Here is a 1,134,315-nt window from a genome sequence, read left to right on the forward strand (position 1 = left end):
AGGGCCCCCTCACTCACTCGCCTGGTCCAGCACACGGGTAGGAGCCCACCAGCGTCGCAGGAGGACGCGGATGGGGCTTCCCCACCTTTCCCATCCACTGCGCTGGGCGAAGGCCAAGCAGGGGTTTGTCCCCAGGGGAACGGGCTGCCCGGGGACAGCTGCTGGGAAAAGCGTTTCACCGAGAGGGTGGGAGCCGGGTCGGGGCCAGAGGAGCGGGGCTGTGGCACCTCTCTGTGCGTGCCGGGGTGCTTTCCTCGCCGGGAGCCGCTGGGGCTGCACATAAATCCGCCACCAGCTGCAACTGTGTCACAGATGTCCCAGGACATGAATTTTTTTCTCCAGTTTTAGTGCTGGTGTAAAGCTAAATTATGGTGGTTGTCAGCATTAGCAAAAGCTGTCATCTCCGTCCTGCCTGTAAAAAGCGCGGCGGTGGGGCCTGGGAGCTGGAAGGGACGGAGGAGAGTTGGGTCAGCTCCCATTTTCTGGAAATTATAAGGACCAGGTTATTGTGCTGTGGAGCTGGGACTGGTGTTGGTGGGTTGGCTGAGGTCACCAACACCGCAGCAAAAGCCACGGCAGGGCGGCAGCGCAGGCGCCTCGGGAAGCTCTGCTCCATCCCACCACCTCCCTCTGCAATGTCGGCAAGGGCCGGCAGCACGCTCGGACCCTCTCGGGGCCCATGGCTGCTCCGTCCCGCGGTGAGGATGGTGGAAGCCACACTGGAGCTAAATCCAACCCAGAAATTCCTACAGTGCCTGCCAGGGCTTGAACACCGACCCCTTGGGAAGCGCCGGAGGGCTGCAGAGCCCTGGCCCCTCATTTCCCGGACACGCCGACGCTGTTAAGCACCGACGTAGGAAAAGAGGGAGTGGAAGAGTTTTACACCTTCGCAAAACAATGTTCAAGAAGGAAATGAGGAGCCAGCAATTGTAATTGAGATGGATGAAAGGGCGGCCGGCTTCCCCTAAAGCGTTTCAGGCAACGTACTTGAGAAGAATATGAAGTGCTGCTGCTCTCTAAAGATCGCCACGCTGCGGCTAAATTATTAATGACTAGGAATGATTTCATATTTAATCTAAAGACTATTAATTACACTGCAGAAGAGCAACACACCATCCTGAGAGCCCCTCTCACCGACTGAATAATTTAGCAATGCCCCATATTTTACCTCAATGTCACGGCGGGCGGCGACACGCCTCCTGCCCGTGCAGCCCGGTGGCATTTGGGGACGTCCCAAGGGGCTGAGGATTAACCCCGACCTCCGAGCCCCCCGGCCCGATGAAGGGTGCAGGGTGGGACCCGTGGGGCTCCCGCGGGGCTGGGGGCACGGCTGTCCTCCCGCCCCAGCCGGGCTCGGAGCCCCGCGGCAGCCCCAGCTGTGAAAATGCTGAAGACAGATGTTTATTTGTCCAGGATTATTTGCTGATCGCTGTTACAGTGATCCAAGATGATCATTAAAAAGTGAAATGGGCTGTTTAATAATAACGCTGAGAGCACGCAGTGTGCCTCGCATTACGAGGATGTTTAAGCATGAGCCCAATTAAGTCCCTTGCATCCCTACAGAATTACCCCAGTTGTGCAAACTATTAAGCAAACTCCAGGCTCCTCGTACTCACAGGCAATCCCGGAGCCTGGCACTCTGCTAGAGACCCATTTCTATCCCGAAGCTAAATTAAAATCCTATTGTGCCAGTGCTGCTAATATTTCCTGCTCTTGTTTCCGACAATTAAATTGTGACATTCTGCCAAAACGTGCGAGGAAGCTGGAAAACGCTCTCGAGCAGCTGGAAGGGGAAGGCAGATCCTCCCGGCTGCCTCCTGCCACCCAGACGCAGCGGTGACGGTCGCGGGGAAAACGGCACCTGACGGACGAGGCAGCGGCGGGCGGACGTGGGCATTCGGCGTTCGCTGCCGGCGGGCGTGGGAAGCGGGAGTTTAAATAGGAAGTTGAAAGGTTTTTCTTCTCCCTTTAGGGAAGGAATCTGTGGGATGGATCCATGCGGTACCAACAAGCCAAACGCTGGTTGTACGGAAGGACGGGAAGGATGATTTCCACCACTGCCGCCCCAGCACCACCAGTGCCCGATTCTGCTGCCCTTCCCACACAGGTACTGCTGCGTCCTTTTAAACTTCTCCCTGATTTCTAATTCCCTTTTCCCCCCTTGTCTCTGCTCCCCTGGCCGCTGCCCACCCTGGGGTTCCTTGGGGAGGGCTCGGGTGGTCCCCTGCCCTGGGTGATGTGGGCAGAGCTGCTCCCCAGGAGAAAAGGGCTGGCGGGGACCCGGAGGGTGTCGGGACCCGTGGGGTGGGACGGGCAGGGGCTGGCAGCCGGAGAGCTGCGGGTCCCGCAGAGCTGGCGAGAGCAAATTCACCGGGGGGTGGGGGGAAGAGCAGAGAATAAAAGGCTGTTTAAGAAAGAAATGACTATTTGGTCATGGCTTAGAAGTTGGTACTTAGAAATTCCATGAATTTTAAAATAAAGACATCGTGCGATTTGAACTTTCTTTTGAATACTCACAAACTGCAGTGCCTAATACCTTCCCTGGCCATTAAGGAGCTGTGCTGGAAAGCAGAGAGCGCTAAGTACTACACTGATAGAGCAGTTAAACACGGTAATAGAATTGTGTTTGGAGAGGCTGCAAAGCCAGGTATAGAGCCCATACATAAACAAGGCCATTACCAGCCAGGGTAAGCGGTGATAGAATTTCATGAATATCCCCACAAAAAGCTTTCTATATTTATAACAACTCACAGAGTCGTTTGGAGCACAGTCAGGGGCCTTTCAGAGTGATTCCAGAGTTAAATTGTACAACAGATCTGCGCACTGGGGTATCAGCCACAGCCGCTGCGGATGGGGCAGCGAGGTCCTGGGGAGCAGCAAGGGGGGAGCGAGGCAGTCCCGGGCTGGGCACCCTCCTGCCCGACCACGGCCCCGGGGTGCTGCGGGTCCTCAGCCACAGCCGGCAGGTACAGCCTGACCAATACTGCCCACATGTTTTTCCAGTCTTCAACCTAAGACACCCTTCTTGGGAAGTTTTTTAAGATGATCCTCTCTTTGCAGGGAAGGGGATGGAGAAGGGCATTGCTTCCCCGGCTGGAATGGAGAGCGGAGCAGGAGCAGGGCTTGCTCCTCCTCCATCAGCCTGGGGAAGTTCCTAAGGGGCAAGAGACAGAAGTTTCCTTGTCTCAGAAAAAGAGAAATAAATCTGGGATCCATCAGCCTCGAAGCATCAGGACGGGGCTCCCTGATCGGGACGGGAGCAGCAGGAACTTCACGAACACGCAATCCCATCCTGATCAGGACGGGAGCATCAGGACACGAGCCAGCACCCCAAGAAGCCTCCGCAAGAAATCCAGGCTCTCAAACTCTGCAGCTTGAAAACAGGAAAGCAGCCTCCTGAGCATACTTATTGCTCTAATTTAAATAAACAGGTACTTTAAACTTACAAAAACTTTGCTCTGCAACTCTTGCAAAACCTGAACCCAAGCGATAGCTACGCAGCTCCAGCACGAGCCATAATAAAATGCTAATTGCGATTCATAAATTATATTGGGATGCCTGGGACTATTGAAGATCCTGGATGAAGTGTAGTGTTCAATTTATCCTGTGCATGTTGCCGACAGCGCTGCCAGCCTCCTCCTTGTCCCCCTGTGTTGTTTTGTCATCTCTGCACCATCACCAATTCATCACAAAGGCAACTGAACTCTCCGATGTCCACCCACTGGGTGACTTTGTCTTTGCTACTCTATGACTTCTAAATTAAATTGTCAAAACACATTACGGAGAAAAATATCGCGAAGGGAAAGTTCTTTACCCTTGTATCCCATCTTAAGAGAGAATCGGTTTGATCTGAAGAAAACACGTCTGCTTCATTATCCCTCCCGCACTCGTATTTCTTCACTCGGCAGCAGCAGGAAAAGAGAGTCGATACACAGGTCTTGGATGACATGATGTAGCATCCCACAGGAGTTGTCTCCATAAATTCTGAGATTGCCCAGGAAAAGCTGCGGGGGGGTGGGGTAATTTTCACTCTCTTTTATTCCTCCCACTCTCAGACAATTTGAAAGAGATTACGGGTTTGCTGGTGTGGATTTTCCTGAGCTGGATGTCCCCGCTCCGCCAGCACTGGAGGTCTGGAATGAGCTCCTTGGAGCCCCTACAAGTGAAGAAACCAGCCCAGGAGCGGCACAGCCAGCGCCCCGTGCATGCCGAGGGGTCCCCGGACCTGCCACCTCCCGAAGAGGGCCACCGACCACTTGCAGATGGTAGAGCAGTCCCCAAACCACTCCAATTCACACCAAAGGAGACCCCGGGCAGCCGCGCCTGCTCCCACCCCCCTCCCCTGGTTCCTGCAGGAGTCAGCACTAAGGGTGCTTGGCTCCCCACGCACAGCCCAGCGAGCCCTACCGCGGGGTGTTCGACTGGGGGTGGGCTCGGTGCCCCCTCCTCTGCTCTTCTCTCCCCCCCATAACACGGGGCAGCCCCCAGGCCAACACCTGCAGCCATCACATCAGCGGAGCTCTGCAGCCGGCTTCGCTGGGACTTGTATCACCCTCAGTAACGCAGGAGGCTCCTGCTGCTCGGTGCAGTCATGGAAAATAATTCACCTGGAGAGAGAAAACAAAAAGGAGTCGTTTCCCAGAGGAAAAGAGTGGCTGATTCCCCCGTTTCCTCACTCACACGTCGGTCTCCGGCCAAACCGGCTCAGTCATAAAACGCAAGTAACACACTGCGCACTCCTTCTTTTGGCTTTGGACAATATTAACATAATACACACATATTGTTTATTTATTCTGCCATAGTGCAAGTAAAGGAGGTGATACCCGACGCTCAAATGGGGTGTTTTTAAATGCTCGCGTTTCCTTAGCCGTTCTGATGCATTAGCCATCAGTAGCCAAATTGCCTTGTATTTGCAATTTTATGGGTACATTTCATCAAGCACACAGGAGCCGCATTCAAAGCATGAAAATAAAGTATTCCACTTGTGTTAGGCAAGCACTGTTTCGACGCAAGATATGGCCAAAAGGCAGAAATCTCCTTTTTTCCTGCCTCAGTTCCAGATTCATCTCCAAATATTGCTTCTGCTTGCAGCGGCGACTGCTGAGAGCCCCCTTTATGGCTGTGTGACATCCACGCGTCCTCCCCACCCCGACAGCTCGCAACCGAATTTAGCCTGCCGTGAAATCACCCGGCGTTTCTTCGCTGTTTTAAAATACCTCCCAGCAAAACATTATTGTTGCTTTCCCCCGCAGAGAGGGAGAGAGCAGCTGCCGGGGTTGTCGAGAGTCGCCTTCCCGAGCCAGCGCCCGGACTCCCAGCTCCCCTCGTGAAGCCGGAGAAGTTGCAGCGAGCAAATAACACCGGTAATCAGCAGGAAAAAGCGATTCTCCCTGGGCAGGGCACCCACCACCGTCTGGACACATTTATTATTTATTTACATATAATTTACAGCTGCTGCGCACACGTAGGGTGGCTTCGGTGGCCAGGACGCATCGGGCAGCCGGTGCTCGGCCTCGAGCATGGCTGGCCGGGGCCAGGGCTTCCCGCTCGGCCCTTGGCGAGGGGTTACCCCAGCGCTGCCCACAGGCCCCGGCAGATGCCCCACGGTGCCAGGGCTGCGCTCGTGGAGGGGGGCAACTCGTGCAGGTTGTCCCCAAAAGGAGCTGCTGGCGGCAGGGAATTTGCTGAGGAGGAATTTGCTCCCTCTCGCGGGCTCTGGGAGCCCGGTGTGTGAGCCCCGCACGGTGGCTGCGCAATGGGACCGGATTCCTTCGTGTCTTGGAGAAAAAGGAAAGAAAATCTCCCGTCCGAGCCCTGGGAGCTGCCAGCACAGGGCGATACAGGCGTAAAGACCCCCAGCGACGCGCTCCTGGGTCGGGGCTTCAGCAGGACCTGCAGCTTTTGGCAGCCCAAAACTAAAACTGCTTTTTGCTGGGATGGAATTTTGGCTCTGCAAAGCTCTCGGCTCCTTCTCACATAACACTTTATTGCCTTTATTGTTCCCTGGGTCTGCTAATTCTGTCCGGATTTATTTCTTCCAGACAGCTTTAGCTGCCGTTCAACCAACTCCAGGCTGAGTGTGTAACATCAATATTGCAGCGCTCACTCTCAGAGATGAAACGATGATACTCCTCATATTTTCTAGACAAGTACAGCTCCATTTAACCCACACGTGAAAACCCAGCAGCTAAGCTGCAGTGCCCTTTTTTCATTCCAAGCTCCCTTTAACAGCGTATTTAATACCAAAAAACCCCGAAGCCTGTCAGCCTGCCGGCAACGACCCGGGCAGGGGAAACAAGGCAAAGCGGCCGAGCGTGCGGAAAGCGCGCGGCCGGCGTCCTGCTGCAGGTTGGTGTGAAACGGTGCCTGCTCCTCGGGAAATGAATCGCCACGCCCTGCGGCACCCATGGGCACGTGAAAGGGTGGGAGGCGGCAGCTAGCTGCACAGCTGGACAGGGCGGGCCCAGACGGACAGGCCCTGGATAGAGGGACAGGCTTGGACAGATGGACACACCCTGGACAGATGGACAGGCTTGGACAGACAGGTCTTGTGTAGACAGGCAGGCCCGGGACAGATGGACAGGCCTGGATAAACGGACAGGCCCTGACCAGACGGACAGGCCTGGACAGATGGACAGGCTCTGGATGGAGGGACAGGCCTGGACAGACAGACATGCCCTGGACAGAGGGACGAGCCCAGGACAGACGGACACGCCCTGGACAGACGGACAAGCCCTGGATAGAGGGACAGGCCTGGACAGACAGATAGACCCTGGATAGAAGGACAGGCCCAGGACAGACGGACTCGGCCTGGATAGGTGGACAGGCTTGGACAGATAGGCCCAGGACAGACGGGCAGGCTCTGGACAGACGGACAGGCTTGGATGGAGGGACAGGCCCTCGACAGAGGGACAGGACCGGGACAGGCCCCGGTGCAACATCCACTGTCCCGTCGCCCGTGCGCGGCCCCCCCCATCGCCCGTGCGCAGAGGCCCCGCAGGCAGCTCGCGGTCCCCCTCTAACGGCGGCAGGGAGGGAGGGAGGCAGCAAGCCGTGTGCCGCCGGCCGGCCCGGCCCGCTCGGGCAGGCTCCCGCCGGTTCCTCCGGTGCCCCCCCGTGCCGTCCGCGGGGCCGCCCGCTGCCCCAGCGCTGCCCGAGGCCGCAGCGGCCTGGCCGGGCCCGGCGGGGGACGCCCCGGCGCCGCGGACTACAGCTCCCAGCGTGCACCGCGGGAGCGGGACCACATTTCCCACAGTGCTCCGGGGCGGAGGGAGGGCCTACGATTCCCACAATGCACTGGGAAAACAAATTTTGAAAAAAAAATTAATTTTTTATAAACCTATCCGCCCCGACCCCCGAGGAGCCGTTAATAAATGTTTAAAAAAATTCTCCAGCGCACGCAGGGGTAGGGGGTCCCACCCCTGTGCTCTCGCGGCCCTCACTTCCGGTGCCGCCCTAGAGAACTACATTTCCCAGCGTTCTCTGCGGTGCCGCGCCTTTCCGCTTCCGGCCGCCGTGGGAGCGCCCCCGTCCCCTGTGAGGGCCCGCCGGGCCGCGGCCGTGACAGGAGCGGCGGCGGGGCCGGTGTACGGCGGGCGGGCGGGCGGCGGGGCAGGGCCGAGGCCCCACCGAGCTCCCCCCTCCCTCTCCCAGCGCGGCCCGGCCGGGCTGGCCGCTCCCCTCGGGCCTGGCGGGGTCACCTTCATGGGCGGGCGGGGGCCCGGGGCCTGGTGAGGCGTCACCGGGGCAGAGAGGGGACCGGGAACGGCGGCGGGACCCGGGGCGATGTTCGTGCAGGAGGAGAAGATCTTCGCGGGGAAGGTGCTGAGGCTCCATGTGTGCACCATGGAGGGCGCGGAGTGGCTGGAGGAGGTCCCCGAGGACACCACGGTGGAGAAGCTGAAGGAGCGGTGCCTGAAGCACGTAAGGAGAGCGGGCCCCTCCCGGCCCCGGGGCTGGCGGCTCCCCGGCGGGCTCCCGGGGCGGGTGTCAGGCGCAGATAGCGCCGAAATCTCAGCGTTCCGGGCTGGGAGTGAAAATCGTGGGCGGAGGGGGGAGGGCAGGCGGGTCCCCGTGTGAAGAAAACAGATTTTTCCAACGCTCTGTGAATGTGTTTTCTTCTTTCTTTTATTTTTTTTTTTTTTAATAGCTTAAGTAAACAAATGTTTCTGTGTTCTGGTTTCCTGGTTTGCAGCGTCTGCCACCCCCCCTCTCCCGATTATCACAGAATCACAGAGTGTTCTGGGTTGGAAGGGATCTCTGTGGGTCACCCAGCCCAACCCCTGCCCAAGCAGGGTCACCCACAGCAGGCTGCACAGCACCGCGTCCAGGCGGGGCTGGAATATCTCCAGAGAAGGAGACTCCACAGCCTCTCTGGGCAGCCTGGGCCAGGGCTCCGTCACCCTCAGAGGGAAGAAGTTCTTCCTCGGGTTCAGCTGGAGCTTGCTCTGCTTCAGTTTGTGCCCGTTGCCCCTTGTCCTGTCGCTGGGCACCACTGGAGATTATGTGAAAGTGTTCCACAGAGAAAGAAAATGCCCATTTTGAGAGGTTTGTCTGTTGGGAAAGGAGGATTTGGGGGGCAATTCCTTTGCCAGCTTGAGTTACAGAATTTGATGAGGGTTTTGCGGTAGTGCTGGAAACCACCAGCTCCTGTGTGCACTTTGTGAACTGGTGACCGTGCATTGCAAGAGACTGGTGAACCGGCTTCTGATGATTTCCCCTCAGAAGTTATAGCCTGGTTTGTTTCTTGTTTCTGTTTAAGAATAGACAGAGAAAGTAGTAACTGTGGAGGAGAACTTCGCTTTTTTGGGAAAGTCTTGCTGCAGCCTTGCCCTGTGTTGGCACTGTCACTAGTGAGGTGAGAGGCTCGTCTGGTGCTCGCCGTTAAGCAGTAAGGTCTTAATGGATGCGTCCAAAGGGTAAATTACTAATTGGTGTCTGGAAGAGAAAACGTGTGAAAATGCGCAGGCTGCAGAAGCTGAGCTGGAAAACACAGGCTCTTTGTGCTCTCATGTTTGATTACCGTTGGTGCGTTTGTGAGTGTTAGATATTAAAACCAGTGGTTACAGAGCTACTGGGCTGAATTTTGAAGATCTGCCATGACAGTGTTTTACACTAAAGCCAAACCTGATTGACAGCGGCAGCGTGTAAAGTTGTGACCGATGACCAGGACTGTCCGAAAGTCCGTCGTTCTGGAACCAACACAACGTGGCCTGGCAGCCTGAGTCACAACCTGCTGGAGTTCTTAGAGAGCCTTGCTGAGGGATGTGTAAATTCTCAGTGGCAAAAGCAAGAGCCTCTACTCTCATCTCTGGGAGCACATTTTACTAAACCGTGTTTAACAGTGTTTTTTGTCTTCAAAGTCTTACAAAGACTTTTTTTTTCATAAAACACAGTTGCAATAGGAGAGCATACCTGTAATACATAATTACTGAACCCCCGTTTGAAGGGTAAAGGGTTTTCTGTTCTGAATGAGCATGCTGTGAAGAAAGGGTGGCCGGCAGCCCCGGTGCCCTCTGCCACAGGCCCGTGAGCTGTTTGCTTTCAGCTGGAAACTACAGGGCATAGTGCATGCTGGTTTTCCTTGTCCTGTAATCTTGGTAAGTGCTTGCTGAAGTAGGGACGAGCAGGGCTCCGTCTGGCTTTGCTTCGCCTGAAGCAGGTGTGATCCTTCTTGAGGGGAAAAAAGGGGTGCCTTGCTGAAAGCTGTGGGGTTCAGGGCCCCCCCCACTGTTGTGGAAGAAGTTTAGTGCTCCCCTGTTGTCCCACTTCACTGCAGCTGAGTGATTAAGCAGAAGAGTGGTGCAAAGACTGCCAAAACAGGGTGGGGTAATGATTACATGCATATGTGCAGAGCTGAAAGGCCTTTAATTATCAGGAAGCTTAATTAAATAGATGCTCATGTTGCAGTGCGGGTTGGGACAGAAGTGGTTGATAACTTGGCACGATGTTTGACTTGGTTCTCTCTGCTGCTTTGCGCTAATAGCGTGGATTTGCATAACCAGTGTGGATAATGTGTAGTTTTATGGAGGGGAAAAGTAGAAATGGAAAAATCATGGCTTCTGGTAGTGGGTGTGTTGCAATGAATCTTCATAGCACCTTGAGATAATTTATGCAGCCATCTCTTGTAAGATGCTGGTTATTGTGTTCCCTGAAGTCTTTGAAATCACCCCTTCAGGAAGCAGAGGATGATAATATTTGTAAGAGATTTGAACTAGGAAGGTGGCCACTTCTCTCTCTGCAACATTTAGATGCTTACTGATCTCTGAAGTGTCACTCTTGATGTCTTTTTTTTCCTGAATTTTATGGGGGTTTTTTTGTTACAGATGAAGAAAAAAAACCACCAAAAAACCTCCCCTTAGTTCTGTCCCTTGACCTGTAACAATTTGGTGATGATTGCTGGTGAACTGTTGCCTTTAGTAATGCTGTCTGTATAGTCAGTGAACAAATAACTGCTAAAAAGTTGTTTCCCTTCCTAGTTATTTTTTAACTCAAGTTTCACCATCAAAGTGTTCTCTTGGACCAGTCGCAAGGCCCCACCGCCTCAGCAGGAGCAGGCCCTGAGCTCTGCTGTGGTTTCCTTAAAAACCAGCTCTTCATTTCGGAACAAGAATTGAGAAGGGTCAGCTTGACCACAGAAACTCAGGCTCAACTTAAATATTTCTCTGATTCATAATTCTTGTGGCCAGCGTCGACAGTCCAAGTACAGGACTGCGGTGCTGCCGACAGTCCTGTTCTGATGCTCTGATCGCAAGAGACCATTGCTCCTGGCGAGGCTCAGCAGCATTCCTGAAATGCCGAGGTAAATCGTGGCCATGCACTCGGGATGCACAGATGTGGGCTGCGTGCGTGCGTAAGCTCTACCTGGAATTTTCCTGGCAGCGTGGGGCAAGCTTTTAATACTTCTGTTCCTTTTTCTTGAGCTGCCTCAGTGATACTCGCCTGGGTTTTAAGGTATGATAAGGAGTATCTGTGGAACCGAGATGCAAGGTGCTGGTTCTCAGAGTACAAAGATAAGGTAGGTTCATGCCCCTGGGCGTGTTTTGGATACTTTGTGAGGGATGCAGATACCTCAAGCTTAGCAGTAAGGAGTGTCAGTACTATTCTCAAATGTTTCTGTTGCTGAAAGCAAACAAAAAAATGCTTTTTTGTATTTCTAAAAACAAACAGAAAGCCTTGTGGTTTATCAGGATTCCAAGCTTCACACATAACATTTGGCATCACCACGGCTTACAATTTCAGCAGTTGCTCAGGCACCTGTGAACAAAGGTTTCTCACCTGCCTGGCAAAGCAGCCTGTCTTAAACTCCAGGATTAAAAAGAAATGCAAATATTTATGCTGGAAGCGAAGTGTTGAAACAGCAGATCCTCTCCTTACAATCCTTTTGTACAAAAAGATGAGAAAGATCTTGTCTTCCCCGGCATGCTGCACCTCTGATTGCCAGGGGAGCAATGCTCCTTAACCCCGGCCGTGCCCTGGGGCTTCAGGGTGCACCCCGATTTCCGGGCTTCCTTTCGCTTCTGCACAGGGAATTCCTCTCCCCCTCACCGCTGTTCCTGTGCGTTAGCAGTGCTCTCCTCTCTCTGGGCGGGAAGATGTTTTCAGGTACACCTCAGAGGGTTGGGTTTGATACAAACCCACTGTATTTTGGCAGATTATGGTACTCATGAAGCAAGATTCCACAGTGAGATCTGATGTTTAGTGGGGGTAGTTCCTGGAGGGCTGTTGAGAGCTAGTAGAGGTGTTGCTTGTTAGGATGGCCTTTCTCTGTCCAGGCTATGTTAAAATGTTAAAATAAGCCAAGTGTTTCTGCGAGCATTCACTTTGATATATGTGCTGTCTATACATGCCTTACTGTTCTAGGCAGTGGTTAATAAAGTGGTTAGAGGAACAGGAACTAAGAATAGCTGTCCACAGGATTTTCTTTTAAAACAGCAATTTTTTTTTCACTTTTACTTTCTCCTTATTAGTAAATATTATGATTGCACGCACACCCACTGCTTTTTATGTGCTAGGGAAAAAAACAGGTCTGTGTCATGTCCTGTCCTGTCCCACCCAGACATGCACCTCCCAGCTCCCGTTTTCAAGTTCTTCCTTTTGGGGTCTGACTCTAAGGATCTGCAACAGCAACATTTTGAGCTTGTTCAGAGAGGAGATGTTCCACTGATGTGCTCTTAGGCATTTTGGGTAGCTTACGAGATCAATTGCAGGAGGTACTCCGAGCTGCTTCTGGGCTTTAATGCGTTTTTTTGACGTTTGTTCAGCAGTTAATATGCTGAAGGATTAGTGAGATGCTGCTGTTATACAAAGCAGGACTCAAACGTTCTCGCCTCAATCTTATCGAGGCATCAGAACCATACAGAAGTTCAGAAGAGGAACTGAAGATCCGTGTTAAGAACAAGGGCGTTGTGTTTGGAAAAAGAGCAGGTAGCGGAGTTTCCCAGCAGTTGCAGTCACTGTGGAAAAGGTTATGATGGACTAAAAGGATTCCTTTGGAGGAGGCTGGTGGCGCATGTTGTGATGAACAGGACTAAACGTTACATCAAAGTGCAGCACTGATTTCAGTGGGGTTTCTGGAAATGGCTCTGTTAGGTGAAGTGTGACCGCGCTCTTCTGCAGACGTGGTGCAAGTGGCTTGGTAGAAACTTGTCTTCAAGTGTCATTAAAAGCTGTTTTCTGTGAGCAGAGGTCAGTATGAAGTGTCTTATTTTGTGGCAAGAACAGCAGCATCAGTTTCATAGGTTTGCTAGGCTGTTATTTTTAATTTTGCCTTTCTGGAACTGCAACCACTATGCTTTCTTCTTCCACTCAAGCAAGTTATAGAAGCCTTTAGGTGCCCTGATGTAATGTTCTTGAAATCTATCGCTGTGGATCTGGGAGCCCCTCTGGTGTGAAGATGGAGTCAGTTCGAGGCCTGTGTGTGCACGCGTTCTTTGTTCAGGATTTGACCTGGATTTCCTAGTGAATTAATTGACATACACTTTAGAATGGCAATAAGGAGTTGAGCACAACTTTCATATATGAAATAATATATAGCTGTGAAGAACCGTTGTGAATGTAACTTTTGTTCAGCACTTTCAGCAGGAGCTCAGGTTATTAGGGCTCCAGCAGCCAAGTCGGTTGATTTCAGCTTGTAACAAGGTGCAGAAGCTTCTGTTTTCTTCCCAGTTTAAGGTCAAGCATACCAAAATCACTGCTGGCAGCTCCTTGTTTAGTCTGACTGTGTGTAAATAATGATTAGATGAAACGGAGAGTCCCTCCTCTATTTTGACACTAGTTACAAATGAGAAATGTACTGCATTATTATAGCCTTCCCTCTGTGAAAACACTGGATGCTTTTTGTAGATTTGCATTCTTCGTTCATGATACTAATTGCTACCCCCAGACTTCTCACTAAGAGCTGGTGACCTTAGCGATCTTTTGCAGAATTAACGTAGCTGTGGGTCCTAGAGCATCCTTGCTTTCCCCAAGTCTCTGTAGGCCTGACTGTGGGACCAAGCACTCAGAATTAAGTGTGATGGAGATGTACTGTGCTGCGAAAGTGTAAATCCCCTCACGCAGCCTGGTGCCCTTGAAGGGCTCATCGGGGGTGATTTGGCTGTGATGTTAGGTCTTTGAAACTCTGTTTAAAGAACTTTTTTAGAGCATCAGTTGGAACTTAAGTCGTAGGATATCTCAAGTTGGAAGGGACCCATAAAGATTATCAAGTCTAACTCCCTGACATAGCTATTAATTTAACAATATCAAGGAAGACAGGCTATAATCCTTCCTTCTGTTGATTGTTCTTCCCAGCCAGGACCTAGGATATGCAGGTAGAAACCTACAACACTCAGTATTGTTACAGCACGAATCGAGTTTCTTTAACAAAATACATTCTTTGCACTGGCCTTTGGCACACTGTGCTGTTACTTAAGCTGTTAAGAAGCTAGTAAATGATGGCACAGTTTGTATATGGAGCAAATCTTCAGTGTCAAGTGCGGTGATTCATGCAGTAGGCTTATTTGTCTTCTCATCTTCAATATTTATTGTCTTCTGCAGTGTGTACCTGGGAGCTTGGAGGATCCAAAAACCGTGACACATCATAAGTTGATACATGCTACTTCAGAGAAGGTGCTGACAGACACAAAAACAGTGTTGGAGGAGAACATTCAAGACAGGGGTAAGATTGTCTGGTTTTTAATCCTGTCAGCCTGGAAACAGGAGACTGTGTTTAACTGTTTGGCGAGTTCCAAACAGTAACCTTTTTAGTATCTACTCTCTGCTTTGACATAGGAAGCTAGGAAGGCAGCAAAAAAGGAAGGAGCAAAAAGACTTTTTTCCCCCAGAGAAAGCACCTTGAGCAGTTTGCTTTTCTTCACTCTTCCTTATAAGAGCTGAAAAGGAATTAGGAGTGTTACATTAAGTCAATAAGTTAAACAGATTATTTCTATCTCCTTTTAAAGGATTTTTATTTAAACCTTCAGGGCAGCATTTATCCTTCAGAATGATTCAAAAATGGTTATAGTGGCTGAGTATTGAAAGACAGACAACCCTTTGCTTTTGGGGGGCGTTTCTTGAGGTCTCCAGGTCAAGCAAAAGGATGGTTGCTGAAGTGTATCTGAGTGTCTGCGGTTTAGATCTCATTCTGTCCTCTGCAAACTTTGGTCAGAATCCATCACACTATAGTATCACTGACTACAGTACAGTATGCGAGGTATGTATTTGCTCCTGAGCTTTAAAGGTGTAAAGGATTAATGTGAAACAAAAGAAGATCTAAAGATGAGAGCTGGAGTCAGTTTTTACTAGACAGCTTAAGCTAATGGCCCCTTCTGGAGATAAAGGGCAGTGGTGCAGAAAGTGAGAGAAGGAGGACTGCTGTAGACTGAAATATTGTCTGAACCAGAAACTCCGCAGGAGTGGAGTTCCTGGGTCTTTGCGGTTTGGTCGCTTTTCCTAGGCAGTGTCACCTATTGCCTGTAGAGCTGAGCAGTGTCATCTTGGGCAAAGGCGAGGGACAGCATTTTTGCTGATGGGTGGTGTATTATTTCTAGGCAACGTGCCAGCTCCTACAGAGTTTTGAATTGCAGCTTGCAGCAGCTAAGCAGTATTAACGGTGCAGTCGTAGTAAGGTGTCACACGAATGCCTCTTGGCTCCTTTTCCCTCCGCAGTGTGTTCTGCCTTTCTTGCGCCTTGCTTGTCAGGGAGACGAGATCGCAGCCGACAGCTGATGGCCACCGGCTGACTGCACAGGGCAGCCCAGAGTCAGCGCGTGGATCCTTTTCCGTTCCGATCAGCTGGACAAAGGAGGGTTAACAGCCTTCACCAGCTGTTGCTCTTGGCTGTTACGTGCTGAGCCAGACCAAGGAAACTTGTGCAAAGCATGCTTTGCTTGCTCGTCACCTGCTTAATGCAGTGGACTAAAAACTGCGTGTCAGGCCGTATCCGGCTGAAAGGCTGCAGGTGCTGCGCAGGCCCGTGTTGGGCTCCAGGCAGTGTGTTCACATCTTTCCACCCTTAGACTGTATGTGGTAGTAACTGAGGTGCTAGAAACCTGTAAAACATCACGTGATCTCTAGAAACAGGGTGCCTTGTGAGGGGAAACTGTTTGTCTTAAAAGCCCAAATCAAGTTCGTGCCAGGTCGTGTGGGGTAGCTGAGACTGAAGACTTGTTTGCACTCGAGACTTGCCCTGGTGGGCTGCCAGTGATGCATCCCTGCTGTAGACTGTGCATCGCTCTCCTGCCATTCACACCCAAAGGTGAGCTTCAGCCTGATACTGGAAGTTCTTGCCGAAGCTTGGCACTTGCCTTGCTGCAGTTGAAGGAAGGCCCCAGCTTAGACCAAAAACCATCTGTAGCCTGTCTGTATACTGCTTCCTTCTCAGGAAAGTGAGATGTTTTCCTCACTGAAAGTCCTGATGCTTGCTCGTTATGATGAGCCAATTGCTCTGCTATTAATGTACAAGACAACTGGATCCTGTAATACCCCTTGTTTAATGGTGCAGTGTGAGGAGAAGAAACCAGTAACCGTCAGAGTGAATTACTGTGCGCTAAGGAGTTGCAAACACTGAAGGGGAGTGTGTAAAGTCATACAGGTTTTAAAATGTGAAAAAGGTTTGATGCTACAGTGGAATTAATACAAAATTCATCTCCAGGAGAAATTGAACTTGTGAGGTATCTTACAAGAACTGTTTTCACATTACTTTCTAATGTGTTTTGGTATCATTCTCTTTCTAGATGTCTTGCTTTTAATAAAGAAGCGTGCGCCACCTCCACTCCCCAAAATGGCAGACGTGTCAGCAGAGGACAAAGTGAGTTTGAAAGACTTCTTGACTTGGCCAATTTGATTAACTGCGTTATTACTGAGCTGCAGAAGGGTTAGTGTGGTGTATTCTTTATTTATGGAGGCAAATGCTGCCAGTTAAATTCTAGGGAAATTATTTCATATTTCTTCCAAACTTTGAGGAAGCTGATTTCCATTTTTAACTTTGATTGTGAGAACGTTTGCCTTAGAATAAGACATGCAGATACACCCTGTGGAAGTTGTATAGATTTGATCTTTGAACAAATGTCTAATGACTGTATAAACATATTTCAGCAAGTGCCTTGCTTTTCTCTGGTTGAAAAACTAGAGGAAATAGGGACTTGCTGTCAGGCTGTCTTCTGTCTGTATCTGTGTGTGGCTTATCGCCTGCTAACCAGGTCTCTAGAGCTGAACTGTTAGCCCCCTACTATTCTTTTTGGTTTTTTGTTTTTATCTTATTGGAATGTGATTGTTACTGAGGGTCAGTGATACCCAGGATGATGCTTATGCACGAGTGGTACTGCGGTTGATATTATCACATAAACGCTTTCAGCCATGCTAGTGCTTGACATTGAATTCCTCGGTCTCTCTACTTCGTCTTTGCACAGCTTTGTTTCTTCTTGCTTCCCGTAGGTATTGGTGTTTGTCTCTGTATCCCTTCCTGTAGGTATTGCTGTATGTCTCTCTCTTCAGTATGGTCTTGCTGTGCAGAATGTCACTGTAAGAGCACAAGTTATGAGACTGGGAAGTATTTATAGTTTGTACCCTGCTATGTTTTGTCCTGGGCTATAAGCATGTACTGAAAATCCAAGGCACCGTGTATCTCTGCATGAGACTTGCAAGTGGCGAAGCACTTCTAGTGTTAAGCGGTTAAGTGTTTGTCTGTGCACAGTATTGGCACATCTCTCGACAAGCCATGGGTTTGAAAAGAGCGTGCTGTGAGCAGACCACGTGGAGCAGGATATGGTCCTGGGCACTGAAACCTCCGAGTTCTCTCTGTGTTTGATACATCACTGTCCCTCTCTTTGCTGGAATTTCCCTGCGTGTTTAGATAACAGAAATAGGTACAAGGACTGAAAGTGGGGCAACCCAGCAGGTCCAGTTTTGCTCTGTAATTGCAAAATATTACCAGTGCTATTAATCCATTGTACTGCTAGACTGCTGTTTCTTTTAGTTGCAAGTTACAGAGCACTGCTTGATGCCTTGGTGGAGAATATGAAACTGCTCTCTGCTATGCTGTGTTCTCTGTTCTGTGGATAATGGGTTATGAAACCTGACCCTGTTTCCTGTCCTGCAGAGGAAACAAGAGCAGAAAGCTCCTGATAAAGATGCTATTCTCAAAGCAACTGCAAATCTGCCCTCTCGCAATGTAGATCGCACTGTGGCCCATCACAACATGAGGGATGTAAGTATTAGACTTGACTTTTTAAACCCTCACACTAACATCCAGATAGGTGTTTATCTTGTATAACCTTTTCTCTTACATGGGAATGTGATTCTCTTTTCTCTGTGAGAAAAATTCAGATGTATATAATGAATGTATATTAAAGTAGATAGTTTAAGATTTAGACACAGGTCGTACTATTTAATGATGATAAAAAAAAAATCTGTTCTAAATTACGATTTTAAATGTTTTAATTGTCTGTGGGAATGCCTCAGTAAATATGTTCAAGATCTGGCAAATGTGAAGTCGCAGGTTTTTATTTCTTCAGTCTTAAATAGTTCAGGTGTTTGCAGTGGTTTTTCTCTTCCCTGGTTTTGAATAGAGAAATCGGGCATAAATTTTGACTTCAATAATTGGATGCTGATAGTCTGTAATGCTTCTAACCGTGTCTTCAGCAGTGTGGGGACTGGTCTGACCCTTCTGTACTAGCAGGGGTGTGAAGCAACGAATCCGCCTGCGTATGGCATGCTGTCAGAGTGCCCCAGTAACCTCAAGGGGACAAGTGGCATTTAAGCTGCTTAGTGGCCAACATGACCTACTGAGCGTGGCGTTTTTAAAAAACAAATGTCCGCCTGAAAGGAATTTGTGATGCTTCAGTTTAGAAAGCAGCTTTGGTCTATGTTGTTCAAATTTAGATTACTAGAAAGCAAGCTGTAGAGCAGGAAGGCTCGGTGGTTCGCAGGAGCAAGTGGTGCTGGCACGGAGCTACTGTGACTGTCTTCTAGCAGCACTTCTGCAAGAGGAGAGTGAAGATGTTCCTGTGAAGCAGTGAGCTTTCTTGAACACTGCACATCTTGTGGTGGTATTGGGTGGCAAGCTGTGGTAAAAATAAAAGGACCTTTCTGCCCAGTAGCTTTTCCTTACATGTAGCACTTCACAGGAAAGGCCCAGCTCTTCTTGAGAGACTAAACAATGATAATAGAGCCCTAATAAAGCAACCTTCTGTACAGGGGGCCAGACTGCTGCTGAGATACGAACAATAGCTGTATTAAGATTTAATGATGTCTGGTAACTTGCTGTCTAAATGTCTTGACAGTTTCCTTTCTTGCAGTTCCAGACAGAACTCCGGAAGATCCTAGTGTCTCTCATAGAAGTTGCACAGAAATTGCTAGCACTGAACCCCGATGCAGTTGAGCTATTTAAGAAGGCAAATGGTATGAACGTAGCTTATAGTTACTTGTTCAATACTGGGAACTTGTTTGCTTCCATTGCAGCAGAGTGAAGTCCAGACCCTGATGTAATAGTAAAGCTACTGCAAACTTTGTGGCAAAGATTTCACGCTGTGGGTGTACGTTATATAAAATTTGCGAATATATAAGGTCCCTTTGGGATGGATGAGAAGTTCTATTTTAAAAATAAAATCATTAGCAGTGAAAAAATTGGAAAACTTCACCAGAATTGCGCTTTAGGAATGGTAAAGAGTAGTTGAAAATGCAGAAGGAGGTAGTAAAATGAGCAGAAAGCATAGCTGTTGATTCAGTTTGTGGGAAATGCTTGCCCTTGATCTGCTAGGACCAGATCCAACTTCCTTTCACTGCAGATCTGTTTTTTCAAGGATCTAGAATCTCCTGTGTATATCTACTTATGTGGAAATAACATGGTAATGTGAGAGTTAGCTGTCTTTTGTTTGAGATCTTGAACACATCTGGACAAAGTCTCTGTCCGGGAAGGATCTATTGGCCTGATTAAGCTGAGTGCAGCAAAGTAAATGATGAGATCACAAATTCGGGGCAGAAACAAAAGTAGGGATGGAAAAGAAGAATGGGGTTTGAACTTAACACATGCCATTCCATTGAGAAAGGGGCTCATTTTAGTTTGAAGTCAATCTGAACATTGTGTTGTTTGTGTGTGTGTAGCCATGCTGGATGAGGATGAGGAAGACAGAGTGGATGAGATAGCTCTGCGGCAGCTTACAGAAATGGGATTTCCAGAAAGCAGAGCTGTCAAAGCCCTTCGATTAAATCAGTAAGTGTACTCAGCACGCTGCCTGTATATTACTTGATATGGTTTAAAAAAAATAAAATAAAATTTGCATTTTTTTCTAAAGTCTGCTTATGTGGGTCACCCAAAACTAGGTTGAAAAAAAGTTTTAACTCGAAGAACAGCGCTGCCTCGGCAGTGTGCAGGTGCAGAAGGCACAGGGAAGGGAAACAGTGCCATACTTGCTCTGGAAAGAGTAGCTGGTCTGTGCTTCACAAGGCTACCAGGCTGGTGCTGTTTTGAAGTATTAAACTCAAATTTTCTTCCACTTTAGAATCCATATTTGACAGAGAAAAAAGAAAACCTAGCCCATCTGGATTGGTCTTTCAGCGGTAGAAAAATACTTTGTGCTGATCTTTTTAAAACTTTCCAAGAATATTGTAAAGTCCAGATAGCAACTGTAGGAAAATAGGAGGTCATGTAGTCCCTTCTCGTGCCCTGAGAAGAATCCGCTGTACTGCCCCACTCCTGAGAGGGGTTTGTTAGGCCATTCTGGAAAATTTCTAATGGCGGATAATCCACAACGCATTCCAGTCCCTCTTTTCCAGTATCTCTCTCTTTGGGCTCAGAAAGACTTTCTCCACTGATGTCCTCCATCTTTCATGTAGTGACTGAAAAGCCAACTAGGCAAAGGCTTTCCTCTCCTTTCTATGAACATGTAATATTTCCCGTGTGTCAAGTAAAATTACATGTTCAGTTGCCCTATCGTTGTCTTTCCTTCCTCTGTGTTCGTTGGGAAGAGATTTGTTGGGGTGCTCTCGAGATCCCTTAGCTTGAGCACTTGCACTGCCTTGCAAGTGGCCGCGTTACGATGGTGATGTTCTGTTCCTTGGGCTGGCCTCTCCTTTGAGGGATCACAGATTTCTTCTTAAATCAGAGCGGAGGAGGAACAGAGTGGTACATGTCCGAGTGCAATCGCCTGTGAATTTTGCTCTTGTTCAAGGCGTATTGTGCATGTGTAATCTTTTTCACCCTCTTTTTCTTTCTTATGTTGTTAATGGCATTCCTTGATCAGTGGATAGGTGTCTGAGAGAGCTGCTTAAGAAACAACAAAGCAGCTTGCGTCTTAGATGTGATTCCATGTAAATTTGGAACATGCTTTGTTTGCAGTTTTGTCAACAGTTGCAAATAGTCAGTGTTTGTCTGTTGTGAAATAAAGCAGATGATGTGAGGAATAAGGTGACTCCCTCAAAAATGCTTCTTAAAAATCTGGGTTGCAGCTGTCCAAGTTGGACTTCATTCCTCTGCCTTCAGATAAGATTGTGGTGCCCTGGATGCACAGAGAGTTAAGGTGCTCTGAGATTTGCTCCAGAACTTTATTTATGACTTTTCAGATATTAATTAACCTGCAAGTCAGTATGCCATGGGAATAAATGCAAAGACAAATGTATGTGGAACACCACTGTACATCTGGAGCGTGTCTCATCCCTGTGTTTTGATTTACTTCGCAGCATGTCAGTGACACAGGCCATGGAGTGGTTGATAGAACACGCAGATGACCCTGCAGTGGATGCTCCGCTTCCAGGTCAGACTCAGCCAGAAGCCACAGCTGAAGCTGGTGCATCCTCTGCTGAAGCGACTGCGGGTTCTAGCTCGGAAGCGGGTGGGGAAGAGGCCAAGGATGAGCTGACAGAAATATTCAAGAAGATCCGGAGGAAAAGAGAATTTCGTCCAGACCCACGAGTACGTGCTGTTTGTCTCACTATTTATGTAACTGTTAGGATTAGAAGGGACTGTGTGGACACAATGGAATCCAAATAAATGTTTAGTTAATCAATGAAGTGGCACGTCTGGGTAGATGTATATTATGCTGCCTTGACAGTATTTTAGTGGAAGTCTGTAGGGACTGTTTAAATTCAGATTGCTGAAAGGGATATTACTGAATTAATGCATCGCTGACTCAGATAACAGTATCTAGATTACTGGCACTGTTGTTTCTGTACCTGAAAATTAACTGATGGGACCGAAATGAACTGCCAGACTCCTGACATTGCTTTTTAAGACTGCTTTCTGGGTAGGTAGTGTTGTAGGACAGCAGTAGGTCCTTTTTGCGTAGCAAAGGACAGAAGAGTGTTATTGTATTTAGGGGGCAAGGATAAGTATCACCAGCAGGTGTAAGTCTTGCAGCAAATGCAGAAGTTAGCCTTTTTTCAGAACACACTATCACCTGAAGTGAAAAATATGTGTTGTTATCACACTGTGAACTCACCAGGAGGTGCTCTTTAGAATCTAGCACTTTGCTTTTACAAGTAACTGGTTTTCGTAATTTTGGTCAAAGGTATTTGATGACCTAGGTACAATTTCTAAATGATGAAACATTCTCATAACAGTATCTAGGTACGCTTGTCTAAATATGTAATGCTCACTAGCAATATAATTATCCAGGAAGTAAAATTAAATTGAGTGAATAGAATTACAAATGAATATGGAGCTTGCTGTGTTGGTGAGATGTGAACAAAAGCTTTGTAAAATGAGAGAAGTTCTAGAATAAAGTGTTTCTGTCCCACTCTTCTCCTTTCTACCCCAGGTATACTTGCTCTTTGGCTTGCATTCATCTTTCAATGCTGAGGGTAGGAACGACCTTTGCTCTTAGGATTTACTTTTCTTCCATAATAAAGGCACTTTTGATATGGGGTATTCGAAAATCTTTGTAGATAAGATTACTTAGTGGTCTACAAATGGAAACAATGGGGCTTTTTACCCCACAGAACACTTGAACAGAAAATGAAAGAATGTGATTGTTCTCATTTCTGTTTTAACTGTTATATTTATTAAGCTGTGCAAATCTGGTATAGGCTGTCATTGCCCTGATGGAGATGGGATTTGACGAAAAAGAAGTGGTAGACGCACTCAGAGTAAACAACAACCAGCAAAATGCGGCCGTGAGTACAATGTCATTTCTGTTCCTTATTGCCGTAATAGTCTGTTCAGTTGATTCTTCTCGTCATTGAATTGGTTGATGTTTTGATCTGTCATAAGGCCCAACTGTTACTGGAGATGAAATGAGCACTATATATTCTGTGCCTCTTTCAAATTAGATACACAACTGGAATACAAAGGTTTTGGAGTGCTTGGAGGAACTCGGCATGTGTGAGGTTGAGGCTGATCTGGTTGGAATACTATGTGTGGATTTTCAAAAACCTTTTGAGAAACTCCCTCACTAGAGCCTGCAAAAGAGATAATGCTATCGTGAGAAAGGAAAAGGTATTCCCAACAATTAATAACTGATTAAAGGAATAAACGATCAAGCAAGAGATTCAAGCCATGCAGTGTGTAAATCACTATTCTGCAGCAATGCATTCCAAAGTTTATTGAATAAAAAATATGAAGGCTTTCAAAGATTGATTAGTTCCCTGCTAGTGGATGATATGTTAAGGAAAATTATGTGGACATAGCTGACAGCTGAGGAATCACCCGTCTGAAGCATCCAGTGCTGGCTACTGCCAGAGAGCGGTTACCGGGCTGGATGGTGCTTCAGGCTGACGCGTTGTTACCATGCTGATGGGGTTCCTTTGAGGCAGTATGTATGTAGGATAACACACGTCTTCTGAGCTTTGAAACATCCAAAGTTGGTATAACTTTATTACCGTACCAGGCACTTCTGCTGTTCCCATTGAAATAAATGTTGATTTCTGTGGGAGCAGCACACAAATGAACAGTAATCTAGTGTGAAAAGAAATATATAGCTCGGTTATTAACTGGGAGAGGAAAAAGTATTTCTAACGTGCCACATGGTCAAAACTTCTGAGACACTTTCATTCTAATGGAACCAATCATGATATCTGTTGTGCCTGGTGATTTCTTTCAGTGTGAATGGCTGCTGGGAGACAGAAAGCCTTCTCCAGAGGACTTAGATAAGGGCATCGACACCAATAGCCCTCTCTTCCAAGCCATCTTAGAAAACCCAGTGGTACAGTTAGGGCTAACCAACCCTAAAACTCTACTAGGTAAGTCCTACTTGAGTTCCTGATATGTGTAAACTGTCACTGTAGTTGCTGGCATGTTAGAGACTGGGTGATGACAGCACACTCTGTGGGACAGCTGCAGCTCTGTCCCCTTTTCCTCACTTTCAGCAGCTGTATTGTTTGTTTGCTTCATACTCAGCTAAACCCAGAAAAGAACTTGGGGCTGTCCCAGAAATGATACTAATTCCCCAGGCTACTGGATTACACTTACTGAACTCCGAACTGTAGTAGCTGCTGGCTGCAATGCTTCTGTGGATTTAGGAGACCTTCTGTGCTTTCCCTTTGGCCATGAGGGGAAACATCAGGAATGTCTGTCTAGAACTCTGATTATTTCACAGAATAAACAAGGCTGTCTCCTGCTGTACAGCTTGCTGTGTCTTGAGGCCTGGTCATAGAGGTGGAAGATAACTTGTGTAAGAGTAACCAAACAAGAAGTCTGCGCTAAGGCCTTGCCTATCAAAGCTGACATAACGTATGTGAAAACAGACTTCGCCTTGCTTGGGTTTCAGCTCGGTGGTGAAGTCTGTGTGCTCGCAGTCAGAAAGGCTGTGAGCACAGCAAGTACCCAGCTGATGAGCCTGACAGGGAAACATAGATCTCTGATTAATTTGTCCCTCTGACGATGGAGGACGATACAGAAGAATGACACTGGCTCTGTGATGTATATAAAAAGTTTTGCATTTAATCTTTGGCTTCAAAATTTATTTGATGCAATGCTTTTAAATAAAGGGTGTATGTGCAGCTCTTTTAGGAGAGCTTTTTAAAATACTGCTTTAAATGTAATTAGGAGAGTTTGCAAGCCTTTAAATAACTCGAGAGCAGAAACTTCCCACTGATTTCGGAACAAATGGTCTCTTCGTTTCCAGTGAGGGTGCCTCGCTGCAGCTCAGTATAAATAGAAAATGAAATGCCGTTATATGCACTTGTAAAGCTTGGATGAACATCAGAGAATGTATTCCTAATGACACAACTGCAAATTGCTTATGTCACAGATTTTATTAATGGATGTTTGCAGTTAATTAGATACTTACAGAATGTTGATAAATCTTTAGTTTTAAGCTTTTGAGTCTGTGTAAAAGAATATAGTGAGAGGTGAGATCTGTAGTTTATTCTGGGCTTTTCTGTAGGCATGCTGCATGACCTTGAGCAAGGTATTAAGGATGAGGCTTTCGGAGGTGCTGGGTACTTACAGCTCCCACTAATGTCAGCTGGAGCTTCGTACACCAGCGCTCCTGGGAACATTAAGTCTCTGACCTTGGTGCTGCTCTGCCAGGCTCTGACCACGCTGATGTTTTGGCGACTTCTGAATAGGTCAGATGTGCAACTGCTTTTTTAGTCCAGTTCCATAATGACTGCTCCAAATGTCCAGTAGTCTGGCTCGGTGTCTGTCATAAGGCTTATAAATAATTGCCTGGACTGTTCTTCTGCCAGATTTGCAGCTTAGCCCTTGCAGTGGCTGTCTGGTTCCTTCAGCATAAGTAGACTAAAAGTCAGCACACTTAAAAAATTAAACAAAACAACAAAGCTTTTTGTAAAGACCGCTGTGTATAGAAATAAAAATGCTCCTGAATATTGGGATTGCTGTCACTGTTCAGAAATGGAGGTAATTGTTCTGCACAGCAGCCTTTCCCAGTGCCTAGCAGGTGGAACTGGCTGCCTTCCTGACACCCTCTGCACTCCCGACACCAGGAAGGAGAGGGCTCGTGCTGCTCGGAGAGAAGGTGCCGCTTCCCTCCTGGCTCCAGGGGCCTCTGTGAAAAGATAGAACTCTGAGATTTGGGGGCTTGAGGGGCTACACTTTTGCTGGCTCCTTTGCAGCCTTTCCTTGGCAGCCTTTGGCATACCTTCTTATTTTGCTGGCTTAGTTTTCTGTTGGGAGACATCATGAGAGAGTAGCCAGAGGACAGCCGAAGTGCAGCATAGGCCAGCAAAGGTAACAGGCAAGGGGGTGACAGGGCTTTCTGTGAACTGCCTTGGTTAAGTACCAGGGAGTAAAAAGATACTGGTGCAAGAGCTAGCTGTTAAGGAATCTAGGCTGGGATGGGAAAAAATCTTTGATCAGAAGAGTGGAGTTGCAGAAGAGTCTTCCCACAGGAGTACTGGCAGCCAATGGCCCAGTTCTAGGATGGGCATTCATAAATGGATGAGTTGCATAGCAGGTTCCCTGCTACTGCATGTAGACATTTGCTCAGGCTTTAGCTCTTCAGACCCGTGTCCTTGAGGTTTTCTAAGGTGGACTGTAATCCAGGCTGAGTATTTAATCACCCTCTGTCTGCAGTAAATTTGATGCTGAGGAATGGGGAAGCATAACAGCCTGCAGCATCCCAGTCTGTGGAGACCTTGGAGCGCGAATGGTCCATGCACGATGTGTCTTCCCACCATTTCTGGGCGATGCTTGCCCTCTGCCTTTGGGCTGCAGCTATTTCTAACTGTCCTGTTGTTGGAGCATCCCAAACATGGAAGCCTTTGCTGGCTAAAGGACTGAGTGTTGCAATTTCCATCTCTTGGCAGCCTTCGAGGATATGCTTGAAAACCCCTTGAACAGCACTCAGTGGATGAATGATCCAGAAACTGGGCCTGTCATGCTACAGATCTCCCGAATCTTCCAGACGCTGAATCGCACGTAGAGGCGAATGCCAGTCCACTGTGCCACTTCCTGCTGTCCCTCGCTTCACCTTCTCCACAGCGGGAGGATGCACGGGTTGTCTGGGGAGGGGGGCGGATGGAAGGGGAGGGGGGCAGATCCTGTCTGGATGGGTCTCTTGTGCGAGAGCTTCTGTAGTTATGGCCAACTGAAGTTAATTGCCTTGTGGATTTAGTGTTAGTGGAAGAGGTTTGAAGACTTGTTTTTGTTTTCAGGTATTAGGTTTAAAATAAAGTATATCAAAAAATAGGAAAAGGTTTTGTGAAAACAGTTAAGAATCTGATTGTTGGAAAGAAATATGAAATACTTCTTAAAAAGGCCTGTGACGGTAGTTTTCTAGCCGGTTTTGCTAGCATCTGGCTAGTGTTTACAAAAGGTCACTGACCACTAGCATAGGATATTAATCATCTTCATACAGTATTAATTTATGGCTATATCAAATTATGAAATGCTTTTTAAAATTGACTCTTAGGAAATGTTTTTTAAAAATCCAAATATTGGGAGAGCAAGCACATTTCTATCCAAACTTGTTTATCTTGCATTATAATTTAAGCAGAATAATTGAGAGGTGGAATTTTTTAATAAATAGCATTACTTTTTCCTATTTATTTTCTGCGTTAGTGGTGTTCCAGTCCCCCAGTGGTTATACTTGTAGGAGATTCTCGGTCAGCTACATTAAAGGTGCAGTATCTCTTTCACAACAGAACTCGCTACTCCAAGACTTGGAATCTCAAGTAGGCTGCAGTCCACAGGTCCATACCCTGCCATACCCTAGCACAAGGAGGGCTGTAGTGACGCGGTGGGTTTGTTCTGTTTGTACGTGCGCGGTTTTGGAAAGGGACACTTGTGGGTTTTGATTTTGTTTCAAACTGTTTACAAAAAAGCAACTAGTTTGCATGGTTTTTTCATTGGTGATCTGTAAAGAAGCGGAATTGCTTAGGTTTTATCTTGTTTAACGTATTTGAAAGCACGCTTGAAATTATTAGCTTCTTTGAGATAGAGGTGGTTTTTCTTGACACTTATTTTTACCTTGGATATCCCAAGAATGTCAGGCTGTGTCTTTCCCGTTTTGTCAGAAGACCGAGTTGAGATTTCAGACAGGAGTTGTGAGCTTTGAAGAATAGAACTCACTGGTAAATACCCAGCTAGTTTTTATGATTGGGCTCTGCAGGTGTTACTTTAACAGTCTGAACAAAAAAGGTTTTTATTTTCAAATTGGTGGAAAATGATTGACATCTGTTGTGATCCCTGCCATGTCTTGTGTTTCACAGCCCTTTCTTTGGAGAGGCAGCCTAGGCAGGACCTGCCTCGGCAAGACGCAGAGTCATCAGGTGGAGACCTGATCCTTAAGTAGCACAAAGGTGGCCTGTCAAATGGGGACATCCGGAGTAGCTCTGCAAGCCACCTTTCTAACTGTGGGTTGGGTTTGTTTTTTTGTGCAATTGGGTTTTTTAAACAAAAATGCAACAAGATGCAACCTGAAACCCTACGACAAGTTTTGGCCTGAACCTGGCGTCTGATCTGTGCTGTGCTGCAGTCAAGGCACTGAAGCTGCCAGTTTCACATAATTAATATGAAGGGTGGGGAAATCAAAACAGCATGAGATTTTATCTTGACTTACTATCCCAGCATTTTTTTTTTGTTACTTGTAATTTCGTATTAAGCTTTGCAGTTCGTGACTGCTGAAATATTTGCTTGTACACTTAGTAATTCCAGGCTTTACAGAGATGCTGCTTCTGTTCAGATTGGACGGTAAAACCATTTTCCTGGACTCTTGCTGAGAACAGATTGACAGCGTGACATTAAATTGGAACCTTGTCCATAACTCTGAAAACTAGGAACCTGTTCCTGCAACTCAGTGAGTTCAGTGCAATGACTCGTGAGTAGCTGTGACTGAATGTTGCAGTGTCATGAAAGGTTTTGATTATTTTGTCCGTTTTTTTTCTTACTCCCTGAAGCTTATTGCCTGTAATGCTACCAGAAGACACTATTACTTGAAGCTCTGAATGTTAGAGGCACATGTCCTTCTCTACCAGTCAGGATTCTTGTAAATACTCCTTTTAAGGAGTGTTTTTAGAAGACAAACCTGGGAAAAGTCACCCTGTAGTTTGGGGGTTTTTTGGCTTCTGAATGAACAAGTACAGGTTCAGACTTATCGAGCAGATACTTTGGTAGCAGTTTTGGTCTTTGAAGAATGTGAAGGCTTGTTGAAATGCTTCTTTTGATTTCGATAACACATGCTCAGACTCTGGAGTGGCTGTTGAGCTTCCAGACGGACCATGCAAGGGTCACCTGTCAACTTGAGAGTCATCTGGAAGTTTGGCATCTGGCTTGCTGGCAGAACCTAGGGACTGGCCGTATGGCGAGAGCGAGCGACCTATCCTGCCAGCACTGGCATGGGAGGAGCTGCCCCCAGGCCTGTCTGTGGCCGCTACCAGGGCGGTGTGGATGATGAACCCCAACCAGCTCCCCAGATTTTAGGAGATTGAAGCTGGGCGCATTCCTGACCTGCTTCGGAGGAGCAAGGTTGTGCGCTTCGAAGGGTGAAGGTTCTGCTGCTTGTGTGTCTCTGCATCAGCCCCACAGCAACGGGATCAAGAGTGTGAGACTGCCAGGAGCTGCTGCTGAACTGTGCGTGTTCTTCAGTGCCAGTTTGATCAGGGTGATAAAAGTTAACAGAGTTGCCTCTCTTCGTGTGCCAGAGCAGAATCGGTGCCACTGAACCTTTTGTAAAGTAAGAAAAAAGCATTAGTAAAACAAATCATGCTTATGTAGTAGAAGGAGGTAAGAATGCCCAGGTTCAGTGGCATAACCTAATGTTGCAGCAGCATTTAGAGACCTTAGGGATAAAGGAATCTTTAAAATGCTTGAAGGCTTGAGAATGTGTGGTTATTTCTGGGTTTCGTTATTCCAGAGCTCAGCACTTTCACAGCTGAGGTGCTGGAGAGCGTTCTTCCTGATCTGCCAGTCTTGGTGCTTGTTACGGCTTTAACGTAGTCCTGCTTGGCTTTTGAGAGCTGAAGTTTCCAGTGGCCAATAGCTGAGAGAGGCCAGAACTTCGGCGGTGTGATGTTTGCAGCAAGGCACAGGAGTTGAGTCAAAACAAAGAAAAAAACACCCTGGAGGTTAAACGAACACTTGAGGAGCAGATGAAGACATCGGTGGTGTTGTTAGGGTGTGGATTAGTAGCAGACCAAGGAGCTGTGTGATCCATCACACCTGGGTGTATTGCTACTTCATCACAGTAAATGGAGGGGGGAGTAGAGTCCGCTGTGCTTGCAAAGGCGTCAATTATCCCAGTTTTTAGAAAACCTGCAAGAAACTGGAAGATGACTGCTGTTGAGTCAGATTGTGCAGACAGGTCTCCAGGCACAAGGAGCGTGTGTTGTAAGAGCTCTGCCTGGTGATGCACTGTCCTGTTGCGTGGCCCAAGGGTGGAGGGCTGGTGGATCTGGTCTGGAGGCCAGTGGGAGGCCCCTGAGCAAGTGGGAATAGAAGGGGGTTTTGCCTAAAAAGAAGTTTTTGTGGGGTGGTGCTAATCACAGGAGTAAGGATTTACAGGTTCGGGTGCTGTGCTTGCACCTCTGGTGTTCAAGTTACAACTAGCGAAGACCTGTCGCGCTGAAGTGTCTCATAGCGTGGCCAGGGGAGTGTTTGGAAGCCTGTGGAGTCAAGGAGCAGTAAGGAAATGGGGTGGTAGGTGGCTCGTGCCGTGCAGGGAATATTTCCTACACTTGTAGCTCTTTGCCCCATCAGTTGATACAGACAATCTTCTGCCTTTTGATACTACGTGACTCTCGAAAGCTAGCTAGCTATTTATTTACATATATATAACTTACAATTTGTCATCAGAACACTGATATTTTTAATAGGAATGTACTATATGGAAGTTTGTTCTCAGGGCTTCATATTTATACTCTCTTGATGGGGGGGGGTGCATTTAGAGGGATGTATTTGGGAAAAATGTCAGTGGCCACTTTACAACTTGGACCTCGATTGTCTTGACCTGTGAGCCCGAGCGAGCCTCACTCTCCTGGTAAACCCCTCGTGTCTGGTCCGGTCCCAAGGATCTGCCACTCCTTCTTTCCCTCCTTGTGGGCAGTGGCACGAGTCTGCCTTTAAGATTGCTGCATCGCCCTGTGGAAATGGTCTTTATGCCATTTCAAGGACAATTCTGTTCTCCATGCAGCTGGGAAATGAACTTGCGCGGTTTCTAAAGCAGTCATCAGTGCACTCTGCTGGGATGGGGCAACGTTTGCTCCGGCAAGAGCTCTGAAGCCTCCAGTGAATTGCTGCTTGTTGGCTGCTCGCAGCCTCTGTTGTGGCCATGCCCCAGAACCGTGACCCCCATTTCTTTCCTCGCTCTCCTGGAACCAAACGTCTTCTGGAGATTGATCTCCATACCCAAGAAACACTGAAGTGGTCATTTTAGTTGGGACTGTTATGATTTTTTTTTTTTAGGCATTATTATTCATGGGCTGAGGATCTCTTTTAATATATTTTGAAAGCTGTTTAAATAAGCGTTGCACCAAACGAATGTACAGTAACACTGTCAGCAAGTCCTGCCTGCGGAGGAGATCCGGAGCTTCCCAGTGAGCTCTGCTTCAGTGGCAGTTTTCTGCAAGTTGCATGCACGGGACGGTGTGTGTTTCATCCAAAGGAAATGCCCAGGTTTTCTACTTTTAATAAATAATATTTTTATTAACTAGCAGAATAGCAGCACTTGCAGCTGGGTGTTTCCATCTGATCATAAGTCCCTGCGCTCTGAGGCATAAGCAAACCTCTGACCATATCCTCCGCTCCGGGCCGGTCCTTCGGCAGGATTCGTGCTGGAGCTCGGCTGGGGTGGCAGTCCCCGTGCTCCCGTGGGGACTGGGCTGTGTCTGTGCGGGTGTGCTGTCACGGTGGTGGTGCTCACCTGCACCCCGACATCTAGGTGTAACGAAAGGGGGGGTTTTAAGGACCTCTTGCCCTGGATTTGAAGATCTTTAATGCAGATCCTGTTTGCAGCTTGTGAACTTCAGTAAATGTAGATGCATTAAATTCTTACTGAATTTGGGCGTAGTTTTATATCCTGCTCTGGGGAGAGGGAAGAAATTGGATCACGTTTTAAACTAAGCCCCACAAAACAAAGTGTCTTTGTTGCAGCAGGTAAGAGGCCTGTAGAGATTTTATTTGCGTATTTTTATCATAGCTTAATGAACTGTACAAGAATGTGATTTGCTACCTGGCACTTACCACAAGGCAGCACCGGTAAAATTATATTGCAAGGTACTGAATTTCCATTTTTCATTTCACTTGTGTGTAAAATAATTAGGTACAGCATATGATAATTTTTATATGGCACCGACAGCGGTGCGTGGCATGCGCGGCCGTTTCTCAGACGTAACATTACTTTTATGCAGCTTCACTGGGGCGGGCGTCGCTGAGCCTGTGGAGCTCGGGGTTCGTTCTGGCCCTGCTGGCGTGGGTCACCGGCCGCTCCCCGGGTGGGAAAGGCAGCAGGCTTTGCTCCCATACAGCAGCCCTCTTGGCAAACAGCAAGAAAGGCTGTGAATGTTTAGCCTTGCAAACGGTCGCTGTTGTCTACCCAGATATTCCTGGAGGTTGTCGGGGTTGTTGGCAAAGCCAGAGCTGTGCAGACTGAAACGACTGCGTGGCGTGAGCGTGCGGAGAAGTCGTACCCGCGAGCGAGACCGGAATGAACGCCGAGTCTCTCGGCCTGCTCGCACATACACACTGAAGACACTGATGTTATGTGTGTTGTAAATTTATAATATATCTTAAAAATAAAGGTTTTTGTTTTATTACAAGGTGTTCTGAAACGTCATTTTCAGGAGCAGCGGAGGTTTGTGAATCCACATCGTTCGATGTTCCTTGTATCTGCAGACTGCTGGAATTGTTTCTCAGAAAAAAAGGTATTTTGGTAGCTGGCCAACAAACCTGTAACCAAATTTGGGCAGAAAATCCTGGTTCGGTAGCTTGGTCTGCACCTGGAAGTTACCTCTCCATTTCCCAGGAAAAAGTTGCGTTGGTGAGATTCGTTGCGAGGGCTGGGTGAAACAAGATGTGGTGATCCTCCGGGATGGGCTGATGCTGTCTGGGAGGGACTCATCTGGGTGGTGGTGAACTGCGACGTTGGAAGCCTGTCCCCCAACAACAAGGGAACCCTCGTTAAGGAAAGCAAAGATGCGGTGGGGTGCAGCAGCGTGCCCGTGACGAAGCCACGGTGCCCTCCTGGCTCCGGCCGTGCCAGCGCTGCTGCCGGCTCCTGGGCGATGAGCTGGGGAGCACTGCCCAGCCTTGCCCCCATGTGTGTGTGTGTGTGTGTGTGGTTGCCTTGGAGGCAACTGATTAAGAGTGCGAATGTGTGAGGTTATTTCTCTAACGAAGAGGTGGGGTGATTAGCATTTTCACACAGCGTTCAGGGCAAGGAAGAGCACCTGCCAGCAGGGTGTTTACTTACCACACGTTGCAGCAACCGATGGAGGAGTTCAGGGTAATTTTTGTTGCATTGCATGAAAGGTGGAGGGTGAGCGTGTGAGACGTGTTCAGTGCGGGTTTTTAAATGTGGTGGTGATAAATGCAGGTAATCTCTTGGTGCCACGTGGCCCTGAACCCCGATTGCCTTTCATGCAGAGTTTAGCAGTAGGCTGCAGGACAGTTCAAAGGTCCAGCTCTCCACTAATTTAAAATGAAAGCAAACGAGTAAAAAAAACCCTTAAAGGAGCTTGTGGTGTGTCGGTAGATAATGGTACTTCTGAACCTAAACTGGTACAGCAGGTCTAGGCAGAAATCCACACCTTAAAAATTAAAAAGTCCTGCTATCGGAGTGACAGGACGGTGTGTAATTGGCGTGGTGTTTGTCAGCTCTCGGTGAGAAGCGCGCGTTCGGCGCGGAGCCGTGTTGCTGGCGTCCTCCAGCAGTGACAAGGGGAGAGGCTGCCGGTCCTGCAGCCCGGAGCCGGCTCCGGCAGAGCCGAAGGCCCTGCTGCAGGGTGGGGACGATGAGTACAGCTTGCACGTGGCTGTGGAAATGCAGCTTGGCGGTGGCAAGGCGAGGCATCACTAATGACACAAAAGGTGTGGCGAGAGCCCTTCCCATCCCGTCAGCGGGCGACTCGCCATCGCCTCTCCCAGCGAGCTGGGCCGTGGTCGGGCGTGCTTCTTCCACGCGCTCGCTGTTCTCCCATCGGTTGGAGACCGCTGGTCGCGCTAGCCCACGAGGAGGAGTAGAATATCGTACGGTCACCTGGCCGGCTCCTCGAACATCTCTGCCTGGAGTGGGTTCCAGTGAAACCAGGAGGAAAGAGCAGCTGCTGCCCCTGGGAGCTCCCACACCCTGGCAGCACGAGGCTGCAGCCCCCCCTGACAGCCCCATCGTTCACTCGATGCTTGAGCTTGCTTTTTTTAAAAAAAAAAAAAAAAAAACCAAAACAAAAAATGTGATTTTACTACAAGAGAGGCAGTGGCCAAAGGAAGCAGCAGCTCTGGACGCTGCTGGGGCTGCTTTGCCGTAGGGGAAGGGGGTTTGGGGCAGAATTAACAGAGCAAATTCTTTTTTCTTGCTATTCAAAAGCCTTCATTTCAAATGTGAGACCTGTGCTTGTGAGCTGGACCATCGCTCCAGCGGTTTGCTCCTGGAAAATGGCTTGAAAGCAGGCAGGGCTGTAGCGTACGTGTGCGAACAGCGTTGGTTCTCCTGCCGGGGAGCACGGCCTGAGACACGGGAGGGCAGTGCCCGAGCCCCGGTATCCAGTGTCAGCAGGAATCCGGTCACTGGTGGAGCTGGGGGAGGGACAGCAGTAACTCGAGATGTGCTGGACCAGACCGCGCCGGACCAAAATAAACCTGGAGAACTGACCGGTGCTCTCAGACCTGGGGGTGTAAGTGAGAAGCCTGGCCCAAAGAGCCGGAGTTCAGAGCCTGCGAGGACCCGGGCTCCTGGGCGGTCACCGGTGGCTCCGGCAACGCTGCCTCGCTGTGCAGGGCGCTTGGCTGCGGGGGGTGAACGCGGCAGACGGTGGGATGCAAACCCCGCGTCTTGGGGTCCTGCACCCATCCTGCACCCCGGGGTGCCATGTCCCCGCGGCTGCCGCGGGGAAGAGTTGCGGCTCTCAAACAGGTTTCATTTGCGATGCCATCAGCAGTTGCCTAACGAGCTCTCCCGCTCTGGGAAGCAGCGGGGAGCTGGTTGAGCTGGTTCCATGCCAAGGCTCTGCGTGCGCGGTGCAAGCGGTGGCTTCGCGCTTCATTCTTGGCCAGGGCTCTCTGAGCGTCTCGGTGCTGCGCTGGGCAGGTGTGAGCGGCTGCCGGTAACCCCGCGAAAAAATTATTCATGGAAGACTTGTAGCACTTATGCATGATGTGGTTACTTGGCTTTTATGAGCCGTAGCTTGGGCATAAACCACACTTCTGTTGAAGCGAACCTCTATTTGTCCTCCACCAGGAATCTGTGCCCGGGAGTCCCAGACCCGTGGCAGCTCCCACGTGCCCAGAGTTTGGTGGAATTATTCAGCTGCTGTGCAGGGCAGCCCTCGGAATAGGGCAGCTCCCGCTGCCGCGCTGACCCTGCTGCCTCCGGCCACGCTGCCACCTCGACCCCTTCCCGGTGCACGAGGGTTGGGGGACTGGGATGTCTCTCGGGGTTTCTTGGCACATTTTTTGCTCCGTTCTCGCGTGGTTCCGGCAGCCGGGGTGAGCCGGGCGGTGCGGGCTGCTGGACCCCCACACCCCGCACGGCTCCTCAGTGCAGTGTGCAAGAAAAAGAAAATAGTTCAGCCTCTTCTAAATCATCCTTAAAAGGACACCAGCCTCCTGTTTCCGCGCTGCTGGCTCGCCGTTGCAGCAGCCCTCCTCCATCTGTGTTTTCCTCCACACAGGAGCTCGTTGCCAGGCTGCGTGCGATGAATCACGGGGTGCTCTCCGCGTTTACCCCCGTGCGCCTGCCTGCCGCGCCGACGGGCGCCTTCCTCCCCAGCTCACCAAGAAAAGCAAAAAACGCACAATCCTCCGTGAAATCTGCGCTCAGACCCCGGCGTGATCCTTCCCCATCCTTCTCTCCCCTCTCCTGCCAGCGCGGGCAGGAGACGGCAGCAGCCCGCTCCTCCTGCCAGCCCCTCTCCCCCTGCCCGGAGCATCCTGCGGAGCGCGGCCGAGCCCATGAGCGCTCTGAAGTGCCTTCTCTTCTCATCCAGCCCCGGTGTCTGGAAGCGGGACGGTGCCTTTCCCACCGGAGACCCGGCAGTGCCGCGCTGGCCTGGCAGCTCTGGCTGCCGTGGGCTTCCCCGCTGCCGTCACTTCCCGGGCTGAGCAGTCGCTCAGATTTCCACGGGTCACTGTGGGCTGTATTTATAGTTTGTTGGGCTAAAAATAAAAGCCCCGAGTGCTGGGTTCGCTGACCCCAGCCTCACGTAAGGAGGGATGCCCAGAAGCCCCCGGGAGCGCGGGTTGAGCGATGCCCCTGGGGCTGCTCCCACGGAGGGCTAAGGTTTATTTCTCGGAGATGCTGTAGCTGCGGCATCGCTCTCTGACCCAGCCCTGCTCTTGCTCGGTGCAGAGCCTCGTGCAGGACTCTCATCCTGCTAAAAATATTCTGTTCTGTCTCGTCGGGCTCGATCTAATGGAGCCTGTGAGCGAGAGGGGATGGAGTGGCGGTGCCGCTGGCTGCGGCTATCGGATGGTGCGTGAGGAAGCCCTGCACCGCACAGCTCACAGAATCCCAGCATGGTGGGGGTTGGAAGGGACCTCTGTGGGTCACCCAGCCCAACCCCCTGCCCAAGCAGGGTCACCCAGAGCAGGCTGCACAGCACCACATCCAGGCGGGGCTGGAATATCTCCAGAGAAGGAGACTCCACAGCCTCCCTGGGCAGCCTGGGCCAGGGCTCCATCACCCTCAGAGGGAAGAAGTTCTTCCTCGGGTTCAGCTGGAGCTTCCTCTGCTCCAGTTTGTGCCCGTTGCCCCTTGTCCTGTCGCTGGGCACCACTGGAAAGACATTATGTGAAAGCCACAAGCAAATGAGCTACGGGACTGCTCTGAAAAACGCCTGCACGCAGCATGTTTGCTGGTGGTGGTCCCTAGGCCCGCTGTGCCCAGGTAACGCTGCTCCCTCTGCTTGCCCCATTTCCAGCAAGGTCCCTTTCCAGCTGCCGGCGCTGGGGAGCTGCGGGGGCCTCTCAGCTGCGGCGATGATGGCGCAGGAGCAGCGGGGCTGAAGGCGAGGGGCCCCGCGTGCCCCGCTGAAGGCGACCTCCCCCTGTTCGCGTGCCCAGCGCGGTGGGGAAGCCAGGCAAGGCAAGCAATTTCTAAACCACTTTCCTTCATCTGGTTGTGTTTTGAAGAGGACGGAGGCCCGAGGGCAGTGAGGGGGTCCAGGGGGTCCGTCTAGGGGGTTCCTCCCACTCTGCCCCAAGCCCCTCGTGCCCAGCTGCCAGCGCCGGGCAGAGAGCAGAGCTGACCCATGGAGGGGTCCGGCATCTCCTCCCCTCCCCACTCCACGGGTCTCCTGCCAAACAACACCAGGGGCCCGCTGGGACACTGCTGGAGGGGCTGAGTCTGGGTGTTTTCCCTGCACAAAACCTTCCAGCTTCAACCAGCAAAACCGAACCGGGAATATCTGCTCCCAGCATCGCCCCCCGGCCCCCTCCTCCGCATCTCTGATGTCACTCATCACGGAGCGTGACTCATTCGGCAGTTGCCGTGGCAACGCCAGTGATGCTGGGGAGCTCGGCGTTGCCCCGCTCCCCCCGGCCCTTCCTGGGGAGCGGAGGGGACCGAGCGCCCCGGCGCTGAGCCCCCGGGACGTGCCATGGGCTCCCATGTCACGGGCTGCTGACCCCGGCCCCCTGCGACCTGCGAGGCTGCGAGGACGTCGACGGCTGCCACCGGTAAGTCAGTGCTGTCGGGGATTTACCCATCCGGGGGGCTTCTGCCAGGGGTCCTGTAGCTTCTGCGTGCCTGGCCAAGCAGGACAGGCAGTGGCACCCAACAGCCCTGCCCCATGCGGACGGGTGGCCTTTGCAGTGTCCCCCTCTCCGTGTGCTCCTGGCAGCCCCAGGGAGCGGGGTCTCATCACCCCAGTCCCCCCAGGGCCAGCCAGGGGAGTACGGGCTGCTCTGAGCGCTGGGGAGCGAGGGCAGAGCGGCGCTGGGCAGGCGTCAGCCCCAGCACGCGTGGGGACCGGGGCTGTGCAGCCCCACACGCGTGGGCAGCATCCGCGCCTGATGGTCTGAGTCACCGGGACAGGGGGTCAGCGGGATGGGACCCTCGGCAGCCGCGTTTCAGCCCCGGGTTCTGCTGATGGTGTTGAGGCCTCTCTCCTCGCTCGGACCCGTCCCGGCGCAGGGCAGCCTCTGCCAGCCCGGCCGTGTTCCGAAGCCTTTGGCAAGGATTGTGGGTGACCCTGTGCTCCGGGCACCCCGGGGACCCCCTCCATGCCGAGCTCGGCAGCCAGGGGTGACAGGACGCACGCCCCAGGCCATTAGCATCCCTGCCGGGGAGCGTGGGGACCCGCTGGCCCCTGCCCACCCCCCTGCCCACTTCCACTCTGAGGTGCCGCAGCCAGAGCTCGCTGCCGGTGGCTCGGGGGTGCTGGCATGGCTTGGTCCCGCTCGGTGTCTGAGCGTTGCCGTCACCAAGTTCTCGTTGGAAGTAGGACCCGGGTAAGCAGGCTCGAGGTGTTTCAGCTACTCTAATTTGTACGTTAACACACGGCTCTGGCTGCGGATTTCGGAGCGTTGAAGCGCAGCCCGTGTGAGCTGGCGGGGCCCCGAGGCAGGGAGGAAGGCACAGCTTGCGTTGGCACCTCGCTAGAGGCAGGGCGAGAGGGGCCAGGGCTGCCAGGTGAAGGGCTCAGCCGCGGCACGGGGCCGGCAGCAAGACGAACCGGGAGCTGCAGCCCACCGGCACGGCAGGCGCTGACAACGCCGACCGCGAACGAGGGGAAATGCAGCGGGAAGCCACCGTCTGCCCCTCGCCAGACCCTGCTGCGTGGAATTAGAGCAGCTTTAATTTGCTGCTGAGGCAGGTTCTGCTCTGAAGAAGCTCTCTGGGATGAAGCCTTGCACAGCAAACTCACCTGGAGCGAGTTGCGGTGCTGTGCCCACAGCCCAGGGCCACCTGGTTTATATTTATAGATGGGAAAGCCTTAAAATCCAGGAATGACGGCCCTTTCCTCCAAATCCCCCCTGTATCTCGAGACCGTAACGCAAACCTGCCGCGGGGAAAGGGGAACGCCCGGGTCAGGTCCGTCCCTCCAGTGCTTGGGCTGGAAGAGGCGATTTTCCAGGACCCGGCTTTTGCCTTTGTGCATCCCCAGGGGACCTGGAACAAGGCGGCCCCGGTTTTGTTCCCATGCGAACACCTCCCTCTGTGCAACGAACGTCAAGCGTTCCGGTGAAAGAGCGATGTTGCAACACCTTTTTGGAAAAAGGTTGGCTGGCGTCCGCTGTGACCTGCCAAAGGGAGCGCTGAGAAGTGGTGCAGGGCGGTGTTTTTGAGCGTAACCACGCGCCGGCCCACGGGGAGAGCGGGGGGTTCTGCGTGGTCTCGCTGGAAGTCGGGTTATCGGGGCGCCGAGGCTTTGTGCTGCTCTGGCCGCAAACCCCATGGCGTTTGTCGGGATGAAGATGCTTGCTCTGGGCTACTGCACCTCGCCAAGCGCAGCCAGGAGCAGGTGTTGCATTTTGGAAATCAGTTAGAATTTTTTTTTTCTTATTAATTTATTCTGCCTCTCAATTATTCATGGCTTTACAGTAATGTTTAAGTAGCGGTGGAAAAGTTGGAGAGAAGTCATTCTCTCTTTGCATAGTTATACTTTTGTGGTAAATATGGTTTTACTTTCCAAAGTGTCCTTAGGAAAAAAAGTGCGTTTTAAAAAGAAATCGTCTGGGTAAAGCAAATCACCAGTTCCCATCAAAATTGATTTCTGCCTGAGCACTACCCAAATATGACTGCTAAAAAGGGTTTAATGAATATAAAGATACATGGAAATACGGCAATATCTTATCTGCTTATTAATTAGATGATGGCAACGCTCAAAAACCTTTCACCGCTTGCCCAGCCAGTCCCTGAGGTCTCTCTGGATGGGGTTGCTCGAGGAAGGAGAAGGCAGAAGGCAGGCACGCTGGGCTCAGACCGCTTGGTAGGGGAGTCTCCCTGGAAAACCCGGTGGGCTGTGAATGCTATCGACCCATTCTCCTCCTAAACATAGTCCAGGGACTTGAAAGATAAATAATCTTAGAGATAAAAATATCTTACACGCTAAAACCCCCTCCTGTTATTAATGCAGGCACTTAAAACCCACCGCCCGCGCCTCCAGAGCGGAGCTTGCTGCAGATAACCGCGGGCCGGGCGAGGGAGCAGAGGAAGGTCTGGCTCGCAGCGAGCCAGGCGGGCAGGGCGAGCTGTCACCCCTCCCTCTGCCAGCTCTTCCCCCAAGCCATAACAAGAGTCATTAATTAATGTTTGTACAGCGCTTTGAAGATAAGTGCTGAACAGAAGTATTGTTTTACAGGCGGTGGGGATCGCCCTCGCATCGTGCACGCCAGCGGGGGGAAGCCCCTCTCGGCAAGGACCAGAGCTGCTGGGTCCCGACCCGGCTCGCGTGCCCCCCGGAGCAGCCCCGGGGTTCGGAGGGGCAGGAGCAGCGGGGGAAGGCCAGGCAAGGCCCGAACGGCAGGCGGAGGTGTGAAGCGGGACTTCCCCCGGCGCCATTTGATACACATCAAACATTATCAGCAAGGGGAAAAGAAATTAATCTGAATAACTGGTTGCACTCATCAGCGTAACGGCTGAACCGCGTGCACATTGCCTTCAAGATAATACAAATGCATGAATGAAGTTGAGTGCTACTATCTGTACTTCATTTGCTTTCTTTATTTACATGAAAAACATTGCCTGTTGCATGTGGTTCCGCGGCGCACACGGCCACGCCGCTGCGTATTCCTCCTGACTTGCAGAACTGGGTAGAAGTAATTACTGACAACGGCGTTACGCTGCAGAAACTGCTCCCGTGGTGTTGGTAGTCGCGCTGAAGTGCCTGTTCTGTTCCCAAGAGTAATATTCTGCTCTCCCCTCCTTACGGCTGGCTGCCTGCTGAACTGTCACAGGAAAGAGGAGTGTGGGCAGCAGGTCGAGGGAGGTTCTCCTGCCCCTCTGCTCTGCCCTGGTGAGGCCCCATCTGCAGTGCTGTGTCCAGTGCTGGGCTCCCCAGTTCAAGAAAGATGAGGAGCTACTGGAGAGAGTCCAGCGGAGGGCTACGAGGATGAGGAGGGGACTGGAACATCTCTCCTACGAGGAGAGGCTGAGGGAGCTGGGCTTGTTCAGCCTGGAGAAGAGAAGGCTGAGAGGGGACCTTAGAAATGCCTCTAAATATCTGCAGGGGGGGGTCAGGAGGACGGGGCCAGACTCTGTTCAGTGGTGCCCAGCAACAGGACAAGGGGCAATGGGCACAAACTGAAGCAGAGGAAGCTCCAGCTGAACACGAAGAAGAACTTCTTCCCTCTGAGGGTGACAGAGCCCTGGCCCAGGCTGCCCAGGGAGGCTGTGGAGTCTCCTTCTCTGGAGATATTCCAGACCTGCCTGGACGCGGTGCTGTGCAGCCTGCTGTGGGTGACCCTGCTTGGGCAGGGGGTTGGACTGGGTGACCCACAGAGGGCCCTGCCAACCCCCGCCATGCTGGGATTCTGTGATTCTATGAAAAGGACATTTTGAAGTGGTCAGAGCAGCAGTCGAATGAGGGGTCTGCCAGGCCCCCTCTCACCCCCAGGTCACAGTACCCCGGCTCCATTCTTTCAGGTGATATTTCTAATTTTTTTGACCACATCTCTTTTTCCCTAGTGAATTTCTAGTAAGACAGAACGTTGTCTGAACTCTGTGGCATGTGCTGGGGGCTGCTAACGCCTACCGGCACAGAGCAAGCAGGCTTCTCCTCCTCCCAGGCAGCCGGCGGCAGCGATGCCCGCGTTCGCCCCGTGCAGTGACCTCCAGCAGTGCCCAGGCTCTAAGTCGATCCCAGCCGGGGTTATTAAGTGCTCAGCACCGGGGCAAGCGAGGCCCTGCAGAACTAAGCACAGGGAAGGAGATACAGCGGCGTTCACAATTAGTCCAGGGTCAAAAATCGAGCCGTGAGGAGGGGGCTGCAGGCAGCCTGGGCTGCAAGTGTGTGAGCTGCTCCTCACGGCTCTGCCGGGGCCATCCTCAGCACTTTTGACCACTGTAGAAATTTTGCAAGGATAAGAGGAAAAAAATGCTGTTGATTCATTTGACCTCCCACTCCCGCTGCTCCTGAGAGCGCAGCCGGGAGCTGCTGAGCAAGGCTGAAGGCAAAGAACCTCTTCCCAGGTAGAGCCACGCACCCTTACCCCCGCCGAAGAGGAGGGATGGATGAGCAAGCGCTCCCCCAGCAATGCCAACGAGCGGTGCTGCCAGCTCGGCCCCAACGGGTCGGGTTGTAAACCAGCCGGAGGGGAGAGGAGCGCGGCGTGGACCAGACCAGAGCGCTTGCTCCTTGTTTGCTCCGTGGCGGTGCTGCCTGGAGCGATCCCGCTGTGCCGTGTCTGTGCAGCGGGACCGGGGTACGGTAAACCCGACCTGGTCGCGAGCGATGTCCGAGGAGCTGGTGGAGGGGAAGGCACTCTCTGTTCTTGTCCTGTGGAGAGGAAGCGAGGAGGTGAAGGATGGGAAATCACCGCTTTGGAAAGTGCGGTGAGTCCTAATGGAGGGCAGCAACCGAAGCAGAAATCGAGATACTCAGGGCGCCAAAATTCCCAAGTCACGGGCTCTTGCCCTGCTTTTTTTGTCCATTTTAGCACCACGAGCATTATGTGACAGGTAGAGTCACGGCAGGGAGACCTCCCCCTCTGCACACAGCTGCAGGGAGACAGTGCGGCACGGGCTCCGCGCCGTCCCCGGCAGACGCGCGCTGTGCTTCGTCTGAAAGTGCCTTTTGTAAGGCAGGGGGGGATCCCAGTTCCCTGCCGGCCTGTCTAACTGGGAGGTGCCGCGGACGGGTCAGCTCTCGCTTTCTCTGCGTGCCCGGGAAGTGTCTCCACCCTACACGATCCCAGTGCACCACATGTTTATGTCTCTACAGACTCTACATGTTTTTTACAGCATAGATTTAGCTCGATGCCCTCGGGATGGCCCGGGACGGATATTCCTATCCTACACGTGGTCTCCCATGTTGGTAAATGAAACATGGTGGCAGAAACTGAAATCCCAGGCGTTCTTCCAGTACAGCAGAAGACAGACTCTTTCCAGTGGTGCCCAGCGACAGGACAAGGGGCAACGGGCACAAACTGAAGTGGAGGAAGTTCCAGCTGAAGATGAGGAAGAACTTCTTCACTCTGAGGGTGACAGAGCCCTGGCCCAGGCTGCCCAGGGAGGCTGTGGAGTCTCCTTCTCTGGAGATATTCCAGCCCCACCTGGACGTGGTCCTGTGCAGCCTGCTCTGGGTGACCCTGCTTGGGCAGGGGGTTGGACTGGGTGACCCACAGAGGTCCCTGCCAACCCCCACCATGCTGGGATTCTGTGACAAGCGCCTGGGCTGAGCTTTGTTACGTGCAATAGGTGTCATGTTTGAATATGGCAATTTCTCCAGTGTGTTACCTCCTAGTAATTAGTCTCAGAGTTCTGCCGGAAGACGAGTTGCGCAGTGTTTGTCAGCTCACCTCTGCACCCGCTCTGAATGGTTAACGAACGCAGGAGACTCAACAGGGAAATGATTTTGCATAGAAAAGCACGGTATTAACATTCTCCAGAAGAAAAGCCTTGAAGCGTGTTTAGCAGTGGAGTGCAGGAAAGAAACAAGTGGTACACAAATGAAAGGTGAATTTGCTGCTGCTGAATAAAGGAGAGTCATTTATCTCCTCGCGGAAAAAGCAAACACGTTCAGCAATCCGCTGATGACCCCGCTATTTTAAATGCAGCCTTTTTATCTCCGGGACAATTCCGAGCGCGCCGGTGTGGGACGATGCCGAGTGTGATCCTGTGCAGCCTACTGTAGGTGACCCTGCTTCGGCAGGGGGGTTGGACTAGATGACCCACAGAGGTCCCTTCCAACCCCTACTATTCTGTGATTCTGTGATTCTTGACAAACCACTTCAGCAGCAGCTACAAAGTCTCCCTGAACACCAATTCCAGCTTCCTCTTCAGGACAGGCGAACGCCCCAAGTCACGGAATTTCAGGGCATCACCGCCCAGGAAGCAGCGGCTGCAGATTCCGTGTTGGGTTGGGAGACGGCGATACACGGGCACGGAGCTGGAGGATGGTGCCGGGGAAGCGCAGGGGGTAGAACTTCGGTCATAAGGGCAGAACCTGAAGCATGGCAGGAGCCCGTCAAAGCAGAGCGTTCTCCGCAGCACCAAACTGCCCCCCCTACGCTTTTTCGCCACAATGTTTGTTTTTTTGAGCCTAACTTTTTAATTCTGAGGGTTTCAGTGGTCAGGTAGCGGCTTGGCTTTGCAGGGGCAGTCTGCCATGCTCTTAAAACATATTTCTAAGTGATTCTGAGAAGCTTAACAACTGGATCTGTTCCTCACCTCTAGCAAAAATACGTCAGAGGAAAAAGTAGGTCAGTTTTCTCCCGGTTGCACCTTCACCCTCGCAGCCAGGTCAGCTGCTCTGAGAGTCAAAGGGCCACTCTGTTCCTGCCGTCCATTTAATGCCCGATCCACCACGGAGAGGAAAACATTCTTCTCGAATTTAAAGGGATTTGGACTGGGCCTTAATGCTTAATCTAGAAACAAGAGTAGCTTGTTATAACAACAACGTCACGAAACGCCAGCCTGTAAAAACTGTACTGAAACCCAAACTCTTCGAGCGGAGATTGGAAAACAGCTAGCAGGTTGTCTGCGAGGGAGAGCTCCTTCAGCTGCGCACAGCCCCGCGGAACGGAGGAGCGGCAGCGGCTGGGATGACCTTTGGACGCCGGATGGTGTTTCCCGGTGACACGGAGCGGAGTGCCCTCCGCTTGCACTTTGAAAAGACATCAGGAAATAAACATTGGATCTTAAGACAGACCCAAATTAATCTTTAATGATTTTTAAAGGTTTGTATAATCTACTAGTTACAGGCAGCAAAAAATTATTTACGAGGATCATAACAAAATCAGGTAGAACAAGGCCAGTCTGCTATCACTGTTGGGCAGCTAAGCTTATAAACACATTTTGCGTAGATGGATGTGAGGAGAATTCATCTACCCAGCACAGGCATTAAAGGCTCGAACCTCTACTCGACCGTGTAGCTTCGCTGTCCAGATGAGCCCTGGAACCCGCTCGTCAGGCGAGTCGCTGCCCGCCGAGGCGGTGCGCAGCCCGGGGAGGGATGAACCCGCGAGGCTCTTGGGGCGGGCGGTGGAATGGCCCGGGGGTGGCTTTGGTGATCGGACTGCGCCCAGCAGAGAAGAGCCATCCCCAGATTGTACCTGGGAAACGTTGCTCGCTGTTATCTACGGATCAGGGCATAACCCAGGTGAAGAAATCCTCCGTCTGCTAAGGAACACACAAGACGCACGAGGGGAGCGGGGGCCGGTGGTGGCGGGGCTCGGCAGCCCTCCAGGCCCCGCAGAACCCCCGGTCCCAGTTCCCCCAGCCCCGCGGGTGCCAGGCCCTGACGGAGGCGAAGCCGCTCCCGGGGCTCCGCCACCGCCACGGCTCCCCCACGTCGGACACCGAGGGCAGGGCCGGGAAGCCGCCCGGTCACCCCCCGGGGGGGGCGGCTGGACTCCCTCCGCCCCGAGCGGGAAGGCTCTGCGGCCTGAGCGGGCCCGGGGTCGCTGTGCCTCCCGCGGGGCCTGGCGGGGCGGTGAGGGCTGACCGCGGGCCGGGGCCGGGCCGGGAGGGACGCGGGGCTCCCCGCGCCGCCCGCTCCCCGTTCCCCCGGCAACGGTTGCCTAGCGACGGCCGCAGGCGGCCGGGCCCCGCGCCTGCGCAGTGCTGCCCCCGCCTGGCGGCCCGGGCTTGGCGGCGCGCGCGGGAGAGGGCCCCGCCTCCTTCCTCCGCCGAGCGCGCGCCGCCCCGGCCGGCCGGGAGAGGAGGAGGACACGGAGGGGAGGGGGGGGGAGAGGGCGCGCGCGCGCGAGGCGGGCGCATGCGCGCGCGCGCGGCCCCGAGCGCTGGCAGCCCCGGCCCGGCGGCGGCGGCTCCTTCCCGCCCTCCCGCAGCGGCGCCGGCCCCGGCCCGCCCAGCCCCCGCCCGCCCCTCCGCCCGCTGCCGGGGCCCCGGGCGCGCCCGCCGTGCCCCCCCCCCCCCCCCCCCCCCCCCGGGGATGAGGCAGCGCTAGGGCGGAAAGGTGAGGCGGCGGGGCCTGTAGGCCGCGGCGGGCGGGCGTGAGGGGGGAGCGGCGGGCGGCGGGGGCTCGGCGGCTCCCCGCGCGGAGCAGCCTCCCGGCGGCGGGTGGGCTGCGCCCCTCTCCCTCCTCCTCTTCCTCCTCCTCCCGGGTGGGGGCGGGGATGCGGGCAGGGCCGCGGCGGGGAGGGGGAGCGGGAGCCGCCGCCCCCCCCCCCCCCCTTTGCCCTCCTCCGGCGGTGCGGGGCGGCGCGGGGATGGGCGTGCGGGCCAGGAATCTCTGCTGCTTCTCCCGGCCGAGGCGAGGGAGGGAGCCGCAGGTGCTGCCCCGGGCCCGGCCCTGCCGCCGTGCGGGCGGGGGCCGCCGTACCTGGGCGCATTGTTCGGCGGCGGGGAGGGGGCGGGCGCCGTGCGGGCTCTGTGCGGGCGGGCAGGTGCCGGGCCGCTCCTTTCTCCTGCCCTCGGCGCCAGCCGCGGCACCGGGCGGGGAGAGGGGGGGATGCTCGCCCTGGGTTGGGGCGTCCGCCGGTTTCCGAGTGGGTTTTCAAATCGCTAAATAAACCCTTCCCGTGGAGGTGCCGGCGGGTGGCGGGCCCGTGGGCTCCGGCCCGCTGCGCTGTGCCCGGTGCGGTGCCCGCCGGCCAGCCCTGCCGCCAGCTCCCGGGCGGCTTCGGAAAGGCGGTGGGAGCGATGGCTGAGGTAAAAAGTCCGCTGTCTTTTGTTGTTGTTTCAGATGGTGGATGTTGATGTTTGTGCGGGTGGGGATAGTACCAGAAGAAAAATGGATGCCCTGACAGATAGCGCGGTCGAGATTGTCCCTTTGGAGCTCTATGATTCAGCCAGAGCAAAAATAGCTGCTAATCTACAATGGATCTGTGCTAAAGCCTACGGAATAGGTAAGAGCACTTTTATCCGGAAGTCGTTCTTTTGTTCTTGCTTTTTCTGTCGCCCCTGCCATTCCAGAAGGAATTAAATTGGGCCTAAACCACCTTTGTTTTAAATATCAATAACACAACGGTCTGTTCTCTTGTAATATTATATGTTTCCTGGTACCTGTGACAGGAATGATGGAACTCTGTGAGATGCCCTGAATCAGCAAGCCTGAGGGTGAACGCTCGCAGATTGTGCTTGTGAAGAATGCTTAAATCCTCATTTTAGCTAACTAGACTTGCCTCCCCGGAACCGTATGTCACTGCTCGCAGGCCCCAAGTCCCTCCATGCTGCGAAGGCTTTAGTGCACTTCCGTGTCTGGTCACCTTGGCCAACGGCTGCTGGCACCTTGATACCCTTCGTATGCTCACTTAGGTCTTTTTTTTGTGTGTCACGTTGTGGGTTTGGTTTCAAAATGACCTAAAAAGCAATCCGTTTATGATCAGCAGCGTTCTTTTATGTAAAAGAAATATTGAATGAATAGATACCATTTATCTGTGTTCTGTGACATTAAACAGCAAGTTGTGGGTGATAGAGGAGCTCTTCTTTCCATTATATTGTCATAAACCTTTACAGTCAAACATGGAAGAATAAAGACTCTTGGAGCATCATTTGTACAGTATTTTCCTGGCATCTGTTGAAATTTGCTTTTTTGTTTTGAACTAGATCTGTCTATTCTGCATTACCGTTCCTAGATACATCTTGAGTTTAAGTAGCTTCATTATGAAGAAATATGGGGAAATACTTAAATATAAGAAAAACATGTACAGAATCTTGTTTTGGAAAATGAGGTAGCCCTGTTAATCTAAGTCTAATTCGCCAAACTCATAATATGCTTAATGGCTTAGCAGTAGCTTACTTTGTGACAAGGCTGTAGGAAAAGCAGTCCATTCCTGCAGTTAAATATTAATCCTTGTTGGAATATTTTTCTAAATTATTTTTCTTTTTTTAATGTTTCCAGCTCTGTCAGTGTTCTCACCATCTTAATGACTGTGGGGAAAATAGCGAGTCTTGGGTTTATAATGTTTAATATCAGTGAAGGTATCTCGTTACAAGTAACAAGAGACAAAAAGATCCCCATTTATTAGATGACATTTAAAAAATGTGGGAATTTTGGGAAGGTGTTAGTAAAACACTGAGGAGTTAAAAGAACATTTCTTCATGTAAATTTTTTTTCAGTTGCTGGAGTTGTTTGTAATGTTTCCTGAAGACTTTTCAGTGATCAGAGATAAAATGGATATTCCAGACGTGGAGATGCACTATTTATATTATGACTTTGTTTCGAAAGAAAGCTAATCCTAAATTAGAATGGACTGGCGTGGCTCCTACGCTGCAGAGAGCTTTATGGCCTCGTGTTCCTTGCTAGCGTCTCCTGCGGCTCCAGAACTCAGGGCTGTGTCTGTACGTCTTGGACCAGCTAACGGGTTAACAGCAAGTCTGCTTATGCACTTGACAACGTGCACTTACGTTGAATAAGTATTTGGCTTTCTTTTGACTAAAAATTTTGGAAAAGGAACCCACCTTTCATAATGACAATGATAATGATGTGATCTCTAGTGTAGAGGAGGCTGTAGCCGCGTTTGCCAGTTTTTCCGCCTGTATTTAGGCTTGTTCAGATTACATTTTAATAGAAGTTAAACGCCATGACCAGTAGGAAGAGATGTTTTTGCTGGGGCTTTTGGTGTTGCGTTGTTGGTTAGCTCCAGTGAGTAAGATTTTTTTGGTGTGTGTCTTTGCAGGACCATGGTCCACGGAAATTTAGTCTGATTTTTGAAATGGCTCCTGCAAGGTGTTGTCACATAGTAACCATTACTTCTGGAGTAGCATTGCAAAATACTGAGTAATTTATAAGCCTCTTTAATTCGTATAGAGATGGGTTTAGAAAGGTTTCCTATGTGATTATAGTTTTGAATAATATTTCAGCTTAATACATTACTTGTCGTCTCTCAGGGTTTTCTTTTTGTGTTAAGATGTTGGATGTTGTTCAGTGGGTCTTGGGCAGCTACCAAGCAATTGTGAATTCGTTATATAAAATCTCACTAGGCAGATGAAAGTTTTGGGGGGCTTTTTTTGTTATTTTAGACTTAGTTCTGGTCAATTTGATGAAAAAAAAATGCTCCTCTGTTTGTAATATTAAAACACTGTCTGTTATGTTCTGAAGTAATTCTTACCTGATAGAGTTTGCATAAGTGCCTTCAAGTGGCTAAGTAAAGAGTGTTTTTCTGAAATGCTAGATTTGGAATTGACATATAGGAATTGCCTTAATTTTGTGCCTTAATCTTTCAAATGCTGGTGCCATATCCTGGTTTTCGTTTTCATCAGAGCTAAGCTCGTGCTGAAGTGTAGGAATGGTCAAGAACAGGCCTTTGATTCTAGTGGGGACTGTTACGAGAAGTCATTCATTGCTGCAGATTTTACCGGAAACTGTATTTTCTGTTTACTGTTACGAGATATTTGAATTCTCCACATCTAAGATGGCATCTAAGTAGAAAAATTCTTCATACTTTCTTTTTTTTCGTCAAGGACAAACTACTGAGAGCATGCATGACACATAACTTGGAGCTGAAGTCCTAGTTTGGGCTTTGTTTCGTTTGATGATGCATTCATTCCTCTGTTTTTCCCTGCTGGCCATGAAAAGAGACAATTTTGGTAGCCAAACAGCTGAGCACAGCTACCTTCTCTTTTCAACACAACCGCTGCTAGAGACAGCCCCTCTTCTTGCATAGGGTTTGAGCAGAATGGTTTGTTTCTGGAAGCCTGTGGCTGCTCCTGTCTGTCTGTAGTGGCTGCCTGGTTGTCACAGGTGGGGTCCAGAGGGAGCTCTTAGAACTGTTTGTCCGAATCCCAGAAGACGGAGGGGAAGGATGTTGTGAAGGAAGGTGTTTCCCCATTCGGTGTTCCCCCTCTCCCCAAATAAATCTGGGAGTGCTGTCGTGGATCACTCTAAAAGCCTGTGCACAAACATCTGGAAACCTTCTACACACTGGTGAGATTATAAAGTCCGTTTAGCTGAGACAGTAGTTTGAGGGAATGGAATTTGATTAGAACAGAATTATCTTTTTCATCAGCTAACTTTGATTAGAACCAAATGTGCACTTGAAGGAATTCCACTGGCAGTGTGAAAATACAGTTCATAACATTTAAGTGGCCGCAGAGCAAGGGTGCCACTGGGTTTGTGGAAGTTCAGCTCACAGGAGGCGAGCGTGGGAGGCTCGCAGAGGCTTGGCAAGCCGTCCGTGGGAGAGATCGCTGTTCTGCAGTCGGTGGAATGAACCAGATTGCCAGGCAGTAACAGGGCCACGCGCTGCACAAAGCTGGGCAGGGGGAGGTGGACCTGGGCCTTCGGCACCGCTCGGCCTCTGAGCAGCAGCAGGCAGAACAACCATATCCACTTTGTTTTCATTTGGTACAACCTAGAAAAACAGACAATGACAAATTTCAGTTTCTCAGCAGATTTAGTTAGTACAGCAATAATTTGTGTGTAGAAATGATGTTTTCCATCATCATAGTTATGTTAAAATTTAGGTAAGGAAGGAGTATACACAGGTTTGTCAGTGTCGCAGCTTACTGTGAGCAAGTGGGTTGTTTGCAACCCTGTCCATAATAAAAGTGGTTGCTTCTGTTGGGGACCTTAGAAATGCCTATAAATATCTGCAGGGTGGGTGTCAGGAGAACAGGGCCAGACTCTTTCCAGTGGTGCCCAGCGACAGGACAAGGGGCAGTGGGCACAAACTGAAGCAGAGGAAGCTCCAGCTGAACAGGAGGAAGAACTTCTTCCCTCTGAGGGTGACGGAGCCCTGGCCCAGGGTGCCCAGGGAGGCTGTGGAGTCTCCTTCTCTGGAGATATTCAAACCCTGCCTGGATGTGGTGCTGTGCAGCCTGCTCTGGGTGACCCTGCTTCGGCAGGGGTTGGGCTGGGGGATCCCCAGAGGGCCCTGCCAACCCTCATCATCCTGTGATTCTTTAAAACAATTTGTAAAATTTGGGTTTTCAAAATGAATTTGGTGTGGTTTACTTATTTATTCGGGCTAGGAGTTGTACATAGTTTCCAGACTTAACACTGGCATTAGCCCGAGACCTTTGGCAAGATACAGGCAGGAAAGCCAAGGGCTCCTGTAATGCACTGTAGGGAAATGCAAGTTGTGGCTTTTTTTCTTTTCTTTGAAGTAATTAATACTTACCTGTTGACTAAGGTTTTACAGTACCGTTATAGCTTCTCACGGTTACCGGTTGGTAGGGGCAGTGTGAACATGTTTCGTGGGCTTAATTGCCCTAAATCCCTGGGTTCCCCACTTCTGTTCTTTGCCAGCATTCTTCTCAGGCCCATAGTAAAAATATTTCTAAGCAAGTTGTTCTGTTATGCAAATATTCAACAGTTAAATATTTGTTTCTTTAATAATGCCTGTTTCATGAACATTGACTGTTACTTGTGTGAAGTTTACAGTGGTGAAGAATTCTGTAATTACTATTTTGTCTCGTCTGCTTCATCCAGGTTTGTGGCTGTATGCTTGATCAAAAGATATGATAATGAGTGCGGTCACTCTCACCAGCAGTATACAAAGTCTTTAGCTTGCTTTTTTTCCTGCCTGTTGTATGTAAATTTTCATGTGTAATATTATAAATCACTTCCAGAGTTTATATGTTGTGTAATGAGAACCAGCAAAGAATGTTTTTATTATAATGCAGGTGGTCTTAGTTGCTGAGAAGGTGTAGCTTCTGTTCATGATCTGCAGCTTAGAGGACAGCCATACACTACTAAATAATTCTGTGAACAGATACTGATACTAATGAAATCCTACTCAGAATTAGAATAAGCTTCGTTCTGTTTACCATGATGCTTTGGCTCTCTTTCCATGTGAAACCAGTTCTTCGTGCTTCTGGAAGGAAAATAAGATCTGGGGTGTATCCACTTCATCTGTTCAAGGGCTAAGCCACATTTGTTCAGATTGCTGTATTTTACTTTCTCAAATCATCATCAGGTAATCGTCTTTGAACAGATTTTGTGAGATGGTGAAGACACAGGAGAGGAGAGTCTGGCGATAATTGTCTCTGATGGTTGTTCCAAGCAGAGCTATTTTTGTAATCCTGTAAATTATGTTGTACACAATGATTTATACTTGGAACTGACAGTTTTTTGAGAGATTAGAACTCATTGATACGATGGAACAGACCAAAAGAATTGCTTCATGAGAAATGATGATGTTTTGCGTTTGAGTCCTTATAAAAATAGCTGGTAGAGGTATCTCTCCAGTAGATTCAGTGGGGCAGGAACACTTAAAGAGTTTATGCTGCTGAAACTTGGGAAAAATATTATTACTTTGTTTTTATAAGCATGGGAGACAGCAAAAATGAGCATTTTTTGCTCTGTAATAAGCTGACTGCATGCAACTAAGTAACATGATATAAAATTCACATGAAATCCGTGTGTGGAAGAAGAGATCCAGTCAACTCTGATATTGAGTGTATTGTGGTAAATTCTTCAACAACTCTTGATACAAAACTTTGGAGAAATTGAATTAATGATGTATGCCTTCGCAGAACTGATTAGCAGGTTAGGTGCCATTGTTTTTAAGTTACTATGAAAACACTGGTAGTTTTTAACCTTTATGTCTTTTGAACACTTCGTTTTGTGTAGAACTGGCAACTGAAACGCTTGCGTTGAAGTTGATGCTGACATTTTGCTGCGGTAACTGTGCAGAAAGCACATTAGGACAACCAGAAGGTGTTTGCAAGCTTTTCAATAACACGCAATAGTAACATAAAAGGGACTTCCTTTTTGGAATGAAGATGGTATTGGAGACCTTTTTATAAGCAAAAAAAGGACATGATTTAATTGGTTTTGGCTTGCTTTGGTATGATTTGTTAAACTGCTCGAGCAGAAATTTTTGTAGCTATTGCTTAGAAGTTAATTGCTCAGAAGTTATTTTTTCGTGTTGATGTTTTCCAAATTCTAAAGCATTAATGTGTAAAACCAGAAGTTTTAAGGAATGGAATTTTTCCACTGAACGTCTAAGTTCAGTTATAGGTCGTGAAAGTAAGGTGTTGAGAACGATACTTATAGAAACTGGGCCTTGGAAAGACTGGAACATTTTCTTCAAAAAGAGGAGTGACACATCCTGGAGTGAGGCAAGCAAAAAGCCTACGATGCATTTGGAGCCTGCCGAATCTGTAAAAACTGGGGAGAAAGGCTATCCATAATTCCGGTGGCTACGTGTGTATCCGTAGAGTGTTATTTAAATCAGCGTTAGGTTGCCTCTGACGGTGTATAACCGGTCTATAACTGACAGCGTATTTCTGAGGATTTTGGCAGTGTGGCAGTTTTGATGTTTTTAAGGGGGTTTTGGGGAATGAGCAGACCTGGGTGCTGTGGGTAGTTTGCATGGCATTATGCTACAGGCAAGAATAATTAGCAGAGATGTGAAAGGTGAGATAAGTCTCTTACGTTGCACTTTCGGATGCGGAGTTCAAATATTGAAGATATCTCACAATTAGAGCACGTTTTTTTTTGTCTGTGGCTGGCTGGGAGGGCTGTGTTACCCTGTCTGAGGTAATTGCATTGTGTACAGCACATCTGCAGCTATGGTGTTTGGAAGTTTCTCAGCTCGGAGTTACATACTTCTGTAGCATCTTTTTTGCATCACAGTTTTTCCTGCCATTTATTTCTCATTTATTTGTGTCTGCCATGTGTATAGTACGATTATGTCCAGTAGGAAATGAAACTGAATTAAATAGTAAAGGTAACATTACTGCTCTTGAGCTTTGATGTGGTTTTTGTATCTTAAAATTTCCATGGGCCTTTTGCCAGGACATCAAACTGGTTACAGAACTGTTCCTTTTTGTCACCGATAGGCAAATTTAGCTGGCGGAAGTGTTGTGTACACTGATGTAGAAAACAAAACTGGGTGTTTACAGTGAAAGAAGTTGCAATTATCGGAGGATTAATGTATATGAATAACTTTTTATGATAGTATTCAAATTATTAATCGTGGTACTAGAAATCATCCCCACCCATCTTTAATCCTGGTCAATCCAAATCCATTCAGTCCTTAAGCAATTTTATGGAGATCAGAAACATGAAGTTGGGGGGTTCTTCAATAGAGAAGAAAAAGATTTCAGATCTCTTGACCGGACATCCAGACTAAAGAACAGTAGCCAAGATACAAGGTGTGTTTATTTTTTGTAATATATTGATTTCTGTGACATGGAATCTCATCAGTAAGAACTAGATCCATTTATTGCTAGAAAAGGCTTTTAAAAATCATTAAAATATTGCTAGTTTAAACAAAAAATTAATGTGGGAGGTCTTGCTGCCCCTGTCACGCAGGAAGCTGAGCATCGTGTTCCAGTCGTCGCTTCTGTTTTAATAATTTGTGTGAAGACCCCAGTACAATAGGTTATATCCCTTGTGCGTTAGTTGTTAGTGTTGAAGAGAACACTTTGTGCTTTCTGTAGTTACCGTCTATAAAATAATCGTGGCCTGCCTTGTGGAAAAGGGACCTGAGGAAACTGCGAAGGGAGCCGCTGTTCGTGGGTGCCGCGTCTGCGTGGGTCGCCGGGCAGCCGCTGTGCTGCAGGAGCCGCGGGATCGCTTTGTCCAGCCGGTCCTCCAGCGAGTTGCAGGCAGTCACCTCGGTTCCCCTGCTCGGCAGGGGGCTGCGGAGCTGGTGGAGGGCAGATGTTAGTGCTAAAACCCTGCTCTAAGGACTCCAGCTTTCAGACATTCTGAATTTGCATTTTTTTTTTTTCTTTTAAAAAAGCCTTCAAAACTTGGAGTGGTGCTAATGCTCTTACCAGAAATGTACTTATTCAGGGATATTTTATGAGCTAGTATTCTATTCTTCCCTTTCACAAATAATTTTAGTAAAAAGCAATGTGTATTTGGATGGCAAAGGTGCAGCTGCTTGTAATGAAGCTAAAATGTTGAATTATATTAGCTGCTTCACGTTTTGATTTTTGGATCTTTCCCCAGCCTTTAGAAATGGAGGGTCTAGTTCTCTTTCTGGAAATGGCAATGACCATTAAATGGAATTAGCTTTCAACAGCCTTTGATTTTAGGTCAGGTTGACTAATGTTAAGAAGATTAAAAATATTTGAATTTATTACCTGTTTCACTAAAAAAGGACACCCACATTAACAAATGCTACTTAAGTAGTGCTGGTGGGCTTTTATTGTGTCTCTTCCAACCGTCTTCAGTGTGTAGTCTGTATATCGCAGCATTCAATGTCACATAAAGGAAAAATAGCGATCTTAATTTTTAAAAACTTCAAAAAACTTTCCATTTTGAAAAATAGGGGCAGTACTGTATGACTGAGTAGCTGTTAGAGCTGTTACGACAGCTCTGGTTTACTACATATTTTTATTTAAGTGAGATGTACTTCTGGCTTATGTAATTGATAACATTCTGTCTCAGCTTCTCCTCTTCATGAACTTTCAGTGCTCTGCAGTATACAAATACTGCGTGGCTTATTTTGCAGTTCAAAGATACGCTATGGGTAGGAGCTCTTTTGAATGAGGAAATCTAATTATTCTGGAAATGAGCTGAATGAAAAGTAAATATGCTGCCAAGTTAATAATTCCTATAACTGTAGATGTACGTATTTAAAATGAACTATTGAAGTGACTTCGGGGAAGATCTTCAGAGTGGCTGGATAGCAAAAGATAGAATTTTATGCTTGAAAATTATGAAATGTTGGGCTTCTATTAAGACAACACACTTGAGACTAGGAAGTATTTTCTCTGGAGTTGAAGACTCATTATTTCTGCTAGGCTGTTATAAAGATCAATACCTTCTAGTCTGATTACTGAAAGTGAGTAGAAGTATTTATTTTTACAGTATTTTACAGTATTTCACACTGAGGGTGATGAAACCCTGGCACAGGAGGTGGGAGATGCCCCATCCCTGGGAACCATTCCAGGCCAGGCTGGATGAGGATCTGAGCAACTTGATCCAGCTTCGAAGGTGTCCCTGCTCTCTGCAGGGCGTTGAACTGGATGGCCTTCAAAGGTCCCTTCCAACCCAAACCATTCTCTGATTTTGGGATATATCTATTTTTAACTTGGCTTATGTCTTTTCAATAATATCAAGAAACTATTGGTAGCAGCAGCGTCCCCTTCCACTTTCAACTGCTGTGATCGTTTGACACGTGCCTTGTATTGTGGTGTTACAACCTTTAACGTTGATTTGAAATGTCTTACACGCGTTTAGAGTGATCAGAATATTAGTTGTTTTTAGTGCCTTTCTTTCCTGCCAGCTATGAAGCTGTGCTGATTTATAGTGAAAGTGTAAGTCTTTGAGGCTTGGGAGCTGGTGGGGAGGAAGTGGTGTGTGAGGATGAAGTCTTCTGTGGTGTGAAGTTTAACTTGCATGTCAGTTACTACACTCAGGATCTGTGTTCGGTTTGATAAACTCCTAAGACAACTTGCGGAAATGGTGCCATTCCGAAAGAAGCTAATTTTAGACTTGGTTTAAAATTCATGTTGAATCCAAATCCAAGTGGAGTGGTTTCTTTAATTTTTATTTGAAGGCTGAGAAACTGCAGTAGTTCGCTTCAGTGCTCTGGTCTTCAGAAAAACAGACAATCAGCTCACTGGAGACTTCATTGTTTTGCAAACCGTTTGTAAAATGCTCAAGGTTTTACTCAGCTATTTCGGTCTTTCTATGCACTTTGGCAGTTTAGAACCAAGAAATAGGTGGCATAGTTTTCTTTTTCAGTTTGAGAATGTACAGCTGGTCCCTCTTAGTGGCTGAGCATTGCACTTATTTAATTGCTGCACACAGATGTTTTGGGGTATTGCTTGAAGATGCTGTAACTTTCGCTTTGAAGATCTGTAAACTTTGCCCATCTGATACACAGAGCATTTTAGCCTGTGATCCAATTGAATGATTTAAAATTCCAAATAAAATGAAAATACTAATAATATGCACTGGTCAGTAGAGGTGCTACTGTATCATTCTGATTAAGCTGGGTCTTATTCAAGGTAAGAGCTAGAGATATGTAGAGGACAGTGGGACTTTGGACCATGCTGAAGTGCTTTCTCGAAAGGGGTGCCAGTATCTTGAGAAAGCTAGCTGGTAACGTAGAGGACTTTTACTGAAGTGTGTTTATGGTGGGAGCCAATTATATATGCTTTACTTAATTAAAATTGAAGCACGAAGACCTATTGAAAACCATTTGCAATATGAAACTGCAGACTTAAGCACAAAAAATACTGAGTGTAATTTTTTTGTTGTTCTTTCATATGCTGTCTTTGACTTAAACAAAGCAAATGTTTTTACTTTATAACTGATGCCACTTACTGGTGCCACTTGTTGAAACTTTTCTTCGTTGTTTCAGATAACGTCCCAGAGGAGCTGAAGGACCCTTTTTACATAGATCAATATGAGCAAGAACATATTAAACCGCCGGTCATCAAGCTGCTGCTGTCCAGCGAGCTGTACTGCCGCGTCTGCAGCCTGATTCTGAAGGGGGATCAGGTGGCTGCTCTGCAGGGACACCAGTCCGTGATCCAGGCTCTGTCTCGAAAAGGGATTTACGTCATGGAGACTGATGATACACCTGTGTCTGAATCTGATCTGGGCTGTGCACCAATCAAAATGGTTAGCTTAATTAAATCCACCTAATGATCTTTTTATTTAACACTATTCAAAATAGTTAGTGGAATGAAGAGCTCTTCATTTCTAGGTCACTAACATCAGCATTTTTTAATTTAAAATACAATTAGAATAGATTTTTTTTTTTTTTCTTAAATGATTTTATTTTTCAATACTCATTGTTTTCCTCTTTTAGAGTTCTCATATGGCAATGATCGATGCTCTTATGATGGCCTATACTGTAGAAATGATCAGCATTGAAAAGGTGGTTGCTAGCGTCAAGCGTTTCTCTACATTCAGTGCCTCGAAAGAACTGCCCTATGATTTGGAGGATGCAATGGTTTTCTGGATTAACAAGGTACAATTTACTTTGAGAAAAGCGCGCCTGTTTCTTACTGTCACTTTTCAGATGGTTTAAACGTTTCTGATGAGTGTGTTGCTTCGATCTTTTACCTCTGCATTTCTATCATCTTTTCCACTTCAGATGAAGAGACCTGCTTTAATTAGTGTTGTTACTTGCTACCCCAAGCCCAATGGTACTTGGATATTATAACCTCCTAATACAGATTATTATTAATGGTATTTGATTCCCTTATTGTTGCAATGTATTCTAATTTCATCTTTGTGCTTGGCTTCCCAAGGTTTCCATTGGGAAAGAGAATCAGACTAGCAGGGAAATGCGATTTCTCATTCTTAGGGATGCTGTAATAAAGATGGTAAATTTTTGAAGGCAAATTTTAAAATAAGATGATAAGTAAGAACTAAATTAGGAAAACTGTAGAAATTGGGTTCTTTATTTTCAGACAAGCTGCTGTGAGGGGTGTGGGGTTTTTATTAGGTGAAGCATTGGTTCACGTTAAATAACAGGATAGACTTAAATCTGACTACTTTGAATAGAGTTAACAGAAATACTGAAACTTTTCAAAGGGTGGAGGTGAAGTTACTGAAACCCTTTTGAGTGACAACAGCGTCACACTCCAAAGAGAATGTCTCCTTTGCAAAGCCAGGATTCCATTGTGATTGTGGCTGCTGCTAAGACAACAGTTGTTCTTGAAAACTGTTATAACACATTATTCACTGGACTTTTTTATGTTTGTAGAAAGTATTGGTCATTAAGCTGAGGGGAGGAAGAAAAAAACTCGACTTGTGAAAACATATGTTCAAATATATTTTAATATTTTGTCTGTGCCATGCCCTCTTAGGTGAACCTGAAAATGAGAGAGATAACAGAGAAAGAGATTAAATTAAAACAGCAACTAATGGAAAGTCCAGGGCACCAAAAGGTAAACCAAATCTGTCTTCAGTTGTGATTTTGTGTATTGCTGATTAATGGGTTAAATACAAACATCTCAGTATTTTCTTTGTCAGAGAAACCTGAGGCATCCAGTCCTCGAAACTCCTGAGATTTTGTGCATGCCGTTTGTTTTGTGTCTATCATCAGTGCCCTTCCTTACCTTTCAAGCCCACTGGTATCTTCTGACTTCCCTTTAAGTTTCACTTGGACTAAAATGACTTGCTTAAAATAACCTGTATCAACTTTACATGGGTAAATATGACTCAGCTTTCACAGCACGAAATGTATGTTTTGAAAGCTCTTGGGGCATATTCATTTTGCATGGGTTAATTGGCTAATGTATATTCAGAGGCTTATTCAAGTTCTATCTAGTAAGCATACTCTTGGCATTCAAATGTTACATGTTTGTGTGTTCGTAGTTTTTTCCACCTTTTTTCCCTTGAAATTATATCACAATGCACTAACATTGCAAAATATAGTACACTTTCATTTCTGGAGAATGTAAAATAGACCTTTCTCAAACATAATGGGTGTCAGCTGCCTGAGCACCCAGTTTATGATTTGATAAAGCCTGAAGAAAACCTGCTATGTTCTTCCCTCAAATTGGCATTGCTGTGCAAAGGGGATAAAAGTGACGTACGAACAAGATGCAATTGTTTAACTTTCATGTTAGTGACAAAGTGTTTTTATGTCCTTTTTATGTAAAATAATATGTTTCAATGATAAGGGGTTAAAGAGCTGTTTAATTTACAAGTTGATGTGTGGTCTGAAGGATCTGTTTAGCTATTTGACTCTCTATTGACTTTTGGGTCTCATTTTAATATTTTTAAATCTAAATTTCTAGGCTACAACCCCTCTAAAATATGAAAGTGTTTATTGCTGAAGTGCATTTAAGTATTACTGCTTTTAACTTGCATTGCTGATGTTCCTTTCCTATTCCTGCGTTCCTTTCCTTGCTTCCTGAGCAGTCTCCTTCCAAATGGTATTGGAAATTAGTACCTGTAAGTGAACTACTTTTACACCAGTTGTCATCCACAAAATCATGGCTTTTTAAATTTTTTCAGAGTGTTCGCCTCCATTATGATGCTTCTTTGATGGTCTTTGAAAAAAAAACTGTGTAAGCTTTGGGTCATCAGGCTTAGTTTCCATAACGTGATTTTTGCGTACTGTACAGCATATAGCATAATCACTTTACAGCATTTCAGAGTTGTTTCCACAGTGCAGGAGTGAGGGATATGGAGTAGCAGCAAAAAAATAGAAAATTAGCAGCAGCCGAAAGGGTTGCATTTACTATTTTTGTTGTAAGTAGGCAATTCATCACAGCACTAAGGTGATGTAAAAGCTGGTCGGTTTAAATGGTTGCTGAATCTTTGAATCTATAGTTCAGATACCCAGATGTTTGCAGTCATTCATTAAATAATGTTCTTGTACTGCTCTTGCACAGGTTTGTAAATCAGTCAAAACCAGAACACCGTTATTCATTGAGATGGGGTTAGAAGATTTGAGAAACCGGTTTGGACCCGTTATGACAGTTGCTGGAATTGTATGCTAAATTAGTGAGAGTTAAGCTGGCATAATGGGAGGAAAGACAGAATTAACATTTCACAGATCAGAACAAAATACTTATTTTCTTTATGGTGAAGTGCGAAAATGGAATATCAATTCCACTGTATATAAAAAAAATAGTAAAATAATACTTCTGCTATACAAGCCTGCTAGCTTTTGGTTGAGTTTCCTTTTTTTATTTCAACTTGCAGAGATTCTTCTTTATTCCTTTGCTTTCCTTAGCTTTGATACCCTTTCCTCCTGCACTTGCTGAATCTGGGGTTTTTCTTTTTCTCTCTGGGAAGATGAGAGCTGTTGTCTCGGTTGCAAATTCTGCAGAGCAGCGCACTTGGAAAAGGCAGGCGTGACAGGGCAGTCACCTGCCCCTGCGATCTCTCTGCCTTTCCACAGAGAGCTCAGTCCCACTCCTCTGCCTCATACGCTTTTATTTGTTTGAACCAATTGTACGGACCGCAGTAGAAACTTCAAATATCTGCAGTGAAGGAAATTCGAGTGGGGACTAGCAGGCTAATAGAATCTGTGACAGAGCCCTGTCGTCCAGCCGCATTTAATGACGTGCGACAGCACGTGACGAAGTATTGACCTTAGCCCTTACCACTCACGTTCTGGTGTGCTTACAGATCGCCTCTGTATTTGAGGCACACACTTGATAGCCTTTCCAGGAAGCAGGTTTACGTTTTGTTTAAAGAGACAACTCGGTGAGAGTAGAAGAAACTACAGGAATGGGACTGATTTGCAGGAGATCGTTGAGCAAGTTGGTGGTAAAGGAAGGAGTAAACAGAGGATGTCTCGCTGCTAGTCCAGTACCGCTTAGATTATACTGGTTTACTGACAGATTTTGCAGTCTCCATAGTAGTTGTCACACTGTGTCACTTTTCTATTTCTTTTTTCTTTTGTGATTTTTTTTTAATATAGTTACCTCTATTTCAGTAGCACCCATTTCTGCACTTTAATGCATACAGATGTCATTAATTGTATGAGTGGGGGACAAACCACAAAACTCGGTTTATATTCTAAGAAAGAATTCAGAATTTTTCAGTATGAAAGACTGAGTGGTTAAGAGAATAATAGTTGAGCAAAAAATAAGGAAGTAAATTAAGTCCACAAAAAACCTCCTCAATGATAAATCTGTTTTTTCACCAAAGCTAAAATAAACAAGGAATTCTTGTAGATTTTAGTTCTCAGTATTGACTGCAGTTGGTTTAAATTCCGTTTAAGCCTATTGGAAAGGAAATAATTTGTATCTACTTTACATACAGGAGGAATTAAAGTTTAAAAAGAAGTTTCTGAAGTTTGTCTCTAATATGTTACTTTGACGAAGTGGATAGATGGTGAACCTTCTAAGCTAGCCAGTTCACCTCAGTGTGCAGACTTCTTTTATCAGACTTAATGACCACATTTCCAGTGCACAATGGATGTTGCTAATGCATTTGATTTGATTTTCGTGTTTGAATAACCACCATCGTGTATCTCGCTATTTCTTTTTGTGTAAGCCTGATCTGATGCATGCCATATCGCACTGCATGCTGGAACCAGTGGAATATGCTCGTGTGGTACAGTATGATTCCCATTCCATTACATATTTGTGGAGTGCTCCAGGCTGCGGGAAAAAAAATAATTTGCACCTGGTAAAAGGACAGGAAGAATAGCATTAGCATATAGACATAGCTTTTACAGTTACTTGCCTTTGCCAGGGAAACTTAACATAGCACGTTTATATTTGTGCAAAAGAAATGAAATAGGTTCTTATTACTCTGATTGTAAACGATCTTCGTTCCTTTGAACAGATTTTTTCTCAGCCTGTGCCATCCTAAATTGACACGTATGAGTATGCGTGTGTTTGTGTAGGGAGCTTTCCCGGGTTGTCTTGGAGAGTGTACGATACCGTTGGTAAAATCCAGCTTTCCTCTGGTGATTCAATACGTTCTCTGCATAGCTGTGTGTTAGGCCAGCACATCAGTCAGGGTAGTTTGTTAGATGCTGAGTGATAGTAATGCACTAAAGTGGAAAAGGGGTCTTCTTCCAGCACTGAAAGGTATTTCTGCTAGGCTCCGTAGTGTGTGCTGCTTTTGCTTGCCCAGTTGCTTTGCTGCTCAAACTTAGCTTCAGCCTTCTAGTCTAGCTAGCGCGGGGCTGCTCAGTAAATAGCGACACTGAAACTTTTCTTGCAAAAATGGCAAGAAGCAATGCCAAGATTTGTTCTTTAGTTGACCGGCTTTAGCTACTCTTTGGCTATGCTCCAAATGCATGAGGGCTAGGGGGTGGTTTGCAGAAGAGTTTGATACTGATCTGTAGTGCAACCCAGGGGAGTTTTGCTGTTGATTGAAAAGGCCTGCTTGCTCCGCTGGCTGACCATTGTTGGAAAAAAACATGGTTTTTTTTCTTTCACACAACATTAGTGTTGTCTACTGGCTTGCCAGACAGACTATGTTCTGAATCTCTCAGAGGACTTTGCTGTCTGTGGACATGATGGCAAGTCTGTGGATGTTGGTAACGTATGAGAAATCGCTAGCTCATCTGAATTATTTTTTGCTCTGTATTGGTTTTGGTTTTTTTCCTGAGCTTTAAGTGTTTTCATGTAGTTATCTGTGTCTCTTTCTTTGGATCTGCTGCATTCATGCACCTATGTGGAAGGATTTTGACTTAAATTGCTTGTAATAAGTTAAAACGTGTGAGCGAAGCTAGAAATTCAGCAGCACAGGTTGCTTCCAGACGTGAGGAGAATGATTGAAAGGGAAGCACCGTATTCTTCACAATTGGCTTCCACTGAGGGAAAAGTATAACCTTGTAAATTGTTTTTGACTTGGAGCAGAATGCTATAAAGGATCCACTGTAAAGAGTTTTCAGTGCTTAACAAAAATTCCTCTTTTATTTTCTTTTTTTTTTTCCTTTTTGTTATCATTATATGAACACTTGTTTTCTGTTGTTAGGTGCGTTACCGAAGAGACCATCTTTCGAGCAGACAGTTGCCTTACTTTCCTTTGCTTGAAGATTTGATGAAGGATGGTAGCGATGGTGCTGCTCTTCTAGCTGTGATACACTACTATTGTCCAGAGCACATGAAACTGGACGGTATGTAATAAAGGTTTCTAAAAAATAAAACAAGTTCTTCAAACTTTGAAAAATGAACTAAAAATACATTATAAAATAAAAATGCGACACATCTAACAAGTGGTGGACTACAGCAAGTTAGAATCGGGTCACATATGGAATCTGCATAAAAGCAGTCTGTTTAAAAAGTAACCTCTCTTTGATTTTGTTTTTTTACTTAGTGTATTTAAAAGGCTCTGCTCTGTATATTATGAGCTACAATATAATCCTTTCTTTTATAGATCCAGATGATACAGCTTTATTTGTTCAAATAACTGAGCTGGGTTTCAGCAGACCATAACAAAGGAATACACATCCACTACTGTTAGTTGAGAATTCTCATGTTCTTCTGTAGAAGCACAGAATTTGACATTTTAAAATCTAGATTTTAAGTAGTTTCTCCCAGTCTTCAGCAATTGTCTCTCTTCAGTATATCAAACATGAATTCTCTTACCCAGCAATTGTTTTTCTTAATAATTCAATTTCCTTGTTGCATGTAACTTCTACAAATCAACATTTTGTATTGGTTTCTAAATTCTCAGATATGTTGTACCTTGCAGAGCTCCTGAATGTTTTCAGAAGGGACCAGCACTGTGAATCCTAGGAGTAACCTTTTATTATTTGCAAATCAAGATGTCTGTTTTTAATTGCTTTTGTATTTTGTTGTTATGTGTGGTCTTTGTAGCCTGCTTACATTTCTGTCTCCGTGATAGACAGAATCCTATACGGATTCTAAAATAAGTGCAAAATTGGTTCTGTTTTATCTGTGTTTTTCTTCCTCCTTTTCCTACTCTTCGGGTGCTTAACAGGTAGAGAAATGTCACTAGTAGCCAATAAATATTAAATGATGGTGTATAAGCAGTGTGTGAAGTTCCTGTGTGTAGTGTTTCTGTTAATTGTGGATGGAAGTTGAATTCACTGGGATAGTGTCGTAATTTACTGCTTTTCTCACCTTTCCAGATATTTGTTTGAAGGAGGTAACGTCCATTGCAGACAGCCTCTATAATATTCAACTTCTGAGAGAATTCTCCAATGAATATCTAAACAAATGCTTTTACCTCACATTGGAGGACATGTTATATGCTCCTTTGGTTTTAAAGGTAAGAAACATGATGGAGGATATATTTTTGAATAAAATGTGGGTAAACTGTGTTTTGTTATTGTGAGGTGTGTCTTGTCTTTTTTTCTATTTTAGCCTAACGTGATGGTATTCATTGCGGAACTCTTCTGGTGGTTTGAGAATGTCAAACCAGACTTTGTACAACCAAGAGATATTCAGGAAATAAAAGATGGTGAGTTTTTAAATTTTGATAAATATTATTTAAAAAATACTTAATTACAATGAAACTGTTGCACAGCGGTGTTTCCTTCAGAGTTTTGGTTCTGCCCCAGCTTTCTGCTTTTTGGGATCTTTGACAGCAGTAAAAATGGAAGTAAAGTTAGTCCTAGATCCACTTGAGTTCTAAGTTTTGGAGTGAGATGGGCAGGTAGGTTTTTTTTTTTGTCCCTAGACTGACTAATTATTTACTTATAACTTCCTTTCCATTAAGGTCACTATAAGATACATCTATTTTAAGTACAGACTGTTACTTCAGCTTTTATTTTAGTGTTGTGTCTTAAAGTTTTCATTCTAATGTGCTGCAATCTTAAAACGTCCTGTTCTGTTTTGTTGTTTTAATGGCTACTAGAAGTTGTGTTAATGTTATCAATGTGTGCACAGTTAAAACAGTGTTGCAGCAGAAGAGCAGCCGTCCGCCTGTTCCTATTTCTAATGCGACGAAGCGCAGTTTCATGGCCAGCCCCGCTGGTACAGGCCCGGCAGACATGCAGCCCTCGGCTCAGACAGGCCCCGAAGCTTGCAGTAGGTACTACCTGCACCCCGAGGAACCCGACTATCTGTAAGTCTGGTTGCATGTTGCTTAGACGAATCTTCGATTTATGCTTCCTTTTGGATAACCTGGGAATTTCTGCTGCTAAAAGTTCTGATTTTGCTGCAGATTGAGTGAATTTGAGCTGTGTGCAATCATTCTCTAAAACATTCTCAGTTCTCAGGTTCAGAGAAATGCTTTGCACTGGTATGTTTGATCTTTGTTCGGCAAATGCCGTTAAGCCCCTCAAGTAAATGTCACCATTGTGTTATAGAAGTTATCCTAATTTCTGTTTTGAAGAAATTGTGAAACGTGAGAACTGTTCAAGCAGCTCGTCTTTACTAGCCGTATTCTATAAATGGTGATGTGAAGACAAGCTTAAATTGGATCTAATGTGCAGGAAAGTTAATGACAAGATTTTTCAGCTGGCCTAAGTCTTGGTGGCAACCAACAAGTTATTTCAGCCTTTACTTTGTCTCTACTGTACTGTTTACGTAAGCTACATCTTAAATCTGCTGTATTTAAAAATTTAAACAGTTTGATTTCAGGTAGTAGGCTGACTTTGGTGGTGTTACATGTGAAAAACTTTTCTTCTGTTGAAGTATCTTCTTTAACATTAAAATTAATGATTTATTATTGTGTTTTAAAGAGGGAGGGGGTAACTATTACCAGCGTAACTTCACAACTGTATAATTTCTCTCATTATAGAAAAAAAAACTCTTGTAGTAATGAATTTTTGCTTTCTTGAATTAGTGGCAAAGGAGGAGGCCCTGCCTTTAGCCCTTCCCATCCACTGCTCCCTTTGAGACAAAAGCAACAAAAGTCTTTGCAGGGAGAAGACAGCCCTGGTAAGTCTACCTTGAATTTGCATTTCAGCAGGCAATGACCATCAGTGTCAATACAGTAATGAATAAAAATGTACGTTCACAAATGTGAATTATCTAAAATTGAGTTAAACTGCAGTCCGCCAAGTGGTAAGCGTGTTTACTTTGGGTAAATCATCTTTCTTTGCATCCGAAGATTTTAAAGATCTTAAAGAAAATTACTGGATTTAAAATAAAAGTTTTCTCTCACAGTTGAGCTTATTCTCAGCATCGCAAGTGCAAGAAACTAAGACTAATAATGTCAATTCTGTGAAAAGTAAGGGAGAAGCTATTTGCCAAATGTTCATAAGACGAGCAAAAGTCTTAGGAAGCAAGATTGTCATCCAGAATGACAAACTCACTCTAGTACTTGACATATTTTTTGCCTAAACATTTTTTTTTTTTTTATTACTGAAAACCTAAGTTTTACACGTACACAGAGATGCTCAGAATTTCTTTTCTTTTATCAGCTAAGGTACCAACCAAAGCATTCCAGCTGCTTAGGCTCTAACAACGTGCAGTGAGGACTTTTTCTTTCTTCTCTTTTTTCTTTTTTTCTTTTTTTTCAAGCTTGGGGGCTGACAGGGAAAGCAAATTGAGCAGTTTCATGTTTGGAAATCCAAAAGTCAGATATGTCTATGTGATCACTTTTAATTGTATTTTTTCAAGCTTTGTCTGTCTGTGGTTAACATTTTAGCAAATCTGTTTTCTGCTGCCATCTCTTGGTAAAACAGTTGATTGTGTTTGCTATGAAATAAAGTAAAAGTGCTAGTTTAAAGACCATTTCTAAACCATTAACCATTTAAAAAATATTTCAGGTCATCGGCATCGTTCTAATTCTCTGACCCGTGTTGATGGGCAGCCACGAGGTTCAGTTCTTGCATGGCCAGAGAGGAAACCCAGGTAACAGATATATTTAAGTATTACAATACAGCTTAATGAAAGGATGCTCAGTCCTGTGACAATTTCATTGTCGTAATGTGGTGTCACTTCCTTAGAACTGAACTGAGAGTTGCTTGATTTGGTTTTTCCGTTAATGTGCATTTTCAGAGATGACTGATTTTAGGGTTGCAGTTGAAAGTACTTTAAATATGAGTTTCAGAAAGCATTGCTGAAAATTGAGGTATCTGAAGTTGCTAATTTTTGGTATTGCTGGTCATTCTTATACAGGTTACATTTTTCAAATGGAGCAAAAATTTTAACTGTGTATATCATGTTCCTTAGTTCAGTGAATTGTAACTTTTTGTGCTTAAGCATCAGTAGACTGCTCTTATCTTTTCTAGGCCTCTGTCTCAGCCAACACCATTTGCTCTTCATCATTCTGCCAGCAGTGATGTGGACCCCGGGTCTAGTGACAGCATTAGTCTGGCTAGATCGATCAGCAAAGACAGTCTTGCTTCAAACATTGTTAACGTAACTCCAAAAAATCAGCCCCATCCTCCATCAGTGAAAACCAGCGGGAAGAGCTTACTGAACAATGTTGAAATTGAGGATGAAGATGAAGAGCTTATTGCAATAATCAGATCTGAAGAAAGGCCAAACCGTGGTGATCTTGAATTGCAGAATGCATCAGCCAGGGTACCCAGCATAGTTGCGGCTGCATGGTCTCCAAAAACGAATAGCGAGACTTCAGAAAGCAAACCAGATAGTTTTTACTTGGAACCCTTAATGCCCGCGGTTCTAAAACCAGCAAAGGAAAAACAAATAATCAATAAAGAGGAGGAATGTGGGGAGGGAAAACAAAGGAGTTTTGTAACAAAGAGGTTAAATGAGGGACACCTGCCTTTGATCCGCAAGAAAACAAATAGTAGTCATGGTGAGCATGACCTCAATAGGACTTTTACTCCAATTTCTAGTTCTGATTTCACTCCAGTTGCAGATCCTGGTACTGCAGACTCGGTGACACTGGTGGAGGCAGGCTTAGAGGCTTCCAGACCTTTGGCTAGTAGCAGTTTAGATCCTTCTACTCAGGAGCTATCCACTGGAGGATTTTTTCTTCATGCTACTAAATCTGATGATGACATAGCAAGTAAAGTCAATGTAAGTTATATGAAAAGCCTGAATTTGCATGTTCCGGATACTACATGGACTATGGTGAGACAGGACTCTGATTCAGATCTTTTAGACATAGAAGATGCGGAACAGGATTTGGTAGTCATAGATGACCATCCTATAGTCACTAAATACATTGGTGAGGAAGAATCTGCAAAATTGCAAGAAGATATGAAGGTAAAAGAGCATGAAGATAAGGATGATGCTAGTGGACGTTCCAGCCCATGTTTGAGTACAATTTCTCAAGTTAGCAGTGTGTCAGTGGCTAGTGGGAGTGTCCGAATGACTAATTTCGCGGAACGGAAGCTTCAGAGACTTAATAGTTATGAAACAAAGTCTAGCACAAGTAGTTCACAAAAGACCACACCAGATGGATCAGAAAGCTGCCCAGCACCACTGACCACATGGAAGCAAAAGCGAGAACAAAGCCCCAACAGACAAAATAAAGATAACGCTAATCTTTTAGCTTCTGAATTGGTGCAGCTTCATATGCAGTTGGAAGAGAAACGAAGGGCAATAGAAGCTCAGAAGAAGAAGATGGAAGCCTTATCAGCAAGGCAGCGACTAAAATTGGGCAAGGCAGCTTTCTTGCATGTTGTTAAAAAAGGGAAATCTCCTGATGTTCCACAACCACTTAAACCAGAACATTTTGCAAAAGAATATTCTCGGCACAATGGTGAAGACTTAGATGAAGTTTCTTTGGGTTCCAGATCCGAGGAGTTTCTTGTGAAAGAGGAGGAGAGAGAAGAAGTGCTTAATGACTCTCAAGAAGTAACAAAAGTAAAAATGCAAGAAAGCATAGCTTTTGCTGAGCAACATAAACTAAAAGACTCTGCTGCTATACATGATTTGGAAAAAAGTAAAATTATTTCTGCTGCCCTTCTAGAAGACAACGTTACTGAAGTGGATATAAATGAATGTGATCTTTCTATTGAAAAACTAAATGAAACAATCAGTACGCTTCAGCAGGCTATATTAAAGATTTCTCAGCAACAGGAACTACTTATGAAATCTCCATCAGTGCCATCACCAGGAACCAGAAGTAACTCTCAGGACCAAAAGGTAAAACCATCAATTCATTTTGTTGAGCCTCTGTCTCCAACTGGAATGAACAGTCTTCGTAAACCACCTCGATTTGGTCAAGGAAGGGGTCCTCGATCGGGAAGACCTGCTGATCTGAAAGTCACTAAAGACAGACAACAAAATTCAGCACGTGTTAAAACCCCAACACAAAGTCTAGAAACCTTACCACATTTAAGACCATTTCCATCCAATAGCTTGTCAAAGACACCAACAGAAATTGGCTTGGAAAATAGTCCCGATCATGGAAGTGGTTCTCAAGAGAAGTGTTTCTTTGATACCTATAGACTTCATGATGAGAGCAATCAACGGGCACTTGTTCTCTCCACCTCCAAAGATGCAAATATTATTTCTGAAATGAGCAAAGAGGTGGATTACAGCTTCAAGGAAACAGGCTTGAATTCTTCCGACGGCTCAGGAAAAGAAAATGTCCCAGTGGACGAGCCACTGAGAAGCAAGGCTAATCTCATTGAAGTAGACTTGTCTGACTTAAAAGCTCCAGATGAAGGAGAACTTGAAAACCAGGATAGCTCTGCAGACATAATTAGTGAAGGTGATCAGAAGTCTGGTGTGGGTTTTTTCTTCAAGGTAAATATATTACCTTTGTGTATTTGGTTATTGTTACATGTTTGCCCAGCATTAGAACTTGGTTTTTTTCCACTTCATTCTTTAGTCTACTGGTGGAAAGCAGTGCATTCTGGTTGCAATATTAGGACTTTTTAGAACTGCATTGGAAAATAATTGCTTGTGGAGAAAATAGTTTTTGACTCAATGTATGAAATCTTGGCTCTTGTTAACTTTACTAGGAACCAGGATTAACCTTGCTTTTCTTCTCTTTCCCTTAGATTTTTTCTGTCTGAGGAACAGACACACATGCTATAAATACTTAGCACAAAAGAATCACAGAGTGCAATGGGAAGAATTTACTGTTCTGAAATCCCAGCTTTCTGTGAATCTTAATCAACTGATTGAAAAAATTCCAATGGAACATGGGTATCTAGTAAAAGCCTGCTGAATGGGTTTTAAACTTGTCAGGGAGAAGAGAGTCTGAACGTTTTTTTGGGGAATTTGCACCCAGATTTCTCTGGTTTTGAGCAGCCTAACAGCCTAAAAGCCAAGAGCTCTGATGGAGAATTTAGTCGTATGTCTGTAGATGCAAGTGAAAAATATGCATCTGCTCCTTCTAGTGAAGTTCAGAACTGCTGTTGGAACATTTAGTATCTTCATTTGTGCTGAACAATGATTATTGTAAAGAAGTTAAATGTGCTGACATGACAATACTTTTTTTCAATTTCTGTTTCAAGAATGTCGAGCTAGGCTGTCTCAGTGTCAGTGAATTGGACCTCTGCTTTTGTGTAGTATGATTAATTTTGACTGAAAGGTTATCATTATGCTGGGGTTATTTGTTCTGTCCATTCTAGCCCACATGATAGTTGCATTGTACTTTGCAGTTCTAGAAGGTTTTGTGCTGGTTAGCTGTACTTAAAAACAAGTTAGATGAGACCCTTCCTCCCCCTGGCCCCCACCCCAACTTAAGAGAGCACTAAGACTCTCTCTTAAACTGTTCTTGATGACAATCGTGATTTACACTCATCAATTCTAAAAATGTAAAGATTTCCAAAAGTAATAGCTTATGTTTTCCTAAAATCTTCCTGGAATCCTCAGCAATCTTGTGATGTCCAGCTTAATAGATTTTCCTTCATTCTTTAAAACTCTCTATCCCTATGTATTTTCCAGGATGAACAGAAAGCAGAAGATGAGCTTGCGAAAAAACGTGCAGCATTCCTTTTAAAACAGCAGCGCAAAGCTGAGGAGGCTCGGATTCGGAAACAACAGTTGGAGGCTGAAGTTGAACAAAAAAGAGATGAAGCTCGGTAATAACATGTGGAAAAGAATACTCTTTATCTTTAAGGTGAGGAAGATTATTATATGTTGAATATAATGTTGGGTTTGCTTTTCAGTCGCAAAGCTGAGGAGGACCGAATACGGAAAGAGGAGGAGAAGGCTCGAAGAGAGCTTATCAAGCAAGAATATCTAAGGAAAAAGCAGCAGCAAATTTTGGAGGAGCAAGGGCTTGGAAAGCCCAAGTCAAAGCCCAAAAAACCCAGGCCAAAGTCGGTCCATCGTGAAGAATCTTACAGTGATTCAGGGACAAAGTGTTCTTCCACACGTAAGAATTTTACTTCGTTTGCTCTCACCGAGTCTGCAAATCTGCTTTAACAAGATGTGTTTCACATTTTGTCTTTTATTTTGTAGCTGATAATTTGAGCAGTGCTCAGTCTGGTTCCAGTCTTTCTTTGGCCTCAGCAGCAACAACCGAACCTGAAAGCGTACACTCTGGTGGCACACCATCCCAGAGGTAAAGAGAGAGTGAAAAATAAAAAATTAAAATTAAGGCTATGTTATGAAATAGCGTTGGGATTCAGTGGTATTTGCTTCAGTTCACTGGCGTAGAGGCACAATAGCGATTAGTGAATACATCGTCTTATTTTATGTGGCTACCAACTCCAGTGTTCTGTACAAACTTGCAATTTTGTTTTGTTTTCTCCCAAAGGAAGAATAGAATTTTGCTTTGATAACCTAGTGGGAAGAATCTGATGGCTTGGGGGAGGAAAAGGGACAGTAGCCTGTCCCATTCAGGGACAGTGACTGGTGAATTTACTGAAGATTGGGAGGGGGAAAAATCAAAACCTTGGCATACAATTTTTATGCAGTTCTGTTTTGTTTTGTTTTCCCCTCCAACAGAGTTGAGTCAATGGAGTCCTTGCCAATACTGAGCAGAAATCCTAGCAGAAACACAGAGAGAGATTGGGAGAACGCGTCCACAGCATCTTCTATCGCTTCAGTGGCAGAATACACAGGTGACCATTTTAGGTTTACTGTGAGCATTTGTTATGAACAGCAGGTCATAAAAAGCTGGGGTATAGTTGATGTGACATATCGTTATTTTTGAGAAGTTGTTGGTGGGGATTTTTTTCACTTTTGATGAATGAAAATTTTAATGTTCGTAACTGTAGTAAGTAAAATGTTTTTTACTTGTTTATCTTCCTTAGGTCCGAAATTATTTAAGGAACCCAGCAGCAAATCAAACAAACCTATTATTCACAATGCCATATCTCATTGCTGTCTTGCTGGAAAAGTGAATGAGCCTCATAAGAACTCAATATTAGAGGTAAACATTAAAATACAAAATTGTTAATCCACTCAGAATAAAATGTATGTGTAACGCTCATTTCATAATCCCACTGATGCGTTCACTGTAGTGAACGCCATTTCCTAAAGTGTGCCTGTACTGAGCATCCTTTACTTCCCATGGCCGTATGGACTTGTGGAAAACATGATCCCGTGTTAAGAGTTCAACGCGGAGGTTTAGAGGACTGAAGATCATAGTTACTGATCTAGTGCTTCAGAAAACATTGAACACTTTTTTAGCCATATGTGAAGGCTCAAAGCTTGGCATAATATGAGAATTTTGACCATGAACAATCTATGTGTATGTTTGTTTATTTTTTAATGCAGGAACTAGAAAAATGTGATGCCAACCACTATATCATTTTGTTCCGTGATGCTGGCTGCCAGTTTAGAGCACTTTATTGCTACTATCCTGACACTGAAGAAATCTACAAGCTGACTGGAACAGGGCCAAAGAGCATCACCAAGAAAATGATTGACAAACTTTATAAGTACAGTTCGGACAGAAAACAGTTCAACGTGATTCCCGCCAAAACCATGTCTGTCAGCGTGGATGCTCTTACGATCCATAACCACTTGTGGCAAGCCAAGCGACCTGCAGTGCCAAAGAAGACTCAGACTCGTAAATGACACTGAGTTCTTGGGGAGAAGATTGCTGAATGGGATTGCATCGAAAGAAGACGTGTTTACCATTTTCCTGCAGTTCGGTATGAAATGTGCAGAACCATAAACACTTTTTAAGAAGCTTCTAAACAGAAACCATGGATACAGGTTATTAAGAATGAAGGAACATCGCCAGTGTTTTTTTATGAATGGTAAATCTGCTGTTACACCCAATGCTGACTACTGTGGCTTTCAACTGATGAGGGACTGTGCATGTAGCAAGATCTTTAACAAGTGGATTTCCTTTTACTTGAAGCTTTTCATCGGTACAAATTGGGAATAACTTAGTTCTGTTTCCTCTCCGCCTCATTCCCTTCCTTTTCCTGTCATTCTTAAAGTTGGCAAGCTCTGAACTTCAGTAGAAGGATTGAACAGATCTTGGGTGAAGTGCTTTGGGTTGGGTTTGGTTTGGTTTTTTAAACAGTCTTTAGGGAAATCTTCCTTTCAGACTTTTTTGAGGAACTGTTTAATACATCCAGTTGTTGTACTGTATCTACTGCCAACGCAAGTCCAGCTCTCAGATTTCTGAAAAAAGCCCCAACTTGTGCTGCTCAGAACAGAGTTTACTTGCAGTATCTGTTTAGGATAAGCTTTGCAAGGATTGCAAAAGCCAGTCTTTTTTAAAAAAAAAAAATTTGCTCGCAAATGTAACGATTTCTGGAATACAATCATGAAGAGGCATACAGGTGCTACTGGCTGCAATATGCCTGGCTGAAACTTCAGGCGAGCCGAATGGAGCACAGTTATACTGGTTTCAGTTTCAGGTAGTGTCCTAAAGGTTTGTCTGCTTAAATAAAGGTGGATTCTGGTAGGTATAGAACATTTCCACTCTGAGCACGCTACTCCTGTACGATGGTGCACTTAATGATCACAAATTTTAATGTTTTTATTACATCATGAAATGTAATTCTACTTTCTTTGTCCTGTCTTTATTCTGAATGAGCAGCATGCTCTAAAATGAAGAGTGTGTTATGTTTTTTATTTTGGGTGATATATTAATATATATTGATTTGTTTTTCTCATTTAAAAACAATTTTTAAACAGAGACATTTGCATTTGTTTCAAAAGCCCAAATAAGTCGAATGGCTTGGATTTCTTTTCATGTTGAAATATTAAATCTTGAGTTATGACCTTAAAAGTCTTTGTGTTTCGGCAGATTAAATTTTTGTCTGTTGTAACAGGGTATATTTGCAGTTCAGTTCTATATATTTTTTTTTTATATGCCCATTTCTCAGTTTTGGCCTCAGCTAGGCTTCCGAGTCGGTTTCTGTAGCTATTAGTGATTTAATCTGCTAACGTGCGCCTGCTACATCTGGTTTGACACTACTACCTGGGGGTCGTCATGTAGGCTAATTACTTTGGTTTGCACATGTTTACTTTTATTTGAAGTGTTACTTGAATATGTATCCCGTAAGTGCAAGAGGCACTGCACCATCCGAGAGATGAATGGAGCTCTGAGATACAATACAGTGTAATTATTAAACTTTGAGAATAATGAAAGTTAGAGTTATGTACATACGGGGAAAATAGGGTACGTAATAAAGTGCTGACTAGGTAGAGCAGAGTGAAGGTCTTCCATTGCGGTCTCTCCATTTTTTTCCCCTTCCAGTACTCCTTGACTAGGCTGCTGCAACTTTGTAAATTATGTTAGATAGTTTGCTGCTTGTAAATAATTAAAGGCTTTATGGTTTCTAAAGTGCTGAGTATTGAACACCATCATGAGTGTAACTTTTGTTACCATGCTTTTCATGCTTGTGCTTTGTTTCTCACTGTTTGATATTATATACCATATTTATTTTATGAAACACTGAAATTTAATAAAAATCATTAACTGATTTCCTTTTTATTTCATGTGTGCTTCTGTTGTGACACTCATCCCCTCAGAGAACTAATATGCTTTAAAGATGTGCTATTCTATGTTTAGTTGTGCTCTTAGAAATCTTCACCTGTAAGTAGCTGTAATAACTTTATGACAAGAGCTTCGTTCTCCTGACCGCATGGCAGGGTGCAAGAATTTGACCAAAAGGCTTTCAGAAAATCGGGAAGGAATTGAACAGTCTCCTTAAGGATTTAGTTCACCCGTCTTCAGACTCCTGAATCTGGCCGGTGCGTTTGCTTTGTTCTGTGTGTTCAGTTAGCGATAGGATTTTGGGAGCACCGAGAGAATTTCTTTTGTTGGGCTCTTCAGCGTTAGCTTGCTTGTGATTTGTAAAGACGAGTTGCCTCTAGAGTTTAGAAATATGCTGGTTGTTCAAGCTTCATAATGAATCCATCTTCGTTGCACAGATGTGAAATTTGCACTCTCAGAACTGTAGACTTTTCCAATGTGGAAATAGTTATCTGTGACTGTACAATAAATTTTTCAAAGGTAGTCCTTATTTGTAGAGATTAAAAAAAAAAAATCAGTGATTCCAGCGATGTATACTTTCCTGTATTTCGTTCAGGCTGCCCGTAGAAAGGACTGGAGTGAAAGAAGGTGATGGCACCTTCAGTGTCCTCATGGATCTCGGCACTAGATCGGGTCCTTGCTGTTGCTCCTGCTGCAGTGTGGCTTCATTTACTGCTGGAAACAACAGGAGGTGGCATCCGCGTGGGGAGGGAGAGGAGGCCAGGAGGGCTTCGGCTGTAGGCAGCCGGTAGCCCCAAGCCCCAGGCTGAGGATCACAGAGGAAATTAGAGGAGCGAGTCACTTTCCGGGAGATAAATTATCTGGAAAACTAATGGTCTTGAGTTTTAGTCACTGAAAAAACACATTTGTCTCAAATACCTTGGCAAGGAATATGGTGTATTAATTTTGTCTGGAAAAGCAGGAAGAGAAGCTTGTTTGTAAGGAACAGAACATAGAGTTTGGGGGTGAACGTGCAGAGGAACGTAGGAAAACCGTAGATGTGTGTGGGCAAACGCAGACAGTCGTTTGAAGAAGGGAGAATGATTCATGTTCTGAAACGGGTTTTGTATTATCCAAAATGTCAACTGAAACATGTTCACTGGTGTCAGCCCAGGGCGAAACGTGGTTGTAGGACCATGACTGTGCATCTTTGTTAGCGTTGGGCTTGGTGTGAAGTTTATCGAATTCTGAGTGCACAGGACTTCTGTGTTCTCAGTGACATCACGCTTAATGCTTCGCTTGAAACGACTGCAGTTCGTTAGGTGTGGCAACAGTTAGGTGGTGTGTGTGCTCAGAACAGCCACGGTGCCACGGCTGTTACGTTGGTGATGTCGCTTCTAAAAATCGCTGCTTAAAATACAGAATTCCGTCCTTTGCTCAGCCCCTTGAGAGCGCGGGGTGAATGCCCCTGCGTGGAGAGGCGAGGGAAGTGCCCGCTTCTGCCAGCGCTCCGCTGCGCCCTGGGTGCCTCCTGCAGACAGACAGAGGTGATTTGTCAGCCCGCAGCTGGAGCCCTTGGCCGAGTTTGGTTTTCACCAGGATTAGCTGGAGCCGGGGCTGCTCCCTCTCGGCCGCGTAAAAGCAAGCTGAACGGGCTTTGGCTGAGCAAACCCTCCCGGCTCTCAGGACAGCGACAGGGCCAGCCTTTCCTGCTGACTGCGGAAGGGAAATCAGCTGTAGTAGCTGTCTAAAAACAAGTGATAATTTTATTTTTTTCCCACCGAATTTTCGGCAGATGTGCCTGAGCCAGACAATCTGAAGGCCTTTTGAACTGCTCCCTGGAAGTGGACCCCGGCGCTCTCGCTGTGTTCGCTCTCAGCTGGAGAATTATTTTCCCGTATAGAGCAGCATGAAAGGAGATCTGTCTTTGCCCTCTCGATTTCTCAGTGGTTGCTTACACATAATAAATACAAGAATGTACATCTTTAAAGTGATTTTAAATGCAATTTCTTTTTCTCAAACTTTCATACATAGTCTGTGGTGCATTTACGTGTGCTGTTTGCGTTTCTAGTTAATGTGTCTGTGTCTCATTTTCATCGCTCTTTCTGGTAGAGTAAGCAAGAATAATGTGAGTTTGGAAAGTACTGACTCTGACTTATTTTGAAAACCTTAATCTGCTTCAACACTATATGCTGGGCGGCTGGAGCAGCTGAGTGTGCAAAAAAAAATAAATCTGACTTTTCTCTCCCCTCCACTGGAGGTTGAAGAGCACAGAAACCGACGATCTCTGGAGCATGCGCTTACTGCGACCACTGGTTTGGGGCTGTGGTATAAAGCGAGAGTAACGCGAATGAGCTCTCTGGGCTTGAGTTTTCCATTCCTTCTGCTTCTTTCCCCGCGAGCCGTCAGGACCGATGACTGGAGGCGGTGCTGGAACGCTCAAAGCTGCCTCACGTCAGGGTTTGGTTTTGTTGATGACTGAAGGCAGTGTCGGAAAGCTGAAGGCCGCCTCACGTTGGGGTTTGGTTTTGTTTTTTGAATTCGGCAACAACCGAGGTGGGGGCAGCGTCGCTGGGAACTGGCTCTCCCCAGAATGTGGTGTCTGTCGCGATTCTGACAGCGGGGTCGCACCCGGGGTGGTTCTGCAGTCCTGCGTTAGCGCAGCCAGTCTGTGGTTGTGCATCCAGCTATGATCCAGGCTATGCTTCTCCAATTAAACAGCTCTCAGTTAATTAGGGTTTGACACTCCTTTTAAGCAGCTTAGCGAGGCGCAGGTGGCTGCGGGTGGCGGGGACGAGGCGCAGGGTAGGGTTTCTGCGGCGGGGCTGTGGCTGGGATGCCAGACGGGAGCGGAGTTGCGAGGCTGGAGAGGAGGCTGGCTCTGCTGTGACGCCCCGAGGACACCGCGCCAGACAGTGACCCGCAGGGAGGATTTCTGGGAGATCGGTTTTGTACCCATTTGTGTGACCTACGCAGAGCTGGAGAAACCTGGGAAGTGTTTTGTGGGGGAGGTGTTTTTGTGTGCTTCTGAGAAGTGAAAACTTTTATATAGTGTTCTTCAGGACAGTTTTGAGATATTCATGTGGTTGATGAGTGTAGTTTTGGATGTCTAAAATACATCTTTCAACACATCAAAGCAAAGAAAATTGAATTCTTGTCCTCACATTGGTCAGATGTTCTGTTGTTTAATTATATCGATGAAGACCGAGTATTAAAAGTGAGAGAGTTGACTTCATCTTACCGCTGTAAGTTTTTTTTGGGTGTTGCATGTATGTTATGACTCACTTAAAAGCTGCGTGGATGGCGAGTCTGATCACAGACTTAGCTTTACTAAGTTACTGCCATGGCCACGGACCATGGACGTGGCGCAGCCTAAGGGATTCTCCCCAGGTAACCGTGAGCAGGCACAACACGGAGACACGTCTGACCCGCCTCTGTCGCACGCTTCAGGAACCAAGAGAAGAGAACGGTGAATCTCGACTTGTTTTTTGGCAGAAGGGTACAGCGTGCGTTGTACGTTGTCCTTCATCTCACGCAAATTGTCAGGACAAAAGAGACCAGAATTATGGGAGGAACTTTCATGTCATGAAACGCAAGTTATGTTGCTCACATCACATTTAAAATTTTGCAATGAACTTGAGGTCACGTTCAGACGATGGACTATGACGATCATGTAGTAAGTCAAAAATATTCAGGGTTTTTTGAAGTGAAGTTTTGCTATATTATCCGTATAAAATTATTATATAAGCAAAATATTTCCCTTACGGTTCTGAGCTTTCTGTCTGCAGCTATAGTTGGGCTTCTTTTGGTTCTAGGAGGTTTGAAGATCTCCCGATTCCAGTGCGCATCTGGAAAGGTGTAGATTTGCTCTTCTGTTCCAAGTGGTAAGTTCAACTCTTCTTTTAAAAATCAAACCGAAGTTTTATGAAAAATGCCATTCCTACCACTTCAACTTTCTGAAATAGGAATATGCTGTTTGTTTAATCTTGCTTTGGTCTCTTGGGGTCACCATTAGTTATTTGTCAGAAATTTGGGGATTTTTGTGTGTGTGCAGAAAGGAATTGAAGACTGTAACTACAGCGTTCTGCAGTTAGCCAGTGTCCAGGTTCTTTGCAGCAGAGTATATTAATCCATGTTAATATAACAGTATTTTAAAGACCTTTCTTTGAATTCTGGTCTGTATTTAACAAGTTATTTAGTACTTATGTTAGAATTGGGAAAATTTTGCTAAGAAAATAAGCTTATGTCTCAGGAACAGGAGCTTAATTTTTCACATTCGTGTTCACATTCCCCAGTCTAGCTAGAATGTCTTCAATCTTTTGTCTTCAAAACTGTGAGGAGATTAAATCCTGATACATGAAAAGAAATTCTCTGTCCGTATCCACGCAAACACTCGTCTGCCTTGTTCCCTAGAGGGAAGCCTGGCCCTGGTTATGCTCCTTGCAGCCGAGACCGGCGTTACCGATCCCGCCGCCCCCGGCAGCCTCTCTGCAGCCTGTCCCGAGCCCCCTCGAGCAAACAGCAGCGTCCGGAGAACGGAGCCCGGAGCCTGCGTCCCTCCAGAACCCCGCGGAGCTCCGCTCGCCTCAAAACGGACCAACCCCAGTTGCTGCTTCGTCGCTTTCCAAACCTCGAGAGTCGGAAAATCGTTGGGTATCTCCAAATATTGTTCAGGAAATAAGTCCCAATGTGTTGCCCACTACCCACTACCCTGACCACGCTGGATTTAGCAGGCAATAAAATGAATAAGATTAGAGGTGAATGTCTGAAACGTTTATCGAAGCGAACTGCGATTTGTCTGTCTGGTAGCAGCTCCTCGGTGAAGAGATGTGTTCGGTGGGTTATCTCCGACAGCGAAACCACCACCCGAGGAACTCTTCATCTCATCCGCAGGGCTTGGCATGCCTCCTGCTAGGCAGCACCTAGTGCAAGTCCGGTTTTCTAAACTAAGTAAGAAACACGAAGTAACTCCAGATAATAAAAATTCACAAAACAAAGAGTGAAGTGCTGCTATAAAATGTCCTGTGTGACGCGAACACTGAAGGTTTGGGGTGTTACGGAGATTCTGACTTCGTTTCTAATGTTGTGTGTTAATGCCTCCTATCATTTTAAGTGATTTCTGCTAATGTTACTGCGTACAGTGCTGAGCATTAAAGGTGACGGTATGTATTCCGGGTACCGCATTGTAGATCTGTTCCGTACTGCGCGTGTCGCCTGGGGTACGCTGCAGAGGGAGGGAGGAGGTGACGGAGCGCGGGCTGCAAAAGGCGCAAGAGACTCTTCTCTTCTGTCTCACATTGGCAGTTTGACTGGCCAAGGTACTGTGAAGCCATCCAAAGAACTGCTGCTGTGGATCTTCAGATGAAGGACGTGGACTGTCCCTGCTGCAGGACGGTCACATCAGCTGAAAAGATTGCCTAGTTAAAATGCTGGGGGCTTTTTGCAGTTCAGAAATGATCCCAAATCTGATGATGAGCTATTCTTGTCCCCCAGACTGCAGACAGAAAATTATTCAGTTTGCATAGAATAAATGACAAAGATAAGCCAGTATTTCAGCCATTGAACTGTATTAAATACAGTCTGTGTGGCAAAAGGATGAATTCCAGAAGTGGCAAGAGTCATGATGCTAGAAATGTGAGATGAAAATGGAGTTACCTTCAGGCTACTCCCCTTTTGCTTTGCAGGACTGATTCTTTCCGCACACGTCACGTTGCAAGATTACACGGTGTTACTTACCTAAAGGGCATGGATGTGCTGGAGCGGGGCCAGAGGAGGCCATGAAGATGATCCGAGGGCTGGAGCCCCTCTCCTACAAGGGCAGGCTGAGGGAGTCAGGGCTGTTCAGCCTGGAGAAGGGAAGGCTCCGGGGTGACCTTAGAGCAGCTGCCAGTGCCTGAAGGGGCCGACAGGAAGGATGGAGAGGGGCTTTGCACAAGGGTGTGCAGTGATAGGACAAGGGGCAACGGCTGTAAACTAAAAGAGGGCAGATTTAGGTTAGATATTAGGAAGAAATTCTTCCCCATGAGGGTGGTGAGGCCCTGGCCCAGGCTGCCCAGAGAAGCTGTGGCTGCCCCCTCCCTGGCAGGGTTCAAGGCCAGGTTGGATGGAGCTCTGAGCAACCTGGGCTGGTGGAAGATGTCCCTTGCTCACGGCAGGGAGGGTGGAACCAGATGGTCTTCAAGGTCCCTTCCAACCCAAACCATTCCATGATTCTGTGGTTTACGGGGCAGATTGTTCTGCTTTCCCAGAGCTGCTGAACACTTTCCCCTGGCAAAGGCAGCAGCTGCAACGTCTCCAAGCCCCCGAGCAGCGAGAGGAAGCGGCTCTGGGGAGCACCTCTCACTTCCAGCTGTCCTGCGTGAGATGCCACCTGCTCGGGCACGTTTCCTTGCGGGTTTAGAACGCTATTTCACATTGTGTGGTTCAAAACACCTTTGGGGACAGCACGGACAGCTGTGATATTTTATGCACCTTCCTTCCCCAGCCTGCCTTCCCCGCGGCACGCAGGTGTGCACAAGGAAGGCTGAGCACAGCCATGTTTCTGTTGCAAAATTATAGGATGGATTTACTTGCTTGTCTGTGCTAAATATAAAGTCACTTTCAAGTTATGTCTTGGTACTGAAATACCATCATAGTTTTCTGATCCATCCCTCTGAACTTGTTCAGAAATAACATATTTATTATAGCGGGGGGAAAAAGCTCTGGGGAAAGCATCTTAACCTGCTGTGTGCAGCAGGGATGATGAAATATTCAATATACAACATTTGTTAAAATTCAAATGAGGCAGTTGAAAGAATAGTTTGAAGCACACAAAACTCCCAGAATTGCCATGGAGTTGCATGGAAAGCTTGCCAAAGTAAAAACTTGCTTCTTTTGAATGTATGTCTGTTAGGGAGTAACGACAAAAGCTGAATTTACAGTAAAATAAAAAAACCTTCATGGTTTTGGTTTCCTTTTTGTTTCCCAGCTGTGTTAGTACCATTCTTTTTTTCTCCTGCTAATGTATATTTTAGTGCTCTAGATTTTTCTCCTCTAAAAGAAGTTTTCAGTGTTGGAAGCTAAGTTTTCTCAACGGGGTAAAGTTTTAACTGCATCTGGATTCATTTTGCAGTATTTTTTTCCTCCTCTTTATTGCTTCTGTTGCTGTGGAAGGTGAGAAGCGAGATAAAAAGCAGATGTAGACGAGTAAAGAACCTGCTGCTGGGAAGCAATGGCGTCCTCTTGCCATGGTGACAAAGCAGCTGAGAAACAGCGTCTGGTGGCAACGACACGAGCGATGGCAGAGCAAGACACGGCCCTGGAAAGGTCAGCGCAGCGGGCTCGGGGTTGGTTGTGACGGGAGGTCTCACCGCCACGGATCTGCCAGTGGAAACCGGAGCCAAGCCAACCCAAGCCCGATTAAGAAATGAAGACCACCATCAGTAACAACAACTTCTTTTTTTTTTTGAGAATTACGGCAAATGCGACGATGTTGAAAAAGCCGCTGAGTTTGGTGTTGTAGGAAATGCACCCCGTGACTAGAAATGCTTGTTCAGAACGAGCCGCTGCCTGTGGCTGCTCGTACGGAGCGTTCAGTCCCGGTCCGCAGTCTTTGATGGGATTTCATACTGGTGAGGGCTGGTGTTGGTGGTGTGGAAATTACCTTCTCTTGGTTGTAAGCCTTGTAATTCAGCTGTGCTGGAAAATTAAAAGCAATTCGTTCTCCATGCATAGATTTGTCTTCTTTAAAGACAATAATTAAAAAACCCATAATTTTAACAAGGACCTGGCTTCCTGCTGTCCCCTTTGACTTGGGTGAGTTTACAGCAAAATGACTTGACGGCTTCCACATTTCTCACTCGTACGTGTCCCTTAATCCTAGAATTATCTTCCCTGCTTAAGGCATGGTGTTTGTGTCCTTCTGTATGGTTTTAAATAAATATTTTCTAATTTTTTACAATATTTTCTTAAAATGCCTAATAAAAACAGTCTCTAGTTGCCTGCTGTTTGCATTTGATCTCAAAAATCCGTGTGTGTGTGTGTGTGTGTGTGTGTGTGCGTGCGTGCGTGCGTGCGTGCGTGCGTGTGTGTGTGTGTGTGTGTGTGTGTGTGTGTGTGTGCGCGCGCGCGCCAGTGAGAAATTTTGAGGTGGTAGAAGACCATGGAGGTAGAAGACCATGTAGTCAATCCTGGCTCAAGACTAGTTAAAAAAAACCTTCAGTTAAATAGCCACAAAATTGAATGCATTTGTTGAATCATAGAAAATAAGAATTAAATACGCGAGTTAAATGACCTTTAAAGACAGTGTTGGCATTGTGCTGGTGCTGTAACTCAACAGCCAGTCCAGCGTGCCCTTTCCACAATCATGCACAAAGGCTTTGGAAAGCTGAGGTTAAAAAAAACAGTTGTCCTGTGTGCCAGTTTTGGAAGGGATGACTTGAAACGTGGGCTCGTAAGCCTTAGGACCTTGGCACTCTGAAGCCACACCTTGCCATGGATTTTGAAATAAAACTTTGTGCCCAGAACAGAGTGAGCCGGCAGTCTCCAGCCTTGCTGCATGCAGCTCGTTTATTTTCATTTGTCTTTACAGAGAAGCGAAGCATCTTCACAGTAATTGTACAAAACCGTCTCCGCCGGCCGGCCGCAGCGCTGCCCGCGGGACGTGTCGCGGTCGGGCCTTGGCGAGGGGACAGGGGACGGTCACCCCCTGCTGCCGCGCGAATCCAGGCACCAGCTGGCCGGGAGAGCTGACAGGTCTCTCCAGGGAAATAAAAACCTGGTGTTCTATAGAGATTGAAGTAAAAAGGGGTACAACAGGAAATAAATATACTCTAACATTTGTTTTAATACTTGTTTTTAATTCATGACATATGGATTTAGGCCGTATTTAGTGTATGAAACCGTTAGTGGGCACGGAACATGCGATGGAGCTGTTTGCCGGTGAACCTGAAAATACCGCGGCCGCCCTTGTTTCTGCCTTCCCCCAGCTCCTGTCATGTCTCCGCATCGGAACACAGCTGTTTCCTTCAAAAAAACCCCATATTTTTCTAAGTTTATTGTCAGCAGTCGGGAGCAGCAGCACTGGTTCTCCTGTCCCCGCGGAGGTGCAGGGCAGGGCTGTGCCAGGCTGGCCCCAGCCCCAGCAGCTCGGTGCCCCGCTCCGGGACAGCCCCAGCGCAGCGACGCTGCCAGCACCATTACAAAAATAAAATACTTCTGTTTTTACATTAGTATTGTAACTGAGTTCTAAAGAATTAGAAAAATTAAATGTTTGTTCTTAGACTTGCGTTGCCCACAGGTAAGTATCTACAGTATTTATTCCAACATCCCGTCAGAATGTCTGCGAGAAATTTACACCATAGAAAGAACGTCTGCAAAACGCGTATGGATTATACACGTAGCTTTCATTTTAAATATATATATTTATACATTTAACAAACAGAAGCATTGTCAAAGTACAGTAATATGGAGGGTTGTTATTTTCATAGTCTCACAAACCACGTACAGGCTACACTTCTTTTGGTATGTGGGTTTCCCCCGATGCCCACCCTCTCCTGGAATTCAGGGTCGGTAAGAACTGGGAGCGCCCGGGGAGGAGGGAGAGGGACCCAACGCCGAGCTCCTGCCCGGCACTCGGTGCCCGCAGCCTGCGGGGCTCGGGACGCGGAGCCTTCCTCGCCGCCGCAGCGCTGGGAGGGGCCAGCCCAGAGACACTCGGTGCCTGCGGAGCCCCTTACCCAGCAGCCAATGTCATGCCAAAAACACACTAAAACTTGGTCTGTTCTGAGCAAAGACGTGCAGGTAGCGCATCACCCACACTGCCTGGGCTTTGGTGTCCTGTCACGCTGCTTGGTTCCACTCTCCCTTGAAAGCTAAACGGGGACTGGAAAATCAGCTGTCTAAAATCTAGACAATTAATTATATTAACAGTTGAAGAGACATTTCTGGCGTTATCTGAGCATCTTGAGGCTTTAAAGTGACCCAGACGCGACGTGTGCTTTTGTCCTTTAACTGCGCTCACTCTTTTGCCTGCAAACTTCTTTCTTTCTTTCTTTTTAAAGGACATTTTGGCATGCTAAGTTACAAATGGAAATAAATAAAACATGTATCTGCCTTAACCAAATAGATAAAAAAATTAATAATTGAAAAAAACCCCAAACACATCAGAGACAGTTCTGTTTGTGGCCGCATCTGAGCGTAGCGGAGGGGTCAGGCTCATCGCTTCTACCTGCGGTACCGTCGGCTGGCAGGGCCCGTGCCAGGTCACCCAGGGCCTCGTAGACAGCACATCAGGAAAAAATAACAATTAAAACAAAAAAAAAACCCCACCCACCTGATGCCAAGCCCCATCCAGGCACAGAAAATCTTTCTCAACAACTCCTCGAGGTGACGCCAGCCCTGGGACGGGTCCTGCCCCTTCCCTGGGCATCCTCGTGCCCCCAACGTGCGTTTCCCCATGGCTGCTCTTCCCATGGGGCAGGCAGGACCGGCAGCGCGTCCCTGCAGGCTGGGGCTGCCCCGGGACATCCCACCAACTCTTTAAAACTCTCATTTTAAACAGGTCTTTATTTTTTTTTTCCTTTTTTTTGTAAACAACTTTTATTGGGGGTGTCATGGGGAACGAATGGCGAACGCTAATGGCAACGGACCGTTCAGCAGCAGCGAGTCCGGGATGGCTGACGGGGTTTCATGGCGACATTGTGCTTTACAGGCTTCTTGTTAAAAAAAAAAAATCACATTGGAGTTTGAATATATGCATGTAAAATTATATAAAGTTAACAACTCGGTTATTTACTTGGCAGTCAAATAAAACCTTTACACATCAATGTGGTAAAGTGTGCAAAAATAGATGGAAAATACATCTCGTGTTTCTGCTACCGAGAGGTCCCTACGGGCCGGCCGCCGCAGCCCGAAAGCGGCCGGGCAGCGTATGCAGGGCGGCGGCGGCCGGGTTGACGCTGCTCCGTACCTTCCTGCACCTCTGCTGCGGGAGAAGCCGCGCGGACGCCTGGGTTTGCGGGGCTGTAACAGCGGAGCGAGGACGGACGGAGCTGCCAGGGCCCGCGACGGGCAGCGGGGAGCGGGCAGAACCCGCTGCCTTTAATGGTGCCACTGGTCCGTGAGGCAGGGACGGGAAGGAGGGACAGGCGGGTCCAGGCTGCGCAGCTGCGGGGATGTCGGGCCCCAAAGTGTCCCTGGGAGGAGGGGAAGGGGCTGAGCGGAGACGCTGACCCACAACACCCAACGGCGCGTGTCCCCAGCCAGCCCACCCCGTCCCACCCCCCAGGATGGGACCCATGAGTCCCCCCGACAGCAGGAGTGACAGGGGACGAGCTCGGTGGGGGACACAAACGCAGGGCACCGTGTGAGGAGAGGCATTGCTGCCAGGATGGGACAGCTTTTGGTCAGCTGGGTTTGGTGGGTTTTGGTTTGCGAGATGCCAAGATGCCCCGGAGGCAGCGCGGTCCCTGCACCGGCGGGGGCTGCACCACCCTGTCCCGTCCCATCCCATTGCACTGGCCCAGGCTGCCCAGGGAGGCTGTGGAGTCTCCTTCTCTGGAGATATTCAAGCCCCGCCTGGACGTGGTGCTGTGCAGCCTGCTCTGGGTGACCCTGCTTGGGCAGGGGGTTGGGCTGGGTGACCCACAGAGGTCCCTTCCAATCCCTGCCATGCTGGGATTCCGTGATTCTGTGATCCCGTCCCGTCCATCCCACGGCCGCCGGTGAGTCCTTCCCTGGCTCCCAGCGTGGCTCCTCGCATCAATGCCCGCAACAGAAAACCAACAGCGGATGAAGAACACGAGTAGGGTGAAAGAGCGGAAGTTTGGGTACCCTGGGGGATACCTGGCAAAGGAGGAGAAAGAGCAGGAGGAGGAGGAGGAGGAGGGTTTCGGTGCAGTTTTGCTCTTGCATTGACGAGCCCCATCAAACGCAAACGACCTGCATCATCCAGGGACTGTACTCAACGCAGTCCTCCTGCTCACGCAGGGCCGGTTGTCATCTGGCTTCAGCCACGTCCCACCAGCACCAGCAAAGACTTTCTCACTAGTTGCGGTATTCGTATAAAAAGTTAAAAGCCTCGGGGCATACGACCGCCGGCTGTCAGTCTGTCCGGCCGTCCCGTCCCTCCCGGGGCTCCGGGCATCCCTTCCGCGCTGCAAAGCCAGACTGGGCATCGCCTTCCCCGGGGCAGCGGGCACCGCGGGCGGCAGCAGCCTTCCCCTCCGGCTGGCCATCCTCTTCTTCACCGCCTCTCCCCGGAGCTCACAGCTGGGTCTCGTCGCGCGTTTCGGGGTTGCAGGGGCCCAGCTTGTTGCTGCAGCTGCTCTTGCGGCTGTGGCCATCGTTGGCCACGTGGGCCAGCGGGTCAGAGCGGATCAGGTACCTGCGGGGCAGAGCCCAGTTACGAGGCTGGGACCCCCCCCTCCTCGGTTCCCCGATGGCAGGAGGGAGCTGTGCGACCCTCGAGGCCGGGACACGCGGGGATGCCCCAGGGCGCTGCGCTGGGAGCTGCTGCTCGCGGCGGCGTGGCAGATGTTAAAAAAATTCGGAGTTATTATTTCTCCTGGTGCTGCACGGCAGCAAAAGGCAAGGGAGAAGCTTCACGCTGCCGGTCGGAGCAGAGCTGGGGCGATGTGGGCACTGCTCGGGAACGGGAACAGCTTGGGAATGAGACAAAAACCACTGGTCTGTGTGAGAAATTACGGAAAGCAATGGGACAGGGACAGCCCGGGGCTCTGGGGCAGGGCTGGGGGCACGGGCAGCGCTCCTGGCCGGGGGGGAACCCAAGGGTGGAGGGGGCTGCACCTACACGATGTCGTTGAGCTCCAGCCGCGTGTCTGGGGGGGGATTTATCAGGACGTAGGACAAGGTGTTCTGGTGGTCGTTCATCTCATCTGCGAGAGGGGGGGAAAGGGCTGGTGAGGGACGCCCCGACAGACCCCCAGATAGACCCCCCCGACAGACCCCCCGACGGCCCTGACTCCCGCAGCCCTGCCGCAGCGTCCCCGAGCACCCGGCTCCGAGGGGTCACGGCTCGTCCCCACGGACAGCAAACGAGTCCCTTTGGGGAAGGAGGCCATGGGCGATGGCGTTGTCCCTTTGGGGAAGGAGGCCATGGGCGATGGCGTTGTCCCTTTGGGGAAGGAGGCCATGGGCAATGGCGTTGTCCCTTTGGGGAAGGAGGCCATGGGCAATGGCGTTGCCACCAGGAGAGCGCCAAGAGCATCGCTGCCACCTCCCTCCGCGCCCCCCCAGCCGCTCCCCCACCACGGCACGGCCCTGGGGACCGGCAGACAGAAGGCTCCCAAGTGTCCGCTCCCCATTCCCCCCCCCCCAGAGTAAGATGTCTTACCTTGGTTTAGCACAAAAAAGGGAACAGGTTAGTCTTGCTGCGGTGGGTATAGCACAACAACTCCAACCACTGGGTCAGGGCAGCCAAACCCCCCCCGGGCCGCTCGAACGCTCTGCCCACTTCTCCCCTTCTGAAATCACGTAATTTAGCATTATCCAGCAAAAGGATTTAGGTCAACGATTGCTTCGTTCTCCTGCCCACGGGAAATCACCTCCGTGGAGTTTCAGAGCCATCGAAGCCATTTGGGGATGGCTCTAAACTACGGTGACGTCCCGGGGGGCTCGGGGCCACTGAGGGCTGCACCCATGGGTGCTGTGCGGGGCGAACGGGCGGCCCCGAGGCCAGGGGGGCCCTGTGCTTTCTGAAATAGCCGAGAACAAGATCATGGGTGAAATGAATGGGGGGGTGCAAGGCTGCGGGCGACCGGGGAGGGGGTGGAAGCTGCGACAAAGAAGACAATTTACAGACTGAGTGACCGGGCGCAGATGGACAGGATGGAGAGGGGACAGACAGACGGACGCGAGGGGCAGCGGGATGAGCGCGGCGGGACACCAGCTCGCTGCAAGGCTTGTCACTGGGACGCCTCTCCAGGCTGTCAGAAAGGGTCCTCTGAGCAGCATCGGTGCACACCAGATGGTTGCTGCTCTCGGACAAATGGAGCTCGGTTTGGTGGGCAGCGGGACCAGGGACCGGCTGCCAGGACGGGCGTCAGCTCCGGGCTGGGGGCTGCTCGCTGTGACCTGTCCTGCTGCTCCCACCACCCCGTCCCTGCTGTCCCCCTGCCCCTACCGTGATCCGGAGCGGATCCCCTGGTCAAAGGCTGCCCTGCCACACGGTGGGACACAGGCTGAGTCTCCCGCCACAGAAACCACGCATGGGTGCGTGATCACCCCAGGCATGGTGCGGTGGCCAAGCCAGCCCGCGGGCGAGGAGTACTGCGGCTCTTCGGCCTCGGGACTGGGGTGAAACATCTGAAGGAGGGCTTTTCTCCAGCCGTGAGATGAACTGGACGCGGTCCTGTGCAGCCTGCTCTGGGTGATCCTGCTTTGGCAGGGGGTTGGACTGGGTGACCCACAGAGGTCCCTTCCAACCCCCACCATTCTGTGAGCCACAGCAGCTCAAGCCACCACAGCCACCTGGCCTGGCACCCTGCGCAGGGATGCAAACAGGTCCCCCTGGGGCTGCCTTCACCACGCGTCTGGATGGTGCACGTGCAGACGGGCTCCAGGGCATACCCATGGCTGGACCACACCGGTACCGCACACAGAGGCGCTTGCAAGGGGACAGGAGACCTTTGTTTTGTGGCTCAGACCCCTCCCTGGCACCTCTGAGGCCACTGAAGATGCTGCAGCCGGCGGAGGACCGGGACCCCCTGACCCACGGCAGGGTGCCCAGCCCCAGGCGCCGGCCGGTCCCTCGAGCTGCCGGAGAGCTTTGGCCATCCCAGTGCTCAGCCTTACAGCGAGGCGGGGACAGGGGGTGGCAATGCTGGGGCACGGGTGGCACACGGACCCTGGGACCCGACGGGAGACACGGGGTTTGCCATGACGGGGGAGGCGGGGAAGGGCCCTGGCTCACGGCAGGTTCTCCTGCCCCATGGAAGCACCTTTTCCTGACCCCCATGCAGCCGAGCCAGGCACTGCTAAACCCACCAAGTATATTGCCATGCCGTCCCTGCTCGGCCCAGCAGCACCCTCCCCCAGTTTGGGGTTATTTTTTTTGGGGGGGGGGGAGGGAAGGCAGCACTGAGCTCCAGCTCCCGCACCCACGCATCCCCCGGCAGGGATGCCACCACCTCGGACCTTCACCCGTGGGGTCTCCTGGCTTAGCAGGGAGTGAAGTGGTGATGCTGGGCCCCTCTGCGGCAGGACACGGGGTCTCGCTCAGCCCCAGCTCTTCTGCGGGAGGGGGAGGTCCCAGCGGGGTCTGAGCTCTGCCCAGCAATATACTTTGCTGGCGTGGGGCTTCCATGAGCCGCTTCTCTGATGAAGGACACAGCTTATAGGAAAAATGCCAACTTTTCACCTTAAGTGTGGGCTAGTGAAGCCTAAAGTCCAGCTAGGTCGGGCTATCGCTAAGCTCCAAGCTGCTGCAGGTAAAAGGGGCCTTTCCAGGGCACTTTACACCACTGCGTAACGGTGTAAGCGATGCAACAAGTCCCACAGACTCCAACAAGGCGCCGAGCCCAACACCCCCGGTGGGAAAACAGGGGCTGCCGATGCCGCAGAGCTGTCGGGAACGCAAACCACGGCTTGCGCAGGGCTCTGCCAGCGCTGCCTTGCCCCGGAGCCGTGGCTGACCCAGGCGTGGTCGAGAGGCGAGGGGGCCGGCGCAGGAGCTCCAACATCTCCTCGTGGCCCACACCAGCAGCTCCGCTGCGCTCGTCCCCTCGCGGGGTCCCCTCCTCGAACGGCCACCGGCTTCACAGACCAAAACCAACTGGCAGAGCAATGGAGGGACGGTTCAACGCCAGCCAAGGGCTGTGATTGCTCTGGGAGAATTCAACTAGAAGAGGGTCCCTGAGGGTTTTGTCTCCATGACTTTGCGGAGCACTGCGTTTGCACCGCTGCTGCAGGGTGGTCTCTTGTTTTCCACTGCCACCCAACAAATTAGTGCTTGAAAGGCTCGGGTAGCTAAGGTGAAAACCGGCAAGGGTGTGGGTTGGGCTTAGCTGGCATGATCTTGTTGTACGCTGCACGCCGTGAGTCACGCGGGACTCCCAGGGAAAGGGAATTACCTTGCAAATATCCCAGGTTTACCCGATTCATCACATCACTGGCTGTTAAATTTGCTACATCCTCTACAGAACATACAGGGAAAGGCACAGACATAAACAGAGAGAGAGAGAGAGGTCAGCAAGCCATGGTTCGGCAAATATCAGAGACGAGCTCCTGCACTGCAGCAATAAAATGAGCAAAACAAAAAGGAAAGGGGGGAGAAGGCAGAGCAACGTGGTCTTCCAAAACGCCATGGGTGTCCAGACACTGACGGTGACACACGGTGACAACGCACGGTTCCAGCACAACCGGCCGCAGCGGCCAGGGAGCTGCTGGTCCCCCCGCCGCGCCCAGCGCCCCGGTCCCGGCCAGGCATTGCCCTCCCGCCCTGACGGGAGACGGCTCCCTCACCACTCGCTGCCTCTTCGCTTCCCGGAGCTCCCCCGCTTCGCTCCAGCCAAAACCTGCCGGATGGGCCAGGAGAAGGATGCAAACTCCAACGCTACCCCAGCCAACGGTGCCCGAGCATCCCGGTGGGGCTGGCTGCAGGGCAGCCCCTCGGGACCCTCTGCCTGCGCGCGCAGGGGATGCCTCGCCGCGGCCGGCCCTCCGCCGCGGCTCTTGCTTCGGGTGTGGGGGCTGTGCTTTGGGTGCACCCCGTTTCCCAGGTTCCCGTGCCCAGCAGCTGTGTAAAACCGCTGCTTTTCAGGCGGTGAATGGCACCAGCCATGCTCCGGGCTCTGCAACGGAGCTGCTGGGAGCTGGAAGCCCCCCAGAAAAAGCAGCAGAAATTTCTGGGATTAGTTATGTAGGAAAAAAAACGGAGCGGGGGGACGCATCGCTGCAAGCCCTTGCCTGGCGCGCCCTGTGCCCGCTCGGTCCTGCCGCAAGCCGGCTCTCCTGCCTCCCTCCCCGGGGACGCTGCCGCTGCCCGCCCGTCTCCCTCCACTCCAAACTCTCTCCTGCACTGCATTTCTTTACATTTTCTCCTCCTCCTTCACATGCCTGAAGGGCTGCGAGGGAGAAGCCAAGATGGTAGAAGAGGAATACCCCCCCTCCCTCCCAAAATCCCGTCCCAGCCAGGGCACGATGCCAGCCCGCTTGCAGGCAGGGACCACGCGGGGCAGACGGACGCTCTTCGAGGATGGAGCAAACAGGCAGCAGCACAGGATGGCTTAAAAGAAAGAAAAGAAAAAAAAACCAAAAACAAACCACCAAACCAAACCAAAGCAACCAAGGAAGCCGTGGGCTACAGACTTTGTCGTAACCAAGGGGTGGGGATCGTCCGGGGGGGACACAGACGCCAGCACCAACGGGTGGGTGAGAAGCTTCACGAGAAACGCGGCTGCACGGAGGGACCCTGAGCGCTGCGGCCGTCCCGGGGCCACGCGGGCTCGTCACGGCGGGAGACACCAGTTTCACACGCAACGAAGCAAACCGCTCAGCCCTGTAGCTACCGAAGTGTGGAGGAGCTTTATGAAGGATTAAAGTCTATAATGAGCGGGGTCTGCGCCCACTGACGGGGCTTCACCTCTCCCTGCCGCACTGGGGGGGCTCTTGGGCAGAAGGGTTTTGCTGACTTGGGGTCAGCGTGTCCTGAACCACCGTTCCTGCACGGCCGGGAATGGGGGGCAAGCAGGGCATCGTGCCCCACGGCACTCGGTCCAGCTGCAGGCAGGAGGGCAAGAGTTACTCTGCCGCTGCAAACTCCTGCCTGGACCCATCGCAGAGCCCAGAAACGGGGGTGGCTGCCAGCAGCCGGCCCCGGGGAGGGGACTCTACGCTGCGGGACCCCAGCCTTGACCGCGCTCGTCTGCAGAAGCACAAGCAAGCCGGGGAATGAGGCACCGCTCGGAGCCGGGTCCGGCAGCGCCGGCGGGGTTAGGCTTGGCACGGGGTTAGGCTTGGGCTCGGCGTGGGGTTAGGCTCGGCGTGGGGTTAGGCTCAGCTTGGGGTTACCTGAGGAGCCCGCAAGCGGGATGCACCACCGCAGAGAAGTGCAACCGCACGGCACTTACCGTACCCGGTGGTGGGCAAGCCCAGGTGCTTCATACGGTTTTTGACGAGCTCGGAAAGCTCCTGCCTCTCGGAGCGCCGGTACAAGCTGAGGCGCTGCTGGCTGATCCACTCGGCCGTCTTGCTGGCGTGCTTGTTGCCCTTCCTGCTCAGCCGGCGCGCCCACTGCATGCTCTTGCGCCGCAGCAGCGGGTGCTCGGACTGGTCGCTGGAGCACGAGTTCCTGTGGTGGCTGGTCTTGATGCCCCAGTGCTCCTTGACGTCCTTCGTGTCCTCGCAGTCCTCGACATTGATAGAGATCTGTGACTGGAAGCCCAGCAGGTCACGGGAGGGCAGGGGGGGAGCTGCAAAGAGCCTGTCCTGTCTCTGGTGGGGTGGGCTGGGCACCTGCTGACCCACACGTGCTCTCCCAGGACGTCATCCCTGTCCTGCTCCAGCCGCCTGGCCGGCAGACGTGGGATGAGCGCCGTCGAGCGGAGGTTAACGGGCGCCTGACACCTCCTCTCACAGGGTTCTCCCCGAGCTGCCCCAGGGACAGCCCTGCCCTGGTCTCCCTCTCACCTCACAGCAGACGTGCTGCCACGCCGCCCATACAGCAACACCCACTGGTGAGCTGGGATTTATTAATAAAGCAGTTTATAGCATCTCTTAAGAAAGTGGTGGATTGCATTTAATTAAATGTCAACTTTTGCCTCCATGTAACTGCCTCCTGCACAGCCGACAACTGGAGGTACTGAAAACGGAGCCTGGCGCGCTCCCCTGCCCCTCATCCCAGTTAATTACTAATCACACTTCAGGGCACCGAGGACTTTCATCTTCCCGGACTGCCGAGGCTCAGCCAGCATCGCCCTTCCGCGGGGACGGGCAGTGCTGTGCCGGCACCGGGGGTGACACCCGGCACGAGGCTCTCGGTGGCCCAGCACCACCCGAGCGCCTGGCACTCACCTGCGCTCTGATGTCGTGGGGCTGCAGCGGGGGAGAAGGAAGGAAAAATAAAGTGTCAGCCTAGCAAACAGGCAGCCGTGCCGCGCCACGTCCCTCCCCGCTCCCAGGGACTCGGTGCCACGTGGCACTGTGCCGAGAAAATGGCCCCTCCTGCCCGCAGCCACGGGCATTCACACGGCCGCGGCTGGGAAGCCACCACACCACAGCCATAATGGAGACGCCGGGCTGCTAACGAAGCGAAGGCAGAGCTTCCCCTCCCCTCGCTCCTCCTCACCGCTGCTGCAACCAGGTCCGAGGGGCCTCATGGACCTGGCCAGCCTCATGGACCGCATCTCGGCAGCCCAGCGGTGATGCTCTGCTGGGACCACCAGCATACGCCACCGCCGTGCCCCTACCTCGGAGGTTGCAAACATGTGTGACTCTGTCCTGTAAATCCCTATGGGAATCTCCGCACTGGAGGAGCAAAGCTTCTGGAAGAGGCGGCCATACGTCCGGATCCACAGGTCATCTTCAGTGATCTTCATCTAAGCAGCAGAGGACAAACATCAACTGCCCTGCACCGTGCAGAGCCTGAGGAGCACCTCGGGGCTGCTCCTGAGCTTCATCCAGCTCAGCCATGTCAATCCCAAAAGCAAGATGGACTCCACAGAAAAGACCGGGGGCAATTTCTGATCCCAGCCATCCGAATGGGGACTTTGTTCCTTGGTGTCTCTTGGGCTTTTGGGCTCGTGGTAGTGCTGATGTTCCCCACTGGCCCAGGCTGCCCAGGGAGGCTGTGGAGTCTCCTTCTCTATTCAAGACCCGCCTGGACGCGGTGCTGTGCAGCCTGCTCTGGGTGACCCTGCTTCGGCAGGAGGGTTGGACTAGATGACCCACAGAGGTCCCTTCCAACCCCTGCCATTCTGTGATTATGTGATTCTGTGATTCTGTAATGACCTATGATGTTCTGCCTAATGTTGTCTCCCCACCTGTCCCCCAGAAGAAGAAAATCCTCCACCCCCACGTGCTGAGTGACAGATCCCACCCAATCCACAATGACATGGCCCGATGATTTCAACCCAAGGGGACTTGGCACCTACCGCACAGAGGTAGCCAGAGCCCGGCGTGGTGTCAAGACCCAGCAGCAACCGAGTGATGGTGATCATGTAGTCCTTCACGAACGACTGCAGGGAGACATTTGGGCAGGAAGCCGGAGAAAAGGTTTGCTCGGTTATTCACTGGGAGACACGAAGGGGCGGCCGCAGCTGCAAGGTGCATTACCCTGAGCCCGTCGGGCTCTCACCTGGTAGAGCAGCGTGTCCAGCATGCTGATGCTGAAGACCCTCCCGGCTGCAAAGGGCAGCCGGAACATGAAGGCCAGGTTGGAGCCGTTCTCTCGCTCTTTCTGGAAAAGGAAGGGGACACATGAGCACTCATAGGCAAACACTGTTGGCAGGGGCTTGTTCCTGTCCTTCCAGGGCATTTACCAAAAAAACCCCAAAAATGCAGCCTGCCCACGCATAGGTTGCAGAAAAACTAGAAAACTTGTGAAAATGGGAGGACACCAGCATCGCATTTCTGGTGGGTGTGCCAGGAGGGAACCAGGGCAGCATCCTTACACTGGGCAAAAGAGGGATTTTTCTCCACAGAAATGTGTGAGACACGGCTGGGTTTTTTTGACATGGGCTGGATGTGGCCCTTTCACTTGCCCCAGTGTCTGGTTCAGGGGTATTTTCTCCCTTGTCAGAAGATCTGTCTCCGCACAGTGACCCCACTGCATTAAACCCGACTCAGAGGGCCAGTGTGCCCAGCACCGCAGTGGGCAAAGCAGCACAAACTCCAGCCACCGAATAAATACATAAATGCGTAGAAGGAGGTAGCTAGTCCAGAAATCAGCTCCCCTTTTATTTCTCTGCTGCAGGGTATCTCGGGTAGATGCACACTAGCTATGGTAGCTGCAGCATGCAGAAGAGCACAGGACCTTGAGAAGCTCAGATGTAATCACTCTCAGCATCGACTTCCCAGGCCCCGCGTGCAGGGAAGACCTGCTCTTACCTTTTCTAGCTTGGAAAGGGCAAGAGAGTAACTGTCCTTTGCTCTGAACTGCATGAACCTCATGTTGGAGGGGTGGGTCAGCTCTGTGATAATGCTGAGGCTGGGGAAGAGCCTGCAATGGAAAGAGACCCGTTGTCCTGCAGCTCGCTCAGAAGTGAGAGCACTCCCTGCTTTCAAAGCCTGAGGAAGACCAAAACCATCCCTGTGCCTGTCTGTGGTCAGAACTGGCCAACTAGACGCTGTTTTCTAGAGCAAGCTCAACCACAGATGTGTCCCACTGCCCACAGCCACCACCACAGCCAGCAGCACCCTTCCTGGTCTTGTCTCCAGCAAAGTTAGGTGGCTGTGAGGGAGCCAGGGCAGCGGTCACCCCTCACCTGAACATGGTCTGGACGTTGACAATCGTCTTTGCATCTGCCATGTAGTCCTCCTCGGCACTCATTGTGCTCTCCTTGTCCACCACCACCAGGTTGTCGGCATAGATGATGCCGCACTGCAGCAAGCTGTCCAAGCTGGGCAGTTCCCAAAGAGAAGAGCGCAGGGTCAGCCCTTGGAAACGACACAGGGAAGCAGCACGCTGCGACGCTACAGCAAGCCCAGGTTGCTCCCAACCACCAGCTCTTCACCTGCTCCCATCTACCGATGGGGGTTTGACAACCCGGGAAGCCAAAGGTGGGCTCAGCTCTATTGTACCAACCCTGGGGCTCTTATGGGATGACCCAAAAGTATGGGCTGGGGTAAATGCAACACGTTCAGGCATCAGTGTGAGTAACAACAGCCTCACGCGGGAACACCTACTTGTCGATCGTGCCCTCCATGTAGTAAACCATGGGGAAACAACAGATGGCTTCCAGAAAGTGGTGCTCAGGTCTGGAGGAAGAGCAACAGAGAGCAAGGTGGTTCAGCAAGTCCGTGGGGCAAAGACAGACAAAACCCACACAGGAGTCCCCAGGGTCAACATCAGCCAAGGTACCCAGCAGTGGCACTGCCATCCCCCCACACTCCCACCCCCACGGTATGAGATGCCCAGGAAAACACAGGGGAGGGCTCGGTGAGATGGAAAACATCCGTGGAAAAGTACTTGCTTGTTGTCCAGCAGCAACACAATTGGGTTCAACTCTTTGCGGGACCGATAGTACGCACGAAGCGGGACAATGAAGTTGTACAGGCCGTTCCCAGCCGTCTCCGCCGAAACGATGATCAGTTTGTTCTTAAAACCGTAGGCTTTGGCATCTTCAAAGCTGTTGTGCTTGCAGCCCTGCGCGGCGGAAGGCAGCGCAGGGACTCAGCGCGGGGCTCTCGGCCGCCCACCCACCACGCATGGAGCCAACCCCCTGCATCCCCATCATACCTTGTCCAGCCTCAGGCAGCAGAAAGGGGCTTTTTCGGGTAAAAGGTGGCACAGAGTTGGGGAGCTCCCAATGTAGGGGGAGTTTGGCGGGTAGCCCTTCACGTACCTGCAGCAGAGAGAACGTCCAGCAGTGTGAGGACACGGGGAGAGCTTCCCACACATGCAACACTCAGACGCTGGAAAAACGTTTAAAAGCAGCAGGCCCGGGGCTCAAGCACATCACTGACTTTGTAAAACTCTCCCACAGCAGCTGGAAATTTTACAAAATACACGTATTTAGGAATCTCTTTTGCTAGGCAAAGGGTCATGAGATTGTAAATATGCAGTGTTCCCAGCACGGGTGGAGAAGGCAGCAGATAGGACCATCGAGTGCCGTTGGGAGACAGGGTAAAGAGCTCCAGGAGAGGGGGGCAATGCCGGGCCATATAAAGAAGCCAAAAAAAAAAAAAAAAAAAAATCACTGTCCATTTTTGGAGTTCATTTTCATCAACAGATTTTTTTTTTTTTTTTAAAATTGCCATTTGTGCTTTTGATAGAACCAGAAACAGGAATTTCATTTAAAGAGCAGCTAAAAGCGGACACGAATTAGAAGCCAGTTGGTGAGTTTGCAGAGACTTGGTAGATTCCCCACATCACTGTGACAGCATCCAAACTGGTAACCAGTAAAGCAAGTGCTTATCTGGCGGTCATAAACTAACAGTTTAAAGCTGGAGTAAGTATTTATGCCGTATTTTTTATTTATATGCAATGGAGAACAGGATCCTCTTCACGTCGGTGAGTGAAGGGAGGCAAGAGGACTGATGGAACAACCTGCCCAGTCCCAGCAGTGTCTGCCTTGGGACAACTTCACCGATAGTTGAACTATTGGTGAAGTTGCCCCAAGAAGTAGAATTTCACTTCTTCCCTCTGAGGGTGACGGAGCCCTGGCCCAGGCTGCCCAGGGAGGTTGTGGAGTCTCCTTCTCTGGAGATATTCAAGACCCGCCTGGACAAGGTCCTCTACAGCCTACTGTAGGTGACCCTGCTTCGGCAGGGGGTTGGACTGGGTGACCCACAGAGGTCCCTTCCAACCCCTACCATTCTGTGATTCTATGATACCCAGAGGAGACTTCTCCAAAGCAGCCCAAATGGCCAAGCAGCAACTGCCCGTGCTGCAGACACTTGTGTGCTCGTGCAACAGCCGTGAGAGGCTCAGTCTGAGCATCCCTCATGCACCACTGAACGCCCGTCGTTCACAATGGTCCCCGTCTCTCTGAAACCAGGGATGGCTCAACCGAGGGCGGGCGACTCACTCCACAACTGCTGACCCCTCCTCATCCGACTGCGTCATCTCGTCTTCCGACTGGTCACTGAGCAGGTCACAGGGCAGCAGGGACGAGGTGTCGGCCAGCTCCAGGACGGGCGCGATGCTGGGCCGGCGGTTGCCCGAGCCGTTCTCTGCCGGCAGTGCCAGCTTGCTGCTGTTAGCGGGGCGGCACTCCGTGTTTTGCAGGTCCATGGCTACTGTACCTGGACACGGCGGGGAAGGAAGCACAGCAAACACGCTATAAGGAGGTGAAGAGAGCTGCATCGGTGAAGCATCATGGAGAAGCATCATGCCCAGGTGGTCCTGCACAGGGATGAGGTGGAGCCTGCGGGACCATGCATTGTGCCTGTTAAATACAACCTGGATGGAGCTAACCCGGGCGTGGGCACGGGGAGTGCTGGCACAGCACCCACCAGCGAGCTCTGCCTGGGCATTGCTGTGTGGAGCATCTCCTCGGGGGCACAGCTCAGGTGCTCCTGTGGCAGGGGCAGGCTGCTGGCCCTGGGGAGCATCACCCTCCCCATCCCCGACCCGTGGTGGATGGGGCCAGACTCTTTCCAGCAGTGCCCAGCGACAGGACAAGGGGCAACGGGCACAAACTGAAGCAGAGGAAGTTCCAGCTGAACAGGAGGAAGAACTTCTTCCCTCTGAGGGTGACGGAGCCCTGGAACAGGCTGCCCAGGGAGGCTGTGGAGTCTCCTTCTCTGGAGATATTCAAGACCCACCTGGATGCGGTGCTGTGCAGCCTGCTCTGGGTGACCCTGCTTGGGCAGGGGGTTGGGCTGGGTGACCCCCAGAGGGCCCTGCCAACCCCTGCCATGCTGGGATTCTGTGGTCACCTCCTGCCGAAGCTCTCACCTGAGTCTTGGCCAAACAGTGATTTTTAGATGGTCAGGAAAGCGGGGAGCCTCCCAGCAAGCAAAGCGCAGGCGCTGGGCTCGTCGGGTACTGCTGCCCCGCTCGCACTCACACGATTCCTCTCCCCCTCACTACTTTTTGCCAAAGGTCCCTCTGCGAATGAGCCATGGAATGAGAACACTGATAAACGCCGTTCAGCAAAGCACTTTGCAGCTTGCTGGAGGATAATCTATGCAAATTGCTGCTCATGAGTACAAAAGCATAAATTGTTTTCCTGAAATACAATCTGCTCATGTAGCGCAGCCTCTCCGGGCAGCCCCAAAACTCGCTCTCCCCAGACACAAGCTGGAAGCAATGACTCACGGTATTTTTTATTTGCGAAAATGCACCACGCGCTGCAGAGCAAACTACGCCCTTTGCTGGGCTGTGAATAATCAACGCGATTTAGGATGTGGCCAATGGCATTTATGCTTCCAACCAGGGCTTGGAGGATTTATGCAAATACCGTTAATAATGGACATCACGAGCTTTAATAATGATCTTTCAGCTTGCTGAGAGCACCCAGGGTGCAAGGAGCAGTGTGTATTTTACTGGTGAGGTGACTGGGACAGTGGATGGAAAGGGATTTTTCAGTGGCTGCCCCCCGCCCCGCTGAGGCCCCCCCGACTCACCCATGCTGGCGATGATGCTGTGCACAGGCAGGCGGGACGGGCCGTCGTAGGTGCCTCTCCCCGCAAAGCCCTTCTTCTTCTGCTTCTCCTCCTGCTTGAAGATGAAGGCAGAGTTCTCTTCCTTGGTGATGTTGATGTAGAAGCAGGTGTCGGACGCTGCCATGATGTGCCGTGGGCCAGGGTTCAGCAGGATGCTCTTGTTCTCCTCCCTCCGGATGCCGATCAGGCAGACGCCGTACCTGTGCCGGGAGCATGATGTGGGCATTCACAGCTGGAGGAAAACCCCTTTGGAGCTTTGTCCCTGCCCAAACGTCCTCGCAGCACGCTCCAGTCCCAGCCCCGACCCTCCAGAGATGCAGATGGGCGGATACACCCTGCCCACCCCTGCCCGTCACCCCCCTGCCCTCACTTCTTGTGCGCATGGAAGGCGGCGTAGGTGAAGCTCTTCCCCTCATACTCCATGAAGAACTTGCTGTCGCCCATCCGGATGTGGTAGACCTCGTTGCCCGAGCAGCGCCCGTACATCCGCTGCCACTGCTCCGGGGACTCCTGGCCCTCCCTGCAACGACAGGAGCAGCGTGCCGGGATGGACTCCCTGGTGCTGGGATAGGACCTCCCACTGTGCCAGGCTGGGACCCCCTCGTGGTGCCGGGACAGGACCCCCTGGTGCCGGCACAGACCCCAGCACACCAGCCAGCTCCCAGGGCAGAGCCGCACGGCTGCCAATAACGGCTGAAGCTGCCATTTAGACCAACAGTGGTGAGATTACAGCCACGTGGCTCCACAAGCTGTCAGCATTGGCAGGCTGAGGACAAGCCCCTTCTCATTTCTGATTTTAAGTGCCTTTCAACCTAACGAGGACTCCCGGGGGCGCGCAGAAGCAGGGTTCAGAGCCCAGGGTTGCAAACAGCTCTAAGCATGGGGCAAGAGTCATCGGGCAATGATATTTCGTAACTGTTTTGATGTTGCATTACCCAAAATTCAGATATTTCTGGCTGGCCAAGGCACACAGGACCCACACCACCGCTTTACCAGGCTGGCAGAGCTCCTGCCAGCTGTGCTGTATAGAAACCTGCCAAACAGTCTGCAGCGTCCGGGTTTGCAGGGGCTGTGAATTCACCTTCCTGCCAGCGGGACCATGCCAGTAGAAAGAGGACAATTTCATTCCCAGTCTCTGGAAAGGTGCTGTTGGTCAGCCCTCTACAACATTGGCTTTTGCTTCTGACCTGGCTGGGGGTCCCAGGTCCCACTGTGCTCCCCCAGACCCCCGCTCTCTCCCCCCTGGGCACAGAGCCCCTGGCTCTGCTGTCCCTCCATGCCCAGGCTGGGGCAGCGGCCGGGCAGGGCAGGCAGGACTCACTGGCCGCGGGAGGTGTGCACCAGCAGCGTGATGAGGGTGGAGGTGGCAGGGCAGACGCAGTTCAGTGCCAGCATGGCGTATTTGCACTCCTCTTCGCAGACGACGTGATCTGAAAGGCAGAGGGGATCGTCATGGTGGGGAGGGAGACGGAGGGGTTCTTTGGCCAGCAATGCTCGGGGACGCGGTAACTTTGGGGTGGTGGTGTTGGAGGCTGGGTGCTTCCTCCTCCTGCCAGTCCAGGAGGGCTTTCAGCCGATCAACAGCCCATAGGGAACACCACGAATAGGATCAACGCAGACAGGAAAACAGGGATGCAGGCTGGAAACCAGCCAGGTGGACACCAGCCCACCAAGGCCACCACCGCCGTGTCCACAGGGATGCACAGCCAAGCACACATGGGACTGGTGTGCCCACACACAGCCCATCCCGGCGGACCCCGGAGCCAGTTCTTCCCCAGCCCCAGGCACGTCGCTGCAGGCTTTAGTGTACATCGTGATATAGGGACTGACAGCCCTAAAATATCTTCCAGCAGTCAGGAGGAGTCTCAGCACCAGGTCACGGACCCCTCCAAGATGGAAACACTGATGGAAACAGCCCAGACCAGCAAAGTGAAGAGTGCTGCCCGCTGCCGCGCAGCCCCTCCAACTCACCGGCAAACTTGACGTGAAACTTGTTTTCAGGCTTTAAGATCTGAACGTAGAGTGGACAGTTCGGAGCAAAATCTTTCACAGCCCAGGCTCTCAGGATGGTCTGGTGGTCCTAGCCGAGGAGAAGAGCAAGAGCTACTTGGCTGGTGGCTTATTTTCCCCAACGCTTCTACACCCGGGATGAATTGCAAAGCACCCGGCCACCTGGGAGACGCAGAGCAAGGGCTCCTCCAACACCCGCTACTAACGGGGGATACCTGCCCTCTCCCGCTCCCCAAAACCCAGCACTGAGGGGGAACTGGGACAGCAGAAGGGAGGTGAGCCCGCAGGGTCTCCTCCAGCGGCGTGCTGCTGCATATCCCCGTGCCATCCCTGCGTTTCTCCACGGTCACTGCCTGCCCGCGGGGACCCTTCAGCAGCTTTGCTACGAGCAGGACTTCCAAGCGCCAAAGGAGGGCAGGGCCAGGCAGTGCCTCGGCAGCAGCGAGGGACCGTGGTACCCCTTGCTCTGCACATTAGCACCTGCAGAACAGACCCCTCCGGCAGGGCCGCACAGGCTCAGGACAGCACGGGCAGGCAGGACCCACCACCACGGCACAGGCAGCATCGCTGGCACCAGCCGGCAGCGTGAGCTGTCACCGCTGCCACCCCCTCCCTCTCCCAGGGCTCCAAAACAAAGATCATCCCAGCAAAGTCCCTACCCGGGTTGGGATAAGATTGCATTAGGCACGGAGGTTTTGGGGTGAGCTGCCCAAGGGAGCGCAGGGTGCAGAGCCTGTGCGGTGCCCAGGGGACAGGGCTCAGCACTCAACCCCACGCTCTCGCCCTCGCTACCCTCCTGCACGGCCCTGTGCCGGGCAGAGGTGAGATGCAGTGATCACCCAGGTCCCTTCCAGCCTGAGAAATTAATAACCTCCGACCGTGCCATCCCCCAGGCCTGGCTTACCGCTGCGGTGCGGTCCACCTCATTTCGGCTGCTGAGGATGAAGCAGGCTTCTCCGTTGTCCATCCTGCAAATGGAGAGCAGTGACCCCATGAATTGCATGGGCCAGCAAAGCCAGGCATCTGCCTGTACCAGTCAGGGTGCTGCCAGCCCCCTCTGAGACCCCAGTGCAGGCACGCAGGGACACCCATCATCATGCATCTGGGCTGACATTGCCGGGGACCCCGCTCTGCAGCTCCAAAGTCCATGGGCAGCTTGGCAGCGCAGTAGAACCAGCCTTGCTGTGCGTTTGTGGTGCATCCCTCCACTCACTTGGCTCTCATGAGGTCCTGGTCCTTCAGCGCAGAGCCCTGGAGGTAGATCACTCGCTGTGACCACAGTGGGATCTGCAGGACTCGTCGCACCTGGATGTCCATCTCTGTCGGGCAAAGTATCACCACGTAGTAATCCTGAAAGAGAGCGGCTGGCGTGGGTCTGCAGGCTGGCATTCCCGCACATGCCTGCCGCAGCGAGCCAGGACACAGGGTTTTGCTGCCTGAGCAAACAGCTCCTTTGGGGATATTGATATTTGCTCCCGAAGTATAACACTCCCTGCCTCTGCTCTAGGGTCTTGGGAAACATGTAAGCATCGTCACCACCCCATTCTGCATAACAAAGCCAGGCAGATCTGACCACGGAACTAGGAAAGAGCTGCATGCCCACAGCCAAGCGGAGCCTCTTGCAGTTGCTGTAATGAGCAGGCTTTGAAAGCTTCAATGTATGGAACCAAGGCTGGGCGATGGTAATGAAGTGTATGTGAGTGCTGGAACGAAATGCAAATCCAAAACACTTCTGTGATGCTTATGCCCTGGGGAGCAGGAAAGGTGCAGTGATTTGCAAGATCATTTATAATGTGGGGATACGCCAGTAAGAGCTGGGTAAATCCCACTGAGGTTTAGCAACCACATGTTCTGTTTCTGTCTGAGATCTTTCACTCAGCAAATACATCCTCACATTTAGAAAAGTCCCTCTGGTCCCTCCCCATGTGCTTACACAGTGCTCTAACAGGCCTGGCCAGCACACGGGGTAGACCAGGCAGAGAGAGCCCCACCACTGAGATGGCGAAGGGAGGTGGCCCTGGGGTACCACTTGCCACCTCTCCTTGGCCAGCCCAGCACACACTTTCCGGTGCTGTACTGGATGGTTTCTACCTTATTCTTTGCCACATCCACTGTGCTGGGTAGGGCACTCACCACCAGCAGCGACCCAGCCATGCCCAGCAAGGCTGAGAGCCTGGCAAGGGCAAGTGTTGACCAAGCACATGACAACATGCCTGGTCCTCACCTGCAGGCGCGGGTGGGCATAAAACTCGTTGAGGAAGTCCATGAGGAGATCAATCTTGAGGGAGCTGACACAAAGGACAACATGTTTCTCCGTCTGGGCACGGTGACGGCTGTAATTGCCTCCTGACTTCTGTCGCTCCATCCACAGGTAGACGAGCTCCTCAAACTGCAAACAAAGGCAGAGAGCTGATGTTCCCATCGGCGAGGCTGCCCGGGTGCAGGCTCTGCATCCCTCTCCACCCTCAGCCACATTGGTCTAACCTGGAGCGGCAGGACAACCAGGGCGACGCAAATCATTATCACGACGAGGAGCTGGGAAGGCCAGATCTTTGGTGTCACGTCTCCATAGCCCACAGTGGAAAAGGTGACGATGCAGAAATAGAAGGACTTAAAGAGGGAGAGCTTCTCACCTGCCCTTTCTAGATGCTGGATGCCACAGGTCCTGAAGGGAGCAAGCACACATCACAGCGAGCGCTTCCCTGCACGGGAGACAGGCAGTGCCCGTGGCGCCTGCTGAAGCCTGTGCAGAACCCTAGAAGGAGACTTACACCCACGTCCATGGAGGAAATTTGTCTCTAACATGCTGTCAGCATCAGCAGTGGATTTATGTCACCAACAGAAATGATTCAGCGAATGGCGCTTACAGATGCGGGCGTTAGTTCGATGTGGTTGCTCACCAAAGCAGCACGGGGAAGCCCAGGTACCAGGTGATGGGTCACAATAAGACCATGCTGTGGACAGCATGTCGAACATCACCCAGGGGCTGCCTTTCCATTGCAAAAAAACCAAAAAGTGGAAGCAAGCAGCTGTCGTGGTAAGGCTCTTGGGGGGGCTCAGCCCACGGGAAGGGCTCTCGGTTATCGGGGGGATGCGCTCTGGCAGGCAGGAGGAAGGTCCCACCACCAACTCCCAGCCCGGGGCTGCTGCCTTTGCAAAGCCGTGCCGCAGAGCTGCCTCGCTCCCTGCCGACAGGCAGGCAGGGTAACTCCACAAACCTGCGGTTTCAAAGTCACCTTGCTGAACACAAGCGTCACCTAAGTCATCCTGGACCCGAATTGTAGCCCTGCCATGTCCGCCAAGAGCCACGTCCACAGCCCCAACAGGCAGGAGGTGCCACGGGCCGGGAGCGCTGACGAGCTCCAAAATTGCATCAGTCTTTCACATCAGAGGATCATCGTTATTGCCAAAGACTCCTGAGCCTAAAAGCTTCATTTCCTGTCTGCTCAGCAACTTAATGGTATTACACGCTTCAAATCCAGACCAAGGGAGCCAGCGGAAGATTCAAGAAGCCTAATTCAAAGCTAAGCACCCAGCGATGAGAGCTGGCTCCTTTATAAAGTGATGCCCTTGCTGATGGCAATGTGCAGGGTAAAGCGACCAGTTAATTAGCAGAAGCCCCTGCAGCCTATTACACAAACGAGCTCAGCAGCAATAGTAACTTGGTGGGGAGGAAGAGCAGGGTCGGAGCCAGCGGGTGCGATGGGTCCTGGTGAATGAGCCGACACCCGTCCGAGCCCATGTCCCAGCGGGAAGCTGCTGGCCCTGCCCTGGGCTCTGCAGCACTCACAGCCCTGCTCCGAGACTGGTGCCCGCATCACCCGTCTCCCTCCGACAACGCTCCCATCCTCACACGCGCCCGTTAAAAAGTTTATGTTAAAATCATATAATTAAGGAGGATAATTAGTTTCTAAAATAGGAATTGATGTTCCCACTGTTCAGTGTGCTGGGGAATGAAGCAAGGCGAGGAGGATCCCGGCGCTGGGGGCTGGCAGTGCAGAGGTTCCTCCCAAAGCTCCAAGCCAAAGCCCACGGCCAGGAGTGGAAACATGGGGCACACTCCTCGCCATGGCTCCCCCAGTCCCAAAACTCAGCCTGAGGAACTGGGACTTGTCCCATCAGCAAAGGAAGGATCTCGGAGACTTGGGAGTTCAATCCAATCAGCAGCCCTGAACAGTTGTGCTTTCCTCAGTGTGCACAAACCTCTCAGGCTGAAAACCCAGGCTAGAAGACACTGCCTAAGGGCAGAACTCCTCTGGCTGCCCAAACCACCACGTTAGGTCCTGGCAACGCCATCCCACCACAGCTGGGAAGGTCCCACCCCCCCTCCCTCTCCTATAAGCCCTGGGACCTGCAAAGCTGGTTTCCCTGGGTGAAGAAGGCGGTTTAGCGAAACGGAAAGCAACACTCACCCCGTGAAAACCAGACACAGGAGGGTGCAGATCAGAATGAGCACCTGGTTAAACATGGCAGACTGGGTCCTTTGTATGGCTCGGTGCAGGTCGTTCTGGAAAGAAAGGAGAGGACTCACCAGCTCGGGGAGGCTGAGGGTGAAGTACTCCTCCGAGTACCGACTGCTGCCTTGCTGGCTGCAGCAATGCCCCCCCAAGAGCCAGCGGCATCCCCAGGGCGGAGGGGCCCGGGGCAGAGGGGTGGGATGTGTCCGGTCACTCACAATCATGTTCTCCAGGGCGTACTTGGCAAGCCAGCAGTTCAGAAACACAGGAATGAACAAATTCCGCAAAGGAGGCCAGAATATCTACGAAAGCAAGAGTTACTCGCAGAAAAATCCACGCTTTTCATCCAAAAAAGCTATAAACAGCCAGTTTGAGCCCTGTCGGGAAGGATCCATCCCCAAACTAAGCTCCAGCCTCTGCAGAGGCTGCCGCCGCAAGCGGTCCCGCTCCCCCCGCTGCAGCAGAGCCGCTGAGAAGGGAGGACAGTTTTGGGGATAATGCTCCAGAGAAAGTCATTCTGTTGAAAAATACTCAAAAAAAAAAAAAAAAAATTCCTGCCACCTTTAAGTACTACTTGGCCAGACATCCATTTTTCTTTATTTCACCACCAAAATACAGTACTTATTAAACTTAAAGCTGCTTTGAAATGTCACCGGGAAACACTCACTGTGATAATAAAGGGCACCGTGTTGATCATCTCCAGGATGAACGAAATGCGAAAAATCTGTTCCCAGATGTTCCCCTGAGGAATTAAAACCAAATAATAATTAAATAAGCTTAAAAGTCTGCCAAATGATAATTGAAAAACTCCCCCTCTGCCAGAGACCCTGCGAGACGGGGGCAGGATGCCAGAGCAGCTGGGGAGATGCTTGGGTTTGTCCGCAGGAGAGAGATGCGGTGCTGGTGGCAGGCACGCTGGAGACAGTAACACCTTCCCCAACTGCCCAGCCCTCTCCGCAGCCACCACGTCCCTCTGTCCGTCCCTGCCGCTGCCCAAAGCCGGGGGACAACAACGGTTCGTGCAAGGATGGAGAATGAGAGGGACTGATATGGATCGCTGGCACCCAAACCAGGCGGGTGACACCGGGTCTGAGTCTCTCTGCCAGCTGTCCCAGGGACCCCGAGAAGGCACCATTTGTTAAGGTCACTTTTCCCGGCTGTTTTAAGGGGCTTTGGTCCAAAGGAGTCAGCCTGTGCCTCTCGCTGTCTGGCTTCGAGCAGTGCCTGCTACCTCCGGAGGCAACAGACCTCGGCAGCAGCAGGGACCAGGCTGCCGAGCTCAGCTCCAGGTCCTCAGCCTTGGGAAACCCACTGTGCGCCAACCCAGCCCCTCATAAAAACCTTGGTAAAACAGCTCTGAGTGTAAAAAAAGGTGGAAAAAGAAGAGATCCCTGCGCTCTGCTCTGCCAAACACTTCTCAAGCAGCCTGAAGTGGAGCGAGAAAGGAAAACAGCCGTAGCCCGCTGAGACATCACCGAGACCAGCGTCCTCTCGGGACGCTTCGGGCTTCAGACAGCTCAGAGAAGGAGAAATGACTTCACGCCGGGGGGTCAGACCCAGACCACGCATCACTGTCCACCGCCCGCCGCGGGGAACTTACCTTGTAGCTGAGATAGATGAGCAGCATGGTCTCCAGAAAGCTGATTAAAGCTATGCTGACCTGCGGAGACAGACAGGCACAGGCTGCTGCGGGCTCGTCCGACGCGGCGCCAGTCGATCAGAGCTCTGCCGAGCCCTGTGCGATGAGGAGCCCGTGGGTGTCACGGACACCGACAGCCCTGTTCGTTTGATTTCTCTGCACCCGTTCGTGCCAAGGTTTGCAGCCCTGAGCAGAAGCCGACGGGCACTCGACCTCCCGCAAGCGATTCCCCAGGCAGCTGCGCAGCCTGAAAATCGCCTGTTGCTGGTACAGCTGCATCCAGGCTGGGCAGGAGCTCAGCCAGCCGCACGATTCTATCTTCCCACAGCTTGTCCTCTCCTATCCGCCCCAGGATTTCCACCCAGGGCCGTGTTGTTGCTCCCAACAGAAGCCCCAGCCCATTTTCTGCTCACCCAAGAGAACCCGTTGCCCCTCGCTGTTGCGGGCAGAGGATGCCCAGTGACCGGCTGGCAGCAGAGCTCCAACGCCAGCTCCTGCTGTGCTTCTGCACGACCACGCCCCAGGTCTGGGCACTCACCTGCACAGCCCACAGCGGCATTTTTCTATCCACCCAGAAGATGTGAGACCTGCAAAGAAAATTCAAAATGGATCTAAACTGTAGCCCCAGCAGTGCCTTTACCCCCCACCAAATGCAAATCTGAGGCCATCACTGATGCAGGATCCAGCACAGGACTGGTACTGGTGTTCCTTACTGAACAAGCAAGTTCCTTACTGGTTCCAGCAGCCTCTGCACTGGGAATAAACCATTCCCAAGGGTGCAGCCACACGCACTTGTCAATTGATTTGATCCTGCGATGCTGTGCCACATCCCTTGAGCAGCCCCGTGACCAAGAAATCACAGAATCATGGGATGGTGGGGATTGGCAGGGACCTCTGGGGATCCCCCAGCCCACCCCCTGCCCAAGCAGGGTCACCCAGAGCAGGCTGCACAGCACCGCGTCCGGGCGGGGCTGGAATATCTCCAGAGAAGGAGACTCCACAGCCTCCCTGGGCAGCCTGGGCCAGGGCTCCGTCACCCTCAGAGGGAAGAAGTTCTTCCTCATCTTCAGCTGGAACTTCCTCTGCTTCAGTTTGTGCCCGTTGCCCCTTGTCCTGTCGCTGGGCACCACTGGAAAGAGTCTGGCCCCGTCCTCCTGACCCCCACCCTGAAGATATTTAGAGGCATTTCTAAGGTCCCCTCTCAGCCTTCTCTTCTCCAGGCTGAACAAGCCCAGCTCCCTCAGCCTTTCCTCGTAGGAGAGACGCTCCAGTCCCCTCCTCATCCTCGTAGCCCTCCGCTGGGCTCTCCAGTAGCTCCTCAAGCTGCCAGCACCAGTCGTGTCCATCACTGCATCCCCACATCCCAGCAGAGCTGGAGCCCAGCACTGGAGCAACTCTCGACTCACCAGTTTATCTTCGTGGACTGGTTGAATGCCGTGTAATTCTGCTTTTCGCATTCCCAGCTAGGAGAAGAGAAAGACAAAGCAGGGGAAAGCCATCAGTGGGGGGGAGGAAGGTTTTTAACCTTTTATTACTGAAGAGTGAGACCTGTTGGGTACTTCAGCCCATACCAGAGATGCCGCAAAATGCTGATACTCGCCAGGCACGGGGCTGGCCTGGGCAGAGTGCTCCAGCACGGGGCTGCAGCTGGGAATTACCAGGTTCCAGTTAGCAAAATCTGCTCAGCTGCAGCTTCTGGGACAAGGCTAGCCGGGCCCCGGGCAGCCGGGCAGGCAGCACCCAAGCCCAGCCCTCCCCGTGCCTTGCGGCAAGGGATGCGTTCCCACCGGCCGTGTTTCTTTTGCTACACATCCCCCTCCTAAAGCTGTCGATATCTTCTGGACGTGGAGTGGACTTTTCTGAACTGCAGCTGAGCTAAAACCTTTCCAGGATGCGTGTCTGCGTCATGCTGAATTCCGACAGGTTGGAAACCACTTTTGGACCACGCGGATGTACTTAGTACTTGCAACCTTTACAAAGAGAAAATCAGATTGCTAATTCTCCTAGCTCTTCAAAAAAGCCCGCACTGTATGTGAGCTAAACAAAGCAAGGACATATTAAAAATAGGTTTATACTGAAACCCAGAGCGAAGCTGATGTGTGTAATCATCTGTCACCTCGGGGATCTAAATGGCACAACGTATTTCCTTCCTAAACACTTCAACGGGATTTAGCATGAGTGTCTTCAAGGGCATCAGCGCTCAGAAAATACTTGCACGGCGATGCGCTGAAGTCCTGAGCTCTTGCCTGTGTCTGAAGACTCCACTGCACCCCTGACCGATGGACCCAGCCAGCATCTGGCAGTGGACGTGACCTTGAGTTTTTCCACCACCTTTCCCCCGTGTGCCGTGCAGGGCCAGCAGATGCCCACACGCCTGTCCACGGGGCTTTAGCAGGGAGCAAAGCCCACCAGGACCAGCAAGTTTTACTAAACTACCAATTCAAAGAGCTGGAGTGAGAAGAACCATCCGTCGGTGCTCTCCGCTGCGCGGGGCGGTGTGGGCAGCCAGTGGCACTCACCAGCCGATGCCCTCCTCCGGGTTGTCGAGCAGGACACGGACGATGTACAGGAGGCAGGTGAGCAGCTTCAGCGAGAAGTTGAAGAGCCGGATCCTCAGGCCTGTGGCAGAGGGGAGCACGGTGTGGGCAAAGCAGCGTGCCCCGGGCACCCCATGCACCCCAAGAACCCCAAGCACCCTGCGGCACAGGTTCTTTCGTTTCCCACAAGCTTTGCAGGGCCCCACTGAGGCCCAGGGGAGCTGCAGGAGCCCCAGGGCAGCACGCAAACGTTGGTCACGCTTTGCCCGGGGCTCTACGCATCCTACCCCGTGTCAGCTATATCGGAGACTAACACAGAAATAAATAACGATGAGTCAGCTCCTTGCTGGCCCCAATAGATGTGAGACAAATGAGGGAGCTGCTGGAGTGTATCCCCCTCATTAGCAGGCATCCATTTAAAAGCATCAGACAGGCAGGGCCAGGGCTCTGCTCCGCTCGCCACGCTGCAAACAGCTTGCAGGAGGAGGGATGGCAAGCAAAAGCTGCTGCTTTATCTGGTCTCCCTCTCCAGCCAGTTTATCGGGTTATTTCTCAAATTACAAGTGAGAAATTCATCACATTTTCATTAAAAACTTCCCCGTGGGCACCCTGTTGTGCTGTGCTTCAGCTTCTTAACAAGACGACAAGATGTGGGGAGGAAAAGAAAATGTGAATTTAAAATTAACAAGCGGACTCTCTCCAGACAGCTAATGACATCTCAGAAAAAGAAAATAAAAACACCATTAGTCAAGCGTAGGCTAATCCAGACGGCTGAGGTGGGAGCAGGTCACTCCCAGCCTGCCTCAGCCGTGCCCACAGCCGCTGACCTCCCTGCAGTCACGGGCAGCATTGCCAGCTCCGTGACGTGGACATTTGCTCCCTGACCCCCCCGGCAGCTCCTGACGCCCATCCTGCTCCCGGCCACTTTGTCCCAGCTGGTTCCCGTGCTATGTTTGTCCCCAGCAAGCAGCAGTGGCAGGCAGCATCCCCTCCTCCCCCTGCAACCACGTCCCCCCAAACCAAGTTGGCCAACACCCAACAGAAAGGCCAAGAGGCAGCAGCCACGGGCTGGGGACACACGGGGAAGCAGCCACGAGCAGATGGCAGTGGCTTCGCGTCCTGCAGGGACGGAGCACAGCCCTTGAGCTCGGGCAGGGTTTGGTTTCTCCCGACAGGTACTCAGGCTGCACGCATGGAGCACTCACTCGATCGCTGGTTTTTGATGAAGAAGAGCTTCAGCCGCTCCTTGAAGGTGTTTTCATTCACGTAGAACTCGACCTGCACCCTGCGGGGAAAGCACCCAGAGGAGCCCGTCAGTGGGGCAGGAGGTTGGACCCGGAGCCCCCCAGGAGCCCAGTCACCCCGTCCCAGCTGGGTCACCCCCAAGAGCAACCCAGAGCAGACGCTGGGCTCAGCCCACTGTGCCAAATCACCAGTACCACCAGCCGCGAGCACCACGAGGTGGCACAGCGATGACCACCAAAGCAGCCAACGCGACGCACAGGGCCAGGTCTGCTTTGGGTTAAGGGCTTTGCTTTCATTCACGTACAACCAGCTGACACCGGACTTGCAAACTTCTCCCTTCCCGCACGCTTTACGATGTTTTAAGCCTCTCAGAAAAGCGTTGGCCTTGGAGCAGTCTCCCCCAGCAATGTTTTATCCGCTCCAACCCCCGTGGCTGCAGCACAGCAGGAGCTGGTGAGGGCGATGTCCCCAGAACGCCCATGCCCTGGCTCCGCGGGGGTAGGAGTGGCATTCAGCATCGAAGCTGTTAAAAAACAAATTTGATCTAAAAGGAGAAAAATTCCCATTGTTGCTAAGATACCGCTTTTGGCCATTCCAGAGAAACCCAGGAGCTGCCAACCAACTCCTGACGTCACTTGGCACTCGGAGCCGCCGGTGGCTTGTGGCACGGGGACAAGGCACCGCGGCAGAGAGCCGCCCGCCGGGGCACTTTGCGGAAGCTGGCAGGCAGGAGCCGCAGGTGAAACCGAAAATGGCCCGTCCACCACTGTGACCACCACAGGCACTTCTTTGTCTGCCGCTGCTCTAGTGTCCACCACCAGCCCCCACGGGCAGCTCTCCTGCCGGTCCCCACTTGCCGGGCGGATGCCCACAACCGTGCGGCCAGGGGAAAGCCTCCCCAAGGCTGGAGCTTCCTCCCCACGGACATCAGCAGGGTCTGGGATCAAGCACAGCTGGATTAAAGGTTTGCAGGGAAAACCGGCCCCTGCTCAGCTCATCCGCTCCCCACCTCTCCTCTTACTTTATAAACGCCTGCAGCCCTTTGCAAACTCACTCACTCACCCCAGCAGGGTTATAAATCCCCTGCATGCGGAGTGCAGGCTAAAAGGGATTGCTTCCCGACGCCCCAGCTTCAGGCTCGGAGCAAGACAAAGTCTGTTCATTACTGTTACAGCTGATAATGGAGCTAAGCGCAATGAATTAGCCATTTCTCCTATTTCACTGTATTTCAACAAGTCTCTTAAGTAACTGCTACTATTATTACTATGTTTTTAACTGCTTGGAAGAGGTCAAGATCTCCCTAATCAGGCATATTACCAAGCCAAGGCACCAACCAAGGTGAGCAAACGCACACTGACAGTCACTAAACCTACCACCCCGTTTTGTTTCTCCCGTGCAATGCCCGTGCACACGTGGTGCCGGCTCCAGCTGAGCTGCCTGACACATGCCACCAAATCGTGATTTATCGGAAAGCAGCTGCCTCTCGCTCTGACAGCAGCGGGGTAAACAAATCTTCGCTGAGTGTCAGTGCGGAGCTGATCGGGCAGCAAACTGGGAAGGGGTTTTACAAGACCCTCCTTGCTCGGGAGTCCCTCGTCCTGGTACCCACCGGCACCCGCTGGCATTTCACAGCCAGCCTGACTGCTTGGGGGGAAACTGCCCAGCATCTGAAAACCATGGCACACCCCTGAGAGCTCCTCGGGGCTTCTCGTGGACTCCTGTGTCGGGCTGTCAGATTTTTAATTTGCAAGGTTCTTGTGTAGAAAAAGCAACTGCGCAGAGAGGAAACCCATCACCTCAGGCACAATAGCTGTGATAAAATTGTGCACGGGCTATCAAACTGTGCAGGCTTCCGCCAGTAGCTGCTTTCTGGCTTAACCTCCCTTGGAGCGACACAGTGGGAACCCGCTGGCAGCTGGCAGGGATGGATGGGGTGACAGGCTCGGGTGGCTGCTCCACTGTGAGAGCCCATCCTCCCAAACGCTGCTGGAGCGGCACAGCCCGGACCAGAGGCAGCGCTGGGAGGTGGGTGAGATGCACCCATCTGAGCCCTTCCAGCTGCGGAGCTGCTGCGGGCAACGCCGACGGGCTCCACGCTGCGGGCTCATCCCGTCCCCATCGATGTAGGCAGAGAGGAAAGAAATCAAGAGCCTTAACTGGGAAGCAAACGCAGAGCTCTTGTTAGCCACCCGCAGGCACATCCCCTGCAGACCCTGTGCCCTGCCTGGGTGCCTCAGAGGGACGTCACGCACCGAGCAGCTCTGTAACAGAGGTGACAATAACCAGCAGGCTCGGTGGGGCAGTCACCGATCTCTGTGAAGACATTTGGCGTCTGTGCTGGTCACAGTGCCAAGGGGAGGGATGCCCAGGTACAGCTGGCAGCGCTCAGCAGACCCACCGGCAGCGACAGAAACGCGTCGCTCCTCTCCAGGACCTTGAATAGCATCAAGTGAGGAAAATGCTGAAACACACCCGCACCTGAGGCGACAGCAGTGGGGTTTCACCAAGAACACACCCAGCCAGCAGTGGCAGGGACGGAGCTGAGCCTGCATCTCCTCTGGGGTCCCGTGCACCCCAGGAGCAGCCACCCTAAGGGGCAGGGAGGGTGGCCGGGGGGCCTTGCACTGAACCCCCCAAGCTCGCTGGCAGGAGAAGGGAGGGGGTAGGCGGGCTGGCGACCAAGGACCCTGCTGCGGGGACCACCAGCACCGGGGAGCGAGCAGGAGAATTTACGAGCGCCGGCTCAGCCAGCACGATGCCTTGGGAGCAAGCAGCCATAAGCGCAGAGCTTCGTAACCACAGCTTTAACATGTCTTAAAATTAATTGCTTCTAAAGCCACACCTGGCAAATAATTTATCCCCATCAGGGCATAAATCAGCTGCCACAACTGCTCGCGACACTGCGCACAAAAGCTAATTGCTCCTTCTCCCTATTAAAAATTCTCAGGAAATGCTAGGAGCTGGCCGTCAGCTCCGTCGTGGGCGTTGGGCACCCTGTCCATCAGAGTCCCTGAGGATTGAGCACATCGGGGAGAGGGAGGCTTCAGGGAGCACGATTCGTCTCCCAGACGTTCGCTTCCGTACAGAAGAAGCAAACAGCAACATAAATCTCTGTCGCCAGACAGATGGTTCGCTGATCTACAGCGTTGCAGCCCACCTCGAGACTATGAATATAAACGCTGACGGACAGAAGAACTGAGTGATTAGAAGAGATGCAACTTTTTATGACAAAGTAGCCCATGTATTCATCCGTCATAAGGACCGCAGGAAGAAGCAACACTCGGAAAGCAACTGAAGCGAATCACGAGGGGGAAAGGAGGGTGTTCGTCACTGCAAAGAGATGAAGGAATAAAAGCACGTAGAAAGAACGTGTCCCTGTGCAGACAACCTGCCCTCACCGCCTTCTGGGCTGAGCCCCCGGCGCCGTAGGGGACCCTGCAGCCACGGCCCCGCCGATGCCCGGCCGAGCCCCGGCAGTGTCCACGGGGTGACCATCACCTGGGGTTTCCGTCTGCAGGAGCAGGGAGGGCAGAGCGAGGGCTCGGCGTGGCGGGGAGCAGGGTGCTGCCGTGCTCCGACAGCCCGCTCCAGCACCGGCCCCGCTCCGCCGACGCCAGGTTAACCCAGCAGCCCACAGCCAGCCCACGGCTGAACGGGTGATGGCTCTTACCAGGCAGCAGCAACACATCCACAAGTAGCAAAGCTCCTACTCCATTTCCAGCTGAGGGAAGGAGATTATCTCATCTAAAATGTACCCTTTAATTTTGTTGTCAAGAAGTTAGCTTCAAATAAAAATCAAGCTAAACTCCGACTGCATTAACCACCCCTAAACACACCCCAAAAGGCTCTGCCTTCACAGCAGCTCAGCCAAGCTGATCCATTCGAACCACCCCCTCGCTGCTGCCATGGCCGGGCATCCCTCCCGCCAACCCAGCATCCCTCCCGCTGGCCAAGCATCCCTCCCGCCAGCTGGGCATCCCTCCCATTGCCTGAGCATCCCTCCCACTGCCTGAACATCCCTCCTGCTGTCTCAGCATCCCTCCCGCCAGCCAAGCATCCCTCCTGCTGTCCGAGCACCCCTCCTGCCAGCTGAGCACCCTTTCCGCCGCCCGAGCATCCATCCTGTCGGCCGACCATCTACCCTGCCGGTCAGACATCCCTCCCACTGGGCGAGCATCCATCCTGCTGGCTGAGCATCCACCCTGCTGGCCAGGCATCCCTCCTGCCGGCCGGGCAGCACGGTGCCAGCCCAGCCCGGGCAGCCCCGAGGGCCCGGCAGCGGCACGCTCTGCGGGCAGGGCGCAGGCAGCACGCCACTCCTCCCGCCTCACCCCGGCTGAACCTCCCCGGGTCGCGCAGATAATCATCGCAGTACAAGTTTAGTTACGAGCCCTCTGCTTGAAAGTGTAATTACCGCTATTATGCACTTCATAATGCCTGAGCAATTTCATTTTCTTCGCTCGGTTATTTATTGTACTTTACTAATCTAAGATTAGAGGCAATTTGTTCTAAGATGATGAGCTCCCAAAAAAGACACAATAGTTTGTTCAGAAAAGTGCAGGATGTGAGACCACGATGAGCACAGCCCGGCTCGCAGGCGTTAAAATAGACACGGAGGAGCACAACCCCAGCTCCATACTTGTACCTTCCCCAGAGAGCTGGCGATAAACACGCTCCCCTTAAAGCCAAGTAAACCACGAGAAACAGCAACCTACGTGCAGCCCCACGCCGGGGCAAACCCGCACGGGCAGCGCAGGCAGGGACACGGGACGGAGACGTACCCCTGAGCTCTGCGTCGCCGGGAGACTTACACGGGCGGTCGGGCGCAGGCAGCTCCCCTCCGGTCCTCCCGGCGTGTGACAGCTGCCCGGCATGGCCTGAAAACTGAGACGGCTCCCAAATCCACCGGCTAGCCAAGGGAGCGAGCTGCCACCCCCTGCGCCGGGATGCTGCCCAAAGCCTCCCTGCTGCCCCACTGCTTTCCAAAAGAAGGGCTTAGGTGCCCAGGATGCTTTTGTTCTATTTCACAATCAAGACTTCTTGCCAGGAGAGAAGTGAATCTTCAAATAAATATGGCTCTTGAAAGACAAGAAGAAACCTCCACATCTCTCTGCAGCTCCAGTCCTTGCTCTCGTTCTGGCTGGGTGGGAAATGCCACTCTTGTCCCAGGAAATTTCTCGAGAAACTTTGCCCATCATGTAGCGGGATGCAAACAAGACCCTTCAGAGATCTTGGGGGGGGGAACACAATAAAACCTCAGAAATCTCTGCAATCTGCTGGCTGCCAACAGTCAGCTCTGCCAAGGCAGCGCAGTCCCAGGTGAGACCCCGCTTCATCCCCCTGCTCCGGCTCAGCCCAGAGGACAACTCTGCATCCTCCTTGCAAAACCACATGGGTTAAACACACAACAACGCGGCTACGGCAAAGTCTGGAACTAAAGCAGTGCGCTGGTGGCCCCGGTGGGCTCACTGGGGACAGGCTGTGGGCACCAGATGCAGCCCCGGGCAGAGGATGGTGAGGAGCAGCGTTGGACACACGGGTCTGCAGCATTTCCCCTCGCAGCATCCCGCAAGGATCGGCAGCGGGTACAGTGCAAAAGGCAGGGTGCTGCTACAGCGGCCGGTCCCTCGCTCAGCCGCCGGCCCGGCACCGGGGGCATCCGCTGCTGGCAGAGCCCCGCGGGGCATCACGGGGAGCCGAGCGGAGGCCAAAGTCCTCCCCAAACAAATCACAGAATCACAGAATGGTCGGGGTTGGCAGGGACCTCTGTGGGTCATCTAGTCCAACCCCCCTGCCGAAGCAGGGTCACCTGCAGTAGGCTGTAGAGGACCTTGTCCAGGCGGGTCTGGAATATCTCCAGAGAAGGAGACTCCACAGCCTCCCTGGGCAGCCTGGGCCAGGGCTCCGTCACCCTCAGAGGGAAGAAGTTCTTCCTCATCTTCAGCTGGAACTTCCTCTGCTTCAGTTTGTGCCCGTTGCCCCCTGTCCTGTCGCTGGGCACCACTGAAAAGAGTCTGGCCCCCTCCTCCTGACACCCACCCTGCAGATATTTATAAGCATTTCTAAGGTCCCCTCTCAGCCTTCTCTTCTCCAGGCTGAACAAGCCCAGCTCCCTCAGCCTCTCCTTGTAGGAGAGATGCTCCAGTCCCCTCATCATCCTCGTAGCCCTCCGCTGGACTCTCTCCAGTAGCTCTTTATCTTTCTTGAACTGGGGAGCCCAGAACTGGACACAGTGCTGCAGATGGGGCCTCACTAGGGCAGAGCAGAGGGGAAGGAGAACCTCCCTCGTCCTGCTGCCCACACTCCTCCTAATGCACCCCAGGATCCCGTTGGCCTTCTTGGCAGCCAGGGCACGCTGCTGGCTCATGGTTAACCTGTCGTCCACCAGGACACCCAGGTCCCTCTCCACAGAGCTGCTCTCCAGCATCCAGTGAACCAGCCAGCCTGAGGCTCAGATACCTGCTGGTGGCAACCACCCCAACTACCCAGACACACCTCCAGCAGCTGCCAGCCCTCCTGGTTCCCTTTGGAGCTGCTCTTTCCTTTTTTCCACCATTTTCTTGCTGGTAACAGGCATTTGAGTACAGAAGCTACCACAAGACGGATGGCACCGAAGGAGCTTTGTGTTCTGAACGCTGTGATCTATGCCTTTGCCATCCTCCATCTATCCCGGCGTCATCGGAGGACGGGGGGCAGCTACAGCCCTTCCCACCAGAGCTCCTGGCTCGCCGGCACGACGAGCCGCTCCCAGCACGCGGCTGTGAGATGGAAAGGGGGAATAGATGTGTGTATGGAAAACCTGGGCGCCTGCCAAAGCGAGAAACAGGGAACAGGCTGCCCCCACGCTCAATAAGCAGTAATTGAACAATTACTCAAAGGAGGAGGGCTGTGGGTTTCAGCAAGGCTGTACTGGCTCAGCACCAGCGAGTGTGCAAGAAAACACCTTCAAAATCGCACGGGGGGCTGCACAGCTCCGGGGGGGACATCTCCCACCACAGCCCCGTTGTCCCCTGCGTCCCTGCAGCCCCGCCGTGCACCGGGCAGCTGTGTGGGGACCAGCACGCAACCGGCGCTGTGGAAAATCTACCGCTGCCTGGTTTTGCTTCACTGCCTCTTCCGCAAGCTCCGGGCTTGGCTGGCAGCCTGCGGTGGCCTGGGCCGCGGTGCTGGCAGGGCAGGGGCAGCGTGCTGCGCTGTGCCCCTCGCCGGGCAGGGCTCACCCCTCCTGCCGAGGAGCTGGGCAGGACCGACGCCGGGCTGCGAGCCGGACGCGGCCGGACACCCGGCTGCTCTCCCACCGAGCTGTGCAACGCTCGTCGGCACCGCAGCCGGGAGCTTTCCTCCGTGAACATCTTGGCTTCTCCAGGGGCTCAGCAAACAGCCCCAGCAGCTCTTGCTGCAGCAGCCTCCGGCACGTTTTTAAACAAGAAAGCACAAAGCAACCAGAGAGGGACTGGGAGCCGGGGCATCGCCTGCCTCTCCCACCTTTGGGGGCCAGAGCCCCCCTGGCCAACGCTGCCGAACCGCGGAGGGAAGGGGAGAGGGGAGACCTGTCCCAGGGCGGAGGGCTGGGACCGGGAGGAAAAGGTTTCAGCGCCTGGGAGGCACACGAGAGCACCTGGGAGACCAGTGGGCGAGTCTGCACGGTCCAAAAGGCCAAATACTGCAAACAGGTGGAACCTGCCCATCTTCTGTGAATCACTCTTGTTCCCCGTCCCTTAGCAGGTGCGAAGCCACCGTCCCCTTGTTCCGCAGAGCCCCAGCTGATCCCCACAGATCCTGGCCCTGGCCAGCCCCAAGGAACTCAGCAGCCCCGCATCAGCCCCTTGCAGGCACCATCGTAGCCACCATGGAGTCCCACACCTAGAGACGCACTGCACTGGGAACCACCATGCCGTGGCACACACTGCCCGGCGACCAGCTCAAAAACTACTTTCTTCAAGATTTCATGCATTTACCATGAGGATAAATCAGAAAAAAAGGTTCTCCTGTTTTATTATGGCGTGTGATTTTTGCCCAAGGGAAAGGAGCCATATTGCCATCCACTCTACAGCAAATTAAACACAGCTGGATGCAGGTAATGTCATCCTGGCTCCAGCAGGAACACTGCAATTTTATTTTTTGTGGATGAAAAGCAAGCTCCAAGCAGCCACTTCTGGAAAAACCCTGCCCAAAACCAAGGTTGGCTTCAAAAGCCAGTCCTCAGAGCCACTCATCTTGCACCGTGAGCTGAACGATGCCCTGAACTCATCCGCCCAAGCCCTTCTGTGCCGGCAGGACAAGGGCAGGGCAGGAGGCACCGCACCGAGGGCACACGGGCTCCGCTGAGCCGGGGGTCGGCCAGCCCTGAAACACACTACTGGAAAGAATTCACGAATCTGCAGCCATAAAAAAAGGAACCTGCGGCTGGGTTCCTTTTTCCTGTTTTTTTCATTTGGGAGGACACTGCAATGAACATGGGATTACTATGTCTCAAGAGTTCATCAACTCCCCGTTCCCCGAAGGCAGCAATAACCTCTCTCCAACCGTCTTCAGCAGTTGCAGAGCTCATTTTCAGGCACCAGACAAAGCACGGGAGGCAGCCGGGACGCACTCAGGGGTTGGTGTTGAAGATCCCTCCATGCAAGCGCCCTCAGTACCAACGAGCAAGTGACAACGCACGGTGGGGCCACCGGCACGGCACTGACCTGGCAGCACCCCGCGCTCCCGAAAACAGGAGTTCAGCTCCGGGGTGAAGCGGGACTTGCTTCTTCATCCCAGGGCTGCTCCAGTGCCTGCCCAGGCTGGGAGCTCCTGCTCAGGGCTGTCCCTGGGGGACAGCACTGCTCTGGGTAAGGTGCATGTGTGCGCCATGGGAAGGTGTCACAGGGTGAGCATGGCTGAGAGGAGCCCGGCGAGCAGCAAGGGGCTGCATGCCGTGCCCACGTGCAACCCTACCAACACACCGGCAGCAAGCGGGGCAGTGGGCCCTGGCCCCCAGCCTGCTCCCGAAGCGGGGTGCTGAGCCAGGCAGGATGGGGAGCCTCTGCCAGCAGCACCGTGCTACGTGGGGGCCTGATCCGGGCCTCCCCCCACACGGGCAGAGGGCTCTCGCTCGGCACTGCCCAAGGACACGCGTCCTCAACCGTGGGCCCTGGGCAAGGACATGCTCAACCCCAAGTCATCTTCCCACTGCGTGCCCCATCCAAGGTCTCAGCAGCCTCACGGCTGCACGGAGCAGCCCCAGCCCTGGCCTCACGCTGCTCATGGCCGGGCAGCAGCATCACTTGCTCTTAATAAAATAATAACAATAAAAAAGATTAAAACCCAGAAAGAGAAGAAGCAACGGAATAACACGCTGTGTTTTGTTTGGCTTATTTGTTTTGTAACATTGGAGATTGACACTCATGAGTCTGCTCCTATAATTGCTTCTGCTGATGAATCTGGATTGTTTAATTAGAGTCTGCGCATGGAGCTCATCACTAATGGGTAATCATCAATTTGATGCCAAGGCTATCACTTCTTCCCCAAGAAAGTTGTCCCTCTCCAAGCGCAGCTAGTCCTCCCCATGGTGGGAGCCATTGCTCTTTCAGAAGGGTTTGCTGGTCCCGTACGCAACTCCTTGGTGCCAAGAGCAGCAAAGGACCAACCTCGTGCTCACCAGCTCCCTCAAAAGCAGAAGAACCTACCTCTAACCTGAAGTCAAGGCTAACCACCGCTCTTGGCAGCAGGTACTGCACGGAATACTTGGCTCACGGGACACCATGCACACCCGCGCCGCGCAAACGCCCCGGATTGCAAGGGGTTTTTGCTCCCTGGACAACGTGGTTGGCTTTTCCCCGGTGGAAGAGGGATGGTCCCCGGGGCCACGGCAGCCCTCACCCCCTCCCCGCAGCGCCGGCGCGGGGAAGTGTACGCGGTGCACTTACTGCGAGAAGGAGGAATCCACGCTGAAGTCCTCGGCGTGAGGCCTACAGAGCGAGAGCATCACAGGAGGTGAGGGAAACGCGCTGGTGCCGGGCAGAAACCAGAGCGGCAGCCGGAGCCGTGCCACGGGAACGCCAACGCCGGAGGGACAAGCAGCGCTCGGCCGGGGGCTGCGCCTGGGAGGTGTCCCTGCGGAGGTCCCCAGGCTGGGGACGCTGGGCACCTGGCGATGCTCGGTGGCTTTGCCAGTGTGCAGCCCCTTTAAGGACTCAGCTCCACAGATAAAACTGGTTTTTATGCGTTTTTTTTTTTTTTTTTAAATGAGTCTCACAAACTGTTATCGCTGCTCTGTCTCAAATCAGTGTCACACTTTCTGCAGAGAAATTAGATTTCAAGAGATGCTGGTTGGGGTGTTTTTAGGAGCCTGACATTGTGTTTCTGCTACCCACACCTTCACAGAGCTGATTTTACAGACACAGGCGATGACCAGGGAGGGAAAACCAACACAAAAAAAAGAATAACAGAAAGGAACAACGGGGTAACACAGGGGGTCATGGCAGGGGGAGAAAGCAGAACATGAAGATGTATGAGAGCGAGTGGGAGGCGAAGGGACCGTGCTTGTGTACTGCTCATCCCGCAGCAGCTCAGTGCTGCGAAACAAAGTCACTGCAGCTGCAAAGGAAAAAACTCCCTTTGCAAAAATTGCATTCTTTTCAAGACATCTCCATCCCCGCGGACGGCCCCGGATCCCTGTCGCCACCAGGCGTTGGATGAGACTGCTTGAGCCTGAGCTGGAGCCCTTCCCACCTCCCAGTCCCCACCAGTGCCCTCTTTCCTCTCCTGACTGAACAGGAGTCTGGGCAGTCGAGGAATATAACCAAAGCTGCAGCTTGTACAGGTTTTTCTTTTGTTTCACTTTGTGTTTTATGAGTCCACAGCACTCCAGTATAGTTCATACTAAATAAAAGCAATAAATTTATATTTCAATTAAAACAGGAGTCCATAGGAAAGCTAATTCATCCCTCAGCTGCAAGGCACACGGAGCAGCCTCCCTGCGACATGATTTAGTTTGCAGCTACCGTTCTTATATTATCTGTGGGAAGGCTGCAGGGAGGAGCTCATCGCCCCGGAGCCGAAACGCCTGCGGAGAAAGCAGGCTGAGCCGAGCAGAGCCACCGTCCCGGGTGACACCGACAGCCACGTCCCCCCGCCCCGCAGCCAGGAGACCCGCGGGAGATGCTGGGGGCCTTGCCGGAGGAGCTGCTCTGTCTAGACGAGTGGCTCCCACGCAGCCCCGCTTCCCGCGAGTGGGCGGCTCTGCACCAAGCCCGGTCCTGAGCCCTCCTCGGGGAGCTGCTCGGGGGGCCGCGGGCAGGAGGAGCTGGGGGCTCCCACCCAGGAGGCTCAGCCCTGGAATCTGAGGAGCCCAAGGGGACTCCTGTGGGCAGCCCAGCACCCCCAGCCTGGGGCCGCACACCCAGCCTTGCTTGCAAATAGTCCGCTTGCGAAAAAAAAGCCCTCGACCTGCCATCTTCTCCTTCGCCTTCATGGAATCACGGGATGGTGGGGGTTGGAAGGGCCCTCTGGGGATCCCCCAGCCCAACCCCTGCCGAAGCAGGGTCACCCAGAGCAGGCTGCACAGCACCGCGTCCAGGCGGGGCTGGAATATCTCCAGAGAAGGAGACTCCACAGCCTCCCTGGGCAGCCTGAGCCAGGGCTCTGTCACCCTCAGAGGGAAGAAGTTCTTCCTCATCTTCAGCTGGAACTTCCTCTGCTTCAGTTTGTGCCCGTTGCCCCTTGTCCTGTCACTGGGCACCGCTGGAAAGAGTCTGGCCCCGTCCTCCTGACACCCACCCTGCAGATATTTAGAGGCATTAGTCTTCCCAATTTCTGGCTTGCTGGTGTGCCCGTCACAAGCAGTGAGCCAGCTCACACCCAAGCAGTCTCTCGTGCCGTCCCTCCCAGCGATATCAAGCCCTGGGGTGGGTCCATCAGCTACGCTGTCCCTCGGAGCAGCCCTGGCATTTAAGGACAGACAGCCCAGCCTTTCTCCAGCTGCAAACCAGGGGCAAGCGCAGCCCCGGGAAGGAGCCCCGCCAGCTCAGCCGCCTTCCTGCTAAATTGGATTATCCCACATTAGCGGCAGGGGCTGTTCAAGCCCCTCCGCTCACATTTGGCTTTGCGCAGGAGCCTTTTATGCCTCGCAGAGCCGTTTATGGGAAAGAAACAGCAAATGATTTGGTTTTCACTTAATATACTGCCAGCTGGCAACCGGCAAGGCTGTGCGAACAGAGCCCTACTTCAGACGCAGCTCCCCAAGGCGGAACAACGTTCCTGAAAACCATTGGTACATTTAATCACCCAGCTCGGTGGGTTCCTGCAGACCCCAAAGTCACCGTGGGTCCCAGAGCACCGGGATGAGCCAGTAGGGTTCCCAGGAGACCTTCCCCAGGCAGACAAGCCATGGGCTCGTGAGGCAAATCAGCATCTCGCTCATAAACCGGCACCATGAATAAAAGGGACTCCGAAGGGACGGACAGACCACAAACCTCCCCAGCAGTGGCTTTGGCCACTCTGTGCTGTGGTTAAAGCACGTGCGATAAAATAATACCGAAAAGGTGCTCTTGGCTTCCAAAGGAATGAACTGCTTCGTGCCGATCACAGCGGGAAGAAGTGACCCTGAGATGTCACACTGGAACCTCTCCTTCCCACCAGGCACCCGAGTTCTCATAAACAGTCTAACTGCTCGGAAAATATGGAAATCTTCTTAAGAAAACTAAAAACCACTTCAGTTCTCATCTGAAAAGGGTTGTTTCCCAGACCCCCAAAAGTTTATATAAGTTTCAACTTGGAGAGTTTGGTTTACCACAGAAAGGCCACGGTTTCTGCAGGGAGAAGGAAGGACGGACGGGCGCAGGGGATGCCCAGCACTGCCCCGTGGCCGAGCCGGCCCCGCTCCCCCCCCAGAGCGCCCTGCCAGGCCCCAGCCCCAAACCCGGGTTTCGTGCCCAGCTCCGGTGAGCAGCCCCGACCCGAGCAGAGCTGCTGACCCAGCTCGAGGAGGGCTGCGCGAGCAAACCCCCGTGCTGCCCCTCACGAACTGCCCCGGCCATCGCGGACTCTGAACATTAACCCAAGGTAGCTGCTGGAGGGGATCAGCGAGCGGCAGGAACGCTTTTGTGCACAGTCTGACTTAAGGAAAGATCAGATTTATAACAGACAGAATTAAAGCCATTTAACTGAGTCAGCAAGGTTACACTGGGCTTTAATGTGTTTTAGATAATCTACTTTAAATTCACTCTTTTACTTCATCCAGATCTGTCTCCCTGAGTATCCCTGTGCAGACAAACCTGGACTGGTCTCATTCCTACCACGGAAGGTGACCACGGCACCAGGGGTGAGCCCGACCCGCGCTCCCCTCCGCAGTCCAGGTTCTGGGGCAGAAGTGCTGTACCCGGCCAGGTGAAGCCAAGGCCCCTCATCCTGGCACTGCCAACCCTTAAATCCCAACACTGAGCTCCCAGCTGGCACAAGCAGCATCCCCCAGAGAGAGGGGCAGAGCAGGGAAGGGCGAGAGAAAGGAGAGGAGCAGAGGGGGAAGAAACTTTGCTGCTACAGAGACAAGTCTGTCACGGCGTTTCGAGCTGCAGCCCTCTGCTAGCTGGAAGGGTTTTATTAGAAGCTGAAGAGACAACGGTGTGTTTATCATTAGAACAAAAGGCAGCTAATAAACCTTGCTTATGTACATTTAGCTCATATGTCTCATGCAGAAAATTTGAGGCTAAAGACTTTGTGTTTCAAGTGTTCGAAGATGCTGAGATGGAGGAGAGCAGCAAAGCACGGCAGCAGCTCCGCTGAGCTCGCACAGAGATCCGCTCCCTCCCAGGAAACTCCCTTGCAGCTCTGCGCCTTCGCCACTGCCTCCTAATTTTTCTGGGAGGTATTTTGGTAAATGAAGGGTATTAAAAATTCCCTTCTGGTTCTGCAGTTTCTATTACTTTCAAGTAAAAAAAAAAAGAAATGATCCTGCCTTGACTAAAAGCCCCTGGAAGTTGTGAAGACACAAGTCATGACCTGCCAACGTCACGCTCAGCTTCAGGCTGCTTAATAACCACTTGCAAGGCTCAGAGGTGCTTTGAGACCGGGAGCTAAAGGGCACGAAATCTGACAGCTCTCTCCTCCGGCTCTGAGACGAAGTCCTCAGATTGAGCCATCAGATTTCATGCCCTTTAGCTCCTGGTCTCAAAATGCCTCCAAGATAGGGGCAAGGTACGGGGGATTAAGATGAACCAAGCAAGGTAACCGCTTGGGAAGGCTTCCCGAAGCGGTGTTCATCCTCTAAGACATGAGCTGCACCACGGTTCCTACCATATTGACAGTGAGAAACTCATCCCCTAAAATAGCCTGATGTGAGAAGGACAGATGGGAGGAGACGAAAAAAGAAAGTAAAGAGGGGGAGAAGGAACGAGCAAGAGGAAGGGGAAAGGGAGAGGAAGATGCATGCGTCCTGTTCGCAAACACGGGGGGCCCGCCCACCTGCCCGGCTGCGGGATGGAGCAGGGATGACCCCAGGGAAGGGACTTCAGCCCCCCGCAGCCCGGGTCCGGAGGAAGCTCATCAAGCTGATGGCACAGACAAAGCCACCGACTGCTCCAGGCACACGATGGCAGCTGCCCAACGGCTGGAAAAATGCCCCGGGCACAAACCCTCCTGCCACCCGCAGCAAAGCATGCCACGAGCACAGCTGCCTCCTCCCCACCGAGCAGCTTGTTTAATCACAGAGGCAGGTTTTTTTTTTCTGGCATTTCTCTGCAAAACCTACACTGCAACTAAAATACATAAAGTTTGGAAAGAAACAAGGCACGGTGCCAAAAAAAGCAGCATCGCCCACCGCAGCCAGACGAGCCCTTTCCCGCCTGCTGCCTGGCAGCTCCCGGCACTGCCTGCAATTACCTTCCAGAACGATTTGGCTCTCCCAGACGGGTGGGTGCTGCCAAGCCTGGGCACTGGGCTCTGCTCACCTGGCCAAAAAAAGGCCCCACAGATGCTGAGGCTGCTCTAACGCACATCTCCCTGCCTTTCCTAATGAGCCAAATGAGTCCCTGCGGTCCCGTCCAGTGGCTGAGCCTTGTGGAGGAAGGGCTGTGCACGAGCTTGGAGGTGGGCTGCGAAACACCGCTCCGGTGCAGTCCCGCATGACCCCGACGGCCGGGCTGGCAGCGCTGGCAGCCGGTGCCCGCTCAGAGCAATGGCCATGCCTGGCACCCTGCTCCCCCCATACGCAGGAAAGCCCCCACGGGAGGAGGAACCTGCTAATCCCCATGTCCCGATGGGACCTGATCGGGAACGAGGGACCTAAAATAAACAGAGCAAAAGCCCAAGTGCGTGCTTCGAGTGTAGGCATCCTTAGGTTAGGCGTCTCGTCTGCATGTCAGCGCCTATCTAGGGCGCCGAGATTTTCAGCGGCGCTGGCATCTCACCAGCAGCCGTGGGAGGAGCGCTCGGCGCTTCCAAAACTCAGCCTGCTCCCCCTGGGCAGCCGGCTCGGGGTCAGCATCGCCCCGCGCCCAGGGGTTGCAAACAGCTTCTGCTGGAGCGTGCCTGGGGACAGGGACAGGGATTTGAGGGCCAGGGACAACAACCACGGGACCAGCCACCAAAACACATCCGAAACCCGCAGGAGGGAGCTCACAGCTGAGCCCTGACTGGGACACGGTGATGTGAGTCTTGTCCCCACACAGAGGAGTGGGACACAAAACGGGGAGGATGAGCAGAGCTCGGGGGCCATTCCAGCGCAGCTCCGGGCCAAGCACAAGAAACAGCCGGGCGCAAGCCCCCGCGCCACAGCCCAGGCTGAAATCACTGGCTGTGTTTACAAATGGCTCTGTGTGGTGTGAAGGACGCCAGCTGTCAGCTCGCTGTGCTGGCAGCCAGGATCTGGGGTCCTTTCCTGTTCATCAGGATCAAGCAGTGCATTTGCATATTGCCCTTCTAACGGAGTTCAGCAATCGAGCACTCTGCCCACTGTTTGCAGTGGTCCTGCACTGAAAACATGCTCAGCATCACACAGCATCGCCCAGTGCCACCCCCCCAGAGCCGCACCACGATGTCTGGAAGAACAACCCAAGGGAACTACACCCGAGGCTGCGAGGAGAGGCGATGCTCAGCAGGCTCCCTCCCACGGGACCCCCGCTCCGAGACCAGCCAGCGCTTCAGTTACCGTCAGGGGAACGCTCGGAGACGCCACGCTCCAGTCTGGGCAACCGTCGCAGAGCATCAACACCCTGTCAGCAAACAGCCGCGCGGCACAGCGAACCCTGAAGCGGACTCAGCGCTATCCGAACAGAGATACCCACCACCAGAAACACATCCCTGCGAGGGGCTGCCCAGCCCAGCCAGGGGAAAGCGGGTCAAGGCTCAAGCACTTCGTAAGCGAAGCCCTCTGGACCCCTCGGGTCTCTTTCAGGTCTTCTCCGTGAAGGCTCCCGCAGGGACCCTGCCCGCAGCGATGCGGTTCCTGCCTGCCCCGGGGACACGTGGCAGTGCCGCCTTCGCAAAGTGCCACAGACAGTCCTGGCTTGGAGAAGTGCAAGGGCTGGGTCTGGCACAGAAACAGAAATCTCCCATAATCAAACCATCCCAATACCCCTGGCCTCAGCATTTCTCAATTTTCTGCTAGAAACCCTCAGCGGGCAGCCAAGAGAGTAGCAGCAGAAGAACCAAGGCTGGACCATGCTTGTTTCCAGGGGCAGGGGTGGGCAAACCCCGCTCGGGGCAGTCCCTTGCCCACCCTGCCATGGCCCTCCTCCTGCATAATAACACCTCACCAAAAGTTGAAGTGGCAAACCAGCATATGCTATTCATTGAAGACAGAAATACATCTCCAAAAGCTCTTTTTTGGAAGAAGATTTTGTTAAAGAAATGCTAAAAAAAAAAAAATTAGCTGTTGACTTATTGCCCCCCAGGGAGGGGATTCAACAACACAGCAACACTTCGACTGCAGAGGAGCTGCACCCAGGCAGCTGCTGCTGTGACCTGCTACGGAGACCACCACCGGGAAACCTGGCTGCAAGGACAGAGTGGTTGTACTGGTTTCAATGGCCAGGCTGGACCTTTCTGCTGGTCTGCTTGTGTGCGAGTGCCAGGCGATGAAAAAACATTTAGCGAGATCTGTTTGTTAACGCCTGGCTGCCCCTTGGGGGAACAAACAGCAATTAGTCAGAAATTACATTTTCAGACACATTTGGGTGACTTCCTCGCTCCTCGAAGTGCTTTACCTCCAAGAAACGTTGCCTTAGACTCGCCCTAGCAGAGTGCTGCTATTTCTCACCGAGCAGACTCCAGTCACCTTGTTGACTGTAACATGGCTGAAGCAAAGTCCCATTTATTCCTGCCAAAAATATCTCGAACTGAGAGACGCGGCGAGGCTGCAGGAGGTGGGATTGCACAGCCTGAAGGAGAGAAAGGGAGGGAAGGATCTAATTGCTGCCCTTGGCTACCTGACGGGTGCATGCAGGAAAAGGACAAGAGAGAACAGGCACAAGATGAAGCAAGGGAAAACTTCACTCGCCCTGAGTGACCAAGCCCTGAACCAGGCACCCAGAGAGGCTGAGAAATCTCCAGCCTGGGAGGTGTTCAAAACTCAGCAGGACTGGTCCTGAGCCAACTCAGCCAACTTTAAAGTTAGTCCAGCTTTGAGCAGGGGTTGAGCCACAGCCGTCCAGAGGTCCCTTCCAACCCCAACGCTTCTGCAATGCTGATTTTCTTCCCCAGACTTCAGCAGTTCATATTTTGGCCATCAGCAGCTCAGCACACACAACTCAAAGAGCTGAGGGTGGAAATGCAGGGTGGGGAGGGGACACGCAGCACTGCCAGCCTCTGGCCCTCCCAGGGTTTAGGGCAGAGCTTTGAAACCAGGTACCTCCGGGGCATGTTTGCAGGCCCTTAAGAGCACCAGTGTGCCCCAGGACAGGTAGTGGTCAGAGTTTCCTCTACTTCCAGCAGTCCTGCATAAACAGGACACAATTATCTTGTAAAAATGTTCATTTGTGTTTTCAAACCCACATCTCCGGTATTACAGCCATGAAATGGGGTCCAAACACAGGCATTTACATCTCCTCACGCCTGCCAGCAGCTTCCTCCCAAACACGGGGCCGCTCGATGGAGAGCACAGTGCAGCATTTGGCCTTTCTGGGACTTTGCTCCCTATCAGACCTTTCTCTTTCAAATTCCCCTCCAGCGCACAGGACCAACCTGCCTCAGGAAAAGCCCAGCTCATAGGGGAAAGACTCAACCTTTCATGGCTTGCTCCAGCCACGTGATTGCCGTGTGCCGGGACAGTTTCAGTGCCCAGGCGGCAGGTCCGGCGGCAGAGCCTGCCCTCCCCGGAGTGGCTGGGAGGCGACCCTGGTTGCTTCCGCTCCTCAGAGCAGCCCCTGATGCACAGAAGTAGCTCCAAGCATCTTCAGCGGAAGCCACTTCCACACAAGCAGTCTGGGCCAGTCGCATTCCACCCACAGCTCTCCACCCGCAGAATCACACCCGCAGTTTGGGGTTGGCAGGGCCCTCTGGGGATCCCCCAGCCCAACCCCTGCCCAAGCAGGGTCACCCAGAGCAGGCTGCACAGGACCGCATCCAGGCAGGTCTTGAGTATCTCCAGAGAAGGAGACTCCACAGCCTCCTTGGGCAGCTGAACCCGAGGAAGAATTTCTTCCCTCTGAGGGTGACGGAGCCCTGGCCCAGGCTGCCCAGAGGGGCTGTGGAGTCTCCTTCTCTGGAGATATTCAAGCCCCGCCTGGACGCAGTCCTGTTCAGCTGGAACTTCCTCTGCTTCAGTTTGTGCCCGTTGCCCCTTGTCCTGTCGCTGGGCACCACTGAACAGAATCTGGCCCCATCCTCCTGACACCCACCCTGAAGATATTTAGAGGCATTTCTAAGGTCCCCTCTCAGCCTTCTCTTCTCCAGGCCAAAGCAGCCCAGCTCCCTCAGCCTTTCCTCATAGGAGAGATGCTCCAGTCCCCTCATCATCTTTGTAGCCCCCACAGGAAAGCGTCCCCATCCTGCATGCTTAGAGCCAGCCCCAAACTCCCCTTTTTGCCTCCAACTGGGGAATATTACACGGCTGTAGAGTGGTTTCTCTTCAGATGAATTCAAACCCTTCCTATTTTAACTGGGAACCCCTAAAAGCTTTGAGATGCTGCAGTGACTAAGAGACAGGGTAAAGAGGTAAATAAAGTAGGTGAGAATAAACTTCACTGGCTTCAGTTGTCCACAGAATTCATCTGCATCCCTGAGAACATTCTGTAACACAGCACCTTCTTCCACCATCACCTGGTAATTTCACTCCCAAGTCTCAGCGAGAATTGTCCCTGCTAACTTGATAGTGCCTGGCTTTGGAGGAGATGAAGCATCTCAAACGCGCTATTCGTCATTTCTGAAGCAATCTTCCTGCCTTCGTTGCTTGCACACACAGCGAAGACAAGTGCACAAACTCAGTCTTAGTTGCCAACTCAACTGTCGGGAAGCAGCACGCAGCGAAGGAAAGCCTGGCAGCCAGGAATTCAGCCACTGCAAACGGCAGCTTGCAGGGCTCTACCCACTGCCAGAGGGGTGTAAAAGTGTTGCCATCAACTTCTCTACCTTTCAGCAGCATCAGCTCCTTACAGCAAGGCTGCAGCTAAACACTTGAAATTCCAGTGAAACCCAGGGAACTGGATTCTTTTATAAAGCCTGGAGGCACCCTGGCGTGCTCTGCATGCTTGGCTTTCTGGCAAGGGTCCACTAAAACGCCATAGCTATGTGATTTTTGGAACTGTTGTACCCTGTCCCCCCCCAGATCCAATGATGTTTTGCAGCAAACCCTCTTGTGTGCCACGCTCCCCCCAAGAGACAAGGGGGGTCAGCACTGGAATGAAGGTTTGGCTCCCTGGTCCTGAGCAGGAACCCACCTCAGCGCAGGAGAGAAGCTCCTCTTGCATGTTTAACCACAGCTGATTAGTGGTGGTTGGGATGAGCTTGTAAGAGTCCCCGAGTTACAAGTATGAGTCTTTTTCTAGCTTCAGTGCATCTGGATTTGAACCCTGGCACTGTTATGAGGGGTACACCAACAGTAGCTGAAAGGCACATCGAGGAAGCAAGCTCACTCCAAAGGCTTTGCCAACTGTAGGGTTCAGGATGTGCCTGCAGAGATGTAGGTACCCCCAGAACAGCTCCAACTTTGACACCTTTTTGAAGCAATGAAAGCAAGACAAGAAAACAGAGTGAAAGCAGTCTGATCAGCCCTGGGATTGCTTGTCAAAACGTGCTGAGACCGCACAAGCTTCAGGGATTTAGTTCCAACGTGTCCATGTGATGCCCATTTGCAGCTCTCCACACATGTAAGCCCTTGCCTCACACAGGCAGCAGGCAACGACCCACAAGACCCAAGAGTCTCCTCACCAGAGGACCGGCATCGGTGCCATCTGGAGAGTTGACACACCACACGTCAGACCAAGACATGCACTCTCAGTCCTGCCAGTACGCCAGGACTCTGCCTCCCAGACCTGGAGACTGAAGCGAGTGCCCGGCACAGCTCGGCAGTGGGGGAATGACCCCATCGATGTCCCTGCCTTGCTCCCATGGCACACACCTCCCTCCTCGGCTTCCCCAGTGGGGACCACATCTGCTAATCCTGGCTCGTTGACATCTTCCCCCAGCCCACCAGTGAGATACACCAAAATGCTGAAGCTGAGGCGTGAATTCCAATCTAAAGCCAAACAAGTAAAATTCACCGTGAGCAGAAGCTTTCCTACAGTGCTCATTTGCACTGGAAGCCAGAGCTAGAAACAGCACCAAATTGTGTCCTAGAAGATACAGTACACAATCAGAGGTGAGGCAATCTTTGCTGAGAAGGAAGGCAGCATGGATGGGCTGGAAGGCTGAATAGATGGGGAAAAAACGAAACAGAAAATGGAATGAACAGATCAAGAACTGAATTACTGAGATATGCATCCTCACCATAACTAGGGGACCTGGTTTCTTCTGAAACACTGTGTTTCAAGTGCAGTGTAAAGCAATTTTCACCTCCTGAAAAACGGCTTGTTTCTTTCTGTACCCATCAGCTGTGCGCTTGCAGAAAGATTCTGCAGCATTTTGTATGGTGGCTTTTTTTTTTTTTTTTTTTTGCAGTTACAAATAAATTATTCCTCAGATGGGGAACTGAGCATCTCTTCTTCCATGCAGACATGGTGCTTATGTACAGTGCATACTGTGGCGTTCGCAGTGTAAATAAGCTTCAGTCTTACACTGCACAGACAAGGCGCAGAGCAAGTTAGCAGTGCTGGGGGGCAGCCCCACAGTCTCAGGGCTGCCACTCAGACATGCTTTTGGCGTATAAAAAAACCAAGAAGCACTTATAAAAAATTTAAAGGAACTGGCTTTCTTCTGCTCCAGCTACCTATTTCATAATACTACTTTGGAGCTGGGGTGGCTCTTTAACATAGCTATCAGAAGGATTTGATCCACCACCCCTCCAGCCCGTGGAGGCACTAATCCTTTCCTTCTCATTTAAAAGATAAAAGGTGCTGCCTCCCCCACCCACAAAGCCCCACGCACCACTGCAGTCCTGCAATACCTTTGTCCGACATCACTCGCCAAGGATCCCATCCGCCGAGCCGGTAACAAGGGGCTCACCCCATGGACATCTTCTGTCATCGCCGGTGGGACAGTTTTTACGTGGGAATTGCTCTCTGAAGGGGAATTCTTCAGCTTGGCTCTCGCCATCCTGCGAGCTTTGGCTGCCTCTGTGACTTCCTCCTCTTCCCCCCCTGAACTCTCTCATACATAGCAATCCTCACCGCATTCAGTTTAGAGCTGTCGGCACGTACCATCTCCTTCCTTCTTCTCTCTCCCCACGCACGGCTGCTCAGTGGAACAATCCTGCCCTGCACATTTATTTTGGTAGTGAGGGGAGTCAAGGCAAACTCTCTGGCCTTGCTGCTGCAACGAATTTGGTGCAAGTGACCGAGAAAACATCCACAATGCAGAAATCTCTGAAATGGCTTTGTTTAGTAAATAACGTAATTGCCTTGGCTGTCTCCTTAAAAAAACGATTGCACTGCTGTTATCTCCACAAGCAGGGCAGAGGCTGAGGGATTATTTTTTCCCCATCCCTGTTTTGCAGTAGCAACGTGAGGGGGAGGAAGCTATTTTATCTTTTTCCTCTGTGTAAAGAGCAGTGTGTGGACTGCGTTCCAGTGGAGAGGCTCAGCGTGCTTGGCTCGCAGACACAAAGCAGTGGAGCAAGGTCCCCTCCTAAACCCAACCTCTGTGAGCTGAGCAGAGAGGAACCCGCTGCAGCTTCCCTCTGAGCTGCCAGCGGCCCCGGGGGCTCAATCACGGCTAAAACACCACCTGGAAAGGTGCACGCTCCCTGTCCCAGAACAACCCAGCCTTCCCTCTTCAGGTGAGTGCAAAAGCTGCTGCTCCTTGAACATGCTCAGCACTGATTTCTCAAGAAACCGAACAGGGAATTCACTGTTGCCAGGGGGAGTCCCGCCAGGAGCCAAACCCCTGAGTCCCCCCGTGCGCAGGTGGGACTGGAGAGAGGGAACACGGGCTTCTCGCCCTTTTTTTGGGGGTGCCACCAGTCCATAGCTGCTCCTGCTCGTGCTTGTGGCAGCCCTCAGCACAGAGCCCCTTCCAGAAGAGCACGAGGGAGCCGCAGCCGCTCCCCGCGGCCTGGGGCTCAGCACCATGGACAGCCCGGGCTCAGCACCACGGACAGCGGCAGCGTGGCACCACCCCACAGAGCGCCCGGTGCCGCCCACCAGCACTGCCCCACGGCACGCCAGTGTCACCCCACGGCAAACCAACATCACCCCACGGCACACCAACATTACCCTATGGCATGCCAACACCGCCCCACAGCACACCAATGTCACCCCACAGCATGTCAACACCACCCCATGGCATGCCAACATCACCCCACGGCATGACAATATCACCCCACGGCATGACAACATCACCCCATGGCACACCAACATCACCCTATGGCAGGCCAGCATTGCCCCACGGCACGCCAACACCGCCCCATGGCATGCCAACATCGCCCCATGGCACGCCAACATTGCCCCACGGCACACCACCACCACTCCACAGCACGCCAACACCACTCCACAGCACGCCAACACCACTCCACAGCACGCCAACATCGCCCCACGGCATGCCAACACCGCCCCACGGCACGCCAACACCGCCCCACGGCACGCCAACACCGCCCCACGGCACGCCAACACTGCGTGCCGACGCTACCTCATGGCACACTGATCCTGCCCCATGGTTTGCCAGTGCTGCTCCACCACACACCACTGTTGCATGGCAATGCTGCCCCACTGCATACTTTAAATAAAGACTAAATTCACTGACTGATCACCAGTGAGACATCACGACACAAAAAGCCAATGCAAATAATTAAGCTCCTTGACAGGATTTCCTTAAAAGGAACATTATGTACAAAGACTCCACATATTGACAGCTGGGAGGGTCTTCCCAGAGTCTGAGAAAGGACGGCTGTCTTTGAATGAAGGGAAAAAGCCGACTGAAATGGGAAATCTGGGATCCAAAGTGCTTCACTTTCAGAATGAAAAGCTGACATGGCACCAGCTGTGTGCCCTGACCAAACTGCACACTTCCATATCCCCGCGAGGCTATCGGAGCACCCAGCATCACTGTCCTGTGCCAAACTCTGGCAAGAAAAGGTCAATCCTTTTCTTCCTCTCTCTTATCAGTGAACTGTCAAGCACGAGCTCTGCTGGCTGTTCTTCTCCCGAAGATCGGTACCTAACGATGACTTACCCCACGACGCAGAAGCAGTCCCTGGCTGCTCTGAGAAGAGAACCCAAGTCCCCGTTTCCTGTTAACCAAACCCTTGTTTCCCTACTCAGAGCATTATTTCTTAATGGGATTTCACCATAAGACATACTTTATTTCAGCGTTCTGAAATGTAAAATGGATAAAAACCCACAGCCCATTTACTAATGTGCCAGCTTCCAGCATACATTTAATTTCTCCTTTTGCCTCAAAATGATTCATTAGCTCAATGCATTCATTTTCTAACAGAGCCATTCCTTTCTGCTTCACGGTTTGCTTCAGCCTCATCTGCAACTTATTGCTCAATATTGTTTACTTCAGGGTGTTTTTCTCGAGCCCTCTGGATCGGACTGTGCCAGCTCAGGGCCTGATGAATCCTCCCGGGCAACAGGAGTCACTGGGACTGGGTCAATCAGGTCTGTCTTTTAGGGACCTATTTGCAAATTCTGCTTTGTATTGTAATCCTAATTCCAGAAGAACATTAATTTCAGGATTGAGATTTGATGTGAAAAGTGGCTTATGCTTAAATTATAACCATCTCAGCACTAACGCCATCAAGCAGCAGGACTGAACAGAAGAGGTATTAGGGAAAGTCCTGAGGAATTCTAACAGAAAATGGAAACTCTCCTGTCATACATTTGCTGTATAGAAGGTAACAAAAATGACATCAAAGAACACTTTGGGAAACTCAGTTCACGCCTGTGGGAGCCTCTACATGAAGACGTCTTTTCTGTTAAGCACTTACATACAAACCAAGACACGAAAACCAGAAGAGATGGGAGCAATCCAACACAGGGTCATGAGAAACTGCAAACAATCCTGCTGGTTTGAGTGGCCATTTCCCTTCCAAGGGAGAAAAGGGGTTGTCTGACGCTGAGGACAACCTCTCTGAGGCTGGATAATCCCACAGAGCTACTCAGGGTTGGAAGGGACCTTTAAAGCTCATCTAGTCCAACCCCCTGCAATGTGCAGGGACACCAGCCCAAACTATTCTACGATTCTATGACTGCTCAGATCCACGTTGGGATGCTGAAACAATTCCTTTGCTGTAGATCTGTCAGAAAAAAAGTCCTCCCTCAGGCAACGCAATGTGTTCCACTCTTCACCTAAAGACCTACAGCCCTGGCAGTGTCTCTCCTCCCAAGCCACCTCCCAGACAGGCCCCGGGCGCTGTCGTGACAGTAAGAGCAATTGAAGGAGGAGGAGTAAAGAAGGAACTCGGAGCAAAGGCAACCCGGAGTGGTCTGGGTCACTGAGCCACTAGCAATGCAGGAAAAGCACCCTGGTCCTCTCGGCTGGGAGATGAGAATCCAAGTCACTGATGAGAAAAAAGGAAAAATAAAAGCACTGGAGTGCCGGGCTGTTGGTGGAGCACACTGCTGCCTGTCAAAGGGTGAAGGATCACACCGAGTGGATGAAGCCACTTTCCCGTAACTCAGAAAGTGAAGGGCTGTCACTTAGGAGAGGACATTTAATTGCAGGTCCCCTGTGCTGGTGATGCCCATTCATGGCTGCTGGACACAGAACTCAAATAATGCAACAGGCAAAATGCATCACTCAGCACACCCAGAACGCTCGTTCTTGCTGGGAAACCGCACGTTCCTAGAAAGAGCCACAGCTGCAAATGTAACCTGGAGCACAGCTCGGTGTGTCTGCCCTGCAGGCACACGTTGGCCGTGTTCCCACCACGGCACAGGAGGGTAAGCTACACATCAAACACCTTGTTTCTACACCACGTTCTCCAAGGGAATCCAGGAATTAAAATCAACAAAACACAACCTCGGTGACATCAATATCGGAATAAGAATTGCTCTGGTCCAGAAATCTTTGCCCAGCTAACTGAATGCCAACCATCTGACTGTAAGCCAGGAAATCAATGTTTAATTTTAGTTTGAGAGCCCCTCACGAACTGCTGATTTCTCATTTCAGTGTCTGCATTATGCAGAGACCAGTGCTGTGCCGGGGGCTGGAGAGATGGCTGGGAACTGCTGAGCAGCAGTTGCAGCGGTAACAGTATTTCTGAAAATAAGCTTTAGAAAGAAGCGTATTTTTCATTAGTCTTAATTGAATCTGCAGCAACTCCATTGTTAAATATTCTCCTTTTATCTAGGTAGTTTTCATTCACAACTGCCAAAACTCCTTTTACGCGCCTGTTCAACTCATTATTAATAAAGCCTGACCTAGCCCATTATACCTAATTGATAACACAGGAAGGGGTTGGGGGTTTTTTCCGTATTCCTCTGGCAAACAACCTGTTGTGTTGAGATACAACCCCAAAGTGTCAGTGTGCAAAGCCGTCTGTAAGAAAAGCCAGTTTAATATATTTAAAAATCTTGAAAAGTCACCCTGAAAGACATTGACTATACAAAGATAATTCCAGAACCACAAAAGGTAACTTGTGTAGGAGAGCACGTTTTGCTAGAAAACATCTGTGCTCACGACCACATCAGCATCTCACGAGAGAGTTTACCAGCCACGGCAGAGCTGCTACTCTACAGGAGGGGCTGCCTTCACACAAAATACAGCCATAATTCGAGGGACCCTGAACTGAAAAGTCATTAAGGCTCATTATTATCTCTCTAGGGAACGCCCTGGTTCTACAGACCCACAGGCAAGCCACTCGGAAAATCACCTGTCCGTTGGGGCTATCATCCGGCTCCCGAGGATCAGGGCCCTGCACGGCCCCTCCAGCTGCCCCTCGCCAGGCTGCTTTGTGTTTGTGCTGCCTTGCAGGGCAGCCCTGACCTCCTTTTATTTAACAACTCCAAGGAAAAGCAAGGTCCCGCATAACTTTATTACCACCACAAACACCTCCTATACTTCAAGACCCCAACAAATGCAACACCGTGACTTCAATGGCTTCATGAACTTCAAGAGCACTACGAATACTTTGATAAAGGCTACAAACCGCTCTGACTCGGCCTCGTGCTGAAGTGTTTTTCGAGAAGGGCACGCGTGCCAGTTTTGCCCTTTAGTCTCCGGGAAATGCCCTACACTGTCACCATGCATTTTGCAAAACAGCTTTTCAAACGCTGCCAATGCTTTGAGGTTGCCAAGGCTCACGCGCAGCCCTGCAAAGCAACCCCACGCCCCACCACGAGGCTCCTGCAACCAGGCTAGCACCGAGCAGCATAAAGCAGCACTGTTTAAGCACCAGCAGAACCATCCCTTTTCAACAGAGTTGCCTGGAAATGTTGCTATTTTGGAGGAAATGTAAAGATTTTTTTTTCTGTTTACTAATTGTTCTTTTTTCCCATTGGAAGTTAAAATCACAGAAAGCAGAGCTTCTGCTTATTCACTGGAATATTTTTTCCTCTGACATTTGTTTCAATTAAAATAACAAATTTGCCAAAAACAAAAAAATGCAAAAACCAAAAAATGCTCCATCCTCCTTCTTTGCATAGGACTTGGCCGTTCCATCCCCATAGGGTGCCAGCATTGTCCCCCCGCACAGCGATGTGGCTGGAGCACAGACACACTGAGAGACCCCCAGGAGCCCCTTGCCTGCTCCCCTGAACAGCACACAGCGCACAAGAGTGGCCCAAGGAACTCCTTTCCTAACAAGATGGATCCTCCTGCCCATATTCTTGACTATCCATCAGCAGGTGGAGTCGCTGTTAACAAGAGGGTTGAATCCAAAGAGTTTCTGTTCCTTTTGCAGTCAAAAATACGATCCAAATACATTGACTACTTCAGATTGCAGAGACATTAGAATATATAGGAGATGCTTGGGAGTCCTCTGGACAGCAAGGATGTATGTATTAATAAAAACGCTCAGAAAATACTGTTTGTATTGATCCAGAGTCAATTTTAAAACTTCTCTCCATCTTCTCTCCATTAGGCTGGAGAGAAAGGTCCTCTCTGGCACACAGCCACTGGCATGGGAGCAGGACCTCAGCACTCAGCTGCTGCGGTGAGCCAGCAGATCTTTCTCGGAGATGAGTTGTGCAACAAAAATCAGGGTTTAAAAGACACAGACGATCAAATCCTTCCTGTAGGGGCTGGGGGAAAACCAGGGCTGGGTGGTGACTCCTACCTGCTGTTCAGAGAGACGCGCATCCAGGTGACCTGGGGCTTCCCAGAGGCTGCTCCCAGCGAGAGAGACGTGGGTCCCCGCAAGCAGCTGGGAGCCCGGTGCTGCCCGAGCGCTGCTCCACACCAGGTTAGGGCCAGGCAAGCCCATAGCAGCACTTTGCAATTCAAAGTACTTGCAAACGTGGTCTGCACTGAAGTTCCTGTAGAGCTCTGCATCTGACGGATCGCAGCTCCTGCCTTCCCCTCCCCTGCGGTGCCTGCGAGCAGTGGCCTTTGGCAGCAGATTGCCAAAGATAACGGGAGGATTTCCCAGGACTTCAGTTTTCTTTGAGGTGAATCCATGTCTCGGCATCTCCACAAACAGAACCAGTAACGGGCTGCAAGCAGCAGGGCAGCGGCACGAGAAAGCATCTCAGTGACTCTCCCACCTGCGTTCGCGGTGCACAGAGGCGTTATCATTCACCATGTGAACTACCATCACACCAAGAGGTTCCAGTCAAAACAAGCCTCTTTTCCCGGGCTCAGGTAAAGAGCTCTTTTCCCTGCAAGCCTGCAGTCTGAAGAGGGCCAAGACGCAAGGGGATGTAGGGCAGGACAGAGCAGGAGGCAAAAAACCCCAACCCTCAGCGACTTCGCAGGAGCTTGTAAGAGGTTACGGCCTCTCAGCCCTCCAGCTAAGAAAACAGAAACAGCAATTACTTCAGTGTCATTTGTCCATGCACTGTGTGGAGCGCCCCAAGACCCAGGGGACATTCGGGAGCTGGGAGAGTCTTCCCGAGCAGCAGGACTCTGAGAGGCTGGAGAGGCGAAGCGCAGCCGGAGCAATACACACTGGGGGGAGGGCAACAGCAGCTCTCCGCAGCGCCTGCTCACCGAGATCTAGGGCACCAGCAAGTAAACACTGTGCCCTGTCTTGCATTTCTTTTCCCCGGTTTCTGCTTTGGCAGGGTTAATGCCTTTGCACCACAGGCACTGACGAGTTCCCCGAGAAGCCGTCAGATGGATCTACACCACTGTGAGTTCTCCTTTGTAGCTGGGACTCTTTCCTGACATTTGTCTTTAAAAAGCAACACCATTCATATGAAAAGTTGATTAATTCCACTTGTTATAATTATCCTCACAAATAAAATCCAGCTATTTCCCCCCTGTGAACATGGGGGATAATGGTCCTTACCCTTCTCAGTAAAGCATTTCAGTTCCAGGGGTGAGAAGCTCTGTACCAAGTGCTAAGTGTTATTATTAAACTGTCATTAAAAGCATTTCAGCAAAAGTTCACAAACTGCAGGGATTTCTGTCATCACAGCTGCTGACTAGGATGGCAATCGGGCTGAGCGGTTACTGCCAAAACCACAACGGCACTGAAGACCTGTCTCGGTGCCGGAGTCCCCACTGGAACACGCTTTCCGCAGTCAGTGCCACCCCTGCAGCCACGTCCACCTTCCGAAGGGTGTCACCTCCGCGGATCTCCCTGCTGCGCTGCCCTGTGGGGCCATGTCCCACCACGGTGGGCTTGGGGGGCTGCTCCATCCCCGCTGCACTTCTGCAGGGTGCTCAGCACCAAGGCAAACCAAAGGACCCCAACAGGAGAGAGCCTGGAGCCGGGGAACACCAATATTCACTGGCACCATCACACAGCTGCAGAGATCTTCGGCCAACTGGTGCCACGCCAGACACCAGGCACTCACAGGCGCCTGAAAGATTTGCATGACACAGGCAGAAGTGAACTGGCTGTTTTGTTCCCTCCCTTCCCCTGTTTAGTGTTGGCAGCCGAATCAGGCAATGGCACCTGGCAGCAGCTCACTGCCTCGCCCAGCATCTCTTCCACAGAGTTTGGGAGACTCCTCTAATAAACCCCAGCACTGGAGATTCAGGGAAGATGGAATATTTTAGAAAACATGGAGAGGAGCATATTTAGCAGCAGCAAGAGAGCTGGAAACAGAAGGAAGCCTTTGAAGAGCTGGGCTGATGGGGAGAGATGGAAAAATTATGCAAAGTAAGAAAATACATACAGAGCTTGCAGGCAGGCTGCAAGCCCAGAGGGGGACGGTGCGTCTGATAGTAGAAGAGCCTTTGATTTCTCTCCTCTTCCCTGAGTTCTCTGCATTAACATATCAAGTGTAAACAATTTCAAAATGTTAGCGTTTAGAAGAGGGGAGAGCATCTCCCTTACAGACCCAGGACTTCAGAAGCTGCCCCGTAACAGGCAGTCATGCCCTGCGGCTTCCCCCTGCCCAGTGCACCGAGCAGTGCCCACGCCAGCCCCAGCACCCCGCTGCTCTGATAGCCGGGGGGCTCAGCTGGTCCCCCCCGGCTGCGCCCCGGCCCCTGCGGATGTAGGGGACGCACAAACAAGTGCCCCCCTGGCTAACCCGGAGGGGGGCCGGCAGCTCCCCTTCGCCAAGAAACTCCCCAACGACCCGGCGAGCTGGCTAGAGCCATTATATAACTGCGACGCAAGAGCCTCGCACGCTGAATCCCAGAACTGTCATCGCAGCCTTTGCAAATCCATTTTTACTTCTCTAAGTGTGGCTCATCAGCGACGAACACGAAAGCTGCAAACCCAGTATGTTAACTTGGGACTGCTTAGCAGGGAGAAGAAGAAATAGAGCAGATCCAAGCAGATGCTGAACAAATATCCCTACAAAGCCACGGGACCTCCAGTAACTATTTCTATGGTGCATTTTACATGCTCACAAGCAGAGCAATGAGACCCTGAAGCCTGACAGTGACTCGTAATCTCTTCCCACTTCTTAACAAAGCTGAGGACAGGTTAAAATGGTTGGAGGAGAAAGGGAAGGTATCTGTGTACCTGTCACAGCTGCTCAAGCCAACAAGGAAATGAAAAGCCCTTGGGTTAAATCTAAATATATATCTGCAAGGGAAGCACGAAAAGTTTCCAGGGAGAGCACAGTAATCAGACACGGCCCAGTCACTTTTCCAGGTGAGTACCTAACAGGGTCACTAGCTGCTTCCCCAGATTTAACGAGCCCAGCGCCGGGGTTCTCACACGGGCAGAGCTGGCAGCCTGCGCCGGCGGGGACGGGCAGCGCCTTCCAGAGCGTGAGTCAGCCCCGACTCTGCACAGGCAGGCAGAGCAATGCTGGGAGCAGGGAGGCAGGCAGCGATGCTCGGAGCAGGCGGCTGGGCAGCACCCAAGCCCAGCCAGGAGGAGCAGGGAGCTACCCGGGGCACGGGGCTCGGGGCTGGCAGAGCTGCATGCCAGGGACGACCAGGCTGGGTCACTGCCCTCCACTGCCATTAGCTGCAATTTCTTGCCTCCCAGCTGTAACTGTCTTTGCACTATAAATGTTTATTACTCTAAGCGTTTGTGCAGTACTTTTCCCCTACGAATCTGAAAAGACCCATGGGTACCACTTGCGATACTCGCAGCAGGAGCAGGGCAGGAGAGGTCCCCGTGCCCAAGCCGTCGGTTGGGAGCAGGCAGTAAACCCACGACTGTGGCAATTCTCTGACTTCCCTCGAGCCTTTCCAAGGGATGCAGCCCTGTGGCTTCACTCCCAGGCCAGGACCTTCCCCTTGCTGCCCTCCTTCTGCAGGTGGCCGAGCCAAGACCTGCAGAAAGGAGAGGGATGCTCTGAGCAGCCTCGGCCAGCGGCTGAGGGCAGGACGGACATCGGCAGCGCGCTCACCCCCAGCTCCTGCGGCACACTGCCCAATAACGCCCCGCGCCGGGGGACACCCTGCTCCCCTGGGACTCATCCCAGCTTTTCCCAGGGGATGCAACAGGCTGTGCCTCCCCACGCAGCCTCTTGCCAGCCCTTCGAGCCCCAGCTATTCCCAGCCCAGCAGCAAAGCGCCTGCAGGAGCTGGAGCCGCTCCGGATGGAGACACCCGACAGCGTTCGATGAGCCGGCAGCACAGGCGGCTCGCTCGCTGCTGCAGAACACCTCGCACAGCTTCCCGGCAGAGCTTGCCAGGAAGCAATTTCACAGAGACTCTCAAAATGCCAAAGTGATTCCTACTTTGCAGTTTTAAAGGACTCTGAGCCTTTTTTGTGTGACGTTTTTGTGGCACCTTTGTTACTAAAGTATTAAAATTCCAGCGAAATGCTCTGTTACACTGCAAAACAGTGTTTAGTTATTAAATGGCTCTAAGAGTTTCTGCTTAAAATGTGCAGAATTTTAGCATCTAAAAATCTTCTTAAAACTTTCATTTGTGGGTGGGTTTGTTTTATTTGTTTTTTAAAAAGATGAATCTTCAAAGGAGAAACTTAGGCTTTGGGACTCTCCAGCAACTCTGCCAACTGTGTCCCACAGTAATGAAATATTCTTCCCTCCCCGGGGTTGCAGGATCATGCTAGGTACCCTTTGCCATACATTTTCCATTTCTGACACCATTCATTTTGTAATACATTATATAAGACAGAGAAAATGGCAAGTCCGTATAAAGAGAAATTCACAATGTGCTGCAGAAATGAGGCATGAACTCCCCGGAATCTGTGACAGCCGCATCATGGTGTGTGGGAAGGACTAGAACAAGGGGTTGTACCAGACCATTGATCTTCATGTACGTTTCTTATTATAACTCCAATGAGAAAAATTTGCTTACCGATCATTAGCGTGCTGCACCTGAAAGTTCTGCAGTGAGAGGGGAGTCCCTGCCAGCCGGGTGATGTGCGACGCCCGAGCCGAAGCTCACGCTGCGCCCAGACGCCGTCAGGGATCTGACAAACAGGGTCTCCGCGTTCACACACAGCGCAGGGCTCAGAACCAAGACATTAAGAGGAAAAGAAAGGTTTCTTGTGTACTGCTCGGGCCACGCAAACCACCACCACCAGCGGGTACCATGTTCCTAAACCCCTTCACACGGCATTTACATGACGGCGAAGGTCGTTTACAACGTCGGGTATCTACACACTTTGTGTACTCCGAAATAAATGAGTAAAGGGTGCAGATAACTTTGCACTGATGTAAGAGGTTCCAAGGGCCTCTTCTGCACAAAAACACCCTTGAAATTCTCCCCAAAGGATATGAGCCCTGCTGTACGTGCGTAAGAGCTGTGCTGCCTTCTGCCAAGCACGCCTGGTCAAGAGCAGAGGTTGAACTAAAGCCATGGAAAAGGATTTTAAGTCAGGTTATTATACACCGTTCGTCTTATCTGCTCTTCAGCTTCTGATTCAACTCCCGTGACCAAATCATCTGTCGGGAAGGGAATATCCTCTCCAGGAGTCGGTCTGACAGCAGATGCTATTTCACGGATGCCGGGTCTCGACTGCCTCATACATTTAAAGTAAAAAGCACACTTCAAAAAAAATTAATGTCTTGGCCTGTTCTCATCTCTAGTACAGAGACACAAAAATAAAAAGGAATAGGCCCCAATTTTTTACACAGTGTCTCCTTAAAGACTGAACTGCAGACACCATCCTCTCCATTAATATTCATTCTGGCCTGGCAGAAGCTTTTAGGAAAAGATTGTTTAATAAACAGACATTTACAAGAAGTGTCTGATCTTGCAGCCTCATCATCTGGAAAAGAGTCCATTAAACCAAGTGAGAAACTCTCTGATCATTAAGGGTGTTTAATGGGATCATGATTAAATTTTATCATGATTGCGTTAATATCTGCACCAGCAGGTTCAGTTGTTCTCCCTTCTCTCCCTAAGATCTGGTGGCAAACAGGGCACCTTAGAGAAGAAAAAGGCTTTGAAAGGTGGGATAATTGTTCCAGTTCTCAAAAGTTGCTCAAGAAAAGCAGCCATCGGGCCCCAAAGCAGGTTTCAGTGCTCTCCTGTGCTTAGTAATACACGCCGGCTTAGCAGCACCTGCTGTGCCTCTGTGAATCATCCTCCTTCGAAAGCAAACAGGGGATCACCAAAAAAGCACCCACAATGCTGGAAAAGGGCATGGGACTCATCTGGACACGCGTTTCTTCTCAGTCTTTCATAGTTCTCAAGATTCCCCTGCCACAGAGATGAACATCCCTCCTTTGCCTTCTCCCTCCCGCCGAAAGCCCGGTCCACGTCCCCTGACGTGCTCCCTCTGAGGCCGCGCAGTCCCTCGGCAGCTCGGTAACACACCCGACGATGGCGAAGCAATCCCTGGGGGTGCGAATGCCAACTCCATTCAGCAGGGCACAGCCATGCCCGGCACAGTGCCATCGGCTTCGGCACACTAACATGACAAACCGACTTTGCCCCTTAGCTCCAGAGCTGGGTGCCTTCCTGGGGCACAGTGCATCACCGGCTTCTCTTGGAAAAACCTGCACGTCACAGAGCAGAAAACACCTTCCCTCCTCTGCATATCAGCGCAGGGCTTCCTTCAGCAGCATAGCCTTGCTATGCAAGCGATGGCTTTGGATTTATTTAATTAACCTTTTGGCCTTAATCGGAACCCACTGCACAGCTCTGCCAGCCTGGACTCCTTCACAAAGCTCTGCGAAGCATGTCCGTGGGCGATGGGGAGCAAGTTTTGGGGTTGATAGCTGGGCTTTGGTCTTTTTCATAGTTGCTTGGGGTTTTTTAACTCACACTGCTGGGAAGGCATTCATCCTTCTTACATGTGATGCGCAACATATTTTGCGCCTGTCTGTGAGTAGAAATATTTGTACTGCTGAACCCTGGAAGGCTGAACATTTCTTAGCCACAGAGCACTGCATCCGGCATTAAAATGCATTTACAAGTTCTCAGCAAGAAAGAAATATCTCCCATTAGAGACCATAACAAGAGCTGACTAGAAATTGTTTTTCCACTCAATTTTAGCACAACACTTGCTGGCAATAAACCTCTCCATCAGCACTGGGCAGTTCTAAGTGCAGATACTGCGTGGGAAGAATCCAAAGTGACAATATCGAGCTGTAAAAGCACTTTGTAGAAAGCTGAAAAGGAACAACTGTTGAACATCAGCTCTGGAAGAGGCTAGTGAGATGTAATGGCTCTTTGTGTCACCATCTCTGCACCATGTAACAATTTCAGTGACCCGACAGATTACTAACTCTGGCAGCATAGCCTTCCAGCTCATGGCAATCCCCGTACAACAGCTCTGAGATGGCAACATGAGAGAGCTCCACTCTGGAATGAGACTATTGAGTCTTTCTCCACATGGGAGAACCTCATGGTGACGATTCACTGAGCTGGAACTGATGCCACGCGTACGGGTCTTGAGGAACTTCAGACAAACGGGGGTGAAAGGGTGTATAGAGAAGATGAACGTCGCCTTCCTTGTTCACGTGCCGGTACGTGGGTGAGCACACTCATGCATGTATGTGTGTGTGTGAGCGCCTCAGGAAGGGTATGTCCCTGTGCCAGGGAGGTGGAGCTGCTCCGGATGACTAGAAAGACCAATCTCAAGTCACCCGAAGTGGGAACCAAAGTGTCAGAGAAGGCCCTCACTCTTAGCAGCGTGGGTGTAATTACATCGAACCGCAATGAAGCAAATCCACCTTCAAAATCCAAGCTCAAGAACAGTGACTACATAGCCTCCGTGAGTAAATGTCTTTCCAAAGACCAGCTGTAACTTCTTGCTGAGAAATCTGGGCACCACCTAATACCCACTTCTGTCCTTGAACAAACACCATGACTGTGCATTATAAATACCAAGCTAAATTAGCACACTAGTGTCCATGCCAATTATTTCAATTAAACTCTCTTCTAATAACCAATTACTACCCATTTTATTAAATTAGAAGTTTTTCAAACAATACTCCCATATGGAGCTATTAGCCCAGATGTAATTATCCACTTCGCACATCGACAGGCGGACACTGGGCGAATGAGTTTCTTTTGGTCTCTGCAGCTCTCCCCACTCCCAGTCACGCAATCACATCTGTAGCTGGTCTCAAAGGAAAAGTTTTAGACAGTGTTTTAGCTTTGAAAAACTGTATTTAGCACCTGTCTGCAGGAAACTTTTCTGTTTAAGCTTTTTTGCTCGCATACAAACAAGGACACTGCATGCAGTGAGAAGGCCACTTTCAAATTCAGTAGCTCTCGGGGATTGATTAAGGCATTCAGAAATAATGCATCATGGCTTGGCCAGATGCTTGGGTCCTAACGGTATAGTTATAAGACCAACTCAGCTGAACTGGCAGCAGAAGACTTGAGACAATTCCTAAACCGAGAGCATTCGCTCTCTCTCTGCCTGCAGCGGGGCACAAGCTGCCTGATCTCTCCAGTAAAAACAGAGATATCGCGTCAGGCTCAGCGATAAACGGCAGCACTGGCTGAGCCGCAGCCACCCAAGCTCTGTCAGAACCCAAGTTACAGGATTTGCAAGGCCAAGCTTCACTCCTCAGACGGAGGCATCTGCGTCTCGCCAGAGCCGCTCGCCTGGCATCGCCCCTGGCTGGTCCCCGCTCAGTGCAGAAGGGGAAGGAGGCGAGATCCTCCCACCGTCCCCGCAGAGCGACGCTCCGGGCTCCCGCGCAGAGGCAGGGATAGCTCAGAGGTTGCTTCTTGCCAAAACACAGAGAGGAGCCAAGGGAGCAAGAAAAAACCCTGAAGAGAAGGCAGGAGCCGTGGCTTGGGGTCAGCAGAGGCTGGCAGCCTTCGCCCAGGAGGGATGGCGATGCCCTGCCCGCCCGGTGCCAACGGCTCCTGCCTCCGGCATCCGTGTGGGCAAGAGCAGGATTCCCGCTGCTCCGAGGAACTCTCCCTTCACGAGTCTCAGAGGTGGAAAAACACCCACTGTTGGCAAAGGCCTGCCTCGCTCGTAAACATTTAACTGGTGGATTTTTTGCTGCTTCCTGACAGGATAACACATTTCTGAGCGATGTCACTTCTGCCCACCGGATGGCAAGGTCTCAAGCTGACATTTGCTAAACATCTTCACCACCTGCTCCCCAGAAACATTCCTCTCTCCTAGACAGAGGAGACATTTTTCTTGACAGCTCCTGCCATCGGGGAGCTAGCAGGTACTCTGTCACCGAGCCACGGCGCTTGTGCTTCATGCTCTAACTGCTGCTTGGCACCCCAGCAATGGGTGCTGGATTCACAGGGGCGCTGACCCATGGCCAAGGCTCACAGAGGGCTGGCCGGGCCAAAGCTACAAGGGCTACAAGGATGGTGAGGGGACTGGAACATCTCTCCTACAAGGACAGGCTGAGGGAGCTGGGCTTGTTCAGCCTGGAGAAGAGAAGGCTGAGAGGGGACCTTAGAAATGCTTACAAATATCTGAAGGGTGGGTGTCAGGAGGATGGGGCCAAGCTCTTTTCAGTAGTGCCCAGCGACAGGACAAGGGGCAATGGGCACAAACTGAAGCACAGGAAGCTCCGGCTGAACACAAGGAAGAACTTCTTCCCTCTGAGGGTGACGGAGCCCTGGAAAAGGCTGCCCAGGGATGCGGTGGAGTCTCCTTCTCCGGAGATATTCAAGACCCGCCTGGACAAGGTCCTCTACAACCTACTGTAGGTGACCCTGCTTGGGCAGGAGGGTTGGACTAGATGACCCACAGAGGTCCCTTCCAACCCCTACCATTCTGTGATTCTGTGAAAGCAGCAGCATGGCATTTGGAAAGGCCAATTCCCAAACAAATCTGCTTGTATCCATCTGAAGTTAGAAACTGACTGCAGCAAAGTTCAACCAAAGCAATGGCTTTGGTAATAGTCACCACTGGCATACTGGGAACGGATATGAGACATGCAGAAAAGCTCGATGACTCTACCCACAGCCCAAAAAGTAATTGCTCCCTGCCTAAAGGTAGCTGCTAAATTTGCAGAGCAACACTCCCGCTCCTGCGGGATCCTGCGTGGGTGGCAGGAAGCGCGGCAGAGTCACTAATCCAAACACAGCCGCGGTAGTACCGGCACTCGCTCCGCAGCCTCCCCGCCGCACGCCCCCACGGTTCCTTCCCGAAGGCGCCGCAGACCTCCTGGATGGCGGCTACGCGAGCCCGTCGGCGGCAGACACGCCGGGTCGGAGCAGCGCAGAGCCCCAACAAGCTGCGAAAGGCCCCCGGGAGCCACCGCCTGCAAAGCGGAGAGCACGGGTGTTCGCCACGCAGCACCAGTCACCAGCCAAACTTGATAAAATCCAGCCCATCAATCCCAGATCAATCACAGAAGATGTCATGGGTTTCGCCCAACCTTAAAATGAAAATTTTTAAAAAATCCTGCTATCGTACCAGACAGCAGAGGCTGAAAAACAGACAAACAGACAGTGTCCATGTCTGTGCTCCGTGCCGCAGGTGAGCAACCAGCCCCAGCCCCGAGCGAGGAACTCGTCACAGCCCTCTGCAAAGCAGGACCGGAAAACATCCAGCGTGTGAAGCAGAGCAAGCAGCACACAAAGAAGGAGGGGTACAACACGCAGATCCACTTTTCACCCCAAGAGTTTCAGGACGTGCAGACAGGAGGATGGCAGCACCTTCCTCAGGACCCTTGCACGTCCCCAGGCAGGATCGGGCCAGGTAGACAATCTCAGCCTCCAGCCTCGGCCGAGCTGCTGTTGCAGGGGGAGCACAAGGACTGCTGCCCGGACAGGACTCATGGACGCACCCCTTCCATGTCCCCCTGCACCACACAGAGTGCATCCACCATCTCACATGCAAACGCACCAGACCAGTCAGCTTACTGCAAAGCTACAACCAAAAGAGAGAAGACAGGTGAGAGTGAAGAGTCCTGCAGAGAATAATAAATTCACAATTTTGCCCTGGGTTTGGGGAGTTCAGCTGGTTGGGAGTCATGTTTGTGTTGTCCTCAAGAGGGCTCTACCACAGCGTTACGAACGAGCAGCAGCAGCAAAAATCATCTGTGACAAAGAAACTGTTGACAAGAAAAGACATGACATCGGGCTCGGTAAACCGACCGCAGCAGAGCACAGAGCGAGGGTCAGACACTGGGCAGCCCCACGCGGGTCAGGGGAGCGATGCCACGTGCGTCAGAAAGCAGCTCGTGTCACAGAATCACAGAATCACAGAATAGTAGGGGTTGGAAGGGACCTCTGTGGGTCATCTAGTCCAACCCCCCTGCCGAAGCAGGGTCACCCAGAGCAGGCTGCACAGGATCTTGTCCAGGCGGGTCTTGAATATCTCCAGAGAAGGAGACTCCACAACCTCCCTGGGCAGCCTGTTCCAGTGCTCCGTCACCCTCAGAGGGAAGAAGTTCTTCCTCATGTTCAGACGGAACTTCCTGTGCCTCAGTTTGTGCCCATTGCCCCTTGTCCTGTCACTGGGCACCACTGAAAAGAGCTTGGCCCCATCCTCCTGACACCCACCCTTCAGATATTTGTAGGCATTTATAAGGTCCCCTCGCAGCCTTCTCTTCTTCAGGCTGAACAAGCCCAGTTCCCTCAACCTCTCCTCGTAGGGGAGATGCTCCAGTCCCCTCACCATCCTTGTAGCCCTCCGCTGGACTCTCTCCAGTAGCTCTTCATCTTTCTTGAACTGGGGAGCACAGAACTGTCCAGGACGGACACCCCATGCAAGAGAACGGCATTTGCACCGGCCACTCCGAACACCCGCACTCGTCTCCATCAGTTCCTGGCAACACCCAGCACCCTGTCTGGGGACCCAAACCTCTCCCTGGGCAGCGGAAGGTGGCTCTGCTGCTCCTCACACTGCAGCTGGGAGCAGCCAGGGAGCCAGGGGAGCTTCAGTTCCAGCCTGCTGGAGCGTGCTGAGGCGCCGAGCGGCACAGCCGCACACCAGCACCTCACTAGTACCCAGCTTTGCCAGCAGCGTTGCACACTGAGCAGAGGTGGGTTACTACCAACCTAACCCATTCAGGTAGAAGACCAGCCCTCATGGAGTTCTTTAGCTCATACCAGTCAAGACTTTAGTACATCAAAACAGTAATTCTACAGACGGAAGAGGTGAATGAATCTCCTGGCTTCACCGAGGTGACACCTCACTGCTTGTGTGTGTCCCCCCTCGTCACACTTCCTTCTTCGAAGGGTCCTTTGCCCTTGAAGCAAATCACTTACCTCACCCATTTAATTCATTGCCACTTCACTATTTACATCACCCAGCCAACCCCACGAGCTACCCACCTCCGGATAACGGGCTCGTGCCGCGTATGCTGTTAGCCTCAGCCTTCAACACAATTCCTCCTTCCTTCCTTCCTTCCCTCCGGCTGCGCCCACGTCCTGGCCCGGCTCTGAACTCTCAAAGGCTGCGGCCATGGCTACTTGTACATCGTGCTACGCGTATCTGCACACCCACACAACTGCTGCAGAAAAGCAGGCAGGGGAAAACAAGGATGGCATTGGATTGGAGAGAGCATGAGCAAGCTGCACCCTCTCCATTGCAAGAGGATCCTATTCAACAGGGAAAATATCACAGAAAAACAGAGGGGAAAACGTGCCTGTGTACAGGTACCCTCGCACGCAGCAAACACCCTCTGACTGCAGAAATTTCCATCCCCAAAATAGAGGGCTTGCACTCAGCACGTTGGAACTGACCACAGAGCGATTGCTTTGGAGATGTCATGATCCCGACGTGGCGTTTCTGCTGTCTGTGGACTTCACTTTGCAGCTTCCACTCGCAAAACACCGCTTCTGTGTCCCTTCTGACTGTCAGCAAACAGCACAGCCCCAGACTGTCTCTTGAAGAAAGCTGATCAGAAGAGAACCAGATGGTCTATCTTTAGGACGAAGGCACAAGCAAGACCATGCAATTGTGGCCCCGGTGCAAGCCCAAAGAGGCAAAGCCGACTCCGCACTCCTGGAGTTCTTCCAGCAAGCTGTGGATGGCCCTTGCAGAGCACACCTGCCCCCCGCAACAAATGTCTGATGTAGTCTTGGAAGAGAAAATAACTCTTTACCATGCTTGCAAGCTAACATAACTGCTGCGAAACATTGCTTCACCCACTACTACAGGCTCCCTGCTTGAAGGGACAAGTTTTCTGAGCTTGAGGGATTTGGAAAACATGCTTTTTTTTTTACTTTAATCTGCAAGTAAAGTGCTAATGTCCACAACCTATCTGTCGCACTAAGCCCCGTATTTCAACTCTATCACCATGAACCTTTTCATTATCAACTATTTATGGTCTAGAATAATTGAAGGGGCGATGTTGAAGCCTACCCAGGGGACCCACAGCCCTGGAAACCTCCTCCCAGCCCCCTGGCTCTGCAGGGGAGATTTTAAGACATCCACAAGGAGGTTGCTGGGACAGGAGAACAGAGACTGCAGCTCCCTGCAGACCTTCACCCCCAGGGACCCACGTCCCCCAGCAGGTTGGACTTCAGTCCTCTCCCTGCAGTAAAAGAGCCAGCCGCAAATTTGCTAAAATGGCAACTAAATGCTCCACAAAGAAAGGAAATAAGGTCATGACAGCAGATGAAATTCAACATTATCGTTTTATACAGCGTGATGTAGCAATGTAATCTAAACTCTGAGCTCTCTGAAAGATAAGAAAGAATGGATGATAAAACTATTTTCACTGCAGCAATACAGTAAATCAATAGACTGATAATAGAAGAAATTCCCAGATTTTGGGACTTGGAGGCTGGTGCTGCCTGGCCTTGCACTACCCAGCAGCTTGCCCTGCCAACCCTTCGTGGGCAAACTGCGGTCAGCACAGTTCTGTAGGCAGCTGGCAAGAGATTTGTACAGTGCCTATACGATCCATTCCCCAAGCTGTCAGACAGGAGGAATACAAGGTATTTTCTTTGCAAATTAATACCTACATCTTTGCCACGGATCCAATTTAGTGCCAGTGGAGCAGAGGCAAATGCAGCATGGCAAGGAAGTCTGCACTAGCTGCAGGGCTTCAGCAGGCAATGTGTTCACGTCTCTCTTAATAAGCAGAGCTGAAAATAGGAGACAATAAAGAATTAATCCTCTCTATTGCTGAAACTTCTTGGGAACAGAGATGTTTTGATTCAAATTTCAGGCCTTTTATTCCTCTCTAAACCCCTCTGCTGCGTAGTCTACCACAAAATGAAGTCTCTGAGATGCTGTGCCTTAACAAGAGGATGTATAGGGGGGATTTACTAGCCAATTTATTTAGGCTCCGCATGTGATCTGTTTTACCATGGCCACGCAGGGATCTGAGAGCAGCTCATGCCCAAGCAGAGCCAGCATTAGGACAAGGCTGGCTGCAGAAGACAGCGATGGTGCACAGGAGTCGAGTCCCTGTCTCCCCTGAGGCAGCGAGCGGGGGAAGCCAGAGCTCTGACGCTCCCTACACGCCGTCAGTCACCGAACAGGTTGTGCAGAGGCAATGGAATGAGCACCACCTTCAGAACAGCAATAAATTATTTCCCTTGGGAACAAAGATGCAAGTGTGACGAGATAAAGCGGTGGGAAAACATAGCAGAAAAATTTAATGCATTCTCTGCAATTACAGCCACAGCTGCCAAGTTGTTTCTCATCCTGTCACTACGGCAGCGGTGACAGCTTCAGTCTCAGCCTGACCTTCCACCCTCATCCAAGCCAACAGCAACACTCCCATCGATTTCTGGAGCCGGGGTTTTGCTGCGATGACAAACATCACAGTTTCTTCCCCAGATCTGTGGACACAGACTCACGTTCATGATAATCCACTGGTGCAAAAGGCTCCGTCCTCCCTTGCAGATCTGTGCCAAGAGCTTACATGCAACCAAGCTTCTTCCACTGGCTCGCATGTGATTTCTGCTCTCTCCTCTTTACCAGCTAGTTTATGCATCTGTCCATCTGAGGAAGGAACTCCAAGAAGCCCAAGGCAGAAAAGCACACCAGGCCCATGCACAGCTGGTGCAGCCAGAGATGTCCCCAGTGGGCTTCAGCCTCGCGCCGCGGACACGAGGAAGGAGATTTGCCCTAATTAACCATGGCAGGACCCAAGACTCCAAAATTTTTCATGCCAGTCTGCATTCTGTTTCTTCAGTTTCACTGCAGGAAACTTCAATTAAGATATTCTGTGTCCTGTACAACTGGTCAAGAGGAGCAAATATGTTCATTTTGCCAGCGTGTGCATTTTTCCTTCAGTAAAGCCAACATTTGCCACCCAGCTGCTCCCCTGACAGCGTGCCCCCCTCGCAGAGCGCCTGGAGAGCAAGCGCTCACCGCCAGATTGCGAGGGCTGTCGCTCCTCCCCACGGCCCTGCCTATCCCCTTCACCCTTGCACACAACAAGAGCCGAAAACCAGCTCCTCACTGGTGTAACTCTGCTGGGACTACACCTCTGCCACCCTTGCTCACACTTTCCCCTTCCCTTGGACAAGTAACTTGAGCCACTACGTTTTTCCCTTTCAAACCCATCCTCCCAATAAATCAAATAGAAACCAAAGTGAAAGTAAATAAACTGAGAAAATACACCAGGGAGGGATGGAAATTTGAGCCCACAGTGTTAAATTGTGCTAAATAACTGAAAATCAATGCTGTTCTTCCTTTTCATCAGGGCACAGCTGTACGTAGTCCAGCACTCCAGGGATGCCTCCACTCATTCCACCAGACTGCGACGTGCGCTTACTTTTATTGCTAGCAAGGGTCTGTTACTGACAGTAAAAGCAATATCCCTGAAAAGAGTCATGACTTTTTTTTTTTTAAATAATAGATATAATTATAAGAGAAATGTATTTCTTCTCTTACTCTATTACTTTCATAACTTTCCTAATATCCCTGCTGATGTCCAGGGATTCCTGCCTTAAGATGAATACTCAAAGGCACACCGATAGCTACAAGCAAATATCCATTTAAAAAACTCCAAACAGCACTGCAATTAAGACGCTGCATTAGTAATCATCACTGCAGCCTTTCAGAAGAACTGAAAAAGCAAGCTGCAATGAAGAATGCTATCATTAAAAGAAAAAAATCTACAAATACAAGAAAACCCAAATCCTTTTTTACAAAGCTGCCCCAGGCTTCCAACATATTCTTCACCTCGGTGTATCCCATCTGGAGCCGAGCTGAGGAACGCGGTGGCGATATATGTTGATTTTGTCTGTGTGAAGGGAGAGGACCTGCTGCAGCCATCCTCGCTGGAAAGGACCTGGTCTGCCAGGACTGCAGACTCCTTGCTTATTCTTCCACGCAAGGTGGCGAATGGGACCAGCAGCAGATCTAAGTACACTGACACCCTGCCCCAGGTGCTTTGTCCCTACATTACTATAAGCTCTGCTAGTCTAGACCTGAGGGACCGTGCTGCAGAGCTGTGCCTGGTGGCCTAGGATGCCCCTGCCCACTCATTCAGAGAGCAGGAACAAGTCCCATTGGAGGAGTGCAGCATGTCCACACCCCACCCAGCAGCACTGGCAGCTGGCATCTTCTCCAACAACTTAGATGGCACCTGGGGGCTGAACTTAGCCTTGTCCACAGCCTTGGCTGACACAGCAGAGCTGTAGGCATCTCCTGTGGAAAGACCTACACCAGTATGTGCCACCTGCCCAACACACCGTGCTGCCTGGCCCAGGAGCAGGAGCCCACGCAGAGCAGCCATCGCTCCAGCCAGGACTAGAGTTACTGCTGCAGGCTGGCTGAGCATTCAGGAGCAGCCACGTGCTTGTGTACTGTCAGACAGGAAATTTCTGACAAAGTGTTGACTCAGGAAAACAGCCTAATCCAATTAATAAATGTTTTGATTTTGCTTTGCCAGGTGGCAAAAGCAGAGGAGAAGCAATTCAATCCCAGTGGTCACACAGGCACTCCTAAGTTTCTGTTTCAGATCACACCATGTCCACCAGCGTTATTTATTACTTGGTTTGGAGCTGGGCTCAGGCGTTGCAACTGAGCCCGAGTCACTCCTTGAGAGATTTGGCACACGAGGCTGGTGGGAGACTGGGGTTAACACTCTTATTGAGGGAACGGGCACTAGACAATAAATACCTTCATCCTGCTTTCACAAGCAAGGCATCGAACTGCTGGGAGATGAAGAGCCTTCGCCAGAGGAATTTTGTGGCACACAGGCATCGGAGCTGGACCTCCTAAATCCATGTATAAACCTTCACAAGCGCAGATGGTACAGCCTGAACAGACATGCAGTCCAGAACCTAAAATATTGGACATTACCTCACCATCACAGCAATAAATGTCTCTAACTTCTGGATACAAACTGGAATTTTCAAATTAGCATCTGCATCTTCCAAACAAAATGAGGGAAATTGCCCATTAAATCAAGTGACAATGAAATGGGGATTGAGCCGCAGACACATTCAAGGAACCTGACAGAGGGACACAAAACTGCTCGCATCCATTAATGTAATGATGCATCTGATGAGGAAGTCACTTGGGGCATGTTAGCATGATAACTGCAAGGACAAGATCCAACAAGCCTGATGTTTCAGTACTCAAGTCTGCTTGTGGCAAGTATAACCCGGCCCGTGATTTAGAGCCACCACCTAGTGACAAATTTAAGAGATAAAGACCAGCCATCAGTTACCAAATAAAGAAGTTTTCAAAACCTGTCTAACCTGGAAGCAGAAACTTAAAAGAACTCGCCCCAGTTGTTAAAAGCCTCTTCTCTTGGTTATGCAACATCTGAAAATATCTTTGATTTGAAACAGGAGATGTTAAATTTTTTATAGAGACGTTGGTGAATTCTTCTGCACAAACAGCTTTTCCAAACATCTTCATCCATCAAAATGATTCTTTACTGATAATTAGCCTCAGAAAAATGCACTTAATCAAAGTGACATCCATTACTTCTTGCTACTGTAAATAGGACTGTGGCTTCTGATGACGATTTTCTGGAAAGTATTCAGACTATTTAAATTAGGCAACAAATAAGCTCCTAGTGGCACTTCTCCGAGATACAGTTTAATTTTATTTATGGGCTTTTTTTATACATGCCCCAACCCAGTTGTCAGCACTGCCCAAGGAAAGAGAATGCAGGAGATCAAAAACTGCCATAGTCAGGACAGCAAAGATCAAAGGGATGCCACAGCTTGTGGTATAAAACAATATTTATCAATTCAGCAGATGTGCTTTCTCAGCTGCCTTTAATCAGCAAACACCAGTCTCACTTCAGAACAGAAGCCTTCCTTCCAGAGCCCAAACTGGCAGCACCGATGGGATGCTGCGTTCAACTCCTCCCTCCCAGCAGCACCCCTTGGCCTTGCTCCTGCACACACTGGTATCATTGCACAGAGGCTTCCCAGGACCAGAGTCATGGGCCAAGCGTGCGAAAGGGTAGCCAGGCATAAGCAGTATTTGTGCCCCCAGTTCTTCACCTTCTTTTTGTTACAGGCTCAACATCTTAAACTCCGCCTTCACTGTTATAATCCAGTGGCTCTGAATACTTTCATAACAACAAAACATCAGCGAGATAAGAAATGCAATACCACCATAAGAGAGCAGAACAGATCTCTTTTTCTTCCAGTATTGACATTGACAGAACCTTCCAAAAAGAGGGAAAGAAACTTCTGAACCAGACAGGACTTACGCCAGACAGCTGAGGCAACTGCAAGGTTCCCACAGAGAATTTCCTCTCCCCAAAGGAGAAATTACCTCCCAGTCCCCATCAGTCAGATTTACGCCCTGAGACAGCAGCTTGTATCCTCTGGAAATCTGGAGTTGAATGACAGCTAATCTTGTTTTTAGAACGTAAAGACCTGCCCTGCAAAAATGTCAAGCACGGTATTTAAGTACAGCTGCACTGCACTCAAAGACAGCTAAGCCTAAAGCCTTCCCGATGCCTCGTGGTAGTGAGTTCCAGAGATGAATAAGAAGATGTTGGAAGGAGCACTTCCATTTGACAACTCTAGATTTGCTTGTCACTAGGCTTTTCTCTCTCTGCTGCACAAATCCATTTACCTCCCCCATTCCTCTTCTAGTCGGTCTTTTCCTATTTGCTTCCTGGCTGATTTATTGCCATCCTCCACACAACATTCAAACTATTATTTTAATCCTCATGTCAATCAGTCTACCTGCCAAAGAGTAAGCCCTGCTTACTTCGACTGACTGCCTTCACCTTTCACATTCTAAAAACAAAAGTAGGAGCAGCCTGTTTTACCTATTCCACCTCATATTCACTGATCAGTTCTTTCAGTTCCATGGGTTATCTGGACATGCTCTCTCCTCCTGTCATACCACAGCTCTCTAATTAACTGCTTGTTCCAGCAAGCTCTCGTCTCCTCAAGCTCCAGCATTACCTCATTCTCTTACTTCAGTCCAGTGTTGGTGTCTCCTCTGCATCCTCTGTGACGAGGATGGATTAATACTTCTCTAACAGAAGCGGTTCTAATTCCCCAGAAGCAGTGAAACCTGGATTCCTCTACAGTCTCCCATCCTTTCAGTCTTCTGCTAACCCCAGAAACCTCCTCGCTTTCGTCAGCACACTGTCATTCTAGGGGAGTTTTTCAAAAGCAGATATTTGAGACGCTAGTGTTTTTAGCATTGCTTTTATAAATAAATGAGACATTTCGTGCTATGGGTGTTTTCCTTCAGTGTTACATCTGCAAGTCCAGTCAGCTCTAATTGAGCATTCACAGTTCCCCATACCATTTACTTGGAGGAATTCTCCTCAGCACACCCCTGACAGTACTGTAACAAAGCACATCTCTGAGCTGCTGAGTATTTATAAGCACAGCAAAGCCAAAAAGGGTTTCTGCTTTTCTTCTGCTAGCCTAAATCAGCTCCTATTCAGTTGGTGTGGAGCAGACTAATCTACCAGTCATAATTACTCCAGCAAGCTTGCTTCATCTGTAAGGTCGCCATATCATTAACGACTTGGACTGAAACTAAGGCCTAACAGTGTCATTTCGAAAAGCTTGCGGCAGTGGCTCACCTCAACTCCCACTGAAGCCAAGAGGACTACATGTGAATAGCGAACGTGTGCTCATAGATTTGCACTCCCAAACACACCATGAAGTTTTCAATATTTTCTGGGTGAAAGGGAAAGTCAAACAACTAAAGATAACAGCACGTAAAGCCAGCGAAACAAAGATATCTTGAGAAACAAGGCTAATGAATTTACCAAAATAATCCAGAGTATCTCCACACTAAAATTAGAGAGTTTCTGAATCAGAAACTCTCAAGTTGAGATGAAAATGAAGACTAAGTGGTATACCAGTGCAGGAAAAAACCACAATCTGCAATTGTCATCTTCTGTATTTCAGATTCATTCAAATATTTAAATACAAAAACTATTAAAACTCTAAACTCCAAACTTCTGCAAATATCATAACCATGCTGAAATCCAGAAATTTTCTGCATTGGAATTTCCAATCAGCCTCTCATGTGATACCATAATATTATATTCAGGTTTAAGTGCCTGTTAAGGAAATCCAGGCTTTAAAATCTTGAGGATCACAGACTCATTTTGAAGCAAGCTTTCTTATGCAGCTATAAAAGCTAGGAACACTTAATTAGAACATTTGTAAATCCCACATTCTCAAACCCAAATTCACTTTTTTTTTTCTGTATGATACTGGTACACATAAAAAAAATGTAACTACCTTTTAACACAGATTCACAAAAGCCTTGATGCAGGTGTACCAAATACACAGCAGCTACCCAAAGGCTAACTCACCAGCAACTGAAGGGTTTTCTTCAACAAGAGTTACATCTCTCTCTGTTTACGTCATGCAATCAACTGGTGAGAAAAGATGACAATCTTATTGACTCCCCATTAGCACTGTAGCTCCTCAATTTTTATGACAGAAACAGAGTTGAAGGGAGGGTTGTTATTGTTCCTCTTCATTTAACTGCTCTGCTCACGGAATTTACTTGCCACTCGTGGCATCCCTCCTTTCGCGTTAGCTAGCTTAATCTGGTAACAAATCCCTGCCAGCCAGCCAGCCAGGAACAGCAGGCTTAGCGCTCAACCCATAAAGACCATTTCTTCAGACAGCCCAAGACAGGGAGAGTTGTGCCACATCCACAGCAGCTCCTAAGAGTCACTCTGCTCCCATCAGCAGCCCCTGCTGCAAATACAGCCGCTGAGAACAGCCTGGATGAGCCTTACAACCTAAATAAATGCATGCGCTTGGCCCAAACTCCGCATATGGCTGAACAGGGAGTTTCACCAACCCCTCACCTCACCAACTGTATCCCATGCGTCTCCCGGACAGCAATCCCTTTTCCTCCTTGCCACTCCCTGATGGGACTCCTAGACACCTCAAACTGCCCAGCATACCCACACATCTCAACATCTGCCGGCCCAGCATACCCACAACTCCAATGTCCAGCAGATCCAGCATGCCCACCAGCCCCGGAACACCCACACATTCCCGGCCATACCCCTACACATCCCCACGGGCTCCATCCCCAGCACGCCCGCAGGCAACCCAGTGCCCCCTCGCCCAGTCATGCCCATTGGTTCCTACGAACACACCCCAGCGCCCGCGGACTCCGACACACTCCCGCACCCCAACGGCCGCCAGCCGTTGCGTGCCCGCACCCACCCCCGCCCGCCGAGGCCGTCAGCACCGCGGAGAGCTCCTCGCCCTGCGGGATCAGCACCGCGGAGAGCTCCGCACACCCCCCCTCCCACCACCCCCCCCGCTGCGTGGCTGCCCCACCCGGGGCGGGGGTGCCCGTGTGTCCCAGGGATGCGGCCCCAACCCCAGGGATGAGTCCCCCTCCCGGGGGGTGGGTGTGTGTCCCCGTGCCCCCCCCCCCCCCCGGTACGCCCCGAACCTGTCGTCGCTCTGGAAGGACTGGTCCCCCAGCAGCAGATCGCGGAAGCGGTACCGGGGCGGCAGGGGCAGCACCTCGGACTCCAGCTCCGTCATCTTCAGGGCGGCGATGTCCAGAATGACCCCGCTCTTGCGGCTCCCGCCGCCGTCCCCGCTGCCGCAGCCGCCGGGCGACGAGAGCCTGCGGGAGAGAAGGGGGACAGCGGCGATGGGGGAGGGGAGGGGGGGACGCCCTGCCTTGCCCTGCCCGCCCCCGCCGCCCGCCCCCGCCCCGGCACCTCCTCCGGGGCCGGCCCCGCGCCACCCGCACCCCGGCACTGCCCCGCACCGCGGCCCCCGCGCCGGGCGAGGCTGGCAGCCCGTCGGCTGCAATTACATTGCGGGGCAGGCGGCGGTGCCCCCCCTGCAGAGCGCTCCCCCCGGGGGCATGGGTGGCCGGGGGCTCGGCCGGCCTCAGGCGAGGGGTCGGCGGGGTGGGCACGGCGCGGAGCCCGGTCCCCCGGAGCGCCCCGCAGCCCGCTGCGCAGGGCACAGCTGTGCACAGGACATTTGCTCCTCAGCAGGGAAAAAACAGAGAGCAAGAGGAGCCAATGGAAAAGCCCAATCGGCAGAAGGAAATAAAAACGCTCGCAAGATAGATCTACAGCTGACAACCAAACCCAGATCCACCCCCAGCCTCCCCCTGCGAGGAAAAGTATGGATGGGAGGCAGACAAGGCGATGGCTGCACAACCGTGCTGGAAGCAGAAGCACAACCTCCCCTCCGGGCTGCCGGCACTTAAATCATCAGAACAGCCCCAGTATTAAACGAGAAACCGCGAACACTGATGAGTCAGTCATCTGTCCAGCTGCCAAGTGTCGTGGCCGGGAGGATACATCACCCATCCCTTGGCGTGCTGATGCCTCTGACCAAGGGTGGGGGGGATCACAACGCTGGGAGAGACCCAGGGGGATCGCTCAGACACAGACAGCTGTGCACGGACAGCTACACGCAGCCTGCCCTGCCACACAGAAAGGAGATCAAACTCATCCAGCTCTCAAACTATCATTTCAGAGGGTTAAGAGCTTGTCTTTGCTCTCCTTTTTCAAGCTGCATTTACCACCCAGAATACAAGTAAGACACTGCTCACTGCTCCCTGTGTCAGCTAGAGCTACTAATTATAACCAGTCAAGGTTAAGCTGAAACTTCCTTTCACAGGGCAACAAAGCCATCCGGTGCTGTAAAGCCAGTGTACAGACACAAAAGGCAAGATCACAGGTCTTGATCCCTTGGGTTCTGGCTTCACCAGTGAAATTTATCCGTACCATGACAGGAACTCCAATTTCACAGACCCTTTGTGGAAGGGACAGGGAGAGCTTGGAAGAGGAGACGTGGTGCCTCTGCAGTGAGCTGGTTCTTTGTCCCTCACATGTAACTTCGGAGTGTGAGGCAGGTAAAGAGCTGAAAGGCTCCAACTCCTGCCAGATGTACTTGCAAGGTTCTCACCCAAAGCCTCTCCAACCCACTCTTATCACCTTCCCACAGCTTTGCCTCCAGTGCCTACTGCGTAAGCTCTGTACAGGCAAAAGAGCTTCAAACAGCTGAATACTAAACTGGCAATAAGCAGACATCTAGGGCTTTTGCTGCTGGCTGCAGCGATGTGATCTGAGGCTCCTCAGACCGTCTTTTACCTTCAACAACTCAAACGCTTGTAAATAAGTTCCCAGCTGACCAGGTTCCAAAGTCCTGATCCGCTGCTGTTCCCGAGTTTCTGGAAGAGCAACCAGCATGAGAAATTTCTGCTGAACACAGCCCCAGAAGATAACACAGCTCACTCTCAGCGCTTTGGATGATTTTCACTGATGTTATTTGCCGCTTAATTCTATACCCCCAGAGCTTTTCAATTCCTTTTAGCTGCCATATGCACAGTGCAGCCAAAGCTCTGCACTGAGTAACTCATCTGTGCAGAGCCTTGGGCATCAGGGAGGTTATTCGATTATAGACATCGATCCAAACTTGGTCTTTAAGAGAAAGCAAGTCAAACTCCTGTCAACTCAAGGACTCCCTCTGGATTGACTGATACAAGCACAGAAGTTAGCTGACCATCTCTAGCTCACATTGCAAAGGAGGATCTAATGTTATTCTAATCACAAAAAAAGCCACAATTAAGTCTTTCCTCTTAAAGCTTAACTGTGATAAATCATGCCAAAAGCGTACTTTCATCAGGCCACCCCCAGCAAAGTTCTAGACCAGCTGAGATTTCTTATTGCTGTGAGGCAGGACAGCATCCTAAAAGCTGGCCTTTCAGGGAGAGAAAAAGTAAATTTTAAAAATCATCCATCCTCTTATCGTAATGCATACGTTAAAGTGGGGAGCCAGGTGGCTGACTCCAAATGTAAGCGACTATAATCGTATTTGCAGGAGACTGTCACACACAGTAACCTCCATTGACTATTAAGTGCCTGTTTGAAGGACCATGTTGTTTCCTTTCCCGGAGGAAAGGCCGAGTGTTACGGCTGCACAGCCACAGTCGCACCGACTGCCATGTGGAAAGGGCACCTTCACCCAGAGCTACCACCCTGTCGTACGCTCCCCATGGCTCCCACCGCCTGAGACCCAGGCAGGGAGGTCCCCTGTCACCCTGCACCTGCTGAACGCTCTTCTCTATGCACAGCCATCCTCTCCCAGTGTCAAGGACTTGTCTTTTGGGGTTTGGGTGTGGGGTTTTTTTAAATTCCACCTGATTCTTCTCAAATCCAATTAATCCCTCTCCCTTGGCCTCACATCATATGTCAGATTCAAGAAACAAAGCAAATATTTACCACTGTCCCTTATCAGTGTTAAGAAATTGTAGTAAAATCCAATTATGTCAGTATCTCTGGAAACACAATTTCTGCTGCATATTTGCATCCGAGTTTCTTCTCCCCTCCGCAGCAGCAGCTACATTTTGAATATATTTTCTCTTATTCTCACATACGAAATCATTCAGAATTCTACGATTTGGCACACTGTTTATTCTAGATGAAGGTTCCGTAAGACAAATATTGCATGCACCTATTTGATAACAATGTCTTAATCAATTACACAGAGACTTTACGATACGTTGCACGTCAGTGTCCGAGAAGAAAGTGCTCCTGCACTGCACACAGATCTCCTGACATCGGCACAGAGAATTTGCAACCCTTCTCTCTGCCCAAACGTAGGGATTCTGAGCTATAGAAATGCCACAGCAACCCGGCTACTTCTTCAAAGCAGTAGTGGTATAAAATAAAAAATTCATGAACAAGCTTGTTTATTGCATAGTCTTCAAATACTACTGGAAAAAAAAAATCCCGAAGTGGTTTATAGCTAAATACAGGACAGCAGCTTTATTTTTATCTTCCCTTTCCTTCCTTCCTCCAGAACCATGTACCACTAAAAATGCACGCTGTAATCAGCATATGGAAACCTCAACACTATTCCACTTTCTCGCTACGACACCGTCTCTCCCCCAGCTTGGCCAGCTCCCCAGCAGCGATCGGCACGCCGGGAGGGGGACACCCTACTGCTCAGCCTCTTGGGAACACGGGAACTGGGATCAAGCCGAGTGTGATCCAAACCAGATCTCCCCATTGATCTCTCCTACTGTTAAACTGCAGCCAGACACGGCCACCATCCCAGTTTAGCAAACACAGCTGCCCCGCGGAGCACACTCCAGTTGGAGCCTCGGAGCTGCACCAACCTTGGGTTTCTTCAATCAGCTTTCTCACACGTGGGCTGGTCACAGTCCCGTTCTTCCCTTGCTGCATTTCCACTCAGGGCACACGGGAAAGCTACGCTGCTGACAGCACCATCCCCTGGGACTGGAAACACAGGCAGAAGCCCAGTGAGAGCCCACACATCTGCCTGTGCCGGCTGGGGCTGTGCGTGGCCGCGGGGGCTCGGCAACGTGCGTGCCCTGCGGAGCTCGTCAGAGGCTGCTCAGGTCGCCAGCACCCACCAGACAGCTTCGCCTCAGAGGAAACGCCACGGGGGCTGGGAGCTTGTTGCAATGTATTTTAGGATTTTTGTGATTTTTCACTACCTATGCCAAAGAGGAGGAAGGACACAACCCAAGTTCCTCTTCTGCTTCCTTGCCTGCTATGCACCACAGAAACCACAGAGCATCCTCCTGCTTCCCACCATGATCCGACCCCAAATCACCCAGGGTCATCAACAGATCCCATAATCCCACGTCCTGGTACCTGCGTGATGTGACTGCCCAAACCTGCCACGCATTCTCAGGAGCTCCAAAGCTCTCAGTGACACCCCCTGCTCTGTCGGCACCAAAAGTTATTGAAGACCCTCCCAGAATGCCCTTCCTCTCCTCTTTCTAGGGGCTGGGGTCCACAAACAGAAGAAATGGCTGAACCTATATTTGGAGAAAATTCTTGCATAACCTATGGTCTAAATCTCTCCTCTCCCACTACTCCACGTTGTAAAAAGAGCCAGAGGCACGAGCTCCTGTTGGCAGCCGTTCACCCCAACTCCATCCTTCCCCAGGGAGGATCCCCAGGGAGTCTGGATGTGTAGCCAGCAAAGCCAGTACCTGGTGTCCAATCTCAACACCCCTCTCCAGGCAAAGCCACTTTTCCTCAAGCTTCGGTACCCGGCACACACTGCAATACCACAGCCAGCTGTCACCTCTAACGGGATGGAATGACAACCCCTGGCTGAGAGCAACGGTGGAGCAAGAGTCACACGCAGGGTCTCACCTTTCTCTTGCTGTTGGCAGAGACGTGGGGCTGCGGCACAGCCTGGTGCTAGAGAGGCAAAGCCAGCCTGTCCAGGACCATAGCTAGGCTAAACCCTGCCTTTTGGGCAGCAAACGGGCACTGGTGGGGCAGGAGCCTCCGGCTGCTCTCTGCTGGCCCGGACCTGTTGTAGGGCAATGGTGTCTGGATCATGCTCAGGTGATGGGACACTTCTCACGAGGGCTCTCAGAGCCAGGCTGTCCCAGGACAGCAAGGACCCTGCTGCGTCCTCTCCTCCCTGCCACAGCGTCTCACCACACGTGGCTGCAGAGTCCGGCCCTGCATCCCTGCTCTGTCGGTGAAGGGAAGCTCAGCTGCTGCCAGGCTCTGAGAGCCCCTCCGATGAACAAAGCCATACAGGAAATTTTGCCCTTTCTATATTTATTAAAATATATACAATCATCTTCTATTTGCTTTTCCTCCCACGGCTCTTATGGTTACCGGGTTACAGTTGTTCCCCCCTCTCTTTTTGTTTTTTTTCTTCTGAGTGACATCCCTGTGGGGTCTCCTAATGGCTCGAGCGCGTGGAGAGACGCATGCTCGGTCTCCAGAGCCGGGCTGGAAGGCAGGACCCCCCTCCCGCGCTGGCCACACGCCACTGCCGCAGGCGTTGGCACCGCTCTCCTGGCACGGAGCGGCAGCGGGCTGGCACGGCCGCACAACACCGGCCCAGCCGGAGGAGAGGGCAAAGACCACGCAGGGAAGGAAAGCTGCAGACCCGCACGCGCGTGGGCAAACACGGCTGTAAGGCTGGGTCCCACGACAGGCGTGCCTCGCACCCCGGCTCGGCATCGCCCTTCCCCGGACACCAGCCTCAGCCGCCTTCAGGGTGGATTTCCCTGCAGGGACGTCCCCGAGGAGGGGCTGGGGTGCTCATTTCGGGCACAGAGCCACTTCCTCTGCTACCGCCTCAGCAACGCGTGGTCCTTACCTCCCTGTGAGCACCAGTCAACACCGCTGTCAGTAAGGTCTCAGCTTATTGGAGGGAGAGCCCCAGACTGTTATCCCACCGACCCCTCTCCCTTCCCAGAGGTCATACGGTGCCTCACCGATGTCGTTCACAGAGATCAGCAGCCCTGGAATCCAGACGATGTGTCCAGAGCCATGGGAGGATCTTCTACACCAAGCTGTGGCCTGAATGGCCTTCTGAGAGTGGCCGTGCTGGGGAGGAGCACAAGCACAGGCCAGGTGGTAGGGTTCTTTCTCAAAAAAAAACCACATTAAAAACATCTCTTCCATTTTCTAAGCACAAGCCCCACAACCAAGTGAGAAGTCGTTGCAATCAGAATGACTCCCAACCTTAAAGATAACCAACAGGCAGCACAAACGCTGCTGGCTGCATGAGCAGAGCCTGCCCCGGCCATGCCCGCGTGGGACAGCCATCTGCAAGGAGCATTTATCGTGGGCAACCCCACGGATCAAACCAGAGGGACAGGAATAACGAACCGACGAACTTACATTATCAGACAGTAACTCTGCATGAGCAAGAACTAAAAAGGCCAGCACTGCAGCCCCAGGCAACAACGCTCTGAGCTGGGAACACAAAAGGGGAATCAGGGAAAGATGGTGGGTCTATTTCCTTTGATAAGATGATTTTCTCTACTTCACAAACATTTCTGTGTCCACAAGCAACTGCCTCCCATTTCATTTAATCATTTTGTCAGCTTCTTGATACTTGTACAACGGTTGTGGATTTAATCCTTTCTGATTCAAAGAGTTTAGAGTGCTCCGAGGGATCTGAACAGGCCCATCACAACAGACACATCGTGATTTCCCGATACGCTGAGCAGCTTTGGCCCAAGTCACGCATTGTGGGTACAAGAGCTGCAGAACACACACACACACACACATGTATACACGCAATCTATGAAGCACTCGGACTCCCAGACTGAACTCCTGCATCCAGATTTGCTCCTCCGCGGACAGCGGGACCATCCACGTCAGGGGCTGCTGTTGCTCAAAACTTCCACAGAACCGCTGAGCCCGGTGACAAATCCATCCACCGCTTCACTTTCAACGTGCGGAGGCAATTTAGCACCACAGGCCGCATGGAAAAATTAGCATTTTGTGTATTTCACGTTGAAAATGAACAGGAAGAGTGAGTCAGTGCAAAGCTCCACAAGCCTTCCCCCCGCTGGCAATGCTATTTTCTAGAAGATAAAAGTAGAAATTGTACCTTCCAGGTCCGGAGCTGTTCTTCTTATTAGACAACCCCGTATTAGCCATTCAGCCCCATGTCTCCCCATTCCCTTCTGGCCTGATGCACACGGATGCCTTGTGCAACAGGGCAAAACTCGGGGAAGGCAAAGCCCCTCTGAGAAGTCTTTTCACTCTGCTTTGATCCCAACGGCAGCACACCGAGCACCCGAGGGGCACAGGCAGGCAGCTCAGCTCCTCCAGCCCTGACGGCTGGGAGGCTGGTGAAGCTATCATCCATCGGTAGCTCTGCCGAGGGTGAGGGAGCCGGGAGGAGCGAGCCACAGCCAGCCCCTTCCTCAAGAGCATCCTGCTGGGAGGGCCAAGGCTGTGCTGGGGGCGATTCCAACAGAGGCAAAGGCAAACAAGTCATGCTGATGTCCCTGGGGACTGCAAAGCCCACATAACACTGGGAGAAAGGAGGGAGGGCAAGCAGATCCTGCACACCCTTGACACGGTTCCTGGCCCGTGAGGGGACCGGATCCCTCTCCCCAGGCCTGGGCTGGGGCTGCCACAGCGGTGAAGCGAGACAGCGGCGCACGGCCAGGTTCCGCCTCTCGACGTGCACCTCGGTCTGCAGAGCACCAACTTGAGCCCAGAACCTTCCTGAGCACCCAGCCCCTGCGCTCCCGCAGTTCCTCTGCCCGAGGCATGGGTATGTTCCTCCACGGTGGGGAGGTGACAGAAGGGACACCTGCAGCCCTGGGAGCCCTTTCCACATGTGCACCAAGTTTCCAGTTTAATCGTCACTACTTTATTTTTGGCATTGCATGTCCCATCCTTCCCTTCTGCAGAAGTTTGTGAGACAGCTGCAGCCGCGTGGGACACAGAACAGGCTGGAGATGGCAGGGAAGGGCTGATGGGGAGAGGATGAAGAGCACAGGAGAAGGCATGCACCGAGGGTCATCCACAGCAACCCCAACCCCCCATCCTTTAGCACGAGTGCATTGCAGACATTGCTGCAATTCAAAAAACGTCCCCCAACTTCTGGCAGCAAACAGGCTTCAGCCTCTCTCAGAGAGCCTCCTGGAAGGAAAAGGCACTCATCTCCTCATCTTTGCTTGGCAATATCAAGTAGTAGCAAAAGAAAAAGCTGAAGAAAGCATTTGCGGTGTCTAGTGCAGGGAACCAGCCTGGGCTCCAGCTCCCAAGCCCAGAAGCTTCCAGGCATCACTGAATTCTCAAGGTTTTTGGTTTCGTGAGCAGTGTCTGTCACCTGCGGGTCCCTGCTGTGCCAAGCACCAGGGACGTGAGCGCACCATCTGCCTGGGCGAGCCACCAACACAGCACCAGAAAGAGGAATCCACGGAGCGCACGAACAGAGCGGTGCCAGGAATGGGCCCTTGGTCGGTGCCCAGGGTGGAGCAGAGCAGGACCCACCTGACCAGACATCTCCTAACCGGGTGCTGACTCGCTGCCAGAGCCGCATCTCCACAGCAACAGTAATGGCAGCACCCAGCCAGGCTTCCTACTCCCCATCAGAGCCAGAAAACAGACCATAATGGCCCATTTGCAACTGGTTTAGTCTATTGTATAAATATGCAAATAGAGTGCAAATTAGCTTGGATGATCACTTACAGCACAACGTACCAACCCCTGCTTTCCTAAGGCCAAGCTCTGCTCCCCATCCCGGCGTCCCTGAGCGAGGGTCTCCAAGGGTCTCGCTCCTGCCGCAGGAGGACTGGCAGGACCTCACTCGCTTGCCTTCCTCCAGAAGTGAAGATTCAGCTCCCCACTGGAACCAAACCACTTGCACCAGCAATCTGCTCGCAAGGACAGACAGGCGCGACACTCCTGCCAAGCTCTGCCTGCAGCCACCCACCCAGCGTGACCCTTCCCACCGGGGACAGGATCCGGAGCACCCACCGTGCTCTTCCCAGCATCTCGGCCATCTACAGCCTCGGAGGGAGGGGCAAATCCAAAACACTCAGCCTGCTGAGCCAAGGTCACTAGCCCTGATGGCAAATTCCTGACCCAGCGATCTCCAGGGCTTTTATGGATTACAACATTAAACTACATCTTCCTTGTAGGAGCTATACGCTGAGATGCAGGCTTCCCGGAGCACCCGGCCCTGCCCCAGCAAGGACATGACCCCTTTTTTCCTTATCACGGTGCTGGGTTTGCAAGGCAGCCTTTAAAAGCAGAATCATCCCCAGTGCTCAAGCAATCAAGCAGCCAGGCCTCACGCTGCTGGAAGTGAGAAACGGTCCCTGGCGGCGGGGCTGCGTCAGTCCCGCTGGGGGTTTCGGAGGCTGTGCACACCAGACTCCCGCGGGAAATCACCCGGCCTTTAACGGCAGGGTGCTGTTGCTCACAGGGATAACACCAGGCTCACGATTCATGCCAGCCAGCCACAGAAAATCGTAAACCTAAACAGATTATTAAACTAAAAAAAAAGCAATTCACTCGTCACAGCCTCCAGCTCTGTTCCTGGAGCCAACAGCCAACCCTCTACTATTACCTGCTTAAAAAGGGGAATATAATTCCTGTTGACACTACCAGTACCTCAGCCACTCCTCTGTTCACAGCCATCAGTATCGCTTACCCCAGCGCAGCTACGCTCAGCGCCCAGCCCCACCCCTCGGCTGTCCCACGGGTCCCTGCTCCAGCACCGTGAGGAAGGCCAGAAAGCCAAGTGGGTCTTGGCCAGTTACAGTTCTCCCACAAGGACCCTTCGTGGTCCCCAGAAATCCTAATGCTCCATCACAGTCTCACTCCCTCCAGTGCACCCTTCCGCAGGCAACGGCAGCCCTCCTTCCTCCAGCCTGGCAGACAGAAAAGCTCACCTCTAGCTAAAGCAAGGCTGAAAAGTCCTTTGCCTTCTTGCTGTTGCCCAATCTGGTTTTTTCCTGGGGGTTCCCCTCCCACATGGAGCTTACCTGGGACCAAAGTCACCCTCTCCACCCTGGGAACCAGCCAAAACCCTCGTCTTGGTGGGTGACCGGTTGCACGCAGGACAATGCTGTCTGTTCCCAGCTCTCATCAGGATGAGCAAGGAGATGCTCTCAAGGCAGAGCTCATTACACTCCTGTGAATAACGATTCTGGAGAGTATCTCATATCCCACAGCACACGATCCTGGCGGTGTCTCACTCCTCCCTCACCCCAAGCTGTTGCACCCTCTGCCAAATTTGCCAGTGCCCAGTATTTTTCAGGCTCATGTCAAGAAAATGAAGGCTGCAAAGTCAGGAAAGTGCTAATTCTTGCTAACGATCTGCTGGGAAAATTCTCTCTTCTGCAGACCCCCAAACTGCTATAACGAGCTAGGGATGAAGCCTGGAGAAGAAACTTCTCTGCGCTCCAGACCCCTGCAGAACACTCACTGCTATTGAAAGCAGAAGATAATAGAGAGACGTGGGAGGAGGAAGTCTTCTCACACTGCTCAAGGACACAAAGACTTACAAAACTAAACCCTGAGAGGCAGGCTCGTCAACCCACCTGCCAGACCAGGATGCAATGGGAGGAAGCGGGAGATGTCTCCTGGATTGGAAGGCAGGAGACAAACAGAAGGGGAACGCTGCAGCCGTGTTCTGTGGGGTCCCACATGGCCCTCTGCTATTCCGTGGATTCAGAAGTGATGGTGAGGACTGCAAATTACCCAGCACAGTCAAACCTAAACCTGACTGCAAACAGTTGCAGGAGGATCTTGCAGCACTGAGCGACCCGGTGATAAAATACCAGATAAAAATTAGCATCAACAAATGCCAACTAATCCAAAAGGGAGGGGAAAATATCACCCTCCTGCACAGGCATTAGAAAGTCTGCAAATTAGCACTCAGAAAAGAGCCAGAGTCACGTAGATAATACAACAAAGCCAACAGTGGACTGTCAGAGGTGGCCAAAACCCAGAACGTTAGGAGAGGCTGTGACACTACAGCTAAACCCACCGTGGAGCCACGCACCATACTGGTTCCCCTGCTCAGAGACGATGCAGCACAGAGAAGGGCAACAGAGATAGCTACGGGCTTACAAATCATTTTGTTCGAGGAAAGACTGAATAGATCAGGAGTCCTTCGCCTGGTGAGAGACGGGATGAAAGGCAGGCGAACTCGGAGCAGATGATCAGGGAGAAGCACAGCACAAGAGCTGTGGGAACCCAGGGAAATCACAGGGCAGCAGGCTCCCAGGAAAAGCAGCGTGTTTTCACGCATAGCAGCTGCACTGGAGAAGTCACATCCTCCTGCGGAGGCAGAAATGTACCGGTGGGGTCAGGAAGGACCAGGCAAATCCTAGGGGAGGCATCCAGCCACGTCTTCTAAGCACAACCCCCGGGTACCCCCTCCAGTTCAGGATCCTGGTCCAAGAGGCTGCAGCCCTGGGAAGGGTCGCTCCGTACCTGCCTTCTGCCCCTGTCATCGGCCACTGCCAAAGGACACCGGGCTCTGACACCTGTGCTCAGACCTAGCATGGCTCTTTGCCTGTTTTTATTCATAAGAAGGATGAATGAGATGATCCACACTCCAGCACAGTTTGACATGGAGGCAAGAGAAACACTAACAGGCTCCAAAACAAATTGTGTGCAGCACTTGGGATCCAGGCGTGGAGGTCAGGAAGAGGTCGCTGATGGAGAATTGGGAGGATTCAAATAGATGCTGTAAATATTTTTGCAGAGCAGAAAGAGCCTTGAGCACAGGCAATGACCCACTTTGCTGTCCTCCAGCAAAGGGTGACACAGCCGTGCCAGGACCCAACGGCACTTTCTAAGGAGGACATTCAGCGTGTCAGGAGTCCTTCGTTAAACGGAACAGCAAGAGGTTCCCGAAACCTCTTCCCACTGACCCGGGGCGCTGGCGGGCTCTCTCCTGCGGCAGTCTTCGCAGCACAACCTGCTGACAGCCCTGTCAAGCCCCGGATTTCAGACTCCTGCCAGGGCCACATGCTTCCCTTTCCCAATCAGCTGAGGAAAACAAGAGCAGAATTCCTGCTTATCTCTGCTGCATAAACATTCTGAAAACACGGGGTGTTTGGCCCTGTAGCTTTATGGCTCCCTATTGCCATTTATCCTGGAACAGTGAGGCCAGGATCCCCATGGGCAGCCAGAGCAACAGTTGGCACAGTCCACAAGGCTGACATTTTGGGAGCTAAGAAACGTCTAAGCTAGTCACCTCGCCTGGAGGAACTGGTTATTAATTAGCTAGAGCGTCTGGTTCAGTGCAAGCCCTGCCAAAGAAGCATCTTCCCATTCATTTCCAGAAAACGGAAGACTGAAGTGACAACAACAAGCTTTCAGCTGCAGGGACCATCCTCGTGCCAAACTGAGACGGTCCATCTGATGCATCTGAAGTGTAGCAGGGGAAGGCATGGGAGAGTCAACCCAAGTCTGGATGAACGTGTTCACACAGAGCAAGAATCCACTGTAATCAATGCTTTTTTACTTTTCTTTTCTTTTTTTTTTTTTTTGCATTCATATCCTTCATGGATTCAGCTCAACTCTCCCAGGTTCTCTCATAGAAACACAGCCCTGGGAACTCACTGATCACCTGGAGTTCAGTGAGGACAGCAGGCAAACACTTGCCTTTGGACTCAGAGGCTTTGACCAGAGCAGCAGAAGGTGCCTACAGGTATTTTCTACCTTGCTGCTACTGCTCCGTATTTTGCTGTAACTTCTAAGGCCAGAAAATACCATCTGCCCTGGCTGCCCCGCCGGGTGGGACTGAGGACAGACCCCACCTTCGCACAGCCCCTGTGAAGCCAAGCCCTCTCTAGCTGGCACTCCATCAGCATGTCCAGAGCTGCCAAGCCAGCGGCACTTACGGGTCTCTCCGGTCGCTGCTCTCCAGCCCCCAACCTCAGCTTCTCAAGCCCTTGCGCTGGAGCCGCCGCTCCAGCTGGGACCCACCTTCCCTCCACGCTCCCAGATCCACGGCAAGGCACCCGAACCCACCCCTGTTTACTCCACGCATGAACAGCAGCACTGAACCTAAGCAGAGCAGTGCGGTCTAGCAGAGAGACGGATCTCCTGTAAGAGACGTTAAAACCAGAGATGAGAAAAGCCACATACGTCTAACGCACAGACGCGATCTTCCTAAACAGCTTCTCCAGGTATCACCGTGCACGCCGCCTTCTTTCACCTGTTTCTTCTTAAATAAGCCATAGTCGAGGGAGGCAGCGGAGGGAAAAAACGAGTCTCCTCTCGCACGCCCCTGCTTCTCCCGCAGGCCCCCTTACTTGCGCAGGGTATTTTTGCTTGAGTCCTTCCATACGGCCGCTCGTCCACCGCTGCTTCTCACCAGAGTGCCCTTACATGGGCAAGGCAGAGGAAGCAGAGCTGCTGGCCGGAGGAAATCCTCTCTGCCCCTAAATGACGGACTAGCTCCTTGTACAAACATTTACCCAGATTTCCCACGAGGCAGGAAAGTAAAATTTAGGCTGTTTGTACCCTCTGGGTGCCAGAAATGTGTATTTGCTCTCCAAACATACTTTCAAGCACTTTTACAGTTAACCCCTCGCTCTCCGACTGGAAGGGACTTTCAGGACTGTTGTCCCCCTGTGAAGGGAGCCAGAAGAAAGCACACAGACATCTACACCCATGCCTCCACACTCAGGCAACTGAGAAGATGGAATTTCTCCTCAACAGCTTTTAAGCTGTCTCTAGATTTGATTTGCTAAGCCAGGGGAGAACAGAGGCTTCCATTTATTTTAACGGGGCCGGCCCAGCTGAAGGCCCTCGAACATTTCGCAGCAGGTACATCACAGGTGTTACGCATCTCAGACACCTTCTGGCTCTCACATCCTCTGCACACACCTCTGGTGACAGGTCTGCTTGTCTGCCATCCCACCTACCGCCACGAGCATACGCCTGGAAGCGGTGACAACTCAAGAAGCCTGTGTCGGACTCCCGAGCCCCGAGCTCCCCCATCAGACGCAGACCCCAGCCAGGCACGGGCAGGGTGCCGCCTGCACGGCCCTTTCAGCTGAACAGAGGTAAAACCCACGGGAGGTGAGGAAGAAACTCTTGTACCTGGCAGAGCCTGAGCGACAGCAGGTCGTTAAACGTGGACGATCATCCCCTGCAAGGGGACGCGCACCCCCAGTCCAAGCTGGGAACCAAACAGCAGATTAGCCAGCGGGCCCCTGGGGTCATCTAACGGGGGAGAGGGTGCTTATTGCTCTGCCTGCTCCTGCACGTTCCTCTTTAGCCATTTTACAGCAATCATTTTCTGCTTCTTCAGCTGAACAGCACTGAAATAGTACTTTAGAGATTGAGGCTGCTCCGAGCGGGAGCTGGGGAAAGAGGCAGCTACGGGCAAAGCTGCCGAGCCCTGAGGGCTCCAACCAGCTTGTTCAATACCTCTGGAGGGACAGCAAAGGGGCTGAACGCAGAGGCAGGCAAGACAAGCCACGGAAAGCAAAGGCATTTCAACCTCGCCAGAGCCGGAGGGGGTTAGAAACACACTGAGCTGCATAATAATAATTAGAAAACAAAGCCCTTCTATTCGGATTGAAAGAGGCAGAGGGGAAGACCTTCGGACAGGGATTTTGTTGTTGCGAGTTAGATGAGGATAAATGACCCCGAGCAGTGCTGCAGTGCAGGTAACAAGGAGCAACGACTCTGTCTGAGCCGAGCAACCCGTCTTTTTCCAGAAGCGGTGGAGTCCGAACCCGCTGCAAGCTGCCGTCGCCAGCCTGACCTCCGATCACACGCGTTCGATAACCTCCTCCAGGACATCATTTCTGCAAACACACCGAGCGCAGCTGCAAAGCGAGGGCGCTGGGTTTGGTGACGGCTCTGCGGCCCCGCAGCCGCCCTGGCAATGCCCAAGGCGACGGAACGGTGCCCGCCGGAGGTAGGCGGGCCTGGTTCGCCAGGCACCACGATGCCTCGGCCACGTCGGACGGTGCCTCTGGCCGAGAGCACAGCGGGGGGAAACGATGCGGGACGTGATCCCAAGAACCAATATTTGAGGGTTTTACCAATTAGTCAGTGGCAACGTACTGAAAGCTAAAGAGTTCGCTGAACAGACTGTTCCTGCTTTTCCCATCTAGGCTTTTAGGGATAAAAGACGGTCTCCCTAACTCACAGCCAGCAGATGTCAACATAAAAAACCCCAGCTGACCAGCCCAGGGCACAAACCCAGCCAAGGTCGTTAGCTGCCAAGAATTAATTGACACCCACACCTAATTTGCTCATTTAAGCTAACATTTGACGAGTGTGACAGTCAGAGGAGCCACACTAATAAATACAATCAGCTTAATGATAACATCAAGGAGATATGAGGAGAAGCTGGGGGTACTTCAGCAACAAGCACTCGTCCCCTGGTGAGACACGTCTGCTGCCACCCGGCCCAGCAGGACCGTGCCATCGGGTCCCTGCCACCCCCTTCCAGCGGCTCTTCCCTGCTGCCCCCAGCCCCTCCCTCCCACTGGGCATTACAACTTTGGCACAAAACCAGCCCCAAGCTGGAGGAGGGGGCTGCGATGCGCCTACGGGTACAAAGCCTCAGGCTTCGGGGTGGCTTCAGGGCTCAGCTAAAGCAGCTCCCCCAGAACACCCCCTGATCTGCGTAGCGTCGGGCTGCACCCACCCTTCCCCCGTGAAGGACGTGGCTGGGACCCCCCCGGGGATCTCTGAGCACCCCTGTACCCAGGCAGCCTCCAACTTCTCCCTTCCCAAGGCGACGTCGCCCAGAGGGGGGGTTCGCAGGGGACCCCGGCCAGGCCGGGAAGCGTGGTGGAAACTTTGTCCCAGGCTCAGGGCGTGGGAAGCGCGGTGGGGATGCGGGGCGAGGGTCCCGTGGGCTCCCCCCCGCGGGGTCCCGACGGCTGCGGGGGAAAGGGACTCCCCTCAGCTCTGCACGGCGGCTCCGCGGTCCCCACGACGGAGGCACCCCCCCACCCCGGCCCCCCCGGCCCCCTCCCCGTACCTGTGGGCGCTGCCATCGTCGTAGACGAAGGAGCGGTTGGTGTAGCCCCGGGTGCCGCCGGCCGCCCTGCCCTCCGCCGGCCCCGCCGGTTTGTAGATCCCCTGCAGGCTCCGCTCCTCGCCCGAGAACGGCATCGGCGCGGCGGCGCGGGGGCCCGGAGGGGCGAGGCGGAGGAGCAGAGCCCGGGCGGCCCGCGCTGCCGGTGCCACCGCCGCCGGTCCCGCTCCCGGCCGCCCATCACGGCGCGCCCCGCCGCCGCCGCAGCAGCCCGCCGGCCGGCCGGCCGCTCCGCATCCCGGGGGAAGGCGCGGGAGCAGCAACAGGTGCCGCAAAGTTGCGGAGGAGCGGGCTGGGGGGGGGGAGGGAAGGAGGGAGGGAAGAGGGGGGTCCTGCCCTAGGCGCACCGGCGGAGCGGAGCCGCCCGCCCCTGCCCCATGGCGCGGAGCGGCGGGGCCGGAGCCGACACCGCGAGGCTGCTGCGGGCGCCCCCCACCCCGCGCCGCCGCTGCACCGCGGCGCCCCCTGCCGCCCGCAACGGCCCCTCCCGCCGCCCCCCGCGCCGGCCCCGGCCCCCGAGCCCCCCCGGGCGCGTCCCCCGCCCCCGGCCCCTGCCCGCACCCCTCCCCAGGAGCGGCGGGGGTGGCTTCGCTGGCTTGATTTTTTTCTCTTTTAAATTTTTTTTTCTGTTTTTTTTCTCCTTCCCCCCCCCCCATTATTTTTCCCTTTTTTTCCCCCTTTTTTCCCCCTTTTGTCCCCCTTTTTTCTTTTTTCCCTTTTTTTCCCTTTTTCCCCTTTTTTTCCCTTTTTTCTTTCCCTTTTTTCCCTTTATCCCTTTTTTCCTCTTTTTTCCCCTTTTTTCCTCTTTTTCTCCTTTTTTCCTCTTTTTCCCCTTTTCTCTTGTCCCCTTTTTTCTCCTTTTTTCCTTTTTCCCCCTTTTTCTTTTCCTTTTTTCCTTTTTTCCCGTTTTTCCTCTTTTTCCCTCGATTTTCCCCTTTTTCCCTCTTTTTTCCCCTTTTTTCCCTCCTTTTTCCCCTTTTTTCCCCTTCCCCCCTCTCTTTTCCCCCCTCTTTTTTCCTTTATCCTTTTTTCCCCTTTTTTCTTTTTTTCCCTTTTTTTCCCTTTTTCATTTCTTTAAGTCTTCTTTAAAATATTTTATTTTATTTTCCCTGAGCCGTATAAATATTTGCGCTGAGCCGGGCCGCGCCGCGGGGCCGTGCCGAGAGCAAACAGCCGGCCCAGCCCCGGCGCGCCGGGACGTTCCTGCGCCGTGCTGGGCGGCCGGGCCGGGAGCGCTGCCCTGCCCTGCCCGGGGGTCCCCGCTGCGACAGCACGGCCCCGCCCGGGGGCAGCGAGCCCGGGAAGGGGTTAACGGGAGGGAGCTCCAGGTGCCCTCGTAGCCCGGTGCCGGGAGGTGCCACCCGTAATGGTCTGGCCAAGCCCGAAGCTCCCCAAAGCTCTGTCCCCTGGATGCCAGCCGCTGCCACCAGCGCAGCCCCCCAGGGCCACGGAGGGGAGCGAGCCGACCCCGCGGCAGGGCGGCCGTGCACCCACCGGGCAGCAGAGCCCCGGGGAGCCGTGCTGCCCCAGCGCTGGCACGCTCCTCGCCTCCTTCCCTTCTATTTTCACTGGTCTTCCAGAGACCACGCTGTTGCACAGGGGGTTCACCGTGGGGTCCCGGGCTGCGCGGGTGAGCGGAGAGCCCCGAGAACCATTTATGGCAAAGGAAACGCTCCTACAGAAGTATGGTGGCCGGACAGCCACTGCGCCTTGCGCAATGCTCCTCAGCCACCCAAAACGCTCAGAGCCCAGGGCATGGTGACGCCGTCCGGGCCTGGAGCTCGCTGCTTCCAAAGCGCTGGTGTCTCTACAACAGCTCCAGGCAGCCCCCGGCCCCCACTCCCCCCCCCACTGCTCCAGGGAGTGATGCTTCGGCACACGGTGCCGGTTCGCTGCCGCAGCCTCCATGCTGGGGTCTACGCTTCTCTCTAGGACCGGAGACTTTGTTTCTCCCGCAGCATCTCTTCCTCCTTCCTCTCTCTCCATATGGACTCTCCTACACTAGGAGTCATTTGAGAGAAAAGCAATTAATACTCCCCGTGCGAGCCATGTGACGCTTCCCGACCCATCATGCTTTCAAGCAGGAGAGTTATTCTTCATTCACTAATTGCCTCACATTGTCTGGTGCAAAATGTTAACGCGCAGCGCTGTGCGGGGAGGGGTGGGTGGCACAGCAGCGTATTGACATGCGAGGTGATAACACAGGCGTGGAGGAGGAATTATTTAAAACAGTTGGGGGGGATGGGGACGGTGAGAAAAGAGAAATGAAAAATGAAAGAGCCAGAAGAAGAGAACATTCCCATCCAAATGCTGCAGCTCGAGTGGCGAGGTGGGCCCGAGCCCACCCGCCCTCCGCCCTGGCACAGCCGCCGGCGATGGACCAGCTGTGGAACTGTGGGTCCTGGTGGCCTCTAGGCCCACTGCGGAGCAGGGGGATGCCGATGCCTGGCCACAAGGCACAGGGACAAGCTGTCCCGGTGATGGCACGTGGCGGGATCCTACCTGGGAGAGGAGAGCCCCTGCCCGGGCACCACACCCAGCTCCAGCACCGAGCAGCCATTTGTGGCCTCTGCTCCTCTTCGCTGAACGGCTACAAGAGCATCCTCCGGGATGAACCGCTTCACAACCTGTAGTTAACAGAACAAAAACCAAAACACTTTCCTTCCTTCCCCGTTGGTTACTTTTTTCTTGTCCTGCTGTTATTTAACTCGAGGAAGTATATCAGGGCAGAGCGTGTGCTGTAAAACAGAACCACCACAGGACGGGGGTTGATTCGCGCTCTGACATTGACTGTCGGGAGAGCAGCGACAGCCGCCGGGCTTGACCTTCCTCATTTTTTCTCTGCTGCTCGGCAAAGCCGTTCGATTTTATCCTGAACTCAAGGTAGGAGCCATACAGCTGGATGTATTTGGGTGCCTTTGGGAATGGTGGACGTTCCGGCCAGGGTCCGTGTTGGATTCCCACTCCTTCACAGTGCCACATTTGAGCAGTTCGCTCTCCCTACCTCACTTCTCTCCCTGGCAGGGGAAAACCGGCTGTGCCGGAGCCCAGAGGGGCTGCTGCGACCCTCCCGTCCCTTCCCCGGCAAATGGAGGTGGTGGCATCCCACCCCAGGACCCTCTGACCTCCAGGGAGGCATTTGGGGATGCTGAGATCACCCCATCACCCTCCTTCGGTACTTCTTTCCCGTGGCTTCCCCGCTCGCCACCTCGCTCGTTAGTCAGCCGCACCCCCTCCTCCTAACGAGGATTCATCTGATTGCAGCTTCCAGCCGCGGCACAGCCTGCCTCTTCCCACTAGATCGACTTTGCCTTTATCCTGCATTTTCTCCCCGTGAAAACATATTGCAACACAGAACACCTCTTCCTTTTCTTCATGGAAAGCTGAGTGCTCCCCCTCCTCCCTGAGGCATTTTCTCCAGACTTGGGGTAATTCTGGGGGCTCTCTTCACCCTCTCCCCTTTCCACCTGCTCGCCTGAGCACTGCCCAGAGATGCTGCCCTTCCCCCCTGCCCTTACTCTTCCAAGATCAATAGAAATAAAATTCACTTCTCTTTGGAAGCTCTTTTAGGTCTTTCAGGCACCACCCAGCACTACCCTGGGATAGACTTTTTCTTCCCAGCTGCCATCATTTGACACCATCTTTAATTGTTAATATATTGCAGGTGCTCGGTCCCTCGGCCCCAGAGATGCCACAGGGACCGGGTGGGATGCTGGGGGCACCTGCCTTGGGGCTGTCCCTCCTGCCCCACGCTCCCAAAGCCAGGGAAGGCAGGGGCAAGGCAGGGCAGCACTCCGGGGAGTCAAAGGTATCATTTGGCATCTCAGGGGCATGGGGCTGGCTGAGCCGGCCCTCCCTGCCTTCAGCTTCAGCGCTCGACAAAATGCCATCGATGCTACAAGTCCTCGTTTCCCAACAGTCATCTAATTAATAAAAATTAACCAGGATTTCACATACCAACCACAACACTGCATCTCCTCCTCTCGACTCCCTCAGCCCCCGCGGCTGTGCTGGGGAGCCCCTCAGCACCCCGGCGTTCCCCTCTGCACCCTGGAGCAAGAGAGCACGTGGCCCACGGGGCTGTGTCCCACCTGGGCAGGGAGCGTGGGGTGCCAGGATCGGGGCCATCCAGGGACGCCCAGTGCCACCCGCACAGCCACGCGCTCAATGTGCACGCACGGGAGTTCTCCGTTAGCAGAGCCAGGCTTGGGGAGCGGGGTGGGGGGAGTCATGCGGGTCTCCTGGGGGTGGCAAACCCCAGTCTGTGACCCCCCGAGGGCTGAGCATGGGGACGGCATGGCCGCCCCCGGCAGATCATGGCCCCAGCTGCCCGAGGAGGGGCCTGGCACGGGGCAACGGAGACTCAACTCTGCTGTTTCTGTGTCTGGGAGAGCAATAAATAAATCTGTGGGAGGCAACGGTGGGGATGAGTCAGAGGCAACCAGGAGAGAAAGTCATCTTCAGAGGAACACGTTACCCAAGTCCAGCACGCCGCCGCGCTCCGGAGCCAAGGGAGGATTCGTGTCGGAGGGTGTCCTCGTCCTGCTCGAGCTCCCCGACAACCCCCTGCCGGGAGAGCGATGGGGGACAGCCCTGCCGGCAGCAGCCTTGGCCACGGCTGGGGGCTGCAGCCCCCTCCCCATCCCCGGGGCACCCCCAGCTCCACGCAGCTGGGTCCATCCAGCACCGTGGGACAGGGTGGGCTGGGGCATCGCACCAGCCCCAGGAGCCGCACTCCGCTCCCGTTTCCCTCCACGACCCGGGGCAAACTTTGCGTTTTGGGGTGCAGCACGCCCACAGCCCCAGGGCGAGGGGCTCCCCAGCAGAAAGCAACGCCCCGGTTTGCTGCCCAGGATCGCTGCCCAGCAGCCGTGGAGTCAGGCACGGCCCCACCTGCTCTGCTCCCCATCGCAGATATTGTCAAAGCGTGGACGGCTTTTAATCAACGCGGAGCTGAGTTCGAGACTCCAGTGCTGCCGATGTTGTCTGTGTTGAATGAATTTCACGTGAAATCTAGATTTGCCAGGCACAAATACAGCCTGCGCCTGACTTCAGGGATTGAAAGGCAAAGGCGAAGTAACCTGCGCGGCTCACTGTGAAAATGGGAAAGCTTCTGGTCGACTGCAAAATCGGGAAATTTTCTGTCAAGTTGACATCTGGGCAGGGAAGCAACGTTTCAGGAACGAGCTCGGCCCAGGGGCCGGAGCCCTGCGGCCTCGCAACTCAACACGTTTCGCAAGCTCGTGCTCTCCCCGCTCTGCTCCCCTTTAGCTCGGTGTTCCCGAGTGCAGCACCCGCAGAATGCACTGAGGGTTTAAGCTGTCTTTATCAAGAAATAAAGATTAGTTCGTTGTCAAAGCTGCCGTTAAACTCAGGAAGTAATAATCAAACATACCCATACAAAAAGATAGAGCTCTGTAACTCCAAGACTGGTGCATGCAAAGAAAAAAATGAATGCTCGGAGCTTGGCTATGAAAATGTGTTTTTAAGCTAGCCAACTGAGCCATTAAATAGGAGGAAAAGACACCCTCATTTGTATACCAGGAGTGGCTAATCTATCTGTCTCCTGTGTCAGCACGCTGGTTGCTTGGTTTGTTTTCAAGCTTTCTACTTGCATTTAACCCTCTAAGGGATGTTAAATACCAAAACCCAGATGAAATGCACTCTGTCTCTCTCTCATAAAACCTTCTCCGCCAGCATCTCCCAAGCCTCAGAGGACTTCAGGTGAAGAATTGTCTGTGAGAGCTGAATCATATCTTTAAGCAAAAGCATTGCTATTAGGTGACTAAGACCAAAACAATTGTCTCCCATTATTTATTGCAACTGATGCTGTTATTAAAAACCAGACAAATCCCTTCCCAGCCCGTCCCGCTATCACCTCTGCGTGCGCTGGCGAAACACTGCAAAAGCAGGTTGTAAATAGAGGGGACCCCTTGGGCAGGGTCCGGAACATGGGGAAAGCGGTTTGTGCTCCCCGGAGCATCCCGGCAGGGCTGCCAGCGGGTGCCTAGGGACACGGGCTGTCTCCAACCCTGAAAATAAGACACGCAGCCACGCGAGGGCACAGGGAATGCCTTGTGGAAAGAGGCTGTTGTGCCCACGGGCAGGCTACACGAGCAGGTTCTGGCACATCCCTGGAGCAGGAGGAGCTGAGTGAAGATCTGAAAGCCTGCCTGCAGGAATCAACCCGGCTTTTGGGAAGAGCCTGGGAGCGGAGGGATGGTGGTGGGGATGGGGAGGGGTGTCCACCCTGCAGGGAAGGGCAGCACATGGCACAGAGCAACTGCACGGACACCTGGGGCAGGCAGAGCCCAGGCTGCTCGTCTGAACAAATTCATGCCGGAAAAAAAAAACAATTTTCCTTGGCTTTCCCCAGAAAATCCCATCCGCCCGCCCTCGCTTGCACCGTCGCCTGAGAACGGTGCGTCATCCAAAGCCTTCGCGTTTTCATGAAGCGGAGTCGAGCAGAACTGAAACAAGCCGGGCTCTACTCCCCCCTTCCAAATGTTCGCAGCGCTGGGAGGGAAGCCAGGAGACTTTAAAAGACATTTTAGGAAGCTGCAGGTTCAGCTGCTCCCCTGCGGCACATTGCCCCGCAGCGCCGGCCCTGGGCTCGCCCTGCCCAACAGCATCTCCCACCGCCCTGCGGGCAGCTCTGCTTTTTATCTTTGGATGTCATGGGAGTTCAGGGCCCCGTCCTCTCCAGAAAATCAAACCCAAACTCCAAACATCCCTTAGTCTAAACACTCACTGTTCGTATGGTAGGTCAAGTTGTCTGCCGTGTCACTGGTACGTCCCTGCTCCCGTAATGGGGTTTGCTTGGACATAAAATATAAGGAAAACACGCAAACATCTCACCTAAAGCAAATTATAGCCCCGTGGCTCAGGAAAACCTGCTTTCCTGGTTGTTTCCCTAATTTACACCCACAAGCTTTTTCAGTGCTGAAGCGCAGCTGTAGGAACAGCACTCCTTTCCCCAGACTGACCTGGCTTCGGCCACTCCGGCATCCTGAGTTCACTCCTCTTCTGGAAACTCTTGGATGTCACCAGGAGCGAGGTTCTCCCCGAATGTGTTTGGCTTCACCTGTCTGAAAGAGAGCTCAGGTCACACAGGAGCTGCTGGGCATTGCGCTTGCCTGAAGCCTGGGTTTCTCAAGGAGATGGAGGGATCACCCGGGCAAACACCCTGCAGCCGAGGGGATCTGTGGCACTCCAGACAGTTATTTCACCCTTCAGCAGTCATTTCGTGTCTATTCCTCCTCAGCTTTCCCCGGCAGGACTCAGCCAGGGTCTTTGGCTAAAGAAAACCCCACGGCTGTGGTTGGAGAGAGTTAAACTCCTACACGCGATATCGGCAACCGTTTGAAGTTCCTGCTGCCACCACCAAGCAGTGCTGAAGAAATGACTTCAGAGGTTCTGCAAGCACCACGCTGTGCCTAATTGCAACACGGATGATACACATGTGGGTTTTATTATTATTCTAAAAAAGCACAATTGGGAAAGCCAATATTTTTAATGGAAGTGGTTTCAAATGCTAGTATTTATTTGCTTATTAAATGGTTTAGCTGGAGACAGAGCATCTTCAAAGGAGGAATTTTTTTTTTCCCCGAGAATGGGTATCTGGGGCTATAGAGCTATATTGTTATACATGAGAAATATTTCCTTCTTCGCTTTTTATTTCAGACAACACGTTTCACTGACACTTCCCGTGCTGACAGCTTGCCAAGCTTCAAAGCACAACTTCTGCAAGGGTTACAAAGATTGTGAGGCCGGTCCGGACGAAGCTGCAGCCCAGCTGACACACGAGCTCTGCGAAAGGAGTTTTTCTGGTTTTTGGAGAGCCTAAAGCCAAGGTCCGCGTTGGGACCCGCGTGCTGTGTGCACCTGGGCTGCCTCTTAGGTGGGTACAACAGCATTTCCAAGCCGTCACCACATTTTGGGGACCTGGTTTCTTCTGTAATTCCAGCTGCTTCCCACAGCAAAGCTGATTTCCCAGCACGTGTGGGAAGATCTCCCCACACTGCTGTGGACCCAGGGGCAGGTGCTGGGAGAGCTGAGGAGCCCAGCCAGAGCTGGGGGATTAACCCATGGCCACCCCAAGCCAGAAATCAAACCTCTTCTCCACCTCCTTGGGTCCTCTGGCTGATGCGGGGTCCCCAGAGGACGCTTCAGGGAGGGTTGCAACGGTCAGAGCATCACACCCTGAGCCCTCGCAAGGCACGTGGCTAAGGCAAACCACAGCAACGCTGCATCCCCCTTGCACCCTGTCACTCAAGGATGCAGTAACAGAAACACACCCTCACCTACAAAAAAAATCTTTTCAAAATTAAAAAAAAAAAAAATGACCCCCTCTCTGCTCTTGCGCAGGGGCTGGAGTTCCCACACTTGTGCTGGTGAAGGCTGACTCCTCCCACCACCATTCACCCATCAAACAGCGTCGTTGCCGCCATCTGTCCCCCCCTGCCCCTCCTGGGGGCTGCAGGGGACCTGCAACCCCTGTCCCCCCTCGGTGCTCCATAGGCCCCACGGCTCGCGGACCTGCTGCCAACCCCAGCTCTCACCCCTGCGGACACTCTGTCCTGTTCGTGGTGTCTTTGGCACTTCCCCCTCCAGCACTTCCAGGCCCCCGCGGCTCCCCAGCCCAGTCAGCTCCAGCGCAGCCCGCGGCTCTGCCAACACCAACACGCAGAGGCTCCGGCGCAGCCGAGGCCACCGCCGAAGGCAGGAGCCTGGCCAGGGGTGCATCACTGCAGCTCTTCACCAGGACACGCAGCCACCAGAAAAGCAGAAATCCATACAGTCATTTAAAACCACAGAATGACTTTGTGCAGAGAGAAAGCAAAGGACCACCCAATGCAGCTCGTTTGGGTTCATGTCCCCACTCCAGTAAATGGATGCTGGAGGGGCAAGAGGCAGGGGGACACCCCAAAACACCCCCAGCCTCCCGGCCATGGGCCCTGTGGCCGAGCACCGCCAGCCCCCGCTGCAGAGCCCCTTCATCGTGCCTGTTCCAAGGGGCTCACTGGAACGGTGCCCTGCACTTCCCTGGCTCCAGGAGCAATCAAGAGAGCCAAGCGAGGTGCCTCACCTGGGCTGGGGTCACAGCTCTGGCACAGGGAAAGCCTCCTCACACCCCTCTCCCTGCTCAGCTCGCTCCCTGCGTGCTAGAGACAGCCCGGCCCGGCAGCGCCCAGGGCATTAGGGCATCCTCCACGACCACCAGGACCCCACGCACGGCAAAGCCACCAGTTCACGCACCAAACCTCCATCTCAGGAGATGCAGAGTGCTCGGCGCAGGGGTGAACTGCCCTGGAGGTAGGAACCAATGCCAAAATGGCTCAGCTGTGAAAAACCAACAAGCAGACATAGCACAGCAGCACCAGGGCACCCCTTTGACCAGGTTAGCCCTAGCAGTTGCTTCATTTCTTTATTTCTCAGACACCCAACCCCAAGTCTCAGAAATTAATAAAGAAAAAGGCTAGAGTTTTGTTTGTGTTATACGCAGCTGCAACACGATCGGCCCCTGGGATCACCTTTCCTCCCCGCAGGCAGGTGAGGTGGAAGCCACCGTCTCCAGGTATCGGGCAGTAACTCAACCCCGCAGACCCAGATACAGACGCTGCCCCGTGAGCCTCCGCCAGGGAGAAACCGCCTCCGCCGCGAACGCAGACCCCGCTGCGGGGAGAACTCCCACCGGCATGCAGGTAGGTGCTGGGGTGCGTGGCTCAGCCGCGGCAGGGAGGCTGATCCCTCGGGGACAGCGGGGTAACAGCTTTCCCTGCGGTGTCCTACCCTGCCAGCTTTCACATGGCGTCGTAAGGCCAGCTACCAGAGGGTCTTCTTTGAGGACACATATTAATGTCACAGGTCCTCATCAGCATCTCAGGCCTTCAGCAACAGCTGAAAGTCAGGAGATATTCATAGTGAGCTACCCTCCAGTATTTCCACGCACGGACGTACAGAAGGGAGCCTTCTAAACTACAGCATGGCAACATCCCTCTCAGCTTGGGATCTCACCGTGCCACAAGAAGTGGGGTTGAGGGAGGAAACGAGCCTCACACTAAGAATACAAAGACCATGGTCTAAAAGTTGTAATTCTGTTTTGCATTAATATATCACAAAATGAAGGAAAGCCTTTCTGTTCCAGCAGCAAGACAATTGTGTCTGTCTTCTCTCCCCCAGCTGACGCTCTGCAGGCTCCGGACGCACCAGTGGTGCTTCATTTTCTTTAACGTCTTCCTTTTCCACGTGCTGCTTTTTGGGGCAGATTTACTGGAGGAATACTTCCTGCGGTCATTACCTCTTTCCTACACCGACGCCAAGACTCTGGAAATCCGGGAGAGGGCCAGGAAGCTAGATGTGGATGCTCTAAAGGCCAATCTCTCTTACACTGTCAGCAGCACAGCAACATGCTCCGATCAAGAGATATTTTTGCTTGTTCTTGTCTGCAGTAGCCCAGAAAACAGGACAAGGCGCAACGTGATCAGGCAGACATGGGGCAACGTGACAGACGCCAGAGGTTACTCTGTCCTTACTCTGTTTGCTTTAGGAAAGCCAGCCTCGGTGACAGCCCAGCTGGAGATCAACGAAGAGTCGCAAACACACAGAGACATCATTGAAGGCAGTTTCATTGATTCTCCTGAGACACAGACACAGAAGATGCTGATGAGCATTGAGTGGACAGTGACGTTCTGCCCTCACGCAAGGTACATTCTTAAAGCAGACGAAGACGTGTTTGTCGGTATCCCAAGTCTGGCTGGATACTTGCTTAGCTTAACGCAACTAGAGGACGTTTACATTGGGAAGGTCATCCACCAAGGAGTGCCCAGCAGAGACCCTGAGAGCCCTGGCTTTGTTCCCATCCATCAGTACTCACAAGAGTTCTACCCCGATTACTGCGACGGGAGCGCTTTCGTCCTGTCCCAGGACGTCGCTCGCAAGGTGTACGTGGCCGCCGAGGAGGTGCCAGTTTCAGTGCCCCCTGATATCTTTGTCGGAATCTGTGCGAAAAAAGCTGGCATCACTCCCGTTCACAGCTCTCGATTTTCTGGGGAGAAGCACATCAGCTACAATCGATGCTGCTATAAATTCATTTTCACCTCTTCCAACATGAAAGAGGACGAGTTATTTCAAGACTGGAAGCAAACAAGCGATGGGAAAGATTGCTCATTACTGGAAACCTACTACGGTCTGCTGTCCTGCAAGGTTTCCACCTATATTGATAAGTTCAAAGTTTAACTTAGAATAAAAAATGAGGTTCTTCATTTCGCCAATTAAGATTTAACTGAATAAAGTCTGAACTCTCTTTTACCAGCTGTTTCATCTCATTAACATTCAGTAACAACGATCTCTCAAAGTTTGCTCTCTTCCCTTCAACAGCAAACGAATTCTCAATGCTACAGCGTGTTACCGCAGCAAGAGAACGAGATGTACTCCCGCTACGCAAGTCCCTGCAAGTGCATGCATGCAAGCTAACGAGTATTCCAAGAAACTTTGTCTGTATCCAGTGTTTTCCAGACATTTGAAGTCCTCTGCCTCACGCTGAAACTCCGTCTGCATTTTTATCTGAGTGAGGCATCCCCTGCTTCCAAAGCGCTCTGTAACAAAGGGAGCTGTTTCCTAGCAGCCTGTTCACCGCACCAGTGAAACTACAGAACAGCTCGGAGTGGGCACAGACATCGAGCCATCCTGGGAACTGCTTCTGTAAACAGCCCGGGGGGATCCCAGGCGAGAAATGTAACTTCCCTGCTACAGAACCTTGTATCCGTCAGTCCTGGTGTCAGAAACACGCCGACACAAGCGGCTCAACGCCGTGCCGTTACGCTGGAGAACTGCGCCAGCAGTGAAGTCAGAACAAATTCCCCAGAGCACTGGTAACACCAACCGTACTCAAAACGTAAAAACTCCCCAAACGAGGAACCAGCCCCAGACCACAGCCCCACCCAAGCCTGCAGCCTCCGATCACCTCTGCCGCATCGGCTCTTCCAGCAGCACACAGAGGAGCTGGACAGATTCGTTCCGCACTTGTGACGGACGCACACGGGAAGAGACACACCCGTGCCTTGGAGGGCCCCGTCCACTCTTCCCGCTGCGACCGAAGGAATTGGAGGTGTGCTCCGAATTCTTATGTACCAAGTTATGCTGCTTGTTAACCAGGGACAAATGATAAGTTCTGGGTCTGGCTTTTTTTTTTGTTTGCTTTTGGTTGGGATTGGTTTGGTGGTTGGTTGTTTTTTTTTTTTCAAACCAAGTTCATCAAGGTTAGCATGTTACCTCAAATCTCCTTCTCCATCCCTGCAATTCTCTTTTTCCTCAATTATCTCTACCTGCTACATTACAGGGACAACAGGCTCACGTTTTTCCACTGTATTTAAGATACACCAGTAGCAAAATGTAAACCGTGTGGCAATACACAGAATGGGCAGGGAACTAGCTGTGAATAATACAGGATAACCATTTGATCAATTAATCAGAATGTTGATCTCAAAGCTCAACAAAATAAAGCATATGTGCATATATAAAAAAATCCCCTTGTTTGGCATCTCTGTGTATTCTAAAATATTGTATTTGGCAAATGTACTACGCAAAGCAGATGCTAAAGACTTAGCACACAGAGTAGCCTTGAAAAGCAACATCTGAAAACACACATGGAAGAGACACACGAATTGCAGAAGAGGTTTCATTTACATATTGATTTCTTTTACTGAGATTTTAGTATACAGCTCATACAGAGCTACCAGCACGCAAAGCCACCTACAATAACAAAGCTGAACCATCCAATACAAGTGCAAACTAAGGAATTCTATACTCTTTCCATTTCCTTTTTACTGCTTCCACGCTTTTTTCTGGATGGAGGATTCATGAAGCTTCCCCACTCTCTGCCTTCACAAACGAGACACTGTGTACTGCATTTCTCACTAGCAGATGTTTATTATGCACATCCAGGATGAAAGCGTCAGCAGCAGTATGATGTGGGATGACAACTTTTGCACATATTAGATCATAAGCAACAAGGCAGATCACCTGCGTTCAGCCAGCCTATTGAACATCAAGGGATCCTCCCCAACCACCTTGCTCCTCTCAGCCCGCTCCGACTCCTTGCCAGCAATGTTTCGCAGGCCATACCATCACCTCTGCTGCAGTTCAGCGCTACCACAAGCAAGAAAAGTTACTGCATTGACTAGGTCATCCTGCTTCACTCGGCAGAGTAGGGACACAGGGCGAGTACTTTCCACAGAGGTATACCCGACTTGACACACTACTAAAATAAGCCCAGAAGCAGTAATTTCCTGTTTTATTATGCTCCTTCCAGCTTGTCCTCAGATTTGTTTCTTATGTCCTCACCAAAAATAATACAAACATTTTGTATAAAGTACATTGTGGTCTTTGTTTCTGGACCGAGACACGCCACGTGTCACTAGAGCGCCCAGCCAGTCGCGCATCTCACCCGCAGCTCGCTGACCATCTTCAGAGGAAGACACACAACCACGTAAGGTACTGCACACCCCTCCTCCTAACTCAGCTCACGCCCTTAAACATGAAAGCTTTATCTTCTTACCCCTTTAACTCAGGCAACTAAAATCATATATTTTTTTAAATAACACTTAAAATTAAAAAATTTCATTTCTGTTAAAAAATAGTGTAAACAATTGAAGATTTGGTTCTGAAGCAGACCTGTAGTGCTATAGCTCACGCTCCTTTTGAGCAAGAAAACTGAGCTGCCGTACAAAGTCACAATCAACAAGGAAGACAAAGCTCCCAATTTGGTTTTATACACTAGAGCTTGCATTCATTTGTTTTCAAAAGGGCTAAAAGCTTTTTTTATCCTCAGCATAAAATGCAAACAATATTTAGGATTACGTATTCAAGCAAGACTTACATCCAGCAAGTCGAAAATAGAAAAGAATCCAGTTCGTACTCCCTCGTGTGGACAGAATGTCACTAAGTTATTCTTACCAACAGGGTTTCTGACAGAATACGAATGCCTAAGAGTCTGTTCCACGCAAGTGCCAACTTCGGCAGATATAAAAAAATATATAAAAAAAAAGAGAAAGTACGGCAGCATCTGAGGTTACACACCTCGAGGTGTTTTGGTGTTTGTTTTTTTAATTGAACTGTGATCTACTGAGAAAACACGATAGGAACTCCAAAACCCCCAAACAATTGAACGAAACACTGGTAATTTCTGCAGAATACAAACACAGCCAGTAGTCGACAGAGTGCTTACCTTGGTTGCTTGTCTCACGACAGTACAGAGAACTTCTGTCGTGACATTCTATGGGAAATTTTGCTGTGCCCTGTAGGTTTTGATTTGCTCTCCTGACTCTCAGAGTCAAAAGGCTTCACATTCCTTTAAAGAGACAATCTAGGGACTCCAGTGAGGGGAGTCTTCACACACCTTATACCTTAACCCCTATTTCAGTAACGTGGCTTGCAGGAAGGGGAACAGAGACACCAATGACATTATTCCGCTCCTTCCACAGCTGTAGTAGACACTGCCTTAACATAATAAGGGCCTTCACGCAAGTAAGCCCTAAGCCTCAAGTAATACTGATTTCCAAAGATTTCCGCGATTGTTTTAGAGTTTACGAGGGCTTTAACCAGTTCATATTTGGCATCCTTCGAAGCTTTGTCAGGCTCCACAGATCTGTCTACAACATACTCCACGAACCCTGGACTGTCAAGCATCAACTTCTGGGCCCATGGTTGACTTGCAATAGCCTAAACGTGAAGACAAAAAAGAGGGGGGAAGGGGGAAACACGTCATTTTAAAAACCCCCAAACCAGTGACACAGTAGCCTGTCATGCAGATAGCCAAGGAACAGAAAAAGTGAAATGGGACATTCACTCTACACAGCAGCTGCACAACCACCACGCAAATCAAGCGGCAGGGTTTAGCACCGGAAAGCAAGTACAGCTCAGTGCTTATCTTTAAAGTTTTAAGTGAATTATCACAGCAGTGCCTCTGAGCACCCTAGAGCATAGCTGTTGCTTTTTTTTTCCCCCCTCTCCAATTTATAAGAAAATAAACATTACAGACATGACACGTTTGCTACATTATTTAAATGCTGAATGCCAACAGGGCCCAATGAAAACAGCCTCATTTCTGACCACTTCAGGGCTTCAACAAGAAGTTTCTTGCATTCACTTAAAAAAAAAATCTGAGACCAAATGGCAATACAATTCACTACCCGACCTTTAAAAAGAAAGAGCACTTACAGTAAACACCCGTAAGGCCCCACAGTGGAGATCAGGGAATGGCTGAGTACTGATGCTCCTGAAGAGTTCCAACGGCTGGCTAGACAAGGACGCGAACCACGATTCAGTCATTCTTAAAAGGTCTTCTGTCTGCTGCTCTGCCTACACACACCAGAGAAATGCACAGAAACGAAAGAGTTTGATTCAGATTATGTAAACGTTTCAAGTTTTGAGTATATGTTCAATAGTTAAGGAAGTTCTTTAAAACAAACCACTACATTAAACTGAAATAGCTTCTATTTTCAACTTATTTTCAGGAATGAAGAAATGGCCTTCTATATTTCATTCAGCTTGGAGGACAGACTTAAATTGATCATGACACACAAGATAGTGCTGTGCTGGAGTGCAATCCCGCAAGACAAATGAAAATGCCCATTTAGAGCTACACCATTAAAACCAGATTACTGGATCTAAACAACATATACAGGGATTAGAGCAGTGTGCCACTATTCCTTTAAAACATAAGATTATTAAACTGTTTACTCTCATTCCCTTGCCTATAATGTCTTGACTTCATGTTTTATAAATGTATTTGAGAACACCTGGCTTCTTACAAACTCTAACTTTAAGCAAACAAATCAGAGCATTTCAAAACAGTAAAGTTAACGACTCTAAATACTAGAAAGCTACCACTTCTACCTAAGCTACATGCCGCAAAAGGTCTTCATACAGTTAGGCAGACACACGATAATTTCATTCTTGCAGATTATAAAACAAAAAGACAAACCAAACCACAAACTTACAGGCAAGTAAAGAAGAGATGAAATTGCATCCAAGCATCGAAGTCGCAACTCCGTGGGGGCATTCTTCGCCTGGTGCCCTATTCTGTTTAACAGATTTTGAAATCTACTTCCTTTAAAAATAAAAACAAAGTGCTTTTACTTAATTCAGGTAGACCTCTACAGGAGAACAGAGTTACCCGTCAGCCACATTATACTACATTAATTGGTACAAGAACTGTTGCACATTGAATCTGAGAAAGGCAACCTCTTGCTCTACTGTAATAAAAGCAGTGTAAGATTCTGCTCACTGCATATGGATCCAAGACAGATAAATCCAAAGCTTTTATGTTAATTCCCCACATTATCCAAACATTTACAAAAAGGAAGTTGTGTGTCACAGATAATTGAGTTATCCAAGGAAGCGTGGACCCTAGTACACTTGTAATTAGAAATCTTCAATCCCCTTCTACAACGCTCCACTAGCTATCTGCTAATACAGATTTTCACTTAAAAAACAACATTCAGACTAGCACCAAGAAGTCTAGCACCTACTTTCATTCCTCTGAACAGTTTCATATTAAGAGAAACAATGCAGTGTTTACAGAAAACATCAATACGTGATAGTTCATATTTTTCCAGTCCTGGTGAGAAGGTCATGACATCAACAGAAACAGAGAAATCTAAAGTAACACGACTCCTGACGATTTGCATGATGCAGCTCACTAGAAAATAATGATTCAAATCATGCTTGCAGTACCAGAATTCTAGCTGCCAGACATTTCACACTGCCACGCCTGATAAGACAGTTAAAAAGCACCTTATCTGCTATACCACAGCTATTCAGACACCCTTAATTATTAAACACATTCTTCAATTCCTTTCTCTGTTATACCAAACCAATTCATTCTTGTATATTACGACATACTGAGAAAGTTTTATTAAAAAAAATACTAACTAGTTTTCTGCAAAACCTGTTTGCCTTCCACATTTGATCCCAGGATTCCTAGTGTGTCCACAGCCACTCCAATCATGGTTGGATCATGACTTTCTGCCATTTCAAAGACTTTTTCCATAAAGACAGGGTATCGTTCACAGATCTGCTGCGGACTGTCTACAACAGCCAGATTCCCAAAAAATTTTACAAATCCTGAGAAAACAGAGACAAAAAAAAAGCATTCAGAGTGGAGAAACAGTAACTTCAGCAATGTCAAAATTAAACACATTAATGTAAGATTGTTTCACTGTTGAACTAGTGTAATGAAGTCCAAATACTGTTTGTGAAAGGCAGGAGAATAAGGACAGAACTAAGGAACAAGCCAGTATTTTGGAAGTTATGTAATCCGTGATCTAACAGCTTTCTTCTTGATTAAAAAAAAAAAAAAGACTACAATAACACAAACTTCAAACTTACAGTACAGTCTTTCCAGATCTTCCCTGTACTACTACTGTTCATGAGTAACAGTATTTATGTGTTAAACTGTCCTTCAGCACTTTTGTGTACATCCAACATATATGTTCTAATATTCAAAAATTCACACGAGCTTTCAAAACAGAGGCTTAACAGCCCTCTCAGTTTAACTCATCAATAAAAGCAAGCAGTAATCACAAAACGCATGCTGTAACCTGGTAAATAGAAGCCTGAGAAAGGATCAGACTCTGCACCAAGGATGATGTTTGAAATTTTGTCGATAACTCCTTGTTGAGCAAGATACTGACGCCCATGTGGAGTATGGGCCAGCGAGGTCACCATCTCTATACACGTAGCTCTGCAAGATACAAACACTTATTTTGACCTATCTCAGATGGGTTTTGAAGTACTCTGTGATTCAGAAAAAACAGGTTTTCTACCCTCAAGACAAAAACGACCATACAAAAAAACAAAAACCAAACTACCATAACTGTCCAACACTCCCCCAAGCTCACTGAGCTATCTTACTGTAGGTGTACTATCAGAAAGGATTCTAAAGCCTTTATACGGCAGCCCAGCATCACAAGTACCACAGCATACCGGGGAAACTTCATCTCAGTTCTCAAATCTAAGTATGCAGTATTTTACACCCAAGGCTACTCAAGAAGAGGCAGACAAAACGCTTTCCTGAACAGAGTTTCAGAGAAACACACACAATGTGTTTGAAGAGTGTTATTCTAAGACTGAACATCAGAGTTTTAACAATGGGGGAAATCTCATCGGTAAACTCACTGCCAACATACCTGACCAGCACATCATCTCCAGTCAGCTCTCCAATTAACTCTGATATTAATCCACTGTTTGCACAGTAATTTAGTGAATCTGCTGACACCGAAGAAATCTCAACAATTAACTAAATAAAAGCACATGAAAAACAATGCTGGATGGTTTATAAAAACATTATAATGTTCACAATTCACAGTAATGGCCAAATACATCTTATAGTGCTGACTAACCCTATATGTACATTAAATATAGAATTTCATGATGTTTTCATAATTAAGCTAAATGCTTGCTCGAAACAAGTTCATAAGGAGTTCCAAGTTTACAGCACATGCATTCAGTTTCTATTCACAGTCATCTTTCCTTCAGAGGATCATCACTGCTATCCACATTAAGCTCTACAATGGCTAAATTGTATTGTTTCTCCTTGTACATATCTAGACTGACGTGCTTGGCATCTCTCTCTCGGTCTCTTTGCCCCTCCAGAAGTTTCAATAGCACTTCACATCCAAATGCTGAGAGACCACAGCAGCTATTTTACTTTTACTTTCAGAGAGGCAAACATTTTATTGTATCTTTACTTAACTCTCTGTAGCCCTTCCAATGCTCTAGGGACCACAAGTTATAAAATAACAGACATAAACAGTACTTCAACACCTGTGTACCACAAACTGAAAAGTTATGACATTATTTGAGGACCAACACTACTGTACTCTTCCTGCTCCTTTCTTCTCTCGACAAAACACACACATGAAGAAAAGTCTGTAAAGCAGTGATGAACACTAGCTTACAGGCAAGCCACAAAATCCAGACTGTAATTCAGAACTACAGTCCAAAAGAACGCCAGTATCATGTCATTCAAATGTTAACATTGGCTACACTCCTACCTCATATACTCTGTATCGAACGGTATCATTCGTTGCCATGACATTTTTCAAGTCACTCAACAAACTGCTCACAAATAAAGCCTCTAAGCCATCTCGTGTCTGCGCTATCCTTGAGAGAGATTTGATGGCCTGGAAACAAAAACAGCAACTTAGTATAAGAGAAACACAAAGAGAAGAAAGTCCAGGACGCCAGTTTCACTATTCTTTACTAACACATTAAATCATCTTAGGCACCTAAAATTTTAATTGCAATTCACTTTTTAATGAGAATTACCGTATCGTTGACAAGAGCTAGTTATGATTACTGTGATCCACGACATCTCTGACATTAAATTCAGGTCTATGAGTTCACTTTAGCATCAATAGCTACTGGAAGATAACAGTTCTAGGCATATTTTCTACCACGTCTAAGTAACTTCTGGGCTTAGGGCACCTACGTGCTTATAACATAAGCTCTCTTTTCTTCAAAGAGGAGCAGAGGCTGTCATCTCAGACACAGCAGGAAAAGGTGTTTTGTGCAGTGTCTACATCACTTTGTAGAGGAAGAAAAGAAGAAAGCCATGCTTACCTCTTTAGCCACTGCTATTTTCTCTCCACCAATGCAATTTATTATTTGCCGTAATAGTTCAGGACTGTTGAGAACTTCCGTAACAGCATCTGAATTTTCAACAATCCTCCCAATCTAAATACATGATTAAACAATTATAGAAAATGACATTAAAACAAACTTTTTTCCACTACAAGGGCATTCAAGCATTGGAACAGCTACCTAGACAGAACCACGATTTTCAGCGATACTCGAAATTCAACTGAGCAACGCCCTGAGCAGCCTGCTGCAAGCTGGCCCCACTTTTAGCTGGGGGCTGGACTTGAAACTTCCAGAATTCCATTCCAAACTACAGGGTTCCACAATTCTGTTCTTTCAAATTAATGCAACACGCATCAAGTTACTACAACCTAGTCTTCTTCAGCGTTTCCACAATATTGTTCAAAGTATGCTGAATATCAAAACGTTGCTGCACTTCATTCTTACGGTACCTGCTGTCAGTGCTGGCTTAGGAAGCTTTATCCAGAACACCTGACAGGAGATGCATTTACAAGTTACTTCTGTCAAGACACAGTTTTAGACGTGAAGTTTAACAGATACATCATAAAGCATTACGTACAAACATATGGCACAGTATTTATCCAAAATTGCATGAGCGCGTAAGAGCACAATTCCTGCAGGTAACACTTGATGCAGTGCTTTTGTCACAAACTAGGCCATGAAACACCAGTAACAGATTGGGACTAAACTAATCCAGCCCAGCTCAAGACACAGCTCTGTCCCCTCCTCCTGGAGGGAAACCCTGTACCTGAGATATGGTGAGGATTTTCACGGAGTCGTCGGAGTGAAAGAGCCCTTTCTGAAGCTCTTCCCTGAGGTTCTGGATCACATAGAGCGGGTCCAGGGCCTGCAGGAGCATCTCCAGGATGGAAACACAGGCAGACACCTGCTCCCTGGGCGGGCCAGAGAGAAACCCAAGCCCGTCAGGAGGGGGACGCCGCCGGCTGCTCCCACAGACTCCGCTGCGCCAGCCCCCGCCCTGAAGGAGGGCGGGGAAGGAGACGGGGTAGCAGCAGGAACCCCCGCGCTCCGGGGAAAAGGGAGAGGGAAGGCGGCGGGGCCGGCTCAGGCTAGCAAGGCCGGGTCAGGCCCGCAAGGCCGGGCCGCTGCTCACCGGTCGTTGACGCTGAGGAGGGCGAAGAGCGCTCCCAGGTGGTCGTCGCTGAGGCGGGCGCGGAGGGCTGCGGGCGGCACGGCCTGCACGGCGAGCCGCAGGGCCCGCAGCTCCTCCAGCGGCAAGTCCCGCCGGGCCGCCCGCTCCAGCAGCTCCACCACCGCCTCCGCCATCTTGACGCCGCCGCAACGCTTCGCGCGCGCCCGCCGCCCCTAGCAACGGCCGCCCCTAGCAACCGCCTCGCCGTCGCCACGGGGCCCCCTGTGCTCCGCCACGCCGTGAACAAAATGGCGGCCGCGCGCCCGCCCCTTTATTAGCTCCGCCCGCCTGGCGCTCTGATTGGGCAGGAGCGCGAGGGGCGGTGCTAGAGCGGGGTGGAGCCGGGGCGGGGCCGCGGCGGGGGGATGACGATGATGGCGTCCGTGAGGCGACGGGGCCCGGTGTGGGCCCGGCGCGGGCCTGGAGGCTCAGCGCCGCGTCGCGGGTGTGGAGCGGGGCCCGGGAGGCGGGAGGCGGGAGGCGGGAGGCGGGACCCGGAGGCGGGACCCGGAGGCGCTGAGGGGCAGAGCTGCACCCCGCGGCCGGTCCCGCTGGCTGAGAGGGGGCTGCGGGGCTGGGACCCCCCGCGCTGCCTCATGGCGACGGAGAGAGCTCGGGGCGCGCCACGGCAAGGCCCGGGGTTTGCTTCAGACGTTGGGTTTCCAGCCCAGGGACAACAGGGAGACAGCGGAGCGTGGCAGATACACGGCTGCTGCCACCTCGGGGTGCTTCACACCCCCCCAAGGCCTCCGGCCTGCGGCGCGGCTGAGGCTTCGTCCGGTGCCAGAGAGGGCGGCCATGCCATGCGGCGCTCGAGCAGGCCCAGGCGCCAGCGGCAGCACCAGAAGTGCTGCGCTCCGCGGGCTGACGATGGGTGTGTTTTCCTGAAAGCTTACCAGAACTGATTGGAACATAATAAATAAAGTCGCAGTGTGAGACAGAACACAGCTCTCCGTTCCTCTGCACTGGGTTGCCGGCAGCGTTTTGGGCCCAGACACCACAATGGGACTTAGCAGCTTCTGAGCGGTTTTCTGTCCAACAAGGAGAGAGCCCAAACGATATCAAACCTGAGAAACTCGCCCAGAGGAGCCGTGGCTGCCCCCTCCCTGGCAGTGTTCAAGGCCAGGTTGGATGGGGCTTGGAGCACCCTGGGCTGGTGGAAGATGTCCCTGCTCATGGCAGGGGGTTGGAACCAGATGAGCTATGTGGTCCCACCCAACCCAAACCATCCTACGAGTCTATGACTCTACGCAAATAACTAATTAAAGCAGAAATGCCAAATGGCATCGGCAAGTGTCTCAGGGCACCTAACAGCACTGGTACTCCTGGGGTGTTGATTCACTGATACCCCTGGGGTATTCGTTTGTCCCTGCTGTGGCTTTCGCCCCGCTCCTGGGGTGCTGGGCCCCAGCATCCATCCTCCGCAGCGCGGCGGGTCGGGCAGCTGGCTCTGCACGGGGCTGCCTGTGGGCAGACGGGGTTGTCCGAAAAGCAGATTCTTTACCGGGTGTGCGGTAAGGCAATCCTCACACGCTCAGGAGAGAGAGTGTTTTATTCAGGCCTGGCTGCTCGGTTGATTTTCCACAGATCAAGCACACCTAAGGCCAGCTTCTTCATTAAATTTATACATTGAATTATACATTCTAATCAGTATGAGTTGTGCAATTACATGGCATTGTTATTCTTGGCTTCTTTTCAGACCCTTCTGCGCATGTCTTCCTCCTTTTGGGGGTCTCCGGTGGTCCTCGGTGGTCTTCCCTGATGAAGCACCCTAATTCCTTTTATCCATATATGGTCAAGTGTCATCTACGGACAACTGAAGGCCATTTTCCTCTGCCAACTTTCCTCTGTTCCTTCAAGAGGGAGTATTTGTCTTTGATTAAATGGACAGTGTAGGTGGCCAAGATGTTCTGTTTCTAAGCTTAGGTTAAACGTTAACATCATGCACCGCTTGATCAAAGGAACGCTACTTAAACACAAACAATACCCCTTCTTCCCAAGGGAGGAACGTGTTCTGCTTCAGCGGGGCTGGATGCCAGGGCCGGGGGTGGCAGGGGAGGGTCTGTGGGGAGGCAGGAGGGCTGTGGGGACTCCGCGCTGGCCCACGCTGGGGCAGGCAGGCGGGCACCAGCCTGCAGGCAGCCGGGGAGGAAGAGGAGGAGGAGGAGGAGTTAGTGCTGGCTGCGGGCAGCCTTCCCGGGCAGCCTTCCCAACGCGGGGCTGAGCAGGTGGAGGGACGGAGGGGAGATGGAGTGGCTGAGCCAGCGTTGCCCGCTGCTGCCCGCTGCCCAGGGCTGTCCCCGGCCGGGCCGTGGCACCTTGCTGCTGGTAAGTGGGAGCCCTCCGGCGCTGCCAGGGCTGGCTCCGTGCTGGGGACGGGGGACGGGTTTGACACCCTGGGGAGCGTGGCGGGGGCAAACGGGGCAGCCGTGGAAATGCCTCCGTCTGTACCTTTATAACGGAACCTCTGCAAAAAAAAACAACCCAGGACAAAACAAAGATCATGCAGGAGGAATGTATTCTCAGTCTCTGCAGAGAGCAAAGCACATTGCTGAGGAGTTTTTTTCCGCTTGCGCTGAGGAAGCTCGCAGCCTGCTCGGGGTTGCCACAAGTTGTGCTTGCTTGGGGTTTTTTTATACAGAACCTCATCAAAACTAGGCAAAAAGTCCGAACCTGGTAATTTTAAACCCCAAAGCTATTTTTAGTTCACCAAAGGCAAAACAAATCTTGCAGAAGTCTTAGTCTCTCTAAACACGACTGTCATTTTGCTGGTCGGTGCTTTACAGTGAAACAGTTAAAATCAGACAGCAGGTTTTTCAGTTTTGTTCACCTCAGCATTTTGGCAGTCAGGAGTTTATTCGGTTTATCAGGTAGGAATGCTGGAGTCTCACTCCTTCACTTTTGCACCATCACTCAGCAAATAACAATTATTCTGGGGAAAAAAAAAAGGAGGCTTTTATCTTTCAGGAATAAAAATAGAGGGAAAAGACTGAAAAAAACGAGAGGATGGTCACTCTTGTGCTAATATTCAGTCACAAGTGTTTGTGGGGATTTCCTCGTCACATGCACATACATCTTCCAAGAGGATTAATCATTGCCGTGCTGAACAGGTTGGATTTTTTTTTCCTGAGCAGGGAGCATGATTACGTTCTAATCTGGAAAAATAGATACACCAGCATATCTCTGTTTGGCTTGTAACTATCTGAGTAGCTTGTGGGATTTGTTGCGTAATATTTGCTAAATGGCTTAGTGGAAAAAAGAGCACAAAAGAAGCTCTAAAAATTATTAGAGAAACCTTGTGTTAGCGAAGAATATTTCCTCAAATGGATTGGAAAAGAGGAGACAACCAATACGGCACATCAGTCATTTTTCAAACAGAAAGGAGCTCCTGCCTTTGTGGTGACAAGAGAGATTTTTTTATTTCAATCTTTTTAAAAAAAAACCTTTAACATTGGCCCTGTGGCCCTGTAGCCCTGTAGTGGGAGGTTTTTCAGAGGACAAAGGAGGGTGGAAATAAGAGGGAAAAAGGAATATATTCTTAGTCTATAAGCATTTTTTACCACTGTAGCTGAATAAGGGCCAGATGCTGTTTATTTCAAAAACAAGACAAAAGACAAAGGGAAGAGCAGCCGTGCGGAGATGGCGAGCGCTGCTGCCCCGGCGACGAGCACCATCCTCCAGCTCTTACTCAGCGCACCAAATTAACCTTGCTATTCCCGCAGCGGCCCTGCTGAGATAATTATATATTTTTACGTGACTGTGTTTATGGCATGTGAGCACAAAGAGCAGCTAAGGGGCTTGCCAGGAATAGCAGCTGATGTACAGCAAAACCAACTTGTTGCCGCTGCGCTGCCGGGCCACAGAGAGCGGGTTAGAGCCCAGCAGGACCCAGACAGCCCTGCAGACCTGGGCTGTGTCCGTTAGGATTTCTGTGCCTGAAAGGATCCGGTTTCACCACCCTGTTAGTATCAGATAATTAAGATGAAATGAACTTAAAACCTGCATTGAAGTCTTATTCCCCCTTGCCTGCTGTGCGAGCCCGTATCGTAGCCTGAGTGGGCTGCACAACATCTGTCAGCAGAAGACAGCGATCGTCCTGGGCTGGCAGGGCAGCTGACGGTCCCAGCACAGACTGTATTACCCCAGGCTTCCTGGGGCTCTGTCCCGCACCAGGCTCCAGCCTAAATCTGTTTTCCATGGCCAGATCCCTACCCTGCCCGGAACACTGCTCTCCTCCCTTCCCCGTCCCCGGGGAGGCAGAGGGTCCCGTCCCGGAGGGGTGGGCATGCCTCACCCAGGGCCCACAGCCCAAGGGTGGCTGCAGGATGCCTCCGCAGCAGGGAAGAAGATGTGCTCGGTGTGGGAGCCACGCCTGGTGCTTCCATTCTCTCCCCTTTTTGCAACAGAAATTTGTTTTAACAGAGACAATCGGTGACTTCGCCTCCTTATTCTTCTTTGGAAAACCAGTCCTGGCTGCTGAAGCTGTGCAGTGGGGTCTGCAGCCCTCGGTGGTCCGGGGTGTGAGCTCCCGCAGCACAGGTCTGGGCACCTCTGGGCAGGTACAGCCTCGAAAATGGACCCTTCCCTGCCCCGAGCGCTTGCCACAGTACGCGGTTGGCCCTGTTGGAGGGGAATGAATCTCCCTATGAACATGTTTTCACTTAAATTACAATTAGCTTTACTGTGAAAGAAAGCAGACTGGAGACTTCCCCCGAGCCACAGATCATGTAAATGCTTAGTTTTACAAACTGTAATATTTCACCTAACATCATCACTCATATATTTTGCATTTGAGGTGGTGACTCTGTCTTTGCTGATGTACCCGGTACTGAGGGGTCTCGCTCTGCAGCTGCACTCCGCCGTCACCGGCAGCTACGTCTCGGGGACCCACTCCATTGCCTTCGTCAACTGTCTCAACGAGCAGATTGCCAAAGATATTGCAAGGTACAGAGACACTTCCCCTGCTTGTCTGCTTCAACTGTCTGAAAGCAGCTTCTTGTAGAAGAAAGCCTTTCCCTGTCCCTCGAGAGGAGCTGTGCTTCTCTCTACTCTGCTCTTCTATCCAAGCGGTGCTCCTTTCCTCTCAAACGCTCTCTCTCGCTCGGTCTCACATATCTGCTTACCAAGAGCTGCGCTTTCTCAAAGAGCGCTGACATTTGCCCCTGGAGCCAATGCCATGGTAACATCAAGCCAATTCTCAGTTTACCGCCTTTTGTTTTCAAGACCCATTTTAAAGCCATGGCCCTAAACCTCTGAGTCTTCAGGTGGGTTAAGCCCCAGCCCCGTGTTCTTGGGTCTGCCACAGTCCTTCTTCTTCTCTGGAACAACACAGATAAATTCCAGGAGAAGCGTTTATGGAGAGGGACAAAGCACAGTACGCTGACATGAAAATAAATAAAAGACAAAAGTGGTGCACAGCAAATACAGAGCAGGCGCTTGTGAGGGGCCTGCCCTCTGCTCGCCGAACGTCAGGGAATGAGGGCTTTACCTTGAGGATTTTTTCCTCTTTTAATATGCGAGATACTTTGCATGATATTTTGCATGCAGTTTTTTTCACATACCCGCCAGTCCCTGCCTCAATAGATGGTTTGTTCAAAGCGCTGAAACCGTGTTGACGGGGGAAATGTTTATGATGGACCATGAAGTTTCCTGCAACGCCTCCTGCGCTGTTTTCCCTGCTGCCCTGCTGCTTGCCAAAAACTCTCCCCATCCCCTGAAAAGTGTTCCCAAACAGTCGCTCAGGAGCTGACAGGCTACTGAAAGGGATTCTGTGTCACCTTAAATACTGCAACTGTATTAAGAAATTCAAACAGAATAATATCTGTGCTGCCTGATGTCTTCTGAAAAAAAGGAGTAACTGTGCACGGCTGGTGAAAAGAGCCTCAGTTTCTGAAAATGCTGCACCTTCACAGCTTTGCAAATGTTTTCCACTCTTGGTTCCTTATCTTGCAGGGAAGGGAGAGGAAATAAATTACTCCCCATTGCTGAGACATATGTAATTTGGTTGCATTTTTACTGGTGGAGTAATTATTCCTTTGCTTGGGAATTTGGATGAAGGAGCCATGGCTGTAGAGGATGACACAGGGCTTCTCTCATTTTCCCACACACCTTTCTCCTGTGCTGTCGTGTTTATTCTTCCTTTACGTCGCTCAGTGGAGCGCTCACTCTGATGGATCAGTCTGCAAGGAAGTTTTCCACTGGTTTTAAGGAAAAGGAGTTCAGGGTTTGCGAAAGCAGATTAGCTGCAGGTAGAAGTCAGCATCTGACGTGTTTGTTGCATCGGTTCTAACCCAGTTCATCTGGATTACTATTAACTGTAAATCCTCAGAAGAAACCCTCGACTTGGCACAGGAGACCTGGCCTCTCCCCTGTGCCTGCTGCGAGAAGTTGACCCCTTTGGGCTGGACGGTGTGGCCGCTGCCCCTCACATAACCTGGCTAACACCTTAGATCTGTGCATCTCACATTATTTGCTTCTCTGCTTATTAATATTTCATCTGTCTCAATTCAGAGCCTGTTGTGAGGCAGGGACAAAGAAACACACATGAAGTACCCAAACCAAAGATACCATGTATTATGCAGATGTTTTCCACAGATCACGTTCAGCTTCTCGTAACCTTTCCCCTTCCCATGATGGGTGTTTGTTTCCGCTCCGCTTGCGAGAACAAAGTTCAGGATCTCAGTTCAGATCAGAGTTTATAGGGACAGAGCAGAAGCAATTAGGAGGTACTCACCCAAATCAAAAGGTTCCTGCGCTAAAGTGACTGGGAAGTTGCAGGCAGCAACAACAAAATGATTTGTGCCATGTGTTCGACATGACAAACGCAGCGGGGGTACCTCCGCTCGCACTGCTGGAGTTTGTTGGTCTACAGATTAGCTCAAGATGCTCTACAAGCATTAAACGCCTTGAACTGGCTACGCATGGTGAGAGCAAACAACCCAGAGCCTCCTCGGATGGCTGTCCTCGCCGGCCGTGGTTCCTCTGAGCCGCCGGCAGAGAGAAGCCCACCTCCATCCCCTTGCTGTGCTTAAACATTAAACCCGATCCCAGGAGTCAGCTGGGTCCAAGCACTGGTTCTCCAGTGCGCTGCTGGAGTGGCGAGACGTGGTAGGGTCGTCGGGAAGGGCTGCTTTCCTCCCAGCGCCCGGGCTGCTCCCCGTCCTCCCTGCCCCGAGCAGAGCCTGTGCAGCCCCGCGAGGGCACCTCTGCCTTGTGCTCGTAGTTGCAAAGTATAAATTTCTACAAACAGACAGAGAAAGCGGGGGTGAAAATAAAGATGTGCAAAGGAGCTCATGCACATTCAAACACGAGCGCAGCTTTCGTTGCGGCTCAGCGGCCGGGTTGCAAGGCACGATGCAGTTGCACGTGAGCACCCTGGCCGGGTTGTCTTCAGGTCGCTGCCCTGGGGCCGGCACCTCTCGTGCTCCTGCTGCTCGTCCTCGGGGGCACGCTGGCCAGATGGTTGTGTAGTTGCCTGCACTCTGTACCATACCCTGGACACAAGGACAGTACATCTTTAACTTGCTCTGGGCCAGAAACATCCTGGAGAGCTCTTTGGATTGGAAAGCAGAAGTTAATCGGAATGGTTTTGATTCTTTAGCTCACTAAGAGTTAATTTTTACAGGTCGCTGAATCAAGCCTTCCAGTATCTAGTATCTCCTGCCTTCTCTGCAGTTCAAGGTCATCTAGAAGTTAACTGGTTGCGTTGTCAAAGCGCTTGGTGCAAAGCAGTGCCTGGCAACGCAAGTGTTAAAGAGAACCGAAGGTGAAGTCACTAGCGCAGCGCCTGGAGCAGAGCTGCCTGCAAGAGGGACGGGGCTGCCATCTCTGTGAGAAGGGCCCAGGCATTGCTGTGGTCAGAAAACACGACATTTGACCTAGTTCTTCTAAAAATCCACCCTGAGATTGCTTCAGTGCTCTTTAATCACTTAAATATCACTTCTGCTGGCAGACCCAAGCGGCTCTGCAATAACAAACTGAAGAACAACTAAAGCAGGCAGCCGGAGGGAAGGAATTTATTTGGGCTTCGGATTTCTAGGACATTTTGGGTAGAAAAACCTTGGTGTTGTTAATTTAACAAGATCCACATTTAGTCAGCTATGCGAGGAAGCAGCACAGTTAGACAGCACGAATGGAGAACTGGGAGACAAACCCCTCGGCGTCCGCCCCAGCCCCGGTGCTTGTGGCTCAGCCCTTGCCCTGGTGTCCCTGCAGCGAGGTGGGCACAGGGCTGGCACTGGGCAGGATCCTTGCTCTGGGCCAGGAGCAACACCAAACCTTCCTGCTCGGCAGGGAGGGACGCTGGGGAAGGTCCCAGAGCCGCGCCGGGAGGTCCTAGGCTGAAGCAGCTCCAGAGGTCACCTTTGCCTCTGCTTTCCCAGGGTAATAATTAACCCCAAATCCAAATCTCCAGTGTCAGTGCTGGTGCTGGCAGTCAGGGGCAGCACAAGGGAATGGCCACAGTGAGCTGGGGGCTGGCACTAACTCCCCTCCTGTCTCTCCCAGGGCCATCATGGACAAGAAGCTGGCTGCCTACGTGAACATCCTGCCCAAGAGCTCGGCCTTGTAAGTTGGGCTGAACATTCCCCAGCGGAGGAGGGAAACCCGGGCTCCGCAGGGAGAGGAGGAGGAGATGGACACCCCCCGGCCCCGGGGAGAGGAGGCAGCTTCCAGAAGGCTGCTGGGTCTGTTGTTGTTGCAGATGGTGGAGGTGATCCTCAGCCATGCAAAGTGCACTGAGCTGATGAAGGAGCGCAGATGCTCCGACTGCCAGTGGGGACCATTTATCGGTTACTTGGCTACACAGAGATCTAGCAAAGAGCAAGGTGATTTATGGTGCTGAGGACATAATGCCTGTTTTTAGAGGATCTAAAAAGAAGCTAAGATAGGGACCAGAAAAGCCCTTTACCATATTAGGGAGGAAGAACAGGATCTTTGACCTTGAAACAAGACCAGCCATGCTCTGCGGGTACCCTCAGCCATCCATGCAAAGGGATTGCAAAACAGCCGTTTGCTCGTAGGAGCACCCCAACCTGGCCCCGCTGGAAGAGGGGAGCGGGTCCCCACATCGCAGCCTCCCCGCAGGAGGGGTTCCTCCCAGCGCACCCCGTAGCCCAGATGAGGCTGCTGAAATAGGGCAAGCCCAGTGGCATCCTTCTTCCCCGTATCCTTCGTTCCCTACGAGCCACAACGGCCGGCGCCGAGCTGCTCACGCGCAGCCCTGCCTGCTTCAGCTGGCTCCTCCACCGTGCCCCACGCGGGAGACCCCACACCGCTTCCAAATTCCTCCTCCTGCCGGAGCCCAGCACGCAGATGAAATCACGATGGCCTCCTGTCAACATAAATGTTTCGAAAGGTCACATCTGACTCATGAGAAGCGCAGCTCCTCTCCCACAGGGAAAGGGAGGAGAAAAGCGTGGTGCTGCAGCCCTGCCGCAGTGCCTGCAGGCGCCGTCCCCCACACAGCCCCCACCGCCACCCCAGTCCCAGCCCCTTTGCCCTGCTGTCCCCCCCGGGCAGCTCTCTCGAGGCTGGCACAGCCGAGGAGGCTCTGCTCCGTAAATCCTGGGTGCCCAGGCAAATGCACAGCAGAATTTGGGGCCAGCGATGCCTCGTGAGCACCGCTTTGTAAAGGAACGGCCACGTGCAGAAAGCACCAAGCAGGGAAACGAAACCCCCCAGGAGAATCGGCACGGTTGCAGCCAGAGCTGTGTTTGCTGATGCTTCTTTTCTTTTAAATCTAGGTATTTCTGGAAAGGGGAGCTAGAAGAATCCACTGAAATACTGCTGGTAAGTGACAATTCCCTGTGTCATGAAAAACCCTGTCCCAGGGAGCCCCAGCCAAAAGGGGCTGCAGAGTGGTACTGACCTGCCCGAGATTTGGGACAGTACCCAGGGACCCCCAGCCCCTGCCTGCAGGCATGGCATTGGGGGTGGCAGCCTGGCTTGGCCCCTCACCCTGCCACCGCAGGGGATAGCCCCCAGGGAAGAGCCCAGGAAGGGCTCCTGTCACACCCTGGCCATGCTGGATGGGTGCAGTGGAACTGTGTGTGCGGGATTGCTCCGTCCCCTTTGCTTCTCCCTTGATTTTTGTTCTGTTTTGGTTTTTTTACTCTCCACAGTTAGTGAAAACAAGGACATCCAAAATAGGCGAATTGTCCGACTACGTCAGGTGAGGCTCTGGCTCCGCGGGAGCACTGGGTTTCCAGTCCAAGGTAGGCTGCCATCCCCTGCTCAGGCTTGGGAGTCAGGTTCCTTTGAGCCCCTTCCCACCCCGGGGGGGTTGAAGTGCTCCTGAGGTACCTGGTGAGCCAGAAAAACCCAGAGATGGCATCAGCAAGAAAGAAAAGGTTGGTGGGAATATTAACTGTCGGGCTTCAACCAGCCCCTCCACAGTGGGTACGAGGAGGGATTCTGCTTCTCCTTACACAGGTTACTCCCTGGCAGGATTTCCTGCGTTCCCCCAGCACTGGGTGGTGAGCAGAGCCAGCGCTGGGCCAGGGGCCCTGGCAGTCAGCTGCTGGCTGTGGTAAACCCCAAACTCCAAGCAAAATTCTCGCACGGCCAAAAGAAGATGTGGGTGCTTTGAAGTCCGCAGGGAGCGTGGGGAGGGCTGGTGTGCGCAGCAGGGAGCGGAGCCCTCCGCTTCCCACGCCTGCCAGTGGGTCTGTTCTGTGGCGGGGCTGGCGGTGACGCTGTTCCTCTGCCTCTGCTTCCACTTTAGATCCATCCATCCCTTTGAAATTCCCGAAATCATCAGCCTGCCGATCGACCAAGGAAACCCTCTCTACCTCAAATCGATAGAGGAAAGCGTCCCACGGGACTGACTGGAAAGTGCAGCAAGCACCTCGCTGCTGGGGGCACCGGGTGGGACGTGCTGAGCCACGCCAGTCTCCCGGTGCGGGCAGGAGTCACGCACGCGCTGGGAGGCAGCTTCTGTCTTCACGGGTTTGCTGTGACACAGAAGCTTGGCATTGGGAATTTCCATCTCACTGCAGACATCCCCTCCTCGGCCTGACCCTGTGCTCCACAGCCCGGAGACGGCGGAGCCCAGACCAAGGGCTGTTGCAGCACTGCAGAGGAGGACGCACAGAGATGCTCACGTCAGGAGCTGCAGCGTTTGGGGGCTGTCTCAGGCCCCCAGCAGCAGGTGCCAGCTGGTAGCCACGGCCTGGCAGCCCCAGCAGCCCCTCTAGCACCGTGGGCCCCGTAGCCAGTGCCCGAAACCCTGCCTGGCCCCCCTGGTCCCCCACAGCGGCTGTCGCGGCATCCTGCCCCGCTCTGCCTCCCAATTCCCCAGCCCGGAGCCAGCAGGACGTGGCTGGGCACCCTGCGATGTGCCAGCTCACACCCGCTCCTGCTGGTGTGCAACGTGCTGGTTCGAGTCGTGTAAAATCCAAGGAAACAGCAAACTTGAGCAGATGCTGCAAGCGTTTACCAGGAGCCGCAAGCGGCACACGCACCGAGCCTGCCAAGCTGAGCAGAGCCAGGCTGAGCTGGGCCACATCCACGGCCAGTTCAGAGAAACCACGAGCCAGCAGGACCAGGGCATCGCCCGGCTGCGGGGCAGCACGGCCCCAGCCCCGCATCCCCTACCTGTGCCTGAACCATGGCTTTCTACCAAGTTTAACCTTGTAAAATGGTGCTCGTGTTAATAGTTTAATGGGACATAACTTATTGAACAGTATCAAGTTACTTATGTGATTGGGAAGGGAATAAACAGGAGCGTTTCTCACCCGGGCAGGCTTGGTGCTGTCGCAGCTTGCGGGCGCAGCGTCCGCAGTGAGCTGGGCAGGAGGAAGGGCCGGCGCGTCGTGGGTTGGCAGCGGCTCCCTGCGGCCCGACGCCGAGCGATGCTCCGCTGGCTCCCACCCGCTCGGCTCAGGCTGGCGCAGAAGCGGCGCGGGGCACTTGGCAGGCACTGGGAGCTGTGCCCGCAGGCTCGAGCGGCCCCATCAGAGGTAGCACAGGGAAGGCTCGCGGGTGCAGGAGAGAGAAAAGAGAAAAGAGAGAGAAGAGAGAAGAGAGAAGAGAGAGAAGAGAGAAGAGAGAAGAGAGAAGAGAGAAGAGAGAAGAGAGAAGAGAGAAGAGAGAAGAGAGAAGAGAGAAGAGAGAAGAAGAGAAGAGAAGAGAAGAGAAGAGAAGAGAAGAGAAGAGAAGAGAAGAGAAGAGAAGAGAAGAGAAGAGAAGAGAAGAGAAGAGAAGAGAAGAGAAGAGAAGAGAAGAGAAGAGAAGAGAAGAGAAGAGAAGAGAAGAGAAGAGAAGAGAAGAGAAGAGAAGAGAAGGAAAATAGTCTGAGCTCAGAGCAGGAAACTTTTCAGTGCTAATTCCGAAGGAGCAAGATCCCAGCTCCACACCTGGTCTGGCAGAAAGGAGCAAAGCAGACGAAGAAGCAAGCACCGGCAGCCCCAGGCCAGGTCTGCACGCACCCAGGGGTCAGCGCTGTTCAGTCCCCTTGGGCGATGTGCGAGGTGCAAGTTTCAGGGGGCCATTTGGGACCTCAGAGTCAGTAGGACTGTGAGTGAGGGCAGCCCCTTGTGACAAAACCCATCGCTGCCAGGGCCATCCCTGTCCCCCGCTGTCCCCACACCTCGCTGTCCCTGCACCCCACTCACCCCTTCCCATCTTTCTCCCGTTCTCACGCTTCAGAGCAGCATCTCAGCCCACCGGCATCAGCTGCGTCGTGATGGGCTCTGGGCGCCCACACCGACCCCCAGTGCCCAAACTCAATAATCCTGATACTACAAAGAACCAGTGAATGTTAAAAAAAAAAAAAAAAAAAGACTTTTTAATTGTACATCAGACATATTAATTACAACTTGGGTATAACAGGAGTTGGTTATTACAAGCAGCAACCTGAACTCATCAATCTTTCGAAGGTGCACAGAGTCATTATAATATCTATTACAGCTAACGCAAAATATACTCTGCAACAAAAATACTTTTAAGGGCTCCACATTCAGTTCTCTGCAACAGGCCAGGAGGAGAAGAGAAGGAAATGAGAGGGAGAGGAGAGGAACCAGGGCCACGCATTGCAGGTGCTCCCGTGAGTGCAACGTCCATTGGCACATCCCACGGGAATAACCCCGCTCGGCCCTGGCACGGCTCTTGGCAGCCCCCAGCAGCCCCCCGGGCAACACCAAGGGCTCCGTAGGCACTCGGGAAAGACTTTAAGCGATCCCTTGGTGACAAGCCGGGGCAGGACGGGGAGCAGACCCAGCTGGCTACGGGAGCTGCACCCACCCCTGCCAGGGATGGGGGTCCCCGCAGCAACACCTCCCAAAAGGACGGGGCCCCCCCGGAGATGCTCCCCTCCGGACGAGCTGAGCTGCAGACCCTCAGGGTGCCAAGCACCTCTCCCCGAGGCACTTCGGACCCCGCTCGGCTCAAACCATCTCGCGCCTGGGGCTGGACGGAGCCTCCTCTCCCGGACCTCGCGTCGCACAAGCGGCCGACAGCTTCTCCACCGAGCACGCCACCGGCTGCACGACACCGGGCACGGCGTCGGAAAGGAGGAAAAGCGCTTCTACCTGCCGAGCCAAATATCCACGCTCCTGGTCCGGGCACCTGAGCAGCTCCCGCCCGGCCCAAACCACGCGGGCACATCCCGGGGCTGCAGAGAAGCTGCTGCTCCGCACCGCAGCCCTGCGAGAGGCACCGGCGTCGGCACGTCGCAGCCGCACAAAGGCCTGCTGCCTGCGAGGTGAATTGAACCCCCCCGGCATGGGGGTCCCACCACGTTATTTTAGCGGTAGCTGAAATCACCCGCTCCCTTGTGCTGATCATGCTGACGAATTTTCTGAAGTACTTTTTCAATAAAACAACTTTTTCAACCCACCCCCGCCCCCGTCGGCAGATCCCGCAAGCACACGTACGAACAACGACGGGGCTACAGCGACGGGGCGCGCGGGCAGAGCCCCCCCGGCATCGCCCACCCTCCGTCCTCACGCGGCAGCCACGGCGGTGACGGGGGAGAGACGAGGAGGACAACGTTAAAAATATATATATCTCTCTCTTAGGAAAAATATCTAACAAATACGTCTGATGCTATTAGAAATTTTTAAAAAAGACAACTGCTTTGCTCCCGAACGACCTGGCAGTATTGCTTGTGTTCAAGAAGGGGGCTGCTCCTTCTCTCCCGCAGACAAACCGACCCAACGCGCTCACGGGCAGCGGCGTCACCCCAGTGACAGCACGCGTGGCTGCCCTCCGGCAGAGGCACAGCCACGAGGCCACAGGGATGGCCACGGGGACCCCGGCACAGCCCCCTCCCCACGCCCCTGCTGTCCTCTTCAGCCGTTTTGGTTTGTCTGCTTGTTTGGCACATTCAGGGTGAGGATTCCGGCGGGAATCAAGGCCTCGGGCTCCAGTCTGCGCAGCGCCCACGGTGGTTTTAAGGCAAGGGCGTTATCTTTTGGCTGATTTCTTCCAAGACCGCGATTGTCAGAAGAACAGGGAAATGAAGCTGGTGCATCACCACACGCCGTCCAGGTCACGGGACGAGAGCAACCACGTAGCTCTGCCCCACGGCCGGCTGCGCGTGGGCTGCCTGCAGGGCATTTTCCCCTCGTTTAAAACGAACCACATCCCTTTAATGAATGGATTGAGGAGGAGGAGGAGGAAAACGCTGCACACCGGCTCTGGCGAGTCTCCTACAGGCGCAGGGACAGGTGGTGACAGCAGCAGGACGCCCTCGCGCCTGCTCTGTGAGGCGTGGGGATGAGCGAGGGTGCGCCAGGCACCGGCACAGCACCCGTCGGCACGAGCAGGGTGTGGGGTGCCCCAAGGGGTGCCCAGCTGTGCCAGGGGGGACCTGTCTGCAAAGGTGAGAGCTCACTGCTCTCGCCGCCACCGCGACGCTGCCTTGGGCTTGGCCAAAGGCTCCATCAGGAAAGCGCGGCTGGGCCACGCTCTTTGCATATACATGGTCAGCAAAATAACAAGTGTTAAAATAAAAAAAGCACAGCGGCCAGGCTGCGGGTTTCGTGCCTGGGCAGCGGCGCTGGTGATGCTGCGGCCATCCGTGGCGGTTCCCGGGGAGCCGGCCCCAGCTGGGACCCCCCAAGCACAGAGGGGTCCCAGCCCTCCCCTCTGCTTTGCGGCGAGGGTTTCCCCCGTCATCCCGATCTCCTCCGCTTCGGCTCCGGGAGAGGTTTAGGGGTGGCGGGGCTCAGTAGGGGGTCGTGCCTTCCCACTCCACCAGGTACTGCACCTTGCCCTCCAGCGTCACGCGCCGCGCCAGCACCTGGTACTTCTCGCCGCAGACCAGCCTGCCCGCCGCCCCGAAGTAGCTGCTGATGGACGACTTGAGGTGGGAGAGCGAGGAGTCGTCCTCGCTGATGCTCTCGAAGGTGTGGCTGTCGATGCCGTCATCCGGGCGGTCGGGGCCGCAGGCCGCCTCGCTGCCCTCGGGGGTGCCCCCCGGGGTCCCCCCGGCCGGGCGCCCGCCCGCCTCCCCGCCTCTCCTCTTCGCCCCAGCCGAGGCGTAGGCTGGAGCTGCCAGCTTGCGCTTGCGGCTGCCCAGCATCCTCCAGCTGCGAGGGAGGGGGCAGAGGAGGGGTGAGGGCAGCAGCCAGAAGGGGACCCCCACCGCGCCGGCTGTGCCCACCGCCACGCACGCCGGGAACCGGGGCGAGCCCAGCACGGATCGACGGCTCCGACCCCGCACGCCCAGCGAGGAAGCGCCGCTTCACAGAATCGGAGTGTTCAGGGTTGGCAGGGCCCTCTGTGGGTCACCCAGCCCAACCCCCTGCCCAAGCAGGGTCACCCAGAGCAGGCTGCACAGCACCGCGTCCAGGCGGGGCTTGAATATCTCCAGAGAAGGAGACTCCACAGCCTCCCTGGGCAGCAGGGAGGAAAGGCTCCCCGATGCGGGACATCCCAGGACACGCGGGTGCTGCACGGGGAGAGGGGCACCCCTGGCCGTGCCGCCGGGACCCCTCTGGGAGGGGGCGAGGGGCACAGCCCTCACCTGGACTCGTAGGAGAGGCTCGTGGTGGCCGAGCCCGAGGTGCTGGCAGCATCTGTGGAGTCCACGTCCGATAGGAAAGTCTGTCCCGAGCTGGCGCTGCGGACGGGAGGCAGCGTCGGCCCCGGCCCAGCCGAGGGGCATGGTGGTCCCCCGCCGCCTCCCCAGCCTTCCCTCTGCACCTGGGCGTTCAAACCACCCCCCTTGCTGCCCACGGCCCTCGGCCCGGCCGCACGGACCTTTTCAGGCTCTGAATCTCGTCCAGCGTGAAGTCGAAGATGCTGGCCAGGTGGTGGTTGGTGCTCCAGGCGGAGGTGAAGTCGCTCTGTGCCGCGAGAACAAGCGCGCTCGTCGCTGCCGAGCGGAGCGGTGCTGCCCGCGGCCCCGGCATCGGCACCCTCCGCCCCGGCACCACCACGCTCCCTCCCACCGCCCGACACACAACATTTCCAAACCCCAGGGCGAGTGACAGGGGCTCTCACTGCCCGCAGGAGCCGGGGAGCCCCAAGGATGGGGCCCGGGGGCTCCCACCCAGCTGCCGGAGCCCATGGTGGTCGTGCAGAGGAGGGGGTGAAGGACTCACGCTGGGAATGGCGTCCTCCAGCAGGAACTTGGCCCTCTTGCGCCGCGCCGCTCGCCGCTTCTGCTGCTGGAGCTGCCGCGGCAGCAGCCTGCAGGGCACGGGGGGTGAGGCTGCCGGGCCACCCCAAGGGAGCGCGGCAGTGGGGGGGTGCCCGGGTGAATGTGGCCACTCACCCGTCTTGATGGAGGTCTTTGCTTTTTCCCCTCTTTTTCAGCTCGCAGGAGCCGCTCTCGCCCACGCCGGGGGCCTTCTCTGGCAGCACCTTGCTGGGGGGGTTCGGCGGGACGCGGATCCGCAGGCGAAAGATGCATTTCTTCTTTTTGATCTCCTTCCCGCACAGAAACCTGGGCGGGAGACGGGAGGAAAAACCCCTCAGCCGGGCGGGGGTCGTAGGAGCATCCCGTGCCCGGCCCTCGCCCCGCGCTCACCTGCTCTTGTAGCTGTTGAGCGCGTTGAGGAGGTGGGGGCCCCGCTCGGACACGGGGGTGCCCGTCAGCTGCGGAGAGACGGCGCAGGTCGTTAGGCAGAAACGAAACAGACGGCGGAACCCAAACCCCGGGTTTCGGCTCCTGCCCAAGGTCAGGGAGTGAGGGACACCCGGGTTTGGCACCGGTCACCCTCGGGCCAGGTCTGCCAGGAGCCCACCCGTCCCGGCGCAGTGACCGGTTGCCAGCACACCTTGGTTTTCGCACTTCTTCTCGACCGGGGAACTTGTCAGGTGCAACACCCGGACAAAGGGAAACCCCAGCTGGGAGGAAGGGGATCAAGAGGATTTTGAGCAGGAGTCACCCCCACCAAGCACTGCAGGCACCGGGGCTTTGCCGAGACAACCCAGCCCATCGGAGTGGGGCTGCCAGCACCGCGGCACTGCCGACACGTGGGCACGTCCCCTCCCACCCTTCACCCCCCCGCCCCAGGAAAGGTCCCTCGGCTCTGCCTGGGGCCCAACACCATTCCCGGCTCAGGGAGCAGCATCCTCCACCGCCGCTGCCACCCACTCCGGGGGCCGGTGAGCAGCACACTGGAGCTGCAGCCTGTTCCCAGCGGGTGCAGACGCCCCAGGCTGGGTGCTCCTGCCCACCCAGAGGAACCGGGAAGGTGCTTTAAAGCTCCTTCCCCGCAGGGGACCCGCCGAGGACCAGCTGGCTCTGGCCATGGTGAGTGGGCACTCCCAAAGCTCCGACCCTTCCTCAACCAGCAACACACCAACGCACCCCGGGGTCGGCAACCGCTGAGAGGAGAAGCCAACCCCGCCACGGGGCAGAGCTCACTGCCCCACCGTTTCACTGCACCACCCTTTGCCAGCCAACCTGCCCCAGCCAGCACTGGGAAGGAGGGTCCGGACCCTCCAGCCCGAGGCTTTGGGGACAGCCGGCCATGACGTACGTCCGTGGCAGCACCTCTCCCACCCGCCACTGCTCCCCAGCCCGAGCCTGGCCTGGGCATTTTTACCTTCCCAAGCTGCAGCGGATCCCAGTGGTGGTTCACGAAGGCCAAGATCTCCTCGAAGTCGAAATACTTCTTCTTGCTCTGCACGCCCAGGTTGTAGAGGGCGAGATGGACGACATCCACCCTGCGGGAGCAAAGGGGCTAAGAGGGTCAGCATCCCAACCTTCTTGCCGGCACAACGGTACCCACCACGATGCTCCGCTCTGCCAGCGCCACTCGAGCACAGCCCCCAGCACGGTCCTCCCAAAACCCACCTGCTGGAAGCTGGGACCATTCCCACACCTCACAGGGGAAGCAACCCAGCCCAGGGGTGCGTCCCGGGGGATGCCGCAGCGGGGACAGCATCCGTTGAGCTTTGGGGAGCGGTGGGATGCTGCTCACAGCTGGAGGGAACCCCAAACGCCGAGACCCCCGAGCCCAGGAGCTGGAGGACATGTTGCTCCCAGGACAAATGCCCAGTTTTCCAGCTTTACAGCAAGCCCCAGCCGTGTGCTCTTGCTGCGGTTAGGTACGGGATGGGACAGCTCTTCTCCATGTGAAGATACACTGTCTGTTTTAACAACCCGACCTGTCCCGTGGGATTTCACACTTGTGCCTCTGAAAATGCAAGCCAAGCAACTGATCCCGCAGGATTTCCCTTATTCTTCTCCCAGCCTGCTGCACTGCACTGCTCGGTGCAACGTCCCCGAGGCAGCCGTGTCCCAGCAGCCCATTAGCACCAGTAACACACCCGACGTGACTGAGCACAAGGAGAACAGCAGGGGAAAGCCGGGCTGCTGGCACTGTTAATACACTTTATAAAGTGCTTTCAGACCATCAACGTACGCTGGACGGTACCACTTGTGAACTTGCACTTAATCGCAGAATTTGGTGGCTTGTCACCCGACTGCTTTTTGCGGTGATCTCCTGGCAAACGCGCACCTTGGCTCGCCGACAAACAGCAGGTTTGGGGCACACAGAGAAACAGCTTCCCCGGGAAACAGCCCCGTGGGGCCAGGCAGCAGGAGCTGCGCACCGGGACCCCGCTGAGCACAGCCCGCAGCTCAGGGTCAGGCTGGGGTGAGCGGGAGATGCTCCACAAACTCACACCACCGAAACCCAGCTCTGGGGCTGGCCCCATGGCAAGGGCTCGGCAGCACCAGGCACTGGGCAGCCCGGTGCCCCGCAGCCACCCCGGCACGTCCCAAAGGAGCCGGGGCTGTCTCTTACCATCTCAAGGGCAGGCGCTTGATGTATTCAGGTCCCTGGTTGCAGACGGAGCAGAAAAACACATAGAACCTGGAAAACAGCAGGGAGGGAGAGCGCTGGGATGAGGGTCATCCCCACAGCCCTGCAGGGCCCGGGGACGGGGACGGGTTGGGGCGAGGACAGTGCTCTCGGTGCCGACGGTGACAGCACGGCCGGGGGGAGTGGGGCTCTGCAGGATGGGACCACCCGCTTGCCCCCGGGGCCGGACAGGGGAGATACGGACTGGGGACGTGTCCACGCACGAGCTCCGCTGGGAAGCCGGCTCTGACATCCAACACCAGCCCAGCAAAGTCTGGCGGGGACGTACCGGTCTCCGAACATCATGGGGTCACTGAGGCACTGGGTGCAGGCTTCGTGGAACCACTGCCGGCAGCGGTAGCACTGCAGCATCTTCAGGTACCACCTGGGGAGGGAGAGGAGGGCGGTGACGGCGAGGGCCCCCTCCCAGGCACGGACATCCCAGCCAGGGAGAGAAAGCCAGACTCAAACTTGTCTCTTCCATGGCCACGGAGGTGGGTGCAAACGGTGCCTCTGGGAGCGAGCAGAGACCCGGATGGCAGAAGCAGCGCGGGCGGCAAAGCCACCAGCCCCGGGGCAGTGCCCTGCAAGCTGGGGACATCTCCCTTGGCGGGGGGACAACTCCCCACCCTGATCGCCCCTGCCTTTGGCAAATGCTTTTCCCCACGGAACCGACCGCGAGAGCCCCCCCGGGCAGGCAGGGGCTTACTCGCCAGGGCCCCCGCAGTAGCAGTAACACTGCTGCTGGTTGGTCCGGTGCGGGGAGTCCCACTCGAGCAGGTCGGGGTTGTAGGACAGCACCATCTTGACGGCTTGCAGCGTCTTGGCGATGGCTCCTTTCTTCAGGGCGCCCCCCTTCTGTGGGAGCGAGCCGAGGGGAGGGGGTGGGGGGTCAGCACAGCCGCCCCGGGGGGCCGCATCCCGCACCGCCGTGCCGAGGACGGGCGGCACACGGAGCCGGTGACGCCGGGCAGCCCCACTCACCCGCACGGCCAGGGCAAATATGCAGCGGCGGCAGAACCACGGCGTCCCCAGCGGGCTCTCGCCACTGCTCGCCACCGGGATGTGGCACTGCTGGTGATAACCTGCGGGGAGGGCTCGGCGTCAGCACGGCCAGGCTGGCCAGAACCCCCATCCCCGCGGCGACACGCCCGCACTCACCCAGCCCGCACTTCCCGCAGATGAGGATTTCGTTCCGGGGTCCCGACGTCTTTCCCAGGCAGACGTTGCATTTGGGCTCTTCCCCAGGGACGCCGGCTGCGGGACGGGGAGGGCAGAGTCGGAGACGTGCAAGGCACAGCCACCTCTCCACGGCGCCAGGAGGGAGGGAGGATGGGGCAGAACTCACCATGCTGGATGTCCTTCCAGAGGACCCAGTACTTGGAGTTGTCCTCAAACGTGACGAGGCAGCTCTGCTTGGAGCCACTCACCTGCGGGGAGAGAGCGGGAGGAACCGCCGAGCATCAGCTCCCATTCCCAGTGCTTCCCTGGTGTCCGGCGCTGGGGGAAGTCGGGTTTGGGGTGTGACACCCAGGGCCAGGACGTCGACCCAGGAAGCCCCGGTGACCGAAGACACGTTGTGGCCCAGGCCAGCACGCCTCTGAGCTGCGAGTCAACCCAGGGAACGCCGCTAGCTACACTCTAGGTGCCCACCTCACCCTTCTGGGTGCCCACCTCACCCTTTTGATCTTTCCAAGGTAATAGAGCCCGTCGGTCCAGCGGCACAGCACGTACTGCCCCTCTGTCAGCTTGACCATGAGCTCTCGGCAGCCGCTGCCCCTCCGCACCGAGGCGGCGGCCGGCGCTTGCTGGACACGGCCAGCGGCCGCGTAGACGTCGCGGATGATGGGGTTGAGCTTGGCGGTCTCCATCAGCAGAGCCTGGAGGGGAGGCACGCGCTCGTCACCCTGCCCTCCCGCTGCAACACGACGCGCCCATCGGCCAAGCGCGGCGTCCCGGCGGGTTTTGGCTGCGAGCGCCGAGCTCACGGCGGGTTCATCCCCACCGGTGGGTGCTCAGCCCCCGCAAAACGAGCGCTGGCGAGCTGGGTTCATCCACGGGTGATTTACGTGAAACCAGATGGAGCAGCCACAACCTTTGCCGCCATTGAGCAAGAGCGAACCGAACCCCCGCGACCGCCTCGGCTGCCACGGAGCCGCCCCACCGCCAGGCACGGGACACGCCACAGCCCTGCCCGCGCCGAGCCTCGGCGAGGGGCACGCGAGGGAGGCCAGCCAAAATTTCACATGATTTTTAATTCACCGTTTCCTAGGAGTTTCGCAGGCTCCCAACCCAAGGGGGACGCGGCGCGGGCGGCGCAGCGGCAGCACCACGCGCAGCGAGCGGGACCCAGCGGCCGAGCTCCATCGACGTGCCGCGGGCGGACTGACCGCGCTCCGCCGGGCAGCGCGACGACGACAACGACGCCATCCCCGCCACACCTCGCTGCAACCACCCCGAGGTCGCCGCTCCTCGCCCTCCTTCGCGCTCCCGCCGCGGCCACGCCGCCCATCGACCACGCGACGCCGACTCCCGCGACGCCCGCGGTGAAACTTACGGTAAACCGGGTGCGAAGGGGGGGGAAACAAACAAACAAAAAGTTTTTAAAAAAAAGAAATAAAAGGGAGCTCCCGCGGGGGGGGGACCGGGGGTGGCGGGAGCGCGCTGCGACATGTCCCCCGGGGCCGCCCGCCAGCACCGGGGGCTGAGGGGACGGGACAGCGCCCGCCGCTCCCCACCGCCCCGGGTGGGCGCTCCCACGGAGCGAAGCGGAGGGGGCGCCGGCACCTGCCGGGGGTGCGGGGGGAGCTCCGGGGGCAGCCCCGGGAGCGGCGGCCGCTCCCCCCGCCGCCATTGGCTCATTCAAAGGCGCCGCGGCTCCGTCCCGCCCGGCCCCGGCCCCCGGCCCCGCCGCCCCGGCAGCGCTCCCCGCCGCTCCCCCCCCCGCCGCCTCCCCCCTTACCGCCGCTCCGCCGCCGCGCTGCCGCCGCGCGCGCCGCCTCAGCGCCCGCCCGCCCGGGGGCCGCGGCGGGGAGCGGCGGGGCGCGGCGGCGGGGAGCGGGCCGCCATCTTCCCGCGCTTCCCCCCCCCCCCCCCCCCCGCATTGACGTCCCGCTTATGCAATTAGCGCGGGGCCGCCCCCGCCGCCTCCCGCGGCTCGGAGCGCGGCGGGCTGGCACGGGGCAGCCGTGGGGTGCCCGCTACCCCCCCAATGCGCTGCCAGCCGGTACCGACACCCCTCCCCACCCCGGGGGCAGCGCCTCTGCCCGCACCCCCGCACCTGGGGGTCCCCGGGGCCGGCCCCGCACCCACGGAGCGTGGAGAGGGAGCGGGGACGCCCCCCCGCCTGCCCCCCCCAATCCCAAAGTGGAGGGGGGGGGTGCGGGGGAACGAGCCCGATCGCTGCGAGAGCCCCTCGGGCCGTGCCGAGGAGAAATCTCCCGGATTTTTGCCGTTGGGTGGGAAGCGCTGCCGAAAAATGGGATGTTTGTGACGAGCCGGCTCCGGGTGCGGGAGCAGAGCCGGTACCGGGCTTACTGCCCGCGAGCGACGAGCTCCGCGCAGCCCCGCGGGGCCGCTGACCCTGCCAAACGCCTCGGTGGAATTCTGTCAGCTTCGAAATAATTCCTTTTTTAACGAAACTCGCCCATAAAACGCCGGTGGTGGCTGTTCCTCGCACTGCCGCCGGCCCGCGGCAGCCTGCGGGCGATGGGAACCTGACGGGAGATGCGGTTCTGCGGGCGATGGGCACCGGCCGGCCGCTCTCCTCTCGGCTTCGCCATTCTCTGTCTAAGGCAAAGCCCAGCGCGGCGTGGAGATGGTGGCAGGCGGGAGCCCAACGTGCCATGCCAGGCCGTGCCATGCCATGCCGTGCTGTGCCAGGCTGTGCCATGCCAGGCTGTGCTATGCCAGGCCATGCTGTGCCTGCGCTCAGCTGCTGGGCCCACGTTCATAGCGGTTTGGGCAGCCAAAAAAAATGGCAGCTCATCCCCCCGGCGTGAAAAACCGTCCCGTCCGTCGCCTGCGTGGGGAACCTGACGCATCTCCAGAGCAGCCACGGGCCCCGGCTCCGCGGTGAGTCACGGTGCGTCAGCCCTGAGTCACTGCCGGATTGACACCGCTCCTGCGCCGTACCTCTCCCCCCAGATGAACGCCGCGGCTCACTCCGCTGCGACTGCTGGTGGTGCTGGGCTTGACCGAACGCAAGGCGCTCACTGCGCTGGCGGAGCGGCATGGCTGTCCCAGCCCATCCCAGTCCCTCCCAGTCCGTCCCCGCGGAGCAGCAAACTGGGACATTCTTACACCCTCCTCCCCCCCACTGTGGTTTGTGTTTGCAGCACACGCAGTGTGTGAACGCGGGCGATGTCAGATGTAAATCAAACGCTGGAGCCAGTTCACTGCGGGTGTGAGCACCCTCCGGCACGGAGAGGGCACCCCGATCCCAGCGCCTGCCTGTGGAGAGAGCACGGTAACGTTGCCCTGGAACAAAAGTCCCAAACAAAAAGAAAAAAAGAAAAAGGAATTGGAGATGCATCCTCCGTTTCCTCACACGAGCGCAGCCACGCAGCCACGCTGAACTCAGGTTTCTGCGCAGGTGCTCCTGCCACACCGTCCCCGGCTGAAGGGGCCGCGGTGGCCCGGCATGCAGAGCCGGCAGAAGGTGCCAGCCCGCTCTCTGTGCCAGAGCAGCAAGGGAGGCCCTGCTTAAATGAAGCCATTAGAAGCAGACCATTCCGTAAGCAAATGAGCAGGAATGAAGGAGACCCCAAGTGAGGGTGCGAAGCCGAGTGCCGGCGACCCTCCGCCCTCCTGGGCTGGTGCCAGGGCCAGCGCAGGCTCCCGGGGCAGGTCGCTGCGGCCCCTTCCCCAATATGGAGTTCCCAAACCACACCAGCGTTTGCCAAGCCATCCCAACGGAGCCCCACGTAGTTAACTACTCCAACACCCCCATTTTGTCCTTAAAAACTTCTCGTCACTCCTCCGCACCCCACACTTGCAAAGGTGGGGCAGGCGCTTTCCCGCTCGCAGGATGGAGCAGCTGGCGAGCCAGGAGCCGGCGGGAGCCCTGACCGGAGCAGAGCCTGCGGCGCGCGCGGGGCGAGGAGCTCCCAGCGCTGCCTTTCTTTCTGCTTTGAAAACTGCCCAGAAATCGGGTAGCTGCTTTTCAAAGTGTTTTTCTTTCTTTGAAAACAGGAGCGGGAGGAGGGGTTGTGTGTTGGCTTGTAGTCTTGGAAACCGAAGCCGCGGAATATTGAATGGAAACCCAGACACGAAGCTGCCTCCGAAGCGCAGGCCTGATGCGGAGATGGGATCTGCAGCCGCTCTGGGAGGCTCCTGCGGCCGAGGGACGCGGGGCTGCGGCGCAGAGACCACGAGACCCGGCGCAGCTCTCGCACGCTGCTCAAAACAGCTTGGCGAGTGCCATTTCCACCTGGAGATTCAGCTGGAAAATATGGCACGTTCACGCCAATAAAAGCAGCTGCGACCAGAACTCGGGGCTGTTGCCGTGACTGTCTCTCCCCCGGCCAACCCTTCCCTCCCCTCCACGGGTCTCAACCATCTTTTCTCTGAAATCACCTGATGGACCAACACCACCAAGTTAAGCTCAAAGCAGCTGCGTGTGAGCTTAGGAGTTCTTTTCCTGTCCTGAAGGAGGGCTTATAAGCCTAAAAGTTTGCTTGTTTTTTTTCAGCTCTATTAGTCGATTCAAAAAAAATGTTATCTTTCCCTACAAACCTTGTCCTTGATTATTTTAGGCCATCGTAGCTACAGAAGCCCTACGACTCTTTGCCAAGCCAGCCATTAAACGCAGAGCAACCGGTCCTGATTTAACTCACTAAAACTCTCTTTGATTTTTCTGCACCATTTGATTTGGTCCCGACCCAAAAAAAATCACTTTGGCTGCTCATTTCCTCAGCAGAAGTGATTTTCTGGATTAAAGAGCTCCCGACATGGCTCTGATTCCGGGTTCTTTCCCAGTAAGCGTCACCCCTTTCCTTATCAAGGCCATTTTGCGGCTGCAGGCCGTGGAGATGACACTCCAGAGCCGGTTCCAGGAACACCCGGGCCCGGAGCAGAGCCCCGTGTTTGGAAAGCGCCGCGGCTCGCATTCCAGATGGACGTGGTAATGCTCCGGCGGTGCCTCCTGCGCCGCGGCACGGGGCGGGGGTTCGCTCTTGCTCGAGCCCTCTCGGAGAAAAGTGATGCAGCAAAGGGCAGATCCGGACAAAGGTGCGGCTGTAACTGCACCAGAGCAGTGAAATCTGACATGCAGCAGGTCTATGCCTGCTGTGCCTTTAAAAGGGAGAGCATTTAGGCATTGGGTTTCATGACTTTTTATTGTTTATTTAGCATGAATTTAATCCATATCCTTTTTTTTTTTTAACTTCACTTACTTTGCGTGCTTCTATGCAATTGCACAAGACACACAGAGCTTGTGAGTGTTCTTACAGCTGTGCAAGGTTTGTATTAATGGAGCCCTTACAGCGTGTTACACAGATATGTTGTGTACATGTCTGCAGCTCCTCAGCACGGCTCAGAAAAGACATCAGCCCTCGAGAGAGACAGAGAGAGAGAGAGAGAGAAGGGAAAGGAAAGAGGAAAGGAAAGGAAAGGAAAGGAAAGGAAAGGAAAGGAAAGGAAAGGAAAGGAAAGGAAAGGAAAGGAAAGGAAAGGAAAGGAAAGGAAAGGAAAGGAAAGGAAAGGAAAGGAAAGGAAAGGAAAGGGAAAAAGGGAAAGGGAAAAAGGGAAAGGGAAAAAGGGAAAGGGAAAAAGGGAAAGGGAAAAAGGGAAAAAGGGAAAGGGAAAAAGGGAAAGGGAAAAAGGGAAAGGGAAAGGAGCTCACAATAAACGTCCCGCTTTAGCAGCGCAGCTCGCTCTGCTTCCTGCAAGGCTGGCTCTTACCTGCTGTCACTGAGCAACGCTTCATCCACGTCCTGTCCCGGAGACAGCACAGCCGGTAACGAATTTCCTCCATTTGCAGACATTTGTCATCCAGGCCTGAGCCATCCCAAAAGCTGGCTCCAGCCGATGCTGCTCCGGTGATCTCGTACCAAAAAGGCCAGAGGCACCTCCAACCCGGCCCTGCGCTGCAGGACGATGAGCACGGCGTCCTGCAAACTGGTTGTAGCTTTCCTCACACTTTACTTCGAGGGATTTCTCCATTGGGATTCTCTGGTCAGAAAGAAAACTGCAATGAGAGAGGACTTCCAATAAACTTCTACAATTGATTTTTACCAAGCAGGTCCCTTCTCCCACCGCCAGCCCTGTCGTTCTTCTTGGAGGACGCCTCCGGAGGGCTGTGCGGGCTCCCCCCACCCCCCCTCGCAGAGGAAGGTGCCAAGCGAGGGTTCCAGCCCACCCCATCCCACCCCGCTCTCGGGTCAGGGTGTCTGGGGCAGGTCAGGCACAGACTGGGATGGACAGAGCCCCGCTGCACCGCGTCCTTTCTCCAGGGTGTTTACTGGGCTGCGTGGATGCTGCTGCTTCCCTGCAGCTTGTGCCGCTCCCGGGTGATGCGACCTCCTGCCTGCAGCGACACCGGGCTCCTACCGTCGGTCAGATCCTGGCCCTGCATGGGATTTGAAGAAATTCACTGTAGTTGTTCCTGGTGGAATCACCCTAGAGAAAGGCACGGAGGCGTCAGGACACTCGCTTTCCGCTGGATCCATCTCTCCACCTGCACACACGCGCACACACAGACATTTTTGCTTGCCTCGCTGCAGACGCACAGAAACACTCTCTCGCGTGCACTCATTCACATCTTCTCTCCCCCACACTTTCTCTCTTTCCCCAGCTCTCACCCACACGGGGATTTACTCATTTTCCCCGACCTTCTCTCTCTGACTCTCACACACAGGGAAACCCTTCCTAATTATTTTGAAGAATTAACAGCTCTACGTGGAAAAGGATTTTGCACAAAAAAGTAACAGTGGAGCAGAGGCAGCCGAGCCGCCCTGGGAAGTCAATGCCCGCTACGATAAAAGCAGCTGATTGAAAACCCCTGATGGAAAAGCAGCTCCCGGGGCCAGCAAGGGCCAAGGAAAGCTCGCGCGGGTGGGAGCAACTGCAGCTCCCCTGGCACCGCCGGCCGCTGCCTTCATCCGCAGCGACGCTTGTCGGGCAAGCTGCCGCCTCCCTGCCTCCCGCTCCGGCTGCAGCAGCCGGAGGCGGCTCTGGGAGCAAACGGGCTGTGCTGGGTCGTGCCATCGCCACCCGCGCCCAGACCCCTCTCGGCACTGGGCCCGGCTGGCAGGGGCGCAGCGCCGCGGGGGTCGCAGCCGTACGGCGCTTTGTTCGATTTCCCAGGTCAGAACCCCCCATATTGGGCTCCACATCCTCCGTACGAACACACCAACTGCCAGGGGCAACAAAAAGGTGACCCCGTCGCCGTGGCACTGACATCAGAGGCGCTTTGGGGTTCATTCCCACAATTTCCACCCATTCCCCGCAGGACCACAGGCAGGGCACTTCGTCCCGAGCCTCGGCTGACGGCGGGCATCGGCAGCTCGTCGGGCTGGGGGCTGGTTACTGCTGGGTCAGTGGGCAGTGGCCGGCACAGCCGGGCCCCGCGCTGGGTAAACCCACCTGGTGCTGCTACAGCAGAAATGAGTGAGCTTTGCAGCACTGCTCAGCTGTTTCCATAGCAAAGCGCCATCACCCTACCGCCAAGTCCCTCAATTCCCTATTTTACAGGGAAAATAACACACAAACCTTTGTTAAGTTAGTGAGCTTTATTTAGGAAATAAATACAATTGTATGAAAATGAGTGATTGTAATAAATACAGCACTTGTGAAAAAATACACAGCCACGAAAAGCATAATATTTTTAGGCATATTACTCCAGTGTGGTTACAGGGTCTGGCACACTACTGGAAAAAATAACTTTCTGTCCCTGAAAGAGCGTTTTAGACATGGAAGAGCGAAAAAGACAGAGAGAGAGCGAGAGAGAGACTGTGTGTGCGTGATGGCAAAGAATATCCAGTTCCTTCCCAAGCAAGCTTTGATAGATATTTGTTTATTATAGAGTGGGTTTTTTTGAAATTTGATACTTCATCACAACTAATTATTTTAAAGGATGCTGCCGAGATAGAAATGAGAGATTTGAGAAATCCCTTCATGCGCCAGCAGTGAGGCTGGAGGTCACTCACAGCACGTGGCAGAGTCTCACCAGCTCTGCTAGACGGCTGCGGTTTCCATCGTTTGCAAAATGTAAGCGGACAAACAGTTTCTCCTCTCCCTCCTCACGCAGCGAGCACAATATTGTCCATCGGCTTTGTGTTTTCAATTGAGACACGGCAAATATCACACAGGAAAAATGCATAAAGTGCTTGCGTAAAGGCCGTTCACTCACACATCCACACCGGCCACATCCACAGCTCAACTCCACCGTTCTGCCAAACACTGGCCAAGCAGGCGAGGCTTGCTGCTCTTTGGGAATAAGGTGTAACCCTGGAACTTCGCACGCCGCCAGACATTTCCAAGCTTGACTTGCTTATAAAAAAAAAAAATTAATTCCATACCTCTATTAAAAAAAAAAAAAAGACAAAAACATTTCCAGTAGTTACCTCTGTTTCAGTGTGTGGAAAGAGTTAAACATCAGAGCACATAAAAAGAATTAAGCAAGAAAAAGAAGATCAATACTTTCTAACAAGTCCCATGCCTTGAAGGTTCAGGAAGCGACCGAACACTTTAAAACAAAGCTACGGAGGGGGTCCTTCCCACTGCTCAGACTGGCAGCTCTGGACTTCCCGGGGGTTAACAACCCTCAGAGCTCCAGGTCTGAAATGGGAAAAGTCAGGCGGCCCCTTTGGAAACACAAGAGGTGATTTCCCCAAGGCACGGTGTAATCTGCTCACCGACTGCTGATGCAAGAGAACATCTCTTTACAAAGCACATAAATACAGGTCTAAAATAAATAGCAAGAAATAAATCATCCGGTATAAGGAATTCAAGCTACCAATGCTATTCACAGCCCGCTGCTTTCAAGGCCATCAATAAGCACAGGCAGAGACACCGGATCGGTGCCTCAGGGGACGGAATCTGCCCTTGTTCCTGGTGGGGGACCAGCCAAACCGCCCCCGGGGCTGCTCGCTCCGAACCTCCCGGGAAAGGCAGCTGCACAGCCGCGGCGCTGCCGGAGCGTGGGGGAAGCTCAGCTTCCCCCCTTGCACCCCAGAAAGCTGTCAGCCCGCGGGTGCTAGCAGGGAGCTGGGGCCGCGCTCCCTGATGGAGATCCAGGCAGAGCCAGCCCCACAGCCGGACCGGGCGGGGAAAGGCCAGCGCCTGCTTCCAGCTGAGCATCTGCAGCGGGGTGACCGTAACCACGGCTAAACCAGGGGTGTTTCGATGAAATAATCACAGATCTCCTTTGCAACAGCACAGCGCGTGGGGCACTGGCAAAGCGCTCGGCACACTCGGCAGCAGCTAACTCTAGATCTAGGGCAGATCTTCAGCTGAGGGGAACTGATTCAGCAGAGCACAGGCTCAGGCTCTTGGGATTTTGTGTGCATGCGAAAACTAATACAAGGTCTCAAGCTGATGGTTTTTTTCCTTGTAAACTAATGAAATTCAGTGGGTGATTTACCAGACACCCATATTTCAAGATTTACTAATTTGTTTCTATAATGCATTTAAGGAAAAGCGTGTCTTCTTTCACATAAGCATATTTAGGTGACTGTAACTTGGACAAAGGGAGGAACATGGGACAGCCGCTTGCAACATTCATGTCATTCACCGGTCTCTGAAATGAAGCAGAGGTCAAGTCCGGCCGAAATGCATCAATAATGTGTTCCCTATTGTTTTGGTCGAGCAACATAAATGTAACCTGAAAAACAGAATGTGGCAATGATGAGTTATTGAACTGAAAAATAAACCAGGAAATATCAGAGACAGAAGTGCAAACATGCTGCAAAAGCAGCTGGATGCTCTATTGATACTTAAATACAGAATATAATTAATGTTTTGCAACCTGCAAGGTCAGTTAATGTTAACAAGGGAGATTGTAATGGTTCCCTGATGAAGTATTTAAAACCTCGCCACCCGTAAAATAAAGTTAAATAAAATAAAGTAAGGATTTATTACTTGGTAGAGAACTGCACAGTCAAAGACTTTTTCCCCTCTCTCCTGACAACTTCAACAAACCCCAGGTTTGGCTACAGTCATTACATTCATTCTGTTATTCGGTTTGGAATCAAAAAAAACAGCTCAGTTGCCTGTACACAAATATATGAAAGACACAACCTAAATATCTGCACAGAATCTCCCCATATCACTACCACTCTTATTAACCCACTGTTCTTTAGCTTGAATGTGAAATGTAGGTAATAATTTTTTAATACAATGAGGATTGGGAACTTTGACTTCTGTTTTCTTTGGCTGCTAAATGGTAGCAAAGCTATTTATGTGAAAGGCTTACAGAATTACTACCGCATGAAGGGAAGTGCTAGAACAGAGACCAGAACCTTGTGCACACTTTCACTGCTTTTCTAACCATTGTTGCCATTATCAGATTGCACTTATCAAATGAGAAAAAATAAGATCAGGATCACAGAAAACATCCATGACACATTTGTAAGATCTCTAACCTCCCAGTTCTAACATCTGTGCCTCAGGTAGCAAATCATAATTGCCTCATAAATTGTTATTATCTGTGTATCGCAAGAGCCAGGAAAACACGTGTCTCTGGCTTTCGCCCAGGTGGACACAGGCTGGGATACACCAACACCAGTACGCTGGTGTCTGCAAATCCTGCCAGGCACAGTATAGAACCTCGGTGAGAGCAGCTTTCCCTGTGTGTAAATCACTCCGTGCAGAGATAAATTATTACCCAAGATTACAGTACGACTAATAGCTGTCAGAGAGGCAAATGGGAAAATGCTCCAACTTCCAGTAAACTTCAAAGTCCCCGTGTGTTCACTGGGAGTGGTGGGGTTATGCCAGGATGAGAGAAGAAAAGGTTGCTCTTCTTACCTTGTGTCTGAACGGCCATGGGAGCAGAGCATCGTAGTCTCCTTTCATGACAACAAAGAACAGGGACACGTGGGTTCCTTTTCCTGTCCCATCCCCGTTCAGATAAACCCTCAGACAGACCTTGTAGCCATACTTCGCAGTGTAGAAAGCTGAAAATCAGAACTTATCATTAGTAAAGCCTCCTTTGAAAAAGAAAAAAGACATAATGAGTGTTCTGACATATGGGAAAAGATAGTGTATGACGTGTTTTGCTATCACAGAGATGAGAACAGACAGATTAGTACACCCTGGGGATTATAAGCAATGAAAACCCAGTGGCTGGAATCCTTTAGTGCCTCATGCCTCAGTGAAAATTACCTGTTATTAGCCACACAACCATATTTTACCTAATGAAGTTACTTCTCACATGGGAGGTAACTGCAGCAGAAAGGCCCTCGGTACCTTCAGGCACCAAGCTGTGGGTTAGGGGAGGCGGATCCTGCAGATGTCACTGCACGTAGCTGCGGCAGAGGGCAAACTGCAAAATGAAAGCTCAGAACAGAACACAACTCTGTGGAAGAGCACATCGCAGCTGCCCCTAGTTACAAGCAGGAGAGCACGAAGTCTTCCCATAAGCAGCATCTTCTTTCTGAGGAGCTATTTTAAAGGACCTCCTGTCCACTGAGCAGAAAGAAGCACGGTTCTAGGGAAACCAGTCCGTTTTCTAAAGGGCTGGGTTTTGCTAACACACACGTGTGTTGTGTTTTACCTGGTGAATACAAACTGACTGTTCTTCCCGTCACCGAGTCTTGTAACTTCCTGCCAACATCTGTTATTTTCCACAGAAAGACCCCATCATAGGAAGCTTGCTCAGAGAACAGAAGACTCTTATGAAGACTGCTCAGGCCTGCGTCCTTCTGCGTCAGGCACCGGTGCAACTCTGCAATCTAGAAAAAAACCAACCAGTTCTCCATCAACCCCACCTCTCCAGTCTGTTGTGCTGCAGAAGTAGGAGAATCGTTCTGGAGTCCTCATGTTCTGGAGGATCTCCTCTGATTTCTTTTTAAGTGACAGTTACGTGCCAACACATAAGGCAAACAACTGGATAGCTGGTTGTTTGGTCCTCCAGGCATAACGCTGCTTTAAGAGGATCAGTCAATTAAACAACTGTCTCGCTTGCTCGCAGTCTGATAATGGCAAATTCTTAACATTCAAAACTCTTAGGAATATCTAGATACCTAAGCACAAATTTAGATAATATGAGATGCCCATTTGAAAATTTATCCACAACCAAAGGATCCTGTAGATGTGTCCAGAAGTCAACACTTCACGCAGCTCAAATTGCTGTGCCCATCTCTGTCCCAAACCCTACACCACCTCTCTCTGATACCTGTAAATAGCTGTTATCAATACAACAAGCAGAGAGACAATGCTTGTAACTATTCACCTTCAGCTCGAGGCCTCGTATTATATTTTGATCGAGTTCGCTCTGTCTCCGAAAGGCTGTGATTTCCACATTAGAGGTCTCCACCTCTTTATTGAGCACTGCCACAATATTCTCAAACACATGTAGCTTATTTTCTAGCTCAGAAATCACTTTCTCCTTCACAAGTTGTTGCAGAACAGATCCATCTTCAGGAACAGAAGATCCAGGAAAACAGTCTACTTCCACATCCCCGTTGATTTCCAGCCCCGTTGGGATGTGCAGATCAGAGATGCTTTTTCCTGCATCGTTCACGTTCAGCTCTGACTGCGGGATGGAGCCGTTTGCAGCTTTGGCAGCAGTGCACAAGTTTGCCTTCAACTGCTTTATGTGCTGCAGCAGAAGCAGCATGTGGGCGCCGACTGCAGTTTTTTCATGCTCCTTTATCTTCTCTTTGCTTCCCTGCAAGAAGATGACGCTGTCAATACACTCTCCGTACAACTACCACAGCTGGCCTGGGGCCAAATCAAGCAATGTTCCCTTGAACTTCTTGGGAGAGACAGAGATGGAAAAACTGCAAGACACAGGTCCAACTACATAGCAGCCAACTGTCAGAGGAGACACGGAGAGAGGAAAACCAAGAAGCCCTCCAATGGTCAGTTTAGGCTGTACGTTCACATGTGTACACATACTACATAAAAAGAAAAAAATGGTCTACGTTTCTGTATTAAACAGGATGCCAGGCAGAGTCCCAGCAAGATTCTCAAATAAGCCAATATTTAGCACATATACTGCGCATAAAGGATGAGACAAGGCAACAGATGCAAACCAAAATGCAAAGACTGTTACTGTTTTAAGAGGCATCTCCCTGAAGGGAACATCCAAACCAGCGTAGAACAGCGTATCTGATAAATCAGCGGAACTGTAATAAACATCTGTTTTTACCTGAAGTGCATGCACAGTGCAGGACACTGAGTATCACCGGCTGAACTGCTCCTCACACACACTGTGTAACCGTGGCAGTTCCAACATAACCTCTGCTGGACTACTAAAAGTGGGTAGACTTTCTCGCTTTTCTTAAAGGTATATTTAAATCAGGGCCTACCACCTTGAACACAAAGTCTGGCTAGACCAAAGGCACGGTGCTGAGCTGTACACAGTCTGAGACCTTCCTGAAGGCATCATTTGACTCACCCTAAATGAACAGCCAACTTCTGAAAAACGACATCCATCCTTGTTGATTAAGGGTGTAGACTGGTTCTGTTGGGGGAAAAAAAAAAAAAGGAAGAAAATAATCCAATACCAGTTGAAATGGATTCGTTTATTTAGCTACAAACAACTAGGCTACAATCCCAGCAGCTATAAATCAGGCTAATTCAAGCATTACTGCAGCTTACAGTGTCCAACTAACTGTGAAAATTCTTTGAAAATCAATCCAGTGTGGTCGATTGCAAGTTTCTTGCACGAAGCTTGGCAGTTAAGTGTCCATCGAACAGACTCCATAATTCAACAAACCACAGCCATCCCCTAGTAACAACTATCTCGTAAATAAGATGCCAGTAAGCAAAGTGGCCCACCACGGTGGATACCACCACACACACAGCCCCCCCAGCCCTCTTCCTGAGACTGCATGGAAGTGCTGTGTCGCGCAGCACGTCCTGGGAATGAACAGCTCTGTCAGACCAAAAGCTCCGACTGACGTTCAGACTCAGTCCCCTTCACAACCAAGAGCACGTCTCTCTAAACATGCTGCTGTACAGCACACTGCTCTTTTGCTCATGTGGGTGTCCCTAAATATTTGAAAGGAAACAAACATTTCCCCATTTTTGTAAGATCAATTGAGAAGATAATAAAGTCAACTGTGGGAGCAGGGGAGTGAAGCTAGTCAGCAGAGCTATGCTGGGATGTAAAAAGTGCCCAGGTACAACTGCCATATCTGCAGATGATCTCAGACGTCTGTTTAATCTAAACGAACAAGTGATACTTTTGTGAACTGAAATAAAGCTGGATTGCATTCACTCATCTTTTACCTACCTTTTCCTTTGATGGTGTTTCTGTTTGCACACATTTTTGTTCCTTACATAAATTGCCTTCACATGAATGTTCCTGTCATTAAAAATACGAGAAAAGAATTCAGTGCGTTATTAAAACTGTTGAGCATCTTTATTTAGGTGTCTTTCAAACCAAGCTTGTGTTTAGGAAGGCTGTTCCCATTTTACAGAAACTTGGGGATTTGGGAGGCTTTTCTACATGTAAATCTCTGTTACGGAAGAAAAAGTTTACAATCAGTTTCTTGCTTTCTTCCTGGAAGGTATGGATTTGAGGAAGAGTAAAGGAAAGCAGGGTAACTTCCCCAGCAGCACGAGGAGCTCCACAACACACGGTGCAAAATCCGGTACCCCTGCCCAGAGAGTGCCCGCTCTGGGCCTCACTGCGCAGCAGGCTGCCGAGTTCTCTGGCTTCTTTTTAGAGGGAACAACGTGCAGAAATTCGGGACTAAAGCACATCTGCTAAAAGCGGGTGCTGCAGTCCCCTGCACAACGAATTGCAGGCCCGCAGGTTTCTCAGGCTAAGCCCCTAAGCCGATTACTCTTCACACCTAGCAGGCGCGTTCAGTGACCGATCTCCAGAAGCAATAGCTGTTGCGTGAGGGTACAAAGTGTGACCTTTCGCTTACGGGGCCTAGAGCTTTTGGAAACCACTAACAGATGCTTTGCAAGGTCACCCTGGGAAATTTGATACAGGATTGGCAATGTACAAGTCTTGCCCAGTTCAAACACACTTATGCACACTCATGTACACACACACGTGTATATGCAATGACATGGAGGTGGATTACAAAACAGAAAGCAAATATACAGGAAACCCAGATATAAACTCTACTTGCATTGACTTCCTATAGTTTGCTTAACATGCAGACCCTTCTTGCATCTTTCTTATTAACATTGTGAAGGCTGGAATCCAAATTTTCCATCATGATGTGCTAATGCAAAATACATTACTGCTAACATGAGACTTCCTGCCATTTCTGGCTCCAAGCAGGGTAAAGTAATCCTCCTGCCATTGGTTCATACAACTGTAATAGCTGTATTTAACACACATGAACATGCTGTTCAGGGGGGCTGCCTTTAATCTTTATAAACGCCTTTGCATGCTGGTACATTTCCTATAGCAGTCTAGAAATGTTTTGATAAAGCCATTCCAGCAACCCTCAAGTCTCGCCTGCAAAGTCCTGAGGTTTCTCTGTTGATCCTCAGAAATACAGCCATGGGTATTTCTCACTCTCTAACTCATTCATTAATACTCTCTATCTGAGCTATTGCACAAAGTATGTCTTTATTTTGTTCCTGTCTGCTATTTGACTCCCTCTGATTGCTGATTTCCTGAGGGGGAGAGAGGCTGGTGAGAAGTTTCTTTAAATAATGGAAATGCAAAAATCACAAGACCAATAACTGGCTTGAAAGAAAGACTGGCTAAGATGGAGAGAGCAAGAGCAGTGCACAAAACTTACGATCTGCTCCCAGAGGATTGTGGATACATGGAATACACACAAATAATCAAAATGCATATGCCACGTAACTGCAAATTTAATAAAGCAGATGATGTAACCAGCAAAATTCCAATTTTACAAATACTGACGAAGGCAGGCAGAGAAAAATCAACATCTCAAGGCCAATCCCCTGCTTGGTTGCCAGGGTTTCCTAACCAAAAAATTAATTAGATGATAGCTAACCAGAACGAGTGGGAGAAAAACAGTTCTTCGTTGAAGGAAAACGCAGCTGGCTGAGGTGGATCTGCGGTATCACAGACCTTTGAAATGAGAAAGGTGCTCAGGGAACACACACAGCTCAGGTTTCCTCCTCCAGCCTTCCTACGGCACTTACAGAAGGCTGAAAGGGATTAAGTGTTGCCACCTTCTGGTATTTACATTTTCTCCGAAACATACACTGGATTTAGCTCTGGTAGAACCTGCCTGGGTCCAGATATTCTTCTCTCCCTGTAAGAGTTAGTCGGATATGAAAAGCACATGCAACAGCTTCCCAAGAAGCATGTTTTACCACGAGCGCCTTATTCTGACCCCAGAGGGAATGTTACCCCCATGCTGAGCAAATCTTACAGCTCTGTATTTGGAAAGGCATCAGTTTGTGGCAGTTATGGCATGCAAAGCTACCCACTCCTGCTTACTTAAAGCTATATTTTTGAGATATTCACAACAACCCTCCTGCCATGGAGGTCTTGTATCACTATGACCCCACTCCTGGACAAAAGTCCAAGGCTGGCAAGTATTCTCTTTAAATCATCTGGAGGGATCAATATTCATTACGCTACACCTCAAAAGAGTGTTGTCTAACATTTTCTGTGACAACAGAGCCCACGGGGTCCCAAGTTAGGTGGGGCTGGGATGAGAACGTTTTCAGAGCTTTCACATCGAAGCACACCTAGCAGAGTTAGCAGGCATGTGGCATCTCTCACTCATGCTGTGATTGCTTTGCTCCAGGGGGTTTTGGTCACAAAATGTCCTCAACAACAGATGATGCGCTTCCATCAGGAGGCTGAGAAGTGTGCCACTGAGACTGCCACCTTCGGCAACCTCTTCGTTTATGAACCGACAATTTTCTATCACTTTTCATCAGCAGCACCACACCAATTTCCTTCTTCAGCAAGACAGAATGGTTTCTATCAGCTCACTTTACGCCCTCAGACCACTCCCAGAATTTGTACCCTGCTGCATCTACAAAAATGGGTAAAAATAAAGAGCACCTTTTATTTAACTTAAAATTAATGTATAAAGGCACTTCAAATCTGCCATCATAATTTTGAGCACTAAGTAATTTCTTTTTAAAAATAATTCAATAGGTTTAGTAATGTAAACTTAAAAGTTTGAAGATCAACTACAATCTTGTGGGGGGAAAAAAAAGTTTGTTTTAAAAGGATTTTGAGCAAATGCTGGGGACAGACTAGTGTTACCCTGTATGTGTGTATATATATATATACAGGGTATATATACATTCATTTTACAAGTCCCTGTCACAACAGCGGGAAACACAATTAAAACATAAAAAATATAAAGTAAATATATTTAAATAGTCACTAAAAATTGCAGCAGAATCAGAGTACGCTCTTACTGGTCTATGTGGACACTGCTGTTAATTTAGAGAGTTATACCTGATCACATCTAGTAGAAACACTACCTGACAAAAGCCTGCCTTACAAATTTGTGAGCAGTTTTAGTTTAAATAGAACTCCAGCCACTTTCAAGACCTCTTCCCTGCCACGTTCTGCATTCTTCTGCTTCTTACCTACCTCATACTGGGCCACACGCTTTGAGACAGGACCTAAAACACGGGCTGCCCCAGGCCCTGGATGAGCTCAGGTATTTCCCTCTGTTGTAACATCACATGCAGGCTATCAAACACAGCTCATTATTCCCTCCAACATGTGCATGGAAAAATTAGCAAGCTCCGGAAAATTAAATATTCTCCAATAGCATTCATGAAATCAGGATGAAAAATGTCATGGCAGATTATCTAAGACATTAACACAAAGCCCTCAACTGAAACAGAGAAACATTCTTACTTGGTATTCACTACTGGATAAGCTCCGCTTACACTTCTGACACATCGTCACATTATTAACACATCCATTTTCCAAATGATCCGCAAGTTTCTTTCTCATCACCATGTGTCCACAACCAGTGTGGCAAGGGATTAAAGCATATTCACATAAGCTCTGATGCTCCTGGAAGTAAAAAAGTTATAAACCAAAATGTAAACTGCAGATACACACTTATCTATAAATAGTCTCCATGCTGCCAGCCTCGATCTCTGCTTTGCATTTCTTCTAAGCTTGGGTAAAGTCCCACTCCACAATGTTACCGAGATTACTGGTGAAAAATTCACCAACTTTACTGGGGCTTTTCTGTTAATTCTTCAATAAAAAAACCCACCAAACAACTTCTGATAAATTCAAACATGAGGTCTCCCTTGAACTGTCTCTCTCTACCGCTTTTGTTTGAAAATAACATGACCCTGGTCCCAGCTTTTTTCCTCGTGCTGGAGGATCCCTAACTTTTAGCCTGGGGTTTTTCAGGCTGGGTTTTTTTTTTGTTTTTCTGGGGTTTTGGGTGGGTTTTTTGAGCACTGAAACCATCCTGCTCTGGCTGGTAGGATGAACACGGTTACTCTGCTGACATCTCTGCACAGTGTAAAAGAATGGACATCTGACACCTTCTGTGCAACAATTAGGACACAACCCTTACCCATATTCAAAATAACATCTAAAACTTTTCCTTTTCACTATTTGCATCCTCTCATCTCAACAAGGAAAAATGACAGCATTATTTCTTTCATAACGACATCCACCAGGTCTACTTTCAGATTCTTAAAACCACAATGTTTCAGTAAAAACTATTTACTGTGACCTCTTTTACTGAAGCTTCTGTAGGGGCTGTGTCACAACTGATTTTGTCTTTAAAGGGAGATGGCTGTCCCCTGCAGAACAGGCTCAGAAATGCCAATTTCAATCACACGCCCAACTCGCAAATCAATTTTGCCATGTATTCATGCTGAGAGGGGCTCCAATTCTCAAAACTATGAAGCTACGCAAACTGGGTAGATTTCTCCTTAAAGAAGAATACACTCAAATAGAAAATTTGTGCAAAATTAGCAAAGAAAAGGCAGCTGAGCCTCAGATGCTGATCAGATACACAGTCATGCAAGGTACACAGCAGGCTCCCCTGTCGTAAGTGGAGCAATACTCTCTGTTCCTACACCAGGGGACTGAAATACAGCTGCTTTAGTATCAGAATTATCTGCATTTTTTCTTTATTGTAATCTACACGGCAGATTCACAAATCTTGCCCATTTCAGTATTTTACCTGGGGCATTTCACATCCACCTGAAAAGAACGATGAACGCATTCAATCAACAGGGGTCCTTTACGCAGGAGGAAATTATTTCTCTTATAAAAACCTATTAAGGACATTGCCCATAAGAATGTCCTGGAGACTGAAGTATTCTGATCTGTCAAAACCTGCTTGTAGCATCCTTGCATTTAAATTTGTGCAACATGAATTTCACAATCATTCAGGATGTTCTGGGTTTGGTCAAAGCCCCACTACAGTTAATGGCATGTTTCTAGATACTCAGCTGGTATAAATCGTGATACCTTGGCTGGTTCTAATGACACTGCATTAATCTGTGTTTGCTGAGAACCTAGTTTCACTGTCTTTCTGTCCCCATCCAAGTAAGAGCGCACGTTCATTTAAATAAACTGCCTTTAAACGTACTTCAAAATTTTTCATGATACCAGACCAACTGCATCCAAGGGTCACACAGTGTACTTTGAGTTCAGAAATCTCTTTATTAATGGCAGCATCACCAAAAGCCTGGAAAGTAAACACAGTAAGCAAAAAAACACTCGTCAGAAAGTACTCCAGCATTTTTGACATAGAATTAAGGTGACTGTGCCAAAATTTCAGATCTTTATAAATCCCTTATTTTTTTTAAACATACTGTACTGCCGTAAGACTCTCTAACCTAGCAAGTTAAACTTAGTGTAGTAGAAGCCCAAATAATTATGAAATAATTTCTTTCTTATGGCTCAAAAATAAACTGTTCGATGTGATATAAATTTACTGAAAATATGCCCAGCCAACTACAGCTATTATTTTAAGTTTCTTTTCACAGAAGCGTGAAATGTGTCACACGCAATGAATGCGCTGACAGGACCGTAACTACAGGGTGCTGCCATGTGCCACTCTTAACGAATGCATTTCATTATTGGGGTCATTAACACCTCCTAAACGTGCTGCAGAAAGGACTTGAGACTGTTCTGCAGCCAGAGCACATTTCTCAGACCATGGCTGTTTCCATTTAGTATGGCACTGTCTACTACAGAAATGTAAACCATGTGTGAGTGGGGGTTTTTTGCACTATGTAGATTTTTTTATTATGTTAACCAAGAAAAATTGCACCATTATTATGTAAATTATGAAACACTACACACTTTTAATATTACGTCTTGCACAATCAAAATAGGTACACTGACATGAGAACAAGCCCTACTAAAGTTAATGGTGTGTTTGTAGAGACTGTTGGGGAGTACACAGTACAGGACTGCGGATTGCCCGTGTAACAGCAGAGAGTGAGACAAGAACGGGGGAGGGGGCAGCTCTACAGAGGGAGGAAAGTATTTACAAATGATGCCCACATTTCAAGAAAGCTACTGAAATTCTACACAACCAGCTAAAAAACATAAGCAAACAAAATTACCAGAATCAACATTCCTGATTGTGTTTTTTTAACCTAGATACAAGATGTTTGTACTTACCTACATTTGTCATTTCACATCACACAAAGGAAGCACAGCCAACTCTACTAATGGCAACATTGAGATACATTTCTATATGCAGAGCCTCGTAGAAGCTCATTTCCTAATCTTAACCTGCAAGTCCAGAACTTTGTACACAAACTGCAAACAACTCGACAAACAAAGAATTAAAAAATAATCACGTAGGTTGCACAAAAACACGTATGGCTCCATCTGTGTATATGGAAGAGTTTATGTAATAAGCTAGCAATTGATGTACAATTAGTGAAAGCATACCAGCCCCATCCTCTAAAACATTCTAGTCTAATTTATGAGCAAAATCAAAGAAAATAAATCCAAGTTACCAGGCACATGGTGGCTTTTCCCCCCTGTGTCGTAAGAGAAAAACTCGAGGAATTTCCTGGCATTACAAAATAGATCATTTCAAATATATTTAACTACAGGGACAGTCCCAGCAGTGCATGGGTTTCTTACTGCCGTGTGCTTTCCCTGGGCTTTTTGTTTCACACTCGCAGTTGCTAAATCATTATGGACACTACTCAGGTGAAAAACCAGGCAGGAAATCCTCATCTCTTCTTTTTGCTGCACAGGTCACTGCTTTGACCTATTCACCTGAGAGCCTGAGTTTGCACAGAACTTCTTTAAGGGCCCGAGTCGAACCCTCATACAGTAAATGAGATGACTCTCACTGACATAAAACTGCTCTGGGCCAGGGAGAAGGAAACGGGAAATATTTCTCTCTGATTTGATATCTTGCAGTTGCACGTCTCCCCTCTTTCATTTTAGCTATTTCAAAGGAAGACGTTGGTGCAGGGGCTGCTGATGTTGATCACGGGTGGCTGTTGTGGCACACACACCTGCCCAGAGCTGGCTGTGACACAGTGGAGGTCCCCTGCCATGGCCCACCCAAGAACCGCTGCCAGACGCACTCCTCCTCGGCACTCTGACCCACTCAGTGTGTATCCCACGGCTTCAGGCTAAGGGAGGACTGGTCTACAGCTCATGTGGTCAGGAAGACCAGCTAGCAACGCGTTTAACAAGCAGATCGATCTGGCCAAAAGCTTTCCAGGATAAATCCAGCTGGTTTTTTTTCTCTCCAGCTGAAGCAGGATCTTCAGTTGCTCTCACACAGCCAGAGAGGGGAGAGCCACAAAGCAGTCTGTGTTCAGTTTAGAGCCCACAACTGTCCCCTACGCCAGACCTACGAATGACAGCAGACAGGGCGTGAGCAGAGGCTTGGGAGGATGTCCCTCCTCCTCTAAACTGACAGATGCAGACGCTCAGTAACTGACACTGATGAACAGCACCATGATAAGACTTGAAGCACAGGTTATATAGGAAGGGATCATAAATTAAAAGTGTAACAGGGAACGGATGGGACTTATCACAGAAAGATCCTGGGATAAGCTAAGGCAAACACACATCCTGACGGGACCTTTCTTTCCCTTGTGTAGGTATCTTGCTTAAAATATAAGCACATAAACAGATAGCATAGGAAATAAACATTAAGCAAAACCACAGCAAAGTTAAAGCAGAGATTATAAGGAACAGATATAAAGAATAAACCTGCTAAATGATCTTCATTACTCATATTGTTTACAAACACCGACCATTTGTTGCAAGTAGATCCCTACAGGCAGATCCTCACGCCCTCGTGGTGACTGACTTCATCTGGACTCTCAACAGGCAGAAGAATCTGCCCCGGCACATCGGCTTGCAAGACTGGGGCCCTGTTTACAACAACCCACCCACAGACTTTGCAGAAAGCCCCAGCAGACTTCATGAGAATCCCACAGCAGAGAAATCCCAAAGTTGTAAGAGAACTGACAGTCAACACAGAATAAAAAGTTCATAAGGGTTTAGCTGTACCTATTTGTGGTTACATGATGCATGAAATTCTGTTACTGAGAAATTTATTGCAGAATTGAGGATTTTTTCTGAGATATTACCAAGCTCAGCATTAACTGCAGATTCATTATTTTGCTGCAGTCGCTTCCTAAACTTCACCTTTGTCCTCACTGCCAGCTGCTGGTTTCAGTTTTCCCCAAAAAATTTAGACAGAATGTGTGTCTCTTGGTATTCCTGTAAGTAATCGGAACAGAGGGAAAAAGACAAGCTAGGACTGAGCCCTATGGCCCAGTTTGTATTTACGGTATAGAACAGTGAAGCAGTCTTCCTGCAAAATCACACAACAGCAAAAGAAATCTGCACTGTTAAATTACAGATGAAACTTTTGCCAGTGCATAGTTTTTATCAATTATTATGTTCAGCTCTAAGTTTTCTACTATTTTCTCCAGATACCCTGGCTGTCAGAATACTTCCTAGGCAATTCAGCTGGCTAGCCTACACTCTAGCTTTTTTTTCATAGGGCAGCTCCACCTATAAGCCTGGTAACATGTTTGAAGGGAACCATGAAAATCCAGGTAGGATACTTACTAAGGATAGTAAGTAACAGCTAAGACATATTATTACAAGTAGGAAAGTACTGATTACTTTGAGACAACAAAAAGTTAATTACATGGAAGAGTGTGGGATTTTATGTTGCAGAACCTGACAGATTTGGAAAGCCCTAAGGCTGCCATTACACTTCTTAAAATCCAAACCTGCAGGAAATCCAAATGACTAAAGCATAAGTTAAAATGTGTAAATATCAGTCGCTATCACATTTTATATTATTCCCTCCTAAACTGCAGTCCAATGATGACTATAGAGTAGCCCACAGAATGGTCGATGATAAATTAATGAACTGTGAACTACACCTTACCCTTTCTTCTGCCAACAGGCTTCCCTCGCTTAAAGTGCTGGGATCTTCCTCTTTACATTTCTGGCAAATCGGATTTTTATTGTTTCTGGCAAAAAGAAAGAAGGAGGAAATAACAATCAGTTGCTGTACTTTAGTTTAGGAGGTCTTTGTATAGACACTGACACAAATAAAGGCACAGAAATTGTCATTTCCACTCAGAATCCATAGTCCTTGTTCATTAAAGGGACAATTCTTGAACACACTGACATCAAAAAAACCCTGCTCAAGACTAGGACTAGGCCCACACATCTGATCTGTACTGCAGCAAAATAAGAGCAGCCTGGATCATAAAAAAACAGTAAAGCCGGGAACCTATTTATGTCATGAAATATGCAAAAAAAAACATGTAAGAAAGGTAACATGAAAACTAAAGTCTTTTAAAACACTGAAAATGCCCCTTTTCCCAAGATAGATACATGGACTTCAAATCACAAAGATCTACTAGAACCAGTGCAGAATGAAGTTCCAGAGAGTTAACATCCTACTGCACCTTAAAAAAGGTTTTGATCTACTCTCAAAGTATTTAGCATAGAGTTTTATATAAGACAAGTGAAAAAGAAAACTTTAGTAGAGGTGTATTTCATTGCCAATGCTGTCTAGCATCAAGGCAAACAATGAACTAACACAGAGCGAGCAGCTCATCAGGAAAGCATCCACCCGACCAGAGCATAACTGCTTTCAAACTGTACTAATTAGCTTGTTTGAGCCAGCATCCCATTTGTGCTGTAAGACTCTGGTGGGAAGATACAGCAATTCCAGTTACGTTCTGCTGCCAGTTTTCCCAGTTAATGGTTTATGTTGCTTCATTAAGCCGCTTTGTTCTAGATTTACAGTAACGGATTTATGTAAGTCGGTCAAATGTATTCACTTCAATACATTTTAACATTATTATACATTGATCTTCAAATCACAAGTGGCCAGTGCATTGACTCAGCCTTTCAGGTGCCCCACACTGCCACCACAGCTGGCGTACACAAACTAGCTTACTAGTAACACCCATCAGGAAGCGCAGCAACGGGCTTTCGGCTTAGTTAGCCAGTACTAACGCCCAGTCACGGAATCTCGACAGCTGCTCTTTTCCAAAACATCAAAGCTAAAGTCAGCTCATGTACATGGAATTGTACTGCAATCTCACCTCCCACCTCCAGGGCAGACAGACCCTTTTCCAAAGGCTCTGCATAAAGGCGCAATTGTCACAAGAAAAGGCAGGATAGAAGCAGCTAATCAGTCAAAGCAAATCCCCACGCAGCTGCTGCTTTTCAGGTTCTCCACTGCAACGGCTGCCATTGTTTGTCACTAATTGCAGCAGCACCTTAACATGTAAGAACCCAGCTATTATTAAAAATAAAACTCTAAGATCATGTTTATTAAAATCCTATAACTTGTCAAAGGACTGTAAGGTCCCACGCAAGTACGAAGTCAGCCTTACACTAGCTCTTCAAGGCTAAATCAGCACCATTATCTCACACCTACAGAGAAAAAACTGGACATCTGCCAAGCCCAGTAAGCCAGCCTTCCCCACCCTGTAGACTTCCACATTGGAAACAAGGAGGAGGTAGAGAGCAGCCTGCAGTCCCCCGCAGGTAAGGACTTCCAGACCACAAAGTGACTGGTCCAGTGGGCCAGGTGCCCACAGACTCATCTACCAAGCCCGGTGGCACGACGCAGCTCTCGGGAGCGCTTGCAGCCACAGAATCGGCCACGGCGGTGTGACCCTCTGCAGCAAGGACCTACCGTACGATCCAGGAGAGGCAGGCTGAGCAGTACCTATGCCCACAGAGCGTCTGCAGCGCTTTCTTCAGAACGTTATTGCAGTTGCTGCACAGGTACTTCTGATCGGGCACGTCCTCACAAATGTTACTGGGATATCCGAAAGGAAATTCATTTTCATCAGGAGAAGAGCTGGAGACATCCTGCGGGCCTCTGGTTGTTGTCTCAGCCATCTGAAGTAAGCTACTGCCAGAGACAAGGAAAAAAAGAAATAGGTGCTCAAACCAGCAGACAGTCGCTTACTTTGATGTGAGAGAATGTATCGGGCAAAGTCCACAAGCAGCTCCAAACCTCTGCAGCAATCTAGTGATCTGTTTAACTGAGTCTGTGGCTGACATGCGTGACTAAATGTCACAGTGGGGTTTGCCTAGGTACCAGCAGGAAATTACTGTACAAATATAAAATTTCCCTCAAACGCAACATGAAAATGGACAGTATATTAAAGTGAGGGGTTGGGGTTTTCTTTCCAGAGTTTTTTAGCTTGTAGAAAGATGAAGTAAACATTGCCATCATCTTAGAGCTACAATCCCATTGGCCCACATCACACAGAATTATTTCCTGGAGAGTAAATCCCCAACCACCTTCAATTCCCAGCAGTCAAAATTCGTGATGACATTTTATAGATGCAGAAACCGAGCAACCGATGTGTTCACAGTGACTTTCCCAAAGTCAAAAAGCTAGTGGTCAAATGAAAACAGAAATCTCAAGTCCACAAAAGGCCCCACGGTTCTGCTCTAACCACATGCACCTCGAGCCACACACGTCACGGTGTCATCCAAGGTCAGTATCGGTTTTGGTTAACAAGAGCTGTGCAGATTAATATTTTTGGAAATACAACTAAAACTGGTTCCAGTGTCTCCCACAGTTGCTTGGAAAGCTCCAGAAAGGTTCTCACCCAGGGACCTGGCACAGCTCAATCAGAAAAACACCTTCATAAATCTGCTTTTTCCCATAACTTTTCACAAGGGTGTGTAATGATAGGACGAGGGGGAACGGCTGTAAACTAAAAGAGGGCAGATTTAGGTTAGATATTAGGAAGAAATTCTTCCCCATGAGGGTGGTGAGGCCCTAGCCCAGGCTGCCCAGAGAAGCTGTGGCTGCCCCCTCCCTGGCAGGGTTCAAGGCCAGGTTGGACGGAGCTCTGAGCACCCTGGGCTGGTGGAAGATGTTCCTGCTCATGGCAGGGGGGTTGGAACCAGATGGTCTTCAAGGTCCCTTCCAACCCAAACCATTCTATGATTCTATGATAACAGCACTGACACCCAACAACCCATCTCAGTGACCAGGTAACGACGACTAACCAGTCTCTGAAAAACCCAAGCCGGGACTGGCGGGCCCGGCCGGGGCAGCAGCAGCGGTGCGGCTGCCATGCCGCGGTCGGGCATCCCCTGCGCTGCCAACGCTCCCCTTGGAGCAAGCAGCGCTTCTGCTGCCCGGTTCGCAGCTCCCTCGGCCCCTCCAGACACTCCACCGGCAGCTGCGCGATGCGCCAAGAGCCGTGAATTAGAACCGGCAGCAGTGACTGCGGCCGGCGCCGGGCGCGGAGCGGGCAGACGGGCAGCTGGGGCCCGCCGTTTCCAGGGGCTGGGAGCCCACCCCCGCCCCGGGGCAGGGAGCGGGGCCGGCGGGCCCCGGCTCGGCTGGCACCCCCGGTCCCCATCCCCGGCTCGGCGGCAGCGAGGGCGGCCGGGATGCCGGGGCTGCCTCAGGGGCCGGGCAGTGTGTGTGTGTCCCTGCCCCCCCCGGCCGCCCTCGGGGAGCTCCCCGGGCCGCGCTGCCGGACCAGGCCCGTTGGCCCGGGGGGCCGCGGCCGGTTCCCCCTCAGCGGGGCCGGGAAGCGCAGGCCGCGGGCGGCTGAGGCGGGGCCCGCTTTCCCCCCCACCCTCCTCCTCCCCGGTCCCCTTACCTGAGCCCGCCGCTCCCGGAGTCGGGCCAGGCCACGCCGGGCCCCGCAGCGCGGAGCCGGGGGAGCGGTGCCGGCCCCGGGGCGAGGAGCGCGGCGGCCGCGCCGCTGGCAGAGGAAAGGCGGCCGGGCGGCTTCGGCTGGATCTCGGCGGCGGCTGCTGCCTCGCCCCGGCCGGGAGGAGCGCGAGCCCCGCCGAGCGGGCCCTCCCCGGCGCCGCGCCAAGGGCCGCCGCGGGCTCTGCCCGGCCCGCGGGGACGGGGATGGGGAACTAAAGAAAGGCCCGAGGGAACAGATTCCCTCCGGAGAGCCGAAACGGAGAATCTGTTTGCGGAGCTCGTTCCTGAAACCGGTGCGACCGGGGCTCCCACACGGGGGGAGCGGCCCTGCAGCTCAGACAAACCCCGGGCACGGTTAGGGGAGAAGTGCCCTCTCCCACCCCTCTGCTCGGGGGAGCCCACCGCCCCCGGAGACCCGCTTTTCCCTCCGAACCATACAGGGAATATTTACAACACAAAGCTAACACGAGGCAAGTGAAGTCACGTATGCAAACCCTTCTAAGATGCTCGCAGCGCAGTGAAGATTTCTATACAGAAAAGTTTCACCATCATCATCAGAAGGTCCTCTTTCCCCCTGACAAAGTTCACTACGAAATCACATGCTGCAACCCCATCTACCGCGACTGGGGCAGGAGAGAGAAAGTCGCAGATGCAAATCTGTTGGCTCTTCCATGGGAAAGAAACTTGGGGAATACCACTGGGAGCGAGTCCCAGCTGAACACTAAAAATAAGACGCGGAGGTGGTTCTCTAGACGCTTCGCTTGGCTTGTTACTCTGCTGCGTTTACAAGCGTTCACATCCCCGTACCTTGACAAGGAGGTTATTATTCATCAGTGAGCTTCTGCCCCAGTCGGACTCCTTCCTATGCTCTGTGTGCACAGGTAACAGGTCCACACCTGGAATAGGTGTCCTGGGCCACTGCGCCCCCAACACAACTACAGATCAGCAAATACAGTATCAGACTACAGCTATACTGAATAACGGAGGGGAAGGAGGGCAGCTTCGGGGATCAAGACGTAGCCCTTCCTCAGGCAAGTGAAGTACATGCTGTAGTGCTATGCTGCATGGCTAAGAGAAATATTGTAATTAAGTCCAGAACTTTTTGCTCCTCACATTGTCATGAACAGCTGTGGTCATGTTTCCATAAAGAAGCAAAGAATATTCATAAACTCTGCTCACACGGCTGTTTGGGTGACTCAGCCCTTTTGTTGGCCTGTATAACAACACTATTCCTTTCCATGCATCCCTCTGCTACACACATACTGTGTTTATTAACGTTTTCCCAGAAAAAAAATTACCATTAAACTTCTTTTTATCTCAAAAGGAGACAAAAGTGTCAAACAAAGCAAGAATAAATAAAGCATCTTTCTAGACTTCAAAAGGGCAAAGCGCAAAAATACATAAGAAAAAAAACCTCTGAAAAGATAGCTAGGTCCATGGGCAGGATATGTATTTATCTTTATAGAGCCAATATACTGGAAGTCTATGCACACACAGGAAAAATAAATCTTGTAAGTATACAGCACTGTGTGGATAATACAAGCACCGAACCTGGCGCTGTTTGCAGAAGAGAGGCTAGAGAAACATGGAATACTACCAAAAAACAGGATGAAAAATGTTTATACAAAACAATTGAGCTTGCAAATTTCCATCACCTTTGCAGTAGATTGAAAATAACAGGAAGTATTAAAAAATATACCCAGGACACAGTAGGAAGGTACACGGTCTCTTTAAGGCAGCCAGCCAAGCAGTTTTCTCTCCCTTTTCAGGCTCTGCTGTCTGCACCAGAAGACACTTCACCCGTTTGCTGCATGGGCAATGTCTTTCCACAGCTAGTTCATTCACGGGACTTGGAGACAAAAAACGACCACCTTCTGGTGGCTAGCATTTTTAACAATAAAAGTCCTATTCTTGCAAGCAAGAATCCCAAAAGTTTCCCACATTTGTGTCCACAATTACTTTAACTTTTATTAAAAATTCACCTATGGGCCAAATGCTATTTTCAGTTCTACCCTGCAGTCCCACAGGAATCAGGAGGCAAGACTGCTTCCAAGAGAAGGATTTGATCCTTCACATTGCCAGAAGATCCTGTATTTACTTTCCCTTGAATTAGACAGGCCTTTGACAAGTGACATGATTTTTCTCTGAAGGCTTTAACAGTTTAAGAATGACCATGCAAAGGAAGCTGTCATTATAGAGAGGAGTACGCAGAAGCCTGATGGAGCCACCTGCAGAGTCTGTTTTAGGGTACCCACGCAGCTTAGAGCCACACATCACTGAAGTGCTACTGGATAAACCACTCCCTAGTAAACGCTTCCACCTTCCTCTGTAAAGAGGGAGTGACATTTGCTTCCTTCTGTAAAACACTTCAATCGCACCAGATGAAAAGCATCACGTGCAGTTCCATAATGCTGTCACAGCCAAGAAAATGACTAAATTAGCAAGGTGGGTGTGCAATTATCTGATCGTATACAGCCACAGTACCTGCACGTGTAACATTTTTTAAGAGCCAGGATGTTAGCAACATTTGGCAATGAAATTGTGGAAGGAGAAAACGATGTCAGTTTTATGAAAGTTATTCCCAGGGCTTCCAGCTGAAATGCCAACATCCACCTATGCGAGTGGGAAGCCTTTCCCTAGTAACACCTGCAGAACCACACGGAATCTCTCTTCATTTCTACTTCCTTCTCTCCTCTGTGCTGTGAATGTATTTGTAGATCCTCTGAGCGCAGAGTTATCAGGGCCACATATTAACTAAAGTTAGAAGTCTATGGGGAAAGTGTGATACAGTCTTAGTCCTTATGGCCTGAAACATTTGCTTTCATTGTTTTATGGTTTAGGGTTGTTAAAAGTCACGGCAAGTTAATCTGGCACAGTTCCTGCCAGGATGTGAGTTAATTTCTTAAATAAGTTTTAGAAATATTTCTGGATGTGGCTTTTAAGCTTTCGGAATATAAAGAGATGTAAATTAACAATTTCAGAAAGATCGATGTTACACCAGTGGGTCAGTTTCTGTTTCGGGATGAAAAGCCAGCTATATGCCTCCTTTCTGTCCTGTCAGATTGCTCCTTTTTTTTTTTTTTGCCATAGACTTCTCGAAACTATTACATCTCTGTCTTAAAAGGTGCTGAATTACACAAAGAAACTAAAGATAAGTTTTTGGTACTTTCCAAACTAGACATATTTCCTCTGGTAAATTTCCCCCATATGAGATCAGTTAACCGAAAACAGGATGTGGCTCAGAGAGAGATTAAAATTTGAAGTTAGCTTCATTGCAGAGCCATTCCACCAATTGCAGGGCACTGTGTTACTGTTTCAGGTGAATGACAAATTTTCGCATCCAAGAAAAAAAGCTCATGAGGGAATATATTTGAGTATTATCTTTTTAAGATAACCCAAGGGCTTAAGATTTTTAATGAAACAGATTTCTTAGTACCTTTAAAAATGGAATTTAGGCTCAGATGCTAAGTGTATTTCCAGGGCTGAGAGTCTCATTTCAGAGAGATACTTGAGGTAGGGATGTCTCATTTTATAAAAACATAATTTTCATTTAGTATAAATTATCTGGAAATATACAAATGTTCCAGGAAACCCTGAAAGATTGGTAAAACACAGGAAGGAAACTTGTTGGTAGAAGATCCAGTCCCCAGGAGATGCAGTACTTCTAGGAACTGGAGCCAAGTGCTCCAAGTCCAGATTTCTCCCTGTTCATAGCTCTGATACGAAGTAGTTCTTTAACTTCTATGCTACTACTTCTTTTCTGACTTAAGCTACTCACAAAATAGGAGTACAACACAGTAGCTGTGAGATTTCATCAATTCATTTTCAAGATTAAAAAAAATATGAAGCATTATGAGATTTGATATATCGTCATCCTCAGAAAACTTGACACCTTTGCCACAATTCAATCTCTAGTTTACAATAAAATCTTTTAAAAGGTTTTTGTTATATTTGCCTGCACCTAGTACCAGTTGTAGCTCTGCTTTGTTATGGTGATATCCTGAGGACCCAGCCCAACTCATATTACAGGAGATGGAAAGTTTCCCACTAACTTCCATAAAAGAGTTGGACTGTAATCTTCAGAGACATCAGGAACCAATTTTTTTTTCTTCATCCCCGCTCTGCCTCAAGATTTTTTCCAGATCATATTCTCTGTAACATAGTATTAGCCTCAGCTTCCCACTAAATTTTAAATTTTTTTTTCTACAAATAATAGATATTCTGGAACACCTTTTTAGCATTCGTCAGGGGAAAAAAAAAAGCATCCACAAAATGGACCCTGTGTACCTTCTGTCTTATTTCAGTCACTCACTAAAGCAGTTTCCACAATACAAGCCAAGGAATCACCCTGAAGAGAAGAGGCTAGACAAAACTAAAGTGTTTCTCTCTGTCATAGTGGCCTTGATATTTTCCTAGAAGCAATACTACTTCAGAGCAGAACATCATTAAGAGATTTCTGAGCCTGCCTCAGGTTTCAGGCAACCTTACTAGGCAGACCTTCTTTACTTTAAGAAACTCCGTGGTGGTATACCTGTCTCTCTCACGATGTCTCCATATCAGGACAAACAAGGGGTACAGACCTGTGAAGCTGGCATGAACCAGTTTATGACAGTTTCACCAGATTAAGCTCTGCTTTCTGTTGCAGCCTGTCTGCATTAAGGGCTTATGCTGGTACTTGTGGTTATGCTTCTGTTTCTCTTAATGTACACAGAGCCTGATCTAAACTGGAAAATTCTTAGCTGCCTATTTCCATTCTTAATGCTTTGTAGAGAACTCTGGGAATGGGAGCTGTGCCCACCAGGAAGCCTGCCAAAACACTCTTCCAAAGCTCTGGATGTAACATGAAAAAACAAGATTCAACATCTTTTGACTATAAACCAGCTGACAAAATACGGGTATTCTATCGACAGCTCAGGTCAATTGTACGGTGTACTATAGAAACCTACACAATTATCAGAAAACTCAGTATATTTGAGTAGGACTAATTAGTGGAAACAGAAAAAGGAAATAGGTTTCTTTACTAATGTCTTCATTAATTCTCATTAATGACAAGAATAGAGGGGACATTGAACGTTATGGTAAATCTCCACTAACCCGTTCAGAAGTTATTAATTTTGCTAATAAGAGCAAAAGAAAGAGAAGCTTAGAAGATGATCGTTTACATGTGACAGAAGCAAAAAAGAGACTGACTATGCACTAACTTGCATCTCTCTCCCACCAAGACAATAACTCACTTTGCTGTTGTAGAGTGACTAACACCACTGGGGTTATCTTTCCAATAGTATCTTTCAGCAGGGTTCATGAACCTGAATAATTTCCACACCATCACCACCAATGTCTCTCTGTGCCTGTATTTTATGGGCGTGCAGAAGTCCACAGGAGGAAAATGGTAAAGTGAACCAAAGTCCCCATCAAAACATTGCTACACAAAGAAAACTCAGGAGTGTTCACAAACCAGGATGTCTTAAAAGAGGAATTTGAAGGAGAAAGAAAAATCTATCTTAAGCACAGGAGAAGCCTGAATGAAAAAGTCAAGTTGGAAGTGGGAGAAAGCAGACATAGAGAACGACAGGTCTATATTCTGCACAGAGGCAAGCAGACTTAGTGTTTAAATTCCTGCATAGAGAGAGTCCTCTCACAAGGCCAAGTACCTTGGCAGCTTTGCCAGTGAGGGGACTCCAAAAGCACATCATCACATACAAGTTCCCAGCAGCATCCCTGGAATTCAGCCAAGAAAGCAAACCTTGTAACTCCATGCTGAACATCTGCATCACAAATTGGATGTCGAAACCCCAAAGCAAGTGAATGGGGCACAAAGTGCTCAGGAAATGAATGCTCCCATCTGTTCAGGTTCAGTAACCATGGGTCATCCTGGAAGAAATCAGAATACAGATTGGCTTCATCGTACAACAGTTCAGAATTGTGGCAAGTTTTCACAAGGTAAGGTTGTACTTTCTTTGTGTCAAGATAAGGGCAGGAAGGAAATTCAGCATTTTTTAATCTGGTTATTTAAATCACATGTAAACTCTTTTTCTTACAATGAATATTTTGCTTCACAGCCCAGGACTGGCAGGCAGGGCCCTGGGGAGCATTGCTGGGCTGCCCTCTGCCAGGACTCGCCCCGGAGCTGCTCAGAACCAGGCATGGAGATCAGCCAGACCACCGCAGACATGGGGCCCGTGGACACAGATACAGGATACACAGGAACGTGGCTTTCTAAGAATTTGATTTGAACTCATGTGGGTTTAGAAACGTTCCCCCAATTTCTGGTATCAATCCATGGAATCCTATTAAATTATGTCAGAGATTACTTCAACCAGGCATGTTTCCATGGGAAGTTCTTGATCGTAGCTTGTTTTTGAGATTCCTGACCAAAACAGAAGCTTAGCTGATCCTGCCAGGCTTCTTCAGTGTCATATGGAAACTGAAATGGTGAAATTGTTTAGCTTTGATAGGAAGCCACAAATGACACAAGGGACATGAAAAAGATTCCCCCATCAGCCTGGGTTGAGTAATTGTTCATAACCACAAGCTGGGCAAGTTTCATGGAGTTCGAAGTTTTAGCGTGAAGATACATCTCTGACTATGTAGGTACTTGGTACGGAAAAAAACATGTGCTGCCTTTTCAGTCACTAAGCACAACGAGATTCATCCCGGGAATTGACGTCTCTGCCACAAATTTATCTCCAGAGTTCTCTTGTCGATGGGAGTACCGGCCTTCACAAGAGCCTGTGCCCCCTGCACTAAATTTCACCAAGCTAATGCTTTTTATTGGCAGCTTTGAAAGCTCTTATCTGAAAGCAAACCCTCAACTCTGAGGGTTAATGCTGTGATTATAACCCAACATGGTTCTCCCAAAACCACTCTTTAACATGGCATGAAGGATGTGTGGTGAAAATTTAGTGAAAACTGGAACCAAAACAGGCCTCTTGACTTCCAGTTCCATCTTATAACCATATCTCCAGATCACCCTCCTTCCAGCAAAAGCAACTGCAAACATTGCTTCAAACGACTGTTCCGTACATACTGTTCTAACACATCCCAGCTAACTGGGGCTAGAAACGAAATACCTTTTAATATTGCACAGACTGGTGACTCCAAACTTTCAGAATTACAGCAATGGTGGAAACTCATATCTATTTCTACCTAGCTGTCAGAGCCTGGGGCTGAATGTTCTCTAGGACCTTACAGCAGTAGGCTGTTACGGAAAATTTTATGATTTGGGAAGTGAAAATGAGATTTTTATGGCATATTGCTTTTTATAAATAATGAAGGAAAACTGACAGACACGGAGGCATGGAGCAAGTGCAAGTCTTCAGTTACAGCTGCAGTTTATGCCCAGTCTGTCACCAACACTAGAATTTACGTCTATATATTGTAAATCACATTTCAGCAGGTATAAACTGGCACAGTGAAATGTGAATCTCCTTGTGTGTGGATGTGCGACATCTTTATAAAATATTTTCTCTTTTGAAAGAAATTTTCACTTTTACTTTTTGCGATTCAGTTAAAGCAATACTGCATCTACAGATCTAGATATCAAGTATAAAAAGTATGGCTCCTCCAAAATAACTGAACAGCATGAGCTGGGGATGTGCTCCACAGCCTCTCAGTATAAATTGCAGAGAACATATAATAGCCAGTGGAAACAACGCACTGCTGAGGTTACTTTTGTAAAGCCAAATTAGACAATGGAAGTCCATGACAGGGTTCCTTGAAACCAGCTTGCAGTGTGCTAAACCCAGACTCTGAACCTCTCTCTGTTTCTTTTGGAGTACTTTTAACCGGCGCCAGTTAGGCTGCTGTCATTAAGAGAAAATTGAGTTTCCATTATAAACCCCAATTTTTGTGGTTTAATATCTCAGCTGATTCAAAGTGCATCAACTATAAATTTTTGTTTGGTTTACTTGCAAAAGAAATTGCCTTTTTAGTTGTCAAGTAGCAAATAAAGGAGATACAGTCTGAACCGCGGCACCTTAAGAATAATCTGCATTTCATGACTTCTAGCTATGGAGCATGGGTAAATGTAACTATTTTTTAATAACCACCTGTGTGTAACAATTATTTCTTGGCTTAGAAAATAAAGAGTGGAATATAGCAATCTTTACTCAAGATTTCTCTGCTATTGTTTTCTAAACTTGCATGTTCTTTTTATGACAGTTGCGGTGTTTAATTCAGTTTGGTATTTTCCAGGAAATCAGTTGCTGCTTAAACATGTTTCCAAATTCCAAGTTCATTCAGAACTTGAAAAGCAAAATTTAACATGAAGAATGGAATTTTGTAATGACCCTGCAATTGGCAAAACCAAACTCTTCGTTCCCAGGAGAATGAAAGAGCCAAACCCAGATATTTCTCCTAATTAGAGAGGAAAACATTATTAAATATCTTAAAAATTGAAGGCATATGTAAATCCTATAAGGCGGTTTTTTACTGGAAAATAACTGATGGCCATGCCAAATTTCAGTGTGTTCTGATGTAAGAATTCAGCAGGAGATTAAAAACACATTTTGCTAGGAGACATGCATAAACATTAACATTTACATAGCCTGAAAATAAGCTTGTGTAGGCAGGGTCAAGTGAGACAACTCGTGATGGATGAACACCAAATTTGCAGTCCTCAGAGAGAGAGTGATTTTTTTAAATTACAAAATAATACTCACTCAAAAGAAAAAATGGATTTCCTTAGTGTGTTTTCACTCATCTTTTCCACACCCCTACTATAAATGAATTTACTGACCCCTGTCAGTAGATTCCACAACTCTTTGTTCGTGGAAAAAGGAGTTTGAGATTATTAATGAAAAAGATTTTTGAACTTGAAAGAAATCTTATTAAGGATTCAACTCTAGGATTTTGTATTGCTCTACCCAATGCAGGATCCCACCTGCTGACTCAGAAGAGGGGCTGTGTATGTTGAACATTTTCATTACTATAGAAAGACAGAAAATAATTTTGCTGTGATATGCTGACTTTACATTGCCCAACTGCATTGAACAAACAACTCGGTGTGATGAAGTGAGTATTTCTCCTCTTCCAGATGATTTCAGATTCTGAGTGTACCATCATAACAAAATAAAAATTACATGGTAACTTGGACTTGCATCCTACTAGCTCATGTACTCAATTTTCTCTTTCACCTGGTATTTAATATGATATGTTTTCAAGTCAGCCAGGAAAGAATTATGACAATCACTTCAAGGTACTGAGGGATTTAGCGTTCCTCTTCTAAAACTGTAGGTATTTCTAATAAAAAAAAAAATATATATGACAGAGCACTTGTCTGGCTAAGGCTACTTAGAGCTTGTGGCATATTCTGAAAGATTATATACACAAAATAAGTTCTGCACTACTAATAAAGCAGTGGCCAGAGAATGGCACCATTTGGCTCTCTTCCTAAATTAGTCACAGTAGTTAAACGCAGCACAGCAGCATTCATGACCAGACCAAAAGAGCGCGAGTTTCACGTGTCACTCTGCATAATAGGGTGGAATTTGGTCTATTCAAGTTACTTGCTAGCTTGGATCAATAGATTTAATTTCTGGTTGCAATGAAGCGAAGAGAGAAATCAGTTCATTTCGTGACACTTCGCTGTCTAAAGATCAGTAAAATACAATGGACACTTACAGAAATAGATATTTTTAAAAAGAACTAAAAGGCTTACATAGTATTAACCCTTAGAATTGTTGTTATCTCAGGAATCAAACCAATTCAGCTTTTACATATCAAGAATATTCAGGGAAAATCACATTAGAATGGCATCTCATGAATTTTGTTCTTCAAAGGCTGATCATAGAACGATAGAATGGTTTGGGTTGGAAGGGACCTTTAAAGCCCATCTAGTCCAACTCCCCTGCCATGAGCAGGGACATCTTCAACCAGATCAGGTTGCTCAGAGCCCCATCCAACCTGACCTTGAATGTTTCCAGGGATGGGGCATTGACCACCTCTGAGCAACTCGTGCCAGGGTTTCACCACCCTCAGTGTAAAAAAATTCTTCCTTATAATCTGGAAAATACATTACAAATCAATTAAGGTATAATGAACAAACTCATTTAATTTACTTTAGTGGGCCTAGCTTTCAGAGATTATCTGTGCATATCACTAGAAGCAACTCTGAAGTTCACTTTGGAGGGTATGTCGACTATGATATGCTATTATGTCAATAAATTACAATAAAAATCCTGTTTATGCATGATCCTTGGCATCTCACCAGAATCGACAGCCATTCTAGGAGATGTGAGAATAAACTTGGACTGAAGTACACAGCTTTCTAGGTAAGTGAAGTGTAGGCAGACCAGTAATCCCACATACAGAGCCTGGCTGGCCTTTTGGTAGCCTACAGAAGTGTAGCAGTTGAATGTATGTTTTTCTGGAACCACTAAAGCTATTAACCTGTGATTCAAAGCCTGGAACATTTGGAAACTTGCACAGCATGTATATAAACAACGAAGGAATAGAAAAACACTGTGTACAATTCAGATATAAAAGGACTTTTCTGATGTCCAGAATTCCCAGTAAGAACGGAAGTACAGAACGTGTTTTGAACTAATTTCCATTTCATAATACAGATGAGTCATCTAAGCAGTGATTATTCCAAGAATTTCCATTTTTGCTGGGATTAATCCTGTAAGTTGCTTAATACCTCAGAACTCTCCGACTACAAGTCACTACAGTTAGCATGGCAGCAGATTCTAAAATCAATCCCATGTTATTTCCTTCTTCTCTGTCTTACTAACTAATAAAATACACTTCTGAATAAGCTAACAGGACCTAAGGTTCGTTTTGCACAACCCACAAAGACCATATCTGTCTTTGTGATTTCATCTGGTTTTATGACTGCTTGATAGTCAACACTCTTTCAGATGTCTTTTTTTTGCCATTGGCAGTTAATAGGAAAATGTATTTTGGTGTCTGATATTAAAAAAATTACTCAAGACTCATTGAAGCCTCTTTGACACAGAGAGGAAACAGGAGAATATGTTTGTTTTGCTTATGTAGCCATCTCCTTTGTTGTATTCTCTTTCTTTTCTTTCTGAGGTCACTGCGGTCTGATAAACTCACACTGAATGCCAGAATACTTCAGTCGATGTTCCAGTGCTGCGGCCGGCCTTGTCTGCAGCCTCAAGAAAGTCATTTGACTGCCCTTTGGAATACAGTTTCCTCATCTATAACTCACTGCTTTGAGTCCATCAAATGAATCCACTGCAAGTTCTTTTTAGTATTTTTTTTGTTCTAGTTCTGTATTTTTAAGTACTATATGCATCACAGTACCGACAATTCTTTTTCAGTCTTTGCAAAGCCCTTTGAGATTTACAGATGTTGAAAAAAACAGACATTCCAACGCTGGAATATTTTAAGGTTTTTATCAGGTTGAAAGTCGCTTATGCAAAAAAAAAAAATCCAACCCTTCTGTGTAGAAGAGAGAGAAAATGCTGTCCTTTTATGCAGTGTTATACTGTGTACAAGTTTGATATTCAGCATATATGATATTCAGGGTACTCTAGAATGTCAGCTGGAGAACGCAAAGAAGATCCTTGAAGCCTTAAGTTGCAACAGAAACCATTAACAGCCTTGTGGGATGATTTAGTCCCACCAGTCTTAGGAAATTCTCGCATGCAATGCAGAATTGGCCCTCCTATACATACATTGATTAAGGGATACGGCTGTAACAGAGTTATTTCCCTGGAAATTAATTACTTATAACCCATACATATTAAATATTATTTCTTACATTGTCCTTCTCTATGTTAACTATGACTTACCTCATATGGATCAGATTGACCCGAATGAAGAAAATTCTTGTTCATTCCCTTGGCTATAATCTTGACAATCTCCTTGCTCATAGTTTCATCTGGTTTTATCTAGCACACAATGTGAATACAAAATTGGTAAACAGATTGATACAAATCTCATAAATACTAGTAACCACAAGCCAGAGCAAAGGTATACTAATGATATAGGCAGAGTTTAAATTAAGCCTCTTAAAGGCCATCTTAGCTACACCGTGCAAGAAGAATGGGAATTATTTTAACTAATATCTTAGTGTGACCCATGGCTATGATATCTGAATACAATTTGATCTTTTTCATACAATGACATCATTGTGCTTTAAAGAAATCTTCGGGGTCCACCTTAGCAGGGATAGCTGAGTCAATATCTGCATTTATTACCAGATGCAAGAAACAGGGGTTTATGAGAAGATGTATCGCTCTGGAGAGACAATTAGATCTCATAATACACAGTTACTCTCATAACAATACTGTATGGTTCAGAAGTAGAAATGTTTACAAGTGGACTGCCTAGACATCCCCACTAAGCATTTGAGTATACTTCTCCCTGCAATTTGAGTTTATATCCAGTTATTATTGGATACAGTGTTACCTTCTTACACTTCTTAGAAAATTTGGAGGATTAAAAAAAAAAAAATACTCACAGAGCCAAAATTAAAAATTGCATTATCTGTGACTATCTTCGTTCCACACATTAAACACTCTGGATCAAGGATATTCCTAAGACAGAGGGAAAACAGTAATATTAAAGTTCTTGGATGTGCTGCTTTCAGGCAACTATTCAATAAAAACGTGTGCAACTGTACTTTGTATGAAACTTCTCAGTTTTACGGGGAACCAAGCTGATATGTGCCAGGATCTGTGAAAAGTCTGGCCCTTCATCTGCCACTTTCCTGGAGGCAAGGCAGCAGGCTTTTTAACTGTCAAATTCAGTTATCAAATGCCAAGGTAACATTTTTTGTAAATCTACCTAAGTTGCAGTAGACGTTGATTCAGTTTAATGTGTCTTAAAATACAAATAATGAATAGCACGCATATTATTTAGGAATTTTGGATTTTGGGGGTTTTCTTTAAAAAAAAAAAGAAAGTCGAGCATAAAAATAGCATCAGCTAGTGTCAGGAATGGAAATGCAGAAATTAGAAAAGAGTACAAAAGGAAAACCTCAGGAATAAAATAGTTTCTTTCACAGAGAGGATATGAAGTGGCTGCATATATTTACAGAGCTGTACAAACATAATTTTATACCAGCAGGCAAAGGTTATCCATACTAGCAGAAGATGATGACTCTCTCCACACCTGCTTAGCCTCCGGATCCTCCACCAGCACTGAGCATGAGGTGGCCACTGCAATGCAGAATAGCCACTAGCAATAAGGGCACAGCCCCTTCAACAAGTTTTACAAATGCTGCGTGAACATCCCATCTAGGCATAGTACAGTTTTGTTCGCAGTGACTGATGAATACTGAAAATATTTAATATCATTGTTTTGTATGATAGAATTACCTTAATAACCAGATGACACAGGACATACAGTAACTGTGTCCACACGGTATCTGTGCTGGATTCTGCAGAAACATTTTGCACAGAGGACAAATGTATATGGAAGAAGCATTACTCGTGTACTTTTCCATAGGTTCTTCAGAAGCACGGGAGCTACTCATGGCTTACGCATGCTTGACACCAGAGCTTCCGAATACAGAGGTGCTGTAGTATGTTCTCTTACGAAGAGAAACCAAAAACTTTAGCCTAAAGCCATCACTGTTTTTTGGTGTTGTAGTTAAACTGCAGATGTTAATATAATCCTGAAGAAAAAAAAAACAAGAAAAAGATTTAGCATTGGGCACACACTAAAATAAACTGCCAGCCAATCAACATGCAGTAATAGCGTACTTAAACGTAGACCAAAAATTTAAGGACTGCGGTAAGAATTTACCTAACCAAACCAATGAGGAGGCTGGAAAAATGAGTCGGTAATTCCCAAACCACACAAATTTGAATTGTGAAGACACGAACCAAATTAAGAGGAAAGATGAAAAAAGCGGTAATTGGTATTCTCTAATAGGCATCATCCCGTATGCTGCCCTAAAAATAGAGCCTCAGGGGAGCTGCCTCAGAAACCTTGTTCTGGTAAAACCTCCTCCAGTGCTACAGGTTTACAGGAGTGGAGATTTCAAGACAGAAGAGAGAGGCTGAAGGAGTGTAAGAGTGACAAGGCAGCACTACAATCCAAAGACTGCTATCGTTAGCTCTTACGAATTTAGAAACAGGTTGCCCTTCTATGGTTCTAGATTTTATTCTATCGTTTTTAATGTCTCTAATTTCTGTTCCCAATATCTATTTCACACAGGTTTTATTTAGTTTATACGTCATTTCTCTGGGCTGCTACTGCACGTATTTTGCTACCAATACTTTTCAGCATTGCAAGATTCGCTCATGCAAAGGAACCACCTTAAGCATCCCTACTCGTGCTTCCAGATCAATGCCTTTTATTGCACGACTAACAGTTTTGAGAAACTCACAATGCCATTATCAGCACAATGCACACAGTGGTAAGAAACTTTTGAAATAAGCTGACCATATAAAATTAAACCACTGAGTAACCTAGTCTGCTGAAATATCATCAAGCGTCTATGCTAAAAACACAAGCTCCAGAAAATTCTAAAATTAAAACATCTCCTGTTTCATGTAACACGTTTTAAGTTGTAGCTTAAGTGTTACTCACTACATGCTACCAAGTAGGTGGTGCACTTGCCAGAAAAGCCCAGGTTAATTCAAGAAAAGGAGGGCTTTGTTAGGCTGAATTTCCTCGTTTGTGTGGTTTTAAGCTGCATTTAGACTACATGATCTCTGTAAAAGGCAGGAAGCAGCACCGAAGTACCTTTCCCATTCTGCGTTCTCAAACATCACATTTTTCCATGGGCCGAAATGGGGTAATTATACGATTCTTGAAATGAGTACTGCACCCTGACCTATCGGTTGTGTTGCCGCTTGCAGCCTCTCTTACGCTCAGAACTCTCAGCTGATCAGAAAGGACTTTGCATCCTCTGCCCATGCTTTATCCCACAGCCCTGACTATGATACCATCTCTGGTAAATCTAAAATTTGTCCAAGAATCTCAGAGATTGTGGGGTGGTTACTGTCTTGCAGGTGAACTACTTTGACAAATAATTTGGGTGTTATGAAGGGAAAAAAAATGTTGCCAGTAGATATGTAATTACTATTATGGCACTACAGGTGAGAATGCATCTCTTTTCCATCCACTAGGAAACATGTACAGCATTTTCAGTATCTGAACTTTTGAAAAATGTCTTTTAAAAGTTTTTTTGTTGGGGGGGAGGACACGGGGGAAAAGTAAAATACTAATAGGACCTATATGAAAACGATGTTCTTGTGCTCCCTCTGCTGTTTCTGCCACAGCAGAAAACTGGGAGTGTTTCAAGAGCTGTGTATATTCCTTCATATACAGTAAGAAATCCTCATGCCTACACAAAAAGGGGAGTCATTTCTCTTGGCAAAAGAATTTTCGAAAATAAAGAAGCATGGTGTAAAAATTAACGATAAACAGCATTATCTATCTGGAAAGCAAGCTTCTATGCGTGATACAACACCGTGGACCTACCTGGGCTTTCTTTAAATTAACATTAAATTATCTTTCATTAAGAATACTAAGAAAATATAATTCCATATGAGTTCTGAATAATACTGTAATTTAAGTTACACTATGGTTATTTACTATTATAATTGTTCAAACAATTCTTAGCAAGACTGCAGGGTTAATATCCAAAATACGGTCTTTCTAAAATACAAGCAGTGAGAAACATACTACTAGTTTTAAAATAGTCTGTTTTCTCTACACAGATGGATGACATACAAACACCATCTATCAGAAGAAACCAAATACAAGAACATCAAACGTATTTAAAATTGGTTGAAATATCCCATATAATAAACAACAATTAAAAATGTCTGGAAAGAGGACTTACCAAACTGGTTAACAACTGAAATTCTTAGCACATCATCAGCAAGGGGAAGCTCTAGAACTAATCTCTCTCAAAGTGGGATTCCCCTGAATCACATGCTTGGTTTTTCATTGTAGGAGCACAACTATATTCTTTTTAATACTTGGTTTAACACTGCCTTCTCTTAACCTTAGACTAACAACATTTACATTAGTGTAAGGTGATTTTTATCATTTTATTAAGAGCCTGAATCAGCTGCAAGAGGGTATAATTTCTTCTTTTGAAATCTAAAAATCAAGGAAAGATGAAATTTTCTTGATAACAGTTTTGCAGAGAAATACATCATACGCAGTTCCACTTTTGTGAACATGCAAATTGCAAAACAGTAATTGTGTTCTGAATATTGGTACTAATTAAAAAATACCACTTAAAAAGCAGAAGCATGTTAATTTTTTTCATCATAACAGGCCTGATCTGAAGATGACATATAAGCAAAATAATTAGCACTCTGCTATCTAACATAAATAATGAAGACAAGGTAGCAGGCTGCTCAACTTGTTTTAACATACGTACCAGACTCTGCAAAAATATTTGTAAGTAAACTAACACGCCTCTTAAGATCTTTCTAAGTCTGAGATGAGCGCAAAGTTATTGTGTGACTTCACTATTTGTAAAATACCAAGTTTTTAACAAAAAATAGCTTTGCTTTTGCAGCAGACCTATGCAGCACTTCAGAAAAACACTTTTTGTCTCATCAGACAAACTGTCATGGCATGTCCAAAACATTCCATTCACTCTTCTCTAAAAAATTCCTTAGAAAACACTATTAATCCTCTCAATATACTACTGCCACTTTGCAAATTGCAACTGCCAGTGCAGATTTAACAAACCTGGAATGAAAGTTCTCTCTTTCATACACAACTACAATTTTAAAAAGCTTCTTAGTGAATGTTTTACTTATCTGAAGAACTTTCCATGCCAAAACGCTCTGCAAATGAGAGTATCTTCCACACATATAAGCATCAGTTCATAACTAAAGTCACCAAGTATACTTATGGTCTTCCTGGCTGCTTTTTAACATCATAATTTCAGTTCATTTATTTATAAAAAGTAAAGTTGACCATAACAGTTTCAAACTGTAAGTTTCCAATATGTCTCATTTCCATTGCAGGGACTGGGGGTTGTTTGTTTGAGCCATATCTCAGTGTTTCAGTACACTGTTAAAGTAAATTTTTTCATTTCAGACATGGACTGGAAGAAAATAATTTATTAAAACTTTGTAAATCTTCAGGACTGTTTAATTTAAAAATCTATTACTCAAACCATGAGTTGAATGAAAAATATCACTCAACATGTTAAGATGAATGCCTGAATACTAGCTTAGGTAAAAAGAGCAAGACTTTGTCACCTGCAGGTATAAGTGAACTAAAATGCACAACGGGATCAGGAGTACCTGACTTCAGTATGGCTCTTGGCATAATCTAAAATAGCTTTAGGAGGTCTCTTCCATCATTATTCAGTACAGCACTTTAACGAAGAAAGAAAGTGAACATTTAAAATAGTCACTGTAAAGGAACTGGGACTGAGTAAGGTTTTTGTCCTGAATATGTGGATGCTATTGTGCTAGGTTAGATAGATTTTTTTTTTTTTTTTAATTTGCTTGGAAATTAAAGTTGTAACAAAATTATTTGCTAAACAATTTTATTTTTCCTTTTTTTTTTATATGAAGGAAGGGTTATATTTAATAAGATATCAGATTTTAATGCCTCTAAGTGTTACTCTGGCACAAGACAATACTTCCCGTGTTTGTCCGTTTTACAGTCAACCCACTTCACTTCACCTGACTTCAAATGTCTTTGCAGTATTCTGCGTTATTCTCCCATCCAAGCTTAAATATCATACCTTGAACATTACTATGTTAGAAGAACATGGCTATAAAATACAAGCAAAGACCATTTTTCAAGGTGAACTATTAATGAATGTTAAGTTCAGAAAGAATTACTAAACAGCTGAGGATTTTTTTTTTTAAATGAGATTTCATCTGTATTTTTCATGTAAAAATTCTCCAAGTAAATCAACAGCCACTGATGATGAGATCTTCTGCAAAATCTTCCATTGTATTTACAAACTCCTGACAAAATGTACATGCTGTATTTGAAGGCCACCACTCAATCCAAGTGCTGGAGTCCAAAGGGTACTGGAATCTATGATGACAAAAAAAATGATCACTCGCTGCTAAGATTTGGGAAGGAAAATGTCAAACCGAAAAAAATTACACTATAAAATTGCTTGCTTTGTGTTCATTATCCTGTTTTAGAGGTACACATCTGAAAACACATTTGTCACTATTGGTCCAACTAATACTTAAAAAATTAAATCAATTATATATTCCCCAAGAATTATTACATACAAACACTTGTCATTTCACCGCACATTTTAAGATTAAATCTCTAAATATTCTGATTGTTAAGTTACATACTTGAAATTGTAACCAACGCTTATCTTTAAGGCTTCTTTTCCCATGATCAAATACTGCTCTCCTGGGCTCAGTTCAACATCTGTACAGGTCTTCTTTTTAATAAAGGTTATTTCATTATTCTTCTGAGCAAAAGCCTGCCCTGAAGTAGAATGTCAAGAATTGAAAATTTCATTAAGAGAATTTCCAGTCACTCATATATTAGACAGAAGACACCAAACTGTTCTACAGTACGGCACAGCCAAGGGATCTATTTGCCACTAGTCATAGAACAGGAAAATCTGATGATATAAAGCATGTTTCTTGTAAAATATTTAAAAAATTAAATATGAATGGTAAATAAGCCTTGTGCACACTAATTAATTTTATAATATAGTAATTATAAGGACATACTGGATGCTTAAACTCAGAGGAAAAATGACTGAATATCAGCTTCAGTTCCACAGGACCTATGAGCAGCTACCTCTCCCAAACCTAAGGCAGTGAGTGCCCAAGAACCTTCGAAAGCCCTTTCTCCCAGGAGCAGAAACATGCCCAACCTATGAAAATCGGAGAAAAGTTAAGGCACGGTATATCCGTGTATACGACCCCACTTCAATCATTGCATATACAGTAAGGGAGGGCATTCTGTGGAATCAATGAGACATTTGAATAACAGCTCACAACTGTATTAACTGATTATGGAATATGTTCGCCTTGTTTTGTCACATAAAAGGCATTTGACTGATTATAGTTTTGGTTTGTTAACAACAGCTATAATACAGAAAAGCTGTTTGAAAACATCAGCCAAAGACTGCCTTTCTCAGGGCACAAAAGAATTCTCAAAGGTTGTATTTGAGACTACGGTTTTCTGTTCTCATGGAATGACTAGGTTTGACTGCAGATTTTTTCCAGCTGCTTCAGTGGTCTCAAACAGACAGCTTTTACTCTAAATAAATTGTTAAACAGGACACTCACCTCTTTTATAGAGATCCAGAAGAGCTGCAGAATACTTTACAAAATAACCTTCCTCGCTGCGAGATAAGACGTTCACTTTATAAACTGCAGAACAACACAAAACAAACTTTTTGTAATTTCTTGTTCCTGCAATACATACTAAATGTCTTACAGATACTCAGATGGAGAATGTAATGTCCCTTTACAATACTCATTCCTGGGAAAATGATGGCTACAGCTGTACACTGTAGGGCTAAGAAACATTAACACGTTCTACCCGTGCTCTAAGCTGATAGAAGCTCTACCCATGCTCTCATCTGATGCCCCAAAGCTGCCTCTGACCCCACAGCCACATGATCATGTTAGAACGGTACCAAGCAAGAGAGACACAGTGCTTATTAGCAGAACTCATCATCAGATCAAGCTCCCGGGTGCACTAACCCTGGTTATGTGTCTTTTATTCAGCAGAGGGTATGAGCAGGACTTGCTCTTCTCTGCTCCAGTATGTCGCCTTCATATACTGTATGCCACTTTCAAGCCTACTGAATTTTAATCACGAAAGATCTTATTGGAACAAAATGTTTTGCAGTAGTAGTAAACAAGTAAACATTTCAGTCAGAGCATGTGAAATAGGTAATGACAATTCAAATATTACCATATGCAATATCGTTCTTGCATGCAGCTTCTCTCCTGCTATCAGCAGTTATTGACCGATCTAGTCTCTCTTGTACTTTACTACACTCAGCTACATTAAGAGAGAAAAAAAGGCAGTGTTAAGACAACGTCATCATATGTCCTCAAATAAAACATCATGAACCTCCACCTGTCTGGGATAATCTACTGTAACTGAGAAACACTGTACTTAGGGGATTACATGTTGGAACAAGAATATTTAACATACAAAATAACACCCTCAATCCCCTGAACTTGATCCAGTCAGGCATCCATGATCTTACTGCACACACTGTAAAATTTTTATTTTTTTAATGCAAAATTTGGAGAGGACAACAGCAGTGTTCTTACGAGGATTTTTTTCCTTGCGTTTAGTGTGGTTTTGTCCAAAGCACTACACTGCATTTTCTCACCAAGTGAAACGGGAAAACATCTTAAAAACAGTTTATATTAAAAACAGTTTACCTTCCATGCATTTGCATTCATCTCCTTCACACAATCTCACAAGTTTTTCATTTCCATAGGGGTTATAAAATATAGTGCACCTTTTATCTAGAAGATCCAAAAAGAAATAATAAATACATATATAAAATTAAACTCCAAGAAGTTGGCACTGAAACTTTGAGAGTCAAAAGTTAGCTGAGCTTAAAATAACAAGGATTAAAAAGCTGTTGAAGATGGAAAAATACCATTTTTAATGAGGAATAAAGAGTTAAAAGACAAACATGAATTTGAAGACATGGAACACATACCTGGTGTATGATATTCATACACAGTGAATGTGGCAGGATTTAGCATTCCAACCTGGAAAAGCTCACTTATTCGAAACCCAACACAGAGAAAATTGTCAGCTGGCACCTATTTGAAAGGCACATGAATTAAAGAGCTCTAAAGGAAAATTATTCCAAAGAGTTAAAGTAGTGCTTACAGTTATGAAAAGGGTAACATACAGAGTCTATCTGCAGAATAACATGCCCATCTTTTATCTCATAATCTGCTATCAACTGATCAACTCCACTTGCAAGCTGTAGGGGAGAAAAACAGAGAAAAATCTTTTAAACAAGTTAAACGTTTTTGGATGGTCTTGAAGGCTTTGTAATCAGTAGCTTTAACATAATTTTGAGATGTAAAAAATCCTTATTTTACAGTTGCCTCTTTATAATGCTCATACTCTCACTTTTCTTTTTGTTTTCTTTTAAGGAAATGATCCTTTTACTCATTACGTGAATATAATAAAGAATTAAAGAGCTAATTATTCTTAAAAGAATACCTGAGTCCACGTATAGCATCCTATTTAAATCTTACAACTCTAACTCTGATTGCCTTTAACTAAAACTCACATGCTTGTCAATAGGAGCTGGGTGAATACAAGCACTACAGTTAAGATTCAGTTCAGAAACTTTAGCCAACTTATCGTTAGGTGTCTATACTAACAGTGTCCCCTTTATCGTTAGCAGATACAGCATCTCCAGAGGCTGTCACACTACCCTAACACAGATGACAACCAATCTCTGTCCACTCTTGTCTTTTCCCTAACAACACAGGGAGCCTAGATGTCAAATTTTAACTAGCTGTCTAGCTTCTGACTCTATCAAAAATCCATAATCTAGACTCAGGTAGATTATTCTCATTATATTAGAAGTGTTTAGAAGCAATGAGGATATGATGATCTAAATCTGCACTATTACGCTAACAGAAAAAGATGAAGAACAGTAAATATTACAGTTCTGTCAACAAAGCTTCAGTAAAAGAACATAGTTCTCTATACTTACAGTAGACAAGTCTTCTGTATTTGCTACCAATCCACTAACCAAACCTATGTCCATCACAGCATGAGCAGACCCTGACTGCGGCTCTCTTGCACTGGGCCTGTACCTAAAATATATTAAAAATAGTATTAGTTAAACACCACTGAATTTAAAAAGAAATCCTCAAAAGTGATCCCAGAAAATCCTAAGGAAACTTCTACCAACATTTAGACCATGGTAAACCCATAATGAAGCAAAATAGCCCAGATGAATCATTTCAGATTTATGCCGATATCATGCATAAAGAAGCTTTTCTTAATACTTACGTTCCAGGAGAACCCATATTTAAATTAAAGAAAAACTTCCTCCCAAAGAGATCATGACCTTTGCCCTAATTCTGTTTACAAACATACATAAAAGTGAAGAAACACTTCACTTCTGAAAAGAAATCAGAAGACCAGGTGCAATTATTAACAAAAACATTTTAATCTCTTAAAAAAAATCAAATAAATTTAATATAAGTGTCAGCTAATGTAATATTAAAACCATAACTAAGAAAAAACAAAAGACCAGAAAGCCTTTGTAACATTCTTAGATTAATTTCATAATGCATACATAGACACACAGTGCATTTGCTTTGCACTGCCCTAATTCCTCAGCACGTTAGCTGGGAGTTCCGCCTCTGCAAGGAGAGGCGTTGACCATTAGGAAACCCAGGACATTTAGAACCAGCATTTAGTTCAATGAAATCTTTAAATGCAAAACATTGGCTGAATCACCGGGGAAAGAAAAACAACCAACCAACCAACCATCTAAAAACCTCATCAGCTGTACTTACTTTGCACAAGCCTCCAAGCGTCCAAGTGGATCACCATCTTCTTTTCTGTAACCTTTTCATATCAAGTAGAGTCAAATAAGTAATTTTATAACTCTTCAGAAGCAGCAATCCAAAATTTTCATAAAGCATTTTCATAATTGAAAGACAATTCTTTAAATTGTTTTGGTGGCTATTTTAATAGAACTCATTGTCTGGCCACAAACAAGTCACATTATACTTTTATAATTCAGGTGAAATTACAGCTTTAATGCTTAATGTACTTTATTGCGTGCTTATGTTACTAAAGCTACTTCACGACAAAAGCTTAGAATGTGGTTATATACCGTGTTGTAACTGGACTAAAACTCCCACTACCTTGTAGAGCTCACTGCAAGCTCTCCACCCCCCATGATATTGCTTTCTTCTGGAAGTTTCTATTCCTCCCTTCCCCAGGTGCAAAAACTCTTCCACAAATGACAAAAAGGCACCTAACTAAGTGATTAAAAATTAATTCTATTCACCAAAAGGCAGTATTTTCAAGAAGGGCTTAAAAGGCTTCTACCAATTTCTTTTCCCGTTTTGCATTTAGAAAGCAGCAGAATTTATTACAGTTTCATTCTTAATAAGAAACACTCTGTTAAACAAAGCAAGGCTTTTTTACCCACCCTCCCTTGCACTGACCTGAGCAGTAATATCTAAAACCATATTAACCCTTTACCATCATCTCTCTTTGGAACAATCTTCAATTCAAAGTTACACAACTCTTCAGAAGTACCGATTGTATTATATACTGTCCTCACCTACACAAGTACAAATAAATTAGACAAAACAGAAGCAGTAAACAATCCTCAAAACTGGCATAAAACTGTGAAAACTCATAGTATGGAGAATATAATACCAGTACAAACAAGTCTATACAGCGTGATTAGTTCTGATGGATGCAAAGCAGAGTAAGTGATCAGCACAGAACAAAACAGGGAATCCTTGAGCAAAACCACAACACTTGCTATTTGTATTTACAAGACTAAAAATATTATCCAAACAACTCCTGATATTTTATGAATATAAATACTAGTACACAAGAATGTGTACATTTCAGATGTTATTAAGTTTGATACTAGAAGAGGCTATGAAAGATTAGCAGAAAATATAGTATGGCCACAGCTTAATATTTAGGCACACAAAAATGATGTCTTCAAACATTGCAGGAAAATAGTTTCTCAATGACATTACTTAATAAACTAGGAGTAAACGCCAGAATAACAGAGAACTGAGCAATTTCTCAAAACTGATCACTAAGTTGAGTCTTCCCTGTCTGGCTGTCTAAGCAGAGGCAGGAACAATTGATAAGCACTGATCATCTATTTAGATTTACAGAACAGAAAACCTCTGATGGAAAGGAGGAAACTTCACAGCCTCTCTCATTAGCCGGAAGTCATACAATGGCTTGTCCTTCATCTAAAACATAGCCTTAACGACATCCATCACTTCAGTCTGAAGGTAAGGGCAACAAATGGAATAGTTTATGAGAAATTTCAGGGGTTATTTTCAACGTTGACAGTAACAAACCAGAGATTCCATTTAAAAAAAAATGGTTGCGTGCTTACATTTACTGTAGCTATGCCAGTGCTGCTTCCAGTGCTTACATATATGTCATCATCCACAGGTACCTAAAGGATTAATGTTAAACAAAAAGTTGTAAGTTAATAATAAAGATAGCACTATTAACAACAATTCAGGTTAGACGGTCTGCTTGTCTTGTCTACTTTCTAAGTACATATTAAAGCCTGATGCTACACGCAGATTCTACAAAAAAACCCTTCATCAGAACAAGCAGATATACTAAATTTAAATGAATATTCAAATACATTAAACTGAGCAGATAAGCAAAGTCCTTAAACATTTGATATACCAAATTACTATCTGTTTATTAAAAGAAAAAGCTACTTTAATGATTTGAACTTTGAAATTGCTACTATTTAACAAGTTGCTAAGAATTCTGTTCAAAAGCAATACTATTCACTTACTGTCACAGTTCTTCCCACGAAATTATCTTCTGTCAGTTTAAATAGATGAAGGTCTCCATAGTTTTTGTATGCTACCTTAACATTCATGTCCAAATTCAGCCGTTTGACAAGAAGGGAATATTCAGTCAAGGCCTCAAGGGCATTAATTGTGTCCTGCCAGAAATTTAAAGAAGTGAAAATGTATTAACAAAGTAATTGATTTTCGGCCACTTAAACACGATCACAAATAATGGTAAGCATTACCAGCTAAACAGCTTAGCAGTGTCTCGGCAGTACGCTTAACGCAGTGGTAACACATCTAACACTATGCTCATACACATATTTGTGCAATTTAAAGAAATGCATGCAAGTACTAAAAAGGCAGCAAGGAAACAGCAACAAACATACACAGCACTCCTCAGTTTCTTCATAGATTATTAATAATTAAAAAAAGGGAGGCTGCAGGAATTGGAATATTTTATACAGTATGACTAGTTGATAGTGTATTAGAAAACTGGCAACCTTCACTTGACTTTTAGTATATTTATCCATATTAACAGTTTTTGTCATGCAAAAATGCATACTTTCTTACACTGCGTTCCATTTTCATGTCATGAAATGAATTACTCTGTTTTACAAAGAACTTGGGAAAACAGTTTTCCTCCTATGACTTTTTGCCTTCAGCAAATCTGAATCTAGTGGAATCAGCTTGCAAATTTCTATTTATAACAGACTTCATGAAAAGAAGTCGTATTTCACAGAGACAAAGAATATCATGGCAACAGAGTCACTTGATACTAATCCCGTACATAGGACATCGACACTGTCAGTGTCGTCTTCTAATGATATTACCCTCTTCAGACGTCTCAGATTTTGGTACTTGAAGAATGAGCAAAATATTTAAAAGCTCACCTGAGTTGAATAAAATCCTCCACCATATCTTTGCTCTTCAGACAACCATTTGATGATTGGATTAGCATAGTTTTGGTCCCCCCTTAGCAAAGTAGTAAGCAAGGCATATGCTGTAGTTTCAACCATTTGTGCAGTAACAGAGCTGGGAGTGTGTTGGTCTAGTGCTTTGAAAGTATCTTTCCAAAAACGATAAATGGGAGGGTCACCTACAAAAGTGTAAGAGGAAGGTTTCAGATTGAAACACAGCAACAGCTCTCTCCAGACTACACAAGGTGAAGTATTACCTATGCAGGTCAAGGAGAAAAGGAGAAACTCACTCTGCATTTAACAGGAGATGAAGATATACTTCTCTTACACTAGTAAGTCTGATGTTTATAGGAGAAATTGATGATGAACAGACCTGATGCAAAACATCTGATGCATATCCGACCACTGCTGGTCCTGAACAGCGATAGAGTGGCCAAACAAACAGAATACAGATTTTAATTTTTTTGTTGTTTAAAGCCACTTTCAGCAGACAGGACAAAGCTTTTCTATTCCAGTAGAATTCGTTACTTGGCAGAGACCAGTCTGAGTCCCCTGCCTGTGACAAAATACACTAAGAAGCAACAGTGTTCACAAGAGACTACAAAGTCCCGCATCAATCGGTGAGAAATTAAGAAGAAAATCCAACAAAACAAAAGAGGGCAGTGGCAGATACTGTGAAAAAATCCACTCTGAACCAAGGAAGACAGTGGATACATCATAAGGATGAGCCGGCAGACAAAAGTAAACCACTACGGACACCTGCATAAAAGGGAAGCCTACAGCTAGAACAAACGTGACACAATGGGGAATGATAGATGCCTAGCTGACTTCCATACTCCTAATGACCTTGTATTGTTGAAAAGCTGAAAGCAAAATTTAGCAAAAACACTAGGCCACACAGGACTAAAAATTCACTTATGCCAAAGCAAGCATCACTGAAATTCATTCTCCCAAGTAGTGCCATCACATTAGAGAATCTAAAAATACTAAAAGAACTGCCTACCTGAGAGGCAGCTACAATACAAACTCTGAGAGAATTTAATAATACCTATGACAGATGCTTCCTTCTTCAGTGCAGAGAACGCCGATCGTGTGGAGTGGTGGTCTAAATCCACAAGCGCTAAAGCATACGAAGCTATCGCCATAGTAAATGGGCTTTGAGCAGACTGCACATTTTTCATCAAATAATCTCCTGCTTTATTTTTAGCATCATGGATTTTCTGAAAAGATGAACAGGCTACAGCTTACATCTATTAGACTTATTTTTAAAGAAATGCATCTATCAAGACAATATAGGTATATGTAGTATGTTCTACAATACATCTTACAATGAAGTGATCCAGAATTTCATTATTGTTCTGTAACTGATTTTGAAAGACAAATCTAACAAAAACAAATAAATAGTAATCTTTGACATTGAAAAAAGCCTCTTAATTTCTTTGAACAAATGTTAAGGAAAATGGAAGAAATCAGAATCCCAGAACATGACTGCTGGCAGAATTAAAAATATTATTTACCTGAGTAGGACATATTTTAATTGACTTTTCAATTCCAATAACAGAAAATGCTGTGAGATACAAAGATTTTTCTTTAGCTTCTCTAGGTAATGTACCCTAAAAAAATCAAATACGTAAGTATAATTAAACAGAAACAACAGTTAATTTAAGTAAACAGAACTTTTTACAATTTAGGTGAGGAAACAAATAGAAATTCATGCAAGAAATATCACTTTGGTTTAGCATGAAAATATGTTGAGTCTTTTGAAAGTAATAGCTTATTTGTAAAAAAGAAACAAAATCATATAAAGTTATTGGCAAGTCAGGACTATTACACTTTAAAATCAACCTACCTTTTTTTTTCTAAATATTAAGAAGTGGCAAGCAGCCACTTTTACTGGGAAAAAGAAAAGTTTGCAAGATTGTGCTGTTCTTTAATTTAGAAAAATGCAAATTTAGCACAATTATTTTGAATAGGCGTTCTGGTGAAATGCAGCTTAAAATATCTCGCATTCCTAAAACACAGTACCTCCTGTTGACTTTAGCTTTTACTGTATATGCACAGAAAATATTTGGTTTTCATACCTTTAGTTTCACTGGCTGGTAATTTGAAAATTCACTGAATGACCCATCTGGCATTTGACAATTATCAATGAACCACAAAAGTGAATTACAAACAGAAATTTCATCAAGATCTATATATTGATTAACTTGTCCAAGAATCCTTAAAGCAAAAGCTGTCAACCTGCCAAGGAAATCAGACAGATCGTATTTGTTTTGATTAGCAGATACTACCACACTGCTAGAGACTAGACACAAATCTGTGCTATTTATGATTTAGGTAGGCTATACACTCCCACAGTTCAAAGAAATATTGCAGATGAATCTTCAATTTAACTTCACAAATGGGCAAAAATTACTCCATTTTAAACTAGGATCAAATTCCACATTTCAGGATATGAACTCACTACAGCCCCCAAAGATTATTTTTTCTTATGCACAGAATTTAAAGATGCTTTTGAAGCATCTTATTCCTTCCTTCTATAAGCCAACTGTATTTACTATTGTGAAAGGCGAGACAGTGACTATGTATTTTACCAAATTTGCAACTGCAGATTCTGTTTTCCATAAAAAGTACTACCCCTCCTGTCTGATAGCCTTCAAATATCATATTTGTGTGAACAAAACATATGACTATCGTGCCCTTGCTCACGTCCCTTTACTTAGCTTTCCTTCTTCAAAGTTCAGGTGTAACCTTTGCCTGAGCTTATGATTCTGCAGGGAACCAAGGTCTACACAGTCCTTTTGTAGAATCCCAAGCCCAAAGAGGCTTCAGAAGTGAGGAAAGTCCTACAGATTATCTCAGTTATGCCTGCTCCTAACCATTGGCCCAACTTGGTTGTAATGGTGTGAACTATGGGCACAAAAACAAGATGAACAACGCAAGTGAAAATATCAAAAGACATTATTCAAAGTTGTAAGCACCTTTTAAATCCACCATCAAGCTCACCTCTCATGCTCGCTGGAAAGTATCACCCTTTAAAAATTTGTTATAATATGAAAGCAAAGGAGGCAGACAAGCCTTTTCCATCCATTCTCATCAAAAGAGCTTTTTAACTCACCATGTGCTAGCTTGCCCATTCTTCCACATGCTATAGGAGAAGTCAGAATTTCTGAATGACAAGATGCTCACAATTCCTAAGGCATATATTAGACAAAAAATTAGGTATGAAAAGAGATTTGACAGTAAATTTGTATTTGCTCACTCAGATATATTGTCTTTCTCATTCAGCAAAGTTTATGCACCTCTACAACTGAAGCAAGAGAAGCTATATTTTTCTACCTTCTTTCATCTTCCTCCTCATTTGAGTTCTTGAAGTCAAGGTTTCAGGACCCAGCAAATGCCAGTTATTTGACTCTTCCAAGTAGCGAAACACATAAAATACTGGGACAATACTCATAAACTCTGCCTCCGCACTGCCCTTTGGCAGATCAGTAAGAATACTAAGACCACTAGGACTGACGACTGTGGCAATCACTTCACCCATAAGATGCCCTGTGGAACGAAAAAAACAGAAATTATTTAAATGAGAGATCATAAAAATGAATCCAAGGGTTGAATCTGGCTGACACTTATAAGCAATCACTATACATGAATTACTTAAAATTCTACACAAAAAGGTGATATGCAAAGCCTTTTCTCAAAAGAAGGAGAACCTAGGAATAAATTCAGGCAAACAAAGGAAAAAGAAATAGGAGAAAAAGAACATATACATGGAAAGCACTTATGCAGTAGACTAAAAGTTTCAACTCAATTTACCTTTTACACTGACATTTCTATCAATTTTTGTTTTAGGGACCAGATTTAGTGGGATTTTGTATCGAAATTCTTGTCGTCTCTTGATTGAACCTGTAATTGAAAATGTATGCATATGTATCATACTGCACAATCTAAATCAATAGATTATTCAGATATAATAGCCAGATTTAAAGGTCACAACTATCTGAGAAATCAGCAATAAAAATAACTACGGTAACATGAAAACTAGAAAAAAGCCCAAATGCACATGCAAACGATATAAAACTTTGAAAAAGAACAGTTGCAAAAATTCTTTTTTTTTTTTTTTGCCTTTTTTGTTAAGAAAAAAAATCTTATCTGGACCTAAACATTGTAGTTTCAGATTCATCTCTGGTTTAATAAGAACATATTCTATTTTCATTCACAAAATACCCGCTAACTGGTTTTCAAGCACACTGAGAAAAGCTTAGTATTATATCATAGTAAAAGATACATAAAAAGGTTTCTTTAAGAAACTAATCCAAGTATTTTTTTTAAAGACTAGCTATTGTGAGATGGATTTGTTAGTCAATGATAGAACAGGAAATCCTTGGAAGGGACTTATGAGGAATATTTCAGCGAGGAGAAATGTCAGGTTTTCCACATTACAGAAAACTTGATCATCATGAATCAAGAATATGAAAAAATAAACAAAATAAAGACATATATGATCAATTCCCTTACCATAAACACCTTGTGGATCCAAAGTGAAACCTGCATGAAGCTCTCTCTTAATGCCCTCTGGCTGAAATCATTAAGAGGAAAGAAGCAGAAAATGAAAACACTTCTCCTTAATCAAATATATTTTCTGAAACAACAGCTTAAAACCATAGTATTTTTGACGTCTACACCCTTCTCTGTAGTTGAGTTTTACTTAACTGTTCTACAGCTATTCTACATACATTTAAGCTAGTGATCTGTCTCCCAAAATTGAGAAAATTTAACAAAAGATTTAAATAAAAGCTTAGAAAGCACAAAATTGCAAAAAAAGTCTTTCAATGAAGCATGCTTAAGGAGGTGAAAATACGAACCAAGTAACTTAGAATACAGTATTCTCCTTGCTTACTAAGTGATTATCTATCTATCCATCTAATCTTTCTGACAATTCTTATAGGCAAGGTTTAAAAATGTGCACACTCAAATACTGTCATGCATTTTTCCACTGCATACACCTCAGTGAATTCAATGATACCATGTGGTACTCTGAATTCTGATAAAGTTAAAATAAAGCTATATTTGTATGTTGATTTAATATAATAATATTTCTTGGGACTGAATCAATCTGAAATTAAAAAACACTACAAACATTTTGATTTTTTTCCTTACCATCACGCGTAACGTTTTCACTACAGTTTCACTGTTCCTGGCTGTCAGCAATGTAAAGTTGACAGTGTGAAGACCTAATTCCAAAGGAAGTATTCTGAATGTAACTGGTGATGAAGAACCGCCATCTAAATTCTTGAAATTACAACCACGTATCCTCGATCCAGTAGTAGCAGAATCTCCAAAAGAACAGATTCCGTTTCCAGCTGCTATTTTAACACAGAACTGAAACGTTGAAAGATTTTTAAATGTTTCACCTCCATGACAGGCACAACATCAGAAAAATATTCAAGCCACCAAAACAGTATAATAAGCATTCTGTTACTGTAGTACTACTTTTCTGTTTACACTGAGCAAGTGTTACTAACTTTGGAAATACTATTACTTGCACAAGAGGCACACTAACAAATGCTCATTAAGGACCCACTGTACTACGCTTCATACACATACCTGCTTCATACACATAGCTTTGCATACGACACTCAAATTTTTCAGTAATAATTTTGCACTTCTGTTTGAAGGTATTGCCTTAAAAATACTCCTTTTATATTAAATCCCTAGACAATGTAATCTGTGAGCTCTGGAACAGGTTATTCAAAAAGTGCTGTCACTTTCTGACACACCCCCCCCCGTTTGCCCAAACAACTGGAACAGACAAAGTTGGTAGGCAAGACCATGACTACATCGTAATTCATGGAATGGCTGGAAATTAAACAACGATTGGATTTCACTGTTACACAGTTATGCCAAGAACACATAACACTAGCTGAAGGACTGGAGAAATCTGATCCAAAGATCTGTTTATATGGGATACTCGCAGGGGAAATGCTTTTTTAGTTTATTACATTAATCTTTGCGTAGAACCCACAAAGTCCACAAATTACCTTAATTGCAGAAGCTTTATGGTTATAAACTGAACCTTTTAACTCAATTTGTTCTCCTCGCACCACAGAATAAGGAACATAAATGCTCAGGAAGATATCTTTTACAACTTGCACTTCCAATGGCGCAGCAACACATATACCTAAGAAAATTGAAAACATAAAAGCAGACTATCTTATCCACTCTTCTGATAAGCAAGTTTGAAAAAGTCTTCACTTACTTGCCACCTGTACTGATGACTTAGCATTTTTCAAAATGTACTCTGAAATTGGCCAAGCTTTTTTAAAAGTGACCAGGCTCTTGCTTGCTGTTCCAGGCTGCTGTCTTCTGCTCTTCACACATACTTGCTGACATATCAGTCCTCTGGGCTTCTCGTCCTTCCTCCCAAAGTGAGAAACAAATCTTCTGTTTGGACTACCATATCTATTGGAAAATTTGTTTCTTCCTCTCCTCAAGTCCCTGAGCTACTGATAGCAGGACACTGTAAAGCTGTGCCAGGGAAGAGTCACTCACTATTTGTTCTTATACTCTCCTCAGCCATTTATTATGGGCCACCGTCAAACACAAGATAGGCTTTGTTTTCCCAGCCACTTACATTCAGAACAAGAAATGCAGTAATTTCCTTTCCCTAAAATATATTTTTATGCTTTCTTTTCCTGTTTATCAACCAGAAAATGAACATTTTAGACCTATGTGCCAACTGCAATGAGAGGTTCCACAAAATCCAAACAGAAAAGCTCCCTAATTCTTTAGCTACAATCTAATTCTATTGCAGTACCTACCTTTATCAGAAATACCAACACCTTGTAATTCCCAGGTAGTCAGCGAATCAGGCAAGGTGATAGACAGTGTCTTTGACCTGTGTTTAGAAGCATTTATACATTATCAATAGCCATCTGTTAAACACCAACAGCTAACCAACACAAAGACAGTACATGTCCAGAGCAACCCATGTATCTAAGAGAGACTTCGGTAAGACAAGATATGAGAGCACATTTAGAAAACAGGACTTCTGGATTTTCGTTTGAATAAACTTGGTTGCAGCTGACTTCACAGAAGCTGGTGTTTAGCAAGGTCGAAAGTGAAAGGAAAAGAGACAGGGCACCAGACAGCATATCCTGCATGGAACAAAACATGGCAGGAGTAGTTTGTTTGTACACGACTGCTTTTTAGCACACATTTCAGGTACAACTATGCCTACCCAGCTTACCTCAGTTTTAGCATTTACTTTCTAGAAAACTGATGACTAAGTCAAATGTTGGTAACTGATTTGAGAAAAGTAATACCTTGGAGAAACTTGGTGAACTTCCCATAACCAGCTTTCCGGGAAGTAGCTACGAACTTCTGCCTCATCCAGTTCCAAGATAGCCTCAAAATCTGAAGAACAAAAATAAAGCAAGTAAAAACCCCAACCAAACCACCTGCCAATGGCCTTCCACCAAAGGCTTCAAAATCAGTATCAGTATCCTTCCAAACTGATCCAAAATCAGTATCCTTCTCTTTTCTGATACTGTATCCTGCTTACTTGCCTCAGGTTAGTCCCGATCCAAGAAAAAAGGTACCTGAACACTCTCAATCAAAAGTCTGTGTTAATCCCATCTATTGACACATGTGAACACCTGTCGGATATCCAGACAGATTAACTTGTTAATAAGCAATTATAGGGAGAGGAGACAAGAAATGTGATGCTCCCACTAATCTTTCCTGAGATGTTACCCACTGGCTGTTTTGGGCCTGCGCAAAGGATTCACATTTAGCATTCAAGTTTAGCATTGCCTTCACAGGCAATGATGCTCTCTTATCGCAGTTCTGTTTGTTCTAAACATGGGTGATTAGAATACAGCTCTTAGCAGAGCAAAGAACTGCTCTCCTACCGCTCTTTAGGGACATACAACCAAGGTCTTTGGAGACTGGTAAAATTCTTTCTGGAATAACCCTGACAGGTAATAGGGAGGAGTTAACAGATTAACAAAGCTATCACCTCCATATTTACCTGTATTCTGCTAGAAGAGTTTCACCACATGTCTACGCAAGAGTTAAAGCTCTCGTACTTACGCATTCTCGCCAATATTAGAAGCTTATTAGGCTCTTCCTCCCGCAGTCTGTTTGCAAATTCACAGCAATCTCTGAAGGCAGAAACACACTTTTCACTACGCCGAATTCGCTGAGCTCTGTCGTGGCAAGTCTCAGTGACTGGATATGCTTTTACTCCAGCCATGCAGCATTTTCGAATTTCTGGATGTACGTATTTGGATGCTGAAATAATAATATAATTCCCGTCCTTCAGATTAAGTTTTTATTTCCAAATGCATCTTAACTCATTATACTGAATGTAGTTTTAAGATCTGCAGAATTTCAGTGAAGGTATAGATTTGAGGATGAACATAAACTTGTTATCTTTCGAAAGCTAGTGACAAACACTTAATCATTACTATTCTGAATGAAAAATGTAAATTAGGTAAGAAGAGTTGTATTACATTTTAAGATTTAACAGTCAAAGGTTCTTCTGACAGGCTTGTTGCCTGGCAGGTGGTCACTGGAAAAGACTGCCATATGGTAGCATTGGGAGTTTTCAGGCTATGTCTCTTTAGAAAAAGAAAAGATCTTAAACATATGCTGTATTTTCAATGTGTACTTTAATCTTGCTGACTTCAAATTCAGCATACAGCTAAGAGGCTTTATAAATGGGGTCCTCTCTAAAGTCATCTTCCATATTTGTCAGTTCTCCACTACCTTACGTTAATAACAAAAATTAAAGGTAGCAAGCAAACACCCAGATTCCTGATTTCTAATGGATGTGATTTCTTTTTCATAATTCTATACTTTAAAAGATATTGTAAACACCTTCTTTGAGTATCCGCTCCTCGAAGTCAGATCGTTTCGTTCTTAAAACTTCATTGCAAGTTTCACCTGCTTAAAAAATACAGAAGTACAAAAGACACGATCTTTTATGTAACAGATAGTTCACTTAAGAATAATTCCATAAAATTACATTCCAAATTTGGGAGACTTTTTCTGTTTACTATTTTAATTACATAAAAGCATTTTTATTTCAATTACACTAACTGATCCACAAGCCATAATGTTTTCCTCTCTCAAAAATCATTAGTATATGCATTCCCTATTAATTTCCAACATAATAGCTGAGATGCACAACAAAATATTTCAGAAAATCAGATCCACAATTTCATGCTTCAAACAAAGGAATAATACCTCCTTCATTTGAATCATCAGCATTTGCATTAGTTAAAAATGTAAGCCCAGCCATTCGGAATACATCAACGTTGTTCTGTCCTCCTCCAGCACCACACCCAAGGTCACTCTTTTCCACATGTAGCATTATCTGAGGAAAAAACACATCAGCAGCTAACTAAAATGTGGAATATATCATATGATGAATGAGAGAGTTAGACTTGCAGACAGGCCACTTTAGTCTGGAAGATGTCCTCACAACACACTGAAGAATACCATTTAGCGATATGTGAGCTAATTCAAGCACGAGCACCAGCACAGCCACTTTCTTGTAGCCCACATCAGAGTTAGAGAGTCATGCAGACAAATCAAGGTGGGACGCTTCACTAAGGTGTTTGTAACAGTTCTGACTCAGACTAGCTTGTTTAAAACCAATTCAATAGTGGTATAAAACATATTCAAATGATTTAAGTTTGGTACAAAAGCATTCTCCTGTTCTTCTCCTATGCATTTTATAGCTGACTGTTCTGAAGTATTAAAATACCACCACATTTTATCGTAGGAATGCAATTCTTTCAGTGACAGATGATATGTAGGTTTTACTGACATACACACATATCTAAAATTCTACAAGGACTGAAAACCTCTATTACCCACTGAACATAACAGCATCTGGCATACTATTCTACCAGTATGCCGTAAAAATGTAACTTGAAAACATTATAGGAAGAACTACAAAGGAGAATGTAGTCCCCATGCCTCTTTGATTGAGGAGCTCTCAAACAGTGCACCTAATTTTTGGCCAAGTCTGAAGGGTTCTGATGAGACAGTTCAGATCTGCCTTTAAAACCACAATTTACTTTTACTGGAAATCAAATTATTGTAAAAAAATTCTTTTTATAACTTTGAACTGTCAGATTTAAACCACTGATTTTTATTCTGGATTGAATTGCTCTTCTGCCTATTTTCAGGCTTACTGAATGCATAACACATACCAGTTATCTGAATATGAACATGAAACAAATAGCAACCTGCTCTACTTTTGTGGCTACTACTTAACTTTTTCCATTGCTTTCTTTCCTCTTCCTGTGACTCCATATACTGCCTTGTCAATAGATGACAAAGCAACAAATGAATTGAATTGTGTTTTTATGTTAAGCGATACAACTTCTGCTGGATTCAGTATCTCTTTGCTTGATTGCAGCTTAATCTACAAATTGAAAACAAATACTGGTAATTTTGAGAGGACATTGTTCCAAAATAAATGCATCTGAAGGCAGACAGCTTAGTAAATCCAGGAAGTGTTACAGAACTTGGGTAATTCCAAGTTAAAATCTGACCATAAAATGAATGCACATCCACAAATTTTAGCACATCCACAAATTTTAGCACCTATTCTACTACTCACATCAAGACTATTCCCACATTTCTGTTCCACATTCAGCCAAACTGAATCAGCTACTAACTCAGCAGTTTCTTCTCCCATGACTATGTAGTAAACAATAAGACGTGCTGAAGGAACCATTTCTTGGGTTATCTGAAAAGTTAGATGTTCATATTCCAAATCCTTAATTCTCTTCTGAGTTCCAAAGCTTACTATCTTCCCTTTTGATGTGATCTGTAATAGAAAAGTGACGGAGAATTTAAAAAGTCGAATTTTACATTTAATATGTTTCTTACATGCAGTAATTACTTGCATTTAGATATAATCCAAGACACACAAAAATGCGTTTGGGACCAGTGGGTCTAGTTCAAGGAATGCAGCTCTTTCCCTCATCCGCTAAAAAGAAGTGCTGTCTGCGCATCTTTCTCTTCCTCTCTATTTCAACTCCTGAAATAGCTCTTGAGACTAGCACTACTTAATCCCAGTCTATGTCAGATGAGAATTCAAAACAATGGAGATTTAATATATAATTTAAACATGAAACTGTTAACAATTTTTTACTGTAAGACTGACAGATTGTATCTGGCAGGAGCAGCTGTATGAGCTACATGTATTCTATGCTGAGGAGAGTTCTTAATTGTTGAGGTTTTTCATCTAGGACCATATATTAAATCACAATTCAGTATTTTATGTGGAAACATTTGTTACTTACCAAATAGTTGTAGTGATGTATTTTATGAACATACCGACTACGTGGGTATACATTAATATTTATGAAATCCCCTACTTCCACTATTTTGTGGTTTGAAGCCCAGTCGATATATAGATAACTCTGACTTAATGATGAATAAGCTTTTGCTTCATAGGTTTTACTTGCTTGGTTTTCATCTGAAAGATGTGGATCTGCAGTTCTTACCTGAAAAGACAATAAAACATCAAAAAAATTTTTTAGTAAAGGAGGAAACAAAAATTGTGTCTTGACCGCTGAATAGTTTAAGTACAAAATTATACTTAAGAAAACAAAAAATTACAATATTAAAAGCATTCTGTAACAAATTATTCAGAGCCATTAATAAAATAAAAGTCAACTCAAGACTTTCATGTTTTCTTTAATAAGAAGTTCTATAAATATCAGGTCAAATATAAAATGGTAGTGTATAAGCATGTACATAAATAAATAAAGCATAAAAAGTTAATGATATGCCTCCCTACACAGTGAGGGAAGCATTCCGAGAGACTTGTTTTCACACAATTCATTTAGATTTTTATTTAATAATTATTATTAAATAAATGTGACAACTTTCGATATTTTGTTTCAGAACAATCTAATATAGAATTTAATAAAGGCAGTAATGTTTCATTATCGTATTTACTTTTCAGAACTGATTATTTGCAACAGTCTCTAAGTTTATAAACTAGTAACTTTTCAGTGTAAAATCTTCCCATCAGTGTTGTACATTCACAACAGTACGGAATTAAACCATTAAAGAGATAAATCAATGGAACGATTTAACTCACTTGAAACTCCAATATTTTGCTATCAGATGGGATATTAACAACAAACAAAGCAGTTCCATCACTCATGCTTGTTTTTCTTTGTCCAGATTCCGAACCCTCTGATATCAACTCAGTCACATCCATTTGCTCACTAGATGATTTTGCAGTGACGGTTAAAGGGATATTTCCAACAAAGTGACCTACTGTATCTTTCACCTGCACCTGTTCATCAGAATAGATAACATTTCTTCTATGAATGGTGGCATTTTTCGAGGAGAAAACTTTCAAGCTGCTAAGCTTCTACAATACCAAGTGAAAAAAATATAAACTGATGATGGCAATTAAAAGTGTGTTAAGATCTATCGTAATATATATACAAAAAAATAAGGCTTCTGCATTACGGGTTTTATGTTATGTGCAACAACACTGCTTATGTTAACTAACCTTAATGAAGAATGGAAGTCCAGGCTTCACAAAGAGAGGAGTAGCAATCAAACTCAATTTGTAAGGAGATACAGCAAATCTGACTCCAGCAAATTCTGCTTCACCACTGAGGCCACCTAACAAAACATTATGCCCCTTTTAATAATCACATCCTAGGGCCTATGTTTTCTCCACTTGCCTTCAAAGGGTAGCACAACCTGACTGTTACAGGAAAGTCCTTGCATCTAAAGAGTCAAGTCCTAACACTGTTGTGAAAACCAATAGAAAAAAAATAAAAAAAGAAAGTTTAATCCCTAAACATTTTTACAGTGACAGACTGTCCTACCTTGTAAGTTTTTGGAAGAAGGCTTTCAGAATACTAAAGGAAGTCTGACACTAGGAAAGTTAACTATATAATTTTGTTTTCTAGTTCTGTTTACATTTGCAGATATGTTTAAAAAAATCAATTAAAAAGCAACTTGCCTGTAGACTCCAACACTGATGCCACAATATATAAATATGATCCATCCAATTCTTCTAGACTTTGAAACCCTATAAAACTGGCTGCTTTCTTACTGTTAAAATTGATCTCAGCAACTCCATTTTCAATCTGGAAATGAAATAATAAATCATTACTTAACAGTCAATAATTTAGAAATAATATATAGATACACTATACACAAATTCTAACTTCAGCATGTTTCTGTTCATTGTCTATTCTCAGAGGAAGTCAAAGGTGGAGATGTTTTAATGAAGAATTCTTTATTCCCTAAAATTACTGATAATTAATCAACCGATGGCCAATATTGTAAAGTCTGCACGCAGCCCCAACAAGAGGTACCAATAACACAGAGGTATCTTCACTAAATGAGGAAAGATAATGCCTTTTTTCATTTCTCAATAACCCAACCAAAAAGGCCAGACGAAATGAGGGAGAGATAATCGCTGGAGAACAGACTCCCCATAATAAATCAATGTAATTTGGATCTGTTTGTCTGTCATCATGATTTAGGACTAATACATCGATCCTGTATTTTATTTCATTTATTCTGTAATAGATAGCATAAAAAGTTATTTCATAGAAATTTCAATCACACAGTTTGCTCAAGTGAGTAACTGAACCAGAGTGAAATTACATTCTGCCTCAGATGCTGCCTCCGAGTTTCATTTTGAAGTGCATTTCTATGACCCCGATAATAGGATTACACAGGAAAAGTTGACACTGAATAGCTCTTGATGCAGACTAGGAGCTGGAACCCATTCTCATCAAATTTAATGGGAAAACTTCAGTGGAACTAGATCAGTTCTGAACTAAGCATATGAAATGTACACAGACTAGGCTTGCTTCTTCTTACCCTAGTTACATGCATTGCACGAGGCATCATTCTTTTTCCAGTTTCTTCAATTATCCCAAAACGAAGAAAAACATCAGCACTTGCAAGCTTTTTATTATAAAAATAGCTGAGAACAAAACAACAGTATAAATGCTTTTAAGATCACATTAATGGCTGCAACAAAGCATTTGTTTCTGAAGAAGAGTAATTTCCTAGGCAAGAGAGAAAACAAATATCTCTGTAGCTTTAAACACTTCTTTTGAAAAATAATTACTTTGTAAGAATTTTAAAAAGGGTCAGTTGTCTTGCAGAGCACGAAGGACTGTGATGATAGGGCTTCTTGAGGAAGTAAAACAAGAAACTTCCACACACGGCAGAATCATTCTTCATGTAAAAGAAGAGGAGATACACACATATTTAGAAATCAAAGCCAAATTTCCTTACCTAGCTTTCACAACAATCCTGAAGTTCTCAAATTTATCAGAACTAATAAAGTTACTTTCTGGCTCTATGATGATGGAAAAGCTTGGCATTGCTGAAAATTGAGTAGAAAAGAAAGCCACTTAGATGTGTTTTTATACATGAAGCCACAAGTACTCAGAAAGATGCCTCTGTATAGTCATCAAAGAATCATGTTGTTTTCGAGTGATTTGAATTACAGCATTATAGCCCCAAAATACAGCTGTCAGCTTGTCCACAGTGAAGCACGAGTTACAAAGCCCTAAGCTATCTGCAGTTGCCCTGGCTCCACATTTTGCACCAATGTAACTATGCCAAGATGGCCCAGTATAGAAAAGAATACCTCTATTTAGAGACACGTTGAATTAATACAGTCTTACACTGATGTGACTGATTAGCTTGAACCGGCATTGCCACTTGGCATTACACTGCGTCCCGTTGCTGTGTATAAGCAGGCCAACGTTACCTCAAGCATTTCTGTTTTCTTCCTCTGTGTTGCATACCTATCCTCTATAAAATTCACTGAAAAAGCATATAAAAATGAAGGTTCACAGTAGGGGCACACCTTACCATATTCCTTAACTTCAAATGTGGCAACAGCTGAGGTTACAAAATTCTTCTTATACTTGGCTTCGATCTTCCAAATTCCATATCTACGAAATGTCAACAATAAAACATTTTTTAAGATTAAAATTAATGTTAAAGACAAAAAGTAATTACTACTTAACAGTATTTCATGTTAATAATTAGAAAGAAAATTTCTGCACCAAGTTTTTGCTCATGTTCAATGCCTACTTTGAAAAGATTCTGCTTTGATATTTTAATAATTGTTTGAAACGTATTTTAAAGCATTGAAATACATTAGAAAAGACTATCCTATTATTTATAGTATGACTATCGTCAGAATTTTTTGTTTTATACTTACAAGCAGAGACACATTTTGAAGACTGCAAATGTAAACAGGGTCATTAAGATGTTATTTGCTACCTTCTTTCACTTGCCAATTATCATCCTGAGGTTAGACAAATGCCTGTCGGTGGCTACAAGTCTGTTTCAAAGCAGTCAGCCATAATTTGGATACTTTTTCTTTGTACTAGAATCACTCAAAACACATTTGCTTCATTTCAAATTGCTTTACTTAAGCCCACAGAAGTGCTGTGTGCACAGCATATCTAAATGCGTCTGTCTTCCTACCTTACTCTTCAAAGAAACTTGATCCAGTTTGCTTTAATTTACACACTACGCCCATTTCATCTTTGCCAGTTTTGTAACATAGCTAAATTTGCTCAATCTAAGTGAAAAATGCAGTCTTTTTCCCCAAAAATAAAAATATGGTTGGAAGGTATGACCAATTATCAATTCTTTGGTTAAATAAAGGCAAACTCAATAGACTTAGCCCATTTATAAGGTTATAAAGCACAGTAATAAGGAATTCAGAAATTCCACAAACAAGCAAGTAAGTTTGTTTTAAGGAAACATTTAGAGTTCAAGCAGGATCAATAAATGAGTAATAATTTGGCATATACATACTATAAAAAAAGATTAAGTGTGTTAGTGAACTTCTTCCATAGACAATCTAATTTGTAGTAACATGCAGTATCTTATACTTAAAATAAGAGGAGGTCCTCCCGCACATCATCATCTTAAATGATGTAAAATAAACCAACAAAGCTCTACTAACAAAACTTTGTACTATAGCCAAAAGCAAGTGGTTCACAGTGATTGGATCTATCAGAAAGGTCATCTGGAATGAAGACCATGTTAATCTACAAGCAATCAGATCTTAACTGAGAACAGATACACGTATCTACACCAAAAAACGTCTTTATAAGATATATTAGCCAAGAAAAGGCTCCAAAGGACTCATGCAGACTTCTACCAGGGTCCTTCTCTCTCCGAATACAGCACTGAGGCACAACTGCAACATCAGTTCCTACAATCTTTTGGCTGTATAGCACCGTGATAAAAATTATGCAAGTCTACTGTTAACGGATACTCATTTTCAAGAAGGATACAAAATTCATTTTTACTCAGACTGAAATTATTGCTAATTTCCTAATGAAAAGTAAATCAGTCAAAAATAATTTTTTCAAGCACCTGCTAGCATTCTTCTGCCAACTCTGTGTATGTTCAGCACCCTCTCAAGATTAAAAGGAGAACTGAAGAGGCATTTATTTTGTATGCTGCTCAAACTGTAAAAATGCTGATGATTTGTGCGACTATATGTATGAAATATGAATGTTTCCTCTCCTTGAAATCAATACATCTTTGACACCGTTTCTATCTCTGCTGTAGAAAGCTTTAGTTTTTACTAATCTTCCTTTTCAATTGAGCACAACAAACCTACCACTAACTGTTAACTCCAGTTTTATCACCAGTATTTTCACTCACTACATCTCCTCACTTTCATTACAGTGAGCATATTCCATCTATTTGAAAATGCAGAGAGTAAGCTTCCCACTTGCCTTCAAGAAGACAAATGTTAGTTTGGAAGTCAACTGAAAATGAGAATACTTGGTTGTAAGTTCTTTATATATACCATGGTTACACACTATGTGAAATGATAGAAATTGCCAAGTTTTAAGTCATGCATAAAGCAAAGACAAGCAAAAGACACTTCGACAGTCTTAAGAAAAGGCAGTATTATGTTCGTAATTCTCAAAAAGCATTAAATAAATCTACTTAGGATTAGGAGGAATCTTGAAGTCAGGAAAAGAAACTATTCCAGTAAAATCTTCTTCTTCTACAATATCCACTTTTACTCCTTCAGGATCCTTTAAATAACAGGAAAGAATCAGCAGTTACAGATCATTCTTATCCAAAGGAAAATCTTCATCCTGTGATTTCAGTGGGAGCCTGGCTGTAACATACTTTTCTGAGAGCTTTGCCCATTTCACAGCATGAAAATACAAACATTTTTAGAAAAAACTCAGACTGAAATTCTGATAAAACATTTTACTGTGGTTCCAACAACTAAAAGCTGTTACTACACAATGCTTAAAATTGCTAAAAATTTACTGTAATAATAATCCTATTGTTAAAGGCTAAAGAATACAGTAAATAGTGATTATTTTTATATCTTAAATGAAATAAACAACAGTAAGAAAACCATATATTATTAAAATTCCCTCAAAAACCCTTTCCCCAGATATCAAAGATAATTGGTATTTTTTCTTTTTTCCCATTCTGTAAAAACTTCAGATCTAGGACTTTAAAACCCCTATTCAACTGTGCAAAGTCATTTTTAGATCTTTTAAAAGATGTCTGGCTATCTGCAAACACATCTAACAGTTTTATCAAATATCGATTGCAATATTGATTTATCACCTAACTACATTTATTGGTTTTGTGATCTACAGAATGTTAATATTAAACTCAGCTACAACTTACCACAAATGTTAGGACAGTTTCTTGCCGAGCTGGCTGCAGTTCTTCATTCAGAGAGTAAACCCTCACTTTCACTGTAAGAATTATTACAATAAATCTCAAAGTCATAACATTACAGAGATATAAAAAACAAGCAAAGAAACACCTCCAAACCCCAATCGTTTATTCTTACTAATTTTTTAAGTTTTAGTAGTTATAGAATGCTCTAAAACTTTTGTCAGTATGGTGTCCAAACAGTATTTACTCATGCTAGCAACAAGAGACCGTGCACCACCACTCTTTCACATTGAATCCTCACAGTGCAATATCATTTTTTACCATCATAATCCTACCCTATCACTTTTGTAGGAAAAGAACTCAATCTACATGAAACCAATGATTCAGTCATCGTTTCTTCACAAATATTTGTAATATATTCGCAGGAAAATGTTTCACTCTTTCAGCCACAGGTAAGTCACTTAGAGTGTAGAGGGCAGGGACTGAGAGGATATTGGGAGAAGTGATTAATTTCTAGAGTATGATCAAATAGTTCAAAATATTATTCTGCTCATTAAAAAATTAAATAGCAGCCGATGGCAATACAACATGATCAAGAAATTAAATGACATTTAAATCCTAATTCCTTGGCAAAGTCAACAGACTTTAAAAATTAAATAAGAGCCAAGAGAAATAAACATTATTTACCTGACTGATCAGGAGTATAAATTGGTTTGTCTGTATTAATAAAAAGAAACCCATTCTCATAGGAAACAGGAATTTTTTTTAATCTTGTAAAATTTGGAGAAACAGCTTCCAAATACACATACTTGACTGAATTATCTGTTCTTGGTAAATCTGTTGGCTGAATCTGGTGGAGATGAAATAAAAATTTTTAAAGAATAGTAAAATATATTTCAAGTATTTTTTCCCTACAGTATTTTCTGTTAAGAAAAGTATCTGAATAGCAATTACTATCCTGTTCTTAATTATTATCAAATAAAAACATCAACACCCACAAGCATTTATTGTGGCTTATCTCATAGATGATGAAGTATTAAGCTACAAACATACAATTTGAAATTTTGCATTTTATTTATGTCCAGAACTGAAATAGCAAAGTGCAAAGCCCAGTTACGAGGTTACGAGAGCACAAATTATCAGACTTCCATTTATACACATGATGAATCCTGGCCGCACCAAAGTTGCTGTTGAGGTTGGTAGCTTGGTGAAACAGCTATTTTGGCTGAAAAGGAAAACTGGGTGAGAAGCATCTCCTGGGAGGCACCACCCCAATTAAAACCTTCTTGGTCATCAGCTTTCAGTAAAAATCTGTTCAGCTTCCTGCACTCTCTTCTTCAAGCAAATTAGTTAAATAAAGCTTTATGGTGAAATGTAGGCCTCTTTGGAACTTGTCACTGACAAACAAGACCAAGTCTTGAACCTCAGTTTAGTTACCATTTTGGCTCACTGTGAACACTCCATTGACATATCTTGTCCACATTCAACACTTCTTCATTCTCTCCCTGTTTGTTTTTTAAAGTTACGCAACGATGATGATCTTTCTAAAATAGTTTGATTATATGTTTAACACTGGTGTCACTCCTTTACACTAATTTGTCCAATGTAATTTCAATTTCAGACAAACTAAAATGAAATTAATTATGTGGCAAACTGAGAAATTGGGGTGCTAGGCTTCCCTTCCCAGTTTAAACAACTGAAAACTTACCATAATCTTTTTTAACACTTATAATTAAATTTGAGTATAAGAACAGTGCAAGAAAAGTCTGAATTCCTTACTCTTAAAGTTACAGCATCTTGGAATTTGTTGGCTGGAGTTAAAGAAATATGTCCAGAAGAGTAAATAGCAAGCTTATCTGGAAAGCTTCTTATGGCAATATTGACCGGAAATTCTTCTTCATAACCAAAAGCCTGAACTACGACTTTCTCAGATGCCCCAACTCGCAAAACCTTTGGTGCTGCAAGGACATACCTGTATGGAACATAAAACAATGAAAGGGAAATGGAACTACGTTTCTTTTGGATTTCTGACTTCTGTTTGTAACTCACTTATGTACACACCGTTAAAGCAAGTAAGACATTCAGGCCAAGTTATTCTAAGACACTATTTCAAAACAGCAGAGCCCCAGTCAGAATATTTTTTACAAAAACTGTAATGTAACACTACCGAATAACAGCTTAGGTAATGTTTATGGGTTTGATTTTGCAGACACACAAAAGCATGTCTACTAAAACACGCTATTTACATGGAAATAATTATTCCTTTTGCCAGATTAAACCCTGAAACACTAATCTTCCAAAGAGCACACCTCTGTAGTCTTCCCACCGGTAAAGTTCTTACTGGGGCAACTTACAGTAAAGGCCAATGTGAATAGGTTTTTTTGCAGGATTACTCTAATTTCTTCAGTGCTTTATAAACATCATTCCACAAAAGCACAAGCCGGGCCTTAGTACCTGACCACATAATGCATCTAAAATACATATGAAGGGCCATTGAACAAAACATTTGATATATGTGCACCTTCTTTCTCTGAAATGCCAAAAGCATTTAGGTTGGCTGCTTTCTATACACCATTGTTAAGATTTAAGAATCAAAAAAGCACTGCTAAGTACAATTGCAAATTACACATTAAAGAGATTTCATCAAACCAGTAGCAGTGTCTGACTCCAGGCACTTCAGAAAAGCTAATGAGCACTAGCTTTATCTCTTAACTTTTTTGCGTGTTTATCTTGTGGCACAGAAGGAGATGACTCTACCTCTTTCTTTGGCAGCAAACACAGTAATTCCAGAACCATTGGTCCTTCTTCCAGCATTACTCCCACACACACTACTGAGAATTTTGCTTGTGAAAACACATGAATTTGGATAGTGCCTTTTGTATTGGCTCTACTTAAATCTTACTATCTATTTACCTAAAATAGCAGATAACAATCGAGTAACATTTCCAGTAAACGCTATACATGCTTTACTTACGTTTTCTCTTGGCTAAAAGTTGTTCCAGAATATAGCAAAACAAAAAAACATATTAAAATAATCATAGTGTCTAAGGCAACAAACAGCAAAGCACAGACGCTAATGATTCTGGACTAAACTGTGTTTGGCTTCTGCTGTAGATGAACAGTAATACCACCAACACATTTCACTCATAGTTAATAATTAATTGCAGATCATGTTTTACTAAAATGTTACTGCCCCCTCCCAAGGAAGCCAGAACAGCTAAACTCCGGAATCTTTTCATATAGGATTTCAATTTTTGAGTATGTCCAGAGCAATACTACATCAGTCCTAACTTTCTCTCTGTTTGATAGCTACATTTAAAAAAACATGGTTTTCAGATGTAGCAAAAATTACCCCAACAAACAAAATACTAGAGTGTTTGTCCTTCAGAAAATAATTGTTTAAATCAAACTGATTTAAAATTTGCATCTGAAGAAAAAAAAGGGATTTGAATTATATCAAACCTAATGCGTTGACATGTTTAGACCAGAAGTTTCCATTCTTTTGTTTTGAAATAACTCTTCACTTGCAAATTTCTTTCAGTCATTTGTATTCCTTATTATGCCAACTTCGAGTACTTCCATTAGAAACTGAAACTGCAATATGAAAATATTAGGGCACAATACATCTACACGTGCTATTTTAAACAGCATTTGCAAAAAAAACCATTGGTGACAAAACCTTTGCAAGCCTGATATCTAAACATCAGGCCTCAACAAACAAGCTTAGGAAAAGTTCAACTAAAGTTGTGCAAGACTTCTGAAGTTTAAACAAATACTGTAGCCAGCCTTTACGGGAAAGATATTCACAAAACAATTTCTGATCAATAGAAAATTAAACCATGAGAAGGCCAACTTGGGCTTCTCAACAGATGTAATAAACTACAAGGAAAGCAACAATATATAAACTAAAATCTTACAAAATGTAAGGTGCTCAATATTGTTAAAAATAATGACCCAAATACCTATTACTAAATAGCAAACCATGAGACTCCATACAGCAAGTTTACATGGGTGGTATGTAAACAATAAGGAACAAATAGTAAAGAACACTGGAAAACACTTTAAAAGTCTAACAATATTCAGATATAAAGTGTTTTTTTAACTCAGAAATCAAGTTTTAAAAACTAATTATGTCCCTTTCTTACATCTTTTTCAGACATGGCCTACTGGTTTTTCAGCCCTACATTTCACACCTCGTTGTATGGATTCCAAGCCAACACTGCCCAAAACTGTTACAGGAAATTTAATAAAACAGCTCTGTGAAAACTGTGCTTTATTATTATCAGCCCTTGAATATATTCCCAGTGCCACAGAGAATGTCCCAGGGTAAAACCCACCAAAATACCATCTTACACTGACGCTAATATGCAATACATAGACAGAAATAAAGCATGGACCAAAAAAACCCCAACTATCACCAGAGCCGGCTTTCTTATGCTGCGACTTGTGCTTTAACTAGAACAAAACCTCTCAGAACGCACCCTCCGGCAGCTGAAGGCCGAGCACAACACCAGCAGCAACGGCCTCCTCCCCGAGCTCAGGTAAACCCGCCATTGGCCGAGGGAACCGGAGCCAAGGCAGCACGCGCGCCGTGGGCGCCACCAGCGGCGGGAAAGCCGCGCTGCAGGGGGGCGTGGCTTCGCGAGGGCGTGCCCCGCTCCTTCCCCAGGCCCATTGACCCGTCGCCGCCTAGCAACGAGACAAGATGGCGTCAGCTTGGTTCCTCACGCTGGGCTGTTAAAGGAGCCGCATCATCTCAGGCTCAGCGGCCGGTGGAGACGATGAACGGTCGGTAGAGGAAGGGAGGTGAGAGAAAGGTGCGTTCAGAGCCGGTACCTTCCCTCGGCATCGCCCAGAAGCCGCCCTACCTGCCACAGCCCCGGCGGCGGCGAGCGGGCAGCGGTGGAACAGCGTTACCATGTCAACGCAGACAATCAAAGGCGAGGCCTGAGGGGAACCGCCCTCGGCGGCAGCCGCGATTCCCATTCCGCGAGCATCGCCGGACGCCTCGCTGCGGGCTGGGGCCGCGGCGCTGTCCCGCAGCCCGGCACCGCGGAGGGGAGCTCTGCCCCGGGCTCAGCCGGCAGCCCTGCTGGGTGGTCGCCATCGCGTCAGGTACGGGCCGACTGCGGCGGGAGGGCGGGGAGGAGCCGGCGGCTCGGCTGCGGCTTTAACCGGGGAAGGAAAGAGGGAGGGAGGGAGGCAGGGAAGGAAGGAAGGAGCGAGCGAGCGAGCTGGGCGCACTCAGAGCCCCTTTGCTCCCTGTGGGGCCGGGGTACACCCAGGGCACACTTCAGCTCTCCCCCCTTCCCCGCCTGTTCTAACGTGAGGGTTTTGTCGTAGTTTTTATTGTAAAAGCACAATCTGCTCTCAAGAAACCGCATTAAAATGCCGAACTGCTCTCCTTAAAGCATGAGGTAACTTCCCAAAGTAGCTTCTCGCTAGCTCACCACCATCTCTCCCCCTCTCATGCCCCTTCCAGTCTCCTGGCCCAGAATGAGTCGTGCCTCCAAGTGTTGAAGAGCGGCTCCTTCTTTCTTTCTTTCTTTCTTTCTTTCTTTTTGAAGATTCAGGAAAAAAAACTCCAAACATTTTAATGAAGAAAATCTTCTCAAGACACGATGTAATCACTCATAGTTTAAAGTTCCCGTAAAAGCATATGTTTCTATCTTAAAGAATATCTTGGAATGTGCTTTTTGTTTACTGGCTCTAGATTTTAGCAAAAACCTGTTCCTGGAAGGTTACTGCAAGGACTTTCACGCACAGGACTCGTACATGACTGTTTCTATGCCTATCCCTAGGGAAATTTATTCCTCACTGGGAGAAGCTGCTGTTAACATTCTCTAGAATTTCCCAGGCAGTCACCAAATAACTTGTTTGCAGAAAGGAGAATACTGAAGGAATGCCAGTGCTGAACTGATTTAAATTTTTGTTTGTTTGTTTTTCTCTGTTGCCTTGTTTTGCTTATATTTGCTCTTCTAGCTGCAAAGTGGGTGATTTCTAGCTTTGGTAAAAACAACCGGGATCCTAGTCCTCTGTTTCTATCCTCTGTCAAGTATGTTAGTCTGAGTTGAGAGTATCTCCAGATCTGACAGACTTCATATAAACCATAAATTGCAGGACAGTTACCAAGATGAGGTGTGAAACAGAAAGCAGTTCAGCCAGCTCCTGGTAGTGTGCTGTAGAATGGTGCGAGTAAGCAGCACACCGTTCCTCCAAATATGTGTGAGCCCATGAAAACTGGAAGCTGTCGCCCATTGGCGAATTGGCTTAGATGTGGCTTCTCTGGCACCATAACTTTTCTGGAAATATTTTCTTACACTCAAAAGACAATTTTGTTGGTGTGCAAACCATGAAGATTTGGAGTTTTGTACAGAATGATGTTGATTTCTGTTCTTCCAGATATCAGCCATAAGATATTCTGTATTTTTGGCAGTGAAGAAGGGCTCCACGAGAAAAGCATTTTGTGGAAAGGCACAGATGTCAGCTTCTTGGACACCTGGTCCGATGTCTGCTGTCAGTTCAAGTACCAGACCACCATCTCCTCGTAGCCAAGAGACACCTCCGTCTGCTTGCAAAAGCACGGAGCGGAGGCACCAACAACTTGACATCACAGCAGAAAACGCAGAGGCTGCTTCGGAGTATAAGTTTCGTAAAGGTAATGTATAAATAACTGCTGGTGTAAAAGTACATACTAAAAGCATAAATAGCCAGTGTTCTGTGAACTCTGTGATAAAAGATGCATGGTCTGTTGGAAAGAACCCTGAAAAATTTGCTTTTGTCTCTTGGTACTCAAATGTGGAAAAAATAGTAATGAAAGGTACTTAGGATAACGAGAGTTTCAGTCCTTACACTCTGTGCGGGGGCCAAGACTAGCAAAGGGAGATGTATACTGTGCCTTTTTCAAAAGGCTGTATGTACTCACTCTGACATGTCATTTCCTGTAAATGCTTGTGGTGTGCTGTTTCTTCTCATCCCCTGTGGGGGGGAAGAAGGAAGACTAAGGTAAAAATCATCAGTTCTTTCACTACTGAAGGTAGTTTCTCTGTTTAATTTCAGATGAAAATGGTGTTAGTGCAGGAGTTGGGTACATTACTGAAGCTCTTATAAAAGGTCTGTCAAAACAGAAAAATTTGGCATGTATAAGCTCGCTGAATCTTTCTTCCCCAAAGGATGCGAACAAGAAATTTAAGGTAAGTTGTTGAAAATAACTGGTAATTAAACAAAGTTAAAATTAATTTTTATGTATCTTTTAGTAAAGCTCGATTTTTAAGTGGATGTTAAGAGCTATATTCTGATTATGTTAGCCTAGTTGTACAAGCAGCTTCAGTGGAGACCTGTGCAAAAGAAAAAATTTTGGATCGGTTAGAAGGAAGTTTAGAACACCATCCATTTGTGTAATTTTTTAGCTTTTGGGATGTGCTGTTTTGTTTTATTTAATGGCAAGTTCCCTTTAGTGTAGGTGAGACTGGTCCACTGTAAATTTTAAATCTAGTTTTCCAACACTATAGAACACTGAACAAGGTTTTAGAATGCAACAGTGAAACTGTGATTGATAAAATGTTAGAATACTTTGTGGTTTGTAATGAATAGGTGGTGGTTAAAAATAGAAATCTGCCTTTCTCTTAAAAAAAGTAAAATAAAGCTGCAATGCTAAGGGATTAATTTTCTGTTCTTTAGTACATAAAAAATTTGGAAAAGTGCTCTAACCTAGAGACACTAAATCTTAGTAACAACCAAATAGAGAAGATTGAGAAGTTGGATAAAGTGATGAAGTTGCGTGAACTCAATTTGTCTTGTAACAAAATCAGGTAAGCAGAAACACTAATGATTTGGTGATACCTTCTTAAAAAGCAAAAGCTGTTAATTGTTAGAAGGATAAATAGTTCTGGGAGGTGCTGTTAGTGCACCAAGGCTGCAGTTAAACTTATTTTCCTAGGAAACCAAGCCAGAAATGCAAATTTCCAGATACCATAATGAAGAGTGTACAATAACCCAATTAAATGCATTAAAAATTTAATTACACTTTTACTGCATATTGTTACAGGTAGTACAAGAAGTTCTCTTTTAGAAGAGGAAGCTGAATGGGCTTGATCAGGCAGGCCATAAACTCACTAAATTGCTTTTTCACTGTTTTGAGATCAGTATCTTTTCTGAGTGGTATAAAAATGTTGAAGGGTAATGGTTCAGGCAATAGCAAAATTCTTTGTTTAATTTTTCTGTTAGTGAATTACAATCTTTACATGAGACTGTGCAGTAGAGAAGCTGTGATTTCAGTAGAGAAGTTAACGATAGGAAGTAAGCAAGAGACTAGCATTTCTACGCATTGCATTCACACAACTTCCTCTCTCAACAGGAACTGAGAAGGTCTGAGTAGCTTTTAGCTACTGCTGTATCTTTTCAGACTTTAGTAGTAAACAGTTGGTTCCTACTCAAAAAATAGCACGGTCACAAGAGCACATTCTACTGTACTTTGTTATAATACTCATGTCTTTAGATAAATGCCCAAGTAAACTAAAACAGTGTGTGTTTTTCTCATTAGCTATATAGTATTTTAATGAAAACGCTAAAAAATGCAATTCTGCACGCTGTCACAGTTGATCCTTCCTTTGTATGGAAACACGTATGTAGACGTGGTGCTTGGAGGCGTGGTTTAGTGTGGACTTGGTAGTGTTAGGTTCATGGTTGGACTCGCTGATCTTAAGGGTCTTTTCCAACCTAAGTGATTCTATTCTATGGAAAAAAAACACAACACCTTTATTTTAGTTCATCTGTGTCCCATAGCATTCTGGGGAGAAAAAGAACATCTTTTCAGTATTAAAATGGAATTGACACAGATTAAAATCATTTTAATATTAAAATTAAAGAGATGTAGAAGTAAAGGTTTTTCCACAGTGAGCAACAAAGTCTTGCTGTGAAAAAAAAAATTTTTTTTGTCTTCATGTAGTACTTTGAAGTGAGCTGGTGTACTTTAATTTGAATTGTGAGTCCATGGCAGTAAACAACTGTTTTTGCTGATTTCTTGGATGATAATTATTTGAGACAGACTTTGCTGTAGTTCATCCATAATGCCTCAGTTACACTGTAAATTTGGTATGCTTCCTGATAAGTTATGTTTTTCTTCTTATTTTCAGTGAAATTGAAGGTATAGAGCATATGCAGAAGCTACAAAAGCTGAACCTTGCCGGGAATGAGATTGAGCATATTCCTGTGTGGGTAGGGAAGAAACTGACATCCCTGCGCATCCTTAATTTGAAACAGAATAAAGTATCATCAGTAAGTGATTATAGTTAGGAACAATAATTGTTCAGAATCTTTTCATGAAGTGAACCGGTCCATTTACATTGATTGATTTACCCTGAATAATGGCTGAGTGTCTTTAACCACAGAATCTGTTGTGAAATACAGCTGTTGCAAGCCTAATAGTTATTTATCAGAAAAAAAAACCCCTCCTTCTTTGCCAGGTATTCAAAGCATAAACCTATGTTACGTTGTTCAGGAAATTAGAAGTTTTTGGAAACTTAGGAAAAACTTTGTGAAAATGTGAAGACTTTTGTGTGTTATAAGTGATGTCCCTTATCATAAGTTAATTATATGGTTTTGGGGACCTATAAATAACAAATAATCTATTTGCTTATATTTTGTATTTAGGACACGGCCATATTTACTTCTCTGGTCCAGGTTAATTTCCAATTTTTGCAGCTACAAAAGGGTGTCTATGAAATGAAGTCACTTAATACAGTTCCTGAAGTGGTCATGCTCCTTAGGAGGAGAGATGAACCAGCTTTGTTTGAATACTCCTCAGGCCAAAAGCTCCCGTTTCTTATGAATAGGTCTAGGGGAGTGGAAGGTTGTAAATATCCACAGGCTTTGTTCTCTAGAAATTTGCAAGGTCAAGCTTGATGAAATTTGCCCTCTTTGCAGTGGAAGAACGTTTGATTTTAGGAAGTTACTTTAGTCATAGTACTATGTATTTTGGTAGTTTTTTAGAGATTCCACTTTAGCATACACATTAAAATAGATCCTATGAGATGGACCTAATATAAAACATGTATAAAACCAGAAATTCAGTACTGGGCATTTAATTGTTCTTGGACAGACGTCTAATCATTGTTCCATTTGTCTTTGGTTTAGCTCCATGACATAGCTAAACTAAAGCCTCTGCAAGATCTGACCTCTCTATTCCTTGATGATAATCCAGTTGTAAGTCTGCCTCACTACCGCTTGTACACCATATTCCACTTGCGAGCACTGGAGAACTTGGATGGACAGCCAGTGACAAATCATGACAGGCAGGAAGCTCTAGAGAGGTTTAATTCAGGTAATCGTAATATGTTAGAACTATAGTGAATGACACAAAATATAACTTCAGGAGGAAAAGGTTTTCCATTTGAATTTTTCTATTTTGTTTCTCAGAAGAGAGAGAAAAATTAGAAAGAGAATTGGAAAACACAGTAAAAGAGATGGAGAACCTTAAACTTAACCAGTCGAAAGTGCTTGAGCAACTTCACCGTCAAGATGAGGTCAACACATCATTACAAGAAAAGACTTTGCAACAGAAGCAAATCTGTGAAGACCTACGAAGGGACCTGGCCAGCAAAAATGAATTGGTAAGATAATCACTTGCACTAAGTAAATATTTTGAGTAGTTTTGTTGTCAGAAACAGAGTTGTCAATGTGAGAGTTCAGATGGCTGGAGATTTATGTTTAAAATGCAGAGACAAAACTTAGGCACTTCCAACTCTTAGAGAGTGACCATAGTTCTTCAGTATTCTTTCTGTGGAGAAAAGTAAGTATATTGAACCAGCAATCAGCATCGGTCTTGTAATTTATGGTTGATAGTAACTTATTTGTTTGTCTCTAGTAACTTTTTTTATTGTTTAAAATTTTGTCAGTTGATGAAAGGTTAAGTTTCCTCTAGCTGCTAAATTGCTGATGTACTGAATCTCTTGCATTGTCCAGACTTTAAAGTGCTGCTGCAAGAACAGGGAAGATTAAATACTTTTACAAAAACAAGCTGTGCATATACACTGTATGTCAGTAATGCTCCTTGATTATTATTTTGGGTAATGTCCATTAGTTTACTTGTACTTTATTCACATCGTCCTAAAACCTGAGGTTTGATAAGTATCTTTCATTGGGAGCTATAAAATGCAAGAAATGTCCTATTGACTTGAGAGTGCTCGGTTGTGAATGACCTGATGGGAACTTACTATATGGCTCTTATCTTACTTGTTAGACTTGTCCTCTAAAATTTTATCCTTCAGAATCTCTATAGCTAATATTTCTATACCTGTTTCTTCTGTGAACACACACACTAACTGGCAGCCTATTTCTAAAATGTACTTTTCAGTATAGTGAGATTTAGCAGCGTATATTTTGCAACTTAACCCACTCTTATGCTTTGGATGACAAACTGCTTGCTTCTTTCTTCCTTTAGCTGGTGTATTGGTTTGTCACAGTTCCCTTTCCGCAGAGCCTTTATTCCTCACTAAAGGTAGCCCTGCTGTGCTCCTGGGTTGCATGGTTATTTTTAGTTCTAGGATTTATTTGCATGTTTACTGAAGTAGGAATATCTGTATAAAGTGTTCCAGTGAGACTTTATATTTGCTGCAGGTTTTGTGACACAAAATCACAATTCTCTTGAATTACTTTTTTCTTTTTCTTCTGAAACACAGTTAATTTTTGCATGTCCTATATTGTTTTTTAAAGTCTGTCTTTAAAGCCTTTCCTTTATTCCAGTCTATTCTATTTCTTTTCCTCCATTAGTCCTGCTTTCCACTGTCTATTGGAGTTTTGCTGCATGTTCTCCCTCAGGTACTCAGCGTGAAGAGTTGATTTAAAAAGAAATCACATGATGGACCTTTTTATTTAAAGAAAAAAAAAAAAAAAGAAAACAAACAAAACCCAAACTTGAAACCTAACTAGCACAAAGTTAAGCTAAAATGAAATGCATAGGCTCTATACACTTGATAATTGAGATATTTTGTTTCTTTTACAGACAATGAGTGTTAATAGCTCTTACTGCTCGCTAGTAGCAGTAAATACATTAGTTATTTGGTGTAAATTTTGTTGAAGGACTGTACCCAAATTATTTTTTATCCTAAGTTAGTGACAAATTTATTTTCAAACTCTCGATGCGTGTAAACTTAAAAGGCCCTTCATGTGATCATTTGTGTTGCATTAATTGTGGGGTTCTTGTCTGAGTCGTCATCCTGTATCTTGCAATGAAGTTGCACTTTGCGATATTCTTGATTCAAAATACACCTTCTGAACTTTTTCTGATGTAAGCTTTGTTTGAAAGTTAATGTCTTTGCCCTGCTCTCTACTGAATTGAAACCTATGTGATAATGATGACACTTAAATGAATGCAACTTACTTTGTTTACTGGTTTATTAGTTAAAGCAGAAGACAATGGAGCTAACCCAAGCTTGCCAGAAGCAGTATGAATTGGAGCAGGATCTGGCGTTGTACAAGATTGATGCAAAATTTGAGCCATTAAATTATTTTCCATCACAGGTAATGATTTTAAAATAATCGATCTTTTCATTGCTGTTTCTCTTGCTTTTGAGCTTGGAAAATAGAACACAACAGTTTTTCTAGAATTCTGATAGATACTGCTTTAGTAAGAGTTATTAGATAGGACATATAACATTTCATTTTAAAACCATAAGTCTCACTCAGATTCAGTGTAGTTCAAATCTTGTAATTTAATGTGTTGAATGTTAGTACGCATACCTATACGCATATATTTTAGCTAAGTAGAGTCAGTGAACAAACATTTCATTCTTAGTATTAACCAAACAAACGGTAGTTCTTGCTTCTAGCTTAATTTTGGAGGCCCTTTCACTTGGAGAAATTTCACAAGCCGAAATGTTCTTGAGTTAGATCGTGTTAGAATTTCCGTCCTTTTTCTGTTGTTTTTTTCTCCTTGTAGAGCTAATCTGTCATACTTGTTTAAAAAACCAAAATTGTAGAGATGCGTGAATTAGAGGAGTCTGTGTGAGAAATGTAAAGATCAGTAGTCATTAGCTACAAATGATGTTTTCAAGTTATGTTTGAGTGCAACAATGTAATTGACTGGCAGCAAGAATTAATTTAAAAACGTGTATCAGCATTAAAGTAAAGTTGTATCTTCTGTTTCTTCAAAAACTGTCAGAAATTATTGCTGTTTTTAGTCTTTAAACTTGCCTTAAAATCAATGACCAGGATCTTCCATATTTTAACTTAAGAAGTCATAACTGGGGGAGAGGGGAAGACATTCTAGATAGTTGTCTTTAGACTGCAGGAAGGAATTATACAAGAGACGTTTGAAGTCCTGTTTGAAAACAAAACACTCTAAGATGATTGTCAAAATCTGGCCTTTCTTGGTATGGTAGACGAACGTTATGAAATTTCTAGGTACCACAAGCAAATTGTTTCTTTTTGAGAAAATTGTAGGAGTTTTTGCTATCTTAAGAATATAAAGGAGATTCAAAACAATAAATAGATCATTTTCAGGCAGCCTGTTAGACTAAACTAGCAGTCGGATTTAACTTCTAAAAATGTTGTTGATCGGCTGTGTATTTCCAGTTAAACTATTTTACCCAACCTGCAATTACTGTCTCCAGATATCACAGGCCCAGAAGGAAGATCTTCAACAGCAATTGAGTGAAAAGATACAAACCGTGCATCAGCTACACGAGGCAGCTTTAGAACTGCAAAAGCAAATGGAGAAACAGCAAAGAGAAGCAGCCGAAATCCAGAAAGAGCTTGCAGACGTGCAGAGTTATCTTGCTTCTGTAAATCCTGAAGACCCAAGACATGTGAGTAAAACTGGAATCTGAAGTTTTTATGTGCTGCACGGTTCATGCACTGAGCAATGTAGTAAAGGCTACTTTAACAGATTACCATTCAGTTGTGCCTGTTTCATGGATTATATATTCTTTCACTGTGTATTAATTTCTTTAGCTGTTACCATTTTGAAAAACAGACAATTCCTGACAGTTGAAAGAAAAAAACCACCACTGGACAAAAAAACCAGCTTTGGTAAAACACTTAGGCACCTAATTTTCAATGCGGTTGTTGTACAGCGTGTTGAGAACTAGATCTTGATGCTTTGAGAGCACATGCTGCACAGAGCCTCGGAGATGATTTCTGTGGAAGAAATCCTTAATGCGTCTTTTGTTAGAATCTGGCCTTAAAGAGTTGTAAAGGTCGATGTCACTGCTACAGGCCTATGCTGAAGTCCTGCTTTGTCAGAGAGCTCTTGCATTGGCACAGAAGTCTGTTTGCAAGAGGTTGGCCTAGAAAAACTGGCTGGAGTAGCAGATGTCGCTGACCTGGGCACAGAGGTGACAGCTTCTACTGGTACTCGAGCGTGGAACCGCAGGCAGCCGAAGGCAGCGGCAGCTTTGGCTTTACACCATCATCCAGCATCCTAAAACTGGAATCGACTTTCAATAAGTAGTTCTAATTCTGAAAAGATTCATGCTGCCTTTTGGTGGGCCCGGTGCCGGTCCGCCGCCGCGTGCGGTGCTGCCGTTACCGACAGGCCCGGCGAGGGCGGAGGGACCCGGCCCTGGGCCGGGGCAAAGCCCGGTGCGCCGCTGGCTCTGGCTTTCGTCTCTTCCATCTCCAGGGAAGCAAGACTTTAGATTTCGGAGTGAAGTGTGCTCAGGTACAGCAAATGCTTGTAGAACTTTTAAATTAGAATGAAATTGAATTACTTTATTAACAGTGTTTTAAAAAAGCTTCTGTCTTTTTAAAGGACAGCTTTCCAGGCCAGCTCGATACTTTTAAGTGTGCCAAGAAAGAATTTTTCTGCTTGGCTCCTGTCTTCAGCCGAGGCCTGCAAACGGTTTTAAAACGCGCATATTTGTGTTTCAACAAACTTCCCGCTCGGCTGTTGAGCAGCGGCCGGGCGCTGAGGTGCGGCCGGGCCCTGCCCGCGCGCCGCCCCTGGCTGCCAATCGCGGCTCGGGGAGCGCCGCCGGCGCCGCCCAGCGCAGCCCAGCCGGGAGCGGGAGCGGCCCGGGGCGGCGGGAGGCTCGGCCCGGCTCGGCCCGGCCCGGCCCGGCCCGCGCTGAGGGTACCGGCTCCTTACCCCCATGAGCTCTGGGCCGGGCGTGGGGCGCTTTGCCAGCGGGACCGCAGGAACCAAGGACAAAGGCGGGTCTGTAAGTGTGGGCGGGCGGGTTCGAGCAGCGCTCCTGGTCCGTTCGGCGGCTGCAGCGAAATGACTCAGCGGCAGCGGCTTGGCTTTTACTGGCGGAGATTTCGCCTGTTGGAAGGCGAACGGTAGTTTGGCTTTGACAGGGTGACGGGTAGAGCTGTACTAATGCGAATGGTAAAAATAACTTCCGGTTTAATGCATTAAAATACAGAAACTATGTTTTTACTCTTGTTACAGAAGCAGCTTCGTAAGTGACTTTTTCCGAGAACTTGTATTTAAAATTTCTACTGCTAGCTTGTTTTTGAGCAGTAAGGAAAAGGTGCTGTTTATCATGGCAGTATAATTCTTGATGTTTTTAAGTTTTCTGGCATTTGGTTTGTTTGTGAGTAATTCCATACCAGTGAGAAGCAGCGCTGTGCTGTGTCGATAGCCAGGTTTTGTGTACAGCTGAACCAATCAGCTAAATTCGTGCTAAATGCATGAAGTCCTGACCAAAGTCTGTGTGAGCTGCAGGTAAGGTGTATTTTCCGGAAACTTTTGAAGTGCTTGAAGTAAGTCTTAGCTGTAAAGTTGGCCTGACTTGCTGGTTGTTGAGAGTATTTTCCTTCGGGTGGTGACCTGACATGTTCTAAAGGATCATCTGCTGTGCAAGCAACGCAGGATGACAGGATTAACGCTTCTGGAGAAAATCGTGTTTGTTCTTGACTGAAAGAGGAAATAGTACAACAAAAAGTAAAGGCAGGAAGAAAGGTAGTAGCTGTGAGTAAGAATTTATAAATGCAGGCCTTATTCATCGTGCCTGGGCAAGGGGGAGACAACTAACGATGCTGTTAGTCACACAGATTGCTTGCCAGTCTGGGATTTTTTTGTGGGGCATTAATGAAGAAGAACAACAAACACCCCCCAAGCACCGCAATGTATGCTGCACTTGTGACTTTTACTGCTAGTAGTGAGACACTGCAGAACTCGCCTAAAATACGGATTTGGCTTTTGTAATCTGTATTGACGTTGTCCTACTGTAACTTTTGAACTGTTAATTTACAGGCTCACATGAAAGCTCAAAAAGCGAGTAAAGAACAGCAGTTTGATGTAATGAACAAACATTATAAAAAGCTTGAGAGTCGCCTGGAGGAAATGCTCTCTAGGATTGCTAAGGAAACTGAGGAAATCAAGGACTTGGAGTGGCAGCTCACTGATGGTAAGTTTTTCTTTTTGTCTTAGAGTATTGCTTGTGTTCAGGATAACATGACAATTGAATTGAGGATTCAGTTTTGTTTATCTTTGCTTAAATCAAATACAGAATGTACAGGAAAAGGTTGAAAAACTATTCTTAACTGATCTAAAAAGAGACTGAGTAATTTTTTTGTAGTGTGTTCACCTCGCTTGTGTATGGTTGAGGAAGGCATTTTGCAGGGGCTTTTCTCTTTCTTTTTTTTTTTCCTTCCTTGGCAGGGAAGTTTTGGAAACTGACTTTATTAAGTCAGTGAACTACATTTATGTATGTATTTACTGTATACCTGGTGTATGTGACAGTAAATATCCCAGAAAATAATATGACTATAAAACCTGAAACAAAATTGATTTAGGTGTGAAGGTAGCAGATGTCACTGTAGATGGGGGGCAGGAATGCACAGAGAACTGCAGTTTCTTTTTCACTCTTCCAGTGGTCAGGTTAATATGGTAATACGGGACCCTGTAGCCTCTGAAACACAGCACAGGCATTTTCTGGTTGAGTTCCTTTTACTACGTATTCCAGCAGGTGAAAATCTGAAAGACTTAAGAAAGGCAGGTTTTTTTGTTTTGTAAATGAGTGTGGTGTCTTAACTATCTCAATTTTGTTTTGCATTTCTGCAGGTCAAATAGCAACAAATGAAGCACTGAAACGGGATTTAGAAAGTATTATCATTGGATTACAGCAATACCTGGAAAGCATTAAGTGTCAGGCAAAACAGGCCAATGATGAATGTAAGGAGTTGCAGAAGGATAAAGAATCTTTGCTACAAAGATTGGCAGATCTAGAGGAGGAAAGAAACAACCTGGAAATAGTTGCCATGGATGCAGAATGTATGAGAAATGTAAGGCTTAATACTATGTTTCTTCCCCAATTCAGACACCTGAGAATAAACTTAAAAAAAACCAACCAAAACAAACAAACAAAAAAAGCAAATGACCAAATTGGGAATAGCAAAGCACAGTTTCTTGGATAAAATAACTTTTTGATGTGGTAACTTCAATTAGATGTGCCCGCGTACATTAAGAACAGAATTTGGCCTTTAAAACCAGTTGCAAGAGCCATACAGTAACTCTGTATTTTATGGAAGATGTCTCAAAACTTCAGTCTGTACCTTTCAGATGTTGGTAAAAATGTCTTTGCAGTCGATATGATAGTGAATTGCATTAGTGAAAACTGTCTGGACACGAGCTGAGGATGTGCGTGTTACTAGCTTGCGTCTGTCCTATCAGCCAATTACTTAATAAGCTCTCTTAGTATCCTGGTAAGTTTTATGTAAACCTTCATGCCAGGGGCAAATGCGTATCACTTTAAGCTACACCTTTCTAATTTGAGTGTAGATTTTTGTCGTCTGTCACAGCAGTAGCAATGACCTGACCTTGTCAGGCAGTAGTAGTGCCACCTAGCTCTAATGTTCTGTGCTTAGGGTCGGTGTCTCCATTTTGATCTGTCTGCTCTCACATTGAAAATGAGTTCCTGAGTAGCAGAGGAAGAAAGGCAATGTCCTGTAAGAAATCCTGGCTCTCCTGTGTACGTATTTCTAAAATGAATGTAAAATTCCAGGAAATTGCAATTCTAGAGAGTGCACTCCAAGAGCAGCGAGAAATAAATGAATCACTTAAAGATGCACAAGGGGAGATCACTGCCCATGAGGCTGAACTGGAAACCCAGCTAAGAGAGAGAGACGCTGAAGCCAGTCAGCAAAAAGAAGAATTGGAAAGACTGAAACAACTGAGCCAGGTAAGAACAGAGCTCTTGTGCTGCCAAAGGGATAATACAACCCTGGACAAGGGACAACCAAACTTTCCTTCATACCACATCTCCAGTGTTGCCTTGCAAATAATTGTTGGTTTAGGTGTGCCCCTAAATGGAAGGTGATATCGGTTAGCTAGGATTTAGTGCTCCGCACTTGAAGCAAGGCACAGATCATGTGGGGACCCTGTAGAGAATATTCACCATATTTAAAGAGAAAATAATACTCTGCATCTTCTTGGAAAGGGATAACTGCGCACACATCAAGGAAATGACACTACAGCAGTCCTGTGAAAAGTAGCAGGTGGAAGACAAAGTTTGCCTTTGCTGTTTATAGTAGAAATTGAGTTTTATAGCAAATACTTTTTTTTTTTTTTTTTAATTTTGTAATGTATTAGAAAGCAGTAGCTTTCTGCGGGGAAAGAACGATGTGTGCTTTAATTTGCACAGTCCATTTTATCTTAGTGTTGGGGATCCTCATTTGGATTTGTGGATGATGATGATGTGCGGTAACTAGTATCTTCGTTCAGTTTCCATTCTTCAGAAATCAACGTGGTGGGTTTTTTGCACGATGTATTCCAAGTGCACGTTCCAGATTGCAGGCAGAAATGAAAATGCAAAACAGTAAAGCATGGTGTTCTGTCCCCAACCCCTCTCTTAGTTTTGATGTTTCAGGAAAAACTTGAAAGCTGTCTGTAGAACACTGATAAATCTGTCAGTTACCTGGTGGGTAGGACATGCTCATGCCAGGTCTAGATCAGAATTTACAGGACCAGCCATGATGATGATGTTTTAGGAAATACACCTGTTGCGTGTGTATGGTGATGGGTTGATCTGGGATGGTTGGGGTTGTTTTGTTGGGGTTTTTTGAGGAGGTGTTGCCATATTGTTACTGTTCTAAGAAATACAGCTGTTGCGTATTTGGGTGACAGGTTGGGCTTGGGAGTGGGGATATTAATCTGAAGGTTTTTTGTGTTTGTAGATTAAACTGTCAGCCCTGCAAGCCGCACTTGAAAAAGACAGGCAAGCACTAGAGAATGCTCTAACCAAAGCACAATTAGCAGAAGAGAAAGAACAACAAAATTACAAGCTTCTTTCTCAGTTGGAACAATTGCAGGTGAAGTACTTGTTGCCTTTAAAAAGCTACCTGATAAGCAGTATCTTTCCCTACTCCCCCAACGGAAAGTGATAAGAATTTTAAAGGATTCTGTATGTATCTTGTTTTGAAGTTAAGTTGTATTTATGACTTTGACTGACTTTTGTTTTCTTGTCCAGAAGCATTACACCATGGTCTGTTATCTGACTATTTTAGATATTTAGATTGACCTTTGAAATATTTTCAGAGCTGCTTGGATAATAGTGGTCATTGTGAGAAGGCTGGGTTCAGTCCGTCTTTGTATCCATCAGATCCGTTTTTCCTATCTCACTTACTCCTCAGAGGATACAATGACCACCAGAATAGAATAGAGTAGTTCATTTGGAAGGGACCTACAACAAACATCTAGTCCATTTGCCTGACCACTTCAGGAGGAGTTTATAAATGATCCTCACCAGACATTAGCACTATCATTTTTGCTGCAGCTTGCCAATGTGCAGAGAAGAGTTCAGGACCGTTGGGGCCAGGACAAGTGTGACTCCATGGTCTGGTGGCTGGGACAGTGTCTGCAAGTGTTCTGTCCTCTGTTACGGACAGATAGAGTGACAGGCTTCTGTAGGCTAGTGGGCTTTGCTTATGTAAAGACAGTACTTAGTTGAAGGAAAGGATAGGATCACTTTTGATCTAGCTTTAAAATACGCTTTTCAACATAAAGGAAACTGAAAGGCAAAGATTGATTGGGGTGTTCTTGGTTTGTTGTTGATACTGGTTCAGGCCACACTGAAAAAAATGTTTGGACTCTTTATTTAAGAAACAAAAAATGCCCAATGCCCCCAAAAAACCAACAACAAAAGCCCCAAAACATATCTCAGTATTAAAATTCTAGCTTCTGTCATTTGTGCATTTGTTTGCTTATGGTTGTGCAGGTGGTTTTTTTATCTGTTTGGTTTGGGTTTTTTAGGGAGACAATAATCTCCTGAAACGACAGCTTGAAGGTCATCAGAATCAGCTAAAGAGAGTGGTTGATAACTTAATTCATCCTGAGGAAGTCTTAGTTCGTGTAAATGAACTCAAGCAAAACCTTCAGACAGGAGCTGGAGAGATTAAGTGAGTAAAATAAAAGCACAAGCAGTGTTAGATTTGTGCATGTGTGATTGGTAAGCACGTGAGAGCAACAAGATATATGTGCTGCATCCTACTGAGCGCAACTTGGGGCAGTTCAGACATGAAGTTCAGCACCCTGTGGTTGTTAAGAGGGACCCTCGCCTGAGCTCAGTGATTATATTACTGAGGGATTCACTGCAAGGGACAGGACAAACTCTTTCCCGCTCTTTGTCCCCAGCAGAGGAGTGGTAATAACGACAGAATGGTATAGGTAAAGTCAGGGCGAAGGTCGGTCTGTGCAGTGTAACGTGTTCAGTGCTGCACCTGAATTCATTTATGTTGGATGTCTTAAACTTGAATTATTGTATTAGGCTTCATTATTTCAGTATCTGGTATCACAATTAAAAAATCACTGTTTTTCTGTCTTGGAACCTGGATTGTTTCTCTTTCAGATGTCAGAATTCAGCTGATGTTTTAGGGAAAAGCCTTGCAAATCTGCAGAAAGAATTTAATGACATCCTTGCTGATGCTAAGAGAGAAAAAGAGGAAGCGTGGGCTAGACAGAGACAATTGCAGGAAGAAATGGTATCCCAGCAGGAAAAACTGGAAGAAGTAGAGGAGAATTATAGACAGGCATGTATCAAAACAACAAAAGCAAGAGTAAGACAATTTCAGCTTAGTCTAAAACACTGTAACTTGCAGCTGGAAGATCAAGTTTCACTAGGATGTGGCTCTCCTACCCTCCATTTCCAGAGAAGTATAATCTTACTGAAAGTAGACAAATTGAATTCATTTGCTTGTCAGAAACACATTTGACAACTTGCATTAGAGCAGGATGCTGTTACTCGCGATGAGGAATACTAACCAGTATTAGAGTTTTGATTTTCCTGTTGTGCGCAAGTGTATGTCATGTAGTAATTTTCATTATAAAGCAACTGTATAAGTAGGCAAAAGCTTCTGAAGAGGGAAAACTCTTCTGATACAAAGTATGCTGGTAACTGCATTTCCTAAAGAGTTATTTGTATAAATCACTAAAATAGGGTGGCTTTTGGTTGAAAAATTATCTATTTCTGGCTGCTCATTGTAACTTATTTCACTTATAGGTTAAAGCTGAAAACAGGCAGAATAAGAACAAGGTCGATCAGTTAGAGAATGAAATTCAACATTTACATGAAAAAATAAAGAGCATGGAAGAAATTCAGGGCCTTGCTGATCAACAGCTCCAAGAGGCAAATGAAGAGAAAAAGACTATTCTTGCTCAACTGGAAGATTTAGAGAAAAGGGTAGGAATGAGTGAGGACAAGTCCTCGCACTGTGTTTGCTCATGAAAAGATGTAAAAACGTCTGATTTTTTTGGCTTTCTAAGATAGATCAAATACAGGAAGGAACGCAGAGGTTAAATATAACATTTTTATTTTCCTTAAATTTAATTGGTCATCCTTGCTGTAGGTTTTTTTCCCCTGTGTCCTGGGTTTGGCCAGGACAGGGTTAATTTTCACCGGACTCCAGGAAGGGGGACTCCAGGAAGGGGCACAGCCGGGGGTGGGGGCTGACCCCACCTGGCCAAACAAAGCCCGGTATTCCATACCATGTGACGTCACACTGGGTTCTGGTGGGGGGGGGGCGCGGTGTGGCGCGGCGCCAGTGCTGTTCGGGAGAGCGGCTGTCTGGGTCGTACGGTTCGTTGTTGTGTTTTCTCCTTATCTGTATCGTTGTTGTTCCTGTTTCCCTCTGTTTGCTGTTTTGTTAAACTGCCCTTATCCCGACCCACCAGTTTCTGCCTGTTTCTTTTCATTCTCCTCCGCACGCCGGCGGGGGGAGGGGCGGCCGCGTGGCGCTTTTGTTGCCGGCGGCAGCCGAAACCAAAACATTAATTTGGCGCCCAAGCGTGGGGCAGGGATAACGGCAGGGCTGAGCAGCGGGTGTTAAAACTGCTTTCTTAGATTTTGTTAAATTTTGTTATAGGCATTTTTCTGCGTTAGTTAAATAGTCGCCGGTAAAAATGTTGCTGACTTTGTTCAGATGGCTGTGGTTTTTGAACCCTTATTTGCAGTATGTGTTTACTGCCATGCTGTTCATCATCACTGGAAAAAGGATTAAGATGATGATTTTGCTGTACTGTATGATATCGACTTATGATATGGTAACATCACTGTGCATGAAATTAGTCTTGTATTTGCATGCGGCACTGCGGTCATTTCTGTACCTCGGATCCTATGTCTTAGATTTTGTTAATAATCAAACCCAGTCTGTGGGGAAAGCCGAAGGGGATACCTTCCCCCACTCTTTCGCCCCCCCTGTCTTCCTCAGGCTGGTCCTAACTGCTTTTGAGAATTTGGAGTACCCGTGGGATGCTCAGGGCAGCACTCTCCTTTTGTTATGCCTCCTGAACGGGTTCTGGGTTTTGTTTAGGGTTAAGCAAGTCGTTAAGAACATCGTGCAGAGACCTGCCCCGGGGCTGGATAGCTGTGAGTGGCTGGGTGTGTGGGACAGCATGGGCAGATGTCTAGAGCAGTGGGCTCCTGCGGTGTGTTTTAAACTCACCCCTGAACAAATACAGAATCCGGACAATCTGGTAAAATATCTGAAAAAAGTGTGCTGCCACCCTGGGAACTCCAGAGAGACACAGATCACCACAATGTGCTGGGGTCTGGCCCATGCCTACTGAGCCATGTTCAACACTGTTCAGTGCCTTAGAGGGGAAAGGGGGGGAAGCGAAGCGGCAGGCGCTGCAACTGGCGCTGCCCCCCCAGCCGGCCCTGCAGCCCCTCCAGCCCAGCAGGCAGTCGCAGCCCCCCAGACCGGCACCGCTGCTGCCACAGCTGCAGGGTCTGCCTCGGTTTCCCTGGCAGGCACAGCAGCTGCTCCAGCCCCAGCTCCAGCTGCAGGCAGCGTGGCTGAGCCCAATGACCAACCTGTGCCGGTAGCAGTCGCCCCTGTAAAACTAAAGAAAGACGCAAAGAGAGCAGATCGCTCCGGGAGGGATGACGATGAGCCAGGGTCATCGCGGGAGATAGAGACAGAGATCATCACCCGGTCCCTGTCCCTGGGCGAGCTGCGAGACACGCGGAAAGATTTCAGCCGCCACCCTGGCGAGCACATTGTCACCTGGCTGCTGCGGTGCTGGGATAACGGGGCCAGCAGCTTGGAGTTAGAGGGCAAGGAAGCCAAGCAGCTGGGATCCCTGGCCAGGGACGGGGGCATTGACAAGGCCATTGGGAAAAAGGAACAAGTCCTCAGCCTCTGGAGGAGACTTCTCTCAGGGGTGAGGGAGAGATACCCCTTCAGTGATGATTTTGTATGCTATCCTGGCAAGTGGACCAATATGGAAAGGGGTATTCAGTACTTGAGGGAATTAGCTGTGCGGGAGCTGGTTTCTAACGAACCAGATGATGACCAGTTACCCACAGACCCAGATGAAGTCCAGTGCACAGCATCTATGTGGAGGAAGTTTGTGCGGAGCGCACCATCCTCATATGCCAACTCACTGGCAGTAGTAAACTGGAAAGGTAAAGAGGCAGGTAAACTTAAAAGGCCCTTCATGTGATCATTTGTGTTGCATTAATTGTGGGGTTCTTGTCTGAGTCGTCATCCTGTATCTTGCAATGAAGTTGCACTTTGCGATATTCTTGATTCAAAATACACCTTCTGAACTTTTTCTGATGTAAGCTTTGTTTGAAAGTTAATGTCTTTGCCCTGCTCTCTACTGAATTGAAACCTATGTGATAATGATGACACTTAAATGAATGCAACTTACTTTGTTTACTGGTTTATTAGTTAAAGCAGAAGACAATGGAGCTAACCCAAGCTTGCCAGAAGCAGTATGAATTGGAGCAGGATCTGGCGTTGTACAAGATTGATGCAAAATTTGAGCCATTAAATTATTTTCCATCACAGGTAATGATTTTAAAATAATCGATCTTTTCATTGCTGTTTCTCTTGCTTTTGAGCTTGGAAAATAGAACACAACAGTTTTTCTAGAATTCTGATAGATACTGCTTTAGTAAGAGTTATTAGATAGGACATATAACATTTCATTTTAAAACCATAAATCTCACTCAGATTCAGTGTAGTTCAAATCTTGTAATTTAATGTGTTGAATGTTAGTACGCATACCTATACGCATATATTTTAGCTAAGTAGAGTCAGTGAACAAACATTTCATTCTTAGTATTAACCAAACAAACGGTAGTTCTTGCTTCTAGCTTAATTTTGGAGGCCCTTTCACTTGGAGAAATTTCACAAGCCGAAATGTTCTTGAGTTAGATCGTGTTAGAATTTCCGTCCTTTTTCTGTTGTTTTTTTCTCCTTGTAGAGCTAATCTGTCATACTTGTTTAAAAAACCAAAATTGTAGAGATGCGTGAATTAGAGGAGTCTGTGTGAGAAATGTAAAGATCAGTAGTCATTAGCTACAAATGATGTTTTCAAGTTATGTTTGAGTGCAACAATGTAATTGACTGGCAGCAAGAATTAATTTAAAAACGTGTATCAGCATTAAAGTAAAGTTGTATCTTCTGTTTCTTCAAAAACTGTCAGAAATTATTGCTGTTTTTAGTCTTTAAACTTGCCTTAAAATCAATGACCAGGATCTTCCATATTTTAACTTAAGAAGTCATAACTGGGGGAGAGGGGAAGACATTCTAGATAGTTGTCTTTAGACTGCAGGAAGGAATTATACAAGAGACGTTTGAAGTCCTGTTTGAAAACAAAACACTCTAAGATGATTGTCAAAATCTGGCCTTTCTTGGTATGGTAGACGAACGTTATGAAATTTCTAGGTACCACAAGCAAATTGTTTCTTTTTGAGAAAATTGTAGGAGTTTTTGCTATCTTAAGAATATAAAGGAGATTCAAAACAATAAATAGATCATTTTCAGGCAGCCTGTTAGACTAAACTAGCAGTCGGATTTAACTTCTAAAAATGTTGTTGATCGGCTGTGTATTTCCAGTTAAACTATTTTACCCAACCTGCAATTACTGTCTCCAGATATCACAGGCCCAGAAGGAAGATCTTCAACAGCAATTGAGTGAAAAGATACAAACCGTGCATCAGCTACACGAGGCAGCTTTAGAACTGCAAAAGCAAATGGAGAAACAGCAAAGAGAAGCAGCCGAAATCCAGAAAGAGCTTGCAGACGTGCAGAGTTATCTTGCTTCTGTAAATCCTGAAGACCCAAGACATGTGAGTAAAACTGGAATCTGAAGTTTTTATGTGCTGCACGGTTCATGCACTGAGCAATGTAGTAAAGGCTACTTTAACAGATTACCATTCAGTTGTGCCTGTTTCATGGATTATATATTCTTTCACTGTGTATTAATTTCTTTAGCTGTTACCATTTTGAAAAACAGACAATTCCTGACAGTTGAAAGAAAAAAACCACCACTGGACAAAAAAACCAGCTTTGGTAAAACACTTAGGCACCTAATTTTCAATGCGGTTGTTGTACAGCGTGTTGAGAACTAGATCTTGATGCTTTGAGAGCACATGCTGCACAGAGCCTCGGAGATGATTTCTGTGGAAGAAATCCTTAATGCGTCTTTTGTTAGAATCTGGCCTTAAAGAGTTGTAAAGGTCGATGTCACTGCTACAGGCCTATGCTGAAGTCCTGCTTTGTCAGAGAGCTCTTGCATTGGCACAGAAGTCTGTTTGCAAGAGGTTGGCCTAGAAAAACTGGCTGGAGTAGCAGATGTCGCTGACCTGGGCACAGAGGTGACAGCTTCTACTGGTACTCGAGCGTGGAACCGCAGGCAGCCGAAGGCAGCGGCAGCTTTGGCTTTACACCATCATCCAGCATCCTAAAACTGGAATCGACTTTCAATAAGTAGTTCTAATTCTGAAAAGATTCATGCTGCCTTTTGGGGGGCCCGGTGCCGGTCCGCCGCCGCGTGCGGTGCTGCCGTTACCGACAGGCCCGGCGAGGGCGGAGGGACCCGGCCCTGGGCCGGGGCAAAGCCCGGTGCGCCGCTGGCTCTGGCTTTCGTCTCTTCCATCTCCAGGGAAGCAAGACTTTAGATTTCGGAGTGAAGTGTGCTCAGGTACAGCAAATGCTTGTAGAACTTTTAAATTAGAATGAAATTGAATTACTTTATTAACAGTGTTTTAAAAAAGCTTCTGTCTTTTTAAAGGACAGCTTTCCAGGCCAGCTCGATACTTTTAAGTGTGCCAAGAAAGAATTTTTCTGCTTGGCTCCTGTCTTCAGCCGAGGCCTGCAAACGGTTTTAAAACGCGCATATTTGTGTTTCAACAAACTTCCCGCTCGGCTGTTGAGCAGCGGCCGGGCGCTGAGGTGCGGCCGGGCCCTGCCCGCGCGCCGCCCCTGGCTGCCAATCGCGGCTCGGGGAGCGCCGCCGGCGCCGCCCAGCGCAGCCCAGCCGGGAGCGGGAGCGGCCCGGGGCGGCGGGAGGCTCGGCCCGGCTCGGCCCGGCCCGGCCCGGCCCGCGCTGAGGGTACCGGCTCCTTACCCCCCTGAGCTCTGGGCCGGGCGTGGGGCGCTTTGCCAGCGGGACCGCAGGAACCAAGGACAAAGGCGGGTCTGTAAGTGTGGGCGGGCGGGTTCGAGCAGCGCTCCTGGTCCGTTCGGCGGCTGCAGCGAAATGACTCAGCGGCAGCGGCTTGGCTTTTACTGGCGGAGATTTCGCCTGTTGGAAGGCGAACGGTAGTTTGGCTTTGACAGGGTGACAGGTAGAGCTGTACTAATGCGAATGGTAAAAATAACTTCCGGTTTAATGCATTAAAATACAGAAACTATGTTTTTACTCTTGTTACAGAAGCAGCTTCGTAAGTGACTTTTTCCGAGAACTTGTATTTAAAATTTCTACTGCTAGCTTGTTTTTGAGCAGTAAGGAAAAGGTGCTGTTTATCATGGCAGTATAATTCTTGATGTTTTTAAGTTTTCTGGCATTTGGTTTGTTTGTGAGTAATTCCATACCAGTGAGAAGCAGCGCTGTGCTGTGTCGATAGCCAGGTTTTGTGTACAGCTGAACCAATCAGCTAAATTCGTGCTAAATGCATGAAGTCCTGACCAAAGTCTGTGTGAGCTGCAGGTAAGGTGTATTTTCCGGAAACTTTTGAAGTGCTTGAAGTAAGTCTTAGCTGTAAAGTTGGCCTGACTTGCTGGTTGTTGAGAGTATTATCCTTCGGGTGGTGACCTGACATGTTCTAAAGGATCATCTGCTGTGCAAGCAACGCAGGATGACAGGATTAACGCTTCTGGAGAAAATCGTGTTTGTTCTTGACTGAAAGAGGAAATAGTACAACAAAAAGTAAAGGCAGGAAGAAAGGTAGTAGCTGTGAGTAAGAATTTATAAATGCAGGCCTTATTCATCGTGCCTGGGCAAGGGGGAGACAACTAACGATGCTGTTAGTCACACAGATTGCTTGCCAGTCTGGGATTTTTTTGTGGGGCATTAATGAAGAAGAACAACAAACACCCCCCAAGCACCGCAATGTATGCTGCACTTGTGACTTTTACTGCTAGTAGTGAGACACTGCAGAACTCGCCTAAAATACGGATTTGGCTTTTGTAATCTGTATTGACGTTGTCCTACTGTAACTTTTGAACTGTTAATTTACAGGCTCACATGAAAGCTCAAAAAGCGAGTAAAGAACAGCAGTTTGATGTAATGAACAAACATTATAAAAAGCTTGAGAGTCGCCTGGAGGAAATGCTCTCTAGGATTGCTAAGGAAACTGAGGAAATCAAGGACTTGGAGTGGCAGCTCACTGATGGTAAGTTTTTCTTTTTGTCTTAGAGTATTGCTTGTGTTCAGGATAACATGACAATTGAATTGAGGATTCAGTTTTGTTTATCTTTGCTTAAATCAAATACAGAATGTACAGGAAAAGGTTGAAAAACTATTCTTAACTGATCTAAAAAGAGACTGAGTAATTTTTTTGTAGTGTGTTCACCTCGCTTGTGTATGGTTGAGGAAGGCATTTTGCAGGGGCTTTTCTCTTTCTTTTTTTTTTTCCTTCCTTGGCAGGGAAGTTTTGGAAACTGACTTTATTAAGTCAGTGAACTACATTTATGTATGTATTTACTGTATACCTGGTGTATGTGACAGTAAATATCCCAGAAAATAATATGACTATAAAACCTGAAACAAAATTGATTTAGGTGTGAAGGTAGCAGATGTCACTGTAGATGGGGGGCAGGAATGCACAGAGAACTGCAGTTTCTTTTTCACTCTTCCAGTGGTCAGGTTAATATGGTAATACGGGACCCTGTAGCCTCTGAAACACAGCACAGGCATTTTCTGGTTGAGTTCCTTTTACTACGTATTCCAGCAGGTGAAAATCTGAAAGACTTAAGAAAGGCAGGTTTTTTTGTTTTGTAAATGAGTGTGGTGTCTTAACTATCTCAATTTTGTTTTGCATTTCTGCAGGTCAAATAGCAACAAATGAAGCACTGAAACGGGATTTAGAAAGTATTATCATTGGATTACAGCAATACCTGGAAAGCATTAAGTGTCAGGCAAAACAGGCCAATGATGAATGTAAGGAGTTGCAGAAGGATAAAGAATCTTTGCTACAAAGATTGGCAGATCTAGAGGAGGAAAGAAACAACCTGGACATAGTTGCCATGGATGCAGAATGTATGAGAAATGTAAGGCTTAATACTATGTTTCTTCCCCAATTCAGACACCTGAGAATAAACTTAAAAAAAACCAACCAAAACAAACAAACAAAAAAAGCAAATGACCAAATTGGGAATAGCAAAGCACAGTTTCTTGGATAAAATAACTTTTTGATGTGGTAACTTCAATTAGATGTGCCCGCGTACATTAAGAACAGAATTTGGCCTTTAAAACCAGTTGCAAGAGCCATACAGTAACTCTGTATTTTATGGAAGATGTCTCAAAACTTCAGGCTGTACCTTTCAGATGTTGCTAAAAATGTCTTTGCAGTCGATATGATAGTGAATTGCATTAGTGAAAACTGTCTGGACACGAGCTGAGGATGTGCGTGTTACTAGCTTGCGTCTGTCCTATCAGCCAATTACTTAATAAGCTCTCTTAGTATCCTGGTAAGTTTTATGTAAACCTTCATGCCAGGGACAAATGCGTATCACTTTAAGCTACACCTTTCTAATTTGAGTGTAGATTTTTGTCGTCTGTCACAGCAGTAGCAATGACCTGACCTTGTCAGGCAGTAGTAGTGCCACCTAGCTCTAATGTTCTGTGCTTAGGGTCGGTGTCTCCATTTTGATCTGTCTGCTCTCACATTGATAATGAGTTCCTGAGTAGCAGAGGAAGAAAGGCAATGTCCTGTAAGAAATCCTGGCTCTCCTGTGTACGTATTTCTAAAATGAATGTAAAATTCCAGGAAATTGCAATTCTAGAGAGTGCACTCCAAGAGCAGCGAGAAATAAATGAATCACTTAAAGATGCACAAGGGGAGATCACTGCCTATGAGGCTGAACTGGAAACCCAGCTAAGAGAGAGAGACGCTGAAGCCAGTCAGCAGAAAGAAGAATTGGAAAGACTGAAACTGAGCCAGGTAAGAACAGAGCTCTTGTGCTGCCAAAGGGATAATACACCCCTGGACAAGGGACAACCAAACTTTCCTTCATACCACATCTCCAGTGTTGCCTTGCAAATAATTGTTGGTTTAGGTGTGCCCCCAAATGGAAGGTGATATCGGTTAGCTAGGATTTAGCGCTCCGCACTTGAAGCAAGGCACAGATCATGTGGGGACCCTGTAGAGAATATTCACCATATTTAAAGAGAAAATAATACTCTGCATCTTCTTGGAAAGGGATAACTGCGCACACATCAAGGAAATGACACTACAGCAGTCCTGTGAAAAGTAGCAGGTGGAAGACAAAGTTTGCCTTTGCTGTTTATAGTAGAAATTGAGTTTTATAGCAAATACTTTTTTTTTTTTTTTTTTTAATTTTGTAATGTATTAGAAAGCAGTAGCTTTCTGCGGGGAAAGAACGATGTGTGCTTTAATTTGCACAGTCCATTTTATCTTAGTGTTGGGGATCCTCATTTGGATTTGTGGATGATGATGATGTGCGGTAACTAGTATCTTCGTTCAGTTTCCATTCTTCAGAAATCAACGTGGTGGGTTTTTTGCACGATGTATTCCAAGTGCACGTTCCAGATTGCAGGCAGAAATGAAAATGCAAAACAGTAAAGCATGGTGTTCTGTCCCCAACCCCTCTCTTAGTTTTGATGTTTCAGGAAAAACTTGAAAGCTGTCTGTAGAACACTGATAAATCTGTCAGTTACCTGGTGGGTAGGACATGCTCATGCCAGGTCTAGATCAGAATTTACAGGACCAGCCATGATGATGATGTTTTAGGAAATACACCTGTTGCGTGTGTATGGTGATGGGTTGATCTGGGATGGCTGGGGTTGTTTTGTTGGGGTTTTTTGAGGAGGTGTTGCCATATTGTTACTGTTCTAAGAAATACAGCTGTTGCGTATTTGGGTGACAGGTTGGGCTTGGGAGTGGGGATATTAATCTGAAGGTTTTTTGTGTTTGTAGATTAAACTGTCAGCCCTGCAAGCTGCACTTGAAAAAGACAGGCAAGCACTAGAGAATGCTCTAACCAAAGCACAATTAGCAGAAGAGAAAGAACAACAAAATTACAAGCTTCTTTCTCAGTTGGAACAATTGCAGGTGAAGTACTTGTTGCCTTTAAAAAGCTACCTGATAAGCAGTATCTTTCCCTACTCCCCCAACGGAAAGTGATAAGAATTTTAAAGGATTCTGTATGTATCTTGTTTTGAAGTTAAGTTGTATTTATGACTTTGACTGACTTTTGTTTTCTTGTCCAGAAGCATTACACCATGGTCTGTTATCTGACTATTTTAGATATTTAGATTGACCTTTGAAATATTTTCAGAGCTGCTTGGATAATAGTGGTCATTGTGAGAAGGCTGGGTTCAGTCCGTCTTTGTATCCATCAGATCCGTTTTTCCTATCTCACTTACTCCTCAGAGGATACAATGACCACCAGAATAGAATAGAGTAGTTCATTTGGAAGGGACCTACAACAAACATCTAGTCCATTTGCCTGACCACTTCAGGAGGAGTTTATAAATGATCCTCACCAGACATTAGCACTATCATTTTTGCTGCAGCTTGCCAATGTGCAGAGAAGAGTTCAGGACCGTTGGGGCCAGGACAAGTGTGACTCCATGGTCTGGTGGCTGGGACAGTGTCTGCAAGTGTTCTGTCCTCTGTTACGGACAGATAGAGTGACAGGCTTCTGTAGGCTAGTGGGCTTTGCTTATGTAAAGACAGTACTTAGTTGAAGGAAAGGATAGGATCACTTTTGATCTAGCTTTAAAATACGCTTTTCAACATAAAGGAAACTGAAAGGCAAAGATTGATTGGGGTGTTCTTGGTTTGTTGTTGATACTGGTTCAGGCCACACTGAAAAAAATGTTTGGACTCTTTATTTAAGAAACAAAAAATGCCCAATGCCCCCAAAAAACCAACAACAAAAGCCCCAAAACATATCTCAGTATTAAAATTCTAGCTTCTGTCATTTGTGCATTTGTTTGCTTATGGTTGTGCAGGTGGTTTTTTTATCTGTTTGGTTTGGGTTTTTTAGGGAGACAATAATCTCCTGAAACGACAGCTTGAAGGTCATCAGAATCAGCTAAAGAGAGTGGTTGATAACTTAATTCATCCTGAGGAAGTCTTAGTTCGTGTAAATGAACTCAAGCAAAACCTTCAGACAGGAGCTGGAGAGATTAAGTGAGTAAAATAAAAGCACAAGCAGTGTTAGATTTGTGCACGTGTGATTGGTAAGCACGTGAGAGCAACAAGATATATGTGCTGCATCCTACTGAGCGCAACTTGGGGCAGTTCAGACATGAAGTTCAGCACCCTGTGGTTGTTAAGAGGGACCCTCGCCTGAGCTCAGTGATTATATTACTGAGGGATTCACTGCAAGGGACAGGACAAACTCTTTCCCGCTCTTTGTCCCCAGCAGAGGAGTGGTAATAACGACAGAATGGTATAGGTAAAGTCAGGGCGAAGGTCGGTCTGTGCAGTGTAACGTGTTCAGTGCTGCACCTGAATTCATTTATGTTGGATGTCTTAAACTTGAATTATTGTATTAGGCTTCATTATTTCAGTATCTGGTATCACAATTAAAAAATCACTGTTTTTCTGTCTTGGAACCTGGATTGTTTCTCTTTCAGATGTCAGAATTCAGCTGATGTTTTAGGGAAAAGCCTTGCAAATCTGCAGAAAGAATTTAATGACATCCTTGCTGATGCTAAGAGAGAAAAAGAGGAAGCGTGGGCTAGACAGAGACAATTGCAGGAAGAAATGGTATCCCAGCAGGAAAAACTGGAAGAAGTAGAGGAGAATTATAGACAGGCATGTATCAAAACAACAAAAGCAAGAGTAAGACAATTTCAGCTTAGTCTAAAACACTGTAACTTGCAGCTGGAAGATCAAGTTTCACTAGGATGTGGCTCTCCTACCCTCCATTTCCAGAGAAGTATAATCTTACTGAAAGTAGACAAATTGAATTCATTTGCTTGTCAGAAACACATTTGACAACTTGCATTAGAGCAGGGTGCTGTTACTCGCGATGAGGAATACTAACCAGTATTAGAGTTTTGATTTTCCTGTTGTGCGCAAGTGTATGTCATGTAGTAATTTTCATTATAAAGCAACTGTATAAGTAGGTAAAAGCTTCTGAAGAGGGAAAACTCTTCTGATACAAAGTATGCTGGTAACTGCATTTCCTAAAGAGTTATTTGTATAAATCACTAAAATAGGGTGGCTTTTGGTTGAAAAATTATCTATTTCTGGCTGCTCATTGTAACTTATTTCACTTATAGGTTAAAGCTGAAAACAGGCAGAATAAGAACAAGGTCGATCAGTTAGAGAATGAAATTCAACATTTACATGAAAAAATAAAGAGCATGGAAGAAATTCAGGGCCTTGCTGATCAACAGCTCCAAGAGGCAAATGAAGAGAAAAAGACTATTCTTGCTCAACTGGAAGATTTAGAGAAAAGGGTAGGAATGAGTGAGGACAAGTCCTCGCACTGTGTTTGCTCATGAAAAGATGTAAAAACGTCTGATTTTTTTGGCTTTCTAAGATAGATCAAATACAGGAAGGAACGCAGAGGTTAAATATAACATTTTTATTTTCCTTAAATTTAATTGGTCGTCCTTGCTGTAGGTTTTTTTCCCCTGTGTCCTGGGTTTGGCCAGGACAGGGTTAATTTTCACCGGACTCCAGGAAGGGGGACTCCAGGAAGGGGCACAGCCGGGGGTGGGGGCTGACCCCACCTGGCCAAACAAAGCCCGGTATTCCATACCATGTGACGTCACACTGCTGGGGCACAGCCGGGGGGTGGGGGCTGACCCCACCTGGCCAAACAAAGCCCGGTATTCCATACCATGTGACGTCACACTGGGTTCTGGTGGGGGGGGGGGGGCGGTGTGGCGCGGCGCCAGTGCTGTTCGGGAGAGCGGCTGTCTGGGTCGTACGGTTCGTTGTTGTGTTTTCTCCTTATCTGTATCGTTGTTGTTCCTGTTTCCCTCTGTTTGCTGTTTTGTTAAACTGCCCTTATCCCGACCCACCAGTTTCTGCCTGTTTCTTTTCATTCTCCTCCGCACGCCGGCGGGGGGAGGGGCGGCCGCGTGGCGCTTTTGTTGCCGGCGGCAGCCGAAACCAAAACATTAATTTGGCGCCCAAGCGTGGGGCAGGGATAACGGCAGGGCTGAGCAGCGGGTGTTAAAACTGCTTTCTTAGATTTTGTTAAATTTTGTTATAGGCATTTTTCTGCGTTAGTTAAATAGTCGCCGGTAAAAATGTTGCTGACTTTGTTCAGATGGCTGTGGTTTTTGAACCCTTATTTGCAGTATGTGTTTACTGCCATGCTGTTCATCATCACTGGAAAAAGGATTAAGATGATGATTTTGCTGTACTGTATGATATCGACTTATGATATGATAACATCACTGTGCATGAAATTAGTCTTGTATTTGCATGCGGCACTGCGGTCATTTCTGTACCTCGGATCCTATGTCTTAGATTTTGTTAATAATCAAACCCAGTCTGTGGGGAAAGCCGAAGGGGATACCTTCCCCCACTCTTTCGCCCCCCCTGTCTTCCTCAGGCTGGTCCTAACTGCTTTTGAGAATTTGGAGTACCCGTGGGATGCTCAGGGCAGCACTCTCCTTTTGTTATGCCTCCTGAACGGGTTCTGGGTTTTGTTTAGGGTTAAGCAAGTCGTTAAGAACATCGTGCAGAGACCTGCCCCGGGGCTGGATAGCTGTGAGTGGCTGGGTGTGTGGGACAGCATGGGCAGATGTCTAGAGCAGTGGGCTCCTGCGGTGTGTTTTAAACTCACCCCTGAACAAATACAGAATCCGGACAATCTGGTAAAATATCTGAAAAAAGCGTGCTGCCACCCTGGGAACTCCAGAGAGACACAGATCACCACAATGTGCTGGGGTCTGGCCCATGCCTACCGAGCCATGTTCAACACTGTTCAGTGCCTTAGAGGGGAAAGGGGGGGAAGCGAAGCGGCAGGCGCTGCAACTGGCGCTGCCCCCCCAGCCGGCCCTGCAGCCCCTCCAGCCCAGCAGGCAGTCGCAGCCCCCCAGACCGGCACCGCTGCTGCCACAGCTGCAGGGTCTGCCTCGGTTTCCCTGGCAGGCACAGCAGCTGCTCCAGCCCCAGCTCCAGCTGCAGGCAGCGTGGCTGAGCCCAATGACCAACCTGTGCCGGTAGCAGTCGCCCCTGTAAAACTAAAGAAAGACGCAAAGAGAGCAGATCGCTCCGGGAGGGATGACGATGAGCCAGGGTCATCGCGGGAGATAGAGACAGAGATCATCACCCGGTCCCTGTCCCTGGGCGAGCTGCGAGACACGCGGAAAGATTTCAGCCGCCACCCTGGCGAGCACATTGTCACCTGGCTGCTGCGGTGCTGGGATAACGGGGCCAGCAGCTTGGAGTTAGAGGGCAAGGAAGCCAAGCAGCTGGGATCCCTGGCCAGGGACGGGGGCATTGACAAGGCCATTGGGAAAAAGGAACAAGTCCTCAGCCTCTGGAGGAGACTTCTCTCAGGGGTGAGGGAGAGATACCCCTTCAGTGATGATTTTGTATGCTATCCTGGCAAGTGGACCAATATGGAAAGGGGTATTCAGTACTTGAGGGAATTAGCTGTGCGGGAGCTGGTTTCTAACGAACCAGATGATGACCAGTTACCCACAGACCCAGATGAAGTCCAGTGCACAGCATCTATGTGGAGGAAGTTTGTGCGGAGCGCACCATCCTCATGTGCCAACTCACTGGCAGTAGTAAACTGGAAAGGTAAAGAGGCAGGTAAACTTAAAAGGCCCTTCATGTGATCATTTGTGTTGCATTAATTGTGGGGTTCTTGTCTGAGTCGTCATCCTGTATCTTGCAATGAAGTTGCACTTTGCGATATTCTTGATTCAAAATACACCTTCTGAACTTTTTCTGATGTAAGCTTTGTTTGAAAGTTAATGTCTTTGCCCTGCTCTCTACTGAATTGAAACCTATGTGATAATGATGACACTTAAATGAATGCAACTTACTTTGTTTACTGGTTTATTAGTTAAAGCAGAAGACAATGGAGCTAACCCAAGCTTGCCAGAAGCAGTATGAATTGGAGCAGGATCTGGCGTTGTACAAGATTGATGCAAAATTTGAGCCATTAAATTATTTTCCATCACAGGTAATGATTTTAAAATAATCGATCTTTTCATTGCTGTTTCTCTTGCTTTTGAGCTTGGAAAATAGAACACAACAGTTTTTCTAGAATTCTGATAGATACTGCTTTAGTAAGAGTTATTAGATAGGACATATAACATTTCATTTTAAAACCATAAGTCTCACTCAGATTCAGTGTAGTTCAAATCTTGTAATTTAATGTGTTGAATGTTAGTACGCATACCTATACGCATATATTTTAGCTAAGTAGAGTCAGTGAACAAACATTTCATTCTTAGTATTAACCAAACAAACGGTAGTTCTTGCTTCTAGCTTAATTTTGGAGGCCCTTTCACTTGGAGAAATTTCACAAGCCGAAATGTTCTTGAGTTAGATCGTGTTAGAATTTCCGTCCTTTTTCTGTTGTTTTTTTCTCCTTGTAGAGCTAATCTGTCATACTTGTTTAAAAAACCAAAATTGTAGAGATGCGTGAATTAGAGGAGTCTGTGTGAGAAATGTAAAGATCAGTAGTCATTAGCTACAAATGATGTTTTCAAGTTATGTTTGAGTGCAACAATGTAATTGACTGGCAGCAAGAATTAATTTAAAAACGTGTATCAGCATTAAAGTAAAGTTGTATCTTCTGTTTCTTCAAAAACTGTCAGAAATTATTGCTGTTTTTAGTCTTTAAACTTGCCTTAAAATCAATGACCAGGATCTTCCATATTTTAACTTAAGAAGTCATAACTGGGGGAGAGGGGAAGACATTCTAGATAGTTGTCTTTAGACTGCAGGAAGGAATTATACAAGAGACGTTTGAAGTCCTGTTTGAAAACAAAACACTCTAAGATGATTGTCAAAATCTGGCCTTTCTTGGTATGGTAGACGAACGTTATGAAATTTCTAGGTACCACAAGCAAATTGTTTCTTTTTGAGAAAATTGTAGGAGTTTTTGCTATCTTAAGAATATAAAGGAGATTCAAAACAATAAATAGATCATTTTCAGGCAGCCTGTTAGACTAAACTAGCAGTCGGATTTAACTTCTAAAAATGTTGTTGATCGGCTGTGTATTTCCAGTTAAACTATTTTACCCAACCTGCAATTACTGTCTCCAGATATCACAGGCCCAGAAGGAAGATCTTCAACAGCAATTGAGTGAAAAGATACAAACCGTGCATCAGCTACACGAGGCAGCTTTAGAACTGCAAAAGCAAATGGAGAAACAGCAAAGAGAAGCAGCCGAAATCCAGAAAGAGCTTGCAGACGTGCAGAGTTATCTTGCTTCTGTAAATCCTGAAGACCCAAGACATGTGAGTAAAACTGGAATCTGAAGTTTTTATGTGCTGCACGGTTCATGCACTGAGCAATGTAGTAAAGGCTACTTTAACAGATTACCATTCAGTTGTGCCTATTTCGTGGATTATATATTCTTTCACTGTGTATTAATTTCTTTAGCTGTTACCATTTTGAAAAACAGACAATTCCTGACAGTTGAAAGAAAAAAACCACCACTGAACAAAAAAACCAGCTTTGGTAAAACACTTAGGCACCTAATTTTCAATGCGGTTGTTGTACAGCGTGTTGAGAACTAGATCTTGATGCTTTGAGAGCACATGCTGCACAGAGCCTCGGAGATGATTTCTGTGGAAGAAATCCTTAATGCGTCTTTTGTTAGAATCTGGCCTTAAAGAGTTGTAAAGGTCGATGTCACTGCTACAGGCCTATGCTGAAGTCCTGCTTTGTCAGAGAGCTCTTGCATTGGCACAGAAGTCTGTTTGCAAGAGGTTGGCCTAGAAAAACTGGCTGGAGTAGCAGATGTCGCTGACCTGGGCACAGAGGTGACAGCTTCTACTGGTACTCGAGCGTGGAACCGCAGGCAGCCGAAGGCAGCGGCAGCTTTGGCTTTACACCATCATCCAGCATCCTAAAACTGGAATCGACTTTCAATAAGTAGTTCTAATTCTGAAAAGATTCATGCTGCCTTTTGGTGGGCCCGGTGCCGGTCCGCCGCCGCGTGCGGTGCTGCCGTTACCGACAGGCCCGGCGAGGGCGGAGGGACCCGGCCCTGGGCCGGGGCAAAGCCCGGTGCGCCGCTGGCTCTGGCTTTCGTCTCTTCCATCTCCAGGGAAGCAAGACTTTAGATTTCGGAGTGAAGTGTGCTCAGGTACAGCAAATGCTTGTAGAACTTTTAAATTAGAATGAAATTGAATTACTTTATTAACAGTGTTTTAAAAAAGCTTCTGTCTTTTTAAAGGACAGCTTTCCAGGCCAGCTCGATACTTTTAAGTGTGCCAAGAAAGAATTTTTCTGCTTGGCTCCTGTCTTCAGCCGAGGCCTGCAAACGGTTTTAAAACGCGCATATTTGTGTTTCAACAAACTTCCCGCTCGGCTGTTGAGCAGCGGCCGGGCGCTGAGGTGCGGCCGGGCCCTGCCCGCGCGCCGCCCCTGGCTGCCAATCGCGGCTCGGGGAGCGCCGCCGGCGCCGCCCAGCGCAGCCCAGCCGGGAGCGGGAGCGGCCCGGGGCGGCGGGAGGCTCGGCCCGGCCCGGCCCGGCCCGGCCCGCGCTGAGGGTACCGGCTCCTTACCCCCCTGAGCTCTGGGCCGGGCGTGGGGCGCTTTGCCAGCGGGACCGCAGGAACCAAGGACAAAGGCGGGTCTGTAAGTGTGGGCGGGCGGGTTCGAGCAGCGCTCCTGGTCCGTTCGGCGGCTGCAGCGAAATGACTCAGCGGCAGCGGCTTGGCTTTTACTGGCGGAGATTTCGCCTGTTGGAAGGCGAACGGTAGTTTGGCTTTGACAGGGTGACAGGTAGAGCTGTACTAATGCGAATGGTAAAAATAACTTCCGGTTTAATGCATTAAAATACAGAAACTATGTTTTTACTCTTGTTACAGAAGCAGCTTCGTAAGTGACTTTTTCCGAGAACTTGTATTTAAAATTTCTACTGCTAGCTTGTTTTTGAGCAGTAAGGAAAAGGTGCTGTTTATCATGGCAGTATAATTCTTGATGTTTTTAAGTTTTCTGGCATTTGGTTTGTTTGTGAGTAATTCCATACCAGTGAGAAGCAGCGCTGTGCTGTGTCGATAGCCAGGTTTTGTGTACAGCTGAACCAATCAGCTAAATTCGTGCTAAATGCATGAAGTCCTGACCAAAGTCTGTGTGAGCTGCAGGTAAGGTGTATTTTCCGGAAACTTTTGAAGTGCTTGAAGTAAGTCTTAGCTGTAAAGTTGGCCTGACTTGCTGGTTGTTGAGAGTATTTTCCTTCGGGTGGTGACCTGACATGTTCTAAAGGATCATCTGCTGTGCAAGCAACGCAGGATGACAGGATTAACGCTTCTGGAGAAAATCGTGTTTGTTCTTGACTGAAAGAGGAAATAGTACAACAAAAAGTAAAGGCAGGAAGAAAGGTAGTAGCTGTGAGTAAGAATTTATAAATGCAGGCCTTATTCATCGTGCCTGGGCAAGGGGGAGACAACTAACGATGCTGTTAGTCACACAGATTGCTTGCCAGTCTGGGATTTTTTTGTGGGGCATTAATGAAGAAGAACAACAAACACCCCCCAAGCACCGCAATGTATGCTGCACTTGTGACTTTTACTGCTAGTAGTGAGACACTGCAGAACTCGCCTAAAATACGGATTTGGCTTTTGTAATCTGTATTGACGTTGTCCTACTGTAACTTTTGAACTGTTAATTTACAGGCTCACATGAAAGCTCAAAAAGCGAGTAAAGAACAGCAGTTTGATGTAATGAACAAACATTATAAAAAGCTTGAGAGTCGCCTGGAGGAAATGCTCTCTAGGATTGCTAAGGAAACTGAGGAAATCAAGGACTTGGAGCGGCAGCTCACTGATGGTAAGTTTTTCTTTTTGTCTTAGAGTATTGCTTGTGTTCAGGATAACATGACAATTGAATTGAGGATTCAGTTTTGTTTATCTTTGCTTAAATCAAATACAGAATGTACAGGAAAAGGTTGAAAAACTATTCTTAACTGATCTAAAAAGAGACTGAGTAATTTTTTTGTAGTGTGTTCACCTCGCTTGTGTATGGTTGAGGAAGGCATTTTGCAGGGGCTTTTCTCTTTCTTTTTTTTTTTCCTTCCTTGGCAGGGAAGTTTTGGAAACTGACTTTATTAAGTCAGTGAACTACATTTATGTATGTATTTACTGTATACCTGGTGTATGTGACAGTAAATATCCCAGAAAATAATATGACTATAAAACCTGAAACAAAATTGATTTAGGTGTGAAGGTAGCAGATGTCACTGTAGATGGGGGGCAGGAATGCACAGAGAACTGCAGTTTCTTTTTCACTCTTCCAGTGGTCAGGTTAATATGGTAATACGGGACCCTGTAGCCTCTGAAACACAGCACAGGCATTTTCTGGTTGAGTTCCTTTTACTACGTATTCCAGCAGGTGAAAATCTGAAAGACTTAAGAAAGGCAGGTTTTTTTGTTTTGTAAATGAGTGTGGTGTCTTAACTATCTCAATTTTGTTTTGCATTTCTGCAGGTCAAATAGCAACAAATGAAGCACTGAAACGGGATTTAGAAAGTATTATCATTGGATTACAGCAATACCTGGAAAGCATTAAGTGTCAGGCAAAACAGGCCAATGATGAATGTAAGGAGTTGCAGAAGGATAAAGAATCTTTGCTACAAAGATTGGCAGATCTAGAGGAGGAAAGAAACAACCTGGAAATAGTTGCCATGGATGCAGAATGTATGAGAAATGTAAGGCTTAATACTATGTTTCTTCCCCAATTCAGACACCTGAGAATAAACTTAAAAAAAACCAACCAAAACAAACAAACAAAAAAAGCAAATGACCAAATTGGGAATAGCAAAGCACAGTTTCTTGGATAAAATAACTTTTTGATGTGGTAACTTCAATTAGATGTGCCCACGTACATTAAGAACAGAGTTTGGCCTTTAAAACCAGTTGCAAGAGCCATACAGTAACTCTGTATTTTATGGAAGATGTCTCAAAACTTCAGTCTGTACCTTTCAGATGTTGCTAAAAATGTCTTTGCAGTCGATATGATAGTGAATTGCATTAGTGAAAACTGTCTGGACACGAGCTGAGGATGTGCGTGTTACTAGCTTGCGTCTGTCCTATCAGCCAATTACTTAATAAGCTCTCTTAGTATCCTGGTAAGTTTTATGTAAACCTTCATGCCAGGGACAAATGCGTATCACTTTAAGCTACACCTTTCTAATTTGAGTGTAGATTTTTGTCGTCTGTCACAGCAGTAGCAATGACCTGACCTTGTCAGGCAGTAGTAGTGCCACCTAGCTCTAATGTTCTGTGCTTAGGGTCGGTGTCTCCATTTTGATCTGTCTGCTCTCACATTGATAATGAGTTCCTGAGTAGCAGAGGAAGAAAGGCAATGTCCTGTAAGAAATCCTGGCTCTCCTGTGTACGTATTTCTAAAATGAATGTAAAATTCCAGGAAATTGCAATTCTAGAGAGTGCACTCCAAGAGCAGCGAGAAATAAATGAATCACTTAAAGATGCACAAGGGGAGATCACTGCCTATGAGGCTGAACTGGAAACCCAGCTAAGAGAGAGAGACGCTGAAGCCAGTCAGCAAAAAGAAGAATTGGAAAGACTGAAACAACTGAGCCAGGTAAGAACAGAGCTCTTGTGCTGCCAAAGGGATAATACACCCCTGGACAAGGGACAACCAAACTTTCCTTCATACCACATCTCCAGTGTTGCCTTGCAAATAATTGTTGGTTTAGGTGTGCCCCCAAATGGAAGGTGATATCGGTTAGCTAGGATTTAGCGCTCCGCACTTGAAGCAAGGCACAGATCATGTGGGGACCCTGTAGAGAATATTCACCATATTTAAAGAGAAAATAATACTCTGCATCTTCTTGGAAAGGGATAACTGCGCACACATCAAGGAAATGACACTACAGCAGTCCTGTGAAAAGTAGCAGGTGGAAGACAAAGTTTGCCTTTGCTGTTTATAGTAGAAATTGAGTTTTATAGCAAATACTTTTTTTTTTTTTTTTTTAATTTTGTAATGTATTAGAAAGCAGTAGCTTTCTGCGGGGAAAGAACGATGTGTGCTTTAATTTGCACAGTCCATTTTATCTTAGTGTTGGGGATCCTCATTTGGATTTGTGGATGATGATGATGTGCGGTAACTAGTATCTTCGTTCAGTTTCCATTCTTCAGAAATCAACGTGGTGGGTTTTTTGCACGATGTATTCCAAGTGCACGTTCCAGATTGCAGGCAGAAATGAAAATGCAAAACAGTAAAGCATGGTGTTCTGTCCCCAACCCCTCTCTTAGTTTTGATGTTTCAGGAAAAACTTGAAAGCTGTCTGTAGAACACTGATAAATCTGTCAGTTACCTGGTGGGTAGGACATGCTCATGCCAGGTCTAGATCAGAATTTACAGGACCAGCCATGATGATGATGTTTTAGGAAATACACCTGTTGCGTGTGTATGGTGATGGGTTGATCTGGGATGGTTGGGGTTGTTTTGTTGGGGTTTTTTGAGGAGGTGTTGCCATATTGTTACTGTTCTAAGAAATACAGCTGTTGCGTATTTGGGTGACAGGTTGGGCTTGGGAGTGGGGATATTAATCTGAAGGTTTTTTGTGTTTGTAGATTAAACTGTCAGCCCTGCAAGCCGCACTTGAAAAAGACAGGCAAGCACTAGAGAATGCTCTAACCAAAGCACAATTAGCAGAAGAGAAAGAACAACAAAATTACAAGCTTCTTTCTCAGTTGGAACAATTGCAGGTGAAGTATTTGTTGCCTTTAAAAAGCTACCTGATAAGCAGTATCTTTCCCTACTCCCCCAACGGAAAGTGATAAGAATTTTAAAGGATTCTGTATGTATCTTGTTTTGAAGTTAAGTTGTATTTATGACTTTGACTTTTGTTTTCTTGTCCAGAAGCATTACACCATGGTCTGTTATCTGACTATTTTAGATATTTAGATTGACCTTTGAAATATTTTCAGAGCTGCTTGGATAATAGTGGTCATTGTGAGAAGGCTGGGTTCAGTCCGTCTTTGTATCCATCAGATCCATTTTTCCTATCTCACTCACTCCTCAGAGGATACAATGACCACCAGAATAGAATAGAGTAGTTCATTTGGAAGGGACCTACAACAAACATCTAGTCCATTTGCCTGACCACTTCAGGAGGAGTTTATAAATGATCCTCACCAGACATTAGCACGATCATTTTTGCTGCAGCTTGCCAATGTGCAGAGAAGAGTTCAGGACCGTTGGGGCCAGGACAAGTGTGACTCCATGGTCTGGTGGCTGGGACAGTGTCTGCAAGTGTTCTGTCCTCTGTTACGGACAGATAGAGTGACAGGCTTCTGTAGGCTAGTGGGCTTTGCTTATGTAAAGACAGTACTTAGTTGAAGGAAAGGATAGGATCACTTTTGATCTAGCTTTAAAATACGCTTTTCAACATAAAGGAAACTGAAAGGCAAAGATTGATTGGGGTGTTCTTGGTTTGTTGTTGATACTGGTTCAGGCCACACTGAAAAAAATGTTTGGACTCTTTATTTAAGAAACAAAAAATGCCCAATGCCCCCAAAAAACCAACAACAAAAGCCCCAAAACATATCTCAGTATTAAAATTCTAGCTTCTGTCATTTGTGCATTTGTTTGCTTATGGTTGTGCAGGTGGTTTTTTTATCTGTTTGGTTTGGGTTTTTTAGGGAGACAATAATCTCCTGAAACGACACCTTGAATATCTTCAGAATCAGCTAAAGAGAGTGGTTGATAACTTAATTCATCCTGAGGAAGTCTTAGTTCGTGTAAATGAAATCAAGGAAAAGCTTCAGACAGGAGCTGGAGAGATTAAGTGAGTAAAATAAAAGCACAAGCAGTGTTAGATTTGTGCATGTGTGATTGGTAAGCACGTGAGAGCAACAAGATATATGTGCTGCATCCTACTGAGCGCAACTTGGGGCAGTTCAGACATGAAGTTCAGCACCCTGTGGTTGTTAAGAGGGACCCTCGCCTGAGCTCAGTGATTATATTACTGAGGGATTCACTGCAAGGGACAGGACAAACTCTTTCCCGCTCTTTGTCCCCAGCAGAGGAGTGGTAATAACGACAGAATGGTATAGGTAAAGTCAGGGCGAAGGTCGGTCTGTGCAGTGTAACGTGTTCAGTGCTGCACCTGAATTCATTTATGTTGGATGTCTTAAACTTGAATTATTGTATTAGGCTTCATTATTTCAGTATCTGGTATCACAATTAAAAAATCACTGTTTTTCTGTCTTGGAACCTGGATTGTTTCTCTTTCAGATGTCAGAATTCAGCTGATGTTTTAGGGAAAAGCCTTGCATATCTGCAGAAAGAATTTAATGACATCCTTGCTGATGCTAAGAGAGAAAAAGAGGAAGCGTGGGCTAGACAGAGACAATTGCAGGAAGAAATGGTATCCCAGCAGGAAAAACTGGAAGAAGTAGAGGAGAATTATAGACAGGCATGTATCAAAACAACAAAAGCAAGAGTAAGACAATTTCAGCTTAGTCTAAAACACTGTAACTTGCAGCTGGAAGATCAAGTTTCACTAGGATGTGGCTCTCCTACCCTCCATCTTCCAGAGAAGTATAATCTTACTGAAAGTAGACAAATTGAATTCATTTGCTTGTCAGAAACACATTTGACAACTTGCATTAGAGCAGGGTGCTGTTACTCGCGATGAGGAATACTAACCAGTATTAGAGTTTTGATTTTCCTGTTGTGCGCAAGTGTATGTCATGTAGTAATTTTCATTATAAAGCAACTGTATAAGTAGGTAAAAGCTTCTGAAGAGGGAAAACTCTTCTGATACAAAGTATGCTGGTAACTGCATTTCCTAAAGAGTTATTTGTATAAATCACTAAAATAGGGTGGCTTTTGGTTGAAAAATTATCTATTTCTGGCTGCTCATTGTAACTTATTTCACTTATAGGTTAAAGCTGAAAACAGGCAGAATAAGAACAAGGTCGATCAGTTAGAGAATGAAATTCAACATTTACATGAAAAAATAAAGAGCATGGAAGAAATTCAGGGCCTTGCTGATCAACAGCTCCAAGAGGCAAATGAAGAGAAAAAGACTATTCTTGCTCAACTGGAAGATTTAGAGAAAAGGGTAGGAATGAGTGAGGACAAGTCCTCGCACTGTGTTTGCTCATGAAAAGATGTAAAAACGTCTGATTTTTTTGGCTTTCTAAGATAGATCAAATACAGGAAGGAACGCAGAGGTTAAATATAACATTTTTATTTTCCTTAAATGTAATTGGTCGTCCTTGCTGTAGGTTTTTTTCCCCTGTTACTTCTATGCATACAATACAAAATGGGCCACGTGTGGGGAAGAAGTCACACCAACAGAAAGCCTTTCTTCCTTGCTGCTTTTTACTTCAAACTTATAAAACCTATTGTTTTCCTGGTTTCGGAAAAAAACAGAAGATGCCATAGCACAAATGCAGTTTGTCAGTCTAGAAAAAGAGCTGAAGGAATTAAAGAGAGCAAGCATCACTTCGGATAGACTGGCAGCCACAGAGCTCTCCACTGCTAAAAATGAGCTAAAGGCTCTTCATGGGACTGTTCTCAGAAGTAATCAAGAGCGAGCTGAGATAAATCAACATTGATAATGAATTGCTTGTATATTAGTGCTTTCCAATGCCATCATAATAAGAGCAGTCGTGGTGTTGTCTTTCGAATTCAGTTTCAAAGCTTTATTCTGAATTGTCCCGCTGTACAAGGAGCTCTTGCTTCAGACATTGTCTCACATTGAAATACAGTAGATGAGTGCCTTAGTACATTTGGGTATGGACAGGCATTCTTGCTGTGTGTTAGAAGGTGAGGGAGAGGCAAGTTTAATCTCTCATTAACTGAAAGTCAAACAATAGATAATACATTGTTATGTAAGGCAGAAAAGCAAAAGAAGCGACTATGGAAGCTTGGTCTTAGGCTTCAAATTTTTAAAACTAGAAACCATTTCTGGCTGTATACTAAGATGTCCTCTGTAGAAATACTGTAAAATTAAAGGAGAAACATTAGTTTACATAAACTTTGCCAGTTCCTGGAATTCCAGAACAGACAAGTGCTGATACTTCTTATTAGTTAGCTTTTCACAAAGCTGCATGAGACATCTGCAAGCTTGTGAAGTATTTTGCAAACTAAAGCTCAAACTAAAATTTCAATTTTAGGAGACTGAGGAAGCCGAAGAGTTTTGCGCTGAGGCAGCTCGTGCAGCTCAGGATCTTGCCAGAGCAGAAGCAGAAATAGAGTTGTTACAACAGCTCCTCAAAGAGAAGGAAGAACAAGTAGGTCGCAGATCTGTTTGCTCTGTATTATGTGAGGAGGATAAAATCCTTAGATGTGTTCAGTTCAGTGACTTTCTGAAAATGCGTTATGCAGAAGTGTCTGCCCTGCTCTTTTTGCTCAGGTTTTCCATACTCGGAATGCTCTTTCCTCCACTGACGTCTGCCAAAGAACAAAATGAAAACCTCGCTGACAAAAGTAGCTGACTTTTAAGGAAAACTATCACTTGTTCGCTAAAATGCCTTAGTGTGGCTATGTCTGTCAGCCTCGGTCATGTGAGGGGATGAGAGGAACAGTTTTGTTGCATCAAAGTGGTACAGGCGCTTTGCTGAATTAGCATTTTAGTAGGGATGGATAGGCATGTTTGAAAAAGTTTTAGCACAGTCGAATTTAAACTGAAGTGCTTTGCTTTGATTTAAACTTATGTTTTCAATAGTTTCAGCATGAAATGGAGAAAGCTGGGGAGAACGCTGGTGCGTCAAGCTCTCGGAAGTTTGAAATTGATAAACTAAATGAAGTAATAGAACAACAAAAAGCAGAAATTGACCGATTAAGATGGTTGTTGGATAGCATTGGGACAGGTAATCTCTCTTTTCTCTTCATTTCTTGCGGATAAGCATGGATGCAGAAGACTTCACTTTCTCTTCCGTATTTCTCGCTGTTTGATCTAAGAAGCTGTTCAGAGCTCTGGAAGTTTATTCTGGGAGAAGAAACTGTTCAGGATGCCTTCGGGTACAGTTCCTATACAGGATACACTCAGTCCTTAAATCCCTGTGCTTCAGTGGATTCTCTGTATCCTTGTAGATGAAGCAAACAGTGAGACAGAATGCAGTTACGTGGAGTGCGTGGGTCGTTCCTTCTCCAAATACGAAGAATGGAGAAAATGGCTGGTTAAGGGCCAGCAGCGGCACGAGCTCTTTGGGGTTTCTAGCTTTGCCAGCTGACGTGCCATGTGACTTTTGGAAACGTAGTGAAGTTCTGCCTGAGGCTGAAAATCAGACTGACAGTGTGTTAGTTTTCATTAGCTGGTACTACCAGCACTTTTTACAGCTATTCAGAAAACACTAATTGTGTTATGCATTCAGTTTATACTGCTCTAGAACACTGTCAGAGACCTATATGTAAGGAAAACCAAGCATCAGTTACCTGTATATGAACTTGTATTTCTGCAGTCTTAAAATGACAAACTTGCAAGGGCCAGCGTCTATCTACATCACTACATAATCACATGTATTTTGTTTCTCTTGGCAGTTCATGTTTTAAATATGGTTTCAGATTAACAGGATAACAATGAGGGAAAAGCTTTAAACTGTTACTTTAATTAAAGCTGAATGCAGTATTTATGACTTAATTATTTGCCCTGTATGCCTGTAAAACTGTGATTACTTTACAGGTAACCAAGATGAAATGGACAACTTACAGGAAGAAACTGCAGCACTCGAAAATGTACTTTCATACCAGAATGATTACATCACCAGTTTAGCAGATCCGTTGAAAAGAAGGGGATACTGGTATTACATGCCATCATCGCAGGTCAGAAAAATAAAAATCCTATTATGTGTAAAGCAATTTGATATGGGAAAGTCCATTATAAACTTGCTAAGTCTGGGAGGACCTTAAAAAAAATTACTGGCTGACATATAAGAGAAATACTGAAACAACATACACAAATATTCCCTGATAGAGCTTATCACTGTGTAGTAACAGGAATCCAGTGTAAGTAAAATCTGTAGACAGCTATTCAAAATGTCGTACTGGAAATTAATTTAGGTCCAGATTTAAAAGGGGACATTACAGACAAGCATTTGTTGTAAAACAGCGTTTGTCTGCATTTAAGAGAAATTCTGTTAAAATATATTTAGTGTTCTCTTTAAAGCAGCGTCATGCTTTGAAGTGCAAGAAAGCAGAGTATGTGTAGCCTGTTCTTGAAAAATCAGTGCTTTTATCTGTCTACAACAAATACAGTATTTTACATGACTTGTTATTTCTAGATTAACGCATACCGTTTTTTTTTTTTTAGGTTTCCACTCCTGCTTCCCGCAGCACAAAAAATTCTGGAGTTTCTTTACTGTGTTCTGGCACATCCCCACTCAGAAGAGGGTGTGGCCAGGACAGGCAGTGCAGGAAGGAAGATTTGTGCAGTCAAGGAGGATGCTGCGTTTATTCACCAATCGGAAATAGGTTGTACAGAACTAATTCTGGTAAAGGTAAGTCAGTCTCGTGGTCTCAGAATGCTTAGGAGCATCCAAAAGATGGACTGGCTTAGAGTTCATAGTGAATTTTTATGTGCCTGAGTGAACTACAAATGTTTATTACTGTTGAACTCATTATTCAGTTTAGGCAGCATTTGTTACGTTTTTGTACATGATCTAGAATTCAAAATGTGCATTTGAAGAATATCTTTTACTGAAAAAGTGATTAAAAATAACTTTTTTTTTTTTTTTTTTTAAAGATAGAAGAGTGAAAGAAGATAGTGAAGAAAACAAAGAAACTCGTGTTCCCAAAGACCCTCCCTTTGTACCACCACCTGGTACAGTTATTTACACAGTCCTTCCAGATGGTGCCCCTGTACCTCAGGGAACTGTGCTTTATGGCCCTCCTCCTCCTGCAGCAAGCGGAGTTCCGATTGCTCCTGGATCTGTTATCTATGGCCCACCTCCGGTGGGAGCCCAGGTTGTTTATGGCCCTCTTCCTCCAAACTTCACGGTCCCGCTCGTTCCTGTTGGAGTGCTTCACTGCAATGTGCCTGAACATCATGATTTGGTAAGACACAGAGCTGTAAGCTGCAGGTTTAACCAGAGGCAACTGACTTGTGAATGGATTAGGAGCATCTTTGAACCTACCCTTTCTGAAACAAAAAACCACCCAAAACCTCATTGTCACAGATTAGATTAGGCTGGTGTTTTGTGGGGGCGCGGGGGAAAGTCTATGCTAGTAAGGTTCTGGATCTGAGAGAGTTTGCCAATAAGAACGCTCTGTCTTAGTGCTAATAGTGTGGTCTTTGCTATCTGTAGCTGCTCCCGTGTCTCAAGAGGACTGAAATGGAAAATAGGTCTTGATTTTGTTGTTCTATTTCCTGTATGTAGGAGAGTGAAGTCTCAAGGCTAGAAGACACTGTGTATTATTTAAAGTCTCAGAAATACAAAGATAAAGAGTCAGAGGCAGCTGAGCAGAAATGCAAAAAAGAGGTGGAAAAATTGCATCAAAACTTTGAAGAACTCCTGCATGAAAGAGAAGAGTTGGAACACAAAATAGCAGAGCTACGAAGAGCAGCTGAGAAACATAACAAACGCAAGTAAGAATACTGCACTAGAATGCATTTAAAGTAAGCATGTGGAAATACTGAACCTTTTTTCCAATAAAAGTCACTTTTGACTTGTTTACAATCAATGTAAATGGACTAGAACTTCAAGAGGCTCTGGGCCTCTGGCATTTTGTATTTTAATTCCGTGTCTTCTGACCTTTTAGGGACTTTACTGAAGGGTATACTGGCAACCTTATTGCAGAACTGCAGTTAGAAAAGTCTCTTAAACATCATGAAGATATTGCAGATAAAATTGAATGTCTAGAGAAGACTCTGCTGAAGCGACGAGCAGAGCTTAGAGAGGCAGATAGGCTACTTTCAGAAGCTGAAGTGGAACTTGAGAGCACACGGGGGAAAGTAAGTAAAGCCATAACTCTTAAGTGCAGAAGAAGTTGTGTGTTGGGTTAAGATTGTTTTAAGCAGAGGATTTTTGTTTGTCTAAGCAGTTTATTTTCACTTGGATAACCTGAAGCCTCTTAAAATAATTCTGTTCAAAAATAAGTTGTGGTATAACCTGTGCTAAAAGAAAATGTTTCAGTCCTTGCCAGAGAGGAGGAAGCTTTTCTGCTCTGGACAAGAGAGGAGAAAAGGTTCTATTTCATAGTACACAGAGAGAGAAGGCTTAGGTGGAATATTCAAGCCAGGAGGTCATCTTTAGACAATTAACCTGCAGATTATCTATGTGGAAAGCATAAGCTGGGAATGTATTGTCTCAATAATCTTCAATTTTTGCTCTAGACTAAAGACACTGTTCAAAAGTACAATCGTGCCAAACAGCGTTTGTCCCGTACTGAAACCGAGGCAAAGGAGCTAGAGCGAAGGGCTCGGGAAATGGCCGTTGAACTTGTGAAAGCAGAACGGCAATTAAGGTACACTTAATTTGTATCAAATTTGTATCAAATGGGGATCAAGAGAAGAACAAGGTTCTTTCAAATACAGAAATAGTGCTTTTGGAGAGGGAGAGCTGTTAAAATGTTAATATGAAAAGGCATACGTGCCTCTTTAGGTTATTACAGACAGATACAAGGGACTTGGAACAGTGTAAGAGGGAACAAGAAGGTGTTTTGGAGGAAATCAACAAAATGGTGGCTGCAAGGGACTCTGAGTTCCAGTCGTTAAACCAGAAGGTAGAAGTGCTAACTGAAAGGTAAGTCTTCTTAATTTACCATAAACCATATTAGATAAAGATGTCTTCCTCAAAGTTACTGGCTAAGGCATTTGTGTTTCTTCTGAGTCATGTTTTTAATCCTCACTGTCAGTCTTCAGAAGCTTCAAGGAGATATTAAAGTTGCAGAAGGTAATAAAGAACATCACCTCCAGATCCTTAGAGAAGCAGAAAACCTTCTTCAAGGCAAGAAAGCTGAACTGGAAAGATTAAAAGATCAGGTAAGAGCTATTAACTCTGCGTTATCAGTTTTGTTGGTTTTGAGATAACTGAAAGCTGAGAAGAGTCTTAAGTTCTGAACTGCCTTGTCTGAAGAATTAGGTTCTTCAGTTTATTTTAATATTGGTGACTTGAATTCTCCTTGGTTTGTCTCCTAATAAGTATGATCCCAATCCTGCTGGCGTTTCTGCATAATAAGTATTACTGCAGAGTTCTCTGTGGCAATTCTTACTGCATTTCAGAATAACAGACTGAACTCTCTGAGGTGCGGGACTGCACTGTCCAGATCAGAACTTAGCCTTTAGTATTGGCTATATGCAGGTTTAGCAAGTGAAGCTCATTGCTCTGATGGGATCCTTGTGTGTTACGCAGTTCAGATAAATCTCTGGCAGGGAACAGTGTACTGTGCTTGTTCGTGTACATGTGTGTAGCTACAAAAATAAAACCCTTAGATGCTTCTTCTGTTAAACTTCTACATTGTAGATAATTGCTCAGCAACAAGAGTTCCTGTTTCTGGAGCAACAGTTAAATCAAAGGAAGGAAGATCTCCGTGTCCTTCAAGACTCTATTTCTCAAAAGAAGGGTGAATTTGAAGAAGCTCTTCGAGATGGAGAGACTGAAGCAAATGAAAAACTACGCCAAATCAGAGTAACTTTTCCGAATGAGTTTTCAATTAATTATAGCTACGAAGAACAGCAAAAGAACAGAAGTATCAAAAACATCCCATAAAGTGTCCACAAAATCAGTTTTGCTTTCTACAACCACCTACAACCCACTGAAAAACAGAACAAGCGAGTTTACAGTTTTGTGTGACTGAGAGCTTGTTCCAGATGCACAAATAATGAGTAGAACTGCTTAGTTCAATAATACTTAGAGAATTGGTCCCTTGAGAATGAAATTATATTAAATAGAAGACTCTGAACGACTTACTGTTGCTGAGACAAGCAGCTGCTAGAGCAAATCGGTCTGCTCAGTGTGGGTAAAACACGAGAAAGCTGGCGTGAGTCAGCTGTCTGTCTCCATCCCCATTCACTTAGGAAGGATTCTGTACTTCCTTCCTTTCTTTCTGAGATAAAAACAACGTATCAGGGTTTTATTTTTTCTGGGGGCTTTTTGTCTGACTTCTGTTTTAAGGCCTACCTGTTGTTCACTTGAGTGAGTGTTCTGGTGAGACTTGTAGATCAAAATATTGGCAAGATTACTACTTCAAATTGTAAACACGGCTTTAAATATGACATAATTTTTGTTTGTTTACACCATTAACTGTAACTGTAAACTCTGGAATTAAATTGACCAGAATATTGGTGACAGAGTTTTGAAATTTTAGAAATATTTAGAACTTCTATTTAAAGGAGAACTTTTTTTAAAATGGCAAATAGTGGCATTCCTTGTGACACTGATGTATTTCCACAGGAAATAAAACTACTTCTGGAAGAGCTTAATGCTGAGAGGAAAGAACTGGATGTCCAGATTAATGAGAAAAGAGCACAGCTTTCCTTCATAAAGAAGGATATTGGAAAAGGGGAAGAAAATCTCCACGAAATACTTGGGCAAATTACCAAGCACAAGATAGGTTTGTCCCTGGCTTTACCAGATCGTATTTTGTGCAGGTTGGAAAGAAACACACTCTGGCTCTTGGTTGTACATCGCTGCAGTCTTCTGTTCCTCAGTCCTTTTGAAATACTGTGAACGACTGCAGAGGAAGAGTTCCCTGTAATTCTGGTAGTTCCTACAGAGCTGACAGATACCCTTTGCTTAAGTTGAGACAGTGCTTCGTGCTGCTTTGTATTTGAGGTGGCAGTTTTTTGTGCCAGAGGGAAAAGTGAACAAACCTTCTGTCGGGACTGGTCAGTTAAGCTCACACTCGAGCACTGTGTGGTTAGGAGACATTAGCTAATGGTGCTGCTTTCACAGAAGAAGAATTACACACTGGGGTATGTGGGGAAATGGAAGAATCTCCTTCCAAGCAGTTATGTTGTGGCAGCTTGTGGAAAGTATAGCAGCAGCAGTCTGCAACTTCTGTACTTTTTCTGAAATACTTCCTTTCATGGTTTGTCAGTCAGATACTCTGTCCCGCAGTAACTCCCTAGGGAGCAGGAAGAGCAGGAGACCTAGGGACCTGCAGCTTGCTGGTCAGACGGCATCAGGTACAACACCTGGGGTGTCTGACACAGCAATAGAAAACGTGAGGAGTTTTTACAGGGATGATACCAATATAGTAACTCTTAATTTTTCCTTGGTGCCTTTTTTTTGCAAATAGAATGCACTTGATGTGCTTGTAATAACCTCTTATTTCTTTATCTTACCAGAACTGAAACATGCACTGGAAATGCTGGAGCTTGAAAATAAGGATCTTCAAGGTCTGAAAGTACAACATGACCGAAAGGTCAATGAGCTAGAAAAGACTCAGGTTGCAGTTCTAGAAGTAAGTATTTTTTTCTACAGCTAATACAGTAACTGGAAGAAGAGATCTGCATATTCTGTGCTTCTGTTAAAATCTGGGTAACAGGGTCTCTACAGTCTTAAATCAATTGGTTTCTAGTCTGATTTCAGCTTATCATAGAGAAGTCTTAAGTCGGCGTAGGGCCTTTAAAATAACGGGGTTTTTTGGTGCATATGAGGGAGAGCGGGCAAAAAGACAGAACGCTCTTCTGTGGCTGTAGAATGACGAACACTGTTTCCTTAGCATTAGCTTCCAGAGTCTTTTTATCTGGATTCTGTCTGTGTCCTCACTTGCAAAGAGTAAGTATGGAAAACAGTTTACTAACTCAGCTGGATGATCTTCTCTACCATTTAAAAAGGTATTCTAGCTCAGCTAGTCTCTTGTGGTTTTGATGAATACAGACAGACGTTCAATTTCACTACCAGTAGGCAGGAGACCAGCAGCAGTCTCATAGTAGCTACAGCATTATTAGGTCGGAGTATGGGATAGCCTTTGTTTACTCAGTTGTGCAATTCTAGAAAATTTAACATGCGTTTGCTAAGAGAGTGTTTATTATCATATATAAGCAGTCATTACCGGCTACTTACTTTTAAAAAGACTCTCCCTCTTTGCTCTGTACTGCTTCTGCGAAGGACAGGGAAAAGAAGGGACTAGTCAATATGCTTGGTACCTTTAAACGTGGTAATAGAAAGTGGTCACCTTGCTGCAGTACCTGAGCACCTCGCAGCCCTTAGGGTGGTCATTCTCTCAAAATCCCTGCCGTGAAGGGATGTGCTGCTCGCATGGATGGGGGGAAAATGGTGGCTGAACTCTGATGTAACAAAGAATTGCACCCCTGTCTTCCAGTCCTCGTGCTTGTATTCTTCAAAACCTTCATCATAAAATACACTCAAATTAGTCTGGCACTTGAAGCAGTTATCCCTGTTACAATGCAGTAGCTATCGAGGGTACTCTAGCCTGCATATGAGCTCTCCAAAGGAAAACTGTTTAAACTGCTGCAGCTAAAGATTTTAATAGCTTGTTCTGCTCCTTGACTGTACATATTTGTTGTTCACCATGTCTTCTTTTGTAGGAGAAGTTAAAATTGGAGAATACTGAGAGATTATTCCAGTGTCAGCAACGGGAAGTAGATTGGCAGGAACAACTACTTCAGAAAGGCCGTCAAGAAAATGAACATCTGGTTTCTCAAATGCGCACTCTGCAAAACAATATTGAGTCTTTGAATAAAGAAAAGGAAAAGCTTGAAGACGACTGTCAGAGTTTGGAAAAGAAGTTGTCACAAACCAGAAGGTGGGGGGGAATATTTTTTTCTGTAAAGATCACAAGTGATGGGACGTGTCTTGAATGTCTGTCTGTCATAATTAACAACAGAGCTATACTTTTGAGGTGCCCAATTACACAGAATGTGCTGTTTCTTACATCCCGTGGAGGCTTTAGTTTAAGCATGTCTACAGCAGACTTACAGAAAATACTCAGCAATGAAGCTGATGAATGCAACAGCATTTGTTATATCACGGCAGTGCGATCAGAAATGTTAAGAAAAGCAAAATGCTCAGTCTTGGAACAGGACAGCTGTCTTGCTCTCATGACTACTAGCTAGCATCCCCTTGAGCTGAGAAAACTTGCTGAAGTGCAGCTGTTCTTTAGAGTCCTCACCAAGTACCTCCAACAAACCGAGAATACGTATTCACATTTTACAGAGACTTAACTGCTGCTGAAGACAGCAGCAGAACTGCATTGTCCAATGTGGAAAAAATGGAATTGGATGTTACAAACCTGCAGCAGGAGGTAGATCTACTGAACAAACAGAAAAAATCACTGGATGGAGACATTATCGTTGTGCAGAAGGATCTTCAAGGTAAAGATCAATTTTTGGTTTTAAACTGTAATACATTTTAAGGAGATTGTGTTAAAAGACACGCTGTAACTGTACTGTATGGTATTAAATATCCAACATGCTCAGATACCTACAGGCAGAAAGTATTTACCATGTAGAAAAGATGGAAATTGTAGAACCTGTTTTTCTATTATTTAGTCTTCATTTATGAGAAGAGATAATTGATTTGTATAGGTATTTCAGATTGCTGATTGAAAATCTCTGTTGCCAAATATTTTTCTAGAAAAAAAGGAAGAACTAGAAACACTGAAAGGAGAACTAAATGACTCCAGGCAACAACTTCAGCTGGTAGAACAGGTTAGTTTTGGTGAAATATGTATTTACTGTCCTGGAGTGAGTAGACTGCTGCACCGAAACGAGGGGAGTCACTTCTCGCAACAACTGCCGGCCCATCACCTGCTTTTCATCGGGGCACGCTGGCTCAAAATCGGGCACTTGCAGAGCTAATAAGCAATGCCTAGTTTACTGCCTTGTCCCTTGCTGGGTTTGGAGGATTTGGGCTGTGCTACGTCTGTACCTAACCGAATGAGATTTCTGGTTTGGGTTTGCTGTTCAAGTGGCAACTGTGATGGCTGATGACTCTCCTGGTCAGACTGCTACTAAAACGTTGGAGTATGTGGCTTGGTTTGGTTTGGGGTTGTTTGGTTTGGTGGGGGGTTCGGGTTTTCTTTGTGGATTTGTTTCGGATTGAATTTCTCTTCTCTCTAGAAAACAATCCAGACACAGAGGCAAAATCACCCTGATTTATTGTTTTCTATGAAGAAGATAGTGGGTTGGGTTTTCTTCTATTTTTTTTTTTTTTTAAAAAACAGCATCTTCCAGCTTTTTGTCTTGTGGTTCCTGTTGTGTTAATTCACCCAGTGGCTGGTTTCAACAGAAGGTAATCTTTGCTGTGGTTAGGGGTGATCAGTTCTGTTCTTTCAAATCCAGGCCTTTCGTCCAGAGACCTGTTTCTCTTACCAGCTAGTTATGTCACTTGATTTTATGTTTTATATTGCAGGATTTGGAAAATCATAAAAGGCATCAGGATGAGTTGCTTAGAGAGCAGGCAGCCCTGAGAGAAGATATCCTAGAGTATTTAAAGAAACATGAGGATTGTCAAGAGAGACAGAAAAAGAGAGAGAACCAATTGCAGCAGCTCGAGAAAGAGATTGAAGAGAGAGAAACAGAAGTAGCCAAACAAGAAGCGGTAATGAGCCTGCTGACTTGCCTCCTCACTTTTGCCTGACCCTGAAAAGTAACGCAGGCCAAAACGTTTTGGGTGCAAGTTTACAAATAATCTACTAGTGCTTTAAGAACCAGGAACCCTCATTTTTAGAGGAATAGCAGTCAACACAAAGCTTCAACAGTCAGTTATGTTTTAGTGAAAACTAGCGTGTCACAACAAAACTAGTGTGTCTTCCTTCGTGGCAGGGTCACCTTGCACTGAACTGGTAACAGCACTGGAGTGAAACCAGCAGTGACCCCCGAGGGCGGGAAGGGCTGGCGTGGAGGGAGGCACTGTGCGGTGCTGTGGCCTGGCTGCTGCTGGAGCCCAGCCGGGCCAGGGGATGGGCCAGCGCGGATTATTCTCTGTCACTCTGATTTGTCAGCCGCCAAGATACAGCTGCTGGGCATAGTTCAGAGAACTTCTTCCCGTGCTGTTGATTTCTCTTGGGAGACCAGCAAACTATGTAGAGTACCTGAAACGGATTTCAAGTGAAACTAATCAAAACTTCACTCCAGCTACAGTCCATAATTCTAAAACTACGCAGAAAAAATGCCAGGGCTTTTCTTACCCTGAAGTTTCTTTGTGATTTTGAGTGGATCACTGTTGGCAGCTAGCTTTTGTTCTTCTCTTCTGCAGTATTTCTGTGCAAAGCCCATCAGCCGTTAAAGAAAATTAGTGTTTAATCTTGTATTCTTGTAGTAAAATTAACTTACGTTGGCTGAGCAGTTTCAACAAAGTATTAACCAAAAGAAAAACTGAGGGAGCTGTACTGAAAATGAGGGGCAAGAAAAATTGATGAACGTTTTTTGTCCATAGGGAGTATTAGACTACAGTTCTTTCCAACTTGGGCTGCTTTAACTTCTGTAATGTCTTTTGGTGATGGTGTTTGTTCTCACTGAGTTGGTACCAGTTAAAGCTTGAAGTGGTGGGTTTTTGCAGATTCTTCATCACCTCAAGGAAAATTCAGAGCGTGAAGGAAAAAAACTGGAAGAATGTACTGCCAAAGTGAAAGATCAGAAAATACTATTGGAAAAGGAGCTAACAGATCAACAGAAGAAACAGGAGCAGGCAGTAGCAAAAGTAAGGCTGGCAGAAGAAAACCTCAGGAAGCTGGAAAAGGAGTCCCGATATGCAGCACTTGAAGAAGCTGTCAGACAAAGCAGTAAGATGCCTTGCACAAATAAATTGTTACAATTTATGGGTTCTAAGACTAATGCAACCAACAAATATTTCTGTTAATCTCACTTGGTTTCTAATGCAGCACCTGGATTAACTCGCAGTCCTTAAATTGACTTGTTCAAAGAACGGAAATTGTAAAGCCAGCTAGGGTTCTGTCCCCTCTCACCTTGTGTCAGTGTTTTTACAAACCATTGCTTAACACATTAGTGTGTTTGAAAAATATCTGATGTGTAGGAAATATGCCAAAATACTTAGATTTCTGCTAATCAGGATTATTTTTAAACAATGTTAATTACAGAACGTCAGCTCTCAGAAAAAGAATTGCACTTAAACCAGAAAAACAGAGAAACACAGTCGCTTCAGAAAGAACTGGAAGTCTCCAAGTCTGAGCTAAGCCGTCTCCAAGATCAGATAGCATCGGAGAGGAAAGAAGCAGAAAAACAGATGTTGAGTCTGAAAGAAGCAATGACAGTGCAGAGGATGCAGCTTGAAAGAAAACTCCTTGTAAGCGCTGGCTGAGGGGGGAATGTTTGGGGAATTGGGTTATTTTTAAACAGCAAAATGATAGAACACCCATTGTTATTGTAGGAGGAACAGAGTAATGCATTAACTTCACGACTAGGCAGAGCTTGAGGCAACCAGACTGGTATTTCTCGATTGTGCTGCAGAACACCTCCTAGTTACTCCTATTTAATGCTGTTTCTGCCTTTTTAATTTGAAGAAATTGTGGTTTTTGGGTTCTCTTGATCCATTTTTCTCCAGTGGGTGCTCACAGTAAAAGCCAATCTTTCTGCATTTTCCTAGGAGCAAAAGCATGAGAATAACTGTTTGCAGAGTGATACAGCAGCTGCTGAAGCAGCAGCACACAGAAACCATGAACAAGCCAAGCGCCTTGCTAAGGACCTGGGCCAGATCCAGCAGGACTACATGGACCTCCACAGCCAGGTATAACCGAGTGGCCAAACACAGGCAGGTTCGGAAGCTCTGGCTTCCAGACGAGTTCATACTGTGTTGGTTTTGAATCTCCTCCTGTCTGCTGTATCACAGCTAGGAGTAGACCTACTTAATGCCGTGCGATTTTTCCCAAATCTGGGAGAAGTTACTCTTTGTTAACAATCAGTGGGATCAGGCAGCTCAGTAATCCCGGTTTAAAAATGAACAAAGCAACTCTGTGAACTCCAGCCAGTCGGTCACGCGCGGAGTTCTGCGTGTAGCCAAGCTCCAGTGCAGCACCTCGTTCCTCACATCCCGCAGGCCACGGCAGCGTGGCACAGCTGCGCGTTGCCTTCCCGCCCCGTGGCTGGAGAACGGCAGGCGCTGTGCGGGCCGGTTCCAATGGATCGCCCCTCACCCGGTGAAACGATGCCTGAAAGAGAGACGGTGTTCGTTGGGGGTGGCTGAGGGTGGAGGGGGCCAGTCCTCGCTACTCAGTAATTGTATCTTGGGAGCACCCAAATCCCCAGCAAACTCACCCTAACACTTGCTGTCAGCTCAGCTTAGGCAGCGCTTCAGCTGAGAATCAGGTCTCTGGCTGCTGTTTACATTAAGGCTTGGTAGTAGGAACTTGCCATAACTTGTGCAAATCACTAGATGTTGTTAACATTCAAAGCTGCTCACTAGGCACAACTTGTTAGTGCTAACCTGGGCCGGCACTTTCTTCTTTTCATACTCACTCTAAAAGGTGATTCCACGCTGTCTGACTCCTTCTAGTCCTATAATAAATCCTTTATAAATTGTTTCCAAGTCCTTTAAAAATAGGGCCCTTCAGAGGAGAATGTTGTTAGCAGCTAGAAAGCACTCAAGCAAGGCTGTGCAAGGTCTGACTATGAACAGGTTTAAGTTAACAACTTGTGTCCTGGTAACTCTAGTTGCCTCTGTCACCACCCGAGGGGCTTGATGGGCAAAGCCAACGGCAGCGTTAGGGCTGCCTCTGATCAGAGGGTTTGTGATCGCAGCAGTCAAAACGTACCTATTTCAGAAATGAGCCTTGTTCAGTTAGACGGGAAGATCCCTCTGGCTTGATGCAGCTGTAACACGAGAGCAATACGGTGAGACTGTTCTGTGATGTAGGTCAGAACTCAAGGAGACCCGGAAAAGAGACAAAAGGAAATGGAGAACGCAGCAACGTTGCTTAAACTGGAGGCTGAAAGTGAAGTTAGGATGGGGTTTAAATATTCACGCCCATCTTCTCTGGAACCGTTGGGACGCTTGGAAGCATCTTCTGAGGGAAGTCTGCAGTGTGGATCTGGTAACTTCAAGGAGACGGGACTGTTTGCTGCTGCTGACAAAGGACTCCTCTCGCTGGAAGGAAAGTTGAATTTTTCTCAAGTCTTCTCAAAGGTAAAATGCTTTCAGAAAGCGCTGCAGCTGGGCACGTCGGGGGGGTACCTTCAGCTGCAACGCTCCATTGCTGAATGTGCTTTTGTTTCCAGAAGGATGAACAGTGGCGTGGAGAGGTGCTCCGAGAAAAACTGCAGCGTCACGAAGACCAGCTAAAGGTGGCCCACCTCTTCCCCCTCACGCGAACGGGTCGTCGGGTCCCCTCTCGCGGGAGCTCTGAACTAGCTGTGGGGTCTCTGGGTGGGAACAGCAGAGGACAGCGTAACAGCTGCACGCTGTATCAAGATGAGTGATTTTAATTACCAGTTAATTGGATTGTTGAATATTCCAACACGATTCCCTCACTGACACCATGCTGTGGCATACTGGCAACGTGGCAGAGGGCAGTTCAGGAGCACCCACGGTTTGGTGCAGGCGGTGGCCCGTTTGTGGCGCCTGGCTGTTGTGCTCTCTTCAGGCAGTTCATGGTAAAGGCCATCAAAATAGAGCTTATTTATGACTTGGGAGGAGGTGAACTGTTTAAAAATAATTCACAAACCCGCTGCCATCTGCTTGTGGTTTGAGACTCGTAACATCACGCCCCTTATGGCTTGACTGCGAGGGCGTCAGACTTTTAAATACCGTCTTGAAAATCACACTAGCCGAATATAAACGGAACTGCTGACTTACTTAGGTTCGGCTCGAGCTGCGCATGTCCAAGCAGGCAGAGGTATTGATGAGAGGAAAACGGCAAATGGAAGGCACCCTGCAGAGCCTGAAGCGGCAGGTGGATGTGCTGGATGACCTGGTCAGCAGCATGTCTGCAGAGCCGCTGTTCCTAGGCTAAAGCACCAGTCTAGGGTCTCTTCACAATGCTGTGAATCTAACTCAGGTAATGCTCTGCTGTGCACAGGAGTTCTGGCTTGGGGGTTTTAAAATGCCTTTTAGCTGACTGCTAGTCTGTTACAGCCCTGCGCTCGCCACCTTGGAGGCACTGGAGGGGTTTCCTGAGGGTGGGGTGATCGTACTGTACGCTTAATTACTCAGGCAGTAGCTAACTTGTTTGAAAAGGGCAGGTTTCCCTCAAAGCTGTTTGGTTTGCTGTTCTTGTTTTTTACTTTGTCTTATAGTTTTTAAAATCTAGATTAATATGGCTCTACTAATGGAAGACGCTAATTTATTACTCATACTTTCACTGCTTTTCCAGGGTGCTCTGACGGGCCTGGCCGGCGGCCCCAGCAGGCTGGCAGGTATTTCAGTGAGGCCTCAGATGCTGCGCTCCTGCTCCCGGGGAACTTCTTGGTGAAGCCCAGAGGCGAGACGTGCTGTCAGGCCTGCCAGGTCTCCGGGCCGGGTCCTCGGCCTCCCCAGGGAGGTGGCAGCCCAGGGGCAGGGTGGGTTCTCGGATTGTGTTGTCCCCTCCCAGCGAAAGCGTTCCCGTGGTTGGGATCCCGGCACTCTGCTGGTTTGGCTCTGGAATGTTGTTTCAAGCAAACGGCTGACAAGAGCTGCTTGTAAACTCCTGCAGGACGTGGAGAAATTACTGCTGCGTTGACCAACTTGATTCATCTTCCAGTAATGTTTTTCCAGTTTGAATACACATACAGCCTTGCCTCTAAATTTCAGTTACAGCTAGTTACAGTACCACAGAATCACAGAATAGTAGGGGTTGGAAGGGACCTCTGTGGGTCATCTAGTCCAACCCCCCTGCCGAAGCAGGGTCACCTACAGTAGGCTGCACAGGACCTTGTCCAGGCGGGTCTTGAATATCTCCAGAGAAGGAGACTCCACAACCTCCCTGGGCAGCCTGTTCCAGTGCTCCATCACCCTCAGAGGGAAGAAGTTTTTCCTCATGTTCAGACGGAACTTCCTGTGCCTCAGTTTGTGCCCATTGCCCCTTGTCCTGTCACTGGGCACCACTGAAAAGAGCTTGGCCCCATCCTCCTGACACCCACCCTTCAGATATTTGTAGGCATTTATAAGGTCCCCTCGCATCCTTCTCTTCTTCAGGCTGAACAAGCCCAGTTCCCTCAACCTCTCCTCGTAGGGGAGATGCTCCAGTCCCCTCTCCATCCTTGTAGCCCTCCGCTGGACTCTCTCCAGTAGCTCCTCATCTTTCTTGAACTGGGGAGCCCAGAACTGGACAGTTCCAGTACCAGCCTGGTACTTAATTGTTCTTTGGTAATGATTTAACTTGAAAATGTGTTACTTCGAGAGACGCCATACACATTAGCAGAGCAGCTGAAGCAGAGCTGCAGCTGCCTGGGGCCTGGCACAGCCTCGGTGCAGCAGTGAGCGCTGGGCTGGGGGACAGCCCCCAGGCGCTGCTGGTGACCCTCCCGAGGCAGCTCTCTCCTAGGCACGACTGGCTCCTCACCTTTGCCGACTCCTACCTCACCGTTTGGCGAGTCTTCTCCGGAGAGGTGTTTCCCCTGGTACCTAACAACTGCGCTGCACTGTGAAGCTGAGTTTGTATATAAAAACGGGTTTTTGAAAAAAAAGTATTTTCACTGTGGATTTAAAGCCATATCTAAAACAACTCCTATTTAAGTGTCAGTGTTTGTCCGTTTCTACTTTGAAGAAAACTTCTACCAGGGCCAGAGTTGTCAATTTACCTGTTGTCAAATGCATGGATGTTTTACATACAATCGAGTACTTCCTTAAGCTAAACTTCAGTGACTGATGCTTACTGTTACCCGGGGTTGGTTTGGGGTTTTTCTCAGAGCTGCTCTCTGGGGTCCGCACAGCAGCAGCACGCTCCAGCCCTGCAGCTCCTGCTTGCAGGAAGTGAACCTTGTTCCCTACGGCTGCTGGCTGCAAGTGCCCACTGCCCTTCCTCCTGTCACTGCTCAGCTGCAGCCCCTCGCTGGGTCCTGGGTCCCCAAACAATGCTCCAAGCAGCCTGCTCTTACCTGGCAGTGGAAAAACCACTCTGAAGCCCTCAGGTGCCCCAGGCCCCACTGCTCTGCTTTGCCTCCTCCCAGCCCCCTCCCCCCCTAGCCAGGCTCTGGCACCCCCCTCAAGGTCACCCCTTCTCATCCACATTGTTAATACACATCTTTTCTATGCCCCCAGTGTCGCCTACACCCCCCATTTCACTGGTAGCAAAGAGCCTGGGCCTGTCACATCTTCAGGAACACTTTTTGGGCACTGGAAGAGAGCAGCAGCCTCCGCTGCAGCCTTAAGGTCCCACATCAGAGCACCAACACCACCCGCTGCAAGGAATTCTTGCATAATCTCGGGGAGTGCTCGCATTCCTCCTCCTCCACCAGTTCAAGGAGATGCTTTTCTCAAGCACCTGACTGCAGCAAGCAGCAGCGCCTGCTCGGCAGCTTCGTGGTGGAGGGAAAGCCGGGCTCAGTCCTTGGGAGCGAGCGCAGCCGCCCCTACAGCCAGCTCCAGGCAGAGGCCCCCTCAAACACCAGCGAACACCACAAGCCACTGCAGTTTATCTAGATACAGGTACTTTATTTACAAATATTTAGATTAATAGCATTGTTACATCACATGAGGAGTACAGCAGTCCAAACAAATCCTTTCTGTGACAGAAACAGTAAGAGCCACTGTAACTTACTCTGGAGTACAGGTATTGCACCTCACCAAGCTGCAGCCATTGGAACATTAACTTCACCCCAGCAGCAGGTCCTGGTCCCTGGGCAACCCCTTTGCAGTGTAGCCTCGGTTGAAGCAGGATGCATTAGCTGTAGATCTTGAACACACCCATCTACTGCAGAGTAGTAGTTAAAAAAAAAAAAAAAAAAAAAAAAAAAAGGACTAACCAGACAAAACAAAGGGACAGTGCACAAGTTACCCAAAGCCTATTGTCTGCACATTCCAGTTTTGGCTTTTATTTAACATTGACTGTACAATACTCTGGTACCACTGGTTACTTACAAGTCTGAAATAGTTTTAGTGTCTAGAGAGGGATTTTAAGACTACTTTGTACTTCAAATGCCACAGTGAGACTGAAGTTGGACACCTGATCACGGTTAAGCACTCACCCCTCCCCTTCCCACACCCTCTGTGGGGTTGCCAAGTGAGCAGAGCCACCCCAACCATCCACCTACCCTTCGTGCAAATGTTATGGGTTGTGCCACCCAACGAAGGCTTCAAAGCAACCCTCACAGGGGACTGGTAAAAAATACCACAGTAGCTAAAAATCCCTAGAGAGCAGAGGGGGTGTTCTGACTGTCCAGTCCGGCCTCTGAGCATTCAGAAAGTTAAAGGTACAAAAGCGTAAGATGTGCAAGAGACCCAGCCTTCGTATACGACACGAGGCAGGCGATGAAGCCCAGTAATGCAAAACGCTGACAGAAGAGAAGCAGGTTTAATAACAGGATTAATAACACGGCCTCGGTATACCAGAGCGCGAGGATGAGAGACAGATCCCACTAGTGTTAACTTCGGCACGGGGAGCGGCCCTCCCCCGGCACAACGCCCATGGTCGACACCACCGCGTCACGCCTCTGGTAGTGAGCTGCGGTTACATCGATTTCGGTACTAACGGGGCAATACATACAGGTCACACTGTACAAACTGGTATTTTCTTATATACTGTTCTAATGCCAGTAATCATTTTCTTCATTAAAATCATATACACAGGATGTATTTAACTGTTAGCTCAGTTCCTTCAGATTTTATACATATTTACGTTCTGTTAACAAATGTAAAGGATAAAAGTGGCAAAAAAACGATGCAAAGCTATGAGCACAAGAATGAATGGATCGCGTCCCTGTGCGAGTTGTACGCTCCTGCGCCAGCCCGCCCCGACACACACCACAGGGAATCCTTCCAACAAGAAAAAGCACATTGTTACAGAGCCCCTTGCTACCATCGGAATTCATTTCACAGCAAAAAATTTATCCTTTACTATGGACAGCTCTAAACAGTTACAGGTGGGGAAGAAAGGCCAAAGAACCATAAAATTAAACCGTACAAGACAAAAGCCCTGCGAAAGTGTAAAATCATGAGTCCGGCATCAGTGCTCAGTTGAAATTATGTATCGGTGACACTATCACAAGGACAATCAAGGAAAGAAAAACTTCTAGATTTACCATGCAGGAGAGGTTTTATTACTCTACTTGCCTTTGATAACCTGATTACATCTAAAGTTGTTTAGCAGTTTAGTACTGTGTTAAACTTGTCTCAGAGTTTCAGTTAAACCCAGTAAGATGTACAGAAGACAGGGAAGCGGTCAAAAGCACCGCTTCCAGCAGACAGAGGCGGAAGGTCGGAAATGGAGCCGTGGAAGGGGGGTCACTAGCAGCCGCAGCCTTCTCTCTGGGGCTGGGGTTCGCTGGTTAGCCGCCCTCCCTGCGGAGCTGATGGTTTGTGCTGTACACCCGACTCTGCAGCGTTCAGATCCAGGCTTCCATCTTGGATGTTCTGGTAGATTTTCTTGGCAGCCTCCAGGAATGCATCCTCAACGTTCTCTCCGCTACGAGGAGAGCGGCAGGAGTTACTGAGGTTACCCTTCAGCAAGGCAATGCAGGTCACGGGGGCCGCTGGCTAGACACGCTTGCTGGGGTCTGACAGGGCACACGTGGAAGCAGTGGCTGCCCTGCCCTCCCAACTGCAAGAGGAGCTGGCAGTACGTAGGGCAGACGTATCACAGTCTGACACCCTGTCCTCGGGACAGCCTTTGATACGGCAGCTCACCCCCTAGCCACTAAACCCGTCAGGACTAGCCAGGAATAAAAAACACACACTCCAAAGCACCGAGTAGCAGAAATAAGCTAAGGCATTGATCCACGTGCACAGTGCAGTTTTGAAAGAGGCTAAAGGACAGGGAGTTACTATGAGTCAAAATTTTTTTGTTACAAAGGTCCATGAAGCCAGGTGACCACAGGTACAGCGTGGTGACTCCTCCCAGCGACCGAAGGGACAGGCTGGTCACTGCAGAACTTGGTCCGAGGGAAGGAACACCTAACTGGGAACCCCTCTGACCCACATGTACGCATCCTACGCTCAAACCATCTCCTAAAACCACCTCAGTTCATTGAAATTCAACAAGTCTTTGCCTGAAATGTAGCGAGAGGTCTCACTTCCAAGTCACCTTCAAGTCAAAGCCGGCAAGGCCGAAACTGCTACACATACCTTATCCTCTAAGAGAGCTCAAAAATAGTTTGCTCAGGGTTTGTTTTCCACTGTAAAACCCTACAGCTGTACTTAGTCATAACCAACACATTCCTCTTAAACAGATCACATCTGAATCAGAACTCCAGACAAAAGTGACTTACGTTTTTGCACTTGCTTCAAGGAACAATAAACCTGTTCAGAAACAGAGGTTTAATAGTCAATGCATAATGTATTTCAACAGCGCTCCGTCAGTCGCATTACCACCTTCCGATCACATGCAAGACACTATTTTAGTACTAAACAGTATTTTATGACCAAGTTAAGGCATCAGTACACAAGCTGATTTCTAGAACTAAGCCCAGTTAGAGTTAAGCCAGACTGAGGCACAGCAGAAGTCTGCACATATAATTCCATTACTCTGGAAGTGTAAGCTTGCAGCTACCAATGCTGAGGATTCACTTTAACACCACTATCTTGTACGAAACGTTAACAGCTCAAGAGAAAACACACACCATTTTCTTCAGCAAATTGTTTGGCTTCTTCATATGTAACATCCCTCTGTGCTTCCAGATCTGCTTTATTTCCTATGAGGATTATCACCTAGTTCAGGAGAGAGAAAATTAGTCTGGAAAGAGCTTATTAGCTTTTCTCTACCACCATCTTTACTAAAAAGATGAAAAAACAAAGGAAATCTGCAGAGAAGTTTAGCCGCGAGCCCCGTGCATCTTCAGGAACACGCTGCTTTGGCAGTGCCCCCTCCGCACAGCCGGCGCGGCGTCCAGCACGGCGTCGCCAGCAGTCCCGCTCAAACGCCTTGGGCTGTTCTCGTGAGACAGGTCCTGCAAAGCAGCAGGCCTGCTCTGTCTGCAAGGAGGTTGTACTCGGAACCACTTCTTGTGTTTGATTAATCCTCTGCTAATCCAGCCAGAATCTTTAAGAGTTTGCTTTCATCACAACACAGAGTCTTCCCATGAGCTTGGTGCTAAAGTATTTTAGGGGCATGCAGAAAAAGACGGAAGGACAACAGTTTTGTGGTATGGCCAAAGAGACTCAGAAGAACCACCTTCCCCATCCCTCCAAAAGACCTGGGCAGCTTTTGCTGGAAATGCAATTTATTGTCCAGTCTAAGATCAGATAGCATTCACCCCACTACTACCACAAGGCAAGAAGCAATGTTAACAAAAGTTCAGGTTTGTTCCGGGTTAATCACCGTTTTGCCTCCAACTGCTGAAAATGGGCCCCCGGAAGGCGAGCAGCACAAGACAGCTTTTAGCAGCAAGCCCTGCTCCCCTGCCCAGGAGCCCACGCCTTTCCTCCATTGCAGTAAGGGCAGAGTCACTGGCATACTGCAAAACGGGGACACAAGCATAACTCAGAGCTGAGCAGGTGAGAAAACACAGGCAGCGTATTTAAGAGAACACCGCTACCACCACAGACGCCTTGGCCAAAGCCCTCCACCTCTTGCTCAGAGATCAGCAGCCTTGCTTTCAAGCTACGTGAAGTCCAACTTACAGTATTTGGATTGGTGAGGTTCCTTGCATCTGTCAGCCAGCTGCTTAAGTGATTATACGTACTTCTTCTGCAAAGAGTCAAGGGAGGACAGTTTTAGCTACAGTGTTTGTTAAAATACCCAAGTGCCAACAGCATAGTCGGCATCCAAACAACACACCGACACCCGTTGCCCCCATTCTTCTCCCCGGCCTGAAGACAGACGAAGCAGCAGCATCTCGTCTGGCCTCAGACCAAGGTTTCAGCAGGGCAGCTTCAAGCCCACAGAGCAACTCTTACAGCACAGGCGGAGAGACAGAACAATTCACCCTTCCGCATGCAGCAGTGTTACCGTCTTCACAAGTATAACGTGTTGTTTCGTTTAGAACACGTTAAATGATTTTCTGTCAAATACTCTCACAGAACACTGGACAGTAGAATAGCACTTTGGTAACAAACACTGCATAAGATTATTTATGCTTTACTCCAGATTTAAACAAACAGGAGATACGCCTACATACACAGAGAAAGAGGTGCGTAAGGAAGATCAAGAACAGCCCCAGAGGAAGATGGGAGACATGAGAAAGCAAAAGTATTTCATGTTGCACATCTGATTATTCCTTCTTTTAGCAGCATCTTTAGTTTTCATCTATAAAAGGAAGGCAGGACAGCCTCTACACAGTCTCAATCTGTTGAAGGCCCAGCCCATGAAGCGGCCCAGAAGTCAGACTCGTCCAGTGCTCTCATTTGTAGAGTCCGTTAAGCATGTTTACACAGCCCACTGCCACAGAGATAATAGTCTGTCCTGTGCCTACTCTAACTGAACACTCCTACCAGGTAAGCAGCAGTATTCCCTTGCCTCCCAGGAAGGGAAAAATCCGTGTACCGAAGAGTAGATTTTCAGGGTAAAGCCAGTTCTCTAAACTTCAACACATGCAGTCAAGACCTCAAAAGGCAAGATCCTCAGGCCTGGTGGCAGTGAAATTCTCCAAGAAAAGCAGCTCGCATAACTCCTTATGTTTCTTTTTCAGCTCTTGAAATAATCAAAGTATTTAGACAAAGAAGTATGGTAAGCGTCACACAAGAGGACACAAACCCACCCAGAGTCCTTCAGATCCAAGTCTGGGGGACAGACAGGACAGCATGGACAAGGCTGTGGCATCCGAACAGCCTGTCAGGCACAGAGCTACGACCCAAGATGCAACAGCACCTTACCTGGTGATGTCGTAGACCATGAGAGCTCCTGCTGCTCCTCTGTAGTAGCTTCGTGTCACAGCCCTGAATCTCTCCTGTCCTGCTGTGTCCCATATCTGTAGTTTAATTTTTTGGCCACTAACTTCAATTATTCTTGTGCCAAATTCAACACCAATTGTGTGGGGACAGTCTGCCATAACTGTCATGAAAAACAAAAGTAAAGATCAAATCTTTTTAGTGCAAGGTCTCCTTGCCACAAAGATTACTATCACCAGTTTTCAGTTATCTTTACTAGATTTTCAGTCTCTAAGAAAACATTTTTACAGCTACAGTACCCCAACTGTATCAATTCACCAATTCACCAGAAATGAAGTCTTTCCTGAACTGCTGTTTGTTTTAAGAGCAGTTATAAAATCCCTTGTCTTCTGACACACGTGCCCTGATGCTGTTTGGCCATGTATGTCAGAAGGCATCAAGCCATTTGATAGTTAGTCTGTCCTTGCGGAAATGGTTAACTGTTTGAATGCAGTAGGAAAAGATAACTTTTAGGGACTTACAAAGATACAGTTAAAAGTCCGTAACACAGCTTCAAAAACAAACATCCAAGTTATTTCAGACAGGGTAATTGGACGAGTGTCCACAGGAGAAAGCCAGTTTCCTAAGTAGATTATCAACACAGCAAATCAAAACCAAAAAGGCATCTTTCTAGTTAAAAGCAGCTAATCTTCAAGAAAGATCAAGAAAACACAGAAAGGACGAGTACCTATTCCAGCTACCTACAGTTAGTGACAGTCTTGTAGCAGAGGTGTTTGGCACGTTGGTTTGTTCAGTTGTACCGCTTCGGCTTAATGCTGACAGACTAAGAAAAAGCCATAGCCTCATAAAGAATCTGACCATATGCAAAGTGGCATTTAAACAATTTGCTGATACTGGATTTTAATTAAAAGCAACACTTTAAAATCCTATCTCTGCTAGAAAACAGAAATATTTTAAACTGTAGCTCGTACCCATTTATTGCCACATCTCGAGTAGTACATGGTAAAGACTGATTTTGTACCAATAAATACCAACGGTCTTATCCATTGAATGTGAGCTACATGGAAAGTCACAGGGCTAACAGCTGCTCCAAACTCCAATGCAACACACATTATTAAGAAGAACTGAAGGTAATTCTTAATTAGTCATGATAGCATACACAAAAACGCACTACAGTTGAGACAGATTGCAGTAAGCCTGAAACACAATCACACAGGGCAGTGCAAGTGTCATGAGTCACAGCAGCCACAGAGAATGACGGTGCTACTTTAGAAACGAAGGGTCAAAGAAAATCAAATCTTTTTTTACTTTTTGAAGTGCTTAAAAGCACTAAAAAAACTCCATCTGCTTGCGTTCAAGTTACACCAACATGAGAACATGCAAGATTGAGACAGGAAATTTCACTTTGTTCCCTATCAAACCCAGGCATGGTCTTCCCACTCGTCACAGGCAGGACTGACTGCAGCAGCAGTTTTGCCATTACCACATCAACATTTTGTTTCTACATCTGCAGGAGTCAAAACAAAAATCTGACCAAGTACAACACAAACCCATACAGATTAAGACAGAAACCACATCAAGCTCATGCACGATGGAAGCAAAAAAGGTAGGAAAGAGGGGTGAAGCATACCAGTTAGAATAAACATTGTGAATTGAAATACTCACACTTCTTTTCTGTAAATTGATGAAGCAAACAGGACTTTCCTACACCCATGTCCCCTGTTACAGAAAGAATAGTTAAGGCTGACACTACATCATTGTTGCAACAAGCACATTTTCTTCATCCCACACAAGTGGTACAGAGAGTTGCAGCCACTCCTTCCTCAGGTCCAGCGGGCAAAGCTCTCTACCTCACTACGGTCCTTAGGTGTATCAACTTTCACACTATAGTTTTGGTTACAGGTACAGGGTTGCAAGCAAGGGTGGAGCAGAAAACTCAGAAGTTAATCTCTGTGACTAATTTTACAACTATATTTCACAAGGTGATGAGAAGTAGACCTGTAAGAATTTGAAATGTAAAATATGCCTTTTGAGTGTTTGCCCTGCTCCTGTCTTACTTGATATTACTGGTGGGGACATCAAAACCACTGACAACCAACCCAAACACACCAAGAAATTGCTTCACTTCCACAATGCGAACAGTGAGGAACAGCAAGATCTTTTAAGAACAAACTTGTCCACAGGCTGAGGCTCTCCCAGCAGCCTGACTTACAAACCATTACGCTAAGATTGCAGATCACTTACACCTACACAAGATCATTAAGAATTAAACAATTAACAGCAAGACCAGTACTTCCAGGATAGTTAATAAATGCAATCAAGTCCCTGACTCTAAACAGGCAAGGAATCTGCAGCTAAAAGCAACCCTTAACACAAAAATACAGCCTGACAGAGGTTTAAAAGCCTGCCTAAAGCAATGGATTCCAATTAGTACTTGTGTCTTCAACACAGATTCTAAAACTTTTGAGACTAATGATGCAGAGGCAGTCCAAGTGCTACAGCAAACCACAAACATCCCAGCTGTGTTGATTATCACCAACATTTTTTTCCCCATTTCCAATGGATATAGCAATTTTTGTAAATATAAACTTGATTTACAGAGAAATGGACCACATGCACCTGTTTCTAAAAAGCTTTTTTTTTTCCTCTAGTGCTGCGCAAAGGGCTAAGCTTTATGGCCCTAATATCAAAGATGTTCAAGAATACCAAAGTGTGTACATCAAGAAGAACAGCCATTTTTAACAGTAACTCATCAATAAAGTGAGCTCAGTGCAGGCAGTGGTGCTTGTCCCCACCCCAGTTCACCTGCCACCAGCTACACAGCTGTAAGTCTGTGGCACACAGAATTACCAAGTGGCACACAAAGGCACCTGCCTTGATATTATTGTCAGCTGCTGCAGCTTCAGAGCAAGCGTGGCTGGTCATCTAGGAGGGGCTGAGGCTGGACAAGTAACTGCTGAAAGCTACTCCACAGCAAGTAGCATGCAACAGGAGGCAACAGCAGCACAGCCTGGGGATTGCAGGCAGGCTGTCCTGCACGCGCACAGTGACACGAACAGGTATGTGCCCAGCAATACTTACCAATAATGATGTACTTAAAGATGTAGGAATAGTTGTAAGGTGCAGTTGCCATTGTGGCACTAAAAAAAAAAAATAGAACACATCAGAACTGCTACTCATTCATCAAACAACCCAATTCATCAGTTCAGTTCACATAAGCAAACAAAACCCCTTCCCCCACCTATCCTTTCATTCACAGCTGAAGTTTGTGTACTTCCCCACAGTCACTGAATTAACGCCAGCCACACTCAGCAGAACTCCCACATCATTCGCCCTGGACCCATCAGTAAGACCTCCAAGTAGAAACATGCTCTGCATAGTACTGATACTCATTCAATTTTATGCAGAAGGACTTAAAGCTGTTGAAAAGCTCCAGTAGCTTCTTGCTTCATCCAGAGTCACCGAGTGGACCAGCACTCACTCGCCAAACAGCTGATACACAAACCGAAAATAAAATCTGACTCCAAAAGAAAAATCCGAAGAGCTTTAATAAAACCAGCAATTTGGACCTATTACCTCATACTTCCGAGACTTGCAACAGGAACAAAAGAAAGAGCACAGCTTGCATCAAACTGCTAAGAATTACTTAAAAGAAAGCTGTAGTAGCCTTAACTGGGGCCTGGACTGCTACATGTTGATGTCAGAAGAGTGGTACAAGCCACAAATCAGATGTCCAGGAAGTTAGTTAACATCTCTGTGGCTTTGTCAGCACAGCAGCATTACAGCAAGGCTTCACAGTTTCTCTTTTTTAAGTGATCATCAAAATTAGGTTGGGGTAAGTACTTTCACTATTCCAGAGTTCTCCTGGGCTTTCCTAGATGTAGGAGGAATTGGAACTGGCTTCAGCTGTGTAAACCTGCAAGCAGCAATAGCTGACTTACCAACCAATAGATCAGTTAACCAGGATTACAAGTCTATACAGGCCAGATATTGGCAGTTAACATAAAGGATGCAAAACGCCCAGTTTTTGTCCCAGGCTTTGTGTTAAACCAGCTATAATGCGATCAGTTAAGAAAGTGGAAAATTTCTACTAGGAATTCACCATTTCCTCTCCTGGATGGCAGATAGCCAGCTGTTAGAAAAACATGGTACTTCTTAAAAAGAACAGTGCTTTGGCCTAGAAAGATTTTCATTCGGTCATGTGTCATTCACATGACAAATGAAACCAGTACTGTAAAGAAATAAAAACGCAGGAAAGCTTACAAGCCTGCAGCTTTTTTAAAAGCAAAGTATTGTTTCCTCAACCACCATTAATCCATAACAGTGAATTACAGTCATAAGAAAGGTGACTGACAACAAATCTCATTCACAAACAGCCACTGCTTCACATAGCAGAGGTTTAAAGCAAACACTCTTATCTAGACCTTGGAGGGGGCACAACTCCGACATGCAGTTAAGAAGGGCTTACTGTGTGCCAGTCACTGCTCTGCGTCTTGCCTTTCCTTCATGCTCCGCTCACAATATGGAAACTCTCAAGTCCTTCTATCCCATGCAGTATGCAAAGCATCTATGCTTACTCCTACACACACACAGTTCTATTAAACCAAGTTTAATCCAAGATAGCAGACAAAAGACAATTTTGGACAGTAATTCTTACATGTGCTGGCAAGACAGAATTCCACCAAGTGCTGCAGATGCTCCCAGAACAGTCATTTCAATCAAGAAAGTTTCAGAGGAAACTCTTCTCCGTAGTAGAGGGAAATCCCATGCAGCCATCCCACACCACCCCTGTCCTCCCCCTTCTCTGGCAAACAACCGCTCCGCGGACAGACCACTTCCCACCGCTGCACTGGATAAGAATTCACATCCATGACTGGAAACGCACTGCTCCTTACCAAGGAAGCCAGCAACTTTACTGCCTTATTTCCTGGAATCCTCCAGAGTTACAGTATCAGCTTCAGTATGTGCACTGATTATTTTCAGCACTAGCAAATAAAGACAAGCAACTGCTCCATACAGAGTGCAAAATTAATGTGTCACTGTGGAACATCCAATACTTCAAATTTTCCAAACACGTCTTCACATGTTCTGTTCTTCCTCTTCTTCAGCACATCCCAACGGCAGCCACATTCAAACTGAGCATCTTCTGACCCAATCCACTTGTTCTCACAGGATACTGACTTGTCACTTGCTTTCTAACTAAACCTAGGAGGACTACGTTCACAGCTCAATTCAGTTTGATAGCAGACAAGGCTAAACTGGAGCATTATGAGGTATGCAAGTCAGAGTACAAAATAAAAACTTGAAAAGGCCAGTTTATACGCACAAGTACTTCAGGCAGACAGCACGAACTCTGCTATTTTCCACAGAAAACAGGTGGGTGCTACAGTCACAACACAGAAAGACAGAGAGACACACCAAGAGCACCAACATCTATCTATTTTGGAAGATCTACAGTGCATTCTGAGGATGGTAGCATCTACTAACTTACACAGTTTAAAGAAAAAAATCAGCGCCATAAACTCCAAGACGGGGAAGCACTCACGTGGCCATGAAATCCATCCTGCAGAGACCTAGGTGACCCTGTCTTCCTTCACAATGCTGGCTGGCTAAGGAATGCTAAGTATTCAGAAATACTCAAAGAAGTTACACGTTTCTGAGTGCCTGACTATAACGCTGTATGTAACAAGTGAGGGAAACACCTCTCACTATCCAAGCTTCTAAGCAGCATCAGAGGAAGGTGAGAAAAGATTTTTTTTTTTTAAGAACGGACAAACTGGGAACCCTGTGCAGGCTGTTCACCAAGTGAATTTGAAATGAGTCTCTCTTAACTAGAATGTTTACTGCTAAATATACATCTGTTTATTTGACAGACTGTTTGCTTGCTAAGATGTCAATTTTTATTATACTCTTCAATTAAAGTCTAACTAGGCTGTTTCAGTATACACGAAACAGTCACTGCTTTGTGGCATATGCATCAAAATTAGTTCCTACTTCAAAGCAAGAACAACAAATTCTGTGCTTGGCAACAAAGTCTGTTAATAAAGGGGTGGGAAGGGAGGACTGATTTAGAGACATGCCTCACTGCTAAAGCTTCACCCTCCTTCTCACAGTGATATTAGGCCCGTAAAGGAGGTGAGATACGCCACACACCCCACTGCGTACAGCCAGACCCAGCACGTGCTCTCCACAGCTTAAAGAAACTTATTAATAGCAATCCTGATAGAGAAACTCACTCATACAATGAGTCTAGACCTTCTCTCACACCCTAGAGAGCTACTGGAGAAGTTACTGTGCCTGACAGACATACGTACTGAACGCTTGCAGAAACACAGACATTAAGATTAAACACAGTTTCTGGAGTTAAACTGAGAAATAAAGCAACATTTTGGTATTATATTATTCCAAGGGTCATGTTACAGAAAAGATTCTGAAATGCTCCAATTTACTACTGAAAGTCAGGAATCTTCTCTGGAAAACAGATAACAAAAAAAAAAACCACAAACAACAAAAAACCAACGAAACAAACAACAAATTTTTAGACATTCAAATTCCAATAAGGATAAGCAGGAATCCAAGCCGTACTCAGATCTTAGAAGAAAGAAAAAGTCCAGAAAGACTCTGTGCTGAAGGGGAAAAACAAATGCAACAAACTAAGCACAGAAGTCACAGTGAGAATTCAGCCTTAGAAAACTCACAGTATCAGCATATAGTACATATGAAAGAAGGAAGTCTAGACAAGAATAGTGCACAACACGATTCAGTAAACACAAAAGTATTAGCAACACGTTAATGCAAGGAGTTAATATATGTTGACTGCAACAGCCATCTGTAGAAATTGGAGTTCTGCCTCCACTTCCCAGCCCTCTGTTCCAAACACATCAGTCTTGATAATCCCATTATGGGGGTTTGGCGTTTTCCCCTTGGAAGAGCAAAGGGGCAAGAACTGCAGGACTGAGGAAGTTGTACGTAAGTATACGCAGCTTCCCTTCAGCCACTCTGACATTATACAATACCATACCAAAGTTAACCACCCAGGAATTTACTGTTAACAGAAAGTAAAAGAAGTTTAGTCTGGAAGCTTGGTCTACCTGCCATTGCGGCTCAAGGCAAGTCTGCCAACTTAGACCAAGTTTTGGCTCCCTTTTTAGAGCTAACACTTGCCCAGAGTTCAGAGCATTATTTCCAGATGGCAACTAGCCAGAGGATCATGCTTCACCACACACAGATTTCCACAAGTTTCAAAGCCTGTACAATTCATTTTGGCATTACAGTTAGGACTAGAAGTTTTACAGTCAACAGTGTCATCATAATCCATTTTCCATGTATCGACTTCTCCCTTAGAGGCTTCTTTTATTTATAAAAAGTTAAATATGACCTTAATGAGATACTAGTGACACTATATTTCCTCCTCTAATCAACAAGCACTACACAGGTATTTTGACATCTCACTGGAGCCTTATTTCACATATCAGAATACATCTGTACAAACTGTTCCAGGTGCACTGCCGTAAAGTTCTTCATCAGAATAACATAACTGTAAATATCACATCCATACCAGCTTTTGCGAGCCCCATGCAGTTCCTTCTAGCTCAAGGACATAGTCAATTTTAACTCTTCACTGGATATCATCTGCATGGAGAAATTTCATAGCATTATGCTCAGCAAGAAGCAGGTATGTTATCAGAAGAGACTAGAGCCTATGCGTACAGGTTATATTAGACAATGCATGTGGTTAATACCATCAGCTAGCCAGCCAACACAGAGATGACACCCCTTGAAGACAGCCACCAGCTTCAAACTCTGGATTGTCTGACTGTTACGGGCTCCCCTTAAAAAACATACCACTGCAGCCAGAGGATCAGTGTTTAGTTAGTCTGAAGCAAGGAGCATTTTGTATTTCATCTGGACATCCTGGTGTTCTTTCGGTCATTCTTCAAGGATATGCAACAGGAATGGATCTCACAGTTGAAGTCCAGTTCCCTTCTATAAAAGGTAATGCCATCATATCATTACCTTCATAAACTGAAACAACTTTCAAAGAGCTGTTAGCTTTTTCACGTGGAAGAAGATATTTGCTGCATATAATGGGAATTGTATGCAAACAATAACAACTTATTTAGAACAGTTTCTAGATCTCCACACAAAATGAAAAGGTAGTTATCCTCTTTCCCAGGGCATAATCTTCCTTCTCTTCCCTGCATATTTACTTAGATGTTAATTAACAGTAACTCCAAGAAGAGACCAGTAAGGGGGAAAGAGCTGGGGAGAGGTAGAATTGTTTCAATCTGTAACTGCACTATTGCCCTGATGAAGACTTTTGTCAAGCACACACAATGCCACAGTCTAACTGCTACCTTACTTTAGAAGGCAGCTAGAAATACAGTCTGTAATTGCTTCAGTTGTGGTCTTCTGTAAAAGTCACACCACACTGGAAGGTAGTAACAGTTTTGTTATCAATTAATACACTCAGGCAGTGAATCCCCATAAGTCTGTTGTCCATAACTAGTTGTGAGGTCTACTACTATTAAATTTCATGGTGGCTCTATGGCTTCCACACAACAAGGAGGTTTAGGTTCTTCCTAAAACATGTAAATATCTTGGCCCTCTTTAAGATAATGGCCCCGCAGCCTCTCTGGTCTGTTTGTTTATTTATTTATTTTTGCAGGCTTGTCTTTAAAAAGCCCTGAGACTGACCCCTGAGGAGTCTCATTAGCAGCCCGCTAGCAGCCCACATGTTCCCTTTCACATGTATCCCGACAATATTACTTGTTGCTGGCCAGTTCCTCGCTCATTCTTCAGCTCTTCTGGAGTCATCCTCCCTAGCTTTCCCCATCTGGATTTCACTAAAGCATCTCATTAGCACAAGACAGTAGATTTGGCTGAACTGATCTTTGATCAGACAGCAACCCAGCAAGCTTCTTCTGATCTGTTGTTGAAGATCACTCTGCATTTCCTTATTATTTCCCTGTCCAGTTACTCCTTCTCTGCAAGCACACAAGGCCTGCAAGCTACTGGGCTCAGATTAACAAGCTTCAGCTGTGCAGAGCCCTGTTTCAAGATGTTCTTGAAGAAATGCATTTGCTATATTCTTTAATCATGTAGAACACCTTAACTCAGCCTGGAGGCCAAGTATTTCTAAAGACTTCACAGGCCTTTACTTCCCTGCCTATATGAGAACCTTGACTTTATGTATTTTTAAAATCAAGGCTATGTACCACGCTGCCTTCACTTTTTGATTTTCCTCCACAGCTATGCAGTCATACACACAGCATACTGGTTATCCTTTCAATGGTTTCACATCCTGCTCCATTAAGTTCCTCCATTTTGTTTCCTAAACTTCCTGCATTTATATGCACACACCTCATTTCTCACTAACCACACCCAAGCACCATAGCTGAATTAGATATTGCATACCTGTCCTCATCAGTAAGAGCACTTTCTGCAATGTCCATTCTCTCAGTCACAGTTCTTTATATGTTTGTATATCTGAATTTATCCTACTTTCCTCTTCCTATAAGAGTCCAACCCGTAGCACATGTCTGTGTTCACTAGCAGGAGAACCAAAATCCAGAGACATCGGATAAGTTTAGGGACAGTATATACAGAAACCAGAAGAGTTTTGTTGTCAGTCTAACAGATCAGAACAACATGCAACCGTCTGGAGTCATCACCTTAAAAAACACAAGAAGTCACAAATACATTTTAGACCAAAATTAAGTAAGGCCCACTGCCTTCGTTTCAGAAAGATACAGCAAAATGAGAACCAATCATAAGCAGGATCCATTATGTGCACAGGAGTAAGCAAGTAATTTTAAAAGATCTATTTACATTTTAAAACCTGGTACCTCCAGTATAACAGGTTTGTTTTCAACCTGCTGTCCTTTATAACAACTTTTATTTTTGTTTTTCATAAACTAGAAGAGGAAAACAGGAGCTTCTTCCTTCTACTCACATTTATGACACTTTCAAGTCCCTACAGGAAGCTATCAAATTCCTTTTAAATCCATCTTAGACTATATGATATCTAGTTATTAAGACCCCCAGGGTTGGGATTTTCTTCCCATTCTTGAGTAACGCCCAAGCACAAGAAGCCCTCAGTCCAAACCATGACAGAAATCAATCCCCAAAACAATGCATTCCAGATGTTAAGGAGATCTGGCTACTGGAAAAGTTAGACTTCTGACTTGGGCCTTGAAATGATTTAGGGTATAGACAACCCACGCAAATCTTGTTCACAAAGGGGCGCTTCTATCTCTGTGAAAAAGTGTCATACAACAACATATAACCACTCTGTTTCAGAAGCCTAGAAAGCAAAGTCCACACCAAGCAACCTCCAGAGGAACAGAGCCGTTGCCAGAGAGACCCCACCGCAGGCAGACACCTTTTCCTGGCTTTACTACAACGCTAGTTCAGCACAATTCTAATTCAAGGCAAAGCTGCCCACAGATGTTATAGGAACCTTAGCAGTGTACTGCCAACAGGCAACAAACTGGGTTAAAGACCAGAACTTCACTCCTCTGTTTAGCCCGAATAAGCACTGACAAAAGACAACAGAGAACAAGTCTAGAATACTTGTGTCGCTTTCTCACCTGGGAAGCGGCACTCCCCTCAGAAGTTGTTTTTCTGTCGAAGTTCACGACAGCACGGGTCAACCTAAGCAACGCTGCACATCGCCCACATACACAGCACAGTATACCCAAGCAGCGAACACCCTACGAGCGCTGCAGCGATCAGCAAGGGGCACGAACACCTCCCCACCCACAGCGTGTGCCCGAGAGCTGGGCCGCGGCTGTCACACCGCGAGCGTGCAGCGCAGGGGGGAAATGGGAGGCGACAAGCAGCGCAGCAGCGGCCTAGCTCCTACCCAGCCAGCCTCACCCTCCCCAGCCGGGGTGCCGGCCCCCTCCGCTTCCCGCCCGCCGCCGGCACCGAGGGCGGCCAGCCCCGCCGAGCCCGGCCCGCACCGCCCGCGGAGGTGGGCAACGAAACCCGGAGGGGAGCGCGGCCCCGACCAGGCCCCGGCTCCGAACAGCGGCAAGAGGAGGAGGAAGCGTCGTCACCCGGGCCGGGTGGCGGTCGGGAGACTGCCCCAGCCTGCCGGGGAGAGGGCCGCCCGCCCCCACGAGTGGAGCCCGCCGGCGGCCGAGCACCGGCGCGGGGCCTAAGCGCTCTAGGCCCGGCCGGGCGGAGGGGGGCCCCTCCCCGGTTCCTCCATACCTGGGCTCGGGGAGCTGGTGGCTGTGCAGCGTGGCTCTGCGGCGGCGGCCCGGTCCCCCCTGCGGGCACTGCAGCGCTCTGCTTCGGGCTGGGCACGGCCGGGCCGGGTCTCCGCCTCTCGCCGGGGCTCCCTCAGGCTCGGCTCCGCTGGCTCCACTGCGCCCCCATCACCCCCCTTATCCAAGATGGCGGCGCCCCTCGCACGGGGTTTCCCCTCCCACTCTCGACGGGCGCCGGGGCTGCACAAAGGTGGGCGCGAGAGGCCGCGCCGGAACCAATCGCGGAGGCCGCGCGCCGGAATCGTCCCGCCTCCCCGCCGGCGAGCGGGGCGGGGCGGGCCGGGCCGGGCCGGGCGGGGCGGGGCGGAGCGGAGCGGGAAGGGTGCGCGCGCACTCGCGTTGCCAGGCGCGCGCCGAGGGGCGGGCGGGAAAACGTCGGGTGGGGCGAGCGCGAAAGCGTCGGGTGGGGCGGGCGCGCGCGCCCCCTCAGGCGGCGTCTCGTGCGCGGGTGCGCACTCTTCAGGGCGAGCGCGGGGCCGTTGGCGGGCTCGAGTGGCAGCGGCGGCGGCGCGGCGCGGGGCGGGGCGGGGTGGGGTGGGGCGGGGTGGGGTGGGGTGCGGTGCGGGCTCTCGGCGGCGGGAAGGCGCGGTGACTTGCCAGAAACCCGCCCGGCCCCTCGGCCCGCCATCTTCCCGCCCAGCCGCCTTCCGATGTCTGTTCTTAGATAATCCCTAGAACCCAGAACATTGGTAAAGGGCAAAGAGGAAGGCTCAGGATGTCTCACACGCTACCTGGAAGGATGACGTCTGCCTTTCCTGCCCTGCCTCAGACTGCCGACAAAGCCAGCATCGCCTGAACGCCGCAATCTCTCCCGTCATGAAGCAGACACCGTCACTCGTTCTGGGGGAGACAGAAGCAGGAGCAGCCTGGCGAGGTACAGGTAGTCCAATATCCAAAATCTGTAAGGAACTGTAGAGAGCTCTCTTTCTGTTTCCAGTTTCCAGTAAAATCAATATTATATCTTGGTCCTTTTACAAGTCCTGTGAAACTCTCTAACCCGTTTGTTAATTTTGGCTTTGATTTTTTTAAATAGGTTTTTTAAACACTTCTGGCAGGCAATACTTAAGACAGAATCACGGGATGGTGGGGGGTTGGAAGGGACCTCTGTGGGTCACCCAGCCCAACCCCCTGCCCAAGCAGGGTCACCCACAGCAGGGGGCACAGCACCGCGTCCAGGCGGGGCTGGAATATCTCCAGAGAAGGAGACTCCACAGCCTCCCTGGGCAGCCTGGGCCAGGGTTCCGTCACCCTCAGAGGGAAGAAGTTCTTCCTCGGGTTCAGCTGGAGCTTCCTCTGCTTCAGTTTGTGCCCGTTGCCCCTTGTCCTGTCGCTGGGCACCACTGGAAAGAGTCTGGCCCCGTCCTCCTGACACCCACCCTGCAGATATTTAGAGGCATTTCTAAGATCCTCTCTCAGCCTTCTCTTCTTCAGGCTGAACAAGCCCAGCTCCCTCAGCCTTTCCTCATAGGAGAGATGCTCCCGTCCCCTCATCATCCTCGTAGCCCTCCGCTGAGCTCTCTCCAGTAGCTCCTCATCTTTCTTGAACTGGGGAGCCCGGCACTGCACGCAGCACTGCAGATGGGGCCCCCATAGAGCAGAGCAGAGGGGGAGGAGAACTTCCCTCTACCTCCTGCCCACACCCTTCTCCATGAGAGACCATTGGCCATCTTGGCAACCAGGGCACGCTGCTGGCTCATGGTCACCCTGTCATCCCCCAGCACTCCCAGTCCCTCTCCGCAGAGCTGCCCTCCAGCAGGTCAGCCCTGAGCCTGTACTGTGCATTGGGTTGTTCCTCTCCAGCTGCAGGACCCTGCATTTGCCCTTGTTGAAAAACTCAAGATGCTGCCCAAATATCACAGCTCATGGGATTAAAAAAACATTCAGTGATTCAGGAGATGAAAAATTTTAATAAAAGTAACTATGAAGGACTCTGTATATCTCCAGTCCAACAAATTTACCCAGACTCTCAGCTCCACGTACAAACTTTCCTTACATGAACACAGAAACTACAGAAACAGATAATGAGTCCAGACATTCACAATTAAGACTCCTGATATTCCAGATTAATATTCAGATTTTCAGTTTTACGTTGTGTTTAACCGAACTCCTTCGAGATTGTCTTTTTGGAGAGCCGTGGGGCCTACAGACCTGTTAAAAGTAGTTACATCTCTATTTAAAGCAAAATTACCACCGGAGCTGCTAGAGGGCAGCCACACAGCGCGTTTGCAGAGGATGATTTATGCTTTTGAGAAGGAACAGGATGCTTCATTAGCTTTAGGCCCCAAAAGCAAAGAGCTTCAATTCAAGCAAGTGGAGGGATTCTACTTATTTTAGAATTGAGAGCTGATTAAGGCTTAAGTGTGATTGAAAAGAGCTAATGGTTCTTCCTGCCCAAATACATACTAGACACTGAATCTAAGTAACATGATTTCCTCTCCTAACAGACTGCTAGAGGATTTTATTTCAGTCCCACACATTAAGGAAAGCATGAAATTCTGTTGTGTATCAGTGCCCAAGATTCAAATTGCACCTTCCGATGAGGCAGCACGCCACGGGTATTAATATTCCTATGGAAATCTCTTTCCAGAACGGGCATTTTCCATCTCCATTACTATGACATTACTAATTCCTTTTTCTTAATGTAGCAATGTACAGGGAATCCTCTGCTTTCTGCAGTGACTGCTTTCCATGAATCACCCACCCCCTAATTATTACTCGGCCCCTACCAGGAAGGCACTGGATGCTACACTCCACGTCATCTGGGCACAAGCCTCTTATACAGGGTGAAAAACACAGACGAAAAACAATTTGAGTGGTTTTTTTTATCTACATAATAAATCAATAAATAAATCTCTTGAGTAATAAAAAGCAAGGACTCACTAGAAAGCTATAAAGTCTGGTAGCAATCTACTACAGTTGTACGGCTAGTCTCGGTTATTGTCAGAGTCCTAACTTTTAAACAGATAGCACTGTGAAACAGAACCATTTCCAAGTTTTGCAATACCTTATATGGAGTGACTTTTACTAGAAAAATAGGTCAAAACAAGTCAGTAAGAATTATTTCCACAAGAGGGAGACTTTAGATGGAAAATGATCTGACTGTTTTGACCCAGTTACAGTCTGGTTTACTGTCTTTTATAAAATACAGTTCCCCCGAGCACTTGGTATTTCCCCAAATACTATTCTGTTAACACAGACACTAGAACATTCGCCTAACACGTTTTAAAATTCAAAATTGTTAAAATATCACACAAAAATCTACTGACTACTTTTCTATTTATGGCTCAGTCCTGGCAGAATTAGTCAAAAGGTGTTAGCTTTCGTGTTTTTACAAGATGGAAGTCATGACAGGTAATCATCACCGCTATCTGTGATGCCTGGAAAGGACGACAGACTGCACAGCCTGCAAAGGGTGTAAGCAGCCAATTTGAGTCAGATCTCCTTTTCCAGTGAAGATTCCAAGCTGTCCTGGCCCCCTCGATCCGCAGGCACACACACCGCGGCCCTTTCCCATGCGGTTTCGTAACACCACCGCCCTGCTCAGAGCTGCTTCCCTGATCCCGAAGCAGAACATGGCACCTCTTCGGTGACGCTCACATGACAGCACTTCTCCCCTCCAGTGGCCACAGACACATCTTCAGGATCACTCAACAATTCTCAGAATCACTTTAATGGTTGTGGAGAACGTATTTTAATCCTCAACAGAAATGAAAAGCAGTTCTGGCATATAATTACTGTTATTTCTTATCTGCAACAAAGAAAATGAGAAGCCATTACCTAACTATGAATAAGATTGGTCTTTTTAAACTGAAACTCATGTTGCTGTGATTTACTCCAAAACATATTTTGTATAAAACTGTCTGCGTTTGTCAGATGAGGTAAAAGGCAATACAGATTTGCTTTAAAGGTTCTGGTTTTGAATCGTTTTGTGTGCTTTTATCAAACGTTCCTATAAAGTTTAAAGTACACGAAAGATGTGAGCAAGGCAGAAGATTGGGTAATGGCATCTATATTTCTTTGATTCTTTTATTCTTGTGAGTGCTTGAAAGCCTGCAGCAGTGTTTCAACAACAGTTACTGAGAAAAGGCTGACTTCAGCCTATTCATTCTGAACATCTGGACAGAAACTAACAACAGTAATTAAAACCCACTAAATTGGTAACAATACTAAATTGCTAGAGATGGAATACTGCCTATCGTCCCACCCTTCTTTGTGGATTTCTGCTAGGTCAATACAGCCTGCTCTTGAAAAGCCTTTTCTACGTGTCTCTTTCTGAAGTCTCTGTCAAGAAAGAATGGCATCCAAATTTTCTGGTCACATGAGCATTGCTCTTGGATTTATCTCTTTACCACAAACCCCAGGAAAAGTAAAGACTCTGAGTTAATACAGTTGATAGAAGGTTTGAGGATTCTGTTCTTTTCAAATAAATTACATACAATGATCTATAATACCTGCTTCCTTGTTTTAGAATGCATCCTTGTAAAATACTTTTTAAATAATGATTAAATTACATGTTAGCATCGTGAAGAACGTAGAATTGAGCAGTACAGAAAGTTACAGACATTTTTATACAAAACACTTTCTTTTTACTGAGGACAGCAATAAGAAGGCTTGTTTTAACCACTCCACTTGGACAGAGACATCTCCAGGCCAGGAAGTTTTGGTCCTCACCCAATCTATTCAATCCTTGCCAAGTCTGCCGTCAGTGACCTCAGTATGATCCTGCTCCCTGCAAAGTCACTGGGGGCAAAATACAGCTCTTTCAATTCCTGGCCCCAGGAAATGCAGCCCAGAGGTGTATATCGCACAGAGCACACTGAGACTGGAGGAGAAGAGTCACTGTACTTTTGTTTGGGCCTTTAACGCTCCTTTTTAGCAGAGCTCAGCCCAAGGACCCACAGACAATGAAAAAAGCAGAAAGCATGTCATAAGCTTTCAGAGCAGAAGGGGACTAGTATCTGCTTTATAGCTGTTCCTGAGAGGAACACTCAGTGACCGCTTTGCAACAGGCTGCTTTAAAATGCTCTAAACAACCAATTTAGTTTTGCAAGACTCTTCTGCATTTCGTATCCCTACTGGTAAAAACTGCCAACATTTTAATCCTACAATGGGCTCCTTTCCTAGTATTGTTCCAGACACTCTCTGAAAACATAATGTTACTTCTTAGAGTTTCAAAACTCTCCACCTTTGATATAAGAAAATGTATTGGATCTACCTATTGCAGTATAATTAATAGTTTTGCCAGTAGTAGGTTTTATTATTATATAACTCCAAGTAAGTGCTTTCAAAACAAAACAAAACATAATCCTCACAACATTCCTATCAAGGGAAGTATTCTAATCCTCATGCAACAAATATAAAACTGAAGATCAGTGTGATTGAGGGCCTTGCCTTAGGGCACAAACACACAAAAAGACAGAAATAGGAGCCAGTCTTTCTGACTCCGAACTCCCTGTTCAAACCATGGCTACGCTCCCAGTTTGGTGAGACTGTTGCTTTAAACAAATCCTTGCATCTCAGTCAGTTTTTAGTTTCCTTATTTAAAAAGGGTTTCTCAAAGAAACGTCTAGAACACTGTTTACACAAGAAGCTTGAGAAGCTCCACGACACAGATCTTAATGCCCCGGTGAGGTGGTTGGTTTACTCAGCTGCTTTGTGGATCTATAGACCTACAATTCCTTCATGGCTCAAAGTGCACATGCACAGGTGTAACAGCAAGGCTCCATTAAACTAGGAGCATTCGTGTTTCCATTGCAACCCAGAAATTTTCAGATTCATCAGCATCTGTATTAAGAGGTGACAGTAACACAAATGCAGAAAGCAACAATGTAGACAAATACATTTGAAGTCACAGAGGAAGTCGGCCTTCCACCGTTCTGCGTGCATGGAAAAACTCGGGAACGTTGTGCGTGGCAGACAAGCTCAGCAACTTGGAGTAAAAGGAAATGTCAAAGAATTGTTCACTAGTTCCTTATTTGCAGTCACAACAGCTGCTGTGAAGTCATAACACAGTTTCTCAATATTGCTGTCGCTAACACAAGTTTGCTTACCCTACAGGGAATATGACTTTGTACAGTGCAGTAGAAACCTTATTATAATAGAAATAATCCACAGAGTGCAGCTACAGAAAACAACCACTGCTGGCACTTACAGGGCAACGTGGAAGCAGTAATTAACAACAGTTAGGAAAATCTGTTACCCAGCAGCAACAATGCCAGACTGTCAGAATTTAAACTGTCACATCACAAACACAGTCAATAAAACGGTAGCTAAAGTAAGGTATCTTTGTTCAGATTTGGTTTGTCTGTCTGTCTTCTTCCCCGGAACCCCAACTTCTTTTTCTGGCTTTGTTCAAGTTTATGTAGGCAAATACAAAAAGAAGCAGCATGGGCTTTTTCAGGAACTATTTTGAAATGTATGTCTGTGAGAGTGGATCACATAACACTGGATTGGTCTGAAATGACTAACTGGTCTTCACTTCTGTTTTAATTTTGAGTTGCTAGGTTCTTCTTTCATATCTTACCATTTCAGTTTTGTGGTGTCTGTAGAAATGTCCCTGTGGTAAATTTTTTCTTTTTAGTTCCTTCTTTATATTTTTTTAGTTCCTTCATCTCATGTAAAATAGGTAGCCCAAAATCATGTTTTCATTGGCACTTACACATTCTCAAAGCTTCAATTTAAACTCTTAATAATATAAGAAAATCTGAGCCAACAGTACTTCTGGCATTAGATGCGGATCAGCTGGATTCTCTCTGCTAATGTTAGATTTCATTGAAGGCAGGGAATGGAAGTACAAAATGGAAGTGCACGCCTTTGCCTGCCTGCCTTTCAACACTGACTTTCAAGCATGGCTCTCAAGTACTTACGGCAGCGACTCCAGCTGACGGGGCTGGTGCTCAGCATGACTCCTTTTATCCTGACTAAAGATAAATCTGAGCTGCATTGGCTTTATTTGACTTACTTTGGAGATCACATTTACATTCTCATGTCTGGTTCACTTCTTTAGCTTAATCCTCAACGCTGCATTCAGGCTTGAATGTGTCATTTAGCAAGTAGTTTATATCTTAGCACCACAAAAGAATTGTTACAGCAATAGAACTGTTGTCCCAAAACCCGGGGTTCATTTACCCAGTAGGCAATACGCCAGTGTACACACAGAGCAGAGGTACTTTATTGCGTCTTTGCACAGATGTGGGTGTCTGACCCAAGACAGCACACCTCGTTCACAAATCAATAGTCATGTATACACTTAACATTAGCATATTCATCTTCCTAATACACATGCATTGTTATTCTATTAAATGATTGGTGAAAGTATCTTTGTCCAGCATGTAAATTAGTACGCACGCTCAGTTTCTTCATCTTTTGAGTCTGGGGTTTAACCAGGGTAGGCAGTCCGTGAGTTGGTGGTCGTGATCTCCCCTGCCAGAATTACCTTTCCGCTAGTTACCTGTTTCTTCTGGCAATCTCAGCAGCTTTTCATAGCTCGTTAGCTATTCTTACGATTCATCACTCTCTGATTCTGCTTTGGACAGGTACATCCTTCTTATGAAACAGTAACATTATTCAAAATCCTGTTTCTTAGTTTCTCTAGTTAATTTTAAACTTACAAGGTTACAAAACTTTTAACTATAATAAGGGTAGGGCTGTACAAAAATACCTACAGCAGCAATAGTCTGGTTAACTTCAATTACCATTTCACATTTTGATTCCCTTTTTTATCTTAGTATAACGGAACTGCCTGCAAAATACCAGCATCAGCCTGTCAAAGACATGCACGTTGTGTGGTGTTCCTGGTTTGTATGACAACATACCCATAGACCAAGTCTTAAAGTGGTGAAAGAATGTATCAGTCAGTCGTCTTCTACAAATCAAGATTAGATCCATGCAGCACTTATCGTGAACAGAAAGCAATGATTGAAGCTAACAACAAATACCTTTAGATATCTGTGCACAATTTCAAGGTATTTTCTTGCTGAAGGGCAATTATGTACCAATACTTTGCAGGTGCGGAATGTAAGGCTGGCACAGCACAATAATTTGCCTCAAAAAGTTTCTGCCTTTCTCACTCATAGTGAATCCTGAGGCTCCTCCTGACATCAGTACACTATCTTGATTCTACTTTAGATCTGGACGTAATTCCACATCCCACTCTTTCTGTAGTGAGAGAGTTTTCTTCCCGAAAAGCAACTCTCAACTGTTTCAGCATGCCAGGCTCACTTTTTTATATGGTCTACAACACAGCTGTAGCTGCATTTCCAGTTGGATAGGTTGTGGAAACTGGGACCTAAAATTTCCATGGAAACATTACAATTTTAACAATACCTTAAAAAAAAAATTGAATAGTGTTTTTAAAGGGTTGAATCATTTTACATTAATCATATTTGACTGACAGTTAAAGAATTTTTGATTTAGCTGTTTGATATTTATGTTCTAAATGCAATTCGTATTATGCATTTGTGGTGGTGCAGCCCCCCCTGACACCTGGCAATCCCAGAACCAGCCAACATTGTATTCTTGCTTACGCTGCTAGACTGGTTAGCTGGGGCGACTAAGCCGTTTTTCCGGCCTTCAGTGAATTGGGACGACTCGGCACCTTCCTCGTCTCTGTACGAGAGCAGGGAGCTGGGCCGATCAGGCACTTCCTGACCGCACCTGAAACTCCTGATGCCTGGAGTCGCACCTGCCTGGTAAATGCCAGAACTGTACAGTCTGGGTAGCACTGGATTTGTATAGTTGCTGTCTAAATATCAGGATTGCATCATATGGATTGTGACCAGGAGAATGACTGATGCCTAAAGTCAATCATCTGGAGACTCTATAATAAACAGTGGTACCAAGGAAGGCCTTTTGAGCTCTTCTGGTCTGCAGCGGGCTGCGCCCAGTATCTCCCTCTGAGTGGGACACTTCTCAGAGTAACTCACGGACCAGGGCTGATCTGCTTGAGACTCAGCCTTCGCCCATTGAGAAATCATTTGATTTGAAGTGAGTATCTCACTGAACTGGAGGGGAATTTTTATGATTGTGTGTGTGTGAATCAATTCAAAGCACAATATTCTGTTACTGGGATTGTAATAGCATCTTCTTTTTAATCATTCTGTAAATGTTAAGATAACCCATGATTAATAGCTGCTAAATTCCTGTGAATTCACTCTTGTGAATTCCTTCCTCTTTCTTTAAACTGTGAACACACCATGAATTGCTGCTATACATATCCTTTAGACATAAACTGTTGTGGTCTAAGGCCGGTTCTGGATCCAGCCTCACCCAGGCTCCTCTCTGAGAAGGAGTTTAGAGAGCAAGGGGGTCCAGTCTGAACCTGGTGACTCAGCGGGAGGGTCTCCTTACCCCCTTACACTTTTCTTTTACTCTGTACTAATAATTATCTACTCAAAATCCCTTTTTTATTTTGTATTCCATGCATTTAATAAGTAATAGAGTGAACCTTGCCAACAAACTTTGTAAAATCACACTTTCTAAATTTTTAGTAAAATCTTTTCTTGCAAAACCTTTGAGTGATCATTTAAGCGACCTAACCACTCATTCATGACAGCATTATAATATCTCTATTTTTAATTAAGAACAGAATTAAACATTTGCATTTGGAATGAAAATACATTTTGAAAGAGCAGAACTTCCCCTAATTATTCATTCTAATGAGAAGCCTGTCCCTTTGTAGCTCTACATAGTACCTTTGCTTGATATGAACATGATGCAGAACATCAAGTAGATAATTTATGAAAATAGAATCCGTGTGACTGTGTAACAGTGTTAGTACCTCTTTGTAATGTATGTTCCTGATTTAATGAAAGGCTTACTATTGCCTGGTTACACACAGTTCTACCAGATCGTAGAATCAAAATGGCAGATAGTTTTTAGCCCTTCTAAAATATTCTGGATAATAATGTTCTCATAAAACAAAAGGACAACAGCAATCTTCTTCAGTTACAGCGATGACAAAGGAGAAATATTGACCATTGGCTTTTGTCATTAACCATGTCATTGTTACATTTCCATGCAATTCCAGCAGCAGCTGAAGGCATTGTTGATGGCATAGAAACTGTTTTTGTAAAAACCCATTCCAGGGTGGCACTGTCTCGGTACAATGCTTCTCTCAAGAACACAAGACAGTTCTCTGATTACATGATATAGAGACAGAAAGAAAAACAACAGCTGTTTGTGGCTGCCTGCCTGTCTCAGATTTACCACAACTCACTTGTAATATCTAGGAAAAACTACATTAAAATGCAAGAAGTTCGAAATTTCAGTTGTTTCTGAGTAATGTTGAAAATATATTACCAGCTCTCAGATGTGTTACCGCATACAGCGTTTCACAAAAAATGGTGAATAGTAAATTGATTTTCAGGATCATGTTCCTTTCTAGAGCTTCAAATGTAACCACAGGAGGAATGAATCTGCTCTGTATGATATACACCAAGTGCATGAGCCATGAAGTCCATGTCTTCATGTGTGTACTAACTCATCTGCTGCTGATAGACTTTGGAAATTAAACATTATGTTAAATTTCTTAGGAGCTTAAATGGGTTATCCAATCAATAATTATAACTTCTGTTACCCATGTCATCACAATTTGTTTACCAGATTCGTATACACACTATGGAGCGGAGCCAGAGGAGGCCCCAGCAATGGTCCGAGGGCTGGAGCCCCTCTGCTGGGAGGAAAGGCTGGAAGAGCTGGAGCTGCTCAGCCTGGGGAAGAGAAGGCTCCGGGAAGACCTTACTGCGGCCTGCCAGTGCTTAAAGGGGCTTACAAGAAAGATGGGGACAGGCTTTTTAGCAGGGCCTGTAGCGCCAGGACAAGGGGTAATGGCTTTAAACTGAAAGAGGGGAGATTCAGACTGGATAGAAGGAAGAAATGTTTTTCACTGAGAGTGCTGAAACCCCAGTTGCCCAGAGAGGTGGTCAATGCCCCATCCCTGGAAACGTTCAAGGTCAGGCTGGACAGGGCTCTGAGGGACCTGGTCCAGTTGAAGATGTCCCTGCTCATGGCAGGGGGCTGGACTGGATGGCCTTCAAAGGTCCCTTCCAACCCCAACTCTGCTATGATTCCATGGTTCTGTTCTATGCCCAGGGGTGCTCACTCTTGCGAAGATGTTCTGGGGTACGTTGTAGCTGGCAAGCATCAGACATTATCTTCACATGGCTCAGGGCCAAAGAGACTTCTGTGTGTACACACACACCTGTCTGTGCATACCAACCCGCCGTATCGCAGAGAACCGGCTGGAGGGAGCGGGTTTCTCTGAATCAGTGACGGGAAGGAAGCGGTCGCTGGCCTCTGAGGCAGTCGCCGGTGCTGGTCCTGCCTCCCGCCGGTGCAGACAGCGGGGATCACAGGCCATGCACATGTACTAAAGCCTCCCAGAGCACACGACTGGTTCGTTATGACATTAAACGTCTGTATTGTAGAATGATGTTTGATTAATGACTATACAAGCAGACTGTACGACAGGCTTCTTGTACATGTGCTTTGGTATGGTCATACCAATACTTGCATGAAAGTATGTAAAAACCAACAAGAAAACTCGTACAACAAATGAAATCGTTAAAACAATATCTGGAATTGAAGAGGTGGAAAGATGTGGCAGAAGCAAACTCATCGAAAACAGCTGAGGGTAATATATCAAGAAACAGGGAAATATTTGCCAGTTAGTGCAAAGTTTTCCACACCACAAGCAAAACCCCAGCATCTGACTTGGATGCATCTCACGAGACACGGATAAAGCCAGGAAAAAGCCAGTAACATTCAGAGAAGAGGACAAACCTCAGCATATCCTAACACGCTCCAGTCAAAGGTATGACAGGAACATGGAGCAGGCTGAGCTGGGCAGAGAGGCTGCGGCCGTGCAGAGCCGGAGCGGGGTGAACCGGAGTTCAGAGACGAAGCTGCTCATCGCCCTGCAACAGCCCTGCGAAGAGGCCCTGACCCCGCGCGCTCGCGACCCGAACGCCGCAGACACGGCTTCGAGTGGCCGCGCGGGAGCCGCCCGCAAGGCGAGAGCCGCGGCCTCACAGTGCTCACTTTGCCTTCGTCTCCCGCTTCGTCGCCCGGTTTCGGGTGGAGAATGAGGCCACCCAGCACCGCTGCCTCGCCGCAGGGTGACACCGCTGCCAAGCCTCCCACGGCAGCGGGACGAAGGGCCGCCATGTCGGGCAGCCTCAACGCACGCCTTGTTCCTTCGGGAGGCGAGGAGAGGCTGTGGGAGCACCGAGCGTTCCCCGCGCCTGCCGGTGCCCGTCTCCCCCGGTCACCCCTCTCCCTCCGGCCGCCCCGGCGCGGTACCCGGCTCCGGCGCAGCCCGGCGGGCGGGGGCGGCGGGGCCCTGCGGGGCGCTGAGGTAGCGCGCGCGCGCGGCCACGCGCTGGCCGAGCCCCTGGGCAGGCTGTAGGCGCGCAGCGGCCCCGGCCCCGCCGCCCGTTACCGCCCGTCACCGGCGGCCGCGCCCCCTGGCGGCGGGCGGCGGGGCTGGGGCGGGGGCGCGCCGCGGGCCGCCTCCGGGGCTGCGCGGCCCCGCCCGTCCCAGCCCCGCCCGGTGCCGCTCCCGGCCGCTGCCTCTGCCCCGCCGGCGCCAGCAGCAGGTAGGGCCGGGCCGCGGGGAGCCCGCCGGGGCGCTGAGGGGGCCGCGAGCGGGAGCCTCCTCCCGCCGCCCCTCCGGCTGCCGCGCCCGGGCTGAGGGGAGAGCCGCGAGACGCCCGGCTGAGGGGGCGCGGGGCGGCTCCGGGGGGGGCGGGCGCCGAGGCTCCCGGCTCGGTGCGTTTTGCTGCGGCGTCGGCGAGGGACGGCGGCCGGGCTGCGCGATCGCTCCCCGTGAGTTCCCGTCGCACGAAGCCTCGCGGTTCGCGGTGCCTCCGGCGTAGCGGCGGCCGTCCTGCCGGGAGCGGGGCTCGGCGCGCTCGGCCGGGGCGGGAAGGGGCAGAGCTCCGCGGGGCCGGGCCGGGGGGGTCGGCTGCCGGTGCCCGCGGAGCCCCGGGGAGGGGAGCGCGGGGGTGCGGTGTGCCGGGCCTGCGGGAAGGATGGCTGGAAGCGCTGTGCGAGTAGAAATTCAAAACATGCGGACGCTTAAAACGTGTTTAAAATGTTTCCTAGGAAGAGTGTTTAAAAAAAAAAAAGTTATGGGGATGACTTGTTTCAAGGAGGCCTCATTAGTAAGTAGATCCTCTCTGAATAAAACTGCTTTGAATGTTACTTGCTTTTGGATGTAAAAAACCCGACTTTGCTAACAAGGATGATACTAGCATTGTTTCCCCTTAAGTCTCTGATTTTTCTTACTGATTGTGACAATTTCCATTTTCCACTACCACCTTTCTGCATGATGCAAGTTTATCAGCAAAAAACATTTCCTCTGCTGGGGAATGGCATGGTTCAGCTGAGGGTGTCCTGCTCCGGAGCCCAGCTGGGGGGGGGCAGTTCCTTAAACGTCCCTCATCCCTGAGGTTTCTCAGCCTGTTTTACAGAACTCTGCCTGACATCCGTCGGGGCAAGCGAAGGGAGACCCCCGTACCGAGGAGCGGGTCTCGCACAACCTTGGCTGTTGCAACCGGTTTCTCTCATCTTGTCCATCAGGCAGTTTATTCCCTAGTCTCCACTGCGGAGAGGTGAGAGATCGAGGTTTAACCCATACCGCTAGCAGGGAGAAGCAGAAGTCAGCCCCGGTTGAGGTCTGCTCGGCGCGACGGCTGCTGCGGGTGTTGCAGCCGCCCCCCCTGCCCGCCGCTCTCCGTACGCCCGGGGAGTGTGGTTCCAGGCTCCGGGTTGAGCTCGGCTGTTCGCCTCCGGAGTGGGTAACAAGAACACTGGCCTCGCGCATACGCATCAACCCTGGGCGTCAGCCTCAGTTTGTCTGCACCAGCGACGGGGCCCGTCGCAGGACTGCCTTGCTGCGAAGTCCAGCTCCGTGGAATTCAGCATGGCGGTAGGGCAGCGATGGTAGTTACACCTCGTCCGTGATGTAGGTGGATGGTGAACTTCCTAAGTGTTGTTTAAATACAGGGAGGGATTTTCCAGTGGCCGAGTGTTTAGCAAACCGTTCGTTTTAGTGCGAGCTGAGTACCTGCGGTGTCCCCAGGAGAATGTCTCCTGTTCTCAGCAGGGCGGAGGCTTTCTCCAGCTGGATGAAATTCCAGTGCTGTGGGGAAAACTGGGGAAATGGACCCAGCTGTCAATCTGTATCTGCTTCTGAATGTCTAAAGGGTGACAAAGAAAAATGCTACTGCTGCTTTCAGCTGTGATTTTACAGGCACAAATCCAACACGTTTGTGAATTTGTTCCTTTCATCACCAACGCAGGGACCTGAGATAGCGTTGCACAATGGAATTTCATGGCGCTGGTAACATTACCAAGGGGGATTGCTGCCAGCTCCGGCTCAGAGACTGGCTGCCTCACATGTTCCATTACAAGGCTGGTTTTGTAGATACTTTATATTCTTTTGTGAGTGCTTCAGCCACTTACTGCATTTGTAGTGTAGTCAGCAGCATCTCTAAGGGGGAGTGCTGCTTCTGTGGAAGAGGGGAGGGAAGAGCCTTCCTACAGGACAAGAAGCAGCAGCCAGCTGTTTTCCGAGACCCAAACTGAACCAATGCTTCCCCCCACCCCAAGTTCAGATAAAATTACTTTTTGTTGTAGGTTGGTAGTTTTACAGAGTCCCAGTGGGAACAAACTGTTCTTAAAATAGCACTGTGACGTATTTTATTACTCAGGATTTATATCAGCTTTCAACTCGCTTTACAAATACAAGCTTTCCATTTTAATTCCAGTCTCAGACATTAGCGTTGTTACTGACTAGCATGTGTGGGAAAGAGGGTGTTGGACCGGAATACACAGCTTCACAAACCAGCCATTTCCCAGTTTTGCTGTGGAATCCTGACACCAGAAGAAACTGTGGGTTTTTTGCTTTTTCTTTTTTTTTTAAATACGAGCTGAAGTGATCGAGTTGCAGATTGGTTGCAGTAAGGCAAAACATGGTTAAACACAGATATAAAGTAGCTTGGGCACAGTAACTGATTACTGTCTAGGAAGAAGCAGCTGCTCTTGGTTTTTGTTTGCTTTCACAGCGCTTACAAATTGCCCTGCAAGTAATCTACTGAGTATGTCTCTGCCTGATTGGTATCAAATGCTTTTCATGAAAAGGCAGACAATTCTGATATGGGCAATTTGTCAGTAACAAGTTGTGCGTTACTTCTGTTGATTAGTGGTTGTCTGATTCTCCAAACCAGGTATTTGATATCCCTTCTAAAAGTTTAAACTGAAAAAAAAAAAAGTGTATATTGTTATATTATGCGTCCCCTTGTAATCTCTTTTGAATCCTTTCAAACTCAGGACTCAGAAGATGGCCTGCGCAGTGGCTTTCAAAGGTCACTGAGGTTTTACATTAAGAAGAAAACCTCAGGTTATCTTTTTTTGTGCAGCTTACCGCTTTGTGAACCTCTGTCATTTGTTCTGCTTCTCACAGCATTAGTTCAAGTCCCTGTCTTTTCAGTCTCTTAATCATTCATTAATCACTTCAGACACTAAGAAGACTAAGGGAACTGGAGAGAAATGATCTGGATGGTTAATTCTTTTCCCATGAAGCAATAAACTTGACAGAGTTCTTGGCAATGAGCCATGCTGGAACTGTTTTTCCCAGATCAGACACAAACTCCCTAGGTGGGGATAGTGCACAGCTATTGAGCCTAAACCCATGTTTTTTTAGTTTGTGAAGTACTTTTCTGCAGGAGGCTCGGTGAAGCAATGGTGATTTGAAAAGGCAATGCAGTCAGGCACGGTCCTCAGGGCACAGGAGCAGAGAAGCTGTCACGCTGGCTCAGCAGCGTCTTGTCTCTGAGGGCAGCTCGCAGATGTTTAGGTAAAGGAAGAGAATGGAAAAATGCATGGGCAGTTTTTCTCGGGTCTGTCCTCCTTGTGACTTTTGGCAGTCAAGAACTGTCGTGACTAGGGATTTCCTGAACTGAAGGTTGCATTCAGATTTTTTTTTTTTGTTAAAGTAAGGAGAACAAAAGTAAATGAACTGGTGGTAGGAGTGTCTGAACAGACTTTATATGCCTCAGGCCTGGATTTCAGAGGATACGCTTCTGCCTCAGCTCTGCTTCCCAAGAAGTCACAGACATTGGCACATTTCCAATATTTACACTACATCTTACAGTCTTCAACTCCCTGATAGCAAAAGTGCACTGACTGCCAGAGTAGATTCATCAGGCCTCTTATCAGCTGTCTGGCACACTGCTAGGTGACTCTCTCTTCTGTACACGTACCAATATGCTCCTACCCTCCCGAAACAGCTCCACTGCTGGTGCTTGCCTGAGCAGAGCAGTGAATGCTTCTCTTGCAGTTGCACCAGTCCTGTTATGGCCATCACTGCACAGAGACGCTCGGAGCGCGTCGTCTGCTGCTCCGGGTGTGTAGCCAGGGCACTGGGAGAGAGCTGCCTGGTAGTATGTCACCGTTAAATCCCGTCATAGGTGAAATTGGATCAGACAGTGTTCATAAGATGTCAACTTCCCGGACTTCACACCTGCTCAGTGAAGGAAAGCATGGTCAGAAAAATCAGGAAAGGAAGTAGCAGCCTTTAACAGTAAGCGTTAACTCGCAGTAGGATTGCCAAGTATTTATCTCCGATTATCCGCTGATGATGCGTTTGCAAGGTTAAATAGAGCTCTGACATTAGTGGAGTTAAATAGAGCTCCAGCAGCTTTTTCCTGGGGTGCTTTGCGGTGCTTGGCAACCTGAAAATGCCAGACGGGAATAGCCGTGCCGGATCACGGACACTCAGCCGAGGGAGCGCGGTGGTGCCGCTGACTCTGGAGTGCTTGATTCGGTATTCTGGGGGTTTCTGCCTGTTCCCACTTCCCGCTGGAGAATGACCTTTATTTTAGTTTGTCCGTTTGTCTTTCCCCACTTCAGGGTGGACTGGGACTTTGCTAGTGACTGCATCCTCAGTCAAGATATTCAGGTTATCAGGCTTTTTGATGAAAATTTGGGCTATGATGGTGACTGGGTGGAAGGATTAGATGGTATAGACTCTGAAGTTCTTTGATTTTCTTTTTTTTCTTTTACCCATTTCAAAGTGTTCTTTTCTGACTACAGGCTATGTTTTTGGTCTTTCCCTTCCTCTTCTCTTTTGTCCCTCATTCACCTCTCACTGAGAACCTGAAGCGCTGGAACTGGTCTCAGCTGATGTCCCAGCACAACTGCGAGAGGAAGAAACAACTGTTTGTCTGTATTAGGAGCTAGTTCAGTCAGTGGGACACCACCCAAAAGCAAAGTTTAAACATATGTTATTTACTGAATGTTTCCACACACAGCTACAGTTCAGAGCAGTGTCTTTAAAGCACTGGAGGAAATGAATCATCCCGGGACCTTTCAGGATGGATGGAGGCTGCTGCGCTGAGAGCTATCACCACTAGGACTTTCCCTTCTTCCAGGCTGTCTGCTTAGAGAATGCTTGTGGTTCCTTAACACTGAAGTCTGAATCCTGCTAAAAATAAAATAAAATAACCCCCCTCTGTTAATCACCAGAGGCAGAGCCGCCAGCGCTTTGCTCTGGGGACGCAGGGAGTACTGTGGCATGGCTGTTGATAGCATTGCCCCCGTCGGGCTGTGCGCTGCGGGGATGGGAGCCGGAACAGCCTTCGCTGTCTCTTCAAGCCAGAGCCACTAAAGCAGTGGCCACACCTGCGCAGTTCGGAGAACTGAGAGCAAAGTGGAACGGGGAACTCTGATACCTCTGTCCGTCTCCACACTGTTTTACTTGGAAGTGGGTGTTTGTGAAGAAAACTACTGCATGTGAAATGGAGGGTCCTGTCTCTTGTGGGTGTGGAGCTGTGCTTGTGTGTGCTGGGTGCCGGGCGGGAGGAGGCTTTCAATCATGGGTCCGTCTTTGTTGCCATCAGCAGGTAAACGCAGGTACCAAACCCTGCAGCGGCTGTGACTCTCAGCTGTGCTTCATGTTCTGACCGTTGTCCCCGATCTGGAAGCAGCACTTCGATTTTGAATGCATTCGTTAAGTGAACTGATTCTTGTTACTTCTGAGTCGCTTCATGCCTCGCGCGGAAGTTTTTGAGGTGGAAAGATGAATGCTGAGTGGAGCTGGGATGGAAGGCGGGTGCTCGCTGCAGCGGTTTCTCTGCAGTCACCCCGGGCTGCTGCTGCGGCGGAGCAAGGCCAGGCCCATGGTGGGCTTGCTGTAGGACTCGCATGTGCTGTGCTGCATCAGTGTGGCTTCAGATAAAATACCATACCATCGACGTGCTTTTTACTCACAGACCATTTATACTCAACCCTAATATTTGCATGTACTTCTCCTTGTCAAATGTGCAACAGCTTGTAGTGAGTCCCCCACTTGGTCGTCTGTGTCTGAGGCTACTCTCGCAGTGCAAGGCCATGTCTCATGCCTCCCTTCTGGACTCGTTTTAGGCCGTCTCTTCTGGTTTCCAGCCCTTGTTCTCCAGTAATAATGTATTACTCTGTTGTTCTTTGGTTTATGGATAATGGATTGAACAGGCTTCTCTGTGCTACAGAGGAATGTATTGGCTAGTTCGCAGGAGAAAAACAGTTTGCGCAAAGTTGCAGATCATTTCCCCTGTCCACAGTCAGGACCTGGTGACTGGCAGAAGAACATCTGTGTCATTTCCCTGCAGCTGACCACAGGCATGTCTTCACTGCCTTCATGAACGGGTTTTGGCTGTCACCACCAGATCTCTCTGTGGGACATAACACGGGATGCTAGTCATCTTTTAATGTACTGGATCATGTCTTATGGGTTACATAAGCACTCCTTTGACATGTTTTCAGCACTGAACAATGATTTGTGTTTAAGTCAGGATTCATTTCTGCTCACAGCTGAATGAAAGCAGTCAGTGGTTTCCACTGATCCGTACTTATCTGTGCTGTGTGTATGCAAGTGCATGATTCAGCTCCCGTTTATGCTCTGAAGGTAGGGCTTTTAAACAGCTGATTGTATCAGCAGGTTTTGTCTGTGTGTGTCTCAGGTGGGAGACCTATGTATTCTCCAGAAGTTTCTCCCATGTAAGTAATAACCTTCCTGATTTACATCAGTGCAACTGAGAAGAAACTCAGGCTGTTTTGTTGAAGTTTTTCGCCTTGGTGCATTGGGCTGAACCCTCTGTGTTTACCAAGTGGAGCATATTCCAAAGGTAGAGAGACCAGCATAGAGCTGACATGACTCATAATGCAAACAAACAGCTGGAAAAAGTGAACAATACCCAAATCATCTGGGTGTTCTAATTTGCTAAAGTGGTTTAGTAGGAATTTTAACTTCTGAATGCAAAAACCTGCTTGCCAGTTGTACAGATAATGCTGTACTTTGTGTCCAGGACTGTTGATCCGAGTTCTTCTTGGAATCAGATGCGTATTTCAAATGAAGGGGGAAGCTGCTGAAGGGACAGTGCCAGTTTGAATTTTTTTGGTTTGTGGCTGTTAAGTTGTAGCTCCTAGGAGTACCATTAACTGTGCTGCTCCTCATATAGAGAACAAAAATAGTTTATGGAGTCACCATGGCTAGAGTAGGAGGCAGATCTTCCATGCCCGTTTTTCTTATCCCAAACAAGCTTTGTTTACTAGTTTCTTCAAGGGGCAGAGAGAAAGGGGTTGCTCTTAGTTTTATGTGTATATGAATTTAGAGCTGTCTGGAGACTGAAAACCGATCTAATCTATTAATTTTTGGTATTTTTCAATGCCTGTTACCTTAGCAACAAAGCCGAAGAGCCACCAGATTTATTTTCATTAGCTTACTGAAGAGTTACTCATAACATACACTCTTTTGGCAAGGAGGCTGTAGGGAATAGAGAAGTATTTCCGTTTCCAGTACGCGCTGTCATCAGCTGTTAATGCTGCGCTGGACTGTCGTCCCTTCTCTGCTTTGTGCAGCATCATGGCTTGGGTTTTATTGTCAGATCTTGAATGATTCTGTAGTGTTCTCTCTCACAATCTATGTAAATCCATCCGAGTTTTTATGGTTCGGCAAAGGGTCAGAGAAAAAAGAAATGGCTCCGTGGGTAGTCAGAAAGTATAGATTCTCTCAAAGCGTAGAAATAAGTAAACCTGAAGCAAGCAAATAAGTTGATTTGTGGCAAGTTTGATCTCTTCAGTGGTGTTGTTTCAGACGCTGAGCTGGAGAATGCAGCCCTTGCTCTGGGAGCATTACTGCTGCACGTGCAGCCCGTTGGTTTCGTTGGCATTGATCACGCTAGTGGGTCTGTACGAGTTTGCTGCGTACAAAACACCGTGACTTACGGTTTTCCTGTTGTTGCCGCAGAAATACAGTGGCGACTTACTTCTTCTGGTGCTTGATATAGGAGGTCGGGAATGCTGTGAGAGAAGGGAGTCTCTCTGTTCCTGAGGAGATTTATTATTATTGCTTTGGAGCAGTCCATATTCTCCAGGCAATTTTTGGCAAATTAATAGAGGGAAAGAGAGAATTAGCTGGGTTGGAAGCGCAACTGTTTGCCCCCAAGGTACAATAAGGATTGGTGCACAAGAAGCATTTTTGCAGCATGAGTGTTGTGTGGATACAGACTCCACTAAGATTTACCGTTCTCCCCATATTTTAGAAATTCAGTCTGTATTTGCAAGTTATTTTGATGCTCGGTATTATCCATTAAAATAAAAAAGACAGCCTTTGCCATCTAGAAATGCAGAAATTGTTCCAGAAGTAAGCAGCAGGTGGTTTAGATACTCTGTGGTGTAATACTGTGTTGGCTGCGGACCTTCGTGTGTGGGCTTTGTTTATGCAGCGAGTTTAGCCAAATTAAGTGAACCCATGATGACCGAGGCACTGGAGCTGCGATGAGAGCGGCCGCAGGGTGTTCTGGCCTACCACCGCCTATTTCACAGCCTCACTTAATTCAGCCAAGCCCTCCCGAGCAGCCCTGCGCAGGTTAAGTCCTGACTATATTTGTGGGTATGTGCATGTGTGAATTGCCACAACTTAACTGTAGCTCCAAAAATTTGTTATGCTCATTTTTCTCTTGTAAGTAGCCAATTACTGAATTAAAAGCTGCAAAGAGAGTAAACTATTGAACAGTGGTTTTTCAAATGTGAGGGAGATGGAATTCTCTCTCTGATGCATTGTGAGGCAAAGGAGGATAAGCCCCCTCGCCCCCACAAACACTGTTTCTTTTAAACCAGGGTGCTGTAAACATAGTGATCAGACTTTGGGGTCTCTGTAAATACTCACTGAAGACGTCTCTGTCCTTTGCGAGATGTAGGCCTCTCTACAGCTGAGTCTTTTTAAATGACTCCACTTATTTCTTTTTTCACTTGCTATTTTTCCCCGTGATTTTCCATCTCTTCTTTTGCAATTGACCATGTTCAGTAAATATCCAGAAAAAAAGCCATCCAGAAGCATCATTGAATGGCTTTAAAATATATGTGCTTTTTACAGTCTTAGAAACATCAGAGTACAAAGTGTTGTGAGGAAAGCCCCGTAAGCTAATATTTGCTGTGTCATAGAGGGAAATCGGCTGCTAAATATTTATACCCATTCCATTGTACTTAATCTTGCTTTAATAATTATTTGATTTAAAAACTGTTAAAATATTATCATTACTGTCTTGTGCATTTTGTGTTCTGCAATCCTCTGGCAATACCAGCAGTCAGAGGGTGTTGTGGCTGAGTGTGTGCATTCCTTCAGCTTTGGTAAAGCTGCTCTGAATGTTTGAGGTTGAGTCAGGATCAGACCGGAGCCTAGCAGAATGAAGGTTTTTCTCCTCTTCTTTCCCCCCTGTCATACTGTCTCATAGAAAGATACTTTAGATAGCATCATCAGACGCTTTTGAGGGTGCTAGATGTGAAGACGTGACAGTATATTTGATGTGGAGGAAGTAGGCATTAATTATTCCCTCTAATGGACTTTGCAGTGTGATGAGCCAGACTGGGAGATCCTGGCTTCTCTGTCCAGGTTGTTCTTGACAGGAGCAGCACGTCCCTTTCGGTGTAGTTGTGCTGGGCCACATCTGAGCAGTGCAGAACTGGGCGCCTGCTTGGCCAAAATGCATTCAGAGGAGAGTAAAGACAAGTGGCAGAAGTGCTGATGGCATCAATTAATGAGGGCGTAGAGTGACTCTGTGACAGCTGAGTGGGAGGCACAGCCACAGAGGTGAATGCAAGGAGCATAAATGGAAGTACTGAGGGAGGGAGGCAGAGGGAACTGCTTATTACAAGTCGAAGGGTGGAAATAAGAAAGGTGTTCTGGATTGGATACCAGGAGAGAAAACTACCGAGTCCTGGGTGGGAGGTGATGGAAGCGTCAGCTGTCAGGGCTTCCAACAGCAACGTCAGGTGAGCTGAGCAGAGAGACTGCAGTGTCTCTCTGACTTTTCTGGCTTTCCTCTGAAGCAAGAAGCTTCCAGCCTCAGGAAAATCATTTAGCACTTTCCTGAAGAAGCAATCTCTAAATCTTGCCCTTGGCGAGACGCAGACTTTTGCACAGCGTTGGCTTCCCTCACATTCCAAGTCTCGCGTTCTGTGTTTGGTGAATAGGGAGTATATCCCTGTAATTACTTCTATAGGCCAGTCTCCATCGTATGGCATTCCCTGCTAGGCCTGTCGTGACTGCACATCTGGATACCATAATAAGTTGTTGTCTTCCACTGTTTGCTCAAATCACTGGATTTCTTTTCTTGAGTTCTTGTTTATATCATTATGCAGCCAAGTGTCGTTTAGATGATCCATCTGCGCTGAAATCCTGTATTCCAAGCCCTTTCCTTGTTTTCCTTAAATAACTTTCCTTTGCATAAGATGTTGGCTCTGCACAGCACCCTTTCTGGGACTAAGCTGGACAGTTTTATTAACAACAGCTTGACATTTACCTTTTCCCCATGTCTCCAACAGGACATCCTTTTCGGCAGGGTCCTGCCAGTCTCATCTGGCACATGCCCTCAATAAAAGGTCCAAAGCACAGATTTCTGTGGCTTGATTTAACAATGCAACATTTGCTGACAGCAGTCATAAGCCGTGGCAGCTATTGGAGTATATTACACTTATTCCCTTCAGACATGCTTCAGATTAATTTTTACCAAAGAGCACTATAATATACACTTTATTCATTGTAGCCCTCTTTCCCTCTTTTGCCTGTACTTACATTCAGCAAGTAGCTGGCAATGCAAGCTTGGACCGAGGGTAAAACTTACAAAATGGCAAGTTAATTAGAAGACCAGACAAATTGTTTTTTCAAAATATCATACACGCTTATGAGCATATATCTGCAGATTACAATGTATCCTAAGATGGGATGCTAACAAAGCAGATTATCCTAGGTCTTTTTGCCTTCAGTCTGTGAAGTTTCCCCAAGTGTGGCACTTCACAGGTAGTTATTAATAGAAAGTCCAAAGTATTTTTCCATTTGGAAGGGACCCATCTCTTTCTAATGTTATGCAGTCCGATCGTCTTGGTTTGGGTCTGCTGCAGCTGCAGAGGCCTTTCGCAGCTGGCTTCCTTGGAGTCAGGGTTCCAACATCATTTTCACTGGGTCTGAGACCTCTGACACACTGAACTTCCTTCATGGAGATCATAAATACCAGTGAGATGAAGACATTTGTTTTTATTATCTATTTCAGTTTGAGAATTTCCAGTGAAATGTTCAAAGGTACATTAACTAAATCAGAGTTTGCCAAGGTGACATTTCAAAACAAAATGCATCAGCTTGGACAACAGAGAAGCCGAGTGTTCTAACGTGAGAGAAAGAAAGTGTTATGGAGAGCAGCGAAAGCACTGACAAAGTGAGGTCTGATCTTTGCCTCATGGAAGTTTCGTTGTGGATTTTTGTGCGTGGAGGATTCGGCCCCTTGTTTAAGCATCTTGTGAGAGACTCTGACAGTGGGAACCTCAGAATGTCAGTAACTCATCCCTGGGTTCGTTAAGAGCAAGAGAGTAACCAGCAGCACAGCCACACGTAGGCATTAACGACGTTCCTCCTGGCATTCCTGTCTGGCCTTCCAGGATGTTCATAGCCGCGTAGCAGAGCGCGTGTCCGAGGCAGGTCCCTGCGCACCCCTTGGGCACTGTTTGGTGGGCGCTGTGTCGCAGACACTACTGCTGGCACCTCCAGGAGCCATCCTGCCTGCTGGTGGGAGCATCGGGCTGCTCCGCTCACGGGGCGCTGCAATGGAAAGCGGGATACCACTCTTTCTGCACAGTTTACTTACGGCCAACACTTGTAAAATGTGATAGATCGGCTTGCTGAAGCGGGAGACGGTTGGAAGAACGAGCTCTTTACTGGCTTGCTACGATCAGCCATACTATGTTGTAATTCCACTGAACTGAATGTTCCTGTCACAGGGTCTTGCTGCACCCTCAGTAACACCTGGCTGTGAAATTACTGAATGAGCTCGTGTTCTGTCACCCACCAGACTGCTGATGCCCTTTAGCTAACCCAGGAGCTGAAATACGCTGGTGGGCCTCAAACCCTCCAGAGTATTGCTCTGATGGTAGCCTGGGGGGAGATTGCATTCGGGCACAAGCCACACAAAGCCCATGCTGAATTTTGCATCTTGCTCCTCTGGCAAGTTCAGAGAGCTGAGGGCGTGTTCCATCCATCCGTGGGCTCAGCTGTATCCTCTCAGTGCTGCTCTGTTCTTCTCATCTCCAAAATCTCTTTCTCTGCAGCCCTTGCCATCTGGAACAGCCTTTCTGTTCCTCTGCGTCTCATCAACTTTCCATCTATTTGCAGTTCTCAGCTGACAAAATGTTGCCTCTGTTGCTGATGTCTCTTCATTTCTTCCTCTCTTAATGGTCTTATGACTAGATACTTGGCTTGTGTGCAGGCAGTTGCCCTGTGGGCTGTAATGGATAGCACATTGTCCTGGGTTATTGCCTGCTGGGACTGAGCGTCTGTGAATGGCTGAAGGAGTCTCTGAGACTTCCAAGAGTTCTGCTTGCACAAATACGCTACGCCCCTGTGTTACAGACGGGGTGGGTGTGTTCGGCCCTGATAAAAGATTGGCTTCTGCGCTTCGTCTTCACTAGCAGCAGCAGGAGGAAGAGGAGGGAGCTGGGACTCCCTCCAGTGTCTGCAGAGGCAGGGAGAAGCCCGTTTGCTGTTAGAAATGGGCAAACAGGGCTTCAATTATCTTTTTCTCACCGTTTTTTGCACGATGGCTCTGAAGCTGAACTGTGTTAGCTCCATGTCTGTTGCAGGGCTTGGATATGTTGTGACAGCAGCTGTGGTGCTTTCAGCTGTGGTAAGTGATTAACATCACAATTAAGCATTGAAAACCTTCTGTTTTTCAATTACTTGTAAGAGTCACACTCCTTAACTCTTTGTAAGGAGTTTGTCCAATTTTATAGTGGGAATTTGGCAGAAAGGAAGTCAGACTGACTGGAATCATGATGATAAAGTTAGTTGTTTTCCGTCCTTGATATCTGATTTCAGCTTAGGAATAGCTTTGGTAGCTAACTTGCTGTTTTGCTTTCTAGTTTGTAACATTCTTTATTTCTGCCTTGAAAGCTGAGCATATTGTACTTTTGTCCATCAGCTACTGTGAACTGTCTTCTTTGTCAAAATACTGGATGCTTCTACTATAACATTTTTAATCTTTTCTTCCCTTTTATCTGATACCACTCAAAGGCATGCTGTAATATGCGGACAAACTTCCTTTGCCAATACGACAGAAATGTTTTATTTCCTTTCAGTATTATCAAGGTGAATTCTTTTATAATAGAGTTATAGAAAAATGTTCGGTATGCTTGTTAAAAGAATGGTATGCATATTGTTAATACATTGCATAAGTATGACAATACACATATTAACCAAAACTGCAAAGTCCTTAGGACGGGATGTTGTGTATATTGGTGTGATTCCCGTAAGGGAGCAGTTACGCAGCAGTACTGAAGTAACATGTCAGAACAGAAGAGATACAGGAAACCTGTGAACTATCTGACTCTTTGGTGATACTTACAACATTTTCCAGAAGAGCTGGGTAAGATCACACAGGTTTTAGGAAAACTGTAAATAATGTTTGTGCAAGCTGCACATCGGAAATAGTGAAAAGGGGGTTATTTTCAGCAGTCTTGAACGTCATGCAGCGTTTATAGAAACAAATAGTCAGCAAGGGGATTAGCCATTCACTTATGCACCATATTGAAAAGCTATAAATTAGTAAAGAAAATATGTAGAGTAAAATCAGGAGAGGTAGACAGAAAACAGAAAAGAGAGAGTCTAGGAAAGAGTAAGTCAGGAATTAGCCAGGAAGCAGAGTTGATTGGAAATGAAAATTAGCAGTGATTGACTGAAAGGCATTTCCCCCCTTGCCCCTTTTTTTTTTTATTGCTGTTTTTCCCTTCAAAATTCGGTGCAAGAGAAAAAAGGAAACTTTGCACTTGTTGCCTGGAACAGTAGTTAAGAGATCAGAAGCAACATAATTTAAACATGCGCTTCCTTGTGCTATGTGTGTTGAACAACGTTCTCTGTCTCCCCTAGCCTGTCAGCATGGTGGAACACGCTGAGTTTTCGAAGGCTGGGAAGGAACCTGGCCTTCAGATTTGGAGGATTGAGAAATTTGATTTGGTGCCAGTGCCAAAAAATCTGTATGGAGACTTCTTCACAGGAGATTCTTATCTGGTGCTGAACACCATCAAACAGCGGAGCGGGAACCTCCAGTACGACTTGCATTTCTGGTTAGGTAAGTCTGATGGGAGTGCCCCTGCTGCACTGGGAGCCCACAGTGCGAACGCAGTTCCTCTCACTACACCAGCCTTGTCCAGCACGTGTTACCCAGTGACATGAAAAGCAGAACTGGCAGTGCAGCGAGAAGGCAATTTTGGGTGCATATAGTGCTACTCACCTTAAATATTTGAGATGGTTTCTGCAATAGTGTGTGCAGCCATCTCTGTACCTGGAACCAGCTTCTTTCTGATCAAGGTGACAGAGTAAGTCCCTATTCTCCAGAGGCCCACAGAGGAGACAAGATCTCAGATGACAGGGGTGTGGCTGAAATCCTTTCTGTTTGAAGGGATGGAGGTCGGTTGTTATCTTCCTGACTCGGTGAGTGGGATTTTTCCCCTTGAGGTTCAGACCTCCTGCCTGCCCTTCTGTGGTACATGTCACCGAGTGACACGGCAAGGCCTTCTCCACATCCTGTGAACCCGAGACTCTTGGACAATACCATAGTTAAAGCTATGTAAGATACTTGCACGGTGGCTGGTCGTATCTGCCATCTGTCCATAGGTTTTCCACACCAAAGAGCTCCGGAGAGGCAAACTGCTGTGGCACTGGTGCCCCATTAGTAGCTACAGCCTTCGTAAAGCCTGATAATGTCTTCCTGCAGATTCGTCTGTCTGTGTGGTTGCTCCATTGCACGTTTCCTTCCAGGACAGGGTGAAATGGCTAAAGAATGATACCTATCAGAGACAGCTGTGAAGCAGTGGGGCTGCAGCAGTTACTATGGTGTAAACCTGCCAGAAAAATGCACAGTTTGTACTGCTGCTTGGGTCGTTATTAGAAAAGTGTGGAAATGGCTGTTCCGCAAACCTTCCTGAAAACTGAACTTCCCAGTAATCTGCTTTCTCCGTGGTGTTTTTGCACAGTTGAATGCAGAGGCAGAAGCCCTGCATTCCCTCCAAGCTGTTGCCTTTTCATTTCTTAGGAGATGAAAGCTCTCAAGATGAGCGTGGGGCAGCTGCCATATTCACTGTCCAGATGGATGACTACCTTCACGGGAAGGCTGTTCAGCATCGCGAAGTGCAAGGCCATGAGTCCCCTACTTTCCTGGGGTACTTCAAATCTGGCATCAAGTACAAGGTGGGTGATGACTGGGGCTTTATACTAACAGGCTGAATCGAGTTTGCAAGAGATGGCACCCTGCCCACTGCCCAGTTCTCAGGAGAATGAGGATTTTCCTTTTTCCAGTTGCTTAAAACCCATTCTCAACCAGATGTTTTCAATGAGTTGGAACTGACAGGGTGGAGAACAGCAGATCCCTGTGGGAGATCTTTGGCTGAATTAATAATACACCAGCAAAGCTCCAGGAAATTTTAGGAATCGAGGCTTTGTTTTTCTTTGAGAAGCAGAGGAAAGAACAGTCCCAAGACGTCTGGCATGGATTTAAGAAACAGCAATCTGAGTTAATGGGAAACGCCTACCCAGGAGATTTAATTTCTCCCCGCTTACATAACAGAGTTTGACCCTTCCAGTCTTTTTCTGTGCTTAGCCCACCTCCTTAGCATGTGTAATGTTTTGGTAAAGCAGATGAATAGTAGTGGGAGTTACTCTTCCCTGCCATTGCAGTAAAGTGGAATAGAAGAAGTAAAAACATACAGTGAAGAATGGTTATGTTTGTTAGGAATCCAGTGCCACAAGGGAGGTGATATCGGGTCAAATGCTTGCAAAGTACTTACATTTCCTCATGCCTAAGACTTTCCTAGTCTCTCTCTTTTGCTTATTTCCCACTCATTTGTTATTTTCATTCATTTGAATTTGCTTATGCTTTTTTGAGGATAACTGACATTAGTCCTGTTGCCTACATTGACAAGTAATTCCAGGTCTCTCTCTATGAGCAGAGAAGGTGAATCCTGAGGTTGGGATAATTTTTGGTAGTCAGGACATACAATGCACATGGAAATACACTCTTCACTCTGCCAGTCAAAATTAATACCTCAGCTTATCATGATCTTCAGATTTGGAGATCTCCAACTGTATTGTATCGGTGTCCCTGAGACGCTATGGGAACAGATAGCTGGGATGCATCAATAGATACGTGCTATATGACAGCCCAGCCTGGGCCAGCCAGCGCTCTCTGCAAGCTGCAGCTGACCCTCTGTCATGTGAGAGGCAAAAGCTGCTCACTGGTAGCAAATCAGTAGGATTGTCATTTTTTCTGAAGCAACACCACAAGCGTGAATTGTTGTTTCTTCGTTTTCCCTTAGGCTGGTGGCGTGGCTTCTGGCTTCAGGCACGTGGTTCCCAACGAAGTGACTGTGCAGAGGCTTCTGCAGGTCAAAGGCAGGCGAACAGTCCGCGCAACTGAGGTCCCTGTGACCTGGGAGAGCTTCAACACAGGCGACTGTTTCATCCTTGACCTCGGCAGTGTAAGTACCATGTAAAAGACAGGCTGAGCAGACTTCCAGGAGCAGGAGATGTCTGATTAGTCCACTTAAGGATTTTTTTTCCCCGCTCTGTTGAAGCTATCTCAAGCACTGCGCAGTATAAAACACCATTTAGCCAGTCTTTTAACATCTTTCAGTCCCAGCCATACTGCTGTCTCGTCTAGAGGGGGTTACGCTCAGACAGCTGCATAGTGTTTCTCTTCCTTCTCCCCCAGAACATCTTTCAGTGGTGTGGCTCCCAGAGCAACCGCCAAGAACGGCTGAAGGCCACAGTGCTGGCCAAGGGGATTCGGGACAACGAGCGGAATGGTCGCGCCAAGGTCTATGTGTCGGAGGAAGGATCCGAGCGGGAGGAAATGCTTCAGGTTACTCACTCCGTCCATTTCTCTGTGCTGCAGTGGGAAGGGCGGCGTGTGGAAGAACGGGGGCGATGGGTAGATAGGCTCCGTACTCTGTGTCTTCACCCATGAAGTGTTAGTGGTATAAACGCTCAACTCTATGCAGACTTGGTCCTCTGCATCGCTGGGACATCAGAGTCTGTTTTCACTGTTATTGATCTAGAAGTTTCTTCTGCTTGTTCCTGTGGCTGGAGCATCTGGGGAACAGAGATTCTCTTGGAGTGGCTGGTAATTTTTTTCTTTCTCTCTCACAGGTCCTGGGACCGAAGCCCGCTTTGCCACCGGGAGCTTCTGATGAGACCAAAACTGATACGGCCAACAGAAAGCTGGCTAAGCTCTATAAGGTAACAAGAAACAGATGGACACTGAGAAATAACTTTGTGGAGAGTGGCGTGATCTTTACGCAATTAGATGGCACTGGAATAGCAGAGAGGAGCTGATCTGATCCGAGTCCTGCTTCTGCCTCATGCTGCTGTTAGCTTTTTATGAACCTTGGTTGCTTACCCTGCATACTCACATGCTTTTTGTCATCTTTATCACCACTTTTGGCTGTAGGGAGACAGCTGGAACTTTCCAGGAATTGTTGAGGGAAAGGCAGAGTGTCAAACGAATAGAGGAAAAAAGGGATTTTTCCTTTGTGTTATCAGACATTGTATTAGGAAGGACAGGAAAGAACTAGAAATAGCCTGAGAACCAGGATCTACCCCTTTCTGCATCCAGTGAGCATGATGCAGCAATGATTTGGAAGGTAACGTTTGCCATCAGCTAGCGTAACTGTAGAAGAATGCCCAACACTTTTGGGGAGGAATCTTCGCTACAGCAGTCTCTGGTAATGATGTGGTGGATAGCTGCCAGGATGGTTTGTAATGTGGACCTTTATCCATTAGCAAGTGCAGGAACTCAGACTATTAAACCCACTTGACGCAGGGAGGCCTGTTCACAGTGGCCAGGACTGTCCCCTCCAGTTCCTGAGTGCAGTTGGTTTGCTGTGGAAGGTTTTTCTTGGCTGCTTGTGCACCAAGGGTATTTACCCTTTTGGATCAATCTTTCTTTGGTCCCAGCAGTATCTGCTTTGCTAGAAGTACTTGAAATCTTCAGAGTAAGTGTTATGTTTTTGTCATACTTTTGCTGTGTCAAAGGTATCCTGTTTGAAAAACAATAGTGCCTGAAGCAGCCAATGCATTCAAACGTATTTCCCTTCTGCTCCCTGGGTTTTGGGCTATTGCCATGAGGCCGGAGGGGAACGGACGATGCCTTGTCTCATCTCCGTGCTGTGTTACCACAGGTCTCCAATGGGGCTGGGAACATGGCGGTTTCCCTGGTGGCAGATGAGAACCCCTTCTCCCAGGCAGCCCTGAGCACCGATGACTGCTTCATTCTGGACCATGGCACAGATGGAAAGATCTTTGTTTGGAAAGGTACCACAGAGATACGGCATCATCCAGCTACCAATCCCTGTTTCTTTCCAGCCGGGTAGGGGAGCATACACTTGATGGTGGTGCTGTTTTTCAGGGCAAGTTTGGGTGGCATTAACAATCTCAGCAAAGGACTCTCATCTGAAACGTCAGGTGCTGAGGTGCAGGGTCTTTAGTGTGGAGAATTAAAGGGAGAGTCCGGGGAACGAGGAAGGAAAAGTTAAATTAATATCATAAGTAGAAAGGCAAGTGTGCTCTCTCATCCATCACGAAAGGCACAAAAGAGATCGAACAATTGTCATTTGCTGTTTGGCAGCATCTAGCTGGACTCTGCTGCTGCTGCAAAAGGTCGAAGTACCTGAGACAGTTTCTTCTCTGGGTATGCAGAACTTTTTAAAAGTTGACCTCTTTTCTCTCTATTTTCATTAAAGGCAGGAGTGCCAACTCTGAAGAGAAGAAGGCGGCACTGAAAACAGCTTCTGACTTCATTGATAAGATGGGTTACCCGAAACATACCCAGGTAAGGACGTGCAGCCCAGCAGTGCCAACCCCCAGACACCGCGGGGGTCACTTTTCTGCCACCCAGCCCACTGACTCCAGAGCATGGCTCATGGGAAGTGCCACCAGCAGTCTTCACGTAGCTCCTGTTTCGAGTGATCTGCTCTTCTGCAGGGAGATAATGCGGTGTTGCTCCTGGGCTAACACTGTCCTGAAAATGGCATTTACCCCAACACAACTAATATTTAACATTTCCTCCTCTCAGATATCTTTTTACCTTTTCCATGACCTTCTCTAAAGAGTGAAAAAGACAAGGCATAGGTAAACCTGTCCTTCTTGTTCTTAGAGAGATGATTCTAGAGGCTTAACATCCCTTCAGCCTTCCTTAGCACTCACCGGAGACTGACTCTGCATCCCATAACGTACCGAGACCCGCATTGTTGGCTGTGACAGTGTGGACCTGGCAGGTGTAGTTAGACTGAGGCTTAAGGATTGAGTAACACTGCCTTGAAAGAAACAGATCCCTTCAAACTAGCGGTCACAAGCAGCAAATGGATCGTTTGTCATCTGTCTTTCCTCTTGGTGAGGATCTGCCCAGCATGGCAATAGCGGGGGGTTCGGCTGATCGCTGCGTCTCTGACGTTGCTCTGAGTACGGCGTCTGGGCACCAGGCGTTTCCCTGCTGCAATCTCAGCAGAGTTGGACCAGGGAATTCTCTGTCAGCCTGAAGCCGGGAGCAGCCAGAGCTGGAGCTGTGCGGGGTGGGGGGCAAGGCTGCTCCTGAGGGGCCGGCTCATCCGTTTCAGGTCCAAGTCCTCCCTGAGAGTGGTGAGACACCTCTGTTTAAGCAATTCTTCAAGAACTGGCGGGACAAGGACCAGACGGAAGGACTGGGGCAGGCTTACGTTTCTGGTCACGTTGCCAAGATCGAGAAGGTGCCTTTTGATGCTGCCACTCTGCACACCTCCAAGGCCATGGCTGCCCAGCATGGGATGGAGGATGACGGCTCTGGCAGGAAACAGGTGAGCAGTGGCAGAATCCCTTTGGGAAGGTGTCCAGAATCTTCGTTGCTACTTCATGGCATTCCTGCAAGAGGAGGGAGACAAATGGAGGCCTGAGAATCATCAACACTGCAGTTTTGTGAATGCTGGGGGAGTTTTTAACACCAGAAATACCAGCAGGGTCTTGAGATCCCTGCAGCTGTTAATGACGAGCTGCTAATTTTGATCCCAGAGTTTCCCTGGGGTCAATGCTTCACCCAACAGTGTGGACCCAGACTTCTTCCTTGTTCTTCCTCCTCGTTATTCTAGCTGTTGCCATCACACGTCTGATGGGTGATTGTCTCAGAGCACCTGTCTCATGCACCTGGAGGCATGCATTTGCACATAGAAGCAGTGGCGGAGGTGGGCTTGAAAGGGCCGGGTCCTGTCCAAAAGCCCCCAGGGGTCCTAGCCAACATTCGACTTCTCGAAAGTCCCCAGTAAAGCCTAAAACCCCCATTCCTGAGGGTCCAGCTGAGAGAAACTGAAGCGATCGTGTCAGGTACAACGTGGGCTTCAGTGCTGGCAGTGCTGGTAGTCTGACTGGCATTTCTCCTGCGGTTCTGGTGGGATCCAGTCGAGGTTCGGGAGCTCGCCGCAGGCTGCGGCCTGTGCCCGGCGATGGCGGCCGTTCCCAGCAGGCAGGGCTGCAGGGCTGCGCGTTCCAGAATTCGGGAAGAAGATTCTGCTGTCACGCTGAACTTGGAATTCTCTGCTCCTCTCCTTTTCTAGATTTGGAGAATAGAAGGCTCAGAGAAAGTGCCAGTGGATGCTTTGACGTATGGCCAGTTCTACGGAGGGGACAGCTATATTATCTTGTACAATTACCAGCACGCTGGAAAACAGGGACAGATCATTTACACTTGGTAAGGAAGTCTTCCTGATGCAAGTCAGGAAACACTGGGGCTACGTGGGGCTGAGTCCCCTTCTTCGGCAATGGGTCACTGCTGGTTCCCACTTACAGAGGATCCTCAGGGGATAAGATTTCACCCTGGATAACCTTCCCTTACAAACAAACCAACACCGGAGCTCTGGAATGTTTTGTCTGAAGTGGGACAATGGGGGGGAATTACTGTGCTAGTATTGTTTTTTTCTTTTTTCCCCCAGTAGTAGTTACTCCCTTCTTTGGATCAAGCTCTGCTTCTTTTTACGGAGTTCCTAGGTCTTTTGAGACCACTGTAACTAGTTTTTGATACTCTGCCACCTCGGCTGTGGCTGTTACAGTGCCCAGACCATGACCATAAACGGAGTTTCTCGGCAGCAGTCTCCCTGTGGCCGCCTTCCTGCTCGTCAGCGAGCAGGGAGGGCGCAGGCGAGCTGTCTGACCAGAACCAGAAGGGATGTGGTCTGTGCGGGGGCTGCGCGTGCAGTTCCTGGTAACAGCACCAACAGGCTTGTTTGTAAACTGGCTGCTAGAAAGAGAAGGGGAGATAGATTCTTTCCTATCTTCGTGCCTGTGCTGGTTGTCTAGAACACGTCCTTATCTCCCTCTAATCCCTGTGTTGCAGTACGGGCTAATAAATTTCTCCTTCATGTTGAATGACGTGCTGCAGAAGTTTGGCATCAAAGGTTTTTCTCGCCTCTTTTTGACCTCTGTAAGGGGGGTGTGTGTGGGGAAAAGGGCTGAAAGTAAAAATCTGAGTTTTGGCCTTGTCTTTCAGGCAGGGTGCTGATTCCACTCAAGATGAAATTGCGACCTCTGCCTTCCTCACAGTACAGCTGGATGAGGAGCTGGGAGGCAGCCCCGTGCAGGTAAAAAGCCCAAAAGCAAGCAAGCAAACAACTAAAAAAACCCAACACTGTGGGAATAAATAATATATTTTTATATAAAGTACAGTTTTTATAAAAAAACTATATATATTTTTACAAGTGGCCTGTATGAGGTTTTTTACGGCTGTTACTTGTTAGCTCTGTGCCAGTGGATCCCTCGCCAATTAAAATGAAACGGCGACTGTGAGAGCTCGGTTACCCGCTGGCCTGGGTTTGCACGGGAGGCACTCGCTAAGCTCCCGTGACGCGCTAGGTGCTACGCGCTAGGAAGGATGGCTGTGAAGGCCATTTCTCGTATTTCTCACGCTACTCTTCAGCAGCAGCTTAAAACTGACAGCACGTTTCTTCTTCTCTAGAAACGAGTAGTGCAAGGCAAAGAGCCGCCTCATCTGATGAGTATGTTTGGTGGAAAGCCCTTGATTGTGTACAAGGGTGGAACCTCGAGGGAAGGCGGCCAGACAGCGCCGGCAGCGACGCGGCTGTTCCAGGTCCGGTCCAGCACCTCGGGAGCTACCAGAGCAGTGGAGGTATGCGGGGAGAGTCAGCTTCCGTGCTGTGGTGGGAACACCGTCCCTCGGAACAGCGCAAGGGGCGAGTTGAGCTTGCTGGTGCACACTGAAGCACACTTTGAAAACGTTACAAACTGCTAAAAGGTTCCTCTTTTGCCATGGATAAGTAGTGATACTCATTATTTTCTAATTAGTTTATAAATATCACCTTGAATACATTTAAGCCATTTTCTCGTAAGTCCTTACTAGACGCTGCACCCTGCATACCATGAGACTTTCCAAACTGTTGAAAACCATTCAGATCTGGCCATTGTGACTTCTTCCAAGCCTGTGTGAGAGCAATGCTGCAGACAGAAAGTGCTGACTGCCCTGTACACAGATACAGCTTGTGCCAGGACATAGGTTGAGAGCCTCACTCCTCTGAAAGAAAACGCGCACAGCCCCCGCCCTTTGCCAAGCCAAAAGAGAGACTGAATCCTGGGCAGTAGCTAGAGGTGGGGCAAGGCCACTGGTTTATGTCTGCAGCAAGTTCCGAAGTTTCTAGCCTGAAGATGGCATGTCCTTGCTGACCTAGAGGAGATTGCAGTTAATGACTGAGCAGCCTCAGCAGCAGGGATACTGCTCTGCGGCGGTCTCCTCGGCACCTTCTTCGATCTCCTGTCATAACCACAAAGACTGGCAAAATGACAGACCCGAGCCTTCCGGCCACAGCTCGTACCTGTCTGTAGATTACGCACAAACACACATTTATTTACTCTTCTCGTATGACTAAGTCTAACTCATCACTCAGATACAGGCAAATGCACAACACGTCTTGTAACCTTGCATGCTTGTATGGAACACCTTGTTTGCACTTTATTCAACGACAGCTACTGGTTTTTATTTTGAAATAATGGGCTCTGTGTAGAGGACGATTACATCCCACATGCGCAATGTTCGTTCTTTTCAGCTGGATGCTGCTGCCAGCCAGCTGAACTCCAACGATGCCTTTGTCCTGAAAACTCCCTCCGCTGCTTACCTTTGGGTTGGCCAAGGAGCCAGCGATGCTGAGAAATCAGGAGCGCAGGAGCTGCTGAAGACACTGGGAGTTCGCCCAGTACAGGTTTCGGAGGGCGGAGAGCCAGGTGAGGGAGGCACTATGGGGCCTGGGATCATTTCTGTGTAGCTGCATGTTCTCAGCAATTATTTAATGGATATTTCCTTTCATCTCCCTGAGGGGCTTCTCCAAAGCATCTTCATTATGTTTAACAGCACACTCATGTTTGTAGGCCTTTGGGACTTTACGACATAGAAGCATGCTTCAAGTCCTGCCAAAACCATACTGCTACTGTGGTTTCCATGAACAGTTGAAGCATCAGTATCTCTTTCTCTTTTTCAGATAATTTCTGGGCAGCTTTGGGTGGAAAAGCTCCTTACCGTACCTCTCCCCGCCTGAAGGACAAGAAGATGGATGCTCACCCCCCTCGTCTTTTTGCTTGCTCCAACAAGAGTGGACGCTTCACTGTGAGTATCTGAGAAGACTGTCGATTAATTCAACGTCGGTCTGGCAAACTTGGGAGAAACTCAGTCCCAGTCTGCTCCGAGCCGGGCTGTGACACCTTATCTTCCTTTGTGGCCTCGCCTCCAGAAGCGAAGCATCAGCACCATTTTTCTGCAGACACGGCAGCTCGTTCTGTTGCGCTGTTGTGTCAGCACAGCAGCTTTCTGAAGCATCAAACTGGTCCTGCCCTGGTTAGCAATTAGCATTCAGACTCCTCAAATTTTAACTCATCAATCTTTCAAGTAAAAAGAGGCAGCATTCCAAGTCCTGGGCACGAGTGAAAGACATTTTCTCTAGGTACAAAGAGATTGATTTTGTGTTCTGTGGTCTCGGAGCACTTCTGTGACACAGCCTGAGCTGCATGGTCAAATACCTTGGTGTTGAGGTCTAGTTTCATGCCTCTCACCAACGGGAGGTGAAACCAAAACCTCTGTCAGCCGGATTTCTCCTGTGAAGGCGAGATGGCGTTTGGCGTAGGCCCTCATCTTAACCTCGTGTTTTCCAGATTGAAGAAGTCCCTGGAGATCTGACTCAGGATGACCTTGCTACAGATGATGTTATGCTCCTTGACACGTGGGATCAGGTATGTCACATCTACCTGGGGAAGAGGGAAGCAAAGAATAGGCACAGGTGGGCTGCAGGTGGAGACCCAAACTGCAGTAGCTGGAAGAGCTGTTGGATTAAAGGACCCTTTCATCTTCAGGCCTGAGAGCAAATCGCCTCACTGGTAGCACCGAAGAGAACTCACACCCCAAAGCTGGGGGAGGAGGTGGTGTCCTGCCACCTCAGGCCTGCAGAGCAGGGGCTGCCGTGTGTCGTACGGGCTGCCCCAGCCTGTCCGCCTCTCGCAGGCAGTGTCCCTGGCCTGGCTGGAGGGCACTGGGCCATTGGTAGGAGTCAGCAGGTGAAGATACTGACATGTTCTGTTATTTTTCAGTAACAGACTGTGCATAAATCAGCCAAAAGGCAACTTAGAGATGAATTTTGTATGTTTTGTGTAAAAATGTTCAATCATCTGCTAGTTTTTCCTGAGGTTAAGCTAGTGTATAATTTGTTCATGTATCTGGAATCTATGCAGCTAAAACGCAATTAAAAAGCTCCTTGTTATCTACCAGTAGCTTTAGCCATGTAGGTCAACAACCCAGGCACCCCAAGACGAGTATGTTCTTGTTCTGTCATAGTCTGCTCACTGAGGCTTGGTCTAAATTGTCCTGGCTTTCATAAAGGGATCGATTGTTGCTGAAATAATTCATATGGGCTTTTTTATCTATAGGTCTTTGTATGGATTGGGAAAGATGCCCAAGAAGAAGAAAAGACTGAGGCTTTGAAATCTGGTAATGTCACGCTTTCCTCTCTGAACTACCCCTTTTTTATCTTCCCGCTATCCAATCATAAGGCAGGCAATTTAATATACTGAGAAACATATCTGAATCACAACCTAAGATTCAGTGTTGTGATCCGTCAAAGCGATCACGTCTCTCAAGAACAGAGGATCCCCAAGATCAGCATAAAGAGGTGTCACATCCAGCCCCGCTGCGCTCAGCCCCTAACAGCGCAGAAGTGTCCGTGGGGGGGTAACCGGGCGAGGGCTGCCACGGTATTGCAGCATTTTATAATCCCAAGGGCAGTTTTCTACAAACAAGTGCCAGTCTGCCAACAGGAGTAGATAAACCATAGAGTGAAAACTTTTGGGTTTGTTTTTGTTAAATGAGCAATCTGAAAATGTCTCTGTAGCATCCACTTAGCAGGCATGGTGGTGTTGGGTTGATGGTTGGACTTGATCTTAGAGGTCTTGTCCAACCTATGATTCCATGGTTTAGCTGCAATTAAGCTGTTTCAGCTGTTCCTCCAGCAGATTTGTACTCTATGAGATTCCTTCTACCTGTGTGTTTTCAGCTAAACGGTACATTGAAACCGACCCGGCCAGCCGAGACAAGAGAACTCCTGTCACCGTCGTTAAGCAAGGGTTTGAGCCGCCAACCTTCTCCGGCTGGTTCCTGGGCTGGGACGATGACTACTGGGCAGTTGATCCGCTAGAGAGAGCGATGGCAGATGTGGATATCTAAGTAACAAGTTCGTTCTTTTTTTACATGGAGCAAGGTTAGTGCCTTCAATGCCTTCAAGAGCTACTTCCTCCTGCAGGACGCATCTCAACAAGGCAATGATGTTAATAGCCAATTAGCTGTGCAATAACGAAAACAATCATGACCAGTCATTGACCCTCCTCCTTGCTTTGATTATATTTAATACAATAAAGCTTGTATGGAATATGTGAGCAACGCGAGTGGTGGGGATTGTTACTAAGAAGAAACCATTAAACAGAACCTGCAGGTCTCACATTTGAACTTGCTTGACACAAACACACCTTAGAAAGCGAAACCTTCTTTCTGCCATCTTTTGCATGTGCAGTTTTTACTAAGTGGTTACAGAAATAATGTTGGGGGTTTTGGGATTGTTTTGCTTTCCCCTTGACAGAATTACTAGTATTTAAGACCCTGATACGTTAACAGTAGTCTACTCTTTCAGAAAGTCACTCATTAGTAAACAATGTTTTTTTATTCAAGCTGAGAGCAAAATGCGTGCTTCTGGTGTCAACAAGAATTCACAGGGGTGCCCATCTACAGCAACAACAGCGGGAGCTGCAGCTTCACGCGTCTTCCCCTGGGAGTAACGTCAGGCTGTGCAGTTACTGTTTCCCTCTTCAAATGCATGAGCACAGCAGCACTAATTATTACATCTTTGTTCACCATATTTCTCCTCCCCCTCCCAGCAAAAAGCCGAGCTCGGCTTACATTAACTGAAGTACTGACAAACGCGTACAGACTGGTGTATTGCTTTTATGATGCAGAGGGAAAATAAGCTCACAGCGACCAGGCAGAAGAGAAACAGCACCCCTCAGCTCACGCCCTCACAGCGCTCAGGCATCATTTCCTAACAGTGACAGAGGCACAAACATCACCGCCCCCGCTGACTACAGAGATCTCGCTTCCTAGAGAAGCGGGTTTTAGACCTGGATAAAATGCAGGAGTCGGTACTTTAGCTTTTTTACATCATTTTTAAGAGAGACAGATAAAATCAAACCCAACAACTTTTCAACGCGTTAAGGCAGCATAAATCGATACAGGCACACCACCCTAACAGAACAGCCCATCAGCGACCGCAAGCGGCTTGTATCCGTACCTCCGGCGTGCTCACGCCATCGCTGTGTGCCGCAACAGAGGTGGAAAGTTCTGCTTCAGGAACATCAGCTAACAACTGCTTCCCCTGCGCGGGGACTGTTCTAGGGAGTCTGAGCCTGCTTTTCAGGAGTACCCAGTACAGCAGTCTCGCCCCCGTATCAACTCCCATTACTCCTCCCTGTGAATGCTAGAGAACCAGTCCCCGTCACAGCCATCCAGTGCCTGGGCTGTTCCTCTTCCCTTGCAGGGCTACAGACCCATTTATTCAAAGGAATAATTCTCTTTCCAAATGTTGGATCACCTCATCTTCACCACAGATGGTTTTATAGACTGTTTGAAAATGGGAGGTTATAGATTAAAAGCATCCCATCCAGGACAGATAGGTGCTTGTTTCAGATCACAATCTGCTGTGCTCATTTGTAAGGTTTTCAATTTCAAAGAGTTTGGTTACCTGTATTCACAAACATTACATGTAAGTTTTGTTAACACACTTTGTATAACAAAAGAGGTTCCTCAGCAAATGCACTTTGTTAACACCGCCATAAGCTACAACACACAGGGAATTCAGGGTTGCAAACATTCGCAGCAGCAAAAAGCCCCACCCCGAGCGCTCTCCTCCCGCTCTACCTAGCGATTGGCGCCTATGATGCCCTGCAGCATATTGATGGGCAGTGGGAAGACGATGGTGGAGTTCTTTTCTGCAGCAATGGTGGTCAAGGTCTGCAAATAACGAAGCTGAAGAGCAGCAGGGGACTCCGTAATAACCATGGATGCCTCTTTCAGGGCCCTGGAAGCATTCATTTCACCCTCAGCCGCAATTACCTGGGGAAGCAAAGTGAATGAAATTCAATTAATTCTGGCACAGTAATAAACTAGAAATGTGTAGAACGACTTGAGCCTTCAGTCATAAACCAAAGACACCGCTCATCGCTTTGGTCGAGTGACTGCTCCTTCCCATGTTTTTTGACTGGTTCTGCCTTTTCTCTCGCTCGCACACAAGCGGCTCCCGGCTGGTTCCAGGGCCCCGTGTGCCCGCTTCCCTCCCGTGCAGGATCAGGACATCGCATCACAACAGCTGGTGCCACGTCTGGAAAACGCAATGCGTGATTTTGGTCTATTCTCAAAAACTTCCTTTGCGCTTCTTTCAGCTCTGCGTCTCAAAACCAGAAGGCACTCCCCTTACAGACCTGAAAATACTTTTTACTTAAAGCTGTATTTTTCTGTCTCTACAAGGGCTTGGCAGGTGAACAGCATGTTTCTTACTGCGGAAATACCTTTTTATTCACTCATTCCTTTTAATTCTGAACTCATTAGGGACAGATTTGTGGTCATGCGTTTGTTTAGAAGCAGGGCCCTTCTGCATTGGGACAATATCAATATTTTCTGAGTATTTGTAAAGGCCGGCTGGATTGGAGGATGGCACTGTTTTAGCAGCTAAGTTACTGGTGAGGCAATTTACAGGCCTGTCAGTGCAGGCAAGTGCATATTCCCCTACAGAGTTCTACTGCAAGGGCACAGTATTCTTTGAGATGTCAGAATAAATAATAATAATTAAAAAATAATCACAAAGTAATTAAGCTTAAGAAAAAAAAGTATGTAGGAGTTAATACTTGGAGCAATAATGTAGGCTTAAAGATCTTTTCCTAGGTGCATCACCAACTTCACATTCAATAATTGCTAGCCCCAAAGTCTAATGAAATGCAGTTTAGCATTTATTTCCCAGGAAAATAAACCCCAAATTTTTTAATTAGAACCTAAAGATACTTTAAAGGTAATGAAACTCATAAAGTGGTGGATATGAAATTCAGTCATATATATGTGCATAAAAATCACTCACACGTGTGTGTGTGAAATGAACGTCGTAAGACTAGATGCCATTTTCATGGCATTAGATGAACTCTAGTAAACTTCCCTTTGTGCAGACAAATTTTTAGTATTCAGAATGCCAGTTCCATTTTTCTATGGGCAGGCAGCTCAACAGACCACTAATATCTACCAGAAACCCTCATCCATCAGCTCAGTCTACCAAAAAGGGTTTTTTGGACAGCTAGCGGGTTGGTTGGTTGGTTTGTTAAAAACAGACTCCACAGTTGCATCTGTGGAGGTCAAAGGAAGTTTTCAAGACAGGAGGAACAAACCACCAGAGGAGACAAGCTGCAGGGCAGAGAATGCTGAAGGACGAACCAACTTGCCTGGTCCCAGAAAAAGGCAGCTCTAACTGCCCCTGGGGATTCGTACTCTGTATTTGAATCTTCAGTTCCCTTCTCCCACCTCAGAAGGGAGCAAGATGTCAGGACCCAACTGATCATGGGTCAGCTTACAGGTGACACAACTACGTACTACACCTGCTTTATACATCATATGAGGTAACAATCAGAAAACAAAGGACGCCTAAAATCAGGGCTAGTCAGGAAAAAAACGGAAGCAAGTCTGGCTTCTAATTCACTGCAGGCTCCAGCTAATAACCTCAAAATTCCCCTGTTTATGGTTTGTTCTTGGAGTGTGGTAAAAAACTGAGATTCTGCATTTTGGAAGGAAATCTCACCTGCATGATCCGAGATGAAACAGAGCAAGCACCCAGACACAAATTCACAAAACCCCTGCCCGCATTCCTATGTGAAACAACACAGTCTGGACAAGAACCTTCATCCTCTACATCACCACATGAAATCAGTCATGAAGAAAAAGTCAATAAATAAACGCCAAACCCACACGTTGATGTTATTACCTTGGCTCTCGCCTCCCGGGCAGCTTCTGCTTCTGCAGCCATTGCTCTCTGCAGCTGGATGGGTAATTTCACATCCTTGATCTCCACACGCTCCACCTTAATGCCCCAGTTGTCTGTTGCCTCGTCAAGGGTGGCCTACAGAAGGCAGGACAGTTACGTTAAGCCATCCACCTGGCTGCAAACAAATGTCCAGAATTGAAGAATGACCAATAACCAAATCAATTCTCTTACAATTCTTGGACTTTAAGGGCTTTTGTATTTATATTATGATTTGATAACTATCAAAACGTAACTGTTGTAAACTAACAAAAACCCCTCAAAGCTTGATTAATATACCAAAGGAATTCTGTGGCACAATTTCCTTCAACAGCAGAGTACTGCCATCATCATCCGGGGAAGCCCTCCTCTCCTGTATCCCTCAGTCCCTCGTGCTGGCCCCCCTGGCCCATTTCTGGTGTCGTCACTCATGTTCACTACACAGAATGCCATCCCGACAGCCCTCGATAGGGTTGTGCCTAAAGCTCCAAATCACTTGGAAGGTACAATACATCCTGACCTGTACGTTATCCACGGGATTGCTGCTCAACCGATTGTTTGATGGATTGCTCAGGTAAAGCTGCTCATACCTGCATGCTGTGTGCAATTTCTTCACGATCAGAGAGAATCTGAGACAGGTTTTTGGTCCCCAGAACATTCCTCAAAGTGGTCTGTGCTAACAGACGGGTGGCCGAGTCAGCATTGGTGATATTCGCTACAGCGAGGGTGGCGTTCTGAACTCTGTAATAAACCACTCCGTCTACATTAATTGTCACAGAGTCCTTGGTCAAGATCTAAAAAGAAATGGGGAAAGCATACAATAATTAAGCACATATTTATTGAATATAAATAATATTACGTAATTACATATGTTTTACTAGATAAACTCCTAGTTTTTCCAGGGTAAAGCAACTGTCTTGAAAACAAAAGGTCTTCTACGCATAGCCGCACGTGAACATGTCTACGTACAGACGCACAAACCTTCCAGTATAGCTCTGCAAAGCTAAGGCCAAATATGGGATTAGAACACTTTTCACTGAAAAAGAAATTCCGTTACCTTTCCCAGAATGTTATTTCTGACTCACTTCTTCAAACTGACAGAGGGATCGGGATCTGCACTTCATACAAGTGACAGACAAAAAAATCTGAAATTGTTTACACCAAAATACATAGGCTTTTCACCTGGGAAACTTTAACCTGTTACTCTGAAGCGAGCAACATCTCACAACCAGGTAGGTCCCCCCCGTGTTTCAGTGAGGCTTATAACAAGACGCGCAAGCGGCTGACGGCTGCGCAGGCGTGCAGGAGGTGCGCGTACGGAAGGACGGGGGCAACAGAAAGGGCTCCAAGACCATCAGCACTCCATGTGGTTTTGTTTTAATGCAGAGATGGGGATATGGGACCACAACACTCCGAATGGGTTCAAGCGCTCCAGTTAAGAGCACGCGCTGGAAACGTTTATGAGAGGGGCTCATCTGATGTTTCTGTATAGAGAAAAAAGGCTGATAATGAGTATCACTGCTAATATAGGACACATCAGAGATTCACTGGAATTTAACTTCAGTCACAAGACTGAAGCAAGATGTATCTCTGCAGGTGTGTCAGTTTATAAAACAAGGGAAAAACAGGCAACCTATTTAAAAAGCAGGTGAGGGAAGAGGGAGTGTATCTCAGCTGCGCTTTCAAAGAAACATCCAATAGGAGAGTTCCTGGTCCTACAGGTGTGAGGGCAGCTGGAGGCCGTTCCCAGTTACTGCTCATTGCCCAGCACAGGACGGGCCAATGCCAGAGACTCCAGCACAGCAGTGGCTGTGTGAGTTACTTCACTGAATTGCAGAAACTTTGTAAAGAAAGATGTCACTGTATAATGAAGCTTAGAGGAACAGAGAGCCATGCCCTTGAGGTATTCTAGAACAGACCAGAAGGTTTCAGCTATTACAAAACTGGGTTTGCCTGTCCCAGCGGCCTGATGTATTTCAGCTTCATGGGTGTCAGCCTGACTTCAACATTTAACGAGAAATCTCTCTGTTACTACCCTAGCAGTTCGTTGTCCTGCTTGGAGGTACTTCTGATTGAAAGGCCGCCCTGTGCAACTAAATGAGTATGTGGTGATTTCTAGACAAGCTGCAGAGGAAATCCAATTTGTGAACATCCTCAGAGCTAGATTCAAGCAACGCACTGCATTTAACACTTGTATGTTAAGCAAAGCATGTACTTGCAAAGATAAAGACAGATGTTCTTGAAGGTTTAGAAGAGAGTACACCAAAAAGAAACATTAATATTAATTATGTTTTAAAGTTGAAAAGAGATTGAAGTATGCCGCATGACCATGAGGTGTCCTAATTTCATGTTAGACAATTCCTATTACGTTATCTGACAAGAGAGAGCGACATTACTTAACCTTCAAGACTTACCTGTTCTGTCCTTCCCCAAACTACCCATTTTAGCAGGCTTTTCATAATACCATAAGATAAACAAAGAATCAGCAGCATGCACAGAACTCGTGTTGTACAAATAAAAATTTCTGCTTTTACCTACAGAACACAAACAAACCTAAATCCATAAGCATAATTTAATCAAGTCAAAAGCAAGACTGTAGAACCGATGTCTTCACTAATGGCCCATCAGCAGCTGCAAGCACATCTTGCCTGCCAGTGATTAGGTTTCTACCAATTACCCTTTTGAGTGTACCCTGACAGCTGCCATTTGTCTGAATCTACAACTAATGAGGAGCAATAACCTAGCCAGCAAACATGGACAGGAAACAGATGCACCGGACAGGTTGCGTCAAGCATCTTTGTCTTGCAAAATACAGCAGAAACATGAGGGATAAGGTTATAATCATCAACGTACGATTGTTTGCTAACTTCTTTTGAGAGGGCTAGTAGTTTTTCATTCTTTTGTTACCCATCAAGTTGGCATCACTGACTTCAGCGAGCTTAATGCTGTGGAGAGATTCTGCTAAAAAATTAAGATGTCCAAGGAAAAACAGACTAGAAATGAAAGTAATTTTTTTGTTCTTTAGGACCTTCAAACTGAAAGATGTCGGATGGCACTGGGTGTGGTCACCTTCACCGTGTTCCTGCGCACAGCAGGACGCAGAAGCAACGTGCACATAAAACGCACGTGAGAGTGGCGCATTACCCTGAGTTGCTATTAATAGCATTCGATGTATGTAATAATTGCATCCCATTATTTTAGCTGCTTCATACATCTAGATAAATTGCCATAAGAAAGATCACTGCTGCTTCTGGAAAGCTTCCAGATTTCACAGAGACAATTAGAGGATGCTGCATGAAGCCCAGCAGTCTCCGTTCGAAACCCCTCCCATTCTGGCTCTTAGGCAGCATTAGGTGATCTTACTTGTTCCTTAGAGAACAGCGTAATTTCTTTACTTTCAGGGATCTTCTCTTATTGAATGATATTACTAAAGCATAGATGTATTCTTCACAATACACTGAACCTGCACATGAAATCTACACTAAAACGACATGCTACCCAATACTGAGAGGGGGAAAGGAAAAACAAAGTGCAAAAAATTCTGCAAAGACTTTAGCAGATACAAAGGCAAGTGCAAACTCACCTCCTGGGGAGGAATATCAAAAGAGATGGTCCTCATATCAACTTTGATGAAGCTGTCCGTGCAGGGCAGGACAAAAAACAAACCTGTACAAAAAAACACATTCAAGGAGATGTGAAAATGGGTCATTAAAGCAGACAAATCTTGCTACCGCAATAAGCTTAAATCCAACCACAGCTGTACAGCCCTCTTTGCAACCACCTCAGCAGCACGTGCATTAGTGGCTTTCAAAACAAGACAAGATTTTCAAAAAGGTATGCTGAGAAACATCAATTTATTTGGGTCTAACTTGTTTAGAGATCCTCAACATTTGGGAAAAAAACCCCACAACTGTTAACAGATACTTCTGAAAATTTGTCCCACATAGTTACTTGTGGAGCCCAATTCTGGCAAGCAGAAGCTATCAACCTCCTGTTGTTCCGGTGGATCACCAGCGTTCTTCAACGTTACAGCAGCGTGGAAGTATTGCAAAACCTGGGTGCAGATGAACGAAGAAGCTACGGCCCCTTGCTGTCACTTCGAGCAGCAGAGCAACAGCTGAAAATCACATTCAGATCTCATCCAAATGTCTAATACACACAGGAAATTTTCCAAAGCTATAAAATAGTTTCATTGCTTCTATTTCTTTGGAAGAACATCGAGGCTTTCAGACCATTTGGGTTTTAACTGACATATGAAACTTCTTTTTTAAAATTGCCCATTTCATGCCATTATTCCTCCTTTTACATTTTGTGCTTTTGATTCACCTGAAGACCATGTGTTAACTGAGACCTGGGTAAGGCTCACAAATAATTTGTTCACTATCTTTCTACAGAAGGTAACATACCCTTTTACTGGAAGCTATGAAATTCTTGAGAAATCCATTTGCCAGTCTAATGCAATGTCTCTAGACAGCTATTCTTTTGCTGATGACTTAATTAGAACAAATATTAAGGATGCTCTCCAGGACATACCTGGTCCCTTTGCTCCCCCTTTTAAGATGCGTCCAAGTCTGAATATGATGGCTCGCTCGTATTCCTTTATAATCTGCAATGAAGAGTTGATCGTCATGCAAGGGTTTCCAGAAGCCATATGATGGATTCCAAACCCTGTGTAACACTAGTCTAAGACAGTCCTGAGTCGCAAATGTAACATACATTTGTACACTAGCTGCTTTTGAGAATTTTAGCCTAAACTTTATTGTCAAAAAGCAAACAGCGAAAGGAACAATCAGGACAATATTCCACAAGAAACATTCTCCAGACTGTGGCACCACCTATCAACAGCAGAAGCAACAGCACGTCATCGGGGCAGGAGCGAGAACCAGAAGCAGCTGTCAGGAATATCCTGGCAACAACAAACCCAAGTGCAGCGTATGTGACCCGGCAGAGATCTTCCCAGCTCCCATTCTGATGCTGCGTATCAGCCAAAACAAAGCAGGAGTTCTTTCCTCCTGTCTGGAAACTGAAAACATCAAGCTCAAAGTGATCACAGATGACACAGTCTCTCTGAATCTGTCGCAGCCACATCCATATACATACTTATATATTTATATTTACACATATGACATTTATAGGGAGAGATCTACTTAAAACAAAAATTAATCAAAGTATCAGTCCTCCAAGAGTAATTACCCGTTCTTGCAATTATTCTGATTTTCCAAACTAGTTTATATGCTAATGACAACTGACTAGATGTAGTAAGAAGGTCAATGCAAAAATCATTTCGACTAAATACTGTAATAGCAGTTTTTTTGTTGTTTTGTTTGAAGATTAACGCACTGAAATGTTGGGGTCTGCCGTATAAAGTCTGCTACAGTTCAAGAAGGAATAGTTAAGATTAATTTGTGCTTAAAACAAATAAATAATATACGGAACAGTAATAACCACTAGGAAGCATCTGCATTGCTTAAAGTTTTAATCACACTTAGCAGTGAATGATTTTACCTTTATGCACATCCAGATTGATATAGGAAATGTAATAACAGTGAAAAAAAGTGAAGTGATCACCAGGATCCATCCACACAAACCAAGGCCAGTATCGGAGTCATCTGCAAGAAAATTGGTATTTTTAGATTTTTACAACCAAAAGTGCCTGTTACAGAAAGGGCCTACAATGACATTTATGTTGAATATTCCTTGCAATAATCCACTCTTCACACTATTCCTCTGGCCAAACGCATTAGGCTTAGATCAGAAGTCAAATTAAAAGCCAAATTCTGCTTTCATTTTCACTAGTCTCTAGAAGTTGTGCGAGATAGCTGAGGGCAGAATGTGGTCCAAGTAACATTTATACAGAATTAAGTATGCTAACATTTAAGTGCAGACTCTCAAATGCCTCCCTCCTTCCCAGCTTTTCCTAGCAAAATGACCAACAGGCAGCAGTAGAAATCCTGTTCTGTTATTGTCTAAGTAAGTCAGAGCAACACTTCCTTAACGACCAAAATGCAAAGACCCCACAGCCTATCAACCCCAGTGACAGGACGTTTAGAATTTGGTTTACGTTCCAGTTGTCACACGTGCAGATCTAAGAAAGCCACCATTCTCAGAACTGCTGTGTCTAGGAAGTCAGACAAGCTGTGGTGCAACACCAGCTGGACATGAAATAAAGTCTCTATAAAGCATTTCTTGTCCAAAGCCTCCTTACGCTTAGCAAACAGATGTGATAGTTCTCTGTCACGGACTGACACCAACTGAAGGCATTTCCAGAATCGGCAAATCACAAGAGCTAGTGATTTCAAATACTACACAGCTAAAAAAAAAAAAAAATCAATGCGCCACGACAAAACGCAGACACGCTGGGAAGCATTCATAACGCCGCAGGAAGCCTCTCCCCCTGCCAGCTACGACTCCTAACAGGCTGCCAGGAGCCCGCTGCCAGGCAGGGATGTCCCAGGCTGAGACCGGGCACTTGCAGCCGCCACATTCCTGCCGTAGAGACACGAAGTCCATCTTTCTCACACCGCCCTTTAACAAGTCCAAAGCGCGAAATGCCAAAGCAGCACCCACAAAGCTTGGAAAAACACAATTCTCACATTTAGATGAAAGCATGTTGCTTCAGGATCACACTTCCCCATTTTGCTGAACTGTGAATACCTGCTTACAGTGCTGCAGATATGCCAGCCTTATCCTGACTGGATCAATGCCACAGATGCTTCAAGGACTGGAGTCTTGCTACCTAACGGACTGCATTCAGCAGCTTGCTTGGAAAGAAATCGCATTAAAGAATCTAGAGCTTTTAGTTTAGCTCTACCTTGAATTATATACCGAATTGTCTTCTGTGTTCACCAAACACACCTGCAATTCAATTTGTACAACAAAACTGGACCATTCTAAGACATAAGTCTCCGAGTCTCCACCCTAACCAGTTATTTTAAGTAGAACCCATCTTATCATAAAGCAAAACCTTGATTTTGAGCAACATCCAGTGATTTTAACAACCAGGTACGTGAGTAAGCATTTTACTGCGCCCACAACTGAACTCAGCATTAGCAGTGCACGCCTTCGATAACGAGGGAAATGAGACCGATCGGTCATTACATATTGCAAACCTTGAAACTGAGTAATAGCAAATAATAGTATATACTGTGCAAATTTAGATCCACAATATTTGACTAAAGTCACAGAAGTCAGCAAAATAACTGGGAACCAATATTGAAGTTTCCAGTCCTCTTTTCCACTGACTATGGGGTCTTCAGTGCTACTCCTCGCCCTTCAAGTAAGACGGAACATAGAGGTGGTGGAGCATAGTAAGTTTTTTGGTTCACACAGTACCTTGAACTCTATGAAATTATGCAAAGCTTCTGAAGCCAGTTGGCTATCTTATTTATAATTTGTATCCCTGTCACATGCCAGTATAATAACCCTCAAGGACATGTTATATCATGCATCATTCTGAAGTTCCTCTATGGAAAGTTACCTAAAGATACTGCCCCACAGGTTTATTATTACATAGTGGAAATACCAGATTCAAGGAGTCATTTCCAGGCCTTCTGTGAAAGCCAAGGAAATGCATTACCTACACATATCGGTATTAAGCAGCTGTCAGCATTAAGCAACATCTGTAAACTCATTAGTGAGGGGAACATTACCTTTTATTTAGCAACAAGGCATTAGCCTAAAACCATAAAAAGTATTCACAATCTACATGGATAAGGAGGAAGTCTCTCTCTCTCTTTTACTTCGCAACTTTCATAAACCTAAAGAAGCTAAGGACCCTGCTTCAGTTCTGCTCTACATTTTAACATCCAGTCTTCACCACCAAACAGCAACCTGCTCTACAGAACTACAGCATGGAAAAAAAATTATCCATTTGCTTCCCTGTTGAACATGAAAGCAGAAGTTACAACTCAAATGATTTAAAATTTCAAGATCGAGTAAGTTCACACTTTATTTAGCAACAAATGACCGTCCCATCATGCGGTGTATTTCACAATACAAAAAGCGAGAGAGATGCTGTCTCGGGGAAAACTATAGGAAATACAAGAAGCATGCTCGGCATCTGTGGAATGAGCTTTCTTGTTGTAATTTTTGAACATCTCATTCATGGGATTTGGGTAACTTCATCAACAGGCTGCTCTTGCCACTTTTCTCCTTCAGGCTCACTGACACTGGATTCTAGACAGCAGCCAGTCCAGCCGCACCAAAACAGGACCGACGGAGACGGCGCAGGTGTAACACGCACCCTCAGATGCACCCCTTGCACAGCCCTGCCCACCCAGCGTGCTCAAAACAAAGATTTTACACCCCACTAAGCGCTGGCTACGGCGTACCGCCTCCCAGCCCTCTTTCACCCATCACATATGTGAACCTTTTAACAGAGGCAAAACATACATTCGTTTTTGGCAGGCAGTGTCAAAGAACAGCTCAGAGAGACACTGTTTTCATTAAGTCCCCACAAAACAACTAGAGAACTACTCAAAACAGACTTTTGTCATATTTGGTGATCCAGAGGCAAGGCAAGAATAAAAGTTTGCCTTTCATTTCTTAGCTGCACCTGGAGCAGTCGAGATTAGCGAAGGAGAACTGGAGTAAGAAATAAGGCAAAATGGTTTTGTAGTGAGAGTTCTGCCTGGGAACTCTTGAGAACCAGGTTTTGCTTCTCCCTAAGCCAGACTCCCCATGTGACATTGCCGATACCATTACATAATCAAACTCAAAAAGGAGAAATGCAATTTACTCCTTCCTGAAGAAAAAAAGAAACCAAACCCACACACAAAACGTTGCTCATACAACAGATGCATGATCATTAACAATAACTGCTGGGGATATATATTTAAATATTAATATACTGTAATGTATGCAGCTGCTGAAAAAGCAATGAGAAAAACAATGACTTCAAAAAAGAGTCACCACCAAAAACTCAGATGATGTTAAACACTGACAGAGTACACTGCATTTTCTCCACTACTATCGCTGTTGGGAGCTGCCCCTCACTTTAAGGGCACTATGACTTGCAGATACAAGGCCTAGAAAGTATCATCATGAAGAAAAGGACAAATCGATGATTCTATTACAGCTGTTACTATTATTCACATAACTGTTATTAATCACAAGAATAATTTATATTATGAAATAATATTCTTTAATGATGAAGACATCAACTCCGTTTCAACTACTCTGTATTGGTCGTGAAAAGATGCTCAAACCCACACTTACGTGAGAACAGGGCCAACTCCACCATCTTTAACCATTCCACTGGAATCTTCTTGTAAGTTAAAAACCAGACAAGCCCAGAACTTGCATTCAGAGCAGGCCGTTGGTGTGCAAATCAAGGCAACCAATCAAAAACGCAAAAATTCTTGAGCAACTGGGCAACTTGAAGGCTTCTGCACTGTAGCACAATCGCTTCTTTAACATTCCTGCTTAACTTCTCATGTGAGACTTTTAATATTTTTAAACACATATATACATTCAGGAAGAAAAATCCATTCATATTTCCTAGTTTATTTCCTTTCCTTGTAGGAAGACACTGCTTCTTTCATTACAGATGGACCTCCACCCATCCTGCTCCTCCATCAGATCAGCCATCCCCTACGGCACCGACCACCCTGCACACACGCAGCCACGTCAGATACATCGTGACTTTGGATCATTTCTCATGAACAGACAAAAAGGATCCCTTCAGGTCTGGAGATCCAGCGTTCACATAATTTTCTCTAACAACTAGACTAAAAAGAATGGGGAAAACACACCCAGGAATTCATTTAATTGATTAAAAATCAACCTACTTAGAAAATATGGATGCTGCAGATTCACCCAACGCTGCCATTAACATTCAAAGTCCATGTTCCAGAAATGGTACATTCTTTTAGATATGCATACATTTATTCCTCCTTTCCTTAAAAGGTTTTAAAGCTTCAAGTTTATTTCAAACAGAGTTTAGGGAATTTCAAAACATGGCATCATTCCAAGGGATTAAACGCAGAGATGCCAGATACTGGCTAGGCCTCTGATTAAAGGCAAAAACTGGTTCTGATCCCAAGCAACTGATAAATATTATCTTTTCTCTTAGAAATAGCGTTGAGTTTTATTTGTGGACAGTCTGCAATAGATTACCTACCTCTTTAAGAAATCAATCACAAGAAGAAAGAATATTAAAAAAAAATTCATTGAATCAGCCTTTGGTCCCTTTAGGGCTGACTGGAACAGCTACCGTTACTTTAGCAAGAAATTATCACTTGGATCATCAAACAGTATTAACAATTTATAATAAACACTTGGTGCTGGAGGCTGAGATGGAAGGGGGACGTTCTCATTGCTGCTTGAGGTATGGCATACACTTCACTTGCGATTTATTTTCTTCTACCAAGACTACAACAGTCCAAGTCTGAACAAGCACATCACTGTCAAACAGCAAAAACGTGCCAGATCCCCAGGTCCCACGAGCGGAAGGGACCTCCCCCCACAACCGTACACGCAGCGCATACGGGGAATCAACTGGGCTGAACACAAGGCAAGCAACACTGTGCAGAGAGCTCCACTTTCACGCTGCTCAGTCAGATCCGGGAGAGTCTGAGAGTGACTGAAGGGTGTGATTCCATGACAGTTATTCAACTGTTTGCTCATTGGCAAACCATCAGGAATAAGAAGGAGAACTTTCAGTGAGAACTAAATGTCTTTTCAGATGCTTCTCAAAGCATTTCACACGGGAAACAGCCAAAATTATTACATCTAGTAACCAAAATTATGTCTAATGCCATTTACTCCATAGATATTTTGACAAAAATAATCGGCAGCCAGCTTTAGCCTCCCAAGCAACACATCGCACAGTAACTACAGAAGAAACAACCTCAGCAGCACGTAAAGGGAAAGGCTTGCAGCGTCCCAGACACGGTTAGCATCGGAGTGCCCACTGCTAGGTATTAATAACTAACATGCTTACAGAATGAAATGCCAATCCTCTCCAAGGCTACAAGAACTACCATGTGCCACTAGGCACGGGGCCCAAACAGATCTACGGTTATTTATACAGCAACTCAGGTTACCCGGCCAAAGCCTTCATGTATAAAGTGGTCTTCTAAATATGTTTCCTTCTCCAGTTGCAAATGTCAAAAACGTAAACTAAACCACGACTCCTCTGCAGCGTTTCTGAGCAACGCCGGTAACGGGAAACGCTCCAGCTTCCGGGGACAGAAACTGTTCTTCCAGTGCATCGTCTCCACATCCTCCTGAGCCAGGTTACACTCACACCTGCTCAACCAACAGGCCAAAACCCGCCAGAATAACGATACCAAGAGGTAAAAACATGAACCACGGCTTCATTGTCCAACTTGAGGAAATATAGCTGGATTTCAGCACTTCCTCCAGGCACACCTGAGACGTTCCCAAGTGAAAAGCACCAGCGGGTAAACAATCAGTCCCCAAATTCCTTTTTATTCTCGTTTACGGGTGGCAGCCCCTCAGGGATTACCGCTGCCGGCTCTGCTCCTAATCACTTGTTTCGCTTTCCCCTTAGCGACCCGCGTCTCCGCGCAGGCAAACAAACCCCAGGCAGCACCCCCAGGTCACGCAGCTGGGGCCAACTCGCTCCTCGCCTTCCCAACGGGACGCGAACCGCGACGGGACGCGGGGAAGCGCCAGCCCCCGGCCCCAGCCCCGGGCCCCAGCCCCGGGCCGCGCCGCAGCAGCCGGGGAAGGGGCGGAGGGGCCAGCGGGGCCCGGGGGGGCGGGGGGGGGGGGGGGTCGGCTCGGCCCGGCCCGCGGAGCTGCTGGGGGCTGAGGAGAGCGGGAGGATGCCCGGGAAGCGAGGAGGAGCCGCCCCTCGCTCTTTCGGCGGGATTTAACTTCGTTGAAGGAACTTCAAACTTTCTTCAGCGGCTGAATAAAATAGCAATTAAAACCGAAACAGAAAACGGGAGAGAGACAGGAAGACGCCCCGGGCTCGGAGCCGGCGGGGAGCGCCCGGCTGAGGGGGAGCGCCCGGCTGAGGGGGAGCGCCTCGCTGCCCCGTGGGGACGGCCCCCCGCCCCGCTCCCTCCTGCCGGTGTTACCTTGCGCCCGCCGGGCCTTCGGCGCGATCCCCGCTTCGTGGTCTGCCATGACCGCTGCCACCTCCCCTCACAGCCGCCTCCACCGAGCGCCCGCTGCTCCGCCCTGCCCTGCCCTGCCCCGCGGGGTGAGGGTGGGGCCGCGGCGGCTGCGCGCCCGCCCCTGGCCGTCCTGAGGGGGGGCGGCCTGAGGGGGCGGCCGCGGGTCACCCGCCCCTCAGCGGCGGGGCTCGGGCGGGGCAGGGGCGCCCGTGGAGGCGGGAAGGCGCGGGAGCGGAGCGGGCCCGGCGGGACGCCTGAGGTGAGGCGGCCCCGCGCAGCCCCTCGGGCGGGGAGCGGCGGGCAGGGTGCGGGCTGCGGCCGGGCCTCACGTGTGGTTTGACGTGCGGGTGGAAGCGGGTGGTTTGTAATGGTCTCGCATGAAAGGAGGAGTAAGGAGCAGCTTTCACACTGAGGAGATTTACCTCCGAACCACTCTGTTTGAGGGGTGGTCCACTAATGCACGCTGTATTTCTTCCTGTGATCATGCTGAAGCGTTTGTCTGAAATGGGAAGGGAATTTAAAACAATCCTGAAGAAAAAAAACCTGCTTTAAAAAAATTTACCTCAAGTTTCAGGTGTCACTGCTTTTCTTCCTGACCTGTTGCAGGACACCCATGGAGAGTGTGAAGCTTTCGTCCGTGTTGGAAGACCTCAAAGCTGTGATGGCCGCCGCTGTTCTACAAGGTTCGTCCCACCGAAATAAGGTGTGTGTGAGTGTGTGGAAACCCCGTGCTGAGTACCGGGTGTTGTAAAGATTGTCACAGCTGAGAAACGTTCCCAAGCTGAGTTTTCTGTTAGGCTAGGAGGACTAGGTACGATTCCTGGCTACTCTTTAACCTTTATTCGTGTAGGGGCTGTTGGTAATTAACGGGTGGGGAGGGGCACGTGACAGGTCCTGTTTACCGTGTTGTGCTGCTGTACTGATAGCGTGTAATTGCTGGCTGCTGTGTAAAACACATGGCAACATATGAACGAAAAATGGTATTAGACTACTAGAATACAGAGGTTTATTTGAAGTGTTGATATTATTACTCTGTGGTCAGACTCCTCCTTGAGGTGGCTGGGATTTTGCTTTCCGTTACGTACTAGAGGAGCAAAGTTTTTGCTTAGGCAGCATGACTGATGGAGGAGAACGCGTGCACGAGTGGAGCGTGGAATGCTGGAATGCTGTCCTGTTTCCTGATGTCTCCAAGTGACACAAACAGCATCAGTGAAGGACCAACGAAGTAAGACACCTAACGATCAGTCCTTCTGCTGCTGACATGAGCTCCTGCTGCCACAGTTTTGCTAGTTGATTTCAGGCTGATCCAGATCAGCAGTGTATGAGACTAAAGACTAAATCTGTCTCAAGACCCTTGAGTGCTTACGACCTTTTAAAACTCCCTTCTGTCCATCATCTTTACTTCCATGCTTGTGGACAATTTCTATTTTCAGTTATGAATGCTGACACCTGCTGTTCTGATATTAGTAATTTCTCAGTATTTTTATTTTGTTCTATTGTCTACAATTTTGTGTGAGCGTACCTATACTCTTGCAAAAGTAGTCTAAACAATTCTGTGGGCTGCGTCTTTCTTTATCCACTGAGTAGGTGCAGTGGATAAACCACTATGGGGGAAAGTGTTCCACCAGCAGCAGTTTTACTGACCTGCTAAACTGTCTAACCATGAGCAAAGCGATTGCAAGCTCATGTTTAGCCAGACGCTTCTCTGAAATTCACCATGTTTCTTTCCATTTCCTGACCATGCAAACCATGCATCAGAAAGATGGAAGAAAATGCTAAAATGTCTAAAACTGCTATGTATGTTTGACATGAAGTTCTGTTCTTTAAAATACGTAAAAGGAAGAGAGAACCTTTGAGCTGTCCAAGTGAGAACTGATAAAGAATTGTTCTTATTCTTATGTAGGCTCAAGCTGTCATTTCCAGACAGCTCTCAAATACCATGAAGCAGCTTGCAATATGGAGGGGTATTTGACCATGAGTAGTAAATATCATGATGTTATAATTAAATTAGAATTAATGAGATTCCTTGAGCTGGTGTTTCATTGTGTGAAAACAGTTCAGTCCTCAACCGAAGAGACCAGATCCAAGGACAACAGTATCACCCAGTTCTTTGCCTTGCTACTTAGAAATGAATTACTAAGTGCCTTGTGGGATATAGTCTTTTCATTGCTAGTGTCTAAGGAAACATTCACAATATTTCTTTTATGTAAACAATTGAAAAGTTATCAGCTCAAAAATTTTGATGACCATCAGTCTGGACATTTTGGATCCTGTTCCTCATATTGTAGAGGTCCTTCCTGTGTCATGTAAAAATGTCATTAAGATTTTTCATTTAAAAAATGCCAGAAAATACTATGTAAAATGGCAAGTATGTTAACAGCAGAGCTGAGACACATTTTCTTGTCTTCCTTTTTCAGACAAAAGCAATGCATTTAGAATAAGCATCTAAGAAGTAGGAGAAAAAGAGTCTATCACCCAGTTACCCTAGACATAATAGAGATGTGTATGTATTCCCATCCTTTAAGGGAAGAGGTCAAAGGTTGGAGGTGATTATACAGGAAAGCAGCATCACGTTTAACTGTCCATGCGAGCACTTGTAGGGATAACAACATCTGAAGTAATCGGGTGCATAATCTTGTTCAAGCAGGGGGTGCTGTGACGCAGACAGGTGGCTGGGCAGTGCACGCATTGTACAGTTTTGATCAGAACACATTTCCAGTGTAATGGAACAGAACACAGTAGAATCCATAGTATTGAAGCTCATAATATGATAAGGAAGTTGGGAGTGTCTGCAGTTTCATCTTGTTTGCTGACCTTAGGGTCTTCTGGCAAAGGGGCTGCTTAGGGCATCTCAACATGATAAGGAAGGAACTTGAAATGGGAGGAACAGGTTCTGTGAACACAGAGTAGGTAAGTCAGGATGAACTCATCAGCCACAGCAAATTTGGCACTAGAAAAATCTAAGCTGGTGCCAATAATCAGTGCTTTTAAAATTAATATTAACTGAGCATTAAAAAATGTACCACATTGGTTTAGCTTATTTCAGCAACGAAGAGGAAACACCTGTTCATTTGCCCTGCCATTAAAGTAAAAAATAGGTAATTAAGACCTTTATCCTTCATGAAGCTGGCAACCTTACTTCATCTAAAGCCACCGTATCTCGGGAACACCTTGTGTACTTACGTACAAATTTATGGTGGCATTTTGCTCAAAGAAGAGAAAGCCTTCTGTCTGACTTCAGAAGGGCCCTGATTCGGTCCGTGTTAGTGTGTTGGGGTGTTTGCTGGTGAGGTTGGCGGTGGGCAGTGATTCTTCTGTGGGTTATCGCTGCCATCTGCTGTGTCCGTGTGTGCGTCACACAGGTGAGGTCCAGAAAGGTAACCAGTGTGGTGAGTCCCCTCTCCTTTCCTTTCGGCTGTGTGAAATGGGTGATGTTATCGTGTTATTTAATATCATTTTCGTTTTCGCTTGAATATTAAAGTTAAGAAAAGCGTCAGGATTAATAAGAGGTAGCTGTGGTAACTCAGAAGTCCTGCACCACACACCGGTGAGATGCCTCTATGGATCTGAGTTACAGAGTTAAATCGGGCATTCTGCAGGCTGGGAAGGCTCGTGAAATACTAGAAGATGAAGTCTGAAAAGAGAAAAATGAAAAATGTAACCTTTAGTAAGTAATAATATCTGAATATCTTCTCATTCTAATTTTTTGTTCAATAAATAAAAGAATTAAAGAATTTTATTTTTGTCTGGCTGGAAGACAATAGTGGACTTGAAAATTGATTTATTAATCTCTAGGCCTTATAATGACAAAAATTGCTTTGGATTTTGCCTTTGTCATTTACATAACTCAGCTTGATTTCAAACTGTCAACAATACAAATTTGTGTTGTCAACAATTTGTACGTTGTCAACAAATGTTCCTGTCAGCAATAACTCCTCACTATTACTCTGTAGTAAAGCTTGCGTTTATTTAATCTTTCCTTGAATTCTAATGTGTCTGGTAGGCAGTTAATTAGAAAGAGCATTTGTGTGAGGTGTATCAGCCTTGGAAACACCTGCTCTATTTCTTCTGTGGGCAGTAGCTGCAGCTTTTTGTTATCTCTCAAGAGGGAAATAGTCTACAATCAGTACATTTATTTACCATATGTTGTTTATCAATATGTGATTTTTCTCAGTAGAAAAAGCTGAGTGCAATATACAAAGCTACCATTAGATGTCAGCGTGATATTAGCCACAACTACCAGCAATGACAGTCTTGTTTGGGGCACGTGTTAGGTATATGGATGTTTGTCACCTCAGTCGTTGTTTTAAAACCCTTTCTTACAGTAAAGTAAGTTGTAGTCCATAATGATTATGGCTTAATGTCAAAGGCTATTCCTGAAACTGTCTTTGATTCTTACCTTGAAAAGTAGTGGGATGTGGAAAGTTCAGCTTTTGAATCCCGTCTGGAGCTGCTCATACTGTACTAAAGTTTATGTGAAACTTCAGTTATACACACGCTCTTCTACGCCCATAAAGTGTTATGTGCTGTCAGCTTCCCACCGGGGTCATACATAATAATTTGGTAACGAGGTGTGTTACTGTGCTTTATTTTATTGTGCTGTTCTCAAGTTACGATAAATTTTAAGGGACTCTTATAAAAATTGTTTACCATGCAGAGTTTTTAAGGGTGAACTTAACTACGTTAAGACATCTACTATATTCTTACTATATATGTCTTTAAATATTTTGTTGAATTTTGAATTGGAGCTAGGTCTCTGGAGAACCGTTTTACTTAACATTACACATTTGCAGTAGGTCTGTCTACATACATTTTAGCTTTATTCTGAAGAACACTGCTTTGAATCGGATTCTCCTAAAACGTCTACAACTAATCAAAACCAGAATGGTAGTTCAACAAACATTTCCCATGTTATAAAAGTCTGCATTTCATTTAGTTGCCTATTTTTATATAATGGGATTGTTTGTTTTCAGTGGAAATAGAATATGTGTATGTTGGAATGAATAATCCCAAAATAGGCATGTTTTAAAATTTGGTTAATTTAAACAGAATAATTTCTCCCACATTAAAAGACAGATTGTTTAAAATATCTTTGAGTCTGGGAGGTTCATTATTTTTGTGTTGTTTACACTTACAGAATACATATCAAAGACCAGTCAGAGCAAAGCTCATCCTGAGGGAAGACCTTCATTGCAACAGGAAAGGATAGGGCTGCAGCAGTCTGTCTCTCCAGTCGGTTGCTGCTGCTGGGGACGTTTGAGCTTTGAATCAAAGTAGTATGTAAGATAATACGCATAGTATTTTTTTTTTCCTGACCTAGCATGCTAGCATGCTTTCATTATTAAAAATATAAAGAAAATCTCATCAAATTTTCAGCAATTATTTTACTGCTAAACTGTCTAGGAGTATTATTATATGTTTTAGAAATTTAGCAAATTCTACAAAGCAAATTCCTTTAAATTCTCCTGTACATACTGTTAAGGGATATTTGGGTCCACAAATACAAATCAAAGTCAAATTAAACTGTCTTTGCTGATATTTGCTTACAGAGAATATATTGGACATAATTCTTTTTTTCCTGCAGTGTTTCTCATGGTTCAGAGAGGTAGAGGACTGAGTTTTCATGACTTGTTAGCAGTCGAAGATCTCCTGTCATGGCCCTGGAGCCAGGTTAGGGTGATCAGCTGCTCCTCACACCACACCCCTCTCATCCTTTGGCTGGGTGCTGTGGGGAGAGGGATGTAGGAACCAGCTTTGTTTGTATTGTGTTGAATTTCCCCTTCAGAAGGAACTGTCAGAAAAAGAGGGAGAAAAAAAAAAAGAGGGGGTGTAAGAGTTGCAAATTTCCCAGTGCTCTCAGATAGGTTTCTTGCAAAACCTTTTTCCTATTCCCTCTGCCATTTCGTATGCCAGTCATGTGCACCAAGGTTTTACTTGTCATTTCTCTTCTTACCCAGAATTCATCCGGCCAGCTCTTTACGATTTTTCAATATAATGATTTCTTTGCTTCTGTAGGTTTGGCAAAAGAGAAAATTTGTGTTTAACAAAACAGAAGAAGCCTTAGGTAATACAAAAAAAAAATAAGTAGACCTACTAGAACAAGTCAAAGTCATGAAGGTGCCTTAAAGCAGCCATGCAATGTTACTTTACTATTCAAGAAACCCAGTCTCAGAGGAAATCCTCCTGTAGTGTGCCACTGAGATTGCAAGTTTGTCTCACACTTGGATAGCCAGGAGGTTTTAGCACTTGTAACTACTGCATCCCTAGAATTTCAGAGCAGAACTGCATGCCAAGACACTGGCATGCTTGACAGAGTTGTAGGAGAAGAGATTATGTTACTGAAAAAAAAAGGTAGATATTAAAGTGTTTTGTTTCCACCTCAGAGATGCACTGTAATGATAAAGTTGAAGGCAAGATGCTCCATGCAACAGTGATGTGGTTCAGCTGTGTCTAGCTTTACTTCCTTTATTTAATGTAAGCACAAAAGACTGTAAGAGCACTAAATAATGAAAGAGCTAATTGGTGTTTTCAAAAATCTAGATTAAGTAAAGCTGAAAGTTTGTGAACAGGTTTGATAGAGAAACTGAGAGACCTGTGATGTGTTTCTATGGAAACTACAGTTTAAGGTTTTATCTGATGAGATTCTAAAAAGAGTACAATCTGCCTCTTTTTTCTGATTTGGGTAGACAGAGGATAAATACAGCAAAATCAGTATTGCAAAGTGATCTTTGGAAAGATAGTTAATGAAGTGCTTCAGGATGAAAACTGCTGTATAAATGTAAGGTGACATTTCTGTCTTAATCATCGCCTTTAATGATGAGATTTTTAGGACAGATTGCTGGTAAGAAGCTGCAGCTCAGCAGTCAGTGTATAGGTATATGTTTCCATTCAGCTGCTGCTGTTGTTGAAGTATTTAATTATTTGTACTTAGTCTGAATATGAGAGTATTAACATCTTACTTGAGTTGGTCATAGGTTGTGGAAATTTGCCGTGCACATCTCTGGTGATTTCCAGTCCTGACTCATCACATTTCTGCTTTCCTCATTCTGCCCAGTCACCTTTGCTGGTAAATGTCTCCCCTGCCCTCCTGAGCCACGTTACTCCAGTCTGAGGTTCCCACACAGCTCTGGCAGTGGGCTCCTGGGGTCTGCAGAGCTGAGCTCTGGGTTGGCTGTGCCGAACCATCCTTTGTAGAAGTACTGCGATGTGGACTGTAGCGCAATGAAGACGAGGCTGAGACCGTACGATTTATTCATTGTATCGTAAGTGAAACTTGCTGGTCAGAGATGAAAGCTGTGATTCACTAAGCCATTGTGCTATTTCTGTTCATGCTTTTATTCGTTTGATTTCACTTTCTTAATCAACATAGATGAGTTCACAGCCTTAGACTTCATTATGTACAATCTATTCATCCCCACTTTCAACCAGATCTTTCAGTAGTTCACGACAGAAGCTAAGCCTCACTTAATCAAGTTTTTGTTGAGAAGTCAGTGGCACCTTCTTCTAGCTGTGATTAATTCCTTCATAATTCCATGGGCCTTACAAATAGCTTCTTTATGAAAATAGCATATGGTCATGTTTAGAATTCGTTGAGGCTGAGACATTTTCATCTTTTACTGTCTTTAATATTGACCATCAGAGCAAATGAAATAACATAGGTATTTTTACTTTCACTCTAATGAGGAAAAATACTGAATTAAGGCTATCTGAATAGTAATAAGTGCTGTCTCTTCTCTCACACAAAAGGAAGCATACCCTCTGGATGGTGATGGTTTCTTACAAAGCAACAGATGGCTCTAGCAGCCAAGAACAAAAGCTCTGGGACATGACTCTCACCTTTTATATGTGTTGCACCTTCTGCATGTATTGTAAAATCTCATTCAATTAAGATGTTTGTAGAGATTATAGTAGTGGAATAAATACTTTTGGAATACAGTGTAAGTATGCAGAAAATAGCATTTTTTACTGTGTTTCTATTGTATAGATGTGAGTAAATTATTAAACAACCTGACCCAAAATGTAAGAGAAACCCTTCTTAAAAAAAGCATAAATTAACTTACACTTTTTTTTTCAGTCTCAAATTTAAAGAAGAGATAAGAACATATTACACACACAAAAAAAGGTGTTTAAGTGAATGGCATACTTGGGATTTTAGAAGAACTATTCTTGAGATTTGAAGACCATTGTTACAAATCTAGAATGATGTGGATAGTTTTGGAAGGCACTTTAAAAGCCTGTGTGTCTGTGATTTGTCATTTGTGTTTTACTGAGAAATTTGTTTCTAATTTAAGGAATTTTCTTTCTTCCCACCTCCTTGGAAGACTCAGGGGTACCTGCAGTATCTTTCCTCTTGCTTTGGCTCTTTGTCTTTTATTGAACTATTTCAGGTGTTCGTTGCTACTTTCCTTTAGGGATGCATGCGATACTGTTTCACAAGTATAATGTGGAAAATAATGTAGAGAGCACTGTTTCCAACAGCAGCTACCAAGCAACCCTAAATTGCCCCTAGGATTTTTCATTCTGACACAACTTCTTGATATTGGAAATTAAATATTTCTGCTTTGACTAGTCTGATTTGTTACTTTGAGCGGATTGAGTAGAGTACACCAGATGTTTGGAGCTCTAGCACAAAATAAAAGGGGTAATTCATATGAGTTTAGATAATTTTAAAGATAGTGACAGTGGTTTAATAGGAGAAAAATTTACTGTCTCCATTGTACAAAATCAAGCAGAAACAGGCTGGTGCCAACAGTTAAACAATATAAAATAATGACATGGCTTTAGCTCTATGAGAGTGTTTAAGCCAACTGACTGAAATTATCCCTATGACATATTCACAGTTCAGGAGAAAAAAATGAACCCACAAGTATCGTGTATTGGTGGCCTTCCTCATTCTACTCTCATTTCACTTCTGTATGCATTCTCCCCAAAATCTGGGATACCAGTGCAGGATTCTAGAAAGCTAAATTGCTGGCAGAGGGCTTGAAAAGGATTAATTATCACCATACCAACTCAGAAGAGATTTTATTTTCTCCTTCCATGATTTATAATCTGATTGCAGAGACAAAGAGCTTAATCAGTACAGCATCTGAGGACCTCCCAGTTGGGAAAGAAGCAAAGAGCTAAACTAGAAAGTATATATGTGTGTTGAAATCTGACCTATTTGGACCACTGAGAGTCCCACAGATTTTTGCATTCTTCCACCCTACTCTTCTTTCTGTGTCCTGTATCTTATAAGGAACTGTACAAGCTCATAAACATTCATCTTTCCAGAGTTTGTCTGCTAAATCTTTCTCTGCAATTAGCATCCTTGACATGTTAATACAGAGGGAGAAATCTGTCACGTGAAGCAGTTGCTTTTCGAAAGTCATCTGCTCAATTACTGCTGCCAAATTAGTTAAAAAATTCAATAGACCAGAAGTGGGGCTCATGAGTTATTTCATGGGAACTGGAGGAAGCACGAAGGCAAATGTAAAGGAGCATCAAGCAGTAGAATGACTGGTTCAGGTGTAGTGAGATGTTTCATTAATGTGTGAAGAGAAACAAGCCTCCTTAATCCAGTTTTATCTGGACTACATGAGGATACATCCTGTATCTCGGGACACAAATCTGCTGATAGAAGATGAACAGGATGCCTAACATTTGTAGGAAATAGACCTCTTTTTTAAATGAGAATGGTGAAACTAGTAAATAAGGGCTTTTTCTTTCTTGCAGTTCCATGTGCTTTTTAGCCCTGCTGTGAAAGAGGAGCCAATGACAGACTTGGGGGGGGGGGGGGGAGAGAAGGAGGATTCCTAGAAGTCATGAAAATGCTGTGGCTCATTCCAGCATTTAAATAGTCATTGCAGCAAATTTAAAAGACTTTAAGCAAGAGGATATTCTTCTCTGGATGATTATCTTTGACCTCATAACTTGGTAGGATAGAAGTGGGAGTGGATGCTTCTAGGCAAAATACGAGATACAAAATGAAAAGCCTCCCTCAAACTACTGCACAGTTGTGACTGCAAATTCTGAATGAAGAGCAGAGTTATCTGACACCACCATTCAATCACTGCTGGTGAGATTATCCTCTTGTTTAGGCAGTATGAAGGGAGCCAGTGTGAAGGTGGCCGAAATTACCAGCTGTTTTATATGTACCTGTTCATTTTACAGCTTAGTCTGAAGGTGGGAAAGGAGGAGTCTGTGCCTGTCTGTCATGGCGGCAGCAGTTTCCTGTCAGCCAGCGAGGCAGGGACAAGGCAATGGGACAAAGTCCTTTTCAGGCAGAGGGTAGTGCGTTTTGCTTTGCTCATTATGCAACATGTTCTGGGATTTCTGCTGCTGAGTGCAATCTCCTACATCCCCAGAGAGCTTTATTATGCCCGTTATACAGATGATTAAAGAAGGAATTTACATTGATTTCAGACACATACTAACAAAGTTGTATTAAGCATAGGGTTACTGCTTTTAACGAACACCTGTGCTTGACACCTAGCAGCTCAGACTGTCTGCCTTGTGATGGAGGTTATAGTTCCTTGGCATCTGAATCTTCTGTGTTTACCTCTGTGTATTTTAGGAATTATATCCACACTGTCAATATGGTTAACTACAAGTCCTGACTGAGCTGAAATTGCGACACTAATTCCAAATATATTATGTGCAGTATTATATAGTAGAACAGGAGAGGTATGACAAAATGTTTACCCCATAAGGCCAGCAATAACATAATTTAGAAAGAAAATAGAAATAATTAAACCATTACGTCCTCTGAGTATCTAAATCGGTTGACAAGGTCTAGCTGGCTAGAAGGTGAGATAAACTTGATGACTATGTTGAAATTACTAGAAATGATGATAAATGTTTTAAGAGGCTATTGATATATTTAGTAAATCTCTCTAATAAATTACTACTTCTAGAAGCTTTTATTCAAGCTTGCTTTGGAGCTGTCAAGATGGCTCTTTAGTCGATGCCATTTATTGCTTGCCTCTATGCAATGTTTGTTGAGCAGCTGATTATCTGATAATAGAACAGATTCTAGTATGCAATGTGAAAGGAATATTCTACTTTTATTTCTACTGTTTCAGTAGGACAATTTCATATCGAGTGCATCTGTTCTTATTAGTCAAAGTAACATGAGGGAGCCCCAAGAAGCTATATTGATTTTGTTTTGAAGTTTAGTGACAGATATATTGCTTTATGAATCGCACTGGCCTGATTTTTGCCATATTTTGAAACCCAAGAAGCATTTTTTAGGATTATTACTGTTAATTATTTTACTTAAAGTAACAAGATACTTTTTTTCATTTGCAACATGAGAGAAGCTTGATATATATATATAAAACAGCATAATCTGACTTCAGTGCTATTTTGGTATCTCATTTATTTTTTAGTTGAGCTAGATGAATTAGGAGCAATTATTTTGTGTATAAGAAGGTTCCTGAAGAGTGGCTGATTTTCTGTGTATGATCTCTTTCCTTGCATTTAACTCACACCAGTTCCCATAACTGGGCACGGCCTGATTTTAGGAAGAAATCTGTAAGGAACACCACAGGCCAGGAGGGAATGGTGCTGTAATTTCAATAACTGCGAGTGTTGGCTGGTAACCACTATAGATCCACAGTTAAAAAAATCACAGTGGAAGCATAAAACAGTCCCTGACATCTTGTGCTCCATTCGGCGTCCTGTGACACCTTCTAAACTGTTGGCCTTTGTCTTGTCCGAATTCTAGTCATGAATAGTTTCACTGTGCCTCACTAATTATCTGGCTGTGTCAAAGGATTGATCTGTCTGTGCTCTTGGTAGGAGTGTGACTGTCAGTCACATGCCTGTGACTGTGTCACAGGACCTGGAGTGAAGAGTGAGATATATTTAATGCATATGGCTAATAGGGGCAACAGAGCCCTCATAATCCATTCTGGTTAATCGTGGCCCTTGGGTATAGTGATTTTACTGCATGCATTGTTGCCAACTGCTCAGCAGTTGCTGCAGTATGGCCCAGTGGCGGAAGAAATTATTCCACTATAGCTCATATGTTGCATTAAATCTGCAAAATACTGTGGAGTTTTCTGGACAACAGTTTGTTTTTACATCATGTTAACAGTTTGTTCTTACATTACGTTGTATATTTACTTTAATATGTATATACCTACTGGAAAGGTGGTGTAATTAGCAGTTTGGCATACGACCAGGTCAGTGGTGCTCTCCCAGGCTGGATCTGTGCTGTCCACATAAAACTGCAAAAGTCCAATAAGTTGCTAATTGTTTGTCCCTTACTGATATTCCACCTGGTTTTGTTCTGTTTTGATGCCTTGTATCTAGGGAGTGGACATTGGTATGAATGTCTCTTCTTACACAGCAGCTGAAGATGCATTTCCTTCTAAGCCTGCCATCTATTTCCTAAATGACTATTTTTGTTCAATTTGCAAAAGACTTGAGGTCTTGTTCCACGTGAAGTTGTTAGGAAAGCTCGCTCTGACTTTGGTTAGAATCGAATGAACATGGACAATGGGTGCAATACCACTGTGTGCCTCTGCTTTCATCTAAAGGACTGTGTCTTAATGGGTTGCAAGCTTTCTCGGCTGAAGTCATCTTGCATTTGAAAGGGATTTATGTTTCTATTTCTTGCTGTATGGATTTCTTCTTTGACTTTTTCATGTAGGTTTAAAATACACTGGAAGTGGCTGAACAGTCTGTCCTCAGAGATGCCTGTTATACTGAAGTAATTAAAGTTGTGCCAGTGTTTCCACTATAAAATGCATTTCTCCAAGTTTTATTACTCAGCTTCAGTAGTTTGTTCTTGTAAACAAGATGCAGACTCAAACACAAATTGTTTTGAAACGTGTTCTAAATGTCCATTTGCAAGTTTTTGAGCTATATCACAACTGGGGAGAGACCTGAGCAATCAGCTGACTCTTGGCTTGCATAAATCATGGAGAAATGTATTATTTTTCTCAATGAAATGGTGCAGCTTGTGCCTAATGAACCCCACTGCTAGTGGGGATGTTAGGCTTAATATTTGTTTCTACTGTGATTGCAAAGAAACACAAAAATGAGAAACATTTCACATGGACTTTCAGCCTTTGTGCCTCTCTAAGCAATACCCATACGAGGGCATGCTTTAAAGCATCTTATGAGTTTCTTTCCCTCTAACATACTCAAAATCAGTGTTTGATACACGTTTTGCAGTTCAGATTTTGCAGCTGATATTTTTTCCTTTGCTGATCGTGTATCACGTACGCGCAATCAAATTTTCAACTACTTCCTTTGAGCAATCTGCAGAAGGTCTAACAATCCTCACCCAGGATTAAATGTCTGCAATTACTAGTCAGTAAAGTGCTTACAAGCGACACGTTCATACTGCTATGAGAAGCTCTCTTGGCTCTGGGCACTTCTGCAGTGAGCTATTTTGCCCAGTTCTCTTTGGTCAGGAGTGAGAGCAGTTCCTGTTTAGCGTTTCCATGTATCATTTTTCAAGTACTCTTGCTTATGAGAAGAAATTACTGTATACTTATTCCTTCTTTGCTGAAGAGTCCCTCAACAGTTTGGTTCCTGCCTCTGCACATTCATGCACTCGGCTTTTACTGTTATGCCTAGGTTAAAAATTGTATCTAGCCTTCCTTAGCTATGGGGCATGAGACCAGCTGATCAGGAGTCAGGCAAATATGATGTCATTTTCAATCATGTCCAGGTGCCATTTACTCATGGAGATTTCAGCTTTTCATACACTGAGTGTAAAATACGAGCCCTGTGTTTGCATCTGCCATTCAGCAGTTCCAGTCTTCAGGGTTTCATTACTCATGTATTGTGAGACAGGGTTTTCACCTGCAGCGCTGGTAATCTGCTGGTCCCCAGGGCTGTATGACACACTTCCAGGTGAATTTCCTGCATTCTGTTCAACAGCGCTAGATCCTCAAAAACTGACAATGGTTTTGGCTGTAGTGACAGTAAGTGGATTCCTCCTCCGATGAATGTTCGGTGCTCTGTAAATCAAGGAGGAAATTGAGGTAAAAGGCGAGTGCAAAACACATTAACAGGAGAAGGAATCAAAGCATGGAGGAGTAACTCCAACCTAAAACTTCAGTGGATAGTAGAAAAGAAGGAGCAGGGATTTCAGTCTACTCTATGCATACATACATAGCTTTGGTTTGATATGCTATAGTTTGCTAACTTGAATGTTTGTAATATCTTTTTTGTATTTGTGCTATGTCTACTGTACCCCGTGATTTAAAAAGAAGAAAGTCAGGAATGGCTATCAATTAGAGCTTGTCAAAATGGAAGATAACTGTTTGTTTGCATAAACCAGACCACAGAAAGGATGCAGTGGAAAATACTTGGTAAAAAACAATGACTGATTTCAGCTGTGTCACTTTGGTGTTCCAGATCCTTGCAGCCCATGAGCCAAGCGTGCTGGCGCAGTGGAGGAGAAAGTGACCTGTAGCATGGAGTGGGAAAAAAAGGCCCAGGAGCGAAGAACTCTGGAGCAGATGGCACCTTCAGAGTTGGTATGTTATGCATGATCTGTGTTTTGAAAACTGGCACAGACCTGCAGTAAGTACTTCTGAAAGTCTCAATATTACTATAGAGTAAAATACATTACTTCTTCTGATATAGAGGAATTATTTCCTTTACCTCCTGTAGAGCACGCTATATTAATTCTCTCTTGACACATTCTTTCTGTTGGGCTATTGCCAGTACTACCAGGAAGAGACATGAGCTACCGTCTCTCTTTTACAGTTATTCAGTTTTCCTTTCCTTAAGGATAAACACGAACTTTGTAAGAGAAGAAGAAAGTCTAATACAGGCACTTCAAACTAGAACTATACAAATAATTGAATATGTATTCGAACTAAAAATATTTCAAAAAAGCCAGCTTGTGAGAAACAAAGAGCTGGATTGAAAGAAACACATATTGGTTGTTTCTGTTGTCTGGTACCAAATTGAATGTTTCTTTTGTTTTCTTAATTTTCTACTAAAATATTTTAAAGTGTACTTAAATTTAATCTAAAATGATTACTTAGTATGGAGAAAACCCAAAATGTTTCACCTGGAAATTAAATTATTTTCCCCTGTGTTTCCATTCTGTGGCCAGTTTGGTCTTCCAAATATGTATAGTAATGTATGTTGCCATGACAAAAACCTACTTGTCAGAAAAATTTTGTCCCTTGCACTAGTTATAGGAGCCATATTTCTCTGACTGTCATTGATAAAATTCTTTCATTAAAACTTAAAAAAAAAAGGGAAATAAATTCTGCAGTTTACTTGAGAACATATTCCTCTAAATTATGGCATATATTATATGCCTCCCTCACTCTGTGAGAATAAGGGGGTAGGGTGCAGGGATGAGGCGGGGTGGTCTTGACCTTTGGTATAAATTATTTTATTATTTCCTTCTCCCAATTTTATTCCATATCCTTTTGCTTTTTCACTCTAATGTGGCAAAGCTTGGCAATAAGCCTAATGTCAGTTCTCCTCTCATAGCTGGAAATGTCTAATGAGGCAGTGCATCCTAGTGTTAGCTGCTTGCCTCCCCTGTACTCCAGTCAATTTTTCTAGGGTTGGCAGAGTCCAAAATCTGAACAGGTCCATCTTTTGCTCTTAAGGGCCATACTTCTCTGGGGGATTAATTACCAGTGAAAAGATCTGCTGATAAGGAAGGAGGACCTCAGTTTTTAACCTAAGCTGCTGTTTGTATGGAACTTCAGTCTTTGCGGTCTCATTGCTTATTGCCTTAACAGCTGCCTCTGTGCCAGCACTCCTCTGCCAGCTGCTTTAGTGCTGTGCTGAAAATTCAGAGGCGGCTCAGTTGCATGGGGTGCTCAGAATAATTCTTGCACAAAGTTTTCAAGCAAGGATTCCTTTCATCACCCTATCTCCAAGCTCCTTCTAACGCTAATGCACCAGGATGTAGGCATGGTCAGAGGCCCCTTGTTGTCAGCACATTTGCTGCAGATTTTTCATCCTTTTATTACCTCTGTATCTGTATGTAACCAAAATATCTCAAACTGTTACTTAGCTTAAGTGCAAATGACACACCAACTCATTTTCCCCTGACAAATAGAAGCCAGAAGACAAACTCTTTGCCCGAGAGGGCTTCTGTCCTTCTAGACAGATGTCAGTAGGCAGCTTCCAAAACTCAGCAATCCTAAAAGGTATTTGCTGTACCGACAGGACAGCTGCTGCCCACTGTACAAATTTGGTCTGTCACTGTGACTGTATGTGCATTTCTATGGCCAAAAGAGTAGCATTTCTTTATGCCACTACATACTGTAAGCAGGTGTTTCCTAAGTGGTGGCATGCATCCACCCTTCATGATGTGAAATAGCGGTGCGTTTCAGAGTACAGTGCAGTGTGGGGTCCCTTGTGCTGACACACTAGTGATCTTGTTCGGTCTCAGGTTTTGTTGTGAACTGGAGTGCCACCAGACCTAGCCAAAAGTGACTAGCTCTGAAAAACAACCACAAAAAACCCTTATAAGTCTTTATGGCACTAGAGAAGTTAGAAAGACTTGAAGGAGAAAAATAATTTCAGTAGGTTAGATGTTAAAGACTATAATGCTAAAGATAGCTATTGCTGAATTAAACTGAGCCAGATGAACTTTTCCAGCAGGTTCCATCCTGCTTTAATGGCTGGGATTTGCTGTCAGCAAACTCCATTTCCTTGAGATTGATATAAATATAGACATAAAATGTCAAGCTTGGCAAGTAGCATTTCATATCAGGCACTGTCTTGCTCATTGCATTCTCTAGTCGCTGATTGTCCTTTAATACCAAATTGTGAACCCAGCTTTTCAGTCGGTTTCAAGCCAAATGTTCTGTATTATACTACAGTAACCTCTTCAGCAAAAAAGATTTTGGTTGTGAGCAAAGAATTTGCCCTGCACATAAAACTCCCACATCTCTGGATTTCATTGTTGTTTTTAAATATAATTTGTCATTATGGAGTTTTCATCCAGTTTCTGTTGCTCTTGGGTACCGTTATACATTGTTGCAAATGATAAATTATTTTCCTGCTTGCAATTAAAAAAAATTCTAGAAATAACATCTAGGTCAGTAGGTAGTTTAAACCTGTATTAAAAATTCTAGTGTAATTGAAGTACATGCTTGCATGAATTTGAGTTTTAAGAGGGGACGTCTCTAGCTAGTATAAATAGCCATACCTGTTTTAGATTATCAGAACTCTGTAGGGGAAAACTGCCCAGTCTCTGCATTATGAATGCATGGAGAGAAATTTCATTGAAGAAATTTAATGAATTCAAAGACCTATGTGAAAATCAGTATTCTAATTATTGTACAAACCAAGAAGAGCTAGTGATCTTCTGCTGAACTTAACCTCCTTTAACGGTCTTTTGGGGTCCAGGAATGGTGAAACAGAGGTGGCTGTATGTTGCTTATGTTTTACAATAACATCTGAAAATTACTTGGTTCATTAAGGAGAAACTTTCAAACATAAGCTGGATTTTCTAGGCCTCCTGCTGGGTTTAACCACTGTGTGGAGGACTGTGCTGTGTTAATTACCAAAGTGAATCTTGCAAGAACAAGAGCTGGAGGAAGTGCTTCTGGATGTGCTTCATCTCCACAGGGACCAACGCACCTACTGCCAGAGGTTTTATGAGAGGAAGGTCATTCCCTAGCTGCTAATGGCATGTTTCTACTAGTCAGAACTCATCAGCTGGCTGTCTCGTGTCTGGCACTGTATTTGGGTGCATTATTAGTTCTCAAAAGTGGCCTTAATGCTGTGTAATCATCACAGCTGAAAGCAAAGTGTATTGCATGTCCCAGGAGGTCACATCGTTATTTTCTCAGGAAGAATTTTACTCTCATGTGAGCAGGCTGGTGTATTTAGTGTATTTCTAACATTCGTAGTAAGGACTGACTGCTGTGATGCCAACTGAACAGGGATAGGGAGACATTAGAAGCCTGTGTTTTGCATTGTGTTGTCCGAGCAGCTTTGAAGCAGGAATAAGATATAACATTGCTTTGCCCTAATGTTTTATCATGCAAGCCTGGAACTTCTGCTTAGTAGCTAGTGTCTCTGATGAAGGAAAAAGCATAGTATTTTTAAAATAAATTTGTTCCCTTCTATGTGACTGAACAATCCAGTAAAGGGTTACTGATTTCACGTAACCGTGTTTTTCCATTTAAGATTCAACTCAACCAGACTTGGCTATTCCTGCCCAATCAATTCACCTTTCATAGATGTTGGAAAAAAAAGGGAGAAAACCCTAGATAGTAGGACAAGTATGCTGTTCATTTAGGGAGTGAGAAAATTTATCAATGAAGGGAACCCAAGACAACTGTAATACAACACTTCACATAGCTGGAAGGGTAAAAAGATGATACTAGTAGGTAAAAAGATGATACTTCCTACTAGCAGTAGGATATATGCCATTCAGCGTGACCTGGATAGGCTGGAAAGCTGGGCAGAGAGGAACCTGATGAGGTTCAACAAAGGCAAATGCAGGGTCCTGCACCTGGGGAGGAACAACCTCATGCACCAGTACAGGCTTGGGGTGGACCTGCTGGAGTGCAGCTCTGCGGAGAGGGACCTGGGTGTCCTGGTGGACAACAGGTTAACCATGAGCCAGCAGCATGCCCTGGCTGCCAAGAAAGCCAATGGAATCCTGGGGTGCATTAGGAGGAGTGTGGCCAGCAGGACGAGGGAGGTTCTCCTTCCCCTCTACACTGCCCTGGTGAGGCCCCATCTGGAGTACTGTGTCCAGTTCTGGGCTCCCCAGTTCAAGAAAGATGAAGATGAAGAGCTACTGGAGAGAGTCCAGCGGAGGGCTACAAGGATGGTGAGGGGACTGGAGCATCTCTCCTACGAGGAGAGGCTGAGGGAACTGGGCTTGTTCAGCCTGAAGAAGAGAAGGCTGCGAGGGGACCTAATAAATGCTTATAAATATCTGCAGGGTGGGTGTCAGAAGGATGGGGCCAAGCTCTTTTCAGTGGTGCCCAGTGACAGGACAAGGGGCAATGGGCACAAACTGAGGCACAAGAAGTTCCGTCTGAACATGAGGAAGAACTTCTTCCCTCTGAGGGTGACGGAGCCCTGGAACAGGCTGCCCAGGGAGGTTGTGGAGTCTCCTTCTCTGGAGATATTCAAGCCCCGCCTGGACAAGGTCCTCTACAGCCTGCTGTAGGTGACCCTGCTTCAGCAGGAGGGTTGGACTAGATGACCCACAGAGGGCCCTTCCAGCCCCTACTATTCTGTGGTTCTGTGATATAAGGTCCTTTGCTATGAGAAAGAATGTAAGTGCCATGAAGATGCATGTTTTTTGCGCTGGAGCTGGATTGAGTGACTACATAGCCATAGAAGGTTTGACAATGTGAATGCAGTTGAACAGACGGTTAGGCATAATCTAGATACTGTGCAGAGTAGAGCAAGGTGAGGAAGCTGGAAAATCTAGATCTGTCAAGAGGAAACACTCAACATAATTGCCGTTCCACATTATATTGAGTAACTTTAGAGGATGAGGTCTACATTCACTTTATGAATGGGATACAATCTAGGAGTATTTGGATGTTGTCTTCTTTTATTTGTTCACATTGCAGAATTTGTAAGTGTGCGATTATAGTGCCCTTTACCCACAGCTGAAATGACTGCAGCGTTGTTAAAAAAATAAATTCAAGGACAAGCAGCTGACTCCGGTTAAAAAGGTGTGCAACAAAGGGGTATAGCTGAACTGGGATAGCATTTTGACTACCATGGCCTTGATACCATGTTTATGGTGCTATAAAGCTTCATTGTAAGCAATGACTTAAAATGCTCTTTTTATTTCTTGAGTTTATTCTGATATATAGGGTTTGAACGTGAACATTTCCTGAGTGGTAAATTCTGTTCTGCCTTTATGTCTTCTGTATCCATCTCTGCCATCTCGTAAAATGTTCATTACGTTGCACCCAAAGCAACTGGGCTGAACTTTCATTAGATGATTTGAGCTCAACAGCAAAGTACAAGATCCAGTGCCCTTGCCTGATCTCATTACTTTAAGCAAAGAGTTGTAACCTCTGTGGAACTGTAGTGCTCCTCTGACTTTCTAAAGTGCTTTGAGACTTCTGCATGTAAAACTTTATGTAGACGTATTGTTTTATTTAATTTTAGAAAGTAAATATTGATGCCCTGAACTGTGCTGATATTTTAAGAATTAGGCTGTGGTGAGTCAAAATTGTACTTTAACAATACACATGCCTGAGTTTACGGTTTGTGGTTACTTTGGGTGACAGATATAAGAAGAAGCCCTTGAGATAATGGTTCAGATGCTGTTGTCAGTGTCTTTCAACGCTATCCTGTATATTTATTTCTACTTCTGTTTCATTCTTAGCCTCTCTTCATCTGTTTTGGGAATCAGGACAGTGAAGTACATTTCCATGTTTCCTTTAGTCATTTGCCTAAAATCTTCAACAACAGATGATGATGTCAACTACCTTTGGAACTAATGAAATAAAGAGTAGTATGAACTTCCTAGTATGCTTCAACACTTTTTCTTCTTCTGTAGCAATTGTTGGGTTCTCTTTAGAGTATGCTTTCTCCTTTTTGTGTGTATAGGATCATAAGAATATAGGCTGTAATACAGGTTGGAGGGGACCTCAGGTGGTCCCTAATCCAACTGCCTGTTCAAAGCAGGGTCAGCTGTAAGGTGAAATTAGGTTGCTTAGGGCTGTCTTGTCTGGTATTGGAAACCTCAAAGGATGGAGACCACACAACCTGTTTTGCAATGGCCAGGGGACAAAGTACGGGGAAAAATGAAGGTTTAAAGGAGAGAGATTGCTTTCTTGCAAACTCTGCTGTGGTCTTTGTGTTACAAAATGGATTTTCTCAAATTACCCACAAGAGGGAGTTTAAGCCTTTTCTATAGGGAGGCATCAGGCAGTACTAAAATACGCCATCAAGCATTGGTGCTGAAACTGGTTTCTTCAGATAATCCCAGTTAAAAAGGCTTAATGCATCGCTATCCATTACCCCAGATCCCAGGCTGAGGGCACTCACGTCGCTGCTGCACTTTAACCACGGGGTCTTTTAGGAAAAGCTGTTTTCTTTGTTGTGTCTCCATGGCACATATTGAGGTGCTCTGTTGTCACTTAATTGTACTTGTTGTTGGCAGGCTGTGCATTAAAGATGAGAAGTCTCCTGGCTATGCAGGCAAGGAGCCTTTGGAACATGAGTGGGTGCCATTCTTTCATCCATTAGCTCCAGGTTTGCTGTAACCTTTAGTTTGTGTGGTAGACAGGTAACTGCATGCCAGGCATCTGCTGCATGTCAGCTCAGCACTTACTTTGTCATACTGCCGGTGAAAGGAATGCTGACATCCTCATCCTCCTCTCTGAAGAGAAACCGTATTAACTCCTTCACTGCTGATCTACCACTATCTGCTCTGCGGTTCCTCTTCCGCTGAGGTCAGCTTAGTTGTACCTTCTTTTGCAAAGATGTAAATTAATCACATCATCAGTTATCTTTTTTTTTTTTTTATAGAATGCTTTGGGTTGGAAGGGACCTTTAGAAGTGATCTCGCCCAATCCCCCTGCAGTCAGCAGGGACATCTTTAACTAGATCAGGTTGCTCAGAACCCGGTCCAACCTGACCTTCAATCTTTTTTTTTGCTTTTTTTTTAATGCTATTTCCTTTTTTCTTAAGACTTGTTGTGACAGGACAAGGAGCAAATGGTTCCTTTGAGGAGTTGTGTATCTCCACAAAAAAGCAGTAGGATTGAAGTATTTTTATTTGTAAGGATTCAATCAAAATTAGTAGTGACTGAGGTTTTTTCATAAGGTACCTGTTCAGAAAATCCTGAAATAAAAATAAACTTCATGCCAGTCTTTCGAAAACGTGGCCATTTCACAAGGTGATAATGATAAGCATGATAAGCACTCATATGCCGCAGCAAATTCATCAGAGGCCCCAGCCCAGGTGGAGTCTGGAATTTGTGTATTAGCTTCTGAGTAGTTTCACTGTGTGGAACTGAACTTGGTTACACTGAAGAGCTGTGAACAGCTGTTTCTTCTGAATGTCCTGATGAAATCTTTTTTCCCCTGACGTTTTAACTAGAAATGAAATGAAGAGTTAAAATGCCTGCAGCCATTCTGTACACTCCCTGCCTTCGTCTGCATTTTTACATTTTTTTGATACACAAATCCAAAATGCTATCAGCTAAATCAGTCTTAATAAATCTCACCGTGTGTAGCTCTGTAGTCATTCTCTTAGGAAATGCAGTATGAGAGGAAGGGTCTTTTGGTGAGAGTTTTGGTCTGCAAATGCTAAGAAGCCTCACCTAACATTGGTCACTTCTGAACTTTCACATTGGAGGCAGATGCATACACCATCTGTTGCTCAGGTGTGTTTTTCATCCTCTGACTAGAGGGAATTAGTCCAAAGGCTTAGCTTAGTCAGAGGGAAATACAAGGAGGAATATCAGATGGGTTTGTGGCCTTGAACTGACAAGCCGAGTAAATGATGCTGATTGATACTGAAAGGCTCAGCTGTGAGGAAGCCAGGAATGGTCTTGCTCTTCACCCTTTAACTGCAACTGTTCCCCACTTCTGGGTGCTTCCAGAAGTCAATGTGCTTGGGAAGGTGAAAAATGTAAGGGCAGACTTTGAAAGTTATTCTGAGCAATTGACTATGAAAATAGGGATGCTGTTCTCTGTGCTAAAATTATTTCTACAGATAGCAAGACAGAGCAGTTGTGTCATGCCAGCCAGCTTCTCCGGTCCTGAGCTGCAAATTGTTAAAAATAAAATTAAAAAATTAAAGAGCCTTGAATTTTAGTGAATTTGAAAAACCTCTCTGGATGAAAGTAAGGAATAAAGGAAGTCTGTCTCTGCTGGGCTTCTCTGAAGCACTAGATCCAAAAAGGGGCTTGCACTAGTAAAAGCTAACTGCTTTTAATCTATTGTAAGACTGCACTGTTATGAAAAACCTTCTGGCTGAATTATACATTCACTTATGTTTAACCAGAAAATCCATTAGAGGCACAGAGGCCACAGAATAGATCTTAATTTCAGATCAGATAAAAGGAAGCCAAGGCTGAAGCACCAAGAATATGTGGCAGAAGCTTAAAAAACTAAGTTAAAGGAATCAAATTAAGTCAAAGAAATACGAAATGATTGAAAGGCCAAAGGAAGGCTGTCATGAAAACATTGTATTTCTGATGCCAATGGAGAGAGAGGACCCACATGCTGTTCTGCATTCACTATTTTAAATTATCAAATGTATTCTTTTCAGGTAACAAGTATGATTTTGGGAACACCGCCCAGTGATTAGTTTTGACCTGCATAAACTTTCCTGCTTTCTTTTCCAGAGAGAAAATACTTCCTTCCTAGACACATTAACACACGGGGAACAGCTCTTTCTATGGGCCTTTCTTCAGTGCAGTCTCTCTGGAACTCCTGCATCATGAAGGGAGATTTATGTCCTTAATGCTGCGTATAGTCTGCATAGTTCGATACCAATAGTAGCTGTGTGCTCGGGAGGGTCTCCACAACAAACACTTCCATCTTCGTATGGAGACAAACGCAATTACTTTCAGCTAAGTGCCCTTCCTGCTTAAACAACTCACTTAACGTTGATTTAGGGGAATGGTTATTATATATCAAATGCATATTCCTTGAGATCAAAACCATATTCCTCTTGGCTGAAGAGGAGTGAGGTTTTCTACAGGGTAAATCTCACCATTGTCACTCCTATATTTATATGAGGTTCTGTTTTGTGGGAATAAATTGGGTCCTTCTCTGAAGAAACAGGTACTCCATGTGTTTATGCAGTGGGGTTTGTTGGCGTGTTGGAAGGGTATGACCTGCCTGAAACTTTCACTTCTGTTATATGGTTACTTTCAACAGCATAATATCTTTTACTTTGTCCATCTTCACTTTTTAAATAAAGGCAATTAACTTCCCATGTTTATTGGTAATATATATACCCACAAAAATTAATGTTCTAACCAAATTTTAGGAATTCTCATTTCAAAATATGAGGCATCACTGCCTGTGAGTTTAGAGCAAAGCCAGCACAGATTCTGTGGTAAATCAGTTTGAGATTTGTCCAAAGCATTCTGTAACCCTGCAGCCAGTGTAACTCAACATCTTCTCTCTTTGTTAAAGAGAATGCTCAAATCCATTAGTTAATGCAAGCTGAGTAAACTCGGTGGTGTTTTCCTGCCAAATACTATAAAAGGGAATATTGAATTGTTCCTTGAAATGGCTCTTAGGATCTGTCATGTCTATTCAGTATTTTTTTACTAAGATGCAGATAAGCTCCTGTGTCTTTATGAACCCTCATAAGCTGAGGTTTGTTCCATATGACAAAGTAAGAATATGAGCCTGATGCTTCCTCAAGTTACAAAACTTAGTTAGTGCAATGAATCCAATGGTAGTGCTTCTGAACTGAAAGCACTGGAGTTTAGCTTCAGCCTGATGGTGATGTATTTCCTGTGTACAGGTTTGGTGTTGTGTGTTTTCTCTTTGCTTGCTAGCATCTCCTTCAGGTTCCTGGTAGCAGCTACTTTGCCAAGAAGGGAGTGATGATGAAGGAATCTTTTACTGAATGATATTGGTGGATGACCCGTGATCCGGTTGTGCTCATTTCTTCATAGGCATGCTTCATGGACATGCTTGCCCTCCTTCAGCTGTAGTTTCTGGCAAGAGTAGCATAACATGGGCTGCTGTCTTTTGGAGAAACCTGCTACTGCAGCAGTTCAAAGGAATTCTTTACCATATGAGTTGTTAACGACACTTATCACACTAGGTCATTCACGTGGCACGTCAAAATTATGCAATGCCCTTACCAGGGAAAGGTGAACATATGAGAAACTAGGCAGGAGAAAAGAGAGTTACATTGGAAATGCTGAAGTTTGAGAGTGTTGCAACACTAAGCAGTGAAGCAGCACTCTTGTATGCTTCAGTACACAGATCTTGGCATCTGCTATGAAGGTCAGAAAACAGATTACCCAAGCTGTTTTCTCTAGCTAGTTAAAATATGGTGAGTGGCTGGAAGATTGGCCAAAGAAACATTACAGGGCATGTGTGAAGGCAAATCTCGGCAGAGGCTGTTATACTGAGGCTGTCAAAACTAATCAAGCAAGAGCAGATTGACACTTCTCTGTGCAAAAGGCACCAGAGAAAAAGCAATTGCAGTGAATACAGAAGGGTGTGCCTGCAACTGCTGGTATACTGTGAAACCACAAAAGGTGAATATTCACATTTGTCTGACTGAGAAGAGACCCTATCATGTAATCCATTTGTAGAACAAATCCATATTTGATTAATGCTCCTCCTTTTGCCTGTATTCTGCTCAGCCTGAGTAATCACTATATCAGAGTACAAAACTTTTCCTCCAAAGGAAAACATCAGAATAAACAATAGGTCTTCTTTATATGGTAGTAATATAGAGGCATTGGCACATATAGGGACTCAGAGTTATTCAACTGCTAGACAGCAGTTACTCTACAATATAGTATATCATTTGTAAGCATAGCTGTAATGAGATTTTACAGATACGATTTCTTCATATTTAATTTATGCTGCGTGCATTCAGAAAGTGACAGATATCCAGGGAGACCCTTTTGCCATTAGAATAGCAATGCCTTTTCTTTACAGCCTTCTTCCTCTTTGTCCTGCTTTGAAACTTTATGCTATTTTTCTCTAACTGTATGCTATCTTTATATAACTGTATGCTATCTTTATATAACCCAGGTAATATTTCACAAGCATTTCAATGGACAATGGTGCTGTCAAGGACTGTGGTGCTGCTTCCCACATTACATTGCTAAGCAACATACAATATAACAGCATGATATCCTCCTGCAGTTGGTAAGAAGTCGAGCTCCAATATTCAGTAAAATTATTCTGATCTACTCTTCCGTCACATAAGAGTCCACCTGTTTCAGCACATAAACATTTGTATTAATAGTAACAAACTCATACAAAATTTGGACATTGCTTTTTTAATTTCGCAAGTGCTAAATACATATACATTATTTTTTTTCCTAATTAACCCCAGATAAATTGGTCTTTATCATTTTGCCAGTTGTGTAGCTTTCACTGATTTTGACAAGACTTGCTTTTTTTGAAGCATCAGTTAAGTAAAATGCTCTGACTTTGAAGCAAGTTTGTTTGCTTACCTGCGTAAAATTACACATATGCTTGAATAGCTTGCTAAACATGGGTCAGCTTGAGAGCAGAGACAGGATGTCAAATCTGTGTTCCAAAGCAACCCATATGTTTTCATAACATCTGCCTGAAATATCAACTATAAGATGTGATGAGGTAAAATCTCAGTTATCTCATTTATTCCAAACTCGTCTATTTAGAGCCAATTTAGTTATGAACTTGAAAAAATCTCACCTGTGATCCAGTTTGTAAATTCACATGTGAAATTTCATAGTGGAGAACGCTTTTGCCATCTGATTTCATCTGTATGGAAACAGATTCCGATCAATTTTGTTTATATATATATTTTAAATAATTCAATAGGATTATCACTCAAAATGTTAGCCCCCTTTCTAAAGGATAATATCTCTCTAAAACATTTCATCAGTTCATGAGAGGAGAATTTGGGCACCTGCAGATTTAATAAAGCCTTTCCTATTAGTTGTTTCTCACTGGCTTTTAAAAGCCATTAATACCGGTTACACTTATTGTGCCTGAGTATGCAAAACTTTCACATTGTTGCTGTCAATAACTGTTTCAGCATTTTACTACTAGCATTAGCCACTCTGGTAGGGATGAAAGGAGACTTTGTATTATGAATCTTACATCTTAAAGAGTTGGAGCATGAGGTGAAAATCAGTGTTATTTTCAGTAATGAAATCACGATCTGCGTAATATTGAGCAAGTCCCTATTGGCAAAACCAGCAATGTGGAACAGTAACTATTTAGGGTGCTTCAATGAGTTTCTGCTAAGAATTGCTGGGCTGATCTGGTGGAGGTGAGGGATTCTGGCCCACCAAGAAGGTGTTTCTCAAGAGAAAGCTTGTTCCGCACAGAGGTGGTCTTCCCTGGCTGGGTGTGTGATCTGTGGTTTTGAGTGCTGCTCCTGTGATAGCCAGAATGGTGTCAGGACCTCCTCTTTCTCTTTCACGTGTGCCACATCCCATGACTGCTTGGGAGTGAGAGAAGGCCTAAATCTGGACATCTCCCTCGTTCCCCATAGATCTCTATTTCCACGCCTTCTTTTTGGAAAGAGAGACAACATTTTTGGAAGATCTGTACCTCTGGAAGGGTGGTTAGCTCTCTAGGTGGCACACTAAAGAAAATATGGGCTTTGAGGATAATAATAGTGTGTATGGGGGTGAGACAGAGGAGCTCAGTGTGTGAGAAATAGTCTTCACTGGAACAAGAGCAGAGTAAACAGATTGCCTGATAATGCTGAATACCATGCAATTTCCTTTTAAATTAGCAGATGGGGAGGGAAAGGAATATAAAAGGAAGTGAGAATAAGAAGAAGCTAATGATGAATATTGAACAGGAACAAAATGTTGCCAAGACATCACGAGAGAATGAAGAATTGATGAAGAAAGGGAAATTAAATTGTTGCTTCATGTGGGAGTTCAAAGAGCTTTGAACCCCTGGCTCCAGTGTCTAAGATGCACTCTATATCGTCCTGCGAGAGACTTGTTCTACTGACATGCCCGTTGTGGCTAGAGAATCAGACGTGGGGAGGATTTTGTTTGGTGATGGTAGAGACCCACAGCAGAAGAGAAGCCCAATGATTGAGAAGATCATAGCCTGTGCAGACCAAAGGGCATTTCCTAGAATCAGGCAAAACTAGTTTCATCTCACGCTAAAATTATTCTATCAAGTGATGGGAACTGATTATAGAAATTTGTTGTATCTCCTTAGTCAGAATAACAAGGCAAACCAGGACACTGCTAAATCAGATAAAAGCAGGCTGCCAAAAGGGAGGAAAAAAAAAGTACTTTATATTCTTCCAATCATTCTAATAATTTCTGTTACTCTAACAAAGCTAGGAGGGAAGACTGGAGAGTCTGAAGATGGTAATATTGCACAGGGAGAGGAGTACACGTATGTCTGCAGATGATGATGAACAGTCAATAGGATCAGCAACTGCATCTTAATGCGGTTACGTATTGCCCTAAGTCAACTTGCTCATTTCAGTTAAATAGCCCCCAGTCAGAGCCTGTGCAGTGTTCACGAGGTCATGTGTTCATGGAAGTGGAACAGAAGAGCTGATCGGAAGGTGTTTGGTTTTGAATATGCTTGAAAACATGCCAGATGTAATAGGTGTTCTCTTAAAGCTGAGCCACCTGGAGCAGTGTTTCCTAACCTGCGTGGTCTGTGGACTGTTCGTGGTCTGTAAGCGAGCAGAAGAGGGTGTGTGAAATAGTAACAAAGCTACAGAAAAAGCCACATGCACCTTCTCCTGCCTGCAAGTCTGGAAACAAATAATTGAGAGGGAAAATAGAACAATAACTAAACAGTGAAAGTTTAGATGAAGTTTTCTTGTTTGTAAGTTAAAATCATGTTGGTTAGACTACATAATATAGTCCATAGTTTTTTTTCCAGAAAGGTTACACGTTCCCTAAATTTCAAACAGATTGTGAAACAGTGACCTGGGGATTCCTTATGTAACTAAACATCAAAATTATCCTTTTGGCTGAAATGTTAGCAACTGGTGTTTTCCGTGTCTCTGGTAACTTAGAAGATAGGTATGTATGCGTGTATAAATATCTGTACGTGTGTGGCCATTCTGTGTGGCCAGCTCTCCCCGGTGGGTAGCCCAGGCATGCTTCCAGCAGAGCAGAGGCGCAGGCACAGATGTACCAGGGTGCGGAGCAGAAGAACTGCAGCTCTGTTTCAGCTCCACCCCATGTGTCTCAGGCACTCTGGGTGCGAAGAGGACGTGCCAGCCAAAAGTTGTGTCGGCCTCTCCTCCCCGTTGGTTTTATAGCGATGTGTGCTCTTACAGCCCACATCCTGGCCTTCGCGTAGATCTACGTTACCTGTTTGTGTGTTCACAGGAGGTCCATTATAGGGGGAGATTTGACATAAAGTTAGAGAAAAATGAATGGGGAAAATTAACCGGAATCAATTGAATGGAAAGATTTTTTTAAGAAAATGAGGCAATTTTGAAAATAAAACCCCAGATGGGGATGATGCACTCTATTATCACTGAAACAAAATGAACTTGTCAAAACAGTAAGAGAAGCTTCTGTAGTTCACTAGGAACCATATGGGAAAAAATCCAAAGGGAAACCACAGATAAGGAAGCTATTAAATAAAGGTGAATACAACTGAAAGCGAATGAGAAAATATGGATTTAAAGTGAGCAATAAGCAAAGCATGAGTTACTAGATGACTGTTACATTTGAAAGGATTCTTCGAGAATTGCAGGAATGTTTCATCTCTGTAAGTTAGGCTGGAAGGGCTAAAATCCGTATAGCTTCATTAAGAAATTTCTGATTTTACTACATCATGTTATAATCCATCGGTTTAATGATAGTTGCATTTATTAAGAAGGTAGGCACTCCTTTGCAGTGACCTGTTAGCAGTTCTACAGAGCAAAATAGCTAGAAGCATATTCTGTAGAAAAAAGCAAGGATAACCTTTACAGTAGCAGCATGGACTAATTGGAGAAATATTGTAGGGGTCAGGGAAGGAAGAGAGTGACAGGTGATTGGTTATTCAGGATTTTTCATTCATCAGGGTAATGAATAGCAGGTTTGAACCTTGCAGTCTCTGGTCACATGCCAAGATGAGTATTTATTTTCTGTCTTTTCACTTTACCCTTCCTCTTGCTGTTGATTTCAGTGAAGTTTCTGATTTTCTGTCCAAGTCTGAAATTAGATTTGCTGTATGTACTTCATACCCACACCAATATCTCAGCAATTCTGTGGAAACCTTGGGTTAAGAAATGGTTTATCTATGTCAGATAGTTAGATCTATTTCTGAAGTCTTAGCTTGAGCAAAACTATTTGAGTGGGAACAGAGACTGTATTCTCATACTTTTATTCTGCCTAAAGCAAGAAAGAGTATTGAAAAAGTGAATGTGAAATCAGAAGTTACTGGACAACAAAAAGGAAGAATGACAGTCATATTCCAAAGAAGAGACATTAGAAGTCTTTTTTATCGGAAACAGATTAGAAACATGAGGAAAGAATACGACATCATTTATCTTGCGTTTCACTTTCAAGTGACAGAAACAAACAAAAGTTAGTTCCAAATCTTTGCTTTTTGTTGTGTGAATTTCACATAAAGCAAGAGACCATATGGACTAATTTAGCCTAAACAAGCTATTAAAATGAAGAGACTGCTTGGTCTGGAAGGACAACAATTGGCTGAATCTCTAAATAAAAAAGGGGAGAGGGAGGAAAAGACAGGAAACAATAAATGACGAAAAGAAAAGAAGAATGAGCAAGCTCAGAGCGAGCAGACTGACAACCTTTGAGGATTCAGAAAAGGTCTCTTCCCCAATGCAATAGCTTTGTTCATGTGCCTAAACATTGCCTGGGATTTCTTCTTCTTTCTAAGTTGCCTGTGTTTCTGTAGGGAGCTTGCAAATTTTCATACAGCATTTCTATACTGTAACTGTGGATGTGTGGGAATAATAATCTGCTGTTTGTGGAAACCAAGATTTCAGCAGAAGAGGTCTGGATGTCAGTTTTCTCTCCCATTTATACTCAGCATGACACTAGCGTTCATCTGGCAGGTCTATTTCCATACAAAATGCAAGGCCTTGTTCATGTCACTTACCTTGCTTCCATCTGTTTTGGAATCACATAAATTAAATAATCTCAGATACATCTGGGCCTTGCATTTGCTTTCTGTAACCTTTCTTATTTTTGCAGAATTTTACAAATGTGGAAGAATTTACTAAAAGCCCTAGGTGCCCTGATCCAGGCTGGAGAAACAAATCACGGTTGGTCCAATCATGTCCACTCAGCGATGTGTAGAAATAGTAGCAGAATAGCCCATATCTGGAAGAGGGAAGAAAAGATGATTTCAATATACAAGACGAGATTTCTATATTATAAATGCTCTATCAGCGCTATTTTTCTAGCAGATGTTGTAAGGATATTTTATCTTATTTGGATAGTATGTTATTTTAGCCTGAACCTTCACAGAAACGTCAGATGGAACTTCTGTCCATGTTTCAAGAAATGGCAGTTAATTTTCCCCATTTTGCTGTTCAGTAACATATCCTTCAGAAGCTATATTCATTACGAATTTAGCTTGATGCAAGAAGGAAATATGGGTAACTTTTCAACATCTAGTCTACACTTGTAAGATTAATAATTCAATGTTTGGATACCTTCAGGATTCTGATTAGTATCCGAATGTTTGTATGAGTATTGCTCTGAATTGCACTTTCCATTGGTACTTTTTGTGCAAGTTTTTTTGTAAATGATACATCATTAAGCAAGTTGCTATTGTATTACATTTACATAACATGGTATCAAAGAACAACCCATTCTTTAAGGCTGCCTATTGATTAAGGAAATATACGTTGATTACTTGTGCATCCTGAATGTGAAGAAAGCTGTTGCAGAGTTTTTCAAAAGAGCTGAGAAAACAGCAAATGCTTCTTGTTCCTGTTTCTAGGAGACAACTGCAGAAACATAGTTAGGAATCTGTAAAGTCAGCTAGGGTGGAATCTCAACAGACAGCTCAGTAAATTGTGCACAGAACTCTGCATGTTGCAGACCTTTTGTTATTTTCACCCAAGAGTCAGTTTAGTTTTATTTTCCTTCGTTGAACTACCAGTAGGATTTTACTGAAGAACCTCAAAGACATTTTCCTCCATCTGAAGCGTACAGTAGCAGGAGGTAACGTTATATTCTAGTCAACCTGAAAGGATGTCCTGATAGTATTATTAATTTTGGGGGTCTTAAAAATGTTAACCACATGAAATTGATTGTTGACATTTTTCGTGGTAGAATATTTAATGTGTACTCCTTTCATAGTTGTAGTTGTATTTTCTAATCACAATTACTATAGAACCTGTAACTTTGAAGCATTTTGTTTGGTTTATTCTTTAGAATTTTGTTTGTTAATGATTACAAGATTTAGTAGTTTGTGGCAGAGATTTGAATGGACATACAAGGCTCAGTCTTTTCAGAAACTGGAGAACTGGTGTATTTTAAAGTTTCTGAAGTCAATGATAGTTCAGTAAGTTACATGTTTTGGGCTTCTATCAGATACTGAACTGCTCTTACACCAGAGAACCAGAGAACATTCTTATAAACGAAAACTCCGAATGGTTCGCAAAACGAGAAAGCACTGAAGGGAAAGGTGTGACAGACGCCAGTTCTTGCACTGGTATCCTAGAGAATGTCTTTCACATAGGCTCTTTCTCCAACACAGGTCTTGCAGCTTTTCACGCTGCATTTAATTGTTACACAGGGTTTTTTGCGCATACTTTTTCTCTGTGGTGGAGCTTTGCTGAGTTCTGGATAAACAGCTGCCACCTCAGATGTGTGATTAGAGCATCACCTTCTTCAGAAAATTAAGGTAAAAGTGTGCTGATTTAATAGTATAAATTTCCATCTCCTCAAATAAAGGATCCTTAGAAGATGTCTGGCCTGTTGCTGCAGGTTATATGATGCATATTCTGAAAGGGGACCCAGCTGAGAATCGAGGCTTCCATGTGGCGCTGGAAAACTCAGCAGACACATCACGCTTTTGAAAGTTCTTGAGTTATAAGCTTAAAATAGGTTATAGTCTTCTCTTAACCAGACTTGTGCTTGCTAGCAGGAGCATTTGCATACATACTATCTTAGTAACTGAGGCTGCTCTGCAACTAGGGCTTCCTGAAGATCCCAGTGATATTTGAAATTATAAAATTAAATGGTTAAATTACTGCCAGTTTCTGCCAAGGCAGGGGGATTCTTCCTACCCATACCAAGTAACCAAGGATGCGCCATTTTTGAGTTTGTGCTTGTGTCATATTCAGGCACATTCATGATGGACTAGTTCAGTTCAAGCAGAAACACAGCACAATAGGGCTTTGGCATGAACTCTTGGAGTAGGATCATCCCTGCGCTTGCTGTCCAGGGCAAGATAAGCTGCATCTCAATGTGAACAGACCCAGCCATGAGCAGTGACTTTGAAACCTTGCCAGGTAAAGCCAAAGAAACTGTGAAGCTGGTTACTTGGTATGAATTGTTATTCAGCCCTCACAAAAGAGGCGGCTTTGACAACACCCCCAGTAACCTTGGCAAACTGTTTTGTTAAGCAGGTCTGTGCTTCACTGGCTTTTCAACTTGCAGGCATTCATTGCTGCCTCCTACATATGAATTTATGTTTCAAAGAAGGACTGTGTGGTGGCGGGCAGCTGTGGCATCATGCTGATCTTTTACACTGGCTAACAACGACTGCATCAAACGGCAGGCAAAATAATGTACCACTCTTCCGTTTCTCAAGGGGAAAAGCAACTGAACCTCTTCTCACTCATTTCTGTAGATATGCAGCCTAAAATGTTTTCTCCTTATTTTAAATAATGGAGATCTTTCTATCTCCAACTTGGTCTTCTCATACAGTGGGACGCCGCTGTTGTGGCATGCTGAGAATGGATCCCTAGCAATCATTTCTGCAAAGATTCTAGCAAATAAATGTAATTGCTGATTTTCTTTTTACCTGCTGATACTGGAAAAGAGCAATTTTAGGGTTATTAGAACTTTAAATAGTTAAAGCTCTTCAAGTTTTTATAACTTTCAAACTAAGTCACATTCATGATTGCAAAGAAAGTCTCCTGCAGCTCTGTGCTTCTGTGTCTCTTGTTACAATATGGAAATGGGAATGTTTACTTAGTGTGAGCAAGGCCTAATTAGTGCTTGTGATGTTCTTTGTCGTTGTTCTTAGGCTGTTAGAGATAGGCCTTATGATAGCACAATTGCCAGGAACAACGTAAAAATTATACCAAAGGTGTCTTCTGGATGAAGGGAATATTATTTTGAAGAATGGAATATTGTTTTCAAAATGTCTGTTGACTGTGCATGTTTATACATACAGTATTTCTACTTACTTTTTCCTATAGATCTTTAAAACACCTGGTAGAAAAGAAAGTAGACTTTTCATGGTCTCTGTTGACCGTAATCCATTGCCACTATACATAAAGTAGCAAAACCTCGTCCCAACAGACCTATGAAGCAAATCCTTTCCCTGGAAATAAATGCAAGACCAGTTATATAGCCATATTTAGAGCACTTCAAACTTAGACTATATAACTTAATCTGGAAATATTAAATTATTTTATGATAAAGAACAACAAGCAGATTCAATGCAGATCCGTGTAGCTGGTGAAAGAGAGATGAGGTGATTTGCCCAAAGTTTTGCAGCAGACTAAAAGCAAGTGCCATCTTTCTTGTTTACAATTTCACATTGCAGTGTGAAATAAACGCCAATGTGTGCTATGATTCCCATCTTTTATGAAAAGAAATACAAGTTAAGAAGTAGTAGCTACCAATTCGTCCAAAGTCTTATATTGAGCACAACTGGAGTCTGGTGTATAAAAGATGTTGAAACGCACATCATGCAGACATTAGGCAATTAGATATAACTTCCTTTTTTGTCTCCAAACTAGCCATCTAGGGGAGTGCGGAGATGCTCTGATTAGACAGAAATGGAGTACATTTAATTTCCACTTCCAGCCATTTCAAAATTCCTTCCTCGAAGAGTCATCTTTCCAAAACTCTAAATTTTGTGTTCTGCTTAACCTCATAGGTATTCCAGAGAATATGCTAGCTAGACTTCTCTTTCCACACTCATTAGTTCAGCGTGCTTGGCTCATTTCCTAGGATTTGGTCTAGCATAGCCTCTGACCATTCAGGCCATTTGTCTGAAAATCATTTCCCTCTTCACTTCTGCAATTTTCGTTTAGTGCCTGAGCAATTAAAATCCCTAGAGATCAAAGCCCTGGTTTTCCAACTGTCCCTTTCTTTTCAAAATCATTGCATGAGCTACTTTTCCTAACTGCATGAGCTGTGCTCAAACAAAGAACGTATGACAATTGCTCAATTGTTAGAAATTGTGAATACTGTCTTAGCCAAAATATTGACATCGTTCTGACTGGCACATTAAGGATTAATTTTTACTAGGGCTGCAACTACAGATGAGCAAATCATTTGGATGACATAAAATCAAATCAGTTGTCATATAAAGTCGTTGAGGTCTAAATAACAATTATTTCTCACTTTCCTATCTCGATTCTGTGATTCTGTGATTTCTTGATCCTAACTATTCTGATCCTAACTATTCTGTAGCATTCCTGCATTATTCCTGACTCTCAACAAGGAAGGATTTCACAGATGTTTATTCTTTCTGGCACTCAAAGGTCTGTGGAAAGCATATTATGTATATGCAGCATCTGTTTCATGGAAGAATACAAATTGTTTCTCTTTATACAATTTGTCTGGATTCACATGTTCATTACAGAACTACGTATTCCTTTACATCGACATCATGCTTCTCCAGGCATTTCTAGTCCTCTGTGATGGAAGCAGGCTGTGTTAATGAGGCACTCTGTGTGTGTGTGTGCGTGCATGTATGCGTGTGTATCTCCAGTTCCTGGGATATAGGATAGACAGATGAGATCTGTTCAGGACTCCTCACCCCCAAAACTTCTCTAAATCCCTTCTACAGCTATTATTGTCAGCTTTTGTTAATTCAGACTGGAGGGCTATAATATGTGTCAGTCAAGAGTTAGCACGCTTCTTTCTACCATATACTAACTCCCAGACTGTATACATGACCCAGAACAGGTGGAGGACTGTTAACAGGCAGAGTGCCATGTTCCTGCAGTCACAGAGTAGGTGGTTTTGTGGGGAAGGTGGAAAGAGGGAGTTTTTTTTTGTTTTGTCAGTGAGTGGGAGAAGTAGTGAAGTTGTAAAGAACATAGGGAGCGTAGGGTGTGAGGGGAGAGAATATAGGGTTTGCAGCACTGTAATTTAGACCAAGGCAGAGATCTCAGAACATTATTTAATAGAGGCTATATACTGTGCAATACTTAAAACAAATAGATGGAAATGAGTTTTTCTTCTATTAATATGGCATAATCCTCAGGAACGGTGTTTTCGCAAGGTACAATTACAGCAGAGTCCTATCAACCTGCTAGGTTAATTTCTCCATACAGAACTGCATGTTTTTCTCCCTCAGCCAGCCATTCATTTGTCCGCCTACAGCTGTAGCACCAGGCGTGAAGAGGCAGCTCTAAAGCACTAGTTACATGACTCTGTGAAGAGTGAGCTAGTAAGGCAGGAGCATTACCCAGAAGCACCAAAATAGAAAACCCTGCCTGCCTCAGAATCCTGTGTCATCAGCCATGACGATCCCAAAATGCACTAAATCTGTTGTAGATGTTGAGTGATCCTTGCCTTAGATTTAGACAAAAACATTCTTTTTAAACAAGATACTTTCTAATGCCTTAGCTGGAAAATTAAAGAAAGAGTTTGAATCCTAGGTTCAAAGTAAAATTGTTCCTGACAGTCTGGATTTGGAGAATTGTTTCAGGATTGTTGGAACAGCAATATGCATTTACCTTTCAGGGACACGTCTTGGTTCATATCTGCATGTGGATATCTTTTTCTGTTATTTTGTGGAGAAGTCTTCAGAGAAAATAAACTTTTGATTCCTCAGCTAGGTGGTAGGGTCTTCTTCCTCAGTCCTTGTTCCATACTATTTATTCAAGGAGTTCAAAACATGTAAAGCTGGGAAGTTCCAGCTGTATTCCCATGAGATAAGACGTATTTCAATGTCAATATCATAGAATATTGATTGAGGCACAAAGAAGAGTTATGAATTATGTGAGGTCTCAGGGAGTTAGTGGCAGATCCAGTAGCAGAATGAAGGTGACCTGACTTCTAATGCTACGCTCTGTCAGCTAATATTGTCTCTGTTGAGAGAGTCTGCAGTTGCAGACTGATACAATTTACCATATGATTCTAGCTAAGCTGGTGCTTCCCCCGCCAGCTCATTTGCAGAAGGCTTTTTAAAAAGCAAACTTAGCAGCAGCTCCTGGCTTGGCAAAGGAGGTAAATGTAGGACAAGGACTCCAGCAGAAGGCCGTTGCTGCAGCGAGTTACAACTGCCCGGTGCGGAGTCATTGAGTTGCCTCGCTGTTAGGCAGCGGCTGGTCTATTCATTCTGCAAACAGCCGCTTTCCTTTCCAAGACAGCCCTAGGGACACAAGGGAATGGCAGAGTTTATTATAAACTGAGTAAAGGAACAGACTATTGCTGGAGGAGATCCAGGGTTATAAAAGATTGTAGCAGGGGGGAAGAGGAGGAGGGAACAGGACAGAATTTGTGTTTGTATGTGAGGGGCTGCGTACTGGTGGCTTCATGGAGGCATTCCCCAAACCCTCAGGACCTTTGCTGGTTTTGGTGTGATTTTCTGCAGTGCATATCATACTGTGTCAAACCCCACTTACTTTTTATTGTATCAATCATTCTCTTTATGCAGCAACACGAATCGGAGAACGCTTGCAGGTCCTGTTCTGAATGTGCTCCGCTCTCTGCCAGCTCAGCCTAGTTACTGCTGTAACTTAGTCTGGGGGATGGGAGAAAAAGGTTGCTGCTACTTTAAATATAATGCATTAAGAGGATGCTGGAAAAAGGCCTGCATGCTGTAATACCCAGCCATCTAGTTGGAAAAGGAGCCAGATGTAATACAAAAGAAGAAACACAGCCTCTTATGGATGCAGCACTAATTCATAAATCAGGTGAATCAGCTTAGGCAACTGCTGTGTTTTTATGCCTCTGCTGCATGGAGAACTGCATGTTGGATGCTTTTATTTGAAGTAATGGAACCAGATAATCCCTTGGACCAGGACAACTCCAATGGTAAGAAGTAGAAAACATAGAAAAGAGAGGGAAAAAAGGATAGTGAAAGAGTGTCTGAGTTACACATCCTACTAAAGGCGCAGGTTTAGGCATGTGTTTTTACTGTCTTCTGCATGGATAAATAGAAATGAATGTGGTAATGTGCTTCACATTATCTTAGAAATCACTCTGTTTACAGGGTTTGGAGATAAACGTATAGTAGGCTGATACATACAGTGTGTTGCAAGGAGCAGTAATCAGGCAGCATTAACCTATCTCTTGGACAGTCTGTGCAGAGAGAAGAGGAACCTATGCATTCTACGTTATTCAGTTTGGGGGTCTTTTTTGCCAGTGAGAAAAGAATGTAACTTTATGCCGTATGTGCTGTCAAACGTAGCATTTGGAAACAGTTTCTTTATCTGCAGAAAGCTTTCCTACAGGCAGTTGCATGAGTAATTTACTTAGAAGGATATATTTAGCTAGGGACCACATAAATTCACCCTGGAATTAAAGTCCATGGTTAAAACTGCAGCTATTCCCCGGATTTATAGCATTCCACATGCTGATGTTCTGGTATCTAGTCTATTGGAAGGCACACAAAAAGCATAAATTGGGATTAAAAGTTGTTTGCAATTGCTAGTCTTATTTCTCTGTTAGCAGAATAGATTGTCTGCATTGAGGACAACAAATTGTTTACATTTTTGAAAGCAATTTAAGAGGGTGATTTTTAAAGTAAATTGATTCTCAGCCTTTCAGTAAGTATTTGGTACTATTCTGGATACAGTTTGAAATCCGCAAAGTATTCCATATCCTACATATATGTTGTTCAAGAACTACTGATGTATTTCCCACAGCATATTCTCTGCTGATAACCTAGAGCTTCAAGTACGACACAACTGCAGTGTTAATATCACAGTAGACCTAAATGTGTACGGAAGGAATGTGGTTAAGGGAATGAAGTAACATTTAAACTATGTGAACAGTTGACTGGGCAGATATAAGTGGGCAGCACTGCTTTACTTCGGGCTCTGTGCCATGCCGAAGTTGAATTGTATAAGTAATCAAGGACAGATTTCAGTGTTGTTTCAAATGATAATATTTACATGGAAAGGTGAAGAAGGGAGGATCACACTTTTTGTTTCATTTTTCTGTTCTCTTTCGTATGTAGTTATATGAATTTCACACTAGAAGAAGAGCATCTACCTCTCATGTCTTAGATCTCTTAGACCACTAAGATATAGAAATAAATCTTTTTTTCCTCTTTAGAGCAGGAAGTTTTAGGATTACTAGACAAGTGCAGGCATATTTTGGGCTGATGTTAACAAACATATAAGCAAGTATTCTTGCCTGTCCTGACATTGAATCTGGGCTTTAGGAGTCACAGAGTGAGTGTCCTGATTCTGTGGGAAATATAAGTTTAACTTTGGTTTCTCAAATATGTTAAAATGGCTCACTAAATTTAGAATGCATGTTTAAAGATATACAGATTTCTCATTCTTCTCCTTACAGACATGTGAAGTATATTCAGTCGCATTGTGTAGAAACTTGTGTTCCTACAAAATACTTGAATAAGTACGCAGACACTGGAAATGTTCATGAACTGAGAAATGAGAGATAAATAAGCACTTATGGTACCAAGTATCCTAGAAAACCTTCACTGGCTCCCCTTCCTAACTATGTAAATCCCCATCTTCCTTTTAGAGTTTTTTTAATTACTTCGATTTAAACTATCCCATTGTAAAGCAAATGGGTTGGACCATTTCTTGATCCAAAGGTCAGTTGCTTAAGTGTTCTACTGCTGGAGCTGCAGGAGCAATGTGCAGGACTGAGGGATTAATGGATTGTTTTGATATGCATTATTTTGCATGAATTCAGTAAATAGAAAGTTATAAAAAATATGCAGGCAGAGTGCTGTTAAGAAAGATTTTCTCCTTTGAGAATGTTTTCCTGTAGCTGTCATTCCTGAAGGAGCCCCTTTGTCCCTTTTGTTATCAAACAGCTAGTGAACTGCTGTGAACTGTTGTGTTTATCTTACGGTATTGCTCGTGTGACAAACACTAATGCCTTAGGAAGTGACCATAACTTGAAACTTCTGTGTTTACTGTAGAGGTGCCTTTTTACCTTCGAGAATGTCGAATCCAATTCGTTTTTCTGCTGGCGGAATGAAAACTGTTATTTAATGTTTGATCTACCTGATAGTCCATATCGGTTAACCACCTACCTTAAAATTCAGCGTCAGTTTATTCTTAGTTACTTATCACCAGACCAATCAATAGATCATTAGTGATAGTAAAAGCTGTTCTGAAGAATATGTGGCAATAATATTCTTTAGAGTTGCTCCTTTTGCCTCCTGCAGCCCTTTCATTTGGTTACAGCAATGTATGAAATCAACTAGAAGGACGTTAGTGGAATATTCAAGACTGAGAAGCTGTGTGTCTCGTTTCTCAGCACAGTTTTTTTTCCTAATCAAATTAGATTGCCAGCTTTTCACACAGATACCTCATAGATTTATTATTGCTTGTAACTGGAACAGAGAAGGACCACTCATTTATTTGGGGGACTGAAATGAGATTTGAGCTGTGTTAGTTGCCTTGACGTAATAAACCCTGGAATAGAATCATAACCTGTGGATGAAATGGTTATTGGATTTTTCTCTGTGATTCTTCACTGAGCGGTAGTGCTTGCCCTGCTTTGAACACAGGCTGGATAGGTTGCTATCCATTTTGGCATTTGTGGAAGGAGACAGAAGTTCTGTAACTTTTCTCCACATGTGCCTAGGATACAGGCTCACATAAAGCTACAGGTTCTTGTAAGGATTTTAAAAATCATTAAAGCACCCCTTTTCCCCCTTTCCCCTCCCCCCTCCCTGTATTGTCTTTCCATTCTCTGAAACGCAGGAATATAAAGAAAGATTATTGTCATTTTATGATGGCTCACAGTTCTGACTTTTTGATGTCTTCTATTTAATGTACTGCCATGGTTTTACTTGATTCTTTTCACAAATTTTTTTCTTTGAAGAAAAGTGCTGAAGAATGTGCTGATTCTGAAACCATAACCCTAAATTACCCATTTCAGAGGGATGACATATCAGAGCTACAGATTTCTCTTTTGTACTATAGCTGCTTGCAGCTACAAGAATAAAAGAAACTCAGCAGCTTTTTGCGAGCCGGTGAAGATTTATAAGATGTTGTGTTTGTGTACAGACTCTTGAGTACAAAATGTCTATGAATTGTGCATTCATTGTGTCTTCTAATTGCTTAGATCACAGTTTATACAGCTATAGTGAATACTGGTGCCACCTCTGAGTTTATTCTCTTGTGTGTACTGATAATATTTCTTCGTGAATTAGTTGTTAATCTTTCAAGGGCACAGTATTTTTAGTGGACCTTTTGAACAACCTTGTAGACCAAATCCCAACTACTGGTTTTAGTGGAATTATATTCCCTACACAATAAGCGTGAATCACAGATGCAAATTGTGTACCACAAAGAAATGAAATTAAACCATTGTACTTTACTAATACAATAATTATGGCATATTTTTTTCAGTCGCTGACATACACATTCAGCCAGGCGAATTATGTGGATGCCAGCCAGGCTTGGATTTTGTCTGCTGTTGGTAATTTGGATTTTTCAAGCAGTGTTCTAGGGCAGTAATGAAATCCCAGCCTCAGTGACACCTTGATATGCATTAGAAATCCCACTTGGTAGAGAGGAAAACAGAAGCAAGGACTGGGAAAACAATTCTTTGTAGATTAGACATGAAGTTTGTTAGCAGAGTTGGGTGGGAACCGAAGACGAACAAATTATGGCTGCTGCAGGTGAAGACTGAGGTGTTCTGTTCAGGGAGACAGGGCAGATCAGCCTTAGACCAGGAAAAGGCGCTGAACATTGCTGCTGAGCTGGCTTTGGCAGATGGTGTAGTTTGGGGCACCTCGTCTGCTAGCTCAGCAGAGAGCCAAAGGCTCATCAGAACTCCAGGCTCAATCTTGAGTTTCCTGGGCTTGAGATTTGTTTTTACTGTGTGGGCAATATGTATGTATTCTTAACTGTATATGATCTTCTTTTAAAGATGATATGATGAACTTAGAGAGAACAAAGATTAGATTAAAAATAAGATGAAAAATAGTAAAATATTTTGAAATGTCTTTTTGAAAGTTCCACAGAAGAGGCTGTGAACCAGGAATTCCCCATGCAAGAGGAAATTCTGCTGCTATGTGGTGAGGCAGACGCAGATAATAGGGGAGCTGATTTGGTATTTCTTCTTCAGAACCGCATTTCAGGCATCTAGTAATGAGAAAAAGAAAGAAAATAGAATGACAACACTAATTTTCAGTGCAGTAGTCTGAAGCCCCTGCCTTCTAAATAGAAGTAGTACTCAAGATGCCATGCAGTTATGTTTTGAAAAGTAAACTGCCCCTCATGTACCGATAACTGAGTATTTGAAAGTATAAGAGCAAATTATTTACATTTTACCATTCTAATTAAGTTAACAAATCTTCCCCTGTTCTGAATTCCCCAAGTGCGTGGAAATGATTTCGATGTGGTGCACTGAATAAGCATGTAAGACGTGGGAAGAGGAGGAGAATATAGAAAAGACTAGCTTCCTTGAAGTTTATACAGAAAAAAATCATAGCAAACTTTTTCTTAGTTTTTATTGTGTTTTAAATAGTCAAATTAGGTTGATACAGCTGTCAGTCATAAACATATTAAATGCAGAGAAAATACAAGGTCTGAAGAAGATACGGAGTCATACAGAGAATGAGTAGTAAAGAATTATAATACAATCTTAATAGGGCATACTATGCATTTTTGTGCAACGTGAAAATAATTATTTTTTGCTGTCTTTCTAATGGGCATGGGTCGCTGTGTATTGTTTTGGGTTTTTTGTAGGCTTGCACAAATTGCAGGCGGCTTGCTCGGACCTTTCAAAGGCAGAGCATCGATCCTTTTTCTCACCTGAGCAAAAAGAAGGAGTTTTGTCTAGCAGCAGCACCAACTGCACAAAAGCATAGGTGAACTTTGGCACTTCTTATCCATGGTGCTGTCCTGCCCTATTAAGTCTGAAAACTTGGTTTCTCTATGGAGTGAATGCTGGAAAGTAATGAGTGTTGGTGGTAGTAGTTTTTAAAAGTTAATTTCCTGTCATTGTCTACAGGACTGAAGAATAATGGTAATGAGTAACTTGGCAATTAAAGATATTAAACTGCCATTAGGTGATTAAACAGTGCTGTGCTGTGGCCTGTGGCATAGATCCTTAAAAAATTATCCATTCTTTCGCTGCTTCCCTCAGCCAACATTTATGTTGCTTGCAAAGAATTCTTTGGGTTAAATACATTAAAGAAACAAAGTGTAGATTATTACTGGAAATATTTATCTTAGATATCTGTGAGTAAGCAGAATATTTAACAAAATGTGTTATTTCATGACATTCCGTTAGAGAAGTGCGATCTCTTTTTTGAGCCATTTTTTAAAATCATACTTTTTCTTAGTGAATTTCAGTTTTCAAGGCTGAGCTATCAGAGGGCCATGGAGTGTTGGGACAGTTATACTTCGTTCTTTTCTTGGTTACAGTTCTTACACCATGTCTGTCTTATGGCTTCTGACAAAAGAGAGGTAAAGAAACATGTGCTTGTTGGTAGGAAAAATCGAAATGAAAAAGACATATAGCAGTGTAATACCTAGAGAAGATAAACAGAATCAGAAGATTCCTGATGACTTGTGCATAAAAGTGGTAGGCATATTTTGGGTGGAAACCATTTTCTTTTATATTTTGCTGTAGTTTTCTCTGTTTTACCTACGCTGTATTCAGGTACAAACAATAACTCATAGGAAGGATGTGTTGTGCTGAAAGGTGAGTCTGAAGCAGCTAATAAATTTTTCTGGGAAAAAAGTTCTAAATCTTGGTGGGCAAAACCAAAGTGGGACATCTGCACGTAAGAAATACTGGTGACAAAATCAAATAAAATATTCTACTTGAGGGCATTATTTATTGGTGATCATCTGAAATAGTGACAAATTTGCCCTGCAAGTAACATTAGGCCACTGTTCCACATTATTTTCTGAGGTTCCTACAAGTTATATGATCAGTATTGGACTTACTTACTCCAAAGAAATGATCCAGGTATGTGTCGTAATTATTGTTCGAAAAGAATCGTAAATAAACTGCCTGAGCTGTCAGTGACCGTGTGGCAAGTAGAGCAAACGTCACAAAGTTTAAAGTTGGTGGGCAGTTGTAATGGAGTTTCTCTGTTGTCACCAAAACTTCTTGGCAGAAAAGAGAAAGATTTAAAACTAGATATAAGCACGATCTGGTAACTGCGTTATCACTTGCACTAAGCAGCAAAATGGAAACATGCAAAATAGCTTTAATAAAGTGTCCAACAGTATCAAAAAGGCAGCAAGCCCCAGGGGAACAGGAGACCCAAGAATTAGGAAGATTACTGTATAATGATTTGTAGGATGCATTCTACAGTTTCCAAGTTTGTAAATGAATTTCAAACAACCGTTGCATGCAGTCTCTTCCTTTCTCTCCCTACTGAAATCTGTAGAAGAGGGTAAAGCCAATCAACAGACAAGCATCCCACCAGATTATGAGCATGCAGTAAGAGAGAACCATCTGTATGAAATCGTGAAGGAACATTAGATTAAAAGAATGTAACCGTCCATACTTGGAGGTACTGGAAACAGTCAAAGTAGTGTCTTCAGTCTTTGGTAACAAAGAACAGGGTCCTTTCATAGTCGAGCATATTCAAGGCCTCTTGTATCTTGCTTCTAAAACAAGAGCAACTTCAAAGTGCAGCGCTGCTGCTTCCACAGGGAAACCTCCCAGTTCTGTCTCTAAAATACAGCACCGTTACAAGCCTCTTTCAAAACTTCCCACAGCAACAGCCTACTATTGGAGAGGTGAATTCAGTATAAATAAATGGAATGGAAGTGTGTACTCTATTAATCTTTCTTCTGTAATTACTGAAATCTGTCTAGTCAGTACCTGGTATCTAAAAGTAGTTGTTAATATTAGTGAGGTGTATCAGCTGTGTGAGGAAGCTACCTAGAAAAATTCCTCAGAATGATGTTGCTGGGATAGTGAAGACAAGAGGTTTTCAATGTTTTGTTCATGTCTGATTTGGAAGGGATTTCATGGGAGCAGAGATGATGAGGAATTAAAAGCATACGTCTGATGTATCAGGGTATTTATAGGTCAGAAGCTTTTAAATTCATAAGGTTCTGGCAGTAGATAACAGAAACTGGAAAAGCTACTGAAGAAATTGTCAGTCCTTATTGAGAGCTGAGACCCACATTTTGACAAAGGGTCCATCAAGTGGTTTTTTCTGCAGTCTTTAATCAAGGGTTATTGTGATCTCATACGTGTAACTACTGAGATGTTGGACAGCAGCTGCCTCTTCTGGGGATGCCCGGAAAGATTGACAACTGCTGATGCTTTAGATCCCGGTCTAACAAATGTACTGTACACGAGGGATATAAAGAATAAATAGCTGCTTACCTTTAGCCACTTCATGGTAATAGTCTTTATTATGTCTGAGGAGGATGTTTGCCAAGGAGGTTTCTCAGTGCAGACATGTGGTTATCATGTCAGAGCACTATGGTAATAATGTTTACATTTAGATGTGCCTCCCCTCTTAGCATCTCCAAGGAACTAGCATATGTAAAAGATTTAATTGCAAAGCATTGCTGCTGCTGCTGTGGGCTCGGAGACCTACCAGATGCCTTGCTGAGTGAGTCAGTACTCAATGATTTTGGCTGTTACAGAGCTCAATGTAGTGATCAGAAAATGTCTGCCAAAAGGAAGTTTCAAGAAACGTTTTCCTACCAGGTCCAGATATGCTTCTAGTTTTGTTTCATACCTTTAAATACTTCTCTAGATGTAGCTGGGGAGCCGTAGGCAGCTGTGGCAGATGTAATAACACAAGCCCTTGTTCCTTGTCCTGTGGCTGTGTGGGGGGGTTTGTTTGCTTAACCATCGGGTGGGCATGGCTTGCCTTCTGCAGCAAATCGATGCCTTTGAGTGTAGGTCCTGTTGTTAACTCCAAGCTGGAGAAATCCTGATGCTGGGTGTTTTGAAAGTAGGAAAGTAAGATGCTAATAGAGTCCTCTTATTTGTTCCAGAAATAAATAAATAAAAAAAAAAATCAAAACACTAATAGTAAAGTTAGACCAGAGTTTACGATATTTTATTGTCTCTACAACTGGTCTTCTGTTTTGCAGAAATGCCATTAGAGCATTACTCATGGCAGGGAGACTATCCCTGAAGAGTTTTTCACAGTCCATGTGTCAGACAGGAATGCAAAGGATCAATTTACAGCCACAGACAAAGATCTGAAAATGTCCGGGGGGACCTGGGCGAATGCTTCTCACCCCAAATAGTTTTACTGATTTAACTGATTCCACTTGTCTGCAGTTTGTTTTCAGCTACCCCACAGTTAATTTCTGAGTGGCAGCAATAAAAACATTGTATGTAGCCTGCAGTGAGAGCGGGTATAGGAACATTAAACAGTGTTACCTCCTTGCAGTCTCTTCTGTTCTACAACTAAAGAGAATTTCAGTATGTTTGGAAATCTCCCGAGTGCACGACTGTATTCCGGAGAGAAACCTGCTGGTGCTGTGCAACTCTGTTTCCATGCGGAACTTGCTTTGTTTAGCAGATCATCCTTTACTACTCAGTTGCAGCTGTCAGGAGAAGCCAGGCATCACGTTGAGGAGTTGAGTTTAAAAATGTTCGCTGGCTGAGACAGTTGCAATAATCTGTAAGCTAAGCAAAGCAGTTGGAAATAGTTTACTGGTCCTGTTTGGCCAGGTTTTGGGTAATGGTTGTACTTCACCAGGAAGTTGGTAGTCGTCGTTAATTCATCTGCTTCTTAGGTGTATTTGTTTTATTCTAATTTAAAGTTTCCGGTAAATTTTAGACAAAACCAGAGGATGTATTAATCTGTTTAGGAGAGACAATTTTGAAATTAACTTTTCTTCTTTTTACATCATTTGAAACAGGATCTGTAAAGTTAGGCCTTAATCTTAGAAATATTTATGTATGTATTCAGATGGCGTGAGGAGTTCCGCTGAGTTACTTGGAAACTGTTTGTCTGGAAGAGCACACATGCAGTTCATCTCTTTTTTTGACTCTTACAAATGTTTGTTGCTTTTGAGACAGAAGAAAAAAAGCAAAGATTTAATTCTTATTGTGACTTCTAACCCAAGATGAAGTTGTTCACACGAATTAAAGATACGGAAAATATAATCAGCATTTAGGATTTGGGGAAAAAAGCAGGTGCATTCAACCTGAAACCAGCTCTTGGTGCGCTCGGGGCTGCTGAACTGACTGCCTGTGCCTCTGCCTAGGAGAGAGGCGTGTTTTATTTTCCCTGCTTATTCATCTTCTGAGTCATTCATCTTCTGCTCTAGCTATTGAAAACTGTAACCGAGCCTGGGAAGCGCTGGGCTTTGGAGCACTGCCTCCTGATTGGACCAGGGCATGCTGCTGTGGGGGAATTATGTGGGAATACCATCTGCTCCGAGAGCTGCCAGTCGCCGAGAGTTTCGCTTGGAGAGGCACCTTTAGCCGGGACTACGGGCAAGGGGAGCGAGCTGGCTTTGCCTGTTTCTTATCCAAACTTTTAGTTGTCGCTGGATTTCCTTTCTGTTTCCCTGTTGAACTTTTTTTGTGCTTTGCTCAAGGGCTGAGGTGCTTCCCCTGTGGGTTTTGGGGTTGTTTTTCCTTTATTTTTTTTCCTGCGTGGGATTTCTTCTGGGGTTCAGCATGCACACCAAATGGGGGAATAAATCGGCAAGTTTTGCAGCTGTTTATTGCAGCAGAACAGTTAACATGGAATGTCTGAGTTGCTTTGAGAAACTACTTCCAAAAAATTTGACCTGCTCGTAAAAAGGTAAGCAGTTAAGGACTTCAGAATCTCAGGGACTGACTTTTTACTTGCAGAGAGGTTTTGTTTCGTTAGGAATGAATATGTCTCATTTGAAATGTACAGTTGCCTTGTAGCAATGCCTGAGATCAAAGACTGTGTTTTGTCTCAGAATTTCTTTAATGAGCCCAGAAAAATGAGCAGAGTTGGAACAATGATGGTCTTTTGCTCTTTTGTATAGAAATCATTTTACAATAGGTGTTAGTACAAACTTTCTGCAGTGCAAGTGTAATTGTAATTCAGGACAGCACATACCGGTTTGCGTCTTTGTGAAGGGAAATCTCACAACTCTTGTTTTCCTGATTATGGACTCTCTTTTTCAGACTGTTATCTCAGACAAAACACAGCTATTTTTCAGCAGTCTGGATTTGCAGTCAAATGGTGCATACCACTTCAAGAAGACAAGATGTAGTCTGTGAGCCCATTAAATCCTGCTCACTAATGACCTGCTGGTGCAGACTCAAGTCACTAGAGAGAAAACTGTAGCCATTCCTTTAACCTCAAAACAACAGGCCTGACGCCAACACGATTGGTGGCCACCACTCTCTCCCATTGCTGTTAGCACATACTTAACTTTTTGGTGTTACTGCTTTAAAACGTAGTTTGTTTCGTTACATTTCAGTCAGACACTGCTAACTACACAAGGCAAAGTTAGCTAAGGGAGGACATGAGATACTGCTGTTTTACAAAATCTTAGCCTTCCTTCCAGTGAGTCAGATTGTTCAGTTTACGGTTGTCTGTTCCAGGGAGAAATCTGCAAAGCATATTTCCAAGACTTTGTTTGCTGAAGGCTTCACTGTAGTTTATTTTAGACAAATACCTTTTTCTTAGCTTTCTCTTTTGTGTTGGTATGTTAACTGTAACTGTATAGTAAGTGTGTAAGTACCTATATGTATTCTAAGAGAAATGTTTAGTACCTGTAAATAAGAGAACAGTGGATTTATGTAACTGAGACTTGATTTAGCCGAAACTTTTCATATTGAATCAATTTTAAATAAACAAGAGAAGATCTTACATCTAGTACGCTTTCTTACACTCAAGCCTTTTGAGCTAATCTTCTTGTAATAGAGAAAAGAGCTGTAGCTGTCTGCAGTTTCACTAAAAAAAAGATTAACAGTTAGACATCTTTTCACTTAGTCATTTTTGTGGCAAAATGCCAGATCGTCAAAAGCAACTCTTTTAGTAAGAAAAAAACCTTACTTTGCCAAAGCCTGAATCAGGAAAATTGTTGCGAGCCGAGGAAGGAATTGCCGGAATCACACAGAGGTGCAACACCAGTGCAGTCCATTGGCTGGTGGTCACTGTGCTTGCTTAGCATATAGGGCAGATGGAGTAAGGTCGCACTGTGCCTGGTGCCAGCCAAGTGTGTCTCTCTCGCTTTATGTGTGTTAAAAAACCTTGAGAGGTCATGCATGTACCAGTACAAATGAGATTTTCCAGTAATCATCACATTTCTGGGGATAGAAAAACTATTGGTCATCCATTGCTGCTGATAATAATAAATGCTTACTTAGCTCTTTTTTGGTGGAATTGTATTGTCAATCATAGATTTCCCAGGTGCCCTTTCTTAATCTGTCATTGGGCCAGACATCGTGATTATAGTGAAGTAGCATGAGGAGTAAAATTCTGACCTTTGAATTCCAGAGGTGAAGATCACTTCCATTCCAGACATAGCAGAAGGTTTTTAGCCGTTGGCAGTGGTGACGGAATATCAGCAATAACAGATAGTATATGGGACAGTGGAATCAGAGCTTTGTAATCCAGTGGTTATGTACATATGCACACTCAGATCAAGCACCAGCTGATCATAAAAGATGTTTATTTTTTGCTCAGAGTGGACAAACTTTTTATACTTCCCCTTCGTCAAACACAGTAGTGACTTGGTTCGGTGGTCTAACTGTGATATGTGTTTTTGCATGGGTAGAGTTTATTGTTTAGGGGCTCCACACGCAACCCTTCTGTAGAGCATTACTGCTAGACCCCTCAACAAAGCTCTCCACACCTTAGTTAATATTTCCCTTTAATGTGGTCCTGTGTGGCTGCAAAGCACTTTTTGTTTGCCTGCCTGCTGCTAATATGCTACTATGATCATCAATACTGCAATGCTTAAATGTTTTTCACTCTCTAATCCAGATATCTTCGTGCGAGCTTAAATGTGTTGCTGATATCCTGTTCTTACAACAGGGAGCCAAATTAAAAGTAGCTTGCCCAGAGTCATGCAGAGGAAGCGCTGGTTGCATTGGATCTTCTGCGTTCCTAGTTAGCTCTTTAGCCATTCCTCTTGCTCCACAGTCTTCCTCCTTGCCCATTTGCCTTGCTTCACTCTTATTTTCTTCCCTCCCTGCAAAAAAAAAATCCCCCCAAAAATGGAGGGCATTTGTCATTTTGCTGTGGAGAGCATTATCCACCTGACATGTCTATATGAATTTGGAAAATCTCAGTGCTGGTTTTTTTCAGCAGATCAGGGTATTTGTTTCTTTGAAGGTGAAGAATTGTCATTTTCACTATAGGAAAGAGTACTTTCTTGCTAAAGGGGCAGCTCTGACAGTGCAACAACACTATTGTGCATTTACAGCTTCATTTCAGGAATCCACAGAGATTTCTTTTCTCCACCACCACAACTCTCTTGCCTGACTTAGTCGCCAGACTTTCTCTGGCAGTTCAGTCTCACTTAATTCACAAAGAATGTGGCTCCCTCTGCCATACTTCGTGCCTGGAGTCTAAATCAATACATTTTTAGTGAACTTCAGCTTAAGACAAATCTGACATACCTAGAATATAGGTTTCCAGTTTGCAGATGTGAACCGGAGTGATGAGGCACTACCATTAACATTAAGGTACTTTGTATGTATCTGTGCTAGCTATTTCTGTTGCCTTTTATATAATCTAATAGTCCTTTGCCAAGGAGTAACATGTAATAAGAACTATTTTTGTGTCCTTGGGAGTATTTTTGCTGGCTCTGAGCTCCTCTGAATAGATGCCGCCTCCTGCTATGATGTCATCGCTTCTGCTGCTTGCCAGTAGACTATCAAAATCTTAAAAAACAAGATAAAATCAAGATAAGACAACAAAATCAAGATAAAAAATGGCTATCTTGCCTCCATTTAGGTCAGATGAAGCATAGAAGCCTGTGTTTTAAACAGAAGAGAAGCATTAATGGAGAGAGGATGACTTGCGAGAAACTGGGACAGTCTAGCAGCAAGCACACTAGACCAGAGAATTCCTGGTTTCTCTTTCAGACTATGTGAAACCATTTTGCAAAGCAGCTGCGGAAGTGACAATCAGCAAAAGTAGGTTTGATTTTGAATTTCCTCATGGAAATTTTGAAAGTCCTTCTTCATCTCGAGGTATTTAAGCCCACATCAGCTCTTTCACAGGAGACTGTGCTAGCTGCCTTGCTCTGGGGTGGATTGCCTGTAGTTCCCCTGAGCCAGGATTCCTAACCTCTTCAGCTGTGAACAGCATGTAGGGACTGGAACAGGGACTGAAAATGAACAGCTTCTCTTTCCTCCAGTCTTGGGAATTTAGTCTTGAAAAAATGTAGCGAGAGCTGTATGGCAATTATGTGAAGGGCTTGTGAATGATCAAAATCAGATTTTCTACAGAATAAATTAATTCCCAAAGAAAAATAAGCGAATTTTGTCTTTCTATGTCTTTTTACTCCAAACTTGTCATGTTAGATAGTATTGCTTTACAAAGTTGAAAGGTCTTACTCTTTGACTTTTATGATGTCTAAAGCAATTCTATTCCTACTACCAGGAACAAAAAATAAAACATGTTTTGTACTGCTAAAAACATAAAAGACAATGGTGATACTTCTTTTAATTTATTAGTTTAGCATTTAATTCCTTTAAGCTTTAAAATAGTTAACTGCTGTATTTAAATCAAACTTGGTCAAAACTTGAGTGTTTTTGTATGTACTGCAGGCTGAAAATTAATTCCAAAGCCTATACCGTGCTACCTGCTGGCCTTCTGTGCTTGCCTGGCTGCCGTTTCTGTGGTTGGCATTGTGGGGAGTGGAAGGCTGCTATCTAAAGTCTAAACGCTGTGTGGGTGTTGTGCCAGGAGTGGCTATAGAAGAATAACCACAAAACTATGTTAGTGATCCTCTCAGCCATGAACTGAAGATTTACAGCTCCTTTAAAAGGATTAGTTGAGGCTTCAGAGCCGTTCTTTCTGGGGTTCTCATTCTTGGGGACTGTCACTTGGCAAACTGCTGGGATAACTTTGCATCATGTGCCTTCGGCAGGCTGAGGGTGAAGCTGGGAGAGCCATGAGTACTGCAGTAAAGGCCATAGGGTAAACCTAAAGTGCACTGTAGGATATAAAGCTTTTACATTCGAAAGGTATTGCTTAAGGATGAGATTCCTTAATATTTCAAATAATAAATATTTGTAGATATTATGTGTATAATATACACTGTATTAAACATATATACCTATATACCAAATAATAAGAAATTGAAAAGGGACGGCCTACCATAATATTCCAGAACGTTTATTTCCAGTCTTTCCTGCTGAAGTCCCATACAGCATCCTTAGCTTCTGATCCTCACCTCAGCAGCTTCAAGACAGGACAAGAACCTCCCTTGTTTTGAGACTGTAATTTTTAATTAAGCAGCACAAAATTGAAGGCAAAGAATATTGTCAGTTGAAATGAGTCTTAAGTACTTAACTTCATTCTGCAGTCACACATCTAATAGAACTAAGATTAAATAGTTTATGGACATTGTAGAAGAACGAAATCTCTGGAATAAAGTCAAGGTTTGAAAATAAGTGTCTTGAGAAAGATAAGTATTTGAAGAGGGTAATGTTTTAAAGGCGTGTAATAACCTTTCCCTGAAAAAAGAGGATGTGGTTTAGATTAGGACAGTATGTTTTTCAAACTGCACTGTAAGAAATGGCTGCTGGGTATGTCTGTAGTTTATAGATTTTCACAGAAGAATTTCCTGATAGTACTAATTGGAGAAATGGTGATAATTATTAATAGGATTAAAAAGAAATGGAGAACAGTGGTAATATATGCAGGCTTGTGCTTTTAATACAGTTTGTGGGGGAGTAAGAGAGAACAAGTCTATTCTTAAAAAAGAAATTCTTACATAGAGATTAATATCTGAGTACGTATGGTTTCCTCAGTTTTCTTATCATTTTATCCACATGGCTTTATCTCTAAAAGTAAAGCCCCTCACCACCACCCCCTACCCTCACGCAGAAGAACTCCCTCCTGGGAGTGCTGAATAACTGTGTAGCGGTGGAAAATGTGGAATTAGAGGATGTTCCAACAGCCAGATTTTCAGGGCAGTGGAAAAGACTTTTTTATGGCTGGAATGAAAAGATTCAGGAAGAAAGAATAGGTTAACAGCTTGTTGGCCTGTTGGTCACATTGTCCTGCTAAAAAGGTGGAGCTCTCCTGCAGCGTTAAGAGCAAACCCCTTCAGGTTTTCCAGGGGCAAGGCTGACCAACTGCCTGCCTTAGAAGAAGCTACCAATGTTCCGGACTGAAGCAGTTTCCTTAAGGGAACATCTAACACAGATCTGTTGAAGTCTCGAGCTTTGTGAAAACAGATTTTTCCTTACTTTGTGAAAAGTCACCAGTCTAAGTAAGTAATTCATTTTTTTAAAAGACATTTACAAATTAACAGGAAAGACCTTCTCCCCTCATATTTCAAGTCTAAATTAAATTCAGGCTAGGAAAAACAAACTTGTTCTGAGCTTCATCCAGTGTTTTGGCAATACCATAACCATCCAAGAAAGAATCAGACAGATTGTGTCATTTTGTGTTTTCCATTTATGTGTGTTAGGGATGGGAAGACAACTGACAGTAGAGGGAAGTTCTGTTCTCCAGTAATATATTTTAGTATTTTTGGTCAACAGGGTCAAAAAGGCTTTTGTCAGACACCAAGACGTAGAAGTTTGGATATCTAGGTGCCTGCTGCCTTTCTCCTGGCCATCTTCCTCTTTCCAGGCTTTTCTGGTACCTCATCCTGGTCTACTTTGTCATCGTTAACCCTTGCCCCTCCTTAGCCACAACAGCACAAATGATTGAAAGCTATTGAGCTTTTTTTTTTCTTTTTTTTGCTATTTAGTCCTGTCTGTAGACCTGTTCGTCTGATGCCACTGTCCTAGTCACTGTAGTTCTGGGTTTCAACAGTAGCTTTTAATTCAAGTCAAATTTAATTCCATTATGTTAAGGTTATATTTGTCTCAGATTCCTTGTTTATGTGTGGGATTTCCACAGGCAGACACCTGTGGCTGCAAAACATCTGTGAATAGGCGCCTCAATAGCTTTGCATCCTAAATAGGCATGAAACCAAGAAGCCAAGGCATTGCTGCAGAAGTATGGGCAAACCTGTAAATACGAGGCACCCTCTTTTGAAAAGATGTCATTTTGCATTGGTGGGATTTTTATAACTGTTGGTAAATTGGCATGGATAAAGCAGGCAGTGATTTCTCCTATACGGCCTCAAAATTTTCCATATATAAATGTGCCCTATGGTTATGGATAAGCTCATCTTAGTTTCTTATGGGCCTTTTGAGATTGCTGTCTGACTTCTTGATCTCAGGCAGCTGATACATCTAAAAGTGAAATGGAGAATTTTTTTATGCTCCCCCCCCAGCATTTTGTAGACAGCTGATCAGATTCCTGTCCAGCTCTCACTGCATTTGCTCTCATTCGCACTCTGCTTTTACGTGCAGTGGAGTAGAACTGATTTTGTGATAGTGCAAGCGGGAGGAGAACCAAGGCCTCTGCGTTCTTTATTTCATTGCAGTTCCAGCTGCAGTAACTGCTCCAAGACATTAACCTCAAATATGACAAGAAGGATAAATAAACTCATAGAACTCTAATGATCCAAACTGTGTCTATGAATGCCACGCCTCTGAGTTGCACAGACATCAGGATCACCCAAAGCTCATTATACAAGGTGTGAAATTTCAGCTCCTTCCTTTGTTATTACAGTGTTTACTGCTCCTGAGGAACGGACGAGGTTCGCTCTTGCACATACGTGTAAGTGCTGATGCCTGTCCCAGCAGTTACACCTCGGTGAAGAGCTGTTGTACAGCTGGTTTGTTCTAGGTTTTGGGGTTTTGTTCTCTTCCCTCCTTGTGTTCAAACTACAAAAGGCAAAGAGTGGAGGAGGGATTAAGAAGTGCTGAGCTTTATTCAATATTCAGTCCTTAGCATAACTGTCCTATAAACGATAGTGCTGGATAGTGCTTTGAAGAGGCACTCTGTGTGTTGTTCAGGAAGAGCTCTGTAAGGTGACCCAGCTTAGAAGTAGTTTTATAATTGTAGGATTTAAGTGATTAAATTCTTATATGTATATACTGTATATTTGGGCAATAAGCCAGTTAGGTTCAATGGATTTACTTTTGGTTTACATTTGACTTTAATCTTACCTCTTGGACCTTAATCCTTCCCTCTTCTTGTGTGTGTACGTTGTAGGTACTGAGTTATTTGTCATAACAGGTTCTGAAATCCTTGGTTTGCAGGCATTTCATTTACCTCCTCTTTGATAACAGAAGTCATGATCTTGACAGGAATTAATTACTGTGTTGACTGACCCTTGACACTGATTAAACTGCTAAACGCAGCACTGTCTAGAAAAACACAACTGGTCAAACTCATGCCAATGCCTACAAAGTCCGTTGTTGGTTTGGGTTTTTATATGCAGTGCTAATCTGTATTTTCTTAAAAGCTGGAATATTTTTTCTCTGATGAAGGGAATCATTGTCCCATCAACTCTCTGGAAAGGTGTCACCATTTCATGTAGAATTACAAGTAAGCAGTCTGAATCTCTTTAATTTACTCTCCAGGATGACCAGGAGAGGGGTCATTAACAAGGGAATGCGGAATTGTTCTGTCTTCTAGGAAGCAAATATTTGTAGAAATGAAGTTCCTTGGTGAGCCAGCAATTTATGCTTGCATTTTCTCTAGTCTTTTTTACATTACAGTGCCATTTAACTAAATTAAGAAATTATCTCAGCTAATACTGTGCTCTGATTTCTTCAAAGGGAGAGAGTTCGTGTACAAATTCTGGTCATGTCTGAGAAAGTGCAGCACATGATTTTACTTGACATACTTCAGGGTGAAGACCTGATGTGTTGTCAACTTGCCAATGTTATAGAAATTTTTAAATTATCAAATTCCATACTCTCTACAGCATAAACATTTTTTAAAATATTGATGCTTTGTCAGTGAATCATTTCAGTTCAGTCTTGGTGCTCAGTATCATGGAAATGGATTCCACATCAAGAAATGTTCTTAAATATTTTAAGCTAATTATATATGTACATATTTTGGTGTAGGATGGAGATTAAATATAAATCAAAAACCAACACAGAGAAACATATTCCCCATTGGGCTGTAATTAACTTCCTCCTACTGTAAAAAACCCGTGTCCCAGTAGATGTAACATACGGATATTTTGATAACTCTATAATGTTTAAGGCTTAAATGTCCATCTCTTACAGGTGCTTTGGGTATATTCTCTGGAGGCCTCACCAAGGAACAGTGCTTTCCTCTGTCCTGATTCCTAATGAATTAATCCCTAATGTGCAGGTAGCGAATGGGTAGATGCACACCTTAAGTTAAAATATACTAATTTTTCTGTTTCTGATCTTCCTGTGTTTCAGGGAGCATTGGAAACTGTCAGCCCTTCACTAACTGTTTCTTCCTTTGCTGCTTGAAAATTTTCTTGAGAGATTTTATCTTGTTCTGTGAATTGTCTGGTGCATTTAGAATAACTTCTGCTTGTCAGAGTTCTTACTAAGTAGAACTGGTTTCAATAAATCATTGTAGCTTTGAAAAGCCTGGAGTCCCAGTCATGGCAATTCAGAAGAGGCAGGGGGGAAAATAGGAATATGCGAGCTTTGCCAGCTTGGTAAAGAACAAAGGTAATTCTCAAAAGAAAAGAAGAGTTTGAACAGGGAGGTCTGTGGTGGAAGATCGTGGATATTGTTTTCTTACGGGTTGGATTAATATTTCATCTACAGAGGTGGAACAAAGTCTTACTATAGTTGAAAGTGGTCGAAAGTTAGTGGATTCAGCTGACTTTGGCAAGCGTCTCCCTCAATACAACAATACACAGTATATCATTTTTCTAGCCTTGGAGAAACAGTGATCTGTCTGGAGTAAGTTAGTCTAGTGATACTGGAGCAAGTTGCTTATAACTGACGTCCCTGCTCATGGCAGGGGGGTTGGAACCAGATGATCTTTGAGGTCCCTTCCAACCCCTACCATTCTAGGATTCTATGATTTGTCTCAGATAAATGCAGCTGATCACTGCCTTGCCTTCATGCGCAGTAAAATTCCCACTCCCAGATGGAAATCTCCCTTTGTCATTGATTCAGGCTAGTACACAGCACATTTATTTCATTCACAGATACATTCCTGTAATTGCTTCAGAAAACCAGTATCTGTTAAGGTTTGAAGTAGTGATCTTCTTATTTTATTAAATCCTTTAGTATGAAATTGGCTTTAAACCCCCTTGCTATTACTACTCCCTAGTGCACAGGGAGTGCCCTAAGATATATTCCTTTAAGATATTTATTTCTTATGGTAAGTGGGCATCAGTGCTTCATGTTAAAATCAAGTTTGGCTTGGAACTTACTTTCAATAATGGTAACCTGTGAAGTGCGATGACAAAATTGTTTTGCAGACTGTCCTGTCCAGAGTAAGCTTAGAAATATTTTTTCTTTTCTCTTTTTTTTTAATTGCTACTTGCTATCGTAAGCCATACGATGCTTTTGATAACAGTCATAAAATTTTACAGCTATCACTATACTCTCACTGCTGTCAACCATCTGCATCACTCCTCACGTTCTATAGAAACTGAAGAGAAAACAAATACACAGTTAATTTTAGACAGCACATCACTCCTGTTAATGGAGTTTTGTGTGCCAAGTATCATCACTGTGTAATGTCTGTGCAAATAATCTTATGGAAACCAGAAAGAATTGACAAACAAGTAGATTCCTTAATGGTTTAAAGCCCTTAGGGCTGTGCCACAGGTATCTGGGGTGGGCTGCAAAATGTTTGAATCATACAAAAGTCTGGACACTTAGTGTTATAACCTCTAACTGGAAGATTTTAATTTCATGGAATCTGAACTTGACATCATCTGAACAAAGAAGTCAGGTGAGGAGCCTACACGTAGTTGTACCCTGCTGTATACACCTGGTGAAGTGCTACGAGCAGTAAAGGAAATGCAGAGCACCCTGTGAACTGCAGGGAAGAGTGAAAAAATCTGACTTGATTAAAGAGAAACCTGGGCAAAAAAGGTGGAGAAGCACTACTCTGTGAAAGAGTCCATCAGCATTTGTATCAGCCTGTGATACTTTTGCTTTGATTCTAGAAAAGGCAAGACTACGCAAAGACAGATGGAGAAAAGCAGTCTTACCGATAGCAGGGCAGTCTGCGTCCCACAGCCTAATCCTGGCTCTATGGTGTTTTGCTCTGTGGCTTTAGAGAAGTCATTTACTCCTCACTTCTCATCGTCTGTCCGTAAATTAAAGTTGCCAGATGTTGCACCTAATACAGGATTTCCTGTCCTTCACCTTCAAATCCTGTGATTTGTTTAAAAACATGTGGAATTTTACCTTTCCTCTGTTTCCCTTATACTTTGGTACAGAACCTGAGCTGAAATATGGGAAATCAGCTCCCAGCCAGCTCCCACCCCTGCTGAGCTCTCCCAGCTCCTTTCGGCTCCCCAGGAGTGCCCTCTGCGTAGTGCACGCAGCGGGGCAGAGAAGGTCAACATGGGACAGGTGGAAATAGAGCTGCTGAAGCTCAGCATCTGTCACCTCCCTGTAAAACAGGGTGACATACCTGATGTGCAAGATCTTCATTCATGAGAGTTAGTCAGGTGTCCTGCCTTCACCTACCAGGTGTTACGGGTAGAACAAATAATGCTATTTTATACTTCCACTACCTATTGCTTCCTAGGAGTACTAAGGGCTCAGTGGGTACTGTCTTGCATGACTAATGCACAGGATTTCGCCACTGGTGATTGCAATATACATTAGAGGTAGGCTAAGTATTTTTTTAAATTACCCTCCCCAAAGCACATAAAGTGAAACCTGTATCTGATTGTGTTGTTTAACTTGTTATTTTATAAAACACACAAAACAAAAGAAGGTTTATTTTTAAGTTGGTGTCATGGTAAAATGTAACAGAGGGACTGATTCAGAGTTAGGGCTGTCATCCTGAGAGCAAAGTTGTGGCCACTTCATTTAGGCTTCGTTTGAGTGGTCAGGACTGGTGCTGAAGACAACATCTGTGTACAGCAAAGCCTTTCAGCATTGCATTGAGTCACTGTGGAGAGATGAAAGGGGTCCCACTATAAAAATGACATATTTTAAATGTCCTGATCGTAGGGCTTTAACCTTTATATTACTGACACGCAACAACAGCTAAGTTAGATTTTAAAAGGAATGTTCACTGAAACTCTGTAATTTTATATCTCCCCAGTTTCTTTCTTCATTGGGAATCCATTTACAATTACACAATAAACCCCTCTTCATCTTCTGAATGTTTCACTGATTAGCATAATTTATAGCTGGGTCTTGTGAATGAGGTGATTGTATCCAGGTGATTGCAAAAAGGTCTGCGGATCTTGGCTTTATAAATATTATTCTGAATCTAACTTTGTTAAAGTAATTTATGTAACATGAGTGAGCGCCGTGCAGAGCTCTTCAAATGCAAAGACCACACACTGTGTAATCTTTGGAGTCAATCCTCATCTTGGCTTTGCTTTTCTTAGCAAAAAAATTAACTCCATAATTATAAAATTTAGTCGGAATCTTTTCACATGAGATTGTTCAGCCCACGCTCTAATTCCTGCCTCCATTATCTGCCACACTTTGCCTCAGAGAACTGGAGAACTGACTTTACAGTAGCTCGGCAGACCAAATATGTTCTTACATAGTAAGGTATTGCAGGAAAAATACTGGTAGGTAGATAAAGCACCTTCCAGGCTGTCTCCAACGATTAGGAAAAACATCGAAACCCTCCTCTCTGCATAATTGTTTTCATCCACAGCTGGCAAGGCACTCTAGAAAGTGAAAAAGAGTTATTCTCGTAGCAGATAAAGCGGTAACTAAAGGTCAGCAAGATTAATGGAGTTGCCCGTGGCCATACAGCTTATTTGTCAAAGATACAGGCGAGGTCTCAAGGCTCCCCGGTCTTGTGCTCAGGCCTGTCACGAAGTCCGGGGCCGCGCAGTGCTAGTGCTGCCGGCGGCCAGGCCAGACAATTAATTCTGCTGAGAAGGTCCTGGTCTCGGCATGCAGCTGTTTGGCTGCTGAATGGTTCTTGTGCTTGTTAGATTTGCCTCTTTTGCCCATGTTTTCTTTCTGCATGAATGCAGTGCTGCCAAAAGGGCTGGACGGTTGCCCGGGAGGTTTTAAATACTCTGGTCATGAATTGGTGGAAACCTTGTCCGTTGTGTTTGTACTTCTCCAAAGAAGTTTTGTGGCTTGTTCCTAGTCCCGCTCCTGACAAGGTTATTTTGAAAGTGGAGGAGAATGCAGGCAGCCTCCTGTCAGAGCCCTGCCTCAGCCTGTCGGGGGAGTAACAAAAATGTGGCATGATCGAAAATTTCCTAGAAACTTGGTGTGATTTCTTTATGTCTTGAAGCAAATTTCTGGAGAGCTGCCAAGATGAAAACATGCACAGCTATCCTCTGTGCAAAAACTTCCATGTTCTATAAAGATAATATTCAGGGAGAAGCTGGAATCCTTCTTACTGTAGAGTAGGGAAATAAAGATTTCCAGCTGTTAATAATAACAAGCCTAAGATTCTTCTTGTTCGAGCTGGAGCAGAATTGCCTGGAAGTCCCTGGAGAATTCCAGTCCAGCACTACACACCTGAAAGATTTGGATCCCAGTCTAAAATTGCTTGACTGAATCTCCGTAACTGATCCATTGCTTGACTGAATCTCCATAACTGAACTATTTTTTATCATAATCCAGGCAGAGAAATGAAATCTATAGTGCTGCTGGCCATCAGTGTAAGTATTTTGATAGGAGTATTGTGTCTGGAGCGTTGGCTGTAGTCTGCAGGTCCTGAACACCGACTTTGGAATAGAAGAGACCTGGAAGAAACCTACGTGTGGTGCAGCTGGCTTGAAAGCAATAACTAGCGATGGGTTTGAGGTTCCCTTACAGGTGAATAAAAGGGGGGAAAAAAGCCAAAAGCCAGCATGGTGCACTGTCTGGGCACATTTTCAAGGCCTCTCTTAAGTAATTAATTCTGTGTTTTATTAGTAATGAAAGCAGGAGCTATTTTGTATAAAGCTGGAGCAGCAAGGGGTGACTCAGCAGAAAGTTAAACTCTGGTGTAGCATTACTTTTGCAATTTATCACCTGCCTGCAGTGCTTACTTAGGGTATAATACAAATTTATTGGTATTCAGACCACTTCTATTCTAAATTCACTTACTAATTACCTCTCAAAGACAAATAACTTTAAACAACTGATTGTTTTATAAGTAACTGGAAAAATCTCTACTGTGAAATCTCTTCTTGAGGCAGTCTAAATGCAGGCTGGTTTTTTGGTGATCTGTTTTGAATAAAGTGATTTTATTGAATAAATATATGCAATAGGGCTCAAGTGTGGTGTATCTAAATGCTTGCAGCCTTTTGACAGATTTGTAATGATTCCAGCTGGGTTTTTTTATTTTTATTTTTTTATTTGGTGGATGAAAAATCTATTCTATTTTGTCTTTGGTTAAGGAAATGTAAGATACTAGATTATATAAATGTACAGCTTTAAAACTGGTCACAGTTAATGGGTAGAATTGGTAGAAATGACAGCTGTGTAGCCTGTGTACTCCTTCGTGTCCCTGCCTGAAGTTGCATTCAAGAAATTGTAACAAAAGACACGGCTGGCCCATTGCTTAAACAGAAACATTTTCTAGCATGCACTGCATTTTTGTATTTTCCATGTTAGAATCCAAATAACACTGAAATCCAGGTAGAGTGACTCGAAGAGCTATGCCGAGCTTGCCAGTGCTGCTTCCCAGGAGCTTTCCCAGGCACTTCATCACGTGCGTCGTGTAGCAGACCCCGGGGAGGGGGAGAATAGCGCTCCTGTCACTTTATCATATTGTCTCATTTGAAAACCCAAAGCTTCTCTATTGTGTATTTTGTGTTTGTTAAATGTAGTGGTGCCTTGTTAGTTAGTTGTTCCTTGATGAACCTTAGAAGCTAGTTTTCCTTGATTTCTCTACAAGAACATTGACGACTACAATGTTGACTTCAACAAGCCACTCCTGGCAACGAGCCTTCAGTAGAGCAAGGTGGCATCTCCCAGCTGAACACAACAGGCTAACCACAGACTCTCCAAACTATTGCTACGCTCCTATCTTCTGAATTTTTTTTTCTGCTTCTACAGGTGCAGAAGCCATTTTAACCTGTGGTGTGTCTGCAGCTGGCTCCCAAGGGTGCGAACGCAGCCCTAATTGATTATCTGAAACGGCAAGCTTTAAGGGTCCTACGCTTGCTGCTCAAGCTCTGCTGAGTTACTGCACAGCTTTAGGCAGCAGAGTTTTACTGACTGCAGCAAATAAATTTGCTGTGCTTTATGGAGCACGGAGAAGCTTGTTTTCTGAATTTTAATTGTCTCAATAAATTGTGTTAAGATTGTGTTCTATTAGACTCCAGGAAATTAATGAGAGCAATTCAAATATGGACATTATTGGGAAGGTGTGGTGCTGACAGTACAGTTAGAAAAAAGTGTGAAAATTTGGCTGAGGCAATAACGAGGGCGATAAGGATTGCAGAGCTACAGAGTGCAGCTACCCAGGAATGCCCTTTCAGGCTTGCTGTTTACCTACAGGGATTCTGTTGTCCCACTGAGGACTAACTGTTGATGATTTTCAGGTTGTGCTTCACAGAGGTGAGGAAACATTTGTAATCGTGATCAAATTGCTCAGATACAGAGAGTGTGAAAAGGACAATTTCTTGTCAAAACATAGTTCTCAATCATTTAAGATGAAAACGGGAATTACAGCCACTGAAGTTAGCACTTTCATCCTTAGAAAGCTTCTTTGCTGGTTATGATGTATACTTCAATATATTAAAAAAAGTAATAAAGAAGAAAGATTCTGTTTAATGGGGAAGTGCAGTGGGATGAACGGAGCATCGTCTGATACCAACAAATTAATCAGACCAGCAACATCAACAAAAATATTTTGATTCCGTAACTTGAGAGTTTGGTGTTGCTGACCACAGCAATGACGATTAGCAAATTTTACTTTTAGCCTCTTCTTGCCCCTGCACCAAGTGGAGGAATATTTGTTCTCTTCATTGAGAGAGTGGTTATGAGCCTTAGGGTCAGCGGGTGCACGCGGCGCGTGGTTCTCAGCCTTTCTAAGGCTTGTCCTTTGTACAACTTTCAGATCTCTATTTGCAAGATGAGAATGTTTTCAAGAAGATATGCCAGGTTGAAGCCTTTTCACTGCTGTATCTCAAAACATTATATTAGAAAGCTGTAATGATTCACGAGCATTTCTTATTGCAATTACAGATGAGAAACAGCAACCACCAAATCATGCCACAGTGGTGTATGAATTACTGAGACGCTCTCTGTAGTCTGGCCAGCAAATCATTAAATCAAGCGAAGATGAGCAAGGGGCTGCCTGGATGTTCTCGCCTCAGCACAGCAGCTGAGTAAGCTGCTGCCTGCCTAAATCAGTCCCCGTTCTGGGAATTGAAGCAGTGGAGACACGAAGCCTGTCCGTAGCCGCATGAAAAGACACATTATGGCTGTGATTTAGGGGGCTACGCCTAAAGCAGTTCATTGAATCCCTAATTCTGTCTGCTCAAAGGGAGGAAAACGGGGAGGCCATACTTAGCTATGTAAAACTTTTCTCCTGACTGCTACTTGAACTGGGGGATCTGGCCTGCAGAGGAACCAACCGATGGGGAGTTCATGCACAGTGTATGTTGTAATGGGATTTTACAACGCGGATCTTGGCAGATATATTTAATATCTGACAATTAAAATAGCTTGGCTGCCAAACACACTGCACATTGCCAGATTTTTATAAGATCCTGTGAATTCCTGACCTAGATTTTCATTAGAGGAGGGAATTCAAGAAGAGAAGGGAAGTGTGAACCGAGTATGGAAGACTGGACTCCTCATTTCTTACCCATTTCCCTTATTTCTTCTGAGCAATAAGAATCTAAAACATGCAAAATGGGGTTAATAAAATGATTTAGGATGACCAGCTCCCTCTTAAAGTTGTTCCAGTTTCGGTCTTTATAGAATTTACCTTATGCTTGGGGTACTGAATAATGAAAAATCTAAACAAACAGAGCACTAAGCCTCAATTCTACATGTAAATCTGTGCACATGTGCTGCAAACAAGATAGCACCCATGGACAGATTTGTTTGTGTTGCCATGTGAGCCAAATGCTATGGTTTTGCTTCTTTTAATTATTCAGTCCTGAAAGAATTTACTGTGAAATCCCACCAGGCAGAGATAAGACTAAAAACGTTGTAATCTACAACTGTACAGGAGGGTCAGTTTACGGCCTGGATGTGCTGGAGAATTTAGATGGGGAGAGAATCTTTCGTAGGGAAATGGGATGAAAACCTGTATTATTTCAGTGCTTTGCAGCATGTAAACTATTTCTGTTTATGATGAACCTAAAGCTTAGAAAAACCAAATGACTAGATCTAATCCAAATTTGCTGTTCTGATGAATTTTTTCATTCTCAAATTAATTCAGGTTGTCAGATTAGTTCAGTCCCAACGTGGCAAGGGCAAGACAAATTAATTAGCTTAAACTCCATGAGTTCTGAGGGTTTTGTCTCTGTGTGCTTTGCGTGAGGATACGCAGGGCACTGCCTGCCGATGATTAGCCACTGACAGGGGAAGGGTCCCTTTCGCTTGCCACCCGCCTTCGCAGCACTCCCAGCTAAGTGGAAAGGTTGGCGGTGGAAATATTCGAATGCTCTTACAGTTTGGAACTGAAGACCACATTCCTTGTGCAGTTACGATTATTAAACTATTATGTATTCTCCCAAGACTGCTCGGGAATCACAAGTAATGCTTTCCAAAAAAATATAATGTTTAGTTGTAGAAAAGATGGCTAGGTCTGGTCTCATAAAAACAACCAGCCAATTTTTAAAAAATGTTGGGTTCCACAGTATCTGGAACTCTTACGTGTCGTAACCTTTTTACGTGTAAGATAGTTACGGTAAATGGGCTTTCTGCAAGGGAATCCCCTGATATTCTTACTTGGAAGATTACCTCTCTGCCGCTATTATATCCAGATTCTCCATCAGATTGAGAGTAAAGTCTCTCTCACCTCCTTTAAAAATATCACCAACCAAAGAGGAGACAAAACTTAATTATTTTTTTCAAAAGGAAAAGGAAGTCATGTTTTTGGAAGAAGGGAAATCAAATAAAAAATTTAATGCTAGAGAAGAAAGGCAAGAAATGCAGTTGCCATGGAAACCAGAGCAGAAGTAGAAACTTTCCAGCAAAGAGCAGAAACTAAAAATGAAAAACCGGAGTGGAGAGGCTTGGCAGATAGCCAGCAGCTTCCACCACCTTCCCTCCTGTTAACTTGGTGAGATTTTCTGAGTCATCTTTGCCACATTTGGGAAGCGCTCTGTGCGTTCGGAGAGGAAAGCTGGGGCTGTGGGTCCGGCTGCTTCACAAGGGCGAGGGAACGGCAGCGTTGCTCGAGATAAGGCAGGCTGTGCCACAAACCACCCTCTGCGCGATTCGGCTCGGTGCCGCTGAAGAAGGGGTGAATTGTCTGGGAATGGGCGTAACGTTGTGGGGGGGGGGTGGGAGATAGCTCGGAGGGTGGGAGCTGCTTCGTCTAAGGGTCCCAAAACACTGAGCAAGTCCTTTGTGACTCTTGTTCAAACCAAGGCTCTCGGAGTGCATTGCAGCAAGAAACCACATAACTCTTGGTGAGCTCGAATACTTCTCTGATCCCTTTTTGTAGGGAAAACAGATGCCCTGAAGTCTGCTCCAAGGGCGGCCGTGACTCGGACAAGGCTGGAGCACCGTAACTCAAATCCCTGGTCCTCTGCTCTCACCTCGGAGTCACGCACTGCTCCTTGCCAGAGGTCTGCCTTGGGCGCAGGACGCGTTTCCCATCGGGTTGTTAGCTGTGTCCGATGTATTTCAGAAAGCAGAGGCGTACTGCTGACATTCAGTTCTGTCTAGGGCTCTGGGATGGATTGTTGCTGGCACGTCTAATTTGTATGCAGTGAAGTAATACAGTCATTGGATTAGCAATTACTAAATCCACATATGCTTTTTAGCACGCCATGGAAAAAAGCAGGTTGGGAAAGCTGGGAAAATTACCAGGCAGTGCTGTAAAACCTTAGTTATGGCCAGGAACTGATTCGGGTGAGAGGTTTTGAGTGCACCTATGACCATGTGCTGTTACAGATGGAAGTAATGAAACCGAAGGGTTTAGACTTCATCAAGCCCAGTCATACTCTGGAAATTAAGCACGTGGGTAAGAGTTTTGCCAATCTGAACTCTCGGCATCTTATATAATTGACTCCTTTTTCGTGAACAAAGTAGAAAATGCAGTGCGAGCCAAAAAACCCAGCTTCACCTCTTTGTACCTGCAGTGTGGGCAGTCCTACCGCAGATGCGGCGCCGTGAGCTGTGAACCCGCCCGTCTCCGCGGGTCACTCACCGCCGTCACGGGAGGGCCCGCACCTATCTCGATCTGCTGGTTTGCCACCGGCTGCACTGCTGAGCTGCTCCGTAACTCTCTCACCTTGGCTGTTTCTCTGCCTGGCATGCGTCTCATTTAGATATTATTCCAAAACAGAAGGGTTTGTGGGTTTTTTTTTAAGTTGGAAGCGTTGAAGCCTTCAGTAACGAACACACTTGGATACTTCACTGGGGTTTCCGACCAAGTCAAATGGATGTAATTTTTTTTTTTATGTTCTTTAGCATCTGTGCATGAAAATGACTGTGTAGAGCAATCGCAGAGTATGACCTGGTATTTATTTTCCTCAGCTATTTTTAATGCCAAAGGCAAAGTTTATTCAGCTAAAATAACAAGTATGAGAGGCCTGGCCGTGGCGGTTTAGTTCCTGGTTTCGGGGAGGGGAAATGCTAAGAGCCGCAAAAAAGGGTTTTTAAAGAGGAAAACAGATCTTGGGAGGAAACGTAACCACGCATCTGTTTGGTTACTGGGGCTTCTGGGGACCGATTTCCATGGCCAGGGCGGGTTTTTTCCGGCTAAAAGCCGCGTGTCCCGAGGCAGGAAAGCGCGGGCCGAGCGGCGAGGGCGGCGCAGCCGGCGCCGTCCGGCCAGCAGGGGGCGGTAAAGCCGTGCGGAGCGCGAGGGCCCGCCCTGCCCCGGCCCCAGCCCGGCCCCAGCCCTGCCCCGGCCCCTGCCCTGCCCAGTCATCGGGCCGGCCCCTGTCTAGTCCCCAGCCCGGCCCTGCCCCGGCCCCTGCCCTGCCCCGGGCCCTGCGCCAGGCCCAGCCCGGCCCCTGCCCTGTCCCCGGCCCCGGGACAGCCGCTCCGCTGCCTGCCCTTGCCGGCAACCAGGGGTTTCCCCTGGGGAGACCACACCGCGGAGATCTTCCTGGAGGCAGACGCGACTGTTCGGCTGCTGGGTCAGAGGCGCGGTAATAGTGCAGGAGTTTACCTGGAAAGTCAGCTCTGACCGGATTAAGGATTGAACGTTAGACCCGTCTCGGGGGTGCTGCCCTGTTATGAAAGAACCTGGCGTGAGAGAGAAGAGTTCCCTCTGAGGGGCATTTGAATGCAGGTCTGTCTTCAGAACGTAGCGGCATTCTCTTAGACTGAAAAGTGCTGACAGGGCACGCAGTGCTTCTGGCATTTTCAGCTGAAAAGGCTTCCTCACCCCTTCGGTGTTCTTCCGTGCTCGGTGTACACAACAAACGTTTTTCCTGTGTGCTCAGCTCAGGCTGAGACCACTGAAGTTGTCTTGGTTTTATATGGCTTAATTGGAAGCTATCTAATTTCTGTTGGAATAGTCAAAGTATTGATATACTCTCAGGGCGTATTTGTAACTGAGGAATGCTCAGAGAAGTTGAGACAAATTGAATAGAGGCGTGCGCTTAATGTATGCAAAGTAAAGCACAGACACCGCTGGCGAAAGCTTTGCAATGCCCTGTATTAATGTTTATTTATACACAGCTATGTGTGTTATGGTAGGAAGTTTATGAGTGACATGACCTAAACAAAAGAGCACTGAAGTTGCTGCCGAGATCAGATTCCAGATGACTCTGACTGTAACAAGATGCCTTCCATGTCGTATTACCACATGCTGTGTAAAGGTAACCTTAGGCTACTTCATGGAATTGCAAAGAACGAGCATTTTGGGAAATTCCTATTCCTGAAGTCTGTTTTCAGCATTGCTGCTAAGTATTTTACCATTTCAGGTCTGGCAGTGTTTGCCAGACTGTCTTGTTTAGATGTAGACCGGGAGGAAATCTGTACCTCTGACCCTAGTGAGTTCTGCTGGGAGCAAGAGTGCCTTTGTGTAATGAGCTAAACAGGAGCCTCCAAAATCCCTTCAGTTCAAGGAGTTCCGGAGTCCGTTGCATTTGGCCTAATACAGTAAGCGTGGGGTTCCTGGTCTGTGTGAGACCCTCTGAAGAAAGGAGAATGTGGTCTTTTCCAAGGCTGATTACTGTCTCTCAACCGCCAAGGCAAATGCAATGTCTGTAAACGTTCTCTACCCGCCTAGGATCATAGGGGTTTTGCATTTTAGCCTTGGCCAGCAAGAATCCCCTAATACTGGTGAGCCTGCATGCTCAGCAGCTTGCTCCACACGGTATAAAGCGTGCTAGCTTAGCCTAGGCACCGGGCCCGCTTAGTCCTGGGGATCAGTGCTGCCCAAGCTGTGGTAATGGTGGTATAATGTGTTCCAGAGGTTTTGGAAGCTCAGAGTTTTGGAAACAGTAAGGGGTATTTTTCAGCTGATGTCCTGATCTGAGAGGTTCTGCTATCAGAATATTAATCTCAAGATCTTCCCCCAACATCTCTTTTACTGAGGGTTGGAATTGAATTTCAGAGTGCAAAATGTGCTCTTCCCAGGTTCTTCCCTGATCTCCTGCCCTGCACCTTCCATCAGCAGTTCTGTGTGCACTGCTCTCCTGTGCCATCCCACCAACCCCAACTGTCCTTAAATAGTCTGTAGGCTCTGGGTGACGATTACCGTGTTGTTCCTCCACCCTATGCAAGCTGCTTATGGAGGAAAAGACAAGAATGCATGGAAATTACTTGCTCATACATAGTTCACAGTCCAATTTTTAGATCATATCCTGCTTGTATCATTTGCCAAGTCCATCAGACCAATAACCTGCCCAGTTACCTGCCCCGTCCACCTCTCAGTGAGCAGCCTACATCACGAACATTACCCTTGCAATTTCAGAGGGATCTTATCTGTCCCCTCCTGCCAGTAGGCATCACAACCAGATACAGTAGTATCAATGCTGAAAATGGCCTGCACATAGGAATATCAGTGTCCCTTCTAAATTGTTATGTTGCTATTTTTTCTCATCAAGGGGAATTCCCTTCATCCCCTTTCAGAAGAGCCTGTTAAACTCAGCCAGTACCAAACTCCCAACAAACGTCCTTTGATAGTTTCAGATTTCAGCTCGGTGGCCTCTGTATTTTCCTTTAGTATGTTCACAGCTCCCCTGGGAGAACTAAGCCAGGAATAACCAACACTTTCTCAAGCCAGGCCTCCTGCTTTAAGATGCTCTGTGTTTCTTTTCCACCCGTATACAGACTTGCTCATCCCCACAGCTCGCCCTTCCTTGTGCTGTTGCGTTGCCTGTACTGAAATTAGGTGTTACCAGGCATCGGAGAGGAGAGCGCTGCATCCACTGCTTTCCATTTTGCTGGCTGAAGGAGGACAAAGGACCCTTAACATTTCTCTGCAGTCGCCTCTTGGCTTGGCAGCACTGTTCATTTCAATAATAAAGTGTTTCCTTTCATTCTCAAACAGCCAGGCCCCTGCCAGAGCCATAATTGTTCACAGATGACTCATTTTGGCTGCAGGATCAAAACGAGGGAAAAGTGCTGTTTGCACAGTCTTTGAAACGCACAAGATGGGAAGAAACGTTCACGCTTGATATTTGTACCATATGTTGCTTCTAAATTTTATTATAGAGCCTTTACATTTCAAAAGAGATTCGAGTCTTGTCCTGGGGATGATTTAGAAAGAAAAAGCGAAGTAGAGTTTGGAGTTAGACTGAGATTAGCAAAGACTGACTGCGTAGTTCAGCGGCGAAGCGGCAGCCGCAGGGGCTGGGTGGGAGGCTGCACCTCGGACGCTCGGACGGGTCTCCTGCTGCTGCCACACGCGTCTCCACGCAGCGCTGAGGTGCTGCAGGCTCAGCTGCAATTTTTATCAAGGTCACATGGAACTTTTCATTCTTTGTAGAATTTGTTTTGAAGTCTTGCATTTTTGAGTTGCAGCAGGTGTTTGCATTTTCTTCTCTGTAATGAAAACCTAATGAATGTTTGTAAGGTGCTGCTAATGAACAGTCACAATTACTGATCAGTCCCTTGCTCTCTTTGGGTGTCAGCTCACTTTCTAAAGAGTTAACGTGTTTACTTCGGAAGTACCCGTTGTGAGGTTCAGCACAGAGGTCAAGAATGAAGTTCTCTTTTAGGGTGGAGAACAAGGAAATGGTGTGGTGATTCCTGCATTGCTGTTCGTGAGCACGTATGTGCTCTGTCGGTTAGGAGCTATTATCTGAGTCTCCTAAGAAGGGTGTTTTGAGGCCACCAAATTATTTTAAATAAAACACCAACGAGGCATCGGAAAACTTTGCCTTCTTTGCATTAGTATATCATTTTGACTAATGAATTGTACAAACCCTGCACACCAGATCATCCAAGACTGCTGCCACATGGATGTACGAGGACCATGAAGACAAGCTGTCATCAGAGAGCCCTTTGCAGGTGCTCAAAGGAAAGAGTTAGACTTGTTAACCCAGGAAAAGAGAGTATATTAGAACAATAAAGGGTATAGAGTCAGTAGGAAGAGTTTTTGCTGCAGCTTTTTCCCTCTGAAAAGATAATGGGCATGTTGGTGAATGGGTATGTATGGACTAGATGGTTACTCTTGGGAGCAGGAGATCTGTGTGAATAACTAGGAAGATAAGCAGAAAAAATTCTATTTGAACTGGTACTGCAATAGAAGAGCCTTACGTCATCATTTGGCAGGAACAACTGTGTGCCTTGCTAGAAGTTTTCTAACATTTGTATTCGGAGTGTCATTTATCAGATTGTCAACCAGGTCTCTGCACAGGGCTTGTGAGGTCATTGAGGTGCAGGCCTGGCGATGCGACAGTTCGCAGGGGTGGGTCGGGACCCGGTGGAGCTTGGGGACTGGAGAGGTGAGTTGTTTCCACTGAGGTTCCACACTTGCAAACATCCCGTCCCTGGTATTGCTCTTAGATTGTTTTTCATATTTCTGTTACTTTAAGGAGGGTCTTCGCTTTTTGCAGTCAACTGAACTTGGATAATAGCTTCTTTCAGCCCACGACTGTGTTGTTGTGCCAGAAGGAAGAACGTAAATTAAAATAAACCACCCTCACAATGGTATTTAAAAATTGATTGCAGGATTTCCAGCTGGTTTTGTAAACCGGTCTTTAAAAACAATAGCTACATTTTCATTTTTTAACTTGTTAGCAGGGTATTCTTTTAAAATAGATGGTGTTTTCTGTGATACACTGTCATGTAAGCCTGATAAGGAAGATGGCTAAAGGACATACTTGCCAAAATATTCCTTGGAAGAGTAATCTAATGCCAAAAAGCAAGTAAAACAAGCAACTATTTTTGTAGTGCAGTTTGCAAATTGTGTGGCAAGGAAAGGAAGAAAATAATCCGTCACATGAAAAATGAAGTTTGGATTGTGTGTATATAAACCAGTGATTTGTTACATGAGCGTAAGATCATTATCAGGCATTTAAACATGAAGTGGAAGTGTCTAATCTATTAATTAATCAGGAAGTAAGTTTTACATAGCATGTGTAATCAAGTTCATCTTTCATTTCACTTGTCAACATAGATGCTGCTTTCAGTGTGATGTTCTCATGAGATTAAACACCCCAAGTGTTGATTCATACTGCTGTGTAAATCTCGTGGGTCCTTACATTGCACGTTGGCACCAGCTACGCATCAGGAGGTGAGCATAAAAGAGTCTGCTTCCCTCGGAGCAAAGGGGATTCCTCAGCTTCGGTAAATGTTGTTCATGCACACAGTGAGTTACTGGGCTACGCTAACGCCTGTAAAACGCTTTTCTCCTCCCCGCCTTGAGTTAAACAGACTAGCCTTCCACGCAAGCCTTGCCCTGCAGCAACCTTCAGGAAGGTTGTTCTTTCTTTTTTTGACCTTTTAGCACACCACATTGGAAAGCCATTATATTAGAACACACAATAAATAGCTGAGACTTCTGCTAATAATAACTAATAAATTTGCCATAGGAAGCCAGTGATGCCAGACTTTTATCAACTTGTTCCCTGCAGCAACACAACACAAAGTTTACTACTGAAATACAATGTAAAAATATTTTTAGGAGTTAATTCTTTTATTATATGAATATTATGATCAAGGTTAATGCAGAATACATAGTTTATTACAATAATTTATTATTACATCTAATAATTAGATTTCTAACCCGAAGGTGATGTTTGTTTTTTTTTTTTAATTTAAATTTGCAGATAGAAAAGTAAAGATGAGCATCTAATTCATGCCTGCGTAGGCAGGGAGCAGCATTTGAATGTGTTACTTGTATTAACATTGATAACTAGTAATAATAACCGAATACCAGAGTTCCACATGCAAGCTGTTAATTAGCTGTTAGACTTCCCTCTTTGTTTCTGAAATTCTGTTCTTCCTCAGTGGCACAGAGCAGCCTGCTAGCTCCTACTTTCTGCAAGACTGGACTGGCAGTACTTGTCTTTGACGGTTTGTCTTCTGCATGATCTATTTGATCGTAAAAATTCATCAGCTAGGCTCCCTTCCCCACAAACGGTTTGACCACCTGATCTTTCGAGACCCCTTCCAACCTGGGCTGTTCTGTGATTCTCTTCTACGATTCCTGTACCAAACCCGTTGCGTGTCTCTGCTATTTACCGTGAATTATAGAGACCGCGGCTGGCCAGGGCGGGTGGATGTCTTCAGAAAGACTGAACGACCACAGCCGCATTTGGAAGGTGCAGACTTCGGGATGCTGTGGTTGGTTTGGCCTCTGGAGGGTGGGGAGCCATGCACCCTTCAGCTGTCTGTCATTTTTGTAATATGTTTCATTTTTTCCCCTCAAATTGTCAATGTGAGATTTGCAGGATCTTGAATATCTTCCAATTTATTTTTTCACAGTAAATAAGACAATTTTTCCATTTTTACTGTACTAGAAAAGTGGTAGGCACTAATGTAAAAGTGCTTTTATTTCCAACTGGAAAAAAATAATGAAAAAATTTTGACAAAACAGTTTTTTCCCGAACAATTAATTTGAACAAAAAGACTATTTTTAGAATAATCATGATAGTAAGAAATAGGCTCAAGGAGAAAAATTGCACAACCTTGTGGTAAATGTTGTGGTTAATATTAGCACAAATCTGGGAAAAACTTCCCATCATTGTTTATTACAGTAAATAAAAAACTTCCAAACCGTTGCATTATGAGACTGAAGTGAATCATCTCTGAGCAATCCAGACAACTTTCTTCATTCTCCTGTTGAAAAAAACCCCTTGATCCTTGGGCGCTGGTGGCACGGGGTGCGTTTGGGCTACGTTGCGCAGCTCCTCCTGCGCTGCGAGGGAGTTGTGGCTGGCGGGCTCCTTCTGCTGAGAGGAAATGTCTTGGGTTTAGTCTGGCTGGCGGGGTGACCCCTGCAAATAGCAGCGTTAGCTCAGCTGCACTCAGAGACCGAGTACGAGAGTTTCAATGAGTGCATTCAAGTTGGCTGTAAGTTGAGTTCACAGAAACCCCCATGGGTCACCTTACAGAGGTCACAGCAGAGAACTGCTTTTATTTTGTCTTGGAGGAGGAAATGGGAGATCTTTGGAAACCCAGAGCTGAAGTTGCTCTGTTAATCGCTCAATGGATCATTGTTAACATTTTGTTTTTGCAATAAGGTTTTTTTGTGAAGAATAACCAGGCTTAAACAAATATTTCCTCCCAGCAGCTACTCGTGGAAGATGCGTGATGCTAGGGAGTGTTGTGCCGTTCCCATTTATGTATGAGGAGCTTTGTTTGATGTCAGGTTTTGTACAAGATTTTTCTTTCTGGTATGGGAATTTTTGCTACACAATGGTGATTTTACACTTAGGGTTTTTTTTTCTCCTGGGTTGTTTAAAGCAGCAGGCTGTTTTGAGGCACGCGATGTTTGATTCTGGTAAAAGTTTCTTCTTTGATTTGTGTTGGACTCCAGGTGCTTAATTACTTCATGAGGTCTATGGAAACCATAGCACAAATCTTAAGGTAGATTCTGACTTTCTAAATTTTCTTAGCATCGTTACTAGACGGATCATAAACCAAGTTCTCCGAGCAGAGTGTTTTTGATCATTAGGAATACATGTCAATAAATTTAGAGTAAGTTACTGGTTTTATTTTGGTCTCCCCCAGCTAATTGAAAGCTGATTTGAAAAAGTTTATGTTCTTTAGCTCTATTGTTCTACCAGGAAGTAGTCAGGAAACGTGTTCTGATTTGAGGTCAGTCCGTGTGTTTCTTCCCCGTCCTCTTGCCGTGGAGCTCATTGCGTGGCACAGGAAACGTCTCCCGTCGGGTTCTCAGACACGCTGACTCTCCTTGGCGTTACTGCAACCTGCCCGGGGACCGCGCAGCCCTTCCGACGTGGATGACTCCGTGTCTTTCCACAAAGCACTACACGTCCTTCCAGCACACTGAACAACGTGTTTGTCGACCTCCTGTTTGCCTCTTCCACGCTGAATGTCGTACTGAATTCCCACTGTCAAGAAGCTGCCCGCTGTATGCAGAAATCAAATGTGGCCCAGAACTCAGCCTGTTGATAGATTTGTTGGGAGTTAGAGGTAGAATTCCTAGGCTCTATTTTTATTTCCCTTGTTTCCTTTTTTCTTGTGCCATGCTTGACAAGCTATCTTTGTTCACATTTTTTAAATAGATGATGATACATTCTTAAAATGAGAACATTATTTATTAGAAGCTAAATAACTGACTTTTTCGCTTAAGATTGGGCACTTTCCTTTGAATTTTTTTTTAATCTGAGTGAGAAAGAGGAATTTTGTATGTTTTAAGTGCATTAAAAAGCTGAACAAGTATTTGCAAAAGCATCAATGCTCTATTGGATGAAAGACACTGTAGAAAAAAAAAAATTATGCTTAATACTTGTGGCAGGGGGATTCTCTTGAGAAAGCGAGGAAGCTCCATTAATTCTTTGGGCAAGGACTAAGGGATCCAGAGTAAAAGCCTCGCTCTGCCCCAGCCTCCCCACGTGACCTTGTATAAATGACTCAGGGCTTCACTTCTCCCTTCACGAAACAGGCCTGGTGATCAGCGTGCTTGCGGGGTCAGCTATGGCGTGTGCATTTAGTTCCATCACAGGTACTGCGGGCAAGGAATCGTCTCTTCACTGGTGGTGTATGGAGATCCCAAAACAATGTGACACTGATCTTTTCTTGCATCTCTGGGCACCACCATAGTAAATATACAATAAAGGTAATGACAGTAAATAGCAGGTATAGTCTGTATGTAGGGAACGCTAATGCTAAAAGAATTCATGTCCTGGTTTAACTTCTGTAAGACCTTCTGAACGCTTGTTTAATATTAAATTATTCAGATGCATATTCTTCTTCTTGCCTTTTTTATATGGCACTGCTTTTTCTCCTCACTAATATAATTAAAAATCTATATTACGTGAATTGACTACTTACCATTTACATTTGGATTTCATCACCATACAGACAGCAAGAGTATTCCATAGTGTCTTGGTAGCTATGACACCCTTCAATAAAAGGCAAGCAATGAATTCTATGCTTCAATTTAAGTAGATGTTTATTTCTCATTTTGATCCCAAATCTGTCTACCACTTTGTTGACAGGCTATCAAAAAGCTGCTACATTCCACCTAAGGTGGTAAGGAAATTAATTTGCCTAACCGTCATCTGAAAATAATCATTGGTTTCCATCAAAATATTAAAAAGAAGTCGTTTACTTGTAATTGTGTGTATGAAACTTTCCTTTTTAGGTCTTCAAATAAATATGTCACTGAAGATTTTGATATGAGTACAGCTGAATCGAAAGTTAAGTTACCCTTACACAAAGGAAATTACCTTCCTCTCTGGCTCTGCGTATGAGTTTACGTATCCCTGGTAGCCTCGAGGCGGTAAGCCTGGAAATCTTCCAGCTTCAGAGCGTCCTGCACCGAAGACGGCAATGGACTTGTAAGCAAATTCAAGCAGGCGCATCCTGAGAGCCTCTAGGATCACTGACAGGAGCACCGTTATTTTTCTCTTGTGTTTTAAAAGACATATTTTGTAGAGATTATTCCCTTATTCCTTTTGCCTCAGATTGTGAAAGGAGTATAATCATTCTTCAGAGGTAGTCTAGTTACATGTGACAGGGAAATCTGGGCTGCAAGCTGATTTTTTTCAACTTCTCGATGATCTGTCTGCAGTTCATTGACCCAATGCAAATTAGAAATTAAGCTGATACTCACCGCTCCTCTCTCTGCTGGGCAAGGCAAAGCCTTTTCATGTTTGTTTGCTTTAACTTTTTAAAGCTTCGGTTCAGTTCCTTGTGAAAAAAATATGGGAAACTGAAATGAAATTACTACAGCTGTTGTCTTCCAGAAGGCAGCCTAAATTCAGAGGCCGTTAGTTCTGTGTGTGGACAAATCAGTGTCCTCGTGCCTGTACAAATAGAGGTTTTTGGGGCCGCGCTGGGCCCTACTGACAGAGCAGGGAAACTTTCACTTTCAGAAAAAGAAATTCAAGTTCCTTGCCATAAAATCAGAAGGAGTTAAGAGGAATGATTGTTTTCCTCTAAAGCCCTTTGGGAAAGCAAGAGGTTTAAGGGTAGGGGCTGCCTTGGGAACGTGCATTCTGAAGTACCGTCATTATTTTCCCAGCACAAAGCAATAAACAAATGATAAAAAAGGCAAGTGTTAGCTGCTGGGGAGGCATGGCTTCCGCCGGCCGCGCCGGGCTGAGCAGCCCCGCTGCCGCTGAGCGAAGCCTCAGGCAGCAGCCAGCTCCTTTTGATGTCAAAGCAAACAAGCCAATGTTTGTGTAGCTCTCCATCCCAGAACTTATTTCAGTGCTAATTTAAAATTTATTCACATGCTGTTAGTTTTGGTAAAGAAGTGAAAGAAATCCAGTTTTAAGAAGGCTTAATAGCCGGATAACCAAAGTAGGTGACAGGGGATGCCAGGCCAGCTGTGGATGCTCTCATTCTCCTCTAGAGCTCAAGAGAGTATCAAACTGGGTGTTTTACTGAGATGTTGCAGTTTGGTGGATATTTAATTTCATGGCTTAGGTTTGTGCGTGGTGTTGGGGAGGAGGAGTTAACACCCCAAAAATCACTGCTACGTTTGGCTCCATTTGCTCCTCCTATTGAGAGATTCAGCAGAGCCCGTGACTGAACGCGTCCTTCTGCCTTTTGGAGGGAGCAGCCAGGCTGGGCTGTGTTAGTTTAGAGAGAGAGGTTTTCATGTTGTCAGCTTTCCTCCAGAGCAGTTAATATAGCTAACGTTTGCAAGTGACAGATTCTGCTATACACAAAAGGCCGTTTGTATCAGGATGTGGCTTTCAAAAAGAAAAAAAGAAACAAGAAAGCGGTGCTGGATTAATTGAAAAGATCCAGACCAGTCACATTCCCTCCCAGATGGGTCGTTCATTTTTTTGCCTGCTGCTATGTAGCATCTGAACTTAAAGCCTTCAAAAACGCCGTTGAAGTGAGAGAGACGGAGGCAAGCTGGCGAAACTTCAACAAAGCTCCCGGCCATTTATGCTTTTCTAGTGAGGCTGCTTTCTCTTGTCATGATAGTTTATAGATCCTCATTAACTTCTCCTGTTTTATGGTCACCTGTATGAACGTTCCTGAAGGTACCAGGATGATTAAAGATAGAAATCCCTAGACATGGAACAGATGCTCGAGTCCGCGTGGGTGAGAGCAGGGTGCCTGCCGGCCCACCACCCCGTATCTCCCGATCATCCCCAGCGGCTCGCAGAGGTGAGGGCTCCCAGCCCTGCCTCTCCTGTGTCCCAGGGGGGCTGAGGAGTCCCCTGGCTCCAGCAAAGCCAAACCAACACATCCGAACCCTCCCCATTTAGCTTGTCTGAATTTGGGTGAGCTTTTTACATGGTTTTGTTTAAGCTTGCATTTCCATCAGTGCCTTTTTTTGCCGTTGGGAATGAGAAAAGGAAAAATAAATTCAGTAGGCTGTTCTAAAGACATTTTTAGTGATAAAAGCATGATCTTAAAAAGATTCTCTTAAGAGCTATGGGCTCAGTTATTGGGACATGAAAATGCAGCGAGACACCTGAATATTTGGTTTCTTGTCTGCAGCAGATCTTTAACTGAAGCTCAGTATTTTCAGACCGTCCTGTCCCTGGCATCTGGATGTTCCCAGCTCTGTTTGTGAGTTGAGTCAGCTGCACAGGCTGAGTCTCTGGTCAGCTGGAAAATGGTTACAGTTGTTCCTGTATTTTTTTTTGCTTGTTTTTTAATCTACCCAAATATGAAAAAAACCCAAGGATAACAAGACAGGGGCAGATGTGCAGTAACCGAAGGCTTCTCCTTTTTGCCGGGATGCGGCGTGGGGTCTGGTGGGGGTGGTGCCGAGGAGGGTCCCCGTGCGTCGTCCCCCTCGCAGAGGCAGCGGAGCCTCCTCGGCCCAGCTGGGCTCTGCCTCCTTGACCTGAACTTGTCATTGCCCGCTTGATCGGCTCATTCCTGCGCTGCCTGAAAGCTGCCGCTGAATTCCTCACGTCTGGCCTCAAAACCAGGCATGGACTCCCCTGAAGAGCGAGACTTTTCCTCCTGGAAGGACCTTTCTCAGCTGATAAACCTCATCCTGGGTTTACTACTCATGTAAATAACAAAATACAGATTTTGTAGAATTCTGATGTTTTCCATGACCACACAAGTTCGTGAAATCTTCAAATTAAGGTGGATGGTTGGTGGTAGGGAGGGGACTCCTGTCATGGTGAGGGTGCTGAAGTCTGATACTTTCTGCCTGTTGTTATTGAAGGTGCAACGCAGCATAATCCAGGGAAGCTTTCAGACTCCAGGAGAAGCTCCTGCTAACTGGGGAACATAGCTCATCCTCAGCCAAGCCTGTCTAGTCCTGCAGCTTCACAAGACACCACAAAGATAAATTTGCACAAATGTCTGCGAAAAAATGACAAAACTGGGACACAATACGGAGAGGTATTGTGCAAAATGTCATTTTGCAGCTCATCCCCCTCCGGTGAGGTTTTTCTGTTATCTGCCAACTTGTGACAAGTGGCAGCGGGTGAAGTTCTTGGCCACCATTCTGGTTTTCTGAAATGTTGTCTGTCGCTCTTCCTTCAGAGCATTTTGTGTGCTGGCAAGAGATAGAGCTTAGATGAAGGAGTCTGGACAATTCACTTCTGATCTTTTTAAACTGTAAATATGGAGTGAAATTTTTTATCATCTGGTTAGTCTATATTTTATTTTATTTTATTTTATTTTATTTTATTTTATTTTATTATTTTATTTTATTTTATTTTCCTCTGTGGCTTAAAGTGTTAATTTTGCCCATTGAAATGTAATTTTAGTGAGCAACATGAGCCGGAGGCGGAATCTTCACTGCCATCAGAGCCCAAATGGTAAATAGGCTCTTTCTCTAATTTGTGGGATGTGCTATAACTCAGTTTGAATGTTGAAAGGAAATGGGCCTCCAGGGGAGTCTGGAGCTCTGTTCATTCAACTTCTAATTAAAGTTTTCCCCTCTCAAATTTCACTTTATTTTCCGGGGCTTTTGCTCCATGATGATTATTAACATGTGTCCCATGGCCAGGAAACCATTATCCCCTTCCCCAAGCCTGCCTCTCGTAGATACCTCCTGCTGCAGACCAAGCCGCCTGAAACTTCATCTCCGAAATGATCTGATGGCCGGGGCAGGTAGAAACTAGCCGGCACCCTGAGGCTACCCAGCCGCTTGCATGCAGCAAGCTGTTGATTTTTTGCAGTACCGTTCGATCAGATGTTGCTGTCCGTCGGAGAGGATCCAGTCCGGGATTTCTTCCAGCCTATTCTTCACGTTTGAGAGCCGGGGCCAACTCTGGCTTCCTCTTCCAACTCCAGCAGGCTTATCTTTTTGGGGGCAGGAATTGTTAGCACAGTTTATCTCGCTCGCTGCAAGCCCTTCCTCAGCTGAGACATGTACTCTGGTGCCGCGTTCTTTTTTTTCCTCTCTCTCTCTTTTTTGTGTTTTCTTCTTGTTTTTCTTTTTAAATGTGTCAAGTGAAGAGTTCCTCTTCCCCCCCTCTCCCTTTCCACTCCAGAGAACCAACCTCCAGTTAATTACACGCTGGAACTGTTGCTGCTCTGCCAGAGGGGAGAGTGAACCTGTGCCTGCATGTGTGTATGTGTAAAATAGATACAAAAATGTCAATGAACAGCAGGAAAAGTTCTGGGAGACCGTCTTACTACTATCGACTGCTCCGGAGGTCACGACTTCAGAGACAGCGAAGCAGATCCCGGAGCCGGAACAGGCCGCTTAGTAGGGGTAATTGCAACCACAGTTCTCTTTAATTGACAGTGCAAAGACATAGGTGCTGTTGCTTACAGGTAGCTTCGTTACTTTAGATAAGAATGACCAGTGCGAATATTTGTGAGTGGGCCAGCTCCCTGTGAAGCGTGTCTCGAGCTTTACAGAAGGTCAGTTGCTTGTGCAGTGCTGCGGTCCTGCGTGGGGAGGGAGAGCTGTTTAACGTTAAGAGCTCAGCTGGGGGAGGCAGGCGTGGGTGCTGTTCCTTACAGTGGCTTTAACACCTTGTGTAACTGTAACTAACCCAGTCTTTTCAATTTGTATAATTAAGGTAACTGCTTTTTTAGCTAACTGAGCTGTTTGGAGGCCTAATTGATGATTGCAGAGATGTGAAAATCCTTGATTAAGAGATGGTAACTATATGCAAAGATAGGCTGCTGGAAATTCTTGTTGTTCATGAGCTGGATATCACCAGGGGTTTTGAAATTACAAAGCTGAGTACAGTTTAGGGGTAGGATTTTCAAAAGAGCCTAAAGATTGTGCTCCCGAGGCATTGCAGAAACCGGTGGGACTTGTATTCCCAAATCACCGTGCGCTTTTAAAAATCCTGCTCTAAAAGGGCCAATTTGTCCTCATCAGCAGGAGTTCGGCCCAGAGAGTAATGTTTCTTTAGGGCTTACTCACTCATGCAGCCCATTTATTCTACTTGAGGCAGCTACTGACCTAGTTGCATTTTTAAAATAAGCTATTCTGGCTTTCTCTTCTAGTGTGAAATAAATGTTTATTGATGCTTATGCCTATCGTTAAAGCAGTCAAAGGAGCTGGAGTCTTGGAGTCATTTTGCTCTTGAACTGTCTTTTCAGAAAGGAGGGGAGAGGGTTGCGTTTGGCCTGCAGTGTGACAATCCAGTTGTATTTATAATGTCTTGAGCTTAATCAAAGCCATTAATTTCAAAGATTTTTTTGGTTATTGTGTGAGCAAAAAGCACAACTGCAACACTGCATCAGGTGTTTGTGCAAATCCAGGCTTGTACTTGTCTCACTGGAGTTAATTCTGATTTAGGAAGCAGATTGTAAAGTAGGCTCTAGCACTACAGGATTTAGCTTAGTGCAATGTCCTCTGTCTTCTTTTCCTGGCATACAATACTTTTTTCAGGATTTTGAATCATCACTGAGAAAACAATAGGTAGCTAAATCAGTCCCTGAGCTTCATCTTTTCCTTTAAGCAAACAGTGGTTTTCTTTCCATGATTTTTTTGTTGTTTTGCTTGTCAGGGAGGAGAGTTTGTAAACTCACAAGCATGTAACAGTTCCCTATCCCCCATTATTTGTATACTGTTCAAAACCAAAATATTTTACTGTCATTTCAGTTACTGTGAGAAACGAAATGTGTTCGTTTCATTTAGTTAACCCAGTATGAACTTAACAGTGAAATTTGTCATGAACACAAGGAATATGCAGGCAGATGTGATGGAAATGGAAATCAGCCCTAATGTTTGTAAGAAATTGGATCTGAACCAACTGAAATCCTCTTGCTGTTGATCTCTCCCTGAGTATTTTGTGTTTGCCGTTTTGTCTCTAGGATTCCTGCCTGCTAGGAGGATCGTAATACTCAGCACTAGCTGAGCTCTTCTCATCTGTAGATCTTAAAGGGATTTTCAAATCTGGATAAGAATTTTCTCTTTATTTTCAGCCTGTTTTTGCAAGAGATGCAGACAGCAAGTTGCGCAGTGGCAGCACCGTGCAGCGAGGTCACGCACTAGGTCAGTGGTAGGGCTTGGTCCAGAGCCTGGAGTCGCTGCCTGCTGCTCCAGCACCTGGCTGCCGGTCTGGACAGAGGGAAGGAACTGCTGGAATACAGCAAGAGGAATACTTTTCTTGACAGTTTTGATCCCACTGAAAGGTTGATGAACAGGAGACTGTAGGAGTGTGGGAGCTATGGAGTTTAGATATCTAGATTTGCTGGGTTTGATGTAATGCTAATTTCCAAAACCTACAAGTGTGGATGAACGGAAGCCCTGAGGGTCCCCATCTCAAATGCTGGTCTGCAGTGCAACTTGCTGTCTGTAGCTAAGATACTCAAAGATCAGATATCCCTAGTGGGAGGTTGCCATAAATTCATGAGCATTGGAGTTACTGCACAGGAACTGGCAGTGGTCTGTTTTGCCGCATGTGTGTTTCCCGGACCTCCTCTTGGCAACTTTCTGCTCTCTCCAGTCTCCAGACCCTTTGCCAAGATCCCCACAGAGCCCAGGTAAGCCGTGGCCCTAGCTGCAGGAGCAGTGATACCTGGAAGTCGGGCTTTTCCGAGGTGTGTCACTTCAGCAGATGGTCAGCATGCTTTTGGACAGGGAACTTGCTGAGGATCAGGCAGTAGTTACAGATTTACCAGGCAGGAGGAGATCTCTGCTGGCGCACAGCCCCCTCTGCCCATCTGGAATCATTCACCGCCTGTACCGCATCAATCCCGGGTGATGAATCCCTGGTGCCGGCGCGGACACGGGAGCACCCATGGGATGCGGGTGCTGCCAGCTGCTGCCAGCGTGGCTCCTGTGCCAACGGCCGTACTACGCCTGCCGCTGTGAGTCAAAGAACTCCTTCAGCCCACTCGAGTTTGTATCAGTCAGTCTCTTTGCATAAGGAAGAGGCTGTGTTTAAAATCGTGTATTTATATACTGCCACTTCCCACTCCCACCCCCTGAGGGGGCAATGCCACCCCTCCACGCGTGCCCTGCCGACGAGCATTGCCGCACGCATGCTGCCGGCTGCCTTTTGTGAGGACGGAGCGCAGCCTGCCCGAGGACCAGAGCCAAAGTCAGGCTGGGGCTGCAGCTTGCCCGGCTGCGCCGCAGGCACAGGCAGAGGCTGTTGGAACAGACCTAGCTTGGGAAATGGGTCTTGCTTCCTGAGGTGCAACGGCAGAGATAACCGCTCCCTCGGGAAGGCTCTGCTGTACCGCGTTTTAGATAGGCGAAGGGAACAGAATTTGCATTTTCTATGCAAGTATCTAAGGAAAGCAGGGGATTGCTTTCTGTTGGGACTCCAGATGGAGACAATCTGATGTAGCATGCAGAAAAATGTATAGGACTTTCAGCTGTTCGCGATGACAGCCAGCTTGTTTGATGGTTTGTGTGATGGCATCCTCTATTCTAGAGCGCGCTGGTTAGCCCTGGTGCTTTTAACACATTCAGCACGTTTCATAACATTTGCCAGTCTGTCCCTGTGCGAGGTCCAGGGCTGGAATAGTTGAAGAACAGTAACGGTGATGGGGAGGGCAAATTGGAACAGAACAAGGAGGCGTGCTATCAGGAGGCTCATGTGATCATGCCTCCAGCGTGTGTAAATTATTACTGTTTGATAGTGGATAAACAGGACAGGTTTCACTCCGCAGTTAATCTTTGTTAGAATGATGATAATGTCTGAAATCTCCTGGCTCTGCTTTCCACAGAGATTCAGGACACGCTGCAGGTATACATTAGTTAGTTAAAAAAATGAACTGCAGACCCCCATCTCCTGTTGGACCATCTGTTCAGCTCAGAGGTGTCTGTGACTATATGAGGAATCATGGCAGTAATTATGATTACGACCAGGTGATCCATCTAATGTTCTGGAAGATACTTGGGAGGCAGAGAGGGTAGAAGGAAAATTATCGATAAAAGCAACACCTGCTTCTTCCTTTTGGTCTGCAGCTTTCTTCATGGTATCGCTGCTTCTACTTAATTATGGGTATAATGAAGGAACAGGGGTCAGCGGCAAGTGTTCTGAAAATTCCATTTGCTCATAGAAACTACTGACGGGTGCTCCATTCATGGTTCCATATATGAGCCAAATGCAGCTTTGGCTTCAGGCCCTTCATCTGTAAAACTCTGCAGGCAATCAGTTGTCATCAAAGCGCTAAGAACTTGAGAACGTTTTGAGTTCCTGATCTTGAAGGTTTAGTGTTCCTGATGCTTCAGCCTCCGTCAGCTCCTTGGACATAAACGTCTTGCTCTAAGTTCTGTTCATCACAAATGCTTTTCAAGGTGTTCTACAAAAAGGATTTTTATTAAACAGGCTTTCTTCTTCTTTTCCTTTGATGGCTGCTGCGAAGAGAAACCTGACTGATCTTCAGCAAAGCCCAGTATTTTAGTGCACCAAACACTGAGAGCTTGGAGGCTGAGGTCAGGCTGTTTTTTTTCTCAGCACAGGCTATTCAGATACACATCTCTTGAAAATGGCCAGAACTTAGTCTTTCTCTCTCTGTTCGATGAAATCAAAACCTTTTAAGTGATAAAGAAGAGACCAACCTATGCCCAAACAGCCAACACCTTAGAGGTTAAGGTACTCGCTTGGGACAAGGGAAGCAGAGACTTGAAAACTGTCCCAGCATGTAGCAGAATGATGTAAAAACAAAGGAAGTTTTATTATATTTAAAGCTAACTGAAATTTCACAAACTTCTCTAATCTTTCCTAGCTGAAATTTTATTCTGCAGGGTGTTAAAAAAAGGTGATGTTTGACAAGGAATGCCACGTGGAACTGCTCCCTTTCCACCTCTGCAGGACCTTGTCGTGTCGCGCAGGGCAGTGCCCAGGACACTGCAGTGTTAGATGTGGGGAGAAGGGATCTCCCTCTCATCTTGGTTAGAAATTGTGCCCTTACTGAAAATTCCCACTATATTGTTAAGTAAGATTCAGAGCTCTGTAAGTAAATAATTCACATGAAACGTTTAAACAATACTTTGTTCTTTTCGCAACCCACAATTAACTTTTCTTTGAATTACACGTAGCTGCGTGCCTTCCCGATTGTTGAAAGCCCGTGTGTTTCAGGGTACGTCTGCTGTCTACACGTACTCTAAAGGAAGTTTGGCTTAGATAGTCCTAGCTGTGGCAAGGGCCTGGGTGTGAGAATACCTGCATCACATCCGAACCTACCCTTCCTTACAGATCAGCACTGACCAGATCTACCTATCTCAGAAGAACAGTGCCATTATCAACTAATGAATAAATAAGCAAATAATTTGTCGTGTGCTGTCCAAACAGAACACCTCTCTACACGTACAATGCCCTCTTTTTTTTGCATGCCAAACCAACATGTGCCCCTGAACCTTCATTTTTCTTTCTGTGGTCTCTATTCTTAACAAATTGAATCGTTGTTATGAATGCAATACCACCGTCAGAACCCCATTTGTGCACCTGCGCATAAAGGTGCACCTCCTCTTTCCTCTGTCCCTGGGTTGTACTGGTCTTTTGGATTCCTCTAGTTAGTTGTACAATAAATTTGCTGAGAGAGACCGTAGATATCTGACAAATATCTAGCAACTTTTAATGGTCTGTATGACTAAAAAATACAGTTTTTTATTGCAAGAAACTGATTCTGCATCAGCACATAGAAGTTTGAAATATACAGTGCTACCCTTGCAAATACAAGTATGCTTATGTGTTGCATGTATTTGTACTGGCCAGCAGAAATCTGAGTGAGGCTTTCCAGTTTTGCTGTTGTTCTCTGACTCATATCCTCCAAAATTTGACCAGATGAGTGATTTTGCCTTTTCAGCACATCTTTCTGTATCAGTGGTTGATACTGACTGAGGTGTGGTCAGTAGGAAGTCAAGTCTGGGGAGAAAGATGGGCATAATATAACATACTAGCGGTCACTCTGCCCGGTCGGTCCAGTCTCTGGGGCGAGACCGAGTCCCTGTACCTTGGGACCTGAGTTGCCACCCTCCAGTCACAGGCGTCGGCAGGCAACACTGGGGTCATTTCAAACTTAGAATCACTCTTCCCAGTCTTAATTTATAATTTACTTGGTTTTAAGTTATAGGTTATTCACTTTAGTAACCAATCAATAGTACAGTCAGGTTGTATTGTATTATATCATATTGCATTATGTTCTGGAGAGCCAAAGGAGTACGTGCGTACACTTCACCTGTCTCCAGGATGTGAGATTTCTTGAAGAATCCAAATCCTGTGCCTTAGAACACCTACAATTTTTCTAAAAAGTATTGCCTAAACGTCTTTTTTCATCTAAGGGCTGGGAGGAGGCGAGTGAAGAGTTCACTAACAAACATTAGCGATAGGGTTTTTTCCAAGGGTGGTGTCTTTTAAATGTCAGGAAGAGGAGACCTTCCTGCTTCGCAGTTTTTAATGACCATTGCTTTGTTTTTCAAGTCTCTTTCGTGGCATTTTCTGTTTCACCACAGAACTCTTGCAGTTCTTCATTGAAATTTTAACAGCGTGGCTGACAGATGCCCATAGAAAAGACACGCAAAATTTGTTAAGCTGTACTGTTTGTACGAAATATTCACTGGCAGCCAAGCTATTTTTAGTGCTAGTGCTCCAGCTGAGACTTTGCCATATTTGTTCAATCCTTAATTGTCTAATAAAAATCTATACTAAATTTAATAACTCAGGAAGTAGTGCATGATAGAGGAATACTTCAGTTGTTTTGATATGAAAACAATGGATCTAGAATTCCAAGTATCCATTGAATAAACAAAGATTTAGAGTGGATTTATTGTCTATGGAGGCAGAGGCTGGACAGACGTTCAGTTGGAGCATGGTGGCAGTAGCGCCTTGAGCTCCTTCTTTGCTCTTGCAGCGCTGGTGATGCCCCGCTGACCGACACCACCTCCTGTAGAAGCATGTCAGAAATGCAGAAACAACAAAACGTAGTGAGTTTTTCTGTGACAAACGTGTCAGTTCCTACTCGACTAAAAATGAATCAAGTTTTAAAACTTCCCATTAGGAACCATTGGAAACACCAGAGAGAATCTCCAAGCAGCACTGGCCCTTCTGGTACTTGCATAGTAAGCTAGAAACCCACGTGTAGTAAGCAAGACTTACAAGATATCCCATCCCATCTTGCTGTCATGTAGTGGAGGTGTAGTGGAAGGAAGTGTAGTGTCTTGTAGTGGAAGGAACAGCCTCTGTCTCCAAAGTCAGAGAGTTCCGGATCAGCCACGCTGTGTGTAGCCCCCGGGCAGTGCTGCCTTTACTCTCCGGAGCTACGGTGCGGTTAAACCGTAATGCTGTGCCCAACATGGGATGCTAACAAACTATGGGGTGGTTTTTGGAGAATGTTTGGGATTTGGGGGACCAGTCATTTTATTTGCTTGTGACAGGCTGAGGTAACACCTTACTGTTTGTTTACTTTTCACCTGTCCTCTTAATGACAATATTCTGCAGTTTTGTGAGCTTTGTATTTTCCTCCTTCTTTGATTTTCCTGTGTTGTAACTTCTGTCAGATTCTGAGGCACATGGCAGAGGAGGTGATTTAAGACTTGCTGGATATGGAGTTTTGATAGTGAGACATGAAAGAGGGGAGTGAAGAGGAGGAGAAGACAGGAGAACTGTAGGGAGTAACTTGGAACATGGGGGAAGGCTTGTGCAGGGCAACACAGCCCCCTTGTCAGCAGCTGTAGATGTACATGTGGGCTGAGGCAGGGACACCGAGCTTTGCAAGTCAGATAAGCAGCTTGAAAAGAAGCAGATTTGACTAAAGAACCCCAAACCTTGATGCAACTGGGCAACGGGAGAGGTGTATGTGTCTGCTGATAGCATTAGTGTGGGTCGTGTGTCCATTGCGGTGTTTGTGGCACTACCCAAACCAGTAAATGTCTCCTGAATATCTTCATGCGTAACCAAAACACTGCCTTATAACAATTGTTTGATTTTCTTCAGCACGTTTATAAGAGCTGCAAATAGTTCATGGACTTGAAAGAAGCCTTGGGTAGATGCATTCTTATTTAACCAGTGAGGTGTCCAGGGGTGAGCTGCAGGAAATCCTATGGGTGGTAAACGAGAGAGTAATGGCACAAACTCCAGTAGCTCCGTATTCTTCTCTGAGACTTTCCTTTGGCCCCAAGGTAGGAAGAGAACTCAGGAGTCTTGACTCTCATGTTCTTTGTCTAAAATCTTGATCATAGTCCCATACCTGAATGCCTCATGGTCCCAGAAGCTGTGTCTGTAAGAGGTCACTAAATATAGCAGCAGTCTTGATAACATTGTGAGAACTGTCAATGCTGCTTAAGAGTAACTCAGGAAATTGCTGTCAAAGGAACAGCTCATTAATTGCTGTGACAGAAATTTGGACATTGTACCAGCAACTTTCAGGCCACTTGAAGATTGACAGTTGTCTCTTTTTGCTCATCTTTCGCTTATCTCTATTTTAAGTCCTTTCCTTCTGGTAGCGACCGCACTTTCCCCAAACAGAGTTGCTAAGAGGGGCTGATTGCTCTGAAAGGAATTAAGTAGCAGAGTTGCTCCCAAGTTAATGCAGAGTGAGCTTTTATCTAAAAGCCATAGGTAATAAATGAGAACGAGGTTAAAAACCCTGGTCTGAGTCCAAAAGGTGTTGCTTCCAAAAGCATGCTTAGAGGGGTTTCAGCAGACTTTTCATGATCTCTTATGTATTAGAGTAAGTTTGTCTCCTCACAGCTATGGCAGTCCAAACAATTTAGACACAGAGCTGCCTTTTAAAGCTTTTAAACCTGTATTTCCCTTGAAGGTCTTCTAGTGTGCCACTAATCCCTTAAGTTATTGCACTGAAGGCACTCTATAATCCTTTAATTTACTCTGCTCTCAGCAGAGATGGGGAACGAGCTGGGTTGGCTTTCTGTGTTTGGGCATTATCAGTTTTGCTTTTTTCAGCTCAGACACTAGCTGAAGGTAGTTTGCTCTCCTTCTAAACACTGCAGCGAATGTTTTAAATGTCGGTATTAATTGCTTGTGTGTTTGTGTATGGGCGCATTAAAAAAGGTACACGAACCCCAGAACATCCTTACTCGTGTTACTGTTTTACACAGCCTTAGGGTCAGGCTTTGAAACGAAGTTTCCTCAGGCCCCTTTGGAAATCAGCAAATGTGAAAATCGGTGGCTTTTTGAAAACTGTGAATTCATACCCAGTATAGAACTGATGAGGGTCCCAAAACGGTGCCAGCTACAGGTAATTTCTGGAAGCCTCATCTCCCCAGACCTACAGGAGACAAAGCTTCTGCCTGACATTTCTTTGGTGGTGCTGAAGGTGAAGCTTTGTGGTGATGAGTAATGCTAAGCAAGTGCTAAGAAGCAGAAATACTGTAAAAGGCTGTCTAGAGCAACACGCTGGTTGCCTGGATTTGGAAGGTTTGTCCTGTCCTTCTTGCTTGCATGAGGGGGACATGTTTTTATTGCAGGTTTGTTCTTGAGAGCTAGGCTGGCACTCCTGATCTGCTCCCGGAGGTTCGTTTATGAATACCGGCGGCTCAGCATTACTGCAGAAGTTCATTTTAAGTTGAGCGTTGAAGCATTCACTTTGGGGAAAAACATGCCCTGCAATTGTATAGACTTTGAGAAACACTGATGAGAATGAAGACAGCCGAAGTTTTGCTTCATTAACATTTCCACTGAAAAAGGAATCCTCGGATGCTGAGCACTTAATGTTTCTTTTTAAAGAAACCAATTTATTTGAAGTGCAAGTTTCTTTTGTACATTATGTGCTCACATTTTTGATTTCTTACAGCACTTCTGCACCAGTGAATTTCTTGTAGAGTCAGAGATCAAGCCTGGGCTTGTTCTGAAGTATCCAAATGTGCTAATAGGTGGACTGTTGTAAAATTTGGCATCTGGAGTTAAATTACAGGATGCTTCTTAAGCTTCTTGGTTACTATAGTAACAAGTAATAGTCATCCTTCATGATTAAGCAGTGTCCATGGTAACCAAATGAGCAAGTTTTAAATGAAAGATATTTTCCCTTTACATTTTTAGCAGCCAAAGGTTAACAGTTATTACCTTTATACCCTTAGATGGGAACAAATTTTGATCTGGCTGGCGTATTTAAAGTGAGAACATTTGGTGTTCATATAAATAACTTTACTTCTAGGACCAGCTGAATTTTGAGTGAATACCAAGATAAAATTTCTGAGAGTGGGGTGTAGTGCATTGATCTCCCCGGGAAGAGTGAGTGTTGTTCCCAACATATGCTAAATTGTTCTGCAGCGTTGCAGTGTGTTGCTGAACAGCTACCTTATTGCTTCTTGGAGCAGCTGCAGTTGGGGAGTGGAGGAAGGAATCCTGACATATTCCCTGCAGATTTTTTAGGATGGAAAATGCAAGTGTCAGTGTTAGCGTAGGTAAAAACATCCTCCCACTCCCTCCCACATCAACAATAGGACGGGAGATGTACAAGTGAATATAGCCCTGCTAGATCCCTTTTTGTAATCTACTACATGTTTTTGCTTGTAGGTGAACAGTGGACATCACTTAAAAAAGCATGGCCACACAATCGCAAAGCTAGCCCCATTGCTACAGGTTAGTTGCATAAAGGAACGCAGTCATTTGAATGGTGGTTTCTGTATGTCCAGCGGTGTCACGCTGTTATTGATATGGAATAAGAAAACCTGACTGATTTTTAATGTCTCCTTTCCCGTCTCTTTCATTGGCACTGGCAGTGTTTGCTTGAAAATGAAAAAGTGAGCTGTGAAGCCGACACCTGCAAGTATGTTTTCAAAGCATGTATGTGTAAGAGAAGCAGAAATACCCACCCACCCCCAAAGGAAATAAAAGTATCAGTCACAATAAATTAGGATTTAGTTTCCACAATTTCTAATTGTGGAATGTAAAACACTTGCTAAGAGAGTCTGACTAGCTAGACGGAAGGTGTATGAGTAACAGTAGTAAGGAGAGGAAGCATTCGCAGCGGTGCTCTGGGTATGCAGGCACACAGGGGGATTGCCAGTGTGGTGCAGGCGCTGACTTGCACACGTGTGTGCGTACACTCCCATGTCCAGACACAAGCAAATGCAGAACATTTGTGTAAGCGCTCACCTTTAAAAAATAATCAGGTTGGCAGGGAAGGTGACACTCTTTTTATAAGCATTGTCTTCTATCTAATGCAGATTAAAACAGAATCACAGAATCACGGGATGGCGGGGGTCGGCAGGGCCCTCTGGGGATCCCCCAGCCCAACCCCCTGCCCAAGCAGGGTCACCCACAGCAGGCTGCACAGCACCGCGGCCAGGCGGGGCTGGAATATCTCCAGAGAAGGAGACTCCACAGCCTCCCTGGGCAGCCTGGGCCAGGGCTCTGTAACCCTCAGAGGGAAGAAGTTCTTCCTCATGTTCAGCTGGAGCTTCCTCTGCTTCAGTTTGTGCCCGTTGCCCCTTGTCCTGGCGCTGGGCACCACTGGAAAGAGTCTGGCCCCGTCCTCCTGACCCCCACCCTGCAGATATTTATCGGCATTTCTAAGGTCCCCTCTCAGCCTTCTCTTCTCCAGGCTGAACAAGCCCAGCTCCCTCAGCCTCTCCTCGTAGGAGAGATGCTCCCGTCCCCTCATCATCCTCATAGCCCTCCGCTGAGCTCTCTCCAGTAGCTCCTCAAATGAAGGAGACTTGTTTCTATTTGGTAGGGGAATTCTTAGGCCTTCTGCATAAACATTTGGAAAAACAGAAAAAAATTCACAGCTATCCCTAACCCTGTCCCTAATCCTATCCCTTGGTAACTGTGACTGGAGGAAGAAACAGTCACTGATGGTTTTTACTGCTGTCTTTGAGTTGCTTCATCAGGAGGGAAACTAGATTTTGTCCAGTAGCTACCAAAAATTACTGCTATCCAGTTAGTTAAGACCTGTTACTCTTCTCCAAGTGTTTCCCATGAAACTGTATCCTAAACAGCCAGTGTTAAATCCCAACTTTCTGCTTTCTTGAACAATATTAAAGTTCCTTCAATGCTAAGGCAATCTAACTTGGATTAATTGGCTGTGGCATTAAGACTCTTTCAGGCTGATATAAGAGCTGCATGTACTATGTGAATTTCAAATCTTAATGTTTGGTCTATTATGCAGATGGATGTGAGTAGAGATATGTATGTGACCCCATTTATCTCTCTAATGAAGTGCCATCAATAGAACATCTGTTTCTTTGCTGTAGAAGATGAAACCTCTGATGAATCATGCTTATAAATTAGGTATTTATTTATTTAATTTGCATTTTGCCAGTACAGACCTGTTACACAGTCACCACGCATGACTGAAAAGTGGCCTAGTAATTAAATTGTGCAAAGTTTTCATTTGTACTGTGCTGCTGCTTCACACACAAAGTAAACTGCTCTGAACCGGTCTGTAGTTCACCTGTCCTGGCCAGCTATGAAGCAAACCCCAAACCAAACAGAAGAAGACCTTGCCAACGAAACAAACCTCTGCGCTCCGATGTGCAGCGCCCACCTCACTGGGGCTGCCACCGGGGCACTACGTGCCTCTCTAGTTTTTAGTTCTCTGTGAAACGGGAAGCAAAGAGGGCCAACGTGCTGCAAGGCGATCTGTTCTGGTGAGATTCCCAGCTCCCTTGTGCCATCCCAGGAGTCTTAATGAAACGGGAGGCCTTCAGCCACACTGAAATCATAGACACAGACCTAGCTGCTGAAGGGACGGTCCGTTCTCCGGCCGCGCCGCTGCAGGGGCTCTGCGAGGTTACCCGCAGGCTGTGGAGACCGTCTGGCAGGGCCCGTGGTCCTCCACCGCCGCCTTGCCTTGGGCCAGCGCTCTGCGGAGGCGGCTGGCCACCGACGGGGCTTCAGCCCACTGCGCTCCTGGCAGTCCCAAGTGGAAGAGGGTTCTCTTCTCCCTGCCCTGGTCCCGATGGTGGCCATAGTTTACGTCTGCAGTGACAGAGATGACATAGTATAGAAGTTTCTCCGTTGCCTTGGATTGCCTCTGTGAACAGGAAGCCGTGCTGATGAAGTGCTGCAAGCAAGCAGCGCGGTAACGGTTTCGAATCTTTGCAGAAATGTTAAGCATGATGGATGAACCTAATTTAAATCTCCCCAGAGCTGACTTCTTGTTCTCCAGACTCCATGTTGCTTGTCTTTATCATCACCTAGGAGGAAGCCGATGTTCCCCTTCACTTTATCATCCTTTCCAGGTTAACCAGGGTATTAGCAGTCTGCACGATCTGGTCCTCAACCAGGCTAGAATTTCAGCTTTTTCTGATGTATTTTTGAAGTCTGTGCTTGGTTTCAATTTTACCCTGGTGAAGAGGCTCCTAATGATACGCCGTTAGCAAAGGATGAATTTGTTCTCTAGACATCATACCAAAGAAAGATAAATATCATACATATTTTATTTCAGAGACTGATAAATAAAGACTAAAAATACCAAATATATATATACACATCTAATTAAAAAATACCAGACAGTAAAATGGAGTTGGTAATAAAGGCTGCTCAAGCAGCATTAATTTGCTGTTGATTTGTAGAAAGGGGGTTAGTTTTCTGGGTGCCTTCTGCTCTCTCCCCAGCCCCAGGTCTGGGTTCCTGCAGCTGCGCTGGATGTGGACCTGCTGCTCCCGTGCTGTGGCACAGGGCCGTCAGCGCGTCCGTTCCGACTCCTGGCGCTGAGAATCACCTGAGCTTTCCTTTCCCCCTTGTGCTCTTCTCTCCTTTCCCTTCTGCCCTCGGGAGTCTCCTGCGGAACACGTCCGCGCTGCCTCCTCGGGTACCGAATGCACCTGTGGATCTGGGCCCAGCTCCCGCCGGGGCAGGTGTCTCGCAGCCGGCCGCAGGCTGGAAGGCGGCCGCGGAGAGGCCCAGCCCTGCGGCGGCGATGCCAGCGGCCGGCTCTCGGCCCTCCGCGGCCCCGAGGCGTGCGGGGCAGCCCCTTCCCCAGCGCCGGGGAGCGGCGGGGAGCAGCGGCGGGCACCGCGCCCCCCCCAGGCCGCTCCCGCGCTGCGGCTGCCGGGGCCGGCCGAGGCGCTGCGGCTCCCCCTAGTGGCTGGCACGGGCAGCTCGGTCCGGCGCCGCAGCGGGGGGGGGGGGCGGGGGGGGAACTGACTGGGCTTACTGGGAGGGAAGGGGCTGCCAAACTGGGCATCCAGAGCCCGCGGAAAGGCGAGGGAAAAGGGCAGCGAGTCCCGCTTCTGCTTCAGAAAGCAGCTCGGCACGCTGCTGGGGAAAGAACCCTCTGACTGGGTGGTATTAGAGGAAACAGAGGACTAGAGACGTATGAAGTACGCAGGCAAACAGCACGGCGTTTGCCAGCGCTGGATTCCGGAGCCATTAACAGCACTTGCTCAGGAGCAGCGCGAGGAATATTAAACACTGCGCAGCGCGCGACGTCCGGGAACCTGACGCAGAGACAGTATCAGCCCCATTAAAGGGCACAGCGTGCTATGGCAAAGGTCAATGTCACTTCCAATCATTATTTAACAAAGAAAAAGCTCTGCTTCCAGAAGATCTTACTCTCACTTTGAGCGGAGATGGTAATAATTTTTAGCTGACGGGAAGCAGCGTGGTCTGACATTTTCTGTGCTTGGAATTGGTTTCTGTTTTCCAGCCAGTTCTCATCAGGCTGCTCCACTCACACAGCCGTCCCAGGCCCAGTTCATGGAGCTGCAGAGGTCTGAACGGCTCTGAGTTGTGCCCCAGGTGCCTGCTGATGCCTCCAGCTGAGTCAGAGCTGGAGTTGCCCCTGCTGAGCCGAGTACAGGGGCTTTGCAGCACTTCAGTCAGCTGTGAGGGAAGCAAAGGTAGTGGTGAGAGGCTGGATCTGCTTGGTGTAGTCACTGCCAGCAGTAGCTGGAGGCATACAACCAGCCTCTAATGGCTTAATTCTAAATATTTTGTGCCAAAGTGTAGTACAAAAGGCAAGTAATGATCCCAATTTATTTTTTTGTTTTCTATTTAAAGGGTTAGATAAGTGAGAAATTTTTTGCAAGCTATAGATCTGTAAACAGTGTCCTTAATTTTTTGAAAGGGTAGTGAGGGCGTGAGAACATGGGAAACTTTCTGCTTAGAGCGTGAATTGAGTGGAGAGTAAATCATTGATTCTGATGTAGAAGAGTTGTGCGTACAACCAGTGGGACTGCTGTGCTTCACAGAGTGTATTTAAGCTAGAGGTTCTAAGATGCAAAGAGAAATAGTTTTATTCTAACATAAAGAGTGGTGGTGACGCAAACTTCCATTAGCCTAGAGAATACCCACTCTGGGTGCTCATCAGCTTTGCTTTTAGATGAGTCTGATTTTTCAGAGGGCAGCATTACCAGCCCTAAACTTTTGCTTCACGAGCATTTTTATTTAAAAGTCAATGTTATTGCCTAATAAAGGTTTGACTTTTAATTAATTTTATGTGGCATAATGGTAATAATATTGCTGTAAGGGATCAACTGGAATTCACTGGGGGATCGGCAGGGCGATACGTTCCGATAAACAGTTCTCCAGGTAATCGGGCAACGCAGCTGGCCTGGCAGCCGCGTTTCTGGTCCAGCTGACGGGAGCGGGCGGAGTGTGAGCGAGGGCGTTCGGAACCCGCCAGCCGTTCTGAGCTGGCCTTTGTCCGCGGGAAATCAGACATCTTTGCGTCTCTGCTTCCCATTCAGGGTTATTCTTGCCTTGTGAAGGGGAAAGTTGGCTCAACTCAGTATTATTTTCTGTTGTTGTTTATTCCCGGGATAATGTTCCACTTCAAAAGCGCCACTATTCTAGTAGCAGCTTCTAAATACCCCTTTGGATTCAGATTAAAAATCCATCTTTCCTCCTGGACTCATGTGGCCACCTAAAGCTGTCTGAAATGTAGATTTTTCTGCAGCCTCTCTGGAGTGTTCACACAGCCGCTGCAAATACCTGCTCTCTAGGGATTGTTTTTAATTCATAAACGCTACTGTGAGCGGTGTTAAATAAATCACTTCTGTCACTATGCGCCTCCTTCTCTCCTCTGTTGGGTTTGTAGTAAGGAGATTTTAGATAATGCAGAAATTAGAGGAATAACACTTAAATTCATTAAGCAATAAAATTAATTCACGGAGTGTAACTGTATGAGCAGGAGACCGGTAATTCCTGTTCCCTCTGGTTTCACAGAAACTCCACCCTGGCGAGCTCTCTGGGGCGCGCAGAGATGTCGGGCACGGCAGGGACGGGGCAGGACGGGGAACAGCGCACCTTGGCCACCGGCTCGCTGCCCGTGGTCGGGAGCCAGCCTGACCTCCCCGGGGCTGCCTGCAGGATCTTCCCCGCCAGCTTTCGCTTCTGAGGAACTCTTAGTTTTCTGCATTGCATCCAGAAGATCTGGTGAAGTTTGATTGCCCTCTAAAGTCTCCTTTCCTTCAAGCATGTCGCTGCGGTAGCCTGGCCTCTGCCGTGTCTCCCTGGCGCTGCTGGCTTGCCTGGCATTCCAGTCATTCTTCTCCTTCTCACTGCCTCTGATGAAGTCATCATCTCTACTTCTCTTATTCCTGGCTTGTTCGGAGTGCCATGGCATGTGCGTTGCAGAGAAGCCCAGCTTCCTTTTGGTGAGTTGAGGGAGACCTTTTCTTGTTGCTAACTTCTCTGATGCTCATTCAGATTTCTACCTCCCTTTCTTGTTTGGAGTTGGAACAGTTTCATATCAGAAAATCAGCTTGCTGGGAAGTGCCTGCTTGTTAGTTATTCCTTCCAGCTGGTTCTCTTTGCTTTTGTTCATACTCCGCGTTCCACGGGCTGATCCCTGGACCTGCGTGTGAGAGGAGAGCAGGAGAGGGGGAGAGCGTGAAGAGAAATGAGCAAACAGAAGGAGTTAATGTATTTCATTCCCACTAATGAAAGCGTAATCCTGATGATCTCTTGGACTAGCTGTGATTCACAAGAGCAGGTAATGAAAATGCAAAAACATCTCACTTGCTGAGTGAAAAGTAAACAGCATTAATATTTGTTTGTGTGTTTGTTACACATCATGACCTGCTCTGTAGCAGTGTCTGAGAAGTCGCAGCGAAGGCGGCAGTGATGTTGAGTAGGTTAAACAGGAGCTCGGGTGCCAGGCGTTCCTCACCGTCGGTTCTGCTGCTGACGTCCTGGAAGCCCTGGGGGGATTGCTGCGCTGCTCTGGAGCTGTTCCGCAGCATGAAGAACAGGCATGGAGAAGTGGAGTAAGAATTCATTAGTCTGTCAATTCAAATGCCTTGAATTAGTTAACAAATCAAAAGTGTTTATTACTTTACAGAAACAGTTTCAGAAATATTCATAAGCCTTAGCTCCTAAATTAATGTGCAGTGTTTACAGTGTCCTCCTATTGGCATTGAACTCAGGGAGGTGCTTTCAACTCTGGCAGCTTAAAAAAAATCCAAGCGCAACACACACCAAGCAGCATTTTGGATGATGTGTGATAACTGAGAGAGTTTTCAGAGGTTTGATCATTTCCAGGAACTTTCTCTTTAAAGATCTTACCCTGCACTGGGTAAAACCCAAAACATTGCAGCTTTCGGTAAACATTTAGAAAAGGAGAAAGCATTTTTGTTTGTTTCTTCTTGCTCCTGAGACTGCCAAAGGTGGGTGAGCCCCAGCCCAGCGTGGGTCTGGGGCAGACATTGAAAAGTGCTGCTCCTGGGGACAGTTAGTGCGTGTTCCTGACACGGAATTGGGAGGGCCCACAGGAGCACAGTGCCACAACACGCGGAGTGGAAGTAAAGCAGAGTGGGCAGAAACGCCTGGTTATCATTGGGCAAGCTTAGAAAAGTACAGGAAAAATACCATCAATGAGGAGAAAATTAGATGTGGAATTTCTACCAGAGTGGCCAGAGTCCTCCTCAGAGGGACTTTGGAACATTTTTCAGTCTAATATTGAGATTCTTAAGAGTTTCTACAGGGCCCCATAATACACTTGGGTGGGCTTGCCTGATTCAGTTTTCCAACAGTAATTAGACAACTTCCTATTGCTCATCTGCATATATCCTGTCCTTCATTTGGGTATTGCATTGCAGGCTAGTGGAAAGGACAGCGAATCCCAAAGCCACCCCTCCCTGTGGGCACCTGTTCCTGCACACTGGCGTCTCTGCTGCTGGGTGATGTGGCTTTCCTCGCGATACCCAAGGAATCTGTGTTCAGACCCCGTCTGCCTGCACTATAATCCTCATTTAATAGACTGTTACTTCAGTGATTTTCAGGCCTCTGTGTCGTAAAAGAAAGATTTGGAGGTTTTAAGTTCATAACAAGTTGAGGACTTTGGGAGAGCAAATAGTGTCCTGAGGTACCGTGTGTCTAAGACCTCGGATCAAATCTGATCTAGAGCAAATAAGTGGACAAATGAAGGTATAATCCTGGAATTTCTATGAGCTGAGGGACACTATTAAACTAACAGAAAAATTCACTGTCTAGTGAGGATGTTATCTGATCATACTAAGCACTTCTGGAAATGTCATTCCGTGGATAGCTGCCTGCAGTACTGCTGTTCCTCATTGTGGAATCCTTTATCTTGGGATACAAAATGGATAGCAGACACTCGTTAATGAAACCTTGCAGTGTTCCCGTGGGGTTTTCAAGGTTTTTATCAATTGTGAACCTGATAAAAAGCATTAAAATGTGCAAGGGTCACACTGTGAGTCTGTAACAGAGGTCAGTGTAGGACCCTGGACTCTCTGTGCCGTTGTGGGGTGTAACAGAGCTTCCGTAGAGTCTGTCTGGCCCGAAGTGGGGTGGAAGCTCAGGAGAGGAGGAAGATGTGTTAGAGGTTGTGAAGAAACGCTGAAGACAGACACTGAATCTGATCTCTTGCAGCTTGTTTGTCTTATGCACAAGTGTCAGAAATCCCAGAAAATAAGGCTGGAAGGGATTTCAGGAGATCCTGTCCGCCGGCCCCAGGAGAGGGGAGGAAGCTCATTGTACCTGAACCTCGCCTGACCCGAGAGCTCTGCCGCAGACGGGTTTGAGATAGGCTGGCACAGGCAGTTATCTCGCTGGGCCATCAGTTCCAGCGTGTAACTGCCCGTGCCAAGAGACGACTTTTTCCAGTGGTTAACCCAAACATCTTCTGCTGTAGATTAAGACATTTCTTTCTCAGCCTCTAGTGGCTATGGAGAGAGGTTTTATTCTTGCCTTAGAGTGACCTTTTGTGTGGTGGCTGGCTGCCGCGGTGTTGCTGTGGGCTTGCTGAAGCAGGTACCGCTCGTGCCAGTAGCCTGGCCTGAGGCTTTCCCCTGGCCCTGAAGCAGTAAAAAGGGCAGTTCAAACCTTTATGCATGCGTGCTGTTTGCTGTGTAAAACTATTCTGCTGTACATTTCTGGTAGTTAGGAGTTACTAATTTACCTGTAAGCTATTTTTACTTCCTTTTAAAGCAAACAGCTCCCCCCCACCCCAAACACCTGCGCCCAACCCTCCTTCCAGTTATTCCTGGTTTCTTACAAAGAGTTTTGTAATGGGTCTCTCCTGCAAAGCCTCCCCTCTCTAGTGATACCCACAGTGCTTAAACTAGGCTAGAATGGATGTATGACTCCAAATACTTAATGAACCGTAACCTTAAGAATGGTAGGAAGCTTTAGGTCCTAACCCACCTCTGTGGGTCAAAATGATGTGTTTGCTGGCTCTGCTTTGAGTATATTTTAATGACGAAGGAAGAATTTAAGAATACAGTTTGTGACTTCAGTGCAGTCAGACCCAGATATTACTCAGCCCTGGGTCACAACACGCTCTCTCTCAGGAGGTCTGACCTATGTGGTTGGAGGAAGCCGATCGACAGATTACCCAGAGCGAGACAGTTGTGCACTTTGGTCCGACAAACCACCGTGGTGGAAGTCAATAGTGCTGGAAGACCCATACGGAACAGCGAGTACTTTCCCTCCGTGCTGAGGCGGGAGGTGTGCTGGGCTGGGAGCTCAGCCCGGTGCCTGTGCCTCGTGCCTCTGGGAGAGGCGATTTCTTGCAGCTGCTTTTCGTGTAATCCCATCGTTCCTGTTTTCCGGCCACGTATATGAGAAATGCTTTAAACGACATTTATTTTTCTGGTCATTAAGAAAATGCAAAGCAGCTTCTTCAGTTGTCTTGTCATCTTGAACTCACTTTCAAAATGCTGTAATCAAGTAGTTTCTTTATGACAGTCCAAAGAAAAGGTCACTGTTCCAAGGAATGGGGTGGGAGCCTTAGTGTGGAAGGAGATGACACCAAAAGCCTTGATTGCCTCCTTGAGATTCAAAATGCAGCATTCTGCAAAGAAGGTGGCCAAGAAATTTGAAGGCTTGTCTGGAGGTTGTGAAAGCAATGAACTGGCTGGTTTTGGCTGTCTGGCTCTTGTACAGGTTGAGTGGCAGCTGGTGAGGAATTACAGGCAGGATTTGCAACCAAGGAACGTGTTGCTGAACAGGCACATCACCCAGTCCATGGGTGGAATCTCACAGTCTGTCCTTCTGGAATACTTTAAGATACATCTCAAGAATTGTGGAATGGAACTGCAGGTATCAGTTGTTCCTTACAGATCCCGGGTGATCGCAGTCTTTGGCAAGAGGAGAACCTTGTGAAGGGGACAACCCTCCTTGCCAAGACCCGATGACAACAGATTGCAGAGGCTGAGAACTGGCAAACAAACCGCCTCTAAGTTACACTAGTTACGAGAACATCATTGTCTGAGACATTCTGAAGTATAGGTTGTTCCAGCTTTAGATTCCTGTGCATGCTAATTTGTAGAAGCCTCCTTCTAGCAGAGTCTACCATCTAATTTCCTTTTGCAGCAGGTATTCTGCTGCAGGCTACCTCTCATTCCCAACCAAAAAATCCTAGCAATGATGTAATAGTCATTGGCCTTGCCTGTGGCCTGTGAAATTGTCTATTAGAAGGAGTTCCCCCAATCTTTATTTCAGCTTCATTTTAAAATTTGTTTTTATGCACATCATTTTTAAAAAAGACAAGAACAACTGTGTGGAAAATCTGCTTTTCAGTGTCATTCTGAAATTGTTGTTGATTTGCTGTTGTCTTTGCTTGGATTCCATATTATTTAGTAAATGAGTGTTACATATCTAGACACTGTCTTGCCAAAGTTATAGGGATTTCTGTAGATCAGAAGGGTTTGTTGATAAGGTGATGTGCAGGACAGAAGATATTTGTGGAGAAGAAGCCTATAGAAAGGAAGAAATTCAGTTAACAAAAGTCCAACCCAGTGGATGTGGATAAATAAAAAAGTAGAAAAGGTTCTGGGGCCTAGGAGAAGAAGAAGTATGAACTTCATTCATCTTCTCCAAAGCCTGCACTATTCTGTGTTCAGGAGACCATGATTTGATGGCAGAGGACAGTATTTTGATATGTATTAGTGTGTGGCAAAAGAAAAAAAAAAGCCAAAAGAAGATAGTTTTTGACAAAAGCCTTTCCCCAGCTTGCACCTCACCAGTGTATTTATATACCACCTGATATTTGTTTAAATTTTTTACCCATTTTGGGAATTCTTAAACAGTTTTGGGCGGATTTTGAATGTAAAAATTCTTCGTGTCCCCAAAAGTCTGTCTCTGAGTAAAAATTGTGGCGTTCCCACTGCTGGATGTGGTCAGTGGCACTCAGGGCAGGGAGAAGCAGAAAAGAAGTGCTCATCTCAGAGAATCCCATGTGCTTGCTTTCAAAAGAAGCAGCGGAGTAACTGGGGTTTGAAAATGAAGGTGCACTACTAGGAGATTTGCTCAGTCCTTTGTTTTGTACTCCTGACACTTTACATGGGCTTAAACTCTGCTCATAAACGTGATTGAGCTGTTACTTCTAACCTTCTTGCCTTGATATAGAGATCTATATAAAGATATTTTCATAACCTTCAAAGCGGTGTGCAGGTCTCTGACCCCCGTAGGTTCGTACGGAAGGCTGTGCAGGGAGCACCCCGAGAGCCGCAGCACTGTGCGAGGAGGAGCCGTGTGTCCTCTCCTGAGAACTGTAATCTGGGAATTTTTTTCTTAAAATTATCACTAAATGCCTACGTGATCATGACAACAGGCTTTGCCCATTTTCTGGACTTCCTGACCAACAGAATGGAGATGCCATCACCTTTTGGGTCATGGAAATGCTTGGCTAACAAGGACTCTCGAGTGGTTTGCGGAGGGAAGCTTATTACAAGGTCTGAACACCATTGAATGGCAGTTTGGAAATAGATCTATTTTTATGAGCTTCATGGTGCTTTCAAAGAGGGTTTGTGAACTGAGGAAACACCACCTCATAATGCTGTCGCTGACCTTAGCTAATACCTTTTTAATCTTCTCAGTGATAGGCATATTTGTTAATTTAGCCTTTTCAGCCTCCTCCATTCCTCACCAACAGGGAAGCAGGTAAGTATTCCTATCCACATTTTATGCTTTAGCAAATGCAGTATTTAATAATTTTTTCCTAGCAAATTGCTAGAGGAATTAGAGAGGGAACTTAAGCATCCTGTGCCTGTAACCCCATTAGCAGTTTCCCCTAGGAGTATCAAGTCCACAAGTGCATGGATCTGTACTTTGCATATAATTCTCACTCAGCTCAATATATTTTCTGTTTACCCATGTGCAGACTGGAAATAATGATAATGCCAACCTGTCAGGCATTATCTGAAGCATACAGTTGTATGAAAAATGCTAATTGTTGAAGCCGAAAGCCTTGCTGATTGAACGTTGTTCCAGGCTGTGTTGGGAAACACGAGCAGATACAGCAGGGTGGTTGTGGTGGCTCATTTGCAAGGGCATCTCAAAGGAAGACGCCACATTTTGCATGGCCTGCTGATGTTCCTGGACTGTTCCTGTGCTTGTGCGTTTGTAATTGTCCTTTGTTTTCGGTACCATCCACAGAGTCCCCCCCGGAGAGGTGTGGGCAGAGGCGCAGCATGCCCAGCGGGGTCACGGAGAAGAACCCCACCATGGAGCCTGCTGCCACGACGCCCTTCCGGGTCACGGTAAGTGTCTCGCCCCATCTTGATGATCGTTATGGCATCTGAATGGCTATGATGGGGTTTTGCCAGAAGGGAGGGGAACTCGCTCATCCAGAGAGAAGAGGTGTATGTGCAAATATGGGATTACTTATTTTTAAGTAAATGTATTGTTGTTAGATACTGTTAGCAGCAAGCAACTGTAAAGTATTTCTTGGTAAAGCAGCAAGATTTGAATTTGAATCCGAAGCAGGTTTGGGTAAGTTGTTTCACATGGGAGACTTTCCTGGTGAGGTTTGCTTTGTGAATCTGAGGGCAGTGCAGTATATTCACAGATGTATTTACTGGGCTGCAACTGTGCAGTACATCCTCGTACTCCTACAGAAGAGAAAATCTTCTGTAGAAAAGCCTGTCATTAACTGACAGAAAAACTGCCAAGCGGGTGATTCCCCAGAGCCTGTATCCTCTCCCAGCAGGAGCCTAGAGGAGCCATTGACAGTTTTCCATTTCTTCAATCCTTTTGCTTTGAGATGCTCTGCTACTATCACTGTTTTGTTGTGATAGCACTATGTAAAGAACAGGAAGTCATTTGGGAGTGGAAACAGAGCGGCACCACTAACATGAGTAACAGTGATACCAAAATCAAACAGGACCAAGAAGTTCTTTTTATTCCATGGGGAAGGTCAATAATACGTCCATTTTATAGAAGGGAGCTGAAGACCCAAAGAAGTCAGAGCTAGGGGTTAACCGAGGGGTCTGTCGGTGCTGAGCCCTAGCTCTGTGATGCTGCAGACGATAGAGTAGCTGCCAACAGTTTCACTGCAGTACGAGAGAGGTAATGAGTCGAACCACAGGACTCCCTCTCCCTACCCTCTCTGCACTCCTGCCAGATCAGATGTTTGGGCTGGCTCATAGCTTTAGAAGATAGTCCCTGTCCCACCCTGGAGATCAGTTCTGGAGGAGTCTTTGTTGCTTCTTGAGTTAGAGTGTGCACAGTGGTATTTACCACTGCCTCCCCACTGGTATAAGCCACCTCTCTAACATCCCACAGATATCAGGCAGACTTCTAGAGTGGATCACAGTCGTTTTTACCACAAGGACTGTGTTATCCAATGAACAATATCAAAACCAAGTAGTTATTTAGTTTAGGAGTACACTTCGCTGACAAATAGAAGCACAATGGTGGGATCAAAATAAATATTTTTTTGAAAGTGGGCAATAAACATGCAGCGGAGAGTAGCTGGTTTTAGTTTTCAAATGTATCATCAGCCTGGATACGCCTATAGTTAGTGCAGTAGCACCTTGGGAGGCTGGGGCTTTGTAATCAGCTGCAGTTACCGAGGCCTTTTAGGTAACATTTGGGGTAACCTCCAGTAACAGTAAGACAGAAATCTACTTAGAGATTTTTAAAAGTAAGTACAAGCATAAAGTATACACAGCTGGAGATGGATGCACCCAGTATGAGCGGTAGCCAAGGCCATCAGAAGGTTCTATTTTTGAGAGGAAAATGTCTGATAGATGTGGATAAGAAGTTTGCACACAGGTGTTTTTATTCAGAGAAGAGGCAAATAGTGTTGGACCTGGTTTTCTCAATGTATGTTTACAGGGTTTCTTTGCAGACCACACCTACTTTACAGGCTCAGCTGCTTCATAACAAACCTAGATAGGTAGAACCAGAATTGCAAAGGAAAGACAATGGTGCAATCTGAAAAAAATCTGAGCACACCCAGTTCACCTGAGAACATTCGCAGGGACAAATGAATCATTCATAGCAGTTTGTCTAAGTAGTTTATTTTAGTTCTGTAACTTGTAAGTTTGTGAGTGCAGAACATGCTCTGTGGAGCTATATTCTGTAGCCTTTATATGCAAACGTGGTGAATATATGAGAGCGTGTTTTTTGGAGCTGCCCTATTTGCTAAATGAAATGGGAAGAAGTGATGAAAACAGCGAGTGGATGGCAGGAGAGGAGTTCTGTTCTGAAGGAGCGTGTGCAGTATGTGCCAAACACTGAAGGCAATGAAACAGAACAACAGTGGAGTGTGAGATGTCTTTAAGCATTCGCTGTAGGGGCATGCTTGGTTTTCTCTTTCTGGAGTTGATGAAAGTTGTTCTCCTAACAGCTCCCTGTTCCAACAGGTCAGAACGCAGCGGGATCATCTTTCGGTCTGATCCCCCGTGTGGCGTCACCTTTTTGCTAAGCAAGGTGCATCTTGTTTCAATGCCAAGAGGGAAACTAATTTTTTTCTCTAACCGCCTTGCTCCACAAGCCGTATGCCCTCTGTCTGAATTGATTATCAGTTACAAATGCTTTAAAACTCTGAGCCTGGCAGACAGAAACACAGTAAAGCTAACTGAATAGGCATGCTTTTGCTTTGTGCCTTTTGTTTATCAGAATCTATCTATCTCAGTAAATTAGTATCTTTGAACCTTAAACAATGTACTACTTGTTGATGAAAAAGGCAAAGAATGATGGCAAAATCAGGATTCTTCACAAAACAGAGGATTTGGGACTGTTTTTCTTAGTGTACTTGTGTAGTCAGTGAAAATAAAATGCTGTTTATTCCTTTTCCAATAGCATATATCCTGCTTTATGTTTTTAGAGAAGTTGTTCCTCTCTTTAGGCAGGTTACCTCTTGTTAGTGCAACAGCCTATATAGATGTGGTTGATTGCTTTGACTGGCTCCGTTATTCAGTATGGATTAAATAAGGGCAGTCATCACATGGAGAATACAGAGCATTTTTCTTCTCTGAGTTACAATCCACTGCCATCTCATTTCTGTTCCTTCTCAGCCCTCCAAATGTTATTGCCATTAATACGAATGGCTTCATTACATACATAGTTTTTATGGCTGCCCAGATTTCAGCAGATGTCTGACTTAAGAAATATATTCTCCCTCACCTTCCTTCATTAACCAGAGGAACATTAGCAGTCAGTCCACTCCAGCCACTGGGAATAGTAATTAGTGCTTTAGTTTAGTGGTAATGGGATTATTACTTTTGAGCCTGCTGCTGTAGGTTTTGATGTTGTAAGCTTTTCATATTTTACAGCTGATTGTTCTTCCCTGACATCTCCATCCTTCTGCTGTTGAGTCTCCAAGGGACTAGTAAGCTCAGGAGCCATTGGATTCAGCTTTTTTTGACAGTGCTGCACTCCCAGTTGCTTGCTTTTGTTTGAAATCCAAAGCAAACTAGGGTGGAAGTGCTCCCTTCCCATATAGGAGTTTGTCAGGCAAGTTACAGTTAATTGGGCATTATGGGTTTTGTAGCAACTTTGGAAAACAATAGCTCATGCTATTTTTTTGAGTTATAGAATATAACCTTGAAAATCAAGCCTGGAGTTTTCTATAGCTCAATATGTGAACTAGCTGTCCTTCTTCCTTCTATTAAAATAAATTTTTAATAGAGCTGCTTAAACATGAAATATTCTTCCCTAGTCCTAGTTAATCTCATGTTGTAAAATTATTATTTTCCATGTAAACCCACCTCACTTAACTTCTGTGACATCAGAGCTTTGTGTGGTTGGATGTAGTCTAATGAATCCAAGTCTCTAATCCAAGTGACATTCATCTGATGTCCCTGATTCTGGATCTGCTCTGAGCACCAAGTTCAGTATTCAGTTTTTAGTCTATGTCTGGTTGGAAAACCATGAACGTACTTCACATTGCCAGCTACACAGCACTTTGTGTGAAACCTTTCTGACTGCTGCATCGGAGCCTAGGAACAGTAGATTTGGTGCATGTCAGTACGAAATTTAAATATAAACAGGGAAATTCTGGTCCTAATGACTTTATTACATCTGATACACTCATAGAAGAGCCTGACTGTCCTCACGCACGTGTTTGCAGGACACATCTTCAGAGTTAAATGGTCTTGTCGGAATCCTTCCTATTTGTCATGATTCTGCCCCTTGAATTGAGAGACCTAATTAACAAGTGCTTCAAGAAAAGTCAATATCTAAGGATAGAAAGACAGAATGCTTGACTTAGCATGAGATGTCAGTTAAAAAGTTGCCTTCTTAGGTAGTGACCTAGACTTGTCTCCACTGAGAGTGGGTAATTGGCAGCAGCTGATAATGCTCAAGAGCTGTAGACACCAATGTAACCGAGGGCAAATGCTGAACCCTTCTCCATGCCCAAGGGGAAGTGAGCACAAGGCTTGCTTTTGACTGACATTTACCTGTTAGGACAATAGAGAGAAGCATTTAGCCTCTGTGCATTGCATCCAAATAGCTGAAGTTGTGAGATGGGTTAAACCTGAAATTTGTGTTGTATTTTATCAAACGCAGGGACCAAAAGATGAGAAACTCTGATGGGTACTAATTAAATCCTCTAGCTCTGCCCCCCTCTCAGGGAAATCGTGAGCAAAGGTGGCATTGCTGAGACTTGCTGTGTGATGACTTCTCTCCCGTCTCATTAGAGTACTGCCATCTATTGACTGCCTTTATTAGAGCCTGATTTATGTAGTTCTCTGCCACTGGCCAAGGCCAAGTCAAAGTCCAAATTGTCAAAGAACTTGTGCATAAGGGTTGGACTAAGTGACTGGATCAAGAAACCAGAAGCATTTCTTGCTGTTCACTTCACTGACTGTGTAAGAAGCCTCCTTCCAAATACAGTGAATTAATACTACGTGTGTAGTCTGAATTTGAAGTAGTCTGAGTTTGAAGATGGCTCTTTGTCTTTCTTGTAGAGCTGTGGCTCATTGTGAGTCAGGATGACGAGTATCATCTCCTCGTTGTCTGATGTTCCTTCCTCATCTGCTTGTTGCCTGTTGTTCTGCGCTTTGAGCGGGGTGGCTTGGAGCAGGAGCTGTCCTTCATGGTTCGTTTGCTATTGCTCTGCCTTTCAGGCCCTTCAATAATGAAGCATTTATGGTCACAAAGAAATATGAAATCTTTCTAGGTTTTAGCTCTTTTTCTGCTTGTAATGTAAACTTGTTTTCCAGCAATTTTTCTGCCTGTTTGGGTTGGGTACACAGCTGAATTTACAGTGATACATTATAAGCTACTCTTATGGCATTCCTCCATCTGTCCTGTTTTTAATCCTTGATAAATGAAGTATTAAATACTAATGGCATACCAGCAAATGGAAACTCCTGGAGAGATGAAAGTGAGTAACCCTTCTACCATTCCTCTTCACTGAACATAATCCAAAATAATGGGGTCCAGGTTCAAGCTGCTGTGGACGAGATATTGAAGGATTTTTTTCTCCCAAGTTTTTGCCTGTGCGTAATATACACTATTTACCATTTTGTTTTATTTTTTTTTCAAAAACAGTTATGTAAATTATATTATGATAGTTTGATTTTGGAGAATTTATCTTCCTGTGTTATGTGAAGAGCTGAATGGTGCTTCCCTCGGCAAGATCACCCCATCTTTAATTGAAATGTAATTGTTTACTAAACCATTCCAACTAGAAGGGAAAATTACTATCATTTTGGTCTGTGGCTGCATACATTAAAGTACCCCTCTTACAGGGACAGAATTTAAGGAGAATAGGAACATTATCACAGATGATATATAAACAGAAAGCTATTATCATTAAACTGTCAACTGCAACTGAATTTGGATAACCAGTGTTAGTGGCAGCAAGAAATATGTAAATTACTTTGAGAATGTATCTGTCAATTCAGTCACAGTTTGTGGAACAGGACATGCTTGGAAGCCTTGGGTTTCTGAGCATTTTAGGCACTGGAAGAAAAAAGAGGTCATTTTGAGCCTTTGCAGTTATTTCTAGGCTCACTGGTACTGTTTTGCAAAAATTAGGAGTGCTAACCTGACTGTCAGATTCTTTTTTTTCAGGTACAGCAACAGCATGCAGTATTTGTACTCTGAAAGCATCTTTTGTTGGTGGATTTCCAGGCTCTCAGCAAAGGTGGCTGCTTATTAGCACCCTCGTTTTACAGCTGGGAAAACTGAAGTAGGGAAAAGTGAACTAACTTAGATGTGATCATGCAGCAAAGCCAGGAAATACGTCCTGAGCTGAATTTCTTAATTTCTAATTCCCAGTCTTGGTGTTAACCACTAACTAAGCTACTCCTAATTACTTCTCTGAAATCCTCCTTCAGTTTCAAGAGAATTAAATATTCTCCTCAAACTTGATGCTGTCATGTGAAAATGAGTAAATGGTTTTCCGGATTCCCCAATCATTGTTCCCAGGCCAGACATGTCTGGCTTGCTTTCTCTGCCAGCACCCCATGTTGTCAAATTTCCAATTGCTTGTTACTAAAATCAGAGCCCTCTGTCTTATTTGTGTAAGTCAGCTGTTAACGTAAATCTCTGGGTGCTTTTGCTCTTCAATTTTAGCATGTACTTTATGAGACATAGGATAAATTCTAGTTAAGGCATGAAAGATTTTGTTTTAAAAAAAGGGAATCTTTTTCCATACTCAGTGCTACCTAGCACAGAAACTGGAAAATGGAACTGTTTGTAAATAGGATATGTTTAACTATTTGAATCTGACCTTGTGTACTGAAAAATTTCTAAGTAAACTTGGAGTTTCCAGCTGGGGAGTACTGGGAGACAGCATGGTTGAAGATACGAGGGATTGTCAGATTGCAGCACAGAGCTGCGGTTCAAACCGCTGTGGATTTATTATGTGCATCAAGCAGGAGACAGGAATGACAGGATAAAAGACATGGTGCTATGACCTGCTTCACTGAAAAGGACTCAGCAAGGCAGGGTATGGATTTTTTTTCCTTTTTGAACTGTGTACGTTCCAGGGAGGTCTCGTTTTCAGAGTCTGCAGCTGTCTAAAGGACAGTTTTGCAGAAAGGAAGAGGCAGAAGGTCTCATCAACAGCTTAATTCACACACTGAAGCCACTATTCTTTAAAAGTATTAGTAATCCTGTTTTAGTTTTTGTGGGATGGAGCATGGTTTTGGTCTGCTTTTGATTGCTATCAAACTGACGTGGTTGGAGAGCAAAGCCCTCTGTTCCACAGGGTCTGTAGGGACAGCAGCAAGGCTGGCTCTGCTGTGTGGCGGTAAGGAGGGGACGGAAGATGACCTGGCATTGTGAGCGTCTGTTGAATGCTTTGTAGAAGAAGAATTAATAGAGCTTGGTCAGCCTCTAAAGGGTAAGGATCCACACAGCGCGCAGTCAGACCTGCTTATTTAATTTGCAGTGATGGCAGCTTCCAGCAAGAGGGAAATGGCCATGAATCACTAAATTGCTGTGCCCCTTCCGCCACTGAAACATATTCAGGACTAGGGGAGAAATGCACATTTTTGCTTCCTATGTTAGGCCCAGGCAGTGGATTAACAGGGGAGCTTATGTTTCTAGGGAAAATAAAATCAAATACTGTGTAGTTCCCAGGTGAGAAAGGGGAAACCCAACATTCTGGCAAGTTGTCTGGCTCTGCAGTGGGTGTAAGTGAGCACAGTTCCATTGATTTCATGTAGCTATTCCAAATGTTTACACTTTCTCATCTTGTGAGGACAGCTGGACCCACTCCTGTGGGGTACGTGAAACCCGGTGGCATTCAGAGAGGTGTCGTTCAGGGTCCAAAGGAGGCCAACGGCAGAACATCCTCGGGGCTGTGACACAAGATCATGTCCTTGTGCCAGGAGAGAGACTGGAGACAGGGAAGGAGTGAGGGAGCAGCTCCAAGCCCCATCTTCCTGGGAAGGCTGAGCAAGCTTTGGTGGGAGAAACCTTGGTGTTCTCCGGATTTCTGGACTCTTCTCTTTAGATCGCTCCATTCCTCCGCTCCTGTAGAAGCAGTGGTGTAGCCAGATGAGAAATACCAACAGCTCCTCTATGTTTTCATGGAGAGAGCCCACAGGAGGAATATTTAAAATTTAGGCTGTAAGTTGGGCTAATAGGAAATGCTAATTCACATTTCATTCTTTTGATCAGTGTATATTGAAGGATAATTACAGCGATAGTACTTGGCACTTCTGTAGCACCTTTCATCTGAGGCTGTTTAAGTGTTCTGCCAGTCTGAGTGAATTCAAGCTTGCAGTCACTGTGGGGTTGCAATTTATCATAATGCCTTAAAATAAATGGGGACATGAAGGCACGGAGAGATTATGTGACTTTCCCCATCTTTCATAATCTGTGTAAAAGTGTTAGGCTTGCGTAGTAGTGCTGCTGGTCATCTTATAAAGAACAAGAACAACACAAGGCATCATTTAAAATGGTGAAAATGATTAAAGCTGTCCAAATGACTGGCCTTTACTATCTAAAACTTGTTTGGCATTATTTGGTGGCAATTTCACAATTTAATGTATGGTCCGGTGCTGTGTTGTATTTTTATCTGTTTAATTATTTGAATTCCCCCCACAAAGACAATCTCAAACTCTCACTGGATTTTTCAGCAACATACTTGGATTCACATCAGTTCTTTCGAGTCTTCCCTTTCCAAAGGATGATTTGAACAGAAATGGCTGCCTCTTGCTCATTTCAAAACTACTACACGAAAAAATGTGGTAGTATTTCAAACTCTTCCCTGGAAGTCCAAATGCAAACACCCTGTACTAATTAATAGGCTGCAGGGAGACAAATCAATCTGACTAGTTTCATTTCTGTGGAAGGAATGAAAGGCAGCAAGTAAACAAACAAAAGCTTTAATTTGTTTAAAACCCTAGGCACTGAAAAAATCTCAGATTGCTGGTGGCACAGAGAAAAGACGACCATTAAAATATACAACTTGACAGTGTCCCTTCAATTTGTTTCTGGGTCACAGATAAAGAATTGTACTGCAGATGTAGAAGGTAGGATAATAAACACATTCCATTCTCCCGCTTTCAATAGCACTGATATTGTGCTTTCAGAAAACAAGTCAAATTGCATAAGGTATGATTTGAATCTCTTAGAGAGCTCCAGGAGAACACGAGCGTCCATTTAATCAGGACCTTCATCTCTGAACTTTTTCCATTTGGGAGTTTGTATTGCTTTAGCTCATGCATATTAGCTATTAACTTTGATATTAAATTGATTGCGGTGGAATTAATAGAAATACGTGTCATTGCCACAGTTAACACTGAATGGTTATCAATAAATTTCTTCCAAATTTTTGCTGAATTTCCGAGACATGTTTTTTGTCACTTAGACTAAACAATTCTCTTAAATAATGGTAACTATGCCATATTTTGAGCCATACTTTCTTGGACTTTCACTGTGATAGGTGGTTCACATGTCATTGGTGTACTTTGGTGAGAACTTTGGGTGCTGTGACAGAGAATCATGTCCGAGATGCTCCATCCCAGCTGGAAGTGATCTCGCCTGTGTTCTTCACCCCTGTGGAGGTGTCTGAACTTTAACAGGCGTGGAAGAGCTGATGGCACTTTCTGTTGAGTAGGGCTGCTAAGTTAGTTCATTTGGAAGTTGTCTTGGAGGTTGCTTCTTCCCGTCCAAATCCCGAAGTGGTGCTGCCTAATGTGAGAATGTTTCTCCAGGTGGTGACACTGTTGTTCCAAACCAAGAAGCAGCAGGTCTGCGGGTCTGGTTCAGATGGTCTCCTGGTGATTACATGGGCTCATGACCCTTGCAGTTGAAGAATTTTTTATTACTGCAGGTCTGTATGTAAACGTACATGTTACGATGACATTGATTTCTAGATACTTTTTTCAAACTTTAGTTACCATGGAAACAGGATTCACTTTCTCCTCCATACTGTCGCTTTTCCTCAGCACTGCACTCTGATAAGGAATAGACTGTATCTGTCCTCCCCACCCTCTTTTTTTCCTGGTGAACAGTGATGGTCGTGGCTCAGGCATCAAGGAGAATTTGAGAGAGTGATGATCCAAGCTATACTGCTTTTCCCGAGGTATTCAGGTATTCCTGGGCCTGGTCCTCTGCCAGCAATTTTCCTGTCTTTGTCTTCCTCCGTAATTACTGTGGATCATATCTTACCTGCAACATTCTTCAAAGCACTGAGGAAATTAGCTCCAGAACTAATCATGTCTTTATTTCCTCAACCGCTCTGTGTAGTTACCTACACTGTGCTGCAGAATGTGATTCACAGAGATCAGCATAACCTGCCTCTGCCTGCCCTTGTCTCCTCCCTTCGTTCCTGCCACTTGCAAGATCATATCCACGTGTTTCCCATGCTGTGACAGTCTGGCCTGATTATAGTAAACGATCAAGTTCCCATGCCTTCTTCGCAGCTGGTGGGAGATTTGCGCGCAGGTGGGGTAAGGAAAGGTGCAGCCCAGGTCTGTGTTCATCTGTTTCATGCAGATGTTGCAGGAGTGGATGGAATCTTGGATTAGTTTTCTTTCAGTACTAATCTTACTTAGCAGTTGGTTACTTTAATACTGAGACCAGAGATGACCATGTCTTTAGACATGCTTGGGAAATAGGGGTGTGGTGTGGAACAAGACGGGAACTCAGCATGTAGTGCTCCCCCATATCCCTACGTCCGTCAGCTTCTGAGCACTGCGGTCACTTAGAAGAAGAGGGTCAAAAAGGCATCCATAGACCTTGCTTGGTGTTTTGTACCTGCCTGTCAAATGTACATGTCTGTAAAGATTTACAAATAGTAATTCAAGTTTTGCTAATATTAGAGGAGGATCCCTTCATAGGAAACAGGGAAACTGGAAAGTTGCACAACTGGCACGGCAACTGGCTCTAACTGGGGGACAGCACGCAGGCCATGCCTGCCTCCCGCCTTCGGACTGACTTCAAATGACGCCTTCCTTGATAATTAGCAAGTGAGTCAAAAACAGTTGAGGAATGAATGAATAAGACTTAAATATGCCTGACAGAATTGAAATTTCCTGCTGGGTGACAAAATTCCTCTTTAAAGATAGTAAATCCACTGCTACTAATTAGGCAAGAAATAATCACTGCTAAGACCCAAAAATAGGATCTGCCACTTGCAATGTCTGTCTTATTATTTTGCAGAGGCATAAAACAGCAATGAACTCTATTTTTGCCTCCAGTTCTTGAAGGATGTTCGTTTTGGGTTGTATCTTTGGCAAACTTTCAAGTTGAGTGTCCTAGGAAACGTAGTTGTCCACTGTGTAGTTTGTTGCTACCTCACATCACGTTCTTCGCCACCTTGGCCCAAAGACCAGACACAGGTACAAGCCTAGGAGGAAAAGGAACAGAGTAAAGGTGGAGAAAAACAGCAGGGAATGGCTTTGCATTGTTTTTCATTCCAATTTAAATTGTTGATTGAATATCTGTGATTTCATCTGAGAAGGAAAAGCTCATGGGCCCTTTTTGTGTTTATTTTGCATAGAGGGAGCAGGTAGAGACCTCACTTCCAGTGTCCAGGTGGAAGCGTGTGTAGTTCTAGCCTCCCGTTTCTCTTTTAATTAGGAGGGGACTTTGAGATTTTGAGAACTATTTTACAGATTTATAAAACCACCTAAAGTTCTTGATTTTTTGGTGGTATAATTTCAAGTAGAAAGATTTCTTCAACCCCATCCTAAGGATTATTGTCTGTTACAGCCCTAAGCTTCCTTAATCAAAAAATTGTCTGATTGGTATGTCATGAAGGACAGAAAAACTGCTGAAAGCAAGGCTGGTACATTCCTGCAAGTATCGTATGTGTGTTATATTTATCCCTTCATTGTAATTTTTCTCCTTTTTTTCAAAGCTGTAAGCAGAATGCGAATCAGACTGAAATACTAATTTTCGTAAATTTTGGTGTTTGGACAAATGAGCTTCATCTGAAGTATTTTCACAATGTCTGGAAATTAAGCTGTCTAGAAAGGTAGATAGGGAAAAATGCAAGACTGATGTATTATCTGAATTATAGTAGGTATTCACCGTACCTTTACAAAAGTTAACATTTTTGTTTGATTGCAGCTGTAATTATTGCTGAATACAAATGTTCCAATTTAAGCTTCAGAAATGTGGTGAAAGTCTTTGGAGCCAAGAGCATCTGCCTGAAACATGAGTTTCATATTTGAATGAGTAACTTTTACTGCAAAATTACACAATGAATCCCTGCATTCAAAGGATAATAATAATTTTTTATTCTAAACATACCATCTACCAACTGCTTTTCGAAATTTATTGGCCTAGCAGCTGGTTTTGTAGAATAAGTGTTATTAAAAGCACACAGGATTTGTCAATGAAAATGCAACGACTTGATGTTGATACCTTTCTGTAGACTTCGAGTTGGTCATCAATATCGTGGAAAATGGGGTTATCTCTTCCAGTATTCGCTCTGCTCTGAAGGTTTCGGATGGAAGCGAGTAGGAAGATGCCTGATGACTAGATACAACTCGACATCCGCATGCTGCTCCGGGGCCGTAAATCAAAAGGGGGAACACACGTATAAAACAGTCATGAAACAGTTTGCTCTTATCATATAGCAAAGTGGACTTTAAAAGAGAACATTAATGTAAACAGATTTATGGAGATGGTTTTCTCATCCCCCCGGTGTGTTTATTGCTCATCTTGGAGAGCTCTGGTACCTGTTTTTAGATGAGGCAATGTATTGGAACGGTTAGACCGCTGGCATGGGAGTGAAGCATTGTTGGGCAGTAATCCTGGCTTTGCAGCTTAGCTGCTGTATAGTCAGTGTAGCAAATCACTCCAACACCTCTACTTTCAAACTCATTTCCTCTGTGACCTGCCAAAAGAATCTGTTTTGACAGTATTTTCTACCTGCTGTCCCACCTCTACCTGTGCTCCCTCATTGCTCCCCTTCTCAGACAGTAAGCTTGTTGAAGTATGGATCTTCCTATGGACTGTCTTTTAAGAGGCATATTCTCATTTCTGATATTCTAAAAGAATTAAGTTAATCTGCTTTATGTGAAAATACACCTTTTTTTTCCTGAAATCGAAGGGCAGATTGGTTTATCCCAATTATTCACATGCAGGTTATGTACTGAGCCCAATGGTCATTTACCCACTGAAGTTCCACCCCACAGTAACAGTTCCAAAGTGCAGCTCTCAAAAGCTCCTGGGCTTGCTAGACCATGGCAAAAGCACCAGAGGGCTGTGGACCAGGATGGCTATGGCCATATGCCAAGCACGGAACTGCTTATCACAGCAAGCAGGACCCTTTAAGCAGCTATATGCCAGTACCTTCTCACAGGCTGGAAGTCTTAAGAACCTGCGGGTGTTTTCCCTTGGATGCCTTCTATAACAAGTCAGAGTGACAGAAACGATCAGTCTTTGCAGAGTTTGGCTGTTTTTCATGCCTGAATGGGATCACCAGGCACCCAAATATACGTACTACCGTGTCCTATAAAGTCTTTATCTTCATTTAAATCACAACTACATTTTAAAAGCAGGATGAATGTAATGATTCACAGCTGATATTGAGTGTTTTAAGTCATTATTATGCTACAAAAAGTATTGTGAAAGTTTAAATTTATAGGAGTGTGAATAATTTTCTGTCATCTGGGGATTATCCCTTTTAATCTAAAAGGCACTCATTCTCTCCCTATCTGAGGTTTCAAAAATATTTGCCTGATTGGAATATGTTGCTCTCCGTTGTAAAATAAATCTCCTGCATGTACAGTGTAGGGAAGACTGTAAATGTGGAACTTGCTACATTTATTGAAAGTCAAATACTTAAAACTATATCATAAATAAATGAAGTCTCGGAACTCATAGGGTATGTTTTCAAAAGCTGAGCTATAGTTTAGCTGTGCATCTCCTGGATTTGGAGTTTTTGTGCGACATCACTTAAACTCTCATGAGTCTAATCCAGTGAGGATAGTTCTTTAAAAAAAAGCATAGAAAATTGTTGTGGGATTTCTTCAGAGTCTAGAAATTGCTTTCCTACCTGTGGGCTTCTATCTTCCAATGGGTATTTGCTGAAAAACTGGGTGTTTCCCCCAGCAATATGACGGCTGCCAGGTCTGCAGAAGCTGTGCTTTTTGAGAAGCCGTGTCCACAGTGCTTGCAGGCGTATCTGCCGTTCCACCAGTAAGGACGGGCATTTGCTGAGTGCAAGCAAGGTATTAGCACAGCTCATACGGGCTTGCGTGTGAGGTTTTACAGACGCAGACTGCCCGCAGGCTTCCTTTCACAGGTCCGTGGTCTGAACTGCATGAACAAGGGTGTGCATCAGAAAGAAGCCACTAAAATACTGTCTTGGAAATTATTGGAATAGAGCATGGTATATACGGGAGAGTCAGCCATCCTGACTGGCTTTCCGGAGTCAAGATTCAGTTGCTTTAACATGCAGTAAACCAAATTATAATAAACATCTAAGCTTGGAGTTTTTTAGGAAAAACAAATTACTCTCTAAGCCTCAACTAGGGGAGTGAGCGTGTTTTGGTAGCAATACCTTGAGAAGGGACAGTTCATCTCTACTAAAAGGACTCTGGGCTTCCCTGCCCTTTACGTGATGAAGGGAAATGGAGCCTTAACAACCCCTGGCATGTTGTTAGATGTTTTTGGTATTCCCCCCTCCTTCCTGGCTGTATAAAACTCAATCTCCAAAGCTCCAGATAAGACCAGTTTGCTTTAACCATTAAGGTTAAATGCCTTTCTTTTCTCTTTTCATAAATGCTAGTAAGAATGACTCTCTCCTAGAGGCCACAGATGTTGGGATGTTCCCTCAGTTTTTCCTTGATGATCCTTGCTGTGGCTGCATTTGGTTGTTTCTTAAAACCTTACTTGGAGAAATATCTGTCTTTTTATGTTATTCAATTTTACTCTGTGCAGTAACAAGTCCCAAAATACGGATAATGTGGTGCATTTTGTTTGCTTTCTAAGCGACTGTCATAATTACATTAGAAAGCAGGCTGCATGTACAGTATGAATCCTTTTTTTCGTTTAGACACTGCTAGGATCTTCAGGGACTAGCAGAAGGCACTTTCCTTAGTCCTGAGGTTGTCAGGATGTAGTTTTTCCTCTGCTGCAATTACAACCTGCCAGGGTGGTTGTCAGCACTTGGTTTCAACTTCTGTTTGGCAGTGACAGCTTTGTTCTAGGGGACTAAAGATGCTCAAGAACCGAATTTGAGCACAGTCCTCTACAGAGAGAGAGATCAGAGGAAAGCAACACTCAGAGTCTCTTTTCCTGCATTCTGAGGAGAAGCAGAGGCCTGGGATGGCCACAACAAGCCTGGCTGAGCTGGAAAACGGCTCCTGCGAGGTAGTACCTGGTCCAACTTCTGCTCACCTGTGGGAGGGTGGCACTGCCCAGCACTGCACGGGAGGTGCTCTGCTTCTGTCGGGGTTGTTCTCACGAAAGACAAAGAAGTGTTGTGTATGAACAGTTTGTCCTCTGGGACGATTGAGTCCGTTGTGCCAGTTAAATAAGAAAACTGTTTCACCCCATTGAAATTCTTTCCCAGGCTGCATCTTTGCTTGGCTTCATGTAGGCAGTTTTTTTCTCGTCGCTCCTCTCTTTGGGTAAATAACTGTTTTTGTTCTTCAAGGTTACTTGCATTCTACCTGTATCTCTGTTTCTGCATCATTCATCCCTGATTGCTCAATTACCCTTCTCCTACCTTCCTAAGGAATATTTATCTGTCTTGTTTGGGTATGAAATGTTGACAGTGTGATAATTACAGAGCTGTGAACAAATAATCCAGAGTAGTGTGGTTTTGTTTTAATAGGAGAACAAAAGAATCCAAACTGAAGAATCGGGTATCCCTGAATAACAATGGCTGTGGAATTGCAGTTGTTTTCCAGATTCTTCCTGGCCGTTGCGTTTCTTCATTCGGACTCTGTTAACGTACCATGTGCGTTGTGCCTGTGCCATGTGCGTGTTACATGCAGGTCATCAGCGCTAGCTGGAGAGTGCAGAGGCTTCCCGAGTTTTCTATTACTTGCCTTGGCTTGCCTGAAGTTTTTTGGTAGCGCTCTTGGTCAGGGTCTAAGGGTGTGTGCTGGCTGAGGGCGAAAGTTTCAGAGGCTGGAAGAGGAGTCTTTCTCTGGTAGAAAAGACCAGAGTGAAATTCTGCCAAGAAACATGTAGCTGAATATCAGGAAAAATGTCCTGAGAGATGCGCGGCACTGAGAACTGCCAGTCTGTGTAATTCTTTCTCCAGGGCACTGGGAGAAGACCCTGTGACCGAGACATTTTCAACAAGATCAGTAAAATCTTTACAAAAATGGAGCATAAGCAGCAAGCCTTTATTGGCCAGAGGTGCAAAAAGGATGAGATGTTATGTGTTGAAGCTATTGCTTCTTATATCTGTGATTTGCTGATCCTTGCGTGTATTAGATTTGCCATATTCATAATTAACCCTCAGTGCCTCTCATTTGACTTAATTCCAGTTTTCATGACCCAGACAGACCCACACTGTCCCCTTGGTGACCTGTGGGACTTCAGTGCATCTTCATCTGATTTTTCAAATGGACTGAGCTGAGTGTTTCCAATGACACTGCAAATTTGATTAATCTTTTGCCGTAGAAGGGCAGTGTTGCTAAGCAGCACTTACCAACACGAGCTGTTTCTCACATTCCGGGGCTGCTTTATGGCCTGGCTCACAGACATACCCTCTGCTGCGCTCGAGTACTGGATCTCCGTGTTTATTCTTGCACTCCGGATGCCAGAGCACAAGGCTGACCACACTGTGTGGAGCGGGAGGATATGAGGTTTTGTTACCATCTATCACTGGACACGCAATGCTTTTGCAGCTATTTTTACATTCTTTTGGGTTTTATCCTAATTCCAAGACACTTGTGTCTCAGAGGGGCTTTCCTGATCCCGATGGAATTATGTTTTAAGGTAAGATCAGTCAGAGCAATTTGGTGGTTCATGGATGGATGTTACTTGCTCTTCGTCTCGGACGTAAGAGTTCCTTACTTCACCTCATCTGCACGTTTCTTTAGGGGTCGCAGGATGACTGGGAAGGGTCCTGAGATTTAGGAGATAAAATTGAGAAACAGAGGGACTTTTCACCCACTTGAACTGTCATGCCTTCAGCCTCCTCTCAACGGGAGGAGTGGTACGTGTCAGTCTATGTGTGCATTTCTAGGTCCAGAGATAATAAACTGTTTGGTTTTCCTTTTAAGTTCACAACTCTTGTGCTCTGCGGACTTTTGTAGCTATTGCTTGCCTTTGCCCTTTCTCCGGGCTTGCGTATTAGGCCGTTCCTGCAGACTAGAGCAAGCTGGTTTTCGTCATGTGAACAGGCTTTGGGTTTGTTGGTTGATAAACTTGCGAGAACAGAACTTCTGAAGGTTAACTTGGCAAGGATTCTCATAAGTTTGGGGATGTCTCCAAGTTCAGATGGCTGAACTTCAGTCTCCCACCTACCACATGCCCAAGTTCGAAACGGCTCCTATGCAAACAGCTAGCAATGCTCTCTTCGGGGGACTCCGTAGGGGCTGGCTGTTCGGTCACCTCATGAACAGAGCCCTTTATCACATCTGACAGGAGAACTGGATGATAGGAAAACGACTTATAACTTACAAGTTCAAATCAAAAGAGCTGACAGTAATAAATTATATATGAAGTCTTTGAAAGGATACATACACTTACAGGCACATGCCTCTGTACACTGAACAAACACAAAATATTTGATCCATAAAGGTCAGTGCTATACATGAAATTCCCTTCCTTTCTTCTAGCAATGCCAGGAGACCACTCGGTGAATTAGTTCTGTTCTTGGGCTTCCAAGAGACATATTTGATGCCTAAACTCACCCTCTGTGTTTTTGGTCTGTGCACTTCTTACTGTAGTTTAATGCAGTCGTGTTCTACAAAGAGAACAGCAGCGGTGTGCACTTAGGTGTATTTACCTGGTAGCAAACAGTATCAAATGCTGCCCAAAAAAGGTTTCGGTTTTATTGTGAAAGCTAAGGCTAACAGTGGTAATTGTAGAAACAGGTAAACTCGCTCTCTTTTTTTGTACATTTATGGCTATAATAGGATGTTTAGCAATGACAAGGCTCTACCTGGTTCACAAATACAAATATTAATTATCCATTCAGTGGAGCCTCAGTAGAAGAGTGTTTCCATGTACTGTGGAAGAGCAGCATAGATGCTGTGCAAGAGCAGAAAACAAAGCTGATTCCAGAATTAAAGAAGTTTAATATAAAAAAATAAACTAAGATTCTAAAGCCCAGAATAAGGACAGGTCTGGCAGAAAAGATTTGCTCCCAATTTTATACCTATAAGCTTATCCCTGGTGTACTAGAAAAAATGGACACCCGATACGAAACACTGCATTACACATTTATACTCGTGGCAAGTAGTTATTCATGGCAGTTCCATTATTAGGAGTAGTGAAAAAAATTCTGACGTCCTCTCAGGTTCTCTGTAGTTGAGATTTGCTTGAACTGAAACACAAAGACATAGAAGAACTATAAAAATAGCCCCATCTGTTCACTGCTTCCCGTGACAGATCTTTATAGTGTTTATTCTGTGTGGTCTTTGGATAAGAGCACAAGCCAGGACTTCGGTCTCGTCCTCCAGTGTTCTGAGACCAGCGCTCTCCCAGTCCCCGGGGTTCAAACGCTCACCATGCTCCTCACTTTGCCCCACGCGTGTTCAGCCAGCCCCTCTCCCTGTTTTCCTTGCTCGTTGTGCTTAGAGAATACCGAGAGCTGCCAGGACTCTTCCAAAGAAAGCTGCTCTTGATGCATCCAGCTTGATTTATTGATTTTTTTTTTTTTAATTTCATATGTGTTGTGTTTCCATGGTGCTGACTTTTTACTTTTAAAACTTTGTCATGTGTGTTCACTGCGAATGAACAGTAATGGTGTGGGAGTCGGTTCCAGACTTGCACCGTTACTTTAAGTTTAATAAAAAGGAGCTCATGATTTTGTTGTCTGTAATAGACTACTCAGTTTTCCACCCCTCCCTTTTTCTCTCTTCTTTCTGGTTTTCTTGTCATTGGCCCAGGGTGTGTGAAGGCTGGCAGTTCCTGCATCTCAAAGGCACGCAGTTCTAATGTGTTGGCACTTATGCTTTAAAAGTATTAGAATATTAAAACTGTTCAAAGATTATATTATAAGATTATTTCCAGGTTCTAGAGTAATTGGAAATGCCAAAATTGATAAGCAGGAAAAATTCAAATGAGAGTCCCACCTTCCTCCATCTGCGGCAAGATGATGGCATCAGATTTTGGGTTTGCCCAAATACGTAAGAAGAAACAGCCCAAATCACAGCAGACTTAATTGTCCTGTTTTAATTGTGCCCGTCCTGTTTTAGTTTACATAGCAGTGGTTGTGATTAAGCCATGCCTCAAAAGGATTTGTTTGGGTTTTTTCTGCCTTTGTTCTTTGTGTCTTCTTATAACTTCCGTCAGCTCTTCCAATCAGAGCAATTGTCAGAGTCAAAGCTGCAGAAACAAAACAAGAAAAGCAAAGCCCTTGCACTTTAAGAAGTTACATCGCTGCACCGTGCGAGCCCTGGATGTCCTCTTCTTGCTAGGCTAGTTGAGTTCTGTGCCACACTCCTCTGTGGACTTTGATGGATGGCAAATTTCTGTACAACTGTGTCGGTTTGCATGGTGCTATAGTCTTGACCAGAATGGTTGTCTCTACTCTGAAGTCCCTGAATTATCTCCTCTTGCTCAGAAAAAGTTAGGCTGTGCAAGGGATGAATTTATGTAGTTAGTTCCACTGCTTACATTTTAAAGGGTGTTTCATGATTGACTTTATGTCCATGGCCTAAAAGGAAGTTCATATTAGCCAAAGTTTTGCTTCGTTGTGTTCCAGCAATTGCTTTTGGCCTAAACAAAGGCAACTCTGTAATAAATGAAGCAGAAGTGTTATGCTCATATGTGCAAATTTTGCATTAGTTCTCAACGAGCTAACACGTCTACATCTCGCAGTGCGGCACAGTGAAAGAACAAGACGTCGTGCAAGCAGCGCAGCCACGCTCCGTCCCGGCTGGCGGCTCCCGGCATGCCCCTACCCTGCGTGGGGAGGGTCCCGGCGCGGGGCTGAGTTCGGGCTCCAGTGCGGACCCTCAGCACTACAGGTCGTGGCAGCTCATGGTTTTCTGCTGTGGCAAATTCTGAAGGGATTCTTGGGCTCTGCAGATTTCTATTTATTGTCATTTCATGCAGTCTATTAACTTCTGAACGAAACCTTCCGAAGTTAGTAGTTTAATGTTTCCAAAGATATTTTTACTGGTGGTAAATGCTGCCCACACATAGGAAGACACATTTCTGCCCTAGACAGTTCTCAGTATAAACTTAAAAGCATGTAAAGAACATGTAATATAAAAGGCAACACTTTAATTACTAGAACTCACAAGAATGCAGCAAAGCTAGAGGAGTAGGCAACGTTCATAGGGTAGGATTAGCCTCATTTGTCTGGAGATCAGAATCAAATGTTGTTTAAAGTCATGGATGAAGAAGAAATGGATGATGTTCTTGTGATCTCACCAGGAAAGCACGGCGGTCACACCCCAGGTCGAATTCTCTCTCTTGTATTTGTGGAGACCAACTCCTCTCTCTTTTTTTTTACCCCATCTAAAAATTACCGAAGGTAGTAATTCACACATTGGGCTTTCTGATCTCTGGCACGCACTGTGGAGGTGCAAAGCATTGCTATAGCAGCATACTTTGTCAGCATTAAAATCCCTGACATATCATTCTCCCAAGGAAGCTGGCAGTGAAAACTGCAAATGGCACAGTGTGATCTCCTTCTGGTAGCAATGAATGTAAAAACAATGGGAAACAGAAGGAAAGTAATGTCTTAGTGCAACCCTAAGTTCTAATTTCCAAATCCTGCACGAATCATCTAACAGTTGTCAAGATGTGAAATACAAGGTAGTGAAAGAAAGCGGTGATCATTTGCTGCCGAAAGTTTTGGGTTTTTTCCTTATCAATTCCCTGTCCAGAGTTCAAAGCTGTTACTGGATTTGGTGAAGTGGCTTGATAATATGAGGACATATTTGTGGCCAGGCCAGCAGTGAGAAAGGAACTCCAGTCTCTTACTTCTGGGCAAAAACTGCTCACCCGTGGCGTTTGGGGAAATATTGCGCGATTGGCCAGTTGCATATTTTTGATCTTTTCCTTCACAGCAAATATTGGCTAAACACCATAGCAGGCAACCAGTGGCCTGGTCTAGCCAGATGAACAATAGTATGAAGAGTTGAGATCATGAGTATGAAGTTGATACCATGTTGATGTCACGAGTATGAGGCTGCTATCACGTTGATATCATGAGTATGGGGCTGGCTGAGATCTGAGTACTGAGGGAAATACCTTAGCAAAGTTCTAGATGATACAAGTCCTCAAATATGCAGTTTCAGAGTCGTGTTTCTCTGTACTATAAAAATTCTCTGAAGGTATTTCTCACAGACGAAACACTTTTGACAAGGCCTTTGTTGTCTTATGCCTTGGCTTTGTGTAAGCTGGCAAAGCGTATAACCTGATGGCCTGTGTTCTATTTGTCATGCTATTTCAATCATGCAAATAGCTCCCAGAGAAATATTTAGCTCACATGAATGGGTGTTACATACCTCGTTTGTAAGTAAAGTGGCACTTAATAAATGTGAAACACCTTTGGTTATCTAGATGTTTCAAATTCCTGATGCACTCACAAACAGGAAAGTCGCTTCCACAACAAGAGCTGCACAGACTGCCCCAGGAAATTTTGCAACCTGAGAAAGACAGAATGTGACCCATGAATGTCCTAGGTGGGGAAGGGGTGTTTAAGTAGCAGGAACAAATGACAGGCTAGATGTAAGCTAGGCGGTGATTATCTTCCTGCAAGACACAGAAAAGGTATTAATTTATAAAAGGGAGCTGCTAAGGGCTGCATGACCCATATCCATTCCGTCAGGTTGACTGGAGAAGCTGCTGAGACTCATGCCTGGAGTGCAGGAGTGCTCTGTGGGTGCGTCTGGGATGCCGGCAGAGTACCCAACGGAAACACACCCGTTCTTCGCACATCTCTTTCCTTGTGCGTGTCAAAGTCTGTGCTTGATCCAGTGGATATCTTACCCCCTTTCCTGGGGATGAGGAAGAGAAGCGATGTGGCAGAACCTCAGGTTGTGCCGGGGTTTGCCAAGTTGTTTGTATCTGGCTAATTTATTTCTTTGGTATGACAGTGTGTAAAAGGAACACTTCTTTAGGCTTCACCCCAAAATCTTGGCTTCTCTGTAAAATGCTACCCCACTTTCTCCGGCTGATGTGCTTGACCCAGTAAGATTATTCTCATATGCCATAAATGCTGGACACCACAGTAGTAGTATACTTTTATTGCCTTATTTAGCCAAGAGATTAAATGTAATGTTCAGATTATGTAGAACATTAACTCCTAACAATAAGCAAATAACACATTAGAAGCTTTGCTATGAAAACATTTAGTGCTGGCTTTGCTGTGGAGCACTACAGGAGCCGTGACTTATGTTCCGTGAGGGAGGAGGCACGGTGGAGAAGAAGGCGCTGTACGTTCAGTGCAAGGGTCTCTTTCTTCTGCAAAGGTAGTGCCTATAGCTGCCGGGTCCGTAGGCTGTGTTCGTGCATGCTTTATTGGATTTTTTTACACGTAGCTAGAACACCTGAGTCCAATTCTGCCAGCCATGGCTGAAAATCTGGGGGGTTTCGACCAGGTAATTGAGTTCTCGCCTGTCTCCGGCTCGCCGGCGAGTGGGTGGTGTGGCGTAGCCGTGCCTGGAGCTGGCTGCCGGGCTGGGCCCGCCGAGCCCGCGGCGCAGCCTCTCCTCCCGGCAGGAGCTGCGATGTGCCAGCCTTGTCTTTCAGACAGTATTTTTATGTGAGCTGATGGTTGCCAGGGCAACGGAGGCTTCGGGGAGTCTCGCGCCGACGCAGCGCCCGGGCCTCGGCGAGCGCTGGGAGCAGATGTTGGCTGCGGGCTGGGGAGCCGGGCTGGCAGCGAGGAGCGGCACTGCCGGCAGCCGCACATGAAGGGAGCTGGGGAGAACCATTTGCCTGCCTGCACTCGGTGCAACAGAGCAGGCTCAGGGCTCGCTCTCTCTTTCCCCCTTTTTTGTTGTAATTTAGTATTCTTGTCTCACCCCACAGGGGTTCCTCAGCCGTCGGCTTAAAGGCTCCATCAAAAGGACAAAGAGCCAACCGAAGCTTGATAGGAACAGCAGCTTCCGGCACATTTTACCTGGCTTCAGGAGTGTGGACAATGAAAGGTAAGGGGACCTTTCTCGGAGGGTGGGGAGGAGGGGGTGTGAGGCAGAACGAGGACATTGATTTTTCCATGTTTTGTGACTGTCTTCCTTATTCAGAGCAAGGGTGTACTTCTTCTGTGATAGAAGTAGACTTGCTTAATTGCAGGAGGGGTCATTTTAATTTGTTGGCGAGTATACAGTGCAAGCCCTCCCTTTGTAGGTTAACTAACATGTACAGAGAAGCCTGACTGCTCTGCTTTCTTTTCCCCAATAAATCCTAAGTTGATGCACCAGTGTATAAATAGCACGTAGATGCAGCCGCCAAAGCCGACTGATGCGGGCGCGGGAGGGAGGGGAGGGATGCTCACACGCTGAGCATTACCGGGTTACACGTTGTATGAACAATAACATAGAACAATAACAACCTTCATCTCCCCAAATCCCTGTCTCCCCCGCCACACACACACACATCTTCAGCGTAGCCGCTGACTGCCGGCGTTACACTGAGACGGGTTCTCGGCGTGTGGCCGAAGCTGCTGCTTCCGTCTGAGCCATGACGGGGTCTCTCGGTCCGGGAGGGATGCGTTGCAGGGAACGCGCAGATGGATCGCAGGAAGCCTTTGACATGGGGTGGCCAGTATGGGAACAAATTGCAAGCAAAGTAAAGGGGAAATGAGACCTTGGGTTTATTCTTCAGCTCAGTGAAGTAGCTCTTTAGTGGATTTGTATGTATTCATGTCCATGTAGATTTATGTCAGTGTGTGCATGCGACAGACATACAATCTAGGTAAATTTGTGTGTAAATTCACATGCAGATCGAGGTCATGCTTGGGTAAGACAGACTCCATTACCAACCACAGAATTGAACTGTTGGTTTGCCTCCAAAAGGAAGATCTTTCAGCCTTACGTGAATCATTTTGGGGAATGACACAGAAGTATTGAAGTGCCAAGAAAATTCTATGTCTGAAAAATACGCCAAATTGGACCTCCACTGATGTGACCAGTTTGTAACAGTGGCGTTTTAAAATATCAAGACAGTACTTTCAAATCCATTGAGTACATGCTTCACTTTTAAACTCAATGGCAACTTTTACTTTGTTTTAGCTATACTTACCCATTGGAGGGGCTGTGAATTTCAGAAGCCCACAAACAAAAATTGCCAATCTGGATTTTTCCTTGCCTGACCCATTACAGCCTCCTGAGTTTTTTCCTTCTGGATTCTGGGAGTAAAAGGATTGTGCTGCTCAGTGCAGAGTAAGATTTCAGAGGTTACTATCTGGGAAGAGAACTGATTTGATTCCTGTGCTGCAGTTTTCACAAACGCTCGAAGTAGGGCACTGTGTTCCATATGGAAGGCGAGCGAGTGTGCCCGGGCAGCCGGGAATCTGCCTACAGCGCTGCTGCTTCCCTCAAAGAACGGGCAAATTAGACGATGTTTGCTTTCTACCTAGATGAGTTTGGTTTCTTTCAGTGCGTTGGCAGTGTAGGACATGGGAATGAACTGTTTTGGCCAGCCCTGCAGCCAAAGTCATTTTTCCAAATTAAGCCTTGCAATGTCCCTGCCCTCCCAGCACAAGAGCTGGGCAGCGTCCTTTCAGACAGAGCCGGATTTGCTGCAACTTTTCTTTGAAGAGATGCAGTGCATGGCTGCAGTGCATTCTCAGTGTAGAGCTTAAAGGGTGGGTGAGAGGAGAGGCAGCGTTTGCCAGCCTTGAATAAAACCCAAGGATTTGCTTAGAAGAGTATTTAGGAACAAAATGAAAGGCTTCCATTAGGCAGGTATCACTCGTAACTAGACTTCATCAGTGATACAAAGACATGCCCTGATCTGGAGGACACTGTCTGACGCTAGGTAGCTTTGACAGCAGGCTGTCCGTCCCTCAGCTTGCATGGTAGTGTCAGGTCTGTAGGGTACGCAGGGGTCCCTCGGCAGAAGAGCTTGGCCTGAGGTACTGCTGCTCTCGGAGAGGTGAAAGGAAAGCAGCAGCTGGGCTCCTCAGTCATGTATCAAGGTTTTGGTTATAGAATATAATTTTATCTTCCTGAACATTCCCATCCACGCCTGCTAAAATGCACAATGCACTCTCTGCTGTACATGAAAGGGCTGGAGTCTTTTAGATTGCTCTTGTTCATTTTCTGCTGTGCTTGCTTGTCTTTCTTGAAATCCAAGAACTGTTTCAAAGGAGCATCTGGTATTGGAATATTTGCCTCTGAAATGTTTGATCCCTGACTCCATCTTGTATCCAAGCTGATTGTTCGCGAACTGCTCCTTCGCTCATGGAAGGCACCGTTAGAACAGCGTTCCGTTCTGGAGCTTTGTAGAATTTTTGTGGGAGATGCCGTGGCAAAAAAGCATAGTGGGGTCAAGGTTGAAATATGGAGCTGTAGTAGAGCAGAAATGATTTTGTTGCTTGGCTTCTGTGTATCTAAATTGGTACTGTGTCATGCCTCTTCGTTTCTTTATTTCTCCTTTTCGTGCATGTCCCATTTATCCTGCTATGTCCAGCAGATGTGTATGAATATATGAAATGTGCACAAACATGTACAGAGACCTAACTAGGGGGATGTGGCGAGTGTGTAGAGCAGAGAAGAGAATATCAGCAAACATATCTGTGCTCTTTATACTGTGTTTGATTATTGCATGCATTTAAATGCACCATGTAAATTTAAAATGGAAAATTATTACCTCCTACAATAGTGAGAAATTTGTACAGTGTGAGTTTTATAACAAAGGAAACAAGGATCATTAAACACTGGAACAGTCACAGAACGTCTCACTGGCATCAGTTCAGAATCGCCTTGTTAATTCTGTGTCGGCAGAGCCCGCTTTTCCTACCTTGCGTTGGCACAAAGGGAGCAGCCAGGTTCCCGGCGCGGTTGCTGCGTCCTGGGGAGGGGCTGGCAGCCCTGAAACGTGTCTGGGGGGTTTCTCTGTCGAGTCGACGTGCCGTCGGCCAGGGTCCCGTGCCCATGGCCTGGCGGCTGTTTGCAGTTCTGCCGTGGCGTGTGTGCGTGTTCGGAGCAACTGTGCAAACTCAGGAGAGTTCTGGTTTAGTAAAACCTTGGCCAACCGTTTTTTTCCTCTATAGAGAACATCTGAGGAATTGCTCGAAGTGGTGTGTTAGAAAAATACACTGATTATAGTCAAGCAGAGCTTATCTTTGTAGAAATAACATGGTCGTGTCTCGTGCTATTGGATTTTACGGTGACTGAGAAGAGACCTTTTGTTGGAAAAAAAGTGGAATAAGGGGTTTGCACTAACTTCAGTACATTGCTGTGGGGTTCACATTGATGTAGTTGGCCGAATTTTCCAGTCTTTTGCATACTGATTTTTTTCTAGGTGTCCTGTTACAGTAACAGTAATAAAATGAGTGATTGTGAATAAGAAGCAACATCAGACCAAGTGCAACTAGTATTCGTTACGAGAGGTGCATTAATCTGCTGCAATCGGTTTATATAAATGTGAGATCTGGATTGTGGAACGAGTGCTCCGTTCAGTGTGTTGGCTGGTCAGATTGCTCGTTAGAGCTAAAAAGGGTTCCATTAAAGTGGCTTTTTGCTAACAACGTCTCCTGCATCCTGATTTATTACAGCAGCTAACAAAGTTTTTATCATGGAGCACTGAATGTTTGTCTTTGTAGCGGCCTCTCAGGAATCAACCGCAAATCAAGCATTTGGCAGATGGATTTTTCTTAATTGGACCCACATTTCTCCTACAGAATTTGTGATGGAGAAAGTTTCTGGGTTGGGCTTTGGGCAGAGGGAGCAGAGCCGGAGGACTGACAGCAGGTTGTTCTGCTGCAGCTCTTCATGGGAGCTGTTGGTGCCTTTCTGGTTGTTTGCCTGTTGTGGTGACCTTTTCAGTCACTGTGGTCACTTCATTACAGTAATCGTTTAAAAATAGTTTCTGACAGTGTGTCAGGAATTTAGAAAGCAGGTTTATATGAGTATTGGGGTTTTTTTTTTAACTCTGAGTGCATGAACTTGGTGTCATCTCTGAAATGGCAAAGGCTGCCATGACTCTGCCCCAGCAGGGAGAGGGCAGGGACGCAGTGCCGCTGCGTGGGACAAACACCTTCAGACTGTCCTGAGCTGGTGGAGCATGGGTGCTCTGTGCAGCTCCGCAGTCTGGTGGAATCCCCGAGCTGACCGTTCCTAGGGATGCTTTTCCGCAGTGCACCTAGGATTCAGTGAAAGCTAAGGGACTCTCATTTACTAACATTTGTGATTATTTTGCAAGGCTTTTTTCATAATTCCAGAAGACAACATTCTATTTAAGCTTTTTGTTGGCACTGGCGTTGGTCTGAGCATATGGCTGATTGTTAAATGAGCCGCAGCACTGGAAGGGGGACAGCCGTGCATTAGGAACAGCAACGCCTTGCACGACTGCTGCTGCCTCTTTAAGCTACTTTTTTTTTGTAATCCCAGCAAAAATTTTTGTTTATATCCCACAGAGGGAAGAGGAAGGGTACAAGTCATGTACTGCAGAGCATTTAATTCCTAATCTAGTGCGAATGCAGTCTTGCTCTATGGGTTTTCAAACAGTCAGAAAGCTTATTTTGATGCAATAAGAGAGCATCAACAACTTATGAACTTCTGTACTCTTACAGTAAACTTCGTTTGTGAGTTCTTTTTAGATCTAATTATCATTTGTTTATTCCCAACAAACTGGATACGCCAAATATTTTCAGGCGTGATGGAACTGGTGAAGTTTGACGAGGACATGGTGAGTGCAGCATTCCAAAGGCTGAAGAAGTCTCCGCTTCCTTCAGGAAGAGGAGGGACTCATCCGGCAGCACTGGGACGCGGGCAGACCCCAGGACGCGCGAAGGGCTTTCAGATCTGGGCGAACAAGTGCTGGAGAGCTTGTGTTCTCCTCTGCCTCCTTACTGAAACGGCGTTAGCCAGTGAAGCTGTCTAAGTAGGAAGACTCACAATAGTAGGTGCACAGTGAAGGGTGATGGTAACGGCATGTGAAGTGCAGCGCAGGGGCCTCAGGTTTTCATACAATGAAAATATTTTGAGGAAGCACTGCTGGGTGTGTATATGGAAACCATTTGGCACTCAGCAGTAACTGAAATGCAAATTAAAACACATTGCCACGTCGGGAAGGGGAGCGTGGGGCAGGTGACAACGTCTGCTTTCTCGCGCAGTGGGTGCTGCCTGGTGCCCCTCCTCCCGCGGCCGGGGCCCGGGGTGGTAGCGTAAAGATTCGAGGGCAGTCTCGGGGCTGAGGCTGGCCTCGCAAGGCACCCGCCTTTGTATCGAGGCTACTTTGTCCTGGCATATGCAAAGCAGCCTTTTAATGGGGTTCCTTTGCAAAGTATTTCTTGAGCCAGAAAGTTAATTACTGATCTCTAGTTAATGGCTGTGTTAGGAGGCTGGAGTAAAATCAGCGAGAACTGCTTTGAAGGAGCGATGCAGGAGGAAATTACCAGTTCTCCCCAGAAATTGTTCTGTTCCTCCTCTTCTTCTCATGGTGTTAGAAAGTTTAGAAACTGGTATTCAAATATTTTCAAAGGATAATGCTCTTAATGGAAAGAGGGGGTTTTGGAGGGGTGTTTTTGGGGAGGCACTGAAACAAAAAAAGTAATCCTTTGTATGGCAGAAAGACTAACACTCTGCTTTGTAAAAACCACGTGCAGTTCCCTTACACAGGTGGTTCGGGTGTCCGTGGTGTTGAGTGGCCTCTGTTGCCCTTTGGTGCCCGCCTGGATGCTCAGCGAGTGGCTGACGCCGCGGCAGGGAGCGCGGGAGCGTGTTCAGAGCCGGGCGTGGAGTCGGCGGGTTCAGTCCTCCCCGGCACCGCGCCCCGGCCGCGGGGGCTCGGCACAGCTCGAGCCCTTCCCCGCGCAGCGTTCTTTGCGTTACCTTTTCCCGGTTCGGGGAAGCAGAACTCCTGGCGGATCTGGAAGGCTGCGGATCGATTGCGCCGCCCCGTACGGAACTGTTTGCTCTAAAGCCCCGTTCAGCAGGGCTGCTCCGCGGGGCCAAAGCCGGCGAAGACCCCCAGAGGGGCAGGGACGGACTGAAAACAATGTGCTGCCGCTCATCGTCTCCCAAAGCAACAGCAAGCTCGCAACTATTCCTCCTGTTAAATTGCTTTTTGTTACACACACAGACATATATCTATTTGTTCAGGCCTTTGCACATGCGTGTGGATCTGTGATTTGTGTCTGAGGCTACCTAAGGTAAATGTATGCAGCGTTCTCAGAGAAATACATAAACACTTCACTTATCCTACGTATTCAAATTCACTTCCTAATTGAACAGGGAGATTGTGCCTGATGTCTTTTGGTAAAAGACTATATTAATTTATAGAATTTTTCAAGCCATAGTAAAATGTCAAGGGAAGAGCCAAGAAGCTGGAGTTGTTTTAATAGCCTTCTTCACAATTCTCCGCTCGCCGGTTTCCTAACAGCCCAGACAAACCGCGCGGTGCCCCACAGGGTACGGCTCGCGCTGTGACTCGACTTGGAGTCATGTAGCAAAATTGTAAAATCCTTCCTGCTTCGGCATATGCGGCGCTACTGGGATAATTGGCTTCATGCATCTTACAATTAGCTTGCAAAAATATGTTTTGCATTCCTGACCTTTTCTCTATAAGCAAGGCCATTGTTTCACTGTCCTGCTTAATTACAAAATATAGTGTTGTGTGAGGATAGAGATGACATCGTTGTATCGTTGGCTCTAATTTGACGAGACACCATAATGGGGAGTTTTCATACTGAGGGCACTGAATTAGTGTAGCGTGAAGCCACATTTCTCTAAACCTGCTAAATAAGGAGAAGTTAATTTTATGCTCTATCTTTTTGACGTTTGTAATCAAAGCATTGTATTACAGCTGCAGATGGTTAGCACTTGAAGAATGTTTGGTAAATGCCGACAATCGGAAGGCATTGTTTCTGCGGCGGAAGATCAGGTTGATTAATGGACAGAGGGATGCTTCCTTTCGTTTTGCTGCTCTCCCGATCTGAATATGTATTATGGGCTTGCTTGGCGTTGGCCTGGCAGACACGGCGTTGTGCTGCAGCAGTGTACACCTCAGGGTTACAAGCAGACAGCTCTGTTCTTACCCTGCCAGCAAAGACTCGGAGCGAGGGTGACAGTGAAGTTGCGTTGTGGCTGATGGCGCCTGGATATTCTGCAGATCGAAGACAGATACTGCTACTCTGCTGCATTAACATTTTGCTTCCAAACAGACCATTTATTCTGGCTTTGCCCTGGTGAGATTTTCATGTGCATGAATTTCAGTGCAATTACATTAGCATTACTCTTCATGTCAATAAACTCAAAGGAAAAAAAGAGAAAGAAATTGCCATCATGACAGCTTTTATACCAGAAGATGCTTTCTGTTAGTTCTCGGCTCTTCTGTTTGCTTTTATAATTATTATTTGTTTACAATAAAACCTAAGATACTTCTATCCCAGGCTTAAGCATTCTGATGATGAAGGGATGATGAGGGGACTGGAGCATCTCTGCTATGAGGAAAGGCTGAGGGAGCTGGGCTTGTTCAGCCTGGAGAAGAGAAGGCTGAGAGGGGACCTTAGAAATGCCTCTAAATATCTGCAGGGTGGGTGTCTGGAGGACGGGGCCAGACTCTTTCCAGTGGTGCCCAGCGACAGGACAAGGGGCAAGGGGCACAAACTGAAGCAGAGGAAGCTCCAGCTGAACCTGAGGAAGAACTTCTTCCCTCTGAGGGTGACGGAGCCCTGGCCCAGGCTGCCCAGGGAGGCTGTGGAGTCTCCTTCTCTGGAGATATTCCAGCCCCGCCTGGACGCGGTGCTGTGCAGCCTGCTCTGGGTGACCCTGCTTGGGCAGGGGGTTGGGCTGGGGGATCCCCAGAGGTCCCTTCCAACCCCCACCATGCTGGGATTCTGTGATTCTGGCACACAACGAAAACTGCTCATGATGAAACCATTACTTTTAAACTGGGAGGAACAGTCTGGCTTCCCCCAGCCCGCTGTCTCCTGGCCATGTGCTCCACGTGCAGCAGATCTGGTCATCACGCAATCTTAGGGTGGTCGGCGAGTTGATTCAGTGGGAAATTGTTATTTAGGGGGCGATTTTCTTTTGGTTAGGGCACTGAACCAGCTCATGTGACTGCGGAGTAATGGGCTGATGGCGGAAAAGGGACTTTTCCTTTCAGTGGCAGTGTGCGGTTGCGTTGAGTGAGCTGTGATGGCAAACTGCTCTCCGTCTCTGTGCCTAGCGCTGTGCGGGCACTGGGGAGGGATGGTCACCAGGCACCTGCCTCAGTTTTCCATCTTTCAGAATGGAATTTCCCATCTTGTAGGAGAGGTACATCGCTTGATGGATCAGATTTTTTGGTCCTCTACTCTGTCGTTTCTATTGGCAATTAGTATTAGCACTTCTTAGCAATAAATGTCTTTCTCTCTTGGAAAGAGGAAACGTTTAGAAACAAGTTTCGCTCGGTTCTTTATTGAAACTCTGCAAAACCTTGATTGGAAAATCTGCGTGAGGGACAAAGAGTTGTAAGTGAACATAGAAGAAGTGAGGTGGGCAAGGTTTTCGAGCCCTTGCTCCGAGCGCTGCCGGGCGCAGATGTCTGACATGTATCTCTTGTTACCCAATTTCGTGTTGCAGTGGTCGCGCACAGAAATCTGCTGATTGTAGCTGGAGGCAGCCTGTGCGTCGAGCTGACTGCTGGCAGCGAGTCGTACAGAGCACTGCGGATAATGATGTTCAAGGCTTGTGAATATAAAATAACTGTGTCAAGTTCATCCATCAGCTGGGAGGGAAGGAAAAAACAGACGGGGGAAAAATGTGCTCCTCTGTCCTTCCTCCTTACCATACTCGGTGGTAATACCTTGTGATACAGAGCCTCTTCTTAAGTGATCATTAGGGAGATTTCAAGTAGATTGTTCACGTATGGGTGTCTGCTTATGATACTGGTATTATGATCTTGTTTATCTGGTTGGCAGTGTTTATAATTTTCATTTTCAGTACAATTACAGAATGTCTCAGGTTCTCTTCAGCAAAATTCGGTCCAGGTGTGATGAAAAGAAGCAAGAACTGATTTTAATTGAATTAAACCAGTGCATTTTAGCTGGAATTAAAATGTAATTTGTTTAAAAATGCTTAGCTGATTTGAATTAAAGCCAGAAATACGAATTTAGCTTTAATCCATGTGTGTTATGTAAGTCATTATATGAGAAAGGGATGTGGCATGCATTGTACATGATTGATAGTGTGCAGGAGGGTGGTGTTCATTCACAAAACGATGTAAATGTAGTAGTAATTATAAAGCCATAGGTATTATATCAGACTGTGCCCTTTGTCCGCATTGACAGACATCTCTGGGTTAGGCTGGTCCATTGCGGGCACGCGAGAGGTGACCCGCAGCCCCTCGGAACCAGTCAGTGCTTCTGCCCCGCAGGAGTCCCTCGGCGAAGTAGTCCTGTGGTAGTTACCAAGTGATTTACATAACTCTATTGTATGCACCTTGAATAATTAATATTTTGCTGTCCTTGCTGTGTGGGGAGATTTGTGCCTGTGTGGATGTGTTGGTTGCTGTATACTAACACTGTAAATGATGGGTGTATACACGGGGAGAGAAAGAGGGAAGGATCGGTTTGCGTGTGTGTGAGAAGACGTTTTGGAAAATGCATTGCTGCTGCAGACTGGAAGGGAAGGCTGAAGGTTGCTGTTGGCTCGTTGTGGACTCTGTGGCTTACCCTCTGCCTGGGCATAATCCTCCTGGGCACTAACGAAGGCCGCGCGCCGTCCTGCCGGGCCGCGGGCCCAGGCTGCGGGGCAGGCTGGCTGGGAGCCGGGACGTGACGTTTCCCTGGCGAGGAGCAGCTTGCCTCCCGTCCTGCCGCCCGACCAGCCCTCGCTCGGCGCCCGGGATTCCCCGCCGGGCGCGGAACGACCGATTCTGCAACGAGCGCGGGCTGAGACACGGCTGCTTTGGGGACTTTGCTCAGTCACCCCGTTCCCTGGAATCTGTAATGTGGGGAGTCTGGGTTTTGGGGGGTGTGTGTGAGATGTTTGGCATTGTGAATCACAACAAAAAATATCTCTTGCTACCTTGTGACATATGAACAATTTCTGTCCTGGCTATTGCTAAAAAACAGTAAGAAGGTAATTTCAGTTCAAGTTGCCAGCTGCTTGAATTTGGTGGCACTTGGATCGAGAGATTCAGGACTACTGTCAGGGAAGAGGCGTTTGCAGGGTATCATTTCTCCCACACGTTCATGGTCTGAATCAACAGAGGAGACCAAGCGATTAAATTTGGCTGTTTGTGAGCTCTTTTATTTTAACTTTCATGCTTTCAGAAGATCAGGTTTGCGTGGTTTAAAAACCACATTGCAGCAATTCTCATTTCTTTTGATACCTGCCAAAATGGTTGCTTTAGTACTATACCTTAATATTTTTATCTCGAGTTTTAATCACTGGCATGAGGTTGGTTGTAATTACCCCGTGTTGTGGCATTGTCACTACACCTTTTACTGATGCTCTGAGGAACCGTGGGAGTACGTGGTGTTTGTGCAGTGTCGGTGTTGGCGAGCGTAGAGGTGTGGACCCACGACGTGGGGTGACACCGGGCTGCACGCGCGGGAGTGCCTTGGTGGGTGCTGGAGAGCCAGAGGGCCCGACGGGGAACGCCGAATGCGAGCCACGCGTTTCCTGAACTGGATATTGCATCTGCAGGGGCTCTCTGCACGAAACCTCTCCAGCTCACCCGGAATTAATTATGCACTGATCATCACTCAGGCCTTATGGATTAGGGAGTAGGGAGGAGGGTTGGCAGGGGGTGGATAGAAGACGGAGCAATTTGGATTGCAATTAGTATTTCGTTTCTTTCCTTACTCCTTGTTTGCTTAAATTGGAGATTGCATGTTAGAACCAAGCAAGGATTTACATCGCAGCAGTAGAAGTTCCCTGTGCACCAGAAACTAGCAAATCCACTACAGGCTGTAAGCTTCCCAAAGAGATAAAACGCTCCGTCAGTTTGAGGAGCTGAAACATCAGGGGAGGAGGTTTTGCTTAGAAAATGTTGCAAGGGAACAGGAGTGCCCGGTCTGCCAAAGCAGGAACACTTCCCTCGCCACATCCTGCCCTTACGAGGAGAGCGTTTAGATATTGCCTCTCTCCAGCCATCAGCTGTCTTCTCCCCTTTCTAACTCCTTGAGCGTGCTCCTTGCCAGGAGCCTGCTCTGGGGACTAAGGCCGTGGCAGACCCGTGGCGGATGCCGAAGCCTGGCTGGGAGGGCAGCCCTGCAGCGGACAGGGCAAAGCCCAGCCGGCTGGCTGCATCGCCCCGTCGCAGGGAACGGCGTTTGAAGTTTAGTCGTTACAAAAATGCTAGCCAGCAGTTGAAAGTCTGCTTCACCGGTGAGATGGTGTCTAATGTTGAAACCTCAAAGGGTTTTCTTGATTATACCAGTAACCACAGTCTGGGTCACACTTTGCAATAATTATCCTGATGTCTGCAAGGTTGTTAGAAAGTCCCTAGAGGAGCTGGCCCAGTTGCATTGCAGAAGAATTTAGAGGTAAATGTTGGCAAACCTTCAGCACTGAGAGATTTATTTAAGTTAGTTCTTTTAATTGCTTTCTTGCATCCCTATTGCATTATAAGCTCTATGAGCCATCTAGGGAAGTAAGTCGAGCTAATATTAATCTCCTCAATCCTTCTTCCTTTAACTGGTTACTCCTGGCTTCGTTTACACAGACATTTGAGCCCTACAGAGTGGGTAATAATTTGGATTCTCTTTTAACATGTTCTAACAGAACATGTAACTTCAGAAAAATCATCAGCTGACATCTGCATTTCATTTTTTTTTAACTCCCATCTCTTAAATGTGGCTTATGATCTTAGTATAACCTTGCTGCTTCCCGAGACTGTTGGCAGCTTCTCTGATATGTATTCATAAAGCAGTTCCACGTCCTTGAGTGAAACCTGCAAGAAAAGGGCAAAGAATGATTTGTCTTTTTTTCATTATCATGGCCCTCTTGTACCCATTTTGACACGCACTTGAGAGCAGCTTTCTTACTTGATGCCTTTATTTCTAAAGCTCTCTCTCTGTACAAACCAAGGCAGGGTGTCTCGCCCTCCTCAGATAAAGTCACTCATGTTGAGGCTATCGCTCGCGTTATGAGCCTGAGTTCCAACCCTCCCACACGAGGCAGAGCCTCCGCGTACCCCTCGGTTGGAGCAAAGGTTTTGATAGCAGGGGAGTGAGGAAACGGAAAGACGAGAGCACGTCGGAGCGGTGGCCCAGGGAGCCCCGTGCCCGGAGCCAGTTCGCGGCTGGCTTCATCCCTGGCTCGAGAGCTTGGTTATTTCTTCTGGATGTGACAAAAAGTTTCATTGTCTTGAAAATAATATTCCTGTTTGAGTCGTGTGAAGTTTTTGTTCTCAGTTACATCTTTTATCATGGAGTTCCACAGACACAATGTGATGTATGATGCATATTTTATGTCACTAACACTTTTTAATCTGTTGTTAGGTATCTTTCATCTTTATTATCTATTCCTTGGCCATTTTAATAAGAGACAGTGTGTAGAAACAGACGGTTTATTTCTTATTTTACCACGCATGATTTGCTGATAATTTGCTAAGGGCACGTTTGTCATACTGTCCCTCCTTGTCTTTCCCAGCTAAAGAGCTCTTTGGCTGCTTTCCGTGGTTTGTGTCACTTGTTGAGGCTTTCCCTCATCAAGGGATTGCACACGTCCGTTAGCAGGCCCTTGAAAGAGGGACCTGTGCTACACCTGCTTTTCCAGAAATCACTGGCCCGTAGGTTCTGTGCCCCTGTAAGACAGGAGTCTGAGGGGAGCTGGGAGCTGCAGCTGAGAAAGCCTGAAACATGAGAAACAGAAGATGTTCATGTGGCAGCATCCAGGTTCTGCACTTGTAGGACCTTAAGAGAAATTCTTGGGTGGAGGAGGAGGGGGAGAACAGGGGCTGGCTGGCTGTGGGACGACTTTCCAGCTGGTAACGTTGCTGAATGAGCAGTGTGAGGATGCCTGGTTGGAGCAGTGTGTGCAGCAGCACAAAGGCCGGGAGCTGCTGGCACCTTCTACCTCTCCAGGGTGGTCAGGCCGTTAGCGTGGAGGGTGCTGATGGCTGAGAGCAAGAGCGTCGGGGACCTTAGCGCATGGCTGTAAGAGTCTGTGTCGGGTGCACGGCTCTCTGGGCTGCAGACGCGTCGCAGCGGCGTGGCCCAAGCAAACCCCACGCCTGCACCAGGCGGACGATTCTCTGCATCTGAGCACGGTGCTCCTGCTCAGCACCCGGCAGGGTGCAGGCTGCCTCCCTCTCCCTTCGCTCCCACCTCTGCTCCTCTCGGAGCACCCATCCCGGGCAGAGCTCTCCAAGAGCACCCTCCAGAGCAGGAAGGGCAGCAGCAGCCAGGGCAGAGGCTCCAGGGCTCCCATGGCGCTGAGGCTCCAGGGCTCCCACGGGCGCAGAGGCTCCAGGGCTCCCATGGGCAGAGGCTCCAGGGCTCCCACGGGCACAGAGGCTCCAGGGCTCCCATGGGCAGAGGCTCCAGGGCTCCCACAGGCTCATAGGCTCCAGGGCTCCCATGGGTATAGAGGCTCCAGGGCTCCCATGGGCCGAGGCTCCAGGGCTCCCACGGGCGCAGAGGCTCCAGGGCTCCCATGGCGCAGAGGCTCTGGGGCTCCCACGGGCACAGAGGCTCCAGGGCTCCCATGGTGCAGAGGCTCTGGGGCTCCCATGGCGCAGAGGCTCCAGGGCTCCCATGGCGCAGAGGCTCTGGGGCTCCCATGGCGCAGAGGCTCCAGGGCTCCCACGGGTGCAGAGGCTCCGGGGCTCCCACACCAGTGGGCGCATCCTCAGCCCAGGCACAACACAGCCTGCTGCCTTTACTCCACCCTCTCTCTCAATCTCTGAGGCTCCTCATCCCCTCTTGTCTCAGAGGAATATATCCTTTTGTTAAAGAAGTGATATAGAGTCAGCATTACACAGAGGAATGAGTTATAAAATAATGGGGCTAATAAGCATGTAAAATAACCTGACTGTACAAGAGTGCAGTCTATGGAACAGCAGCTGCAGCAAATATATTCAGGTTATCAGTGTGTGGCTATTTTGTGCTGAGAGGGCTTAGGTGTAATGAGAGTTACTGCATCACGGGAACTCTTGGCAATGAATAGTGACATTTTCCAATAACAACTTTTACAAGTGAAAAAAAATCCTCTGTGTGATTGTAGCGCTGACTGACAGCTTGGGGATCTCCTCTCCCTACCCTCACACCAGGTAGAGCCGGTGTGGTGGTGGCAGCTTGTCCTACGCCTCGCAGACAACGTGCCTCGTCCCCTGCCGCAGGGACCTCCGCGAGTGGCCGGCGGGCTGTTTGTCCCCACCGCTCGCCCGGTCTCCACGTGCCCGGGGAGGCTGCTGGCCACCGTGAGCTGGGTCGGCGGCTCGCCGAGGATCAGGCACCCGCTGCTGAGAGCTGCCCTCGGGTCACCAGCCTGGTTCCAGGCAACCAAACAGGAACTCCCAGTTGCTTTAGTCCTACACCACTACCTGTGGGGTGAAGACTCGTCGGTGATTTCCCGGGCTAACTGTCCTGGCCTTGGTGTTCTGAAACCCTGGTCAGATTTTTTTATTATTAAATTGAAATGCAAAACAGGACTTGACCTAAATGATTCCACCAATCCAATCGTAAGTCTGAAGGTTTTGGAAGAATCAAATTCCCTTAAACATTTAAGATGAATCCACAGTCCCTGGTTTCACCCAGCCCGTTATCCTGCTTCATTCTAGATCAGGACGTGGCGTTCTTGCTGCTGACTCCAGTAAGTTCCAGGCTAGAGCAATGTGTCAGTATTTTCAGAATAGGATGAGTGCTGTATCACCTGCATCTCTGGTGGTTTTATTTTCTCCTATATGATGTATTAAAACCACAGACCTTGTCACCAATAAGCTGAAAAAGCATCATTCAGCTCGGAGTAGTCTTTCTGGACACTTCTCTTCCTCTTACATTTTTTTTCTTTCTATAAACGTCAGTGCACAAAGAATGCAGGATTAAATTTGATTTGTGCTATTGGTATTTGGTACATAAAGAATAACACTGGTTGGTACCAGTAAAACATACTGGAGAAGTTGACTCCTCCTAACTGTGTCCATTCTTACAGTCGAGTTAAACGGCTCTTCATGGCCGACTGCTTGGAACAGCAATTAGTGACGCTTGTTTAATGAACGTTGTGAACTGGCATTTCAGCTATTCCTGTAATCTGGCCATTGTTTACAACTAATTGTAAACCTTGAAAATTATACTAATTTTGTCCTACCTGAGACAGTCTACTGAGAATTCTTCTTTGTTTTTTTTGTTGAAAGGTTATTTGAGTGACTACTCAGCTGACCAGGTCGAACGCAGGAGTTGGTGAAGGTGACTAAGGGTGGGCTGTTTTGTCTAATGATTTTATCTGCCCTTTGTATCAAAAAGCACACTGGAAAACGTTTCATCTCAGTCAAGTGTCCAGCTCTGTGTAGCTGTTTGTTGTGCTGCTGCCGAGGTCACAGAGCTCCAGTTTTTCTGTGTCACGGCATCCAGTTCATAGCAACCTCGTCACAGACCACTTTTAAAGGTTCCAGATGTCACTTCCATGGCCAGCTTAATTCTGCATTAACTAGCAAGAGAACCAAGTACATTGCTAGGAATTTTTGTCAGCAGTGGCCCCTTTTCCCGGCGCTCGTCTTTGCCCTGCCCGTTTCCATGATGCGTCGCATTATTCCATGTCAGTAAATCTGCAGAAAAATCTAACCTTGTTGTTGTGGTCGTGAGCTGCTGTCTGCGGCTGAGCTGTAACGAGCTGAGAAGCTGCTCAATGGTAAATTGTGAGATTGCATAATTATGGCTTACCCAACACGCACAGACACACGCAAACGAACCAGGGAGTCAGTACGCAGGAGGGGTCAGGGAAGTCTGCGCTGTGCGGCTTTCGTCAGTAGTATTCCCCGCAAAAGAAATCCCTGCTACTTAGTTTAGTAACACATGTATCTGATTCTCAGTTTTCTGGGGAAGGTGGGAAGAAATGTGGCTGGTCTTGCTCTGACCTTATGGAATTTTTGCCGTTGCCACTCTCTCCAATGGCTCGGAAAGGTGGTGACTTTCCCCACGTCCCCGCAGTGCCTCACCATCCTTCCCTGTCTGCACTCAGGGGAGTGATTTTCCACAGCAACGATTGGCAATTACAGCTCTTATTCTAAATAACATGAAAATAAACCAGCCTGCTCCCACCTCGGACTCAGCAGATGGGCAGTGTTTGAGTCCTGCTGGAATAATCACCGACACTAATTATAGAACTGGGGGAAGACGGCGGGGCTGCTGCGCCGCGGCCGGCCGGGGACTGGGGCGGGAACGTGCGGGGCTGCGCCGGGCGAGCGCTGGAGCCTCCCAGCACAAACTCCGATGCAGCAAACCAGAATCATTTCTCCCTTGTGGTTTCTGCCATTCGCTTTGTCTCTGCTTTTCCTCCCCTTTGCTGCCCTTGCGCTTCCAGTAAGGGAGCTTGTAACAGCAAGGTAGTAAGCGCTCGAGTGGCTGGAAAATCCTTTCATAGCAAGGAAGATGTGATTGTTACTTCTTTATTTTATTTTTGGTTAATACGACTGGAATACAAATGGGGCTTCCATGCCTAAGGGCCTTGCATTCTTAGAGTAATTCCTTATGACATGTGTCAGGCTCTGTTTTATTCAGGTGGGTGGTATGATATTAAACAATAAAGCAAGCTTGCGTCTCGCTGCCACTGTATTTATACAGGCACTCCCTGGCACGGAGGTGCTTATTAGTAGAATGTCGTATCCACGCTGGCCGTATACCCGGCCTGAAACGTTGGGCAAATACCATGTGGGCCTGAAGAGAAATCATCTTAAATCAGTCAGATAGCCGAACGCCAGCGTCCTTTCTTTGTCCAGGCAAAGATGAGGCTGCAAGCAACGTTCCTTAAGTAATGCTCTAGGCAAAACGTTCGTCTCTGAATGGAATATCGATTTTCTAATTGCTGTGCTGCTGTTAAATGAGTCATTAGTGGGGAGCGGGGGGAAAGCAAACTCAAATGTGTTGCAGGCTAGCTTTGGTTTGTCTCTGCTAAACACACCCAGGGTGTTAATGGGTGAAATTCAACAAATGGAGTAAGATGGCATTTTTTTTGTGTATGACATGACACGGACATGAAGAGGGCAAATGAGACTCGCCAGTGGGATGGGCTTACTCTCTCCCAAGGCACGACACAGCCTTTCGGCTTCAGATATTCACACCGCAACTAGGGAGGAAGGCAAGTCGCGGGGCAGCGGCACCGTACGCAGTGGTGCCCGGGAGCTGGGTCCGTCACTGCGGATCATCCCGCGCGGGCGGCTGAGCCCCTCCAGGCTGCCAAGCGCCTTACCTACGAGGATGGTGAGGGGACTGGAGCATCTCTCCTACGAGGAGAGGCTGAGGGAGCTGGGCTTGTTCAGCCTGGAGAAGAGAAGGCTGCGAGGGGACCTTAGAAATGCCTCTAAATATCTGCAGGGTGGGGGTCAGGAGGATGGGGCCAGACTCTTTCCAGTGGTGCCCAGCGCCAGGACAAGGGGCAACGGGCACAAACTGAAGCAGAGGAAGCTCCAGCTGAACCCGAGGAAGAACTTCTTCCCTCTGAGGGTGATGGAGCCCTGGCCCAGGCTGCCCAGGGAGGCTGTGGAGTCTCCTTCTCTGGAGATATTCCAGCCCCGCCTGGCCGCGGTGCTGTGCAGCCTGCTCTGGGTGACCCTGCTTGGGCAGGGGGTTGGGCTGGGTGACCCACAGAGGGCCCTGCCAACCCCCACCATGCTGTGATTCTGTGATTCTATGATTCTGTGATTCTGTGCTCCGCACACGCAGAGAAGCATTTCTCCTTCCCCGGACATGTTTGCCGCTGTCTCGGGGTGGACGGCCGCTGGTGCAGCCATGGAGGGGCCTGCGGCAGCCACAGCGAGGGCTGGCCGGGGCTGACCCTGGTCCCCGGCCCTGCAGCCCTCGCTGAACCCGCAAACGCCGCGAGGTAGCAGCAGGCCCCGACCCCCTGGCCCGCAGCCCGCCTGCAGCCAAGGACAGGTCTGCGTCAGGGATGTGTTCCGTCTCCTTGTAACGGTCCCTACAAACAGCCTGCCTGGGGCAGACGTGGACCTGTCTGGCTTGTTTTAAAGCCTCTAGTCAGGGGCTTTGGAAAGTAGAGTCTCTGTGGTGAAATCTTTATTGCAAAGAATCTTCTTGAAGCAATAGATGTAACTATCAGCTATGCCACATCTAGACAATAAATAATATTTCTTAATATAGTTTCAGAAAATACAGCATATGTTTATGTGTTCAAACACATCCTCTTAGCAGAAAAATAGCTTCTTTATTTTTCTGAAGATTAAAATGCCAAATCAACTAATTACTTTTCTTTGAAAACCTCTACCACATAAAACACATACTCTCTCAGAGAACTAAATTGATTTATATTCAGTCATTAATTCTTTATAGCCCATAATTTGCAGAACAACAAAGCTAGTTGGGAAATGTGCCCTATTAGGGGACAAACAGCTTTCTGAAGAAGACGGAGGAGTGTTGGCATGGAAAAGCAGCGTGGGTGCCGCCGCGGCTGGGGTGGCACAGGGGCTCACCATCCTTTCGGGAGGTTTTTCCATGGCCTGAAGAACATTTGAAATTTCTCCTAAAGTCTCCGTCGGTCTCATTTGCAATATCCATGGAAGATTTTTTTTTTTATTCAGACAGTTTAGAAAACTGATAAAATGACATTAGGTTTCTTCCAGTATGTGCGTCACTGACTGGAACTGAGATCTTGATAATGAAATTGGAATTCGTCTACCTCTGATTCGGGGTAGTAATAAGACAATGATAGAATAAGCCAGGCATTAGGTACAAAATTGCTGGGTTTTGGCAAATGAATGAGATGTTGTAAAAGATTGTGTCTGACGGGAGAGTAGCCTGGACGACGTGTACAGATCGGGAGTGGAACTGGAGGCGGAGAGGGTGCGGGAGGCCCAAGGAGGGTCGGGGCTGGGAGATCTGGAGGCTGGGCGGGCGTGGGTGGCCCAGACGGGCTGTGAGCCCCGGCGAGTCGGGGGGTGCCAGGAAAGCCCCCGGCCCTGCCCACGGCCGGTGGCTCGGCGCAGTCAAGAGCCTGGACGGCTGGAACCCGAACGGGCGCAGGGCCGGGACTTCCAGCGATAAACGTGAGCAGTAAGTGTGTACGTCGGAATGATGTTTCTCTCTTATGCCAGATTTTAGGGGAAATCGCGGGCTCTGCCTGCAAGGGTGTGTTTTTACGGAACTCTTCTGTTTGTTCCGCGAAATGGGAGTCTGTCAGACACTGCATAAATGCAGGCAGAGCTGGCAGGGAGGTGTTACAGCACAGGAAACAGAAACATAGTCTTAAACAAATTAAAAGGATGGTAATTAACCAAATGAATTTCATCCTGGAGATAATCAGACGAATACATTTAGAAGGAAAATAATCCCAATTCTCAGAAAACAGTAATTAAAATATACTCATTTTTGGGAATGGTTAACAAGCTAGATTGGAGGCAGCAGAGTAAAATAAAGCTGTGATGGATGCTCTTTGGGATGGCGTCTGACGAGGCCCTGATGTGTGATCTAAACATAGCCCCTCGGCAGGATCAAATTCGGAGTTTGGGAAACATCTCAATCTGAATACGTTCTTGAGAAGCTGAACAGAGCGCAGAGCGCAGTATTCTGTTATCTAGGTCGGCTGAGAGAGAACAGAGGATGAATTTCATAACCATGTGTTTAAAAGATGTCAACAGTGAGGAGGTGAAAGAATTTAGGGTGGATAATTGGCAGATAGACACGGGACAAGGTGGGAAGATGCAGGCATCCAGGCGTCAGGGAATTATCCGCATAGGCCGATGTGTCAGTCTGGAGCAGGTGGCCTGCAGAAGTAGTGAAAGCTCTCCTGTTACCGACACGGTCCTCGAGGATGTGCTGGAGGAGTCAGCCACCCAACAGGTCTCTTCTCTTTCCATTAGCACCTGAGGATCCCAGTCGGGCTCTGAGAGCAGGGAGGTTGATGGGGGAAAGGGAGGTCTGGGGGGAAGAGTGGGAGAATGTGTTGGTGTGTGTTGTCTGAATGTCCTAGCCTGGGTGCGGTTTCTTCTCTAGGAAATGTTAGCTGCGGGCGGTGGTCTTTGGTTTTCCTTTGGTTTCTCTTGTGTAAGCCTCAGATGTTGTCTTTCATGGACAGAACTAGAGATGGGTCATGGCCACAAAATATTGTCTCGTGTCAATACATTCTTACAGTTGGATCTATTGAAGAGGAAGCAGTTGGATCAAGCAGAGAACTAGTTTCTCAGAGTAAAACTAATTCTTTTCAGGATTTAGTCCACAAAACAGTTGCAGTGTCCAAGCGTCGTTGGGAGACCTCTCTCTTTTGGGTTCTGGATGAGCAGATGCACCTTCTCTACCAAATATGGATAAATACTGTTTTCCTGGGAAACACCCATCTGATCTGATCATAGCGCATTGTGATTTGACATCTGTTCACACACACAGTCCTTCGTATTGATCTAATTTTCTATTGAAACTGCCAGTAGGTGAATCGATGGATTGATGAGAAGGATAATGTTTAGTTATTAATTTTATTTTCTTACCAAAATGCCTGCAGAGAGGACAGATCATGCTGGAATCTCTGGGAAACAGACCTTTCTAAGATTGTCCAGTCTTTCCCTGCCCAGTAAATGGACAGAGGATGGAGAACGCCCTTGAAAGGAGCTCCATCCCCACAGGCTGCCTGGCACAGACACGGGTGTCTTGGAAGGGAAGGCAATGTCTGCCGTACCCTGTCTCGCTTAGATGTACTCAGTCCCATACAGATAAACCAGATTAATCAAGATCTCCTAGGATTATTAATGAACCTGAGATCCTGAAATTGCATATTAGGGGGTTTTGGTTGGATTCAGCCTTCTGCACATCACAATGCTCTTATCTAGAATTTATCTGCATGCAATAAAATGAATAAAAACTGAATTAGAAAGAAAACATCAATAGAAATCACATAAATTATCATGCAGATTTATAATCTCTAATAATTGCTGTCTTTTCAGAGAGTTTATATCTTTTTTACCCTCACCCAAACTTCAAATGTTGCATTTTAAATTTACATTCCTAGTCTTGCACCATCTAAATTTATGGCTTTGCCTACCAGTTCATCTGTTCAGGCGCTGTACCATGAATCACAGAATCACAGAATCACAGAATCACAGAATGGTAGGGGTTGGAAGGGCCCTCTGTGGGTCACCTAGTCCAACCCTCCTGCCGAAGCAGGGTCACCCACAGCAGGCTGCACAGGACCTTGTCCAGGCGGGTCTTGAATATCTCCAGAGAAGGAGACTCCACAACCTCCCTGGGCAGCCTGTTCCAGGGCTCCGTCACCCTCAGAGGGAAGAAGTTCTTCCTCATGTTCAGACGGAACTTCCTGTGCCTCAGTTTGTGCCCATTGCCCCTTGTCCTGTCATTGGGCACCACTGAAAAGAGCTTGGCCCCATCCTCCTGACCCCCACCCTTCAGATATTTGTAGGCATTTCTAAGGTCCCCTCGCAGCCTTCTCTTCTTCAGGCTGAACAAGCCCAGTTCCCTCAACCTCTCCTCGTAGGGGAGATGCTCCAGTCCCCTCACCATCCTCGTAGCCCTCCGCTGGACTCTCTCCAGTAGCTCTTCATCTTTCTTGAACTGGGGAGCCCAGAACTGGACACATTACTCCAGATGAGGCCTCACCAGGGCAGTGTAGAGGGGAAGGAGAACCTCCCTCGTCCTGCTGGCCAAAACATGGCCGAACAACAGAGAACGGTTGATTTATTTATTTATTTAAGGTGCAAATGGCCATTTCTTTCGTGTTACATTTGCTTGTAGGCTTGACAAGAACACAGGTTTCGGCAGCGCGTGTGCGGCCTGGTGGGTTGCCGGCCTCCAGAGCCTGGGCAGCAGCTTGGCCTTGGTTACCCCCGCGCCAGGCTGTGTCGCACAGCTCAGCTGTGGTTCCGGAGCCTCGGAGCCTTCTGCGTGCTGGAGGCTCCTCGCGGTCCGGACGTGTGCAAATGGGACATTTTGTCTAGCAGGTCACCTCCATACTCTACATTCGAACCAGAGGTTTCCTCTGCTCATTAAGGCTCTCAAGAGGAAATTGCTCACTGGTGGAGTGTCTGGGCGGTGATCTGTAATGTGGTGCGGACAGAGGGACCGGCCGTGGGGACTGAAGATGATACTGGACATGGGAAAGAAATAGTATGCGAGCCAGCTTGGAAGAGTGGGCTTGCAGCTGACCCCACAGATCCCGCTACGTCACGAAGCCTCTGCTTCCCACTCTAGACCCTTTCCTCCAAACTATCAGTCAGTCAGAAGGGTGTAGAATACCAAACAGCTTAAAACATGTAAAGCTTAAAAGTGACATTTAATGAATAAGAATTCTGTGCTCTTGAAATAAAGAAGTAGCCCATTTTCCATCTGTATCTGCAGCACATTGCTCCTTGCAACCTCCTGTTATAGAAATACTTTTTTAATCTGGCATGTTTTCTTTCCCCAGCTAATTATGCTCAGTTTCAAGTGGGTGCTCTGGATTAACAAGTGACTATCACTTAGGAAGTCAGTCGGGAGAGAGACAGAGTTTCGTGAAACCCTTTGTGACCTTGCAATGTAGCAGACATCTTTCTTGTTTTTTTTTTTTTATTTTAAGTTTGACTTCTTCAAAGGAAGACCTTCAGCCCTTCTCAGATTGAGCCATCTCTATATTGCAGTCATTAAAGATTCAGTAGTACCTTTTAAGTCCGTGTTAGGAAATTGAAATTTTTCAATTTAATAAAGTTGTGTCTCTTTTTCAAGTACTATACTCCTCATTTTTGAAGGTCTTCCAGGATTGCCAGTGACTTCTTGCAGAGCAAGAGCCAGAATGTGTTGTTTTAATCGAAAATCTCAATGCAACAGGACTGCATGTATTCTGTGGTTGAACTGTCTACAAAGGTAAAAATGCCACGTCGGCTAAGAAGGAGCCCCTCAGGTGACCACTGTGTTTCTGCTGTGCTGCTGAAGTGCTTTTTGAGCACAGCTTGGTTATTTATCTCGTATTTATTTATTTCTGTATTTGGGACCAGAAGCACAAGTCTTCTCTCCAAGGACTCGTAGCTGTTAAATGTTGAAGGTTGAACCTCCTAGTCGTGCTGAGCTAAACTGCAGCGTACTTTGAAATCTACTTCAAGATCTGAACTTTGTTAAATGGCTCTTTCTCTGTTTAATGCTAGAGGAGGAAAAGTCTAAGCCTCTGAGTGGATTCATAGTCACACTTCAATTAATCATATTTTTACAGCATGCTGCCAGCAACTGTCAGGAGGAAGGAGATGCCTCTAATCCAAATTCACAACAACAAAAAATACACACGCTAGAAATATCCCCAGCCAATAAACAGACTCATCCGCTAAGAAATCATACCTTTCCCGCAAACCCAACTCAGAAAAACGGATGCAAAGCAGAATTCTTCCACTCTTGGTCCCCATCAGACAAGGCACATTGCTAAGCAGCAGCGCGCGCCGGGGCCTCGGGTGAGCACAAGTGGAAGCGTAGGTGGTGGAAAGGAAAAGTCTTTGGTGAGGAATTGGATTTCAGATTCAGGCCTCCCAAAGGATCCCTCTGAAGAGCCAAGGGTGGGGTAGGGAGTGGGAACAGGAACAGGATCTTGGACAGATCTAACACACTTTGAAATCCCATCTCGGGCTGCAGTAAAGAAATTCATCGACCGTTACATGCGTGGGGTGAAAATAACCCTGCTGTTGCTGCCCGTGGGGCTGCGCGTTTCTCAGGGCTAATACTTTCCAAAAACCAGGAAAATGGCCGCAACGAAGCTCCAAGAGACCGGGGTTCGTAGAGACAGGCAGGGCAGGAGAGGCAGAGAAATGGCTGAGGCTGTGTTTGGGATGATGAATTTGAATCTTCCATAGTTTAAGAAGTGTTCTGGAAATGAAAAGCAACTCACTTGCCCTCACTGTGCTCTAGCACACAGGGGAAAAATATTGACTTGGAGAAGGATGATGAAGACATTTTTCTCCAACCAACAGGGTGTGTTTGACTTGCCTGTATTTTGGGTTTGGATTTTTTTCTTTTCTGGTTAATGTTTGAGCAGCCCTGTTGAGAAGAGTTTATCAGTGGCTTTAAAAAAAGGGAATTCCTCTTGCTGTTTATTTTCATTCTTTCCTTATTTCTGCTAATTGCGAGTCAAGCCGAGCATAAAGCAGCTGAGAAAGCTCAGGAGTTAGGAGAGAAATCTGTGAACATTATCGAATGCCTATCATTTATTTACTCCTTAAGATGTCAGTGGAGATATCTGGGATGCGGGGCTTCCCTGTGGCTCAGGGTGGGACAAGCTGACCCTAGAGCAGTGTGGGTAGGGTAGTGGTCAGCCCTGTCCTCCACGCCCCATGCTCATGGGAAGATGGTTCCAATTGGTGTGGTTGAGAAGGGCGAGAGTCCGTGCCGTGGCCCTGAGGGATGCGGAGGGGTGGAGGGGAGAGAATGAGGCGTCTCCTGTCCGGCCGGGTTGCGAGTGCCCGTGGGAAGGAAGGAGGGCGAGCAGATCCAGGCAGTTCCTCCAGGACCAGCATCTTTCTGGTGCTGCCGGTTGGTGACACCGCCCGCCTGCCTCACCCGCTGCTGACGGCGCGAGAGCAGAGCCGCTTTTGGGATGGGCAGCACCGCGCATTGAACAAAAGAGAAAAGGAGAAGCGAGGATTGACCCCTGGACCTGGCCAGGCCAGATGCCGCGAGGGAGGAGAGGACGGCTTCCGACTCTGGCTGTGCGGCGAGGGACATCGCCATTGTCAGCGCTCGTAGCTCTGCCGTGACTAAGCACAAGTTATCTCTCTCCAGGGCTTTTCACCAGTGCTAAAACCCAATTAAACCATGTTAAAAGAAACCTCCCAAGAGCTGACAGCAAAAATATACTGACCTTCTGTGACAAACGTTGGTGCTGTCATCGTAACGCAGGGCTTTTGCTTCCCTCCTGCCGGGGTGCCCGGTGCCCCTGCCCGCAGGCAGTGTTCTGCCCACCCGGGGGGAGCCAGCGGATGTTGCCGGGGCTTCCAGGTTCCTCTGTTCCTTCTGCCTGGCTCCGTGACCCTGCAAAGCTGGTGCTCCCCGGAGCTTGTCCCGTTAGGCTTTCACTTTCGTGCCTGTCACTGCTACTGGCCTCTCAACGTGCTCTGAAAAATTTGAGATACGTTTTTTTTCCCTGTTTCTGAGTGGTTTCATTTATTATTTATTAATGACATCCAGAGGACACCGTAATGACGGATTCTGGTATGATGACTGCAGTAAAACTCTGTGCTTATACTAAGTTACTGGGAAGAGAATACATTCATTAGACAGGCTCTGGGGTTAACTCTGTGTAGTTTTGGTCCTGTCATATGGGGATAAGTTTTTATGAACTTTAAAAAAAATTACTTGGCAGGGGTTAAATCTGGAACAACACAAAAAAATGCAGGCAATTCTCAGGTCCCCTGGGGAAATGACAGTAGAGCTTGGTCACACGTATCCCTTGGCCTTTCTCTGCAACGCCACGAGAAGGTTAACGCTGCCTGCGTGGCTTCTGTGGTTGCCTGTCCTCATAGCTGGGGCCTCCAGCTTGACTCTCAGCAGCCGCTGTCTGGCATCCGCCAGTCTGAGCCCGCTGCCTGACGTGACAGCGTGCCCTCGTCTCCCTGCAGCCACCTTCAGCCGCGGGGCTGCTGCCAGCCCTCTCTGCACCCCGCGTGTTGCTCCGACCGGTGAAGGTGATGATGGGCTGGCACAAGGGAAGGCGCAGGTCTGCTCGGAGAAAGCATCAACCGACATTTTCCCTTTGTACCCACTCACAGTCTGGTACTGCTGCTGCTGCTTTTGCGCATCGGCGTGGAAACTCGTCTCCCTGATCCCTCCCAGCTGCTGAGCTCCTTTCCAGTAAACAGCCTCTGGTATTCCCAGGGTGACAGGCAGCAAAGCAGCTGACGGCACAGTTCAGCCAGGCAACTCCAGCTACGCCCGTGGCTTTTGCCGTCTGTTCCTCTGCCCTTCGGGTCAGTGGGAGCTTTGTCGTGGACTGCAGGAGCGTCAGGTTTGAAGCGTTCATACCCCGGTGACCCAGGAGTACTGTCACGGCTTGCGTGCAGCCACGGGCCGTTGAAACTTTGATTTTGGGGATGTATCTGAGAGATTAATCATAGTCACAATAGCCACAGAGGCCTTTATGGACTGCAGCAAGCTGTGATTCCTCGAACTGAGCATCCAGGCTGTTTGCAGTCTTCAGACAGGTGGTTTCAGAGAGCAGTGGCTCGAGCCCCGGGACGGTGTGGCTTGCACAGCCGCGTGTGCCAGCGCCCGGCAGCGGGCACAGCGGCAGCGCCGGCTGAGGCGGAAGGGAATCCACGGGGCTGCTGGCGTTCTGGTAAGCAGGGATGAGGAGGGCTGGGAAGGCAGGGTGGGTTGGACCTGCTCCAACAGTTGTTTGGCTTTCCAGAAGCTACCCCGATTCGTGTCAATGCTAACAACATCCCTCGTTCTCATAAAATCATATTTAGTAACTTTGACGTGCTTTGGGTTTTCACTAGTCAAAAGCCATGATTTTATTTCTTTCCTTCCTTCTATTTTTCCCTTCTTTGTGTAGTGAAAAAGTAGAAAAATGTCTTGAAATGAGGTCATTGAATAGGTAGAGACAGAAAAAGCCTCCTATATTTTTAATTAGAATAGCAAAACCAGTAAGACTTTTTTTCTTCCGATATTAGAGGTAAGCATCCTAATCCCTGGGACGCAGTGAAATATGCATAGAGATATTTTTAAACTTGTGGTTACTATTAATACTGTTTCTTTAGTCTTTGCAGTGGTGTGGCAACAACAGTCTCAAACTAAAGCCTACTACGCATTTTCTCACACAAAGAACACTTCTGTGAATGGTACACAAGTTATATTTAACCCAGAGAGAACAATAAGCTGAAAGACAATACCGGTGACGTTCCCTGGTGAGAACATTTGTACAACGCAGCGAACTTCAAAGCAGTGGGGTCCTGCTGCGGGGCCGGGCTGCATCAGCCCCAGGCAGCACCTGCCCCTGCGGCAGAGCCCAGCCACCTCTCCTCTCCTCTCCTCTCCTCTCCTCTCCTCTCCTCTCCTCTCCTCTCCTCTCCTCTCCTCTCCTCTCCTCTCCTCTCCTCTCCTCTCCTCTCCTCTCCTCTCCTCTCCTCTCCTCTCCTCTCCTCTCTCCTCTCCTCTCCTCGGCAGCCAGCACGCAGCTCCCAAGCCCATGTGCCAGGGGTGCAGGGCCTGGGCAGAGGAGAGGGCCAGCTGTGTCCAAGAAAGGGTCCATGGTGTCCCTCCTGCAGCTGCCCACGCGCCGGGCAGCAGGACTCTTGCCTCTTACCATTCAGAAAGCGGTGTTTGATCTGATCCGGTTGCCCCTATTTGCCTTCTCCTGTGAAGCTCTAGTTTAAGGAGTTCAGAAACATCTGTAAACTTTAAAATTTCAAGTGGAATTTGAAAACTGTGCCTTGGCTTTCAGGTATCTGGATACCTGTGAAAGCTCCATGTGACTTTTAGAGTATTTCCTTGTTTTTAAATTGACTCCAACTTGTATAAAAGTAAAGATTTTTTGGTGTGTTTTATTTTTTGGACAGGACGGTTTTAATATGTGGGTTTTTACATCTTTTCAGCTATTTGCCAGTGTCACTTACGGTTTTTAATTAGCCTCCTTGTCTGAGGACTTCTCCCCATCTGACTTCCAGTCCTGGCAGTGTCAGCTCCCATTGGAAACACGGAGTCTGGCACGGCTCGCGTTCACTTGAGCAGCTTTAGCTTGCAGGGTTGAGGGATGCAGCGTCTCGACTCTGGAAAGGATGGCTAGCAGCAGATGCAGATGCTTTTAGAAGCGTTCCCTCCCTAGGTGTGCTCAGCGGGATGAACTCACCCCAGTGCAGAGGGCCCGTGCGTGGCCGCAGACCCGGTGGATCTGCCCACGGGGAGCCAGGGGTGGGGCGCAGGGCTCGGCGGTGGGTTTAGGGGGCTTTGAGCCCTGCCCGGGGCTGTGCTGGCTCTCTGTGTAGGCTCGATTCTCCACCTTGTGCCTTTCCTGGGATTTGCCTCTTTGTTTGCTCGGAGCTGCTGGAGCGCGTTCCCCACCGTAGGTCAAGGAGTTCCTTATTGAGTTGTGTGCAACAGTTGGACAGGTGATAACAAAAATTTGGCCAGGGTGCATTACACGGGGTTTTACTCAGGGAGCACTCTGCTATAGCTGCACCACTTTCCTGCTTGATTTTTTTTTTAGTTTTCTACAAGTCAGTCGTCTCCACTCCCAGCCAGATGTGGTTGTCCTTAGGCTTTTACCTGGGGCCAGAAAATGAAAACTTCCCGTTCTTCCTAGGGTAAGTGCAACTTTGCAGTCCTGCACCACAGAAACCAAACCAGCTGATAGTGCTGAACTTCCCTCAAAGTCCAGGTGCTCTGTTTGCACGTGATTTGGGGGGAAAGCTGCACCCTTACATCTCTCTCCATTGCGGTCAAGGCAGAAGGGAGGCCGGTAGCCTGGAGGGTGGCCAGACCGCCAGCAATCGTGCTGAGTGCCAGGGACTGTCATCAAGTTATTGATCCTACCTCTGTGCACAGACCCTCCTCGCAGCACGCAGAGACAACCCTGCCGTGCCTGCAGCCAGACGGACAACAGGGCAGTCCTCCCAGTAGTGCTTGCTGGGTTGACGGTTGGACTTGATGATCTTAGAGGTGTTTCCCATTCTTAATGATTCCATGATTCTATGATTAGTTTCTCTGGGGCCTCCAGTGTCGTTTTAGCTGAGCCGTAGGTGAGATCACCACCGATTGAATCAAGGGATGCTGTAAACGACAGCATTGGCCAGGGCAGGTCGGCCGCTGCCTGTCTGCGGCATCCTCTCTTCTGGAGACCCGAAGATGAGAGGGGCTCTGTACCAACGCCCTGCGTGTGCACGGCACGGCGTGCTCCACCCGGCAGCCTGCTTCACAAATTGCACTAATTGTCCACTTAAAAACACTTGGGAATTGGGATGCGCCGTGCACGGGGGGGAAACTGCAGCCACCACCTGTGTGTCTGTGTGCTGCCTGCTTCCAGAAGCTGTCAGTGGAGTCTGCTTTGAATAATTCAGGCTCTGAGCCACAGTTTGTAAGATAAAGGGAAAAAAAAAAAGTGCCTGTAGCTGTCTGCAGTGGCAGTAGCTCTTCATAGTGAAGTTCGATACCCAGCCAGTGCCTTTACAGAATCACAGAATCACAGAATAGTAGGGGCTGGAAGGGACCTCTGTGGGTCATCTAGTCCAACCCCCCTGCCGAAGCAGGGTCACCTACAGTAGGCTGCACAGGACCTTGTCCAGGTGGGTCTTGAATATCTCCAGAGAAGGAGACTCCACAGCCTCCCTGGGCAGCCTGTTCCAGTGCTCCGTCACCCTCAGAGGGAAGAAGTTCTTCCTCATGTTCAGACGGAACTGGGAGTGCATTGGGCAGTCGGAGCCCTCCACGCCTGTGCTGGCTACGTGCCGAGTCGCCGTCGCGCTGGGGACACACCTGCACCCCGATGCTCCTGCCGGTGGGTTCCTCCGAGCCCGGGGTTCTCCCCCGCCGCGTCCCTGCAATGGTCAGTGTCATTCCACAGGTGACCTCCTGCTGGGAACAGCCTTGGGAATGCAAAAGTGTGGCAGATCTGAGCTAAGCTCGTCTGGGTTTGTGGTTCCTCTCTGGGATTTCTTTAAACTGGTGTAATTTTACAAAACTTGCATACAGCGCTGGGTAACCAAACCAGCGCGACAGAAGAGTAGACAGAGAGAAGGAAGATCTGATGGCTTTGCTTCAAAGTCAAGACTGAGGGACTGCAGTGCAGAATCTACCCTGCTGCTTCGTTTCCTTCGTGTGAATCTGGGGATGCCCGTCACAATATTTCTCCGAGCAGTATTTCACTTCATTAGTTTGCATTGTTAACTGCAGAACGTCCTGTCAGTTGTTATCTATTGTTTCCTGCCAAGTGCTTTAAACAATCAGAGCTAAATTATACAGCTCTTTCCTCCAGCAGCCAAATGGCAGCCCGTTGGTAGTCACTCCGTTGCACAAGATTAAAATAGATACGCTGCAAGAGAAACAGCAGGTTAGAGGAGTTCCTCTCGTGTGCGTTAGCGGAAGGATCGTGGCTTTAGAGCCGCCCTCCCCATGAACACCTCTCGCTCCACGTCTGGGTGCCCGCTCCCTCCCCGCGCCCCGCGGCACCGGCGCAGATCCCCGCGCAACGTGCTGCGGTTCGCCCGGCGTTGTTGAGCGTGCTGTGCTTTGAAGAACCGAGGGCTGTAAGATGTTATCGTGTGCTCCAAGGGTAAAGCAATGAGGCAGAAACAGTCTTCAAGGCTGCCGAGCCATTCCCGTCAGGATCAGAACCTTTCTGTCGGAGAGGCAAAGATGCGTTGCCCATCTCCACCAACGGGGTAGGAGAAAGCTGTTAGCCTTGATGCGCTGAAGTGCCTCTCTTCAGAAGACATTCAGCTTGTGCCTAAGTGTGCTGCTAAACAGAGGAGACCTTGCTGCAAGAAACTGTAAAGGCACATTTTAGAGCTTAAATCTGCCTCTCCAATGAGACTTGCTGACAGAAGCAGAGGGAAGAACAGACTGATGCGTGCAGAGTTGTCTCATGATTTTTAAAACATAAGGTCATCGTTTACAAACTTGGCTCCTTTAAGTTAGGCATGCGAATGCTTATGTAGGTACATAAATAAGTGGCCTACTTTTCTGGGATGCTGAATCCATTAAAATCAATGGAAGTTCTGCATCTCTGAATAAAATGTTACTTACTTTGCTATCTAATTTTAGGTACCCTAATACAGAAACTTTGATCTAAACATTTTTTTAAAACTGCTGAATTTTTGCCGTGCTTCTGGAACACCAAACTCCACGGCACGTGGCTAAGGCCTGGCCTTCAGAGGAGTTCAGAGGGAAGCTGGCCTGAGCCCTGCATGAGGAATTCATCTGGAATCACCTTGGATGGAAGAAGGAAGGACATCGTCTGTGGGGCGCAAAGCGCGCCTGAAACTGTCCACTCTCAGGTCGCAGCCTAGGCTGACAGCAAAGCAAAAGTATCAAGCACAAGTCCAAGCATGCTGGAAAAATCTCTCCCTGGGATCAGCAATTCCTGTAAAGGCATTTCTGGAGTCGTCATGTTGGTCGGGCCAGGTGCAGTCGCTGTGCATTGTCCCTCGCAAAGAAGTTGCCAGGTCGTGACTTGTTTTGTTGCTCAGCCTGAACAGTGCCGGTGATGTCAGTGTGGCCTCAGTAAGATGAAGTGGGAGGTTTGTCACATGCTCGAGTCTTTAGTTTTATAGCACTAAATATAAATAATGAGTGAGGCGAGTGTCCTTTCGTCCCATGAGGTCATTGATTTTCATTGCCTGTTACTGCCGTGCCTAGTAGGTGTGTGGGCCTCTGTTTTGTTCTGCAGAACATGAAGTCTGAAAGCCTACATCAAGGACTTTTCTTCTGATGCATTCTATCTCCTGAAACCGAGAGCTTTTCTGTTGAGCATTTGTGTCTCGCACTTGATCCACAAGTTTGTGCTGCTGCTCCGATCGTGTCCTAGATACCCCTTCCAAAGGCTCTCAAGTTGCTTTTCCCCTTTCCTCTCCAGCCTCACCATGCTTTCCACAGTGTGTGTCTTGAGCTCCTAAGCAGCATTCCTTCTTCTTCCTCATCATTTTCTTTATGTCCTTACCAGACTCTGGGTTTTATGTCATCCTGGTGCCTTTTTGTCTGACAGTGCCTATATTTAGGAACTGCAGCCTGTCCCTTCCACTCACAGCTCTCCCCATTTCCCGAGCACCGGTCACAGCCCTGCCCTGCCCCAGGGTCCCGAGGAACAGCCATTCCCATTCCTCCCCTCTGCCTTCCAGACCTGAGCTCCTTCACGCGCCTGTGTCTGTCGTAGGGAGTTTTGTTCCTTTTCACCTCCCCTGATTTCCAGGTAGACTCAGATCCCGTAGTCTTGTCTTTTCCTGCTCGCGAAACACCCGCTGTGAAGAGTAAAGGCCGTTAACACCGTGTTGCAATGTACTTGTCTGCTCCCGCACAAAACATTCTCCAGTGGCGAAACGCTCCACTGATGGCAGCAGTGAAAGTTTTCAGCAAATTCTTAATTTACGAAGTGCTTCCAGATTAAGGAAGAACCTGGAATGGCTTACGTACACAGAATATTCAAAGGCCAGAAGGACTGTGTAAAAAGTGTTCATTTGAATACAATTATTTTCCAAGAGAACAAAAAAACCCCTCTTTTTTTTTTTAAACTGGGTCAACACTACATCTGCAGCACTCAGCCATTTTACATACGACACGATCACCCACTCTGTTTATCTTTAGGCAATATGCTCTTGCAAACTGCCAATTAATTGCATATTTGGTGCCTGCTCTCTCCCAGCATCCCGGATAAACAGGGCGAAGCCAATCAGAGGGAGCTGCTCCTGGCCGCGAGGGGAAGGGAATCTGTCATTGTCTCAGCCTTGTTATCTGCAGCCGAGGCAGGCTCCTAGCAGCGTTCCGCTTGTAAACACCCTCTTTAGACACCTTCTGATTTACAGCGATGGCACGCTGCCGTCGTCTGCGGCACCACCTGAAGATTTTTAGATAATTGCTTTCCAAAATATTAGATGCAGATTGTCCTTGATAAAAGGCAAGGGCCATCAATGCTAGTAAATGTGGTAAGCAAAGTCCTTAAAATGAAAAGATAAAGCTGAGTCCAAACAAATGCAAGAGAGAAAAAAGGGGGAGAACAGGCTGTTGAGACTCCATCCGTCGCTAGCTCTACTCAGAGGGCCCGTCCCGTGGGTTTGAGCTGTCTGGAAGGTTTGGGGGCAGGTCTGGATGTGACATGGCCTTTTCAGAAAGGCTGAACCTGTTGGTGTTAGCCCGGGGGTACCTGCTTCTCCTCCGCTCTGAGCTGGAAGTCAGAGACAAGAGTCGCATGTTATTTAAATCTAGCCTGGACAAAACAACAAAGCACAGGAAGTAATCTCCGTTGCATGCAGGGTTTCTGACTGGGCAGATTCTTCCTTGCTGTCTCTAGTTCCTGTGACTACTGAGATCCCCAAAGCATGCACTGGAGAGGGGATCCGCGCTGGGTTTGGATGTGCACCAGCAACGCCTGGCAGGTCTGCTCTCTCTCTGTTTCTGCCGTGCTCTAAAACTGAGTGACCTCAGCAGAGGCTCAGCGGAGTCTACAGTGGCTACGGAGAGCTGGGACAAAATCTTCTCCTAGGGCAATCCTCAAGAGGATTTTAAACTGCCATCTTGACGTTGAGTTATTGTAAATTAACTGTTGCTTCCAGGCAAGGAGTGATGAATGGTCTGAAAGGAGGAGATAAGCGTGCGTGTGGATACATTGTCCCAGGCTCTCATGGACCTTCTGTGCTACCAGCAGCTGGGAATAATTCCGAAGACAGGGAATATTCGATGCTGGGTCAATTCTTATTTTAATATGCCCATGTATACAGAGAATAAATGAGGGGATTAGTTCAAATTTATAGCAGTGTAATGTAGGCGAAAAGCAAGCTCCTTGTGCCTTGTAACAATCCAGACACCCATATTTGGGGGTTTTATTGTTTGTTTGCTTAGCTGTTCTGTTTTACCGGTCCCAGCTTAGACTCTCCATGTTTTAATTGTGTCGTTTAATACCTCCCTATTAGTAGTGCCCTAAGGCCGTAAGCTGAGTCCTGGCGTGCCTGTCTGCCAGTCTGACAGCACAGCCACCCCGAAGCCGTGCGAGCACGGAAGGGACCCCAGGCCATGGGAGGCTGCAGCTGCCCACGACGGCGCGGGCGAATCCTGCTCCTGCCAAAGCCATGCGAGCGGAACCGCTGGACTTCGTGGCGGCGGCGTTTGGCCTGCAGACACGAGACACGCGCTTCACCACGGGTATTGCAAAAAGGGCGTCGTTCTCGTCCCTCAGCTTTGGCTGTAGCGTGATTTCTGGTGCAAGACCAACTGAGTGCAGGGCGCAAGCGCTGCTGACCGCAAGGAGCGTGTGTGCCCACGTGCCCTGGGAGCCAGCTGTGCAAATTGCACTTGGGAGGTGATAGAACGATGCTTGTTTGCGTTGGAGCAATAGGGAAGTACGTGGCGCGGTTATTCACAAGTTGCAGGCGAGCTGTTACCATAGGGTTGGGACACTGAGCAGAGGTGTAACAGAAAACATCCTGGCAATTCTGCCCTCCCACTTACGTCTCTCAATAAAAACATCTCCAGAAGAATAGCGAGTTCTTGCCCAGTGCTCTCACAGAATCACAGAATTCACAGAATGGTAGGGGTTGGAAGGGACCTCTGGGGGTCATCTAGTCCAACCCCCTGCTGAAGCAAGGTCACCTACAGTAGGCTGTAGAAGACCTTGTCCAGGCAGGGCTTGAATATCTCCAGAGAAGGAGACTCCACAGCCTCCCTGGGCAGCCTGGCCCAGGGCTCCGTCACCCTCAGAGGGAAGAAGTTCTTCCTCGTGTTCAGCTGGAACTTCCCAGGCTTCAGTTTGTGCCCGTTGCCCCTTGTCCTGTCACTGGGCACCACTGGAAAGAGCTTGGCTCCTGAAGCACGATGAGCCCTGGTTCACAGCAGCTGCTCTCGGTTCCCTTTCTCATTAACTCAGGGAACGGTACAAACAGCTGAAATAAATAAATAGATAATCTGACTGGCCTGCTGTTTGTGGTCATCACCAGAGCAGCAGATCCAAACATTTGCTGTCAGAAACGAGCAAAAACCACTGCCTCGAGGAGGATGTGTTTCGGGAAAGAGGGGAGGAGCAGTTGTGGGAACTTGAACAAAATATTCAGGTTTTTTTTTTCGTTTATTTCTGTAATGTGCCAGAATTTTCTCAGTGACAGGGTGAAGTAAAATCTGTTGGACTGAGGCTGCTTACCAGGTCATTGTGGAGCATTGTGATGCTGAAAGGCTGTGGAAATGAGATACTCATGTTGCTGTCAAGGACTAGAGTTTATTATCACACTGGGTATGGCTAATAATGAAAGTTTAGATTTCAAGAGGATTTGAGGAAAACGTCCTTTAATCCTATGTGCCTGGGTTGCAGATGTATTCCTGTACGCCTGGACGTTTTTGTAATTTGTAAATACCAATAGAAGGAGGCCGCAAGGCAAGCTGACAGCATTTAGAGTTTCAGCTTTGAAGCTGAACTGCCTTCAGGAGGTAACAAAGAGCCGAGCCGCCCGATCCCGACGCAGCCGCCGGTGAAAGCGTGCTGACATCGCCGCGACAGGCGTCCGGAGCAGCGCATCTCGGGGTGGGCTCGGGAGCGTGCACCCCTCCAGCGCGACCAGCAGCCCCCCAGCAGCGCCCAGCGCTCGGCAGCGTCGGCCGGCCTAGTGCTCCCGGTGGGGATGGTGAATGCGTCCCGCTTTGGAGGCGGTGGGAGCCCGTTACTGAATAAATGAAGAGGAAATCTTAAAATTAATCAGAGGTGCAGACGGAGGAGCCTGCGCTTATGTGCAGACTCTCTCACTGCTTACCTGTATGTTTGCTTACCGCGCTAATTATGCGTGAGAAAGAAAAACGCTAGGTGAAGTTGAATTAGGAATGAGCTGCTGTGCCGTGGAAACGTGGAGTGCGGTGCGGTTTCTTCAGCCTGGATCGCAGCCAGTACCTGCCCCGGCTCCTCGGCAGCAGGGAAGGGGCTGGGAGCAGATGCCTCCCCTCCGCAGCAGCCAGTGAGCCCCAAGGAAGGGTTTGAATTACAAAGGAAGGGAAGGGGCTGAGCTTCCCTCCCTCCCACCTCCCTTCACAAAGGGTAACAGTCAGTTTGCTTTAATAACCCCGCTATCAGCTGCAGAGGAAGTCTGGCAGTCCGGCAGCCTGCGAGCAGGGCAAGAGCCAGCTCCATCGCCCGAGCCGCCCAGAGCCGCCCGACCCGGCCAAGGCACGGCAGCTCAGAGGATGGACCCGCTCTGCCCTCGGAGGAGCTGACTTTCCTGGGGACCTCAGAATTGTTTTTCTAGCCTGATCTTATTTTTCTGTCCCGTGGAGGCTTGGGTAAGTGTCTGGTAGTTTTCCATTTACCTTTCTTCTCAGTAGTTCGCTAGGATTTGCCAAATGACAATGGAACTGCAATGACAAAGTATTTCCTGCGCCTTCGTGAGCTTGCTCTGGAAGTGGGTGATCCAGATCTGAAAAGCTGAACCTTTAAAATCCTTTTACTTTGGATGCTGCTTTTTAAAAAAGGGCCAGGGAGCAGATATGGAGAAAACAGACTTTCCCGCGCGTTGTTCCAGCTGGTGGGGACTGCTGGGGCTACGGCATCTCGCCATGTGTTGGATTTTCAGATGTTGGCTTGCTCTGCACGGAGATCTCCCGAGGTCTGTCAGTCGGTTCGGCGGTGCAGATGTTTGCGGTGCAGATGTTTGCGCCGTTTCCTGTGAGATCAGGCTGTGGGGGTCGAGGCAGCTGCGCCGGCAGCCAGCCCCTGCGTTCCGTCATCTGCCAGGCAGAGCAGCGCGCAGCGCCCGCTCTGCACGTTGGCGGGGAGAGGAAGATGAAGGAATCGGATGGGGAAGCTGTGTGCTTGGAAGGTGTTTGCTCTGGGCCCTGATGCGCTTGCAGCGGGGATCCGGTGATTTGGGAGCGCAGTGTTACGGGCAGGCAACTCCCTCGCATCCACGGGGAGCGGGGCGAGCAGAGCGGCCACGGCGCGGCATACGGAATTAATAGGTTTTTCAAAGGGATTGTAAAAGATATGTATGATTGTAAAAAAAGAATTGGCCATGGGCTGGGGTAGGGTGTGTTTGCAAGCAGTCCCGGCTGTGTGTAGGCGGCTGTGTACGTGGTAAGAGTACAGCAGAGCTAACTTTAAAGGGAGAAGCACTAAAACTTCTGTAATGCATGAAACTGAATGTCCTTCCCTGACATCCCTGCTGTGGACCTGAAAAGACTAACTCTGAAATGATTTTTAAAGCTGTCTTTGTTAGTCATCCTTTATGCAATTTGTTTCTTTTCAGGTTTCATGTAGAGTAGAAGGAGACAGGCTGGTTTCACTCCCCTCTCCACTCCTCCTCTATTGTCAGTCTCTCCCAGCTTCCCGTGCAATTGTCCAGCTCCGCTCTTCTCAGAGCCCAGCGGAAAAGGATATTGTTGAAAAGGAAAGAAAGTATTTCAAATTAAAGTCTGGCAAGCATTTGCATCCTCATTAAGCTGCAGACATGCTTCCTCCCTCCCATCTCTTTTTTCCCCAAAGTAGCAGGGTGACCAGTATTGCTTGCAATACCTTCAGCAGCGGCAGGATCCCTCTTAGCCATTCACTATTCCATAAATGAGCAAATAATAATCACAATTTGAAAACAAAACATATTTGTAATCATATGTACAACTAGGAACAGCTCAGTATAACGAAAGTGGTGAATTCTTACATGAAGACAAGCCTGCTTGAGCCCCGTGGGCTGGGGACAGCTGATGAGCTGCCCCGGCAGCGACGCGGAGCGTCTGCCCCAGCCGCGGCCGGGGATCGCGACTCGTGGGAAGGGTGTGAGGAAAGGAGCGTGCGCTGGGGGAGACAAGGTCAGGGCTGCATCTGTATTTGTTCTCATTAAATCCTGGCTTGATGTAGCAAATGGTAATTAACAGTCGTGTTAATGATCAGAGGTAAACTGATATGACTCCCCTTGCTTCCTTTTGTTTCCCAGCCATCATTTCAGTTGTTTTCCTTTGAGCAGCACAGATGAAGCAGGGCTGGGTCTGGGTGGTCTCTGGAGAGACCCAGCCAGCAGGACACGTGGCCTGGCGTCGCGTCTGTGCTGGGCGACGCCGCGACGCCGCGCCGGGCTCCTGGCACCGTCCTGCTCCCACTGCACAGCAGGCAGCGGGAGGAGAGGGCTGCCGTGGGGTCTGTGAAAACAACGCAGACTCCCGTGAGGCTAAGCCGCCTCCCGCTGCCTCTTCAGCGACGAGATGAGAACAGGGGGATGTGAGCGGAGCGGGTGGCAAAGCAGCGCTGCAGGCAGCGGGGAGCCCCGGTTCTGCGGGAGACGTGGCCGTGCTCCCCGGTGACCCCAGCGCGCAGAGCTCCCTCCGCTCCCCGTCCAAGCTGCCCTGCGTGCGTCTGCTGGGTTATCTCAGCGCCGTGCCGGGCTGTTGTGGCCCGAGGGTGCAGACTTGGGAAGAGGGTGAGTGGGATGAGAAGGCACTCGGTAATTCTGTGCGTTTCCTTCTGCTGAAAGTGGCAGGAATAACACCTTTTCTTATGTAAAAGGCTCCCTCAGCTCCGCTGCGCAGTGTGCAGAAACACCCCCCTGCTTTGCTTCCCTGTGACTTTCACCATTTCAGAGACCTGCAATTTGATGACAGATTTAATAATATAAAATGCAATTGCCATTTGCGTTGAGAAGAGCTATTGAAAGAACTTGGAGTTGTATCACCTGGGATAGCAAAACATAAAGGCACTGATTTGTTCAGCCCCAATTTTAGGTACTTGAGACCCAGTTTTTAAGACTTGTTGGGCATTGACGTCGGTTGGAGCTGTGTTAAATGCTGGGCCTCAGCTGCCAGGTGCTCTGGTCAGTGACCATGGTAGACGTACAGGCCTGTTCATTTTTCACAGCTGAAGATTTGTTCCAGGAGGTTCTCCCTTCCCACAGCACTGGTTCCTGCTTCCACCCCGTCATCATATAAGAATTTTCTGGTGGTTTTTTTTCTTAAGCAGAGCCTCTGTCTTTTTCCTCATTCTATCCCCTCTACTGTGGCAATACCAGCACCCAGTAATGGTGAGGGATAATGGGCTCCAGCTGGCGGCCGTTCTGCTCACCGTGTGTCCCAGCAGCAGTGCATGGGGCTGCTGGGGTCAGCAGTCTGGGCAGCACCTTGCTGGTGGCACTGGAGATGCTCTGCGTTCCGCTGTGAGCGTTGCGGTGCGAGGTGGCAGCCTCTGCCCCGCTGCCATGGGAGGGTCTCGCACACTCCCTTTCCCAGTAAAGAGCAGGATGCAGACTGGGCTGAAGCCAGTAGATTTCCAGCAAAGACAATAAGAACAAGAATTAGACTGATATAATTATAAAAAGGCTTTAACAAAGCCTCTAAGCAGTTTGTCATATCCTGCCAGGTGAGGGACTGATGTGCTGGGCAGGAACGTTCTCAAAGGGGTTCTGCTGCTCCCGTGGGAGAGAGCAGAAAGCTCCAGCAGAAAGCCTCAGATCGGTCTCTCCCCTTGCAGGATCGTCGCAGTGCGGGACGTTTCCCAATGTTTGTTGTCCCAACAGCGCAGTTCACATCTTCCAGTCCCCCTGTTCATCCCATTTGCTCCCAGGTCGCTCGCTCCCTCCCTGCAGCTTGGAGAGCGGGGTCTCTGCGGGTCTGGGAAAGGCGGTCAGCATCGGGCGAGAAGTGGTGTGAAGAGAACACAAGAAATAGTGAGGAGAGTGGTCAGAGCCCGACGAGGCTGTGCTCCTTGGTCAGCCTTGTAGTGGTGGGCAGGAGGAGAACCGAGGGCATCGTGTCGCTTAGACCATGCCAAGAGGGAAGTGTCGGAGATGCCTCCTGCGTGGGACCAGGGCTCTCCCAGCCAAAGTGCAGAGCAGGTGTGGAACGGTACGAACAGGGGTCCTTGTTTCTGCACATGGAGTGCCCCCGGTGTGGCCTCGTGGAGCTCCTGAGGGTGTTCTCAGTGGAACCGTGGCGTCTCTCGGGGGCCAGGCGACGGGGCCCAACGGAGAGGCCGCAAGTAACGCCCGTGGCAGCCCTTCTGCGTGAGCAGTGACAGCTCCGCCGCGCGTGTCTGCGGGTCTGTACGCGTGCCGTGCCTCTGTGCACGTGGAGGGGGTCCGACACCGAGCCTGTGTCCTTGATGAACTGGGGACATCCCCGGTCAGATGGCATCAGTGGCTCGGGCTGCCTGCGCTCCCCTGACCGTCCCCAGGTTGTTGCCTGGGATGCCTGCGGCACAAGGCAGCCTTTTCCAGCATGGCCCTTCGGCCAGGACAACATCGATAAAAATGAGGATTTATGAGTTCTGTCATGTACAGCAAGCAGAGCATCGTGCAACAAATTAATCACTGATTGCGATGCAGTGCTGACTGGGAGCTTTCTGTTCTCTCTTGGCATCGCTGCAAGGTTGTTAGTTAAAAAACAAGTTTGATAAAGAGAGCCCTGACTCCTGGCACTTCTGTCTCCTCTGTTACCCGCTCACCAAACGTGGAGCAGGTAACAAAAGGTGCTTTTCACTGTTCAAGATGCTCCAGCTTTTAGTCATCAGAATGTGAAGGCGCTAACAGTTCTCAGCACTTGGCTGTTGCTCCCTATCCATTAATTTTGGGATCTCATAATGATCTCGTAATGATCTGGCTTCCAGTTTGGGCTGGGAGGAGCTGGGCGCTGCTGGTCTACTGGAGGCTTAAAGAACAAACCGGGCAGGAGCCCCTCTTTGGGCTTCGGGAGCAGGTTCACGGGGACCAAAGGCCTTTGCCGCGAGCGCTGTTTCTTCCTTTCCACGTTTACACAGCAGCAGCAGCGGCTCAGCTCTGGTTTTAAAGCACTCCCAGGTGCTTTGGAGGGGCTGTGCCACAGCAAAATGAGTTATAAATGGCTCCTGGCTCCTGCACGTGGCCTGTAAAGACCGATGGCACTGTCGAGCCAGCTGACGTCCTTTTCCCTGAGCTCCGGACAGCATCCCCTGGCCCTCCGTAGGAAGCTGTGTTCACTTGCTCTGTGTCTACAGAGACGCTGCACGCGTGTGCGTGACTTCTGAAATACAGAGCAGAGAGTCGTTAATGCAGTGGAACCATAAAAACCATATTAGCACTTGGTATAATTCTGCCATCTGTTAGCAGTGTTCAGTGAGAGACCTCAGCGCGTTTTTCACATGCGACCCCCGGCAGCGTACACCTCCCGAGTCTCGCGCTCGGCGTTTGGTCGGGGTGCCTCGTGCACGGGAGCGCCCGGCGGCCCTGCCTGCAGCCCCCGAGCCCTCGCACCGCTCCCGAGCACGGGCTGCGGGTTCCTGCCGCGCTGCTTCCCCTTCCTACCGAGAGGGGTTTTGCTCATTGTTCTCCGATTCCAGCGGGCAGGAAAAATCCCACCTCGGAATTCTGTTGCCTGCCCTGTCCCCACAGCTGGGGCTAGCGATTGTCCCGGTGTTCCTACCCAGACCCGCTGCTTTGTTTCCCTACGGGTAGCTCTGCGGGGTTATTGTTTTCGCAGTAATTTTATTTATCGCCGACCGAGACCAGACCGTTGTTTCCTACTGACTCATGTCACCTGTGGATGGCCTCTTCCCGTCCCCCACAGAAGCGCAGTGCGGGGCTGGGAGGTGGAGATGGTGGCCAGACCTCAGCTTTGGTGGATGCTGGCATGGGGCAGCAAGCCCCCGAGAAGCCCCGCGGCGGCGGAGGGAGCAGCAGAGCCGTCGGGCTGCTCTGCAGCAGGCCGGGCCACGTGCGGGGAGCCTGGGGCGGGTGGATCTGTCAGGGACGACAGGGTGACCATGAGCCAGCAGCGTGCCCTGGGTGCCAAGAAAGCCAATGGGATCCTGGGGTGCATTAGGAGGAGTGTGGGCAGCAGGGCGAGGGAGGTTCTCCTCCCCCTCTACACTGCCCTGGTGAGGCCTCATCTGGAGTACTGTGTCCAGTTCTGGGCTCCCCAGTTCAAGAAAGATGAGGAGCTACTGGAGAGAGTCCAGCGGAGGGCTACAAGGATGATGAGGGGACTGGAGCATCTCCCCTACGAGGAGAGGCTGAGGGAGCTGGGTTTGTTCAGCCTGCAGAAGAGAAGGTTGAGAGGGGACCTTAGAAATGCCTCTAAATATCTGCAGGGTGGGGGTCAGGAGGACGGGGCCAGACTCTTTCCAGTGGTGCCCAGCGCCAGGACAAGGGGCAATGGGCACAAACTGAAGCAGAGGAAGCTCCAGCTGAACATGAGGAAGAACTTCTTCCCTCTGAGGGTGACGGAGCCCTGGCCCAGGCTGCCCAGGGAGGTTGTGGAGTCTCCTTCACTGGAGATATTCCAGCCCCACCTGGACGCGGTGCTGTGCAGCCTGCTCTGGGTGACCCTGCTTGGGCAGGGGGTTGGACTGGGTGACCCACAGAGGGCCCTGCCAACCCCCACCATTCTGTGATTCTGTGTGTTTGGGATGCTCAGCCCTGTGGTGCGGTGGAGTTGGACCAGCCAAGCCCACCCAGCCCAACTGGCTGGCGGGTGCTGTGCCCCGAGACCCCCCGGCTGCACCCCTCAGCTGCCAGCAGACGTGAGCACTGCGTCGGAGACCCCTCGGGTTCCAGCACTGCCTCGAACGCTCGCTGGGCCCGTGGACCGAGCTGCCAGCGGCTCTGGTTCAGCTGCAGGCTCCGTTTGTTTCATCAGGCTTGATTCTTACTTTTTTTCCCCTTTCTGCCTCCTTTTTTGAGCGCTCTTGCGTCGGAGCTGGGCACTGTTGCCCATCTTCGGTGCTGGAGGGTGACTTGTCTCCCTGTGTGGAATGCAGCCCCTCTGCGCCTGTTCATGCTCACGGCGATTACCCAGGCGCTGGAGAGGGAGCAGGGCTTTCCACATCTCCCATGTAACATCAACATGAAATTTCATCACCTAGGTTTCAAGAAAAATAAACTGTGGCTGGACTTAAAACATAGCGGTGAGGAGGAGCGAGGGAGAGAGCCTTTTATGAGCATTGCGAATATTTGTAGCTAAGCAACCAACATCAGCAGGAAAAATAAATCAAAAGTTTCAGGGCTCTGCCTGCCTGCCTTCAAGGGTCAGGAACTATATTTTCCCTCTGTTAACAAGATTGCCTTCCTTTGAAACATGGGCTATTAGCTACTGCTGGAGGCAGGATCCCGGCTTAGATGGAGTGGAAGCTTGTTGTGGGATTCTGGGCTAGAAACGTAAATGAAAGGCCGGAGACGATAAGCATCTTGCCAAAGGCCATGGAGTGAGTCAGGCCTCCCAGCAGCTTACGGGAAAAAGCTCTTGGAAAAGGAATGTCTAACACATATAGAATATTTTCTAATTACTCTTGTCTAAGTCCTCCTAACAGCTCTTCGAGGCAGCAGCTGTAGACTGCGTTCCCATTTCACAGATGGCCAAAGTCGAGCGGCTGGAGAACTGCAGCGGTTTGTGTTTGAAACCGCGAGTCTCCGGGGCTTTGTTCCTCGTGGGTATTTGTAGGGTTCCCGTTGCTTGGGGCACCGATCTCCGTCGCTGTGATTGCAGTACAGAGCCGAGGCCTGTTAGATAATTGAGCTTTATTTTCTACAAAGATATTATGTCGTGTTCTTCACTAGTTTGCACCAGAAAACCTAGAAGCTAGACATTTTACTTTGAAATATATTTTATTTATAAAGAGGAAATTTCCCAGAAATGCCAGTGGGAATGGCAGCAAATCAAATCCCAGTGGTAGGTTCTCAATGGAACTTTTCTGTTTAAATACCATCTTAGAACCTCAGGGTACTTTCCATCTCTGCTTCTTCCTCCTGCTTAGTCGAGAGCTGGTTAGAAACGATGCTCCCGTCTCTGCCCTGCCCTGGCAGCCTCTCTGCTCGCCCGAGGGACGGGGCTCCTGCACGCCTTCCGCACCGCGAGAAGATCCCTGAAAGTTCCTTCAAACCAAACTGCTGGAGCCCGGAGACCCTGCTAAGCACACAGCTGTAAGCCACCATCAGCCTGGGCCTGAAGCAGGCTTACTCCCTGAGCAGGGACCCCAGAGACCTCTTAGCCTTCGTAGGCACGAAAGTTGGTGTTAATTACGGAGCGGAGTGTATTAAGGCCAGATCTCATGGTATTTGTATGGAACTGTATTCCTAGAGCAGATTTATTATTTTAATCACAGAATCACAGAATCACAGAATAGTAGGGGTTGGAAGGGACCTCTGTGGGTCATCTAGTCCAACCCCCCTGCCCAAGCAGGGTCACCCAGAGCAGGCTGCACAGGACCTTGTCCAGGCGGGGCTGGAATATCTCCAGAGAAGGAGACTCCACAGCCTCCCTGGGCAGCCTGGGCCAGGGCTCCATCACCCTCAGAGGGAAGAAGTTCTTCCTCATGTTCAGACGGAACTTCCTGTGCCTCAGTTTGTGCCCATTGCCCCTTGTCCTGTCACTGGGCACCACTGAAAAGAGCTTGGCCCCATCCTCCTGACACCCACCCTTCAGATATTTATAAGCATTTATAAGGTCCCCTCGCAGCCTTCTCTTCTTCAGGCTGAACAAGCCCAGTTCCCTCAACCTCTCCTCGTAGGAGAGATGCTCCAGTCCCCTCATCATCCTCGTAGCCCTCCGCTGGACTGTCTCCAGTAGCTCTTCATCTTTCTTGAACTGGGGAGCCCAGAACTGGACACAGTACTCCAGATGAGGCCTCACCAGGGCAGTGTAGAGGGGAAGGAGAACCTCCCTCGTCCTGCTGGCCACACTCTTCTTGATGCAAATGAGAGGAAGGAGCTGCAATGCAGGATAACTCCTGTGGTCTTGGACTTCGACGACCCGTCCCAGGACGGTTTGTTTCTGGGCAGCGCTGCGCCGGGACATGCTCCTCAGCGGGAGGACTGTCAGCAGATTTGAGCACTTTATGTGGCATTTTCACCACTTTTCCGCCTAGAAAGCTTCCTGTGGCATTGAGTGGAGTTTTAAAAAGTGTGTCTCAATTTTGACGTATTCCTGCTCTTTGTATGTCGATCTCTATTCAGAGCATCCTTTTAAAGACGGTGACAAGCGTATAACTTTCAGGAGGCAAGCGGCTGCTTTTTCTGTCGTATTTACTGATACAGCTGTAAGCCTGGCTGGTGGTGACTGGAGTTACTCAGCTGTGAAAAGCACTTACAGATCTGAAAGCAGAGGGTGTTTCTGTCCATTAACACCAGTGTTCGCAGAAGCCCAGCTGGGTGGGGAGTCCATTTAGTCCCAGTCCCACAGCTGGGCTCTGAGAGGCAGCTTCAGCTGGCAGGTAGAGATTAAATGGCTGTTGGGTACATTTAGCAATAACACTGTGCCAGCGTGACAGTAAATGATTTGGGGGCATTATTAATGTTAACATTCATTCAGGATGGATTTTATTTTTCATATTAGAGAAACTATCACTTTTGGAGGTAATGCAAGCACAGTTTGGAAGGGGCACCAACTATTTTAAAATAGTTTTTAAACTAATTTATTTAAATACTTTATTTTATTCTCCTTCTCTGGAGATATTCCAGCCCCGCCTGGATGCGGTGCTGTGCAGCCTGCTCTGGGTGACCCTGCTTGGGCAGGGGGTTGGGCTGGGTGACCCACAGAGGTCCCTGCCAACCCCACCATTCTGTGTGATTCTGTGATCTGTAAAAGAAAAAAAAAAATGCATTGGCAGGTGTGAGAGAGCCGTTCTGGAAAGAAAAGGTGCAGCCTGGGTTAACAGAAACCCAACGCATTCGTACTGATCTAAGCTTTTCTGTTGGGTATTTTTTCTCTCCCTCCCACCCACCCTGGGCTGGGGTGAGGTAGGACCTGGTCTGCTCCCACTCCTCTGTGTGGAGGAGCTGAACCGCTCCGGCTGGTTCCCGAGTTGTTCCCAGCTCCCGGTCCATCCGGAGCCCGAAACAGCTCCCTGAGGCGCTGACGAGTTTCTGCAATGCTTCCACAAATACAGATAAGCACAAACAGCTGAAAAACAAAGGCTGGCGCTCTCTCCGGAGCCTTCCTCTGCTGCAGTGAGCGTGCTGGAGGGCAACGGGGAGACCCGGGGCACCGGGTCCGGGTGGGCAGCTCCGGCCCCGCTGCTGCCTCCGCTTCACCCTCCCGGGGAAGGCAACGCACCCAGGCGGTGGTGAGACAGGTCGAGGACACTTTAGTCAACGTAAAACTCATGTGCAAAGTAGTTGTTTCAGCTTTCTAATTCCTTCTGCCTCCTTGCCTGCTCGGTAGCGTTCAGTCGGCGGCTGCCCGGTTGTGTCAGTGCCACCAGGTCGTGCTGGCAGAGCCCGGCGCCGGCAGCTGCCTCAGCGCAAACTGCTCCGTCTCGTGATTTTGAAGTTGAGTCGTTTTCGTACCGGCAGTGCCCCCGTGGTAACTAATGTTGTTTATTAATTAATTCTTTGAATTGCAGCCAAGCATGCGTAGCGGTCCCGGCCCGTTGCTGCTACGCGCTGAGCAAACCCCTCCCTAAACCCCGGCTGTCGGCGCGGGGAAGCCTCCAGAGGGGAAAAGTGACGGAAAAACACAAAATGCTGAGGGGTTTTGGTCAGTTCCCGGCACGTGGGCAGCACGGGACGGCCGTGCCGAGGGTGGGCTGGGAGCGGAGGGCCGCGGGCGCTGTGGTCTGTTCGCCCGTGGGGTGCCTGTGGGTGCTGGCCAGCCCTGCCCGGCCCTGCGCGTGCTGGGACCCTGCCGGTGGGGTCCCAGCCAGGTTCCTTTCTCTGGATATGAGCAGAAATTGCTCTTCAGTGGCAGCCCGGACAGGTTTCTTTCCCTGGATATGAGCAGAAATTGCTCTTCGGTGCTTCTTTTAGGGTGTTTCTCTACCCCTTTTTATACCCTGCAAGTGCCTCCTTTTCACTGTTACTCTTTTTTTCACAAAATTCCAACCTCTTGTCTTCAGTTTAATTTTTAGATTTAATGAAATAGCCCTGTAATTAAATGTTCTTTAGCAAATCCCTGGGCAGGTTATCTCATGACAAAAACCACTCTGATTTTATTATTATTACTAATGCAAAGTAATTAAATGTTTGAATCCTTATCAAGTGTCATTCAGGGGGTTAATCCTTTATGTTGAAAGGAAAAGTTAGCTCCATCATTTGTGCTGAACTGATCTGCTCAGTGTCCTGTTGCATTCTTCACTGTTTCTTTAGATCTCCAGACTATGTTGTTCTGGCCTGGAACATGCAATACATGCAATTGCACACATGTTTGTGTGAGCTTCAATGTGCTCGAATATGTTTGGTTTTCTAGTTCCCTGGGCAAACAGTTAGCAATAAGCTAAATATTGGGAAAGCTGAATGAGAATAATAGACTTCCGCCGGCAGTGGTGTGTGGCCTGACAAACCTACTAAGCACCTCACCAAGAAAAGCAAAGGAAGCCTTGAAAACATCTGAACTTGCTGAAATGTTCTCGCCAATAAATATTTTTGCATCTTTGATTTGAACTACAAAAAAAAGCAACTCTGTGAATCAGTCAGACCATCCCGCACGTCCTCCTGAACTGGACTGGCAGCTCATGCCCTCTCCCGTCTCCTGCTCCGAGCTGCTGGCGTTGGAGCATGGGTGGGTGTCAGGAGGATGGGGCCAAGCTCTTTTCAGTGGTGCCCAGTGACAGGACAAGGGGCAATGGGCACAAACTGAGGCACAGGAAGTTCCGTCTGAAGATGAGGAAGAACTTCTTCCCTCTGAGGGTGACGGAGCCCTGGAAAAGGCTGCCCAGGGAGGCTGTGGAGTCTCCTTCTCTGGAGATATTCCAGCCCCGCCTGGACAAGGTCCTGTGCAGCCTGCTGTAGGTGACCCTGCTTCGGCAGGGGGGTTGGACTGGGTGACCCACAGAGGTCCCTTCCAACCCCGACCATTCTGTGATTCTGTGATTCTGTGATTCTGTGATGATTCCCCGATGGCAGCTGAAGGCCGAGCGAGCAGCTGGGGCAGACGCTGGCCACCTGGGCTCTGGGAAGAAGCCTTCCCAACTGGGAGAGGCTCAGCTTCCGGAGCGACGGCGCAGACGTCGAGCCGTTGTCACAGCTCGGTCAGCTGGCTGGCGGGATCTGTGGCCGCTGGCTGTGCTGCTGTGGGGCGCCGGAGCCCGGGCAGGCGTGGGGCAGCTGGGGGCTGTGGGCGCAGAGCAGCGGGACTGCGTAAGCTGCGTCTCTCCTGCTGCCCTCAGGGCTGCGCTGATTAAGATGGCAACTGCAAGAGTCCTTGGGGAAAGCAGAAACCGGCGTAAAGGTTAAAAGCAGTCATTGTTTGGTATTTAGAGGCTCTGCAGATAAAATTGCCCATCTCTGGCAAAGGACATCCGCAGCAGATGCAGACAGCCAGGGGATGTGTTTAATGCCTCGCTGAGCAGTCTGCGGGACGGCGAGCAGAGCTTGCAGACCTGACAGTGCCCACTGCATCCGCAAATCTGTGCGTGCCGGAGCTCCGGAAGGGGCAAGGAGCCGAACGGTGCTGAAACAAGGCATAGGGTAAGGTAAATCATTCCCAAGAAGGGCGTTGGGAGGCTTGTGCTCTGGTTTGTGGCTGTTTCTGTACGGGACATGAGGCTGCAGCAGAGCGCGTGTCGCCAGCACCCCTGGCAGGATGGGTCCCGCACAGCCCTGCCCGCCGGGCTGCAATCCCTGCTGTCAGCAGCTCTTCCTCGGGAAAGCACAGTGGCTCCCGCGCGGCTGTCCTGCCCCGGCCTGTCTTCAACAGCCAAGGAACGGGAATTCCCCTGGTGTCATGGTGAGTGCCGCCCCTGGAGTTCTCCACAGTGGCCTCGTGGCCGGGGAGGCTCCGCGTGGGCTCTGCGCTGGTGCCCAGCTCTTCTGAGCGAGAGGGAGATGGTCTCACGCGGGAGCAGGAGAAGCACAGCTATGTTTGGGGTGGTTCCGAGGCAGTGGAAGCGTAAGTTCAGCTGGAAGGAGGTGGGCGGAGGGTTTGGACCTGTTGGTCTGCATGTGGCCAGCTGAAACGTTCCTTTCTTCTGATCATCCTTCCTCCTGTCTTTGATCTGAGCCGTACTTTTTCCTGGAAGACTTCCAGCATTCTTGGTGCAGCTATGAAGCTCCCTTTTTCTTCCCCTGTGCAGGCCACATCCCTCAAATTCACGAGCTGCAATGGTGAGGTGGGACTGTTGTGTATCAAGTCACTTCTGGATAAACATGTTTGACTTCTTCAGGCGTTCTTGATCTCGCTTTATTCCTAGAACAGGCACAGAACAGGCAACAGCAGCGCAGGCTCCCACGCCCATGTAATAGTTTGACTTAGCGCAATGTGGAAAATCAGCCCCAGAAAGGATTCAAGCTGTGGTTTGGGTACAGATGTCCAATAAATGGAGAACTTTTGGCGACCCTCATTTCTAGACTGACATGTCAGACAGATTCACGTGCCAGAAGCACGCTGAGAAGCGAAGACTGGCTTGGGAACGATGCCAGGAGCCAAGACGCGTCTGTACAGCTTCGGAGCAGCAGCTTGGCCATCGCTGGCCTAGGCAGCAGGATGATGGAGAGAACCCCAAGGCAGCTCGCTAGAGAACGGTGTTGCTTTTAAAAAGGGCAACAAAAAAAGCACGTTGCACCCTACTCCTGCTTAGGAGACTCGGAAGCAAAAGAGAAAAGGCTTCTATCTCTAGAGGTGAACAGTCACTTCTCCTTCCTACAACCGCAGAAGCCTGACACTAGATAAGTAGCTGTGAGATGATTCATAAAAAACTAATTTATAATTTGCCAGAATATAATCCTATTTGATCAGTGTTATTCAGTTCTTCTTTCTTTTAAAATTCAGTGCACTTAACTGTTCTACGAGGGTTTACGAATGTTTAAAAATTGCTTTGTGGTCCCTAAAGTAATTTGACAAGTCTGACAGCTATTGATTAAAAACCTGAAATTATTCAGACTGTAGGATGACTTGGGGGATTAGATAGAAAGTTTTTTCAAATGTGAAAGGAAATAAGATGTTGGAAAGTAAATATGTTCTTGAATATTTTTGAAAAATCCATTACAACTGTGAAATTAAATTGAAATGAGATACTTCGTGTGGAGATGAAGGAACTAAATGCTGGCTTTACTGTTTAGGCGTGGGTGGAACTCACTGTCCCAGGTCCAACAAATGTTTCCCTGGAAGATGCTGGTGACGGGGCGCTGGCAGGGATCCCGCCACAGGGCGCAGTGGGGAGCCCCGGGCTCCCACCCGCTCCCGGCCGGGCACCAGCCAGCTCCTCTGTTCGGCCGATGGGGCTGGATGCTGAGCAAGGGCTGGGGACAGCTGTGGGGCTGACGGGGACGTGGTGCTTTTTGTCCTGGATGTATGTTCCTGTCCGACTCTAAAGGACGGGTGGGAGCTAATCGAGCCTCAGACTGAACGACCGCGGCCTCCGGGATTGTCCTAATTTGCAGTCCTCAGGCGAGGGCTGCTGCGGTAGCTGGGAACAGCTATTGTGCTGGATACCTCTGTCTCAACTTGTCCTTCACCAGACCTCCAGGAAGGATATCCCAGAACTGGCTGTCTGTCTCTGTGCATGCCAGAGAGGCTCTCCGAGGAAAGCATTGGACCAGGTGGGCCATTGCCATATGACCAGAAGGGACCTCTTCGTTCAGCAGATCCTGACCTGTTCTCTTACTGACAACCACATTTTAGAATATCCTTCGTAAACGTATTTTCTCCATCTGAACATCATGGAGGTTTTCTGCCCCATTCTCCCTCCTTCCGGAAGGCGAATCTCCAGTTTCACTCCTCTCCTGGTTAAAAGCCCGCTGTCTGATTGTCAAGTCGGAATCCACTCGCAGCCGGTTTTTAGCCTCTTGTTTCCCCAGTGCTGCCCTGTAGCTTCAACAGCTCTTGTCTTCCTCACGTGCTTACGGTGAAGTACATACAGTCCTCGCGCCCCTCAGTCGTTTCTCGTAGACTGAACAAGCCGAGTGTCACAAGGGTCCAGCACCAAGCCGAATGTGACCCAGCAGGTGACATATCCCCCACCCCTCTCGGAACCAAGGTCAGTCCCGTGGGGCAGAGGTGGGCACTTTCCCAGCTTGGCTGCTGTGCCCAGCATTCAGCCCAGTCAAAACACTCTGCAAATCCCAGTTGAGGGTCCGTAGCCAAACCTCCCCAGCACTGAAGAGGTACTGCCCCAGCCCACGGGCAGCTGGCTGGGCAGAAGGGCAAACACCAACGTAGCAGCTGGGTTCGTGGGGCAGAAACAAGTAACTCTGGCAAGTTATTTAGCTTTCAGAGTGACCGCAGCTCAACTCTGCGATCTATTTATACAGGAAGAAATTCTGCCCCATGAGGGTGGTGAGGCCCTGGCCCAGGCTGCCCAGAGAAGCTGTGGCTGCCCCCTCCCTGGCAGGGTTCAAGGCCAGGTTGGACGGAGCTCTGAGCACCCTGGGCTGGTGGAAGATGTCCTGCTCATGGCAGGGGGTTGGAACCAGAAGATCTTTAAGGTCCATTCCAATCCAAACCATTCTGTGATTCTATGATTCTAAGTTCATCTGCTGGGTGTGTTGTGGGAGAGCCCGTCTTCCCCGAGCCCTGGGGGGAGCACGCTGCTGGGCACAGACACCTCCTGTGCACCCTTCGCCCAACACAGAAACTGCGGCCATCTCGTCTGTACCCACGAAAAATGTCTGAGAAGAGGCTGGTGGGTGGTTATCAGCGCTGTCGTCAGGGAACACGTGTCAGCACAAATGGAAGGGGTCAGAATATGTGAGTCTGGAGGCTGGTACGAGACGTCTGGTCAGCTCTGCAGGGCGTGCCTGCCAAGCCAGGTAGTTGGCAAAGGCCTGGTTCTGCCTTCCGTGCCGTTATCATTGCTGGTGTGTTATGAGATCACAGAATCACAGAATAGTAGGGGTTGGAAGGGACCTCTGTGGGTCATCTAGTCCAACCCTCCTGCCGAAGCAGGGTCACCCACAGCAGGCTGCACAGGACCTCGTCCAGGCGGGTCTTGAATATCTCCAGAGAAGGAGACTCCACAGCCTCCCTGGGCAGCCTGGGCCAGTGCTCCGTCACCCTCAGAGGGAAGAAGTTCTTCCTCATGTTCAGACAGAACTTCCTGTGCCTCAGTTTGTGCCCATTGCCCCTTGTCCTGTCACTGGGCACCACTGGAAAGAGTCTGGCCCCATCCTCCTGACCCCCACCCTGCAGATATTTATAAGCATTTCTAAGGTCCCCTCTCAGCCTTCTCTTCTTCAGGCTGAACAAGCCCAGCTCCCTCAGCCTCTCCTCGTAGCAGAGATGCTCCAGTCCCCTCACCATCCTCGTAGCCCTGCGCTGGACTCTCTCCAGTAGCTCTTCATCTTTCTTGAACTGGGGAGCCCAGAACTGGACACAGTACTCCAGATGAGGCCTCACCAGGGCAGTGTAGAGGGGAAGGAGAACCTCCCTCGTCCTGCTGGCCACACTCTTCTTGATGCACCCCAGGATTCCATTGGCTTTCTTGGCAGCCAGGGCACACTGCTGGCTCATGGTCACCCTGTCGTCCACCAGGACACCCAGGTCCCTCTCCGCAGAGCTGCTCTCCAGCAGGTCCACCCCAAGCCTGTACTGGTGCATGAGGTTGTTCCTCCCCAATAATAATCGATGGCTGTCGGTAGTGTTTAAATTCTTGAGTGATTCCGTCTTCCCAGATAACAAAGTGTTTGTGGTGGGGATTCAGTTCCCTGGACTGAACGCCAGATTGGTGGATGTGGGGGTACTAAAGCAGCAGATCGTCGTGGGCTGCCCTGGGCTGTTACCCCACGCAGCCCTGCCTCATCCCTACTAATTCTCAGTTTCACTGGGATCGGTGGAAACCCCGCGTTCCAAAGCCCTCGTTAGGGGAGTCTGCAAGGTACTACGTGGAGCTTGTAGATGGTGTCACCAGACTGCGCACGGCATTTTAAACCCTTGTGCTGTAAATGGCCCTCAGTGATATTTCAGTGACAATATTAAGCTCAAAAAGATCAGTGGAAAGAAAGGAGGCCTTCAAGTGTAGTCACTGCCAGAAAATACTGGGCGCCATGTAGTTGTCATTCCGCAGCAGACAGGGATTATCCGTAAGCCCTGTACCTCCAAAGTGAAGGGTAGTAATAAAGCTGACCCGGGGCACACTTTGAACTTAGCTACCTCTGATTAATTAAGTTTTTCCTTCCTTGAGCCTGATTTAGTACTTATGCTTAGAATGAAGGATTTAAGTTAAGAAACTGTTGAGAAATTGAAGGACAGCTCTCATCCCCTCTTTCTCATCTCATCCCTGTCCCTGTCACACACACACGCACGTGGGTAGCAGAGGGCTGGATGTGGTTGCTGAAAACTCAGTTCCCAAAGGGATTCCTGTCCCAGGATTCCTGTCATTCCTCCTGCAATTGCACCACTTTCCCTGTGGATTTTCCTTCCTGCCAAGCTTGAAATGTCAGCGGGCAGGGCAAACACGTGGCTGATGCTGGCCGTAGGTCTTCGGGCAGCGTGGGGGGGGTAATGGCGCTTCTGCGTTTATGTGGGACGTTGAAAGGTGTCCGTGCGGCTGTGGAGAATCGTTCATTGCATTTGTGAAATGACTGAGCTTTCTGGGAGGTGCAAAACCCACCGGAGGCCGGGCTGAGGCACAGTGCTCTGGCCAGGGCCCCGCGTTCGGAGCACTTGTCCTCTGCTGCAGGCAGCCGGGAACGGGAAGGGGGACGAGACCGTGGCTGGTTCCGTAGCTCCCCGGAGCTCGCACAGCACCCCGAAACGTCGCAGCCCTCCTCGCTTAACAGCTGTAATGATGATAATACGGGTTCATTAACGTGCTGGTATTTCAGCCTTCTGTGTAGGCAGGGAAATGTTGAATAAAACATAAAGAAACCTGCGCGGGTACAATGAAAACGCTGGATTTTGAATTTTTGGTTGTCCTTGCCGTGACTTGCCTGGCCCAGCAGACGATGCGGTTTGTGGCCGGGCTGCGGTGGGAGAGCGTGGCACCCTGCACTGCCCGGCTCCCTGGCACCGCCGAGACTCCGCGGGGCTGGACCGGTGCCGGGGGCTCAGGGCTCCTGCCCGTGGGTGCCGGTCCCTGGGGCTGCGGCTGCACCGGCCGAGCCCATGGTCTGGGTCTGGGTCTGGGTCTGGGTCTGGGTCTGGGTCTGGGTCTGGGTCTGGGCAGATCCCCGGCTCGGGCTGTGCCCAGGAGGTGATGGCGGCAGCGTGGGGACAGCCGCTTATAGCCAGGGGACAAGTCTGTGCCCTCCGCCTGCCGTTTGCAGGGTGATTTCCACTCTGCAGGGAGCAGGACAGCAGTAGGAATCACTGCCGAGACAGACGGGACGCTGGCTTGGAGAGGTTTGTTGCGGTACGCTTAGCGATCCGGAGAAGTGCAAATATGAGGCAGAATGGCTCGATTTCTTTTTTCCCTCTGCTGCTTTGGTGTTTGGTGACCACAATAGAATTGTTTTGTTTTAGAAGGAGTTTTGCAGAGCGTCGTTGGGAGTATGTTCGCTCCTACCAGCCACTGGAATCTGCTCGTGTCCTGGAAAGGCGTTCAGCCGCTGCTGCGGTGCTCTGCGCAGCGCTGGTGCTGTCCCCCGATAAACGCTCAAGGATGTAGAGGGGTGGTGGTTTTACATCTGTAGTCAGATCTAAAAGTCTTGTCAGAAATTATTCTGCTGATGCCATAATTAGAATTCTTTAACCCACTTTTTGGAGGAGAAACAATTGTTTAGAGTAATGAGAGAGTATGTTTTGATTGAAAGATGTACAGTACTCTGCCCTGAATCTGCTCTGCTGCATTGTACCAAATTAACTTACTTCTCTATATTTGTTCATATTCAAAGCATAAATAATTTAGCATTTTGTCTCTCTCTGTGAATGTGAGAAGCGTGCTTGCTGATTTCAGATCAGATGGAGCAGGGATGTTTATTACTCTGATGTTGGGGAATGATTGTTGCATATTTAATATCACCATAAATAAAAATCCTGTAGCTGTGTTCCCACCTGCGGGACGGGCGTGTGGCTCTCTCCTAATGCATCTGCACCACAGGACTCCGAGCTCGTGCGTGGTGGAAGCCGAGGCTTTGCTTGCCCACAGTGATCCAGGGCACGCGTGGCACCTGCATTTACCCGCAGGCCCTGCCCGGCTGGAGTCCGCCAGCACCTTCCCGCAGCCCTCCCAGCCCCGTCCCGCTCCAGCAAGATCATCAGCTCGCACAGAAATACTCAGCAACTCACTCCATGTGCAAAGCAAATACCAGAAGACGTAGAACAAACTTCATTAAAATAAAGTGGCCGGATGATAAGGTGAATGTTTAACATGCCTTTTAAAAGCAATATTGCTTTTCTTCATTTTGTCTCACTAATGCCTTTACAAACTGCCTGAAAGTATTTTACAGTAATTGCCAGAGTAGCTGGAGTTTTTAGCATTCGTACAATGGGCACTGAACAGCTCTGATTTTAGTAGGTTTATTACAAAGTGTGGGGAAAATACTGTTCAGTGGGTATCGGGGCCGTGCCTATTGTTCCTATTTATAATTAAAATTTCTTCAGAGTGTGGCACAAGCATTGCAGCATTCTGCAGCCGTGGGCCCAGGTGTTCTGCTGAGCAGCTGTAGGTTTGCAGTGTCTGTTCTCTGCCGTGCGTCTGTGCAGGATCTTGCTCGGACGCCTGGCTGAACTCTGGCTTCTCACCCAGTGCCGTTTTCCATTTTCTCCTCCTAAATTCGCTGGCCCGGAGAGAAATTCTTGTACATTTTACCTAAGACACTTGCCAGAATAAAGGGAGCGAGGCAGTGCTTGGCAGTGGTGAAAAGCAAGGGAGAAAGAGCGAGCTTTGTCCGTGAGCCGTTGGCAAGCCAAGAGAGTCCCGCTAGGTCACATTCTTCTTCTCTCAGCCTTGGCATGGATCGCCTCTTTTTAATGGAGTCCAGCGTTCCCAGTGTTCCCAAACTTGTTTTAGTGTTTGCAGCAAGCTGGGATGGTCTCCGAGAAACAGTTTGTCTGGATCTGATTTGGAGGAAGGCAGCGTCATCGCGCTGGAAGCGCGGGAGTCTCCCAGGGCTCTCCAGCTCTGTGGGCGCGAAGGGACGGACGCTGCTCCCGCTCGCGCCTGCAAGGCTGAGCTCTCCGAGAGGGTCCACGCCGGTGTCTCCGGGGGGATCGGGCACGTGCTTCTCAGGTGACTTCCCAGTCGTCCCCGCTTGCTGTGCCCGGGTCTGCGCCACGGAGCAGTCCCAGCCCCCGGGGTGCTCTCAGCGGAGCTGAACCCACTGCTGTGCTCCAGGAGCGGCGCGGGGCTGGGGCTGCTCCGGCCGCCCCCGCCCGGGGTCCGGGCAGGGCATCAGGCCTCAGCAGCAACGTTTGCTACCGGCTGCTGTGGCCAGGGCCCAAATACAGCGTTGCTGGGGTAGGAGAACCGTGCGGAGGAGGAAAACCCTCCTGGGCAACCCTGAGGAGTAACTCCACTGAAGCCAGTGATACTGGACAGTGTTAAGCAGATGTAGATCAGAAATTCTTCCTTTACTGGAACACAGCTATTTTGCTTGTTTAGTATTCTAAGAGCAGAGTTAATGGCTATTTTTATCTCTATTCTCATTTCTCACGTACATATACAGTCTCTGTTGATGTTTCGCTTGACAAGCCAGGCTGCAGTTACGATGCCAAAAATCTCAAAACTGTCATGGAGCGAGACAAGGATAAAGGAAAAAAAACAACTTCGATAAAAGGGCTGTGGACTCAGAAATGCTGTCTGTGGCACACTTCCCAGTCCTCAGAGAGACTGCTTCATTTACATCGTGGAAGTCCTTATGGCCCACAACTCGAGTGGCTTTCTGGCTCCATTTGGGATGTCACTGGATTTACGAAGAAGCTGCTTTCACCCGTCTACAGTCAAAGGCATTTCAATGCGTTTTTGTTTCTTAAAGTGTAGAAGGTAGTAAAGTGTAGAAGAGGTGGTGTAAGGGAAGCCACATGTCAAAGGTAGACCAAGACTGTACTCAGACATTGCACATCAGCCTTATGCAGGTTTTTCTGTTTGTTGTCTCGTTCCAAACAGCGTTCAGAGTTAGATTTAGCACTCGGCGCTTTGCAGCATCCTCGGTGCTTTCTGTCTGAGCAGGAGGACGACCTGGCTTAGGCACTGGCCGACGCTGCGTCACAGGCGGGCATTGAACAAGCGCTTGGGTTTCCGCCCCGAGCTTCCTTCCAGCTCTGTTTTCCTTTTGTCAAGACAATTACATTGGTCGTTATTAAAATAAAAACAGAAGGGGAGTACAATGAGTCATCTTTCCGAGCAGCTTGGCTGGTGTCATTGATTCAGCATCGGCAGGGATGTGTCTGCTTAGGGACATGTGCTGTGGCCAGGGGACTGGGCTGCTCAAAAGCCCGTGTCCGTTTTCACCTGGGAGGGCTCAGATGTGACCCTGTGCCTGTGCCCAGTGTTCCTGACCGGGACCAAAAAGTCGGCGTTTGCCCTGGTCCCGTCATCCCTGGGGGTCAGCCAGGCCGGGGTGGGCAGGCACGAGGGCAGGGCAGGCCTTGGCTCGCCGTCCTGGGGGAGAACCCATCGGAGCGGGGCTCAGCCCCCCTTGTGGGACCCCGTGCTGCTGCTGCCAGCCTGGCGAAAACTCGCTGTGGCCCAGGGACTGGGCTAACACTTTCCACCAGCTCTACTCTCTTTATATAAAAAAAACCCCAAACCACTAATCTAAAAAAACCCTTAAACAAAAAATGTGTAAGGTGTTACCCCATCGTTTGTAGGCGTGGATGGGTGTGTTGTGGGCACCTCGGAGGGAAGGTGCTTGGCAGCTCTCCGAAGCGCTCTGCAGGCTGCTTTCGGCAGAAGCGAGCAGGCTGGAGAGCGCAGGGTGTTCATCCCGTCCCTCTGCACCGGGCAAAGACCGACTTGTGTTGTCCTTGTATCCCCCCCGTGAGCAGATCCTCATCAGTGTGCGTTTCTCAAGCGTCCAAAGAAGCGGTGGAGAAATCGTGGAACATTTTTCTCACCTGGCAATGGTTTGAATTCCTCTGAAGTCTGCATTGTACCAGCGCCGTCCCTGTCCCAGCCCGCTGAGACCAAACGAGCCCAGCGGTTTGAGTTGTCGCCCTCGTGCTCCATAAATGAGATATGACTGGAGGTTATGGAGTGACTTAGTCACAGAATGTGCTCAGTTACTCATCAACAGCCAGGGTCCGGTCGCGTAATTCCTGTTGACAAGCTGCTGATTTCCTAATGGAAAGAGAGCCCTGACACCGCAGGCATGCGCGCGGCCTTCAGCCGGGGCTGGAATGAATCACGCTCCACGTGATCACCTCCAGCGAGACCGTTCCCAAGCGCGCGTCGGGCTCTCGGAAGCCAGCAGCAGTTGTGCTGGTCTGGAAGACGAGGTCAGGGAGCTACAGACACAGCGCAGGCAGCGAGGGGGAGTGCTGGGGGGCTGGTCGTAGGAAATGGAGCTTTTCGCCTGGCAGTCTGCAGCCCGCGTGGGCTGAGATGGCCAGCTGCTGCTTTGGAGCTGGAGAGGTGGCACTGCACGAGGTCCCCAAGGCCTTTCACCGGCAGCCCCAGGTGGCCTCTGCCGCGCTGGCCAGCGCCTGGGCAGGGGATGCCCAGTCGGGGCCAGTGCCTGGGGAGAGCTCCCCTTCCACCTCAGCTGGTTTGGGAGCTTGGGCTGGATCCCTGGCGCTGGGCTGGGCGTGCGTGTCCCCCGATGAGTCCTGCTCTGCCACCAGCCCTGCTGCCATCACCTGCCGACGGCTGGGGCTCAGTCCTGCCCTGCAGAGACACCACAGTCCAGGGCCACGCGGCAGGTGCTTTTTAAACGCCTCCGGTTGTTTTATGAAGCCATTTTAGGTTTTAACGCTGCTTGTGCAGGACTGGTGACCGCAGTGGCTTGCAACTCCTGTTTATGGTGGCGGGTGGGAAGCAGCTGGGACCGGCTGGGCTGGGCTGGACTTTGCTTCACGGTGTTTACAGCACTGTTGCTCATTTGGGAACTAACCTGCCGCTTTCGGTTTTGATCTGCTGAAAGGGTATCTAAGGGCTGCCGCTCGCTCGCTGGCCGGGAGAAGAGGTGGCACAGCCGGCCAGCTGGCCCCTGCGGCCGGAGGCAGGTGAGTCTCGCTCCTCCGCCGGCACCGGGCTGCGCGGGCACTGCCCGTCCCGGCACACCCGGCACGCCACCGCCGCTCGCCTCGCTGGCTTCCTCGCTCCCGCGCCGGCCGCCGCGTCTGGGAGCTGAGAGCCTCTGCCCTTCCCCACGCTGGGGATCCGCAGGAGCCAGCTTCTCCCCGGGCAGCGCTGGGTTTCTAGCAGCTTCTTTTCCTTTGAGCCCTCTGCCTGTGTCCCCGTGGGATGGAGTCTCGGGCAGGCAAAGGGGTGCAGGGGCTGAGGGGAGCAGGCACAGGGGGCTGGGGACAGGGCAAACGGAGGGCAGTGGGTGTCGGGAAGGAATTTGCTAGGACCCCAGAGCTCAGCCTCGTGCTTCGAGCCGTTCTGGCTTAACCCTGCTCTAGCGTTGTGCAGTCCTTGGCCGCCAGCCCTGGAGAAGCTCTCTGGGACCGGCTGCCTGCGAGCCCGGTCCGGCGGCGGGGGCCCGGTCGGTGCTGAGCGAGGGGAGCTGCCGGCAGCCCACGTGCCGACGCCGGAGCGCTGTCGGCAGCCTCTGCCGTGGGCAGCTCGGCTCCCCGGGCCGTGCTCAGCGAGGTCGGCTGATCTTTATAGTCGCTTAAACCTGCCAATCTGTCCGCTGCCTCCCCAAGTGGAGCTGGTTCTGGTTTAGTGATCCACAGCTCGTGTTACCGGAGTAAATCACTCTGCTACCAGCCAGCTGATGGGAGTCGGCACCTTCGCAGCCCGGAGCTGGCTGAGCGGCCCCGGCGTGCCGGAGATGGTACCGCGGCTGGGCTGGGGGCTCCACGGCCCATCAACCTCTGCCTCTCCTCTTTGCCTCATTTCGCTTGTCATCAGCAGAGGCACAGAGCCCTTCCCAGAGCCAGCAGCCGCGCGTGCCCGCGGACCCGCACCCCTCCGACAGAGTCCGGTTTTAGCTGTGATGGTGTGAGCTGAGGGCAGCCTCCTCAGCGCAGGAGCAGATTGCGAGTCTGTTAATGAGAGCATACGCTGGCCCCAAGTATTCCCAGGGATTTGACCAAAGCTTAGCATCTGTGAGGATAAGAAAAAGTGGTTTAGTGGCACTGGCACAGTGGCAGCTCAGAGGACGGGGAGTGGGGCAGAGAGGGTCGCTGGCTCTTCCCTGTTGGGGGGCAGGTTTATATTCCAGCAGAGGAAGAAGAAGATTTGTGGAAATCAATGTTTTAGGAAATTAAGTGCAAGAACAATATCTAAACTCTAAGTTTCCAGATCAAAACGTTTTGAATTTTCTCAGCAGAAAGTAAGGTAAGAATTTGTGTTTCCTGCTCCGCAGATTTAACCCTTCGGAGCTGGGGAGCCGCACAGCCAAGCCAGGGGCAGTGAGTGGGAAAGGCGAGGGTCAGGACTGTGCGTGAGGAGCGGAACCCAGGCCAGCTCTGCGGAAAGAGATGTGTCCGTGCAACCACGTTTATTGGAACGCCATCTACTTACAGCAGCTCGGGCTCTTAGCGTAGCCCATCTGAATGGTTTTAACTCTTCTTGTGATCGGTACAGGCTGGTGGCCTAAAATGTAGGCGGGCACCTTAAGAATGGAGTAAAGCTGCAGGTGAGGCGGGCACCCTTCTACCCCGAAGGAGTCAACTGAGACCAAGCCAGGCTGTGGGGAGCTGTGTGGTCACCCCAGGTACCTACTGCAAAGGAAAATCTTCCCAGATTCTGTCTCTGTGAAAATTCTGCATGACTCTCAGTGTAAAATACAGCCGTTTTTGCAATGAAGATGAGCTGGAGTTTAATTTGGTTAATAACTGAGGCAAGTTAATCCTGTTCAGGCAAGGGTGAAACCAGTTTCAGTGCATCTGTGGCAGTGCTTTGCATCTGTCTAACTAGATTCATTTAAAAGAACTTGGTCACAAAAGGAAATGGTTTCTGTCGTATAGCTCTGGAATCAGGGCTCAGACCTGTCCCCGTTCCTGTCTCCATCCCCTTCCTGCGGGACGAGCCTTTCGGCCACGCTCTGCTCTGGAGTCCCCGTGCTGCAGACGAGGGTGGAGATCTTCGTGTGTCAGACAGGGCTGCTCAGAGAGCTCGCTCATCTCTCCATGTCCCATCCAGCAGGTGGTAAAAAGGGTTTCTGGTCAGAAAGGTTGGCTGGGTCTGGTTTCATCTCTCTGAGAGGAATAAGCAATGAAACGTTAGGACAACAAATGCTGGGTGACCTCTGTTTGAAGCTCCTATGGTAACAACAATTAAGGTTTTCTAAACTTGTTATCTTTCGCTGTCACAGCCAACCCTTTCAAAAGACAGTCAAGACGATATTTAGAGTTGAGCTTTCATCCCTCAAAGCGAAGACGGGTGTGAGGTCCCGGCACCCCGTCTGCTCTCTAGGCTGGAGGGTAAGCTGATGGGCGTCACGGAGAACGCAGCCCAGGACTGCTCCTCTGCCTTGGCTCGGGCAGAGCGAAGGGGAAGCTCCAGCCCTGCAGCTCCCCATGTGAGCGGTCAGCAGCAAGGCTGGCATGCTGCTCATCGTCTTCTTCTAATTAATACGTTATTCAGCCAGGTTGAGACACTTTGTACTTCTGAGGTCTGGTTGAGGTTTGCAATGCTTGTTGCCACGGTGGCCAGCTTTGTCCCTGAGGTCCCAAAAGGCACACCCTGTATAAACACGCTGGCATTCACGAACACATGCAGAGCCCGATACACTCACCGCGGCTTCGAGACGAGCCTGCCCCTCCCTTCCCTGGCGAGTGCCATCCTGACGGCACCCGGAGGTCACAAGCCGTGACTCTCGTTGGAAGGCGAAGAGCCTGGCAGTTCATCTTCGGGAAGCCACATCCCATCCTCGCTGCTGCGTAACCGCAGCTAGCTCTGAACAGACCCCAGCCGCTTTCACGGGTTCCCTGGTGTAACAGCCTGCGCCCGCAGCTGGGAAACTGAGGCACAACAGGACCGCACCAACCCTGTGTAAACAAGACTAAGCCTTTTTTTTCAGGCTGTACTTATTCTAGGTATCACTGTGGTACTTTATCCGCTCTTGCTATACAGAAATTCATAGGAAATCATTTCTATTCCATCGAAGTAATTTTCAGAGATGAATTTTTTAGGGTATTAGCATCGATTCCTGAGTGCACGTGCCCTCCTCCTCCCGCCAGCAGTTCATATCCAGGGAGAGCTGCACTGTGTGAGCCGGAGGAAAGCTCACTTGCCCTAATTTATTGAAAAAATTAATTTTAGGTTTAATATGGGGCTGTCATTTATGAACCGTGTTCAATCTGTTCTTCACTCCTGAGTCTTCCCCCTGACCTTTTCCATATCTTAAATCCCCGGGGCCGTGCACTGTGTTCATTAGTTAAACTTTCAGCGAGGAGCAGCAGGCGGGGGTTGTGAATAAGGACTGCGTGCGGGCTGGGCTCTGTGCTTATCCATGTACCGCTCGCAGGCTGCGGCTCTCATTTATTTTAGGGCAGCACCAGGATTTGGACTTTTTTTAAGAGTTTTTCCCAGTTTGTAAGTTTTAATAACACTTTTTGCATCAGCTCTGGAAGTAGCTGCCCCTGGCATTGCATGAAATGTGCAGTAACGATACTTGCACTTTAAAAAAAGAGCTGGAGAACTGATGCAGTGCAGCCCAGTATTGCGGAGTTTAATTCCCGCTCAGGGAGTCTGGAATGGTAAGAGCCAGCCTGGCCAGAGGGTCGGGGTCCCAGCGGGGCGGCCGCACGCCGCTCCGGGGACAACGACGGACCATCCCTGGAAACGGGCTATCAGGGTGAGTCAGGAGTATGGAGAGACCAGTAACAGCAGTGAGGTGGTTGTTAAAACTCCTTTCCTTTTCCCACCTGTACGTCAGGGGGGGTAGATGGGGGAGGCAGTCGGGGTTTGCAAGCTTTTCCTGAGGTCCCGTTCTGCCGGGCATCGCCGCACGGGTTCTGCGGACAGACACGTCTTACTGCTCGGGGATGTTTTTAGTATGGATGTGCCTGCTTGTGGAGGTACTGTTACTGGTTTCTGCTGGCAGAAAGCGGGCGAAGCTGGTACAAAGCTGGTAGAAAGGTGGAGAGCACCCCAGAGGGAAGGCCCCAGGCTGTGGGGAGAAGGGGGCTGGGGGCTGCCTCCCGTATGGTGCCTGCCAGACAGGACGGTGGTGATGGCGTGGGAGCGTGCACCCGCCCCGGCACCGGGTCTGCCTCAGCGTTCCTCAGAGCTGTCAAATTCCCCTTCAGCTGTCAGCGTGCGCCCAGACGCTGTGGACAAGGGTGCAGAGATGCTCTGTGCCCACCAAGGGCCTCTGTCTCCTGTAAGGAGCCGGAGGCAGAGGGGAGCAGGGACAGCGCGTGCGCTCCCTGGGGTGGATCGCCTACAGTTACAGCTCAGACAGCCTTAGAAAGATCACCGACTGCATCAGTGTGAACCCCTCGTTCCATCTGAAAAGAAGGTTCCCCGGAGAAGGGGGTGCTTTAGATCCCTAAAGACACTAAGATCCGTCTAGCTAGAAGGCAGGTAGCAATTGGAAGAAATTAGTTTTATATCCCGGTGCCATCTCTGGATAAAAAACACACAATCAAAACAAACTTTAAAATGCGTTGAGCTTTTATTCTTTCTTTAAGGAAGAGTTCAGCAGCAGCAAAAGAACATTTTCCTAACTTTATTCTGATTATAAACTTTTCGTTGATTGATGATGTTTTTTAAGAACGTCGTTTTGTTTCAGAACATCACTCAGTCTCTGAGGTCAGCTATTACCTGTTAAACTGAAGCTGTTCTGTTAGACAGGGGACAAGTCACAATAGAATTTGGTTTAGATGTTAAAACATGTATTTGTGTTTGTCAGGCTCAAAGTCGTACACCACTGGTACCCCTGCGCAGTTTAGATTTGAAATTCAAAACCTGACTCCTGCGAATGCTTCGTGGCTCAGATTGTCGCCGAATGTTGAGTCGTGTCTCTGGAGCGAGACTAATAGCTCAGAATGATCCTGAGTGTTTGCAGGAATGGGACCTCACAGAAAGGTTTATAAAAATCTGCTGCTAATAACAATGTTCTGTTTTAAATAAAAGCTCCAGAAAAGATGAGTGGCATCCCAGTGCCGACAGCTTTCCTGTTGATCTGGATTGCATTCCTAGAGGAAACTCGAATGCTTGTTCAGGAGAGCAGAAAAGTGGAGCTAATTACAAGCAGAAAGAGAAATCGTCCCGTCCGGATCCGCTGTCTAACCGCTGTGAAATACGGAGTAAAAGGCAGCGTTAGTCAGAGGTTAAATATTCCTCCAGTGTAAACACTATTTGATACGGTGCCCGACTTTCAGAAGTGCTGGATGTCAGTTCTGCTGCGCTGCGGCAGCTCGCCTTGTGTGAATACCGAGCACATTTTAATAAAGCAGGCGAAGAAATCTTTTCATAATCTCTTAGTTTAATCTGGTCGTTGTTCCTCTGGCCTGCCAGCCCCGGGTAACTTTTGTGCCCTTCAGGTTCCCTTTTTGCTGGGACCGAACCGAAGGACGAAACCAAGCAACACGAACGCGGGCAAGGCGACGGGCTGTGCCGCCGCGGAGCTTGGGCGCTCGGAGGCTGCTCGGGGAGCGCCCAGTTTGGTGGGGGAACGTCGGGGTCCCGCCAGCTGCTCCGAGGGTGTCTGCGGTGAAACCTGGGCGCTGCCGGACGGTGCCGTAGGTGGTAGCACAGGCGTTGAAGGGTTTTCAGCAGGGCCCCACAGTAATGACTGTGCCCACCCCAGCGCTTGAGCAGCAACCCAGTAACAGCCAGCCAGTCGCGCAGTTACATATCTTTGAAGATTAATTATGCTGAGACATGGGATTGTTAAAACTTTCTAAAATAAGTGCTTTTTAGGACATCGACGGGCATTTTAACAGTCAATTTGGAATGAGTCTGGGTAACCACAGACCCTTCCACTCTTCAAGGTTATTGGGGAATTTGTTTTTTCCCAGTGATAGACAGCATGGTCATAAAGCACTGGCTTCACAGTCAATAAGAAGTGAGAGATGCCTGGGTTTAATAGCTCAAAAAGGTAAACACAGCAGGCGTTCGGAGAGATCGGTGTCCAGCGGGCCGGAGGCAGAGCCGTGCCTGACCATCCTCCCCCGTCCAGCCGAGGAAACAGAATGAGCCAGGCCCGGAGGAAAAGGAGAACAGAGGACTCCAGACAGTACAAAGAACAGTCACTGAGCCTAACTGTGGATGGAAAACCCACCCTTGTAGCCCACCGACGGTACCACTTTCCCTGCCCTCCGACAAAGCACGGCGGCTTTGCTCTCACAAATGCCGTTTCGTTCTGACACGGAGTCAGGTGGGTGGGTGCCGGGATCCCGCACGGAGCACGAAGGGGTAGAGGTGACGTGGGGTGCCCCAGGGAGGCTGCCGGCGTTGGCAATGATCGTAACAGCTCTGACCGTGCTGTGCACCGGCGTATGGCCTGCGAACGGAGCCGCCCGTGGGGAGAGCAGCAGCCTGCAGGGAAACACCACCTCGTCCGGACGAGGAGTGAGGCACACGCTTGCTTTAAAGAAGCTGGGATGAACCCTGGCTTGGAATAAAATTAGCTGAGACTTTGACGTACAGACTTCTTTTTGGTGGTGGTAATGCTCACTACAGCAGCATTTAAACACCGAGTCAGCGGAGTGCGGGTTCTTCTCTGCCTGGCACTCCCTGGGGAGGGGGAAAGAGCAGTCCCCGAGGCCCCGGTCTGCAGAGCTTTGCCTTCTGCACCTCCCGCCCTACCCAGGGATGTTTAGTCTGGAAGCCGTGGGGAGGGTCAGGGGGGAATGAATGAGCTGTGCATGACAGACCTGCAGCCCCAAGGAGTTCGCGTGCTCCAGACACCGACCCAAGCACAGCGTGATCGATGGGGCAGCGCGCCGGGGCAGGGCCATGGCAGCGCGGTACCGTCGGGAAACCTGTTTGTCATTTGTGGAGGTGAGAGTGCGGAGAATGGATGTTCAGCAGGACGGTGCCGCGGAGCTCCCGGGGCTCCGCGTTCCTGCGTCGCTTCATCACCCGGCGCCTGGCTCGGGGGCCGGTCCTGCTTCGGCAGGAGGGTTGGACTAGATGACCCACAGAGGTCCCTTCCAACCCCTACTATTCTGTGATTCTGTGATTCTGTGAACGGACACAAACTGAAGCAGAGGAAGCTCCAGCTGAACCCGAGGAAGAACTTCTTCCCTCTGAGGGTGACGGAGCCCTGGCCCAGGCTGCCCAGGGAGGCTGTGGAGTCTCCTTCTCTGGAGATATTCCAGCCCCGCCTGGACGCGGTGCTGTGCAGCCTGCTGTGGGTGACCCTGCTTGGGCAGGGGGTTGGGCTGGGTGACCCACAGAGGTCCCTGCCAACCCCTAGGATTCTGTGATTCTGTGATTCTTGCACAGGCCGACGGTCTGGAATTCAAGGATTGGGACAGGGGAATTTCAACCAGGCTGTTCCCAGCAAACAGAGCTGTTCCGCTGCGTCTCGGTCGTTCTCCGTGTTGTCTGGCAGCAGCAGCGGGGCTGCGCCGGGTCCCTACGTCAGCTGGAGCTGCCGCGGTTCCCAGCACATCTGGCTTCCTGCTGGAACGCAGGCCAAGAGCTCGTGCTTGTCGGGTTCGGCACTTCCTTCCAGATTGTCCCAATGATGTGTCTGAACGTGCAGCAGAAAATATCCCAGTGCTGGGCTGCAGCGAGGACCTGGATGCTGCCTTCTCCCGCTGCCTCCGGTCTGCTCCGCTCTCCACCCACCGCGAGAGCGAGGGCTCGTTCCAAAGTTCAGGTTCTGCATTTTCGTGCCTTGCCAGGAAGATAAAAGGGTTGGTAAAACTGTAACTTGACCTTCGCGTTTCGCCCCAGCCAGGGAGATAAGGTGCTGCAGGCAACGCGGAGAGCCAAGCACTGATGGCTGTGGGAAAGGGGACCCCCAAGGCAGGGGCTGCCCGGTGAGGACCCCGGCGCGCCGGCTGGGGAGCTGCTGGGAGCTGCTGGGAGCTGCTGGGGAGCCCGGCTCGCAGGCAGGAAGGGCTTGGGATTGCTGACCGGGATCGCAGCCTGGCACGTGCCGTGTTTTCGCTCTGCTGCACAAAGGACCCCTGTGCTGCTGCTGCAGATCTGAGGACGAAAACACTGACTGAAGCTGCCCGTTATTATTTCTGGCTACTCCAGCAATGTATCAAAAACCTGACGCTGGGTTGATGCTGGTGCCCTACTTTATAGAAGCCCTGAAAAGCAGATCGAGGACAGCGAGCTTGTCTCTCTGCATGGCATCTGCCAGCAAAGGGTGAGAAAACTTCAAACTGCTGGCGGGAGAAACGGGGGGAGGCAAAATGCGCCGAATCGGGAGCGCTGTGCGCAGACTGCGAGGGGAAGGGGTCTGCTTCTGCTCTGGTAAGGAGGGGAGGTGGGAAGCGTGGGGCGTTCTGCTGCACAGGCTGCTCGTCCTGGCATCATGGCTGGGGAGCTGATGCCGGTGTCCCCAGCGCGCAGTGCGGACCCTGAAAGGAAGGAAAGGACCCCACCGGCCTTAGGTGACAGACGGTTCTGCTCGTTGTTCAGTAGCGCGGGCAGTCCTGCACGTTTTCTGGATCCCCTGGAGGTGGGAGAGGGTCATGCCCACCTCTCCGGGCACGAGGAGGAGAGGCCCGTGAGGGTGCGCAGGGAGCTGGCGTCGGCGCTGGGCAGAGAACCCAACGCGTGTTGACTGGTTTCACACAGAGTCACAGAATGGTCGGGGTTGGCAGGGCCCTCTGTGGGTCACCCAGCCCAACCCCCTGCCCAAGCAGGGTCACCCAGAGCCGGCTGCACAGCACCGTGTCCAGGCGGGGCTGGAATATCTCCAGAGAAGGAGACTCCACAGCCTCCCTGGGCAGCCTGGGCCAGGGCTCCGTCACCCTCAGAGGGAAGAAGTTCTTCCTCGGGTTCAGCTGGAGCTTCCTCTGCTTCAGTTTGTGCCCATTGCCCCTTGTCCTGTCGCTGGGTTTGCCAGCGCCGTGCGCGCTGGGGCCGGCTGGCGGGACGCTCCGGTCGGGAACCCGGCTGGCAAACCTCCGGAGGAGACCAGCCGCGTGCCTGCGGCCTCGAGCGGGCCCTGCCCGTCTCCCACCCGGGACCTCTGCGCGGGGCAGACCCGCAGCGTCCTTGCTCATCGGGGAGATTCCCCGCGGTTCTCGTTCTCCCCTCGCTGCTGTCGGGCGCTTGCAGCCCCGGCGCCCGCTTGCTCCCCTGCTCCGGAGCAGCCCGGCGTGAGGGAGGGTTGATGGTTCGCTGCAGGCACGGACGGTGGCCTTGAAAAGCGGGAAGGGAAGGAGCCGTAAATACGATGCGGGGGTCGGTGCCGCGCGGCGGGTGTTCGCGTCCGAGACGGTCCCACTGTTGGCGATGAGCAATGGAGGCGCTTGGAAGCGCCACGCTGACAGCAGCGCTCCGGGGCCGGGTCGGCGGGGCCTGGGGGGGGATGGCGGCAGCGGGGATCCCGCGCTCCGCCCCGGCTCTGGGGATCGGGCCGGGGGGCCGGGGTGCGGGTCGCGGCTTCCCGCGGGGGCTGCGGGCGCTGAGGGCAGAGCGCTCCCCCCCCCCCCCCGCCCCTCAGCCCGGCCCCGCCCCCGCGCCGCTCCGCCGGGCCGGGGCGCTCTGCCCAGCTACAGCGCAGCCAATCCCGGGGCGGGGCGGGGCAGGGCGGGGAGGGGCGGGGCCGGCCCGGGGCGGGGCGGGGAGCGGGGCGGGGGGGGCGGCCCGCCCGCGGGCGGCGGCGGCAGCGCGGCATGGCCGGAGCGGGGCGGGGGCCGGGCCCGGCGGGTGAGTGCGGGGCTGTCCGCGGAGCTCCCGGGGCTGGCGGCCGCGGGCCGGGCCCGGAGCCCGCGCAGCGCCCGGCGGCGGAGCGGGGCCGGGCGCTGCCGCCTGTCACCGCGGCTGCCGGCTGCGGACCCCGGGCGGGCCGGGGCCGGAGCTGCGGGCGGTCGCGCCCCGCCGCGGGCCGGCTGCAGCCTGCCCGGGGTTGGTTATTTTTAGCGCGGCCGCGTCCGTGGCTCTGTGCCTTGAGAATTCGCTTTCGTCGTTATTTATCAAAGCGCCGTCGGTGCCGCCGGCAGCCGCCCCTGGCCGGGCTGCGGGGCCGGGGAGACGGGGCTCGCTTCGGCTTCCCTGGGGCGGCTCCCGGAGCAGAGACCCTGCCTCGCTGCTCCGTCCTCGGCCGGATTCTGCCTCGGGGTTGGGGTTATCCAGAATTTCGGGGATAAAAATGAAAGACTGTGTGCCTGCCCGCCTCCCGCTGCGGGCATGGAGGGGCTGCGGAGCACCCCGAGTCTGGGGGTGCCGGTGGGAGCGGGGTCCGGGCCAGCACTGGCGGCCGCCGTACGGCCTGGAGTGGCCTGGGCCTCCGTGGGGGTCCCCCGGGTGGGTTTTGGGGGTTCCCGGATGGGTTTTGGGGGTTCCTGGGTAGGTTTTGGGGGGTTCCCGGGGTGAGTCTCGGGGCTCTGCAGTCCCCACTCGCCCCAGACCGGAGCTGTGGGAAGGACTGGTTCTCCGGGCTGGGCTGTGGTTCGGGCTCACAGATCCCTGCCTGCCGCCTGCATCAGGTGTTACAGATCCAGCACCGTTAGCTGTGCTGATCGGGTCAGAAAAGGTGATTTTTTGTAATGGGAAGTGTCGATTTCTGTCGAAAGCGAGATGGTGGAGCTACGCTGCTCTTGGGAGGGAGGGAGAAGGCGTTTCCTTAGCTTCTGCACAGCATTTTTTATTGTTAAAGCTCAAGCAGTACTTCTGACCACCTTTTGTTTCTCGTTTTTGGGGCGTTTTGCTTGCTTTTGCAGTTTCTCCAGCGCTGCACGTCACCGACGCGGTCGGCGTCCTTGCCGGGCGCGCGGGTCGGCGCTGGCAGACTGGGCAGTGGCACGTTGCTAAACAAACAAACACCCGCACCCAGGCGAATGTCACGAGTTCAAATCATCCTTCAGGTTTGCTCTGGCAAAAACAGCGTTTGGAATCTGGTGTGAGCTGACAGAGCCCTTCTGAATGTAATTAATTCTGCTGCCGGCTGAAACTGAGAACGGCCTTAAAAACAAGGGCAGGCAGTAATAAGTTTAATTACACGTCCTCTGTGTTGCTCAGCACAGGTGTTGGGTTAGTGAGGGTAACGTGACGCTGCCTTCACACCACCGGTGTCCTGCCTGATGCTTCCCTGCGCCTGGAGAGCCCCAAACACCTGCGCTTCAGCCGGGTTGGAGATCAGCAGCTGGCCGTCGGAAAACGGTGGGAGAAGGTTTGGGTTAGCAGAAGGTGGAGAAGGGCGTGCTGCGTGCTGAGGCTTCATCCGCGCGTCCTGTCCTACAGGCAAAAACAAACATTCTCTCATCTTCTGGAAGCGTGCAAGTTCTCTGGCGCTGTTGTTCTTGCTTATTCCCATAACATCACTTTCATATTTATTTGTTAAATATGAGGATGAGACGCTGGGGAGGAACGGGTGAGAACCTTCAGCAGTGGTCGGAGGTTAGCGGAAAGCCGGCACGAGGCAGGGGCTCACACAGGCGATGCCGATGAGGCGTGGAGAGGGCTTGGGGCAGAGCTGCTGCGTCGGGCAGCCTGCTTTGCGCCTGCTGCGGGGAGAAGCGCAGCCATCGGCGCCGTCTGGGCTCTGCGGGCAGCGTAGCCCCGGGTCCGTAGCAGCAGCACAAGGCTCCGAGCCGCGGGCGTAACAGCCTGCGCCCCGCACGGCTCCGGCGCCCGCTGGATCCCTGCTCCCGTCTGACGCTGCGGATCGATGCGGTGGAGTCATCCGCTTTGTTCTCGGTCGTAACAAAACCTCATCCCCAGGCTGGAGACAGATGTCAATTCTGTCCGCGCTGCCCGTGGATCTGCCGGTCTGTTCCGCTGCGTTGGTGCCTGTGGGACCCCCGGCTGTGGGCGTGTGCTGGGAGGAGGGTGAGGGCTGCCCTGAAGACCCTCCTCCCAGCTGCTCGGAGGAAAGACCCGTCAGCCCTGGAAAAGCTATGTGCAGGGAACGTGTCCTGACCCGGAGACGTGTGGCGGAGTCAGGCCTGCGGTTCAGGAGATGGGATCCCGCCGGCGGTGGGGAGGCACCCATGTTGGAAAGGGCGACTCTGCAGCTGGCGTTAGTGGGACGTCAGCTTGGTGCCAGGAGTTCCTTCAGAATTCCCCAGTCTGCTGGGCTCTCAGGGTGGAACAGCAGGAGATGTAAGAAAGGCTCATTATTTTTTTCCCTGTGTTTCAGTGTTAGCTTTTGTGTCTGCTCCATCCCTCTGCAGCTCCCCAGCCAGGTTCCTTGTTTGTTTGCGTCTCTCAGAAATACCAGGAAAACTTTCCTCGTAAAACCACGGAAGCAGCAGCTGGTTTCAGGCAGGTGAGGTTCTGAAATGAAACCCAACGGGTTGCCCCGTTGAGGGCTTGTCATCGCAAGAGAGCAGTCCTGGAATTGGAGTGTATGAGTGTGACACACAAGACCTGAATAATTCCAGAAGAATTCTGTGTAGACAGGCTCTGCGTTCTCTCCCTCCCTGTAGCCTCAGCAGAGTATCTTTGTTTGTGAAAGAGCATTGAGCTTGGACTCGAGGGTGGGTGTCAGGAGGATGGGGCCAAGCTCTTTTCAGTGGTGCCCAGTGACAGGACAAGGGGCACCGGGCACAAACTGAAGCAGAGGAAGCTCCAGCTGAACCCGAGGAAGAACTTCTTCCCTCTGAGGGTGATGGAGCCCTGACCCAGGCTGCCCAGGGAGGTTGTGGAGTCTCCTTCTCTGGAGATATTCAAGACCCGCCTGGACAAGATCCTGTGCAGCTTGCTGTAGGTGACCCTGCTTCGGCAGGGGGGTTGGACTAGATGACCCACAGAGGTCCCTTCCAACCCCTATTATTCTGTGATTCTGTGATTCTGTGACTCCCGGGCAGTTCCTCTGGTCATTCTGCAGAGCTGCTGCTGCAGGGGGCCAGCGGCTGCCTCCGCTGCTCAGAATGCAGCCCCGGAGCCAGACGAGGAGAGGGTGGATGCGCAGAGTCTTCCCTGCAGTCCCCGAGGTGCTGGGTAGGTTGGGTGTGCGGTCCTGTATTCTGGCTGCCGGTGAAGGAAGCAGGCGGAGGAGCATTGCATCCCTTCACGTGGTAATGCTTTATGACTTTTATTATTTAGAACAACAATCCTCTCTCCTTGCTCTCGGGCAGTAAACCTCTTCCTTTAATAACCAGAGAGTCGCTGTCTCTCCGTAGGACTCTCCGGGTCAGCGCCGGTAGCAGTAATCTCATTTCTCTTTAGAACTAATGTGGTCTTTTATGAAATTTTTCCCCCTCTTCATTTCAACTGGACTTTAGGCAAGTAGAAAGGGATTAAAATCAGGCCCGTGGCAGAAGGGACCGAATGTGCTGTTTGGAAAGAGGGTTTCCTGCTGTGAGATGTCTCTGGGCAGCCGGCCGTTCCCACCGTATTAAACCAAAGGTGTGGGAGCTGCGTTTGTTCAGCTCACGTAAGGTGGGACAGGACCTGGAATCCACCGCGAGGGATGGCAGCAAGAGGTTGGGTGGCCCCACAGGCAGCGTTCTGAAAAGCAATGGCAGAGATATGAGTTTGGACAAAGCACCACTGTCATCTTGGGAGCGTGTGGACACAGCAAGCCAGGGATGTCCCCGTGAGTTGGCCTGGTAGGACACTGGGTGGCTCCGGGATGGCCAAGGAGGAGCACGGGTTTGCAGGGACTCCGGTATCCCCGTCCCCACGGATGCTGCTTTCTCCCCGCGCTGGGGGGAAGCGGGCAGGGCTGAGGAGTGTCCGCGTCCTCTGCCCCAGGGGCAGCGAGGCATCGTGACACTGCTTGGGGGCCACTGGCTTGCTGGGGTCTCCTGGTAGGTAGGAACGCCCCTGCCTGCCCGGGTGGAGGTCCTGGCTGCGGGCGGTGGGGCTCGGGGCAGAGCCGGAGGGAGCCGGGGCACGGCAGCACAGCCCTCGCGTTGTCTGCTTGATGTTTCTGCACTTCTTCACCAGCAAGTGAGATTTTTGGGAGGTTTTTTAGCACTTGCCAGCCCTCACCCAGTAAATTGCCTTTGGGCAAAGCCCTCTGGGCCTTTCATGGGCTGATGCAGTACCAGCGGCGTTCCCGGTCCCGTGGCTTCCCGGTAACACGCACACAGTGGGCTGGGGTTCTCCTGCCCGGGTGAGGGGAAGGCTGCGTGGTCCTTGCGGTAAGAAGAAGGGTGCCTGCACCCTCTGAGACAGGGCAGCAGCTGGTGGCTGTGACAGGGCCTTTTTCTTGCTGTTGATACAGAGGGAGGTCTGTGGGAGCTGCGACAGGGACTCCAAACACCTCCTGGTAAACGGGTTCCTGCCGCAAATGTGGTGTTGCTGACCAAGGACGTGAGGATGCTCTCTCCTCGAGAAGAGGGCGTTGAAATGGAAGGACCGCGTGGGCTTTGGAGGCTGGTGGTGCACAGCCCTGCTGGCGGGGGGGCTGAGCGCCGTAGGTCAGGGCTGGCTGTGGGTGCTGGGGGGCCGGGGCAGCTCTGCGCAGGCAGCGCTCACCCAGCTCTGCCAGGGGTGCTCTGCCAGCCCTTCCGCTGAGGCTTCAAACGAGAGCCTCCAATTAATGACATCTCCCCATTTAGCTCCTGATACACGGGCAGATGCTGGGCCTTTCAGGGCTGGTGTGGGACCTGCAGCGCTCCCTCCGTGCCGTGCAGCAGCTGGTGAGAAACGTTTCTGTCGCTGACCCGGGTCGCATCCGATCGGCCGTTCGGGAGCAAAGGACATCGTGGGAGCAGGTCCTGCTGAGGCAAGAACCTGACAAATAACTCCTGCCTGAGAAAAGTGCCCTTAATTTTAGGATTCCCAGAGGCACGTGGCAGAGTACAGAGGGATATAAATACGCGTTGGCTGAATCTGGTGAGAAAGTAGCGTGTCCTGAGAAACTGCCCCTTGGTAATGCGTGCTGCACATCTGCGCTCCCACCGCGGCCTTGCAGCTGCGGTAGTTTGAAATGAAAAATAGACTTGTTTTAACAGAAATTCTTAGGCCAGAGTGGAACAGTCCAGCTCAGTGGTGTAGATGTGTGCGTTACCTTATTCCCGAGCTGCGGGTTTGGATTATCAATATTTATATTCCTCCGAACAAGAATGCAAGCCTCAGCTTGGTCACTTACCTTTTCTAGTTTCATCTGTAAAACATGGAAATAAGATTTACCATAAATGCTTTGATTCTGGGCTTCTGGGGGCTTGGTGAGCAGCCTGCATTGTCAGCTCTTGAGCTGGTTATTAGTTCTGCGCTCGGCATCCAGGGGTAACCTGATCTGTCTGCCTGTATGAGAGTTAATTCACAGTATCATTCAGAGGAAAAGGATATGGGCCCTTTTCTGTGAAAATAGTGTAAAATTGCCACAAAGTACTGGGAAACGACTGTGCTCAGTTCCTAAAGATCGATTTATTCGCCATAGAGATCTGGGGTGAGTGGGCAGCTTTCAGAATCGCTAATGGGATGGAGAGCCTTTTGCTTCGAAGCCGCTGCTGCTGGTCCAGCACAGGGCTGTGCTGACCCGGGGCTTCGAGCGTCGGGGGGCTGGTGGGTGTCCCCGAAGGAGAAGGTTGCGGTGTGGTCGTCGGTTTCTGTGCAGATGCCACGGTCCCAGCAGAGCCGGTGCTGGCTGCAGATGCAGCGTCCGGAGGCTGTGCTGCCGCTGAGCCCCCGGCAGCGTCTCCCCAGGCGGCTCGTCCTCCGCTGCCACCAGCCAGGAGCGATGGCCTGCAGCCCGCAGAGCTGCCGAAGCCGCGGAACCCAGCTGCGGGCGGACCCGTTATCACCTGCGGGTTCGTCAGGGCGTGAATCTTAATGGCAAAGGTGTCCTGGTGGACGACAGGTTAACCATGAGCCAGCAGTGTGCCCTGGCTGCCAAGAAAGCCAATGGGATCCTGGGGTGCATCAAGAAGAGTGTGGCCAGTAGGACGAGGGAGGTTCTCCTTCCCCTCTACACTGCCCTGGTGAGGCCTCATCTGGAGTACTGTGTCCAGTTCTGGGCTCCCCGGTTCAAGAAAGATGAGGAGCTACTGGAGAGAGTCCAGCGGAGGGCTACAAGGATGGTGAGGGGACTGGAGCATCTCCCCTACGAGGAGAGGTTGAGGGAACTGGGCTTGTTCAGCCTGAAGAAGAGAAGGCTGCGAGGGGACCTTATAAATGCCTACAAATATCTGCAGGGTGGGGGTCAGGAGGATGGGGCCAAGCTCTTTCCAGTGGTGCCCAGTGACAGGACAAGGGGCAGTGGGCACAAACTGAGGCACAGGAAGTTCCGTCTGAACATGAGGAAGAACTTCTTCCCTCTGAGGGTGACGGAGCCCTGGAACAGGCTGCCCAGGGAGGTTGTGGAGTCTCCTTCTCTGGAGATATTCAAGACCCGCCTGGACAAGATCCTGTGCAGCCTGCTGTAGGTGACCCTGCTTCGGCAGGGGGTTTGGACTAGATGACCCACAGAGGTCCCTTCCAACCCCTACCATTCTGTGATTCTGTGATTCTGTGAAATCTGGAGAAGCACCTGTTTGTCTTCCGCCGCTGTTTGTCCTGGATTCTCCTTTGGCTGCTTTCGAGACTCAGCCTGGCGCGGGGTTCACTGGGAGCCATGAATTTTGCATGCGCTGTTGACATTTCGCTGTGTTTTGGTCAGCTTTGTGCTAGGGAATGACAAAACTCCCCACACACTCACAAAGCAGTCGGAGAGTATACTGGGAGTATTGTTGTTTGGCTCATAAAAGACCATGCTGAGAGCGTCTCGGACTCCCCGTACTGCTGTCCTTCCGTGCCCTTGAAGAAGGCGTCGTGCTCTCTTTGAAGGCGGAGGGACACGTGGTCTCTCTGGAAGGCCCTAAAGTGCTTGCCAGCGGTTTTAAAGGTCAGAGTTACCGGGGTCAGAGCTTTTGTGAGCGGGCTGGCATTGGAACGTTTTACGTGGTGCAGACGACAGAGAAGGCAACTGCTCCCTTTGCTCTCAGCTTATTTTTTCCTTTGCCACTTTATGGTTTTGCTCCGTTTTCCCTGGGAGTACCTAGCTATCTTTCTTTTTCTTTTTCCCCCCTCGAGCTCTCTGGTTTTGCTTTAAGAGGTGCAGCACCATTGATTGTGGCGGCTGTCTGGAAAATGGTGTGCTGCCTGCTGTCTGTGGGCTCCCCGCTGCTAAATGCTGCCAGTGGGACTCCGCAGCGTTTACACCGATCGATGGGGCTATCATGGCCTCATTTTCCACACCGTCCCCGTCCCGGGGCTGTGTGAGCAACCGGAGAGAGCAGACGAGCCCTCGGGTTGTTGGGTACAGATGCATGGGCTGCATCCGCGACAGGGGGGTGTGTGGCTTGGTGGGGAGAAGGGTACCCCGGCACGGGGCCGGCGTCTGCCCCGGCACTGCCAGCCGCTCCCCCGGCTCCGGGGCTTTAGAAGGACGTGTCGTGAATTCCTCCCCATTGCCTGCTGTAGGTGACCCTGCTTGGGCAGGGGGTTGGACTGGATGCCCCACAGAGGTCCCTTCCAACCCCCACCATTCTGTGATTCTGTGATTTGAGGGCAGCTTCCTTCTGACAGCAGGGCCTGGGTGCTGCGGAACAGCGTGACGATGGAGTAGGGTGCCGAGGGGATCACAGAAACACAGAATGGTCGGGGTTGGAAGGGACCTCTGTGGGTCACCTAGTCCAACCCTCCTGCTGAAGCAGGGTCACCCAGAGCAGGCTGCACAGGACCTTGTCCAGGCGGGTCTTGAATATCTCCAGAGAAGGAGACTCCACAGCCTCCCTGGGCAGCCTGGGCCAGTGCTCCATCACCCTCAGAGGGAAGAAGTTCTTCCTCGGGTTCAGACAGAACTTCCTGTGCCTCAGTTTGTGCCCGTTGCCCCTTGTCCTGTCACTGGGCACCACTGGAAAGAGCTTGGCCCCATACTCCTGACCCCCACCCTGCAGATATTTATAAGCATTTATTAGGTCCCCTCGCAGCCTTCTCTTCTTCAGGCTGAACAAGCCCAGCTCCCTCAGCCTCTCCTCGTAGGGGAGATGTTCCAGTCCCCTCACCATGGGATCTCCCAGGCGTGCGCAGAGCCAGCGCCGTGCCGGCCGTCGGAGCTCAGCTCAGCGCCGCAGAGAGCCCGGCACCACGGGTGTGGTGGTGTTTGGAGACGTGTCCAGCTCTGCAGACACCCGCAGCCTCCACGCCTCTGGTAACGTCGTCCCCACTGCGTCGGAGTTTGGAGAAAATGTTTGTGCTGAGCGTGCAGCCTGCGGTAGAACCCGCTCACCAGATCATAAATGGGGCCGTGTAGCAGTCCCTGCTATTCTGGGCCCTCGGTTATCTCATGGCAAAAACTTCCCAGGAATATTCTGCAGTTGTTGCTAACAGATGGGGTAAATAATTTCGCTGGGAAGGAAGCATCCACTGACACCGTTACATTTTTCCTCTAGATCCCATCTAATGCCGAGGCTGAAGGAATCGCGCTCCCACGAGTCTTTGCTCAGCCCCAGTAGCGCTGTTGAGGCTCTGGATCTCAGCATGGAGGAAGAAGTGGTCATCAAGCCAGTCCACAGCAGCATCCTGGGACAAGACTATTGCTTTGAGGTAAGGAGCCTTGTTCTCCGCGCCGGGGCTGACCGGGGAGCCGGGTGTGGGCTTGCATCGTGGGCTTCCTACTGCTGTAAAACATTTCTGCTCGGAGCTGCTACGCAGAGACCGTTTCATAAGCTGAAAATGATTTCCATCTTTCCAAGGAGGATCGTAGCCACAAAACCAGAGCGGGGAGCGCTCTGCCTTGTGACCGCTGTCGCCACAGAGCTCGCTGCCGGCACAGGTGCTGCACCGCTTAGGGCCGTGTGTTAGCAGAGCAGAGATTTGTAGTTTGTGTTCATCAGAAAGTGCTAATCCCTACTAAGTGTTCACAGAGACATGAGACGTGGTCACGACGACAGCCTGCTGGTGTCAGTGGGAGTGTTGGGGGCTTTGTCTAGAACAGTGAAGCTTCACTTGTTTTGGTAATCGGAAAAATCTATGAGTATTCCAATTTTTTTTAACATCTGTTATGGCATGTGGTGAAGTCTGTACTAGCAGGAGGTGGTAGGACACGTACAAACCAGTCTGTGGCTGGAGAATGCAGTGGAGTATGTCTGGGGAGTCATTTGTCCTGCGTCGTGGCACGGTGTTGCTGCTCACGGCAGTCACTGGGTGTAGAACCGGGAAACGCTTTTCTTACAGTAGTAAGGTGGCCGACACTTGTGTTCCTGTGAAGAGAAGGTAACTGGTTTGTGCTGGGGCACAGGAGAGCAGACAGACCGTGAGTCTGTGGCTGGAGCGTGCTGGAGGGGGCGGTGGGACTGGCCTTGGACGGGCAGTGCTGGGTGAAGGTGGCCGTGGCAGTGTCCAAGGGGCTCAGGCTGCAGAGGTGAAGATTTTTTTTTTCTGTAGTGAAAGTGGCACGCTCAGAAAGAAATGAGTTCAAAGGTCCATTTATTAAAATACAAGCAGGTAACACAAGAAACAGCCTCACAAAAAATAGCCCCAAACGTAAACTCTGGAGTGGGCTGAGGTGTAAATTTTCCAGTGCTGTTCATTCTCTGTGGAATTGAGCAAGTGCGGCAGGTCAGAAGGAGAACAGTTTTGTAAATTATATGGCCTCTATTACGTTCCACTCAAGAAAGATAAAATGAAGCTAGATGGAAAATAGATGTGACATCCATAATATAAGAGTTGTTTACCAATTCTGTTCAGCGCACAAGAGCAGAAGAAGGGATATGAACAGTACTTGTAGAAAGTTGACTGAGAGGGAAATGACACAAGCCGTGCACTTGTAAGGAGGAAGAGAATTTTATTTTTAAGTGAGTTGGATAAAGAAGAGTCATACAGGAAAAAAGAGCATGTTAATTGCTGTTCTGCAAATCCTGCAGAGGAAAGGAAGAATGCTGGAAAACAAAAGGGACGCTGAGGTACAACTGATCAGCAAGCTCCGGCGAGAAGGACGGAGGTGAGAGCTCCATGGCAGGTTGTGGTAATGCCTCGGTCTTGCGTCTCCAGAGAGCCTCCTTCAGCCTCGGAGGGCTTGGCGTGGGTTTGCAGGTCTCCAGGGATCACCGGTGGGCAGCGGGCAGGGCCCACGCCGCGCCGTGCTCCCGGGTCCCCCCGGCAGAGGCGAAGGCCAAGCCTTGCCTTGGGCAGCGCAGGGCTGGAGGGACGAGCCGGGGTGGCGTGTGCTGGGACGGGCTGGGCGGCTGCTGCCGGCCCTGCGGGCCCCCGCCGGCCTTGGCACAGACACCTGCAGCGCCTGATTCCCAATGTCAGGTGACAGCGAGAGCCGAGCGACAGAACCACACGAGCATCTCCTCCTCCGCAGCGCTTGAACGTTGCCTTCAGTGATGTCCCCAGGGTCCCACCTGTGGGCGGTGATCCCGCGTCCTGCAGCGCTGCTTGGTCTGAAGGTCCAGGCTCGGCTCGGCAAAGGCTGCTGCCGCCCTGGAGTGAAAGCTCGGCGAAGAGCAGCGGAACCTGTGGTGGTTCCGGTAGCCTGGAACTGGGAAAGCCCTGCCTGGAGTCTGCTCGAGGCTGGAAGGAGAGCTGAAGCTGATGGCCGAGCCGTGGCACGGCTGTGTGCGGGAGCATGGAGGAGTGAGCAGCTCCTGGAAGAGGAGCCCTGACCAAGAAATGTCAAGCGAGAGGGGCCTGCCGGAGTCACGGAGACGAGGGGAACCGAAGTATTCCCTGCACAGGGGCTTGGGAAGGTGCTGCCGTTGGTCGTGGTGCCTTGTCCCTGCTCTTCCAGGCTGTTGGGGACCTGTTCCCTGGGGAGGGCTGTCGGGCACGGGCGGGTTTGCCGTCTCGGATGGCGAGGTGGAGCGTTGCCGTTGTTGGGCAGTGCCAGGCACACAGCTCTGAGCAGCCTGCTCCTTGCCGTCGGGTGCTCGGGCAGCGCCCGGGAAGCTGCTTCCCTCACCCTCGGTGCGTGAGGTGCAGCGTGCCGCAGGACCTCCTCCTCCGCCGATGGAGCCGCGCTGAGGGCAGCTCCGGAGCGGGAGCTGGCACCGCACCCGAACGGACACCAAAGCGAGAGGTGCCAGAGCCATCGGCGGTGGAAGAAACCCGAGCGGCTCGTTCGGAGGCGGCGGGCTGCGTGAAGGTGCGGTGCCACTGCTCCTCGCCTTGAGCTCGGCCGGCCGGCGTTGCGACGTGCCGAAGCTGGCGGCTGGCTCTGCCGGCGGGTGGAGAGTCCGCAGTAGCGCAGTCCTGTTCCAAATGCTGCGTTTGGCTTTTTCTGCTTACTTGGTGCTATGAAACTTGCATTTTTCTGACTTGCTGAGTACTTGGCAATTGCTGTTTGCTGCTTTTCTTCATCGATTTTTTTTTTTAAAAGTTACTCAACATCATCTTCTTTCTCCTTACCAGACTTCCCAGTCAGCAGAACCATCCGGTGCCGCTGCACGTGCCGCGTGTGCTGGATGCGCGGTGGGCACCGCAGCCCGGCGAAGGGGGCTCGGGGTCCGGACGCCCAGAGCCTGCTCCTGGCTCTGCGCTGGTGGGCTCCGGGGGCTTGGGCTGGGCAGGGGAGTTAGGACTGCACCTGGGGAGGAACAACCTCATGCACCAGTACAGGCTTGGGGTGGACCTGCTGGAGAGCAGCTCTGCGGAGAGGGACCTGGGTGTCCTGGTGGACGACAGGGTGACCATGAGCCAGCAGTGTGCCCTGGCTGCCAAGAAAGCCAATGGGATCCTGGGGTGCATCAAGAAGAGTGTGGCCAGCAGGACGAGGGAGGTTCTCCTTCCCCTCTACACTGCCCTGGTGAGGCCTCATCTGGAGTACTGTGTCCAGTTCTGGGCTCCCCAGTTCAAGAAAGATGAAGAGCTACTGGAGAGAGTCCAGCGGAGGGCTACAAGGATGGTGAGGGGACTGGAGCATCTCCCCTACGAGGAGAGGTTGAGGGAACTGGGCTTGTTCAGCGTGAAGAAGAGAAGGCTGCGAGGGGACCTTATAAATGCCTACAAATATCTGCAGGGTGGGGGTCAGGAGGATGGGGCCAAGCTCTTTTCAGTGGTGCCCAGTGACAGGACAAGGGGCAATGGGCACAAACTGAAGCAGAGGAAGCTCCAGCTGAAGATGAGGAAGAACTTCTTCCCTCTGAGGGTGACGGAGCCCTGGCCCAGGCTGCCCAGGGAGGTTGTGGAGTCTCCTTCTCTGGAGATATTCAAGACCCGCCTGGACGCGGTGCTGTGCAGCCTGCTCTGGGTGACCCTGCTTGGGCAGGGGGGTTGAACTGGGTGACCCACAGAGGGCCCTGCCAACCCCTACTATTCTGTGATTCTGTGATTCTGTGATTCTGTGACTGAAGGGCTCTGCCACTGCCTGGGCAGACCAGAGCCTTGTCCTGCGGCACAGCTCCTTGTCCTGTCGCAGGACGGAGCGGGAGAAAGGAAAAACTGCCATTGCTCCGGTACAGCTGAAACCGTGTCGCCGCGTCCTGGCCTTGCCTGAGCGAGGGAGAATTTAGCTGAGCTATCTTTAGCTCCACTAAATTTAGTCGAGCTGTGCAAATGCTTGCCGTTGCTCGCTCACGTGGCCCTTTGGGCGCCCGGAGCAGCCGTCCCCAGCCTGCGGGGCCGGCCGGGCAGCGCCGGTTCGTCCTTCTGCGCTTGGCTGGGGTGGGATTCGACTTCTCGTGAAGTCTTTCCGACCCTTGGAGGGAAGCAGCTTCCGTAGCTCGGTTGTCATCAGCGGTTGTTACTCCAGGGAGATTCCCTCAAGCGTGCTTTGAGGAACCCCTGCGGTACCCAAGACATTCTTATAATGACAAGGTTTTATCTGACTGAAGAGATCACCCGTCCGAGGACTGTGGGTAATGAATGTGAATAAGTAACATTTTAGAAATTAATGAGTTTTATTAATTGAGTTTATCCTGTACGTTAATAGTATTCTACCATATCCAAGATCTTGATGAGCTTAGAATACTCTCTTTACCAAGATAATTAATATCTCAGGAAGATCATTAATGCCGTATGATGTTTAGGTCAGAGCTCAAAGCTGGGATGTTATTGCAGATCTGGGGAAAATGACATTTTTGGTCACACATGGTAGCTACAGCCTTCAACTCCCATCAGATCAAGAGGGCTTCATCTCTTACACAGGAGGATTTTCCCCTTCTCTCACTTAAGTATGACAGTTACAGTTTTTTTAGGTTTTGAGTGATTAGTTAATCGGTAATTGTTTTGGAATCGAATCATAAATTTTACCGTGATAACTCAATGATAATATGTTGACTTAAGTGTGGCAAGAAAATTTATTAGATATTCAACCTAACAGATAGCTGGTAAAAGAAATGACATTTAATTAACAGACTCAGTAGAAGGACAGCTAAATTGCGTGCTTATTGATTTGGATATGAATCCTCTAGGCAGCCGTGGGCTCCATGTGTGTCACCAAGGAGGGCTTGTCTTTAAGAGAGCATCTTTCAACAATGATCAAAAAAGTCCCAATTCTCTTCTGTGGAAGAGCTTCCAAGTTCCCTACCTTCTCTAGATCTGAGAACGTGGTTTTCAAATGCATTTGTACAGCGAACTCCCATCAAAACAAGAGAGCTAACCAAAAAGCTGGGTAAGAAGTGGCCTGTGAGGCAGTGGACTAGTGGGGTGGTTTACGGAAAGGTGTGTTTGACCTGTTCCCCCACTGTGACCGGATTTCTGAGCAATCAGTGGGGCCTGAGTTTTGGGAGCCTTCGTCAGAATGTCAGCGGGAGGGGGTTTGGGGGACAGAAGTGGGGACAGAAGCCTGGCCATGACACCTGCAGGGCAGTGTGGCTGCACCAGCAGTGGCAGGAATTTGATGTTTTGGTCTTGAACATGGGTGAGTTTGAGTCTTCTGCAGCTGAAGGTCTGAACTGTCAGCTTCTTGTCTGAAGAGCGGTTTTGAAGCCTTAGGAATTGGCATGGCTGGAGCACCTCGGGAGCTGTCTGGAGCAGTGCTCCTCGGCTGTGCATCTTCCATGTTGCTTCGCCGTACGTTCCGTGCTTAAAAACTGCTGCCAGGTGGTACCTGTGGGGTCTTTGTGCTTGGAATCCAGCGTTAAGGTGGTACCGCACGATGTCGTGCGTTGCTGCTGTCTGGGTGTCGCTGCCGGTCGGGTGTACGGCTGCGCTGGGCTTCAGTGCTGCTGCAGGAACACGTTACCGAGAGAAGGATCGAGAGGCGAAACGGCCGTGCCCTCTGGCAGAGCAAGGCGCAGGGATCACACGCCGTGGGCGCAGTCCCGCAGGCGATCTCCTGTGCCACCAGAAGTCCACTGAAGGTTCAGGGAAGGAGGTTCACGCCAGCATCTGCAGCAGCAAGCAGGGGGTGAAGCAGGCCGGGTTTGTAATGGGAAACTTTGAAGAAGCTGGAAATACACTGGAGCATGAAAGGGTGCTGAAAGGATCGTACTGCTGTGCCTGCTAATACGGAGTCATCTTTTCTTGGAAATAGAAGATAACTTGTGCTCGGAAGAAGATATAATTGTACAGGGCAGAGGATGAAAGCGTGGAAGGACAGGGAAGAGCGTCTGCCTGAAGGAGAGAGCTTCTGGGTTGGAAGATTTCCTGCCTTTGCTGTGTGAAGACAGGAGAGGCCCCTTGTCATTTCGTCCTGGTTGGAGGATGCTTGTGTTCAAAGGAAGGGATGTGCTCAGCGCGTGGTTGAGGTGAGCTAATGACAAATGGCAGCGAGTGCCAGCTCTGCTGCAAGAACAGGTTAGGCTTCTGGGAGATACACGAAATTAAAGGAGATTGTGTCTCCCAGAAGCCGATAACCCAGTGTGCAACGTGTAAACACAAACCCTGCGAGATGATAAAGGACTCAGAAATAATTCTGCAGCTCGAGACCGGCGGAAATGAAGCTCGGGGGGGAGTTATTTAAAGCACTACCCAGGTCCCTGTGGCCTGCAAGCAGAGATGTACGTACGGAATATTGCTGGGCATCAGCAAATGTGGTGAACGTGAAGGGCAGAGCAGCTGGTGGAGGGCTTGATGGCCCGGGCAGGGTTCTGGTACCCCGGTCACGGTCTGAGCGCTCGGCAGCAGGGCCTGGAGGGGTGCCTGAGGGTGGGGAGTTGTGGAGAACTGCTGGCCTTTTAGACCGGGGCACGTTAGCTGATGCCAAGGCAGCTTGGTGTGGTAGAGGGGAAGAAATGTTGGGTGCTTGTCGTCCTGGGGCTGCTGGGCAGTGGCTGCGTTGGTGGGCTCTCAACAGCGAGGACTTTCCGTGTGGTCACAGGGGTGTGATAAGGAATAAGCGACATTTGCACCGCTGGAAATGTCAGTGCTGTGAGCGTGCTTATTCAGAACGTGGCTGTGAAGTCCCCACGGCCAGAGAAAGTCACACAAATACTGCAGCAAGATCCCCTGGAGCGGTACAGGCAGCGGGAGAGGCGAGAGGAGGGCTCAGCAGCCCTTTGCCGGCCTTCTCCAGGCGCGGGAGCCCCGGCTTCGCTCTCCCCGGCTGGGGAGCTGGTGTGGGAGCACGGGGTGCCCCGGGCGGGCTGTCAGTCCTGCTGTCCTGCTGTCAGGAGTCAGGTGTATAAACTTGGTCCCGTGTTCTTCGCAGCGTGGTCTTCAGAAGCAATAGGACACAAAGAGGGAAGGTAGGAAGCCAGCCTTTCCAGGCCCGATGTTCTGCTGAGAACAAGGAATGGGTTGTTGCTGTGGCAGGCTCTGGGCTGAACCTGGAGGAGTGCCAAGTGGTTGCCATTTATCTTCAGTTCATCTAAGGATTTGCACTCTCTCGGTTGTGGGACTCGGTGGTTTAAAGGCTCGCATGCATGGGGCCCATTATATGGTGTTTTCTGGTGTGGAAGAGGAAGAAATAATTGGAATTTGCTTCCATGTTTCTTTCTGTGACATACAGCGTTGCCCTGTTTTTCCGTGAGCCTTAGGGGCTGTTGCTTCATGCTTGGGTAAAGCTGTTTACTTAAAAAAAAATAAAAATCCACGAGCATCTTTCCTAACTCGCCCTCTCCCCCCAGATCACAGTCTGCAGTGTGCTGGTCAAGACATAATCCTGTTCCTTTCCCTGTAGGTGACAACTTCATCAGGAAGTAAATGCTTCTCGTGTCGTTCCGCAGCAGAGCGAGATAAATGGATGGAAAACCTGCGGCGTGCCGTGCACCCGAATAAGGTAGTGGCTTTGAGGAATTGCCTCTCTTGTCGCTCTGTTCCTCGTTGTTACAGTTTATAGCCCGGTGCATAGTAGCAGCAGGGGACGTATTGTCATTTTAGTGAGTAAGTGTAACCATGGGTCAGCCTTTTTCCTTATTGCTTTCTTCCACAATTATATTTACAGGCAAGTGCCAATTATTCTTCCCCTTTTTTCTCAGGCCATGCTGCTTCAGCTGTTGCTAAGCATTGATCAGACCTGAAGAATCTTCAGTCTTGCTCTGTTACTGATGACATTTGCCACCGGTGTAGGACTTTCCACCTCCCAAAAGCTCAGGGACAGATGTCAGGTACCTGCCAGGAAAGTCATGAGACTGAGTAGTGTCAGGAGTTCGCCCATCACGCTGCCCGACTCCAGTAGTGCTTGCGGCGTCTGCTTTAGTGCTGGAGAAGCTCAGATGCCCGTGGCAGCGAGGTCTTGGAGGCGATAGTGGAACGTAGCTGTCCCTTCTCCGGTCAGGTGAGGTGGCAAAGTCATCCCCTCTGGGATCTACAGAAACAAATCCTCCTCTTCACTGGGACGCAGGGACACCCAAGATGCGGTTTGATGGCCCACTAAGGCTAAGTATGTCCTAAAATAAAATCTACAGCTGCTCCTCCCTCTCCACACCGGAGTTAGCTAACAGAGATTGACCAGGCCTGATCGGCTGCAGGATTTCACCAGGGCTGAGCTCAGTCAACAGGTCTTTTTCTGCTGATCAGACACAAATGGTGGGATCCTGTGAATCCATTCCTGGCATCGGAGCCACGTAACTGTGCATACAAGTTAGGTCCAGGCCTGGCAGGTTGCTGAAGGACCCCTCCGTGTCGGAGCTGGTTGTTCCCCGCGCAGTGCCAAATGTCAGTATGAAAGATTTCCGTTGGTATCAGAGCGGGAGCAGCCAGGGGGAGAGGTGGACTTCTGCCTCAGCCGCGTGTTCCTGCCTGTGGAGTTCTGTCACCCCGGTGCTTTCCGAGGGCAGCAGCCTGCTGGTAACGGTCTGAAAGAGCTGTGTGAGGTGTGTGTGGTCACCCTCGCCAGGAGAAGGGTCCCGGGAATGGGAGCTGGGGCTGGGCACGTCACTGTGGCTTGGAGATGCCGTGTTCAGTGGAAATTCGTTTGGAAGTGTGCCCCCATCTCGAAACATGCCACTAGCTGCTGGCTAACTTGCCATCTTTGTTTGAGTTAGTAGACAATGAGCTCTCAGTATCTGACTTGATATTTGTCAGGAATTCAGTGTTCTTGTGTAGTTCCTGCGTGTACTTCCTGACCCTGCAGTACCCCGCTGTGGGCTGCCAGCAGAAAGGTTCCTGCCCAGACTCCTCGGCCGAGCAGAGGGAGCTGTGCTTGGTTCCGGCGAGGGCTTTCCACACCAGACAGGTTACTGGGGAGTCCCTCGCAGCGGCTCAGCCACGAGTGCTTTGTCTTCCGAGTCACTCCCGCAACAGCTACCCCTGGATGTTCTTCCAGGATGAGGTCAGCATCCCGGGGGAGCGCTTAGAGATCCTCAGCACCCTTTGCTCTGCTGTTGTTTCAGAGATACCCAAGCCGTATTTCTGTTTCTGCATTGTAGTATTTCTCCTGTGGAACTCACTCTGTCTCCCGTAATTCCTCTCGGTGTTTTAGTTGGGTGCTCTGGACTTCTGTCCTAAAACATCGGGAGGTTTTGTAAATGCTGCTTTCCCTGCCAGATGTGGTTGCGTTCCAGCCGTGGGTGAGGTGATCGCTGGGTGTGTGTTCAGATCCCGTTATTGTTGCTCAGTTAACGCTGAAGAAAACGTGCTCGGTGCTGCTGTGAAGCAGCTGTACTGAGAGAGGAGGTGGCTGTGAGCTCCCTGTAACGTAGCTCCTGTTCTGCAAAGGCTCTTAATGATCAGTGAGGCTCTTGTGGTTTCTTCGGAGGCCCTCATGGCCCTGAATGGGAAGTGGTACGTGTGTGAGTTGGAGGGGTTTTATCTTCCTTGTTCCTTATATTAATTGGCACCAACAGACATGGAGAGGATGGTGATATTTGGAAAATTAACATAAGTAGTGTTATTATGCAAATTCCTGAGAGCCATATTTCCTTAAAATAAAATGTAATTAAGCCTCTGCTCATTTAGCATATCCGAAATAATTAACACATATCTCCAGTTGTGTTGTGCTTGGCTTTGTGGTTTTTTTATTGACCTTTTTTTCTTTGCACTTTTTTTTCAGGACAACAGCAGGAGGGTAGAGAATATGTTAAAGTTATGGATTATTGAAGCCAAGGACCTGCCAGCTAAGAAAAAGTACTTGTGTGAATTATGCCTGGACGACGTTCTTTATGCACGAACTACCTGTAAATTGAAAACTGATAATGTATTTTGGGGGGAGCACTTTGAATTTAATAACCTCCCATCGCTCAAAAACATCACGGTGCACTTATACAAAGAGACCGACAAGAAGAAAAAGAAGGACAAGACCAATTTCATTGGACAAGTGAACATCCCCGTCAGCTCTGTCACGGGCCGGCAGTTTGTGGAGAAGTGGTACCCCGTGGTCAGCCCCAACCCCGGGAAGGGCAAGGCCCCGGGGCCCATGATCCGCATCAAGTCACGCTACCAGAGCATGAGCATCCTCCCCATGGAGATGTACAAGGAGTTTGCCGAGTACATCACTAACAATTACATGGTGCTGTGCTCGGTGCTGGAGCCCTCGCTGAGCGTGAAGAACAAAGAGGAGATGGCGTCTGCGCTGGTGCACATCCTGCAGAGCACAGGCAAGGCCAAGGTAAGACCCCTCGGCATCCGTCCCGTCCCGCCGGAGGCCATCAGGAGCAGGCTGCGGTCTTCGGTTTTGGAAATCAGCTGGGCTTCAGGCCGAGCCGTCGTTAATACACTCTAATTTTGCTTTGAATTACAAACAGCAGCGCGGGCAAGCCGGGGGTCGTGGGGTGCTCCCAGCGCGGTGCTCGCTGGGGGCCGACGCCGGCCGGCTCGAGGGTGGTGTGGGCTCAGTTTTTGAGGACCACTTTGTCTGAACGTCCTTTGTGGCTGGGTATCCCGCACCGGGTCAGAGGAAGAAGCAGGTCTGGAGGAGCAGAGAGGGGGATTTACTCCTGGCTGTGGGCTGAGTGGGTGCAGGCAGGGTGGGCAGAGCTGGAGACCCCCATCCTGGAGAGCACAGGCAAGCGGTGAGGTCCCCAGCGCAGGGGGCACGGAGCGCGTCCTTCATCCCGGGTGGCCGTGGCGGGCAGTGCCCGTGGCAGAGCTGCAGGAGGCAAAGCATCAGCGTTTCTCTTGGTGACACCTCCCTGAACGCTGCAGCGGGGAGCGGGGGAAGAGCAAGATTTCCGAAGCGTGGGCAGTGCTGCGGAGACGCGAGCTCCTCGCCTGAGGGGCAGTCGCAAGGCTCCGCTTCCTCCGCGGCTCCAGGGCTGCCTGCGACCGCGGCAGGGTCCGTGGGTTTGGCTGAGTTACCGTCTGCTGAACAGAGGGGTGGCTTGGCCTCCTGAGCTGGTTCGATCACAGAATGGTTGGGGTGGGAAGGGACCTCTGTGGGTCACCCAGCCCAACCCCCTGCCCAAGCAGGGTCACCCAGAGCAGGCTGCACAGCACCGCGGCCAGGCGGGGCTGGAATATCTCCAGAGAAGGAGACTCCACAGCCTCCCTGGGCAGCCTGGGCCAGGGCTCCGTCACCCTCAGAGGGAAGAAGTTCTTCCTCGGGTTCAGCTGGAGCTTCCTCTGCTTCAGTTTGTGCCCGTTGCCCCTTCGTGCCAGGGCTTCGGTGCCGTCAGCGCGTGGTTGCTGGGCGCAGCCCTGGCCCTTCGCTGCGGCCATGAAAGACCCCGTCTGGGGCTTACACAGTTCTGCTCTCCGTGGGCAGCCCCGCTCGGCCCACGCTGGGGAGAAGGACGGGGCAGGACGACCCCAAGCCCTTGGAGAAGTCTGATTGCCGTGCTGCCTGCTCTCCCTCTCCCCGAGCATCACCGGCCCCTCGGCGCGGCTCGGAGCACCGCGCTGGAGTTCCAACACCGGAGCAGCAGCCTCCGACCGTCTCTTCCCAGCCAGCCCGCGGGAGGAACGGTTGGTTTGGTTTTCCCTTCGTTGGTGGGTGAGGTGGCCCGGGATGCTTACAAATATCTGCAGGGTGGGTGTCAGGAGGATGGGGCCAAGCTCTTTTCAGTGGTGCCCAGCGACAGGACAAGGGGCAATGGGCACAAACTGAAGCAGAGGAAGCTCCAGCTGAACATGAGGAAGAACTTCTTCCCTCTGAGGGTGACGGAGCCCTGGCCCAGGCTGCCCAGGGAGGCTGTGGAGTCTCCTTCTCTGGAGATATTCCAGCCCCGCCTGGCCGCGGTGCTGTGCCCCCTGCTCTGGGTGACCCTGCTTGGGCAGGGGGTTGGGCTGGGTGACCCACAGAGGTCCCTGCCAACCCCTACTATTCTGTGATTCTGTGTGTGCTGGGGAAGGCTTGTGCCCGCCGGCCGGTCTGGCTCCCGGCTGCGTCTGGCTTGGCTGCCGAGGACCGAGTGCCTTCAGCCCGGACTCGCCCAGCGCCGGCCGCCTGCTCGCTGGGCAGGAAGGTGAAACCCCCGCGGCCCGTGGTGGGGCACAGGAGGGCTGGGAATGGGGCTCGGAGCTCAGGAGGAGGAGAATGGAACCCCGTGGGCCGGGAGCGCAGCCGCAGGGATGGGGCTGGGATGCCGGCGTGCAGCTGGAGGAGGCCCGTGGCCGCAGGGACGGGACGGGTCCCACCTCTGCTGGGTGAGGACCTCAGCCCAGCCCGGCAGCGGGGACCTCCCCGCTCCCCAGCCCTGCGGCGCGGGGTCTGCAGCCCCCTCCTCCAGCCTCTGCCCTCCTCGGACCCTCCACGGCTCCGAGGTGGGTTCCTTGTCCCTGTGCCTTGCCAGGAGCCTTTCCCATGGCCTCTTCGGAGCTCCCCGCTGCCCTGCAGAGCGCAGACGTGGCATCAGCAACCACTAATTCATTTTGCTGATAGAGGGGATTTTGTGGATCTTGGCTGCTGTAGCTGAGGCTGAAGCAGCAATTACAGCTGGAGTGAGAAACAAGCGTCCGGTAGATTATCTGTGAAGACTCGTTAGCAGCTAATTGCTCTTGCACTTTCAGGCCCTGTTTTGCTGTAGCGATTGGCTGTAAATATGGTGTAATCCCTTAATGAGGCACGGCCGACTGGGTACGTGTGGCCACCCGGAGCCGCGCTGCCGGAGCGGGAGTGATGGGCTGCGGTGCGGCACGGATGATGCCGTGTGCCAGCCAGAGCCAGGCCCTGGCCACCCATGTCCCCGAGCAGCCCCGTGGACGGCCAGAGGGCGATCCTTCCCTGCAGACCCCCGCTTGGCTGCGTGGCCGTGGCGGGCTGACCCCCACCAGCCAGGCGTCGTTGTCTGAAGCTGCTGCAACGCGGAGGCACTGCCCGCGTCGCTCCTGCCAGGGAGGCAGAGCACGCAAAGCTGCGGCTCCAGGGGGACCTCATAAACCCTTACAAATATCTGCAGGGTGGGGGTCAGGAGGATGGGGCCAGACTCTTTGCAGTGGTGCCCAGCGACAGGACAAGGGGCAATGGGCACAAACTGAAGCAGAGGAAGCTCCAGCTGAACCCGAGGAAGAACTTCTTCCCTCTGAGGGTGACGGAGCCCTGGCCCAGGCTGCCCAGGGAGGCTGTGGAGTCTCCTTCTCTGGAGATATTCAAGCCCCGCCTGGACGCGGTGCTGTGCAGCCTGCTCTGGGTGACCCTGCTTGGGCAGGGGTTGGGCTGGGTGACCCACAGAGGTCCCTGCCAACCCCTGCCATGCTGGGATTCTGATTCAGAAGGGGGACAAGGGCTATAGCTGATTTTTCTCCCGGAATACCTGCTGCTTCCTGGGTTTTGTAGCCGTGCCACAGTAGATGAAAAGGTGGAGGATGAAAGCAGAGAGTCCTCTCCCCGGAGTCAAAGTCCGTGCTTCCTTTGCTCCGTGGGAAAGGGAAGAGCTCTGTCCCGGCAGTGCTGCGCGAGGGTTTGGGCGCGGGAAGGCGACGAGCGCAGACGGTCTGAGCTGCCCCGGCCCGCTGGGGAGCCGGACAGACACCCGGAGCCGGGGCAGCTCTCCCGGAGCAAGCGGGGCCTGGCTGGGCCTGGCTGTGGAAGAGGCATCGCTGTGCCCCGAGAGGGAGGCAGTTCTGTGGCTAAACACGGAGACGCGGGCTCTTGGCATCCGCCCTGGAATTGGTCCCTGCGTCCATCCTCCCAGTGAGAGCACTGGTAAAATGTTACCTGTGAGGGCGTGGAGCGGTGCCTAACGATTTTTCCTGTGTTTTGCAACCCGTAGACGAAAGGCACAAAGTCATAATTAAAAGTGTTGGTGTTGCTGGGAGCGCTCAGCCCTGCCATTAGCGGGGCGTGATGTGGTCCGTGTGATGTGGTTGCGGAGAGGCAGGCTGCATCCTTCCCAGAGCAAGACCCATCGTGTCTTTCGATGCTTCCAGAAGATTTCCCATGTTTCAGGGCTCTCTTACAGCTTCTGGAGCTCAGTTCATGACCATAAATATCGAAACTGTCTTGCCCAGACAGTTGGTAGATGAAACGCAGCGTTAGACAAAGCTCAAACTAACCAGCTGCTCACTTGGAATAAATATTGATCGTGTTGCGAATGGAGCGAAGAGTAAACGTGTGTCCCTGTTTGTTGGGGCTGCAGCTGAGCAGATGTATTTACTCCCCCCGCACCCCTCCTTGGCCGTGCGGGGCGTTGGGTCGGAGCTTCGCCGGCAGCGCCGGGTTCGGTGCAGGACCTGCCGGTGCCGTGCCGGGCTGCCTGAGAGCGGCTGCTCGGCTCGGGGACCGGGAGGTGAGCGGCACGGCTGGGCTGGCGCTGCCGGGGCTCGGCCGGGCGCTCTGGGGACCGCTGCTCCCTGACCTGTGCTGGCGGGGCTGAGGACCAGGAGCAGGGACGCTGCCACACGATCAGCCATAGCCGAGAGCGGCAGCAGCCGCAGCACTTCCCCCATAAGGAGTTTATCTCCCTGATAGCATTTTACAGCAGCCATAGCTGAGCTGATAAGGCTTCTGGTCAGTTCTGTGCCCCCTCTCCCTGGACGCGGCAGGCAGGGCGGTGGAAGGGACGGAGGAGCCGGTGAGTGGCAGCCGCAGGGATCCGTGCTCTGGCTGCCGGAGCGGCGTGCGGTGGCCGAGACTCGTGTGCGGGATCCGGCCCCTCTGCCCGTGGGGCGGTGGCGGTCGCTCAGCGTGGTGGGGTTATACCCCTCGGTTGGGTTTTCTTCCTGCTGTGAGCGAGGTGATGGCCACAGGTGCCTGCGCTTTAACCCTCTCATTGCCGCTTCACCTCCTTTTCCCAAGGAGCATTAGAAGATGCCAGAAGCGTCAAGGATGAGCTCCGGTGCTCAAAGCAGGGAGCACCGCTGCGTTTCCCAGCAGCGAAGTGGCTGGTGCAGAGCCTCAGAGGAACTGTGTGGTGGTGAAGAGTCGAGGACTGGTGGCTGGGGGTCCTGCGTGTTGCACCGCCTGCCCAGGGCCCGGTCGCTGCCCCTCTGCCGCTCTCCGTGCGTGGCTCAGCACCGCAGCGTGCCGCGTCCCTGCCGCGGTGGGGCTGACACGTGGGTGTGCCTGGCACTCATCCGCCTGTGACCTACCGCCCTGCCAGCCCCTGGTGCTGTTCACCTCTGCACCGAAGTCCAGCTGGACTCTGGGCTAGCCTTTGAAATAAGCAGTAATCTGATTACCTTTATCAATTCAATCCTCTTAAGGTTAAGTCAATCCTATTAATCAGGCTTGTGATGTGGAGAACCTTCGTATTTCAAAGTCAGTCTGCCCATCAGTCGGTTCTGCTGTTGGGAGCAATCAGCTCCAGCCGTGGGGTGCGTGACCCCAGCGCCGGGTGCGGGGCCGGGGGTCTCGGCAGCTCCATCGCACGCTGCGTGCTCCGGCTGCCGGCACGTCCCGCTGGGGCTGGGGGACCTTCCCGGGATGAGGTGCAAAGTCCTTCCTGGGTGCGGACGGGCTGTGTCCTGCAAAACTTGGGTTGCTTGTTGGTTGTGTCCCTGCAACGGCCGCCTTTACCTGGGAGATGCTCCTGCTCCCCCCTGCCATGCCAGGCACCGCCTGGCGCCGTCCCTCTGCCACCCGGACTGGGCAGCTGGAGGGGACGGGCAATGCCCAGGGACCCCTTCGGGCCGGGGCTGTGGATGGGGACAGACCCCTCGCCAGGGTGGGGTGGGCTTTCTCAGCGCTGGCAAGTGCAAGCACTGTGAGTTTGAAGCGCTGCGGGGTGCTGGGCCCCCCCGCCTGGTGGGGCGTGCGGGGCTGCGGGGTGCTGGTGCTGTGGGTCGGCGGGGCTGTTGACCGTCGGTCGGACGGGTGATGGAGTGAGCTGTCTTCTCTGCTCCCGCTTCATCCCCTGTGAAGAAGCTTTTTCTTCCCATTTCTTTGTTGAGCAATGCCATTAGTCGGCTTCCTTGGCCCCATTGACATGGGCAATGACTGTTTCCCTGAGCAGGGGTTGGTTTTTCTCTTGGTGGACTTCACTTTTCAGTGAGCCTTTTGCGGTCCAGGCCCCCGCCGTGGCAGCTGGCCGTGGACCCGTACCGATGCCGACATGGGGCAGCTGCTGCAGACGTCCGCCGGCGGGGACCTGCTGCAGCGCTCCTGGCCAGGGCATCAGCCCTGTTTCCCCATTCTCCTTCCAGCTTCCCCAGGCAAAGGTCTGGGGGATCCTCCGTGGCGGCGCGAAGCCGTCCCGCTGCGAGGTGACTTGCTTGGTGGGAGATCCCGAACTGCCGCCCGTGTGAGGGACGAGGCAGGCGTTAGGGCGCGTTTCCTCACCCACGAGAAGGTGCTGCCTGGTTCTGGTTTGAGATGGGAGGGTGAATTCACGCAGGCGGGGCAGGGGAAGCCGCGTCTGAAGCTCAGCGGATGAAGACGCCGGCAAAATGGGAATGTTTTTAGGGTACGGTGCAGGTGACTCGGGATCAGACATCTGAGGGCCAGAGGCGCGTGGACCAGGCAGGGCGGGCGCATCCGGAGGGTGCTGTGCCTGAGGCCGCGGGCAGATGAGCTGCGGAGGGGAGGCTGTGACCTGTGAGTCCTTCGTGGTGGCGAGTCTGAGCCCCGAGGACCATGGGGACCGCGCTGTGCTCCAGCAGCGAAAGCCCTGCGTGCATTTCCAGGGCGCTGGAGGAGCTGCCTTAGAGTGGCACACGCTGCTGTGGGCTCGTGCTCGGTTGGTTTGAGAAGCGCTGGAAACCAGTGCAACCTTGCGCTGTCGCGCTCTGAATTTATTTATTTGCGAGTTGCTCTTCTTCGTCGGCGGCTGCGCGGTGACTGGAGTTGCGCAGGTTCAGCTGTGCCCAGTCTGAAGCGAGCGTCCTTAGCATGAACACAGGAGCAAGGCTGAAGAACGCTGCCGCAGCCCCGAGTTTTTACTGTGGACCTTTTCCTTCCCCTCTCGACTCCGATGTAATGAAATAAAGCATCTTATTTTCTTCCATTGCCAGGGGCCCTAACTAAAAACAACCCCCTGCTGATCTCTGCTGCTCAGAAACAGGGAGTTTTATTGGCTTTAGTTATTGCATTTTATTCAGAGCCTTGTGTGTGGGTGAGTGAGGCCCCCAGAGGGATTCGACAAGGATTTGCATTCCATTTGCGTCTTCCCAGTGCTGGCTGCCGGCAGAGATAGCAGACGTGTGATCGCGAGCCGATGTGGCGTCTGTTGTGCGGAGGGAAGGCAGGGTCTGGAAGGTGATGGCCCTGGGACAGAAGTCGCGGGATGTCATGGGAACTGACCCACGGGCGGGCAGAGCTCTGCTGGGCTGCCGAGGGCGGTCTCTGCCGAGGAGCTCGCTCAGGGGCGCTGGCTGTGGGGGTTTTGATCCCTGGTGCGTCTCGGGGCCGGTTGGTACAGCCGGGTGCCTGCTCAGCCTGGGCAGGCTGGACCTGCTGCGGCCGGCGAGAAGCCCTGGCCTGGGGACGCTGCGGGGTGTCCCGGCTCTCCCCTCCATCCCCTGCTCAGTGACAAAGCCGGATTCTGCCACGCTGCGCCCCGGCTTTGGGTGCCGCGCGGTCCCCGAGCTCCGTGGGGTTTCAGCAGCTTTCCTTCCCGCTTTGGGGACAAGGGGTCATTTCCTCAGCTGTCGAGCCGCCGGTGCTCCGCAGGGAATGACGACCACAGCAGAGGTTTCAGGGAGATCTTCTCCGGCTTTGTGTTGAGTGCCACAGTGGAATTTTGCCTCATTTTAAATTCTAATGGATTCTGTAGATCGGCTAAAATCATCAAAATTCACATTATCGCTGGCTAGAACTTGGCCCCTGGGTTTCCACCGCCCGGCAGCCTTGGCTGGCAGTTGGGGTGTGCGTCGTAGCCCGGCCCCGTGTCCTGCCGCGGCCAGTCCTCGGCCAACAGGAGGGCAGAAAAGCGAACACTTGGCTGAGAGAAGCTGTAAAACTCAGTGTTCCTGAGATAATTAGTATGTTGGGAAAGTGGCAGGAAAGAGAATCAAGCAAAGCCAAGGTCAGCGGCTGCTAATTAAGAATCAGCACCTTGTGTCAGCCGGAGCTGTGGCTTGGAATTGAAACATCCCCCAGGAGAGACCTGGGGAGATGAAGGTGACAGAGTTACCCAGATAGCAGCTAGCGGGGTTTGAGCAGGGCTTAAAGTTTCATTCCAGCTTGGCTGATAAAAGGGGCGAAATGAGAGAAAATAGTGGGGGGAGGCGCGTGCTTTGCTTCCCGGAGGGATTTTTGCCTCGGCAGCTGCAGGAGCGTTGCAGACCTAGTGGGATCGGAGCAGGGGGATCTTCTGGCTAAAGAAATAACGGAACTGACTTTAGTTTGTCCCCAGAGCTCCTCCTCTGGCTTTTTTGGAGGCTCTGCTGGGAAGGTCATGGCAGCGTGTCGGTCCCAGTCCCCGTCTTGTGGGAAGGCGGGGGGGATCGGGCCGCTGGGTGCTGCAGAGATGCCAGCATCCCGCTCTGCTCCCCTCGGCTCAGGCGGGAGACGTACCTGCCTGCGCCGGGATCTTCCTTGCTCTGGGACAGAAGCCCAGTAACGAGGGGCCGGTGGATTGAATGATGTGGGTCCCTTGGGTTCAGGTGGAGCTGCTCGTTGAACCTGGATTAAAGTTCCAACGCAGAGGCATCCGTGTGAAAAATGGGATGGGGCTGAGCACCTCTCCTGCAGGTCTCCCGGGCAGCGGCTGGCAGGGAATGGGAGCCGAGGGGCTGGAGCCGGCGGGGTCACACAGCGCTGCGGGGGGACGGCGAGGACAGGACCCGAGCCCCATGCCGCGGCTCGGCGTGCTGCTGCGGCCCCTGCCAGGACAGGGTACGTCAGGTACGGTCACGACAAATCCCAGTATGGCAGGGGTTGGCAGGGCCCTCTGTGGGTCACCCAGTCCAACCCCGTGCCGAAGCTGGGTCACCCAGAGCAGGCTGCACAGCACCGCGGCCAGGCGAGGAGAATTCCATAGTGAGAGGTTATTACTGAGCAGATGATTTTGTTTCAGAGGCAGGAATTTAAAAAAAAGGTGCCCTTGGTTGTAGGAGCGAAGCTGTGTGTCCGCATCGCTCTGTCTCCTGCGCGGGGAAGCAGTCAGGGGTTTGCTGCCCGTGATTTGAGCGGTGCCACAGGCTGCGTCCCCACGTCACCCGGGGGTCCAGCGCAGTGGGGCTGGGTGCGAGGGGGCCCACCCTGTCAGCAGCTGGCGAGGAGCTGGGCAGGGGCCCAGGGCTGCTTTTCCCATTAGCAGCGCAGAGACCGGGAGCTGAACATGCACTGGCATTACAAACCGCATGGCGTTTCTCCTGCGTTGACGCTAGCCGCGGCGCGCTAAGCGTTACACCGCGTAGCGGGTTTCCAGCAGAATGCATGGGGAGCTACGGGGCCCTCGCTGATCAGGGAACGCTGTTGCTGAAGCAGGCGTGGAGCTCGGTCTGAAGGGCTTGTTCTTCTGCCAGAATTTGCAGTTGGGTGGCCCGGACTGGTGCACGGGGCAGCTCCGGCGTGCTGCTCCCGCTCGCCCCTGCCGTGGCTCTGCAGCACGGAGGGCTGGAAAGCTGCACGGTGTTCGGTGGTGCGCACGTCGGACCGAAAATGTGCCCAGAACCTGTGCGGTAGCAGTGCCGCTTGTCTCCATGAGTACTAAGAAAATAGGATGTCTGAGCATCTTGCTGCATCGTACGGGCTCGGTTCGCAGCCGTCAGCTGGGGGTGCAGCTCGGGGCATCTCGGCACGCTCCCGGTTTGCCACCAGTGCAGCTAAACGCCAAAAACAGCCGGTTTCACAGCAGAGAAAATGTTTCACCCACAAAAAGCAGGGCTGATACAGGAGAAAATGTTTCACCCACAAAACATGGGGCTGATACGAGACCCAACCAAAAACCAGCACTGATGGAGGGGCAGACGTGGTGCAGGCCTGGAATGAATCATTTTTTGGGGTGCAAAAGTTGCGACTCTCCAGCGATTTCTCTCTCCTCTTGTCTCCGTGAGGCTGGAGAAAGAGGGGGAAGGGAAGGCTGCCTGCTCTGCGGAACGAGGCGCGTGTCAGTGCGTGGTGACCCACCATGGGCTTTGCTTTCCAGGATTTCTTGACTGACCTGATGATGTCTGAAGTTGATCGCTGTGGTGAGAATGAGCATCTCATTTTCAGGGAGAACACACTGGCCACCAAAGCAATCGAAGAATACCTGAAGCTGGTGGGGCAGAAATACTTGCAAGATGCCTTAGGTACGTACAGAGCGTTGGCAGGTCTCGCGCGGAGGGGCCCTCCTCGAAGCCGCAGGGTGCTCTGCGGGGTGGGGACCCGCAGCTGAGCCCTCGTGGCTGTCGGACGCACCCGCATTTACTGCCCGGAGGCTTTCTCTGGCAGCGGGGTCCGAGCCCGGGCGCAGCCACGGCCGCAGCGGGCAGCGCTCTGCTCCCAGGTGAAGGTCACCGCTGAGCTAGCGCTGCAGTCTGCCTTCAGAGGAGATAACAAATTGGTATCTGAAGGCGTTACGCTGCCTGCCAAGTCTTCTGTCTCGGTGCCGGCAGTGTCGTGGAGGGTGATTGAATCCCTCCCCTGATTGCACCCCCCCGCCGGCGACGCTCCCCCGGCTCCTCGCAGCTCCCCGGAGTCGGATGAGATCTCCCAAGTTACGGTGATGAGAGTTGCCTCCCAGATCACACTAGGAACCCTTCTGGTGGTTTTTTTTTTAAGTGCTGGCTATGTTTGTGGCTCCAAAAATATTTCTCTTGATGCAAATGAAAATAATTAGAGGTTCTGCTTCTGGGCAGGTCGGGAAGGAATGGCTGTGCGCAGCCGGCACAGCAGCGGGCTGGGGAGAGGCTGCTGTGGGGCGCCAGGTCTGGACCTCGGCCGAAGGCAGCCGGGTTGCATCCCCATCCGAGCAGGGGGGGAGCAGAGTTTCCACTGAGCTGTTAATTTCTCAGTATGTTGGGTTCCTACTAATAGATTTGTGTAATGTGAGCAAGGAGCAAAGTACCGTAAATACTCTATTAAGCGTATATAATATAATATATTATAATAATAATGACAGTATTGAGGGAGGGGAGATCATTGAGCAAACTCAGTCAAACCAGGAGATAGCCCACAAGAATAGGAAAAGGAATATTATTTATTTCTGCCGCGTAATGCTTTCTGGTCAAAGGAGAGTCTGTAAGTATATTACCTCATAAAATTTCTCAAAAGCCAGGAGATTAATGGAGGCAGAGAATTTTGAAATACTCCCTTTTCAGGGCCGAATGCAGATGCTGCCAAGCCAGCTCCATCTAGCACAGGAGGAGCCTGCGGTTCTTGCTCGCTCTTCGGGCCCCTGCTTCTGTGTCGCCCTTTTATCAGTGCAGTGATTCCTCTGTGTCACGGGGCAGCACCGTACGGCACAGCGCTTCCCTGCAGACCGCGAAGCACAGGCAGGTCATGGGGCAGGTCAGAACGGCAGGCATCACCTGCGGGCGAGCACGGAGGCTCCAGAGCTCCCTGGCAGAGCTCAAAATACATTGGAGAGGCTCTCCAGTACGTAATTAAAATCTGTTTTGGCAATAGGGGAGGAATGCAGACTGGAGTGGGAAAAAAAAAAACAGGAGGCTGGGAAAATCCAGACCGGTCAGGAATCAGGAGATGAGCAAACCAACTGGAATTAGAAGAAGACCAAAGCAAACCTTTCTCCCAGAACGTCGCCAGTCCCTAGCTAGTCCCGAGCTAAACCCTGCCTCGTAATCCCCGTTACCCCGTCCCCGGTCCCCCCAGGCTGGGCGAGGCGGTGGGGAGCACCCTCAGCCCGGCTGCAGGGTCGGTGGAAGGGGGCACGAAGGCGAGGAGCTGGCGGAGCCGGCCCGCGGTGTCAGTCTCTGCAAGGGCCCAGAGCAGCCAGGCAGCAAACAGGACAGCAGGGAAACACAGGGAAATATTTTAATTTAATTTAGTGTGATGTTCAGCTCAAAATAAACCAAGTAAATTGTTTCTTTCCTTTAATTACCTGTTTCTCCTTTGAGTCGCCCTGGCTTGTCAGCGCCGGGGCAGTCTCCAGTAGCAGGCCATCCTACCAATAATTACGGAGCTTGCCAGCGTACTTCCTACCGGAGCAGCCCGAGGGAGCGTCCCTGGAACTGGAGCAACGGGGAATCGGGGCAGGCTGAGGAAGCGGGTGTCCTGGCAGCGCGGTCGGGATGCGATAGCCCGCAGCCACAGCGGCAGAGCTGCCAGCTGGGGAAGAGGGGCGAGACGTGCTCGCTGGGAGGCCGGGTGCCCTTCTGCGGGCTGTGCGGTGTTTCGTGAGCTCCCAAGGCAGTGCCAGCTGCTCCTGGGTCTGTGCAGAGGTCTTGGGAGCTGGCTGGGACACAGCCTGCCCCGGGAGCCACCGCTCCCATGCCCCGCTTCTGTTCAGCCAGCGCAACAGGGTGCAGGGTCACTGCTCAGGCACTGGGGCTGACGGTCGCTCTTGCTTGAGGACTGCGTCTCTCACGTCTGCAAACCCATCACCGTCTGTCTGTTTTACAGGGGAATTTATCAAGGCACTGTACGAATCAGATGAAAATTGTGAGGTGGATCCCAGTAAGTGTTCGTCTTCGGACCTTCCTGAACATCAGAGCAACCTGAAGATGTGCTGCGAGCTGGCCTTTTGCAAGATCATCAACTCCTACTGGTGGGTGTCCGCGAGCGTGGCTCCCCTCCGTGTGCCCTCAGCGAGCGCAGAGGCAGGGACGGGGAGGGGGGACAGCAGCCCGTCGGCCGGCTGTTGGTCCCTGTCCCTGAGCTGCGCTGCTGGGCAGCTTGTCCGAGAGCTTCGGAGGAAGAGCTGCAGGGCCCTGCCCCTGTGCTGGTGGTACAGGAGCGCGGGTGAGGGTGGCTGGGGGTGAGATGGCAGCACCCGCTCAGCCAGAGTTTGGAGTATCCACTCTGGGGGTGCGACAGCCTCGCTGATGCTCCATCACGCTTGTTTTGGGTGGATGCTGAAGGGTTACTGCCACACCGACACGGGGACGGGGCAGTGGAGTCGAGGAACTGGAGCATCTCTCCTACGAGGAGAGGCTGAGGGAGCTGGGCTTGTTCAGCCTGAAGAAGAGAAGGCTGAGAGGGGACCTTAGAAATGCGTCTAAATATCTGCAGGGTGGGGGTCAGGAGGATGGGGCCAGACTCTTTCCAGTGGTGCCCAGCGACAGGACAAGGGGCAACGGGCACAAACTGAAGCAGAGGAAGCTCCAGCTGAACCCGAGGAAGAACTTCTTCCCTCTGAGGGTGATGGAGCCCTGGCCCAGGCTGCCCAGGGAGGCTGTGGAGTCTCCTTCTCTGGAGATATTCCAGCCCCGCCTGGCCGCGGTGCTGTGCAGCCTGCTCTGGGTGACCCTGCTTGGGCAGGGGGTTGGGCTGGGTGACCCACAGAGGTCCCTTCCAACCCTGAACGTTCTGTGATTCTGTGAACACGAAACGCCTTTGCCAGCGTGACCAGTTCAGAGAGGGGCTTGATGCCAACTGCATATGGAAATCTGGAGCAGAGGGCAGAAGCGCATGTCCTGGGTCTCCTGGCCATGTAACAGCTCAGTCTGGATCAGACTGACGGACTCTGCCTGCTCCCCAGGGCTTCAGGCGAGGTTCTGACGTCCTCTGTGCCGCAGGCAGGGTCTGTGGCCCTGCTCCTGCCTGCGAGGAAGCTGCGCCAGCGCAGCGAGCCCGTGTTCAGGCAGATGTTCTCTTGCTGCAGCGTGCTGGAGCCCGGCAGGACGCTGCTGCTACTCCGGGGTTGCTGTGGGGCTCAGCATCCCGCGTTCCTCTGGGTGAACCCCGCTCTCTCCCGGCCCCGGGGGGCTCGCTGGGGTGGAGGTGGGGAGCTCCTCTGTGGCCCAAGGCCTGGAGCGCAGTTTGAAGCATTTCCTGGCTGGTTGTTCTCAGGGTGAAGGTTCTTACAACTAGTTGGGACAGGCCCGAATGTGCAGGGTTGGCTGGAGTGAGGCAGTCGCATCTTGTTTTGGCGGAGGCTGTCGAGCACGGCCGTGCTCGTGGGGTTGGCAGCTCCTGAGCCCTGGCGACTGGGAGCCAGGAGCCCGTGGGTCTGTTCCAGCTGCTGCCCGCGAGGATGACCTGGAAGGGGGAAAGTCGGCTTGTGACCCTCTTTACCTGGAGAGACAAAAATATTTTCTTTCTGCTTCTTGCTAACGTACCCAGAGACTCTTGTCCTGAGCAGATGAGAGAATGGTGGTTTTTGTCTTACTGCTGGATTTGCAGTCTTCCTGCTTAAAAGTCTGGGCTGAGTTTTTCTTAATGTCTGTAGTAGCAACGCTGTTGTTGCGGAACAGCAACGAAGGGTAATACTGGAAGAAGGAAGTCTTTGATAATAAGGATTTACCATTTTCTCCCCTTTCCCAGCTGTTGTGTTGAGGTCTGAAAACTCATCACACGTGACCTCCCAGGATGCGGCGTGTGCCCTGCTGCACGCCCAGGCAGGGAACTGCTGTTCCTGGTATTGCTCAGGGAGAGAACACGCAGCAAGAGGCTCGCCCAGGCTGCCGTTATCTACCACAAACAAGCAGATTTCTTTACATACATCCTGTACCTTCTCCTGGGCCGGTTAACAGCTCTCTGACTCAAGCATGGCGTTTGCCTGCGCTCCCAGGAGGGATTCGCTGTTTGCAGTCACCAGTGGATTGTAATTCTTTGAATTAATGGCTGCCTAAAAATACCCAAAGCAGCACTAAAAGGTCACTCTAAAAATAGGCTTGAAAAGTGACCTAAGGAAAGTCAGGAATGCACGGGAAGTTTGTTGCTGGGGTCCCGCCGTTGCGGGGAAGGCTGGAGCAGCTGAGCTCTGCTCCGAGTGTTCCCCCTCGGCCCGCTGTGCCCGGCGCTTCCCGGGGACGGATGGGGCTGAGGAGCGTTCGGCGTTGGCCGAGGTATCCTGAGAGCCAACGATCCTGCTGTAAATAGAGTGCCTGCGCCTGCCTGCTCATCTGCCGGAGAGAGGAAAGAGGTTACAATGGCTGAAAATTGTTATAATTATGACATAATTTGGACATCTGGAGAGTTTCAGTGTAAGCAGAATTTCGGCATGTGGAAGCTCATTACTGGGAAGTTGGGTAATGAATTACGGGCCCGTTTGTCACATAAAGCCGGCTAACTGGATTCCATCCGCTCTTACACAATTAAACTTTTATGGGGCTCGGGAACAGTACTCGCGGGCTGCGTGCAGCCGGTGCTGGGTTTTCAAGGGTTTGCTTGCCAGTAACTGTACAACCTGTCCTGATCATTCAAGCCTTAAATTGCTTCAAGGATTCTCCTGTTTCTGAGCGAATACCATGAAGCAAAAGGGCTTTGTCCAATTGTGTGGATCAAGCCAAAGACAGAGTAGAATTCATCCAGCCGAAGACGTCGGCTAATGTTATTTGTAAAGCACGGGGTGAAAGCTCAGGAGTGTGAAAGCACGGAGCCGGCACGGAGCAGAAGCTGGACGCGATGGCAGCGTTCGCTGAGCGCTTCCATGGAGCGTCACCTTGGCAGAAGGTCGGAGACAAGCCCGAAAACCTGGCACGCGGCTGCGTGGGCCTCTGTAGGCAGCAGTGTGGTGCTGGGTGGGAGCCCACCAGCCGGGCTGAGCAGCAGCACCCCAGCCCCGGGGCGTGCAGCCGGGCAGGGAGATGGGGGATGAGGGCTCTGTCGGCTTGGAGCAGTGGGGCTGGAGACCGTGGCCGGTCGGCTGCAGGGTGCGTCCACAAACCCCACGGGTCCAGAACTCTGTGGCTGTGGCGAGGAGCGGTCAGCTGGGCTTGGTGAAGTGGGTGTCCGCAGCCCTGGGGCGCAGGGGACGGGGAGCGGTGGGTGCAGGAGGAGCACCCTTGTATTCGCCCGGCGGGTTCCTCGCTCTGCACGCTCCTCCGTTCCGGAGCCTCCCGCCTGGTTCTTGCTGCTGCCGGATGGTGGACGGTGTCTCTGACCATGCAACGCCCACGATTTTCTCTTCTCCCCAACTCGTGCGAGGCTCGGCCGCGGGGCAGTCAGTCCCAGAGAGGGGCGCAGGCCAGGGAGAAGCCAGCTGACGTTGCCTTGCTTCTCCCAGATAGTCCCTGCAGCCAAACTGGGAAAATGGCTGTTTGTTAAGGCGATTTACGGCCTAAAATGGAGTCTGCCCCCTCTTCAGCCTGCTTTCGTACCCTCCGGCTCGGTCGGTAAACAGCCCCGGTTTAGAAACGATGATGGTGGTTGCTGGCCGGGGCAGCCCCTGGGGTGGGTGGGGAGCTGCGTGCCAGGGACCCCGGGGACCCCGGGCAGCGCGGTGGGACCCGTTGCCAGCTGCTGCGGCGGACGGGAGCGCCCGGCTGAGTAAATAACACGTGCTGGGAACAGGATGAGGTGGGAGCGGGGGGCTGGGGAGGGCCCAGCAGAAACAGGCAGCGAGTTCTGCGGCGATAAGGGCTGCTGCAGCCAGCGTCGGCGGGACCCGCGGGAGTTCTGCTCTCCGGGAAGGCCGGGCTGAGGGCTGTGCAGGTACAAGGCTGGAGTAACTCCGGCGGGGCTCGGCGTTTGTGCTCGTCGCGGTGGGATTTGATCCAGGTGCCTGACCACGAGTGGTACAGTGTGCACAGCCCTTCCCAGTGCCAGCTGGGCCGGCGACCCCGGTGCTGCCGAGAGGGTCCCGCCATGCTGTGTGCCTGCAGGAGATGCTCTCCACCGTGGTGGCTGAGCTTCCCCCTGGCTCAGAGTGCCCCGTGGCACAGCCGACTTGTGACGAGCTGCTTTGCACAGTTCGTTTCATATCTCTGTCTTCCCCGTTGTCTGGGGTTTTGGCACCCGGCACAACCAGTGAGGTTAACCTGATGAATCACAGAATCCCAGCGTGGTGGGGGTTGGAAGGGACCTCTGTGGGTCACCCAGCCCAACCCCCTGCCTAAGCAGGGTCACCCAGAGCAGGCTGTAGAGGACCTTGTCCAGGCAGGTCTTGAATATCTCCAGAGAAGGAGACTCCACAGCCTCCCTGGGCAGCCTGGGCCAGGGCTCCGTCACCCTCAGAGGGAAGAAGTTCTTCCTCATGTTCAGCTGGAGCTTCCTCTGCTTCAGTTTGTGCCCGTTGCCCCTTGTCCTGTCGCTGGGCACCACTGGAAAGAGTCTGGCCCTGTCCTCCTGACCCCCACCTTGCAGATATTTATAAACATTTCTAAGGTCCCCTCTCAGCCTTCTCTTCTTCAGGCTGAACAAGCCCAGCTCCCTCAGCCTCTCCTCATAGGAGAGATGCTCCAGTCCCCTCACCATCCTCGTAGCCCTGAAGGCTGCTTTTCTTACAACTTTACGGAGCGGCTTTGCTTTTTCCTGTGCGGTTTGAGTCTCCTAACGGACGCTCTGCAAATGAAGAAGGACGAGAGCCCGTGAGCAGTGTGGGCAGCGGTGCTGCTGTGGGTCAGCAAGGTGCGAGGGCTGTGCCGGCGCACGGGTCTGGGTGTCGCGCCCCGCAGCCGACACGCACCATGTTTGGCTGCTGCTGTGTGGCACTGTGAACGCCCTGGCCTTGAACTTGCCATCCCTGCGTGTCCTTCTGCTGTTTCAGTGTCTTCCCAAGGGAGCTCAAAGAAGTTTTTGCCTCATGGAGACAAGAATGCAGCAACCGAGGCCGCCCGGACATCAGCGAGCGCCTGATCAGTGCCTCCCTCTTCCTGCGGTTCCTCTGCCCGGCCATCATGTCCCCGTCCCTCTTCAGTCTCCTGCAGGAGTACCCGGACGACCGCACCGCCCGCACTTTGACCCTCATCGCCAAGGTCACCCAGAACCTCGCCAACTTCGCCAAGTAAGCCGGGGCGCGGGAGCGGGCGGGTCTGGAGAGGGGAAAGGGACCTGGGGGCGTAGGCAGAGCCACGGCTCCGGCGCCGGGAGCCCACGCCGGCCGCTGCTTTCCTGGATGGAAAGGGCCCGTTGGCTTCCTGTTGGCTTTTCCCCCCACGTCCCTGTGGGACCCGTTCCCTCGCTGTGAGGTCAGGGAGATCAGTTCAGTTTCCCAAACAGGAGCTGTTCTGCGAGCGGGAGCACAGGCTGTTCCGACGGCACGGCGAGCAGGCGGGGTGGCAGAGGGACGCCCGGCGCGGCCAGGCTCTGCGTCCCGCGGGCGCCGTGCTGGCATGGCTGGCAGCGACGCAGTGCCCACCTCCCCTGGCTGGCACCGGCAGCGCCGAACCCGGGCACCGGCGATGGGGTGCAGAGCTCGGGAGCTGGGCTTTCCCCGCTGTGAGCTCTGGGACCTCCCCGTTCTCCGAGCCGGGAAGGTGTGAGAAGAATGGGGACGCTGTCGATTGCTAACTAAGCCCATAGGTTTGGGGGTAACAAAGTGAGAGATTTCTGAAAATCTTTCCACCGGCTGCAGCTCCGAGCTGCTTACCCTGAGCTCTGATAACGAAGTGATGAGCTTTCCGAAACATGAATGGACAGTTTCTGTCTAAAGCTTCTTAGATTTGGAAGCGAGCTTGGTACCACGCTGGCAGTCGGGAATGCACGCGGACGTGGATGGAAGACATACAAGTGTGTTACACTAGATGACAGAAATTCTCTCTACTCCGGACCAATCCCTCGCTAAAGGGCTTTCAGATTTTCAGCACTTTGCAAGGAAAGGCTCTTTAGCTAAGCTGACATTAGTCAAGCCCGAGTGATCAAGCCGAGCTGTCCTGCAGACAGCGTAGAGCCAAGCCTGTCCTCGCAGCACCGCGGGCCCTGGCGCAGCCCCGGCTGCTGCTGGCGCAGTCGGGCCAGGAGGCTCTGTCGTGCTCTAGAGAAGACATCTCACCACGAGCGGGGTCTGGGTGGGAGCTGGGAGGGCGGAAGGAGGGTGCGGGAGCCGGAGGGGACGGACGGCTGGCCCCGCTGCAGGCCTGGCTCTCCGGGCTGAGCCCCGCAGCGGTTGTGCCGGGGCAGCAGCAGCCAACATGGCTGGGCTAAGCCGCAGTGCCGGTGGCACAGCGCGGAGAGCGCAGGGTGCCTGCCACCGCCATCCGCTGGGCTGCAGTCAGCTGATGGTGCTTGGTGTTACGGGTTCTTTATTTCCAGTGACAGGTCCTGTTTCTGGAGGCTGTGCCCTGACCCAGCAGTCAGATACACTCTGCTACCAAGAAGGGCTTTGTTTCTCTAGCTTTCACCTTCATTTCCACTGCCGAGCTCCCAGGCTGATGAGGGCTTAGCTGGACTAGGCTGGAGTTAATTTTGGTTCCATGCTCAGTGAGGTACCAGGGGCCTGCTAGCAGCCTGATGATCCCAAAGGCTTTGAGGGGTTCAGGTGCCGAAGGAAGGCTCTGGCGTTCTTACCTGCGTAGGTACCTGCCCGTTCTGTTGGCCACACTTCCATTTACAGGATTTAGCTGAAATCCGTGTTGCTGTCTTGCTAGGTTTGGCAGCAAAGAGGAATACATGTCCTTCATGAATCAGTTCCTGGAACACGAGTGGACTAACATGCAGAGATTCCTGCTGGAGATTTCCAATCCCGAAACCATCTCAAACACAGCTGGCTTTGAAGGCTACATTGACCTGGGCCGGGAACTGTCGACGTTGCACTCGCTGCTCTGGGAAGTGATCTCTCAGCTGGAGCAGGTAGCCGGGGGGTCGCGGCGGCGGGCTTTGGGGGGAGCGCTGCTGGGCAGAGGCACCCCACTGCACACCCCCCCTGCCCAGCAGGTATCGGTGCCTTGGCTGTGTCTGTGCACAGCGCTCGCCCACCCTTAGCATTTCCCCAGCCCTGGCGCACGCTGCAGAAGCAGCTCGTTCTCTACAGCCTGCGTCCAGGCAGGTGAGGGTAGCGCTCTCCCTCTGCTGTTTTATCGCTGGGAGGTGAGGATGGAGGGGCAGAGCTGCTGAACACCGGGCTTTTGTCTGTCCCAGCGGATTCAAAAGGCTGCGTTTTAGTTAAAAACATTTTTGTCAAGAGACCTGGACCAGGCTTGGCTATAGCTGTAGTCTTCTTCACCCTGAGAGTGATGGAGCCCTGGCCCAGGCTGCCCAGGGAGGCTGTGGAGTCTCCTTCTCTGGAGATATTCCAGACCCGCCTGGACGCGGTGCTGTGCAGCCTGCTCTGGGTGACCCTGCTTGGGCAGGGGTTGGACTGGGTGACCCACAGAGGTCCCTGCCAACCCCAACCATGCTGTGATTCTGTGATTCTGTATCTGAACTTTGTTAATCATGCTTGCTTCCTCTGCCCCATGTCAGCAAACGGTTTGTAAAGCCACATGTTCTGGGGCATCCCATAGCCTCAGTGTTGGGGATAATTGCTGGAGAAAATGAATGTTGTTAATTTGGTTCCATGAAGACACTATCCAGCAAGTGGCAGAGCCCACAGTTCTCCAGCAAAAAGACAAGACATTGGTAGTAATTCTGCTCGCTCTTCTCCCCAGGGCACTGCAACAAAACTGGGGCCTCTGCCTCGGATCCTGAGGGACGTCAACTCGGCGCTCAGTAACCCGGCCTGCGTGCAGGTCTCCGTCACGGCCGATCACACTGCATCCACGCCCAGTGCTGGCAACAGCATCTCTGCGGGGCTACAGAAAATGGTGATAGAGAATGACTTATCTGGGTAAGAGCATAAAAGGCGGCCTGGCCACAGACCAGGGAAATACTCAGTGTTCATCTGCAGCCAAAACGTGGTCAGGTGCAGGGACAGGCAGGACAAGGCATAGTGTGGAGTTGCCGTTGACTGGGCTTTCTGATGCAGAACTGGTGCTGGGTGTAGGTCAGCTCTGAATCTGGAGAAAGCAGTGGGCGGTGGTGCAAGCACCTGGCTCCGTCCTGGGTCCCCTGAGAGCCAAAGCTGGGGGTGTGCGCTGGGAAATCAAGAACTTGGCGGTTCTGGTCTCAGCTGTTGAGATGTGGCTGCAGAGGCAAAGTGTTTGTCCTGTGAGGACTTGAGGGCTGGTTTGTGCTGGCCTCAGAGTGATGGGCGTCCCCATGAGGTTCATTAGGTCTCTGAGTATGCGAGATTCGTAGGATTGGCCTTACCCATCTGTGTAAGACGTAGAGTATGTGCTGCATCCTCCGAGATCCAAATCTGGACATTTCTCTAACAGTTCCCAGGCTGTAGAGGCCTGACAGTCAATTCCAGTCTACTCTGTCCAGTTTTTATAATGCTGGGTGTTTTTAACGATGAACAGTGATTCACAGACACAGTGACCTAACGTACATTTTGCCCTAAATACATACGGACTTTCATTCGTGGGGAAGATGACTCTGTTGCAGACCTGTGATGCTTCTGTTTGTGGAAAATGAAAGGGAGCCCACGCATATTGAAAGACTGTGCTAGTAAAATAGTTTGTAAGTGGAAACAGCGTAATATTTAACAGTTTAATTAGGAATGAAAGGCAGCTATGGCACTGGACTTACTCTAATCAGAGCTTTCATCTCTAATGCTTCGCAGCGTGAGGTACAATTATTTAAATCTGGTGCTAGGAGGATCTCTGACAATACGCTTTCACCCAGATACTTGCTTACAATGCACCATCTTTGATCAGTGGTGTGTTCACGTTAAGCTACTGCAAAGCTCTTTCTTCCTGTCCCAGAGAAATCAATATTGCATGGCTGTATGTTACAGCAGGAGGAGCGGGTGGATAACCTTCAGTTGCTAGGCTGTAGCTCTGCTGTTAGAGCTCTCCCTCTGACCCTTGGAGGCCCAGTGTGGAGCAGGCCCCCATGGGGCTCCATGCCCTACAAATGGTGGCCAGCGGAGCTTCCTGCCCAGGAACGGAGCAGGGGACAGGTGGGTGGCAGCCGGCTGGAAGCAGAAAGGGCGACGCGTGCTGTCAGCGTGGCGAGCAGCGCAGCCGGGGCGGCAGAGCCCCGGGACCCTGCCTGCCATGCCTCCCACACGGCCGCACGCCGCTCGCTCGCCTGCTCCCGGGGGCTGGCCCCGCTGCTCCGCGCCCCGCCGTGCCCCCCGGCACCGGCCCCGCCGCGGTGCATGGGCTGCGGCCCCGCCTCACGCAGCTGCGCCACGCCGATTTCTGCTGAGTGATTTCGTTTTCCTGCTCTGGTGCAGCATTCACAACTCTTCCTTTTTGTTTTGTTTTCCTCTCCTCTTCCTTACGCACTGACTTCCCCGCAGTCTGATAGATTTCACACGGTTACCATCTCCAACCCCTGAAAACAAGGACTTGTTTTTTGTCACAAGGTCTGCTGGGGCCCAGCCCTCGCCTGCCCGAAGCTCCAGTTACTCAGAGGCCAATGAGCCCGACGTGCAGATGTCTAATGGCAGCAAGAGTTTGTCCATGGTGGACTTGCAGGACAATCGGCTCTTGGACAGTGGGGCCATCGCGCCTGGCGCGGCCGACTCCCTCAATGACAGTCAGTCGTCCCTCGGGCAGGTGCAGGGCGTGTGGACAGCACGGACTCAGCCGAACAGCGTGACGGGCATGGCCACCGTGCGCCGGGTGGGCCAGACCCCCACCACACCGAGCGGCGAGAGCGCGCCGGGCCGGCCCCAGCTCCTGGCGCCGCTCTCCTTCCAGAACCCCGTCTACCAGATGGCCGCCGGGCTGCCGCTCTCGCCCCGCGGCCTGGGCGACTCCGGCTCCGAGTGCCACAGCTCGCTCAGCTCCCACAGCAACAGCGAGGAGCTGACGGCCAACAAGCACAGCTTCGCCGCCCCTGCCGCCGGCGAGGACTTCGCCCGCCGGACCGGGGAGCTGGCCCGCCGGCAGCTCTCGCTGACGGAGAAGGGCGGCCAGCCCACCATGCCGCGGCAGAACAGCGCGGGACCGCAGAGGCGGATAGACCAGCCGCCGCCGCCACCGCCGCCGCCCGTCACGCGGGGCCGGACGCCGCCCTCGCTGCTGAACACGGTTCAGTACCAGCGACCCGCCAGCGGCAGCATGATGTCCTCCTCGCCCGACTGGCCCGGCAGCGGGGCCCGCCTGCGGCAGCAGTCCTCCTCCTCCAAGGGCGACAGCCCCGAGATGAAGCAGCGCACGATGCACAAGCAGGTGAGCCTGGGGGCCGGAGCAGCTCTCGGCGTCGAAGGGGCCGGGTGGGGTCAGCCCGCGGACGTGGAGGATTGCTGCGGTGGGAGGGGACGTCGCCGTAGCTCCGAGTTACCAGGTCAGTGCCAGCCCCGCGGTGGCATTGCACGCGGGGATGGCCGCTGGCTCTCGCACCCAGCTTGCCCTGAGACGGGGACGCTCCGGGGACGCAGATCGGTGCTCGTTCTCTGTGCTCCTCCCTTGCGAGTGCTGCGAGGTGGTAGGTGGCAGAGACACGAGGGCAGTGGCAGCCGTGCCTCTGTCCCACATTACCATCGGTCACTGCTTCGCCTCTCCATGCCCAGGCTCTCATCCCATGCCATGGTCAACCCCGCGCCATCTCCCAGGCTTGGAGCAGGCCCCAGCCTTCTCTCGTAACTGAGAGTCTCCCTGCTGCCGCTCCTGTCCCAGCAGAGCCGTGGCACTCCTGGACACCCCTGTTCGCTGGCTCTGTCGGACCCTCCTGTGTGTGCCTCCAGGGAGGCGAGAGCGGGGAGGCAGGAGCGTGCTCCCCGGCGAGAGCGACGCTTCTGCTGCGCAGAGCTCGGCAGTGATTCAGGTCCCAGGCTGCCTGCTGCTCCTCACAGAAATAAATGTCACGACTCTTGGTGCTGGAATTGAAAGCAGTAGGTCACAGACCCAGGGCCCTCGGGTCTTCCTGGCAGGGAGAAGTTGTTTTTCTAGCACTCATTTATTCATTCTACATTTCAGAACTAACCCTGTAGGCAGTTAACACCGTAGGGCCTCTCGGTGTCTAAGGAAGGGTTCTAAACGAAATGCAAACCCAGAGAACGTGGCCAGTGGCAGGAGCTCGCTGCGTCTCGGCCCAGGCACAGCGTTACGGCACCTTTTCAGCGGTGTCGGAAGAGCAGCAGAGTTGGTGTGGCCAGCTCTGCTTTACCGGGCGGCCGCAGAGGCCTGTGTCAGTGCTGCCGCTGTGTCAGCCCCGTCTGGAGCTGCTCTCTGCGGACGGCGTTGATTCGTGAGCGCTGACTTGGGCGAGGAGCAGCAGTTGTATAAGATGGATCAATGCTCGTTAGGTGCAGAGGGCACAGAGCTCTGCAGGCAGCAGCAGCCTGTTGGGTAGGGGCGTTGCTTCCAGAAAGACAACAGTGAGCTCCAGGTGACCTTTGGAGAGCCCTGGACAAGCTGTCTTGGCAGATCTTTCCTCTGCCCGCCCGTATTGTCCTCTCAAAGTTTCTCTCAAGACCTGAAGTCCTCAGAGTGCTTCTCCTACCCTTAATCTGGGCATTTTACTTGGATGTTGGCAGCATCTGTAAACTGTAATGAAACTGCCTGCTCGTAGTTGGTGGTATTAAATGCTGCTTGAAAGCAAAGCAGTCCTGTTTGGTGGCCATTTTAGCAGCAGTCCATGAACCTCGTTCCTGCCAGCCAGCAGAGCTTCCTCTACTTCTGTGAGTTCATCTGCTGAACTGAGTTCCAAACTGTCCCAGGCCAGACCGGATGTCCTTTTTCACTTCTTCAGAGAAGGAAGAAAGAGGCAGAAGGACCGGTGCACAGGGGGCTGAGCAGTGTTCATTGATGTCCTTTACCAGTGGCCTTTACGCTGCTGGAATGAACACGGGTGGTCACCACTCCTTGGAGCCAAGGGTGCTGAGCAGCCACCACGGGCACAGCACCCAGGCTGGAGGTGCAAGACAAAGCAGAAAGCCACAAGCCGGGTGAGGATTTATGGCAAGGGGTGTTCATGAGCCAAGTCCAAAATGTCAGATTTGAAATTCTGGAAGTGAAAGACCAGCCTGGAAGATGGGATGGGAAAGCACCCAGCCCCAGTGAGGTGATTAAACTGGTCCCCACTCCTTTCAAGTACGGAACCTCCCGTTCCACCCATCGCCAGTGGCTGGGTTTCTCTACTGTCCAGAGGTTTGAATGAAGGAGAAAGCCCCTGACATCTCAGAGTTGTTAACTGGAATTCCCTCAACCAAGTCATCGAGATGGCTTGTGTTCAGCCAAGAAGCTGTTTACTGCAGTTTATAACGAGCCAGGATGGAGGGGGAGTAGCTGGAGAGTCACTTCCTCGGCCTGGTATCATGGTTGGAAAGTACTGAGGCACGGCCATTTGCAGTCCCTGCCCAGGGTAGGACTGGAGAGCAGCCGCCATGGCTCGAGCTCCCTGACCGTGGAACACCACGGCTCCTTGAGCTCCCGTAGCTACGGGAGCAAACCTAGAGATGAACTACTGCCAGATATTCCGTCTGTTCTGTGGGGGTGGCACAGGGAGGAATTGGCCCTGTCAAAGGCTGTTCGACCTGAAATAACGCGAGGTGCTGACCAGGAGTCGTGCCCACCGCTCTGGTAGCTCAGACGTGTTCGTTGCTGTTTGAGCAGCACGGGAGAGGGCTTGCTTGGAAGGAAATTCTCTCTCTCCATCTTCATGACCATTTCTGTTACAGGTTTTTCTTTTGTTATGGTTGTATGTTTCATTGTAGGCCCCTTCTCCTGTGAACCCCAATGCCCTGGACCGCACTGCTGCTTGGCTTTTGAATATGAACATGCAGTTTTTAGAAGATGAAAGCATTGACCCAGATTCCAAGCACAGGGATAAGCTCAGGAATAAGGACGAGCTCAGCCAAGCAGAAAAGGTAAAACCTGATTGGATTGAAACAAGTTTCTAAACAGAGAGAGGATTTCCTTGAATGTCGCTCATCTGAGCACCCCGGGGCCAAGGTGGGCTGTGTGGCACGTCCCTGCCCAGGAGAGAGGGGTGTCCGTTTGCTCTCTGCCTGGCTGCTCCGCCTCACGGGGCTCTTCTGGGGAAAGTTTGGGAGGTTTGCTCACGCTCAGTGACTGGAATTTACCCTCTGATGAAAGCAAGTGAGAAAAACAGGAGCCAGGAATCACATGCTGGTGCTGCTCTGCAGCAAACTCGGAAGCCAGCCAGCGCCTGTTTCTTCCCCCGTTCCTACTCCCCCCGGCTGTGGGGGGAGAAAGCTTAAAAAGTGAATTAAGCACCCCGATAAGAGAGGGGAGAGTGAGGTGCAGGCAGCCTCGTGCCTCACAACAGGGACACGTAGCCAGAAGCAGCTTCCACGCCTAAAGGCTGTAAACAGACCTGACAATTCAGTCCGGATTCTGGTCCCAGAGGCAGCACTGGGGCCTGGCGGGACTTCACTGGTGCAGTGACGCTGCCTTGAGCCTATGGCTGTGTCACCCAGAGCGGGGCCCTACCAGTCTGGGGCTCTGCTGGGAGGTCAGTGCCAGGGTGTTCAGTGGGAGACGCAGGGAAGAGACAGAGCCGGTCTGGCTGGGGTTAGAAACAAGGATCCAGCAGTCAGGAGCTGAGAAGATCCCGTTTTTGCTGATTGCTGCTTCTGCAAGGTGCTTTCTCAGCAGCCTGGCTGTGCCAGGACCGCTGCAGTTGGGCACAGTTAGCATTTGGGATGTTTTCTCAGCGCGTTTTCTCTTCTGTCACGCCAGCGGCGTGTTACTGCCCAGTCCCAGGACACTGCAGACCTCCCCCCCCCGAGGCTCTGTCCTGTTTCCCAGCACAGACACGTTTCTGGTTTTGTTATTACAGCCTTCCTGTTCTCGTTTGGGTGTGCTGTATCATTCTGGGACTGTCACCTGTTAAATTCCAGTGAAGTGCCAGAGGCAGGTATCGTAGGGACCGGCACGTACACAGCGGTGGCTCCAGCTGCCCCAGGAAGAGCATGGCAGAGTTTTGTGAGAGTTCAGCCCATTTCTTGCTGGCTTTCTTGGCCGGCTGACTGGCTCCTTGGGTGCTCCTGTAAATACACAGCCGTGTGCTGGTCAGGTAGCAGCTGACACAGAAAAATGTGCAGAATTGTTTGCAGAGGTGTGGAGATCTTGGCTACCACCTCAACAGAGACGCGAGCAGGCAGCAAACGAGGGAGAAGGTGCTGGCAGACTGGTGCGTCAGGCACTGGGTTGCTGCTGCCTTTAAAAAAAAAGGATTCAGTGCTCATTCGAGTCCGTAATGGAGACGACAGTGGCAAACGCTGCTGTTGCTGTGGCACTGGAGTGAGGTGGAAAGCTGAAACGCCGAAGGACCGCACGCTAAGAGACGTGGCTGGCCTTCTCCAGCTCCCACCCGCCAGCCCCGGCAGGCAGATGGCCCTGTGGTGTGGGCACGGTGCACGCCGAGCCATGTCACTAATGCCCTGCCTGGCACCCTTCCCCTGAAACGGGCTCAGCTTCTGCCAGGTGGGCCCTGGCAGGGACCGTGCTCCTGCCGTGCCCGGCTCTGCCGTGCTGTGCAGGGAGGGGCTCACCAGCACGGGCCCTGCTCGGGGCACACGGTGGGGGGGTCACAGCAGAGCAGTCCTGTGCCGAGCTCAGAAGGAGCCCCTGCCCCCAGGAGCCTGCTGTCTCATGCCCATCCTTGGTTACTTTGCTGTCCCATCAGTCACTGACATTAAAGCCCGCCATTAGCACAATCTCTCCCCATCACTGTAAGACGTGAGCGGTAACCGAGGAGGAGAGAAGTGTTCTAGAGACAGGAGCGACTCCTCCCGTCTCTGAGGCCTCTCCTGCTATCATTTGAGCTCACTTACGCTGCTTCTGTTTTAAGGCTAGGGTAGGTATTTAATCTTTCCTCTTCAAGCAGCTCCCTTCTGTCTGTCTGTCATGCTTCTGCGCAGCTGTGTGAGCGCTTGTGTCCCTCCGCCGCGCCAGGTTACGTGCGCGAGCCGTGTCGTTGCAGTGCCGCGGTGAAAGCTTTGCTAAAGGAAAACCGGAGCGTTCTGCCGTGCCTGGCCCTGCCCGGGGCAGAGGGAGCGGGGAGGTGCTGCCCATCGGCCTGCCAAGTGCTGGGGCATCTCAGGAAGACCTTCAGCCTCACAGATTTCCAGTCCTGAGGAGCTGTGGCGGTCAGTTCTGCCGTCGGCCGGTCAGTTAGTGGAGCGGGGCTGGGAGGGCACGGTGGGTTCCTGGACGCGGGGCTGCGGCTGGGCGGTACGTGGGCAGCAGCCTGGCCGCGTCCCCCGCTCACCAACGCTGATGTCCCTGTCAGAGTCCCCAGCAGCAGTCCCAGAGCTGGGACCCGGCCGAGGCCAGCGCTGAGCGCCTGCAGAGCTGGCGGTGGCCAGAGGGGAAGGCCATGTTTTCAGGTGGCCAAGTCAATGCACAGTGGAGCGAGTTTCTGTCCGTTCGTGGAGATCACTTGTAGCTTTGTAACAGGCTTCAGCGCTCCGATGGAAGGCTTTTTCCCTGTATCTGACTTTAAAAGCAGCTTGTCAAATTACCAGCTGCATGTTAAATTATTCTAAGCTTACTCCAGTTGAGATTTTTTTTAAAAACAATTTCCAAAGACAGTTTTTTGAAATTAAAGTCTTCTTTTTTTGGTTTGTACAGATACGCAACAGATAAGCGCTGGATTTTCCTTTAGCAAAGGCAGTTGTACTGAATGCTGTGCTTCTGCAGTGGCTGAACCTGGGTTTACTGAGCCAGAAAGCTCTTCGTTTTTTTAATTGCTGTGTGTGATTCTTCTGCTGCTGACTTCTAGCTTCATCTGAATGGACAGTGCGACTGGGGGGTCTTGGCTTCGTGCAGCAGCTCTTCTGGCATTGAACCCTGGGGTGACATCTGGTTGCGTTGCTGACAGTGCTGGCTCCCAAAAGGCGGCGGTGCTCCCTGCCCCGGCGCCCGCCAGCGCGCTGCCCTGGCCTTGGCGCGGGCGACCACGCCGTGCCGAGGGCAGTGGCCTGTCACCGCTGCGGAGCTGCAGCCTGGCAGGAGGCCGGCAGCGCTACCGGCTCCTGCTCGGCTGCCAGCAGCTCTGAAGCACCCACATTGATCGTTGCAGACCGAAGAGCTGATGCGTAAACCCAAAATCCCACCAGTGCAGCTTCTCCTGCCTGTGTTTCGCGCTGCGCTGTTGGTGTGAGGAAGATGCCAGATGCGTTTGCCATTCGCTCACTAACCTGCATTCCCCATGTGAACTGCCAGACTCTGCTAACAGCCCATTCTCTGAACCTGCCAGTGACCTGCCCGCCCAGCGGAACGCAGCATCGCTCCCCCCGCAGCGCGAAGACTGACGAGGAGGTGTCGGCGAGCGGGGTTGTCTGATACGGGTTTGCAGCCAGTCTGGTGCAAGGAGCGGGGCGTAACTGGGTTATGGGGAAACTCTGGCAAGGGCAAAGCCCTACTAGGTAACGTGCCACATGAGTTTTCTCCTCCTGTGTCTGTTCTTGCGTGCTGTAGTACCAGCAGGACTTAGTGGTGCTGCAGGACAAGCTTCGCATCTCCAACAAGAAGCTGGAGGAGTATGAGACTCGCTTCAAGTGCCAGGAGGAGACGACGCAGAAGCTGATGCTGGAGTACCAGGCCAGGCTGGAGGAGAGCGAGGAGCGGCTCCGGAGGCAGCAGGAGGATAAGGAGATCCAGATGAAGGGCATCATCAGCAGGTACAGGGGAGGTGGGAGTGCTGGAGATGGCAGTAAGGCAGGCAACCTGGCTGGCGTTAGAGCTGGCCCCTGCTCAGGAGAATCCAGTTTCTTTGGAGGTGCAGGCAGGTTTCCTGTGTGGGTTTTCCAGCATTTATTCACTTGCTGCCCTTGTGGGTTACAGCCCCTGTGGGGGGTGTCAATCCCTGACTCTTTGGGTCCCCCCATCAGCGTTACCTGGGACAAGGGAGACCCTGACATTTTGCTGATTCACAAAGGCAAAGCTACAGGAGGGGAGAGCTGGCAGCCTGCCCCGGTTCTCGGAGCAAAGTGTTCTTTCTCTGATGTTTTAGAAAGACCTTACCTCCATCCCATCACTCCTAGCTATAAATCCTTTTCCCCACCCAGTGCAATGGGGTGTTGACATTTGTCCGGAACATCGCCTGTTCCAGTGGAGCTGGCTTCACCTTTTCCTGAGCCAAGCCCACTTCATGCTTTAAATCAGCCCTCATCAGCGGGTCAGCCCTCCCTGTTCTGTATCACTTGAGCTCTGGGACAGTCTGCTGCCGTGGGCTGTAGAGAAGAGTGAGAGCCAGAAAAAAGACTGGTTCTGAACCATTGGTCTGCGTGTGAGAAGAGGCAGTGCCCATGACTGTGTGTCTGCTTCGTGCTCCAGTGCACAACGGCGGGTCCTGGGAGCATCTCAGGGCGTGCTTCAGCACTGCAGTTTCAGATGAGACAGCGTGACCTGGTGTGCATGATGGGGACTGCTGTGTGAGGCCAGCTCCAGCTGCAGACTGGCTCCTCTGGTAGCCCCCATCTCTTCCTGTGTGCTTCAGAGACGCACAGCACCCCTGCGCTTCCTTGGTGTCACGGGCTAAACGAGAGCGTGATCTGTGTCATCACTCTGGGTGGCTGAGACGTTGAGGAGACTCAGATCTGGGCTTAGCAGAGCCCAGCAAATGTAATATTTTTCTTGTCTGTTCGGCTACCAGACTGATGTCAGTTGAGGAGGAGTTAAAGAAGGACCATGCGGAAATGCAGGCTGCCGTGGATTCCAAGCAGAAGATCATTGATGCACAGGTGAGTCCCCGAGACCGAGGGCTGCTGCGCTTTTCGGGGTGAGCCGGCTGCCGTGCAGACCCCCGCTGTGCAGACCCCCGCCGTGCGGCAGTGGCAGCTCATGCAGGGCGAGACCGCGCGCGTGGCGGGGACGGCACCAACCGCCGTCAGTGACGGAGCAGGACGCGAGTCACTGTCGCAGCGTGCGCATTCACCCGGCTGTTTGCAGCCTCGGAGCTGGGCAGGCAGCGCAGAGGGTGTGGGGAAGGATCATGCCCACAGTTCAGTCCGTTTGTGGAAGGAGCAGATCCTCGCTGGCTCGGTCTGAGGTCCCCGGAGCGGTGCTTGGTGCTCCAGTGATGCTTGCCAGACCTGGGTGCAAGGACCACACAGCGTGGCCAGAGCAAAGCTGACGTGTTTTTTCATCGCTTGGGTTGTGGCTTGTAGGATCGGGAAGCCCAGTTACTGCTGTAGATTACAAAGGCAGAGGAGCGTCAGATGATGGGTGTAAAACACTGTTTGGGAGAGAGAAGCTGGAAATACGGTCCATAATCTTTCAATTTGTCTGGGCAGAGATCAGCATCTTCTCAGCAGCAAGGCCTTCCTGCAGGTTGTGGCTAGGGGATGGGATATTCTAGGCTTACTCTTAGCAACCCTGTTAATCACTTGTGAGTTACTACTCCTGACTAATTTACTGTATAGCTAATTAAAAAGGAGATGAGACGGTAGCAACTTTCTACACAGAATCACTGTTTTTCTGTAGAGTAATTTGTCCAAGGCTGGTAAATCACCGTGTTCCCCCCTGGACGCCGGCACAGCCCGGCAGGTGGAGGAGCGTCGGCGAGGTGCGGGCGGTGCGGGCTGCAGCAGCCCTCGACACGCCGTCCGGTCCTCTGCCACGAGCCAGGCGTCGCTGGGCCCTTTCTGTCGTCTCGGGCTGTACCAAAGTGTTGGCCTGGTTCACGCGTGGGCCTGCAGAGTTGCACACAGGCAGGCTGCTGTGCCCCTCGGAGCTGTTTCTGCTCCCTCCTGCTGATGGCAGACGGAGGAGGAGGATGGTGGCTTGTTCAGTGTCGCAAGGACCAGGAGTGGCAGAGTCAGGCTGCAGCGTGGAAGCTCTTGCTCCCATCCTTACGATACCGTAATCGCTGAGAGTTGCCATCAGAGCCATCCTGGGAGGCCACAAGTCGTTTGAACTATTAATTTACACTAACAAAATCAATTAAACACTGAGAGGAATAACTGTCTTGGGAGAGCTTGGTGTTAGCAGAGGACTCTTATCATCTTTGTAACGGCTGCAGTTAGAGCCAACAGTACGATGGATTTGTGTAGAACTGAAGAATTAGAGAAACCACATCATCTCCTTTTTCTTGGGGATGCGAAAATGATTTGAGCTCACATTGCCCAGGCAGAGTACGTTTGTGGCCCTGCGAATCGCAGCGGATTTCACAAAACGCTGCGTAGCGCTGACAGACCCCCACGGCTGAGAGCGCCGGAGGGAAGGGCCCTGGTCCCCGGGGCCTCGGGGCGGCTGTCTCGGGCCAGGCCCTGGCGTCGCGGGTCCCACGCGTCCCCCCTGACCGCTGCCCTCCGCCTCTTCCGTTGCAGGAGAAACGCATCGCCTCACTGGACGCTGCCAACGCACGGCTAATGAGTGCCCTCACTCAGCTGAAAGAGAGGTACAGCATGCAGACACGTAATGGGATCTCCCCCACAAACCCAACTAAATTGCAGATTACAGAGAATGGAGAATTCAGAAACAGCAGTAATTGTTAACGCGTGGAGGGCGCTGCCGCAGGAGAGGAGGCCTGGCCGGAGGGACCGTGCAGCAGCAGGTGTGAGCCGCGGCTTCAGAGAACGGCTGCTCTCCCCCCCCAGAGAAACCAGCTCCTTACTGCGGACGGCGCGCTTGACTGAGCCCTGGTGGGAGATGCTCATGCCAGCACGCTGAGGGGACGGGAAGATCGAGTGAGATGAGTGGCATAAGGAAATGACAGATGCCTGAGAATCGCTGTCACTGTTGGATTTAAATCAGTGTTTTTAAACAAAAGTAACCTTTTCCTTCCAAACTGCCCTAAGGATATGCCTCACCCCTCCCAGCAAGGAATAACGTCCTTGTCATTGCCGTAAGCGAAATCAAGGGAGCTGGGCAGCGTCTGCGGCAGGCAGCGGCCCAGTGAGTCCAGTTAAAGCGTGCTGCTGGGTGTAGCCGTGCGAGGGGCGGCAGCAAAGCTTGGCCCGCTCCTCCTGTGCCTCCCCCCGGAGCACAGCCCCCTCCCAAAGCCAGCCCCCAGCCGTCTTTCCCCGCGTGGCTTTTGCGAGGCCACTGGCTCGTACGGTGGGCGACTGTCCACGGGGCGTTTACGCGGCTGATTAGTCTTTAATTAACTCTGCCCAGGTAGGGAGCGCAGCCCAGCTGGAGGGTCAGGGCGCAGGCTGTGTGGTGTGGCGGCCGCGGGGCAGTGGAGATGGGGCTGCTGGGGGTCCCTGGGGGTCCCCGGGCAGCCCAGGGGGAGCGGGGCAAGCCCCGGGCTCCAGCGTGCGAGTGGAGGGGGAGCAGGCACCGGGGGAACGGCGACGGGATGCCTCCCTCCAGCCTCTGCTCCCTCAGCAGTGCTGGGGAGGGGTCTCTAAGCAGTAGCCCCCGGGCACTGTACCCCCCACACTCACTTCTAGCCGTGGAACAAAGCGACGTTGCCTGAGCTTGGGTCCCCGAGCTGTGACCGAGGCCCGGGGGCTGGATTCCCTGGTGCCCGTCGTGGTGCAGGGGGAGCGAGGGGCGACGCGAACTGGCCGGCTTCTTGCCTGACGAAGGGCGCGTCGTGGGGATGTGATGCTCTGTGCAGAGATTTTTACTCTGATTTCTGGGGAGAAAAAGAGAGAAAGAAACAAGAAAAAGCCCTGAAGAACCATGAAGATCGGTAATTGTATTTCTTTTCTTTCACAGTATGCATTAGAAAAAAAAAGATCCCATTTTCTGGAATACTGTCCTCTTTAAATTGGGAATGAGCACTGCATGGAAATTAACCGGCTGGAAGAATGTAAAACATGGTCGTAAGGGAGTAACCACCAAGAACAGCAGCCACCACCGAAAGCCCCCTTGTCAGGAGCACTGTGCAGGCCTAAGCCAGGAGTAGACTTTCCTGACTGCTGCAACACGCAGACTCGGCGCGTGCAGACACGTTGTGCTCGGCGGAGGGGTCGCCTCCTTAACGGGGCAGCGTGCTGCCGCCCCGCCGCCGCGGTGCGCTTGTTGGTTTGTGGGGTTTTTTTAAGTTAGCCCTTGGTGACTCCCGCTCTCGGAGCAGGTCACCCGTACCGAGAGCCGGAGAGGTCGCTCTGAGATACGGAGGACAGTGTACAGTGTACAGGACATCTGCCTGTTCCTCCCACTAAGGTCCAACACCCTGCTCACCGCCTGTCCTAGCTCCTCCGGCCATGTGTAAGTGTCCAGCCAAAGGGACTAGGACGTCCCGTGAGCTCTGCACAGCATAGGTGCCACCTCCAGCCCCCCGCTGCCCGGGCTGCCGGAGCAGGGCTCTGCGTTGCCACACGGCTCATTAACAGCATTCTTCCACACGCAGATGTTTCCAGATTTTATTTTTCTTTTCGCTAAGCATTTTTGTGTTCCGTGGAAGCCGCGGGCCCAGCCCGGTGCGGCTTGGTCCTCGGAGGAGCGGCCGTGTTGCGCTGAGGTCTCCGCGCCCCGCCGACGCCTGCAGAGCGGCGCAGTCACGCAGCAGACCCCAGACGGAGCTCCTCAGAGAAAAGTAATAAGTATTTATGCCAAGTACAGTCACCTCTGAGTTTTGGAGACTAGCACAGATGGCCGTGAAGAACCTCACAAAGCTGACAAGGTCGCAGCTGGAGAAAGACGCAGACAGGTTAGGAGTGCACAGGGTGCCGTGAACCGCTGGGTGCGTGCGCTTTCCTCGGCCGCTGTCTCAAACACGCGATAAGAACCCTGCAAAAAGACTGTTTGAACGCGGTGTTTCCCCCGAGCTGTGCGTTTAGAGCTGGTTGTTCCTGAGTTCCGTGCTGTCGGTGTTGTGAGAGACCGAAGAGCGAAGTGACGCAGAGGAATGGAAAGCGTGGCCGGGCGCGGGGCGGGCGCCCCACCAGCAGCCGGTTTCCATTCCTACGCGGAGATAATTCGGGATGCGGTCGGTGCTCTCCGTACGAGCTGGAAAAAAGAAACACCCAGCAGGCCATGGGTTAGTGCTGAAGCTAAGCGCAGTACAGCTAAGCCTTCTCCTCAGCCACGAGCCCAGGCGCTGCTCCCCCCGCCCCGGCCCGCCAGCCGCCCGGGGGGACCGCAGACCCGCACATGGCTCAGCCGGTCGCGCGGAGCTTAGGAGTGGCGGTGCCAACACCTCCTGGAGTTGTTGCGTAGTTTCCTGAGCCAGTATGAAAAGAAATTCGAATCAGGATGAGATCTCATGGCAGTAGCGATCCCCCCCCTCCCCTTCCCTGCAGCTGGAGCTGGAGGCCCCGCCGCGGAGGGCTGGGGGAGGCGAGACGACCCGGGCTGGGTTCCGTTCTGGGGCGTCAGGTCGTGTCGCTGTTATTTATGAACTGTACATGTATCTGTGTGCGTGTGCGTGCGTGAGCGAGCGCGGGGAGCCCGCCGCGGCCTGGGGCGCGGGCGCAGCGGTACCGGAGGCAGCCCCGGAGCGAAGCCACCGCTCCCTGTGACGCTTCGTGGTCGGCCCCATCGCCTTTTTCGTTCTTGCGCTTTCTACGGTGAGAGGCTGTTCTGGTGCAAACTCGTCAAAGTGTAAACGAAACGAAGACACACCCAGAGTTTTATCTTAATACAAGTCTTAATATTTTTTTGTAAATGTTTTCCGTGTTCACTGTACCGTATCTATCTCACTAACAGTTGTACATAGTGACTGGCTGCTGGTGCTGCTTCCTCGGGCAGGGCTCGGCGGTTTCTCACGGCTGCTGCGGAGGGTGGGCTCCAACCGGCCCGTCTGGCTCCAGACCGGGCCCTGCTTTCAGCCAGGGGAAGAAGGGCGAGAAGCCGGGGATCCAGATTTGGGGTTGGTCCCCCTCGAGGATTCTGTTCCAAGAGTTTAATTTGGGGTTTCGTTAAACTGTAGTGAACTCTTCTAAAAAACTGAGCGACGCTTTGTGGGAGGGGGGATGGAGCGAACCGAGCGGCACCCCGGGGTCTCTGCCGACGGCGAGCGTCGTCGTGTGGGACAGGGAGCACGGCCTCAGTGCCGAAAGACCGGAGGGACCCCAGTCCTTCCCTGCACCAACCACCACTACAGGGTGGTCACCAGCTCCTTTCGCACCAGTTTAAGCAAATCCTGCCGCCATCCAGAGTCCCGCGTCGCTCCGCGTTGTCCTTGGAGTCCGGTTGGCTCTGCTTTCTGCGTTCGCAGCTGTGAAGCACTGATCGCACTGTGAGAACGCGCTGAACGCTCCGGCCCGGCAGCCGGCCCCGGGGGTTGCTGCGGGGTGCGGGGGACTGGTTCTGCTGCGACAAAATATTCCTGAAGGGAGAAGGGACTTGGTGGACCTGAGCGAGGCATCGCAGGCGCTCCTAGAAAGCAGTCAGCAAGTGCTCAGTCATCTCCAAAGGTCAGAGCACTCGGAGGCTTTCCCCCGTTGCTGGTGCCCATACCCAGATGCAGCAGAACACACACCGAGGGCTGGTCTGGGATGGACCAGGGGAGGCTCTGTGGTCCCCGGAGATGGCAGAGGCACCGATGCCACCAGCCAGGACAGCCGCAAGCTGTGGCTGCTGGATGGGGTCTGCAGGGAGCTCCGTTCCCCCAGCGGTCCCTGGGCAGGGGTCACGGCCCCGTCCCTGGCGTGCGGCTGGGACGCTGTCCCCGGGCTGCCTGCTGGCAGAGCCACCCGGGCCGGGCAGTGCTGGGCCCCGGCGTGGGTCAGAGCGCGTGGCTTCTGGCAGAGCCCTGCGCTGGCCACGACGAGGGACGCTGCCCCTCTCCAAGGGGTCTCAGGCTCTCCGGGGCGGTTTCGCAGGAGACTGCGTAGCCACAGGGCTTGGACCTGAGGCACCCACCTGCTCCAAGAACCGCCAAGCCCCACTCCCACCCTGCGCAGAGACCTGCTGCCCTTGGGGAGAACCACGCGTGGAGGGGAGAGGGAGGGCGGCAGCGTGCTGACAGGCAGCTGGTGGGCTTCACGAACCAAATCCAAGCTTGAGGGTGTCGCACAACGTTCAGAAACAACCACGCTTTGAGAAAGGGCGTCACGTTCCAGCATCGGCGTCCACGGGTGACCCGAGCTGTGACGTTGCTGTGAACGCCGTGTGGTTCCGCAGCAGCTCCCGGTGCCCCAGAGCGCAGTCTCCATGGTCCCATCTTCCTGTATCATACATCACTGTGTCTGAAGATATACCTCTCTCTGTATATCTGCTTAGGCTGATACTTGTTCCTGATAAGCAGTCGCTATGTTTTATATCCTCTTATAAAGAAAAACAAACCTTCTTTTGTAAGTATGTTTAAAAAACAAAGAAAAGCAAAGTGGAAGTGTTTGCTGAACCTCCTTCAGCTCCTTTTAAACTATGTAATAATGTACAGAGGACGTTGTTGGTGTTCAAAGAAATGATGTGGCTGTGCAATTTATGTACATTTGCAATTAGAAATATTAAAGATTTATTTAGATATTTTACAGAAGTGCTCCAGCATCTCTACTCAGTCATTTCCAGTTTCCAGCATCTCTACTCAGTCATTTCCAGTTTCCAGAGCATCCAAGCACACGCTGGCCACAGGCACACACGAAGATTTGTCCTCTCTCTTAGCAGACAGGGAAATGCTCTGCTCGCAGCAGCATCTCAGCCATGGCCTGGCTGACCCTCACCTTCCCGCCTGGCACCCATCACGGCTCCAGGGGAGGGCTGGGTGCTGGGGGGGCACTAAGGGGACAAGCATCTCCAAGGGCCCGCAGCCCCAAGACGTGGCCGGGAGCTACGTCCCTGGTCTGGGGGTGTTTGCAGCAGCCGTCGAAGACGCTGTGGGAGGGAGGCACACGTGCTCACAGCTCTCTGCCATCTCTGACCAGCCAGCGTGCCGGGGGTCAGAGCCCGGCTTTGGGACCGAAGATGTGGAACAGGCTGGACACAACTCCTGTGGGCTGCGGCAGTGCTGGAGGGGAGACGGGGCAGAGGACCGTGGCTGGGCTCAGCACAGGGAAAAACGACCCCCCCCCTTCTGCTGCTGCCAGGCAGGGCAGCCTGTCGGAATTCTGGCACCCGACCATCCCTGCCATCCCAGGAAAACCCCCGTGCCCGGGCACGCGGACGCGCTGAGCTGCCCGGCCGGCAGTGCTGGGGTGCACGAGGCTGCTGCCGCCCGGCCGACCCCGCACAGGCTGCCCACAGCTGCCTGTCCATGCCCCGTCCGCCTCGCCTTCCAGCCTGCCCTTCTGTCTCTCCAGTAAAAGCAGCAGAAAACTTGGGAGGAGAGTCATTAAAACCCTGGGCAGCATCAGCCCCTCTGCCTCATTACCATCACCGTAATTAGCTCCTCAGAGAGATGAAGACGACAGGCTGGCTGCATCAGAACGACTCGGGACATGGCGAGTGCCCGCGGTGATTCCTGTGCTCCGGCAGCAGCTCTGTGGTGGCTCCGGGCCCCAGGCGGTGGCGGGGGGTCTGCAGGGTCCCGGCAGCAGCAGGGAGCTGGGCAGGAGACCCCTCTGCTGCTGCTTCAGCCGGGGCCAGCAGCTGCCCAGGGCGGGAATCACAGAATCCCAGCATGGTGGGGGTTGGAAGGGACCTCTGTGGGTCACCCAGTCCAACCCCTGCCCAAGCAGGGTCACCCACAGCAGGCTGCACAGCACCGCGTCCAGGCGGGGCTGGAATATCTCCAGAGAAGGAGACTCCACAGCCTCCCTGGGCAGCCTGGGCCAGGGCTCCGTCACCCTCAGAGGGAAGAAGTTCTTCCTCGGGTTCAGCTGGAGCTTCCCATGCTCCAGTTTGTGCCCGTTGCCCCTTGTCCTGTCGCTGGGCACCACTGGAAAGAGTCTGGCCCCGTCCTCCTGACCCCCACCCTGCAGATATTTAGAGGCATTTCTAAGGTCCCCTCTCAGCCTTCTCTTCTCCAGGCTGAACAAGCCCAGCTCCCTCAGCCTCTCCTCGCAGGAGAGATGCTCCAGTCAAAAGACAAAACCCACCCCGGATTAAACCCTCCCCCCATCACCGGCGTTTCACCATGTCCGTCCTTCTGCGTAGGAGCCCCCGGGGTTCCACGGAAGGCAGCGTTTCCATCACACGGGTGCAAACACAGCATGTCCTGCTCTCACACCCCCTCCCCGAGGTGAAGGTCCCCGGGCAGCTCCTCCAGCACCTCCCCAGCACCCTTCCCGCTGTGGCTACAAGAGCCCTGAGCATCCCCCGCCCCACACAACGCGCTCGACGCTGAGTGCCAAGGCCCGACCCCTCTTCATGGCGCACCCGGGCACTGAAGCTGTGCTTGGGGGGAGGTTTGAGCCGTGGGTCCCGGCTGCAGCTCGCCTGCCTGCTGCTGGGCGCTGCAGCAAGACCATTGCCCGCAGCGCAGCCCGCTCGGGGAGGTCCCGCCGGCTCCACCAGCCCACACATCTCCGCTCCTTGGTGTCACCAAACTGGGCTGGGCAGCGCTGGTGCCTCCAAGTTTCACCTTGTTGATTTTTGAAGGTTGAGAGAGAAAGAAATTAAAAAAACCAAGCACAGGCAACACAGGAGAAGTCTCAGAAGCGTCTCAGAAGCTGCTGCAAGGAGGGATTAGTCAAGAACACCTTGATTTGAATAAAACCTCTTCAGCAGGCTGTTACGGCTTCATTAGAGCAGAGCTAAATTCTCTGCTGCGAATACCCAGAACAGCTTCCAGCATCCAAGATGCCGGAGCCCGGCTGCAGCCGCTCCCCGGAGGCTCGAGCCCGGGCTCAGCACCAGGGCAGGGCTGGAGGAGCAGGGTCTGGGTTGCACGCCAGCAACTGGAGCCGTCAATGGGAAGGGGGGGCTGGGGACCCCGGGTGTTTTTGCTGGAGGGTTTTTAATCTGGAGAGTCATTTTAGCCCAAGACTCATCAGCAATGACGTTCTAGTAATGTCTTAAAGGGTTTGTTTCGAGCTTGGTAAGTGAGGGTCACTGGACAGTGGGCTGCTCGTGGTGCCGGTCAGCGTCTTCCCCATCACCCAGCCACGGCTGAGGCGCTGCAGCCGTGGTCCCGCTCCATCGCCCCGCCGGTCTGCAGCCTGGCCGTCCTTCACAGCCGCTGGGCACTGGAGCAGGACCACCCAAGGAAAAGCTCACTGGCCAAAGAAAGAGTAAAACCCTACGAAACGCGTGCGTGACGGAAGGGAGGTGTCCGGCAGCTCTCCTGATCCTGCGCTGGGAGTCCCAGCACCTGGCAAAGTTTGGCAGCGGCACCCAGAAACCTTAACAAGCAGAGGACAAACTTAAAAACTACCATCCAAAATAAGTCTGAAGCGTCACGATTTTTAAGCCAGCCTTACAGATAGATTCCTGGTTATCAGACACTTGGGAGTGGTGATTTTATGGACCAGAGTGGACCCAAACCCTCATTTGCAGGGCACACAGAAGTGGGACATCAGCCAGAGCAGAGCGTCGCTGCGAGGTGATTCGGTGCGCAGGGTAAGGCTGGTTTGAAAGACCTTCAGTGCCGAGAAACTCGTTAAAAAAACACTTCAGGATTTTTTGAGTGTGTGTGTGAGTACGCATGTGACTCCCCTGTCACAGCCTTCCAGAGACCTGCTCTTCTCACCGCCATCACCACAAGGTTAAACTCCGCGCAGAACCAAGCAGGGTCCCCCGCTCCGGGCCCGCCCCGGTGTGTCCCTGCTGTCCCAGGGATGGGTGCTCCCTGCCCAGGTGTGTCCCTGCTGTCCCAGGGATGGGTGCTCCCTGCCCAGGTGTGTCCTTGCTGTCCCAGGGATGGGTGCTCCCTGCCCAGGTGTGTCCCTGCTGTCCCAGGGATGGGTGCTCCCTGCCCAGGTGTGTCCCTGCTGTCCCAGGGATGGGTGCTCCCTGCCCAGGTGTGTCCCTGCTGTCCCAGGGATGGGTGCTCCCTGGGCCGGGGGCAGAGCGTGTGCTTGGGATTCCGACAAAATTGAAAGCCCTGCCTTGCTCTCAGAGCTCCTCACCAGCGCAGGTTCAGAGCCCTGCTGAGAAAACCAAACAGCCGTGGAAGAAGCGAACGCCGCTTTCTGCCTCAGCGAGCTGGGCGAATCTTTCCACGTGGGCGTCCCCAGGGTGCCGTCCCCCCGCAGCACCCAGCCCCGGCTTTCTCCAGGGCCAGCCGCCCGGAGACGAGCTCCGAAGGAGCTTCCGCCTGCTCCCCAGCGCAGCTTTCCAGCGCCGGTCTCTCTGGCTGGGATCCCAGCATGGCGGAGGGACGGGGCAGCGACGCTCCCACCCTCACCCGCTCTCCCGCCCCGGCGAGTCCCATCGGTGCAGGCTGCGGCTCCGGCCGTCCCTCGCACATCCCGGGAACGAGCGGCCGCGGATCCCCGGGCTCCGGCCAGGGATCGGATCCCCCCAGCCCAGCATCCCCAACGCGGGGACGCCTCAGGCTTCCAGCGCCTTGGGAACGGGGACAGGCGAGGGTCCTGCCCGCCACGCGGCGAGGGCAGAGCCGCAGCCAGCCCGGCGGCCAGCGGCAGCTGAGCAAGCGCCGGCACCAAGTCCGACCGGCCAGGCTGGGGCCTTCACGGCACAACAGGGCTCTGCTTCAGCGGGGGGAGGCGCAGAGAGGGGCACAGCGACGGGGGGCACGGGCAGAAGCAGCTCGGTTCCACTCTGCGATCGCAGCCTCCAGGCTTCGCTCCTCTCCGGCATCTTCCGGGCACGGCTCTCCCAGCGCTCCGCCAGCTCCCGCCCTCCGCCGCAGCGCCTGGACGGCAGCACCCTTGGCTCGGGACACGCGGCGGGAGCACAACTTTCCCAAGGCCTCTGGCAAGCTCTGAAAGCCAAAGGGCGGCTTTTCCTCCCTCCCGCTTCCGCGCGGAGCCATCCCACGCGTGGCAGCCCGTCGAAGGCAGCCGGTGAACGAAGCTCCATCGCCTTGGCCCCGGAGACAGCGCGAGCGGGGCTGCTGCCTGCCAGAGCGGTCAATAAAGACAGCGAGGAGAAAGGAAGGGGCTGGGAGAACAAGAGTCTTTAGTGGAAACTTCTTGTTTGTGCTAATTAGATCATTATCTGGAAACTGCTATTGATGGTGCTGTTTCAGCTCCTGCTGCTGTTCACAACTTTATTTTACCCACGTCTGTCAGCTTCCCGCGCTCTTCCCTGTCCTGCAGCAGGACCAGCGATGCTGCCCCGCAGCCAAGCCGCGGTGGGGGGGGTGGGAGATGCTCTGACCTGAGGCCACAGTGGCCAGGACCAGCCCAGCACCGTGCGGGCACCGCAGCGAGAAGAGACTTGATCAGCCTGGAGAAGGCTGCGAGGGGACCTTAGAAATGCCTCTAAATATCTGCAGGGTGGGGGTCAGGAGGACGGGGCCAGACTCTTTCCAGTGGTGCCCAGCGACAGGACAAGGGGCAATGGGCACAAACTGAAGCAGAGGAAGCTCCAGCTGAACCCGAGGAAGAACTTCTTCCCTCTGAGGGTGACGGAGCCCTGGCCCAGGCTGCCCAGGGAGGCTGTGGAGTCTCCTTCTCTGGAGATATTCCAGCCCCGCCTGGACGCGGTGCTGTGCAGCCTGCTCTGGGTGACCCTGCTTGGGCAGGGGGTTGGGCTGGGGGATCCCCAGTTGCTGGGCCAGCAAGGTGGCTGCACGCTGCCGCCCTTCACCATGCCCCCCTGCCCGGCTGCGGAGCAGAGCTGCTCCCAGGCTCCTTCTCAGCCCCGGGAGGACCTTCTCCAGGTTGTCATTATGTGCCCTGCACTGTTACTGACCTCAGCGAGACACCCAATCAGGTTATTCACTTACTAAAAAAGGAGGTGAGGGGAGAAAGACTCAGCCGCCCGTAGGATTTCCGCAGCTTCCCACAAACAACACCGACGCGGCCCCGCTGCGTGATCAGATTGTCCCCTTGCCAGTGTGAGTGACCACTGAATCACCTCAGCCGTTTGACTTCTGTGCCATGGCTGCCAGGGACGAAACCTGACCCTCAGAGGTCCCAGGCTGGTTGACTTTATCACAGTCCCTGTTTTTCCACCTGGCAGCCAGGGTCGTCCCTCAGCCCCCGTGTGAGGAGAGCGATCGGCCGGGGCACCGGGGCTGGCGAGAAGACAAACGCCAGCGGAGACAGCCGCAGAGGCTGGGTCTGCAAACCACGGGTCAGGGGGTCGGGTCTGCACCCGCGGCTTGCGCTCCCCCTCGCTCCCGGGGTCCTGGCGTGTCCGTGGCCCCCGGGCAGGCAGACACCGGCCGCCTCCCGCGCGTCGCCCTGCCATGCTGCCGCTGGCTTCGGGGAGCTGGGGGGGCAATGGAGATGCACGTCCCCCCACCCCGCTGCTGGGCAGCGTGTCTGCGCGCACACGCAGCGCTGCTGGCTGCTACCGGAACCACCCGCAAGGGCCGAACGGTGCAGCGAGGGGTTGATGGGCTGGTTTGTAACAGAAGCCTCTCCGAGCCGGTAAGAAGTCAGCCTGGAGGTGTGCACAGCCCCAGCGCTTCGCCCTCGGGCTATCTGCGCCCACCGCAGCCCGCGCGTAGACACCCGGCTGGGCATCACGGGCACGCTGGAGGGGCTTCTGCAGCCCGACGGAAACCGCCCGGTGACCGAAAGCCCCAGCTGAGCGGCTGCCGGAGCCGCTGGCAGCTCAGATCCTCCTGGCTGGTGTCCCCAGCACGGCTGCTCCCAGCCCAGACCATGACTGCACCCAGGCCCGGCTCGCTGCTCGTTAGCACGTCGGACCCCGAGCTGCAGAAGGGCTTTTATACTTCTGCTGATGAGCAGGAGGAAGAGGATGGAAAATTGCATCACATCACCACAACAGGCTTTTGATTTTGTCCTTTACAGCAATTTCCTACCTGTTCTACCCCACAGCTGCAGCAAATCGTCAAAAATCAGCAACGACACGAGTGAACTTGCTTCTGCCAGGAGGAGTGGGAACAGTGCAGGCTTCCACCCCTCCGAGCTCCCCGCAGCGCCCGCCGCCATCCCCTCGCTGAGCGGTGCTCAGGGCCCAGCCCCTGCTGCACTACGCCGCAGCGGCGCGCTCAGATCAGTCCCCTCGAAGCCCAAGGATGCCGTCAGCCATGAGCAGGGCCGCCGGGCCCGCGATGTGACACGCTTGGGCACGCGAGGTAATGGGTTTCAGCCGAATTCCGTGTGATACAATCTCTTCGATGGGAGGTTAAATGAGGCTGAGACAGAGGCCAGATGGATTTATCTGGGTGGTGCTGATGATTTTTGGGGGTTTTTTTTGGCGTGCTTAAGGTGAAGGGAAGGTAAGGAAAGGAAGGCAGAAATAATCCAAGAGCGAAGCACGAGCTTGGCCGTACGCGGCCGGGCAGGGCTGGCAGGAGGCTCGGGACCTCACCCTGCTGGGACAAACCACGCGAGCAGGATGACGCTCACGAGGCAGCGCTGACAGGCATGGCCAGGCAAGAAGAAATAAGTTCTCGGTCTCACAGAGCATCAAGCACAGGGCAGGGTAGGAGAAATCGAGCCTAGCTGAGCAGAGCCAAGGGGCAGCTGTAGACACCTAACTTCGGAGATTTCAGCAGGGCTCGGGAGCCCAAACACCACCTCTCACCCACCCGGGACCTCCGCAGCACACGAGGGAACCCGTGTCCGGGCACGGCGATGCTCTCCCGCTCTGCAGATAGCACCTCGTACCCCTCACCACGGTGGAGTTGGGTTTCCCACCGCTTTCTAAATGGCACAAGAGCTGCTGCAACATCACCCCCTGAAACCACGCGTCCTCCGCAGCCCCTCCGTCCAGGCACTGCTGCGTATGGCCTCCAGCGCCTGCCTCGAGCTCGCCGAGAGGGTATCTGTCAGGAGGTTAAAACAAAATGTCTCCAGGAAAAAAGGGGGTTTAGAACATCTAACCCAATCCCAGCCACTCCCCCCCCAGATCTCAGCTTCCCAGTGTTTCAGCATTTCGGCTGGTCATGTGAATATTGAGTCAAAACACACTTTTTGCTCAATTTGCTAAAATTTTGTCTTCGAGATGCTGAAAAACAGATTATCAGTGCTTGGATTTGCGGGTCCTTGGCTGAAAACCCCAAACACTGTCATCACAAAGCAGGCATTTCCCACACGAGGATTTTTCCTTACGATGCAGCTATCCCAGCTCTTTGCTGTTAAAACAAGAATCAGGCTTGGCCTCAAGCTCGCGGGCATTGCTCAGCAGCTCGGTGTAGAAGGGGACCCAGCTCGAAAGGTCACTTAACAGGGTCTCGGCTGCAGCCCCTGTTATCTCTTGGACGGAGACCAGGGCCATTTTGCTGCAGCCCCCTCCGCCCCAGGGGTCAGCCCTGGCCCCCGCGGCGTGCACAGCTCCGCTGGCGAAGAACCCGACTGTCCCCCGCGCGCCGCGGCTGAGCGGAGCCGGCTGCCACGGGACGGACGGGCTCGCTCGCAGAGGGTGGCGGTGCCCCAAAATGCCCCTTTTAACCACGGACGCCGATTTTCGTGGGTTTGTACCCAAGGGAAACAAGGGTGTAAGTCCAGCCCTGCGGCTGGCAGGCAGCGCGTTTCCCGGCCCTGGGGGGCTGCAGGGCCCAGCACAGCCAGGACGATGCCCGTCCCGGGGCTGCGCAGGAGGCACCCAGGCAAAGCTGCCTTCCAGCGCTTCCCTGCCAGAATGAAACCCCTCCACTCACAGCTGGGCTTGTTCAGCCTGAAGAAGAGAAGGCTGAGAGGGGACCTAATATATACTTACAAATATCTGCAGGGTGGGTGTCAGGAGGATGGGGCCAAGCTCTTTCCAGTGGTGCCCAGCAACAGGACAAGGGGCAATGGGCACAAACTGGAGCAGAGGAAGCTCCAGCTGAACCCAAGGAAGAACTTCTTCCCTCTGAGGGTGACGGAGCCCTGGAACAGGCTGCCCAGAGGGGCTGTGGAGTCTCCTTCTCTGGAAATATTCCAGCCCCGCCTGGACAAGGTCCTCTACAGCCTGCTGTAGGTGACCCTGCTTTGGCAGGGGGTTGGACTAGATGACCCACAGAGGTCCCTTCCAACCCCAACCATTCTGGGATTCTGTGATCTCAGCAGTGGGCTGCAGCCAGATCAGCCCAGTGAACAGCAACCATCTCTCTTCTCTGCTCGGAGCCGGGCAAACCCGACGCTGTGCGTGTCTGAGTGGGATGAGCACCCGCGTCCCCCTCCGACACAGAAGCCAGAAGCCGTCTGAGGCTCTGCAGAAGCTCGTTTCTCCTTCGCCAACAGCCAGGATTCGCAGCCTCTTGTACGCTGCTCGTCTCGGGATGCTTTTTTCCCCACAGGAATCCTGCTGCAGAGAGATGGCTGACGCCGTTGCCCCTGCCTCTCGCACGCCGGCGTGTACCATTGCCATCACGAAGCCATGAGCGGGGAGCACGCACAGAGCGAGCTGCGTGACAGCGGCACACAACGACCAGGCCGTGCTGCTGCTGTCCAGGCATGGCCACCGCGCTGCCAGGCACGCACACCCAGCAGCCGTCCGGCCTCCTCGGCACCGCGCTTCTCGGGGTAGCAGAGCAGCTGTGGGACGGGGCAACAGCCCTGCAGAACAGAGCACGCACTGGGCTCCCTCCCAGAGCCAAGGAAGGGAGCTGGGAGCCCGGGTTCCCAGGCCTTGCTGTCACCAGCGATGGGTAAGCAGCTCCTCTGGCGTCTGAGCAGCCCTCTGCAGAACACAGCACGGGACACGGATGCAGCATGCAGCCCAGACCTGGAAACTGGGTCTTTTCTTGCCATCTTCACCACCTTACAGACAACTCCTACTGTCATCCAGCCGGATCTGAACAGCCCACTGACAGGAAAGGGCATCAGCAGAAGAAGCCTCTGAGACTGACAGGCACTGTGGATGTTCCTCTAGGTTACAGCAGAACCTCAGGGAGAAGAGATGCGTACAGAGAAGAGCTCCAGCCAAAACCACAGGGAACCATCACTGAGTGTCTCAGCTGTGTTCTACCTGCCTGGTTAACGCCGGCATCTCCTACACCTCTGTGTGCTCACCGTCTGCTGCTGCTGGAAGCATCCACTGGTGAGTAAACCAACCCAAAACTACGCACCAAAAGAAGAGGGGAATAAACATCTCTCCCACGCAACAAGCAGTCTGAAAGCAGAGACAGGTAACAAAGCCAGCAACTGAGCAGCAGCACTGCCAGACACAGGCACAAAGACGGCTGGTGACAGCACTCACATTTTTTTGGACAGGCTCCTAATTACCGCGCGCACTCGAGCGCTCGCTGCAGAACCCGGTGCGCTTGCAGGCCCCGCGCGTTGGCGGTCACGGCAGCCAGCATCTCCCGGAGGAGGTGACAGCCAGGTAAACAGAGCCATCGCCTGAGCAGCGCAGCGCTCAGCCTCTGCTCGGAGCGCTCTGCTTTCGCTCACGCGGGCAGCACGGAGCAGGACGAGGCGTCTTTCCGTCTGAACCCGAGGAAGAACTTCTTCCCTCTGAGGGTGACGGAGCCCTGGCCCAGGCTGCCCAGGGGGGCTGTGGAGTCTCCTTCTCTGGAGATATTCCAGCCCCCCTGGCCGCGGTGCTGTGCAGCCTGCTCTGGGTGACCCTGCTTGGGCAGGGGGTTGGGCTGGGTGACCCCCAGAGGGCCCTGCCAACCCCTGCCATGCTGGGATTCTGTGAGGTGCCCGGGCACGCCAGGGAAACGGGCACGGAACGCGCGGAGCTACCAGATTGCCCAGCCAGAGCTGTCCGGGGAGCTCCCGGGTCTTCAGACAAAGCCTCCCCGCAAAGCAAACCTCTCCAAAGCTGGTAACGTCAGCGAGAACCACAGAGTTCAACAATCCAACCTCTTGGCAATACCAAAACAGCAGGGTTGGGAGAGGGAAGGTGGGAGAGTTCACGTCTCCCCTCCTTCATCACGACAACAAGGGAGGGAAAAGCAGGAAAATAAAATGGAAAAGCAGAGGGGAAAAAACCACAGAAATCAAAAGCTGTGGTAACAAGGGTTTCAAGAAAAATAAACGAAGTGAAGTCCTTTGATTAAAACACAGAGGGCAACGGGTGAGCAGAGGGGAGGAAAAAAAATAAAAGTATCACTTTGCTAAAGCTCAGCTCGTTTCACTAACGATAACTCGCTCCTCCAGCGGCCGTGATCCCGCGGGCCCCGCACCCCCCGGCCGCACGCCCACCCAGCCGCTGCGGGCAGCGGCCCAGCCAGCCCCTTCGCCCCCACGCCGACACCCGGCCTCCCAGCATCACCCACCCAGGACCTGCTACCGATGTGATTTCCTAGCAATATTTATAAACCGCTACTGGATTTGGGTCCATTTAATAGCAATTGAACAATATCAGCAAAGCCCATGGTAAGGACAGCCCTGACTTTGAGTGCTGGGGAGGAGCTCACAGCAGAGAGGATGCCCCCGGCTCACGTCCCCAGGCAGGGATGGCCGTGGGGATGTCCCTGCGTGGGGATGCTCCGGGAAGCCCACGGGGGATATGAGCAAGCAGTAATTTATTGCTCATTTCTGCTCTGTGAACTGAAAGGCAGCCCGTTTGCTGGAAACCGCTGCGCCCACGGCCGTGGGGCCGGGGGGAGAGGGGCTGGAGGGCTGGCTCCAGTTTGGGCACTTTCAGGCTAGGTACAAGCCTGCAGCAAACAGGAATCTCTGGCCTGAAACACTGGACTTGCCTCAAATCTTCCTTAAGTGTTTTATTCTGATTTAGACCCCGCGAGGAATACGAGACCCAGCGTGTCTGGTAACGAGAAAGATTTCACTGATATGCAATGTTCATACCACATACGTCAAATGGCATAGTGAGTGCTGTGTTCTTTCTCTGAAAAGAATATGTAGAAAAATACTGTTAAAAAAACCACCACCTACTCCCTTTCATCTGTTGTTTCTTCTGCTAGAAAGGTACCTCAGGATGAACAGATTATCAGTGCATTAGCACTCATATTCTGAATAAAGCGTGTCTGGTCCATTCTTTGCACGTGCGCAGGCTGGTAACTTAAAGGCTCTGTCAAATTGCTTTGGATGCTAAATAGTATGCAGAAGAAATTGCGTTAGATGGCAAGGAAGAGAAATGTGACTTTGTCGTTAAGACTTTGAAGTACACTTGTGTTTTATCCCCCTCCTCCCCCTGAGAATAATATGGCATTCAGTTTCCAATTATATAAATACATACTTCATATTCGAAGTGGGAGATCAACAGGGTGACTGCACCAGCCTGTGTATGCACAGGCTATAAACATCTGCATTAGATCGAGGGAATATAAAGATCTCCAAACGAGAGAGATCTTACCAGTGTTCATTATACAGAATAGTTAATTTACTCCACTGCTATCAGGGTAACTCATACAATAGCAAAACCTGGATATTTTAGGCCATAGATTGTACTGCTCCAAAGCTGTACGGAAAGGCGCTCGCAGTTGTAGCATTTCAAACCTGACTCTTCCATAAGTCTGTCCTTACAGGACATCAATCACACGACGAGAGCAACTGTACGCTATTTTCTAGCAACACGCTGCCAATCGCAGACAAATGTCAGATGTCACAAAACGGGAAGGAACCATTTTTCAACTTGCGAATGTCTTCAAATATATTACAATGAAAGTGTGAAAAAAAATGACCCTTTCAGCTTCATTTGTTCTGACAGATGCCAGACCTTGGAGTTTGGCATTTTATCTTCATCCCGCAATAATCTTTACGAAACTTCAACAAGGCTGAGGGCAGTGGCATTAGTCTACAATGTACGATACCTAAAATATCAAACAGTCTAGCCACTGAACTAAAGATCATCTGCTGCTCCTCTTACTGGTGTTCCCGGAGGAGCCAGAGAGCAGCAGGGACGCCCGCGCCCCACACGAACGCGTGCCAGGCACTGGCTTCCTGCGGGCTCAGCGCGCCTTCCGCATCGTGTTGCCATCCTGCCGATCGCCAGCGAGGAAAACGCGTGCTGCTCACAACTAACGCCAGGACAAGAAACTCTAAAACACTTCTCCTGAAGTAAAAACTCACTCCATGGCGTGTGTGCACGTTTAGTCCGTGGCATCGAGCGGGCGGACTCCCCCTGCCCTGACAACGTGCTGCCAGGGCCACGTTTCCGACACCCCGGCCGTGGGAGCATGCGGACATCGAGCGCGGGCGATTTTCTCCCGTCCCAAGGTAACTGCCCCGATGCTGCTCACGGCTCTGCCACTTCCCACAGCGTGAAAACCACTGGAACATAAAGCAGGCTCACTACCATTACAGAACGGAACAAAGGAGAGAAAGCAGACTCGGATGTAGCCATGCGTTATTGTAATAAAATATGAGACCGAAAAGACTTTGACTGAACAGCCCCGAAGTTCCAAGTTCCTCCCGTCCTTTCAGCCAGCCTCATGTCCTGCTTAGCCCCAACCCCAAGAACAGTGTGCTTCTGGGAGTCACGGTGTGCTTCTCGAAAAATAAGACTACTCTGTACAACTCCAGCGGTACAGCCCAGCATTCTTGACAGAATGGCCTGTTAAATAATATGTATCTAATTTGTACAGAGTTATACTCTTATTTAAGGGGAAAAAACAAAGAAGTAGTGCAAAGACAAAAAAAAAGAATCTGCTCTAGATGTTACTTCAGGTCCAACCAGGGTAACAAACATGCAAAAGGCAAAAAATAAGCAAACCTGGAATAAATCAGTTCAGCCCAAAGTCAGTTACAGGACTGGTTTCACTGGAATTGAAAGGAACTCTTTGCTTTTGCAGAAGCAGTGCTTAGTACCTGAAGACAAAACCTCCACTTCACTCACCAAATCTGACTTACTGAAGTAAATTTTTTCTGTAAGTGTGAGCGTATTGGTTCTCTGTGGAAGCAAAGGGATAAACATCTTTAGTCTTTCTTTACAAAATTAACAGTACTTGTCATGGCAAAGACATGTGCAAAGAAGTAGAAGCCAAAATGTGATTTCAGTGTTTAAGACTGTCTTTAAAATAAAAGTACATAGACAATGACCAAATCTGTACTGATTCCACCACCTACAGGCCAAGCCACCAAAAGAAGAGGGTCGAAGCCTGAAGTCTGCCCACAAACATAATTCCAGGTTTCAGTTTTCCAAAGTCCACAACCGGCATTTGGGATGGCAGCTCCTGACTGGGTTTCCACGATACGTCCAGTGCATACAAAGCAACGCACCTCCTTTGACACGAGCGTGCCTCTCGGTCAGTGCAAGCAACCCGGCGGTGCTGGCTGTCACCCCGCAGGTGCTTTTCCACACACTCAGGACGACAGCACAGTTTGCCACGTGCGGTGCTCTGCAGGTCCAACAGAGAGGTGATAGACAGCCATTGCCAGGATCACTACTGGAGAATGGGAGCTTGCAGTAGATTTTATGCAGAGAGTAAATTAAAAAAAGCTGAAATAAATAATTATGACTGTCAGGTGAAGGAATTCAAGTCCGTCTCTCCTCCTGCAGCACACGTACGTGCCGGGGGATTAATTCTCAGTTTGGTCCTGGTGTATCAGCACCGTTGATAGCGATGATTTGTATAATCCACGAATTTACTGGCCGTGTGACTCAGGAGGGGTGTGTATGAGACGCTGGCGCAAGGTGAAGTCCGTCCGTCTGACAGGGAACGACCGCGCTCCGGCGCTCCACGACCCCGCGGCCACAGACCAGGCGCTTTTCATCCCGGGCAGCCAGCTGGTACTCACAGAAGTCGATCAGCGACGCCACTTGCTCGTGAAGCAGCAGGGACTTGTATTTTTTCTGAGCCAGGCAGAAGAAAGCTTCGACAAAGGCTTGCAAACACATTCCTGCAAGGAAAAGGCGTTTAAAGGAGATTCAGGGCACAGCGCTCTCCAGCAAAGCGCATTCTTTACACGTAACAGCATCTCTTGGCTCTTTCAGCAGCGAGACCAAATGTGTGTGCGCCGGGTGCGGACACACACAATTGTGTTAGTTAATATCTTTTAATTTAAACAGCAGCCATCTAGAATGCTCAGGAGGAAAAGAAGTCGCCTGTCCTTCAAAAACCAAAAGACAAGGTTTTACTCGAACGCAGGAGGAGCGCAGGCAGCGTCTCGGTGCGGCGCACGCCTGCGCTGCGCTACAGGCGGGCAGTACTTGCTGTCACTGAGGCTGTTTCTGGTTTTGCAGACACCAGCCCGACCGGCACCCAGGCACCCAGAGGCAAACTGGTACAGCAACAACCCATTTTAAGATGTTGTACAATTAAATCGATGTAACATCAGCCTTGATTTCTGCTGCCTCAAATATTAAGTTGAAACCCAATCAGACACGCAATAACATATTGAGCTTCAAGGCAAACTGTCCACCTGGAGAGGAAAGCAAGCGTATATCGGCACCTGAATTGGGTCATGTAAGCCTTGTATTTTTAGAGACGGACCTAAAACAAAAGTTCAAACGGTAGAACTACTGAGACAGTACAGCATTTCAGTCTGTAGCACTGTAAAGATCACCCCATTCCCAAGTACCCTCTTCTCGCAGAAGTGAGTTTATCTGAAGAGTCACTTTCCTTCTGTGAAGACTGTACTCGGTGTGAATCCTCAGCCTTCCGTTTGGTGCCCAAGAGGCCATTTTTCTAAGCCATACCCAGTAACTCTACAATTGTAGTTCTGCTTCAGTTGAAGAGTGTCTGAAGGCAAAGCGGTGCAGTGCCAGAACATCCCTCTGCTCCAACGAAGCTCTCTGCTCTGCCCCTCACAACCCGAGTGCCCTGCCGCAGCTGCGGGACGGGTTCGTCAGGCACGGTTTGCTCATGTCTTGCTCCTAACACTTTGCCACAGCCAATGGAAAGCGGGGCTGCATATGAACACTAATCGCTGTATTTAAAACCTTGAGGTAATACCGACTTTAATTCTTAATTGAGAAGCCAGACCACAATCGGTTTTGCAGAATGCCAGCAACAAGGAACAGTTACAGCTGCTTCGTGCTTTAACTGGCTCTCCCAGTTTGAACATACACTTAGGAAGATTATTTTGGGATGAGATATTGACAGGTTTGGGGTTTTTTTAACTTAATGGTGGCTTATTGATGCTGCAGGAAAGGCATCTTTTCAAAATATTACAATTACATTCTGAAGTATAATTTCTCTCCACTAAGACTGCAGCTGGGGTCGCTTACGATCTTGGCTGTAAAACAGCTTGCAAAGGAATTGCTGGGTTATCTGAAAGCAGCAGCTGCCAGCTCAGTAAATTGTTTTATCAGTCACGGTGAGCTGCAGGCAGGGAAAGCACCTTTGGTAGCACACGCACTGTCTCCCCCGTAAGTGCCACTCATGCGAAGAGTTTAATGAGAAGGCAGAAGCTGCTGGTTCACACCAGCACCAGTAGCCCCTGCAGGAGCCACAGCTGGAAGCGGCAAACGCAAAGCCCACGGAAATGGCTGGCTTTTTGTGTTTTAACACCTAGAAAACACCTGGTTCATTGCGACTCTCAATAAATCTCAATTTCTGAAAGCCTGGAGATTCTTGCATTTCTATTATTTTGGTAGCGGGAGTCTATCTGCTAACCACACAAACGACTTCTACCCGCGCTGAAACGCTGAACGCGAATACTCGAATCTCACACACCTCTGCCACGAAGGGGACCCTAACCCACCGAAAGCAGAGCAGGCGTTCACGTGTAATGAACCACGCCGTCTCCTCTGCACTGTGCCTCCCTTTTCATCGTAGCTCTGGATGTGCTCTTTGTACCGGGCATGCGAACAGTCTGTTTTACTTATTCTCCTCTTGCCTTATTTGACATCGTACACACAGACTCTGCGGGATATTATAGGGTACCTACGTTCAAGCAAGACAAAAGTACTACTTATCTATTTCACACAAATAAAAGCTTCATTAACATTTTTGAAGCAAGTTCAAATATTCAAAAAAAGGTTATATGCAAATAATTTTACTGCTGTCATACTTGACCACGTACATCGTTGCACGTCACTAATTCCTGACGCTTATGCAGGAGAGAACTACAGATGTGTTTGAGGGGGGTGGGATAATGAACACAAGCGTCAGTCTCAACTTGGAGACTTTTGATTCTTCTCCTGTTTTAGCATTTAAAATAAAAGATGCAGGAGTACATACATCAAAGTCCATGTTCAGCTTCTTATATAAAAATATATTTTGAACCAGTTTCTGGGAAGACGCCAGCTGCAGCTGTGACCAGCACACTAGGTTCTGCCAGCGGCGTCCAGGTGGATTTCTTATCCCACACTGGTTGAAATGGAACCTTGACAGTCCTCCTGGACAGCCACGAGGAGCAGCGGTACAGAACCTTCCAGAACAGTCCAGCTGCTGTTCCCTTGCTATGAATGGCTCAAAATTAAAAAAAAATTGATGTCAGGAACAACTTGCTGTTGAGAAGGGAATATCAGCGCAACTGAAATTATTCAACATTTTACAAAAGCTATAGAAAAGTTGCCAAATTTATGGACTTCAGTTCATACAGAAATGTCACAAAAATTTTAGAAATTAAGTTATATGTTAAATGGTGTATTTAGGCCATTAATGTAACAAGAAAATAACCCCTGAACTCTGCTATTTGACAGATTACTGTCTCATATCTAAAAACGTGACCAAAGCAGATGAGGAGGCAATTCACTACTGGTGGCTAGGCTGGCTGTTTGTTTCTCTAGCAAATTATACGAGGTTTTCTTCTGTTTATTCATTTGCAATAGGTTTTCTTCGTAAACGTCAATAACCAGCTCACCAACTCTTTGTGAACACCTCACAAAATGACATCTAAAATACCTGGATCAGGTGCTCACGAAGCTTTTAAAAATGCTTTACACAAATACAATTTCTTCAGCCAGTGAAACGCTCTTTTTCCTTAATTATTTCACTGAGAACTGCAAGCCTTCCTTTTCACTTCTACAGCCGAGCATACAATAGCACTTAGCTACTCCAGAGCCTTCCAAAGCGTCTCGTCTTCTGGCCAAAGAACTGAACGTCCAGAATTAAATCAAAAAGAGAAGATAAGCATATTTATTTCTACCCCCTGCACAGCTTTTTGTTAGGTTGGTTTTTGCTAGACCATGTAAGCTACTCTCATATGGACATACCTTCTTACACTGTAATTAAATTGCAGGTTCCACAGGGAATGTTTCTAAACACTTCTCTGCAAACAGCAACAAGAATTACAAATGCAAAATTGCAACCATAAGAAGGGGCTTGCAGAAGACTTGTTCCAATAAATGCACTGAAAAATAAGAGTGATCTGTTCTATAGATAAAGGGAAACCACCACAGAACTAAGCAGAAGAATTTGTTGTACATGTACACGCCTCAAATGTACATGCCTTGTTCCCATTACTTTTACTGAACATTTAAGGTGTGCTTGAGCTACCAAAACCACAAAAAACCCCCCAGCTTCTATAGTATTCAAATACAAAATAGTGTTACCTGATTCTTTGTGGTCGATTCCCATGCTGTTCCACCTTCTTGTGATATCAATATATAAGATATCTACAGAAGCCATTGAAAAATTGCTGTTACTCAATTTGCAGTTTCTGTTCAAAATGAAGAAAAAATTCTGATTACATCCACATTTCCTAGTTAGGAAAAATTCTGCCAGGGCAACTGAGAGCACACTGGGAGAAAAGTTCACCCGTGTCATACGCACGGACCCACTGCAACATGCTCAGTCTAACAAAACACCGACCGCAGACGGCAAACAAAGCAGTGTTCATTAAATGCAGGCACCTGAAGCGGTACGGGCCGTGAATTTTCCAGATGCAGAGCATCTCCTGTGTGCACCCAGCCCTGCTGCCTGCTCGGAGCACGCAGGCAGCCCCGCTGCCAGCAGCGGCTGTGGGCAGGGGCCCGCTTCCGTGCGCGTGTCTCCATCCGATCTGCACACGCAGTCTCACGCCAATCTCCGGCCACAAAAAGGCAGCAGGTCAGATGATAGATTAACTGGTTTATTTTGGTTTTGCAACAAGGCAGAAAGAAGAAAACCCCAAATATTTCAATGAAAAACGCGTTGACCGTTCCACACAGCTTTCTCCCAGACTGTTGCTAGTACAATTCCACGTTTCGAAACCCAACACAAACCTGCACAGACTATCTACATGAGGCAGAGTCTGCACAGAGAAATGCTCTTTCATCTGACTGACTGATCCTGTTTGAAAAGGTCTGGAGAAAGGCTTTCAGGCACACAATTACCTCTTCGTGCCCAAACACTGAACAGATTTGCCCTGTGCGTTACTGAACGCCGCAGCACGGAAAACAGCAGCATCTCGAGGTGCATCTCGGGCATTTGGCGATACGCACGTGCAGGAGATCGGACACTTGTGCGGTCTGAGCCCGCAGCGTAGCGTTGAGCAGTATATGGGAATTAGCCATCTGTCCAGGATTTCCAGATGTCTGGCAGCCTGGCTGAAACTAGCGCACACGCCAAGGAAATGGCCAAAATTTCTAGCCAGAAAAGAGATAAAAATCTAAACCCAAAAAAACCCCAGATAATTTAAAAGAATCTTACTCTTTAGCAGCCTAAGCAGAGCTCCCTTAAACCAGACAGTTAAGGTCTTGCCTAGATAGTCCCCAAAAAAATCTTCGGCAGCATCCAAAGCAAGGACTAGAGCCACATTCAGCACTTCCCTTTTAGTTATTTTTTAGAATGAAGAAATTCTTGAAGGGGAACAGATTTTGATGAGCTAAAATTTCAGTGGACAGTCTCTGCAACCACTGGCCCACACACACACTCGTGTACCATTTTATTCTGGAAAAGTGATACAGCACACTTCTTAGCAGCGTGACCTTATTTCTGAAATGAGCAGTGACTACAGCATTTCAGAAAAGGGCCATGGAGTTGGTATAGATCCTCTGGGCAAAAATAAACAGAATATTTGCCAATATTAAAAAGTTTAATTTAACAGGCATTAGGAAACTGCAAACACTATTTCACTGAGATATGGCAATTTAATATTCTTGAAAGAAAATGTTGGCATTTATTCTGTGTTCCTCTGACAAGTGGCAAACTAAGGCTGGACTAAACAACAGAAAATACAGAACTGGAAAGAATCCTGCGCTGGTCTGTGGACAGAGCAGATGCCTTCAGTCATTTTCTATTTATTGTAATTTGTATAAATCAAATTGTTTCCATTTATTCCTGAATGCTAAATGCATCTGCATAGAAACAGGATCTGTATTTTAAGAGTGCATCTGCTGCTGCTGCTTATTTCTTTTGTCGTTGTCAATGAAAGACAGAAAATGAGATATTTGTGCCATGACTAGAACAGACAAATCCATAAAACACAATGAAAAAACCTCACAGACAACAAGTACGTTAAAACATAAATCGAGTTCCTTGCCATTGCAAGTTGCAATTCCACAACGCAAATCCTCCGTGCACAGTGCATGGGCAACGGCACTTGGCAACCCCTTCGGGCGGCCGGGGCAGGCGGCTGTGCCCCGCAGCCAGCAGAACCGGATCGCAAGTGACCCAGTTTCGGCTGTCACTTTCTCACGGTGGCATCCCTGTGATGTACTAGGAACATGACACGTTGACCAAGACTGCGGACAGTACCTCCCAAAGTATTCCTGATCTACTGCAGAATAAAGACCCACGTTCCTACCGGACAGTTTCATAGGTCAGGTACTTGGGAGTTTGGAATGATAAAAATACATCTATTTCATAAAAAAATATGCAATGGTTCAATGGAACTTATGGGGAAAAGTTTCTTTAGAAGGCATCACTAAACCTACTAAGAGGGACAGCAGTGCCATCCCACAGGACTGGGAGTTTCTAAGTTCTCGACCGCGCTTTAAGCACTTCCTGCAGAAACCTTCACCTTACCAACCTTATAAAGGTGCGGAAACCTGTCGGCCCCAGCTTCGTGGTCCCTTTCACGCCAAGAAATCGGATGAACAACGCAGCCACTCTGTCCACCAGCCGCAGGTAGCTGAACTGCCTCGCGTACTTGGGGAACACTTGCTTGAGGCAGAGGGAGGGGAGGCCAGCCTCCGGGCTGCCGGGGACGTCGCACGCCGCTCCGGCCGCCAACAGCTCTGCGTCGGCTTCTGACACGCGCTCCAAGGTCTGACACCTGCAGCACGAAAAAGAATTGGATCTTATGTTAACCTGATACTTAAAAGATTCAATATGCTGTCTTTCTGTGGGTTTTTTTTTAATTATAAGCCATTATTTCAGGAGGCCTTTACAACAATGAAACATCTAGAGCAAATACTAAGGTTTCCTAAAGCAGAAATCATGTTACAGGAGTATTTAAATGGATAAGCAGCAGACTATTCTCTGATGCCAAAAATAACGCCTGTAAGTACACTAGACAAAAAGATGTTGCACCATTACAACAGGTTCTCAACAAACTGGGCCCCACAGAGTTATTTTTTTCTAAAACGGCAGAAGGTTGTTTTTTTTTAATCCACATAGTTAATCATAAGAAGTCAAATATTTCAACCTTCCCCCCCACATCACAGAAATTGTTTTTCTTGATGTAGATTTGTTGTGATGCTGTAGAATACCCATATCACTTTCAAAAGTCTTCACAACCTCACGGAAGGTAAAGGCTAACTTCTTCCCCAGAGATGAGGAAACACCAAACAGTAACTGCACATTGGCATTATCAGCATCAGACAAATGCAGCTATGTAGAAAAGAGATGAGCTTCATGGAATTTCATGGGATATTTTATGGGAAATGCTTAGAGATTGTAATAATCATAGAATCACAGAATGGTTTGGGTTGGGAGGGACCTTAAAGACCATCTGGTTCCAACCCCCCTGCCATTGGCAGGGACATCTCCCACCAGCCCAGGGTGCTCAGAGCTCCATCCAACCTGGCCTTGAGCACTGCCAGGGAGGGGGCAGCCACAGCTTCTCTGGGCAGCCTGGGCCAGGGCCTCACCACCCTCATGGGGAAGAATTTCTTCCTAATATCTAACCTAAATCTGCTCTCTTTTAGTTTGCAGCCATTCCCCCTTGTCCTATCACCACACACCCTTGTGAAAAGCCCCTCTCCATCCTTCCTGTCGGCCCCTGCAGCTACTGGAAGGCTGTATAATCTAGTGATATTTAAACTTATTTTCCAATAATGATTAGAAGCTTTTACCTTCCCTGATAAGTAAGGTACAGAAAGTACCATGAGATACATTTGCAAAGAAATTCCAACAACACATTCAGAAGCAATATGGTTCACAGAAATGCACACAGGCACTATTCAGAAGACAGCTTCTGGGCAATCCCGTTATTTTTTCTTCAAATCCTCTGTGCATACTGTCAAAATACATTATTTCATCTTCATTGTTGTTGCCAAATTCCCTGAACAAAGCTGATCGAGATAATGATGTTCCAAGACAAATGTTACGTTTATTCGGCGTGACATATTTTTACTTTTTTTCCTGCATTTGACAGATCTAGATAAAATTACAGATTGCTATCCTCATAAGTTTAAAAAGTCTGATAGCTGATGGTAATTATTTGGCACCGACTGAGCATATACAGGTTTTAATTTTCTTTCCAGTCATTTTTCCAAGTACCTATCATCAAGAGTAAGTAGAATTCACACTAGGTACTAAAAAAATTAGTGCTTTTACTACATTGCTCTTTTGTGTTCCTGAGCAGATTTAGTGTCCTCCAGAAAGCCCCGTTCCAGCAGAGGATAACAATCCACACAGTTATTATCCACCCACACCACTGCAAAAGTTATGAAGTCAAACCTACAGTACATGTGTGCTTCCCAAAAGGCAGCAGGGCTCCTTCGCCCTCGTACAACCACCCGCAGGCACCCACCCGCAACAAACATCCCCACGGGGTTTTTAGCCTCTCTCTTCTACTGCATCGCCCTGAAAGACATTAATCCACTGCCACGCCGTGTCCCCTTTCCGTACGGAATACTTCAAAGTCAGACTTTTACCTTCTAGTGAGAGGTGTGGTGAAAGTCAACGCTGCATGGCGACTGTACGACAAAGGGCCTCACAGCAAAAATGGTAAGAATTACAGGAAAAAAAGCTTCCATTGGTATACACTAAATTGCGATAGCCAGTCTCTACACGGAGGCAGGAACCTTCTCCCTGCAGGAAATACCAGCTCCACGTTTCTTTAGATGAGCTTTGAACGTCAGCAGAGGTTGCAGCAGTTCTTCGCAAAAATCGTCCGCATTCGGCCTCTTTTGGTGTTTCAGCACCGACAACGGCCAAGCCGTCAACCCGCGACCCACACGGCGGCTCTTCTCCTAAGACTACTGTGACAAACTTCTGCAATAACGGCGGTACTTTTGTGTTACCACTACATTCATATTGAGTAGCTGTAGCTGTGATCATTTTTTTGATATTAAAGACTCTAAAAAGTCTTTAAAAAAATAAATAAAAATGTTAGGTAGTGCCTTGGTAATGTTGTTCTTTGCTGCAGATAGCAAAGAAAAATAATGTTATTTTTGTCTTTCGTTAAGTGAAGCTTAAAGTAACAAATTACTAGTTTTGCTCTTTTCTCATGTAAGATTGGGCGGTGGTTTCACCGCCATCGAGTACCCGCTGGCTGCCGAAAGAACAAGAGTATGCACAGCCAAGAAACAACAAGCGTGCAGGCTTCTATTTTTAATCATAAAAGGTCTGTTCATGAATTTAAAAATTCAAATCTTCAGCCAGTTGAACCAGACCTTGACCAAACGTGAAAGCTTGTACTCGGCAGGAGAGAAGGCTGCGTTGTTTCTAACACAACTCTCGTTTTAACGATGCCCGGAAGCCCCAAACCCTTTCTCATTCTAAATTCAGGAGTGTTTTGGATTGTACATTATTCATTCATCATTAATGTTTGCAGTTAAAAAAAACACAAAGCTTTACTTTAAAAGGCGCAAGCAGAGCTGAGGAAATTTCATTAGATTTCATGTTTTGCAGAAAAGCCTGAAGAGACCGTTGAAGGTAATAAAGCAGAGGCTCTAAACGACCACTTAGAATTTCCTTCTTCCCCTCCTTTCTGTGGACAAAAGCCTACAGCTGCCTTTGAGGTCATGGATAAAAACTCCAAACCAGCAGCCCATTCCAAACTTTTACTGAAATAGCTCTTAAAACCATATTTCTTACTAGAAAAGTATTTTTAAAATAAAACTAGCTCTTTTTGTATGCTACTGCATGTCTCATTCCTTCCCACTTACACATTAGGGAAGTCAATAAAATACTTAAATCAGAACAAGAAAACTTAATTCTAATCTTTATTGCCAAATCTTGTACTTCCATTAAGCAAAGAGAATATACTTCTCAATTTGCTTTTACAGGTTATTGCTTTTATAAAGTTTAATGATTTGTTGTCATTCTTTAGCTTCCCCCCACCTCCCTACTGATTTTCTTCGGTTTCCTTCCTTTTCTAATGCACTAGAGCTTAATTAATTTGATCACCTAATCCAAATTAAAGTGAAAGTTATCCTTTGTGCTATTAATAAAATCCAGACTTTCCAAAGCAAATCTGCACGAGAGCTTGTCCCTGTCTGTAGAACTCAATTCATACACAGACGTGCTTATTCTGCACCTTAACGCCGGCATTTACACCGCCTTTATTCAGGGTATAATTCTCCACTGCTCCCACTGACAGTACTTCAATAAAAGTTTATTTTATGTAGATCTACCCAACACACTTGTATGCACCCAATCTCAATGCAGTCTCAACATGACTAATTAAGAAAAACTGCCTACCTAGGTATATTACAGCCAGACGCAGGGTCCATAAAAACACAGTTTTACTGTGATCTGCACATTTTTGCAAGGAAACAGTGCCCAGCGTATTTTTCGCCCTAGCACTAGATAAATTACGCTCGCATGCACCATTACATTACTCCTGTGTGTCGCTGCCATCTGCCACGGCCACACCACACGGGCGAGCCGGGTGACGCAGCTCCCCGAGGGCCACGCAGCCAACGGCCGGTACGAGCACTGCCAGTCCCGCAGGAACACGCAGAAACACAGCTCGAAGTCCAGCAGCAATGACAACGTAAGGGGGATTTTCACCTCCATTTCCACCATTAACTCCTCAGTCAGCTGGAGAATACAGAAGCACGCATTTTTGTACTGTTACCCATCAGGTTCCAAGTGTTGCTGAGGACTCCTACGCACATCGACCAGCCAATTCTTTCTTACTCCAGCACGCGACTTCCACCAAACATCTGCACTGCGCCGCTCAGGGCTTCCCTCGGGAGTCCGGGCACAGCACATGGGGCTCTCTCGCTCGGCCCCAGCCTCGCTGCAAACCTCGCACAACGTCTGTGGACAAGCACTACGGAGCTGCGGGGAAGGGATCAGCGACTCCAGAATGCTGCAAAGAATCTCCAGCAAGAGCCACTTGCACAGGCTTCCCCCATCAGCTGCCTTCTCACGGGATTTCCGACGGGCAAGGGGAGGAGCAGAACGCCGAGCCCCGCACCTTCAAGCTGCTCCTTAGCATTAATCATTTTGACTGACAGAGCTGAGTCAGGCTCAATGAATGAGAGGTCAAATATAAGGTAATGCTTCTGCTGCCATACAGAATAAAAGCAAAGCTTAATCTACATACTAATGTCTGACCTCAATACATTAATTTCTCTAATTCTGCAGCTCATGACAGATGTTTCTTTAGAAATTATCAACTGTGGACAAAATATTAACTGCATCTTTAAAAAAGAATTTCAATTTTAATAAAGCTTATGGAAATGACATCTAAGAATATTTATCTTTTATACACAATTATTAATTTATTAATGTTTCCTCCACCTATGTTTTATCCCTTTCATTCTGACCAGCCTTAATCTTTATGCAAATACAAGTTGCTAAGGGACAAACAAATTTGCAACTACTAATTAAAGGCTTCAAAATTCCCAACATTTTGTATACTTGTATAGAAAAATTAGCTGGCAAGTTCAGCATAAAATTAGGTAAGAACTGCAGTATTAATATCTCTAAGAATGCTCACTTGATATATTTAGCTTCTAGGGCACTGCTAGAAGTAAAAATTAAGCAATTTTTGCATCAGCTGACAACTGCTTACCTAATAAAAGAAAATATTATGTTCTGGATTCTGAAGCTGTAATTATTCCCTCAGCTGAGCCACTATTCTCAAAGCAAGGACTATGTTAACATAGTTAAAAGCAGAGAGTATTTTGCATGACAAATCTATCTATCCACCCGTTTATCACCCCAGTACACGGACCTCCCAGCAAACAGATACGCGGCCGTTACTGGAGTGTGTAGGTGTGAGTATGTTGTGTGCTCGTTCACAGTACTACATCATCAGGAAACAGTAAGTCAAAGCCAGAACAGTGTCTCTGTATTATCAACCATTCATGGATTTTCTTTTATGAACCACTCCCGTCACTTTTATTCACACACAGAGACTTCCAGCACTCACAGTACCCGACAGCAAGAAGTTTCATAGTTGGATTGCATGTTGTGTGAATAATCAGCGTCTTTTAATTTGTACTGGCCACTCACAGGTTCCATCTGAAGACATTGAATATTCATTTCCTCTTCACTCTCTGGCAAAGTAAATAACATCAAGAGCACCAGCATTTCCTCCTTTCAAAATAATAATAAAGTTGCACAAAGATAAAAGTATTGAAAGAATATTAAGCCCCACAGAGTGAGAGATTTTTGAAGTTGTGTTAGAAACTTTCTTGCTTTTACATATAGTGTATTCAACACGTTGAGAATGCTTTGAGGCAGTCAGAGCAGCCACAGTAAAGAGTCCGTATTTCAAAGAGCAGAATGAATCACATTAAGACTAAGGGTTGATAACCACCATGTTGTTGCAATTCAACTAACTTCATACCATATAAAATACATTTGGAAAATGCAGCAGCTGTCCTGTCTCCTGGAAGCAGAAAGAGTGCTGCAAGCAGTCAGAATTTACATCTCTTAAAAAAAAAAAATATATTCCATAGCTCATTTAGAGAAATAAAGCAGTTAAATCATCTTACATAGATTTTAATCTTAACGTGAGTATGACCATGTCTAACTTTGCTTGTACCTTCACCGAGGCCTAACGCTGCGTTTGTTCTGGAAGGGTGACAGAGATGGAGCACACTAAGTCTGTTTCTGAGAGCTGGCAAACACATTTTATGTGAATCCAGGGATAAATTAAATATGTACTCCATAGTCTCGTCATTGCCTTAACAAAAACAAAATAATTTATCAGATTCTTGAAAAAAGTTACAATCACAGCCCCTGCAGTCTGTCCTCGACAGTCACAGCTGCTCTCACGCACAGCATCTGCTCCTTGCAGCTTTCCATTTCCCGTCTCACGAGTGTTATTTGTTTACCACGTATCATACTCCAAGCTCCACAGACATCACTCTCCTTTCTGAGAAGGATCTTCGCTGCCTCTTCAGATTGGGTGGATTTATTATAAAAATAAACACTTCTCATTAAAGACTAAATAGCTCTTGAAAGAAAGCAGAAGACTCTGAAAGCTTGGCACCTTAACACCTTGTTAATCGGTGCTTCCAAGATGTGGAAACCTAGTGTGGGTCCCGACTTGCTCCACACCAAAGACACAAAGCGACGGATCAGAGTATTACTGACATTTTTGCATCATATGCCATGAAGATTAGAGCTGCCACATCAAACTCGAAACCTAGGCCAAGCTAACGTGCTGTCCTACACATTTTGTCCAGGAGGAAATGCAGTTTGTATTAGGAAACACATCCACACAAGCCACGATACGCTTACCGCAGTTATCAGCAAGTGCTACTCAAGGATTAACACCTCCCTTGGAAAGGAGTTGAACAGAGCCTTCCCTGTCCGAATCATGCACCCCTCGGAGGAATTTCTGGAAGGGGAGATGGTGCAGACACACACTGTGCTCAACTTCCCACGTTCAGCCTGCGCAAATATGGTCACTTCTGCTCACTCCTAGATGATACCTTTCAAGATGCTGTTGTCTACTTTTATACGGAGAACGCTACAGAAATAATAGCTTCCAATATTCCACAATATAAATAAACTTTCAGATTCCATTAAAAAAAATAATCACAATATGGGCAACAGCTAACACTGTTGCAGCCATCCATAAAAGACCAGAGCACAGAGAACAAGGGATTTACATCCTTCCCCTGACAACACAGCCACGGAAGGATTTTGGATGATGACCCAGCCAGAGAAACCACTGGTTCAGAGAAACCCAAGAAGCCCAACAGTCAAGTCACTTGGTTATTTGAAGAATTCTCCATAGTTTAGAATGGGTTTTATCTGCCCTGATTACTAAGCAAGAATTTGCTCCACTATCACTCAAAAAATTTATTCCCCTGGACAATTTAGGTGCTTGTAATCTTAGTATCTTCCAGATGAGAGGGGGCTTAATTTTAGGGTGTTTTAAAAATAAACATGTACAAAAAGAAGCGTTTAGGTTGTCAACAAGCCTAATACACAAATGAGAAGTCATAAAGGCTGTGTTAGTTCCCTTACATTTTCAACTAAAGCTCAATCCAACAAACCATTTCAAACCCGATACCCAGCACTAAGTGTTCATCAGTGACACTGTGATTAAATCTAGTTTCCTTAAACTCCAGCCTTACTAGGCGGCGACAGGCATCAGTACAGCAGCACAGCAGAGAGGTGAGGCACCCTTTAGAGATACAAAGCAGATGCTGCATGCCCGGGATAAACATCCTGCTGGATGCAAGAGTTGCAGTTGACCTCTGTTTTTATTTCTCTAGCACTGCTTAATACCTAGTTTAAATCATGAAAGTGAAGAAACGCATTTGAGGAGTCTCAGGTGCAATGTGCTGAAAAAAACCAGTTATGTCCTAATTATTAATTGAGATTCTTTATTTCCAACTTTCGCTTTTTAAGAATCATGGTAATATCAGTCTGCATTAGCTAAAGATTTATTACTTTGAATGTAACAGCAGCAGTGAATGCTTATGCTATTACCTGTCATTTATTTGAGTGCTGCAGAAAATATGGCATTACTATAATGAAATAATGCATAAGCAATGCACAACCTTCACCGAAGGACTTTGTTCCACTGCAGCAAAAAATTATTATAGAACAAAGATCATTAAATACGGTCCCCAATACATTACCTTTTTGTGGAGGTAGCTTTTATTATTCCTAGTAGATTTATTTGTGTTCACTATTTGCTTTTAGGGTACTTATGTGCCTCATTATTTCTCTGGAGTTTCCTTTGTTTCTTTAGAATAGCGTGCCTTAAAAATCGTAATACGGGATACTGCAAAGGCAAACCAGTCGTAATGCCTGATAATATATTGAAAGCAACATTAAATTAGACCACCAAGTGTCTTACAGTAGAACTGCAAAAAACCTAAACCCCATGGTATTTCTTCCCATGTGGGAATTATTCTTCGAAAGCAATTATGATTACGCTAGGGCAGAAAAGGAGCTGTACCCTGTCACCCAACGGAGCAGAAGGCAGCAGTGCAATTGCATTTTATCAGCATTAATCCTCCTATTAGAGCAGGTGAATTCTACATACACAAAATAACACTCCTGTTAAATCAGGGGGCTTTGCGCTTTCATTTTGTGGCAACTGGGCGCTAGGCAGTTTTATTGCTTTCTAATTTTTTCAGAGACCGGAGACCAAGTATTACTTAAAAATATGCCAGTCATCTCTCCTGCTAAAAGATGACTAGCAGCAGAAGTTAAATTATAGAGAACATCACTGCCCCCAATACATTAATTTCTGTCACTCTGTCACTGTAAAAATTTACACCAGATATAATCTCTTTGAAGGGGGATCAAGTCATAGAAAACACAAGCCTAGTTTTAAATAGAATTTTAATTTTAATGAAAGCTTCAGGGAATGATGTTTATGCTGCTTATCTTTCATACCTGGTGATTAAGTTAATTTATACTTAATGGAAGAGGATATTTCTAATCCCCAGACAGGCTCAACATCTGTCTGTGACTATGTTTTTGGAAGCCTAAAGCTGCTTGTGATTGATGTAATAAAACACGGATCCTGCAGAACTGACACCTGAAGGATATCTGTAAGAGGGAAAAATGTTATTTTCCTGCCCAATGCCTGTGCTTAAGTCAAGCCAAAATCCCAAGCACTTAATTTTGCTGTCCCTTCAAAACCTGCTTTGCACTCCCTTGCCATTATTATGTGAGTACAAACAGGGGAGTAAGCAAACAGTTCTCAGACACGGTTATGATCCAATATTCATTCTCATTATGTGCAGTATCTGAGCACACGTAACTTTCTGATGGCCTGAAGCTGATGAGAATAATAAAGCTCCTGCAAAAATCAGAGAAATAATCTCCATTTTTCCTTCACTCCTCCTTCCATGTCTATTTAAGACCAAATGCTAGTAAAACAAATGCTTGCATTTATCCTATAGCTACACCAGAATAAAAGTCTTGAAAAGTAAATGTCTTGCCATAAAAAGATACCATTTTCAACTTTGTCCCAACAAATCACAGTATTTCTGTAGCAGGAAATCCAACAAACAAACAAAGCTGTCATGTTTGTCCAGGTTATCTCCAAGTGATGCTCTTCCAGAGAGGAAAGCAGCTACCAGAGATAATTACAAAACAGTCCATCAATACTATCACACACTGGAAAAATCTACGGAAGTCCAAAGCAACACAGAATGGAGGGAGGAAGAGGAAGACCTCGAAGGCGAATGGAACTCACGCAGCAAAAGAGAAACAAAACCCAAACCTGCAGGTTTTGCATCTAAAACTGTTTCTGAGAAGGGCTGCGACAGTGCCCACCGCTGCCCAAATCAGTCTCCCTGGAACAGTTGTGGAACACTTTAAAAACGCTAGCACCGCAAGCCGGATCCATTTCGTGGCTCTGTCCTCTGCCGTTCTGGTTCCACAGCCCCTGAGCGGGTCCATCCCGGCACGGCCGGGCGAAGGCGGCCCCGGCACTGCTGCTCACTTCAGGCACAGCTCCAGCCCTGGAACAGCCACCACACATGGAACGTCGCGCCGCGCCGACCCCCCAGCACGGAACACTGAACGCACTTCCATGCGTCCCAAGCAAGCCCAGGGAAGCTTGCTTTCGCAAATTAGGAACCTGCATTTAAATTCTGGCACTTTCTAGCCACTGAATTAACCTAAGGAACAGTTTCCAGTGAAGTGTCCACGTGTAAAGGTCTAATTAACAGGAAATTCTTACATTTCCCTATTCCGTCAGGTTTTATCTCAGGGAATCTCTATCTTACATCTCCCCGTCTCCTACTTCTGCGGTCCCTTAAGTTGATTCTGTTTCTCTCTCCTCCTGGTTCGCCTCAAAGGATTGTCACACAACTTACAATTTACAGGACATACTTGTTCAGAAACTACCAACTCTCTAATCCCGCTGGGCTTGGTATTTTCTTGGGAAGGAAAAAGACCCTACATTACATTTCGATGTCCTACTTCAGAGGTTATTGGGGTAAAGAAAAACCTAGCAATTCTTTATTTTAAAGGATGAAAAAGAACTAAGATCTCAGCAACTTCATTGGAAAAAAATTAATGACTGCATTCAAAAATCAGCAAAATTAAATTTGCAATGAAAAACAGGATCCTTTCTATCTCCCTCCAAGCATCTTAACAGTGTTACTCATAACGCTTTATAAAGCTAGAGGGCTTTTTCAACACAAAGAAACTCTTCAGACCGAAAAGAATACGATAACCTCATTCAAACAGTATTGTCTCATTTTTAGTATTTAGAAATAGCTAAAAATCATGCAGAAAAAAAATTCTTCCATTAAAATTCCAATTAAGTGTTAGAATCGAGCTGACTTTTTTTCAGTGCTCTCCCCCAGTCACACATCCAAGCCAGCGAAATCTGCTGGCTGAGACGCACTTCGCAGTCAATGAAAGTACCGCCAGCTACTTCAGTCCACCAGAAAAGAAGAACGGAGAGTATTTTGTTCAAACTAGCAGTACCAAACTTGGGCTTTCATGTTACAGTGCATCAAATGAAAATACATCAATGAATTGCGTTACTTCTTGGAACAACATGGGGTAATTAGACCATTAAATTTGCTCTGTAATTCACAGCTGCACTAAGCTTGACAGCTATTTGCTACAAGCTCTCCTGTTCCTAACCCTGACACCTAAATACACTGCAAATAAATAATTCTTAGAAGGCATGTGCATGTCAGAACTTTCCACTGGTGTTCAGGGATATAACCCATGCCTACGCATTCGTTTATTCCATTTTACTGCTACCTTAATAAAACACTGTTGCATGCCCCAGGAGCCCTACTCCACAGAAATGGTTTGGTTCTTTTATTAGCAAGGTGATGTACCTTCGTATGCCCTTGGCTGATCAATTTGTTATAACAACTTCTAGGTTGCATGAATTTTTTTTTTTTTTTAATGGATTTGTTTATGGGCTGCGCCATTCCTGAGAGAACATAAAGTGCACACCGCAACTCACCAGTCGCATGAAGAACTTCCAAACACACAACTGGAAACCAAGACAAAGTATTCAAGGCTCACCCCACAGATTTCAAGCAATCAAAACTATCACATTTGTTCATAGTTTTAGGTATACGTAACATATGGATCGTAAAGATGGCAAGGAGACAGGCAGGAAATAAGACATTTTTATACCTTATACAAAGATACACATAGGCATGGCTGTATACACAGACATATACACAAATACGCACTATATACACCACAATTTATCTTTATAGTAAATACTTCTACATTTATTTTATGAAGACTAGAAGTAACTGGAGTTACACATTATAGACCAACCGGAAAAATTACTTTAAAAGCAGTGTTGCTTCTGTGCAGCACAAACATATATTCAAGCAGGTAAAAGGGAAAAAAATATCAAATTAAATAAACATATATCCTTAATTTTAGACAAGGCAATTAAGCTAACATTCTGAAATCAAACCTCATTCAAGAAGTATTTAACTGCAGGTTAATAATGGAATCTGTGCCATATACAAAAGCCATGTAAAAGCTACGTGCTGAAGAGTGCAGCTGAATCACTACTCCTGCAGTAAGTCAAGATACCACCCAAAAACTGGATTATGTTAGCAGGCTACAGGGTAAGTAGAGCTGAAGATTATTTTGCTGATAGCAGAAACTCAGCTCAAATGATTAGCATATTGCAGTGTCAGGAAAAAAACAATTTGCACTCAAGCTAGCTACTAACCACCTTCTTCTATGGACGTGGAAATTCAGTGAACCCACCTGGACGGACAAGGCACACAGATGTTGCCTCTGCTCCACACTTTAAGACAGGGAGGAAAAAAGCGTTTTTAACTTCAAAACACAAACAGCTTTGGATTGAAAACTAAAGAGGAAATTATAGCCAATGCCAAGCAAGAAGATGTAGTACTATCTCTTAAATATGCATTTTAAAAAATTAAGCAGTTTTCTTAAAGGAAACAATTCTTATTTTCCTCCTCTTTGCACTAGAGAGGCTGCAACTAATGCAGTCTAGCAGAGGAAGAGAGGAGAGGGCATTTTTAGAATGAGTACAGAAGACAGAATAAACTTACTTGGCTCGCCTATACAAGGAACAAATTAGATTTCAATTAAATCAAGTTTATAAGCAGAAAGTTACTTCCTTACATGGAGTGTTGCTGAGCGGTCTGTTTTCCGGTTGGACAGCGCGCTAAGCCGAGTCCTCCTCTGCCCTGGCACTCTCCTCAGTGGACTCACTAGGCACAAATACATTCGTTTAGCTTTTACTACACGACAGTTTTTCAGCTTAAGAGTTAGTCCAGATGAACACTCTTTGACAATGTGTATTACACTTTCCGAGCTGGATGGGTGCCCAGATCACTGGGGCAGGGAAGCCCAAAACAACCGGAGCCAAGTAGTGAAAATCAGTTGGAAATTAAGACCTTGTTCAACACAAAAACACTCTCCCTTTTCAGGTTGAAGAGATGTCAGCATTGAAGGCTACACATGAGAAGCCTTGAATGGTGGAAATCACACCTAAGAACATTAAGGACTTCTCTACTCTATCATTTTTGCAAGCCAGTTCACCTCTGAGGTAAAACAAAACAGCGAATGGCCATAATAACTACAGTAATTTCACTCTCAAAGGTACAGAGGGCTAACTCCACAAAACACTTACGTATGCACTTAAGTACTTGATGAATAAGGTCAAAACTGCTGTTTGTTTTGTATCTTGTCCAATGTTACCTGGGCAAGTTTCTGACCATGCTTCATCTGAATTTTCACTGGTTTCAGCTGAAGCTTGCCACCAGCAATGGCTGGATACAGCAAACACCCGCATGCGACAAAGCTCCCAGGGATGCTTTGAAGTGTTGATGGGTATAGCTTAAAAAAAAAAACCAAAACCAAAAACAAACTAACTTAATTAGAATGCAGTCAAAGCAGGAGCACACACCAAAGGAGCTCCAACATCTATGCTGTCAGGGACGGAAGAAGGCTCAGACGCCTGCCGAGCGCCGAAGCCTTGCTGTCAGGCTTTCCCTACGGCTCAGGGAAGTCGGTGCGAGTGCCTTGCCCCGTCACGACTGCCGGCTGCGAGGGATGCAAAGCACAGCACACCTTGAGCAGGTTCTGTCACCATTAAGACTCGCTTACAATCTCTAATCAAATAACTGAATTCAAAGCTGTATTTAGACCCACTGCCTCCACCTCCATTCTTACGCTATTTGGAAGGAGCCCAAGCAGCCATCCCACCTTACTCCTGAGCTCCCTTCCTGGGCCAACCTCGCAGATCCCAGCAGCTTTTGTGGCGGCACCGCAAAGCCTAGAGGAAAGCAACACGTTCGGATAAAATCTCCCTTGTCTCTGCATTTTACCACAAAGGTTTTCTTTAAAAATCATTGTAAGAGAAAAGAAAGTAAAAAGACTTCTTAATGATCAGCTTAAAAGGTAATACACAGTGTGAATATCTAAGAGATGCAATTGCCATAGCGCATTTTGATAATTAGAACGTTTGGAAAGTTCAGATTTTATGGCAATGCTTTTGACAGGTCACATTGCTCAGTTTATTTTCAATCCTTCCTCTACTGCTCACTAGAAGTTTTAGCGAGCAAAAAGAAAGAAAATAAATGTCAATAAATATGTCATTATATTAGCTGCATCTCAAAACACTGTGATTCAAGCCTAATTGGACAAACCGGTCTCCATTCGCAGTTTGGTAACGTAAACCCAGACTTCACTCCCCACCGGAGCTCGGGGCACTGCAGCACGCCAATTACTGCCAAAGCACACTACGGTTTTGGACCAATTAATTTCACAGTGCTGAAAATGAAACCTTTTAAAATTCTGCAACCACCATCAATTCTTGTCCATTAAAATTTTTCAAATTAACTGGGCCTGTCATCGGCTTGCTTGCTTAGTACATTGTAAGCACTTCCAGCTGCCCCTCAATATGGGGTCATTTCAAGAGATTCAAAAGACGACTGAATTCAGTCTTTATGTGGCAGTTAAAATACAGTCTTTACATTCAAGACATTAGTAGTTAGAATACAATACATGAGCAAACACAAACCATCTCCAAAACTGGACTATGAATAACAGCACTTTTTGCAGTGGGGAAGGTTAATATGGGAATAATCATAAATTAATCTGTACTCAAGTACAGGGTTATTTAGTGCTGTGTTTGTGTGCATTCCAATGATATTCCGTAAGTTCTCTATTTTGTTAGCAAAGGGCTGTAAAAGTGAGCAGATGCAAATGACACCATCAAAGAATGACACTGAGAAAAAACCTTTTTAAAATCCTAGTATCTTGAATATCCAAACAGCGCACCAAGTTATGATATTGTACAGAAAATGCAATGACTCTAAACACTCTGTATGGGAGAAAGTAGGAGATAAAGAGATGACTAACGACTACTAGGTTGGCAAAATGTGAAGAATGCTTTGCAAACCTTAGTAACCACCAGGGACATTTACTGAAGAGTGTAGAACTGGACACAGAGTCTTCCAGAAAAGAAAACCGAAGCTTTTCTGTAACAACAACAGACAAACTGACCCCATATACTGCTAAGCATAATAACCGTCCATATCCCACCCACTATAATTTAGGAAGACTGGCAGCGCACGGGAGAAGCAAGGCATCATCCTCTTTTCACAGAATGAAAGTGGTGGCAGAAGGAAAATGTTTTCTAAAGGTCACTGAGTAAACTGGCTGAATCAGGAACGGAAATTGCATCTTTTATGTCCTAGTCCAGAGTTATTTTCACAAAACCAACTTTTCCTGTAACAATTTGATTAAGAGAAACATTAAAGTGAATTACTGAATTCCTGCTGGATCTACGCTAGTGATATAGTTTCATCTGTTTTTGAAGAAACATTGTTCTTCATGCATTTATACATTTTCAGTCAATTAAAACACTTCAGATTACATGTGAAATAGAGCCACTTATAAACTAAAAGATCTGACCTTCTTTCTATCAGCAGATCGCATTTTCTTTTCCACGTTAGGACTGCTGCCCCAGCACATCCAAATCATTCGCCACTGTTCTGCACTCCGTATTGTATTGTCTGTGGTTGTAGAAAACACTCTTGTGGTGCTTTCCTCTAAGAGGCTCTTAAAACCAACGTAGAACTATTCCATGAGTCAAGCACCACCAGATCCTTCCCGTCCCTTCACGGCGGCCGGCTCACATTGTAGTTCACAGAATTTCCAAAAGGGCCTGTCCTAATCAATGGCAGAAAGGTTAAAAGCTCTTAAGGATGAAGCTGATAAATGTTACAAGTGCCTTGATCTTTGCTCCCTGTCCTTGCTTTTGCAATTATTTGCTTCACAAAACTGAACAGAGTAGCTGAGGCTAGTTCTTCTTGAGCAGGATGAGAAAGAGCAGCAGAAATAAATACTCCCCAACTACAGAAAAACAAAGTTAACGTTTCAATAATCTGAACCGAAGTAACATTGACAGATACCACATTTAAAAGTCTCCCTCACATGTCTAACTCATCAAAAGCCGCATGGGCTAATGTAACAGACAAGAATTGATACTGAAGTTGGCAGATTGCCTGACGAAGGAATAAACCAAAAAGCCCTCTAGGAAAGAGAAAGGGTCTAATTCAATGTGCTCTCAAAGGGCTTGGGCAGAATGATCCTGAATATGAATGCTGGGTCATTGTGACTGACAGAGAAAAAAAATTGTGTCAGCCTCCAAAATGAACCAGGGTAGAGAGATCAATCTCAAGAAAGCCACACATATGAGTTTATGCACTCTCAGGCAGAAATCAGGCTTGGAATGAAGAGGTGGTGCTTGAGCAGCATGTGAATAGCTGAAAACCTGACCAGACTTCCAAGTGATAGCAGAAGGATACAGGAATCAGCCTAAAGCTCTCGCAGTCACCTCAGAGTCAACTAGCAAATGGAAACAAAAATACTGATACTACCATAGCTAGGTTTATTACGTGCTTATTTTTATAAGCACTAAACTCACCCTGTAGAAAGCAAAAGGCCCTGACAACCCTGAGTAATGAATCCCTGTGGAACATAATACAGTTACTCACACAAGCGGAAACTAAGATACATTACAGCAGGACTGAACAACAGTCATTATTTTCTGATCAATGATAGCTGCAACACCAGTATTCTCCCACTCAGTCTCTCCATATGTTTGTGCACTGAGTTTCTGACCCTCTTCAACCACCCCTGTCACACAATCGTAACCTTAGAATATGTATAGTGAGATAAACATAGTAATAAATGGCAAGAATGAATTTATCATCATCAAATTCTAGGATAATCATCCTCTCGAGACATCTTTGCACAGTATATTTTCATATTTCCATTAAACATGACACAAACATCAGGGGAGGTTATGAAACTGAATAAAAAATATCTGGAAAACAAATGGAATATAGCTGCACAGGCGATTTCTCTTTTTTCCTTCTTTAAGTACGTACAAAATTGCTCCTCAATATCAAGAAACCACGAATAGCATTAGGATGTGGAAAACGCCTTTGACACATACGAAAGAGACACACTGCTACCAGCCTGTTTAAGTAAAGACCCACATTCCTCTTGCAGCTTGGTAGACACGGCTAGGTCAGCAGGACAGCAGAGACTTCTCCTGAAGAGGCTGCCACTTCAACCGTCACATTTAAGGCGGAAAGTAAGTAAGTAGAATGTCCAGAAATTAATTCATGTCTTCATTTAATACAGATCACCTCTCCTCCTCCCAGAAACTATTAATTTTGTTCTATATCAGAGAGAAATCATTTAAAGTGAGAAAGATGTGTAATCCACACAGTAGAGAAGATGAATGACCTTGTTTTGTGCAAGAAAAGAGTAAGATCTTTTCTGTAGTAAGTTCTACAAAACCTTGACTGGAATTTCTTCCTAACTGCATAACACTTAGAGATAAAAAGTCAAACTGACACGCATTAATATTTACAGGGTTCTCTCTGAACAGAGTGACGCTAGCCAGTGTTTGCATGCTGATCTCGCAAAGATTTCAGAGAGACCACGTTGGCGTTCCTCCTGCCCAGAAAATTAGTTAATCATATTTGACATTTGCTAGAGCCACACAATCCAGAGAAGAGAATCGTACCTGACATATTTTAAAAAGAACAAAAAAATAATCCGAACATCACAAATACATTTCAAGGCTGAATTCAAACAGAAAAACACTGTAGTGGTACGTACAGAGAATAGCACCCAAGAAAAGATAAACTAGCAGTGAAACTGCAATCCCATAATAGGTAATAAAACAAAAGCACTCATTTTTGTGGGCACAATGAATTGATTGTTTTTGTAACAGCCATGGATTAAATTACATTTCATTTCCAAAGTGTTTCAATTCTTTCTTCTGTCAATGGCTATTTCAGTGCTGAATAAAAGTCATTATATTACTTAGGGAGCTGCACCTTCATCATCAGTGGCAAGTAAAAAGCAGATTTTATTCCATGAGCAACTCATATTTCTAATGACAAGCATCTCATAATACTATGCTTTCTTTGTCAAAAGAATAAAATGCTTATTTCTGTCTTAAAATAAGAAACTAGGCACGTAAATGCAAGAGATCATACTGGGACACAGAATAAACAGCAGCAACAAAAAATAAAGAAGTCTCTTATTATCGCTGGATTAATTAGCATTAATAAACTAGGGTACAAATATTTTTGACAGGACGGAAAGCAGGTCGTTAGCACTGATGAGATGATACAAATGATACTCCTAAGACATTTAGAGCAGACCCGCTCCAAATCATACTCACGGCTTGCAATTATACCCCCAGTCAAACAGCTTACACCTAGCATCCAGTGGAGAGTATACAGTATTTGCATACAAGACTGGGGCTCCTTTTCGCTTTTCCAATTCTAATGTAATTTTAAGAAGAATAAATTGCTAATAAATAAACAAACACTGAAGCTAAAACTTTATAAATATCAAAATTAGGCACAAAATACAGAAGTTTGCAAAGCCTTTTAAAAGGGATTTTCTGTTGGAGGCACAATATAAACAATGATTTGCATCAGTGATTATCTTAATTAAACTGCTGTCTACATAAGTAACGTTGATTTACTTTAAATGTTGTTCGGTGTCATTAGACCATTCATTTAATTCTGCAGATTTCCTCTAGCTGAAGCCTCCTCCCACCTTCCATAGGCTGTGAACACCGGCTCCGCTGCAAGCAGTAAATCCAGAACAAATGTCATACTAGACAAACTTTATACAAGTTTCTTTGTAGAAACATTGTGGACCACAGTCCAACCCCTTACCTACACTACTGCATGACATGGATTTCACTTTGAGTCGGGTGCAGCCAAGCTTTCTGACCATGTTGCCTATTACAAATTTGGAGAAAAACGCATACAGGGATCGCTTCCCAGTGCTACAAAGAGACATGAGCCACCGCTGCTCTACACGATGCTTTGACTATTTTAAGCAAAAAAACCCTACAGTCCTTCCCCCTCTTCTTTTTTTACATTAGATTTCTCACTTTAGGAGGAAAGCTCCCTCCTGATGATGCAGCGACCAGCTGGCTAATCTGGTGCTGAAGGTCTTCACTAGATCATGAATTCAAGCCAAAAGAGCTACCACTGCTGAAAACACGTAAGTTGGAAAAGCCACCACGATAATTCTAAGATCAGCAGTGACACATGTTCAGAACAGAAATCAAGATTCTGGCCACCACCACCCTCCTCTGAAGTCACTCCATAGTAATGCTAGAAGAAAGTAAGCTTTGTCTGATAACATTCAACAGATTTACAGAGAAGTTTTAAGCTCTGTCTTTCCAAGAGAACAGCTCAGCCGCAAATGACCGTGTTTGTTCCAGCACGTCATCCGTCGGGATGATTGCAATGACCTGCTCAAGCCTCAGAATCCATGAGAACAGTACTGCCACACAAACAAGAGCGAAGAGTTAGGATCTTCCGTGTTACTTTATTAAATGTTTTAATTTCTTAATTATGAGTGAAACTTCAGTTCCAAATTAAGGATGCCTAAGGATAATAGGACTAGTCTAGGAACCAAAGCTAGGGCAAAAAAGGCTCTGCGTTTTGGCTCCTGCAAAATTTCAGGGGGGGTGGAATAAGAAACCCTCTTTTCGTAACCTTGTATTGTTAGCTGGATTTTTTTTAAATAAATTTTTTTAAAGAAGAGCAAAAAGTGAAACAAAATACACAACGTAGTTGATCAGCTGCCTTCTTTAATTTCAGAGAGGGCTACCCAGGCTCTACTCGGTCAGGCAGAGCCAAGCACCACTCACCCTCTGGGTTACAGAACGGCTTGAAAACAGCCTAACGAAGCAGCCCGCCGCGCCGCTTTCAGCTGCTCCTCTGGAGAGGCTCCGAGCCGCTGACATACATCTTCACCCTGCAGAGCAGTACATGGCCCCAGACCTCTCCATTAAGAGTCACTTGGAAACGCTGCCGTCGTCGGACTTTGGCTACAACTGCGCTAACGCAGAGGATCTGGAAGCAGCAAGGAAATGAATGCAGCAAAGCAGGACATCAACCTTTGCAAGGATACCTGCGGCCTTCAGGATCTTCACGCGTGGAACAGGTCTTCTGTGTACCAGGTAGATGGGGTTTGTCCGGCAGGGCTGGCACGACGTCAGCGAGAAGCAGGCTCTGTGCAGTACCCACGCTGCTCGTCCCTCCCGAGAGCCTCACATGCGCCTGTGTCACTTTTAATTCTATTTTAATTCTTTATGTTCTTCACATCACAGAATAACACAAAGCCCTCCCTCATCTCCATAACAAAAGAGATTTCCTCTTCCGTTGGAAAATGAGATTTTCCTCAACACTGATAAAAAAAAAACAACTTTGCATGCATTTAAAGTTTCCGTTTAAACAGGTTATATGCACAAAATGTTAAGCACATACCACACTACTTAAATGGCCAGGACAAAGTCCTAAAACTAAGAAAAGATCAGACATACTGTGGACCAATAGCCACCAAGTATATTTAAGTACGTTCATTTGCACCTGTATCACTGCAGATTTTCAATTACTAAATTATTGGCAGTGCCAAGATAATTACTAGTGACTGGTGAATGTAAAGACTAGAATTGTGCTGGAAAAATAAGAGATGTATGGCACGCTAAACTGATCTTATTCAACTTCACTTATATTTCCATATTATACATCCCATGAAAGGAAGGACGAAAAAAGTAATCAAAACTCCATAAAGATGAAGAAAAATTAGACTAAAAGAAAATTCTGAGCTATTAATCTTTCCTGATAATGAAGTACTTCGGGATGACTTCTAAAACTCACTTTCATTTAGATGCTTCATTTATTTTAATCTGAGAGATAACTGGAGGGAAATCAAACCCGCCTCTACAGCAGAATATTTACCCGAGATGCAGCTCAGATTTCTCAGTATCTCCCGTGTGTTCAAAAACTCAGATATATATCGTTAAAACTTTACTTAAATTAATGTCCTTTACCTAATTAGCATCAAAACTAGAGTCTGCAATGTTTCCTGCTGGTCAGCTGTCAGAACAGGAATTCTTTCAGAATTTTTTTCTGTTAATAGGCCAAATTTTGCTCTCCCTGCTGCCAGGCACAATTAGACTAGCAGACGTATTACAGTGGATAGGTAACTACTGTTCAGCTTTCTATCCCCAGTCAATTATTTAGTTATTATCTTTGTCCTGCAAACAGAGGAATGATGCCATTTCTCTGCAGTTACTGGCAGAATCGTTTGGAGAGGGGACACGGGAGCACATGTTAGAACTGACTGCAATGCACTAAACCCAGTGAGGGGCAGGACACAGAGCCAAAGCATGGCAAGACCTTTGCTGCTGAAGATGCGGGAAGAGCAACTGGCGCCCAGGTCCTCTCTCGAATGCTTTTACTTTCATGCACATCTCCACAGTGATCAGGGCGAGCTCCTTCACTTCACGCTTACACTAAGACCATGTCTCTCTCTCTAGAAGTTCCACACACCACGCCCAGCTCAACAAAAAGCACTTGGAAGTAGAAGGGGTAAATCTCAGCTGAACGGGTGGGCGGTTGTCACCCGGGAGCTCCTGAACATCCACACAAAAAGGTATCACAGTGTTGCCCTTTGCAGCAAGAAGCAGGAAGAGGCGCAGGTATTCATCAACAAGATGCTCTGTAACCAGATTATCCTGAGAAAAAGCTGCATCACTGATCAATTCTTGCTGTGAAGAGCCAATGGTTTCTCCACCATCGGTTAATCCTGTTATAAATTATTTAGTACTCAAAACGCGTCAGAGAAGAATCCTCAGCTGAATGAGTGTTCCACATACACTAGGGTCCTCCACAATTTATTTCTAATTATCACTTGCCTTTTTTTTTGTATCTAATATGTAGTTAATGATTGCCTGACATAACTTCAGCATTAAAAAAAGACATGACTAGTTGCATAATTACAGGTTAAAAAATGATCTTTTTTCAGCTCCATGCACTGAAGTAATCTTAAGGGTGAAGGTTAAGTACAGGCAACACACAGCAGAGATTGCTTTGCAAGACATTCTGTATACTGACCACAGCAACCTCTCTGTGTCGCACTGCCCCTCAAAGAATAGTGTGATCTTATAATATTATTACACTAATATAGAACTTCAAGTATTATCAGTCATGTCTTGCTCACTGGACTCTGTCTACAACAGGACAGCAAATCTGCACTTGAAATCATTACATAACATTAATAACATATTGAAGATTGCCACTAAGTGCCAAGAGAAGAAGAAAATCGATATTCTAGTATGGAGGCAGGCCTATAAGCAAGAACTGCTAGGGACAAAACCCCAAAATCTCCCTTTCACGTCTCCAAGGAACTGCTTAAAACAAGGTGTTCCATCAAAACAGATGTTACTCCTCTCAGCCTGATCCCACCACAAGCATTGCTGTGCAAGCTGCTCCAGGCAGTTCCTCTCATTTCTAGATCATAGATTTAACGATGTTTATTATCATAGATCAAGGAAGCAATTTCTAAGTACAATATTCATACTTTTCAGCTCCAATGGGGTGATTCATTCAGAGTAATTTGTGACTTTCAAGCAAATCAATAGACAAATTTACATCTCACAATTGTTTGGAATAAAAAAAGAGGCCTCAAGTAAAAGTGCAAATGAGTTACTGTTCTGCACCAGTTCTGAATGAAAGATCCGGTATTCGAGGGGAACGGATAAAGCCTGGTCTGCTATCAGTTCACAGACCTTGTCAACTCCGTGAGCTGGAGCGCTTGCACAGCTCCTTCCACACCCCTGCCATTCCATCAGAACGCAGCAGAACGCAGCACGTGGTCGGTGCCGCGCTGGCAGAATGCCACTTGGTGGACTTGCTGCTACTAAACACAAAGTATAACGAATTGGGTTTTCCTCCTGAGCACTCTTTTCGTGCCATGCCACCAGTGAATATCCTGCAAGCTTTTTTGAAAGCGTTAACGCTGTGGATGCAAAAGCAGTCACACAGACAGCGGGGAACTCCTTGTCCTGGATAAACTAACAAAACTGGGAAAAAATATTTCACTTTTATAATCACTGCAAGGCACTGACGCAAAAAACCAAAGAAAGTCACCACACTTACTGGTTATCTTTTCTCTTTTTTTTCTGAGGGTCCACTAGACGAAGAGTGTCTCTGATTACAGCTACTTTCACTTCTTCATCAACAGGGCTGGGGACATTTTCAAATACTCCAGGAGAAAGCTTTAAGTTACAAATGGATACAATTATTCAGTATAGAACTAAGGATTATTTATTGCACATTGGCTCAAACTTCATGCATGTCATATGCTTTAAATACACAATGATAGATTATGAAAAAGTTCTTATAGGATACACAAATACCTTAACATTTTCAGTATGATATTATAACAATTTTTGGCAAGTTTCTCTAGTAAATTGAAATATTAAAAAAAGATTGTTGCCAATGTTACCAAATGTATTATGGATACAAACATGAAAAAAAATTATTAGCGATCTCCTAAACACAATTAAGTCCACTGCAGGGGACAATGAATAAATGTATTTATGACAAAGATGATGGAGGGCTTTCACAATTCCAATAAGTCATATTTCCAGTGTATAAGATTAGCAATGATTTCAAAGCAGAAAATTACAGAGAACCTTGGAGGTTTCATTTTAGCAGACAGCCTTCATCTTTCAAACAAGGAAAAAAACAGAAAACCAAACCTCAACAATTTCATTCCAATATCACTATCATGTTGAGAGGTCTTACCTCTTGCTCATGTTCTATTCTCATGCTGGGGTTTGCATTTACTTCTAGTAACATGGGCTTCAAGTTTTTCATCAGAAGAATGTCAAACCCTAAAATCTGTGCGTGACAAGCAATGTGTTACTTCAGTCCTGCTCACAGTGTTCTTCTAGAGAACGCAATGGTCATCCACATGCCAACATTCAGGAGGAAGAAACATTTCAGGGACAAAAGAGAGCTGAGAAACATGCTATATTGCTGAGTAATTACTAAACAACTTGTCTTTGATACTAATGGCTACTTTCACACTACCCCCATCTCCAAATACTGCATCTGTCAACATGGACGCCTATGACAAGTGGCTCTTAAAACTGCCATCGTCATGGCTGCGTTGGGAAGCTGCAAAGCTTCCTGGTTATAACATCTAGAGGACGGAAACTGGAGTGAGTACTGCTACTAATGATTGATACCCACGGAAAATTCTCCATACGTGTTCACGGCAAGTCACGACATGGGTCAAGAGACAGAGATCTGTAAGGTAAAGCTTGGGTGAGGGGAACCTAAGCTCTGAGCTCACGCAATGCTGTTCACTGGATGCACTACATCCATCCAGTGATCAGCAACAGAGCTAGATAAAGCTTCTAGAAAAGGAATTAAACATCCAGAAAATTAACCCATGCATAAAAGTAACTGCATTCCTGGCAGAAGTTCCAACCTACCTGAAAGCAAGTCGGGCCAGGCTTTCCTGCTGGTATGTCAGACTGATAGTAAACTTTCAGTTCGGGTGTTAGTGCAATAATTGTTTTAATCACCAGTGAAATTATATCTGACCACAGCTTTTTGACATCAGCTCCTCTGGAAGACAGTCTGCACAGAATGCTTGAGAAAGTCCTCTTGCTGCCAGTGTTTGCATTGTCAGAATGGATGAAATTCCCGCTATGGATATTTAGTGAATAGTTGGTTAAGTGCATAAAAACCTGGTGCAAATTTTTTAGCGTGGGTTCTTGATAGGGCTCTGTACAAAACCTAGAAAGTCCATCTTTGGCTATATAAATCTCTAAGGGTTCTAAAGATTTCAGTAAGACATAAAGACGAATATCAAATTTCAGTTTGTCAACAAGCAGTGGTTTGCAAATGTATTCCTGGACCACAGCTGGCCGGCTCTGGCTGCTCCCCGTCAGTCTGATGTCACTCGGGTCTTTAATGAGGTAGATTCCATCCCCCTGGCACCCTCCATCAGGTTTTACAATAAAAGTCGGCTTCCAGGACGGATCGCTGTCTTTCATCATACGCACCTAGAAGGAAAAGAATTACACTAAAAGACACTAACTGGGGCGGGGAAGAAGGGCTGATAGTACGAAAGCCAACAAATTGCATTCATCAGCAAAAATAAAGAAAAATAACATGATCACATCATTACAGTAGTAAACACTGTGCAAAAAAGGTTGAAGATAAACAGTGCTGACAAGCACAAAGAGAAACAAATAAGCATGAGTAGGGAGTCACTAGTGCAGATAAAGGTCATTTTATTTGACAAACCATCGTATAAATGATTCCAGGAACTTCTTTTTAATATTAAGTACCAATTTACAGAATGCTGTACATCTCATTAGGTCCATTTTATTAGACGCTAATGTATTTGAAACTGCAAAGTCAAACTTTCATGCTACATTTTGAGTAACTACTGACAAAGACAACCACTAACCTAAGGAAAGGCACCTTATTTACTGAGGTATGAATCCAGACAAACAAAACAGGAGAAGGAAAGATAAAGTAAAAATCTGGCACTATAATACCTTTTTCCACCACTGAAAACTTTTCACAATCAGATACCCAGTGTTACTAAAACTAGGGAATATTGAGCCATGTACAAATATTATACAAATACCACAAATTTAGCAATCAAAGCATAGAATTTATGCCTCAATTGCTACCTACTACCATTCTCCAAAATTAAGGTTTTTCTAGTTTACACCAGAACTCCCCACAGGCCTGGCATGCGGTTACTACCTTTCTATCCAATGCAAGATAAAGACAATTCTATCACAATATCAGCAACTCTTCTCAGCAGCTTTGGGTTGTTTTAGGAAGACCTGTTCATAGCACATGACAATTCGGATGCTTTCCTTAGACGGGAAATCAGGAAAGTGAGGCAAGTTGGGGGAGAGTTCGACAGCGTTTGGACAAACCTCCAAAGCACTGCGCCTGGCCTGCTGCTTCCCGCAGCCGGTGCGGATGCTCAGGGCGTGCTCAGCCGCTCCCCACCGCTGCGCCGGCTCCGTGTCAGACATGGTGCGCTCTAGCGTACGAGCTCGCGAACAGCGAACACCAACATCCACCAGCATAATGCATTTCAATATGCAAAAACGCTTAGAAAAGTCACTACGGAAGATATATTCCCCTTTTTCACAGGGAAATGCTTCTGGTTTGCAGACTTCTTAAAAAGCTACGTCAAATACTCTTTACCGCTAACAAATTCGATTAATAGAATCATTCCGGAAAACATTTTTTCCAAAAGACACATGTTGACAATTGAACTTGGTACGTATGAGGTGATGGGAGATGCCCCCACTACAAAGGAAATAGCAGGTAAGAAATTGTGACACCTGCTAACACTCTGTGAGCAGTGTACAAAGCTCAGCAAGACACAGAAACAGCAAGAAAAAGGAAAAGGGAGGGGGGGAAAAAAAAAAAAAGGAAAGGTTAGCAAACCAGTACCTTTCAGTATCAGCTGCTTTCCATTGTTTGTAGTGTCTTGCCACAAAAGATCTCAGTTTGTTAAAGTCACTGTTACTGCTTGGTAAGAATGTCGCTGGAGGACTATATGACCTATTCCTGTATTGTTTACAGCAGCCTGGACCTCGACACTCACGTATCCAGTCCTCTCGCTGCTTTGTAGATATCCACGAGTACAGTATGAGCCATTATACCCATAGCGTGAGGTTTTTTCCACAGTGCCCTAGATTCTCGGGGCGTGTAAGGGCAATGGTCTACCACAATTATGACAACAGTGATGGGGAAGTACCCGTGGTTTGCCAGACCCCAACTGTCCTGCAGAATCCCAGATGTGGCCTCAGTAAGATCAAGCACAAAACTGAATTATAGAGAATTACAGGATAATAGACAGGGGTCTGCATCATTATACAGAAAGGGAGAAGAATATAAAGAAAAATAAAAGTTCTAAAACTCGGATCTAGAACCAAATGTCTCAAATTCAAAAGGCAATTGAATCTGAATTTTTTTGCTCAGTTCCACTGCCATTTCCACATACTGACATTAGCAGCTTCATCTCTGGGGCATAAACAGGGCTTGGCACCGTAACAGACAACAGCCATCTCCAGAACCTAGCTTCTTGGAAGCGACAATAAATGTCTTTGGAGTTTTTGGTTTTAACAAACTAATGGGAGTTACAGGAAGAAGTAAAAACAAAAAAATTAAAAAACGAAAAAGGGAAACAGACATTTTTCTTTCCTAAAGAATCAGATCTCTTTATTTATGAGAAAATTAGATAAACCCACCTGGAACAGACTGCTAATAGTCAGCAGTCCAAAACATGATTATTGTAATAAGGTTGTTTTGGCCTTTGAACATGTTAAACTGGTACATTCGTTTAGCAGGGAATGTTTGGAGGCCAATGTCATTCCCAGCTGGATAAGGTGAGTCAGAATTCAACATGGCCCAATAGCCAACCGCTGGACTCCAATCTGCACTTTTGTAAACAGCTTATATTCACTCAAAACTCTCTCTCTCAAAAAAACAAAAAATGAAAATAATTAGGGAATCTTTTTACATCAGAGAAGCGAGCAATTACACCACCTAAATTGCCTACAAAGCTCACATTCCCAAGAAGAGACTAACACTAACTCAATGAAAGATCGTTCTTCAAAATAGGTCACTTTGAGGGATAAAATGCCACGATGGAGATCAGGCTCATATAAACGGCGTGTGGACAAACAGGTCCAAGTCGATCAGCAGGCCTAGATACACAAAGCAGGAAAGGAGGATTTATGCCCTAGTCTTTTTACCACTAAGGAATAACCTTCCCCTGACAGGACATTACTCTGCACACTAGAGGAGTCTCTCCGGTTCACCGCTGTTAAAGTCAGCATCCCAGAAAGGCATTTGGTTAATCCTACACCTCCATGACTAAACACACCTTACTATGAGTAGTTGTACACACGAAGTGCCAGTCGTGCCCTGCCAGGGCAGCAAGTAACGAAGAGCAGCTCTCTGCAAGCAGCCGGGGCAAGCTGCCTCCCGCGTCCGCTGTTCGTGCCTCGGGCTCCTGCTGCTCTGCTACAGCAGCACCTTTTCCAAACAGATCATGCTTTCTGGGGACTACTGCTACAGACACAACAGCAACCTGCTTTTGAAAGACTGCATTTTAACAATCATTGGTCTTACAGATCTCACACTTCACTCTTTCCATTTAGCTGGAAAGGAATTCATTTTCTCCATCATTTTCCAGTCCACCAACACTTGCACACGGCAGAGGAAGACAGGACGGTGGGGAAAGGGGAAATAGTAATCCAAAGTCTGTCTGGTTTTTAGCAGCTTGACTGTCTTGAAGATAGCAGATGGTTTCCTGATATTCAAGGAAATTTCTGACAGTCATCTTCAAATTCTCCACAATGCCCTCAACTATTTTCTTTCAAATTCTCAGTATGAGGAGGCTTGTCCAGACTTAGAAAAGTCAGTCATGTCGGAAAATTAGTTCACATGAAATGAGATATTTCTGTGTACTTAGCTTGACAGAAGGAAACTGTCTTCACAAACACGTTAACCATTTACAGCCACAGCAAGAGGAGAGTAGGGTGTCTAACTGTATGAAAATCCAACCCAGATGCAGGTTTGCCTTTCATGAGGAAACTCAGGCTGAATGAATATAGTGTTCTGGAAAAAAGGCATATCATGGGCTGTAACATTTGACAGCACAAAGACTAGAATATTCATGTCTCTGCCTAAGAGGTATCCAAAAGCTGAAAACCTGATTAAACCACCAAAAATACGCTGTGCTGGAAATCAGACTGTCCAAATTAGATTCTTATTAAAAATTAATCATACTAGGTCTATTCATCACCCTCACAGACAACACAAAGAAGGCAGTATGAGAGCAATGAAGGGCCTGGTTTGAATCCCAAGCTAGTTAGTTTTCAGAAACTGGCATTTCCTATCAGAAATACATTCTAACACACAGATTCCAACCGATTCTTCTCCTTTAGTGCAGGGGGGATCACCATCACACCTAAGAGATTTGCTTATCTGTAATTCATCTTCCGTTATGGTGACATGTTAGTATAGAAAGTTTAAGAAGGTAAAAAAATACATTAATATTGAAAATATCTAAATATATATTTACTTAGTAAAATGAAGTTTTAAGCCCTTGTTAAAAATACCTCTCACCATTTCATTTCAATACAAACAACACAAAGGGAACTACCATTTTGTTGGTACTTCCCAGTATGAAACTCCTCTACATCAAACTCAAGAGTGAGGCTTTCTCATCAATTGCTGGCTTTTAAAGCACAGAACATAAATATTAGATTAGCTGTAGTGTTTGCTACCTGATTTAGGTAAAGGGGAAAGTGGGAAAAGCTGACAGCATTTGATTTAGTTATTGATACAAATGTATGATAAAAGTTCACAGTCACGTCTACAGAAGCAAGGCACAATAACAATATTTGAGAGAGAAATTATTTTGAAATGTTATAGTGCTTCAGGAGGAGACATTCATTTAAATTCAAGGAGTTTCTTCTTTCAGCAGCCGTTTCCACTACAAGCAGAATCTCAGAGGTGTTCATTTCTCAGTCCAGCGCTTTGCGACAAAATCCTCTACTACAAATGACAGCAAATCATCTTCTCAAGCCTAACCTATACCTACTCTGCCACAGAATTTGTGACCTTTGGTAATTAACTATGCCCTAAAGGACCTGAATACTAATAATAGCAAAGGTGCAGTGAGACAGGTTTCAGCACAACTCATCTAGAGCCACACACTGCGTAGCTGCAGCCCATGACAATACAGCTTCACTCCCAGAAGTACTGGAGGTGGCTAAATCCTCTTTTGCTCACAGAAATGTACACGTGGCATTTAAATATTCAAGTGTGTGCCTGTTCCTACAGGGGTACATCTACCACGCAGGCACCACACATGCTGTACTGCACCTTTTTTGTGAACAAGCTGGAAATGAAGTCCCAGAGAGCTGACATTTTCAGCAGCACTAGGGTCCCTCGGTTGTAAAGCGAACATAAACCACATACACACAAATAAACACCACAGAAGACTGGAGAGCTCCCACTGAGGACGCGTGAAACTGCAAGCGAAAAGCATTCTGAACCAGTTACGGTTCACGGTGGATTCGGAATTTTTTTGGTTTGTGTTTTTTTTTTGTTTTGCAGGGGTTATATTACAAACTTGTGTTAAGTAGAACATAAATTCTTACAACACAAAATACAATGTTTGATAACACGAACTACGCTTTTCTCAAACACAGATGGAAGAACATATGCAAAGGAAACTCCTAGGAGTGTGTTACTGGACATCTGTTATTCTTGGAACAAAAACCGCACCGCTTTCCCTCCAGTAACGGCTCAAGTCTTTATTCGCAGTGCCACCTGCTGCCAGCACGCCGGGCTGTGCCTTCACCCCATCCACAGAGCCCACAGCTACGCGCTGCCCGCATCACCAGCGCCTCCGCTGCGCGCATCACCAGCGCCTCCGCTGCCCGCTTCCCCGGCGCCCCCGCCGCCCGCTTCCCCGCTGCCCGCTTCCCCAGAGCCCCCGCTGCCCCCGCCGCCTGCTTCCCCGGCGCCTCCGCCCCGCCACGGGCAGGGCTCCCAGGAGAGGCCTCGCCAGCACCCCGCTGCACCATCCCAGAAGTCTACGTCCAAGTTATCTGCGCTCATCTACCTGGCCCAGCTCAACTGATTGGATCATTTACACTCCTTTTACAAACTGGTCTTACATCGAAAGCAAGAAGGCTGAAGTACTACTGGGATTTTATTCATTTTCACTGTTACTAACAGTGCCGTGGCAGCGACCCAGCACACTTGTAGAGTATATATTAAAAGATGTTCATGGATTTAATTGGATTGCGGATATGGTAATTATCTAAAAAGTAACACATAGCACAGAAGTCTTTTAAAGTCCATACCTTTTTCCCTCTCACTTTTCCAAGCAGAGGATACTGCAGAATACAAGAATGCACTTGGCAAGTCAGACAGGGTTAAAGCAAACACATACAATATTTTTAAAAATATTTGTAATCACAGAACTAAACACCACCACACAGCATCACCTTTTAAAAAAAAAAAAAAAGCTGAAAGAATGGCATTGTATTACATTCTGAATATTTAAACAAAGCAACAGTCTGAGAAGAGATTCAAACAAGCAGTTATTCAGGAAGATATCAGCATATTTAACAACGCACACTACAAAATGCTGTTTCAAAGGATTCGGACAGAACAGGTAAGATGGACTAAAAAGACTTCAGTGACCATGAACCTGGTGAAGTACCACGCTCCACAGCACTGGAACTTCCTCAGCCCTTTTAAACTCAGTAAAATATGCACGGAAAGGGCTTATGGTTCTACCATGTTTAATTTTCAGACACCTCTTCTGGCACTGCAGAGAAATGCAATTGTTTCTAAATTTATTCTAGAAAGTAACAAACAAAAGCAGCTCATCCAGACTACGTCTGATCTCAGGTAAATTGAAACAGATGTCATCCACAGCACCCAAGTATGATTTTTAAATAATCTGGTAGGTATGAAAAACTAAAGAACAACACAGCAACAATATCCAACAAGTTCTGCTATTCTGAGAGTAAACGTAATCTACCTCATCCACAAAGAGGGGAAATTCTTCTGGCAGAATCCAGGATCGAGGATAGAAGTTGTACTCAAGAGGAAAGAGATCTTGCATTGTTCGCACCGCCCGACTCAGTGTAATCTTACGTACCATCTCCGTCATGCCTGGGAATATAACAGACAATGTCTAAAAGCAATGAAGAATCTGCAACTAAGTCTCATCCTAAAAGTAAATTGTTGTATTGTTACTCACAGTATTGGTAAGCACTCTGGTCACTGCTTCCAATAAAGCTGAAAATATTTTAAAATCTGACAAAATATCCGTAGCCTGCCCCTGACATATTTCACATTGTATGTATTACTGTATCATATTAGAAAAAAAATAATTAGTTACCCTAAACACAGCTCAGAATAACAGAGGGAAATTTTTAGTCCAATAGTAACTACTGGCTTTGCCATAACCCAAAATTATTGCCCTAGCCTGCTATCATCCCAGGAATAGGTAAAAATGTGATTTAAAGATAATCAACCACTTTGGCTGACTTTGCATTCGTTCAAGTGACTACATCAGAAAGAAAAGGTTATTTCGCGAGCAGCCAAACTCCGCTGCTTCCCTGCAGCTTTGAATCTCGTGCTTGGATCACGCCACGTCCAGGTCCGTGCGAGCTCTGGCAGAAGCTTTTCCCAAGGTCGGGGCACTAGGAGTTACTCTCATGTTGTTTATATGCTTTCAGGTACTACAGCTTACGAGGTTCACGCTGCAGCTTCCTTCTCAGTGAGAACAGCATCTGTGGACTTCTGTCCTCCATGGTCAGCGAATTTCCACAAGACCTACAGGGGTTCAGTAGTCTGACTGCAAACCTCTGACGAGCACCGCTAATTTTGGCCAGGAATTTCCAAAGGTACAAGGAGGACAGCAAGTAACACGTTTGCTGAAGTCTTATTTCCACCAGGAACATGACTAAAAAGCTGTTTTCATGGAAAAGCTTCTATCTTTCTGAGGACCAACCCTTTCAGATTCTTCGAATCTCTCATAAGTAACTAAGAGAGGTATCAAGACCTCTTCTTCAAGAGAAAGAAATCAGTAAAACCCAGCATGAAGTTAGCGCGATGTTCCTGGAAATCAGGTCTAATTCTGCAGGACTCTGTGGTTTCGACTGCGGCGCAGGCCACCCACTCACCACGCAGGAGGGTAACACTCATCTAACACAGATTTCAACCACCAGAAAACTACACCATCCGGTACCTGAATGTGAACTTCCCACAGCCAGGAGAAAGTTGGGGTAAATAAAGCACAAAGTTTGCTATCTGAGGGTTCTTACTTTCACAGCTTACCAGCAGCAGCAATAAATCTGAAGTGAAGAGCTTAGATAAGTCAATACCTAAGCTCTTAGCTCTTATTTAGAGAGATCTCAACAGGGATTAAACGAGAAAAAAAGGAAGCTTAGAAAAGTAGAAGAGTCATCATAAGATGAGGGCTGACATGAACTCTTCAATATTAAAAAATCCATTCGAGGAGCTCTGCTTCGAGCTCCTCCCTGGGATAGCCCAGAGTATGGAACAAAGCAGATTCTTTCCACTTTCAATCAAAACCAAATCCTAAGACACAGCACTGTTATCAGTGCTAGATAACATACAATAATTGCACACTTCACTTAAATTATAGCCTAACACTCTATTTTTCCTAAATTCACACACATGTAGTATTCTTATCATCAAAAACACTTTCTCCAGAACAAATCTCAGTTCAGACGTTGCTTGAAACGCCCATTCTGATATTCTTACCCCCCAAGCAGGAATCACCTACTAAAAACAATAATATGCTAAAAATACTATCAGCTGATTGGGCAGATGATTCATATTAACAGAAAACAGTAAATCACAGAAACAGTTAAAATAATTGTGTTGTTAAACCACTCGTTTAAACTAGAAACAGAAGTAAGGTACCTGGAAACTTGTTGACTTGACCTGAGAATATGTCGTTATCACGAAAGGACACCCCGTGCCAATAGATATCGCACGGCAAGCGTCTGCCCAAAGGGAACTGGAAAAGAGACAGGAGACAGGTTCTGAAGCAGCCTGGCAACACCCATTCTTTCCTTACTTTTCTAAATGCTCATATTAGGCATAAACCATTCAAAAACAGTCTTCTGACTGTCCGAAGAATACACGCCCTACAGTTTGGTTCCCAAACTAAGAACATTTTATCAGTTCAAGCGGTAAGGTTCAAGACATTAACAAACTGGGAAAGGCTTCTAGAAACTAAAAACAAATGACTGCGAGGCATGATCTGCACTGAGAAACTCCGAGCTTGTTATCCACCACAATTAAGGCATGACTCATTTCTAATTTAAAATAGGATTACAGGGAATAAAATTTCATTAAGCAGCACTTAATTCCGGCACATGAAGGCACAGCAAGTGCTACAGCTGGGAAGCAAACAAACTCTGACAATGTTTTGGCTTGGGTTTTTTTTCTTCCTCCCCAGTTTAAGGGGTGATAAGCAACCATCAAAGGAAAAAAGCACCAGAGGTGATGAGGAATTGGCACTACTGGCAGTTACTACATCAACTCCTATTCTTAAAAAAGCCACCATTTGACGCTGAGGCTCCGTACCCCGCGCTCCCCCCCCCCGCAGCTTGGTACCCCAGACCCCCTTCCCGGCTGGCGCCCGTGCCCGCGCTGGCCCTTCCCCTGGCCATGCGGCATCTCCGCGGGCGCCCCGGCCAGCATGGGTGGGAAACGCCTCTGCTCCCCAGGGCTTGATTTCAGGGAATACACGTCGGTAGCAATACTGTTGTAAATGAATAGTAAGCTGTAACTGCAAAGCACTTTCTGAGCAAGCTGATTTACACTGGTGTCCAAGCTGCAGTAAAATTAAAATGGATATTCAAAGCAAAATATTTAAGTGACATAACTGTATTATTCATTTTTATATATTCAGTTATAAGTATTAATTTATACAGTATTGATTCCTTTCTGGTACTAATAGCCTGTATTTAAAAGAAAAGCTTATAATTTCATTGTTTGTTGAGCTTGTATATTGAAACTATTAAGGACTAAGGCAATTATTTCAACAATATTAGGCATTCCGACAACTTAAGAGCTTGTTTTCCCATTCACAAGAGATTTTACCATAAATTGGAATACCATGCAGGATTCTGTTACCGGAGATCAACCATTTTTAAACAGTCTGAAGAGCTCTGAGAGAGCGCTGCCAACGACTGATAGCAACAGTTTCTAATAGTAGTAAAGTGGTATAAAAAAAAAAATAAAAGCTACCAGCAGTAAGAACAAAAGCCCTACAAATTAGCAGTATCAACAAAACTGAAAAAGATACTGTTAAAAAGCAAACATTTTTAATCTGTGTTATAATAATAATTACTTTTGTGTAAAAATGGTACTCTTCTTTCCCACACTTGTTCTCTTAGACACGGTCCCTTTTATCAATCCAAAAAAAACCATTTTTATCTGCAACTGCATGTAGGTGCTGTTAATTACACAACATAGGCAATATGTTCACAGGAACCTCTTCTATTTTTAGGTTATATCTTTTTTCAAATAAATACGCTATACTTCTGACCACTGCATTTTTAGGACACGTGGATGAAATATCTACCACCCTCCTCACCCAAAGACTTCAGGACCATTTACTTCTTGAAAGCACCACAGCATGCTGCAAAAACTACTTGTTCCAAATGTCATTTTTCTTGCTTTAAAACATTCCTTTAAGCACTGGATTTTTTTTTCAATATGACAGAAAAAAAGAATCTCATAAAGCTTTTGAGTGAACTACTTTATTTGCTACTTTAATTAAAATTCCAGTTTCCTCAGTAAATAGCCTTGAAAAATTAATTTAAAATGCTAATTGAGCAATATATCCTTTCTGTTTCCGTACTCCGAGGGATGAGATACCCAATTTAATGGAGCCAGCGGATTCTCCACTTATTTCATTATTATTCAGCCTGCAAAACCTGTTTTTGTACAAGTGAAAATTAATTCTGTTAGGCTCTGAAAGACAATCAGCGGCCTTCACCTCTCTCCACAGGTGTATCCAGAATACAGATGCAGTGTTCAGTCTCAGAGCGCCCTTCCCACTAAAACCTGAGCAACTTATTTATTTATTAAATGAAATTCAAGTGAAAGGAATGAAATTTGCATTTATATAACACCTTTCATCTACAGAGGGTATCCAAGCACTTTACAAACACCGCACAGAAATCATTTCACAACAGACGAAGCGCGAGCAGCTCCGGAGTGGAAAATGGAAGCGCTGCACCCCCACATCAGCGATTCCGAGAGCACGGCAACTTCCCCGCTCCTGAGAAATCAGGATTATTTGGATCTATCCAACAACGGGATCAAACTCACCTCCTGAATGAGCCGGGAAGGATTCTTTCTCATCCACGCTATCCTTTTACATAAGAGTGGTGTTTGGAAAGGACCAGACACGTTCGATTCTTTGCCTCCCTCCGGCAGTGCCAAGCAGATCGAAATGAAAATGGTAGCAGGGGCCTTTCCGCCACCTCCCCAGCTCCGGGCGCAGGGGACTAGCTCAAAGCAAGGTCGACACGTGAAGCAGCCTCTGTTCTCATACACCTTCTGTCTGCAGCTCCCTGGTGCCAGCCGGTGCCGAAGCCAAGGGGCTCCCAGCCCGGGGTCTCGGAGCCGCGGGGGGACGCCGGCTGCAAGCACGACCCAGCCGTCCCGGCCACCGCGTGCCGGACGCCCGAGAGCCTGGCCCTCGCATCAGGCACTGCAAACAGCTGTCAGGTTGCAATCAATTCACTAACTCTTCGAAGGATTTATTTTAAATCTTTTTTTATTCAGAAAGAATAAAAAAAAAACCGAACAGGAGGCACAAAGAATAGAACTGTTTTCACAACTTTGACGCTATCAGTAATCGATCACAGTCAAACTGGTCTGACAGGTCACTTCTACCTTTCGACGGGAGGCCAATAATTTAAATTGTCTCACGGGTCACGTCAGTCTGTTCCATCATGTTTCATGACAAGCTAAATGACTCTTGTCTTCTAGTCAGCTTTCCCTAGCATAAAATTTCAACCTATTTCTACGCCTCCGTGCAGCTACTGAACAGCGAGACAAATGAAACGCTTAATGCTGGGATATTTGATGCCCGAGACATCTGCTGCTTCCATTTTCCTGGTAATTGAAAGCTAGCCAAAGAAATAATTTATTAGGTGATGAATAAACGCAGGATGCAAGCTCAATTTGTGCCCATTATTTCATTTGGCATATCATGTTCATTTAAAGAATCTGACACACTAAATCAGATCGCCCAATCTAGTGACGGGAGTAATTGCTTCACTGCCACGCACATTAAAATTCCGCAATGCCTTGAAAGCGTCCACCCCTGTGCCTTACCCCAGACAGGGCTGTCATGGTTGATAATTTAATTTAGTCACAATTCCCACAACTAAAAGAAAAAACCACAAAGGCGGTTTTTCTGTCTTTTGCTTCCGATAACAGAATCTCAATAGTCAAAATGCTCGTTGGAACTCTCTCACCTCTTCCTCCTGTGCTAGTGTCATAGAATAAACTGTGCACCAGTATTAGCCATGTTTCCTTTTTTTTGTCTTTTAGTGTATGATAATTTACTAAAATGAACTACTACCATGCAGACAACTCTGTAATCACACAGTGCATTATGTCTTACTTCTACAAACTACCAGTGAGCATCTTGCAGTGCCAGATTATTGCCAAAACAAAACTCTTCCAACAAGTCAGGGTAACTACAGCAAGACTTCAGAACACACAATTTACAATAAAAAACAAAGCAAAACAAAAGCCTATGTAACACTGCAGTAATGCCATCCCCTAGACAGCCAAAGTTATCGATAAAAAGGAGCCCACTTTAAAGAGCCTGTCATAAAGTCTCTCACCCAACGAAGTATTCAGGCCAACACATCCAGCAGCAAGCACAGAGCAGAACAGCAGCAAAGCAAAAGCAGCAATGGGAGAAAGTGTAAAAGTAGTGAGGGACAAGGATCAAACACACTAAATCAAAGCCCAAGATTCAATCACATTCAAAAGTGTTATGCAAGGGCCAACAGTAGAACACCCGCCCCTAAAACATCAGTATTTAAATATATGCATTTCATTACCACTTCTAAGATTTATTTACATCATTTTTATGGATCCTGCAAGAAACAACGTATGTGTTCCCTCTGCTGGTCCTGCTGCAACAGTGACACTACTTCCACGATAGCTGTTCAGCAAATACTTCAGTGCTATTTTTCTAAACATTTGAAAGGGGAAGCTTTCAAAATCATATGCATCTTGATTCAAAGATTTTTCCTTGAATTCCTCTTCTTAATGTTGTTTATTTTTCTCTTCAAATCTAGATAAGATCTTGCTTACTGATCCCGTGTCTACTGAAGTCTGCTCTGCTAGCCTGAAGTCAACAGTTTGTCTTACTCCCATCCTAGAAGACTTTCAGCTTCTTAGTTTCCCCAGTGCAAACAGTACTAGTTAAGAGTCATAGCTAACACTGGCTCCCCTTTCAACACTTGTTCCACCTTCAAGATGTAGGGAAAAAAAAAAAGAGAGAAAACTGATTTGACCCATATACATTGATAAAATACTTTATTAACAATACATAGTGTTACATTCACATAGTAATCTCCTTACTATAATAAGCTGAAAAATTTAGAGAAATACATTACAGTGACTTGCGTACACAGAATTAATTCCTAGCCACCTAGATGGTACAGTCAAACGGCACAAAATTCCGTATTTGGACTCTTCTTTATTAAGAGTATGAAGTGGCCAGAAGGGGAAGCAACAGACTAAATGAAAAATACCAACTGAACTAATGGATGGAGCAGGAAGGATACTGAGGGAGACAGAAAGCAAAGAAAGATGAAGCAAAGCCAAAAGCGGTTGCGGGACGCAGAGCAGGAAGGAGAGCACTGACAATGCAGGGCAGATATTCCAGAGAGGAACAAGGCCATGTGAAACAAGTCAATTTGTAGGACAGAATACCAAGCGCAGAGAATCCAGGGGACAAGACACACAAAACAATAAGAGCTCAGGAAACAGAAAAGACAAAATTAGCCAGTAAATATGGCTCATTACCTACGTAATCTGCGAGGCTAACTTAACTCCTCGACTCAGTAACACTCACTGGAATGGCACCAGGCACTCTGAACATAAAACTTAGCCATAAGAACGGAAAAATTGAGTGTGAGGTCCCCCTTGCTCTGTTTGTCACCGAGTAAAACACAGAGCAAGGCTGCCGAGAAGTTTTAATGTCACACCTCTGGTATTTCATTGCTATTTTGCCATAAAAGTGGGAGTTGAGCACTGGAGCTTTCGTGCAATGAGATTTTGAAATTCTCCCACTGGATTTAAATAACAAAAATGTTGAAATAAAATTTTTATAAAAAGACAGAGAATGAGAAAGAATTACTCTTCCTGGCAAGAAGTGTGTATGTCTTCGGGGTATTAGGTATTTAAGACATTATGACTAAACACAGGTAATATTTATTGTCACTCAATCCTCCAGAAAATAATTTTGTAGCATTTAACTCACAGGTTAGAAACAACACAGAGTCTACTGTCTACTCCAAGTCCATACAAATTTTGTTAAAAAAGCATCAGCACAGAAATATTTGCATCCTGTGAGCGGGCATCCCAACGGCAGCTTTGTAAAGTGGAGCAGGAGCCACAGGTCAGCTGCTGAACCTGAGCTCCACAGTTCGTCCTCAGGTTTTACCCTTCCACTTCACGTCCCCTCCAGCTTCCCTCTCCCAAACGGGTTCCAATTACCCTTTTTCTTACAGACGTTCCTCGAAAAGCTCTTAGAAGCCACCACAACTTCTATAAAGCCATTTATAAAGTTATTATGGAAAGAAACCTTTACGATCTGAGAACAATTTGGCATCTATAAGAAGTATACATTAGAAATCTCTTCAGGATTCAAAGAAGGAGCTCCAACGTGACGCTTTTGTGCCAGCCCCCATATTGCCCCGACTCCAGTTCAGCAGAACCAGGCAGACGCTGAACTCGTCCCACAGCACAGAGAAAACGCAGGACTCGAGCTGCCGGAAAAGCGCGCCAGAACATTCCCCTGCTACACATGATACTGAAGGCCCTAACGAAGCGTACGTGACAGGCTAGAGCTAAACAGCCCCAGCTAACAGGCTGCAGCCCGTTACGCGTGCTCTGTCAGGGGCTGCAGCGTGATTTCATTCACACACAACGCTCTCCGGGTGCCTCCGAGCCAACCCGCGACGCGGAGCTCTGCCCTCGGATCAGAGCTGCCCGCCAGGTCCCGCCGCTTTGCCCGCTGTCACCAGCGCTATTCCACGCACCCACACTGCGAGGGAAGGGTGGAAGGACAGAAACGCAGACGGACACAAGGCGCCAAGCACTCCTACACAGCGCAGGCTTCTCTCTTGCCCTTCGCAGGGCTCGGTTTCGGCCCTGAAGCGCAGTACCCGACCGCCCCTGGTCTGGCTCGCGTAACTGGCGATGGCCTCCCGGGCACGAACGGGGCCGCCTCCGGACGTGCCCCCTCACCACACACCGCCCCGGGGCCGCGGCACCGGCCGGGACGAGCCCGCGGCCGCCCGCTTCGGGCAGGCCGGGGCAGGAGGGGGAAGGGGAAGCGCTCTGCCAGAGGCAGCCCCCGAGGCACCGGAGCCGGGGGGCAGGCGGGAAGGGGAAGGCGGCCCCGGCGCTCCCGCGGCCCGGGCCGGAACTCACCTCCCGCCAGCGGAGCTGCCGCAGGCTGATCTTCAGCGCCTCCAGCGAGGTCTTGGCCTTGGAGCTGTCCACCGTGACGCGGGGCCGCCGGGCGCCGCGGGCCCCCTCCTCCCCGCCGCGCCGGCCCGCCGCCCGCCGCCCCCTGCCCCCCAGGCCCTCAGCGCCGGCACCGCGGCCAGCCCGCTCCCGCCCGGCCCCGGCGGGCTGGCCGCCCTGCGGCTCCTGGGCGGGGAGGGCCGGGGACCCCGGGGGCTCCTCCGCCTCCCGGGCCGGGGCGCAGCCCGGCGGCGGGGCCCCGGCCGGCTCCATCCCGCGGCGCTGCCTGGGCCCGGCCGCCGCCCCCGCTCCCCGCCCGTTGCCATGAGAGCGGAGCGGCGGACGGGGCGCGCGAGGGGCCAATCCCCGCCAGGCGGAGACTGCCTCCCGCTCGCCCCTCCCCGCCGGCAATGACGTCCTGTGGCCGCCTCGGCCATTTTGGGAGCGGGCAGGGCCGCCCAACCCCTTCCGGGGAGGCCATTTCGGGGCGCGGGGCGGGGCCAGGCGGGGCGGCCATCTTGGAAGCGGGCGGCGCCAGGCGGGAAATCGGCGACGCGGGGCGTCGCCGCCTCAGGCCGTTGGCCTGGATCCGTGGCTGCAGCCGCTGCCTTCGCGGCGAAAGCCCCGCCCGCGTGGCTTGGGAATTACGATCCGTTCCTCATGGCGTGGCGGAGCGGTTGCCCTGCGAGGCAGGGGGGCCTGGTGCCGTTACTGCGAGACAAAGCCCCGCTTCTCTGCCTCAGGCCTCACCACGGCGCAGCGCCGGAGTTACCTCACCCTTCTCCAGGAACGACCGCCTTGATGTCCTGGGCTAACGTCCACTGCGTTGTTATCATAGAGGCCCTGACATAACTGAAGGAGCTAGTGTTTTGTATAAAGGCCTTTGTGCAATTAGAATAATGGGAGTTTGTTGGTTTTACTTAGAAGAAGGGTTGGTGTTCCCTCTGAATCAGGGAGCTGACCTTGGAGATGAGAACACCCTGAGAAGACTGCTTGTTAGCACTTAGCTAGTTTGGGCTGGTTCTGGCAGAAAAGCTGTCTCCAAAAGTAACCTGTCCTTTATTATAATACATTATAATACTAAGAATCACACCCCTGGGGGAAAGACACCCAGACCCTTCCCCACTGAACATGCGCAGTGTGAAAATGCTGACCAAGTGTTAAGGCTAACGATGTAACCGATCAGTGGCGCGGGACTGCGCCAGAGGCTGAAACTTCCTGAGAAGAAATTGTGTAAAGATTGATGTCTTTTGTGAATCGGGTGTGCTAGTTTTATCTAGCATCCCAACTTGTGCAACTTCGTAATGAATCAATATCTCGTCCCAGTGTGTGAGATTGGTCATTGCACACCGGGAACGAACTCACACTTCCGCGACAACAGTATGGTTTGATTAGCTTCTGTATTTTCTTGAATTATTTTTAATCAAAGCCACCCGGAAAGCCTGTGCTGTGGTGTGTGGCCTCCCCTCGGAGGGGCAGGTCGGCCGCAGGGCCCTTCGCCCTTCGCTGGCAGCGTCTCCCGGGCTGGGTGTTTGCACGCTCCGCTCAGCGTCGCACAGCCCCAGCTGCCAGAGCCGCTTCAGTCGCTGCGTTTCAAACACGTTGGCTGCGTTGCCCGAGTGAGTGAAACACACAGCAAGAAAACAGGAGAACCATTTTACAGTGTCGGTAACGGGATGGATAGTCTCGCCAGCAGTGACGTGAGTCCCTCACAAGGTTAGTTAAGAGGCAATGAAATTGAGAGCACGCAAGCAAACGGCCGTTGTCTGGAGAGGAGCAAACCCCGCGATTTCGGGCGTTCAGAGGGCGGCAGGCGGGCGGTGGCACCCAGAGAGACCCGCGCTGGCGGCGTGAGTCTGGGTGTCCAGGCGAGACTTGGGGAGGGGGGATGAGGGCAGGAGTCATGGGGTTTCTGGGGGAAGGAGCTGTCGCTGGAGTTGTGCTGATACAGAGCAGGCGCAGGCCTGAAACAGGACATCAGAAGAAATCGTTTCAGTGAAAGCAAAATTTAAGTAAATGCAACAAAACTTTGGACTTGCCATTAGCTGCAAGTTAAAATAAAACGGTTGTGTCAAGACTAAGCTCCTGACTGTGGAACTCCTCAGACCAGGAGCAGATATGAATGTGTCTTTTACCCTGCTGGATCAGGCTTTAGGAACACCTGGATTAATCTCTCGTCCTCACCTCGCATGCTCCCTGGTATTTTACAGAAGCCAAGACCTGAGACGCAGTGTGCCAGTACGTGTGATTCTGTACGTGTGGGCCCTTTCCCACAAGTCAGTAGCAGTTTATAAAGAAAGTTTAATCGCCAAGATACCGTCTTATTTCAACAGCAAACTAGAGCTTCACCTGCAATCCTAACACTGCCTATATTTTCTCAGTGCATTACCTATCTTCTGCCATTTACCCCTGCAGGCAACAAAGACACTAATTAATTAATTAATTACAGCATTGTATCTTAGAATGTGAAGTGATCAGCAAGGCTGGGGTCACGTAGCTCGCTCTTGGTTGTGCTCAGGTTGCTATTAAATGATGTACGTTATTTATGGCTGTGACAATTCTTAATTAAAACCTTGGGAGCCTTTCCCTGTGCCAGCGGGAGCTCGGAGGCGCCTGTGGCTTTGGCAAGGCTGATCTGGCCGGGTGTCCATCACCGAAGGGCACAGCCTGGTTGTCTCACCAACCACCACCCGATGTTGGTGTCTGCCAGCTGGGGTGTGATTTAAAATGGTGACCTGACTCTGACCGTCTCTCATTTTACTGCCGGCCCCCCGGATGAACGTTTTTTGAACATACATTAGAGATTTATCATCACCAATGTCAGCAGTGCTGAAGGAATCAGGGAAATAGTTCAGATAGGCCAAGGCACTGAGAGGCTTTGGAGCGTGGGAAATACCAAACAAAATGATCGCAAAGGAGAAATATTTTTATATCTAATTACTGTATATCCATATTTCTTACAAGCTAATAATGCACTAGTTGTTTCTCCACCAAAGAAGCTGTAACACATCAGATACCTGGTTTGCGCTGTATTGTATGGATAAAACCTTCATTTCATGTTGAGATAAATAGAGATGGTCTGTAGTGTGCTGCATGAAGTCAGACTGTACATGGTATTCAGGTACTGCAGGGTAGGGGAGTAAAGTATAGGTTGAGTAGTAATAAGTTAGCAAGGTAATGCAGAAGGAGAGTGTATCCCGCTGAATACTGCAAGCTGGATCTAGCAGCAGGACAGAAAAAACATGAAACTGTAGATCATCTGTCCCCTGTGAGAAGAGGGGAAATATAAAGTTCCTGTGAGCTCTTAAACACAAGGTTATTTCCCAAGAAATAAGAACAAATTGTTACTATCTTGTGATAACAGGTGAACAAGAGTGTGTATTCCATCTAGGAGAACTGTACGTCTGCGAGACTGTGCTGGGAAAAACATCAGTGAATTTTTTTTCTGAATTATCTTCCTGTGTCACAGAGGCGAAGGTGTCTGTAGGGAGGACAGAACAAAGCGTGCTGTCCTGCACAGGAGGGAATTTGGCAGAGTATTGGTACGCAGGTATGTCTATCGGCACGGTATCACATACCTTCAAGAGAGAGTTCAGTTCCAGCCTCACAGTGTTTTGGCCTATTAAGAGCCCTGGTCTGACTCCTAATGTTCCTGTACTTCTATCAGTTAAATTCAGGGTGTCAAATATAGCAGAGGTGCTAGTCTAATTTTATGGGAATGGGGAAGGACACTGTTTGTACAGTATTTTACTCATCTCTTAGGCCAACAACTTAACTCTCATTTACCCTAAGTCATAACTTACTGGGTCTTCATACCATGCCATGGTTACCCTGTCGTTTGTGTGTGCGCAGACACGCCTTCCCATGATGTGCGTAGGTAACTGCAGCTCCAAGGACGAGCCTGGTAATAAAGCAATTCTACAGATGCAGACCGCTGATGGGTAACGTACTGGAATATCACTGCAGAGATTGTCCTCTTTCCCTGAACTGTGCTGGCAGGTACTCTGCACGTATCTGCAGGAATATGCTCACTGCAGACCAAACGCTAAGAATTACACTTTCCCAGACAGTTTCACATCACAATAACGTGCTGATCCAAGCAGCTCGTACCGAAGGTGAACTGCACTGCCAACTCGTGGTATACAGAAATCATGAGTCAGACATGCAAACTCATCAAGCTTATGAGTTTAATAAGTAACATTTTTCTTAAAAAATAGATTGACTAGTAAGCTTTTTGATTACTGAGTCTGGATGAAAATTTCTAGCTTTTATCTAGTATCATAAGCCCAGGGAGGTTGTGGAGTCTCCTTCTCTGGAGATATTCAAGACCCGCCTGGACAAGGTCCTCTACAGCCTACTGTAGGTGACCCTGCTTCGGCAGGAGGGTTGGACTAGATGACCCACAGAGGTCCCTTCCAACCCCTACTATTCTGTGATTCTGTGATTCTTTTCTATATTTTTCAAGAGATAGCCAAGACAAGGAAAACATTAAGTAGCATATAATTTGCAAAAAAATAACCTACAATCTTTTTAAAATACCATATAAAACTGGCCTCCCGCCAGTGGCAAAATAAGAATTATTTGCAGAAATACTTTAATGTACCATTCTGAAAAAGAACACATTCCTCAAGCTATGATTAAAAAAAAAAAATTACTCATGAAGAATTATCCATCCGTATCTGAATAGTTCCTTTTGCAGTTATGGTGAGTGTCTTCTGACGGTTGTACTTTCACAAATCAATAAGAAAGCAATGCTTTATAAAATGAAAAGTCAGAAGAAAACACGTCTAGAAAAGAGACTCCACTTGGAAAACATCAGTGGTGGTGTTATGCTTCAGACCAGGCTTAAATCTGCATACATCAACCTATGCTTCCGATGTTTGTGTTAGACCACTGAAGATTGTGGTTGACCTACATATGCAAACAAAACATTTGCTGCGTACTTGGGGTGGGGGGATTTGCATGGTAGAAGATGATGAAAATATACATAATTGTGGATGACATTTTTCATTGCCGTGTCCTGCTGCAGAGAACTTTGGAACTGGCCATGCATGAAAGAGGCTTGCGATCCTAATGGGCAGCTTGCCTGGCTGTGCTGCTAAGCTGAACCTTCAAGACATTAAGCTTCTGTTTCTTCTTGAGCAACATGAATCTGGTATAATCATCTAACCAAGCAGACCCTGGACTTGCAGAGGACATGTATGGCACTAACTGAGGGGGCTGAAACAACGACAGCTCCACATGTCACGTCTGAGTTGATGTCACGTGGCAGCTTCAGAGACTCGCTTAAAGATTTTGCTTGAGAGTTTTCTCTGTTTTTGTCAAATCCCCAGTATAACAGAGAGCAACATTACACAGTTTCAGTCAACAGTACCTAATTTGTCTATTCTTGCCTCCATATTTCATCACACAGTAGCATTTCTAGGACAGGGTTGGTGCCCCCAGGCTTACCTGGTTAAACAAAGAGTTCAGTTTTATCACCTAGTGATTGTGAGCGATAGAGAGTTATCTGATGTAAAGCAAACAAGAGGAACTGCAGGTCAAAACATTTCTGAACCACTTCATCCATCTTTATTTTGGTAATTTACCTATACAGAAAAGTTTGGATTTGACAATGGTTGGGGTTTCTGATTTGTTCCCATTTTTTTTTCTGTTAAATGCAAGCCGAAGATCAATTCATGTAAATGCAGGTTGGGCAGTTACATGGTGGGGAATATAAATCTTTACCTCCCTTTGCTTCCAGATACTTTTTTTCACTAGGGGAGAGCACAGCTTCCTAGAACAACAGAGGGAAAACCACATCCATAACCCTCTGACCTTGCAGTAGCTTTGTATGGTAGCGTTTCATGGTTGCGGAGAACTCCTGACATGCTGTTCCCCTTAAGTCTGCATCTTAACTTTTGATCGCCGACTGTCTTAAGACACCAAGAAAAGCCAACAGATTTTGCTGTGTAGTAATACTGCTTAATTTTGCTTCCTTGAGTAGAGAGAGCAATTGCAAGGGAAGTAGAATGTGTCTGAAATTTTGGAAATCCAACTGCAATATAAATTTTTTTGCCTCCACTAGCAGAGCAGGTTATTCCTGTAACATGCTGTCCTCCCCTTCCCCCACATCAGCTCATCCTGCTCTGTAGGAGGAGGGGACAGAAGCTGCTTGTTAGTTTTAGGCATAAAACCAACTCCCAAACTCTGAAATGACTATTATATATAACTGAGATAAAATGCAAAGTCATTGGAGATAGTGAAAGGTTTGATTGCTTTGATGCACGCCCCAGAGGATTCACCGGCGTTCATCTTTCCGTCCTGTAAAGCCATCAGGAAGTCAGGGAAGTCCCCTTGGTCTTAACTGATGAAACTTTACGGCAGTAACTGCTGTTTCTCATTAACTAGGAGTTGGGCATACTTTGCTTCATTCTGCCACTTTATTACACGTGTACAGAAACATGCTGCTTTCAAGCAAGCACACATCTCCTGAAGCATGGCAAGTGAATTCAGCTGCTAAATCTCAGACAGATGTCCACGGGCACGCTGCGAGTCCGCTAGCATGACAGCACACCAGAGACTTTGCTCTAAAAATTGCCCCACCATAAGTAAGTATTAATAATGTTGATAAAGTCGCATGACAAAAGCAGATCTGCTAAGATCGTAAGCACGCACAGATGTCTCAGATCTTACACGTATGATATGGAAGTGATTTCCTGTAACGGAGGTTTTGTCTGCCATTACTGGATGTCTGCCTGGTTGGTCTTGCTATGTCACATTGTATTTATCATTTAAAATCTTTGCAGCTCTGCTGTGCAGAAATAAGTGCTTAAAATGTTAGCAGAAGGGAGGAAAATTCCTTGGCATTGAGACCAGGTCTCCTTTGGAAGGCACGCAGTGCCTCTGCGACTCCTTTATCTGAGCGGTGAAGGTGGGTTTGGAAGAAACCTGAGAGGATCAGACGGGAGCAACAGCTACCCTCCCTGCAAACCAGCTGACTGAAGAACGCTGCAGATCACAGCCACTACCCGATTCACACCACATTCGAGGTCTCTGCAGAAAATGAAGCTGTGTAGGAAGAGGGGCTTCCATGCAGAGTAAATGTCAATGCAGACAGAAACGTGCATCCACGTGAGAGAAAGAGAAGGAAAGGCATCTTGGTAGCCTGCGCCTGAAAAAAGAAAGCTGATACAAACCTGTTCTCTGCAAAAACACTTGAAGCTGTGAGCCAAGAAGCTGTCTGTGGTGCTTCACTCCTACTGTGTTCAGAGAAATGGGACTTTCTATGTGTGTTTTGCACATCAAAGGAATAACTAGCTTAGTACCTCCATCTGATGCAAACACCCACTATGAAGTTTGGCTAACTGTTCGCCTCAAGAAGCGGTAATGCTAGTAGGGGTTTGTTCATACTAAATCCGTGACGACGTACTGTGTAACTGCTAAATTCCACTTATTTTCCCAGTTTTGTTATCCAGAAGCAAAGGCATACAGCTTTCTTACCTGCAATGGAGTCAAAGAATTTTCTTTTCCCAACAAACAAACTGGAAAGTTACCAGCTTTTGAAGTCTAGCAGCCTTCAAACGCAGTTCTCAAACACGGATCCAAACCATTGACCTTAGAAGAGCTAAGCCCTATGAGAAGTTCACAGAAGTTAATGAACATGGAATATTAAACGCCTCCATTCAATTGTGATCTAACACAGTCTGGCACCACGAGCTTTATTAAATCACAGTTGCCTTATTTTTCTCAGGATTCCCATGAGATTTTTTTTTCCCCCTACCTAAAGGATTTTATAACCTGCGGGATACTGGAGAGCACCAGAATGGAAATAAAAAGACCATTCTTGTTATTTCATCCTGGTTTTTTATCAGATTAAAAAATGTAACTAATCCAAGTGAAGTCCACATGCTCCAACTTACATCGGAATGCTCCGGTGGCAACGGGAGGGCAATGAGGAGGAGCTTTCAGCAGCTCAGCACCGTGACAGGTTCATGCACGCCTCCGATAAAAGGCAGTATTGCAGAATCAGTGTAGACACTCACTGGCAGTGGCTGCGTTCGGTTTTTTCTCCTGACTAGCTGAGTTTTGCTGGCGTTGGCATCAAAGGAAGCACAAGCACAGGGTGGCTGGGTGGCATCTCCTCCTCTTTGGTCTTAGGAGAACCAAAGGACTGAATCTTGCTCAGTCAGTCCAAGGACATTGGCACACAAAATCTAGGTTATTCATTCAGGTCAACAGATATTTTTTAAATCAAGATTCCTACAAGATAAGTGCCATGAAATGCCGTAAGTACGCACTAAACAACAGCACAAGGACCACACAAAAAATCACCAGCGAAGAACGAAACTGATGAATCTGCAGGTGAGATGTGCACCTAGAGTAGCACATTGCACAGAAACCGATCTATGTGTTCACATACCCGAAACAAAACGCATTTTGAGTTATGCTGTATAAAAGAGGGATTAGCATAAACATGCGAATATTTAAGTGGGAAGGTAACGCAACGTTATAACTTGGAAGAAACAAAAAGAAGCCTGTCTGGAAACTGAAAAACTTAGCAAAGAGAGGAGGCTGACCACAGAACCCAGCCCAGCCCAAGTCCCAGAATGAGCCGCTAATACCACAGAATACTCGAACATGTAGGGTCACAGTCGGTGAACCAATGTTAATTCTTGGGGCTTTTTCTCCCTCTCTTAATTATAAGTTTCTGGATTTTTGGCTCTAGCCCATCTCCCACTGACTTGCAAGTACTCGGCGATGCCAACAAACTCGAGATGATTACGCTTCTGAGAGGGAGACAGGGCCCAGAGGGGCTGTGGAGTCTCCTTCTCTGGAGATATTCCAGCCCCGCCTGGACGCGGTGCTGTGCAGCCTGCTCTGGGTGACCCTGCTTGGGCAGGGGGTTGGGCTGGGTGACCCACAGAGGGCCCTGCCAACCCCGAACATTCTGTGGTTCTGCGAGTTGTGCACTGTCTGCCTGTGGCCAAAACCTTCTCTTGCTGATGTGAGAGCCACAAGCAGGGTGGTGTCCAGCAAGCATCCCGCTGGGGATTGTTTTGCGTGACCAGAAGTTATAACTGATCACTCGGCAGTTCGTCCTGGGGAGCCCAGGTGAGACCAGCCGGAGCACGTATGAGCCTGCACCCCTCGGGTTCCACACGGTTCACGTCTCTGATCATTCCTGCGAAGGGCAAAGAGCACGGCTGGACTCACGGCCAGAACACGAGCCCTGGCTCTCGCCATCAGAGCTGCGTGTGCCTCCGCGCCCGGCCCGGAGCCGTGCTGCGAGCTGAGCCGCGCGGGCACCCCCGAGCGGCACCCCCAGGGCCCGCCTGCGCGCCAGCGGTGCCTCCCCACCGCGACGGAGCTGGAAGGGGAGAACACCCCGAGCGCGCCGGGACAGCGGCCACATCCCGCGCCCCACGCGGGCCCCCCGCGCCGGGTCACGCAGCCCTGCTCCCGGCCGGCTCTCACCGGGCGCCCGGGGACGCCCAGACGGCGGGGCCGCTCCCCGGAGTGACCGGACCGGGCCGGGCCGGGCCGGGGCGGGGCCAGTCGCCCCGCCCCCCGCATCACGTGAGGGAACTTCGGGCCAATGGCGCGGCGGCGGGGGCCGGAGCCCCGCGCGCACCCGCGGACGCTCATTCAAAACGCGGCCGGGCTCGGGCGGCGGCGGCCCCGTCCCGGTGCCGCGGGGCTGCGCGGGGCCGGGGGGGATGCCCGGCGCGGCCCGAGGCCGCCCGCCGCCATGCCGGTGAAGAACCGGTACAACCTGGTGGACGATGGCTGCGACTCCCGCGTCCCGCTGCACAACGAGGAGGCCTTCCAGCACGGCATCCACTTCCAGGCCAAGGTGAGCCCCGGCCGCGCTCCCCCAGCCCCGGGGGGGGGGTGTGTGTGTGTGTCCTCGCCCGGCAGGCCCCGGGGGCTTCGGCGGAGGCTTCCCCGGGCGGGCTCCCCCCGCTCCGCCCTCGCCTGTTGCAGCCCGGGCGCGGAGTCCCCGCGAGCTGGGGGCGCTGGGTCGGCCGCTGCCACCCGCGGGGCCTGCGCTGGCCTCGGGGCCTGCCGTGCCCCCCCCCCCCCGGCGGGTTGCTCCTGCGCTGTGGAAATGCCCCTGCCCATGGGACTGTGCGCCGGGTCTGGGGAATTTGACAGAAAACCCCAATAAATTACGAAAGCCTTGCATCTAATTATCACAGTCAAACAGGTTCTTGCTCCTCTCCTAGTATTTTTTCAGCGGTTTAATCCTTAGAAGCCGCCTTGTGCGCTTCGTTTGGGAGCTGACCTGGAAAGACCCCTCCTGATGGCACAGCGGGCACTGCCTGTGCCCCTGACACCCGTCTGTGCCAGGTCTGGTGCCCGTCCTGTCCCCACCGGGCAGGGCCCCGCTCCCACGGCGGCCGGGTGACGGCTCTCTATTCCCCTGGAAACCAGCACGCTGCTATGGGCTGCGTAAAAACCATACTAGTGCCTCATTCTGTCAGACTGGTCCCTGGATGGAAAGCTGGGGCAGGCAAGCTCTGCGTTTAAACACACGCAGTCTCCAGGTCTCAAAGAAATACTGATACTGTCAGAAATCTTGTATTGGTGACGGCGAACGGCCTGGCAGCGCAGCATCGCTCTGAGAAAGTGACTCCATGGGAATTGACATTCCGTGGACAGCGCGGGGAAGGGGTTTGTAATTCAGCTGACAAGAGCTGCATTCTGCTGGAGCAACTCTAGGGTTCCCTTCCCCTCTTTGCAGGTGGCCTAACAGATTAGAAATGGAATTCATGCCTGCTGTCTCCTGAGCTGGAGAGAAGGGGCATATATATTCAAATAAAGCTTTGAAATGTGGATTTTGTGTGGTTTGGTTTTCCTGCTGAAACAACTGTAAGATTTAAGGAGGATCTAGGATGGATCTGAACTGACAGTTGATCATGTATATTAAAAATCTCCCTTCCATATGGGAGAAAAATTATTAATATTTGATTTCTTCTTTTACATTAACATTTGCTATGCCACAGGCAGTGCTGAGGAGAAAAATCCTCATTTTGATTTTTAGAAGATGTGAAGCAACTGTACCTTTAACCGAGTGCAATGGGCTGCTTCAGATTGACAGCCTCAGCCATCCAGAGCTATTCAGAGAGTGGATAAGGCGCTGCAGGATGTGTGGGTCTGAGGTGGGGTTTGCATTACCTTAGTAACGTGCCTGCTCGGTCCTGCTCTAAAGTCTGTCTGTGCCAGTTTGGACGCTGGCTGTGGGCACATCAGTCAGCTGCAGCGCTGACGATGCCGGGGCTGTGACTGGCTGCCTGGTGTCTCGCACCAGCCGGGCTGCCTGACCACATTCAGTCTCTAATCTCCACATACCAAACCGCCTTTCTTGCCCTGTAATCTTCAGGGACAAACTTCAGGCGGTCACTGCTTGGAGCTGCTTGTGGACAGGTGGCTGTTTGTGCAAAGCTTTGTGAGGTGGCAGGGCTCTGCGTGGGAGCGTGAGCACCCAAACTCTGCAGCAAGGCCCAAGCTGGGAGCTTGGGAGAATGGCTTCTGGCTCAGCAGCCACCAGCTCTGCTCCTGCCACCAGCTCTGCTCCTGCCCCCACCTCTTAATTTATCGTTGGTAGCATGGCCTGTTCCCCACTGCAGCTCTGTTGCTCGCAGACAAAAGGCCAGCTGGCTGCGCTGATCTGCGTTACCTGTGACTGTACCGACAGCCACCGCGGAGCGGGGACGGAGGTGCCTGCAAACCAAAGCGACCACAGAGCTGGAGCGACGCAGATGTGGCCTCGCCACAGGGGCAGAGGGAAACCCTGGCTCTGCTGCTCCCTGCCCTGCTGCCCTCGAGCTCTCGTGGGCTGAGCGGTTTGACTCTCCTGTGGTTTACCAAAGGCTATAGCTGAACTTACTGCTCTTAAAAATGCCATTTTGCAAAGGCGTTTACAGAAGCATCAGAAAAGCCAAATGACCTTTCAGATTGCTTGCGGTGTTTATTTCAAGGCAGATGAAAGAGCAGTAAATAGCGAGCCTGGAGAACTCATCCCTGAAAGCCCTATTAAGTAGTTTTCCAAAATAAAACCCATTTCAAGCTGCAAGCATAGCAGCAGAGAAATAAAACCAGAACTATGTCAGTGACAGTGGTAGCTCTGGGGAAAGTATTTTGTCTGTTCACATGTGTATTATCACCCTGAATGTTTGCAGGGACCTCCTGATTAGCTGCCCTTTCTCCCCCTCCCCTCTTGCAAAAAAACCCCACAGCCTGGAAGTGCACACTCACAACCCAGACTCAACTCGGGAACCAAATGCTCTTGAGCAGGGGGCTGAGCTTTGTCAACTGCCCTCTGCCCCCCTCTAACCTGCCCGCGGAGATGGGCTGTGCTACACGAGGGAGCCCACAGACCCCACCAGGAACCCCCCGGTGCCCAGTCCAGCACCCTGCCCTCGGCTGCCAGCACCACACTGGTACCTGCCCGTGCGGGCTGCTCGCCCTCCCACTCGGGTGGCATTTTTCTTGCCCTCACCAACGTGCCCTTGACGTGCTATTCTTTCCTCAGAGCTGTCAGCCACACCACTTCACATTAATGGCATTTTGCTCCACAACAAGTGACTGCGTAGGACACTGCGTGTGCTCCTCATTCCCGAGGCTGAGCTGGCAGCTTCGTGCCATCCCTGCTTCGTGGCAGCGCTCCCGTGCCACGTGTGCTGCCACAGGTACCACCGTGCTGCAGCAGCGGCTGCACAGAGTCTGCTTTGGCACACAACCGTTACAACCCAGCGTAAGGGGCGAGTACAGGCAGCACACAGGAGGGAAAAACCACCAGCAGCAGGAAGCTGTCTGCCTGCAGGTCTTCCCTAAGAACCCGCGCAGCGTCAGCCGCATCCCGACGTCGCGCGTGAGAGAACAGGCAGCCGGCGTGCCGAGCGGTGTAGGTGCGGCGAAGCGGTGCAGGCGGAGGTGCTGGGAGCCCGCCGTCTGCCCGCATCTCAGCCCCCGAGTAAGGGGCCCTGCTGGGGCTGATGCTGACACCGAAATGCAGACGCTGGATGCCAGGGGCAGCCGCTGTCGCGCTGGTGTAAGCTCAGCCAAGCAGCTTGTTTAGAACTGCAGCTCCTTACGCAGAGTGAAAACCAGCCGGTGTGGGACCCAGCAGTGTGCCCTGGCTGCCAAGAAAGCCAATGGGATCCTGGGGTGCATCAAGAAGAGTGTGGCCAGCAGGACGAGGGAGGTTCTCCTTCCCCTCTACACTGCCCTGGTGAGGCCTCATCTGGAGTACTGTGTCCAGTTCTGGGCTCCCCAGTTCAAGAAAGATGAAGAGCTACTGGAGAGAGTCCAGCGGAGGGCTACGAGGATGGTGAGGGGACTGGAGCATCTCCACTACGAGGAGAGGTTGAGGGAACTGGGCTTGTTCAGCCTGAAGAAGAGAAGGCTGCGAGGGGACCTTACAAATGCCTACAAATATCTGAAGGGTGGGTGTCAGGAGGATGGGGCCAAGCTCTTTTCAGTGGTGCCCAGTGACAGGACAAGGGGCAATGGGCACAAACTGAGGCACAGGAAGTTCCGTCTGAACATGAGGAAGAACTTCTTCCCTCTGAGGGTGACGGAGCCCTGGCCCAGGCTGCCCAGGGAGGTTGTGGAGTCTCCTTCTCTGGAGATATTCAAGACCCGCCTGGACAAGGTCCTGTGCAGCCTGCTGTAGGTGACCCTGCTTCGTCAGGGGGGTTGGACTAGATGACCCACAGAGGGCCCTTCCAACCCCTACTATTCTGTGATTCTGTGACCCAGGTTTGAGTGGGTTTACCAGGATTCTGCAGACAGCAGAGCTGGTCCAACCAAGCAGGGACAACGGTGTCCAGAGGGAGGATGTCCAGGCTGAAAAGTTAGGCCAGAATTACGAGCCTTTTCCAGGAAAGCTAGGTGTTGCACATCCTGGCACTCTTACGTGCTTTTAGCTTTGAGTCTTTTAAAAGCAGGCGTAGTGAGGAACGACAAAGGATGGACAGTCCCATTTTCAGACCCACGGGATCACGACTTGATCAGCAACAGACATCGCCCTGCAAAGCGCCAGTAAAGGCGCATCCGGAATCTGAACGAGGGCAGAAGCTCACACCCAACCTTAGAAATCCATGAACTTCTCCCTGACTTTGATAATATTATCCACAACTGATATTCCTATCAGGTCCTGGGTCAAGAGGGTCTAACCAGCAGGGACCAAGTTAATGAGATGCTGTTTTAAAGAAGCCTACACCATTAACTTGTGCGTTACTTGACAGCCTATCTCACTCTTCTGTCTTTCAGTACATCGGCAGCTTGGACGTACCCAGGCCCAACAGCCGCGTGGAGATTGTGGCAGCCATGAGGAGGATTCGGGTAAGTTCAAAAGAGCTACAAGATCCCACATGGAGTAAAAGGTTACATTCACTGGAGTAACTTGGTTGCAGTGCACCGTTCTGCATTCCGCCCTGCTCCCCCCCCCTTGCTCTCTGGAGCTCAAATCTCAGCACTGTCGGGATTGTAACATGCTCCTCCAGAAATTCCCAAATCATGAGGACAGACCTGTCCCCTGCTCTTTGCAAAGGGATCAGTTAACAAGACTCAAACGTAAAACCCTGGTCTGTGCTGAGCAGGAATGGGGATTCTCCTTGAACCCGAGAGATTCATTTAGCCTGTTTGGGGTTTTTTGTGTGTGAAAAATGAGATGTACACGATCTGCTCCATAAAAGCACTCAAATTCATTGATAGTTCCAAATATATTATGTTATTATATACTGAAATATCAGTGGCCTGACAGATGTTAGGGATGTAAGTCCCATCAGACTGGACTTTGTGGATTCTGCTGCTCATGGAATAATTTGCTGCTTTCCTTCCATCCTCCGATACAGTTTTACAGTTCCTGTTTCTCATCATCAAGTCTGCGCTCTTCCTCCTCTAGCCCTTTATTCTTCAGAACACCCTGTAAACAGTCACCAGATTTAGCTACGACTAGCAGGTGGCTAGCTTACATCTGCTTCACGTACAACCAGTTCAAGAGTGTCTGCCCCCAAAGGCAGGGCAGCTGTTGTGCCTGGCTGAAGTTTTGCAGGGGTCTTAATTCTGAGGCTGTTCGTATGTCTCACATAAGCTGAAGCAGGTTTGAGAATCTTCCACTTAAAGCTTTGAAGGGATTATCTTATTTCTCCCCTTCCCCCCACGGTGTTTAACCATCTAATTTTCATTTAGAATAGCGCTTTTTAAACTTAGCCTGTAACTGGCTGGGGAGCTGATGTATTCATCTCCAGCCAGGCTCAGAAATGACAGTCCCCTGCTCAGACTATTAGCACAGCTCTTGCTCAGAACCCAGTGCAGCAGCAGTCTAAATTGCCTGGTTATTTGTGGAGCAGGTGAACATCTATATGAAGCAAAGGCAATAGGTGAGGACCACAGGGGCAGTTTAGATGCTGGGGTAACTATCCGTAGTTTTTGGTCTGAGTCAATGTTTAGCATCAGCTTTGACACTGCACTTCTGCTGATCTTTGACTGGGTAACACCCTTGCAAGAAAAAGCAGACAGTATTTTAATATCAGTTTCTAGAAAGTGTTGCGTTCTGTTTTCACACCTGCTATTGCCACGATGGTGTCTAGCTCAGAGTCTTGGCAGGGCAGTAACGTGCTTGAGTGCTACATGACGCGTATAAGAAACCACTCTGATTCATGGATGCCATCAGTTAATCTTATCACACAATATTTTTAAAGTAGGCATCCTGTATTCTATTCTGGGTTTTTAATCTTGGAAGCCCTTTCCAAAAAGGGAGGGCTTCCCTTTTCATGTGCATATTGTACAGCAGGATCTCATTCAGACACTTCCTGGCTGCTGAGCGGAAGATGCTCCTCTATTGAAGATAGTTAATTGGCACTGATCCTTAATTAGAGCATAAAGAATGAACTGGAAGGTCTTTGAAGAGAATTCTAGTGCATAGAGTACACAACCTAGGAACGGAGGGAAGATGGGGGTTATTTATGTAGCGTTCATTTGCATGCAGAGGCCTTGTCTGTACTAGAGTATTTTCCCATGGACTCTCAGCAGCACCAGTTGCAACTGGGAGGAAACACTGGGAGAAGCTATTGCTGGAAACTAGTATTTTGCTACCATCTTATTGTGAGTGGTAGTGCCTGTTTGCACTGCAAGAGCGAGAAGGCTGCTGCGGCCCTGCCAAGTGCTGGCAGGGGCACGTTGTGCTGAAGCTTTCATCCTTTGTGCGCTCCAGTGTTCCACTGGAATTCTCTACTGGAGCGGAAGAGAAAAGTCGCCCAGTACAAGCCCCAGCACAACATTTCCTATGCTGCTTTCTATGCCCTGCGACATGGGAGGAGGCAGCGTGAGCCATCCCTGGAGCAGTCGGTGACGGAGCCAGCCCGAAGCGCAGGCAGGCTGTTAGTCACTGCTTCTGCCACTCCAGAAGGCGACTGGGGAGGAGGAAGAGGAGTCACAGCCCTGTATTTTTCCAGGCTCTAACAGAGCTGGTTACTCCAGTTATTCATTAGTAAATTGATACAAGCTCTGAAACTGCCTTCCTACTACTGTGTGTGATTCTGGTCTCCAGTCTGTGGTTAGAAGCACTTGCCCCAGGCAAAAAAGCTTGAGCTACCTAGCACTCAAAGTTATCCTGAGAGTGTGGGGAGAGAGAGGGTGGTAAGAAAAGCAGCAACTCCAGGTGCTAAGTCTGCTCCTTGGCACCTGACTGTCCTGTGTTTTGGACTAGGCTTTTTTGCCAGTATGCCAGGGAGCCTGGGAGGAGTTCGGTGGTGTTCTCCACGCGTTAGCGGAGCAGTCTGCTTGCAGCCTTCGGGACACGCAGAGCACACAGGCTGCAGGACATTGCTCCCAGAGGGCCTCAAAATGACAGGTTTTAACATTGGTCTGCCGACATCGCCATCAGCTCTTTTGCAGTAGGTGTTTAAGATGCACTCTCATAGTAAAGCTTAAATCCCTATTCTTGACTGAATGGATGCTTGCAGAACTGCTGGCAATACTCCATTAGTCACACGCTAGACTCCCATTTCATAACAGACTGGATAACCTTGTCTCATCATGTTCTATGCTTCCACTGGAGGGAATGCAAATGCAATAGGTAGAACAGGGAAGCTGCTGTTCTTAGCCTCCCATTATGCAGAGCTAGACAACTTGAAGTTTGCTAATCCTCCCAGTGGATTATTAGCTGCATACAGCTGCCATGTTATTATATGATTGTCAGAGTTCAGACTAATCTCTGTACCTCCTCTTGCCCTGGCAGGGGAGGTGATGAAATTCGTTTGCTACTTGAATAAGCGCACTGTGCTGTGACAGGCGTGTCAGGCTGCCAGTTATGAGTCTGCCTCATCGCACAGCTCCGAGCGCCCGGCGCAGGCAGGCGCTCCCCACCTCCCGGGGAGCAGCAGCACGACCCGTCTGTCTCCGCCTGCCCGAGGCCATCCGCGGCTGGGTGTCTGGCAGCACCCACTCAAGCTCCTGCATTTGGAGTCAGCCTTCTGGTGGAGCTGGCTTTCTGCTGAAGTGGATTCATCTGCAGATACTTCAGCATTCTCAGCACTCTAGGGAGCTGATGTACAATACAAGATTTTTCTTCGTGTAGAAGTCAAGCAGCAGCTAACGTGAAGAATGTGAAAGTCCTTTGAGGGCCCAGATAGCCCCCTGATTCAGCAGGGTCGCCCTTGCCCTAGACACACTGCTCCTGGCTGCCTGTTGGTGAGCAACTACATGGCCAAGTTCTCCCCTTAGCCAGGTGAAGGCCCTCACTGAAGATGAGAGGAAAGATGATGTGGAGGCCGTGCAATACTGAAACAGCACCAGGAAAGCTTTGCTAAAGATGCCTATGGGTACAGGCCTAGGGGTAAAAATGAGTTTTGTAAAACAAAATGTTTTCTTGAAGCTCCTGGGGTGACTTTGTGAAAGGTTAATGTCACAACATGTCCTGTATCTGTTCCCCAGCTTCCACAGAGCTAACACTGGCCAGAGAGAAACAGTCAGCTGCTGCCTTCGCAGAGCAGCGCTGCCCTCAGTCCAGCACTTCACAGCCAGGCAAGCAGCCCTAGCGAAGTGCTGCTATTTTAAGTGGCAAGTTGTACAAGGACATGGTAGGAGTAACTGTCAAAGCCTGTCATCCCCACAGACAGCCTGCTGCCAGCAATTCCCCAAGTCGCTCCATTTAATTACCTTCAAGGCACAGAATCTGTTGCCCTGGGATTTGGATTTAAGATTCTACAAAGCCTAGAAATTTCAGGTCTGTTTGGAAGGTCTGGCTTGGACCTAGGCAGCTATTAACACTCAGAAAGCAGCCAGATGTTGGATTATTTAATCATCTCCTAAGGGAACAGCCAGCTGGTGCTGTGCCCCTCCAAGCACCAGGATGGACAAACAGGAGGCAGGCATCCAGACTAGTGTATTTCTTCTGTTACCTCCATATTTCTTAGGCTTAATTTAATCGAGAAGTCTTTTTCCCCAGAGACCAGCATACCAGAGAAGCAGAAACATTTATAAATCTTGACACAGGCTACATCAGAAATGCCCGAGTTCTCCTTGGCACGAGAACTGGGTTCTCACTTCAGCCTCCCTCTTTCCCTGATCACTCTTGCTGCATCCACGCTCTTAAGCGGAGCCTCAACGCGATGTGCTAGTGAGGAAGTGCAATATCACCACACTAGAAGTCATACTGACTGCCAAATATCAACTGGTAGTGTTGAAGTGTGACATGACACCAGTTTAAATCCGGATGAGCAGAAGTTACAGTCCTACAGTGCAGCACAGAACCTGCCTCTCCTGCACCCCGGCAGCTCCCAGTCCGATAGCTGGGCTGGCTTCATACGGCAGCCTACACTTAAAGCCATGCTGGGCTGTAAAGTGCAGTGGTTCAGGAGCAAATATGGATGTCATCCAACTGCTCTTGCTACAGAAGGAGAGGAACCAGGGGGACAGCAGACACAGGGCAGGGTGACTGCCTTCAGCCATCTCAGTTTAGTTTATCACTGCGTGGCAGACTTCAGAGATAGAGACGTTTAATAGACTTGTTCATGAGATTCTTCTAGAACACCGTTCCTTCCGTTTTCCCAGGCAGGCAGCCTTCTTAATACAGAAGGGCAGTTCACCAAGATAACCGCTGCGTAGATGCCTCTGATATATTCTGCCTATCAGCCCTTCCTCAGTTATTATGCTCGGAGCTATGTTCTTCTGCCAGCTTCATGTTAATCTGAGCTGGGGTTGTGATCAGTGCTAGGAAAAGACAGAAACTGAACTCCCAGCTGCTGGGCTCCTTGGTTAGTCTTTGCAGCCTCTCCCACTGTCATGAAGTATTTGGTCTGCTGCAGCTGAAGCACAGGCTTAGCTGTGGAAGCACAAGCTGTTGGAGCACTTGCCCCAGTATAGACCTCTGTAGCTGCATGCCAGGATCTGTTGTTGTTGGATGGGATCTGGTTTTGCTGCAGTTGCTCAAGGGCTTTTCCTTTCAGCCTCTTTGGAAGAGCATCCAAACACTCAGCTAATGACAGCCCTGGGCTGTGAAAGAAAAGAATCCTAACATCTTGAAATATTTCAGCAGTCTTCAGGCTGCTGGTGTGGACATTTCTTTAGTTCTCAGAATGCCATGCACCCTCCTTTCATTTACAGGAAGGTGCAGGAGAAACAGATGACAGTTGTTACATGGTTAAGAGTGTAAAACACAAGCATCTCGTGTGTCTGCTCTAAACTGCTAGCACACCCTGCGCCAGTTAAGGCCAGAGCAGATGGTGCTCAGTGGTTGTGGTGGTTACCATGTTGGTAACCAAGTCTCATTTACTAGATGCTTTACAGACAGGAGAGCTGGGCCACATCAGTTCACCCAAGGCCTTTGAATAAATATTGTCATACATAGTGACATTCACTAGGTCACGTGAGGAACAGTACAGCAGAAGCTGTACATGCTGCCATCGTGGGTCCCATCAACGTTTATACTGACAAGTGTACAGGCAGAGAGCAGACCTTGTGGGAGGGTGAGAGGAAGACTTCAGAGAGACGAGCTTCCCCAAGACTGTACGTTTCTCTTCCTCCTTCTCCCCCATACCAAAAGGAAAATGTATTTACCCCAAAGTATGCTCCAAGAGAGCGTCTTTTTCTAGGATACCTTCCCTGCTGCTCTGGAGAACCATGCAAGGGTTGCTTACACTGGTACATGTTAGACAGAGCCTGTAGCCTCACGGAGAGCGCAGTGGTTTTAGGCATGCAAACCAGGTACACGTGAGCATGTACAAACTTGCTCTGATACCTTTTGCAGAAAATCTGGTGTCAGTTTTGGCTCTTCTCCAAAGCAGAGGCCTAAAAAAGGCTCGTGCAACTTCACACAGACAGTACATGATCAGACTAAAGTCAATCCTCCTCAGCACAGCCTACAAGTCTGCCACAAAAATCCTGAGCAACTTGCACTAGAGACTTGGAAGGAGATTTACAGGCGATCGTGGATGGCTTTGTGTCCTCTGCCTACTCTCTGGACCTGTGTGTACTTCTGTCTCCCTGTCTGGCAGCCCACACACCTTTGCCTGCGACCTCACCTGCCATCTGCTTGCTTAGGGGAGGATACCGAGCAGCACAGCAAAGCTGCAGGCCCAGAGAACAGCCTCAGATCAGCAGGGTAAGAAAGCCAAGATTGGCTCAAGAGCCTCCAGAGCCGAGGGGATGGCTCGAGGCACCCATGCCATACAGCCCTGCTCCTCCCCAGGTGCCTGGCACCCCGAGCAGGGCTGCATCCCCTTACCCGACCCACCTGCAGGACTGCTCAGCTCCAGACACTGCAGCCTCAGAAGCACCAGTTACTCCCAGGGTCCCATCCATGACAGGCATCTGAGGCAGTTTAAGGTTTCTACCACACAAGATTAAGCTAATTGGTTTTACCTTTCCAGGCCCTGGCAAAATACAGCAAGTGTTTTCAGGATGGCAATTAAGTGTTAATTGTAGCTAAGTTTAGCCCTAATGCCTCATTAGTTTGTTTTCCTCTATTTGTTGCAGCTATAGCAGCCTCCTGCACAGGGATGGGGCTCAGGCTGGGCTTCCCAGGAGGCAGAGGAGTCCTGCAGTGTGCTCCGAGAGCCCTACCTGAGCCAGCCAGGAAGCCTCTTACCTCCTCCTGCCCAAGAGGAGGAGATCTGGGTGTGGAGACAGAGGCCCTTAGACCTGAACGCTCTAATTAGCACCTAGGCAGCAGCTCTGCTCTACTGAAAAGCATTTTACTGCTCTACACTGCAAATGTTTGGTTCCCACGGTCTGTTTGCTGGTCTTTAAGAAGATAATAGACCTGACAGTGTTTCTGTCCCTTGGGAAGGAAGCCACCTTGCATTAGGAGATGACAGCCACGTTACGGGTCTTACCTTTCTGCAGCACGGGTGCTGCCAGGATGCTGAGGAAGGAGGCAAACCCTCTAGCAGAAAGTCTGGCAAGAATCCCTTTCTCCAGGCAAAACAAGCGGCCTCAGCTCGAGAGCAGAGCTTCCTCTTGCAACAGGCAGAGCTGTAGAGCCACAACCTCCCAGCTGCTGCTCCTTACCCCACTCCCACCTCCAGCAAGGGCTTCCTCCCCTGCCACCCAGTTTATAGCCTCCCCCTTCCCAGTATGCCCTGCAGCCCTAATTAGCCAAAGTGCCAGGTGGGAGCATATCTCCCAGAGGTCTCTTGCTGTGAGTGTCCAAGGAAGGAGGAAGGCTGGGGTTGGAGGGATGGGTGATGCAGGTGCAGCTCCTTAGGCCTCTCTACACGTGGTCTCCAGTCCATGGTCACCTTGGCAGGCTCAAGTGTGTTTCATGAATATGCTGCCTTACTAGCCTTATAGGAGATTTAATTTTCCTAAACTGAAGAAATGGCTTTAAAAATGTGGAAGTTGCCCTCCTAGAAGAATTGAGTCTGTCTCAGACTAACCCAGTCTTGCTTCATCCAGTTTCTGCTCTTCGTGTATCATAATGCGAAGAGAAGCAGCTCTTCATGAGATGTTTTTCCAGCGGCGTCACGCGCAGTGTTTCTAGGCAGCGTTGTGGGGCTGTGGTGGAGAACTGGCTCTGCTCTGCTTGTACGTCTTGAGTGGGAGGAGAGGAATAAACACCTCTGAGATTACACGAGCATCCAGCCTGCTGCTCGCTGCTTGGGGATGTCTCGCCACGCCGCAGAGCGCTCCACTGTCTTATCATCTCCTGCAGGTTTCCACCCTGCTCATCTCCAACTCTAAATCACCCCTGGACTTCTTGCCACAGAATAATAATTAGTTATCTTCTGCCACTTAACTTCTGAGCTGAAATGAGTGGGGATTGGTCTAGCTGTGAATACAGGCCACTGCAACAGAAGACAGGTTAGAGGTCTTTCGGCAGCCACATGCTATGACCTGGTTTTTGCGAAGTGACTGGTGATTATAGATGCCTCGGTTCTTACACCCTGTTCAGAGGGTGCGCTGGGTATGATTGATAACAGATGGATGGAGGGATCAGTCAGTGAAATGTGCCATCTCTAAGCAACAGCGACCTTCTGATGCCTGCCTCAGAGTGCCGAAAACTGGATGGCTTCTCCAACGAGGGGGTGGAACTAGTGAGGCATGTTCATATTGTTTTGCATGAGAGTCATGATGGATAGGAGTTTAGTTGAAGGCTAATAAAAGCAGCAGTTAAACAGATAAAAGCTAAATTAAAATGTTAGTACTAAATAGAACAAGACAGAGCTTTTTGTCTCATGCTAAATCTTGGCAATGAGGCAGGTACCTTCTAAGTGTAAAATAAAGTGGCTTTAACAGTATTATCATTATATTACTGAAGCATTTGATTTCACTAGCTAAAATATCAGTGTATGAGATCTCTGCGAAGCCTTTATCTAGTTTGAAATAAAGTACCTTTTTCAACAATTAGGTTACTGGTTGTAGAGTATTACAGAGATGAAATATAATGGCTTTCAAATTACATCCTGGTGTAGAACAATCAGCCACGACTTAAAGCTGCTTCTTTATTGGTGTCTGGAAAAATGTAATGGAGGTGGCAACCGGAGTGGTAGCGAGCACATTGGGTTAGCTTGTTTTGTTGACGAGGAGGTGCCGTAATCTGGGTGACAACTGCGTGGGCAAGGGCACAGAGAGCGGGGTTGCCCGCGGCGTGGAGTGCTGCCGGTGGAGCCGAGACCCCCGCACGCAGCTAATGCGAGCGCACGCACCGGTTTCCAGCAGGGCAGGCTGGCGCGGCTCCGCAACAGCGACAGACCAGAACGGTTCATGAAAATACAAAGGCTGAAACCTGCCCCATGGGTGAAGCTATTTACATACAGGGAAAAATTAAAAAAAACCCCAGCCTGTAGCTGCGGTGTGACCTCATGCTTTGACCTCAGCCTTTCTGGTTCTTAGGTGAAGAGTGTGCACGCTGGACACGGGAGGAAGGCTAGACCTAGTGCCACAGCAGTGGGTGCCTTTGTAGCTTCTGTCTGAGTTTGTCCAGTGCAAGGGCCCTTTGTACTTCATGGGTCGGTGTTCTGAGGAGGGGGGACCCTGAGGCACCATGTCCACAAAGCAACATTCTGCCTAGTAAAAGGAAGATTTGCTAACCATAGCTTGGTTCTGCGCTTGCTTCCTTCGTTCTGCTTTTGCTCTGTGCTAAACGAGGCCTGAAGGCAAACAGGATCGGTGCTATTTAACATAGTACTTTGACAAGCCACTTCATGTTTTGGCCAAATAACTCTGTGATAAATGCACAGAATAAAAATCTTGAATGGGTCCCTGGCGGGAAGGATACTTTGATGAGGGAGCGTGGATTTTTCAAAGGCATTATGGAATGGTTTTCCTTCTTTCCTGCAGCAGTGGTTAGACATTCTCTAGATGGCCTTTCCCTGGGCCAGATGGGTGATATGGACTAATTGGCAACCACCTAACTGTTTCCAGCACACTGGTGTCCCTTCCCCCTTCCTCCGTCCGTCTGCCACTCCGCTGCCGCAGAGATGCTGCCGTGGGGTGGGTCTGCGGGCGGGGAGGGTGCCGACAGCACCGCAGGCTGGGGCCCCCCGTCACCCCGCTGCCTGCCCAGCCCACCCAGCGTACCCCGGGAGTCCCACCAAACCCTCGGAGCTCCAGGGTTTGCTTTCTAAAAACAAATAATTTCAGTCACGGGAAGGAGAACAGTGGGACGTGTTAAGACTCGACGCAGCGTGATGGAGGCCTAGGCGTTTACGGCTGGCTGCGGGAGGGCGTAAGGCACACGGTTACTCCCCAGGCACCTGGGCAGGACCGGCCCGAGTGCTGGTGTCTGCCGTCCACACCCGCTGCCTCTCCGAGCGCCCCGTACCTACCGCAGAGCCGCGTGCCGTTCATGAAGCACCAAGGTTCAGTGATCCCGAGCCATCATGGACCGGTTCCGTCCTGCTGCAGCCTGTGCTCCTGCTGTTAATGATTACGGGGCCGAAACTTCCAGCCCCGGCACATTTTCTTATTTTCATGTTGTTGCCCGCCCCGGGGCAGTGCTGGGCTCCCGCTCACCTTGCTTCCTTGCATCCAAGCCGAGGGCAGGAGAAGCTGTGAGCCAGGGCAGGGACCACTGTGGTTAATGATTGACTGGTACGTGAGCAGCACAGGTTGTGTTAATGCCCGCAGCATCACACCCAGCTGCTGACACCACCGCGACACCGGGAACGGGGAGCGGAACCGAGCATCAGCGGCTGCCGGTCACTGCTGAGCCGGGGGACAACAGCGTGTCGTAGCTGTATTTGCAGTGCGAGCAGGGCACACCGAGGTGGGCTCCCACTCTTTGTAGCTGGCTGTAACAAGTCCTTCATCTTTACTCACCCGTCCGTACACAGCTGAGGAGCCTGCAGACGGCTGACGAACAGATTATCCAGCAGCCTCTTGTCCAAGAGCCTGAAAGCCCAGCCCAGGCTGCCTGCCTCTGCCTTGGCACCTGGCTGTGATGCTCTGGTACAGTTTTGATGACAAGACCTCTGTGACAATAATTGCTGATACCATAAAACCCTCTTTATCCGTAATTCCCACTGTCTAAACCCAGGCTGTTTCTCTCGTCATGATTCACTAACCTCAGTAGCTCCCCTGAGGCTAACCAAGTCCTTGAACTGCTTAATATTCTGGAGTTTTGGAAATGACACAATTAGTGTTGAATTTTCTCTTATAGTAACCGTCTTGTTTCCAAGTTTGAGTAAGATTTTATGGACAATTTGAGTAGAATCCAGAGACCTTCCTTTAGATTTAGGGATTGCCACAAAGAAGGATTACCGTGATCTGCTGGCAATTTTATTAGCATGCAGTAATCTCTGACCAAGGACCTCTTGGCGAGAAGCAGCGTGGCAGCCGTGCTGCGCCTGGCTCTGCGCAGGTCTTCACATCGGGGGGTACCTGGGTGCCGCTGGGCCAGCCTGGCCGGAGAGGGCTGAGCTCCCTGCTGTCTTTGCTCCTGCTGTATTCCAGAAACGCACGTGATCCAAGAGCTCTTGGGCAGATTTCGAAAGATATTTGTGCCATGCGCATTGTTCAGAACAACCAAGATTCCTCTGAAGTCAACGGGAATTAGGAATTGTGCTTCAGAAGATCCCTCGTAACAGCTGCATCTGAACATCGGGCTGCCGGTTGGACTGAGGCGCAGGGTCCTTCAGCGCTGCACGCCACGTCTTTGCTGACGGACCTTACGCACGCAGTCCCCGCGGTGACTGACCCCCTCCACGCTCAGGGGCCTGTTCCTGGCTGGAATTGATATAGAATCATAGAAAGTTTGGGGTCGGAAGGGACCCGCAGAGGTCATCTAGTCCAACCCCCCCGCAGCGAGCAGGGACACCGCTAACGAGATCAGGGTGCTCAGAGCCCTGTCCAACCTGGTCTTGAATGTTTCCAGGGATGGGGCCTCCACCACCTCTCTGGGCAACCCGTTCCAGTGTTTCACCACCCTCATTGTAAAGAATTTCTTCCTTATATCCAGCCTAAACCTACCCTGTTTTAGTTTAAAACCATCACCCCTCGTCCTGTCACTGCTGTCTCTACTAAACAGATTGTCCCCATCTTTCCTATCGGCTCCCTTTAAGCACTGAAAGGCTGCAATCAGGTCTCCCCGCAGCCTTCTCTTCTCCAGGCTGAACAAGCCCAACTCTCTCAGCCTGTCCTCACAGGAGAGGTGCTCCAGCCCTCGGATCATTTTTGTAGCCCTCCTTTGGACCCACTCCAACAGTTCCACGTACTGCTGGTGCGTTCAGGTGCAGGCACCTCCTTGCTGTGCAGTGCTTGGAAGCCAGCTGTAAGGCACTGGGCTTTCTGTAAGAAACGTTTTCTCAGGGGGAACTGTTGGAGATCAACAGTATTGACACAGAAAAAGTCTCCTTGCCTGGGAATAAAGTAGATTATTTCAGTCCCTGGCTGTCGCAGACCAGTACATAGCAAAGCTGTTCATGAAACTTGCTGGCATTGAGAAGTGGAAAGGTTCAGCTGCACCCAGGGCCTGAGCTAACGAAGAGCTCTCTGCCATGAAAGCGAACGAAGCCTGATTGCACCCAGCAAACGAGGCATCAAACCTGGTCTGCACCAAGCAGCACGCGAGGCAGCTCAGCATCCCTCCCAGCTTCGGTCTGGTCTAGTTTGTGAGCAAGTGCTGCTTCTGAATGCAAATGGAGACCAAATCTTCGTTCTGGCTTCGGTTCTGCTAGCTCAGAGATAGAGGTGCCAAGTCCAGCTTCCTACCTCTGCTCTAGATAGGCAGAGAAAATGCTAATTTCCCTAGTAGGTGGCTGGGAGAAACCACAAGACACAGAGCTGGAGGACAGCATCCAAGATGCGCGTGGGGTGTGACAGCGAGTTTAGCAGCCAGGAGATGGTCCCTCCCTGCCGCGTTTACCAAAAGCGGGTGTTAGGCACGCAGACGTAGCTCCTCCAGATTCTCAACAGCAAACTAGATTCCTCCTCCTCCTTTGGAGAAGTATCCAGCCCGGGTGGGCACGCTCAGCACCTCTCTCCCCCACACCCTGAAGTCAGAGGCTTTAAGGCGGAGGCTGCAGCCACGTTTCTGTTTCTCCTGGCTGCAGAGCAGCTCGGGCGCTGGAGGTGGAGAACCACAGCAGGCGACGTCTGGCCCTCTCAGGAGCAGCGTTGGTGTAGTTGCCAGTTTGAACACAGGATCTTCTCTTCTCTCCTCTGCCTCTACCCCTTAACCTCCCCTGCCCGTGCTGAGCCTCGGCAGCAGCGACGCTTGCTCTCCGTCCCCGCGCGCAGAGCACGGCTCGCCCAGCCTCGCCTCTCCAGCTGCCTTCGCCGCCGTCCTCCGTCGCTTGGACTGCCCGCACTGAAATAGCATCATTGCATGAACGGGGAGGGAAGCGTTGCGTTATTGAGAGGCCAGAAATCCTGGCACCTGCCTTTGTCAGACCCCCAGCACGGCGGCGGGGTTGGGATTTCTCCCCACCTCTGTGCTGCGCCAGCGTGAGCCCCCCCGGAGCCCCCACGCCACGCACTGCAGCTCCGCCGCCCGCACAGCCACACCACGGCAGGTCCTGCCAGCTCCCGGGGCCTGGACTGGTCACAGTCTGAAGGTGCTCTGCTCCCTGAAGAGCAGCTCTCTCTTGGCTCCTGCCAAGAGTCACAGGAGAACAAAAAATTGCCTTTCAATTTTTATTCTCTCCGCAAACAGGCAATAAACACCAGCTCCCAGAGACAGCGCAAAGCTTTCCCGTTAATCACCCCATCCCACCTCCCTGTCCTGCTTCTGCGAGGGCATCAGCTCCTCTTTTGCCTCTCTGCACAGCTTAGCCAGGACACCAAGCAAGCAAGGAGCATCTCCCCTGCTGCCGGGCTCGCGCGGCTCCCTGGTGTGCCAGGCGTTTGCAGCCTGTCCGGCTCGTGGGGAAGGTAGGGAGGGATCGGATGTACAGCTGGGATTTTGGAGGCAACAGCAGAAATCCTGCTCATGGCTTCGTACGAGCAGTATCTGGTGGCCTGGCCCTGCTGGCGAGGAGCTGGGCGGCTGTCACCTAGCAGGAGTCTGGCTGTAACCAGAACAACTGAATGAATCAAGTAGAAAATGAACATCCCTGCTTCGAGGATGGGAAACGGACACACAAAATGCTCCGTTACCTTCCCACAGCCGTGCAGGGGGGCTGAGGCTTTGTCCTGGGGCTCTGAGCCTGCCGCAGGGTCCTGGCTCCTGCTCTGCTGAGCTTTGTTGTTCGAACAAGGTTTAAAAAGATTCAGTCTCCTAACTTGCCTGGTGTCCTGCATACCAGGCTGGAGGGCAACTGGGATACGAAACGTCGTGCGTACAGAGCCAGGACCTGCTCTGCAGGGCCTCTTGACACTGATGTTTAGAGGAAAAGACAGAATTGCTTGAAGGTATCACAGTGTATAATTGCAGTTTCACTTCTAAGGGTTATTTCAGGTGAGTCTGACCTGCTTCTAATGAAATTAGCACTTTTTATCTGCAGTAACCTAGGAGCTCTCTGAGGCAGGGACCACTTGCGTGTTCATGTGCAATCAGTGCCTGGTACGTGAGACTCCATTGGGGTGGGGTCCCAAGACACTACTTCATTACAGAAACTAATTAATCATCCAAAGCACTGCGCAAGGAAAAGGTAATTTGTTTTCTCTCCAAAGTGAATAGAGGTAGGGAGGAAAATAAAACCGAGCTTCCCCGTGAGCAGGGGTTGGCCTGCCCTGGCGAGACAAGGACTGAAGGGCTGTGTGTGGGAAAGCTCCCTATTAAACCTGGGGACAGCGGGGGGTTCCTGGAAGTGACAGTCACAGAATGGTGCTTTTGTCAGCCAGGCACCAAAGGCCAGATGATGTCACCTTGCGCTGGGCCGCGAGGCTGCTTGTGCCTCTCGGGCTGGAGCACCGCGATATCGCCCTATCTCCTTAACGGGGAGGAGGCCGTGAAAAGGCTGCTTTTATCCCATCCTTTTTTAAAAGCAGGCAAAGCAGCTTTGTTCCAGAACAGTCTGCCTGTTTTTAGGGGTGGAAAATACTAATTAAGGAGCCACTGCCAGTGCTGGTCTCCCCACCAGCTCCCATCACCTGCAGTTCCGCTCTCCCACAGAATCACAGAATAGTAGGGGTTGGAAGAGCCCTCTGTGGGTCATCTAGTCCAACCCTCCTGGTGAAGCAGGGTCACCCAGAGCAGGCTGCACAGGACCTTGTCCAGGCAGGTCTGGAATATCTCCAGAGAAGGAGACTCCACAACATCCCTGGGCAGCCTGTTCCAGTGCTCCGTCACCCTCAGAGGGAAGAAGTTCTTCCTCATGTTCAGACGGAACTTCCTGTGCCTCAGTTTGTGCCCATTGCCCCTTGTCCTGTCACTGGGCACCAGTGAAAACAGCTTGGCCCCACCCTCCTGACCCCCACCCTGCAGATATTTAGAGGCATTTATAAGGTCCCCTCGCAGCCTTCTCTTCTTCAGGCTGAACAAGCCCAGCTCCCTCAGCCTCTCCTCGTAGGGGAGATGTTCCAGTCCCCTCATCATCCTCGTAGCCCTCCGCTGGACTCTCTCCAGTAGCTCTTCATCTTTCTTGAACTGGGGAGCCCAGCACTGGACACAGTACTCTAGATGAGGCCTCACTAGGGCAGTGTAGAGGGGAAGGAGAACCTCCCTCGTCCTGCTGGCCACACTCTTCTTGATGCACCCCAGGATCCCATTGGCTTTCTTGGCAGCCCCATGGCTGCAACTCGGACCACTCTTTGCACCACATCCTTTGACCGGCTGGAGTTCAGATGTTCCTCTGAGCCATGTCCTTTGCCTTCACCACCTCGCCTTTAGGTGGAAAGATCGAAGATCTTTCTGTTGAAGATGGGGAAAAGGGGGATGAAGAGCAAGGCCTGCCTTAACGCGCCCATCGAACACTTCGCAGGGCCTCAGAAAGCAGGATGCTCTCAGAAGGCAAAGGGGACCTGGATAAAAGGCAGCTCGTTCCCATGCCTCCCCCTTGTCCAAGCACCCTGCAGCTGCCACACTGCAGGCAGCATCCTCAGCGCCCTGCCCGCGGTCAGGCAGCACCCAGCCGCCCACCCCAGCCCTGGCAGCTCCTCTCCCAAACAGAGGGGTGGGAGGAGGTTCTGAAAGACCAAACTGAAGCATGACCATGGCAAGCCCCTCTCCGCTGGCAGGTAGGGCAGCCCTCCTAGAGAGCTGTGTGTCTGCGGCCATCCGGTACCACCAATGGATCCCAACCCTCCCGAGCAGGGGTCATCAGGCAGATCCTTACCCTCACCTTGCTGCAGAGGAGCAGACCTCCATTCCCACTGGTGTAAGCGGGTACCTGCTTGCATTTCTCCATCCTCACACCAAGGAGCAGGTTCATGTTTCTCTCCAAGTCCATCTACGCTGTAAGCAGGCTCTCAGAGCAGAGCTCGAGACCACAGGGTGCCACAGGGTCCTGAGCTGCTTCGTAGGTGGTGGCTGGGTGGCCATGGGGACTGCAGCCCCGCTGCGGATCGCAAGTTCGTACGTGCTGTGCAGTGGGGATGTGTAATCCTCACCACGAGTGGGTGCTGGAAACTCCTGGTTTCAGCTCTCTGCTCTGCCCTGACTTGCCAGGTAACTCTCGAAGTCAGCCTCAGTGTCCCCTGCTGGGACTCTGGCTAATGTCTGCCCACCTCGGGGAGAAGCTACAGCTCAGGATTCACATCTGGAAAAGAATCTGAAGCATGGGAAGCTCTGTTCAGGGAAGGCCTTCAGATTAGTCAGTTCCCAGTGTGGCTGGTTTTGAATATTTACGAAAGCAGAAAATTGTCAGGCATGTTTTGCTCAGCGGTCCAGCTCCTTTCCCGAAAGGAACAGTTTTTCCAAAGCAGTCCTTGGAGGCTTGTTTACCTCAGTCTCTCCGTGAACCCTTACTCCACCAAGGTGGCAGGAGAAGTCTGGGATGGTAACAGGCAGGGTGTCTGCAAGGGGACATGGAGGGCACACGAGCTCTTTGGGCTGAAGTGACCTCTCTGTGCTTGCTTTCAATGCACTAAAGTTGGGAAGGAGCACCCAGAGAGCCTGGATCCACAGGTTGCTCTCCTGTTACCCCCCAACCGCTTCTCTGTGGCTTCTGAAGGGCTGGCAGGAGGGTGGCACTTGGCACTGCTGCCCAAGGGGTTATTTTTTTCCCTGTAGCCCCTGAGCACTGTTGTGGCTTCACTCGCACACATGACCCCAGAGCATCTCCAAAGCCACAACAGGAGGCAGCCAGGCCAGGCATGCTCAGCGTTCCTGGTGTTACCTCGTCCAGAAACCTCTGTCCCCTGCAGAGCATCCGGAAGGGAGACAGAAGATGCCAGAGCCGGGACGAAGACGGCTGGGCTGAGCTCACGTGCCCTTTTCCACTTACTTTCAGGCAACTTTCAAGAAGCTGCTTTTGGAGCTGCAGCTGTGAGCTGAGCCAGACCTGGCTGGACCCAGCTCAAGCCCCCTCGTGCTGGCTGAGGGGCTGTGGAGCACAGGTCCAAGACGACCTGCAGGTTAGACCAATTAAAATAGTGCTGACAGTGCCAAATGGGAGACTCCAGAAATGCGAAGATTTTCTCGGCTTAATTCAGTTTTTTGCAATTTCCTTTCCTGCCCTTCATACCTCCTCCCCCCCCCAATCCACAGCTCAGCTTTAGTTGCAGTGAGGGGCTGACCACCAAGTTTGGGCTCTAGTGAAGAGTCTGGCAAACACAACCCTCATTAGTGAGGTGCTTGTGGATCTCCTTGCACCGAGGCACTGAGGGGCCACACACTGCCCTGGGGTTGGGTGCAAGGGTGGCTTTGCTCCCTTGGTAAGGAGGAGCTGGAAACCAACCACAATAACATGGCTGGCAGGGGCCTCACCAGCCAGGGCCCCATCCCACCATACCTGATCAAGGTGAGCAGAACAGACCCTGGGCAGCAGCCAGGTTCAGCCAGGAGTCCAGATCATTGGGTAGGTCTGTGCTGAGGAGACAGATCTGAGGCCAGGCTGGGAAGTCAGTCTTCAGGGTGGGATCAGCAGGTCCACGGCCAGGCTGTGGCTGAGCTGGAGACCAACACTGCTACACTGGAGCTCAGGAAGAAGTAGAGGGCCCAGAGCTGAGCTTAAATGGACCTCCGTGCCCGTGGGCAGGGGTGTGGGTGGTGGCCGCAGGTGAGGCTGCTCAGGACCATTAACACCTCTTCCCAGCTGGTCACTGTGAAGGGCCAAAGTGAGGAGAGTCAGAGGTGTCAGCACAGCTCACCAGGAGATGGTCCCAGGAAGGCAGCTGGGCCTGCTGGGAGGCTTCGGAGCGGGAGGCTGTCCTCCAGCTAGAGCCACGTGCTGGGATTCCATAATCCTGGAGTCCATCCCCTGCCCCTCGGCCAACCTACGAGTACCTCTGCTTCCATTTCCCAGCTCTCAAAGAGAGCTGCCTGCCTGACCAAACCAGTGTTGGGAAGATTTTGTGGTCTTCTGGGGAGATTTTTGAGCACATAGATTGGATTTTTCCGTTAACCCTTTCATCACAGCTATGCAACAAGTTCTCTCCAGCTCCTGCACCTGAGCAGGATGTGCAGATCCACGGCGCACAGGGCACCCGGCTCCAGGCCAACCGCAGTAATCCCATCAATAAATCATCTGTGGCTGGTCTGTCCCACGGGGCTTTTCTTGCCAAGACTAACCAAAGCTTAGTGTGTAAGCAGGTCTCTGCAGCTCAGGCTGTGGCAGGGTGGGTTGTGTGGAGACCATGCCCGTGGTTTAGGTGAAGTCCTTGGGAAGGAGCATACGGAGCTCCCCAGGGACAGCACGCTGTGCTGAGGACCCTGCTGCTGCTGCCCACGTCTGCTGGGGGTTATCTGCACGAACTCCTGGGCAGGACAGGACCAATGCACAGGAGTCCTGAGGAGGAGAGTATGGTGGGACCTTCTGGTGGGTGGTCAGCGGGTCCTGAACCCCACGGATGGTGCTAAGAGGGGCAGGGGCACAATGCCAGTCGCTGGGTTGCTCTTGGGTTAGGAAGGGGAGAGAGGTTTACACCCAGATGTGCAAACTCAGCCCTTGACCGGCCAGCTCCCAAGAAGAGCTGGAGCAGGAGAGAAGGGGATCGCAGCCGCGGGTGGGTCCTGCCCCAGGGTCCGGCGCAGAAGCCACGTCCCAGCAGCCCAGCTCCAGGACTGGGGCACAAACCTGCAGACGCTGTCCTGCATCATGGCAGAGGTCCGAGTCCTGCCCAGCTCTGCGGGCGGCAGCACCGCCGCCGAGGCACGGAGCTAGGAATGAACAAACCAATAAACCCCGTGTGATGAGCTGTGGTCACGTTTCCTTGCTGCCCCCCCAGGGACCCCCAGAAAGCCAGCGGGGCCGTGATAGCTCCTTGGCCCCCTTCAGTTCACTGCGTGGGGAAGGGGCTGCGGTGTCCACAGGGAATTTGTTGGATGGTGGAAGGAGCTAATTTAAATGAGAAAAAAAGGCTTTGGGTACGTTGCCAGCATTCTCCTTGCCTATTGTACTCCCCCTTCGGTTTCTGCTTTCCACTGAACAGTTTTATGTTTCCAGGGATCATAAATTCTCATTTTTCCGCTGGGCAGGAGGTGCACTCCTGGACTCCGCCGCTTCCTGCGTCGCTTTTGTGTCCGTGTTGCCCAGTTACTGCAGCACAGACCCGGGCTATGCCCGGCCGCATTCCCACCGGCCGCGTCCCCGGGAGCGTGTGCCCCGCCGCCGGGCACCGGGACTTCATAGGCTTCAGACGGGCACAGGCTTCCCAAGGCCAGCAGAGCAGAGGCCACGACCCGGCGGCTTCCAGCCGGAGGCCGTGAGGGAGCGGGCTGCAGCCGGCCGGTGGAACGCTGCTGCGCGGCGGGGCTGTCGCGGGAGGGTGGGATGGGATGGGATGGGGTGGGATGGGATGTGATGTGATGTGATGTGATGTGATGTGATGTGATGTGATGTGATGTGATGATGGGATGGGATGGGATGGGATGGGATGATGGGATGGGATGGGATGGGATGGGATGGGATGGGATGGATGATGTGATGTGATGTGATGTGATGTGATGTGATGTGATGTGATGTGATGTGATGATGGGATGGGATGGGATGGGATGGGATGGATGATGTGATGTGATGGGATGTGATGTGATGGGATGTGATGTGATGATGGGATGGGATGGGATGGGATGGGATGATGGGATGGGATGGGATGGGATGATGGGATGGGATGGGATGGATGATGTGATGTGATGGGATGGGATGGGATGGGATGGGATGGGATGGGATGGGATGGGATGGGATGGGATGCAGGAGGGGCTGCGGCGGCTCAGGGGTGGGAGGCTGGACTGCAGCAAGCGGCCCAAAGGGTGTGGGAGCTGACGCTGCTCGTTCGTCAGCTCCGAGGAGGCACGCAGCGCTCGGCCGAGCTGCCCTGGCGGGGAGAAGGGCTCGGGAGTGCTGCGCAGCATCAGTTCCAAGCGGCAGCACTCCAAGCATCAGTAATTCAAACAGCGGTCGAGATAACGCCGCGTCCTCATGCCCTGCGGGTCAGTTTGCTTTGAAATTAAGAACGTTCCTGAACTTGAAATGCTTGGATTCCTTGTGGCTTTAATTCCTAAAATGGCATCACGTGGCATCGGCGGCTGCGTGCTGCGGCGGGAGGGAGGGATGCCTGCCCCGCGGCCGGGCTGCGGCCGGGTGCCAGCGCGGGAGCAGGCGGGGACCGAGGGTGCTGCCGTGGGGCCGCTGCCCGGAGCCGGTCTGTCGGCGGGCAGAGCCGAGCGCGTGTCCGCCTCCTCATTGCCATGCTGCCCGTGTCCGGCCGGCGGGCAGGGGCTGGGGCTGGTCATTGTAGCGGGGTGGTTTATGGTCGCATCCATCCCGCAGCCTGCCAGGCTGGGCCGGGGCGAGCGGCGGCTGCGGCAGGGCAGCAGGCGAAGCGCGGGCTGGAGAATTCAGAGCTGCGGGAAGAAGCCGTCCATTTCCAAGCCTGTGGCATCTTCCTTCGGGCACGCAGACAAAGTACTTACCCAGCAGCGACGGGGAGCACGGATGTTCTCCTGCCTCAGGAACCTGGAGAGCCTCCGCCGTGATTTCCCGTAGCGCAGCTCGCGCCGCGGCAGGGAGCGTGCCCTGCTCCGCCGGCCCTCTCGCGTCGGGCCCTTCTGCGCTTCGCTCGTGAGGAAGATGCGTTTTGTGGAAGCGGAGCCTGCCTCTAGGACTTGCAAACTCTCTATCTGATGACAGTTTTCATTTGCATAATGGAGGCCCTGATACCTCCAGTAATTAATCACATTAAGAATTGCTTCCTTGAATAACTCTATTCATGCAAGTTGTTCTTGGTGCTGGAAGCTGCGTATGATTCCCAGTGTGCATTAGCCCATCTCTTTCATCAGCAGATGGAAGCTGGTGACTGCATGTGTAATTTATATCTGCTCGGGTGGAACTGTCAGATGAAATATGCATGACACGGCGCCATTAGCATCTCGAGTCATGCAGACTTCAGCTCTTGGGCAAGTCAATATTGCATGGCAACAGTGCGGGGGACCGCATGAAAGGCAAGGACTGGAACGCGGGGATTTAAAAGCAGAAATGGAAAGTATTCCAGGTCAGGCACATCAGAAATAGAATTAATGAAGCTGCTAAATTAAATGAGATGCGTTGCCCTTTTGTGACCTGCGTTTTTTTGTGAAATGTCCCATCTTGTCTCTGTAGCTAAGAAAGCTGCCGGGCTGGCCTGCCGAGCCGCACCTGGGAGGGCAGCTCCGGATCCTCGAACGGCCGGAAAGCTTTGCCCCGTAGGATAGCACAGGCAGCAAGAGAATAACGACTGAATCTCGGAAGGCAGCAGAGAAGACGAATGCTGCTGTGTGGGTTTGGATTCGTTGGTAACCGTGACAAATTTGGAAAAAAATCACATCAGTTGAATAGTAAGAAACAAAACCGCAGCGGCTAGACTTTGCTCTCGGGTGACAGGGCCAGGCTAGCCAGGAGCCTGCTGCCCAGGGCTGTGCTGGTTTCTGCACGAACTTTTCTGTAGGAGATAGTGTCTGCTGTCCTGGAGCACATTTCTTCATGTGCTTTTTTCACAGAATCACAGAATAGCAGGGATTGGAAGGGACCTCTGTGGGTCATCTAGTCCAACTCTCCTGCTTTTTTGTCCTTATATAAATCACAGTTAATTAAAATACTGATCCCTGCTTGACAGGACGCAATTAAATGGCTGAAGCTGTCTCCCATCTGCCTTTTCTGTGTAGGGATGGAGAGTCCAGCCCAAGCTGGTGCGGCGTGGGCTCGCCGGGCTTTTGCCCAGCGCTGCTCTTGGGGCCACGGTGCTCTCGCCCAGCTGGGGTTCCTGCTCCGCACGCTCAGCGGCCGGTCGGGGCTGGGCCGTCCTGCGGCTCCTGCTGCCTTAGGAGGGATTTGGGAGCCTGACGGGTTTTAGCTGTTTTCAGGCCAAGGTGGTTCTGCCGGTGGCGGGGAGCCCGGCAGCTCTGCGGTGGTTTGCGGGTGCTCTGGCGAGGGTGCAGCAGCGGCCGTGAGCTGCGCAGAGCGAGCGGGACCGGCGGGCTTGCCAGCCTCCCTCCTCGCTGACGATGCTGCGGCCAAGGGTCGCGTCCCCAGCAGAGCCCGAGGGTGCTGCCTGCAGATGGCAAGGGTCAGAGCTGCTTCAGACGCCGTGGGAGAAGCTCTGAGCCCGGCTCCTGCCGCCCCGTGTGCCCCTCCAGCCCCCGGCTCGGCACCGGCCCGTGGCAGGGAGCAGGGCAGAGCACGCCGGGCAGCTCGCACTGGGTGGCTTTGCTGGAGCTCAAGCCCTGTCCCTGTCCCGAAGGCAGGCTGGGGCCGTGCGCGGTGGCAGCTGGCTGGAGTTCCCTGGGTCTGCAGCGCCTTGGCATCGTCCCTGGCAGCACCCAGAGATGCACCGCCGCGGCTCCCGGTTGTTCCTTTCTGTCCAAGAGAGAAAGAAAAAGCATCTCTGCAAAATCCAGACTTGGACTTTGCTTAAAGCCTTTGAGTAAAGAGCTTTGTTTGAATGTAATTGCACCCCTGTTGCTACAAGGGGAAAATACACTGTATTGCTCTCTTTTTCTTGGAAGGCTCAGCTAGTATTTTCCCAGCCATTTGTGTATAAAGAAAGATAAATAGCTCTTTAGCGGGCAGAACAATCTATCCCGGTTTTATTGACGTTCATGCAAGCAGACACGGAGCAGCAGTTTGGCGGTGCTGAGCGCAGGGGAGGGGGACGCTGGGAGCACCCGGCGAGGCCGGGCTCGGGGTGCTGGGCTCCGAGGGGCTGCTGGGCGGTGGGTGGGAGAAGCCCTCGGGCCCTGGGGCTGCTGGGCCCCACCGACGTCTGCGTCTCCTGCCGGACCCCCGGCCCGCGGCGCGCCGACGCTCGCCACCTCGCCCAGCATTTCTCTCCTCCCTAGGAATAAAAATCGTGTACGGCAAATTTAGCTCTGGCTTCACGCGCAGTGGTGCTACAGATAGATTTTTAAAGAGGTTGTCTCAGAGCAGTAATTCCTGGGGAGATCAAAAGGCTGTGGTTTAATCTGGGGTCTGTCTGGTACTATAACCCTTGCTGAGTGCTAAGAATGCCATGAGCAGCATCAAAAGCCTGATAAGCGTGAGAGCCACGCAATTCTCTGCCTGTGAGGCTGGCGGGGCTTAAAATGGGTGCTGAGGAGCTGGAAAGACTTCTCTGCAGTGCTTGGGTGCCACACACGGAGTCCTTCCACTTCGGGCTCCTGCAGGAGGTGCCTGGTCTCCCTTAACGGCTCCGTTGCTACCTGCAGCTCCGCCGACTGTATGAAGAGATAAGATTTCTAATTAGACGCCTAATTGCACGGTGTAGGTCGGCTTCAGGCTGCACTGCGCCGCTTGGCATCGCTGCTCCTCTGCGCCTGCGAATCACGCAGCCTGCGCCGTGCCTGCAGGGCGATGTCCGGACGCAGCCCGCGAGGCGGTGGAGGAAGGCGAGGGAGCCGAGGCACCCCCGTCCCCGGGAGCCCCGGGCTGGCTGTCCTCGGGGGGACGGCACGCCGCAGCGGGGGCTGCAGCACCCTGGCACTTGGTGGGAAAAGGAAAGCTTGCAGGGTGCTTCCAGTTTGGCGGACTGGTGGATGGGATGGCCAGAGCCCACTGCAGCCTGCGTTCTGGTCAGCCATGACCAACAGCACGTGGAGAGAGCCAAGGGCCGTCGGGCAGGGGCACGCGCGGCTCGGCCGTGCTCGCTCACGTTCGTAGCCTGGTGGCAGCCACTCACAGACAGAGCCAGCAGGCAGTGGCATCCCCACGACGTCCCCTCTGCCGAGTCCCCGCTCCGTTACAGCACAGCTGACATTATTAGACTATTAAAACAGGGGATTTGTAACCTCTGTTTTCCAGCTGTAGTAACTACACACCGAGTTAATCCAAAGGATTTATTTTTCAGTAGGTGCATGGTGGCTGTTACCGTGGCTGCGCTGACAGCTGAGGATGGGCTGGCTGCGATAAATCAGGATCTGGCTCAGGAAAGCCAAATTTCAGATAGCGACTGCGAAAAATACAGGGTAGCAAAATGCTGTATTCAGAAGCCGAAAATAGTGCCTAAACCGGAGGCAGGAGGGATCAGCACTGTAAATACAGGTCTCCAGAGTGGAAGGGCTCTGCCACGCTTCTAGCTGTCAGCAAAAGCAACATTTCAAAGCCAGCAGTTTAATTTCTAACACAAGTGGAGGTGAGTTCAGACTGCAGACACCTGCAGGTGAGGAGCTGGGTTTTTCTCCAGAGATACTGAGCCCACTGAGGTTAATGTGATTATGTAAATGACTGAGGTATAATTGCGTTCTTGCCACCCATCTGGCCCTCCCTGCAGTTCCTAAGTGATTTTTATTCCCCACGCACTGCAGCGCTGAAAGACAAGGGCACTGGAGATGCCATAAATCACTGCTTGGTGTTGGCTGCAGGTGCCGTCCCCCCGCTCAGCCTCTGGGGCAGAGCCCCGCTGGGCTGGGCATGGCCGATGCATCGGGAAAGTGCCTCCCGGATCCGAATTACCGGTCTGGATGCAGATGGAGGATTGAACTCTGCTTGTCCCATCCCAAGGGACGCTCCTGACAAAGCCAGGATCCTGCCCCGCACCACAGCTATGGCAGCGGGTCCTTCCCAATACGGATTTTCTCAGCAGGACAAAACAAATTCCCGCTTCCCTCGGCGGCTGGGGTTAAACACAAAATGGACGTTTTCATGTAAAACACTGACTAATACCGTGCACTGTCCCAGATGCCCCCCCTAATCCTGCCTCTCTTCTAACCTGGGTTTTTCTTCCCGTCAGTATGAATTCAAAGCCAAGAACATTAAGAAGAAGAAAGTGAGCATCATCGTGTCCGTGGATGGGGTGAAGGTCATTCTGCGCAAGAAGCAGAAGGTGAGGCTTCCCCAGCCCAGCTGGGGCACTTGGGGCCGGAGCACCCGGGCTGTTGGCTCTGACCATGTCTGGATATTCCTGCTCCTCAGGACAGGCACACTTCTAGCCAAAACTGGCCTTTTCTTAAAAGCCACCCAAAATTTTCACAAGAAAACACTCAATTTTCCATCAGACTAATAATAAAACCTTGCGGAAAAAAAGAGTGGGAAAATTACTCTGTGAGAAGGAGATCTTTTTTTCTATCAAACAACATCAGGCTTTCAGGAAACACAGTTGCTTTCTCCTGTTCATACCAGCAGGTTCTCCTGCGCTGCCCGGGCTGAGCACCCTCAGCTCTTCGCCAGGCTGTGCTTCCCACTGAGCCGAGCCAGTGACCGGACCCAGACCTCCTGAGCCCCAGCTCAGCACCTTGTTCCCCAAAATGTGTTACTCTTCTGCATATTTGATGCTATAAATTAATCTTAAGGACCACTTTCAGCCCTGGAGGCTGTGATCAGATGACCAGATATGATAAATGACCAAAGAAATCTATTCTTATCCAAGGTACCGATGAAGGAGCCATCGCTCATACCGTCAAACTGTAGCTGGATTTGGCTTGGGGCAAACGCACCATTTCCCGTGGGTTCCTGCCCATCAGCCTGGTGGAGTTGCGTTTTCACCTGTAATTTCACTTTTTCCCTCTGCTTACAGAGAAAGGAGTGGACCTGGGACGAGAGCAAGATGGTGGTGATGCACGACCCTGTGTACAGGTACGCGGCAGGGGTTTACACCAGCTAGGACCAGAGCCGTTAGCCCGCCCGAGCGACGCGTATCCATCCTCCTGCTCGCTGAGTTACCTCCACCAAGGCTGGCTTTCCAAATCCAAAATTAATGAGGTAGCAAAGTTACCGCTGGTGGGGAATCCGTTTCATACACTTCTGAGAGTGAGATGGACTGATCTGGCTTTGAAGCTGGCTCTGCTTTGAGCGGGGGTTAGATTAGATGACCCCAGAGATGCCTTCAGCACGAATTCCTCTCCGGTTCCGACTCTGAAGACAGGCTTCCCATGGCTTTCCTTCAGAGCGTGGTTTGCCCTGTGCTTCTGAAGCAGGTCTTTACTCTGAGGTGTAAGTTCTTACAGGGAATTAACCCGTACAGAGCGTGGTAAGATAGCGCAGACTTTCCACAGCGCCTGCCACGGGATCTCAAAGTATTTTGGAGACCACGAGCCTCACCCAGAGGTTCACACCGCGTGTAAACCCGATGCGGTGGGAGCCATCGGGGATGGCTTCCCTGCGGGCAGCCCCAGCGATGGTGCGTGGCCTGTGGACCAGTCAGGAGCACGGGCTGCACCAGGCTGGTAGATGTGCCCAGTGAGTAACTGTACCCCGAGCGCAAAGCCTGCGGCCCCGAGGGCTGGGATCACCAACGCCGGCGTTCTGGGGCAGGGCCCTTGGGGGGATGACAAGGAGCAGAGGACGTGCCGACGCATCGTCCGAGCCTTCCTCTCCCTTCTGGCATTTTTTACAGAATCTTACAACATGGTACATGGGCAATAACTGCTCCAATTGCAGGCTCAACACAAAAAAATTCCAATGACAGAAAAGAGTGAAAGAAAAAACATCTCAAGAATCCCTTTGGGTTTTTTTTCTATTCAGAGCTGAACTCACTTGTCACATTTTTACCTGATTAAATCAAATATATAAAAAGGTCTTCAGAAATGGTTTTGCAGCACAGGCAGGAGAAAGCATCAGAACGAACAGGAGAGCGAGAAATCCTCCGAGCCGGGGCAGAGTACGCTCGGCATCCCGGGGAGGGGCGCGCAGGGGACGCTGGATCCGGGCTGTGCCACCCGCCTGCCGCTGCCAACGGACCCGCGCTGGGTCCCGGGCCGGCTGCGCCGCGGCGGGCAGGGCGTCCGCCGCGCAGGCAGTTGTGCCACGCCGCGGCCCAGGGAAGGATTAATTGCTAGGGCTAAAAATAGCCACGCGCTTTCCAGTACTATCGATTTTTTAGCTTTCCCACAGCATCTTTAAAAAGCTTTTGCCTACCTCAGAAAGCAGAAGGTATTCCATCAAGCCAGAAATACTCTCTAAATCTGTCACCTCCTGCCTTGCAAATCGCAGGAGGGGCCGTGCGGCGGCACCACCTCGTTCCTCCAGCCCCAGGTGCTGTGAGCCAGCCAGCCCTGGGGACACCGGGGACCTGTCTGGGGGGCAGGGGCTCCTCCGGGCGTTTGATTCCCTTCGTCTCTCTCCCACCTAGAATCTTCTACGTCTCTCACGACTCGCAGGACCTGAAAATATTCAGTTACATCGCAAGGGACGGCGCGAACAACTCCTTCAGGTGCAACGTCTTCAAATCAAAGAAGAAGGTAGGATGCTGCGGGGCGACGGCCGGGTCCTCCCGGGGTGAGAGGTCTCCGAGGGACCTCGCACCTTCCCGTGCAGGAGACCGCTGGGTCGGAGGGTGCTGATCCAAGGAGATCAAGGCAGCACCAGTCCCCAAATGTCCCTAAAAATCCGTGTCCAGTGCCTGTCACCTCCTGCCCAGCCAGGGCAGCGGTGCAGCCCGTCTGCCTCAGCCCATCTCTGAGAGCAGGGGACCGGGGGGACACCGGGCGCCGGCTCCAGTGCTGGGCAGCGGTGGAGGAGACCCGGCAGCGCGGGGGGAAGGCTGCCGGCTGTCCCACGGCGGCCGGGCGCTGAGCCGCGTGGTTTTGCTCCGCAGAGCCAGGCGATGCGCGTGGTGCGGACGGTGGGGCAGGCCTTCGAGGTGTGCCACAAGCTGAGCCTGCAGCACGCCCTGCAGAACGCCGACGGGCAGGCCGACGGCGCCAGCGACAAGTCGGCCGAGGAGCAGCCGCCGGAAGGTGACGCGTGGGTCCCCGCGGGGCGCGGGCAGGGCAGCGATGCGCCGGGGTGGGAATGCGAGGGGGCACAGAATCACAGAAGCATGGTGGGGTTGGGAGGGACCTCTGTGGGTCACCCAGCCCAACCCCCTGCCCAAGCAGGGTCACCCAGAGCAGGCTGCACAGCACCGCGTCCAGGCGGGGCTGGAATATCTCCAGAGAAGGAGACTCCACAGTCTCCCTGGGCAGCCTGGGCCAGGGCTCCATCACCCTCAGAGGGAAGAAGTTCTTCCTCGGGTTCAGCTGGAGCTTCCTCTGCTTCAGTTTGTGCCCGTTGCCCCTTGTCCTGTCGCTGGGCACCACTGCAAAGAGTCTGGCCCCATCCTCCTGACCCCCACCCTGCAGATATTTAGAGGCATTTCTAAGGTCCCCTCTCAGCCTTCTCTTCTCCAGGCTGAACAAGCCCAGCTCCCTCAGCCTCTCAGCAAGTCCTTCAGGAGCCAGCGTGCGACAGCGAGAGCTTCGGGACCCTTTGGGTGGGGGGCACGAGGAGTCTGCCCTGCCTGCCCGCCCGTCCTGGAGGCAGAGGCTGGGGACACTTGGCCAGCGGGCTGAGGGTCTGCGGGCACCAGCCCTGTCCTCCTGCCCCTCTGCAGCACGCCCAGACTTGAAGCCAGTCCTGGCCGTGTCCTGAGCCGCCTGCTCGCTGCAGTCCGGCAGCGGGGGGGCTTGGGTTTATTTATCCGTCTCGTTTGAAGTTCACCAGATCAAGGGCTCCAAGATCACGGATGTGGACGAGGTTGGCATCGACTCTGACGGCATCTGTGTCCCCGAGAGGGGACCCGGAGAGCTGCCAGGTGCCAGGGGGGACCTCGGCATGCTGAAACCCGGGCAAGCCTCAAAGGAGAAGAGCTGCCAGGTAAAGGGGGGTGCGAGGGGCTTGCGTCTGGGTCAGGGGCTGCTCTGAAATCGGTCAGCGCGTGCACTGCCTTTCTCATGTGGGGTATCTCGAAGGGCTGGGACCCCCTCAGCCTTTTAATGCGCTCACGGCCCTGACACGGCTCTGCCGCTGCAAACGCTTCACGCAGCGAGAAACCACCCAGCCTGGGCAGCCGCATCACGGTGGGGTGTTTGGGTCTCTCCCTGCCACCTCCTCCCTGGGGACCCGCGCTCCCTGGTTGGAGCTGGGCCCAGGCACAGACGCAGCCCCGCCAGCTCGCTGGGAGCGGGAGTCGCTCCGCAACGCGCTCCTGGGGACCGCACGGATGTGCAGGGCCTGACGCCGAGCCCACCGCAACAGCCCCTTGGTGCCGGGGCTGCTCTGCCGCACCGGGGTCGACGCCGTGGGGAACCACGACCCAAACCCCAGCCTGAGCTGGTCGGTCCGCTCACCTTGCCCGTGTCTTTGTGCCCAAGGACGCCGAGAACTGCTCGCTCCACCCGGCCGGCTCCCAGCAGCTGCTCAGCCCTGGCAGCCCCTGCTCCTCGGCCTCCATCACCCCGCTGGCCTCCCAGCACTGCCTCCAGCTCCTCCAGCAGCAGCTCCTCCAGCAGCAGCAGCAGACGCAGGTGGCCGTGGCCCAGGTACGCGTCCTGGCCCCCGCCTCGGGCGGCACCAGCCCCGCTCCAGCCTCCGGCCAGGCTGGGCTGGCAGCGGGGGCGAGCCCTCCGTGCTGGGGGGGAGCGGTGCGGGGAGCTCGCAGCGTTGCATGCAGCACTGCTCACTCTGCTCCCCGCAGCCCCCCCGCTCTGCTCCCCGCAGCCCCCCCGCTCTGCTCCCCGCAGCCCTGCTCGCTCTGTTCCCCGCTCGCCCTGCTCCCCGCAGCACGGCCCGCAGCGCACCCGCAGCACAGCACGGCCCGGCCCGGCCCGGCCGCACAAGCCCCGGCAGCCCTGGCAGGGTCACGCCCCCCCCCCCCGAGCCGCCCGCTCCCGTTCCGGCCCCGGTTTCAGGAGGCCCCCCCCGGGAGCGCGTGCCCCCGGCTGAGCCCCTCCCCAGCTCGTCTCGTGCCCGAGCCGCCTCCTCGCCACCCCCCGGCGGCTGCACCCGTTCGGCGGGGGGGGGGGGGGGGGGGGGCGGGGAAGCGGCGGGGCGGGTGCGTGGCGGGGCCGGCAGGGGGCGCGCGAGGGCCGCCGGTGGCGGGGGCTGGCGGGATGCGGGGCCGGGCGGGCCATCCCGCCCCGCCCCTCCCGTCCCTCCCGTCCCGCCCCGCCCCGCCCCGGCCCGTGCCATCCCGCCCCGCCCCTCCCGTCCCTCCCGCCCCGTCCCGCCCCGACCCGTCCCGACCCGTGCCATTCCGACCCGAGCCGACCCGAGCCGACCCGAGCCGACCCGAGCCGACCCGAGCCGTGCCGTGCCGAGCCGAGCCGTGCCGAGCCGTGCCGTGCCGAGCCGTGCCGAGCCGTGCCGAGCCGAGCCGTGCCGACCCGAGCCGTGCCGAGCCGAGCCGTGCCGAGCCGAGCCGTGCCGAGCCGTGCCGAGCCGAGCCGTGCCGTGCCGAGCCGTGCCGAGCCGTGCCGAGCCGTGCCGTGCCGAGCCGAGCCGTGCCGAGCCGAGCCGTGCCGAGCCGTGCCGTGCCGTGCCGTGCCGAGCCGAGCCGTGCCGTGCCGTGCCGAGCCGAGCCGAGCCGAGCCGAGCCGTGCCGAGCCGAGCCGTGCCGAGCCGTGCCGTGCCGAGCCGTGCCGAGCCGTGCCGTGCCGAGCCGTGCCGTGCCGAGCCGTGCCGTGCCGAGCCGTGCCGAGCCGAGCCGAGCCGTGCCGAGCCGAGCCGTGCCGAGCCGTGCCGTGCCGAGCCGTGCCGAGCCGTGCCGTGCCGTGCCGAGCCGTGCCGAGCCGTGCCGTGCCGAGCCGTGCCGTGCCGAGCCGTGCCGAGCCGTGCCGTGCCGAGCCGTGCCGTGCCGAGCCGTGCCGAGCCGTGCCGTGCCGTGCCGAGCCGAGCCGTGCCGAGCCGAGCCGAGCCGAGCCGAGCCGTGCCGAGCCGAGCCGTGCCGAGCCGTGCCGTGCCGAGCCGTGCCGTGCCGTGCCGTGCCGTGCCGAGCCGAGCCGAGCCGAGCCGGGCCGGGCCGGGCCGGGCCGAGCCGAGCCGAGCCGAGCCGTGCCGAGCCGAGCCGTGCCGAGCCGTGCCGTGCCGTGCCGAGCCGAGCCGTGCCGTGCCGAGCCGAGCCGTGCCGTGCCGAGCCGTGCCGAGCCGAGCCGAGCCGAGCCGTGCCGAGCCGTGCCGTGCCGAGCCGAGCCGTGCCGAGCCGTGCCGTGCCGTGCCGTGCCGTGCCGTGCCGTGCCGAGCCGTGCCGTGCCGAGCCGAGCCGTGCCGTGCCGAGCCGAGCCGTGCCGGGCCGAGCCGAGCCGAGCCGAGCCGTGCCGTGCCGAGCCGTGCCGTGCCGTGCCGAGCCGTGCCGTGCCGAGCCGAGCCGTGCCGAGCCGTGCCGAGCCGTGCCGTGCCGAGCCGAGCCGTGCCGAGCCGTGCCGTGCCGAGCCGTGCCGTGCCGAGCCGAGCCGAGCCGTGCCGTGCCGTGCCGTGCCGAGCCGAGCCGAGCCGAGCCGAGCCGTGCCGTGCCGAGCCGTGCCGTGCTGAGCCGTGCCGTGCCGTGCCGAGCCGAGCCGAGCCGAGCCGAGCCGTGCCGAGCCGAGCCGAGCCGAGCCGTGCCGAGCCGAGCCGGGCCGGGCCGTGCCGAGCCGTGCCGTGCCGTGCCGAGCCGTGCCGAGCCGAGCCGTGCCGTGCCGTGCCGAGCCGTGCCGTGCCGTGCCGAGCCGTGCCGTGCCGTGCCGAGCCGGGCCGGGCCGGGCCGTGCCGAGCCGAGCCGAGCCGAGCCGAGCCGAGCCGTGCCGTGCCGTGCCGAGCCGTGCCGTGCCGAGCCGTGCCGTGCCGTGCCGTGCCGAGCCGAGCCGAGCCGAGCCGGGCCGGGCGGTGCCGGACCGAGCCGAGCCGGGCTGGGCCGTCCCGTGCCATGCCATCCCGTGCTGTGTCATGCCGAGCCGTGCCATGCTGTGCTGTACCATCCCATTCCATGCCATACCATGCCACCCCGTGCCATCCCATCCCATGCCATGCTGTCCCGTGCCATGCTGTGCCATGCCATCCCGACCCATGCCATGCCATTCCGTCCCGTGCCATGCCATCTCGTGCCATCCCATGCCATGCCATGCTGTGCCACTCCATGCTATGCCATGCCATCCCATGCCACCCCGTGCCATGCCATGCCATGCTGTCCCGTGCCGTGCTGTGCCATGCCATCTTGACCCATGCCATGCCATTCCGTCCCGTGCTGTGCCATCCCATGCCATCCCATGCCGTGCCGTGCCATCCCATTCCATGCCATGCCATCCCATGCCACCCTGTACCATCCCATGCCATGCTGTCCCGTGCCATGCTGTGCCATGCCATCCCGACCCATGCCATGCCATTCCGTCCCATGCCATGCCATCCCATGCCGTGCCGTGCCATCCCATTCCATGCCATGCCATCCCATGCCACCCCATGCCATCCCATGCTATGCTGTCCCGTGCCATGCTGTGCCATGCCATCTCGACCCATGCCATGCCATGCCATTCCGTCCCGTCCCGTGCCATCCCATTCCGTGCCATGCCATCTCGTGCTGTCCCATGCCATGCCGTGCTGTGCCGTGCCATCTCGTCCTGTGCCACCCCATGCTATGCCATGCCATCCCATGCCACCCCGTGCCATGCCATGCCATGCTGTCCCGTGCCGTGCTGTGCCATGCCATCTTGACCCATGCCATGCCATTCCGTCCCATGCTGTGCCATCCCATGCCACCCCGTGCCATCCCATGCCATGCTGTCACGTGCTGTCCCGTGCCATGCTGTGCTGTGCCGTGCCATCCCACCCCATGCCATCCCACCCCATGCCATCCCATGCCATCCCATTCCATGCCGTGCCATTCCATGCCATGCCATGCCGTGCCATCCCGTGCCACCCCGTGCCATCCCATGCCATGCTGTCCCGTGCCGTGCTGTGCCATCCCATTCCATGCCATGCCACCCCATGCCACCCCGTGCCATGCCATGCCATGCTGTCCCGTGCCGTGCTGTGCCATGCCATCCCGACCCATGCCATGCCATTCCGTCCCATCCCATTCCGTGCCGTGCCATCTCGTGCCGTCCCATGCCATGCCGTGCTGTGCCGTGCCATCTCGTCCTGTGCCACCCCATGCTATGCCATGCCATCCCATGCCACCCCGTGCCATGCCATGCCATGCTGTCCCGTGCCGTGCTGTGCCATGCCATCTCGACCCATGCCATGCCATTCCGTCCCATGCTGTGCCATCCCATGCCACCCCGTGCCATCCCATGCCATGCTGTCACGTGCTGTCCCGTGCCATGCCGTGCTGTGCCGTGCCATCCCACCCCATGCCATCCCATGCCATCCCATTCCATGCCGTGCCATTCCGTGTCACGCCATGCCATGCCATCCCGTGCCATGCCATGCCGTGCCATGCCATGCCGTGCCACCCCGTGCCATGCCATGCCATGCTGTCCCATGCCGTGCTGTGCCATGCCATCTTGACCCATGCCATGCCATTCCATCCCATGCTGTGCCATCCCATGCCATCCCATGCCGTGCCGTGCCATCCCATTCTGTTGCATGCCATACCATGCCACCCCGTGCCATCCCATGCCATGCTGTCCCGTGCCGTGCTGTGCCATGCCATCCCGACCCATGCCATGCCATTCCGTCCCGTCCTGTGCCATCCCATTCCGTGCCATGCCATCTCGTGCCGTCCCATGCCATGCCGTGCTGTGCCACCCCATGCCATCCCATGCCATCCCATGCCACCCCGTGCCATCCCATGCCATGCTGTCCCGTGCCATGCTGTGCTGTGCCGTGCCATCCCACCCCATGCCATCCTGTGCTGTGCCATCCCGTGCTGTGCCATCCCATGCCATCCCATCCCATCCCATGCCATCCCATTCCATGCCGTGCCATTCCATGTCACGCCATGCCGTGCCATCCCGTGCCGTGCCATGCCATGCCGTGCCATCCCGTGCCATCCCGTGCCACGCCGTGCCGTGCCATCCCGTGCCATGCCATGCCATGCCGTGCCATCCCATGCCGTGCCACGCCGTGCCGTGCCGCCCGCAGGTGCAGCTGCTGAAGGACCAGCTGGCGGCCGAGACGGCGGCGCGGATCGAGGCCCAAGCGCGGGTGCGGCAGCTGCTGCTGACCAACCGGGACCTGCTCCAGCACGTCTCCCTGCTGGTGCGCCAGCTGACCGCGCTGGAGGCCCGGGACCAGCACCGGCAGCCCGGTGAGCGCGGGGGCACCGGGGTCAGCGGGGGCTGGGGGGCTCCGGCGCCGACCCCCTGCAGCGCCTCTGCACCCCTCGGGGTGCCGGGGAGCTGCTGGGGTGCTCCCAACACCGGACCCCCAGGTTCTGGGGGGGCTTCAGAGCATCTCTGTGTCCCTCGCTATCATGGGGAGCAGCTGGGATGCTCCCAGTATGAGCCCAGCAGGCTCTGGAGGGGCTTTGGAACATCTCCCCACCCATGTGGTCACGGGGAGCAATTGGGGTGCTCCCAGTACCATCCTGGCAGGCTCTGGGGGGGCTTTGGAGCACCTCCCCACCCATGTGGTCACGGGGAGCAATTGGGGTGCTCCCAGTACCATCCTGGCAGGCTCTGGGGGGGCTTTGGAGCATCTCTGCACCTCTCTCAGTCCTGAGGAGCAGCTGGGGTGCTCCCAGCACCATCCCTTCGGACCATCTCTGCACCCCTTGCCATCCTGGGATGTTCCCAGTACGAGCCCAGCAGGTTCTGGGGGGACTTCAGACCATCTCTGCACCCCTTGCAGTTACGGGGAGCAATCTGGGCACTCCCAGTGCCATCCTGGCAGGCTCTGGAGGGGCTCTGGAGCGTCTCTGCACCCCTCGCCGTGATGAGGAGCAGTCGGGCTGGAGGCCCCCAGCTCTTCACGTGTCCCTTGTCCCTCTCTCACCAGTTGACCGCTCCTTGCAAAACCTGTCCCTGGCCCAGTCCCTCTCCCTGAACCTGAAGAACCACTACAGCCTGGACGTCCACCTGGTGCCCACCTCCAGCCCCGCCAGCGTCCTGGGCAGCCCCGTGGCCGCCGGCTCGCTGCCGGCCCTGGGCCCCGGGGACTCCTACCTCAACCTGGTCAGCCCCGAGAGGGGCGGCCACCGCCGCGGCACCAAGGAGGGGGACGAGGGCCTGGAGGGGCAGGAGGGGCTCAGCCGGCGCGTGGAGGGCTCCGAGGTCGGCGAGTTCGCTCTGCTCAACGGGAGCAGCCGGCAGAAGACGGAGGACACGGACAGAGGGGATGAGGACAGGTAGGACGTGCCACCTCCATCTGCTGTTGGAACACCCGAGCAGACCCCCGTGCTCCCCCCAGCCACCCCGGCAGGGCTCCCGTGGCACCGGCCACGTTTTGGAGGGCTCGCGGCAGCAGAGCCTGGAGCGGGGGCTGGGGAGGAAGGGCTGGGTGCTCGGGGACAGGGACAGACCGCTGCGCCCAGGGGCTGGGTGCTGGCTCAGGAGGGCACAGCCAGGGCGAGAAGCCCACCGCGTCCCCCCACGGGGGTCACTGCCTGCCCCTGCCACGAAATGGTCACCACATCACCCCAGCTCCAACGTTCGTAGGCACGGGACCCAGTGAGGGTCTTCTGCAGAGCCTGGGGCAGCCGGCCCAAGCCCCCCCCCGTGCAGGTAGGTGCTTGCCCGTCACCCCCTCGCTCTGCTTTCTCTTCCCAGGCGGCAGCAGCCCATCCCCAAGCTCAACCCGCCGCCCCCCATCCTACGCAAAAGGTCGAGCAAGACCTCCCCGAGCCTGGAGGTGGAGGTGAAGGCCGAGAGCGCTGCCCAGCAGAGCCTGCCCAGCCCCGGCGTCTCCAGCCGCGCCAGCGTCGCTGCCAGCTCGCTCGCCCTCTTGGACCCCGAGCCAAGGACTCCTGCGCGGAGCGCTGCCTCCGGCACGGAGCCCACCGCTGCCGGGACCTGCCAGCGCGCTCTGCGCAAGGACAGGACTGGAGACAGCGGGCAGATGTCCCCCCTGGCCGGTGTCCGCGACCCTGCGGCCAGCGAGGCCCTGGCCAAGGACTCGGCGGCGCTGGGCAGCCCCACGGACAGCTCGCTGCCCTTCTGCCCCGCGGACGACACCTGCTTGCACATCAGCTTCTCGGAAGACAAGCTGCTCGAACCGGAGCCGGACGCTGCCGTGGGGCCCGGCAGGGTCCCCTCTTAGCGGGATGGCGGTGGGTGGCAGCTGGCTGGCGGGCAGCCCCCGCGGCTCCGTCCACGCCGCTGCCCCAGCGCCCAGACCAAGGCAGGTCCCTTTGCTGTCCCTGTCCTGTGCAGCAGCTCCCACTGCCACGCGCGGGGACGTGGCCCAGCCGCCCCTCTCGGTCTGCCCCAGCTCACACTGCCTTCCTGCTGCCCCGTCCTCCCGCCCGCTGCCTGGCACGGCCGCGGGTGCTGCAGGGGGTCCCTGCCTCCGCTGCCACCTGGCGCGGGCACAGTTTGTCACTACAGCCCTTCTGCAGCCCCAGCCGTCCCGCAGCGGCCGGGTGCCATCCCCAGCCCCTGGCAGGGTGCGTGCCATCGGCATCGCCTGCCCGGCGGCTCCGGACGATGGGGCAGCGGCGCTGCTGACGGCCAGGGCACGTTGGACGGGGACGGCGCTGGTTTGGCGCTCCGGGGAGGATCCCACCCAGCCAGCATTCCCTGTGGGATGCTCCACGGCGGAGACATCGCCGGGAGCAGGATGGGAGCCCCCGGCCGGGGCACAGGGCTGCGAACCCCCGTGCGCGAGGCTGCTGTCACCAGCTCGGTCCATCGGCTGCCACCCGTGAGCGGGGCTGTGGCCACGGTGCTGCTCCCCTGCCCGGCTGCCCGAGGTGGGTGCTGGGCTGCCGGCGCGCTGCCAAAGCCGGGGCTCTCCGGGGCACCCTGGGTCCACCGGCCCTGCTGCTGGGGTCCGCAGCCCCGCGGCCGCGTCCCCACAGTGAAGCCACCACTGCCTCCCGCCACCGGTGCCTTTCCCCCCGCCCCAGCAGCCGTGGGCCACCCCAGGGCTGCTCGTGGGGTGCAGGGCTGGCCCCGCATTGGGAGAGCCGTGCCCCCGAGGGGCTGGGGGCTGCGGGCAGGAGGCTGCTCCGTCGCGCTGATCGCAGGGTGTAACGGTGGGGTTGGGTTTGGTCTTGGAAGCGTGTGAGTGTCCTGGGATGAGCTAAGGCTTTGGGAAGAAGGGCAGCCCTGGGCGAAGGGACAAGGTGCCACGTGTCCCCTGCAGCCCGGGCAGGTTTTGAGGAGAGACCTGAGGAAATGCTCGTCCACCTCGGGCGTTGGCGAGAGGGCGTTGGGGAAGTGTTGGAGGATGGAGCTGGGGAAGCGTCGGAGGATGGAGCTGGGGAAGCGTCGAGCAGAAACGGAGGCTGGGAGCAGCCATGGCGCCTGTTCCCGGGGCACGGGGAGATGGGGTGGTGGGACAGCACCCCAGAGCCGGCCGGGAGGAGCCGGTGGCATCGGTGCCGGTGACCGGGCCGGGGGGCTTGTGAAGCTGCGGCTGGGCTGCCCCGTGGCGCGGCAGGGACAGACCTGCCCCTGCGCAGGGATGAAGCACGCTGCAGTTTGGTAGCTGACTTTTCAAGAAAAAGAAAAATAAAGATGTCTGATTTGCAGAGCGAGCGTTGTGGTCTCTGCTCCCCCGGGTATTCCCAAAACTGGGAACCACGGCTGCCCCGAGCCACAGCCCCATCTGCTCCCCTCGGTGACAGCGGGAGGGCCGGGTCCCCACGCAGGGGACGCGTTCCTCGGTCGGGGACAGGGCCCATGCCCAAAGCAACCCCCGTCGTGCTGCACGGCATCGAGTGCTGCCGCCCGCCGCAGCCCCCCCGGGATGTGCAGCCCCCGGGCAGGACCCCGCTCCCCACACCCCCCCGTTGCCCTTTGCTGCCCTTCTTTCTGCTCCCAAAATAAATCCCAGCCCGCAGGGTGGGAGCGCTGCGAGCGGCGGAGGCAGCAAAGCCCGGTGCTGTGGGATGGGACCCCATGGCCAAGAGGGGCAGGAGCCCCCTGCCCTCCACAGCACCCCCAGCCCCTCGAGCAGGGGATGGAACCCACGGGCGACTCCGCGCAGAGGCTCCGGGACAGACGGGGACCCCACAGCAGCATCTCAGCCCCAGGTGGGTGGAGGGACCCAGCCCAGTGCTGGGGGTTGGACGGACCCAGCACCTCTGCGGGGGTCTCGGGGCCGCTCTCCATCCCTCCCCGGAGCGGGCTCAGCCTCTGGCACAACAGAGCCGGGAGCCCCTTCCCCAGCCCACCAAGACATCTGCCCGGGGGGGCTGCCCACGCAGGGAGGGGGCACTTCCAGCCCCGCGGCTCATTGTGCTTCCTTCATGGGCAGAAACTTTTTCCTCTGCTGTCTGGGAAGCTGCTCGCAATCATCAGGCAGGCAGGTGGTAAAGATTCATATCCATCAAACAATGCCATGTAGTTTGTAACCTGTGACTAAATCTGGTGTTAGCTTTAATTTCAGAGCCTGCTTTAGGGCTCGCTTGTTAATCTCTATGCAAAGCAGATGAAATGAATATGCAGCATTTTGGATGTAATTGTACGGCTTCAATTCAGCACTATAATTTTCCAAACAGGATCTTGCAATCAAGCTTCTATTCATTAGTGTATAAACAATTTCGTTTCTCAGCTCTCCAGCCTGCCAATCATCTCAATGGAGCGAGCATCTCCGACAGCAAGAGGAGGAAACTTTCCTTTGTGTAACGGAGGTAAAAGTTGCTCCGCACTTCAGACAATTCCCACCCGGCAGATCCAGGCCATTCCTGCACCGACGGCCGGTTCCCGGTGCCCCACGACGCTGACCGGGTGCTCACGGCGTCCCGGGGCGGGGGGCAATGCCCCAGCGGCCGCCCAGCCAGCGTCGCCCCCGGCCCCCCAGCGATGCCGCATGCGAGACCCCGACAGACGCGCCCGGACCCCCAGCACCAGGCTGCCTGCAGCACCTTGGCACTGCCCGGCGATGCCCGGGGCTCCCCGACAGCGGCGCGTGGCTCTGGGGAGGGGACCCCCACCCCAGCCCGAGCCCCCCGCACCTCCCCACGTCCCCCGCACCGCGCACCCCACGCCAGCTCAGCCTTCCCAGCCAGCGCTGCAGGACGGGGCACCGGGACAGCCCTTGCCCAGGGCCGATGGCAGCTCCCCAGCAAGGGATGGGGCCAGGCTGGTGCAGGGCTGGGTGGGGACAGGTTTCGGTCTCGGGGGCTCAGCCCCCCTTGGCTGGGTGCTTTCCTCGGTGGGGACCCGAGGGTGCCACACGCGCGCACCCAGCGCCCGGCTGCGTCCCCATCCCTCCGCACCCATCGCGCTCCTTGGAGGCGAGGAAGGACCGGCCGGGAGCCTCGACAAAGGGAAGCGGCGTCAGCAGAGCTGCTCAGCGCGGTTCTCCGTTACCAAATGAATATCGACAGCGCTAATTACAGGCCGCCACGCAGACAGCTTATTAGCTTGTCACAAAAAGACGGTATTGAACTCCAAGCCGGCGGGATTCACGGAGCGCAGCAAGACGCTCCCCAGACAGCGCAGCGACCCAGGCAGGCGAACAACCTCCCGCAAAACTAATTACTTCCTGATTGTCTGCGGCCACCCACTGGGTATAATAGTATAGACTAAATTTGGCATATACATAACTAAGCACTCGGCACCAATTTGGCGTACAATAATCATCCTCTGTGTTGCATAATTAAAATCTGATCACTTGGAATAATTATTTCATATTCCCAGTATCCCAGAGGATTGCATAATGCGGCGTGGCGGGAGCACGGGCCCGGGAGCGAAGCCGGCCGCCTGCACGCCCGTGGGTGCCCCGGGAAGGACGTTACGGCTCCGGGCACGGGGAGAGGCCGGCTCAGCGCTGGGTGCTGATGACACCGTGGGCAAAGCGCTGCGATGCCCGAGGCGGGTGGTCAGCACCGGCTGCGGAGGAGCTGGAGTCACCCTAACGCCGTCCCTCGGTGGAGACGAGTCGGTGCTGAGCACCGGCCCTGCGAGCCCTCCGTGGCCGGGAAGGATGATACCTGCTCAGGACAGGCTGTCCCCGTGTCCCCGAGCAAACCCTCTCCGTATTGACCTTTCCAGGCAGGCTGCGGCCCCGCTGCCCGCCCGGCCGGGACGCTCGCTGCCCAGCCCCATTGTGCTCGCACGTCTGCTAAAGGCGTTTGGAAAGACACGGCAATAAAAAATAAAAATCAAGTGGAACGTGTGTGTCTAATCCATTAACTTCCTCCGGCGGCTCCCCGGGGACCCGGCGAGGAGGAGAAAGAATACGTGGATATTGCACGCGCCCTGGCACCTTGTCCCCGGGCCAGCCCCGCCGCTGGCCGCTGCCACGGGCTCATAAATCACGGCGGGCGACAGCGTTTCACAGCTCGCTTCCCAGCCAGGATATGGCCATTCCTGCTGATTACACGGCTGGCGCGCGGGGGAAGCTGCATCTCCCACTTCCAGGAAGGGAGGCTCCGCAAGGAAAACGCATTGATAAAAAGAAGAACGAAATCAGCTTTGTTCACGTTGCGAATCTCCCATTGTTCCCGCTGCGGCCGTCAGCCCTCGCTGGAGAAAGTATTTCCTCAGCGATAAATCTCCCGGGCTCCTCGCAGCCCTCGCCTTGGCACCGGACCCTCCGCGGGTTGTTTGGACAGAAAAAGCAGCGCTTGCCAACGGCTGCCCCGTGGGGTGCACGGGCAGCTCGTGGGGTGACTCTGGGGGACGAGGGACATCCCCGGGGTGGAGGGAGGGGGGGGCTGGTGCCCATCCTGGGGGTCCTCGACTCGCGCTGCTGCTCCCAAGGGCTTCTCCCCGCTCCCGTCCCGCAGAGCCCGCGTCCTCCCCGCCGGCACAGCTCGGCCCGGGGAAGGCAGCTCTGACCCCCAGCGCCGAAACACGGGGCTGGTGGTGGCCAGAGCTTGAAACGCGGGAGTCGGGCTGATGGTTGTACAAGAAAAACAGATCAAGTTTCCAAGAAAATAGAGGCGAGCTGATCTGATTTTCATCAGCATCTTCAGCTGCCTTTCGGGAAGCCCCAGCCCGCTCCTCATTCCTGCTCTCCACTTTACAAACCACTTAATTCCTTGTTGCTTTGGAAACCCTCACAAAGACCCTCTGCATCCCCCAAAATAACGAACAACAGATGCTGCTTTGACCTCAGCAACTTCCTGGAAACATACATTTGTCAAAATAAAAATAAAAAGATTAATGTGAGGAAGGCTCTTAAATTATAAGGAAATAGCAGGCAGCGAGCCCGGCCGCGCACGCCTGCTGCGGTGACGGCCGAGCCCTCGGACAGCAGAGAGAGCCGGGCTGGCCAGGGAGGGGGCTGCGCCCTGGGGGTCCCTGCACCCCGGGGGTCCCCGCGCCCCAGCTGCCCTCGGGAGCCGGGAGGGGCTGCGGCTGCTGCGGGGACCCCGGGGGTCCAGAGATCCCTGCCCGGCCCCACCAGACGCGTCTGGAGGGGCTCTGGTTTGTGACCCGCCGTCTTGCTTGAAGTCAGATTTGCAAAATGGTTTGAGAATAAATTCGAAAATTAACGCTTTCGGCACGAAACCGAGCCCCGAGCAGCCCTCGCCGCCGGAAGGGCCACGGAGCGGGTTGCACTGGGTGCAGGCTCAGCTCTCGCCCTGCCGCGTTTCGGGGTTCGTAGCAGTAACTCCCCTCTTTCACCGAGTTTTAAAGCCCCTTTACTCACCCCGCAGAGGGAAGGCGATGCGCAGACAGCGGGTAGCCAGGACCTCTCTGGTTCCGAGTGCTCGAACGCCAGCGGGGTTAAACCTCACCCCCCGGCTGCAGCCGCCTGCAAGTCCTGGGGAAGGGGCTCGTGCACGGGCACAGCTCTTGCCAACCACACACACGATGCCCACCAAGGGATGAGGGCTGGTGACAGCCACGTTGGTGAGCGACACAGCCCACCTCCCACAACGCTGAGCCCGCAGCTCTCACCAAGCCCAGGCAGGCTGGGAGGGTCTGCGGGCGCCATGCAGGGGAGGCCCCTTTGCCCTCACAGCTTTATCAGATCAGGTGGAAACGAGCTGCTGGGAAGGGCTTTGCCTTGGCCTGGTGTGAGGTGGGCTGGGTGGTCCTGGGCGTTTGGTGCACCTGGAGCAGGAGGGTCATGGGCTCGGGACATCCCTGTCCCTATCCCTATGCCTATCCCTGTCCCTATCCCTATCCCCATCCCCATCCCCATCCCCATCCTAATCCCCATCCCCATCCTCATCCCCAACGCCATCCTCATCCTCACCCCCATCCCCATCCTCATTCCCATCCCCATTCCCATCCTCATCCCCATCCTCATCCTCATTCCCATCCTCATTCCCATCCTCATCCCCATCCTCATCCCCATCCCCATCCCCATCCTCATCCTCATCCTCATCCCCATCCTCATCCTCATCCCCAGCCCCATCCCCGTCCTCATCCCCCTGCCCATCCCCATCCCCATCCCCATCCCGTCCCTGTCCCTGTCCCCTGGCTGCACGCCGCTCTCTGCTGCTGCATGACCAGACCTGACCGTGGGAGCCCAGGGACATCCCCCCCGTGAGGGTGTTTTCTCCCTGGGGACCCCGTGACCGGGCTGGGGGTGCACCCGTCTTGGCAAGAGGCTGCAGCGCCCGGGGTTGGTGCTGCTGTGCCGCAGCACGGTGAGCAGCGGGACGGTGCGCTGGGGGACTGTCCCCCTGCCCGCGCTGGGGACGTGGCGGTGGCACTGGGGTCAGCACAGCCCGGCTGCTCCCATGCTGGGTGCGCAGGGTGCCACTGAGCCGGGAATGCAAATCCTGACCCGGGCTGGGCCGGGGGCTCTGCCTCCCCCAGCACCAGCCGGGATTCCTGCCGTAGCTATGGCAACGGCCATATACATTTACATATTCCTCCCGTTAATCACGGGGACATCCAGAGCCACTGTCGCCGCCGGGGGTTGGTTCCATCCTGCCGAAGGAGGCCTGCAGTGTCCCCCACCCCTTGCCCGCAGCCCCCGGCGTGGGGCAGCCACCCACCCCCTGCCCGCACGGGTGCTGCTCCGCCAGCCCAGGGGCCGCGGGTGGGCTGTCCCCGAGCCCCACGGGGGCTGCTGGAGCAGCAGGACCCCCCCAAGCAGCTGCTCCCACGCACCCCTGGGGTCCCACTCCCGCCACACGCTGGGACCTTCACACCGGACCCGACCCTGGCCTTGCACCAGCTCCTGGGCAAAACCCCGTCGGGAGGCGAAGAACCGAACCCTCGGCTGCTCGAGATGTGTCTGAGCGCTGCCGTCGGCCGGGACCGGAGCCGCTGGGTCAGCTGGAGGTGTCCGCACGTCTCCACACCAACCCCACCTCAGGGATGTCCGTTCCCAGTCTCCTCCACCCCAGCTGCCTTTGCCCTGTGGGACCGAACACAACCCTCCGGCGAGGAGGATGCGAAGGTGCTTTACCTCCACGCTTTGCCTCCGCCGGAGCAGGCAGCAAAACCGGGCAGGGAGAGCACGGAGCCCGCGTGACGGAGGCAAAGCACAGCGGTCCCGGGGAGCCCATGCTGGGGGGGCACCGAGCTCCCCAGAACCAGCGCAGCCTGGGGACGGCCGTTCCCAGCGCGGGGGAAACCCTGCGGCTCACGGGAGAAGGGGTCGGGGCCCCGCTCGGCTGCTTCGCTATCAAAAATATCATCCAGGGAGAAATTAGAAGCCGGTGGGAGCCGGAGGGTGCAGACGTGCCTCCCGCACTGGAGCGCAGCTCAGCAGCCCTGCCTGCTACCCCCGGGAGCCAGCCGGGAGCCAACTGCCCTTCTTAAAAGAAAAAAATTAAGAAATTGGAAGGTTCTTCTGCATCATGCCCTGTGGGTGCTGTGCAGGGCGGGCAGGGAGCAGCCGCCCGCCGCGTGCCCACCAGCCGGGGCAGGGTGCGGGAGCCCGTGCGGGTGGCAGAGGGCAAAGGGCCCGATAAACGACTTTCCCTTGCGCCAGTGAGAGCCAAGGAACTGCCGGTGAGCTCGCTGGTGCCGGCAGGTGCGGGCGGGCGCTGCCAGCTCCCGACACCGGTGCCAGGGGCCTCCCGTGCCCAGGGATAACGGAGCCGTGCCGGAGCACGGGCGCAGCCGGCCCCGCTGGCTTCCATCGCGGCGGCGCGTGCCGAGGACGCGGCTGAGCCTTCGGCGCTGCTCGCCTGCACGGTTTTGCCTTGCGGGTTGCAGCGGGCAGCACCGCTGCACTGCCGGGAGCGGGGACGTTTAGTGCCGAGCCGGGACGGGGAGCCGCTGGAGGGGATGTTCGGACTCCTTGCTCGCTCGCACGGGGCATCACGCAGAGCTGTGGCCGCAGCCACGAGCGTGGCTGGGAGTGGAGCCGGCTCCTGCAGGGAGGTGCTGGGAGCCGAGCCCCGCGCAGGGACGCCGTCCCCGTCGCTGTCACCCACCTCCCTCCCTGGCTCGTGGGTGCTGGAGGAGCACTGCGGCACCGGCGCGGCACGCTGCGAGTGGGGCATCACCCGCACAACGGTCCCACTGGTGACATGCGACATCCCTGCCGTGGGCATTGCCTGCAGCACGATCCCACTGGTGACACGCGATATCCCTGCCCAGGGCATCACCCGTGGCACGGTCCCACCGGTGACACGCGACATCTCTGCCCAGGGCATCACCCGTGGCACGGTCCCACCAGTGACAAGTGCCATCCCTGCCAAGGGCATCGCCCACGGCACGGTCCCACCAGTGACATGCGACATCCCTGCCGCGGGCATCACCCACACAACAGTCCCACTGGTGACACGTGCCATCCCTGCCGAGGGCATCACCCGCAGCACGGTCCCACCGGTGACAAGCGCCATCCCTGCCAAGGACATCGCCCACGGCATGGTCCCACTGGTGACATGTGCCATCCCCATGGGGCCACGAGCCACCGTGCTCGGTGTGAGGCCGTCCCGCTGCTCCGCAGGGTGCCGAGGCCGGGGCATCGCAGCCCCGGGAGCAGCGGGACCCGGTGTCACCGCTGGAAGCCCCCGAGGGACGCTCGGTGGCTGCTGCCCTCGCCCCGAGCTCGCGGCGCGCACCGCTCGCAGCCCCGGGCGCGTTTTCCATGCGCGCAGGGAGCAGCCCTGCCCCGGCCCCGCGCCGCCGGGATTGCAGACCCACCAGCTTCCTCTGCCCTTTCCACCGAACCAACCCGCAGAAGGTTTTATAAACTTGAGGAAACGCGACTCAAAGCAGAAGGAGCCCAACGCTGAGCCAAAGTTTGACCTCAGCAACCTCCCGTCTTTGTCCAGCCCGGGAGCTCGTTATTATCTGTCAGCATTTGCTGAGTCTCCTCCTTCGGGGACGCACCAGGCCCTTCCGGAGGAGCGGGGCCTCGCCACAGCCCGCGTTCCTCTAACGACTCCGTTATCTCTGCCGTTTCCAGCTCCGCTTCCCTCCGCGGCGGAGGGGTGATGGCCTCCCCGAGCTGGCAGTCCTGGGGACCGGTGCCCCGGCCCACGCCGCGTGGAGTTCTCGAGGGACGGGCTCGTTGTGCCCGTCTGTGGGGTTGGGGGCTGTGGGACAGGGGTGTCCCCCCCTCGGCGGGCAGCAGCAGGGTTGAGGGTTTGATGGAGCAGCTCAAGCACCGCTGCAGGTCGCAGCCAAGTGCAAGGCTCAGCTGGGCCAACTAACATTGTCCCATGGATGATACTCCCATCCCATCCCACCCCACCCCATCTCAACCCACCTCATCTCAACCCATCCCACCCCATCCCAGCTCATCTCATCCCATGCTATCCCAGCTCATCTCATCCCACCCCATCCCAGCTCATCTCATCCCATGCTATCCCAGCTCATCCCATCCCACCCCACCCCATCTCATCTCAACCCATCCCACCCCAACCCATCCCACCCCATCTCATCCAATCCCACCCCAGCTCATCTCATCCCATCCCACCCCATCTCATCCCATCTCATTTCATCTCATCTCATCCCATCCCACCCCACCCCATCTCAACCCATCTCATCCCATCTCATCTCATCCCAACCCATCCCATCCCAGCTCAGCTCATCCCACCCCATCCCATCCCACCCCACCCCATCTCAACCCATCTCATCTCAACCCACCTCATCCCAACCCAACCCATCCCACCCCAGCTCATCTCATCCCATCCCATCCCATCCCAGCTCATCTCATCCCACCCCATCTCATTTCATCTCATCCCATCCCACCCCATCCCAGCTCAGCTCATCCCATCCCATCCCATCCCACCCCACCCCATCTCAACCCATCTCATCTCAACCCACCTCATCCCAACCCATCCCATCCCATCCCAGCTCAGCTCATCCCGTCCCATCCCATCCCATCCCACCCCATCCCCAGGCCTGACGGACAGGAGGCAGAGCCCGGCAGACGAGGAGCACACAGAAGACGGAGCACACTTAGCATTCAGCTGCCTGCCCGACACGAGGGCAGTGACGGGCAGGGAGTGTTTGGTGCAAAGGAAGGAAATGGAAGAATTAAATCCGCAGAACTTCCCTGCTTTTGTTCTTTCTCCCGCCCCCGCTCCTCTCCTTGGCCGCGCGCTCTTCTTGCTGGATGTGTATGGCTTGATACTACCCAAGCAAGCTGGAAACAGGGTATATCAGCTGAAAGCAATTTACTTTGAAATCCAGCTGCCAGATTTTCCTTCATTTGTTTACTTTTAAATGCTTTTTTAGAAGCCAAAGTACACAAGGCAGCCAAATTGCTGACATGTGTGCCGGGCCGGTACCCCGCAAACGCTGCATTCTTTCATGTCCTCCTGGGCTCACATCCACTCATGTTTATTTAAAATACGTAGAACACTTCAGCACTATTAAGGACCCTGTTTTATAGTAGATGGAAAAAGATTTCCTTGCCGGCCAAGGGGAGAGAAAAAGAATCTCTCTGATGCAGTTCTGTTCTGACAGCACTTCGCCTGCCACCCCAGGGCCCAGCCACCCAGCTCCCGCCGACGGCTCGGCCCGGGGCCAGGACCCGGTAGCTCCGGTTGCTCCTCGGGAGCTGCCGGTGTTCTGGAAGTGCTGGAGACAGGTGGACACGGGGCTCCGGGAGCGCTGGGGGGCTTGGCCTCCCTCCCCCATAGATCCATGGGGCCGTGGCCTGCCATGGCTGAAAGGAACCTCAAGATGCGGCTTGAAGTCACCGAGGTTCTTGGTGGCTTTGGAGTCTCGTGGGAGTCAGGCTGCTACCTCCATCCACCGGCTTTCAGCTTAGCCCAGAGCCCCGTCCCAGCGCTGTCCCCTGCCTGCAGACTCGCCCCTCGCAGCGCCTGCCGAGCACGCGGAATTTCACGCCTACGAACCGCGGATGCTGAAGCTGTGGGTGCGACACGGACCTGCGGGACCCCAGCTGCGAGGCCGGGCAGCCCTCGCACGTCAGCGGGAGACGAGACAGCAGCAGGCAGGGAGGCAGGCAGGGAGGCAGGCAGAGCTCTGCAGCAACACCCAGGCACCGCAGACCCGCACGCCGCAGGGAATGAGGCACCACGGACTCCTTACAGATGACTTGTAGTGACACTTCCTCTCGAAAAGACGCTAAAGATGCTGGAATGGACAGCAAATACATATTTTAAGGACAATGACAGCTAAACGGGACTACATATGGAAGCAGACATTCAAATTCAGATTCTAAGCGCATTGTTCACGCGGTCATTTGGGTGGAAGGGGCATTTCCAGCTAACGCCGCCTCTCCTCGAACCGGCCCTCGGTGGCTGACACAGGGCAAGGCAAGGATGCACACCAGAGCGTGAAAACGTCAGCAAGCAGCAAACGAATCCTGCAGGCTGGTGTCACTGCTCAGGCTTCAAGCAACACAGAAAGGCAACACGCAGGGAAAGCAGCGAGGCAGTGACGTATTTTCAATCGAATGCTCTGCTGTCGGCGACAGAGATGGGCAGCGGCTTTGTGACAACGTGTTAGCAAGCCTCTGACAGACCTCCTTCCTTCGAGAAAACGCTCCTGATGTAGCCAGAATTGGTCTGGTTTCTTTCCTAGCAAAAAGCACGAGAAAGCAGACACCTCCACTTATCAGCTGTTCATCGTTTGGAGCGCAGCACCTTCATAGCTCTGCCGTAATTAGCCAGAGCAGTAAATCTTCAACAGGATTCCTCCAGCAGAGTTCCAGGCTCGGATTATGTCATGCCCCGAACACAACGTCCCACAACCGGTTTCACTCATGGTTAGAAGGAACAAAGGGATGATGGGGAGCAGCGCGGGGTTCGCAAGGACGAGCACCGTGCGCTGGTGCTACACGTGCTCGGGGACGTTCACTCCTGTAAGCACCTCCCTGGCTTGCCCGTACGCAGCCATCGCCACGCACCGCAGCAAAGAACAGCCCGCAGCTGAAGGCAGGGTGCTGCCCTTCCGATCTCTGACTGGCAGGAGAGAGCCTGGTGTTCAGCACTGGGAAATGCCCTCCCAAGACTGCTGGGAGCAACACTTTTCATCCCCCATCCCTCGGACAACGAGGCCTCCGCTTGCCTCCCCGCTCCCGGAGCTGGCAGCCTGCCGGCGTGGTCACGGCGGGCAGGACGGGACGAGTCTGCAGGGCAAAGCGTTGCCAACCGCCCGCAGCTGCCGGACTGAGCGGTGAGGGCAGAGCGACGGGCCCACCACCGCTCTTCCCGGCTGCACGTGGCTCCTGCTGCTTGCTCCGGGGAAGAATCACAGAACCACAGAACGCTGGGGGTTGGAAGGGACCTCTGTGGGTCACCCAGCCCAACCCCCTGCCCAAGCAGGGTCACCCACAGCAGGCTGCACAGCACCGCGTCCAGGCGGGGCTGGAATATCTCCAGAGAAGGAGACTCCACAGCCTCCCTGGGCAGCCTGGGCCAGGGCTCCGTCACCCTCAGAGGGAAGAAGTTCTTCCTCAGGTTCAGCTGGAGCTTCCTCTGCTCCAGTTTGTGCCCGTTGCCCCCTGTCCTGTCACTGGGCACCACTGGAAAGAGTCTGGCCCCGTCCTCCTGACACCCACCCTGCAGATATTTAGAGGCATTTCTAAGGTCCCCTCTCAGCCTTCTCTTCTCCAGGCTGAACAAGCCCAGCTCCCTCAGCCTCTCCTTGTAGGAGAGATGCTCCAGTCCCCTCATCATCCTCGTAGCCCTCCACTGGACACTCTCCAGTAGCTCCTCATCTTTCTTGAAGTGGGGAGCCCAGAACTGGACACAGTACTCCAAATGGGGCCTCACCAGGGCAGAGTAGAGGGGAAGGAGAACCTCCCTCGACCTGCTGGCCACACTCAATGCACCCCAGGATCCCATTGGCCTTCTTGGCAGCCAGGGCACACTGCTGGCTCATGGTCAACTTGTCCACCAGCTCACCCAGGTCCCTCTCCGCAGAGCTGCTCTCCAGCAGGTCAGCCCCAGCCTGTACTGGTGCCTGGGGTTGTTCCTCCCCAGGTGCAGAACCCTGCACTCGCCCTTGTTGAGCTCCACCAGGTTCCTCTGCGCCCAACTCTCCAGCCTGTCCCAATCAAGCACTCCAGCGCTGGGCTCCGGCTCCCCTCGAGCAACGGGTCTGTGCCTGCCAGGGCCATGGCCCTGCCCAGCTTCCCCTAAGCCTCCTCCAAGGCATTCTACAAGGACAAAGATAAGTAAACAAGCGGCAAGGGCTCTGCTGGGTGGAACCACCCCATCTCACCGAGGAGCCGGGGCAGAGAGGGAAGTGACATGCCCCAAGGCCACACAATGAGATAGTGACAGGCAGGAAAGGGAAGCCAGGCTGCCTGTCCCCAGTGCAGGGCTCTACCCTCCAGGCCGTGCTGCTCCGGTATTGCTCCGTTCTTTCCCCTCTGCAACACGCTGGTGTAAAAGACAAGAAAACAAACACGTGAAAGCCTGCAACAATAAAGAGCCCAATAATTGTTAGTGAAGACTCCAGCAGCTGTAGGGAGCCAAAAGCTTCTTGGAGGGGGTTGGATGGAAGCTGAGTTTCCCTCCCTGCTTGTATTGTATTTCTTTCCTCTGCCAAAATGTGCTTCCTGAGTCTTGGGCAGAGCTCTCTGCCGCTGACCCTCACCTTCCTCTGTTTAGCCTGGAGCGCAGGCTTGCCACGAGCGGCCGCGCCGGGGGACGGGCAGAGCCTCCCGCTGCCTGCACACGGCAGGGTCAGGCCGGCTGTCAGCAGCTTCCTGAGAGCCAAAGCCAAGCCGGGCCACACCTGACCGCGTCCCGCAGGAGCCGCCGGCAGAGCTCCGGCGCGGGAGCCGGGATCGAGCCGCGGGCGGCAGCGCGGGGCACGGTTACCACGATGGGATTCACGTTTCAGGGCTCCATCCCAGCCAAAGATGGGTCAGGTTCCAGTCTCTGCACAGCTGTAAACGGGAGGCAGCGAGAACAAAGCAGAGGTCAGGCGGTGCTCTAACCAAAGGGGTAATTCTGACTCCATTAAAATTCTCACTCCCGTTTGCATGGAAGCAGAAGGCTGTGCTACCACTTATAAAGAGCTGAACAACCCTCGGGGTGACTCATAGCCCTTCACAGAGCTGCCACGCTGATTTTACAAATATTAGAGCAGTGCCTCAGAGTCAGGGTTTTGTATGGTTTAACCTATCAACTCGGGAGCAGACCCATAGCTCTTTTATAAAGCTCCCCTTCCCTGTATTTTATTTTATTTCTTTGTGCCAGAATCAGAGCCAAAGCCGAGCTTAACAAAGCAACAGGCATGGCCGTTCTTCCCAGCCCTTATTTCCCCTGGTGAAAAAAGAGAAATTATTGTAAACCTTATCAAAACAGCAAAAGCTGTTCACCATTTCGTGCTGCAGAACACAGCGTGAACGAAGCGCTCCCTTGAACCATCTGCGTTTGCCAGACCAGCCAAGAGCAGAGGAACACGCAGGTTGGAATCCTTTTGTTCAGGCATCTGCAACAGACAGAGGTGACCTAAGCCATCTCACAGGCAGTGAGGGCGGCCGCAATGGGGAGATGCTTGGGATGCTGGCAAGCTACAAGGGCTTTTACCTTTCATTTTACCCTCATTTCTTTTCTTTGAGCCCTTCTTCCTGGATCCAGTCAGGTACAGCAAAGCTCCCGAGGTCCCAGCAGCTTCTGGTTCTGCCCCAGCGCTGTGGCAGCCTGGAGCAGCTCTCGGGCAGGCAGCAGCCTCGCAGCACACCGGGAACGCAGCTCTCGGCGCCTGCTCTCGCCAAGCGCAGACATCACTCACACCGGGAACCTGCACCCATGCAGGCATTACGCTCGCCAAAGCTTTTGCAACGCGTGTAAGGGAGAGGAGAAACTTGTTGAAGCAGAAAGAAACCAAGACCAGGAGTGGTTATTCCTGGTTTTTTCCTGCACCACCGAGCGAGCAGCGGTGCTGACCTGCCCTCAGTGTCTGGGAACCAGCCCCCTTCCAGCACCTGCTTCTGCTCGCCGGGCTGACCTACTGCCTTCGTACCCAAAATAACACTCCACTTGCCGCTTCTGGTTTGCTGCTCTCTATTCTCTCAGATCTCCTCCCTTTGCCAAAGTACTATCTGCACCACACTCAACCCTGCAGAAAGCGTCTTAGAACAGACTCAGATCAGGTCCCCAGCTAGAAGGACTCACATGAAAAAACATAAAACTAGTAAAAGGAGGGCAAGGTTGCACTATTAAGACCCTTCGGTAGGGTCACACCTATTCCTAATAAAAATAAATAACGTGCTTTTACATTAAGGTAAATATTGCAGTTAACCTGCCTCCTATGTTTGCCTGCTAGCACCGGCCCCGCAGGCTGAGAACCTCCCTGTTCTCCGCAGCAGGAACACCCTCTTTCCGGATTCAGAGAAGCAAATACAGTCTACACGGGGATTTCCCAACCACCTCCATCAACTTTGGCTCTGCCTTAACTTCATTAAGTCACGTCCAATGTGATTGAAGTGATCAGAAAGTTTTCAAATCATTTTTCTTCCTCTTCTCCTTTCATCCTCAATTCAAGAGTTTTCATATGTGGGGAAAATCAAGGTGAGACAACGTTCAAGCGAATTTTGTAGCAAGGACAAAAGACACAATCAAGTTTCTACTAGCACTAGGGACGTCGGACTTTTGGGATGGCAAAACCTTCAGGCAGATGCCCAAGCCCAGCTTCACGCAGCCACAAGAGGGAGTCTCAAATCTCCTATTTCTATCCAGACGGATTCTCGCTGCAACACGCTTCTAGCACAGGAGTACCCAGCAAGCTTTCAAAAGGATTTTTACAAAGTTATCCTGAGCTCCAAATTTCTTTACTGGCTTTATAGGAGTATCTTTGTTCTGAAGATAAAGGTTCTTTAAAACTATGAATCCTTGGTATAAAGATGCGGGTTTTTCCTTTCTTATGAACGGAGGTGGGGGGAAATACCTTGTTTATCCATTCTAGAACCATGTTGCAACTGAAGGCAGAGGAAGAGGAGTACGCGAATGGTTTTCGCCCTAGCCAATCTCAGCTTAGAAATGCTTGAAAGGCTCATTCCACCCAAATGGACTCCTGGAACTGTATTATAGCAGGGATGATCATATGCCTAATATGACATGCAACAGAACTATCAACCTCGTGAGCGAGCTAAATGGAGCCAGTCACTTCCCACCACACGCTCAGATTTGGTGGCTATAAGCAGAGCGGGACTCACTGTTGGCTCCTGGCCTTTTTGGCTAACGGTGCACCTTCTCCAACCCCTTTGCCTTGGGTGTTGAGCAGAACCACTGGAGACCAGGGCATGCCAAACTGCCAGATGTCTGGGAGGGGACCTTCTCTTCAGAGGGATGCTGCTGTGCTAGGGACACACAATTCCGCTGCACCAGAAATACATGCTCCCACCTTACTGAGATTAGAAATTACACTAGGATTTTACTCTTCCCATCCATAATATGAAAGAACAGAGCACGTTCTGCCTAATCTAACCCTTGGTGTGGCAAGCTACCACGACACTGGTTTAAAATTTTCTTAATCTGACACGTGATTAGAAGCTTTGGCAGAGCTGCGAGCCTACAACATAACAAATAACACTTCTCACATCGCCAGTGAAGTATCTGTGTTGAATCTGTACGCGTCTGCTCTCCATCTGCCAAAAAAATGTCAAGATACATTCCTCAAAAAGACTTTCATGGTCTTTACTCAATCTTGACATTCACTTATTCTAAAGTTTCCAAGAAAACATTACAGCTCCAAAGGGGGCACCTACGTTTGAGTAAAGCCACACAACGATTCTGAACAGAAATCGCTACATACAGGCACTGCCCAACGCGCCAAGAAACAGACCCCTGGCAACACTTCTTCCCAGCGATTCGGCCAAGAAATAAAGACAAGAAGCAATTATCTCAGAGAGGTTAATGAAAGAAGTGCTCACAGTACAGCTGAATTCTACTTGACTTCATCACTTCATTGTCCTCCTCTGCTGCTGTCTTTTGTACATTCACCTGCCCACTCCTGCTTCAAACTGAAGTGGGCATCTCGGCGAGCAGATAGTTAATTCTGACTTTTAACCACGGTCATTACTGGCTCAACCACCTCTGAGCTGAGAGACAGCAGATTCAGCAGTCATTAAGCAGACAAACAAGCTTAAACCTTCGAGGCAGCAGCACAAATCACTGGGGTTTGGGTGTTTTTTTTTTTGCTTACAGTACTAGCCAACTTAAGGGCAGGGTTCATAAAAGGCTGTTTAAAAAAATTGCCCCCCTATTTATGCATGGCATTCTTTTCAGAAGCCATTTAATGGGAAAAATACTCTTTAATTATGATTAGGGGCTGACAACTGGAATGCCCATGCCTGTTTATTCCAAAGCAGATGTTCAGCAGTGCAACGTTTCATACATTATGCTGACAATGGTAAGTTATTAGCAAAACATAGTAAGCAATATCTAAAAAGTCTTTCTGCAAGGTTGCTTAACTATTGGAGTGGGTCAGCAACAAATGATCAGATGTGACACGTGTTAACATCCCAGAACAATTCACCCTTTACTCGGCCAAACCTCATTTCACTCACTCAGCTGAATGTAATTAAACCCCTAGCTTGTCCCAGTTTCAGTCTCTGCAGAAAAGGGGTTATCTTTCCTCAGCAACACGTGGCTGCTCTGAAATGCTGGCAGTGATCCGGAAGGAGACACTGCAAAGGTGCACACCGTCTCGCAGAATGAGACAAGGAGCTGCCAAGACAGCACGATACGTACATTAAAATGCAAGCATGTATGCCACAGCACCTACCTTGAGTTTCAGTCAACACCCCCCAAGCAGAAAGTAGCAAGAACCCATGAGCCACATGGTGCATGAGCTATTTTTAGATAAATGTTACATAATTTTCCCCTCCAGCTCCATGGATAAAAAGCACATGCTGCAGCTACAGACCCCCTGCAGATCAACCCTACCCCAACCAAGATGGTACCTCTTCAGATCCTAATAACGGCTAGGCTACTCAAGGAGCAACGCATGATTCGAATGGTTCAGGCTACACATTCTGGCCCAGGACAAGCTAAACTGCACATGGCTTTGTGAAAATAAGTTCATTTGATTTTTTTTCTGACCTTTGTAATAAGGTTCTTGCTATTGGGTGGAAGCAGAGGAAAGACTAGATCTACTTCCTACGAAACATGTGACTTTTTGATATTATAGAAAAGAAAGCTAATTCACTCCTCTGTCAGAAAAAGTATCACAGTGAAACAATGGGAAGAATCTGCCCCAAAGCCCTGAAGTCAGGGCCTTGAGACAGAAGAGAAGCCACCTTCTTACACTGCTTTAACGGGACAAGAAGATCCTTTAGGAGGTAATTTTTCCTTGAAGGTGTTGAAAATTTAGTGTGATTTTTCTGATGAACTAGCTTGTGTTCCCCAATAAAAAATTTAAAAAATGGAAGCCACCAACGTAGCACCATGAGGAATGAACAGTCAGTAAGTAGAACAAGGATCTTTACGTCATCACCTCAGAACCAGTACTGACCTCATACCTAGCAAAAGCCACAGATTCACACTAAATCCTTGCTCCAAGACAGATTTTCAGTTCAACCTATACAGGAGTCGTCCCTTGGAAAGAAATGCACAATTATCAGTTGCAAGGCTAAAGGACTGTGTTAACGACTTGTTTGTTCTCAAAGTTTCCTTGATCCAAGTGACAGTGTTCTCAACAAGTAAATAAAGTCTCACGCCAGTTTTTGATTGATCAAAGCAGTCGTCAAAGGCTCCGGCCACATTCATACACACCTCGGACAAGCCTGGCAGCCACTATCAAGCAACCAACACTGTAAGTGCTAAGAGGGTCCTAAGGGCTGTACAACTGCAGAGAGCACTGTGCAAAACAGGGAAATACATTTTTTAGTAGCCATGTACATTTAGTAGCAAGTACATTTAAAGAAGTCTACTAAGCCATGTAAAGGTTTGGGGTTCTTTAATCATTAAAGTTATACCCAACGCACACTGGACAATTTACATTTGCAAGCAATACATCTTTGCACTTCAGTCACAGCACAGTCTGCCCACTTTACCAGGACCAGAAAAAGAGCCTACTGCCAAATGGAGAAGGCTTCAGCTCTCCTTCAATGGGTGGATTTGGCTCTGGTCTAGGTCTAGAGTGATAGGCATTCTCAGGCTTAGGACGGTCTGTCTTCACTTTCGTAACCTGGAAAGAAAAATGAAATTATATAACTTCTCACAGCATTTCACAGAAAAGCTAGATCGAGTCAGAACTTAAAAGAAGAACCACCAAGTACCAAACGACAGCAAGGACACACTGTTGATGTCATGAGACCTCCTATCTCCAGAGTACTTCTGAGAAAAGGGAGGGGAGGGGCATTTCACTCATAACTACAGAGCAGTTCTACATGTATGTGAGCTTCACTCCTAAGGAAAGGCCTCTGTGCTAGGAAGAGTAAGTGGCATCCTCTAAGAAAAGTGCAAGTCTTCTGGGAAAGCAACCCTGGAGAATGCTGACAGAGTCCTGACTTCTAGTAAAGTCCACAAGCTTCCAGTGTTGAGTTCACCAATCACCTTCTGTCCGGCAGAAGAGTTTGAGACCTGGTCTGGACACAGTGTCCACAAGAAGGGAGAGAAGAATCTCGCTATCGAATCAAAAAGGTATGAAGTTACCTTAGAGAGCTCTCCCAGGTCAGGTCTCACCCAACCCAACTTCTCCAGCACACAGTTATCAAACTCTGCCTGCTGCTTTCGGCATCGACGGAACTCCTGCAAGTTGGTATAGTCAATGCACGTCCAGTACTCAGTAAATGGCTCTGCACAATGCGTCTTAATCTTCCTGTAAGAGATCGCAGAAAGAAAATGGTTAGCAAGTGTTGCAGCTTTAATGTTTTTCTCTCTTACTCATTCAAACTTCAACCTGTGATAAAGCGGTTTTGTAGTTCTAAGTTCTCGGGAACACTTGAAGTCTTCAGAGAATTCAGTATCTGTAGCATCACTAAACAGAACTTGACACCAATACCAATAAAATTTGTATTGCTGTAGCTACAGATAAGGACAGCAATAAACCAACATGTGGAAGGCATTCGGGCTAGGCAGGTGTACAGAGCTCTGCCACATGGGATGCCCGTTTTGCTAAGTAGCACAGCGTACATCACAGTGCTCCAAGGCTTCCAGATTGATTTAGTGTCTGAAGCTCACGAACACATGCTTAGGAGAGAGGTTTCTGATTACTAACTGCTATACTGGAAGTAGACATGCTTTGAGATAATTAAACTAGGCCTTTTGCTAGCAGCTTAAGAACATGACACTGGCACACGCTGCAGATCTACACTTTTGGTCAGAGGAGGCAAACGGTGGCTCTACTCCAGCTTTCACAGCAGTTCGCCTGCAACACAGAGAGGAAAGAGAACGCAAAGCTTCGGTTGGCATCCTGGGTTTCACAACACAGATGTGAGGTGCAGAAGCAGCAAGCCTTCCACACACCTCCCCCCAGCACTGCTTTGCTAATTAACAAAAACCTGAGGCAGCTACTCTGGAGCACAGGCTGCGGGGCTCCATGTGAAAGATAAAGAAGTGAAACAACAAAAGGGCACAGCCTCTATTCTCAAGAGCTGGAGAAGCAACTATAAAGACCCCAAAGGCCTCGGTGGCAGCGGCGTTTTCTACTCAAGCCCGGCGACTCCAGCGCTCCCGTAAGGCGGCCGGGCCGGGCCCGCTCACCTGAAGAAGTCGAGGGCGCACTGGTTGACCTGGCGGCCCTCCCGCAGGCACCTCCGCGGGTCCTTCTCCTCCCACCGGCACAGCATGAACTCCTTGTTGGGGCGGTCGCACTGCGAGCCGTAGTGATGGGCCGCGGCCTTCAGCACGGCCGAGCTGACCTGCACCTGCAGCGGGGCAGAGCGGCGATGGGGGCGGCCGGCCGCGGCCCCGGCCCCCCGCGCTGCCCCGCGGGCCGAGCCGCACTCACCTCCGGCACGTCCAGCTCCTCCAGCGAGGGCACCCGCACCGAGCCCGGCATGGCGGCGCCGGCCCCGCTCTCCTTGAGCTCCCCTCCGCGCCCGGCCGCCACCGCGCATGCGCCGCGGGCGGGCAGCGGGAGGGGGGACAGCGCATGCGCGGGGAGGCGGAGCGCGGCGGCCCGGCGGCGTTGCCATGGCGACGCGGCCGCGGCGTCGGGCCGGGCGGCCATGGAGGCGGCGGGCGGGCGGTACAGCGGGGGCAGCGTCCGCGGGAGGTGGGCCCGGCGGGGCTGGGGGGGAGGGGGAGGGGGGGGGGCCGGGGCTGCCGGCGCTGCCCTGCCTTCCCCAACCGCCCCGTCTCTGCCAGGATGGAGGGACGGGGGTCCTACACGCTGCCGACGGGCACCGAGTACCAGGGCGAGCTGAGGGACGGGATGTTCGACGGCGAGGGAGAGCTGCTGTTCCCCAACGGCGGCAGATACCGGGCGGTCTGGCACCGCGGCGTGCCCACCCAGGTACCCCCGGCGGTGGGGGGGCCTCACCCCGAGGGACCCCCGCCACCGGGGAGCGGCCCGTGCCTGGAGGCCACGCTGTGGGGCAGGTTTCGGGGTGAAATCAGCAGATTTCCGGGCCAAGCCGGTCTTCCCTTGGCGGCATCTGGCGCCCAGCGGTGTGAGGGCAAGGCTGCCTGCGGGCGTCCGCTTTCCAGCAGTGCCCAGCGACAGGACAAGGGGCAACGGGCACAAACTGAAGCAGAGGAAGCTCCAGCTGAACCCGAGGAAGAACTTCTTCCCTCTGAGGGTGACAGAGCCCTGGCCCAGGCTGCCCAGGGAGGCTGTGGAGTCTCCTTCTCTGGAGATATTCCAGCCCCGCCTGGACGCGGTGCTGTGCAGCCTGCTGTGGGTGACCCTGCTTGGGCAGGGGGTTGGGCTGGGTGACCCACAGAGGGCCCTGCCAACCCCCAAAGTTTCGGTTTTGGCAGTGGGAGCGCCGGCCTTGTCCGGGCTCAACCCATCCGTCGCGATTACTGACTCGCTGCTTGCACGTGTCTTGCAGGGGAAATACACTTTTGCAGATGGTCTGGAATACGAAGATAAAAAATGGCATTACTGCGATGGCTACGACAGAAGATTTTATACAGAAATCTGTTCTGGTCTTAAACCAGCAGGTACTGAGTTGCGTCTGCGATCCTCGGAGTCTGGAAGGAATTAAACTAACAACTTTGCTTAAGAAAGATTAATTCGGCTACACGAGTAACATGGAGCAGAGATGCTCTGGCTAATTTCAGGGCCGACGGCAGGGCGCTGCCAGAGGAGTGCTGACACCCCCTCGCACCGGCGCAGCGCAGAGCCAGCCCTACAGCCCTGGCGAGAGCCACGACCCGCAGGACACGGCTGCGTTATCGACAGCTTTTCAGATCCTCCTTAACCCTTTTATACCTTTCGCCTTCACTGTGTTTGCAGTGTGCTTTTAATATAGAAAAGCTGAGCAAAAGCAATTAATCTACTTCCAGAATGTCAAATGAAGTTTGAATGCCTCTGTCCCACGTAGCTTTTTAGTAGATACCACAGCATTTGCATCCAGCCTATATTTTTGCTAAAGACTTTTGTAATATTATTGTTTGTCTGCAGTCAAAAGGTGAAAAGATTTATAAGGAACAAGTGAGTAAAATATGTAAAGTAATACATGAAATGCTTTTCTTTATGCATAGAATATTTTAGCGATGAGATGTAGTTGTTCTGTGAGGCCAGCAAGACTCTCCTGGCCCCGTTTTGGAGTTTGGGGTCGTGTTTGTAGTGTTGGCTTAGTGGGCTGAGTCACAGGACCGTGAATGAGGAAATCAAAGTGATCTCTTTTTATCACACGCTTTTTGTGGGGGGTTTTTTCCATTTTCATTTTCTTCATCTTCAAAAATTGGCAAAATGTTTTATAAAATTTATTGTAAGGCAACTGCATTGTTTTTGTAGCAAATGCCATGGAGATGTAATATTTGTTAGTTATCTTGGTCAAAGGCACAAATGCAAAAAAAAAAGGCAAAATAAAGCAAGCCCTTTGTTGTTGTTTTTTCTTCAGGCATTTCTCAGCTTACAAATCTGGGTCCTCCCAGAAAAATCCCGGACGGGTGTTACGACTGTGGTGATGGATTCTATAATCCTGAAACCAGGGTGGTTGTTGACTACAAACTCAGATTTTTGAGAAACGCAGGTATGATTAACTTCCTCTGCAAGGTAAACTAGGATGAGTTTATTTGTCATATCTTCTAGGACGCGTGATTAAAGCTAAAACATAAAAAAGTCCACGAATTGGTTCTGTTATCAGTGTTCTAAAATATTTTTTACTCATTTATTTTTTCGGTGTTTTATATATCCCCAGAGTTGTATAAATCATACTTTGCAAAATTACAATGAAGTATTCCCAAGCAGATATGAATAAATATATTTTATTACCATTTGGTATGTTAACCTCAGGAAAATCTCCAATTTCTTCCACTGTGATCTCAAGCAGGGTTGTAAGATGGACATCATTGATCCTGAAAGCTCACAAACTCTGTGTTGTGAACCAGCAAAGTGCCTAAGCATGTGCTTATCTCTACGTGTTAGAATAATCCATTTTATTCAAATGAGTCCTAGGGCTATGTTTAAATACCTTGCTGAACGGGAAGCGTTCTCGTCAGCTTGTAGAGCTGTGTTTGAGTAGAGTCTGGCGGATATTGGGTCTTGTGGATAAGTCCCCAAGTTAATAAGCCTTGGGGAAAATTAGTTCTCATCAAACCAGAAGAGAAACTTTTCAAATTAAAAACACACAGAAGATCCCCAAACAGTTGGCACTGGAATAACTAAAAAAATGTAATCTGACCTGAAACAAACGCTTTGTGTGCTGTCGATTTAACCTTTGTGTTTATCACCTTTTTAGTGCAGAATTTTTATAAATGAAAATGTTTTCTGAAAGCAACCACCCACCCACCCCACTTTTTTTTCTTCCCCCCCCCCCAAAACGTCCAAATTGCAAGACGTGGTGTTTCTAGAAGACAGAACATTTCGTTTTCAGTGTGCCACAGTTTAACAGTTTTGTTGCTTGGAAACTCCGTTTTTCAGCAAATTTACTATTTGTTGAAAAAAATTTTGCTCGGCTCTACTTTGAAGAGCTTTTATAAGTATGCACTGTGATACTGGAGGAGGGAAGTGAAGGGGAGGGGGCTAAATGAATTGGAGATACCATCTGCTATAAAATATACCCTATGATACATGGCCTGTTTTATAAACGTTGAATAAAAACTGATCTGGATTATTACAAATGGCATTGATCCAAAATACTGGAATGCAGTGGGCCTACTGATGAGGAAGATAAGCAACATGCTTTCCAAAAACACAGGAACCTACACAGATTAGTACAGGAGGGAACGCCTTGGAATTCAATTTATTGTTTTTTAATCTGTTCTTTGAACTCATTGTCCTTTATGACATTTATCTCAAACCCTACAAATTATATCAATCAATATTCGCCAAGCAGACCCGCGCAGCGTGCAGTCTGAGGGAGCCGTTGGAGATGTGCTTTGTGTGGCCGTTCCACTGAGAGCCCCTGTACACAAAGTTGGACTTGTTGATGTGAGCGTGAAGAAGGAATGTGTCATGTAGGCCAGACCCTTCCTCTCAAGAACATGAACACAATTGAAAAACCCGGCACTTGTTCAACATCAGAGGAACTCTTGCCGCCCCAGGAGAGATGATTCAGGGCACAAGGCCACTGCAGTAAAGAAAAAAAAAATAAATTTAAAAAAACCCAGCTGTAAGCAGAAGAAACCGAGGAAGAGGCTGGGATGACAGGGAACAGATCCAGAATTACTCCATTATAGGTTGGGCAGGAAGGAGCAGGAAAACCTCCAGGCTTCCAGCCAAGTCTTGAAAGCATCAAAAGCAGATGGTAGGAAGCATTCAGGAAGTTCTTACAACAGCTTGACAGGTTTACCAAAATGACACTATCTTCCTCAGGTCTGGCAGCAGGCTTTCAGAATACTCCAGTTCTCACCTTTCACCCTGGCCCTATTATGAAGCAATTTCTGATTGTTTCTCGGCTGTTTGTGAAGAAGGGTGAGGGAGCACAGGGCCTTGGCACCAACACGGCTGCCCAGCCAGCAGCGTCCAGGTACCCCTCCAGAAGAGGAGAAAACACACGCCGTGTGAAACTCCAGAGTTTGCTCCCACCGCTGCTTTGTTGGGAGGAGTGGATGGAGAGTACCGCAGAGACTCCTGCTCAGTCTGGCAAGCCTTGCATTTCGCTCGTGTGGAGGTCTGATACTCATTTACTTAAAGAGCTCTCACTGTTAAAGCAGTGCAAGAGCCATCGTGAAAACATAATCAGGCCCGGGGAATGAGATGACAGCAACAGTTTTGTTAGACGTTTTTATCTAGCAAAGTTTTCCAAATTCTCATTACAATCTTGCAGTTATTGCTCCGTCCCTAAACCTCCGTTTCCTCAGGGATGCTCAAATTTCTCTTGATTGTCCATGTGTTCTTCAGTCTTTTCTTTTTTCCAGTATTGCGAAGTACGCAGAATTGGACACATAAATAAGAATGGGAATGCTCATTTGTAAGAAGATATGTTGTTTATTTTGAATAGATACTGGGACTAGACTCCTGTTTCACTAGGAGTATTACTTTATTTCCCCCCCCCCCCCCCCCGAAATAGGACTCCTGGCACCTTTGTAACAGAGTTTGGTCAATAGAAAGATGGGAAGATTTCCCAATTTTTCAGTGAAAAGCAGAAAATATACGATGTTGTGTTTAACGCAAAGCAAGGAGGTACAAGTAGAGCAATGACATTCAGGCTTTAGAACCCCTGAATATCAGAGAAGCCCACAGCTTTCAAAAGGAAAATACTGTCAGAAATAGAAATTTTGTCCTACTGAGATGGAAAAGATTGTAGGAGATTGCCTGGGTCCCCTCTCTTTTGATGAAAAGCAAAGACACTTCTGATGAATATTGCTCTGTTTCTCCTGTGGTTCTCCAAAGGATGGGTTAAATAATATAAACCATGCTTTTGCTTCTTATAATATATGAATATTTCTGCTACTACTTTCATACTCCATCGTCAGGCTTAATTATGTGTGTGGTGCGTAGAGTAGCTTTCCATACTGCAGTCAATATTACCTGAAATACATGCATCTCTTCATATAACATCGAGAGCAGGAGGACACAAAGCCTGCCTTCACACTAAAAGCTCAGTCAGGTAACTGAATTAACATACGTGTGATTAAGAGCAGGATTAGGCCTGGAAAACCAGGACAAGTGTCTTACTAAGAGGAGAGTTTTTGGTGTTGCTGCAATCCCAAGCCAGCCAGGAATCAGCTTAGGATTTCTACAAGCCTGAAAGGCATGTAAAAAGCAGCAGGAAAAATCCTGCTGCTTCAGGAATCATTATGAGCTGAAAAGGTCAAGATTCAAGAACATTATTTCATTATAGTTTAGAAAAGTCTGGGTTTAGAACGTCTGAGGTTCCTTGGTTGTGAGGCTGGCCCAGCTCCACAGCAAAGGTGTGAAGTAATTTTAGTTCTAAGCCTTAGTAATGACAGACAGACTTACAGTTTCCTCATGTTGTTACCTTGGGGTGAAGGTTTTCATGCTCGGTCTGAAAGAATTTCAAAGCAGAATTTTTTGAAAGTCGGCAGCGATGTATTCATCCATTTCAGGTTTATCCAAGTATGCAAATCCATGAGATAAATCTCCGACATTAAGACTTTTTTTGTCTTACAGCTCAGACCGGACTGCACCAAGTGCTTTTTGGGAAATGCAGACTTTGACTTGTCTGAAAAATGTAGTTGAGAAACAGAGCCATAACCACTCAATAATTAGGCAGGGTAATATTTCTGTACCTACCCTCATGTACCCCAAATACATGCAGATGTTTGCGTGCTCTTTCTCATAAACTACTGGAGAACTGGGTGTGGGATGAGGACCTGGCAATTTTTCAGGCCTGGAGTATTTCTGGAAAAAAGACAGCAAATTTAACTTAAAGTTGACTGTGGTGCAGGAAAAAAAGATTGACTGCACTTAGGGATCACGCACGGGGCTTTATTCCCTGTTCTTCTTTGAAATTGCCCGTTCTGATGATGGAGGGAGTGGATGAACAGTCTGACTCCAGGCTAGTCCCTAGTCATTGCCTAAGAATGTAAGAGTTGTTTTGGCAGATGCCCTTAGCAATGGAGAGGAAAGCCCCAGCAACACACATACGGAGGGAATATAGTATTTTCGTTCGAATGAATTTAGCTTCCCATAGATTTAAATGTCTACTTATAACGCAGGACCATTTAATCTTTTGTACATTTGTTTCTTTTTTATTTGACTTAAGATACTGAATTTAGATGAGGTTTAGTTCCTACATATTGAAACTCTTAAAAGCTCTTCAAATAATTGTTCTTTGGATACTTGTTAAGCTAAAGAAATCAGTTTTGATCGGCAGTAAAAGTTCATGCTATTTTAAGTGCAATGCTATAGCTATTTTCTGTTGTATATTTAATCATTTTGAATTATATGTCATGTAAAAGATTTTAGCTCTGGGGCATTTGCCAGATGGCTGATTCTGCATTTCACACAACAAAAGAAATAATGTTTGTGTAAAGCTCTTAAAAATAGTTGGTAATCAGTATATTCTACAACGAATAGGATCCAGACCTGTTTGGAAAAAAACCCAGCTTTTGCAGAAATTAATTTAGAGGATTTGGTCTCTACCTCTGGGCTCCGAACAAAACAAATTGTGTCTATTGTTTGCTGATTTTTTAACATTTAACAAGTTAACTGAATTGTAAATTTTACTCATTTTTATGCTGAATGCTGTTTATTGCAATCCATTGATCTTTTTCTCTTTACTTTGGCTGACAAACTTATTTCTGAAACGAGGGTTTTGTGAAACAGAGAGCCAATACTACTCTCCATTTACCCAAGTAGAGCATACGAACATCAGTAGCCCTTTGCTTTGCTTGCAACAGCTGAAGAGCTGGTCCTTTTCACTGTTAACTCCTCTTTCTGGCCTCTTTGCTTCACATTCCTCCAAAATAACATTGCAGAATGGGTTTTCTCTCTCTGCTATGGCACTCAGCTGGTTTCCTTTGCCTGCGAGGCTCTACACAACTCCATACAAATTCACCTTTTGGTCTTGCCCCTCCGTCTCCCAGATACCTTCTTCTCTTGCATCTAGTCCCGGGACATAATTTTTCTGCCCACATTCACGCAATTCCAGTTTTCAGGTACTTGCTTGCCAGGCTCGCTGCTTCTATGGTAGTCGGAAGATTCGAAAAATATTAAATTAAGAGGAAGGTTGGAAATTGTATTCTAGCTCTTTCATCTGGCTCCACAAGTGCTACTCATCTATCTCTTCATATTTTTCAGTTAGATAGCTTTTGTTCTGCTGTGAGAGCTTTGGACCTAAACGATCTCCAACGCTTAACAAATAAATTGATTGAGGGGACAAGTCTTAGAAGGAGGAGAGGCAGAACATTAGAAGGATCGAACTGGGGACTGCTGAGTGGGCAAGGCAAATGAATGAGTGTGGAAGGGAAGATGGCAGAAGGAAATTGAGTCTACATAATTTAAAGAGAAGGTCCCAGACTCCTACGAGATGTAGCTTCATGTCTATTCTTACTCTACCCTAAACACTTTTTAAAGTGTTGGACCAATTCTCCTACCCATCACATGCTCTTTTCATATCTTTTTATGTAGAAATGTGTTAAGATCAGGCACATTTTGAATGATATTGTGAAACGCATACTTATTATGTCTTTCTCAGTGTCAAAGTCTGCTCAGGTGACAGAGGTATTGGAGACTTCTTATCCGTGTAACCAAGACAATGTTTTTAGATTAAATTTGGCTTACATGTTTTAATATAAAATATCCTCTGTTCCATAAAATAGATTATGAACCAATATGATTTATATTCAATACAATAACCAACAATGATAATATTAATATATGCATCACGGTCTAGGTTACTACAGTCATTTCAGTAGCTATAGCTTTTGCAGATATATTGTTCCTTGTGGTTTCCTGGTCTTAAAATACTTATCATTTTGAAAACTGTGAAAGTTTCAGTTCCAAATAGTGGCATGCCAAGAATAACAACTTTGTTTGCGTGCTAGCCATCCCATTGTGAATCCATTAGATAGGTTATACACAAGTCTTATAGGCATTTATGTTCAACCATACAGTTCATGTGAAAACAAGTTTTACAAGAGATGGAAAGTTCATTTGGGGGCCATTTTGGAATTACAGTAATTAAAAGTAAATGGAAGGGTGAGAATTTGTGGGTGGAAGGAAAGGCTAATTGAAAACATATTTTCCATTTTCTTGCCAGCCTTGATGTTGGTGGGGTCGGGTGCAGTAAGGAAAGTGGTGCTCGGGACCCCGAGGGGGCAGTGGAAATGAAAGGGGTGTGCCAGGCAGAATCCATGGCTGCGATGCTATCGCATGTGATTGTAATTGTGCAGTGGAAGAACATGATGAACTGCGCTGCGGGTGATGGGAGGAGCCAGGCACGCGAAAGAATGAAATTATATTGTTGTTTACAATGGTCTGCGTGTGCTTGGCCCTCTGCAAACTGAGAGGAAACTCAGCTCTTGTTCAAGGATTGTCTAGTGTAAACACACTCTCCTACAAACCAGTCGTGGAAAGCTGCTCTTACCGCATGGCTGTGTCCTCTGGGAAGGCTGGACCGTCAGCCTCTGGTCGCCCTGATGGAGGGACACGCCAGGGCACAGCTACTCCCCTCCTTGCTCCCATGGCCTTTAACGGAGGCAGGAGTGAACAGAGGGACGATGCACACCCATGTCTGATCCCAGCTCGCCTTTGGGCCGAGGAGGGACCCAAGGATCTGAATTTTGGAGTGCACTGAGGAGTGCATCAGGCCTCCGGTATAGACTTTAAGACACCAGGAACACGTACAGCTACGAACTGCAGTATGAAGACCTAACACAGAGTTAGGCAAGGTTTTTAAGGTAAACAATGTAGTTTTTTCCCTGTGTGAGCCACTACGTATTCTAATTTCAATGCAGCACATCTTCCTGCACACTCCTAGGTGGTTTCCTGGGAAAGCATTAGTTAAGAGGGCAAATCCAGGAGCCTGCACGACGATACTGCTGTTTGCTGGCAGTCTCCACTCTGCATCAGGGCAGACACCTAAGCATGCGGAGTCCTAAGAAGTCTCTCACAGCTGAAGTTTCCATAAGCAACACAGAAACGCAATAGCTAGAAGCAAATAACTCTAAACTTTGCAACATGCATTTAATATAAGAAGATTAAATGCACCTAAATTACAGTGTATTTTCAAATTGTCCCTTGGAAGCACCCTGAAGCAAGCCCACCCTGAACTTTCAGCTGTTTCTAATCCCAGCTGAGAGATAAATCTGGAGTGTGTAGTTGGGGAGGTCTCTTCTGCCCCTACTTTTAGACTGATCATTGAAAATTGGACAAGTGGTTTCATTTTGCAGAGATGTTGAGCAGAAATCCGCTGATTTAAGTGGACTGTGGTTTGAACTCACCGTGGAATACACCTAACAGCATTTTTGACAGACACCTGTTTGGGCTTTGCTGGCACTTGGAGCTTCCCCAAAAGCCACCCAAAATGAGGAAGAAACTTGCAAAGCGGTATTTATTGAGAAGAACTGATTTTGAAATGGGCTACACAGAGAAACACCGTATGACGGACAGGTTTAGCTGGGTCTTACTTGCCTAAAAAGACTGTATCTGAACTGACCTGTTGACTGTGTAGACAGTGTCCAACAGCAGATCGGTAGGACTTGCACCCCTCATTAATCATCTGCGGTGGGCAGATGTCGTATCTGGGGCTCGGTCGTGCGGGTGGCTACCCGGGTTGGCTCTGTATGCCTCTGCCTGCTTAATGAAAACAGCCTGAATTAATTGCAAAAATACAAGAGAAGCTATCCCAGTTTGGGCTGGCTGAGGATCTGCCCCACAATATTCAGAATATATTTTGTGGGTGCTAGCAAACTGATCTTATTTTTGACTGAGACACAAGAAAATAATTCAAAAGAATAGGTCAATACTTACATATGTTCTAACAGCTCATCCGTTAAGACCTCTCGCTGCCTCTCTCCGTTTCAAGATTTCGATGATATGTCCTGATAATAATAATTACATTTCACTAACTTTGGAAGAAATAACTTGTTAACATTTACTAACTGAACAGGGATACACCAGACTGCAATAAAAGTTTCAACAAAGCTTTTTTTCTTTACCTTCAAATATCAACATGGTTAGTCCTGTTTCAGCAAAGTCTGTTCCATGAATGTTTATTCTACTGAGGAAAATCTAAAAAAAAGGATAAACTTTTAAAGATAAATACGCTGACACAAAATTCAGCACACAACATGAAGAACCCCATACTACCTAATTGTGCACAGGGTGATAATTTACTACTGATTAAAGAGTTTGTATTTTTTTCAAATCTTTTTTAAAGGGAAAATTACTTCTGAAGGTGAAGATGTGCTTAGACAATCATATTAACATATTCAAACAATTGCAATTTGCAAAATAGTAATTACAACTCACTATCTGGTAGCATTAATCAAACTTCAAGGTTTAATTCCATTTTAAATATTGATGAAATGTGATTCTCCAATCTAACCCTGGTGTTGCAGGGTTATGGAAGCAGCCAGTGACAGAAAAAGAGGAACGTGTAGTTAACAAGCAGCTGCCACAAAGAAGGATCGGCATCTGTGATTTAAATTGTTAGCTGCACAGTCAGGTAGAGTGTAAAAAGGGTAGTCAAGAGGCTGTTAAGTCCATTGCTGCCAATTACTAACAATCAGGGAGGAGCTTTAAGACTTGTTCAGTACAATAAACCCAGTTTGTCTTGTTTCAGGGGTTACTACTGAAGAGGTTGCAGCTGCACTGATTCAAATAGCCCTAAAACTACAGTAATTATCAACCAGTCTTCTTTAGTGTAGCAAAAGTATGTTTTACCATAGCTTAACTCTTTACATTCTAATATTTCCCTGCCTCTTCTCACATAGCTAGCCCTGGAGCCATTCTCATCTCTGGGTTTGTGGTTCTTCTCGCTGTGCTGGATCAATCCTTTCGTTTCCCCTTTCCTGGACCAAGGGCCAGCGGCACAGTACGCCTGGCCTGGGTGGAACTTCTCGGGATTTACTTTAGGTTATTTTTTGAAATATTGAGCCATTACATCTATTTTTCCTTTCCATATACAAAGTTGAAATTCATATAGCTCGTTCGGTTTTTGCATCTGATTAAACTATGTGCAAGTTAAGCAGTGCTTATGAACGTGAATTTAATTTGCATGGGATCAGAGCACTGCGTGAACCGAGTATAATTTGGGACAGGTCTGGGGAGGCTAAAATCCTTAGAGCAATTCCTCGGAGACTGTGAAAGCCCGGAGTGCCCAAGGGAGCGATCTAGGCAAACCAAGGGTGGGTTGGAAACCTGTTATATGCAGCCAAGTTCGCATCTGCCTTTCTCGGCGCTTGGACCCTGGGTGCTCAGCTGAGTGAGCTCTGCGGGTTTCTCCCTAGGAAGGCAGGCTGATTATTTCTAGCCCTCAGGTGAGCCACGTATATCTGTACCCAAATACGAGCCAAATAACGGGGATAGATAGCATGTGTCAGGTTTGTTTATTCTTTCACCGGCAGAAATGGACAAAGTTTCATTTTCATGCAATTGTTACAAGCTCCGATAAACTATTTTTTTAGTTAAGGCAATTCCAGCTAAAATCAGCGAGCTACCCAGGCTGGACAGTATCTGTTATAGCTGAGGCTCACATGATCGCGTCGTTACCATGCTGGAACACCTAGGGCATAGAACAAAAGCCAGCACGTTGATTATGGCTGTGATGTTGTTTTTAAGAAAGCTTAAGGACCACATTTGCATTCCTGCTGCAGCTCTCGGTGGAATCTCTGCCTCTGTAAGGATTGCGTGGTCTTTAAGCAAGATTCGGTGCTCATCTTTTTAATTTCCCTTTTAGCATATTTTTCAGCATTTATTTTCTTCTAGTTTATACCCGAATAAGCAATGTGCCGTTAACAGGGTGTTTCGTTATGGACCTATTGATTCATGGGCATAGGGAATAAAAAAGATCATGTCAGCGAAACACAGAAATAATGGAACTTAGCTATTCGATCCGAACGGTAACCATTTTGCAGCCATTAAAGCCAGGCTACAGGCTGAGCTGTTGGAACAATGGCAGCACCAGTCTGTTCTCCAGTCCGTTCACGGTCACTGGGGCACTGCTCAGAGGCGGGCGCTCTCCACCAAAGCCGAGCTTTTGCAAGCCAGCAAGCCCGAGTGGGAAATGAGAAGAGGGTCAGCAGGCACAAGCCAGCACGTTGTCTGGAAACCAGTGATCGTATGAAAAGAGCAAACTGGAGAGCTGGCTCAAGGGAAATCCTCCTGTGATTCACCGGCCCTGCTGACCACTGCCTGGCAAGGGTGGCAGACGAGTGCCGCCGCGCAGGCAAGGGACGGATGCCTTGGCAGGTGCTTGCCTTACCTCTGCTTTTAGCAGGGTGCCAGCAGAGCTGCGTGTGAGCAGCACCTCGGGAGAAGCGAAGGCTTGCGCTCCACTCGCTTGGCCAGGAACGAGAAAAAGGGGAGGTTACCATGAAAAAAAGAAAGGAAGAAAAAATGGAAAGACAAAGCTGATGATTCAAAACTTACTGCAAGCAACGAGATTAACCACCAAGCCTGAAGGCTTGTGCATCAAGACCTAATTTGTCACATACTCTGCTGTCAACTTCCACTTCTTAGATTAGGACAACTTAATTCCCAGGCCATTCCTACCTTTTGCATTTCAAATGATACTTTAACTTAAAGGTACAACTCCACAATCAAACGATCTCCATGAAAATGTGACTCCTACGAGCACCACGCGTCTTTCTCGCTCGCGTGTGACCTGCCTAAGCAGGGCGCTCAGCTGCGCAAATAAACGGGATTACGCGCTGTGCCACGCGACGGTCGCAGCACTGGGATCGCAGCCCCCTCGGCTCCAGCCTGCTCACAGTCATCTGTTCTTTCCAGTAATAAGGGCTGCTACGAACCCCTGAAAATTTACATGGAAGCAGGACAGAAACACATCAGAAGCAGCTAATATGAATTTGTTAAGACAGCGGTAAACACAAGAAGCAGCTCTAATACATTTCATATAAAAATAAATACAGGTATTGTTTTAATTAATACTTTGATTTTTTCAAGGCTTTTTGAAGTTTGTTTTTCCTGGTCTACTACACAGATCTCTCTTCCCCTACACAAATACGAAAGACAAGGCCGCAGAACAGTTTTTGGAGACAAGACTGTTTAAATCCCTAGAATTAAGAAGCCACAACTTAACATTTGCCAACTTATTTTTTCATAATCACACACAAAATTTCTATTCAAACTTTGCTGGACAGTTGGTTCTCTCTACATTGTCTTTGAGGTTTTTTTCTTCCCATACTGTCATTATGCTCTAAGAAGACAGACATGAATACTGACAAAGGACACAGAAGATGGTCTAAAATACGTCTACCGGCCACTATATCAGCTTATCGCTCCCTGTCGTAATGTACATTTCCAAAACAACACTGAAAGGAAAGCTGGAAGACAAGAACCTAGGTTTTGATCATAGATTTTTCTTCACTTTTCATAAACCGACAAGCAATGCAGACACAGAACGTTAAAAATGTGTCTCTCCATTTCTGATAGTTTCCACATATCTCCTGCACATCTCCTGCGAAAAACTCAAAGAATAAAATCTATATGTGTAAGTCTCATAGCTCCGCCCAAGCTGATCTTACCGAACAGACAAATAATCAGTCGTTGCCATAGATCCAGTATCTCCCGCCTTGACAAATTCCAACACAACAGCACACAATCTTTTCAAGAAACGAACAAACAAAAAAAGTCTTCTAAGAGATGCCAACGGCTAAAACTGGATTTATTTCTCAAAGGGAAAATTGCTTGTTTGAGTGGGACCCTAGTGATGCAAAGAGCAGATCTGACACCGTTTGTCTCCCTTTTAGATGATGATGAGCACGAATGGATCATTCGGACCTGCCGGAAAGCTTCGGATGAAACAACTGAACATAAACCGAAACCATGAAAACAGTTTTTGCTAGACAATAATATTCCAAAGCAGGTAATCTGATTCACAATAAATCTAATTTGTCCTTGTGGATTTGTCTCACCCTTTCCCTCTACAGGAATATAATCTTTTTGTCATCTTTGTCAGCACAAACAAAAATGGAAGTAATCATTTAATCAGTCACGCTGAGAAAAAGGCATGGAAAAAAAAAGCAGACTGTACTCACAATAATATTCCTGAGAGGTGTGCAGTGTAGTGTATACACACGTTATTAAGCCTGAAAACAATTTGTTAAAAAGAGTGCCTCAGATTCAGTGCTGAAGTCATTCAAATCCATCTTAATCAACATTATTTTCCCAGATTTTAGTTAGCTGTCCTGGTGAATTCCTTTCCTCTCTTTTTGCTCAGTACTTTGATATTGATTGATCATTGTAATAATGTACACCAGAGGTATTCTTTAATGACTGGTTTGCTAACTAGGAAATTATATCCATTTACTACGAACGTTTGTTGAACTCTCCTGAAGCCAGAGTTTAACAAAATAATAAAAGAGGAAAACTGGGTGGGTTGCTGCTTGATTAGTAAGCCAGAAAGTATTTAAAAATAAAATAAAATGGAATTACATCATTTTCTGGATGTAAGTGCCAGCACTTCTACTTGCATTAACTTTATTTATTACACAAATAAGACATTTACAAAGCACAACATTAAAAGTATGTAACAAAACAGACATTGGTTTTACAAAAAAGTGCTTACAATTTAGTTTTACTTTTTTAAAATAAATATTAGTCTTGACTGTCCACTCATTCAGAGAAATTTTTTTAACCATTGTAGCCAAGACATGCAGAATTGCAACATGCTACAACAAAATGATCGGTGGGTGAAACCAAACGGATGTGTCTCTAGTTGGCATCCTACAGATGTGTCACTGGTGGTAGGGCAGGACTGGTTCCCACTCCCCGTCCCAGCTAGGAAGTTGTGTAAGCACCTTTAGCTCGGGCGTTGGGGTTAACCAGCATGAGCCGAAACAAAAAGAACTGGTAACAAAACTGGAAACCATTCCACTTTCAGACCCTAGCCATATTTAGTTACCTTATTAAACTTGGGTGAAAAGCCTCTCACTGGCTATCTTCACTGGATTTTGTCAGCAAAAGGTTTTGCAAACAGCAACTGGAAAAGTTTAGTACGTGGAGTCTGCATTGCTGCACCAGAACCCATTTGGCAATTACTGAATAAACTAAGAAAATGAGAATGATTTTCATTTTATTTTTTTTTTAATCTACAGACAGGAGATGAATGCAAATGACCTGAGATAAGGTTTGGTTCAGTGGCAACAGTCAGTGTGAAATATGTTGTGAAACAATGTATTGAATAAATTAGAGGATTTCTTACATTCTTGGTACAGTTGAGTATTTTCCATACACATAATTAGCTCTAAAACTGCACAAGCTGAATTGCTTCCAGTTTTTGCAAACAATTTGGGCTTAATATAAACAGAGCCTGATTTCTGAATTAGCAAAGCTGCTCCTGGCTACTTCTGGGGACGGGCCCCGGGGCACGGTCTGTGCGGGGCCGCCCAGCCCCGGGCAGTGGTGAGCCCGCTCCCACCGGAGAGGCACCCGCGGCTCCCAGCCCTCGGCCTCGCACCCCCCTCCTCTCGGCGGCATCGGCTACGAAAACCTTCGTATACAGTACATTTCACAAGTGGGGTTCTTTTTGATATTTAGCAGATACGTATTTAATAGCTTCCCTTTCACTGCACCGCTGAGACAGAAGAGAAATGCATCAAACCATTTTCTCCCTCGACAAAACAGTTGTGGAAATCTCAAGTACTGCCGGATGTCAGGTCAAGTTACAGCCTGAAGTCTCTCCTTCAGTCTTAAATGAAGTAACTACCCATTCGTTTATGGCACCAATTCCACAACGAAGCGATCATTAGGATGCACGAGCACAAATGGAGAAGGAAGTCTGGCCCCGGTGACCCTGCTGACCACCACCAGCGTCCCAAGGGTGTTGCACGTGGTCGCAGCAATCCACCTCAACCCCGCGACTGCCAATGCTCCACCAAAGGCCGACAAAAGGAACGCCCGTCCTGCGCTCGCTGCCACAGACAAGGAGAAAAGTGACTGCAAGGGGGGCAACTTGTGACCGTCCCCTCCCTGAGGGGACACTTCTGCAGCTGTGGATCCACTCAGGTCAGGCGTGCGGGAGTTTCTTGTCACTGGCTACACGCTGGAAAGGGTTATTCGCGCGTCAGGAGGTGACAATAATACTTTGCAGACTTAATTTCCTCTCTCAAATGCTGTTTAAAACTGGGGACAGAGCTGCTAGCTGCTGGCTGCAATCAGACAGAACACTGGCCTAACTGCCCAAGGCATTACCATCACTCACTCTCTTGCTCTCTCTGTATTTTATTTAATCTATACACACACACACAGAGCTCTGTGTGTGTGTATATATATATTTTTTTTGTTCCAACAAATACCAGTGCATGCTTGTACTCAGGGACTTCTCAGACCAAGAGCTCTTGGTGGCGGCTCAGCAGACACCCACGTCTCCTTCTGCCATCCCGCGTGTGGTGGGAGCGGCGAGCGTGCCTCGCAGCCCGCTGGAGCCGCGTGTCCGGCCGTCGGCGTCCCACGGAGCGGGGCGGCACGGGCAGGAGCAGGCTTGCCGCGTGTGCAATACGGGCTGGCCAAACCGGCGGGACAGCTGCCCACCCGGCTGAGGTTGGAGATTGATCCAGGATCTCCCAGAGAGAAAAAACACAAGTATCTACAGTTCGAATGAAAAACAAGTTACGTAACGGATGGATTCCTGTCTTCTGTTCCTCAGGCACCGTTCGGTCGTGTTGCGCACTAGCCGTGGCTCATGGTAGGCTTTCACATTCTTGGAAACGCGGCCTCAGAGACGCTTAGCAGCAGGACAGACCCGTGTGCTTGCATGGAGAGAGGTTTCGTTACAGACCTGCTCCCGGCTCGGTGCAAACGGAGAAGGGCTGGCAAAGGTTACTTGTTTACTTTCTGTGATTACCGTCAATGAAGGATCATTTCGGAGCTTTTTTTCTGATATGAGGCCAGGCTGCTGAGCACTTCCTTCGCTGTTGCAATGAACCCTGCAGTGATTGCCCCGCCGGCCGCCGGGGCTGCACCTTCGGCCGAGGTCTTGGCAGGAGCAGCAGCCGTAGTCCAGCGAGAGAGAACAACAGGAGGGCAGAGGGAATCGGAGAGAAGCTGCCAGATCAAGGAACATGCCATCACCTCGCTGTCCCCTCAGACTGTTCCTGCTGGCCTTACTGTGGTTTTTGCCTTTTTAGCTGGTCTCCAGTGTCTACCCCACTGTTGCCACTAACTGAACTTGGGTCCCCACCAGGGCAGAACATTTCGACACCTTTACGGTCAGCTTCCACTGCGGATTTCCCAGTCCCAGGGAATGGAGTGTCTGAGAGTTCTGTGTAGGTACATTCTGAAATCACCCATTTATCATCCAATATGACTCCAAGGAAATAAAAGTAGCTTGTTAATAAAGAGTAAAAAATAAAAAAAAAGGAAGATTTGGCAGATGGCTCTGAGAGGAGAGAGATGTTCAGTGCTCTAAGAACAGCAATCAAAAATTGCAGAGTGCTAAACCTGGCTCTGCCACCAACCCCCACAGTTCCTCTTGGTTCGGGACACCTCGGTTTCCCCTCCTATAAAACGGGGGGAAAAACACTAAGATTTACTTACCTTAGTGTGATCAAAGGACATGTGATTCTAAAGCACTTTGAGGAGGAAGAAAAACTGCCTATTTCCAGCTGGCATCATGTTTTCCACTTAGGGGAGTCTCAGCTACCCACGAGTTTGGCTCAGGAAGGTCTGTGTATATATCAAGTTGCTGAGCCAAAAAAGCCCATTTCAGGTTTCACACGTGCAAGTGGAAATAAGGAGGGATGTCCGGGAACCGACAGCGCTTCACTGGTGCAAAAAGAGAATCAGGCCAAACCACGCAAAGTCCTCCTTCCTTTCTGTTCAGAGGTGATCACCGACCCCCCTGAGACTCAGCGTGTTCGGGTTCATTCATATTCCCGTGGGTTTGGGAGCAAGATTTGCAAGCACAGCAGTCACTAATTTTGACTGTGTCCGGCATTGCCTTGGAGAGACTCACGGTCATTCTACAAGTCCACAAGAAACAAGTGAAAAATGTAACTCTGCACTCAACACACACATACACAGAGTGTCGCTGGAGAAATAACAGCGGATGTTAGGTGCTGGTCAATGGAAAGAACTGAGAATGCTGGATCCGAGTTTCTCCTGCATGACTGGTCACGGCTGCCTTGGGCTGGACGCTGCGTTTCAGCGGCTGAGGGGCAGTGGTGCTGGTAGCCCCAGGGGCAGGTGAGGAAGGGTTCGCGCCGTCAGTACTGGAAGAGGATGACCTGGTGGGAAGAACGGGAATCGAGCGTCAGCCGCTTCCAGAGACAGACGGCCCTCGCGGTGGAAATGTGTTTTTGGGGACCGACAGAACAGGCGTGTGCCCGCTGTGGCAGCCACTTCCCCGCGGGAAACCACTGTCTGCCCGGGAGCTGCCAGCCCTGCCCACGGAACGGAGCCGGCCGGGGGACACACGGCGAGGGGTGCGGGGACCGTGGCAGCACACAGCCTGAGAGAGAGACGCGCCGCCGGGCACACCTTTTGCTGTGAAACTCCATCATACCGGGCAACACGCTGAAACTGGTGTTTGCTCTGTGATACGGCAGCTACCAAGAAAGATGAATTCCGTTGCCAGTGGTCCTGACTCTGTCCGCCTCGCCTGCTAACCATCACGGGCTTCCCTCAAACCACGGCACCTGGCTGCTCCGCACACACAGCGCCTGTCCTTGCCATCAGCCAGGGGAACTGAGCTGCTCACGACTGGGATCTCCCACAGCCGCCGCGCTGGGTACCCCGAGAGGAGCGGGGGGCTGCCCCACACGCAGACGGGAACAGGGACTTAGCGCTTACGTGTGTTTCCCCAGGATCTCAGCTATCACTGCTTTTAAAAATTCTGGACATGGAAAAAGAGGCTGCTTCAGGCTCCAGGAATTCGACGTGGAAGTGGTGGGCAAAGGAGCTGGCTGGGGGGCAGCTCCACGTCCTGGGCACCCGGTTCTGCAGCAGCTGCGAGCCAGTAATTGCATTTAAATCACAGGAGCTACTTGCTGCAGCGAAGGTTCGCTGAATGACGGCACCAGGACTGTACAATACTTTCTGAAAACTCTCCAGCTTGCTGTGCGTGACAAAATGGCAGCGTTTGGACTGAAAAAAGTAACTTGGCTGTAGCCCTCCTTGTGCATATTGAAACAGAGCTCAATAATCTGCACTGAGCAGAGAGATTTGAAAAGAGATGCCGAGAACTTCTAACGGTAAAGACAAAAGCTAAAACCAATAAGAGTTGCCAAAGCCTCAGTGTTTCTTCAAGATAAATCCACTTAAACTGGGATCCTAAATAAAATCTTACGAGCCTAAGCATGCCTCAGAAGTCTTGCCCCCAAACAAGCTGTGTGTTAGAACAGACAGCTACTTTCACTGCTGAACAGAAAAATATCAATATGCAATACTGCTTCCTGGCCAGACATTGTGAAATAACATTCCTACTTCAGATATTGTAACAGCCAGTTGTTATTTTTTTAAGCAATACTGGAATCCCCAAGAAATGAATCGTTCTCATTAACTCACAGAAAACTGGAAAGTCAGCACATGCTAAAGGTCCCCCCCGCTCTGCTGTTAACAGCTGGGCACTGTGTGCACTGACAACGCCTGCAGATGGCTGAGGAACGGGGCAGGAGAACAGAGCTCATGGCATACGGGAAGGGGAGAACCCAGGAGGAGCTCAGGCAGGAGGACATCAAAAGCCTTCAGCGGATGTGGGCACAGCGTCCCAGCACATCACCACACCGTGGGGTACTTGGTGAAGAACAAAGCGATGCCATTTGGACCAACGGTTGGTACGTTGATCTAGGGCCACCAAAACTAAGGAAAGACACATGAGTGGGTGGCAGCTGCCAGAGATGATGGAGAAGCAGTGATGCTGACAGGAGACGGCAGCGGCAATGGTGTTACACAAAAATCTTTGCTATGGTTGAGGTTTAGCCCCAAAAAGGGACTGCGATTACCTTCTCACCCCTGTTAGGCAGAGGTCCTTCCATGTCTGCTTTGAGGTGCACTGGTGGAGCAGTGTAGGGAAGTCTACAGTGCACTTGTCCACACTGTACCTGACCTGTGGATGAGAAGAGGCTTCAGCCTCCGTTACTACAAACAACACGCGCCCTGCCACCAGCACGGTCCGGCTCCCACCGGGGAGCGGCTCGGGACGAGGAAGGGGTGCCCGGTGGGTCAGGCAGCGGTGCGGCAGGAGCCGCGTTTCACGACGGCCGCGTGGGCGAGGGAGGGGAGAAGCCTCACAAGAGACACGGAGCCAAAACCTCCGTCTGGGCATGACCAAAGCTGCCCGCCGCTCGCAAATGATTCACCAGCGCTTGGCAACTGTCAGAGAAAGCAGCTCTGATCTGCTGAGCAGGAAGGAGACCACTCGACCACCCAGCTCAAGAGGGCACATTCATGCCTCTTCTCCATGACAAAGAAAACACAAGGAAGGGCAAGGACCAGCCAGTTAAAACCCTGGCAGTGACTTCCCTGGGGATGAGATATGGAGGGAAAGAGGCCGCAGCAGCCCCCTCTCCCCTCCTTCTCGCATCTGGGGCTTCTCTTTAAATGGCTCCTCAGAAAATCCCAAAGTTCATCAGACCACAAGGAGGAGGAGGAGGAGCGCGTGCACCAGCTGTGCAAGGGAGTACAAGGGTGTTTTTGACCGTGCTCAGTGCCGTGGTCCTGCTGCCCGCTGCCCGGCCGCCCCGAGCACCCCGCTGCCCAAGCCTCGCCAGCTGGCACTTACTTTCTATGTATCCGTGCAGCGTCACCATCCGGGCCCGCTCCGGGCTGCTGAAGGGCGAGTAGTGAATGTCGTCGGAGAGCGAGGAAGGGATGCGGGACGGGGGGGCTCCCGAGGGCGGCACCGTGTGCTGGGGGGTGTGTTTTTTATGGCGGGCTCTGCAGTTTTGAAACCAAACCTGAAACAAAAGCAGCAAACCCTGCGTCGGTGGAGAGACAAGTGTGGTCCTTCACCAAGACCCCGTGATGGGTGTCGCTTCCAAGTATTTAAAAAAAAGGAAAGGAACCAAATGTAGAAACCTGCACGCTGAAATAGCTCACCAGCATTCCGCCACCTTCCCCAGCTTTGTTTTGCACTCACTGGAGCAAGAGCTTTGTCTCAAGACCGTGCCTGAGGTGGCACCTCGGCTCTTCACTGGTCCTGGTCAAAACCCGCACCGTTCTTTATTCGGGTAATTAAAACTTCCAAGCTTGTCGCAGGAGGCACTGAGTGAAACGCCCTGAGTAGGCAAGGCAGAAGCTCACATCCATGATCACACCGTTCCCTTCCACACGGAAATAATTTTAACAGCAAGCTGCTCCCTGAGCTCGCCGGGCAGTGAAGGCCCTGGGGAATGGCACCAAACCGGCTGGGGGCACGGCCAGGCAGAAACCCCCCCCGTACCCCAGCTTCGGCCCGGTTCATCCATCCCCGCCGGCAGAAAGCCTCGTCCCTGCACGGCTTCCACGGCAAATGATGGAGCACCCGTCAAGGTCTTATTTAGATTCTAACCTTCAACCCCAGCCAGCCTGGCCTCAGAGCGCGGCTGAGATCAGCGGGGAAATGCATCAGCATTGGCAAGACAAGGTGCAAGGCGAGGCAAAACCCATAAAAGCTTAGACAGGGAGAAGGTGTGACTCTAGGAATGATGAAGACGATGCTGTTTGAATCACTGGGGTTTGTTGCGTTCAGAAACCACATCAGCGGAACATTCAAGCTCAGAGAAGAGGGTGCTGCGGTGGGACACAGCCCCACTCCGTCTGAGCAGAGGGATGAGCCCTCTGACCATATCTCACGGCTTCTAATTAAAGGAACAGTTAGAGAATTACATCCTAGAGTTAAAACATGCACCGGGCGGGGGGGGCGGAGCTATGCTAATGCGATGATTTCTTTCTTATGCTTTAATTTAAGATAGCTGGGAGTAAAAATCTTCTCCAAGGCTGAGCTAAGCTCAGGTCTCCGAGGCCGAGCACGCTGGACCACAGCGAAGGAAACAGTCGTAAGCATTTGACAAATTGTTTCCTGTTCAAAGAGCCTTTAAAAAATATTCACATAAAAAATAGCCCAGTGTGCAGATTGCCTGGTCTTTAGCTAAATGAAGAATCTCAGTGACCGAGGCTCGAGCCAGATTTTCACACACACGAAATTTAAACGTGTTACTGGCAAAGCAATCCTGGATGAAAGCTCCAAATTCATTTTAATCACTGGTGTTTTTACTGCGTGCAGAAAGTACGTCAGCAGAACATTAAAGCGACGAGCAGAAGTGTCACCGAGGGGCGAAGCTGGGCTGTCTACGGGGACGGCGAGCCGGGAGTTGCAGAGGGGACATTTCCCTCCGTCCCTACGACACTGCTGTCCCTCCCCTCCCGAACAGCACGGGCGCGGGGTCCCCTGGGGTCCCCTGGGGCTGTGAAACCCCTTTTGCTTTAAGCTTCCCCATCCCAACGCTTCCCGCAGCAGCCGGCTCTGCCTGCTCCCGGCGGGAACGGCTGCCAGGGACGTGCCCGCGCTGCCGTGCCCGCTGCCGGGGCAGAGCACAGAGCTGCTAACGGCAGCTTTCCCACCCAGCAATTTATTGGGCCTGACTGGGGTTGTATGGGTTGGGATTTTTTTTTTTTATTAATTGCATCACCAGAGGGAAAAACAAACAGAAAACCCACGGGCGAGACAAAGAAAGGATGGTGCTGGCATCGCTACGGGACTCGGCGAAGCTAACGAAGCTGCTGGCTGCTGCAAGCCCCGAGGTCGATGTGCGGGAGCGAGGGGCTACGGGGAGGTGAGCAGCAGCCTTTGGGTGAAGCCCCTCTGCCCCCTTCCTCGCCCGCCGGTGCCCGTCCCTGCGCACCCCTCACCTGAATGACCCTCCGACTCAGCCCCGTCATGTCCGCCAGCTTCTGCAGCGTCTGTGCGTCGGGGTTGTTGTCCTGAGCGAACTGTGCCTGCATGACCTGGGTGGGAGAGGAGAGCGGGGCTCAGGATGCGGCCGGGCAGCCGCAGCCCCCCGGCCCCCAGCCCAGCCCCGCTACCTGCAGCTGCTCGGCGGTGAAGGAGGTGCGGGCCCTCTTGGCCGGCTTCGGCTGGCTGTCCTGCTCCGAGGGCACAGCCCCCTCCAGCGTGATCCCGTTGCCTACGAGAGAGCAGCCCCGCGGGTCAGAACCTCCCTGCTGAGCCCCTCCACGCGCCGGGACGGAGCCACCATCAGCCCCAAAGGGTTGGCCACTGAATTAGGAAAAATGCAGTAAGTGGGTGGAAGGTGCAGGGGATGAGGGATGGGCAAACGGCAGGAGGATGATGGATTTTGAGATGATGTCCCACCGGTCCTGAGCCGTGGTCACCACTTGGCCACGTCCCCCAGCAAGCAGCTCGGGAGGGGACCCTGCCTCTGCCAGCTCACCAGCACCCATCCCTCCTGCCCCACGCTGCTCCCCACCACCCCGGCAGGCACTGCCTCCGTCGGCTGCTCCCTTTGCTCAGAGCGTTTCACAGAATCCCAGCATGGCAGGGGTCAGCAGGACCCTCTGTGGGTCACCCAGCCCAACCCCCTGCCCAAGCAGGGTCACCCACAGCAGGCTGCACAGCACCGCGGCCAGGCGGGGCTGGAATATCTCCAGAGAAGGAGACTTTCACTGCGCTCTTCACTCCTCTCCCTGGCCCCAAACCCTCCCGGCACCCCGACCTCCTCCTCCCGGCTCCGGAGCAGCGGCAGGAGCAGCACCGTCCCCATGGCCATGGGGTGCCCGCGCTCCCCACGTCCCGCAGGGGACTGTCCGCCCGCTCGCCAAGCGCAGCGTCGGGGCGAGCCCAGCCCCGCTCACGCAGCCACGGAGCCTTGGGGCGCGTGGCCGGAGCCGGGGTCCCCGCGGCAGCCCGTGGCCGGGCGCTCTCGCGAAGCACCCGTGGGTGATGGATGAGGGAGGATGCCTGAGCGGGGCTGGCGCTTGCCCCGCTCCCAGGATGCGCCTGCACAACCCGGTGCTCGCTCTGCGAGCTGGACCGGGCTGTGATTGTCTTGGCTGGAGTTGAAGGACTTTCTCATATAGTTTGACTTGTTCTTTTAGGATGATGAATGGGACTCTGACTTCAGCAACATCTGTTTATTTTTCTTGTATGTAAAACCTCATGTGCAGAAGAAATCGCTGGGTAATTACTGGACGGGGGGAGCGTGGCCCTCCAACTCGGCAGCAACTGCAGCTCTCCGCAGCGATCCCATCCCCTGCTCAAAACCAGGGGACGCTTGGACACAGGAACCCACGCAGGGCACTCCCCAGGACACAGGAACCCACTCCAGGACACAGGTACCCACACAGGGCACTCCCCAGGACACAGGAACCCACGCAGGGCGCTCCCCAGGACACAGGTACCCACGCAGGGCTCTCCCCAGGACACAGGTACCCATGCAGGGCACTCGCCAGGACACAGGTACCCACGCCAGGACACAGGTACCCACGCAGGGCACTCCCCAGGACACAGGTACCCACGCCAGGACACAGGAACCCACGCAGGGCGCTCCCCAGGACACAGGTACCCACGCCAGGACACAGCAACCCACGCAGGGCACTCCCCAGGACACAGGTACCCACGCAGGGCGCTCCCCAGGACACAGGTACCCACGCAGGGCTCTCCCCAGGACACAGGTACCCATGCAGGGCACTCGCCAGGACACAGGTACCCATGCCAGGACACAGGTACCCACGCAGGGCACTCCCCAGGACACAGGAACCCACGCCAGGACACAGGTACCCACGCCAGGACACAGGTACCCACGCAGGGCGCTCCCCAGGACACAGGTACCCACGCCAGGACACAGGAACCCACGCAGGGCACTCCCCAGGACACAGGAACCCACTCAGGGCACTCGCCACGTGCCCCAGCGCTGCCCCGACACCGCGGGGCTCAGCCCGCAGCAGCAGGACCCTACGCGCAGCGGCAAACCCACCGCCCTCCCTGGGCTGGCCTGACAGCTCTGCCCAGTGCCAGCCCCGCTGTCCTCGCGCCCGCCTGCTCCTCCGGGCCACGCAGCTTCTCCCCCTCCATCCCTGCTCCCCACCGCCGCGCTCGCGCCTCCGCAGCAGCCGACCGTATGGACCAAGACACCGCAAGCCGCGTCCCGAGCCGGGACCCTCCCAGTCCAACCGGGCACCCTGTTTTCACCCTCTCACTCAAACACTGGAAACAGAAACACGGAGTATTTTCATGTCGGGTTGTGAACGGCCCCCACATGCTGCACGGGCCGGGACACAGCGTTTGCCTCCCCGTGCCCACCAAGCCCTAGCGAGGGGCACGGTGGGCTGGAGCCGTGCTCCCGGCCAGGGCAGCCCCAGCACCAGGAGGGTCTTGGGCACGGGGGCTGGTGGGAGGGTGGCCCCAAGCACTTCCCTCCGTGACTCTGCGGCTGCGCAGCATCCCTGGGCAGCCTCCCCGCGCCCGGCGCAGCGTCCACATGATAAAAGCAAGCAGCCTCGCAGCCGCCGCGGCCACGTCACCGCGCAGGCACCAGCGTGGGACGGATACGGACGTGGCAGGAGCTGACCGGGCTCCCTCCTGCGCTGGGCACCGCTGAGCTCCCACGGCACTGAGCCCCGGAGGCTGCCTGCTCCCCCGAGCTGCGGCCACTGCCGTGTCTACAGCTCTCTGGCCTCCCCGTGCACCACGTCAGACCAACCGCACCGATCCGCTCCTCCCAGCACCCCTCCGGTGGCTCCACGCAGGAGGACGGGGCTGGGCTGTGCCCATGGGGACGGGGGCTGTGACGCTGCGTGACCTTGGTGTCACCGGCTGGACTGGGAAAGCAGAGGCTGGCCGGCAGCTCGCCCATCGCCACGACGGGGACAGCAGCGTGCTGCACGGTCCAGCTGGGAGCGGCACGTCCCCGGACGGGCAGGGCGGGTGGAAAATGATGGGAAGGTTTTGTCGGACGGCCAGCTTTCCCACCTTCTAGATTTATGACTCACAGCCTCAAAATCCCAGCGGCTTCCCCGTGCACCACAGGCCAGGCTGCGTGGGACCAGGGGCTTGTCCCCAGCACGCAGGTCTGCCACGAGCCGCGGGCGCTGCCGACACGTTGGCCACCCCTCATAAGCCCCCCCAGGGCCACCCATCACCTCCTTTTAGTGCCGAGGGGACCAAACCCTGGCACCCTGTGATGGGGGTGAGTGCAGGGGACAGGGACGGACCCCGGGGCGAGGCCGCGACCGCGGCGTTGGGACTGCGTACCGTTTTCTGCCGCTCGCTTGAGGTTCTCTATCATGGTGTCGTAGTGAATCCGGCACAGCACCTTCTCCTCCACCAAGCCGAACTCCTCGCCGGTGGAGAGCTGCCGCTTGCAGGAGAAGCAGGCGAAGCAGGCGAGGTGGTAGGCGTTGCCGCGCGCTCGCCGCACCCAGTCGCTGGCGTAGATCTGCCTGCCGCAGCGGGCACACTTGGTACCAAACCGGCTGCGGGAGGAGAAGGAGGCAAGGTGAGGGCAGGCAGGGCGAGGGCAGGCAGGGCGAGGGCAGGCAGCACAACGCCGGGGTGCGGGCGCTGCTGCCAGCCCCGCCGCTCGCCCCATCCAGCCCAAACCCCCTCCGCGGGCAGCGACTCCCCGCACCCCCGCGGCGCCAGCCGTGGCCGAGGGGCTGAGGGTGACGCGGAGCCGTGAATCAGCTTCCAAGCCCGTGGGCTTTTTTATTTTGATAACAGCCAGCGCGAGACTCGGATGGAAACTGTGTCGGAGCCGATTCTCTCCTGCTGCCATAAATCAAAACATGTGTTTTCTCCTCACACGTACAGCCGCATGCATCTGCTTTTCCTCCTCCGAGGAGGTCTCCTCGCCGCGAGAGGATGATGCTCACGCACGAGCTACACTCGGTGCGACGCAGAGGCCACAAGACGGCCAGGATCCCCACGCCGGGCGCGTTTGTAGAAGCCCCATTTCTGCCAGGACGCGGCCGGCCGAGGGCGAGCGATCCCCGGGGAGCAGCAGATGCGGCCCCGCAGCCCTGGGCCAGCACCTGCCGGGGGGGCTGCCCACAGCGCGGCAGGGCCAGCCACGGCTGCTGCATTTTAGTACAACGGCTGCATTTAAAAAAAAATAAATGCAACAAGCAGCAGCAAGAGCAGCAGGGGAGAAGCGAGCATCTCCCCCATCACCGCAGAGCCGGTGCTGGCCCCGACGCAGCCCCGATCGCAGCCGCTGCGCTTCCCCATGCACCCACCGCTGCCGCCTCGGGGTCCCCAGCGATCCCCCCGGCCCCCGACGCTCCCAGCCCTGCTGCCACCCGAGCAGCTCCAGCATCTCGCAGCGCAGGCACGGAACGCCGAGAAGAGACGAGCGCAGGAGACCCCTCGGTGTCAGTGGGCCGGGGAGCCCAGGCCAGCCCACCGCAGCCAACGCGCGCTGCCCACGCCCGGCCCCACGCCGCGGAGCTGCCGCCCGCCGCAGAAAGACCGTCCTGTGCTGGAATTACTAATTGCAAAACTATTTGGGAGGAAAAGGAAGGTTTAAATTTTTCAGCCTGACCATAGCTGACCGAAAAAAAAAAATAAAATGAAATAGAAAGGGCTGCCTTCGCGAGGACATTTCTGCGCTGAAATTATACAGAGACTGAGCTAAGAGACGTCGCTAATTTACTTCAGATGGGAGCGCTGTACACTGACTTTGTGCCAGCTAGTTTATATAAACGCACAAACAAAAGAACTGTATTAATTTTTTATTTAGAAGTAAAGATCATTCCTGTAAATTGAATTACTTTGAACAATGTGCTATGTAAACAGTCGTACTCGCTGAACGGTATCAAACGGCGGGCAGGCTCACCCAGCTAATAGCACGTGGTAATCGCCGCTCCCCGCTCGAATCACAGCGGCGAGGGGGGGCACAGCACTCGGGGAGCGAGGGGAAACTGAGGCACGGGGAGGGTCACACGTCCCCGTCACACAACCCAGCCGGGGTCTGGGGGAGACACGCGGGTGGCCCCAGACCCCCAGCCCGGCGGTTCCCAGGGAGGGGGCAGGGGCTGCGGGGCCGCAGCAGGCAGCGATGACGCCGCTGCCGCAGAGCCACGGCGCGGGCAGCGGCACCGGCAGCCACCGACGCTGCGCCCGCAGCTCTTGGCCTCTGGCACCAGCCACAGCCAAGGGGCTGCGCAGCGAGCTGAGCTGGGGCCGGGCACCCGCTGCCCCCCAGCAGGGACCCTCACCGACGCAGGACCAGGGGGAGAAACGCCGGCAAGCAGCCTGCCCTGACCCGTCGCTGCTGGGAATAACGGCTTGAAAATAAACCAGACTTCTGTTCACCGAGCTCGCAGGACAGGGAGAGCCCAAAGAGCCCCGTCCGCGAGGGGCAGCAGGCGAGGGGCTCCCCAGGGCTCCTGGCAGCGACGGGGATGGGGACAGGGCCGCACAGCGGTGGGAGACGCAGAGCCAGAAGCTTTCCCCGAGCCCAGCACCGCAGCACGGGCCGGGGCACCACCGATACCGGCCGGAGCTGTTGGCTCAGGCCCCACGCGTGGCTTGTGGCCGGGTGAGCAGACGCTCCCAGCTCGCCGCCACGGTTAGTGCCGGGAGATGGAAACTGCCAACAGCATTACCAGGAAAAACGCATCCTCCAAAAACTCGTCCCACCCCAGGGGCAGCCGCCACATCTGGGGCAGAGCAGGGGCGGGAGGACACCCCGGTGCGTCCCGGCTCTGCCGCCGCTCCCGGAGCCCTGCTGTCCATCTCCGCCTGCGGGATGCGGACAGGGACACGCAGGGCTCCAACCACCCCGTCTCCTCCTGCGCCCGCTCCGTGGAAAGCCCCTAACACAGCCCCCCGCGTCCGCTGCCAGACGTCACCCCGAAGCGCACGGCAGACCGGCGGCGTGCGAGCCCATCTCCGCGCCGAGCCGCGGCAGAGCTCCAGCAGGAGCATCGTCGCAGCAGGGCAGGACGGCGAGGGCCGACAGAGCCCACCCAGGCCACAGCCGGGCTGCGGGCGCTGGCCCACCCGTGGCACAGCTCTTTTGCTGCCCCAGACCCCACGCTCCCGTGCCCAGGCCGGGAGCCACGGGGGTCACACCGCGATCACGCCGGGCCTCCCCGCGACCGGAGCCGTGGGAGCTTGGCCGCGAGCAGCCCTCGCATTGCCCGGGAACACGATGTTCTGCTCAGTAAGCTCCAATTTTAATTTGGTTCTCCTCGAAGCGACGGAGCCCTGGATGCCAAACGCAATTATTTGACAAGACACAGGAAACAGCAGCGTTTGCTGGAAAAACGCGTGTGAGGCCGCGGAGCTGCGGCAGCGCCAGCGCCTACGCAGCCCCTCACGTGAACGGGGACGAGAAGGACGGACAGACCAGGCCAAAACGGGCTCCCCGTCGGGCAGCGGTGCCGTGCCCGTGGGTGGCCCCACGCCTGACGGCCCCCCCAGCCCCGGCTGCCCGCGAACGGCCCCGGCTCGCGGGGAATTAGCGGCGGTGCAAGGCAAGCTGCGGTGAGCTCCACGCAGAGCGCATCCCGCCGCCCCTTCCCATCTGCCTTGGCTCCACAGACCCGCACGTGTTAGGACGGCTTTTCTGCTTTCCTTTTTTTTAAACAGAAAAAGAAAAAACAAAAAAGCCACACACTTCATCTGCAGCAAACAATAAATACTAAAAAAAAAATTAAAAATATCTCAAGAGTCGGATTTGCCCTTTGCCGAGTGTCGGGTTCCGGCTGCTCCCGGGAACTGGGGCCGAGTTTGCCCAGGGGCTGCCGGGTGGGAGGGGGCTGCCCCGACCGACCCCAGCCCCGACGGCAGCGGCTCGACCGGGCGGGCTCCGCCGCGGCTTCCCCGGGAGGGAGCGACCCCCGCGGCGGGGCCGGCCCGGGGCTCGGCCGGGGGTCGCAGCCAGCCCCGCGGACCCGAGGGTCGCGGGGCCGCTCCCGCCGCACGCCGTTTCACACATCCTCCCCCCCCCAAAAAAGACCCCAACCCCTATTTTTCAGCAGAAAGGCGGGTGCGAAGCGCGGCGCGGGGCCCCCCCCGCAGCAGCCGCCCGGGGACCGGGGGGGTCCCGCCGCCCCCGCGGCCGCTTTCGTTGTCGTTTCCCCGCGGCGGGCAGGGACCCGGGCGGGAGGCGGGGGGGTCTCTCGCCAAACGGGTTTGTTTCTAACGGATTCGGTTCGCCGGGTTCGCTCGAAGGCGACTTCGGGCTGCGGCCGCCGCGTTAAATCCGCGCTGGGAAGCGGCCGCTCGCAAAAAACCCGTTAACGGCATCGGAACAGCCGTTAATTAACGGAAAACGGCGAAAGGGCCCCGGCGCGGCAGGACGGCACCGCGGCCCCCCCGGGCCTTTCGGCCGAGAGCGAAGGAAATTTCCATGAAATCACAAAAATAACAATAATAATAATAATAATAAATAATAATAAAAAAGAAGAATTAGGGGTTTACAAACCCCAGTCACAACGACAACGGGGCAGGGCGCGGAGCGTCCCCCCCCGCAGCCGGCGGCACCGAGCCCGGCGGGGCCGGGGGCCGCGTCGGGGCTCCCCCCGCGGCAAACGCGAAGGAAACCTCGGAGATTTTCCCAGCCGAGCTCGCCCTGCCCGCGGCGGCCCCGGCCCGGGGTGCTGGAGGCGACCGGACCCTCCGGGGGTGACCCCCGCCGGTTTCCCCCCTCCCGGGGCAAACGGCGTTTCCGCGGCCCGACGAGCCGGGGGGAGTCAGGGCGGGGGGCGCGGGCGAGCGGCCGAGCCCCGGCGAGGAGGCTCCGCATCCTCCATCCCCCCCCGCCGCTCTTTTGGGAGAAAACCCCGCGGTTTGCGGTGCAGAAGGCTGCCGGAGCCGGCGGCAGTCCCCCCGCAGGACGCGCTCCCCCGGGGCTGCGGGACCGCCCCGAGCCCCCGGCCCGCCCGAGGGAGCCTGCGGGAATTCGTTTCGGTTCTTCACGCGCTCCCGCCGGCAAGTCGCGACGCGGTGTCGCCGACAGAGCTTTGTAGAAGCCGCTCGGCACGGCGAGCCGCCCGGTACCCGCTCCCCTCCCCGCAACGGCCCGGGCGCGGCCCCAGCCGGGGGGCTGGGGGGCACGGGGTGGGGGTCAGGAACCCCAGCTCCCGCTCCTCCCCGCGCCCCGAGGGGACGCGTCCCCGCCGGGCTGCTCCGGGGACCCGCACGACGTGACCAAACCTTCTCCCCGCCGGGGCGGACCCCGACCCCCTCCCCCTCCCGCATCACCCCGCAGCCTGGGGGGGGGGGGTCTTCAGCGCGGGGCCGCCCCGCAGCCCGCCGGCCCCTACCTGAAGTAGTCCATCTTGCAGAAGATCTCCTTGTTCTTGATGTAGCAGCTGTGCTGCTGCCGCAGCGAGGTGCGGCACACGGAGCACTCCAGGCAGCGGACGTGCCAGATGAGGTTGTTCACCTGCGGCGGTGGGGGGGGAAAGAAGGGGCTGAGACCACCCGGGGCTGCCCGCCGCCCCCCCACCCCCACCCCCCAACCCCCCCCCGCCGCCGCTCACCTTCAGCAGGTACCGGTCGAGGATCTCCAGCCCGCAGCTGGAGCAGACGTTCTTGCCGGCCGACGGCGTGGAGGAAGAGGAGGACGGCGGGGAGCAGACGGACGGCGTGGAGGGGGTGCTGGGCGCCGAGCGGGGGTCTTCCTTCTCCAGGGCGCCGGGCAGGGGCTCCCCGTCGGGCTGCGACTGCGGGCAGAGCCGTGGCGGGGCCGTCAGCCGGGTCCCCGCCGGCCCGGGCAGCCCCGCAGCCTCCCGGCCCCGCAGCCACCCGGTCCCCGCTGTCCCGGGCAGCCCCAGCCCGCCAGCCCCGCAGCCCCCGCCGTCCCGGGCAGCCCCGGCCCGCCAGCCCCGCAGCCCCCGCCGTCCCGGGCAGCCCCGGCCCGCCAGCCCCGCAGCCCCCGCCGTCCCGGGCAGCCCCGGCCCGCCAGCCCCGCAGTCCCCCGGCCCCGCAGCCCCCCGGCCCCCACCATCCCGGGCAGCCCCGCAGCCCCCCGGCCCCGCTCACCATGGCGCGGGCGTGCGGGTCGAGGCAGCGGGAGCTCCCCTTGGGCAGCGGCTCCGGCGGCATCACCTTGCGGGAGAGAGCGGGAGAGGCGGGCTGCGGCTCCATGCGCCGGCCGAGCGCGGGGCACCCTATATAAACCGCCTCAAAACAATAAATAAGAACTTTCTAGTGGCCATTTAAATCCTCCGCAACAAAAGCTGCGTCTCTTTAATGAAGCAATTTGAATGTGGATTGAATTCTCTCCCTGCCTGCACTTAACCCGGGCCTCTTGAAGTAATCGCTCGGTTCCCGTGCGAGCCAAGGCGCTGAAAAAACCCCGCAAACTACCTGCAATTAGAAATTGCCGTAAATGCCCGAGATAAGAGGTACCCAGAGTGTCAATTCCGGCTGTCAATCAGGGAATCCATCAGGCCACCCAAAGAATTGCAAATTTGATTTTTTTAATGGTAGTAATTAAAAAATCGAAATTCTTCCCCCCCCCCCCCTTCCCTCCGCCGAGCGCAAAACGCCCCAGAAAACGCCGGGATGGAAAAATCCTCCCCCCCCCCCAACCCCGGGTGCGGGAGGCAGCGAGCGGCCCCCGGCCCCGCTCCCACCGCGGGGGTCCCGGCCCCGCTCCCGGCCCCGACGGCAGCGCAGCGGCCCTCACCTTGCCCGCCCGGGCGCCGGCCGGGCCGCGGCGGGCGCGTCCCCGGGGCTGCCCGCCCTCATGGCTCCGGTGCGCGGGGCGGGCGCGCCCCGCTCCTCCCGCCGCCGCCGCTCTCCGTGCCCGCGGGCGGCGCGTCCCGGGGCCGCGGCAGGAAGGGCGGGGAGCCGCGCCGGCCCCGCTCCCCCGCCGGGGGCGGCCGCGGGCCGGGCAGGAAGCGGCGCCCCCCCCCCGCCGTCCCCCCGCCCCGGGGGCCGCCCGCCCCGCCGGGCCCCGCTACCTGCGGCGGGGGGGGAAGGAGGGGGGGGGGCCGGTGCTCCCCCGCCGCTCGGGCGCTGCCTGCCCCGACGGGGCGGACGGGCCGGGGTTGGGGCCGGGGCTCCCCGCAGCGCCGGCCCGGAGCGGGGTGGGGAGCGGCGGCGGGGAGCGCGTCTGGCCGCCCGCCTCTGCCCGGGCTTCATCAGTAACCCGATAATTCCCCGGCAAAGCCCCGGCAGCGCTTCCACCGCGGAGTAATTGCAGGACGGTAACGTGAGCTGATGGCGGCCGGGGATGGATCCTCGCCCTTATTGGTTTTGACAGCTAAATTGTTAACCGAGGGGGAAATCAGATGAAAGCCATCTTAGAATAAATACACGACATCGGGTTTAAACATCGAGGTTGCAAGAAAGCCCGGGAGACCCCCGGGAGACGCAGTGCAGGGCCCGCTGCGTGTCCTCGGCTCTGCGGCGGCCGAGCAGCACGGGGACAGGGACAAGTGCGGAGGAACGGTGCTGCCAAAGGACGATTCGAACCCCTCGCCCACGCCGGCAGGGGCTGAGTGAGCTCCCACTGCTCCAGGAGAAACACGGAGCGGTTTTCGTGGATGCAGCCGTGAAAGCTGCCTGCCCACGGCACGGGTCGGACCGGGGCGACGCGGGTGTCGTTCGCATCTGAGCGCGACGCAGGGCGGCAGGGGCCACGGCACACCGCGATGCAGCCCCGCCAGTGGCCTGCTCTGCTCTGCTCTGACGGTCACGGGCCAGGCACGCTGGGCCCCGCCAAGCCAGAACGGGCTCAGGAACGGGGCAGCTGCTGCCCAGCCACTGCCTTTCCCCGGCCTCAGGAGCCACGCTCGGCCGCTCTCCGGCCCTCGCTGCCTGCTGAGAGCGGGTGGATCGCCGAAGCGTGGTTTACACGGCTGCCTGCGCCAGGAACAGGGCCTGGGCAGCACTTGGGGATCGCAAAGCGGCAGAGGCGCTGGGTATCAGCACCAGCTTCATCCCCTTCCTCACCCCCAGGAGCTCCCTGTGCCAGCGCCGGAGTTCGGACAAGGCGGCAGCACGGAGGCTGCGTCGCAGCCCGCAGCTCAGCCCGAGCTGAGCCCGTCCCCACGGCGAAGGGAGTTCCGTACCTGTCCCGAGTGAGGGGGTCTCACCCTAGGCAGGAAGATTGTGGAAATACTGAGGGGAAATCCACACCATGGAGATGGTGAATGGTGTCCTCGGTACCCACCTCGCCCCCAGGGCTGTGCTGGAAGTGCAGGGGAAGGGCAGTGGCCCCAGGGGACAGGGCTGTCGGCCAGAGGCCAGCCCCAGCCCCCTCCCCGGGGGAGCAGGGTGCCAAGCCCAGCTCCCCTTCCCACCACCAACCTCCGCCCTCGCGGCTTCGGCGCTGGCTGCGTCCCCCACCCAAGCGACGCCACGCTTCCCGCTGCCTCTCGAACCCGCTTTACCACGGTGAACACACGAAGCCCCAGAGCCAACGCTCACAAAAACACAGCACTGAGCACTTACCTCCTCCCAGCTCCAGGGTTTGAAGCCCTCCGGTCCTGCTGCGCTACGGCCGCTGAAGAGGCGCGGGGCCTTGGGGAAGGCGCGGGCAGCACGAGCGCCTGCCAGGCCGGCGGGAACGACTGGCACAGACACCGACCTGCGACAAAGCTCCCCCAGGTCTGCGTCTGGCCCAGCGACAGACAAGGCCCTTCTGTCAGTGACTGCCACAGTGCAAAAAATAAAATAATTTAAAAAAAATAAAATAATTTAAAAAAAGACTACGGCTATTGTACCCAGATTTCTCTCAGCGGGCTCCGGCCAATGCCAAGCATCCACCACCCTCGCTTCCTGCTTGCCACCCTCGCTTTCCTGGAGGAAAACATGCATTTTAAATGTTTATTTAGAGCCATAAGAATGTCAACAAATTGTATTTAAATACAAATAAATATCAAAGTATGTTTCTGTCGGGAACACAACCACATACCTGATTTGAATCTAGGTGTTTTCTATATTCCTAATAGAAACAGAATTGCTTGCTGTTCTCAGTAACACAGATACGGATCTGGAGGACTACAGACATCAGGTCACGCAAGAACAAAACCCAGGCTGTTCACCAAGGAATGTAAACGGGTTTTACTGACACTCACAGGGGTACCAACCCCGACGACACTACTTTTCTCTTTACTCAGGTACCCAAAAAGTAGAAAGCAAATATTTAACGGCACGAGCCCTCCTCCTGAACAATTCAGGCTTTTAACAACCCCTCCGTCGCACAAAGCGCAGCTCGACGCCAGACGCTCGGCTCGGCAGCGGGGAACGCGCTCTGCTCGGAGGCGGGTGTGCGGCTGCAGGAATACCAACCTTCCCGTGCAGCGCCGGCATACAGAAACCAGAGGCTGCAGAAAAATCATTGTCCTCCTGGTGTCCAAGACCACTGTTAACCAGCTCGGGGAGGCAACTCGAGAGTGTCCAGAGAGGCAAAGATTCCCCGCTGCCAGGATTAGAGAGCGGACATCGGCAAAACCAGCCCGACGTCCCCCAGACCTGAGCACACGCGTCCTCCAGCATCCCCCCTGCAGACGCAGCCCCAGCACTGCGCGTACCAGGGAGCAAGCGCTGCCTCACGGAGTGTTTTTCCTCGGATTTCCATTTTGCAGGTCACATTTAGGGAGAAGCACGTGCTGCAGACCAACCGGTCTAAGCGAAGCGCCGTCCATCGGACCTGCAAACGAAGCAGCTGGGGCAGGCAATCCCCAGCACGCCGCAGAACCGTTCCGCCACTTCACACCGAGAGGCAAACGATCACCTTTCCCAGGCGGCGAAACCCCGACGCTGGACCGAGGTCATGTGCTTGACAGATGTCTCTGAGGCGGCAGGGTTCTTCTCACGCTGTCACATCTGGTTTAGGAAGGGATTACCGAAGGCAAACACCAGCTACGCCACGGCCGCGCTCCGAAGCTCACGGCACAGCGCCGACCTCCGCAGCGCGTAAATACGCCAGTTCCTACACGGAGGCACATGCCCGCAGCTGAAACGACCCTCAAATACCCGCGCTGCGTCGCGACTTCTCTTACGGTTATCACCTCATAAAGCCCTACCTTAAAGTTTGCAAATCAAAATGCAAAATAAATTCGCTCCGGTGCATATAAAATATCGCATGCACAGTTACTAGAAGTGTTGCAAAATCTATTTAAAATGAGTTTTATTGAGATGAAAAAGTTTTCCATGGTTACTACAGAATGTTAATCAAAACCAAGTGCTTCCCCTCCATTAAAGACACAAATCGAAACACTTTTTGTTCAAAAACGCTTTAAAGTAATCAGTTAAATGGAGTATTTTCGGATGTGCTTTACTCCATACACTGGTTACTGTTTCTAATCTTGCTAATGAATGCACACTAACGAGAGGTTGTCTGTGTGTTCATCAGAGGCTTTGAAGGGAACCTACTTCTCTGCACAGCGCTCAGCCACGCAGCCGTGCTGGCGGGAGGGGGTACTCAGCAGACCACCTAAGGTGTTACGGAACGCGGCGCCGCGCACAGCGGTGCTGGGCTCGGGTGCCAGCATCCTTCCCGCTCGACAAGGTACAAAAGCATCGGAGGACTCCAGGTATACAAAGCAGGGTTTCTCGCTACCATTATCCACTCATCAGCATCATCTTCTAGATTTCCAGGCAGCTCTGGAATAAGGAGTAGTCCTTTTCTTATCCGGTGGTTTGAAGTAAGAATAAACCGGTGCTGCTGGGTATTCCGCATCTGGATTTTCTGCCATCATTTTCAGCTTGGCTTCAATGGCCTTTATCTTCGCACTGACACTGGAAAGAGGAAAAGCAGAAGAGAAATTCTGAGCACGGAATCAGACTACAGCAATCCAGAGGTTTTGCTGACACATGAATGCTCAGTCACAGGAGGAGGGGGCTAGGCAGCCCCCACCGCTGCAGTCACAAGCAGCGAGAAGTTGGGAGGCAGAAATCGACTGCTTAAAGCCCACGGCGTTTCATTTCCATCCTCAGCACGGACCTGCTTAGGAAAAGTCCTCCAAGATACATCACAGCACCACGAAATAACAGTCCTTGCACCTACTCAGCACTTTCTTGAGGACACCGAGCGAGACGAGTACACCAGAAGGCTTCCTCCTTCATGTAAAATGATGTCATGTAAAGAGGTCTGAGCATGTGCAGCAGAGCGCAGCGCAGACCAGGCTGCTGGGAACAGCACAGAAATGAAAGCCAGACTTCCTCCCAGCTACAGGACCGCTCGGGATGGGAAAACCCCAGACTCCAATTAGGTCAGGAAGAAACATTATTTCAGCATTAGCAGGGTTTATCCCAAAGGGAGAAGCTATCCTAGGTTACACCCCAAATTCCTAGGACTTTTGTTATTCACTGTCCTGCGTCGGGTATGGACCGAGGAATGTTCCCGTCTCTGCTGTGGCTTCTTGCAGCATCCATCCTCACTAAAACAACTCTTTTGTGCCACTGACGTAGCTAACCATCTGCATGACTCAAGTCTGCCCGCTCATTGCTTCCCAGCCTGTAACTTCTGAATTCCAAGTTCATTTTATCTGTAGGCAAATTCATTATCCCCAGTCCTGGATCCTTATAGGGTTCCACTGACAGAACACAGAGAAAAAAAAAAAAATCACCTATCCTTTCAATCAAACTATGAATTAGCAAAGCAGCACTAAGTGCTTCAGGTAAACGGAGGGGCTGGAGAATTTACCCACATCCCACAGCCCTGCCGTTGGCAAAAAAAAAATAAATTGTTTTATGTGAAGCACTACCTGTGATTTTAAATTTTTGCCACTACAGTACGAATTCTCGCTCAAGCATTTTGCTTAAGCAAATTAGTACAGTACAAAACCTCTGACTGAAATTCATACGCAGAAGTGCAAAGCACACTCTGGGCAAATGAGCTGGCACATTCCCAATTCCTCTCCTCCCCTCTCTTCCCTCCCACTGCCCTAGGAGCTCCACGGGTTAGAAAATGAGCTTCAGGTCTGAAGTGTCCCACATCAAATTTAGAGTTACTTTGCAGCATGCTGCCCTTCTAAAAACCACGTCAGACTTGCAGCACAACGATAATGCCAGCACCTCCAGAGCCGGCTGAAAGCGAAGCGGCTAGTCCCTGCCACTCCCGCAGGCTGGTCACCTCCCGCCCTCCCCACCTCCTACCTGAGGTTAGACTGGGGCGGCTCCGTGCTGGAAGACGGCTCCAGACTGATTGGAAGGATCTTCTCATTTTTATTGTGGTCATATCTCTGCGAACAAGAGACCAAGGACTGAAGTCAGCTGGAATTATGAACAAAGAAACATTTGCCCAGAGGCACACTTTAAAGTCGGCTCAGCACCACCTCAGACTTTGTGAAGCTTTCGCCAGGAATGATTTTGGTGGCCAAGCACCGTAACAAATTCCAACTGTAATATTTGTTTAGTACCAACATGGAACGTAGACTCCGACACCGAACACTTACGTGCGTTGTACTACAGATCCTCAGGCCTTACCCTGTCTTAACACTTCTTGTTCCCTTCTATATAAGGCATGAAGCAAAGATTGTAAATTTTAAGGTAACTACTGTACTGTATTATATATTATATTGTTATAGATATTGTGCAGAGTCAGAAGGTGACCCAAGCACAGGACTGCACAGAATCGTGCAGTGCTGGGAGAAACGGGGAAACAAAAAGAAAAAAAAAAGACCAGTTAGAACCACCTCCTTTCTGTACAAAGCAGCTCACGAGTCTGTCATCTCTGCGGGCAATGGGCCTCCTGAACTATTCGCAGTGGTCTGCTTCCTTATTTCGCTTGGCACAAAGTCAGGCTTGTTTTTCAGCAGAGCTGCTCTAACTGACAGTGGCTGGTAAGCCTTGGCCACTCAAAACTATTTAACATGGTGCTGGTATTGTCTAAAATAAACACTTGTTACAGATAGACAAAGCTCTATGTTGTTAAATCTTTCCATTCGCAGGTTAGAAAATGCCCTGCAAACTGAACTGATTATTTGTGCGTGCTCTTCACCACCCCCCGGCAAGGCAGGCACCGAGCTGCCCGCTGGACGCCCAGCTGAGCAGACGCTTGCTCCTCTGGCTGAAACCCCTTTCACAGCCTGACCGCTCCTCAGGCCTCCGGAAGCACGTGGTGCTCCAGGAGCTACGGAGCTGAAGAAAAAGGAGACTGGATTTGCACAAGCTTGGATGTGCTGACAAGAGCCTGGAGCCCTTGAAGCCAATAATTAAAACAACACGGTCTCCTCTAACAAAGATACCTGTTCTGTGGGGTTTTTTTTTAGCATCCAAGCCAGATGCACTGGTATATGTGGTAAGAGAAAGGGCAGAAAGCTGCTTGTAGGATAATCAACACATGCTAAAAACAAACTACCCGAAGGCAAACAGCAACAAGAAGCTCCTCCCGCCTCCCCCAAAAATCCATTTTTCTGCAAAGCAAATTATTAAAAATAAATTGTATTATCAAATACCGGATAGTAAATAACTGCAGGAGAAACAAGACAAGAATTTTAAAAATTTGTAAAAAAAAAAAAAGTTTCAGAAGCTACTGCCTAAGTTAATATTAAAAACTTGACGTTTTGTGCAGCCAAGCAAGCAATAAAAGGATATTTAGCTTAGATGTGAAATATGTTGCTTTAAAGTCAGAAATAATTAGAGCTGCTGCCACGTAAGTGCTTTCAGAATTGGAACAAAGCAACAAATTACTTGGTAATTGGGAATTTCCACGCATCTCCTATCCAAAAAGGGAGCAAAACCACAAAGGGAGGATGCAAACTTTCAGCCAACCACTCGCCAAGTTTGGGAAAAGTTAAAGTGTGGACATTTATAGAAGTAATCTGTCCACAGCGCTCTGAGCAGAAGCTCCCCTACAAAGCAGGCCGGGTTACACGGCCCGGTCTCACTCACAGCTCACCCAGCACAGCTTAGGCAGACAGCAGAAGCAGCAGATTGTTACACACCGTTTGCCTGGGAGTTATCTCCTAGAATAGACTAAATTACCTTGCCAGGCTAAGACAGCCTTGATAAGAATTGTTCCTTAATATTAATTTTTTTTTTTTATTTTGCCAACGAAAAGCAGCTCTTATTTACCCCAAGCAGCTTACCTTGACTTGTGCGTGTGCCCACCGCACCACCAGTTTCTTGGAAAGGGCCAGCTTCCCATTGAGACACTGGATCGCCTTCTCTGCTTCCTGCACAGGATGCACAGGAAGCCAGTTCAATAAACAAACCAAGTCTTTAGTCAAAACTGACTCAGATGTAAAGAGGTTTTTTTCCTTTGGAAACGAGCCTTCTGTAAGTACAGCTAACCGACAGCAAAGAAAGTCTATCCCGTTGGATCCCAATCCACGAACACCTTTGGAAGACACCAACATCCCTCTGAGTAACCAGACTTTTATAAACCAGTAAGGCTGATTCTTTCACTTTTGGGGGAGGAAATGGGGAAAAAGGTCAGGGGTTTGAACGTACCACATGTAGAGGTCACTGGACAGCATTCTGAGGGAGGTTTGTGCTACAGGAATTTCTCTAGGAAATGCTGTGACCCATTACAGCGATTACTTGTGTCTCACTAACACCCACCCACGCTTATTCCAGACACTGCTCACGCACACTGGGGGAACTACCCGCTTGATCTAGGCTCAGCAGTGCCACCTCAGCTTCAGGACACTCCTATAAATCCTGATTTACAGCAGCTGAAAATTTATGTTGCAATGCTGCTCCACCTTGCCACGAATAATGATTCCAGCATAGCTTCTAGAGCTAACGCACCGCGTCAGGGCTCTTCCGACATCCCTCCCGGCAACTGCACAGCTAAAAGCTGAGGGCATACAACAACAAGCAATCTCCAAACACACTGTTCTTCATAACTTTTGAACAAGTCTAGCATAATTGTGACAAAATAACTACAGCTCTGACGTTACAGGGGAGCATGACTTGAAATTCTGATTTGTAACAGGAGCCAAAGCCCCAGATGGACAGCCGGGGCAGTTTACTCCAGGATGCTGCAGATTTGGCACGTCGCACATGTGGCAGCGTTGCCCAAGTTGGTGCTTGCGCGTTCACAAAGCCAGAGCAAAACTAGGAGGACTTCAGAGCAGTCTGGGATTTCAGGTGGCCTGGCAGGCTGATCCAAGGCACGGATCACAGCATCTCCACCGCACAACTCCATGAGCTCACTACAAGAGCGGACCAAAGAACGAGCCCGTTCCGACCAGCACAGAAAGCAAGATTCGGGGAAAGTCAGCACAGGAGAAAGGAAATCGCTATTGCTACCTCCAGGAGCAGCCACAGAGGGGCTGTCGCAGAGCGGGGCTGTTAAGAGCCTGTGGGTTCGTGTAGACAAGTTATTTAACTTCTCTCTTCCTGTTTTAGCTTTACAGTGACATTTAAAAAAAAATATGGGGAAAGCAGCTAGTCATTTAAATCAGAATTTTAGATAAAAGGAACGTACCTGTTTGGTTTCAAAGTTCACAAAGCAGTAACCCCTCGGCTGCCCCTCCAGCGCTCCAGACTTGTGGAAGAGAAAGTCAAATTGCTTCACTTTGCCAAACTTCTGAAGGAGTTTGAGAAGGTGGTACCTGAAGGGGAGAGCAGACAATTATGAAACCTTTCAGCACTCTGAAAACGAGGAGACAGAACTCCCTGACACACACACCCCACATCGGTCACACAAATACGGGTATTCCCAAGCACCCAGAGATGCGCACCCTGCACCGCAGGCTCCAGCACCCACGGCTCCGAGCTGCGTTACCAGTGACTGCGCCAAAACCCCGAGGCACCAAGTTCCCCTCCCCGCCGTGCCAGCTGAAGGGCGTGCAGAAGATCTATTAATAGTTGGCTTTCAGATAATTATGCAATGGTTTGCTAGGAGTTTAGGAGGGCTTTGCCTCCTGCCACTCTAAATCACACCTCCTCTCAAGCGCAAATGTCGTGTCTCCCCCCTCCCTAGCCCTGAGGTGGCCACCTGAAGCTCCATCCCCCAAAAAAGCTGTCCTAAGCCATAGCACCCTGCTTCCCTCATGATCCCCGGTGTTCTCACTGCCCTCCCTCTCCCCGCACAGGCGCTGCCAATCCCGTCCCCTCCCCACGCCAAGCAGTATCAGTGCACTGCCAAGGACGTGGCCAGATCCTACACAACCGCAGCCACTCTCCCTCCTGGCTGGTGGAGCTGGGGAAGCAGGAAGACAGCAGAATACGCAGAACAAACCGTAACAAGGAACTGACAGTAAACCAGGCAAAAAAAAAAAAAGGCACCAGACAGACCTCAGTATCATCCAGGCCAAATCTGCCAGTGCTTCTGGCCCAGACAGCTTTTCAGCAACATGCACATGAAAGTCAGACACTTCTTTAGGCAATTATCCTCCTGCCATCCAGCGGGGAGTGTGCTGCTTTCAATAAAACTGGGGAAAGCCAGAGTAAATCCTGTCTGCTTAGTATCTAGTGCACCGAGCAACTTAAAATGAGGAGCACATTTGTTGTAGAGGCCACTTCTAATCCTGAAAGTTCTTTGCAGCTTTTCTGGTTCCCTGGATCAAAGTGTTCAGCAACACTAGCTGACCTAGAAGGAAAATGACACCCGTTACTATTTCACTGCCTGACCCCATCCCTCGAGTTCAAGAACCATCTAAGGGTTTAATAACAGTGTCTTCATCAGGACTCCTCCTGAGCAGCTGTACAGCACTCGTTAGCAAGCCACATAGTCTAAGCCAAATTTTCAGCTTGCAAGGTAGCCCTCAGCACTCTGCAAGCCTACCAGGACAACCCAACGCGCGCAGAGAGCACCAGGCACCGGAGGAAACCTTGCACGTCCAGACACGACTGGTCAGCAGCGGCCCAAGACAGCCAAATGCACCAGGCAACTCTAGGGACAGTCCAAATAGGAAAGGCAGACAACATTTTTCCTAATAAAGCCCGATAGGATGTTTGAAAAGGGCTTTAGCCCTTTGTTAAGCTTCAGGAGCCAGGCAAGAAAGTTCCAGGAACGTGAGTCATCTCACAGGATGGGTCACGGTGGCCCTTCAGGATGTGCACTTTTAAAGAGGTGAAGGTGCAGCAGGCGTTCAGAGGAGCGGTGCAGAAGGGCCAAGCTCTCTCCCAGGGGAATCAACACATTGTAATTGACTATGGAAGGCTTCCTACCTCCTTTGGAACACAGACCAAGCACTGTGGTCTTCCAAGAGGCCTACGAACCTTCAGCCTCTCCCCAGAGGGCAAGGGATTCAGAAAAGCAAGAGCAGGGGGACAGAAAGAAAAAAAAAGGAGCTGGTTACACAGTAGCCAAGTTTCACCACCCTACCTCAAGCTACCAACAAGCAGTCACAGATGTACAAGTAAAAACCCTAACTCTGGAGACGTGTGATGTACACGAACCCCCCAACGCTGGACTTCCAGCGCCTCCAAAATCTCTAAATGCACCTCAGGTTCGTTTCTGCTACCACAAGCACTCACAACTTCAGCAGTGTGAAAGCAAAGTCCTTACCACTAGAAAGCCGGTCCCCTTTCGGCAATTACAGAGGCAGTGGAAGGGCAACCACGATCATCACTGCATTCTGTTTAGCAACAACAGAAGCCCTGCAGCTGCCCTCCTAAGGGATCGCTGTGCGGGTTTTTTTTCCCCAAGAACCTCTACATTCAAATAATATTTTCTTAGCAGTGAAGCAGTAGTTGTCCCTTTAAAACAAATTTCATTAAGAGTCTAGAAGCAGCCTGTGTAATCTATTTCACTCAGAATCCTCACATCACAGATGACACAAACGCTGTTTTCCAACCACGCACGCCATTTTCACAACTGCAGGTCACCGACGCTGCATGGAACAGCTCAGAGCTGAAGTCCTGTATAACTGAACGTTTCAGGCTGCGACTATGATTTCTGATTGTTAACACAGTGAGGGCATTAACAGCAACTTGACAAGCAGTTCTCCAAGCTGAGAGGACATCAGTACTGAAGGAAGATGCATCACAGAAAATCTGAAGCCTTAAAAAAAAAAAAAAGTGAGAACATCTAAAGCTTTTACTATGGCAACAACTTGGGTTCTCCAGAGCTGGGCAGTTACTCGCACAGATGCGGCCCCACCGCGCTGCGCAGGTCGCCGCAGCCAGCCTCAGCTTCCACGTCCTGTCACCCGATGTGAACGCGAGACAAACCAGCAGCTCCTCCGCTTCCTTTTCCTCCGCTCTTCCTCCTGGCACCCCCAGCACTATTCAAACACACGCAAGGCTTCCTCTGAACAATGCTGTCCCAAGGATACCGCAGAGGTACCGGGCCACATGCGAAACCTATTATTGCGAAGAATTTTGCCCCACTGGGAGTCAGGAGGAGTCTGTAACAACAACTTGTGCACACATTGTTTTCTAGGTGAGACTCATCAAGATGGGAGCCCAGACAAGCGGCAGAGCAGCCAAGGAAGTTCAACACCCTCTATTTCATACCTGTGGAAAATGAATGGTCATTCAAAGGCTACTGGAAACCAGACAATACGTATGTGTAATCATAGAGCTGGAAATGACATTTTTCCCTGTCCAAAATGTTGAAAAGTCTCAAAAGGTTTTACGGGCAGGAATGGGCAGAGGAGGCAGTCCTACTCCACTTGCCAAACAGGAGACGTAACTAAAGCACGGGTTTTTTCCCCGCAGGACGGGAGCATGGGGAGGTGACGTGAACAGACGGCTGTGCCACAGCACATCTCCTACCCCCGTGCAGCTGGGGGACAAGCGCTGCACCAGGCCATGCTGATGCGACTCCATGGCTTCCTTGCTCAGCGACCCCAAACCCAGAACCGACCACCTGCTGCCCTCCTCGCGCACCGTCGCAGCAGGCCCCACCGCGGGGATCGTTCAGCATCGGAAGTGCCTGGAGACGATGTCCTGTACCGCGGGCAGCGTGTGCTCCTACAGCGGCAGCTCACCTCCCTCCAGCTGCTGAGAATACACGCGGCAGACTCCCAATTCCATCTTCTTCCACAGGCAGAACAACCCTCTTAGGGTGCTGCATAAAAGAAATCACCCAAGCAGATGCCCCTGGTAAGGAGGAATGCCCACCAGCAGACCCAGTGTACCCCAGTACGTAGGGTATGTCGGCGTTCAAGATCCTCTGAGACTCCCATTTGAGTCACAGTTACTCTGTAGATGCAATAACCTCCTAGCAGCCATCAGCCTGCAGGCTGTAATTTGTGGGCAGCCCTACATTTATAAATTCCTATTACTGCAGCTTGTGCTCAAATGTGTACATTACCTATTAGCTCCCCAGCGCTTGATTGCCGCTATAGGTTGCTCTCTAAATGGAAGTCTTGGATCAATTCAAGACTTTCTGAACTCACTTCTGCGCAAGAAAGTCACAACCAGTTATTAACCCTGCTAACAACTCAATCAACTTTACTCCGTCTTAAACAAATCTAACACAGAAATTGCAGGGGCAACCCTTTAAAAATCAGATAAAAGCAGCAAATGAAGAAACAGCTATTTAGTTTTCAGGTGTATGTTTTCAGTCGTGTGATTAGTAACCTCAACAGGGATAATTCCGATGAGCAACTACGAGCAGAGGTGTAAGCCCTTACGACAGCAAAGTACGGGACAAGACGATTTACAGAAACTTACTGACCTGACAGAACCGCATTTTTCCCTCTACACTGAGAATACGTTAAAGGAACTTCCTCTTTTCTTTTTATTCACAAGGAAACGGAGATTGCAAAATAGTTTGCAGGACAGAATAGCCGTTTTTGAAGCAAAACTAGAACCAAGACACAGAACTATGAAGCCTGGAACAAGCATCAAGTACTGTCACTCATCACTGGGCAGACTTCAAGCACTTAGCAGTACGGAAGCACTCTAGGGTTGACGATGCTGGAGAATGAAGCGCTCTACCCGGTCCCTCGCCCCTTGCCTACAGCCGTGCCGCTGCTCAGGACCCAGTCCCTGGCAGCCAGGGCACCAGGCAGCCGTGCCCCACGCCCAGGCTGCGGCTTTCACACCGCTGCAGCAGGTTACTCAGAAAGGAACCACCTGCCTGTGCCAGAAGCCAACAGAAACCCACAAAACTCATTTCACCAGGCTAGGGACACAGTAAATTTTGCCATACGAAGCCATTAATTGTCTGGCCTAGATTCAGAGGAACAGCCCAGACTGAAAGGGTCTCCAAAAACACCGCTAAGGATCAGCCGGGGGAGGGAAGGACCTGGCACAGCGACAAACGCCCCCTGCTCCGCCCCTCACGCTAACCCCTCACGCTAACCCCGCTTCCCGAACCTTTAAGCACCCAGCAAACAGCACGCCCAAGAACTCCTGCGTCTAATTTCACGTGGTCAGTGAATGTGGACAAACCAGGGTAACGTAGCTGTGGGATAAAAATGGTAATTAATGCAGAAACCACCCCAAGCGGGACGGCTGAAAAGCACAATGCATTAATGATTCCATTTAGAGGCTATTGGAAAACTGCTCCGCTACGATGAACCACATTTAGAATGCAAACCTAGCACCTGCACACACACAAAAAGAAGCAGGAAGAAAAAGTATTCCACGACAGGCGTACACAATAGTTAATCAAAAATGCTTGTTTCCTAGAAGTGTATAAAGTCCCAAATTGTTTTGGTTTGTTTTTGTTGGTTTTTTTTTTTTTTTTTTAATACATCCTATTGATTTCTCAGGACACCATCCAAATGTCGGACATATTTCCTTGACAATTTAGCTGTTCACATGTTTGCTCAGCAGATAATTGCCTGCAGTCCGGAGCAAACACGAAACGCGCTGGATCTACGCATGCGCCCGCCATACACAGCCAGACACACGCGATCCCACCCCGCTACCACTCGGTTACTCGAGCGAGTAACTCTTCTCTGTCCAACCTACAGACCGCTGCTGGCCCCGGTGAAGCAACGAGAGCAGGCTCTTGGGCACCCTGCAAGCCTCCGACCTAAAACTCCGGCATTGCTCTCGTTCCGGAAAAAAAAGGTGTTCTCAGCCCCCGGGCTTCCAGCTGCTGCTGCATGCGGCCACTTAACGGCCTGAGTCTGAGGCCCACTGGCCGTGGGGCCAGCGCAGCCCTGGAGACACCCCCCCCATGCACACCCCACCCTATATACCCCACACGCACCCCCCCATACACACCCCCTCACCCCATACACACCCCCTCACTCTATATACCCCACACACACGCCCCATACACCCTCATACACACAACCCCCACCCCATATACCCCCCCACAACCCCCCACCCTATATACTCCCCCCACACACACCCCATACACCCCCCCACCCCATACACCCCCCCCACACACACACAATCCCCACCCCATACACCCCCCCATACACACAACCCCCCACCTTATATACCCCCCTCCCTATATACCCCCCCCATACACACAACCCCCCACCCTATATACCCCTCTCCTTATATATCCCCCCACACACACAACCCCCCCCCCCCACACACAAACCCCCACCCACCCCACAGACCCCCCTGCCCCTCCTCGGGCCGTTCGCCGCCCGGCAGCAGCACCGAGCAGACGGGGGCCGCCCACGCAGCCCCGCGGGAGCCGGGCCCAGGCGGTAAATCTGCTCGAGTGGGCGGCCAACCCCGTGTGTCCCCCCCCCGGGTCTGCCCCCGCCCGCCGGGCCCTCGGGGGCTGCCGGGGGGTCCAGGCGGGGAGAAGCGGCCTGGGGGGGGGGGGGGGGGCGCGGCTCGCCCGGGGGGTCGCGGGGGGGGGGGTTGCGGCGCGCGGAGCCCCTCACTCGGTGATCTTGGGGTCGAGGTTGCCGATCCAGAGGCGGTGGCCGTCCTGCAGCGCGCCCTCCGCCAGCAGCGAGGCGTTCTCCAGCGGCAGCGCCTGGCGGCCCGGCTCCATGGCGGGGGGGGGCCGCGCTCACCATCACACCACGGGCCGCGCAGGCCTCGCCCCGCCCTCGGCGCCGCCGTGTGACGCCAGGCGCGGCGCGATGACGTCATGAGGACGCGCGGGGCTGCGCGACGGTGAGCGAGGAGGCCGCGGGCGCCGCGCCGCGCCGCGCCCGGCTCCCCTCCCCTCCCCTCCCCTCCCCTCCGCCGCCCCCGGTCCCCGGCCCGGCGCTCCGCGGGCACCGGGCGCGGCCTGAGGAGAAGAGGCCAGCGAGGGCGGGACCTCGTTCCGGGGGTGGGGTCAGGCGAAGGGGCGGGGCCATGGTGGGCGGGGCCCGCGCGCACGCGTGGCGGGCGGGGCTCGGGGGGTTCCGGGGTCCGGAGAATGGGGGATCGGAGGTTCCGGTGTCCGGGGGGGTCTGGGGAGCGCGGACTCGGGGGTTCCGGGGCTCGGGGGTTCCGAGGAACAGGGTCTCGGGGGTCCCGGGGAGCAGAGGTTCCCTGGGGGTCCGGGGAGCGGGGACTTGAGAGTTCCAGGGCTCGGGGGTTCCGGGGTCCCAGGGGTTCCGGGGAGTGGGGGCTCGGGGTGCAACACGGAGCTGGGTACCCCCAGCCTGGCAGAGGGGACCTGCAGTTGCTCCGGGGTCAGCATTGGCAGCTCCCCGGACCCTGCCGCCATCGCGCCCTTGTCCGGTGGGTCCTGGGTTCCGGCAGCTCTGAGCACGGCAGGGCCGCGGCTGCCTCACACCTCGAATGGTGGAAATTAAAGGCAGGTGGTTGGCTCAGCGCGGCCTCCGCACATCTGGCCAGAGGGGCCCGGGCCCCTCTGGCCAGATGTGCGGAGGCCACGCTGGTGACGCGGGCTGGCTGCCGCCGAGCCCCTGCCTCTGGGTGTGCCCGTCGGTGGCTGCACGCTGGGCCCGAGCGGGTGCAGCTCAGACTCGAGTCTGTTGCGTTTTCAGCACCCTGAGCGGACTGCCTGCCCTTGCTTTTTTCCAGGTGAGCCAGAGGAGAGCGGTGAACGATGGCGACGGCGCTGCGGCTTCGTCATCTGCCTGCCCTGCTTTACCGTCCGTCGCTGGCCGTGGTGCGGGGGACGCCGCAGGCTCCCGCCGGCTGCCCGGCCCTGCTCCTGCTCCCGGGTGGCTGCGGGCAGCGTGCCCACCCGGTGCTGCTGGCCAGACAGCTAGCTACCAAAAAAGGTAACGGTGGCAGCCGTTTTCCTGGTGTTTGCGACCCCTCGGTACGTCGCCAGGGTTTCTTTTCTCACCCCTTTTATCTCGTGTACCGGTATTGATCTAACTCTGGCAGAACACGGCTCTGGGGGAGCTGGTTTGCCCAACGGTGTTGGGGTGCACGGGAGACCGGAGCCCTTCCTGGGAGAGGGGCCACACGGAGCTGGGGCGGCAGGCAGCAATCGTCACCATCCAGGCTGGAGTCGGCACACACAGCGTGACCTGCAGACGTGCGTTGGCCTGTGCGCTCCGGCGCTGGGCTGTTTGCTCAGTCGTACAGTTCGTAGAATCATAGAAAGTTTGGGGTCGGAAGGGACCCTTGGTCATCTAGTCCAACCCCCCCGCAGCGAGCAGGGACACCGCTAACTAGATCACGGTGCTCAGAGCCCTCTCCAGCCTGGTCTTGAATGTTTCCAGGTATGGGGCCTCCACCACCTCTCTGGGCAACCCGTTCCAGTGTTTCACCACCCTCATTGTAAAGAATTTCTTCCTTATATCCAGCCTAAACCTACCCTGTTTTAGTTTAAAACCATCACCCCTCGTCCTGTCACTGCTGAGAGTCGGTTCTGAATCTAACAGTGGTTTCAATGTCTTCTTTTGGATGCAACGGGTAACTGTTGTCAGAAACAGAAATTAATTTTTTGTGTCATCTGCAGCTAAAGGTAAAGGGCAGACTCAAGCCAGAGTGAATATCAGTGCTGCCCTAGTTGAGGATATTATCAATTTGGAGGAAACCAATGAAGACATGCAGGCAGTGATAGAAGCTCTGAAAGAAGATTTCAGCAGAAATCTCAGTGTTAGAACCTCACCAGGTTGGTAACTTCCTTGTACGATGCTCTATTGCCTGTAAATAAGGACACCAGTCCCAGTAACAGAGAACTCTGTTTGTTTCCAAACTGGTTTTCTTCTCATTGAGTTATTCACTGGGCACCCAATTACTACAGCCTTGACGTCCCCAACTGGAGGCTTTCTTCACCCTGAGCTTGACCAGGAAGAATCCATTTTTGTTAATAGCTTCCTGCAAATAGCTTTTGTAAGTGGGAGATGTCAAAAGTGTCTAACTGAACTGTTTGCAGATGTGATGAAGAAGCAGGTTGTCAGCTAACGGTGCAGTAGGGCAGGAAAAATCCAATTGCCATTAAATTAGCCTTTTGGAAATTGCCATCAGGCTGGTGTCTGGCATATACAAACTTTTTTTGCTGTGTGTCTTCGTGGTTAGTGCCCTTTACAAGCCTCGTTCACTTGGTGAGTTTTGTGTTTTAGGAAGAATGTGAATATATTTGACTAAGCTAGTTACTGTAACGCTCTGAACATACGAATTTGTAAGCAGTATTAAGTTTCAGGGATAAAATGTAACATCAAACAATGACCAAATTTGAATCATTCACCAGCCCAGCTCTGGCAGGGGCACTTCAGTCTTTAATGGAGTTGGAAAGCGTACCTCAGTCTCTTAACTATTTATTTTAACCGTAGGTATTTTTTTTAATTGCACTGATAAAGTACCTCTTGTCCCATGTGCCTTTTGGCCTGTGAACATTTTGCAGCAGAAACTAGAGAGCAGATTAAACGTAGCCCAGGGAGAAACTGAATACTTTAAATTAGGCAGTGTACAGCACCTCCTCTTGGGACTCGGGGAAAAAAAATGAGCGGTTTAAGAGAACACTGATAAGTTAAAGACAATAGTTGTCTTGATTTTTATAACAACATTTTGATTTTCTTTAAGGTCTAAGAATTAAAAAAAACTATTTCCTTTTAATTCTTAACAAGCTTGCTTAGTTTTCCTATTCTAGTAGCAAAAACAAACAGGAGTTTTGTTTTCATGTTTTTGTGCTTTAGACTAGCATTGAAATATTTTGCTTGCAAATACCGCGGGGGATGCAGGAACACAAACAGCACCTGAAGTCTGAATAAACATGTTTTTTTTTTTCTTTTGTAACATCTACATTTTGCATACCAGAAGGGAAGTGGGACACTGCGTACGCGTTTTTCTTCAGCGTCGCTGTGAACTGCTGTGTCGTACTGAAACTCCCCTGGTTTTGGTTCTTTTGAGGGGCCCTTGATCACATAATCGTGATGACAAAAGACGGGAAGTTTCCGCTGAACCAGCTGGGACAGATCTCACAGAAGTCACCGCAGCTCCTTATAGTGAACATGACCAGTTTTCCAGAGGTAAGGACACATTACTGAAGGCATTGCAAGGTGAGATTATTGTTGCGGGAGCGAACAGGTTGATGCTGAGCAAACCAACATGTAGACAAAACCAGTCAGACCTGGCAGGGGTGACAGCTCTGGCTGGGCTGTGTGTCGCTTCGCGGCTGCCACAAAACAGAAGCGGTATTTTGCTGCCAACTGCACGGGGCGAGCGACTCTCCAGCCCTGCCTGGTGCTCAGAGCATCTCGTGTGCAGCGGCACGGGGTCGGACGAGAGTTATGTGCCGCCCATCAGGCTGGGTCGTGTCCGATGAATGCCACCAGTATGAGGGGTTTGCTCTGGTTTCCCATCTGCAAGACCTGAGCGTGTCGCAGAGCGGACGCCTGGATTAACTGTCCCCTGCCAGGTCTCCCCATTCCCCCTGCTTTTACAGCACCCAGTATTGAGCACGCACGCACTCTCCTTTGGTTCACCTGAGTCACGCACGTGGAAGCAATGTGGCATCTGCCCCGTTGAGTTTGTGTCATTTCAGTTCCTTATGAAGACGTGGCCATGGACAGAACCAGGCATGTCGGGGGAATAGTCTGTATTTGTGCTGGGGACACCATCAAACTCCTCTAGGGCTGGTGACACCCCCTGAGAGCTCGTGGAGGAAGCTGCTGATGTAGCCTACGAGCTTCTGAGCAGCCTCCCTGGTAGGATGGAGCCGGGCTCGTGCTAAGTGCTGTCACAGGGCCTGGCTCCACTGCTGAGCTTGGTGAGCTCCTCCCTTGGCAGGTCAGAACCTGAGTTAGGTGCTTTGACCTGTCCCCTGGGAGAGCCGAGCTCCCTTAATTTCCTGCAGGAGCCTTAGTTTAGACCTGCTCCTAGATGAGGCAGCAAATCTGAATCCCACCTCAGGATCGAGCACTGGTGGTCCCCTTGCAGCGGGCTCGCGCAGATGGAGCCGGGCAGGTAGGAGCAGTAACGAGCGCAAGGTCAGCCTATTCATCCCGCTCCAGGTCTGGAGGTTTGCCAAAGCTTATCTCTATTTATTTTGCAAAGGCTTTCCCCAATTAATTAAGTCAGCAAAGTCTCAGAGGAGGTCAGCGTAAGGCACTTGATGCCTAAGTGTTTTTTAAAGTGTATCCAGCAGTATAATGGCTTTGAAGAATGAAGGCCCCTCATCAGCGAGTGCACCGAGGTCCCTCGGAGTGCCGGAGCTGAGATCGCCGGGGCAGTGGCTCCATGACTTCGCCCGTGTCCAAGCGGGAGCTCAGGCTGATAAATGGGCACGTGAGAAATGAAGTATCACGGTGTATACCATTGCCTAGGTTTGCTTTCTAAGCCAAAGGACCATTTTTCATTTGAATTAGAGCTAAAACTATTTCTCTCGATGCGGTTGTTTTATACCACAACTGTTCCATGGACAGACTGGACTCATTAAACCCATTACAGACACGTTTACTTGATGTCATTATTTACAGCATATACTCAGTGCTTCGTGGCATTGAAAAGCAAATATAAATGCCCAAAGAGTCTGGGAAAGAAAAGAGTCATAGAAAAGGACTTGCAGGGCCAAATTCTGTTTGACTGAGAGTTATAAAACCAAACAAGACTGTGCTTCTTAAGCACAACTCTTTCACGGGCGGCAAGAGGATGGGGCACTATTGCAGTATTTTCCCCTTCCTCTGCCTCCTCCGATAAACAACCCAGCTTTTACTGAGCATTTCCTTCCTACAGAGCAAGCACTGTCCATAGAATAACACATTTACATTCCTGACGTGCTGAGATCATCCTGGCTGCGTTTTTCTCTGCCCTTGTTGCGTTCTAGAGGACAGCGTTTGTGTCTTACGAAACACTGGCAGAGCGTTCATTTCATTCAGTGATGTCACGCGCCGGGGACCTGAACGCATACGCAGAGCTGTAGTTTGTGCCTCAGTTGTCAAAAGCTCAGCTTCATAAATACAGTCCACTGCAGCAGCTTGGAGGTAATGATGGGAAAGAGGGTCAGAAATAGCAGCGCCTCGTAGGAGGTGCCACGCGAGTGCCACGAGAATACGGGCTCGCTCGGTCTCGTTAGCGTCAATGTCAGAGAGCGGGGCAGCCTGGCAGAGCGCGGCGGGCGCTCCCGGCAAAACGCCGATTTAATCGTGAAGGCTGACACTGTGTAAAGGTACCCTGGGCTGGGGGGCCGGGGGGGAAGCCTTTTAATCCCTTTGCAGTTCCCAGGCAAAGCTGCCCACCCCACCTTCTGAGCAGAGCAGAGTGTCAGGCAGCGGCGGTGGCGGTTTGAGGAGTTAATCCGAAGTAATAAGCTGCAAAATAAACACAGAGCTGGGCACAGGCGCCGCTTCTCAGCCAACTGCTACTGCCCTGCTGTCATGTGGTTAGGCTGTCGTGCTGAAGTGGTTAAGTTAGTTAACGTTTCTAAATTGGCACTGTGTGATTTCTAGGGGGAAACATCCAACTGGAATTCTTAACTGCTCAGCATCTTTCGTCTCCTTTGCCACAGTCAGGCTATGCCTCGGGAATTTATTGCAGTTTCACTCTGCGTTGCCTCAAACCGTTCAAATAGTTTCAAAGAAGGAAAACAGTTTTCTTTTGTTGTTGCTTCCCTTCCCCTCTCCCCCTCTTCGTGCCCCCCTACCCGATACCGAGCGTGGCCGTAGTTTCCCATTCGGTTTGATCAAAGCTCTCTGCACCAATGTAACTTCCTGATCTTACTGGTAACAGAAGTAAATGTTTCCATGTTCTGTGGAGATGGATTGCCAGCTATTGACAGAGTTCTGGCATATGGGAATGATTATTTCCTAATTCCCTTTACCTTTTGATCTGTTTTACAGAGCACAGCTGCAGCTACGAAGGCCATAAGGGAGAGTGGCATGAACCTGAACCCCGAAGTGGACGGGACGATAATTCGGGTGCCGATTCCCAAGTGAGTATTGACGGCTGCCCGAGTTCATCGTCGTGCAAGATAACGCAGTAGGTTGCAGCGAGCGCCCTGCGGAGGGTAAGCGCGCACGACTGCTGCGGTGTCGTGGTGCAGCTGGTTTCCTGGTAGCTATATTTCAGGTTCAGAAAAAAAATCTGAGTCCCTAAAAGCGTCTGATGGAAGCTTTTCCAAGCGTCTGAGCTCAAAGTCACCAGATTTTGGCATCTGATAGTTGGTCTTATTGTTCTTTCTCTCCCCCCTGCAGAAGCAAGTTGGTGCTAGCTGGCTTGCAGCACTTGGAGAGAGACAGCCAAAGGCTTTTGAAGCTGCATTGCCTCAGTTCAGGGGCTGATTCTTCACTGCCTGGCTGTAAATCCCTGGAGTTACACCAGCACAGAGCAGCAGTAATGCAGTAGTGAACCAGTAGTATTAGGGGTGAATAGCACCTTGCTGCAGAGAACACGAAAGGCAGGTAATGAAAGAGAGAGAGGGGGAATGGATAGCTTTGACAAGAAAATCCGCTCCCTCTTCTCATCTAGTACACGTTGTGTAACTGATGGCTGTGTGGAAAATTCGCTGTAGGCCTGGTAGAAAAGCAGGCTGCTCCTGGCCGAGGACGGAGCATCATCGCTTCCCTCGCCGACGAGCGGTGTCTGCCAGCCCTCGGGCAGGGCAGGAGGTGCCAGTGCTTCAGCGCGGACCAGGAGAGCGCTTCTGGAGCACTCCTGACGATCCCTGCCCAGCAGAGTCGTCAAAATACCCTGGGCAGGTGGGGATGTCCGTGGTCTCGCAGCCCGGGGTGGCACTGGGGGGCTGCGGACACCCCCCGCGAGGGGTAGAGACAGCTCCATGTGCTGCCTGTGCACGCACACACCTGGCACGTGCCCTGCGTTGTCCGAGCAGGTGACTTCCCAGTGAGGATGAGCTGAGTGTTTCTCGCGCTTTAGATGTACTTTAAAAATTCTGTGGAATTTTACCTAGCATTTTGATCAGAGAAGTCTAATTGCAGCTTTCCGTTGTGAGAGGGAATGACATTATCATTCTATTTGCTGATTTTCTTTTCCCCGTGCTCCCTGCCCTTCCCCCATTCCTCAGGAGAGGAGGAGGGCACCATTATCTTCATAATTGCTGAGGCTCCCGGGTTGCTGCACAGTGGTTTGATTGTTAATGGGCACTTGGGTCATCCTTGAATACGAATTGCAGGGGAGGAAACTCTGAAACTGCAAATCCCAATCTTAAAAAAAAAAAATAATAATTGTTTTTTAAACAAACGTGTACGGTCTGTCACTGTCTTTTTGCGGTGCTGCAGAGCGAAAACAGGTCTTCCCTCGCCCGGGGAGCTCTGCCGAGCGTGCTCCCTCGGTGCTCGGGCGCGGGAGGGTTGCTGCTCCTCGGCAGCCCTGGGAGCCCCGCGCTGAAGAGGTTTTCAGGCTGGGAGACGCTGCAGGTCTGCCCGCCCGGGCTGCTCACCCGCTCGCTGGGCACCCGGCTCAAAAAGACGAGCAGGCAGTTTCAACCTCTTAAAACCTTCTAATGCAAAGGTGCGGCGGAAATAATCCAGTTCTGCTAGAGGCCTCCCTTTAATACTGTATCCTAATATAATTTTCCAAGGTTTTTCATTTTCCCAACTCCCGAAAGATGTTTACAAAAGAATATCTGACAGACAGAGGCAGTGAAATCGCCAAAATTATGGCAGGTGTGCAAAATGAGCAAACAAATCAGAAATGAAGAGACAATATTGTTTCCACAGAAATTGGTTCTTTCGTGACGGGAGACACAGGAAAAGTAAAATCAAACCCAAACTGTCCTTACCTATTGTTAAAACCCCTTTTCAGTCTGAGCTATCAGCCGGGCACGCAAGCATCGTGTTTTGCCACATGCAGGACCAGCTATGTTTCAGCGCTTGGGAGTGTTTAAACTGAGCATTTTAAAATGGGGTTTGCTTTTCAGTATTTATTCTATTAGTTTAGTTTTTGCATCGCAGTTTTAACAGAAAAAATACACTCGTTTCGTTCGTGTTTACTTTTGCTTCCTGCTAGGATCCCCTCTGCTCCCTACGGCATTCGCTTGTTTGTGTTGCTAGCGCTGCATAGGCAATATTTATTTGTATAAAAAGTATTCTCTGAGGGTTTAGAAATAAAAAAAGTAAAAAAGAAAGAATACCAGCCATGGGAACATTTGTATTAGTTGATCTCTTGGCCGAATTTGACCTGACCTTGTGTCTTTTATGGTATTGCCTCATTTTTAGATTCATCTTTTTTGGACCCATTGTGTTACACTGGATATTGTTTGTAAATCAGTAATATTTTTACACATGCTTTACTGAAAGCCAGATGACTCATTTGAAAGTTTAATGACTCATGGTGAGCTGCTTTTTTTCCTCCTTTGCCCTTTAAGAAATATGCAAAGATACCTACTGTGGGGAGAAAGGACTCGAAAAATTTCATTTGAAAAAAGCCAAGGCTGTTTCTGAGCGGCGTCGCTTCAGCTCGCTCATCGGTGGAAATCTCGTGCGCGCTTTTTGTTGAGCAATAGATGTTGCACCCTATGTTTATCTGCAATTAGGCGTGCAGAGTATCTAGTTAAGCCTACTTTCCTTTGACTGATCCCTCTCGCTCACAGGAAATTCCTAGCGCTTGAGATAGAAAAATTACTCTTACCCGCATAAACGCCGTGCGCCGGGGACGAGACGCGTCCTGCGCCGGGGACGAGACGCGTCCTGCGCCGCGCTCGCTGTGGGTCTGCTCCCGCCGTGTGCCGCTGGAGGAGCGTCCGAGGGTCGCAGCGCTGGAACCGCTGCGTGCTGGGGAAGCAGAGAGAGAGGAGACGGTACCTGTGGGGCGGCGGGCGTTGCTGAACGCCCTGCTCTGTCCTGAGCCTGGCAGGGCAGGACCGTCCCCGGGGGAGCGGCAGGATTGGAGCTGCCGGGGGACGGGGCTGAGACGGGGGGACTTTGTCCCTGTTCCCTGCTGCTGGCACCCCTTCCCCAGTCCACTTGACGCTTGTTTTTTTGGCTTTAAATAGAGGGCAGGGGCAATGGTTACCAGACAGAAAAGAAAACATATCTAAGAACAGCTTAAAAGTCCCAGATCTGGGGTCAGGATTAAACAACTGTCCTTAGAAACCGCGGGCCTGGTCTGTGTTGATGGATTCCTTAACCAGAAACAGCATCTGCTTGAAAAAGCGACCGTTTCTGGCGTTGTTGGTAGCATTGCTGAGAATTTACACACAGTCTGGCTGGAACATAAAACCCGCTGAGAAACTCCACGGCGCTGCGCAGTGATAAAAAGAAATTGGTGTTAATAAAGACAGACAAGGAGTCATGAAAGCTGTGACCCCGTGCCAAGAAGCATAGGAAATCTGGCAGCGCTGCATAAACAAAAACATTTCCTTAAGGGCTCGGCAGCCCCAAGCAGGCGAGCGATACCCTCGGCACCGTTCGCAGAAGCCGAGCGGGGAGGCGAGGAGCCGACGGCAGGCTGGGTCTGCCGCAGCCGAGGCAGCCCCGCTGCGGACCGGCTTGCCTCGCCACCCAGCAGGAGATGGGAGAGATTTCCAGCTCCCTCCTCCGAGTTTAGCAGCTGGGATTGACTCCACACCCCCCCCCAAAAAGCTGCCTGGGAATCCGAGCTCAAGCGGAGCTCCGTCGGTGAGCCGGCTGTGCTGGTTTCGCGTGTGCCGTGGGGAGACCGAACATGAGAGGCCCTGAGGGCATCGATGTTGGGATGCGGAGGAAACCACGAGTAACCCCGCTCACTTTTAATTAGGCGTTGGGTCCAGGCTGGAGCCCGAGGTGGAAGCCGCTGGCCACATCCCCCCGGCTGCCCCTCCGCAGGGAGCAGGGCGGGCTGGGGGTGCCCCGGGCCAGGGCAGCGTGGTCCCTAGGTGGGCCAGCTTGTCTGGTGATCCCAAATTCCTGTCATTACTGATCTGTTCTGAGAAGCCTACTCCCTCCTGCGCCGTGGAGTAACGATAACCGGCGAGAGGGCAGTGCCTCCGCAGACATCGGCTGCCGAGGGACGGCATCAGCACACGTGTGGCTTGCAGAGCTGAGGACAAGCTCGGGGTGGGCTGGGGGTCCAGCAGTGCCCCGACAGCCCCCTGTAACGCCCACCCGCCCGGCAGCAAAGCCCTCACCCTGCATTTCCCGACCTCTCCGCAGGAAGAGTCTCGGCCTCAGCGTTTGGGTGACCCAGGCTGTTGCAGCCAATTTCTAAATACTGCTGTGAAATGTTTATTTTCCAATATCTTGACGAGCAGACGGGCGCTCGCTTGCTAGCGAGTCTCAGTGAGCGCACCGGGGTGTTTCATTCTCGAGGCGGTCTGGAAACTTCAATAGCCATGAAAATAATTAAAATATTATTGTTAAGCACTAGCAGTTGATGTTGACAGCGATCAGCTGTAGGTGCTGGAGCATGACCAGAGCGGAGGCGACACATCAGCCATTCCTGTGCCTCATTGAGGTGGCTGGGCTCCCTCATCGCCTGCGGTTTTGAATCTGGGGTGGGAAGTTGAGGATTTTCTTGTGGCACCACAGTAACTGGCCCCGTGTTGAGGGGAAGGTGGAGCTGAAGTTCTCCTGGGCCGAGTTACCTGTGGCTAGCCAGGTCTAGCATCATCCCCTTGTCAAACCAGGCACTCACCTCGTGTTGCTGGGACAGCGTGATCATGATGAGCTGGCATAAGGTCGGGTGAAACATAAGCTCTGTAGCTTCCAGATACATAATTCAGGCTCTTCAGTTTCAGGGAGATGACACCGAGTTTCAGCAGGGGATGGAGGTTTCCTCGTGGCTTTGCAGGATTACAGTTTGCAGCTCCATCTCTCAGGTCTGGAGCTGGCTTTTCCCTCTTTCCAACAGCTGCTTTGGCAGCAGAGAAAAGGAAAGTCTGAACGTTTCAGCATGACTTTCAGGCACTGCAGTGACAACTGTAAAACAAGTAAGATTCAAAGTCCCTCAGCTGAGGGCTGTGCTGGGAACTTTCCGTTCCAGGCTGCAGACCTCAGGGCTGCACTGCCCTGGTGGTGCTGCGCAGGGTGGCTGACTCGCTCAGGTGGACCAAAGCAGGACCAAAACCTGCCCCGAGCTGTAAGTCCCTTGCGACGCAGGGCCTCCGCGCAGAGCGAGCTCTGTCGTAACACGGGCGGCTTTCGGGTGTCCCCGCACAGCCCGGCTGGGTGCTGCATGGCAGCGCTGCGTGGGCCGGTCAGAGAGGTCCCGCAGCAGAGATGGTCACTGCCTTTACCCAAAGTCCACCGCAGAAATGCATCTGGCTGTGCTACAGATGACGTTGCTTTTCCTTTCGGTGTTTTTTCTTTTCCCTCGCTGCTAGGGTGACGAGAGAGCACAGGGAGAACCTGGCCAAGCTTGCCAAGCAGTCCACCAACAAGTCCAAAGAGGCCCTGAGAAAGGTGCGAAGCAAAAGTGTCAACCAGATCAAGAAGTTCAAGAACAAAGTGTCTGAAGATACCCTCTGGCTGCTAGAAAAGCAGGTGATTGATTTTTCTTTTTTTTTTTTTTCCTTCTGCTATATTATGATGTTTCATAGTTCAGGGGCAGGTTTGTCCCAGCTCTTGCTGACAACTCTTCAGCACTGAGAACCCCGCTGGGGAATGGGTGGCCCTGGGCTGTGTGTGTGGAGTTGGCAACGGCTGTTGTGTTTGCTTTTTGTTTGCAAGATTCAGGGCTTCAATCTCAAAGCCAAATTTATGATATGAACCACTGTAAGCTGACACAAGAAAAAAAAAAAAAAAACAACCAACATTCCCCAAAAGCTTTCTACAAGGGGTTGTTGCACGAACCGGCTGAACTTGGGGAGCAGAACAACCCACACCCAGAGCTTCACCACCATTTACACAGTGCCTGGCCACTGCAAAACAGCTGGTGTTAATGAGGATTGCTCCAGTTTGTTATTAATGAAAAGGCTAGCAGGATTATCTCTGTTAGGAGTTTTTGGCTCCAATTCAGGAAAAGACTTGAGCACATATCTAACTCCCTAAGAGCAGATGTCACTAAAGTCAATTACTTGGGCATAAACTCAGGCACAAACCGAAGTGTTTTGCTGAATTGATGCCTCTAAAGGCAGGCCATTACTTTTTAGCTGTTTGTTTATTAACAGCTAAAGTGAGATACGTTGCAAATGCTGCGGGACAGTTCTCTGTGTGCTCACAAAAATAAACAGTGATCTACAGAGCATTTGTGCAAGCAGGAAAAATGGCCCTGCTATTGTAACTGAATCCTGTTGGGAAGCGGTTCTCCCAGAGCAGACAGATGGTTTGCTGCATTTGCAGAGGTAGCGTCTCAAGTCTAATTTTTGCTTGTACCCAAATTTTTCAGCACGAGGAAAAGTCGTCGGCACACACCTCAGACCTTGGGAGCGAGTGCGTCTTAATCCGTCGTGTAAAACTAGCGCGTAGACCCCCCCAGCGTGCTCCAGCCCTTCTCAGCACTCACTCAAAGAGGTGCATGCACATTTTGGTCCCGTTGACATGCTTGCCATGTCCATCCCGTGTTACCAGGAGACCTGATCCCTGGGCAGGGCTTTAACAGTCACCGTTTATTTCTTTTCACAAGAAATAAGCAGACCTGTTACTTGGTGTCTGAACTCTTAGCATGTACTGAGGCTGCGCTCCTGCTATTACCCGATTTGTTCAAACAGAGGAAGGACTGTGAGATCAGCCCGCTCTTCCCTGGTGCCCACAGCAGCAGGTCTCTCACTCTGCCTTGGCCCGAAGTCACTCTGTTAGATGAGGACCTGACCAGGTCACTTGTGAAGCTCAGCCAAGAGCTGGTGTCGTGCGTTGCTCTTCAGAGCCTTTGGCCGGTCCCTGTTTGCACCGCACAGAAGCGACACTGGCACAGCAGCGCTGAGGGCTGGTGGGAGCCATTACTGCCCCAGCACTATTTTGGGTTTTATTGGGACTTCAGGCTGTGTTTCAGGAGGTGATCCAGTCACTCCTTTCCCTTTCAACTCTGGCATCGCCTAGCAGACGACTCAGACTTGTGCTCTGTTGCTGCAGATCCAGCAAATGGCAGACGACGCCGCAGCGGAGATGGACAAGCTGCTGGCAGCGAAGACCAAGGAGCTGCTTGGATAAGCCCCATCCCGATGGCCACACTTCCACCTCGAGCAAGGCCGGACTGCAACACACCCCATCCCTGCCCGGAGCCGGCAGCCTCGGGCCATGGGCAGCTCTGGGCTGCTCCAGTTCCCCACCTTGGATTGTACTGGAGGGAGGGGGGAACTCTCCTCACTGTTCTTCATCCAGTTGGCAACAAAACTGGGTGAACTAGGATTAAAAATAAAGTAGCAGGAAGGCAGACTGGAGGCTGCCCTGTTCGCCTGGTGCCCCAGCCCGGCTGCCTCCCGGCACCTCACAGCCTGGCAGAGGCAAGGACCACGCGCAAGGGAAACCTGCGCTGTCCTGCTGTGAACCTTTGGCATTTATTTTTGCTTAAAATAAAGTCAAAATGGGCTGTGGAAGAGCAGCCTTGGCGCAGCCAGTTCCTGGCTGGTGTGTCCCCTTGGGTTCATGCGTCGGCCCTGTGCCGTGGCCAGCAGTTACCTGCAGCCTGGCCACTGGGAAGGCACGGGGAGCTCGGCACCAACTGGTGCCGGGTGGGCAGGGGAGACGGCCCTTGTGGTTCCCTAGGCTGCATGGATAGAGAACCGAAACCGGTGCTGTCAGCGTAGCTGTTCTAGCCAGGACTGAGAAGACCAAAAGCCAACACGGGAACTTCCCAGAAACCAGCATCTGCCCTCCCTGAGCAGTTACGGCACACCCGTGCCAGCCACTGGTGCCACATTTTAGAGGGTGGAGGAGGTAGAAGCAGAACGGGGTCCTGAGGAAGAACTTCTTCCCTCTGAGGGTGACGGAGCCCTTGCCCAGGCTGCCCAGGGAGGCTGTGGAGTCTCCTTCTCTGGAGATATTCCAGACCCGCCTGGACAAGGTCCTCTACAGCCTGCTGTAGGTGACCCTGCTTCGGCAGGAGGGTTGGACTAGATGACCCACAGAGGTCCCTTCCAACCCCTACCATTCTGTGATTCTGAGCACCTCACGTAGCTCAAATCCTCTCCAGCAGGTACTTCCCGAGAGCAGCAGACGGCCTCCCCGCAGCCTCGGGCGATGGCAAGAGGAGGAAGGTGGTGGCCAGCACCGCAGCCCCGCTCCCAAGGCATTGGGGTTCAAAGAGCACTGAGGGCTCTGCAGTCCTTAAATAAACAACTCCCAAAAAGTTAGTTTGCTCGCAGTGGGGAGGGGGAGGAGGATGAAGGATTTGCTCTGCTAGGGCCCCACATGTCAACAATTCCTCTGCTTTGTGTATTTTGGCCAAAGCGCTTACCATGATAAATGAATAAAGGAAAATGGCGAGCCCAGGGCGCTTACATGGCTCAGTAAATTGCTTTCAGCTGATTACTGGATTTCTTTTGACATTTATCAACTAGGCTTTTTTTTTTTTTTTTGCTGTTGCAGCCTCAGCATCCCAGCAACAGCCTGGGCTGGAAGGTTTTCCCCGGTACCTGCCCAGGAGCGGCGGCCGCTGAGCCAGGTGCTTCGCTGAGCCAGGGCTGGGGCAGAGGGTGCTGCCGGCGCAGGCTCAGCCAGGCAGGGCTGCTGCTGCCCACGGGCACCACTCCGGCCTCTGCCCAGTCTCCAGGTCTTTGAGGCGATGGGACGATGGAGGGCTGGGCTGGTGGGGACGGGCAGGGCCGTTGCACGGAGGAATTTCCCAAGTATTCCCTGCTATTCCTTACCCCATAGCATCTCCCTCCACCTCACATGAGTTAAAACCTGGTGGTAAATCTGCACCAGCGCCAGGCTGGGGATGGAGCTGCCTGTCCCCAGCGTAGCTGTGCCCTTGGGAGGCAGCAGCAGCAGGTCCAGGGCAAGGCCAGGGCTGGCCACCCCACGGAGCCAAATCCAGGTGCAAAACCAGCTTTCAAACGTGAAGAAAGGCAGAGACCTGTTCTCTGAGGGCTGCAGGTGACAGCCCCTTGGCAGGGGGGGTTTGGGGACTCCATCTGCCCATGTCCCCACCTCACCCCCCATGCTCTGCATCAGCCGCAGCGCCCAGGGATGCTGCTCTCATCCCTGGCACCAGCAAAGCAGCGCAGGCAGCACGGGAGCCCGCAGAGCTGTGCCACCACGGCCCATCCTGCTCTCTGCGGGACCTCGCACGGAGCGGGCAGAAGCCCCAGCACCTTCCAGCCCACGGGACTGCGGGAGAGCCCACCACACAGGGCTGGGCACCCAGCAGTGCGCTGGCCCGGGGGCTAACCCCTGCTGTAAACCACCCGGGAGAAGAGAGGACAGACACTCACTGTGACCACGGCCAGCTGGCACCCCAGGTGACTCTGGACAGGTCCCAGTCCCCTTCTGCTGCGCAAATCACCATCTGCCTGCCTGCCTGCCTGCCTGCTCCAACAGCTTCCTCCACCGGCATCGGCAGGAGCCTCGCACTTAGCTCCAGCCTGGATCGCACCCAGAGCTGATAAGGAGCTGCAGCTGACGCTGTTGGTGGGTGGGGAAGGAGCTCCAGCTGCGCTGGATAACCCAGGAGGGAAACGGACCACGGGCCAGAAAATGCTTGGGCTGGGTGTAACGCGGATCTGGTGTCGGTGACGCTGCCTCAGCCACCAAACAGCGTGGCCTCAGCTGCAAATACTGCAGGAGGTGAGGGAGGGCCATGGCTGGATGCTCTCCGCACTCTGCCGCGCTCACCGGGAGCCCTCTCCCAACGGCACACGGATTCGGGGCACCAGCGGGTCGCTGCCCCGAGAGTGCTGCCGTGGTCTGGTGGGTTGGTGGTCCCCAAGGGGGCTGCACATCCCTGCTCATCACACCCCGGGCAGAGACCACCAAACCCCCCCCCGGTGCTGCCCAGACAGCCCCGCTCAGCTCCACTGGGATGCTCCGGTTCACCCCGAGCCGCCAAACTGGGGCAGCCGCACCAAGGGGGTCGGGGCGGGGAGCGGGGCGGGCGCCAGCCTCCCACCACGTCCCGCCGGGAAACACGAAGCAGGGGCGAAAGGAAGGAAAAACTCTGAGGAAGCTGGAAGCTCTCGACATAGTTAAAAACCAACATTGCTCTTCAAAATAGATGTGATTGCGCTCCTTGTGAGTCATCGAGCAGAGAGACCGAGATTGCTTTGTGCCAGGGACGAGCCCGGGCGCTGATTGTGCGCCGCCCGGATTTGTGTAAAACAGACCACGGATGGCATGTCAGAGTTTACCGCTCGCATACATTTTCAGCAGTGAGCTTTGCAAAATGTATCAATGTAATCTCTGCCTCCTATATTCCGTGTTGATTAGACACGATTTCTGGCTGGATTTTCAGAAAGCTCAAGTGCTTTTTTAATCACTACAGAAGCTCATTATTGCTTTCCAGTGACTCTTATGTCCTTCACTTCTCCTTTCAGATTAGAGTCTATAGTCAGATGAATATTGGATGATTTCATTACATACAAATGCAATCAACAGTTTTGCATAAATTTCTCCTCTTTTCTTGAGTTTCAATTGACCTCAGCACCCGTGGAGGCAGGCGCAATACACATGTAAATGAGCTGGCGTTGCTGCAAAGACACGGATGCGGAGAAACAAGATAAACTGTCAGATAATATTCAGGATTTTTAAGGGATCAAAAAATACTTCCTCGTTCAGCCCAGCCGTAAAAATGGCACCTTCAGCTGCCGGGGAATTTGCTTTTGTTTTGCTCGGTGTCTGGCTGTGGACAAAGGCCAGGAGCGGCACCGGAGGCTGAGCGATGCCAGGCCAGCCGGCAGCGGCAACGCGGGGCCGGGAGCGGGGTGTCCGCAGGGTGCAGGTGGTGATGGTGCGGGGCTCCGGCCGCCCGTGGGGTCTGGGCAGACCCCCATGCTGGGGAGGTGCCCGCCGCAGCCCCGCGCCTGCCCCAGAGCCGGGTTTGGCGGCTGAGCCCTTGGCGATGGTGGGCACCGCCATCCCCGGCTCCTGCTCTGGCACGACCTCCTCTACCAGGGGGTGCTGAGCTCAGAGCCCCCCGGACCCCCGGCTCCTCCCGGGTGGCCCCAAGCATCGGCCCCATGGCCGGGCACCTGCCGGGGCAGGGGGCTCGGCCGGGGGCTGCCCTCCTCGCACCGCACCGGAGGGGCTCGGGGGAACCACACGTTCAAAATATATTTAAGCTAACACTCCATGCGAATAATCAGGGCTAATTTAAACAAACTATAATTAAACATAAAGGACCTCTTGGTGGGGAAGTTGGGGGAAAACTGTCAGAAGTGACTTTGGATGGGAAGCCCTTACCTTTAAAAGAATAATTTTTGTGCTAATGTGAGCAATCCAGCACTCCCACACTCACCTTTGGGGGCCGGTGGGCAAAGAAACTCTTGGGTTTCTTTTGATACCACTACATGCTAATCTTCTTAACAGACTTTTAATTAATGGGAACAGAGCACTTTGCAGCCGTGAAATCTATTGGTGTAATTGCCTGGTGGATTAGTCCCATTAGCCACACAAATTACCTGTCTCCAGGCCACCGGCCCCACCGGGGAGCTCCCCACGCTGGACACACCGAGCGGCCCCATTCTGAAGCAATTTTGATAAAATAAACTATCTAATCAGGTAAATAATTCCATCAGGGAAATTGCTGCCTTCCCGCAGCCCCGCTCCGCCGGGACCTGGCTACTTTCAGGGGAATGCAACGTGCCTCCAATTACGGGCAAACCTCCAGCGCCGAGGCCGTGTGGGAGAAGCCCACGGCACACGGGACCCCCTCGCGCTGCAGCAGCCGAGGAATTACGGCATTTAAGCTGTCAGCCGGAATCTGGCCCGGCCCCTGATTACCTGGGGGGACGCACGGCGTATTTAGGTTGGTGTCCATTGCAATTTCCTGGCCCCCAGCGTTGATCCCGAATGACTTGAGTCCGTGTCAAGTTCCTGCCTGGGGTCCCTCTGACACGTGGCCCCGGGCTCGGGGATGATGACCTTTGGGCAATTAAGGACATCCAGGCCGGCCTGAGCCCGGAGAAGTGGAAACGTGCAGCTGCCCTGGAGAGACGCCGGGTGAGCGGAGCTGCCTGCGCCCATTCCGCCGCAGCATTCAGCAAAGCTGCACGGCTGTACAGACTGCCGTCGGGATGGGTGCCGGGACCCTGGGGTCCCTTCCCAGCCCCATCCAGGGGTCTCCATGGCGGGGTCTGTTGTGATTCTGGACCTGAATCTGATGGGGAGTCCCATGGCTTCCCTCCGTTTGGACCTCGAGGTGGGGATGTGCGGCCCCAGGGACGTCCCCGGGTGGTTGGGTTGCTGGGACACACAGGCAGTGGGCACAGTGGGGTGCGGGGCAGTGTCACACAGCGATGCGTGGCCCTGACACGCTTCCCAGCGCTTGGTGAAGTGGCTGCTCTGCGGGTCCCTTGGCCAGGACGGCTCCAAACCTGCTGCAGCAGCGGGCACAGCTCTCCTGCCCACAGCCCCATGCCCGGGGAGCAGGGGGGAGAGGTCCCTGCTGCACCACACTGCGGGTGTGTGTGATGGGGACAGCGAGGCAGGAAACAACCTGTGGGAGTCCAACCCCGACAGTGACACGTCGGTGCCCAGCGCTGTGCACAGCCAGCTGTGGCAGGGACAGCCACAGGAGAGGTGGCCTCCAAGCACCCCCTGAAAAGCTCAGGTGGGCAATCTCCGTGCTGGTCCCTTACCCCGGGATGGAGGAGCTCAAAACACAGGTGCCAGGGGTCCGCTCTTCCCCCTGCGACGGGAGGTTAAATCTCCCCCACCCGCCTTGGCTGCCCCCATGGCTCCCGGCACAGGGAGCAGCAGAGGGTGATCCCTGGGGCCACCCCAAATCGGAGGGGCCGTGCAGGCGACCGAGCACCCCCGTGACTGGGGCAGACGCGGGCGGGAGGGCCGGAGCACGGGAGCCACCTCGCCGCTCGGTGCCAGCCAGCGCGGCCAGGGAACCCTACACCCCAGGTAATTGGCATCAGATGCTCCTTGACCTGCCGCATCCACCGGGAAGCTGGAAGCATTTATTTGTCTGAGCCGGCGGCTCTATCTGCGTGCGGGAGGCGTTGGCGGTGGCGAGGCCGGGCTCCGAGAGCCTAATGAGCCTGAGCTGAAGATGATGAATATGATTGCTGAAAGCGCTTTCCTGAGTCCTCCTTTCCTGGGGCTCAGGTTACCGGTTCCCAGACAGCCTGTCCAGCCCCAGCTTTTCAGCTCTGATTTGTAGCCCCCCAAACAGCGCCTGTCAGCTCCCCACGCCGGGGAGAACACCGGGTCCTCTGCCCGACGGAGCTGGGGAAGGGGCTGCCAGCCCTGCTCGGCTGTTGGGGACGGCTTCGGTCCCCAGGCCGCCCCGGTGCCGCCCCAGTTAGCCCTGTGACCCCGCAGCCCCCCTGAGCCCCGCAGCCCCCCTGAGCCCCGCACAGGGTGGGGCGGACCAGACCCCATGCGGGGTCTCCAGCCACCAACGTCTGCTGGGCTGAAGTACCTGTGGCTGTCGGGGACTGTCCCCGCGGGGGACTCGTCACCAGTCACCTCTGAACCTTAAGGTGGAAAAACTGGGGGTCTGGCTTCCCCATCCTCTGCCCAGACCCCCACAACTCACGGGTGAGGGTCCACCCGCTGACCCGCATCCCACCCAGGGACCCTCTAAGGGGATGCTCCAATGGCTGCATGGATCCCCTGGGATCGGGGGGCCATGCTCCTCCCAGGCAGGACCCCCCCCCCATCGCAGGACTGGGGGGCTGTGGGGGTGCCCCTGCCCGCCTGCCCCCCCCATCCCCTGCCCGGCGTGGGGTCCCTGATCCGTGCCCGTGGGGCTGCGCACGGCTGTGCCCCGGCCCCAGGACCCCCGGGGGAAGGGGCTGCGGGTGCCCACCCGCCGCGGGCTCTGGGCTCCCGCGTCCCGCCCGCCGGTACCGCGGCTCACGGAGCCCCGGGGGGGCGGGGGGGGGGGGGGGGAGCCGGAGCGGGGCTGCGGGGCGGCCCGGGGCAGGGCAGCTCAGGACCGGCGGTGCTTGCAGCCTCCCGGTGCTCCCACAGCCGCCCCCGGTGCCCCACCGCCCCCTGGTGCTCCCGCCACCGCCCCCCGCGATGCTCCCGTAGCCCCCACAGTGCTCCCGCCGTGTCCCCGTCCCCCCGCCCCGGTACCCCTACAGCCCCTCCGGTGCTCCCGCAGCCCCCCCGGAACCCCTGCAGCCCCTCCGGTGCCCCCGCAGCCCCCCCGGTGCCCCGCAGTCCCCCGCTGCTCCGGCCCCCCCGGTGACTCCGCAGCCCCCTCGGTGCCGCAGCCCCTCCGGTGCCCCCGCAGCCCCCCCGGTGCCCCGCAGTCCCCCCGGTGCCCCGCAGCCCCCCGCTGCCCCCGCAGCCCCCCCGGTGCCCCGCAGCCCCCCGGTGCCCCGCAGTCCCCCCTGTGCCCCGCAGCCCCCCGCTGCCCCCGCAGCCCCCCCGGTGCCCCGCAGCCCCCCGGTGCCGCCGCCCCGCACCCCGCCGCCGCCGCCTGCCATCGGCGGTCTTCTGCTGCCTCCCGACGGGAGGACGCGGCCGGCAGCACCGGCGCCCGCAGCCCCGCCGGCCCCGGGGCCTCGCCCCCCGCGCCCCGGCCCGGCCCTGCCCGCGGCTGGGCCCCGCCGTACCCGGGACCGGGTGACCCCGCGGCAGCGGCCCCTCCCCGGGGCCTCGGGCCCTGCGCCGGGCGGGCAGAGCTCGGCCGCGTCCCGGCACGGCTGCAGCTTCAGACCTCCAGAGCATCACGGAGTCACGGAATCATCATGGAATCGTCATGGACTCATCATGGAATCATCACGGGATGGCAGGGGTCAGCAGGACCCTCTGGGGGTCACCCAGCCCAACCCCTGCCCAAGCAGGGTCACCCAGAGCAGGGGGCACAGCACCGCGTCCAGGTGGGTCTTGAATATCTCCAGAGAAGGAGACTCCACAGCCTCCCTGGGCAGCCTGGGCCAGGGCTCCGTCACCCTCAGAGGGAAGAAGTTCTTCCTTGGGTTCAGCTGGAGCTTCCTCTGCTCCAGTTTGTGCCCATTGCCCCTTGTCCTGTCGCTGGGCACCACTGGGAAGAGTCTGGCCCCGTCCTCCTGACCCCCACCCTGCAGATATTTAGAGGCATTTCTAAGGTCCCCTCTCAGCCTTCTCTTCTCCAGGCTGAACAAGCCCAGCTCCCTCAGCCTCTCCTCGTAGGAGAGATGCTCCAGTCCACTCCTCATCCTCATAGCCCTGCGCTGGACTCTCTCCAGTAGCTCCTCATCTTTCTTGAACTGGGGAGCCCAGCACTGGACACAGCACTGCAGACGGGGCCTCACCAGGGCAGAACAGAGAGGGAGGAGAACCTCCCTCCACCTGCTGGCCCCACCCTTCTCTATGAGAGACCATTGGCCTTCTTGGCAGCCAGGGCACACTGCTGGCTCATGGTCACCCTGTCATCCCCCAGGACACCCAGGTCCCTCTCCACAGAGCTGCTCGCCAGCAGGTCCGCCCCAGCCTGTACTGGTGCCTGGAGTTGTTCCTCCCCAGGTGCAGGACCCTGCCCTTGCCCTTGTTGAACCTCATCAGGTTCTTCTGCGCCCAACTCTCCAGCCTGTCCAGGTCTCGCTGGATGGCAGCACAGCCTGCTGGTGTGTCCACCCCTCCTCCCATCTTTGTGTCACCGGCAAACTCGCCGAGGGTTCGCTCTGTCCCTTCACCCTGGTCACTGATGAGTGAGTTGAACAAGACTGGGCCGAGAACTGACCCATGGGGGTCACCACCAGTCACAGGCCTCCAACCAGACCCTGCGCCGCTGGTGACAACCCTCTGGGGTCTGCCACGCAGCCAGTTCTCCGTCCACCTCCCTGCCCGCTCCTCCAGCCCACGCTTCCCGAGCTTCCCCGTGAGGATGCTGTGGGGGACAGCATCGAAACACTGGAACATTTTTAACCGGAGCATCCCACCCCCATCCTGCTCCACCCTCGGCAGAGACCCCGGCCCAGCACCGCGCGTCACCGCGGCAGTGCCACCAGCCCCCAGACAGCCGGAGCCGGGGCAGAGCCACGGCCGCGTCCCCCCTGTGCCGGGGCGAAGAAAAGGGAAGCAAAACTCCGTCGGTGCCTCCAGAAGGAAGCGGGAAGCCACAGGAGGAAAACGGGGCCGAGCCGCAGCCCTGGCGCCCGCGGCCGCCGCTGCGAGAAGCGGAAGGGCAGCGCGGGGCCGGAGGAGCAGCCGGGCGAGAGCGGGGCACGAGCCACGGCGAGGACCTTCGGGCGTCGGGAACTGCTCCGGCCGCCTCCGGGAAGGTTCTGGGTGCTCCGGGCTGAAACCCCCCAGCCAGCGCCCGGTCACCGCAGGCTCCCTCTCCCACGTGGCCCCCATCCTGCCGCCACGTCCCACCGGCAGCCGGTCAGCGAGGAGCGGTCCCCGGAGCCACGGCAATGCCGTGAGGAGCAGAGCTGCCCAGCCCCACAGCCCCCCAGCCCCGCGGCCCCCAGCCCCAGGGAGCGTCTTGGCCATGATCTGGGGTCAGGGGGGTGGGGGAGACCCCCTCACGCCGCTCGCCTCCCCCAGCCCCGCTGGCCCCCGCGCCAGGACAGACAGCCACCCCGAAGGGGCTTTGGGCAGCCGGGGCTGGCGGCGGGGAGCTCGGCAGCCGATGGGTTTGTGCCGAGCACCCAGCGCCTGGAGCGAGGGGTCTGGGGACCAGGCGAGACGCCAGGACTGGGGGGGTTGTGCAGCAGCCCCCTCCCTCGCCCGGCAGCTGGGGGTCAGCCCCTCGGTGGCAGCCCTGGCGAGACGGCCGGCCTCGGGGCTGTTGCAACCGCTTCCCGTATTGTGCAAGAGAGAGATTATTAAAGGGTGACGAGAGGGAAGGGAGCGGGGCAGCGAGTGCGGGAACGCTCCCAGAGCCGGGACACCCCCTGGGGCTGCCGCGCTGGTGGTGGTGGTGGGGGTTTGGGGTCTGCCAGGTCCCGATGCTGCCACCAGCAGAGCCAGGCATCGGGTGTGGGGTGGTGGGGGCAAAGGCTGTGGCTGGGTAAACCCCAGGGTAAAGCACCCCGCTCCCCATGGGGCTGTGACACGGTGGCAGTGGCGGAGGGGGGGACGCGGCGTTGCCCACTCCTGCAGCCTGGGAGCCCACAGGCACGGGGCAGGGGGGCCGGGGCAGCGCCCGGGCGAGCGTTTGTCGCCGTCCCCGCCGTGCTTCCACTGGAACCATCCCAGCGCCCTGCCAAACTCCGTCCTTCTGCGCTGGACCACCAGCCTGCCGTGGCCCCACGCTTGGTGCCCACCCAGCTCAGAGCCAGGCTGGCAGCGGGCAGGAGCAGCCCTGGCCCCCGCACGCAGCAAAACCTGCCCCTCGTTCCCAACCCGCGCTCGTCACCGGGAGCCAGACAACGTCCCCACCCCACGAGAGCTCAGCAAGAGCCCGCTGAGCTCAGGATCGCGTCGTGGCCGATGCCTTTGCCTGCTGAAGCTGGATCCGAGGGCCTTGTTTGTTTTTGGACACCTGCGAAAGGCCGCTCACCCTCCACGGGAATGCTCCCTCCCTGCTGCTGAGACCCAGCAAAGCCCCGCGGCGTGACCCTGTCCCCACCGCACAGCCGCTCTCCACGCCAAGCGCGGGAACCGCGCAGGAACCGCGCAGGAACCGCGCAGGAACCGTGCAGGAACCGCGCAGGAACCGCGCAGGAACCGCGCACCCCCCAGCCCTGCCGGGGCTTCCTGCCGCTCTGCGAGGAGCTGACAGCAAAACCCAGGATAATCTTGAAACACACCCAGGCCCACGCCAGGGTCCCCGCCACCGCCGCCGAGCAGCACCGAGAGGGCGAGCAGCCCCAGTCCCCGGGCTCTGGGTGCCACCAGCCTGGGGGACCCCCCTGAGGCTGGCCTGGCAAGGTCTGCGGCCCGTCGTGCTCTTGCCCGCTCCAGCCATGAGCAGAGCCTCTCCCAGCCCGACGCTCTCCCCCGCGGGGTGGCTGGAGCCTGCCTGGCCCGGGCTGGCCCGATCCTGTCCCCGCTGCCAGCAGGTGGGCGCTGGGGGGGCGAAGCAGCCGGGGTGGAACCCTCCAGCCTTTGTGTCACCGATAACCGGGTTCTTCTGGCTCCCGGCGCCAGGCACCGCCGGGGCAGATGGATCCGGGCTGGGCTCACCACCCGTGGCCACGCCGGGGGTCGGTGCTGCTGCCCGAGCTGTGACAGGGTGGCCCAGGGCAAGGGCACCCAGGTGGGGGGCTTGCGGGTCAGGGGATGGGCATGTGGGTCCTGGGGGACGTGGGGAGCAGGATGTGGGGATGCTGGGGGACCTGGGGAGCAGGGCGTGGGGATGCTGGGGGATGTGGGGACCAGCGTGTGGGTGTGGGGATGTTGGGAGACGTGGGGACCAGGGCATGGGGATGCTGGGGGACCTGGGGAGCAGGGCATGGGTGTGGGGATGCTGGGTGATGTGGGGATGATGCTGGAGGACGTAGGGACCAAGGTGTGGGCATGGGGATACTGGAGGATATGGGGACCAGGGCACAGGTGTGGAGTTGCTAGGGGACATGGGACATGGGGAGCAGGGCATTGGGTGTGGGGATGTTGGGGGACGTGGGGATGATGCTGGGGGATGTGGGGACCAGGGTGCGGGTGTGGGGTTGCTGGGGGACGTGGGGAGCAGCGCGTGGGCATGGGGACGCTGGGGGGTGTGGGGATCATGCTGGGGGATGTGGGGAGCAGCGCGTGGGTGTGGGGATGCTGGGGGATGTGGGGACCAGGGCATGGGGAGCAGGGCGTGGGTGTGGGGTGCTGGGGGACGTGGGGACCAGGGCACGGGCATGGGGATGCTGGGGGAGATGGAGAGCAGGGTGTGGGCATGGGGACGCTGGGGGACGTGGGGATGATGCTGGGGGATGTGGGGACCAGGGCGTGGGTGTGGGGTGCTGGGGGGTGTGGGGAGCAGCAGATGGGTGTGGAGACGCTCAGGGAGATGGGGACCGGGAGGGACACGGGGGGACCTGGGCGTGAGCCGGGGGGGCTCCTGGGGCAGACGGAGGTCGGGGCACGACCGGGGCCCCAGGGGTGTCCGCATGGACCCCGGGGGGGGGGGGTTCGCGGGCCGGGGCAGCCCCCCGCGGGGCCGGGGGGGGGGAGGCGGCCCCGTCCCGGCGGGGGCGGGCGGAGGCGCGGCGGGGGCGGGGGCGGCGGGGCCGGGCCGGGCGCGGCGGCGGGACGCGGCGGAGCTGCCTCTCGCCATGGGCCGTGGGTGCCGGGCCCGGGCCCCGCGGGCTGCGGGGCTGCGGCTGCTGCTCGCCCACGCCGTGCTGCTCTGCGCCGCCGGGACCGCCGCCACCGACGGCTCCGGTACGCGGGGCGGGGGGCGGCACCGGGAGGGACGGAGGGAGGGGAGACCCGGGGGAGCGGGGACCGGGGGGAGCGGCGGCACCCCGCACCGGGGGGATCCGGTACCGGGGGAGGACCGGGGGGAGAGGCGGCACCCCGCACCGGGGGGATCCGGCATCGGGGGGGACTCGGGGAGTGCGGGGGGACCCCGCTCCGGGGATCCGGCACCGGGAGGGAGGGGAGACCCGGGGGAGCGGGGACCGGGGGGATCCGGTACCGGGCGGGGACCGGGGGTCGGTGACGGGAGATGCGGGGGAACCTGGTCCCGGGCAGTCCAGTGCGGGGGTCCCGGACAGCCGGAGGCGGGGGGTGCGGGGTGGTCGCTTCTCCCGGCGGTCGGGGCGTTTGCCCCGGGTCCCAGCCCAAGCTGCGGGACGGGTCCGCGCCCCGCCGGGTCCCCGGGGTGGGCTGGGATCGGGCCCGTCGCCCCGGGCTGCCCATCGCCCCGCCGCTGCCCGGCCCCGGCCGTTGGACCCCGGAGGGCAGGGCAGGCGGGGACCCCCCCCGGGCCGGGACCCCCGAGGACACCGCCTGGGGCTCCGTCCCCGCAGCACCGGGAGCCGCAGGGTTGGGCCCGTCACGCCTGACCAGCGAGCAAAATCACCCACGAAAACCAAACTTCCCCTCTCCCTCCCGCTGCGGCCGCGCGAGGACCACACGCAGGAGCCGTCGCTGGCCCCAGCGCGGCCATGGCTGGGCTCCCGCCAAGCCCACCGCCGTCCCGCCAGCCCCGGGGTCGAGCGACAGCACCCAGCTGCTCCCTGCAGCCTCCCAGCTGGGACGGGGCCACTCGAAGGAAAGGGGGGGAGTATCCATGGGTGCTGGCAGCCAGAGGCCTTTCCCACCCTCCCCAAACACGTGCCAGGTGAAACCGCAGTTTGGGGGTGAGGACGGAGGGCTGGGGGCAGCAGGGATGGCTCCGGTGGCCTGAGCTGCCGTCCCGTTCCCGTGCCCATGTGCCGCAGCCGCTCGCCACGTGCTGGCACAGCCGCGGTGGGCGCAGGGTGCCCGTGCACCCCGGGGTGTCGAGGAGTAACGCTGCTCACGGCAGGCACCCACAGAGCAGGTTTGCAAAGCGCAACCACGTCTCGAATCCCGTCAGCTCCAACCCCTGCAGGGCAGTTTCCTTCAGGTCCGTAGCGGGGCACTGACTCCAGCACCCCTTCTGTGAAGTGACCTTCCTCCCCGCAGAAAAACGCCTTCCCAGCGAGAAGCTCGTGGCATTTTTCAGGTTTTACAGTTCCTCGCTAAAGTAACGTCCTCAGCAAAACCAGCGCGGGCACGTGGGCTGCTTCCCTCGCCGGGCTCCGGCTGTCTGCGGTGCCAACGGTGCTGGTGGAGACCCCAGCCCCAGCAGCCCGCCCGGGTTCGCCCGCCGCTGTGGGAAGCGGTGTGCCCAAACCCGAGAGACCCCCAAAATGTGCACGGGCTGGGCGTGCGGGGCTGAGCACGCACCCCCCCATCGCTGGGGAGGGGGGACCGTGGGAGGAGTGACCCGAACCGAGCAGGTCTGGGCTGGGCAGGCAGAGCCAGGTGCTGGAGCAGGACGCGTTGCCCTTGCCACTGCCTGTGCCCCCTCCCCACAGCCGTCACCCCGGGAGAGGGGGGACTTCTCTGCGCTGGAGAGGCTGGTCCTGTGCAAAAACAGCAACCCCGAGATGGGGACTTCCCTGTTTGGGCAGCGTACGTGTCCGAAATGGGAACACGACGTGGGGTTGCCCTGAGGCCCCGCGGCTGTGGCTGCACAGAGTGGCCGTGTCTGCTCTGCAGGGGACCCCGGGAGCTGGGGTGCGACCCGGTGGGAGGTGGCAGGTCCGCTCGCGGGGACAGTGGAGCTGGGTGGCCCCGATGCGGCCGAGCCGCCCTGCAGCCCTTTGGGCTGCTCGGCCCCGGGCTGGAGGGACGGAGCAGGAGCGAGCGCTGCAGGAGGAGGGACGGTGGTGGGGACGCAGCGGGCACCCTGCTCAGGGCCTGCCGGGTATGTCTGCACAAAAGGAGGGACCCCATGGGCTGGACCTGGCTGTCACCCTCTGGGTGGTGGGGACAGGCAAGGGACAGCCTCTGCACGGTCCCTCCACCGGGCTGACCACCTCCCAGCATGGGTCTCATCGTCCTGGGTGTTGGGGACAGCCGGGAGCAGCATCCGTGCGTCCTGCTGGGCACAGGACAGGGCCTGGGGACCCCCGTGCCCAAAGGAGCTGGCACAGACACACGCTGGGATGGTGCAACCGTCACCAGCCCCCGAGGCTGACTGCTGCACGCCAGGATCAAAGCAAATTTCACTACGTGGGGGAAAAAAAAAAAGATACCTGGGATATACATGAAAGGACGGCTTTCTTCCAAGCGTTAATTAGGGAGGGAGATATCTGACTGAGGAACTACGGGAACCGCGCCGTGCCCCGAGGTGCTGTCAGCAGAGCGGCCGGGCTCCCGCTCCTTCCCAGCGCCGCGCCGGGAGGACCATGGCCCTAATCTTGCCCCCAGATCGGCTCCCGAAGAGCAAATAACAGGATGTTGGGCTGAGGCTGGGATCTCCTGCTCGCTTGGTGTTTGCTGCTTGGAGCACTGCTACTTGACTCCTTGCACCTTGGCTCCGAGCCGTCATGTTTGCTCTCTGTAGACCTTTTCTCCTGCTGTGAGCGGAGCCAAGCCGGTCCCCTGGTGTTTCTCCGTTCTCCCCTGCAGATATTGCCCTTGGCTGCTGGCATGCCTTCAGGGGTGTAGTTTTGTACCAGTGCTCTTGCAAAATAAACCTGACCGTCTTCTCCACAGCCGTTCCACAGCTCACGCCGCTTCACCCGCTGCTGCTGCAGCACCCGAGCGTCACCATCTGCCCGAGCTCCAGCCGTGGGGCAGATCAGGCGTGGACCCCGATGAGCAAGGGCTGGCAGGCACTTCTGATTCATGCCTGTTTCCATCGCCCGACGTCAACCACCTCCTCCCAGCACGGCCCCTCCGCAGCGGGGCTCCTGGAGCTTCAACCCGGGGAGCCTGCTGCCACACGGAGAGCCTGGGGGCTGTGTCAGCCCCTCCAGCCACCCGCAGCCCATCCTCGAGGCCGGCAGCCCGGCTCAGGTGTGGGGAGGAGGGTCACCGAGCCCCACGTGGCGTGCAGCTGCGGCCCTGGAACGCTGCTCTTGCTCCTGGTGCTGCCAGAAGTGGTTGCAGATGACAATCTGGCTGCATGGAGCGTGCTGCGAACAGCTCGTGGGCCCGAGAAAACCTCCCTGAATCAGAAAAACAAGTGCGTGAGCCTTTCATCATCTTCAAAGCCTGCAGCCGCGGAGCTGTGTCCCATCAAGCAAGCCCGACTGCAGCCCGGCCGTGATTCACCCCAGGTTGCTTTGGCTGCCGTTCGCCGAGCGGATGTTGTCCCCGAAATCTGGCGTTTTTCAGCAGTGACGGAGCATGTTCCCCAGCTCCTCCGTCACGGATGGGGCCGTGCTCCAGCGCGGAGGCTGGGAGCAGCTTTTCCCACACCTGGAGCCATCCCGGCAGGGCCGGCGCAGGATTCCTGGCCGGGGTGGGGAGAGGCACGGAGCCGTCACGGCAGGGAGGCTCCGAAGGGATGCGAGGGGGTTGCTGTCGCGGGCCAGGACACGCTCCGTCCCCCTCCCGCCCATTTGGCTGGAACATGCCGCTCCCACCCCACCTCCGGGACCCCGCGGCGCTGACACGGCCGCGACCCACGCAAGGCGGCGGCGCGGCCAAGCCCGGTGTGCTGGCAACCCCGCCGCGGAGGAGTGCTCGGCCGCGACACGCCGTCGAGCCCCGCGCCGGGGAGAGCCCCGGCAAAGCGAACTTCTGACTCCCCGCATCAGCTGGAGAGATGGGGCAGGATGCGACCTGCCACGCCAGAGCCCACGGCGTGGAGCATCCTGCTGAGGCCATGGCCGCAGCGGCCCCGCATCCTCCCGCGCTGCAGCGGGCACGGCACGGGGCTGCTCTTTTAGGTGCTTGCAAAATTTGCGGCGGAGTCGAGTGCCAGAGCTACCGGCGCAGGAATAGCCCGGAGGATGCTCCAGCTGCGCTGCAGCACGGCCCCCTCTGCAGAACTTCCCATCTTGCAAAAAGCCAAACGGGTGGGCTGACCTTAATTTGTCTGAGTTAAAGGAGAACCTGCCTGCTGCCTCTCGTCTGGGTACATGAAAAGATCTGAGATGAAAGGGAGTCTGCCGCGAGGGCTGGGAGCTGAACGCGTCTTTGCAAGCCGGCCCCGGTGACGCGAGGGGTTCGGGGTCGCAGGGCTGAATGCAGCCGGGGCAGAGCTGCTGGCCAAGCCCCGGGCCCCCGGGCAGCCCCTGCCCTGCCTCCAGCGGGCGGCCGGCTGGGGGACCAAGCAAATTGCAAAATTAGCTTTATTTTTCAAAGATGTTGTTTTTTAGCTGCCATTTCCTACGGAAAAAATGTGGTTTCTATTCTGTATGCCTGTCCCTCCGCCCCAGCATTGGAACCTGTTCCCAAATTCCAGCAGAATTTGAACCAGGTGTGGCGGGGGCCTGACGAGCTCACGGACTACACAGAGCCGCTGACGGACCTGGGAGCCCTTCCTTCATCAGCTGGACACGCTGGGGACATCTCTCGGTCCCCTCCGGTGCTCAGGACACACTGCCTGTCCCTGTCCCCACAGCTGACGGCACCGGAGCCGAGCGCTGCGTGTCGGTGGCACCGCTGTCCCCGAGCCCTGCGCGTCGCGGCGGGGCTGGTGACCACCGATGCGCACCGAAACCCTCAGCCGGGTGTGCTCCCGGAGGGCTTGTCTCCTGGCGCTTCTGTTCTCCGGGCGCAAAGGCCCCATCCCGGGTCCGTGGGTCTGTCCAGGCTGGGTGGCAGCGCTGCTCCCGCGTCCGTCTGACCGGCGGGATCGGCCGCGGGGCGGGCGGGAAGGGGCCCTTATCTCACGCCTGCAGGCTGGGGCGCGAAGGCGGCGGAGGAAGGGGCCGGGTGGGAGCCGGGGAGCGAGCCCAGCGGTCGGCCCTTTCATCCGCTCGCGGCGGCGAGGGCGGAGGAGCCGCTTGCCAAAGCAAACTCCAGCCCTGACAATCGCCATTATTATTAGCGCCGGTGCCACGTTGGCACCGCTTCATCCCACGCCGGGGCTCCGGGGGCACGGCAGCCCCCTCCGCACCAGGCTGCGGCCCCGGCCACGCAGCCGGACGCTGTGAAACGGCCCCGCGGCGGCACGGGGCACCGGGCAGGGCGCAGCGCCGGCAGCCGCGGAGCCGTCGGTGCGTGGCTGCGGGTGCGGACGCTGCTTCGGCAGCCGCGGGTGTTTCAGACAAGGCTGACTCCCACAGGGGAGGTGGCAGCGTGGGTGGACGGTGACGTCTCTCTCTCCCCGCAGTGAACCCCTGTTGCCATTACCCCTGCCAGCACCAAGGGGTGTGCGTGAGGGTCGGCCTGGGAGGGTACGAGTGCGACTGCACGCGGACGGGATACTTCGGAGCCAACTGCACCTCCCGTAAGTCCCTCTCGCCCGGAGGACCTCCAGCACCCGTGGGTCCCGGTGGGTCGGGGCCGTTAAGGGGCTTCGTTAGCGGGGCGAGCGGTTTGCCTGGTCTGTCTCCCCCAGCCGAGCTCTGGACACGCCTCCGTGAGCTGCTGAAGCCCAGTCCTGCCTTCTACCACTTCATCCTGACCCACTTCAGGTGGTTTTGGGACATTGTCAACAGCACCTTCATCAGGGACACGCTCATGAGGCTGGTGCTCACAGGTGAGGGGTTGAAGCGGGTCTCAGGGTGCAGCGGGACTCGGGGACCCCCAGGGCATCAGCAGAGGTGCACGGTGGGCACCGGGCTGGAGTCAGCTCACCAGGAGACACAGGGAGGTTGTCACCCCATCATCACCCCATCACCCTGCCCGGGGGAGGCTGCCTGGCCAGGCTCAGGGGGTCGGCAGGCTGGGCTGCCCGTGTGTCCCTGGCCATGTGTCCCCAGCCATGCGTCCCCAGCCGTGCGTCCTTGGCCATGCATCCCCAGCCGTGTGTCCCCAGCCGTGCATCCTTGGCCATGCATCCCCAGCCGTGTGTCCCCAACCGTGTGTCCCCAGCCGTGTGTCCCCAGCCGTGTGTCCCCAGCCGTGCGTCCTTGGCCATGCATCCCCAGCCGTGTGTCCCCAGCCGTGTGCCGGGCTGCCAGCCAGCTGGAAAACACGCCACGCTCCCCGGGCCAAGGGGCTCTTCAGCAGCTGCATGGAAAGCAGCACGTGGAAATCTAGCCCTTGTTACTCATGTCCCCACATTCATCACTTTGTATAAATATTTAGGTTCCAGCCCCTGGAGCCGTAGCGACATGTTCACGGGGCTCCGGCTGTTGGTTTTACCATTTCTGTGGGGTTGTCATCTCATTCATCATCCAAAAATGCCATTTAACACCTTAGTATGAGCCCTCCTCTTCTGCGGGGAACTGCAGCCATTCAAAGGCCCGGAGCAAAGCCCGGGGCACCCGCGTGTCTCCGCCGTCTGTACCGTTCTGCTTTTCAGGGTGGCAGGGAGGAGGTCCGGCAGCACGGAGTGGGTGGGCCACGGGTGCTGCCCCGTGCCCCACAGTGGTGCCCCCCTCTCTCCTTTCAGTTCGTGCCAATCTCATCCCCAGCCCCCCCACCTTCAACTCTGACTACGGCTACATCAGCTGGGAGGCCTACGCCAACGTCAGCTACTACACCCGCGTCCTCCCGCCCGTGCCGCACGACTGCCCGACGCCCATGGGGACCAAAGGTACGTGGCCATCCCGGGGGCACCAGCACCGCGTGGTGCCGGCTGTGGGGCTGAGTTGCTGGAGCAGCATCAGAGTTTCCCATCCACTCATGCCCGAGCTTTCGCTGCCATGGCCATGGACCCATCCCCAAGGCACCGCTGGCCGTGCCACGTGCTGCTGCTGGCCTGCCCACGCTGGCCCCGCGGGCAGGAGGAGCTTCGTGGCACCCGAAAGGTGGCTGGGACAGCTTGGGTTGAGCTGCTGGGACACGTCGTAGCCTGTGTGAGAGGGCTGTAAGGTGGCTGCTCGGACATGTCGGTGCCTGGTGCTGCAGCAGACACGGCCGCGCTCGCCAACAGCCCCACGGCCGGCGCTGGTACGGGGCCGGGTTGTCATGGAGAACCTGCCCTCAACCTCCATCCTTCGCAGGGAAGCAGCAGCTCCCCGACCCCCAGCTCCTGGCGGAGAGGTTCCTGCTGCGGCAGAAGTTTGAAGCTGATCCTCGAGGCACCAACCTGATGTTTGCCTTCTTCGCCCAGCATTTCACCCACCAGTTCTTCAAGACGTCTGGGAAGATGGGTCGTGGCTTCACCAAGGCGCTGGGGCACGGGGTGAGGAGGGCGCAGGGGCACGCAGGGAGCGAGGAGGGGACCAGGGTGTGCATGGCCTTTCGGAGCAGCCTTGATGCCGTGCTCTCTCGGCAGGTGGACCTCGGGCATCTGTACGGGGACACCCTGCAGCGGCAGCACCAGCTGCGGCTCTTCAGAGACGGGAAGCTGAAATTCCAGGTACCCCCTGACACGGCTGAATCATGTGGTTGCAAACCACGGCTGGGAAATGGCCTCAACTTGCATCAGGGGAGGTTTAGATTGGATATTACGAAAAAATTCCTTACTAAAAGAGTTGTGAAACATTGGCACAGGCTGCCCAGGGCGGTGGTGGAGTCCCCATCCCTAAGGTGTTCAAAAAACATGTAGATATGGCACTTCGGGATATGGTTTAGCAGGCATGGTGGTGATGGGTTGACGGTTGGACTTGATGACCTTAGAGGTCTTTTCCAACTTTAATGATTCTGTGATATCTCAGCCCTGTGCTCCAGGGTTGTTTGAAGCCCATGTCCCTCAGGAAGCTCTGGGAGACCCCAGCCCTGATGCTCCGCGTGGCTGTTGGCGGAGGTGCCATGTCAGAGGGTCAGGCTGTGGGTTGTAGCTGTTCTGATGGCCACAGGCTGTGTGAGGGAGGTGTTTCTGTCCTACTCACTGCTTGCAGGAGAGCGGCAGTGGTGCCTGCAGGCAGGCAGATCCCAGCTGGGCAGGCCTGCACCGGGGTGGTTTTCTTTCCTCCTCCCTTTCTGCCATCCCATTCTTGTCTCCCCAAGGTGGTGGATGGAGAGGTGTACCCCCCCGTGGTCACCGATGCTCCGGTTCACATGGTCTACCCGCCCGACATCCCCAAGGAGAAGCAGCTGGCGATGGGGCAGGAGGTGTTTGGGCTGCTGCCGGGGCTCTGCCTGTACGCCACGCTCTGGCTGCGTGAGCACAACCGCGTCTGCGACGTGCTGAAACGGGAGCATCCCACCTGGAGCGACGAGCAGCTCTTCCAGACGGCTCGGCTCATCCTCATCGGTGAGGACCGGCAGTGCCGCAGGGCACGGGCACCGCGGAGCCCCGTGTCCCACCTCCCCGGGCAAGCCCCAAGGTCTTGGGTGTTGGTCGGTCTCCGTTTGAGGGTGGTGTCCAGGCTGGCTTGAAAGGCTGGAGGATTTTTTCGGGCAGCCTTCTGCGGATTGTTGGCTTTGGTCTTCATAGCAAAAATTGGCTTTGGCCCATCAAAAAATTTAATTTTGAATAATTTTGTCATAATTTTGATTGATTTCATTTTAGCGTTCATTATAAATTTACTATAATCTCATGAAATACCATTTTTGACCCAAATCCAGAGAAGACCCATGTCACCACATCATTATCTCCAAGAAGCGCATCAAGGTCAGCTTCCTCAGGAACTATGTTGCTTTGGGCAGACTGACCTTTGCTGGTGAAAAAGTAACTCCCAACCAACTCAGCAAGCCCATAGTCAGGTCCCAGGCGGTGGATGGGTTCTGGGACGCGCTGCCATAGCGTGCCTCGGGGTGCAGAGCATCTTGGGATGCGTAGCATCTTGGGGTGCAGAGCCAGGAGCCCCTGCTGCTGCTGGCTGACGGCTGCTTCTCTCACCTCCTGCCCAGGGGAGACCATTAAGATCGTCATTGAAGACTACGTCCAGCACCTCAGCGGGTACTTCCTCAGCCTCAAGTTCGACCCCGAGCTGCTGTTTGGGACACCGTTCCAGTACCGGAATCGCATCGCAGTGGAGTTCAACCAGCTCTACCACTGGCACGGGCTGATGCCTGACTCCTTCGTCATCCAGGGGGAAGAGTACAGCTACGAGCAGTTCCTCTACAACACCTCCATGCTCATGGACTACGGCGTGGAGGCACTGGTGGAGTCCTTTTCCAAGCAGACTGCAGGAAGGGTAAGGCCCTGCTCTACGCTCCCTGCCAGCAGTGGAACCAGAATCACAGAATCACAGCATGGTCGGGGCTGGAAGGGACCTCTGGGGGTCACCCAGCCCAACCCCCTGCCCAAGCAGGGTCACCCAGAGCAGCTGCACAGCACCGTGGCCAGGCGGGGCTGGAATATCTCCAGAGAAGGAGACTCCACAGCCTCCCTGGGCAGCCTGGGCCAGGGCTCCGTCACCCTCAGAGGGAAGAAGTTCTTCCTCGGGTTCAGCTGGAGCTTCCTCTGCTTCAGTTTGTGCCCGTTGCCCCTTGTCCTGTCACTGGGCACCGCTGGAAAGAGCCTGGCCCCATCCTCCTGACACCCACCCTGCAGATATTTATAAGCATATATGTTTGCTTCCTCCCGGGACTCTGTAGCAAACATCGCGGTGACGCCGGGAGCCTGCATTAAGCTGGGATCTCCTGGCCAGACCAGGCTTGGGAGCAGCGTGTCTGGCACTGTTCTTTGCTGCCATCACATGGATGGCTTCTTCCAAGCGATTACATCTATTTTTCTGCCTCTCTTTTCTCGTGCGAAGCAGCAAGGCTGAGGCACTGCTGCTCTTTGGGCGTTTGGGTTCTCCCTGTGACCCCAGACCGTCATAGTCTCTCCCCTCCTCCCAGGCTGGTGGGTCACCATCCCTCCGGTGCTTCTCCTGCACCATTCCCATCCTGGGAACAGGACTGACCGTAACCCAAGCTGCTCTACAGCTTTTTTTTGACACTGTCCAGTGATTCCCCCTCTTCTCACTGCTGCGGTGACGTGCTGGTCTCCCCAACACTGTGCCCAGGACACGGACGCTTTAGTGCGGGGCAGTGGGGCTGTGCCAGGGCTCCCTGGAGCAGATGCCCATGCCACCTCGTGCCTCATGAGTGCTCCTCCTTGTGTTCTCGCCCTCCAGATCGGTGGGGGACAAACCATCAACGCTAACGTCTTGAAAGTGGCCATTGGGGTCATCAAGGAATCCCGGCAGCTGCGGCTACAGCCGTTCAATGAGTATCGGAAGAGGTTTGGCATGAAGCCCTACAGGTCCTTCCAGGAGCTGACAGGTAAGGGTGCGGTGCTGCCACGGGAGCTCTCGGGGCTTCGCTGGGGCAGGGCAGATGCTCTGTGCCTACGGGCAGGGTGTGAGACTACGAGCTGACCCCCAGAGCAGCCGTCCTGCCCATCTGAGCCTTGCCTGGTCGTGACCCTCGCGCCGGGGCAGACAGGGCCAATGCCCTGGTTGCAGGGTCGTTCCTCCCGTGGTGCTGGGTGAGTGGTCCAGAGGTCTTGCCGCTGCCAGGGCTGTGGGAGCTGCCACATTCCTGTTACCACAGCAAGGCCAGTCCTTGTGGGGATGGTTCCCTTGCTAAAGCATTTTGATGTTCACTTGGCGCAGGAGAAGAAGAGAAGGCGGCAGAGCTGGAAGAGCTGTATGGAGACATTGATGCTCTGGAGTTTTATGTGGGCTTGCTGCTTGAGAAACCCCAACCCAATGGTATTTTTGGGGAAAGCATGGTGGAGATTGGAGCTCCTTTTTCTCTGAAGGGGCTTCTTGGAAACCCCATCTGCTCCCCAGAGTACTGGAAACCCAGTACCTTCGGCGGAGCAACTGGCTTTGAGATAGTTAAGACAGCATCGCTCGAGAAGCTCGTGTGCCTCAACGTGAAGAAGTGCCCATACGTGGCGTTTCGTGTGCCGGATGCCGCGGAGAATGGCAGCCCCGGGGGCAGTGGATCATCTACTGAGCTCTAGCACCAGGACAGCCTGCCCAGGTAGAGATCATCCTTGCCCAGGCGCTGGCGGAGCCGAGCTCCCGGCCTGGCGCTGAATATCCCGTTCCTTCCCGCAGGGAGCAGCGGGGACGCGGGGACCTGCCCACCCCTGTGCCGAGCAGGAGGAGGACGGAAGATGGTCCCATCCTGGGCGTCCTCCGCACCAGCCCTCGAGGAGAGGCTGCTACCAGCTCTGTGAAAAGCTCGAGTGCCTCGAAGCGTGGCTGCCGCCGCCATCCACAGCAGACCCAATTCTCTTGCTAGTGAATACCCTGCCCTAAGCCAGCTTTGGGGTTCCCCGGGGACGCCCCCTCCCCGGGATGCTCTGGACTCCCCCGCGCTTCGTCACCCTCTGCCCCCGCTGCTCTCCAGCACCAGGCCACCAGCGGCCCCGCTTCCGCAGGGCTTCCCGCTCGGGACAGAGGAGCGCAGAGCCCGGGGAGCCCTCGCAGTCCGCCCCGCTCTGCTGCACCGGGTTCAGGCGCTGAGCTCCCCAGGAGGTGGGGAGGCAGGCGGCAGCGCAGAGGGACAGGGAGGACACGCTGTAGGTGGTCATGTTGGCGCGGCGATGGCTGAGATGGAGTAGGAACCTGCCCTGATCCGCTTCTCCTGCAGCCGCTCCAGACTGTCCACCCCAGCCTGCCCAGCACACGGGCACAGCCGAGACACAGCTGAGAAGAAGGAACCAAAGCGAAGTCTCTGCGGGACGAGACCAGGGCAGAAGCGTCAGGTCAGACCTCCCAGACCTCCTGCAGCTCCCACCCGCTGGCTGCGACCCCGGCACACACCACCGGCCGCCCACGCTGGGCTGCTGGGAGCAAGGTGCTACCTCTGTGCAAACACGGCGATGAAGGCTCTTCCATCCTACGACCGTTACGCTCCCCTGCGCCAACAGCTCAGCACATGGCGTCCCCAAGGCACGCAGAGCCTGCTTCTGTCCCGCTCCAGAAACGCACGCAGATGTCAGCCCTCGCCGACCGAAAGACGTGGCTGGCAGCCACCGCCACTGGCCTCGATCCCCGTCAGATCCTGGTTCACCTCCAGGAAAATGGACATCTAAAATAATAAAGGGTTTTAAAAGCTGCTTTGATTTCCTCCAGCCAGTTTCCAAGCTTTGTCTCAGCAGTGCCAGGCCCTGCGAGAGGGCAGGACGGGTGGGAGGCAGCAGGAGCTGGGGGAGAGGAGAAGCCCCTGGAGCGTTGCCGGCGGGGTTGTCCACCCTGACCCCCTCCCCGGGTGCTGCCGGCTGCTCCTCTGCCCATCACACAAAGCCACGGGAGATGAGGAGACCCAGGGCAGGGAGTCCTGGTCCAGGGCGCTGCCCCGAAGCCGGGGCCCAGGCAGCAGTGCGGGACGGGGCGGGCAGGGGCGAGGAGGACGACAGAGGTGGCATCTCCGGGTGGATACACCCAGGGCAACACAGCCCCCTCCACGTTCCCTGCTGGCGTTCCCTGGGGGGATGAGGACGGATGAGGGTGTTGGCCGTCTGGGGAGGGAGCGACAGTCCGGTGACATCCCCCCTCTGCCCTGGAAGTTTCAACCATTTCTGGTCATGCCAGCTGATTTTTTTATCCCTGATCCAAGTGTGTCCTGATCCAATTCCTCAGGAGAAGGGGTTGTGAGGCACTTCCAGGCGATAATAAAACCGGTTATAGGGAGGTGTTGCGGGAATTTTAAACCAGGGAGACTCGAAGAGCTGGTGCCTTGGCAGGGACGCGTTAGGAGGACGTCATGGCGAGGGAGCCTCCGCAAGCCGATACTCCCAAAGCAAGAGCCTTCTCCCTCGCCCGCTTTAACCGCTCAGAAATGAGATGGGTTTACCAGGATATCACCTGGATTTTCGTTTCCTAACGGCACGCGGGGAGGCGGAGAGGCAGGCCCATCCCGCGACGGCACAGCGGGCGGGTTTGCCTGCTGCCTGCTGACCCGGCTTGGCCCTGCCCGGCCGTCCTGGCACGTGGAGACCCCAGCCCCGCCATCCCGCGCAGCACCGCGCCGTGCGGCAGCGCTGAGCGGGCTCCCCCAGCCTCCCCCTTCCCTGCCCCTCTGCGGGGGAAGCCAGCGCGCGGGGTGATGCTGTGCCCGGGTACCAAACCGCCCAGCGCCTGCCGACAGCTTCTCCCGCGGAGCAGCGGGGTCTCTCCGGCTGCGCCCCGTGCTGTGACCACGGCCCTCGCTGCGCTCCTCAAGGCAAACGGCAGCAAGCGGGGAGCAGCACACGGTCCAAAGAGCGTCAGCGTGCCGCAGACCCACCCTGGGAGCATCCCCCCGTGCCTCCAGCCCACCGGAGCACGCTTCCCCGCGCTGAGCTGCTCCAGCCTCCAGCGTCCGTCACCGCCTGGCCTGGGCAGAAGCTGGGCTCGTTTTAGTCAGACCACAAACATCCTGCTTTCGTCTGGAGCTATCACAGGCTGCCAGCGCTGTCGTGGTACCCACCGATACGCGTACGACGGCCCGTTGGGCACACGGGGAGCTGCGAGCCGCTCCCCGCCTCCGAGGAGGAATGCTTCACCCGGAGCCAGCTCAGCGGAGCCAGCACCGGCAAACCCGGCGTCCCTTCCGCCGGCTCCCGCATGGCACGGTCCGGGACAGCAAAGCATCTCCCTCCTGCACCTCACCCTTCTGCTAGCGGGAAAACTTCGAAATTGCTTCTTTGTGGGACTAATGTGAGCCAGCCCCAGGCACAGCACCCAACACGCGATGGAAAGAATCACAGAACCCCAGCATGGCAGGGGTTGGCAGGGACCTCTGTGGGTCCCCCAGCCCAACCCCCTGCCCAAGCAGGGTCACCCAGAGCAGGCTGCACAGCACCGCGGCCAGGCGGGGCTGGAATATCTCCAGAGAAGGAGACTCCACAGCCTCCCTGGGCAGCCTGGGCCAGGGCTCCGTCACCCTCAGAGGGAAGAAGTTCTTCCTCGGGTTCAGCTGGAAACCTCCTCCTCCACACCCCTGGGGACCCACAGCCCCACGCTCGGAGCCTCCCCCAGCCCAGCACCTCCGAGCCCTCGCGGTTGCTTTGCCAGTCTTCCAGCCACGGCAGTTTGGAGAAACCGCTCGCGTCCTCGGCAGCTTGCCCATCACAACGCCGCAGCCGTGGCCAAGGCAGAAGGCAGGAGTTTGCGTCGAAGCGCGGTGTTTAGTCTGGTGCGCCCGCCAGCGTCACCCAAGGGCTCCCAACGTACCCGCTGTCTGCGCTCTTGGTAAACACAGCTCGTGGGACATCCTTGGGTTTTTTAAACAAGCGGCTCCGAGGAGCCCGGCTGCAGCTTGCCCACGCGGGGACGGACGTGCAGCGGGGGGACGGCGCTGCCTGTGCTCGTGCAGCAGCGATGGAAACATCTGCCTGGGGCTGAGCGACCGCTGAGCTGGGATTGACTGAGCAGGAGGCTACGGCTGCGCAGAGCGGACCGCACAAGGAGGGTCAAGCGTCTGAAACGCCTTCTCACGCAGCGTGGTCCCTGCGGTCAGAGGGAAGGGGCAGAGGCTGCAGCCGCCGCGGGGTTCCCCTCTCCGGGCAGCCCGCACCCCTCCAGCCACACGCCCGGCCAAGATCCACCATGGAGAAGTCATCTAAACCCCACGGTGGCAAAAATAAGCAGGGCCCTGAGGCCGAACGGCAGAGCAGTCCCCGCAGCCACCCGGGCCGCCCCGAGCCCGCCCCAGCAGCGTGGCACAGAGCGTCTGCCCGGATTTCCAGCAAAGGCGCATCGTGAGCGTTTAGGAAGACGTAGACTGGACGCAAGAAAAATCAGTATAAACTTTTCTTTTCTAAATCTTGTCCCTTCTTGCCTGGCACCTGGGTTGGCATCAGGATTAAATGCCCACGTTGGGCTCACCCCGTGCTTTCATTCCTGCCCTTGCCGCGCAGCCGTCGGCCTCTCCTGTGCATTTGCATTCTGTGGCCGAATTCTGCTGTTTGTTTTGGAACATCATTAAACGCGAGCAAACTCGGGTGGTTCTACATTCCTCTCTCCCAGCACAGAATTACACCCTCCTGTAAAAATCGCCGTTTCTGGCTGCCCTCTCTGCAGCAGCCTGCTTTTGCCGAAATAAAACATTTCCCAGAGGCAACACAACCTACCTGACAAGTGGGGGTTTTTTTAAAACTCCTATTTATAGTTCTTCTTGAAGATGAAAATCGGACACGGAGATGAGTCAGGCTGGGTACGTGAGCCTTCTCGCTCCGCAGGGCGCACTGCATACACCAGAGCGGGCTGCAGCCGCGGCGACGCACCACCCCGAGCGGCCGCAGAGCCGCGACCCGCGGCAGAGCCCGGTCCACCCCGGCCATGCCTGCGCGTCTGGCCCGCGCTTGAGGAGCAGCAGACAGAAAACGGGACGAAGAACGGACAGACTGCAAAGACGGAGCACATCACGTCTCGGCTGGCAGAAGTCGTGTGTGTTGTGTCTCAACCCCACGCTGGTAAGGACCAACCTTGCTGTCCAGGACCAGCTGCTTGCTTTCCGAGCTCTCTTCTCCTGTTGAAATCAAAATATTTAAGAAAGTTTGCTTTTATGTACGGCTTTTTGATGCTGGCAGAATTGTGCCTGATAAATGTTATAACGCGAACAACGCCCGCAGCAGCTGTGCCAGTACAGGACGAGGGGACGCGGGTCGCTTCGCACCAGGGCTCCGGACTCCGCCGGCCCTTCCCAAGCGGAATTTGTATCCCGGAGCAGTTTCACCAGAAATTCCCGGTGCGAGGAAGTGGGGGAACAAACAGCCGGGAGATGTCAAGGGAGATGAACCCGCGGGCTGGCACCGGCCCAGGGTCAGAGCCCTGTGCTGCCTCGGGATGCTCCCTCCCTCCCCTCAGCGGGTGTCTGGCAGCACAAAGAACGCTCGGCCAAGGCGACGTTAAGCTCTAGCGACAACATCACGCAACCCCTGCCGCCATCAGAGCTCCCCGACCTCGGCCACGCGCCGCAGCAGAGCCCCCATGGCAGCCGAACCCGCTCTCCCCATCTGTGGGCTGTCTGCCACGAACCGCGTCACCCGCTGGGGAAGCCGCTGCGCCAGGAGAGATGAAACATCTCCGACAGAATTAAAAAGCATCGTTTCTTCAAAACCAAACCATTTAGTAGGGATGCATCAGTTTAAACGAAGTTCTGCCGGTGAGAGGGGACAACGGCTTGGGGGACGGAGAGGCACCTGCATCAAAGCAAAGACCTGACGCTCTCGATGCCGAGTTGAACCTTTCAAAACAGTTTTATTTTATGTAGGTGTTCATACCATTTCATTTCCAGTTTAGTGCCCCGTATGCGTACATGAATGCACCCCAATTCTTAATAATAAATAAATAAAAATAAAAAAATAAATAAGTAAAGCGGACTTTAACACTTCAGCCAAAACCTTTACAGACGCGGTGTTAGTACGAGCTGCAGTTTTTATTTGTTTTGAATGGATGGGAGACAGACACTTACAAATCAGTAACTAACCTATTCTAAATCAGTTTTACTCTGTTGTATTGCTTAATGCACACTAAGAATGCTGGGTTTTTTAGAGCGCACAATTACCAGTCGGTCAGTTTGGAAGGATTTAGCTTCAAGAACGGGCAAAAGCATCGGCAGCAGCGCCCAGCAGACACTTATTTTCTTAAATAATAAGATCGTAAATTGGATTCAAACCCTTTTTTTTTCCTTATTGCTACTGGCACTGTAAACCATCTATCATATACCTGAGCACTGGAGATGAACAACCAGGAGTCACCTTGCCGCAGGCCAGCCGACGCGGAGCGGCAGGAGAGGTTTCCATCCGATTACAGTTTTGCTGCCATAGGGGTAAAAACCAGCACTTTATAAAACTTCAAAGCAACTCGAGCAGCCAGCCCTCCCCTGACCCCCTCCCCAAGCCAGGTTTTATGATGATGCTGATACGCACCCTGTCTGCACGACAGACCTCACTGCACCTTATCCTAGGTACAAATTACAGCTACTGTGAATTTTTTTCTTCCATGTGCTGATATCCATGCTCCATGATCTAATTTCATGTAATTTCCATGGGTTTTTTCTACAGTTCTGAGGTGAAAAGAAATCATCTCTTACAATATTGTAAAATCTGGACTCCTGCCAGTTTCCTTAAAACAGCCACAATTTGTGCCAATTCAGTAATTTTTAATTACAAATCATTTACTTTTCTGTTTATACTACTTTTTAAAACAGTTCAAATACATACAATTACAAATTCTTCTTTTTCTGCCCTAAGATCCAGTCTTCCTAAGGGCCTAGTACTTACACAGAGGCATTTGCATTTCTTCCTGGTGTTCCAAAGTGCCTTAGACAAAACTTGCAATTAAATTTAATCATTAAACACGGCATTACACTGGGTCGCATATTTAGGTAATGAGAGTCTACTTTCCTCAAAATTAAAATTTAACAAGCAAAATAACTAACGCGTGAGAAAGCAAACGTGTCGCAATAGCAAATGCAGCATGCAGAAGACGACGCGGTGGTAACGAAGCAGAGAGCGCAGCACTGGCCGGGCACCCCGCACGCCGGCGGCAGAGCCCTCACCGCGCCCGGCACCGCCGGAGCCTCTCGCGCTTGCCTTCGACGGCGTCTGACGCTACCCGGGCTACCTCAGCCACGCAGCACCCGATTTGCTGGAGGCAGCGTGAACTTTAATGTACAAGGAGCCCTGAAAATTACAACGCAGAGGAAGTTCCGTCTGAACCCGAGGAAGAACTTCTTCCCTCTGAGGGTGATGGAGCCCTGGCCCAGGCTGCCCAGGGAGGCTGTGGAGTCTCCTTCTCTGGAGATATTCCAGCCCCGCCTGGACGCGGTGCTGTGCCCCCTGCTCTGGGTGACCCTGCTTGGGCAGGGGGTTGGGCTGGGTGACCCACAGAGGTCCCTTCCAACCCCGACCATTCTGGGATTCTGTGAAAATTACTTCCTCGTGTTACGATCTGATTTATGAACGACACAAACAAACACACCCCAACGACAGCGTTCTCGCTGACGAGCGGTAACGACAAAGGTGCTGCAGGAGGGAAGTGGAGCAGTGACGGTCACGGAGACAAACGGGCGCAGCCAGCACCGTGGGGCTTCCACTCTGTGTCCAGAAATGGCGTCGCCCTGTTTCTGGGGAAGATGCCAACTGAAGATCAGTGTGGCTGGGCAACCGAAACAGCCGTGGTGATGCTTTTGTGGAGGCCTCTGTTGCTTCTTATGAAGGACAGAAGGGAAAATCGCAGTCTCCACAAAGGTGTCACCCCTAGCCAGGACTTTTTTCTGTTGGTGAACTCCACTGATGCACGGTACAAAAAACGAGCTCCCAAAGAGCTGCCACCACCGGAAAACCACGAGAGCAGCAAGGTTTGGGATCCTGCTGAACTCTCTGTGCGGAAACTGGATACTGAGCTTCGGCGGAGGGAACCCGCTGTGAAAAAACGAGTCTGCTACGGAGCAGCTGTACTGGTGACCTGGTCTCCTGGCTCAGGGCTGCTTTCCCACAAAGCCATCCAGCCATCTGGCAGGTCCAGGGGTTATTAATATTCAAAATACCTCTGATGACCCAGTTGAGGCAGATAATATGCAGGCAGACAGAAATGAACTTTCGCACTGATTTAGTAATTTTAGAGAGACACGAAATTCTGAGATTATTCAACTCCTAATTCTGCACTTTTCCAGCAAAAGTCTCCTTGATGCTGTTCAGCACACACGTTGGAGCTCCTTGTATCAGACAGTCTCTCTCCAGAAGCGGAGATCATTTTCTGATGAAATGACTGCTATGAACTCTAAGGGTGGGTACTTAAAACCCAAGAATGCATTAAGAGCTCTAATTGAAAGAAGATTTTCTCATTTAAATCTCAGGCAAGGTTAAAGGAAGAACTCTCTGCAGCTGAAAAGTAATTTTCAGGATGAAGTGAGGGGCTGTTGTTGTTTGTGGAGTGAGAAATGAACAAAAATTTGATGTCAAGTGTCAGAACAAGAAGGTACCTCCAAGAAGGGGACTGCAAATTGGGGAATGGAAGACGGGACCTGCCACTGTCAACCGGCAGTGGTTCAGCTCCAGGTTAACAGAAGTCTTGAATGCTAAAAACTTCTTTATTTGCAGTCTCAATTCTTGTCTTACTGAGTAGGTAGCCACATCTCAATCCAACTAGAATTCACATTATGCTGTTTCAGGAAACCTGGAAGGAGACTGACCATACACAGCTAATCTGAAAACAAAATGGTTTAAAAAAAAAAAAAAAAAAATCTCAGTGATCTGGAGAACAGAGACGACAATACACAATTTCCTAAATGTAATGAATTGTGTCAGAGCTTTACGTCTAGTAAAATACATTTTAACTGCATAAAAGCAAGACTGTTTTATTGTGTACTTTATTGAATTAATTTAAGAAAATGTTAGGAATTCCTTATGTTATTTTTAACAATGTTTTAACGAGCAAGAGTAAGGGGAAGAACACATACCCACACTGTGGAGGAAAGAAAACAATCCCTAGCACAAGAACATCCCACAGCACGAGTACACCTACTGGCCCTTGGTATAACAGGACAAGGGGTGATGGTTTTAAACTAAAAGAGGGAAGATTTAGACTGGATATAAGGAAGAAATTTTCTACAGTGAGGGCAGTGAAATCCTGGCACAGGCTGCCCAGAGAGGTGGGAGATGCCGCATCCCTGGAAACGTTCAAGGCCAGGCTGGACGGGGCTCTGAGGGACCTGGTCTAGTGGAAGATGTCCCTGCCCATGGCAGGGGGTTGGACTGGATGGCCCTCAAATGTCCCTTCCAACCCAAACCATTCTATGATTCTGTACGTGGTTCAGTCTATTTCCAGATCACTGTCTTCACTGTAACATGCAGATGGATTACGAATAGAAGTCAGGAGCACCAGGTCTTTTTCCGGAAGCAAACCACATTCCTGCAGAAAAGCCTCCAGGTCAACAGCAAAAAAATCTTCTCCAAGCTGGTCAGTGATTCGCACAAAATTCCCGATGAGCTCACCTGCCTTATAGATCAGCAAAGCTGGCAGAGCATTATTAGTAAAGCGAGCACTGGCACCAATGAGCGAACTCTTGACTCTGCAAAATTTAACTGCTGGATACTCCGCAGCCAGGCAGATCATACAGCCGTTCAGCGATTCGGTGCCGGGGATATCATCTTCATAAATATGGATCATGATCAGCGTGCTCTTATGCTCTTTATCAATTGTGTCCAAAAATGCTTCTCCACTGGTAATCTCAAAAACCTGTTTAAATTGCTGCCCACTGTACAACTGCTGTCTCATCTCCTCCATTCGCTGCTTCCGGTATCGCTGTAAAAACTCCTCATCATCTTCATCATTGTGAATCATGTTATATTCTTGTAACGTCATCTAAAAAACACACACAAAGACACACAAAAAAAAGATCTGCATCACTATATGGGTCACTTACATAATGAGAATTTAAATCAAGAGGATTAATGTGGGTCACTCCTCTTCCATACCAGCAAAGTGCAACCCATGCAGGCTCAAGCGCCCTCTGCACTACGCTCCGCTCTGATCCAATTAGCAGCCGTGTCCCGCGGGAACAGCGATTTCAGCCTTGGCTACGCTGGTTTCCCCAGGCTGCACTGATCACACAAGCGGCTGCTCCACGCTCCCCTTCAATCCAGGTTAACGGTGGCTGTGTGCTTTCACTAAGCTACGAGCGCTGATTTGCATACCGTGCCTGACCGAAGTCTAGCTTCTTTTTCATTAGCTTTTTCGTTCAGTTTCTCCGTTAGCATTTTGTGGCAACCAAGCGCACTATCTTGTCCACAGAACTAAAATTAACAGGATTTTATGTATTTCTATCTGTTCACTTGCTCCGTTAAATGTATCTGCATCGCTCAAGGTATATGACAGTGTAGCCAACTTTCATCATCTGACAGCAAGAAACACTGTCTGCTAATTAGTAACTTCTCCGGCTAGAACTGTAAGAGCTGGCTATACAGCCCAGTAGATTAAAACCATTCCTTACTTCCAATGTCTTCTATCTTTGAAGCTCGAAGTCCAAGCTAAATTCTCAACATCCACGAACTACACAGGACAACGGTAAGGACGCCTGCGCGCTTGTCTCAGGCACGGGAGGCAGTGGCCATAGGTTTGCTGTACAACTCTTCGCATTAACCCCCTGAAGTTGACTTATTTGATAAACAGGTAAGGGAAATCTGGGAAAAGGATCTGGACCTCTTTGGTACAGTAGCTAAATCGCTTATTTCTTAACACAGGCAAATGCAATGTTCCTGGAATAACGCTAAAATGCAAAATAATTAAACTTGACAATACCTGACAAATACAGTTATAATCCACCTTTTACAGCACTGCTGTGTTCCTATTTACTAGGGAGAAATGACACATAGATAGAACAAGAATTCCCATCTGCTTCACGTACACAAATAATGAAAGGGAAAATGTTAAACATTTAAGTGGCATTTAAATTCCTTTGTGTGATGCTACCTTCCCATTGATTTTGTCCTGAAGCTCTTTCTGCTTCTGCTTATCAGCATCTTCATCCAAGTGAGATCTACACGTCATAGATAACTTTTTAATGAGTCGTTCCATTTCTCTGCGCTGCTCCTGCCGCTGCTCAGTTTCCAGTTGTTTAAATCTTCGCCAGTCATTAATGACTCCTTTGGGACCTGAAATTAAATATGTAGGAATTTTGTACAAAAGGGTAATAAAATTACACTTACCATTTAAAATTCATGTAATAATTTCCAAGTCAACAGTAAAATAGTGGCCCTGTCATAAACTTCTTGTATACTGTGCAAAATGTTGAAATGAAACGAAAGAAGTAATTTGCCATTTACGTGTCCTTGAGCTTGTAGCTATTTTTTTTTCTAAGACAACTAAAGTTTATCTAACTAGGCCACTCTCATCACTGTCCCAAAGATTCTTCCCAAGATTAGTATCTGTGAAACAGCACCATCAGCCCACAAGAATTCCCCTACTGTTAGCACAGCTTTTCATAAGAACAAAAATAATGATGGGGAAAGAATAATTAAGCCTGCCAACGCTCTGGTACAGATGTACCTTCTGTGACGTACAGCAGCGCTCGTTCTTACAGACTGCACCTTGCTGGTACCTTGCTGCTGGGGCAGGGGAGTTGCTTTTTCAGGTCCTAAGTATGCCAGTTTAGTACTATAAATACTGCTTCCTTTGGGTGAAAGATGAGAACACAGGCAGGAAGAAGATTCTTCACCATTCTTAGAGAAACCGTAACACACAGAGGGCCAGTCTTTCATGAGAACACAAATACCCTCTGGATCACACCAGCGATCCACACAGACTCGTACTGTGTCTCTGACAGCGGCAGTGGCAGCAGAGAACGCTGTTTTGGGAAAGCCTGGCCACTTTCTGTCTGTTCCTCACGTACTCGTCCAGCACCTCCCTGCTAGAAGCTAACAATGGTGCAGCTTACGGGAAAGAACTTTATGCGTTATCAACCAAATTGTACAAATCAGCTTTCTATGCAAAGCCTAACTGCTTTAGATGTAATGCTGCAGTCTCTCAGAGAAGTCAAACATGAAAATAAAGGACCGGCTATTAAAAATAAGGTCAGAATGTAGCCTGGATACGATCAATCTCTGATTCAAGTATGCACAAAACCAGGATTTTCATTTCGAAAAAAGAATTTCAGAAAAACACGTAAATCTCCCAATAAACAAAGTATTTGCAAAACAAGCTGTCTGATATGACAATACCTGTGTTGACTGCGCTGCCATCGCCGCTCAGCTCCACTTCCCCGACGCTTTCAGGAACAGTGCTCTCCCCTTCTTTATCTTCTTTCTCACTGTCTTCATCCTCACCCTCACTACTGCTGTAATAATACTGGAGCTTCTCACCAAGCAGTTTATCATCCAGAGTAGTCATTATGTTCTAAAAAATACATTAACAAAATAAGAGAATATCTCTCAAATACTCCGCGCAAGATGCCACTTTAAATGCGTAACAATAGTCCCTTACTTCCTCAGAGCAGTTTTTTAGCCACATAACCACGGTTTACAGCCCGCTACCAAACAGCCCACAGTGCAGTCAGCCACGCGAGTTAACTTTTAGTCACAATTTCAAACTCACTTAAGTTAAAAATCTTTACAAACAGAACTGCTTTGAGGCTCACTAGTGCAGAAACACTTTACGTGCGTTCTCATTCATGGAGAACGAATTTTCTAACAGTGATTCAAGAGTCTTATCAGTCTCATTCAGCTCCATGAGGCTGACTTCCCAGTTACTGAAATTTAAATTTCCAGTATGATTTGCATTATTTTAACAATAATTTCTTTAAGTTGAAAAAATGATCGACGTAATTAATCAAACTAAAATGTCCTGACCTTTATTCCTTTCCAGTCTTTCAGAGACGAGCTTCTATCAAAATCTGGAAGAAGATATTTCAGGTTATATTAATTCAAATTGTTGAAGACAATCTCACTTTTGCAGAAATCCGGCACATATAAATAACGTAACACATGCAAGGAAAAAATCTTAAAGAAAATGTAATCCCATTTGTCGTTTAATAAAAAGCTTGCTCTCAAACACAGAAAGCATAAGGAGTGAGACAGAACGCACAGACGCTTTGTGCAGTCAGCGCTGCAGCTTCACGAACATCATTTTCAGGCTAAGAAACAGCACATCAACAGAAAGATCTTGGCGTCTGTTGTCTCTTCACCTGTCCACTGACCGCATCGGTCACCTTCACCGAAGTCACCAGCATCCTGCTTGTGTGGACAACGCTGAAATTAGATGCTGACACACTTATAAAGTGATCGCAGCTATGCTGAAAACCCTCCCTTTTCCCGAGTTCAGTATTTTTTTAATCCAAAATAGCTCCTGCTAAATAGAAATTAACAGCAGCAGCCTCTAACGCTCCGGTCAGCGTCAGCAATCGCAGGCTCTGCCAGCCTCTCGCAGCCGGAGCACACACAGATCGGTGCTTCCCAGCGACGGACAGGTGACAAGCAGGGGCTCGCTGCCCGCTGCCAGCACGGCCCCCCGAGAGAGCCGCCGCTCTGCCGGAGACGTGCCCGCCCGAGAGCCGCTCCCCGTCCCCGGGCGAGGGGCGAAGGGTGTCGGAAGGAGCGCCGCCAGGGCCAGATACGCGGCTGCGGGCCTGCCACGCACGAGTTGTGTTTAAATGTCCACAAAGCTCGTTAAAAAGAAAAAAAAAAAAAAAGGCAAATTTACTCAAATCAGTTGATGTGGGCTCAGACTTCACGCTGCGGGTCTCCACACGCCAGCGCCGCGACCGCGTCTTTGACGACGGCAGCGCGGGCAACGCACGGACGGAGCCGGGCGCTCGGCTCTCCCGCCCGCGGCGAGCAGATGGCCCAGGAGCGGCCCAGACGGCCCGGGATTACCAGCCTTAATTCCCGGAGCGCCCACCCGCGCCAACGCGGAGCCAGCAGCCCTGCCCCGGGCGGGGCGGGCCAGGGGACAACACGTCTACCCGCCGCCGGCGAGCCCCGCGCCCCGCTCCTCCCGCCTCCGAGGCCGTGCCACAGAGCCCGCGCCCGCCGCCCTCCGGCCCACCCAAGGTGCGGCGGGGGCCGCGCTCCGCCCCGGGCCAGGCCGGCTCGCTGCGGCGAGGGGAACGGCCCGGCCCAGCCCGGCCCCGCCAGCCCCGGCCCCGCCAGCCCCGCCGCCTCACCAGCTCGCCGCCGCCTTCCGGGGCCGCCTCTCGCGGCGCGGTGCACGCCGGGAAGGAGGCGGTGCTGGGAGAGGAGGGCGTGGCGTGAGCTCCGCCCCCCCGGCCCGGCTCCGCCCCCCGGCCCGGCTCCGCCCCCCCCCGGTCGAAAGCAAAGAGGCCATTCAGGTGGACAAATAATTTTTATTCGTGCATGCAAATACATGTCAATACTGCAAACTTCTTCCACCGAGTCTCTCAAACACCGAAACCAGGCTGCTCTACGCCGCGACCAGCCACAGCTAACACCTCTTCACTTCAGTGCTACGGCAACACAGGGGGCCCCGCGCCGCGCGGGGCCCCTACGTCTAACACCAAGGGAAACGCTACCACCGGCAACTCGAAACCGAAATAAACGGAATAGAATTTACTCCCCCATATATCCCCATTTCATTTTACAGATTTTTTTTTTTAAATTATAGTTTTAAATAGAAGCTGAGAATGCGCCATAAAAATGAGCATTAAATCCATCGTAGCGATGGTGCCTGCTTTATACATGATGGGTGTACACCATCTTTTATTTCATTTACATTTCAATCGAACAATAGATTTGCAAAGAAAATGTCTAATACAGACGTAAAAATATTCACACTAGAGCTTCACAATCGGTTGTACAATTGACAAACAGGCCTCTTTTCCCAAACTTTCCAGCTAAGCAAATTTATAAAATGTAATCATCGCAACAAGAAAAAAAAAAATTTTTCTTTAAAACTTCCAGGGAAAAGAATACGCAGTAAACAGTATAAATGCGGACAGCAGATGCTGCAAGCTAACCACAATACTTCTGAGTGGCTGTACAGTGGGTATGTGCAGTACAAATAAAAGCCACGTGTGTTGTATCACAACTACCGTATAATGTACTTGTTTGCCCAGCTAAGAAAACGCATGCATTTCCATGCCTTGGAGTAACTGAGACCTACTCTGGATAAACTGATGGGCTATGTGCAAGTGACCTTGGCTTTTGGCAGTAATAAATGCAGCCAGGCTCTGTTTTATTTCAGCTTTTACAGCGAAATCTTGAGTGAGAAAAGTTTCCACAAGCGTCCTTCCCAAATAACAGGGTGTGGTGTTACGTTCGGGTATTGGTCACTGTGATGATTCAGATTTGTTTCATCTCATCGCTAACAGCTTTGGGTTTTTCTTCCTTGCCGTGCTCCCTTGCCAGCAAAGAGATACACGATGATGACTGCTACCAAAGTCAGCTGGTTTTATACTGGAAAATTGGGTCATTCAAAAAAGCACATTTATTGTGTTCTGCTTGCAGAAGAGGTCCCTTGGTGAGAGGGAATTTCTGAATCAAGGGATTAAACTACAACATAACGAATGGACTTTTACATACTATAGATACTCCGATCATTTCTCATCTTGTTACACTCTCAAATTCAACATCTTCCTTTAATAACAGTCTAATAATAATGAAAAGTCTGTTCACAAATATGATCAAGGAGCTGCTGGCATACAGTGTTTATGTACAGCAACAGGTACGACTTGACAACTTGTGCTTTAAAAAAAGCAAACAAAACCAATGTTTGGAACTATTCTGAGTTTAGATCAAGTTATTTTTAAGCGTTCTTTCCTCAGCCGTTTCTGACCACTCTGCATTATTTTGTACCTCATCCAGCCTAGTACACTATTACACAAGAACAGCATTCAGCTCTTGAGTACAGGATTAATTAAAACTTCAATTGTGTTATCAAAGCACTAAAGCCTTCCAAATTAGACCTCTACAAAGAGCAATTAAGAGCTTATTTAACATGATCAGCTGCGTACAACTTTTTCTTTTCCTAAATCAAAGGTCAAACTTTCGTGTCCCTGTACTAGACTACCAAGAACCAACGCCAGTTTGCTTTGCAAAGAGTCTCACCTTTCCTTTGAAGGGTCTAGTATACATTCCACAATGCAAAATCTGCATAAACACTAAGATTCATTTCTTGTCACCTGTTTACAGGAACAAAGTATCAGTAGCAGGGCAATCACTCTGCTAGAAGTATATGTTAAGAATGTACAGCTAATTACTTTCTCACACAAGCACTCTCCCAGCGCACGCGTTAGTCTCTATTAAGACCCATGTGGGAAATGAGGCAAACCAAGGAATGAATCCAGGTAGTGAGGCAACACAGTTAACTTAGATACTAATAATTCCTGTATCTCTTGCATGTGAAATCCCTGCTGTACCCCTAGTGGGGAAAAAAAACCAAAACAAACCAAAGCAACCCAAAATGCTTGTCCAGGCAAAGCAAAAGAGCCAATCTCTTTCCCCAATGTGCTACGGGCCTTTTTTCTGACAGCACAGGTACGTTAGGCCACGACCTACGTGGGAATCACTGCTATTAACACACAAAGATTAGTCGCTATATCTCAGGGTCAGAAAATAAGCCCTTCCATAGCCCAAAGGCACCTGATTTGCAACTAGACAAATGAATACATACTTGTTTGTACAGGGTCAAGGGCTGAAGCTTCACCAAAGAAGAAAGCCAGAACTAGGTTCCCACCTGCAGCTTCTCCTTATCAGGGCACTGGAGGGCATAGTTTCATGGCAAAAACCACACAGTCGGCGTTAAAACTGTAAGACAAAGCTGTCACGCTGTTAAAACCCCCAAATAATTCTTTTGCCTGCCATTCTACATATTAAAAATTCAACTAAAAAGAAAACCCTAGCCTCAGCTAAGAACCAACTTTCCATATGAAGCGTACGGTCGCCCTAGAGAACTGCTGTATCATGGGACCTCCTGCTGCAGACAAGAGCATATAGATCCATTTGTTCTTAAATATACCAATGTGGTTGGCAGGAATATGTTCGGCTTATGTCATTTCACTGGACAAACAGGCAAATGTGTGTAAGCAGCTCATCCCAATCCCCCTCCAGCAGAGCACAACCAAGTTTTTAAAATTGCAATTTTAAAATTAAAAAGTTAAGGTAGATACACAATCAATTTATGTAGTATATATTCACCCTCAGATCATGCTGAAGATGTTCTGTGGAGTTCTGGTGCACAGAGGGCTCTTTCCCTGAGGGCAAATAAGGACTTCTCAAACCGTTATATTTTCTCTATTTTTGTAACAAAATAGCAATTTAAAATTTAAAAATCTTTTAAAAAAATTACATCACCTTCAACATGGAAGATCTCACTGTTTAAATATCCATGAAAGAGACATACTTGTTTGCATATCTGTTTTGGAATTACATTGTACAGCAAATAATAGTATCTCAGAAGCATTTCAAAAGTAATATAAATTCATATTTACAGAATGGTCTTGGTATAAAATATACAACAATCATATTTATGTCTAACATTCTAAGTTAAAGTTAACATCAATAGGAAATAAGTTAAGGTGACAAAGGTGGTCTGGTTCTTGTATCCATTCACTTCAAGTTGCAAGTGAAACAAAGCATCAGTCTAACCCTAGCTATGAGGTGGCACCGGCTATAGGAGGTACAGCAACAGCCACAGGAAAGGAAGAGGAGACTACTTGACTGTTTTTCTACATACATTCCTTTACATTTGAGTATTAAATAGATGTGTAAGATCTTCCATACTGACACCAGGATATCAAAACTAACCCTTGGATTTTTAGGTATATTTACAACGTAATTATTTCATGGACAGGTTCATTAGGAGAGATATCAAACACCAATATTTACTTAGTCTAATCAGTAACCCTCAGGGAAATGCCAACCCCCACCCCCCAGAAGCGTGCACAAAACAGTTATCAAAATCTTACCCGACCACATAGCTGTGATTTTGTAAAATAACAACTCAGACGACCAGTAACATGATCCTCTTTAAGCATTTTGCTAGCAGGAAAAGCCCTTACATGCAGTACACCTGGTGAAAGATCAGCTTGGCTTAAAATATTCCAGTACAATTTCCGATTAAACAACTTCACAGAAGTTAATAAAAACATAAAAAAATGTAAAACTTGTCACAAAGAAAAGAGGACAAACAAGAAGACAGTAATCATCAGGAGGGAGAGTCCTGCTTTCTTTTTTGTAAAAAAAAAGTGGATTTTTAAGCTTCTCAAAAAAAATATGCCCAGGACTCTAGTTCATGTGTATTTATGAAAGAAAACCAATTTTTAGTTGACATGCCTAATATGATTCTCAGTCACATCTTAACAGGGCATAAATTCATTCACTTTTCAGTACTCTGAAGGTCAGATAATGCTATATTATTGTATTTTCAAGGTCTTTGAAAATAAGTTGCCACTGAACAAGCAAAAATTAAACCTGAATACAAAATTACGATTAACAACATTTAACAAAGACAACCGCCTTAAATTTCCAATATTTAGTTTAAATTACAAACAAAAAGGTACAAAAAAACAGCAATACCATCTTGTTAGTCAGTGCAAACACTACATACAGGGTTTTCAAAGGAAAGCCAAGAGCACCTGATACTTTTTGCCAAGTCATCTGGATTCTATAATCTCCAACTTGAGAACTATTAATAAAAAAAAAAGAAAAACCAAAATTGCCGTTACATTAGTGCATCATTGCTCAAAATGGTTGAAAATTGTTTCACGTATAACTTGGGGAAATCAATACCTAGTACATTAGCTGGAGGACTTAGGCACTTGGTTTACTTCTGATAACTTTACTTGGACAAGTAGCCTGTGTACGTGTATCTACGGTACTAAAGCAGAAATTGGGGGGGATGGGGGAATGGAAACCAAACGCTGCAGCAAAGCACTGCACCACAGACCTGCAAATAACGCAGCAGTGCAAAGCTAATGGTGTGCTAACCCTGTAAAAGTCTCAAGTCCAAATCTCCACCTCTCAGTCTTCAAACAGGAAACAATACTCCATGCAAAGTTCCACAACTAAAGAAAAAGCAGCCGCAACAAGACACAAGTTCTTCTCTCATGAAACAAAAGAGACAAATAAGTTAGTCTTCCTTTCACTAGATGTATCATCGTAGGATCCTGCTAGTTTAAATAACTGAGTTGTTAGTTTTCTACAGAAGCCATTTTAAACAAGAATGGCTCAGATACCGCACCGGATTGCTACAAACTCATAAAAAGCTGCTTTAAGCTTAAGTAAAACAATGTCCAAATTCCATTCATTTGTGGAAAGTGAACGCCTTACCCTAGTAAAGTAAGTTTTTTTTTTTCTTCAGAATGCTAATGCGAGAGGGGCTTGAAGTATCAAAGAGTCCACAGGAAATGCATGACCCCAATATTATTTTTTTTAAAAAAAATATACATTATATAATATATATTATATATATAAAAAGCTAGTGTAAATGCTTCCATGGTGTGGTCACAAGCTGGAAAGATGAATGCCTTTCAGCTGTTAACCATCCTGCCATTTGCAACAGGCTTTAAAAAGTCATTTTTATCCTCAGACATAATGTGAGCAGTTTTCAAAATGAGGCTGCCAACACTGACTGACGTGCTGATGGGCAGGCAGCTTGCCTTGCTAACAGATGTTGTGATCGGCTGACTGAAGCAAGTAGTTACGGGCAGGATTGTTTTCTGCTCCTCCCTGAGGAGAAAAATAAGTTACACAAATATTAAACAAGTACATGCACAAGTATCCGGAACTGAATCGTGTGCATTAAATAAATACTGACAAACTCCTTTTTAGCAACAGGCTAAACATCTTACTATGGAACGGTACGTTCAAGATGTTAAATGCAGTCTGCCTCGGCTTCAAAGGCTGCATTACACATTAAAGACTACAGAACATATAAACCTAAAATAGTGTATTTTAAAAACTACCTCTCTATGGAGATTTGTGCAAACGGTATGACATTTAACCTTTTGAAGTTTTTCTTAATTTCTGTTAACTACAAAAATACTTTTGCATTGCTTGCTTACTGAATGTGAAAGGTATTTAACAGCTGTGACAGGTTTCAGTATATATGTTACAATAATGCATACAAACAAAGGTACCATCTTGTGACTTTCAGATTTGTGACCTAATTCTATTTTTTTAACAGGTTCTTCTCACTTCGTGTACACACAATGCAGATGTGTAATCCAAGTCTGAGTAGGTACGTAGTTCATCCTTAAACAACCATGCTTCAACTATTCTGACGCTGCTGTTTGTCTAATACTGGCAGACACTGCTGTTTTGTCTAACACTCACAGAATCACAAGGTCTTCACCTAAGCTTTGTCTCTTCTGTTCCATAGATTCTTTCTGGTGCTGCTTTAGTGGATGCCCATTCTCTACAGTAGTTCCATTGAGCAGCTGATCATCTTGAGAACTAATACCTAGCTGTATATCCAGAATCTCCTACAGGAGAAAAGGAGAAATGTCCATCAATACTGTTGCTACCAGCTCTAAATTCTCCTATTATGTTCCACTACACAAAGCTGAGGGAAGTGGGAGTCTCATCATAAGGCTCCCTACTTTTATTTATTTCATACTGTTGGAATGTCTCCACATTTTACTATAGGAAAAAGAAAAAAAAACTATTCAAATATGGCAGTGAATGACAACAGTAGCATAAACATCAGCTGCTAAAATATTGTTTATCAGGTGAGATACAAAGGAGGCAATGAAGGCAGTGAGAACCATTTCAATAATTAAGGACAGGAAAGGCTAAATATAAAGGTCCTTCCATCCATGTAATGGCGATTCACAGTTCGTACTACAGCACTGCATCACATGCCACAGGCAGAGCAAACAAAAGCTGCAGCCAGTACTGTAAGTCAGTATGGGAATGCATTCCACATAAGAACCTTAATTTTTTTGAAGTGTACAATGCTTTAAAAAAAGGACAATCGATCCTAGTGCTTGGAATGAACACCAGAATGTTTTATGACTGCACAGAAAAGGAGGAAATGGCATAGAAGAAACTGGGGCAGATGCACAGAATTACAAATAAAGAATGAAGTTTTGTGAAAACAAAAGAACACTAGCTTACAATCTTAAATGACTTTATTATTAGAATCAGGTAAGCACAAAGTTTAAATTAAATGATTACATTTAAACATAAACTTCAACATCAAACATTAACTACAGTTTCAACACTGGAGGGGAAGGGGAAAGGAATGGACTCACCACCATTACTAACGCTATCAAAAGATAAAGAGCAAAAAGCTGAAAGCTACAACAAAGAGCACAGTGAGCTGTTTTTTAACGTTGGTAATACTAATGGCCAGGTATCTGAACGAGAAGTATGAGACCCCTAGTGTTAAAATACAGCAAATGTTTGATATCACTACAAAGACTACAACCAGAAGGCTTTGCTATCAACATAGTCTACTATTTCACAAAGAAATTTCAAAAGTTTTTAATAACTAATGAGAGGACTCAGTGACCTCCATAGACACACAGATTTTTGTACTTACTTCTATTTGTTCTCCTTGCCCATCAGGTTCATCTGTATCAAGGGCTGACAGCTCCAATTCAATGTCCCGATCTGGCTTTGTGTCTGCACAGTCTTCAGTATAATCAGTCTAAAAAAGAATTAATATATTCTGTAAATATCAAGTTGGCTTTTCAGCTGCTTCACACAACACACATATTAAAGTGAAAACAGAAGATCCATTTCTAGGACACAACACTTCTACAATACAAAACAGCTAGTTAAGACACAAACAGAACTTCGGGCATGGACGACATAGAATACAAAGCTGAATCTAATCACATTAAAAGTACCGAAACAGAGAGATAAAATGAATACTGAAGTAGGAATTTCTGTATAGTCCATGTACAACATGGACAAGTAGAACAAAAAGTAATGATTGTATGAAAATGGATTGTGACATTCTTCCCACTTCGTAAATGGATGACTGGAGCAGCAGCATATCAGGCGCACCTACTTGACCTCAGGGAAATAACTGGGTGCAACACCAGTGACTTAACTTGCACAGAATATAAATATTTGGGAAAGTTAAGAGTTTTAACTCTTAGTTAAAATGCATACACTTATGTATATACAAAAAAAATCCAAGACTTGTTTCATCCCAATTACCCCTTTCTTTACCTCACCATTCCTCAAATCAATTTCCTTGCTTAAAAGATTTAAGGTGAGACGACTGCCTTCATCTAGAGAATTCCACTTCTGTTGCATGGCTAGTGCATTTGCCTCTCTCTGAAGTAGTAACGAGTTACTTTTGGCCTATGGAAAGAAACATACCAGTTACAACAACTACACTTAAACCATGTATTGTCAAACGGCAAAATAAACCAGCTCACAAAAAGAACAGTTCTCTTGCTAGATGGGTAACTTCTTTTAATGCATTAATTTTGTTCCACATTTGCTGACACTTATCAGGACCACCACTTTATCCCAAATTAGGTCTTACTGATGTCAATGGAACAGCTCATAGTAGCAGTCCTTATGCATCATACTAGGTGCTGCAGGACTAGCATCTAAACAACACTTATCAATCATTTTGTCAATTGTACTATCTTCTGTAGGCTCCACTAAGAAAAATTATTTAAAATCACTTTATTAAATGACTTTTTGTTTAATTAGAAAGCCCATATGGCATAACATCTGATCTTACCTGCTGTAATTCAATACTCAACAGATCTCCAGTGCTGGAATGCTTTCTGTGACCAGACAAATCTGTAACTACAAACCTGTCCCTTCAAGAGAAAGAAGGCAAAACCAGGAATTAAAACAAGTTCTCTAAATCAAAGGCACCATAAACTTCATTAATCTATCCACTATGTGACTAAGATAATACACTCTTCATCTTCACTGGGGCTTACAACACCTCAAGGCATTCTATGAAGCAAACATCCTTATTTTACATATGGGTAAGACGTGGCAAGAAAACTTGAGAGAAACTACTCACGATCGCAGATTTTGACATGACAGCCTGGCAGTACCTGACTCCAGTTCTTTGATTAGGTCTCTCAAGGGATATGTTGCTAGTAATTGAGTATTATTAGCTGCATTAAATACTAAAACTACACAAGTTTTAACCTAGTTTTTCCAAGGCTTTATGCTGAACAGGAAAAAATCCTTTACTTTACAATTGAGAACGTCTATTAATAGTTCCAGATTTTCTTTCCCCCTCCATGTTCAGGATTCTGAAGAACAGCAAGCTATAGAACATGCTTTTAACAGAACATAGAAAAAAGTTTCATACCGTTCCACATAACGTGCTGATGAAGTAGAATCTGAGCCATAGGCACTCCATCTTGAGTCAACAGCATTGACATAAGGGACATAATCTGTAACAAATTAAGATAGCATTCATCATCTTCTCTGTTCTTAAAGGGGGATGTACAGGTATTTTAGCTCTTTGCATCTTCATTGCTCTAGTAAGCATGAACAGGATGAAATGCTCATGATGTATGCCATATCGTCATACGAAGCCTGTACTTGTACCTGATACACTGATGGGCTTAGTAGCACTTCCTTGGGAAGCAGTGGCCTGAATAGGATCTGTCGTGTGATAACCCGTGCGGGATGACCTGGAGATTGCACCCCACTTGGAGATGATCGGTCCATCGCTAAATGGGATTATAGGATCTTCTTCCTTGGCCCTTCTCTGAGCTTCAAATAAATTCACTCTCCTTTTAACATCCCCGCTGTCCAAATCCTACATATTTAGGAGACAGAAGATACTTGGACTCATTTGAGGTTATTCAGATTCTTCAGCTGGCCAATAACTTTCTGATTATTGTTGCTGAATACAATGCTGAAAATCTGTCCAACTAGAGCACCAAGATGGGCCTCGGTACTTCAACTATTGCCCTTTAACGGCAAACTGACCACGAGAAAGCTATTGCTGGAGCTAGAAGAAATAATTTTGCTTTTCCAAGTTTGTGTTTCCAGGCAGAGAAAGTTCCAGTATGCTTTAGAATCCTTCTGTACCCTTTCCTATACTTGAAGGAGGCAGTATCAAAGCAGGCTTTGGATGAAATTTAGTTACACTTGTTTCATAAGAACATAAAGGTAACCTGCTACCCTATATAGCAGAAAGTCTCCAAAAAGCGTGAGCTCTTACCCCTCCAGAGGTAAGCTGTATTCCATGATTCATACTATGCATTTTTTATTCCCCAAAGTCTTTCAGTTAGCTTTTTTTCCTCTCATGGAAATCAGGTGATAAAAATAAGTTGTATTTCATTTTCATTTTCACAGATTTGTTGGCCTTAAACTGTTTCAGAGGAAAATGCACCTTCCAACCAAGTAAGAGGTATAGTCTAGGAAAATAGTCTATACAGATTCTCTGTGGGTACAAAGCAGGTAAGATTAAGGTCATGCTGATTATCCTCGGTCCCCAGTATTTCAACTTTTCTCTGTGAGTGTATATTGCTCTTGGGATTAACTTCCAAGTAAAGATTTTCTGAAACAATGGCAACATAACAAATCTTAGAATCCTGAAAAGGCCAGTGATTCATTAACATGGGATGGACTATTGCACTTAAGCCAAAGAGGAAATGTGTTTCTGCAATGGAAACGCCTGCTCTGAACTGGCCACAATGACCCCGTATTAACCAGTCAAGCCGGCCACTGCAATGTATTCTGAGACTATTTTTAGATGCCTCAAATTATAAGGATGTAGCTGTACACAAACATTTATATAAAAAACTCTGAAGAGAGACAAAAAAAAGTCAAAAATTTTTATCCCACTAATAATCAAAGAACACATTTCAAATTAATTTATTCTTATCAGTTTACAGACCATCTACTCAAAGTATTTTGGCTACAAGTTTGATTTACAGAGATCTTATTAAATTTGTTGTTTCAGACATCTGAGAATTTTATTCATGGCACTGCACTCTGTCACTGAAGTAAATACATTGTTTATTTACAAAACTGGGAAAAGATATTCCAAACAACTTTTAATGGGCAGAACTACTTTAAAACACTAAGAATAGAAGCTATCAACTTAAAAAAAAGGTTTGTTTAACCAAACATAAGACACTTCAGCATGTAAGTATCATTGCTCTAATGAGATAACATGCAGAAAAACCCTACCATTAACACGGCATTTGAATTGGCAATCACATCCTTGGGCTCTGAGTCGATAGCATTTATACAAGAGCCAATAGTGCCACAAGACCACGGTGAATAGTGAGAGAGATGGTCTTCCTCAAATTTAGTTCCACTCAAATCACTGACACTCTCTGAGAACTACGGAAAAGGGAATAAATAAGCAGTGAATAATAAAAACAGGGAATTCAGTCTTAGAAGAAGAAAAGACATTTATTGCCATTTAACTAAATCATCTCAAAAGTCAGTCTAGGAGTTCTAGCCATATTCAAGATTTGACTTGGGGACAACATAACCCCTCTGGCAAATTTTAAATCAGTGCAGCTGAGAGCTGTCAAGGAAGGGCAAGCTTTGCCACTACAAATAACTGCCTGGTCTGCCAAGATGAGAGACTGACATCAGCGTCACTACATTAGCGGCAAGTTTCTTCAGGCAAATACCTACAGTAATTAAACCGAGAGGAAGCCATGCATTTTCCTTTAATGTATAAGCCAGTGGCAGATGTAAGTATGACTTAGAACCCTCCAACCTGGATGAAAAGGACTAAATTCCGATCTACCCTGAATATACCCCTAAGGGACTTCAGGTACACCTACCTTACAAGGCTTTCTGAATAATCAGAGCCTAACACCTCAAACATCATCAACGGAACTGTCAAACCACAGCAAAGAGTGCTTGGCACAGTGGTTCTCTTGGATGCATTTAATTTACACATACAGAAAGTAAGCATCACAAGATTTTTTTTTTCTTCAAAAGCACACTATTCCCATTTGTTGAGTTTCCATTCTTCTTTACAGAACTTAATCACACACATACACAATGTTCTACCAATGCCTTTTGCCACTTTTAAGGGACATGTATGCTCTGGGACTTGTCAAGCATTCACAGCTTGGTTCGGTCTGCTCATCATGTCATAATGCCATCTGGAGTATAAAAGGGAAGGTCCTCCTTGACAGAAAGGAACTGTAGTTCCCTACACAAAAACCTGGAAGGTTCACAAAGCTAGTTCAATAAAATTACATCTCCTTTAGTGAGGGCAAATCAAATCACTTCACTTTTGACTTTTTTTTAGCAATCATGTTTAGCATCACCTTAATATCAAATTGAATGCCTTCATTATTAGGTATTACTTTTCCTTTGGTAGAAGATTGAATTAATTTTATGAACAACAGATGGCAGGTAGAAAATCTTTACTAGAAATATTAAATGGCATGTTACAGAAACAGCAAGGGAAAATGAAGAAATTCTTTGGCTTCCCACCTCTGTGCTGAAATCTACACTGAAGAGAGGAGAAGGTGGTGTTGGAGATGGTGTTGCCATAGGAAGGGTTGATGATACCAGAGGAGTCTTCTGCGTGTGGTACTGTGCCCATTGCTCCGGCTTCCGTCTTAACTGCTCATCATAACCAGTCTTCAAATGACCACAAGGCTCCTAGCAATAATAAATGCAGGACTGTATATCCTATCATACTCTAACCAGAAGGTCAATACTTGCAGGGGACACACTTGGACCCCCAAATTCCCTGGGGTCTGTAACCTTCCATTGATATTACTAGAAGAATTTCGGAAGGATATGGGGAAGAACCTGTCCCATGTATGGCAATTCATACCATAATTTAAGCAACATGCACAGGAATTGGTGAGATCCCCCTGGGAGTCATGCATCCACCTCCGTGATCCTCAGCACAGGACAGAGCTGGAGCTGTGGGAGCGGGGCCAGAGGAGGCCCCAGCAATGATACGAGGGCTGGAGCCCCTCTGCTGGGAGGAAAGGCTGGGAGAGCTGGGGCTGCTCAGCCTGGGGAAGAGAAGGCTCCGGGGAGACCTTACCGCAGCCTTCCAGTACTTAAGGGGGGCTTGTAGGAAAGATAGGGACAGGCTTTTTAGCAGGGCTTGTAGCAACAGGACAAGGGGTGATGGTTTTAAACTAGAAGAGGGGAGATTTAGACTGGATATAAGGAAGAAATTTTTCACAGTGAGGGCAGTGAAACCCTGGCACAGGTTGCCCAGAGAGGTGGGAGATGCCCCATCCCTGGAAACATTACAGGCCAGGTTAGATGGGGCTCTGAGGGACCTGGTCTAGTGGAAGGTGTCCCTGCCCATGGCAGGAGGTTGGAACAAGATCATCTTTAAAGGTCCCTTCCAACCCAAACCATTCTATGATTCTATAAATTAAAGGGGCAGAGGGACTCTGGTCCTAATCCAGATTAGTGGTCTATTTTACAAGTCTATTTTATTGAGGTTAAAAATAAAACAGAAGAGGTCTGTGTTACTTATTTACCAGCTTTTCAGTAATGACCTTTAGAACCAAGACTCCATCTTTCACTTTCCGGCTCTCACTTACCCTTGGTAAAGGCACAGTCCTCTGTTCATTTGGAGGTTGACAAGCCACAGAGTAATATCCATCCAAAGAGTTGTATCTCTCACGTAACGATGTCTGATAGACAGATGAGTGCATCACATCCATGGGAGGTAAAGAATTGCTCCTAATAATATCATCTCGTGGGTACATCTGTGGGCGCCAGATGCGCCTGCTGTCATAAACTGGAGCATACATTCCAGAAGGGACAGGAGGAACTGGTCCATACGGCTGCGGAGGAGGAGGTTGGTAAGGAGAATTCAGTCGATCTCGAGGGGGAAATGTACTGTAATGATCGGCATATGGCACGGAAGCAGGTGGGAGGGAGGATTCTGGAACGTTATTGGACCTCACAAAGCGAGGAACACAGGGAGCCACACCAGCTGGTACTGTTGGAGGTGGTGGATAATATCCTTAAAAATTGGAAAAAGGCATATTTAATGTAACCACAAATGACCCAGAATTTTACACCTTCTAAAATTGTAAAAAGTGTTGGTAAGTACCTTTAGAGAATGAAGAGTCACACTTTACAAACCTGTTACTGACTCTATCATTTTTCTGTGTATTATAATTTCATGTACAACAACCGTATTTGCAGATGCAGTGCTGACTCTTTACCACCTTGACCCAGTTTGGAAAACAGGAGTTTCTCTGCCATTGCTCCTATGTACTATGGTATAACCACGTAACCGGACAGACAAGCATCCTACATACTTCTTCACATAGGAAGTTAAAATAGTTATCTCTAAAATAAAAAGCTACATTGCTAAAAAAATAGTAATTCCAAAGGTCCATAAGTAACCATTTCACGCTTGGCTTACTCTTTTTTCTTTGGAGAGGACTGTCTGAACACTTCTACCTTTTGTTTTGAGAGCTTGTGAATGACCTGATGCTAGAACACCTAATAGTTTGCTTGAATATTAACACGCACACTGCAACCTAAAAAGATGACTGACGCCTTTCAAAAACATTTGAGCAAGCACAAAGATGCAGAAGTCTCCCAGCAGAAGCACACTGTGCTGCTGGGTCTGAATCCTGTCTATGGATACCCTCCTGTATACGGCACATGGTGAGTAAGCCTAAATAAATGCATTTCAGTGCTAACAAAGGAAAAAGTAGATGAAAGACCTTGAGGTTCAAGTTATTCTGGATGCTGAGGTCCAAGCCACACAACATACAGCACAGCACACAAAGACAAGAACCACCAACACTGGTAGTGAACTACAGGCCTCCCCCATACTCCGCAACGGACCAGATTAGTATTCCACTAAATGAAGATTTAGATGACTTAAAAAAAAAAAATCCACAAAACTGAGATAAAACTTAGTTCTCAGCATGCCGGCTTATTTAGAGAAAAGTTCAGAGCTGCTTTTGATTCAGTGCTTATCTCACTCACCTGTCTGCGGGTACTGTGGAACTTCATACGACAGCTGAGTCCTGGGATCCTGGAAATACTGAACGTTATCAGAATGTGGAGGGTAGACAGGTACCCTGGGAACAAACGGGCTGGATTTTGGAGGCACAGAATTAACTTCTGTTCCAATATTAGGAGGACCAGCTGAGGTAGCTGCTGCCTGGCTTACGGGAGTCTTGGGTGGAGAACCGATTTTACTGAAAAGGATTACCAAGAAATCATTAAGCAGATCCTTACTTATTTCAGTTAGTCATCTCTCTGTGTACGCTCTTGTGTAATGTGGAATCTGAGCCATGTCATTTCCCCTGGAATATTATTTTTCATACCCAAAATTGATACTATTATAGCGTCTCAGACTTTCTCTTAAGATGAACTCAAAAGTGGATATAAACATTTTGGTATGTACCTAGAAGCTTCCATACCACTTGTAAGTGTATTCTGGTAAAGACAAAGGCTTTGAAGAGTTTAGAGGCTCAGTACTTTCTGGAGAAGTATCTGAAACATTTGAAGGGAAAACCCCAAACTAGAAGGTTTCCAGGATTATTAAGGGACCACACACTACATGCACCCTTCTTGGTTTCAGGCAATGTCAAATTTTGAGTGTAAATGTTTTGGGTTTTTTTTTAATGTAACAACCCAAAAGTAAGAAAGATACCAGGCTACGAACAACAAAATCAAAGGTAGAGATTTACCATTTTATCTATATTGCATGGGAGCATTCACCAGCTAAAACAACCAATGCTCGCTCTGACAACTTGAATCCACAGACTTGGTATAACGATGTACTGCAGTGCAGTACAAGATCTTACACAACTCTGCAGCCAGCAAGCACCAGCAACAACTGCAAGTCAGCACCAGAATTTAGTACCTATTGTTCGCCATCCACACGCTCCATGACAATCTGTTGTGCTTAGTTACCTTTATGAAAAAAAGTTACCTACTTTTCAGGTAGTGATTCTGTAGGGGATCCAGAAACATTCTGGCCATTGGCTCCAGTCTTCCCTCCCTTCTTGGAGTTCTCCAAAGCTCTCAAGGAGGTGTCCGCACAGCGAGGGATCAATTGGGGAACACCACTTTCTAGATTAGCTATTCCATTAGCACTTGGCACCATCTTCCCTGCTGCTTCAGGGCTTCCTATGACAGAAATTACGTTTCCTGTTGTGGTGGAGACGGTGCTATTTACACCAACTTTATTTAGCAGGGGGAACGTTCTCACTGTCGCACTAATTTTTTTGTTCCTCAAGCGGTATCTATAAACAAACACACATACAAACACATAAAAGATGTACGATTTTAAAGTGCTTATTGTGCAGTTTAATGTACTTGTAAAGCTATCAAAAGGAAAGGATTGAGAGGAACCTGATATCCAAACATTACAGGACTTTAAACTGGTACTTATTTTCAACAATCTGTAAATAGAACTTCAGTGTCTTCCTTGTAACCAAACACCATCCCTCCTCTTAGAAGATCCACTTCTGAGTTCTTTGATAATGAGTTTGGGTGAAAACAGCTTCAAGAACGTATACATTACATACTATTTAGAAACTCACTTTATTCCTTAATCAAACCAAACGCAATCAACATTCTCTCTCCTGCAGGTGATATAACCAATCCCTGACAGACACTGAGCCCAGACTCAATTTCAGGAAAGGAAATTTTACTTCATATGGGGTAAAATAAAAAAAAACCACCTGCAATTATTTTACAGCTATTGCTTTACCGTATTTTCAGTTTCATGTAAAGAGTTGTCACTTAAGAGATTCACAAATCCTTCTGAATGAATAAATGTACAGAATAAATTGTTTTCAAAATTCTATGGAGATTGTTTGGATTTAAAGAAACAAGTCCCCCACACTCACTTTTCAAGCTCTTCCTGAGAATGAGCAAATGTACAGTTTGTTCCTCTTGGACATCCCCCTTGCTGTCGAAGGTCTCTGCACATACTTGTTTTATATTTGCTGTTTGGTTGTGGCTTTAAAAAAAAAACCCAAACATAAGACATTCCACTTACCATCTCATACACTTTTACATAAAAATAGGCTTAAAATACATACACAAACACACCCATCATATGCTTTCACATTCTGCATCTTTAATGAGAAAACTGAAGAAATTTATTATTGCTGGGCTAAGTACTATGCCATTGTATGGATCTCTCTACAGCAAGCTCTGCTGCATTCCATATGCAGAACAGTTAAGTTCTCAAAACCTGAATGCAGTAAATAACAGTATCATGAGTTATTCCATACAAAAGGCCATAAACATTTCAAATCAACAGTACTTTCTCAAAGTCGCATCTTTCAGTAAATGTACATTAAAACATATAACGCAACAATCAAATGTAGTTACCTGTGGAGTTTCATGGCCTTTTCTACTGTAATTCTGAATGAAATCCACAAGCCCATGTACCACAGTCTTTACAGCGACCATCGCATTTTCAAGCTGCTCCCATGTTGGAGACGCTGCATCTGAAATTATTAAAAACAGGCTTGTCATTCTGTCAGTGATTCCAGTCGTATCATAAATAAGAGGCAACTCTTCTAGTACTTCAAAACACCAAGTATAGGACAGAGCTCAGACAGTCCTGACAAAGAGTTTATGATATATTATGGTAATTAATGGGAATTCTGAAACCAAGAATGGAGGTTATCGTCTTAATAATTTACTTTGCTAGATACAAACAATACAAAAAATATCAAGAAATGTTTTAAAAGCTTGCTTTACATACCTGGATTTGGATCTATGTTTGCCAGCAGCTCTAAATGAGGCCTCAGCCTGTTTAAGTTTGCAGGATCCCCTGTGCGCTGCAAGACAATTGTCAATTCTTGTACACTCTTTGCAAAAGATTCTGGAGATTGGAGCTGAAAACAAAGTGAGTATTAGTGTGCTGCATCTTACAACTGTGAACTACTAATCTTCAAAAGATTTTAATTAAACTGGTTCCTAAATGCAATACGTAGTGTCTTCAGATGGCATATAGAGAGTATCAGTGGAGAGAAATTTAATTTCTCAGCTCAGAATCTGCCCTATGAAGCTTCATCACAAGACACAAAAAGGGAGTTAGATTAAAACTACTGGAAAACAACAGGTCTTCATATGAAGAATACACTACAATGGGGAGTAAACCTTCATTCCAGTTTTAACTAGTATTTTATATGACTAAGGACAAAGTTAACTCAAGTGGTTCTTGGATTTTTATTGTAACACTTAATGGTCAAATCTAATTCTACAAAGATACTAAAATCATCCTTTTGACGAACCTTGTCAATAATGGATTGCATGTGTGACTTATGTGCCAAGTCACCGTAAAGAAGGGAAGACCATTGTTCTGGCGATATTCGAAGTCCCGCTTCCATGGCAATGTGAACAATCTGAGCATCGTGCTCTCTCCGCAAAGCCTCGTAACTCCGAAACTCCTCTTTAAGTTGCATCAGAGAAGAATCTTCATCCCTTTTAGTGACCTAGTAGACAGTAATAGTTAAATACCCCTCCTCTAACAAAAAAAATCTCCCAAGTCCATCAGAAAAGGAGAGTTACACAGTACAAACCACAGAAGTATTGCTTTCGTATGTCTAGCACATACTTAATTTTCTTCCATGTGTTCAACCGCTTCGCTAGCGGTGCACAGGCAGAACAGCCAGCTCTTCAAATTTTTACAGGATCACAGGTGCAAAACTATACCAACTCCACTACTTCCAACTAGGGAAGTAATCAGATTGGCTGACATCACAGCAGGTAGTTAGATATTGAGTGGTTCTGCCAGTATTTTTTCTATCCAACATTAAAGGATGACTTAAAGAAACAGGAAAGCATCTAGAAATAATTTAAATAATGCAAAGGAAAACAAGAAAAGATATTGGCATTTAAAAAACAGAATACTTAACCGAGAGCCCACTATAAATGTTAACTCTTAGGTTACGTAAGACATCTGCCATAAAGGAGCGTAATTCCAATGTTTAGTTCAGTGACGATGTAACAATCATGTTTTTAGCTGTGATTCACGAAGAAAAAAAGACCCATGGAACTAACTTTTCACTCTTCTCCAGATATAAAGAGTGGGAATATTCAGTTTAAACAACCCACCCCTATAGATCAAAAATAAAGGGGCTCTTCAGCGCAAGGTGGCTAGATACAGGCAAAAGAAAAAGGAGAGAGCGACAAATGTGTTGGAACACGGCATCAGAGCTCAAGCCAACAGCACTCTGTGTATCGTGTGCCCCTCTCCTGCCCAGTGTTGGAGCTAGGGAAGTTCCCAGGACTACAACACTCCAAGAGTTTTCTTTAGCATGCTGGGAGTGGATTCTAATCTTTGAGAGCACCCAGTCTGGCCACGGCCTACTCTCTAGAATCTAAATCAAGTCAAAAGTGTGTATTAAAACATTTCGCTTCTTCCTGAAGCAGGCTAGGAGTGCCTATGGAGTCACGTTTCACGCCTCTTTCAGGGAAGATAATTTCCAGATGATGGGCAGCAGTCAATAATGAGGGCAGTAATTTCAGAATCTATTCTGGCTAATTCCACATGTGACCATGTGTTCCTTTTGCAGGTAATTTTAAACACCAAACAACTACCTCATAACAGTTCTAGATAAAATTACATAGTCTACATTATTTAAATGCATATAAACTGAATTTATGTAACATTTTACAGGTGAAAGATAATCATCTAGGTCAGGTTCTCTGGAGCTGCACTAGATCATAGTAACAAATTTCAAATATTGCTATTTTACCTTAAAGCATGATGCTCTATACAGTAGCTGCACAACGTGACCAATGCTCGTTTTAGAGGCCTGAGGAAATCTTGGTTCTAGCCTTTGTACAACAAAAAGTACCAGAACTTTTCTCGAGAGTGCGGAGCCATCTTCCAGTGCCAGTAATACAAGTTTCAGTGCCTCCTCTTGCATAGCTTTAACACACACCACAAAAAGATAGGAAGTGAAATGTACTGCCAGAAAACAGCAAGGTTATCATATATTAACACCGTAAGTAGAAGCATGTGACTTCTTTTGAATATAATTCCTTATTACTTTTTATTTCACTAATAATAATAAAAATATTGGTTAACATTAAGAAAGTTGCCAGTTTAAAAGAGGTATTTAGAAGCACTCCAAGAACAGCAAACTTGAGAGCTAAGACTAATTTTCAGTAATAAACATATTAGCAGTACAGTTTTTATATTTTTCTCTACTGTGTGGTCTTGTAGCCTTTGCCATTTTGGACATCTCATCAATGCCACATGACAAAACTGCGTGAAGTAAATGCGGGAATAGTACAGCAATGCTATCATCAGTTATTGGAATCAAGAGAGGACTACTTCCAGTTTAAACTTATTTCTTCCTCATTTCTGTGCTTGCTTTAGCAACACTCTCAACTAAGAATTTGCTGTTTCTATCAAAGATATAAACAGGATCATTATAAATTTTAATTTTGAAGTATGCTGTAACTAAAGTTAGGCTAACTGTATTTACAGCTAAAGTACGAACACAAGAGCACGCGCAGTTTCCTATCCAATTCTAATTACAGGCAGCAGTACAACCAGCCTGTGCTCAGTTGCACTGCATTACAAACTGTGCAGAAACCAAGCTTATTTACTCTTCTTTGCCAGGAGTTTTAAAATACTTCCTCACAATTTTGAGGAACAGTTAGTAAGGGGAAGAAAAAAAAAAACCCACAACAAAACCAAAACTTTAAAAGAGCAAACTTTACTAACTTGTAGTCCTTTTATTTTTTTTTCCCTCCTTTCTCCCTGGAGAGAAAGTTCAAAGTTGAAAACCAGAAGTAATTACATCTTCAATCGCACGGAAGAAGTTTCCAAAGAACGCTTTTTTGTGTTAAGACAAGGTATAGCTAAATATACTTTATTGGAGATTCTAGAGGTACTTTACCTGGTCCTAGAAACTGGCATCCTCGTGCCCTGACAGCAGCCCAAAGATTGGCAGAAAGCTGCTGAGGATTTTGGTGCTGCAGGATCAGTTCTGTAACGGTTCTCTCTCCCAGCGATCGAGCCGCCCTCATGGCTCTAACCCGTCCCTCTTCCTCCACCAGCTGACAGTTCACCAGCGTCACAAGCTTCCTTTGCATTGGACGGCTCAGTGCACTCTGATTCAAGCTTGCAACACCTTCAAAGAAAGCGAGAAAAGGCAAACTACTGCTTCTAACCAGAAAAGTCTACCTGAACAAGACAAAAAAAAAATGTCTAATAGTATGTGTCTTTCTCTAGGACTTGGATACTAGTCACAGGCACCTTCTCTTCGGCAACTCTGTGTAATTCATTACCAAAAGTAATTTTAAAAGGTTTAAATTGACATCAAACTCATCCTTTAAGGAAAGTTCTGCTTTAGTACAAAGTTAGCCCAAAGGAAATATTATTAAATAAAAAAGAATATTTTATAAACTTAAAATAATTTTCTAAAAAAATCAAGTGTCACCGGTATGAATAAGCTTTTAAAGACGTAAGGGAAAATTTATTACAAAAATGAGAGGATTAGCCCATCGATGCCTCCAATCAGTGCTGAAAACACAATGCTGTTCAATGCGAGTAACGTCAAAATTCCGTTGTTCAACAGACTCACCTTTTCCTCCACTTAATGGTTTTAAGTAGAGTGCCAAATCCTCAACACATTTCTTTGCTACTTCATAATGTTTGTTCTCTCCTACATTGCTCAACTTTACTGTCTGATGATCAGGTACCTACGAAAGTGCAAGGGGGAGGAGGGGGGAGAAGAATTATATACACCCGGCTGACCCATCGGATCTGCCTACGATGGCACCAACATCACTACTATTAATTACATAACACTGCAGATGTACACTGTTTTTTAGAGCAGTAAGAGACAATACCCACCCAAGGTATGCAGAATGTAATAAGGAGTAACAAAAAGGACTCAAGATGAGGATCAGGGCGATGAAAGATTATTTTTGTTAGTGCTCAACACATTAAGAACAAAAGTAGGATAGAAAACAATAGCCAAGGTCTAATTAGAAGGTACTTAAAAGATGAATGAAGAACACAGGATTTGAGAGGATGATCAGTGTACGAGACCAGCATGATTTACTACAGACAGACAAGGGAAGTTCTAAGACAAAATTAACTGTCAAGAAAATATGAAAAAAAATCAAATGGAAAGTTAAAAAATAATTGGAGCATAATTTGGGCATGCTGAAAACTTCAAAGAGGAAAAACTAGCAAACAACTTGGTGGAAAAAAAACTAAAAGTAGAGTAACAAGGTCAGACACTGAAAATAGAAGGAGTATTAGTCACAATACATTCAATTGTTTGAAAGACATTTCAAGCAGTTAGGAGATCAGGAAAATGAATGTTGTGAGATCAAGGCAGTGATCTGACACAAACTTGTAAATACAAAAAAAAAAGTAAAAGGAACATGCGAACTTGAGAAACAAACCCACTTTGATAGAGTTATTACCAATAGCTGTGTCAAGGCATGTGATAAGACATTAAACAGCAAAGTAAAAAGCATCTTCGTACTGCATCACCCAGGTTTTGTAGCGAAAGTAATATGAAAAAGCATATGAATCAGCACAAGGTGAACAGACTTATTTAGTCTCCATCAAGCGCAGTACTGATTATATAATCGCTATTTTGCCACTGCTACGAGACAGCACAGGAACATTCCTGGCCCGATTAGCCAGTGTCTGAAAACACAACTGAAAAGCCATCATCATGCATATTTAAAAAAAAATTATACACACACACTTTAGAAACTTGGTTAAACAGCTAGCTACTTTCGAACATGTGACATGTAGAAACATGATTCCTTGCAAGAATACGATGAACGAGTGCAATGTGCAGGTTCACTTTTCTAATGACAATTGTGACAGATAATTGTCTGTTTCCTAATGGGTATTTTTCTCCAGTCACAGTTCAAGAGCCTTTTAAACCAGAATTCCGCTTACAACTAGAACATGTTTTCATTTTCTGAGAAGAGGATGGTCCTGAAAATGGTGTGGCTGCTTTTAAAGCATGTATGGACTTCTAAACATTACAAAGTTAAAGCCTTACTGTTTTTGCAGACTAAAATGAGGAAAAAAGATCAGCACGCGTATTGCAACTGGCATGTAAATGGTAATAACACGAAGTGGCAAAACAAAGAGCTGCTTAAATCATACCTGGGCTCCAACTAACTGGAGGAGTGCAAAGTTTACAGGAAGCACATCGATGTCTGTATTGATGGCAGTCTGGTCGAAAGGACATGCCTTGCGATGAAGCTTGTTCAGGCAGGTCTTACAGACAGTGTGAGAGCAACCTAAGCTGATGGGTTTGTGCACATTCTCATCAAACTCGTTGTAGCAGATTGGGCAGGACAGAAATTCTGTCCACTGAGCTGCCTGCACAGGCATTGTGGAAGCTGGACACTTGTTTAGCAGGCTAGCAGACCATTATTTCACTGTACTATGTTTTGGCAGCTGTAAGTGAATAACAGAGTATTTAAAACATGCTTTCTGCTAATTTAGAATGATTTTTAATTAAAAAAAAAATCCCACCATTTCAATATTTCACAGAATAAAAACAAATTTTTATGTTGAAGTACTCAAAAAAACCAACTTTGTGTTAGTTTAATAATTGCACCCAAAAAGGCTCATGAACTGAATAAATGCAGACTACCACAAGTTAAAGTTGAATCTATTCACAATAAATGGCATTAAAGTTCTTCTCACAGGATTAAACACACCTTTAGCATAGCAAGACATTTATTGGCACAGAAAGCGTCAAGGCATGAATCACAGTAACCACCTCTCACACTATCTCATCTAACTTCAAGTCTTCAAAGCCCCGAAAGCACTCCCTGGTTGTTGAGTGGGCCTGGGGTGGGGAGAAGACACAGAATTTTTTTTTTTTTTTGTACAGGGGGATGGAGTTAAAATGTTATTTCTATTTGAAATGAAGTAGAACAATACCTTCCTTCTGCAACCTAATTCAGACTTCATCAGATACCAAACTAAATACAGTTTTGCTATTTTTTAAAAAAGACATTTTCTTTCTGCAAAAGACAAATCAATTAACAGAAGTTAAGAATCATAAGAAAACACTAAAAGAATGAGAATTAGTTATTACTTTTATGATTCTCATGTTGCTTCCCCCTTTTCTCCCAAGAACCCACTGGAGCACTCAAGGGCAGAGATTGCTGTATTCAGTTTTGCTTTTCACATCTCTACCTTACACCAACAATGCAACTCCACTTCCACAAACTCACAGCGAGAAAACCTCTGATATGTTGAAAATCCAGGTATTTAGGACAAAATTTACAATCAAGCAAGCAATATGTTCAGTTGGTTTGCTCTTAAGTCTCTTCTCTTGAAGCATCTCACTCTGTGCTGTAGTACCATGCAAATCGTTTACGTAAGTGTATTCCAAAGAAAACACGGATTTATAGAAGTTAGTCTGAAAGACATCCCATCTTAAATAATTTACGTTCTCGGAAAAGATAACAGGCCAAAGAAGTTCACCGAAACTGTTTATATCCGAGCTTTCGTCATGAAGATTTCAATTCACAGCTTGATCCGAGAGCTGAACAGCCCCACCCTTTGCTGCAATGTGCAACGACGTTGACTTTCTATGCAACCTAGAGACCAGCCAGTTCACTTCACGGCTATGGACAAGCTTCTCCTAGCAGCTGGTTAGAAATGCAAATACACAAATGTTTTAATTACATGTTTAGCATTATTTTTTTTTCTTCAATTATGGAAAAAAGGTAATTGTTTTGAGGAAGCTGAGATCCCCCCCCGCTGCATTTGAATCCAGTAACTTTACTGCAATTCCATTGTTGGCTGTGCTACAGTTTAATTAATGCTAAAGTATCAGACCATTGAAATAATTACTAGAACATCAAATAGACTCTATCTGTGGATGTATTTTATGTTAATTATGACCATCTGTTTAGAAATCCTATTTAGTACTATGAACATTCAGTGTCCTTTAAGTAACAGGATACTTGTACAAGATGTCCTTATCTCAGTGAGCTTTTCAATATTTTGCAGTGACTCTTCCCCCAGATGAATTCCCATAGTAAGCGTAAAACACAACAAACTCAAGTTGAACCTGTCCTTTCAAAACCAAACTGCTGAGGTAACGCTTTCAACATAAGCCAGAATATTCACATACATTGGGCAAAACAGATTTTCACCCAACTCCTAGGAAAGCACAATCAAAGCTCTTGCAGGGAGGAAAAAAACTGCAGTCCTCTTTAATTTGCTATTGCTACATGTGTCTCTTACGGATGGAAATTCAAAAGCAAAACAAATAAAAGCAAACCCAAACAATAAGCCAACATGCCTAGAAAGACTTTTAATTCCTCTATAAAGAATGCCAACATTTCCTTTAGCACACCTACTGCAGCGTCGCTACCCAAACGGCGGGACAGGAGACGCACAGAATTGTAAAGCCTCGCATTCAACCCTTTCCTTACAGCTTTCTGCCAGCGTTACCAGAACGGCCAGACACAAACGCCAGCGCGACTGCTGACCGAGGAACGCTACCGACGCTTTCTCACCCGTCTGACTGCGCGACACAGGTGAGAGCACAGACCGGACGGCTCTGGGAAGTGTGCTACTGCCATGACTCACACAGGGAAAAGTTTAAGAAAAGGCTAGAACACACACACAGCTCAATTGGTAATATGTTGTTGGCCACGGACACTCTCCTAATAAACAGTCTCTGTTTCCACACTGCTCATTAATTATCTCAAATGCAGGAATCTCTGCTCTAAGACAGTACCCACATTCAGTTTCCACAGATACTTCAGAGACTTGGAAGAAACAGGCACCTCTGTATTTACACCCTTTCAAAACACATTTGTTTGTTTTCCTGACCAGCACAGAAACCAAACACAACAGAGTCTTAAAGTATGCACCACCAATTTTTAAAGATCTATCTCTGCGTATTTAATCATCATAAATGACAGATTCTGCTAAGCATGTGTTGACCTTGAGATTTCTTGACAGGAAAAAAACTAATTAAATCAGCAAACAGCTGGGGGAAGCTCTCAACTCCTAAAACCCAAGCAGCCACACACAGAGGAAGGCTCCATACTCTACTAAGCATGCCAGCTATCCTGCCATTCTTGCACTCCAGCGTGTTAAGAAAACAGTCTCACATCTCCTAATCATCATGTCAACTTCTACAAAAAGCGTCAGCCAAATGTTTAATAGATTCTTGCTCCTTGTAAGAAACAGTGTATTTCAGGGATGTCCTCTTGAAGAACAAATTGCTCCAGTGCTCTAAACTCAGCAAACACAAGGAGGAGAGGATAACAAAGGTGGCAAACTAGAAATCAGTTGGATTTGTTTCCAACAGGCAGTATGCTCAGCCAGTACAATTACCCTTGGTCTATCTGTTCATTCTGGCAGACATGCTATCCATCTCCACACATACACAGGGCTTCTCTTCCCTGTCAAAGCAGAAGCACCCCGCAAAGAAAATCCCAAAGAAATAGCTGACACGGAAACTGGCCCAACATAGCAAGTAAACAGTTTGAAAAGATGTGGTAGGTTCTAGTTAAGATGTTCGCACAGTACAGCTACAATAAATCTTATAGTATTACTATTAGAAGCAATACTTCAGATGACAAACTGAAAAATGCGCAAGTCTAAGTTCAGAAATTACATAATAAATAAAAACTATTACAGTTGAGTAATTTTCTGTTTCTAATACATTTTCCCACTACAGTAATCGTTGCAATGGAGTGCAGTATCAAGCACACAATGACAAATGACTGATTTTCTCACGATAATTTTAGACCAGAATATTTGATGATATGGGGGGGAGGGAAAGGGGAACCTTTCTTCAACAGCTGTACCGTTTACAAATGTTCTTATTTTACATTAACTTTTAGCTACCTAATCCCTTGACATTCTTTGCAACTAATCCAAATCATTGTACTTACTTAACAACCTTTGGACATGATTAATTTAATCCTGATGTCCTAAAGAAACCAAGCTTAGGTGATTATGCTTTCTATTAGTCCATTCCTCTCCCACATGAGCCTCAGGACCCCTGGACCTTTTCTGCACACTCCTGAGATTCATCACGTCTGAAACGCACACACATTCCATCAAAGCTGGTATCTGGAAACAGGTCCAAATCCACGCGCTTCTCAGGAAAGGCTACAGCACCAGGCTCAGCAGTTTATCCGTCTGCTCTGCCTACTTTCTGATCTATCAGCATACATGCACCAGCCAACCAGAACACAGCCAAAAAATATCCCATTTTGTTCAGATATAATAAAGGGCTACTTGGAAGATAGGGACATGACACAATCTGCAGGAATTCCAACAAGCCTTTAAAGACAGAGGGCTTCCTCTATGAAGAGCAATGTCAAACATCTGGCGCGCGGCCTCCCGTGTTCAGTTCCAGTACTTGTTGAGCAAGGCAAGGAGAGGTTTCAGAACCCCGTGGCAGGATTCTGAGCCAGCACATTGAGCTGAACGTTGCCTGGACTAGCTAATTAGAAATTCTGATGGCAATGCTTTATCTTAAAGTCTGCCTTTGCTTAGAAGCCTAACACCAGGAGATGTTGATTTCTCCACACCAGAAATTAATGACCTCAGGAGTTTCAACAGCTTTACACAAAAACAGAGAAAGAGATATTGTTCAGTTAGTAGTGCTGGTGTTGCCTTACGGTGTAATTCAGTGAGTAGACTTCTCACCTACACTAAGAGATACAAATTCAATTACTTTTAACTACTTGTAGCCCATGATTTCATCTTGCGAAGAAGCACCCAAATACACACTGTCACAGACAGGGCAGTTTCAGTCCCTCCCCTCGAAGCTATTCCTCACACATAAAAGAACTGAATATTCATCAGACAACCACAGCCTAGTCTTCCGCTGCCCGAGCAGACGACTTGGATTTTGCTTCATTTTGAAAGCTCACTTGTGCATTTTTACTAATCAGTCGTTGGATCAAATCTAGGTGTAGTTCTTTGAGCAAGGAACAAAAAATTCACTGCTGCCTCCTCCCCAGCTACATAACCCGACCCCTAGGTAGCATGGTGAGCGCTGGGCTCGGCCTAAGAGAACTTTCTTCACTTCAAAGTGGAACAGGCTCAACACGAGAGAGGGAGCGATCCCCTTCAAAGCCACACACTGCCTGGAGTCAGGGCATTTACCAAAATGCAAGCTCTGCAACCTTCATCCCTTTTCAAAGGGCGGGCTGAAGGCTTGACCTCAGTTCCCCCACAGCCCAGGCAAACTTCTACGAAAAAAAGAGAAGCAGCGGTACCACCAGCAGCCATGTTTCTGCGCAGAAGTTGCAGCCTTGCAGCTCCCCCGCGGGTCTGCTCTGCCCAGGCCTACTTGAGCAGGTCCCCCGGGGGACACGGGCAGAGGGAAGTCCAACACGCAGAGCTCGGGCGAGAACACGACATGGAATAATTCTGTCAGTGCTGAACAAAGGAAAGCCTTCTCTACAGATGAAGGAAAATCTTGAAAAACTTGTCGGATTATCCGGCATTTTCACAAATTAAGGTAGTCCAATTACAATCCCTCTGTGGATTTCACTCTAAAACTTAGAATTCTATTGATTTTTAAGCACTAAATTAAAGTCATTGATATTGACTTGCTCTTAATATTGACTGCTGAGATCATGGTATTTTCTAAGCAATCTCCATTATAATTTTCCATTTATGCAGATTAATTATTTCTTTGCACTGCAAAGATGTATTTTTTCCAAGCCTTCCTTCCTAAATTACGTAGTTCTGAAAGCATCCTGACTGGATCAAAAACTTAAGCGTCCACCTAATCAAATTATCAGTATTAAATTATTATTATCTGAAACAGCAAGAATCTTTTATTCATTTCTCAACAGCCACCATCAACAGATCTAAAAAACTGGTTTCATTAAAGGCTTAGAAAAGGGCCATCCGTATAATAGCTTTGCATCATTCAGCTATGACGGCTTGAAACTAAAATAAATCCTCTTTACAGAGCAGACTTGCTTATTTCTACATTCCATAATATCTGTCACATGTAAATCTCTTTATATCACGTGCAAATTCTATTTATAAAGCAGAGTATTTAATAACCCTTAAAGACAGTATTTCAATACAATTTTTTCACTGAACATTAATGCTGCCGGGAGTACCTACAGCCCAATTTAAATTCCAGAAAAGTTATCAAGAGGAAATTTGGTAACATATTAGAATATATACCTCTATCCAGACTACGTATTGCCAAAACACCTACAGGACGCTTCACTTGCTATATTCTTAAAAAATTAAATCTTAGATCCCCTCTCCCTCCCTAAAGCATGTGGATGAAGAATAATTCCCCGTGAACAGTGGTACGACTCACTAACACCAAGTTCACTCAATTTGGAGGCAGATCCCCCAACCAACACCAGTCAGCGTATCCTCAGCAGCTCACCCCAGCTCCTTCCTGTACAAGTGGTGCTAGCAGAAATCCAGTCAATGCGTTTTAAAAGTTTCCTGTGGGTTTTTTTATGTTTCGTAGGTGTCACTGAGAGTTTCTCCTTGCCACGAGCCTGATACCAATTCAGCTCCTGTAACAGTATCGACTTTTCAGGACTCACTGAAGGGCAAATAAACAAAAAATTTTCTTTGCCACCAAAATCAGTTGAACTTACACTGAATGCAGAGAAAGAAAATCTATTTCTAAGTGGATCTATTTTGATACAATTACTTTGAGAAGAGATACGCTGAAAAGTTCCTTGCTCTTCATTAAATTTTTCATAGAATAAGGACTTTCGTGTACAGCTTAGTTCCATGTGCCTTCTTTTTTTAAACATGACCTCCATGCTTAAACTACACTCTTTACACAAGAGAAATTCTGTATTCTAACGTTTTTCAAATAATTTTAATGAAATACTAACCCCATTCTGAGATAGAGGTAAGAAAACAGAGAGTTCCAGCGGAGTCAGAAAGCCTTTTTAAAGTTTGTACAGAATAGCTTAATATGCCCATGGATACAGATTTTTTTTCCCTTCATTAGGATTGTCCAATCAGTAAGGAGAGACCACTTTATTCACCCCACGAATAGGCATATAAAATCTTACCAAACAAAAGGTAACGTACACCTAACAAAACAAATGCTACTAGCCATTACCCTCTGGATACCATAAATATTCTATCTATTGTAAATCAACAAAGCCTTAAGAGATCAATACTCGAGACTAGGCCTTAAGTTTGAGCCATCTCAAGCATGGTTGGAATTAGTATTTTTGAGAGAAATGGCCACGACCTCAAACAAGACAGGAACACAAGTTAATAGGAAACCTCTCCTTGCGGAAAGCTTTGCTTACATTGCAGAAACAAGAAAAAGTTCATTAACAAGGCATGCAGGCCTCGGGAAAGTGATTAATTACAAAAAATTAAGAATTCAGTGCTTCACAGAATAATACTTACACTAGCAACACAAGCTCCAATTTCTAGAATTTCCACAGATGTTTAACACAGACCAAAGGTGAAATAACTATTTTCATTCAGAAGACTTACAATTGTACTTGTTGGTTCTCATTTAAAATGGGAAAATCTTTTCTGACACAATCACAAATTTATATCCTTATAATCTGAAGGCCTGTTTTTAATTTTCATTTCAATATTATGATACAGCTATAATAGGCATGAAAGAATAACCACAAGAGGAGCTACACAAATTACAATTAAACCCAAGCAAAATCCTAAGTTCGCACCCAAAGTGAAGCAAACCTACATCAGAAATTTTCCTGGTCGCCGGCCGAAACTTCGGCATTATTTTCTGCCATTAAAGATACCCGCCGTCCCACCCCGAACCCCGACTGTCACGGAACGCTGACGGTTCTCCAGCCGCGCTGCTGCCCTTTCCTCTGCCTTGTGCCGACTCCTACGCTTCAAACCCCCTGCACACCTCAAGCATCGCCAGAGCTTGAGGTGTGCCAAGAGACGCTTTTCCCGCTCAGTTTTGGTTTTTTTAAGACATTTTACAGGCGACACGATGGGGGCAGCTCTAGGGCCTATTTTCCACCACGACTCTTCCCCACCATTACCCCACAGCGCAGCTCCGCAGGAGCGGGAACGCTCCCGGTGCCGGCGCGGCTCTCCTCCGGGCTGCAGGACACCACGGTGCGGGCTGCTCGGCGAGGCCAGCGGGAGCCTCCCCGCCCGCCGGTGCCGGGACCGCGGAGGGGCGCGGAGCGGGCCCGGCGGCCTCTCTCACCGCCTCGCCCCGCCAGGCCGCTGCCGGCAGCGCCCGCCCCGCGCACCTGTGCCCGGCCCTCGCCGTCAGCTCGGAGCCGCCACCAAATGGCTGCCCCGCGGCCTAGCGGCGAGGGGGGAGGGGGGGGGCGGCCGGCAGCCCCCTCCCTCCCCCCCGGGGAGGCCGGGGCCCGGCGGGGCGAGGGGCGCGGACAGGCCGCGCTCGGCGGGCGAGGCCCGGCCCCGCTCCCAGCCCGGATTCCGCAGCGCCGGGACCCCGCAGGCCGTCGGGAGACGGGGGATGAAGGGGGGGGGGCGGGCGGGGCCCCGCCGGGTCACCGCGTCCCCCGCGCCGGCCGCCCCCGCCCGGCCCGCTCCTACCTGCGAGGCGCGAGCGGCGGGGCCGGGAGCGGGCGGCGGCCCCGGCCTCTCAGACGCCATGGGGCGGGCAGCGCGGCGCGGCCCGGCGGTGGCAGCGGCGAGGGCCTCGGCGGCGCCTCCTCATCGCGCTGACAGCCGGGAGCGCCGCCACGCCCCCTCTCGCGAGACCCGCCCGCCGCCGCGCGAGAGCCCAACGGCCGCGCCGCGCCCGCCACCGCCCCGCACGTGACCACCACCGGGGGGGGGGGGGGAAGGAGGGGACCGCGAGGCATTGTGGGAGCTGGCTGGGGAAGCTACCATCGAGACGGTGGCTCAGACGCGCCCGTCGGACGTGCGCCGCCGCTACGGGGAAGCGGCAGCCATAGAGACGGCGTGGCAGAGCGGCGGTTGGCGCCACCGCCGGCGCCCCCTGGCGGCGCGCCTAGCCTCAGGGGCTCCTCAGTGGCTCCTCAGTGGCTCGTCGAGGCCCAGCGCCCCGTCTTCACCGCTAGCGTCGATTATTTATTTTCCTTTCAAAATTAAAAAAAATAACTTTATTATCACTAGCGCTCAGGAGGATAAGGGGATTGGAAGCCGTCTCTGGCGCACGTCGCTTGTCCCAGTGCCGCCGGCCACGGCCTGCCGAGGTGGTGAGAGGCGAAGCCGCCCCGCACCCGCTGCGGGCCCGGCGAGGCTGCCCCAGGGCCAGCGCGGTTCAGAGGCGGTGTCGGGAGTGCCTGGGCTGCTGCTTTACCCCCAGCCACCCCACAGAAAGGGCACCTCGCGTCACTGGTCGCTCACAAAGCTCAAACCAGTCCTTAGTCAAGGCCGAGGCGGTGTAGAGCTGAGATTCCTGAGGAGAAAGCGTTCATCTGACAAGCAGGTGCTGCCGATAGACCCTTCTGAAGGACAGAAAAAACTCATTAGTAAATAACTGCCAGTTGAACATCGTATTTGGTTTACAACGTCTTGTTTACTCACCACAGCAAGGCAAAATAATACATACTAAGGTACGCACAGACTTCTTTAACTGTCATTAGAAGAAAGCATATGTATTTCTCAATCAATGTCTTGTTTGTATTCTGTTTATTGTGTTACGACAGGACAAGTAGTTACATGTATGGACAGGGGAGGGGAAACACCTTTAATATGCAACTGTGCACAAAGTCAGGTTTTGTTCACAACGCTTACCAGGACACTCTAGCCACTGAATGGAACATGCTGTTGGCCCACCACAGAACACAGCTCCCTCTCATGTTTACATGCAGTACAACAGCAAACCAAAATAACTTGCAAGCCTGCTCCCACGGAAGATGCACTCCAAAAGATCAGCCTCTGTTTCCCCTCTGAGACACAGAGAAATACCCATGCATACACCTATCGAAACCAGTCAAACAAAAATCAAGGAAGGATCTTTTGAAGTGTTACCAATGATAATCACACATCTGCCAAGAATGCGTATTAACAAATTAAAGCACCGTTGAACCCAATCTGTCCCATAAATGCACAATATGTTTATTTAGTGAACTACAGTAATAGCAGCCCAATGTAAAAAGGATGGGGGGAGGGAAGTAAACTTTTTCCATGTTTTATGACCTCTTCCAAGGACGACGCAGTTTATTTTAAGTAACTAAGTCTGTAGACACAAGTGAAAAGCTGCATACAAACATGTATGTATACCCAAGTTAACATCTGCAAATACAGCAAGGGCAAGTGCAGGTATTGGCACGCTTCTGAAAATCAGACTCTTAATCTTTATGCAGTTAGGAACAAAAAATTAATGGTATTCTGTGTAAAGCAAGCAAACTATACTAATCACAAGGTCAAAAAGGCTGTAAACAGTGGCAGACTAATGAATGCAAACAGAAGACAGTGCTATAAAATGCAGGGTTTTTGCAAAATGTCAGGCAGTCGCACCATACATGACTCCGAAACCTTGTAACTACCGTAATTGTCATGACTTTTACTATAGTTAAAAATCACCAAAGTAAAGCAAATGATCAACTTATAATATGAAGTAATAGAGATTGTGAAAGGTTGGACCTTATGCTTAAAGGACTGGATAAATCAGGTGCATTTTAATTCACCTTTACACTAGCTACTTACCTGGGGGCTGCCATTTCTGTCACTACTCACAGGGACACTTTGGTGTGCAGACTTGGCACGCACGCCTTTCCAGTGATCCAGAACAATGGAGTCCTTCAAACGTCAACTGTCTATGTAAAGCCAGACTTTTTTGTGAATTTTTGGAGGAACACGGCACTAGTGGTGTGCTCAGCTGCGGAATGCGCTGCTTGCCTCTTCAGACTACAGGGTTTTTGAGGCAGACGTATGCTGCCTACCACAGTAAGGCCTAGCATGAACTGAGACCTGCAAATATTGCTGCAATCCAACTAATGTGCACTTTAAGTGTTAATAATATCAGATGGAGAGCTTAAAGAAACCCTCACAAAACAAGTTTTTAAAAACCCTTCAACTGAAATTTCCCAGAGATGAAGACAGTAATAACGCTGGCACAGCTGACCATGCCTATGACAGCTAATAACCAGAAACTGCATGGTAGATATTGCACACACTTAGCCCCTCACATAGCTGATAAATAAAACCCGAAGCAATGGCTGGTGCACTCACAGACACAGGGGAGAAAAGTAAGTGAAACCTGTTAACTGACATTAAAAACGATTGTCTTGTATTTCACAAACAGCCAGGACATGGAGCACACAGGCCAGACGTCCGGACTCGGAGCAAGAACTTCGTAACGGCACTTCTGAAACTTGAAGGAACGTGTACCCTGATGATACAGACAAGATTAAAAACTACTGCTCTTTGCTAATTGGAGAGAATCTAATGTAAGTACCATTATCTCATACTAACAACTGAATTGACTTTATTCATATCACATTAAGTGGAAGAAACATATACCAGTCAAAGACAGGCACAGGATAAAGATTCCGCATTACAGGGCTTTCGATGCTTGTGATGAAACTGAAATGACCTTTGACAAAGTACAAACACGCCTATCCAAACACACATAGTTACTGTTTTACTGTAATCACAGAATTAGAGAAGACCTCTATGTCTAAGCTGTTCCTAATAAGATAGATTGTTTTTCAAAATGAAGGTACAAACCGCTACTATGTAACAGCACACAGCTTAATTTTTCACATTAGTGTATGTATCTAAGATTTGTAAAAAAAGGCAGCCAATGTTACAGCTCAGGAAACAGGACTAACTTAATCGGAACTAGTCAAATGCAGGCGCAAAACGCTCGTATGACAGAAAAAAACAATCAGAAGGAAGTAGTTTAGAAAAATTCAGAACTCATTCATAAAACTGAACATGTCCTTCTAATGAGACTATCCAGTTAAAAATGAACTCCAAGGCAATACCGGTTGCTTCTTTCTCTTTTACCAATTCTCTATTTGCAAGAGGCAATTTGAAAGCTGCCTTATTTTTTGTTCATTGTGTATTCTTCCTTAAATATCACACACTTGATATGAAAACACACCTCCTTTCTGTTGAAAGATCTAGCAAAGTCTGGGCAGGTAAAGAGATGATTTCAGCATAAATGGTACATGAACTGGTGGGCATGGCTGACTTGCTGAATAAATACGAACATCCCCTTTCCTTAGCTGCTGCAGATCAGGAACATCACGGCTCAGGCTTCAGCTTATTGCAGTATCAGTAACAGTTTCAAAATCGGCAGTGCCTGCCCTTGAAACAGGGGAATGCAAAACATAACTGGGGTGGGGGAAATCCGAATGCATCTGGGATGAAATCCTTTCCCGTATTTTGCAGTTTACTTTCAACTAGTAAACATCTTTTTCGCACTTACAGCAGTAGCAGCCTTAATGCAGCAGGCGAGTTTGCTGCTCGCAAGGCCTGTCTTTGATCACCAGTCACAGATTTGTGCTTCTCTCCATTCCATGGGGATCTGTATCTAGAATTTCATCTAGAATTTCACTAGGCAGGAACTTCTCGTGGGGCCTGGCTCCACGTCCACCCATCTGTTAATCATAGTCTATTTTAACTTTCGTAATAGCGTTCAGGTTTGGTTTTTCGCTGCTACTCCTTCCATGAACAGAAGTTAAATGCTTTTTAAGAGCAGACTTGTGTTTAAAGTCCATGTCGCAGCAATGACACTTGTAGGGCCTGTCACCGCTGTGTATATTGAGGTGATCCTGAAGCGTGCTCTTGGCAGTGAAGGTCTTCAAGCACACCATGCACTGGAAGGGGCGGATGCCCATGTGCCCCCGGATGTGTCTGTTGAGATTCTTTTTTTGTGTGAATGTTTTGCCACACTGCAAACATAAGAAGAGTTTGTGCATTTTTAGATGTCTGAGATAGTTCTCAAGATGCAGAAATCCCCTCGGACACTTTGGACACTGGTGCCGCCATGAATTGCCAGAATCGTCCAGGCTCTGGAACCCGTTCATCAGACTGGGGGCTCCTTCTGGATTGTCACTGACAAAAGCCTGGAAGTGGTTTCCTGACATTTCTGTATTTCTGCTTTCAACTGTTGAATTTATCAAGGAATGCTGGGTTTCCGGAAAATACAGATTTGTTTTAGAGGATGTGCAAGGCTGAGGAAAATGATCATTTTCTACATTCGCTACGCTCATGGAATCCATTCTGAAGATACAGATTTCATCGTCCTTGTATCCGATCTCAACTGTCGATATTTCTGGGGTTTTTGTGTCCTTCCTTTCCGAGACCAGGCTCTGCACCGCAGGCTGCGAGACGTCCCCCTTCTCCTGCTTCACGGGGTATTCCACAGTCACCGGGCTGTCGTCGGAGATCTCGATGATTTCACAGTCTTTATCTGAAACCTCACCCCCGTTTCTCAGCCCGGCGTCCGAGGAGTGACATCCCTCTGCGTCCTGCTCGCCGTTCTCCATGGCAGCATCGATTTCCAGGTACTTGGACAGAGCCTCGGTGCACTTCTCCACGATGTGAACCATCTGGAGGTAGCTGGCGGCGGTGAGATACTTCAGCAGCTCCTTCTTTTTGACTTCGAGAGCCCCCGTGTAACACGACAGCAGCAGCTTTCGGCCCACCTCGGCGCTCTGCAGGATGGTGATCCGCACCTGCCGGGACTGGTTGAGCAGAAACTGGTCCCGCATGAAGGTGGAGCAGGCGGCGAAGATCACCTTGTGCCCCTGGAACTCCGTGTCGTTGATGTAAACGGAGACGTCGCAGAAGAGGTTCTGCTGCCGCAGGAGGTTCATCTTCTGCAGCACGGCATCGCCCTGCTGCTCGAACTGGAAGTGCAGCACCTCCGAGTCGGCGGCCATGGCGCCGGGCCTGCGGGCACCGCCGCACGCAGCCACGCCGAGCCCGGGCCGCCCCACCCCGCGCCGGCAGGGCCCAGCCGCGGCCTGCCGCTCCCCGCCGCCCCCGCTCCGCCCCGCTCACCGCCCGCTCCCTCCACCGCCGCTGCCGCAGCGCCCCGGAAGCGCTCCCCCCGCCCCGCCCCTTCCGGTCCGCCCGCCCGCCCGCCCCCGCGGCGGGAAAGGAGAGGCGGCGGAGGCAGAGTTAGCAGCACGTTTATTGAAGACTTGGCACTGCTACAGCGGCTGCCGCCGGGGACCGCGCCGCGCCCGCCAGAGGTAGCAACGTGTCGGCCCGGGCCGCCGGCCCCGTAAGGCGTGGCGGAGAGCGGCTGCCTCCGCCCCCGCCGCCCGCGGGCACGGGCCGAGGGGAAGGCGGACCGCGGCCCTCCCGCCGCCGCGCCCGGCCTCCGCCGTCTCCCCGGCGCAGGAAGCGGCGCCGGCAGCCGCGGCCCCGCCTGCTTTGGTAGTAGTAGGTAGGCTAAGGCTTCGCCCAGTCACTGAAGAGGTAGCTCATGCTCGGTCCGTCGGCTGTACGATCCCGAAGGAGAGAGGTCCGTTCTGCCCTCGCCGAGGCAGGAGGGCCGACTGCGTTTCCCCTCTTTGTTTTTACAAATCGAGATTTAACGTGACTTTAGAATTGTCAACAGTTTCAGTCTGTATCACACATTGATTCTCCCCCCTCACCTTTACTCCTCCCAATGACTCCAGAACCAAAATCAGCCCCACAGGATTAAGTTCTTTCAACAAAAGGTCAGTGGCAGCCAAGTTTTGCCAAAAAGCTAGGGGAGAAAAAGACATTTCAATTTTATCAGTTACTAACTTGCAAAACACGTCTCCTAAAAGAAAAATAAATTAAGGAAAGACTCATCCCTGATCGACACAGGAGGCTGCGCGGCTGCACCATATGCTGCAGGAACACATGCTACGCAAGCTACCACCACTCCGAAAAGTGGTGAGCCTAAACCTCTGGTAAACCTAAGAGTTCTAAGATTTTTTTCTTCTATATAAAATAAATAAATTAAATGCCAACATAAAAAAAAAAAGTCCTAATATATTCAAGGAGTTATTAAAATATTTTTGTAATAGACTTCAGTTATTTTTAGGATATGCAGGAAGTTGTACAGCACATTGTTGTGAGACTATCCACTTACCAGCAAATAGTATTCTACACATTAACACACAGATTATGATAACTGCCATAGTCCTCATCTGAATATGCAGCATCAGTAGCAACAACCAATGGATCTAGTCTTTCACTAATCGGAACATTGCAATGAAGACAACATTTTACATACATGGACAATTAAGTTCATCTTATTCTGTAACCGAGCTGCCTCCGTATACTCCATTTATAATAATTCTCACTCCATTTTAATCTGTGATTCAGAGAAGAAGCATTAGCCAGATTTTTCTAATACCGCTTCTATGCTCTTCACTTGTCTGTTCCATATAGGGGCAAATCTTAGATGAACTTGCCACCAGTGCTCTCTGCACAGTGCCATCAGCGTAGTGCCCTCTTAGATCTCCAGTGCTTCTGGAGTCACGCAGCCATCTCATGCATCAATCTTTTGGTCTGCACCCCTTTGCCAGGCCAAAAGCACAGACATCAGTAAGAAGTCACTTTTCATCCAAGAGATGCGTCCATTTTCACTGAAGAAGCAGTCTTCTGCATTTCTGCTTTCTCCTACTAATTTCTGCCATGGTCTCACCAAACGACCACAAGCAGCCTTTTAACTGAACAGCCAGCAGTCTCAGCCTTCTCAGACGTTGACATCACCACAGCCATCACCATTGAAAACCTATATGTCTTTTGTTTCTTAAGAAACCCCTTGTCTCTTCATATCAGCTTCAGGTCACCCATAGCTACTTCAACAAGGTGTATTCTCCTTGCAGTAACATTACAGCTTCGTAATTCCACAAAGAAAACTTCCCAGATACACAAAGCTTTCAATACTTTTCATTTTGCTGCCACTTTTCTAGCATTTATACAGTTTTATTGCTTTCTCTGGCAGAAGACCATTTTCTTTATCGCGTCCATATTCATATCTGGTTAGATTGTTCACTAGTCCCTTACAGCACGTTGACCTGGCTCTGCAAGCTCTTATTTCCCATGTCTATCTTCATTTTGACGTTAGCGCTATAACTTATTTCCACATAGTGAATAATATCAAAATGTTTGAACAATACAGAAGATTCTGCCTGAAGACAGAATGCAAGTGTCAGATGCAACTGTCATGGTCACTTTTAGCTCAAAACGATTCTGAACGCGGGTGGCTTTAAGAGGAAAAACAGTTCTTCTTCCCATGCAAACCTATTTCCTGCCCCAGGAACCTGAACAATAATTTTAAAAAGTTCTGAGTATTTAGATTTTAGGCCTAAATATATTTGCTACAACTTGAAAGATGTAATGCCCTGACTCCATTTCCATTGCTTACTTCATAGCTGTCCATGTAACAGTTCATGTAACAGTTAAGTACAGTAGTTTAAGAACTCAATTGCAAAAACCGATTCACAGAATCACCTTGCTTTTCTACTTGAAAGTATGTGGATTCCTGAAAACGTTCTGCAACATTAACACTTTTTATCGTCCATCAGTGTAACGTCTGCATAAGGAAATCCTGGCTTCTACACGCACATTATCTGAAGATCAAGACCAACTTTTGATAATTACATACAAAATGTTTTTTTGCTCTAACACACCTTTGGTCATACCTGTTCAGCGTTTTTAACCATACAATAGCAGCCTTTCACCCCCCACCCCCTCATTCAGACACGCAAACAGTACTACTTTTAGGTAGGAAGCATAATCTCAGCCTCACGGCAAACCTTGTGGAAAAGAGCTGCATTGGAAGAAATACTCATTCCAAAACCAAACAGCAGTTCTCTACTGACGATCAGCCATTTGATTATTAGTCTATGCTACACTTCAAGCTAATAAGAGTGCTGTTCTACTGGGAATGGTGTTCCTCAGATAAATTTGCTTCTTTCAGCCTGATTGGGATGCGGATAATTCCACGGCACATTTGAGAAGCAATACGGTATAATCTCAGAATCTCAATTAACATCCCATTCCCGCTACATTTGATGTTTAAGGCGGTATACAAGAGGTATTGCTGAGTACAGTCAATAGCTGATATATTAACCTATGGGAATTGTGCTACCTATACCTCATCCTAGGCTCTGTAAAACACTATGGTCATGAACTATGCAGGTCACTTAAAAAAAAAATATTTAAATGTCCAAGAAATTGAAGTGTTGCTAATGTTCTTACGGCAGGTATTTTTGTTTCTTTTTTCACGTTAACTGACATGGGGCCCTTATTAGATATCAAGGAAAGATATAAAAGAACTAAGGGGGGGAAAAAGAAAAAAAAAAAGCATGGAGTTGTTATTCATTGCAGCTTTTAAAACAGATTCTTTTCACAGTGTCAAAAAGCAGTATTTCTCCACTCCAGCTCTGCTCTAAACCAAACAACTGTTGTGGCTTACGTGATGCAAAACTTACAGCAGAGATAGGATAATTTTTAGTTTTGAAGTGTTTCATATGTCTCAGTACATGCACTGGTAAGTGCCCTTTAAAAATCCGAGGTATGACAGCGTAAGAAATAGGTCATACTTGCACTCCAGGCACCGGCCTCTCACATTCCAGAGCTGCAATTTATTCCCATTTTGAACAGTTCTATGCAATGATCAGCTAACCCTGCCAAATCATTTAGGGTTTTATCTTTTTATAATGCATGTCGAGGTTAAAAACCCTGAGAGCTTTTAAGATAGCATTGATTGGCAGCAGAAGTTTCTTCAAATAATAGTTTAGAAAGGGCAAAAGAGCGACACAAAAATACTTCATTTCAACTGTGGGGGTCTAGAAATAAGACCAGAGAAAGGTAATTTTAAGAGGTAAGTTTAAATTTAACTATATGGAGTGCTTTCAGTTATCCAGTGCTTAAAAAAAAAAAAAAAAAAAATTGGGTTATCTCACAGACTTGTCCTCTTTGCTCTTTCCTCCATCTGCCCAGACACAGAGAGGCCTCTAACTGTACAGCAGATGGTTTACTTGCAGCGCACAGCAACAGTCTTTCAAAAGGTGTTAGTCTTGAGTCTCCTAATCAGAGAGAAATGAAACAATTAACCCCATAATCCACAGTAGAGACACAGACAGAAACCTGAAGGAAGATTGCTATTCACAGAAAATATCAAGTAAGACTAAGAACGATGGCTGGAGACCTGCCAGGTTTTGCATTCCAACCCGCCATCCATCCATCCATCCATAGCCTTTCAGGGCATACCACCACTTTAGGTAAGAGCCCAAAGCAACTGCTTGCTCCTCTCAGTCGTGATCCCTACAAAGGGCTGCTTTTAATTGCTTAATTGACGCAGGTACTATCATTTCTTAAACTGAGCACAGCCTGAGGCAGTTTCCCTGCATCCAGTACCTGGCTTGCATCAGCTTGCTGACAGACCTTACTGTCTGTAGCAGCGCTACATGTGAATGAATCGAAGTCCACTGTTATGTCTTGAACGTTTCTTTCATTGGCATTGTCAAAGCTATTTTTACCGTGTAGCTGTTTCAGATGTTTCCTCAGAACGGGTTTATGCGCAAAAACCATGTCACAGTAGTTACACTTATGGGGTTTGTCCCCACTGTGCAGGTTGAGATGGTCCTGTAAGGAACATTTCTGAGAGAATGTTTTCCCACAGATCTTACATTGGAACGGTTTGATGCCTGCGTGCACTCTCATGTGCCGGTGGAGATTGCCTTTCTGAGTGAATGTCTTGCCACAGAGCAGACACATAAAGAGTTTATGCATCTTTAAGTGATTAGCATAGTTTTCCAGATGCCGAAACACTCTTGTGCACTTTGGACACTGATGGTGCCACTGGAGGCCTTTGTCTATACCTCGGTTGTTAGGCCCAAACATATCTTTAGAGGCCAGAATGATGTTATCGCTGCCAGCATACGAAAGGGCATAGTTGTGGAGGTGGTTTTGCTCTATTTCACTTGCTCTGTTTTCAACAGTGGAGTTGATAAGAAAGTGTTGAGGCTCTGAGGAATGCAGTGCAGTTTGTTCAGAAGAAATAAACTGGTTCTGATCCTTCTTATTCCTAACTTCTGTCACCTCCCCAATGGATTCCACCTTGATGATCTGAATATCGCTATCCTCCATGTCCATACTGTCTTCTGAAGGCTGAATACAAGGTGAATCTTGCTGCAGGGAGTCATCATCTCCTTGATGTTCCTTCAGCTCAGAGGAGTCACTTTGCTGTTCACACTCCTTGCTCTCCAATGGCTGCTTCGGTTTTATAAACTTCCAGAGGGCCTGCGTACAGCGTTCAACAATGTGGCTCATCTGCAGAAAGCTCGCCGCAGTCAAGTAGTTTACCAGTTCCATTTCAGGGAACTCCAGAATGCCACTGTAACAGGATAGAAGCAGTTGCCTCCCCACTTCCGAACTCTGCAGTATAGAGATTTTTACTTCTCTGGAGTCATTGAGTAAGAACTGATCTCTTAGAAAGGGAGAGCCCGCAGCAAAGACAATTTTATGCCCATGAACTTCAATGTCATCTATATGGACCACGACATCACAAAATTTGTTTTCTTCCCTCAGTTTGTTCATTTTCTGTAACATCGAATCCCCGTAATTGTCAAACTTGAAGTGAAGAATATCTGATCTTTCTGACATTTTGGCACACCTAAGGAAAATCAGCAAGAAAAAAAAAAACAAGTGAGAACTTTTTTGTTTTCTAAAAGGCAAGTTAGAAGGGTCTAAAGTAATAATATAAAGTGTGCATTTAACCAGATGTTATGTTTTATCCTAAATACTAAAGTCCGTTATAAGTTAAAAGTAAAAACAAATCATGTCTGTACCTCACCTTACAATATCTTTTACTTTTCTTTAATTTATGACCTCTAAAAGTCCCTTCCAACCCAAACTATTCTATGATTCTATGAATATAAAGTAGAAGTGATATGACAGAAATTCTCCTGAAGCAGCATCCTAAAGAGCTGTTTTCCACACTACCTGCCTGGAATTTAAAGGGAAACCACGGAATTATTTTCAGCAGCCTTAGCTCTTGTTAAGCTTTGCTTCCACAGTAAAACTCCTTAGGGATTTTGTCTTTACCAAATAACAATGACGTTCCTTTAGCTTTTGGTTCTTGATTTCCTTTAATGCCTAAATAGCTTTCATAACAACTTAATTCGAGGCGAGACAGAACCTGGCACTTGCCAGACATACAAACATCCCTCTTAACATTCTGCATGAACCATACACTGCTCAGAAGAGCGACAGTCCACAAACAACGGCCACAGTTCCTCTGGGACACTCCACAATTTGCAGGAATATTCGTACAGGACACGTCTCCTTGGCAGTAACTGGAATGTCAACATGCCAGTCTTTTAGCAGGAAGGACTACCCAAAGTTTGTGATATCCGCAGCACTGGGTTTAACGCATCGTTTTAGATCACCTTTTAAGTTTTTTTGCAGGGGTTGGTTTGCTTTGTGCAGGTTTGTTGCTTTTCTTTTTTAAAAAAATCACATCAAAAAAATCTTCCATATGGGCCCTCATTACAGAAGTCATGCCTTCCAGGCTGCCTGTTCTGAATACCTGGGGAACGTAAGAAGTCTTGTTTCTTGTTGTCTTCTTTGGAAAATCGCTTCTCTAGGAAGTTTGTTCTTGTTTGATAGTATTTGGAATGAAGAACAGTGGATCTTCCATAAAACTAGTGTCAATCTATCGTCTTTCAACAGTTCTTTTAAGAACTTATAAGACTACACTGATTCTCGATGAAACACTGTTCACACAATCCTGCCAGAGACCTGGGATTGCAGGAAGTGAAGAAATCACAGGAGACTACATGATGCAAGATTTGGTGAGATAAAATAACAAAACAAAGCAAAACTTACACCTCACAACTATTACAAACACCACATAAAGCTTGGAAGGAAGCTTTGAAGTTTATAGATAAAATCAGCTACTGCTCTCTTGGGGCACGAAGTATCAGCTCCGCGCACACAACGGGAAGTGGAGTCCTGCCTCGTGTCACTGAATGCACAAGCCCAGGGTTCAAAGAGGAACAGTTTTAGAAGTATCTTGATACGCAGGGTTGTTTCAATTTGCCGATCAGACATCGTTCAGAGACTCGACCTCCTCACTACTCGAGCCCATCGAGTGTATCTTCCAGTGTACAGCATGCGAAAATTAGAACAGGATTTCAAAGGCCTTCAGAAACACGGGACCACGAAGTTTGGAAACGGGGTAGCATCGTTCTGCAGTATGACCAGTTTTGCTGAATCTACAGACAGTAGAGCCGCCAGTCTCTTAGTCATCCTGTCTTCAGCGCTGCCCCACTTATGCCCATTTCTGGGGCAAAAAGTTTAATTTTATGAAGCAACAGCCTTTGGCAAATATAAATGGTAGCAACAGATCATCATGGAGTATCTTCAGTGAATTTCAGGCATTATCGAACTGTTTCTTTTTGTGTTTTCACTTGGAAGCGATGAAGGAAGTCTGCCTGTGAGCATTTTTTTTCCTCTTTGGGATACTACAACATAGATGCAGTTACAGTGCCTGTGCCACACGATATTGTGCTGTTAACCAGACACAACTAGTCCAGCTGCTCCGCGTTCCTCGGGCAGATTACAAGAGTCATGGAACGGTTCGGGCTGGAAGGGACCCTACAGATGACACTGTTCCATGGGCAGGGACCCCTTCTGCCGGCCCAGGGTGCTCAGAGCCCCGTCCAGCCTGGCCTTGAGCCCTGCCAGGGCTGAGTCACATCATCAGAAACCGAGAGCAGGAAAGAGGTGACCGGCCCTGCCAGACGCTCAGCTTCCACCACTGCTCATCTCCAGGAAAAAGCCACCAGATGAACCCCAAGCCCTCTTTCTCGGGAGGGTGGCTGACCGAGCCCAGCTCCTGGTGAGCCTCCGGGCCGGGCTCTGGGCGCAGCACCTCCCCGCTGGAAGACGGTGCTTCCCCGGCTTCCCCCGGCCGCAGCCGCCCACCGGCTCCCGGTTACCGGGAAAACGATGCTCCGGGGCGGCTCAGCCGAGAGCCCGCGCAGCTTCCAAAGCAACGCCCGAACGCCAAGCCCTCTGCACAAGCGCGGCGGCGGGGTGAGGCCGCTGCCCGTCCCGTCCCCGCTCCCCGGCCCCGCGGAAGGGAACGGGAGGGAAGGGACGGGGCAGGTACCTGTAGCGCCGGGCCGCGTCCCCCCGCTGGCACCCGCGGCCGCTCCCGCCGCAGCGCACGCCGCGGCCTCCGGCTACCGACCTAGAGAGGGGAGGAGAGCCGCCGTGAGCCGCCGCCCGGGCCTGGGGCCGCGTCGACCCCGCGCCGGGCCGGGCCCGGCCGCCGGCCGCGCCCCCCGGGCGGCCCCGCGCCCCGCCGCGTCCCCGGCCGGACCGGGCCGCCCGCCGAACCCGGCCCGCGGCGGAGGCGGCGGCAGCGGCGGGGGGAGGGACGGGAGCCGCGGCCCGCTCCGGACCCCGCTCCGGGGCCGCTGCCCGCGCCCCGCCAGCCCGCCGGGACCTACAGCCGCCGCAGCCCAGGACGGCGACTCGGAACCGCATTGTTCGGCCGCCGGAAGCGCTCCCGCGCCCTCCGCCCCACACCCGGAAGCGCCTGGCGGGGCGCCCGCCCCTCCGCGCGGTCACGTGGTGGGCGGCAGCGGCGGCGCAGGCCCGGCACCGGGAGGCGGAGGCGGCGGCGGCGGCGGCCGGGGTAGGTGGGGCTCGCGCTGCCGGCGGGGTCCGGCCCGCCCCGTCCCGTTCCGTTCCTCCGCCCTCGGGCCGCCCCTCTCCCGCCGCTGCCCGGCGGCCCCAGCCCGCTCCCGCGGTGCCTGCAAGGTGCGTGCGGGCGCTGCCCCTGACCGGCGAGAGGCGTGCGGGCCCTCCGGCGCCCCGGTACCGGCGTGTCCTTCCCGGTGCCGTGCCCTCCTGCCCCCTCTCCCCTCTGGGGGCCGCGGGCTTGGCGGGAGCGGGGCCCTGGGGCCGCCGCGGCTCGCACAGGGCCGAGCCCCGGGGCAGGTGGGGGGCGCGGGGCTGGGCCCGTCCACGCCAGCTCCCCTGGCTCCGGGAGCCCTTCCAGCCTCCAAACCCGGCAGCGGCCCCGGGACCCCGCGGAGCCCGTCCCGGGCCGCGGGCTCCGCTGGCTCTGCCGCGGCGTTACCGGCCCGGCGGCCGGTTCCCCTCGCCGCGGCCTGGCTCGCTCGGTCGCTGCCGGTTGCTCCCAGCTGGGCGCTTCGTCGCGCCCGGGTTGCTCGGTTGGGGAGCCGCAGCCGCCGCGGTTCGCTCGGGTTTTCTCCCGTCCCGGCAGCAAGGACGCGCTTGTTTCGCTTGAAACGTCCCCAGAAGAGACATTCTTGAGGGCTGGCTGTGTCAGTTAGGGATGAACATTAAGTGCAAACGGTGCTGAGTTGGTTTAAAAACATGCATCGGCAAAAATTGAGTGAAAATCGAACTGTTAGGAGTAGGCTGTGTGGGTTTTGTCTGTGTAGTTTTGCCCATTCAAGGCATTTTGGGGGAGAGGAGGAGAAGGGGAAAAAAACTTGGGAGAGTTTTGAAGAGAGGGGAAAAAATCGTGAGAGAGGTTTGGAGAGACAGAAGAAATCACGTTTATTTCTTAAATACAAGCTGGAGATGAAGGACTGCTTACCTGTATTGCTGCACAGACACCGCCTGGTCTGTGTTCCCGGCTGTGTTCTACAGACAGGTTTTGTTGAAGCACGGCTTGGTGGGATTGCGGGGATTTTTGGCTACTTAAATGTGTAACTGTGTGGACTTCCCGATCGCTGATTAATTTACAGAAACACTGTATTCTTTTTAAAGGCCTCTACTTAACGTTAAAGGTCAAGGACTGAGCAAACTTAGTTTTGTGTACACGGTAAACAAATTAACAAATGGAGTTTGGCGTAGAGACTTCCTTTCGTTTTCCAAATCCAATTGCGGTCAGCTTTTAGTAGCATGCATCAGATTTAACTCTCCTTTTTTCAGTTCTTTCACAGCGTGTTCTTAAAGTGCTGTGTTTGTCTGGTGAGCATAACCCTCTGTTTCTGTTTGAATCCTAATGAGAGAGGAACTCGGAGCATCACCTGCAGCGTTTCTTTAGCCTCTGGCTGCGCTGCCTTTATCCCAGCCTGCGTTGCGTCCGGCGTGTCCCGGCGCCCCGTGCAGACAGCGCGTGGATGTGCCTGGTGCTGGTGGAGCGTCAGCCGCGCAGCGTGGATGAACCAGCCGTTCAGAGTTAGTTCGTTCCAGCAGCATTCCTCTGATGGGCTTGCTAGGGCAGCGTCAGCATTTCTTTTATAAACCACGGTTTCCCAGGACCTGCCGCCTGTTTCTGGGGTTGGAGAATTTGCTTATTACAAGAGCCAAAAATTACAGTTTTGTTCTCTGAGGAGATACTTCAAATTAAGATGAAAAGCAAAATTATGTTGGCAATAACTATGAATCTGTTAAGGATTGTTAACAAAGATGGCATTAGCTGAATTCTGGTGTTTTATCTGATGCCTGGTTTTGCATACGATGGCCAGTGATTCACTCAGCTTCCCGAGATCTGCGCTTCCCTGCTCTTGAGACGGGGGGGTGGGTGTTTGTGTGAAATTTGAGGCAGCATTGTCTCCAAATAAATACCATTTTTTCTGGCTCTTGAGGTTAGTGGGAACACTGCGGCTGTTGGTGTGTTTTAAAATGAACAGAGAAGTTAGGATTGTAGTTGCTGATTTTCATTAATTACTCGCTCTAGTCATCCTAAATCTTTATTTTCACATGCAGTATTCCACTGGCTTTCTTGGTTTGTTTTGACTGCAAAATACTTCTCGTTGCTTTTGAGAATGTGTTTTGTGCCAGGAAGGTGGGTAAAGATCGAACGACGGATATGCGCGCCAGTCATGGGACCTGTGAGAAGGAGGAGGTTGCCAGTGATTGATCTTTTGCGTATGGTTTTTCTTCCAGAGCCGCACTAAAGTACCGGCAGTGTGTATGTGCTGAGAAAGAGTCAAACCACAGCTCCTTTCCCCCGACTCAGGACTCGCTGTGTGTTTAGATAAAACAGTAAATGCACATTATTTGAATTGCGAAGGTAAAAAAATCACAGATGTCAAAGACCGTAAAGAGCTGAGAATCCCGAAGAGTGCTGGCTTGTTTGTCATAACACAGCTTTGCAAAGTACATTGTAAAGCTGCTGAACTCTGCTACAAATTCCACTTTTCACCCACACTAAGATGCTAATGTGAAAACTAGGAAAGTAGAACTTTGTATGTTTAAATTGAACGGTACTGAGTCTTATTGTTGTTATGCATAAAGCCAGAGGGGTAGAAACAGACAATAATGTTATTTTCAGTGAATCAGTTTGCATGGAGTTAGTCACCTCAGCGTCTTGGCTGTGTGCTACCTCCTTGTTTTCTGTGTTTTTTAACATTATGCTTAGTGGGTTTATGTTTTAGGGGATAGAGGATAAGGGTTTATTTTGCATGCCAAAATTTCTGACTTTGCTGTTCAAGGTAGCTTCTAGAATTATAATATTCTTCAGTAATTTACTTAATATTGCTGTATTGTTCTTCTCTATCTGGTGCATTCTTCATCAGATACACTGTGAGTTTGTGGAATCACTACAGGAACTGCAGCTGAAGTACAAAAGCTGAGAAAGATATGAACAGGGAAAAAATCTCTTTTCCTCCTAGTTTGCATACTTGTTCTAATGTTTTTTCGCTTTTCTGCCCTGAAGACCCAAAACTTAAGTATATTTTGTGTTGTGTTCCCCTCTAAATTCAGTGAAGGGTGCTGCTATGTCTGCTGTTGATTTAAAGGTAACTGCAGTTTTAAACAGTCTGAGAAGTTCACAGCTGAAACGTTGATTTTTCTGCTCACCCATTGGCTTTTTGTGTGGCTGTGGGTGTTCTAAAGACGGGAAAACGGGCGCCCCTTGGAAATGGAGTGAGACCAGCCGCAGTTACAGGTGCCTTGCTTCACTTGTTGCACGTGTCTCAAGACGGCATTCAAGCCTCAGTCTCTTACAGCAATGTAAGATGGAAGGGTTTCTGGTTTTCTTTTTTTATATACTGTTTGCTTTAAGCTCTTTTAAATTCATTCTGGCAGTACTTACAAGGAAAATTTTGATCACAAGTTGGAGGTCGGGTGCCAGATACTTGGGAGAGGATAGGAAAGTAAAGCATAAATATTTTATGAATCTTTGTAACTAATCTTGAACTTTGATAGGTTTATTTTCCAGCTGTTTGAGATTTTAGCATGGTGAATGGTGTCTTTGCTGTTCCTTTGCACGTTATCTTGAATCGAGAGAGTAAGGTAGGTTGCTGCTGTGTTTGGTTGCTTTGAAGATAAACAAGAACATTTTTAAAAAGATAGTTTTAAGTCTTGGACTCGTATTGTATAATGACAGCAAGTGTGGAGTGAAGGGGAATGGAAAGCAGTGACCCAAGAGCCAGCTGTTGCTTTTCTCATTTTGCAGCTTTTTCCAATGGTCTTTTGTGTGAGGAGAGGCCAGGATACCCAGTTAATTACACAGGTGAGCAAAGAAAGAAGTTGTTAAAAGTTTGCCTCTTAGTATGCGTTTTTCTTAGATACTCCATCTCCTGTAGAGGTGTGAAGACACCTTCAGGCAAATACTACATTATTGTGGTGTAGTTTTGTGTCAGGAACTAAACTACGCTGAATTCAGAAGCTCATATTTTATTTATGTTGAAACAAACCGAAGTATCTTTCCTTGTAAGGGATGAGACATTGGCTGCTTCTGAGAAACATCAGAACTTGAGATCGGCACTTGGCTGGGGTCTTTTCTCCTACCTCTAAACTGTGGGAACAGAAAGGTGCGGTTCTTAGACAAGTTGCGGGTATTACTGCGGAGCACTGTCACTGTTGTGGTTTTTTCTTGCGTTTTGATTGCAGAGGAGTCATGAGCCTGCCACACATAATTGCTCTGCTGGTCTTTGATGTGTGCCCTTCTAGGCTGCCCATATTTTAATGAGCTCATAGGCTTTCTGTTGTTGATTCTGCCATTGTGAGTGTTCTGATTCAGGTAAAATGATCCGTGCGGTAATCTGCGTGTAACAAAATGACAGCACGGAATGGAGGAAATAAAGTGCATGCGAAGCTAAGTATGGGAATGTGGAAATTTTGGTTAGCTTCAGGCAATATTTTAGCATTTTTAGTATTTGAAGACTGCGCTTTTGCACCTCCACTATTTGAGCATTAATCCGATAAACTTCTGCGGCTGATTCCAGCGCAGTTGGGTAATTGAGTCTTGCTTGCTGATACATCACTAATAAACAAAAGCTTCTTACAGTGGTCTACTGCATTGTCCCCTTTCCTGTGCGCTCTTATCTTGTGTAATTTCAGCAAGACTTTTGCTCAATGTAAGGTTGGCAAAGCTGGCCTAATCGGGACCTTCTGCTGTTGCAATTCTGTGTTGTGAAACTGCTGCAGGGATTAGGCGAAGCCAGCTGTGCTCCAGGATCAAGTGTGGTGTCTGTTTACACCACGCCGCTAAAAAAAGGAGTACGCAGAAGCACAGCATGCTTTTTCTTTAATTGAATTTAATGATTGCTGAAAGGTGTGAGATTGAAAGACTTTGGAAATAGGTGAAATTAACATTTCAACAGCCACACTGCAGTGAAATAAATTGCTAAATTGATCCTTGCTTAGGTGATCTTTGCAGCTGCTCGTGGTCAAAGCCCACTCTTATACTGTCTGTGTCTTATACTGTACTGTGTGGCAGATGAGTTTGCACTGTTTGAGTGACAACAGGAAAGCCTTATTTTTATTCTGTGTTTCAATATATATGATTTAGTTATTTTGGGATGATCTGTGTATTTTGTAGGTGGTGCAATAAGGAACTTCTGTAGAAAAGTTTTAATATTAATTCTTTAAACAAAAGCATCTTTAAAAATTAGATCTCTGCCCTACCATTAAGGTACATGTGAGTAATACCAGATAGGCGCATACAGTAGGTAAAACTTCTCAAAATATCTGAGTTGCTCAGCCAGTAATTCTCGTTGAAAGTCAGTGGATCTTAAAATGTTTTTGAAAAGGTTATCTAAATACCTTACATGCTTTTGAAAACAAAACCTGATAATCATAGGTAGATTGTTATTCATGAACAACCCACATCCATTCTTCCTCAGTTGTCCAGTGAAACACGTTTCAGGACCATGAAGTGACTTGGTCGGGAAAGTAAGCAGGTTAACAATAACTTAGAGGAAAAAAGAATTGTTGTCCTCCTGGCAGATTTTCAAGTCGTATTGGTGGCTATAGAGAGACGAGTATTGATAGCAATAAAAACAGGCTTTGCTATTTTTGGTGCATTGTTCATGGTTCAGAGAGGAATGCGATGAGCCGTGCTTGTGGCTGTGCCAGGTTTCTCCGCTGTTCGGCTGCTCCGTTGGAAGCCAGGTTGGGACAGTGGGATTCCTACCGAATGGAGGGCATAACTTCAGGCTGAAAAAGCACTTGGGTTTGGTCAGGCTTGGGAGTATGTAAAGACCCGAGCCATTTTGATAAGGGTATATTTGGGTTTCTGGGAAATTTCATCAGCCATTTTTATCATGGCAGTCTGTTTTGAGCCACGTATTCTGAGAATCCGTGCTGTAGAGTTCAAGGTGTGCAGCTGAACTTCACCCTTTGTTCCTTTCTTCAAATGTCTCTCGGTGCCAGTTCCAGCTTTTTAAAATCCTTTGTTGGCTCTGATTCTCAGTACTGATCCAGCCTACGCTGTTCTTCCTGCTTCTTGGAAGTCTTTCTTTTATTGTTCCTCACAGTGCAGCAGATTCAGCATAGATTCGTAAAACACTGTATGTCCCAAGGTTTTAGGGCATCCTTACCACAATCAAGAGTTAGATCTAACTCTTGTTTTGGGGGAAAAGAATGTGACTGCATCATACAGTGAGCTCTGATAGCTACCAGAGTAATTTTTGCATGGACATAGGTGAAGGCAGACAGATTATCTGAAGAAAGTAGATGAGTGTTATAGTTCTGGCCTTAGTACGAGTCCCTTGTCAGCAGGTGTAGTGTATGTTCCAAGGGCCTGTTTTGTGCTATGTGTAGAAAATGGTGCCTGACATAATCATGAAATACTGCAAAAAGATTTACTAACTTCCCTTTTGTGAGCTGTGAAACCAGTGCTCTAACAGTAGCGTGCTTCTTAGCAAAACCGAAGCAGGACCACGAGCGTACGCTGACAGAAGAGTTGTAACTTGGTTATGCTGTCAGGTGTGGTACTATTTATAACTAGTCAGCAAGTTTCTGAAAAGAAGCGTTTGAGCATTTTAGCTGAAGTTTTATATAAGTATTTTTATGATTTTTGTTTTTCAGGAGTTTATAACATATTTAATCTCATTCATGAATCGAACTTCCTTTTTAAGTCATGGATGACAAGGCTTCTGTTGGAAAAATCAGTGTCTCTTCAGACTCGGTATCCACTCTTAACAGTGAAGATTTTGTCTTGGTTTCCAGGCAAGGGGATGAAACACCATCTACAAATAATGGTAGTGATGATGAAAAAACAGGACTGAAGGTAAGAATCAATAACCTGAGTTTGTTCCCTGTTCTTCTAAATCAAACTAACCATAGAGAGCTTAAAGAAGGACTGCTTTATTGTGGAAAACTTGACAGAAAGGAGAACTTATGCAAGAATCGATGTTGCCAGTGATTTCTGCATTACTTCTGCTGATGTCAGAGGTGATAATTAGGTTTTGAGTAAGAGCTCTCCCCATCGCTACCTGTGGGTTTTTTTCCTACTTTGCAGAACACTCATAAAGTGCTTAGGGTGAAACGTGGAACTGTGACTTCATCACAGCTTTCAGGTAGAAAGCAATATTGGCATACACTTGATTTGACCATATCTGTTAATTCAAACATATATTGAAGTTTTCCCCAATGTGAAATGTTCTCTTTAAGAAATCTAGAAGTGTAGTTATTAACTAACAACTCGGCTTGCATCTGAGAATACAAGCCTATGTAGTAGGCTTGTGTGAATTGGAAGGGCATTGGCATCTTCTCACTTTTAAAAGTGCTGTTCTGAAAAGAGACCCTTGTCATGCTCTTTTTTTTCTTTCTTTTTTTTTTTTTTTGCCTCCTTAAAGAAAATCTTTCATCCCAATTCGTATTTCAGCAGTCTTTAAGCAAAGTGACACAAGCCAAGTGGTCGCTCCGAATTCTGTCATTTTAATGTGTTGGCAACTGGATCTTTCTTAGAGGGAGTGAAGTTAGTGTGTTCCCTGTGGGAGATGGAAAGAGGTGTTCCACCATCGCAAGAGGCTGAAGTCTACAGTCACATCTATGTCTTCAAATAATGTCTTTAAAGATGATAAGAAATCATGTGTTCTGCCTGTTGGACTGGGTGTTCCTCTTTCCCTTAGCAGCAGTTGTTACAGAGACTTTGTTGTTCTTGATGCTTTTGCTCATCGTGCTTCTACGTCCCAACTGCTTGCTTTGTTCTTCTTGCATTGCTTTGAGTCCTGGACAAGACTTGTCATTATAGTGGCTCTTTTCTTTTGCATAGGACTTCAGGCTAATTCTGTTAAGAGTCTCAAGATCTTACTTTTGCATAATCTGGCAAAAATGTTTGCTTACATTTTATTGCTGTTGCAGAAGATTGTCTCTTCACATCATACGATAGTCTTAAAAAAAAATCTGAAATTTGCTTGAGCAATCAGCCTGGTGTTCTATAAAACCCGCTGAAAGACTGTAACCTCGCGCTTGTCTTTCTAGATCCTGCAAATACCAGCAGCTATAAATACTTAGGAATTCAGGATAGTCTCCATAGTGGTGCTTACCTTGGGAATGCTTGTGTAGCAGTGTGTGTGATTAGCTCCCAAAGCTGCGATGCATCATTTGAGACCCCAGGAGACAGAAGTGGTCAAGCAGATTTTCCATTCCATCCTGTTATTCCCAAAGAAAGTTTGGAAACATGAAATTCTGTAGTCTGCAATGCTTCTTGCTCCACATGGGAGCTATTCGTATTGCTGGTCTAACGATTGCCTTGTTGCGGCTGTCCTGCGGTGTTTGACACGCTATGTCTTGTGCAGGACAATCAAAGACATTGAAGAGGCTTATATATAAAGTCATCTTCATCAAATTTGCAAATATTTCAGAGAAGAATGTGCTTAATGAGTTTCAGACAAACTCCTGAAATGTACTACTTAAATTTTCCTTGTGTGTTTACTTCCAAAGTTGTTTATAAAATGCTGGCTACTGGTATGCTGTTTCTCTGGATGGAGAAAGAACATCATTAGCACTGCTGCCTCCTAATCATCAACGATTCCAAAGTAAAGTTATGCTGTTCTCTGGTTTGGCACTAAATGTCACAGAGCTTTGCAGGTCTTAAAGATAAGCTTCTTTATGAATTTCATGCCAAGACTGAGCACAATCCTTGAGCAAAGTGATTCACCTTGAGCCTTTCAGTATTCCAGCGTTTGAGAGTATGTGCTGTTTGGTCGCTGGCTGCTCTCAGAGTGATTAATGGAAACATTTTACCTTAGATAAGCAGTCAGCGCAGTCTAAATTCTCCCACACAGGGATCTTTCTGTTAACCTCCTTCCTTCTGTTTAAGGAGGTGAAAACTTGTAACAGAGGAAATGGGAAGACTTTTTAGTGGTTCTTAGGGACAGAAATTGTAATGTGGTATAGATCTGGAAGAAAAGAGAGACACTGCCCTAGAATATGGCTTTGTTCTTGGTACCTTTTCTTTTTTCAGTTTGCAGATAGTCATTCAGCAGCCAGCTTTACTGTATTTTTAAACTGTGCGTGGATAAGTAGAGTTGTGAGGGTTGTTGGAGGTGTATTAAAAGTACTGTCACAGTGGCATCTGAAAGTGTTTAAGGAGTACATGGAAAATTTGTATTAACGGTGCAACGTGAGAACAGAGGTTACATATTTTATAGGAGTAAATGAGATGAGTTTTTTCAGGGAGAAGCAATTGCTTTGGTATTTAGAACTGAGTTACTTTGTTTGTATATGTCAAAACCCATTTGCTTTGATGTGCCCACTAAGAAAAGCAGAAAATAAGTTCAGGGTCATATTTGAGCAGATGTTTTTTTTCTGGTGTTCCGGTTCTTTAGAAGAGCAGTTTGAGGATCTTACATTGGCTAAGCATGGTCTGAGGATGGTGCTAGAAGTTTAGGCTTGTGTTTGCTGAATGTGATAGGCTGTGAAATTTGTGAATCAAACCTAAGGCTCTCATTTCACATTTGTTATTATGCTATAGCTTTAGAGGTAATAGTACTGTGAACTGACTTAGTGCACATTTTTATTTTTGTTCTTTCTGAAGCCCAGACAGATAAAGACTTTTTCTGAATAAAATCAGGAACTATATTTTTCTTCATTTGGTCGTAATTAATAAAAATGGTTTTGCTTTTTGTCTGTGCTGAAATACGTTGTTCAACCAATTTCAGAAGGGGTTGTCAGTGATTATTTTCCAGACATATAATTTGCTAGCTCGCTCTGCTTTCCAGTATTGTTTCCGCGTCTGCTTTTGCTCACTGCCAGTGAGACTGAACTGGATTTATGGAAGCCGTGCTTCTGGAGCACACTGTAGAACAGGGGTTCTTGAACTACACGGTGTTATGAGACCTCTCACAGCAGAGGCCAGCAGCACATGCGTCAGGAGAAGGGAGTAAACGGCAGTTCTAATAAATCCTCCATTTTGCTGTAAAGGAGGTTTTGAAGGAGGCTGCATCCTGTTTAAAGGTGAAGTAAAAATTAGTTTTGAAGTTTGTGAGAAATGGTGAAAACCGTGAGTAGGGTAAATGGTTTCTTTCCTCTGTCTCAAGCGAATGTACATGAAGCATTTATTAGATTCACCTTGTTTATTCTCCTCTTTTGAGCTTAGTGCTGCTGCACTCTGTCAGGCTGCCTCTCACTGGTTTTTGGGTGGCAGCAAAGTTGCAAGCATGTTTACATGTGCACTGTTCTCACGATGTGGTGAATTTATATGGTTGCGTAAGAGACTTTGGTTGACATGAAGTTCGTCTTAATTTGTATTTTAGGCCTCGTTTCTCGGGCAGTGGGCTTGTTGCGCTTGACTGTTAGGGCTATGAGAACAGCAGAGCTCTCCCAGTCCACGGGCGTATTTGCTGTCTTTTAGAATTCCTTTCTGAGGGTGGTCTGGGCTGAGAAGGAAAGCTTTCTTTTAAATTGCTTTTAAAATGGAGATTTTGATGATAAGGTTTTAGAATACTTGCAAGACAGATTTTTTTTCTTTTTGTGTGCCTCTTTCCTGTCACACTATAAACAACTTGAACTTCTGTTTTACCTATCACTACTATTTTTAGGAGCTTTTGTTTTCAAGATCGTGTTTTATAGGGCAGTATCTAGATACAAGTTATTGATACTGATTATTTTACCAAATACAATAGATTAGCGTTCAGACTTTTTTGGCTTGTAATCTTGCTGGAATAGAACATTTTTCATGCGCATTTAATGTTAGTACCATTTCGGCATTTCATTCTCACTGGATATAAGTTCATCACCTGCCTTCCTTTCCCAAACCCAAACTGAAGTCTCTTTAATCACTGTGAGCAAAAGCATATGAAATGCAAGTTTTTGCCAGAATGAATTTTAACTTCAGGTTTCGTAGAAAACAGGTCCTGTAAACTAGAAGTTTCTTTATTTTTTTTCTTTTTAATGTATAGGCTTTGATGGGTCTGGCAGGACATTATAATTCATTCATCCATTATATTTTGGTGCAAAACGTATAAACTGTATAAAGTAACATGGGGCATCTTCCCTCATCATCATCTTTCTGACGAATGCCTGCAAAGACCTAAATAATAAACTTGATACTTCAAAGGATTATGCCTTTGACCACATGCTTGTGCAACATTTTTCATTGCTTCCATGATGAATCATGCAAATCAGTACTAAAATTATTGGGAGGAAAAAGCAATACTGTGGATTGCTGTAGCTGGTTACAGGTTACTGATACTTCTGTGGATGTACAGCTGAGCAGGGCAGTTAGTCTGTCCCACTCCTGGCAGGTGATCCCCCAGATAGCACGTGAATGTATCTTAATCCATACTGAAAAATCAGTTTCTGTTTGAGCATGAGTTTCAAGAGCACAAACATCTCTCAGATTTTTGTTGTTGTTGTTTAGATTCTGTAGTAAAACATTCACCAGGTTATTTTTTTTATGTCCCTCCTGCCTCTAGGATCTTGTGTGCTTGCTAGCTTTTTCATTACGTGTGAATTTCACTGTTTGCCTACTTTCTTCTGAAGAACAGGGTTCTGGGACTTTTTTCTCTTAAAGTGATTGTATTATGCTCTATTCTAGAGTAATTCCAGGTCAGCAGTTTCTGTTCTTTGTTAATATTCTTGTATATTAAATAGTTATTTTTCACCAGAAAACGAATATGCAGTGAACACCTTTAATGCAATGTAGATAGAGGCTGCAGATACAGCGAATTATTTGGAGGGTGTGGGTCTGTCTGTAAAAGAGAAGGCAGTAGGTAAACTTCATGTTTCTTCCTTTTCCCTCTGAAATGAGAAGTTTGTCTTTGGGGATGCAATGGAAATGACCATATGTCAGAATTCTGACTTGGCTGAGAAACCTCTAATCTCGCTGTAATTACTCCTGGGACACGCCTGGTGGAAATGCACGTATGAGTATATAAGTGACATCTGATATTTTGCCCGTAGTGTGTTTAACTCACTGCAAGGCTTATCCGTGTGCCTGAAGGTGCTCTATTACCTGTTCCAGTGTTATTTCAGCAATCTTAACTGGACTTCAGGTTGATTTATTCACTGTTAAAATGTGAGAACCTTGGCCATTGCTTAGGTACTTTCAAGATAATTTCATTTTCTACTATGAGATGCTAGTTTTGAGGCAGATGGAATTTGCTTCAATACTGAGATTGTGTTATGGGCAGATTTCTGTCTGCTCTGTGTTCTTCCTTCTGGTTTTTAACCACTTCCTTTCTTTACCATCTTATTTTAAGGATAAAGAAAAGAGAACAATTTCTTTAATAAAACTTCACTTACAGTCTTTTTAAGAACCTGGGGTAGTTGCACAATTTGGATTTTATTAGCTTGCATGTAGCGTCTTAAGTCAGTAAGCTTACAGAGACGTAAGGATATAGAAATGCATATCTGCTCATAGGGTTGAGTTTTGGTGCCAGCAGTAATAACAGCAGCCGAAGTGCTGGAATCAGGTACCTTTCTCTGACTGCCATCTGGTAAAATTCTTCTGTAAACTCTATTTCTGCGTTTAATTTCTAAACTGTGTAAAGCATCAATCACTTCCCTGTTAATTGCAGAAGAATGGACAAAGTTTCCTTAGATACAATATCTAAGAGTTTCCTGAAATTAATGTCTTTGTTGTCTTTCTAGCTTAGGACCTAACTTTGCACCATTTAGGTTGCTTCACGCTTTCACATTGACTTCGGTGTATACAAAGTCAGGATGTAGATTAGTGTCAGCAAATAAAACAACACTGCCTCTACTCTTCAGCATGCTGGCATAACCCTGTTCCAGATTCTTGTCTTCCTGTGAAACCTTCCTCTCTTACCTGTGAGCCGTGTAGCATATTTAATTATATTTGGGGCTTTCTGGTACTATTCTGAGAATTATTATAGACCACTGTACTGTGGACTTCTCTAAGTTCCCTCTGTCGTAAGCTACTCTTTGTCGTTGGTGATTAAAGACTAATTTTAAAGTAATCTCCTCACTTTCCCCATTACTAGAAAATTCTTGCTTTGAGCTCATTTTGTTGGTTTATTAAAGCAGGGAGGATATAATCTGTACTGGTGAGCATTTGCACATTGCAGTTTGTGTTTACGGTTGTAACTAGATTAGATTTATGAACTGCTGCTTTGGTTGGCAGAAAAAGCCATATGAATGACCCTGTGCCTGAGGGGTTTCTTTTTTTTTTTTTTTTCACTTGAACAGTCTGTTTTTGTGTTCCAACTCTTTTTGTGGCTCTTAGATTGTGGGGAATGGAAGTGAACAGCAGCTGCAGAGGGAACTGGAAGACGTGCTGATGGACCCACCCGTGGAAGATCAGTCAAGTGACCGGGACCATGGAGAAGAAGTTAGGACTGATGGAGATGGGGAAGAACCTGTTGTCCTTGAAGCTTCAGCATCCTCTACCATTAATCCAGTGTCAGTGGCAGGACTTCAGAAACCAGGAATGAGTTTGCCAGTGAAACCATCCCAGGGAGGTTAGAAAAAAATGGGGAATATCTGGTGGTGTCTTACAAGCTAGCTTTATGTGGGGAAAGGAAAAATTTAGGTACAGATGTGTCCAGCCACCTTTCCCAATTTCTCCCGCTGTAATCACCTAGTGCAGTAAATGCCAGGTTATGTGATGCGAGTTTACCATATGCTGAACTGTCCTCTCTTCTGAAAACCCTTGCTGTACTAGCCTGGAGATGTGTGCAGAAATACTGTGCTTACTTGCCTGGCTGTACAAAATATTTGTCTGTTCAGCTCATCTGTGTATCTTCTTGCTGTAGTGAAAATCATTGCGCTCTTGCATTGAAAAGAAGCCCTCTGAGTGAACTGGTTGTAGAGTTGGGAGCGCTGAGTTGCTGTCTGCCTTCAGTAACTCACTTTCAAGCAGGGTTTTCCTGTAGTGTTTTGACCTGTCCTGACTTTCTGTAGTGTGCTTTTTGGTTGCTTTTGTCGTTAAGTTGGTGATGTGTCAATCTGTGATACTTTACTTACGTACGCCTTGGCTTGCTTCTTACATTCGGCTTTGTGTCTCACCCTAGACGGTGAGGATTTGAGCCCTTTCACACCTATGACAGATGAGGACAGCGTGGTGTTCAGCAAGCTCACCTACTTAGGCTGTGCCTCTGTGAACGCTCCCCGGAGTGAAGTGGAAGCCCTCAGAATGATGTCCATCTTACGAAGCCAGTGCCAGATTTCTTTAGATGTGACTCTGTCAGTGCCTAATGTCTCGGAAGGAACAGTGAGGTATGAAGCTCACTCAGGTGTACTCTGTGACTTTATGCACTTAATCTTACTTCCTTTCAGCAAAGGAAATGTGCTACCGGCTTACCTGGGAGGAGACGTGATTGGTATTTCATTGAGCGGAAAAAGTGGATTTTAAAGAGAACTGAGAAAAGCGATGCTTTGGAATTGTTTACCAAAGACATTTTATGTCTGAGTATCAGTATGAAATACGGTGATCCAAGGTGTCCCGAAAGCCACAGTGGGAGTGGTTATTGATGCACACTTTGGGAATAGCCTGGAAAGTATTTCATTTGTGGGGCTGGAAAATGGCTGATACACGAGGCTTAACAGGGATGAGGCTATCCACCGCTGCGTATTAGTGTAGCTTTTGGAAAGCTAAGCCCTGAAAGCTATGGGGAAATTATTCGTGGCAATGTCTGTTGCATTGTACATTTTTATGCTGTTTAATTTAAATAAAAGTATTCTGGTCAAGCTTTGTGATAAATGATAATCAGGAGCTGGTTTCTTTGTGATGTTCTTTCTCCAGTAGCTATGAAGTTGTTAGAGCTTGCAAGTTAATATCTGGCTGAAAGAATTCTTCTACAGCTGCAAGCTTTGTTTTTTTTTCCTCTCTTTCTTTTAACAGACTTTTAGATCCTCAGACTAACACAGAAATAGCAAATTATCCAATCTATAAAATCCTTTTCTGTGTACGAGGGCATGATGGAACCCCTGAAAGTGATTGCTTTGCTTTCACTGAAAGCCACTACAACGCAGAACTCTTCAGGATTCATGTCTTCCGATGTGAAATCCAAGAGGCTGTAAGTTGGATCTTTTTGTCAAATGATAAGTATGTACATCTAAATGTTATTACTGAGGTGGAACCGAAGTATTTCGGGCAGTTTAGAAGTAATGTAATTCATTTTTTCTATCCCAAGATAATAATAGAATATATATTAATAATAATAAAATAATAGAAACCTCAGATGTGAAATAAGAATGCATGTTTAATAGTTTATCCTTGTAAGAAGTGTAGAAAACCAGTTAATTAGATACTAAAACTGAATTATTTTCATACAGTTACTTCTCATTCTATTATTTAATGAGAATTCAGATAGGTTTCAACTGCTACGTTCTGTGTGTTTGTAGCTTTCTTATCTTTCTTTGGTGCCATCTAAACGCAGGTGAGCCGAATACTGTACAGCTTTGCCACTGCCTTCCGTCGTTCTGCCAAACAAACTCCACTGTCAGCCATTGCCACCCCCCAGACTCCAGACAGTGATATTTTCACCTTCTCTGTGTCACTGGAAATCAAAGAAGATGATGGGAAAGGTTACTTCAGGTATAGATTCTTCATTCTGGTGCATACAGTATCTAGTTCTGTTGTTGGAAAGTGAGTGAATGGAGAGCGATGGTCTCCGGTGGTTCCTAAACTCTGCTTTTTGAAAATTTCCTATTCTAGTTTAAATGAGAGCCAGACAGAAACATTTTTGGGAAGTAAAACAGTGATGATCCTCTGGGCTGTTTCATCTCAGTGCTTGAACTGAACCTGGTGCTACCTGTGAAATACTTTTTCTACTTTGTAATTTTCTTTTGTCTTTAAACCCTTTTCTGTGAAATGCGTTTCAGGTTGTGTTCAGCTGAATTGCCGCTGAAGCTAAAAATGCATCATTGTGACTGTGCTGTCGTATCCAGCGTTGTGCATGTTTTTGGCCAGATTTTCAAAGGTGCTGAGGCTGTGTGGATACTGCAGGAGGCATAAGGGTGCATATTTTTAATAAAATCTCATTAAAGAAGGTAGAGAAAATTAGTAACTCTGAAAAATTCAGTTTTTGAAATAATTTTGCTGATCCTGGAAGAGAAGTTACTCTCCATGGAAGTATTCGGCCGAATCTGTTTGTCACAAGACACGTTTACTTCTAATGTCTAGTACAGGGCTATTACTGCTTCATCAGCCAAGAGCTTGATGATCAAGATCTCAGACTTGTTCACACATTGCTATTCCAGAACTAAAGGTGTAGTTGTCCATAATGTGTCTTTTGTCTCCAGAGACCTGGCTCTATATGTAACCAGGTGTCAGAAAAGAAACATACAATAATGAATTTGTGATCACCAAGTGTCTAGAATTTAATGTATTAACGTTATTTAAAACCCTTTCTTAACTAGTTGTTTACTGAACAGTCATAGGAATGATGTTTGTGTAGAGGCAGAAGGTTCAAATATATAGAAGCATAAAGACCATTTTGCATTTTAACTTTGGTCGTTGGGTTTGCTTTTGCTCCATGAATGGGATAAATTCAATTCAATCTTTCCGAAGTATGTTGAACAAAGAGAATTCTCTAGGGAAGTTTGAGAGCAGAATCTAATAGAACAAATCATATATGCTGGACTTCTTCCTCTTTACATGGTAGTGCTTTGATAGTTACTGGGGTTGCATAATTCAGGCTGAAATCATCCAGTGCTGCCCAGGAAAGGTGAATTTCTTCAATGACGTTGCCTATGTAGACATGCTGCTGCCTTTATCCTAGCAAAAAACCCAGGTTTCCTTCTTTACCACTTGTGATTGCAACTTCTAGTTACATCGTGCGTTTTAAGAATATGAAGGATAAATCCTCCATCCACACACATTTCCCTGTGATTTCTTAGGATTGATCTCTGTATTAGTTATTGAAAGCAGAAGAGAAGCCAGAACTCAAATTTGTTATCAAAGATCATCAATATTAGTTCTCCTGGTTTTGCTATGTTCTGTTTCGTTAAAATACTCACCTGTTCTGACCAGTAAAGTAGTGTTTCTCTATCAGTATCAGAAAAGCCATATGAATAAAGCTTGCCTCTGTTTCTAACTGGTTCTGTTTTCTGACCAAGTTCTCAAAATTTAATTTGATTTTTGCTCATTTTTCTTTTCCTGAACCAGGTGTTATTAGCAAGTGATGGTGTAGGGTGAGAGTATTACAGCAACTTTTCCGTGTCAGCTAATGCTGTTTTCATGTGAAGTCTGATGGTGGATAACTTTGATTTCCAAAAAGACCTTTTTTAGTTTACGCTAAAAAGTTGGGGTTTTTTTTTCTGCTTAGCCTATACACAGTGCTCTTAGAGATTTTTTTGTAATCATTTATAGTGTTCTGTGATTGCTGAAGTGTCTTTATTTCAGTACAGCATGTCTGCCAAACACTCTGACTTGTTGAGCACGTTGGCTCCTGGCCACAGCTCAGAGATGTTTCACTCCTTGGATTTACATCCATCTCAAATTTTATTTATTAAATAAATAAATCAATCCCATTTAACAATCCAGTATTTATTCAGCACTCCAAAGGACTGCTCAGGTGTTGAAACTGAGAAATGATTTAGCTCAGGGCCTGCACCTGGGAGATGCTGACGGTTCCTGGGCTTGGATGTGGCAGCGGCCACTGGTGCATGGTGGGTGGCAGCATGGCTGTAGCACGTGCCAGTGCCCTGGGTGAAGTTCAGTCTTGCTGGCTTGGTACCAGCGTGGGCATCGCCACGGCAGTGCAGGTGGTGTAAGCCAGCCTGGGATTTGGTGCTTGCGTGGTTCCAGAAGTTGTGCCGCTAAGAGCGGTTTCGGTCATAGCCGGCTCGGCTGTGTCAGCGTGGGCTGCAGACTGAACCGCAGATGGAGATGTATCGAGGGTCTTTTCAGCCACAACGATACAGTTGCTTAAGCGGTGGAACAGGGTATTTGTTTAAAAGCTGTGTACCTGCTCTATACAGAGTGAAGAAAAGAGGATTTTTCTCTCCAGCTAGGCAGAATCCTACCTACTTTGGGTCTGCGGTACAGGTTTTAGTTAAGAGCAAGCTTTAGCAGTTTGACACTAATCCTCGTATGACCCTCGCGTGCAGACCCATACTCACCTGGCAGCTGAGAGAACACTTTCACACATTCAGTCTCTGATCTCAGTCTTTAAGGTGCGTGACCTGTCCTTGCTCACTTGTCACCCTGGGTCAGTAGTGGGGCACTTCTGTCGTGCCAGGGCAGTGAGGTCTGGCTGCACGTACTGGCTGTAAGTACGCAGATTCGCTCTCCTGGCCCTGGAGACAAAACTCCTGCTGACAGTTAAAGGCAGGCTGCCATTCCCTGGCCTGGGTAAGCACCCGCTGTCAGAAAATAAACCCAGATTTTACTGGAGGTGTTATACTGTGGGCAATGCTCCACAGTCCATTTTGCAGCTCCTAGGGGTAACAATGCGTAGTTGAAAGTCTGAAATAAAATAAGTATTATTTTTATATCCAAGGGAAAAATGAACATGTGGTTGACTTAAAAAGAAAGTCAAAACACAACAGTCTCAATTTGTCCAGTATTTACTGCAACTGTGCTGCTCAGCAGGGAATATTGGTGCTAAAACTTTAGTGTGTGTATTGGCATTGAAGTATATTTTTAATTTTTTTCACCACAGTGTACTCTCCACTCTTTCGAAGCATTTAGGGGAAGGTGCTCTCTAGAGGAAAAGTCAAGGAAATAGTCTAAAGATTGGTGCACTCACTTGGCTTGTTGGCTATCGTGTGCGCCAGCAGTCACCTCTCTTGTGAAAGAAAGTGATACCCAGTTTCTTGTAAGGAATTGCTTAACAGATAATACTTGCATGTTATGTGGGGAATCAATGTTCAGAAACTTTCTTGAAATGCTGCTGGACATCTCACAGTGCTAAGCCGTGCAGTATGAAAACACAGTTTTTATTCTGAAAACTAAGTGTCCTTGGTTTTCACCTAATGATGATAAAATAACATCACCTAATTACATTGCCATTTCTTTCATGCTACTGATTGCAGTGTGCAAGGAAGAAAGGTCTTGAGTGCTTTTGTGTAAGAAGCTGGCTTCACCAAGTGTTTGATGCTGGTTTTGATACATGCAACAAATACAGATAAATTACGCTCTGAGTGTGTTTTTCTTTTCCTTTCCTGCTAAACAACAGTGCAGTTCCTAAAGACAAGGACAGGCAATGCTTTAAACTCCGCCAAGGAATTGATAAGAAGATAGTGATTTACGTCCAACAGACGACTAATAAAGAACTTGCTATTGAGAGGTAATTTGATTGATTTTTTAAAAAGTCTTTAACTATTTGATGTTTTACGTTCTTTCCTCTGAAGCAGCAGATTAGTAATTGTTCTGTGAATACTCCTTTTATGTAATTTAACACCACACTTCTCTGGTGAGTGGGATTGTGCAGAAGATCAGATGGGTTTGCTCAGCGCAGGGGGCACAAGGCAGGCACAGTGAGATCTTGCACAGATCTGGTTGTGGAGTCAGTGGTTGCATCTCCTCTACCCATCTCAAACTTGTGTTGAAAACATACTGCTTTTAGTTCAAGTGGCCAGTTTGTCTTGAATGCTAAGGCTGTAATCAGTGACTGAGTTAATTCAAGTATTTTCTTTCCTTTCATCTCTGTTGCATCTGAGAGTATCGTTGTGTGTACGCTTTGAATCTGCCACAGTCTGGAATTCAGAATACGAAGCATCTGTGTAGGGAAGGGGAGAGCTCAGACTTCAATCTTTCCCTGCTTAGTAGTAGTTTTTGACTACTGATGGCGCTGCTCATACTGCAGAGAAAAGACACAGCTTCTGCCAGCCTTTGCAGCCTCACATCAAATGCGGGACAGTGTGGTAAACCAGAGGATGAAGAGGAATATACTGTGTGGGCCGAAAGACTTTGTGAAATGAAACCATGAAAGACAGGTCCTTGCACTTCATCTGGAATTTCCTGATTCTTGTATCAAAGGGTAAATTCTGTGCAAATGTATCTCCAAAAAAAAAACCCAAATTAAAAGAAGGCAAGAAGAATGCAGGCCAAGTTGTCCTGCAGAATAAGGAACCCATGTTAGCAGTGTCTGTTTTACACTGTTCTTGCAAACAAAGGTAATTGAACAGCTTTCCAGGCTGCTATAGGCAGGGTAAAATTGTATTGTAAATATGCTTATGAAATCTTGCTCTACGTTTTTAATATTGGCTTGTCATTGTTTTGCTTGACACACTTCATGCTGCTTTCAAATGTCAAGGTTTGTTGACATTTGTTATTGGATTAATGGACTGCTTGTGGTGTATGATGGAGTATTTAGATAAGGAATGTTGATGGTTTGTTTATGAGTATGTCTGATTTTGCAGTTTAATGTTTTGCCTGGCTTTGCAGATGTTTTGGCCTTCTCCTTAGCCGTGGGAAAGATGTTCGGAGTGGTGACATGCACCTTTTGGATCTGGTAAGGACCTTTTATTAACAAAATTCAGTAATAATTTTTATTACTATTGTGCGTGATCTCAGGAGACACAGAAAAGATTTAGCTGCTTATGCACACCTGGTGGGCATGGATGCTGTAGCTGCTGCTATTGAGGGTGGGGCTCTGGGCAACTGCGTTGAATCCGTGCCTCGGCTACAGAGTGAGAATGTGACCTGGTGCTTGGGCGAGGGACCAGCCCAGTTTTGCAGTCAGTCATGACTGTTCTTGTTTAGGGGCCTGGCAGAAGAAACATGGAACCTTATTTTTGGAAGTGCTGGATACTAAAGAGCTGTGCTCTGAACATCAAAAGTTTTATAGCGTACTTATCACTGTAAAACCTAAGCAGCTTCAAATGTAACACTGAGAATTAGTGAGCACTTTATTTTTATGACTCGCTTTTCCATCTATAAAGTGATGATAGAGATCATCTGACTTCACAGGTGTGTTGTGAAAACAAACTTGCTAGTGTTTAGGAAGTATATACTTGTTACAGTAGTGAGTACCCAAAATGGTCCAATACTACATGAATAATTTTACTTTTTACCAGGCTTTGGATTGCCCAGAAAATAAGTTTGGTGGGAAGATGTACACGCTGAATGCCAAAGATAACGTATTACCTTGGTTCTTAATAGCTGAATAACATGTGTTTTGTGTGCTGAATGAAGCTGAATCTCAAGATGGTTTAGAGTAAAGTTTATTTTACAAAATAGCTACTCAGGATAAAATAAAACACTACTGGTGTATTAAAACATCATAGCAAAGTAGAAGATATGTTAACATGAAACATCTGCAAGTTTCCAAGTTCAGCAGCTTGTAAGAGAGCATTCTGATTTAATTTGTTTTCTTGTATTAGAGGCAATGAACTACATCCTCTCAGTTCATGATTAAAGCCTCGTATGTTTAAAAGCTTTGCCACTCAGGCAGCTGCCATTCAGAGACTGGTGCAAAACAAGGCCATAATGACTGGATTGCCTAAGATTTTCCAGAACAACTTCAAAGAAGTTTGAAAAGGTGTTTCTTTTTTTGGGCTGGTTTTTTCTGGTTTGGTGTTTTTTTTGTTTGTTTGTTTTTTGTTTTTTTTTTTTCTTTTTCCTTCTTGTTTGTTTGTTTGTTTCAAACATCAGCAATAAAAAGCAAAGCCTTTGCAGCTTGGAGTCCTGTCTTTCCAAGTAACTTGGCTGTGATCTCACCTAAACCTGTATGAGCTGAAAGTTGCTGTCCAATGGCCACTGCCAAAACGAGCTCTTAGCCTTCGTGCTCATACCACATACGTATGTAACAACTAGTGTTAACTGGCCTGTTTGTGTCACCAGCAAGGAGACCAAAGATTGCATGGGAGGTCTCTTCTTCAGCAATGATCTCTGTTACAGGACTGTGCCACGTGGACTTCAGATGCTTGCCCTTCTCTTGCCAGTGCAGTAGCTGTTTTATGGGGCTGAGACTTCATAATACAGAGATCTGATTTAAATAAAAATACATAAACTTACCTTGTTTCCAGGAGTCGATGGGTAAAAGTTCTGATGGGAAATCATACATTATCACTGGGAGCTGGAACCAAAAATCTCCACACTTCCAATTTGTAAATGAAGAAACACCAAAAGGTACGGAAATTTTGCCAGATGATATCCCTAGCCAGGGCAAATCATTTACGTAGTGGGCATTGGGTCAGTTATCTTTTGTTTAAGATGAATCCCGCAAAAAGACGTTCTTCATAGTATGGGATATGTTCTCAGAAAGTAGGATGCCAGATGTAACATAAAAATCTAAACAAAATGGCAGGCTAGAAGAAAACTCCTGCGCTCAGTAGTAATACCTGGTGACAACAGCTGCGTCCCAGCAGGAGGCTGCAGAGGTGTGGGGACAGGATGCAGATGCTGTGTGCACCCTTAGAGCTGCGTAAGAATCCCTTTGAGAATTGCACTAAATGACTAGCGCAGATCTCTTCTTTACTTAGTTTCTGTGGTCAGTTCGAGTTCTTCTGAATTGAAGTTTTTAATTAAAAAAGAAAAAGGATTCCTGTACCTCTGAAAATGAAAGTAAAACACTCCCAGCTGTAAGCTGAAAATAGCTGATGCTGCATTGCTCTCTTGAGTCCTGAAACAGATCTGTCATTACTTCTTTTAAGATGTCAGCTGAATTATCATCTTTTCAATCTGTTCTCACAGTAGTGTGCCAAAGGTTGGGGAAGTTATGACTTTGCCCAGCCAATTTCCATTAAAAGTCAGCAGCTGGGTACAGTCTGCTGCTGGAGTGAATGCCGTCCAACCCGAAGGACGCAATTTGTCATTTAGTACCAGAAGACACCTCATAGCTCACTGAGTCCAGTTGCCTCCTTTTGGAGCATCGTACTGTGTAGTCAGTTTTCTGGATCTCACAGCCGAGATGGTCTTAAACGCTACCTTTAATATGGTGGGACTTAAGTGTTGTCTAAGTAACTTCTAAAACCAAAAACCAACTAAAATGTGATTAGGCTAGAAGGCAAGAGATCTGCACTGTGGAGTTAACGATACAGAACCTTTATAATGTTGAATGAAGATTTTTGATATATTTCAGTGGGATTTGAAAAAGCAAAATTTTTTTTCTCTTTAACAGGATCTTTTTCTTAGCTGGAAGACTTAAGTTTCCTTACTCTCTAGTGAATAGTGCATAGCCATCTTATTTTCCTGTTTTGAAACTTCTAGGGTTTTGAGATGTTAAATTAGGGAAAAAATTGAATTCTGCAAAAAAGTTTCTATGTTCTTTCATGTTACTAGGAGAGAGGTGATGGAGTATTTTGTTTGAAATACTTCTTTTAATGCTATCACTTTGTTTTTTCTCTGTAGATAAAGTATTATTCATGACTACCGCTGTGGATTTGGTGATAACTGAGGTTCAGGAACCTGTTCGATTCATTCTGGAGACTAAAGTCAGAGTTTGCTCACCTAATGAGAGGTTGTTCTGGCCCTTCAGCAAGCGTAGCTCTACTGAAAATTTTTTCCTAAAATTGAAACAGGTAACGCTTTAAAAAATAGATAAATAAATAAAATCTACAGTTAATTTGGGATTTGGCAAGGTTGTTTTATCAAGTGTAACTGTGGTATGGTCAATTATATTGTTTTGAGACTTGAGAGGTAGGTTAATGGTATAATGCTGAATAAATACAAATGCGTTGGAGGTAAACATGAATTGTAGTTATGAGTGCCTGCTGGCAGATCAGAATTCACTGCGGTTGCTTCTCCCTGTGATTGGTAAAACCTTTACTAGTATACTATTCATATTTCAACATTTTGCTCCTGAATCAAAGAGGTACAATAAATGCTCTTCACTTTTAGGAAAGCTATCCTTCATTATGCTAATTGTTGCTGGCTGTCTAAAGTTCCTGTAGAAAGCTGGATGTCCTCATTTCAAAGCAACTTTTGATAGCTTTGATGAGGCTGCAAAGTTATGTAGAGGCTTATGGATTTTTCCAGCCAAACCACAGAAATAAAAGGAACAGAGGATTTATCTGCAAGCTGGGGCTGTGTTGAGAGTTGCTTGCATAAGGGTACAGTAGGGTAAGTATGTAAAATTAAAGGTTAAGAGAAAAAAAGACTTTAATATAATCCTGGTGACTGCTATCTGATATGTCACTACATTGATTTTATCATACAAATCCAACTTTTTTTTTTTAACATGAGCAAACATCCACGTGAAATTGGAAAAAAAAAAAATTATTTTTTGTGAAAGTCTGTTTTCCCCCTTGTACATGCTTGGAAGCAGAGATTTCGCACATACTCCAAGTTTCCTGTGGGGAAAATAAAATCCAAGCAACCACAAAAAATCCCTAGAACTTGTTAAAAACTTTTACTGTTTTTTCCAACTTAGATTTTTACCCCACCTACTAAAAAGGAAACGATTATTTCTGTGCAGGATATCATAATAACAGCACAAGGCAATAACTTGGTCTCAAAATAAGACTGGAAAGTTGAAGGTCCAAGTCGCTAAAGAGATGATGTACTTGAAGCAGCTGCCATTCTCCCGCTTTAGAAATTATTGTTCTGAAATGAAAGTCCTGTTTAAAGAAATGGAAATATATAAAGCAGATAACAATGTGGATGTATGTGCTCTCTCAAGGTTTGGTAATTCTGGGTGCAGCCCAAAAAAGCAAGGTTGGAGTCTTGGTTTCTTGAGAACTGTTCTGTGTTCTTTTTAGAGGAGTTTTGAATGAAATAAGAGGCTTTTTGTTGGTTGGTTGGATTTTTTTTTGCTCTTGTCTTAAAGTGCTAGCAAATAATGGCATCTTGGTAGTAACAAAGATGAGGTTCACTAAGGATGCTTTTCTGTGTATATCCTATTTCTTATATAAAATATCAATTAACATTTTGGAAACTTCCCTTCAAAATTTAAGGTGGAAAAATTCTTCATGGATGAGATCAGTCTTTTTATTTAGGAAATTTTGGAGGTGGAGCACGGAGATGTTGAACAGTTAAGGCTGTTGGGCTATAAATATTCTACAGCCTCCAAAAGGTGCCTTGGCAGTTAGCGTAAAGCAGCTTATCTTACTTAGCTAATTCCATATCTTTTGTCTTACCAAATTCACAGGCATTGTGACTTAGCTAGTTCTCTTTTTTGCACAGGCACTGTCAGGTTATCCAAGTTCCAGTGTTTACTAATGGAATATTGTAAAAATTCGTAGTGGAAGCAACAAATATAGAATGTACTGCCTGATAAGCCTGGAAGGGAAACCTGTTTCTATGGAGTCATGATTAGCCTGTTAAAAATACAGCTGTGTAGAATGGGCTTATCTTACTTTGGCAGAGTTTCTTTATTTGGAAATAGTGAAAGCAGAGGGATTTTATTTGCTCAGATTACATTTACTGATTTAGTCATTTTTAGTCTTGATGCATTTCTCTTCATTTTTAACGCTCCAAAGGATAAAATTGAGCACTGGGAGCTCAGCGTAGAGTAGAATTATAAAACTTATTTCCTTCTTTTCTTCAGCTTTCTTTTTCTACTCTCTATTTTTATTCCTTTATTAAAAAACGTTCTAAATCCTTACACTGTGTTAAAATTTCAGGGGAAAAAAAAAAGAGAAAAATCTTCCTTTAAAGGAAAAGAAGGTATCAAAGCATTGAAAATTAAGGAGAAAACAGGGCCATGTAATAGACTTTGAGACTCACCAGTTTGTGTTCCTGCAGCAATGTGTACACAGATATATGACTTGGAAGCATTGCTGAGAGAGAGTTGCCATGGTGGGAAAATAAAGATGAATGTTTTTTATCAAAACTCTCCTTTTGCCACTATCAGTATCCCCGGAAAGTTAAAGAAATAAATTAGATGTAATTTAAAAGGTTTTACTTTTTATTTTCTGCTCATCTAAGGCAGGGTTGCTTCATATTAAGAAACCTTCCTCTCTTAGGCCATTTGTTGGACAGATGCATTTACAGCTTAAAAAAAAAAATAAAAATCTATGTCTCCAGTCCGTTTCTGGTTGAAAAGAGGAGTTACCGATGGATGGCAGACCCGAGTGACACTTGTGGTCTGTCTGTAGCAGATACTCCTGCCTTGGGTGCCGTCTGCTTGCGGCTTGTTCTGCGGCACTGGGGCCAGAAACACTTGCAGGCCTGCACAGCGCGTGGTCTGCTGCAAGGACTGAACTGTGGAACGTGCTGCAAATTGCTTCTCAGCTCTGCTATTCAAAAGTGAGAAGGTGGAGCCTTCTGAAGTGTCTGGGGCTTCGTGTAGCTTTTCTCAGTAAAATGAAACTGCTTGTTTCCTAGATAAAGCAAAAGGACAGAAAGAATAACTCGGACACGTTGTATGAAGTTGTGTGCCTAGAAAGTGAATCAGAAAGGGAGAGAAGAAAAACTACCGCAAGCCCCTCTCTTCGTCTGCCCCAGTCTGGGTCACAGGGCTCCATGATTCCTTCTCCTCCGGAGGATGATGAAGAGGAAGGTAAGAAGTGGATTGTATGCTTTGTATACTTCGACAGAAAGGGCAGTCAGTAAATAAAATGGTTACGAAACATGTTGAATCCTTTCCAGTCAGAATCTGGCCTGCTGATTGCTTTTTTTTCTTGCTTTAATGCTGTGAGTGTTCAATAACCAGTATCCCCACATTCCTGGATCAGCCTCTCCCTTGTCTGACACTTCTGCGTCTATGCTTTTCTCAGCCCAAGCCTCATGAAGCCTCCAGTGTGATATATTTGGAACAATGTGAAAAGAGGCTGCTAAAAATTTGGGATTATCAGTAGCTGCTGCCCCTCCCTGAGCAGCTATGAACAGATTTGAGAGTCTAAATGAGAAGCTGATATTATTTGGAAATACAAGCCAGGAGCATGTTTTAGTGAAGAAGCGAGTATCGACATCTGTAATACATGAAACTATACCACGACCTGCCCAGCTTGAAACTTAATGCATTTTCAAGATCTTTTTTCTGCTTTTAAAAAATTCTTTTAAACCAAAATATGGACTAGTTCTGAGCACATAAACATCTGGCCTTACAGCTCTGAGGTGAAACGTGGATGACTTGAGTTTCTGCTTTCTCACTTTTTCTGCTGGCCTTCTATGTGACCTTGGTTGCATTGTTTCACTTCTGTGCTTTAATTTCCCCGCTTTTTGGGAGCGGGGTGAAGGAGGTGGGGGGAGGAGAAGGTTGGTGCGAAAATTAGCTTGCTTGCAAAGTGTTACTCATTGGCAGTCTCTGTTTCCTAGACCAGGAACGTACATACATGTATATTTTTGCTGTTGTTATTTACTGATACAACTTGCAGTATTGCAAGAGTTTGCTAACAAGTTCAGGTGTCAGCTGAGAAAGCGTACATTTAATGAAAAGAATGTATTTTCTCAGTAATGCAAAACCAATGTTGACTACTGTGTTGGTGAAATGTAGTTTTTGCATAGGATACTTGCGGTGAGCGTTCAGAAATATCTGGGAGTACATCAGATACTCCTGATAGTATTGGTTTCAAAAAGAGTTACTGTGATTATGCTAATCCTTCCACTCCACGGCATTTTTGAATGCGTTTCATTCAAAAAGCTGTTTGATATAAGCCAAGGAAGTTATCAAAAAGTACTAGCTTTCAAAGTGTAAGTACAAAACAGTTAACTACCTCGTGGATCTGCAGCAGCATGCCAGGTCTGCAGCTGCGCAGTGGAATCACGTTGATTTTATTGTCTTTTTTGCTTTTATAGTGTTGTAGCTTTTCACCTAGAGAAAGTTGTGCTCTTTGAGAATTCTTGTAGTCTTCCAAAAGTTTGGGGTGGAACAATAGAATTATTTCAGTGGGAAGGGGCGTCTGGAGGTCTGTAGTCCTGCCTCCCACTCAGCGGGAATCCGGCCAGATAGGTTGTTCAAGGCCTTGTCCTGTTGCTTTTTGACCACCTCCAGTGGTGAATTTTCCACAGCCTCTCTGGGCCCTTGTATCAGTTTGGCCACCCTCATGGTAAATTTTTTTTTCCTGATTTTTAACCAGAATTTCATGTGTTGCTGCTTGTCTTCTGTCTCTTGTCACGTCACTGCGTGCCTCTGAGAAGAGTCTACTTCTGCCTTCTCGGTGTTGAGCGCACAAGCACGGCATCCACAGACGAGGAGGTGGTGTTCTTGCTGAACGCTGATACAGCTGGGAGAGCAACGTTTAGATCTGTGAAGGTAGACTAATGGCTGTTGATCTCATAGCATCTCATCTGTTCTGTTGGCAGACAATGATGAACCACTCTTAAGTGGTTCTGGAGACGTTTCCAAAGAGTGTGCAGAAAAAATTCTTGAGACGTGGGGAGAGCTGCTGTCCAAATGGTAAGTGGCAAAATCACAATCTGAAAATGACAGTTCTGAATATTCTCGGTCTGTTTGCTCCTTCTACTCGGAGTTTTTGTTATTTCCAGAAGGGGACTGGGACGAGACTAGTATGGATTTAGTGCTCTTTCATCCCCCTGACACCCCTTACTCACTGGCTTCATGTTTTCTGATTTCTTCAGAGGGTGCTTTAAGTATTTTAATTTTCGAGTGCATGTTTAAAAACTGCATAGAAATTCACTTATGCTTTGTCTTTAGATAGTTCTCTCTTAAAATAAGACTATTACTTACCTGTGAGTTTCACTGGGATTTTTGTTACAGAAAAGCCTAAACTAAGTAGTATAAAGAAAATTCAGCTCTTCCTTTGTCTTTATTTTGCATAGATCACTTCGATTCCTCTTTGTAATTCTGATGTAGTTCACAGCCAATTTTTCCTGCAGCTGTCATATCTTAGTAACTGTAGCTTAAGAATATGAGAGATTTGTACTTGGATAGCAAAGATGCTTTTCCTCCCTTAGCTGAAGGAAGATGGCTCCAGCGCCTGCCAAGAAGGAAGTACATGAGCTGTTCGGTTTTTTTCCTAGAAAATGCCAATTTACAAGAGGAGTGTTGCCTGACAGTCAAGTTGCTAATGCAACACCTGTCCTCCTTTCACGAAGGATCTTTTATTCATCTTGAAGTAGCCTGAGCAGTTCTAAGAAAGTGATGCTGATTATTGCAAAATTCAGGTTGTTTTTTTTTTCACAAACAGAGATGACAGGCACAACATCAGATTGAGCTCAGATATGCTCCATTTTGACTCTGGCTTGAGTTGTTGCCTTCTGCTTCCTCATGTTTCTGAGGAGCAGGGCAAGGGGTGTACAGCAAATCGAAGATCTGAATAGCACACTAGATCTAAGGAGCAGGCCAGCAGAGATTAGAGGAAGTCAGGCACTTTAGAGGATGTGACCTCTTAGCCAGGATTCTCTTTAAGGTTACACCAATTTAGCGTGGTTTTTTTTTTTTTTATTTTCTGTAATTAGTATTTATTTGAATAAGTACATTTACTTCCGGTTTGGTTTTGCACTAATATATTGTGCTAATTAGGTGGGAAAGTGGACATCAGAAATGGACACATTTGTAAGAAGGGGAAGGCTGGGGTAAAATGGTATATGATCCCTTTTCCTTCCTTCTCCTAGACTGGTAGAAACAGCTTTAACAGATGAGCTCTATGCATCTGCTGCTGTGAGAAAGTTTCTTTCAGCTTGAATTTTTTTGTAATTCTTCCAAGGGCTCAAAGATAATTAAGCCACCTGACTCCTATTGAAAATGTTTTGGCAGCTCTAAGAGGATATGAAGTGCTTCTGTGCTAATGCTGGCAACAACTTTAATATGTGTTAAAGGGCTTTCCTTCTTAACTAAAACCGAGTATTTGAAAGTAATGATCCTTGAGCTTTTAACATAAGAAGACTGAAAATCATAAAAATCAGAGTTCAGGTAATTTCATGCTACTTTTTCAGAATCCTGTAATTAGATTTGTATAGCTATTAAATATGCATTGGTATTTTGTGATTTCTAAATATTTGGCTTATATTTCATAACAGCTGAGTTGCACAGTTTTCTGATTTCAAAACAGTTTGGAAAAATCTAGTAGTGTGTGGCTTTTAGTCTACAGCCTTACAGCTCATGGTTGTATTCGTTGGAATTACTGTTGTACTTATTCTCATCTGAGATTAAGGCAAAGCAGTTTGATAGGCCTTTACAAAGAATTTCATTATTTTGTATCTATTTTTATTATAGTTGATTTTGTTTAGAGAAAGCAAAGTGAAGGAGGATGTTATGGTACTAGGTTCTGTGCAACATACACTGATTTAAATGTCCGCGTTGCTAGTCTCCAGATCACTGTGTTGGAACACTGTAGACTGGAGAAGGGCAGCAAGGAGTCCCAGTCTGTGTAAAATTATCATTCACATATCTGTTAGACTGTTAACAAACATTACTAAATACCAATTTATTGTAAAGAAGGTAATGTTGTCGATATGACCAGTTCAGTGTTTTGCCTGGCTTTGTCTATCAGTCCTATTAATCATTTTACCTAGAAGTTTGTTTTTCGGTAAATGCAGGAAAATTGTGATTCTTTGATTTAAGGCCTCTGTGTCTTTTGGAGATTTTATGTATAAGCCACAAATGGACTGTTCAGCTTAACTTTCTCTAAGTGCATAAATTACATGTAGGTTTAGTTTTTACAACTTACAGTGCTGTAATTTATGAGCTGTCACCAGTCTCACTTGAGAAAACTGTTTAGATGGGACTAGCTTGTACGGTGGAAGCTGCTTAAATGCATGGCTGTAGTTAGAGAACCACGTGAGATTTTTTATGTCTCTGTTTGCCTGCCTTCTCTCCCTCCCTCAGCGGGGAGGTTACCTGCCTGCTCGGATGTCGAAAGTCTAGAGAGCCGTATATGCTTCTGCAAACTAATTCTCATTTTGGTGTAGTTTGAGCTTGGAATCTTACGCAGTGTGGTATCTGTCCTCCAGTTCTAGTTTTGCTGGCGTATTTTGGTTGAGTCGTTGAGTGTTTTGTAACATATATTTACATTTAATAGGAATCAAAGAAATAGTTTGGATAGTGCTTCTCCAGATCTGTTTTATTCTTGAATTTCACTTACTCTGGCAACATACGGACTGTCTTGAAATTCCTGCCAGTTGACATGTTTGATGTTCCACATCAGTTGTTGCTCTTGTACTTGTTGATTTGTATTTGGGTAATAGTAACTCTACCTTCACCTACACCCAGGCACCTCAATTTGAGCGTGAGGCCAAAGACGTTGTCAGCGCTGGTGAGGAGTGGTGTCCCCGAGGCCCTGAGAGGAGAAGTGTGGCAGTTGCTGGCAGGGTGTCACAATAACGATCACCTCGTGGAGAAGTACCGAATTCTCATCACAAAGGTAAGAATGCCTTTTTTAAATCATTTTTTTCCCCCCATATCTGAAGGAATGGAAATACTGAGACTTCTGCGTGTGCGTATCCTCTTACTTAAAGGTTTGTGATTGTATCTGAATATAGTGTCTCAACTAGGGAGTATAATTCAGTCCTCTCTCCAACAAAAACCCCTAACATACAGTGCTAGTTGTGGCACTATCTCTACTTAGAGTGCTTTTTTTTTAATAGTCCTACTTCTGTTTCACTCAGATGAGTTCTGAGTTAGTCAAAAATTAGTATTCTATTAATTGCTTTCATAATTGACAGAGATTCAGGGAGCTCATTTCCTTTGCTTGTTTGGATTTCCTGAATGAAAGCTGAATTTTGCTGTATTGTCTTAACATTTATGCTAAAAATCCAACGCTTCTTGAAATTGGAGCCTTTTTTTTGATAGAAAAAACAGAACACTTTGGACATTTTTGCACTAGACAGCATTTTTTTAACTTGTCATCTTGAATGCTGACCTCAGTAACACAGGAAAAGAAAATAAGAATCATATATACAGACATCATGCAGTATTTCTCAAAGTTCTAGAGTAGCAAATGGGTCACAAAGTGAAATGTCTCTTAATCAGAAATCTCTTAATCAGTGTGTTAATTTGGATTTGACCATTGTGTCTATAGAGACTTTGTATTTTACTGCTTTCATCAAATGTGCAAGTATAGGACTATATTAGAAATTATTAAGGATGCAACTTTGGTACACATATAACAGACGTTAATTGTTCACCAGTCAAAAACGCAAAACAACTGAATCATCCTTTGTGTGTCTATGTTCTGATGGTACAGATTCGCAAGGAGCAATTAAAGACCTTATACTGAGGGCAAGAGGGCTTCTGAAATTAAACTCTGTTTCTGCTGGAATCATGCAGGAAGGATCCTACGTGATTTGAATGAATCATGTTAGATTAGCTAAAAATGTTCTGCCATAAGTACTTTCACACATTTACTGAATATAGAAGAAATTTGATCTGAATTCCTTGATATTGGTACATGCATTGTAGAACTAGAACTTGGATTATATGATGAATAAATCATACAAATAATGTGGAGGTTGAGTGCTCTGGCAAGGAGTTTATCACAGCTACTCCTGTTGTGTTACTTTAATTGCCTGGTGAGTAGCTGACAGTGTCACTTGTTTCTCTGTTTCAGTGTTGTGGTATCGGAATGGAAAGGATGAGCTCTTGGTGGCACAGTTGGTGACACGTACTGCTACTATCTTTGTGAGCTAGAAAGGAATAGTGTAACATTTCGGTTTTAAATCTGTGAAACCTTGCCACTCATTTACATTTGGCAGAGGCAAAGGAAATAACCTGGATCTAATGTGCTGGGAGCATCTCTAGAGCACGAGTACAAGGGAGAGTAGGCTGATCCTGCACTGTCTTCTGCAGCAGAAGGCCTGGCTATACCTGCAGTGGCCATTCAGCATGGAAACTTCCTAAGGAACTAAGCAATGAAAGAAAATCGGTACTGAATGACCATTTTCAGGCTCTGCTGTAGCCATCTGAGGTCTGTAGTACACTACCAGCATGCTGCAATAACCAGCTCAAGCAAATGAAAACGAAGTCTCCTTTAATCTGGAAGTGCCGTATTAGACTATTGTTGAGGCTGTTTGCCTTGTTGTGACTTAAATGTGAAAATGGGCTGTGGCTGCTTCTGTAGGATGGGCAAAGAGCAGTGCTTTGAGAGCAAAAGTGTCTGGTTGGTTCGCAGTGGAACTGTGACTTCTTCAATCTGCGGGCAGGGGAAGTTGTTCAAGGGTTCAGAGAAGGTAAGCAGTGGCTGTGTGGAAGTGCTAAAGATGAGAATAGGCGAAGAATACAAAATTGCTCAGGAGGCTGATGAGAACATGAATTCAAGGCCCAGGACGATGGCGTTTGCAGACCCATTGTATGTATTGTGTGCTAACAGTGTAATATTATTGGATTGTACTTAGGCTTTCATTTTTTATGTTCGTGCCTTTCGTAGATTATTTGACAGTTTTGGAGTTCTAAAGTGACTAATTCTTACTGCTCTGAAAATAGCAACTCAGTTACAGTCAGTATGCAGCAATGCACAGGAGTAAATGTGTCGGGGGGGCGGGGAAATGTTAATTATGTGAAAGCAAGGCGCTCTTACAATATATTGCTTTACTGTCCTTGTAATGCTCCACCATGTTTTGCATGGCACTAATACAAATTTTTCTCTGGCAAGCGTGCAATTATTTGCATTACATGCATTGAAAAAGGTGTCAGAGAATAACTGCTGTGGCACAGTATAGCAGCACAGGGGTTGCTGTGAAACCTTTGCTCTTCAGTGCAAGCAGGAGATGCAGTAAGCCTGGTTGAGTACTCATAATCCGGTGCCCCTTCTCTCTTAACGTTGACCTCTATTCCTGTAGCTGCGTTTGATTTCTGTGAGGCTTTTCATGACCCCATGTGGCAGCACAGTCCCAAATTAATAAGGATCTGTGTTGACAGCTGCTTCAAAAGCTTCTGGCCTCTTTCAGGGATTTTTTTTTTCCCCCCTTGTGTGCAGGGTGTCGGATGCAGGCGCCCCAGTATTTCTTCTGGTGTTTGCTTTCCTGTGCAGTTCTGGCCCCTGGTGCTTGGCAGATCTGTGGGTTTAGCTTCCTTTTGCAAATTAGCCACTGCAAGGATAGGTTTTTGCTTATTGTTGATGTGTGGCTACTGGGTGATTGAAAAGGAAATGTCTTCTGTTGTGTTCTACCAGTGAAGGCTGTGTCTAGGTCTCTTCTTGAATCTGACCTCTGCGCTAAAAATGGCGTTGAAACCATGCCTCAAGGTGTGCTCGTTGCATTCTAGTCATCATGACAGTATTTATTAATTATTTGCCTCTTATTTATTTGATAAACATTAGCTGGGTTTTTGTACTCTGTGCTTTTGTTATTGCGGTGGTGTCTAAGTTTCAGCATTGTGGTGCTTCCACAAATTACTTCTGAGAATTAGCACACCGTCTGTGTGCAATAACGCAGCTTTTAGCAACTCCAGATTGCCACGCTCGTGGTGGGGAGTGTGGATGAAAGCCAGCCCAGTGAATTAAGGTCATGTCCCTACTGGGGACAGAAGGCAAACTCTAGGTAAAACGATCTAGACAGTCCCTTTGAGAGGCATCTGTTCCTGGTAGGACTTTGGCAGTCATGGCTACGGCTGTTAATCTTCAGGCTTCCAGCCACTGAAAGGTAGGAGAAGAGACATGGGGACTCGCTCCAGGCACTAATGGACACCTGCAGGAAAAATACTTCATGGTTTTGACAGTCATAGGTGGATGGAAAGTATTGCTGAGTAGAAAACTTGTAAAGCTAGCCATATGGGTTAAATAAAAGTAATCATGATACAAAGCAAAATAGACAATAGCCACTTTTCAGACAAGGTTTTTAAAAAGCGTTAATACAACTACTGGATCTCTCAGAGAAGTGGCAGTCTCTCAGTGGAGAATTATTACTTCATAATACCAAAATTTTAAGAACCTGACATTTACAATACTGAGGAGAAAATAGAAGCTTTTGGATATACATCTGTGTGGGAGGAAATAATGTCAAAAGGAAAAAAGCCATGAGCTGTTGTACCAGATAAATATACTATATTAGGAAAATTAAGACATGAGAGGGACATCTTGTGGCACAAATAAAATTAAAAAAAAAAAAATTCCAGTGGCAGGAGGAGAATCCTGGGATGTTACCCCGGGGTCACCATTTCTGGTAGAAATTCTAGGCCTAGCAAAAGATGAATTTGTTCCAGTTTTTCTTATAGCAGGACCCTTGCTACCCACTTTCTCATCTTGCCATTTTTTTGCCTCCATGAGCAGAGGATTACAGTTCTACCAAGTATACTCATCTGTCTTGGTGCAAATTATACAAGTTTTTAATGAAGAAATAGACTAAAATGTCACTACCGTTATTTGACTGTGTTGCTTCATCAGGGGCATAAAATGTAACAGTAGTTTAGCTGTGGGTGGTTAACATTTATTTTCCACTTGTATCACAATCAGATTTCCATATGTTCATATAAATTAAGAAGAATATATTTAATTTTCAGGAGTACAAAGGGCCATGATTGTGTACGATCAACTGAAATTAAACCTAACATACATCTGTGAATCACGCTATGAGTATGACGTCGTCTTGCTGTTGGTGTGCCTGAACCTCTAGATCCCTTTGATTAGTTTTGATCACGTGGTGATAAAAGTTTATCTTTTACAAGCAGTGGTTTTCCCAAGAGTTCTTCTTGTAACTTGGAATGATTTTTTTAATACCTTTTAATAGTCTTAGATGAGGTTGTGGTGTATCACTGTATGGAGTGGGGGAAGTCTACAACACAGAAGTATTTTCAGTCTCTCTCAGACCTCAGCCACGTGAACCACGCATTTTAACGTCTGTTAGAAGTGGTTCTTCTCGGCAGGCTGGTGGTGCGCTTGACCAGAGCTGGGGTAGCAGGTAGGTTGATCTCCAGCCCAGTTACCTTCCAGTTGCAATTTACACCCTTTGTTGGCCACTGTGGTCTGGCTTCTGGCGCAGGGCTGCTGGAGAGATTTAACTTGAGATGTTGCTGGGTTGGGCTCGGGTGTTTTCAGCAGGCAGGAGTAAGTTGGCCTGAACTTTGAATAGAGCTCCTAGTCTCAGCTTTGGAGAAACAATAGCATGGCAGTTAAAGGAAAACACAGATCTGTCTCTCCTACAGAAATACCTGTCAGCTGTATAGGAGTTAAGCTTGTACTTGTAATGAAAAACTAAACATTGAGGAGTTTTTGGTGGTACCTCTTTTGTTTTGAAATTTCAGCAACCAGGTATTGTTTTGGTCAGTCTCACCATTTCCAGTACGACCTTGTTTTTGTATATCTGAGATATATTTAAAGTTCAGTGTATGTTGTTTTCTTCCGGATGTTTATGATGTGTCTATTCATGCCTAAGGATCCAGAAATACTGTTTGAATCAATTGGTATGTAAATCATTCTCTGCTTTGGAAAGACAGGAGATCATTTCTCCAGCAGTAATTCAATCATCGCTTGTTTTTTGTAAAACCACAATACCCTTGCCTAAATTTAATTCAAAGTTTATGTTTCCTAGCTACAGTTCTAGTACTTCAGTTGGCATGAGTAGAAACACCATAAATTAGAACAAAAAATTAAGGAGAATAGTGAAGGGGTCTTTTTTTTGGCATAAAGATAAGGCGGGAAAACCCCAAGTTTTTGTTTTCTGGCTTTTGCACAAGACTAACTCAAAATCTGCCAAGTCATGCTGTTGTCCAGCACAGTTTTTTTTCACCAATACAGGTGTATCGTGAAATGTTTTTTTCTACTTACAGGTCAGCTAAAATCTCAAGTGTGATTGCTTTGAGATCTGCCCCTTTGGCTGCGATTCGTTTTCCTTCACGTATCCCACAGAATACCAAGCGTTTAGCTTAGGTGAACTGAAGCCCTGGGTGCACTGGTATCGGCTGCATTCAGCGCTCGTACGGATGCCAGTTGCAGACTTTCATTTTTGACGAAAGGACTCAAATTGCTGAAGAGCCTCACCCCAGTCCCTTGCTGGTTTGATCAGTGTAACGACCAGTTCCCGCAGCGGTGGGCCTGTCCTGAGCCGTGGCCGCGAGCAGTCTGCTGTCCGGGTCAGAGTGAGCTTTCGCGTAACATGGAACGTGTTTTCCAGCACGTCCAGCGAGTAAAATGCTCCTGGCAAAACCCAAGAGATGAGTATCCTGCTGTGACACCTACGCCTTGTGCGCGGCGAAGGGGGTTTCTGGTTAAATACGCGTGATGGTATCAGCTTGTGGTGTGAGTACAAGTGCTGTGCTGTGACTCTGCTGCGCGTCTGCTCTCTGGAGTGCCGCTGGGTTTGCTCGTTGCTCTGGTTCGGTGCGGGCTGTCTCGGGCACTGTCGGGGGCAGCGATGCCTTTGGGTTTTGTGCATAGGTGTGCGGGAGGCGCTTACCTCCCTGGAGCAACATCTGGATTACTGGTGGGACTCGGCTCTCGGCTTTGCCGGTGGTTTCGGGCGTCTCCAAAGCAACACGAACCACCTGGGAAAGACGCGTTTATTCCAGAGGAAGTGTTCCCCGCCAAGGGCTTGGGTGGAAGAGCCTTAAATGAGGACTGAGCGTTTGAATTCCCGGCCCTGCCCGGACGGCTGGCACCCGCCGGCAGCCGAGCGCAGAGAGGAGCAGCAGGGGCGTGCGGTGGGTGCCTGCCCGTCCGTCCGTCCGGCTGCGGGTCCGGGGTGTGCCAGGGCAGAGCCCGTCGCTGGGCAGCGAGGGGGGGACCCCGCGTTTTGCCGGGGGTCGCGCCGGGTGAGGCCCCCGCGGCCATCGCCCACTCGTGGAACCGGCCGGTCCGGCGCCGAAACCCGCATCCCCCGGGCTGCGGGGCGGGGCGGGCTCCCCCTCCCCACCCCCCGGCGCCGGGGCGGGCCGAGCCGAGGGGCTGCGGGTCCCCGCCGGCGCCGCGCCCTCCCCCGCGCTGCTGCCCGCCTCCCTCCCGCCGTCCCCTCCCTCCCCGGCCCCGCATCGCCGCGGCCGCAGCGCAGCACCCGCAGCCCGGCCCCGCGCTCGCCCGCGGATGCTGCCCGCCGGGCTTTTGTTCCCCGCGGCAGGTAGGGCCCGGGGCGGGGGGCGGCGGGGCGGTGCGGGAGAGGCGGCGAACAAAAGCGTCGGGCAAAATGGAGCCAGGAGGGAAGGGCTGGACCCCTTCCCGCCGCGCATCCCCCCGCCTGGATGGCCGGCGGCAGCAATGGCGGGGGGGGGTTCGTCCGGAGACCCTCCCGGCGCTGCCGGGGGAGGCGGGGAGCGGGGCAGGGGCGGCGGGGAGGGAGGGAGGGAGGGAGGGGTGGTGATGGAGGTGGCAGGGAGCGCGGGGAGGGGGGTTGGAGAGGCGGTTCTGTAAAAAAAACACTTTCCCCCTTCTCTCCTGTCAGCCTGCGGGAGGACGCTCGTCCTGGCTCGGTGAAGGTTCCTTCCCCCGCGTCCCCCCCAGCCCCTCGACCCTCCGCGGCTTGGCAGCCCACCCAGGAGGGCGTTAGCACCCACCCGTGTGCGTGTGCGGGGTGCTGCCATGCCTGCGGCTGGGTGCCGGCGCAGCGGTGGCGGCGGGCAGCCGGATTTAAAGGGGAATTGGGCCGCAGACAATGCACAGCAGCAGCAGCTGGAGCAGCCCCGGGGACCGGAGCTCCGCGTTTGACATTGCTGCACACACAGCGCCAGCCGCAATGACAGCAGCTGCCTGGAGCGGCTGCGGGCAGCAGGCAGGAGCATGAGGTAGAGAGATCACTGCAGCGCTCAAGATGAACTCCTCTTTGGTTGGCAACCAGAGTGGCCGGCCGTTCTGTCTCCTGGCCATCAGCTATTTGGAGACCATCAATTTTTGCCTCCTGGAAGTGGTTATTATTGTGTTCCTCATGGTGCTGATTATTTCGGGCAACATTGTTGTGATATTTGTCTTTCACTGTGCACCTCTGCTGAACCACCACACCACCAGCTACTTCATCCAGACTATGGCGTATGCTGACCTCCTGGTGGGCGTGAGCTGTCTGGTGCCTTCTTTGTCTCTGCTGCACTACCCTATTGTTTTAAGCGAGTCCCTGGTTTGCCAAATCTTTGGTTATGTGGTATCAGTGCTGAAGAGCGTCTCCATGGCCTCTTTGGCGTGCATTAGTATTGACAGATACATTGCCATCACGAAGCCGCTGACCTACAACACGCTGGTTACCCCGTGGAGACTTCGAATCTGCATACTGATCATTTGGCTGTACTCCTGCCTGGTCTTCTTGCCCTCCTTCCACTGGGGAAAGCCTGGATATCACGGGGATGTGTTTCAGTGGTGTGCCAATTCCTGGAACACCGATCCCTATTTTACCCTCTTCATCGTGGTGATGCTCTACGCACCGGCTGCTTTCATCGTCTGCTTCACTTACTTCAACATCTTCCGCATCTGCCAGCAGCACACCAAGGAGATCAACGAGAGGCGAGTGCGCTTCAGCTCTCAGGATGGGGAGGCTGGGGAGGCGCAGCCCTGCCCGGACAAGCGCTATGCCATGGTTCTTTTCCGCATCACCAGTGTCTTCTACATCCTCTGGTTGCCCTACATAATCTATTTTCTGCTGGAGAGCTCCAATGTCTATAGTAACCGCGTTGCGTCCTTCTTGACCACTTGGCTTGCCATTAGCAACAGTTTCTGCAACTGTGTCATTTACAGTCTCTCCAACAGTGTCTTTCAGAAGGGGCTTAAGCGTCTCTCGGGGGCCATCTGTGCCTCTTGCGCTAGACAGAGGGTAGCTAAGGACTCCTCTACCTCTAGGAGCAAAAGATCTTCCAATGGATGTCATGTCTAAGACGCCTATCAGCTGGACTGGGAAGTGCAGGGACAATTGCGTAAATTGCAAAATAAGTTAAATATGATTTTAAGATGTCCAGATTTGCAAAAAGGTTTCTGCGAAATGCTGCTGACGTAGAAGAATCAGGAGCACATATCATTGTGATTTCACTTTAAAAAATTGTTGCTGTGGAGGAGGCTGTGGAGTTTCACCTCCATATTCATTTTTAAGAATAAAGCTGTATCTTGACACTTACCTCTCCAGCTGGTGTGACTGAATGGAGTGGGTGTCTGAGAGCTTCGGCAAAATGTAGTCTTTCTTACAGCTTTACTAGGTTCTTTCGAGATTCGTGCTTCACATGTAAATGATAGATCTGAAGTGGAAATGTCACAGTACATGGTATGTTACAGGGATTTTTTAATATATGCCAAAGTATATTAACACAGTGTTCCAGCATCATAACAGAAGGGGCCAAACGGTTTGTTTTTCAGTGCTACCTAGGCAGGACTTCTAGGACAGTAGTGAACAATGTGAACCATTTTAGTGTGAATTTAAAGCCTAACTGAGCCAGGAGTGCAGCGATGTGATCTGAACAGTCGTACGCTTAGGAGGGCTGAGCTGGCGTCCGTGCCCCGTTTCTCTGGCAGGGCGCGTGTATGCGATCAGAGTGCGGCATCTGCGTTTTTCCTGTTTGTTGTGAAGTAAGAAGAAAAACTTGCATCAGTCCGTATTTAGCAGTTAAATAAAATGTGTTTTGGTAAGCTAGGAGAAAATACGTGTCGCTTTATGATACCAGAGTTGTGGCAGCCACTCGAGGATGATGCCAACATGTGAAAACTATTCTCAAACCAGTGGAGAAATGCCACAGTTTTGTATGTGGAAATTTTCTCAAGAACAACTTTAAAAATAACATGTCCCCTCTTTTTTTTTTTTAATCTAAATTCTTCTGATATTTTACATACTAGAACTTAGGGGGAAAGGAAGGAAAACAATTGTCTTCTAAACAGCTAAGGGAACTATGTTGTAAATTTAACTGTAGAATCTGAGTTATTCATAAGTGCACAGAGCTAAATCAGAGACATTTTTCTTTAGCCTTCATGGGATTAAAGATGGTTCGAATATAGCAGGAGCTAAATCCTGTTGGTAAAGGCATATCTAACTGGTCAAACAAAGTCAGAATCTGAGAAACAAAATCTCATTGACCACAGCTTTTTTCAAGCTGGCTTAGATGAAATATTTTTGAGCGCTGTAATGCTGTTAAGAAGGCACTATGAGCCTCAAACTGATGAGTTTTCCTAAAGAGTATCCTTGTCTTTTTACTGATGCCATGCTGGAAAATGAAAGCGAACCAAGTATTCCTGTAATAATGGATTACAGTCTGCATCGTCTTTTCTCCCCCCGTCCCTGGCACAGGGATGTCCCCCGCCACAGCTCTGGTCTGAGGGCAGGTTGTACGCCGGGGCCGTCTGCGGTTTGCTTCATTCCTTGGGCTTCCAGTTGGAGCGTTGGACTGCTGTGAGCCCGGGGAATTCTGTGGGCTGGTGTGCTACAGGTGGTGTGTACTGTTAGTCATAGTGGGAATGAAAAAATATGATGGAAAAGTCTTCTTTTTTTTTTTTTTGTTGTTGTAGAATTGGGGTAATTCTCTTGGCCAAAGGGATGAGTATTTTTGTTAAACGGTTTCAGGTCTACTGTTGTTGTAGGTCAAGATCATCTTCTTTCTAGTACTGTACCCTGTCCCTCCCGCAAACATGCGCACACCCTCCTCTGGTCTGCTGGGAGCCCCGGCCTCCTGGCGCCCGTGCTTTGCCCTGGGGGACAGCAGTTTGTGTCTCTGCCCCGTGTCTGCACCAGCGATGGTTGCTACAGACCCTCCTGCGTGCTGCCCAAACACACCCACTGCAGTACAGTCTTGTGAGGCTGCCAGCGAGGAAACGGGGAAGAGAAAGAGAGAGCAGCAGGATGAAGCACTCTTAGCGTGGCTTGTGCTTGCCAGCACTCGTTGCTGCTAGACACGAGTTCCCCTTACAGATACGTGCGTGTACCTGTTCCTGGGGAGGATGGGGCAGAGCCCCCTGCTAGTGCTGCCTAGTTCCAAAGCACGTTGAAGTCAGAGCTTGGTCTGCTTGCAGCGTATTTCATCCATAGTCCAGACCTCTCAAGATAAACTTCCTCCTTCGTTCATCTGAAATTTCAAAAACAAAGGTTGTCTAAACCTGGATGCCTTCATGACAGCGTGTATTGGTATCTCGTGTAAGAAGACAGTGTCTAGAGGCAGCGCTTACGCCGTGCCACGAGAGAGGTGATGTGTTCTGCGGAGCTCTGGCAGTCTGGATTTCGGTCAGACGCACAGCCAGCCGTGGGGGGAGCGGAGCGAAAGGCTGTAGTGAGTCATTTGTAAATGGCAGAATAAGCTCACAGCACATCAGCTGGCTAATTGTTCTCCAGTGTTTTGGAGGTATTATGGCAAAGGTGGGCTTTGGGGAACAATTTAAGGGCTTTAGTCACTAATATCAAAGCGTGTGCGTGTGGTATTTTTGGAACAGCCTCTCAGGTAAACTCCCAGTAGCTTTTCTCTGACTCTTCAAAGACCTGGAAATGTTAGAGAAGGTGAAGTGTTGCAATCTGTCATTAAAATAGCATTTGATTAAATTTAGTAGAAGTAAAGAATCTGCTAGGGCCTAAACCCCTAAAAATGGCAGTTTCAGTTTTAAGTAGAAGCTGGAGAGCAAAGATAGTGGCTTTTTTTCATGGCATGAATAGAGGGTTTAAATAGGAGCATTATATGCTAGCTTTTTAGAATATGGAAAATTTTAAAAAGTGGTAAGGATCTAAATGGTGGCAGAGAGATTTAACTCGAGATGAAGCAGTTGCTACTCCAGCTATAAGCCTGGAATTGTACTCGAAGTATAGTGGCTGTTGGAGATGCAGATGCGTGCTTGCAGCTGTTGTTGCTTTGCAGCTAAAGTTCAGTTATAACATTCCTGACAGCCGGGCTTTGTTCAGTTGCCTTGCTTGTTTCAAAGTCCTCATCAACTCGGATGAGTTCCGTGAGAGGTGAAAATCAGAATCTGGAGGTCTCCCAGGAGATGAGGACAGAGAGGAGTTGCAGCCAGTCGATGCATTCAACTTTCATCCGGTGTTTTTAGAGACACTTTAAAATGTTGCCTCAGTAGCTTAGTTTTAATGTCAAATATTTCTATTTTTGTCTGTGTTAATTTATTGATTTTTTAAAAAAATTTAAACTACTTTTTTCTTTTAAGTTAATTTAATGTAGATCTAGGTTTATATGTGATTAGATGTTTTAAACATTCATAACATTTGCGTCTGTTGTCTTCAGTGAAATTGCATGGGGGTGAATCTTGTTCACTGTACCAACTGCGGAAGAAATGATTTAGAAATGTGTTACCTTGTTTGCTCAGCAGTCCACTGAACATGCTTTATCGTGTAGTTACCATGAGGCACAGTAGTGCCTTTCATCACAAGCTGGGCTGTGAATTGTCAGGCAGCAAACTTTCCAGTTGGATCATTTTCATCCTTGTACATACGAAACTAATCCTTTCTTGGCCGTATTTGTATCCACGTGTGCCTGATGCTTGAGAAATTGGTGTCAAGAGCATTGCACAGATGAATGCCACACCGAGGAGAATACAGAAATCAAATTACATCTTCATAAAAACTTTGTGTTTTGGTATGATGGAATGAACTAATTTTGAAGTTCCATCTCAAGACTATAATTATTTTTTTTTTATCAGGGTTGTCTGCCTCGCTTTCAGTTTGAGCCGCGAGAAGGTTCAGTTTGCAGGATGCAATTCAGTGGCATTTTTTTAGTACCATGGAAAGGATTTCTGTATGCACAACTTCTCAGAAGGTGATAATTTGCTTTATCTAGAATTCTTGATTAATTTTTTTAAAAGTTTACTGGAAGTTTGGGTTGTGATTATATTGTCATTTTTGAAGTGGGCTGGGAGAAAATCTGTGAAATATTATTTTTTTATAATCTCCAATCAAGTGACAGTATTTTTTAACTCAACAGATACCTTTTGTGTGAAACAAGTTTTGCTGTTATCTACTGTTAGGTTTTTTTTAATTAAATGTTGCTAGTTTCTGCAGTCCTTGTTTGTTCTTAGGGGTTCCATGCTTGTTTTTAAAGCTTCTTATCACTCAGAAGTTTGTTTCTACTAGTTGGAATTCTGACATGGCTCAGTATCAGAGTGCCAAGGGGCAAGCTTGAAAATTTGTCTCAAGTTTTTGACGAGAAGAAAGTGGTGCAGAGTAGCAAGGCGGAGAGAATCGCAGGAGTAGCACAAGGTTGTGTGAAGAGTCTTTCTTACAGCAGAGACTCGAATGAGAATTTCCAAATTCCATTTTCTCACTGCGTCTCTATGGCATAGTTCCTGTCCCAGTCATTTAAAGGATTTACCTGTAAGAAGTCCTAAATTTCCACAGTTTGTTCTGAAGAAGACACTTCCAAGGCATTATGTGATGTGAGATGGAAACATTCAGTATGCAAATTTAATAAGCAGATTTTTCGATATTTATTGTGGTATTACCAACTGCTGTGGTGATGACAGATGTACTGAACCTTCATAATCAGGAAATCTGAAGCACTTCCGTCTGATCTTCCTCCTCATCAGGGTTTGAGGTTGATAGAACTTCTAATTCAGGTTGGTGTTTTAAAAAACATATTTCTTGGGAACTAGTATCTGAACATAGGACCCTACCTTTGGACATTACAAACAAAAGGCCCATTAAAAAACTTTACAGTTACATTATTCATCTATTGTAGGTGATTTTATTTTGATAACAGGAGGAGGAGGTTTTGGAGTGCTTTTGTTGTTGTTTTAATACATTTTTAGTTCCAGGTACCTGAAGCACCTGCTAAAACATTGGCCTGACCTAGTCCTTATTTTGTTTAGTTTAGAAACCTTTTTCTTCTCTTTTCTGGCTTTGCAGAATACAATGACACATCCTCTCCATGGTGTCGTTCAAGATAGACTTGAAGGAGTTTACCTTGCTACCGACACTATCTGAAGCTGGCAAAGCACGTGTTTGTAACTGATGTTCTGCAGAGATCAGGAGGTGCAAAGGCCTCTGTGGTTTTTACGCTTGCATGGGGGAAAAGTAGCTGTCTTCCCTCTGCAACTTAAAGGAATGGACGCTTTGCAAACCCCGGTGTTGTTCTGTTGAGGCTTCCAGGAGGGGAGAGGCTGGGGCAGAACGGTGGTGGTGAAGTGCCCAAGCTGAGTCCGTTGTTGTCCTGGTGAAGCTGTGCTTCCTCCCTGCCGTCTCAGCCAGCCCACGGCTTGCAGTCCACTGTCTGCTCCTCTCTTTCCATTCCTACTGCGGACGTTCAGAGCTCTGGAGAGCGTGGTTGACTTTGGGCTTTTCTTATATTTCATAATCTTTATATGGCGAATACTGTTTGTGTGTGGCTGTGGTCTCAGGTCAATCTGGTACATTAAATCTGTTACTTGCTTTGGTTGCTCTTAGACTTTGTAGTAGCATGGGCTTGCAGCGCGCTTGGCTGAGGTCAGGTTAGACCTCGGGATCAGTCGCAGCTGCTGAGACCGCTGGGCCATCAGGTTTTACAGACTGTCTCCAGCAAAGTAAACAGCCCCTCCTTTAGGATGGTGGGAGAATCCTCCATTGTGAAAACAACCCATTTGACACTAGAAGGGAAGTGTTCTGACTTCTAGAGGCCGCTGACCTCTTAAAGCTTCGCAGTTGTTAATTCCCGTATTGCCTGTGCATTGCGGAGGTCCTGCTTTGAAAGACATTTACTGCAGATAAGCAAAACCAGACAATTTAACACTAGAGTCACATATGTAAAATGTTTTTGGAAGAGCAGGGCTCTTCAGAACTAAAGTTTAGTAGGTGCAAAACCAGATGCAGTTGTAGTTAGAGAAAGAAACTGAAAGTCGAGGCTGGTGGAACCAAGCAAAGGAGACGCGCTGGGCAGCTGTGCCTGCGCTGTACGTGCGCTGCAGGGTGTAAGCTGCAGTTCTGTCAAAACGAGGGAGTATTGCATTTGGGTCAGATCCTTTACAACGCTTTTTTTAAAAGATGGAGTCTACTCTTCCTGCTTTTGCTTTGCTGCACGCCCAAAGGCAGCTCATCTGAGCCTCGGGGCTCCCGCTCCACAGCAGCCAGATTCCCTTTGGACCTGGAGTGGTGATCCAGTCCCTCCGTTTCAGTTCAGGTAAAGTGGGATGATACCAGTCTGTGCCGTGGTTGACCTGCTGAGGTGCTCTAGCAATAGGGCAATAACCTGATGTGATTTAGTTTGTCAGCTTTTCATGTCTGTTTTCTGTGACACCAGGTTTTCTAGACAGGTGGAACATTTTGCTTATGCAGGCAGCTTTGCTGAAGGCTCGCCCCTCAATATTGGCTTCTCTCGCATTTCAGTTTTTATTCCCATTGCTGAGTTTGAAACAAGCCACAGTCTGTGTCTGCTCTACATGCATTTAGTGGTGGTTGCCAATGGAAGTGTTTGTGGATTTCACCGTATCAGATTCGGATGTCCTGAGCTTTGGCACTTGGTGAAAACATTCGCGTCAGTTGTGTTGCTGTATCCTGATCCTGGCTGGGTGTTCACAGCCTCTGGCGTCCTCTAGCAGTCTGTCCAGTCAAAACTGATTCTCTAGCTAGTGCATTTATGGTTACTTAAATTGAGACACAGAAGTTGTTAAAGTCATCTTTGTTTTGCCTGAAGATGCTGCAGGGGAGTGTCGAGATCCCTGAGCTGGTCGAAGGAGGTGCAGGCTCTGCGCCGGCGGGAGACCAGGAGGCCAAGTCCCGGTGGGACTGGTACCTGTGCATGGGTTGGTGACCAGTAGCTTTATTTGCTAAGAAGTTTTTAGAAATGCAGAGTGGCTGCACATTGCATTAGGTCATATTTAGAGTCTGGTTTTAGAGAGACAAACCCATTTTGAAGCTGGCAATTGCTGCTTGTGCGGAGGAGTGCTACGCCCGGGCAGCGCCTTCGCGTGCGGCCGCGCCTGAGGTGCAGCCCGAGAGCTCTTGGGCGGCTGGGCAGAGGGGAGGGAGGCCCGACTTTGTGTTCCAGCTTCTTTCTTTTGTCAATTTGTAAAATGAGGATAGCAATTTTGTAATTTAAAGCTTTAGCTTCTCGCTGATGGTCATTACTGGACATCCTTTAATTAAAAGGTTAAATAAATTCAAGTAACTCCTTGCAAAGATGAACTCAAATCTTGCTGTGCATATGCGAGTCATTCTTAAACGTTACAAAGACCACGTGATACGGGCAATCAAATGCTTAATAAAGCAAGTCATTACTTTTATGGTAAATTGAAAAAAAGTTCTTCTGGGATTTCAACTGTAAATGAATCCTTGAAAGTCAGTAATTAGATTAGTAAAGGATGACGTTTTAATATGCTGGCAGGAACATAGAGGGATTTGTCAGGGGAAGCAAAAACAGACTTTGCACTGAAGTGGCTTAGGTATATTTATAGTGCTAGTGACTTTGTGTGTGTGTGTGTGAAATCTTTGGACTATTTTAATATAACATGAGGCTTTGAGCTTTAGCTAACTCAAGTTGCTCGTTTTATGAAGTTACATTAGTACCACACTGTGAAGTATTTTTAAATATTAGCATTACTGAGTATTAAAAGTATTTCATAAAAACATTTTTTAAAAACATTTTCTGTAGATGCTGTCAAAAGAATTGATGTTTAGTGTATAAAGAAATAAAACTCTGAGGGCTGTAAGGTACCTGTATGTTTCTGATCACCTCGGTTTTTGAGGGGTTAGGTATTTCTTGAGGATAAATTGTTGTCATTAAAACCTGCTAAAAATAACAGTGCAGTTAAGCCTTTCAGGTTACAGGAAGCAGATTACCTCCAGCCACACTTTTGAACTGTCTGAAAGGATTTGCGATCGCAGATACTCAGACTTACGTCTGGAGAAATGCTGTACAGCACAGTGTTTTGCAAGTTCCTCGGCTGATAGGTTTCTCTCCATATGTAACCTTTGAAGTCTGGTTTCGGTTGTAATTCTAGCATGTAAACACTAGATTCAATTTTGTATTCCTCTAATGAATGCAACAGGATGGAAAGCAGTTTGCAGTTGCTAATGATGAGCTTTTGTACTGTTCTTAATACTCGTGGGTATGTCTTTTCTTCAGGGATTTCAAAATTGTATTAGTACCTTTTTTAATTGTTTTTTTTTTCACATGCTGTTTACAATGAAACTGCAAGCATGGGAGGCTGTGCGTGCATGTGCTTTTCGGTTGCTTTGCTGAAGGAAATGCAGTGGAGCAATCTCACTTCAAAGGACGCTCGCTTTTCCTTGTGCCCCACCTGTCTCCTTGCGCCGGCGCCGTAGCTGGGGCAGCAGAAGCCACTGGTGAGGTGATCGCAGTGTGTTCTGCGGAGGTTGGACATTTGTCAGAGGGTCGTTACGAGGACTTTGGTTTGGGAGACAGTCCAGCTCCTTACACGAGTAGTGTTACAACTGGTAGTTTTTTCCTGTGTCAGTGAAAAGGCCAAGAATAGACAAGATCACACGTGGGAATCACAGAATCACAGAATGGTCGGGGTTGGAAGGGACCTCTGTGGGTCATCTAGTCCAACCCTCCTGCTGAAGCAGGGTCACCTACAGCAGGCTGCACAGGACCTTGTCCAGGCGGGTCTTGAATGTGTATGTGTGTGTTTGTAAGAACTGGGTGCGCCTTTTGATGCTGTAAATTGTTTCGAAGATGAGAAAGAGCTGTGAGTGTGGAACCCCTGCTACAAACAACTATGGAAAAAATCCACCAAGGCAGATTAGAAAAGCAAACCGGTGGATTGGAGCCAGTCCGCCCCGTAAGACTCTCCGATGATGCTGTGTTGAATTCTGACACGGGGCGGAGGATCAGGGTGTCAGTCTGGGCTCCTCGATGTTCCGCGGCTCTGCCTGGGTTTGCTCTGCTTTGTGCTCTGCCAGGGAAGGGGGAGGTGGTGAGGACGGGTGGTTTGATACGCGAGGCAGCTGAGGAAGAGTTGCTGTTGTGGCTGCAGAGCTGCGTACTTTGTGCCAACTCAGAATTGTTGTTAAAATACAGGGGAGAGGGGTACTTCTACCCCATCGTTTTAATAAACATTTCTGTAGCTGATTTTTCAACTAAGACTAATAATAAGAAAAACTACAGTTGAGCCAAAAATGACAAATGTTACTGATTTAAAATAATACTTGCATATTTTTAAATATTAAATGGAACTAGGTAAATCGGAAGCATGTAAATATCTGATTCTAAATCTGCATAATTATTTCCAAGAGGTAATTTTGCTATGAGCTATTAAAACACAAAGAAATGTATTATTCCCTTTGAGATGATCTGTACCCCAGCTGTGTCCTACATCTCTTGGCTTGTTTCCTTTTTGCTGTAGATGTACAGACGTATATATAGGTGTACTGTGCGACTGTGCAGTTACTGCCGTGTGAAATCGCTTGTTTTAAAATACATACATGTACACACATATATATGTAAAATATATATATGTATTTCAAAACAAGCAGTTTCACACGGCAGTAATAGCACAGTCACACAGTTTAGGGCTTTGTAAAATATGTAATTTTAAGAATGTCAATGTGGTTCTTAGCGACTTTTATAAACACTTTTCTGAATCTGTTATCAGCACTTCCCATCCTAAGAGAAACTGCACATTTTTCAGTGATTGTTCCACTGGTTACATTTTTGTCTGCCGTTTGTTCTGGATTGATGTAATCTTGATACTACTAAAATTTCAAGGGCTGTTGACGCATTTCACATAGCCTAGGATTGCCTGTTCTCCAAATGTATGGATCGTGCATCAACAGTACTAAGTAGCCTTACTGTGTTGCCTAAAAGCCTAGCTAATTTATTTAATATTCTCTCTTTAAAGAGAGGTCTCTGGAAGGGGTAACGTGTTTTAGGAGGCTCCTTCTCTTTAAAGGGGAACTCAGAATTGAATAGCAGTACTTGTTGATCAGTGATATTATTGTAGCCAAAGGATGCATGGGTGGTTTAATAGGAAGTTTTTGCTTCAAGTTTCTTGATGAAATGTAGTGTTCTACAGAGCTGTGTGAGGAGTGTAGTTTTTTATTCTGAAATGCACATGTACACTTTATTTGAAAGGTCTGAATGGATCATAAATACATTTAAGAAATAAATGATACGTCACATGTTTTCACGTTCTGTCTCGTGATGACTTTTATGTAACCGTGCTGATAAAGGTGTGTTCATTTGGGAGTGGGTGGGGTTTATTCCTCTTATCTTGATTGCTCTAAATCATCTGGCTTGTACGTAATTGCCAAGAGCAGGAAAACCTTCCAGCGTGCGTTTTGTGTTATGCTTTATCCATGGATGATGTAGGGCACTGTAGGCAAACTCCTCTCTGTAATTTTCCTGTGGGAAACTTGAGCCCTAAAAGGAAACGAACCCAGCGAAAGGGCTGGATATCACAAGGGATTCACTTTTATTTTTAGAATTGCACTATATTGCCATATTTGGACTGAAAGTATGCTGTATCAATGCACTATTGTATCAAATTGCAGCTGTCTAACCATTCTGAATTTCTCTGAATTATTCAGGTTTTTTCCACAAATACTATTTATTTGTGGATGTTCTTGGTAAGTGCTAACTCCAGGTAACACTTACATTCTCCGGGCAGCGTTTCTTGTGAGAAGTTAACAAGTCCATTGCTTTGAAAGCAGGTTTTGTGATATTTCCGTAAGGTCTTGGCAACAGGTGTAATTCTTCTTACCGAATGCTGCTCACAGCGGTTTGGTCAACAACAAATGCAGGAAATGCACTCTGTGTAAAAGTCAGTGTAAATATTGTTTGTTAAAAGTAATCTTGGGAGTGCCATCAACCTGTGAAATAGACCTGGCAACGCAGTATCCTACAAATATTGAAAAAGGCTATCGAAAACCTTTTAATATTTTTGGATGTACTTAAAATGTACAGATCTGCTCAACATAACTCACCCCCATTCTGTAATATTACCCTTGTTGCTGCCTGTGAAAATTTCAGAGAGATACGGCTTTTTCTGCTTGTTGCAACCGCAGGAAGCTGTCAGCGGGCTTGTCGCTCCGTTGAACGGCTGGTCGCTGCTTGCGCCGGCGTGCCACGTGCTGGTCGGAGCCTGGGCACAGCAGGTGAATGCCACTGGTGGGCTGAGTCTCTGGGCCCTTCTCTCAGCGGTCACTGACCGTGTGACGAAATCCTTGCGAAGTCAGCAGGACCTTCCGAAGAAGCAGTTGCCGTGTGAAGATTGGTCCCATTGTGACAGGAGTGAGGAGGAGAGTTTGGGTTTTGTGGTGGATGTGTCGCATAACTCACCCCAGTGAGCAAAATTCCACATTTCACGTCATTCTGATGACAGGGGCAGGGGGAATCTAAACTGTGGACCTCACCATTTTTCCCTTTTTGTATCATTTTTGAGGTCAGCCTGTGTCTAGGTAAAAGCTTTATGTTTTATGACCCTGTCAGATTTCCCCAGTAGCCTGGTGAGACAGGAGTTGATCTTTGGGGGGCAAGCCATTTCCAGCAGGCAACTTCCTCTGCTTCCTGAAGAGTTCTTATTTCAGTTCCATCACAGATGTTGTCTCTTCAGCAATTCTTTGCTGCTGCTTCTTCATCCCATTGGGTTTACGTAGAGGATTAGGAGGAGTAAACCTGAACTGTTGAAAACTGCAGGTAGGTCGGCCCCATGAAGAGCACTAGGAACTCCAGCTTTCCCCTGTTTTTTAATTCTGGCTTAAGCTACAGAAAAAGCTACTGAAGTAACACTGTCTCAGTCTGAAGACGTCAGTTGAGGTTGTAACTGCATGATATGGTTTGCAGAGCCTGGAATGGTCCCCAGAAGATCATGAAAATACAAGGAAAATGTCTTTTAGGTGTGTCCAGTCGTGGAGGTGGGCACCAATACACTTTTATAGACAGGCTGATGAAACAAATGAGCTTTTAGCTGCTGGGCTGTGTCCTGGCTTCCATAATTACAAGGTTTCTTTTTAAATCAACTGGAGGTGAAGGTTTCAGTATAACTCCACTAATATATTAAAGTGCATGAAAGAAGGGGAGGAAGTACACGTTCTTAGTCTGAGCATCTATATTTTCCTGCTTTCCTTCGGAGCAGTGAACTGTTGTGAGAATTTTAATCTTCACTATGCTGCCCTTAGTTCTCATGGCTGTTTTCCATTCTGTTTTCTTTATTACTTTCTTTTTCTTCCTGTCATTCTTAGCTTTCTATTTTTCAATCCCAGTTTGTGAAGGGTGTGGGTTCAGAAGGGTTTCCTTCAGTTCCCAGTCCCCTGAAAGCATGAGAAATTGCCCATTGAGCCAATTCTCACAGCAAGGTATAAAAATAGGAGTAAAGAAAAGGTTACACAATGCTTGGATTGCAGCAGTTTGTACTAATGGGGAGATTTCAAAGCCATGGTTTGGAAAACATTTTTTAAACCTTATCATTTCCGTTAATTTTTCTCTCCCCAAGCTATGTTTCAGCTGCAGGAACTAGCGTTACAGATTGCTTGAAGAATTGTACTGAAACGGAGGAGTCAAGTGCTGAACAAGTCACGCAAAGCCAGAGAGAGCCCACTAATTAGTTCTCTTTAGCCATAATGAGTGAGTTGTTTGAGAAGCCTATCCTAAGAGTTTCCAGCCAGATGCTTTGGTCTCTGCTGGAGTAAGTGGATTACAAGTCAAGTGGATTTAAGGTGATTTTGCTGTTGCGGCGGAACACGGGTACCACTCAGGAAATCCACTTGTTTGGTGCCCTGGTTTGCCATCAGCAGGCAGCGGCACCTGTGCTGGCGCGAAGCAGAGCATTTTGCTGTGATTCCGCCTGGCAAACTTTTAAGAAACTGAAAGTTACGGCGAAGACTGTAGTCACATGCTTTAAAGCTTTCAGAATTTTTTCTGAGCGTGGTCTTCTCTACTTGCAAAGCTAGCTGAAGCTAACAGCCAGCCATTATCTTACTCGGTTTTGTTGACTTAAAAGGCTTGGAGTTATACGAAATTTATTTAGCATTGGATTTTGTTTGTTTCTGACTTCCTTATAATGAGACGGACCTCTTTGGCACGTTAATTGCTATCAAATTGAAATGCTGAACAGTACTTTTGATATAATTTCCAAAACAATCCAATAACTTGATTCTAATAGCAGTGTAATGCTTTCCTGATGAAATGTCTGTGTTAAGCCACAGAGAGGAGCATTAACCTTGGATTAAAATTGAAAGAGAAAATCAAGCACACTGTGGTAATTTTGTTGTTCTTGCTTGCAAAATCATTTAGTGAAGAAAAAGATCAACTAAGAGCTGTATGTAGTGATCTTCACACTGATTACATCATGTACTTTTTTACTACCTATTCTAACCTTTTTCCATTTTGTCTAACCAGAAACATGGGTTATTTGGATATAGTAAAACTTTTTTAAAAATAAAACATCTCTTCTGTTTTGCTTCCACAGAGCACCTTGTATGTTTGTAGTGTTAACCTGGGCACTGTTACATGGTAGTCTGGCATGTGGAGAAGACTGGCTGTTTCATTTGTGTGTTCAGTCATTGCCAGGGAAGCCGCCGAACAAGGGAAGCTTTGACCCTTTCATTAGCGATCGTTGCCTAATGGGTATCGTGGCATCCTTTCAGATGATTCCCACTACCAAGGAGCTCTTGCTCTCTAGCTGCCCAGGAAAATCATCTTTTAAATAGTAGAAAGAGAGACCAATCACAGGCAAAAAGAAATACCTACAGACAAACTGAGGGCTTTTGTTTCTGTTTTATTTTGGCAGTTTGGGTAAGAAGGATGGTGATAGCAATCAGCTGGATAACAGCTGGTCGTGACTGCCTCAAAAGTTACAAGGCATATGGTGAAACGCATCCATGCAACATCTGAAACCTGATTAATCAGAAATCACATATATGGCATAAAATCGTAGAGGTCAATTCAGATTTTTTCGTTCAATATGATGAGCACAATTTCAGATTCAAAAGGCATACTAAAATTGCCTATTACGTGCCAGGTAAATTAAATGTTTTAAAGAGAGCTAGAGCGAGTGATTTGTGTTGTATGCTACTCATAGAATAAATTAGGTTGGAAGGGACTTCTGGAGGTCATCGAGTCCAGCCTGCTGCGCAAAGCAGGGCTTACCGGATCAGGTTGCTCACAGCCCTGTTCAGTTGAGTCTTGAACCCCTGTGACGATGGAGACTTTACAGCCTCTTTCAGCAACCCATTTCCATCCACGTGGAAGAAGCTGCTTGGTCTTCCAGTTCGCATAAATATTCCTTGTAAAGGTTTTGGGAACGGCTTCAAGTCTTTTCACAGCTATTTTCTGTGTGCCCTGTTAGTAATTTTTCCATTTGTGTCACTGTTTGGTGTGTGTTTTTAAAATACGTATTTCTTATTGTTGTTTTCTGTATTACCGGAGGACGTATGCTGTGTATGAACTATTGCCATTGGCTTCCTGAATAACCAAATTACTTCCTTTGCTGATGGGAGAGGGTAGATTTTTCTGTTTTCAGAGGATACTTTTCCTTGCAGTGCTGTGAGCTCTGGCTTAAATGACTGCACTAGAAATAGTTTCAAGCTGAACTGAGTGAGATGGATCAGAACAGCTCAGTCACATGTCTGATACTGACAGAGACTCGAGAAGACCTCAGCGCGGGAATGGCACCTGCTTGTTTTCCCACATGGAACGTGAATCTCTTGTAGAGGGCAAATTAGTTTAAGCTGGACATTGTTCATAAAAGCTTGTGATTTCTCCTGATGTGCCCGTCACAAACGTCTTCCTTCCATGTTCTGGAAACCTTTTTACAGGATGTTTCTCCAAGGTAGGACTAGGATTCCTTCTACGCCGTCCTCAGCAATACTGACAATTCCCAATAGGGTGGGCTCTTTGAGGCCAGTATTGCCAACTGATTTAATGGAGATTGTTTGGTGCTTAAATCACTCAGATGAAAGTCGGGAGGAAAAGGCCTTACGTTTCCCGTTTGCTGTATTGAATTGTTACGCTTTGTCAAATCCCTTTCATCTGTACCAGGATGCCTTTTGTGTAGGACTTGCCCTTGGTGCAGACTTGCTTGGTGTTTCATCCAGTTGGTCTTTTCAGGCCATTGTTCAAGTTTACTGCTTTTCTTAATTGTGTGCTGTTTGTTATTGTCCAGCTTTCCAAACGTCTAAGACATCTGAAGCTGATTGCGTTAGAGCAATGTCGAGAGCAAAGTTCCACCTTCCTCGTGCTGAGATGCCCAGCTCGTGTAGGCAGCTGTCTGTGCGTTATGTTTTGCTATATGATGCTGTCTTCTCTGGGCTCTCATGCAGTTTTTCACTTTTCTATTGTCAAATTTTGTGGAGGGGGTGAAGAGAAGTTTCTCTAGCTGAGACTAAGGGACAGCATTTTGGACAGCAGCATCCAGCTGCTTGCAATTGACTGTTACTCTCCAGAGTTGTGAGATAAAAGAAATGTGACTGGGCAGTATTCAGAAGTCTCCAAGGGAAGGCTGCCGTCTGCGCTGCAATGTCCTGGAACACTTTTATGGGTGTGCTGTTTCTGCTGCTCACGGACTGTTCCCAGATGTGCTTAGGCAACCAAATCTATCAAGATTGTGATCTGGAGCTGCCAGCCTGCAGGCAGCCTGTTCTGGTTGAGTAGGCTGTGTTTTGTTACGTGTAGAACAGTGCACAGAACACAGTGCCAATCTCCTAACTCTCAGTCCTAACATATTGTAATTTATATTCTTTTGATGTGTCTTAATTTACTTTTTTTTTCCCTAATAGGAGTCCCCGCAGGACAGTGCTATCACCCGAGACATCAATCGAACGTTCCCTGCTCATGATTATTTTAAAGATACTGGAGGAGATGGCCAGGACTCCCTGTACAAAATATGCAAGGTATTCTTTAAATTCTTCTTGACTGGTTTTTGTAACTTGTATTTAACAGCATTAACAGATGTCACTGTTACCTGAGAAGAATGCGTGTGTATTACTGTTAACTGTATCATGGAGACAGGCTCCGGCACTGGACTCGGTCTGCTTCTTCGTGGTAGATGTTTAGCTGGCTATAGTGCCATTCAGATAGGAGACCTAAAGTCTTAAGCCTTTCTGGATTCCTGAACACTAAGGTGTTTCGTGCAGAGACTGTGTGATTCCAGACATGGCAGTCAGGATCAAGCTGGGCAAATGATAGGCTGTGATGGAGATGATGAAGAGCAGCTCCCCTTTGCCTGCAGAATGCTCGCTAGTTGTCAGTATTGTCGAAGTTGTGCTGGCAAAGTTAGGGCCACATGCGGGAAATGATGCTGATGTTGCCTCTTGAAAAAGAAATGCTCTTATGGTGGGTGTGTCCTTTATGAGTGATGTGTGCCATAAGCTGCTGTTGTCACACATAGTTGTCTTTAAAACTGGAGATACCTGTGTACCTCTCATAAATGTTATAAAGCCATAGGCATGCATTGAAGTTGCTTATTAAAAGGAAGAAATTAGCAAAAATGGACAGCTTTTTGTTGTATTCGGTTCTCTCGGTTGGAATGTTTTAAGCTTCCAGTGCTTGCTCTTTTGTGTTCCTGGTGTTTCTCCCGCTTCCTAATGTCCCTGTAGCACCTGTTTAGAGGCAAAAACACTCAGATAAGTGGTTTAATAGGCTGCAGCATTCTTGGTGCATCACTGTAACCGGCCACTGCCACTATATATCAGTTTGATTTTCATACAGGTTTGTTAGAATGGCAACTGATGCACCCCGTGAACCCTTCATGGAGCGGCGTTCAATGCAGTGTTTTGTTATCTCTGTGTTTGTAGCTTGAGACAGATATGCTGTAAAGTCTTGATTCTCTTGATTTTAGGCCTACTCTGTCTATGATGAAGAGATTGGCTACTGTCAAGGCCAGTCATTTCTTGCTGCTGTGCTGCTTCTACATGTAAGTGCTGGGGTTTTTTTCCCCATGTTTGTTTTAAGGTTAAGAATAAATAGTGCTCCACTTGTCCAGAACAAACATTGGTAACTGCTGAAATAGTATGACTGCAGACCACATACCCACTTATATGTAGGTCAATAATAATGTGGTTTTAGACAGAGAAGAGTACATTGTTTAAAATTTACTGCGGTATTCGTAACGACTCTTGTTCTACAGTCAGCATTCATTTCACTGTGTTTCTGTTTCAGGACCCCTTCCATTCGAAACTCTGCAGGCTTGTACTCATGATCACTAGTAGGCATGGAATTTGTGTATAAGACAACACTGTAAATGTTTCTGTTAAAGGGTTTCAGGGTCAGATTTAAGCTCTTTGAAGACGTTTCTATTGGAATCAGTCAGAAATATGGATGGTAATTACCATATGTCTTGTATACACAGAAGTATATTTATGACATTGATGGGATGTCAGCTTATTAGGTCTCAGAGCATTGAGCAATGTGCTGGCTGTGTGGGCTGTTGTACTGTAGGCCTTTGGTGCTTGGTTTGAGAGTTAGTGAAGGATACAATTATATTTTATTTTTTTAAAAGATACTGAATTATGCTTTTTTAAACTTAATTGTTGGTAGAAGCACTCTCTTCAGAGTAATATCCCTTTAATTGGTTGCTTGTTCAGAAGAGAGATTTATGGTTACTGTATATCAGAAGCAAAAGTTTCAGATTCACTCATGCTTGGGAAATAGAGGACTAGAAATCTGTACAAATTATTTATAGACTGTTCTTTTTTAAAGTAACGTCTGCTTTTTATCAGTGTTTCTATTGCAAGCATGGCTACTTGAAACTGAGTGGGGTTCCTAAGCCCAGTAGTGCTTAGAGATTTCTTTTCCCCAGCTGCTTTTTAGTGATTGTTGCTACTATAGAGAACTAAGTATGAAGACTTCTCCGCAGTTTCCGGTGGAAGAGGAGTTCTGGTCTTCAGATTTTCCATCGTGTTGTAAAGTCAGTGGAGGATACAGAAGAGACTGTAAACTCCATTCATTTGAAACAAAAAGCTGAACGATTAATGATAACAACCTTTTTAGTTCTTTGTAACTGTAATCTGAAATATTTACTTGATGAGCAATTAATTCTTTATTACTACACTGAATCAGATCAAGAAGGGTGATACTTTCTGTTGGGAGAACTGAATGCTTTTACTGGAACATACATGCTTTCTTTTAGCTTTTTCATTGTCATATGTCCTTTTTTTTTTTAGTATCCATGACATTAGAGAGACTCGCTGTCAAGAATGAACCATGTGTTATTCTGGAGTTCTTGCTTTAATAATAGCTGTTGCTTCTGGGAATAATGTATGCATTTAAAAAGGCTAAATTTCAAATAAGTTTCTTTTTATTTGATTTTCTTTGAAGTCAGCCTTTGGAGCATGGCTGCTAGGGAAGATAAATATTGAAAAGAAATGTGGCAGAAAAGGTATATGCTGAGACATACCAGTTTGGAATGTCTCAGCAAAGTTTTCAGTTTTAACAAACTCCATCTGCAGATTAATAACAGAATACTTGAGATGGATGTTCTGTGCTTTACAGGAACAAGTGATTGACCTGAAGTCAGACTTTACTGTGGAAATACGCAAACTGAATTTTGATGTCAGGGAAAAATGTCTAAACACTGATAAGCTTTGAGTTTTTCCTGCAGTTTTTTGGCAGGAAAGGGATATTGAACGTTCCCAAATCAGTGCCGAGCTGTGATATGTGGAACTTTTGTTAGCAGATACTGGTATCTCTTATTCATGCCATCTAATAAATCAACTTCAAATATAATAATGTCATTTAAAAAGGTAAATGTATTGTTAAGAATAAGGGAACGCTCCTGTTTAACATCCCCTAGTAATACTGCTTCTGTCTTAGTTACATAGGTGACAAAGAGTTAGGCTGTTCAAAATCTGTAAAGATTCTGATTCTGACGTGATTTAGATCAAAGACAGCTAGAAACTGCTTTGGTCTTAATGTCTGAAAGATGTATTTTAGTTGAGTGACTGAGAGGTGGTTTATTCCACAGAATAAGAATGAAATGCCATTTGCAACACTGGGCCTCATTATGTGTGTTAATGTTCTTGTTTACTTTTAAACTGGATAGGGCCAAATTAAAAAATAGTGGCGATTTAGCCTTTCTGTAAGAGGGAGGAGAAGGGGAGCTAAGGGCGAAGGGAGCCAAGAGAAACGTTGAAATGCTCAATGATAAATTCACTTTCCTCTCTCACAGATGCCTGAGGAGCAAGCTTTCAGTGTTCTGGTCAAAATCATGTTTGATTATGGACTCAGGGAACTTTTCAAACAAAACTTTGAAGATTTGCACTGCAAGTTCTATCAGCTGGAGCGCCTCATGCAGGTAGGCGTTCAAACTTGGGTGGAGTGCCTGGATCAAAGCCTGCAATTCAAATCTAGCTGTTTATCTCACACGTGAACAGGGCTTGTGACCTCCTAGTAAGGATGAAGAGTGTGGACTCTCCATATTGGAGGTTTTTTAAGAGTAGGGAACGGTGACTCGAGACCAGTCGGATGCTGCTGGCAGCGTGCAGTAAGTTTGAAGGCAGATGGGTCTGACCAGCTGGAGTCGCTCTGGTGTGGCTGGGCAGAGCGGTGACTTCTGAGTGCACTGCAGGCACGCCGCAGAGTGGCTTTGCAGTCTCAGCACATCCACTGACTGGCTTCCTGCTAAGGTGAGAGCTCAGAGGCTGGACTCGTTGTGCAGGTGATATAGTGTCCTTCTGAGCATCCACAACAGGGCAAGCCTTCGACATCCCTGGAAGGTCCTGCAGCGTGTCAGGCAGCTCTCTTGTCAGGCACAGATGGATACAGAAGCCTGCCTTGCTGCTCTGATCGTCACTCTACCCTACTTACTTCTGATACTTCGGGATTTCAGCTACAGTTACAAAACAGTATAAGTTAACTTTCAGTATCTGTGTGTTTGTTTTATTATTAGGAGTACATTCCTGATCTGTATAACCACTTTCTGGACATTAGCCTTGAAGCGCACATGTATGCTTCCCAGTGGTTCCTCACCCTGTTCACTGCAAAATTCCCTCTCTACATGGTCTTCCATATTATTGACTTACTCTTATGTGAGGTATGTGTTACAACTGGAGACTTGTACTGCTAGCAACTTTTGACAGTTTCTTACTATCTTGATTCATGTCCTTGTTACTATCTGTTCTGTCAGAGCTAGGCATGTGTTCGTTATTTTCATGTAGAAGTGTTATGTTTCTGCAATGAAAAAGAATTCTCAGCATTTCAAAAATACAAATTAGGAGTCAATATCTATACAAAAGATTATAAACTGTTGAATCTATGTGAGATTCTGTGCAGTGCTCATGGGCTGAGAGTTAATTTACAAATATGTGGATTCCTCTTGTTACATTGTATTATATGCAATGATAACTTTTTTTTCCTAGAATATTATTGTATGGAGGCTACTGCATATAAAATTGTGCAGCTAACTCTCATGCTGGTAATATAACAAGCTTGGAGCTCTTTCTCCTGGAAGTCTCTTTATACTTCACAGCGTATATTTAGAGAGCAAAATTCTTTACATTGAGACTTTGTATGTATTCACGTTTAGAACAGTATATTTGGTAGTATGCAGTAAGTAGCGTATTTTGAGTCAGAGCTTATTAACATAAGTGAAATCACGTTTTGTACTGAAGCATGCTTGAGTTATTTAATGATTTGGTTTTTTACTGGCCGGTTAACATTATGCACTCATTCTTCCTTGGATCTGCAGTTGTTACTGTGAAGTGGCAGTTTGCATTTCCTTTACTGAAAGGTTTCAGCATTCAGAAGTCTCCTGGTCAATGTTTTTACCCTTTCTCTGTGTCTGCTGCTTGCTGTGTCCGTGTGCCAATGTAATAGAAAGCAACAGATGGTATTGAGAAAATCAGTTCTATTTGTTTAGAAACACATTTTCAATTCATAAATAGTAAATGTGTTCATAGTGAAGTTTCAAGGGTTTTTATCATTTTAAAGTAATAGCAAAAGAATAATTTAGTGGAAAAAAAAGACAGAATCTTGAAATAAGATGAGCAACATGTCTTGATTATCAAAGTTACCCCGTAAGTATGCTACTACTGACAATAGGAACTGTTTGTATTTGATTGGACAATATAAATAAAACACTTCTAATGAGTAGTGGCAAAATAGATGATGTGGAACTCAGTCCTGAAGTGAGTCACTTCTTTTTTCGTTACACAAATTATCCAATATTTTTATACCAGAACTTAATATATTGATATATATATTGCTGCATTTGAATCCAGTGTTTTCAGAGGTTGCTATATGAAAGTTAAATTATTTTGAACTGACCATTGGTCATTGAAAGATAAAGTACACAACAGTGCCTTCATCATTTCAGAGCTTCAGACTACTAAGCAGATAGTAAAACCTATACTGAAACATGGTTTTGCTATCTGTAGTGGCTTTCCAGTAAAGATACTTTCCTAATTGTTTGCAAAATCATTCTCCGGGCCTTTGATTTAATATAGCTCCTGGTTGCACTTGTATCCTGCTTCCCCTTTTCACAGAAACTAGGCAGACAAAAACCCCACCAAATAAATGAATGTCCAGGCTTATAAATACTGAGAAGTTAATTTAGTTTGTCATTATTTTTCTCTCCAGGGAATAAGTGTTATCTTTAATGTTGCACTGGGATTATTGAAAGTGAGTATACAATATTACATTGTCTTACATGTCATCATGCACCATATAAGAAATTAAGATGCCTGTTACAAAAATGTTATGCTTTTTTTGAAAAGCTAACAACTTCCTGGGTTACGTGTGTTGTTGTTGGGCATCCCCTGTACAGCAGAGTGCTCTTGGGTGTGGGGTGGCGGGGGGATAGGAGGTGGCAGAGATAGAAACAAACGCTATTTGCAGAAGGTCAAAAAGTAGTTATGTTCTTTGGAGCTTTACAGAACTGTTGTTGATTTATTGTCTCTGGGAATTCAGTAATTGTACAAAACCTGCTTTGCAGTTACTGTGTTTTCTTTCCTTGTCTCTAGACTACCAAGGATGATTTGTTACTGACTGACTTTGAAGGGGCTTTAAAATTCTTCCGTGTACAGCTGCCCAAGAGATATCGTTCAGAAGAAAATGCAAAAAAGCTGATGGAATTGGCATGTAATATGAAGGTAAAGATGTGGTGATAGCAGCTGCAAGCGCATCTTTAATGGGTACAGTTTCTGTCTCCATGTGTAGCTTTGCAACTGGCTTGTCCAAATGCAAATACATTGCAGATGCTTTACACTGAAACACAGTAAAGCCCCAGGGTTCTCAGTGTTGTGGGCCCACCTGGAGAACTCAAAACCAGAGTGGCTTTCGGGAAGCAGTGTTCAGTGCTACTAAAAATTGGACTGCTTTAAAAAAATAGAGAAAATTACTAATGGCACTAATATAAAATAATTGCAGGCATCCCTGCAGTTCTTTGATGACATACTTCTCTGGTAGTAGCTGCAAACAGGGTAGTATCTTTCATCGAGAGCTAGTAAGGAGGTTTCCTTTAAAACAGAGTAAATAATACAGAAACAGGATGTGATCTTTCAGACAGAAAATGGCTATTTTTGATTGTGGGTGCATGTGATGTTTGTGTACTGCAGTCGGGAGCTCATTAAAAATGCATTGATAGATTTACAGATCTTCTAGGGACATGAAGGACTATGATTTGGCATTTAAAATTTCTCATAAGTCAAGCTAGGGAAATGACCTTGAGGTTTATGTATTCGCTGTGTGAAGTTTTGATTTGACTTTGCTTTATGGTGGGGGATGTATGCCACTTCTTTAAAAAGAGTTGTAAGTTAATTTCCCATTCAAGACTCTTTCACTTGCACTCTAGGTAGCTGACATAAACAGGTTAATCTGTTATGATCTTTGTAGTCGAAAGAGGGTCTGCTTTATAGGAAATTAAACAAAGCGCTGGCTGAGTTGTATGTTGTCTAGAGCTGCCACAGCTAGCTGAAGTTTTTTTATATAACGCAAAAAAGCATTGTTTTTCATGAGCAGCCCGTGTGGGAGATTTACAGTATTGGCTTCCTTCTTGGCTTTTCGTTTGGGTACTGGAAACAAGCGCTAAGACACGCTGGTTGGGAGTAGAGCTCTGACGTACTGTACGGTGTTTGGCGTGCAGATGTTTCTGAACACGAAGCTCTTGTAAGTACCTACTGCTTTCTGCGAGGGTGTGTGGAGGCTAGCAGGCTAATCTAGACTGGCTTCTGATGTGGTTGCCACAGCTGTTTGACTTCTCCCACAAATCCTTCATTAACTGTTCGTACAGTCAATGTTTAGGAAATACTGATGATCATTAAACTTCTGACTTATATAACAGAAACCATGTAGCACAGGAAAATGTCGTCTCTGGTGCTTATAGGAGCCTTCTTTTGGACAGGATAGAAACATAGAAACTAGAGTTCGGTGCATACTGTAGACTGGAGAGATGCTGTCCCATAAATGAAGTGATCTCAGTAACTCCGGTTTTCTTCGTAGAATTTATTCAGAGAGCTCTGTGAGCTCTCTTATATGTTTGAACTACTGAGGTAAACAGTGGAGGGTTGGTTTTTTTTTGCTTGATTGTGGGGTTTTTTAGTTTTCAGTTGCCCACTAAGCCCTATTTCTTAAATATAAGAAATAAAAATCCTATCTCTGACATTGAAAATTGAGTTGTATAGAGCAAATATTGCATTACCTCACAGCTTTTCCAGTTGGTAAATATTGTAACTAAAGCTTTATGTGAGCAGTTTGGAATAAGCCCTTAAAGTGAAATTTCAAACAAAAGTTACAGTTGGGAAGTTATTGATTCCTCTTTATACATGTAACGATTGAGTTCTGAAATGGAGCTTTGATAATTTATTTAGTGCATTTTAAGGAAACGGTGATTATTTCTTTACAGTTTCATGTTGATTAATTTTAGTCAAATATGCTGGTATGGTTCAAAGTATCTTTTTTCCTTAAAATTCATTAGAAGAATTCTTTGTAGCATCAGTACCTTGAAGGCATCTTATACTCCTAGTGTAGTAGCAGTACGCGTAACAGTATTCAGCGTAGCATTCAAGCATATCTTATGTGAAACTAGTGTAGAAATTATGGAATAATCAAGAATAAAGTAAGCTATTTTAGCTCCTCAGTCGTTTAACATTAGCCACAGCTAAGATGTTGCACGTGCATCTGGTTAAGATCATGTGTAACGAACACATTTGCCTTTCCTGCTTCCAAATAACAACTTGTTCCTCTTCCCACTCTGCCAAAATTCCCTGCGTTCCCAGTGCTGCGTGGAGCAGTTAAAGCAAACGGTCTTCTCTGAGCGGTACACGGCAGGGTTGTCCACGGCTTGCTTGAGTGCTGTGTGCTTTCGGGGGGGTTAAGTGGGAGGTCCTGGAGAAGGGATGGACTGCTCTAGTGGGCTCTGCACAGATGCTGAACGCTTCTCTACCACATCCACGTGTGTTGCCCCTGATAGGAGTGCTGCACGTAATTGCTTTTTTTGACCTAAAATACAAGTCCTTTGCTGTCAGTAGAAATCCCCAGCTCTGTATCCGGAAGTGTTTTTGAGCAGAAAAGGGCCTGATGTCAAAATAAATCATTTATAGGAAGGGAGAAGTAGCCTGGCTAAGGCATTGTGATTACAACAGTGTTCTGCTGAAAGGAGGTCAGTAAATGATCAGCTTGAGACAACGCTGGATTTGTAAAGTCACTCCTCAGTGTGGCAGTCAGCAGAGTTACTGCTGCCTCCTGTGCCCCTGAAAAGCTCTGGCGGGGCTCCAGTGTTCAGTTCTGCTTTCTGTCACTGTGTGAACCCAGAGGCCTTGCTGTCTTCCCCAGGGCACGGTTCCCTCTAGGGCTCCAGTGTCCAGAATCAGTGGCAATAGCAGATCTTCTCAGGATCACCTCCTTATTGGTATCTAGAGGCAAAACTGGTTTAATATACTTAAAAAAATAGAAAATGAAAATACGGTGGTGTGCCTTCCTTCTTTTCTCTCTCACGTGGCTGGATGCTTCGCTTCTCAAGGTCTGACCTTTACATAGCTTGAGATTTGGTGTATGACACCCAGTGATTTGGGCAGTGTTTCAGCAGGGCCAGAGCAGTGAAGGAATCTGCTGAAGTTACTGTCTTCATTGTCAGTAAAGTCTTAATGCTGTGCGTTTTTGTCTGGAGTGCACAGGAAGAATTAAGTTCTGCAGTTGTGATGCGGCAGCACTGACTCTGGTTGATTGGGCTGGCATCTCCATAAATATGTGGTGAAATGTTGCTGTGCAGCTCTCACTAGAGGGAGCCTAGCTACCAGTTTTCTACAGTTCATTTCAAGTAAGGTTGTTAGTGATAAAACCAAAGATGAGAGAAACATATTTTCCATTCTGCCAGTCATTTATGCATGCAAAATTTGTTTAACATGTTTCTCAGACAAGGCTTTTATAAAGAGGAAAACATAGCCGTAGCTTTTTAGTTATTTGGTTTACTGAAATAATAGTAAAGGTCCAGCAGCAACTTTCAATACTAAAGACTGAATTTAGACGCATACTAACTGGCGTGTGAAACACTCGCAGTGGTCTTGGCAGGGTCGGTGTTGCTGAACCGTTGTAGCGTATGGCACCGGTGACACCAGGAAAGGTGCTGGTCAGGAGCAGTTACAGGTTCTCTTGTGTCCTCTGTCCCTGTAGGGCTTGAGCACTGTGCACAGACTAGGGAACTGACCACCACCTTCCCCTCCCTTCTCACGGAAGGGGTAGCTGCGACCCTAGTGTCTGTCGGAGCTGAGGACACGACTCCGGCCTTCCGAATCCCAGAGCAGCAGGGCACAGAGCATACGTGCAGCTGAGTACTGCTGCTTGCCGAGACAGCCGGGCAGCTCTGGGACTGGGCTGTTTTCTGCTGAGCTTGAGTGACACTGGCAGGAATGTCAGCTGAGCCTGCGCTTGCCCTTTCAGTGTTTGCAGTCTCATGTAAAGTAAACCGAATGCTTCTGCACGATGATAAATGTTACAGCTGAAAAAGCAGCCGAAGAAACCTCGGCATCGTTCTAGTTCAAAAATTAAACACAGCTTGTGGGTTTCGAGGCAATCTGTTGTGCTGAGCCACTGTAGGATTCGGAGCGTCAAAAAGCTGCGCAGCACCAAGGAGAACTCGGGTCGGATGCTCCTGTGGGTGCCTTTCGAAAACTTTTCTACGTTCCACAAAAGGATAAGAGGAAGGGATGCTTCTGTCACTGTGTTGAGTGGAATAGAATTTTTGAGCATGTCTAATACTTTGATACTCAAAATTGAGTGGAAATATTAGTTGTGTTTTGTAGAAGGCAGGAGTTGCCTAAAGCTTGTACCATAACCCTTTATGAATTGTGTTCTTTTATTGATATTCTGGGCAGGAACTAATGGGCTGCTTTAATTTAGATTAGCCAGAAGAAGCTGAAGAAATATGAAAAGGAGTATCATACCATGAGAGAGCAGCAAGCTCAACAGGAGGATCCTATAGAAAGATTTGAGGTAACGCTTATCTACTCCAGTCTGATTTAACACACAGTACCTGCAGGAAGTTCCTGCTTTGACTCCTTTTTCTTTGAGCTGTTTTTGCTTTGTGACCAGTTTGGACACAAGAGGGGACTGGCTACATGAACGTGGAGTGAATCTCTCTATATTGGCAATGTTAATCAGGATGGGGTTGTTGTGAGGCCACCTTTACGATGAAAAAGGGAATAGTGTGAATTTATATTTGGGCTTATACAGCTGTTGCACTGGAGCCCGTTTCTAGCACTTGTGTAATATGCCGATTGCACCAAAAGCCATGAACAGAAAGAAAATGCCTAACTGATTATAACTCTGCCTTCCACTGACTGTAATCCTGCCTTTACTCCTCTCCCTAACTTCAAATTATGTATGTTACAGTAAGTATATAATTTTATAACTATAACATAGGGATAAATTTTATATAAAAATATGTATGTATATATGTAACACATTAACACACACCCAAATATATATATAAATTTATATATGTTAAGCTGAAGAGTTTTATGTAAACTTGCTGTAATACTGGACTTTCTTGAATATCTGTTTGTGTGCTGAGAGTGGTAACAGGAGAGAATAGAGTGGTTTTCCCAGGATCCTCCTCTCTCACGTATTTCCAGCCTGCAAATTCTATTTTGAGCCAAGAAAATCAGTACTTGTAGGACCTTCCTGGCAAGGTATTGATGGCAGAATGACAGCCCCATAACTGCATTCTTCAAAATAATTTCTGTAGCTCAACAAGTAATAGCTGATCAGAGTTATTTATACGTGGTTTCTTCTCAAGACTAAATTTGTAAATATATGTATATACTAAATATAGTATATGTATATACTAAATATAGTATATGTATATACTAAATATAGTATATGTATATACAAATGTATATATATAGTATATGTATATACAAATGTATATTTGTAAAATAATGTAAATTTTATTTACATTATGTTATCTTTATGATATGGCTAGCTAGTTCTGTCGTCATTGAATTTCATGCAGGTAGAGTTGTCTTTGCATCCTTAGGATATAAGGTAGACATTTGTGCTCAGGCACAGTAAGCATTGTGTTTTATAGACAAACAAAGACCTTTTTCTTCATTTCTTTTGTCTTGTTTCTCACAGCGTGAGAACCGGCGCCTGCAAGAAGCAAACATGAGGCTTGAGCAAGAAAACGATGATCTTGCACACGAGCTGGTGACCAGCAAGATTGCTCTGCGAAAAGATTTAGACAATGTAAGACACGTCTTTATGCTGTCTAGTGGAGACAAGATACGAGGGCTAATTCGGCATTACTCCTCTCACTGAAAGTAGAGAACATAAAGTATTTTTTCTTTGGGTAGGATAGAATTCTTTATTCCATGTCCTTATTGCAGACTGATGATATATAGGCCTGTGTCAGAGGTTCACAGGAAACAGGACTGGTGACTGAAATACTAAATACTCTGAAAAGCATTCAGAGTAATTTTGAGGGAGAGGAGAGGTTCTGAGCCTGTACTTCAGTAGTTGCTTTCTTCTCTGTGTGTATTAAAAGAAAGTCTAGCAGGAGCTAAGTCAGGTCTTGGAATTGTCACAGAGATAATATGGGTGCTGTATTCTGTTTTCCTTCAACTGGTATTCTTATGAGTAAGATCTCACAGCAGACAGGCCTTTGCAAAGTGCCTAATAAACCTGAAAGTCTGCGTCTGTCTGGTGCTCAGTGGAATCATATTCGCAGGTACCTTAGGCAACTCCGAGAACTCTGTTATTGTGGTTTCCGTTTGGCTTGTTGAAATCTGCCCATGTGAACTCATCATCCTGAGTTGTTTCCCATGTAGAGCTCTCAGGAGGAAACTTCAGGTTCACTTTGTGATATATGGGTTTTTTTACACTTGCTTTCCCACTCCCATACTCGTGTTGGGGAGATTTTATTAGGATATGCTTTTTTTTTGCAGGACGTGCAGAGACAGAAAGATACCGGGGTTTGTAGTGCACGTGGTAGGCTAGAACGCATTTAATCTGTCTGCTTGGGGAGACAAGGGGAAGAGTTCAAGGGCTTCTGTCTTGCCATTCTTGTTCTGTACCAAGATAAGTGCATTTCTGAAATCTCAAAGGCAAATGACTTTTGAATATCATACAGTGCAGGAGTTGACAGGCTTTAAAATGTTTCAGCTTATCTGCTTCAGAGAATTTACGGTTTCCCACGGTCTCCTGGAAACTTGCTGTTGGAAAAAATATTCATAGTAAATGTTGATGCTAATGGGTGAATGTCTCTCCTAATGAGGTTTGGTTTATGACTTTCAGGTTTATTACATCTGCTGCTCTTCAGTGTTAAAATCGTGAATCATAGAAGTACGTTCTAGAAGCAGGGTTTTCACAAAGCGTTGGTGTGTTTGCTTCTGGTTACCTACGCTTTTTCACTTCGTTAAAGATAGCTCATAAAAGGCTACGCAGCCTGCCCAGCGGTTGCACTCAGAGGGTGGACTTCAGCAAAAAATGTACTGAAGAAGCTTTTTGTATCAGCTATGAACTGTTGTTTGTGGCTGCTTGAGCCTGTACAAGACAGTTATGCTTTTACATTGATTCGTGTAAATGGAGAGCTGAGAGAGGAACAAAATTAAGCAAAATCTCTGAGCTACCTCATTGGATATATAACAGTCATGCCTTCAAAGATGGTAAATGATGTTGGCAGCATTTGGGTTATCCCCCAGGAGGAGATAGGTAGGTTTGATCGTACTTTAAGACCCCGATTAATTCTTCTAATTGGATCCTGAAATTATAAATTTCATTCTACTAGCTAGATGTCCTGAAAGAAAAGCACCAAAGGACATTGTTTAACACAGCTTTTCTGATACCTTCATAGCATGTCTGAAATCTTGCAGCCTAAAAGATCAAAGCAAAGCATTTGGAAATACAAGAATTTCCTTAATATCCTTTGCCCTAGACCAGAAAATAGGCTTCATTTTTCTACTGTTGTTGGACTCCCACATCCCAGTTTTCTTTAACTTTAAAACAGCTTAAAAACGATGTATAATGAAAAGATGTTCTCTTTGCCTTTGCCATCTGTTTTAAAGGATCAGCAGGACTTTAAGGACTAAAACTCACTTTTTGATTTTCTTCCTTTGAAGGGAATTGGTACAGCTACTTTCTGAAGATTTTATATATCAGTTGAGTTATTGATCTATTTTTATGTAGAATTCGTACACCTATGGGGAAGTTCTGTGTTGCTGTGTATAAGACAGGAAAAGGTGTCTTGGCTTTGCAGAGAGAGTTTTGAGTGGTTTATAAAGAGCCTGAGATATTTCAGCGATAGATCTTTGTTCTTAAAAAACTGCAGTGAAAAAGGATTGTCTGGTTCTGGTGGGACATCTGTTCTTTAAGGAGAAAAGGGTCCGACCCTTATGTTTGCTTTGGCAGCCAAGTTTTTCACAGTGTTTTCTGGATGATAGAATAAAGATGGTATCGCATGCATTGGTAGGTGTCATAGAGTTCTGGGGATTTTTGAAGTGTTCTAGAGGCATTTTTCACTAATTCTGTTTTCATTGCAAGGTTGAATGTTTGCAAATTGAACTTTGGTCTAAGCTGGTTGTAGTCTTTTATTGGTCTTGCACATTTGTGAGCTGTTCTGTGCCTTTTGTTGTCTTCAAAATGTATTGGTCAGCTTCCAGTCTGGATGAGAAAACAAAACTTATTTCTGTTATTGGATTTCTTTGGCGCAATTCCTACTGCAGTTTTGCTAAAACTAATCACTGAATTCAAAGAGGACTTTTGGAGCGATGAGTGTAGTGGTATACTTCGTTGATTTTGATTTGTTTCTGCTTTGCCGTTGCAGGTGGTAATTTTTAGAAAAATAATTCTCAGAATGAAGTTTTATTGTTATTAATAACAGTGAACAGACCCTTATTAACAGGCATGAAAAGACTGCTGTCTTGGCTGTGTCCTACTGGAGCCTGTGCCCATGGCTGCCTAGCAGCATCGGCACAGCAAGAAAGCCTCTCTTCAGTGCTTTACTGCACGCTTTGTGTTTCAGGCGGAGGAAAAGGCAGATGCTCTGAATAAAGAACTCCTAATGACCAAGCAGAAGTTGATTGATGCAGAAGAAGAAAAGAGGCGCCTAGAAGAAGAATCGGCTCAGGTTAGGGGCATTTCTGTCATTTTCACATTTCTGTGCAGTAGAGAAATTTAAAAAAAAAAAAAAAAAAAGTGACAAATTTGGGAAGGGTTTAATGTTCCAAGTCATGTTTGTCCCTCTTCTGTAGTGTGAAGGATGTCAGCAAAGCAGAATTCTTTGCTCTCCTGCCAGGTGCTTCATAGGATAGTGAATTTTTAACTTGAAAACATGAAGGTACAGACCATGCCAGAGTGCTGCACAGAGAAGCAGTACAGGACTTCAGCTGTCAGCACTTTTTTTTAATACCTTAGTCTCTTATCTAGCCAATTTTTCTAACAGTGATGGCCACCAAAGTCCAGCTTTTCCTTGGCTGCATGGAGCTGAGCTAAACCGTTGTTCCCTGGTGTAGAGTGTGGGCCGGCATGAAAGCACTGAGGTTAAGAAGAAGGAGGAAATACCACCTGGTTGTTTCTCAGATTGTACAAATATATAATTCCCCCCCCCCCTTTTTTTTTCTTCCTCCCTACAGCTGAAGGAAATGTGTCGTAGGGAACTAGATAAGGCAGAGTCAGAGATCAAGAAGAACAGCTCTATTATTGGTGACTACAAACAGGTAAATACAACTTAATGATGATGTGGCTTGCTATCAAATTGCAAGACTTTCTCAGGTATTACAGGAGATTTCTGGAAATAAATGTAATCTGTGCCATGCATTTGGCATGTTCTTTCCCAGATTCCGTTCTTCATTCAAATGGTAACTGCACTTAAGAAATAAAAAAAATGACTTTTTCCTTTTAAAGATTTTTGCTTTGGAATTCAAACTCCTGATCATAAGCTGTCAAGGGAGCAAATTTGTGTATCTTCTGAGTGGGCCCATCACTGTCAAAACATTCTTAAGTTTGCATCACCTGGGTCTTGAGGAATGAATTGGGTTTTTTGCTACTCTGGATGTCTTGCCTGGTTCTTTTATCCCAAAGGCAACAAAAAGAGCCATGCTATTCCTAACCTTTTCTGGCTCCTTTAGCAAGGCCAAACTGCTAATAACTTCTGTTGAAAGTGCACCTTTTCCTTTGGGCATAGAAGAATATGTAGAGAATGAGAATATGTACAATGAGACAACTTAATGCAGCATCCTAATTTTCCTGGCTTTCTCAGAGCCCTCAGACTATCCATGTTAATAATCTTGTAGCATTTATTTGTGCTTTAGCATTCATTTGGGAGGAAATTTACGTTTATAAATAGTCTGATAACATAATTTTGCTTGTCAGATTTGTTCCCAGCTGAGTGAGCGACTGGAAAAGCAACAAACGGCAAATAAAGCTGAAATTGAGAAAATACGGGTAAGAGACCAGATATATCCACTGTCTACAGCGTTTAAATCTCTTAGCAAAATCGTAACAGGAAGCACACAGTTTATTTAATTACTGAAAGGGTGACTGAGAGTTCTTTAGTGACTTACAGTTTTGGAAAGAAGATGATAAGGGGGAGTTCTTGGAGAAGAGGTGAATAACTGTCAGCTCTCTCCCATGCTGTGCTGGTTACATACTAATGTTGATGCTGGGCAATAAGAACTGCTAATTTTTCTGAGGGGTCTTTTTTTCTGGAGGAGATTTCTCTGACTGTCTCTTACCATAAAGTAACATTTAAGCAGTACAGAGCCCATTATTGTAGCAATACCGTTTTACCAAAAATGCAGCAGTGTTTTCCAGAGCCCATAAATCTGGGGGTGGCTGGAGTTCCTGCTCAGCTGTGCTTCCCCAAAAGTTCCTGAGTTTCCAAGTCATTGGTGGTCCCTCTCATGTTGTGCTGCTCTTCCAGAGCAGCGGCAGGAAAAGGCTTTGATCATATCACCAGCACTTCAATGCAAGCGTTCACAATCAGATATTTACTTTAGCAAAAAGTAGATGACTGTGAGCATTGCCGGGAGTTCTTCAATAAAGAAGGCCGTGTGAAGGTTGCTAGTTCTGCCAAGGACGGTTCAGACGAGGACACGGACGAGGAGAAGGAAACGCTGAAAAACCAGCTGAGGGAAATGGAGCTTGAGCTGGCCCAGACCAAGCTGCAGCTTGTGGAGGCGGAGTGTAAAATACAGGTAATGCTTTGGAGGTTTCGTGTTGTAGTCTGTGGTGTGTCTGCATTCCTAGGAAAACGTGTGTGTTGTAGAGGGACTGGAACAGATCCTGTTGGTTGAAACTATAACCTGGTATTTCCTGCATGGGTTATTTAACCAAACATTGGGTCTAAAACTGCGTGTATGCAGACAAAATCATTTAAATCGCATGAACGGTATTTACCAGCTACTACAACTTCCAGACATCTGCCTGGCTGCAGTGCAGTACTTGACTGATCTTCTGCAACTTCCTGGAAGAAATCCAAGCTCTCACAAAGTCCTGAATCATGCATTTCTTTATCTCACCATCAATGTTAAATGAAGAAGTAACATGTGATAAATGGTAGACATGTTTCTTAATACGTGATTGGAAAGCACTCTGGGTATTTGAGGTGTTTGTGTAAAATATGACAACATTGTTCTTTTAGCATAAAACTCGTATGTCAGTTCACAGGAACGTAAAAATTAGTTTGTAGCAAGTCCACTCCCTGCAGGAATAGCTCCTTCTCAGATGGGAAAGAACTGAAGGGTTTGGATGTACTGAAGAAAGCTGAATGTTCCACCAAGAGCAATGACACAAGTCTTGTTTTGCTTTTCAAAGCTTTTTTTTCTTCATCAGCTGGTTGTGCTACTTCTAATTTATGTAAGACCTGTTTAACTTCTGAAGTGGCCAACAGATTGTAGATGTCCTAGAACCTTCTAAGTTTAACTCGTATAACCTTGTGCTGTGAACACATAACAAATTAATGAAATTACTCTTCCATTTGCAGGATTTGGAGCACCATTTGGGTCTGGCATTGAATGAAGTACAAGCTGCAAAGAAAACATGGTTCAACAGAACAATAAGCTCTATAAAAACAGTGACTGGAGTCCAAGGAAAAGAGACTTGTTGAAAAGCAGTTCTATCAAACACACCTTCTCAACACAACACCTTTTGTTGCCTTCCTTGGCCAGATGTTTAATTCTGTGACATGAGAGGACCAGAATGTAAATAAACTAGAAACACAGCATGTCAGGATTTCAATAGGTCAGTGATACAGAGGATGGAAACACAAGAAAGGTTTTATTGCTAGACATGGGATCTTCATACTACTGATATTTAACAGGTGATGTAGCTAGATTGAACTTCTTCAGAGAAACACTCCATTCTGCGGTCTGGCTGGAGGCTTTTCACAGACTAGGTACGAGAACTTAACCAAACCCTAATTGTTAAGTTTACATATGATAGGTTTTTTTACAGTTATAACCTTTTTTAATATTTTATTTGAAAGGAAAAGTGTCACTAACAAAGTAAAAAAAAAAAAAAAAAAGAAAAAATGAGAAAACTAACAACGCAAAAAAAGACAACTTTAGCAAGAAGTACATCAGTGCCAGAAAGCAGTCCCCAGAGGTAGGATATGGAGAGTAGGAGGTGACATGTTTTGCTTTATGAATGGGGATGATTTCAGCATTCCTGTCGAGCAACCCCACTTTGTTTTAGTAGATGCAGCATCCATCTCTCTGTGTTTGGCATTTCTTTCTGTTACTAATCAATTCTATGCAACTCTGGGCTTTTTTGGCATGGGCTGCCAAACAAATTCACAACCTGAGGCTGGGAGACTTGTCTAAGTGCTAGACAAGAGTAATCGGAGTTCTTGGCAAATTTCCGTTTCACTTCTGTGTCATATTGTTTGATCCACATATCAACAGCGTTAAAATCCCCAATACCAGGACTGCTAATAAGTACTAATTATGTGGATGGTCTGACATTTAATTGAGTCTTTTTGTCTGTTTTCTTGTCAGTTTTTTTGTTTTGGTTTTGTTTTGTTTGTTTTTACCCAGCTGTAGCAGGCCTTCTGTGAAGCTCTGAGAAAGCTTCCAGGATTTAGTTTTGCACATAGGTATGAATGGGACAAAGAAACAATAAACTGAGATATATATGAGGCAAAAATCACTGCGTGAGTGTAGCTGCGAGCATTTATAGCTATCCAACTGGCTTCGCTGGTAACATGTTCAGAGGTTGTGTAGGTCATTTTTCACGCTCGATGCAGTTGCACTAATAGGTGCTAAACGTGTTTGGATTTCTTATTCATTGGATTGTCTTGAGTTCTCACCAGAAAGCTGTAGAATGGAGTTTTGCACCTTGTAATTTTTTTAATTTATAATGGTTTGTGTTATGCTGAAGTATCTATTGCATCAGTGGATAAATTTTGTGTGCAGTGTGAGTATAAGCTGGTAACAATAAGAGGCACTGGTTTGTATATAAAGATATTTGGTTTATTTTGTATTTCTACCTTTTTCTTGTTTACTGTACTAATGCTAGCTAATGTACTCTGTAACTACGGAATAGAACATGCTATGTCCAAGCTTTTTTCCTTAACTACATACATTATCTCTATTGTTTAATACCAAAAAAAAAATACTGTAACTCCATCAAATATTAGATGCGTGGACATTGTGGTAGCATAGTTGCAGTGTGTATACTTTATGAATTGAAATATAAACTAGTAAAATTGTATAACTATTTTGTTGTTTCATTTCATTTTAACAGGAAATTAATTAAATATTTTGCAATATAAAACTAATTCTTTAAAGTAGAAGCAGTAGCATCTGCAAGCTTCTCTAAGAGCAAAACTATAGTCATGCCGCAGAGGGCTTTGCTAAAAAAGACTGCATATTCTTAGTGTTGCCAACACTGCTTTATGTAATAAAACCTAGGGTTTGCTTTGAAAAAAGAAACTGCAAAAATGACCTTGTGCAGCTTGAGGCTTGTGACTCAGTATTTCTCAAACATGTCCAATTTGGAAGATTTTGTTTCCATGGCCCTCCAAATTCTGCTTGGATCTGCAGAATAAATGTAGGCTAGCTCTGCTTATTATCATCACTAACAAATTCTGCGGGGTCAAGTGTCGTTCACGTCATCTTCACTAGGATTTTCTGGTCGTAGCTGACCCTAGAGTTTAGCTGTGTGACTGGACGACTGCACTAATTGGGTCACAGTGCAGCGCAGGCTCCCCTCGCTGTGTGTGTTCTGCAGAGATAACAAGGAGTAAAAATGTATTTTTGTCACCAAAATGACTAAAGGTGACTCTGAAAGCAGCCCTGCTCTAGGAGGCTGTTATCACGCTGTCACTTTTCTAACCATACTTTTGCTTGAAGAGAATGGCATGATAAGGTTGTGTGTAGTCTTTGCTGCTTTGTCTTTCAAAGAGGTGCATCCCTTGGTAACTTCAGCTCTGCAATTTCTCAATAATTACAGCTTTTGGAGAAAGTTTGAAGGTAAATAGAGGAGAGGAAGAAACAACCCAAGCCCAAAGCACTTCATCCAGTTGTCCTCCCCAAAGGGACTGGGAAATAGTGCAATAGCGTACTTTCCTCTTTCCTCCAAAAATGAGGTACTTAAAGGGAGGGGAAAAATGGCTTTATTGTTCAGATCTCTTCCACTCTCGAAGTAAACACTACGTCAGAATTGCACGCGGTACTCCCCACTTCAGCATGCACATGGAACACACATAATGAGACACTGCTTCAGAGCATTTTATACGAAACATTTTATTGCCAGTTTCCGGTCATTATGGATTATTTTAGATAGCTACTTGAAGGATTTTGATGCTTGAAAGTAAATACTGCCAATGTATTTCACATCTGACTCCATCTAAAATATCCACAGCTAATTAAGAAAAGTGGATCCTGTGCTGAGTCGCACATCTTTTGAAGCGCAGTTACATGTGACACCTGGAAGTGGGTCATTTTTAAGGTGAGGAAGATGAATTTGCAGATGTTCCAAGACTATGGATAAGCAAGGTAAAACAAACAAACAAAAAACCACATTGAGTCAGAGCTGCTATAAGCACGAATATTTTACAGACTTGTAAGCAAGAAGGAATGGGTGCAGTTGGCAGCATTTTTGGCGTTAGTAAGATGGTTCATTATTTGCTGGTAGTCGGTCACCTTGCTGTTCCTGTATGTCTCTCAGCTGGTTTTGTGCACTGAACGCAAGGTAAGTGCCACTCTGCTGATGCTGGGGTTGAAGTCTCTGTGCTCCAGGCTCAGCTTCCTGCTGCTTTGCATGTTTGTGTGGCATCGCTAAGCTCCTGTGCTCTCGTAGTGTGGTAGCTCTAGCGATAGTATCTCATCTTTGCTGCAGAAATTCTTGGCCGCTCAGGGTCTGCAGCTGGAAGTGGATATTTGAGATCTATCAGAAAGTTTTACCTTTAAGCATTGCTGGTAAACCTTCCTGAAATTTATATAACCACCTCCCTGACTTTTTTTAGCTGCCCTTCTTATCCGTGGCAGTGATATAAAGTTCCTGTTATCAGGAGGAGGATTTCACTCCATCTGTTCAACAGCTTGGCTTGCATTCATCCAGCCTAACTTTAGACGCTTCACAGAGGTGCCTAACGTAAGAGCTTAATCCGGGGCGGTTTGCCAGCCCTCGGCGGGCGAGGGGACGGTGCCGTGGGGCGAGGGCCTTGCCCCGCACGCGCCCGGTGCTGATGGAGCAGGGAGGCGAGTGCCAGTCAGCAAATCTGAAGGGCCGCCTTCAATAGAAAAATAACGATGATGTGGGGTCTGTGTGCGTGGTGAGGATTGCTTTCTATCGTAGATTTTCCTCCTCTTTTCCCCACTTTTTTCTTCTTTTATTACCAAAGACAGTCAAGGACTCTGCATACAAAAACCTTCAGAATTTTGCTGGAATTTCCTGCTGTGTGTCCGTGATGACTTTGACGAATGAGGACTTGATTTTGCTGCGTTTTCTGCATGCTAATGAAATAGGAAAAAGGGTAATCCTTTACTGAAGGCTTTTTCTGAGGGTAACCTGGCCACACTGCTGCAGTCCCCTGAGAGAGACGGTGGGGAAGCACGTGCCAGCAGAGCAGCGGGGCTGCCCCTGCGCAGCCGCCCTCTTTGCTGCCGGACGCGGGGGCAGCAGCGAAGCTAAGTGTTTTCTCACACGAGAGGAGCGGAACGGAGCTGGCTTTGAAGTTTAACATGCGGGTGATTGTCTGAGACCGATTTCGCTGAGGAGGGGCAGTGCGGAGCCCCTCAGGCCCCTCCTTGTACGGCTGCAGAGAGGAAAACCCCGCCGGGGGGGGGCGCTCGCCGCCTCAGTAGCGATACGGCTCCCTCCTTCCCGAGGCGTGGGGGGCAGAGCCTGCGGGTCGCGGAGCCGTCTCTGATAGGCTGGCGCTCTGATTGGCAGCAGAAGCAGCCCTTGAAAGATGGCGGTTCGTGGGGTTGGCGTTGGGCGTCACCCCCGGCGGCCTCTCCACGGCGCCATCTTGTTTGTTGGAAGCTTCGTGGTGGGTGAGGCACCGGGGGAAAGGGGCCGTGGAGCAGGGCGGCGGTGAGAGGAAAGGCTGGGTCTGCCCGGGCAGGAAGGAGGGGCTGAGTGCGGTCACCCGAGCGGCCTAGGCAGAGCTGCTGAGCCGGCCCTGATCCTGGGCCCTTGAGGGGAGCAGGGGCCTTTCAGCATGGCGGTTCCCTCAGGCGGCGCTGGTGGTGGCTGTGGGGGTTCCCTCAGCGGACTGCTCTCTCCGGCGTCTGCAGTGCCCTGAGCTGGTGTCTGGAGAGCACCAGGCCAGGGGAAGATAGCAGAGGTTCAGAAGAAAATGGTAATCCCTGGAAATTGATAATACTTGGGGGGGGGGGGTGGGGGTGGTGGTGGTGTTGGTAGTGCGTTAGTGGTCTTTGTAGAGAAGGTGTAAAATTTTCTCTTCACCTGTATGGGATTTAAATTACCGTGTGGGTTTTTTTTTTCACCCTGTGCAGACAATACCGTAGGCCCCTCAGGTTGAGGAAGGTGGTATGTTCTCTTGCTGCGTAGCATCAGCACCTGCTATTCTGGGGGGATAATTTTTATGCGAGCCTGTCACAGTCATAGCCAGGTTTGTTCCCTTATCGCGCCAACTTTGCTGAGAGGTGAATTGAGGCCTCCTGAAGTGGAAAGGTTTGAAATGGGATGTGAGAACTAATAAAGCACTGCGCTTGAACTGTTTGATCTATAACGTGATGAGTGGCTGCCTTGTACTGTCTCTCCATGGAGACCCTGCGCAATGAGAAGCCAATCGAATCACTAACTGCTGAGCAGGTTAAGGCAGTTTGTGGTTTCCTCCTCTCTGTTACAGGCTCTGCTGAATGTTGGGTGTATTCTGATGCTGGAAGTACAGAAAGCTCGAATAAGGGCAAAAAGTCCACTTCTGTAAATCTTAGAATCACTGAGGTAATGCTTTTATAGATGTGTAAAAGGAAGCTATTTCTGTGCAGTATTAATGTGTGTAGAAAAAATCACTATAGCTTATGTGTTTACACATGTAATGCATACAGATGTATATAGGGTAAAAACTATTGTAAATAGAACTTCTGATTTCTATTCCTGAAATAGCGAGAGGAGAATATGATTTATCTGATCTCCCCCTGAGGACTGTGGAAGCAGTTTGGTAACCAATTTTTTGAAATGTCTTTTATTTTTAATTGAGTAATTGTATTACAGGGTTTGGCCCAAGTTGGCATAGATGAAATTGCTGCAGATGGCACTGTGCATGTGCTGGACCCTGCAAGACTTCTAAAGAGCAGTGTTAAATAGCAAGGTTCTTAACAGAAATCATCTCTGTTGAATGATCTTTTAATGTTAAATTAAATGTTCTCTATACTTGGAGCTAAAATCTAGTTAAATAAAATAGAGCAATTAGATAATTCAAGCAATGAACTAAAGACAAAATCTGTCAGGATGCCAAATAACATCCAGCTAGAGATGCAGATTTCAAGATAAGATTTCTCTTTGTACCGTCTTATCCTTACTACACATATTATTGAGTCTGCTTGGCATCTCATATTAATTCCACCACTGTCAGAGAAGAGGTGAAGAAAGGAAACACTTGCAGGTGCTTTCTTGCAGGTGCATTTCTCATGCTGTACTTCTAATGTGTTTGATTTTTATTTTTTTTTTTACTTTAGGGCACTCAAATACATGCTGAGTTTCTGCTTGTCTAATGATGAACTCTACAAGACAAAAACCTTCAGTTTTGCTAAAAAGCACACTCTGATGTTCCATCTTACTAGGTGCAGATTTACAGGGTGGTAGAACTGATAAAATGATTGGACTGCGCTGATGTTGCAGACATTTACCTTGCTCAACAGCTTGTGTGACAAAAATTCCGATTTTTAGGAAGACTCTGTTGTGCCTCAGATGAAATCGGCCACTCTGGACTCTCAGATTCTAGAAGGTGCAAAAGTGATGAGATTTGCAGGCTGCCAGATATGAGCAGAAGCCCTTATCATGCAGAGTGTACTGTTAGTGTATAGCACTAATACATCAAAGCTGTGTGTTTAAACTCCCTGCTGTGAGCATCTGTTAATGCATAGAGTTGTCTGTGTGATCCAGGGTAAAGGGTAGCCTTAGAGCCACATTCATATATGAATTTTGGGAGGTGACACTAGAAAGATAAGAAAACCCCATTAGGAGTCAATCTGGCCAGTTTATCCCACATAGGGAAAAGAAAACTGCTGTGGAGATTCCATTCAATTTTCTGTGCCTGAGAAAAGGTAGTAAAGTACTTGCTGAGATGAGACTGAGTGCTGTGCTGCTATCAGCTTTCATGATGTGAGCAAAGGGGTTTTGTCAGTTCTTTTAAGAATACCACGGAAAACCACTGTGGTTTTGGCACTGGTTCTTGGCTAACAAGAAAAGAGGGAAGTGACTTAATATCTTCTGTGCCTTGAAGGCTTAGGCTAGTTTAAAGAAGTGGTTTTATGGTAATTTAATACTGGTGCACCAGAGTCAATGGACGGGAAAGAGGAGGAGGATGAAAGCTTGATGCTTACAGGCTAGTGTATATCTGAGCTCTCCACCTACTCGGGGCATGGTAGGACTGCTGCATAATCCCACTGATAATCACGTGTGGAACAAGATCTCGTCTTGCATGGAGGGGAAAGGATAGTGTTTCTATGGGATGGCAACCGCGCGTCTCCCTAAGGTGTTTTTTTGCATGGTACGGAGAAAAAACAGCGTGCCAGAGGGGCTATGGAAGCCTCTGCCAGACTTCTATGAATTATGGATGAGATGTCTGCTGCTAGTGCAGACATGAACAGCAAACTGTAGAGCTCCTGGGTGCCTTCAGTCTCAGCATTATGGTAACAGACTGTTTTTAGAATCCACTAGCAACTCAACAGCCTGCTCTGATCTCATAATGTCTTTAGAAGTTACAGGTGCTGCCCATTTCCATGGTTAGGACAGAGTGAGGAGGCCAGTAGTAGTAGTGTAACCAGGAAGTTCTACATTTTGTCCAAGTCTTCATTCATTTGTTCTTAGTGAGAATAATATAACATACTTGAATTTAGTTTATTTGTCGTCTTTCACCTGAACGCTGCTGCATTTTGCTAATCTGGGTATGTGCTAGTCTGGCCTTAGCAGTTTGATTTTTTTGATTTTATTATTTTTGCAAGGGAGGGTGTTGTCTTTTGCTTCAGCTGTGTAAATTTTAAGTTGTTCCAGTATTAAAACAATCCAGTTCATTGTTCCATACAACTCTGAATAGTCCGTGTGCCCTTTGTACATAGCAAGCAAAGTGAGAGTTTAAATAGAGTATAAAATACCTTGAGAAGGGTGCTCGGACATGCGTCCTGGTCTTGGCAGACCAGCTCTGTTGGGCTTCTCTCAGATGCTGTGAACAGATGCCTCCTTTAGGGTGCTTTGGCAAAGGATTGGAATAATGACAAAGAATCTGTGATACTGCCCTTTCTGTACAGGTCAGCGAGAGCTGTGAGGGACAGTTCCTTTTTTGTAACTGGCATCACTGGAACAGTTTATTGATTTCTGTGCCTTCCATCTCCAAGTACAAAGCTGCTGTGCAGGGACAGTCCCACCCCTCCTAGGCAGGGTGCGGGCAGGGCCCTGCCTTCACTGTTGCCAAGATGAAATGAGACTGACCGGAATGAGCTCTGCCAGTTGAGGCTGAGGCTTCCAAACTGGCTCTTGGCTTTCTCTGCAAGAGCACCTTTCTTCTTAGACTGCATAGAAATGGAGCCCTCAAAGTCAGTTTGGAGCAGTTTCTTGCAATTTGGCTTAATTTTCTGGGGATTTAAGCCTTAAATCTGAACCAGCACAAGGAAGATTTTTGGAATAACTGTATTAATAGAAGATGGAGAAAGCTCTCATCACCCTTCCTTCAGTCACTGGGATTTGGTCTCTTTGTCTTTCAGATTTGTTTATTCACAGCCTAAACTGAGGCACCCACAGATCTCTGCAGTTCCCAAGCTGCAGACAGAGGAAGTTATGTGTCTTGTAATGTAACAGCATCTTTCTCAAAACCACATTTTTCATTAAAGCCAGGATAACTGACCTGTGCAGCACAGATCCATGTCCACATGCTTGCTTTGTGCTATATGCAGAAATCCTGTGCTACCTCAAGACCTGCAGTATCAGGAATACAGGAATTGGTATGGAACTGCTTTGCAGGGCAACATAATTTGATATACTGACCTGTAGTTTGTCATCTTGCCATATTTTAGCCTTCCCTTTTCTGCTGTAATCAGAAGTTACCCAGATTTAAAAAAAAAAATCCCTTTGAATAAATGATAAACAGCAGAAGGCTGAGTCTGCCTTTACTGCAGGCAGGAAATCCCATCTTTGGTATGTGTCAGCTCCTAAGCAAGGGGTACTAGAGGGAAGTGTTATCTGTGCTAGGGTATGTGACCCTTTTTTGAGATCTAAAGGCCTCTTTAGGTTTTTGCCCCGTGTTCGTGCCTGGAGCAAGAAAGGGCCTTTTTGTATTACTGTAACAAGAGTACACACAGGCTTTTTATAGCTTTACAGATAAATGCGCTCGAATATATACCCCCAAAAGATGAATTCAAGGCCCTGAAAGCGTTAGCAGCTCCCCTTTCTTTCAGTTGACTGTACCAAGGATTGGGGTGACAAAAGGGAGGGATAATTTACAGCTTCACAAGAGAGAGAGAAAAGAACTCTTCCTAGCTGACTTGCTGGAACTCAATCCTGCAGCAAACAACCAAAGTCAGCATTATGTCAAGAGCAATTAAGTGAGGTGACACTTCTATTCTTGCAGAAAGAGGGGTGCTGTTCATGAAGAATTAGTGCTAGCTTAGGAGGGGGGACAGTTCTGGTGAAGAAATTACTCTTTTACTGAAGGCTTTCCCTGTAAGGATAGGCAATGCTCAAGTAAGTGTAAAGTGCCAGCAGGGAGTTGGGCACCAGAGACAGCGATTCCTCTGCCACTGGGGAGACTAGGTGCTTGAGGGAGAGTGCAGGAGCTCAGGGATTCCGGTCTGAGGTGAAATTTAGAACACCGCAGCTGGCATCCAGTGGACGGTTTTGTAATCTGGCTTCTTACATGCTCTGTGTGGTACAGTAGGAATTGATCCCATGCTTAAGTCTTTGCTCTGAGCAACAACTAACAATTGTCACCCAGGTTACAGGTTCTGTGGCATGTAGGGTGTGGATCAGACTGCCATGCACATAAGTTTTCAGAAACCTAAATGCTGAAATTAGTGCCTTCTGATTTTTTTGCAAGGAAACTTGGAATCATCAACTGTCTAGCAGCCTTGTGGAAGGTGTCTGTGAGCCTGGGGACATAGATGTCCTTGTCTGAGATACTGTTAAGTATCCTACTTTTCTTTTGAAAGTAGCCCTCTACTTTCACCTCTGCATTAACTGCTTTTCATTACCCTTTTGCAAGTCTCTTAAAACAGACCAGCATCAAATAGACCAGCATGAGGGTGGTTTAGTGTTTGCTGCACACAGGCTATAAATGTGCTTTTGAGTAAATGGGAGCTTTTGTCAGCCCTCAGTGTCCCAAATGCCTGTTACAAAACCTTGCATTTGGGATCTGTTCTTTATTCATGAGAAAAGGGAACTGACATCTAGATAAATCAGGCTGCTGAAAAGAAGAGACAGTAGGACATGGAATTTCTGTTGTTTGGTATTGTATTGTAAGAAGTGAGACTAGAGCTAGTTCTCTTGATTTTTTGGGCAGGTTTAGAGGTAACAGCGGTGCTTTGCATGCGGAAGCGACAGGCGGGTTTGTTGGCTGCATGGACATCAGTCAGTAATTCTTTCCTGCTTCCTGTATAATCAGATACACTTTTTCAAGGTGATGATGATTGCAGCAAGATAAACTGGGCATCCTCTTTGTTCAGCAGATGGTTCCTCCTGCATGGATCCCTTCAGTGCTCTGCCAGCAAGGGCTGGGGCTAGAGCAGTCAAGCAACATTGGTGAGGGCCTGAAAATGATGAAGGAGCTTTCTGTTGCAGATTTCACTGCATGCATTCATCTGCAGGTTGATAATTGCAGTCTTCTGAGAAAAAGCAGACAGATGGGTATTGTTTGTTGGTTTGGAGGGGGTAGGGGAGAGAGGGAGTAACAGTAGTGAGTGCAAGGGGCCACAAATCGCAGCTTTCCTGTTCTCCCAAGCAAGACACTGTGTAACTGCTTGGGCAAGTTTAGGTTAGCTACAGCATAAGAATAAAACTAAATAGGAGATGTCAGGCAGTTTCACAGTGAAGCACGAAGGACATGCCAACCTCCTTTATCAATCTAGACTCGGTATTGTATTATTCCTCCCTTACCTACCCCTTGTTTCATTCCTGTGAGGCCACAGAATGTCAGCCAGCTTCTGCAGTGGGCCCAGCTCATTTTGTTAGCTGTCACTGACCAGCAATTGCCAGGCTACTGCTGAAGAGCTGTCGGCCTTCTCAGCGCCTCCAAGATGATAATCCTGAGGCAGCTTTCTGAATGACCTCCTAAGAAGCTAGCTAACATTAAGCATGTACGTAAGTATGGTATTATGCTGATATGTAGGGTGAACGTGGCCTCTGTTTCTAGCCAAGTGTCAATGATGTTTTCACAACTGACTATGTTCAGTTCTTTACAGATCTTACTTGCTAAATATTTGATGCGGCTCTGAATTTTAAGTGATGCATGATTTAGTTGGTTTTGGAACAGTGGTCCCTCAGTAGCTCTTGTGTGCATAACTGACGTTTGCCGCACAGCAGCAGAGTCAGCTGGCTGCACACTGGTTTGTTGAGTGCAAAAGTCTCACACCAAGTCTTACTCCAGTTGTCATATATGCTAAGCTGTGGGGTTCCAGTAAATCTTACCCTGAGTTGCAACCTCAAGCGAACAACAACAGCCACGCAATTTTCAACCCTGCCCTCAATGGCCCTGGACAAGGAAATTGCTCGGATTTGCTTCAGACCTCAGAGGACAAACTGGGACCACAGGAATTTAATGTTTAGGGAATACAGTGAAATGAGAGGGGCAGGAGAGGAAAAAAGTTTGAGAGAACCTTACTCGTTCTTTATGTATGTAATTAAATCTTTTAAGAAAATAGACATCCACTTTTTCCTAATTAGCTAAATACTAGGAAATGCCCAGTTTTCATTCTGAAGTAAAACTTGCCTTCCTGGCTAGTCTCATCACAGCCTTCTCTGGACTTTTCTGTTACTGATTCTATTGGCTAACCTCCAGTGGTATTTGTGTGCAACAGCCCTTGCACAATTTCGGTCTTGTGTACTCTATGCACTGCCACCATTGTGAAGGAACGCATTCTGGCTGTTACAGCATAAATGTGCTTTATGTTTATATCTCAAAGTCACAACTTTTCTAGGAAGCCTGTCTTCCATTTCTGCTGAGCCTGTTACCTGACTGAAGCAGAATGGATTTCTGTGGTTTGACTTCCCAGGCTTCAAAAAACCTGGCAGCCACTTTCCTCACTGTAACAAAAAACCCCAAACCAGTCATACGGCCATAATTCCTGTTTACAGAGATAAGCCTTTATTGTATGCTATTGGAAGCAAATGGGACATAGTTATGGTTTTATATACAGAGAAGTCTGTAGCATTGGGTTACAATCAGTGGCAAATGAACCAAGATTACAGTGCAGATCGAAGTGTTGTGTACAGTTAATAACAGTGGCTGGCGTACAAACCACAACACAGAAGCCAAATGAAGCCAAGTGTACAGAGTACAGCATCACATGAGGAAGCAACTAAATGTACAAAGAGCATTCCATTTACTTTACATTTGCAGGCTTTTTTGGCTAGTGAGTAGATACAGCTCAATTGAAAATTCAGTGTGCAGTTATTTTTCTTCCCACTCAACTGCTACCAAATTAAGACAATTTGAATGTTCAGATTACATTTTTATTGCTATAAATAGCTAAGGTTGTTGCCAAATTACTTTATTTGAAGTTGCTTTATTTATAGTATAGTCAGGAATAGCTTAATCATCATTGTTCTCTACAGATTACAAATTGGGAGAAATCTTAAATATTTTGGAAGTAGTCTATACTTAGACCACAAGGATCTCTTGTACTTCTTTTGGAAGTTTTAATTCTGGGTGACTTCTTTTGAGAGATTTATTGGGAAGAAAGATGGAGTTGTCCACCGCATTACTCATTTGTGGAATTTGTTCAATAGTATTTAAGGTTTAGATAGTTCAAAGGTCATACTTCTTTTTATTCAATGCCGTATCCAATGTAAAAATAAACACTCTGTCCTCTGTGGATAAATAAATCCATCTGTTGGCTGCAGGTCAGACCTCTATTGGTGAAAGAGATTTAGAAAAATAGACCTTTTCTTTAATGTTTACTATGCTGACCCACAAAGGAAAAGTGAAATTCATTCAAGTCTAGAAACAGAAATACAGTACAAGTGATTTATAGAATTACATTCCTTCCCTCTGCAAACTTGCTGAGCATGAAACACTGCCCCAAAGCACTGCCTCTTGTCTTTTCCTTGTCTTGTAGAAGCAATTGTCATCAGAAAAGTCACATTCTACTGCACTGCCAGATTTGCTGTCTGCCTTCTATTGTGCAGACTCTTAGCAGGGCTCTGCCTCCTCAGGATTCTTTGCTTAAGAATTCTGTAGATGGATGGGGTGGTGGTAGTTTGGGTTATACAAGAGGGATGTTTTAGCCCAAATTAGCAGCGATTATTTTAATTTATTTGATGGATGGTGACTTTTGGTGGGTGGAAACGCAACCATTTAAAAAAAAAAAAAAAAAAGGCTTATGAGTTGGACTTGGAAAACACCAGCCTTTCCTGAAAATCTCCACTTCTGAGACTGTTTCCCTTAGGTGATGTTCTCCTTAAGGGGCTGGTATGTTTGGCAGTACAGGTTTCATGCTCAACTTTGTCCATAAGAACTGGACAGGACTTTAAAAAGCATACAGCCCACTGGGACTTGCTCTGCTGTAGCATTTCAGTGCTTTTGAGTCCCCCCACAGCAGTGCTGCTCTCTTAGAAGTGCAAATGTCCCAGAGTGGCTCTGGGACAGCTGGAGGATGGTGATGCTCTGGAGTGGAAGTAGTAGTTAAGCACCAGTTGCCGGGCCCTGCAGAGGCTTGAGAGAACAGAATTGCTTCGTAGAGAGCTTGTCAACCTAAAAAGCTTAGTCAGTTTGATCAATAAATATTGACTTAGGGTTAGGATCAGAAATAAGATGCTGCACTTTGGAACTGGAAGACAGAGTCAACTTCCTCTCTCTTCTGTCCAAAAGGAGACTAGCTTTAACACATTTGTCCTTAAGGACCTTTGTGATGTCTGACATGCATATGAATGTACCTGTCCCTTTTTCAGGGAAGAATAAATGTATGACTGGACAAAGCTTCGAGGCTTTTTTCTGTGTGGGGTTTTTTTTTTTTTTTTAAACATCTGTTGTCATGTTGTCCCTGAAGGCATATTTACCCACTCTTAAATTATGCAGCATTGCCCAGAGAATGGCTCTGTAGTTTAATATGCTCTCTGCAGTACAGCCTCAATTTTCTTCCAGTATATGTATATTTCCATGCAATAGATGTTAGTAGAAAACTACATCTGTCTTTATACTGTTACTTTCAGCAGGGAAGCAGTGATACTAGTTAAAAAACTCCAGAAATAATCTGTATAGCAAATTAGAATTTTCATAATTAAATTCACATAATCACTAACTTTTCAACAGCTGTACTGCTCTGAATGCTGTTCTTCAGCCCACTGTTATTCTGCTTTGAGCAGTATCACTTTCCGTCTGCTTATACACAGTTCTTTGTGGAAACAATGAAAGAAGAATGCGCTCTCTCCTACACTGATGACATTTTACTTTGTTAGTTTACAGGATGCCCTTACAGAACTACAGGTTCTATTGGGAGTGCAGCAATACACACATTTCTGTATGCATAGATCATTAAATTGTAACAGTGCCAATAGTAAAGCAAAACCTGCCAAGATGTTCTGTTCCTCTTAATTAAGCTTGATTTATATGTGCCTGGTGACTTAAGATGCAGTTAGTGTCCACTGCTGAGATGACACAGTACCCTGAGTAACTTTGTATTGATTACGCTTACACAAGCTTGTGCTTTTCTAAGAACATAGAAATGAGCACAAAGAAAATAAATAAGTACATCAGGTTGTTTCCATGGAACACTGTTAATCAACTTACTCTTAGCAGCTTCAAAGTATAAAGTTAAAACTTACCTTCTGCTCTACTCCGTTTGAAACAGATGAGTGCTATAATTAACTCCCCTCTAGCTTAAAAAAATAGAAGTGGATAGAATGTCAAAAAATGCTTTTCTGGTAAGATGAACCTGCTTTGTCATAACTAGTTACACCAATATTAGTGACCTGAAACATGTACATTACAACATGCAGTTGTGGAAGCAGCATCTGCTTTCCCTGTGTAAAAGCAAGTTGTCCAGAATATTGTGGACTATGTAGAAATAAGTTACTGGTATTCCTTTAGGGGAACTTACTATTATTCCTTTCCCTCCCACAACTCACTTGCATGCCCTGTAGACTGCCTGGAGCAGTCTCCCTGTTTTGGATAGGGCTTCATCAGGAAACAGAATTTGTTCATTGGATTTCTCCTATTCCTCTTCCTCCTCTGCAAAACCTTCCACCGGGGATAGTCTCTGGTAGCGACATCACTAGCAGCTTTTAGCCTGCTATATGGATAGCTTAAACCTCTAATCTAATCTATTATAAATTACTGAGAAAATAATACCATCTCTCTGTGCTCTTAGTATACTAAGGCTGCTGGTTTTACCACACTCTAGTAATGGACTTGGAAAAGGCAGTGCAGCTTTCCCTCCAACTTCCTATCTATGATGCTCAACCTTTAAGACTGAAGAAGGACATTCTAGCTTCATTTTTTTCTTTTCTCTCTCTCGCCTCTGTCCATTCTACTAGGACCAGATACATTCAGCAAGCGTGTGTTCCAAGTAGAAGCTGCACTACACCTCACGCACTGCAAAGAAGCATAAGGCACCTGGAGCTTCTAGAGCCAGGTAAGAGGCAGGAATGAGGCTGAAGTCCATGTGCTATCTTAAATGGAAAAATTAATTGCAACCTGTACTCATTCCAACTCCCCTGTACCAATGAATGAAGGATAGCCAAATACCTTCAATTAATGCCTTTTAGAATTAGTGTAATTTGTTCTAGTAGAGGTAACAGTCCAGAGGTTTTCACAAACATGCACTTCTGGCTAGCTATAAAACATTTTGATGTTGTTTACGTACACACCATGGAAGAGACTGCACCTTTAATTATCTTATTGCCACACACCTTTTAAGCTGGAAATCAGATCAGTTCAGTCTCAATCTGTGGTTAAATTTTGTATATGCTTTTAAAATTCTTGCAACTCTTGTTTATCAATGGATTATTAATTAAACATGGAAGAGAACTCTCCCACTGAGAAGGCTTCAGTCTTCGCAACAGTTTCTGTAGACTAGGCTTGATGGGTTCTTTTAAAGTATACTTAACTATTAAATGACCTGTGGTACAATACATATGACCTTAGATTGTACAGAGTTAAGGCATCAAATACAAGATAACATCCAAAATAAGAAATTTGCTTTAGAACTGCACATCTCCACATACCACTTTGTGACTTTCAGCTCCTCTTAAACGTCAAGAGAAACATGTGGTCTGAATGTTTCATACAGCCACAGGAATGGGAGAAAAAAAACAATGAATTTAAATCATATACTATGACGAACTTTTCTCTTGCAAAACTCACACAGCTACCTTTAGTGAGGTATTGCATTGCCTACATAGTATCAGACAGGCCTAGCAGAAAAAGCACCCTTTCTCCTAGAAGACCCCAGAGGAACAGGCATATGTGTCCTACTCATGCTTTTGTATTATCATCTTAAACCTCAGCTACAAACAAACAACTGAATCAGTCCCATTTCTGTGAGCAGAATGGGAAAAAGGAAGATTTTTCAGGAGCACTAGAAAACCTGGATATAAATAGATGTGGATTTAGATGACACAAATAAAGCTAAGGAGACATAACTTCCGGGATTAGGTAGTAGAGCAGCTTTGTGATCACAGTTCTCTTAATGTCAAATGCTTAATTACTATCGTCAGTGGTTAATGTTCAAAAGAAATTACAGATGAAAATTGCTGCCACAATCCATAGGCATAGGACTTCACGCAGAGTTTCTCCAGTGAATTGCTCTAAAATGATTGTAACAGAATTTCCACTTTACAGTAAGGATCAGATACACAGCAAACGAGATGTGTTAAAATAGAAGAATGAAACCAATGAACTGTTAGACAAGCTGTCTCTTATACTATAGATATCAGATGCAACCACAATATCCCTTTGCTTTGCTTTAAACAAGCCAATAAAGCATCTCATTTTTAACAGATTTATTCAGCAGGAAGCCCAAGAGGATCTGTGTTCGGAACATTCAAGCTGAGTTACTGTTTTTTAAGACAGTACAACCGTTCTTACCAGAACTCCTCAGTGAGTCCAGCACAGAGCTCATTTTTATTCTTTTGATGCCAGAGAGGAGAGGTCTGAGCTTCATGACTGAGAACAACAATCTGAACTTTGTATTTACATATCTCATCATGTATCCAAAAGAATCCACTGCAGCAGAGTTCTTGTGCTGTTTCCCAGAGCCACCGGAAATAGTAGCTGTTTTAGTAAGCTGCTTCTGTGACTTGGAACTCATCTGAAGCTGGGACATATTTTTCCCTTAAGTAACAGGCAACTGCCTACAGAGAATTTAGCTAAAGGCAAGAAGCGCTAATACTGAATGATTGGGAACCCGCAATTTTGTCTGAGTAAAGTCTGGAATACTACATTGCCTGCTGGCTCTTCATTTACACAGTTCTGGAGAGACGCTCAGGAAACCCACCTCAAACCTGATGAGCTAGGGGCTCTTGCAAGTACAGATGCAGAGTTACAAATGAAGCAGGGGACGCTGTTTCTTTCAGGGGATTGGTGACTGAAAAGACAGGGACTGCCATGCTTACTCTCCAAGGACATTGCCAGGACTGGATCAGGGATGGTGTGTAAAAGCTGCTCACATTTATTGCTATCTTGGAGTTTTAGAAGAAGTGCCAAGAGGTTGATGTTCCATAGTTGAACAGCCAACAAATAGGAGGTTTTTCTCCTAGATCACTTCAGAAATCTTCAATGCCACTCTTCCTTCATTTTCTACTTTCTAATAACACGAGGAACTTGCGGTCAGGGAAATTTTTCTCAATAGTTCAATGAAAGCAAAAAGCCTCACAGATTTGTGCACTTTTCCCCAGTTAAGTTCTTTCGTGGTTAGAGGGCATAGTCTTTTATTAAGACACACTTTAAATCTTTTTTCCTACCAGAAGGTAAGTGTTCTCAGAGAAAAAATCCTAATTCCCAGAGGTCAAAGATCCCAGAGTCGTTTGCACAGATTTTTGTAAATGAGTAGAAATAGTCCCTTGGCATTTGAATAAGCTGAAATATTTGTAGGAAAACTTCCCTGAAGCTCTTCACAGGCTGATTAAAAGTTTTTAAGAATTTAGAAACTTCTATGTAACAATTCCTTAATTTGAGACCACCAGTTATTTACTGAAATGTTAGAAGGTGATCAGAAAATGCAGGGAAGGAAGACAAAATTCACAGAAGTAAAGGTATTTAACTGCTGTGAAAGTCACAGCAGCAGGGCTTACAGCACATCAAGTGGGAGCCATGACAATTGCTGAATCATCTAATTAGCTCACATTGGCTACATGACAGCAAATTAGACAGATTAGGAGCCACCTACCCAGGCACTAAATTGCCTTTGTGAGGGTTGGACTGTGCACTGTGTCCAACAGAAAGTGCTTGGGCAACAGAGGCTGTGTGTTACACATTCCCTTCATGAGCATAGGCTGGCCTCGCTCCATCCAGGTGGCACAGTGCCCAGGAATAAGGTCACCATGTTCCAACTCCTGAACGTGTGCTTAAGGAAGACAGCACGCACTGGCAGAGAGGACATGATGGCAGGAAGCATCATGGACCATGCTCTCAGCTAGCCAAGCCCTCCAAGCCAAGCTGGTTGCCTTAAAACCTGCTCTAGACAGAACATGTCTGGAGAAATCTCATATGGCTGGCAAAATAGGATTGAAGTTCTACTTTATTAAATAAACACCTTATTTCATCAAATTTCACAGTTGCGTATCTGGGAAAATGACAAGCTTTCCAGCTGCCAGTCACCCATCAGGAGGAAAAATGCTGAGTTATGGTTAGCAGTACACAGTACTTAAGTCTTTCCATCTGTAAATATTGCTGTTTAAAATTCGAGTTCTTTGACCATTGCAGCTGGTGAAATTGGAGGTGCCAACTCCTTGCAGAGCTGTGCACTTCTGGAGAGGAGCTACCAGCTGAGGCGTATCATATCTGTGGTGACACCAGGCGTCTCCTGAAGTCATGTGCTGACAAATTTCTAAACAGTACTTCTATCTAGTTTTCACCTATTGCAAAACAAAGGAAAACACTGCTTCCAGAATATATGACCTCACAGCAAGGTCACACCAATGCTACAACTGTGTCATCAGTCAACTGGGATTAAATTCTCAGAAGGGGAGATGGGCCGGAAAGAACCACTGTCCTGCACAGGCACTTCAGACACCCATCAGGCGATGCAACAGGAGGGTTATACGTACATTTCTCCCTCATGTGACCACGATGAAGCCCAAACTGGCAGAAAGGGAAAGCAAATACCTGCCTGATCATGGGTTTGTATGCAAGAGCAGCTGAAGGCAAACAAATGCTCTTGTAACATTGAACAATCTACATTTTATCCCCATTCTGTAAATAGCCTCACTTTCCTCAGTGTTAACCGAGCAGACCACGGAAGCTCTTCAAAAGTCAATGGTCATGCCATCCACCTCTAATACAGATAACACGTTAAACAGGTCAATTCTTTAATGTAAGGCTCTAGTTTCTTCTAATCCTTTTAAGTGCCAGACACCATCTCCCAAAATACACACTATCATCTGGCTAGCTAAAACGAGAGTTGAGGTGGGTAGTGTACCGGGGCAGACTTTCCTTGGTATCCTATTTATATATCTACTAATGGAAAGGAACTTCTTCAGAATTCTTTTCCATGAACCAGAAATTCAAACTATAAAGTAACATTTCTGCTTCACTGAAATGGTATTACAGAATAGGCAATGATACCAGCAGCTACACAGAGCATACGGAACCAGGCTTACATATTTGGCTGTTGGTTGTTAATATCCAGAAATACAAAGCTCGGTAGCCATAAAATAGACCTCTGATCTCACAGAAAAGGCACTTTAGACCATGGTCCTGTGAAGAGGCTTTTAAAAGGTAACCTGCAAGGGTTAGGCAAAAGAAAGGAGTTTCTAGTTCTGCTTTAGCAAAACAGTGCTTGTTGCAACATTGATCAAGCAGATGTTACCCAAATTACTCATCAGAAAATAGCCTGGTATTTCAGTTAGGTTAAAACCTACTGCTAGAATTTAACTGCTCTCTCAAATGCCAACATGTTCAGCACTTACGGAGCCTACATCCATGACACTTCAATACACGGGAATGTTTTGCTCAAATTCCACTGCCAGTGAGGCGGGTTCCTAGGCAATCTTGCACCTTAGGATCTTACCACTGATTGCAAGTGGCTGCAAAAAGCAGGGTTAGGAGTCTTAAGTACACTGTGTATTTCACGTCAGGAAATGGTGACTGTGCTACTGAGAAGGGGTGCAGCAAAGGCAAGGGGACAAATTTCGGACATAAGTACTTGCATTACAAACAATAATGTATTAGAGAAATCTTGTCTCTTTCCAGTGAAAAACAGAAGATCCAACAAAGTGAGAATTTTAAAGAAGCAGAAGAGTGGAATGCTTAGGCTTGTAAAGAGTTAAAAGGGTAATGACAGAAAGAAGATGGAAATTCAGAGTCAAAGTAGTTCTGATGGAAACCAATACAAATGGATCAAGCTGCCAAGTACAGGCCACAAAGAAACAGATCAAATCAGCGTCAGCAAGACATTTTATTAATCAGTCCTTGAACTGGACAGTGCTTGTCAGACTGACATCAGTTAAGCCTAGAAAGGAATACTCAAGTTCATTATAATGCACCTTAACATTGCCTTGACGCATACAAAATACTGTCTTTTGAAGGAGATGGAGCAGCCTGCTGCTCCACTGTCAGGACTGCCTACCCTGACAGGCTGAAAGAACACACTGAATTTTAAGTGAGCTTCAAACCAAGCCCCAAGTTTGCACCTTGAAGATAACAGCAGGTGAAAACCTGCCCCACCAAATGGGAAGGACATTCTGATGGCTCATCAATTGCACCTGCAAATGTAATCAAATGGTTGTGTGCTTTCATGGGCCAGTCACTGGGACAGTTCTGTAAATTCATTTCCCCAGGTGCAAATCTACAGGCCGCTTGCAAGATCCCGTTTCTACCAACGGTAGCAAAGCTAACAATATTTAACAGCTATTTTTCTGTATCAGCCTATGGATTCTATCCAGACATATCCTGAGTTACGGGTAATCTACACATGCAGTTATTTACTGAATTTGATGTTTTCAATATTGAAATGAAATATAGTTTACTTTTGCTGTTACATTTTGATGCAAAACAACAAGCTTTGGGCCTAATACACTACTACATACTCCATACCAAGTGTTTTCCTGTTTTACATCAGTATAAATTGTGAGCAGTCAGAGATTCTTTATGCTTTCATCTCTGAACTGAGACCCTAAAATGCTAATACAACATCGACTCCCTCCTTTTTTTTTTTTTACCATTTTTATATAAAAAGAGTTGTTTCCAGCAACTTCAAGTACCGCAAATACTGCAGTTGTGCAGTACATACTATGCAACTTTGCATAACGCAAGGTTATATAAAGGCAAATTAAAAAAAAAGTAGTATTTTAAAACTACACATATCATGTGCACCATATAGGTCATAATCCAAAACCATTTTAATCCAAGTAAAATCTTTATTAAAACATTTACTACAGAACTGAAAATATTTATGGATGGCTGTATCCTAATTTCTAGCTTTAGAAAACCACAGCTAAGCAAATTATTCATGCAGAGCTAAATCACTGCCTGCCTGCCTTCCTCTCCTCCCACTGCCCCCACAAGAGGAAAGCAAACCTGGCTGCTTCGTGAATTAATTTGGCCTAATGTAATTCGATCTCTGCCGATTTTAATTGTAATATCATCAGTCTTTCATTCTTCATTTGGAGTTTAGCTTTAATAGTTTAGGGAAATAATTTCTCTCTGTATTAGTTAGGTAACATCAGACATTCCGCTTCTGCCATTTATTCCCTGTACCTATAAGCATAGTATGGCTTTCAGCGCAGGCCATGGCCTTGGTACCTATCCAAATGTTTTCCTCAGGTATGCAAGGAATGCAGTGCCTGACACACAGCAGTAGCAGTACAGCTTTTTATGCTACACAAGAGAAGAATACTTGAAGGAGAACAGTCTATTGATAAAACCCAAACAATTTCTTAAAAATGTTAAGTAATATTTTCTTTCTTAACTGAAACTGGAGTATTTGAAGTGGCCTTGAAAAATACAAAGTTGGAATTCAGACCTATGTGTTACCAGTTTAAATGTTTAGTTAAACAAGACATAATAAAAACGTGCCACATACAATTATCACAGGTATATGAGATTTTTAGAAAAAAAGCAATAAAAATATTCTTTAAGCTGAAAATAAAATCTCTTACCTTTTATATCACGATCTCAGCTTACAGTCACTACATTTCTGCTTATTTTATACAAGTGCATATGGCTATGAAGGTCCGGAGAGAATGAGAATAAAGTGGTATTAACCTGCTGAAAACTGCTTCAAAGTCTTAAGCTGCAACATACAGATGTTCCAATACCATTTTAAAAAAACATTCACCTTTCGTTATTGCTGATTTCACAATCTCAAAATAGCAACATACAAATATTTAAAAGGAAAAAAACCTCAGTAATTTAGAGCAGCAAAGTTTTGAAGTGGATGTTTACCAAATACTATGTTTGCCTATCATTTGGTGATGATTTTGAGACACACAAGCAATCCCTCTGAAAATCAAGTTCAGGCCTACCCTTTTTGTGCCTCAGATTAATGATGTGGGGAAGAGACAGAGAGAGAGAGAGAATATATTGTTTAGTTAGATTTGGGAAAAAAATATATATTCTATTTTTTTCTTCTGCCTTTTCGCTACATTTCATGTCTGCTGACATGCACAATGGTACAAAGCATTACTGCTTCAAGAGTGACCATTGCAAGCCTTTGTAGCAATTTTTGTAGGAAACATGCAAATACAGTCATAGTATTAAAATTCTGAAGTGCTTATAAACGCAGGATTCGCTGCTTAAAGCAGGCACTCTGCTAGGTTATGTTTCTTGTTTTGGTGTTTGGTTTTTTCCCCTCCCACACACCAGTCTTTCCCTTCTAGTGTAGAGAAATAACCCGAAGTATATACACATCTATTGCTCTGTACCCAAAGAAAGGACTGTGGCTTGGAGTAAGTATTGCTTTTCATTAAATGGAACAAAGTTCAAGAAGTGAGAAAAACACTTTAAAAAAAAAAGGAAAAAAGCTCAGATTCCATGTCTGAAGTTGAGAAACCTCAAAGCGAGCCACGTTTGTTCTTGCTTTTAAGACATGTACAAAATGCCATTTCGAGCCACACAACCTGATGGTTCTAGAAGTCAGAGAAGAAATCTTGAGGGCCCAAGTGAATAATAAAAGGTGCGATGCTGAGAGGCTGGCAATAGGGACTGTCAATGAAAAAACCACCTACAGTGGGAAAAGAGCAGAGAAGCGAAAACTTCATGTTAATTTCAGAGAGACTGGCTGAAGCTAAAGCTCCATTTAAATTTCTCTGCTCTTTCAGCTGCAAGTGGAATTTTCATTGTAAAACGGGCACTTTTAATTCTTCAAAGGTATTGAAACATCTAACACTTCCAAGGTTACCACTTTCTAAACAAAGAACTGACAGCTCATTCATATTTTCAGTAAAGCAGAGAAATGTAAAATATGCAGCAAGGGGGCAAGTTTACAATGTGGTTAGTAACTCCCAACAAATGACAAAAAATAAAAAATGACTTCTATAAATCATCTGAAATGACTGCCATCATGTTGGAAAAGAGCATAGCGCCCTCCTTGTTTTTGAAATAAGAACAAGTTATTTGGTTTATGAATGTATGGAATTGGTTCAGAGAATATTTTGTTTGGAATTTTACAAAGCTAGGGATTTAAAAAAAAAGAAAAAACAAAACAAACTACTAACAGTTGCCAATCAGGGGAACTCCAAAAGAGGGAGGGGGGGGAAAAAAATGTGTGCAGAGGAAAGATTCCTTTAATCAATATTTGATTAACAAAAATGGGCTCTTATCAGCCATGCTTTTTCTGCTCCGTGATGGCTTCCTTTCATCCATAGGCCAGCAAAATGTATCGGTGATTGATGAGCACCACTCAATTTGACTGCATCCCCGAGACCCTGCTCTTTATTTCAACGCTAACGCATGGATGACAACAGCAGGCTCATACTACTGGTCAATAGATGTACGTTTTTTATTAAAGTACCACCAACACCCAACGAAAGCGAGAGCTACGGCAGAACAAACCCATTTACGGTATGAACACGTTCCTAAGCACAAATACTTAGCTTAAGAATAACAGCTGCAGTTAATTCCAGGAAAAGCAGCTTGTTACGTCAGCCACCCCTTAGGAAGCTTTTCTAGTGTTTCTTTCCCTGCAATGGGGGGCATAGGGGAGGAGAACTTTACATTGCTTTAAGCACCCTTCTTACACTCTCTTCATATATAAAGCTCCCCTGCCTCAGCAGCAGCCTGCTGGAGAACAGAGTGTATGAAGGCAGCCTTGGAAAGAGCACGAACTACAGCAAACCTACGGAAAAGCAACGGGTGAGGTCTGAGCAGGGAAGTGCAACCAGCAATGCTGCTTGTTTTGTAGGGTGATACCTTAATAAAGACTACTTGAATCCCTCGTTAGAGCCCACGGCAGTTTTTATGCAGAGGTCTACAGTCCACGGAGGCAGCGTGGAGCTGGGGCCTGTCCTGGAATTGCAGACAGGGGCACACACTGCTAGCGGACAGAAGAGTCTTTCGGTTTGAGCACCAACTCTTAGAAAAGTACTGGCCTATGGCTGAAGTGTGTCACTTTTCACAGCAGCACTCAACAAGAACTGGGACAATTAAATAGCAAGTTTTCATGGGGACCTTGTTGCTGCTTTAGATTCTTATAAATGTAAGGGGGAAAAGGAGAACCCTTTGTTTTAATAGAAGATTGACAACTAAAATGCTTTCTGTAGAAATGGTGGATGGAAAAATCAAGGGTGGGCAGACAATCTTAAAAGTGAAGAAGGCCACAAGAACAACTGCAATTTATTTTTTCTTTTTTTCTTTTTTTTTTTTTTTGTAAAAACAGAAAGAAAGGAAAACAAGCAGCTTTTCATCTCTAAAGAACCTGATGGTAACATTGTTGTCGTCCTTTCTCTGGGCAATACAGACTTAACTGTGTATCCCTGTGATCACATAACAAGGGTCCTTCCGTGGGAACCTGCTGCGTTTAATCCTTATTTCACAGAATGTAACCTAATACAGAGACAGTCTAAAATTAAGTCCCTTTGTTTCGTTTGTTTTTCAGTACTTTGTGTACAAGTGAAGAGTCTTCTTGGATAATTAAGACTGTGTCTAAAATCACAGTTACAGTATGCTGATCTGAAAGATTATAAGGAAACTCAGGTACTGATGCTCAACTATAAAAAATAAGATAAAACAGTATTTTAACCCATATTTTACTAAGTTTATTACACACCATAATATTTACAAAGTTAAGTGTTAACTGTAAAGTTTCTATTGTGTGGGTTTGGGCTATTTTTAATTTTTAATCTTTTTAAAGAACTACGCCCTGCATTTAATAACCCTACAACAAGTACAGGTCATTAATTGAATCTGTGTGACTGCATTAGGAAACAGGCAGTACTCTTGTGTTACAACAAAACAGTTTATTTGTGATCAGTGTTTTATATTCTATACATCCTTCACAAATTTAATTTTACATAATCGGATACTTCATTTAAAACGTAAGATTTAAGCTTCTAGGTCTTCCCTATAACAGAAGGCTGGTATAAGTTATTCGAAAATGAGGTAACATTTCACAGAACATTTTTTTCAAGTTTTAGAGAACTAAATTTGCATTTTGTTAAAATCAAAAAGTAGGAAAAAGATGTTTCTTTACGAATGACTTTGCTCAAGTATGTGTTCAAAGAAAACAGGATAAAAAGGCTTTTTTTCTTCTAACATTCTGTACTGTACTGTGTTGTTCAATCAATAGGAATTAGCTTCTGCCATTTGCTAAAAGAATGAGTAGTGGGGAACAGGATAAGTTGGGAATTTCATAACTGGTAACAGAACCATTCTCTTGGGTAAACCTACAGAGAGAAGAAAGGGAGAGGACTCCAAATAAGTTCAGTGATCCAAGAACGTCAGATAAGAGCTTACAGCAGTGTTCTCATTAACCTTTTCCAGATCAGTCAGTCAATGTGATTTTAGGGTGCAGAGTCCCATGAACAGTAACACGTCAACGCTTTGCACGATTTCAAACAGACGGTTAGCTTAAAGTTTGCTTTTCATTTTTTCCTGGTGTTTGGCGAAACTAAAGTAAGCAATATTCTCAAAAGCAGAGCGCGTATTTGGACTTGAAGCTCTACTTCGTGATCTTTATGATAATTAATCTCTACTATCTCGTTCTGTGTTCCGAGTTAATTTCACAGGCCAGTTACGATTGCAGATACTCTAGATAGGCACGGCTGTGCCTAAAAGAGAACTCACAGGGAAACTGTTCAGCAGTTTTGATAAGCATCCAGGTAGGTCAGCCTACAGTAAATTCTGCATCTGCTTCATTATTCTGCATTTCCTCTCCTGTATTTAAGTGGCAAATCTGGAAAGATTAATATCTGCCTGATTTCATGATTATTATAGAGTTCTTGTGGCCTCGCAAACTTCTGCACAATTAAGTATTTGTTTGGTTTTTTAATCTTTCCTATTTAAATTCTAGTATTTAACCCTACGTATCCATTTAGAAATCACAAAGCAGCAACAGCAGGTATTCCAGAGCACCAGATGATCAAAGTGAAGTTTCCCAACATGCAACAGCTTACGAAGGCAGAGAGACATGTTTACCTTACAGCCAAAAAGCATTATCCCAGTACTTCGCATCACAATCATAAGACATTAAAAACAGAAACTCTTTATGTGAAAAATGGGGGCATTCAATTCCACAATGCTTTGAAGTCAGTGATACATCACATATACACAGCTTAGTGATTAAAATCCAGCTCCCAAAATAGGCATCATGAGAAAAAACACAAAACAGAAGAAATGAATGAAAAAAAGCAAGAAAAGCTGCAAGGAAAGCTGGTAACAATTGTATTCTCTTCTGCAGCAGGGAAGGGATTCCTCTTACATCACTACGTCTCCCTGCTTGTGAAAATGCACACATGCGGATACCACTCATCCTCGTCCGACCCCATGACTATTGCTTGGAAAGAACCAAAGGGTTTTTTTTAAAAATCCACACCATGAAGTAAGCCTTTAACGGAACTTCCTTTTGTTTTTCCCGGAGAAAACACAGAGCTGTTCGTTTTGCAGTACAGCACAGAAGAAACACAACCAAGAGTACACTCCGTGGGACAGCAGAGCTGTCAGCTGCCGTGCTGCCAAAGCACTTGGCCAGGCCATGGGGCAGGAGTGCTGAAGCTAGAGAGGTTTGCTTCAGATTGGAAGGGAAAATTCCACAGTGGAAGTGCAGCCCATGGGCCCATTCGCCTTCCCCTTTCCACTCCAGGAGTGTGGAATAGGACCAGCTGGCCTTAGTCAAGCAAAGTGAACATTTTCAATACAGCAGCGGCATTCTTCCACTGTTTATAGCTCCTATCTCTACAAGAAAGTAATCAAATCAACATTTTGAAATATTTTTAACTTTTATAATGCTATGAGGGGAGTTGGTATTGCCCAAGCTATACAAATTTGAGAGGAACAAGTATTACAAATGCTACAAAAGCCAGAAAATTAATAGCAAATTGAAAGCTTTGTTTCCCATTTGAAAAACTGCAGGCCTTGAAACGTACTCGTCATCTGAGCCGCAGGCTTTCACCCCAGTCCTTGTGATGGGAGAGGACAGTGGGACTGGTTCTGGTGGGCTCGCTTTGTGTGTGCCAGGACGTATCACTGACTCCAAGCTGCTTTGCTCCCATTGCCACATAAACCTCATTCAAAGTAACCAAAAGGGCCGGTTAGAGGTATGCATTGTTAGTCTAGCATAAAAAAAGCTGGTGGGTAGGGAGAAGCTGAGGTAAGAAAAACCCTTCCATCATAGCTCTCTGATGATTGGTTTATTTTACAATCTTCATAAAACCATTGCTTTGCCAGCCTGATGCCACTACGTTTCTTAGTAAAAAGCATTGTGGCAAATGACCACATCCTAGCTTCCCTGCGCTCTGATTGCTGACGGTGCAAGCTACGCAAGAACCATTCTGCTTGTCCCAAGCAGCAGTGTTTCACCCTGTGGGGGGTGTGGGGATGTATACGCACACAGACTTTTACTGTACTGGAGATTTCACAGAGCTGACGGCATTAAGGGAGCTTTGTCCACAAGCCGCTTACACTTGGGGACAAACATTTCGCCAATGTTACTGTAATGCCATTTAGATAAACATGGGGCAGAGATGCTGAAATAGGCCCTTCGGTAGTCTTTGAATGGAGCACAGATTGGCTGTAAAAAGTAAGAAAACTACTTCAATTCAGTTTCAGTATGAAAGGGAACAGGCAATCAGAACAAGCAGTCCTTCCACGAATCAGGCAAAGCAGAGGCAGAAAAGCTACTCCAACCAAAAAAGAACCACAAGGTTACGGCATAAAAGTGTTGTTGTTGTCATGGTTTAACAGCTTGAATCTCTATTAAATTTCTCCTTGGACTGCCACATTTGGACTGCCACAACAGTTCTGGTACCATTTCTAATTCATTAATTATCGGGCTATACATACCGTAAGCTGGCGCAGCTGTGCTATATCCGTACGGCGCTCCATAGCCTGCAATATAAACAGATGAGGGACGGGTTTCACTTCCCACAGGACCTGAAGACAATCATTTGCACACCAACACGCAGGGCAGGGACCCGGTCTGGTACATGAAGCAGGACTCCAGAAAAAACAAACTCACACTAATACATATAAACAGTGCTGAAAACACTGAAATCCTTCTACACAGTGGCTTGAAGCACAAGCTACCCTTCTTAAGCCTCAGCATCAGAGTTAAATTCCGTGTTTCATTTCCTTCGCATTTTCTTTCAGCTGAAGCCCTCAAGTCTGTACTGTCAGAACATGGAGTTGGCATGATCCAGGCAGCACCCCATGTTTGCTTACGTTCTTCCTAAAATACAAATGCAGTCTAATGCAGAGAACAGCCACTTCCCCGAACCTCCACTACAAAGAGGGAACAATGCCAGATGCCTGTGGCAGTTACCACATCATCATCAGTAAAGCTCCTGTGAATTCTGCTTTCCTCTGCCATTTCTAACAGACAAAAGAAAGTTTCCCAAAGGACATCTGAACACCTAGAGGCAGAGATCAGGATCGTTTTTGTTTAGGTTTTTTTTGTTTGTTTGTCAAAGAGCTAAGCGTGACTCTGGGGTGAGACATAAAGCAACAGTGGTAACACCAGTCTTGGTTACTACATCTCAGTAGTTCATGAAAGCTTTGCAGGTTTTTCTTTCTGGTGGGATCACTTGTGTCCATCACAAAAAAGCAAGAGATTTCTGAGAAGAATAGGGGATGAAGAGAAATAATCTGTGAAGGCTAGGGCCAATAAAAGCTTAACAACTGCAGTGACTGGCAAATTAAACCTATTTCTGGAGTAATTCCACGCTGGCAAGAAGCATGCCCCTGGCAGGTTAAAGTGCTTCATAAATGACTCCTCAGGCAGAAAGACAGTTCCAAAAACAACGTTAACAGCTATTAAAAATGAATTACTGGGTTTTAATATTTATAATTACATCAACATACAGGAACAATGAAGACGACATGCTGTTGACTGTGCCAGGAAGGAAGTCTACCAAACAACAGGGCTGTGCTATTAGCATGTGTGAACTGCTGAAGGGTGTAATTAGAGCTCATGCTGTAATCTGAAAACCTGAGCATGAGGAATATGAATTTAATTTTTTAGAAGCTATTGGATTTGCTTTGACTAAGGAATCTCCAGCATCTCATTCTTACAAATCTGTGGTTCTTACTCCAAGTAAAAACGATGCCTAGATTGCCTTCATGCGTCACAGGCATGCTGTAGAGAATCCCAAGGAACAATGCACTTGGAAAAGTAAGGGGAATGAGGAAGCGAACATCTCGTTGAAATGTTCTTACGTTTACATTTTAACACCTTACTACCCTATGTCCCTGTCACATTAAAAACAATACAACGCAACACAAAACCCTACACTATTTTGTACCAGCCAGTAGTAGCTGAGTGGTTCAGCTCTTCAAGCTAGAATAGTTTGGCTTCTGATGGCTGCAAACCTGCCCTAAGGGATCAGTGATGAGACATCCTGACTAGGAACTCACCTACTCTGTATGGTAAGCACCAAGGATATGCGTGAGGCAGAATGCCTCTGCGTTTCAAAAGATGTTTCTGCTAATCAGAACAATGCAGCAGGGATGATTAACATCAGCCAGAGTTTAAACAAATTCTTTTGGTTTTGTTTTTTGGCCACCATAAAAGCTACTAATGGATGCTGTGCTCACACGAGCAAGTCACATAGAAGGTTTCTGGGAGCACAGTGACTCCTGAGCCTGCCAACTTAATCTCCACAAGGTTTTCTTGGGAAAGCCACTCCTAATGCTAAAGGGCACATGATCCAGGAGGTTCTTAGCTGGGAAGAGAGTCTTGGGAATTGTGCCATGGCAGTGAACTATGAAGAAGACATACAATAAAATAATAAAGCCACAAAAGCCATTATGCCCATAACTGTATGCTCTATGCATGCTGAGCTTCAGGTTGTACACTCATAAAGGACAGGTACTGCCAGTTTTTCAGCACTCTGGTTTATTTAAAGGCCCACGAATTCTCCCTTGTGCTTCATCTCAGATGATTAAAGCTGAAGAAATCACTTGCATAAGTGACGGACACACGTAGAAAATAAATCCCCAGCAGGCAAAAATTAAGCTTGGCTATTAATGTCATGCCTTACCTGGTGTTATGTATCCAGTAGCAGCAGCTGCCCCAACAAATGCCCCTCGTGTCAAAGCACCTCGTCCTCTGCCTCGAACAGCCTGGACTGCTGCAGAAACAGCTGTATTGACAACCCCTTTAGTCTGCCCAGAGTAATAAAAAACAGCCATTCAGACAGCGAAAGCGTTGCTGGAAATACAAAGCCATCGGCATTAAATCACCTCCTTTTAAAAACCTCTAGATGTGCTTGATGTGCCAGTCTTGTCCGAGGTGGAACAGAGCATGGAGAAGTACTGTCCTAAGCAATCTGAGTGACAGAAACCAAGCGAGTCCCTGGCCAGGTCGCTGCTTGCAGTGCACAGCAGTGCGCACTGAGCCCAGGAGCACGTCCCCTTCACTCAGACCTGGCAGTCGGCGTGGCCACACTGTGCATTATTCACCTCAGCTCTGGTCGCGTGGGCATGCACCAACACCGGTGGCTTCTAACCCCTTCTCCGCTGTGCCTCGTGCTGTCCTTCCCACCGCCTTACAAGCTTCCTGGCCTCAATCTACAACATTGTCTTTGCTCCTCTCCTACCATTCTGAACCCACATACTTCAGCAGGGCCAGGATTTCACCCCAGAGACAACCAACCGCCTGATGACAACCCTGGACCGCTTTAACTTAACGCTACTAGAATGCTGCCCTCCTTTTCCCTTTGTCACCACCTACGAGCAAAACAGCAGCAAGGAGCTGGAGAAGCTGGTGTTGCTGACTGCGTCAGAGCACAGCCTTGCTGTGCCACATGCCTCGACTGCCACCTGGAAACAATAAAATCATCCAAATCCAGGTATTTCAAATACAAGTTTGGCAGTTAATGCCATCATTAACCTACTGCAAAAAGAACACAAGAACAGCAATAAAAAAAGAAAAATAAGAATTTAGGAAGCACCTGAATCAGGTCATTTTCGTATCTTAACTGCGTGTGGAGCATTACCCTGTGAGGCACTAGACTTTCACCGCAGTGATGAAACTGAAACACTCCTAAACAAAGGTCTTCGTGAAATGGAGACGACTTCTTAGTTACAGAAGAAAAACAAAAATGAGAGTTGACTTATCTTCTGTGTCTTTTATGATACATTCTACTCCAGTGTGAAATGACAAGAAAATCCTAATTCTAACATATTTGCACAAAAGAGACACAAATTGTAATCCTCAGGACTTAGTTCAGACTGTAGCTCTCTAGAGGAAGAACACTGTTGATTAGTTTCTGCTCTGTTCAACCTTAACAAAGGGATCACCGTGGCTGTTAAACTGAATGGAGAAGACTGAGCTTTTTATTGTACAAGTCGTCTGCACCCAACAAAACGGCTCATCTGAAAAGATTGCAAGAAAAGTGCAAACATCTCAGCTTACTCCAGAACCAAGAGTTAAGGCCTTTACCTGGCTACAGATGACCGAGCCCCCGAGCCACCGCACCGGACACGATGAAGGAGCGCACTGCGGCTCTGGCCTGAAACACAAGGGACTTCCCCATCATCACTGCTTCAGGCTGACCTTACTGTATCTCCTCCAGCTAATCAGCACCTCTCGTCCTCTGTGCCTCCTTTTCTACTACATTTCCTACAATATAGTCCCAACTATCAGATTATATTGTTACACTACAATAATTATTATAGAAGAATAAAAATAGAAACCTTACATTTGTGCATGAAACGAGAGACTGAAATCACTTGCTTCCTGTAGAAGTTCCTGTACCATAAAACAACCCAGAGCAGTGATAACCGAGCAGCCCAAAAACAAATAACAATTCTCACCTGAGGAAGAATCTTCTTCTTCTTGTTGTTTGCTGCATTAGGCCCAGAAAACAGTTTTTCAAGTGCTGCTAGTGCAGCACTTGCTTTTGCTACTTTCTTATTTGGGCCTGCACCTCTGAACTTCTGCCCGTCTACTTCTACCTGAAAATGGAGACATGAGTTTAGGCCTAGTACGTATCCTCAGGAATACCACGCTGCACCCACTGGTTAGTGATGTGCCATCCATAAAGAACTTCAGTAGTAAAGAAAAAAAAAAATCCTTCAGTGTTTTGTGTGACAAATTTCTACTGCTTCTAGATTATGAAGCTGATAAAGTGATCCTGTGGACCATTATATCACAAAGATTAGGAATCTGGAACCTAAAAGTACAGTTCAAAGAGGACCAGCGTATCTGTTTGATACTGAATTTAGCCAATATGCTTGAGCTTCTCAACACGTGAATGATACTGCTAGGAAAGGGGGGCTTTAGGAATCACTTGGGGCTCCCCTCATCTTTATCAGTGCCTTACACACCAACATCCTTGCCTACCCTATACGTACACTGTTTAACTGGGATGCTGTCGCATGCCACTTTAGGCCCCGGCACTACTTCAAAGACAGCACACGTAGATGGAGAAATCAAATTAATTAATCCTCCGATACAGTCATGCCAAATACCCCTGGTAAGACATCAACAGGAGATTTGAATAAGGTCACTGACACAGGGTTACCAATTATGTTTGCAGAATTTGCAAATCAGGTATTTTTGTCAAGCTGTGGATTTTCTACTTCCCTCCTCCTCCTCCTCCTGTCAAGACATGATGTAGTCTGGGGCTGTCAGAAACCAGTTTTAATTCTCACTGTATTTTCCTGAAACATAAAAGACATTCCTTTCCCCAGTCTAATCACCACAGCACCAGTAACAGATACAAAAACCCCAAAACATCACCACCACAGATGTGTATTGCAAAAAGCAAAATACAAAACCCCTGAACTGTAGCAGCAAGCAACTCCAAAGACTGACGCACTGTTAAGAAAGCCACCTACCAACTCTGTAACTCCGCTTCACTCACCTCCATCACAAAGCGCTTGTCGTGGCTTCCGCCCGTCTCAGAGATGAGCTCGTACTTCAGACCTCTTCTTTTCTCATTGAGCTCCATCACTGGGTTTTTGCCACTTGCTGTGAGTATAGGACCCTGAGTTCTTACCTAGAGAGACATTTATGGTGTTGCTTTAGAGCCTTTATCTCTTCAAAAGGCAGACAAAGATCTGCAGCATTGTGGCTTACAGTGCCACATGGCCAGCCACGCGGGGAATGCCAGCATCATCCCTGCGTCAAGCCTCTGCAGTAGCGTGTCCTTCCCACCCGCAGGCCTCGGCAGGCTGCCCAGGAACAGACCTGTATCAAAGGCGGCACTGCCTTGGCTTCACTGCAACACGCTGCACTAGAGCAGCAGAGGGAAAGTCTCTTCTCTACAGAACGGCAGAGGTACAAACAATACTGCAGAAGAAGTCACACCCTCTTCATTTCTGTTGGTGAGAGCTACTGTCCGTGTGCCTGGGCTGGTGTCTACACAAACTGAGCAGTACACCAGCTGCCCTTGGGATTTCAGCCCCGAGAGCATCCAAAGCTGAAGCTGGGGCCATGGTGTCAAGTTCCTTGAAATCGAAGGCTTTATCACTGAAAGGAGAGATCAGCCTTCCCAACCTTGCGCACTTCTCTGCTGCTCGATCTAATTACGTCCTGGCACTACTGAGCTCTGACTGGAGAAGTCTCAAACCCCAGCTCACATGTTTCAGCAGAAATATCTGTAACTGTTTGGAAAGCAAGGAAGGTAAAGCTGAGGTCTCAGCACACCAGCGTATCAGCCTGCATTAGAGTGCACTCAGCTGCAGATGCAAATGACTACTCACTAATGAAGAAAAAGATGATTGAGGGATCAAAACACTGTTTTCCAAAGCAACTTCTTATTTTGGATAAAGATCAGGAGTCCTAGTAGCCCTTTGAAAATGAAGTGTCTCAAAAGTGTAAACATGGAAACCCGAAGTCACGCAGCTTGGGAAATGCCTTGGTCTTCTTAAAATATTACTCACTTTTGTGATAAAATATAATAAATTTAGAAGGAAAATAAACAGGTCAGTTTGTCGAGTATAAAGTGCCCCCATTTCCTTTCCCTGGAAATGCCTCAGTGGACTAAATACACAAGCAAATTGAGTTGTCCACGATTATGCACTGTCTGGAAATTAAGTGGCTTCCAGCTGAAGAAATTCACATTTTAACATCTTGCCAAGTATTCAAAGAACAGAACAATTGCTTATATTTACAGGACAACCCCCCTGTAGTCCTGGAAAAGAGCATTATAATGAAAAAAAAAGCAGGGATCTACAATGGTTTATCTGTACAGCCCCCAGAGAGCTTGCCCCAGAGCTATCAGGTAGGCAAACACACACACAAATTAAAGCTGTTACTCGGTCTTTACACAGGATGCTTCTCTAAAATCCCTGGTGGCAATTACGAACACTGGTCGAGGAAATCGGGAAGAGGAGGGCAAAAGGGATGACATCTAAGGACAAATTTAAAATCTCCTGGTTTCTCTACGGTGAAAAGAAACAAATACCAGAAATAGTTTAAGAAAATATCCAATTAATGTACTACAGACCCATCACAGCTTGATTCCTGGGGACATTTCAGCCAAAGTTACTAAAGTTACGGAATTTTGTCCTTTGAGGAATACTTTATTTCCCACCACTTCAGTGAGAAAACAAGCACGGCATGCTCCTTAGAGCACCTGACTTCAGCTACACGTGCCAAAGTTCAAGTACATTATAATGAAACTGGAGCATTTTCTAGTCCATTCAATATGTGCAGCGGTATTCGGTTTCACATTTCTCAACGTCTCCTAATGAATTTTTATATTTTCATTGGTCTTCATATGTATCAGTTTAAAATCCTGTCTATGTAGGTGTACCTTTGAGACAAACCGACTGCTGCAGAACAGCAGGCGTGGAATCTGCGTTCCTGGAGCCCAGAGGCACAAGACCAGCGGGAGCTGTCCCAGTCGCAAGCACGTGCCCAAGCTCACTGGAAGAGACAGCGCCTGTCTCTCAGAGTTCGTAGGTCTGGTGAGGACAAGGTGGCTACCCCACCTTAACCCCAGGAAAGGAGGCACAAAGATCAGTTATTTCTCCACAGTGACACAAAGCCTGTGGCAGATCTGAGATTGGAAACTATCTCTTCATTCCACATTCACCACCCTAACTAAAACGCCATCCCCTTCTGGGAGAAGAGGAAAAAAAACCCCAAAAAATAAAACCCCAAACCCCACTCCTCCCCATCACTTGTACTTTTTAATGCAATACTCACCTCTAGGGTAGCGGAGGTGTCAGCTGTGGAATTTCCAGTATTATTGCTTGAGATTGAAGACATTGTTTCAGTTTTACCTTCAGTATCTGATTTTTCATCAGAGCTCATACACTCCACATCTGCATCAAAACCAGTTGGATACCCCATTGCTTGTAAAACCTACAACAACGTGACATGAAACGAACTGTAAAATAAGTAGCAGAACAGAAACAAAGACACAGCTAATCACAACACAAAAGAATGTGCAGTATACACTTAATATTAAGGGAGATTGCTTAGAAATATGTTTTCTTCTGCGTTGAAATGGAGAAAAACACAATAGCAATGGGGAAAGTAGTTCCAGGTTTCCGAAAATGGCATCAACGCCAACAAAATTTTAGTCTCAAAGATAGCAGGTACTCGTGAGCCTTGTTCGTCGTCTCGAGAATTCCTTGTAAAATAACAGACCAAAACTCAGCAGTGCATCCACTGCACGACACTGTAGGATGAGGAGATTGTTTTGCACAGCGTTTCCCCCCCTCTCTCTGTGTATATGGAGAGATCGAGGGAATGACTGTCAGGCAAACAAAAAAAAAAAGTCTTTCGAGAATTAAAGCACTGTACTTCTACAAGATGGTCCTTCTGGAGTTTCCTAGGAAACCGCAGGGACAGCCGGTAGTCCCGAGTAGTATACAAAGCGTGTCCCTGAAGCTAGAGGACTGCTGTCACCTCCCCTGCTTGCAGCTGTCAGGAACACCAGAGGGTAGCTGCTTCCCAAGCAGCCGTACGGGGAGCAAAGTCCTGAACCGAGACGCGAGGTGGAGGAGTGCCCGGCTAGCAGAGCACCAAACTGCCTGCAGTCAGCCTACCTCTTAGTGAGCCACGTCACAACCTCCAAGCTTTCTCCGTGCTGCTTACAACCAGCAGCTGTACAGCAAATGAAACTTTACTGATTCAGGTACTATTCATCAGTTTCTTCAAGAGCATCCTCCACCAGCAAGGCCAGCCTCTCCTTTAGCCAGCCACCTAACCGGGTCGTACGGAGCTACCAGACACAGGCCCAAAAGAATCTGAAAAGAACCCGAAGCTCCGCTGAAAATTTAGTCCCAAGAACAAATCACTACGTTCCAGCACAGAATTTGGAACAGCATGGGTAGCTCCAGGCTCAGCTCCCATACAGTCGTGGTACATTTGGCTGCATTTTCAGGGCTTCTAAATTTTAAAAAGGTCAGATGTAGAAACTGAAATGGTCGCATTATTCCCTCTTGTAAGTCTGGGAAAGCAGGGCCCAGATCTGCTAGGAAAAAAAAGAAAGAAGGGAAAAAGCTAGTCTCTACCACCCCCCCCATTTCCTCTTGGCTTGAATCTTGGATATTTTGAAGCGTAGCCCAGGATTTGTATATGTGTAAGTTTAGAGAAAACAGAGCCGGGTAGGCACCAGCACAGATCTGGCTGATGCAGAGAGGTTCAAGGGCAGAGAAGTCACAGCTTTTCAGGGCAAGTTTTGTATTATTTCTTTTTTAAAACAACTGCAGAGAGGAAGGCAAAAAAGGAGAACGAGGCAGACGGTCTGGAAGGACACACATGCAGAGAGCTACTTTTCCTGTAGGAACAACACATTCCCTCAGATACTTCTGGACACTTTGAACTTGAAAGCACATGGGACAATGGATTTTCAAAACTGAAATCAAAGGAAAGCAGAAAGTTGCCAGATGAAGCTTCTAAAAAGGAAATTCTTGTTCAAAACAAAATGAAGCGCAGAATGACAGATGGGCTTGCTCCTATCGCAAGGACAGTTCTATTAAAAGAGGTTCTCTTTCACATTAATTGTCTGCAGGAAACTTTCGTTTCTTCCCAGAAACCCAGCAGGCTCGGTCTGCTTCAGCAGCCTGAGCTGTCCTCATGCAATGCAACAAGCATGTTCGTGTTGGGCGTTCCTGTCTATCGCCGCTTTACAGACCAAGCTCTGCCATGTAGAGCACCTACAAGAAGCAAGAGCAGGCTCACTAGTACCTGAACGATAGTAGTCTCTTACTGAAAAATTGGCTGGAGACCAATCATTTACGTACACTGTTTACCCCCGTGTGCAAAGGTACTCTTCAGACACTGAAGACAGGAAACAACTCCATGTTTCCAGGCACTCACAACCCAGGAATGGACACAGAGAAGGAAGGGGAGAAAGAGGGAGCCACCAACGTGCCACTTTCAAACCAAAAGGAGGAAGGAGTAGAACAGAACAGAACTGAACCCCTCCAGTCCAGAACCTGAACACCACATTCAATCCATTGCCACGTCAGCAGACCTGCAGAGCCCTGGGAAGTTCTCCCTCCCCACCGCTAGTATAAAACCAGCGATGCTCTTTGAACCATGCCCAGCTGTGTTTAGAGTACGTAGGCAGTAGCTCAGCTTCATCCAAATTTTTTTAATTTTGAGGTTGCATATTACTAGTTCTGCCCACATTTCACACTCTGTGTTCCAAGATCTGGGGTTAGCAGATTACTTCAGGCTGCCTTACCTTCACTGCCACATGGAGCTTGGCTGTTTTCTTAGAAGGTCCTGATGCTTCATATGTCGTACCATCAACATCTACAGACATTGTGAAGACTGGGGCATGGACTGGACCAGACTGCGACAGCAGCTTATACTGAAGCCCTGGCCTGATTTGGTTCAGCCTCATCAGAGCATTCATGAGATCTATTGCTTTACTATCTAGTACTAGTACAAGATAGTAGAAAGGGGGGTGGGGAGGAGGGGGGGAGGGAAGAAAAAAAACAAAACAGAGGGGAGATGAACAAAACAAGATGAACAGAAAAATGAAACAGTTTGCATTTCAGTGCCTTCTGTCTATATCAAGCAGCAAGACAACCCCTCGGCCTCTCAGAGGCTGAGGACAGCCCTAACGCTGTTCAGCCTTTAATAAGCCATTCTACTTTTGGGTAACAACTATCATTATCCATTTTTTTATATTGTTGACACAATTCTTTTGCAGCTAGTTGTATTCTTCCCAGCTGCTATAAAAGGAGTAACAGGTTTTATAGGTAGTAAGGAACCAGATCCAGAACTGGCACTGAAGTAGCACAATGAGAACAGCCCCCAGAACTGACTAGAACCCAGCAATGCCAAGAGGCTTCTGGTCTGCGCATACTGCATGTATGTCAGTGCTTTGTAGGTCAAGGATTTTATTTATCTTGTGGGAAGTTCTTGAGAGACCAACAACTACCTCAAGTAGAGGAGCAATGCAAAAAGGCAGATCTTCACACAGCAAAGTCACTGCAGTATTTTGAAAAAAAAACAACCCCCACCCCCCCAGTACAGGGACATTATCAATAAAATACCTCGGCTGCTTGGTCAACTTAAATTTTACTGTGACTTGATAGGTAATCCCGTTTAAAAATGCAAATCATTCAGTTAGCAAAACATGTCAGGGGAAATTCAGATGCACAGTGAGAGATGCGTTTGACATTCCGAATGCGGGGTGAAAGAGACAACATCTTTTGTTGCAGAGACTTTCTCACATGCTGTTCCACACCAACAGAGAGAAGCTTTCAAACCCGCTCCCACTGTACAATAATCTTTGAAAACAGAATGGAGAAGTGTTGCACTTACTTTTCCTCAGATTACGCTTCATCTTTTTATTTGGATCTTTATCATCCCCGACACTATCTTCAAATGGTCTCTTAAGGGCCGATGAGCCTGTACCTAGGGTATAAATTTCCTTGTAATATGGATATGCTATTATAAAAACAAAATTCCATAGCAGGAGTCTGATTAGTCCCATACTGTTCCTTGCATGTTTATAATGAACTCGACCATCAGTCAAAGCTTTCTTACTGCTACACACAAACCAATATGAGCTTATTACTTCCTGTGCCATGCGAGATGTCTGTTCCCAATATCAGGTGAGACAGAAGTACTGTAATTCTGCAGTGTTGCTTTTTTACAGTTAGTCTAAGGCACGAACTCCATTAGTGTTGTTCTTACAAAAAATATATATGGAAATTTACTTTTATTGGCTGTATATTGTTTCCTAGGAAGAATTCTAGAGTAATTCTTATTATGGACATCATTATATGCTTTTTGTCCACTCTACCTTCTCTCCTTCCCCAGCCTAAGGATCATAAACACTGCTTTTACTCTTCAGACCGCAAAGGCCTTCATGTTTAAACAAAATCACTAGCTTTGTTCTAGCTGTACTGCTGCTCCTCTGTTGCTACTTCTAGAGAACAGAACTTCCAAATTTTCTCCTATCAAAGGAAGATTTTAAAAAAACCACCCAAACCCCCTACTTTTTAACACAAAGAAAAGCCTTGACCTTGCATTCACAGCACATAACAGGGGAATTTCACCCATTCTACGTTAACCCCTAGTTTACTGCCCAATGAGTGAATTTTGGAGCAAACAGTACCTACCTTCTTTGTCAGTTACTGACCAGGAATATTTCTGAAATGACTTATTTGATGGGAGGGGATCCATTTCCAAAACCTTATAGATCTGACCAAAGGCTGATAATCTGAGGGCGTGCTATAAGGTGACAGTAGAAACACAAGTTACATCACAGCATTACTTTACCTCGGTTGTCTAAGTTTCTAAATGTGTAGACACAAAACCGCTTCTTCTATGAGAAGACGGCTTCTACAGCTATATTCTGTGATGGCTATAGAAAATGCTAATGTCTAAAAATTTAAAACTCCTTAATTTCTGTAATACAAGCACAGGGCACATTGACAGAGATCGTGCTCTTGGGCTCTGTGCCCTAAGCACTTGGGGTGGGATGCAAGCGGTGCAGAGAGAGATCAGACTGCCGGCTGTAAGGATCAGATGTCCCACACATGTAACTCTTGCACTCGTGAGCTATCATTTAATCTTTCCAGGGCAGTTCACTGGAAGAACTGTCAGGACTGCCATTAAAATAAGCTATCCTGGCAAAGAATAAATTGTTTTAATGAGCTGCAATCTTCACTGTTACAGTACTGAGCTGCTCAGATGTACGCGTTTTCTACCTGAGCACTGTGCGTAATGGCTTCTTTTTGCTGAACTGTCATGTAAGACAAAGCATCTGTTGGCTCCCGTTCACAGGGGTCGTGCAGACCAGGGCCTCCTAGGAGGGAAAGAGGCAAAGCAGGTTACTGAGAGTAAACGAGAAGCAATATGAAAATGGGGACAGATGGATACTGCAACAGCTAGCCTCAGCCCTCAGCAGAGTGGGGAGCACACCTTTCCCAGCAAGGGATTCAAGTGTCGTTCGAAGCAAGCCAACCCCCAGATTTTACTCACACAGCAACGGCCTCAGAACTTATCAGGGTTAACACTGCACACGCGTAGAAGTGTGAACTAAAAGCAGTAGGTTTAAAAAACCCAAATAATATAGACAGATATGTAGATTTTGATGAATCTGTACAAAACAGATGGTCATTAAGTCTATTTATTTGTTTGCAACCCCTTAATGAGACAGGGGTTAATTTATAAACAAACATAAAATTCCCCATTAACTCCTACTGCATTGGAAGTCCTCACTCAGACAGCTACATCCATGCAACTTCCTTTTTTTTTTTTTGTCTTTTAATTTTACATGAGAAACCCTTTAGCTCTACTGCAGGTGAGGAGTTCAAGGCAGACATTTTTCATCTAATCACACAGCAACAGCAAAACGTTAAGGCTGCCTGATCGACCTTTCGTGTTCCTGAAGTCAGTTTGACTCCTTACCGGGAAGCAGAATTCCAGATGCCAAACACTCCATCACTCGTCGCAATGCTTCCCCGGCGCCCAAAGGTCTATTACAAGTACCTATAGATTTTTCACATATAAGCTCGAGTGGCTAGAAGACATTAAATTACGATTAGTATGGACACAAGGGTAACTGTAACTGCAGTTAAATATGGAGGGGTAGGGGGGAGGAATATTCACATCAGCTTACTTCGTTTTTAATCCACTGCAGGTCTAACTGACAGACATCCATCCCAGAGGACAGCTCATGGCACACGTATTTGTTCCCTGCTCTGAGTCACCTTTTGAGGAAACCATCTGCTCTCCATTAACTGCCCAGGACGTCTAAAAGGAGGAACCTCCTAAAGCCAAGTCACGTGGATGTTCTCCTCCTCCCAAAGGGTTATCAGTTCTACGCGAGAGAAAACGCTGCCTCCACTGACCTACAAAGCGTTCCTCTCTGGAGACGCAGAGCCTTTGGCCCTCCCCAGCCCGCTAGCGTGCAACGGCATCCTCTGGCGGGAGCCGCACCGGCACGGCCGCGGGGCATTGCTGAAACGCTAAACTCGGAGGCAACAAGGGGGATTCCTCTGCAAACCCCTGAGGATGTGCATGGCCCACAGCATCACCCCCCTTTCCACGGAATCTGTACATCTTACAGGCTGAACAAATGCTCGTGTCCTCTCTCCTTCCTACAAGTGCTTTTCTACACAGGTAACAGTTAGTGGGGAGGAAAAGGAAGGGGGGATATGGAGGAGTTTCATACAATGCACTGTTTTCTCCAGTCCCGACACTGCTACAATTCTCAGGAGATCCCAGACCTGACCTTGTGGCCTTCAACTCTTTCTGTACTTACCCATCCTTTCAGTGGTGCCCATGTGGGGACTCTGTTGCACAAATCCCGCAGAATACGAAGGACAATTACACATGATTTTAGTCCATTTGCCCTGGCCTAAAACAAACAAAATGATTCCAATACACCTGCAAAAACCTGGCCTTCAATTTTGCTTTTCTTTTTAAATGCACAGAGTCCTGGGATAGATTTTTTAATTATTATTACTTAATACTTAATCAGCTTCATGCAAAATAAAAACAGTTACATAAAAGTAAAATAGTTCAATTTAGAGAGACATATAAAAAAGGGAAGCAAAATGTCAAGATTGCTTTTGTAGCCTCATGACAACTCGAGACCAGCTGACTGTCGACCTGTCACGTTTGCCCTTGTGCAGTACAGCACTGAACTCAGAATTCTAGACCTTCGCTCTATTAGGGACTAGTCAGAAATTAAAGAGGCATTAAAATTAAAACTGTCTCAAATTAAACCTCGTAAGGCTACAATAACAACAAGGTAAGAACAAATAGCCAACCTGAAACCATTTGGCGTGCCGCAGAGACGCCAAGGCCTCCAGGCATTTCTGCCTGTCCAATAAGTCCGGAGGATCTTTCATCGCAACATTATCTACTGGTAAAAACGGGATAAAAAGAGACAGATACAATTTGACCAAGGGGTTTCTGTCACAGTACAAAAAGAGTGGCAGCATCTCAATGAGATAATAAGACTCCCAGAATTTAAGTGCACTGTGTTATTTAATTTAAACAAGCCATTAAAGGTAGTAAATGTGCAACAGAAGCAAAGGCATTCACTCCTTGTAAAATAACAGTAATAATAAAGATGGCCACTGCTACAGACAATCTGGGGTCTTATTAAAAATGTAGAAACATTTCAGGGCAGAAAATAGCTATATAGCACTTTTCCTTTTTTTTTGTTGTTGTTGGGTTGTATTGGGCTTTTTTATTTTTAATCTTCTTTCCCTTCTTTGTGACTTTTATGCCACAAAAGTGGCACAGAATTTCCAAGAGACAAGCTTCTTCTGACAAGAGGAAGACATTCTTGAGGATGGTATAAAAAAAATTGTATTATGTAGAAAGTGAAGTTACGTCCATGCAGTTGTTGGGAATTCCAAAGAAAAGCATTGAATATGTTTGGAACATTATTGCATGAACAGGACTAGCCAATATAATTCAATGAAAGAAATACACAAGAAATGCTAGTAACAAATTTTACAGTTTGATTAGTCTTTCATATAATCAGAACACGTGAAAGAAGAGAGTTTGGTAATTTCCAGATTATTAACGTGTTAGAGAGGTAGTCCCCTCTTGTAAAAATCTTCTCTTCCCAACAGCAACTGAAGTCAACTGAAATCAACTCAAAGGAGGATTGGAGAGACAAGACACCGATATCTTCTGTGCAGGTTTACACTTTTTTCTTTTTCCCCCCCTTTCTCTTTTTTTATCCAGCATGCAAACTGCTCTTAGCAGTCACATCCGATTCTATACTGAGGAACATTACGCATCAGTCCCTCCCTTTGCTGTTTGGTTTGGTTTTTTTAATCTTAAGGAGTTATTAGCATCCAGCTTCTCTGGGAACTCTCTGCAAATGACAGATTTTGCGTATCTGTGAAACCAGGTTAAAAAGATTTTAGTTTCTAGCTGACATGAGAAGAACATATTGGAAGAACTAAATGAATCCATGGCTCAACTAAAGCCTAGAATATGTTATTTTCCTATGAATACACAATTGCTCTTTATTTCAAAATAAGTATTTGGAAATGTAGTATTTTCATTATTCATAATGGTCAATTCTCCAGGTCTTGAGAGACCTATGCAGGTCTGAATGAAATCCAATATCCACTCCAAATTGAAGACTATGCTAGATAAGCAAAATCCAGCAAGACATTTAAAATATGAGGAGAAGTTAGGAGAAAGAAGTACCATCAGTTTGTATGTACAATTTATTAGTAACATCCCAAAGTACGTTCTCAGACGTTTCTCTGGATAGTGGGGGTTGCACGTGCAATTGCATCTTTAACGTTCAAGCTGCCTCACCAGGCACCGAATGGGAAGGTTACTCCGGTAAAAGCACATTATGTTATGATGGCTAAAGAGCCCAAAGCCAAAAAAACCACCAGTGTAAAACTGAACAGAAGCAGGGCTCTTGTCTGACAGTTCGCACCCGCTGGCTCTGCTGCCAGCAGAAGACTCAAGTGCTATAAGCTTATTTTCTAACCCCAATGAACTTCGCAGCAGATATTTGCATTGTTTCTTATTGCCCTCATCAACAGTATCACAATACTGGGATTAATCACTCCTCTTGCCGGTTTGCCACAACAAGCCACCAAGCCTCAAAGCACTGGGCTTCTACGAGCACAAAAGGTCACTCTGGAACACAAGATTTGCTTCTAAATTTCCTTTGCAGTTTCGTTATTTTCAGGAGTAATGTTTTGTGGCACACAATTACTAAATGCACATCTATCTATTTCTGCAAGAACACTTTCTTGTGGACAATATAAACATCTGCTTAAAGCTCATGTACTGTATAAACCAACTACTGTCAATGAATGATCAGAATCTTATTTTAAAACATTAGAAATGGCAAAGGTGACTGACTGCAAAATCATTAATTTTTGGCAATGAACTGGATCTTTAAATGCCTAGGGACTTTTACCTAGTACAGGGCCTTGCTAAAGTGTGTTGCAGTCATTGACAAAGTACATGAACTTTTACTTTAAACCACAAGCCATAAACAGAACAGTTGTCACCGGTCATTCGGGTGAATGAAAAGGCTTTTCTATTCTCATAAGATTTATTTTCAACAAGTTAGAATCTTACTTTTTCCTACGGGATTAAGGCTATTTCCGCAGGTGTAAATTACAAATATGTTGGAGAACTTTGCCAATTACAAATTCACTACTAGCGTCCTGAGCAACTTTCACAGATGTTGCAGCCAGCCAACTTTTGGGTGCAAGATTCTATTACACAGAAAGATGAAGAGAACAGGCAGTGAAGAGGGCGAGCGGCTTGCAGCAGGCTCCCTTTCGATACCCTCGGGAGAATGGCATGTTTCTTCATGCTCTGCCAGTCAGGAAAGTGAGACCAAATCAAAATTTTCAAATGTGGTTGCAAAGCTTTACTTTTTTTCTTGTGGTTTTAACAAGGGCAACGACACAAAGAGTTGAATAAACAGTTAATAATAAAGCCCTGACATGAGCTCACACAATGCAACACAGAACCAATCCTTCAACGATTCTCTCCCCGCTTGCTGTACGTATTCTCTTCACAGAGTAGCTGCCACCTTCGTTCATTTGCAGCCAGCCATACGAGGAGCGCTGTCTTCTCCGTGGAGGCAAGGTAAAGCTGTGGCTCGTTGCCCCTTCACAGGCGCCTGGCACCTCTGGAGCAGCCCCGGCTGCGCCTGCCCGCGGCGGCAGCCTGCTCATGCAGTAGCTGCTCACGGAGCAAGGGTGATTTCAGCCCCACTTTGGTAATTCTTACACAGGCTTGTTGTCACTGTACGCTCAGTAACAACAGAGTTGCAAGCTACAAGTCTGGAAAGCCCAATTTATATTTGGTGCTATGACTAGAAATTCACTTTCTTAAGAAGTTTCAAAATTTAAGTGATACAAAATGCAGGAATTTTAGATGCTTGACTTCTCAGCTCGATATGAGAAAGCAGAGCTTTATGGATAGCCATTTGTGAGAAACACTGAAATGCACACACACACTGGTCCACTATTTATTTTTGCCAACGAGCAGCAAAAACAAATGGGACAAACACCACATCTTCAACATGGACACTTCTGCAAAGAGGTGCGGACTGAAGAGGAATCCAGGAATGTTTTTCGATACATTCTGACATCAGGGCATGAAGGCACACACAGCATTCCTACAGAACGAATGGGAGCACTGGCAACGGGGGCCGGCGCGCCTAACCTGGCCGGTTTGGTTAGAGGGCAGATTAGTGCTGATCACACCGCACGCCGAAACCTTGGTCAGTTCTGCGCAGCCTCTGCTCCCGGGGAGCGGCGCCGGGGCAGGCAGCGGCAGCGCCCGGGACCCAACGGCCTATCTTACAGGTAAGATGAAAGGCAAGTTGACAAGTTCCTTCATTCACAAGAATGTGTGGAATAAACTCAAAACAGTTTTTAAAACTGCATAGAAAGTGTATTTACATTTGGGTGGCATTGTTCAGGAGTATTCAAAAACGATGGCAGTCCTTTCGTTGGGGAGCAAGGTTATTTTCACGGACAGTTTCTCCGAGTATTTTCCCTTGATACTGGATATAAAACTTTTTTGGTCTGAATCTAAGTGAAAGTGACCTAAATATGGTTGGAAATATTATGGAAAAAAGTATCTCTCCCGACTTTTCAGTTTACGTAGCGACGTCTCATCACGTTTCACGTACCTCTGAGAAGGAATATGATCAATGTCTCTGTTCACTTGTGATGAATCAATGTCAAAGAACCTGGGCTTTTAAACAAGATCCATCACCCTATTAACTGTCCTCCTCAGCGGCTCAGAAATGATAGCCTAATGCCACTAAGAGAGGTAGTAAAACCAATTTAAATTTCAGAAAAATTAGTACAGAATTTTGAAAATATTTTAAGATACTGAAAACAAAATAGAACAACTACATTTCAAACACAGGAAAGCATAAAAATTGAAATCCCGATGAACTCGGGAGTCCCTTGGGTTTACTGCCACAACGGCGTCACTTTCTGCAAGAAAATGCTTGGGCGGAAGCCTTGTGCCAAGCTGCATCCCCTTGTGAGAACCTTGCAAATCGTTGACCATTAGAATTTGTTCTGCACTTTGTGCTCTTTCTCACAAACATGTATCAGCTGCAACAACTACGGGGCTGATCTCAGCGTCTTATGGGAAGCTGAACAACAGCTGAAGTAATACGCAATTTATTTTTAATGGTCTTGCAAAAGAGCGTGGTTACTAATTTGAGCATAAACAGAGATTGGTATTAGGGAATCTTTGCCATTCATCTGGTTTGTAAGATTCTTCTGCACCCAACTGCTGCCGCAGTGTTATACCTCCCTTGAGAAGGGCTCCCTCCTGCCATCGCTCGAGCAGAAGCGAGAGACACTGACCAACGTTTCTCGCTGTGCCGGTATTTCCCGGGGAGGAGGGGGGAAGCAGGGACCGGTGGTGAGTCTAGAAATGGGAAGAGCGCGACAGGGAGCTCCCTAGCCCACGCGGGCCCAGCTGCCTCAGTTGTCATGACAGAGAGTGGCCAGTTGGTCAAAGGTCTGACATCATCCAGTGGCAAAGTTTCTAGGGACAGGTTTGGGAAGCGGAAGCAGAAATTACTGACAAGATTTTGAAAATAAAACAAAGTATGGCTACATTTGCTCTTCTCTATTTCTCTTGGTTTGTTTCCAACCTCATCAATACTACCAGTCAACATGCCTTTAACGAGGGGCATATCACCATATCGGACGTCAGGCAGTTAGGGAGAAGGAAGAGAAAGAAGCTAAAGTTACAGCTTTCTATATCTATTTTGCTCTAAGGACACAAGGTACAACGTTCAGTCCAGCAGCAAAAGTGCTGTATTGCAGCACTGTAACTTCAATTGTATCCCAGTCAGGAAATTCTTCAAGCTAGAAACATACACATATGCAGCATCAATTAAAAACTGAGGGCCAGGACGACATACTTGCGAGCTTTGCAGGAGAGTTTTTTAATGTAAAAAGAGAATTTTCTGAGTTTTTCAAGATACTACAAACCAATCCCACTTGACTGACTTAATTTGAAAACCAGACTGTGCAGCGCTGGGGTGCTCAAGAATGAACTAGCAAGCCTGAGGGAAGGGAGAACTGAGATCTAATTGTATATCAAAGTTCACGCTGTAGGAGTATTGCTTGCAAATGAAAACTATGCGTATTTACATGAAAATTAAGCAACTGTTGTCTTTTTAAGGCACAAATAACGTAACCTACAGTGGCAACAGCCAGTCTAGTTAGTACACGATGCAAAATTAAAAACCTACTTCCCAGTTAACCCTGTGCTGCACAGTCAGGGCATTTAGCTAGAACAATCTTAAAAACAAGTTAAAACGCTCTGTGTACCTCCTTCCTTCTTCTCTGCTTCATCTCGAATGAGAGGGGATGTGAGTATCACCTTCAAAGTTAGCTTGGGTTCCTTTGTGTTACGAATAATGATAGCTGCCTCGTTTACATGCTCCTCCACGAGATACTTCTCTTCTGTCAGTTTCTGAAAGTCATCAAGAAAGATTTCAAGAATCTCCCAATCAACTGGAAAACTGCAGAGTCTCTGTATGGGCGTGTCCCTCAACTAACAAGAAGCCTACCTGACACTGCAGCAACAAGGAAGGCCTTGCCTCCCTCATTAAAAACAGACAGGAAAACCCCAGTAACATGCTTAAGAAAAAAGGTCTGCAGCAAACTAATGAGAATACTAAGCAGTCCCACTATATTACCACTTTTTTTTTTTTTTTTTTTTTAATGAAGACAGAAGCTGACTTTCCTAGCTGCTAGTGTGCGAAATGCTACCAGCAGCTTCTGCTCTTCATAAATACACACCTCTCTGGTAACGCTGCCTCTAAACGTAACGTGTCTCACACGCAGTATGGCCAACCTGGCCACAACCGTCAGGGCAAACAGGCGACAGAGCCCAGCGCGGGACCCGCACCAGCCCACGTCCCTGCCGTCAAGTATGGCCAAATACACCTGGGCCATCTCCTACCAACCCCAAGGCATTTGTCGGATGTCCTGGCAACAGACATTTCCCCACCTCTCCAGACGGTCTATTCTGATTCTTCGCCGCACGTATCATTATTCAGATGACCTATTTTGCAACAAAATCGCCCCTTGCTACAGTTCCAAGTACTCCTCGTCCTACCTGTGGTAGCCATATGAATCACTGCCCCTTTATACATCACCATTCATGTCTGAAAACTTACACCTGCATTCGGTCTTCACTTTTTCCAAACCAGAGAATTTTAATTATGTGGTGATCTAGGTGCTCATCCTCACCTGTCTGATCATCTCCCACTTGTCTGTCCCTCTCTCACTCCCTTCCCACACAGCACTTGAAACGGGACACAAGACCCCACTGCCACCCCCTCCATTCATTAATACCAGCCCCAGGAGAGATCCTTGGCAACCCCTGGAAAATCTGACCTGCCTCTCTTGACAGCACATCAATTAATTGAGTGGTTTTTTAATTGTTTTTCAATAAACGTTTTATTTCTTGCTTAGATCTCTTTTGTAGAGAATACTACAAACTGCCTTGTAATTTGTTCCATTAAGGTGCACTGTATCAGAGTTCTCTCAAGTGATCTGTGCCTGCAGGGCTTCCAGGAGCCCTCTGGGACCTCTCAGCCTCCAAAAGTGCAAAGACAGCCACAGATGGCTGGGGACCCTCAAGCTATTCCTTGTGTTTCTGAGCGCGGTTCAGCACGGCCATCCAGTTAGAACACATCCAACGTACATTCCAACTCCTCTCCCTGCTGCTGTCCGCACTCCTCCAGCTCCTCTACTGTTGGGATGAAAGTGCTGCGGCACCTGCTCACGACCAGCCTTCAAAGCAGCGAAGCAGAAGCTGTGAACATCTCTGTACCTCATCTGCTCCTTCTGTCCGCTGCTGGGCCTGCACCTCCCTTCTCCTTCCTGCGCCCGACGCGTCCGCAGAGCCTCGTGCTGCCGTACACCCATGGGAGCTGCGGCTTGCTTCAGCAGTCACATTCCTCTTACCTCGTCTTTCTGTAACCCCTTCCCTCACAGTGCTTCCCCACAGGCTCTTACCTACTTGTCCCTCGAACTTATTGCAGTCTTCGTATCTTTTAATTACATCTGTTCCGCCGTTCTCTTTTTTCCAAAGCATATGCTAAATTTTCTTTGCACTTTCAACCCTTCTCATCTCATGCCTCACTACAAACAAGTAAAATTTACTCTTTACTACTTGATACATCCCTATCATTTTCAAACAAATAAAATTAACTCTTTACTACTCAGCAGCTCCTTAGCATCTTCAGCTGTGGACAGGGCCACATCTGCAGGCACAACACCACCTGATGAAAACAAGCCCTTTATGTGAACAAATGAGCAGTGAGAACAAACTGCTGTCAGGCATGGTAAAACACACACTGCCTGTGTGGAAATAAATACACGGCAGAAAAGCCGCCTGGACACAGGCTGGAGAGAGGCACTTGCAGCGCAGTACTTCAGGGCACAGTTTCTCCGTAACAGCGTATGTCGGTCTGGAAGCCAGACTGATTATCTAAAACTCAGAACTCTGTCAAAAATGTGTTATCCCTGGCTGCTTTGAAGAGACCAGCATTAGCTGTCAGTGCTGCCTACTGGATGCCAACATCAGAATTAAATAGCCATAAATAAAAGTAATTATGAGCTCATTATTAATATGAGCCAAAATGAGAGACCACCTCAGGCGATTCTCACTTCAGCAGCGCCGAGGCGTTTTTATCTTGGAGCAGCCCAGGCGAAGCAAAGCGGCTGCAGGGTAGAACTTGAGGCTCAGGCAGGGGGACAGGGGACAACAGTACAGACCGATCCACGTGCTCGAGCAGGGGAGATTCCTGGGACTGCAGTTTAGGTCACGGTAGTGGTTGGACCAGTGAGCAAAAAGCGGCTGGGTTAGCTACTAAATAGAAAGGTGAGCTGCCATCGTGGGAAAACTGACATCGCCGACAGAGATTAGGCAGCAACGGCAACATGATGTTAAACTGTGTGAACAGCGACTTCACGTCACCACGCTGAACGTGCCACACACCCCAGATGTCATCCTCAACTCAAAGTGTATTTCTTTAACCCATATCACTTGTCTTTCCTCCCAGAACAAATTCCAGCCTCCACTTAAACACACCATGCGGTGCTATCAGCCATTGTTAGAGGAGCACCCTAAATTAACTCACCTGAATTTGCGCTGGGAGATTGTCTTTAACTATGCATAACAAGGTCTTTGTGGGTTTTTCTTTGCACATGAGAACCAGCTCCAGATCCATATCATCTTTTATCAGCAAGCCCTTTGCAACCAAGCCAATTCTCATAACACCACACAAGGTCCGACCACCTTGATCCCTGGAAATGAAACAATTTGGAGTAATTAAAATAGTATTTTCACACATTCAGAATACTTGTATTATCCTACCACAGTGAGGGGATAACCAGATGGGACTGATGACTGTGCTGAAGTGGCCGTATCACTGACCAGAAAATGAAAAGCAGACTCCTTCTGTGCAAGTAGCTCCTATGAAAAAAGCTAATTAATTGAAGTACCGATTTGCAATTCACGTGACCGCAGAAGTTGACTAACTCAAGTCACAAAACTTCACAAAGCTCGAAAAAGCCCAAATTCACTACCCGCAGATCTACCAAAAGAGTAGAATAATGAATCTAGAGGATCTTGCCGACAGAAATCCTCTTTTCAGAAGCAATCCGAGTTGTCTTTCAGTGACACTCCAACTTTAAACATGGCCACAAACCTTTTCAATGTTTCTTTTAGTCGATCCATGCATTCAAACCTTTATCTTTACAATATGCAACAAATTTCTGAAGTTTTAGCTCATGCTACAAACTGACATTGCGGGAAAGCTTCAAATCTCAGAAAGTCTTCCAGGCACAATTCCTTGAACACGTCCCACCACGGAGACCTACAGGAACAGAGGTCCAACTACTCGCTTTTACTCTCCAGCTAAAGTTTCGGGGAATATTTAAGAGCCACAGTAAACACCTTTCAAAGTAACATAAGAACACTTCAGTTCTGAGTACTGAAAGACTGCAGCAAAACCCACTTTCAGTAGGCTAGGACTGCTTAAAAACACCAAGAAAACTGCAAGAAATGCATCTTTGCCAGTTGACCGCCAGCTACTGCCACGCGATGCACCTCACCAGTGGCACATCACCGTTATAAAGCCCACAGAAAGCACGTCACCCGTAACGGGGGTAAACCACCTCAGCCACAAAGGCAGCGTGCTGCTCGCAGCATTCTGACCAGCCAGAGGGATGCACTGCATATAGACAAACAAAAAACCCCACAAAAACCAACAACCCAACCCAAACCAACCGACTGAAGACAAAACCCAGTCACGCTGCGATCGAAGGTCATCACACGGATCCTGCGCTTCACTCGGAAGCATCCTCACCTAACAACTGCTCTGTCTTTGTCTATGGGGTTTAAACTGAAAGGCAGGAACAGCAGCCAGAAGAAAAGCAGGAACGGAGTGGCTGTCTCCAACCAGTTACTATCCCTGGAAGAGACAGCAGCGAACTAACAAGAACTGTCCCAAAGTAACCAACATCTCCACTTGCATCCTGGAACTATGCTACTCGAACCGATTCTGGATGCAAACTTGTGACAAAACGTGGAACTCCTTTAGATACGGTTTGTAACTAGCATAAAACTATTAAGTTGTATATTTTTCTATATCATAAGCCCCTTTTAGCTTGTAAAGTGATCAGTAAAATAATTTGTCCCAAGCAAATACATAAATGCACAAACTATTTTATAAGTGTAAATAATACACTGATGTTTACAAAAACTGTGCTCTAAATTTATAACAGAGCACACGCATGAAAAATCCTGCACACCCAGTGTGAAAGCAAGGCTGTCCAACTGTCTCAAAAGCACTTAGTGCAGGCTTGGACTGCTTAAATTTTTTTTTTTTCAAAGAATCCATCCTTTGCCTATTTTACCCATATCAGAAGACACCTGAAAATGTTGCCAGTAGTGCTAGGAAGTCACCAACAAAACATACAGCACACTGCACGGCAAGAAACTGCTCTTCAGCAAAACAGAGCTGAAACACCTTCCTCACGACAACGACAAAACTCATTTGTCCATCTGTGGAAGCAGGCTACCAATCCACTGCAATTATTCTCTGGTGTCAATACAATACACTGCCTTAAACCAATTTACATGTTAATTTATGTAAAAATATTCACGATTTAAAGTATTTTGCTATTTCTATTTGAATACATTTCACACCAAAAAAAGTGACATACCACAGTTCAGCCTCACACAAAGACGCTGGTGATCAGACTTGTGTCTGTTAAATATTTATTAGGGAACACAGAAAGCCACAGGCATCGAAATGAGGGACCATTTGTGTATTTACTTTTCCAAGGCTGCCACACAACGGTCTTCACGCTGCTGAGCGTTTCCTGTGCGGATCAGTGTATTCCGAGTAGGCGCAGCTGCAGTTAAACTTCATGCAGAGCAAGCAGTTTCTTTCCATAGATCCCAAGCCCACAACCTTACCCTAATCAAAGACAAGCTGAAACGTTAAGAAAGAAACATGTGGACAAACACTACTGGTACGTGCGAAATGTCCTGTAGAATCCATGACACTGTCCGAAAACCAGATCCAAGCCACGAATGTTTTCTGCTCCTCCCAGCCATACAGACTCTCTCAGTTAATCCAGCACATCCCTTGTCTCTAAACCGATGTACCACCAGGCAGTGTGGTACAGCAGGGCTTCAGACCTGAATGCTACTCTAGAAACTCACGAGAGACTTGGAAATAACCGAGAACCATGCTACTATCATAAGACAGGAAGCCATATTTCACTTGTGAATTTTAACACATACATCATTATGCGTTTAGGAATTAATGATAAATACAATGATAATCACCGTCTCTCTCATATTGAGCCACTAAACTATATTTTCAGTTTAAAAACTGACAGTCTTCCTGATTTGGAGTTCGATCTTCCTCCACTGCCTGCACTGAACCGCATCGCACTCCAGCAGTATGCACGCCACAGGGTCTGCATTTCCATCTGTTACTGCCAGGGTAGCCTGTACTTCCACCACCCCAGAATGTAACCAACTTCACACATCCAGTATTTACCAGGCCACCAAAATTAACAAAGGCCTCACAATAAACCTTTCACCGCTGCTTTTGCTTCCAAGTGCTGAAAGGTCTGCCTGCTAAACGCAGCTTCACAACATCACAGTAAAACAAATAATGAAATCGCAACTGCTGCCCACATCGGGCTTATTACTATTCCCTGCACTCGCCCCGTGTGGTCCCACCCCCAGAAGCCTAAATCCAGCCACTTCCTCCACGAACATTCGCACGCAGCGGAATCAAGTAACACTGCGGCTCTTCTTCCGAAGGAAAGGAACCCATTCAGAGCAGTACAGTGACACACTATGAGGCTCGACTCACTCACTTGGCATTGCTCTCTGCAGCTTCCTCCTTCGCTTCCCCATCACCCTCACATTTCGTAGACTTGTTCTTTTCATCCATCCAGTCCGAGACATGTTTAAGGGCACATTCTACCGTTGACACCATGTTCTGGACAGCTTCAAGTTCCTCTGGAGATGGATAAATGGTTGAATGTTTCACCATAACATGGCGGTCATCATTAGCAAAAGATCGGATAGATCTCTGTTGTGAAGCGGGAAACAGGGGGGGAAAAAAAGAGAACAAAGTTATTCCATTATCGACAGAAGGACATCGCCTGAATGGGAATCCCCCCGACCGACGCAGGAAAGTGGTTTATGATGACCATTGCTTGTAATTACACAGGAGTGATTTCTTATCTTTATTTAAATACATTCAAAAAAGAAAGAAACCAAATAGCAGTGCAAAATCGGCAGTAAGCTGGTAAAAAATGTAAGACCTTAGGTGGGTTTTATTGCACCTAATATTCCACGTCTAAATTCAATCTTCTAGAATCCTTTTACTGACTGCTAGGAGGAATAGGCACATGTGGAGCACAGTTCATGTTTACATCCGCCAGGCACATCTGAAGCAGAGTTTCTGTCTACGCCTACTTTAGGATGAGATAACTTGTGCTTTGGAGGTACATTTCCCCACCCACCCACCTGTGACTACAGCAGCCTAGACCATCAGATCAGATCAGCTGCTATGGACGTCTGAAAATGAAGCAAGCTGAGCGCCATCTTTTGCCTGGTATGTCCATCGTAAGCGGAAGGTGTGACACTGTGTGCGCGAGCCACAAACCAGAAAAAGGGAGAACTTAGGTGTAGGATGACACAAGTCCCCATACTCCCCAACACAGCTCCGGCGGATACACAGCAGGGTCAAGACCTGCAGCACGCATCACTGTTTGCAATGGCTAGAAATGGTGTTTCTACATCTTGTCCTTTCACCATTCCCCCCTCATTTTCTTTTTTTTCTGCACTCCTCCCTGCCCTCCCCTACAAGCTTCTCTGAGAAGAGGGCATGCTCAGGCTGGCTAAGCGTAAGGTCAGAGTGCTGAAGCAGGGGACCAACAAAACCCGAGTTTCACTCCTGGCTTTGCAACAGACCATCTAGGATCTCGGGCAACTCCTCTCGCTATTGAGTGTCTCTGACTTCCCTCATCCTTTGACTAGCTTGTTTATTTAGGTTAAGCCTTCCAAGTCAGTGAGAAATCACTCAGGCCCTGATCTTGCCTGAAGGGCCTGCATCTCATGGAGACACAAGCTGTGAGCAACAGCACTGAAAGAAAGAGGGGCTTCCCTACCCTGGAGTGCTTGCAGGAATTCAGAAGCTCCTGACTTCAGCAATCGTTGTTGGCTCGTGTCAACCTCCAGCAGCCGGGTAGCTCAGAGCAAAGAGAAACGCTGGAGTCCTCATCCCACAAGGTAACCTCATTCCAAGGCAGGGAAATTTAGAACGTTAAGTGTTCCAGGGTGAGAGCAGACTGAGCAAAGCGTGCAGAAAGGAGGGCAGTCAAGGAGACCATGGAGAAGATTCCTGTTTTGTAAATAGCATTTATACCCTCCAACTACAACTTTGCATATTCTGGAAGCGCTGAGTGCAGCCGTCTCTCCTCAGTTTATGCTACAGACAACGGCAACACATCTTAGAGCACGACAATTAAGCAGCCATTCCCTCATGGTTCTGTTACTGCTGCAGATGAAGTCATGGGCAATGCAGATTGCCTCAAGAGGCTTGGCAAACTGCACAGGGATTTACAAACGCACGGATGAAGATGAGGACAGAGATAAACTGCTAAGAAAAGACAAAAATAACTTCTTAAACTAAAAGAATAGGAAAAGATTAGAGTACTAATTAAAAGAGTTTGCAGTGAAACTGAAAGTCCTGAGTGATACTGCCGAGGAAGGTAAACTGAAGTGGTTGGGTAACTTGTGCCAGGAAGCTACGGTTTGCCACACGCTATCCTGGTGAGACTGACTTGATCTGAACAGCGACCCGGACCGGCTGCCGTCACAGCACAGACCTCTGGCAAGAGCAGCCCTAGGTCTTGCTCTCTACAGACACATCAACCACTGACGAAAGCCTCCCAGAACCTGGCATCAACCACCAAAAATCTGTTCCTCCTACACATTAAGTACCTTAAGTAGGTTCCATTTTCACCCCAGCTTCAGGGGTTTGTAACAGTACACGCTCTCAGGGACAAAAAGGGCCTCTGAAGGATCTCAGGGGCCTCTGGGTTGAATCCTTGTTAAGGAACTGCTCATGATCTCCCGGCTCATTGCATTCAGTAGGTCCCTGCCACCAAAGGGCGATGTGCTGTCATTCCTCTCCTAACTTCTGTGCTCCTACCCTGATGGACAAATCAGGCAGCCAAAGAGACTCATCGGTTGGGGCCTGGTATTATCCCCAGCACTTCCGTAAGCTGCAGAAGGCTTCCAGCAGGTTCCTGTCGTGGCTTATCCGCAAGGAGGATACATCTTCAGAATCTTACCATCACAACACTTCACACTTGCGCAGCTTCACAAATTCAACACCTCAGGCATTCCCAGTTTGCAACCAACACCAGGCAGATTAGAACTAACTCCCCACTTCAACAATATACAGCAAGTATATCTGAGTACACACATTTCATCTACAATATTAACAAAGCACGCACAGAACCACATCCAATCACATGCACACAAATATGAATAATCAACATTTGCTTTTGTGAGGAAGAGGTGGAAGGGGAATATCAGCATTTGGTTATGCAATCTGCAAGTTCAAGGTCACCCATGCTGTTTGCTACGGCTTGCTAATGCCAGTTTTATTAGAATACCTTATGAGCATCCCCTTCGCTCATATTTAATAATTCATGTAATGCAGGCTCACAAAACAACTCTGGCTTTAAGAGGCTGACAATGTATCAAACCTCGTTTGCTTTGCTCCAAGCATGCCGCACTATCTCTAATTTCGTGCAAGGTCAGAAAATCCCCTTACCCTGGTTTCATCAGGCCCTATGTGAGACTGTCAGAGGAGAATATTTTTAATGCAACCCTATGAAAGATGACAAATACCTACCATGGTTTGCTAGTGTTTCAGCTCTCTCTCCCTCCCTTTCTCCTTTTCTCTCCTCCTCGGTGTCTTTGCTAAGCACTGTTTTGCCTGACAGAACCTCTTCATAAGCCTCTCAGTCCCTTGACAGCTCAAGAGTTCATACAGCCAAGATGCTCTGGGAGTCACTCTCTGTAATTCACCTGCAAAAAGAGAGACACAACTTGAAACCAGAAGAAACGGTGTGTTAATTCCACGAAGTGTTCAATGCAGCACATTAAGTCAAACCACGGTCTAAGGCAAGCAGGCTTCAAGATGGGGAAGCAGTCACTGAACCATTTATTCCTGAACAACGAGCAGATGTTACTGTGGAAAGCTGCTTTTCGTAATGTGCCCACACGTATGTAACGACTTTCCCGTGCCAGTTAGAGCTTATCTCAGTGCGGTTTGTCAGCCACCTGGCAATCTAAGTTTCTGATATGAGGAAGACGGGAAATCCAACATCTCAAATATGCCCTACATGAAACCAGCACAAGAAGTCTCTACTTCTATGTCACATGTGCATTAGGAACCAAACACACAATAATTACTTTTTGGTAATTAAATATCTGTTGAAATCCCCAGTGCAGCCCTCGATCCTGAGCATGTCAGATGCTGTACAAGAACTAAGACTTCAGGTAGCAATAATTTTAAGTTGTTATTTAAGAAAAGACAAGCACATTATAACAAACTGAAGATGTAAGACTTGTGAGAACATTCAGCTGAAATCATCCACACCGCCTTTTCTGCCCTGCACTGCTTTTCACAGCACACAACATTTAGAAGATCCTGCAAGAGCAGCACCGCTGCACTAACCCAGGACACAAACACCAGCACCGGCAGCGTAAGAACCGCAGCTGAACGCTCTGCGAGACAAGGGAAGATCAGAATAACAGAGCAGGCAACGTGAGAGAGAGGAAAGCATCAGCTCACCGCACAGCACGACTCTCCAGGCCCTGCAGAGCAGCCCTGTTTCCCTTTCACTGCACATACTGTAGCAGCAGCTTTTCTGCAACGTTCTGAAGCAGCTGGAAACCCACTCAGTAAATTTCTGCAGACTGACACACACAGTCAAATGTTTTCCTTTTCTCCTATACCTCGATCCTCCTTCTCCAGCAATATGTTGCATATTGTCTGTCAGAGAATCCTGACATTGTTAGAGATGAAAAGCATGTTTGGCAACAGCAGAGGGATAGGCAAGATGACTTGAAAGCCTTGTAGATGCTTAAACCTCAGGGGTGTGACAGGGAATAATTAAAATGTTGCATCCCATAGCGATTTGAACATGCCAGGGGAAAGGCAACAACAAATCCTGATTCACTATTTTCCTAGTTAAGAAGAAATGAAGCGGGTTTACAGGACCAACAGCTTTGGCAGCAAGTGCCTAATAGTTGTTTGTATCTCCACTGAATTTAGGATGTAGAATTGGGTAAAACAAAAAGCAGCCAGACAAGAACACTGTGCAGGGGCCTGTCTGCTCCTGCAGCTAAAGATTGCCAAGGAAGAAACCCCAAGAGAGTTAAACGCGGTCATACTAAAAATACTTGGGAAAAGCAAGCCAGTGAAACCCCTGAAGGACCTCACTTCTCACAAAGGCCACACATCCCACCAAGGTGTACCAGCACGCTACCAAATCACTTCCGAGAAGCGATCGAGGAAGGGGATGTTCGCTCACAGGACCAGATTCTTCTCTTAAGAGATCCTGAAAGCCAAGCAAGGGGCAGCTGGGAGGAAAAATAAGCAAAGATTACTGCTTTGGCACTGCTTATTCGATGAGCTAGTCATAAGCCCTTCCACATTTATTAGTCTTTCACCACCCTTCAGAAGCAACCAGACTCTTTGAGGTCTTTTTGTTTTACTGTTCTATAATAATAATATGCTTTCTAAGTCAGCAGATGGCAAGCTAGAGAGACTTTTATGAGACATGTTTCCAGATCATCTATCTATTTCAAATTAGTTCTCTCTTCAAACTAAATTCCAGCTATCTTCACGTACTCTTCTTCCCTGTGACTCCTACATTTCACATTTTCAGCTTGCTATCTCCTCTGGTAACTGTAACTTGGCAATTCCAGCAGAGAGAAGGGCACTGGAATGCGCTGCTGACTTCAGCATATACCCAGTGCAAGGTCTCCAGACTCCAAGCAGCTCTCCAGCCCAGCCTCCCTCCGAAGACTACGGCCGTTGCTTATCTGCTTGTACAGGGTACTGCAAGCAGATGGACTAAGATAGCCAGCTGGGCAAACTCTGGTGCTCCGGGGAACTGCTGAGCAGACTGCTGTCCAGAGGGCAGGTCTGCAAACCGCCTCCCCAGCCTGCCACCAGCCAGACCTCAGGGTGCAGTTCTGGATGTGCGAGAGCTTCTCAGCGGTCGTGGAAAACCTGAAACAGACCGGTAATAGATGTTTCACAGCTATGATGAGGGTTGATCTTCTGCTGGACAGATGAAGCAAAACCACCACCACCTCTCAATACTCTGCCTTCAGTGGGTAGTAACCATCTTGTTTTCAAGACAGGTTCAAGTTTCAGTGGCAAGTAGTTGTTGGACAAAGCTATTTACGAGTTCAATTCTACCTGCCCTTTTTCTCAGCAGTGAATGGCTGAGGCCAGGGCATATACAGTTGAATTACAAAGGGATCTTTATTATAGAACTCAGAAAGCTGGAAAAAACATCCTGAAAGTTGAGTTGAAGCTGATTTACGATGACTTTCAAGTCATTAACATCCTAAAAATATTGCATAGAAATGCACACAGGAGTGAAAACCTAATATAGTTCAGACTTTGGAGAAAATTTTCAATAAAAGCACTAAGCAGGAGGGAGTTTACTATAAAAGTGCAGACACAATATACAGAACAAAGTACATCTGACAGCATGCAGAATTAAATTAAGGAAAACTAAAATCAAATCTGCTCCAACCATATGGACTAAGGCAGCAGAACATAGCTCAGCACCAAACACATCAGAAAGCATTATGTGAAGTGAGCAGCAATTCCATAAATCCAGCAGCCTCATTTTACTACCAGGCTACAGCAGGATATTTGTCCCTGCATCCTCGGGGAAGTAACAGCTGATGCCCAGACTGAAAAGCACAATATTAAAATGCATGGTTGTCTTACCCGGGGGCTGCCACCCACACTTGCAAGACAATTTCCAGGAAAAGCTACTAGCACTACCAAGACCTTGGCGACTTTGACAAAGTCACTTTACCTCTGCATCATGTGGCCCTGAACTGCAAAACAAAACTAAATACTGCCTCCAAACCAGGTCACGGGGGAGCTGAGTTGAGTCTGCAATGTGGTTTAAAGTCACTGGGGATTTGACACATTAGAAATGTTATTAAAACACCATGACAGTCTAACAATGTTTCCATTAAACATCCCATCCCTCACAGAGGAAGTTTATGCTTTGGCACAAGACAAACAAGGAAAAGAATTTCAGATGAGGCCTTTGTAGTAGGATATATTCCTGCATCTGGCAGTTGTGTTCCCATGAGACAGACATTTAAACAGCCAGAAGTAACGAATATGCTGAGCTACCTCTGAGTGCCTGTGAACAGAGAAGTGAAGAAGCCGGAGGAACAGGTACCTGCACTCCCTGGGGACCGAACGCCGCTCGGTATCCTGGTACCCCTCGCAGCACAGAGCGGAACTGCTGCAGTCGGGCAGAGGAAACCAGGGTCCCCGGACCCCAGGCCTCCAATCCCCCACCTCAGCGAGCTGCTCTTGGGCACCTGGCCAGGCCAAGCAGAATACCGTGAAAATTGGTTTTAAATGCTACATCAAGAAGGCACATACCAACAATATTCAGCTGAAGCATTAAAAACACCCTCCACCCTTTTAATCTACCCTTACACCAGTATCTGCCCATGAGAACTACAGTTTGCAGTGTACACCACCTTAAGATCACTCGCAGTTTATGTTAACAGAGCAAAGACAACTAAGGTTGCTAATAACAAACCAGTGAGTATCTAATACAGCCTGAGGTGTATCAGACACAGTAACAGAAAAGAACTGGAATTTATATCCTTTGTTGTTGCTTTTAAAAGTCAGAATAAGAGGCTTGCGACTTTAAATTGCAAGTTTATTTTAACTTCTGCTTTGCATTCAGGAGACAGGTAAATTTTTTGTCACACTGTATACAGTGCTGCTCAAAATATGTTGTGTTTTTCTGCAGTATAATTTTGTTGCTGGCCTTCTGCCAAGAGTCTTTCTGGCAGCATCTCCCACAGTTGGAAACTGTGTATCTGGGTCAGAAAAGACAAGCCGCTTTTCAGAACAGCTCAATACATTTGGCAGAGATGCTGGTATTATAATTGAACTCTTTCAGCAACTCTTCCTATCGTGTACCCAGCCGCCAAACAACACAGGATCTGCAATGTTGATTAATGTCAAAATAACTGACAGCGAAATATCAAAATAGTTTTCCCTCATGTTAAAAGTATCAACAAACCGAGGGGAACAGATAAGGAATACAGTTCACGAGGCTTCAGTGAGGAGCACGGGGCAGAGAAATCTGCAAAGTACGACTGACCTGCCACTCACGCAGATATTTGCTACCTTCAATCCGAACTCCCCGTACGCTGTACAGAACTGGTTTCTTCGTTCTTCACCACTATATGAAGAGAAATCCTTGCCACTCACAACCATGCAAGCACTCTGTAAAGAAGTGCCATCGTAACACTGGGATACATATTTAATAATGCTCAGACTGCTTCCAACAATACGCTCAGCATTCAGTTTCACCTGGAGACTGTATATTCATAGGAGTTTTATTATTTTCCAAGTAATGCAATTCCTGGCAAAGTTGCATCTGGGTTTAGACGCCTGGAATGTTCCAGCCAAATGAGTAATTACAAACCAATACTACAGTTAAAAGCTGGAAAGGTACTTCCTCTGGCAAATTCTTACACTTCATACAACAAATACTTGAGTCTACTATAACTCCTGCCTGTTCAGTTCTCACAGCATTTTGAGAAAAGGCTCCAGTGGTCCGAAACCTCCAGGAGTAGCCTCTGCCAGGCAGCCCCAACACCCAGCTTTAATGAGTGCCAAAGCCAGGGTAGGCACGTACCGGAGAAACAGATCTGGAATCACGGCGCCTGGGATCACCAGAACGGAGGAACCAAAGTCACCTTCCAGGGCCCAGGGCTCAGACAAAGCTCACAGCGCAAGCAAAGCAGCAGCCCACTCCTCACCTCTGAAGAGCTCCCGGAGAGAATCCAGCCGTGCCAAGGAAGACAGGCACAGACAGAGAACCTGGGGACCCTTGGGTCAAAATGCAACAAAGCACTTGCAACTGAAAATGGGTGAACATACGGATTCCCCTCCAGGTGGTGGAGCGAGGAATGCAAAAACAGCCAAAATAAATCACACTGGTAAAGGAATTAAAGAAGTTGAAGAATTAAATCCAAACAATCAAGTAATCTAGATTATTTTATTACAGTAAAGCAGAACAGGAATGTGCAGAGCATACCTCGTATTTTTAGCTCCTGGAAAGAGGGTGAAGAAAAGATGGTCTAAGGGAAAATCATCACTAGCCTAACAGGAAGGTTTAAAAAGGAACACAGAGGCACAGTGTGAGCATTTATACAATCATCTGCAGAATAAAATGGTGTATTTTATATAGAATCACACCATCCAATCTCAGGAAGAAATACACATTAGTAGAAATAAATGCAGATATGAAACTATAACGTATAGCAAAGAAAAGTAGTTTTGGAAGGAATATGAATCTTTCTCCCTTAGGAATTCAGCTACCGTTCACTACTGCGGACAGAAAGATACACCACCAAACTCACTAAGTGGTCTTCAGAGCAGCACACCAGTTTCAGTCATCAAGGTGGTGGGGTTTTTGTTTTGTTTTTATCTTTACACACCTCTCTCCAGATTTTCGTATGGCCTCACATTCTCCCGGCACCTGCACAATGCCCAGCACACCAGTCACAGCGAGGCTACAGAGGCTCTCTTCGGAAACAATTTTGAAAATCCCTTCATGCCTTGGTATGAGTGTCAGGACACAAAACTGAGTAGAGACAGACCAAGTGCAAAAGAAGAATTAAAAACTGGCTGTTGACACTTAAATAACAAATTGACACATGCACATTAATATAGTTTAATGTATGTCCTACTCAAACAGTCAAACATCCAGAACAGAACTGCCTGTGAAACTGAGCACTACAGAAAACAAAACACCTTCTTTGCAGGTTATCTTAAAAAATAAAAAAAAAAAAAAATCCTTTAAAAAAAAAAATAATCACAGATTAGATAGTACATGAATAATTAATAGCAAAGTATTCAGCTGAGACATGAGACAAACCACCAGTGGATTCTCAATGTCTGTGACATGTTAAACTAAATTCTGACTTCCAGCATCCCAGCGCAGGCATTCCTGTTCTTCTGGCTAAACTGGACAACGGAAACCTGACACTACTGAGCAGCACACACCCGTTTGTGAAGCAGTCATTGCTTGACATCCACACTCAAAATCATCTGAAATTCATAACACAGACTACACTCATTTACAGTTGAAGAATTAACTAAATTAATAAAAAGGATTACATTACACTGAAATGACACTCACCATCTGCAGTGTCATTTTTCCAGAGACAGAGCTGGTTTAAGCAAAACTCTGGATCTATTCCTGAAATTACATCACATTCTCCAGAAGAGAATCACAGTTCTGCCTCCTCCACCACCAAAGCAGTTCCGTGCCGTGCTGGGCTTCTCACCACCCAAGCCCTGCCCCGCGCTCACATCCCAGCACTAAAGCACTTCAAACTCCTAGATGCTTTCTACATTTCCACTTACTTACCTGTGAGGCTTTCTTTGCTCCACAATCATCGCGGGAAGCAGCCACAACGTTTAAGAGATTAAGAACAGGGACCTTCCTCCTCTAGCACCCTTCAGCTGAACTGAAATAGCTGCAGTGCCCCAGTTTCTCCCCTGCTATGATTCATACCCAGACTGCAGGGTGACCTACGCCGCAGTCCACCAACAAACTGCGCTCCGCACGCAGCCGGGGTGGGAAACGGCCACCCAGATGTCACTCCTCCACCGGGAAGAACGCGTGTCCTATGGAGCTGTGCGGCCAAAGGCACACGCCCCACCTCCCAAACTGGGAATCACGGCATTCCCTCCCTGTGCTGGGAACAGAGGGAGGAGAACAAACTGTGCTACAGTCAAACCAGACCTGCCTGTACCGGTGGTTTGCACTTTCCATCAACTGCATGAGGCAACAGCAAAACAGGTTTGCTCTACTAGCTGTTCCCCGTTCTGTGTCTCAAGCTAATGTATATGTTCATAATTACTAAGATGAAAGAGAAAGGTTACGTGGATCCTAAACCTCCGTGTTATAAATAAATTTAGTACTTTTGTTACAAGTAATACAGGGTAAATACTGTATTTGAGAGTCACATTTTTCTGATGTTTACATAAAGTTTAAATTTCAACTTATTAAGAATTTTTAAGAATAAACTATCCTTCCATCTAAAATTCCAGCGATCCCTTAATGGCAAAACTTAAGCAAGGGTTCTTCCCTAGAAGTTCTTCCTTGGTGTCAACATGTAAAGAAGCTGGCATTTTCAATATTGCAAATCCACACTGGCTACTGTGCACATCTGCCTTTCAGCCAGTTTAAACATTCATGACTCTCCACTTAAATGCATTTTCTAGTACATCAGTCTTGCTGCCTCAGTGACTTTTTTTTTTAATTAGAGAGAGAAGATTCAAAAGGATTTGGAAGAGAAGACCACTAGACTCTGTAAGTATTGTGCAAAGGGCTTTGTGCTCTCAGCAACAGACATCCTCCATCAGACTTCTACCACGGTTTAGTTCCACTACGACTACTGAACAAGCTCAGGTTAATTTTTTTAATTTCTGCATAATTGGCTATTTTGTCAAAGAACATCTTATCAAAGTCTCTAGGTTACTAAAAGCTTCTGTCAGGGTTTTGTCTTGCCACCTCTCATCCACCTAGCCCTGTTATTTTCACTTTGTTTCTCTCTTCTGCTCCTGTGTCTTAGATTATTATTTCCAGGGAAGTCTGAAGCTCAGTGTCACAACCTGTAACGCCACAGAAGCGTCTGAACCAAAATCTGCGACTATGGTCTTGGGCTGTTTCAGAAACAAAAGCCTCCTCTTTGGAGCCACTCGTGCGCCCAGCGCTGTGGACATGACCCGCGCAGGCTCACCAGCCCAGAGGGGCAGAACCCCGCACCGCTGCGTCCTCAGTCCCCGCTGCAAGGGCTCGCTGCCGCCCGCAGCAGGCACCCAAACAGAACCTGCAGTTTAATTAATCAGTTTCTTCCACATGACTGACTTGAAATTGATTTTAAAAGCCATTCACACAAAAAAGACGGGAAGAAGGGATTTTTAGTAAAACTGTTTCTAAAAAGCACATGATCCAAAAAAAACAGTATTCAAAGCCAATGAAGCAGTGTTGGTAATGGAAGCATTCGGGGCGAGAAGAGCAGAAGAAATACTATCTGCCAGGCAGAAGCTACCAAGTTTGGTTTCAGAGTACAGTGCAGGACCCTCTGCAACAGATGCAATGAGGATATCTCTCTAGGGAAGAGTACTCCGGCTGCCATCGATTTTCAGCCTCAGAATGCAATTATTTACTTCAAATGCACGATAACCTTAGCAAAAGATTTGAACTGGTTTATTTAGGTATGAAAGCTAGCAAGGATACCCATGCCGACAGCAAAACCCAACATCTCACCAATGCGCTAGATGGCAGAGAAAGAACTGTCAGTCTGACATTCGTGACTTCAGTCCACTATTTGTGTCTTGAACAAGATTTTGTAGTAGGAAGTCCTAGCTTGGCTAAGAGGAAGAAAAAGAGCCACAAACATATTTAGAGATTTACAAAACTAATATATATAAAAAAAAAATCCTACTTCCCTGGAAAACCATGAGTCTAAAAATATTTTAAATTGGCTTAATCCAGCACCTTCTTGCCTCAGCAGATCTACACTGCATGCATGTGCTGTCAGACCTGCCAACTCCAGTTGCAAAAATCATCTATTATTCTCTCCAGTTAGCACAGCACAGTACAGCTATGTAAAAGGAAAAAAAGACAACTGTAGCAGGGACCATCAGCAGTGGCAATGCTCAGTTTGAAGACCACAAGCTAGGTTGCAAAATTAATTTCTCAGTTTAAGTTATACCTGTCAGTCTCATCCTTAGAATTTCCTTCCTAAAATGAGTAACGAATTCCACAGCCTTTTTGTTTGCTTATTTTTGGTATGATACTGAAATTTAAAAAGTTAGCAAAATTACATTTAGGTGTCTGTAGCACTATATTCTCCAATGTCTTTGGAGAACACAACTGTGTAAGTAATTGATCTTGAACTTGAGAAGTTACATTCAATCTTCTTTTATCTTCTGATTTTCAAATAAAATCTGGGGGAAAAAAGAAGCTATTGGTATAAATCTGCCAGTCCCACCTGGATGTCATTTTTAAGAACACAGACACAACTTTCTTGGTTTGGTCTCTTTTCTTTAAATTTTGTATAGGTCTGTGAATGAATTTCATGTCTCTCCACAGATAATGATGTTATCTCCCACGCGTCACTTTTAGTTCTTCGCTTGTTAATAGAAGGCTTCCTCAGTCCTTGCCATTCACCACTGTTTTCTTTAGATCCCAGTAATCAACATCACACCTTGTTCTCTGTCACCGTGAAGCAACACACCTCTGAAGAGCAAAACACAAGGCTAGGATCAACATCAGTGGCTTGTGGGCCACAGGCTTGCCACAAGCCACAGGAACCCGCTTCCCGTGACTTTGTGGAGGTTAATAACATGATATCCAGGTTAGGAAACAGCAGAGCGTGACAGAAAGCTGTTGCAACTCTAGAGTAAAAGAGGGCGCATGCCCGTTCTTCTTCAAGCGAAGCACACAGAGCGTGCAATCAATAGCAGCATTCAACATGCTCTCAGCTTTGTGGGGAGGTGGATTTACAACAACAAAAATCTCACTTTCTCCCCAAAGCTCACTTCATACACTACAGCTGCTAAAAGTAACACTTGAAATTACTATCAGGGGAAAGACTAGCGAAAAACAATCTAAGTTAGTTTATTTTGGGGCATTAACTGCATTTTGTGTCTAGCCACTTCAGTTCCCCTGATAACAGGAAACCTGCTGTTCCTAAAAGCAACATTGATGGGATTTATTTCATTTTCTTTTTCAAAGAAGGTGCACTTGGAAAGCCACAACCTGTCAGGGTAGGCAAGTGCACAGTTCAAGATGCAGAGGGCAGGATCAAAACCAGAATTACAAAACAGCTACTATACAAACCGTTGGTATTCTCCTAAGCTCGGCAATAGCCTATAAAACCTTTCATCCCTCAGTGAGAAGCTATGTGGAAACCAGATTAGAGTTTTAATGTTTTTATTGCCGGCCTGGGCACCTATGTAAATCTGTGTCCATGTCACAACACCATCATTATTGCAGGGTACCACAGCAAGGAGAACAAGAACCAAAGGGACATGAACACCAATCTCTGCTCTTGTCAGCACAAAAATCCTGCTTGGTTTTTACAGTTAAAAACTGTACTTTTAGTGGTAAAAGAACGTCAGATTATAAAGCCGTCAATCCAGCTCATTCCACAGATTAAACAAAATTCAACTCTAAAAACCGAAACTTTGGTGTTAATGAGAAAAATCTTGTTTTAAATTTTTCTCTTTCAAAGTACACAGATGTGTTGCTTTGAGCACTGTAAGAGCACTTGCTTCTGCTGTTTGTTACAAAGTCTTTAATTCACTTTGCATGGCTCCTCCATTGCGGACACAAGTCTCTCTGTTGGGCCTTCTCAGTGATATTTGGAAGCTCCTACACTTACTGCAACAGAGCATTCAGAGGCCATAAGAGCCATTTTTCAAAGTTAATTCATCGTTAATTAACTGCAGAAATACATTAAAGAAAACAGCAACACGGTGAAAGAACATTCATCCAAAGGCTTTTTGCGTGTTTCGAGAGAAACAAAAAGAATTAAACCAGGCTAGCACTTTTTCACTTAGCATTTTGCTCTAAAGCATTTAGAACTCATACACTGCAGGGCCAGGAGAAGACTGCCATAACCTCCAGCACAGGACTCTCGACACAAAAAAAGGCTCTCCCTGAAACTTAGTGGACAAATACTACCAGACAGTTTCATGCTTTACCAAGACAAAATCCACAAGTTAAAATTAGAATGATGATTTTTGCAGGCACTCAGATGTTTCTGTTCTAAATTTCCTAGAAATCGCAAATTACAACTTGGCAGACTTTAAACTGACCCAGCACAGGTCTTCTGGAATCCAAATCATATTCTGTCGTATTACTCTGCAAAACTGTTAGGAGAAAAAAAAAAATCATGCCTTTCAGCACATGGTTTCAGACAAGTGACAGAGACATTCTGTTTATCTCTCTGCTAAGAACAAAACCTAAGCAGTGTTTTTCCCTTTTGGAATATCGCCATGAAAATTAAAAGCTAATAGAGGAATCAAAGTTATCTCCATTGGAGAATAAGTATAGTTTGCTGAATAACACTACTTACATAACTGTATTAATTCAAAGCGGTTGTACTATTTTTTTTTTTCATTTACCATGGGGAGAACATATATCGCATTTCTTGACTCTCTGATCTCATCCTTAAATACCGCAACTAGATACTCAAAGTACGCAGGTGTCTCCAAGCTGTTTTGTGGAAGCAACTGGCAATCCCTGAAAGTTCACTAGCGTTGTCTCTGCAGTCACTCAAGAGATTAAAGTTTTTTGCAACACCATGAACAATAAATTGAATGAAACAGCTCAGAGGTTACAAACCAAAGAAATCTGGGAAACTACTTCTCCATCTACCAGTAACCAGACAGTATTACTCAACATTCCACTGCTAACCTGTGGGAGACAGCAATCTTCAGGCTGGACTTCCCAGCAGACAAAAAAACATTACCCAGTCTCTTCCATTTCGATTGCAGTATCAAGCTTCAACGTGCTTTTATTAGCAAAAAAATACCAGACCTCAGCTACACACACAAGAATTTCACAATACTTCGTGAACATTACTTCTGCAGTTGCTGTAATAGGTGTAAATGTTACACTGTCTGCATTTAGAAGAGACCCTGTTGCCCAACGACTTTGGTGACTTGCCCAGTGCCACAGTAAATCAGTGGTGGGACTTGGAAAAGTAGTTAGTTTTTCATTGACCATCCACACCAAGCATGGAGCATGCTCCTTTCCCTCCTTTCTAGCTTTCCACCCTTCGGCTTCTTTAGCCTAACTTGAACAGACAGCGCGTTGCTGGCTGCTTCTTCTATTCAGTCGCTCCCTCATAGGACCACAGCCATCCCTCACAGGCCAGCTTGGCAAACTGTCACAGTAAATGCCTGACAACAATTACCTGCAGATTCATGAGATTCAAATTAGCAATTCAATATCTGAATATGGTGTGATTAAACTCAGGAGTCTAATTCAGAATGTGTCCTATTTTCAGGCATTAAATTTTTTGAGCACTCCACTCTTTTGAAAGTCAAAGTGACATGGACTCAGGAACCTTCTGTGTCTTTTTCAAGAGGACAATAGAGTCCCTCTTTTGTTAGGCAGCAGGACACACACGGTCTGTTCTCAGGAAGAACAGGAGCCAGAAAAGTAAGAACATTTCAGGACACTAGCAAGGGACCTGAGCCTTTCCACAAGAAAAAGGGAAGCTCTGCAGCCCTACTCTAGAAAGCAGCCCGCTCACTCCTCAGCATGGAACATCTCACTCTGGACACCAAAAAACGAACAAACAAAACAATCAACCAATCAAAAAAACCAGCCTTCACACTAGCTATTAGGTAGCCATCTAAAACACCCAAAAAAACAAACAAAAAGGATGGAGGGTCTGACAGCATCTCTCTTACAAAGCAGAAACGAAATTGGCAACTCCTGGATGACCAGGAGTGCGCTGTCATCACTTCCCCTGTCTGTACCCACACCACAGGCCTCAGACAGCACCTCTTCAATCTTCTCCACACTAAGCTGCAGCCATCCAACAGCAGTTTATAATTTCTGGGAGTTCACTCAGGATGGCTACTTTGATCCTAGATCTGCTGACAAGCAGACTACAGAGTGTGTACTTCAATATGATGACCCCTACAACAAGCCCAGGTCTGCCAAAAGGCCACTTGTCATCCCTGTTGATGCTACTTTTCCTCCTTCTAACCCCATCTTCTCTTACGCTCCTAAGAAACAGAAGAAAAGCAAATGCACACATGTAAGAAACATGCACTGCTGTCCTCGGGCTTCATGCATTCTGGGTATCTGGATCTCCAGGTAAGCAACTTTATCCCCTGTACAGCAAACACAGAGAGGTATAAAAGCTACGGGCTCCTCTCCTTCCCCCCACAGCAGCCTTAACAGCTACGCTGTTTAATCGCTGTTTAATCGCTTCCGTGCTGGAATATCTGCAAGCTGCTCTCATGCTGCAGTGCTCAACTGCCACACAGAGACTGGTTTTGGACTGCTGCAGACTGGAAGCACGGCACCAGGGGAGAACAGCACAAAGGCCATACCAACCAACCCTGCATGAGCTCTGCCTGCTCTCCCCCTTCCCTCCAGCCTCCCTGTTCTTCACGTATCAGCAAGAGAACGGCAAGTTTTTGCAACCTCATGACAAACTTAGAAGATATTTTTCTTTCTCAACAAGAGCAGCTAAAAAACATTTTTTCAATCTTTTCCACACCAACAACCTTCTCTCTGCACAATTCTGTGAATGAACACTACAGAGTCCTTTTACAGGATAAAGACTGTCAAGTTTTCTGATCTGTTGCAACATTGCGAAATATCAAGAAAACTTAAGACTGTATTTTGTCCACGCATATTATCAAACTACTATCCAATCTACCAACACAAGTGCTCCTACACATGCACAGAAAAAGTCTTTTCAGGAGATATTCCAGACTTTGCTAGAATAGGAAATTTTCAGTTGGAAGAGACCTACAACGATCATCTAGTCCAACCACAACACAAGAGAAGTGCAAAATAATGGAGACAGAGCAAGAAAAAGGAAAGAGAGGGGAAGTACAGCAAATCCTTGCACTTCTCAGCTCTCAGCCAAAATTCAGTCTTCTGTGTACTGTGTGTAAGACTTGCTACAGTACTGTGTGATGAGGGTAAAGAGAACTCATTGAGACAAGGTGCACCTGCTAAAACTGGCAGTAAAACCAGTCGACTACTGAGAAGCAGTAGTGCCCAGCGCAAGCAGAAAGCAAGTCTTTGTTCTTCCAGCACAAGAGAACTTCTTTACTGTGAGTACCACACACAGATCAAACATTTACAAGCAGAAGTAAAGAAGCTAGCCACGGGATTTATATTAAAATAAAGATTACAGATCACAGTGTGAAAGAAAACAATAAACGTGCCACTGAGTCCCATGCCCAGACAAGCTGTCCTTGAGCAGTTCTTCCTCTGAAGGAGAACTGCAAGGAGGCTGCCTGAGCCAACAGTTTCTACAGCAACTGCAGAAGCACCAGTATGATGATATCCAAACCCTGCAGTAACTGCAGAAGCATCAGTAAATGGATACTCCAAATACCAACGGAACATCTGACAGGTTCACCTGGACTCTCTCTACCTCCCTGGGCAACTCATTGATCCCAGTAAGCTTAGCTCAACTCTGTACTTGCCTGTTTCTCTGCACACTCTTTTAAATCCTCTTTACCCTTAATATTATTTCAGTACACTCGTTCCCCTCCAAAATTTCATGGAACTCGACACAGTCATCAGAGCAGGTTTTGTAGGCATAGTGCTGGAAGGATGACCGACATCATCCCGTAAGGAAGAGACCAACTGCATCTCTGTATGGTGCTGCTGCAACTTCTCACCGAGGGTGGAATGCTGTTATGACAATGACGCTATGCTTACGTTGCATTACTAAAACCACACTTGGAAGCATCTCACAGGAACCAAAACAGAGGTATGTTACCACCCAACTACATGGAAAAAGCAGATCCATTTGTACATGCAGTTGTTTAACACTAATGCAGAATCCATATTAAGGAACACAAAACACCGCACCTATGCACTTGCTAAGTTTTCAACCAAGAACTGTAATTTATTGAAGAATGTTTAGGGCAGGGCCTATCTCCTTTTCTTTTTAAGAATCTGCTTTAATAAGTGACAGTGCCTCAACAGTTGCAGCTTTATCAGTAGTTCCACATAAGCGCTCTTTGCAAGAGATTTTTCTCAACTCTGCAGTCTTACTTTGTTTCACAGTGAAACTTGGCATGGAGCTCAGGCTCCTGACACATAGCAAGAGGTTAAACAACATTGCTCGTTTGTTTTCAGCAGGGTCGGGAAGTCTCCAGTCTCAGGTTCTTCAGAGCTTGGGATGGAAGGGAACAATATACACGTCACAATTCAGGAACATTCGGTAATCAACCCCGGTCTGCAAAGAACAGGGTTAATCAGAGAACCGTCAAAGATATACTTTGTAAACTGCTCTTATTACTGGTTTATTACATGAGGCCACATCCACAAAACCAGATTTTTGGTCCAAGAGTTCACTACTTATATAGTGCTGACTCCCAGCTACCTGCTTTAAACAGTATCCTTTATCTCACCGGCTAACAAAAGGAAAATCACTGATTTCCCCCCAAAGATAAAGCAGACTGTACGGAAATAATCAACCCGCAAAAGACAATCTTATTCCTACACTAATGTTAATAGAAAACAAACACAAAGATGCAAGTATTTTGGTTTTATTTTCATGCCTTTTGTCATGATTGATTCAAATAGTACCATCACTGTTTGGACAGTGACAGTTGTTTTTTCCAAAATGTGAAGTACTGTGAAATCTGAGTGGAAAACTATCTTGCAAGTTGCTAAAGCATAAGCATGCAAAGACTTCTGGATCAAATTCATTCCTTAGCAGACTGGTTTTGAAGGAATAACGACTACAGTTCCAGCCAACCATTTTCAGTACAATGTAATACAAAAAAATTATCCATTTAGCAACTACAAACAGCGTCAAGTTTCACATAACTTGCCAAGACTGAAAACTCAACCAAATTTTTTAAATTGTTGAAAATACCCCCATTACAGGAGGTTCTCGTTCGCCTCCAAGGTGGGAGTCATGATTCCTTTCTCGTACACAAATTTAGACAACTGTGTTCTCTCTGCAGCCTCCTGGCCATCTGTAGAGATGAGGAGGTGTGTACAGATGTGGGCTCAGAGCAAAGCAAGCTACTTCTCTGAGCTCATATTTTTGGCAGTCACCGATTTCACCCTCACCCACCAGAAGCGAAGTTATCAGCCTTGTCTCCCCCCCACCTTCCCAGTATTTGCCTTTCTTCCTGGCTTTTCTAGAACACTTGTCACCATATCTATCAGAGTACATTTATTACTGGTTTTAAAATAACAGTTTCCTTAAGAGAGGGAAACATTTCAAGCCTTTATAGGGGAACTTCAGACATGAAGAAATGAAATTTTGCCATAAATCAGTGGCAGAACCTGAAAAGGGGGCAAATGCTCCCCTAATCAACACTCAGTTTGATCACTTTCTTCACTGTAATCCAGTGAGACCTTCTTCACTGGGTTACGATGTTGCTCTGTGCCTGGTATCAAAGAGTTTACTCACTGGGCTTTTTACCAGTTTCCAGTCTTAGCAGGAATGTTCACAATTACTCTGGGCTTGACTGCGATGCACACAACATAACATCTCCAGTTACCATAAACAAGAAACACCACATTTCAAGTCTACAGAGGCCCAGTGATGCACCCAACCCCCCTTAAGGTCATCCAAATGGCATAGCTGATTACTTTAAAGAAACAAATTAAGTCTCTATACGATTAAAGACTTGGACAGCATGACCGGGTAACCAAAGAAGCCCTGATGTATTTGTTAAGTCTAATTGTCTAGACATCAAATCAAGAGATCATCAAGCATTAGGATGTTGAATAGCTGCTTACTAAACACTTTCAGCTCTCTGAAAAGATGACAATGGCTAAGAATCTGTGTCATGGAAAAGGTGCTCCTCAAAGCAGAGGTGGGGAGAAATCAGTTCTTGGGCATTTATGCCTTCCTCTCATCTTCCGTAGAGCTAAACCAGCTACGAGAGTAAAGGGAAAAAGATTACAATCAGAACTGGAAGCAGAGTAGAATCCAGACGTTCCCTCAAGTGTCTGTACCATCTGCATTTACAAAATAATTCCAGCAGATATCAGAGGTTACATCCGAGATCTCATATCTCAGTCTAGCAATGTTAAATGTCTTCATGAGGCAAACAAAATTTGCCCAAGCTCCTTCACTTTAGTTAAAAGTCCAGCCACCAGCTCCAATAGGTTCTCAGGTAGGATTTCAGCCTAATTTACTTAGGGAAAAAAAAAATTCTCTAGTTCTCACTGCACATATTGTTCAGGAAAGGAAGTGCAGAAATCAAGAACTGAGGCAATATAGATTTTTCTTTCTCTTTGTTTCAGGGTGAGGAGTCACGTACCTAACATTTGTCTAAAGTATTGCTAATTTACATTAACAGAAGACACTGCCTATGCACTTTTTATGTCTATATAAAGTGAAAAAATAAAAAATAAAATAGGCTGTCAGGTTACAGAATCACAGAATGGTCGGGGTTGGAAGGGACCTCTGTGGGTCACCCAGCCCAACCCCCTGCCCAAGCAGGGTCACCCACAGCAGGCTGCACAGCACCGCGTCCAGGTGGGGCTGGAATATCTCCAGAGAAGGAGACTTCACAACCTCCCTGGGCAGCCTGGGCCAGGGCTCCGTCACCCTCAGAGGGAAGAAGTTCTTCCTCGGGTTCAGCTGGAGCTTCCTCTGCTTCAGTTTGTGCCCGTTGCCCCTTGTCCTGTCGCTGGGCACCACTGAAAACAGTTTGGCCCCATCCTCCTGACACCCACCCTTAAGATATTTATAAGCATTTATGAGGTCCCCAGGTTTCTAGAATCCATCTCCATAGTACAGTGCAATCCAGCCTGAAACTTCTCTTACTGCCCTACTCTAAAGCTGGCTCTGGTGCGCACAACTACCATAGCACATGATATTACCGGGCTAAACGCTTCCTAGATTTTTATGGGTAGCTTCCAATCTCAATTTTCTCTACAAGCACTTTACAGTCTCTCATATTGTACTTTATGGATTCCTTGCAATCCCTTCCTTTCAAATATCTTACTTGGACCCCCATGTTGCCTCATCATACCAGAGCCCTCCGCTTCCCAGTGGCTGCTGCTATTTAAATCCTACTCCGAAACTGATTAAATGCTAACACACATTAGTCAGCACTTTCAGATCCACTGATAACATAGTATTTGTTTCTATGGTTAACAAAAACATCAGCAACCCAATCCCATTCATCTTATCTCCATAGGGTTGCACAGGTTACACCATTGGACTCTTTATGATCATGCTATGTAACAGAAACAGTACAGCTTCCCTCCTGACCACTGACTCACATGGGACAGAGAACTCCAGTGTCCCTCCGCCCTTTTTTTTCTTTTTAATGCAAGCCGTAATCTGTTTTTCAAATGGGCTGATTTGCACTTTCTTAACTGCAGGCTTTCACCCAGTCTCCAGGTGATCTGTTTAGTACCACCACGCAACGACTTGCTAAGCAGGCTGGAAAGAGACCATTCAAGTTAAATACCTTCTTTATTCAAGGTACATAGCAGCTAGCAATTTGAAAACTGCCACCTATTTCAACAATAGCAACTACATTCAGTGGGGTGCAGCATGCCGGCTTGCTTCCTTGCTGAGATTTGTATACTCTTTTTAAAGCGCAAATACAAGGACATTCAAGAGAGATACCATGTTTATGGAAAGGGTTGAACAGGCTCACAGTAACCAGCTTCGGCTGCTACACCATAATGAAAGACAGAGCCACCCAATGACCTGCAACAAGTAATGACATTTTTTATGCCTCCTCCAAGATTAACCATGACTTATCACAATCAACTGTTACAGGACCCACCCCCTTTACAATATAGAATAAAAAAGGTATACCAGTTTCACGATGTCATTGGCACTAGGATAAACCACTTTGTGGCAAAATCTCACCGGAGGAAATCAGCAGTGTTGCGTGCCCAAACAGACCCTGCTCCCAAGCCTCAAGTCTTCTCAGCCTCGACAGCGACTGTTTTACCGAAGCTCACTGCCAGCAACACGCAACCCCTGTTTCCCAAACAGCTTCACAGAGCCTGTGCGTCCGGGCCTCACACACCCCCGTGCTCTGCTTGCGCTCTTCCAGGAGGGCAGGTACTGCCGGCTGAGAACCAGCATTAGGGGAAGATTTTGTCCAGGGTCACAACCAACTGAATTAATCCACGAGCCTGGGAGAAACATTTCCACTTGAAACACCATACCTGTGTCTCGGGGAATACTGCAGACACTTTGGGGCCCAATACTTCAACCATTATGCTAACACGTAAATTTGCTGTACTGCTAGTCAAACAAGAAATGCGTTTAGTAAAAGTGTCTCCCCTCCCAAGAACCTGAGGAAACAGAGCAGTAAAGGCCTCTAAAATGATCTTGCCCTTTTCTGCTCCTACTACGGGGCAATTTCTAAGAGGCACACCAGTTTCTCACCACTGAGTTCATTTGCAGTCAAGCTAACTGCCAAGTTCTGCTTCAATCACCACTGTTTCACTTCTTCAGCACTCACTACATCAAAGTTTAAAGCCTAAAAATCTTCATCGATTACATTTTTTTAAGATTTCTTCAAGTTCTGTGACATCTGATTACCCACTAGTAAGCGCATTCTTCCCAACCAGATATTCCAACATGTAATTTTTCAATAAAGCAAATTTAAATGCACAAAAAGAGCAAGAAGCAGCAAAATTTAATTTACTATGATAGCCAGACACACCCCAATTTTATTTTATTTCTAAGCATACAATTAAGAGTAATTTAATTTCCCTATGTAGATATTACATGAAAGAGAAACATTACTGTAAGAAGAGCTTACTACTATTGGTACACAAACCTTGCAACAGATAAATTAGAGCCTAGTAAAACAGCATATAATTTACATTTTGTTATGTCAATCACGAGTAGCATTTTGAGGCTCTTAAACAGTATGCCAGACCACAACATAAGGGAACTAATTTAAATCAACCCATGCAGCAGGATCACTTAAGTTTCCGCAATCCGAGAGATCCCCCCCAAAATGAGTTAGCAATTGGATTTCACAAGATTATTCCTCTTCAATATTCATTTACACCTTTAATTTACCAGCATGTTACGAAAATATTTTACTACAAGAGAGTTATAAAATTCTGCATCGTTACAGAAAAATTAATGAAGTAAAGCAACAAGGGCACGGGTTTTAATAATCCATGGCCTTTACTACTTGAGAAGCCAAGCAGTAATCCAGCAGCCCCGCTCAGCTGCATGGAAAATCCACGCGCTGGAGCAGTCTCGGGTTCTTGGTTTTAGCTAGCAGAGAAGGAGGAACAAAGCAGCCCAGTACCATGCTTTACATACCTTTCAGTAACAGCAGAACAAATGACATACCCTGAATTTTTTCTTATGCTTTCATAAGCAGCACCTTGTCTACATTCCTATATGGCATAGGAAATCACCGGAAAGGTCAGCATACGCGTTGTGAAGCAAAAGTATGAACACAAGGCAACAGACCAACACGGAGCTGGGTCCAAGAATTCTCTGTCCTCTTCCACTCCATGACATTTAGAGTGAGAGTACCAGAAACATAAAGTAATTTAGCTACAAAATAAAGTCCAAAAATCCAAAGTGCAAGAAGTTTACGTTAACACTCATATCATTCATAAGACTTCCTATGCATGCTTTTTCTTCAAGGGACGTAAATTAAGGTTTTCAAAAAAGTCAAGTAGAAACACTATCCCTCTGTGAGTTGACACAGCGTATGTGCCACTGTCTATGTTTTCTGTCATCATTGCTCGGTAAAAGACTTGCACATAAGAAGAAAAAACTACACCAGTGCCAATAAATTCAGAAATACAACTGAAAAAATATTCTCTCTGGTCTTCTAGTTTGTATCAATTATCGCTTTTAATAAAAGAAACAAGCAAGTATTTTCACATAGAGCAGCCTAAGCTTCTGTTTCCTTAAATATGAAGTACAAAGTTTCTATTTGTCAAATCACGCTGCAAGTACAACAAATGTACTCAAACTGTGATTTCTAAAGAAATGTTTGAGACTTGCATTTTTCTGTTGTTTAAATGTGCAACTCTTTTTCATATTGCTTTACACAGGAACTTTCCTTTTGATTTCATCACTGCAGCATATAGAGCAGTAAAGCAATCTCTACTTGCCAATATTGCTCAGTTTATAGCAAATCCAGGACAGCACATCAGCCAAGTGCTCCTCCTGTGTATGTTGTTACAACAGCAAAGTCCTCTCTCCCCCAACCTCAACACAAAGCAAGTTGCAGAAATCAAAATGCTATGCTAAAGTCCTGTCGGCATGGCTACACGTACCATAAATCCTAACTCACCAAGAGCTGAAAGTCCTCCCAGGGAGGTGTAGATTGAAGCTCTGCATCCTCACTGGCCCAGCATCTCCTGCAGATGACCAACACATTCCCGGGTACCCTCCTCCCAGCTGCTCCCAGTACTCGCCCTCACCCAGCCCAGCCCTCAGAAATACACAAACTGCCACTTTTTCACTGTTTCATATTTACACTCAGGCATGTTGGCCACTTCTAGGTGTATGTACATCACCACAACCAAGGACAAGCCTCTGCAAACATCTATGTTTTAACAGATACTTCAACAAGCATACTCACAGTGGCTTTTTACACACTCACAAGCTTGTTAACCAGCCAGGGCATTTCCCTCTCCTCTCTTTCCAGCCATGGACGTACTCTTCAAAGAGCTCTATTTACACGCCAAGTTACAAAGTTCAGCCGCTTCCAAAGCAACGTGGAAAAAGTGCAGCTTTTACGACTCTACAGAGAAGTATTTCACAACATGAAGCAGCTTCTTAGACTACCTTTTTTTTTCTTTTCACTTCCACACAGGACTTCACAGTTCAAAAAAAAAAAAAAAAAAAAAAAAAAAAAAATCAATCTCAGTCCACCCACAGGCCTTTGAGGAACATTAACTGAGGGGCTTCAAAAGAAGAGAGCGCTGCAACCTTAAGCATCATGTTACGAATGAACATCCATGGAAGAAACTGCTTACAAGTCAGAAACAAGGGTCACCAAAATCTGCATATCCACCAGAATCTAAACTACTTCTCTAATGTTTAGGCATGGCATGTCTTTTGCCATCTTCTGTTCTATCTGTCCACCTGCTTACTCTGTCCTCTCCTCTCATTTGCTTACGAAACTTTGGTATGAAATCAGTTGTGTCTGAAATTCCTTCTTCTAGGACAAACCACGAGGCTGGATTCGGTCACTTCATCAGCAACATTCACACCAGTTATTAACTGGGGCTTCCCCCCAGCCTCAACACACAAGTATTTCTAGATAGAATCTTTCTTCAGTTCCCCAAGAACTTGAGTCCTTGGTTTATACCTCGCATTTAGTCTGTCAACCACTTGGAGCAAGAACTGGCACTTCATCAGCATCTTCTTTGTGGAGACAACAATATTGTCAATAGTTCAATAATAATTATCAGTTTGGATGAACAGCCTATGCAAACAAAACCCCTTTATAAAAACCGGAATAAGAAAATTAGCAAGGACTAAAGATTCTACTAGAAATGCCAAAGCAGAACTAGGCATGGACCGTCAATGACAAGATTCAGAGAAGCAGAAAACCGAAAATACTAAAACCTTACTATTCGTCATCCTTACCAACTCTTTTCCCCATCACTCCCTTCATTGCACACCAACATGAAGCAGAGGAAAATGATCGGAAAGATCCAGAGAGAAGAAAATGATACATGCCAAGAACTTCCAGAGCAAGTCTGACTTCCTGAAACGACCGGGAATTTAGTAGACGCTACAGGCAGCCGCACTCTGCTGACATGGATTTCTTCTTCCTCTCAACACTGGCAGGGAACAACTACACCCCAGCTTCCACAAATTTTTGATGGTCCATCTAAGAGGTGGACTACTGAAATTCTTGGAAAACACTTTTGCTTTTTAGAGCCTACAAACAACGACCTTGTGCAAATAAAGGATTGCAGCAGCACAACCTCTACAGAGAGACGGTCAGGCCTTCCCCGCTTCCCGTTCCAGGAGTCCGGTTTCTAAGGCCTCCCTTCCAAGCACAGACAGCACTGCTCCATCCTCCTTCCTTCCTTCCTGCAGACATTAGGCCCTCTCTGCCTCCACAGTTGCTTACTTTGGGTCTCTCAAAAACGGTTACCATATCTTTAAAAATAAAATTAGACCATGTTTTGCAAACAGTCCTTCCTTCTCCATTCTTTCCAAGGATGTTAAATTGTTCTGCATGAATGAAAGACATTATTTTAATTTTCTGGCTTTACCCTAGAAGGCCAGGTTTCAAATGCTCACTAGAACACACAGCTATTTTAATTTAAATAGCCTAGCTATTCTAATTTAATGTTGCGAAAACATTTTTTGGAACTGGAGATTTGAAATACCTTACGCTCCTGGCAACAATGCCCACTAAGTCTTTCTTTACTTTAACCACGCTTAGGAATTCTAAGTTTTCAGGACAAAGCATGACAAAAGTTTTAAAAATGTTAACAAACTATAGTACACAGCTAAAGAGGAAAAAAAGATTCAGACATATCCATGGCCCCCGATTTCACAAACTTTTCGTACTGCCGCACTCCGCGCGCGAGCCGTTTGGAACGCACGCTCTCTGGGGCAGGGCATTTTCTTCTCACTTTCTGTAAAACACAGGGCACCATTCTGAGAGCCATGTAAATAAATAATAAGACATTTCGCTAGATAATGCGCATTTGTATTTCGACTCAAAACTCCGGTTTTACTCCGCTCAGTGCCCTGCACGTGACTCCCCAGTCCACCCCTTCAGGCTCCCACTCCCAGGGATATTCGCGGGCCAAGGGTTAACAGCACCCGGCGTGAGGCGACACCAGAACGAGAGAGAAAAGCCAAAAACAAAGCCGCGACCCAGGGCGCTGCCGCCCGTTCCCCCGAGAGCGCGAAGCCCGCGAAGCTGCCCGCGGGCCCCCCCCCGCACCGCACCGCGGCCGACGGGCTCCCGCTGCCACCTCCAGCGGCGGACACCGCGCCGCCGCCCCCGAGCCGCGGAAAACTTCTCCGGGGGAGCCGCGGCCGAGCCCGGCCCCTCAGACGGCACCGGGCGGGCGATGGCTGCCGGACGGCGGCGGGACCGCCGCGCGCCTCACGCACCGCGGAGCCTCCCCCGCGCCCCCCCGGCACCTGCGCGCCCGCGGACAGGTACGCGCCCGCGCGCCCGGCGGAAGGGCGACCGCCCGCGCGCACCGCGCCGCCGAGCCCCTCATCCCCGCCCCCGCCCGCGCGCGGCCCCTCAGGGCGCCCAGACCCCCGCCCCCCCCCCCCCCCCCCCCCCGCTTCAACGGCCGCCGCGCGCGCAGCAGCGCCCCCCTCCTCCTCCTCCCCCCCCCGCCTCCCGCTCCCCCGCGCCCCGTCCTGCCCTTGCCTCCTGCCCGCAGTGCCCGGTGCAGTGGGAGGAGCGGTGCCCGGCGCCCGCCTCCCCTCCGGGCCGCGCGGGGAGGGCTGCCCGCCGCCCCGGCCCCTCGCCGCCCCGGCCCCTCCCAGCCGCCCGCCCGCCTCACCCCGCTCGCCGCCGGCCCCGCCGCAGCCCCCCGGCCCCGTCCCGGCTCCTCCGGCCCCGTCCAGCTCCTCCGGCTCCGCAGCGGCGAGCGGGGCTCCGGCACGTGACAGCGCCCAGCGCCCCCATAGGCTGGAGCTGCCGGGCAACGTGAGCCCGCCCCCTCCCTGCACCTGAGAGAGCACCCGTACGCCAACTGCGTAGGGGGGTGCCGGGCAGGCCGCGCCAATTCCGTAGCGGCGCGGAACCGGCCGTTTCCTCCCTCCTCGCGGCAGGCCAGCGCAGCCTTACGGAATTGACGTAAGGCTTCTCGGCTCGACCCGTCCGGTTTCCTACCTGGGGCCGCTACTCCTTGCGTAAACTGCGTAATCCCACCCGCTGCCCGGGGAGAGGGCTCTCGGCAGTTCAGAGCTCCTGCAGCTGCGCGGGTGAGGAGCGGCCAAGCCTGCACCTAGGAACGCCATTTACGTAAAGCCCCTCAAAGAGGTTAGTGTTTCTTACGAATTCTCCGTAATGTCGTCAACGCGGGCTCTGCACCTGAGAGGGCTCCCGTTGCGCAAATGCCGTAGGTACTAGCGTGTCGGGCGCAGAGTGCGTAAGCGGCGCGGTAGGGTCCTCCCCATCGCCGGCTGCGGGGCGGCCGTGCTCGGCGGGCGGCAGGTGTGTGCGGGGAGAGGGGCCCCGTCTCCGCTCCGGGCGGGGGGCAGCCGGGGCACCTTGGCGGCGGCTGGGCTGGTGGTTTCACCGTCACAAGGCCCCGCTTTGCAGCGGCCCAGGGCCGCAACCGCTCGCCGCCGGGTGAAGGCGCTGGGCTGGCGGGCGCTGACAGGGCCGGGCCGCGGGCCCAGGGAGGGAGGGGGCGAGGCTGAGGGGAGCGGGTGAGGCGTGAGGCACGGCCCTGGCGCCCGCTGCCCGGGTAGTGCCCGGCTGGGGGGATGTTGTATCCCACTGCAAAGCCTAGAGCGGTGCAGGAGGAGCGCAGTTTCCCACTCTGAGCCGCGAAGCAGAGTTTCCGTGTGGGGAATTGTTCCTGGGTGGAGTCCTCGGCGGTTGTCTGAGGACGTTGACATCAAGGCAGGTCAGGCTTCACAAGGAACACAGCGTTCGGTGATCCCCGTCTTTTTCTTTTAGAAATCAAGACAAACGGGTTCATCTTAGCTGTCAGCTGCCCCGTGATAATTCTTCCTAATCCCAGACATCTGACCATTCTAGAGCAGATGGGCACCACGGTGAGGTTGAAGACAGAGCTCTGAGTACTGTTGTTCATCACCCTCCTCGGAGAGGTGCTGGCATGCCAAAACCTTTAGGTGTGGAGAGGGAGGGTTGAGTCTGGTGTTTGTTGGGTTTTTCTTTTTAATTTGGATGTGCATTCTGTAGAACCTGTGTGGTTTTGCTTCGACATTCAAAATGGCCGATATGTTCACATGAGTGCTTCAAAATTTCTGCCAGGTGTTCCATGTTAAGTGCCTTTCAAACTCAGCTTTCAACATGTAAGTCCATGGCAATCATATTTAATATCACTATTTACACTTTTCAAAACTAATCTCATATAGGCTGTAAAGATGAAAGACCGTTGACTGGGGAGCTCCGTGCCAGAATGACCAGCACGCAACGTGCTGTGCTGAAGCGACTGATGAGGGAACTTTGGCAAAAGGCAGTAGGATCAGGAGATTTGTAGGGCTGAAGTGAAACAGTAACTTTCATTGAAAAAAGCGATTTGCAGCGTTAGAGTGGAAGTAGAAAACATGTGTGTATTAATAACTTTACATGGAATGAGAGGTCTAGCTTGTTCAAATTAAACTGACATTTTGTATATTTCTTTGCAAGCCTGTAGCTAAAGTGTCACCCTAGTTCTGAACAGTCAGAGCTGTTGTAACAACTTCTGTAACAGACTTTTGTGTGGTGATGTTTAAGGATTGAAAGGAGAAATAAACCTGAGGAATCTCTATTACTGCTTTCAAGTCTACAATCAAGAGATTTCAAAGCAATGAATGAGTTTAGCTAAATTTCCTGTGTGCCCTGAAAATATTAGTGTAGGCCTTGAGAAGGGGTAAGAAGATAATAGCTGAAAAATGAAAGACTGGTCCAAGGGCTTAATGTGAGAATATTTTTATTTGAAATTGATTGCAACAATTAGAGACACTACAAATATAGCCCAGAGGAAGGCTGCTGGAGGAGACAGTGGAATGGGAACGGGCAGCTGTGAAAAAGTGGTGGCTGTGCAGTGAAGCTGGAAATGTAGTAAGGAGAGAAAAATCTGCAAGAGATGGCATCTCCGATAGTGAAGCTTTTGCAGAGGCAGAAAAAAGATATTTTCAGCTGTGGTCTGAGTGAAGTCTTGAATTTTTCTGTTGAGTTTTCCCTTGGGCTAATGATTTGCCAAGGGTAAAAACACAGAGGAAAGGGGATTGATGGATTAATTTAGAATACAGGGGATTGGAAGAGCTTTGGCGCTGCAGTACAAGGATATAAATTTAACAAGGAAAAGAACATCTGAGGTTTGGAAAAAAAGTTAACATCTGTCTTTAGACTTCATGGAATAAAAAGTAAGAAAATTGAATTTATATCTCAAAGTATACTCAGTAAGAGATGGGGACTTGAATTGTGCCAAAGCAACATGGCATTAGAGTTACCTTGATGAAAGTTGCAGTAATTAACAATAATTATGCTCTTTCTTGGGACAAAATACTGGTGTAGAAAATTTTTTGTTGTTTTTTTTTTTTAAACATATAACTATGATGGAAATAATCACCATTTTAAACATATAACTATGATGGAAATAATCCTGCAGATCTTTTCATAGAAATATTTAAGACATTGTCGTGTATTTTTGAATGTTACCAGCATCCCCTAGACAACTGAGGGAATCACAAAGGCTGTGGAGATTCACAGACTAGGTTAGGTGAAACACTTTGCTACCACTACGAGTGGTGTAGTCTAGATTAGAATTCCAAGCCTTGTGCTCCTTCCAGTAGGCTGTCCTCACAGTCGTGGGCAGAAGCAAATCTAAAGGGTGACAGTATCTTTGAAAATACGAAATATGTGTCATTAGTGTGTAACTTAGATTTTTTTTCATTTTTTTTAAAGAAGTTGATTATCTAAATGACACCAGCAAATCTAAACTTTCTAGGAAAAGTGAGTGTGGAAAGGGAAATCATAGTTAACTTCTGAATACTGCACAGTGGCTTGTCCTGTCTCTCGGTATCTCCTGACTGGCCACACTAGGTTAAGATGGTCTGATTTTAAGTACTATCTAGGTTTTGTGCTGTAACAACTGTATATAATGGAATAAAACCAGTCATATGAAAGCAGTATACAGATGTGAGAGAACAGTTGTGGTGACTGAAGTCGTGTAAGACTCTCACTGAGGTTTAATCATAGAATCATAGAATGTTCGGGGTTGGAAGGGACTTCTGTGGGTCATCTAGTCCAACCCTCCTGCTGAAGCAGGGTCACCTACAGCAGGCTGCACAGGACCTTGTCCAGGTGAGTCTTGAATATCTCCAGAGAAGGAGACTCCACAGCCCTGGGCAGCCTGGGCCAGGGCTCCGTCACCCTCAGAGGGAAGAAGTTCTTCCTCATGTTCAGCTGGAGCTTCCTGTGCCTCAGTTTGTGCCCGTTGCCCCTTGTCCTGTCACTGGGCACCACTGAAAAGAGCTTGGCCCCATCTTCCTGACACCCACCCTGCAGATATTTGTAAGTATATATTAGGAGTGGTTGGTAAAAAAAAAAAAGAAAAAAAAAAAAATCGCTGTTCCTGGACTGATTTTTCTACTTGTAGATCTATAAATGTGACAAAGAAGTTTTGTAACTAGTATTAAATAAAAAATAGAGGCAAGGCAGGAGCTAATGTATATGACCAGGATGTGAAAGCAATTTTCCTGGGGAGGAAAAAAACCTGGAAAAACAGCAGGACCCTTTATAAAAAGTTGTTGACAGCTACCGGTGATAGCTTGGAGTGAACCAGGGACTGAAATCTGCAGCGAGGCAGCCCTTCGGGATGGTGTACTTGGATGATCTAGCATCAGCAACAAATACTACCCTAAGGACTAAATGGCAATGAGCTATAGTAAAGGGAAAAATCATAAGTGAGTGAGGATGAAATGTGACCTACCAAATTTCAAGTGTATGGTATTGTTTACAGACAAATGGGAATGTTCGCTTCGTGCCTGAGGGAAGAGGTATTTTTCTCTTGTTATAACTCAGAAAAGAAATCTCTGTTTGAGATTTACCATTGTCCAGTGACCCAGTTCCTTGCAGGTTTCAAATTCTGCCTTTAGACATGTACTAAAGTCCGTGGGATTTGTGCAAAGGTACCTGAGGACAGGCTTTGAAATGGAAAAAAATATCTCTGTGTGAGGCATGTATTTTACAAATCTTCACAGAAAAAGCTATCTTTACACGTGAAATTAGTCTCATAAGCTTCACAAGAACTTAAAAAATAACAGAAAATTGTAAAATTTGTAAAGGAACTTGTTTGACTTTACATCTTAGATCTATAAAAACAGATAATTGCATGTGCTTAGCTTTAATTTCAGTGGGACTGATCACACAGTTAATGTGACTGTTTGCATGCTTTGAAGTTTGGCAATGTTTGAATACTTTCCACGCAGGAGGCTTGGATTTAGGAAGGTGATAAGCTAAGAAGATGACTTGCAAATGTGAAGTGTTTTGAAGAAAACCTTGAAGTTTGAAAAAGCAACTCATCTTTAGTGGCAAGAATGAAGTTGGAAACAATTCCGTACAAAATATAACAGTGTCCAGAGCCACTCTTCTGTCTTGCTGTGTTTGCTTGTGTGGAGAGAAGTCACGAGAAAAGAAGGGAGGTAGAATGCCAAAGGATACAGAAAACAAAGGGGAAAGTCATGATGCCATCTGGCTTCTGCAACAAAACCCAACAACATAGAGAGCAGAAGGTGAAAGTTAAAGGGCTATAATATAAGCAGAATAAAAATAGATGTTGAGTGGATTAAAGCTGCATTCAGGAAGGGTAAACATTTTTTGTAAATCCCGTATCCTTGCAGGGCAACTGTGCAAGTATGAAAACCCAGCATCAATAAAAATATTTCTGCAAATTACATTAAAATCAAAGGCTAAATATCTGAGTAGTCAAATGCTGGGAGTGGTCTGAGGGTGCGGGAAGGGAAATCAACAGTGAAAACTTGACAGATTTTAATTGAATCTGTTTCTCTGCGGGATGTGGGCAGAAGATTCACAGTGGGGGAAAAGAAACACGAGACGATATCAGTACTAGAATAGTCTTTGCTAGGGTAGATAAGCATTACTTGAGGTAGGTTTAACTGTATGTGGGCATTAATCTTGTGAAAGCATGTCCAAGTCCTAACCAAACAACTCTCCTTCCACCCTGCTTATGACTGGGACTGGTGTGGCTTAAGCCTGGGTTCTCACCACGTAGCTGGGAGTGCGAGTACTGTTGAGTTTTACTTTAACATGGGCTCTGACATCTCTGTTTCCTAGTGAGGATCCTGCAGAAGTTGATTAATTGAGTTCAAGTTTGGTAGTTCTCAAATGCCATCATGTTGTTCCTTGAACATCCCACATTGTTACTTGGTGTCAGTTTTTACCCTGTTTTGTGTATGCTTGATCCCAGCTTTTATTATTTCCTTTCATTCCATTCTGCCTTCATTTTTGTTTGGCCTGCACCTACTCAATGGTTAATCTGTGGCATGATGTAGCAAAGAGTTTTATTCTGAAAAATGCTTACAAGATTTGTGTTCATTTAAAAAAAAGTGTATCTTGGGCATAAAAGGGAGAGAATCAAGTGGATGACTATCCAGTGTCGAGGGTACTTAAAAATCTAGAATCCGAGCTGCAAAACATAAGATGATGTGCATAAATCTGACAGTTTTTTGTGTACCTAACTCATTAGTAAGAGTTTTACAGAGTAATTGCTAGTATCTGGTGCAATCTTGAATGATAGTTGTTTGACTTTGGACAGGAGCAAAGGATACAAAATGGTACTGGAGGAAAATCAGACACTGAAAAGAGGAGGAATCACACCATGAAATGTACCACAGTGCTCTCCAAGTCCCAGAGCAGGCTCTGTGGGGTAACATTTCAGAGATCTTTTTAGCGATAGGGATGAAGATCAGCTTGAAAAGCAAGCGAAACTGGAACCAAGTAAGTGGGAAATACTTTCAGGTTATGACTAATGCAATTATTAGAGAGGCTACTGCATGCACTGTGGTGGATTTAGCTTCAAATAAGAACAGAAGTTATGCCATGTGTGATTGATTCCAGGTTAGGTTACAATTTAGAAGTGCAATTAGTGAGTCATTTGCTACTTTATATCAATTATTAAAAACAACAAAGGTCTAGGTTAAAAAAAAGAAGGGTGCATATCTTGGTATGTGCTGCTCCAGTTGTTAATCTCCTGATTTCACATCTTTGTTTGATGTGTTTTAGCTTTGCTGAGTGTCACGGTACAGAGCGTTCCTTACGCTGGCGAGTGAGTTGCCGCACGCTGTGCGGGCACTCGGCATTACAGTCGCTTTGGTATGAGCCTGTCCCTGCACCCCTCCGTGCTTGGTTTGGCTAGAACCAGCCCAAGTGAAGTTGTCTATAGTGAACCTGCAAATCAGCAGCTTCCCGAACCATTTGTAAACAGAAGTGTTTTAATCTTATTTTCATAGGTGCTCTTTAGGGCACAGTGCAGTGTAGCTAGCCTTGGCATCTTAACACCTAAATTGTTTTATAGACTGGGCTGTCGTCAGTCTGCTGAATGTATTCTCACCCTCATCTGGCAACTGCTGAATGTATAATTACAACTTTTCCACTAGTGGCCATGGCAAAACTAATAGCGGTAAACATGCTTCTTTAAAATGTGAGTGTGCATGTGCTGACGTGTTTTCTGCTGAGATTGTTTCCTTGCTGTATGTGTCCTAGGAGTGTTTCCTGAGAAATTAAAACTCTGTAGTTAATTTAATGTTTTTTTCAAAATACAGATTGCATTGCCCAAATGGAAAGAGAATGAACTCTTTCAGAGGAGTGCTGCCATATTGCTCGTTACTGATGTAGGAGAGGGCACACGATCACTCCTGTCAGGGTGGAGGAAAAAAAAAAAGTCATTTTAATTCCTGTCTCAAAGTGTTTCTGCAGGTTGTTGGAATCTAACAAACTGCTGTTGACAGTACGATGTCAGTCCCTACAGAAAGGGAAGTGAGACAAAGCAGTAATTACTGACTTCGTTGGAACGAGACAATCTTTAAGGTCCCTTCCAACCCAAACCATTCTATGATTCTGTGATACCCTCTGCCATCAGTATTACAACAGTTATGGACCCTGGGAAAAACCAGAGAGGACAGACCATGGGAAGTGGCCAGGGTCAAGGGCTTTCTCACAGCGGTACCTCCTGTTGCTGCTGTCAGAGACACAACATCAGGCTACGCAGGAGCATTGAGCTGATCCAACAGAGCATTCCCTATGCAATAGGAAGGCCTGGAAACAAATAGCATTGCCAATCTTCAATGAGCATTTAATTAACATTTCTAAATTAAAATAAAAATGGGGCCCTAAATGATCATCTGAAGCCTCCTGATCCTTGACATCTCTCCTTTGGGAAGTGGGGTGTTGATACATCATCTGGCCTTTCACATTTTACTCTTCTTGTGAATGGAAAGTGCTTTCACCTGTTGTGCGCATGGGAATGAGGGACTGTACCTGGTTACAGGGCATCTCTGCCTGTGTGCTCTGTGCAAGGAGGGGTAGCAGAAAGAAGGTTCTGCACTCGTGTTGTAGCTGAGCGTGTGGGGTTGGCAGGGTCTTACGCAGCAGGTTTCTCATTGCAATTTAATGGCGTGAAGTTCCGAAGACTGACTGTTGGTCTGCATGTCTCCTCCCTAGAGAAGCCTGGGCTGTATGAACAGGCATCTGTCCATAGGACTGAGCTTCACAGAGGTGTCCACAGTTTTCAGTCTTAATACGTTATAATACACCTTTGAGATATGATCCTGTGGTCACTTAACCGTCACAGTGGTTGTGGTTGACGTGGTTAGCACTTATATATTACTGGGATTGTAGACATGATGAACTAGTCTGAAAATCAGCTGGTTTTCCCATTGCGTGGGTAGAATATGATGCATCTTTATCTCATATCAATAAGAGGTAAGTATTTTCATATGTATCAGTGCCAAGTAGATAAATATTTTGGGGAGTGTGTATGTCCTTTCTAGAAAAACGATGATACAGTTGTAAGGGTTATTGTTCTAGAGAAGAGTGTGATTGGACAAGGTAAGGGAAGACAGGAGTTTAGTGCAGGTCCTTAGATAGATGTATTAGGGGTTGGTTTTTTTTTTCCTTTTCCTTTGAAGTTTAGGATTGAAAACCTGCCATCATTCCAAAGCAGAAACAACTTGGGTGGCCTTTTTATCACTAATAGGCAGAGTAACTAGGAAGGACTGTGACTCCACTGAAAAGAGGCTCTGTCATACGAGAGGTTTTCCAGGTCAAGATTAAAAGTAAAATATCTCTCATCACATGAGCCTTTGTACTGCACCCATATTTTCTAAATGCTTTTGGCTTATCTTTAATGTTTATGCTGCTATCAAAAATAAACCCAGCTTCAATCTCTGCGGGTGTTGTATTTAACATCAACATTGAATAGGCTTTTTCATTCCTAAATGCTAATTTTCTTTCTGTTTTCAATCTGTTTCTGGAACAAAAAGGTTTTGTTTTCAGTGGTGTGGTTTGGGGTTTTTCTCTTTGGTTTTTTATCTGCAAGTTTTCTCCTTCCCATATCTGTTTTTGTCTGTGTCGAGCTGTATTTTTTTGATGGAAGCAATAGCTGAGTGTCGATGACCCTGAAGCCTAGACCTTGAATCAGAGTACCTGAGTGCATCTGGCAGTACAGTCATAATAACAGTAATTTAAAAAAAGCTTTACCAAGATTCATTTTCATCAACAGAAAGTGGAGAAGTCCTAGGAATAATATTAACTGTTAGATAGAAATAAAATGCTTTGATATGTGGTCAGAAATCTGGTCTGAAAATCTTGCTATAATGAGAATTTTGGTTATAATTAAGTAGTTTTAGAACTTTATTAAAAATTTTGTGAGACTACAGCCAGAATTCAATGGCATTTGGAAAATTTTCATCAGCTGGACCCTTGGAATAAAATACTGACATTGTTGAAGCTGGTGTGTTTCCTGAATGTACAGGTACCCAAACCCAGTATCGCAACATGGGGTCAGAGCAGTTTGTAATTCTGATGTCTGTTCATCTCAAAGTAGATGAAATTCTAGAGCAGGCAGATGTGATCTAGTACACTAAAACCTACATCTGACACATGGGAGTTGGTGTGTCCCTCTAACCAGAATCACAGTAGAAGGCTTACTCTATGTTTTGTCTCTTCTGTGATAATGTGCTGTGTTCCTTGCACTGCATAAAGTAGAAGTAAACTTTCAATATTTGAGACTCTTTACTCCATGTACCCAGCATGCTGCTGCTTAACTAAGTAGTATTGTCATATAAAGTGATGAATGGGAAACAGAGCTGCAACAGATACAGATCATATTCAAGACATTAGGTGTGTACCTCAAAATTTCATAAACTTTGAGATGCCAAGACATTGTCTAAATGTAGGATATTTAGTAGCTGGAGATTTCAGTAAACAGTGACTAGCAAATGAGTCGTGTGTGCTGCTGAAGCACTGTGAAGGATTTGGATGGCTGTGTCATATGAGGTATCTCATACGAGATGAAATGCTGACTGTCAGTTTCGAAGTACATCAGATTTCTGCTTTAAGGGAAAATTGAGCCCAGTCTGTAAAGATGGTCCCTGGGACAGCCCAAGTATTTCATAGAATAGATATCCTTGTGACAACCATACGCCAGGAAAGAATCTCCCAGGTTTTACTTGCCCAAATGTAAGTCCAAAATGGTCAGATTAGGTTGGTAGTTTCACAAGACAGTAATCAGCTATCATTCAGAGAGTCAGCCAACCAAATATGGGAAGGAAGGTAGCAAACTTTATTCCCATAATCCATTTTGAGGAAGCAGGAGCCTATACAGATCTGGAGGGTGGAGCCATTCTGTAATACATAGCGATCAGTTGGAGTCCAGAAATAGGTGAATGAAATGTTTGAAAATCTAGAAGGCTGATATCCTGCCAAAACTGGAGGAGCTGCAGATCGGAGGCTGCCTCGAGGAGAGGTGGTAAGGGATTTCAACATAAGGCAAGAAGAGGTATTTGTAATGGGGTGAGGCAGGAGACAGGTGCCTGCTCTGGGTGTGACAGGGTACTGTGCTGGAGTAGGGGAGTTGTGGCAACACAGATTAAACCTGAGATATTTGAACAGAAATGTACCAGTATTTTCGGGAGAGTATGTTTTATGTACATTTTCGCATGTCTTATGTAACACAGCTATGAGTGTAGAAATGCCTCATTCTGTGTGTTGTCTTTGCTTCGTGCCTTAGATTAGAAAGTTCCCTTTGATTTTTTTGTCTAAATTTGCTTGCATTAGGAATTGGAAGTTGCAGACTGTTGATGTATCTTGTTTCTTTTTTTTTTTTTATTAATCTGCCAAATAATTTTAGTGCAGGTGTGTATTGTTATCCTATTTTGCTTTCCTGTTATAGATGCTATTCAGCAATTCTGCCTCGTATGATTTGGTGTGCAGCCTGTCTATCATTTAACTCAACAGATAAGTGTAAAAATTCTATTAAATGCAGGTGTTCATGGAGCTATGACTTTTTATTTATCCCACTTGCTATTTGATGACATAAATGATTTCAGCTCTTCTAATTATTTATTTAAGGACTATTGATCTCTCAGGTTTCTTCTGGGAGGCATTGCAGAATAGTATATCACAGAAACAGCATTATAAGGCAAATTAAGGCAAGCAGACAGACTGTTGTAACATTGTAGTAAACAGGCAGGTGGCTTATTTTAGACTAAATTCTATGTGGAATATTTAAGTACTGAGTTAAATACTAAAGAGGTGGGGTTCACGCATTACTGACAACACAGCTATATGTCAGTCAGCAGTTGAATCTTCTAGCGCAAAGCCCCACGATTACGTTCTGAAGACATTCAGCAGGTAGGGCCCTTTGCGAGGAGCCACAGAGGTCTGAGTCGCTGTCCTTGGCTTTCCGTTCCTGGAGTGCTAGTGTAGTCACAGGAGAAAGATAACAAGAACACTGTGAAATGTAGTAGGTACAGAAGTGTTGTAGCATTGAGAATTAACATGTGATCATCATCATGCATTGTGTTTCCTGATAACTTTTTCAGGGTAGTGTTTAAAATGCCCATATTTAAAATTAGGAAAACCTAGTAGTGGTTCTGTAGGGCTGATCTTTGAAATTTTCCTGCTCCATGTCCCCAGTGTTCTGTGTTTTATGTCATCAGTCAGCTTTTGAAGATAGTGCTACATGACCCCCGTCAAGTCTCTAATAAGGTGCTGTGAAACAATTTTACTGAGACTGAACGCTGGGATTTTCCTGCTGACTTGTGAATAGGTCCTCCTTCCTTGGCAAGAGACAAGTGGCTAATTTGATTTGTTTCTGAACACCATGAGGGTCACTGGAAATGGGGACTGAAATACATAAATACATGCTCCTGACATCTCTTGGGGGGAGACTTTCTTCTGAAGTTGCTTGATCCAGTAGACAAGTTAAGTTAGAACTTACAAGATGGATAGTTGTTTTGTTGGGGTTTTTTTTTTGTTCAGGTCACTGCTCTGTGGTCCAGATAATCTGTACTGCAGGTTGTGAGGCAGAGACCAGTAACTAATAATTTAGTCAAGATCTGGGGGAGATGAGATCTCATTGCATGGGATAAACGATTTCAGTAGTCTTCCAAAATATCAACTCCCATTTTCTCTACCTCCTGACACTTGTAAAAGTCTCTTTTCTTTTATGTTTTATTTCACCTTTGACATAGAAGCACAAGCCAAGCAAATTAGGTAGCAGTAGCTTTTTGGTAGATGCAGAGGTGGCCCCTGACTCTTCTAATTCCAAATTTTCTATGTTAGTCTTCTGTGTGAAAGAGAAAATAAAGCTTGCAGTGCGTGTAAGAGCTTTATCTGAAGTGGATTGGAAAGAGTTGTGCGTCATTGGGGACAGTGGAGGGTTCATTGCTGCTTATCTGGAGGTGTCGGCAGGAAGGACACTATCCTCTCTGGTAACTTGTGTGGTAGTTCAGATACACAACTGGAAGTTTAGGCACTGGGGCGATTATCCTTCTCTGGCACCATAGTTTGGTGTGTAACACAAGTAAAATCTCCAAATTCTTCTGTGCTTTGGTTCATCCTGTATATGAAATGGGGGTAGTGGTGATCTACTGAGGGTTGACGGGGCTTACTTAAAAGTGCTTGCTGTACCTCTTTGGATGACATGCTCCAAATCAGTCCAGTTTCAGAACTTCAGTACTGCTGGTGCAGATTACTTTCTATCTTTTTTTTTTTTTCCTTTTAAGAAATTCCACCCCCTGTACTGCATTTCCCTTTCAAGGAAAAGCAACATGTTTTTCTCAGGTGTGTTGAAGATGGTAGGTGTTTTGATCATTCTTCAGCGTTACTGATGATGTTTCTCTTCCTTTGCTAGTAAAAGCCAGGAAACCTTTTCTGAGATTCAGTAAAAGTTTCTTTGAATTTATTTTGCGTATTCTCAATTAATGTTTACAGTCAAACTTTCCTCAACTTTGATGAGTAATTAAATGGGATATGAGAAGAGTATGCAGTATTTTTAAAGGATGATATCCTATGGGGCACTTCAGTAGGGCAAGTACTAACGAACATTCATAATTTATATGTTTGAAGCCAGCTTAGTGTGTTTGTTGTAGGTATCATTTAGTGTAATAAGGTTTTATTGTGTGCAAAATTAAAATGTTTTTAAATTGCTGGAAAATTTTAAATGAGGAAGTCAAAGTAAAAAGGAGGTTTCCTGTTTCCTTTCAGTTCTGCTGCATTGTGCATCTCGCAGTTAGTAACCGACCTGCGTGTCAGCACTCCCAGTGGGTAACAATCTTCCAGGCTGATGCTGCTTGTACCCTGAAGCGCAGCTGCTCTTCCCAAGGGACAGGCAGAAAGCAGTCAACGCTGATTCTCTGTTCTGCACTCACTAATTGATCTCTGGCTTGGTGACTTCCAGCAAGGTCACAGAATTGGCAGCTACAAAAACAGTGTTCTGTGGAAAATTTAAAGGGGAAGCGTAGAAGTACCTTGCCTGGGATGTTCTGTTTTTTTTCAAAATACGTAAATATTTTTATTTGTTGGATCTTCTATTTTGCTTCTGCAGAAGTCTAAAACTTGGAAAGAACTGATACCAGAAGTTTGTCCATCATGACCTGTTCCTTCAGTTTGTGAGTAATACCCTATCCTGAAAATTGTTCTGTTCTCTTTGTAGTTCTACTTCTGTCCCTGTTACAACGGGGCATCAGCGTTCTAATTATAGTTCAGATCCTGCAAACAAAATTATTTCCAAGCAAGTATAGTGTGATCTTCTCAAATATTTTTCTTTGCAGAAGACTTGTCATGCTGGCCTTGGAAGGCATCCATGTGTGTTTTTTGCAAAAGGGCTTGAAATCATGTATGCTGCTTTCTCAGAACTGACTCTCTGATTAATTCAGGTGCTTTATTATTTGAAAGGTGATGGAAATCTGGGGTTAAAAAAACCCAACAACAAACAAACCGAAACTGTCAGTCTCCAAATGCCATGGTCTGTGGTGCTCATTAAATGCTATGCAAGTAGCGCTCGCTGTCGTTGTCATTGTTACAGTAATGCCCTTTTTATAACGCTCTGAATGCTGCGGCTGTGCTCAGCAGGTAGCACCACAATGAGCACGGCCCCTCTTCCAGGGCCACAGGCTGTCTGTTACGCTATTCTGGTGGAGCCGTTCTAAGAATATTTACATGCTTTTTTTTTAAAGCTGTGTAGCATGCTGCATGTGTCTAGTCTGGCAAAAACTTGTGAGATCTGCAAATAAAAAGATGCATTAGCAAAGCTCAAATGCTTAAATACTTGGAAAGCAGAAGAGCCTAGAGGGTTTGAATAAAGGAAATGGCCCAAACTACATGAATGCAAGACTGGAGTCCTGAGGGCAGAATTAAGCTGTACTGCATTATAAGGGGTTTCATGAATGGTGTGGCTGAGACTGGAAAAGGGGTTTGGCTGACCTGGTCGGACTTGAGTGAATCTTCCCCAAATTTTGGGAGATACAGATCTGTTACAAGAAGAAGCTGGAGCAACTGATAAAGGAAGGTTGATAAATGGCCAGTTTTTCTGGATCTTTGGATGGATGCAGAGGTCAATGCTGTTGTCATCATTACTTTAAGAGTCTGGATACCCTGATGCTAGAAGCCATAAAAATAGTTAATAAACATTATAAAATATTTGCTTCCTATGAAATCATGCATGGAAATTTTTGTTCTTACCTGGACTTTTCCAAAAGAAGGATTTGCAGGAGTTTGACAAGTTCCAGGTTTATTGTACTGAATTTGTACATTTGTATTTTTCCAGGCCTCGTGCCCAATAATGAAGCAAAGAGAAAGGTGCACTTTCCAACTAACTGAAGCAGCACTTCAGGCACCAAATATGCAATATACTATTCTAAACTAGACACGTTTCAGGAAATAGAGGAGTACACGTATGGCATGGGAAACTCAAATATAAATAGGTCTAGGTATAATAGAGGGGTACGAGTTATAGTAAATCCTCACCTATGTTGAAAGAAGAGACAAATGGAGATTTTGCAACTCTAACAGCTGTGACTTGTGTTTGGAAAATACGAATGTAGTGGATGAAAAATTAATATTCTAAGTGACATAGTTCTGAATTAATGGAATTTTGGTAGACAGTGTATTCAGTCTCTGCAGTAACTACTTCTGCTGAGAATTTGTAAATTGTTTTAAATAGTCGGTTTGTCTCTCACACATACACAGTTACTGCCTGCTCAGATTTTAACCCGTGTTTGTTTCTTCACAGAAAGTTAACAAATCTTCAGCAGCAGAAATAATTATTCTAGATCCTGAAAGTTACCACTCCCAAAACTTCTTGGTATGTTTACGCTTACTCTCTGTCTTCATGTAGAGTGTCAGAAGAGGTCCACAATATTTGAATAAATGCACACTTTGTAAGTAGAGCACTGCTGTTTGATGCAGTGCAGCTGGTGTACACAGAGCCAGCTTGGCTAACCTGGTAAATTGGCTGGATGAATTTTAGTTAATTGAGGTTTATACTAAGATGATCTTTAATTATGTCAGTGTTTCTAGATAGGAGGTTTTTTGTGTGGGCAAAACAAACTGTTATTATTAGATGAAAGTATCATTATTCAGAGGGTTTGTAATATTTATTTCTGAGGTTAAATGCCTGTGTTTTATAAACTCTGACCTGAACTTCAACTTGTACAGTCTGTCCAAAGTTTTCTGTCAGAAGAAACAGTTGATAAAAGTTACTTGTCCTTAAAAAGCCTATTTCCCTAATCCTGCTTTACTAACTATTGTATAACTGGAAGCATGCTGGCTTGGAGTGTGTTAGCAGTGATGTTCGGCAACTTTGTGTGTGTAACTTGCTCTGAGTGGCATGATGGAGTTGGAGACTTGGGTAGAGAGGAGTAAAGGCTGGGGACTACATTCATAGGGACCAGAAAGAGTCTGTATGCCCAAGGTTAGGCATAAACTGAGCTCACAGTGTTCAGCTCAATCCTGCTGTAAAAGTCCAGCAGATGTGAAATTGTCAGTTCCCTTTATTTATAGATCAAATTAGTAGTTATTACTGTGAGTATTTATGAGGTTCTCAGTATCATGAAGGTTTTAAAAAGACTGTGAAACAAAAAGTGGAGAGCATAGATGCAATTTGCAGAGGTCCCCTTGGCTTGACTTCAAAGATTTTTCTTGTGGCTAGACCTTACAGCTTGCTCGTGTCTTGGGCAAAGCTGCTGAAGTCATGGGGCTGCCGCTCTCATGGGACGGAAGGTTGTGGCCATAGAGCCAGAGCCGTTGCAGCATATTTAAGGAATAAAATATGCAGCTTCCTCAGAAGTGGAAGGATAAGCAAGGTCTCATGATGTAGACGTTCAGAAGCATCTGTAGCAGAATATTGTTTATTCATGTTGTGAACCAAATAGCATTAAGTAACATAGACTGCATTTATAGCTGCTGTCAGGAAGCTAGTAATTGAATTACCAGCTGAAGACTTAAAGATTAGACACCACGTCTTAGGAAGAGGGATGCGGAAGCAAGCCTGACTTGATTGTTGCAGCCAATCTGTTTTCTGTTCATTGTGAGTTGAAGCAAATGGTTTGATGGTTCGGAACTTCTGGTACTCGTTCTGTTACAAAGACAGCTGGTGATGCTTGAGGTTTTAACTCTTGTGTGAGACACGGTACCACAGAGAGGAAACAGAAAGTGAATGTGTTAGATTGTCACGAACCCCCGAGCTAGTGAACTGATTTGATACTGTTTATTCTACTAGAACTCAAAGTTATTAATTGAATAAATGTTTCCGTTTGAATCTTTACTTTGTCTGTAAATAGGTATATTAATTAACGAGGAGGCAAGAAGTTATCTGGAGAGTCCCCTCGGGCAGAGAACAGGCCTGCTGGAGACATTGCCGGGCAGCGAGACCCGCTGCGGCGCTCGGCTCTGCCGCCCCGTGGCCCTGGGCTGTCCCCGCCGCCGGGCCCTGGGCTGTCCCCGCCAGGTCCCGGGCTGTCCCCGCAGCAGGGCTGGCTGCGCGGCGGTCCTGCCCGGCAGCAGGCCGGCCTTGTCACCGCTTCGGGGGAAGGGCATTGCGCTTAAGGGAAGGACAGGAGCACAAATGTTCTGTATGCAAAATTAGACCTGGAGTTTCAGAAGTCTTCACAGCACAAAACAAACGTCCGCCTGTGTATGTCGCTCTGTATCTGAAGTGGGAAGCTGCTGGTATCTGCTTGAAACCTGGCTTTGGGGAGCAGTGTGTAGTGTTTTGCCCAGTGCAAGGTACAGACCCAAGCTAAAGAGGTGCTGGAGTGGAGGTGGAAGAATGTTTCTTGTTTATGTCTGACTGTTGAAATGGATAAGGACAGACCAACCTGTAAAACTGTCTCCTGGATTAATCATTTATCTACCACTTCTCTACAAAGTATTTATTTATTTATGCATAATACACAACTATGTGTTTAAAATGAAGAACATAAAAAACAAAAGCAAAGGGAAAGAAGAGAATGGAATTAAGGATAGAACACAGGAATCCTTATACTAATGGATCATTTGTGTATATATACATTTATTATAAATCCACTATAGGTAGCAGTGGCAGAACTTGACATAGTGGTTAATGTAGGTGTTGTCACCACTATGTGTGTAGTCGTAGCGTGACAACACTAAGAAAATGTTGGCTTTTGTTTCCAAGTGACATTACAGCTAGATTAGATGACATTATAAGAGTTGATTCATTCCTGTCCCTCACAAAAAATGGCAGAGGTGTAAATATTGAATTAGAGTAGCAAAAATAGTCATAACTTTTGAACAGAGCAGTAAAATTGCTGATTACGTGAAGTCCCAGAATAATCTGAACAGTTCTGGGGCTTGCCATACGCTACAAAACCACTCACTAATATGAAAGACACGATCTATATTCTGCATTTAAACACTTCACATTAAATCAGTTAGGTCGTATAGGCTTACAGGTATAATGTACCTATGTATTGTGTTATTCTTGAACAATATTTGGGCTAAGTAAGAGTACAGCAGGATATAGGAGAAAGCTTTTGCTCACCAGCAATGTAAATGTATTCTTCTGAAGGGGCTACAGGGAATTTCTTAGGCATGTGGGACGGCTTCTTGCAGTGAGAATGGGTGACCGGATTTTCTGGGAATGATAGGATTCCATTAAACTGGAGCAAACCCGTTGTAGGGTTTGTTCACGTCTTACCCTGGGTGAGGAAATACTATTGCACAGCACTGCTTCTTTCCACCAGAGTTCCTGTATGCCCTGTTCCATACATAATTCAGAGGCAATACATAATTAAAGAACTATAAAGCCACACTTACTTTCATATATTTAAATTACTTGGTGAGCCAGAGATGGTGTTTGCCTTGTCTGTGCTTTTGCTTTGCCTTTTTCTGTGGTTTGGTGGAACAGTGGGGACCACAGCCTGATCAGTCAGAAGCTATTGCTACCAAAATGCTAATCAGTTCTAATTGATTGTCAGCATTAGTATTATACTGGAAAAAATTATAACTATCTAACAAAGTCTAATTAATTTGCAATTGATACTAGAAAATATCAGTGTTCTGCACATACTCACTTCCCCTTGTTAGCAACTTCTTTGTGAAGCATAGCCTTTTCAAAGGAAAAAATCCCCAACTTGTTTTCTTCTTGAAGTGTACAGGTATCACAGTACCAATAAAACAACTCTGCATAGAATTGCCTCGACGAGCACGCTTCTAGGAATAGTATCTGTGTAGGAAATGAGTGCGTATAACATCTGTTTTCCCATACAGGTCTATGACAGAGACTGTCTTACACCTGGAATAAAAAGAAAAAAAAATAGTCTTGAAGTCTTGAACTTTCTCACTGTTCCATTCTGTTCTGGATTTCTTTTCTTTAGAGCAAAAGTTTGCGACTGGATCACGTGATAGTATTTCCAGTAGTTCCAGTGCTATAATGAGGGCTATGTGGAAAGCATTTCCTAGGTGCCCTGGGCCTTTTTGTTTCAAACATTGGACATGTAACATTTTATATATTTAATCACCATCAAGCAGAGAGTTTGGGTACAAGCTATTCAGGGCAACTGTCGGTGCTATTGCAACCCACTCAGGGCCCTGAGGGAGACCTATGAACAGAAAGCAGTCTCAGATTTCTTTGAGCAATTCAGTATTGCCAAATACTTTGGTTTGTTATGGCTGCTGGGTTATGGGATGGAGAAGTATTGGGAAGATCTGTTCAGAGAATGTTGTTTAAAAAGATCTGTTTAGAGATTCGGGAAAGTAGTCAGTAAAATGCTGCTTCTCTCTGCTCTGAGCCCCAGAACTGTGAAGAAAATGTAACTTACATTGAGCATGAAGTAGAAATCAATATCTGAAACATCCTTCAAAAGCAGAATTGAAAACTAACGTCCTTTTACAGCTCATGGCAGAAAGAGCCTCTTCTTTAGTCGAAGAAGTTACCATTTACAGCATTTTAATAAAGGACCAAAAGGACTAAATTGTAACATCTCCAGACCTTCTTTTTATAGATAAAATAGCGCGTCCCTCAAAATCCATACTGCTCAGTTAAACCTTGCTAGCACGTTCTGTGGTGGGGATACGTAGTCTCTGATAGTCCACATTAAGCCTTTTCCATCATAGGTTGATACCATTTAGTTCCTTCCACTTGCGGGATGTTGTCTGTTCTGTACTTCCCACCTTTGGTTTTTCTCCCCTACTTGTGGGTGGGAACAACCAACCCAAAGCCTTACTCTGTCACTTGACACCTCTCAAGAGCTCCGCTACTCAGAATTTGGGTGTATGCTCCTGCAAACCGTGTCATGCCAGGGCTGATTACAACACCAAGCCTTGGGGCTGGCATGCAGACTGCTGCTGGACTGGGGGCCTGCCCGGTTCTATGGCTTGCCTTGCTTTGTGGTGGGGATAACCTGTCCATCCTTGGGGACCTTCTGTCTTTCAGGTGGAGTACCTATGCTTATCCCACTGCTTATCCCAACCTGTAGTAATTGAGGCATTTTTCTGACAGTTCATTACAAACAGGATTTCACAGCACGATAATCTCCAGCAGAGGGACTCTCACTTTATTCTTTTTTTTTCTTTTTCACACTTTGCTTATGACACCTCCATCTGTTTGCTGTTCTGGGCTTGTATCGTTGCTGTGAAAAAATAAAATGCAATCACATCTTTTATTCTCTCTGAAAACAGAACAGATGACAGAAAAGTTCCCTCAAAGCTTGCAATCTAGTGTTTTTAACTCATTAGACAGATGTTATTCAGGACTTACTCCCTTTCTCCATAGTTTTTCTGACCTTTGGCAATCTCACAGTCGTCACAATCTGCTGAAATGTGGAAGGATTGAGCTTCCTAGCAGCATGCTCTCTGTGGGCCTGAACCAAAGCCTACTGTAATTGCTAGCTATCTTTATTACTTCATTGGGCTTGGAGTCAGATGGTAGGCGTAGAAGACACATAGTAACTAGCAGTCTCTCTGGCTTCTTCTGGCACTTTGACTTCTACCTGTGGTGCCATGAATACCTCAAGATTTCTTTGTTACTTTTCTTTTAATCTTCCCATTTTAATATCTCTGCTTTATGTTCCACAAGCTAAAGCTGCAAAAACCTCTTTGATGTGATTTCTGTGCGCTTGCTCTCCACAGAAATTCTGTCTCCACTGGGCTCCACGCGGAAAGTGAGCACAGGAAAGCCTGGCTGGGCGCAGAACTTCGGGGGCTCACTTTTAGGTGCTGAAATTACAGGTTTTTACACTCTGAACAGAAGAACTGGCTTGGCCTCCTCACGCACACACACACAAGTGAAAGAATAGCTTCTCTAACTTCATGGTGTCCCAGACCTGCTTTTGACTGGTTTCTTTTTCCTTCATCCGCACTTTTTTCTTTCCTTTTCCCTCTCACTGCTGGGAGACCAAATTGTAGTCTTTATCCTGACACTGCGTTAAGGAGCTAGGGAGGAAGAGTGCCACGCTTCTGTGACTGATCTTTGGTGACTGAAGAAGGTTGGGGATGACTCTTAAGTACTTCTTTCCTCTTTTTTATTGCCTGTAAACAGTAACTGCTGTGGTATTGCTTTTCAGGCAGGGAAGCCACTGCCTAGCCTTTAAACTGGGATGAATTAATCTGCTCCCTCATTGTATTTCTTCATGAATTGATACTTGTATGTTGCGATACCAACATTGTACAATGCGATAAAAGCCTGGAACTGGGAAAATGTATGATCTGACAAGGAAGTGGAAGCCTCCCAATATGTTGCTGTACTTCAGCTCCTACCTTCGCTCTGGGGACAGTTGTCCTGTAGAGAAACGAGCTGCATAGCACCGAGAAAATGCACAGGCTGAGTGCTTCTCTTCTGTCAGCAGATTATTTTTCTCTTAAATGTTTGTTTTACTTTTGCTTTTCATGTTTGTTTTGAGTAAGTTCCCTTGCAGGTGAAAGGTACAGTATTCAGAAACTGAGAGACTGAACAATGTACAGAAAAGGCCCTTTCTGTATCCGTGAATTTGTACTGCCTTTCCCTGTGTCTCAATTCTTCAGCAGTGATTCTGCACTGGTGGAGAATTTAGAATATGTATTCTGCTTTCCAGAGAGGATTCTTAAAGATTGTGGTGTGGATTGTGGAATGTTTTACTTTTTGTGTAGCTGCATGTAATTGTTCTTGAGCTGCCTTTTGCCTAAGCAATTCACATTAGTTTAAGCACTTGCAATTGCTGAGTTAATATTCTTGATCATGTTAACAACATCTGTTTTGGAAGTTATTGCATTTACAGTTACGCATGCAAAGCAGAGAGGGAGTACTCTCTTGTGGAGCTGTACTGATGAGTAATTGGGTAGCAGCAGTAACCTCTTAACCCTGTGGAAATACAACCACAACAGCATACCTAATCATGTACTCATCCAAGTGAGTTTGTGTGACAGGAGTGAGGGTTAGATGGTGAGAGATGGGCATTTCTGTTATGTTTAGTACAGGGTAGTCTACATCCTCCTCCTCAACACTTTAGTTTGCAAAAAATGGTGAGTTTTTCTTGTCATAATTGCTTTTGTGCCTATTAACTGTGATTCTCTATGCCAGTATACATAATGACCGTTCTCCCTTATGCTCAACATTATCTATGTTTTCGTTTGGTTTTCAGGATGTGAGTGTATTTTCTTTTCCAAATGATGGTGGTGGAATGGGACACAAAGAGGAGGGGTCATTTAGGGCTGAGTCAATATATCTTTTTGCATAGATTGTTACCCAGTTACATATGCTATAGCTGTCGATCTCATGGGCTGTCCTGAAGCAGGATCTTCTGGAAAGGCACTGTGTTAGGAAAGGAGGTGCCATGTTTTCCATGTGTGTTAGGTTGAAAGGAGTACATTGCTATTACATTGCTATAGAGCAGCATAATTCAGAGCATTATATGAAAAGAGTAATGGTCAGAGGCGAGACAAGAACAGCTCTATCAAATATTGATAAGGTAGGATTATTAATTAGAGCAGGGGTGTAGGATTAAAATGTCCCTTGAGTTTCATTCCCCATTTGATGTTAGAATGCGGTTTTGCGGTCAGAGAGTGGGAACCTCAGGACAACTGGAATCTTTTCTCATCTCTTCAGTGTGTTTGCTTAATGTCCTTAGTGGTTCAGGGGATATATAATACTGTTGACTGGAGTTCATGGAATTATGATATGCTCCTATGGTGGCACTGCTGAGAGTGAACTTTACAATGATCTTTCTGTTGGTGTAGCTTAGTCTGATTTGTACCTCATAAAGAAAAACATCTCTGAACAAGCTGATAATTTGCAGTCCTGTTGCCCAGGAGTCTCGTCCTCCTTCAAAGAGCTATGTGCTTTTGTGAGATGGTGAAAGCACTGGATCAGTACCACAGAGCAGAGGCCATATGCCATTGGACAGCTTGGGCCTCTAGTCCAGAGTGCAGTGTAGCATTTTGCTTTTGATTGTGTGTGTATAGTGCTGAACTAAGTATATATCAAAGCAAAGAGAATGAATTGAATTTCCCTGTTACACAGCCCTTGTTTAAAAAGGAGCTTTCAAATGTCTCACTCTTGAAAAAGACACTGAAGGTTACAAATGAAATTTCCTTTTAGAACAAAGACCTGATCTGCATTACTAATAACAGCTGGGGTCATTAAAATAGAAAGAACTTCCCTTTGAATTTCTTTTGAACAGTATCTGCATTCTCTGCATCATTAGTGTTAGCTTCACTTTTTCCACAGTTTTGATCCACCAGGACAGTGCAGTAAGGATTTGGTTTCCTCTTTAGGTTTTTCCTCGTTCTAATATTCTACCTACAAGAAATGTTTTAGACCTGTTATAAGTATACAAGTGCTGTAAATTCGTTCTTCCGTGCCTATGCACAAAGTGCGTATTTTTGACATCCCTCAGTATCTGTATGTGCAGTAGCATTTTAACATTCCTTGTGTGCCACAAGGCTTTTTTTTACTGATAAAACTCTCCAATCTAAAGCATCTTCTCTTTTTATTCCCCCCCTCCTCCCTTGAGTGTTTCCCTGTTCTCCCTAGAGCCGTTAGATGCTCTGACTATGCACTTCAGGAGATCAATATGCTTTTGGTATTCAGAGGCATTATCATTCTGAGGCTGTACGACTAGTATGTATTCGTCCTATTAACATCTGCTCAAAATTCCCAACATCCCACCACAGCTAACAGAGAATGACCGTTTTGTCCTTGGTCAGGCTCTGTGGATCGGGCGCCTAACTCCTGGCTCATTGTCGGACAGATTCCATTTCACTCTTTTCTGTGTTTTGACCTTATTTCACCCCTGGAAGCTCAGTTTCAGCTGAGATGAATGGCTGAACTGGGAAGCGTTGTGTCCATTGCTGCTGTGGCAATTCCTGTGTGTTACTGCCCAAGTGAGTTATTTGGTTCCTACATTGTAGGAACCCGTTCTCACCTAACAGTGAGATTTGGTCAGCCCACAAGGATGTGTGCTCATAACTGAAGTACCATTTCTGTAAAGCAACAGAAAAAAACAAGAGATCAAGTCCTCTGCTGGGTAGAATCAGCAAATCACTTTCCTTGCTGGCTACCTTAATGGACGATCGTGAGTTTTGAAGTCATGGAAAGAGGATAAACTGTGGCTTTGACTTCAGTGCTAACTCCAGTGGATATTTGGTGTTGGGAATACAAGGTGTCAGCTTTATGATTTTTAACAGAAATTTCCAATAGGGTTGAGTTACTGAGGGGAAGTAAACAAGGCAGTTGGAGTTAAGTATATATCAGTGTTGAAGTTAACAGCCAGGAGTGGATTCGCTATTTTAAAATCATGTGTGAAGGACATAACCTTGTGCTGAATGGGGAAAAACTGTTTCAAGGTAAAAGAAGAATGTGTTGACATTCCTGGCTTTCTGTGCGTTTTGGTTGTTTTTATTTTCTCATTCACGTACTCCAGAAAGTTGGTTGCTATAATAAGAGGTGCTGGGTCATTCACATGTAGTCTGAACTCTTGAAAGCTACTTAGGGTTAACTCTGACTAACAAAGAAAAATTCAAAGTAATCATTAGCTCATTCAAGGTTTCAGGGAAATGGCTGTAGGATTCCCCAAATTTAAGAGGAAACGTTGTAACAGCCCATACAGTTGACAGTCTTGCAGGTTGCCTTTTTACCTTTCTAAGTGACATGAAGCTGTGAAATCTCAGAAATACAGGGTGCTGTGTAGTGATTAATCTCCATGTTACATTGTCTGGCCTGAGTCAAAGGAAATGCAGAAGCAAAGGGAACCTGTGTTTTAACACGCTTTACAGAAAGGTAGATATGGAATTGAAGAAATTTTCATTTAGTCTCATATAGTACAAGTGACAGTGATCTGTCATTTTCTTGGATGACACACATCTAAAGAGATTTTCTCCCTGCTTCTCGGATTCCATTTTCTCGAGACTGGTTGCCCTGCTGACCTTCTGGGAAGCGAGAGTAGCAGAAATATGCAAAGTCGTTTGGTTTGGAGTCATGCATTAAATAGGCTTTAGGATCAAATGGAGTTTAAATCTTCAGCCAAAGTTTTTGTTTGATTTTTTTTTTTTTTTGAAAAGCATTCATCGGCCCTCGTGAAACATCTGTGACTCACTGAGCGTACAGGTTAGCAAAGCTAAAGATCCAGAGATCGATTCATACACCATGGAGTGAAATGAAATTTCTGCAACTCTTCTACTGTTACAGGAAGCTCAGCCATCTATACTTTGGCTTGCCTTCTGGTCACAGATACAGGAAAGGAAATTTTTCTGAAGTCTTGTCCTGTAATAGAAAGAGGAGGACCTAAAGCTGAGTTGGAAGCAGAAGGATTCATCATTTTCCCGGATAGTATAGCTAGGCTGGCATATGTAGTCACTCCCAAAGCAAATGAGAATTAAATTGTCAGGTTTGTGACTTCTGGCTCATAAAGCATTCAAGCATAATAAATGATACTGACAAACTGGCCTTGGTGTGGAAGACTTCTTTAAAAATACAAGATGCTGCTTCTTACTGGGATATATATAGGGGCGACTTAGTTGCAATGGAGTTTCTCAGGGATGAAATGGATAGTGTTCCAATAAGCTGTCAATTATCATGATTCTTTCCAGAAATGATACATATAATTGGTGAATGGCAAGGCTGGATTGGCATTAGACATCTGATTTAAAGTATTAGAATTCTCTCCTTGTTTCTTCCCATAGCTTTTGGGAAGTTTCTAGATTCATGCACTGGAATATTTTGTGCACAACCTCATAAGAAGCCTTGTTTCTCATCAGAGAGGGATGCTTTGGTGCTTATTCTTGCTCTTACTGAAACGATCGTAATCCTGATGAAGCTACCACTGTACTTGTACCAGGATTTACCAGTGCTCTATTCCTATCGTGTGAATATGGACTCTGCTGCTTCAGACTTTGTCTGCTGCTGCTGCTTCCCCTTCCCGCACCTGAGGCCTTTGGCAGTGCAGTTGCAGGACTGATTGCATTGAATTCCAGCACAAGCAACAGAGGCTCTTGGCTTAAAAATGTTCCATATAATAAAGTGCACGGTCAAACACCTAGAAGTGCACCAGTCCCACTGATTCAGTGTGTTGTCATCACAGCTGATGTAATGTGCAGCCAGACTTGGGTGTCTTATCTCCTTTTACCCATTGTGGCAAGAGGGCCATATTGACCTTGTACAATGCAACTTATAGTGTATATGAAAGTTGATTATATTACAGTTGGACTTCTTGATTATAAATACAGATTATAGACTGTGTTTTCATTCAGCATGCTATAAAAGCTTTGTTTTTCTTTTTTTCAGAAGCCGTCGAGCAGATTTTGTTTCAGACATATTGATGAACTCCCGTGCACATTCAGCATACCAGTTAGCAGAGCTAAAGATTCAAGCAGTTGTGTTGCAGATCAATATCACCTTTCGCGGAAGCTCAGCAGGAGCTTGGTTTGCCTCCTGTTGCAAGTGATGAAGTAGAAAATGTGCATAAACCATGCTCCCTGAGAGAAGCAGAATAAGCTAGAGCTTCCCTCAGGGGAGAGAAAGATGCTGAAGCCCTAAAAACCTCAGCCTACCCTTGTCTCTGGTCCAGTTATGCAGTTAGAAGCAAACAAGGATATTTTTCAGAAGAGGACGTGAGGGATTAGGCCTGATTTAAGTCTGCAAGGATCATAGAATTAAGGTGGGCATATCTTTTGAGTTTATTTTTTACCATGTCTTTGAAATACAGTTTGATTTGCGATTACTGATGTCTTAAGACCTGTAACTGATTACGTATAAACCTTTGCTGTTCTGAATTTGGGAAAATGCTATGTCTATTGGTATAATTGACTTGTTGTATTTATCATAACTGATGCTGAGCAGTCTTTGTCAGGGAATGTATATTTCCATAATATCTAATTGTATAGGTCCCTAGTCCTTGAGTTTTAGTTTGCAGTAGTGCAGCAGTACTAAGAGAGAATGAGAGCCTGAGCTGAATGTGGGATTGTCTCTCAGCTCAGGCTGTTCTCATCTGACATGAGTGCAGCCGAAGTAGTAGTAATGTAGTTGGTTATTATCCAAACCTTTCTATGCCAGAAGGAAACACTCAGGAGTACAAGTGTGTATGCTTGTTAAATAAAATTTTCTTAGAGAGGCCTACACATACAGAGCAGGTCTGGAAGAATTGTTGCCAGTGTGGTAACAAGTTAATTATTCAAGTCCTAATTATGAAACAAATTCAGTGTTATTGACACAGGGATGAAGCACCATTTGAAGACTGTGAGAATGAGCTTGAATGCTGCTCACAATTATGTAAAAATCTGTGTTTGTCGTTCTTAAAGGTTTGTTAAGCAATCTGACAAATGGATGGTGATAAAAACACCACGATTTGCATCTCAGCAAAATGAAATGTCTGCCCACATGCCAGCGTGTGCTGCTGGAGTCCATGCAAGGCTGCCAGACCCTCATCCAAGTGACAGCAGATCCAGCAACTTCTGCAACACTCAGTTTAGGTAAGGCCGTTATTCTGGGGCATCTGTGAAGAAGCAGCGATTGACTCACATGGGAGCTTCAATCTGCGAAACATTCTTAGAACAGAAGTTAATTTAGAAGATGTTTACTACTCTGTGTCACTGTGGCACAGTCAGTTGTTAGGCTAATACTGATGTGAAATGTGGCCTAGAAAGTCGTGAATGTGCAAGCCTAAGATACTGAGAGTAGCTGGACAGTATCCTGGACTGGTGAGTCAGGAAATTGAATGTGGGGCTTTTTCTGTAGTTGTCCCTTGTCTTCTTATTGGCAGGTGTGTCTGTTTAGTTACCTGGATTAGATTTGAAGGTAATAAAAGTATTTCTTGAATGGAGTGTTCATTAAGGTGCACATGCCAAAAGCAAGACCCACATCATTAGCTTCTTGGAGAAAATTGTTCATTCCTCAACATTTGGCACATCCTTGGTCTGCATCCATTTTGCTTCCTGCAAACTACTGTGGTAAGAATGTCCAGTTTACCCTGAGGCCTCATTACAGAGCAGACTGCTCATGGAGACTGTGAGAGACAACAGAGATTACATCTGGAAGGAAAATGAGGTAGAGCTTGCCAATGGATGCAGTGCTCAAAGCTGTCGATTCCGTGGCAGAGACAGATGTCATATACAGGTTTCAGAGGCTAGTCTGCTTCAGGACACACAGCTCGTGTGGTGCAGCTAGGTGTGCCTGTTTTTCAGGTCCAGCTGGGGGCTTTTCCAGAATTCCCTTTTCCCCACCCCCAGCGTTGGGCCTTCACAGAGCGCAATTACAAGGTTCCTTTCACCCAGGCTCTGCTGCAGGGCATATCTCCCTTGCTTTGGCTCTGGTTGTAGGTTCCTTTGGTTCTGCCTGAGCGTTTAGCTTTTCCCCTGAAGCCTGTGAAGCGCCCTAGGCACCAGCATGACTCCAGGATTGCCAGCAATGCAGACATTTGCAACAAACATACGCTAGTACAGAAAGTTGCCTGATTTTAGGCTGGTTTTAGGCTGGTAGGCAGCAGACTGCCCAGCGCTGCCTTCCGGTGGCGAGAGGCTCCCTCAGAGCAGCCATAGTCACAGCGAAAAGGGGTATTTACAAGCAAGTTGGACCGTTTTGACAGAAACAGCAGCAAAAAGGCCTCTCAATTGTCAACACAACTTCAAAACGCACTTAGATCCAGGCGGTGTATTGGACACATCCTTCTTCCTGCTATAACATTTTACTGCAGAAAATCTTGCCTGAGACCTTTTTTACACTGTTAGCTGCTTCCTGTTAGCTGATCAACATTCTCGTCTTCCCATCTGCCGAGAGAGGCCCCTTGGAAGGGATTCACCTCCACCGAGGCAGCTGTAAGCAGTGGAAGAGGATCAAAGGGGCCCGAAGCTGACCTGCAGCACTCTGGCAGGGTCTCACATAGATCAAAGGGTACGTACATGGTTAGAGCCTGACTTCTGTAACTTCCTTTAGAAGTAACTTGGCAGAAGTATGGCTCTATCTTTACTGTGGCCTAGTCTGCATATGTTGTGAAAAGGCTTAAATGCTGGAGAGGGAGCTATAGGTGCTGTGCATGTATTGGATATCCTTGTTACTGTTCTTACAATTTGTTCTTTTTTGGAATGAGGCGTGTAATGAAGATCTCTGCACAGGCGGCCAATATTTCAAGGCAGAGTAGGTGCTTTCAGACTTCAGACGAGTCTGCTTCGATTTTGTTCCCTCACATCCTAACCCTGGACCTCCCATAGTCTGCAGACAAATACCAGAGTCTTCTGAGAAATTGCTGGTGATGCTGATTAGAAAAAGTTCTGCTTAAGGTGTCATTTCTCTGTAGAAATTATATTCTTTTAAGAGGACCTGGTGGTGTCCTAGTTTCTCCGCTAAGGCAGGGTTTCACTGAGGTTTTGTTGGCTGTTTGTAGCTGCGTGACTGACGTGTATCATGGGTTTGAGGCTGGTCGCTGGCGCATCTGAAGAGTAAGAGTCCGTTGCCAGACGATGGCGCCTGGTGGCCAGGCTTTCAGGGCTGCGTGTATGGGAAGAGTTAGACCGCAACCCTATGCGTGTGGGATACGTATGCTATGTTCAGTCTTAATCCACACAGATATTTGCTATGAAATTCTCATAAAGAAATGTTCATTCTGCCTTTGTCCTACTGGACTGCCAACCCTTTTCTTCCTCAACACTACAATTTTATCTGCAATTGTTTATTGTGCTCCAGCAAAGCGAGACTGGGTCAGAACTCTGACCATCTGCTGCATTATTCTATCGAGTTACCACACAGCAAGAAGTAGCAACCTTTCTGCTATTTCTTGTCATGACAATTGTTTTATTGCCATTACGTAGGACTGACCAGTGTCATATGCTCAATACTCTTATTGGGCAGCATGATTTACCTCCCAGCAGTTCTGATGAGCAATGATAGGAAACAAAATTTATTGTGTCTAAAACGTGCAATTAGGATGTCTTAGGACTGGAAATTTTGTGTGATTTTTGCCAAGTTTTAACAGCAACTTTACACAGTTTTTACTCATAAACAAACCTCTTCCTTGGCTCTTCTGCTGTGTGGATGTTGCAGCGGGTCTTACAGTGTTCGGTGTGCTGCTTGGCACAGTCCGGCAGCATTTCCGCATGTCTCCAGCTGCGTTCCTTCGGCAGCGCTGGCCATGCACGGATTTCTGGTTGACACCTGTGCTCACCCCGTGGCCTTCGCTTGCGTTTGTGCAGTGCAGAAGGGACATCTGGTGGCCAGGTGGAGAAGTGGTGACCATGCCTGGTACGGGCGGTAGCTTTGGGTATCACTGAAAAGAGCAGGTTTCGAATTAGCGGTTGGACCCCGGAGAACCCTCAAGCATCACATCACCACACTACGTTTGAACTTTTCAGTTTACGGAATTGGCCTGTGAGTCTGTAGGCTTGAAATCCCCAAACCTGAACTCTTTAGAAATATACCAGGCACTTTTCAGCAGTGACTGAGAGCAGAAAAGTGTACTGAAGCAGTCATTTTCATGCACTGTTTTTGAGTGGAACTGGAAGCTTGTTTCTTAATTACCCCAACCTCCCAAGTTCTAAGTCTGCAGCCGCTGTTAGCATGGGCTCCTTTGTTTATGATTGTGCCTAATAACCCTCAGAGGATGAAACTGGGGAAAAAATCAGAAGATTTTGATGCTGTTAGCTTGCATTGTTCGGTTCAGAAAAGTAGAGTTGTATTCAGTGGCGAGATTCCAGAACTGTAAGGAGGGAAGGGGAGGCTCTCTTCTCTGAGGCAGGTAGAGTATGTGCATATGACAGGAGATAGGGATGCCTTCGTTCTTACCAGCTTCTCTCTGCAATACTGGCTGTCGTATCACACATCTAAGGTAGTTTCCAGTCTGTAGTATTAGGATTAATTTAAGCCCTTTGAAACTCATGCAAGCGTACATTATTCTCTGAATGGAAAGCGCAGGCTGTTTTGCTTAGGTACTTTGCTGTGGAGTTCGTTCTGAACTGATTGTAGAAAAATATGTAGGACTGTTTCGTGAAAAGTGTACAAAAAAAGTATAGCATAAGAAGACAGAAGGGCTCTGCTGAGCCTCAGACCTACTCTCTCCCTTTTCTCTTAATCCAGTTTGCCTACTGCTGCCCCATTTTCATGGCATGTATTTCCGGCTTGCAACGTTTCCTGCCCACTGGCTGAGAATAGAAGCCTTGCTGTTATGCTGTCCTTAAGTCTCTTGTAATGAGCGTTACACAGACGAAAGCAGCTGTGTCCTTTGGCTCTAGTTTTAATACTGTGTTAAAGAGCAGATTATGCTGACGTTGGACTGCAGTGATGCGGAGGTAGTGCAAACCATGGCCAGTTTGGGGAAGGCTTTAGCAAGGATGACTAAGGACTTGGAGCTTATGCGTTAGAAAACAAATCCACCCAATTGTGCTCCTTCTTTGGCAAAGTAGTCAAGCCTAACAAATCAGGGCCTTAACAGAGTTGCATTAGGATCCTTTAATTGGACTAAGCTGGTTAATACTCACACTGGCTTTTGTATGCCCAAGGGTCCAGCACAGAAATGATCTGCCATTTGTGCTGACAAAATCTCAAAAATTTGCAACCATGAAGGCTGAAAAAATTAGATTCTCAAA

General features: G+C 48.0%; 31 protein-coding genes, 2 long non-coding RNA genes and 1 other non-coding gene across 115 annotated transcripts in view; 16 read left to right on the plus strand and 18 right to left on the minus strand.

The window, feature by feature from the left end:
* Positions 1-7,548: 7,548 nt before the first annotated feature.
* UBAC1 (UBA domain containing 1) lies at positions 7,549-32,127 on the plus strand. Of its 2 annotated transcripts, none has more exons than XM_075439124.1 (10): positions 7,549-7,923; positions 14,038-14,158; positions 16,215-16,288; positions 17,579-17,686; positions 18,762-18,879; positions 19,582-19,690; positions 21,157-21,388; positions 22,501-22,587; positions 23,514-23,652; positions 26,182-32,127. In XM_075439124.1, exons 1-10 carry the CDS (start codon positions 7,786-7,788, stop codon positions 26,295-26,297), a joined length of 1,242 nt encoding a protein of 413 aa, XP_075295239.1. In that variant the 5' UTR covers positions 7,549-7,785; the 3' UTR covers positions 26,298-32,127. The 2 variants fall into 2 exon arrangements, with proteins under 2 accessions (XP_075295239.1, XP_075295240.1); XM_075439125.1 differs by having other exon boundaries at positions 7,551-7,923; positions 18,777-18,879.
* A 4,581-nt stretch (positions 32,128-36,708) lies between these two features.
* CAMSAP1 (calmodulin regulated spectrin associated protein 1) lies at positions 36,709-78,275 on the plus strand. Of its 5 annotated transcripts, none has more exons than XM_075439099.1 (19): positions 36,709-37,201; positions 46,336-46,498; positions 56,867-57,129; positions 57,320-57,481; positions 58,326-58,406; positions 59,386-59,418; positions 62,914-63,055; positions 64,034-64,173; positions 64,269-64,365; positions 64,794-64,971; positions 65,695-65,789; positions 66,623-66,707; positions 67,088-69,524; positions 70,674-70,810; positions 70,898-71,106; positions 71,193-71,295; positions 71,682-71,797; positions 71,990-72,108; positions 72,456-78,275. In XM_075439099.1, exons 1-19 carry the CDS (start codon positions 36,974-36,976, stop codon positions 72,756-72,758), a joined length of 5,091 nt encoding a protein of 1,696 aa, XP_075295214.1. In that variant the 5' UTR covers positions 36,709-36,973; the 3' UTR covers positions 72,759-78,275. The 5 variants fall into 5 exon arrangements, with proteins under 5 accessions (XP_075295214.1, XP_075295215.1, XP_075295218.1 ...); XM_075439103.1 differs by lacking the exon at positions 36,709-37,201 and adding an exon at positions 45,563-45,606; XM_075439101.1 differs by lacking the exon at positions 36,709-37,201 and adding an exon at positions 45,848-45,922.
* A 4,890-nt stretch (positions 78,276-83,165) lies between these two features.
* On the minus strand, positions 83,166-177,008 carry KCNT1 (potassium sodium-activated channel subfamily T member 1). 10 transcript variants are annotated; one of them, XM_075439452.1, is made up of 32 exons: positions 176,820-177,008; positions 161,011-161,190; positions 111,737-111,816; positions 110,514-110,613; positions 109,401-109,457; positions 108,533-108,581; positions 107,956-108,015; positions 107,023-107,097; positions 106,574-106,657; positions 106,311-106,405; positions 104,383-104,563; positions 104,123-104,287; positions 103,112-103,248; positions 102,803-102,866; positions 101,860-101,968; positions 101,210-101,318; positions 100,259-100,408; positions 99,850-100,088; positions 98,307-98,517; positions 97,016-97,121; positions 96,750-96,922; positions 96,463-96,534; positions 96,042-96,176; positions 95,665-95,776; positions 94,913-95,014; positions 94,710-94,793; positions 94,026-94,154; positions 93,631-93,651; positions 92,688-92,991; positions 90,690-90,752; positions 87,410-87,494; positions 83,166-86,983 (listed from the first exon to the last, which is right to left on the minus strand). In XM_075439452.1, the coding sequence occupies exons 1-32, from the start codon at positions 176,951-176,953 to the stop codon at positions 86,863-86,865; spliced, it is 3,786 nt and encodes a 1,261-aa protein (XP_075295567.1). In that variant the 5' UTR covers positions 176,954-177,008; the 3' UTR covers positions 83,166-86,862. The 10 variants fall into 10 exon arrangements, with proteins under 10 accessions (XP_075295567.1, XP_075295569.1, XP_075295568.1 ...); XM_075439454.1 differs by having other exon boundaries at positions 92,688-92,967; positions 98,307-98,523; XM_075439453.1 differs by having other exon boundaries at positions 92,688-92,985; positions 98,307-98,523.
* A 1,791-nt stretch (positions 177,009-178,799) lies between these two features.
* LOC142363584 (uncharacterized) lies at positions 178,800-184,081 on the minus strand. The gene is made up of 3 exons (XR_012765835.1): positions 183,863-184,081; positions 179,379-179,503; positions 178,800-178,877 (listed from the first exon to the last, which is right to left on the minus strand). It is a non-coding gene; the product is annotated as an uncharacterized LOC142363584 (long non-coding RNA).
* Positions 184,082-186,201: 2,120 nt separating this feature from the next.
* B3GALT9 (beta-1,3-galactosyltransferase 9) lies at positions 186,202-188,264 on the plus strand. Its single transcript, XM_075439333.1, is given in 4 exon segments — positions 186,202-186,276; positions 186,382-186,417; positions 186,419-186,580; positions 187,059-188,264. Coding segments are annotated over 4 exon segments (1,368 nt in total). The 3' UTR covers positions 188,154-188,264.
* Positions 188,265-189,553: 1,289 nt separating this feature from the next.
* PSMD5 (proteasome 26S subunit, non-ATPase 5) lies at positions 189,554-197,921 on the minus strand. The gene is made up of 10 exons (XM_075439498.1): positions 197,656-197,921; positions 197,290-197,434; positions 196,503-196,616; positions 195,935-196,063; positions 195,068-195,177; positions 194,480-194,622; positions 193,812-194,003; positions 192,878-192,987; positions 192,096-192,236; positions 189,554-191,597 (listed from the first exon to the last, which is right to left on the minus strand). The coding sequence occupies exons 1-10, from the start codon at positions 197,826-197,828 to the stop codon at positions 191,340-191,342; spliced, it is 1,515 nt and encodes a 504-aa protein (XP_075295613.1). The 5' UTR covers positions 197,829-197,921; the 3' UTR covers positions 189,554-191,339.
* A 1,859-nt stretch (positions 197,922-199,780) lies between these two features.
* CUTA (cutA divalent cation tolerance homolog) lies at positions 199,781-209,430 on the plus strand. The gene is made up of 6 exons (XM_075439318.1): positions 199,781-200,022; positions 202,490-202,638; positions 206,200-206,259; positions 207,438-207,483; positions 207,816-207,865; positions 208,418-209,430. Exons 1-6 carry the CDS (start codon positions 199,942-199,944, stop codon positions 208,518-208,520), a joined length of 489 nt encoding a protein of 162 aa, XP_075295433.1. The 5' UTR covers positions 199,781-199,941; the 3' UTR covers positions 208,521-209,430.
* A 2,851-nt stretch (positions 209,431-212,281) lies between these two features.
* On the minus strand, positions 212,282-219,955 carry PHF19 (PHD finger protein 19). 2 transcript variants are annotated; one of them, XM_075439317.1, is made up of 15 exons: positions 219,922-219,955; positions 218,634-218,839; positions 218,308-218,384; positions 218,121-218,216; positions 217,944-218,044; positions 217,669-217,817; positions 217,249-217,344; positions 216,903-216,971; positions 215,697-215,817; positions 214,673-214,740; positions 214,418-214,588; positions 214,245-214,332; positions 213,901-213,986; positions 213,665-213,760; positions 212,282-213,227 (listed from the first exon to the last, which is right to left on the minus strand). In XM_075439317.1, exons 2-15 carry the CDS (start codon positions 218,828-218,830, stop codon positions 212,864-212,866), a joined length of 1,779 nt encoding a protein of 592 aa, XP_075295432.1. In that variant the 5' UTR covers positions 218,831-218,839; positions 219,922-219,955; the 3' UTR covers positions 212,282-212,863. The 2 variants fall into 2 exon arrangements, with proteins under 2 accessions (XP_075295432.1, XP_075295431.1); XM_075439316.1 differs by lacking the exon at positions 219,922-219,955 and adding an exon at positions 219,517-219,588.
* A 5,717-nt stretch (positions 219,956-225,672) lies between these two features.
* Positions 225,673-262,519, minus strand: TRAF1 (TNF receptor associated factor 1). 5 transcript variants are annotated; one of them, XM_075439514.1, is made up of 14 exons: positions 258,487-262,519; positions 257,628-257,703; positions 256,957-257,055; positions 250,941-251,068; positions 243,200-243,418; positions 241,427-241,511; positions 237,620-237,718; positions 235,909-236,070; positions 232,366-232,437; positions 231,526-231,591; positions 230,356-230,793; positions 229,678-229,855; positions 228,930-229,078; positions 225,673-227,784 (listed from the first exon to the last, which is right to left on the minus strand). In XM_075439514.1, the coding sequence occupies exons 1-14, from the start codon at positions 258,642-258,644 to the stop codon at positions 227,569-227,571; spliced, it is 2,145 nt and encodes a 714-aa protein (XP_075295629.1). In that variant the 5' UTR covers positions 258,645-262,519; the 3' UTR covers positions 225,673-227,568. The 5 variants fall into 5 exon arrangements, with proteins under 5 accessions (XP_075295629.1, XP_075295628.1, XP_075295630.1 ...); XM_075439513.1 differs by having other exon boundaries at positions 243,200-243,421; XM_075439515.1 differs by lacking the exons at positions 250,941-251,068; positions 256,957-257,055; positions 257,628-257,703; positions 258,487-262,519 and adding an exon at positions 250,849-250,934 and having other exon boundaries at positions 243,200-243,421.
* Positions 262,520-262,623: 104 nt separating this feature from the next.
* Positions 262,624-291,343, minus strand: C5 (complement C5). Of its 3 annotated transcripts, none has more exons than XM_009940828.2 (41): positions 291,223-291,343; positions 290,028-290,220; positions 288,936-289,098; positions 288,255-288,325; positions 287,547-287,638; positions 285,435-285,517; positions 284,850-284,940; positions 284,427-284,532; positions 283,555-283,681; positions 283,093-283,208; positions 282,670-282,870; positions 281,864-282,067; positions 281,176-281,385; positions 280,828-280,977; positions 279,789-279,918; positions 279,420-279,485; positions 278,631-278,831; positions 277,862-277,952; positions 277,358-277,434; positions 276,578-276,717; positions 275,697-275,918; positions 275,055-275,115; positions 274,353-274,442; positions 273,876-274,088; positions 273,655-273,730; positions 272,618-272,777; positions 272,054-272,149; positions 271,585-271,756; positions 270,510-270,715; positions 269,619-269,771; positions 269,199-269,261; positions 268,310-268,391; positions 267,613-267,664; positions 266,799-266,901; positions 265,977-266,051; positions 265,779-265,884; positions 265,492-265,578; positions 265,010-265,099; positions 264,376-264,459; positions 263,422-263,560; positions 262,624-263,146 (listed from the first exon to the last, which is right to left on the minus strand). In XM_009940828.2, exons 1-41 carry the CDS (start codon positions 291,285-291,287, stop codon positions 263,017-263,019), a joined length of 5,037 nt encoding a protein of 1,678 aa, XP_009939130.1. In that variant the 5' UTR covers positions 291,288-291,343; the 3' UTR covers positions 262,624-263,016. The 3 variants fall into 3 exon arrangements, with proteins under 3 accessions (XP_009939130.1, XP_075295626.1, XP_075295627.1); XM_075439511.1 differs by having other exon boundaries at positions 279,420-279,488; XM_075439512.1 differs by lacking the exon at positions 280,828-280,977 and having other exon boundaries at positions 279,420-279,488.
* A 1,620-nt stretch (positions 291,344-292,963) lies between these two features.
* On the plus strand, positions 292,964-350,873 carry CNTRL (centriolin). The gene is made up of 59 exons (XM_075439296.1): positions 292,964-293,363; positions 294,685-294,906; positions 295,308-295,441; positions 295,929-296,059; positions 297,383-297,524; positions 298,383-298,569; positions 298,665-298,858; positions 299,689-299,745; positions 300,648-300,767; positions 301,859-302,053; positions 304,447-304,600; positions 305,257-305,477; positions 306,197-306,373; positions 307,368-307,502; positions 308,443-308,588; positions 309,038-309,218; positions 309,689-309,868; positions 312,363-312,482; positions 313,574-313,768; positions 316,162-316,315; positions 316,972-317,192; positions 317,912-318,085; positions 319,082-319,216; positions 320,157-320,302; positions 320,752-320,932; positions 321,403-321,582; positions 324,159-324,278; positions 325,370-325,564; positions 327,953-328,106; positions 328,763-328,983; positions 329,703-329,879; positions 330,875-331,009; positions 331,946-332,091; positions 332,541-332,721; positions 333,193-333,372; positions 334,433-334,549; positions 334,984-335,128; positions 335,941-336,080; positions 336,568-336,754; positions 337,000-337,310; positions 337,634-337,842; positions 338,016-338,208; positions 338,590-338,720; positions 338,858-338,998; positions 339,111-339,237; positions 339,719-339,883; positions 340,649-340,808; positions 341,545-341,660; positions 342,751-342,968; positions 343,379-343,536; positions 343,799-343,872; positions 344,576-344,764; positions 345,725-345,947; positions 346,263-346,468; positions 346,769-346,909; positions 348,035-348,304; positions 348,397-348,462; positions 348,978-349,175; positions 349,491-350,873. Exons 2-58 carry the CDS (start codon positions 294,729-294,731, stop codon positions 349,128-349,130), a joined length of 9,387 nt encoding a protein of 3,128 aa, XP_075295411.1. The 5' UTR covers positions 292,964-293,363; positions 294,685-294,728; the 3' UTR covers positions 349,131-349,175; positions 349,491-350,873.
* A 1,151-nt stretch (positions 350,874-352,024) lies between these two features.
* Positions 352,025-368,516, minus strand: RAB14 (RAB14, member RAS oncogene family). Its single transcript, XM_075439302.1, has 8 exons — positions 368,300-368,516; positions 360,161-360,219; positions 358,745-358,798; positions 357,065-357,242; positions 355,874-355,940; positions 354,874-354,961; positions 354,523-354,553; positions 352,025-353,720 (listed from the first exon to the last, which is right to left on the minus strand). The coding sequence occupies exons 2-8, from the start codon at positions 360,210-360,212 to the stop codon at positions 353,543-353,545; spliced, it is 648 nt and encodes a 215-aa protein (XP_075295417.1). The 5' UTR covers positions 360,213-360,219; positions 368,300-368,516; the 3' UTR covers positions 352,025-353,542.
* A 12,359-nt stretch (positions 368,517-380,875) lies between these two features.
* GSN (gelsolin) lies at positions 380,876-406,876 on the plus strand. Of its 4 annotated transcripts, none has more exons than XM_075439259.1 (17): positions 380,876-380,954; positions 394,808-395,009; positions 395,973-396,127; positions 397,252-397,413; positions 397,647-397,796; positions 398,084-398,173; positions 399,115-399,247; positions 399,676-399,764; positions 400,549-400,764; positions 401,515-401,648; positions 402,444-402,534; positions 402,909-403,079; positions 404,011-404,185; positions 404,440-404,564; positions 405,107-405,184; positions 405,875-405,935; positions 406,498-406,876. In XM_075439259.1, exons 2-17 carry the CDS (start codon positions 394,817-394,819, stop codon positions 406,665-406,667), a joined length of 2,193 nt encoding a protein of 730 aa, XP_075295374.1. In that variant the 5' UTR covers positions 380,876-380,954; positions 394,808-394,816; the 3' UTR covers positions 406,668-406,876. The 4 variants fall into 4 exon arrangements, with proteins under 4 accessions (XP_075295374.1, XP_075295375.1, XP_075295373.1 ...); XM_075439260.1 differs by lacking the exon at positions 380,876-380,954 and adding an exon at positions 381,100-381,183; XM_075439258.1 differs by lacking the exon at positions 380,876-380,954 and adding an exon at positions 381,474-381,521.
* Positions 406,877-407,121: 245 nt separating this feature from the next.
* STOM (stomatin) lies at positions 407,122-422,708 on the minus strand. The gene is made up of 7 exons (XM_075439262.1): positions 422,595-422,708; positions 416,050-416,153; positions 415,078-415,150; positions 414,128-414,210; positions 411,135-411,338; positions 410,509-410,643; positions 407,122-408,602 (listed from the first exon to the last, which is right to left on the minus strand). Exons 1-7 carry the CDS (start codon positions 422,641-422,643, stop codon positions 408,408-408,410), a joined length of 843 nt encoding a protein of 280 aa, XP_075295377.1. The 5' UTR covers positions 422,644-422,708; the 3' UTR covers positions 407,122-408,407.
* Positions 422,709-422,844: 136 nt separating this feature from the next.
* On the plus strand, positions 422,845-672,776 carry DAB2IP (DAB2 interacting protein). Of its 12 annotated transcripts, none has more exons than XM_075439751.1 (18): positions 422,845-422,892; positions 423,240-423,336; positions 436,992-437,113; positions 525,483-525,586; positions 548,379-548,497; positions 625,537-625,690; positions 633,150-633,248; positions 635,463-636,017; positions 645,817-645,961; positions 648,234-648,378; positions 653,263-653,499; positions 655,082-655,283; positions 656,081-656,259; positions 657,781-658,657; positions 661,144-661,296; positions 664,877-665,079; positions 666,054-666,141; positions 667,729-672,776. In XM_075439751.1, the coding sequence occupies exons 4-18, from the start codon at positions 525,518-525,520 to the stop codon at positions 667,894-667,896; spliced, it is 3,393 nt and encodes a 1,130-aa protein (XP_075295866.1). In that variant the 5' UTR covers positions 422,845-422,892; positions 423,240-423,336; positions 436,992-437,113; positions 525,483-525,517; the 3' UTR covers positions 667,897-672,776. The 12 variants fall into 12 exon arrangements, 11 of the variants coding, with proteins under 11 accessions (XP_075295866.1, XP_075295867.1, XP_075295863.1 ...); XM_075439752.1 differs by having other exon boundaries at positions 423,240-423,316; XM_075439747.1 differs by lacking the exons at positions 422,845-422,892; positions 423,240-423,336; positions 436,992-437,113 and adding an exon at positions 502,705-503,026 and having other exon boundaries at positions 667,729-667,799; positions 669,068-672,776.
* Positions 606,384-608,735, plus strand: LOC142363662 (uncharacterized). The gene is made up of 3 exons (XR_012765877.1): positions 606,384-606,447; positions 607,092-607,173; positions 608,487-608,735. It is a non-coding gene; the product is annotated as an uncharacterized LOC142363662 (long non-coding RNA).
* Positions 672,777-683,581: 10,805 nt separating the features above from the next.
* On the minus strand, positions 683,582-733,650 carry TTLL11 (tubulin tyrosine ligase like 11). The gene is given in 11 exon segments (XM_075439545.1): positions 683,582-686,732; positions 686,735-686,958; positions 690,560-690,666; positions 692,959-693,204; positions 716,012-716,130; positions 716,663-716,758; positions 717,358-717,933; positions 724,479-724,612; positions 726,395-726,491; positions 733,178-733,594; positions 733,597-733,650. Coding segments are annotated over 11 exon segments (2,139 nt in total). The 3' UTR covers positions 683,582-686,663.
* Positions 733,651-742,873: 9,223 nt separating this feature from the next.
* LOC142363650 (carboxyl-terminal PDZ ligand of neuronal nitric oxide synthase protein-like) lies at positions 742,874-783,526 on the plus strand. Its single transcript, XM_075439647.1, has 11 exons — positions 742,874-743,048; positions 747,473-747,544; positions 772,385-772,477; positions 773,168-773,226; positions 774,722-774,830; positions 775,187-775,328; positions 776,066-776,226; positions 776,724-776,891; positions 781,405-781,570; positions 782,260-782,608; positions 783,030-783,526. Exons 1-11 carry the CDS (start codon positions 742,944-742,946, stop codon positions 783,517-783,519), a joined length of 1,914 nt encoding a protein of 637 aa, XP_075295762.1. The 5' UTR covers positions 742,874-742,943; the 3' UTR covers positions 783,520-783,526.
* On the plus strand, positions 763,622-768,727 carry LOC142363666 (uncharacterized). Its single transcript, XM_075439814.1, has 5 exons — positions 763,622-763,694; positions 764,519-764,602; positions 766,665-766,954; positions 767,466-767,615; positions 767,956-768,727. Exons 1-5 carry the CDS (start codon positions 763,622-763,624, stop codon positions 768,169-768,171), a joined length of 813 nt encoding a protein of 270 aa, XP_075295929.1. The 3' UTR covers positions 768,172-768,727.
* Positions 783,527-802,617: 19,091 nt separating the features above from the next.
* Positions 802,618-804,748, minus strand: NDUFA8 (NADH:ubiquinone oxidoreductase subunit A8). The gene is made up of 4 exons (XM_075439729.1): positions 804,630-804,748; positions 804,383-804,546; positions 803,333-803,498; positions 802,618-802,865 (listed from the first exon to the last, which is right to left on the minus strand). The coding sequence occupies exons 1-4, from the start codon at positions 804,678-804,680 to the stop codon at positions 802,728-802,730; spliced, it is 519 nt and encodes a 172-aa protein (XP_075295844.1). The 5' UTR covers positions 804,681-804,748; the 3' UTR covers positions 802,618-802,727.
* A 90-nt stretch (positions 804,749-804,838) lies between these two features.
* Positions 804,839-820,066, plus strand: MORN5 (MORN repeat containing 5). Its single transcript, XM_075439792.1, has 6 exons — positions 804,839-804,896; positions 804,989-805,136; positions 805,678-805,789; positions 806,695-806,826; positions 818,639-818,754; positions 819,986-820,066. The coding sequence occupies exons 1-5, from the start codon at positions 804,850-804,852 to the stop codon at positions 818,716-818,718; spliced, it is 519 nt and encodes a 172-aa protein (XP_075295907.1). The 5' UTR covers positions 804,839-804,849; the 3' UTR covers positions 818,719-818,754; positions 819,986-820,066.
* Positions 814,339-837,517, minus strand: LHX6 (LIM homeobox 6). Of its 4 annotated transcripts, XM_075439782.1 has the most exons (14): positions 837,470-837,517; positions 836,821-836,961; positions 836,319-836,501; positions 836,100-836,221; positions 831,079-831,299; positions 827,892-827,992; positions 827,718-827,813; positions 825,610-825,784; positions 824,831-824,934; positions 822,426-823,114; positions 817,132-817,208; positions 814,865-814,937; positions 814,677-814,747; positions 814,339-814,502 (listed from the first exon to the last, which is right to left on the minus strand). In XM_075439782.1, exons 2-10 carry the CDS (start codon positions 836,923-836,925, stop codon positions 823,094-823,096), a joined length of 1,128 nt encoding a protein of 375 aa, XP_075295897.1. In that variant the 5' UTR covers positions 836,926-836,961; positions 837,470-837,517; the 3' UTR covers positions 814,339-814,502; positions 814,677-814,747; positions 814,865-814,937; positions 817,132-817,208; positions 822,426-823,093. The 4 variants fall into 4 exon arrangements, with proteins under 4 accessions (XP_075295897.1, XP_075295898.1, XP_075295896.1 ...); XM_075439783.1 differs by lacking the exons at positions 814,339-814,502; positions 814,677-814,747; positions 814,865-814,937 and having other exon boundaries at positions 816,238-817,208; XM_075439781.1 differs by lacking the exons at positions 814,339-814,502; positions 814,677-814,747; positions 814,865-814,937; positions 817,132-817,208; positions 837,470-837,517 and adding an exon at positions 820,051-821,933 and having other exon boundaries at positions 836,821-836,940.
* Positions 837,518-840,905: 3,388 nt separating this feature from the next.
* On the minus strand, positions 840,906-852,643 carry RBM18 (RNA binding motif protein 18). Its single transcript, XM_075439791.1, has 5 exons — positions 852,444-852,643; positions 846,173-846,299; positions 844,827-844,913; positions 842,893-842,978; positions 840,906-841,533 (listed from the first exon to the last, which is right to left on the minus strand). Exons 1-5 carry the CDS (start codon positions 852,554-852,556, stop codon positions 841,374-841,376), a joined length of 573 nt encoding a protein of 190 aa, XP_075295906.1. The 5' UTR covers positions 852,557-852,643; the 3' UTR covers positions 840,906-841,373.
* On the plus strand, positions 852,616-866,349 carry MRRF (mitochondrial ribosome recycling factor). Of its 5 annotated transcripts, none has more exons than XM_075439786.1 (7): positions 852,616-852,681; positions 853,546-853,748; positions 854,438-854,593; positions 855,832-855,950; positions 858,759-858,850; positions 864,179-864,338; positions 865,866-866,349. In XM_075439786.1, exons 2-7 carry the CDS (start codon positions 853,571-853,573, stop codon positions 865,941-865,943), a joined length of 783 nt encoding a protein of 260 aa, XP_075295901.1. In that variant the 5' UTR covers positions 852,616-852,681; positions 853,546-853,570; the 3' UTR covers positions 865,944-866,349. The 5 variants fall into 5 exon arrangements, with proteins under 5 accessions (XP_075295901.1, XP_075295903.1, XP_075295904.1 ...); XM_075439788.1 differs by lacking the exon at positions 852,616-852,681 and adding an exon at positions 852,760-852,841; XM_075439789.1 differs by lacking the exon at positions 852,616-852,681 and adding an exon at positions 852,776-852,846.
* Positions 866,350-878,050: 11,701 nt separating this feature from the next.
* Positions 878,051-890,253, plus strand: PTGS1 (prostaglandin-endoperoxide synthase 1). Of its 2 annotated transcripts, XM_075439588.1 has the most exons (12): positions 878,051-878,159; positions 883,543-883,659; positions 883,771-883,911; positions 884,770-884,913; positions 885,323-885,504; positions 885,598-885,681; positions 886,272-886,518; positions 887,118-887,404; positions 888,332-888,479; positions 888,812-888,910; positions 888,992-889,187; positions 889,265-890,253. In XM_075439588.1, exons 1-11 carry the CDS (start codon positions 878,051-878,053, stop codon positions 889,165-889,167), a joined length of 1,734 nt encoding a protein of 577 aa, XP_075295703.1. In that variant the 3' UTR covers positions 889,168-889,187; positions 889,265-890,253. The 2 variants fall into 2 exon arrangements, with proteins under 2 accessions (XP_075295703.1, XP_075295702.1); XM_075439587.1 differs by having other exon boundaries at positions 888,812-889,187.
* A 7,216-nt stretch (positions 890,254-897,469) lies between these two features.
* On the minus strand, positions 897,470-902,858 carry PDCL (phosducin like). 3 transcript variants are annotated; one of them, XM_075439650.1, is made up of 6 exons: positions 902,339-902,608; positions 901,824-901,887; positions 901,489-901,532; positions 900,862-901,036; positions 899,615-899,796; positions 897,470-898,507 (listed from the first exon to the last, which is right to left on the minus strand). In XM_075439650.1, the coding sequence occupies exons 4-6, from the start codon at positions 901,028-901,030 to the stop codon at positions 897,956-897,958; spliced, it is 903 nt and encodes a 300-aa protein (XP_075295765.1). In that variant the 5' UTR covers positions 901,031-901,036; positions 901,489-901,532; positions 901,824-901,887; positions 902,339-902,608; the 3' UTR covers positions 897,470-897,955. The 3 variants fall into 3 exon arrangements, with proteins under 3 accessions (XP_075295765.1, XP_075295763.1, XP_075295764.1); XM_075439648.1 differs by lacking the exons at positions 901,824-901,887; positions 902,339-902,608 and adding an exon at positions 902,802-902,858; XM_075439649.1 differs by lacking the exon at positions 901,824-901,887.
* A 465-nt stretch (positions 902,859-903,323) lies between these two features.
* RC3H2 (ring finger and CCCH-type domains 2) lies at positions 903,324-934,131 on the minus strand. 4 transcript variants are annotated; one of them, XM_075439772.1, is made up of 21 exons: positions 934,043-934,131; positions 925,643-925,939; positions 924,087-924,204; positions 923,400-923,633; positions 922,245-922,420; positions 920,778-920,978; positions 920,246-920,378; positions 919,867-919,985; positions 919,377-919,489; positions 918,459-918,767; positions 917,500-917,714; positions 916,089-916,516; positions 915,007-915,177; positions 913,732-913,887; positions 912,136-912,349; positions 911,894-911,978; positions 911,303-911,384; positions 910,777-910,911; positions 910,139-910,246; positions 908,929-909,077; positions 903,324-908,322 (listed from the first exon to the last, which is right to left on the minus strand). In XM_075439772.1, the coding sequence occupies exons 2-21, from the start codon at positions 925,871-925,873 to the stop codon at positions 908,124-908,126; spliced, it is 3,576 nt and encodes a 1,191-aa protein (XP_075295887.1). In that variant the 5' UTR covers positions 925,874-925,939; positions 934,043-934,131; the 3' UTR covers positions 903,324-908,123. The 4 variants fall into 4 exon arrangements, with proteins under 4 accessions (XP_075295887.1, XP_075295888.1, XP_075295889.1 ...); XM_075439773.1 differs by lacking the exon at positions 934,043-934,131 and adding an exon at positions 933,514-933,645; XM_075439775.1 differs by having other exon boundaries at positions 908,200-908,322; positions 908,948-909,077.
* Positions 920,470-920,579, minus strand: LOC142363686 (small nucleolar RNA SNORD90). The gene has a single exon (XR_012765884.1). It is a non-coding gene; the product is annotated as a small nucleolar RNA SNORD90 (small nucleolar RNA).
* Positions 934,132-935,090: 959 nt separating the features above from the next.
* Positions 935,091-939,370, minus strand: ZBTB6 (zinc finger and BTB domain containing 6). Its single transcript, XM_009945243.2, has one exon. It carries the CDS (start codon positions 939,313-939,315, stop codon positions 938,032-938,034), a length of 1,284 nt encoding a protein of 427 aa, XP_009943545.2. The 5' UTR covers positions 939,316-939,370; the 3' UTR covers positions 935,091-938,031.
* A 4,014-nt stretch (positions 939,371-943,384) lies between these two features.
* ZBTB26 (zinc finger and BTB domain containing 26) lies at positions 943,385-947,953 on the minus strand. Of its 3 annotated transcripts, XM_075439591.1 has the most exons (3): positions 947,890-947,953; positions 947,547-947,627; positions 943,385-945,044 (listed from the first exon to the last, which is right to left on the minus strand). In XM_075439591.1, the coding sequence occupies exon 3, from the start codon at positions 945,032-945,034 to the stop codon at positions 943,718-943,720; it is 1,317 nt and encodes a 438-aa protein (XP_075295706.1). In that variant the 5' UTR covers positions 945,035-945,044; positions 947,547-947,627; positions 947,890-947,953; the 3' UTR covers positions 943,385-943,717. The 3 variants fall into 3 exon arrangements, with proteins under 3 accessions (XP_075295706.1, XP_075295705.1, XP_075295704.1); XM_075439590.1 differs by lacking the exon at positions 947,547-947,627 and having other exon boundaries at positions 947,890-947,950; XM_075439589.1 differs by having other exon boundaries at positions 947,547-947,926.
* A 43-nt stretch (positions 947,954-947,996) lies between these two features.
* RABGAP1 (RAB GTPase activating protein 1) lies at positions 947,997-1,022,619 on the plus strand. Of its 6 annotated transcripts, none has more exons than XM_075439053.1 (26): positions 948,007-948,077; positions 954,680-954,881; positions 961,287-961,521; positions 962,074-962,278; positions 962,904-963,078; positions 963,442-963,599; positions 967,186-967,296; positions 968,397-968,463; positions 969,980-970,082; positions 971,304-971,473; positions 974,220-974,394; positions 976,140-976,233; positions 979,009-979,159; positions 1,003,254-1,003,367; positions 1,004,315-1,004,389; positions 1,006,643-1,006,768; positions 1,007,363-1,007,506; positions 1,009,051-1,009,092; positions 1,009,434-1,009,562; positions 1,013,806-1,013,898; positions 1,015,042-1,015,152; positions 1,017,926-1,018,030; positions 1,018,536-1,018,619; positions 1,019,275-1,019,346; positions 1,019,901-1,020,098; positions 1,020,887-1,022,619. In XM_075439053.1, the coding sequence occupies exons 2-26, from the start codon at positions 954,732-954,734 to the stop codon at positions 1,021,007-1,021,009; spliced, it is 3,210 nt and encodes a 1,069-aa protein (XP_075295168.1). In that variant the 5' UTR covers positions 948,007-948,077; positions 954,680-954,731; the 3' UTR covers positions 1,021,010-1,022,619. The 6 variants fall into 6 exon arrangements, with proteins under 6 accessions (XP_075295173.1, XP_075295168.1, XP_075295172.1 ...); XM_075439057.1 differs by having other exon boundaries at positions 948,016-948,077; positions 954,821-954,881; XM_075439056.1 differs by lacking the exon at positions 948,007-948,077 and adding an exon at positions 948,088-948,202 and having other exon boundaries at positions 954,821-954,881.
* On the plus strand, positions 985,684-997,666 carry GPR21 (G protein-coupled receptor 21). Its single transcript, XM_075439531.1, has 2 exons — positions 985,684-985,778; positions 986,100-997,666. The coding sequence occupies exon 2, from the start codon at positions 986,466-986,468 to the stop codon at positions 987,510-987,512; it is 1,047 nt and encodes a 348-aa protein (XP_075295646.1). The 5' UTR covers positions 985,684-985,778; positions 986,100-986,465; the 3' UTR covers positions 987,513-997,666.
* A 2,279-nt stretch (positions 1,022,620-1,024,898) lies between the features above and the next one.
* STRBP (spermatid perinuclear RNA binding protein) lies at positions 1,024,899-1,103,209 on the minus strand. Of its 18 annotated transcripts, none has more exons than XR_012765842.1 (21): positions 1,085,273-1,086,248; positions 1,084,338-1,084,483; positions 1,078,453-1,078,628; positions 1,075,394-1,075,611; positions 1,072,132-1,072,297; positions 1,069,307-1,069,451; positions 1,063,760-1,063,854; positions 1,063,249-1,063,344; positions 1,062,393-1,062,504; positions 1,061,690-1,061,787; positions 1,061,099-1,061,210; positions 1,060,296-1,060,388; positions 1,059,205-1,059,404; positions 1,056,711-1,056,869; positions 1,054,420-1,054,554; positions 1,053,368-1,053,508; positions 1,051,591-1,051,714; positions 1,049,396-1,049,440; positions 1,043,059-1,043,123; positions 1,035,565-1,035,618; positions 1,031,425-1,034,502 (listed from the first exon to the last, which is right to left on the minus strand). XR_012765842.1 is itself a non-coding variant. In XM_075439202.1 (20 exons), exons 3-19 carry the CDS (start codon positions 1,078,453-1,078,455, stop codon positions 1,043,101-1,043,103), a joined length of 1,965 nt encoding a protein of 654 aa, XP_075295317.1. In that variant the 5' UTR covers positions 1,078,456-1,078,628; positions 1,084,338-1,084,483; positions 1,085,273-1,086,248; the 3' UTR covers positions 1,024,899-1,025,661; positions 1,043,059-1,043,100. The 18 variants fall into 18 exon arrangements, 15 of the variants coding, with proteins under 15 accessions (XP_075295317.1, XP_075295316.1, XP_075295315.1 ...); XR_012765844.1 differs by having other exon boundaries at positions 1,031,426-1,034,455; positions 1,035,565-1,035,614; XR_012765843.1 differs by having other exon boundaries at positions 1,031,426-1,034,455.
* Positions 1,102,722-1,134,315, plus strand: part of CRB2 (crumbs cell polarity complex component 2) — a 76,827-nt gene continuing 45,233 nt past the window's right edge. For 4 of the 10 annotated variants that reach the window (XM_075439171.1, XM_075439164.1, XM_075439173.1 and 1 more), the window contains exons 1-3: positions 1,103,423-1,103,592; positions 1,129,031-1,129,403; positions 1,130,044-1,130,214. In XM_075439171.1, coding sequence (XP_075295286.1) covers positions 1,130,106-1,130,214 — 109 coding nt within the window. In that variant the 5' untranslated portion in view covers positions 1,103,423-1,103,592; positions 1,129,031-1,129,403; positions 1,130,044-1,130,105. Of the gene's footprint in view, positions 1,102,752-1,103,422; positions 1,103,593-1,103,695; positions 1,103,767-1,113,205; positions 1,113,278-1,116,358; positions 1,116,423-1,129,030; positions 1,129,404-1,130,043; positions 1,130,215-1,134,315 lie in introns of those variants that run through there. The other 6 variants (XM_075439167.1, XM_075439170.1, XM_075439168.1 and 3 more) reach the window with 6 other exon arrangements.

The sequence above is a fragment of the Opisthocomus hoazin genome, chromosome 19 (genome assembly GCF_030867145.1).
Source record: "Opisthocomus hoazin isolate bOpiHoa1 chromosome 19, bOpiHoa1.hap1, whole genome shotgun sequence".
NCBI lineage: Eukaryota > Metazoa > Chordata > Aves > Opisthocomiformes > Opisthocomidae > Opisthocomus > Opisthocomus hoazin.

Coding starts and splice junctions, on each gene's coding strand:
- ZBTB26 (XM_075439589.1), bottom strand. CDS start 947,926: ATGCGGTTCCGAGTCGCCGTCCTGGGCTGCGGCGGCTGTAGGTCCCGG. Junction 945,045..947,546: donor GACGCGGCCCGGCGCTACAG/GTACCTGCCCCG, acceptor GATTTTCCTTAG/GTGTGCCAAAATGTCAGAAA.
- CAMSAP1 (XM_075439099.1), top strand. CDS start 36,974: ATGTCACTCATCACGGAGCGTGACTCATTCGGCAGTTGCCGTGGCAAC. Junction 57,482..58,325: donor TGGTTTTCTGGATTAACAAG/GTACAATTTACT, acceptor ATGCCCTCTTAG/GTGAACCTGAAAATGAGAGA. Junction 70,811..70,897: donor CAAAAAAGAGATGAAGCTCG/GTAATAACATGT, acceptor TTTGCTTTTCAG/TCGCAAAGCTGAGGAGGACC.
- PTGS1 (XM_075439587.1), top strand. CDS start 878,051: ATGGGCCGTGGGTGCCGGGCCCGGGCCCCGCGGGCTGCGGGGCTGCGG. Junction 883,912..884,769: donor CATGAGGCTGGTGCTCACAG/GTGAGGGGTTGA, acceptor CTCTCCTTTCAG/TTCGTGCCAATCTCATCCCC. Junction 885,682..886,271: donor ACGGGAAGCTGAAATTCCAG/GTACCCCCTGAC, acceptor TGTCTCCCCAAG/GTGGTGGATGGAGAGGTGTA.
- ZBTB6 (XM_009945243.2), bottom strand. CDS start 939,315: ATGGCCGCCGACTCGGAGGTGCTGCACTTCCAGTTCGAGCAGCAGGGC.
- RC3H2 (XM_075439772.1), bottom strand. CDS start 925,873: ATGCCTGTGCAGGCAGCTCAGTGGACAGAATTTCTGTCCTGCCCAATC. Junction 920,979..922,244: donor ATAGAGCATCATGCTTTAAG/GTAAAATAGCAA, acceptor ACTGTCTACTAG/GTCACTAAAAGGGATGAAGA. Junction 913,888..915,006: donor GTGTAGATTTCAGCACAGAG/GTGGGAAGCCAA, acceptor CCTTTTCCGTAG/TTCTCAGAGAGTGTCAGTGA.
- UBAC1 (XM_075439124.1), top strand. CDS start 7,786: ATGTTCGTGCAGGAGGAGAAGATCTTCGCGGGGAAGGTGCTGAGGCTC. Junction 16,289..17,578: donor ACGTGTCAGCAGAGGACAAA/GTGAGTTTGAAA, acceptor CCTGTCCTGCAG/AGGAAACAAGAGCAGAAAGC. Junction 18,880..19,581: donor GCTATTTAAGAAGGCAAATG/GTATGAACGTAG, acceptor GTGTGTGTGTAG/CCATGCTGGATGAGGATGAG.
- TRAF1 (XM_075439513.1), bottom strand. CDS start 258,644: ATGAGTAGCTCCCGTGCTTCTGAAGAACCTATGGAAAAGTACACGAGT. Junction 257,704..258,486: donor TGTGTCATCTGGTTATTAAG/GTAATTCTATCA, acceptor CCTCTGTCTTAG/GAATATCCTTGATCCAGAGT. Junction 231,592..232,365: donor AAACACCATCAAAGGAAAAG/GTAGGTAAAAGA, acceptor TTCCCCCAACAG/AACCAGTCTACACCCTTAAT.
- STOM (XM_075439262.1), bottom strand. CDS start 422,643: ATGGCAGACCACGAAGCGGGGATCGCGCCGAAGGCCCGGCGGGCGCAA. Junction 416,154..422,594: donor GAAGGCCCGGCGGGCGCAAG/GTAACACCGGCA, acceptor ATTTTCTTGCAG/ATGACTCCGATACTGGCCTT. Junction 415,151..416,049: donor CAATCTGGATGTGCATAAAG/GTAAAATCATTC, acceptor TCTTCATTGCAG/ATTATAAAGGAATACGAGCG.
- RBM18 (XM_075439791.1), bottom strand. CDS start 852,556: ATGGAGCCGGGCCGCCAGGCGCTGCCGCTGGAGAACGCCTCGCTGCTG. Junction 846,300..852,443: donor CTCGACCCCAAGATCACCGA/GTGAGGGGCTCC, acceptor TCTCCCCTTCAG/GTACCACCTTCTCAAACTCC. Junction 844,914..846,172: donor TGAACTTTGAAACCAAACAG/GTACGTTCCTTT, acceptor CATCCTGTGCAG/GAAGCAGAGAAGGCGATCCA.
- PHF19 (XM_075439317.1), bottom strand. CDS start 218,830: ATGGAGACCGCCAAGCTCAACCCCATCATCCGCGACGTCTACGCGGCC. Junction 218,385..218,633: donor GGAAAGATCAAAAGGGTGAG/GTGGGCACCCAG, acceptor CCCGCAGGTGAG/TGGCTCCAAGCAGAGCTGCC. Junction 214,333..214,417: donor AAAGACCTCCATCAAGACGG/GTGAGTGGCCAC, acceptor CGTGCCCTGCAG/GCTGCTGCCGCGGCAGCTCC.
- CNTRL (XM_075439296.1), top strand. CDS start 294,729: ATGTCAGCTTCTTGGACACCTGGTCCGATGTCTGCTGTCAGTTCAAGT. Junction 332,092..332,540: donor ACAGGAGCTGGAGAGATTAA/GTGAGTAAAATA, acceptor TTTCTCTTTCAG/ATGTCAGAATTCAGCTGATG. Junction 336,081..336,567: donor ATTACATGCCATCATCGCAG/GTCAGAAAAATA, acceptor TTTTTTTTTTAG/GTTTCCACTCCTGCTTCCCG.
- LOC142363650 (XM_075439647.1), top strand. CDS start 742,944: ATGCCGGTGAAGAACCGGTACAACCTGGTGGACGATGGCTGCGACTCC. Junction 772,478..773,167: donor TTCTGCGCAAGAAGCAGAAG/GTGAGGCTTCCC, acceptor CTCTGCTTACAG/AGAAAGGAGTGGACCTGGGA. Junction 776,227..776,723: donor CAAAGGAGAAGAGCTGCCAG/GTAAAGGGGGGT, acceptor TTTGTGCCCAAG/GACGCCGAGAACTGCTCGCT.
- MORN5 (XM_075439792.1), top strand. CDS start 804,850: ATGGAGGCGGCGGGCGGGCGGTACAGCGGGGGCAGCGTCCGCGGGAG. Junction 804,897..804,988: donor GGGGGCAGCGTCCGCGGGAG/GTGGGCCCGGCG, acceptor CGTCTCTGCCAG/GATGGAGGGACGGGGGTCCT. Junction 806,827..818,638: donor CAGATTTTTGAGAAACGCAG/GTATGATTAACT, acceptor TCTCCCTTTTAG/ATGATGATGAGCACGAATGG.
- CUTA (XM_075439318.1), top strand. CDS start 199,942: ATGGAGTGGCTGAGCCAGCGTTGCCCGCTGCTGCCCGCTGCCCAGGGC. Junction 200,023..202,489: donor GCCGTGGCACCTTGCTGCTG/GTAAGTGGGAGC, acceptor TTTGCATTTGAG/GTGGTGACTCTGTCTTTGCT. Junction 206,260..207,437: donor CTGCCCAAGAGCTCGGCCTT/GTAAGTTGGGCT, acceptor TTTTAAATCTAG/GTATTTCTGGAAAGGGGAGC.
- KCNT1 (XM_075439451.1), bottom strand. CDS start 176,953: ATGCCGTTCTCGGGCGAGGAGCGGAGCCTGCAGGGGATCTACAAACCG. Junction 96,923..97,015: donor GCTGCCTGAGGCTGGACAAG/GTATGATGGGGA, acceptor TCCGCCGCGCAG/GGCTGCAAGCACAACAGCTT. Junction 95,777..96,041: donor AACGTCCAGACCATGTTCAG/GTGAGGGGTGAC, acceptor TTTCCATTGCAG/GCTCTTCCCCAGCCTCAGCA.
- GSN (XM_009940821.2), top strand. CDS start 393,435: ATGGGCAAACAGGGCTTCAATTATCTTTTTCTCACCGTTTTTTGCACG. Junction 399,765..400,548: donor GTTACCCGAAACATACCCAG/GTAAGGACGTGC, acceptor CATCCGTTTCAG/GTCCAAGTCCTCCCTGAGAG. Junction 404,186..404,439: donor TTCGGAGGGCGGAGAGCCAG/GTGAGGGAGGCA, acceptor TCTCTTTTTCAG/ATAATTTCTGGGCAGCTTTG.
- LOC142363666 (XM_075439814.1), top strand. CDS start 763,622: ATGTGTAATCCTCACCACGAGTGGGTGCTGGAAACTCCTGGTTTCAGC. Junction 763,695..764,518: donor GCTCTGCCCTGACTTGCCAG/GTAACTCTCGAA, acceptor TGCAGCTGTGAG/CTGAGCCAGACCTGGCTGGA. Junction 766,955..767,465: donor GGCGGGGCTGTCGCGGGAGG/GTGGGATGGGAT, acceptor CTCGTTCGTCAG/CTCCGAGGAGGCACGCAGCG.
- C5 (XM_075439511.1), bottom strand. CDS start 291,287: ATGATTATTTTAATATGTTTTTTTGTTTTGCTATATTCTGGAACAACT. Junction 269,772..270,509: donor GAGGATTTTATTCAACTCAG/GTGAGCTTTTAA, acceptor AATTTCTGGCAG/GACACAATTAATGCCCTTGA. Junction 268,392..269,198: donor CTGGCATAGCTACAGTAAAT/GTAAGCACGCAA, acceptor GTACTTGTGTAG/GTGAGGACAGTATATAATAC.
- DAB2IP (XM_075439743.1), top strand. CDS start 502,885: ATGTGTAAAATAGATACAAAAATGTCAATGAACAGCAGGAAAAGTTCT. Junction 655,284..656,080: donor TGATCTCTCAGCTGGAGCAG/GTAGCCGGGGGG, acceptor TCTTCTCCCCAG/GGCACTGCAACAAAACTGGG. Junction 665,080..666,053: donor ATGAAGGGCATCATCAGCAG/GTACAGGGGAGG, acceptor TTCGGCTACCAG/ACTGATGTCAGTTGAGGAGG.
- RAB14 (XM_075439302.1), bottom strand. CDS start 360,212: ATGGCAACTGCACCTTACAACTATTCCTACATCTTTAAGTACATCATT. Junction 357,243..358,744: donor TCAATTTACAGAAAAGAAGT/GTGAGTATTTCA, acceptor TTTTCATGACAG/TTATGGCAGACTGTCCCCAC. Junction 355,941..357,064: donor ATGGTCTACGACATCACCAG/GTAAGGTGCTGT, acceptor GACTCTTTGCAG/AAGAAGTACGTATAATCACT.
- PDCL (XM_075439648.1), bottom strand. CDS start 901,030: ATGACTACTCTGGATGATAAACTGCTTGGTGAGAAGCTCCAGTATTAT. Junction 899,797..900,861: donor TGGCAGCGCAGTCAACACAG/GTATTGTCATAT, acceptor ATTTAATTTCAG/GTCCCAAAGGAGTCATTAAT. Junction 898,508..899,614: donor AGGACAAAATCAATGGGAAG/GTAGCATCACAC, acceptor TGTGTTTTTTAG/ATGACGTTACAAGAATATAA.
- LHX6 (XM_075439782.1), bottom strand. CDS start 836,925: ATGGAGCCGCAGCCCGCCTCTCCCGCTCTCTCCCGCAAGGTGATGCCG. Junction 825,785..827,717: donor TGAGTCGGAGGGTCATTCAG/GTGAGGGGTGCG, acceptor CTTTTGTTTCAG/GTTTGGTTTCAAAACTGCAG. Junction 823,115..824,830: donor TGCCTAACAGGGGTGAGAAG/GTAATCGCAGTC, acceptor TCTTCCCACCAG/GTCATCCTCTTCCAGTACTG.
- STRBP (XM_075439191.1), bottom strand. Junction 1,063,855..1,069,306: donor AGCAGAGAAGAAGGAAGGAG/GTACACAGAGCG, acceptor CGTTTTTACCAG/TAGATAATGTTGCGATGAAA. Junction 1,051,715..1,053,367: donor AGAAGAAGATTCTTCCTCAG/GTGAGAATTGTT, acceptor TACTCTGGGCAG/ACTAAAGGGGTTGTCAATAC.
- RABGAP1 (XM_075439053.1), top strand. CDS start 954,732: ATGGATGACAAGGCTTCTGTTGGAAAAATCAGTGTCTCTTCAGACTCG. Junction 1,018,620..1,019,274: donor TTATTGGTGACTACAAACAG/GTAAATACAACT, acceptor TTTGCTTGTCAG/ATTTGTTCCCAGCTGAGTGA. Junction 1,020,099..1,020,886: donor AGGCGGAGTGTAAAATACAG/GTAATGCTTTGG, acceptor TTCCATTTGCAG/GATTTGGAGCACCATTTGGG.
- GPR21 (XM_075439531.1), top strand. CDS start 986,466: ATGAACTCCTCTTTGGTTGGCAACCAGAGTGGCCGGCCGTTCTGTCTC.
- PSMD5 (XM_075439498.1), bottom strand. CDS start 197,828: ATGGCGGAGGCGGTGGTGGAGCTGCTGGAGCGGGCGGCCCGGCGGGAC. Junction 196,064..196,502: donor AAATAGCAGTGGCTAAAGAG/GTAAGCATGGCT, acceptor TTTTGTTTCCAG/GCCATCAAATCTCTCTCAAG. Junction 194,004..194,479: donor CTCAGGCTTCTATTTACCAG/GTTACAGCATGC, acceptor CTGTTTTCTCAG/GATTTGTAAAATTTTTTGGG.
- NDUFA8 (XM_075439729.1), bottom strand. CDS start 804,680: ATGCCGGGCTCGGTGCGGGTGCCCTCGCTGGAGGAGCTGGACGTGCCG. Junction 804,547..804,629: donor AGGAGCTGGACGTGCCGGAG/GTGAGTGCGGCT, acceptor GCCCCGCTGCAG/GTGCAGGTCAGCTCGGCCGT. Junction 803,499..804,382: donor TGCGCCCTCGACTTCTTCAG/GTGAGCGGGCCC, acceptor GATCTCTTACAG/GAAGATTAAGACGCATTGTG.
- MRRF (XM_075439786.1), top strand. CDS start 853,571: ATGGCGACGGCGCTGCGGCTTCGTCATCTGCCTGCCCTGCTTTACCGT. Junction 858,851..864,178: donor ATTCGGGTGCCGATTCCCAA/GTGAGTATTGAC, acceptor CCTCGCTGCTAG/GGTGACGAGAGAGCACAGGG. Junction 864,339..865,865: donor TCTGGCTGCTAGAAAAGCAG/GTGATTGATTTT, acceptor CTGTTGCTGCAG/ATCCAGCAAATGGCAGACGA.